Raw genomic sequence first — 928,418 nt, forward strand, 5'->3', positions numbered from 1 at the left:
ATGAACATCTGCAGGGATGGTTCGCTAACACGATCAAATGTTCGCGAACCGCAAGTTCGCGGCGGGTCCCATTCATTTTAATGGCAGGCGAACCTGAAAAACCTTCAGCTCATATTTGCAGCCAAGAAATAATTACTAGAAGTGCACAAATAGTCCCACAACATGGACAGTGACATACCAGATGTATTATTCGAATTTGCAATCTCCCTTCATTATTTTTTTCAATGCGAAATATCGGCAATATAATTTTCGCGTACGCGCATGCGCACACCAGTTATAATTATTTTTTCCAATACTGTTTGTCACTGTGTGTAGCAGAGGGAACGCAGCAAAACCGCAAACAAATGCTGTACCCAAATGCACTATATAGAAAGTATATTATTGGTATTTAACACCCCGCTTCTCAGTTTTTTTGGGGGGCGACTGGTATATCACACCAGTTATAATTATTTTTTCTAATTGCGTTTGTCACTCTGTGTAGCCGCAGTATCGCTGCAGAACCGCTCATCACTGCTGCACAATACAAATCCACTATAATATGCTTTCTATGTTAGGAAGTGTATTACACCCCTCTGTACTGCACACCTATCAATAGCACACCTATACCAGTCCTTAAAAGGACTTTTGTGGACCTATTTGATAGAGTTTTGGTCCCTAACCGTCTGTCCCTGCTCCACACAGCAACCTCTCCCTACACTGGCAAAAGACAGAATGTAAAATGGCGGCCAGATCGGGTCTATTTATAAGGTAGGGGGTATGTCCATGTGCTGAAACTTTTCAATTGGCTGTCCTGTAACACCTGATGGATGTGTCATGGGTCAAAGTTCTTCACAATCTAAAAGAATATGGCAGGCGCGAATATCGCCATATGTTCGCATGTTCGGCGAATCGCGAACAAGCAAAGTTCACCGCGAACTGACCGCTGGGCGAACCGCAAGGCCATCACTAGTTCTGTGCAGCTTTCATTACCCGGTTGCCGAGCGATTTCGCTCAAGGACAGGGTGAATACAGCGCCGTAGCTCTACGGCGCTGGTATTTTAAACCCGGTTCCCAGTGCCGTACAGCTACGGGTTAAGACAATATCTGAAGATTCACATATTTATACACCAAAGTACATAGGAATAATGAGATAGATTAGACAAGTGATGTTAAGCAGATCAATATGAGTGGAGGAGGAAACAAACAGTTGTAGCAGTAAATTGTAGTAATTATAGATAAAGAGTGAAAGTTTTATCGATCTTTAATAGACATCAAGTCCATGAATGTGATGAACCCAAGAGGTCTGAAGGGCACATTCCTTTAGAGATGTAGAAGGACATAAATCCACAAGATCTTACTGTGTCAAAGATCGTCATCAGGTTGTTTTCCCAGACTCTCCTGTCTTTCTGAGATTTAAAATTTCCCTTTTAATATCAAGACTTTCATGTCTGTGATGTTGTGGTCATTGCCGGCCACACAAAGACCCCCAGACTACATTTGGCATGGCACAGGTGAAGGTACCTGAGATCTTGTAGTTCTGATGTGTATTAGATACTGTATCTGTACCTTGTTGGTGGTCATTATATAGGAGTCCGGTTGCATGGGAAAGTCCCTGTTGTTTTTGGAGAGGACAGTGAACTTCTGACAATGATGTTTCTGAGATTAGGGGGCTGCCTATAGCACAGGAGTGGGGGGCTGAAAATATGGATTTCAAATAGTCATCTTTTTGCGACTGCTCCTGGGCCCCTTCTGAGCAGTTATATGCAGTCCCTGTATGGTGGTGTTATCCAGTTTTCCAACAGTCTCTTTTTTTATTTTATTTTTATGTAAGGGCCACACCGCAAATTAGGTGAGGCGATCGCCTTGGGCGGCGCAGCCCTGGATCTAAGTGGGGACACTAGGAAGTAGGAAGAGCTCATCTCCATATTCATCTGTATCTCCGTCATCAGGACAGCGATACAAATGGATACTGCAGCGGGGTAAGGGAGAGGTGCCTCCCTTCCCTCTGATAGGCTGCAGGCACTAATGTCTGCAGCCTCTCAGAGGCCAGCACAGGCGGCGTAATGACATCATTATCATTGCACCGCCTGAGCTGGGCAGCTTAAGTAAGTAGGTAAGTATTACTGGGCAGGTAAGTATTACTGCTTATTTTTTGATTATTTTTTTCAGTTGGCACAATACAGGGGAGAAGAACTATGGGGGCATCTAGGGGCAGTAAGAAGCGGAATTTTTTTACTGGCACATTATAGGGGGCACTGCAGGGGAGAGAAGCACTATGGGGGAATCTGGTGGCACTAAAAGGGCATTTTTTACTGGTATATTTTGGGGGTCACTATGGAGGAGAGGAGAACTATAGGGGCATCTGCTGGGGGCACAAAGAAGGGGCATTTTTTACTGGCACATTTTAGGGAGCACTATGGGGAAGGGGGAGAGAAGCACTATGGTGGCATTGACTGGGGGCACTATATAGTATTTTATACTGGCATACATTATGGGGGCACTATGGGGACATTAGCGCAACTGTGAGCACTAAGAGGGGGTATTTTTTGTACTGGCACACAGAACGGAGGCTTTTTTTACTAGTTCACATAATTAGGCCTCTTGCACACGACCTTATGGCTTTTTCAGTGTTTTGCGATTCGCAAAAAAACTGATCCGCGAAAAATACAGATGACATCTGTGTGCATTCTGTTTTTGTCGGAACGGAACAGCTGGCCCCTTGTACAACAGTACTATCCTTGTCCATTATGCGGACAATAATAGGACATGTTCTATCTTTGAACGGAATGGAAAAACGGAAGGCATACGGAGTACCTTCCGTTCTTTTTGCGGATCCATTGAAATGAATGGTTCTGTATACGGAATGCAAAAAACGGAACAGAAACGGGGGAAAAAAACGTTTGTGTGCAAGAGGCCTTAGGGGGACTTTTTTGCACTGACCCACATTTAAGGGGGCATTTTAGTACATTCTACTGTTACATTATAAAGAGAATTATTACTACTAGGGGGCATTATGGTGAGCTTTACTACTACTGGTTGGCTATGGAGAACATGATTACTAGTATGAGCACTATGGGGGCATTATTACTACTAATTGTGCTCTGGCAGATAATTATTTCTATTGGTGAGATTTTGGGGAGCATTATTACTTTGGTGGGCTCCTTGGCATCAGCTTAGCACAATTATTTTTGGGGGACATTATGTTTATACTATTAGTGTCCGGGCTACTATTATCTGGGTGCAGTTATTTTTTTTAAAGCACTGTGTGCCAATAATTAGTGAAGGAGGCACTCTCTCTGAGGTACTAGTATTTTCAGGGGGACTATTTCTGCAGTATAGTATTGGGGAGCAGGATGGGGTGTTCTGGAAGATGTGAGGATGATGGAAAAGTAGGAAACCACAGGCAGCAAGCAGGATCCGGTGAGGGAGGAGAGCGGAGGAGCTTCCTGGCTGTAGGCCCTCCCCCTCTGTATGAAGTGTAGAGCAGGCCTCCTGCACCCAGAACTACACCCCTTCTCCACTCCTCTTTTGGCGCCTTCAGTACTAGGAGGGAGGAAGTGAAGCTGCAACAGCTCCTGCCATGGAGCCACGTGGTAGTCAGTTTGTGAAACAGAACTGAATGGTGATTCCTATCACAGGGAGGGAAAAAGAATAGTTTGAGCACAGTAGCTTTATGTTGGGGCCTGAGTATTCAGTGCAGTGTGTCTATGTAGGATCAGGGTAAGACTCTTACTTTCATCCTCAAAAATATTATTTTATCTGTATGGTGTTTGTTGGGAGTGGCCTATTATATGTAGGAAGGGCTTATAACAAAGGGTGGGGCCTAAATTGTTGCAGCACTTTTTTTTCTACTCAGACCTCCCTGGTGTTATCCAGTCACTGTATGGTGGTATAATCCTGTCACTGTATCCAGTCATGGTATAGGGCAGTGGTGGCGAACCTATGGCACGGGTGCCAGAGGTGGCACTCAGATCCCTCAGTTGGCTTCTAAGAGCCCTCTCTGTGGGCATCCACACCCTGGAAAAAGGCATACCAATATGCTTTAGACTTTTCCTGCCATTCACTAGCGCAGGGCACGCTATGGACTGCACAAGCAGCGCACTGAATGCGGGCAGGCTATGGATAAAGTACATGGAATATATACTATACTGGACTGTAGTATTCAGGTTAAATAGCCGTGTTGGCACTTCACAATAAATATGCGGGTTTTGGGTTACAGTTTGGGCACTCGGTCTTTAAAAGGTTCAGTCTGTATAGGGCCATAATTAGAGATGAGCGAATCGAAGCTGACGAAGTGGAATTAGTTCCAAATTTCAGGAAGATTTTTATTTGCACCGAATGCAAATTTCCTCACGCTTCCTGGGACTGGATCACATTTTTTCCTAAAATGGCTGCTGCACGTGTGAGGACATGGAGAAAGGAACTCTGGGAAGGCAGGGTCACCCATAATGCCATGCATGCAGCCAATCAGCAGCCAGCCAGCCCTGTGATGTCACAGCCCTATAAATAGAGCAGCCATCTTAGACTATGCCATTTACCAGTGTACTTAGTGCAGGGAAACATCTGCAGGCGCTAGGGACAGTGGTAGAAAAAACATCATTGTGCTAAAAAAAACTATATACAAGTGCAGGGAAATATTATTCAAGGTGTAGGGAAAGGATAGGGAGGAATCAATACACAGCATTTCTGTTAAACAGGGTTCATTCGGGGAGGTGACAGCCTGGGTAATAGGAACAATCCTATTACACCTTGCAGCCATTATACAGCTTTGTAATTCCAGAAAACCGTTCTTATTAGGGTGCAAGTGCTGTTTAATACAGGCATTAACAGTGGTTATTACAAGGAAATATTTCTACATTTTATTTGCCCTATTGCGATGCAGTTACAGTATATGTTCTAAAGCATTTTTTGGCTTGTATTAGTGGGGAAAAAAGGGGTTATTAGCCGTTGTGTAGTGAAGTGTGAAAATTACAGCCCTTTTTGTCGTGTACTATTAGTGGAAAAAGTAAATATATATTTGCCACTCAGCGGTGCAGTTATCTGTCCTAAAGCCCTTTTTCCATGTATTAGTGGAAAAAGAAAAAATATATTTGCCACTCAGCGGTGCAGTTATCTGTCCTAAAGCCCTTTTTCCATGTATTAGTGGAAAAAGGAAAAATATATTTGCCGCTCAGCGGTGCAGTTATCTGTTTTAAAGCCCTTTTTTGCGTGTATTAGTGGAAAAAGGAAAAATATCTTTGCCACTCAGCGGTGTGAGTGATATATTCTAAAGCCCAGTTTGCCATGTACTATTGGCGAAATAAAAATATATTCGCCGTTCAGCGTTGCACTTATCTGTTGAAAAGCCTTTTGTGTAAAAATAGAAAAAAATTAGGGCTTAATTGCCGTTCAGCAGTGCAGTGAGATATTTTACAGCCCAGTTTGCCGTGTTTTACAGAAGAAATAAAAATATATTCGCTGTCCTGCTTTGCACTTATCTGTTGAAAAGCCTGTTGTGTTATTTAAAAGTGTAAAAAAACTAGGGCCTAATTGCCCTTGTGTGGTGCAGTGCTATACTCTAAAGCCCAGTTCGCCATGTATTAGTGGTGAAATAAAAATATATTCGCCGTTCATCGTTGCACTTATCTGTTGAAAAGTCTTTTGTGTAAAAATAGAAAAAAATTAGGGCTAATTGCCCTTGTGCGGTGCAGTGAGATATTTTACTGCCCAGTTTGCCGTGTATTACTGGAGAAATAAAAAAATATTCGCTGTCCTGCTTTGCACTTATCTGTTGAAAAGCCTGTTGTGTTCTGTAAAAGTGTAAATAAAACTAGGGCCTAATTGCCCTTATGTGGTGCAGTGCTATACTCTAAAGCCCAGTTTGCCGTGTATTACTGGCGAAATTAAAATATATCCGCGATTCATCGTTGCACTTATCTGTTGAAAAGCCTTTTGTGTAAAAGTAGAAAAAAATTAGGGCCTAATTGCCGTTCTGCAGTGCAGTGTTATATTCTAAAGCCCAGTTTGCCCTGTATTACTGGCGAAATAAAAATACAGTATTTTTCGCCCTATAATACGCACCGGCTTATAAAACGCACCTAGATTTTAGAAGGGGACAATAAGAAAAATTATATTTTTCATTACACCGCAGGTCAGACCACCAATCAGACCTCAGCTCAGACCCTAATGTAAATGACCCCCAATCAGACCTCAGATAAGAGCACCATGCCTCTCATCAGCCCCTATATCAGTCCCCATGGCTCTCATCAGCCCCCATTATCAGCTATTATGCCTCTCAGCTCCCATTATCAGCTTTTAAGCCCCCATTATGCCTCCCCATTATTAGCCCCCATTATCAGCTTTTATGCCCTCATTATCAGCTTTTAAGCCCCTATTATGCCTCCCCATTATCAGCTTTTATGCCCCCATTATCAGCCCCCATTATCGGATTTTAAGCCCCATTATCAGCCCCCATTATCAGCTTTTAATCCCCAATTATGCCCCCAAAAGCCTCATGTTTTCTAAAATAAAAAAATACTTCTCCTGCTCCTGGACGCTGCTGCTCCTCTTCATCTGGCTGTCGGCTGTGCTATGTGAACCGGCGCGCACAGCGTAATGTCACAGAGCGACGCACGCTGTGCGCAGCCCTGCACAGCCGGCAGCCGAGGACCAGGAAGTGGCGAATACAAAGCCTTCACCACTTCCTGGTCCTCCGGTACTAATGAAGCACTTTCATAATGGGGATTTATCCCCCACTAATGCGACTTATGGGGCAAAAAATACAGTATATTCGTCGTTCATCGTTGCACTTATCTGCTGAAAAGCCTTTTGTGTAAAACTAGAAAGAAATTAGGGCCTAATTGCCATTCAGCGGTGCAGCTATATGTGGTAAAGCACTCTTCGGGGGAGGGACCGAATTACGTAGTGGTGAAATTTTTTATGTGAAACACGCTTTTTTGGGGAAAATTGATGGGTGATAGTAGACTTTCTTCTGTATGAACTGAATTCCATTATCCTTTCATTGGTGAAATTTTTTATTTTAACCAGTGGCGTACACACAATCCATGGGGCCCCGGTGCGAAACAGATCCATGGGGCCCCCTCTCTGTCGACGCTACCCCCCCAACCCACCGCCACCTCCCCAACCTGCCTTCACCCCCCGCCGCACGCGCTTGTGTGTGTATGTATGAGTATGTGTATATATATATATATATATATATATATATACACTCACCTAAAGAATTATTAGGAACACCTGTTCTATTTCTCATTAATGCAATTATCTAGTCAACCAATCACATGGCAGTTGCTTCAATGCATTTAGGGGTGTGGTCCTGGTCAAGACAATCTCCTGAACTCCAAACTGAATGTTAGAATGGGAAAGAAAGGTGATTTAAGCAATTTTGAGCGTGGCATGGTTGTTGGTGCCAGACGGGCCGGTCTGAGTATTTCACAATCTGCTCAGTTACTGGGATTTTCACGCACAACCATTTCTAGGATTTACAAAGAATGGTGTGAAAAGGGAAAAACATCCAGTATGCGGCAGTCCTGTGGGCGAAAATGCCTTGTGGATGCTAGAGGTCAGAGGAGAACTGATTCAAGCTGATAAAAGAGCAACGTTGACTGAAATAACCACTCGTTACAACCGAGGTATGCAGCAAAGCATTTGTGAAGCCACAACACGCACAACCTTGAGGCGGATTGGCTACAACAGCAGAAGACCCCACCGGGTACCACTCATCTCCACTACAAATAGGAAAAAGAGGCTACAATTTGCACAAACTCACCAAAACTGGACTGTTGAAGACTGGAAAAATGTTGCCTGGTCTGATGAGTCTCGATTTCTGTTGAGACATTCAAATGGTAGAGTCCGAATTTGGCGTAAACAGAATGAGAACATGTATCCATCCTCTGATGGCTACTTCCAGCAGGATAATGCACCATGTCACAAAGCTCGGATCATTTCAAATTGGTTTCTTGAACATGACAATGAGTTCACTGTACTAAAATGGCCCCCACAGTCACCAAAGGCCCTGGATGTGCATCCCTCAAATCTCCATCAACTGCAAGATGCTATCCCCTCAATATGGGCCAACATTTCTAAAGAATGCTATCAGCACCTTGTTGAATCAATGCCACGTAGAATTAAGGCAGTTCTGAAGGCAAAAGGGGGTCCAACACCGTATTAGTATGGTGTTCCTAATAATTCTTTAGGTGAGTGTATATATTATATACTATATATCACTATATACAAGAGGATGATATACGGTATAACATCTTGTATATAGTGATATAGTGGACCACGCTGATGATATAACCTGGGTATCTCCTGTATATAATTATGTATGTACAGCTGGTATAAGTTATACATCTTGTATATAGTGATATGGAGCATGCTGGTATAACCTGGGTATCTCCTGTATATAATTATATATGTACAGCTGGTATAAGTTATACATCTTAATATACCAGACGATGTATAACTTATACCAGGCCAGCTCACATATAATAATAAACAGAACATACCAAGGCCAGATAGTAACTCTTACCTAAGCTGGCTCTGGCTGAAAGCTGCTGAATCGACCTGCTGAAATTCAGTGGCAACTGGCAAGGCTGAATGCTGGAGGCTGGCTGAGCTCAGTGTGGGCTCTGGCTGGCTGAATGAGCGCTGCTCCTGGGCCTGGCTCAGGCTGACAGAAATATCTGGCAGAGAGAGAGAGAGAACGAGGTGAGGTGGGGTGAGTGACTGTAGTATAGAGTCAGACTACTGGGAAAGTGGGCAGTGGCAGACTAGCAGTGGCTCCTGCGCTCCTCTGTTCCCAACTTCCTGCCGGATCTGCAGCGCTGATAACTTTGTGATGTCACGTAAGCAGGCAGTGTGATCCGGACATGCTGCCAGGCCCTGCACCCTGCCATTGGTACTTTAAGTGACTATGCCTGAGCCGGACCCGCCATCCCATCATCCATAACAACAAAAAAGGGGGACTTCTGGCCATCCATCCTGGCCTTGCGCCGGACCAGGAGTCTAATAACCGGACATCTGGTTACCCTAAGAGCAGCAGGGGCAGAAAGATTGAGGCCAGCAGCAGACATTTCAGTCAGATTAGAGCCAAAGCTGTAATCTGACTAAAATGGCTGCTGCTGGCCTCAGTGAGTCTCTCTGCCACTGCAGAGAGACCTCATATCAGCCAACTCAGCCCCCATCAGACCTCAGATCAGCCCAAAGACCCCCACTCAGCCCCCATCAGACCTCAGATCAGCCCAAAGACCCCCACTCAGCCCCCATCAGACCTCAGATCAGCCCAAAGACCCCCATCAGCCCCATCAGACCTCAGATCAGCCCAAAGACCCCCAGTCAGCCCCCATCAGACCTCAAATCAGCCCAAAGACCTCCATCAGACCCCCACAAAGCCCCCATCAGACCTCAGATCAGCCAAAAGACCCCACTGAGCCCCCATCGGCTCACATCAATCAGCGGCGGCAGCCCAGAGTGATCCCTATTCTCCCAGGCCCCAATACCTACCTGTTCTGCACCGCGGGGCTACTCTTCCTCTTCGGGCCGCCGGCAGAAGTTGCGCTCTGCATCTCTCTGTCTGTCTTCCCAGCCGGCACTGCACTGCAACGTGCAGCGTCAGGTCATAGTGCGCGCACTACGTTCTGACGCTGTAGGCGCTCAGGACAGTGAAGCAGCGGCCGGGGAGGAGGCGGGCACGAGAAGCAGTGGGCGGTGGGCCCCGCCCCCAGGTACACACAGCACTACAGCAGGAGACCCCTGTATGTACACCACTGACTTCAACCATGTTTTCTTTGGGAAAATTGATGGGTGATTGTACACATCCTTTTGCGGCATGGACCGAATTACGTAGTGGTGACATTTTTTTGTGAAACAGGCTTTTTTGGGAAAAATTGATAGGTGATAGTAGACTTTCTCCTGTATGAATCGAATTCCATTATCCTTTCATTGGTGAAATTTTTTTATTTCCACCATGTTTTTTTCAGGAAAATTGATGGGCGATTGTACACCTTCTTTTTGCGGCATGGACCGAATTATGTCGTCATGGGTCGTGCAGTAAACATAATGAAGATGCTGATGACAACACACCAGCAGACTTTGCCTTTACCATCTATTCACAATTAAATCAAGCAGCTTCACTAAGTTAAAAACATTCATGTGTTTTTATCTGCTCCATCTGCATTCGATCCCCACAGCACACAAGATATGACACGAGAGCCTCTGCTTTGGAGTCCAAGTCCAGTTTCTTAAGATCAGGAGTTCCATCAGAATTGTGCATGACAATCTTGCTCCCTATGCAAAGCCATAACAAAAGGACTCCGTAGGCATACACATCAGAGGATGCCCCAATTTTATTCAGGAGCAGTGTACAGCGGGAAGCAAATAGAGGTGGCGGAACTCCACTGCTCTGTATCTCTTGTGAAGTCAATGTCTCCAGCAATGCCCCTCTCGCGATCTACAGCAAATACATTATTTTCATGTAGAGATCCAAGAATTATGTTGGAGGCATGTAGTGTATGCAAGCCACATGTAGTGTATGCAAGCCCCTCTCATCACTACTCACGCTGTTCTGCACCTGGTTTGCCTAGGCGAACAGAGTCATACAGGGGAGGAACTACTCCGTGTCCTTCAGCAAGAAATTAAATCCTGGCTTTCTCAACAACAACTCAAAATCGTAACCATGGTGACCGACAATGGCAAGAACATGGTGTCGGCGCTGCATCAAGGATGACTGAGCCATGCGCCCTGCATGGCACACGTGTTCAATCTGGTAGTCAAGCGGTTCCTGAAGTCTTCCACCCATCTGCAAGACATCCTAAAAATGGCCAGGAAACTTTGTATGCACTTCAGCCACTTGTACACCGCAAAGCACACCCCCTTGAGTTGCAGCGGCAGAATGGCATACCCCAACATAGGCTTATATGCAACGTTTCCAACCCTTGGAATTCCACCCTTCATATGTTGGACTGACTGTACAAACAGAGAAAGGCCATAAACGATTTCTTGATGATCCAAGCGGACAGGAGTAGTCCCCTGTATAACTTCGATGTCAGCCAGTGGCAGCTCATGCGTGGCACCTGCCGTTTGCTCAGGCCCTTTGAGGAGGCCACGTTATTTGTCAGTCGCCAGGACTATAGGATGAACGATATCATTCCACTGCTTCATGTCCTGGAACAGATGCTGGTAAATCTGGTTTGTCAGGGAACTGGAGATGCTGCGCCTAGCAAGATGGCGGCAGAGTTTGATACGATTGTCTTTCAATATCTCTGTTTACAGTCAGTGAACGAAGGCGCAGTCATTTTCACAGCTTGAGGTATCCTCCCGGAAGCTTGACCTCTGCATGTCAACGGTCTGCATTGCAAAGCTTTTCTAAAAGAGTAATCCTGCAGTGCACCCCCTTGGAGGAAACTCTTGATTCAGCACAGGCTGCTTTGCTCCTTCAAAAACAATGGACTCTGTACAGCGTGACACCGATGTATAATTTGTCAGACACCAGACTGAAAGAGTATTCCAAGCACCTCTCTGCCCACATAGCTGCCGAGAAGCAGAAGGGTCTTGCCATTGAAGTGGGCTCAGAGCTGAACCTAAAAGCCAAATTTTCCTGTTTACCTGGACTCAAAGGAAAGGACAGAGATCCACTGGCTGTGCTCATACAGATTTCATCAAAGCCCCCACTCACCAAGGCAAGCACAGAGGACCTGATTGTGTGGGCAAGTTGGTTCTGCGGGATGTACACAGAGGACAATCTATTGGAGGTGTTACCAAAGACATTTCCTTGCTTCCCGCTCTTCCTGTATAACAGCTCACAGGCGCTCATGGCTATCGTAGGGACATGGTTCCAAAGAAACCTTGACTGTTGTTTGGGTAAGCTGGTGATCAGTTCTCTGGATCGTACTTGGCTAGCAGCGATGTGGACCGGGTATGACGTGTCTGGATCAGTGTCGGCCACAGAGCTTGTTTTCTCTGTGCCCGTTGAACCTCGCAAGGACATTTCTTATGCAATCCACGCAGAGGACTTCAACATTTTATGGAATGATATTCGAAAATCAAAGGACGAGGTCACGTTGGAGGAAGTGGTCAATTTATTCCAATGTCTTTACTCGCATTTCTTCAGACACTTTAGAATCCACTTATCAGCGACCCAGCTCGTCAAGGTGACTGCATCTGTGGCATCAGCACATTGTAAAGGAAAAGTGAAGTTCCTCAGTAAGGCCTACCTAATCCGAGTGCTGGGAATCATCACGGAGCTGGCCATCAATAGCATCCAGTATTGAACACATAGATGACTCTCATCTCGTTCCTTGTCCACAATGTTCGGGACCCCCTGGACGTCTAAAATGTCTTAGACATGATCCCTGCAGTGCTTACTACATGTTATACAGCTTCTTACCGTTCTGTTACAGCGGCTGTGAGACCTGCACATACTAAGGCTTATTTATGAAGATTTTCGGGGGTTACCTGTACCGACCAGTTACCTTCCAGCTGTGATTGTGTAGCCTGCACTGTAGGAATGAGCTGGAGTTGGCTTGTTTGCTGGAGTGTCCTCCAGTTATCAGCCGTGACCCCATACATTTCTGAATTTCCATCGTGGTCACCCCAACACTGGTCGTCAATACATTCTTGTTGATGAAGCACTTTGTCTTTCTAGTTTGTTTTTTAAATCTTTTGGTTTTGCCCCTTCTGTGTTGTATTTTATGTGTGTTAATATCCTGTTTGTTGAATAAAAGTTTTTTTCTCCCCTGTTCAAAAAAACAAAATTAAATTGGCTTGTGATTTGGTAGCCAAATGCAGGAGTGGGTGCAAAACACAGAAGAAATGCAAATATTCCATTCACGTGTCATCTCTGTTTTGGACCCACTCCTGTTTTTTTGGGCATTAGCAATACTGATGGATTACTGACCAAATATTGGCCAAGTGAAGGCGGATGCTCCACAGACAGGATCCGTTTTTTGGGGGTTATTATTCTGATGGATCAGAGGAAGGGCAAAATAATCAGTGACTTCAACACAAACTTACTGCTGACACCCTCTCCACTTTTTTTTTTCAGAACCCATTGAAAATGAATGGGTACAGAACTGGTCCAGATCTGTTCCGCAAAAAACGGAACAGATCAGGAAAGAAACAACGGACGTGTGAATGGACCCTAAGGCTGAGTTCATACGTGAGTTATTTGGTCAGTTTTGGCCCCGTGACTGTCCAAATAAGTGAAGTGTGCAGTGATTCTAAGTGTGACGCCTGTTATCTGCATGTCATACGGACTCACAGTATTATTTCACTACCAAAGCAGGCTTCCTATGCGAGTTACTGCAAGGTACAGTGTTCTACACCACTATAAAAGCTCTCTGCAGCCAGGAAATAGCCATTTTTAATCTAATTTGCCGCAAATTTATTCGGATCAAACCGCAATTCGAATTTTTAAAAAATTCCCTCAACTCTACCCATAATGTTACACCGTTTGTTATCCAGTCGTTGTACAAGCTATTATTCAGTATGGTGGTATTATTTAGTCTCTGTATGTTGGTAATATACACTCACCTAAATAATTATTAGGAACACCTGTTCTATTTCTCATTAATGCAATTATCTAGTCAACCAATCACATGGCAGTTGCTTCAATGCATTTAGGGGGATGGTCCTGGTCAAGACAATCTCCTGAACTCCAAACTGAATGTCAGAATGGGAAAGAAAGGTGATTTAAGCAATTTTGAGCGTGGCATGGTTGTTGGTGCCAGACGGGCCGGTCTGAGTATTTCACAATCTGCTCAGTTACTGGGATTTTCACGCACAACCATTTCTAGGGTTTACAAAGAATGGTGGGAAAAGGGAAAAACATCCAGTATGCGGCAGTCCTGTGGACAAAAATGCCTTGTGGATGCTAGAGGTCAGAGGAGAATGGGCCGACTGATTCAAGCTGATAGAAGAGCAACGTTGACTGAAATAACCACTCGTTACAACCGAGGTATGCAGCAAAGCATTTGTGAAGCCACAACACGCACAACCTTGAGGCGGATGGGCTACAACAGCAAAAGACTCCACCGGGTACCACTCATCTCCACTACAAATAGGAAAAAGAGGCTACAATTTGCACGAGCTCACCAAAATTGGACTGTTGAAGACTGGAAAAATGTTGCCTGGTCTGATGAGTCTCGATTTCTGTTGAGACATTCAAATGGTAGAGTCCGAATTTGGCGTAAACAGAATGAGAACATGTATCCATCCTCTGATGGCTACTTCCAGCAGGATAATGCAGCATGTCACAAAGCTCGAATCATTTCAAATTGGTTTCTTGAACGTGACAATGAGTTCACTGTACTAAAATGGCCCCCACAGTCACCAGATCTCAACCCAATAGAGCATCTTTGGGATGTGGTGGAACGGGAGCTTCGTGCCCTGGATGTGCATCCCTCAAATCTCCATCAACTGCAAGATGCTATCCTATCAATATGGGCCAACATTTCTAAAGAATGCTATCAGCACCTTGTTGAATCAATGCCACGTAGAATTAAGGCAGTTATGAAGGCAAAAGGGGGTCCAACACCGTATTAGTATGGTGTTCCTAATAATTCTTTAGGTGAGTGTATAGTCACTAAATGTATTATTCTTTGGGGGTAGGGCTAATATATACAGTATATAGATTCCAGTATATTATACTGTTGTGTGTCCTGTATTTCCCAATAGAGTAAATGAGCCTTGGGAATACAGTCACCGCTGACCACCAGGACCAGACTGTGCGCTCTGTCAGTACATGACAGCCTCCCCGCTGTGTACTAGTGCTTATTCTGGCACACTAAGGGTGGGTTCACATCACGTTTTTGCCATCTGTTTAACGTATGCAAAAAACATTAATGGATGCCTTAGACAGATACCATACAGTAGCATCCGTCACCATAGAGTTCCATTGTAAAAAAAAAAACGTTAACGTATATCATTTTTTTACCGGACTCTGCAGGATAGAAAAGCATGTTGTGCTGTGCTTTTGTATCTTTTATTTGTTGTGGGGTCCAGTCAATTCTAGCTACACCCCTGCACATTGTTATACACTTTAGATAAACTAGATATGTAAATGTCATAATTCATCACTAGGTCATTTTTAAACAAGTAATGACAAGTAACTGTCAAACACTGTTCATTTTTTCGGATCTTTACAATGACTACGATATTTAATAGTTTAACAACCCTTTCATTAGCTTTTTAGTGATAATGGAATGTGAGGGCCTTCAAATATTCCACATCTAGATACTAATACTGCTGGTGAAGTGTTTCTGATACATAAGCATATAAAGCTTTAGTCACCCAGATTTGTAGATTAATCTAGCCATAGAAATAAGTGAAAGAGAGCAATGAAGCATAAAACAAGCACACAGACATTAATCCCGAAGAGAAAAGGGTGCTGTGTTCAGGGCTGAAATCATCGACTTTGTCTTATCCGCAGTTATGAAATATTATGGTGTATATCTGGCACAGGTATTTTTGTTTCTTCTACAATGGATAATCCTGAGTTGAAGCTCTGTGAAATAAAAATACTACAGCGTTAAAGGGGTGATCCCATGACTAATGTGAAAAATGAAAATTAGGCATCATATACTATTACTACAAGACAATCTCTTTGTAAGGCCTCATGCACACGACAGTATTTTTTCACGGTCCGCAAAACGGGGTTCCTTTGGTCCGTGATCCGTGACCGTTTTTTCGTCCGTGGGTCTACCTTGATTTTTGGAGGATCCACGGACATGAAATAAAAGTAGTTTTGGTGTCCGCCTGGCCGTGCGGAGCCAAACGGATCCGTCCTGACTTACAATGCAAGTCAATGGGGACGGATCCGTTTGACATTGACACAATATGGTGCAATTGCAAACGGATCCGTCCCCCATTGACTTTCAATGTAAAGTCAGGAGTTAATATACCATAGGATCAGAGTTTTCTCCAATCCGATGGTATATTTTAACTTGAAGCGTCCCCATCACCATGGGAACGCCTCTGTGTTAGAATATACCATCGGATTTGAGTTAGATCGTGAAACTCATATCCGACAGTATATTCTAACACAGAGGCGTTCCCATAGTGAAGTTAAAATATACTACGATCTGTGTACATGACTGCCCCCTGCTGCCTGTCAGCCCCTGATCTCTTACAGGGGGCTGTGATCAGCACAATTAACCCCTCAGGTGCCGCACTTGAAGGGGTTAATTGTGCGTATCATAGCCCCCTGTAAGAGATCAGGGGCTGCCAGGCAGCAGGGGGCAGACCCCCCTCCCTCCCCAGTTTGAATATCATTGGTGGCCAGTGTGCGTCGTCCCCCCGCGCCCCCTTTATTGTATTATCATTAGTAGCCAGTGTGCGCCCCCCCCCCTCCCCCGGCCCCGTAGGAGTAGGAGGAGCTCCCGGAAGATTTTTGAAGCGGAGATAAAAATGCTGCATGCACTACTTTTGTCTCCGCTTCAAAATCATCTTCTGAGCGTAAACCTAACGGACCTCATTATAGTCTATGGGGGTCTATGGGGTCCGTAGGCTCCGTTCGGCTCAGTTATGAGCCGAATCCGTCCTTTCCATTTTTCCTGCCCCTATAACGGAGTAGGAGAACGGAAAGGCTGAACGCTGATGTGAACGAAGCCTAACAAAGCTAGAACCCGCCCTGTACCTCACATGGATCCAGAGATCTCCCCATTCATTGCTCTGCTAGATTTATATCAAGCTGGCAGCTCGAGGGGAGTGTCTTTACTGCTGCAGCTCAGGGGGCGTCTCCATGCTCTCCCTATCACAGCTCAGGAGGCTGTAGAAAGATGAAACTGAGCATGTGCGGCCATCTCAGTGAGCAGGACAAAGAAATAAGAAAAGAACAAACAGCAGGTGGCGATATACAGATACATTTTATTAAACAACTCAGTGGCTATGCTAAATTTTTAATTACATGCAATTACAAAAGAATTAAGATCCAGGTGCTGATTAGAAAACTGTAGAATATGTTTTGTGAGACAACCCCTTTGGGGGAAGATTTATCAAACTGGTGTAAAGAAGAAGTGGCTTAGTTGTCCATAGCAACCAATCAGATTCCATTTATTTTCCAAAGGAGCTGTGAAAAATGAAAGGTGGAATCTGATTGGTTTCTAAGGGCAATTATGCCAGTTGTATTTTACCCCAGTTTAATAAATCTCACGAAAACTAAAGACATATGTCTCCCATTAGAGCATTTAGGAAAGGATAATGTCTGCTGAGAGATCATCTGGCCTGCTCACAGTGTGACGTTTAGAAAAATGAATCTAATGGCCCATTCTCCATTTGTAGTGAACTTTTGCATCTCTACACCTCCTCAATAAAGTCTGATAGGATATTTGTAAATCACCCCCATAAGAAATAGACTCTGTTGACAAGTGTCTAGTCCCGGGGCCGACTCCAAATAGAACTTAAAGCTGATTCTAATAGCAAAAAGACTCAATTTATAACATTGTTCTGGGGTCAGGCCCCACTGTAAAGAATCAGTTCCTCCATGATCACATTGTGTAGCACTGATGGTCTGATGAGGGGGCTTCATCTCTCTGTAAAAGTTCTTTAATACCAGGATTGAGATTGATCAAGGTATTTAAAGAGTTAACTCAATAGTATAGCATGGAGGGGAGCTGGAGGGATGGTTTCCCAAAGGCTAAATTGCAAGGAGGCGCTTGGCATTAGCCAGCTCCCTGTCCTTTCATTCACTTTCACAGGCCACATGCTGATCTAGACCTGTGACAGGCTATGGCCTACGAGAGAGAGAAACAGGCAGCGCTGCATCTGCAAAGAGGGGACAGCAGCTGGGAACCTTTGGCTTCTGTCCCCGCCATTCATGCTTATAAGCCACAGGTCACTAGGCCTGAAGCCTATGTGGCAGTAGGCGCAGGCGGTCATGAAGTGATGACATCATTGTGATCGCCTACTCTATGTCTCAGGCTGCGCAATGACCTCATCTCAACCGCCTGAGCCAGGATGCAGGCAGCAATGACCACATGCACCAGGACCTAAGCCACAGGCCAGAAGAGGCATGTGACCCGCTTCACAGATGGCATCATGGATGGGGTATCGGGTGAGTATTCTTTTTTTTTTTTTTGTCTGTCTGTACTACTGGGGGCATTATAACATAGAGATATCTCTCCAAATTCTTTCTTTCTTGTGAATTTTTACACCAGCCGTGTGTGCACCATGACACACATAGACATGCAATGTTTCAGACTTAGGCCTCATGAAGAAAACCATATTTTTGGGCCGTTTTATCTATTTTTGTTCATGAGAGTGAGAAAAAGGAAGAATGCATACAGGAGGTATCTATATTTTGCTGATCCATGGTTTGTAGACTGAAGTAAGGACATGGCTATGGGAATGAATCCCAAAACAGAAGAGCCACTTTTCAAGCAGATAACAGGCAAAACAGCTAAGTTAAAGGGATTCTGTCACCAGGTTTCACCCCTGTCAGCTAAACATATGCTGATGTTCAGGGCCTCATCACGATTCCTAATGTGGGCTTCTAAATGTGATCTGTACCCTTATTTTGCTAAAAAACAGCTTTTACTAACCTGTCACTCAAAGAAATAAGGTGCCCAAGGGGATGTCAGGGGATGTCAAGGGATGCAAGGTGCCCGCCGCACCCACCGCCGTTCGTGCCCAGCGCTGCCTTTCCAGACTTCTGCGCCGCCTCCTAATCCTCTTTGCCGCCTCTCGCTCTCCCTCCCTCCCCCCTCCTCCTGCTGTAAGATCTCGCGCATGCGCACAGGGCTCTGAGAGGCTGGCGCCAGAGTGCAGGTCATACAGGGGGTTGAGCGAAGTGCCGGCGCATGCGCACTTCGCTGTAAGAAGCCAAATGGAGAAGTCCGCACGGGCGCATCAGGCAGAGCCCTGTGCGCACGCGCGAGATCTTACAGCAGGAGGAGGGGGAGGGGGGGGAGGGAGGGAGGGAGAGCGATAGGCGGCACAGAGGATTAGGAGGCGGCGCAGAAGTCTGGAAAGGCGGCGCTGGGCACGAACGGCGGTGGGTGCGGCGGGCACCTTGCATCCCTTGACATCCCCTGACATCCCCTTGGGCACCTTATTTCTTTAAATGACAGGTTAGTAAAAGCTGTTTTTTTTTAGCAAAATAAGGCTACAGATCACATTTAGAAGCCCACATTAGGAATCCTGATGAGGCCCTGAACATCAGCATATGTTTAGCTGACAGGGGTGAAACCTGGTGACAGAATCCCTTTAAGGGCATGTTCACATCTGCATTGGAGGCTCTGTTCAGAACCTCCATCACAGCTTTTATCCAAATTAGCGGAGAGAAAAGTCCTGCATGCAGGAGTTTTTTCTCAGCTAAAAGAAGTGTTCTACCAAGTGGAAACCAAATGGATCCCATTATAGTTAGTGGCATCTGTTTGGCTCAGTTCCTGCCATTTATGTGCCAAATGCACATAATGATTCAGCACCTCCATTATTTTCGTTGTTCTGCTCCTATAACGGAGCAGAACAATGGAAATAATGAAGGCTGATGTGATAGAGCCCTTAGATTTAGGCCTGATTTGAAACCATTCTTAACTCTGCAGTGAGTTTATAATACTGTATATTGGTCCTCTGCGTGAACCCATATGTTTGAGTGCCGGTCTAATTAAATACCAATTTTTTATCGTTTTTGAAAGGGTGATTCACTTTAGACATTGGCACCTATCCGTGAATATAGAGAGTGAGCCGTCCTACTACTAAATTTCCATTGGATTTATATCAAGCTGGCAGCTCAAGGGGATTGTCTTTTCTGCTGCAGCTAAGGAGGCGTGTCTCAGCTCTCCCTATCATAGCTCAGGAGGCATGTTCATGCTCTCCCTATCACAGCTCAGGAGGCTGTTGAAGGATGAAACTGAGCATGTGCGGCCATCCCAGTGAGCAGGACAAAAAATATTAAAAAAAACAAACAGCAGGTGGCGCCATACAGATACATTTTATTAAATGACTCAGTGGATATGATACATTTTAGTTACAAAAGTATCCAGCTCCAGGCCCTGATTTAAAAAATGTAGAATATTTTTCATGGGACAACCCCTTTAAGACCAGCAGTGGCGTAGCTACAGGGGTCGCAGCGGTCGCAATTGCGACCGGGCCCCTGAGCCAGGGGGGCCCACGGCCCCCCCACCGCCTCCCGTCCTATTCAAAATGTGATCTAATAGTGCCGGGGCCCGGGGGCAGTGCGCACGGCGCAGCGCATTAGGCAGCTCACGTGACTGTGTCAGAGGGGGCGGCCTCGGAGGCAGACATTGAGTGAGGAGGAGCCGCCCGGAGGCGTGGTTTCCGCGCATCTCCGGCTCCCTCCCAGTCAGACACTCGGAAGCAGCAGGCAGGCGGCAGTGACTGTGCGGATGTGCGGTGGCTGGCGGCGCGAGGTGAGTTTTGAATAGCCTCTGGCCGGCCGCCGGGCCCTCTAGCCCCTCTACAGTACTTTATAATACAGATGTGCCGCCGTAAAGCCCCCTCTCATCTCCCCTCTTGCTGCAGACTCAGGAATGTGCTTGCCTGTCCTTCCATTCTTTGGACAGAGACCCTAGCAACCAGTTGCTCTCCCGCTGTTCGAAGTACTACTTGTTGCAGCATGCCCTGCAAGTTTTACAAGTGAAGCTCTGGTAACTGAACGATACATGAGAGCGAGCAGTAAGGTGTTATGCATCTCCCAGTAGCTGGTTAATCACTGACAAATAGCAGAGAGATAAATATATATTTAGGGTATAGAAATTAAAGGAAAGCTGTCTGCTAAGAAACACACCATAAACCACCAGCATTACCTTACAGATGTTCTCAGCATGTTTCTAAATTTGGTTTTCTCTTTGCTCTCAGAAAAAACAGCTTGATTCCCATGCAGGCCACATGCAAATGAAGTTTTTGAAGTCAAGGGTGCTGTGGCTTTCTGGCTTAAAGGGAACCTGTCACCTGGATTTTGGGTATAGAGCTGAGGACACGGCCTGCTAGATGGCCGCTAGCACATCCACAATACCCAGTCCCTATAGCTCTGTGTGCTTTTATGGTGTAAAAAAAAACCAATTTGATACATATGCAAATGAACCCGAGATGAGTCCTGTCCAGGACTCATCTCATGTTAATTTGCATATGTATCAAATCGTTTTTTTTACACAATAAAAGCACACAGAGCTATGGGGACTGGGTATTGCGGATGTGCTAGCGGCCATCTAACAACCCATGTCCTCAGCTCTATACACAAAATCCCGGTGACAGGTTCCCTTTAAAGTCCAGCTCACCGTTCCCCCCTTCATGCCCCTTCACATTTGATTGATGGAATCCATTCTAATTTCATGTACAAATCCAGCTTGAAATTTCACGCATGCGCTGTATTGTCGGGATACCGGCGCCTCTGAAATGTTCCCCGCTGCTGTGTACTTGTCTTAAGTGGCTCAATGTGCAGGTGGAGGCTCACCTTTGCACGAGCACACCACAAAACAATGCAGCGCGTATACGTCACTAACAGGACCAGAAGCACGCATAGTTTTGTGGCGCCCTCGTATCAGAGAGCAAAGAGAAAACTAAATTTAGAAATGTAATTAGAACATCTGCCAGATAATGCTAGTGGTTTATGGTGCGTTTTTTAGCTGACAGCAGGGGCGTAGCTATAGGGGGTGCAGAGGTAGCAGTTGCTACCGGGCCCAGGAGCCTGAGGAGGCCCAAAGACCCTTGTGGTGCATAAGAAGAAACCAGTATTATAGAAAGTGCATGCTGGTCAAGTTACACCTCTGGCTCAAGGGGGTGCCATTTCAATTTTTGCCTCGGGCAGCACCAAGGCCTTGTGCTTCCTGCCCCTGGCCACAAATCACTGAGGGAAGGCGTGCCCCAAGCTGAACTCTTGCACCAGGGCCCATGAACCATTAGCTACGCCCCTGAAGACCAGCATTTTAGACGCCGGTCCTAATAAGCCCTATACCTGACAGTGGATCTGCCGGAGTTATAAAGAGACGCCGGCCTTTATAACTCCGGCGGATCCACTGCCGCTTCTAAATGTAAGACAGTTTCCTAGCTGGGTTACATTTAGACCATTTTCTACATCCTCTAAAACCCCTTGTGTACCCATCTCAAGTGTGTCCCTGCAGTGAGGAGAGACAGTGCTCTTTGAGAATGATTCTCTCTCCCCATTTTAGTGATTGCAGGGGTCTCAGCACTCAAACCCCCACTGCACAGCACTCAAACCTTTGATATGTCACTATGAGTACGGATATACTTTAGGTTTCCTCAATAATTTTACTTAAGTTTTCTCTAACAGTTTTTCCACAGAATATTCATATAATTTATTTTACCTTTTTATATCATGCTTTTGTTGCGGGTTGTCCACGGTTGCCATCACAGAGGTATCAAAAGATACCACCTAGATACTCAAAGCAACAATTGCAGTTCCTGGAACATGACAGCTGCTGTGCAAGGCTTTGTTTGACTGGATAATTTCCTTTTTATGTCAATATCCGGGTATTGCAGTGTGGAATATCGTGTATTTTAGGTGTGACTGGAGATAGAGGACGTGAACCCAGTCACAGAGATGACACGGATGGATCAGAGCCCTTTGCTCTGAGAAATGTATTCAAAGCCATCAGTGAAAAATGACTTCTCACATTTGTTTTTGCAGGGTCTGCACACACCTTTCATATCGCCTGTGGCATAGAGATTACTCATTAACCCAAGACATGTCTGCTGAAAGGAAAACTACTCAGCTGTTCACAAAGAGTCCAGTGTGGTTCGTGTGAATCTTGATGGTTTCATCAATACATGTAATGGCTGGCTTATCCCAGACCTGATTACTTTAAGGGTGAGATCGGGTAATGTTCACTTTAGAAGAACTTGAAAGGTTGCCATGAAAATAGAGAACTTTGTTGTGTGAACCAAACTTCAGACCAGACATTATTCTATTCCATACCATCATGTTCTGATGTAAGGACCCAGTAATCCCACTCAGGGTTTTATTATACACCATACAGGCAAACACGATGAATGCGAAGGCCAGATGGTAACTTGACTTGTCTTTATTGCCACTTGGACTTACTCACCACTAGACATTCCTTACACAAATAATAAAGGACAAGTCTTGTGTAATGGACATACACATGTTAACTTGACCCATTAAAGGGCATCTGTCAGCAGTTTTGTACCTATAAAACTGGCTGATCTGTTACATGTGCTCTTGGCAGCTGAAGGCATCTGTGTTGGTCCCATGTTCATATGTGTCCATATCGCTGAGAAAAATAATGTTTTAATATAAGCAAATGGGCTTCTAGGAGCAACGGTGGCGTTACCATTAAACCCAGACTCAGCTCTCTCTGCAAGTGCCGCACCATCTCCAGTTTGATTGACAGGGCCAGGCACTGAAAACGTCTTCACTTGACACCGTTAATGGCTTTTGTTGTGTTAAAGGGGTTGTCCAAGATAATTATAAATCTAAGCCTTTATTGAAACAACGGAGGTGCAGCAGCATTTCTCAAAGCACTCTGCACTTTCAGCTTTGCTTCTGCTGGACTTTTCTAGTGTACGGATCCCGAATACTTACTATCGATCTGAATTCCACATGCTGGAAAAGCGGAGCACGGCCCTGCACCTTTGTGGCTTTAGTAAAGGCTTAGGTCCTCAGGTCTTATTAAGAGTGGGGAGATCATAATTAACCTAATCCCACCTACCTCAGAATCAAAGGTATTGCATGGACCTGAAAGTTGCAGAGGGAAACTGAATAAAATGAGCAAAATGCAATAATAAAAAAAATAAAAATTGCCCCTACTCTCACGCAGTCCTGTCTGTCAGCAGCATGTTATGGAGCAGGAGGAGCTACGAAGATTTATATGTAGTTTTGTCGAGAACTATATATCGGCTCATCCTGCTACATAACAAGCTGCCCACAGATCAGACAACATGTTCAACCTGACCGTTTATTTTTTTTAAAGGGAATGTCCAACCTTAATCACCAGGTATTTTTATGTGAATGGTTCCAAAATTCTGTGATGATTAATTTCTTAATATACCTTTTATAGGGATCCCGCTATTTTTTCTATGATATAGAGCCTCAAATTCCGTGCAAAGACAGTATAAAATACAGTAATATTCTGCCTGCACCCACTACTACAGGGGATGTAGGATCTCACTGCATACTGCTCTCATATTTAACGCAATCATATACAGTGCTGCCCATAATTATTCATACCCCTGGCAAATTTTGACTTAAAGTTACTTTTATTCAACCAGCAATAATTTTTTGACGGGAAGTGACATAGGTGTCTCCCAAAAGATAATAAGACAATGTACAAGAGGCATTATTGTGGGGGAAAAAAAACATTTCTCAGCTTTTAATTACATTTGAGCAAAAAGTGTTCAGTCCAAAATTATTCATACCCTTCTCAATAATCAATAGAAAAGCCTTCATTGGCTATTACAGCAATCAAACACTTCCTATAATTGCAGAACAGCTTTTTGCATGCCTCCACAGGTATTTTTGCCCATTCATCTTTAGCAATGAGCTCCAAATCTTTCAGGTTGGAGGGTCTTCTTGCCATCACCCTGATCTTTAGCTCCCTGCACAGATTCTCAATTGGATTCAAGTCTGGACTCTGGCTGGGCCACTCCAAAAAGTTAATGTTGTTGTCTGCTAACCATTTGTTCACCACGTTTGCTGTGTGTTTTGGGTCATTGTCATGCTGAAATGTCCACTGGTGCACAAGGCCAAGTTTCTCTGCAGACTGCCTGATGTTGTTGAGAATCCTCATGTATTGCTCTTTTTTCATGGTGCCGTTTACTGTGATTAGGTTCCCTGGTCCATTGGCTGAAAAACACCCCCAAAGCATTAGGTTCCCACCACCATGTTTGACAGTGGGGATGGTGTTCTTTGGGTTGAAGGCTTCTCCTTTTATACGCCAAATGAAGGAAACATCATTGTGACCAAACAATTAAATTTTTGTTTCATCTGACCATAACACAGAAGACCAGAAGTCTTCTTCTTTGTCCAGATGAGCTTTTGCAAAGGCCAAGCAAGCTTTTGTGTGCCTGGTCTGCATCCGTGGAACCCAGCAGTGTGCAGTGTCCGTTGGATTGTCTGCCTTGAGACATTGCCACCAGCAGAGCCCAGATTCACCAGGGTGGCCTTGGTGGTGATCCTTGGATTCTTTTTCACCTCTCTTACTATCCTCCTGGCCAGCACAGGTGTCACTTTTGGCTTCCGACCACGTCCTCTGAGATTTTCCACAGTGCGGAACATCTTGTATTTTTTGCTCAAATGTAAATAAAAGCTAAGAAATTGTTTTTTTCCACAATAATGCCTCTTGTACATCGTCTTATTATCTTTTGAGAAACACCTACAGTACAGACCAAAAGTTTGGACACACCTTCTCATTCAAAGAGTTTTCTTTATTTTCATCACTATGAAAATTGTAGATTCACACTGAAGGCATCAAAACTATGAATTAACACATGTGGAATTATATACATAACAAACAAGTGTGAAACAACTGAAAATATGTCATATTCTAGGTTCTTCAAAGTAGCCACCTTTTGCTTTGATTACAGCTTTGCACACTCTTGGCATTCTCTTGATGAGCTTCAAGAGGTAGTCCCCTGAAATGGTTTTCACTTCACAGGTGTGCCCTGTCAGGTTTAATAAGTGGGATTTCTTGCCTTATAAATGGGGTTGGGACCATCAGTTGTGTTGAGGAGAAGTCAGGTGGATACACAGCTGATAGTCCTACTGAATAGACTGTTAGAATTTGTATTATGGCAAGAAAAAAGCAGCTAAGTAAAGAAAAACGAGTGGCCATCATTACTTTAAGAAATGAAGGTCAGTCAGTCAGCCGAAAAATTGGGAAAACTTTGAAAGTAAGGGCTATTTGACCATGAAGGAGAGTGATAGGGTGCTGCGCCAGATGACCTGGCCTCCACAGTCACCGGACCTAAACCCAATCGAGATGGTTTGGGGTGAGCTGGACCGCCGAGTGAAGGCAAAAGGGCCAACAAGTGCTAAGAATATCTGGGAACTCCTTCAAGACAGTTGGAAGACCATTTCAGGGGACTACCTCTTGAAGCTCATCAAGAGAATGCCAGGAGTGTGCAAAGCAGTAATCAAAGCAAAAGGTGGCTACTTTGAAGAACCTAGAATATGTCATATTTTCAGTTGTTTCACACTTGTTTGTTATGTATATAATTCCACATGTGTTAATTCATAGTTTTGATGCCTTCATAGTCATGAAAATAAAGAAAACTCTTTGAATGAGAAGGTGTGTCCAAACTTTTGGTCTGTACTGTATGTCATTTCCCTTCAAAAAGTTACTTGCTGGTTAAATAAAAGTAACTTTAAGTCAAAATTTGCCAGGGGTATGAATAATTATTGGCAGCACTGTAAATGTATATGGGGAGCTCTCCGCTTAACTCAATGTCTGTATAGTGGATGAGATCAAGCAAGCTCTGTCCCCTATGAAGACTCTACCTACACAAGGTTCTGATATTTGCTCAGCTAGGATGCACTGTATCCATCCAACTACTCCTATATTGTGATAGATAAGTCATCTGCATGTAGCTGGAAACCCTACTTCATGAAAGGTATTGTCATTTCAACATTATCACACTAGAGGGAGCTCTCTAGACTTATTCAGCATCAAGTTCTTGAAAATATTCAGTTCGTAGTTAATAAAAAAATATTTTAATTTCTAAACCTTTTCCATAGACTGCACAGCACTACTACAAAGCTTAGAGTCATCCATAAATATAGAAACTGTCCTATTATTCTCATCATATTTATCATTACTGTACAACTTAAATATTATTGGACCTGCACTGAAACTTGGGGTACATACACCTTCAGAACAGGAATCATTGGCCATAACTCTCTGGAGGTAGTCTAGTTACAAACCAAACCAATAGAATAGATCTTTTTTTTTGCCTAAGTCTTAGTGATGAATGACTTTGCAATGTCAAAATACTATATACTCTGTAGACTATACGGAATCGCCCCTCCACTCATCTGTATATGGATGATACGCTTGGTCTGGAAATACTATATCGAGAGCCCACCTCTCTGTCCAGGCTTCTACTCACCTCTTCATACAGATGTAGCCAGCGTTATTTTGACACGAGCTGCGGCAGGATGGTAACTTTAACGTGATTTGTTGTATTACTGGAATGTGTTACACCAGTCAAAATAACAGTGGCTACATCTGTAGAAACAAACTGGTCAATGAACTAGTATAATGAAAAGATTTGCCACCGTTCTGTGCTTTTGACCCACACTTGGTTTTGGCTCACAATAAGGGTCCATTCATGCCTTTTGGTGTATTACGGATCCGCAAATTGCGGATCCGCAATACACCCGTCCGGCACCCCCATAGAAATGCCTGTTCTTGTCCGCAATTGCTGTTCTATTTTTTTGCGGAGCCGCGGCCCGGAAGTTCGGGGCCGAAGCCCGGAAGTTTGGGTCCGCGCTCCGGAAATGTGGATGCGGAGAGCACATAGTGTGCTCTCTGCATCCCGTTCTGCCCCATTGAGAATGAATGGGTCCGCACCTGTTCCCGATATTGCGGAACGGATGCAGACCCATTTGCGGACGTGTGAATGGACCCTAACTAATGGAAATAACAGACCAAATAAGTGACATAATATTAATAACCTATGCTCAGGAAAGTTCAGTTTCAGATCAGCGGGGGTCCATTTCCCAGTACCCCTACTAATCAGCTGTTTGAAGGGGTCATGAATCTCCTCTCCTGCCCACCATCTCCAATAGTTTATCCTATTCACTTGGATGAGACAGAGCAGCTGTACTTACATTTGAAGTAGTGAACACTTTATTTTACTAAAGTATACATGCTTTTACCTCTTATGCACTGAAGGTGTTTCTTCCGTTGATATATCAAAGTATTTTTGCCAAATTGTGCAGATTTTTTTAGCACTTTAAGGCCTCATGCACACGGACGTTTTTTTTTGCAGTCCGCAAAAACGGTTCCCGTTGTACCGTGATTCATGTCCGTTTTTTCATCCGTGGGTCTTCCTTGATTTTTGGAGTTTCCACGGACATGAAAAGTGAGAAAAAAACTAAGTCAAGTTTGCATTGAAAATGATAGGAAAAACGGACACGGATCACGGACACGGATCACGGACGCGGATGACTATCTTGTGTGCATCCGTGATTTTTCACGGACCCATTGACTTGAATGGGTCTGTGAACCGTTGTCCGTGAAAAAAAATAGGACAGGTCCTATTTTTTTCACGGACTGGAAAAACGGATCACGGACGCGGAAGCCAAACGGTGTATTTTCCAATTTTTCCACGGACCCATTGAAAGTCAATGGGTCCGCGAAAAAAAATGGAAAACGGAACAACGGCCGCGGATGCACACAACGGTCGTGTGCATGAGGCCTAATTCTCAATCACTAAAGCTGACCTCTCTGATCTGTTGATTTAACCTAACAGACACATTAAAATTAGAAAAACCCTCCCAAAAATGTCACCTTTTATTGTAGATTTTGTAGATTTTAATATGAAGTAAATAGTGTTGGCACACAACTCAGGTGACACAATTGCATTTTTAATCCCTTAGGATCAGTAACGTGTTTCAGCAGTAATAGCTTTTTAGTTTTTTGTTCTTTTAAAGATTTTTCTTGATTTTGCAAGATAAGTTGAAGTTTTGTTTTAGGAACCATTTTGGGGTACATATACCGTAGTCTATTAAATAACATTTATTACATTTTTAGGTGGAAAAATAGAAACAGCAATTTTAACATTATTTTATGGAATTTATTTACAGCGTTATAGTATAAGTAACATTATAAACTTATTGTGTGGGCCAGAACAAATATGATAATCCCAAATTTATATATAAAAAAAAAAAAATTCCTCCTGCAGGCTGTCAGATCCCCAACTGCCATCTCCTCCTCCAGACATATCTCGGGATTTGTACCAGGCCTGGTCTTGTTTGAAAACTGACATTCCAAGCATTCAAACAAAACTACAATCGCCATTATCTTCACTACATTGGAAGATATAGCTGTTAGAAAGTGAATAGCAGTAAATGTAGCTGAAAGTGAAAGTAAAAGCAGGTTTCATTGCTTTCACTCCCAACCTAATTTCTAACACTTGTATCTCCCTATTTAGTGAAAATAATTATGTGATTCTGATCTTGTTTGAAAGCTTGGAATGCCAGTTTTCCACATACATTTATCTGCTACTAATCCTGGGATATGAGCAGCTAATGGAGCCCCCTCACCCTGCTGCCTTAGCTCTGCTCCGGCTGAACTGTTGAGTCCTTTTCTCAAAGCATGAGCTTTGTGCAAAACTGTTAAGTGGTTAAATGCTCTTTAACAGTAGCTGTAAGCTATGCGGTGCTTAATTTTAGCCCTTACAAGTTGTTACCTATAGGAATGTTTTCTCCAGTATAAACACGCAAAGTTAATTTAAAGCTCTCCCATTTAGCATCTGTATTGGTATGTGAACTTGCTTCCAGTATAACCTGCAGTGCGGCCCTGAACCAGAGGAAATGTACTTGTTTTTTTTGTTTGTTTTTTAAGCATTCTTGCTTTCGCAGCTAGAGTTTGAGTTTTACAGTGAAGATGGAATGTAATTCTATTTCAGTCAATGTCACCACAACTCTGCATTGTTAGATATTACCAGACACAGCCGAGTGTCATGTCTACTGGGATCTGCCACAAATTACCAGGCTGTTCTCATTTACAAAAACATACAAGTCGAGTTATGCGCGAATAATCATGATCTGAATATTTTGATCTATTGTGAGCTATTATAGGGCTGCAGATAGACTTTGTTAGTGGGTTGCTGATAGTAAGAAAACCAGAAGAGGGCATAGACTTCTGAAAATACACTGCTCAAAAAAATAAAGGGAACACTTAAACAACACAATGTAACTCCAAGTCAATCACACTTCTGTGAAATCAAACTGTCCTCTTAGGAAGCAACAATGAGTGACAATCAATTTCACATGCTGTTGTGCAAATGGGATAGACAACAGGTGGAAATTATAGGCAATTAGCAAGACACCCCCAATAAAGGAGTGGTTCTGCAGGTGGTGATCACAGACCACTTCTTAGTACCTATGCTTCCTGGCTGATGTTTTGGTCACTTTTGAATGCTGGCGGTGCTTTCACTCTAGTGGTAGCATGAGACGGAGTCTACAACCCACATAAGTGGCTCAGGTAGTGCAGCTTATCCAGGATGGCACATCAATGCGAGCTGTGGCAAGAAGGTTTACTGTGTCTGTCAGCGTAGTGTCCAGAGCATGGAGGCGCTACCAGGAGACAGGCCAGTACATCAGGAGACATGGAGGAGGCCGTAGGAGGGCAACAACCCAGAAGCAGGACCGCTACCTCCGCCTTTGTGCAAGGAGGAACAGGAGGAGCACTGCCAGAGCCCTGCAAAATGACCTCCAGCAGGCCACAAATGTGCATGTGTCTGCTCAAACGGTCAGAAACAGACTCCATGAGGGTGATATGAGGGCCCGACGTCCACAGGTGGGTGTTGAGCTTACAGCCCAACACCGTGCCGGACGTTTGGCATTTGCCAGAGAACACCAAGATTGGGACATTCACCACTGGCGCCCTGTGCTCTTCACAGATGAAAGCAGGTTCACACTGAGCACATGTGACAGACGTGACAGAGTCTTGAGATGCCGTGGAGAACGTTCTGCTGCCTACAACATCCTCCAGCATGACCGGTTTGGCATTGGGTCAGTAATGGTGTGGGGTGGCATTTCTTTGGAGGGCCGCACAGCCCTCCATGTGCTCGCCAGAGGTAGCCTGACTGCCATTAGGTTCCTGGGATGAGATCCTCAGACCCCTTGTGAGACCATATGCTGGTGCGGTTGGCCCTGGGTTCCTCCTAATGCAAGACAATGCTAGACCTCATGTGGCTGGAGTGTGTCAGCAGTTCCTGCAAGACGAAGGCATTGATGCTATGGACTGGCCCGCCCGTTCCCCAGACCTGAATCCAATTGAGCACATCTGGGACATCATGTCTCGCTCTATCCACCACAGACTGTCCAGGAGTTGGCAGATGCTTTAGTCCAGGTCTGGAAGGAGATCCCTCAGGAGACCGTCCGCCACCTCATCAGGAGCATGCACAGGCGTTGTAGGGAGGTCATACAGGCACGTGGAGGCCACACACACTACTGAGCCTCATTTTGACTTGTTTTAAGGACATTACATCAAAGTTGGATCAGCCTGTAGTGTGTTTTTCCACTTTAATTTTGAGTGTGACTCCAAATCCAGACCTCCATGGGTTAAAAAATTAGATTCCCATTTTTTAATTTTTGTGTGATTTTGTTGTCAGCCAATTCAACTATGTAAAGAACAAAGTATTTCAGAAGAATATTTAATTAATTCAGATCTAGGATGTGTTATTTTTGTGTTCCCTTTATTTTTTTGAGCAGTGTAATATGTCACACATCCAAATTTTGTCTCATATCCCAAAAAGTAAAGAAACACAGTGGGGAGTGCATAGAAGTTCATTTAAATTTAAAGGCAAAAAGGAAATGTGTCATCAAAAAATATATTTTTTACAAAATCATAATTTTCTTTATGTCTCTGTGGAAGAAAACCTGAGTATCCATAGGAAACCCACACAACATGGGGAGAACATAAACTCCGTGCCAATGAAATTTGAATCCAGGACCCTAGCTCTGCAAGGCACTGAGCCACCATGCTGCAACATATAATACAAGTTGGAAAAAAGAGAAATATACTGTATGCAACATACGCCAGAGATAACAACTTTGATTATTATTGATCATTAACATAGTTTGTTTTTGATATTTACTATAAATAATAAAATGATAAAAAATTTAAAAAAGGATACATCAGTAAACATTTTAATTCAAAATCGAAATTTAAACCATACATTTAGAAATCCAAAAACGTCACTGCTGGCATTTTTTTTTCCAGAAAATCTACTACAAATAAAATGCTCTGGATGCCCCCTTGGATTTTCAGTAAACGGATAAGAATATTACAAAGAAAAAAATAAGGGGTTGGGTCAGCACAACCTGCCTGTAGGTGCAGATCACTATGGCGAAATACATATATAAACGGAAAATGCAAATGTGATCGCACACTACATCCAGCACTCTGCCCTCCATGCTGGATGAGACATTGGTTTATATTTTGGCCAAAGCATAGTAAGCCACTCACCGCATGCTGACCTGCATTCCCTGGATTTTATGTGGCTGTCATGGCCCATGAACAGGTAGGAACAAGAGTTAGGGACCACTCATGAGACGACCTTGACGCGGTGAGTGGCTTACTATGCTTTGGCCAAAATATAAACCAATGTCTCATCCAGCATGGAGGGCAGAGTGCTGGATGTAGTGTGCGATCACATTTGCATTTTCCGGATAAGAATATTACATAAATGCTTCACAATCCATGTTTTTAATTTTTTGTCTCTCCTAACGATTGTCCATAAGGACACTACAGCACAAATAAAATGCCACTGGTGTTACAGCAGTAAAATACTCGATACTAAATACTTCCTTTTTGCTATTTGATATAAATGTCCGCATTTCATCATTTATTCTTTTACATTTAGTCTCTTTACATGCTTTGCATTATTTTTTTACTTCCCTACAATTATTATATGAATTGACAAAGCTACAAGCAATATTGTCACAAATATGTCTGTATTATTTCAGGAACATCTGGCAAAGAAGTTCTTATAACCAGCACATATTTGAGAGCATGCCATTTTTTTCTTAATAATGTTCTATTACTGTCTCAATACTTTATGCAAAATCAATGGATCATCATTTTTTATTACAAGATCTCAATGATTTTTGATTGAGTGAGAAAATCAATGTTATTTATACAACTGCGCTTTATAAATTAAATTGCACTTTTGGTATTTGGTAAATCAAGGCTAATAATGACAAATAGGGAAATCCATAAAGCTGTCAGCTTAAAAATGTTTTTGGTGAACAATTGTTACCCATTTTTTTAAAAGTCTAAAAAATTTGCTCAGTCCCCTCTGTATTTGGATATGAAATTAAAGTTACCACCCTTATTATTCACATATTCTATAAACTTGAGAGGGGTCTCTTCTTCCCCTTCATAATATCATCTATGTTCCATTTATAGACTTCTATACTGGAACAAAATGGTTTACGATCAGAGAATATATACTGTTCCCTCCCGGTGGCCATATATAGATCGGCATACTGAACTGAGGGAGAGTTTTGCCCCCATTGCTGTACCAGCATTAATTAATAGATAAACAATTCGATCTTGATACACCTGTCTCATTATACTGTTTGTGGCTTAACCACATTAATTAATATATAAGCAATTTTATTAGGCCCTGATTCACAAATTGAGGTCATATACCTGTCTCATTTTACTGTTTGTGGAGTGTCCACATTAATTAATAGATAAGCAATTCTATTAGGCCTTGATTCACAAATTGGGGTGATACACCTGTCTCATTCTACTGTTTGTGGATTGTCCACATTACATAATATATAAGCAATTTCATTAGGCCCTGATTCACAAATTGAGGTGATATACCTGTCTCATTCTACTGTTTGTGGCGTGTCCACATTAATTAATAGATAAGCAATTCTATTAGGCCTTGATTCACAAATTGGGGTGATACAGCGGCCCCATTCTACTATTTGTGGCATGTCCACATTGGTATTTAACTATTTCTTACAGAGTGGTCTTATTTAACACCCTCTGGGCAGTGCAAATAAATTGATTCTTCGCATGGGAGATTTGCCCACGAGTTGATCGTAATTTTTTTGTCTGAAAAATTATTCTCTTATCTGAAAAAATATTCTTTTAGTGAATAAATTTGTCTTTTACCAAATAAATTAGTCTGCTCCAATATTACATTTCTCGATCCCTATGGCGAACGACGTTGAGCAGGTAACCCGCACCTGTCGGCAAATGGTAGACACACTGCGATCCCTTCAGTGTTGCACATGTGCAGCCCCGGACATACAGATGTAGTAGAGTTAACACTCATGTTTTATGTTTTATGAAACGTGTTATCTAAACTAAATGCGTTAAGCAAACACCTTCAATTGCTTTTCAATGGCTTTTGTTTCAAGATAACACGATGAGTTAAGAAATTTGAGTTAAGAGTTTGAGTGTTAAACCTGCTACATCTGTATAAGGGCATCAAAGAACAGTTAGTGCTGCATGCCACGTGGCCCTCCAAGAAGTTGGACTCGGAATGCCTGGGGTCAAATTACTCCTTGTATTAGGTTAAAACCAGATGGGCCGAACTTGCTAGATGGATCAAACATGGCAGCTGAATTATTTGCATACGGGAGGAGTGTCATTGGTTATCGGAATGAACCACACAAGTCACTCCACCAACATGACCCAAATTCATCGTAGCTAATACGTTCTTTTAGCCAGTGTTTGGTCAGCATTTTGCATCAGTATTTGATCAGAATTTGTAAGCCAAAGGCAGGAGTGAGTCCAAAACACAGATGAAATGCAAATAATTCCATTACATTTTATCTCTATTTTGGACCCACTCCTGTTTTTTACTTTAATAATCAAATGCTGATGCAAAATACTGACCATCTGAAATGGGCTTTATGGATGCTCAAAATACAGGACTGTTTTTTTGTTTTATGTTCGTCTGATGGATCAGAAGAATGGAAACATAAATGGTGATGTTAACACAGACTTACTGCCACTGTTGCTGTCCCCCCCCCCTCCCCACTTTGTCATGATAAATCTGATAAATTGGACCTGACGCTTTTATTGACCTGTATTTCACAGCTATGGCTTCTTTCACATTAGCGTTAGGCATGTCCGGCAGGCTGCTTCGGCAAGGGAACATCCTTCTGGATTATTATATTCTATGTATTAATATATTCTATGCTTACAAAAATGCCTTACAAGTAGTGTTATCTATTTCCAAAATGTATTTCATGGTATATAACTCATCATGAAGAATATTGGTATATGACAATGATACTTCACATGTCTTAAAGGGAACCTGTCACCTGGATTTAGTGCATAGAGCTGGGGACATGGGCTGCTAGATGGCCGCTAGCACATCTGCAATGCCCAGTCCCCATAGCTCTCTGCGCTTTTATTGTGTTAAAATCTCGCGATGCGCGAGCTAGCGCATGCGCAGTGTCGGCATCATGTTCATTCCCTGTACTGGCATCAGCACAGGGAACGAACTACGCATGCGCTAGCTCGCGCATCGCGAGATTTCGGCGCTCCAGCTCTGTGATGTCAGCCAGCAAGGAGGAGATTCGGAGGACGCGGGGCGGTGCTGGGCTCCTTTCCGCTTGACTCATCTCCGGATACAGGACTCATATCAGGTCATTTGCATATGGGTCAAAACTGTTTTTTAACACAATAAAAGCGCAGAGAGCTATGGGGACTGGGTATTGCAGATGAGCTAGTGGCCATCTAGCAGCCCATGTCCCCAGCTCTATGCACTAAATCCAGGTGACAGGTTCTCTTTAACATGTTATCATCATTTACCACTGTTAGTTAGATTAATTGCTTGTCCTGAATCTCTTGAATGGTGATAATACACTTTCCATATTGCATTTGATAAGCACACATCTCTTTTTTTGCATTTGCTACATCTGACAAAGCTATTGGGAACTTCTTCCGGCCATGGGCCCCCCAGGCATATCCCGGATGCCCACGTGGTCAGTCAGCAATTCTATCTTTCTTGGTTTTATTTGGGAATACGATAACTTTTTAGTTTGCAGAGTTTTAATAGAAGCACTTTGTGAGGGAACTGGTAATTTTCCCAGTCAAGGTACTACAAATTACTATACAATAATTACATTTAACATGTTCATTGTGAGCAAAGCAGAAAGATCTGGGTCACTGACAATGCCTTGTGGACATATTACTCATTTACTGGGCATCATGTCTGCTATTGTTCAGCATTACATGAAGGGCACAAAGTTACAGTTTACATTCACTTTCCCACTATACTAATTACATTTGGGGACTGCTACTAGCTCCTTAATACATTGCTAGTGTCTGAATGACTCCAATAAGCAGGAACATTCGCATACTACCTCTTGTGTATACAGTAGATATTGCTGTTACATAACTGTTATGACGCCCCTGACGATTTTTGTGTTCCCCTTCAGATTATTCACCTAATGTGTTGTTGATGAATAGTTTGCAGATTCTTACTGGTCAGCCTGCATAATAGCAGTGATTACTCTGAGGATCTATATCTACAAGAGGATCTCAGCGATCTGATTGAGCTATCGAGCGTCTGTGACCACTAAAACTGGACACATTAGGTGAACACTGTGAGACAGAATCAAAAGAACAACAGAGGGTGCCATGACAAGTATAGCAACAATATCTAGACAAGAAAGCATTTGCGTGATCTAATACATTTCTAAAATGTAATTATTTCAAAATATAATTTAATATTATTCACTTAACCACTTTTTAACTCTGCAAGGATGTTCCTGTAAAATAATAGAAAAGACATAATAATAATAATAATAATAATAATAATAATTATAATGAAAAAACACCTTCCAGCCCTGCTCCCGGTGGTCATAAACTATATACCCCCTACACCACAATTTTCTTTATGGAAAGGGAATACAAAAAAAAAAGAATTTAATCGCACTTTTTAGTATTAAAAAAATGTAAAAAAAATAGACAATTTTCCCTTTTTTAACATTTAATGTGTATAAAAAATAAAACAAAAAGAAAAATACTAAAAGAAAAATACCAAAAAAATAAATAAATGAAACCACCGAAGAGGGAGCAGCAGGAAAAAAGTTATGGCTTTAAGAAACATACACTAAAAACAATGGGGGTCATTTATTAAGACAGGTGTTTTAGACGCCAGGTTTTAGTGACCCCAATATCGTGCGGTGGATCCGCTGAAGTTATGAAGAGGCACGGGCCTCTACATAACTTTGGTGTATCCTGCTCCAGTCTAAATGTAAAGCCAGCTACATTTATACCATTTTCTATGCCTAAAACAGGCTGCCGGCCCCGCCTAATATAGGCGTATTTCTGGATAATAAATGACCCCTAATGTGCCTGGTCAGGAAATGCAAGACATGTTAAATGACTGGTTAAAGAAACATTAAAATGGCCATGAAATAAGCAGTCACTGATGATGTCATCAGGTGGCCTGTGGACTGCGGATCCCTACATGGTGTTTACTGTTCAGTATCTTCACAATCTCTTTTATAAATAAAACAATCCTTATCAACATATACTCAAATATTTGATTGAGTAGGTTCACAAAGAACTGGCCATTATGCATTAAAAAATAAAAGCCAAAATCAACTAAAGCAAGCAAATTGTGAGTATAAGTGCCCAGTGTTAATGGTCTTTTATTGATCTCAGATATTTTCCCATGAAGCCTTAAATATACAATGTACATGTGATTATCAGGAAACAGAGATCATAGATGTCAACTAAGCAGGGAACTAGGCATTTATCACTTGGTCCAAGTATTGCTAATACTAAACTTCTCCATTCACAGATTGCTGTCATACAGTATATTCTGCTAGTAGAATGATTTCTTTGTTACCATCCTCTAATCCATGTCTTCACTTCCTGAGAAATATTACAGTGAGAAATTTGTAGGCATTACTACAGCATTAGGAGGTCCTCTGAGGTCCACAGTCTAGAGGAGCTGCATGGTGCCCAGACTATATATCTACTGAACTGAACTTAGACCATCACAGTTCATAGTCCATGTCGCAGGAAGTACAGTTCACATTTCTCAATATGTGCCACAGTCGAGTCACATTATTATGACCACTAGCTAATATCCAGAGTAACCACTACTGTATGTGCAGCATGCACAGCAGCTACATGGGCTGGGAGTGATTCAGTAGGGTCCTTCTAGGTTGTCACAAGTACCTGGGACCATGCTGACTTCAGTACATCGCACAGCTGCTGGAGGATGCATGAGGGAGAATCTATAGAGTGAACACAACAAACAAGGTGGTCCTACAGATGCTCATTTGGGTTCAAGTCTGTGGAATCAGGAGGCCAGGGTAGTTCTTGGAAGTCTTGGTCATGCCCTTCCAACCAATGTTGAACATTTCAAGCAGTTTGTCAGATTGTCTTGCTGGAAGATCCCATCCACCCTATGGAAGACAATCAGCTTGGGTGTACGTGACCGGCAAGGATGGACTCATAGCCAAATAAGTTGACAGTGCCTTCCACATGGATGAGTGGGCCCAGAAAATGCCATGAAAACATTCCCCAGACCATAATGCTGCCACCTTTAGCTTGAGTTCTTCCAGCAATGGTTTGATGAAGCAGAAAACTTGATTCATTGGAGAAGGCAAACCTTTGCCAATCAGTGGAGGTCCAATTCCGATACTGCTGTGAAAACCGAAGCCTTTACTGCAGATGCAATTTTGTAAGCAGAGGTGCAGTGACCATCCGTCTGCTTCAGAAGCCCATACACAGTATGGTAATTCACTGAACTGTTGTTTAAGACACACGTCTAGTAGCCCCCTGGTTCATTCTGGCAGTGAGCAGCTCCACTGTAGTGTGTTAGTCCACTCTTGCGCACCTTTGTAGCTGATGTTCACCTCTCACATCAGTGGCACATGCTCCGCATTTCCTTGTCGCTTATTCTCAATAGTGCAATTTGTCCACTCATTATGCAATTTCACCACAGCAGCATGAGAAAAGTTCACAAACAGCGCAGTCTCAGATATACGGCTACCCTTGGCCTGATAGCCAATAATAGCCCCTTTTTACTCATGACAGCAAAGAGGGATATGTGTGCAGACAGCCTATCCACACCTTATCTACCCACCAAGCCAGCCCACGACACGTCATAATAATGTGACTCGACCATGTATGTGTGATGAGCAGTAATGCTGTATGATCATTACGGTAGCTCAAGTTGACGAGCATTCCGATTTTCTTTAGCTGGAGAGGCAACTCCGTCCCTAGTGTCTGCTTCTCCACTGTATACCTTGCCTCAACTCTGCCACAAAGAGAATTTGTTAAAGGGGTTTTCAAGGAATTACATTTTGATGGCCTATCCTCAGGAGAGGTCATTAATATCTGATTGGGGTCACAGTCCTGGTAACCTCACCAATCAGCTATTTGAAGAGCCTGCAGTGCTGTGCCCTATTTGCACTATACCAAATAAAGTCCCATACATTGTATAGCAGTTGTACTTGGTATGGCAGTTCATCTGAATGGATGGGTATCATGTCACAGTCATAGGAAGAGGCTGCAGCCTTTTCAAACAGCTGATCGGAGGGGTGTTTGGGAGTCAAACCCTCACTAATCAGATATTGATAACCTATCATGAGGAAGCACCAGACAATATCGGCGACATTCCAGACCTGACTCCCTTTATTTTCGATACTCATCTTGGTGATATTTTCATTATCATATTACCTCATAATTAGCTGTTTGGCTGTGTTTCTTTCATTTTTGGTACTTATTTTTATAGGTGTTCACTTATTGATGTACATTTTGTGATATATTTGTACTATAGTAAGGAAATAGGGGGATCAGTCTGGGGGCAGGTCACTTATCATGATGTATGCCCTAGTCTATTTTCATTATTCCTTTTTAATTGTTTTTAACTGTAGTCCTTTGTGTTGTTTTTTGCTTATATTTAATCAATTGCTTTATTTATTGGTCCTCTATCTCATGCCAACTTTGTTCTTCCTTTTCTATCCTGAGGATAGGTCATCTATGTCTAGTTCCCTAAAACCACATTTAATCCATTCAGAGCAATACTCTGCTCTATGCAGTTATAGAAATGTTTTTTCCGGGGCCAAAGCAAGACCTGTAATGATTGTGTGGCAACAGTATGAACTCCAGTGACGTCTACGCAATCTATAAATGTTTCGTAATCTCACTGACATTTTATTTTATGACTAATTTTAAATATCTTTTAATGTAACTTGGTAAACATCCCCCTGAGTCTCCGCAAATATTTGCCTTGTTAGAGGCTTGTGAGAAGCAGGGCACTCGTTCTAGCCATGTGTCACTCTACATGGTGCAGTATTTCAGACTGGGCAGCAGAAATTCAAGCTTCATTTCTGATAATCTCATATCAGATATCACTAGTGCCAAAGTGGAGGGCATTTGGGAAATGGTTCTGATGGCCCACCCTTCATCAATATAGAACATATGTACGTTTACTATTAATTACATAATAACACAGCATGGCCTAGCATTGGAGTCAGTCAGTACGGTATTTGCTTCAATGGGGCTGACGGAAGCACTCATAGGAATGAATGGAGGGCGGGCGCAGGACTTTGCAGGTTCCATTCTAAGATGTAGGACCCACACCTATCAGACATTGGGGACATATCCTAGCAATATGCCCCCCATGTCTGAGATGGAAATAGCCTTTTAAGGCTGATAGGTAGAGGCTTTACTGCAGAGAGAGGGACATTATTAAAACACCTTTCACTCTAGGACATGGTTGGGCCCACCGTATCCTAATCCTGTAGGTGCCAGCCTTAGATTCTGCAGAGAGAGACTTGGAGAGTCTACAGTACTACAATCCCCATTCCGGCGTATATCCATACATGTTACTGAGACGTGGTTCAATGGAAGTAAGGACTGGGATATAACAATACCAGGGTTCTCTCTATATAGGAAAGACAGAGAAGGCAAGAAGGGGGAGGGGTGGCCCTGTATGTGAAAGATAGCATAAAATCTAACTTAATACAAGTTAGCGAGACCAATTTAGAGTCAGTTTGGGTTACCTTGCAGTTTGATAATCATGAGGTAACTCATGTAGGTGTGATATATAGACCACCTAGCCAAGTCAAAGAATTAGATGATCTACTAGTTGAGGAAATAGAAAAAATGACATTGAAGGGGGAAGTTATCATTTTGGGAGACTTTAATCTTCCTGATGTAAACTGGAAAACCAAAATAGCTAGTTCTGCCAGGAGTACAGATATTCTAAATTCCCTACTGGGATTATCTCTACAGCAAGTAGTTGAGGAGCAAACCCGGAAGGAGGCCATTTTAGATTTAGTATTCACAAATGGGAATTTGGTATCTGATATTACTGTAGGGGAAAGCTTGGGATCTAGTGATCACCAGTCAATGTGGTTTACTATAAGTACAGTGACTGATTCACACCACACAAAAACAAAAGTTGATCCGTTGTTCCGTTTTTGAGTTCCGTTGTGTTTCCGTTTCCTTTCCGTTTTTACGTTCCATTTTTCCGTATGCCATGTACAGTATACAGTAATTTCATAGAAAAAATTGGGCTGGGCATAAAATTTTCAATAGATGGCTCAGAAAAAACGGAACGGATACGGAAGACATACGGATGCATTTCCGTATGTGTTCTGTTTTTTTTGCGGAACCATTGAAATGAATGGTTCCGTATACGGACTGTATACGGACCACAAAAAACGGCCCGTACACCCGAAAAAAAACGTTCATGTGAGCTAGGTCTTAGGAAGGAAGACTAATAAATCTTTTGATGCATGTGTCTTTACAGAGGAAGAGGTTCTAAGTCAGCTGTCTAAAATAAATACAAATAAGTCACAGGGGCCTGATAGGATACACCCAAAGCTATTAAAAGAGCTAAGCGGTGAACTAGCAAAACCATTAACAGATTTATTTAACCAATTACTGGTAACAGTAGTTGTCCCAGAAGATTGGAAATTAGCAATGTGCCCATTCACAAGAAAGGAAGTAGGGAGGAATCGGGCAACTATAAGCCAGTAAGCCTGACATCAATAGTGGGGAAATTAATGGAAACCATACTCAAGGAGAGGATTGTGTAACATCTAAAATCCCATGGATTGAAAGATGAAAAACAGCATGGGTTTACTTCAGGGAGATCATGTCAAACTAATCCTATAGATTTTTTTGATTAAGTGATTAAGGCTACTTTCACACTAGCGTTCGGGGCGGATCCGTCTGATGTTTCATCAGACGGATCCGCTCCGATAATGCAGACGTTCGCATCCGTTCAGAACAGATGCGTCTGCATTAAAACTTAGAAAATTTTCTAAGTGTGAAAGTTGTCTGAGCGGATCCGTTCAGACTTTACATTGAAAGTCAATGGGGAACGGATCCGCTTGAAGATTGAGCCATATTGTGTCATCTTCAAGCGGATCCGTCCCCATTGACTTACATAGTAAGTCTGGACGGATCCGCTCGCCTCCGCACGGCCAGGCGGACACCCGAACGCTGCAAGCAGCGTTCAGGTGTCCGCTCACTGAGCGGAGCGGAGGCTGAGCGCTGGCAGGCGGATGCATTCTCAGTGGATCCGCCTCCACTGAGAATGCATTGGGGCCAGACGGATGCGTTCGGGGCCGCTCGTGAGCCCCTTCAAACGCTGCGCACGAGCGGACACCCGAACGCAGATGTGAAAGTAGCCTAAAATAGATGGCGGAGGTGCAGTAGACATCGCTTATCTAGACTTGAGTAAGGCTTTTGATACTGTCCCACATAGAAGGCTTATCAATAAATTGCAGTCTTTGGGCTTGGACTCCCATATTGTTGAATGGATTAGGCAGTGGCTGAGGGACAGACAACAGAGGGTTGTAGTCAATGGAGTATATTCAGACCATTGTCTTGTTACCAGTGGGGTACCTCAGGGATCTGTTCTGGGACCCATATTGGTAAATATCTTTATCAGTGAAATTGCAGAAGGCCTCGATGGTAAGGTGTGTCTTTTTGCTGATGACACAAAGATTTGTAACATGGTTGATGTTCCTGGAGGGATACACCAAATGGAAAAGGATATAGGAAAACTAGAGGAATGGTCAAAAATCTGGCAACTAAAATTTTATGTTGATAAGTGCAAGATAATGCACCTGGGGCGTAAAAACCCAAGAGCAGAATATAAAATTAGTGATACAGTCCTAACCTCAGTATCTGAGGAAAGGGATTTAGGGGTCATTATTTCAGAAGACTTAAAGGTAGGCAGACAATGTCATAGAGCAGCAGGAAATGCTAGCAGAATGCTTGGGTGTATAGGGAGAGGCATTACCAGTAGAAATAGGGAGGTGCTCATGCCGCTCTACAGAGCACTAGTGAGACCTCATTTGGAGTATTGTGCTCAGTACCGGAGACCATATCTCCAGAAGGATATTGATACTTTGGAGAGAGTTCAGAGAAGAGCTACAAAACTGGTACATGGATTGCAGGATAAAACTTTCCAGGAAAGTGTCCAGGTCAAAATTTACAAATCTGACATGCGTCACTTTATGTAGTAATTGCTTTGGAACACTTTTATTTATCCAAGCCATTCTAAGATTGTTTTCTTGTGACATATTGTACTTCATGATAGTCATAAATTTGAGTCAATATATTTCACCTTTATTTATGAAAAAATCCAAAATTTACCAAAAAATTCACAATTTTCAAAATTTCAATTTCTCTGCTTCTAAAACAGAAAGTCATACCTAATAAAATATTTATTACTTAACATTTCCCATATGTCTACTTTATGTTGGAATCATTTTGGGAATGTAATTTTATTTTTTTAGGACGTTAGAAGGCTTAGAAGTTTAGAAGCAATTCTTAAAATTTTTAAGAAAATTTCCAAAACCCACTTTTTAAGGACCAGTTCAGGTCTAAAGTCACTTTGTGGGGCCTACATAGTGGAAACCCCCCATAAATGACCCCATTGTAGAAACTAAACCCCTCAAGTTACTGAAAACTGATTTTACAAACTTTGTTAACCCTTTAGGTGTTCCACAAGAATTAAAGGAAAATGGATATGAAATTTCTAAATTTCACTTTTTTGGCAGATTTTCCATTTTATTACATTTTTTTCTTTAGCACATTGAGGGTTAACAGCCAAACAAAACTGAATATTTATTACCCTGACTCTGCAGTTTACAGAAACACCCCACATGTGGTCGTAAACTGATGTAAGGGCGCATGGCAGGGCGCAGAAGGAAAGGAACGCTGTATGGTTTTTGGAAGGCAGATTTTGCTGGACTGGTTTTAGATGCCATGTCCCATTTAAAGCCCCCCTGATGCACCCATACAGTAGAAACTAGGGGATAAGGTGCCAATTTTATTGGTACTATTTTGGGGTACATATGATTTTTAATTGCTCTATATTAAGTTTTTTGTGAGGCAAGGTAACTGAAAAATGTCTGTTTTGGCAGAGTTTTCTTTTTTTTTCATTCATCATTCAAGATTCATCTGACAGGGTAGATCATGTGCTATTTTTATAGAGCAGGTTGTTACGGACCCAATGATATCAAATATGTCTACTTTCTTTGTTTGTTTCAGTTTTACATAATAAAGCATTTTTGAAAAAGAAATTATGTTTTTGTGTGTCCATTTTCTGAACGCCATATGTTTTTTATTTTTCTGCCGATCGTCTTGTGCAGGAGCTCATTATTTGCAGAAAGAGTTGAGGTTTTTATTTTTGGGTACATAGGATTTTTTGATCAATCATTATTACACTTTATGGGGCAAGGTGACCAAAAAAATTGGCTGTTTTGGAACAGTTTTTATTTATTTCTTTTTACAGCGTTTATCTGAGGGGTTAGGTCATGTGACAGTTTTATAGAGCAGATCGTTACAGACGTGGCAATACCTAATATGTATACTTTTTCTTATTTATTTAAGTTTTACACAATAATAGCATTTCTGAAACCAAACAAATGATGTTTTAGTGTCTCCATAGTCTGAGAGCCATAGCTTTTTTTTTTTTTGGGCGATTGTCTTAAATAGGGTATCATTTTTTGCGGGATGAGGTGACGGTTTGATTGGTACTATCTTGGGGGTCATAAGTCTTTTTTATCGCTTGCTGTTGCACTTTTTGTGATGTAAGGTGACAAAAATGGCTTTTTTGGCACAGTTTTTTTTAATTTATTTTTTACGGTGTTCACCTGAGGGGTTAGGTCATGTTATATTTTTATCGAGCAGGTTATTACGGATGCGGCGATGCCTAATATGTACACTTTTTTTTATTTATTTCACTTTAACACAATAATAGCATATTTGAAATAAAAAAATTATGTTTTAGTGTCTCAATGTTCTAAGAACTATAGTTTTTTTTATTTTTTGAGCGATTTTCTTATGTAGGGTCTAAATTTTTGCGGGATTAGGTGACGGTTTTATTGGTACCATTTTGTTTGATATACACCTTTTTGATCGCTTGGTGTTGCACTTTTTGTGATGTAAGGTGACAAAAATGGCTTTTTTTACAGTTTTTATTTTTTTATGGTGTTTATCGGACGGGCTCTATCATGTGATATATTTATAGAGACAGTCTTAACGGACGCGGTGATACCTAATATGTGTATTTTTTTTTTTCATTTTTTATAGGAAAAGGCAATTTATTTTTTTTATTTTACATTTTAAGTTATTTATTTCTTTTTACTTTTATTATTTTCACTTTTTTTTTATCAAGTCCCTCTTGGATCCAGTGGGGCTGATGGCTGTACTATACTTTGCAATGCTCTTGCATTGCAAAGTATAATACTATCAGATGCCCTGTAGGTGGCAACACTGGATTCTTTTGCCATGGCAACCTTCGGGCGCTACCATCGCAGCAGGGCAGCCCCGATGGTGGAGAGAGGGAGCCCCCTCCCTCTATTCACCCCATGGATGCTGCTGCCGCGGCATCTATGGGGTTATAGCAGAGTGTCAGCATAGAGCTGACACTCTCTGCTGATGGCGGCGGCTCAGGAATGGAGCCGCCGCCATCACACACAGCAGGGGGACCGCATCGGAGGCAGGGGGCAGCGCTGGAAAGGGGGGGGGGGTATGGCCAGCATTGAGGGAGGCTGAGGCAGCACAAATGGGGGCAGGAGGAATGTATGGGGTGGGGAGGGGGCGGACCGCATCAGGGCAGGCTGCATGAATATGGAGATGAGCGGGGGAAACTGCTTCAGGGGCAGGCGGACACAAGGGGGGGCTTGGAGGCGTACAGGAAGGGGGCACAGATCGGGGGCACAGATCGGGGGGCACGAGGACATTTCCTGATTTCAGGCTCTATTCTGCAGAGCGCAGATCAGAGCCTGAAACTGGCATTTTTTCACTGCCACGATCCGATTGGTTAGTCTGCATAGACTAACCAATCGGATCGATTGCCGGCAAGGGGCCATTCTGATTGGTCCCTTGCCGGCATTACTGAACTGTATGCTGTCCGTGACAGCAGCAGGACAGGGGCAGAAGCTTTAATCCAAGCGCTTTGCAGCGCTTGGATTAAAGAGCTGGTTTGACGTTTATACATGTGGTAGCTGCACGGGGCATGTGCAAATATCACTTATATAAACGGATTGCAGTCGGGAAGGGGTTAACATGTATAGCTTGGAAGAAAGACGAGACAGAGGGGATATGATGGAAACTTTTAAATACATAAAGGGAATCAAAAAGGTAAATGAGGAGAGAATATTTAAAAGAAGAAAAACTGCTACAAGAGGACATAGTTTTAAATTAGAGGGGCAAAGGTTTAAAAGTAATATCAGGAAGTATTACTTTACTGAGAGAGTAGTGGATGCATGGAATGGCCTTCCTGCAGATGTGGTAGCTGCAAATACAGTGAAGGAGTGTCTATGTTTCTATGTTTCTATTACTATCTAGTAAGATTTGCACTGTGAATTGTGTTTTTATACCATTTAAAGGAAACCTGTCATCACTTTCTAAGCCTATTTATCCACTCAATTTTCTATAAATACGTTTTAATACATTATTAATGATATTTAAATCAATTCTGAACGAACTATCTGTTCAGAGAAAAAACTAAAATAAATGTTCCGCCATATATGTAAATGCTTTTGATGAGTCCTGTCTCCTCCATGCTTCAGAGATAAGTCCAGCGTTCTCTGACTCTTGGAGTGCAGCCGTGCCCACAAACGAATAGGACACACCCTCTACGATTGCTCATCTCCACACTTTCTCTTCCAAGTCTCGCAGCTGCGCAGTATACATTATATGATCAGTAGTAGTGTTGATCGCAAATATTCTAGTTTTTATCGCGAATATCGGCACTTCGTAATGGCGAATATTCTAGATTTTTTTTTCATCAGTGAGTGAGGTGACTGGTTCTGCACATGCGTGGGATTTGGGACGTGAGTTCGGGAAGAGGGTAGGATCTTTAGCTTCTGTCACTCTTACAACGGGAGGTGGGGTTAGGAATCTGTGGCCACTACTTGTATCAGCGTGTAACAGAGCAGGTTCTGGAGAAATATATGTGGAATCAGCTGGCGGTGTAAAAGGAGTGCGCTCTTTCACTCTATAGCAGAATCTGCACGGTACTTTATACCTGACGCTAACATTGATCTGTAAGGCTGATTTCACACTTGAATTATTTGGTCAGTGTGGACTGATTCTAACAGTGACACCTGTCAAATGCCTGTCATACTGACGCACAGTAACTATTTCACTACCACAGCAGACTAGCTATGCATGTTTATGCAATGCACAGTGATGTACATGGAGATACTCGCTCCCTGCAGCCAGGAAATAGTGGATTTTTAATGTGCTTCATCACAATTTGAATGGAATTTTTTGGAAAAATTTGGCAAAGCGCCCAAATTGAATTTTTGAAAACTTTGCTCATCTCTAGTGATGATCATGATAATCATAACCGTTCAATTTCATGAACACACTTACTAGAGATGATTATTACTGTGGAGTGGGACGCCCTTCTAAGTCTTTCTATTGTTCCATATAGATACTTGTCCAATAGCATTTTCTGTGATCTGGTACTGACCCATTAGACTAGGCACTAGTTCCTACAGGGCCGATTCCTGCTGGAATCCATTTTTGTTGGCATAAAATGTGCAAAAACCACTAAGAATGAAAATTCTATGTATACCTCCAATATACAAAAAGCAATGTTAGCGGCAAGCTCATGATAGATATCACTGGTGAAGACTTTAGTTTTAGAAATTTAGATTCCCTTTAAATGAACTAGTTTTGAAACTTGCTTCCAGGTAAACAGCAGGTGCGATATGAGCCAGCCAAACCAGGCGTAACATTGTCAGATTAATGTTTTTTTTGTGTCAGTCACTGTTTATATAAAGGTTGCTTAATAGATTCTCTTAACATGTCACTTAAGTTCCTCATAAAGTCATACTTTCCCTCAGCAAACAATAAAAAACCCTAAAGCTTTCATTAGATGCCATCAATGTGACGGATAGAGATGTGCAACTTCGGAAGGAGCTTAGCAATGCACGTCATGTCATTTCTCCATACACAGAAAATTACGTTCCAGGATTTCTTTTACATAATTGCTAGCCCTGGGACGTAAGGTGTATTTCTTAAGGCAGATATCAATGGCCTTTTAAACAATTCCTAAGATAAGTTTATTCATGTTATTTGCTTCTGATAACGATAACTGGAAAATAGATCTCCATAAGTAAATAATGTCTAGTTTAAGATGGTAATGACTTCGGTAACGTTCTACTTCCCAAGGTTTGGCAAAAGGGAGAGAATGAAGTAGAAATTCTGGTAGTTCAGGATTTAAAAGTAGTTTCACATAATTTTAATCACGTTGTGGTGCAGTTTAATATTTTACATAGACGTTATGTTACTCCTCTTCGGCTTAAGAGATGTGGTATTAGGAGTGATTCCAACTGCCCGAGGTGTGATATTCCTGACACTGATTATTTGCATATGTTCTGGTTCTGTGTAGAGCTGAAACAATACTGGGAGACTATTCATGACTAGAGTTGAGCGAACACCTGGATGTACGGATTCCTTTTACTGCTGAATGTTGGGTACTGGGTGATGTTGCTAAGGTGGGGTGTCAGCAATATAAAAAAAATCTTCTCTACAAGATAATGTTTCTTGCCAGACTACTAATAGCTCGTTCTTGGTTTGCGCGAGATCCTCCCAGTATGAATACATGGTTAAATCTGATAAATACCAACAAGAGATATGAGCATATTCTGTATAAACAAAGAAATAGCGAGAAAAAATGGCTTCAAATCTGGGGAGACTGGAGTCCCTAGAGCTTCCTCCGTTTTCTCCAGCCCTCTCCATCTCTCCCCTGTCTGTTACGGGGGGGAAGTGGTGAAGGGAGGACGCATCATGGGTGGGTAGCGGGCGGGACTGGGAGGGTATTTTGTTTGAAAAAAATGTTAAGATTTATATGTTGTTTATAATACTGATTGTTAATGCTGGATCTTTAATAAAGAAAGTTTAAATTAAAAAAAATAAAAAGTAGAAATGCTGGTAGAAAATTTAAGCTGAACTGCACTGTGTGCACAATTACTAGACAAGTTGTATTTTTGAAGAATAATTTAATTATGTTAATAAGAGTTATTTATTATGTTAATAAACCTTGAACCTGAATATTTAAGAAAAGTAAAAGTGACGTTTTGGCTTTCGTAGGAGACCTATGTGGGCATAATTATTGGACAACTATTAGTGTGCAGAATTTTTATGTATCTAAATGAAATAGAAAATTTTTCCATCTCACTTGTTCATTTTCAATTGTTAAAGTGAAAATAATAAACAAACAACTCAAAACTTTCAAATAAACATTTCCTTCCATCCAAAAAAGCCTTCCATCCATGAAGTTTGTCAGTTTCTCATTCTGTTGACGATCAACATTTTTGTGCAGCAGCAACCACAGCCTCCCAGACACTGTTCAGAGAAGTGGACTGTTTTACTTCACCATAAATCTTCTGTGTAAAGAAGGGCCAAAAAGTTCTCAATAACGTTTAGGTCAGGTGAAGTAGGGGTCCATGTATTTATTCTTTCATCTTTAAGGCTTTTACTGACTAGCCATGCAGAGGAATATTTTGATGTATGCGATGGAGCATTATCCTACATAAAAATCATGGTTTTCTTGAAAGATGCCGACTTTTTCCTGTATCACTGCTTGAGGAAAGTGTCTAATGAAAACTTGCAGTAGGCTTGTGAGTTGATTTTGAGGCCATCTTCAACACAAAAAAATCCAACTATCTCATCTTTAATACTACAAGCCCATATCAATATCCCACCTCCACCTTGCTGGTGTCTCAGTCGAAGTAGAGCTCTGTGCTCATTACTGATCCAGCCACAAGCTCATCTATCTGGTCCATCAAGAGTCACTCTCATATATTCAGTCTATAAAACCTTTGAAAAAATTGTCTTCAGATACTTTTTGGCCCAGTCTTGACATTTCAACGTACAGTCAGGTCCATAAATATTGGGACGCCGACACAATTGTAAATTTTTTGGCTCTATACACCACCACAATGGATTTAAAATGAAACGAACAAGATGCGCTTTAACTGCAGACTGTCAGCTTTAATTTGAGGGTATTTACATCCAAATCAGGTGAACGGTGTAGGAATTACAATAGTTTGCATATGTGCCTCCCACTTGTTAAGGGGCCAAAAGTAATGGGACAATTTGCTTCTCAGCTGTTCCATGGCCAGGTGTGTGTGTTATTCCCTCATTATCCCAATTACAATGAGCAGAAAAAAGGTCCAGAGTTAATTTCAAGTGTGGTATTTGCATTTGGAATCTGTTGCAGTCAACTCTCAAGATGAGATCCAAAGAGCTGTCACTATCAGTGAAGCAAGCCATCATTAGGCTGAAAAAACAAAACAAACCCATCAGAGAGATAGAAAAAACATTAGGCGAGGCCAAAACAACTGTTTAGAACATTCTTAAAAAGAAGGAACGCACCGGTGAGCTCAGCAACACAAAAAGACCCGGAAGACCACTGAAAACTACTGTGTTGGATGACCGAAAAATTATTTCCTTGGTGAAGAAAACACCCTTCACAACAGTTGGCCAGATCAAGAACAAATGCTTCAGAACTCATTGGACGGCGCTTCACAGTGCAGATGGACAATGACCCAAAGCATACTGCAAAAGCAACCAAAGAGTTTTCTAAGGGAAAGAAGTAGAATGTTATGCAATGGCCAAGTCAATCACCTAACCTGAATCCGATGGAGCATGCATTTCACTTGCTGAAAACAAAACTGAAGGGAAATGCCCCAAGAACAAGCAGGAACTGAAGACAGTTGCAGTAGAGGCCTGGCAGAGCATCACCAGGGATGAAACCCAGCGTCTGGTGAGGTCTATGCGTTCCAGACTTCAGGCTGTAATTGACTGCAAAGGATTTGCAACCAAGTATTAAAAAGTGAAAGTTTGAGTTATGATTATTATTCTGTCCCTTTACTTTTGGTTCCTTAACAAGTGGGAGGCACATATGCAAACTGTTGTAATTCCTACACCGTTCACCTGATTTGGATGTAAATACCTTCAAATAAAGCTGACGGTCTGCAGTTAAAGCACATCTTGTTAGTTTCATTTCAAATCTATTGTGCTGGTGTATAGAGCCAAAAATGTTAGAATTGTGTCGATGTCCCAATATTTATGGACCTGACTGTATGTGTCTTGTTCAGTGGTGTTCGGCAGTGAACACCTTGTACTTTTGGGCACTCCAGGGAGGTTGCAGTTCTGGAATATGACAGCACTAGGGAATAATGGGTTCCTGGTCGCTTTACGTTTTATTCTTCCCAAATCTTTGGCAGTTAATGTGCATCTTTTTTTCTCAACACATTTCTTGCAACTGTTGATTATTTGCAACAAAACTTTTGTTGGTTCTGTGATTATGCGCCAATATCTTAGCAATTTCAAGAATACCGCATCCCTCTGAAAGACTTTTAATAATTTTTGACTTTTCAGAGGCAGTTAAATAACCTTTGCTTTCACATTTGACCACGGCATCTGAAAGGGAAAATGTATGCGATCAGCCTTACGGCGGATCATATACATGTGCCGCGGGTCTCTGCTGTTTTAAATAGCAGAAACCCGGCGGCTATGGTGCCCGTTGCACGTGCAAGCAGGTGCCATGTTTAATGACTGGACTACATGTACGGCGGAGGTCCTCAAGGGGTTAAGCAATATTTTGCAAATATTTGATGGCGGAATAACAGGATCATTTTATTTTTCTCTAATTAAAGGTTTAAGATTGTCTGCTCTTGGTTTGGGGTCTAGTTTTTTTAGGCTAATAAATAGTTTTCCTCGAAATTACCTGAGACCTTTCTGGTATCTTGCCTCAGGAAAATTTTGTTCCTACCCTGGTTGTTTTTTCATGTAATCAAGAGGACTTGGTGGTATATGTATAATAGGTTTATTTGCTTGTGTCATCTTCTATATCGGAAGATACAGGCTGTTCTAAAGGAAATTAAGCATCAGAAAAATACATATAATTTAAATCTCAATTCACGTTGTTGTACAGCTTGGAACATATAAGCAGAATAATCTCATTATCATTACAGGGTGAGCTTGTTCATGGCAGTTCTTTTGCAGTGTTGTAGCCCTGGAAAAGGCAAGAAAGTAGCACTGTACACTACAGGGACACTTGCTCTCCAAAAGCTCATCAAAGAAGACGCTTCAACACCCTAGTAAGCTATGATATTCATTATCTTAGTTCTCTAATATGCAATCAAAAATTATTTCATATAAACTTTTTTTCAGGTTGAAGCAGGCCTTCCTACCCACTGGGCCGTTGTGAAGCTGCTAATGAGCCAGTTCTCTAAAATTATATGCGGCACAGTTTTAAGGCTGCTGCCCAAGTGACCAGGTGGTTGAATGCCAGATGCTTGACAGTCACATCATGGGGAGGAGTGAGAGATGATTTTCACCACTTTTGTCTTCTCTGTTCTCACATACACAACGGTCAATGAGCACTGTGTTTGGAATAGAGGAAGCAGCAGTGATACTGTGTTACAGAGCAGGTCTGGACCCACTGTGTCACTAGAACAGATTTGGTGTGGTCCTGTGGGGCTACTCTTAAGGGCCCCCGGTATTCACTCCTTAGCTCCTATACAGGGATCTGAACTTTCTTGTCGGGACACCTCCAGGCCACTACCTCTAGTAGCCTACTCTCTGTTCAAATTACTGCTGACCCATGAGGGACTAGAGACACCAGTGCAGAGGACAGAGGGATGAGGAAAAATCTATTAAGGGACAGGCAGAGGTCAGGACAGGTAGTGATGGGTCAAAATCCAGGAAACAGGCAGAAGTTGGTACACAGGCAAACAAATATAAATTGGACACCTTTGCAGAACTAGCAAACTGGAACCTATTGATCAGGCACCCTCCAACAGGGAAAGGTTCCATGAGTATCCCAAGGTGTCCAACTATAGACTGCTAAAGTTTAGGTTGCGCACATGCTGGCCCTTTAAGCAGAGGCTTAGCTGGCAAGAAGCAGGCCACAGCCTGTGTGGAGGGACAGAGCTGCTCTGGGTGTCGGGAAGGAGGAGAGAGAGGCCATGGGTTTGTGCTGCCATAGCCCAGAGCAATAGCGCAGGTGAGCAAAGCAGTGGCAGCTCATTAATGATCTTGTCGAAGGCTTGCATAGTAAAATATAAATTTTCGCAGATGACACTAAAATGTGTAAAGTAATTAACACAGAAGAGGACAGTATACTGCTACAGAGCGATCTGGATAGATTGGAGGCTTGGGCAGATAAGTGGCAGATGAGGTTTAACACTGACAAATGTAAAGTTATGCACATGGGAAGGAATAATGCAAGTCACCCGTACATACTAAATGGTAAAACACTCGGTAACACTGACATGGAAAAGGATCTAGGAATTTTAATAAACAGCAAACTAAGCTGCAAAAACCAGTGTCAGGTAGCTGCTGCCAAGGCCAATAAGATAATGGGTTGCATCAAAAGGGGCATAGATGCCTGTGATAAGAACATAGTCCTACCACTTTACAAATCACTGGTCAGACCACACATGGAGTACTGTGTACAGTTCTGGGCTCCTTTGAACAAGGCAGACATAGCAGAGCTGGAGAGGGTCCAGAGGAGGGCAACTAAAGTAATAACTGGAATGGGGCAACTACAGTACCCTGAAAGATTATCAAAATTAGGGTTATTCACTTTAGAAAAAAGATGACTGAGGGGAGATCTAATTATTATGTATAAATATATCAGGGGTCAGTACAGAGATCTCTCCCATCATCTATTTATCTCCAGGACTGTGACTGTGACGAGGGGACATCCTCTGCGTCTGGAGGAAAGAAGGTTTGTACACAAACATAGAAGAGGATTCTTTACGGTAAGAGCAGTGAGACTATGGAACTCTCTGCCTGAGGAGGTGGTGATGGTGAGTACAATAAAGGAATTCAAGAGGGGCCTGGATGTATTTCTGGAGCGTAATAATATTACAGGCTATAGCTACTAGAGAGGGGTCGTTGATCCAGGGAGTTATTCTGATTGCCTGATTGGAGTCGGGAAGGAATTTTTTTATTCCCCTAAAGTGGGGAAAATTGGCTTGTACCTCACAGTTAGTTTTTTTCCTTCCTCTGGATCAACTTGCAGGATGACAGGTCGAACTGGATGGACAGATGTATTTTTTTGGCCTTATGTACTATGTTACTATGTTATCGCACACCACCAGGCTAGGCTTGAGGCTCAGCGGCACTAACCACTCATCGGTCTGTTGTTCCATGCCCGTTCACAGCTCCTGCGCGGTGTGAGGTTTTTCCCCCAAACAGATGAGTTTCAGAACAGCCTGCTGTCGTTTCCCCCTGGCTGTGCTGAAGTTGTGGTGAAGATGTTACGCTGACCGGATTAGGAGGCGGTAGAGGAGGAAGCAGAGTAGGAGGAGGAGGTAACGAGATATGTCCTGCAATCCTCGGTGGCGGTAGGACATGTGCCAAACTGCTATCTGCCTCAGGCCCAGCCGCCACTGCATTTACCCAGTGTGGAGTTAGGGAGATATAAAGTTCCTGCCCATGCTTACTGGTCCACGTATCGGTTATGTGGACCTTGCCACAGATGTCATTGCGCAGTGCACACCTGATTTTGCACTCCGCTTGGTTGTGCAGGGCAGGGATGGCTCGCCTGAAAAAGTAGTAGCGGCTGGGAACCATGTACTGTGGGACAGCCATAAGGTTTTTAAAAGTTTCTGTCTCCACCAGATGGAATGACAGCATTTCAAAGGCAGGAATTTTGAAATACTGGCATTCAGGGCCAGGGATCGCGGGTGGGTAGGGGGTACTTCCTCTTTCTCTCCAGTGTTTGGGGGATGGACAGCTGAATGCTTTCATGGGACAGTGTGGATATGCTGGGTTACAGCGGTGCTGTTGCTGCCACATCCTCTGTTTGGGGGGTCGCAGGTGCCACTGTCACTCCAGAGAGGGAGGAAGAGGCCAAGACCGCAGCAGAAGAGGGAGCAAGAGGAGCCTGAGATATTTTGTGGTTTTTCAGGTGTGTACTCCACTGCAGCTCATGCTTTGCATTTAGATGCCTGGTCATGCAGGTGGTGCTCAGGTTTAGAACATTTACACTCCGCTTTAGGCTCTAATTGCACAGCGTGCAAACTACTCACATCTTGTCGTCAGCACATTTTCTGAAGAACTGCCACGCCAGGGAACTCCTTGGAGCTGGCTTTGGTGTGCTCAGTTCCTGGGTGCGGTGGCAGTAGCAGGCATACTGGCTAGGGGACGACCACTCTGCTTTTGCACCCTGCTCCCTCTTTTGCTGTGCGGCTGGTGCTGTGTGACCACCACCTCTTCCTCCGAACTGCACACGTCACTCGCATGACCTTGAATCCGTGTGGGGTCTAGGACTCATTCTTCACCCCTGCCCTCCTTGCCAGTCTGCACACGGCAGAAAGCCGCAGCAGTTGCCACCTGTGTTTCGTCATCATCAGAGACGTGCTGCGGTGGTCCTCCCATGTCCACATGTCCACATCCTGAAACATAAGTGGTTTGGCATCAGTGCACTCAATATACTTTATTGGCGCCTACAAAATGACGCTGAACGTCCTGTCGCTTACGTGCACCTAAGGAGGGTGTTTAATTTGGGTGTGTAGCTGGCCCAGATCGACCACGTCCTCTCCCTGCAACAAGAGCTCCACCAGCACCAGTAGAACCATGACCAGGGCCACATCCCCAATTTGATGCTCTCCTCATTCTTTGAAGTTACCCACCGAACTAACAGACGGATTAACTATATTAATTTCCCTGTCACGTATGCAGTGCAGGTGTACCTCACACCAAAAATGGGTATATGTCACCCACCAAACTAACAGACGGATTAACTATATTAATTTCCCTGTCACATATGCAGTGCACGTGTATCTCACACCAAAAATGGGTATATGTCACCGGCCGAACTAATAGTCAGATTAACTTTATTAATTTCCCTGTCACGTATAAAATGCACATGTATTTCACACCAAAAATGGGAATATGTCACCCACCGAACTAACAGACGGATTAACTACAGGGTGGGCCATTTATATGGATACACCTTAATAAAATGGGAATGGTTGGTGATATTAACTTCCTGTTTGTGGCACATTAGTATATGTGAGGGGGGAAACTTTCCAAGATGGGTGGTGACCATGGCGGCCATTTTGAAGTTGGCCATTTTGATTCCAACTTTTGTTTTTTCAATAGGAAGAGGGTCATGTGACATATCAAACTTATTGGGAATTTCACAAGAAAAACAATGGTGTGCTTGGTTTTAACGTAACTTTATTCTTTCATGAGTTATTTACAAGTTTCTGACCACTTATAAAATGTCTTCAATGTGCTGCCCATTGTGTTGGATTGTCAATGCAACCCTCTTCTCCCACTCTTCACACACTGATAGCAACACCGCAGGAGAAATGCTAGCACAGGCTTCCAGTATCCGTAGTTTCAGGTGCTGCACATCTCGTATCTTCACAGCATAGACGATTGCCTTCAGATGATACGAGATGTGCGGCACCTGAAACTACGGATGGCCAGTCCGCCCCTGGTATGGATAAATTATTGACTTGAAAATTGTGCGTTTTTAATTGTGTATTGAGCATGGATTCATGAGGTTGTTACTGGGCATTATTTTTCTGTCACTTTCACAGATAACTGATTAAAGTGTTATTAAGTCAAAGGAAAAAACATGAAATAAATTGCACACTTTCAGGCTTCATTAGGTTACAATAACAATTTAACCTGTTTGGTGTTCACAACGAGGTCAGATTCATTAATTAATGAATTCATACCACAATCCTGGATACTCTACAAAGCAATTCTTTCTTCAAAGTTAGCTCAATAGTTGTTTCCCCAGTGATGAAATGTCAAGTAGAATGTAAAAACATTTTCTGACCTTCTAGTTGGTCCTTTTCTTGTTTCGGTGTTGAACATGCATGTTCCATTATAATCGGTATATAATATACTACTCTTTAAAATAAACCTTATTGCTTTGGTTCTCGAATATGAATGCCAAATTTTGTAGGCCATGAAGACACTAGAAGAAGATACTATTCCATCCTAAGGTATTGTATTTTTTAATTGTGTGGGCTTCTTTAATTTTTATCCTTTTGTGGCCAAAATTATGTGTATCCAAAATATACGTATTCAAATGTATATCTGTAAATTATTGTGTTCGAAATCTTGGCATTAATTCTCTGACCCAACACAAGGGACATTATGGGGTAATTTTTAAATCATTATATGCAGAAAGTCTTGTAGCACAAATAATCACAGATATTCAGGAAAATATTTTAACTGATGAGAGGTTGTGTAGACATGATCTTGAAATTATGGTTAGTATGGTTGATAAAAAGACATGACCGCCAAGTTCAGCCATGGGAGAAGAAGTTGAAATGGACTAAAGGAAAGATGTTGAGCACATAGGGCCAGATTTATCATTACACTTACATCTTACTCCACTTTTACATAATGTATGTCCAAAGTCACTTTTGGCTAAGTCAGATTTATTAATGGTCCTTTAATACTGTGATAAATGTGGTTTGACGGAAGCAGTTTATCCTTCAATAAGTGGCTTCAAAAAAGTCGCACGTTTATAGATTTCTGACAGAAAAGTCGCAAGATTTACTTCATTATCAGTTGTACCTGAGAGAACATGGCAAACATGGACCCATCTTTGATGATAGATCTTTTTGATGATGAAAAAAGAAGGAAAAAGAAGAATTTTACAGAAGAAGAAAAAATAGTTGAAAAGGTAAAAAAAAAGGAAAGAGTTAAAAAAGTGTAATAAGTGTGTATAGTGTAATATTTGAATGTGAAGTGCATTGTTTTAGCCTTTTTTTTATGTGTGTCCCTTTTTAGCATCCATTGTGTCATCTGTTCATGGGACCGCATGCAGATATAGGACCCATTCACTTTAAATGTGGTCTGCGATACCCATCCGACTGTCCACATTTATAGAAAACACATTTTTTTTTTTTTTTAAATTAAAAAAACTGTGCAAAACCAAAAATAATATTTTAGAATATATTTTATTTTTATGAAACAAAAAAAACTTGTTTAAAAAAAAAATACATGTTATACAATATATTTAACCAAATATACATTAACAAAACATTATTAATTCTAGTAAAATAATATAAACAAATTAATTTATTTTGATGAACATTTTTACATTTAACATTCATAATTTTTAAAGGCTAAAAGATAAAAAAAGGTAAAAAGAGTCTTCTGTTTGATGCCAATGTTATAAGCGCAGGACATATATATATATAACGTTCCCAACATAAGCATGGTCCTCAGTGGAGTGAAACTGCACCATTTTTTGTGACTTTTTTTAAATTGTCGCAATAGTAAATCTGTCTAGAGATTGATTTACGTAAGAAAATACTCCCACTTTCACAAAACTGGCGAGCATAGAGCAGAGCCAGAAAAGGTCACAAATTTTTGCACAGTTTTACCGATTGCGCAAAAATTTGCTACTTTTTCATGACATAAATTTGACTTGCTAATGATAAATCTGGCCCATAGAGTTTAGGAGGTAAAAATAGATTGAAGCGTGGTCTTTAGAGTGTGACATGCAGTACATAGTTTAGTTTATGAGGTTATCCAATTGTCCCCAAGAACATTTTGGGTGTGTCACATTTTATCAGGTCTAGGGGTATTCACTTCCATAGGCATAATAGTTTTGTGATTGACTTATTATGGTTCATACTTACACATCATTATTTCTAAGGCTAAGTTCACATATCCGGTAAGCTGATTACCGATACAGCTGTTCAGTGCTGGACCCCATAGACTAAAATGGGATCTGGCGGGGATCTGGATACAACGGTGAATGGCAGTGTCTGGCTATGCCGGATCTGGTGAACTCCAGGAGGCTGTTCTCTGCTGGAACAGCCTGCCAGATCAGCTTACTGGAGATGTGAACTTCGCCTAATTTGACAAGCATATCTTTATTATCCAAATTAATAAATGCTAAATTGTATGGTTTGACGCATTCACTGACGGTAAGGTGAAGTTCCCAACATTAATATATAGTATATAAAGTGCAAGTTCCTATATTAGGAAGACTCTACCTTGATCTTAAGATTTTCTCAAAAGCTCTTAAGATATTTGTAGATCCCTCTGGGTTATAGTGAGAGTAAATAAGAGGTGCAGAATATACACATTAGCACTATCACTTCATAGGTGTTTGTGAAGTCATTTAAATAATAGCTTCATGTACTTATTAATGTATTTGCTATTTTTAAGGGTGAAGGCTGATAAGTCAGATCCTGGTTGACTAGAAAGTTCCAGGCTTTTAGATTAGAAGGAGGGGTTTCACCATGATATATAAAGTTTAAGGTTGGCATGGCAGCTTTTTAACACACCCTTGGGCAGCAGAAGGACTGCCATACAGAAAAGGGTGTTTTGTGGAAACATACAAAAGACCCAAAGATCGAGGGGTAACCTCTGGGATATCACCATGAACTTCTTCTTTCATCTTTGCTTCAGCATCTTGCTGAGCAGAACAGGTATGTACAGATTTATGGATAGAAAATACATTTCACCCAGATCACATCAAAACACCCAACTGGACACTGCAACACATACATCACACAACTTCAACACTTCCTCCTATAAAACCGTCTAGGATCTACTGATGCACTGGAACAAACTACACACTTCTGCACATGGCAACTTCTTCATGACGCTTATTACCATATAGCAATACGTATCACAAATGAATGGCTGCTCTGTTCACGTCTTGCATGTATGTTTCTTCAAAGCTATTCTTGGACATGTTAATCCAAGAAACATGAAGATGAAATGTGTCATCTGAATGGAATGTATATATAATATACAGTCGTATTAAGGAAATTATATACTTTTGTAGTGAAACTCCTTCATTAATAATTAGTAGTTGGAATTGTATTATACCTACATTTTCCAGGCTGCAACGATCACACAGATTTTGGACAATGGAAGAAAGGAGTGCATTGGTTCAGCAGTACCTTCATACATCAGGTCACCAAAAAGCCAAAGAGGAGCATGGGGACTTTCACTTTTTTTGTGCTTCCAATGACCAGCCTGCCCAGTAATACACATTAGACTAAATGTGTTGTATATCCACAGGCTACAATATATGTTTCTGATCGTTGAGGACCATGTGTTGCCCCATTTGAATGTAGAGGTGGTCACACATGCACACTGCCCCTCCATTGAAATTTATGGGACTACTGAAGGAAGCTGAGTGCTGTACTAAGGGGAACACAGGGCACCTGTTCTCATGATCAGAAAACCAACAGATTTGGCTTTAGGCTAAACCTAAGGGCTTTATCCTGGAAGTCCCCTGGTAATTATCCTTTAACCCCTATACATGGATCTGGACTTTGCTGCAGGGGAGCCACCAGACCCAACTTCTTGGACTAGTTTCCGTGTAGTTAACAGCTGACCAACATTGATCAGAGACACATGGCACCGAGGGGTCAGGCAGTCTCGTAGTCAGTAACAGGCAGTGTAGGATTAGTACGGATAAACAGGCAGAGATCGGTACATGGGCAGGAAATAAGGTATAGCACACCTAGCAGGAACTAAGCTGACCTGTTATTAAGAAAACTATTGCTCCGGCACTCTCTCAATGGGGAAGGAGCCTGACAGACCCCAAGGTTGCCAGCCTTTGGCTGGTGAAGATTAGGACATAAGTGTGGGCCCTTTAAGAGCTGGAGGGAGGGTGCAGGAGAAGAGGCTTAGCAGGCAAGCAGGTCACAGCCTGTGAGAGGGAAAAAAAACATAGCCAAAGGCTGGGACTACCCAGGGAACGACAGCTAGAGGCAGATCCGGCCCGCCAGGAATGAACAAGGGAACAGCTGTCCCTGAACAATTTTTGCTGAACTCTCTGGACAAATACTTAAGGCCTCGTGCACATGACCATGTTATGGATCTGTGTTATTATACTGGAATCTCGTAGTGATCACAGCACTCTATCTATTCTGACCGGTTTGGGTGCACGTTGTGGTATGTTCCTAGCTCCACCTCTTGGAACGTATAAATATTCAACAATTTAGACAACACTCCAGATTTTGCTTAGGTAATTTTTATTTGCTTAGCCGGACATAGTGGTCCTTTTGGTAACAACGTTTCGGGCAGAAAGAATGCCCTTCATCAGGCTAGTCGCATGCACATGGGATTGTGGATGGCCGGCCATCCACAATCCCATGTGCATACGACAAGCCTGATGAAGGGCATTCTTTCTGCCCGAAACGTTGTTACCAAAAGGACCACTATGTCCGGCTAAGCAAATAAAAATTACCTAAGCAAAATCTGGAGTGTTGTCTAAATTGTTGAATGTGTTATTATACTGATCTGAAATATACTGTCAATAGGGCCCATGCTGAACCTGCATACTGTATGCTGCTGATTCCAAATGCCTCCACTGTTTGTAGGGGAGAATACATTGAGATACAGAGACACTATATAGCAGCACACAATGTACCTATGACTCCTTAATACAGTACACCACGATGAAACCGTAAAGGGGTTGTCTGGGATTTTACTATTGATGACCTATCATCAGGATTGGTCATCAATATCAGATCAGCGGGGTTCCGACACCCCCGCCGATCAGCTATATGAGAAGACAATATGTGCGGTGCACATGTGCAGTCTTCTTTCTCTTTTCCTGTTGGTCTTTGCCATAGACAGCAGCGGACAGGAAGAGAGACATATTGTCGTCTCTTACAGCTGATCGACGGGGGTCTCTGATATTGATGACCTAACCTGAGGATAATTCATCAATAGTAATAGCCTGGACAACCCATTTACGGTTTCATTGTGGTGTACTGTATTAAGAAGTCATAGATACTTTGTGTGCTGCTGTGTCTCTAGTAAAAGCCTGGACAACCCTTTTAAAGGCTATGGGGTCTTTTGGAGGCAATTATTTTTTATTATTGTATTCTACTCATTTTGAGCCAAGAATAATTCCAATACAATGACTCCTATACATAATTCCAATACAATGAATACTAAATAAAAATCCAGCCAAAGATGAGTAGAATGTAATGATAAAAAAGCACCCCATAGGTTTTTAACATAATCTGAAAAAAAATCTTCAACTATTTTTCACTCTTTCTTCCCACAGCTGCATACCATGAAATAGTTTCAGATTCTTCCGGCACTTACTTAAAACCAGGTAAAACAATTACATTTCATAAAAACACCCTTTGCATGAACGTAAGCTATGCTCTTAAAACCGTGAACAAAATTATGTTTCATATTGGAAATATTTTTCATTTAGGCCTAATCCAAAGCATTACATTGGAGAGAATTATAACAATGTCTTAACCCCTTCAAGCCTTGCACTGTAATTATATATCCTGTAGGGAAGGTAGTTCCAATGAGCTGCCGTATTATTACAGCGCAGTTAATGATAAGGCTCCGGAGCTATGCTCGTGGCATCACATGTGGGTGCAAACTGTGTCACCCTGTAGATGTCGTGGTCTCTGCGCCAACTTTGAGAAGACATATCCCTGAGGAGAAGTCATCTCACAAACTTGTTGCATCTATAATAACAAAATGGGCAGTTTTTTAATAAGTTATCCAGTTAATTTTATATGGGTTTACCATGTGCAAATTGTACAGGGTTTGGGGGATGAAGGTTCACCCTTGCTTAGGGGCCAACTGGACAATTCACCTATCTGTATATGTGCCATCCTGAGGCTGAGTTAAGGAAAAGAGGATCCTAAAGCAAGGTTTTTATGCTATTTTATGTGAGTTTTGCAGCTGTTTCCTCCTTTGTTGTAATTTTTTATAGACTTTCTTAGAAAAAAAAAAAGCATAAAAAAAACTGCGGAGGTGAATACTGCTTAGGCCGAGTTCACACTTCAGTTATTTGGTCAGTTATTTCCATCAGTGATGGTGAGCCAAAACTAGGTGCCGGTCAAAAACACAGAACAGGTGCAGATCTTTCCTTTATACCTTATCTATGAGTAGGCTTCACTGGTTTTGGCTCATAAAAACTAATGGAAATAAATGACCAAATAACTGAAGTGTGAACTTGGCCTTAGTGGTAATTGCATCTGCTAAAATTAATCGGAATGAGAATTCTTTAAAATAACCGGAAAAAATATGGTATGTGTATATATATGGTGTGTGTATATATATATATATATATATACAGTACAGACCAAAAGTTTGGACACACCTTCTCATTCAAAGAGTTATTTTCATGACTATGAAGGCATCAAAACTATGAATTAACACATGTGGAATTATATACATAACAAACAAGTGTGAAACAACTGAAAATATGTCATATTCTAGGTTCTTCAAAGTAGCCACCTTTTGCTTTGATTACTGCTTTGCACACTCTTGGCATTCTCTTGATGAGCTTCAAGAGGTAGTCCTCTGAAATGGTCTTCCAACAGTCTTGAAGGAGTTCCCAGAGATGCTTAGCACTTGTTGGCCCTTTTGCATTCACTCTGCGGTCCAGCTCACCCCAAACCATCTCGATTGGGTTCAGGTCCGGTGACTGTGGAGGCCAGGTCATCTGGCGCAGCACCCCATCACTCTCCTTCATGGTCAAATAGCCCTTACTTTCAAAGTTTTCCCAATTTTTCAGCTGACTGACTGACCTTCATTTCTTAAAGTAATAATGACCACTCGTTTTTCTTTACTTAGCTGCTTTTTTCTTGCCATAATACAAATTCTAACAGTCTATTCAGTAGGACTATCAGCTGTGTATCCACCTGACTTTTCCTCAACGCAACTGATGGTCCCAACCCCATTTATAGGGCAAGAAATCCCACTTATTAAACCTGACAGGGCACACCTATGAAGTGAAAACCATTTCAGGGGACTACCTCTTGAAGCTCATCAAGAGAATGCCAAGAGTGTGCAAAGCAGTAATCAAAGCAAAAGGTGGCTACTTTGAAGAACCTAGAATATGACATATTTTCAGTTGTTTCACACTTGTTTGTTATGTATATAATTCGACATGTGTTAATTCATAGTTTTGATGCCTTCATAGTCATGAAAATAAAGAAAACTCTTTGAATGAGAAGGTGTGTCCAAACTTTTGGTCTGTACTGTATATATATATATATATATATATATATATAGCGCGGGGATTCGCTCTGGTAGGCAGGCTAGTGGACGCAGTATAGAGGCAAAGGATCAGGTTGTAAATCACTCTTCAATGTTTATTCACTCTTGTAACATAACACAACAGTCACTTTTCAGGCTTGGTGCTTGTTCACACACAGAAAACCTAAATAAAGTTCACCTGGTATCCTGGTTGTCAGTTCACACCCGGCTGAATGCTCAGCCTCAGAAAGTCCACTTGCTGGCTTTAAGGCGGCCTGCTTGCCTGACACACAGTCTTTAGACCTCAGCACAGAGATCTCCCGAGCTCCGCTGTCAGAGGGAGGTAATCCACACCACCTGACAGTGCTGGCTGTTTTTCATAAGCCTGCCAAGACCCGGTCTGGAACGTGGGGAGTATTCACCCACCCAGCACTTTGACTACTCCCAGTAAGAGCCGTCCCGGATCAGCTATTTACAGCCATACTAAAAAGCAAAGTGTCAATCAGCATTAGCTGCCGCTGACACATGAAAATACCGGCTCTTACTTCACCGAGGCCATGAATCTCGGTGACACATACCTACTATCAATGATGACCCCTTGTACCTTCCTACAATATATATATATATATATATATATATAAAAAGAAAAAGAATGGCGGCACAGTCCAGACAATGAGTAGATGGGTGCAAAAAGCCCAGATGGGGATAAGCCAGCCCCGTATATAAAGTAAAAAGAAAACGGGCAGCACTCCAGAAAAAATAAGTGTAGAAAAATATATAAGCTATATAATGCTTTGCCTACTGCACTTAATAAGGTATACAGTTTAATTGGTATTTAACAATCTTTTATATCTGTTCCTAGATTCAAGTCCAAACAATAGATTGGGTGAGTATGATATTTATAGTCAGTTTGTTTTGCAGATTTGACTTATGGTTTCTCTATATCATTCTACTTTATTAAAAAATATATTCATTCTAGAAGCCATTACACCTCCTTCATATAATCCTGCTTTCTAAAGTGGCTAGCTCCTACATGGTCCCTGAGGTAGCTTTGGCTACATTTACTTTTCCTGTAGCTGCACCACAGTATATTAATTATTTTATGGGCACATGTAAAACAGGGAAAATAGACATTGAAAGGGTTTTGATAAATATCACTTACCTGATAAAGATGTCGTTTCAAGTTCAAAACATTATTCAAATACGTGTTGTTAGTTTTTTGTTTTTTTAGCTGAAGATTAAAACCTAGTCCCATTTAAAAAAAAAAACACAACTTTTCTCCCTTATTCTTGCAAATTGTGTAAAGGAATACAAATACAGATTTAGATACAATGGGCTTATAAGGGTTTTACGGTAATTAATAAATTGACACTAGGCGTACAGGATGTCATGCTGTGAATATCAACTAGGCACAGAATTGTTCAAATAACTCCTGCATGGTCTAAGATAACTGATACAAGTTACATTTATGGGCTTCAAATTTTAGTCATTAAAGGAGTTTTGCGAGATTTTATTACTGATGGTCTATCCTCAGGATAGGTAATCAGTATCTGATCGGTGGGGGTCATCACCCGAGACCCCTGCCAAATCAGCTGTTTCAGAAGGCACCGGTGCTCCTGCTCCTTCTCCCTGCTTGGCAAGCACAGCATCGTACATTGTATAGTGGGTCGTGCTTGGTATCACTCTCAGCCCCATTCGCTTCAATGGGGCTGAGCGCTTTACCAAGCACAGCCGCTATAATGTAGGGCACTGTACTTGGTAAGCACAGAGAAGGCTGCAGCACTCACAGGAGGGCCAATACCTTCTCAAACAGCTAATCGGCAGGGGTCCCGGGTGTCGGACCCCCACTAATACTGATGACCCATGTTGAGGATAGGTCATCAGTATCAAAATCTCAGAAAACCTCTTTAATGTGTGTATTTTATGGAAGGTAAGATGGTAATTAACAGTTTTTATTTGCCCAATACATTTAGAAAATGCTATAGATAGTACACGTTGAGGTTTTGGTAGTTTATCTCTTTATATATAACATTACAATATAACCTTCAACCTGCTTTTCTATCTACAGTATTTCAGCAGTATTTGATTCCACTTTCCAATGGTGAGTGCCTTGGCTTAAAGGGGTTTCACTGGGAATTAAGAAAATGAAAATACTTAAATATTACTTTATTATAAATATATTCCCAAATAATACCTTACATTACTTATGATGGCTCGTTTTGTCTGGGGAGCAATCATCAGGGGAAATAAAATGGCCACCATCCAACTAGTACACACAAAACCTGTCCTAATCACACAGCAGGACAAGTTACTTCTGAGCACTGAGGTAAAGAGCTGCATCATCCTCCTCTCTGCTCTGCTTGTCAGGGATTATGATCCTGAATATGGAAGATAAGATCTTTAGCTGAATCTCTGTAGGAATGGAGTTCATTCCTCAGTGCTCAGAAGTAACTTGTCCTGCTGTGTGATCAGGACAGCTTTTGTGTGAGCTAATAGGACAGTGGCCATTTTGTTTCTTCTAATCATTGCTCCCTAAACAAAACGAGCCATTTTTTATTGACAGGGCCAGGCAGTGGAAAAGAAGCCAGAGAGGGGTTGGAGGTCGCTTGTGACAGAGTCCCTTTAAACTATACATTACATTGTCTCTTATGTGCTTGAGATGCTTTTTTATAGGACTTAGATGTCCCTTTTACTATAACAGTATATTTTCCCCATATTCCCTTTATTGTTTACCCAGCATAGTGCCATACTTTTGGCTGTGGCTGTGCCTGGTATCACAGCTCATCCTTTGATCACTTGAACGGGTCAAAGCTCTAGAGCATTGAGCATACACGGTCAAAAATAATGGATCTCAAATAGACATGGCTAATACGAATGGAAAATAAGCACAACGGATGCTCAAAATAGAGGATCCATTTTTTTTCTGTTCGTCAGAAGAATGGAAAACCAAACTGTGAAGTGAACCTGGCCTTACAGATGGCCATACACACTTGAATAAAAGGAGCATGATGGTTAAACAACCTTTGAATAAAAGATAATTCGGGGAAAGATTTTTTTTTTGCTGACACATTTTAGTCGAATATGGCCATTATGGTTATTCACACTGGCCATACAAGTTCAATAACACCTGGCGAAGGACAAGCAATCCTTCTGGGGATGTTCTTTCAGTCAGTTTGAATTTCAAACATGGCCTACATCTTCAGATACTGTTCTGTCATCGGCTGGCAAAAACAAACTTGTTAATAACATATACCCGATGGCCAATTGTCGAGGTTGAAATTGTCTGTTTTCCTGATTAAGGCGCTCTCCCTAAGGAGATAAAGTACCCCCCCCCCCCAAATCCTGACCTAGGCCTCTCACCCAGTTAAGAAAGTACTCTCTGCTGTGTACTGATGAGGGGCAATAACCCCAAAATCGCCATCTGCAGATGAGATACTGGCTTATTTAATATCCAAGTCATGTCTCAAGACCTCTTAAAAGGTCAAAAATTTACTTATACCGTACCTTACATCTGGTAGCATCAGAGGCAGAGCATGCTAAGAGCCATTTGTATACCTTTATCTCTGGATTTTTGACACTAACAATCAACTCCTGGAAACCGACCAGTAGATAGGGAAAGATCCTGCATCATGCAAAGTTACCCAAGTATTCAGTAGTGGTTATCTTTGCTCACATAGTAATGTTATAACACCTGTAATTCTACAAATACCATATACTGTAGTTTTTTTTTTTTCAGAGGTCTAATAATCCATTCTAACTAAACGGTTCAGTAGTTCAGAATCTGGAGAATAACTTTTGCTATCACTTACATTTATAGATACCACAGATCTAATAGAAGCTGAGTATGATTCTACTGATGGTAAGTGGAACTGTATTATATTAACCAGTTCATGACACTGTATTGTGATAGTATGAGAAAGATAGAAAGAGATAGATAGATAGATAGATAGATAGATAGATAGATAGATAGATAGAAAGAAAGATCCAATGATGTATCCAGTATGGGTATTCAGTATCCAGTGATGGGTATTGGCAGCCATCTTTGTAAGATAAGCCCTTGAGAAGAAAATGTTGGTAGTGCATCATCAATATTCAAAACCAGCACTTCTATAGTACAGTTTGGATGGATATGCTGGTGTCAATAAGAGCATGTGGACCCACAGTACGCACCACGGTAGGGTTGGCCAACAAGAGTATGAGTACACTTCAACAGGTCCAGTTTCTGACACAATAAAGGAAAACAACATCTTTAAGATGCACAACACATGTTCTGAATAGCTTGATTATAGTCAGTTGACTGGGACTCAACCTTTTGCTGTGGCATCTGTGGTAATGCCAAAATAATTTTATATATATATATATATATATATATATATATATATATATATATGTGAAAAAAAGAAGGATGGATCCAGCTTCCCATAAAAAACGTTTTCTTTATTCTTGTTGCGGTAAAATGACATACATGGACACCACAGTCTACGCGTTTCGGACAAAATAAATCTGAGTCCTTATTCATGACAGAGCAAAGTGTAAATGAAAACCTTTTCTTTTTAAAGCAAAAAGACCCAGCCCCCGTGCTGATTACCTATTCCCGACACCTGAGTGAAAGGAGGAGGAAAAAAACAGCCAGGGAGACACCCAGTTTGTGCATACATATATGAAAACATGTTAAAAAGCATGAAAAACTTGCTATTTGTATTGTAAAACCAAATCATGTTTTTTATTTAAACCATTAGGTGTGCAGCTCCCCAAACTAGGTAATCAGCACGGGGGTTGGGTCTTTTTGCTTTAAAAAGAAAAGGTTTTCATTTACACTTTGCTCTGTCATTAATAAGGACTAAGATTTATTTTGTCCGAAACGCGTAGACTGTGGTGTCCATGTATGTCATTTTACCTCAACAAGAATAAAGAAAAAGTTTTTTATGGGAAGCTGGATCCATCCTTCTTTTTTCACATTGTCAAGGCGGGTCCGGGCTTTTATCCGTGCCTCCCAATACGTATACAGGTGAGCGCTGCAGTTGTTTCTCTTCTCTATCCATATATACATATATATATATACAGTACAGACCAAAAGTTTGGACACACCTTCTCATTCATGGAGTTTTCTTTATTTTCATGACTATGAAAATTGTAGATTCACACTAAAGGCATCAAAACTATGAATTAACACATGTGGAATTATATACATAACAAACAAGTGTGAAACAACTGAAAATATGTCATATTCTAGGTTCTTCAAAGTAGCCACCTTTTGCTTTGATTACTGCTTTGCACACTCTTGGCATTCTCTTGATGAGCTTCAAGAGGTAGTCCCCTGAAATGGTTTTCACTTCACAGGTGTGCCCTGTCAGGTTTAATAAGTGGGATTTCTTGCCTTATAAATGGGGTTGGGACCATCAGTTGCGTTGAGGAGAAGTCAGGTGGATACACAGCTGATAGTCATACTGAATAGACTGTTAGAATTTGTATTATGGCAAGAAAAAAGCAGCTAAGTAAAGAAAAACGAGTGGCCATCATTACTTTAAGAAATGAAGGTCAGTCAGTCAGCCGAAAAATTGGGAAAACTTTGAAAGTAAGGGCTATTTGACCATGAAGGAGAGTGATGGGGTGCTGCGCCAGATGACCTGGCCTCCACAGTCACCGGACCTGAACCCAATCGAGATGGTTTGGGGTGAGCTGGACAGCAGAGTGAAGGCAAAAGGGCCAACAAGTGCTAAGCATCTCTGGGAACTCCTTCAAGACTGTTGGAAGACCATTTCAGGGGACTACCTCTTGAAGCTCATCAAGAGAATGCCAAGAGTGTGCAAAGCAGTAATCAAAGCAAAAGGTGGCTACTTTGAAGAACCTAGAATATGACATATTTTCAGTTGTTTCACACTTGTTTGTTATGTATATAATTCCACATGTGTTAATTCATAGTTTTGATGCCTTCAGTGTGAATCTACAATTTTCATAGTCATGAAAATAAAGAAAACTCTTTGAATGAGAAGGTGTGTCCTAACTTTTGGTCTGTACTGTATATATATATATATATTTTTTTTATATATATATATATATATATATATATATATATATATCAGTGGGTAATGGAAATAAGTGTCTAACTTTTTGGATTTTTTCCCCCCAGATAATTACATTATTGGTGGTCTTGGAATAGGCCCTGCAAACTTCTCAAGCTGTAAGTTGGACACTTCCTTAAAGATAAAAACTAATTCCGATTACTAGGGGTTACGACCTAATAGTTCTCCAGTTTTACCATTCTGAGCATGTGACTAAAACAATCCAGAATAAACCATTTTACAGTCAGGTCTTTTCCATCCTTGCAACATAAAAAATATCACACACTGGTTGTAAACTTTACATCTACAAGTAAATACGTTGCGACTTTAGCAAAAGTTATTTCAGCATGAATAGTAATTATGGTAAATTGTTGTTTTAAAAAAACTACTGCAGAGACAAGAGTTGGGTTGTAAGAGTCACTGTAAAAATAAGTTTGACTGAATTTTACTGCTGCCATGTCTCTTTATGGGTCACAAAATGTAAACTCTTTTTAACACGGGAGGGGCTGTCTTTTTCTCTTGCTCAATACATTAGTTTGCTTTGTATGACCTTCTAGGAAGATAAGAGAAGGAACACTGCTCTGCTTACTTTTCACTGTCACTTTTTCAATTCTGACAGCCTGACAGATCAAGTTGAATGTGTTAAAGGGCATCTGTCAGCAGTTTTGTACCTATGACACTGGCTGACCTGTTGCATGTGCATTCGGCAGCTGAAGACATCTGTGTTGGTCCCATCTTCATATGTGTCCGCAGTGCTGAGAAAAATGAAGTTTTAATACATGCAAATGAGCCTCTAGGAGCAATGGGGGCGTTGTCATTACACCTAGAGGGTCTGCTCTTTCTGCAACTTTCGTGCCCTCTACACTTTAATTGACAGGACCAGGCATGATGAAGTTTGCACTGCCAGATCAATCAAAGTGGAAAGATGCGGCAGTTGCAGAGAGAGCAGAGCCTCTAGGTGTAATGGCAACGCCCCCGTTGCTCCTAGAGGCTAATTTGCATATAATAAACATCAGATTTCTCAGCAATGCGGGCACATATGGACATGGGACCAACACAGATGTCTTCAGCTGCCAAGTGCACATGTAACAGGTCAAACAGTTTCGTAGGTACAAAACTGCTGACAGATGCCCTTTAACTCTACCAGATAAAAAAAAATTAATATTGACCCCTATAGGTAGAAATCGGAGTGAAAGTGCACATTAAATAAAATACAGTGAAAGGTTTTTTAGACAGCCGTCCTCAACACCAGTGAAAAATTGTCTTCTTAAAGGGTTGTCTCTATGAAGAGGCTCAAATTTGTCTAGAAAGTTATGTTTTTTTCTGACACATTTTCTGCAAATTTGTGTCTTATCTACTGTGGGACGTATTGATTCCCATTTGCTGCAAGATATAGAGCCATTTGCACCATGCACATCAGTTTGTAAAAGTGGAGTTGCACCACCAATTTCTGGGGTAAATTATAGTAAATCTGCCAGGACATGGGAAGCCACAACCGCTGTCATTTTTTTTTAAAGTAGCAAGAACAATGTAAAATTGAATTGTAAAATAGCTCTTGTGCAACAACAAAATTTTTTTAATTTTGCATGCCATAAAAATATAGCCTCTTATAAATTGTACCCAATATGCTTCCACATTCACTGAGGAAGCCACTACTAAATATATATATATAGCGTATACAGCACTAGTTTATAGGAAATGTGTCATCAGAAAATGACCTATGTCTACTGTTTAAATCACATTCAGATTTTTAACATATTTTAAAGAATTTTTGGTCGTTGTTTTAAATTTTTCATGTCAATACCTACATTTAAACAAATACCATTTCCTACAGTTTTTGCACTGGCCACTACACCTAACAATACGCGCCACCTCTATTTCTGTACAGATCACTTTACTGCAGTTATCTTCTTATCTATACACAAAGGTGATATCAGAATGATAGATAAGACAGCATCCATTCAAGATAGGTGACTGTGAGAGAGTTATCTATTCTTTCCTTGTGTGTTGACATCTGCACAGGTCACAGAGCATGCCTAAAAAACTCTCCCATAGAAGTCAATGAGGTCCCCTCCTGACCATTGTGTCTGGCCCATGGGGCTGCTCTAAAGCAATTTTCTTAATGCTTTGTAAAGGCTGTTTAGAACAACTCAGGCCAAATGGCCGCCCCCATAATCATGGTAAGGAAATAGAATAAAAAATCTGCAATAATTAAAATCAGATTAGAAGAAAAAAAAAAGGATATGTGTCGATATCTGCTTTTAACTGTAAGACAACATTTTTGGTGACACTTTTCCTTTAAGGCTAAATGTTTGGTCTCCTGCTGTCTGAGGTTGTTGGCAACCCAGGAGACAATTTTCTCAATTTATAAGCCTGAAAATTCTAAATACAATATATGTCTAAAAATTATATAAAAATAAATTACTGCCAAAAATACTGAAAAAAAATGTGTCTACTTCAATGAATAAAAAAAGGTTAGCCCTTAAACTAACACATGTAAAACAACTAAACTGTGTCTGGTCCCGAAGACCGAAATTACCCTGGTTTTTGAACTGGTTAAAAGCATTAGGTCATTAACCCATTGAAGTAAATGTTATGGCCTTAGGGATTTACAGGATAGAGTTGACCACTATGTAGAGATAGCTGCCACATAATCTAATCTAATTTATCACTTATGTCTTCAGGTTCCGATAAAGGAATTTGTTCCACATGGGGGAACGATCATTTTTTTACCTTTGACAATGATCTCTATGAGTTCAGAGGATCCTGCAACTATATTTTTACTACTGTCTGTAACAGTAACACCCCTGAATTCAACGTCCAAGTTCAGCGATCCAGTGGGTCGTCCATTACAAGAATTATGATACAGGTTGGAACCATCAATGTGGTCGTCAGTGGAAACACCATAACACTCATGGGAAAGTAAGTCTACAAGCCTATATATCTAGTCCTTTAGTGCTACAATCTTATAGGACTTAAAGGGAATCTGTCACCAGTTTTACAGTTTCTACACTTACAAATGTATTTTCTTTCCGTGGCCGTTCCAGTTTTTTTTTGCGGACCGTAATCAGAACCATTCATTTCAATAGGTCCGCAAAAACAACGAAAGTTACTCCGTGTGCATTCCGTTTCCGTATGTCTGTTCCGCCAAAAAAATGTCCTATTATTGTCCGCATTATGGACAAGGATAGGACTGTTCTATTAGGGGCCAGCTGTTCCGTTCCGCAAAATACAGAATGCACATGGATGTCATCCTTTATTTGCAGACCGCAAAATACACATGGTCGTGTGCATGAGCCCTAAGGGCAACATTAACTAGTGACAGATTCCCCTTAGCACTTTGTATAATTGACCCAGTCATTTTTGCTAAAATCTTGTACTAAACAGCCTGTCCTGATATTCATGAGCTCACGGCTCTCTCCACCCATCTGCTGCTGATTCACATGGAAAAAACTTGTCAATCAGAGGCATGTGGGCAGGGAGAGCCGTGAGCTCATGAATATCAGGACTCATTGGCATGTGTTGGAGCTGTTAGAACCTAGCAGCACAAAACTGGTGACAGATCCCCTTCACATTTAGGTCTCATGCACACAATTGTATTTTTCAAAAAATGCGGATCGGACACAGACCCATTTATTTCTATGGGTGCACAAAGAAAAAAAAAAAAAAAAGACACCACATCCACATGTCCATTCCACAAATTATAGAACATGTCCTCTTCTTGTCCATTTTGTGAACAAGAATAGTCATTTCTATTGATGGAAGTGAGAAAAATGTGGTTTGCACATGGAAGGTATCCGTATGGAAAAGGCTGTGTGCGTGAGGACTTATGTACAGTTCCACAATTAAGGCACTTTTTTTTTACTGACTTTGCGCTGTTTTATTCTTCCAAGGAAAATAAGTTTACCGTACTCCACAAGTGGAATTGAACTTTTCAAAACTGGAGCCATAACAAAACTTTTTACTAAACAAAAAGGATTTGAGCTAATAGTGACCTGGAGTGGTAACAGCAATCTTATGGTAAGTTAGTACTTATTGTAAGTTAGTATGTTGTATTAGAGGATACAGAGGCAAAAGTCACCCCGGGCCCTAGTGCCTTAAGGTGCCTAGCAGCGATTCACCCCATATCAAAGCTGGCTTAGTTGCCCATAGCAACAAATCAGATTCCACCTTTTAATTTCCATAGGAGCCGTGAAAAATTAAAGGTGGAACCTGATTAGTTGCTGTGTGCAACTAAACCATTTTTTCTTTATACCAGTTGAGGGCAAATAAATTCTACAAAATTGAAAGCTACTTACCTGTTAATCATTGAGTTCTAGTTTCATTTTAATATTATTTTATAAACCACATACTGTTATCTTTCATTGCACAAATACCGAATAATAATATGAACTTATTAATTCAACCTAAAAGTGTAGACTCACACTGCTATTATAGTGCTAAGAACACCAGACGCTACCATGGTGTAAATGTACTGCACGACGTTCCCTAATATGGGGACTTTGTGCTCAAGCGTCTTTCATTATGCCTGTAATCAAAAATTTGCTTCACCAAATTTCACAAAAAAATTCTCTTCGTGACAAATTACTTCATCATGAAGCACATTTCTTCGTAATTAGCGGGTGCAATGACGAAGAATGGTGATTGCGCCGCACCTCCGCCGTTGAACCCCTCAGATGCTGCGTTCATAGCTGATTGCGGCATCTGAGATGAACATTGAAGGCTTTCAGGGGTTCATCCAGTGGGGGAAAAAAATACTCACCTTATCCATTTGATCTAGTAGAGGCCACCGCGGCCATCTTGATTGAAGATCCTGCGTAAAATCTTGCATGGTTGTGCTACATAAAAGTTATTCTTTCAATAGATATTTTCCACTGTAAATTTGTCATTACACTGTATCCTACTTGAAAGTCTTCTATATACTAGTTGCTATAGGAGTCTGTAATTTATAGGACTAGGAACCAAAGCAAGCTCTTTTGATTTTTACTTGAAATTTCTTATTTCTTGACAAACAGGTGGAATTAGACAGGAAATACATGAATAGAACTTGTGGACTTTGCGGAAACTTTAATGGCATTCACAAAGATGATTTTGTAGCGAACGGTACGTTTTTAAAAATTTACATTTTAACCTTTGGAATTATATAAGAACATGGTTTGTAAGGCTGAAAGAAAAGACATGTCCATCCAGTTCAGCCTATTATCCTCCAAAGTTGGTCCTGAGGGAAGCAAAAAAAAACATGAGGTAGAAGCCAATTTTCTTCATCTTAGGGAAAAAATTCCTTCCCGAATCCAAATCAGGAAATCAGAATAACTCCCCGGATCAATAACCCTTCTCCAGAATTCTAGTAACTATAACCTGTAATATTATGACTCTCCAGAAATTCAACCAGGACCATCTTGAAATCTTGTAGTCAGTTTGCTATCACCACCTCCTCTGGCAGAGAGTTCCATAGTCTCACTGCTCTTTCAGTAAACAGCCAACTTCTAACTTGGGGTCAGGGCCGGCTCCAGGTTCATTTGGGCCCTTGGGCGATAAATCCCAGTGGGCCCCCATGAGGCATTTTTTTACATTGACATGTCCCCCTGTGGCTCCTACATGGTATAATGACCCCCCAGTGGCCCCTATACAGTATAATGATTACTAGTGGCCCTTCCACAGTATAATGACTACTAGTGGCCCTTCACACAGTATAATGAACCCCCAATTCCCCCCCCCCCCCACTGTATAATGACCACCTGTGGCCCTGCATTCAGAATAATAACCCCCAGTCGCCCCCATTTAGAATAATGACCCCCAGTAGCCCCCACACTGGGGGAATACTGTATGGAGGGGGCTCTGGGGGTCATTATACTGAATGTAGGGTCATTGGTGATTATTATACTAAATGGGGGACACTGGGGGTTATTATACTATGTAAAGGGCCCTCACAGTATAATGACCCCACAGTGACCCTCCATTCAGAATAATGACCCCCAGTCACCCCCACACTGGGGGTTATACTGTATGGTGGGGGCACGAGGGGTTATTATATTTAATGGGGGCTCTGGTGGTCATTATGCTAAATGGAGGGTCAATGGGGATCATTATACTAAATGGGGGGCACTGGGAGTCATTATACTGTGTAAGGGGCCCTCACAGTGTGATGAATGACCCCCCAGTGGTCCCCTCACATACCTATCATTGCAGGGGAGCTGGTGGTCCTGTCATTCACTAACCGCAGCTCCCTGCGCTCCTTCTCTACGGCGGCCCGCTGCAGCAGTGAGCCAGGCCTGGAGGAGAGAAGGAGATGTGCAGTGATGGAGCTAGAACTGACTGGGCCCCACAGCGAAATTTAGTACGCCCCCCTCCCCCCCAATCTGTGTTCACATCACGTTTTTCCTATCGGTTTGATGTATACAAATGTGCAGCACTCCATGTTTTTGTATCCTGCAGAGTCAAGTAAAAAATGCATACGTTAACGTATATGTTTTTCTACCATGGAACTGTATGGTGAACGGACGCCACTGTACGGCATCAGTCTGAGGCATCTGTCAACGCATACATTTTCAGTATGCATTAGGCCTCTTTCACACTACAGTATGTCCATTTCAGTGTTTTGCGTTCCGTTTTTCACGGATCCGTTGTCCCGTTTTTGAGTTCCGTTGTGTCTCCGTTTCGGTTCCGTTTTTCCGTTCCGTTTTTCCGTATGGCATATACAGTATACAGTAATTACATAGAGAAAATTGGGCTGGGCATAACATTTTCAATAGATGGTTCAGCAAAAAACGGAACGGAAACGGAAGACATACGGATGCATTTCCGTATGTGTTCAGTTTTTTTTGCGGACCCATTGACTTGAATGGAGCCAAGCACCGTGATTTGCGGACAAGAATAGGACATGTTCTATCTTTTCACGGCACGGAAATACTGAAATACTGAAACGGAATGCACACGGAGACACTTCAGTATTTTTTGCTGAACCATTGAAATGAATGGTTCAGTATATGTTCCGTATACTGAACTCAAAAAACGTCCAGTATACTGAACGCAAAATACTGTAGTGTGAAAGAGGCCTAAAATGGATGGCAAAAATAGGATGTGAACCCAGCCCTAGTGTCAGAATAAGCACCAGTACACAGAGGAGCAGCGGAGAGGGGAGGCCGCCATGTACTGACAGAGCGCTGCCTGGTCCTGGTGGTCAGGGATGAGGACTGTGTTTCCCAAGGATCATTTTCTACTGGGAAATACAGAGCACAGTATAATACACTATAATCTATATAATAAAGATATTAGCCCAACCCCCCGAATAATCATACGATTAGGGGGTCATTTATTATATAGAAATACGTCTATGTTAGGCGTATTTCTGACACAGATGTGGCGCAAAGGTCCTTAACACCGCAATCTGTATCTTTTCCCGCTCATGCCAGGTCTAAAAAAAAGTGGTGTTGGCAGGGAAAGGGATACAGTTATGGCCATCCAGTTATTGGATACCACCGCCATATAGTGATAACACCGCCATACAATGATAAAACCACCATACAGTGACCGGATAAAAGGGTATAAGAGGGCACAGTACAGGGAATGACTAAGGGCACTGCACAGGGTGTGGTAGGAGGGCACAATGCAGGGTATAAAGGGGCACAGTACGGGGTGGGGGGCACAGTACGGGGTGGGCGGCACAGTCACATGACCCTGTGATGTTAGAAGGTCCTTATGGTGAATGCGGTTCAGATGCCACCATAATGAGAGGCAGAGGAGTGAGACAGGGGCCCTAGATGGACAGGAGGGGCGGACACAGCAAGTAGGTGGAAGGGGCTCTGAGGGGGATTCATACAAGAAGTAGGGGCAGGAGGTCTGACCAGTGCAGCAATAGGACATAGGAGGGTGGAACAGGAGCTCTGGATACATGAGGGAGGAAAGGAGACAGCAGGGGCCCCATGAGGATGAGATAGGACAGGATAAGGGGGGGGGGGGGGGGCGGGTGTCATGGAGACAAACTGCTTAATGAAACAGTAACACAACTAAATAGAATGAAGCAGCAGCAGATTCCCCCTTCCTTCTATCCCACAGAGAAGAGACAGTCACAGTGCAGACTCACTCACAGACTGTCTTCACACTTCTCTGCTCCAGCTCCAGCCCTGCGGTCTCTCTCCTCAGGCAGCATGTCCTGTGTAGAGGGGGCGTGTCCTGAGTCTCTGCAGCTCAGAGGGCCCACCAGAGGGGTACTGCGTATGTGAAATGACAGCAGTCAGAGCTCCCATCTGTATTGATGGAAGTGCTCATAGCAGCTCAGTGGCCCCCCCCAGGAGCATTGGGCCCCGGCACTTGCCCGGGGATGCCGGGTTATGACTCCGGCCCTGCTTGGGGTAGAAACCTTTTTACCTCTACACATATAGGATGTCCCCTGGTCATAGATACAGCCCTGGGTATAAAAAGGTCCTAGTAGACCTTTGATATATTTATACTCAGAACATTCATGGCAAAGCAGCTCATGTTGCTCCCATAGGATCAGGCATGAATGAGGACCTTCATACTCATGCCTACAAGTTACAGAGGTATTTTTTGCAATGACCGTTGTCTGTTTCCTATTAATTTCTACCATTACTCCACCCAAAAATATTTAAAAAATTATCCTTTTAGATGGTAATATTATATTTCAAGTCGTTCGTTCTGCATGTTTCATTTACTTGGAATGTGAGAGAGAGAGATAAAAATTACAATTATGGGGTACAGAGAATCTAAATGCAAATTATAAAAGGCAAACAGAGAAAACTCTGAAATTATTGCTGACGTTTAAATCATAGTTTATGAAATGCATCGACTCTCCGCCACTGTAACATTAATTGTATATATTTTCTTAGGAAAAATGTTGACACCTTATCAATACGCCAACTTGCAACAGATGGATGATCCTAATGAAATTTGTCCTCTTCATGTGCCACAGATAAACAGCTTAGATAGCAAACAATATGTAAGTGAAATTTTTTTGTGACAGACTCACAAGATTGCATTGAAAATTGGTCTTCTGGGGGGGGGGGTCATCAAACAACATAATATATGGTGGAACTGAAAATGTAACATAGGGAATATCATCTGGATAGAGGTGTGGTCAAAAGGGAGGTGGTATTTTAGAGAGGTTTCAATGTTTTCTCTGTATACTTGTCTTTTAGTTATTATTTGTCCACCTCACTGAGGTGGTCGCACACGCTCAGTTTAAAACTTCAACTGCCACCAGCCGTATCTCGTGTTAGAAGCTGTAGTAGTTACAGGGAGAAAAGACACACACCCCTGAGCTGCGAATCTAGCAGAATAACTCGAGCAATAAATGGGAGATCTCTGGATCCATGTGTTGTACAGGGCTGGTTATAGCTTTGTTAGGGAGAGATTGTCATGTAATATATGATGTCTGAATTTCATTTTTACATCAACCATAGCAGAACCCCTTTAATTTCCAGAGTTTATAACTGCATCAATAATTGAGATAGCAAAGATAAAACGGGAAAAGAAATGGAGCAAATGTACTTTGATTAAAAATATCCTACTATTTTTCCATCCTGCTCCTATGTAGGCCTCTGTACCTTCATGATTATAGGTAACACAGTCTAAGGGTTAATGCACATGGCCTTGCCCATCCGTGTCCGTATTGCGGCCCTCAAACAGCACCGGCCGTGTGTACCTCACATCACGGATGCAGACCCATTTACTTGAATGGGTCCTCAATCCGGGAGATGATGTGCAGTGCGGAACGGATGCACGGATCAGAAGCCCACGGAAGCCCTACAGAGTGTTTCCAGGGGTTTTCTGTCCGTGCCTCCGCACCGCAAAAAAGTAGTGCATGCACTACATTTTCACGGTGCGGACAGTTGCATTGCGGTCTGCAGCTTGGGCCCGGCCGGCACTCGTTCATGTGCATGAGCCCTAATCCTGTAGTCATGAATTACTCTCTCCTATATAGTGACATAGTTGAGTCAGGTCCATCTACCTAAAGTTCAACCTAAAGTGTTTACCCAAAGGAAGCCAAATGTGCCCAGGAGGCTGCAACCAATTGCCTTATATTTGTTGAAAAAAATTCCTTCTAAACTAAAAATATCAGAATAATTCCCCAGATCCATGATTGATCTCTGTACCCTTTTTTAAATAATCCTTAGACGTCCAATAAGGGGTAGATGGAAGACAGTAAGGCTACGGCTACATGACGACCTGTGTCGTGTGACATAGGGCACAACTACACTGCAACATGTGTCGCGCAACATTGATGTTGCACCAATGTCGCGCAACAATTTTTATAATGATAGTCTATGGTGACATGCTGCGACTGCGACGCGACAGTTGGATCGATTTTTTGCTACTGTCGTGTCGCAGTATGTCGCAGTGCAACACCATAGACTCATTTTAAAAAAAATTGTGCGACATTGATGAGACAAAAAGTTGCGCGACACGTGTCGTCGTGTTGCCCTAGCCTAACACATGGCTACACAGGGTTCTTTTTGTAGTCTGTAACCATGGATAACAATAGGTCTGCATAGGAGCACATACATATGTAAACATAACACAGTTTGGTATTTTAACCAATACTAGTTGCAAAGTTGCTTCATTGTTTACATTAGGTGCAACTGTCTGTAGAGGTGGACAGACCACTAGTAGTGGTTTCTTTAAAATGAAGGACAACCACAAATAATGATTTCAACAATTTTAAGGAAAGAATCGCTTTTGCCAGTGCAATGTTAATGCCTTCTGTATATTTTCCTGAACATCAAAAGTTCCCCATGGTCTAAGCATTGTTGCCACCTTGTCAGGGTTGACATGGTGTGATAAAATTGAGCTTCCTGATGGAGCTTTATACATGATCCATTGCCTTTACGTGGTGTTACTATATTCTTTCAACTCTTTTTAGGTAAGTGAATGTTTAGATCTTCTGCAGCAAGTTTCCTCTGAATGTCTGGTAGACAAGACCCAATTTCTAAAAAGGTGCCAACAAGACCTGCAACAGTGTGATGTTCCTGGAGACAAAAACTGTGCATGTGCCACCCTCTCAGAGTACTCCACCAGATGTGCCCTTTGCTTCCAACCAATAAACAACTGGAGAAACAAGAATTTATGTCGTGAGTACTCAAAACAATAGTTTTGGCAAAAGGCAAACTCATAGCTAGGCTTTCTTTTGCCTTGGGCATAGATTCATACCCTGCCACCAAACCTTCCCACCCCTACTTCTAGAGAACATTTCCCACCATTATCTAAAATAATTATAGTCCATTTGTCTAGTACTGAAAATGTTGCCTAACAGTACAATGGAATCAAACACCATGCTTACAATGTAGTTCGGAAGACAAAGAACCCGGACGTAGAATGTAAAAATCACAAAAGGAAGTATAACCACATAGTTTGCAGGAGGGATATAACATATACAATTACAAGACAATAAGTGATCAAGTAGGGGACATTCAATAGTTTCAGGATAATTTCACATTTTGACTTACGTTGCTATATTTTGCAATTCATCATTTTGCTTGCCATTTCCTGGATGTGACAGTACTGTTGTCACACCTCTGTTGATCCATGATTGACTCAAAGCTGACTTTATTAATCAGTTATGCAAACGAAATGCCCTTTAAATGAATCCTCAGTATATACCGTATATACCAGAAAATAACCACAGGGGTTGCAGAATTTCCAATTGCCCCCAGGCTCTAAAGGTCCACCTGCCATATGAAGCAACCAGTGCTATGAGTGACTCAAGAGAGTTGGGGGCCCAGCTACAGATTTTGTTCATTCAGTAAAATAAAATGTTCCTCAGGGTCTTCAGCCTTTTATATGATCTGCTCACTGATGCTGAAGTTGTATTTAAGTACTGTCATGTGTTTTCTTATACAGCTTTGGACACATGTCTGTCCAACCAGATTTATGAAGAATGTGCAAGTCCATGTAGTCCTACATGCTCCAACCCCCAATACACCTGTAATTCACACTGCGTGTACGGATGCTTCTGCCCACAAGGTAATACAGTGCGAAAGTTTCAGAGACTAAGGGAAAAGCTGACAGTCAGTGACCTAGGTTTTTACTGTCTATCCTGCTTTATAATCCTTTTACGCAAGTGATTATACTTTGACTAGTTAAGGAAAATGTGTATGTAAATATGTGTAGCTTAGGTTGTGACAACTAACCAAAATTTTGGCCCAGGATTCTGGCCTAAATTAATCCAAGTAGTCTAAAGGTGTGCCATATTTATTACCCAGCACCAGCCACATCTGGTGGAACTTTAGAGTGTCGATCTAAATTTACACTGTCTAAAAATTAGACAGTATTAGTAAATCTGCTCCAATGTGTGTATGAAAACAGCTGAGCAGGCTGTGCCATTGCTATTTCGGAAATGGTATAGCAAAGCCCACATCAGCTGTTCCTGCAGCTCCGATCCCCCCTTGCCACCTCATCCAGGTTGAAAGAGGTCGATGTAGGAGAAATGGGAACAACCCTTTAACCACTGTAATTTTAAAAAGTTTTCCGAAAGTTTAATATCCTCAAAATAGGTCATCAATATATGATAGGTGTGGGTCCGACTTCCATCACTCTTGCGGATCAGCTGTTTAAAGAGGCTGCGGCAGTATGGTGAGCACTGTGGCCTCTTCCATGGCCAGTGAGGTCACGTTCATTGATCACATGGCCTAGGCGCATCTCAATCCCATTCAAGTGAATGCGCCTGGGCTGCAATACCAAGCAGAACCACTATACAATGTATGGCGCTGTTTTTGGTAAGCTGTGAGGAGACTGCAGCTCATTGATCAGACCACCACTGATCATAGGATAGGCCATCCAATATTAAACCCTTGGAAAACTCCTTTAACTCTAGTTCAGAAAGCAGGAACAGAATCCCAGGGCTGTGTTGAATGGGCTCTCTAATTTAGAAAATTTCCATACATCCAATTCCAGGAATTCTGAGTTAATAGATGGGGGTCCTGCCCTGTCTAGAATTACACAGACACCCCATTGTTATGCCAAGTTTCCACAACCAATCACAGTACAGCTTGTGATTTTTCATACCAGTTCATGAAAAGAAAGGTCCATTGTGTACATTTTCTGCCTAAAATTACAAGACATTATCATAATTTATTCATTTTTCAGGCACCGTCCTTGATGACCTCTCCAAAAATTTCACCTGTGTCTCTGTCAGCGACTGTCCTTGTTTTTATAACGGACAAGTCTACAGCCCAGGAGATCATATAAGCACCGAGTGCAGTCTTTGGTAAGTAATAGAAAATGTTGAAAGCTATTTGATCCATTGCCATACTTGCCAACATCTTAGTTGATACATTTTGGGCATGTAAGCCCTGTAAAAGGTAAACCCACCCAGGACCTCCAATTATAAGGGGTGAGGGGGGGCTTACACAACTACACTAATTTTGCCTGGGATAGACCAAATTTGCTGGGACTGTCTCTGAAAATTAGGGACTGTTGGTAATTATGTCTTCTATGTCAAGTGCTTCAATTTGTATCGAAGCGACAGACAATTGATAGACTTTTCCAATCACTTCAAGACATGGTCACATAAATGATGTGTCCGGAGTTGTTAATTGTCCATAAAGTCCTGGACAGGCTGTAAAATGAGGGACTTTTTCAGAGTCTGTGAAAGAATTGATTTGTTTGGATATATAGATTAAACTGTGGTTTTCCAATCTGTCTTTAAAATAAGTTGTCTAGAAAAAAATAAAAATAAAAAATAGGTTGTCAACAACCCCTGGGGTCCTATGTGCCCCATAGCATAAAAAAACAAACAAATGGATTGTCCAACCTTGGATCCAACAATCCCTAGGGTCCTAACCTGTGCACCTGAACATTAAAAAAACCCTCTCCTCTAAATTCTGAACTCTACAAGACCGTTCATCTGTTCCTGGCTGCTTCTGGTCCCAGCAGGACCAGAAAGCACTTTGTCTGCTGTGGCCAATCACCGACCCCAGCAGACACAACACTGCGAGTTAGCATTTAAGCCGCTGTGACCGCTGAGGACTGTAAGTGGCCACAGTGGTCACGGGACCAAGCAGCTTCCTGGTCCTGCAGGGACTGTAAGTGGATAGGAATGGAGCAGTGGCAGGAATGCAGACAGGTGAGTAGTTTTTTTATGTTTAGGGGCACAGCTTAGGACCCCAGGGGATGTCGGGTCCAAGGCCAGACAACCCCTTTAAGGTCGGTAACCCTGCCTGTGTCACAACAGTAACCTTCAGTAAGAGTTATTCAGTAATATACAGTATATGGAAAAAGTAAGGCTACTTTCACACTAGCGGCACGGACCTCTGGCAGGCTGTTCCGTTGGGTGAACCGCCTGTCGGATCCGTTCTGCCGCTAGTGACCGTGTGCCTCCGGACTGCCGCTCCGTCCTCATTGACTATAATGGGGGTGGAGTTCCGGCGAGGCATGGCAGCGCACGGCGAGAGGCTGGCGGAATAAATGTCGGACATGTCGTAGTTTTATTCCGGCAGCCTCTCGCCGTGCGCTGCTGTACCTCGCCGGAACTCTGGCCCCGCCCCCATTATAAAACTGGTGTAAAGGAAAACTGGCTTAGTTTCCCATAGCAATCAATCCGATTCCTGCTTTCATTTTCCAGAGCTCCTTTAGAAAATGAAAGGTGGAATCTGATTGGTTGCTATGGGCAACTAAGCCAGTTCTACTTTACACTGGTCTTGATAAACTTCCTTCAATGCCTTCTGTATGTAATTTTAGTTTCACTCTTCCTGTAGAAGAAAAATAATGAGGCAGGTTTACGAAGAATTGGCTTTGTTGGCCACAGCCACCTATCACAACATAGCTTTCAATTCCTATAATGCTCTTGAAAAATGAAAGCTGAACTGTGATTGGTTACTATGGGCAACAGAAACTATTTTCTTTTTAGGCAGTTTCATAAATCTCCAAAAAGTTTTTTTTTTTTTATGTTAGCTTGGGTTCAGCCATATTGAATAAGCATATTGCAATAGATGGCAGCCAAAGGGGTTTTCTGGGAGTACAGTTTTGCTGACTTTTCATCAATATCAAATTTCTGGGGGTTTGACTTCCGGCGACCCCACTGACCAGCTGTTTGAAGAGGACACGGCGCACCACTGAGCGCTGCAGCCTCCTCACAGCACATCTAGTACAGCGCCGTACATTGGATAGTGGCTGTGCTTGGTATTGCAGCCTAGGCTCATTCACTTGACTATGACTGCGCTGCGTCTAGGCCATGTGACCGATGTACAGTGACATCACTGGCCTAGGAAGAGGCCACCGCACTGCTGCACTGTAGGCTCTTCAAAAAGCTGATTGTCTGGGTGCCCCCACCATAAGACATTGATGACATCACCTGAAAATTGGCCATCAATATTTTTCTACCAGAAAAGCCCTTTAAAGGGGTTATCCCATGAGTAATGTAAAAAAAACGAAAATCATATATCATATAGCACGTGACAATACCTTTCTAACAAAGCTAGAACCAGCCCTGGATCCAGAGACCTCCTCATTAATGGCTCCAATTGCTCTTAGATTTATTTCATGCTGGCAGCTCAGGGGGCATGTCCGTTCTCAGGGGGGGTGTCCTTCCTGCTGCAGCTGAAGGATGGAACTAAGCATGTACGTCAACTTCAGTCAGCTGGACAGAGGATTTTGAAATAGGGCAAACAGCAGGTGGCGCCATACAAATAGATTTCAGTGAATAAGTCAGTGGCTATATTAAATCTTTAATTACCTTGAATTTCAAAAGTATTCAGATCCAGGTGCTGGTTTTAAAAATGTAGAATATTTTTCGTGGGACAACCCCTTTAATGATCAAACCATCTCATAGACTATACATAGACCCCCCCACTGACCTGCGAGTTTCATACAGAGCCTTGTGTGTGTATAAGATATCTCTCCCCATTCAAGCTGAACCGAGCATGCACGTGTATGGATGGGGGGTCAGGCAAGATAGTTTTTTTTTTTTTTTACATTATAAATCACTCTCCATGCCAATAAACACTAGCTGCCTTACAATTTGTTCCGTTGGCCTCACCCTTCACAGCGAGTCACAGCGTCCTTATCCGCCTGATATTAGAATATTATGACAAGTAGTGGGAAATATGTTAATCTCTCAATTCTGTCATGAGACACGAGAGTTCCCAGCAGCCAAGTAATAATTTCTCAGAGAAGTGCATGCATTCATATATTTATAGCTTGGCTCAGGGCACTATTATTGGGTTACCAGTTTCCATTGCCTCCAGACCTGGGAGGTTCTTGTTTTACTCAATTATCCATGATTAACTCTTGAGAAATAAAACCACAAAGGACACAGACAATAGTCCCCACCTAGCGAGTGTAAAAGATTCCTTATTTGCTAATACAACTCAGTGCATTTGTGTTTGTGCACTGCATGGAAACTAATATCTGCATAAAATATGTAAAAAATAAATAAATAAATATATAATATATGCAAAAAACACCATATAAAAATAGTGGAAGCCTCAGAACCTCAGCTCTAGGTCCCCCTTAAGAAATAAAAAAAAGTATGGCGGTTTTCCAGCAGATTCAATTTAAAATAAAAATGTAGCTCTGCTTTAGAGCCCTTCTCAAACAATACAATAGCAACATGAATGGATATCTAGTATATAGAGCACACAGGGGTTGATATACTAAAACTGGCATTACAAACGTCGATCTTAGGGATCATGCACACAAACGTATTTTCTTTACGTATTTTTCTTTTTTTTTGTTTGCGGACTGCATGCGGGACCATTCACTTCAATGGGTCTGAAAAAAACAGAAGTTACTCCGTGTGCCTTCCGTTTCCGTATGTCCGTTCCACAAAAAGATAGAACATGTCCTATTATTGTCCGCATTACAGACAAGGGTAAGACTGTTCTGATAGGGACCAGCTGTTCCATTTCGCAAAATACGGAATGCACACGGATGTCATCCGTATTTTTTGTGGATCCATTTTTTGCGGACTGAAAATACATATGTTCGTGTGCATGAGCCCTAAGGCTGAGTTCATGTCACTGTTTAGCTTTCCGTTTTTCTAAGCAATCAGAAGAAAAATAAAAAAACAACAGTTTGAGCCATTTTCGTCTGATTTTTCGTACTTTTTTTCCGTCTTAAAAAACGGATCTCAGATGGAAACAGCTCAAGCAGATGCCAACTGAGGCAACAGGATCCGTTTCTTTACAAGATCCTGTTTTTTTTCTCTTTTCCTGACCGATCAGAAGAGCGCAAAGCTAAACGGTGATGTGAGCTCAGCCTGAGTTTAAAGTCTGTTGACGTAGCATGCGCCAAATGTATTGTATTTGTAAAATTCAAATCTATGGCAGTTATGCCTTTCTGGTATAACTGATAGTAAGGGCTCATGCACACAAACGTTTTTTGCGTTCCGTATACGTAACCGTAATTTTGATTCCGTATACGGAACCATTCATTTAAATGGGTCCGCAAAAGATGCGGACAGCACTCTGTGTGCTGTCCGCATCTGTTGCTTTGTTCCGTGACCCCGCAAAAATGATGAGATATGTCCTATTCTTGTCCATTTTGCGGACAAGAATAGGCATCTCTATAATGGGCCTTCCAAATTGTGGAAGGCACACGGGCGGCATCCCTAAAATCTGTTGGGGAGGCCACGCCCCTTCTGCAATGGCCTGCCTACTTTTCGTGCCACTTTTTAAAACTGCAAAAGAAAAGTCGCATATTATGGCACAAAAATGGCATGCACCATAATTAGCGACTTTCTTACGCCATAGTAGCAGCGTCAAATGTTTCATTAATGTCTAAATGTAATAACAAGTAATTAATAGAATGATAAAAGAAAATAATTCACACAACAGTGAATACATTATAACATATCAATCCCAGTTACAGTACAGCATGCAATCATACAGTTCATCAATTCTAATTTAATATATAATTTATTTTTTATATATTTATATATTAACTAGCAGAACTACCTGCTTTACACAGGTCTATTTAGTTTGTTACAGTATTTCTGGGTGTGGTTAAAAGATATCCACGGTGCCCCCATATATTAATAAAAAATATATAATATACAATAAAATATAATTTAAGAATTATTAACCCAATCAGCAGGTGCCCGGAGTCTATTACATTTGGCACCACAGCTTCTGCGCTCGCGGCATCCAACTGTGTGACCATTTGCAGGAAGGTGAAATGAATAGTTGAATCCAAATGCAGGAAGGAGTTAAATATCATATGCATTATATACATCAAAAACGTAACAGCTGTTTACTTGCTCTTCAAGAGATTTGCCCTTTACTGATACGGTATAGCTCCACCTGGTGTTCAGATTGTATAGCAACTTGCATGTCCACCTACTGATCTGAGTGCTGCAGGTCGACCAGCATGACGAGTCATTCTCCCCACAGCCAGGTCTCTGCGTAGTGATGCTCTGTGCACTGCAGATCCCCCTAATAGAAATAGCTCTATCAGGGACGGAGCAGTAGAAGAATTTTTATGATTTTTGGTATGAACATGATTCCTGGAGTAACCCCTTTAATTGGCTGATATAACGTATCAAAATCATGGTTAAAAAAACACCCTGATGGTTTTTATTTTTGCTTTGTCTACAGTGAGTGTCAAATGGGTCAGTGGAGCTGCGATAACACTCCTTGTCCAGGTAGATGCTCCATAGAAGGTGGCTCTGTTGTCACAACATTTGATACGGACACATATCGATTTCATGGAGCTTGTGTTTATGCCCTTGTCACGGTAAGTAACTTATGCAAATAACTATTTATTTTATGCACTTATATAGCACTACTATATTCCTCAGCGATTTACAGACATTAGCATCACACTGTCCCCAATGGGGCTCACAATCTAAGTTCCCTATCAGTAGGTCTTTGGAGTGTGGGAGGAAACCCACGCAAACATGGAGAACATACAAACTCCATGCAGATGTTGTCCTTGGTTGGTTTCGAACCTAGGACCCCAGTACTGCAAGGCACCTGTGCTAACCACTGAGCCACCATGCTGCTCAATGACTATTGAAGGGATGGCCACAGTGCGGCTCAGAAGCCATTTGCAAATGGTGGGCCTCTTTTCTACAACTTTTGAATGTCCAATCTCATGAAAACAGGGTTCCTGACCATATCTGGAAAGAGCCTTATCTAGGCTTTCCTTCTTCTTGGACTTAGCAGGGGATGGGGGTACTGGCTATCCTTATGGAGACTTAGAGGCAATGCTCCATGGGAAAATAATATGCAAAGGAATGAGATCTGTCTCGCTAGTGCTACCTTTTGTAAGTGACTCCCTGTGAGTCAAAGTCCAAGTTTTTAACAAGCCTTGGGACATGACAAGAGAAAACAGCCAAGCCAAATATCCAGCTGTTTCGGGGGGCTTGCCCCTCAACAGTACAGAGTAGGATTCTGGCTGGCTGAGTTAGATGACTTGGATTCAGCCTAGGCAGGGTACTGTATCTCCTTAAATGGGTTGTCCAGGATTAAAATAACTTGCTTTCTTCAAAACTGCACCGCCTCTGTCCATGGGTTGTGTCTGGTAATGCAGCTCAGCTCCACTGCAGTCAAACAACCTGTTGACAGAGGTGGTGCTGTTTTTAGAAGGAAGCAGCCATGTTTTTCTAATCCTGGACAGTCCCTTTAAGGATACCAGCTGTTTTTTAATATCCTCTTCGGGGATAAAAGTTCAGTTTGCTGCCCTAGCCCTGTATTTATCTACCCCAGTAAAAGCAAATAGGCTTGTTGCCCCCCCCATAGATCAATGTCTCAGTACTTCCACTCTCTTGCTTTGCTGTGGCCCTGCTTCTGGATTTACCGTACTTCTGTCCGAATGAAAGAATCATGGATTAATTAATTTGTTAGAATCAAAATACGACCAAAATATTTTTTAAAACATTCTGTTTCGGTAGAATCAGAGTTTCATCAGATTTATTTGGGTTGAATAGAGAGAGAATTGCCCCCCAATATGTGCCCGTTCACACGACCATATATTTATGTCTTCATTCGTTCTGCAATTTTTCGGGTCGGATGAGGACCCATTCAATTCAAAGGGGCTGCAAAAGATGCATACAGCGCACCGTGTGCTGTCTGCATCTGCAAAATTGGAAGGCACAAGGGCAGTATTCATGTTTTGCGGATCTGCAAAAACAGAAAGGGATGTGTGAATGAGTCAGAGTGATTGCCTTAGTTAAGTGAGAGGCCTTGGTGAGGATCCAGGGAGGGTACTATTTCTCTCTCTTTAGCCATTCATTTTGGGTAGAATCATTTAGTACCTGAATTGAATTTCTTTGCCAATTCGCACAAATCGTAACTAAAAAAATGTAAGAAATTCGCTTATGCTTAGTAGCCACTTCTAGAAGGTTACTAAATGGTATACTAATTCTTTATTGTGTGTGTTTTATTTTATTATCATTATACAGAGTTCTAACTTTCCTGATGGAGGAAGTGTGATGGGAACATTTGAGAAGTGCGGAGTGAGCTCTTCAGAAACTTGTTTCACCAATGTTATCTACACATCTTCAAGTGTGAGTTTTTTTTGTAATGAAAATAATACAGCTTGTTCCCAATAATTGCCTGCTCATTAGAGGAGGTGAGAGCTGCATTTACATGCAGCAATCATCTCCTCTATATGCCCCATAGAGAACTATGCTTCTAGGCAGCACATCTGTTTAGGTGACCTCACCAGCATTACTTTCACCTGATTAACAAGCAAACAGGGCAGCAGTCTGTCAATATTTGTTTTCTATGATGATACAATTTGATACTTTGACTTTTATGACTGAATTACAAGCACGCAGAACGCCCATCAGAAATTTGTCAGGGTGTGTTCTCCTATATCATCCAAATAGTTTCTTTTTGCTTTAGCTAGATACTACTGATAGAAAAATGGTGCCAGCAGTGTTCCTCTGTCTAGTCCGGCGATGCTGGATCAGTTTTGTATTTCATTTTCCATGGGCCAAAAGGTGGACATATGTAAATAAGCCATTTTAAAGTAGAAAAAAGTGTATGATCGACTCTGAACCCGGACATATCCCTATCTTCCCCCTCTGACATGAATTGTGCAGGGCAAGGGCTTTTTGTGAAGATCTGGTGATGTACTAGGTCTCTGCTAGGCGGAGGCTCCCACCTAGCAGTGAGCCTGGTGACGATGGCTTTAGCGCTGCAATAGCCTGTAAAACGGCTAGGGCAGCACTAAAGGCCACCCATTAGTGCCGGTGACGTCACAGGGAACAGAGGGGCTATGTCCGTGTTCAGCTCTGAACCTGGACAACCCCTTTAAATGTATTGTCAGCTGTCCATTGCTTCCCCAAAAAACTGAACTAAATGAATAGATTTATTAAACATAAACCATATGCTCCAGAGATTAATATGTTTCCTGCAGTAACAACATCTAAAAATTATATTTTCTAATACTATAGGGAGTAATAATGCTATCAAAGCAGGAACAAATCACAGTCAATGGACAGATAAAGGAACTGCCATATGTTACAGGTGAGCGTAAATTTCCTGACTGTATAGCCGCCAAAAATGTAAACTTGACTGAATCGGTTCATGCAGTAACTTGAGTCTTTCTCTTCGAGGATCAGACATATGCGATGTGAACTCTGGCAGTCTATTCCAGTGGAGGAACAGACTGCTGGAGTTCACTGTATCCTGCATAGCCATATACCATCGTGCCGGGATCCGGCCACTTTCCAGGATATATGCCGGCTTTCTGCTGTCTAAAAAAATGCTGCAGTATTTTTTGTCCGGCATATATGCTGGATACAGTGAGTGGATCAGAGTGGCAGAATACACAACGCAAATGTGAACCAGCAGAAGACTAGGAAGGTGAGTATACTGTTTTTTATTTTATTTCTGATTTTCTGTGGATCAATGCGTAACCCAAAGCAATATCAGCAAGACAAACATTTGATTTAAAGGGGAAAATCGTCATCAAATTATTAAAAAATCTGCCCTACGGGTTAACTTCTGTGTGGAACATTTCCACAGTATGGGGATGAGATTTGTTCTACTGCGGATCTTCAATCCACAAATTCAGACAGGAAATCCACAGCAATTCTGACCCATGTGGACGGACCATAAAATGGGATTTTTTTTCCATTCTTCCACCCTCAGGAAGGTGTTTTGGTTGGCCCTCATTCGGATCAAATAATTTGATGTCTGATATCTTAGAGAACAGAACCATGTGGGCTGCATACTGTCTTTTCCTATGTCTTCATTTTCATATTCAATGTAATCTATGAATGGGCCTGTAGAATTATATATTTGTACCTTGCATGAATATTGTTCCGGGGAGGAATGGGAACTTAAATTGGCCTTGGAAAATTTTTAAAAGTGGACCCATGTTGGAGGCAGGTACAAATTGACAGAAGGCAGGTCACATATAAGTAGGCAGGACAACCATAAGTAGGCTGGGCCTGCAATTCTGTAGTGCAGCGCAAAATACCTCCCCAGGAGAACCAAATAAACAGAGCAGCACAAAATACTGCCACCTATGTCTTGAGGACAGCAATACAAGTTGAATACAGAAGGGCATGTGCTTCTGCCAGCCAGGTGCATAAGTACCAGATGCTCCTAGCATTAATTAATGCTGAGGGCATCAGATTGCTATGCACCTGGCACGCAGCTGTTGGGAGGCCTTGGGCGGTCACCTAGGCATTAGCCCACCTGGAAATTTCCCTGTAGGGTTTATGGCCACTCCGACCCTGCACATAGAGATAAGTGCAATGTTATCTAAGGGGCCCTATACACGGGCTGAGAATTGAACAGATCATCGCTAACGAGTATTCATAGTAACACTCCTTAGTGATGATCTGGAGATGTAAATGCACCGTAATTGAATCGTTTGTGCAGCACAAAAAAAATCTTTGTTTCCCGACAGCAGATTGTGCCATGTAAACACGATCTGCTGCCGGGAAACAACGAGACAGCATGGGGAAGAGCAATGGTATTAGTGATCGCTCCTCCCCATACTCTGGAAGTGCTGGAGGAGATCGTTGCATGTAAATGCACCAGTCTCCTCCGCTAGCGATCAGCAGATTGTCAGGAAGTAACGTTTCCTTCCTGAAAATCTGCTTAAATATCTTCCTGTGTTAACAGTTACTTTTCAGTGCAATCAAAACATGTGTCCATGTAAATTAATCACAGGGCTGATTGGCAACCTAAAGTGGCTCTGGAAAATAAATACCTCAAAGTGGACCCATATTGTAGGAGGGTCTAAATTGACAGAAAGAGGGTCAACAAAAGTAAGGGGGTCAGCAATACCATAGTGTAAAATACCACATACCACACAATATATTGCCACAAAAGTGGCCCTCTAAGTTAGCCATCAATAGCACCTATTTTCTCTCCTCCTCTTCCAGTATGGAACAGGGGGCTTAGGAGGTGAGATGCGGGACATAGTTGAATTCAGGAGGGCATGTCGCTGGCTGGGTACACGAGTACCTGATTCTCACATCGTTTATTACTACTGATAGCTTCTTAAATACCCAGCCACCAGCAGAGATGGGGGCTTTAACTGTTCCCCTGGGCATCGGCCCACCTGGAAGTTGCCCTTTAATGTCTATGACAATCCGCCCCTGGGGCTGGCCTTATGTTGAGAGTGTCTTATGTACGGATGGATGTAGTAGAGTTAACACTCGGATGGATGTAGTAGAGATTTCTGAGTTGTGTTATCTAATCTAAGCAAACACCTTCAATTGCTTTTCAATGGCTTTTGTCTCAAGATAACGCGATGAGTTAAGATATGGAGTGCTGTAGTACCTTCTGTTGCCTCCCCACCACATACAGAGCCACCACCAACATACGTGTGTGTAGAGATAAAATTGGGATAATAGAGAGCCACATGTGCATTAAAAGTCACCTTATTCTGGTTAAAAGGTAAAATTCTGCTTACCGTGTGCTGCTGTGAGGAGTCACAACAACTGTAGATCGCCTAGCTGATTATTTTTGTATCCCGACCAGCAGGCGGTTGTCCTTAGGCTGCAGCCGCGGTCCTCTGCGTGTGCTCTGGGGCAGTCAGCAGGCAAGGTAAATGGCTTGAAAAAACTGTGGTTCCGGACCTTTTGATGGCGCTGCCAGGACTTTGATCAAGAAAACTTCAGGAATATTCCTGACGAAGGGGGTAATCCTGCCCCAGAAATGCGTAGACAACAATTAAATAAAGATCCTTCACTATCCTATACTTCGATCCTGAAGTTTTCTTGATCAGAGTCCTGGCAGCGCCATCAAAAGGTCCGGAACCACAGTTTTTTCAAGTCACCACCAACATACGCCGCAAGATAATATTCTATACAGTGCCCATAAAAGTACCAGTAAATACCACTACATAGTAATCAAATAGCTTATTGCATAATTTAATATCAGTACTATACAATTAATGAAGTCTGGGCTCAAGTCATCTTCACAATGAATTGATCAAACTTGGTTCCTAATTATCTTTTTCTTTTTCTTATAGATGATATTATAGTGATAAGAGTGTCCTCCACAAACATCCTCCTCTTCACAACATTTGGCCTTGAGATTATGGTGCAGAGAGTCCCTGTCTTCAGTGCCTACATTAAGTTGAAAAGAGATTACTTTGGAAACACCAAAGGTAAGAATGTGGGTCCTATTTGGAACCCTCTCAGAATTTACATGTTTTCTTTATTGGCTTACTGTTGAATATCAGGCCACAATGATATACTTTCCGGCCTATGTCCTAAAAGAGAATGTATTAGACATTTGGCAGTTCTCAGAATAAATGAAAATCCACACCAAGCAAAATGTCTTTTGTAAGTTGCTCTCTTGCCCATATAGAAGTGTTTCTTAATATTTCTAAGCATGATCACAGAATAAGACATGGTAGGTATGCCTCGGGATATACATACCACAGATTCAGATTCAGAATCTAGACTCTATACAAAAGTGGTGCCACCATCTAGTAGTACATGGAACATAGCTTCACGGCCTCAGACTTCAACCTCCAACACAAACCGTTACAAGTATATTAGAACTGCATACTTAATATAATATGATAATAAAAACTAATATCAATTAGAACTGTATGCCTTGCGGGCTGAATATTTGTGTTGTATTTGTATAAGTAGAACTGAAAGAAAGAGAAAGATAAGATAAGCTAATTTGCATAGATCTTCCTCATGCATACTAGGTGGTCTCCCTAATGAGAAAGAGTGTTCCCCAAGAGCAGTCAGATAACCAGGACAATTTTCTCTTAAGGCACTCAGAGGGTGATTTATTATCCATAAATATGCCTATATTAGGTGTATTTCTGGTGCAGATTGCGGCGCAACAAACTTTTCCCCGCTCACGCCAGATCTAAAAAAGTGGGAGGGAAAGGGCTGGTAGGCCCGTCTCATTCATCATCCTGTTTTAGGCGTAGAAACTGGTCTAAATGTAAGCCAGCTAGGAAACTGGCTTACATTTAGACTGGCACTGGACTGCGCCTCTTTACAACTGACGGGTCCACCACCAGATATAGAAGTAATTAAGACCAGTGTCTAAAACGCTGATCTTAATAATGACCCCCCTCAGTACTCTTGTCGTTTTGGAAGGAGAACTGGCTTGCACGTCTCACTCAGAAAAGCATAATACTGGGACATTCACAACTCTTGTCCTTTTGGAAGGAGAAATGGCTTGCATGTCTCAGTCAGAGAAGAATTATGCATCTCTCTCTCTCTCTCTCTCTCTGGTCCTTTTGGAGTTATATTTTTTTCTGTGTTTTTTTTGTTTATGAGAGAAAAAATATGAGTCCTAGGAGTCATTTTGGTGTGGGTAGGGGCATTCTTGTGACCGGTGGAAGTCCTAGTGGTAAGATTCTGTCCCCTATGCATAGCTTCATCTTCACAGCTTCAATTTACCAGAATACAGTTTAGGCTACTTTCACATCTGCGTTTTCAATTCCGCTATTGAGATCCGTCATAGGATCTCAATAGCGGAAGAAAACGCTTCCGTTTTGTCCTCACTAATTGTCAAAGGGGACAAAACTGAACTGAACGAAACAGAGTTCACCACAATGCATTCCGTTCGGTTGCGTCCCCATAGCGGGCAGTATAACGCTGCAAGCGATGTGGTGCGGAGCAAGATGGATCCGTCCCACAACCAGACTGCATAGTGAGGAGGAGGAGGCATTGCTGAGTTCATAGGACATCTTTCTGCATTTCTCAGTATTAATTGTAATATGAGACAAAATAGGATAAAAATTAAGGAAGAAATTAATAGAGGACATGCTGGAATATTTTTGCCTATTTTGTGCATTTTCTGTTGAATATGCAAAGTATGCTCACAATTTTTATGCAGTAAGGTTAATACCATATTGTTTTTCCTTTTTTTTTTTTTCTTCAAAAAAATAGGTCTGTGTGGAAACTTCAATGCTGAAACTAAGGATGACTTCCTTTCCAGTTCTGGGATCGTAGAGGGAACAGTGACAGTGTTCGTAGACTCCTGGCGGGCAGCTACAAACTGTAAACCAGCTGAGAATATGGATGTTAACCCTTGCTCCATGAGTATATCTAATGGTAAGTACCAAGTAGATCTGAATCCCAATGTCAGATATTCCGTATGAATGGCTTTGCTACTAAATAGATAGACATTGCTAAGCAGTGTAAACTGTTGGTAAACTTGGCAAATTCTACAGGAGATATATTTAGAAATGCTAAGTTTCAGGCTGCATTTTTCAGTCCTTCATTCATTTTCAGACACAGTAATATGCAGTTCACAACCTTCACATTTCAGACCTTTCTTATTTTGGTATGCCTCTCTCAACAACACATGCTGGATGTGAGACCTGTGTGTCCAGGATACTGCTGCCTGCACCAGATCTCATAAATCAGCAGACTAGGGATCTCCTCTCTCCTGTGCTGACAGTCCTGAAAACCAATGAGTTAAAAAAAAATGACTGTATGTATTTAGGGTGTTGTCACATGTAACTAATGTGTTCTCTCTTTTTTTTTTAAATCAGAACTATATGCACAGTCACATTGCTCTGTTCTGGTCAGCCACGGAACTCCATTTCAAACATGCCATTCCATGGTGGATCCAGACCCTTACTACAAGGTAAGGGTCCTGCTTTGTATTGGACTGTGAAGATTATATACAGAATGATACACAAGTTATCATTGTCTGAGTTATGAAGATGATTTTTTACTGAACTCTGATATCATATGGAATGAGTTTACATAAAATATTCCAAGTCTAAGAGATGAATCTAATGCAAAATGGCTTATTTCTGCCAATACTAATAAGAACATTACTGATAATTATTGATGAGTATCATTATAGGCTTAGGCTACTTTCACACTACTGTGAATATTTTCCGGTATTGAGATCCGTCATAGGGTCTCAATACCGGAAATAAACGTTTCCGTTTTGTCCCCATTGATTGTCAATGGGGATAAAACGTATCTGAACAGAATGCTCCAAAATGCATTCCGTTCCGTTCTCATACCGGAGAGCAAACCGCAACATGGTGTAGTTTGCTTTCCATCCTGGGATGCGGAGCAAGACGGATCCGTCATGACCCACAATGCAAGTAAATGGGGACGGAGCCGTTTTCTCTGACACAATCTGACACAACAGAAAACGGATCCACCCCTATTGACTTTCAATGGAGTTCATGACGGATCCGTTTTGGGTATATTAAAGATAATACAACCGGATCCGTTCATAACAGATGCAGATGGTTGTATTATCAGTAACGGAAGCGTTTTTGCTGAACCCTGCCGGATCCATCAAAAGCTCTAGTGTGAAAGTAGCCTTAATCAGAAGGCCAATTTAAAACTCGTTATCTAGCTGGCTTAGGTTTGGTTTGGTTCTCTTACATGCGGTGTCTAAGCCTTGTCGATTTGGTTCTCGTCTTCATGCTAGTTCAATAAAATATTTGTGATAACGCCCCCTGTGTCACATATCATGTAACTGCAGCTATCAGAGACTATTCACACCTCCAGTCAAGTTGGGTGTCACTAGTTGGGTAGGTGTCCCTACAGTCTGACACTATCCAATCGCTGCTGCCAGCTGGATCTGCCAGCACCTCTTTCCTAAACTTTTAGAAGGAATAACGGATGAGCTGTACAGCATACAGTTCTATGAAAAGCCACCCCAAAATTGTTATTACAAGGGGAACGCCAGTAGTTAATAAAGCATACCTGTCAGGAGAGATGACAGGACCTTTTTTAGGGTAGGTTCACATGGAAAATCGACAGTAGAAAAATCAGTAGGTGGCTTACGAAGTGGAAATCGCCTCCCCCTCCTGCTGAATTATTGGCAGATTATGCCCATGTGAACATAGTCTCAACCTTCACATGAAAGGATGGGAAATCACAATGTAACTGTGATTAAAGGAAACCTTTAAAAATGCAATGCAATCTGCAGGCACCAAATTATAGAGCAGGAGGAGCTAAGCAGATTCATATATAGTTTTTGGGAAAATAGTCAGTATAAATTTTAACTTATTGACCGCAATCCCTGTTCTTTCTATACTGAGGCATCCAGTAGACAAACCTATTAAGCGATTGTCAGTTATCTCTGTATGCATGGTGAACAATGAAAGACTGGAAAATCATGGCGTGGGACCACCCACTGGACTCCTAAGGCACAGAAAGAAAATGCATTTGAGTCCATAAGTTACACATTACACTGAATCATTTCCTACAAAACATATATCAATCTGCTCAGCTCTTTTTAGTCTATAACATGCTGCTGGTAGACTGAGTAGCATTTTCATGCTGACAAGTTCTCTTTAAATCTTTACACCTGATATTCTGTGTTTTAGGCATGTGTCTACGAAGCTTGCAATTACCAAGAAACGGTTAACTTCATTTGCTCTTCTCTGGGATCTTATGCCCGGGCCTGTGCTGCCAAAGGAATCCTCCTAAACGACTGGAGGACCTTCACCAATTGCAGTGAGTAGATAAAGCCTCATTATACTAAGGTAGTCAGGGCATTGGAGGGATTTTCCAGGATTATGGCCCTTTTTAACCAAACGTATTGGTACCTAATGAAAAAATTATACTCACCTGCTCCCCGCTGGTCCATTCCTTGCACCCTGGCTCCACTCGGCAATCTTCTATTGTCTGGCCAGTTTACTTCTGTCTGGGTTATGGATGGGTGATAAATAAATGGCTGCACAACCTTACACATACAAATAATAGAGCTGAGAAATGGGGATCATTCTAAATTAAAGTGGTATTATACCTACTATAAATGGAAAAATAGAAGCTCTTAGCGCACATTTTTGATCAAACGTGTGTCGGGCCCATCTACCAGGCGTCAAGGTGGCTTCTGCAGACGGGTACCTAACACTAATATACCGACTATCTTGGACTTACCTAAGCCTACATTTTCAGGGCAGTGTAGGAACCAGCTACATTTATACTCTGCTCAGAAGCACCAGGCAGATGGGCGTTGCTCAGTCTAAAAGTGGTGCTACCCTCAATATATATGGGTCATGGATGGGGTCATGTGCACAACTGCGGTCAATGACCGTCCTCAACGGTGATCTGTCCCAAAGAGTCACAGCCCTGCTGAGTTACATGCCAGTTGGGGACACATTACTCCATAGGCCAAAGATTGTCTGTATTCATGCACATGGCCCTGTCCATACCATGGCCATCACAAATGAAACCATGCTTCACAACAGAGCACCGGGGAGCAGGTATGATTCTCTCATTAAAGTCTATGGATACCATTCAGCCATTTTCTTGTACTCATTTTGAGTTAAATATCATTTTATCAGTAGGACTGTGTTAAAAATCTGCAGGCCCTTTATCTGTTCAGCCTTGGAGATTCTCTATTGCCAAGCTCTCTGTGTACTGTTTCCCTTCTGTCAGCTCTGCTGAGGCCTCCTTATCTCTGATCTCCTGACCTCATAAACACTCATCACAGGTCAATTCTTTTTTTACTGAGCTGTTGGTGTCTATGAGCTGTTAGTAGTTCTAAAATGAGGGATATATAGGCAGATAACAGCTCAACGTGAACGTAAGAAGCTCAAAGTTAGGCAAAGCGTTAATCCTTTATCACAAAAAGTACTGACAATTTTTAATAAACAATTGAAAAAAATGACCATAACTGCTGTGATTCATCCAATGCCATAAGCTTATATGTACAGCCACACGGTCAGGATTCCTGATGCAATTTTGGAAGCCAAAACCAGGAGTGGATTCAAAAAAGAGGAGAAGTCATATCTATACTTTATATGTTTACTACTTTTATGATCAACTCCTGATTTTGGCCTCCAAAACGGCATCAGGAAACCTGACAGTGTGGCCGTACAAAATAACAGGGCTCTAAACATGCCCTTAAAATTGTGGATCTCACTATCTCCTAGTCATGGAGTCATAGCTCTTATGAAGCCCATTCCTCCTTGACTGACAACCCCCTGGGTGCCTGATGACAGTACTATCTAATGGGGGGTGCCATTTAAGGAGCAATGGGTGTGATAAGATCTATGGCTGTGACTGGGCTGCTTCAGCTCCAATGACTCCAGCGGTGTAATTCACATATAGGATGCACTGATATGAAAGTTATATTATGCAAAGATGGTGAAACCCACGATTCTAACAAGGGCATGTTTAGAACCTTGTTCGGAGACAGACACACGGTCAGGCTTCTGGATGCAGTTTAGGAAGCCAAAAATCAGGAGTGGATCATAAAAGGAGAGTACGTATAAAGGACAGATACAACGCCTCCTATTTTTTTTAATTCACTCCAATTTTGGCTTTCAAAACTGCATGCAGAAACCTGATCGCGTGGTTGTACCCTTAACAAGTGCTACAACCTATCACCAGCATTGACAGTCTACACCAGTATAAGTCCAGTGATTGGTACAACTTCTATTTTAGACTTTTCTATTGGGTGGTAACATACATGGTGCACAGTATGGTACAACATCGCCATCTAGCACATATTCTACACTACAGCAGAAGCCCTGGTAGATATGTAGACTTACATTGTTTAACAACAGTTTTAATATCTCTAAAATGAATGTTGTATTTCCCTCTCCAGCTATTAACTGCAGTGATAACCAGACCTTCAGCTATGAGTCTACCCCCTGTGGTCGGACCTGTCTCTCTCTTTCTAATATGGAGCTGGAGTGCTACCCCATTGACATCCCAATTGACGGCTGTAACTGTCCTCTGGGACTGTACCTGAATAGCAAACGGCAGTGTGTTCCAAAATCACAATGTCCCTGCTACTTGGATGCAAACACTATCGTAATGCCCAACCAGCAAACCACCTTCAATGGTCTCACATGGTAAGGGGTGATTTCATGATGAAAAGTCTGAATGTGGATGGTAAACATGACTACTATCAATTGCAACACTGAAATAAATGACTGTTGTCAACCAGTACATTTAGACCTGGTCCATATACGGTAGATCATTTCCGCTGTTAATTTTGCAGCAATTTCACCCGTTGCATTGCAATCTACAGCATGCATCCCTGGCTGCAGTGTTAGGCCATCCATGTGCCAGCTGCAATGTCTGATTCTAGATGTTCTTTGGCTGGGAGTGAGAACAATGTGGAATGTACATGGAAGGTATTCATGTTTTTCACATCTGTTGTTTGTGGACTGAAATTCCTTATGCAGTAGGGCTCATGCACACAAATGTATTTTTTGTCCGTACCGTTTTTTTTGTGGCCCATATGCTAAACCATTCACTTCAATGGGGCCATAAAAAAAAATCGGAAATGACTCTGTGCATTCCGTGTCTGTATGTTTGCTCCACAAAAAAATTGAATACGTCCTAATATTGTCCACATAACGGACAAGGATAGGACTGCTCTATTAGGGGCCAGCCATTCTGTTCCACAAAATGTGGAAGGAACATGGGCGGTATCCATGTTTTGAGGATCTGCAATTTGCGGACTGCAAAACACCAACGGTTGTGTGCATGAACCCTAATTCAGTCAGTGTTTGGTCAGTGATTTCCATCAGTGATTGTGGAGCCTCCGCAGAGATAAGGTCTCAGGGAATGACCTGCACCAGTTCTATGTTTAAAGTCACACCTAGAATCACTGATGGAAATCACTGACCGAATTCTGACTGTATCAAGGCATTAGGGCGTGGAAAAATCACTTTTATGGTCTATGATATCTTGGTGGGCTGAAAAAAAGTGTTAAAGCGATTGCTGGTCATATTTCAAAATCTCCCGAGTGCCCCTAAATGTCCAAAAATAGTAAAATTTTGGATACTCATCACTTAATGGCCCTTGCTACTCCAGTGTTTACAGGCTATAGGGATGATGCAGAGGTACTGTATCTGGTACATGACCGCTGCAGCCAATCACAAGCCTCGGCAGTCTCATGTTGTATACCACTGAGGTCAGTGATGGGCTGCAGTAGTCACATGCTGCATCACTGCACTGGAAATGGAGAGGTATTAAAGGGGTTTTCCCATCTCAGACAATGGGGGCATATTGCTAGGATATGCCCCCATTGTCTGATAGGTGCGGGTCCCACCGCTAAGACCCGCACCTACAATGAGAACGGAGCGGGGAAATAAACGGAGGGCGCACTGCGCATGCGCAGCTGCCCTCCTTTCATTTCTATGGGGCCGCCCAAAATTGCAGAGCGCTGGCTCGGCTATTGCTGTCTGCCCCATAGAAATGAGTGGGAGCATGGGTCGCGCATGCGCGGTTCGCTCCCATTCACTTCGCTTCGCTCCCATTCCCATTCGCTTCGTTCTCGTTGTAGGTGCGGGTCCCAGCGGAGGGACCAGCACCTATCAGACAATGTGGGCATATCCTAGCAATATGCCCCCATTGTGTGAGATGGGAATACCCCTTTAACTGAGTATACATTTTTTTATTATTTGATCACATTTAGGGGCACTCAGGAGATTTTCATATTTGTTGGACAACCCCTTTAATATTGCAGCTTTAAAGAAACCCCATTCGTATTTCATTCTTCATGTGGTCAGAGAGATTTTTTTCTTGTGCAGAGCCCCGAATCTCCTTTTTATTCTTGTCAGCCACACAGCTGCAGGAAATGATGCCGACAGATTAAGTCAACCAGGATAAGGCTTGAGAAAGAATATGAAAGAAATCCACACGTTAGATGTAGTGCATATATCACACAGTGTATGTAACAAATAGTAATCTATTCTAGTTCAGTTTTTAGAAAATGAAGTTTGTTTGATATACCAATTAGCCTTCCAAGGTTCCGGCAGGGTGTGATTAACGGTTGCAGGAGCTGAAGCCGGCCTCCATGAAAAGCCCAAGCCCGCCTCCATGAAGTGCCCAAGCCCACCTCTACTCAAGTACCCAGAGCCGCCCTTTGTGCATTCATGTCCACCCCCTCCTTTGCGATGTCACGATTTGCACAAAACTCCGGCGCCTGGTCATCATGTGTCTCAACAAAAATCTCACGCATGTGCAAAACAGTTTCGTTTTGTGCAGATCATTACTTCGCAGAGGAGGGGGTGGACATGGGGCAGCACTGGAAACTTGAGTAGAGGTGGGCTTGGGCTCTTCATGAAAGGGGGCTTGGGCACTTGCAAGAAGTAGGCTTTGGCTTCTGCAAACATGCCCCAACGCGAACTTGGAAGGCTCCTTAGCATATCAAACAAACATCATTTACTGCCGATTGGAACCAGCGATATCCCTAAGACAGATATGGTTGTGATCATGGTAACCTGAACTAGAATGCATTTCTATTTGTTACATACACTGAAAATAAGTGAGAGATTATCTTTAAAGGTGATTTCAAATTCCTATTCATTTTGAGTTAGTAGAGGGACATCCCCTGTACAAAAACCTTCCTCTATGATCCATGATGGAGGGGAGATAAAAAGAAAATATCTCACTCTAGAGGACTCTGCATGTTACTGCATTAGACTATGTCCACACCTTCAGTAACCTGATTCCAAAGGCTGTATCGGCAGAGAACAGTCTGACCGAGTTCACTGGATCTGGCATTGCTGGATACTACCGTTGCCTCCGAGACACCATAGACTATAATGGGATCTGGTAGGGATCGGCCAAAATGGACAACCACTCTATCTTTATGCATATGTTTCTCCCTATGTCACCTATGTTCCTGCTCAATTTAATTTAGAACATTACATGATATGTTATGGTAACATGTGCTGCACATACAGTTGGTGTAAACTTAGTTAATTTTTGTGTCTGCTTATTTTGCAGTTATTGCGTCAGTGGAAGACTCAGCTGCATAGGAAAACCAATGGATTTTTTAGGTATTGAGGCTTCTCATTGCAGTGTTTGTTATCATGGGTCATTGCAGGTCTTCCACTCACCATTCCTCTTTTTTTTTAAGAAACTTGCATGGCTCCTAAAGTAATGAAGACCTGTGGGTCCCTGTCTGATAAATTCGGAGCAGCTTGTGCCCCAACATGTCAGCTTCTGGCTACTGGTATCCGCTGCGTATGTGTTATCTCAGTTCTATGTATTTGCTCTAAAGACAGAAAAGAGAGAAGCCTTTACCAAAAAATATAAAGTATAGAGCTCCTACTGAGTAACCACCTTTAAAGGGGTTGTCTGACACCAGAAAAAACTCTTATTTTACAAAATAAATTAGTTAAATAATCAAATTCTGAAACTATACTTTCATTTTTTTATGTATAGACGGCACGATTAACGGGTTGGCTAGCCCCATATCAGTTTTCAAACCCCAACCCCCACCCTACAGGTAAAGCTTACCTACTTGCTCCCCGAAGCTTGATTCTAGTTCCTGGGGTCCACCACTGTCTTCTCCAGACCTTCAGTGAACACAAACATTTGGTACTGGTCAGATGCGGCTTGGGGAACATGTCACCGCTGAGAAAAGTCATTGGCTGCATCGACGCACATGGCCCTGTACATATCGGTGTTCAAATGCGGCATTGGAAGCCCAAAAGAGAGCATTGGTGGACTCTAGGAGTCAGAACTGATCATTGGGAAGCAGGTAAGTATGCTTCACCCAACAAGTCCTGCAAGGAGAGGGGTGTTAAAAATTGACATGAGGTTGGAAAAGCACTTTAGGGCCAACCCCTTTCTTTGTCTCCGAAATCAGCTGTAATGGAGCAGGGTGCGGGCTTCACAACTTACAGCAGGAGCTCAAAACATCTGGGACCACATGACAGGGACTGAAATCATTTTTATAAATTCAAGTGTATTAGGAAGTTTAACTGCATTTCATTTACAAAACATTGAAGAGCTATCTCTACCATCGGACAGCCCAATTGGGATTTGAAAAAATATATACTGTGGGTCATTTATTTTGTGACTTTTTGAAGACCTGTGTGCATAAATTTATGCACACTTGGTTTTTCTTATCAGCCCTCACCGCTGGGGAGTGGAGTAGAATGGTGGGAGTGGGGTAAACATTGACTGATATCGACTCCAGCTAGATTTCAAGATTTCAATCTAGGGACACAGACTGCTAAAGGATGCCCCTACTTTTTGAGGAGGCCAAGGACTGATCTATAAGATAGATAGACAGACAGACAGACAGACAGACAGACAGACAGATAGATAGATAGATAGATAGATAGATAGATAGATAGGCAGGAAATAGATATGAGAGAAATAGATAGATAGATAATTAGATAGATATTGTTTTTAATTATCTGCTTGCATTTATAGGTACCCACTAAGTGTGAGGCTGGTTGTGTTTGCCCTGCTGGGACGTATGAGGATCTTGATGGCAGCTGTGTAGAAGAGAGCGATTGTTCCTGTGAATATGGTGGCATCATTTACAGAAGTGGAGAGTCCATGTTTGGAGATTGTCAAAGCTGGTAAGAAAGGCAACAGGAATGATAATCCAATATCAGGTCAATGGAAGATCACAGGTCAATAAAGGGTTGTGCCTAGTTTTAAGTCAATAGCGATTATTCATGGTATAATGAATCGTTCAGCTTTCTCTTCTCGCGCAATAATTTACATTTAACGATTTACCTCTTTTTCTACAGCACCTGCAGCGGAGGACAATGGCATTGTGAGGAGACTCCGAACTGTTCCTCCACCTGTATGATGTTTGGGGAGAGTCACATCAAAACATTCGACGGACAACAATACTTGTTTGATGGGAACTGTGAATACACCTTAGTCACTGTAAGATCCCTATACTGCTCCTTCATATGATATCCACTAAATTCTACAATAGTTTTATCACACAGTACATACTTATACATGGCTGATACTGATTGGTGGGTGTCTGACACCTGGGGCCCCCCACCGATCAGTTGTTTGAGAAGGCTCTGGCGCTCACAGCTTAGCCTAGGCTCTTTGACATCATGTTCATCGGTCACATGGCCTAGTTGCAGCTCAGCCCCACTGACGTGAACGGGGCTGAGCTGCGATACCAAGCACAGATGCTATACAATGTACAGCGCTAACAGTCTACTGCGCAAACAGCTGATCATGGGGGATCCGAGTGCTGGACCCCCACCTATCAGATACTGATGACCTATCTACAGGATAAGCCATCAGAATAAAAGTCTTATAAAACTCCCTTAAGGGTAGGACTCTAGCATGTCCATTCCAAATCTTCTTCTTATTCAACCATTCTTTTTGTTGACTTCTTTGTGTGCTTCGAGCTGTTGTCTTGTAGAATCACCCAGCATCTTTTCAGTTTGAAGTCATAGACTACCCCATTACTTTCTCCTGGAAATGTTCTGATATACCTTAGGGTACAACCAGACAGTACAGATTCAACATAGCCACGTACACATGAACGTAGATCGCGTCAATAAACCAATAAGGACTGCACCTTCAATACCGACAGACCATTAACAGTGCAGACCAACTAAATAGTACGGTACTAATGAGTTAATTGGAGCCCTCTGTGGCTCGCCCAGCTGCGCGGTACTCAACCACAATGTTCCCTTGCATGTCTAATATAAACATGTCGTGTCTTACATATTAGGTGTTAACATAGCACATATGACATGACTAATATGTGTGTTTTCGTCTCATTAGGATGGATGTGGATTGAACACATCATCGTCTTCATTTAAGATAGTCACAGAAAATGTCATTTGTGGAACCACTGGAGCAACCTGCGCTCGGTCAATGACAGTCACCATTGGGGTAAGGATACCAGTAGTCATTCTAGCATTACATAGCCTAATTATGATATTAGCAAACGTTAGATCAATAAACTGCAACTAATTTGCATCTTAAATTGTACAGAACATAGAGCTAAAGTTGTTTGATGGAAAATATACCATCTCCCATGAAACACCCGATGTGGATATTGTAGTACAGAACAACACCCTCTACATCATGTTTGATATCACTATCCCTGATAAGTTCTACATCTCACTCACCTGGAACAAGAATATGAATTTGTTCATCAAGATATTAAAGCTTGGCAAGGTATGTGAGTCTCTGCAAGTAAAGCTTGTACCTCTTCATTTTCACCATATCCCTTTGTTTTTATAGAGTACATGACTTTGGCATAGATGAAACCAGCCATCACTAATTGGGTGGTCTATCCTAAGACCTAATGTGTCTTTGTTTCATATTTGTCCAACAGGTGGTCACAAAAAGATACGTCTTGGTGTTTTGGTGCTTATACAGATATTTTGCAAAGCTGACATAGGTCCTAATGGAAAATAACAGGACCCGTCACCTGCCATGTTTAATACTGGTGTTTTCCTATTGGATAGAAGGGCCCTCGGGCTCCCTCCGGCACAAAGCTCAGATTCAGCTGTTCACTCTCCTTTAGCTACACCTTTGACCATGCACATTTAGTAGTTGTGCAAGTCTGAGGTCCTCCATGTTCACTTTGATTAGGTCTTGGGCTTATGTGTGCACCCTGACCAAGGGTGTACCATCTATAGTTACTTCAATAGTCATTATGCACTAGCATCCACAAACATATTTTAGAATTGTGAAAAATACAAGACAACCGGGTGATTTATAACAGCAAATGGTGCATATGACTCCATGGTATAATGGATATTGCCCAACCAACCTCCTAAACAAAATTTACAAGGGACTATTATTGGGCTGATTATTGGGAACGAACATTGATGTGAATGCTCATTCCTGATAACTGGCCCGTGTAAATGGTCACCCTATAAACAAGTAAATTCTTATTCATTGGGTGAAATTATCGCTTATGTGGACACCTAAATCATCATTTATGGACAGAGCTCTTGAAGGGCCTGCGTGCATATGTAAATTCTTTCCCAGCCAATTGCTAGTCGTCCCTGGGTAGTTTAAGAGAACATGTCACCGTAATTCTGGACTATTTTCTGCAGTAATACATGAGTAGTACTGTAGATAAGGAGTCCAGATAGCCATTTTTTATTTTACTACTGCCCCCCATTCCCTCACTGTCAGCACTGAAAGCTGCTCTGAAATACACAGCCTGGATTGCAGTGCTGTGCTAATATAATGGAGAGGACTCTTGTGCGCATGCACAGCAGTCCTGACAATTTATTTCAGCCCAGGTTTAAACCCTGACTGCAGGAAAATGGGAGGGGGTAAGAGTAGGAAAAATTTAAAAAAAAGTTGTGATGTAGACTCGTTATCTGCAGAACTACTCATGTATGACAACAGAAAATAATCCAAAATCATGGTGATAGCTTCCCTTTAAGGCACTCTCCCCAGTGGGAGCATGCTTGAGCTGTAGGTTTCTAGTGTCTAGTATTCCAACAAAGGTTTTATATTCTGTCTGACTACTTGTGTACAGAACTCCTGCTTGACAACCAATTCTGACTTCTAGATACTAGCCTTGACCTTAGCATGTGTTTCAGGTTGCCCTACTGCCACCTGCCCAGACCTCGGACTTGACACTCAAATATGCTTGTATGCTGCCTGCCCTGACTTTATCCTGTCCCAGACTATGCATATTGGCTGACCGCTAGGTGCTTTGCACCAGTGTCTCTGTCCCCAATAGGTCTGCTGCCAACCACACCAGTGCGATCTCAAGAGGTAGAGACCTGGTAGCTTTCCAGCAGTGAAGTCTAGATTCCTGTACAGGGTTAAAGGTTAAATACAGGGCACTGCCAGGATAACGCCCTTAGGGTTAGCCCAAAACCAAACCGGTTGTTTGGTACAGTGGGCACACACCCACTGCCCTTAACAATGGACCTATATTTTGTTCATCCTTATGAAATATGTAACTGCAGATGTCTTGCTTTGTATCATACTTGTACTTGCTAGAAATAATTCTTACACCTTGTATTCTGCAATTTCCTCCCATTCAGGAATCAGTATGTGGTCTTTGTGGAAACTATAATGGAAACATGAATGATGACTTTGAAACAAGAAGCAAATATGTGGCTTCTACTCAGCTTGAGTTCATAAACTCATGGAAAGATAGACCAACATGCATGGATGTCAACGCTGTCGTAGATCCCTGTGGACAAAATCCACAACGGAAGAGCTGGGGTGAAAAGAGTTGTCAAGTTCTGAAGTCTAAACCTTTTGAGGCCTGCAATAAAGTGGTAAGGAAGGGGAGAGGGGGCAAAAACTTAGGCTGCTTTCAAAATGCAATATACTTTGGAGGTATACTTTGGAATTATTTCCAGAAATATACAACTGTATAGGCAGACGACACTAATTTACACATAAGAAGAAAGGGTATATAGATGTATATCAGCCCAGGGTTTTCTTTTGGCCTACATCGAATGATTGGGGCCTATACATAAATTTCCCAGTGTGTTGGCAAACGGACACTGAAAATGCAGTATGAAAGCAAAAATGTTCAGCTCAGGACAATGGTGGAATTAGTTGAATGTTCGTTGTATTTACAGCATACTCTTTTATTTTCAGGTGAATCATCAAAAATACTTTCAGGCTTGTCTAAATGATGCTTGTGCATGTGACACAGGAGGAGACTGTGAATGCCTTTGTGAAGCTGTCCAAGCCTATGCTGCAGCATGTCTTAGTGCTGGAATTTGTGTTGACTGGAGAACACCAGATTTTTGCCGTAAGTTCACAATTACCTTTACTTGATAGGGTGGTCAAGTTGTTAAAGGGGTTTTCCGGGTTCATTGTACTTACTAATGGTCTATCCTTAGGGACAACCACAATTTCCAACCATCAATTGTCAGACATCCTGTATTGTACACATGATTGAAAACTGAGTATAATTGTAAAGTAAGTAAGGGAAGTCAAAATAAAAAAAAAAAAATGCAAAGAGCAACACTAAATTTGTAGTAAATCAATTTTTTTTTTAAAAGAAAAAAATACTGAATTAAATAAAGATAGATCAATACACCGATCGATAGATATTAGATAGATAGATAGAACGGATAGATATTATCAGGAACGGGCATTCATAAGAACACTCGTTCCCGATTATTAGCTTGATCAGCCAAAGAACAAGCAAATGTAATACCGCTTAAGATAACATATTATGATGGTCTCTGCCTATTTCTCTGAACGACTGCATTGCCAAGGGAGCTTCAAAACCAGTTAGATGCATATTAAATTGAGTTATTTTTAATAAGTATATTGTTAAAGGGATTTTTTAACCGAGTCATGACCTACCATGAGTATCTGATCTGTGGGTGTCCAAAATCCAGGACTCCAGCTGATCAGCTATTTGAGAAGGCACTGGCGCTAGCAGTAGCACAGCTTTCTTCTCTCAGCAAACTAAACACATCTCTTAACATGCACTTCTACGGGGCTGAGCTGCGCCTAGGTCATGTGACAGATGAACGTGATGTCACATGCACTAGTCAAAGCTGTATAAGGGATGCAGCGCTACTGCGAGCAACGGTGCCTTCTCAAAAAGCTCTTTGGTGAGGTTCTTGGTTTGGACTAATCAGATGCTGATGACCTATCCGGAGGACAGGTCATCAGTTAAAACAAAATCCCGGAAAACCCCTACTAAGACCATAACAATATTTATCAATGTTACTGGGATATGCTGTGCCAAGTGCTAAATGTCTTTTCATGACTTTGAGAATGGCTGTCATCATTAGTTGATAAAACGCTGCAACGGTTGAACAGCCCATAGTTACTTATGGAAGCCGACTGCTGCCGTTGTTTGTGCTGATCTGAGTTTCCACCTTCTTGTTTAGCCGTTTACTGTGACTATGAAAACACACATATTAACACTGGGAATGGAAATGGAAATGAAATTAGTCCAGACATAAATTGCACATGGCACTACCAGCCTTGCCAGTGTCCATTTACTCCTCAGAACTATCCTCATCAAAATAATGAAGGTAATGTATCCGAACGGCAGGTAAACTGTTTACAGTGTCTTTCAATGGGTCAAATTCCCTAACCGCAATCATTATTTCATATTAAGTTCACTGCTTACTGAATACTCATTTTATCATATGACTAAGTCATATGGAAATATAGTACCAAGTCAATATATTTACTTGTTATATAGTTATAGTATATGTTTCCATTCTTGCTGTCAAGACAGGTCTATTTTACTCTATGTCCTGTCCGAAGCTGTTCTTTACAGTCTGCATTGTATTCATCTAGCTGCTCTAAGCAATTGGAATTATATTCTTTTCAAGAACTGACATTAAAGAGTTTTTCACAACCTAATAAAAATATAGAAAAATACTAATATATGTGGTAATGCCCCAAGTATCAGATTTTTTATCATCTTGCCCATATCTGTAATGCACCTTTGTTTTAATGCTTCTATGGCTTGCAGTGGGTGGGATTACCATGTAAAGGACTACAGTTCACAACAAGATTTCTCCCCTTCTAACGAACACTGCATTTTTAACAGCTGCCTGCAGGCACACATATTAGAAGGTGTAAGATATTACTGTAATGATTCACTGCCCTGACACACAATGTAGGTCTGCTAGTGAGAAAGTGTTCTGCTGCCTAGCATGAGACGTACGATCCCTCTAGAGACATGGAGAAAGGACAGCCAGGGAGCAGTGGAGAAAAAAAGCATGTAGATGTGTCATATCCTGTACATTAGGGAGGGAGAGAGGTGGGATACCCACCTCTTTGGAGTACAGGAGATCACACAAGCAGAGGATGCTGTTTTTGAAGCCAAAACCAGGCATGTATTCAAAAAGATACATGTGCCCTTTGCTTGTCACCCATTCCTGGCTTTTGCTTGGAAACCGAGGAATCACTGACAGGTGAAGTAAATAACACAAATTATCTCATGACAATGGCCCATGTCAAGGGTTGAAATTTATTAGGCAGCAAGTGAAGAGTCAGTTCTTGAAGTTGATATGCTGGAAGTAGGTAAAATGGGCAAGAGGAAGAATTTAAATGACTTTGAGAAGGGTCTCATTCCGTTGGCTAGACGACTGGGTCAGAGCTTCTACAAAATGACAAGTCTTGTGGGGTGTGCCCTCTATGCAATGCTTTGTACACTACCACTAAGTAAGGACCACTGTGAAGCAACAGGGTCATGGGTGACCAAAGTTTATTAATGCATGTATGATCCATGAAGGCTCCACCTTGCAACTTACAGGACGTAAAGGATCTGCTGGTAATGTCTGAGTGGAAGATATTACATAACACCTCAGGGCTATTATGGAGTCCATGTCTTAATTGTGACCTACACAATATTAGGCAGTTAGTTTAAATGTTATGGCTGATCGATGTCTATGTATATCACTTAAAGAGTAACTACACTTTTTTCAAACTTTTGATAATGTCATAGGGAATCGCTAGAATGAGGAGTCAGAAGGGCTCAGCCAAGCACTGCTTCCCCCTCGCTGCTGAGAACAAGACTGCAGATGGTCTTATAGACTTTCTATTAAAACCATCTTCAGTCTTGTGCTCAGCAGCGAGGAGAAGCAGCGCTCAGCGGACAGCTTCTGACTACTAGTTCCAGCGATTGGCGGGAGTCTCAGCGGTGACCCCTGCTGATCAACACTTTTGAAAACTTTCAAAAAAGTTTAGCTACTCTTTAAAGGGGTTTTGCCACCAGTGACCTCCCTATCAAACTGTTTTCATGCATACATTGCTGTGGTCCGCCTGATTAAAACAATGATATTCATTATACTTTTTCTTAATATGCAAATTAGGCCTTAGTTGCAATGAGGGCATCACCATTGCTCTTTTGCGGGCTGCCATCTTTTTTCTCAAGTCCAGCGAGGCACAGGTAAGCCGGCTCGCTCCCGGTGACCGCATTTGTTTTCAGACCGGCTCGCGCACAGGCACAGGTAAGGGCTTACCTGTGCCTCGCCAGACTTGTAATAAAAGATGGCAGCCCGCATATGTTCGCGGCCGAACAATGCAAACTGGCCATCACTGGTATCAAGAGCAACGCGATGCAGTTGTTGCACCAAGGGCCTAATTTGCATATTATGAAAAAGTATCTTAACTCAGTAACAAAATCTCAGATCAACCATAGGAAAAACACATTTTAATCAGGTGAACCACAGCTAAGTGTTTTGCAAACAGAGAGGTTGCTGGTGACAGATTCCCTTTAAAGTAGTCATTAATACTATTTTTTTAAATAATATATCCCTTACAGCCATCACAACATATGAGACAGCGTCAACAGTATGTAATAATGTAATTCTAAAATACATTTCTCTAATACAGGATGCTACCAATGCGGCCATGACAAGTACTATGATCCAGTCAAAAAGACATGCGTCCCTTGTAGTAAGTTTGGTTTTTTATCTGTTAACGTGACATCTATTCATTCGCTCTCATTTTTTGCTGGGGAGCAGGTTCTAAATAATTTTGGGTTCTTGAAATGGTTGTACAGTTATGGTACACATTTTAGGGTATTTTTGTAACGCAGACCATGTTGGGTATTATTTCATGAAGATAGCCACCCGTTCATTTTTACATTTTGTTAATTCTTTTGTTCTTATTTTAAAGAACCAGCACAGTACATGTGTAAGTGATAAAAACAACTTTTTGACATATTTTAGAACAAAAAGTTCTAATAGTGACCACTACTGCAACAGTGGTGGAAAAACTGCCATCACCCAAACAAACACGACTTTGTAAAAGGTAACTATGCATATAACGCTTTAGTAACCTTCGTTTAATTTTTTATTTGCAGCTGAACCATCAACTACAACATCAGTGCCAAGCACAGCGCCTACATCAACCCCAACTTCAACATCAAGCACAGTTCCAGGTTTGTGCACTCGCTTATCATTTACCTAATTCTTCAATGATTGTCAATTTGTATACTGGTAATTCAGCAACCAAATAGTTAGGTGGTCCATGTTGTCTACTCTTTATTAAAGTGTGGAAAGAGCTAAATAATGTATTTGACCACTTGTACTAATAGCATACTTGCCAGCTTTTATAAATGCCTATCTGGGAAGCCTGAGAGGGTGGCAGGCTTCACATGCCAGTGAAGTTTTTCAGAACACATCCCTTTTAGCGAGAAGTGCAAGCGCTGATGGATGAACACATCTATCGGCACTCATTTGCCCTGGCCTGATGACCGATGAAAACGTTGAATGTGGGAGGAACGATTGTCACTGAGAAATAAGTTATAATGTACTCACCATTATCATTTTCTTCTACCTGGATGCTGCTGCTTGCCTCCAAACCCTTTTGGGCCTTTGTGTGGACTATTCCACATTATGCTGCTCTGGGTGAAACATCTCTGCAGTTTAGTCCATACGCAGGCTCAAGGGTGGTTGGAAATGAGGGAGAGCACAGGACAGAAGCAACATTTTAGGCCGAGATGCAGTACATTTTTTCTATTTTATTTACTTTTTATAGTTTTACATTCTTTCACAAGTATATTACTTACAGCTATAGTTGTACTTTAACTCTTAATTATGAATACCAATAGGTAAAAGCAAAGAATTAAGTTCAAATTACCAAATATTGCCAAGTGTGTGCTTTTTGTCTTGAAAAAAGTGCAGTAAATCAGTGTTCCTCAACTCTGGTCTTCAGAGCTCACTTATCAGTCATGTTTTCAGTATTTACTTAGTATGGAGCAGGTGATATACAGTAATAAGTGTCAATGGATCAGGACTTACCACAGGTATTCATTCTGTGGGATAGTCTCAAATCATGCTGAGTTGAGGAACAATGCATGAATGAACTAGGCTTTTAGGATACAGCTTGGGAATACAATGCAGGTAAGGACCTTTCAAGAAAGAGCTGTCCTGGATCCAGTCTCACGAAGGTAAGGTGGAAGACACTATGACTGTCTCTGGTCTTAGTTTTGCCAATACTGCCATGTCCAGTATCGACACTGAGATGAACATGGCTAGCAGAGAAAGAACAGAAAACAGAAGAGAAACCGTGTCAAGGTAATTAGGAGAGAAGAAGGATCACATTTTCCATAGCATTAATATTACACATTGCAAGTCACAAACGTTGGTATTTTCTCCTCCTCCTTTCTCCAGCCGACTCAGCAGTGTGGTAAATAAAGGAAGGCGGCGCTCGGAAGCATCCAGTTTGAGTATGCTGCTTTTTATACTGATGTGGACCGTGCTGGTATAATCTGGAGATTATATATAGGAGATACCAAGGTTATACCAGCATGGTCCATATCACTATATACAGGAGATGTATAACTAATACCAGCTGTACATATATAAATATATACAGGAGATGTCCAGGTTATACCAGCATGGTCCATATCACTACATAAACGAAGATGTATAAGTTATACATCTCCTATAAATAGTGATATGGACCATGCTGGTATAACCTGGGAATCCATCTCCTGTATATAATTATATATGTATAGCTGGTAAAAGTTATACATCTCCTGTATATAGTGATATGGACCATGCTGGTATAACCTGGGCACCTCCTGTATATAATTATATATTTACAGCTGGTATAAGTTATACATCTTTTTGTAGATAGTGATATGGACCATGCTGGTATAACCTGGGCACCTCCTGTATATAATTATATAATTACAGCTGGTATAAGTTATACATCTTCTTTTATATAGTGATATGGACCATGCTGGTATAACCCGGGCATCTCCTGTATTATTCTATAATAATAATAAGCATTTTTTTCTAAATTGTACTAAAGAAGGGAAAGAGGGATGAGCGAAAACTATGGGGGGATGGGGGGAGTGGTTAGTAACTACTGGCTTTAGGGGTAGGGTAAAGGGGTGGCTCTTAGACCAGTCATAGTGGATGTTTATTCTTTAAAGAGGACCTGTCCCCTCTCCTGACATGTCTGTTTCAGCAACTATTTGCATTCCCCATGTAATAACAATTCTGAAGCATTTATTCTTATGACTCTATGAATGAATGTACAGCTGGGTGTTACCAGTAGGGAGTGTCTATCACTTGCAGTATTGATTGGCCAGAATCAGATTGTGTAGGGACACACCCCCAACTGGTAATACCCAGTTGTACCTTTATTCATAAACTCCGAGCAGAAATAAAAGAGGAACAGCACAACATAGTCATAAGAATAAATACCCCAGAATAGCCATTTCACATGGAGTGCAATTTACTAAAATAGACAGGTGACAGGTCCTCTTTAAAGTAAGGGTGAGAACGGTTCTCCCAGCTGATTAGTTCTTCAAGACGATATATCTGTTGAGCTTTGTTCAACAGTTCTTCAAAGACGGTAATCAACTAAGGGGACTTAGATGTTTGGCTGAAGATTAGTACAAAAGCTAATAGGCTGTATTTGGAGGGTCAAAATGCTTTGAGGGGCTAGAAAGAAGAACTCCATCCACTTACTTACTTTCTGTTAGTCAAGTTGAGGTGGTCACTCACTGGTTCTGTATTTTATGTGCTTCTCCTTGGAACAGTATGCATCTAGAGAAGCCAACCAAATGAGCGAGAACAAGCTTGATATTTGTTTTTGAATAAGTTATTTTTAATTGCTTTTCCCAAGAGAGAAGGGGAAGATTGTTTCTTATTAGAGGATTGGAAATCAGTTTGCAGTGTGTCTCAGAAAGTAGGTTAGGGACTGGTTGAGAAACTTTTTGTTTTGTTTTAAGCCATGTTACATTCCTCTTGGGATTAAATTCTTCTACCAATGTCTTAGACATTAGGCTAGGATTTCCTGAAGGCTGTTAGGGAACAGAACAGCGTGTCTGAGCTCTCTGGCTCTCCGCCAGATTTAGCCTACTTAATTTTAAAGTTTGATCATTTGAAACGTTAAAGGGGTCTTCTGAGAGTTTTTTTTACTGATGACCTATCGTCTGAATAGGTCATCAGTATCTGATCGGTGGGGGTCCGACATCTGGGACCTATGCCGATCAGTTGTTTAAGAAGGCAGTGGGGCACCGTTACGTTCATCAGTCATATGGCCTAGGTGCAGCTCAGCCTCATTGAAGTGAATGGGGCTGAGCTGCAATACCAAGCACAGCCACTATACAATGTACGGCGCTGTGCTTGGTGAGCAGAGAGAAGGCCGCGGTACTACTCTGAACACTGCTGCCTTCTCAAACAGCTGATCGTGGGGGTCCCGGGTGTCTGCTTGAGAAAGACTCTGCATAGTCAAAACGTCGCACAGTTGGTGAATAAAATTCACATTTTTGAAGACAGTGAGTGCTGCGGTCATCTATTCACTTCAAAGTTTGGCAGGAGCCCGTCAGGCTTGAGCTCAACACCGCTGGCACTGCCACCATAGGAAACAATCTTGGTGAAGATTTGTGAGTAGTGCTGTCTACCTTATCACTATAAAGGTCCCGGGTGTCAGACACCCACCAATCAGGTACTGATGACCTATCCAGAGGATAGGTCATCAGTAAAAAAAAAGCCTCGGAAACCCCCATTATTAATTTTGGGGAAGGCCTTCCTATCCTAAAACTGTGAGTAAAATTAGAAGGTTATCAGGGAATACTACAGAGAAGTGGATAGAAGAACTAATCTCTAAGCCTTCAATGTCAGGGTCTTGCCTAGTACAACGCAGAACAGGTAGTGACCTTTCCATTATGCCCTATTACTCCACTCCTTGTTTTGGTTCACAATCACTGATGGAAATTACTGAACACACACTGACCAAATCACTGACGTGTGAACAGGCCTAACTGCTGCAAAGCAATAGATATTTCCCTAATTTAAGCAGAAAGGTGATGATTCAAATGCCTGTTTAAAGAATAAAGAGCCTTTTAGAAGAGGAGTAACTAGAGGGGTAAAAGGATATTACAAAAGTTTTCATAATAAAGGATAGGTAGACCGCTGTGACCTGTTTTCCCATTGGGGATTGTAATATTATAACCTAAATTTGCACAGCTTCTCCGTCCCTATCAGATGCTTGTTGGGGTCTGGGAACCTTCTTAAATTCAATGCCCAGGTTAGTTCTCCGGTGAACATTTCACTGGATTCTGGATTCTACAGATCACCACCGGATCCCTATTGACTATAATGAGATCGGCGGTGATCCAGTCACTTTCCAGCACAAATGCTGGGTTTTGGCTGGAACATTTTAGCGCTAGTGTGAAACTAGCCTTAGTAAAACCATAATGAGACAGTATTCAAAAGTATAATGCAAACATCTGTGTATACTGACACACCTGACAAGAAAATGTGTTAGATACCATAAATTTGATTGCACTGGCCAAACTAAGGAAGCGGACTGTGTCAGTGAAAGTTTTCAAGAGACACTCATGTAAGTCTTGTGGAGGAGAGACTGAGCAAACACTGGTCTTCAATGACTTGGTTCTCCTGGAGGCCTCAAGATTTCCAGCAGGATGATCTGGGAGATTGTGTTATATCTTAATACAACTGCTGTCATCAGGGTCCCGGGGAGGTCAGTAAGCGAGACCATGGCTTGGACACCATATTTCTTGCTACAACCTAGATGATCAGGCTGCAAAGGGAATGCCTCAGAATGTGCACTTTTGTCTTTTAAGGACCGTTTGTATTAAACACTACTGGATAATCTCTAAAATTAGTGAGGATGGAGCAGGATTAATGTCAATTAAAGCATAACTCTTAAGATGCGCATCCTACCTCATTGGCACTAGACCACATTTCCCCTCTCCACCTTCATTCTTCACAAACATATAAATATTGAGACAGCAATTAGTGCATTTCAGTTGGTGAAAAGGGGAGGGATATTAATGACTAAGGAGCAGAACGAAAAAGAGGGGTTCATAATGGGAAAGACATGAATACAGAATTGGCCCTATTCAAAATTCATTTATTGGGCTCCTTAGTTTCTCATTACACCCCTGCATATATAAAAGGTAAGATGAGTGCATGTTAAATATATATTTTGTTGCCCTCAACATAATCATTGTGATGCAACAATTTATCTGTACGACATACAATAGGTAAGTATACTAAATTTCCAAAACAAATGATTTTGTGATCATACCCCTGCACTTACAGTATCATTTGCAGTTTGGTCACAGAATCTAAAGCTCTGACTCCATTGTGCAAAAATGGATTATACAACTGATACTAGAGGTAAGAACATCTGATGTGAATTCATCTACAAATACTACATATACAGACATATACAAAATAAAGGAGATATATACCTGACATTCTATAACAAAACAAAAACTCTACCAGGTAAGTAAACTGAAGGCATCCAAATCAAAACCCCACAGAACATTTGCTGATATCCTTCTAAGGTTGTTTTAGGACATAAAAACACAACTGTCAAGTTTCCACATTTCAACAAGATTTTCTTTTCTTTTAGCAACACCAGAAAAATCAACAAAAACACAACAAACATCTTCAACCTCTACATCTACTTCCTCAACAACAAGTTCAACTACCACCTCTCACTCACCATCAACAATACATGTAACTCCTACAACAACTTCAACTACTATTACTTACATACCAAGAACAACACCTACACCTTCAATACCCCCAACAACTTCAACTACCACTACTCACTCACCTTCTTCATCTCCTACACCGATCACTAAACCTCCTAGCACTACAAGTACAGCCACCACCCACATAACCTCCACACCCTCAACTACTGTAACTTATATACCAGGAACATCACCTACTATACCTCCGACACCCCCTACACCTCCAACATCCCCTACACCTTCAACACCCCCAACAACTTTAACTACCACTACTCACTTACCTTCTTCATCTCCTACACCGATCACTAAACCTCCTAGCACTACAAGTACAGCCACCACCCACATACCCTCCACACCCTCAACTACCGTTACTTATATACCAGGAACATCACCTACTATACCTCCGACACCCCCTACACCTCCGACATCCCCTACACCTTCAACACCCCCAACAACTTTAACTACCACTACTCACTCACCTTCTTCATCTCCTACACCTACCACTAAAACTCCTAGCACTACAAGTACAACCACCACCTACATCCCCCCTACAACATCAACTACCATTACTCACTCACCACCAATACCTGTAACCCCTACTACCATTACTACACATTCAACTTCTACATCTACACTTGTTCATATTAAAACACCATCATCAACTACACTGGTTTCTGAAGCTCAGAAACACACATCTACAACAGGTGAGTTTTTCAGTGTGTGTATTTTTTCTGTTCGGTTTAAACCAGACAATTGAGTAAATTATAATTCCTTATGCAGTAAAATATAGTTCCTTTTAAGTTGTTTTGTACCAAAGGGACTTTAGGTTTTTCACAACGTATTTGAATAAAGCATTAAGTAGTTTTACCAGTTTTTTTGTGATTAGTGGGTGTCTGGCCCAAGTCTTCCTAACAGATTATAATGATGGGACTCACTGTAGCACTGAACCCCTTTCAATAAAGTTACCCGAAAAGCAAGGCTTAGTTGAAATGGGATTTGCTGGAATACCAGACATAGTCACTTAAACATGGAGAGCGCTGCATCAACAAATACAAACACTGATGCTTTTTTCTGCTATTACTGGTAAATTACCAACATTTTGAATACATTTAAAGAGGCTCTGTCATCTGCATTACGCATATTGCCTGGTAGGGCTGATGACACTGACAAAAGCCATACCTTTCTTTCTCATGTCGGCGGTCCGATGTTGAAGAAAAATAAACTTTTAAAAATATGCAAATGAGGTATTTGAGCACTCAGAAGCGGGCTTATGCCGTCCGAGCACTGCTTCAGCGACGCCCCGTTCCTTCCTAATGCTGGCCTTCTCCACTTAATCACGCCCCCATGCCTTTTGACCGGCGGGTCTAGCGCTGAGAACCAGCGCCTGCGCACACGTCGCCACTTTTGGGTTCAGTGAGGTGATGGCACGTGCACACTAGACATATTCACAAGCCGAGAAGGAAGGAAAATATTGTGTGCGCACGCACCGTTATGGAGGCGAGTGCGCAGGCACTGGATCTCAGCGCTAGACCGACGGGTCTAGCGCTGTCAATCAAAAGGCATGGGGGTGTGATTAAGTGGAGAAGGCCAGCATTAGTAAGGAACGGGGGCGTCACTGAAGCAGTGCTTGGACGGCATAAGCCCACCTCCGAGTGCTGAAATACCTAATTTGCATATTTGTAAAAGCTTATTTTTCTTCAACACCAGACCGCCGACATGAAAAAGAAAGGTATGGCATTTGTCAGCATCATAAGCCTTTGTGACAAGACACAAGATTATTTTTTTTTAACCATCTAACCTGTAGATATTGTAAATTGGAACGGTTTTGTCTGCAATTATCCTGCAACCTTTTTTTTTAGATAAATCCATGTGTCACTGCAAAAGCATTATAAAGGATAATGTTTGAATATGCCAATCAAATAAACTATTTATAAATGTGGGCAAAACTCATCAAGTAAATGTATAAATGAGAAAATAGCCCTGCGTTCAATGGGTTGGTCACTTTGGGGAAAATTGAGCTGAAAGTGCGGAAAACATATATGCATCTTATTTACTAACTTTGTAGCGGTCTGTGGTCAGGATTAGAGTTCAGTTACTAGAACTGTTCTGAGTTGAATAGGAATGGATCAGAAACTGGTCAAAGTCAATAGCGCAAAAGAGATTAGACAAGAGTGGTCAGTAGTCAGCCAGAGTCAGGTACACAGATATCAGCAATAGACATGTAAGCCAGAGCTCTGAATACAGGTATCAGCAATAGAGAGATTAGACTAGTATAGTCAGTAGTCAACCAGAGCTTGTTGGAAAGGTATCTGCAATAAAGGGATTAAAGAAGCATGGTTGGTAGTCAGTCAGGGTTTGGTGGACACGTATCTGAAGTAGTGGGATTAGACAAGTATGGTCCGAATTCAGCCAGGGCTTGGTGGAAAGGTATCTGCAATAGTGGAATTAGACAAGCATGGTCGGTAGTCAGTCAGGGCTTGGTGGAAAGTTATCTGCAGTAGTGGGATTGGACAAGCATGGTCGGTAGTCAGTCAGGGCTTGGTGGAAAGTTATCTGCAGTAGTGGGATTGGACAAGCATGGTCGTAGTCAGTCAGGGCTTGGTGGGCAGGTGCCTGCAGTAGTGGGGTTAGACAAGCATGGTTGGTAGTCAGCCAGGGCTGGGTGGACAGGTATCAGAAATAGAGGGACTAGACTAGTATAGTCAGTAGTCAGCCAGAGCTTGTTGGAAAGGTATCTGCTATAGTGGGATTAGACAAGCATGGTCAGAATTCATCAAGGGCTTGATGGAAAGGAATCTGCAATAGTGGGATTGGACAAGCATCATTGCTAGTTAGCCAGGGCTTGGTGGAAAGGAATCTGCAATAGTGGGATTAGACAAGCATGGTCGGTAGTCAGTCAGAGCTTGGTGGAAGTGTATCTGCAGTAGTGGGATTACACAAACATGGTCGGTAGTCAGCCAGGGCTGGGTAACAGGTATCTGCAGTAGTGGATTTGGACAAGTATGTTTGTTAGTCAGACAGAGCTCTGTATACAGATATAAACAACAGTTAGAGGAGACATGTGTAGTCAGTAGTCAGCCACAGCTTGAGGTACAGCTATTGTCAATAGAAGGATTAGATTAAAGTACTCAGTAGTCAGCCAGAGTTCTGTATACAGGTAGTGTATTAGCAATGTAGAAAATTTTAAGATATTGGCATAGTGAAAACCTATCCAAAGTTCACTCCACGTAATAGCATCAATTGTTATAGAGGATGGAAGCAGAGTAGTAACGAGCTCTAGCTACTTCGAAGCACCACCCAGGGACAACTGAACCAGGCATTTTGAGCAATAAACCCAACTTACAAAAAATATTCATCATCCTTTTCCTTCCTTTAAGAACACAAATTCTGTGGGATTCTGCTCTAAGGTTCAATTAAAATTTACCTAAAAATGTTCCCATTCGTAGGATAGCCCATAGGTGTAACTTATGCCATCAGTAGAGCACTGAGTACAAAGGCTTAATTTTCATGTTATGTACAGTATGTTCCTCATCTCTCAGATTTATTTGCTGCCTCTGTACATGGCTAGTAATTGCCCATGATCAGAGATAATCAGAGCAGAAAGGTCAGCCATGGAAAAGAGAAAAACTGGTTATTTTTCTGTGTCACATAAGCATATTGATAAAAAACCAATGTGTAATTAGTTACTTTAACAAAGGATATTTAATACCAGTTTCTATTAGCGTCCTTGAGGCATGTAAAGCATTTTGTATTTTGGGGTAAAACTGGGAATTTTTTGCATAATGATATTTCAAATTTGTTTGTTTCATTTTCTCACCATTGGGGATTGGATTACCAGAAAACATATGATCTCTGAGTTCATCTCTGTATGCGATGTTCTTGTATACAAATCCCCAAAAACAGACTTAACATTCTTATAAGAAGACATAGATCATGTATTTTCTGTGTATTCTCAGTGTATTTTAGAGAATATTCTTTATTGTCATCAAAGGCAGAACAGGTTTCTATGATAACTACCCTAACCAATCCAGTATTTTATAAATCAAGATTCAATGACAGTAGTGAGTCTAAGCATCGAACCCCCACTGACTGCATACTGAAGACCTATCCAAAAGATAGATCATCAGTATTGAAGACTCGGTCAACGCCTTTAAGAAGGTTCAGGAAAAGTTGAGATCACAATTGTAATGATGCATTGAACATAAAAACACCATTATCCACCATAAACTGACAAAAACTTATGTCAGTTCTTGGTACTTGCTGCAAACCATTTGATCTTGCAGGGAAGAATAAGTGACATGCTTCTCCTTAACTAGAAAATTCTGGCAAATAAACCTACTGAAACAATATATCATTAAGCCAATTGTCACTTAATTTTTTCTTATTATTATAATTTACAGCACCAACAACTACAACAGCCACAATTACGCCAACTACGACAATTACAATACCAGTTATTGGCTCTACTAGCACAGTTACGACCCACACCCCCTCTACATCCTACACAACAAAAAGCACTACTCACTCAACACCACCAATACCTGTAACTCCTACCATTACTACACATTCAACTTCTACATCTCCTACACCTACAACAAAAACTCCAAGCACTACTAGCACAGTTACCACCCACACCCCCTCTACATCCTCCACAACAAAAAGCACTACTCACTCAACACCACCAATACTTGTAACTCCTACTACCATTACTACACATTCAACTTCTACATCTCCTACACCTACTACCAAAACTCCAAGTACTACTAGCACAGTTACCACCCACACCACCTCTACATCCTTCACAACAAAGAGCACGACTCACTCAACACCACCAATACCTGTAACTCCTACCATTACTACACATTCAACTTCTACATCTCCTACACCTACAACCAAAACTCCAAGCACTACTAGCACAGTTACCACCCACGCCCCCTCTACATCCTCCACAACAAAAAGCACTACTCACTCAACACCACCAATACCTTTAACTCCTACAATTACTACACATTCAACTTCTACATCTCCTAAACCAACAAAAATAATTTCTAGCACAATTACAATTACCACCCACACCCCCTCTACATCCACCACAACAAAAAGCACTACTCACTCAACACCACCAATACCTGTGACTCCTACTACCATTACTACACATTCAACTTCTACATTTCTTACACCTACAACGAAAAGTCCAAGCACTTCTAGCACAGTTACCACCCACACCCCCTCTACATCCTCCTCAACAAAAAGCACAACTCACTCAACACCACCAATACCTGTAACTCCTACCATTACTACACATTCAACTTCTACATCTTCTACACCTACAACAAAAACTCCAAGCACTACTAGCACATTTACCACCCACACCCCCTCTACATCCTCCACAACAAAAAGCACAACTCACTCAACACCAACAATACCTGTAACTCCTACTACCATTACTACACATTCAACTTCTACATTTCCTACACCTACAATGAAAAGTCCAATCACTACTAGCACAGTTACCACCCACACCCCCTCTACATCCTCCTCAACAAAAAGCACTACTCAGTCAACACCACCAATACCTATAACCCCTACTACCATTAATACACATTCAACTTCTACATCTCCTACACCTACAACAAAAACTTCAAGCACTACTAGCACAGTTACCACCCACACCCCCTCTACATCCTACACAACAAAAAGCACTACTCATTCAACAGCAACAATACCTGCATCTCCTACTACCATCACTACTCATTCAACTTCTACATCTCCTACACCTACACCGAAAACTCCTAGCACTACTAGCACAGTTACCACCCACACCCCCTCTACATCCTCCACAACAAAAAGCACTACTCATTCAACATCAACAATACCTTCAACTCCTACTACTATAACTACACATTCAACTTCTACATCTCCTACACCTACAACAAAAGCTGCAAGCACTACTAGCACAGTTACAACCCACACTCCCTCTACATCCTCCACAACAAAAAGCACTACTCACTTAACGACAACAATACCTGTAACTCCTACTACCATTACTACACAATCAACTTCTACATCTCCTATACCTACAACGAAAACTCCAAGCACTACTAGCACATTTACCACGCACACACCCTCTACATCCTCCACAACAAAAAGCACTACTCACTCAACACCACCAATACATGTAACTCCTACTACCATTACTACACATTCAACTTCTACATCTCCTACACCTACAACCAAAACTCCAAGCACTACTAGCACAGTAACCACCGACATCCCCTCTACATCCTACACAACAAAAAGCACTACTCAATCAACACCAACAATACCTGTAACCCCTACTACCATTACTACACATTCAACTTCTACATCTCCTACACCTACAACCAAAACTTCAAGCACTACTAGCCCAGTTACCACCCACACATCCTCTACATCCTCCACAACAAAAAGCACAACTCACTCAACAACAACAATACCTGTAACTCCTACTACCCTTACTACACATTCAACTTCTACATCTGCTACACCTACAACGAAAACTCCAAGCACTACTAGCACAGTTACCACCCACACCCCCTCTACATCCTCCACAACAAAGAGCACTACTCACTCAACACCACCAATTCCTTTAACTCCTACTACCATTACTACACATTCAACTTCTACATCTCCTACACCTACAACTAAAACTCCGAGCACTACTAGCACAGTTACCACCCACACCCCCTCTACATCCTCCACAACAAAGAGCACTACTCACTCAACACCAACAATACCTGTAACTCCTACCATAACTACACATTCAACTTCTACATCTCCTACACCTACAACAAAAGCTCCAAGCACTACTAGCACAGTTACCACCCAGACCCCCTCTACATCCTCCACAACAAAAAGCACTACTCACTCAACACCAACAATACCTGTAACTCCTACCATAACTACACATTCAACTTCTACATCTCCTACACCTACAACAAAAGCTCCAAGCACTACTAGCACAGTTACCACCCACACCCCCTCTACATCCTCCACAACAAAAAGCACTACTCATTCAGCATCAACAATACCTGCAACTCCTACTACCATTAATACACATTCAACTTCTACATCTCCTACACCTACAACTAAAACTTCTAGCACTACTAGCACAGTTACCACCCACACCCCCTCAACATCCTCCACAACAAAAAGCACTACTCATTCAACATCAACAATACCTGCAACTCCTACTACTATAACTACACATTCAACTTCTACATCTCCTACACCTACAACAAAAACTCCAAGCACTACTAGCACAGTAACCACCCACATCCCCTCTACATCCATCACAACAAAAAGCACTACTCACTCAACACCAACAATACCTGTAACTCCTACTACTTTCACTACTCATTCAACTTCTACATCTCCTACACCTACAACCAAAACTCCAAGCACTACTAGCACAGTTACCACCCACACCCCCTCTACATCCTCCACAACAAAAAGCACTACTCATTCAACATCAACAATACCTGCAACTCCTACTACCATTACTACACATTCAACTTCTACATCTCCTACACCAACAACCAAAATTCCAAGCACTACTAGCACAGTTACCACCCACACCCCCTCTACATCCATCACAACAAAAAGCACTACTCACTCAACACCAACAATACCTGTAACTCCTACCATTACTACACATTCAACTTCTACATCTCCTACACCTACAACCAAAACTCCAAGCACTACTAGCACAGTTACCACGCACACCCCCTCTACATCCTCCACAACAAAAAGCACTACTCATTCAACATCAACAATACCTGCAACTCCTACTACCATTACTACACATTCAACTTCTACATCTCCTACACCAACAACCAAAATTCCAAGCACTACTAGCACAGTTACCACCCACACCCCCTCTACATCCATCACAACAAAAAGCACTACACACTCAACACCAACAATACCTGTAACTCCTATCATTACTACTCATTCAACGTCTACATCTCCTACACCTACAACCAAAACTCCAAGCACTACTAGCACAGTTACCACCCACACCCCCTCTACATCCTCCACAACAAAAAGCACTACTCATTCAACATCAACAATACCTGCAACTCCTACTACCATTACTACACTTTCAACTTCTACATCTCCTACACCAACAACCAAAATTCCAAGCACTACTAGACCAGTTACCACCCACACCCCCTCTACATCCATCACAACAAAAAGCACTACACACTCAACACCAACAATACCTGTAACTCCTACCATTACTACTCATTCAAAGTCTACATCTCCTACACCTACAACCAAAACTCCAAGCACTACTAGCACAGTTACCACCCACACCCCCTCTACATCCTCCACAACAAAAAGCACTACTCATTCAACATCAACAATACTTGCAACTCCTACTACTATAACTACACATTCAACTTCTACATCTCCTACACCTACAACAAAAACTCAAAGCACTACTAGCACAGTTACCACCCACACCACCTCTACATCCTTTACAACAAAAAGCACTACTCACTTAACACCACCAATACCTTTAACTCCTACCATTACTACACATTCAACTTCTACATCTCCTACACCTACAACCAAAACTCCAAGCACTACTAGCACAGTTACCACCCACACCCCCTCTACATCCTCCACAACAATAAGCACTACTCATTCAACATCAACAATACCTGCAACTCCTACTACCATTACTACACATTCAACTTCTACATCTCCTAAACCTACAACCAAAACTCCAAGCACTACTAGCACAGTTACCACCCACACCCCCTCTACATCCTCCACAACAAAAAGCACTACTCATTCAACATCAACAATACCTGCAACTCCTACTACCATTACTACACATTCAACTTCTACATCTGCTACACCAACAACCAAAATTCCAAGCACTACTAGCACAGTTACCACCCACACCCCCTCTACATCCTCCACAACAAAAAGCACTACTCATTCAACATCAACAATACCTGCAACTCCTACTACTATAACTACACATTCAACTTCTACATCTCCTACACCTACAACCAAAACTCCAAGCACTACTAGCACAGTTACCACCCACACCCCCTCTACATCCTCCACAACAATAAGCACTACTCATTCAACATCAACAATACCTGCAACTCCTACTACCATTACTACACATTCAACTTCTACATCTCCTACACCTACAACCAAAACTCCAAGCACTACTAGAACAGTTACCACCCACACCCCCTCTACATCCTCCACAACAAAAAGCACTACTCACTTAACGACAACAATACCTGTAACTCCTACTACCATTACTACACAATCAACTTCTACATCTCCTACACCTACAACTAAAACTCCAAGCACTACTAGCACAGTTACCACCCACACCCCCTCAACATCCTCCACAACAAAAAGCACTACTTATTCAACATCAACAATACCTGCAACTCCTACTACTATAACTTCACATTCAACTTCTACATCTCCTACACCTACAACAAAAACTCCAAGCACTACTAGCACAGTTACCACCCACACCCCCTCTACATCCATCACAACAAAAAGCACTACTCACTCAACACCAACAATACCTGTAACTCCTACTACTTTCACTACTCATTCAACTTCTACATCTCCTACACCTACAACCAAAACTCCAAGCACTACTAGCACAGTTACCACCCACACCCCCTCTACATCCTCCACAACAAAAAGCACTACTCATTCAACATCAACAATACCTGCAACTCCTACTACCATTACTACACATTCAACTTCTACATCTCCTACACCAACAACCAAAATTCCAAGCACTACTAGCACAGTTACCACCCACACCCCCTCTACATCCATCACAACAAAAAGGAGTACACACTCAACACCAACAATACCTGTAACTCCTACCATTACTACTCATTCAACGTCTACATCTCCTACACCTACAACCAAAACTCCAAGCACTACTAGCACAGTTACCACCCACACCCCCTCTACATCCTCCACAACAAAAAGCACTACTCATTCAACATCAACAATACCTGCAACTCCTACTACCATTACTACACATTCAACTTCTACATCTCCTACACCTACAACCAAAACTCCAAGCACTACTAGCACAGTTACCACCCACACCCCCTCTACATCCTACACAACAAAAAGCACTACTTATTCAACATCAACAATACCTGCAACTCCTACTACTATAACTACACATTCAACTTCTACATCTCCTACACCTACAACAAAAACTCAAAGCACTACTAGAACAGTTACCACCCACACCACCTCTACATCCTTTACAACAAAAAGCACTACTCACTCAACACCACCAATACCTTTAACTCCTACCATTACTACACATTCAACTTTTACATCTCCTACACCTACAACCAAAACTCCAAGCACTACTAGCACAGTTACCACCCACACCCCCTCTACATCCTCCACAACAATAAGCACTACTCATTCAACATCAACAATACCTGCAACTCCTACTACCATTACTACACATTCAACTTCTACATCTCCTAAACCTACAACCAAAACTCCAAGCACTACTAGCACAGTTACCACCCACACCCCCTCTACATCCTCCACAACAAAAAGCACTACTCATTCAACATCAACAATACCTGCAACTCCTACTACCATTACTACACATTCAACTTCTACATCTCCTACACCAACAACCAAAATTCCAAGCACTACTAGCACAGTTACCACCGACACCCCCTCTACATCCATCACAACAAAAAGCACTACACACTCAACACCAACAATACCTGTAACTCCTACCATTACTACTCATTCAACGTCTACATCTCCTACACCTACAACCAAAACTCCAAGCACTACTAGCACAGTTACTACCCACACCCCCTCTACATCCTCCACAACAAAAAGCACTACTCACTTAACGACAACAATACCTGTAACTTCTACTACCATTACTACACATTCAACTTCTACATCTCCTACACCTACAACTAAAACTCCAAGCACTACTAGCACAGTTACCACCCACACCCCCTCAACATCCTCCACAACAAAAAGCACTACTCATTCAACATCAACAATACCTGCAACTCCTACTACTATAACTACACATTCAACTTCTACATCTCCTACACCTACAACCAAAACTCCAAGCACTACTAGCACAGTTACCACCCACACCCCCTCTACATCCATCACAACAAAAAGCACTACTCACTCAACACCAACAATACCTGTAACTCCTACTACTTTCACTACTCATTCAACTTCTACATCTCCTACACCTACAACCAAAACTCCAAGCACTACTAGCACAGTTACCACCCACACCCCCTCTACATCCTCCACAACAAAAAGCACTACTCATTCAACATCAACAATACCTGCAACTCCTACTACCATTACTACACATTCAACTTCTACATCTCCTACACCTAAAACCAAAACTCCAAGCACTACTAGCACAGTTACCACCCACACCCCCTCTACATCCTCCACAACAATAAGCACTACTCATTCAACATCAACAATACCTGCAACTCCTACTACCATTACTATACATTCAACTTCTACATCTCCTACACCTACAACCAAAACTCCAAGCACTACTAGCACAGTTACCACCCACACCCCCTCTACATCCTCCACAACAAAAAGCACTACTCATTCAACATCAACAATACCTGCAACTCCTACTACCATTACTACACATTCAACTTCTACATCTCCTACACCAACAACTAAAATTCCAAGCACTACTAGCACAGTTACCACCCACACCCCCTCTACATCCATCACAACAAAAAGCACTACACACTCAACACCAACAATACCTGTAACTCCTACCATTACTACTCATTCAACGTCTACATCTCCTACACCTACAACCAAAACTCCAAGCACTACTAGCACAGTTACCACCCACACCCCCTCTACATCCTCCACAACAAAAAGCACTACTCACTTAACGACAACAATACCTGTAACTTCTACTACCATTACTACACATTCAACTTCTACATCTCCTACACCTACAACTAAAACTCCAAGCACTACTAGCACAGTTACCACCCACACCCCCTCAACATCCTCCACAACAAAAAGCACTACTCATTCAACATCAACAATACCTGCAACTCCTACTACTATAACTACACATTCAACTTCTACATCTCCTACACCTACAACAAAAACTCCAAGCACTACTAGCACAGTTACCACCCACACCCCCTCTACATCCATCACAACAAAAAGCACTACTCACTCAACACCAACAATACCTGTAACTCCTACTACTTTCACTACTCATTCAACTTCTACATCTCCTACACCTACAACCAAAACTCCAAGCACTACTAGCACAGTTACCACCCACACCCCCTCTACATCCATCACAACAAAAAGCACTACTCACTCAACACCAACAATACCTGTAACTCCTACTACTTTCACTACTCATTTAACTTCTACATCTCCTACACCTACAACCAAAACTCCAAGCACTACTAGCACATTTACCACGCACACACCCTCTACATCCTCCACAACAAAAAGCACTACTCATTCAACATCAACAATACCTGAAACTCCTACTACCATTACTACACATTCAACTTCTACATCTCCTACACCTACAACCAAAACTCCAAGCACTACTAGCACAGTTACCACCCACACCCCCTCTACATCCTCCACAACAAAAAGCACTACTCATTCAACATCAACAATACCTGCAACTTCTACTACCATTACTACACATTCAACTTCTACATCTCCTACACCAACAACCAAAATTCCAAGCACTACTAGCACAGTTACCACCCACACCCCCTCTACATCCTCCACAACAAAAAGCACTACTCATTCAACATCAACAATACCTGCAACTCCTACTACCATTACTACACATTCAACTTCTACATCTCCTACACCAACAACTAAAATTCCAAGCACTACTAGCACAGTTACCACCCACACCCCCTCTACATCCATCACAACAAAAAGCACTACACACTCAACACCAACAATACCTGTAACTCTTACCATTACTACTCATTCAACGTCTACATCTCCTACACCTACAACCAAAACTCCAAGCACTACTAGCACAGTTACCACCCACACCCCCTCTACATCCTCCACAACAAAAAGCACTACTCACTTAACGACAACAATACCTGTAACTTCTACTACCATTACTACACATTCAACTTCTACATCTCCTACACCTACAACTAAAACTCCAAGCACTACTAGCACAGTTACCACCCACACCCCCTCAACATCCTCCACAACAAAAAGCACTACTCATTCAACATCAACAATACCTGCAACTCCTACTACTATAACTACACATTCAACTTCTACATCTCCTACACCTACAACAAAAACTCCAAGCACTACTAGCACAGTTACCACCCACACCCCCTCTACATCCATCACAACAAAAAGCACTACTCACTCAACACCAACAATACCTGTAACTCCTACTACTTTCACTACTCATTCAACTTCTACATCTCCTACACCTACAACCAAAACTCCAAGCACTACTAGCACAGTTACCACCCACACCCCCTCTACATCCTCCACAACAAAAAGCACTACTCATTCAACATCAACAATACCTGCAACTCCTACTACCATTACTACACATTCAACTTCTACATCTCCTACTCCAACAACCAAAATTCCAAGCACTACTAGCACAGTTACCACCCACACCCCCTCTACATCCATCACAACAAAAAGCACTACACACTCAACACCAACAATACCTGTAACTCCTACCATTACTACTCATTCAACGTCTACATCTCCTACACCTACAACCAAAACTCCAAGCACTACTAGCACAGTTACCACCCACACCCCCTCTACATCCTCCACAACAAAAAGCACTACTCATTCAACATCAACAATACCTGCAACTCCTACTACCATTACTACACATTCAACGTCTACATCTCCTACACCTAAAACCAAAACTCCAAGCACTACTAGCACAGTTACCACCCACACCCCCTCTACATCCTCCACAACAATAAGCACTACTCATTCAACATCCACAATACCTGCAACTCCTACTACCATTACTACACATTCAACTTCTACATCTCCTACACCTACAACCAAAACTCCAAGCACTACTAGCACAGTTACCACCCACACCCCCTCTACATCCTCCACAACAAAAAGCACTACTCATTCAACATCCACAATACCTGCAACTCCTACTACCATTACTACACATTCAACTTCTACATCTCCTACACCAACAACCAAAATTCCAAGCACTACTAGCACAGTTACCACCCACACCCCCTCTACATCCCTCACAACAAAAAGCACTACACACTCAACACCAACAATACCTGTAACTCCTACCATTAGTACTCATTTAACGTCTACATCTCCTACACCTACAACCAAAACTCCAAGCACTACTAGCACAGTTACCACCCACACCCCCTCTACATCCTCCACAACAAAAAGCACTACTCACTTAACGACAACAATACCTGTAACTTCTACTACCATTACTACACATTCAACTTCTACATCTCCTACACCTACAACTAAAACTCCAAGCACTACGAGCACAGTTACCACCCACACCCCCTCAACATCCTCCACAACAAAAAGCACTACTCATTCAACATCAACAATACCTGCAACTCCTACTACTATAACTACACATTCAACTTCTACATCTCCTACACCTACAACAAAAACTCCAAGCACTACTAGCACAGTTACCACCCACACCCCCTCTACATCCATCACAACAAAAAGCACTACTCACTCAACACCAACAATACCTTTAACTCCTACTACTTTCACTACTCATTCAACTTCTACATCTCCTACACCTACAACCAAAACTCCAAGCACTACTAGCACAGTTACCACCCACACCCCCTCTACATCCTCCACAACAAAAAGCACTACTCATTCAACATCAACAATACCTGCAACTCTTACTACCATTACTACACATTCAACTTCTACATCTCCTACACCTACAACCAAAACTCCAAGCACTACTAGCACAGTTACCACCCACACCCCCTCTACATCCTCCACAACAATAAGCACTACTCATTTAACATCAACAATACCTGCAACTCCTACTACCATTACTACACATTCAACTTCTACATCTCCTACACCTACAACCAAAACTCCAAGCACTACTAGCACAGTTACCACCCACACCCCCTCTACATCCTCCACAACAAAAAGCACTACTCATTCAACATCAACAATACCTGCAACTCCTACTACCATTACTACACATTCAACTTCTACATCTACTACACCAACAACCAAAATTCCAAGCACTACTAGCACAGTTACCACCCACACCCCCTCTACATCCATCACAACAAAAAGCACTACACACTCAACACCAACAATACCTGTAACTCCTACCATTACTACTTATTCAACGTCTACATCTCCTACACCTACAACCAAAACTCCAAGCACTACTAGCACAGTTACCACCCACACCCCCTCTACATCCTCCACAACAAAAAGCACTACTCACTTAACGACAACAATACCTGTAACTCCTACTACCATTACTACACATTCAACTTCTACATCTCCTACACCTACAACTAAAACTCCAAGCACTACTAGCACAGTTACCACCCACACCCCCTCAACATCCTCCACAACAAAAAGCACTACTCATTCAACATCAACTATACCTGCAACTCCTACTACTATAACTACACATTCAACTTCTACATCTCCCACACCTACAACAAAAACTCCAAGCACTACTAGCACAGTTACCACCCACACCCCCTCTACATCCATCACAACAAAAAGCACTACTCACTCAACACCAACAATACCTGTAACTCCTACTACTTTCACTACTCATTCAACTTCTACATCTCCTACACCTACAACCAAAACTCCAAGCACTACTAGCACAGTTATTACCCACACCCCCTCTACATCCTCCACAACAAAAAGCACTACTCATTCAACATCAACAATACCTGCAACTCCTACTACCATTACTACACATTCAACTTCTACATCTCCTACACCTACAACCAAAACTCCAAGCACTACTAGCACAGTTACCACCCACACCCCCTCTACATCCTCCACAACAAAAAGCACTACTCATTCAACATCAACAATACCTGCAACTCCTACTACCATTACTACACATTCAACTTCTACATCTCTCACACCTACAACCAAAACTCCAAGCACTACTAGTACAGTTACCACCCACACCCCCTCTACATCCTCCACAACAAAAAGCACTACTCATTCAACATCAACAATACCTGAAACTCCTACTACCATTACTACACATTCAACTTCTACATCTCCTACTCCAACAACCAAAATTCCAAGCACTACTAGCACAGTTACCACCCACACCCCCTCTACATCCATCACAACAAAAAGCACTACACACTCAACACCAACAATACCTGTAACTCCTACCATTACTACTCATTCAACGTCTACATCTCCTACACCTACAACCAAAACTCCAAGCACTACTAGCACAGTTACCACCCACACCCCCTCTACATCCTCCACAACAAAAAGCACTACTCACTTAACGACAACAATACCTGTAACTTCTACTACCATTACTACACATTCAACTTCTACATCTCCTACACCTACAACTAAAACTCCAAGCACTACTAGCACAGTTACCACCCACACCTTCTCAACATCCTCCACAACAAAAAGCACTACTCATTCAACATCAACAATACCTGCAACTCCTACTACTATAACTACACATTCAACTTCTACATCTCCTACAACTACAACAAAAACTCCAAGCACTACTAGCACAGTTACCACCCACACCCCCTCTACATCCATCACAACAAAAAGCACTACTCACTCAACACCAACAATACCTGTAACTCCTACTACTTTCACTACTCATTCAACTTCTACATCTCCTACACCTACAACCAAAACTCCAAGCACTACCAGCACAGTTACCACCCACACCCCCTCTACATCCTCCACAACAAAAAGCACTACTCATTCAACATCAACAATACCTGCAACTCCTACTACCATTACTACACATTCAACTTCTACATCTCCTACACCTACAACCAAAACTCCAAGCACTACTAGCACAGTTACCACCCACACCCCCTCTACATCCTCCACAACAATAAGCACTACTCATTCAACATCAACAATACCTGCAACTCCTACTACCATTACTACACATTCAACTTCTACATCTCCTACACCTACAACCAAAACTCCAAGCACTACTAGCACAGTTACCACCCACACCCCCTCTACATCCTCCACAACAAAAAGCACTACTCATTTAACATCAACAATACCTGCAACTCCTACTACCATTACTACACATTCAACTTCTACATCTACTACACCAACAACCAAAATTCCAAGCACTACTAGCACAGTTACCACCCACACCCCCTCTACATCCATCACAACAAAAAGCACTACACACTCAACACCAACAATACCTGTAACTCCTACCATTACTACTCATTCAACGTCTACATCTCCTACACCTACAACCAAAACTCCAAGCACTACTAGCACAGTTACCACCCACACCCCCTCTACATCCTCCACAACAAAAAGCACTACTCACTTAACGACAACAATACCTGTAACTCCTACTACCATTACTACACATTCAACTTCTACATCTCCTACACCTACAACTAAAACTCCAAGCACTACTAGCACAGTTACCACCCACACCCCCTCAACATCCTCCACAAGAAAAAGCACTACTCATTCAACATCAACAATACCTGCAACTCCTACTACTATAACTACACATTTAACTTCTACATCTCCTACACCTACAACAAAAACTCCAAGCACTACTAGCACAGTTACCTCCCACACCCCCTCTACATCCTTTACAACAAAAAGCACTACTCACTCAACACCAACAATACCTGTAACTCCTACTACTTTCACTACTCATTCAACTTCTACATCTCCTACACCTACAACTAAAACTCCAAGCACTACTAGCACAGTTACCACCCACACCCCCTCTACATCCTCCACAACAAAAAGAACTACTCATTCAACATCAACAATACCTGCAACTCCTACTACCATTACTACACATTCAACTTCTACATCTCCTACACCTACAACCAAAACTCCAAGCACTACTAGCACAGTTACTACCCACACCCCCTCTACATCCTCCACAACAAAAAGCACTACTCTTTCAACATCAACAATACCTGCAACTCCTACTACTATAACTACACATTCAACTTCTACATCTCCTACACCTACAACAAAAACTCAAAGCACTACTAGCACAGTTACCACCCACACCACCTCTACATCCTTTACAACAAAAAGCACTACTCACTCAACACCACCAATACCTTTAACTCCTACCATTACTACACATTCAACTTCTACATCTCCTACACCTACAACCAAAACTCCAAGCACTACTAGCACAGTTACCACCCACACCCCCTCTTCATCCTCCACAACAAAAAGCACTACTCATTCAACATCAACAATACCTGCAACTCCTACTACCATTACTACACATTCAACTTCTACATCTCCTACACCAACAACCAAAATTCCAAGCACTACTAGCACAGTTACCACCCACACCCCCTCTACATCCATCACAACAAAAAGCACTACTCACTCAACACCAACAATACCTGTAACTCCTACTACCTTCACTACTCATTCAACTTCTTCATCTCCTACACCTACACCGAAAACTCCTAGCACTACTAGCACAGTTACCACCCACTCCCCCTCTACATCCTTCACAACAAAGAGCACTACTCACTCAACACCACCAATACCTTTAACTCCTACCATTACTACACCTTCAACTTCTACATCTCCTACACCTACAACCAAAACTCCAAGCACTACTAGCACAGTTACCACCCACACCCCCTCTACATCCTCCACAACAAAAAGCACTACTCACTTAACGACAACAATACCTGTAACTCCTACTACCATTACTACACATTCAACTTCTACATCTCCTACACCTACAACTAAAACTCCAAGCACTACTAGCACAGTTTCAACCCACACCCCCTCTACATCCTCCACAACAAAAAGCACTACTCATTCAACATCAACAATACCTGCAACTCCTACTACCATTACTACACATTCAACTTCTACATCTCCTACACCTACAACCAAAACTCCAAGCACTACTAGCACAGTTACCACCCACACCACCTCAACATCCTCCACAACAAAAAGCACTACTCATTCAACATCAACAATACCTGCAACTCCTACTACCATTACTACACATTCAACTTCTACATCTCCTACACCTACAACCAAAACTCCAAGCACTACTAGCACAGTTACCACCCACACCACCTCAACATCCTCCACAACAAAAAGCACTACTCATTCAACATCAACAATACCTGCAACTCCTACTACTATAACTACACATTCAACTTCGACATCTCCTACACCTACAACCAAAACTCCAAGCACTACTAGCACAGTTACCACCCACACCCCCTCTACATCCTCCACAACAATAAGCACTACTCATTCAACATCAACAATACCTGCAACTCCTACTACCATTACTACACATTCAACTTCTACATCTCCTAAACCTACAACCAAAACTCCAAGCACTACTAGCACAGTTACCACCCACACCCCCTCTACATCCTCCACAACAAAAAGCACTACTCATTCAACATCAACAATACCTGCAACTCCTACTACCATTACTACACATTCAACTTCTACATCTCCTACACCTACAACTAAAACTCCAAGCACTACTAGCACAGTTACCACCCACACCCCCTCTACATCCTCCACAACAAAAAGCACTACTCATTTTACATCAACAATACCTGCAACTCCTACTACCATTACTACACATTCAACTTCTACTTCTCCTACACCTACAACCAAAACTCCAAGCACTACTAGCACAGTTACCACCCACACCCCCTCTACATCCTCCACAACAAAAAGCACTACTCACCTAACGACAACAATACCTGTAACTCCTACTACCATTACTACACATTCAACTTCTACATCTCCTACACCTACAACTAAAACTCCAAGCACTACTAGCACAGTTACCACCCACACCCCCTCTACATCCTCCACAACAAAAAGCACTACTCATTTTACATCAACAATACCTGCAACTCCTACTACCATTACTACACATTCAACTTCTACTTCTCCTACACCTACAACCAAAACTCCAAGCACTACTAGCACAGTTACCACCCACACCTTCTCTACATCCTTCACAACAAAGAGCACTACTCACTCAACACCACCAATACCTGTAACACCTACCATTACTACACATTCAACTTCTACATCTCCTACACCTACAACCCAAACTCCAAGCACTACTAGCACAGTTACCACCCACCCCCCCTCTACAACCTACACAACAAAAAGCACTACTCATTCAACTTTAACAATACCTGCAACTCCTACTACCATTACTACACATTTAACTTCTTCATCTCCTACACCTTTAACCAAAACTCCTAGCACTACTAGCACAGTTACCACCCAGACCCCCTCTACATCCCAAACAACTTTATCTACCACTATGCACTCACCATCATCACCCACACCTTTATCCAGTACAACTATTCATATTAAAACACCATTATCATCAGCTAGTTCGGTTTCTCCATCCCAGCAACACTCATCAACAACTGTTCATTTAGGTGAGTTGCTGTTTATATCTTTTTGCTTTTATTTTTGCTCAATTATTTAGCAGATTATATGTCCTATTATACGTATACAGTACTTAATTTGCTTGGATATGTGTGGTCAGATGTAATTCGGTACACATTGCTCCCAAATGATTAGGAAGATTACCCAAATTAATCAGAGGTAATCATTTTTGCACTTGTCGGGAGTCCCGTAAACCACAAAAAAATCTGTGCCAGCTAGGGAGCCAGAGTAGATTCCTCGTCTAAGGTGCACTCGTTGTTACATCAGTTTGGCCACAGAGAACCAACAGTTACATTGGTGTACATTTTTTGGTGTTAAAGATGATACAAAGCCTGTGTAGCAGTGTACAGAGACTATATAGCTCTATGATAATGGGGCATTACAGGTTTTGATCCAGTGTGATGCAATGCTTCAATCACTGTGATTGGGATTCGGTAAAGGCGAAAAATCGAAATGTTGTTTTTTGCACAGATAAAAACTACTGATGGGAACAATGACCACAGGAAGTATTGGGAACTAACCATTCATTCCCTATCACGGCTTACTCATTACCAGAGGTGAAAGCTGCATTTACATGTGGCATTCACCTCTGCTGTCTGGAGACAAACAATTGCTGGAGCGATTGCTTATCCCCATACACATTCATTTTGTGCAGCAGATTGCTGTTTACCCAGCATGGTCTGGTGCCCAGAAACAATGCTTTTGGTGTCCACAACAGCAATGCTTTCACCCGATGAATTGAGTGTTTGCTCTTTCATCAGGTGATCGGCAGCACCTTAGCAGGTATCAGGAAGGAGCGTTCTTAGATCAGGGTTTGATCAGGGTTTTTCATCAGTGACTGTGAGTCAAAACCAGGTGCAGCTAAAAACACAGAACATGTGCAAATCTTTCTATTATACCTGTGCAGACTTCACTCCCTCAGCAAGACTGAAACTGCCTTTGATTTTAATGTCTCCGAGTTGATGTTGTCTTTCAGTAAGTGCAGGGATTCTGTAAATGACAAACAATTGCCAGGTAAGGCCTCTTTCACACGTTTTTGGTCAGTGTTTGGTTAGTGATTTCCATCAGTGATTGTGAACCAAAGGGTTCACTCAACCGACCATATGGTCGCCGTTCCTGTGCTGCGGACCGCAAACAGGTACTGGCTGTGTGAACTCCATGCTGTGGTACAGACAAATTGACTTCAATGGGTCAGCGTAAAATACGGCAAAAGATAGCAAATGTCCTATCTTTTGCGGTGCAAAGGAACGGATCTGAAAACCCACAGAAGGGCTTCCAAGTGTTTCCATGGGCTTCTGATCAGTTCCGCCGCTCGGCAAAATATAGGACATGTCCTATTTTTTGCCGTATTTTGTAGATCGCAGATCTGTTCAAGTCAATTCACACGGCTGATGCTCATGAATTGCTGTTTGCAGTCCACAATACGGGCACGACAGGAATGAGCCCAACACCCAATGAATGAACCCAACACCAGGAATGGAATCTTGACAGAGATAAAGTATAATGGAAAAATTTGCACTTGTTCTGTGTTTTAGACTCGCAAATGGTTTTGGTTCACAATCACTGATGGAAATCAATGACTAACCACTGACTGTGCAAAGAAAGGCATACAAAATGAGACTTGAAAATAAAACACAATTCACATTTTTCAGTTCTTTTTTTACTGCGGTTGTATGACGCACTATGGTCTTGTCCATGCTGTTATTGTTATCAGAACAGGAATGGGTCAAAAGTAAGTGATATCCAGCAAACTTTACTGCATCTCCTATATATTATTCTACAAAACACTGCCAAGCACAAACTCCCAAGGTTATACCACCTGCTGCAGCTCGTAAGGTCATACAGTACTCAACAGCATCGAGGTCGTGTTGCATCCACATCACGATTGCGCCGCGTGGTCGCACTGTCACAACAGGGTGGTGCAATGAAAACATACGGTAGCTTCACCCTTTGGCCTTTCGTACATAAACTGTTCACCCAAGGTGGCTTAATCCTCTAGTTCTCCAGTGCATTGCGTTGGCCTAAATGTGCATATGTGTACCGTGTGCCATCACTACAACCCGGCCGAGAACAAAGACCTCATGTTAATTTTTTTTATATGTACATTTTTAGAGAATTTATGCATGAAGCAAACATAAAATCATATATATGAAGATTCAGTAAGAGTAGTTTTCATCAGGAAGATAATTTTTTCCCAAGTAAAAAATCTTTGCAAATGAAAGGAGAATTCAACAGTTGGAAAATAGAATTATATGCATAAAATTGTAATAACTCCAAGTTAACTACATAGCCGTAAAGCTGTATGAAAATCAGAAAAGGCGCTATGTTGCATCAATGCATCGACCTGTTTAGTGACAATTTTGCATAAATTCCCCCTTGCTTAGCTTTATACGCAGCTTCTGAGTACATACAGGTACATACATTTTTTAGGGAAGGTTCAAGAGAAGATACTTAGGATCGGCAAAGAATATATCTGTGTCCTATGAATACACGACCCTTGTAAAATGTCGGTAGAGAACATATGATCTGTGTGTTCACTGTATGCAATGCAATCAGTGATAACAGGGATAAAAAAACAAAAACACACAGATCATGTCTTTTCAGTGCATCTGCGGCAGAATATGCCATCAATGTTGTCAAAGGTTTCTGTAGTAACTGCCTGAAATCAGAAGTAAATCCTCTACTTGGTAACACAGGATTCAATACAAGCAGTAAGATTAGCGGTTTTTACTGTCAAGGAATGTTTCAGTGGCGTCACAGAACAGAGTTGGGTTGTCAGAGTGACAGCCCAATCTACAACTACTGGCAAGCTGACAACAAAGGGGCGTGAATTCATGGAAAGAAGCAAAATTGCAAATTTAGGAAATGAGCCCGACTGCTCGAGTATCTCTTGTTTAAAATTGCTATTTTCCAGTCTTCATGCTTACTTTTTATTTGCAGAGGCTGATTTCACACATTCAGTGATCAGTGATTGTGGTGCCAAACTGGATGTGGGTCAGAAACACAGAACACCATTATACCTTATCTCCAAGTAGGATCCACTTCTGGTTTAGGCTCATAATCACTGATCAAACACTGACTGTGTGAAAGTGGCCTTAGACAAGATTAAAAGGGTTGCCAGAGTTATGTAAAAACTTGGGCAACCCCTGTAAACTGCCTAAAATAACAAATACATGGATACTCACCTGTTTTCTCCACTGTTTCGAGTGCTACACCTGCGTTTCTGCTGCTGCTGACATCATCTTTTTGGCTGCGGTGGTGACGATCCCTTGACAGGTCACCGCTGCAGCCAAAAGCTGGTCTCAGCAGTGCACAGGACATCTCTGCTAAGGGCAGTGATTGGCTGCAGCAGTGACCTGTGGGAAGAGAATGTCACCACTGCAGCCATAAAAACAAAGCAGCGTTGAGATCCGGAGCACAGTGCAGGAAGAAGCAGAGGAGAAAACAGGTAAGTATACATTCATTTGTTATTTAAGGCAATTTACAGGGGTTGCCCAAGCTTTTATATAACTCTTTAATACAGGAGAGACAGATATTTTGTAAAGAGGCATTTAGATGAAAAGCATGATTGTGTGCATGAGGCCTTAGAAACAACAGAAAAATGTGGGATACTTTACACTGACTTGTCAATTTTTGGCACTTACAGGGGTTATGCCACTGATAACAATTATCCTCTGACCACTATATAGAGGGTAAGTGTTTGATCACTGGGAGTCTAACCATTGGGGTCCCCCAGAGATCACGAGGGTCTGGAAGTGCTGTGAGCTGTGAGCACTGTACTCTGCAATCCCATAGAAGTGAATGTAGAGCAGGACGCACCGCTCCATTCTCATCAGGCAGTTTACCGACACTTTCGGACCCCCGTTCTTGAGAACGTTATTAGTGGCACAACACCTTTAAAATAACAATTCATGTTACATAATTATGTTCTTATTTTATCTTGCAGAGCCAACTACTACACCAACAACTATTTCAATTACAACCCTATCAACCACAACAAATTCCACTACCCCAACTACCGTCTCTATTCCTCCTAGCACAACACCTATCCCTCACACTTCAACAAGCACAATAACAACTATTACCCCCACTACTACCAAAACCACAACATCTACAGCAACCTTTACTCCCACCACAATGTCTACCTCTACGCCTTCTAACATAACTACATCATCCACTAGGTCACCCCCAACTGGTAAGAAAATCTGCCTCTTAATATTATCTGTATATGATAAATACTATGAAGACTGGCCATTTAAGGTTTTGCTATTACTGTACTTTGAGGATACATGTTCATGGTTTTCTTCTAAAGAAGTCTACAACTTGCTCAAAAATAATGCTCCAAAGAATTGCCTGCACTAAGGCCTTCCAGAGTATCTATAGCCTAGAATGTAAACTTGAATATGCTTCATCCTTAAAGCGGCTCTGTCACCAGGATCAACCCTATTGCACCAGACATACTGCTTGGTAGGGTTCATTATGCTGATTAAAACTATACCTTTCTTTTGTATGTATGCTAAACAGCTACAGAGATATCAGCGCTTTCATGCATATGCAAATGAGCATTTCGAGCACTCAGAGGAAGGGCTGAATATTCTGAGCATTATGTAACACCCCCCTGTGCTCTGCACACGCCCGACCCCCACTAATAAGATATCGATGACCTATCTTGAGAATAGGCCATGAATATTGCACTCCTGGAAAACCCCTAAGTGCAGTAAGAATTTGTAATTTCTCAGGGCAGCTTATTTGCTGGAGCTTTTAACCTAGGTTCAGTTTCTGGGATACTGTATGACAGCTACAATATTTAGTCATCTAGGGGCTAATTTTCTGTCACTTGGTCACAAAGGTGGCCCCTCAAGGCAACCACTATGGTAATATTCTCCTCACTGAAAAAATATGTTGATTGAATCCATACTGTGGACTGGATAATACAATTCACACACTAACCTTAAAAAAAACTTTTTTTTTTCTCCTAAAGCTCATGATCTTCCTACAACAACTGAATCTCGTGAGTACTCTTTAGTATTGACTTCTGTAAAATTTAGAAAATTGATATTTAAACCTTTTCCATTATGCAACCAAGACAAAATTCACAATAATTTTAAATGATGTTTGCCTTCTGTGTATCAGAGCCCCAGAACCTATTCTCTATGGCCCACTGCCTGTTCAATATGCAAAACCACTTAAAGTAAATTCATTCTTTGGGCATCAGTGTCAGACTTGGATTTTTATAGTCAATAATTTTCTAGTAGCATTTCTCAACTTTTAACATTATTCTAAATGATAGGGCTAACCATAGCCATAGCACCAGGGGACCGCCTCAGCACAGGAACATTGCTCCTTTTATATGTAGAAAAAAGAGAGTGGCTTCCTGCTTTCGACAACCTTTATAGTAACATAGTTTATAAGGCTGAAGAAAGACATTTGTCCATCCAGTTCGGCCTGTTATCCTGCAAGTTGATCCAGAGGAAGGAAAAAGAAAAAAACTGTGAGGTAGAAGCCAATTTTCCTCACTTTAGGGGGAAAAAATTCCTTCCCGACTCCAATCAGGCAATCAGAATAACTCCCTGGATCAACGACCCCTCTCTAGTAGCTATAGCCTGTAATATTATTACACTCCAGAAATACATCCAGGCCCCTCTTGAATTCCTTTATTGTACTCACCATCACCACCTCCTCAGGCAGAGAGTTCCATAGTCTCACTGCTCTTACCGTAAAGAATCCTCTTCTATGTTTGTGTACAAACCTTCTTTCCTCCAGACGCAGAGGATGTCCCCTCATCACAGTCACAGTCCTGGGGATAAATAGATGATGAGAGAGATTTCTGTACTGACCCCTGATATATTTATACATAGTTATTAGATTGCACTTTAGTTGTCTTTTTTTTTTACGTGAATAACCCTAATTTTGATAATCTTTCAGGGTACTGTAGTTGCCCCATTCCAGTTATTACTTTAGTTGCCCTCCTCTGTACCCTCTCCAGCTCTGCTATGTCTGCCTTGCTCACAGGAGCCCAGAACTATACACAGTACTCCATGTGTGGTCTGACTAGTGATTTGTAAAGTGGTAGGACTATGTTTTCATCACCGGCATCTGTGCCCCGTTCGATGCAACCCATTATCTTATTGGCCTTGGCAGCAGCTGCCTGACACTGGTTTCTACAGCTTAGTTTGCAGTTCACTAAAATCCCTAAGTCCTTTCCCATGTCAGTGTTAATGTGTTTATGTGGGTTCTTTGTATAGGAGATCAGATATATGACAATACTAAACATCCTTTCACTGTTGTTTAATAACCTATGTTGCTTTTAGAATTAAAGGGGTTGTGCAGCGATTTATATTGAAGACCTATCCTCAGGATAGTTCATCAATATCTGATCGCCCGGAGTCCGACACCACCACCAATCAGCTGTTTGATGAGAGGGCCTTTACACCGGTCATTACACTATGCATTGTCTCCCATGGAGCGGTGGCGTAGTGTAATTAAAAGGACTCACTCCATTCAAGTGAATTAAGCGAGTACTTGTCATTAAACGGCACTACCGAGATGACACGCAGTGCAATTAACAGGAAGTAGACACGGAGCGACGCCTAGTTTTCAGACAGCTGAATGGCAGGGTGTTGATGACCTATCATATAAATCGCTGCACAAACCCTTTAATACCATTTACTTTTCATTCAACAAGATGCTGGGATCCCATCCATGGCACTGCTATGGGTCCTCTGAATTCTCTGATACTGATTTAATGTGAAATCTGCATTTTTGTGCTAGTTTTTTTAAAATATTTAGGTGAGCCTCTGTATGCCCATATTTTACCCTATACACCTGAGATCCATTGCCTAGGACAATCACTTATGGAGTGGGCAGCAGTTGCAATTAAAACACTTTTTTAACTAAATACAGACTACCAATCAACTATGGAAACTTTTAGTGGGGGATGGGGGAGCTCTGCATGGAGGCAGACCAGCTGCCTGTTCCTTGATCTCCTGTACAACCTAGTTCTTAAAAAGAGCCTCTGTTAGCATGATCAACTGTATTAAACCAGGTATACTGTCTGGTAGAGTTTTATTTATATTCAAATGAGCAAGTTGGAGCACCAGTGGGCTGGACTGAGTCCTTGGAGCATTTCTTTTGTAATGCCTATCTGCTCTGCACACTACCCCTCCCCTAATTGACAGGCCTAGACATAAACCATGGTATGGTAAGAAGCAGCAGATGCATATTGCTTCTCATATCTGTGACAATGTGGCTCAAGGCTCAGGAAAGAAGTAAAATTTATCCTAGAGCGGTGTCAAAGCATGATATCATATACAATACTTACAGTCTAGCAAATATAGCATTACTTCATAAGGCCATTTCGCCCTACACATAAGATTTAAATTTCTATCTAATTTTATTATGGGTTAAATAGGTAAAGAAAATTAACTGAAAACATTTTTTACAAGTCTTTCGTGGGATTTTAACCTGAGAAGGCAGAACACTTACCTCCAGGCTATAGCCCTACCATGTTGAGAATAGTGGTTTTCTATGCTTAAAAAGCTAATACATTATACATTACTGGTGTCTTCACAGCCATATACTGTACATAACAAAACCAGTAATATATTAGGTTTCTAAGCATAGAAATCCACTATTCTCAACATGGTAGGGCTATAGGTCTGCAAGACTAATTCTGCTTCTATTAATGACAGAAATAAACTTGAGATATGAAGAAACTAAACCTCACCGTAATACACCATTTGCTAAACATGACAAACCTGCACAGTACAAAATGCTCCTTCTACATTTCTCAGATTTGTAACTAAAAGTCTCCGGAGACAATGTTTGCTTTTGACACGTTTTGAATCTCCTACTGTATGTATGGTGTATTATAATGCCAAGGTTGTGCTACCCTGTACTAACACTATGCAAGAGGTTATAGACAAATGTCTTCCTGGTCATTTTATTTATATATAATGGGGCGAGCTGCCAACTAATCTACCCAGCTACACCCTGTCCCTAAGAGGTATACAATCAATGAAGGGAAAAAATGGTAGAAATAAATAGCAACAAAAGCTACCATTTGAGGTCCAATTTAATTACTAATTAGTCATTCATATTCACTAGAAGCCTTGGTTGAGTATAAATTTACTTAATATCACCAAGATACACTAGAAACCCATGTTCTAATATTTACTCCTCATGCTCATGGCCACATTATGGTTCTATGTAAGTTTTGAATTGTGCTGAAACACAGTTTAGCATAAAGTACACTGATTATGTTGAGTAATAACACTCTGTATTCCTTCAATTTCAATAAAGTTTAGTCCATTATGCTCACCAGCTCACAGATGGTTCTTTATTATGAAGCAATAGAGTACCAGTCATGAGACAGGGCACATACAGTAAATAAGCTTTTGTCAATATCACAGACTTACTGCTCTCAAGGAACATGCTCACCGCTCTAATGTTGTCCTAACTCCCTTCACAAAAGTCAGCTTCAAAGTAATTCACTTTGTCTCAAGTCTCTACTTTGGTTTGCTTGCTCAAATGCTGTAGTCCATAGCAGCATCCCTATTTGAACTGTAAGGGGGACCAAAACTTGAGCAAGAGACACCAAAGCAGAGACAAAGTGGACTAACTGGAAGTAGACTTTTTTGAAGGGACATGGGACCGGTAAGCATGTCCCAGAATAACCCTATGACATTGCATGTCTATAGAGAGCCTTCTACAAATATTTTTTATGGATTTTACTATTTTATATAAAGTTTCAGACTAGTGAGCTCCACTAGTTGTAGAGTTCTAGACTTGCCATGTCAGCTCTGAGGCCCAAGTTGTGGATGCCCAGTAGAATAGCACACTAACATTGCACTCTGTTAAAATGGATCTCAAACAAATGGCAGATTGCTTATCAAGGTATCAATTGCAAGGCATACCTATAGATTTGAGTGCAAGACTGAAAAAACTGTTTCATCATTTGACCAATACAACTTAGTAGAAACTCCTCGTGAGAAATAGTAATTTCATAATCATAGGGAGAATTTATATTCTTTAAGACTATGTTGTACTAAACTAGGCTTTTTGCTTTGCCTCTAGCATCTAAATGCAGCGCTCATGAATACAAGCATAATATTACCAAGGATAACTGTTCCGGTGAAGTGCCACTGACCAAATGTCAGGGACTCTGTGAATCTGAATCATGGTAAGAACCAAGGAACTAATGTGTTTCTATTCACACTTACACATATTGAGCAAAATATGAGGTAACCAACTATTAGGGTATGAGAAGACTGTATTGCGTGGGTCAAAAGTGTCTACTCTCTATGAATATTGGGGATAAAGGCTCATCTTATGGGTCACATACCTCTATAAAGAGCAGTCCTTGAATGCATACATATTAGCTATCTGTGGTCTGCTGGACTGTTGGGAAATAGCAGGGCACTCTGATCTGGAGGTCCACCATAACTGAATGGAAAATGGGATAAAAGCACTAGTAAACAGTATGATTTGGTCATACATCGAAGTTGAACAGGATGATACTGTATGTTCATATCCTCAAAAAGCTTTGGTAGCTAAACACACTCCGGAAACAGCATGCCCTGCTTTCTGTTAAGGGGGTATACAAATTAACTTTTAGACAGCTCTGCATCTGATGCCACCAGATGCAAAGTAGCTATCCTATAAGTCAATGTTCAGCCTTTTAAACAGGCCTTGGGACATGACTTGAATAATAATGAAGCAATTGTTATCCAAGTCATGTCTCAAGGCCTGTTCAAAAGTTCAAACCTTGACATATATCAGGGATGCTCAACCTGTGGCCCTCCAGCTGTTGTACAACTACAGCTCCCACTATACCTTGCTGTAGGCTGATAGCTGTAGGTTTTCCAGGCATACTGGGAGTTGCAGTTTTGCAACAGCTGGAGTGCCACAGGTTGGGTATCCCTGACTTATAGGATAGCTACTATACATCTGGTGGCATTAGAGGCAGAGCTTGCTAAGAGATCATTTGCATACCCTCTTCCCAGAATTCTAGAGGAGCATTGTCTGGCCTATAAGACTGCTCACTCTCCATAAGAAGATATACTGTCTTCTGCTTTCTAAAATCTATGGACCTATAGGATATATCTAGCATAAATGATGAACCCAATGTTTGTGCCTCTGATAAAGAATATGTGCATATCATGTATGTGTATATCCAAAGACATACAGTGTAGCTATAGCTCATCATTTTGTCTTTCAGGTATGACGATACCTTCGAATGGGTTGAAGGCAAGTGCAGTTGCTGTATGCCAGTGAGAAGTTCCATCGTTGTAAAGCCTGTAGAGCTTTACTGTCCTCAAACAAAGACTCACAAAATAGTCAATATCAAAATCTTCAAAGAATGTGTCTGTAACTTCCAGCCCTGTATCGGCCCAGATGAGCAGAAGGCCTGAAACGTCTGTAAATTGTAACAGCATCATCTGGTGGAGGTCTCTCTTAACTGAATTCAATGTGCAACACATTCTGTATGTCCTTTCATCAAGTTGATATTACTTTACAATGAATATATTGTCTTTGTAATGTTAATTTATACAACTGTATCTTCAATTTGTCCGGTATATAAAAATTCTTAAATTGACTCGTGATGAACGATTTACATGATTAAACCTCACATTTCAAACCATATGTTCCTTTTGTATTCATGAATTAAATCTCAATATAATGTACAGTACAGACCAAAAGTTTGGACACACCTTCTCATTCAAAGAGTTTTCTTTATTTTCATGACTATGAAAATTGTAGATTCAGACTGAAGGCATCAAAACTATGAATTAACACATGTGGAATTATATACATAACAAACAAGTGTGAAACAACTGAAAATATGTCATATTCTAGGTTCTTCAAAGTAGCCACAGTTTGCTTTGATTACTGCTTTGCACACTCTTGGCATTCTCTTGATGAGCTTCAAGAGGTAGTCCCCTGAAATGGTTTTCACTTCACAGGTGTGCCCTGTCAGGTTTAATAAGTGGGATTTCTTGCTTTATAAATGGGATTGGGACCATCAGTGGCATTGAGGAGAAGTCAGGTGGATACACAGCTGATAGTCCTACTGAATAGACTGTTAGAATTTGTATTATGGCAAGAAAAAAGCAGCTAAGTAAAGAAAAACGAGTGGCCATCATTACTTTAAGAAATGAAGGTCAGTCAGTCAGCCGAAAAATTGTTTTGACCATGAAGGAGAGTGATGGGGTGCTGCGCCAGATGACCTGGCCTCCTCCGCATCTTCCCCACACCTACTCTGCTGTCTGAGTGGCTACACATTCAGTTTAAAGCCAGAGATTATGTGGCAATTCTGCATCAAATCATCTTCAAAAGCCTTCACATATGTGTGCCTTGTTGGGAAGATGAAGCCAAGTAGATGATCCATAATCTACAAATGTTAGCTGCCAGGACCGCGCAGCTCAGCGATCGAGGAAGCTGCTATACTGCAGGTGGTCACCCTCACAGAGTGGTCTCTCTGTAGATCTTTTCACTGGGTTGGCCACAACATCACTGCACGATTCAACACTTGTGCACATGTGCATTAGCTTTACCTGCCCCAGCGGCTATTCGTAAGGACAGGAAGACAGGCTTATTGTCCCCTATGCAGATATTTGGCCCAACGCTGTCATAAATCACTATCCTTTCATCATTTTCAGACTTTAAAAGAAGTTCTTTAGCAGAGTGTAACATCAATATTCGGTCGCACCACGATGGACATCTTGTATATATGTATTGCTTACCCTGACTGCTGTCTGCACTGTATGGACAGCTGGGAGGAAATGTGATGTCCAGTTCATACAATCTGTCTTTAAAGACTGATAACTCCTTGTCAAATTCTAAAAGCGCAGTGCCATTGTTATCTCTAAAAAGGTCTTGATTAAAATAATCAAGTAATTTATTTTCTTATTAACTAACTAGAAACATGAAAACAGGGGGGGGGGGGGGGGGGGGGAGCATACCAATACTCAATGCAAGATACTGGAACAGAACACTCCCCGTCTGGTATTGGTAGATACCACTATAGATATGCTTACAATGTAATTGTATAAAACAAAAATAGCTTGCAGATGCAAATAATGTCCATCTACCTGAAAAGGAAACATGCAATGAACATTATTCAAATCAAAAAGGATAAGTCTTCAGTTCGGGCCATAGAACTGGTACTGGAACAGTCTTAGAAGATGTTGAGTATCTTCGGTAGAAGGGATCTAAACATGGAAGTTCTGCAGGCATGAGTAACACAACTTCTGTAACAGGGCGGTAGAAGGTCTTGATTACTCCACCTCTTGCGGTTCTTACTTCCACCTTACGAACCTTCCCATCAGAACTGGAAACTACTTTAGTAAAAAGTCCAGTAGGCCAGTCGAGACGATCAACTTGTTTATCTCTTGTTCTTGCAAGAGGCAGAGGTATTCTCTTCTCCAGCTTTTCCAGAACTGACTGGCGAGATGTTGTACCTGCTTCCACCGAAACTTATAAAAGTTGTGCCTTTTTGAAAATGCCAGATGGCACAGGAATATTTCCTATCTTTTCGGTCAATAAGGTGGCTGGCATTAAAATATGTGGGGATTCAGGATCAGAAGAACATTTAGTTTCCCCCATTATCTTAGACGTTCTACTCGTTTTAGAAGAGGCTGTATGGCCTTCACCTGGACTATGGGCCTGGCTTCTTTTGGTCACATTGTCAGGTTTCTCCTTGCTCAGGAGCCTGGTGGAGTAGTTCACCATGGGGTCCTACTCCATGTCTGTGGAAGGTTTGGAATGATCGATGACGTATTTGTGGGTCCTGCGTCCAGGAGCCAGGACTGTGGGAATATACTCCAGATACCGTCTCTTCCGTCCATCATACAGTCAGGTCCATAAATATTGGGGCACTGACACAATTATAACATTTTTGGCTCTATACACCACCACAATGGATTTGAAATGAAACAAACAAGATGTGGTTTAACTGCAGACTGTCAACTTTAATTTGAGGGTATTTACATACAAATCAGGTGAACGGTGTAGGAATTACAACAGTTTGCATATGTGCCTCCTACTTGTTAAGGAACCAAAAGTAATGGGACAATTGGATTCTCAGTTGTTCCATGGCCAGTTGTGTGTTATTCCCTCATTATCCCAATTACAATGAGCAGATAAAAGGTCCAGAGTTCATTTTAAGTGTGCTATTTGCATTTGGAATCTGTTGCTGTCAACTCTCAAGATGAGATCCAAAGAGCTTTCACTATCAGTGAAGCAAGCCATCATTAGGCTGAAAAAACAAAACAAACCCATCAAAGAGATAGCAAAAACATTAGGCATAGCCAAAACAACTGTTTGGAACTTTCTTAAAAAGAAGGAATGCACCGGTGAGCTCAGCAACACCAAAAAACCCGGAAGACCACGGAAAACAACTGTGGTGGATGACCAGTCGACAGTCAAGAGAAGACTTCACCAGAGTGAATACAGAGAGTTCACCACAAGATGTAAACCATTGGTAAGCTTCAAAAACAGGAAGGCCAGATTAGAGTTTGCCAAACGACATCTAAAAAAGCCTTCACAGTTCTGGAACAACATCCTATGGACAGATGAGACCAAGATCAACTTGTACAGAGTGATGGTAAGAGAAGAGTATGGAGAAGGAAAGGAACTGCTCATGATCCTAAGCACACCACCTCATCAGTGAAGCATGGTGGTGGTAGTGTCATGGCATGGGCATGTATGGCTGCCAATGAAACTGGTTCTCTTGTATTTATTGATGATGTGACTGCTGAGAAAAGCAGCAGGATGAATTCTGAAGTGTTTTGGGCAATATCATCTGCTCATATTCAGCCAAATGCTTCAGAACTCATTGGACGGAGCTTCACAGTGCAGATGGACAATGACCCAAAGCATACTGCAAAAGCAACCAAAGAGTTTTCTAAGAGAAAGAAGTGGACTGGGAGATTTCAATCTTCCAGATATAAACTGGAAAACCAAAATAGCAAGTTCTACCAGGAGTACAGATATTCTAAATTCCCTACTGGGGTTATCTCTACAACAAGTGGTTGAGGAGCCAACCCGGAGGGAGGCCATTTTGGATTTGGTATTCACAAACGGGGATTCGGTATATGATGTCATTGTAGGCGAAACCTTGGGATCTAGTGATCACCAGTCAGTGTGGTTTAATATAAGAACTGTGAAAGAGTCCCACCACACAAAAACAAAAGTTTTAGATTTTAGAAAAACAGACTTTTCAAAAATGAAATTAGTCATAAATGAGTCCTTATCAGACTGGAACGGATTACATGGAGTCCAGGAGAAATGGGACTACTTAAAAGGTGCATTATTGAAGGCAACAGAAAATTGCATTAGACTTGTCAGTAAAAGCAAAAAAAGGAGGAGACCAATGTGGTACTCAGCAGAAGTGGCCCAAATCATTAAAAATAAAAAGCTAGCATTTTGTAATTATAAAAAAACCCAGAGCAATGAAGATAAGGAAATCTACAAGATTAGGCAGAGAGAGGCCAAGCAAGTTATAAGAACTTCTAAAGCGCAGGCAGAAGAAAAACTAGCTCAGTCTATGAAAAAAGGGGATAAGACATTCTTCAGATATATAAATGAAAAAAGGAAATTAAAACAAGGAATAACTAAATTAAAAACAAAGGACGGAAGGTATGTAGAAGAGAATAAAGGGCTAGCCGACTGCCTTAATGAATACTTCTGTTCAGTTTTTACAAAAGAAAAAGGAGAAGGACCTCCACTAGAAAGAATGACTATTAAATCGTTTGATGCATGTATCTTTACAGAGGAAGATGTTCTAAGTTTGCTGTCTAAGGTGAAGACAGATAAGTCACAGGGGCCTGATGAGATACACCCAAAATTATTAAAAGAGCTTAGTGGTGAGCTGGCAAAACCGTTAACAGATTTATTTAACCAATCATTAGTAACAGGAGTCGTCCCGGAAGATTGGAAATTGGCAAATGTCGTGCCCATTCACAAGAAAGGTAGTAGGGAGGAATCGAGTAACTATAGACCAGTGAGTCTGACATCAATAGTAGGCAAATTAATGGAAACCCTATTAAAGGATAGGATTGTGGAACATCTAAAATCCCATGGATTGCAAGATGAAAAACAACATGGGTTTACTTCAGGGAGATCATGTCAAACAAATCTTATAGATTTTTTTGACTGGGTGAATAAAATAATAGACGTGGAGGTGCAGTAGACATCGCATATCTAGATTTTAGTAAGGCTTTTGACACTGTCCCACATAGAAGACTTATCAATAAACTGCAGTCATTGAGCATGGACTCCCATATTGTTGAGTGGATTAGGCAGTGGCTGAGTGACAGACAGCAGAGGGTTGTAGTCAATGGAGAACATTCAAAACAAGGTAATGTTACCAGTGGGGTTCCACAGGGATCTGTACTGGGACCGATTTTGTTTAATATCTTCATAAGTGATATTGCAAAAGGCCTCGCTGGTAAGGTTTGTCTTTTTGCTGATGACACAAAGATATGTAACAGGGTTGATGTTCCTGGAGGGAAACGCCAAATGGAAAAGGATTTAGGAAAACTAGAAGAATGGTCAGAACTCTGGAAACTGAAATTTAATGTGGATAAGTGCAAGATAATGCACCTGGGGCGTAAAAACCCAAGGGCAGAATATAGAATATTTGACACAGTCCTGACCTCAGTATCTGAGGAAAGGGATTTAGGAGTAATTATTTCAGAAGACTTAAAGGTGGGAAGACAATGTAATAGAGCAGCATGAAATGCCAGCAGAATGCTTGGATGTATAGGGAGAGGTATAATCAGTAGAAAGAGTGAAGTGCTTATGCCGCTGTACAGAACACTGGTGAGACCTCACTTGGAGTATTGTGCGCAGTACTGGAGGCCATATCTCCAGAAGGATATAGATACTCTAGAGAGAGTTCAGAGAAGAGCTACTAAACTAGTACATGGATTGCAGGATAAAACTTACCAGGAAAGGTTAAAGGACCTTAATATGTATAGCTTGGAAGAAAGAAGAGACAGAGGGGATATGATAGAAACTTTTAAATACATAAAGGGAATCAACTCGGTAAAGGAAGAGAGCATATTTAAAAGAAGAAAAACTACCACAAGAGGACACAGTTTTAAATTAGAGGGGCAAAGGTTTAAAAGTAATATAAGGAAGTATTACTTTACTGAGAGAGTAGTGGATGCATGGAATAGCCTTCCTGCAGAAGTGGTAGCTGCAAATACAGTGAAGGGGTTTAAGCATGCATGGGATAGGCATAAGGCCATCCTTCATATAAGATAGGGCCGGGGGCTATCCATAGTATTCAGTATATTGGGCAGACTAGATGGGCCAAATGGTTCTTATCTGCCGACACATTCTATGTTTCTATGTTTCTATGCAATGGCCAAGTCAATCACCTAACCTGAATCCGATTGAGCATGCATTTCACTTGCTGAAGACAAAACTGAAGGGAAAATGCCCCAAGAACAAGCAGGAACTGAATACAGCTGCAGTAGAGGCCTGGCAGAGCATCACCAGGGATGAAACCCAGCATCTGGTGATGTCTATGCGTTCCAGACTTCAGGCTGTAATTGACTGCAAAGGATTTGCAACCAAGTATTAAATAGTGAAAGTTTGATTTATGATTATTATGTCCCATTACTTTTGGTCCCTTAAAAAGTGGAAGGCACATATGCAAACTGTTGTAATTCCTACACCGTTCACCTGATTTGGATGTAAATACCAAATCAAAGCTGACAGTCTGCAGTTACAGCACATCTTGTTTGTTTCATTACAAATCCATTGTGGTGGTGTATAGAGTCATAAATGTTAGAATTGTGTTGATGTCCCAATATTTATGGACCTGACTGTATCCTGCAGGGTCTAAGGTATATTTCCAGGACTTTGCTGGGTGCCCAGGGGGGTCGCTCTTGGATTTCGGAAGGGCAGAGGTGCTACCCAACTTTTGGTATTATCCTTGAAGAACTCTCTGTCTATGAGGGTAACAAATTCCTTGTCTTCCACTGAAGGAGCCAATGTATTATCCTTAGCAGTAACTTGGAAAACCATTTCCTCTATTCCGTTATTTAATTCTTCCTGCCTAACGAAGGGGTCTGTCTCTCTGGATGTCTTGGTTTTCAGCTTGGCGCTCTCATGCACATAGTAGTGGTTGGGACACTGCCTGAAGTAAGAAGTTCGTCCCCCTCTTACTACGTCGGTTCTGAAGGAGTGTACTTGGCAGGGTCTGCGGGTTCTGTCTAGACATACACCCCCCACGATGACCCAACCCACTGTAAGTTTCTGGGCATATGGAGCGTTGAAAGGGCCATTGCGAAGTTCAAGGACCTTATGAGCCTCGAGAATGTCTCTACCTAGCAGGAGTAAGATCTCGGCATGGTTATCAAGGGAAGGAATCTCTCTGGCTATGTTCCTGAGATGAGGGTGATGCTGTGTGGCTTTAGGTGTGGGAATCTCATCCCTTGCATCCAGCAATTCATCACACTCAATAAGGGTTGGAAAAGAGAGTTTCTTATCTCCTTTGATGGGCTTCAAGGTGAGACCATTAGCTCTTCTTCCTGAGGTTGTCACAAGACCAGAGCATGTTCCTAGGGTGTAGGGTGTAGTTTCTCCCTCTATCCTGAACAGATCAAAGAACTTAGGGCTACCTAGGGAACGATTACTTTGGTCATCTAGAATAGCATACATTCTTATGGTCTTCTATGGTTGTGCAGTAGGAAACACATCCACAAGGTAATCTTGGAACAAGGCATACCGCACACAAGTCCTTTTCCGCATACCGATGCGCATCTGGGCATGACGGTATTGGTTGGTCGGTCTGCACTCTCCCTGCCATGACTCTTCCTGCCATGATCGGAATGGGGCTAACTGGTTCTAGGTTCCGCCTGATTGGTCCCGGGTGAACGGCGGACACATGTAGATCATTATTACATTCAGAACACTCGACTGGAACCTCACAGTCTCTGGCGAAATGCTCAGTGGATGCACAGCATCTGAAGCAGATATTACGACTCCTTAGGAACTTTGTACGTTATTCAAAGGGCTTTCCTTTGAAGACACGGCACTTCCTTAAAGGATGTGGTTTATCATGGATAGGGCAATGATGATCGGGTTCCTTAGGGCTTTCGTTCCCAATGAAAGCGGCTGCGTTAATAGCGGGCACAACCCTTGTCTTTTTTACAGAAATTAAACCTTTAGGGTTACTCTGTCTGGGACTGAAAGTCTCATGTCTCTGTTTAGTAGAGCTAAATATGTTGGTCCCCAAGGTGTTGAAGCTCGGATCGTTTTTGGCTCTAGCTAAGTCCTTGATGAACTTACAGAAGAATGAAAATGGTGGAAAGGGAACGCGATGTTGCTCCTTGTATTTTGAACCTGCTGTTGCCCATTGATCTTAAACATTGAGTGGTAATTTCTCCACGATCAGGCCCACACCATGGGAGGTATCAAGAAAGCTGATACCTGGTAGCTGCCGGTCTCCCTTGACAATTTCCAACTCAAGAAGAAGGTCGCTTAATTCCTGGAACCCTCGGAGGTCTGTATTGGATAATTCAGGAAAGTCGTATAGTTGTTTAAATAAGGCACGTTCAACTACTTCTAGCTTGAGATTGGGCTTGTGTCTCTGCGACTTGTACCTTAATGGCTGCTCCCTTTCTAATGCAGTGAGCTTGTACCTTTCGCTGCTTCCGCTTTTGCGCGTGCTAACACCAGTGAGTTACTCAGCGAAGAGTGCTAGACCTTAGCGATAAGAACTGAGCAATAGATTTCGAGGAACGAAGTGCCTTGAAAAGTTAGAATGGCGGGACGCAGTTTCATATTGTTGTGATTGACTTGACTTGACTTGACTGCCACAAATCTGCTATATCTTTCATCATTAAGTGCAGTGTAGGTCTTTAATTCTAGGATGAATTCCTCTGAGTCGAGACTTGATAACAGAGAAGAATATTTTTCAGACAGTCTCTTATAACTTTCATAGGTCTTATTCAATTTTGTACACATGGCCATTAATTGATCTTCATTATAGCCTGATCCATATGCTGCATCCATACATTGTTTATTCTTTTCCCACACACTGAATAAGTTATTACATATCTCAATTTTGTTAGTTAGGAGGGCCTCTTTCATTTTTTTATGAGGGCTTGGAAATCCTTTTAGCTGTGTCTTCCATTTCAATTTGTTACACAGCAGCTACCTCTAGTGGTTAGTTCAGTCTTTTAGTAGCTTACAATGTTGTCCGGGTGCCAGAAAGGCAGTCACATGACCTCCTACTGCAGATGTTTTTTGAATTAAGCCTTGCAATGTATCAATATGATGGGCTCTGCCCAGTAACTTGATAACAGGTAGATGATATTTGCCTCAGAAAAACAGGGCTGAATGCAGTTCCTTGCCTGTATGAAAACTGCAATTGCTAGAATCTTCTGTGATCCTCAGTGAATGCAGTGCAGAGCAGGATATGATGAAAAAGTCTTAAACAAGTGGTGAAATTACCTTCCACTGCAGCAAGCAGGAGACTAATGATGATGTCTAATTACTTGGAGGAGGGGAATATTCTATCCTTAGCAAGAGAAGGAGAGTACTAAGGCAATTCTTTTACTGTGGCGTTTCAAAAGTCAGCTATATACAATCATGCACCTGTGTAGAGCAAACCTCTATGCGCACGGGAGTGACTTGTTGAATTTGATTTTCTCCACTTACAGCTTACTCATCAGACACCCAGGCGTTAATCAAGTAGTCTTTTAATCCGGAGATTGTATTACAAGATGTTGCAGGGTAATCTAGATGGTAAAATAATTATGCCAACAATAACTCCTAATTTAGAAGATGGATGCTGCTACTCAGAAAGCTGAGCACACAATGAGCAAGGCATCACTGGGAAAACAGGGAGTGGCTAGGCTAAACTAACTAGAAACCTGAAAACAGGGGGGGAGGAGCATACCAATACACAATACTGGAACAGAACATTGCCTGTGACTTTTCAGTATTTTTTTGTTTTTCAGCCATACTGATACACATTCTTCAAAGACTCATGAAGAAAGTAAAAGCTTCCAAGTGCCCTGACGTTTTCCTGTGTCTTGTAGTTCTTATCTAGGTACACCCCACTTGAAATCAGGTCTTTGACCATCTTGTCAACATGAGCCATGGAAGCTTCATAATTCTGCCCACCAACCTCTTAACAGTGCAATGATAAAAACTGAGGCTTCTGTCCCAGGAGCAGAAATGGAGGAGACTGCTACAATGTATTTGCTCGGTGCAGCGGCGGCAGTGCTCAGGCACGGCTCCTGACCATCCCCCGGCCCCTCCAGCCCTTCTACACCAGCCAGCTGCCCGCCGCTGAGGAAGCCACGACCAGCCTGGCACAGAACTTCCCGCTGAATGCTCTCCAAGCGCTGCAAGTTTCAGTCTCCGGGAGAGGGCGGTGAGGGCGGCAGCTGTGTGCGGGGACGGCGCGGCTATGGAGGTGGGTGCTCCCTGACTGTGGCTCCGGCTCCTTCTGCCCTCAGCAACGCTCCTCTATAGCCACCGAGACTGACCAAAACGCTCTATCTATCACTATATCTATTTTGTGAACAGGTGTAAAAAGTGAAAGGCATGAATAAAAGTGAACTTTTCATTTTATTGTTCTCTCTTTATGTGATCTCTTACATAACACGTATGTCCCTGTCTTCAGCATGACATAGCTTAAATATATAAGCATCATGTCATAATAATAATCCTATCTCCACTAGAAGTGGCCTGAAATCATTTTTGTGTCTGCCTCTTAAAGGGGTATTCCCATCTTGCTACTTCATCCTCAATTGCTGCCAGCTAGCTGTTCACTTCCTGGTTTTCTGCTGCTAAGGCTGGGTGGGCTTAGGCAGTTTGAGTGAAGGCCGGCCACACCTCCTTATGACATCACACTGAGAACACAGTCCTTGCGTGCTAGTTCATGTGAAGAATATGACTCATCAGTCTGGCAGCCTGCAGTGTCTGTGAGGCCCCTCCCCCTGCTGGGGGAATCAGAACCATGTGAAGTGAGCTCAGTGTACAGAAACACGTAGCTCTTCTGTACAGTTTTACACACAAAATCTCTGATCTTTTACAAATCCATTCTGTGCATCAAAAACTATAATTCCATATTATAAATTAGCTCAAAGCTTGACCAACCCCCACCCACCAGCACTGATGCAGATTTGTTTCCATTATAGCTGTACTCCAGTTGTGTATAAACCTTACACTATGTATCTTTATAGATGCATATACAGCTCAGCTACATGTGTCTTCTCCAGTCCCCTAACATCACTTTGGCTGAATGGCTTCCTATACAGCCCTGCTACATCTTTATTCTACTCCCCCACTAGCACTGTGTCTGAAAAGCTTCATATACAGCTCTGCTACATCTGTCTGTTTATCTCTTCAACCAGCACTGTGTCAGAACAGCTGCATATTCAGCACTGCTACATCTGTTTCTCTCTTCCACCAGCATTGATGCTGACCCGCCACATATACAGTTCTGCTACATCAGTTTCTCTCTTCCACCAGCATTGATGCTGACCCGCAACATATACAGCTCTGCTACATCAGTTTCTCTCTTCCACCAGCATTGATGCTGACCCGACACATATACAGCTCTGCTACATCTGTCTATTCCCTTCCCCACTAGTACTATGGCTGAACAGCAGCATATTCAGCTCTGCTACATCCATCAGCCCCCAAGTGCCTCCATCAGCCCCCATATGCCTCAAACAGCCGCCCATATGCCTCAAACAGCCCCCATCAGCCTCAAATAGCCCCCCATATGCCTCAAACAGCCCCCATCAGCCTCAAACAGCCCCCATATGCCTCAAACAGCCCCCATCAGCCTCAATGAACCCCCATAAGCCCCCATATGCCTCAAATAGCCCCCCATATGCCTCAAACAGCCCCCATCACCCTCCATCAGCCTCATACAGCCCCCATCAGCCTCATACAGCCTCCATCAGCCTCAAATAGCCCCCTATATGCCTCAAACAGCCCCAATCAGCCCCCATATGTCTCAAATAGCCCCCCATATGCCTCAAATAGCCCCCTATCAGCCTCAAACAGCCCCCATCAGTCTCAAACAGCCCCCATCTGCCTCAAATAGCCCCCATATGCCTCAATCAGCCATCAGCCTCATACAGCCTCCATCAGCCTCAAATAGCCCCTCATATGCCTCAAACAGCCCCAATCAGCCCCCATATGCCTCAAACAGCCCCCATCAGCCTCAAACAGCCCCCGTCAGCCCCCATATGCCTCAATCAGCCCCCATATGCCTCAAATAGCCCCCCATATGCCGCCGGCTCCTTCTCTTTATTCCGACGCGGATTAATTTTCGGAAGTGGGAAGTATTTCGTATATATACAGTTGCAAGAAAAAGTATGTGAACCCTTTGGAATGATATGGATTTCTGCACAAATTGGTCATAAAATGTGATCTGATCTTCATCTAAGTCACAACAATAGACAATCACAGCCTGCTTAAACTAATTACACACAAAGAATTAAATGTTACCATGTTTTTATTGAACACACCATGTAAACATTCACAGTGCAGGTGGAAAAAGTATGTGAACCCTTGGATTTAATAACTGGTTGAACCTCCTTTGGCAGCAATAACTTCAACCAAACGTTTCCTGTAGTTGCAGATCAGACGTGCACAACGGTCAGGAGCAATTCTTGACCATTCCTCTTTACAGAACTGTTTCAGTTTAGCAATATTCTTGGGATGTCTGGTGTGAATCGCTTTCTTGAGGTCATGCCACAGCATCTCAATCGGGTTGAGGTCAGGACTCTGACTGGGCCACTCCAGAAGGCGTATTTTCTTCTGTTTAAGCCATTCTGTTGTTGATTTACTTCTATGCTTTGGGTCGTTGTCCTGTTGCAACACCCATCTTCTGTTAAGCTTCAGCTGGTGGACAGATGGCCTTAAGTTCTCCTGCAAAATGTCTTGATAAACTTGGGAATTCATTTTTCCTTCGATGATAGCAATCCGTCCAGGCCCTGACGCAGCAAAGCAGCCCCAAACCATGATGCCCCCACCACCATACTTCACAGTTGGGATGAGGTTTTGATGTTGGTGTGCTGTGCCTCTTTTTCTCCACACATAGTGTTGTGTGTTTCTTCCAAAAACTCAACTTTGGTTTCATCTGTCCACAGAATATTTTGCCAGTACTGCTGTGGAGCATCCAGGTGCTCTTGTGCAAACTGTAAACGTTCAGCAATGTTTTTTTTGGACAGCAGTGGCTTCCTCTGTGGTATCCTCCCATGAAATCTATTCTCGTTTAGTGTTTTACGTATCGTAGATTCGCTAACAGGGATGTTATCATATGCCAGAGACTTTTGTAAGTCTTTAGCTGACACTCTAGGATTCTTCTTCACCTCATTGAGCAGTCTGCGCTGTGCTCTTGCAGTCATCTTTACAGGATGGCCACTCCTAGGGAGAGTAGCAGCAGTGCTGAACTTTCTCCATTTATACACAATTTGTCTTACCGTGGACTGATGAACAGCAAGGCTTTTGGAGATACTTTTATAACCCTTTCCAGCTTTATGCAAGTCAACAATTCTTAATCGTAGGTCTTCTGAAAGTTTTTTTGTGCGAGGCATCATTCACATCAGGCAATGCTTATTGTGAAAAGCAAACCCAGAACTGGTGTGTGTTTTTTATAGGGCAGGGCAGCTGTAACCAACACCTCCAATCTCATCTCATTGATTGGACTCCAGTTGGCTGACACCTCACTCCAATTAGCTCTTGGAGATGTCATTAGTCTAGGGGTTCACATACTTTTTCCACCTGCACTGTGAATTTTTACATGGTGTGTTCAATAAAAACATGGTAACATTTAATTCTTTGTGTGTTATTAGTTTAAGCAGACTGTGATTGTCTATTGTTGTGACTTAGATGAAGATCAGATCACATTTTATGACCAATTTGTGTAGAAATCATTCCAAAGGGGTCACATACTTTTTCTTGCAACTGTAAATTCGTATTTCGAATATAAAAATCGCAAGCGGGGAACTAATCTTTCCAAAGCGATTCTTCGCGAAATTCTGGATTCCGCCCTGGCTCCTTTAAAGCAGGACTTGGCTGAAATAAAGACCGATCTTCAATCCATTGGCCAGAGAGTCGCTGCGCTGGAAAGTTTGCAGGACTCGATTATTCGCTTCGGTGAGGAAACCTGTTCGACACTTGGATCGCATAAAGATCTTATCAACGATGCCCTCCTGCGAATCGAAGACCAGGAAAATCGAAGCCGCAGACGCAATATTCGTATCCGTCGTCTCCCTGAAATATTCGCATCGGAAGTTCTATTATCATTGAACGCATACACCGCACTCTCCGTCCCAAGCCGAAGGCATCGGATCCTCCACAGGGGTGGTACCCTTGTTGGAAAATCTGTATATAAGTCAATGCTTGTGGTTCAATAAAGAGTTCCTGTTTTACATTCAACATAGAGCCTCGTCTCATGTGTATGGGGAATGTTATACGCTGTATACTCCCCTGGCTATAACTCCTAGCTCTTGTAAGAGCTGTTCCTGCTCTCTGGATTTAGGAGAGGTTCACCCACTGGAACCTGGAGCCTTGTCGTAGGTCCAGGGTGGGTAGGAGACGGTGAGACCTCAACCAAGCTTCGGCAGTTCGTGGGGTCTGCAGTGCTTACGGTGTCAAGTGGAGTGCTTGGAGTACTCGGGAAGCACTAGGAGCATCCATCGATGGAGGTACCCGGTCGGGGTGCCAGGACATCTGTTACATTGGTGGCAAAGCAGTGGGATGGCATCCTAGTGCGAGGAGGAGCAGCTCGGAGAAACCGTTGGTGGAGTATATTGAGGGCAACGATAGTATCCGTACAGCGCCCCTGTCTACAGCAGGATGGAATCGGCTAGTCTTCGAACAGCATTCCACTACGAGGAGGAGGATGACCCGGACTGGAGGGATGCAGTCCGGAAAGGCGTATGGTACGAGGCCCTGGAAGATGTACAGCGGCGGCGGGGCGAGAGTCTCCCCATTGAGGAGCAGTGGTTGCAGATGTGAGTGGCCCTGCGAATGCCCCTTCTGGGAGAGCAGCCCCTGGATGAGTGGGTGACAGAACTCGAGAGCCTGGTATGGAAGAAGCTTGGGCTAGACGACGCCTACCAGGCACTCTGGTGGTACTTGATTCGGCACTCCCCCTGGATGGCTGAGCACGACAGACCCGAGGGTGAGGATTATGATGGCCCTGGCCTGTTGTTTGAGGCCTTCGCAGAACTGGAGTTCGGAGATGCTGGAGAGTCCCGGTTCTGGGATATCCATGACTACAGGGAGGCAATACATGATTGGGCTACAGCGAGATAGGTGAAACAAGACCTGGCATCTCTAGTGACAAGGGAGTGGGAGCTGGAGCAGGATTACAAATACTTCTTCAGCTCAATTCGGCCCCAATATACACTGCCAGAGAGCTGGGTGGCAGTCCTAGATCTACAACCCTACAGCTGGGAAGACCCGACTGAAGTATCCCCTGCTTCAGTACCAGCTGCTGAGGTAGGGGACCTCATATACTTCTCCTGGGGGGAACCCCATATGGCAGGTGGAGATGGGACCGAGATTTCTCCACCGGCCCTACAGGGATGCTGGGCGGACGGCCCAGATCCCCAACGGCAGCCGGAGTTTCAGGGAGTAGGGACAGTCAGTCCTGCTCCCCAGTGGCAGTATGTTTTGCAGGGAGAGGAGAGCATCGTCTCCATTCCCCAGCGGCAGTGTACCTTGAAGGGAGAGGAGACAACCGGTCTCTCTCCCCAACTACAGGGGGACAGCACACCTAGCTCCGATGGTGCAGATGGGACCGCGGTCTCTGCACCAGACCTACTGGGATGCTGGACAGCCGGTACAGATCCCCCACCAACCCCGCAGGAATGCCAGGAGGATTTAAGCAATCCCTCCTCTCCACAGCTGATCCGTAACAAGGTCCTGGGGGTAGGATTGCCTGACCCCATCCCAGCAGAAGAGCTGGCATCTGGGCAGAGCACAGTTGGCCTCTGCCCTCCCCTATCCTCTTCTCCAGAGCCTGACTCACGACAGGCTACCCCAGCGGAAGAGCTGGCATCTGGGCAGAGCGCAGTTGGCCTCTGCCCTCCCCTATCCTCTTGTCCAGAGGCTGACACCCCACAGGCTACCCCAGCAGAAGAGCTGGCATCTGGTCAGAGTGCAGTTGGCCTCTGCCCTCCCCTATTCTCTTCTCCAGAGCCGGACTCCCCACAGGCTACCCCAGTGGAAGAGCTGGCATCTGGGCAGAGCGCAGTTGGCCTCTGCCCTCCCCTATCCTCTTGTCCAGAGCCTGACTCCCCACAGGCTACCTCAGCTGAAGAGCTGGCCTCTGCCCACAAAGTACCTACAGCTTCAAGCTAGAGAACAACAATGAAGCAAGGAGTAGCAGATGCCCACTCAACAGCTGGGGACATACAGAACAGAGCCAGGCCCCAGAGTTCAACAGGACCAGTGTTTGTTTATGGGCTACTCAACTAACTCAGGCACCGACCGACAGGAGGTCAGGTACCTGGTTAGTCTACTGTTGGGAGGGGAGAAATGTGACGGACTGAACCGTCATTGGGGCTGCTGGAGAAGCCTGAGGGCCAGCCTCCTTCCTAAAGCCTATGGACCGAGAACTATGGAGACCCCCTTAGACCTTTTGGGGTTACAAGGAACTATGAACCCTGATTTATGTGTGTAATTTATATGCCACATATTTCCTATTGCCCATTAAAAAGGCCATGGTGTGGATTCAGCAACACAAAAAGGGTGAACTCTGCACTGAGACTCCCACTGATTGTGTTAGTGATGGGATTAAGATAGTTGATTATAATAGCAGCCGATCACCATATGATACACTCAGGAGATAATCCCATCACATGTGTCTCCACTGTCCCTATTCATTCATTATGGAGGGAGTGAAGATGTCTGTTTGCATGTTGTGTTTGTTAATTGCGTCACTGACAATGCCACTGTGTTTGTTGAATAGGGTTAGTTTTTGTGTTTAAACTGTAAAGGATTGGCTGATATGTCATGTCCTCAGTTCCCAACCAGGTCCACGGGGGTGGTACCCTTGTTGGAAAATCTGTATATAAGTCAATGCTTGTGTGTTCAATAAAGAGTTCCTGTTTTACATTTAACATAGAGCCTCGTCTCATGTGTATGGGGATTGCTATACACTGTATACTCCCCTGGCTATAACTCCTAGCTCTTGTAAGAGCTGTTCCTGCTCTCTGGATTTAGGAGAGGTTCACCCACTGGAGCCTGGAGCCTTGTCGTAGGTCCAGGGTGGGTAGTAGACGGTGAGACCTCAACCAAGCTTCGGCGGTTCGTGGGGTCTGCAGTGCTTACGATGTCAAGTGGAGTGCTTGGAGTACTCGGGAAGTACTAGGAGCATCCATCGACGGAGGTACCCGGTCGGGGTGCCAGGAGATCCGTTACACCCCCCATATGCCTCAAATATGCCCCCAGCAGCCTCATACAGTCCCCATCAGACCCCATATGCCTCAAATTGCCCCCCAAGTGCCTCCATCTGCCCCCAATCGTTGGTGGAATTGGTGGTGCATGTAAAAAAAATACTCACCCCTTCTGAAGTCCCGGTCATCCGCTGGCTCTCCAACGATGTCCGGATTCTTCTCTTCCTCCCACGAACTCTTCGGGCTGCCGCGCATGCGCGGCTCTATCTCAGACACGATAGATAGATTGTGCGCATGAGCGGCCGTCCGAAAGAGCTGATGACGTGCGCGTTCACGATTTCTTCCAAAGCCCGGCCGCAGGATCGCAGACGCTGCGGTGCACAGGCGCGGCCCATGGATGCGGCAGGCAAGATGTGGCCGCATCCATGGGAAGCGCAAAAAAACACTGGAAAGAGAAAGGATGAATTTTCATGGCAATGGTAGGATATTTTTAATGACATGTATTGCAAGAAGTGTTCAATGGGGGGAAAAGATTTTAAATAACCCTTATTGATAAGAATACCCCTTTAACATAATGGCTATGCTTTTATTCACTGTTCACGTGATAGATAGATAGATAGATAGATAGATAGATAGATAGATAGATAGAGTGAGAGCATGTAGATAGATAGATAGAGTGAGAGCATGCCGGTAAGCAGTAGCTGCGGCCGCCGAGCGGCATATCTACTGTATATGGACAGAGTCTGACAGGATCTTTTTCTTCACTAAAAGATGACACAAACATTCTTCATAATCCTCATGTGAAATTAAACAAAGAAATTAAGAATGTCAATACTATAAATGACAACAAAGCTGAATCTGTATCAATATTTAAGGAGAATCAGCCAAAACAGCTCTACAAACTTAATAACAGAATAAGTGAATAACATATGTTCCAGCAAAAGGTGAGGAGGGCAAAAATATTCCCAAAATGGTACTGAACATAGTACTTTGACCTTTACCAAACATGGATACACACAGGGGATACAGAAAACTTCGAAGCCTACTTTAAAAATAATTTTGCTAAAACCTGTAAGTGACTTTCATTATCAAATTCAAATGGGTCGTAACATAACTTGACAAGACAGGAGATGGACATATTTCCTCAGGAGTTGGCTAGAATAGATACTGTAATGAAGTTAAAACACAACTAGCAGGGAGTTTAGAAAATGCAATAGAGTGGCCTCGCCATACCACCCTCGATGGCTCCACCACCACCTTCAATGGCCCCACCACCACCACCTCCACTACCAATGACTATTCCACCAAATCAGAAATCGATAATCCCTCTTACACTGCCTATGCAAAACAGTACACCACCAAAGACTTCACCTATGATTAACTCCACAGCTCCACCACCTGCTCCTCCTCTTGATCCTGCACCAGTTGTACGTATATCTTCACCACTGCTTTCTCCAAAGGATGAATGGGTTAATATTTACCCTTTCAGGGAGGGAGCCTGGAGCAGGAGCGCTGAGCGGCACTTCATTGTGGCTGCTAAGCGCCCCATGTAAATCACTGCCCCCTCTACAACACTGCTTCAGCCCCTGGTGAGCTAGAACAGTGATGGAAGAAGGGATTAGAGGGTTAATGGGCAGTATGACAGGAGGTCAGGGGGACGCTCCAGAACACCCAGGGTCAATTAAAAAAAAAAGGAGCTCCCCAACAAAATTGGAATGCCATTTTCTTTTCTGAAATAGTAATAGAAAATAGAGGGGCACTCCGTATAAGGGAACAGGAGACGGTAGTTAAAGACTAATATTTAATCTTAAAATAAAAGACATCACATCAAACAATCATAGATAAAAGCATCCATATAAAATTACAATAAAACATACACAATGGAAAAGGCCCTAAAAATAGCCAGATGATAGTGAAAGTTCAAGGGTTCATGAGTAGTCAACACTCCCCACAATGGAAATCAATCCCAGCGGATCTAAATGTACCTAAGCAAGGCTCCAAAAGGCACGATCTGACAGGTCAAATAGATGGTATGATGGTAGGAATTGTCCAACTTCAAACCTCCAGTATAGAAGGACAAACAGTTGTGTCAAATCCTGGGAGCAATCTCTATTCAGATGTTGTAGCAAAGTTGTAGTAGAAGTCTCTTACCCTATTACGTCACAAGGCTCAATGTGGTGAATCAGAGAAACAGCCGATCACAGCTCAACGCGGCGTCCCACGTGGTGTGGAGTCTGAACGTGACGTCTCACGTGACTCCTCGGCTGGAGCAGTGGTGACGTAATCAGTCCTTTTTGGAAGCACAGCCTCAATGCGAGACAAACTGTGCAGATCACCCCGACCGTCTGAGTATTCTCTTGGTCACTTGTGGTTACTTGGGGGGAACGGCTCACTGTCCCAACTAGCCCAAACGCGTTTCAGGGTATACACCCTTTCCTCAGTGGTAAAGACAGTGAGCACTTTGCAGCATTTTATATCCTCCCAAGAGACCAGCCATGGGTGGGACTAATCTAATTGGGACATCATGAAAACCCGGTATGGAATCCTATTATCTTCGGGATCACAAACCATAGCTATAAAGCATCTAATATCATGAATAGTGCAAACATATTAAAAACATATAAGCATAGCAATATGGATGTCAGAATCATAAAAATAATACAAACGCACAAAAAACGCATATGTGATCACATGCGTCTTCAATGCACCTTAAATGCGTTTTATCAGAAAGCGATAAAATCCTCTATTTGGGAAGTCCAGAGGACATATACAGTGGTGTCCCAGACCACACCACCATAAAATCTTAAATCATACAAGACTATCATCATACATAATACAAACATATCTAAAACATATAAATACCAATGTGGATGTATATTCATAAAAAAAAATAAAAAATTATAAACGCACACAAAACGCACATGCGTTTTCAATGCGTTTTTGATGCGTTTTTCTCAAAAAACAATAAAATCCTCCATTTGGGAGGTCTAGAAGACATGCAGGGTGATTAATTTTCATCAAATCAGGATTTAGACAAAATATATTCATAGGGAATCTTTATCCAATTTCTACAGAAGGCCTATGTAGGTCGAAAAGGGGAGGGGAGCAGGGCAGGGAGGAAGGAACAGAGTGCTGAGGAACAGCCAGACTCTGAATCTACATCACCACCCGGCTCACCCCCCATCCCTCAGAGGAATCCAAACAGTTCCCATTCAGCATTCAAGCCCCTGGGAATCAGGGATTCAAATTCAAAAATACGGCGGGATTCCTGCCTGGACATAGCAGCCACATGGTTGCCACCTCTCCACGGTTTCTTGACCCTCTCCAATGCAAAAAATGCCAAGGACGAGGGATCACAGTTATGTATATCTTTGAAATGTTTCGAGATGGAGTGTAATATATAACCCTTTTTGATGTTGGCCAGGTGTTCTGCCACTCTCTTCTTCAGTGTCCTCTTAGTCCTTCCTATGTATTGTTTACGGCATCCACACTGTAACAGGTAGATGACATTGGTCGAATCACAGGTCAGACATTCATTAATGTCAAACCTGAAAGAGTTCTGAGTTGAGGTGACACTGGTAGTTTTCCTCGCAAAGTTCGTCACCTTGCAATTCCCACATCGCCCACATCTATGGAAACCTCCAGTTGTTAGCCAATTGTGGCCTTCAATTGGACGTTTCTTAATACTTTTCACTGTGGGTGCTACCTTTGCTGCTAGCGTGGTGGCTCTCGTGTAGGTGATTCTTGGATCTCTAGTGAGGGATGACCCTATAGTCTTGTCATCTAAGAGGAGATACCAGTGTTTCCTAATAATTTTTTCTACCTGTCGGTATTGTGAGTGATAGGGTAGGATCATCCTTAGTATCTCATCTGTTGGAGGTGTGCATTTTTGGACAAAAAAGTCCTGTCTATTCATATTTCTGACTTTTTCCAAGGCTTTCTTCACTGTCTGGTCTGGGTATTCTCTATCCAAAAACTGCTGACTAAGGGTAGTGGCTTCTTCTTCAAATTGTCTCTGGTCAGTACAATTACGCTTCAGTCGCCTGAATTGGCTGACTGGTATGTTCAGTAACCACTTGAGTAGGTGGCAGCTGGAAAAGCGAATAAAGCTGTTCCTAGCTACCTCCTTTACAAAGGTACTACATTTGATCGTACATCCCTCTATCATTACCCTAATGTCTAGAAACTCAATTTCTTTGTAACTGATCTTCGGGGTAAATATCAAATTTCTCTCATTCGTATTGATTTCCACCAGAAAATCATCTAGAGTCTCCTTTGTACCTTTCCAAATGAACAGGACGTCGTCAATGTACCTACGCCACAGCACCAGACTCGCCCCCAACCTCGGCCTGATGGTCTCATACTCCCACTGAGCCAGGAAGAGATTGGCATAGCTGGGGGCGAATCCGGTGCCCATGGCGGTCCCAGTCAGCTGGAGATAGAAGTCCCGCTCAAATGCAAAATAGTTATGTAAGAGAATGTATTCCACTCACTCCAAAATGAACATTAATTGTTCACTTTTCAAAGTATTATCCCTTTGAAACTGTTTCATTAGGGCATCAATGCCCATTTTATGTTCAATTACAGTATAGAGGGAGCTCACATCAAGTGTGCCCAGCAACCAGCCCTCCTTCCATTCCAAAGATTCAAGTAATTTAACAATATCCGTGGTATCTTTAATGTAGGAAGCAGTGGACCTGACCAGAGGCTGAAGCCAGCTGTCAATATACCGCGACAGATTAGATGAAATAGAATCAATTCCCGATACTATTGGTCTTCCTGGGGGACATTTTAGATCTTTATGGATCTTAGGAAGACAATAGAATACGGGAATTCTTTTTTGTGTTTCTATAATGTATCTGGCTTCATGGTCCTGCAGGAATCCCGCCGTCATTCCTTTCTCACAAAACGTCCTCAATTCCCTATGGTATTCCTCTGTGGGATCTCCTTTGAGTTTCTGATATATGATCCCATCTCTCAGCTGTCTAAAACATTCTTCCCTATATGCTTCTGTATCTAAAATAACTACCGCTCCGCCCTTGTCAGCGGGTCTAATAGTGATCTCTTTTGTATCCTGTAGTTCTTGGATCGCATCTCGTTCCATTCTTGTCAGATTTGGATTCCGGGTGCGACCCTTCAATGATCTTAACTCTTTTTCTACATTTGTCTTAAAGGTGACCATTTCCCCACTCATTTCCTGCCTTGGGTATTTTTTGGATCTTACTCTTAAGTCAGTATGGGAATATCTCCTGACACATGGAACATCCAGGGCCGTATTCTCCTGTTCCCTTATACGGAGTGCCCCTCTATTTTCTATTACTATTTCTGTCTACCGTGCGGTCTGGGTGGACCGAGAGGTGAGCACCCACATCCGTTCGGTCTATAGGTCGAGCCGCTGGTCTGTATCATTTTCTTTTCTGGCTGATCCTTTTATACCAGGAGGTGTGTTTTCATTGGTTCCACAAGTCACATGCCCTCCCCTGCCCATTTACATTAAAACTAGTTTTCATTCACAGCATACAGCATAGTCAGCCAATCAGAAAAAAGTTCCTAGTGTCATGAGAGCCAATGAGTCAAAAGTTCCCAGGCAATTAAGGTTAATTGCCTTGTTAACAATTATGATACTTTGCTTTAACAACCTGTCATCACCAATTTCAGAGTGAGTGCTTCCTCACCCAGGGCTCCTCTGCGGTCCACTTGGAAAGCATTGGACATGACGTTACCTTAGGGGTTGCGTCAAAAAGATTCAGGAGTGAGCACATCCTCACTCCGGTTCTCATGCATTCCAACTTAGAGCTCATCTAACTCACAATGGGCACAGAAACAGAGGATGTTGTAGAAAATTACTTATAGCCTATTTTTGAATGAGTTTCTCTCATTTTTACTAACCATCTTAAAGGTCAGGCGTTTAGGGATCTTACCATTGTATTATTTTTAACAGCAATCATTATAGTATATATATATATATATATATATATATATATATCCTCCATTTATATATAATAAATAATAAAATAAATAAATAACATCTATGGGGGTGTATAGATTATATATAATTATTCACATATAATCTAAATATTTTCATAGAAGTAAATAAATAAACAAATAAGTGAATATTGAGCATTAGATAATAAATTAATGTATAGGGTTATTAAAAGGTTATTAAAATCCATGCCTTCCTCTATCTTTTATATAAAAAAAATGTCTAACTAAATACATGAATGAATAAGTAAATAAATAAATAAATATATATATATTAAATGGATGAATATTAAGAATAATGAATAATAAATAAGTTAAATCATGAAGGGATGGTCGACAGATAATTCACCCAATCTAATAAATTAGCTAATAAAATTATTATATAAAAAAATATTATTATATAAAAAATAAAAATATGAAATATTCCCTCATGATCAACTTGGATCCTGTTCTTATATATATACCACCATGATTAGTTTAAATTGTTTCTGATATATAACATAATAAAAACAATAAAAATGTTGTATAGCCAGAATACAAATACTCTGATGGGTCACTATGTCTCATACAAAATAATACATTAGTAATAAGATTATTAAATTATTATTAAAATTCATGCCTTCCTGTATAATTCATAAAAGGTTAGGTCTAAAGAATGCCTATATTTATATGAAATAACATGATATGTGTTATTATATTGGTCAGTATTTCACGTACTCCAAAGATTCATTCAATCCAAATGGTGTTAGATTATTTAATTGGTAGATCCAAAACATTTATTTCCTACAGAGGGTCTGATATGAGTTTGGGACCCATTCTAGAGGGGTTACTTTCTCAAGAGTATGGTCACCTTTGTGATAAATTGCGAAATTATGTGATACGTTATGTGTGCCGACCTTACGTTTAATATTTGATCTATGTTCGTTCATGTGTTCACGAAGGGTTTGGGTCATATGACCAACATAATATAAATTGCAGGGACATTGGAGTAAATAGATGACGTTTGTGGTGCATCAGTTCATAATAGAATGTAGTCGGATGAAATTTTTAAGTGTCGGTAGTTTTACTTCTTTTGTGCTATCTGTAATGATCTCACAACACTTGCATCTACCCACTCCACATTTAAAGAAGCCTGTACTACTCTGACCCTTCTTCAAAGTTATCGTCTGGTGGAATCTTTATTCAATTTGGGGCTTGATGGTGCTAACTTGTTTTTGGATGGAGTATTTTTCAAAGACTTGTGTATCTTCTGTAGGAAATAAAATCTCGCTGTGGATGGATGGAGTATTTTAAGAAATGTTCTTTCTTTTTTGTCAATTACTCCTGTACTAAAACCCTCATCTATGAGTTCAATGAGTTGCTTTTTGTAGTCGTTAGTTGGATCTTGTTTTAAAAGTTTTTTGTTTTTATAATTTTTTATTTAACCCCTTAAGGACCCTGCCCTTTTTCACCTTAAGGACCTGGCCATTTTTTGCAAATCTGACATGTGTCACTTTATATGGTAATAACTTTGGAACGCTTTTACTTATCCAAGCCATTCTGAGATTGTTTTCTCGTCACACATTGTACTTCATGACAGTGGTAAATTTGAGTCAAAATATTTCATTTTTATTTATAAAAAAAATACCAAATTTTCAAAAAATTTGGAAAAATTCATAATTTTCAAAATTTCTATTTCTCTGCTTTTAAAACAGATAATAATACCTCCTAAAATAGTTTACTTTACATTTCCCGTATGTCTACTTCATGTTTGGATCATTTTGTAAATGACATTCACTGGTCACACAGCTCCCCAAACATAGCACTAAGGCCTCTTTCACACTTGCGTTGTCCGGATCCGGCGTGTACTCCACTTGCCGGAATTACACTCCGGATCCGGAAAAACGCAAGTGTACTGAAAGCATTTGAAGACGGAACCGTCTTCCAAATGCGTTCAGTGTTACTATGGCACCCAGGACGCTATTAAAGTCCTGGTTGCCATAGTAGTAGTGGGGAGCGGGGGAGCGGTATACTTACCGTCCGTGCGGCTCCCCGGGCGCTCCAGAATGACGTCAGAGCGCCCCATGCGCATGGATGACGTGATCCATGTGATCACATGATCCATGAGCTTGGGGCGCCCTGACGTCACTCTGGAGCGCCCGGGGAGCCGCACGGACGGTAAGTACACTGCTCCCCGCTCCCCACTACACTTTACCATGGCTGCCAGGACTTTAGCGTCCCGGCAGCCATGGTAACCACTCTGAAAAAGCTAAATGTCGGATGCGGCAATGCGCCGAAACGACGTTTAGCTTAAGGCCGGATCCGGATCAATGCCTTTCAATGGGCATTAATTCCGGATCCGGCCTTGCGGCAAGTGTTCCGGATTTTTGGCCGGAGCAAAAAGCGCAGCATGCTGCGGTATTTTCTCCGGCCAAAAAACGTTCCGTTCCGGAACTGAAGACATCCTGATGCATCCTGAACGGCTTTCTCTCCATTCAGAATGCATTAGGATAATCCTGATCAGGATTCTTCCGGCATAGAGCCCCGACGACGGAACTCTATGCCGGAAGACAATAACGCAGGTGTGAAAGAGCCCTAAGGAAGGGCTATGGATGTGTGAGGAGTACTGAAGGTGTTAACTCTGCAGCTGAGGAGGAAGGGCAGCCTAATCCACAGCTTTGATCTCCTCAGCACTAGAGAAGGAGAATTACAAGTAGCTCAGTTCTTATCAACTGTGTGTTTACTCACAGTGACAGTTTTTTACTGCAGGACGAAATTGTTCGTCCTAGTGCGTTAAGTACCTGCAAGTTAGGACGAGCATTCTCGTCCAAGGTCCTGAACGTGTTAAGCATTCATATTGACAATAGACAATAGACAATTTTACATCTTATATAAACAAAAAAGAAAAACAATATCCTTCCCATCAAAAGGAAACCTTCTTATAACATAAAATAGTCCATATGAATGCCGTTTTCTATTTGGTATATTCCCCCTAGCCCTCCTCCTCCTCCCTCCACTTCTCCAGTATCCTAAAACTAACTAGATAAATTAATTCACATATTAACCCTAAAAAAAAAGAAAAGAAAAAAAGAAAAAGAAAAGAATGGCTCCCCTCCTCCTCTATCTCTCTCCCCACTCTCCATCCCGCCCGAGCCTCCCACTACTCCCCATTTTATACCACTTTTTTCCACATCTTATGAAACTTTCCCTTTTTTCTCCAAGATCTTAAAGGGAACCTGTCACCAGTTTTATGGTGTCCTAACTAAGGGCAACATAAATAAGTGATTGATTCTCTTAGCAAAATGCTGGGTCACTTTCTTTAATTGACCTAGTCAATCTGCCAACATCTTGTATTGAAAAGCTCCAGGTGATAATGATGAGTCGTGAATATTCATGAGCTCCTGGCTCTCCCCGCCCACCTGCTGCGGAATGACAGTTTGTTTCCATATGAACCAGCAGCAGGTGGGCAGGGGAGTGGCATTAGCTCTGAATTAAATATACGCTGGACTCAATGACATCACGCCGGACTCAAATCAGCTCATTAGCATGCGGCATCTTTGTGTATATATTATGAGGTAACCATCTGTCACACCAGTAAGTGAATACATCTAAGGTACTTTTTAGTAGTTAATGATTGTATATAATTAGTTAGATTATAATCAAATATCCACATGACAGGTTCCCTTTAAGTATAGCTTTTCATAGGCTATCAAACACTTTACCAAGCTTTCTCACATTTTTATCGTCGGAGGCCTTTTATTAACCGAGGACTTTACTATACATCTTCTTGCTTGAAATAATTTTCTTGTGACCTGACAATACCTATGTCTTTCATACTCCCCAAGATACACACTTTTAAGCTTTTAAGGATTCTAATCTTATTGCAACTCCATATTTTATTAAGTACCCCATTCCAGAACTTTTGTAAACACTGGCATTCCCATAATAAATGTATGTCATCTACACCCTCTTTACCACATTTATGGCATTTGAACATCTTGTTTTTGAAAAATTTCATTAATTTGGCTGGGGAATAATACAATCTATGAACTATGAAAAATTGCATTATTCTGTGGGCAGGGTTTAAAGAAATCCTTCTAATTTCAGAAAAAAACTCTTTTCCAATCTTCGCGGTCCATTGGCTCCACCCTCCCCCTCCATTTATTTATATTTACCATATTCCCTAATTTACTTCTACTTTGCTGTAATAAGATATTATATATCATAGCTATTCTTCCCCTCCCCTTTTTCATTCTAATAATCCTTTTTAATGGCTGTGGGAGTTCTATAAATTCTTTCTTTTTTCGTAAACATGATTTAATAGCATGCCTTAATTGAATATAGTAAAATAAATCTTTATCATGGAAACCAAATTTGTCCTTAAGTTCTTGAAAGCCCATTATGTCCCCATTTTCCAAATATGTCCAAGCTTATACAGTTGCAAGAAAAAGTATGTGAACCCTTTGGAATGATATGGATTTCTGCACAAATTGGTCATAAAATGTGATCTGATCTTCATCTAAGTCACAACAGTAGACAATCACAGTCTGGATTGGACTCCAGTTGGCTGACACCTCACTCCAATTAGCTCTTGGAGATGTCATTAGTCTAGGGGTTCACATACTTTTTCCACCTGCACTGTGAATATTTACATGGTGTGTTCAATAAAACATGGTAACATTTAATTCTTTGTGTGTTATTAGTTTAAGCAGACTGTGATTGTCTATTGTTGTGACTTAGATGAAGATCAGATCACATTTTATGACCAATTTGTGCAGAAATCCATATCATTGCAAAGGGTTCACATGCTTTTTCTTACAACTGTATATCCCATGTTTCTGCCATGGTATTTTATCTATTACCCTTAATCCTTCTAGGTAAACATTATTCCACAACAAAGTTTCTTCGTGTATCTCTATATCATCCCATAAAGATTTAACTGCCATCCATGTATTATACATTAATTTCCATATTTAAGAGCTCTTAATTTGATCTTGCAAGTGAACGCCTGCTTCCAATACCTGAGATATCCCACTATTTATCATACTTCTATCCAATGTTCTTAGGAATGAGTTATAGAATTAGGTTTTACCCCATTCCAAACAGTTTTTGAGTTGACCTGCAAGGGCGTATACTTTCAGATCTGGTACAGAGATGCCACCTTGCCCTTCTCCCAACTGTAACAGTTGTAATCTCATTCTCGGCCTACGCCCTCTCCAGATCAACTCACTAAATAAACTCTCTAAGATCTCGAAGAATTTTTTAGGTATTTCTATCGTATCCTTCCATAATACATAATTTATCATCGGGAGTAGACACATTTTTATCAGAGATATTCTACCTGCCATAGAAAAGGGCAGTTTTTTCCAAATCCATATCTTATCCCTAACTTTGCTTATTAAGGGCAGTACGTTTAGTTTTATGTAATCCTGAGGGTTACTTAATATATTAACCCCTAAATATTTAACACTCTCATCCATTTTTTTTAATCTGTAGGGATCCAGGGACATAATTTTTTAATGGGTCCAGTGGGATACAGGCAGACCTCTTCCAGTTTATATTCAATCCTGCCAATTTCCCGTATAGCTCAAACATAACAAATACACGTGACAGGGAGTCATGTGTTCCCAAAAACATCAACAAGTCGTGAGCATACATCGAGTTCTTCTCTTCATGGTCCCCATATTTAAACCCCACTATCATTTTATTTTGTCTAATTAAAGAAGCAAGAGGTTCCATGACAACAGCAAAGAGGAGAGGGGACAATGGGCAACCCTGTCTTACTCCTCTCCGTATTTCGAAGAAATCTGTCATTTCCCCATTTACTATAATTCTTGCCTTAAAGGGGTTGTCTCACCTTCATAATCCCCTTTCAGTCTATTCCTTCCCCTCCAATAAGCATTTCTCAATATATTTATATTATCTAAACAGGATGTAAATCCTGTTATTGACATATTTCTACCCCTCTACTATGTTAGTAGCGGTGGCCGCACAAGCGCTGTTACCGCCGAGTCTTCTGCTCCTCTCCGGCTGCCGAGGTGGCCGGGTTTCACCGGAGCGAGCGCGCATAGACAATTTCGCATGCGCATTCACTCCCGGCCCCGGCCACATCGCAGGGATGATTATCACAGTTACAGGGCGTTCGCTACGAATGGGAGAGCATAATAACGACATAATCAGTGGGGGGGGACATTATCTAGGGACATTATCTGCCGATTTCGTAACTTCCAGGAAAAAGAAGCAGTACTGTCTAAAGCCCGAGAGTCTTCAGAGGTGCTTTTCGCTAGCAATATGATTAACATTTACCAAGATCTGGCACCTGTGACCCTGAAAAAGTGCAAAGTGGTCAAACCCTTAACAGATTGGCTTAGGTCCCACAATGTGCCTTATCGCTGGACTTTCCCATTTGGGCTCTCTTTCTTTCATAATGGCCGATTTTTCACCATCAGGTCACACTCAGACCTAGATCACGTATATGACCATCTGGAGATCTCGCCATTGGAAATCGAAAATTGGGACCTTATTCAAGATATGGACTCCCTCCCGGATATTCCGAAAATCACCCCATTCGAGTTTTTCCAAACTCCAAAGTCCCAGCGACAAAAGAAGAAAAACATACCTTTAGCTCCGAGACGACTCGCCTCAGACACCTTCTGAAATGGTCACTCCAAGCTATCCTTTAAATGAGATTACTTCTCCTATCAAGACCCCTGAAAGAAAGAAGAAAAACTTCTGAAGATACGCCTCAATATATCCATACTATTTGGACATTCACCTCCTCAATGCCATACTAGATTATCCGAGCAAAATACCAACAATTCTGCATACTTTTTTCAACACTTTCAAACCTCCCCTTTTCCTCCCCCCCTATCCCCTCTACACCCTATACCCCCACCCCCTATCCACTACTGTCCTTCTGAACTTATTTATAAGTTTTCCCCTCTCCCCACACATTTGGTTTGAAAATGGATACCCCTTGACGTCAGGGGGCTGCTCATTTTCCCCAAGAGCCAGGGGTCCGGGCCTCAGACCAGTCTTATTGGGCCTCTCTGATACCCCAGACCACTAACCACTCTAAGTAAGGGTAAGAAATTGGCTGGCCAAAGGTTTTTGGAGCACCCTATCCCCCCAATGACTTCACTGGTTGTCAATATCCCAGACTCCCCCAAGTTTATGTATTACCTTAAGTTTATGTTTTTGTTTATTATTTCTGTTATTTTTGCTACTCTAGGACACATTTACATCATCTGGAGCAGGCCGGTCGCAACAAAGGAAGATCTGGAACTCCCTAATCACATCCTCAAAATGATGAGTATCATCCCTTCACTTTTATACCTCAATATCTCATGCATAGCCGCCTTAGCTTGTCTCTCCTCTCTAAAAATACCCAATGACTGATGTGAAAATAGCCTCTTATAACGTAAAAGGCTTCAACTCTCCCTCTAAAAGGAGCCAAATTTTCAGGGTCCTGAATAGAGACAGAGCTAACGTATTATTTCTGCAGGAAACACATCTGAAAATTAATAATTTTCCAAACCTCGATCACTCCTACTACTCCCAATGGTTCCACTGTGGTTCCCCTTCATCTAACTCCAAAGGAGTCAGTATAGGCTTTCAAAGAGGTTTTCCTTTTCAATTATTAGACCAAAAGAGGGACCCTGAGGGGAGATTTATAATGTTGAAAGGACAAATAGGACAACACATATATACCCTCATTAATGTTTATGCTCCCAACAGCAAACAAGTTCAATGGCTAAAACAGGTTATTGATGAGGCGGACTCATTCCGAGAAGGCATTACTATTTTTGGAGCAGACCTTAACTTGGTCATTAACCCTCTAATAGATTCATCTTCACACAAATCCTGTCACTCTCAGAGAGCGTTAAGCTCCCTTGTCTCAAAACTTTGGAGAGAACATCTGATTGATGCTTGGAGAACCCTGCACCCTGACACCATTGATTACACTTTCTTTTCCCAAGTCCATGGCTCATATCAGCGGCTGGACTACTTATTTGTTTCAAAAGATCACCTCCACCTGTGCTCTGGCGCAGACGTCGGGACAATCCTTTTATCAGACCACTCCCCAATTTACCTCTCTTTAACTAGCCCTAAGCAAAAACACACACACAAGACCTGGCGTTTAAATGAACAACTTTTAGGCTTCCCAGACACCAAATCACGCTTGCAACAATTACTACTTCACTCTCAACGACACACCAGAAATATCTCCCCAAACTCTGTGGGACGCCCACAAAGCCTTCATAAGAGGCCATCTGATCAGTATTGGTTCCCACATAAAAAAAAAAAAAAAAAAAAAATTGAAGATTTTTATAACAATATCAGACACCTTGATAAATTACATAAACAATCACTATTATAGCTTCACCTAACCAAACAAATTTCTTATAGAACCACTCTCAGAAACCTTCTCAACTCACTATCTGCAAAGTTCTATCTCCACTCCCAGCATAAAATATTTGCACATGGCAATAAAGCCTCCAAATTTGTAATGCAAAGATTAAAAAAGAGAAGACTTAATAACTATGTCCAAAAACTTAAAGACCCTACAGGTCTTCAAACTTGTGATCCCCAACAAATAGCTAAACACTTCAGAAGCTTCTATGAATCCCTATATAACATAGACTCTACAAACCCAAACCCTACTATTGACAAATCCATGATCTCCCTCACAGATTATCTTAACAAACTAAATCTCCCAAACTTATCTGAAATTGAAAAACAAAACTTAGCTATTCCCTTTACCTCTAAAGAAATCTCATAAGCTATCCAACAATCTCCCAAAGGGAAAAGTCCAGGATCTGATGGTCTCCCAAACCCCTACTTCTCCACATTTTTAGACATCCTAAGCCCCCATCTGGTCAAAGTTTTCAACTCCACGTTGGAAGGTAACTCCCTCTCCAGTGATATGACCAAAGCCCATATAACACTCATCCCAAAGGAGGGCAAAGACCACACCTTATGCCAAAATTATAGACCTATCTCACGCCTCAATGTGGATCTCAAACTGTTGGCCAAATTAATGGCTAACAGACTTGCAAAGCTCCTACTACCCCTCTTGATACACAGAGACCAAGTAGGTTTCGTAAAAGGCAGAGAAGGGAAAGAGTCTTAAACATCTTAAATTATGCAAAATGCAAAAACATTTCTCTGATCCTTCTTAGTACTGATGCTGAGAAGGCCTTTGACAAATATTAAAATGCCAAAATTTCCCAACTGCATTTCTGTCAGCAATAGATGCAATGTACACCAATGCTTCAGCTTCCATTACGGTGAATAACCAAATCTCAGACCCATAAAAAATGGGACCAGACAGGGATGCCCTCTATCCCCTCTTTTATTTGTTTTAACGCTAGAGCCGCTCCTCCAGACAATTAGATTAGACAAAGAGATTAAGGGACTATCTCTGGGAGATCAGGATCACAAAACTGCTGCATTCGCAGATGACCTGCTTGTCATAATAAGTAACCAAAACATAGCCCTTCCCAGAATTTATCATCATCTAGAGACCTACAGTTCCTTCTCCAATTTTAGAGTTAACCACAACAAATCTCTGATCATTAGTCTAGGCATTCCCTCCCCTCATAGGAAAAAATTAGAACAAAGCTCCCCATTCAATTATTCCTCACCCTATTTAACATACTTATGTAGGAGTGAAAATTAGCCCTGACCCGAACCAACATTTCTCTCTTAATTACGCCCCCCTCCTAAAAAATATTCCAGAAGTATTAAATAACCTTGATCTCCCCATTCTATCATGGCTTGGAAGGAAAAATATCCTAACGTCCCTAGTTCTACCAAAACTAACTTACCTTCAGCAGGTCCTTCCCATCCCAATCCCTAAATCCATCTATAAGTCCCTCAGATCTATCTTCAGATCCTTTGGAACAACAAGAAAGCCAGACTCGCATATGACACCTTAAGCCGCCCCAAAAACCTAGGTGGTATTGCACTACTGGACCCCGAACGATATGGCAGGGCAATCCTCCTTGCTAGAGTAGTAGATTGGTTGAGAACTCCACTAAATAAATCATGGGTAAATATGGAACAACATATGTTAGGCACTTCATTTAGAGCCATTCTCTTGGGCTCCAAAACTACCCACTTGGCCCTTACCCAAGCTACTCCCCTTGTGAAAGCCACTCTCTCTGCTTGGGACTGGTTCCAAAAAACGCAGTACTCAATCCCCCTTCCTTCCCAGCTTCTACAAGTCAGAGATGTCTTAAACTTAGCACCTAAAGCTCTATACAATAGCCTCCCTCTTAAAATTAGACACTCCTTTATAAGGATTCAGGAACTCCTTTTGGACTCACAAGTTCCCACACTGGAATACCCAGGCCAAAAAACAGGGATCTACTATCCATATATTAATTCCCCACACTTCTTAAAAGCCTATCTCTCCCAAAACATGAGTCTCAATGATCTATACAGACCTCAGGTATGGTTTGAGAGCTTTATTAGCAGCCATCAAAACCCTCAGGAGCTCATATCACAAATCTACAAAAAACTCAGAATCCCCCCTACCAAGGTTACCCCAGCCTTTATTAGACAATGGGAAAAAGACCTAGATGTCACTTTTACCAATTCCGAAATTGAATATATTCTTTCCTCCCCCCACAAATCATCAAGATGCGTAAGATTCCAAGAAAATGGTTATAAGATCATCACAAGATGGTATAAAACTCCAGACAAGACTTACAGATTCTCGACGTCTGCCTCCGACACTTGTTGGAGGTGTCTGAAGAACAGGGGCAAATTCCTCCATATTTGGTGGACATGCCCAAATATCAACAAATGGTGGGAGCAGATTTAGCAAATATGCAACCAAATATGCAAGACCTCGATTAGAACTTCCCCTGAGTCCGCCCTTCTAAACCTTTACACATCCACTCACAATAGCCCTGATCTTCAGCTGTTCAGACATCTGATCATGGCGGCTAGGTTTTTGATACCGAAGTATTGGCTCTCTGAGGACCTCCCATCAGTCAAACGATGGTCTCTTAAAGTTGATCAGCTATACAGACTTGAGATCTCGGCATGGGAAATGCGCTCATTCCATAAGTTCAATAAAACTTGGTATAAATGGAAGATCTTCAGAGAACAATGATTCACTGGGCATTTTAAGTTCCAACATGTCTCCCTACCTTGCTACACTATGGTCCTGCGTCGTTCCCGCTCCAGACCATTCTGCTACAGACTACTCCTCACTAGATCATCCTACACCAGATCATCCTTCATCGGATCATTCTTCATCAGCATTATTCTCCAGAGATATTCTTTCAAATCCCTTTAGTCCAAGTTTCATTACTCGTTATAATGGTCCTTTCCGGACTAAGCTATATAAGGAACCACAACAGAGATCTAGAGTTACTTAAACCTTACTGTTGATATGTCTATTACATGTTATTTTCAGGAGGAACTTGATCCTCCGATTTGTGTATTGATATTCAACTCAATAAAAACAATTTAAATAAAAAAAAATAAAAAAAGGCTTTCGATGCATCTATTGAAAGTACCAATCGCTGACCACTATTAATTCCAGATGTCTGCATATTTATGAAGCATCTCCTAATATTGTCCACTGTACTTTTCCCAGGCATAAATCCAGTTTGATCTTCATAGATAAAACCTTCGCTAGAAGTTTATTATCTGTGTTTATGAGTGATATAGGACAATAAGAATCCATTAACTTAGGATTTTTATCGGGTTTCAATATTAATGTTATCAATGCTTCATGTAATGAATCTGGTAATACCTTACTCTCCCTAGATGCATTCCACATCTCAAGCAATTTCGGGGTTAACACTTCCCTAAACATATCATATATTTCAAAAGGAATACCATCTAACTCCTGTATTATGTTGTAATTAGACCAATAGTGAAAGAGGGTTATTTACTTGGAATTAAAAAACGATGTCCTCTGGGCTACCATCTCCCCCTAACCTCTTATGTAGCGCGCCTTTTTCTCATGCACACATTGAGAAAAACACACTGTCTGCACAGAGGATGTTGTTTTTTAATTCCAGGTAAATAACCCTCTTTCACTATTGGTCTAATTACAACATAATACAGTTGTGAAAATCATAACGCAGTTGTTTCTTCATATGCGCTCACTTTCATAATTTGATACTAATACTTGGGATATTGTCAAGCTCTCTATATACACATGTACATGTGATTAAAGCTAATATTTTTCGCCCCCTGCTGTACGTGCCCGTGGGTGACTAATCTCACTCTCTACACATATATACAGGTGTATGTGTGTATATACAGTGGGGGAAATAATTATTTGACCCCTCACTGATTTTGTAAGTTTGTCCAATGACAAAGAAATGAAAAGTCTCAGAACAGTATCATTTCAATGGTAGGTTTATTGTAACAGTGGCAGATAGCACATCAAAAGGAAAATCGAAAAAATAACTTTAAATAAAAGATAGCAACTGATTTGCATTTCATTGAGTGAAATAAGTATTTGAACCCTCTAACAAAAAAAGACTTAATACTTGGTGGAAAAACCCTTGTTTGCAAGCACAGAGGTCAAACGTTTCTTGTAATTGATGACCAAGTTTGCGCACATTTTAGGAGGAATGTTAGTCCACTCCTCTTTGCAGATCATCTCTAAATCCCTAAGGTTTCGAGGCTGTCTCTGTGCAACTCTGAGCTTGAGCTCCCTCCATAGGTTTTCGATTGGATTAAGGTCCGGAGACTGACTAGGCCACTCCATGACCTTAATGTGCTTCTTCTTGAGCCACTCCTTTGTTGCCTTTGCTGTATGTTTTGGGTCATTGTCGTGCTGGAACACCCATCCACGACCCATTTTCAGTTTCCTGGCAGAGGGAAGGAGGTTGTCGCTCAGGATTTCACGATACATGGCTCCGTCCATTTTCCCGTTTATGCGAATAAGTTGTCCTGTGCCCTTAGCAGAAAAACACCCCCAAAGCAAAATGTTTCCACCCCCATGCTTGACGGTGGGGACGGTGTTTTGGGGGTCATAGGCAGCATTTTTCTTCCTCCAAACACAGCGAGTTGAGTTAATGCCAAAGAGCTCTATTTTGGTCTCATCAGACCACAGCACCTTCTCCCAGTCACTCTCTGAATCATTCAGGTGTTCATTGGCAAACTTCAGACGGGCCTGCACATGTGCCTTCCTGAGCAGGGGGACCTTGCGAGCCCTGCAGGATTTTAATCCATTGCGGTGTAATGTGTTTCCAATGGTTTTCTTGGTGACTGTGGTCCCTGCTAATTTGAGGTCATTAACTAACTCCTCCCGTGTAGTTCTAGGATGCTTTTTCACCTTTCTCAGAACCATTGACACCCCACGAGGTGAGATCTTGCGTGGAGCCCCAGAGCGAGGTCGATTGATGGTCATTTTGTGCTCCTTCCATTTTCGAACAATCGCACCAACAGTTGTCACCTTCTCTCCCAGCTTCTTGCTAATGGTTTTGTAGCCCATTCCAGCCTTGTGCAGGTCTACAATTTTGTCTCTGACATCCTTGGACAGCTCTTTGGTCTTTCCCATGTTGGAGAGTTTGGAGTCTGCTTGATTGATTGATTCTGTGGACAGGTGTCTTTTATACAGGTGACTAGTTAAGACAGGTGTCCTTAATGAGGGTGACTAATTGAGTAGAAGTGTCTAACCACTCTGTGGGAGCCAGAACTCTTAATGGTTGGTAGGGGTTCAAATACTTATTTCACTCAATGAAATGCAAATCAGTTGCTATCTTTTATTTAAAGTAATTTTTTCGATTTTCCTTTTGATGTGCTATCTGCCACTGTTACAATAAACCTACCATTGAAATGATACTGTTCTGAGACTTTTCATTTCTTTGTCATTGGACAAACTTACAAAATCAGTGAGGGGTCAAATAATTATTTCCCCCACTGTACATATTCCTTCAAAGCATTCCTATTATAATAATTATTAAATCCACTATTATAAACAACTTACAACTATCATAAATAAAAATTCACAACAAAATGACAACATAAACTCAATATTTTCTTTTCTTTATAAACATGATTTTATTATATTTTTTGACATTTTTGATACATTTTATTTATAACATATACTCAATACATTTTCTTTTTCTTTGAAAACATGATTTTATTATATATATTTTTTGATACATTTTATTTATGATCCATTTTTTTCTATTGCGGTGACTCCTAAAAGACTTCCTGAAAAAATCCTGATATATATATATATATATATATATAAATATATATATGAATTTTATTATACTACTACCAACACTACTATTATATTATTTTATTCATTTATATTTATATCATATATCACCATATGCAATCTTTCATGTTATACATCCCCACCTTGGAACTTGACTACCTTTTAGACTTGAAAATGGAGTGTTTACAACTCCAAAACACGTTGTCACCTCTATATATAAACAATAAAGGAACTAGCTACAGTCATATCTTTGCGCCAAGAAGTATCAAAAAACGGTCGACCACAATTACTCCACACCCTTGTATTGTTTATTTTTTTATAATGAATGGTTGACAATAAGTGATGAGTGCTCTAGAAAACTCATGAAAATCTTAATTAAGAAACGCAAATTATTGTGCTCTGATTTAGTTGTTAAACTTAAAAGTTTCCTACATCTAAGATCTACTATTGGGGATTCACCTCCCTTATTGTCAGAGAAAAGGAAACAACTGAGAATTTTTTAGTATAACGAAGTAAGGGCCAAATTAGAAAATTAGAGTGTGGGAACGAAAGCACCACAACACTAAGCATCTCACTCGACCCACTCTACCCTTGATAATTAGTAATATTACAACCGAAGGAATTTATAGACCCAAGAAAACTTACACTTATTCAGAAATATTCAATAGATCACAAAAAGGAGTACAATCTACAATAGTAATTCCAACAAAAATGACATGAGTGGATCAATAGGAATACAGGAAAGTGAAACAAAAGTAAATCCACTACCAATTAATCCATCCACCCCTGATGACAAATATCCAACCCAGAGATTAAAATCAAACAAATCCAAAACTGAGTCGGCAAGGAATCTAAACACCTCTCCAGTGACCATTCCCTCAACACAATCGCCTATCTCACCAAAGAGGGATAATTATACACTCCAACTGAAGATTTGTTTCCAATTATCAGTTCATTTTCACACAAGATTAATGAACATATCCACTTATTCTGTATCTTCATCCAATTCTGAACATTTTTAGCCCTTCCACAAAATCTTGCAGACAGTCCTTTTTTAGACCAAATCTCCCCCACTTCACGCACAGTAGATTCCACTTCACTGACAAGAAAAATCCTGACCAGCATCCTAGCCTTAAGCCCCATGATCCAACCACTGGATCCTCCACATCTGAGCACTCCATTGACCACCCGGTCATTGAAAATCACACACTTTTACACCCCAGTGTCAAGCCTAAAGAAAAAAAAGACAAAACACAGATTTAGAGGATGTAGGGGAGGTAGAAAGAGATGCAAAAGTGAACAAAAAATCCAAGCCCAAACAGTCGATAAACAATCTGATCTTACAAATAAAGAGAAAGAAAAAGAGAATGGAATATTCAATCTATCTAAACACACACTCACACAACATGAGATAGAACTTTTGAAAAAGGACTTTCCTTTTGCCCTACAAGTCAGCCAGACTTATTTGAATTATTCATTGACCTCAATCAATTTATACGCAAACTTACACTCCAATGACACTTCACCATTAAAGATCTCCAACGTGTGGACCTATGTGGGGAGTCAAAAGAATATATCTGTTCTCCCCCCACAAAGAGCTCAGATGACTTAACTGAGCATCTAGATCCCACGGCCATCACGAATCCACCAGATTCTTTGTCCACTATCAACCCTATTCCAGCTAATGTTAAAATAAAATATACGTTCTACCCATTAGAAAGTTTCTATAATATGGTTATGGCGGACCAAAAAGAAACCTTCTCTACATCACAAATTGCAGACGAGAATAATCTCAACTCTGATTTATCGAAAGCTTTAAAAAATCTAGCCAAAAATTGAGATTTTGTAATCAAGAACGTAGGCATTGTAATCATGGATTCCAGTTATTATATGTCAGAATCTCTTCGTATTCTATCTGATCATGAATACTAATACTATAAACTTTTAAAACAAGATCCAACTAACGACTACAGAAAGCAACTCATTGAACTCATAGATGAGGGTTTTAGTACAGGAGCAATCGGAAAAAAAAGAAAGAACATTTCTGAAAATACTTCATCCATCCACAGTGACATTATATTTCTTACCGGAGATACACAAGTCTTTGAGATATCCCCCCAGGAGGCCCATTATATCGGGCATTGGATCACTTACTTCCAACCATTCTGAATATGTAGATAACATCTTACAAAAATACGTCTTAAAACTACCCTCATATACTAGGTACTCTTCCCACCTAATAACTACCCTAGAAACATTTAAATGGGAGGAAAGCTATAATTGGGCCACAGTAGATGTCTCTTCGTTATATAGCAATATAACAGACAATTAAGGATTAACTGACATTAAAAAAGGTTCTACTTACAGATCCTAATGTGCCACAAGTACAAAGGACATTTGTATTAAAATTCATAGAATTCATAATTACTTTCTCTTCAATAATACCATTTATCAGCAAGAAAAGGGGACAGTGATGGGAATTAAATTTGCTCCTTCATACGCAAATCTGTTGATGGGGGTCTTTGAAGATGAACTAGGTTTCTTAACACACCCAAATATTATATTTTTTAAAGATATATTGATGACATCATATTGGTTTGGGATGGTTAAACCAATGGTTTATTAACATTTGTAAACAAAATTAATAAAAACAAATGGAATCTAACGCTCACTTTAGAACACCATCCCAAAGAAGCCATCTTCTTAGACCTTCATCCTAGTGTAAATAATAATAAGATCTCTACGAAAAATCATTTCAAGAAAGTTGACACCAACAGCTATCTCAACTTCAAAAGCTGTCATCACCACAGAAGGAAGAACAATATTCCCTATAGTCAAATGATGAGAATCAGAAGAAATTGCTCTGATAAAAAAATCATAAAGGAACAGATAGATACGATTAAGAAAAGATTCAGAGACAAAGACTACCCTGCAAGATTAATAAACAAATCAACAAAGAGAATCTCAACAATATACCAAGAAGACAGCTTAAAGAGTAAAATAAATAAAAAATGAGAAAACAAAACTTCCACATTTCAATTTCATTACTCGTTGTAATACAAAACACATGGAAATAAGAAGAATCTTTAGAAAACATTGGATGGTTCTACAAAAAGATCCAATACTAGGAAAGAATATTCCAAAAAATCCAAATTTAACTTTTCCGAGGACACAGACACTTAAAAACATGTTAGCACCATCATGCCCCAAGTTGAATAAAGATTCCACCAATCAGATGATAACTTTGAAGAAGGGTCAGAGTAGTACAGGCTCCTTTAAATGTGGAGTGAGGAGATGCAAGTGCTGAGAGATCATTACAGATGGCACAAAAGAAGTAAAACTACCAACACTTAAAAATTCCATCCGACTACATTATGTTATGAACTGAGGCACCACGAACATCATCTATTTACACCAATGTCCTTGAAATTTATAATATGTTGGTTGTACGACCCAAACCCTTCGTGAATGCATGAACGAACTGTCACGGATGAAGTTAGCAGATAGTTGGAACATATAAATAAACGAGCGACTGGCTTGATCCCAAACTAAGGAGCTTATAGGTGAGCCCTATAAAACCCTAAGAGCTCTCCCTGACTGCTATGCACATGCAAGGGTCTGTATGGTAGACGATTGCATGCCCGCATACCTAATACTGTGTGACCCCTGAAAACCCTATAATAGTGAGGGGACACAACCACCGGCTCCCTGCACTTAATACGGACAGAGTCAGGGTCACCTAGAATCAAGCCAACAAGGAAACACAATAAAGTAAAAGACTTATCTGTACAAACAGCAGAAGCAGTCTCCAGCAGTGAACACCTCATCCAGGAAGTAGTATAAACCGCAAAGTGAGGAAGTATGGGAGGGAATATAAAGGAAGACGATTAGTCGAAATAAGTGACACCTGGCAGAAGGAAAGGAGATGAGAAAGTGAAACCAAAACAAAGAACATCACACAAGAGGTAGAGAAAAACGTCTGCCAGATCTTCTCACAGAACTGGCGGTGACACGAACATAGATCAAATATTAAACGGAAGCTCGGCACACATAGCGTATCACATCATTTCACAATTTATCACAAAGGTGAAACCTACTCTTGTGAAAATAACCCCTCTAGAATGGGTCACAAACTCATATCAGACTCTCTGTAAGAAAGAAATGTTTTGGATTTACCAATTAAATACTCTAACACCATTTGGATTGAATGAATCTTTGGAATACGTGAACTACAATTTAAAGGGCTTCTGTCCCCACTAAAGTGATTTTTTTTTTTGGGCTAGTTAAATTAGTTATATTGCGATATATGAAAATATAATGGTGTTACTTACTTTGATCCAGCAGTTTCTTCCAAAAATGAAGTTTTATAATATGTAAATTAGGTCTCTACCAGCAAGTAGGGCGGCTACTTGCTGGTAGCTGCTGCAGAAAACCGCCCCCTCGTCGTGTTGATAGACAGGGCCAGCCGGGATCTCCTCCTCCGGCCAGCCCTGTCGGCATTTCAAAAATCGTGCGCCTGTGTTCATTCGGCGCAGGCGCTCTGAGATGAGGAGGCTCGTCTCCTCAGCACTCCCTCAGTGCGCCTGCGCCGATGACATCACCGAAATAGAAGACGTCATCGGCGATCCAAGTTGATCATGAGGGTATATTTTATATTTTAATTTTTTTTTAAATAATAATATTTTCTTATATAATAATATTTAGAGGTGGGACGACGAATCAGTCGAATCCACGAATCCCTTGAATCTTGTTGGATTTGTGGGATTCGTGGACTCGAATCCCGATGTAATTTAGTAAAATTCAAATCCGACGAAGCCCGCGATGAGATATGACGATGTGGGCGACCCAAAAATGCTGCGATTAGTTTACTTAATGATACTTGGCCGCTGACATGCCGCACAGCGCGGTGGGCGGGTGTATCAACAGAGGGAGGAGGGGCTGTATCCTAATGCACTGGCCCCGCTCACTGTTGTATAATCTTATCTAACCTGTAGGCATTGTTAAGATATAATAATTATTTGTAATCCAGCTGTATTACTTACAACTAAGTTCCGGAGGAGGCAGGCTGGGAGGGCGGGCAGGCGGCACGTCACTCACTACGTCATGCACCTGCGCCGCCCACTTTATGAATGAAGCAGGCGCGCGGGTGCGTGACATAGTGAGTGATGCGTCGCCCGCCCGTCTTCCCAGCATGCCTCCTGCCTGCCTTCTCCCTCCTCTCTGCTATGGAACTTAGTTGTAAGTAATACAGCTGGATTACAAATGATTATTATATTTTAACAATGCCTACAGGTTAGATAAGATTATACAACAGTGAGCGGGGCCGGTGCAATAGAATACAGGGACTGCACCAGTCCCCACTGTCATTCCTAATCCAGATCCAGCCCCTGTATTGGGTGTCATTCACACTGCAGGGACACTGTTATGGGGGGGGATCTGTGGCTGGCACTAGAGTTGTTGCGATACCAAATTTTTGATTCGGTTTTGATACCATAAAAAAGTATTGCGATACTCGATACCATTCGATACCACGCGAAAAAATAAACCAAAAAAGCCACGTGCATTCCGAATTTTAAAAAATGGCGAATCGAGCAGTTTTTTTTTTTTTTTTCTGTTCTGGCGTTCACCGCATAGATTTTTTTTATATTTTAATAGTTTGGACTTTTCTGACGTGGCGATATGTAATATGTTTATTTATTGTTTATACATTTTATATGTGAAATTGGGAAAGGGGGTGATTCATACTTAATATTTTGGTGTTATATTGTTTATTTTTATTTATTTTTTACACTTTTTATTTAATAACTATTTCCCCCCTTAGGGGCTAGAACCTGGGATTTTTTTTCATCCCTTGTCCTATTCACCCTGATAGAGCTCTATCAGGGTTAATAGGACTTCACACTGTCCCTGCTGCTCTGTGCTCTGTGCACACAGCATCAGGGATGTTACCATGACAGCCAGGGCTTCAGTAGCGTCCTGGCTGCCATGGTAACCGATCGGAGCCCCAGGCTTACACAGCTGGAGCTCCGATCAGAAGCTGCCACTGCACCAGCAATGAGGAGGGGCGGAGGGGACCCTGTGGCCACTGCCACCAATGATTTTAATGGGGTGGAGGGTTGAGGGGGGAGGGCGCATTGCGCCACCAATGATAATTACCCCTTAATACAGGAGGCGGGTACTGGCAGATCAGCGTCAGTTAACCCCTCAGGTGCCGCACCTGAGGGGTTAATCGCCGCTGATCGCAGCTCCCTGTCAGGGGCAGGGTGTCGGCAATGTGATTCTGCTGCCGGCACCCGCCTCCTGTATTATGTGTTAAAGTCTGGACCCATGAAGTAGTCTTTAAGTATTAGGCTACACAGAGCGGTACCCAGAGATATCCCAGCACTTACTATTATTCCTGGGCGCCGCTCCGTTCGCCCGCAGTGCCCCATGACTGTCTCCTCTCCTGCTCCATATGCTAATTACTATTGGAGCAATGGGGAGGAGATATTAGCTTCTCTAGTGGGCGTTCCTTCTCCCTGGCTATAGCGCTGTCCAATCGCAGTGCAGGGAGAAGGAACGCCCACTAGAGATCAAAGCCTGTGATCCAGCGCCATTCAACATAAGAAGTCACACTAAGATAATAGACCACTGAACAAGGCCTTGACAGGCCGAAACGTCCGGTCGCCAAATCTAGTGAATGTGACTACTTTAAATTTTCTAAAATGTAACTGGATCATAAATCCCATGTGATGTAACACTAATAAATGTCATAAACTGCAGACAAAAGAAGCTGTGTGCTGCAATTCTCTACTATTTGGCTACGACTCCTTGCTGGCACCGGCAACAACGGTGTGCAGTGCTCCACCTCCAGAACATTGAATGAAAAATAATTTTATAACAAATCAAATTTCTTGGCTAAATTCAGTGAAGTTGTTCAATCAAATTTTTCAAAACTTTCATCTATCATCTACAACAAGCATGCTCAAGCTGCGGCCCTCCAGCTGTTGCAAAACTACAACTCCCAGCATGCCCAAACAGCTTACAGCAGGGCATTGTGGGAGTTGTAGTTCTACAACAGCTGGAGGGCCGCAGGTTAAGCATGCCTGGTCTTCAATCTATCATACTCTATCTATCTATTAACTATCTATAATCTATCTATCTAAATTGAAAAAGGCAAGAAGCAGCACACTTAAAAATAGGTTGGGTGCAATCCCCATGTTTTGTATCTATCTATCTATCTCTCTCTTTCTCAGTTAATCTCGCGATTGCTCTATTTTTCCATTGTGGTTTCTCAACAGTCTTTTTTCCCTCTCTCTCCCTCTCTCTATATATATATATATATATATATATATATATATATATATATATATATATATAAAAACAAAAAGTTCAGTGGCAGCACCGTCAATGGAACAAATGCGGGTGCAGCTGGCCCAGTGTAGATATAAGCCAATACAGATAGATAAAAATAACAAAAAGGGCAGCACTCCAAAAAGTAAAAGATGAAAAAATCTTTAATTACCCATATGGGACAAGCGACGTTTCGGCTCAGTGTGTGAGCCTTTCTCAAGCCTTTCTCAATCTTGAGAAAGGCTCACACACTGAGCCGAAACGTCGCTTGTTCCATATGGGTAATTAAAGATTTTTTCATCTTTTACTTTTTGGAGTGCTGCCCTTTTTGTTATTTTTATATACAGTGGGGGAAATAATTATTTGACCCCTCACTGATTTTGTAAGTTTGTCCAATGACAAAGAAATGAAAAGTCTCAGAACAGTATCATTTCAATGGTAGGTTTATTGTAACAGTGGCAGATAGCACATCAAAAGGAAAATCGAAAAAATAACTTTAAATAAAAGATAGCAACTGATTTGCATTTCATTGAGTGAAATAAGTATTTGAACCCTCTAACAAAAAAAGACTTAATACTTGGTGGAAAAACCCTTGTTTGCAAGCACAGAGGTCAAACGTTTCTTGTAATTGATGACCAAGTTTGCGCACATTTTAGGAGGAATGTTGGTCCACTCCTCTTTGCAGATCATCTCTAAATCCCTAAGGTTTCGAGGCTGTCTCTGTGCAACTCTGAGCTTGAGCTCCCTCCATAGGTTTTCGATTGGATTAAGGTCCGGAGACTGACTAGGCCACTCCATGACCTTAATGTGCTTCTTCTTGAGCCACTCCTTTGTTGCCTTTGCTGTATGTTTTGGGTCATTGTCGTGCTGGAACACCCATCCACGACCCATTTTCAGTTTCCTGGCAGAGGGAAGGAGGTTGTCGCTCAGGATTTCACGATACATGGCTCCGTCCATTTTCCCGTTTATGCGAATAAGTTGTCCTGTGCCCTTAGCAGAAAAACACCCCCAAAGCAAAATGTTTCCACCCCCATGCTTGACGGTGGGGACGGTGTTTTGGGGGTCATAGGCAGCATTTTTCTTCCTCCAAACACAGCGAGTTGAGTTAATGCCAAAGAGCTCTATTTTGGTCTCATCAGACCACAGCACCTTCTCCCAGTCACTCTCTGAATCATTCAGGTGTTCATTGGCAAACTTCAGACGGGCCTGCACATGTGCCTTCCTGAGCAGGGGGACCTTGCGAGCCCTGCAGGATTTTAATCCATTGCGGTGTAATGTGTTTCCAATGGTTTTCTTGGTGACTGTGGTCCCTGCTAATTTGAGGTCATTAACTAACTCCTCCCGTGTAGTTCTAGGATGCTTTTTCACCTTTCTCAGAACCATTGACACCCCACGAGGTGAGATCTTGCGTGGAGCCCCAGAGCGAGGTCGATTGATGGTCATTTTGTGCTCCTTCCATTTTCGAACAATCGCACCAACAGTTGTCACCTTCTCTCCCAGCTTCTTGCTAATGGTTTTGTAGCCCATTCCAGCCTTGTGCAGGTCTACAATTTTGTCTCTGACATCCTTGGACAGCTCTTTGGTCTTTCCCATGTTGGAGAGTTTGGAGTCTGCTTGATTGATTGATTCTGTGGACAGGTGTCTTTTATACAGGTGACTAGTTAAGACAGGTGTCCTTAATGAGGGTGACTAATTGAGTAGAAGTGTCTAACCACTCTGTGGGAGCCAGAACTCTTAATGGTTGGTAGGGGTTCAAATACTTATTTCACTCAATGAAATGCAAATCAGTTGCTATCTTTTATTTAAAGTTATTTTTTCGATTTTCCTTTTGATGTGCTATCTGCCACTGTTACAATAAACCTACCATTGAAATGATACTGTTCTGAGACTTTTCATTTCTTTGTCATTGGACAAACTTACAAAATCAGTGAGGGGTCAAATAATTATTTCCCCCACTGTATATATATATATATATATATATATTTCTCTATATCTTTTACTGATTTGGTGATGAAGGTGCAGAACACAATATAACTTATCACAGAACTAATGATATATTACCTGAAGGCATTTATATCATGTAAATATTAGTTATTACCAATGACATGAACACAATTAATGTATCAGGTAACTTATTATTGGCAAGACCACAATCTATTGCTCCAGACCATCATATCGATGTGAAGGAGGCATGCACATAGTCACACAGTCAGCCACAGGCACACAGTATGCAGTCCACACCTTATTCCAGCATCCTCCTGTACACCTGCAATTAGAGGAAAGACCTTCAGTTCCTCCCATGTTACCTGTGTGGAGCAATCCTGGCACAGTGCCAAGCTGCTTATGTATATAAAGATCACCACAAGACTGACCACCCCGTTCCCTGCCTACCCTCCACTGAACTGTCACAGCTACTGAGAAGATGGGAACCTTTAGGAGTGTCCCGCTGTGGATCCTACTAGTCCTCTTGGCCCCAATAAATGGTAAGAAATCTGTCTAGATTTAAATAGCAAATATTCTTTATATTCGAAGCTATTGACTGTAAATGCTGGAATTTTTTCAATCATCAATCCAGGTAGCAAGGGCCGTGTATACCAAGTTTAGTTTAAATCGATGGTTGCGTTTTTGAGTGAACGCGGAACATACATACCATACATATATATACGTCCTTCTTTATATATATCGATTGTGCCTGTGAATAAAGCGGTAATATGTAGATTAGCTTTCTGCGCAGATCTCAGTGTGGCGAAGCTTTAAACATAGTGATATGATATTGCTAGCACACAGCTCTAGGACAGAGCCCTTTCAGTCATGGGGAGGGGGCGAGTGCAGAGCACAGAGGGTCTTACAGAGCACTGCTCAGAATATTCAGCCCTGCCTCTGAGTGCTCGAATTGCATATGAATAAAAATGCAGATTCCTCTGCCGCTATTTATCATACAGACAAAAGAAAGACACAGTTTTAATCAGCAAGATGAGCCCTACAAACCAGTATGTCTGGTTTAATAGGGTTGATCCTGCTGACAGAGCCTCTGTAATTTCCTTTTGGACATTTATGGCATATCCACAGGATATGTGACCCAATCCTATCTCGAGGACAGGGTCGCACCTCACGCTGCCGTGAATGTTCCATTCACAGCAGCCACACATGAGCAGTTCTCTCCATTCACTTCAATGGGAGTTTGATAACCAGCCACCTAAGCAAGCTGTGCTATTTTCAGAAATCCCATGTAAGTGAATAGAGAGAGCCACGCATCTCCCCATTCACCGGGAGACAGGACACCATCATATACAGTACAGACCAAAAGTTTGGACACACCTTCTCATTCAAAGAGTTTTATTTATTTTCATGACTATGAAGGAATCAAAACTATGAATTAACACATGTGGAATTATATACATAACAAACTAGTGTGAAACAACTGAAAATATGTCATATTCTAGGTTCTTCAAAGTAGCCACCTTTTGCTTTGATTACTGCTTTGCACACTCTTGGCATTCTCTTGATGAGCTTCAAGAGGTAGTCCCCTGAAATGGTCTTCCAACAGTCTTGAAGGAGTTCCCAGAGATGCTTAGCACTTGTTGGCCCTTTTGCCTTCACTCTGTGGTCCAGCTCACCCCAAACCATCTCGATTGGGTTCAGGTCCGGTGACTGTGGAGGCCAGGTCATCTGGCGCAGCACCCCATCACTCTCCTTCATGGTCAAATAGCCCTTACTTTCAAAGTTTTCCCAATTTTTCGGCTGACTGACTGACCTTCATTTCTTAAAGTAATGATGGCCACTCGTTTTTCTTTACTTAGCTGCTTTTTTCTTGCCATAATACAAATTCTACAGTCTATTCAGTAGGACTATCAGCTGTGTATCCACCTGACTTCTCCTCAACGCAACTGATGGTCCCAACCCCATTTATAAGGCAAGAAATCCCACTTATTAAACCTGACAGGGCACACCTGTGAAGTGAAAACCATTTCAGGGGACTACCTCTTGAAGCTCATCAAGAGAATGCCAAGAGTGTGCAAAGCAGTAATCAAAGCAAAGGGTGGCTACTTTGAAGACCCTAGTATATGACATATTTTCAGTTGTTTCACACTTGTTTGTTATGTATATAATTCCACATGTGTTAATTCATAGTTTTGATGCCTTCAGTGTGAATCTACAATTTTCATTGTCATGAAAATAAAGAAAACTCTTTGAATGAGAAGGTGTGTCCAAACTTTTGGTCTGTACTGTATGTCCAGATGGGACAACCTCCTTAAAGAGGTTAAATATTGAGTCATCCTCAGGGTAGGTCATCAATATCTATTAGTGGGGATCTAACTCTCTGCACCCCCACCGATCAGGTGCCTGGTGAGCTGCCACCTCTTCCTAGGCCAGTGACATCACATTCGGTGGTCACGTGGCCCTCAGTCCCATTCAAGTAAATTAACCTGAGCTGCAATATCACACACAGTTGTTATACAATGTATGCTATACAAAGCTGTGAGAAGGCTATAGTGCTCACTCTTCAGACAGCTGATTGGCGGGGGGCAGGAGTTGGACCCCCACTAATAAGATATCGATGACCTATCTTGAGAATACTGAAGGAGATGAGACCTGAACACCCTTCTACATTGAGTGCTCATAGAGGACAAGTGTCAGTCTAATCCAATGGAGAAATCTATGGAACACCAGAATCTCTTTTCAAGTGATGCTTTAATACATAACGTGTAGATTTACATCATTTTGTGTTTAATTCCATCCGGAATATACACTCACCTAAAGAATTATTAGGAACACCTGTTCTATTTCTCATTAATGCAATTATCTAGTCAACCAATCACATGGCAGTTGCTTCAATGCATTTAGGGATGTGGTCCTGGTCAAGACAATCTCCTAAACTCCAAACTGAATGTCAGAATGGGAAAGAAAGGTGATTTAAGCAATTTTGAGCGTGGCATGGTTGTTGGTGCCAGACGGGCCGGTCTGAGTATTTCACAATCTGCTCAGTTACTGGGATTTTCACGCACAACCATTTCTAGGGTTTACAAAGAATGGTGTGAAAAGGGAAAAACATCCAGTATGCGGCAGTCCTGTGGCAAAAATGCCTTGTGGATGCTAGAGGTCAGAGGAGAATGGGCCGACTGATTCAAGCTGATAGAAGAGCAATGTTGACTGAAATAACCACTCGTTACAACCGAGGTATGCAGCAAAGCATTTGTGAAGCCACAACACACACAACCTTGAGGCGGATGGGCTACAACAGCAGAAGACCCCACCGGGTACCACTCATCTCCACTAAAAATAGGAAAAAGAGGCTACAATTTGCACGAGCTCACCAAAATTGGACTGTTGAAGACTGGAAAAATGTTGCCTGGTCTGATGAGTCTCGATTTCTGTTGAGACATTCAAATGGTAGAGTCCGAATTTGGCGTAAACAGAATGAGAACATGTATCCATCCTCTGATGGCTACTTCCAGCAGGATAATGCACCATGTCACAAAGCTCGATTCATTTCAAATTGGTTTCTTGAACATGACAATAAGTTCACTGTACTAAAATGGCCCCCACAGTCACCAGATCTCAACCCAATAGAGCATCTTTGGGATGTGGTGGAACGGGAGCTTCGTGCCCTGGATGTGCATCCCTCAAATCTCCATCAACTGCAAGATGCTATCCTATCAATATGGGCCAACAATTCTAAAGAATGCTATCAGCACCTTGTGGAATCAATGCCACGTAGAATTAAGGCAGTTCTGAAGGCAAAAGGGGGTCCAACACCGTAGTAGTATGGTGTTCCTAATAATTCTTTAGGTGAGTGTATATTAATATGACTGGCCATGTGAATAGTCCCAACGTTTCGGTCGGATGACGAATTTTATCAAGGGATCCAGAAGGAATATGAAATAATATCTATAGGAAATTTGGTTTCCAAAAAGGATAATAAAGATACAATATAAAACATATAATTTAATAATGTGATCCATAACCGATCATGGATAAGATTTTATATATATACACACAAACTGCCTTTACATATATTGCTCTGATATTGCTTCAGCATAATCATATGTAGTCTCAAGAGGACAGTGGAGGATAATAATATTAATGCCTAGATATGTTATATACTCAGTAATTGAACATCATGAGGAAGCAAGGGGAGCGGTAAGTATAATTCTATATGTTAAACAACATTCTATATAATGAAAGACACCAAGGACCAAAAATGGCCTCCTAGTATAAAGGAGAAAATATTGCTCCAGCATAGTCATATGTAGTCTCAGGAGGACAGTAGAGGATAATAATATTAATTTCTAGATATGTTATATACTTAGTAATTGGACATCATGAGGAGGCAATGGGAGCAGTAGGTATAATCCTATATGTTAAGGGTCACCAACAACATTCTATGCAATGAAAGACACCAAGTAGCAGCAATGGCCTCCTAGTATAAGGAGGAGATGTTACCTGTGGCCTAGTTGTAGAGATTAGAATGTACTGCCTCCCGGGAGGCGACACACGGGGAAGCCGGCGACACACGGTCCAGGGGTGCGCGCATGCGCATAGCCTATTCTGAGGCTGAAAAGGGCAAGTGTTCTGCCCTTATCTTAAAAGGATTCTAGTGATCTTGGTATAGTTAGAAAGGGGTACACTAGTTTATTATTATATGGATCACTGTTGTCTTGGAGGACATGCCTAAGGTATTTGTACTATGATTGGAAGGGAGAAATCAACATATTGATGAAATTATTAGAGGGTGCAATAATCCGGAATAAAACACTAAGGAGTAGAACAAAAATCAACATATTGAAGAGTGGAATAACGGGAAAAAAATTAATAAAAAATAAATAAATGAAGAAAAAAATAAAACAGGGTGGAGTTAATGAAATGACAAAATAGAAAAAAGGTAGTTAGTTGGTCAGAAATTAAAGCGGAACTTATTACATCGTGGTGAGGGAAAGGGGGAAAAAAGGGAAGGAGGGCGAGGGGGGGTAAGAGAGAGGAAAGGGAAAGGGGAGGGAGGGGAAGGGGGATCTCCCCCATGTGGTCAAGATGACTAAAGACAAAAGAGCATTGTCCGGTCTATCAAATCTGTAATGAAGGGAGACAAAATGTCAGATCTATGTCAAGTAACAGATCATATATATCCGTATCCTAAAAGAAATGTATCGACAATTAATATTGCAGAAAAAAACATTTTTGGTTGCGTTCCTTAAATGTTGCAGAAAAAAATCACAGTCCCTGTTGAATCCTTTGGGAGATAATGTGTCCAAGCGATGTATTCAGAAGGACTCACGTTGTCTTACTAGTAATGTCCGATTTCCCCCTCTCCATGGTGCCATAACTTGCTCCAAAACTTAAAATCGTAAGGAGGAAACCTAGTGATTATGTTCTTTAAAGTGGGCTGTAATTGGTAACAGTAATTGATTGGTCCTGATGGTGGATTTGTATTTGGAAATCTTATGTGCTGGGTGGTTTCACCGACGTAAAAGAGTCCGCAGGGGCATTTTATGAGGTAAACCACATGGGTGGAGTCACACATGAAGTATCCCTTGATAGAATATTTCTTGCCTGTATGAGGATGTGTAATTGTGTCGCCCTTAATTACACTAGAGCACTGGGCACAGTGAAGACAGGGAAAAGTGCCCAATTTGGGAGTATTTAGAAATCTTTGGAGGGGGATTTTGGAGAGTGACCCTATGTCTGCTCGGACAAGATGATCTCTAATGTTTTAGGCTACTTTCACAGTTGCGTTTTGGGCGGATCCGTTACAATAATACAACCGCATGCATCCATCATGAACGGATCCGTTTGCATTATCTGTAACATAGCCAAGACAGATCCGTCATGAACTCTATTGAAAGTCCATGGGAGACGGATCCCTTTTTTTTTTATTGTGCCAGATTGTGTAAGAGAAAACGGATCCGTCCCCATTGACTTACATTGTGTGCAGGGATGGATCCGTTTGGCTCAGTTTCGTCAAGCGGACACAGCGTTTTGGTGTCTGCCTCCAGAGCGGAATGGAGACTGATCGAAGGCAAACTGATGCATTCTGAGCAGATCCTTTTCCATTCCGAATGAATTAGGACAAAACTGATCCGTTTTGGACAGCTTGTGAGAGCCCATGATGGATCTCACAAACGGAGAGCCAAAACGCGAGTGTAAAAGCAGCCTTACATGCGTTTGTAGTAGGTCAGGGGTGGAGTCTGGAATTCTTGTATATCAGGGTATGCCTAATAGAGTATATGCCATTGCTGTCTAATTGTGTGTTGTATCTTAGGTGCAAGGGGATGGTATGTCAGGATACATGGTATCCTTTTGGATGTTATCTTTGTGTCATTTGTACGTGGTAGTCTATTTTCCTGTTGAATTGAGTGTTCAGGATACCCCCTCTGTGTAAATTTCAGGGACATCTCTTCCATTCTCTTTTTCCTTGTGGAAGGATTGGACACAATACGTTCCACTCGTGTGAGCTATGAACAGGGTAGTGACTTTTTGGTCGCTCTGGGGTGATTACTCGTGTAATGTAAGAGACTATTTCGGTCTGTCAGTTTGTTGTATAGGTCGAACTCTATATGCTCTTGTTCATCTTTGAGTACAAGAGTGTCCAAAAAACTGATGGTGTTCATGTCTGTCTGTATGGTGAACCCCAACTCTGAATATATGTTATCCAGGTACTGATGAAAAAGGAGGACACTGGATATAGGGCCCTTCCAGAGACAGACTATATTGTCGATAAATCGCAGCCATATGCTGGCGTGTTGTTTGAAAAGTGGATGAGGATACATGAATTCTTCCTCAAAATTGATCATATATGCGTTAGCATAAGGGGGGGCCACATTGGCCCCCATTGCGGTCCCCCGCCTCTGGGCGTAGTATTCGTCACCAAAATGGAAGAAATTTTCGTGTAGCATTAGAGACAGTATTAATAAGCAGAATTCTTGTTGTAATGTATTGAGTGTGGAATGTGTAGACAAAAGTTGTGCTGGGGCTCTAATGCCTTTGGTATGTTCTCTAGATGTATACAGGCTGTTGACGTCCAATATTACCAATAGGGAGTCTGGTTGGGGTGTACACTGTTTCAGTTAGTGATGAAATCGTTGTTGTCCTGTAAGAAAGAGCGTGATGTCTTGATGAGGGGGGTGAGCATCCGGTCTAGATATATGGAGAGAGGGGACAATATGGATTCTGTCGAGGCCACTATGGGTCTACCTGGCAGATTGTGTAGAATTTTGGAAAAGTATAAAAGACTGGTGTGATGGGATGTTGTTTGATCAGAAACATCATGGTATCGTCATCTATAATGTCAAGTTTACGGTGGACCTGATGGAGTGTGGACCTGATTTTATTGGCGATAACTGCAGTAGGGTCTGAAGTAAGGAGTTCATAAGTGGCCTGAACCCTTAGTTGGCTGGTTATGTCATTAAAATAGACTTATCCATGACCACTACTGCTCCCCCTTTGTCAGCCGGTTTAATTATATCTTTTAGGGGTTTTAAGTTCAGAGATGGCTCTCTGTTTTTCTACTGTTAAATTTAAGTGTATAAATTCGCCCATAGTGTAAGATCTTAGATTCTGTTGTATGGACTGCTGTGTGAAGAATATGTAAGTTTCAGCAGGGTGGTAAGTTCTAGGGGGCATAAAGGAACTCTTATTCCTTACACCTAAGGTCTGTAGTGTTAGAGCATTGTTAGCTAATTTGTTCTGTGTTTTATTTTGATTATCCCTCTTCCTAAAGTGAGTTTTTAATCTAATGGTTCTGTAAAAACATTGTAACTCCTGTTCAAGGAGAAATGTATCAAGAGGGGTTGTAGGACAAAATGATAAGCCTTCTTGTAGTACAGAAATTTGGGCGGGTGACAAGTTAATGGAAGAAATATTAATCACCAAGTTATCCTTGGATAACTTGGATAACCTTGGTGATTAATATTTCTTCCATTAACTTGTCACCCGCCCTAATCTTGGTACTACAAGAAGGCTTATCATTTTTCCCTACAACCCCTCTTGATACATTTCTCCTTGAACAGGAGTTACAATGTTTTCACAGAACCATTAGATTAAAAACTCACTTTAGGAAGAGGGATAATCAAAATAAAACACAGGACTATTTAGCTAACAATGCTCTTACACTACAGACCTTGGGTCCGAGGAATAAGAGTTCCTTTATGCCCCCTAGAACTTACCACCCTGCTGAAACTTACATATCCTTCACACAGTAGTCCATACAACAGACTCTGAGATCCTACACTAAGGGGGAATTCAAAAACTCACAAAATTTAACAACATAAGAACAGAGAGCCATCTCTGAAATTAAAACCCATAAAGATATCATAAATAAACCAGCTAACAAGGGGGGAGCAGTAGTGGTCATGGATAAGTCTATGTATATTAATGACATAACCAATCAACTAAGGGATCAGGCCACTTATGAACTCCTTACTTCAGACCCTACTACAGTTATCGCCAATAAAATCAGGTCCACACTCCAACATTACCGTAAACTTGACATTATGGATGACGATACCATGACTTTTCTGATCAAACAAAATCCCATCACACCAGTCTTTTATACTCTTCCAAAAATCCACAAAAATCTACACAATCCGCCAGGTAGACCCATAGTGGCCTCGACAGAATCCATATTGTCCCCTTTCTCCATATATCTAGACCAGATGCTCACCCCCCTCATCAAGACATCACGCTCTTTCTTACTGGACAACAACAATTTCATCACTAAACTGAAGCAGTGTACACCCCAACCAGACTCCCTATTGATAATTTTGGATGTCAACAGCCTGTATACATCTATAGAACATACCAAAGTCATTAGAGCCACAGCACAATTTTTGTCTACACATTCCAAACTCAATACATTACAACAAGAATTCTGCTTATTAATACTGTCTCTAGTTCTACACGAAAATGTCACCTTTTTGGTGTCGAATATTACGCCCAGAGGCGGTGGACTGCAATGTGGCCCCCCTTATGCTAACGCATATATGATCAATTTTGAGGAAGAATTCCTGCATCCTCATTCACCTTTCAAACAACACGCCAGCATATGGCTACGATTTATCGACAATATAGTCTGTCTCTGGAAGGGCCCTATATCCAGTGTCCTCCTGTTTCATCAGTACCTGGATAACATACTGTATATCCAGAGTTGGGGTTCACCATACAGACAGACATGAACACCATCAGTTTTTTGGACACTCTTGTACTCAAAGAACAAGAGCATATAGAGTTCAACCTATACAATAAACCGACAGACAGAAATAGTCTCTTACATTGCACAAGTAATCACCCCAGAGTGACCAAAAAGTCACTAACCTGTTCACAGCTCACACGAGTGGAATGTATTGTGTCCAATCCTTCCACAAGGAAAAAGAGAATGGAAGAGATGTCCCTGAAATTTACACAGAGGGGGTATCCTGAACACTCAGTTCAACAGGAAAATAGACTACCACGTACAAATGACACAAAGATAACATCCAAAAGGATACCATGTATCCTGACATACCATCCCCTTGCAGCTAAGATACAACACACATCTAGACAGCAATGGCATATACTCTATTAGGCATACCCTGATATACAAGAATTCCAGACTCCACCCCTGACCTGCTACAAACGCACAAAAAACATTAGAGATCATCTTGTCCGAGCAGACATAGGGCCACTCTCAAAAACCCCCCGCCAAAGATTTCTAAATACTCCCAAATCAGGCACTTTTCCCTGTCTTTACTGTGCCCAGTGCTCTAGTGTAATTAAGGGCGACACAATTACACATCCTCATACAGGCAAGAAATATTCTATCAAGGGATACTTCACGTGTGACTCCACCCATGTGGTTTACCTTTCTAACTATACCAAGATCGCTAGAATCCTTTTAAGATAAGGGCAGAACACTTGCCCTTTTCAGCCTCAGAATAGGCTATGCACATGTGCGCGCCCCCCTATCGTGCGACACCGGCTTCCCCTTGTGTCGCCTCCCGGGAGGCAGTACATTCTAATCTCTATTATTATGCGGCATGCCCGCTATGGCGTCCGCATCTGGAGTACACCTGCTACAACTAGGCCACAGGTAACATCTCCTCCTTATCCTAGGAGGCCTTTGCTGGTCCTTGGTGTCTTTTATTGCATAGAATGTTGTTCCTTAGTGACCCTTAACATATAGGATTATACCCACTGCTCCCATTGCCTGCTCATGATGTCCAATTACTGAGTATAAAACATATCTAGGCATTAATATTATTATCCTCTACTGTCCTCTTGAGACTACATGTGACTATGCTGGAGCAATATTTCCTCCTCATACTAGGAGGCCATTTTTGGTCCTTGGTGTCTTTCATTATATAGAATGTTGTTTAACACATAGCATTATACTTACCGCTCCCCTTGCTTCCTCATGATGTCCAATTACTGACTTTTTAACATATCTAGGCATTAATATTATTATCCTCCACTGTCCTCTGATGAGATGAGGCAATATCAGAGCAATATACAGTACAGACCAAAGTTTGGATACACCTTCTCATTCAAAGAATTTTCTTTATTTTCATGACTATGAAAATTGTAGATTCACACTGAAGGCATCAAAACTATGAATTAACACATGTGGAATTATATACATAACAAACAAGTGTGAAACAACTGAAAATATGTCATATTCTAGGTTCTTCAAAGTAGCCACCTTTTGCTTTGATTACTGCTTTGCACACTCTTGGCATTCTCTTGATGAGCTTCAAGAGGTAGTCCCCTGAAATGGTTTTCACTTCACAGGTGTGCCCTGTCAGGTTAAATAAGTGGGATTTCTTGCCTTATAAATGGGGTTGGGACCATCATCAAGAGAATGCCAAGAGTGTGCAAAGCAGTAATCAAAGCAAAAGGTGGCTACTTTGAAGAACCTAGAATATTACATATTTTCAGTTGTTTCACACTTGTTTGTTATGTATATAATTCCACATGTGTTAATTCATAGTTTTGATGCCTTCAGTGTGAATCTACAATTTTCATAGTCATGAAAATAAAGAAAACTCTTTGAATGAGAAGGTGTGTCCAAACTTTTGGTCTGTACTGTAGATATAGTGTTATATTCCTTCTAGATCCCTTGATAAAGGTCGTCTTCCGAGCGAAACGGGACTATTCACATGGCCAGTCATATTGATATATATTCCGGATGGAATTAAACACAAAATGATGTAAATCTATACGTTATGTATTAAAGCATCACTTGAAAAGAGAATCTGGTGTGCCATAGATTTCTCCATTGGACTATCTTGAGAATAGGCCATGAATATTGCACTCCTGGAAAACCTGTAAGTGCAGTAAGAATTAGTAATTTCTCGGGGCAGCTTATTTGCTGGAGCTTTTAACCTAGGTTCAGTTTCTGGGATACTGTATGACAGCTACAATATTTAGTCATCTAGGAGCTAATTTTCTGTCACTTGGTCACAAAGGTGGTTCCTCAAGGCAACCACTATGGTAATATTCTCCTCTCCCTTTTCTACTCTCTGAAAAAATACGTTGATTGAATCCATACTGTGGACTGGATAATACAATTCACACACTAACCTTAAAAAAAAACGTATTTTTTCTCCTAAAGCTCATGATCTTTCTACAGCAACTGAATCTCGTGAGTACTATTTAGTATTGACTTCTGTAAAATTCTGAAAATGTATATTTAAACCTTTTCCATTATGCAACAGAGACAAAATTCACTATAATTTTGATGTTTGCCTTCTGTGTATAAGAGCCCCAGAACCTATTCTCTATGGCCCACTGCCTGTTCAATATGCAAAACCACTTAAAGTAAATTCATTAATCAATAATTTTCTAGTAGCATTCCTCAACTTTTAACATTATTCTAAATGATAGGGCTAACCATAGCCATAGCACCCGGGGGCCTCAAGTCTAAGGGGGCCGACTCAGCACAGGAACATTGCTCCTTTTATATGTAGAAAAAAGATAGTGGCTTCCTGCTTTCGACAACCTTTATAGTAACATAGTAACATAGTTTATAAGGCTGAATAAAGACATCTGTCCATCTAGTTCGGCCTATAATCCTGCAAGTTGATCCAGAGATAGGCAAAAAAAAAAACTGAGGTAGAAGCCAATTTTCCTCGCTTTAGGGGAAAATAAATCCTTACCGACTCCAATCAGGCAATCAGAATAACTCCCTGGATGAACGACCCCTCTCTAATAGCTATAGCCTGTAATATTATTACACTCCAGAAATACATCCAGGCCCCTCTTGAATTCCTTTATTGTACTCACCATCACCACCTCCTCAGGCAGAGAGTTCCATAGTCTCACTGCTCTTACCGTAAAGAATCCTCTTCTATGTTTGTGTACAAACCTTCTTTCCTCCAGACGCAGAGGATGTCCCCTCGTCACAGTCACAGTCCTGGGGATAAAAAGATGATGGGAGAGATCTCTGTACTGACCCCTGATATATTTATACATAGTTATTAGATCGCCCCTTGGTCGTCTTTAATGTATCATTAGTCCTCATGCACATGACCATACTAGTTTTGTGGACAGCAAATCACGGATCTGCAAAACAAGGATACCTGCTGTGTGCGTTCCACATTTTCCCATTCCGCACCTCCCACCCTATGTTAAAATGCCTACTCTTGTCCGCAAAGTCTTTTTTGCAAAATGGCGGAACGGGCATATGAATGCGGACAATGCATGGTGTGCTGTCCTCATATTTTACAGCCCCATTGAGTTGAATGGGTCCGCATATGTTCGTGAACAAAAATACAGTAGAGTGCATGAGGCCTTACAAAGCACTCACGTGTCCATAACGAAAAATGTGTCTTTAATTCAGAATTTTGATATTTTTTTAATTATTAATTATCAACTTTTTGTACTGTACTTTCAATAAATAGAAATAGTCCCGGTATATATGCAAATATTGTGCAATTCAGCCTCATTCACTTGATTGGGGCTGAAAAGCAGTTTTCTGCAGAGCGGCACTCATGAACAGTCCTGGGAAGGAAACAACTCAGCCCCTTCATTCTGGGTATTAGTGGGGACCCACTGGCTGAATCCCATTGATCCCTACGTGGGAAAACCCTGTTTTACCAGAACCCAAAAACAGCACTATACTGCGTCATGATAATCCAGGGATTAGAGTATGTAGCAATGGGTCTTTTTTTAGATTTGACATCATTTCCTGGATGACAGCATCCTGATGATCAGGATTTATCAATTTACCGTGGTATTATTTGAAAACCAACATATATCAGCTATCTGCAGGTGATAAGTATACAATCTACAGTGCTGCCCATAATTATTCATACCCTTGGCAAATTTTGACTTAAAGTTACTTTTATTCAACCGGCAAGTTGACGGGAAATGACATAGGTGTCTCCCAAAAGATAATAAGACGATGTACAAGAGGCATTATTGTGGAATAAAAACATTTCTCAGCCTTTATTTAAATTTGAGCAAAAAGTGTCCAGTCCAAAATTATTCATACCCTTCTCAATAATCAATAGAAAAGCCTTTATTGGCTATTACAGCGATCAAACGCTTCCTATAATTGCAGACCAGCTTTTTGCATGTCTCCACAGGTATTTTTGCCCATTCATCTTTAGCAATGAGCTCCAAATCTTTCAGGTAGGAGGTTCTTCTTGCCATCACCCTGATCTTTAGCTCCCTCCACAGATTCTCAATTGGATTCAAGTCTGGACTCTGGCTGGGAATAACCTGAATAACCCTAATTTTGATAATCTTTTCTGGGTACTGTAGTCCACCCATTCCAGTTATTACTTTAGTTGCCCTCCTCTGTACCCTCTCCAACTCTGCTATGTCTGCCTCGTTCACAGGAGCCCAGAACTGTACACAGTACTCCATGTGTGGTCTGACTAGCGATTTGTAAAGTGGTAGGACTATATTTTCATCACCGGCATCTATGCCCCGTTCAATGCAACCCATCATCTTATTGGCCTTGGCAGCAGTTGCCTGACACTGGTTTCTACAGCTTAGTTTGCAGTTCACTAGAATTCCTAAGTCCTTTCCCATGTCAGTGTTAATGTGTTTATGTGGGTTCTTAGTATAGGAGATCAGATATATGACAATACTAAACATCCTTTCACTGTTGTTCAATAACCTATGTTGCTTTTAGAATTAAAGGGTGTAAGGGATCGCCTCTTATTCGGGGGTCATTCTCACAATGATCTTCATCGACCACAGGGTTAGGGGCCAAACATTGCTTTTATTTAGCACTTCAGCAAAACCAAAACAAACAATACAAATAAAACACCTGCCCGGCTGGGCTCTAACTAAACATGAGGACTCCCTACCTCACTGAAAGCCCTGTTCACACACGGGAAAAACATGCAGCTTTTCCCAGCCTAACAATCCAGCACTTCGAGGCTGTAACAAAGTCCAGTACCTTTTGGGGGATTGTGGCCCAGAAGTCCTCCTGACTCTGGCCTAGCGACCGTCGATTACAAGACCTCGTGGAGTCCCCCAAAGTTCAGGCTAACACCTAGCCCTGTGGCCCCTCAGCCAGCTCGGCTGAGCCCACTTGTACAGAGCCTTCCCGGGCCTCTGCTGCACACAGACTCTCCAGAGTGAGACCCACCCAAGATCCAGTAGCAGGATTAAATAGGATCCCTGGACATGAGCATGCCCTAAGTCCCGGACTGGAACCTGGGGAAACTACACCTCAATGTTCACATTGCCACAAGGGGTTGTGCAGCAATTTATATTGAAGACCTATTGTCACCGCAAGCTCTCTGAGAAGGTCTGGCAGACGTTCTTCTATACCTCTTGCATGATGTTCTTTGTTTTGGTTTCACTTTGTCATCTCCTTTCCTTCTCCCAGCTGTAACCTATTTACACTAATTGCCTCCCTTTATATTCCCTCCCATACTGCCTTACTTTGCGGTTTATACTACTTCCTGGATTGAAGTGAGCACTGCTGGAGACTTCTGTTACTGCTTGTTCAGATAAGTCCTTTCATGTATTGTGTTTCCTTGCTGGCTTGATTCTAGGTGACCCTGACTCCCTCCGTATTAAGTGCAGGGAGCCGGTGGTCGTGTCCCCTCACTATTATAGGGTTTTCAGGTGTCAACAGTCTAGGTACGAGGGCATGCAATCGTCTAACTCTGAGACCCTTGTATGTGCTTAGCAGTCAGGATGAGCTCTTTGGGTTTTATAGGGTTCACCTTTATGCTCCTTAGTTTGGGATCAAGCCAGTCGGATGTTTATCCATAACTTCCAGCTATCTGCAACATCATCCGTGACACCTATCCTCAGGATAGCTCATCAATATCTGATCGCCGGGGGTCCGACACCCCAACTGATTAGCTGTTTGATGAGAAGGCATTTACACTGGTCATTACACTATGCATCGTCTCCCGTGGAGTGGTGGCGTAGTGAAATTACAAGAACTCACTCCATTCAAGTGAATTGAGCCAGTACTCGTCATTAACACGGCACTTCAGAGATGACGCGCAGTGCAATGAACAGGAAGTAGTGCTCACACGAAGCGATGTCTTCAGACATCTGAATGGCAGGGTGTTGGACCCCCGCCAATTTGATATTGATGATCTATCCTATAAATCGCTGCACAAACCCTTTAAAACCATTTACTTTACATTCAACAAGGCACTGGGATCCCATCCATGGCACTGCTATGGGTCCTCTGAATTCTCTGATACTGATTTAATGTGAAATCTGCATTTCTGTGCCAGTTCGTTGAAAATATTTAGGTGAGCCTAAATATTTAGGTGAGCCTCTGTATGCCCATATTCATGTATAGTTCCGATCACTGCCGCCCGGCGGGCGGTGATCGGAACCCGGTGCCTGCTCAAATCATTGAGCAGGCACCTTGGCTAAATGTGCCGGGGGGTCCTGTGACCCTCCCATGTCGGCGATCGGAGCAAACCACAGGTCAATTCAGACCTGCGGTTTGCTGCGTTTCCGGGTTATTCGGGTCTCTGGGGAACCCGGAACAGGTTGGTGATCGGTGGTGTTAAAATACACCACCAATCACCATCCTGCGATCCTGAGAGGTGATGGTGACATCACCTCTCAGGATCGGCTCTGATTGGTAGGTGGGCGGGCGGCGGGAGGTTCAAATCATAGCAGCGCTCCTCTCCTCCTCCTTTTGTGTCCGGGAGCCAAGGAGAGAGGAGCGCTGCTGCACGTGGATCCAGAGCTGCACCGATATCCAGCCAGCACCCTAGCACCCCCATCTGTACCCCAGCACCCCCCAGGTATTTAGGGAAAGGTTGGGTTAGGCAGGGATATTCAGGGAAAGTTAGTGTGAAAAAAAAACAACAAATTTTTGTTGCATCACCCTAAATCGGGTGTCTGGGGTCCACAGCACAGCTGTGTGACCCTAAACCCCCCAGGGGTGCTGCAGCTTGCCCCCATGCCCCCCCTCAACTTTTTTTTGTGCGTACGCTGACTGTGGCCGGCACTCTTAGTGTCCGGCCACTGTTAGCGCATCGCACACCCCACCGCTGATCAACTTCGGATGGTTGATCAGCGTTATTGAATTTAAAATTTATTTATTTTTTTTACATTTTTCCCCCTTTTTTTTAGTTAGTCTTTTTTTTCTGTTAGTTTTAGAATTAAGTACGCAAACACTCGTGCCCCCACACACACGCCCAGCTCTGTCTGCCTCTGTTGGCATCCGCATCCTCATCATCATCTAGCGATGATGATGAGCCCCCAAGGCGGCGGAGGCGCCGCCAGGCGGAGCAAGGGGACCGCCATGCTAGGGACCTTGTGGCCTACCCTAGTACGAGCAGCTCTGGGGCTCGTACTAGTTTTCCGGCCCACCAGTTAAATCCACCGGAGCCCCCAGCCGGTGAACTTGTCTGGTGTACCAGCGATTTAAGCCCGTGATTCCTGATTTTGTAGGCCAAACAGGAATCCAGATTTCCACAGTGGGCTTCACTGAATATGACTATTTTAGTCTTTTTTTCAGTGACCACTTTGTAAATCTGATGGTGGAGCAGACGAACCTGTACGCCCAACAGTTCGTCGCTCAACACCGGGCTCCTTTTTGGCTAGGCCCGGTGGCTAGACGCCGGTCAGTGCAGCCGAGATGAGGACATTTTGGGGCCTCGTGCTGCATATGGGCCTAGTCAAAAAACCTAGTGTCAGGCAGTACTGGAGTGGGGACGTCCTCTACCAGGCCCCACTTTACAGTACAGCCATGACACGCTCCCGGTTTGAGGCCATCCGGAAATGCCTGCATTATTCAGATAATGCAGCATGTCCCCCTTCCCGAGGTGATCCTGCCTATGACCGCCTGTACAAAATCAGGCTGGTCATCGATCACTTTGGGGCCAAATTTGTACAGGCCTATGTACCTGGAAGGGAGGTCGCGGTTGATGAGTCTGTCATTGCGTTCAAGGGGAGACTCATTTTCCGCCAGTATGTTCCCTCTAAGCAGGCGAGGTATGGCGTGAAGCTGTACAAACTTTGTGAGAGTACCTCAGGGTACACTTACAAGTTTTGTGTGTACGAGGGGCGAGATTCCCGTATTCAACCCCCAGAATGTCCCCCCACTCTGGTTGTTAGCGGGAAACTTGTGTGGGACCTTATGCACCCACTGATAGATAAGGGTTACCACCTGTACGTGGATAACTTTTATACTAGTATCCCCTTGTTTCAGTCCCTCGCCGCCAGATCCACGTCCGCTTGTGGGACCGTGCGGAAAAATCAACATGGCCTCCCTGCCCACCCCCTCCAGGTACCTATCCCCAGGGGTGAGACCCGTGCCCTTACCACTGGAAACCTGTTGCTGGTCAGATATAAGGACAAGAGGTATGTCCTTGTACTGTCCACAATTCATGGTAACGGCATCACCCCTGTCCCTGTGCGAGGTACCGCGGCAACGGTCATCAAGCTCGATTGTATCGTCGACTACAATCGGTATATAGGAGGAGTTGATCTCTCTGATCAAGTCCTCAAGCCATATAACGCCATGCGCAAAACCCGGGCATGGTACAAAAAAGTTGCGGTCTACTTGGTGCAGGTTGCCTTGTACAACTCTTTTGTGCTGTCCCGGAGCGCTGGCAACACAGGGACATTCCTTCAGTTCTATGAGGCAGTCCTCAAGGCCTTGATATTTTCTGACCGGGAAAGAGCAGGCCGGAGTACCTTGGGAACTGGAGGCGCCTGGATCGTCCCTGGCCAACACTTTCCAGGTGTGGTGTCCCATACTGGAAAGAAGGGACGGACCCAAAAAAGGTGCAGAGTGTGTCACAGGAGGGGGATACGGAAGGACACCACTACTCAATGTGACACGTGCCCCGATCATCCGGGCCTCTGCATTATTGGTTGCTTCAGGGAGTACCACACTTCCATGGAGTACTAAATTTATATCCCAATTTAGCCACTGACAATCGGATAAAAAACTGGTTCTCAGACTTGAGACACTAAAGCTAAAATGAAAAAAATATATATATATATATTATTTAGTAAAACTAAAATAAATTAAAAAAGGTGCAAAAAAAAGGGTTTTTTTGTCACGTTACATCACAAAAATTGTAATAGCAAGCGATCAAAAAGTGATATACCCCCCAAAATAGTGCCAATAAAACCGTCCTCTCATCCAGCAAAAAATGAGCCCCTACATAAGATAATCGGCTAAAAACTAAAAAAAAAATTACTCTTAGACTATGGAGATACTAAAATGTTTTTTTTTCTTTATAAAAAGATAATATAGTGTAAAACATAAATAAATAAAAAGTAGACATATTAGGTATCGCCGCATCCGTAAGAATCTGCTCTATAAAAATACCCCTCCTAAACCTCAGATGAACACAGTAAAAAATAAAAAATAAAAACGGTGCCAAAAAAGCTATTTTTTGGCAAATTTTCCATGTTAATCCGTTTCTTTTCCAATTACAAAGCAAAGTTTAACAGCCAAACAAAACTTAATATTTATTACCCTCATACTGCAGTTTACAGAAACACCCCATATGTGGTCGTAAACTGCTGTATGACCAAACGGCAGGGCGCAGATGGAAAGGAATGTCGTATGGTTTCTGGAAGGCAGATTTTGATGGCCTTTTTTTTGGCACCATGTCCCATTTGAAGCCCCCCTGATGCACCCCTAGGGTAAAAACTCCATAAAAGCGACCCCATCTAAGACACTACACCCCTCAAGGTATTCAAAACTGATTTTACAAACGTTGTTAACCCTTTAGGTGTTCCACAAGAGTTATTGGCAAATCTGGTAACCTTGCCTCACAAAAATGTAATATAGATAAACCAAAAATCATATGTACCCTAAAAATAGTCCCAACAAAACTGCTACCTTATCCCGTAGTTTCCAAAATGGGGTCACTTTTATGGATTTTCTACTCTAGGGGTGCATCAGGGGGGCTTCAAATGGGACATGGTGTAAATAAACCAGTCCAGCAAAATCTGCCTTCCAAAAACCATATGGCGCACCATTCCCTCTACGCCCTACTGTGTGCCCGTACAGTAGTTTACGGCCACATATGGGGTGTTTCTGCAAACTACAGATTCAGGGCAATAAATACAGCATTTTGTTTGGCTGTTAACCCTTGATTTGTTACTGGAAAAAATTGATTAAAATTGAAAATTTGCCAAAAAATTGCAATTCTCAATTTCATCCCCATTTGCCAATAACTTTTGTGCAACACCTAAAGGGTTAACAAAGTTCGTAAAATCAGTGTTGAATACCTTGAGGGGTTTAGTTTCTTAGATGGGGTCACTTTATGGAGTTTCTACTCTAGGGGTGCATCAGGGGGGCTTCAAATGGGACATGGTGTAAATAAACCAGTCCAGCAAAATCTGCCTTCCAAAAACCACACGGTGCACCTTTCCCTCTACGCCCTACTGTGTGCCCGTACAGTAGTTTACGGCCACATATGGGGTGTTTCTGAAAACTACAGAGTCGGAGAAATAAAAATAGCATTTTATTTGGCTGTTAACCCTTGCTTTGTTACTGGAAAAAATGGATTAAAATGGAAAATTTGCCAAAAAATCTAAATTCTGAAATTTTATCTCCATTTGCCATTAACTCTTGTGGAACACCTAAAGGGTTAACGATGTTTGTAAAATCAGTTTTAAAATAGCTTGAGGGGTGTAGTGGCATGACTTCAAGAAAGCGATTCACACCAGACATCCCAAGAATATTGCTGAACTGAAACAGTTCTGTAGAGAGGAATGGTCAAGAGTTACTCCTGACTGTTGTGCAGGTCTGATCTGCAACTACGGGAAACGTTTAGTTGAACTTATTGCTGCCAAAGGAGGTTCAACCAGTTATTAAATCCAAGGGTTCACATACTTTTTCCACCTGCACTGTGAATGTTTACATGGTGTGTTCAATAAAAACATGGCAACATTTAATTCTTTGTGTGTTATTAGTTTAAGCAGGCTGTGATTGTCTATTGTTGTGACTTAGATGAAGATCAGTTCACCTTTTATGACCAATTTGTGCAGAAATCCATATCATTCCAAAGGGTTCACATACTTTTTCTTGCAACTGCACCTACTATAAATGGAAAAATGGAAGCTCTTAGCGCACATTTTTGATCAAACGTGTGTCGGGCCCATCTACCAGGCGTCAAGGTGGCTTCCGCAGACGTGTACCTAACACTAATATACCAACTCTCTTGGACTTACTTAAGCCTACATTTTCAGGGCAGTGTAGGAACCAGCTACATTTATACTCTGCTCAGAAGCCCCAGACAGATGGGCGTTGCTCAGTCTAAAAGAGGTGCTACCCTCAATATATATGGGTTATGGATAGGGTCATGTGCACAACTGCGGTCAATGACCGTCCTCAACGGTGATCTGTCCCACAGTGTCACAGCCCTGATGAGTTACATGTCAATTGGGGACACATTACTCCTTAGGCCAAAGATTGTCTGGATTGATGCACATGGCCCTGTCCATACCATGGCCATCACAAATGAAACCATGCTTCACAACAGAGCACCGGGAAGCAGGTGAGTATGATTCTCTCATTAAAGGCTATGGATACCATAGGGCCATTTTCTTGTACTCATTTTGAGTAAAAAATCATTTTATCAGTAGGACTGTGTTAAAAATTTGCAGGCCCTTTATCCATTCAGCCTTGAAGATTCTCTATTGCCAAGCTCTCTATTTTTGAACTGTTTCCCTTCTGTGAGCTCTGCTGAGGTCTCCTTATTTCTGATCTCCTGACCTCATAAACAATCACAGGTCAATTCTTTTCTTACTGAGCTGTTGATGTCTATAAGCTGTTAGTAGTTCCAAGATAAAGGATATACTGGCAGATAACAGCTCAACGTGAACGTAAGAAGCTCAAAGCTAGGCAAAGCGTTAATCCTTTATCACAAAAAGTACTGACAATTTTTAATAAACAATTGAAATAAATTACCATAACTGCTGCGATTCATCCAATGCCATAAGCTTATATGTACAGCCACACGGTCAGGATTCCTGATGCAATTTAGAAGCCAAAACCAGGAATGGCTTCAAAAAAGAGGAGAAATCATATCTATACTTTATACGGTTAGTACTTTTATGATCAACTCCTGATTTTGGCCTCCAAAACGGCATCAGGAAACCTGAGTGTAGCCGTACAAAATAACAGGGCTCTAAACATGCCCTTAAAATTGTGGTTCTCACTATCTCCTAGTCATGGAGTCATAGCTCTTATGAAGCCCAATCCTCCTTGACTGACAACCCCCTGGGTGCCTGATGACAGTACTATCTAATGGGGGGTGCCATTTAAGGAGCAATGGGTGTGATAAGATCTATGGCTGTGACTGGGCTTCTTCAGCTCCACCCCAATGACTCCAGCGGTGTAATTCACATATAGGATGCACTGATATGAAAGTTTTATTACGCAAAGATGGTGAAACCCACGATTCTAACAAGGGCATGTTTAGAACCTTGTTCGGAGACAGCCACACGGTCAGGCTTCTGGATGCAGTTTAGGAAGCCAAAAATCAGGAGTGGATCATAAAAGGAAAGTACGTATAAAAGACAAATACAATGCCTCCTCTTTTTTGAATTCAGCGACTTAAAAAGATTAAAATAGACAAATCACCAGGACCAGATGGCATACACCCCCGTATCCTAAGGGAATTAAGTAATGTCATAGCCAGACCCTTATTTCTGATATTTGCGGACTCTATACTGACAGGGAATGTCCCACAGGATTGGCGCATGGCAAATGTGGTGCCAATATTCAAAAAGGGTCCAAAAACAGAGCCTGGAAACTATAGGCCGGTAAGTTTAACATCTGCTGTGGGTAAACTGTTTGAAGGTTTTCTGAGAGATGCTATCTTAGAGCATCTCAACGGAAATAAGCAAATAATGCAATATCAGCATGGCTTCGTGAGGGATCGGTCATGACAAACTAATTTAATCAGTTTCTATGAGGAGGTAAGTTCTAGACTTGACAGCGGCGAATCAATGGATGTCGTATATCTGGACTTCTCCAAAGCATTTGACACTGTACAACATAAAAGGTTAGTATATAAAATGAGAATGCTCGGACTGGGAGAAAACGTCTGTATGTGGGTAAGTAACTGGCTCAATGATAGAAAACAGAGGGTGGTTATTAACGGTACACACTCAGATTGGGTCACTGTCACTAGTGGGGTACCTCAGGGGTCAGTATCGGGCCGTATTCTCTTCAATATATTTATTAATGATCTTGTAGAAGGCTTGCATAGTAAAGTATCAATTTTCGCAGACACTAAACTGTGTAAAGTAATTTACACTGAGGAGGACAGTATACTACTACAGAGGGATCTGGATAGATTGGAGGCTTGGGCAGATAAGTGGCAGATGAGGTTTAACACTGACAAATGTAAAGTTATGCACATGGGAAGGAATAATGCAAGTCACCCGCACATACTAAATGATAAAACACTGGGTAACACCGACATGGAAAAGGATCTAGGAATTTTAATAAACAGCAAACTAAGCTGCAAAAACCAGTGTCAGGCAGCTGCTGCCAAGGCCAATAAGATAATGGGTTGCATCAGAAGGGGCATAGATGCCCATGATAAGAACATAGTCCTACCACTTTACAAATCGCTAGTCAGACCACACATGGAGTACTGTGTACAGTTCTGGGCTCCTGTAAACAAGGCAGACATAGCAGAGCTGGGGAGGGTCCAGAGGAGGGCAACTAAAGTAATAACTGGAATGGGGCAACTACAGTACCCTGAAAGATTATCAAAATTAGGGTTATTCACTTTAGAAAAAAGACGACTGAGGGGAGATCTAATTAATATGTATAAATATATCAGGGGTCAGTACAGAGATCTATCCCATCATCTATTTATCCCCAGGTCTGTGACTGTGACGAGGGGACATCCTCTGCGTCTGGAGGAAAGAAGGTTTGTACACAAACATAGAAGAGGATTCTTTACGGTAAGAGCAGTGAGACTATGGAACTCTCTGCCTGAGGAGGTGGTGATGGTGAGTACAATAAATGAATTCAAGAGGGGCCTGGATGTATTTCTGGAGCGTAATAATATTACAGGCTATAGCTACTAGAGAGGGGTCGTTCATCCAGGGAGTTATTCTGATTGCCTGATTGGATTCGGGAAGGAATTTTTTATTCCCCTAAAGTGGGGGAAATTGGCTTCTACCTCACAGGGTTTTTTTTTTGCCTTCCTCTGGATCAACTTGCAGGATAACAGGCCGAACTGGATGGACAAATGTCTTTTTTCGGGCTTATGTACTATGTTACTATGTTACTCCAATTTTGACTTTCAAAACTGCATGCAGAAACCTGATCGTGTGGTTGTACCCTTAACAAGTGCTACAACCTATCACCAGCATTATAAGTCCAGTGATTGGTACAACTTCTATTTTAGACTTTCTCTATTGGGTGGTAGCATACATGGTGCACAGTATGGTACAACAGTGCCATCTAGCACATATTCTACACTACAGCAGAAGCCCTGGTAGATATGTAGACTTACATTGTTTAACAACAGTTTTAATATCTCTAAAATGAATGTCGTATTTCCCTCTCCAGCTATTAACTGCAGTGATAACCAGACCCCCTGTGGTCGGACCTGTCTCTCTCTTTCTAATATGGAGTTGGAGTGCTACCCCATTGACGGCTGTAACTGTCCTCTGGGACTGTACCTGAATAACAAACGGCAGTGTGTTCCAAAATCACAATGTCCCTGCTACTTGGATGCAAACACTATCGTAATGCCCAACCAGCAAACCACCTTCAATGGTCTCACATGGTAAGGGGTGATTTCATGATGAAAAGTCTGAATGTGGATGGTAAACATAACTCCTATCAATCGCAAAACTGAAATAAATGACTGTTGTCAACCAGTACATTTAGACCTGGTCCAGATACGGTAGATCATTTCCGCTGTTAATTTTGCAGCTATTTCACCCTTTGCATTGCAATCTACAGCATGCATCCCTGGCTGCAGTGTTAGGCCATCCATGTGCCAGCTGCAATGTCTGATTCTAGATGTTCTTTGGCTGGGAGTGAGAACAATGTGGAATGTACATGGAAGGCAGGGGCTTAGCTGAAGGCTCATGGGCCCTAGTGCAAGAGTTCAGCTTGGGCCCCCCTTCCCTCAGTACTTTGTGGCTAGGGGCAAGGAGGCACATAGACTTCATGCTGCCTGAGGCAAAAATTGAGACGCCCCCCCCCCCCCCCAGCCAAATTGTTGACCTAACCCCTTCCTTCCAGCCAGTGGTGTAACTTGACCTGCATGCACTTTCTATAATACTGGTGTCTTCTTATGCGGCACAAGGGTATTTGAGCCCCCTCAGGCTCCTGGGTCCGGTAGCGACTGCTACCTCTGCACCCCCTATAGCTACGCTCCTGATGAAAGGTATCCATATTTTTCACGTCTGTTGTTTGTGGACTGAAATTCAGATGAAGTAGTGTGCATGAAGCCTTATGCAGTAGGGCTCATGCACACAAATGTATTTTTTGTCCGTACCATTTTTTTTGTGGCCCATATGCTGAACCATTCACTTCAATGGGGCCATAAAAAAACGGAAATGACTCTGTGTGCATTCCGTGTCTGTATGTTTGCTCCACAAAAAAATAGAATACGTCCTAATATTGTCCACATAACGGACAAGGATAGGACTGCTCTATTAGGGGCCAGCCATTCTGTTCCACAATATGCGGAATGAACATGGGCGGTATCCATGTTTTGCGGATCTGCAATTTGCGGACCGCAAAACACCAACGGTTGTGTGCATGAACCCTAATTCAGTCAGTGTTTGGTCAGTGATTTCCATCAGTGATTGTGGAGCCTCCGCAGAGATAAGGTCTCAGGGAATGACCTGCACCAGTTCTATGTTTAAAGTCACACCTAGAATCACTGATGGAAATCACTGACCGAATTCTGACTGTATCAAGGCATTAGGGCGTGGAAAAATCACTTTTATGGTCTATGATATCTTGGTGGGCTGAAATAAAGTGTTAAAGCGATTGCTGGTCATATTTCAAAATCTCCCGAGTCCCCCTAAATGTCATAAAATAGTAAAATTTTGGATACTCATCACTTAATGGGCCTTGCTACTCCAGTGTTTACAGGCTATGGGAATGATGCAGAGGTACTGTATCTGGTACATGACCGCTGCAGCCAATCACAAGCCTGTGCAGTCTCATGCTGTATACCACTAAGGTCAGTGATGGGCTGCAGTAGTCACATGCTGCATACAGCTACATCACTGCACTGGAAATGGAGAGGGATTAAAGGGGTTTACCCATCTCAGACAATGAGGGAATATCGCTAGGATATGCCCCCATTGTCTGATAGGTACGGGTCAGGAGATTTTCAAATTTGTTAGACAACCCCTTTAATATTGCAGCTTAAAGAAACCCCATTCGTATTTCATTCTTCATGTGGTCAGAGAGAATTTTTTCTTGTGCAGAGCCCCGAATCTCCTTTTTATTCTTGTCAGCCACACAGCTGCAGGAAATGATGCCGACGGATTAGGTCAACCAGGATAAGGCTTGAGAAAGAATATGAAAGAAATCCACACGTTAGATGTAGTGCATATATCACACAGTGTATGTACAAATAGTAATCTATTCTAGTTCAGTTTTTAGAAAATGAAGTTTGTTTGATATGTCAATTAGCCTTCCAAGGTTCCGGCCGGGTGTGATTAACGGTTTCAGGAGCTGAAGCCGGCCTCCATGAAAAGCCCAAGCCCGCCTCCATGAAGAGCCCAAGCCCACCTCTACTCAAGTACCCAGAGCCGCCCTTTGCGCATTCATGTCCACCCCCTCCTTTGCGATGTCATGATTTGCACAAAACTCCGGCATCTGGTCATCATGTGTCTCAACGAAAATCTCACGCATGTGCAAAACAGTTTCGTTTTGTGCAGATCATTACTTCGCAGAGGAGGGGGCAGACATGGGGCGGCACTGGAAACTTGAGTAGAGGTGGGCTTGGGCTCTTCATGAAAGGGGGCTTGGGCACTTGCAAGAAGCAGGCTTCGGCTCCTGAAAACATGCCCCAACGCGAACTTGGTAGGCTCCTTAGCATATCACACAAACATCATTTACTGCCGATTGGAACCAGTGATATCCCTAAGGCAGATATGGTTGTGATCATAGTAACCTGAACTAGAATGAATTTCTATTTGTTACATACACTGGAAATAAGTGACAGATTCCCGTTAAAGGTGGTTTCAAATTCCTATTCATTTTGAGTTAGTAGAGGGACATCCCCTGTACAGAAACCTTCCTCTATTATCCATGATGGAGGGGAGATAAAAAGAAAATTTCTCACTCTTTAGGACTCTGCATGTTACTGCATTAGACTATGTCCACACCTTCAGTAACCTGATTCCAAAGGCTGTATCGGCAGAGAACAGTCTGACCGAGTTCACTGGATCTGGCATTGCTGGATACTACCGTTGCCTCCGAGACACCATAGACTATAATAGGATCTGGTAGGGACCGGCCACTTTCAGACGGACAAAAACCATTGCATGTGCCGTTGCAAAAACCTTATGTGGACAGACCATGAAATTTAATGGCACTATGGAATAATTACTTTCTCCAGGGGTGGCGCTGAAGGAAAACTTGGGTTTGATTCTTGGGTCTCCAACAGATTACATTTAAATACCAGTTATGGTGATTGGCCTGTGGTCTGAGATCATTTATAACATACAGGGATTGTCCAAAGTGGACAACGACTCTACCTTTATGCATATGTTTCTCCCTATGTCACCTATGTTCCTGCTCGATTTAATTTAGAACATTACATGATATGTTATGGTAACATGTGCTGCACATACAGTTGGTGTAAATGTAGTTAATTTTTGTATCTGCTTATTTTGCAGTTATTGCGTCAGTGGAAGACTCAGCTGCATAGGAAAACCAATGGATTTTGAAGGTACTGAGGCTTCTCATTGCAGTGTTTGCTATCATGGGTCATTGCAGGTTTTCCACTCACCATTCCTCTTTTTTTTTAAAGAAACTTGCATGGCTCCTAAAGTAATGAAGACCTGTGGGTCCCTGTCTGATAAATTCGGAGCAGCTTGTGCCCCAACATGTCAGCTTCTGGCTACTGGTATCCGCTGCGTATGTGTTATCTCAGTTCTATTTATTTTCTCTAAAGACAGAAAAGAAAGGAGAAGCCTTTACCAAAAAATATAAAGTATAGAGCTCCTACTGAGTCACCACCTTTAAAGAGGTTGTCTGACACCAGAAAAAGCTCTTATTTTACAAAATAAATTTGTTAAATAATCAAATTCTGAAACTATACTTTCATTTTTTTCAATGTATAGACGGCACGATTAATGGGGTTGGCTAGCCCCATATCAGTATTTAAACCCCAACCCCCACCCTACAGGTGAAGCTTACTCGAAGCTTGATTCTAGTTCCTGGGGTTCACCACTGTCTTCTCCAGACCTTCAGTGAACACAAACATTTGGTACTGGTCAGATGCGGCTTGGGGAACATGTCAGCGCTGAGAAAAGTCAATGGCTGCATCGACGCACATGGCCCTGTACATTTCGGTGTTCACATGTGGCATTGGAAGCCCAAAAGAGAGCATTGGTGGACTCTAGGAGTCAGAACTGATGATTGGGAAGCAGGTAAGTATGCTTCACCCAACAGGTCCTGCAAGGAGAGGGGTGTTAAAAATTGACATGAGGTAAGAAAAGCACTTTAGGGCCAACCCCTTTCTTTGTCTCCGAAATCAGCTGTAATGGAGCAGGGTGCGGGCTTCACAACTTACAGCAGGAGCTCAAAACATCTGGGAGCACATGACAGGCACTGAAATCATGTGATCCATGCATTTTTATAAATTGAAGTTTATTAGAAAGTTTAACTGCATTTCATTTGCAAAACATTGAAGAGCTATCTCTACCATCGGACAGCCCAATTGGGATTTGAAAAAATATATACTGTGGATCATTTATTTTGACTCACATTTTGTGACTTTTTGAAGGCCTGTGTGCATAAATTTATGCACACTTGGTTTTTCTTATCAGCCCTCACCGCTGGGGAGTGGAGTAGAATGGTGGGAGTGGGGTAAACATTGACTGATATCTACTCCAGCTAGATTTCAATCTAGGCAGACAGACTGCTAAAGAATGCCCCTACTTTTTGAGGAGGCCAAGGACTGATCTATAAGATAGATAGATAGACAGGAAATAGATATAAGATAGATAGATAGATATTGTTTTTAAATATCTGCTTGCATTTATAGGTACCCACTAAGTGTGAGGCTGGTTGTGTTTGCCCTGCTGGGACGTATGAGGATCTTGATGGCAGCTGTGTAGAAGAGAGCGATTGTTCCTGTGAATATGGTGGCATCATTTACAGAAGTGGAGAGTCCATGTTTGGAGATTGTCAGAGCTGGTAAGAAAGGCAACAGGAAAGATAATACAATATCAGGTCAATAGAAGATCACAGGTCAATAAACGGTTGTGCCCAGTTTTAAGTCAATAGCGATTATTTATGGTATAATGAATCGTTCAGCTTTCTCTTCTCGCGCAATAATTTACATTTAACGATTTACCTCTTTTTCTACAGCACCTGCAGTGGAGGACAATGGCATTGTGAGGAGACTCCGAACTGTTCCTCCACCTGTATGATGTTTGGGGAGAGTCACATCAAAACATTCGACGGACAACAATACTTGTTTGATGGGAACTGTGAATACACCTTAGTCACTGTAAGATCCCTATACTGCTCCTTCATATGATATCCACTAAATTCTACAATAGTTTTTTCACACAGTACATACTTATACATGGCTGATACTGATCGGTGGGTGTCTGACACCTGGGGCCCCCCCACCGATCAGTTGTTTGAGAAGGCTCCGGTGCTCACAGCTTAGCCTAGGCTCTTTGACATCATGTTCATCGGTCACATGGCCTAGCTGCAGCTCAGCCCCACTGACGTGAACGGGGCTGAGCTGCGATACCAAGCACAGATGCTATACAATGTACAGCGCTAACAGCTGATCATGGGGGATACGAGTGCTGGACCCCCACCTATCAGAAAATGATGACCTATCTACAGGATAAGGCATCAGAATAAAAGTCTCGTAAAACTCCCTTAAGGGTAGGACTCTAACATGGCCATTCCAAATCTTCTTCTTATTCAACCATTCTTTTTGTTGACTTCTTTGTGTGCTTCGTGCTGTTGTCTTGTAGAATCACCCAGCATATTTTCAGTTTGAAGTCATGGACTACCCCATTAAATTCTCATGGAAATGTTCTGATATACCTTAGGGCACAACCAGACAGTACGGTTTCAACATATCTACGTACACATGAACGTAGCTCGCGCCAATAAACCAATAAGGACTGCACCTTCAATACCTAAAGACCATTAACAATGCAGACCAACTAAATAGTACGGTACTAATTAGTTAATTGGAGCCCTCTGTGGCTCGCCCAGCTGCGCGGTACTCAATGTGTCCATGTCCCAACTATGACATACCGTTGTACATTCTACAAGTTCATTGTTCCCTTGCATGTCTAATATAAACATGTCGTGTCTTACATATTAGGTGTTAACATAGCACATATGACATGACTAATATGTGTGTTTTCTTCTCATTAGGATGGATGTAGATTGAACACATTGTCGTCTTCATTTAAGATAGTCACAGAAAATGTCATTTGTGGAACCACTGGAGCAACCTGCGCTCGGTCCATGACAGCCACCATTGGGGTAAGGATACCAGTAGTCATTCTAGCATTACATAGCCTAATTATGATATTAATAAATGTTAGATAAATAAACTGCAGCTAATTTGCATCTTAAATTGTACAGAACACAGAGCTAAAGTTGTTTGATGGAAAATATACCATCTCCCATGAAACACCCGATGTGGATATTGTAGTACAGAACAACACCCTCTACATCATGTTTGATATCACTATCCCTGATAAGTTCTACATCTCACTCACCTGGAACAAGAATATGAATTTGTTCATCAAGATATTAAAGCTTGGCAAGGTATGTGAGTCTCTGCAAGTAAAGCTTGTACCTCTTCATTTTCACCATATGCCTTTGTTTTTATAGAGTACATGACTTTGGCATAGATGAAACCAGCCATCACTAATTGGGTGGTCTATCCTAAGACCTAATGTGTCTTTGTTTCATATTTGTCCAACAGGTGGTCACAAAAAGATACGTCTTGGTGTTTTGGTGCTTATACAGATATTTGCAAAGCTGACATAGGTCCTAATGGAAAATAACAGGACCCGTCACCTGCCATGTTTAATACTGGTGTTTTCCTATTGGATAGAAGGGCCCTCGGGCTCCCTCAGGCACAGAGCTCAGATTCAGCTGTTCACTCTCCTTTAGCTACACCTTTGACCATGTACATTTAGTAGTTGTGCAAGTCTGAGGTCATCCATGTTCACTTTGATTAGGTCTTGGGCTTATGTGTGCACCCTGACCAAGGGTGTACCATCTATAGTCACTTCAATAGTCATTATGCACGAGCATCCACAAACATATTTTAGAATTGTGAAAAATACAAGACAACCGGGTGATTTATAACAGCAAATGGTGCATATGACTCAATAATATATACGATATTGCCCAACCAACCTCCTAAACATAATTTAGTCGATTAAATGAAGTAAAAAGTAAATTGTTTTGTAGTAAAAGTTTTTTAATTTTTGACCAGAGAGATAGATACTCAAGGTGCATTTACAAGGGATTATTATTGGGCTGATTATTGGGAACGAACATTGATGCGAATGCTCATTCCTGATAACTGGCCCGTGTAAATGGTCACCCTATAAACAAGTAAATTCTTATTCATTGGGTGAAATCATCGCTTATGTGGACACCTAAATCATCATTTATGGACAGAGCTCTTGAAGGGCCTGCGTGCATATGTAAATTCTTACCCAGCCAATTGCTGGTCATCCCTGGGTAGTTTAAGGGAAGATGTCACCGTAATTCTGGACTATTTTCTGCAGTAATACATGAGTAGTACTGTAGATAAGGAGTCCAGATAGCCATTTTTTATTTTACTACTGCCCTCCATTCCCTCACTGTCAGCACTGAAAGCTGCTCTGAAATACACAGCCTGGATTGCAGTGCTGTGCTAATATAATGGAGAGGACTCTTTTGCGCATGCACAGCAGTCCTGACAATGTATTTCAGCCCAGCTTTAAACCCTGACTGCAGGACAATGTGAGGGGGTAAGAGTAGGAAAAATTAAAAAAAAGTTGTGATGTGGACTCGTTATCTGCAGATCTACTCATGTATGACAACAGAAAATAGTCCAAAATCATGGTGATAGCTTCCCTTTAAGGCACTCTCCCCAGTGGGAGCATGCTTGAGCTGTAGGTTTCTAGTGTCTAGTATTCCAACAAAGGTGTTATATTCTGTCTGACTACTTGTGTACAGAACTCCTGCTTGACAACCAATTCTGACTTCTAGATACTAGCCTTGACCTTAGCCTGTGTTTCAGGTTGCCCTACTGCCACCTGCCCAGACCTCGGACTTGACACTCGAATAAGCTTGTATGCTGCCTGCCCTGACTTTATCCTGTCTCCAGACTATGCATATTGGCTGACCGCTAGGTGCTTTGCACCAGTGTCTCTGTCCCCAGTGGGTCTGCTGCCAACCACACCAGTGCGATCTCAAGAGGTAGAGACCTGGTAGCTTTCCAGCAGTGAAGTCTAGATTCTTGTACAGGCTAAAAGGTTGAATACAGGGCACTGCCAGGTTAACGCCCTTAGGGTTAGCCCAAAACCAAACCGGTTGTTTGGTACAGTGGGCACACACCCACTGCCCTTAACAATGGACCTGTATTTTGTTCATCCTTATGAAATATGTAACTGCAGATGTCTTTCTTTGTATCATACTTGTACTTGCTAGAAATAATTCTTACACCTTGTATTTTGCAATTTCCTCCCATTCAGGAATCAGTATGTGGTCTTTGTGGAAACTATAATGGCAACATAAATGATGACTTTGAAACAAGAAGCAAATATGTGGCTTCTACTCAGCTTGAGTTCATAAACTCATGGAAAGATAGACCAACATGCATGGATGTCAACGCTGCCGTAGATCCCTGTGGACAAAATCCACAACGGAAGAGCTGGGGTGAAAAGAGTTGTCAAGTTCTGAAGTCTAAACCTTTTGAGGCCTGCAATAAAGTGGTAAGGAAGGGGAGAGGGGGCATTTGCATTTGCAATGTACTTTGGAGGTATACAACTGTACAGGCAGACGACACTAATCTACACATAAGAAGAAAGGGTATATAGATGTATATCAGGCCAGGGTGTTCTTTTGGCCTACATCGAATGATTGGGGCCTATACATAATTTTCCCAGTGTGTACGGCAAACGGACACTGAAAATGCAGTATGAAAGCAAAAATGTTCAGCTGAGGACAATGGTGGAATTAGTTGAATGTTCGTTGTATTTACAGCATACTCTTTTATTTTCAGGTGAATCATCAAAAATACTTTCAGGCTTGTCTAAATGATGCTTGTGCATGTGACACAGGAGGAGAATGGGAATGCCTTTGTGAAGCTGTCCAAGCCTATGCTGCAGCATGTCTTAGTGCTGGAATTTGTGTTGACTGGAGAACACCAGATTTTTGCCGTAAGTTCACAATTACCTTTACTTGATAGGGTGGTCAAGTTGTTAAAGGGGTTTTCCGGGTTCATTGTACTGATGGTCTATCCTTAGAGACAACCACAATTTCCCACCATCAATTGTCAGCTATCCTGTATTGTACACATGATGGAAAACTGAGTATAATTGTAAAGTAAGTAAGGGAAGTCAAAATAAAAAAAAAAATGCTAAGAGCAACACTAAATTAGTAGTAAATAATTTAGTTTTAAAAGAAAAAAATACAGAATTAAATAGAGATAGATCGATACACTGATCGATAGATATTAGATAGATAGATAGATAGATAGATAGATAGATAGATAGATAGATAGATAGATAGATAGATAGAACGGATAGAGGAATGGTCAAAAATATGGCAACTAAAATTTAATGTTGATAAGTGCAAGATAATGCACCTGGGCCGTAAAAACCCAAGAGCAGAATATAAAATCAGTGATACAGTCCTAACCTCAGTATCTGAGGAAAGGGATTTGGGGGTCATTATTTCAGAAGACTTAAAGGCAGGCAGACAATGTCATAGAGCAGCAGGAAATGCTAGCAGAATGCTTGGGTGTATAGGGAGAGGCATTACTAGTAGAAAGAGGGAGGTGCTCATGCCGCTCTACAGAGCACTAGTGAGACCTCATTTGGAGTATTGTGCTCAGTACTGGAGACCATATCTCCAGAAGGATATTGATACTTTGGAGAGAGTTCAGAGAAGAGCTACTAAACTGGTACATGGATTGCAGGATAAAACTTACCAGGAAAGATTAAAGGACCTTAACATGTATAGCTTGGAAGAAAGACGAGACAGAGGGGATATGATAGAAACTTTTAAATACATAAAGGGAATCAACAAAGTAAAAGAGGAGAGAATATTTAAAAGAAGAAAAACTGCTACAAGAGGACATAGTTTTAAATTAGAGGGGCAAAGGTTTAAAAGTAATATCAGGAAGTATTACTTTACTGAGAGAGTAGTGGATGCATGGAATAGCCTTCCTGCAGAAGTGGTAGCTGCAAATACAGTGGAGGAGTTTAAGCATGCATGGGATAGGCATAAGGCCATCCTTCATATAAGATAGGGCCAGGGGCTATCCATAGTATTCAGTATATTGGGCAGACTAGATGGGCCGAATGGTTCTTATCTGCCGACACATTCTATGTTTCTATGTTTCTATATTATCAGGAACAGGCATTCATAAGAACACTCGTTCCCGATTATTAGCTTCATCAGCCAAAGAACAAGCAAATGTAATACCGCTTAAGATAACATATTATGATGGTCTCTGCCTATTTCTCTGAACAACTGCATTGCCAAGGGAGCTTCAAAACCAGTTAGATGCATATTAAATTGAGTTATTTTTAATAAGTATATTGTTAAAGGGATTTTTTTTACTGAGTCATGACCTACCATAAGTATCTGATCTGTGGGTGTCCAAAATCCAGGACTTCAGCTGATCAGCTATTTGAGAAGGCACCGGCGCTCGCAGTAGCACAGCTCTCTTCTCTCAGCAAACTAAACACATCTCTGTACATGCACTTCAATGGGGCTGAGCTGCGCCTAGGTCATGTGACTGATGAAAGTGATGTCACATCCACTAGTCAAAGCTGTATAAGGGATGCAGCGCTACTGCGAGCAACGGACCCTTCTCAAAAAGCTCTTTGGTGAGGTTCTGGGTTTGGACTGATTAGATACTGATGACCTATCCGGAGGTCATGTTTGTGCTGATCTGAGTTTCCACCTTCTTGTTTAGCCGTTTACTGTGAAAACACACATATTAACACTGGGAATGGAAATGGAAATGAAATTAGTCCAGACATAAATTGCACATGGCACTACCAGCCTTGCCAGTGTCCATTTACTCCTCAGAACTATCCTCATCAAAATAATGAAGGTAATGTATCCGAACGGCAGGTAAACTGTTTACAGTGTCTTTCAATGGGTCAAATTCCCTAACCGCAATCATTATTTCATATTAAGTTCACTGCTTACTGAATACTCATTTTACCATATGACTAAGTCATATGGAAATATAGTACCAAGTCAATATATTTACTTGTTATATAGTTATAGTATACGTTTCCATTCTTGCTGTCAAGACAGGTCTATTTTACTCTACGTCCTGTCCGAAGCTGTTCTTTACAGTCTGCATTGTATTCATCTAGCTGCTCTAAGCAATTGGAATTATATTCTTTTAAAGAACTGACATTAAAGAGTTTTTCACAACCTAATAAAAATATTGAAAAATACTAATATGTGTGGTAATGCCCCAAGTATCAGATTTTTTTTATCATCTTGCCCATATCTGTAATGCACCTTTGTTTTAATGCTTCTATGGCTTGCAGTGGGTGGGATTACCATGTAAAGGACTACAGTTCACAACAAGATTTCTCCCCTTTTAACAAACACTGCATCTTTTAACAGCTGCCTGCAGGCACACATATTAGAAGGTGTAAGATATTACTGTAATGATTCACTGCCCTGACACACAATGTAGGTCTGCTAGTGAGAAAGTGTTCTGCTGCCTAGCATGAGACGTACAATCCCTCTAGAGACATGGAGAAAGAACAGCCAGGGAGCAGTGGAGAAAAGAAGCATGTAGATGTGTCATATCCTGTACATTAGGGAGGGAGAGAGGTGGGATACCCACCTCTTTGGAGTACAGGAGATCACACAAGCAGAGGATGCCGTTTTTGAAGCCAAAACCAGGCATGTATTCAAAAAGGGAATAAGATTCCTTTCCTTTAGGGTCCATTCACACGTCCATTGTTTCTTTCCTGATCTGTTCCGTTTTTTGCGGAACAGATCTGGACCAGATCTGTACCCATTCATTTTCAATGGGTCCTGAAAAAAAATCAGACATTGAGCTGTCCGATTTTTTTCAGGACCCATTGAAAATGAATGGGTCCAGATCTGGTCCAGATCTGTTCCGCAAAAAACGGAACAGATCAGGAAAGAAACAACGGACGTGTGAATGGACCCTTACATGTGCCCTTTGCTTGGAAACCTAGGATTATAACATCACTGACAGGTGAAGTGAATAATACAAATTATCTCATGACAATGGCCCATGTCAAGGGTTGAAATTTATTAGGCAGCAAGTGAAGAGTCAGTTCTTGAAGTATATATCTTGGAAGTAGGTAAAATGGGCAAGAGGAAGAATTTAAATGACTTTGAGAAGGGTCTCATTCCGATGGCTAGACGACTGGGTCAGAGCTTCTACAAAACAACAAGTCTTGTGGGGTGTGCCCTCTATGCAATGCTTTGTACACTACCACTAAGTAAGGACCACTGTGAAGCAACAGGGTCATGGGTGACCAAAGTTTATTAATGCATGTATGATCCATGAAGGCTCCACCTTGCAACTTACAAGACGTAAAGGATCTGCTGGTAATGTCTGGGTGGAAGATATTACATAACACCTCAGGGCTATTATGGAGTCCATGTCTTAATTGTGACCTACACAATATTAGGCAGTTGGTTTAAATGTTATGGCTGATCGATGTCTATGTATATCACTTAAAGAGTAACTACACTTTTTTCAAACTTTTGATAATGTCATAGGGAATCGCTAGAATGAGGAGTCAGAAGTGCTCAGCCAAGCACTGCTTCCCCCTCGCTACTGAGAACAAGACTGCAGATAGTCTTATAGACTTTCTATTAAAACCATCTTCAGTCTTGTGCTCAGCAGCGAGGAGAAGTAGCGCTCAGCAGAGAGCTTCTGACTACTGGTTCCAGCGATCGGCGGGAGTCTCAGCGGTGACCCCTGCTGATCAACACTTTTGAAAAATTTCAAAAAAGTTTAGCTACTCTTTAAAGGGGATCTGCCACCAGTGACCTCCCTATCAAACTGTTTTCATGCATACATTGCTGTGGTCAGCCTGATTAAAACAATGATATTCATTATACTTTTTCTTAATATGCAAATTAGGCCTTAGTTGCAATGAGGGCATCACCATTGCTCTTTTTGCACCTAAACTCCACTCATTTCTGTGGCCAGCCCCTTCCTTGCTGCTGGCCACAGAACAGATCGGAGCTTGGGTGTATCAAGAGCAACGCGATGCAGTTGTTGCACCAAGGGCCTAATTTGCATATTATGAAAAAGTATCTTAACTCAGGAACAAAACCTCAGATCAACCATAGAAAAAACACATTTTAATCAGGTGAACCACAGCTAAGTGTTGCTGGTGACAGATTCCCTTTAAAGTAGTCATGAATACTATTTTTTAAAATAATATATCCCTTACAGCCATCACAACATATGAGACAGCGTCAACAGTATGTAATAATGTAATTCTAAAATACATTTCTCTAATACAGGATGCTACCAATGCGGCCATGACAAGTACTATGATCCAGTCAAAAAGACATGCGTCCCTTGTAGTAAGTTTTTTATCTGTTAACGCTCTCATTTTTTGCTGGGGAGCAGGTTCTAAATAATTTTTGGTTCTTGAAATGGTTGTACAGTTCTGGTGCAAATTTTAGGGTATTTTTGTAACGCAGGCCATGTTGGGTATTATTTCATGAAGATAACCACCCGTTCATTTTTACATTTTGTTAATTCTTTTGTTCTTATTTTAAAGAAGCAGCACAGTACATGTGTAAAAGCTATATCTGCAAGTGATAAAAACAACTTTTTGACATATTTTAAAACAAAATGTTCTAATAGTGACCACTATTGCAACAGTGGTGGAAAAACTGCCATCACCCAAACAAACACGACTTTGTAAAAGGTAACTATGCATATAACGCTTTAGTAACCTTCTTTAATTTCTTATTTGCAGCTGAACCATCAACTACAACACCAGTGCCAAGCACAGCGCCTACATCAACCCCAACTTCAACATCAAGCACAATTCCAGGTTTGTGCACTCGCTTATCATTTACCTAATTCCTCAATGATTGCCTATTTGTATACTGGTAATTCAGCAGCCAATTAGTTAGGTGGTCCATGTTCTCTACTCTTTATTAAATGTGACGGAAGAGAAAAATTCTAGAGTGGAAAGAGCTAATTAATGTATTTGACCACTTGTACTAATAGCATACTTGCCAGCTTATAAATGCCTATCCGGGAAGCCTGAGAGGGTGGAGGGCTTCACATGCCAGTGAAGTTTTTCAGAACACATCCCTTTTAGCGGGAAGTGCAAGCGCTGATGGATGAACACATCTATCGGCACTCATTTGCCCTGGCCTGATGACCGATGAAAACTTTGAATGTGGGAGGAACGATTGTCACTGAGAAATAAGTTATAATGTACTCACCATTATCATTTTCTTCTACCTGGATGCTGCTGCTTGCCTCCAAACCCTTTTGGGCCTTTGTGTGGACTATTCTACATTATGCTGCTCTGGGTGAAACATCTCTGCAGTTTAGTCCATACGCAGGATCAACGGTGGTTGGAAATGAGGGAGAGCACAGGACAGAAGCAACATTTTGGGCCTAGATGCAGTACATTTTTCCTATTTTATTTACTTTTTATAGTTTTACATTCTTTCACAAGTATATTACTAACTGCTATCGTTGTACTTTAACTCTTAATTATGAATACCAATAGGTAAAAGCAAAGAATTAAGTTAAAATTACCAAATATTGCCAAGTGTGTGCTTTTTGTCCTGAAAAAAGTGCAGTAAAGCAGTGTTCCTCAACTCTGGTCTTCAGAGCTCACTTATCAGTCATGTTTTCAGTATTTACTTAGTATGGAGCAGGTGATATACAGTAATAAGTGTCAATGGATCAGGACTTACCACAGGTATTCATTCTGTAGGATAGTCTCAAATCATGCTGAGTTGAGGAACACTGCATAAATGAACTAGACTTTTAGGATACAGCTTGGGAAAACAATGCAGGTAAGGACCTTTCAAAAAAGAGCTGTCCTGGATACAGTCTCACGAAGGTAAGGTGGAAGACACTATGACTGCCTCTAGTCTTAGTTTTGCCCATACTGCCATGTCCAGTATCGACACTGAGATGAACATGGCTAGCAGAGAAAGAACAGAAAACAGAAGAGAAACCCTGTCAAGGTAATTAGGAGAGAAGAAGGATCACATTTTCCATAGCATTAATATTACACATTGCAAGTCAAAAACGTTGGTATTTTCTCCTCCTCCTTTCTCCAGCCGACTCAGCAGTGTGGTAATAAAAGAAAGGCGGCGCTCGGAAGCATCCAGTTTGAGTATGCTGCTTTTTATAGTGATGTGGACCGTGCTGGTATAATCTGGGCACCTCCTGTATATAATTATATATTTACAGCTGGTATAAGTTATACATCTTCTTGTATATAGTGACATGGACCATGCTGGTATAACCCGGGTATCTCCTGTATTATTCTATAATAATAATAAGCATTTTTTTCTAAATTGTACTAAAGAAGGGTATAGTCGAAACGTCGCACAGTTGGTGAATAAACCTTCACGTTTTTGAAGACAGTGAGTGCTGCGGTCATCTATTCACTTCAAAGTTTGTCAGGAGTCGTTCAGGCTTGAGCTCAACACCGCTGGCACCGCCACCATAGGAAACAATCTTGGTGAAGATTTGTGAGTAGTGCTGTCTACCTTATCACTATAAAGGTCCCAGGTGTCAGACACCCAACAATCAGGTACTGATGACCTATCCAGGGGATAGGTCATCAGTAAAAAAAAAAAGCCTCAGAAACCCCCATTAATAATTTTGGGGAAGGCCTTCCTATCCTAAAACTCTGAGTAAAATTAGAAGGTTATCAGGGAATACTAAAGAGAAGTGGATAGAAGAACTAATCTCTAAGCCTTCAATGTCAGGGTCTTGCCTAATACAATGCAGAACAGGTAGTGACCTTTCCATTATGCCCTATTACTCCACTCCTTGTTTTGGTTCTCAATCACTGATGGAAATTACTGAACACACACTGACCAAATCACTGACGTGTGAACCAGGCCTAACTGCTGCAAAGCAATAGATATTTCCCTAATTTAAGCAGAAAGGTGATGATTCAAATGCTTGTTTAAAGAATGAAGAGCCTTTTAGAAGAGGAGTAACTAGAGGGGTAAAAGAATATTACAAAAGTTTTCATAATAAAGGATAGGTAGAACACTGTGACCTGTTTTCCCATTGGGGATAGTTATATTATAATCTAAATTTGCACAGCTTCTCCGTCCCTATCAGATGCTTGTTGGGGTCTGGGAACCTTCTTAAATTCAATGCCCAGGTTAGTTCTCCGGTGAACATTTCACTGGATTCCGGATTCTACAGATCACCACCGGATCCCTATTGACTATAATGAGATCGGCGGTGATCCAGTCACTTTCCAGCACAAATGCTGGGTTTTGGCTGGAACATTTTAGCGCTAGTGTGAAACTAGCCTTAGTAAAACCATAATGAGACAGTATTCAAAAGTATAATGCAAACATCTGTGTATACTGACACAACTGACAAGAAAATGTGTTAGATACCATAAATTTGATTGCACTGGCCAAACTAAGGAAGCAGACTGGGTCAGTGAAAGTTTTCTAGAGACACCCATGTAAGCCTTGTGGAGGAGAGACTGAGCAAACACTGGTCTTCAATGACTTGGTTCTCCTGGAGGCCTCAAGATTTCCAGCAGGATGATCTGGGAGATTGTGTTATATCTTAATACAACTGCTGTCAGAACATCTGATGTGAATTAATCTACAAATACTACATATACATAAAGAAAATAAAGGCGATATATACCTGACTTTCCATAACAAAACCAAAACTCTACCAGGTAAGTAAACTGAAGGCATCCAAATCCAAACCCACAGAACATTTGCTGATATCCTGATTTAGGAAAACTAGAAGAATGGTCAGAACTCTGGAAACTGAAATTTAATGTGGATAAGTGCAAGATAATGCACCTGGGGCTTAAAAACCCAAGGGCAGAATATAGAATATTTGACACAGTCCTGACCTCAGTATCTGAGGAAAGGGATTTAGGAGTAATTATTTCAGAAGACTTAAAGGTGGGAAGACAATGTAATAGAGCAGCACGAAATGCCAGCAGAATGCTTGGATGTATAGGGAGAGGTATAAGCAGTAGAAAGAGTGAAGTGCTTATGCCGCTGTACAGAACACTGGTGAGACCTCACTTGGAGTATTGTGCGCAGTACTGGAGGCCATATCTCCAGAAGGATATAGATACTCTAGAGAGAGTTCAGAGAAGAGCTACTAAACTAGTACATGGATTGCAGGATAAAACTTACCAGGAAAGGTTAAAGGACCTTAATATGTATAGCTTGGAAGAAAGAAGAGACAGAGGGGATATGATAGAAACTTTTAAATACATAAAGGGAATCAACTCGGTAAAGGAAGAGAGCATATTTAAAAGAAGAAAAACTACCACAAGAGGACACAGTTTTAAATTAGAGGGGCAAAGGTTTAAAAGTAATATAAGGAAGTATTACTTTACTGAGAGAGTAGTGGATGCATGGAATAGCCTTCCTGCAGAAGTGGTAGCTGCAAATACAGTGAAGGGGTTTAAGCATGCATGGGATAGGCATAAGGCCATCCTTCATATAAGATAGGGCCGGGGGCTATCCATAGTATTCAGTATATTGGGCAGACTAGATGGGCCAAATGGTTCTTATCTGCCGACACATTCTATGTTTCTATGTTTCTATGTTTCTTCTAAGGTTGTTTTAGGACATAAAAACAACTGTCAAGTTTCCACATTTCAACAAGATTTTCTTTTCTTTAAGCAACACCAGAAAAATCAACAAAAACACAACAAACATCTTCAACCTCTACATCTACTTCCTCAACAACAAGTTCAACTACCACCTCTCACTCACCATCAACAATACATGTAACTCCTACAACAACTTCAACTACTATTACTTATATACCAAGAACAACACCTACACCTTCAATACCCCCAACAACTTCAACTACCACTACTCACTCACCTTCTTCATCTCCTACACCGATCACTAAACCTCCTAGCACTACAAGTACAGCCACCACCCACATACCCTCCACACCCTCAACTACTGTTACTTATATACCAGGAACATCACCTACTACACCTCCAACATCCCCTACACCTCCAACATCCCCTACAACTTTAACTACCACTACTCACTCACCTTCTTCATCTCCTACACCTACCACTAAAACTCCTAGCACTACAAGTACAGCCACCACCCACATCCCCCCTACATCCTCAACTACAACTACCATTATTCACTCACCACCAATACCTGTACTACCTACTACCATTACTACACATTCAACTTCTAAATCTTCACTTGTTCATATTAAAACACCATCATCAACTCCACCGGTTTCTGAAGCTCAGAAACACACATCTACAACAGGTGAGTTTTTCAGTGTGTGTATTTTTTTTGTTCGGTTTAAACCAGACAATTGAGTAAATTATAATTCCTTATGCAGTAAAATATAGTTTCTTTTAAGTTGTTTTGCACCAAAGGGACTTTAGGTTTTTCACAATGTATTTGAATAAAGCATTAATTAGTTTTATCTGTTTTTTGTGATTAGTGGGTGTCTGGCCCAAGTCTTCCTAACAGATTATAATGATGGGACTCACTGTAGCACTGAACCCCTTTCAATAAAGTTCCCCGAAAAGCAAGGCTTAGTTGAAATTTGCTGGAATACCAGACATAGTCACTTGAACATGGAGAGCGCTGCATCAACAAACACAAACACTGATGCTTTTTTCTGCTATTACTGGTAAATTACCAACATTTTGAATACATTTAAAGAGGCTCTGTCATCTGGATTAAGCCTACCCTACCTACGCATATTGCCTGGTAGGGCTGATGACACTGACAAAAGCCATACCTTTCTTTCTTATGTCAGCGTTCCGATGTTGAAGAAAAAGAAACTTTTAAAAACATGCAAATGAGGTATTTGAGCACTCGGAAGCGGGCTTATGCCGTCCGAGCACTGCTTCAGCGACGCCCCCGTTCCTTCCTAATGCTGGCCTTCTCCACTTAATCACGCCCCCATGCCTTTTGACCGGTGGGTCTAGCGCTGAGAACCAGCGCCTGTGCACACGTCGCCACTTCTGGGTTCAGTGAGGTGATGGCACGTGCACACTAGACATATTCACAAGCCGAGAAGGAAGGAAAAGATCCTGTGCGCACGCACCGCTATGGAGGCGAGTGCGCAGGCACTGGATCTCAGCGCTAGACCAATGGGTCTAGCGCTGTCAATCAAAAGGCATGGGGGTGTGATTAAGTGGAGAAGGCCAGCATTAGTAAGGAACGGGGGTGTCACTGAAGCAGTGCTTGGACGGCATAAGCCCACCTCCGAGTGCTGAAATACCTCATTTGCATATTTTTAAAAGCTTATTTTTCTTCAACACCGGACCGCCGACATGAGAAAAAAAGGTATGGCATTTGTCAGCATCATCAGCCTTTGTGACAAGACACAAGATTTTTTATTTTTTTTAACCATCTAACCTGTAAATGGGAACGGTTTTGTCTGTGTAACATCCCAGAGTATGTCACTAAACTCTTTCTCCCTGCTACAACATGTCAGGTGCATATGTATTGCCATCTTGTGTAATCTAACAATGCATTTTCCATTATATGTATTTTCCAAGCCTGTTATATACATATTTGCTGTAATTTCCATGTACACCAGCAGGTGGCAGCAATGTGTTTAGTTCAGTTTAGCATATCTAGGCTGGAATAGTTCATTCCAATCTAGCTCCCCCCCTCTTTGAGGAGGTGTGGACTGTTCCCACTTCCTGCCTCATGGGGAGGAAAGAAAGTTCTAGTTAGTGTACCAGCCACCCCGGCTAGGGGAAGGCTGTGTTAGTAGGAGCTCCCAGAAACAGGGATCCCAACCTAGGATCCAGCCTCGTCTGAGGCCAAGATCACTCTTCCCAGCCTGAGCCATCAGCCTCAGCTGGTTGACAAGAAAAGCAGCCATCTCCAGCCTCCAGGAAGAAGCATTCCCTGTGAGCCAAGCTGTGAGTACATATCCAGAGACCAGGAGAAGCCAAATTCCTCCTCAGCTAGTCAGGCCCATATCAAGCAGAAGACAGACAGAGCAGAAGATAAATACCTGCCAGATACTCCAGGCATATAGTATAGGAGCAGAAGAGGCATTAACCCCTGCCATACATTGCCAATACCTGCTGGGACCTAAAGACTATTGCTGTACTCATATGGATTTATGCTGCACCCCTTCAGTAAAGACAAGTTGGATCATATTTCCTGTCTGGATCTCATTCATTCCTCAATTACTCCTACTGACCACACTCAATTTTATTGCAAGTGAGCCAGGATCCAGGAGTCCAGCCGTGCCAAGGTAGGAGACACCGTTGACATTACAGAGAGACATTATCCCCCTCTGGCATTCCTCACCTGGTACGTGAGTTGCAACATCTTAAAGGGCCCTGAGACTGTAACCTGGGCACATTGCAATTGGCGTCACGAACTACAAACCATTAATTTTGCGCCAATGTGCATTAGTCCCAATCCGGCTTACTGCATATTTTGGCGTCACTGTGAACAGGATCAGATTGAATTGTGTGCCATCCCTGTCCAACAGAACCGGATCCAATTCTGTGTTAAAACGGATCCCATCGCATATTTCACAGTATTGCAAGTTCTGAGAATTGTACAAAACCCTGAAAATTGACTTTATTGCCTTGCTGCTTTGCCAGAAAGCGCTAAACGTGCGCTCCAGCAGTCCAAGGGTTAATTCGCCATATTCGCAAAATGGCGCTGCTTCTTCATGCCCAGAAGCGGGAAAAGACAGGAACGCCCTCTCAAGAGCGCGAAGATGCCGAATACGCCCCCCTAGAAGCGGGAAAACTAAAGACTGCCCACCACGAACTTTACAATGCGAGCCAAGGGAGTGCAGACTCCTCCCTCATGGCTCCACCCTCACCTCCTGCATGCACCATGACGGAAAAGAAGATGGCCGCCAACCCGGAAACCAAGATGGCCGCCGATGCTGTGCCTGCTCCCGCGGAGGATGCCGCTGATACAGTCGCCCAGGCTTTGGACCAGCCTGCACCGCAAACGGTGATTGGACCCCGCGATGACTACCAGGAGGCACCGGAACCGGCCGCGACATCAGGTAGGAGCAGACGCGCTCCCTGAGGCCCAGGCCCGGTCCGTACCTGCCCCTGCACCGCTCCCTGAATGTCCCGATACCCCAAACCGGCCTAGGCCTGCTCCACCAAGGACACTTACTGGTGCGGCGGAGGCGGCCAGAACTTCCACTCCGCCGTCCAGTGCTGCAACTACTGCCAGAGCGGGACGCTTGAACCCGGAGGTTCCCATGGTGATCCCTGAACTCCCTGCTGCCTTAACTCTACAGGTGCCGCAAATAAATAACTTAGTATTGACTTTCAGTCCCAGAGTACAGGGGCACGTCTTACCCAGAGAGATCCGTAAGATGTCCCTCATCACGCCGGTTGCCACTCCGCTGCCCGGAGAGAGCGCTTCTTCCCTGCCACCACCACCACAGGCGATACCGTTGCCAGAGCCACTACAGCCAGGAGTTCTCAGTCCTTCTGTCCCGGCAGGAGTTCCCAATGTACAGCAGCTCGCTGTAGCTTTGACCAGCCTCACTACCCAGACAATACCAGAAATTGCCACAAGAGGCCAGTGTGGCTCCATTACAGCAGCCAGCCTGAACTACAAAATGCAGGAGCACCCTCTTTTGTTCCTCAACAGTTCATGCAGTGATGAAGAAGTCACCTGGCAGGATAACCTTGCCCAATGGAAAGCCCGCAGGTGGAGTAAATTACAGGACTTTCTAAAAAGAACAGAAGAACAGAAAAAGATAGAGGATGTTTAGTGATGAAGCCTCCAAGTCTTCTTCTCAGCCGCCTGCTAAAGACAGCACACCTGATATGACTCTATTAGAACCAGCACCAAATCCGGAGATCTTTGCTATGAAAGACCAAGGGTCTATCCTTTATTGCTGTCCTGAGAACCTGTCGCCTACAGATTTTCCAGAGAAAGGTGATCCTGCAATTCCAAGTTCTGCCACAGAACGCCACCAGGAGATCGCAGATGAAGTTTCTGCTGGAGTTACAGCTGCTGAGAGCACCCAGGTTAAAGAAGAACTTTTGTCTCCTCAAATATGGGATCCAGGAGGATGTTTTCCAGACTTTCCTGTGAGGAAAACTACCCATTGTGAAAATTACCCACTACCTTGTTTGGATTACAAGTGACTTATAGACTTTTTGTTCCTGTCCACAGTCAAGCTTTTCAAGAAAAAGGACTCAAGTCATATTTGAGCATATTATGATAGTATTGATTGCACTGATATTTGCATAATGTTTTTGCACTAATTTTATTTTCATGTCTACATTCTATGCAACGTTCAAGATAACATGCCCATTGTGTGTATTTTCTCCTAGGTGCCACAATTGAAGTTTACGCACTTATTGTGAGGTTTGCACTTACCATTGCACTTAACAAAAATTTAGCAACTTACTTAAAGTGTGCCTTTTTTACAGCTCTTGTTCCCTCCCCCCTTTATACGGACTGTCTTCATAGGGACACTGAATACTAATGGCCTACACCCGGTGATATATACCCATAGGTACCCAGGGTAGGACCAAGTGGCAAGTCCTGGCAGATCCAGTAGCTACACAGGTACCCCCGCTGCTTCGGGAATCGTTAGAAGCCCTAGGCTGCTCCTTCCCACTTGTTAAATGTTCAGGATTGTTCCCATCCTGAGGTGTCTCTTTTCCAGGAGCGCACGGGATTAAAGGCCCTCCTCCTGTGACTTGCCAGAAGTATACGGAGGTGATAAATACCTCCCCTTCTGAGCCTTTTGCCTAAGGTAAGGCGCCTCAAGCCTTAGAGCCATATTTTAGCTTCCCCTCAGTCATCATAGTGATCGTGCTACAAGCCAAATTTCTTCAGGCTATGGTGCAGGAAAGGGAATACAGGATAAAGCCACCCTTTCATTTGCAGGCATTCCATTACATAATGGTGGGATTACGGAGTAAAGACACCCCCATGCTTTCTTTGATGTTTGATGGCCATAATAACATACAAAGTCAGTCAGTAAAGTCTTTGCTTTGTGCAGTATTTAGGTTACCTGGTTATACCAAGAGAAGGAAACTGTGTGTTGGACACCTTACTCTAGCGGGCAGGAACCTGGGGAAAGCAGTTACATGTTTTGTCTATGTATGTCTTTATATGTAAATTCACGCAGCACTTTGTATTTATTGGGTACCCAGAGCTGATTCCTCACCCACCTACCGTACGCCGAGGATGGCTTCACTTAAAGTAAAGTATGTCACTAAACTCTTTCTCCCCACTACAACATGTCAGGTGCATATGTATTGCCATCTTGTGTAATCTAACAATGCATTTTCCATTATATGTATTTTCCAAGCCTGTTATATACATATTTGCTGTAATTTCCATGTACACCAGCAGGTGGCAGCAATGTGTTTAGTTCAGTTTAGTATACCTAGACTGAAATAGTTCATTCCAGTGTTAGCTCCCCCTCTTCTAGGAGCAGAAGTGGGCTGTCCCATGTCCTGTCTCATGGGGAGGAAGGAAAGTTCTAGTTAGTGTACCAGCCACCCCGGCTAGGGGAAGGCTGTGTTAGTAGGAGCTCCCAGAAACAGGGATCCCAAGACAGGATCGAGCCTCGGCTGAGGCCAAGATCACTCTTCCCAGCCTGAGCCATCAGCCTCAGCTGGTTGACAAGAAAAGCAGCCATCTCCAGCCTCCAGGAAGAAGCATTCCCTGTGAGCATAGCTGTGAGTACATATCCAGAGACCAGGAGAAGACAAATCCCTCCTCAGCTAGTCAGGCCCATATCAAGCAGAAGACAGACAGAGCAGAAGATAAATACCTGCCAGATACTCCAGGCATATAGTAAAGGAGCAGAAGAGGCATTAACCCCTGCCATACATTGCCAATACCTGCTGGGACCTAAAGAGTATTGCTGTACTCATATGGATTTATGCTGCACCCCTTCAGTAAAGACAAGTTGGATCATATTTCCTCTCTGGATCTTATTCATTTCTCAATTACTCCTACTGACCACACTCAATTTTATTGCAAGTGAGCCAGGATCAAGGAGTCCAGCCGTACCCAGGTAGGAGACACCGTTGACATTACACAGAGACATTATCCCCCTCTGGCATTCCTCACCTGGTACGTGAGTTGAAACATCTTAAAGGGCCCTGAGACTGTAATCGGCGCACATTGCAATTTGCGTCACGAACTACAAACCATTAATTTTGCGCCAGTGTGCATTAGTCCCAATCCGGCTTACTGCATCTGCAATTCTCCTTTTTTTTTGTATGCAAAGAAGTCCTCAGCCAGATAAATCCATGTGTCACTGCAAAAGCATTATAAAGGATAATGCTTTAATATATGCCAATCAAATAAATTATTTATACAAGAAACGGATAGTGGCTCTCCCATTTAACCGCCTTGGATTGGTGCTCTGTCTATAGAGACTCACCCAGCCACTGATGAACAAGAAAATCGAATAAATAAATATAAGGCAGGCACTCAATTTCTGGTTAATTAAAATAGTGTGTTTATTAATCAATAAAATGTCATTTATTTAGTAATGTTTTTAAAAGTCTTGGATTGGGCTAAAAGGTGATAAAAAGGATTGATAAAAATGGAGAATTGATAGGATATAAGATTATGATTGGTAGTAGTAGTTCATATATCATCCATTGATGTGTCTTTTAGTAGGTTGGTGATTAGGGTTCAGTCATGAATATGAATGAATACTTGATGCGATTTAATTGGTCGCAGGTAAGTGTCCAAGAATATATCATGAATAATGGTAGTGAAAAAAAGGTGAAAAAACGATCATTAAAAAAAATGTAAAAAATGAAAAACTATATAATAATATTATAAAAATAAATTAAAAATAAAAATAACAATAATGAAGATAAAAATAATCAAATGATAATGATAAGTAATAATAGGGATCAGTCCAGGATAAAATAAGATAAAAGGTGAAGGATATAAAAAGAACACTTTAGTCAATGGATAGTTGGATATTCCAATGTCTGGTAATCGGAGTGATATGCGCCAGCAAGGTGAGTAGTGGTTATGCCAGACGAACAGTGTAAGTAATAGGTACTGGTTATTACTCACTGTGTAATAGGTGGCTCAATGTCTGCTATTGCCGGTGGCGTCCCACTCGGCAAGAAGCTAGTACTCACCCTGCCGTTTGCACTCTTTGCTGTGTGATAGCAGTGCTGGATTCGGTAGAAATCCCCAGCGTCTTGCTGCTTCACGTTGTGTGTTTGCACGGTCTGTGTGGCCACTGAGGAAGAGGTTGGATTACCTCAAAACGCGTCTGGCATATGATATACCTGGTATCACCTATGAGACTACCCACCATTACCCACATCGTCATTTAAAGATTTCGAATTTCTGCATAACCGGAGGAAAGGAAAATAGGAACAACATATCGCAAGCATCAGCTGACCTGTATAAAGGAAACCACGTGACAGATCACGTGAGATGCCAAGCCAGCAACACAGACCGTGCAAACACACAACGTGAAGCAGTATTGTTATTTTTACTTTATTTTTATTCAATTATTATATATTTTTTCATTTTTTTCGTTTTTCATTATAGTTTTTTCACCTTTTTCTCACTACCATTATTCATTATATATTCTTGGACACTTACCTGCGACCAATTAAATCGCATCAAGTATTCATTCATATTCATGACTGAACCCTAATCACCAACCTACTAAAAGACACATCAATGGATGATATATGAACTACTACTACAAATCATAATCTTATATCCTATCAATTCTCCATTTTTATCAATCCTTTTTATCACCTTTCAGCCCAATCCAAGACTTTTAAAAACATTACAAAATAAACGAAATTTTATTGATTAATAAACACACTATTTTAATTAACCAGATATTGAGTGCCTGCCTTATATTTATTTATTAAATTATTTATACGTAACTGTGGGCACAACTCATCAATTAAATGTATAAATGAGAAAATAGCCCCGCGTTCAATGGGTTGGTCACTTTGGGGAAAATTGAGATGAAAGTGTGTAAAACATACATGCATCTTATTTACTAACTTTGTAGCGGTCTGTGGTCAGGATTAGAGTTTAGTTACTTGAACTGTTCTGGGTTGAATAGGAATAAAAATGCTGCGATTAGTTTACCTAAGGATACTTGGCCGCTGCCATGCGGCACAGCGCGGTGGGCGGGTGTATCAACAGAGGGAGGAGGGGCTGGGGGCCGGCATCTGGATTAGGAATGACAGCGGGGATCGGTGCAGTGCCTGTATCCTAATGCACCGGCCCCGCTCACTGTTGTATAATCTTATCTAACCTGTAGGCATTGTTTAGATATAATAATCATTTGTAATCCAGCTGTATTACTTACAACTAAGTTCCGGAGGAGGGAGAAGGCAGGCCGGGAGGGCGGGCAGGCGGCGTGTCACTCACTACGTCATGCACCTGCGCCGCCCACTTTATGAATGAAGCAGGCGGCGCGGGCGCGTGACATAGTGAGTGACGCGTCGCCCGCCCGTCCTCCCAGCCTGCCTCCTGCCTGCCTTCTCCCTCCTCTCTGCTATGGAACTTAGTTGTAAGTAATACAGCTGGATTACAAATGATTATTATATTTTAACAATGCCTACAGGTTAGATAAGATTATACAACAGTGAGCGGGGCCGGTGCAATAGAATACAGGGACTGCACCAGTCTCCACTGTCATTCCTAATCCAGATGCTGGCCCCCAGACCTGTATTGGGGGTCATTCACACTGCAGGGACACTGTTATGGGGGGGGGTCTGTGGATGGCACATAGCATAAGATGCTATATATGTGTCATCCACAGATCCCCCCCCCCATCACAGTACCATCCAGAGATCCCCATAACAGTGCCATCCAGAGATCCCCCATAACAGTGCCATCCACAGATCCCCTATAACAGTGCCATCCACAGATCCCCTCCATAACAGTGCCACCCACAGATCCCCTCCATAATAGTGCCATCCACAGATCCCCCCATAACAGTGCCATCCACAGATCCCCCCATAACAGTGCCATCCACAGATCCCCCCATAACAGTGCCATCCAAGGATCCCCCCATAACAGTGCCATCCACGGATCCCCCCCATAACAGTGCCATCCACAGATCCCCCCCATAGCAGTGTCATCCACAGATCCCCCCCATAAGTGTTTGGATCACTTTGTTTCTTACACCGTTCACACAATTCTTATGTACAGGATTCGTAGGATTCAAGATTCGAAAGATTCGATATATTCGAGAACCTTTTCGGATTCCAAAAAAATTTGTTTCGTCCCACCTCTAATAATATTATTAGCTTATCTGTCCACCATCCCTTCATGATTTAACTTATTTTAATATTCATCCACTTAATTCTTAATATTCATCTATTTAATATATATGTATTTACTTATTCATTCATGTATTCAGTTAGACATTTTTTGTTATATAAAAGAAAGAGGAAGGCATGGATTTTAATAACCTTTTAATAACCCTATAAATACATTTATTATCTAATGCTCAATATTCACTTGTTTATTTATTTACTACTATAAAACAATTTAGAGTATATGTGAATAATTATATATAATCTATACACCCCCATAGATGTTATTTATTTGTTTATTTATATATAAGTGGAGAATATATATATACAATAATGATTGCTGGTAATAATAATACAATGGTAAGAGATTCCTAAACGCCTGACCTTCAAGATGGTTAGTAAAAATGAGAGCAACTCATTCAAAAATGGGCTATAAGTAATTTTCTACAACATCCTCTGTATCTGTGCCCATTGTGAGTTGGATGCGTTCCAAGTTGGAACGCATGAGAACCGGAGTGAGGATGTGCTCACTCCAGAATCTTTTTGATGCCAACCCTAAGGTGACGTCACGTCCGATGCGTTCCAAGGTGGACCGCAGAGGAGCCCTGGGCGAGGAAGCGCTCACACTGAAATTACCGGGCGCCGCCTCCCAGCAACGTCACGTCCAGCCAGTGCGCTCCAGGCTGGGAAGCGCCGCCTCTCAGCAAGGTCATGTCCAGCCAGTGCGCCCCAGGCTAGGATGCGGAAGAACCTTGAAATGTCACTGGGCGTCACTTACATTACAGGCGCTCACACGTGGTGCCAAGATGTAGATTGTCACTACTATATATACACATGTGTTTTGTCCATTTGTTTCTTAATGTCCATATGTGTATTGCTCCTGAGGAAGGGGGAATTACTTAACCCCCGAAACGCGTTAAGCCACAAATTTATAATAAAGAAGATTGATTTGAAGCCCTGAGAGTGTGCTGCCATCAATCTCCATATATCTACATACTGGCCAGGTGGGTAAAAGTCCTGCAGGTATATTGAGTTTATCCTGCAGACACCCCCCATTGAAGTTTTTACCTGAATCTGATACAGATTTTATGCCATTAACTGTTCCATTTATTTGGTTTAACTTAGCCCCATAGACATGGGGGATTGATATTTATGCTTTTACAACTATTTATGCACCTATTTGTGCTATACTATTGCTCCTACTCTGTTTTGCTGTCATTATACCGATTTTACATCTTATAGCAAACGTTATACACGAACCTGAAGGGTATAGTTATTATCCAGGGTGCACTGACTTAGTGATCTGCGGCATTCTACTAATTGGATCATATCTATATATAGAATCACAGGCAGTGACGCTTCAAGCCCTTTTTCCTTTACCTTCTTCCTAGATAGATAGTATTCGTCTGGTAAAGTTATTTCTTACAATACCACCGTTATCTGTCCTGATTTATTATTATCTATTCCGGGAAGTGTCATCTTTACACCAAATAATACTATCACGTCTTGTAAGGCAGGTACCAGATGTGTGGCGCAGAGGGAAGGGAGACCGGGTGCCTAACACCAGGGAGAGGGAGGAGTGGTGACCCCTAACTCACCTAGCACTAGCACCTGGCTACCCTGACGGGCTGCTCACCCGTACGCCGATCACGTGCCTCGTCCCTGGCTTACCCTGAAAGAAGCCCTAGGTAGTGAAAAGGGCTGTGGGAGCACTAGCCCTCACCACTGACACCTAGGGTAAATCCGGGAGTGGACAAACAACACAAACACCACGTATAATCCCCAAAGGGATACGACAAACAGTAGGAAACAGACTGGAGAGAACTGGAGATCCAACCGCACTGGTTCCAACAGCTCCAGCAGGCTCCTGAGGTCAGAATAGATAACCTGGAAGGAAGGTCTATATCTGGCAACAAGGGAAGTAGGAAGAGAGAATATATAGTGGCTGGGAGTGGCAGAAAAAAACAGCTGAATGGGAAAACTACTGATACCTAGATAGGACAAAAAGGATCGCAAACCAAAACAGGAAAACCTGGACCGGAATCCATTTCCACAACTAGGTCATGGAGCTATCCCTAGAAATCGGGCGAGTAGCCACCCGCTGAGACCTTCTGACCCCAGGCACCACATGGTCAGCGATAGGTCGTGACACCCTTGTGACAAATACAATTCAGAGTGCACTCTGGGTCTTTTAAGAGGTGCTGTCAGAAGGGGAGGGTCACCTTAAGTCAGTATAATAGAAATTACACTCTCCGCACTGCTCTTGGAGAAGGTCATTATTTATGATACAAGCAATGCCGTTCCAAGATCTGTTGCTCAAGAAACAAATGTAGAAAATAAAAGGAATTTCTCAACAGTACAACATTAGCCTTGGAGCATACAAAGGTAGCAGCGCTCACCTAAAAAATGACTCCCAGAAGCACAGACGCAGCCTGGATCAGCTGCTAACTTGTATTATGAAGAAAAAACGGAAGGTCCAGCTTCTAAAAATCCAATTTCTTTATTCCAGCGGTTTAAAAGTTTTCCATACACAGGACAGTAGTATACAATCTACGTGTTTCGGACTCACAAATTACAGTCCTTACTCATGACAAATGTGCTCTACAAATGCCACTCCATATAAACCCCCTTAACTCCCATCAAACACTGGGAAGCTAAGCAGGCTCACCTGGAGTAGGCAATTGGACAATCACCACACTCATTAACCCTTCACCTACAGAAAAATACATAAACATTAAAATAACATCTTTTCTCTTTCGTCAAAGAATGGCAATTGCTAGGGGTATCTGTCATTAATATTGCAGAATCAGATCATATTTCTTATTTAGGCCCCTTGGGACACAGGTGCCCAGTTCATGCATCCAAAAAGTTTCTCTATTCAAGAGTTTTTTCTATGATCTCCCCCTCTTACTGGTGGAGTAACACTTTCAATCCCCTGAACACGTAAGTTGGCAGTATTATCCTGATGCTTTACCGCAAAATGCAAGCTCACTGCAAAAACATTTCTTGTCATATGGTGTGGTGTATCTGAAATATGTTTTCATACTCATGTCTTTATTGCATTTGATGTACAGTCGTGGCCAAAAGTTTTGAGAATTACATAAATATTGGAAATTGGAAAAGTTGCTGCTTAAGTTTTTATAATAGCAATTTGCATATACTCCAGAATGTTATGAAGAGTGATCAGATGAATTGCATAGTTCTTCTTTGCTATGAAAATTAACTTAATCCCAAAAAAAACTTTCCACTGCATTTCATTGCTGTCATTAAAGGACCTGCTGAGATCATTTCAGTAATCGTCTTGTTAACTCAGGTGATAATGTTGACGAGCACAAGGTCGGAGATCATTATGTCAGGCTGATTGGGTTAAAATGGCAGACTTGACATGTTAAAAGGAGGGTGATGCTTGAAATCATTGTTCTTCCATTGTTAACCATGGTGACCTGCAAAGAAACGCGTGCAGCCATCATTGCGTTGCATAAAAATGGCTTCACAGGCAAGGATATTGTGGCTACTAAGATTGCACCTCAATCAACAATTTATAGGATCATCAAGAACTTCAAGGAAAGAGGTTCAATTCTTGTTAAGAAGGCTTCAGGGCATCCAAGAAAGTCCAGCAAGCGCCAGGATCGTCTCCTAAAGAGGATTCAGCTGCGGGATCGGAGTGCCACCAGTGCAGAGCTTGCTCAGGAATGGCAGCAGGCAGGTGTGAGCGCATCTGCACGCACAGTGAGGCGAAGACTTTTGGAAGATGGCCTGGTGTCAAGAAGGGCAGCAAAGAAGCCACTTCTCTCCAAAAAAAACATCAGGGACAGATTGATCGTCTGCAGAAAGTTTGGTGAATGGACTGCTGAGGACAGGGGCAAAGTCATATTCTCCGATGAAGTCTCTTTCCGATTGTTTGGGGCATCTGGAAAAAGGCTTGTCCGGAGAAGAAAAGGTGAGCGCTACCATCAGTCCTGTGTCATGCTAACAGTAAAGCATCCTGAGACCATTCATATGTGGGGTTGCTTCTCATCCAAGGGAGTGGGCTCACTCACAATTTTGCCCAAAAACACAGCCATGAATAAAGAATGGTACCAAAACCCTCCAACAGCAACTTCTTCCAACAATCCAAGAACAGTTTGGTGGAGAACAATGCATTTTCCAGCACGATGGAGCACCGTGCCATAAGGAAAAGTGATAACTAAGTGGCTCGGGGACCAAAACGTTGACATTTTGGGTCCATGGCCTGGAAACTCCCCAGATCTTAATCCCATTGAGAACTTGTGGTCAATCCTCAAGAGGCGGGTGGACAAACAAAAACCCACTAATTCTGACAAACTCCAAGAAGTGATTATGAAAGAATGGGTTGCTATCAGTCAGGAATTGGCCCAGAAGTTGATTGAGAGCATGCCCAGTCGAATTGCAGAGGTCCTGAAAAAGAAGGGCCAACACTGCAAATACTGACTCTTTGCATAAATGTCATGTAATTGTCGATAAAAGCCTTTGAAACGTATGAAGTGCGTGTAATTATATTTCACTACATCACAGAAACAACTGAAACAAAGATCTAAAAGCAGTTTAGCAGCAAACTTTGTGAAAACTAATATTTGTGTCATTCTCCAAACTTTTGGCCACGACTGTACATCCCACATATTGCAGGTTACAAGCTATGCATGTGATCAGATAAATCGCAAACTGTGAGTTGCAGTTCAGGTATGACTTGATATTATGTGTGTTCCCATTTGCTGTAGAGCAAAATGTCCCGCTTGTTTGCATATAGGAACAACAGATGCATTTATTCTGACCACATTTATAGCTGCCAATATATTTCAACCAGGTGGGCTCTGTAGGGGGTTTGTCCGACAAACAAACTGGCGCTCAGTAGTTGACCTAAATTAGGTGCTCTCCGTGCAACATACCTGATACCATCTGATACAATTTCACCCCAGTCCCTGTCAAAATTCAAAACAGGTAAATGACGTCTTATTATTTCACATATATCCTGTTTAAAAACTCTAGGATGGCGTTTATTCTGTTTTAACATTGGTGTATCACTAGGAAAAATAAGTGAATGCCTATCCAGGGTAGATGTCTGGTCAATAGCCCTTTGTACAGATTGTGCAGTATATTTTTTTATATTTTGCGCCTCCAACATGAAGGTTTCATCAGTCGAACAATTACGTCTTGCCCTTATAAGCTCCCCTTTTGGTATATTCTGCACAATATGACGGGGGTGACATGACGCTAGCTTGAGTTAATACAGAGAAAAAAATTCTGGAAGCCATTGAAGACAGACTTTTTGGTCACTATAGTGTACTATAGTTCTCTACTAGAAGGATGCTTTAAATAAACAAAAGGAAATTTCCAAAAAACTCAAGTTTTATTTTAAAATATTTGAAAAAAACAGTACCATGAAAAATACCAGTCCCAAAATTTTAGTTTTATTCAGCCCACATAAGAATAATCTACAACTCTCCCAAAAAGGGAAAAACTTTTACAAAAAAACACTGCAACACCAAATACAATAGAAACACATAAAAACAGACTTAATAAAATACTAATAATACAAAATAACCCCATATTTTATAAGTGTGCGGGAATTTTGTTGCAAGACGCTGTTGTCATCATGAACAAACCTCAGAGGAAGCCATATTCATGATATGCTTGCAGCATGTATCTGTCTTCTACAAAATATCTTGCTTCCCTGCACCAGAACCAGAAGTTTTTTTTTGGGGTACTGTAATATGGATAGGTCATCAATATTAGATTGGTGGGGGTCTCACCTCTGGTATCCCCACTGACTAACTGCATGAAGAAGATGCTGTGCTCCAGAGGTGATTAGAATTCTGTTTTTACTGTCAAATAATTCGCATATTATTCCCCCACCTAACCAGCCAAACCCCATACCAGCAACAGCCCATTTAACCACCTCCGGACCACCTAACGCACAGACGCGTCCGGAAGGTGGTTGATTCATTCCTCCTGGACGCGCCGGCGCGTCATCTCGCGAGACGCGAGATTTCCTGTGAACGCGCGCACACAGGCGCGCGCGTTCACAGGAACGGAAGGTAAGCGAGTGGATCTCCAGCCTGCCAGCGGCAATCGTTCGCTGGCAGGCTGGAGATGTGATTTTATTAACCCCTAACAGGTATATTAGACGCTGTTATGATAACAGCGTCTAATATACCTGCTACCTGGTCCTCTGGTGGTCCCTTTTGTTTGGATCGACCACCAGAGGACACAGGTAGCTCAGTAAAGTAGCACCAAGCACCACTACACTACACTACACCCCCCTGTCACTTATTAACCCCTTATGAACCACTGATCACCCCTGATCACCCCATATAGACTCCCTGATCACCCCCCTGTCATTGATCACCCCCTTGTCATTGATCACCCCCCTGTAAGGCTCCATTCAGAGGTCCGTATGAATTTTACGGATCCACTGATAGATGGATCGGATCCGCAAAACACATACGGACGTCTGAATGGAGCCTTACAGGGGAGTGATCAATGACGGAGGTGATCACCCCATATAGACTCCCTGATCACCCCCCTGTCATTGATCACCCCCCTGTAAGGCTCCATTCAGACGTCCGTATGAATTTTACGGATCCACTGATAGATGGATCGGATCCGCAAAACACATACGGACGTCTGAATGGAGCCTTACAGGGGAGTGATCAATGACTGAGGTGATCACCCCATATAGACTCCCTGATCACCCCCCTGTCATTGATCACCCCCCCTGTCATTGATCACCCCCCTGTAAGGCTCCATTCAGAGGTCCGTATGAATTTTACGGATCCACTGATAGATGGATCGGATCCGCAAAACACATACGGACGTCTGAATGGAGCCTTACAGGGGAGTGATCAATGACGGAGGTGATCACCCCATATAGACTCCCTGATCACCCCCCTGTCATTGATCACCCCCCTGTAAGGCTCCATTCAGACGTCCGTATGAATTTTACGGATCCACTGATAGATGGATCGGATCCGCAAAACACATACGGACGTCTGAATGGAGCCTTACAGGGGAGTGATCAATGACTGAGGTGATCACCCCATATAGACTCCCTGATCACCCCCCTGTCATTGATCACCCCCCCTGTCATTGATCACCCCCCTGTAAGGCTGCATTCAGATGTCCGTATGATTTTTACGGATCCACTGATACATGGATCGGATCCGCAAAACACATACGGACATCTGAATGGAGCCTTACACGGGGGTGATCACCCCATATAGACTCCCTGATCACCCCCCTCTCATTGATCACCCACCTGTAAGGCTGCTTTCAGATGTCCGTATGATTTTTACGGATCCACTGATACATGGATCGGATCCGCAAAACACATACGGACATCTGAATGGAGCCTTACAGGGGGGTGATCACCCCATATAGACTCCCTGATCACCCCCCTGTCATTGATCACCCCCCTGTAAGGCTGCATTCAGATGTCAGTATGATTTTTATGGATCCACTGATACATGGATCGGATCCGCAAAACACATACGGACATCTGAATGGAGCCTTACAGGGGCATGATCAATGACTGTGGTGATCACCCCATATAGACTCCCTGATCACCCCCCTGTCATTGATCACCCCACTGTAAGGCTCCTTTCAGACATTTTTTTGGCCCAAGTTAGCGGAAATTTTATTTATTTTTTCTTACAAAGTCTCATATTCCACTAACTTGTGTCAAAAAATAAAATCTCACATGAACTCACCATACTCCTCACGGAATCCAAATGCGTAAAATTTTTTAGACATTTATATTCCAGACTTCTTCTCACGCTTTAGGGCCCCTAGAATGCCAGGGCAGTATAAATACCCCACGTGACCCCATTTCGAAAAGAAAACCCCCTAAGGTATTCCGTGAGGGGCATATTGAGTCCATGAAAGATTGAAATTTTTGTCCCAAGTTAGCGGAAAAGGAGACTTTGTGAGAAAAAAAAAATATCAATTTCCGCTAACTTGTGCCCAAAAAAAATAATTTCTATGAACTCGCCATGCCCCTCATTGAATACCTTGGGCTGTCTTCTTTCCAAAATGGGGTCACATGTGGGGTATTTATACTGCCCTGGCATTCTAGGGGCCCTAAAGCGTGAGAAGAAGTCTGGGATCCAAATGTCTAAAAATGCCCTCATAAAATGAATGTGGGCCCCTTTGCGCATCTAGGCTGCAAAAAAGTGTCACACATGTGGTATCGCCGTACTCAGGAGAAATTGGGCAATGTGTTTTGGGGTGTCATTTTACATATACCCATGCTGGGTGAGATAAATATCTTGGTCAAATGCCAACTTTGTATAAAAAATGGGAAAAGTTGTCTTTTGCCGAGATATTTCTCTCACCCAGCATGAGTATATGTAAAAAGACACCCCAAAACACATTGCCCAACTTCTCCTGAATACGGAGATACCACATGTGTGACACTTTTTTGCAGCCTAGGTGGGCAAAGGGGCCCACATTCCAAAGAGCACCTTTAGGATTTCACAGGTCATTTACCTACTTACCTCACATTAGGGCCCCTGGAAAATGCCAGGGCAGTATAACTACCCCACAAGTGACCCCATTTTTGGAAAGAAGACACCCCAAGGTATTCCGTGAGGGGCATGGCGAGTTCCTAGAATTTTATATTTTTTGTCACAAGTTAGCGGAAAATGATGATTTTTTTTTTTTTTTTTTGTTTTTCCTTACAAAGTCTCATATTCCACTAACTTGTGACAAAAAATAAAAACTTCCATGAACTCACTATGCCCATCACGAAATACCTTGGGGTGTCTTCTTTCCAAAATGGGGTCACTTGTGGGGTAGTTATACTGCCCTGGCATTTTAGGGGCCGAATGCGTGAGAAGTGGTTTGAAATCAAAATCTGTAAAAAATGGCCGGTGAGATCCGAAAGGTGCTCTTTGGAATGTGGGCCCCTTTGCCCACCTAGGCTGCAAAAAAGTGTCACACATGTGGTATCGCTGTACTCAGGAGAAGTTGGGCAATGTGTTTTGGGGTGTCATTTTACATATACCCATGCTGGGTGAGAGAAATATCTTGGCAAAAGACAACTTTTCCCATTTTTTTATACAAAGTTGGCATTTGACCAAGATATTTATCTCACCCAGCATGGGTATATGTAAAATGACACGCCAAAACACATTGCCCAACTTCTCCTGAGTACGGAGATACCACATGTGTGACACTTTTTTGCAGCCTAGGTGGGCAAAGGGGCCCACATTCCAAAGAGCACCTTTCGGATTTCACCGGCCATTTTTTACAGATTTTGATTTCAAACTACTTACCACACATTTGGGCCCCTAGAATGCCAGGGCAGTATAACTACCCCACAAGTGACCCCATTTTGGAAAGAAGACACCTCAAGGTATTCGCTGATGGGCATAGTGAGTTCATAGAAGTTTTTATTTTTTGTCACAAGTTAGTGGAATATGAGACTTTGTAAGAAAAATAAATAAATAAAATCATCATTTTCCGCTGACTTGTGACAAAAAATAAAAAGTTCTATGAACTCACTATGCCCATCAGTGAATACCTTAGGGTGTCTACTTTCCAAAATGGGGTCATTTGTGGGGTGTTTGTACTGTCTGGGCATTGTAGAACCTCAGGAAACATGACAGGTGCTCAGAAAGTCAGAGCTGCTTCAAAAAGCGGAAATTCACATTTTTGTACCATAGTTTGTAAACGCTATAACTTTTACCCAAACCATTTTTTTTTTACCCAAACATTTTTTTTTTATCAAAGACATGTAGAACAATAAATTTAAAGCAAAATTTATATATGGATGTCGTTTTTTTTTGCAAAATTTTACAACTGAAAGTGAAAAATGTAATTTTTTTTGCAAAAAAATCGTTAAATTTCGATTTATAACAAAAAAAGTAAAAATGTCAGCAGCAATGAAATACCACCAAATGAAAGCTCTATTAGTGAGAAGAAAAGGAGGTAAAATTCATTTGGGTGGTAAGTTGCATGACCGAGCAATAAACGGTCAAAGTAGTGTAGGTCAGAAGTGTAAAAAGTGGCCTGGTCATTAAGAGTGTTTAAGCTAAGGGGGCTGAGGTGGTTAAAGGTGCATTGACGGTGCCGCGCAGCCATTAATAATGAAGACCAACAATACAGTGAGGTCTTTATTATGAAATGAAAGGCAGCTAAATGCTGAATGGCCGTGCGGTTCTTCACCGCAGCATGGCAGCAACTCATCTGCAGCACGGCTGCTCCATGTGGCTGTACTGTAAGGCAGAGTGGCGTAAATATACCTGATTTACAGCGATTCATGAAAAATTATTTTATAGTAGAGAATTGCAGCACACAGCTTCTTTTGTCTACAGTTTATGACATTTATTAGTGTTACATCACATGGGATTTATGATCCAGTTACATTTCAGAAAATTTAAAGTAAGCACATTCCCTAGATTTGGCGACCGGACGTTTCGGCCTGTCAAGGCCTTCTTCAGCGGCCTGTGATCCAGCGCCATTCAACATAAGAAGTCACACTAAGATAATAGACCACTGAAGAAGGCCTTGACAGGCCGAAACGTCCGGTCGCCAAATCTAGGGAATGTGACTACTTTAAATTTTCTGAAATGTAACTGGATCATAAATCCCATGTGATGTAACACTAACTAATGTCATAAACTGCAGACAAAAGAAGCTGTGTGCCGCAATTATCTACTATTTGGCTACGACTCCTTGCTGGCACCAGCAACAACGGTGTGCGGTGCTCCACCTCCAGAACATTGAAGGAAAAATTATTTTATAACAAATCAAATTTCTTGGCTAAATTCAATGAAGGTGTTGAATCAAATTTTTTAAAACTTCGCTCATATCTATCATCTACAACAGGCATGCTCAACCTGCGGCCCTCCAGCTGTTGCAAAGCTACAACTCCCAGCATGCCTGAACAGCTTACAGCTATCAGCCTAGAGCAGGGCATTGTGGGAGTTGTAGTTTTACAACAGCTGGAGGGCCGCAGGTTGAGCATGCCTGATCTACAATCTACTATACTCTATCTATCAACTATCTATAATCTATCTAAATTGAATAAAGCAAGAAGCAGCACACTTAAAAATAGGATTGTGTGCAATCCCCCTGTTTTGTATCTATCTATCTATCTATCTATCTATCTATCTCTTTCTCAGTTAATCTCTCGATTGCTCTATTTTTCCATTGTGGTTTCTCAACAGTCTTTTTCCCTCTCTCTCTATATACAGTACAGACCAAAAGTTTGGAGACACCTTCTCATTCAAAGAGTTTTCTTTATTTTCATGACTATGAAAATTGTAGATTCACACTGAAGGCATCAAAACTATGAATTAACACATATGGAATTATATACATAACAAACAAGTGTGAAACAACTGAAAATATGTCATATTCTAGGTTCTTCAAAGTAGCCACCTTTTGTTTTGATTACTGCTTTGCACACTCTTGGCATTCTCTTGATGAGCTTCAAGAGGTAGTCCCCTGAAATGGTTTTCACTTCACAGGTGTGCCCTGTCAGGTTTAATAAGTGGGATTTCTTGCCTTATAAATGGGGTTGGGACCATGAGTGGCGTTGAGGAGAAGTCAGGTGGATACACAGCTGATAGTCCTACTAAATAGACTGTTAGAATTTGTATTATGGCAAGAAAAAAGCAGCTAAGTAAAGAAAAACGAGTGTCCATCATTACTTTAAGAAATGAAGGTCAGTCAGTCAGCTGAAAAATTGGGAAAACTTTGAAAGTAAGGGCTATTTGACCATGAAGGAGAGTGATGGGTTGCTGCGCCAGATGGCCTGGCCTCCACAGTCACCGGACCTGAACCCAATTGAGATGGTTTGGGGTGAGCTGGACCGCAGAGTGAAGGCAAAAGGGCCAACAAGTGCTAAGCATCTCTGGGAACTCTTTCAAGACTGTTGGAAGACCATTTCAGGGGACTACCTCTTGAAGCTCATCAAGAGAATGCCAAGAGTGTGCAAAGCAGTAATCAAAGCAAAAGGTGGCTACTTTGAAGAACCTAGAATATTACATATTTTCAGTTGTTTCACACTTGTTTGTTATGTATATAATTCCACATGTGTTAATTCATAGTTTTGATGCCTTCAGTGTGAATCTACAATTTTCATAGTCATGAAAATAAAGAAAACTCTTTGAATGAGAAGGTGTGTCCAAACTTTTGGTCTGTACTGTATATATATATATATTTCTCTATATCTTTTACTGATTTGGTGATGAAGGTGCAGAACACAATATAACTTATCACAGAACTAATGATATATTACCTGAAGGCATTTATATCATATAAATATTAGTTATTACCAATGACATGAACACAATTTATGTATCAGGTTAACTTATTATTGGCAAGACCACAATCTATTGCTCCAGACCATCATATCGATGTGAAGGAGGCATGCACATAGTCACACAGTCAGCCCCAGGCACACAGTATGCAGTCCACACCTTATTCCAGCATCCTCCTGTACACCTGCAATTAGAGGAAAGACCTTCAGCTCCTCCCATGTTACCTGTGTGGTGCAATCCTGACACAGTGCCAAGCTGCTTTTACAAGTGTATATAAAGATCACCACCCCGTTCCCTGCCTATCCTCCACTGAACTGTCACAGCTACTGAGAAGATGGGAACCTTTAGGAGGGTCCCGCTGGGGATCCTACTAGTCCTCTTGGCTCCATTAAATGGTAAGAAATCTGTCTACATTTAAATAGCAAATATTCTTTATATTCAAAGCTGTAAATGCTGGATTTTTTTCCAATCAATCCAGGTAGCAAGGGCCGTGTATACCAAGTTTAGTTGAAATCGATGGTTGCGTTTTTGAGTGAACGCGGAACATACATACCGTACATATATATACGTCCTTCTTTATATATATCGATTGTGCCTGTGAATAAAGCAGTAATATGTAGATTAGCTTTCTGAGCAGATCTCAGTGTGGCGATGCTTTAAACATAGTGATAGGATATTGCTATCACACAGCTCTAGGACAGAGCCCTGTCAGTCATGGGGAGGGGGCGAGGGCAGAGCACAGGGGGTCTTACAGAGCACTGCTCAGAATATTCAGCCCTGCCTCTGAGTGCTCGAATTGCATATGAATAAAAAGGCAGATTCCTCTGCCGCCATTTATCATACAGACAAAAGAAAGGCACAGTTTTAATCAGCATGATGAGCCCTACAATCCAGTATGTCTGGTTTAATAGGGTTGATCCTGCTGACAGAGACTTGGTAATTTTCTTTTGGACATTTATGGCAAATCCACAGGATATGTGACCCAATCCTATCTCGAGGACAGGGTCCCACCTCACACTGCCGTGAATGGAACGGTGTCCACACATGCGCAGTTCTCTCCATTCACTTCAATGGGAGTTTGATAACCAGCCACCTAAGCAAGCTGTGCTATTTTCAGAAATCCCATGTAAGTGAATGGAGAAAGCCACGCATCTCCCCATTCACCGCGAGACAGGACAACATCATATATGTCCAGATGGGACAACCTCCTTAAAGGGGTTAAATATTGAGTCATCCTCAGGGTAGGTCATCAATATCTATTAGTGGGGATCTAACTCTCTGCACCCCGACCGATCAGGTGCCTGATGAGCTGCCACCTCTTCCTAGGCCAGTGACATCACATTCGGTGGTCACGTGGCCCTCAGTCCCATTCAAGTAAATGAACCTGAGCTGCAATATCACACACAGTTGTTATACAATGTATGCTATACAAAGCTGTGAGAAGGCCATGGTGCTCACTCTTCAGACAGCTGATTGGCGGGGGGCAGGAGTTGGACCCCCACTAATAAGATATTGATGACCTATCTTGAGAATACTGAAGGAGATGAGACCTGCACACCCTTCTACATTGAGTGCTCATAGAGGACAAGTGTCAGTCTAATCCAAAGGAGAAATCTATGGCACACCAGAATCTCTTTTCAAGTGATGCTTTAATACATAACGAGTAGATTTACATTATTTTGTGTTTAATTCCATCCGGAATATATATCAATATGACTGGCCATGTGAATAGTCCCAACGCTTTGGTCGGATGACGAACTTTATCAAGGGATCTAGAAGGAATATGAAACAATATCTATAGGAAATTTGGTTTGCAAAAATGATAATAAAGATACAACATAAAACATATAAATTAATAATGTGATCCATAAGCGATCGTGGATAAGATTATATATATACTCACAAACTGCCTTTACATATATTGCTCTGATATTGCTTCAGCATAATCATATGTAGTCTCAAGAGGACAGTGGAGGATAATAATATTAATGCCTAGATATGTTATATACTCAGTAATTGGTCATCATGAAGAAGCAAGGGGAGCGGTAAGTATAATTCTATATGTTAAAAAACATTCTATGTAATGAAAGACACCAAGGACCAAAAATGGCCTTCTCGTATAAGGAGGAAATATTGCTCCAGCATAGTCATATATAGTCTCAGGAGGACAGTAGAGGATAATAATATTAATGCCTAGATATGTTATATACTCAGTAATTGGACATCATGGGGAGGCAATAGGAGCAGTAGGTATAATCCTATATGTTAAGGGTGGTCACCAAGGAACAACATTCTATGCAATGAAAGACACCAAGGAGCAGCAATGGCCTCCTAGTATAAAGAGTAGATGTTACCTGTGGCCTAGTTGTAGAGATTAGAATGTACTGCCTCCCGGGAGGCGACACACGGTGAAGCCGGCGTCACAGGGACCGGGGGTGCGCGCATGCGCATAGCCTATTCTGAGGCTGAAAAGGGCAAGTGTTCTGCCCTTATCTTAAAAGGATTCTAGCAATCTTGGTATAGTTAGAAAGGGGTACACTAGTGTATTATCTGGATCACTGTTGTCTTGGAGGACATGCCTAAAATATTTGTACTATGATTGGAAAGGAGAAATGGACATATTGATGAAATTATTAGAGGGTGCAATAATCAGGAATAAAAAACTAAGGAGTAGAACAAAAATCAACATATTGAAGAGTGGAATAACGGGAAAAAGGGGAAATAATGAATAAAAAAATAAATAAATGAATATAAAATAAAGCAGGGTGGAGTTAATGAAATGACAAAATAGAAAAAAGGTAGTTAGTTGGTCAGAAATTATAGCGGAACTTATTACATGGTGGTGAGGGAAAGGGGGGAAAAAGGGAAGGAGGGCGAGGGGGGGGAAGGGAGAGGAAAGGGAAAGGGGAGAGGAAAGGGAAAGGGGAGAGGAAAGGGAAAGGGGAGAGGAAAGGGAAAGGGGAGAGGAAAGGGAAAGGGGAGAGGAAAGGGAAAGGGGAGAGGAAAGGGAAGAATGATCTCACCCATGTGGTTAAGATGACTAAAGACCATAAGTGGAGACAGTTCATAGAATTTTCCTTGGAATTGTTGGAAAGAAAAGAGGTTATAACTCCTTTCATTAATACCAAATGGTACCTGGAAGAACAACTGAAGGGGAAGTTGGGAAATCTGGTATTGGATTGAGGTGGTTTAATTAGATATGCTAAATAACAAGTCACTTGGAGGAGACCGAACGGATGGGAGGCAGGATGGTATTAAAACTGAGCCTAAATCTGCTTTGAAGCATATAGATTGTGACCAAAGGTTTTCTGGTTGTAATGTTTGTTTGGTTGGGAGGGGAAGGGAATCCTTAAAAATGTATGAGGAGACGGTAAATGGAATATTGATATTATGCAATACGGATAGTAATGTTTTTATGTACTAAGAACAATGTATGAAACATTATACAATGTCTGTATGTGATTTGAATCTCCTTTAATAAAATTTGTTTAAAAAAAATAAAAAGATGACTAAAGACCATTGTCTGGTCTATCGAATCTGTAATGAAGGGAAACAAAATGTCAGATCTATGTCGAGTAACAGATCATATATATCCGCATCCTAAAAGAAATGTACCGACAATTAATATTGCAGAAAAAAACATTTTTTGTTGCGTCCCTTAAATGTTGCAGAAAAAAAAATCACACTCCCTGTTGAGTCCTTTGGGAGATAATGTGTCCAAGCGATGTGTCCAGAAGAACTCACGTTGTCTTACTAGTAATGTCCAATTTCCCCCTCTCCATGGGGCCACCATGTAATAAGTCCAGCTATAATTTCTGACCAACTAACTACCACTACTGCTCCCCCTTTGTCAGCCGGTTTAATTATACCTTTTTGGGGTTTTAAGTTCAGAGATGGCTCTCTGTTTTCTACTGTTAAATTTTGTGAGTGTTTGAATTCGCCCTTAGTGTAAGATCTCAGAGTCTGTTGTATGGACTGCTGTGTGAAGGATATGTAAGTTTCAGCAGGGTGGTAAGTTCTAGGGGGCATAAAGGAACTCTTATTCCTCGGACCTAAGGTCTGTAGTGTTAGAGCATTGTCAGAGAATTTGTCCTGTGTTTTATTTTGATTATCCCTCTGACTAAAGTGAGTTTTTAATCTAATGGTTCTGTGAAAACATTGTAACTCCTGTTCAAGGAGAAATGTATCAAGAGGGATTGTAGGACAAAATGATAAGCCTTCTTGTAGTACCAAGATTAGGGCGGGTGACAAGTTAATGGAAGAAATATTAATCACCAAGGTTATCCAAGTTATCCAAGGATAACTTGGTGAATAATATTTCTTCCATTAACTTGTCACCCGCCCTAATCTTGGTACTACAAGAAGGCTTATCATTTTGTCCTACAATCCCTCTTGATACATTTCTCCTTGAACAGGAGTTACAATGTTTTTACAGAACCATTAGATTAAAAAATCACTTTAGTCAGAGGGATAATCAAAATAAAACACAGGACTATTTAGCTAACAATGCTCTTACACTACAGACCTTGGGTCCGAGGAATAAGAGTTCCTTTATGGCCCCTAGAACTTACCACCCTGCTGAAACTTACATATCCTTCACACAGCAGTCCATACAACAGACTCTGAGATCTTACACTAAGGGCGAATTCAAACACTCACAAAACTTAACATAAGAACAGAGAGCCAGCTCTAAACTTAAAACCCATAAAGATATCATGATTAAACCGGCTAACAAAAGGGGAGCAGTAGTGGTCATGGATAAGTCCATGTACAGTATATTAATTACATAACCAATCAACTAAGGGATCAGGCCACTTATGAACTCCTTACTTCAGACCCTACTACAGTTATCGCCAATAAAATCAGGTCCACACTCCTAAATTACCGTAAACTTGACATTATAGATGACGATACCATGACTTTTCTGATCAAACAACATCCCATCACACCAGTCTTCTACTCTTCCAAAAATCCACAAAAATCTACACAATCCGTCAGGTAGACCCATAGTGGCCTTGACAGAATCCATATTGTCCCCTCTCTCCATATATCTAGACCAGATGCTCACCCCCCTCATCAAGACATCACGCTCTTTCTTACTGGACAACAACGATTTCATCACTAACTGAAACAGTGTACACCCCAACCAGACTCCCTATTGATAATTTTGGACGTCAACAGCCTGTATACATCTATAGAACATACCAAAGACATTAGAGCCACAGCACAATTTTTGTCTACACATTCCACACTCAATACCTTACAACAAAAATTCTGCTTATCAATACTGTCTCTAGTTCTACACGAAAATGTCTTCCTTTTTGGTAACTAAAACTACGCCCAGAGGCGGGGGACCGCATTGTGGCCCCCCCTTATGCTAACGCATATATGATCAATTTTGAGGAAGAATTAGTGCATACTCAACCACTTTTCAAACAACACGCCAGCATATGGCTACGATTTATCAACAAAATATTCTGTCTCTGGAAGGGCCCTATATGCAGTGTCCTCCTTTGACATCAGTACCTGGATAACATATATCCAGAGTTGGGGTTCACCATCAGTTTTTTGGACACTCTTGTACTCAAAGAACAAGAGCATATAGAGTTTGACCTATACAATAAACCGACAGACAGAAATAGTCTCTTACATTGTAGTAATCACCCCAGAGTGACCAAAAAGTCACTAACCTGTTCACAACTCACACGAGTGGAACGTATTGTGTCCAATCCTTCCACAAGGAAAAAGAGAATGGAAGAGATGTCCCTGAAATTTACACAGAGGGGGTATCCTGAACACTCAGTTCAACAGGAAAATAGACTACCACGTACAAATGACACAAAGATAACATCCAAAAGGATACCATGTATCCTGACATACCATCCCCTTGCAGCTAAGATACAACACACATCTAGACAGCAATGGCATATACTCTATCGGGCATACCCTGATATACAAGAATTCCAGACTCCACAAATGATCTGCTACAAACACACAAAAAACATTAGAGATCATCTTGTCCGAGCAGACATAGGGCCACTCTCCAAAACCCCCCGCCAAAGATTTCTAAATACTCCCAAATCTGGCACTTTTCCCTGTCTTCACTGTGCCCAGTGCTCTAGTGTAATTAAGGGCGACACAATTACACATCCTCATACAGGCAAGAAATATTCTATCAAGGGATACTTCACGTGTGACTCCACCCATGTGGTTTACCTCATAAAATGCCCCTGCGGACTCATTTACGTCGGTGAAACCACCCAGCACATAAGAGATAGGATTTCCAAACACAAATCCACCATCAGGACCAATCAATTACTGTTACCAATTCAAGGAGAGGTGAAAATCGGACATTACTACTAAGAAAACGTGAGTCCTTCTTGATACATCACTTGGACAATTTATCTCACAAAGGACTCAACAGGGAGTGTGATTTTTACTGCAACATTTAAGAGACACAACCAAAAATGTTTTTTTCTGCAATATTAATTGTCGGTACATTTCTTTTAGGATGCGGATATATATGATCTGTTACTTGACATAGATCTGACATTTTGTTTCCCTTCATTACAGATTCGATAGACCAGACAATGGTCTTTAGTCATCTTAACACATGGGTGAGATCATTCTTCCCCTCCCTCCCCTTTCCCTTTCCTCTCCCTGCCCCCCCCCCCTCGCCCTCCTTCCCTATTTTTCCCCCTTCCCCTCACCACCATGTAATATAAGTTCCGCTATAATTTCTGACCAACTAACTACCTTTTTTCTGTTGTCATTTCATTAACTCCCCCCTGTTTTATTTTTTTATTATTATTCATTATTTCCCCTTTTTCCCGTTATTCCACTCTACGATATGTTGATTTTTGCACCCTCTAATAATTTCATCAATATGTTAATTTCTCCTTTCCAATCATAGTACAAATACTTTAGGCATGTCCTCCAAGATAACAGTGATCCAGATAATACACTAGTGTACCCCTTTCTAACTATACCAAGATTGCTAGAATCCTTTTAAGATAAGGGCAGAACACTTGCCCTTTTCAGCCTCAGAATAGGCTATGCACATGTGCGCGCCCCTGTATTGTGCGACGCCGGCTTCCCCTTGCGTAGTCTCCCGGGAGGCAGTACATTCTAATCTCTATTATTAGGCGGCATGCCCGCTATGGCGTCCGCATTCGGAGTACACCTGCTACAACTAGGCCACAGGTAACATCTCCTCCTTATACTAGGAGGCCTTTGCTGGTCCTTGGTGTCTTTCATTGCATAGAATGTTGTTCCTTGGTGACCCTTAACATATAGGATTATACCTACTGTTCCCATTGCTTCCATCTAGACATTAATATTAATATTATTATCCTCTATTGTCCTCCTGAGACTACATATGACTATGCTGGAGCAATATTATCTCCTTTATACTAGGAGGCCATTTTTGGTCCTTGGTGTCTTTCATTATATAGAATGTTGTTTAACATATAGAATTATACTTACCGCTCCCCTTGCTTCCTCATTATGTCCAATTACTGAGTATATAACATATCTAGGCATTAATATTATTATCCTCCACTGTCCTCTGATGAGCTGAGGCAATATCAGAGCAATGTATGTAAAGGCAGTCTGTGTGTATGTATATTCCTATCCATGATCGCTTATGGATCACATTATTAATTTATATGTTTTATGTTGTATCTTTATTATCATTTTTGTAAACCAAATTTCTTATAGATATAGTTTTATATTCCTTCTATATCCCTTGATTAAGGTTGTCATCCGACCGTAACGGGACTATTCACATGGCCAGTCATATAGATATATATTCCGGATGGAATTAAACACAAAATGATGTAAATCTACACGTTATGTATTAAAGCATCACTTGAAAAGAGAATCTGGTGTGCCATAGATTTCTCCATTGGACTATCTTGAGAATAGGCCATGAACATTGCACTCCTGGAAAACCTGTAAGTGCAGTAAGAATTAGTAATTTCTCGGGGCAGCTTATTTGCTGGAGCTTTTAACCTAGGTTCAGTTTCTGGGATACTGTATGACAGCTACAATATTTAGTCATCTAGGGGCTAATTTTCTGTCACTTGGTCACAAAAGTGGTTCCTCAAGGCAACCACTATAGTAATATTCTCCTCTCCCTTTTCTACTCACTGAAAAAATACGTTGATTGAATCCATACTGTGGACTGGATAATACAATTCACACACTAACCTTAAAAAAAAACTTTTTTTTCTCCTAAAGCTCATGATCTTTCTACAGCAACTGAATCTCGTGAGTATTCTTTAGTATTGACTTCTGTAAAATTCAGAAAATGTATATTTAAACATTTCCCATTATGCAACCGAGACAAAATTCACTATAATTTCAATGATGTTTGCCTTCTGTGTATAAGAGCCCCAGAACCTATTCTCTATGGCCCACTGCCTGTTCAATATGCAAAACCACTTAAAGTAAATTCATTATTTGGGCATCAGGGTCAGACTTGGATTTTTACAGTCAATAATTTTCTAGTAGCATTTCTCAACTTTTAACATTATTCTAAATGATAGGGCTAACCATAGCCATAGCACCCGGGGACCGGCTCAGCACAGGAACATTGCTCCTTTTATATGTAGAAAAAAGATAGTGGCTTCCTGCTTTCGACAACCTTTATAGTAACATAGAAACATAGTTTATAAGGCTGAATAAAGACATCTGTCCATCCAGTTCGGTCTGTTATCCTGCAAGTTGATCCAGAGGAAGGCAAAAAAAAACTGTGAGGTAGAAGCCAATTTTCCTCGCTTTAGGGGAAACAAATTCCTTCCCGACTCCAATAAGGCAATCAGAATAACTCCCTGGATCAACGACCCCTCTCTAGTAGCTATATCCTGTAATATTATTACACTCCAGAAATACATCCAGGCCCCTCTTGAATTCCTTTATTGTACTCACCATCACCACTTCCTCAGGCAGAGAGTTCCATAGTCTCACTGCTCTTACCGTAAAGAATCCTCTTCTATGTTTGTGTACAAACCTTCTTTCCTACAGACGCAGAGGATGTCCCCTCGTCACAGTCACAGTCCTGGGGATAAATAGATGATGGGATAGATCTCTGTACTGACCCCTGATATATTTATATATAGTTATTAGATCGCCCCTTAGTCGTCTTTTTTTCTAAAGTGAATAACCCTAATTTTGATAATCTTTCAGGGTACTGTAGTTGCCCCATTCCAGTTATTACTTTAGTTGCCCTCCTCTGAACCCTCTCCAGCTCTGCTATGTCTGCCTTGTTCACAGGAGCCCAGAACTGCACACAGTACTCCATGTGTGGTCTGACTAGTGATTTGTAAAGTGGCAGGACTATGTTTTCATCACCGGCATCTATGCCCCCATTTGATGCAACCCATTATCTTATTGGCCTTGGCAGCAGCTGCCTGACACTGCAGTTCACTAAAATCCCTAAGTCCTTTCCCATGTCAGTGTTAATGTGTTTATGTGGGTTCTTTGTATAGGAGATCTGATATATGACAATACTAAACATCCTTTCACTGTTGTTCAATAACCTATGTTGCTTTTAGAATTAAAGGGGTTGTGCAGCGATTTAAATTGAAGACCTATCCTCAGGATAGCTCATCAATATCTGATCGGCGGGGGTCCGACACCCCAACTGATCAGCTGTTTGATGAGAAGGCCTTTACACTGGTCATTACACTATGCATCTTCTCCCATGGAGGGGTGGCGTAGTGTAATTACAAGGACATTCAAGTGAATTGAGCGAGTACTCGTCATTAACACGGCACTTCAGAGATGACGCGCAGTGCAATGAACAGGAAGTAGCGCTCACACGGAGCAACGCTAGTCTTCAGACAGCTGAATGGCAGGGTGTTGGACTCCCGCCAATTTGATATTGATAAACTATCCTATAAATCGCTGCACAAACTCTTTAAAACCATTTACTTTACATTCAACAAGGAGCTGGGATCCCATCCATGGCACTGCTATGGGTCCTCTGAATTCTCTGATACTGATTTAATGTGAAATCTGCATTTCTGTGCTAGACAGTTCTTTGAAAATATTTAGGTGAGCCTCTGTATGCCCATATTTTACCCTATACACCTGAGATCCATTGCCTAGGGCAATGCCTTATGGAGAGGGCAGCAGTTGCAATGAAAATACTTGTTTAACTAAATACAGACTACCAATCAACTAAGGCAACTTTTGCTGGGGGATGGGAGAGCTCTGCATCTACCATGATGGAGGCAGACCATCTGCCTGCTCCTTGATCTCCTCTCCAACCTAGTTCCTTAAACAGCCTCTGTCAGCATTATCAACTCTATCAAACAAGGTATACTGTCTGGTAGGGTTTTATTTATATTCAAATGAGCAAGTTGGAGCACCAGTAGGCTGGACTGAGTCCTTGGAGCACTACTTGACAGGGCTATACATCAAGCGTGGTAAGAGAAGAAGCAGCCGATGTAATCTTGCTTCTCATATCTGTGACACTCTGGCTCAAGGCTCATGAAATAAGTAAAATTTATCCTAGAGCGGTGTCAAAGCATGATATCATATACAATACTTACAGTCTAGCAAATATAGCATTACTTCATAAAGCCATTTTGCCCTACACATAAGATTTTAATTTCTATTTAATTTTATTATTGGTTAAATAGGTAGAGAAAATTAACTGAAAACTTTTTTTACAAGTCTTTCTTGGGATTTTAACCTAAGAAGGCAGAACACTTACCTCCAGGCTATAGCCCTACCATGTTGAGAATAGTGATTTTCTATGCTTAGAAAGCTAATACATGATACGTTACTGGTTTCTTCACAGCCATATATTGTACATAACAAAACCAGTAATATATTAGGTTTCTAAGCATAGAACTCCACTATTCTCAACATAGTAGGGCTATAGGTTTGCAAGACTAATTTTCTTTCTCTTAATGAGAGGAATAAACTTGAAAAATGAAGAAACTAAACCTCACGGTAATACACCATTTGTTAAACATGACAAAACTGCACAGGACAAAATGCTCCTTGTACATTTCTCCGATTTGTAACTCAAAGTCTCTGGAGACAATGTTTGCTTTTGACACGTCTTGAATCTCCTACTGTATGAATAGTGTATTATAATGCCAAGGTTGTGCTACCCTGTTCTAACACTATGCAGGAGGTGATAGACAAAAGTCTTCCTGGTCATTTTTTTTATATATAATGGGGCGAGCTGCCAATTAATCTACCCAGCTACACCCTTTGCCTTACAGGAATACAATAAATAAAGAAAAAAAGACGGTAGAAATAAATAGCAACAAAAGCTACCATATGAGGTCCAATTGAATGACTATTAGCCATTCAGATTTACTAGAAGCCTTGATTGAGTATAAATTTACTTGATATCACCAAGATCCGATAGAAACCCATGTTCTAATATTTACTCCTCATGCTCATGGCCACATTATGGTTCTATATAAGTTTCGAATTGTGCTGAAACACAGTTTAGCATAAAGTACACTGATTATGTTGAGTAATAACACTCTGTATTCCTTCAATTTCAATAAAGTTGAGTCCATTATGCTAGATTATAGTGGGATTATAACAATGCTACATCTTCATAGCAAGAGCCAAACACCAGCTCACAGATGGTTCTTTATTATGAAGCAATAGAGTACCAGTCATGAGACAGGGCACATACAGTAAATAAGCTTTTGTCAATGTCCCAGACTTACTGCTCTCAAGGAACATGCTCACCGATCCCATGTTGTCCTAACTCCCTTCACAAAAGTCCACTTCAAAGTAATTCACTTTGTCTCAAGTGTCTACTTTGGTTTTGCTTGCTCAAATGCTGTAGTCCACAGCAGCATCCCTATTTGAACTGTAATGGTAACCAACACTTAAGCAGAGCTAAAGTGGACTAACTGGAAGTAGACTTTTGTGAAGGGACATGGGAGCGGTAAGCATGTCCCAGAATAACCCTATGACATTGCATGTCTATAGAGAGCCTTCTACAAATATTTTTTATGGATTTTACTATTTTATATAAAGTTTCAGACTAGTGAGCTCCACTAGTTGTAGAGTCCTAGATTTGTCATGTCAGCTCTGAGGCCCAAGTTGTGGATGCCCAGTAGAATAGCACACTAACATTGCACTCTGTTAAAATGGATCTCAAACAAATGGCAGATTGCTTATCAAGGTATCAATTGCAAGGCATACCTATAGATTTGAGTGCAAGACTGAAAAAACTGTTTCATCATTTGACCAATACAACTTAGTAGAAACTCCTCGTGAGAAATAGTAATTTCATAATCATAGGGAGAATTTATATTCCTTAAGACTACGTTGTACTAAACTAGGCTTTTTGCTTTGCCTCTAGCATGCAGCGCTCATGAATACATGCATATAATCACCAAGGATAACTGTTCTGCTGAAGTGCCAATGACCAAATGTCAGGGACTCTGCGAATCTGAATCATGGTAAGAACCAAGGAAAACAATGTGTTTCTATCCACACTTACAAATATTGAGCAAAATATGAGGTAACTATTAGGGTATGAGAATACTGTATTGCGTGGGTCAAAAGTCTCTACTCTCTATGAATATTGGGGATAAAAGCTCATCTTATGGGTCACATACCTCTATAAAGAACAGTCCTTGAATGCATACATATTAGCTATCTGTGGTCTGCTGGACTGTTGGGAAATAGCAGGGCACTATGAGCTGGTGGTCCACCATAACTGAATGCACCATGGATTCTATTTGCAATAGATTTAAAGGGAACCTGTCACCGGGATTTTGTGTATAGAGCTGAGGACATGGGTTGCTAGATGGCCGCTAGCACATCCGCAATATCCAGTCCCCCCAAAAAACGATTTGATACATATGCAAATTAACCTGAGATGTGTCCTGTCCCTGAGATGAGTCCAGCGTGAAGGAGCCCAGCACCGCCCCGCATCCTCAGAATCTTCTTCTTGCTCGACATCAGAAAGCTAGAGCGTCGTAATCTTGCGATGCGCGAGCTAGCATATGTGCAGTTTCGTCATAGTGTTCCTTCCATGTGCTGTCATCAGCCTCAGGGAAAGAACTGTGCATGCGCTAGGGTTAAGAGGGTATACAAATGAACTTTTAGACAGCTCTGCCTCTGATGCCACCAGATGTAAGGTAGCTATCGTATAAGTCAATGTTCAACCTTTTAAACAGGCCTTGGAACATGACTTGTACAACTACAGCTCCCACCATGCCTTGCTGTAGGCTGATAGCTGTAGGTTTTCCGGGCATGCTGGGAGTTTCAGTTTTGCAATAGTTGGAGGGCCGCAGGTTGGGCATCCCTGACTTATAGGATAGCTACTGTACATCTGGTGGCATTAGAGGCAGAGCTTGCTAAGAGATCATTTGCATACCCTCTTCCCAGAATTCCAGAGAAGTATTGCCTGGCCTGTAAAACTGCTCACTCTCCATAAGGAGATATACTGTATCCTGCTTTCTAATATCTATGGACCTATAGTATATACCTAGCATAAATTATGAACCCAATGTTCTTGCCTCTGATATAGAATATGTGCATATCATGTATGTGTCTACTGTAGGAGGGTGCAAGGGTCTGCCATTGACGGAAGGTACGTGTCACCGAGGTTCCTGGCCTCGGTGAGATAAGAACCGGTAATTTTGTGTGTCAGGGGCAGCTAGTGCTCGCTGACACGGTTTTACTTAGTGTGGCTGTAAAGCCAATCCAGGCCAGTTTTTATTGGGAGCAGCCAAAGAGCAGGGTGGGTGGCTGTTCCCCACGTCCAGGCCAGGTTTTGGGCTGGGGTTTAAAAACCCAGCCAGCAGCTCAGCTGGGGGTGGAATGATCCTCCAAGTGAGAGTGGAGCTGGGAAAGCTCTGTGTTTTTGGGAGCTACATGAGAGCCGCCTGCTGGGAGTCAGGCGCCCTAAAGCCTGCCAGGTGATTTATGTTATTTTTGGGAGCTCTTGCTGTGTGAACTAACACCAGGACTCTGTAAAGCATTGTTTCTTCTTTTCTGTGTGAATAAACACTGGACTTTTGTTTTTTCAACCGTGCTCTTGCATCTGTATTGCATCCGCTTACCCTGCCTACCAGAGCAAATCCCTACACTATCCAAAGCAAAGACATACAGTGTAGCTATAGCTCATCATTTTGTCTTTCAGGTATGATGATAACTTTGAATGGGTTGAAGGCAAGTGCAGTTGCTGCATGCCGGTGAGAAGTTCCACCATTGTAAAGCCTGTAGAGCTTTACTGTCCACAAACAAAGACTCACAAAATAGTCAATATCAAAATCTTCAAAGAATGTGTCTGTAACTTCCAGCCCTGCATCGGCTAGATGAGCCGAAGGCCTGAAACGTCCGTAAATTGTAACAGCATCATCTGGTGGAGGTCTCTCTCAACTGAATTCAAGTGCAACACATTCTGTATGTCCTTTCATCAAGTTAATATTACTTTACATTGAATATATTGTCTTTGTAATGTTATTTTATACAACTGTATCTTCAATTTGTCCGGTATAAAAAAAATCTTAAATTGACTCATGATGAACGATTTACATGATTAAACCTCACATTTCAAACCATATGTTCCTTTTGTATTCATGAATTAAATCTCAATATAATGTATATCCATATACCCACTATTCAGAACTGACCCGACCCAAGATATACCACCAATACCACTTCAATCCTGAGAGGTAGCCATATCAGTTCAATGCAAGAATGAAGAGGTTCATTCTACTAAAGCTCTGTCATATCTAGGCCCGTTAATGTTTGTTCTCTCTCTTTGCCCTTCTCAATAGTAAACCATTGCATCAGTCTGCAAGATAAATGTATCATTAGTCCTCATGCACATGACCATACCAGTTTTGTGGACAGAAAATCAAGGATCTGCAAAACAAGGATACCTGCTGTGTGCAATCCACATTTTCCCATTCCGCACCTCCCACCCCATGTTAAAAATGCCTACTCTTGTCCGCAAAGTCTTTTTTGCAAGATGGCAGAACGGGCATATAGATGCGGACAATGCATGGTGTGCTGTCGTCATATTTTACAGCCCCATTGAGTTAAACGGGTCCGCATCTGTTCGTGAGCAAAAATACAGTAGAGTGCATGAGCCCTTACACAGCACTCACGTGTCCATAACGAAAAATGTCTTTAATTCTTTTATATATTTTTTTAAATTATTAATTATCAACTTTTTGTACTGTACTTTCAATAAATAGAAATAGTCCCAGTATATATGCAAATATTGTGCAATTCAGCCACATTGTCACGCCTTACCCTGTGAATGTGCGGAGATCTGTCAGACTGGCTGCACATGTCTGACTTCTTGGTTTGTTTTGATTTGGATTTGAGCTGGATCCACCTTCCCTCAGGTGTACTGGGTTTCATTGTTAGTGAGGCTATTTATCCCTCCTTCCCCCAGTGGCCTGTGCGGGGTTCTTTCCTGGGAGCTCTTGATTTGTGGTGGATGCTCCAGCTCTGCTCAAGATACGTCCTCTCCTTCATTTCCCTTTGTGTGTTTTTTCTAGGCCTCTATGGAGATGTTTGCTTCTTCCTGGTTTGAAGAAGCAGGTTGCCTCTTCCCTTTTCCCTGCTGCTTAGGGTTTTGAGAGAGAGAGAGAAAGTGTGAGGGTCAGACGGATCTGTTGGAAAGGGTTCCACTAGATCTGAAAGACTTGAGGCGCCTTGGGTTTATAGGAGTGGAGTGGAAAGAAGGTATGGTGCTAGATGCTAGAGGCTGCTCCGGGTATAGTCAGGTCGACATAGGTGTCTGCCTGTAAAGGATATGGTAGTGAGCCAAATTAGGGGGACTGGTAGGTAGAAATACCCTCCAGGTCTCGCCTATTTGAAATATACCCTTTTGGGCGCCAATAGCAGTTGATCGTTAATGGTTGGTATTTGGGCTTTGTATTTGTAAATAGAGCAAATTTTAGGGTGTAGGGGTGTGTATAGAGGTATCAATGTGTGTGGTAAAGAAACACATATATATATATATATATATATATATATACGCACATATAAAACCTGCACAAAAGATCAAAAGATTGTACACATAAAAAAAATCTAAAAAGTCTGCAAAAAGGATTAAAAGTTTGTGCACATAGGTAGGATCACTGCAAACCGTCTCGAGTGCCTAAGAGATCGTGTTCTGCAATATCGTACACTGTATAGTATGGTACAGTATGTAAATCAATAGGTTAAAAATCTGTATAAAAGGATACCTCCTGATGAAGGGACGTGCCTGTCCCGAAACGCGTTGAGCCGGATTTATATGTACATGCAATAAAGACCTTTGAAGAGAAGCACCCGTGTGATTGGCTGCCTTCATCCGTTAAAACTCTACAAGCGATCCAGGCTGGGGGGGTACTCTGTTTACAGGTGTATTATGCTTATCCTGGTGAACCCCCCCCCCCCCCCCCCGTGAAGTGAGTAACTGAACCCACGATACCACATTATTTTAAATATATTATTTTAATATATATATATTGGTATCCTTTTATACAGATTTTTAACCTATTGATTTACATACTGTACCATACTATACAGTGTACGATATTGCAGAACACGATCTCTTAGGCACTCGAGACGGTTTGCAGTGATCCTACCTATGTGCACAAACTTTTAATCCTTTTTGCAGACTTTTTAGATTTTTTTTATGTGTACAATCTTTTGATCTTTTGTGCAGGTTTTATATGTGCGTATATATATATATATATATATATATATATATGTGTTTCTTTACCACACACATTGATACCTCTATACACACCCCTACACCCTAAAATTTGCTCTTTTTACAAATACAAAGCCCAAATACCAACCATTAACGATCAACTGCTATTGGTGCCCAAAAGGGTATATTTCAAATAGGCTTAGGGTTTTCCCAGGGTGTTTAGGTTTAGGCACGAGGGCATGTGCATATCCACCCTAAGGTTATGCACATGGGCACAGCAGTTTAGGGAAAGCTTTTAGGGATCGATAGGAGGTGACCCTTTCTCCCTAGATTTTGGGCCTAGTCGTTTGTTCTGTTTGTTTTCCCATGTTTGGTTATTTCCCCGCTTACCTACCTATCGTGACACACATTCATTTGATTGGGGCTGAAAAGCAGTTTTCTGCAGAGCGGCACTCATGCAGTCCTGGGAAGGAAACTCAGCCCCTTCATTCTGGGTATTAGTGAAGACCCACTGGCTGGATCCCACTGATCCCTACGTGGGAAACCCCTGTGTTACCATAACCCACAAACAGCACTATACTGCTGCATGATAATCCAGGCATAAGAGTATGTAGCAATGGGTCTTTTTTTAGATTTGACATCTTTTCCTGGATGGCAGCATCCCGATGATCAGGATTTATCAATTTACTGTGCTATTATTTGAAAACCAACATATATCAGCTATCTGCAGGTGATAAGTATACAATCTATAAGAGTGAGAGAGACATGAAACACTTCTGTCTTCTTCACAAAAGCTCAAGTGGTCCTTCTCTTGCAGCGACATATATGTATGTGACTGTATTATCAGTGTTTTTTTATGTAGACCAGCTTCTAAAATCTATGGTGATCAACTGCTCTTGAGGAAAGTCACATCTAGTTGTACATTTCCCCCTGCAGAAAAAGATAGTTTAATACGCCAGCCATTCAAATGAATGGCAGTGCTTGTAATTGCATGGACGGTCTAGAAGGGGGAACTACTCTTATAGAGCTGTTCAGTTATGGCTCATAGAGGGGAGTTCCAAGCATAGGAGCCCCTTCTAAGGCTACTTTCACACTAGCAATTTTGCTGGATCCAGCAGGGCTCAACAAAAACGCTGTCACGGTCCCTCCCATGGCAGAGGTTAGAAGATTTGAGAGACTGGCAGCACGTGAGGTTATCTGACAGTCTCTCTGTTTTCACTTGTTGCAGTGTTGTTGTTGGTAATGACCACATCTCTTGTCTCAGGTGCAGCTTGTGGACATTACTGCTGCCCTATTTAGTCTAGACTTACTTCATACCATGCGGTTGATGTCATCTGTTTGGAGTTGGAAGAGCTGGTGTGTGCTTCTTTTTGGAGTTCCTGCTCATCCATTTTCTATTGAAGGTAAGTGTACTTCGCTTTGTATTTTGTTGTTCTCTATTGCTCGTTGTTTACTAGGCCTCAGGGAGACGCTGGTTCGTTCATCTGGAAAGGAACCAGTAGTCTCAGACCTTGTCACTACTCCTAGTGTTTTTTTAGGGTTACTAGGGCTTAGGTTTCCGGTGTATGAATATTCCCACCTTCAGGGTCTATTCATACTTGCAGGAGTCAGGGCTAGGTCTAAGGTTTCCTAGGTGGTCACCTTCCCTTTTCCTTTAGTCTTGATTCCTAGTTCCTGATCATTTTTCCTTCGGTGGTCATTTGGTGTTTATCCTCTCACCCCACATTGTGACAAACACTTCCGTTTTAACTGATAATACAACCTCCTGCATCCGTTATGAACAGATCCGGTTGTATTATCTTTAACAAAGCCAAGACGGCTTCGTCAGGAACACTACTGAAATTCAACGGGGGACGGATCAGTTTTCTATTGTGTCAGAGAAAACAGATCCGTCCCCATTGACTTGCATTGTGGATCATGACGGATCCGTCTTGCTCCGCATCCTGTTAGGCGCCTCCGTAATGCTGATTATTCTCTTAGCAAAGATGCATATTGTTAATGGAAGATCTGACATTATTTGAAAAGAGGACTAAACCCTTGGAAAGGTATTTTCCATAGTCTGATTGCCGAGCTGAATATTTTATCATATTAATATCATATATTTTTGATTGGTCATAGGAAAACAGAGTCAAGGGATAACGTTTATTTTCCTGTATAAACCGTGTTTTATTGCTATAGCCTGTTTGATAAACAGAAGATCCTAAGTTTCTCTTGGTATATGAGTCTGTTTGTTAAAGGTATGACACTGGTTGCCATAAATCACTAAGTTATACTGTGCTGGTGAGATAGGGGTGTGTTAGCACCACCGTGTGGCGTGTTTGGGTATTATTTTGTAACTTCATCATTTGTTTTGCAATTGTATTGATTTTATATTCTTGTTTTATAATAAACGATATATATATTTTGCATATACAATTGTCCCTTTGTTTCACTGCTTGCACAAATCAAATTAAGATACTCGATAAAAAGAACTTAGAGGCGTTTATGTCCGCCCGAAGGATCATATAATTTTTTTTTGATACATATTTTTTTTTTTTTATCCTCTTTTATATGAAGATTCTTTTTATATAGAAGATATATGACCATCCCTTAACGGAAATTGCTCTCTGGTATGAGAACGCAACCAAACGGAATGGAATACATTTTTCAGAACTCCGTTCTGTTCAGTTACGTTTTGTCCCCATTGACAATAAATGGGGACAAAACTGAAGCATTTTTCTCCGGTATTGAGACCCTATGACGGATTTCAATGCCGGAAAATAGAAACGCTAGTGTGAAAGTAGCCTGAAACATCAATATGCCCAAATTGGCATTTGGACAGTTCTTTTCATTCATAAGACAACACTTTAGCTAATTTGATGGTAAATTATTATTCTTCATTTCTATTTGTACCACATGGCTTTCACACTTGCGGCAGTGTGATCCGGCGGGCAGTTCCGTCGTCGGAACTGCCCACCGGATCCGACGATCTGGGTGTGACTGAAAGCATTTGAGACGGATCCGGATCCGTCTCACAAATGAATTGCAAGAACGGATCCATCTCTCCGCTTGTCATGCGGACAGACGGATCCGACTTGTATTTTTTTTCACATTTTTACCGGTCTGCGCATGCGCAGGCCGGAAGGACGGATCCGGCATTTTGAATGCCGGATCCGGCACTAGTACATTTCTATGGGGAAAAATGCCGGATCCGTCTTCACATTTTTTTTTCGCCAGAGATAAAACCGTAGCATGCTACGGTTTTATCTTTTGCCTGATCAGTCAAAACGACTGAACTGAAGACATCCTGATGCATCCTGAACAGATTACTCTCCATTCAGAATGCACGGGGATAGGCCTGATCAGTTCTTTTCCGGTATAGAGCCCCTGTGACGGAACTCTATGCTGGAAAAGAAAAACGCTAGTGTGAAAGTACCCTTAAAGAGGTTGTATAATATTAGAGAATCATGGCTGATTCCTCCCAGTAACTCCGTCTGTGGACTGGGTCTGGTGCTGCAGCTAAGCCCAAATCACTTATCCTGTGGTTACAATGCTGAGCACCTGTCATGTTTCCTGAGGTTCTACAATGGCCAGACAGTACAAACACCCCACAAATGACCCCATTTCGGAAAGTAGACACCCTAAGGTATTCGCTGATGGGCATAGTGAGTTCATAGAACTTTTTATTTTTTGTCACAAGTTAGCGGAAAATGATTTTTTCTTTTTCTTTTTTTTCTTTACAAAGTCTCATATTCCACTAACTTGTGACAAAAAATAAAAACTTCCATGAACTCACTATGCCCATCACGAAATACCTTGGGGTGTCTTATTTCCAAAATGGGGTCACTTGTGGGGTAGTTATACTGCCCTGGCAATTTAGGGGCCCTAATGTGTGAGAAGTATTTTGAAATCAAAATGTGCAAAAAATGACCTGTGAAATCCGAAAGGTGCTCTTTGGAATGTGGGCCCCTTTGCCCACCTAGGCTGCAAAAAAGTGTCACACATCTGGTATCGCCGTACTCAGGAGAAGTTGGGCAATGTGTTTTGGGGTGTCATTGTACATATACCCATGCTGGGTGAGAGAAATATCTCGGCAAAAGACAACTTTTCCCATTTTTTCATACAAAGTTGGCATTTGACCAAGATATTTATCTCACCCAACATGGGTATATGTAAAATGACACCCCAAAACACATTCCCCAACTTCTCCTGAGTACGGAGATACCACATGTGTGACACTTTTTTGCAGCCTTGATGCGCAAAGGGGTCCAAATTCCTTTTATGAGGGCATTTTTAGACATTTGGATCCCAGACTTCTTCTCACGCTTTAGGGCCCCTAAAATGCCAGGGCAGTATAAATACCCCACATGTGACCCCATTTTGGAAAGAAGACACCCCAAGGTATTCAATGAGGGGCATGGCGAGTTCATAGAATTTTTATTTTTTTGGCACAAGTTAGCGGAAATTGTTTTTTTTTTTTACTTTTTCTCACAAAGTCTCCCTTTCCGCTAACTTGGGACAAAAATTTCAATCTTTCATGGACTCAATATGCCCCTCACGGAATACCTTGGGGTGTCTTCTTTCCGAAATGGGGTCACATGTGGGGTATTTATACTGCCCTGGCATTTTAGGGGCCCTAAAGCGTGAGAAGAAGTCTGGAATCTAAATGTCTAAAAAATTTTAAGCATTTGGATTCCGTGAGGGGTATGGTGAGTTCATGTGAGATTTAATTTTTTGACACAAGTTAGTGGAATATGAGACTTTGTAAGAAAAAAATAAAAAATAAAAATAAAATAAAAAATTTCCGCTAACTTGGGCCAAAAAAATGTCTGAATGGAGCCTTACAGGGGGGTGATCAATGACAGGGGGGTGATTAATGACAGGGGGGTGATCAGGGAGTCTATATGGGGTGATCACCCCCCTGTAAGGCTCCATTCAGACGTCCGTATGTGTTTTGCGGATCCGATCCATGGATCCGTGGATTTGTAAAAAACATACGGACGTCTGAATGGAGCCTTACAGGGGGGTGATCAATGACAGGGGGTGATCAGGGAGTCTATATGGGGTCATCACCCCCCTGTCATTGATCACCCCCCTGTAAGGCTCCATTCAGACATCCGTATGTGTTTTGCGGATCCGATCCATGTATCCGTAAAAAACATACGGACGTCTAAATGGAGCCTTACAGGGGGGTGATCAATGACAGGGGAGTGATCAATGACAGGGGGGTGATCAGGGAGTCTATATGGGGTGATCACCCCCCTGTAAGGCTCCATTCAGACGTCCGTATGTGTTTTGCGGATCCGATCCATGGATCCGTGGATTTGTAAAAAACATACGGACGTCTGAATGGAGCCTTACAGGGGGGTGATCAATGACAGGGGGGTGATCAGGGAGTCTATATGGGGTGATCACCCCCCTGTCATTGATCACCCCCCTGTAAGGCTCCATTCAGACATCCGTATGTGTTTTGCGGATCCGATCCATGTATCCGTGAATACGTAAAAAATATACGGACGTCTGAATGGAGCCTTACAGGGGGGTGATCAATGACAGGGGGGTGATCAGGGAGTCTATATGGGGTGATCACCCCCCTGTAAGGCTCCATTCAGACGTCTGTATGTGTTTTGCGGATCCGATCCATGTATCCGTGGATCCGTAAAAAACATACGGACGTCTGAATGGAGCCTTACAAGGGGGTGATCAATGACAGGGGGGTGATCAGGGAGTCTATATGGGGTGATCAGGGGTTAATAAGGGGTTAATAAGTGACAGGGGGGGTGTAGTGTAGTGGTGTTTGGTGCTACTTATTACTGAGCTGCCTGTGTCCTCCGGTGGTCGATACAAGCAAAAGGGACCACCAGAGGACCAGGTAGCCGGTATATTAGACGCTGTTATCAAAACAGCGTCTAATATACCTGTTAGGGGTTGAAAAAATCGCATCTCCAGCCTGCCAGCGAACGATCGCAGCTGGCAGGCTGTAGATCCACTCGCTTACCTTCCGATCCTGTGAACGCGCGCGCCTGTGTGCGCGCGTTGACAGGAAATCTCGCGTCTCGCGAGATGAAGCGTATATGCGTGACTCTGCGCTGAGCTGCCACCTCCGGAACGCGATCCTGCGTTAGGCGGTCCGGAGGCGGTTAAGCGCACCTCCTGAATTATGTTCTGCTCCTATTAGCATAAGTTCGATTACTGCCCCTGGGCTTCATATGACCCGGATGAGCAGTCAAGTATCTATACGAGTCTTCTGTAGCGTCCCTGGCTCCATAGCAACCGAGTCACGTGATCGCAATACTTGCGATCACGTGACCAGAGGACTGTACGCGTCCGGCTACCTGCGCTCACAATAGCCTTCGCATGGTATTTGTACATGTGACCACTCCACAGCGATCACATGACCGCAACTGCTAGTATCATGCAAAGCAGAGTTTCACTAACCAGACGAAGAATGAAGATAATAGTAACATGCGAATCAGCCCATCCGCTTCTGGTATGTGCCTGTTTAAATGTCTTTATGTTTGATACCCTTTCTTCCAATAAAAACATGTTTTTATTTGAGTATGCAAATGAGGAGACACCCTAAAAAAGGGCCACTCCCACTGGGCTGTCCAGAGGTGCTCCTTTTGGCAGTTTTTTAGGGTTTAAATACCTGTGTATATGACTGTTTGTTTATTGAGCCATTATAACCTGATGAAAGGGGCTCCAGACCCCCAAAACGCGTTGTTTTAACTGGCAAAAAGAATACCTAATAAAGAAGAAGATTCTTTATCCTTCTACAAGTGTTGTTGCGCTACCCTATGGTCCTTTTACATATATATAAAAAAGCCAGTGTCACGAACCAGCGGGTGTGAACCCATTGTGCCACGCATCCTAACTCCTCTAAGGAGAGTCAACTCCTCGTTCTTCACAGTACCCCTGATGGTGGGGATAGGCTTTCCAGAGAGGAACACCAGGTTGCTACCTCTTGAGGAGGATTGGCACACGAGGCAGCTGGTCCAGACGGACCAGAAGGTACCAGAGGTACAGACGTAATCAGCAGGCCAAGTCATAACCAGGAGAAACAGTGCGGGACTGAAGGATGAATCAGAGGCAAAGTCAAACAAGCAATAGGTCAGGGCAGGCGGCATAGGTACAGGTCAGGCAGTCCGGATCGGCAACAGGAGAGTCAAGGCAAGCAAGCAGGGATCAAACAGGTAGCGGAGTCCAGAAACACAAGCATGGGTCAGGTACACAGAAACACAAGGAGAGAAATCAGCAACCTTTGCAGGACACAAGGACCTTGACACTCAGGCATCTGGGAAGGGGGCTGATCTACTTTTATACATGCAGGAGGGCTAGAATTGGTCAGTGAGGTCACATGATCTAACCCATAAAGCACAGGAAGTGACGCGCGCTAGCCCTTAAGGTAGTGCTGCAGGGAAGAAGTAGCAAGCATGCTGTGGCCAGGGCTGAAAGGAAACTGTATGTGGAGATTTTGAAGCAACATCTCAAGACATCAGCCAGGAAGCTAATCTTGAGCACAAAAGTTTTTTCCAAATGAACAATGACCAGCAAGCATACTGCTAAAGTTGTGGCAAAATGGCTTATGGAGAATATAGTCAAGGTACAGGAATGGCCATCGCAAAGCCCTGACCTCAATCCCATAGAAAATGTATGGCAAAGACTGAAAAAGTGAGTGCGAGCAAAAAGGCCTACAATCCTGGCCCAGTTACACCAGTTCTGTCAAGAGTAATGTGACAAATTTCCAGCAACCTTGTGGGAGGCTACCCAAAAATGTTGACCCAAGGGAGACAATTTAAAGGCAATGCTAGCAAATACTAACCAAGTGTACGTAAACCTCTAGGTCACTGGGAATGTGGAGAAAGGAATAAAAGATTAAATAAATAATTGTCTCATTCCTGAAAAATAGTAGTGACCCTAAGGCTCCTTTCACACAAGCGAGTATTACACGTGGGTGCAAAGCGTGATGCAAACAAATTGTGCCAGCACTGAATCTGGACCCATTCATTTCAATGGGTCGGTGTACATGAGCGATGTTTTTCACACATCACTTGTGCGTTGTGTGAAAATCACAGCATGTTCTATATTCTGCAACGCATCCGGACCTATTCCGCACACGCTTGTCTGCAAGGGGCCTAACTGACCTAAGAGAGCGAATGTGTGCTACGTTTAAACATCAGAAATTGTGAAAAACTAAATGTGGCGAAGGAGTCGTTCATGTTTTTATCCCACATTTAACCTAAAAAAAAAATATAAAAAAATCATGTTAATGGGATGTTCTACATTAAACAATGTGATATAAAGACAGCCTAGGGTGTATTTAAACTTATGACTTCTACTGTAGACTGTTGGCTCTCTGTAAACTGCCTGGCCGTGACAGCTTAAAGCCTAGAATTATGAAAATGTGCATAAACAGGCACCAATAATAAAAGTACGAAATTTGGTACAAACAAGTACGAAATTTGGAACGAGTGAAAACAACCTGCTCAAACAGCTCTTGGTCCTCTATGCAAATACGAGCTGAGCTGCTTCCGGGTCCATATCTAATATATAAAAAGACACCAGCCTACCAATATCCAGAGAAAACAGAGGACTGGGAAGAAATGAGGACATGGCATCTCTCTGGTACTATGAGGCATTAGTCTGAAGACGGTCAAAGTGCACAAGCCTTTTACTCACTCACTTTCATCTTCTGCCAGTTTCTCCTAATGTTTATACCAACTAGAAGAAAGCTTCAACCACTGTGCACTCAAACATTTCACATTACACATTTAGGCATTCAGACAACTTTAACAGCAGATGGCATAGTCGGGACAGAGCAGAAAGGAGGAGACCAGAATCTGTGGTTGAGGACCTCTGGAATACACACTTACTTTGGGGATTTTTTAGGTTCATCCTGGATCTTAATCTTCTTTGCAGGGGTTGCTGCAGCTGAAGCAGACCTCATATCACGACGCGTAGTTCTCTCTGAGAAAAAAACAAGATTTTTGTGAACTCACCTGTGAGATCTTTCTCGATGAGTTTTCACTGTGGGACACAGGACCATGGGTATAGCTGCTGCCACTAGGAGGCGACACTAGGCTAGAACTGTTAACTCCTCCCCTGTAGGCTATACCCCCTCCAGCCAGGAGAGAGCAACTCAGTTTGTGCCCAAGCAGTAGGAGAAACAAACCTAAATAAGAAGAGTAAAAATACACAACAAACGCCAGTGGTCCGAACCAAATTGAGGACGCACCTGGCTAACCCATCGCTAAACATTAGCGTCAAAAGGAATATACATACTGGATGGGTGCTGTGTCCCCCAATGAAAACTCAGCGAGAAAGAGATTTTACAGGTGAGTTCCCAAAAATCTTGTTTTCTCGCTCGCTATCATTGGGGGACACAGGACCGTGGGACGTCCCAAAGCAGTCCACAGGGAGGGAAGAGCCCACACTTATGGAAAAAACGCCCTCAAGGAAGCTCAGGACACTGCCGCCTGCAAGACCTTGCGGCCAAGGCAGCATGCGCCGATGCAAAGGAGCGCACCTAGTAAAACTTGGTGAACATGTGCAAGGAGCACAAAGTCGCTGCCTTGTACAACTGTGAAGGTGACGCATGGTGGAGATAAACCCAAGAAGCGCTGACAGCTGGTCGGTTGTATCGTAACTCTGCTGGGCGGTGCCTTGCCCCGGGAGCGGAATGTCTCAGCAACTGCCAAACAGAACCACCTGGAATGTTCCCTTCGAGGCCGCCGAGCCTTTACAAGGACCTCCAAGAATAAGTAGGCAAGAGTCCGCATGGCGGAAAGAGCTAGTTATGGACAAGCAACCTCCGAGCCTGAATCCCATGGCTGATGGAGAGCTCACTCTCTAGAATGCGAGGGAAAGGAAAACCATGTCTATGTCGACGTGGAAGGCGGCGACAACCTTCAGCGAAAAGGAAGGTATTATGCGGAGCCCTGCCTTACGTGGGTGGATGACAAGAAAACATGTACGTACAAGAAAGGCGCTACCAACTCCAAAATTCGCCGGGCGGATGAGCCCGCCATCAGGGATGCCTACAGGTCGTTTGGGCGAAAAAACAAGTACCTGGTCCAAACTCTGGAAGCAGAACCAAAATTCCAGGACCGCAGGATCCTCCACTGCTAAGGGGAACGCTCCCTAGGAAGCGGTGACTTGGTATACCGATGCCCCCAGAGGTGTAGAGGCTTGTGGTGAGACCTCTGACTAAAGAAGCTGGTGGACAAATCAGAGAGAAAAAACGCCTGAATCAGGCATGCCCAACTGCAGGCCAAATAACCAGTACCTGGGAGATAGGTAGAAGTAAAGCCGATGTGAGAATCACCGGCGGTGGGAAGCCTCGTCAGCGACCATATATTGACAGTATGGCAACGTTGCCTGAAGGGGAAAAATGAACCGGACCAAGATGAGAGAAATACTCCTGCCGGACGGAGAGTGATGACGATGTCCAACGCCCCAACCATACCTGAGAAAACAGTGGTCACATAGGAAAAAATAGTGATGAGATTCCAGAGCAGTACCACGCATGGCTACTGGCCAGGTAGACAGAAGGGGGAGGCCGGCCACCATTCAGCTCGAGGAGGAAAAGAAATAGAAAGGGTGTTCCTTTCCAGGAACGAAACGTCTATCAGCGGTGGTAAGACGTGACACCAACCCCTCTCTACCTGGCGTGGGGAGTCTCATAGTCTACCCACGGAATGGACAGTGAAAAAGTATGACTACCATCGGACTGACATAACATTAGTCATTAGTCAAAAAACGAATACCCTGTGCAAAGCAGATGAGAGAAAGGCTTGCGGGGTGGCTATGAACCATGAGCCAGAGGAGGAAAAAGACAGGAGAAGAATAGGCTAGGTCTTTTAGTAAAAGAGGTCTGCTCTGTTTAGTAGCCGATCATGGGGACTTGGGGGGATGGGGATCTGTGGGTGGGATGCAATGCGTCTCATTGGATGGTTGAGCGAGAGGGATGGGGCCGACAGGGGACTGTTTCTGATTAGCTGACTGTATGTCCGTTACAATTTTAACTTGGAACATAAGGGGAATTGGGGACAAGGTAAAAAGACAGGCTGTGTTTGATTTAGTCCAGAGACACCTACCAGCGATTGTTTGTTTATTAGAAACTCACTTTACGGATGAGGCCGCGATGTGGACTACTAGGGGATGGGCCTCACAGGCATTTCACTCCACTTTCACCAGTTACTCTAGAGGAGTGACGGTATTTATACATAAAAGGATTGATTTTGTCTGTGAGGCATCCCTTATGGATAAACATGGGAGATTTGTTTTTTTGCATGAGAAACTTTTCGGTAGATTATGTACGCTAGCTTTTATTTATATTCCTCCTCCTTTCTCTCTTGATGTACTCAATCGTTTACTAATGTTTATGGAAAAGTGTCCTGATTGTCTTACCCTAGTAAAGGGGGATTTCCACTGTGTTATTGATCCTAAGTCCGATCGTATCTCGATAGATTGAAATATCTATACTTCTGTATCTAACCAGGGGTCTCCATTGGCCCGTTTCTGTCAGGAGTCGGGCCTTGTAGATGTCTGCAGCGTATTGGGACAGGGAAGAAGATTGTATGTACAATGCATTGTATGTCGAGGATCGATCTTGCATTGGTAAACTATAACTTTCTGAGATACATTAAGCGGATGAGATACGAGGCCAGGTCACTCTCAGATCATGTTCCGATATCTCTGGAACTTACTTTGTTTGCTGACAGGGAAGAGATAGTACCCCCTTTTAGATTAAATCCCTACTAGTTGTCTGTAATAGACGACCACGACTGGATAAAACAGGAGATGATATTTTATCGGAAGGCTAATTATAAATCCGCTAAAATTCAATCTGTATGGGACGCATTTAAGGCTATGGTAAGAGGGCTATTTGTTACCAGTATTTCTCATTTAAGGAGGCGATATGGGAGGAAGGAGAGAGTCTTAAAAGCAGCGGCGTTATATGGGATTGATCAGTTCTCCAGGGAAAAAACAGAAGAAAATAGGAGAGTGATGCAAAAAGCAAGTCAGGAATACTCTGATTTTCTCCTAGACAAGGCCCAGCAAACGCTCTTCTTCAGAGGACAAAATTTTTCTGAATCGGGGCGTCCAGGAAAACTCTTGGCTAAGGTGATATCCAATCAAGATCCAAAAAAAAGACATAGGTAGTATTCGATTAACCGATGGTGTAATTACTGCAGATCAGGGAAAAAGAAAGGGAGCTTTTATAAAACACTTTTTGGAATTATATAAAACTAGCAATTATAGTATGGATGAAAAGATGGAGGCCTACTTGAACTCCATCAAGTTTCCGGTCCTTACTGAAGCACAGAGGAGCTCCCTTGATGCAGAACTTTCCCTATAGGTGCTAGACACCGCATTAAAGGCCTGTTCTGGAAACTGCTCCCCCGGATCCGACGGCTTCCCGTACGAGCCTTATCGTAAATATGGAGATGTTATACTTCTATATTTACTGAGGGTAAAACTAGAGATATGTCGCACAAGGATGACAAGTAATCAATTTGAGGTGCCCCCACTGACAGATAACACCCAATCTGACAGAAATCGAAATAAATAAATAAGTAATAGTGGGGCACTCTCTATAGTATTGAGAACAGTAGGGTTTATTAATAAAATGTATATAAAAATTTATAAATATCCAATTATTCTATAGTACCATTAATTGCAGCAAAAATCTGAAACAATAATATGCAGGATAATTAGACGTACAATAGATCTCATAACTCAGTGTTCCTAAAAAGAGTCACCGTCAATTGTCCATCAATAAATGTTGTAAAGCGGCAACTTCCACTCCTCCTCAGGTAGATATTCGTGTGCATGTGTTCCAATGCAGGGGGATGATACCATAGGTGTTTCGGGGTTTAGAAGAATGACCCCTTCATTAGGGGCTAACCACTGATGAAGGGGTCATTCTTCTAAACCCCGAAATGAGATAGAGATAGACACTTCTTCATCTTTGAGTGTTATGCTGGGAATTTCTGGCCACAAGGGTAAGATTTCCCAACTTTATAAATTACTAATTAGTCCACTTTTTTTTTTAAGGTTGTTTCACCAGGCCAGAGGGCCTGGGAAAATGACTGTCCGATGGTTATTTCACAGGGGTGGGTTCACATTTTTTCTTATCTAACAAACAGCCTATAGCAGTCACCAGGCTTCAACACTAATAATAATAAAGCCGGTCCGGCACTCCAAAATCGCTGTGAGTTTTTCTTTTATTGTCACTCTGACGCGTTTCGGCACCAGCAGTGCCTTTGTCAAACAGTCCTACAGCGATTTTGGCATGCCGGACCTGCTTTATTATTATTACTATTTGGGATACCAACCCTAAAACTGTGCACCCACGCGCTAACACACAGTGCCGACTGATCTACGTGATACAGGCTTCAACAGTGACCAACTCCCCTAATTTTACCTTAAACCGGTCAAGGTAGTCTCCAATCACACTCTGTTGCCAGATTTGTTCAGCCACTTTTGGCATTTTCGGAAGTTTCTTATGCTCATAAGCAGTCTCCTTCTCTAATTGACTAGATTTGCTTTTTGACTGCTGAGGAATTCAAATTATAAAATAATAGAAAACCTAAGAATGAGGAGAATATGCACTGCATATAGCAGACAGTAAGAAAGAACAAAAAACAATAAGAGATGAAGAGATGCAAAACCAGACATTTTTGCAGAATTCTGAGCAGTCACCTTTGATGACTGGCTATCTTTCTTGTCCAGGCTCACCGTCTTTTCTTCTGCAAGAACCCTCCTCTGTTCCTCTTCTGGGAGGTTCTGGGCATGTATAATGAACAAGATGATGAGAAACTTGCCCCAGGTGAGTACCCTTCTATGTTCAATATCACACTGGAGAAGACACTTATCAAAACTGGTGCTTTGTTAGAGCTACCGTACATTTGTGGCTTCATTTACGCCAGAAAACTGGTGTAAATTTATATAAATTTGCCGGGGCTTCTACATATTAAAGACGTGAAGAAATGATGACGGAACGCATATGGAATTAAGAAGTATACAGAAAAGTTCTAAACCAGAATATGGCTTATATTTTGGATTCCTCATGTATGTACGGTACCTCCTCTTTTTGCTTTGATAACAGCTTTGCACACTCTTGCATCATGAAGTAGTCACCTGAATAGTTTTTAATTAACAGCGATGTCTTGTCAATAGTTAAATGGTGGAAATTCTTGTCTCCATAATGTGTTTCAGGCTATGGGTTTTTGCTGTGCAGAGGTAGGATAGGCACATGGTTCTAAACAGTGTTTACCCCTATTCTACTACTGTTCTAATCCACAGTGTGGCAACTCAACTGAGAAGGTCAGTCAATCCTGAAAATTTGCAGGACTTTGAGGGAATCCCTAAGTGCCGTCATGAAAATCATCAAATGGTATAATGAAACGGTCTCTCATGTGCACCTCCCAGGAAAAGAAGACCAAAGATACCTTTACTGCAGTGGATAAGTTCATTAGTTACCAGCCTCAAAAACCACAAATTAACAGAACCTTAAATTAATGTCTACAGCCCCATTCACATCTACAGTGGAATCCAGACATTTTCTGGAGTTTACTCGGAGGGGCTGTATTCATGAATGCAGACATCCTCAAGATCACAGTGAGCCATGCTGTGTTTCCACCCTTTGCCTAAGCACCTGGAGCATTTCCTCTGTAGTGAGAACACACCCGACATGGAACATCTCCGGAGTAATAGCTACATGTGTGAAAGGCTAACTCCAGTAACTCTCTGGTCCTGATAAACCAGAGTTAAAGGGAGTCTTTCACGCCGATTGACCCTATTAACAGACTTATGTCCACGGCATCCCCCCTATTAAAACTGTTCTTACCGTTAGTTCCCTGCTAGCATCGTTCGTCCGAAAAACACTTTTATTCCGTATGCAAATTAGGCTGTGAAGGTGCCCAGGGGCGGCCTTACAACGGCTGGTGCCCAGGCCCCTGGGTCATTTTCATACCAATTCACTCCCCCTCCTTCGCTTCTGCCCGCCCATCCGCCTGCCCTTGGTCTCTTCTCTATCCTTTCTCCTACTGTCTGTAATCCCGCACATGCGCCGATGACTGCGATATCGGCGCATGCGCATTGAATGACCACAGTCTGCCCGGGGCATCACAGTTTACCGTGTGCATGCGCCGGCCCCGGCCTAACTTACGTTCTTGCCTATATATATTTATATTTATTTATTTTTTGCACACACACATACCTAATACCTACTTTTTATAACAGTTTTTGTGTTTTTTTTTTTTTGGGGGGGGGGGGGGGGATCCCTGCCGTCATGGAGGATTCATGAAAAGGAAATTACCGGTAAGTAATATGGTTTTTCCCTTTCATCCTCCATGACGGCATACCATGAAATATATCAGATCAATATTATCCTAGGGAGGGACGATGGCTTCTAAAACTCTCCTACCGAAGGAAAGCTCCTGCTTTGACCGTGTATCTACCCTATAATGTTTTATAAAGGTGTGAGGGTTAGACCATGTTGCTGCCCTACAGATCTGTTCTATTGAAACATTAGCCTTTTCTGCCCATGAAGTGGAAATCGATCTTGTGGAGTGAGCTTTGAAATTTTTTGGTGGAGAAGCCCCCATAGAATTGTAAGTTTCTAGTATTGCCAACTTAATCCATCTGGCTAAGGAGTCTTTTGTGGCTCTATGGCATTAAAATTTTCCCTGGAACTGTACAAACAAATAGTCTGATTTCCTGAAAACCTTTGTGGCCTCCAAGTAAACCGAGATGGCTCTGCACACATCCAGTTTGTGAAATTTTTCTTCACCTTCAGTTTTTGGATTGGGACAAAAGGAAGGAATCACAATCTCCTCCTGTCTATGAAAATTTATAACCACTTTAGGTAGGAAGGAAGCATCCAACCTAAACACCATTCTGTCTGGAAATATCATGAGAAACTGCTCCACTATCTTCATCGCCTGGATCTCACATATCCTGCGAGCTGATGTGATAGCCACTAAAAACAAGACCTTTAGTGTGATATATTTTAAGACAAATTCCAGCATAGAAAAATTAACCCCTAAAATAACACTTTAATGGTATACGTTAAAAGGATCCCATTAGGGTCCACTATATGTAAACTAAATAGTATACAGACAAAATAATGTGACCAATAACCACATCCAGCAAAAATTGATCACCTGGGGTGCGGGAATACTTGCCCCTATATCTACCCCTATCCTAATACCTCAGCCCAGGGAGGGCTCCTGATGGTGGAGGCCCCCTGTCCACGTACCTAAACAGGTCCCTGTAAGGGTGTCGCAGGAATGGTTATAAATTGTCCCAGGTATGAGGTATGGATATTGAATTACCATATATATAGGTCAGCTGGATGGAAAAAAGGAAACACAGAACATATAGTACAGACACATACAAAAATATGATTAATCAGGGTTGACGTTATAGTCATACGCCTTAGCTACCTTGACGCGTTTCCCCCTAGACAGTGCTATGGGATCATCAGGAGGTGTAATAAAACTATTGGTCTATACAAAAATAGATGTAACTAGATAAATGCTGGCACAAAGCCAGGTCACAGGGAGAAAGTGCTCCAGGATAAATGCCGGCATAAAGCCAGGTCGCACAAGTGAGATAATCGCTCTACATTTAATTAATACAGGGGGGTTTTGATCAAGCTCATAGATATACTTGATAACATTATTACAGGCCAGTGATATGCATATTGTTGGTACTCGTGCCTGCTTCAGACTCCATCCAAGACGGATAGTATTATCCGCATCCTATATGGGGCAGTAAATAATCATAAACCAAGGTCAGTTCAGTGTTTATCACCTAGATATATAAAGAGTCATTGGTAAGTGCAGACTCACGATTCAGTAGATGGGGAGGATCCCAGCAAGATATTATTTCTGTTATTCCCCTGTCATAGTTTCATGATAAGACCAACACTGAAAAAGAGATACATCATCACCAATGATACTAACACTCGGTAAACACTAAAGGGTCAGAGACCTCTGGTTGAGATGAACAAGGTATGTTAAACTTACATGTTGGAGTCTTCCCTATGCTCTGATTCCCCCTGGTAGGCGATTTAAACACTGGTGCTACGGCTGTATTTAAAGAACTACCACTTCGCGCCTTTATATATCTAGGTGATAAACACTGAACTGACCTTGGTTTATGATTATTTTCTGCCCCATATAGGATGCGGATAATACTATCTGTCTTGGATGGAGTCTGAAGCAGGCACGAGTACCAACAATATGCATATCACTGGCCTGTAATAATGTCATCAAGTATATCTATGAGCTTGATCAAAACCCCCCTGTATTAATTAAATGTAGAGCGATTATCTCACTTGTGCGACCTGGCTTTATGCCGGCATTTATCCTGGAGCACTTTCTCCCTGTGACCTGGCTTTGTGCCAGCATTTATCTAGTTACATCTATTTTTGTATAGACCAATAGTTTTATTACACCTCCTGATGATCCCATAGCACTGTCTAGGGGGAAACGCGTCAAGGTAGCTAAGGCGTATGACTATAACGTCAACCCTGATTAATCATATTTTTGTATGTGTCTGTACTATATGTTCTGTGTTTCCTTTTTTCCATCCAGCTGACCTACAGTGGCGGAAATAATTATTTGACCCCTCACTGATTTTGTAAGTTTGTCCAATGACAAAGAAATGAAAAGTCTCAGAACAGTATCATTTCAATGGTAGGTTTATTGTAACAGTGGCAGATAGCACATCAAAAGGAAAATCGAAAAAATAACTTTAAATAAAAGATAGCAACTGATTTGCATTTCATTGAGTGAAATAAGTATTTGAACCCCTACCAACCATTAAGAGTTCTGGCTCCCACAGTGTGGTTAGACACTTCTACTCAATTAGTCACCCTCATTAAGGACACCTGTCTTAACTAGTCACCTGTATAAAAGACACCTGTCCACAGAATCAATCAATCAAGCAGACTCCAAACTCTCCAACATGGGAAAGACCAAAGAGCTGTCCAAGGATGTCAGAGACAAAATTGTAGACCTGCACAAGGCTGGAATGGGCTACAAAACCATTAGCAAGAAGCTGGGAGAGAAGGTGACAACTGTTGGTGCGATTGTTCGAAAATGGAAGGAGCACAAAATGACCATCAATCGACCTCGCTCTGGGGCTCCACGCAAGATCTCACCTCGTGGGGTGTCAATGGTTCTGAGAAAGGTGAAAAAGCATCCTAGAACTACACGGGAGGAGTTAGTTAATGACCTCAAATTAGCAGGGACCACAGTCACCAAGAAGACCATTGGAAACACATTACACCGCAATGGATTAAAATCCTGCAGGGCTCGCAAGGTCCCCCTGCTCAGGAAGGCACATGTGCAGGCCCGTCTGAAGTTTGCCAATGAACACCTGAATGATTCAGAGAGTGACTGGGAGAAGGTGCTGTGGTCTGATGAGACCAAAATAGAGCTCTTTGGCATTAACTCAACTCGCTGTGTTTGGAGGAAGAAAAATGCTGCCTATGACCCCCAAAACACCGTCCCCACCGTCAAGCATGGGGGTGGAAACATTTTGCTTTGGGGGTGTTTTTCTGCTAAGGGCACAGGACAACTTATTCGCATAAACGGGAAAATGGACGGAGCCATGTATCGTGAAATCCTGAGCGACAACCTCCTTCCCTCTGCCAGGAAACTGAAAATGGGTCGTGGATGGGTGTTCCAGCACGACAATGACCCAAAACATACAGCAAAGGCAACAAAGGAGTGGCTCAAGAAGAAGCACATTAAGGTCATGGAGTGGCCTAGTCAGTCTCCGGACCTTAATCCAATCGAAAACCTATGGAGGGAGCTCAAGCTCAGAGTTGCACAGAGACAGCCTCGAAACCTTAGGGATTTAGAGATGATCTGCAAAGAGGAGTGGACCAACATTCCTCCTAAAATGTGCGCAAACTTGGTCATCAATTACAAGAAACGTTTGACCTCTGTGCTTGCAAACAAGGGTTTTTCCACCAAGTATTAAGTCTTTTTTTGTTAGAGGGTTCAAATACTTATTTCACTCAATGAAATGCAAATCAGTTGCTATCTTTTATTTAAAGTTATTTTTTCGATTTTCCTTTTGATGTGCTATCTGCCACTGTTACAATAAACCTACCATTGAAATGATACTGTTCTGAGACTTTTCATTTCTTTGTCATTGGACAAACTTACAAAATCAGTGAGGGGTCAAATAATTATTTCCGCCACTGTATATATATGGTAATTCAATATCCATACCTCATACCTGGGACAATTTATAACCATTCCTGCGACACCCTTACAGGGACCTGTTTAGGTACGTGGACAGGGGGCCTCCACCATCAGGAGCCCTCCCTGGGCTGAGGTATTAGGATAGGGGTAGATATAGGGGCAAGTATTCCCGCACCCCAGGTGATCAATTTTTGCTGGATGTGGTTATTGGTCACATTATTTTGTCTGTATACTATTTAGTTTACATATAGTGGACCCTAATGGGATCCTTTTAACGTATACCATTAAAGTGTTATTTTAGGGGTTCATTTTTCTATGCTGGAATTTGTGATATATATACACCCCACTACATCAATGTTTATTGATTCTGCTGGAATTTGATATATTTTAAGGACACATCTGACAATGGTTCAAAGGGTGCTATCGTTAACCCTGAAAGGACCAGATTAAGATCCCAAGGAGAGACATAAGGTCTAGTAAAGGGTTTCAATCTATCCGCTCCTTTCAAAAACCTGATAATCCAAGGGTGGTCCGCGATTTTAATATCAAAGACTGAGCTCAGTGCTGATACATGCACCCTTAAAGTATTAGGACGTAACCCTTTATCAAAACCAGATTGTAAGAATCCTAATACCGTCTGAATGGCAAAAATCTGGCATGAATTTTTAGATTGAGAACACCAAACACAAAATTTGACCAGACTCTGGAATAAATCTTTGAGGTCACCACCTTCCTGCTAGCTGCCATTGTATTTATTATATCATATGAAAGACCCTTGGCATTTAAAGTTAACCTTTCAGATTCCAGGCAGCCAGGTGTAGCTTTTCTACCCGGGGGTGACAGATTAAACCTTGGACTAGTATGTTCTCCCTAATGACAGAATTTTCAACAGAGGGAACCATGATTTTTTTGGCCATAGTGGGGCTATCAGTATTACATGAGCCCTTTCTTGTCTGATCTTCCTCAATACTCTGGGAATTAACGCTAGGGGAGGAAACGCATACGCTAGGCGGAAATCCCACTTTTGTGCTAGCGCATCTACCCCTATGTTTCCTTTGAACGGATTTATAGAGAAGAACTTCTTGAATTTTGTATTTTGTGCTGTGGCAAAAAGGTCTACTTGCGGAATCCCCCACATTGAGGTTATTTGTGTAAAGACCTGCTTCTCCAGACTCCACTCTGTGGATTTTAGAGGAACCCGACTTAAGAAGTCCGCTTTTACATTTAAAGATTCCTTTGAGATGTACTGCTGATAGGGAATTTACGTGATTTTCTGCCCACGAGAAAAATGTTTCCGCCAATTGGCCCAGACTCTCGCTCCTTGTTCCTCACTGATGATTTAGGTAGGCTACTACCGTTGTATTGTCGGATCTTATTTGTATATCCTTCCCTATTATCTCCTGAGACAGAGCTTTTAATGCTTCCCAAACTGCCCAGAGTTCCCTCTGGTTTGAGGATTGACTCATCTGATCCATGGACCACCGTCCTTGGCAGGTATAGAGGGAGCAGTAAGCTCCCCACCCCCAAAGACTTGCGTCGGTGGCGATTGTCTGAATCTGATCGGGAAACAAATCTACTCCTTCTCTTAGGTGGTCCGGGTTTAACCACCACTGGAGGGAGTTATTTGATCTAAGGCCTCTTGCCTTCTGTTCCAACATCCGAGTAACCACTGCTGCAGAGTGCGAGTGTGGAATTGGGCCCATTTCACTGCAGGGATGCACGATGTTAGGGAGCCTAACAGTCTCTTTCCCTGACTGAACAACTTTCCATTTCTGTGAATCTTGATACTCTTTTTATTGTTTCTGATACTTTCTCGGCCGGGAGAAACGTCTTTTGAAGTATGGAGTCTAGACATACGCCTAAAAAAACTAGTCTTTGTGAAGGGGAGAGTTTTGACTTTTCCCAGTTTACGATCCACCCTAATTGGGACAGAATCTGACATGTTTTTGATATATTTAACTCTAGATCTTTCTCTGAGTTCCCTACCACAAGAAGATAGTCTAAGTATTATTAAGATATTTCTTCTTCTTAAATGTGCCATGACCTCTGTCATCACCTTCGTGAACACTCTTGGCGCAGAGGTGATCCCGAAGGGAAGAACCTGAAATTGAAAGTGACACAACCTTTTCCCCAGAAATACTGCAAATCGCAGATACCTCTGGGCTTCTTTGCATATTGGTACATGGTAATATGCGTCTCTTAGATCTATGGATGCTAAGAAATCGCCTATTTTCAATAAGTTTATGGTTGACCTTAGGGTTTCCATCTTGAACCTTTCGTATTTTATGAATTTGTTCAATTTTTTTATATTTAGGATCAACCGGAACTTCCCACTGGGTTTTCTCACCAAAAACACTGTTGAGTAGTATCCCTTCTCTTGTTGAGAATAGGGTACTGGAATAATGGCTCTTTGAGACAGAAGATTCCGGACACCCTCCTTGAGAGATTCCTGAAGGAGGGATGTCCTTTGGATGGGTGTTACCCTGAAAAAAAAATTCTGGGGGAAGAAAACGGAATTAAATATCTAGACCTTCTACTATGATGTTTAACACCCGTGTATTTTGGGTGATATTTTCCCAGTTTTCTAGAAAAAATTGTAGCCTTCCCCCCCACTTGAATCTTAGCGTCATTGTTTAGAAGCTTCCGTATTTTTTGGGGTGAACATGAAACCTCTGTTCCTTATCATATTTTGATTTTTTCCTTTTGACCACTGTCGTCCTCTATCTGTTCTTTTAGACTGAAATGGACCCCTTTTCTTTGCCTTAGAAAACGGAAATTTTCTTTTGTTTGTTTCTTTTGGAAAGGATTTTTTTTGAATCCGCTGCTTTTTCTAATATAGTTTCCAAATCCTATCCGTACATCAAATTTATTTTAGATGCAACATCCCCCGTCCAGGATTTTAACCATAGGGCCCTCCTTGCTACTACTGATAGACTAGAAGTTCTGGCGGCTATCCTAACTGACTTCGCTGTTGCATCAGATAAGAAGTCTACCGCTTTTAATAAAAGGGGAAAGGAATCCTCTAGGGTATCGTAAGGTCTCCCTTCCTTAAGTGGGACTTCTAACTGCTGTAACCACTTTTTTTTTTAGAGACCGTGAAACTGAAGTTGCAGCTAAATTAGGTTTAAATATGGCCGTAGCAGCCTCCCAGACTTTTTTTTAGCGTGGAATCTACTTTCTTATCCATAGGATCTTTTAATGATCCCAAATCTTCAAAGGGAAGAGAATTGGATCCCTTAACTAATTTTGAAAGGGAAACATCGACTTTAGGGCAAGAGGTTAACAGAGTTTCATCCTCATCATTAAAGGGAAATCTACGTCTCATGGTCCTGGAAATAAAAATTTTCCTATCAGGAGATTTCCATTCTCTTTTAATTATTTCTAACATTTTTAAGTAATGGAAAGTCCCGTTTTTTCCTGTGCTCGAGCCCCCCGTACATTTCGTCTTGAACCGACCTATGAATTTTTTCATCGGACAGATCCATAGTCGTCCTAATTGCTTTTATCAACTCGTTTGTATCTTCTGAGGAGAATAGAAAGCTTCTGAATTCTGTGTCTGAGCCTGAAGAATCAATGGAATCATCACCGTCTGAGTCTGAATCCTGATCTGGGTTTGAGGAAAAATATTCGTAACTTTTACCCCGCGACTTAGTTTTATGTATTGTCGGGTTAGGGTTAGATGTGGACTGTTCCGCAAAAACTGACCGCATCTCCTCTCTAATTACATCCCTTAGTTCATCTCTAATGGATGGAACTAAATCTCTGGCCATGTTAGCTGTGCAAGTTTTACAGATTTTTTTGGACCCTTCTGACAGTTTTGTCAAACAACTCACACACTTTTTAGTATTAAGAGAGGATTTTGTTTTTTTAACCCCTTCTTTTTCACTCTACAGGCATACAGGAAAGAGAGGGGGAGAGAGAGAGATACATAATAAGGGAGGAAGACATTAGTAGGGTAGTATAATTCCATAGTCTTCCCCCCCTGGATGTGACTTACTGCAGCTGCACCCCCAGAAGTCTCCATCTGTCCTGTCGCTATATCCGACATATAGTTGCTCTGCATCCCTCTTTTTAAATCTCTCCTTACCTGCAGACCTCAGATCAGTGGACGACCTACGTCTTGATCTGCCTCGCAAAATTAAGCTCCTCCCCTTACAGCCGTCACGCAAACCGGAAGTCCCTGTGGAACGCATCGGCACTTCCTGTGACGTCATCATTAAGCACCAGAGGAAGCGCTGTGATGAGGAGCGTCTTTCTGAGACCGGAGGAAGTAAGTGTCGGGTCAGCACATGGCCCCTCCAAGCCGGCGCAAGCAAGGAGGTAAGGAGCAGGATACTTACTTCCATTTTCCAGCACCAATACAACGCCAATATAGGAGGTTGGTGCTGTCTGCCCCCTCATGTGCAATAAGGCATTCCTCGACTTTTCCCCACCTCTGCCTGCCTACACAAAAGTGGACCCACAGCAAATGCCATGAGTGTTAACCCATCTCCCACCTGGAGGGACAGGAAGACACTGAGGATATGCTGGAGGAGGGTCTATTTTATACTTCCTGCCCCTACCTGGTTGGAGGCGGGTCATCTCTCATGGTATGCCGTCATGGAGGATGAAAGGGAAAAAAATCCTTATTTTTGGTGGTACGGACGGGAAGTACACAGAATCCCCTCCAATCAACCGTTCTTCCTCTGCTTAAAGTTAACATCAGCATTTCTGTCTTTCTGTTCAGAAACTTGTCAGAAAAATGGGGCGGAAAAAACCCTGATCTAATTCCTATTTGTTTGATTGGTTTGTTTTGGGCATCAGTTTGTGTCAGTTCTGTTAGGTTTCAGTTATTTTTGGACGAAAGAAAAAGCTGTCAAAAATAGCTGAAACATGATGTAACGGACAGAAATGGAGGCTTAAAATAGAACAGATGTTTTTGTTCCTCTGTTGGAGCAGACATTAGGAGAATGCGGTGCTGATGCTGAACTAAGTGTGAAGACATGTATCTTTCCCTTCTGAAGTGCTTCATCCCCTCTCATGTATTGGTCAATGGAATATAACCATCAACAGGATCCACCAAATGGTGCTTGGACAGCTCGAAATAAAAATTTCTGCGATGGAAAACGTACGGTTCGTTCTCTCTCGACTTCTTCTTCTCCCTTTTTTCTCTTTCTAGATACAAATGTGTTCTCTAAATGAACCATTTATTTTATTGCATTTGTCTGTTCAACGTGACTCTTCTCTTGGAGGAAGCCACAACCTTCAGAGAAAATGTCAGGCAGATAGGGGGTCATTTATTAAGAACGATGATTTAGACACTAGTCTTAACCCCTATATCTGGCGGTGGATCCGCCGAAGTTATGAAGGGGCGCCGGTCTCTACATAACTTTGTCATATCCAGCGCCAATCTAGCTGTCCTACATTTAGAATGTACTGTATGTTGACACTCCTTGTCTTTTTTGGAAAAACAAAAAACAATTAAACGTTTATAAAAATAAATTTAAAAAAAGTGGCTTTATTCCTAACCCCTTCCTGTCTCAGCATGTGTGGTATCCTCTCCATTCACGGCTATGGGATTTCCAAAAACAGCAGAGCTAAATTCTTGGCTATTTTCAGAAGTCCCATAGCAATGAATACAGGGTGGCCTCACATGTCAGGTATGCTCTCCATTCACTGCGGGGCCTGGTTCTTGAGATAGGAGCAGGTCCCACACCAGTCTGACATATATAGCATAACCTAGCAATATGCCATAAATATTCCAGATGGTAATACCTCTTTAATAACCGGAACAGAGATGTGTAGTGCCTACTGTCCCCCCTCCTCCCACCTGTATCTGTCAGCAGTTTTGCATTTACATAGCTGCTAAGGCTACATTCACACCTTCATTGTACCAGCAGAGGAACAGCCTTCCACAGTTCACCATATTGGCATAGCTTGCCAGCCTTCGGACTGACAAAGTCCTGCATGCACAACTTTTTGAGCCGAAAGTGGGGATCCCACAGTTTGCAGCATTATCCATCTAGAGTTAAAAAGTTGCAGGTGTGACTTTTAAAAAAATTGTTGCATCTACCCTTATTTGCTGTCCTTACCTCTAAAAAGGGGTGTAACAAGGGCAGGAAACGGGGCGTGGTCAGATGCAGCGACAAATTTATCTTCATTTTCTGTGGTAAATGAAGCCAGAAATCTACGGCAGCTCCGAGTGGTCGTAGATTTCTGGTTAGGGGCACGGACTGCAGGAGGATAGGCCTAAGGCTACTTTCACACTGGCGTTTTGGCTTTCCGTTTGTGAGATCCGTTCAGGGCTCTCACAAGCGGTCCAAAACGGATCAGTTTTGCCTTAATGCATTCTGAATGGAAAAGGATCCGCTCAGAATTCATCAGTTTTCCTCCGTTCAGTCTCCATTCCACTTTGGAGGCGGACACCAAAATGCTGCTGGGAACGGAGCCAAACGGATCCGTGTACCCCATTGACTTTCAATTGTGTTCAAGACGGATCCGTCTTGGCTATGTTAGGCTACTTTCACACTGGCGTTTTGGCTTTCCGTTTGCAAGATCCGTCTAGGGCTCTCACAAGCGTTTTGCTGTCTGCTTGACGAAATTTAGCCAAACAGAACAGTCCTAGCACAATAGAAAATAGATCCGTCTCCCATTGACTTTCAATGGAGTTCATGACGGATCCGTCTTGGCTATGTTACAGATAATACAAACGGATCCGTTCATGACGGATGCAGGCGGTTGTATTATTGTAACGGATCAGTTTTTGCAGATCCATGATGGATCCGCCCAAAACGCGAGTGTGAAAGTAGCCTTAAAGATAATACAAACAGATCCGTTCTGAACAGATGCAAACGTTTGTATTATTGAACGGATGCGCACCAAACGAGAGTGTGAAAGTAGCCTAATTTGTGACAAGACGTGCACCTCGTTAGAAATTATGTGCATCCTCCATCGGCACAGGGGATATCAAGACAGGCACAGAAATCTCCCCCATTGTGTTCACCTATTTAAAGCACATCATTATGACACTGGGAGTACCCCCTACAGACACGTGTAGCCCCTGCGCTACTGGTACCATAGGCTGAGAACCTATGAATTCTGATCCCAGCCTTTTACGCCATTGTAGAGACTGAACTCCGGTAGGATATGAAGACCAATAGATACACATTGTGTAAGTAATATTTATTTTCACTGAGATGACGAGGACCTGGCAATGGGGGAAGATCACAAAGACTAGGATAATGGGGCCAGCATGATTTGGGTTTAAAACTGCTCAGAGAGCAGGTCACATAACCTCTGGGAAACTTCTTCTTTACTTGTGCGGATGGTGAGCCGGTACATCTGCGGAAAAAGAATACGTCTGGGTTAGAAGAATACACTGCAGGTTCAATCATCACTGGGCTTACGATAACTGGTGTAAAGTAGAACTGGCTTAGTTGCCCATAGCAACCAATCAGATTCCACTTCCTTTGGAAAATCAAAGGTGGAATCTGATTGGTTGCTATGGGCAACTGAGTCAGTTCTACTTTACACCAGTTTGAAAAGTCTCCCCCAATAAGTACAGAATAAGGTCTACAAAGTGCTCATACAGGAAGGTGTGCACCGCCCCATAGCAAAAGGCAAGTTAGCAAGGAGAGCTGATCAATGTTGATTGATGGAACAGCCCTTTAACTCCTTAAGGACACAACCTATTTGGGTTTTAAGGACGTGGTGATTATTTTCACTTTTTCGCCTCTACATTCCAAAAGCTGTAACTTTTTTCTTCGTTTTTGCTGATGTACAGTAGCTGTATGAGAGGCTTTTGGGGTTGTATTTTTTACTGTCAGTTCAATCCCATTTTTTTTCCTAACACACCATTCATTTCAGATAACTTTTCTGAATAAGCTGTGATATGTGTATACAGGAGCGATAGCACTACATCTATTAGGCCTCATGCACATGGCTGTTTTGCTGTTCACAAATTGCGGATCCGCAAAATACAGATGCAGTCCATGTGCTGTCTGCACTTTTTTTTTTATTTTTTGCAGTCCCACTGACATCAATGGCTCCGTGGTCTACATTTTGCGGACATGTTCTATCTTTTTGTAGAATGGACATACAGATGTTTTACTACTTTTGCCCCAAAACTTATTTTTGCTTTACTTTTTAATTTACAGTATTTTTGTGTCATTGTTTTTATTTTTTGCAGCATCAGATAACTTTTTCATTGGAACTATTCTTGGCACTAAGGCTACATGTCTTAGTTTTATTCCGGCCGCCTGTCGGCATGTTTGTCAATGGGGCCGGAGCGAACCTCCGGTGGCACACCTGCACTAGCGGCAGCACGGATCCGGCAGGCTGTTCACCCGCTGGAACAGCCTGCCGGAGAAGGCTGCCGCTAGTGTGAAGGTAGCCTTAGACTATTTGATCACTATTATTATGTATTTTGGGAGGCAGGATAAAAAGCGCAATTCTGGCATTGTTTTTATTCATTTTGTAGAGTTTTATTTCCATAATAAAGCCTTTTCTCTTGTCGATTTTAGTTTTTTATATTTGAAGTCCCCCCCAAACTTATTTTTTATTATATATACTTTGCTTTATTAGTCTTACTAGGGGGCCTGTACATGTGCTCCTTAGGCCTCTTTCACACGGGCGTCATGTTTTAGGGCCGGATAAGATGCGGGTGCGTTGCGGGAAAATGCGTGATTTTTCCGCGCGAGTGCAAAACATTGTAATGCGTTTTGCGTACGCGTGAGAAAAATCGGCATGTTTGGTACCAAAACCCGAACTTCACAGAAGTTCGGGTTTGGGTTAGGTGTTGTGTAGATTTTATTATGTTCCCTTATAACATGGTTATAAGGGAAAATAATAGCATTCTTAATTCATTTTTCCATCACATTATCCACTGCTCGTTTCCATTATTATGATCACCCTGAAATCCAGCATCAGTGGCCGTGCTTGCACACTATAGGAAAAAGTGCCAGTTTCTCTGGTGGCTGGGATTTCGGGAACTCCCATAGGCTAGTGCTTTTTCCTATTGTGTGCATACACGACCACCACCGCTGGATTTCAGGGTGGTCATAACCCTGGGAACGTGGCTAATGTGATGAAAAAATTGATCTAGCCAGCAAAGGAAGCAATATGGACAATCACAATACGTTAGTAAGTGCCTTGTAGTAATAAGGCAAATAAATGCTATTTGCTGAAGGGACAGAACCCCTTTAAGCCTGTCAAAATAACGGTGGTTACATCTGTGTTTATCTCAGGAAGTCGGGACCCTCTATTATCGAGAGCCACTGTAAGGTGTTGCTTTCTTGCAACAAAGCAATTCATGATCAGCTAATAGTCTGCAATTTGGGGTGGCCAGCTAAACCCCACAGGGACCTTTGCCAATTGACTGAATAGTAATGAGTCTCTATTTAAAAAAAGATGGGGTTCTGTTGATGGGACAACCTCATAAAAGCTCACTGACTGCTCTTCACCATCACAGTATAAAAAAAGTGTCCACTATATGCCAGCACTACATACCTGCGCCTGCATGTTTGGTTCCAGGCGTAGCAGACATCCCACTTGTCGAGATTTTGTCTGAATAATTCCAGCTGCCACAAAATTGGACGGGTTTGGGTCAACATTTTCTAAGAGAGCAGGCCCAAAACCAATGAGCTAAAAAAAAAAAAAAAAAAGGAAAAAAGTTGGATTTAGCAATGCTATTTTTTCCCCAAGCGCAGGGATATGCAGAATACATCTGGAAATAACTAAGAAAACTGTATTAAACAACAGTATACACTGTTTGAAAAGGTGTCGGCGACAGGCTATTAGGAGATAAACAGTGACACCTGCAGGACCCTTGTGGACACTACAAGCAATTCTACTCAGAACTACTGTATACAGTTATCTAAAGAGGAGCTGTCGCCTCTCCTGACATGTCTGTTTTAGTAACTACGTGCATGACCATGTAATAAGAATTCTGGAGCATCTTTTCATATAAAACTATGTTCTGCCATTTCTTAATTATTCCTACTAGAAGATAAATTGCCAGCAATCTGCAATAAAGGTCCATCTGGCTGTTACCAGTTGTGCGGAGTCTGAAAAAGGCAGCTCTGATTGGCTAGTGTCAGGTTGTGCAGGGACAACCCCAACTGGTAACACAAAAGTTGGACCTTGATGGCAATTCTTAAACCTGTAGCAGGAATAATAGAGGAACAGCCCAACATAGTAATAAAAATATAAAACCTAGAATTGGCCACACATTAGTAAATTATAGTAAATCACTTGCAGCGTGCATCTGAGAGCGCTCCCGTCCTGGCCCCTGTAGCACTGATAGGGTTACATAGCATCATAAATCAGTATAATGCTATGCGATCCTAAGGACCCTTTCACACAGGCGAGTATTCCGCGCGGATGCGATGCGTGAGGTGAACACATTGCACCCGCACTGAATCATGACCCATTCATTTCTATGGGGCTGTGCTCACGAGCGGCGATTTTCACGCATCACTTGTGCGTTGCGTGAAAATCGCAGCATGCTCCTCTTTGTGCGTTTTTCACGTAACGCAGGCCCCATAGAAATGAATGGGGTTGCGTGAAAATCGCAAGCATCCGCAAGCAAGTGCGGATGCGGTGCGATTTTCACGCACGGTTGCTAGGAGACGATCGGGATGGAGACCCGATCATTATTATTTTCCATTATAACATGGTTATAAGGGAAAATAATAGCATTCTGAATACAGAATGCATAGTACAATAGGGCTGGAGGGGTTAAAAAAAAATAATATAATAATAATTAAACTCACCTTAGTCCACTTGATCGCGCAGCCGGCATCTCTTCTGTCTCCTTCTTTGCTGATTGCAGGAAAAGGACCTCTGGTGACGTCACTCCGGTCATCACATGATTCCTCACATGATCTTTTACCATGGTGATGGATCATGTGATGGACCATGTGATGACCAGAGTGACGTCACCAGAGGTCCTTTTCCTGCAATCAGCAAAGAAGGAGACAGAAGAGATGCCGACTGCGCGATCAAGTGGACTAAGGTGAGTTTCATTATTTTTTTTAACCCCTCCAGCGCTATTTTACTATGCATTCTGTATTCAGAATGCTATTATTTTCCCTTATAACCATGTTATAAGGGAAAATAATACAATCTACAGAACACTGATCCCAAACCTGAACTTCTGTGAAGAAGTTCGGGTACCAAACATGCGCGATTTTTCTCACGCGAGTGCAAAATGCATTACAATGTTTTGCACTCGCGCGGAAAAATCGTGCATGTTCCCGCAACGCACCTTTTCCTGCAACGCCCGTGTGAAAGAGGCCTAATAGTTCTGGAATGTATTGTATAACACTGACAGCATTATGTCAGTGTTAGGGCTCGTTCACACGAACGTGTGAAGCCCGTGCCCCTGCTGTGGACCACTAATTGCGGTCCGCAATGCACGGGCACCGTCCGTGGGGATCGTGGACTCATTCACTTGAATGGGTCCGCGATCCCTCCATTCCGTAAAAAGATAGAGCATGTTCTATATCTTTTTGTGGAACGGAACCACAGGAAGCACTCCGTAGTGTTCCGTTCTGCATCTCTGGATTTGCGGACCCATTGAAGTGAATGGGTGCGCATCCGTGATGCGGAATGCACATGGAACGGTGCCCGTGTATTGCGGATCCGCAAATGTGGGCCGCAATACGGCAACGGGCAGCACATGTTCGTGTGAACGAGCCCTTATACAATACATTCCAGAACTCTAAGGGTTATATAGCATCATAAATCAGTAAAATGCTATGCGATCCTATCAGTCCTACATAGGCCAGGATGGGAGCTCTCACAGACGCATGCTGCAAGTTCAACACATTGAACTCGCTCCTGTGAAACCAGCCCAAAAGGGCTTCCATCATCAGATTTGTACCTAGGACACAGGCTGACCTGTACCATGTACGCTTGGCAGCTGAAGTCATCTGTGTTGGTCCCATGTTCATATGTGCCCTCATTGCTGAAAAAAGGTTATGTTTTAACATATGCAAATGAGTCTCAAGGAGCAACGGGGGCGTGGCTGTTACACCTAGAGGCTCTGCTCTCTCTGCAACTGCCACGTACTCTGCACTTTTATTGACAGGGCCAGACGTGTTGGCAGTTACAGAGAGAGCAGAGCCTCTAGGTGTAATGGTAACGCCCTCGTTGCTCCTAGAGGCTCATTTGCATATATTAAAACATCATTTTTCTCAGCAATGTGGGCACATATGAACATGAGACCAACACAGATGTCTTCAGCTGCCAAGAGCACATGTAACAGGTCAGCCAGTGTCATAGGTACAAAACTGCTGACAGATGCCCTTTAAAAACAAAAACAAAACTGCTGGCTTCTCTCAGTCCTGGTAATCAGCTATTCTCATCAGGGGAAGCCACAGATCACTGAACAGGACAACCACCAGGGCATGGGTGGTATAGGCGACTATAAAACACACTTCTAATTGGCAGAAGATGTCTTCACCAACCTTTGCTTTCACAAGCTCTTGATCTATTGGATTTTTTGCCTTGAAAATATTCTGGACCTCCTGGTTAGGGCTGTTAATGAAACAAAAAAAAAATGGTAAACCAAATTCGGAAGAAATCAGATCCACTGCGAAATGGACCACATAATAAAGTCGGGGCTGAGGCTTTCTCTAATTACCTGCTGAGCTGCTTCCAGCGCTGGAAAAAGTCTTGGCCTTCCATTTCAGTCGGCTGAAAGAACTTGTTGAGGGTTATGGGAAGCTTCACTGAGAAATTCTGGAGAGCGCCTCCATATCTAAAAGATGATAAATCATCATAAATTTTGGTAAATGGATGCAAGAAGAGAAAGATTATAGGGGAGGAGCATCCAGTCACATACGGTAAAAAAATTGGTTATTGACAACAGGTAAGCCTGGGGCTGATTGACAGCTTTCTCCTTAAGGCTACATGCAGACAACCTTGTTTGGGTCCACATTTGGGTGCACATTTTTTGCGGCTTGGAGGCGAACCCATTCATTTCAATGGGGCCACAAAAGATGGGGACAGCACTCATTGTGCTGTCAGCATCCGTTGCTGCATTTCGATAATGGGTGGCCCGTTCTGCAAATTGCAGAACGCACACGGGTGGCATCCGTGTTTGGCGGATCCGCAATTTGCAGACTGCAAAACACCGCGCGGCCGTGTGCATGTAGCCCAAAACTGTGCCTAGGGGGAAAGCTGTCAATCAGTGGCGAGTGGGTGAGGGAGCTTGCAGCTGAGAAGTAATGAGGACTCCAAGGTGTGAGCGCATCATGGAGAAGACTCGGCAGTTGGCTTGTGCTGCACCTAATAAAATGTAGACCTCAAGCTGACCAGTAGGTGACATACTGCTATTATCAGGGTGCCCGTCACTAGTTTATGCTGCCCTCAAATAAGTCATCTGAAATCTGGTGACAGATCCACTTTCAACATTGCATTTCTAATGTGGAGCACAATAATGGGAACCCCTGGTAATACGACACATGCTTTTTTAATACAATATTTTTCAGAACTGGTTCCTTAACCTAAAGAGCAAACGCCATACATATACATCAAATATCCATGGGCTTTAATGACCACATAGGAACATATGTTCAAAAAAATGAAAACTGTACAAGTAAAAAAATAAATTAAAAAATCACCCATCACTGGCACTCCAATTCCCTTCTCCTCCGCCTCCAGTTCCTCCTGGAGCAGAAGTGTCATGTGACTTGCACGTCACCACTGCTGGCCAATTAAAGGCCTCAGCAGTCATGTGATGTGCCTGCAGATGTCACCGCTGAGGCCAATGGCTGGCCAGCAGCACAACACACATCCGGATCAGCTGGGACCAGAAGTTTAGTGAAGGAACTGGAGAAACCAGCGACTTGTCTTGTTTTGAGTCTTTTTTTGTTTCCCTGAACCCCACTTGGCCATAATAAAAGAGGGTTTAGGTTTTCCCTGAGCAGGTTGGCGCTGACTGATTGCTATAGAAACTGAGGCCGTGAGACTCTTCTCTGTACAGACCGGTAACATACAGACTTACTGAAGAATTCTAATATAGTGGTAGCTCTCACCTGAACTGGATGCTCAGAAAGGGAACATCCACAAACTCCTGCAAACATTCTATATTGATCACCTGCTGCACCTGGGCTCCCCCGTCTACAGTGGTCTCCACCGGCTTAGACTGCAGATTCAGATATGGACATAACTGTCAAGGAGAAACTATTACATTTGTGTGGGGGGGGGGGGGGGGATGTGGGAGGAATGTGGGGGGGATGTGGAGGAGTCCCTCAGAAGGACTTGAAAAACTAGAAGACTACATACTCCTCCCCCCCCCCCCCCCCCAAACCCAATCCCCGCCACTCCAATACCGATACTTCCCAGAACAGTGACTGGCTGAGCACATTTCCTGTGTCAAGAGGGAGGAGGAGGTTAACACTGGTGGGGAAGCTGGAACGGGAGATCAGGGAGGAGAGTATAAATTTATTTTAAGACATTCTGAGCCTTTTTTTTTTTATATGACCAACTGGACAACCCCTATAAAAAGGAAAACTAAACCTAAAAAATCATGCTAAAAGTAAACAGGAGATAATCTTGCCCCAACAGTTTATCATGTAAAATAGTAATGTAGAAAAACAGAGGGGAGGGGGGAATCTGCTGCAGCCAGTTGCCTTAGGCTGCGTTCACACGGGCGAGATTTCCGCGCGGGTGCAAGCGGTAGGTGAACGTATTGCACCCGCACTGAATCCCGACCCATTCATTTCAATGGGGCTGTTCAGATGAGCGGTGATTTTCACGCATCACTTCTGCGTTTGCATGAAAATTGCAGCATGCTCTATATTCTGCGTTTTTCACGCAACGCAGGCCCCATAGAAGTGAATGGGGTTGCGTGAAAATCGCAAGCATCCGCAAGCAAGTGCGGATGCGGTGCGATTTTCATGCATGGTTGCTAGGAGACGATCGGGATGGAGACCCGATTATTATTATTTTCCCTTATAACATGGTTATAAGGGAAAATAATAGCATTCTGAATACAGAATGCATAGTAAAACAGCGCTGGAGGGGTTAAAATAATAATAATAATTTAACTCACCTTAGTCCACTTGATCGCGCAGACCGGCATCTCCTTCTGTCTCCTTTGCTGAACAGGACCTGTGGTGAGCATTAATTACAGGTAAAGGACCTTTGGTGACGCCACTCTGGTCATCACATGATCCATCACATGATCTTTTACCATGGTGATGGATCATGTGATGACCGGAGTGACATCACCAAAGGTCCTGTTCATGTAATGAATGCTCACCACAGGTCCTGTTCAGCAAAGGAGACAGAAGGAGATGCCGGTCTGCGCGATCAAGTGGACTAAGGCTACTTTCACACTACCGTTCAGAGCGGGTCCGTCTGATGTCTGCACAGACGGATCCGCTCCTATAATGCAGACGTTTGGATCCGTTCAGAACGGATCCGTCTGCATTATAGTTTAAAAAAAAATCTAAGTGTGAAAGTAGCCTGAACGGATCCGTCCAGACTTTACATTGAAAGTCAATGGGGGACGGATCCGTTTGAAGATTGAGCCATATTGTCTCATCTTCAAACGGATCCGTCCCCATTGACTTACATTGTAAGTCTGGACGGATCCGCTTGCCTCCGCACGGCCAGGAGGACACCCGAACGCTGCAAGCAGCGTTCAGGTGTCCGCTTGCTGAGTGGAGCGGAGGCTGAATGCTGGCAGACTGATGCATTCTGAGCGGATCCGCGTCCACTCAGAATGCATTAGGGCAGTACGGATGCGTTCGGGGCCGCTTGTGAGCCCCTTCAAACGGAGCTCACAAGCGGACACCCGAACGCTAGTGTGAAAGTAGCCTAAGGCGAGTTAAATTATATATTTTTTTTAACCCCTCCAGCGCTGTTTTACTATGCATTCTGTATTCAGAATGCTATTATTTTCGCTTATAACCATGTTATAATGGAAAATAATACAATCTACAGAACACTGATCCCAAACCCGAACTTCTGTGAAGAAGTTCGGGTTTGGGTACCAAACATGCGCGATTTTTCTCACGCGAGTGCAAAACGCATTACAATGTTTTGCACTCGCGCGGAAAAATCGCGTGTGTTCCCGTAACGCACCCGCACATTTTCCTGCAACGCCCGTGTGAACCCAGCCTTACACAGACACAGAAACGCAAGGATGCGGAGGAAGAGGGAGACTTGGCTGAGCATCTGAAGAACTTTTCTTTACATATTTCTCAGTTTTAAGTTTTGCATTTTCTATGTTTAGTGTTCTTTTAAAGAAGAAATACTCCCAAAAAATGATATTCTCTGATCTGTTAGAAAGGTACATGATGTAAACTGTAGTGAAGGTAATCTTCATACCAGTGACTGTATTTGTGAGTTATAACCTCCCTTCTGATCCTCAGCTGTGACATGTGACCAGCACTCTGACTTTCCAAATAATACAACTTCTGATGTGTGGACAGGAAGTCTCTTTCTCTATATATTCCTATGGGGGTGTCAATGTCAGTCTCATAGGAATGAATAGAGAAGTGGATATCAAAGTGCTGGACACATGACAAGGCAGAGGAACAGAAGGGAGGTTATAACTAACAAATACAGTCTCTATAGTTTACATCATGCACCTTTCTAACAGGTCAAAGAATAAACATTTTGTGGGAGTGCTTCTTTAAGTGCCACATTTCTACATCAGACAACCACAGAAACATGGTATAATACTGAAAGGATATTAGCCTTTAGCTCGTCAGAGCACACTAGTGTCGGAGTGAAGTTCTGGAACTGGCTGGACAGCTTGTTGCCATAGAAGATAAACACGCGACCTATTAAAAGGCAAAAGAAGAATTTGGAAACATGAAAAAAAAAAAAAAAAAATGTATGTCTCAAAATGCCTGTACTGTATGTTCATTCTACAATACCCAACAGCCCCACTTAAGCATTACCAGAATGCGGTGTTATTATAAAGAACGCATTAATAATACTACCAAAGGAACATGGGCCGCAATGCACAGCCTTGTGCACCTCGATAGTTATGTATTTTGCCAGCCATGGACCACATGTAAAGATCTGTTCAAGCAAGTAAAGGATTCACGAGGAGCAAATAATCATAAATACATTCTCATCCCAGATCAACGGTGCAAACGTGGCAAGCCCACAATGATGCCAGGGCACTCGGGAAGAAGAACTAGAATATACAGTACATGGCCGGAGGTGAAATCCTAGGACAGAAATTCTGCATGCTGAAAAGCACATTCACGTACTCCCTTTGTTAATGTTCACTTTCTTGCAGCTCATTGATGTTACACTGTAGCAAAAAGAATCTTCAAAAATCCTGTTCAAAGAATGCAACAAAATCTTTTTTTTATTTTTTAAATGGCATCTATCAGCAGATTTGTACCCATGAAACTGGCTGACCTGTTAAGCTGCTTTTACGCTAGCGTTTTTGCTGGATCCGGCAGGATTCAACAAAAATGCTTCAGTTACTGATAATACAATCATCTGCATCCGTTATGAACGGATCCGGTTGTATGATCTTTAACATAGCCAAGACGGATCCGTTTTCTATTGTGTCTATTGTGGGTCATGACGGATCCGTGTGGCTCCGCATCCCAGGACAGAAAGCAAACCATAGCATGCTGCTGTTTGCTCTCCTGTATGAGAACGGAACGGAATGCATTTTGGAGCATTCCGTTCTGTTCAGTTATGTTTTGTCCCCATAGAAGACAATGAATGGGAACAAAACGGAAGCTTTTTTTCTGGTATTGAGACCCTATGACGGATCTCAATAGCGGAAAATATTAATGCTAGTGTGAAAGTAGCCTTACATGTGCGCTTGGCAGTTGAATATATGCAAATGAGACTCTAGGAGCAATGGGGGCGTTATGGTTACACCTAGAGGATCTGCTCTCTGTGCAACTGCCGTGCCCTCTGCACTTTGATTGACAGGGCCAGGTGTGATGATGTTTTCACTGCAGGGTCCTGTCAAAATGGAGTGAGCAGAGCCTCTAGGTGTAATGACAACGCCCCCGTTGCTCCCAGAGGTTCATTTGCATATATTAAAACATCATGTTTCTCAGCAATGCGGACACATATGAACAGGGAACAGCCTTCAGCTGCCAAGCGCACATGTAACAGGTCAGCCAGTGTCCTAGGTACAAAGCTGCTGACAGATGCCCTTTAAGGGAGGTTTCACTCACATTTGGGGTCATTTATGAAACTGGTGTAAAGTACAGCCATCATAGTTGCCCATAGCAACCAATCAGATTCCACCTTTCATTTACCAAAGGAGCTGTCAAAAATGAAAGTTGGAATCTGATTGGTTGCTATGGGCAACTACGCAAGCTGTACTTTACACCAGTTTCATAAATAATCCCCAATGTGTTTTTAGGAAAAAGACCACCGTTTTTAAGGCACTTTTTTTATGCAGTAGAGACAAAGTCAGAAGTGGATTCACAAGGCAATTTCCAGATTGAAGCAATTGTACCCAAGAACGAAAGTGTACAAAAAATAATAATAATAATGAATCGCTCACCAAGATTTTGTCGGTATTCTGACTTTAAGCCAATCTGTAGCAGTTGATTCTCAAAAAGGACACCATTATTTTTGCAGATGAATCTTTATAAGAAAAAAAAAAAAAAGTACGAAAACTTTTACAGAGGAACGCTTTGCCTCGTCAGTCAATTGACTGCTAATGAAGATGAGGAGAGCGGAGGTAAACCAGGCTACATTTACTAAAGTGCAATTTGGATAATCCATAAACTCCACCAAATGATGAAGATCTTCTCCAGCAGTCACCCCATGGTTGTCATACCTCCATGAACAGCACTACATGTATCACAGCGGAAGACACATTCAGTATTGTCCAAGAAGCTGAAGACTTAAAGGGATCACCAACGTGCAGTGTCCCATTTGTTGACCCAAACCATACCTTAGTAAATCCACTCCAAACTGAGATAGTAGAGTATCGAAATAGGCGTTATACCAAGAGAAAGGGAAGAGGCATCTTTGACCAGGTGGAAGTAATGCATCTACAAGAAAACCTTCGTAACGCAATGGGGTGGACAGTCATCCCACTTTTTTCTTTGATCGTCAGCAAACATGGGGTTAAGCAATACTTTATTGCATGCAAAAATTATCATGTGCCCCAGGGGAACATGTGAGACCCCCAATGTTCGGGGATTGTTACATGGTTAGATGAAATACTTTTGCATGTAACAGTTGCCTGGTTAAAGCAGCAGTGACTTTTATCCAACCTAAATCCCTGTGAATGCCCATGCTACCGCTAAGCAGCACTCCTGGGTACCTACAGATTTATACAGAGAAGAGCACAGTGGATTTAAAAAGGCTTCATCCCGAAACCGCAAATGAAGATATTACTATGGTGGGGGCATTTGGCGTTCTAGAATGCCCTCCACCAATTATTCCTCATGAAACATCAGCTCTGGAGCATCTTTTCTGAAAACTCTGGGTTGTGCAGGTTCTCTGGTATGAACAAACTGACAACTTGGTGTTACCATTCCTGTTGTCGAAGGGTGTTGTCAATACAGGCTGACCGGTTAGTACTAAATGGACGCTCTCAGTAGAGGGACACACTTCCCAACCGGTAACACTCCGTTTTCAATGTACCGTATATACTCGAGTATAAGACGAGTTTTTTGGCACATATTTTGGTGCTCAAAAAGCCTCCTCGTCTTATACTCGAGTCTAGGTCTTAGCTCCGGTAATAGCAGGCAGTGCGGGGGGCGGCGCTCACTCACTGACGTCACGCGCCTGCGCCGCCTAGTGGGAGCAGGCGCGTGACGTCAGTGAGTGAGCGCCGCTCCCCGCACTGCCTGTATTACCGGAGCAAAGACAAAGTAAGTAAATATACTGCTGTGAGCGTCGGGGAGGGGGATCTGTGGATGGCACTGTAGGGGGATCTGTGGATGGCACTGTAGGGGGATCTGTGGATGGCACTGTAGGGGGATCTGTGGATGGCACTGTAGGGGGATCTGTGGATGGCAGTGCCATCCACAGATCCCCCTACAGTGCCTTCCACAGATCCCCCCTCCCCTAAACAGTGCCATCATGGCACTGTTTAGGGGAGGGGGGATCTGTGGATGGCACTGTTTAGGGGGGAGATCTGTGGATGGCACTGTTTAGGGGGGAGATCTGTGGATGGCACTGTTTAGGGGGGAGATCTGTGGATGGCTCCCTGTATTTAATGCAGAGTGTGTGTGTATATAATGCACACACTCTGCATTAAATACAGGGAGTCACCCTCTTGCAGATGTGTGTATATAATGTAGAGTGTGTGCATGATATACACATACACTCTGCATTATAGCAGCATTTCCCACCCTAGTCTTATACTCGAGTCAATAATTTTTCCCATTTTTTGGGGGTAAAATTAGGGGCTCGGCTTATACTCGAGTATATACGGTATTCATAAATGTCTAGGAGGAATAAGTGAGGAACAGCACAACGCAGAGTTATAAGGGCCCTCTTACACTGGCTGAGGAGCAGAGCAATTATAAGGAATGAACATTCATACAAACATTCATTCCTGATGACTGGTCCTTGCAGAGTTGCCTCGCATGACCCGATAAAACAAGTGAAAAGCTCATTTGTCGGGCGATCGTGTCTTTCATGAGTGGGCATCGCGTTGCCCTATGTAAGGCTACTTTCACATCTGCGTTTTCCTTTCCGGTTTTGAGATCCAGCAAAGGATCTCAAAACCAGAGGAAGAACGCATCCGTTTGAATAATACAACCAACTGCGTCGGTTCAGAATAGATCCGGCTGTATTATATCGAAACTTAACATGCCACACCACTGAAAAAAAAACACATCCGGCACCATTGACTTACACGGTTTTGGATGCCGGATCTGGCATGTTCATTTTTCCATGCCGCACAAAAAAATGCTGCTTGCATGGGGACGCAACAAGGCGGAACGGGATGCATTCTGGAGCACTCCGTTCCGGTTTGTTCAGTTTTGTCCCCATTGATAATGAATGGGGACAAGACTGAAGCGTTGTGCTACGGTTTTAACAGCCTGTGCCGGATCTCAAAACCAGAAAGGAAAAAGCAGATGTAAAAGTAGCCTAAGCAAGGTGAATGCGGGACGAACTATCATAATAATAAATGGACATGTTTTTTTAAGCCCAAGGCTACATTCACATCTGCGTTGGAGGCTCCATTCGGGGCTTTCATCACAGAATTTGTCAAAAATAGCGGAGAGAAAAGTCGTGCGTACAGGACGTTTTTCTCCGCTAAAAAAATGTTCTCATAAATGGAAACCTAACGGATCCAATTATAATAAAGGGGATCCGTTAGGCTCCATTTTTGTCCGTTATTTTCGGTCTTCTGCTCCTATAAGGAAGCAGAAGAACGGAAATAACAGCGGTGAAGTGAAAGCAGCCTTAGACTATGTTGGGTGTCCTCCTACAAACCGTCTACCCTTGACAGGCAGAACATAAACTTCTACAATCCATTTACCACTAAGACCACCGGCTGCTATAAACTACATGACTATCACATCCCATCCCAGAAGAATGCCGATATCAGGGGTGGACTAGGAACTTAGTGGCCCCATTTTGTAGTTGGGTCAAAACTGATGGAGGGCAGGGCCAGCAATACCATATTGTGGCACATTAGACTGCCCCAACAGAGCCAAATACCACAGTCCATCACCAAATACTGCCAGCAGCACAAAGTATATGCCCAAAAATGTCCACTGGCCGGCCGTGAGGAGAGTTCAGGCGGCCCCTGGGCATCGGCAAACCGGGAAATTTCCCTGTATGGTCTATGGCCAATCTGCCGCTGGCTGATACCATCACGAGTTATCAGTTAAGCCCGCATATGCTCACTTGCAGAGTCGCATTAGATTGGGGAGGGCATTTGGTGACCCTTGCTTGTATAAATCGGACCACTTCAAGACAGAGGCAACATACAGAGTCTGCAGAATACATAACACTGTCGTGAACAAGATACTGGAGGCCAAACTTGAAGGCATCATCATGTGCTAGTGCCAAATATAAGGCTTTTTAGTAAAATCTACAATGACTTGTTAAGAACCCTCTCTCTATCAGTAAATTTTGTTTTTTCTTGCCTCTGCTGCTTTAATACCAAAGAAACCAAAAAATGAGGAGGCAGACTGCAGCAGGGGAAGAGGAATGATACTGGATGGGTCTTTCTGATCAGGGTGATTTTGCTTACTTGTAGAAGAAATCATCCGCCTCCTGACCAGAAGGGTCTGGCTCTCCAGAAGCCCCTTCTGTGGACGTTGGGACATCGCTGTATCAGGCATCAGCAGGAAAGAAAAGAACCAAGGGAAAAGAGGCAGCAACACGGAGTACCATTAGTTCCCCTAAACCCAGCGTGCACACTAACAGAACTTATATTTACACCATAGGGGGTCATTGGTAATCCAGGGGGGGCAATTATCCAAGAGATTCACATAGCTTATGATGTTTCAGTCACAAGAACGAATGCCCTACCTTTCAAAGTTCTCCTCCGACCCTGAAGCGTCAGCGTCAACGGGAAGTGATGTATCAGCAAAGACATCCACAAGCAGGCTACCAGATGTAGCAGCAGCGGGGGCACCAGGGCTGGAAGTGGAGGGAGCTCCCAGGCCCAAGAGGTCGGCAGAAGGAGAAGGAGTAGACTGTGGAAGTAAAAACAACAGAATGAGAATCCAAGAAGGTAACAGAGAAAACCGTGGCGGGTCAACAAGAACAATCTATGCAGTGTTATTAGTCACACTACAAAACCCATGCCACCATTATTATGTACAAGGGCACATTTATCATGCCTTCACTCCAGAATTCTGGTTTCAAAAAGCAAATTATTGCATTTTTACACCACTGTGGGTTCTCTTTATTTCATACTGCCCCCTGCTCTTGAACAATCTCTTTAATGGTCCCCACTTTTCCATGTCTCACAAGTCTGCTGCCCAGGAAAAACCTATTGTTCTGCCCTGCACATCCAGCCCCTACCACCACCACCTCAAAAAGATTTTCTTAACTTGACGTTAACGAAGATGCTAGTATACTGAATGTCATCTTTTGCATTGATTGCTGGAACGTCCTCTGGTGGCCTCCCATCTAAGGCTACTTTCACACCAGCGTTTTCCCTTTCTGCTATTGATATCCGTCATAGGATCTCAACAGCGGGGGGAAAACGCTTCAGTTTCGTCATTGGGGAAAAATCGAAACTGAAGGGAACGGAGTGCACCAGAATGCGTTCCGTTCCCATGACGCACACAAAAGTGCTGTTTTTAATTGCGTCCTGGGATGCGGAGCAAGACCAATCCGCCATGACTCACAATGCAAGTCAATGGTGCCGGATCAGTTTTCTCTGACACAAATGAAAATTGATAAGCCCCCCCCACCGACTTACAATGGTTTTAGAGACAGATCCGTTATGGCTATTTTAGAGATAATACAACCGGATCCATTCATAACCGATGCAGACGGTTGTATTATCATGATGGAAGTGTTTTTTGCTGATCCATAACGGATCCAGCAAAAACGCAGATGTGACAGTAGCCTAACACTCTTTCGCCTCTAACTCTACTGCCCAGTTAGGTCAGCTGTCCCCTTTGCCAATCCCCACTGTGCAAAATACAAGGCCATCCAGAACCTGTACCCTGCATACGTCCCTGACCTACTCTCCTGAGACTTCTCTTCTCAGAAGGCCTCCTTTGCCTTCCATTTTCTGCTCCTCACACAGTCGTCTCCAAGATATCTCCCATGCATCCTCCATACTCTGGAACGTACTATCTCAACAGATCAGTCTCTCCCCGACCTTTAAAATCAACCTGAACACCCAGTTAGGAAAGCTTATGACCTACAATAACCTGGGAGCCACTACACTACCATACGGGCTACTTCCCTCACCGACATTTTCACTCCCCCATCCCTTGTAGAAGGTAAGCCTTCACGGACAGGGTCTTCTCTCAGTAAGCTGGCAGGTTTCCATGAAGGAAAGCATATTACGAGACAGAATTAGAAAACGTGCATTTAATTTGGAATATCAGAAGCAGAAAGCAAAACCAAAATGCATGGACTGCAGTCACACAGGCACAAAGAATGGTTTGGCATAAATTCTATCCTCAAAACAGGCAAACAACTTTTCAAAAAGCCTGAAAGGCGTATTTAGTATCACAATCCATTCCTACTATGAAAAGAGAACCTGGAATGAGAATGAGACATGTGGTGCAGGATGGCTCGCTGCAGAAGATGGGTACTGGCTGCAAGGTGTAAGGGGTGCCAGGAGAGATAATGGACGGGGGCGGACTGTGCACACAAGATGTTCTTCAAACACGTTCATGGATGAAAGAGGCTGCAGTTCAATAAGATAAGGTAAACTGGAAATGTACAGTACACAGATTAATAGCAGAAAGGTATAAGTAACACCCGTCTAGCCTGTTTTGCTGCATCAGCTGTACTGCGATCTGTTATAATCGGGTACACCTTTTAGGTAAAGCATACCTGCGGTTATGATTGCCACTACCTCCCTGTCACAGCCAGGGGAGCAGACGGATCCTGTCCTGCAAAGAAGCTTTGCAGCAGAGGACCCAAGTGCTTTAAGGATGCATAGGCGACCAGACATCCCGCCCTCCTGATCACATCTCCCACCATTATTTGAACCTTCTGGCTGGAGAAGCATCCACAACCATGAGATTAGATTGACTTCAACAAACAGAATACAGATTATTTTCCTGCAGACACAGTGACATACCGCTGAGCTAACAGGGGCGGGCTCAGTGCCCCCATTTACGTCCGAGCTGTTCTTCTCCTTCTTAGTGTCTTCCAAGTCAGTGACTGTAATAGGACCCTTCTTCTTCTTTAACTTAGCCAGGATGGAGGACTCTCTCTCCGGGAATGGCGGCATCTCCTCCAAAACTGTAGCCTGAAACGGGAGTCATTACTGTGGACTGAGGGAAGTATCAGCTACAACCTGTTCCCCAACCCTTTACATAACATACCAAGATGTCGTTGCTAGCTATGGAGCTCAGCCGCAGATATTCGACAGCTCGTTGCTGAAGCTCCACGTCGGCGTTCCTGAGCTGGCTGTCGCTTCGGAGCACGTCCTGGATAGTGGGCTTAATTTCAGAAAACAGGTTGATAAACTTGATATAGGCTGAGAGGAGCAGTGCTCGAGTGGGGACACTGCATAGGTGAAACTTGGAGTGCAGCAAATTAAACTGGATGAGGGGGCTGCAGAGACAAGAGCAAGGATTAGCGCTTCTTTACAGATCAGCATTATGCATGAATCTACCTGCTTACCGCCGCAAACAAAAGAAACATTACATAATGTACAAATACTAGTAACAGCAATGCAAAACACAATTCCTTAAGGGCTCATGCACATGACCATATGTATTTTGCAGTCCACAAAACAAGGATGCGCAAAAAAAAAAAAAATGACACCCCTGTTGCATCTGTTTTTTGTTTTTTTTGCGGATTCATTGTAACAATGCCTGTCCTCATCCACAAAACAGACAAGAATAAGACGTGCTTTTTTATTTTTATTTTTTCGGAACAGACATGCCCCATTGAAATGAATAGTTCCGCATACAGATCACACAGTTCTGCTGAACGCATCATCTTCCATCCTGCATTACTTGTTACCGATTTGCAGCTAACAATTCCCCATAGAAGTCAATGGAGACCCAATGTAATCTCATCTGTTATATGGATCTGAACAATTTGATTTGGATCAGTATTTGATCCATATTATAGATGCACGTGACAATAGAGGACTGGTTATTTTATGATTTCATGGAATATGTGCAAAAAAAAAATATGCATCCAATACAGATGAAAACAGTTTTTTTGTACAATGCAGCCACTTACTGTGAATTAAAACTTTTCAAAGACCAGTATTTTACTGTGGCCTTTGTTTTCCCCCCAGCGCTGCCAGAGGATGCACATATTCTATGACTAGGCGTGCGCATTTTCGGCTGTCCATGCGCCTGGTGTAAAAACTACTCCAAATTTGTTGGGGCCGATGCCTCCCCAGTGGCAATGACTCCCAAGTGGCGAGGATGGGGTAAAAACACCCATTCCACAAAACTTTGTTACATAGGAGTTTACAAAGTCACAAAACTGAGTTTGAGACTTTTTTTTTACGCCCAAAACTGGCAAAGGGCCGGTAGTAAATGACCCCCTTAGACTTTCTTACACCAGTATTGAGAGCAGCACTGCATCTTGTCAGTGTAGACCAGGCATGCTCAACCTGCGGCCCTCCAGCTGTTGCAAAACTAAACTACAACTCCCATCATTCCCGGACAGCCTCCATCTACAGCAGGGCATGGTGGGAGTTGTAGTTTTACAACAGCTGGAGGGCCGCAGGTTGAGAATCCCTGGTGTAGACAAACACACTGCTGCTGCATCTGAGGATAGGGGTAGTGGTGTATGAGGCTGTCTGTTCTCATGTCTCATAAAGGAGCAAATAATTGATGACAGAACAGACTGGAAGAACATGCTTTAGGCCCAGTTCACACATCAGTTATTTGATCAGTTATTTCCATTGGTTATTGAAAGCCAAAACCAATAGTGAAGCCTACTCAGAGACAATGGAAAGAGTTCCTCCTGTTCTGTGTTTTTTACCCACACCTGCGTTTTGCTCACAATAACTGAATGAAATAACTGACCAAATAACTGAAGTGTGAACTAAGCCTAAGTTGTTCATTACAACCAGGCTCAGAACAGTGGGCAAAGCTGCAGTGCTGTTGAGTGCGGGGAAAGATCGTAGCAGACAGTGCACATCTCCAGTACACGAGGAGCCTGTAAGTGGGGAAAGCTGCCGACAAGTACATGATGCAGATGACAATATGGTAAGAAATAGCATCACTACTCATGTACTGTACTGGAACAATAGGTACGCATTAAAGGGATTTCTAATAGTTCATCGGTATCTGATTGTGGGGGTCTGACACCCGCCGACCAGCTGTTTGAGCAGGCACCGGAATTTGCAGTAGCACCACAGCGCCGTACATTGTATAACGGCTGTGCTTGGTATCGCACTCAGCCCCATTCACTTCAAAGGGGCTGAGCTGCTCTTAGGCCACGTGATGGATGAACGCAACGTCGTATGGCCTAGGGAAAGCAGAGAGAAGGCTGCGGTGCTCACAGGAGTGCTGCTGTCTTCTCAAACAGCTGATCAGCGGAGGTCCCGGGTGTCGGACTCCCCCCGATCAGATACTGATGACCTATCTAGCTTAAAGCAATAGGCACCTGAACTTCAGGCATCTATTTTGCTAAGAAAAGTAAAAAAATATAAAAAATAAAGCATAATACAAAAATTTATTTTGTCACATTTAGAATAGGTTTCACTAAAGTTAATTTGTAACTTTAGGTAGACTTTTATATAAAATGTCTAGTAAGACCACTGACCAGAGTCAAAGCCTAAAGAGCCCGTTGTACGACCCTGGACATGAAATCAATCAGTGATGGGATTTTGACTCTGTACCAAAGATAAATGATGCTGGAACATGCCTGGTCAGTGTTGTGCAGTATCTACAGCTAATGATCGAAGGCCCACAAGTCACATGTAAGGGAAGCCATGTAGTGCTACAAACCTAGATCGTGGATCACCAGCAATAAGGTTTCCAAACTCGCCCAAAATATACCCTCCGACCTTGACCAAATTTTCGTGGCAGGCAGGAGCCTGCAAAGCCTGAAAATGACAAGAAAACCTATATGAATGAGTGAATGCACTAATACACTCCAGTTATACAAAATGTGCACTCTCTTAGGGCATATTCACATGCAGTAGATTTATCGCAGATGTTTCGACAACTTCCATTCATCTGAATGATGTTTGCAGAAACAACCCCATACACAATAAGGAATTTCTACAACAAATCAGCAATGTGTGAACATACCTTTAGGTTTATTCCAACACAGTAAAAGCTGCTTTCAGAGATTTTAAATGGGTTTTCTGGGATTTTCATACTGATAAACCATCATCTGGATAGGTCATCAGTATCTGATCAGTGTGGGTCCAACACCTGGGACCTCTGCCGATCAGCTGTTTGAGAAGGCACCTGTCCTCCTGCGAGTGTCACAGCCTTTTTACAGCTTACCAAGCACAGCGCCATACATTGTATAGTGGCAGTGCTTGGTATCACAGCTCAGCCCCATTCACTTCAATGGGCAGAGCATGATACCAAGCACAGCCACTACACAATGTATGGCGCTGTGCTTGGTAAGCAAAGAGAAGGCTGCGGCACTCACAGGAGCACAGGTGGCTTCTCAAACAGCTGATCGGCAGAGGTCCCAGGTGTTAGACCCACACTGATCAGATACTGATGACCTATCCTGAGAATAGGTCACCAGTATCAAAATCCCAGAAAACCCCTTTAATACTAATGGATAGGTCATCAGTGTGTGATCAGTGGGAGTCCGACACCCAGGACCCCCGTCGATCAGCTGTTTGAGCAGGCACCGGCGCGCTCAGTAGCGTTGCGGCCCTCTCGCTGCTTTCCCTAGGCCAAATGATGACATGTTCATCAGTCACATGGCCTAGACGCAGCTCAACCCAATTGAAGTGAATGGGGCTGAGCTGCGATACCAAGCACATCCACTATACAATGTACGGAGCTGTGTTTGGCGAATACATAGAAGGCCATGGCCTTCCCAAACAGCTAATCGGCGGAGGTTCTGGGTGTTGGACCCCCACTGATCAGGTATTGATGAGCTATCCACAGGATGGTTCATCAGTATTAAAATCTTAGAAAACCCTTTTAAAAAAAAAACAGGCAGAGGATGACTCTGTTTCAGTTCAGAACAGCTTCAAGTGGGTAGAAAGGAGAATAGGTCATTATGACAGACACCTTTGAATCAGAATATTGACATGGGACCCTAAAGCAGTGCTCTCCAGCCACTTCAAAACTACAACTCCCATCATGCCCTGATAGCCTCAGGCTGCCAGGGCATGATGAAATTGTAGTTTTGCAACAGCTGGAGACCAACAGGTTGTGTAACATTGTCCTAATGGAACCATCCTGGTGGGTACAAATGTGCCCACTTCTCTTTGAAAGAAAGTACTGTATGTCCTGTCCTGTGGTAGGATTTCTGCCAGAGCTGCTGACTGAGAAGGATCACCTCCCCAACTGGAGGAAAATATAAACCCAAATGATCTTCAGCGCTGAAAGATTATGTGATATGTTATGTGGTTCCAAGGACTCAAAGTGTTTAATTTCTATGGGACTGCCAGAGATATAGCAATATATTCAGCTTCACTTTCAGCAGTACCATAGGGTAACATGGAGCGACAGTTCCTCTGCGAGACAGTCCTTCCATTCACCACTCATGATCATTGCGTGTCCGCGCAGTCAGAGCTCCACCAATCAGATACTTATTACCTATCCTGTTGATAGGTGATACGTGATATGGTGGGACAACCCCTATAATCATAGCGGTGGTTTAATGGAGTACAGCCAAGAAGCAAAAAGTAGAAAAGCCATTACCCAGGACCTTGAAATAATTTGTACAACTCCGGTTGTAAACACCCATTGATATGTCTCACCTCAAAGACAGTCTTGGCTGCATAACCCTGCACATCATCTCTGTTGATGACAATCTGGATCACTCTGTACCAGACCTCTTCACTTACATAGTCCCCTGCTATACGAATGAGGTTGAGGATAGTGTCCACATACCACGTGTAATCCACAGCATACTTCTCTGCTAGAATTGCCACCTTTAACACCTGCAATGGAAACTAATTTTAGGTCTTGCACTCCCACCTGAAAGGTGTTTGATTACACATTAACAGAACACACCCCATTCAATTGAGTAGTGTCACACAGGGTCACTCACAATCTCCTCCCGAATGGAGTAATCGGCGGTCTCCAAGTAGTTCAGCATCTCAGCTACAATCTGCTGGGCGTTGCTCCGGTCACACATGGCATAGAGGAGATCCACCGCTCGCTGCCGCACACTAACGTCCCTTTCTGTCTGTAGAGTAAAAGACTGATGATTAATCCCAGTGTAAGACACCCTTTAAAAAACCCAAGTAGGAACTAGGATATGCCAAAAATATCCAAAAGGTGTGGGTCCGACATCTGGGATCTGCTCGTATCTCGAGCATGGGGCCCCGTTTCACACTGCCGTTAATGGAGAGGTGGCAACACATGTGCAGCTCTCTGCATTCACTTCTATAGGAGTTCTATAGTCAGGTAAGGTTAGGGTCACACTAGCGCTACATGGATGCAGCCTGCCCGAGTTCTCTGGATCAGGCCTAGCCAGATACTGCTGCTGACTATAATGGGATCCGGCAGCTTTCCGGCATAATTGCTGTTTTTTTGACCAAACTAAAACCATTGCCTACAACATTTTTTTTGTTCTAACAAAAGCTGGCATTTTGCTGGAAAGTGTCCGATTCCCATTATAGTCAATAGGGTCCGGCGGTGAACTCGCCAATTTTGGGATTTCCCATAGAAGTGAATATGCATGCCTGACCACCTCTCCATTTACAGTGGCAGGAGATGGGCCCTGTTCTCTAGGTAGGAGCAGTTCTCAGTGGTGGGACTTGCACCTATCAGACATTTATAGCATATCCTGTCCAGATGGGAATACCCCCTTAACTATCATATCTGCTTCTAATTTACTTGAAAGATAACGTTCAGTCATCATTTTTTAGTTTATAAAACCTGTACCCATATTAAAGGGGTTGTCTCACTTCAGCAAATGGCATTTATCATGTAGAGAAAGTGAATACAAGGCACTTACTAATGTATTGTGATTGTCCATACCTTTGCTGGCTTGATTCATTTTTCCATCACTAATACACTGCTGGCTACGACCACCCTGCAATCCAGCAGTGGTGGCCGTGCTTGCACACTATAAAAAAAATGCGCCGGCCTCTCTGGTGGCCGGGACTGTGGGAGCGCACATAGGCAGTGGTCGTAAACCCTGGAAACGAGCAGTGTATAATGTGATGGAAAAATGAATCCGGCCAGCAAAGGAAGCAATATGGACAATCACAATACATTAGTAAGTGCCTTGTACTAACCTTCTCTACACGATAAAAGCTATTTGCTGAAGTGACAAAACCCCTTTAAAGGGCACCTAACAAAAGAAAACATAGTAAAAACCCAACCCTTTAGCATACAGATGCTGACAAAACTGGGCTAACATGTGGTAATGCAGTAACATCCCCTCGTGGCATGGTTGCAGAAGGCCACAGAGCCATGTGAAGACTCCAAACCAACTGAATGGGGAACACTGCATTATAATGTAGCCTGCCTTCTGTAGGTGGGTCTTTACTGTGCTATACAGATATATAAATGTCAGATTTTCCTGATCCATACACAGCAGAATAATGACAGATCTATTGCCCACTCACCTTTAGTGCATTGATTACAGTTTCAATATGGGTCTTGACAGCTTCGTGCGAGAACTCCGAACTAGCCAAGGTACACATGCTCTCCAATGCCAGGTAGCGCAGGTTGGTCTCCCGATGCTGCAGGAACTGGCCCAGCTGATTGCATGCCCGGACCAGCAGATTGGGCTCACTGGAGAGCAGGACAGAAGAGACACATGGGCTATGTGTAATGATGGCCTGGTAGTCTGTAGTGCTGAAATCTCCCTTCGGAGCTGCAGAATTGGAAAGACCTGAATGCAGGTGGCATTTAAAGCTACAAGAGAGGTTGACTGCTATGGAGTAAGGTCGTCCTCATCAACCTCTCACTCTGTAAATGCTGTTGTCATCCTCCAGTAAGCCCTAATGTACAATATCTAGACCACGTCAATGTGGAGGGTGGGATCTGCTCTTCTCTTAAAAACTCAAATGATATTGATTTCAATATATTATTATTGATTTCAATAATTTGGTGATGGCCAAAGGGAATGTTGTATATTCTTGTCAATGGTAGGAGCGGTATACTGAGCCTACGAAATGCTGAATTGTCATCTGTGAACTAAACAATCAAGTAAAAGTTTACCCAAAACCTGGATTTACCTGTCATGGTAGATGATAAGGCTGATGGCCTCAAACAGCACAGCATTCTTGGCATTTGAGTGCTGAACCTTCTTGGATTTTGGAGGTTCCTGGGCCTTATTTAGAATGGTCTCCAAGCATTCAGTCAGGCGTCCTCGGACGGCAGGGTCCTCTGCAAGGCAGTTGTGTGTCAGCATCACTTAACATCCATCATACACAATCAATACTAAGAAGCGTCATCTTCGGCACCATGTTAGCTCTGAGCAGGTTAGCTGGAGTTATGGAAGAGACTTGCTTCTATGAATTACATACGAAGCAGTAAAATACCATCACTTTCAGGGATTTCTCCATGAAAGATATTTATGGTATGCCAGTGTCTAACTGGAGAAGTGGACAACTCTCCGGAAAAGGAGAGGTCTCAGAGCTAACCTGATGGTGCTGTATATCTGAGCGCCATGACCGCATCGAACTGCTGAATGGTGGTGGTACTGGAGGTCAGATAGGCACTGATCTGGTAACATGCAGCCAGGGGGTGTTCATATGGCCACTTCTCTGATAAAAGGATTGGACACCTTCATGGTTGGGTTTCATCTGAGGGATCAGGCATTTAAGCATAGAAAATCTATACATCATAATGTGTCTTTCATCTGAAACCCTTTCTGAAGTGCACCTTACCTGTATACAGTTAGGAACTGCATAGCTGTCAATTTTCTAATATACCCCCATTAACTGGAATTGTACACTTCACAAGCACCAGAGTTACAATGTTACAGAGTGTAGAGAAACTATTTCCAAACTGCAGTGTGAACAGAGCCTATGAAAGCTTGTATTGCCTTAAAGGTGAATCTATCACATTGAACTTGGTGTTTGAACTGCAGCATGTTATAGAACAGGAGGAGCTGAGCAGACTGACCTATAGTTTTATGGTAAAATATTCCTTACAACTCGAATTTCATTCATTCTGCTGCTCATTCTGAGCTTTGAAGTCAAGGAGGCGGTCCTATCAGTGATTGACAGCTATCTCTGTATACACAGTGTAAAGCAAGGTTCTTCCCCTTTAACATCATAAAGTTATTTAGGGATGTCTATACCTGGCCACATTTCTGCAGTATGAGGTATTTGTACATGCGTACTGACCTTTAGGTGGGGCTAGGAGAGTAGTAAACACTTAGGGGGTCATTTATCAAACTGGTGTAAAGTAGAACAAAGGAGCTGTCCAAAATGAAAGGTGGAATCTGACTGGTTGCTAAGGGCAACTATTCCAGTCCTACTTTACACCAGCTCAGCTCCATCATCAGGGCAAGACGTCTTGCTACCATCAGCTCTCTTTGTATCATATGGGTGTTGGCCGAGTGCCATGTTGGGCACTGGTCGATGGAGCCTGCCCATTTGTTGACGACTCTCGGTGACTGTTACTTTATCTTTGTGTGTGTGTGTGTGTATATATATATATATATATATATATATATATATATATATATATATATATATATATATATCTATCTATATCTTTTATCATAGTTTTGTAAACTCTTTAAGTCGTGTTAAGTCTATTTTTCCCCGAACTTCCGATCTCACAATAATACACACAGTTATAGAGGGACTCACTGTCAATCACCGATAGGACCACCTTCTTGACTTCAAAACTCAGAATGAGAAGGAGCTTAAATGAAAAAGTTTTACTGAATCTTTTCCCATAAAACTATACATCGATCTTCCAGCCCCTTCTGCTCTAAAATATGCTGCATCTAGACTGTGTAGCATTTTGGGGGTCACAGGTTCCCTTTAAGGGAATATGAATTCCCCGCAGCTGTCACGCTCCATTGTTGGACCCACTGCAGCTTATAGAAAACAGATCTATACCAAGGAATCACACACAAGGCCTGTACGATGTATAGTGTATGTTCACATCCTCCAAAGGTAACAGTTAAGGGGTATTCTGTTTTTATTTGTTTATATAATAGAAAATAATAAAAATTTTAAATAAACATGTATTTAAAATTTTGCTTACATACCTTTTTTTATATCAGGTTGTTGACCCCCTAGCTTCACAGCAGAATAATATAGCCTATGATTCAGTCAGTCCTGTGTACCACTCTGCGATGCCGTCACACTGACACCCCATAGACATTTAGTAAGTAACAGTCTTGCATGACATATGTGCCGGGTCAGCGTACAGGACACTTCCATGGGATAACTACATAGGACTAATGGTCCTTTGCGGTTAATATATGGTAACTATTCACTGTATGTGTGTTTACAAGGCTGCCTGTCTCTAGGTGATGTGGTCATGTTGTTAATAAATTTAAATGGAAAAAAAAGAAAAGTTACAAACATACAGGGGAGACAAGGAGAACAATGTTAGATGTTTTTCTACACTGACAGACATGAGCAGACTCTGCAGGCAATAAAATGGTATATATACACTGCGTGCAGAATTATTAGGCAAATGAGTATTTTGACCACATCATCCTCTTTATGCATGTTGTCTTACTCCAAGCTGTATAGGCTCGAAAGCCTACTACCAATTCAGCATATTAGGTGATGTGCATCTCTGTAATGAGAAGGGGTGTGGTCTAATGACATCAACACCCTATATTAGGTGTGCATAATTATTAGGCAACTTCCTTTCCTTTGGCAAAATGGGTCAAAAGAAGGACTTGACAGGCTCAGAAAAGTCAAAAATAGTGAGATATCTTGCAGGGGGATGCAGCACTCTTAAAATTGCAAAACTTCTGAAGCGTGATCATCGAACAATCAAGCGTTTCATTCAAAATAGTCAACAGGGTCGCAAGAAGCGTGTGGAAAAACCAAGGCGCAAAATAACTGCCCATGAACTGAGAAAAGTCAAGCGTGCAGCTGCCAAGATGCCACTTGCCACCAGTTTGGCCATATTTCAGAGCTGCAACATCACTGGAGTGCCCAAAAGCACAAGGTGTGCAATACTCAGAGACATGGCCAAGGTAAGAAAGGCTGAAAGACGACCACCACTGAACAAGACACACAAGCTGAAACGTCAAGACTGGGCCAAGAAACATCTCAAGACTGATTTTTCTAAGGTTTTATGGACTGATGAAATGAGAGTGAGTCTTGATGGGCCAGATGGATGGGCCCGTGGCTGGATTGGTAAAGGGCAGAGAGCTCCAGTCCGACTCAGTGCCAGCAAGGTGGAGGTGGAGTACTGGTTTGGGCTGGTATCATCAAAGATGAGCTTGTGGGGCCTTTTCGGGTTGAGGATGGAGTCAAGCTCAACTCCCAGTCCTACTGCCAGTTTCTGGAAGACACCTTCTTCAAGCAGTGGTACAGGAAGAAGTCTGCATCCTTCAAGAAAAACATGATTTTCATGCAGGACAATGCTCCATCACACGCGTCCAAGTACTCCACAGCGTGGCTGGCAAGAAAGGGTATAAAAGAAGAAAATCTAATGACATGGCCTCCTTGTTCACCTGATCTGAACCCCATTGAGAACCTGTGGTCCATCATCAAATGTGAGATTTACAAGGAAGGAAAACAGTACACCTCTCTGAACAGTGTCTGGGAGGCTGTGGTTGCTGCTGCACGCAATGTTGATGGTGAACAGATCAAAACACTGACAGAATCCATGGATGGCAGGCTTTTGAGTGTCCTTGCAAAGAAAGGTGGCTATATTGGTCACTGATTTGTTTTTGTTTTGTTTTTGAATGTCAGAAATGTATATTTGTGAATGTTGAGATGTTATATTGGTTTCACTGGTAAAAATAAATAATTGAAATGGGTATATATTTGTTTTTTGTTAAGTTGCCTAATAATTATGCACAGTAATAGTCACCTGCACACACAGATATCCCCCTAAAATAGCTAAAACTAAAAACAAACTAAAAACTACTTCCAAAAATATTCAGCTTTGATATTAATGAGTTTTTTGGGTTCATTGAGAACATGGTTGTTGTTCAATAATAAAATTAATCCTCAAAAATACAACTTGCCTAATAATTCTGCACTCCCTGTATGCCTCAAATTACTATTCACCTCTTAGATATCTGGACAGGTAACTGAATGCCAGAGGTCACATGACAGGCTTGAGGGTCACATGACGGACACCATCTTTGGTCCTATTCAAATCTTCTACAGATGCATTTTACAGGACTAAACTGGGCAGTCCCATTATTTTTTCTTTAGAGAGAGAGAGAGAGGCTATTGTGCTGATATAATAAAGGTCTGTGAGCAAAATTTTACATACATGTATATTGAAAAATGGTAAACTGCCTAATATCTAAACGAATAAATGTAATCATTAAAACCGGCATATCTTTTTAAAAGCAGAGGGAGGACTACTCTGCAATCACACGCAGCTTGCAGAGCCAAATCTTTGGAGTGTCTACAATATACACAAAGAGCAGATCAGACAATAAGCAGATGACGGGTCAGATGAGTTTTCAGAAAACAAAGATATAAGAAAATATTGTACATTGCGCTTAATAAATATTTAGAGGTCACAGACGAGACGTGTAGTCCGAAAACTAAATTAAATATTCCCTTCAACTTCTGCATTTTTTTGGTAAAACGTGGCAAGGTTTCGCTCCAGACTGCAATCCATGGGCCTCTTTCACACGAACTACACGGATTGTGTCCGGATCTGTTCACGGAAAAACTGATGGTTTTGCACGCTGGTGCAGTCAGTTTTGTCTGCGACTGCGTTCAGGGTTTCATTTTTTATTTTTTTTTGCTATCAGTTTTGATGCGTTTTTCACACGCGTGAAAAAAAACGGAAGAATTACAAACAACATCTTCTGGCAACCATCAGTAAAAAACGCTTTGCATCCGGATTGCATTCGGATGCAAAGCGTTTTTCATGGGACCAGGGCTGCGTGAAAAACACAGATTATAGAACAAGCTGCGATTTTCAGATAACGCAGAGACGATGCGTGAAAAACAATGCTCATGTACGCAGACCCATAGAAATGAATGGGTCAGGATTCAGTGCGGGTGCTATGCGTTCACTTCAAACATTGCACCCGCACAGAAAAGTCGCTCGTGTGAAAGGATTCATATGTACACATGCTTCATTGTATGAAGTAGGACTATGCAGACTTCTGCATGGACTGATATAAGTCAACACAAACTTACCACAGCCTTCTCACTTCATAGTGATTAGAAGGGGTCTCACGGCCCAGACCATAATGATTGAGCACTGGTATTTGTCCCTACAACTAGAGATGCACAAAAAGGGGTATTCCGGTAAGAAGACGTTATCGTCTATCCACAGGGCAGATGAACTACTTAGAGCTGTGGCGGTGCGACCGCTGAGAACAAGAAACTTAAATGGTAGACATCCCCCCCCCCCCCCCCCCCTCCCCTCCAATCATCTGGTCAGAACTCCCTAAAAGGGTATCTGAATAGGGACTTAATTGGAAAAGCCTCAAACGTTGCAGTCTGTAAAAAAATATTGTATATATTATATATATAAAAAATAAACCTCTCACGTTCTGAAAATCCCGCAGCTCCTGTGCCATGGATTTCCCATTGCGATTCACATGACTGCTACTGCCAATCATTAGCCTCAGCTGTCAAATGTGCAAGAACAGCCCATCACTGCAGAGGCTGAGCCATCACCTACAGTTTTTGCACATGTTACCTGCTGAGGCCAGGTACTGGCTGCAGCAGTCACATAAATAGCAATAGCATGTCATCACCACCTGTTGAATCAGGAGCCGCGATGCTGGAATGACAGAACTTTCATAAAGCGAGGAATTAATTCCCCAGCCGTTATGTAATTTCTTTATTTTTTTGGTGGACAACCCCCCTATAAAGGAATTTTGGAGAGAAGAAGACCTGGTATTGTTTTCTGTCTGCAGAAAACAATAAAGCGGTGTCTGGCTCGCAGAAATGTCTCACATCCAATTAATAGGATACTGCTGCTATCTTGGGCAGCAAAATCAACACTAGTTCTTACCTGGGGGAGGGTAACACTGTAACAGCCTTAGCAATTTCACAGACAGCCAGGGAGCGGGAACAAAATAGTACGTATAATCCTGAAGATCTGTGGAGGCCGATGTGACAATCTGTGAAAACACATACATGAAGTGAGAAAATGTGAGCGCGATGATCCATTTATACTTAAAAGATGCAGCTGAAGTGCGGCACAATTGTCAACGTAAAAGGTTCTTCAGGTTTGAAACCATTTTCAGCAGCAGACCGGTTGGGGGGTAGAATACCTTCTCGTCCTCTCACAGTTCCAGCACTTTTGGGTTGGCCGTTCTCCCGTTCCCGGCTTGTCAGCTTGCAGAGTGGACAGAAGTCACGTGTGCCGCTGCAGCCAATGACTGGCCACAGCAGTGTTGTGTCCGCCGAACGGCACGTGACCCAGTGACACATCACCGCTGCAGCAAGTCATTGGCGTGAATGCTGCAGGGTCCGTGACAACAAAAACTCAAGTGCGAATTGCAGCATTTTTTTTTATTCAGATCTTATTTATTGTTTTTCATATGAGAATAAAAATGAAAGTATACAACAATCACAATTATGGCAAATGTACAAGTACACAACACGTACAGAATGACATTTATCACAATTGTACACTGTCATACATTGATCAGTATAAAATCCCAATACCTCCCCCCCCCCCCCCCCCCCCCAGAATTGTAGCATTTTAATGGCTCCGTGTGCTATGCGGATGGAAATTCCTGCCATCTAAATCAGGCCTTAGTTATCATATAGTTAGTAGCCATGTTAGTGTTGTTGTGTCCCAAAACGCGGCAAGCAGATAGTCATGAGTTTTTTCATGCTGCTAACATGTATTATGTTATGCCGTGAATACTGGTTTTATGCAATATTTTCAATAAAGTTCAAGCTTATATCAAGTTGGGTGGCACAGAATTTTGGAATTAGCTGTAAGAGGACATAGGCCCTCGCTAATACGCTGTGACACCTTCAGTCATCTGACGTGCCAGCAGTCAGACTCTTACCAATCTGATATTGAGAGCCAAAGGATGGGCCATCAATATTATAGGACCAGAAATCCCCTTTAAGGGGTTGTCCCAAGTGGACATTTACAGCATATCAATCCTATCTGCTCTGGAGCACATTCCTATCTCAAGAAAGGGGCCTGCCATGAATGGAGAGCATGCCGTGCTTTTCGTGGGACTTCCATAAATCGCCAACTCAATGCCCGCCTATGTTTACAAGTCCCACAGCTGTAAATGCAGAAAGCTGTGCGTGTGGGTGATGCTCTCCATTCACGGCGGTGCCCTGTTCTTGAGATGGGAGCAGATCCTGGAGGTCTGTCCCGCTTCTATTAGACATTTATGCTGCATCCTATCAATACGCCATAAATGTCCACATGGGACAACCCTATTAGGTGCCCAAAATGCAGAAGATGCCTCTGTGGTGAGAAGAAATAATCCGAATTCGGAAATTAGCATCAGACGGGAAAGGGGGAAAAAATATTAGATAACTCCTGATTAGTAACAGAAAAGTTACTAAGTTTTGCAAATGTGAAGTGCCCGGGTTAAGTAAAACAGCAAACACTGCGCCAATTTGAAGGAAGTTTACAAAGATGGCACCAAGAAGTTCCTCTGCAGAGTCTCAGATGTCAGCCATTGTTGCTGCGTGTTCCTCATCAGCCCAGACATCATAACAAACAATGAGAAGAGATTTGTCGTTACCCTGCTCAGCCGGGACACTGCGAGGGAGACGGAGGTCTTGAACTCCTCAGGATTCTTCTGTGCCAAGGTAGTGATCAGACTGGTGGCCGCGGTTACTACACCCTACAAGACAATGAAGAAAACCCTGGGTAATAGCCAGTTAGTGACCGTAATATATAGACACCCAGACCGCATCATATTTAGTTTTAGTCTTCTAGCCTTTAAAGTCTTGGTTTTATCATCTCACAGTGTTGGCATATTGCTAGGATATGGCAGTCAGGTCGACTGTTGGGACCCTAACCAATACAGAGAGTGAAGGGGTTGCAGACCCATGCATACCGGCGCTTCCTGCCACCGGCTGTCCAGCGGTCTGCAGCCAGCCACATTCCCTTGAATAAACCAGCACTGATGCCCCTTTTATTCTCTGGATTAGAGAAGGAAAGAGCGTGGACCTGGCAGCTGGACCCCCACCAATCAGAAAGTGACGGTATATTACTAGGATATACTATCACTTTATGTGATGGGTTCCCCTTTTATATCTTTCCCCAGAATCTATGGCTATTGAAAGCTATTCTAGATCTATGATAATGATGCCTCTCCCTGGGAAATCTTCAGGTATGTGAACAGACGCCATTGGAGGTTTCTATTTTGACAAGCACGGCAGGAATGGAAATAAAACATAACAATAAATACATATAACATCTTCTTTAAAAGGGGTTCTCAAAATGCCCCCCCCCCCCCCCAATGCCCGGGTACGGCTACATTTCATACAATGGATTTCAATGGTGTTGCAATGCGAAAGTCGCGAAAAATCCATACAAGTCGTATTTTTTGTGACCGCCGTGTTGCACGTCACATTGTGACATCATTGAAATACATTATATAAAAATATATATAACCGACTGGTTAAACACCCCTCTGTACCCTTACTGCAGACTGCTAGCAATTCATTCATATCTTCTGGTAGAAATAATAAAGGAACAGCACAACAACATGGAGCCATGAGAATAGAGGCTCCAGAAATGTTATTACATGGGGAAAGCATGGAGCTATTAAAACAGATATGTCAGGAGAGGGGACGGGTTCTCTTTAATATTTGTGACATACACTACACGTACAAGTGCACAACGGGGTAAAAAAAAAAAAAAAAAAAAAAAAGTGGCCAATTATCACAATAATCTTACCAGATGCTGATCATTGAGAAGATGAACCACCCTAGAGGTCCACTCATTGGTGAGGACGAGATCTGGAGATGTGCGATAGAGGCGTAGCAGGCAAAGAGCAGCACTCTGTTTAACACTGTCCATCGTATCCCTATGGGGTGTAACAGGCACATTAGTGATTTATTAGTGGTTGTACAATATAATACACTGCGGCAGCAACATAAACTGTACGGAAACATCAGCATTACTGACACAATCAGAAAACGTGTCGCCTTCTGACCGCAGACGCAGCGTTGTCCTAAAAAGTCCTAGCGTGGATTCGAGACAAATACAACATGGAACGTACGATCTACCTGGCTTGTATTTGGTAATAAGAATCCACCTGACACAATACAGAACTGAATGGCAGTCCAGGATGCGGACCTCTAATTTCATAAGGCCATAGTTATATGTCTGTCATGTGATGGGAGAGGATGTGGATGAAGGGGAAGGGTATGGCTAAACTTGAGACAGGAGAGGGTCCCAGAGGTGGGACCTGCAGCTATCGGACATTTATGGCATACCCTATAGATATGCCACACATGTCCGGATGGATAACCCCTTTAGGGTTATTCTGTTTTACAAAAGCTCTAAACTTTCTTGGTTGGCACAGGAGCCTCTTTGTCTTCCGGAAGGTCTCCTTTAATCCACTGGAAAAACAAAACTCACAATGTGGTACATACAAGTAAATCACATACAAGTAAATCACTAACAAGTAAATCACTTACAAGTAAATCACTAACAAGTAAATCACTTACAAGTACATCACATACAAGTACATCACATACAAGTAAATCACTTACAAGTACATCACATACAAGTACATCACATACAAGTAAATCTTGGATCATAAAATAATACCTTATACCCCATATATTTGACAACTGAAACAGTCAAAAGGCCACCTGCAGGTTACATTGACTGACACCTTCATTCAACTTTGCATCAAAGTTTAATGAGAAAATGTCGGTCTTCAGGTGCAGTCACACAACCCTATGTACTTTGCGGTCTGTAAAAATATGGATGACGTCCGTGTTGCATCCATTGTTTTTTTTTTTGCGGAAGACATCCGTGTGCTGTTCGCATCATTATATCCATTCAATAAAAGATAGAACATGTCCTATTCCTAGGCCTCTTGCACACAAAGTTTATTTTTTTTTCCCATTTCATTTCAACGGGTGCACAAAAAAACGGAATGTACTCCGTATGCATTCCGTTTCTGTATTTACGTTCAAAGATAGAACATGTCCTATTCTTAAGCCTCTTGCACACAAACTTTGTTTTTTTCCCCCGTTTACATTCAGTTTTTTGCGTTACGTACACGGTCCGTAGATGGAACCATTCATTTCAATGGGTCCGCCCAAAAAATGGAAAGTACGGCAAAACCGAAACTGAATGCATACAAAGATAGAACATGTCCTATTATTGTCTGCATAATGGACAAGCATAGTACTGTTCTATCAGGGGACAGCTGTACCGTTCTGCAAAAAACGCAATGCACACGGACGTCGTGCGTATTTTTTGCGAACCGCAAAATACTGAAAAAGCCATACGGTCGTGTGCAATAGGCCTTAGCTGTAAATGCAAACCACGGCCCCATTGAAAAAAACGGTTCCGCAAAAAAAATGGATGCTACACAGACATCATTCACATTGTGTGAATTCACCCTTATTTATTTTATTGACTTAGGCTACTTTCACACCTGCGTTAGGTGCGGATCCGTCTGGTATCTGCACAGACGGATCCGCACCTATAATGCAAACGCTTAGATCCGTTCAGAACGGATGCGTTTGCATTACCATGAACAAAAAAACATTTTTTTTTTTTTTTTTTGTTCATGATAATGCAAACGGATCCGTTTTGACTTTACATTGAAAGTCAATGGGGGACGGATCCGTTTGAAGATTGAGCCATATTGTGTCAACTTCAAACGGATCCGTCCACATTGACTTACATTGTAAGTCTGGACGGATCCGTTTGCCTCCGCACGGCCAGGCGGACACCCGAACGCTGCAAGCAGCGTTCAGGTGTCAGCCTGCTGAGCGGAGCGGAGGAAAAACGGTGCCAGACTGATGCATTCTGAGCGGATCCGCATCCACTCAGAATGCATTAGGGCCGTACGGATCCGCTTTTGAGAGCCTTCAAACGGAACTCACAAGCGGAGCCCCGAACGCAAGTGTGAAAGTAGCCTTATATAGCGCTGACATATTCTGCAGCGTTTACATACATTATCCCTATATCCTCATTGTCCCCTGTGGAGCTCACAATCTAAGTTCCCTATCAGTATGTCTTTGTAGTGTGGAAGGAAACCGGAGAACCCGGAGGAAACCCATCCAAACAGGGGGAGAACATACAAATCCATGCAGGTGTAGTCCTTGGTCAGATTTGACCTCTCTCTCTTATTACATGCTGCTTAAAGGGTTATACTATAAAAAGTACAGTATTACTGTGCAATGTGCAAAAACGGGGCATTTCAAATGAGGTATTATAGGTCATCAGTATTAAAATCTCGGAAAAAACCCTAACCGCTCCCCAGTAAGAAGATCTAAGGGACTCACCCTGCGACAAGTATCCTAGGAATCTCTCCAGCAAAGGCTTCCGCCATCTCTCGACTCCCCACATTGGCAATGCAGTGCAAGGCCAGTCCCATGAACGTGGGGTTGCGGCTGGACAGGTCATTCTTGATGGCATTGTTAATGAGGCGGATGAGTTCACTGTTGGAGTTCACCAGCACGGAGATGAAGAGGTAACCCTGAAAGAAGAAGGGGCACATGAAAACCACAAACATGGGATGAACTTACTAACGCCTCAAATCCAGTGACTAGAGTCCTCCAGAACGGGGTCACGCCAGAGAACGCTCGCCATCATTCACCATGGATGCTCTGTATGTATGCACCACAGTAAGCCACACGGCTAAGGCCAATCCTAGACATGGAGGATGGGTTGCAGATTTTTAGTGCAGTACAATGAACTTCCATTCACATACAGACTGGAGGTCATGCAGTGATTTGCAAATGTGCTGCGTTATTTTGCTAAATTGCAGCAAAATCCCAGAGCAACACATGGAGAGTTTCCAAGAGACTCTTCATCTGAACTTACCCTAACCGTAAATTGAAAAAAAAACATAAAAAAAAAAAACAACAACATAGAATCACCTAGAATTGCAGACAATCTACTTTTGCAATCCATAAAGTGGCCTCTAGGCCATCGGACAGCAAGTGCATTCTCCATTCCTCCCCACTATAATTTATCACATAATAATCAATAGATATTGGGTTTTTACATATTTCTTGTGCCAGTCTGTCAGAGATAATCAATACCCGTTAACACTGGTAATATAATCATCTGTACCCCCACACAACTACTGAAGCTGAAAAGACCCATAGACTATCAATATCAGATCAGTTGGTGTCTGACTACCAGCATCCCCTGTCTAATAGCCGACTCCATTAATGGGAATGTGTCATCAGAAAATGACCTATTGTTTCACTTTTTTTTTTTAGGGTACTTTCACACTAGCGTTATTCTTTTCCGGCACTGAGTTCCATCCTAGGGGCTCAATACCGGGAAAGAACTGATCAGTTTTATCCTAATGCATTCTGAAAGGAGAGAAATCCGTTCAGGATGCATCAGTTCAGTCTTTTTGCCTTTTCAGGACGGAGATAATACCGCAGCATGCCACGGTTTTATCTCCATCCAAAATTCCGGAACACTTGCCAGAATGCCGAATCCAGCATTTTTTCCCATTGAAATGCATTAATGCCGGATCCGGCCCCGAGTGTTCCAGCAAAACGGATCCGGCATTGCGGTCTGCGCATGCTCAGACCGCAAATAAAATGCCGGATCCGTATTTCCAGATGACCCCGGAGAGACTGATCTGGCATTTCAATGCATTTGTCAGACGGATCAGATCCTGATCCGTCTGACAAATGCCATCAGTTTGCATACATTTTGATGGATCCGGCAGGCAGTTGCGTCGACGGAACTGCCTGCCGGAATCCTCTGCTGCAAGTGTGAAAGTAGCCTTAAATTCCATGTCACTATCTGCATTTTTTTAAGTAAATAATCCTGCAGGTTTCACAGAGGCCACTAGGCCTAATAATAGTTCATGATTATCTATTCTGTACAGGTAACTCTTCAGTAGCAAATATCATTATCATCGCAGCCAGAATTACAATGACAAGTAACACCTGACACAACCCCTATCCACACCACAGGGGACAAGTGTCTGATCCCCCCGATCACTGGTGCGCCACTGATCACAGGACTAGTGTTTCCCAGTCTGAATGGAGTGGTAGACACACATTCCGCTCTATGACGCTGTTGGAGATAGAGTACGAGCCCTTGGCCATCTGATTCGGCACTTACAGAGTTGAATGCAGCGACAGCACACACTCCATTCTCTCCCCACCAGAAGCCCCAGTGGTCGGACCTCTCCCAATTAGAGGTTTAGGCCCCTTTCACACAAGCGAGTTTTCTGCGTGGGTACGATGCATGACGTGAACACACAGCACCCGCACTGAATCCGGACCCATTGACTTCAATGGGTCTGTGTGCATGAGCTTTTTTTCACGCATCATTTCTGCGTTGTGTGAGAATCGCAGTGTGTTCTATATTCTGCGTTTTTCACGCAGCCCTGGTCCCATAGAAGTGAATGGGGCTTCAGTGAAAAATGCATTGCATCCGGATGCAATGCGTTTTTCACTGATGGTTGCTAGGAGATGTTGTTTGTAAACCTTCAGGTTTTTTTTTTTTGCGTGCTTGAAAAACACATCAAAACAGATTGCACTCGCGCAGAAAAAACAAACATTGAACACAAATGCAGACAAAACTGACTAAACTTGCTTGCGAAATGGTGCGGGTTTCACGCAACACATCCTGAACGCATCCTGACACAATCCGTATCGTTTGTGTGAAAGAGGCCTTATCCTGTGGATAGGGGAGAAGTCTTTGTAATGGGAACACCCCTTTATAGGGTGCGGTCGCCCACAAAATCTGATTCAAAGAAAGCATAGCGCCATGTAGGATAGGTTCCACCCCAAACAAAACCATGCCTTTCTTTTGAAAATCTAGTCCTCTAATCCTGAGAAATGCTTGGTGAAGGGGAAGACAGAAAACTGCCTGCCCACAGTGCACCGAAAACCAGTTGAATAAAACTAGATTTTTGTAAAACTTACCAGTAAAATCTCTTTCTCGCTCTTCATTGGGGGACACAGAGACCGTGGTTTTAGCTATGTCCTCTAGGAGGCGTTGACACTAGTAAAAGCTATTAGCTCCTCCCCCGGCAGCTATACCTCCTCCAGCCTGGAGAGAGAGCTTCAGTTTGTGAGAAGCAGTAGGAGAAGCAAGTAAACCAACGAAATAACGTGGAACACCAACCATGCCAAGAACCCAATTAGGTTCTAACCAGCAACAGCCACAACTGTGGTCGAACAACAATACTGGGTGGGTGCTGTGTCCCCCAATGAAGAGCGAGAAAGAGATTTTACTGGTAAGTTTTACAAAAATCTCGTTTTCTCGCCCATATTCTTTGGGGGACACAGAGACCTTGGGACGTCCGAGAGCAGTCCACAGGGAGGGAAAACCACAGACCCATGAAGTAAACGCCCCTGCAGGCAACTAAGAACTGCTGCCTGCAAGACCATGCGGCCCAAGGCAGCGCCCGCCGATGCATAAGTATGCACCTGCCAAAATTTTGTGAATGTGCGTAAGGAGGACAGTAGCCACCTTGCACAACTACGCGACCGAACCTTGAATCCTCCAAGCCCAAGAGCGCCCACCGCTCTGGTGGAGTGAGCCGTGACACCGAAGGGCGGAACCCTGCCCCGGGTGCAGTATGCTTCAGCAATTGCAGACGTGCAATTGCCACCCTGGAGGCCGCCAATGCCTTGCGAGGACCCTCTAGGATGACAAAAAAGAGGGGTCCGTACGCCGGAAGGAACTGGCAAATAAATCGTCAGAGCCTTGACAACGTCCAAATGGCGTAACTCCCTTTCCCTGGGGTGTGAAGGGGAGGGACACCGTGATGGAAGGACAATTTCATCATTGAAATGGAAATCAGAGACCACCGTCGGGGAAAGGAATGGCCGGAGAACCGCTTATCCCTGTGAAGAACCAGGAAGGTTCTCTGCAAGAGAGCGCCCCAACCCGGACACCGTCTGATGGATGTGATAGCCCCAAGAAAAATCTACATTCCAGGACCGGAGTTGGAGTGACATCTCCCGACAAGGGTACAAGGGGAGAACTCGGAGAGCTGAAAGGACCAAGTTCAGATCCCAAGGCGGTAAAGTAGGACGGTATGGAGGAACCGCATGTGCCATTCCCTGAAGGATGGTTATTATGGGCCCCGGGTGAGTCAGAGGACGCTGGAAAAGGATAGAAAGCGCCGAACCTGACCCATCAAGAAACCAAGGGATAAACTAAAAACCCAGGACCGCAAAATCCACCCCTGCTAAAGGGAAGCGCTGCCTGAATGAGGCATGTCCAACCACAAGCCAAAGAATCAATACATTAGATAGGCAGAAGTAGAGACAATATGAGAATCACCGGCGATGGAGTTCCGTCAGCGCCCGTGTATTGACGGTGTAGCAACGCTGCTCGACGGAAATTTTGACACGACCAAGATGAGAAAAAACTCCTGCCTCGAGGAGGAAGAATAGAAGGGGTGTTCCGTTCCAGGAACTATACTCCATCAACAGTCGTGGCAGCACCCCCACTCAGTCTGGCGTGGTGAGTCTCGTAGTCTAGCCACGGAATGTGCAGTGAAAAGGCATGACTACCATCGGACTGACATGGCAGTTAGTCAAGACTTGAGAGGTAGCTGCAGATACGGGTAGTACACCCATGTCCAATGGGTAGGATTTACCTGTAGAAGGAGAATATGGAAAACGTCACAGCCCAACAGTCGGTCCGGAACGAGACTGGAAGAAAAAAAACACATAACCAATACCCTGCATCAGTGTAGATGAGGGGAAGTAGTAACTTAGGAGCTACCAAGGTTCGCGGAGTGACCGTGAACCCTGAGCCAGAGCAGGAAAAAAATGGAAGGAAAAAGGGGGCAGAGAGAAGCCCATTCCCCATCCGAGACTGGCACTACACAGAAATAGCCACCGGATGATAGTGGCGGCGCCATACTCCGCCCAAGGAGGAGACCATGCAGCGTACGCCACCGAATTCGGCGTTAGAAGAATCCGTCACCTGACGAAGGAGCAGTGCAGGAGGAGCCAGAGTATGTAATGGCTACTCCAGGACCCCTGTACCGTAGGAGCCGCAGCGTGCCCGCCAGCACAAACTGAGGGGCAGACTAGAGGAATCCGGTAGAAGCCATGGTATCATACTGTCTCAGGAAAGGAGAGCTAACCTTAAACACTCCACCTGGGAAGGGCGTCGAACAGGAACAACCGCCAAGCCAGCGTCAGGGTAGAACCCCTACCTGAGGGAATGCCACACTGCAGCAACTGCAAATGCTAGTACCAGCGTAAAATCCGCACCAGCAGAGGTGAACACGCTGCAAAGCTAAAGCAGAGTGCCAGCACAACCACTTCCCACATCAGGAATGGTGGATAGAGAATATAGTGAGACACTAGACTCGCTGGGACGTAATCACAATATTACGTGCCATGGTGCACGCACTACATATTGTTGAAGAAACATATTGGAACAGTGGAGGACCACGAAGATTGGGGACACTAGGACACATGAGTGACGCTGGGCAACACCATGAGGAGAGAGGTTGTCATATTCATGCCCCAAACCAGCACCGAAGGAAAAGGACACAACGTGGAAACAGCCACAGTATCCACTGGCGGCACCGAAATACCATTAGAAGAAGAGTACAGGGCACCAGCGTGTATAGATACTCGCTACGGTCCACTTGTAGATAAAGGTAAGGTATCTATAGCCGTGGCGTAGTTGAAGTGCAACATCCAAGATGTGTACTCATTCCCCACGGTAGTGAATCACTTGTGGAAGGGGCAATGTTGCAATTATCCCACTAATGAAAGGGGGTAATGCTTGCGGCAAGCACTGCACTCAGTGGTAGTGCAAGTACTCCACCATGAAGGGTGGCAATGCAGAAATGCATCTAGCAGGAACTGAATCCAAGTAGAGAGTACACCTCTCACAGAAAAGGCAAGGCATAAGGAGTGTCCCGTATCAATATCCCACCTACGTAAGGGGGTAAGATATACAGTAAACACTGAACCAGGGATAATGCCATAGCTCCATCTATGGAAGAGGCTAATGCATAGAGTAAGTACTGTCCCCAGTGGAAATGCAATTCGGCCACCTACTAAAAGGGGGAACGCCTACTGCCGGCACTGAAAAGTTCTAGTTCTAGACCCCAATGGAGGGAGGTAATATCCAAGGTAATACTGCATCCAGTAGTAGTGCAAATACTCCGCCTAAGGAAGGGGGTAATGCAGACGACAAGAACTGCTGGATACTGTGGACGCCGTTCTGGAAGATCGCAACGGATTCGAGTTAGAGCCCGAATCACAGATTTCACCCCCACTCTTCCACCCCCTCGGACCGAATCTCTCCAGGGATGGACGGGTGTGTCTGAGCAGGACCCTTGGGGGTGCGCAGGTGACCGAGGAGAATGCTCTGTTCTGACCCGCTTGCACGCAGGTCTACCTCTCAGAAACTGCCTATGGAAGTTGTAGGCCACGCCGGTGGGGATATATCAACCAACGACCCAGAGGGTGGAGTGGGAATCCACCGGATTGCGTAGGTGGAGCTTATCAACCAAACGACCCCGGAGGATGGAGTAGGAACTTCCAAAGGTTCTGCATTGGATCGTGCAGGTGGAGGATTATCAACCAGAACACCCCGGAAAATGGAATGGGAACTTCCAGAGGTTCTGCGCTGGATGGCGCAGGTGGATCTTATCAACCAGACAACCCCAGAGGGTGGAATGGGAATTTTCAAAAGGTTCTGCACCGGATCGCGCTGGTGGCGAATTATCAACAAACGGCCCCAGAGGACGGATTGGGAATCCAGAGGTCCTGTACTGGAGTGCGCTAGAGAATTATCAATCAAACGGCCCCGGAGGACGGATTGAGAATCCAGAGGTCCTGTACTGGAGTGCGCTGGAGAATTATCAACCAAAAGGCCCCGGAGGACGGATTGAGAATCCAGAGGTCCTGTACTGGAGTGCGCTGGAGAATTATCAACCAAACGGCCCCGGAGGACGGATTGGGGATCCAGGAGGTCCTGTACTGGAGTGCGCTGGAGAACTGTCAACCACACGACCCAGAGGATGGATTGGGAATACTTCAGCTGTCCTCCCTGGATCTGCGCATGTGGAGGAATATCGATCTGCGCATGTGGAGGAATATCGATCAACGACCCAGGAGGGCGGATTGGGAACTATGAGATGTCCTCCTTTGTCCGCTATAGGACACGGGCCCAGCCTGGTACCACACAGACAGAGTGGTCCTGCGGTGAAGAGGGGGGCCGTATGAACGCACCTTTTAAATTTATTTATTTATCATATATATATATATATATATATATATATATATATATATATATATATTTTTATTTTATTTTTTAAACTAGGATGCCCAGCGTCAAGTGGGCAGAGAGGCAGGAAGGTGTTAACTGTTTGAACGTTAAGGAGCTGTCCTCCCTTTACATTGCCCAGATAAGATGCACAGATATCTGATGTCGGTTACAGAAGTGGCTGGGCCAGAAGGGGTTAAGCTGTTTTGAGGACCGGGGGTGGAGCCTAGCAGACTTGTGGGAGAGGGAAAGTGAGGCGGGAAGAATTCACGCCACAGCGCACCCCCACTCCCTGTCCAGAGATGTGATTAACCCCCTAAGTGCCCTGACACGAGCGGATCGCATATGGGGGAGTGAGGGACCTCCTCCGCTCCCTTCCTTGCCTGACGACCGGTGCATGGTCCCGGTCCGCAGAGGATGAAGCTGCGGCCGGGCCTAAGTTCTCGTGCACGGCCGACCGGGAGTTGTCGGTCAGTCGGGGCGCAGAGGGACCGAGATCTTGGCAACAGGGGGGCCCGGCGGCCATTTACAGAAAGCGGAAGCGGCCGCTTGCGCACACCGGCCGGGGGATGTCACCCCGGACTGGGAAGAACGCAGACCCAGGAGGGTGGCGGTGGCGGCATCATACAGGAGTTAACCCTGTGGACGCCGTCTCTTCCGGAGCGGCGCTTGCTGGTGCCGGCTCCCGAGAGGGTGGATAGTGGTAGCTGCGGTACCGGCGGGTTCACCACCGAGTATGTGGCCGGCCGAGTAAGCAGCGCCTGCAAGCATGGTATTACCCCCTAAGTGGCCGCATAGCCGGCGGCCTAGAGGGGAAATAAGAGGGGGTCCTGGTGCTATGGAACCAATTCACACTAGAACCAATTCACACTGGACCAGCAGTATATATTAACTATACAGCTATGTGCACCACAGACAATGTGACAGGACGCAGACTGTTAGCCAGAATGCAGAGTCTCTGCAACCTAACATGTGAGGGCCCTCAGATCCTGTCTGCTATTCATACTTAGGCAGAACCTAGTGAGGCCCCATTAACAGCAGCCAACCCATATCCTGCGGCAGAAAGCCTTGTGTGTCTGGTTCCTGGTGCCCAACCCTAGGAAACTATGGAGGGGGAAGAGGGATAAAACATATTTACCTAATCCCATGTACTCACCTCATATTCATCCTCTTCTCTTCACCCTCCCTAAGTGGGCCCATAAGGTCACCTGCTCCAGCAGGGTCACCTCCTCAGCAGCTGGCACCGGAGTGGCAGGAGTCTGGTATGGCGGGAGGGTCTTCTCTTTGGCGGACCTAGGTGACCCCTTGGCTGGCGGGATGCAGGGGAGCGAGGCTGCCCTGGTCCACCTTGTCTTCTGTGGGGGAGGCAGCAGCAGTGCGGATGACCGGCACTGGCGCAGCTCGACCCCGGGAGAACAGGGAGGCGAGGCGACCACTGTTTTCCCATCTGAAAAAGAAGGAAAAAAATAAACTAAACTAAAATAAAAAAATCTTCAGGAGATTCCAGGCTGGAGGAGGTATAGCTGCCGGGGGAGGAGCTAACAGCTTTTACTAGTGTCAACGCCTCCTAGAGGTCTCTGTGTCCCCCAATGAATATGGGAGAGAAAAAATTAAAATGAATTATATACATATACACACACACACACATATACATATAATACAGTCCTGATCAAAAGTTTAAGACCACTTGAAAAATGGCAAAAAATCATATTTTACATTGTTGGATCTTAACAAGGTTTCAAGTAGAGCTTCAACATGCAACAAGAAGAAATGAGACTGAGACAAAAAGGAGACTTTTGTATTACTTACCAGTAAAGTCTCTTTCTCGCTCTTCCTTGGGGGACACAGGAAACCATGGGTATAGCTCTGCTCCCTAGGAGGCGTGACACTAAGTGAAAGCTGTAAGCCCCTCCTCCATCAGCTATACCCTTCAGCCTGGAGAAGAGACTGCCAGTTGCGTGTCCAAGTAGTGAAAGATAACCACCAACCGGAAAAAGAACCGTCAAGCCCCAACGGGGGCAACCAAGCCGGAACCACAACTGTAAACCCAAATGAAGGGCGGGTGCTGTGTCCCCCAAGGAAGAGCGAGAAAGAGACTTTACTGGTAAGTAATACAAAAGTCTCCTTTTCTCGCCCATATTCCTTGGGGGACACAGGAAACCATGGGACGTTCCAGAGCAGTCCCAGAAGGGAGGGACCAGAACAAACTAGACCAACACCGGAGGCATCAATCAACTGCCGCCTGCAACACCAGACGGCCTAAAGCAGCGTCAGCCGACGCATGAGTATGCACCCTGTAGAACTTGGTGAAGGTGTGCAAGGAGGACCAAGTGGCCGCCTTGCAAATCTGCTCCGTAGAAGCCCGATTTCTCTGAGCCCAGGAAGCCCCGACCGCTCTAGTGGAATGAGCGGTAACACCGAGGGGCGGAACCTTGCCCTTGGCGAGATAAGCCTCAGTAACAGCCATCTTGACAAAACGGGCGATAGCGACTTTGGATGCCGCCAACCCTCTGCGCGACCCCTCCGGAACCACAAAGAGCGAGTCAGTACGCCTGAAAGAGCCGGTTACCTCCAGGTAAGCCCTGAGCGCCCTGACAACGTCCAGGCGATGAAGTTCCCTCTCCCTAGGGTGGGAAGGGGAAGGACACAAAGAGGGGAGAACGATGTCCTCGTTCAGATGAAAGGCGGAGACCACCTTAGGAAGGAAGGAAGGGACCGGACGAAGAACTACCTTGTCCTGGTGGAACACTAGGAAAGGTTCCAGACAGGAGAGTGCAGCCAATTCGGACACCCTCCGAAGAGAGGTGACTGCTACAAGGAAAATAACCTTGCAGGACAGAAGTCGCAAGGAAACCGTCCGCAGAGGCTCGAAAGGAGAAGCCTGGAGCGCTGAGAGAACCAGGTTCAGGTCCCAGGGCGGTACCGGAGGCCGGTACGGGGGAACCGCGTGAGCCACGCCCTGAAGGAAGGTCTTGACAGGACCAAGGGGGGCCAGTGGGCGCTGAAACAAAATGGACAGCGCAGACACCTGACCCTTCAAAGAACTAAGACCCAGACCTTGGGCAAGTCCGCTCTGCAGGAAGGACAAAACGGTGGGGAGAGAAAAGCGGAGCGGAGGAATCCCTAGATCGGCACAGAACCCCAAATAGGTCCTCCAGGTCCTATAATAGATCCTAGAAGAGGACGGCTTACGGGCGCGGATCATGGTGCGGACGACGTCCGCAGAAAAACCCCTACGTGTCAGGACGGTGGTCTCAACAACCACGCCGTCAAACGTAGGGACCTTAAACGCGGGTGGAAGATCGGTCCCTGAGAGAGAAGATCTTCCCTGGCGGGCAGCGGCCAGGGCGCGTCTGCCAGGAGCAGCATGAGGTCGGCATACCAAGACCGGCGGGGCCAGTCCGGAGCGACCAGAATCACCGAGACGCCTTCCGCCGCGATCTTCCGAAGGACCTTGGGCAGGAGTGGGATGGGAGGGAATATGTATGGACGCGCGAAGCCTCGCCAAGGAAGAACGAGGGCGTCGGCTCCGCAAGCTCCCGGATCCCTGGCCCTGGACAGATAGGCGGGGACCTTGTGATTGAACTTGGAGGCCATGAGGTCCACGTCCGGTATGCCCCAACGAAGGCAAATGGCCTCGAATACCTCCGGGTGAAGAGACCACTCGCCGGGGTCGACAGTGGTGCGACTGAGGAAGTCCGCCGCCCAATTGTCCACCCCTGGAATAAAAATTGCCGATAGGGCCGGGACGTGGGCTTCCGCCCAACGGAGAATGCTGGAGACCTCCCTCATTGCAGCAGCGCTGCGAGTGCCCCCCTGGTGGTTTATGTACGCCACAGCCGTGGCGTTGTCCGATTGTACACGAACTGGATGACCCTTCAACAGATGAGTCCAGTGTCGTAGAGACAAAAGGGCCGCTCTCAGCTCCAGGACATTGATCGAGAGTTTGGACTCCAATGGAGACCAAATGCCCTGGACGGATCGGGGAGGAAACACGCCTCCCCAGCCCAAGAGACTGGCATCGGTTGTAACCACCAACCAGTTGAGTGGCAGAAAAGACCTGCCCAGAAGAGGGGACTGTAACCACCAGCGGAGAGATGACCTCACCGGAGGCGATAGATGGAAGGGATGATCCAGAGACTGCGGCGATTTGTCCCAGGAGGAGAGGATCGCCCGTTGGAGAGGGCGGGAGTGAAACTGCGCAAACGGGATCGCCTCGAAGCAGGCAACCATCTGCCCCAAGACCCGCATGCAGAAGCGGAAGGACGGTCGACGGTGGAGAAGGAGACCCCGAACCGCCCCACGGAGGATCAGACGTTTTTCCGAGGGAAGACGTACTTCCGCCGCTCCCGTGTCTAAAAGCATTCCCAGGAAGACCAGTTGTCTGGAGGGGGGAAGGGAGGACTTGGGGAAGTTGATGACCCAACCGAACCTCGTCAGAGTCTCTAGAGTGAGATCCACGCTGGCAACCGCTTGAGAAAGGGACGGAGCCTTGATGAGGATATCGTCCAAGTACGGTAGCAGAAAAACACCCCTGGAACGGAGTAAGGCCAAAACCGGGGCCAGGACCTTGGTGAACACCCGGGGGGCTGTTGCCAGCCCAAAGGGAAGGGCGACAAACTGGAAGTGGAGGTCCCCCACGGCGAACCGGAGGAAGCGATGGTGACACCGGGCTACCGGAACATGGAGGTAGGCATCCTGTATATCGATGGAAGACATGAAATCTCCCTGCTCCAGGGAAGCCACCGCGGAACGGAGGGACTCCATCCGAAACCGTCGAAGGAGGAGAAAACGGTTGAGCTTTTTGAGGTCCAAAATGGGCCGCATGGAACCTCCCTTCTTGGGAACTACAAAGAGGTTCGAGTAGAACCCTTGGAACCTTTCCTCTAGAGGAACGGGGGTAATCACCCCCCTGTCCAGTAAGGCTTGAACGGCCGCGGAGAACGCAACCGCGCGTTTCGGGTCCCGTGGCAGGCGGGAGCGAAAGAACCGATCTGGAGGGAAGGATGCAAATTCGATTTTGTATCCGGAGCACACAATTTCGAGGGCCCAGGCGTCGGAGACGTGAGCCAACCAGACGTCCCTGAAAAGGAGGAGCCGGCCCCCCACCCGGGTGGGTGGGGGCGCGCCTTCAGGCAGAGGATTGCTTTGCTGCGGGTGTGCGGGCAGCCTGCGGCTTGCGCCAGGAGGGCTGCGCCCGAAAAAACGGCTTCCTATGCTTATCCTGGGGAGGAGCCGAAGCGGCAGCTGTGGTGGGAGCCCCAGAGGCCCTGCGGGAGGACCGAAAACGAGACGCACCAGGGCGTCCGCGGGGGGCGCCCCTGGCTTGGGGTTGAGGAAGATGGGTGCTTTTACCACCCGTGGCCTCCGAAATAAGTTCGTCTAGGCGGACCCCGAAAAGGCGGGAACCCGCAAACGGTAGCCCCGCCAAGGAACGTTTGGAGGCAGCGTCCGCTTTCCAAACCTTCAGCCAGAGCTCCCTCCTGACGGAAACTGCCAGGGCGGAGGAGCGTGCAATAAGGGCTCCCGCATCAAGGGAGGCCTCACAAACAAAATTCCCGGCCCGAACAATAAGCTGGGCCAAGGAACGCAGGTCCTGGATAGGGACGTCCGAGTCCAACTCCTGTTCCAGCTGCGCACCCCAAGCAGAGATTGCTTTCCCTGCCCAAGCAGAGGCAAAAACCGGTCTGAGAGCAGAACCGGAGGCAGCAAAAATGCCCTTAGAAAGGGTCTCCATGCGACGGTCCTCCGCTGACTGAAGAGAGGACCCGTCGGGAACAGGGATGGCCGTGTTCTTCGACAGCCGGGCCACAGGGGGGTCCACCTTGGGTGGGGAAGACCATGTGGCCACGACATCTGCTGGAAAAGGATAGCAAATGTCCAGCTTCTTGGGGTTGACAAAACGGGCGTCCGGTCGAGCCCAAGCCTTAGACACCACAGAGGAGAAATCAGAGTGGATTGGGAAGACTTTTGAGACCTGCCTGGGTCTGATAAATGAGACGCTAGCTGCGTCCGAGCTAGGGGGATCATCCTGCACCTTAAAGGTGTCACGAATATCAGAGATGAGTTGACCCATCGCTGAGGCTAGCTTGGACGGCAGGGCCGAGTCCATTTCCAAATCTGAAACCGCCAATTCACCTTCAGAGAGCGAATCCTTTGGGGAGGAGAGGCTCGTCTGGGTGCGCACGCGTGGCGGGGAGAGGGAGGCATCCGAGGAGGAGGCTCGCTCTACTCTAATACGCTTCTGAGAGTGCCTAGCTCGGGAGGGGTCACTAAAGGAGAGTGAACCCGCTGCAGCGGCAGAAGCGGTGGACCCGGAGGGCGCGACAGTAAGAGTGGCGTCCTGCGGGGTAGGCGGCCTGTCTATTAGGCGGCCCACGACATGAGTGAGGCTTTCCACGGCCTGGGACAGGGATCTAGCCCAGTCAGGCGGGTCAGAGGCAGCAGGGAGCGACACAGCGGGCGACTGAGGCTGCGGTGGAGCCCGACATGCAGTACAGTGCGGATCAGACTGCCCCCGGGGAAAGGGTTCCCTACAAGCAGTACAGGCATGGTACCAAGGCTTGGCGGCTGCAGAAGGGTCTGACATGGTGGAACAAAGATGTTGCACTTAAAGTGGGAGACCCCAAGGAAAGAAACGGGGATAACACCCAAGCGACAGTACTGTGGCACGGAGGGGGTTAAAAGTCCTACCAGACCCGGATGATGCAAGCGGCAGCGGTAAGGGGGAACAGACTGAGGAGGCTGTGGAGGAGAGGCAGCAGCACCGGCTTCGGATCGCACTGCAGAGAGGATTCCACGCAGCACTGTGCGATGAACCCGGAAGTAGCGGAGCGCATGTAGGAAGCTCCGCCCCCTCCCTGCCGCTCTGAAGCAGAGCCGCGCGCGCGCGGCAAAATGAACTTAACCCCCAAGGATAATGAAGTGCCGGCCTGAAATGGCGCCGTTCACGCCAAGAAAGCGGCCCCCTCCGCGCCTGGATGTGGCAGAAGGCAGCGTCCCTGCCAAGGACTTGCCCAGATAAACTCCCCTGCCCGGTAACGGTCCGATATCGGGGGGGGGGGGGGGGGGGAGGGGTGGGCGCACGATGTAGCAGTGGCCATGTAGTAACAGTGGCCATGGGAGCCCAGGAGGCCTGTAGCAGCGGTGGGAGGGAGGAAGGGGAGGCTGGAGCAGCCTGTCTCACCATACGCTGTCTTCACCCTCAATCCATCCAGCGGGGTCGCCCCTTCAGCTCCTGGCACCGCAGTGGCAGGAAGCCGGGGGAGGGACTTGGCGTGCGGGCGACCCTGAGCTGGCGGGACGCAGGGGAGCGAGGCTGCCCTGGTCCACCTTGTCTTCTGTGGGGGAGGCGGCAGTGCGGAATTACCGGCACTGGCGCAACTCAACCCCGGGAGAAACAGAGGGGTCTAATGCGCCTCTGTTGTCCCTGTAAGTAGAAAAAAACCGAATTAAAAACAACAAATAACGTAAAAATAAAAAATCATAGGAAAACAACCCTGCATAAGCAGGGGGTGTCTTGCCTCCTTGGACACTAAGCAAAAACTGGCAGTCTCTTCTCCAGGCTGAAGGGTATAGCTGATGGAGGAGGGGCTTACAGCTTTCACTTAGTGTCACGCCTCCTAGGGAGCAGAGCTATACCCATGGTTTCCTGTGTCCCCCAAGGAATATGGGCGAGAAACATTTTTTGAGCATTCAATTAATTGAAAATAGCGATTAAACTGAAACAGGCTGTTTTTTAGCTGATCAAAATTTTAGGACCACATGCCTTTAAAAGGCCAAATCTGTACAAAGATGTGGATTCATTGTCATTTTCTGTCAGGTAGTCACACGTTGTGATGGTCGGGTTGTTGAACTGCATGAGCAGGGTCTTTCACAGCGCGCCATCGCTGCTGAGGTGGGACGCAGTAAGACAGTCATTTGGAATTTCTTAAATGATCCTGAGGGTTATGGAACAAAAAAGTCAAGTGGAAGACCCCAAAAAATGTCATCAGCACTGAGCCGGAGGATCCAATTGGCTGTCCGTCAAGACACTGGACGATCCTCGACCCAAATTAAGGCCCTTACTGGTGCTGACTGCAGCCCCATAACCATCAGACGGCATCTGAGACTGAAGGGCTTCAAAAACAAAAAACGTCTTCAAAGACATCGTCTCCTTGAACGCCACAGAACTGCTCGTTTGGACTTTGCAAGAGAGCACCAAACATGGGACATTCAAAGGTGGAAGAAAGTTTTATTCTCTGATGAGAAAAAAATTTAACCTCGATGGTCCTGATGGTTTCCAACGTTACTGGCATGACAAGCAGATTGCACCTGAGATGTTTTCTACGCGCCACAGTGGAGGGGGCGCCATAATGGTCTGGGGTGCTTTTTCCTTCAGTGGAACAATGGAACTTCAGGAAGTGCAGGGGCGTCAAACGGCCACTGGCTATGTCCAGATGTTGCAGAGAGCATTCCTCATGACTGAGGGCCCTCGTCTGTGTGGCAACGACTGGGTTTTTCATCAGGACAACGCTACAGTACACAATGCCCGCAGGACAAGGGACTTCTTCCAGGAGAATAACATCACTCTTTTGGCCCATCCTGCGTGTTCCCCTGATCTAAATCCAATTGAGAACCTTTGGGGATGGATGGCAAGGGAAGTTTACAAAAATGGACAACAGTTCCAGACAGTAGATGGCCTTCATGCGGCCGTCTTCACCACTTGGAGAAATGTTCCCACTCACCTCATGGAAACGCTTGCATCAAGCATGCCGAAACTAATTTTGGAAGTGATAAACAATAACGGCGGAGCTACTCATTACTGAGTTCATGTTTGGAAGTTGGATTTCTGGGGGTTTAGTTTTTTTTTGGACATGTGGTCCTAAACTTTTGATCAGCTGAAAAACAGCCTGTTTCAGTTTATTCGTTGTTTTCATTAAATTGAATGCTCAAAACATGTTTTGTCTCACTCCCATTTCTTCTTGTTGCATGTTGAAGCTCTACTTGGAACCTTGTTAAGATCCAGCCATGCTAAATGTGATTTCTTGCCATTTTTCAAGTGGTCTTAAACTTTTGATCAGGACTGTGTATATACATACACACACACACACACACACACACACACACGCCTCAGGATTAGACTAAGGCCCCTTTCACACGGGCGAGTATTCCGCGCGGATGCGATGCGTGAGTTGAACGCATTGCACCCGCACTGAATACCGACCCATTCATTTCTATGGGGCTGTTCACATGAGCGGTGATTTTCACGCATCACTTGTGCGTTGCGTGAAAATCGCAGCATGCTCTATATTCTGCGTTTTTCACGCAACGCAGGCCCCATAGAAGTGAATGGGGCTGCGTGAAAATCGCAAGCATCCGCAAGCAAGTGCGCATGCGGTGCGATTTGCACGCACGGTTGCTAGGAGACGATCGGGATGGAGACCCGATCATTATTATTTTCCCTTATAACATGGTTATAAGGGAAAATAATAGCATTCTGAATACAGAATGCATAGTAAAACCGCGCTGGAGGGGTTAAAAAAATAAATAATAATTTAACTCACCTTAGTCCACTTGATCGCGGCCCCGCATCTCCTTCTGTCTCCTTTGCTGAACAGGACCTGTGGTGAGCATTAATTACAGGAACAGGACCTCTGGTGACGTCACTCCGGTCATCACATGATCCATCACATGATCTTTTACCAGCAAAGGAGACAGAAGGAGATGCCGGGCTGCGATCAAGTGGACTAAGGTGAGTTAAATTATTATTATAATTTTTTTAACCCCTCCAGCGCTGTTTTACTATGCATTCTGTATTCAAAATGCTATTATTTTCCCTTATAACCATGTCATAAGGGAAAATAATACAATCTACAGAACACTGATCCCAAGCCTGAACTTCTGTGAAGAAGCTCAGGTTTGGGTACCAAACATGCGCGAGTTTTCTCACACGAGTGCAAAACGCATTACAATGTTTTGCACTCGCGCGGAAAATCGCGGGTGTTCCCGTAACGCCCTCGCACATTTTCCCGCAACGCCCGTCTGAAAGAGACCTAAGGGTCCATTCACACGTCTGTAAAAATGGGTCCGCATCCGTTCCGCAATATCCGGAACAGGTGCGGACCCATTTATTCTCAATTGGGCAGGAATGGATGTGGAGAGCACACTAAGTGCTCTCCGCATCCGCATTTCCAGAGCGCGGCCCCGATCTTCCGGTCTGCAGCTCCGGAAAAAAATATTACATGTTCTATTCTTGTCCACAATTGCGGACAAGAATAGGCAGTTCTATGGGGGTACCAGCCGGGTGTATTGCGGATCCGCAATACACCATGGACGTGTGAATGGACCCAAAGAGATTATCATGAGAAAGGTAGAAAGGTCTGATTATGTTTTAAGGCGCTGACCCTACATGGCGGTATGCTTAGGCTAATTTCACACCAGAGTTGTGAGATCCGGCAGGCAGTTCTGGTAGGGAGCGGCCTGTCGGGTCTATCTGGATCTGGCATTGCCGAAAGTCACTGTGTTGCTGTAAAAAAAAACGCTGGAACAGCCTGCCGGATCTCACAAGTCTGAAACTCATTTTGGAGGTGACAGACTCCCTCTAATGTATAAAGGCTGCGTTAGGGGAGCTACACCACTGTATTAAATGTACAAAATATCATCAGTCAAAACATCTGGAATGTAATACAGTTTTGTACAGTTCTTGGCAGCAGCAGCAGCTGTGAACCTCTGCCTCGGGCCCCCACAGATGCCCACAATCCCGGTGACGAGACAATGAAGGTATGAAACCGTCCTGCCATTTAACGGCCGCCTCGCCAACATCTAAGCAAAGAGGAAGAACTTACAATCTGCTTCTCTGTGTACTTGTTGGAGCTGAGCAGGTTTACCGCCTCCATGTGGCCGAAATCAATGTCATGGCCGAGTAGGAAGATGAACAGCAGCTTGCAGACATACTTCTTCTTGCTGTAGCCATCCAAAGCTTTGTCTCCTGCAGAAGAAACAGGAATAAAAATGGAGGGAACACCATGAGTGCCGCTGGGGTTGAACCCAAAAAAGAGAGATTGTACTGTCATCACTATACACAATACTAAAAGTGATCCTTCAAAAATATAATAGACTTTTTGGTGCAACCCTGAAGTGTAGACAACCCTAAACGGTTAACACGGAAGAGGACAGTATACTGCCACAGAGGGATCCGGAGAGGAGTGAGGACAGGATACTGCCACCGAGGGATCCGGAGAGGAGTGAGGACAGTATACTGCCACCGAGGGATCCGGAGAGGAGTGAGGACAGTATACTGCCACCGAGGGATCCGGAGAGGAGTGAGGACAGTATACTGCCACAGAGGGATCCGGAGAGGAGTGAGGACAGTATACTGCCAACGAGGGATCCGGAGAGGAGTGAGGACAGTATACTGCCACAGAGGAATCAGGAGAGGAGTGAGGACAGCATACTGCCACAGAGGGATCCGGAGAGGAGTGAGGACAGCATACTGCCACCGAGGGATCCGGAGAGGAGTGAGGACAGTATACTGCCACCGAGGGATCCGGAGAGGAGTGAGGACAGCATATTGCCACAGAGGGATCCGGAGAGGAGTGAGGACAGTATACTGCCACAGAGGGATCCGGAGAGGAGTGAGGACAGTATACTGCCACAGAGGGATCCGGAGAGGAGTGAGGACAGTATACTGCCACCGAGGGATCCGGAGAGGAGTGAGGACAGTATACTGCCACAGAGGGATCCGGAGAGGAGTGAGGACAGGATACTGCCACAGAGGGATCCGGAGAGGAGTGAGGACAGTATACTGCCACCGAGGGATCAGGAGAGGAGTGAGGACAGTATACTGCCACCGAGGGATCCGGAGAGGAGTGAGGACAGTATACTGCCACCGAGGGATCCGGAGAGGAGTGAGGACAGTATACTGCCACAGAGGGATCCGGAGAGGAGTGAGGACAGTATACTGCCAACGAGGGATCCGGAGAGGAGTGAGGACAGTATACTGCCACAGAGGAATCAGGAGAGGAGTGAGGACAGTATACTGCCACCGAGGGATCCGGAGAGGAGTGAGGACAGCATACTGCCACAGAGGGATCCGGAGAGGAGTGAGGACAGTATACTGCCACCGAGGGATCCGGAGAGGAGTGAGGACAGTATACTGCCACCGAGGGATCCGGAGAGGAGTGAGGACAGTATACTGCCACCGAGGGATCCGGAGAGGAGTGAGGACAGTATACTGCCACCGAGGGATCCGGAGAGGAGTGAGGACAGTATACTGCCACAGAGGGATCCGGAGAGGAGTGAGGACAGTATACTGCCACAGAGGGATCCGGAGAGGAGTGAGGACAGTATACTGCCACAGAGGGATCCGGAGAGGAGTGAGGACAGTATACTGCCACAGAGGGATCCGGAGAGGAGTGAGGACAGTATACTGCCACAGAGGGATCCGGAGAGGACAGCATACTGCCACAGAGGGATCCGGAGAGGATAGCATACTGCCACAGAGGGATCCGGAGAGGATAGCATACTGCCACAGAGGGATCCGGAGAAGAGTGAGGACAGTATACTGCCACAGAGGGATCCGGAGAGGAGTGAGGACAGTATACTGCCACAGAGGGATCCGGAGAGGACAGTATACTGCCACAGAGAGATCCGGAGAGGACAGTATACTGCCACAGAGGGATCCGGAGAGGAGTGAGGACAGTATACTGCCACAGAGGGATCCGGAGAGGACAGTATACTGCCACAGAGAGATCCGGAGAGGACAGTATACTGCCACAGAGGGATCCGGAGAGGACAGTATACTGCCACAGAGGGATCCGGAGAGGACAGTATACTGCCACAGAGAGATCCGGAGAGGACAGTATACTGCCACAGAGGGATCCGGAGAGGACAGCATACTGCCACAGAGGGATCCGGAGAGGACAGCATACTGCCACAGAGGGATTTTGAAAAATTCGATTTGGCTGCTTCACCGAATTTTACAAAAAAATTTGCTTAGTTACGAAGTTCTTTTTTTTTGTAAGTAGCGGGTGCAATGACACGGAGCTGGGATAGCGCCGCTCCCCATCATTGTACCCCTTAGATGCCGCGTTCATACATGATAGCAGCATCTGAGTGTAAAAACTGTGTAAAATTAACAGAAAAATTGCTTGCGAGAGGCCGGCCGTCGCCATTTTGCTTGAAGATCTGGCGCGAAACCTCACACTGCCCAAGGCCGGCGTGGTGACGTCATACGTCGCCACGTACGCGATTTCGGCCAAGATCTTCAATCAAGATGGCGGCAGCCAGCCCGTCGCGAGCAAATGGAGGAGGCAAGTATTTATTATTATTTTTTAGTTTTTTTACACTATTTCAGGTTAAATCGATTCGCTACCACAAAGCACGAGGAAATTCGGCTTCGCGGCAAATGGAATTTATGCTGAAATTTGGATCGAATTCAACTTAGTTGGATTCAATTCGCTCATCTCTAGTTATGGACATGGGACAGAATAATGCAAGTCACCCGTACATACTAAATGGTAAAAACACTGGATAACACGGACATGGAAAAGGACTTTTAGTGGACAGCAAACTGAACTGTAAAAACCAGTGTCAGGAAGCTGCTGCCAAGGCTATTAAAGGGGATATCATTGAAAAGATAATGATAACTTATCCTCAGGATAGGTCATCGTTAGATTGGCAGGGGTCCAAGTCCCGGCACCCCCGACAATCAGATGTTTCAGGGAGAAGTCGCGCTCACCGGAGCTCTGGTAAGCAATGCAGGCTCTCGTCAGCTTTCCAAGGACAGCGCCGTACATCGCATAGAGGCAGTGCTTGGTATTGCAGCTCAGCCCCACTGACTTGAATGGGGCTTAGCTACAACTAGGCCATGTGACCGATGTACAGTAATGTAATTGACCTAGGAAGAGGCTGTGGTGCTCTTCTAACAGCTGATCAGCGGGGGTCCCAGGTATCGCACCCCTGCAGATCTGATACTGATGACATATCCTGAGGATAAGTCAAATATTCTTTTCCTAGATAACCCCTTTAAAAAAAAAAAAAAGTCTGTTACCAGTGACCTCACTATCCAGCCGTTTACATCGCTGTAGTCCACCAGATTCTTTTAGTGACTGTGACAAGGGGACATCCTCTGGGTCTGGAGAAAAGAAGTCTTCTACACAAACAGAAGAGGATTCTTTATGGTAAGAGCAGTGAGACTATGGAACTCTCTGCCTGAGGAGGTGGTGATGGGGAGTTCACTAAAAGAGCTCAAGAGGGTCCTGGATGTATTTCTGGAGCGTAATATTACAGGTTATAGTTATTTTATTTCCGGAGAAGGGCTGGATGGACGCCGCTTGTAAACGTAGAAAAAGCAGAAAACAGCCCGGCATCTCAGGATCTATAAATCAGGGATTTTAATAAAGCCCTGCTTTATGGATTCTGCGATGCTGGACTATTTTCTACTTTTTCTCACGTGCGTACCTGGTTGTGTTGCTATCAAACTTCTCTTTCTGAAGAAGGAATTTTAATGAAAGTAAGAGGGTCATGGTTGAAAGGAAGGTACACAGTGCTCTGTGTAAAAGCGGGAAAGCTGATGACTGGACCCTTTAAGTATGATTAATTATTAAGCATTATAAAGAGTGTGCACATTACAGGCAGCACTGCGGCACGCTGGCGCTCCGACAGTGAGGACTCACATTCCAAGCAGCAGGGAGAGGTCAACTTGGCCACTGAACAGAAAGTAAAGCGCCGACTACTCCTAGAATAGTGTAAAACTGCACACGTCTTCGACTTAGGCCTAGTTCACATCTCCGTTTTCAGATCCAGCAGGCCGTTGCGGCACAGAGAAGCCTGCCGGATCTCCATTGACTGCAATGCGGATCCGGCAGACTTCCGGCATAAATGCTGTGTTTCAGCCAGACAGAAGACATTGCATGCAATGACTTTTGTGCCAGATCGAGCAGACGGATCTCCGAAGCTGAGAGGTGAACAAGGCCTTACCCCCCCCCCCTCCTTACATCCAAGGCGCCTTTATAAAGAATGTCTAAGGTACAAGTCCTAATGCAAGAGCTCTCATTAAAGGGGTCCTCTCACTTGAACAAATGGCATTTATCGTGTAAAAAAAGAATTCGGGGCACTTACTAATGTATTGCGATTGTCACGTTATACACTGTACAGGCATTGTTGCTGCTCAGATACAAGGTGGCCACCAGGTGGCACTTTGTTCCTAGAGTGTGCAAGTACGACCACCACTGCTGGATTGCAGGGTGGTCGTAACCCCTGGACACGAGCAGTGTATATAACGTGATGGAAAAATGAATCCAGCCAGCGAAGGAAGCAATATGGACAATCACAATACATTAACTTGCTGTACGTGATAAATGCTCAAATTTCAGCAAATAAATGTGCTTTACATCACTAGAAGTTCTACAATTACAGTATCTTGTATAAATTCTTCATGAATGTCAAGATCTCTGCTTGCAGTCTTCTCTGTTTAGCGGTCATGTGATGGGCACAGCTCGTTACCAGGGCGCTGCCTTGTGCTCCTTTTGGATCCATCTCATGACCAGGGCACATTTGAATCCACTGGGAGTATACAATGAAATCTCCTACTGAATGACAGCAAGCACAGATATTGAAAACTAAAAGGAATTGAGAAAGAAGGTAATTCAGACAACTTTGTGACTTTTCATTACACAAAGAATAACTGAATTGGCTGAAACCAGAATCCCTTTATAAATCTGAGCAGTGTCAACCCGAGGTCCATCTACAGGCAGTCTCAAGGACCTGCCTGATCTGAGACCACCGTGGCTTTGGGTAGGTGGGCACAGATGTGCGTTCATCAAAATATACTGGCTAAGGTTGGGTTCACAAGGGAGTTGCGGGTGCATTGCGGGAAAAGATGCGGGTGCGTTGCGGAAACATGTGCGATTTTTCCCCGCGAGTGCAAAGCGTTTTAATGCGTTTTGCACGTGTGTGAGAAAAATCGGCATGTTTGGTATCCGGACTTCTTCACAGAAGTTCGGGTTTGGGTTCAGTATTCTGTACATTTTATTATTTTCCCTTATAACATGGTTATAAGGGAAAATAATAGCATTCTTTAATACAGAATGCTTAGTAGAAGGTCAATTGAGGGTTAAAAAATAAAATAAAAATTAACTAACCTCCTCCAATTGATCGCGTAGCTGCCGATCTCCTGTTCTATCTTCAGGACCTGTCAAAGGACCTGTGGTGACATCACTGTGCTCATCACATGATACATCACATGATGAGTTTAGTGATGTCACCACAGGTCCTTTGACAGGTCCTGAAGAAAGAACAGGAGACCGGCAGCTACGCGATCAATTGGAGGATGCGAGTTAATTTTTATTTTATTTTTTAACCCTCAATTGACCTTCTACTATGCATTCTGTATTAAAGAATGCTATTGTTTTCCCCTTATAACCATGTTATAAGAGAAAATAATACAGTGAAAAGACTTTCATCTTAGCACTTGCTTGCGATTTTCACGCAACCCCATTCACTTCTATGGGGCCTGCATTGCGTGAAAAACGCACAAAGAGGAGCATGCTGCGATTTTCACGCAACGCACAAGTGATGCGTGAAAATCACCACGCATGTGCACAACCCCATAGAAATGAATGGGTCCGGATTCAGTGCGGGTGCAATGCGTTTTTCACAGATGGCTGCTAAGAGATGTATGTATACCTTCCGTTTTTTAGCACGCGTGTGCAAAACGCATTAAACCGCATGCGATAAAAACTGAACTCGTTCACAGACAAAACTGAATTAACTTGTTTGCGAAATCTCGCATTTTTCACTGAACGCATTCGAAACGCACCTGGACCTAATCTGCTCCCGCTCCTCTACAAAGGGCCTTACTCAGAAATCCTACTTCAAATCATATAAACCTATATATCACAGAGCTCGGCTTCTCTCCCGCCGTCATGTCCCGCTCTGAGGGCAGAAGAATTCACCTGACAGGGTCACTTTATACTGCTCTGGTAAAATGAAAGCAGAGCTCTGATTGGTTGCTATGGGCAGTGTGTCATATATAAGCCTGCCCAGCCCGGTGTAGTGTGTTCTGACCTGCGGTACACGTGCTCCGCTCTCACAGAGTGTGACCACCATCAGAGGATGATAAATGTCCGTCTGTGTAGAATAAAGTGTGAAAAATGACAAGGCACAATGCTGCAATTCTAGGCTATAGGTATTACGTGGCGGGTAAAGCTCCTTAAGGACAACGTATACACACTACACCATTATATGAAGGGAGCGCTCCTAACAGGCGCACACATCTACTACAGACACCAACTTGTGGTTCCAAAGGTTAGGAGAGGGACACGTACTGCTCCCTGGTCTTATCACACGTCAGGCCTGGAGTCGTTCGCCTCTCACTCAGGGCAATTAGTGAATATTTAAAGCAAGTTTAAAGTACAGGTAAAAGATTAAAAATGACACACAGGCACGGGCAGACGGGTGCGGGGCAAGGGGCGGACAAATGGCTGGAGGAATTCAGAGCCACTTTAGACACCCCAGGAGCCAGTGTGAGATCTTCAGCAAGAACGTCCATAGACGAAAGAAAGCGAATAGTTAGGGGCCAATAGGAGTTGTAGAATAGATGGAGTGGGACTGCACTGACGATACATATCCCTTTTTATCTTAGGCTATGTTCACATCAGCGTTCAGCCTTTCCGTTCTCCTGCTCCGTTATAGGAGCAGGAAAACGGAAAGGACGGATTTGGCTCATAACGGAGCCGAACGGAGCCTACGGACCTCATAGACCCCCTGCACGCAGGACTTTTGTCTCCGCTCCAAAATCATCTTCTGAGCGGAAACCTAACGGACCTCATTATAGTCTATGGGGGTCTATGAGGTCCGTAGGCTCCGTTCGGCTCAGTTATGAGCCGAATCCGTCCTTTCCGTTTTCCTGCTCCTATAACGGAGCAGGAGAACGGAAAGGCTGAACGCTGATGTGAACAAGGCCTTAGAGAAAACGTCACCAGAGTACTTGGCGGAGATATATGCGGCATTAGCTGCTAGCAGTGGTGCTCAGTCCAACGTGTAACTAGATTGTTACTATTGCGATATACTTGTACATGAAGAAGATAAAGGGCGGCACTCACCAGTACTTGCAGATATAGTTTCTTTATTCCATTTCAATGTGAGGTAGGGAGCAGACTACATACATATATATATGTGCATCAGCAGGACTAGGCGACGGCCGTTTCGCACCTCAGTGCTTTGTCTGGGGCCGTTCACACTGCGGGTTTTACCACAGAATTTTGGCACACCAAAAAAAAAAACAAAAAAAAAAAAACACTGACGGCAGCGGCTCCGCACTGCCTTCAATTGAAAAGAATGGGTGGCGAAAATGATGCGCCTGCCGGTGGGTTTTCAGCGAAGCTTCTGCGGTAAAACCTGCCATGTCCACGGCCCCTTAGGAGCCGGCAGCGCATTTCAAGGCACATTGAGAGCCAGCTGCTACTATGGGCATGTTCACATCAGAGTCTCCGTCACAGATTCCGCAAAACAGAGAGGCAGCTGAATGGATCCTATTGCAGTCAATGGCTCCGGAACTTCAGTTTTTTTTTTGTTGCTCTTCTACGCTAACAGAACAGAAATAACTAGCGCAGATGTGAACGTGGCCTAAATCTGACAGACGGTGAGCTTTTAGGGAAACGGCGGTGACCTGCTTCTCTGCAGGTTGGTATACCGCCTCACGTGTGTCTTATCGGCTACACTTTTACATGGGCAGATATTCTGCCCCATAACAAGCGCTGACTGCCGATAACAGCACCTCATTACCCGCCAATCATCTCTAGTATAGCAATCGCTAATACAACTGTTCATCCACATATGCCGTTCATTTGTCACCACATGCTGCTGACAAACAATTTTCGGTCCCACATACAGGATGAGAAACCCCCAAAAATCAGCGCTGGGTCACGGGCTGCATGTTTACCTGGGACAATGACCAGGAATGAGCATTGTGCGTTCCCGAAAGACAGCTTGTGTACAAGGCGACCCAGACTAGCTATAGACTTTATATAACGGTCAGCCCAATGCTTGTTTTATCCAAGGGCTATTACTCCCGACCTCCCCCTAGGCTGGTTTCACACTGGCGTTGCGGGAAAAGGTGCAGGTGCGTTGCGGGAACATGCGTGATTTTTCCGCGCGAGTGCAAAACATTGTAATTGCACTCGCGTGAGAAAAATCAGCATGTTTGGTACCCAAACCAGAACTTCTTCACAGAAGTTCGGGCTTAGGATCGGTGTTCTGTAGATTGTATTATTTTCCCTTATAACATGGTTATAAGGGAAAATAATAGCATTCTGAATACAGAATGCAAAGTAAAATAGCGCTGGAGGGGTTAAAAAAAAATTTAAAAATTTTTTAACGCACCTTAATTTACTTGTTCGCGCAGCCCGACATCTCCTTCTGTCTTTAACTGTGAGCAATAGGACCTTTGATGATGTCACTGCGTTCATCGCATGGTCCATCACATGATCCATCACCATGGTGATGGATCATTATATGAGCGTAGTGACGTCATCAAAGGTCCTATTGCTCACAGTTAAAGACAGAAGAGATGCCGGCTGCGCGAACAAGTGGATTAAGGGGAGTTAAATTTTAATTTTTTTTTTTTTAACCCCTCCAGCCCTATTGTACTATGCATTCTGTATTCAGAATGCTATTATTTTCCCTTATAACCATGTTATAAGGGGAAATAATAATGATCGGGTCCCCACCCCGATCGTCACCTAGCAACCGTGCGTGAAAATCGCACTGCATCTGCACTTGCTTGCGATTTTCACGCAACCCCATTCACTTCTATAGGGCCTGCGTTGCGTGAAAAACACAGAATATAGAACATGCTGCGATTTTCACGCAACGCACAAGTGATGTGTGAAAATCACCGCTCGTGTGCACAGCCCCATAGAAATGAAGGGGTCATGATTCAGTGCAGGTGCAATGCGTTCACGTCATGCATTGCACCCGCGCAGAAAACTCGCCCGTGTGAAAGGGACCTTACACATGCATGTTGAGCTTAGCCGAGCATACATGTGATCTAAATTAGAGAGGGAGGAAAACCACGGCCAGACACCTCTGGGCATGTTGTAATCCAACGGTCTGATCTTTCTTTCTCCTAACATCGAGGCAAGGACAGAAAAGCCCCACACACATTAGACGGCCGGCTGTTTCCAATGAAATTGGGGGGTTTGGGCGACATTCTGTACATAGAAGGTGTTTGAGGATTTTATTATAGATGGACTCGCCTTAGGCTACTTTAACACTGGCATTTTGGTTTCCGTTTGCGAGATCCATTCACGGCTCTCACAAGCGGTCCAAAACGGATCAGTTTTGCCCTTAATGCATTCCGAATGGAAAAGGATCCGCTCAGAATGCATCAGTTTGCCTCCGTTCCGTCTCCATTTCGCTTCGGAGGAGGACACCAAAACGCTGCTTACAGCGCCTGATGAAACTGAGCCATACGGATCCATCCTGACACACAATGTAAGTCAATGGGGACGGATCAGTTTTCTATGACACAATCTGGCACAATAGAAAACGGATCCATCTCCCATTAACTTTAAATTGTGTTCAAGACGGATCTGTTTTGGCTATGTTAAAGATAATACAAACGGATCCGTTCTGAACGGATGCAGACGGTTGCATTATCTGAACGGATCCGCACCAAACGCGAGTGTGAAAACAGCTATAGGACAGGCCATCAATATCAGACTGACACACTGCACTCCGCCAAGCAGCGCTGTTCCTATTCACGTCAATGTAACCAGCTCCGCTGACTACACAATGGAGGGAGCTGTATAGTTTTGGCACCAAGGCTACCCCAATCTGCTGATCAGATATTGATGGCCTAACCTGAGGCAGGCCATCAATAATAAAATCCTGGAATAACCCTTTAAGACATACTGTGTTAGTGTTGCACAGACTTTCTTGCTGCAGTGAATGCATGTGAACTTGTCTTGGTGGCTGCTCTCTATCTCCCGTCACCGGTAACTGCTCCACAGACGTGCATGCTCATGGTCAACGTTAGGTCTCATGCACACCACCTGCAAGTAGTATGGACTCTTCCAGGGCACCCTTTAACCCCTTAAGGACACAGCCTTTTTACACCTTAGGACCAGGCCATTTTTTGAAAATCTGACCAGAGTCCCTTTAAGTGCTGATAACTTTAAAACGCTTTGACTTATCTAGGCCGTTCTGAGATTGTTTTTTCGTCACATATTGTACTTCATGACACTGGTAAAATGGAGTCAAAAAAATAATTTTTTTTGCACCAAAAAATACCTAATTTAACAAAAATTTGGAAAAATTTGCAAATTTCAAAGTTTCAGTTTCTCTACTTCTGTAATACATAGTAATACCCCCAAAAATTGTGATGACTTTACATTCCCCATATGTCTACTTCATGTTTGAATTGTTTTGGGAATGATATTTTATTTTTTGGGGATGTTATAAGGCTTAGAAGTTTAGAAGCAAATCTTGAAATTTTTCAGAAATTTACAAAAACTCAATTTTTAGGGACCAGTTCAGGTCTCAAGTCACTTTGCGAGGCTTACATTATAGAAACCACCCAAAAATGACCCCATCTAAGAAACTACACCCCTCAAGGTATTCAAAACTGATTTTGCATACGTTGTTAACCCTTTAGGTGTTGCACAAGAGTTATTGGCAAATGGGGAGGAAATTTGAGAATTTCATTTTTTTGTCTAATTTTTCATTTTAACCCATTTTTTCCACTAACAAACCAAGGGTTAACAGCCAAACAAGACTGTATCTTTATTGCCCTGACTCTGCCGTTTACAGAAACACCCAATATGTGGCCGTAAACTACTGTACGGCCACACAGCGGGGCGTAGAGTGAAAGGTGCGCCGTTTGGTTTTTGGAAGGCTGATTTTTATGGACTGGTTTATTTACACCATGTCCCATCTGAAGCCCCCTGATGCACCCCTAGAGGAGAAACTCCCTAAAAGTGACCCCATCTAAGAAACTACACCCCTCAAGGTATTCAAAACTGATTTTACATACGTCGTTAACCCTTTAGGTGTTGCACAAGATTTAATGGAAAATAGAGATACAATTTCAAAATTTCACTTTTTTGGCAGATTTTTCATTTTAATATTTTTTTTCCAGTTACAAAGCAAGGGTTAACAGCCAAACAAAACTCATTATTTATGGCCGTAATTCTGTAGTTTACAGAAACACCCCATATGTGGTCGTAAACTGCTGTACGGGCACACGGCAGGGCGCAGAAGGAAAGGAACACCATATGGTTTTTGGAAGGCAGGTTTTGCTGGATTGTTTTTTTTGACACCATGTCCCATTTGAAGCCCCCCTGATGCACCCCTAGAGTAGAAACTCCAAAAAAGTGACCCCATTTTAGAAACTACGGGATAGGGTGGCAGTTTTGTTGGTACTAGTTTAGGGTACATATGATTTTTGGTTGCTCTATATTACACTTTTTGTGCGGCAAGGTAACAAGAAATAGCTTTTTTGGCACAGTTTTTTTTTTTGTTATTTACAACATTTATCTGACAGGTTAGATCATGTGGTATTTTTATAGAGCAGGTTGTCACGGACGCGGCGATACCTAATATGTATACAATTTTTTTTATTTATGTAAGTTTTACACAATGATTTCATTTTTAAAACCCAGAAAATGTTTTAGTGTCTCCATAGTCTAAGAGCCATAGTTTTTTCAGTTTTTGGGCGATTATCTTAAAGTAGGGTCTCATTTTCTGCGGGATGAGATGACGGTTTGATTGGCATCTATTTTGGGGTGCATATGACTTTTTGATTGCTTGCTATTACGCTTTTTGGACGTAAGATGACAAAAAATGGCTTTTTTTACACCGTTTTTATTTTAATTTTTTTACGGTGGTCATCTGAGGGGTTAGATCATGTGATATTTTTATAGAGCCGGGCGATACGGACGCGGCGATACCTAATATGTATACTTTTTTTTTATTTATGTAAGTTTTACACAATGATTTCATTTTTGAAACAAAAAAAATCATGTTTTAGTGTCTCCATAGTCTAAGAGCCATAGTTTTTTCAGTTTTTGGGCGATTATCTTGGGTAGGGTATGATTTTTGCGGGATGAGATGACGGTTTGATTGTTACAATTTTGGCGTACATGCGACTTTTTTGATCACTTTTATTACCTTTTTGGGAAGTAAGGTGGGCAAAATTTCAATTTCATCATAGTTTTTTATTTTTTATTTTTATGGTGTTCACCGTTCGGGTAAAGTAACATGACCGTTTTATAGATCAGGTCGTTACGGACGCGGCGATACCAAACATGTGTAGGGAATTTTATTTTTTTCATTTTTTATCAGTGATAAATGTGTTTTTTGATTTTTACTTTTTTTTCACTTTTATTCACTTTTTTTTGACCCAGACCCACTTGGTTCTTGAAGATCCAGTGGGTCTGATGTCTGTATAATACAGTACAGAACAATATATATTGTACTGCACTGTATTTTACTTACACTGAACAGATCTATGCCTTTCAGCACAGATCTGTTCAGCACCATGGACAGCAGGACGCCTGAGAGGCGTCCTGTTGCCATGGGAACCTTCCCCGTCTTCTCAGAACTTCGCAGACGGGGAAGGGTAAGGAGGGGATCTCTCGGGGGGCTGTCTGGGGGCTCTCTCCCTCTCCATCGGGGGGCTGCAAAGGTACAGCAGCCCCCCGATGGGAGAGGGAGGGAGCTCCCTGCGCTGTTAACCTTTTCCATACAGCGGTCCGTACGGACCGCTGTATGGAAAGGGTTAAACGGCTGACATCGCATCGCAGATGTCAGCCGTTTATACCAGGGTGCCAGCAATGTGCTGGCACCCTGGTATACCCACTGAACACCAATGAATTTTCAAGGGGAGGCGGGCGGGGGATCGCGATCCCGCCTGCCACACCACCCGCCTCCCGAACCGCCCGCAACCCTCCCCCTGCACCTCCCGCCACCATAAAAATCATTCGGGGGTGCAGGGGGGGGGTGAATAAAACTTTTTTTAGGCATATAAAGTTTCTGATCCCCGCGGTCAGGGACCGCGGGGACCAGAAACTGCAGAAATCGCAGCAAACCGCAGGTCTGAATTGACCTGCGGTTTGCCGCGATCGCCGACATGGGGGGGTCACGGGACCCCCCCGCGCATTTAGCCTAGGTGCCTGCTCAATGATTTGAGCAGGCACCGGGTTACGATCACTGCCAGCCGCACGGCAGTGATCGAAAATACACAGGGCGTACATGTACGCCTTGTGTCCTTAAGTACCAGGGCACAAGGGCGTACCTGTACGCCCTATGTCCTTAAGAGGTTAAAGGCCATCTGTCAGCAGCTTTGTACCTATGACACTGGCTGACCTGTTACATGTGCACTTGTCAGCTGAAGGCATCTGTGTTGGTTCCATGTACATATGTGCCCGCATTACTGAGAAAACTGAACTTTCAATATATGCAAATGAGCCTCTAGGAGCAACGGGGGCGTAGTCATTACACCTAGACGCTCTGCTCTGTCTGCAACTGCCGCGCCCTATCCACTTTGATTGACAGGGCCAGGTGCGATCACGTTTACACTGCCTGGCCTGTCAAAGTGGAGAGGACGCGGCAGTTACAAAAAGAGCAGAACCTCCAGGTGTAATGGCAACGCCCCTGTTGCTCCTAGAGGCTCATTTGCATATATTAAAACGATGCAGGCACATATGAACATGGGACCAACACAGATGCCTTCAGTTGCCAAGTGCACATGTAACAGGTCAGCCAGTGTCATAGGGACAAAACTGCTGACAGATGCCCTTTAAATGTGCATGCACCCATAGTGTACTTCCATGTGCTTCTGATTTCTGTTTTAATCTTATCATCTCACATCATTCATCTCAGGCCAAGAGGAACGGTGAGGAAGGACATGTTTTTACACAGTACAGAGCCATATGGATGCACCATATGGCAGCACACTGAGCGCCTATGGTTCCAGAGCATTACACGCTACAGACTCTGCCCAGGCTGCCATTAAACCATGAACAGCCAAGCATGAAAACCCCAGGTTCTTTGGGATCACAGATAAATGAGCGGATCCCTCGCCCTGCTCTCAGCACGTCGCGTGGAGACAGACAACAGTTTGACTTCATAGGCACTTTCTTCGGAAAGGAAACCTTGGGTTATCTGGTAGTGCTTCCTGTTTTTAATGTACGGAGGAACTTCTCTGCGTGTCCCTCTGATTTGCACAACCTCAGCTTTTTTTGGGTGGATGCCCTCTGACCCCCGCCTTAGCAATTCCTGCACTCACAGCTTCCTACATAGGAAAAGAGCAAATCAACAGAATTATCCTTTTCCTACTAGAAGCAAGGATAACCTCAGCACGGACCGGCTTTCTGGCGATTTTTCTCGGAAATCTGAGCGGTCTAATGACACTTTACAGTAAGGAGATTATCTGACATGTTCTACACCCCCGTGGAGTAAGCCTGTGAGGACCGTGGATACGGTAGTCTCATATCAAAGCTGGGCAGAATCAGACCTAGCAGAGCTGAATTTGTCATTTAACTGCCTCTTACGTGCACTGCTATAACCAGGCACCCTCCCAATCCGTTGCGCAATACGACATACACGTCTCTCCTACATCGGCAGTAAAGTGCAGTCCTGCTGGCAGTCAATTCTTCATACAGATAACAAGCTGAGATACCAAGGAAGCCACCTGATGACTCAGAAGGGCACCTGAGGGTCTTATCTACTTGCAGCAACTAATAAGACGCCCATTTGATATTAATAGGTTGTGTCTGCCGAGTGCACTATGGAGAAGGAGCTTGTTCTGACCGTGGTGGATGAGTACATGCTGCTGCGCCTCTGCCTGCTCCTGCGCCTCTGCCTGCTCATCCTCCCTTGTTGCTATGGCACTGAAATCTCTCCTCACGACTTCAGGATGCTGCTATTCTGGAATCAGATTAACTCCTCCGTCTCCCAGAGAGCAGCCCGAGCACTTTCCCTAATCATGAAGGCAGCCGATGCAAATCTGCTTTTGTGGTGCACAACGCGTTTCACGTATATTTACTATGCGGGGAAGAAAACAGCATGTGATGGGGACAGCGATACTTCATCGCGTTCGGCCACAGTCTCATCGGGGTGACACGTCAGGAGTCACAGCTACACCTCCACAGTACATACCCTTAAACTTCGAGCGGATGTTGGCCAGTTCCTTGTTTATCCTCTTTATTTCCGCTTCTTTGCTTTTACCTGAAACGAGAAAAGAAACGGGTTCATAAACCTTTCCGATTGTGATTTATCGTCATCGGTGGAGAACCCCTTTAAAAGGGAACCCGTCACCGGGATTTTGTGTATAGAGCTGAGGACATGGGTTGCTAGATGGCCGCTAGCACATCCGCAATACCCAGTCCCCATAGCTCTGTGTGCTTTTATTGTGTAAAAAAAAAACGATTTGATAGATATGCAAATTACCCTGAGATGAGTCCTGTATGTGAGATGAGTCAGGGACAGGACTCATCTCAGGGTAATTTACATATGTATCAAATTGTTTTTTTTACACAATAAAAGCACACAGAGCTATGGGGACTGGGTATTGCGGATGTGCTAGCGGCCATCCCGGTGACAGGTTCCCTTTAAAGAGGATTGGTCATCTCACCCGACATGACTATTTAGGAAATACTTGCATTTTCCAAGAAATAAGAATTCTGGAGCATTTTTTTCTCAGAACTCTACTTTGTGCCGTTCCTCTGTTATTCCTATGAGAAATGTATGAATACATGGACAACTGGGTGTCACCAGTTGACGATATGTCCATACATACTGTCCAATCAGAGCTAACAATGTCAGGTCACACCTCTGTAAGAAGGGGAAAGGTGACATACCATGTTACTTGTCCTAACTATACAGGAGGAATAACAGAGGAACGGCACATATGCTTCTCAACTGATATATTATGGAGAATACAAGCTTTACTAAAACACACTGCCTCAATAGTTTGTATTTCCCACAAAAGTAAAATGCTGGTGCATCTTTTCTTAGAATTCTGCATTGCGTTAGCCCTCTGTTATTCCTCTTGGAAATGGTTATCATTTTTCCTTTAAATAAGGTGAATCCCTGTGCAGCCTGACGCCTTTAGCACTGACTGGACAGTGTCCGGCTGTTTAGGGACACTCCATACCAACAAGAGGAATGGTAACAACCAGTTGTCAATGTACTCATACATTTCCAGGAGGAACAACAAAAGAGAAGCATATGCTCCAGACTTGTCATTTAATAGGGAAAGCAAGTATTTACTAAAACAGAAATGTCCAGAGAAAGAACAAGTTCTCGTTACCCAAATATAACCCAACTAAAGCTGTGCCTGCCATCAGCACCGCGCCGCTCAGGACTCATGAATGGAAAACATGATGAAGACTAACTAATTGAGATCGGTGACTAGAGTCCGTTTCGGCAGCTCTCTGCTTTGGCTAATAACCCCCCCCCCCGCCCGCCCGCCCGCGTCCTACGTGCTTCAGCTTTACATAAGAGGCTATGGCCACGTGAGATAAAATGAAGGCCACTGTAGATAACTGCAGGCAACTGTCAGATGGAAGAAAGCCAAAGAGACAAACACTGAACTGCCGGGGAGTGACAGGGCGGCTCGACAGAAATACAAACGGTTAAGCCCAATGAACAGGCATAAAATATGAGACCACAGACCATACAAGTGCTCATCACTGATCATTATTATTAAAGGGATATTCCAGTTTGCAGTTTTTTGTTTATATAATAGGGAATCGTGCAATGTCCTAATTTACAACCCTTTCTTCTATCAGACAGCTGATCCCTACATGCAGTAGTATAGCCCATGTATCAGTCCTGTGGAATGTATCCATGGTCTAAGGGTCCATTCAGACAGACGTAAGCGCTCCGTGCCGCAGACCGCAAGGCAGGGGCACCAGCCGTGTGCACTCCGTTTATGGACTCACGGATTGAATGGGTCCGCAAGATGGTACATGTCCTATCTTTTGCAGTATATTGAGGATCATGGAGTGCACACGGTCGGTGCCTGTATATTGCAGACCCGTCGTTTATGGGCCACAATGCACGGAACCCTTACGGTCATCCAAATAGATGCATATTAGAAAATTCAACATCATATCCTCTAAATAAATAAATGTAATCATTAAAACCAAAATACCTCTAAGAGTAAAAACCCAATATCCACTCTATAGCAGTTTCCGATGGCTGCCAGATTACCAAATAAACATCTTCTACCCTTCTAAGGTCAAAGTTTATTTACACGTTAATTTCTCATTTTTCTTTGAGCCTTCAACAACCTTGAAAAACCCAAGACAATAGGGATGAACTCAGAGTAAGACCTCTTTCACACGAACCTAAGAGCTCCGTGCCCGTGCTGTGGGCCGCATACGGCGGTTCTGCAATACACGGGTCACCAGCCGTGTGCATTCTGCATCGCGGACGCGGACCCATTCACTTGAATGGGTCCACAAATCCGGAGATGCAGTGCAGAACGGAACCCCACGGAAGCACTACGGAGTGCTTCCGTGGTGTTCCGTTCCGCAAAAATATAGAACTTGTTCTATCTTTTTGCAGAACGGACGTAACACGGACCCCATTCAAGTCAATGGGTCTGTGATTCACATGCAACTTGCAGTCCGCAGCACGGACACAGAGCCCTTACGTTCGTGTGAAAGAGGCCTAAGACCTGTATTACACCAACAGATTATCTGACCAATCATTGGTCAGATGGCCGTTTACGCACACAGATCTTTTGTTATACTCCCCAATTATTGGTCCGATTGGACAGAAATTGGTCAGATGATCTGTCGGTGTAATGTAGCTCTAAGCCTGCCCCCCATACACACGAGACAGCCCTTGGGGGAATGAGCAGTGGTCTAGGAGCATGCAGCAGTTTCTGTGGGGCTGACCACTGGCAGATCATCAGAGATGTGAACAAAGCCTTAGCTGCAATGTCCATGAACAGAAGGGGCGCTGTTTCTGGACAAAAAAACGAAACATATCTAAACCTGGAAAACCACTAGCAGATAGACAATGAACATGTGAAAATACTTTACAGGTCTTCCTGCCAATGTTTTATTTTTTTTATTATTTGTATTTATTTGTTTTTATTAGTTTGATCTCGATCTGTAGAAATCGTCCGCAGGCTCTTCGATAACACACGATTTCTATACAAAAAAGCTTGCAATGGGGTTTCTAAGCTTGATATAAATGGAACAGACACTGAACACAAACTGATTTCTCTAGGCCTAGATGGCCCTAAGCTGTTCCTTCTGTATACCCTAATGCGGTCATTCATTGCATGAAAAAGCAAAGTCAAATAGAGGCATCTGGGGCGGCAGAGCAATGGTTACCCTCTCTGAGACCTATTAGGACATACTGTGGGAGGAGAAGGCGGCCCAATGGATATGAAACAGGTCAAGATGGGTGAAATAAGCAGTGATCATGGGGCAGATGCTAGTCTAGACTCTCCACCACCAGCCTCTCCTCAGCTTGGAACAGCAGACAGCAGGGAGCAATAGCTTGCATTCCAATCCACAGCAAAGACAGAAAAGACAGATTGACGTATTCGCTCCCAGGGACAGACTGAAGAGGAACATTGACGTATTGTGCCGCAACGCGCTGAAGTCACGTCTGATGACATTTATCATTGGTACAGCTACAAGGCAGCAGAGTGTAATTGCATTTTCTGCTCCGCAGCAATGTTAGCCCTAATGTGCTAAGGAGAAAGGGACATGCTGATCCGATTTTTCTGTCTATAGAAAATAAATGTTTGTCAGATGTGGGCTGTGGCTAACAAATGAAATCTCCCTGGTCTTCAGAAGGGTCGGAGGGCACTTTTTCATACAACAGACCCCTGAGGGTCTGGGAGTCATGTCGTTCTATTGAGTCTGGGACCCCAATTGATCATGCATACGGTGCCCCATACCCCCTGCTGCTCCTCTGAAATGACCGGTCGCACACGCTCCATTCATTTCTATGGGAGTTCTGTACTCCGATATCTCTGGATCTCCCATAGAAATGAACGGAGCGGCTAGGCACATGTGTGACCGGTCATTAAGAGCAGCAGGGGTATGCAGGAGGTACGGGGCCCCCGTTCTACTGATCAGTGGGGGTCTCAGCAGTAGGACCCCCACTGATCTGATAGGGGATAACTTCTACCTACCGGAATACCCCTTTAAGCCCTTGTAGCCATCAGAGTAAACAGATCACTGCACATTTCCTATACAAACCTGGTGTAGTCTGACCCTGCAGTCGCACTCCTATCTATCCCCTACTTCTTGCTGACCGACCAAATCTATGTTAACCAGAATTAGGGGGCAGATGGAAGTCAGTATGACTATGGCAGATCAGACTACACAGGGTTTCTTTGTAGTCCGTAACCATATTGTTGCAGATCACAAAAAAAAAAAAAGATACAAGGCGGATACCTCAAAAGTTACTTAATTTCAGACTTACAGGAGCAATTCTAAAATGCAGGATACAGCAGAACTTCCTAATCAGTGGGGGTCTAAATGCTGGGACCCTGGTCATCCGAACAGTTTCCTTCACAGTGTGGCTAGGAGCATTGTTTTCAGGATCAGCAGAGCTAATAACGCGTTAGCCTACTTTCACACTTGCGTTTTGGGCGGATCCATCATGGATCTGCAAAAACTGATCCGTTACAATAATACAACCGCATGAACGGATCCGTTTGTATTATCTGTAACATAGCCAAGACAGATCCATCATGAACACCATTGAAAGTCAATGGAGGACGGATCAGTTTTCTATTGTGCCAGTGAAAACGGATCCGTCCCCATTGACTTACATTGTGTGCCAGGATCCATTTGGCTCAGTTTCATCAGACGGACACCAAAACTTTGCAAGCAGCGTCCGCCTCCAGAGCGGAATGGAGACGGAACTGATGGATTCTGAGCGGATACTTCTCCATTCAGAATGCATTAGGGCAAAACTGGTCCGTTTTGGACCGCGTGTGAGAGCCCTGAACGGATCTCACAAACGGAAACCAAAATGTGAGTGTGAAAGTAGCCTTAAGTAGATCTGATAACTCACCCAGTGTGACTGTTAACTCTGCTAGATCTGTACTCCTAGTGAGCAGAATGTTATGACATATCACTCGGCTATACCAGGAGCGGATTGGCCACAGACCTTACAGGGAAAGTTCTGGTGTGCCAATGCCCACGGGGCTGCCCGAGTCCTCCTCACGGCCGGCCAGTGGAAGTTTTTTGGGGATGTATTTTGTGCTGCTGGTGGCAGTATTTTGTGATGGGAGTGTGGTATTTGGCTCTGTTGGGGTTGTATAATGTTCCCCAATATGGTATTTCTGACCCTGCACTACTTTTTGGTGGTGCGGACGGATAACGGACCCATTCAAGTTGAATAGGTCTGGATCAGTCTGCAGAATCCGCAAATTGCGGTCCCCAATGAACAGTTGATCAACGGCCATATGCATGAGCCCTTACACTGTTTTCAGTCCCAGATGCGTTTTTTTTCTATTTTTATGACCCGACACAAAACAGAACGCTGCCTGAACAGAAGACGTCCTGATGCATCCGGATCTCTTTCCATTCAGAATGCATGAGGACCGAACGGAAAAGTTTCTTTCCGGTATTGAGATCCTCTGCCGGAACTCAATACCGGAAAACAACAACGCAAGTGTAAAAGTGGCCTTAGGAATAAGAACACCTTATTGATGGCCCTTCATATACCCCATGTATGCTGCACACAGTAGCCTGCTGTAATGGTCCTAACTTTCTATATTTCCTTCATCATAGCTACTTCTCACTCTATGTCTCCAGTCTCCACACCAGTGCTTACATCTAGTATACTGCTAAACATACAGCTGGCACCTCCACCAGGAAACGGTCAACGGGCAGCCGGGGTCGCCATGCGCACGCAGCTCTGTGACCGTGCCGTCAGTGTCTATGGCTGTTTGGCCTTCTATCTGATCTACTGTAAAGTAGGACATGCTGTACTATATCTGCGATCAGCCTGGCTTCATCATGGTACACCTGCCCTGGCACCAGCTAAGGCCACCCAACCACGCAAATGCCTCTCCAAAACAGAATAATGCTGTAAAGTGCTCTTCTAAATGACTACAATTATACTGTGTGCCATGTTATTCTCTGTTGCTAGAGGTCACATGGGAAAACTGAATTATGTTTTATGGGGAATTATGCAAATATCCTACAATTACGCTCTAAGCAGCTGGTTACTGTCAGCGGCAGAGCTGCTGAATGGCGGCTGTAACATTACATGTGCAGTCTATTGTATGGCCATGGTATCATTCTATTCTACACCAGTGTATCCAATTACTACAGGGCTGATAAGCAGCTATCCTATCCCACAGGCTGCTTATCCATGGCTCATAATCCTAATGCAGTGTGTGTGTGTGTGTGTGTGTGTGTGTGTGTGTGTGTGTGTGTGTGTGTGTGTGTGTGATATATATATATATATTTTTTTTTTTTATGCTCATAATACTAATTGTGTGTGTGTGTGTATATATATATATATATATATATATATATATATATTATATTTTTTTTACGCTCATAATACTAATTGTGTGTGTGTATATATTATATTTTTTTTACGCTCATAATACTAATTGTGTGTGTGTATATATTATATATTTTTTATTATTATTGCTACGTTCACATCACTGTTTAGCTTTATGTTCTAATCCATCACAAGAACAGAAAAATATAAAACAGATTCTTTATTTTGAGCAACATTTGTGATCAGTTTGCATCACTTCAATCAGAGATCAGTTATTTTTGACAAGAGAAAAAGTCCTGCATACAAAGGGGGGTTTTAGACGGCGGTCTTAATAAAGACCTGCACTGGCGGTGGCCTCTACATAACTTCGGCAGATCCACCGCCACTTCTGAACGCAAGACAGCTTCCTGTCCTAAAACAAGTGTAGAAAATTATGAATGAGACGGACCTGAAGGCCTGTCTCCTTCGCCGCCCCCTTTTTTTAGACCTGGCGTGAGCGGGGAGAAGGTGCAGATTGCGCTGCAAAAAAATCTGAGCCAGAAATACGCCTAATTGAATGAACAGAAGAGAAATCTAAATCCAATCAATATTCGGTGACCTTCTTAGGCCTAGTTCACACCAACGTATGGCTTTTATAGTTTTTTGTGGTCCGTTTTTCACGGATCCGTTGTTCCGTTTTTGAGTTCCGTTGTGTTTCCTTTCCGTTTTTCCATATGCCATATACAGTAATTACATAGAAAAGAATTGGGCTGGGCGTAACATTTTCAATAGATGGCTCAGCAAAAACGGAACGGATACGGAAGACATACGGATGCATTTTCGTATGTGTTCAGTTTTTTTTGCGGACCCATTGACTTGAATGGAGCCACGGAACGTGATTTGCGGGCAATAATAGGACATGTTCTATCTTTCAACGGAACGAAAAAACGGACACGGAATGCTTACAGAGCACATTCCATTTTTAATGCGGAACCATTGAAATGAATGGTTCCGTATACAGAACACAAAAAAACGGCCCGTACACTCGCAAAAAAAAAAAAACTATCGTGTGAACTGGGCCTTAAAAGAGCATTAGTTCTTCTAGGTATGTTTCCAAATAGTTTTTGAAGGAACTCGGCAGGGAGGTTGTTCCAAACATCTTGCAGAACAAACCACAGATCATCTACAAATGTAGGCTCTCTCAAATCCTTCTGTCTCTTCATGTAATCCCAGGCAGACTGGATGATGTTGAGATCAGGGTTTGTGAAGGCCATATCATCACTTCCAGGACTCCTTGTTCATCTTGACACTGAAGATAGTTCTTAATGACATTGACTTTATCTGTGAGGTTATTGTCCTGCTGCAGAATAAATTTGGAGGCAATCAGACGCCACCCTGATGGTATTATATGATGGAGAAGTATCTGCCTATATTTCGGATTTCGAAGGGAAGTAAGCATGAGGTCTCATCCGCTGCACTAAGTTTCCCTGGCCAACCACTGCGTCTATGGTCCTCAACATTGCTCGTTTCATTATGCTTCTTCAAAAGAGCTTGATACAGGCTTATCCATCATGCAATACAATTAGGGAGCCTTCCGATTGCCTTTAAATTTACCAATGTCATTCTTTAGCAGGAAAACAACCCCAAAGCCAATGTCATTAAGAACTATCATCAGTGTAAAGAAGTACAAGGAGTCCTGGAAGTTATGATACGGTTTCCACAGAACCCTGATCACAACAGCGAGTCTGTCTGGGATTACATGAAGAGAAATAAGGATTTGAGCAAGCCTACTTTCAAACAAGATGTGTGATTAGTTCTCTGTCTGGAACATCCTCCCTGCCGAGTCCCTCCGAAAACAAGTGTACCTAGAAGAATTGATCACACTAAATATTGATTGGACTTAGATTTCTCTTGTTCTTTCACTTTGCATGTTTTAATTGATGAAAATAAACTATTAGTACTTCTATTTTTGCTACTCTGCAGCATTATTTCCACACCTGCCTAAAACTTTTACACTGTACTGTATATCAGCAGCTAATAATCACAAGCCCCAAATACAGGTCAAAGTAAAGCACCTCCGGATATAACGACGCTCACCCTACAATTTGCATGTTTCCCTTTGGCTATGAACAGCTTGAATTGGAGATGTGAGCGAAGCGGTTTACAGACAAAGTATAGAGTCTGTACACCACTCTGCTTGTGCCTCAAAGGACCTGCTGAGTGGAGGTGATCACACCCATAGGGGACCCGCACTCTTCTGCAATCAGGGGGCTCTCAGGAGACAATCCCCAAGGATTAAAACCTGCGGCATGTCAGAAGTAGGGCTGAAACAATTACCTCGATTGAATTGAGTAATTTGACACAAAAATAATCATCAATGCAAATTTTTTGTATCGAGGATTCGTTAGTGTCATGTGACCACGGAGCGGGAGTGAAGCGCTTGCTATTACTCACCGCTCCATGGTCACCCGCCGGCCTGCACCGTGCTGCACTTTTCTCCTGGTGGCACTGGGGGGGGGGGAAGCTGGTGGCACTGGGGGGGGGGGGGAAGCTGGTGGCACTGGGGGGGGGGGGGGAAGCTGGTGGCACTGGGGGGGGAAGCTGGTGGCACTGGGGGGGGGAAGCTGGTGGCACTGGGGGGGGGGGGCTGGTGGCACTGGGGGGGGGGGAAGCTGGTGGCACTGGGGGGGGGGGAAGCTGGTGGCACGGGGGGGGGGGGGGAAGCTGGTGGCACTGGGGGGGGGGGGAAGCTGGTGGCACTGGGGGGGGGGGGGAGCTGGTGGCACTGGGGGGGGGGAGCTGGTGGCACTGGGGGGGGGGAGCTGCTGGTGGCACTGGGGGGGGGAGAAGCTGGTGGCACGGGGGGGGGGGGAAGCTGGTGGCACGGGGGGGGAGGAAGCTGGTGGCACGGGGGGGAGGAAGCTGGTGGCACGGGGGGGGGGGAAGCTGGTGGCACGGGGGGGAGGAAGCTGGTGGCACTGGGGGGGAAGCTGGTGGCACTGGGGGGGGGGGGGAGCTGGTGGCACTGGGGGGGGGGAAGCTGGTGGCACTGGGGGGGGGAAGCTGGTGGCACTGGGGGGGGGGGAGCTGGTGGCACTGGGGGGGGGGGGAGCTGGTGGCACTGGGGGGGGGGGGAGAAGCTGGTGGCACTGGGGGGGGGAGAAGCTGGTGGCACTGGGGGGGGGGAAGCTGGTGGCACGGGGGGGGAGGAAGCTGGTGGCACTGGGGGGGGGAAGCTGGTGGCACTGGGGGGCTGGTGAGTTTTTATAAAGAAAAACGTTCCTTTAATTAGATTTTTGTTATTAGAGTACTCAATTAATCGTTGGATTAAATCGATAGAATACTCGATTACAAAAATAGTCGATAGCTGCAGCCCTAGTCAGAAGTTTTCTGAAACTACAGATGCACTTTTAGGCTATCTGCAGACGGAATGGGGTTTTCAAACAGATTATCTGCGCAGATTTCTCTGTGGTTCTACACTAAAATACACGTTAGGCCTCATGCACACAACCATGTGTAATTTGTGGTCCACAAATTGCAGATTTGCAAAATATGAATACCATCAGTGTTGCACCTGCATTTTTTGAAGACTTCAATGGGTCCATGGTCAGCATTTTGCAGCCAAGTATAGCACATGTTCTATCTTTTATGTAGAAAGCACACAGATTATGGGATTATGTGCTTTCTGCATCTGTATGAAGATGGGATATGTCCGCAAAATAAGGACCCATTAAAGTCAATGTGTTTGAAAAAAAATTACAGAAAGCATCCATATTTTGTGCATCCAGTCGTTTGTTGCGGATTTGTCCAGATCCCACTCAGCAAAAAACTCTGCACAGCAGGTTAATTTCCACACAGATAAAAAAAAAAGTGTACATAAGGTGTCAAATCTCATTCACTTTGCTAGTATTGCATTAAGCTGCGTTTTTTTGGCGCGGACAAAAACATTTGTAATCTGCAATGTGTGTATTTACCTTTAGGGCTCTAGCAGACGGTATGTTGCGGTCCGCAAAACATGCACCCGCCAAAAATACGTGTGCATTTTGTATTTTACAGAACGGGAACAGCTGGCCCCTAATAGAACAGTCCTATCCTTGTCCGTAATGCGGACAATAATAGGACATGTTCTATTTTTTGCGAAACGGACATAGAGTGGACACAGAACGGACACTGAAAGAAAATACGTTCGTGTGCATGAGCCCTAAAGGGGTTTTTTAACAGTTTTTTATTTCAACACCTAACATTCTCCATCAGCCGATTCTCAGCTGAAGCTGGCACCAGAAACAGAACATGGAGTCGGGAGCAGACGGCTCCATCCATTGTATAGAGGCCATGCAGTACTGCAGCTCCAGAGGCCTAGGAAAGCATAAAACATTTAAAGCAGTAAAAAAAAAAAAAAAAAAAATTATGGCGCGTTTGTGCTACAAACAGAAAGTACTGAAATATTTCTGCCATTATAATTACTATTACACCTCTCATACCTGACCAGAGAAAAGTATATATGAGTGATTACAGTCCAGAGCTTCATTCATAATTCTGCTGGTTCTCACTGGAACAGGTATTCAAGCTGTGACTGATGATGGACACCAACAGCCCCAAAGACATATACACTCACCTAAAGAATTATTAGGAACACCATACTAATACGGTGTTGGACCCCCTTTTGCCTTCAGAACTGCCTTAATTCTACGTGGCATTGATTCAACAAGGTGCTGATAGCATTCTTTAGAAATGTTGGCCCATATTGATAGGATAGCATCTTGCAGTTGATGGAGATTTGAGGGAGGCACATCCAGGGCACGAAGCTCCCGTTCCACCACATCCCAAAGATGCTCTATTGGGTTGAGATCTGGTGACTGTGGGGGCCATTTTAGTACAGTGAACTCATTGTCATGTTCAAGAAACCAATTTGAAATGATTCGAGCTTTGTGACATGGTGCATTATCCTGCTGGAAGTAGCCATCAGAGGATGGATACATGTTCTCATTCTGTTTACCCCAAATTCGGACAGAAATCGAGACTCATCAGACCAGGCAACATTTTTCCAGTCTTCAACAGTCCAATTTTGGTGAGCTCGTGCAAATTGTAGCCTCTTTTTCCTATTAGTAGTGGAGATGAGTGGTACCCGGTGGGGTCTTCTGCTGTTGTAGCCCATCCGCCTCAAGGTTGTGCGTGTTGTGGCTTCACAAATGCTTTGCTGCATACCTCGGTTGTAACGAGTGGTTATTTCAGTCAACGTTGCTCTTCTATCAGCTTGAATCAGTCGGCCCATTCTCCTCTGACCTCTAGCATCCACAAGGCATTTTTGCCCACAGGACTGCCGCATACTGGATGTTTTTCCCTTTTCACACCATTCTTTGTAAACCCTAGAAATGGTTGTGCGTGAAAATCCCAGTAACTGAGCAGATTGTGAAATACTCAGACCGGCCCGTCTGGCACCAACAACCATGCCACGCTCAAAATTGCTTAAATCACCTTTCTTTCCCATTCTGACATTCAGTTTGGAGTTCAGGAGATTGTCTTGACCAGGACCACCCCCCTAAATGCATTGAAGCAACTGCCATGTGATTGGTTGACTAGATAAGTGCATTAATGAGAAATAGAACAGGTGTTCCTAATAATTCTTTAGGTGAGTGTATAAGGGTACTTTCACACTAGCGTTTTTCTTTTCCGGCGCTGAGTTCCGTCCTAGGGGCTCAAATCCGGAAAAGAACTGATCAGTTTTATCCTAATGCATTCTGAATGGAGAGTAATCCGTTCAGGATGCATCAGGATGTCTTCAGTTCAGTCTTTTTGACTGATCAGGCTTTTCAGAAAAACGTAGCATGCAGTATTTTTACCTCCGGCCAAAAAGCCTGAACACTTTGACTGAACGCCGGATCTGGCCTTTTTCCCATTGACTTGCATTAACGCCGGATCTGGCGCTGTGTGTTCAGTCAAAACGGATCCGGCTTTTGCATGTTAAACCCGAAAAATGTGAAAAAAAAAGTTAAAGTCCATAAATGGCGGATCCGTTTTTTCCAATGCATTTTTTCAATGTGATCAAAATCCTGATCAGGATTCAAATGTAATCCGTTTTCACACGTTTTTCCGGATCCGGCGGGCAGTTCCGGTGTCGGAATTGAACGCCGGATTAAAACAACGCTAGTGTGAAAGTAGCCTAACAGGATCTGTTCCAGTCCAATATTTTGTGAAGGGGGGGTGCTGCATGCTGTGCTTTTTTTGTCAAAACACGGATGGCGTCCGTGCTCGTTCAGCAGTTTGAGGAATGGCGCGGACAGCCATTAATATAACTGCCTATTCTTGTCCGCAAAACGACAAGAATAGGACAGGTTATATATTTTTTTGCGGACCACGGAACGGAGCAACGGATGCCGACAGCACACGGAATGCTGTCCGCATCTTTTGCGGCCCCATTTAAGTGAATGGGTCCGCATCCAAGCCGCAAATACTGCGGCTCGGATGCGGACCAAAACAACGGTCGTGTTAATGAGGCCGAAGACAGGATCTCACAAATAGAGTTGAGCGAACCTGCCTTTTTGCAGGTTCGGGTTTTAAAGTGAATTATGTAATGGATTCCGTTCTCATGGAATCCATAACGTAATTCAATGCCGACATGGCAAACGGAATGCCTTTAGAGGCACGCCGTCATAATACAAGTGTGTGGCCAGCAGAACGGACCCCTCGGAGCTGGCCGTGCACTTGTATTATGCGGCATGCCGGCATTGAATTACATGATGGATTCTGTTAGAACAGAATCCATTACGTAATTCACTTAAACCCCGACCCTGCCAAAAGGAGTTCGCTCAACTCTATTCACAAATGATTTATAAGACTGTGTGACCCTGAGAGTCCTGGAATCTCCTAAATGACACTGACCTAATGCGGTCTGTAATTCAGTAGATTCCAGGACTCTCGGCAGAATTGGGAATGCAGCTCTGGAATAATCACTCACACTTTTACGGTGACTTCGCACACTGCGGATTTTGTTGCAGAAAATTCCACGACTGAAAATCAATTCATTCATTTGAATGGTGCAGAAAGCACAAGGAATTCTACGAGCCCTTCAGGTGAACGGAACAGATTTTCTGCAACAATATCTGCAGCGTAGGGTCCATTCACACATCCGTAGAATGGTCGCCATCCGTTCCGCAAGGTGCGGACCCATTAATTCTCTATGGGGCAGGAATGGATGCGGAGAGCACACAGTGTGCTCTCCGCATCCGCATTTCCGGAGATCGGCCCCGATCTTCCGGTCCGCGGCTCCAGAAAAAAAATAGAACATGGGGGTTCTACGGACGTGTTGATGGACCCTTAGTGTGGCAAGAAAAAAAAAAAAAACACCAAAAGAGAGATTTATCAAAGCTGCTATAAAGCAGAACTGGCTTAGTTGCCCATAACAACCAATCAGCTTTTACCTTTCATGTTTCAGAGCCCCTTTGGAAAATGAAAGGTGGAATCTGACTGGTTGCTATGGGCAACTAAGCCAGTTCTACTTTACACCAGTTTTGATAAAATTCCCCCCTCCCCAAATGCCTCGAAAGGGTGTCTTTACATGGTGTCATTAGTTTATCCGTGAAGATATCTGTGGCCCATGTGTCCATTTTTTTCCCTCTGTGTGTCATCTATACTCCACCGATACCACTAGGCTTAAAGGGGTTATCCAAACCCTATAATATGTCCTATTCTTGAGCGTCATTTCTACTGATGGATGCGAGAAAAATGCGGACTGCCCACGGTCGGTGTCCATATTTTGCAGATCCGTGGTTTGAGGACCACAGTATCGACATGGTCAGGTGCATGAAGCATAAAGCAGAGCAGACCCTACCAACGCCAATGCAGGGCATTCATCATCGTGATACATTACTAGGGAAAGCCGAGCTCTCATCCACATCTTATCCAGCATATCCGGGAGGACAGCCACCTCCTCAGGGCCACGGCTTGCCTAAGCTTTCCACACAGACAGGCCTCCGGTCAGCAAGGCCATAATGTGGTGAGGTTTAGAGTCGCCTAATCTGGGATTACGACATGCTTCATGAGTCACAATATTCAGTAGTACAGAACTGCCTTGTTAAACCAGGGTTATTTAATGCACTATACTACACAGGAAAATGACTGATAAGCCTTGGGAGTAAAGTGAACCCCCATATGCTGAACCCCCATATGCGAGGCTTTTTTCAGTTAGGGGGTTGCCATACATCCAGGTTTTTTTTTTATACAGTTTTGGAGCCAAAATCAGATAGAGATATAAGTTCTCAACTTTTTTTTTTGCACGCGATCGTTGTTCCTTTGTGGTTCACAAATTGCGGATTCGCAAAACACGGATACAGGCCATGTGCATTCCAAATCTTGCAGAACGGAACAGCTGGCCCCTAATAAAACAGTCCCCTCCTTGTCCGTACTGTGGACAAAAATAGGACATGTTCTATTTATTTGCGGAATGGACAAAAAAAATACGTTTGTGAGCATGAGCCTGTAGGAAGGCACAAGGGTCCGTTGTTGACGGAAGGTATGTCTCACCGAGGTTCCTGGCCTCGGTGAAGTAAGAGTCAGTATTTTCAAGTGTCAGCGGCAGCTATTGCTGGTTGACACGTTGCTATTTTAGTATGGCTGTAAGCTGATCCGGGCCGGCTCTTACTGGGAGTAGCCAAAGTGCTGGGTGGGTGGCTGCTCCCCACGCTTCAGCCCAGGTCTTTACTGGCCAATATCAAACCCAGCCAGCAGTCTCAGCTGTGTGTGGATTACGCCTCTCTGACAGTGGAGCGCTGTCAGTCCCTGTGTGTTTTGGGATCTGAAAACTTGTGCAGTGCAAAAGGGCTGGGAGCCGCATGCTGAGAAACAGGCCCCTAAAGCCTGCCGTGGACCACAGGTGGAGAAACTGCAAACCAGGTGCAGGTTCTTGTTCTGTGGACTTTTCATGTTATGAACAAACACCTAGACTGCAAAATTTCACTTTTTGTTTTTCCTTGGGCCTTATGCACACGACCGTGCCGTTTTTTGCGGTCCACAAACCGCGGATACGCAAAAAACGGAAGCCGCCCGTGTTGCCTTCCGCAATTTGCAGAACGGAACGGGAGCCGGCAATATAAATGCCTATTCTTGTCCGCAAAGTGCGGACAAGAATAGGACGTTATATTTTTTTTGCGGGGCCGCGGAACGGAGCCATGGAGTGCTGTCCGCATCTTTTGCGGCCCCATTGAAGTGAATGGGTCCGCATCCGAGCCGCCAAAACGGCGGCTCGGATGCAGACCCAAACAGCGGTCGAGTGCATGAGGCCTTATGTGTGAATATAAAACACTGAACTGTTTAAAGATTTTGTGGTTGCCTCTACACTGCATCTGCTAGCCTGTCTACCAGATAAAATCCCCACAGCCCTTACAGTTTTATAGCACAGACTTAAAGGGGTATTCCCACAATGGGGGAATGAGAACTGAGAGGGAAGATGAATGGAGAGTGCACTGCGCATGCGCAGCCGCCTTCCATTAATTTTGATGGGGCCATCGAAAATAGCCAAGCGCTGGCTCGGCTATTTCCAACTGCCCCATAGAAATAAATGGGAGCGTGTGCGGTGCGTTCCCATTCACTTCTATGGGTGCAGCAGGGAGCAGCGCTTGGTGGTGAACGGGGTCCTCCAGCCACAGCTCTCCCGGCTCCGTTCTCGGTGCGACCCGCACCTATCAGAAAATGGAGACATATCCTAGCGATATGCACCCATGTCTGTGATGGGAATACCTCTTTAATTGCGGAATTCAAGACAAGATAGGCCTTTTACACAGACCGATGATCAGGCCGATTACCAGGGATGAGCGCTTGTATAAAATACTTCTTCCCAATAATTGCCCTGTGTGAAAGGTGCCAGCGACTACTCAATGAAAGAGCCAAAGCTGTCTGAACAGTTATCTGCTGTGCTGGAACAATGATTTTCTATGGGGACAAGCATTCACCGTAATGATTGTTTGTCCTCATTTCTGCATGGAAATGCAGTCCTCATCTCCGCTGACGATCAGGAAATTATCAGGAACGTCTGGTTCATTTCCAATAGTTAATACATCGGTCCTTTTAAAAGGACCTTAAGGGGTACTCCGGTTATGTAAAGTTAGCCCTTATCCACAGGATAGGGGATTACTAGATTACTGTTAGATCAGTGGGAAACCCAGAGAGAAAGGCAGCAGTCCAATGACATAAAACTGTTGTTGGATCCTCTATAAACCAGAGAGATCGGCAAATACCTAAAGCCTGGTGGGCAACCTGTTGATTGGACTCCCTGATGAATGCAGCAATTTAAACTTATTTCAAAGGGATCTTTGGCTATAGGAAGATGAAACCAGCTAGTTCTCCACTGCCATGTGTGCCCTGGGCCTATGCTAAACCAGATGGAACATGTCACAAAGGGAGGCAAGTGGAGTGAGGACTGACCCGGTCTACGTCAGGGAGGTGGTCCACAGAGCAAAGAGGGGGGCAAAGAGTTTGTAGATCAGCAACAGTAGAGCCAGACACGTCTCCCGACTCCTCCATACAAATACAGGCTTATCCCCTGGGAGAACAGGAGGATGGGGCACTGAAATCTAGATGATGTCGGTGGACAGCCGGGAGCTCCTCATACACATAAGGCTTGTTGCAGACTAGTGTTAGCGATACGGTTGTTCCCTGCCGGACCTCTGCGCACTCCGGCATTTCCAGGGGTCTGTAAGGCTCTGTACGGCCCCATTTACTAGAACGTCCAAAAGTCCCACCAAAAACTGTGGTTTCAACAGTATTCTAAGGCCTCAAGCACACAACCGTATTGTTGGTCCACCTTTTTTTGCAAATTTCACAAGGGTTGTCTAGCTTTCAAACACTTTTGGGCAGCCCCTCCCTCTCCGCTGGACTCCCGGAGGGAAGCATACCAGTACTTACCTGCTCTCCTCCACTCACTACCAGCTCCTTCGGTCCCCACACTCTGACCCCCACTCATCAACTTCCGGAAGGGATGGGGAATCACGTGTGCCACTACAGCCAATCACTGTACATGTCATAACCAGCCATTTCTGCATACCGGAGATGAACCTCCAGCAGCTCCAAGACCATACACAACGCACTATCCTCAGCTTCATCCGCACAGGCAACCTCATGAATCAACACTTCACCACACTGTGTGAATAAACCCCTATTTCACCATTTTTCTGTGGAATTCTCACACGAGGGCATTTTCACGAAGGGTCTCAACTAATCTCGAGTTTAAAGTTAACAAATCCCAGATTAAAAGTTTTTAGCCACAAGATCAGAAGGATGAAGCCAAGCGTGCAGGAAATTAGAGGCTTTAGAACGTAAGGCACATTTTGACATACATGTTACTGATGAAGAGACCCGATCAATGGATCCACACCGATACCTACAACTGGTTCCATCAGATCGGTGCATCTTTAAACGGTCATTGTAATTTTACACAACTTTGTGTCAATGAATAGTACAGGCGAATATAAAAAAAATAATAAAACTTAGGCCTCATGCACACGAACGTATTTTTTTGCGGTCCGCAAAAACGGGTCCCGTTTTTCCGTGACCGTTTTTCCGTCCGTGGGTCTTCCTTGATTTTTGGAGGATCCACGGACATGAAAAAAAAGTCGTTTTGGTGTCCGCCTGGCCGTGCGGAGCCAAACGGATCCGTCCTGAATTACAATGCAAGTCAATGGGGACGGATCCGTTTGACGTTGACACAATATGGTGCCATTTCAAACGGATCCGTCCCCATTGACTTTCAACGTAAAGTCCGGAGTCCCTTTTATACCATCGGATCGGAGTTTTCTCCAATCCGATGGTATATTTTAACTTGAAGCGTCCCCATCACCATGGGAATGCCTCTATGTTAGAATATACTGTCGGATATGAGTTAGATCGTGAAACCTCATTTCCGACAGTATATTCTAACACAGAGGCGTTCCCATGGTGATGGGGACGCTTCTAGTTAGAATATACTACAAACTGTTTACATGACTGCCCCCTGCTGCCTAGCAGCATCCGATCTCTTACAGGGGGCCGTGATCAGCACAATTAACCCCTCAAGTGCCACACCTGAAGGGGTTAATTGTACTATCATATCCCCCTGTAAGAGATCAGGGCTGCCAGGCAGCAGGGGGCAGACCCCCCCCCCCCCCTTCCTCCCTCTATTGTAATAATTCGTTGGTGGCACAGTGTGCGCCCCCCCGCCCCCCCCCCCCCCTTCCTCCCTCTATTGTAATAAATCGTTGGTGGCACAGTGTGCGCCCCCCCGCCCCCCCTTCCTCCCTCTATTGTAATAAATCGTTGGTGGCACAGTGTGCGCCCCCCATCGGCCCCCCCTCCCTCTATAGCATTAACAGCATTGGTGGCCAGTGTGCGGCCTCCCATCTCCCCCCCCCGATCATTGGTGGCAGCGGGTTACTAGCAATAGTACAATAGTAAAAGATTCATACTTACCTGGGAGCTGCGATGTTCGTGTCCGGCCGGGAGCTCCTCCTACTGGTAAGTGACAGTTCATTTAGCAATGCGCCGCACAGACCTGAGGCTGTCACTTACCAGTAGGTGGAGCTCCCGGCCGGACACGAACATCGCAGCAGCAGGTAAGTATGAATCTTCTACTATTGTACTATTGTTAAGTAACCATGGCAACCAGGACTGTAGTAGCGTCCTGGTTGCCATGGTTACCGATCGGAGCCCCAGCGATTAAACTGGGACTCCGATCGGAACTCCGCTGCCACCAATGATGGGGGGGGGAGATGGGAGGCCGCACACTGGCCACCAATGTTGTTAATGCTATAGAGGGAGGGGGGGCCGATGGGGGGCGCACACTGTGCCACCAACGAATTATTACAATAGAGGGGGGGGGGCGCACTGGCCATCAATGATATTCAAACTGGGGGGGGGGGGGGGGGGGGGTCTGCCCCCTGCTGCCTGGCAGCCCTGATCTCTTACAGGGGAATATGATAGTACAATTAACCCTTTCAGGTGCCGCACCTGAAGGGGTTAATTGTGCTGATCACGGCCCCCTGTAAGAGATCGGGTGCTGCCAGGCAGCAGGGGGCAGTCTTGTACACAGTTTGTAGTGTATTCTAACTAGAAGCGTCCCCATCACCATGGGAACGCTTCTGTGTTAGAATATACTGTCGGTTCTGAGTTTTCACGAAGTGAAAACTCAGCTTTGAAAAAGCTTTATGCAGACGGATCTTCGGATCCGTCTGTATAAAAACTAACCTACGGCCACGGATCACGGACACGGATGCCAATCTTGTGTGCATCCGTGTTCTTTCACGGACCCATTGACTTGAATGGGTCCGTGAACCGTTGGCCGTGAAAAAAATAGGACAGGTCATATTTTTTTCACTGCCAGGAAACACGGATCACGGATGCGGCTGCAAAACGGTGCATTTTCCGATTTTTCCACGGACGCATTGAAAGTCAATGGGTCCGCGAAAAAAAACGGAAAACGGCACAACGGCCACGGGTGCACACAACGGTCGTGTGCATGAGGCCTTAGTAATATATAACAACAGAGAAAAATGCCTTGCTCTAAAGTTATTATCGCTCAACAGTTAACAGTTTTTGGTGATCTTTATCTACTTTTAGGTCTTTTGTGAAAATCTAACATAGTTTTAGGTCAAATTTATGCAAGGGTATAGAAAAATTCTGAAGGGTTCACAAACTTTCAAGCACCACTGTACAGGTCAGTGAAGAATGCATGAATAAACATAATGGGCGCTTTACTTTCAACTCCCCTGCACACATTTTCAGTGGGCATCTTGTGGTTTACTAGTGTTAAAGAACTACCACAAAACATTTTCTTCTCTGACCTGCTAGAAAGGTACATGATGTAATCTGTAGTGAAAGTAATCTTCTTACCAGAGACTGTATTTGTAAGTTATAACCTCCCTTCTGATCCTCAGCTGTGTCATGTGACCAACTCTGACTTTCCAAATAACACAGCATCTTATGTGTGGACAGGAAGTCAGTTTCTCAGTGTATTCCTATGGGAGCCTCAATGTCAGTCTCATAGGAATAAATGAGAAGTAACTGACTTCCTGTCCTGTGTCAGTTGGAGATCTGAGTGCTGGTCACATGACACAGCTGAGGATCAGAAGGGAGGTTATAACTCACAAATACAGTCATGGGTAGGAAGATTACCTTCACTACAGTTTACAGAGAATACAGGTCAGAGACCTGTGGGAGTGATTCTTTAAGGCTAGATCTACACGACGACATGTGTCGCGCGACAGATAGGGTACAACTACACTGCAACTTTTGTTGCACCAATGTCATGCAACAATTTTTATAATGATAGTCTATGGTGTCGCAATGTGCCAGGCGACGTGCTGCGACTGCGAAGCAACAGTCGCAGAAAAATCCATCGCATCATGTCACAGTTCAACACCATAGACTATCATTATAAAAATTGTCGCGCGACAAATGTTGTCCTGTAGTCCTAGCCTAAAGGGGTTGTGCAGTCCGACTCCTTTGCAGCAGTAGTGCAGTGGAACTACAACTGTTCATCACATTCACTTGAAAGGAATGGAGCAGTTGTAATTACATTGTGCCGCCTCTACAAAAGAAATGACGCGTAGGTAATTTTGAAGCGAAAGCAGTGCTTGTACAAGCACCGCTACCTCTTCAAACAGCTGACTGTGGGATTACCGGGAGTCGGACCCCGCCAATCTGATATTGATGACCTATCCTGACACTAGGTCATGCACGGCACAATCCCTTTAAAAGGAATCCTCTAAGGGCTCTTTCACACCTGCGTTCTTGTCTTCCGGCATAGAGTTCCGTCGTCGGGGCTCTATGCCGGAAGAATCCTGATCAGGATTATCCTAATGCATTCTGAATGGAGAGAAATCCGTTCAGGATGCATCAGGATGTCTTCAGTTCCGGAACGGAACGTTTTTTGGCCGGAGAAAATACCGCAGCATGCTGCGCTTTTTGCTCCGGTCAAAAATCCTGAAGACTTGCCGCAAGGCCGGATCCGGAATTAATGCCCATTGAAAGGCATTGATCCGGATCCGGCCTTAAGCTAAACGTCGTTTCGGCGCATTGCCGCATCTGAATGGTTACCATGGCTGCCGGGACGCTAAAGTCCTGGCAGCCATGGTAAAGTGTAGCGGGGAGCGGGGGAGCAGCATACTTACCGTCTGTGCGGCTCCCCGGGCGCTCCAGAGTGACGTCAGGGCGCCCCAAGCGCATGGATCACGTGATCACATGGATCACGTCATCCATGTGCATGGGGCGCTCTGACGTCATTCTGGAGCGCCCCGGGAGCCGCACGGACTGTAAGTATACTGCTCCCCCGCTCCCCACTACTACTATGGCAACCAGGACTTTAATAGCGTCCTGGGTGCCATAGTAACACTGAACGCATTTTGAAGACGGATCCGTCTTCAAATGCTTTCAGTACACTTGCGTTTTTCCGGATCCGGCGTGTAATTCCGGCAAGTGGAGTACATGCCGGATCCGGACAACGCAAGTGTAAAAGAGGCCTTAGTTGGACAAAACAATTGTAATGAAATGTGACAGAACACTAAAAGAAGCACTACTTAACCATTTATTCTTCCTCTAACGCTCCGGCATTGTTTACTTGACTGCAGCAGTGACATACCCGTAGACCAACATGACCACTGCAGCCAATCAATGGCCTCGGAGGTCCCATACCATATTTGAAGTATTAGAATGTATTGGCTCCTATGAGCCCAAGTTATTACTTCGCAAAGTCTCGCGAGACTTCACATAACTTCATAAATCAATTTAACTGTAAAAAAAATAAAAACTTTTACCAAACTTGGGTTCGGTTCCAAGGTACCGCTCATCCGTACCATACACCGCTGAGACTGCAGCGCTTATTCCTGGCCATGTCACCAATGCATCACAGTAAGCAGTCACCAAAGTGGCGGCACGGGAACAGAAGTGGAATGAGGGCGCACTCACACAATGTGGGTTTTGTTGAAAAAATTTCTGTGACTTAAAGGGTTTCTGTCACCCCATTAAACCGTTTTTTTTTTTTTTCTTTAATAATAATCCCTATAGTGCGATCTCATGATACATAATCAAATTGATAATTTTGGTTCAGTAGATTTTGCTAAAAAACGATTTTTAAAATATGGTAATTACCTTGCTACCAGCAAGTAGGGCGGCTACTTGCTGGTAGCAGCCGCATCCTCCGTTGGTAATGACGCCCCCTCGGCATGCTGATTGACAGGGCCAGGGAAGGGAATCCTTCTCTGCTGGCGCTGTTAGAATTTGAAATCTCGCGCCTGCGCCGTACCTGGCTTCAATCGGCGCAGGCGCACTGAGAGGCGGCCGCTCTGCTCGACCGCTCCATCCTCAATGCGCCTGCGTCGATGACGTCATTGCATACACCCGGAAGAGAAGACGCCGGCGTCTTCTCTTCCGGGTGTATGCAATGACGTCATCGACGCAGGCGCATTGAGGATGGAGCGGTCGAGCAGAGCGGCCGCCTCTCAGTGCGCCTGCGCCGATTGAAGCCAGGTACGGCGCAGGCGCGAGATTTCAAATTCTAACAGCGCCAGCAGAGAAGGATTCCCTTCCCTGGCCCTGTCAATCAGCATGCCGAGGGGGCGTCATTACCAACGGAGGATGCGGCTGCTACCAGCAAGTAGCCGCCCTACTTGCTGGTAGCAAGGTAATTACCATATTTTAAAAATCGTTTTTTAGCAAAATCTACTGAACCAAAATTATCAATTTGATTATGTATCATGAGATCGCACTATAGGGATTATTATTAAAGAAAAAAAAAAAAACGGTTTAATGGGGTGACAGAAACCCTTTAAAATCAGTTCCATTGACTTGGATGAGACGGGCAAGCACATGGATTTCTGGAACTGATTTTCAGTCATGGAAATTTCTGCAACAAAGGCTACATGTACACGACCGAATGTGTTTTGCGGTCCGCAAATTGCAGATCTGCAGAAAAAAAAAAAAAAAACATCCATATGCCATCCATTTGTTTTTTGCAGATCCATTGTAACAACGCCTAAAACGGACAAGAATAGGACATGTTATATTTTTTTGGCGGGGATACGGAACAGAAATAGACATACAGATGCGGATAGCACACGGTGCGATAAAAAAATAAACGGAATGGACACGGAAACAAAATACGTTTGTGTGCATGAGGCCAAAATCTGCAGCGTGTGAAGGCACCCTATGTAGGTAAAATATGGTGTTTTATTGTTTGTTTTCATCAGCGAAGGAACAACGGCCGCCATCCATTCACTGCTCTGGGGGTTCCGAAAAAGCAGAGTGCTGGCTCCACTATTTTCGGAAGTATCTTAGCGGTGAATGGAGAGCGTACTGTGCAAGTTCACCAATATGGGACTGTCAGAAATAGCAGAGCCAGTGCTCAGCTCTTTTTGAAACTCACATTACGGTAAATGCAGGGTGGTAGCGATTGCGCAGTGCGCTCTCCTTCACTTCAGGGGGGCCCGTTCTGGATATAGGAGCAGGTGCCTGAGGTAGAATCCACCTGACATTGATCCCATAGCCTAGCCATATGCCCCCAGTGGACGAGATGAGACAACCCCTTAAATGGGCACCTTACTACTATGAGGGAGAGGAACCATGTTACTACTCGGTACACTGCCGTCCCAACATCATACAGCGTTACGTAAAGGGGGCGGTGGAGCCGGAGCCAGTACAAACGTACCAACTCTAACTCCGGCTGCAAAGTAAAAACGGATTAAAAGGATTTTCCGGTAGTTAGATATTGATGGCCAATCAACTACTTTGGGCAGCCACCGGTGTCATGAAACTGTACAGTAGATGGGACCGGAAGCAGAAGGCGCCGTACACTGTGAAGTGACCGCGTTGGGGTGCTGTAGCTCCCTTTCAAGTGCATAGATTACGGCGCAGACAACTGATCGGTGGGTGGGAATGACAGGTGGCGGATCACCAGCTATCATGAGGATAGACCACCCAGATCACACATTTAAAGCCCATCTGTCAGCAGATTTGTCCCTCTGACACTGGTTGACCTGTTACATGTGCTCTTGGCAGCTGAAGGCATCTGTGTTGGTCCCATGTTCATATGTGTCCGCATTTCTGAGAAAAATTATGTTTTAATATGCAAATGAGCCTCTAGGAGCAAATGGGGCGTTACCATTAGGCCTCTTTCACACGACCGTATGGCTTTTTCAGTATTTTGCAGTCCGTTTTTCACAGTTCCGTTGTTCCGTTTTTTGTTTCCGTTGTCTTTCCGTTTTTCCATATGGCATATACAATATACAGTAATTACATAGAAAAAATTGGGCTGGGCATAACATTTTCAATGGATGGTTCCACAAAAACGGAACGGATACGGAAGACATACGGAGTACATTCCGTATGTGTTCCGTTTTTTTTTTTTGCGGACCCATTGACTTGAATGGAGCCACGGAACGTGATTTGCGGGCAATAATAGGACATGTTCTATCTTTACACAAAACGGGAAAACGGAAAAACGGAATGCATAAGGAGTACATTCAGTTTTTTTTGCGGAACCATTGAAATGAATGGTGCCGTATACGGAACGGAAAAAAAACGGCCCGCAAACGAAAAAAAAAATAAAATAAATAAAACTGTTGTGTGAAAGAGGCTCAGCTCTCTCTGCAACTGCCGCACCATCGCCACTTTAAATTATTGGGCCAGGTGTGAAAACATCATCACACCTGCTCCTGTCAAAGTGCAGCAGTTACAGAGAGAGCAGAGCCTCTAGGTGTAATGGTAACGCCCCCGTTGCTCCTAGAGACTCATTTGCATATATAAAAACTTCATTTTTCTCAGTAATGCGGACACATATGAACATGGGACCAGCACAGATGTCTTCAGCTGCCAAGTGCACATGTAACAGGTCAGCCAGTGTCATAGGGACAAATCTACTGACAGATGCCCTGTAATATTGTAGAATAGTTTATTAAATGCACAGTTTGCTGGATATTTACTTTTTTACGGGAATTTAGGCAACCTTAGAAATGTTACTCATATACATACAGTATCTCTTATGTTCTATTAATCTAAGGGACCCATTTATGAAAAAAAAAAAAGAAGACAACAATGCTACCTAGCGGGGCTCGGGGGTTGGAATTTGGTCAGATGTTTGGCTCACCAACTCCGCACCCTTGGTTAAAAACCATTAAAGGGCATGTTCACAAAGTGGAATCTTCCTGTGGATTCCTGCGCATAATCTGTGCTGAAATGGATGCAAAATCCACCGCTAACCGCGCCTCATTGATTCGCAAACCAATACTCAGCTGCGAATTGGAGTGCAGAAAAAGAACCGACATGTCACTTTCTGCCACGACAGGTGGCCACGTGGATTTATCCCATTGAATGGGGCTAACCCGCCTGCCGAAACGCGGCAGGAATCTGATGGTCGGCCAAGGCTTTCTGCAGCTTTCAGCGTGAAAAATCTGCCATCTGAACCCGGCCAAAGGGAGATTTGGAAAGGCAAATATCAAGGAACGCCCTTCTCCACCTAGATCTGATCGTCCTAGTGATGAAAGAAGACGTATGGTGGACTGTACCGCTCCCATCATTTACAAGGATGCTCCCTTCCCCCACCACCAGGTCCTTCTGTCCATCCAGGGGTCCGCTACTCTGGATCCAGACCCTCAGCCATTGTTAGGACCATAAGAGGTCTCCAATGAAACCAGTCCTTGAGATGTCTTCTTCTTCTTAGGTCGATCCGTTTCCGGAAAAGCTGGGTGGCCAACCAATAATCCTACCTGGTCATGGGACCTCGATGATGCATCACTGGACAGAACTGACAGTCGGGACTTTAGGAAAGATGGATGACACCCCAGGCGGTTACCCAGCTTTCCCGGAGACATCACTAATAACTGATATAGGGTGATTTTTCTCCAGCACATGATCAGCCCTGTGTGAATACAGAATTGATGTATGGGTCTTTGGGATGGATTTTCGGCGGTGCACATCTCACCTACCTGCATAGGACACACTGACGGGCGGCGACGGATGAAAAATCAGCTTCATCGTTGCAGAAATTACTTTGCATCAAAATATTGCAACATTGTAACAGATCAGATTGTGAATCAGCCATTTTTATATCCAGGATGCAAAGATCATTGTAAAGCCCATAGGAGAGGCCCGGATGTATGGATGGCACACTGGCCTGACCTTCACTGCATTCCCATAGGATACAACGGCCTTGACTGGTACAATGTAAGGGCCCCCCTCAGCAGGGCCACCAGCAGAGCGCCCCCTGCCGGCTCCAGGGCCAGTAACGGTCCAGTGATGTCTCCCCTCAGCCCGTATCTGCCCCGCTCTCCCGGATACTCACAGTTCCTGATGTCTGAGATAAACACGGCCAGGCCCCGCATGCCATCTCCCTTGGACACGGCGGGCATCTTCCCCACAGAGAAAGGGGGGCAACGCCCGGAGCCAACGAGAAGCTAAGGAGCCCCGGAGCCGGTGCGCTTAGCTGTAACGTGACCGGGTTTACAACTGGAGGATGTGTCTCTAGTTCTCCGGCCCCGGCGCGCCCCCGGCTACACCTAGCAGCGCGAGCAGGACACGGGACCGCGCACTGAGCCGGGGAGAGCACAGGAAGCGCGCTCATGGAGGAGGCGCGGGAGCAACGCCTTCTCCTCGGCTTATATAGAGGGGGCGTGGTCCTGCCAGGTGTTGACCGTCACGTCATTGGACGAGCAGCCGCCATATTTGCATATCTGCATCTGGAATCAGGATGTTGGGGCGTGCGGCGGCGGCGGCAGGAGAAGAGACGCGTTACCGCGGCGCATTAATATTCAGATTGATGTGCTTGGAATATTTACTGCCTAGGCTGTTGTATGGGGGCTGGGGATACAGTGGCGGCAGGGGGCTATAAAGGTGCACGTAACTTGTAATATAAGAAAACGCACCGTGACACTGGCAGCAATACACACACAGCACCATACCGCTATGCTGGACATGGGAACTCAATGAAAGCGAACCCAAAATCAGGGGAATACCTCCTGTCAGGTCCCTTGGCTGTTGTGCCAAGGACCACAGTGCTAGCATAGAGATGAATGGGGCCGCAGTGGGACTCGCACATTTGCCGTATAAAGCAGTGTTGAATTAATGGGGCAGCGTTGCAGTCCGCGGGCAAGTCGTGCTGAAATTCTGTTCATTTCTATGCTAGCGCTGCTACACCGCGATTCTGGGGCCCACAACCAAGATTGTCATGTAGCCAAACCCTTAGGGCTCAAGTACACGACCGTATGCGGAACCATTCACTTCAATTGGGCCGCAAAAAAAGGGCAAATGACTCAGTGTGCATTCCGTTTCTTGTCCGTTCGGCATAAAAATAGAACATGTCCTATTCTTGTCCATTTTGTGGACAGAGATAGGCATTGTTACAATGGATCCGCAAAAAAACGGATGTTACACGGACCACAAAACACATACAGTCGTGTGCATGAGCCCTTCTATATGAGATCCTCCTCTCTAGTGATAGTCGCTCTTACTGCAGCGTGTAGCGGGTGCACCTAGAGAAGCGCTGCGCAGGTTTAACACTGCAGATCCAGTATGGACCGGAGGACGGTGTAACATGGAGACTGCACTGACGTGTGATTGATCTGAGGCTGTGCTTTATCCGGACTCTGGTAAATGTCTGGGACCCCGGTCTAATTCGGCGCAGATCAGATGGCAAATGATTCTCAATCCTTTTCTGGGGGAAAAAAAGACCCCTATATGTGACTAAAGCGTGCTGTGACTAACAGGGGGATGATTATGTGCACAGAAGTCCATGTTAGCGTTTACCCACTTCTGTGCTGGAGGATCTGGCAGAAGCTTCTGTTGCAGATTCCATCCTAAATGTAGGAGAGAAGAGTGCTACCATGCTGTGTCCTTTTATACGGTAAAATACAGGGTTTTCTAATGGAAACCAAACCCCGTTACAGTCAGTGCGGTCGGTCAAGAGCCGCTCCTTTCTGTCATTAGTTAGGCCTCTTTTACACGGGCGTCATGGATTTGGGCCGGATAGGATGCGGGTGCGTCGCGGGAAAATGTGCAATTTTTCCGCGCGGGTGCAAAACATTTTAATGTCAATCAGCTGTTTTCACAAGATCCAGCACAAGAACCAGGCAGCAGGTATATGGTGCTGTGTAGTTTCAGTGTCTGGTACTAGTACCACAGCTTTTGAAAAGGTAGGTCATCAGTAAATCGTTTGAAGTTATCCTATTACTGTTAGGATAGGTGGGGTCCTACTGCTGGGACCCCACCAATCACAAGAACGGGGGGCCCATACCCCTGCAGCCCCTCTGAAATGACAGGAGCGGTCAGTCGTACATTTGCCTGGCCGCTCTTATTATTTCTATGGGAGGTCTTGTGATAGGCGAGTACAGCGCTCACCTATCTCAGGAATTTCCATACAAATTAATGGAGCGACCGCACTGATGCACAACCGGCCACTCTATTCATTTCTGGGGGGCTACAAGGAGGTACGGGGCCCCCATTCTCATGATTGGTGGGGGTCCCAGCTGTTGGACCCCCACCGATCTAATAGTTATCCCCTAGCCTGTTGATAGAGTATAGCTTCAAACAAGTGGAACTTCCCTTTAAGCATCACTATATACAAGTATAATGTATGGCAATTTTTGGGGGCTGTAAAAACACCAAATAACTAGATGTTTTTTTCCTGGCATCTGTTTATTTTTCCTGCATTTTTGGTGACCTCTTTTTAGTTGTTTTTGCAGTGTGCTTGCTTACTAGTGTTTTCTTCAAGGCATTTGTCCCCTATAGAGAAAGTGATGTAAAAAGGACTGAGAAACACCAGCAAGTTGTGTTTTTAATAGAAGCACAAAAGAGAAAAAATGCCACCTAATGGACAAAAATGCCAGGGGCAAAAAAAAAAATGCCTGTATGTCCTGCGTTTCATATTTCCCCTAGACCTTTAGCTAACATCTGGAGCTCTTATTTTACCATTAAAAAAAAACAACAAAAAACGCAGGTGCAGAAAAAAAAACTGTCACGTATAGAGCTCTTGCATTACGTTTGCTGGTACATAGAGGTTTCCCTCGATCCCATTCTCCTTCAGATTGACAATGGGCTCTATTACTGAGGGCACCTTCTTCGTAAAGGAGCTCTGTAGCATGGAGGTGCCATGGAGTCAAAGGGTGTTTTGGCGCCAAGCACTTGGGACTTACTTGTCAGTCAAGTGGTCGGAGCAGTGACACAAACAGACAACCACCAAGAAACAATGAACACATTTACCCAGTGTAAGAAGGTACAAGGAATCATCGTGGATGATAGGTACGTGTCACCGAGGTTCCTGGCCTCGGTGGAGTAAGAGCCGGTTTTTATGTGTCAGATACTTAGTATGGCTGTAATAGATGATTTGGGACGGCTCTTACTGGGAGTAGTCAAAGTGCTGGGTGGGTGACTACTCCCCATGTTGCAGGCCGGGTTTTGCCAGGCATAAAAACCAGCCAGCACTGCCAGGTAGGAAGGATTACCTCCGTTTGACAGTGGAGCTGAGGAGGTCTGTGTACTGTGATCTGAGGGCTGTGTTGGGATCCGGACCCCTGTGAGGGCGAACAGGCCACCTAACGCCTGCCTGTGGACTTGACAAAGCAGAACTTCCAACAGGGTGTGAAGTAACACCCAGGAGAAAAGGTGACTGTTTTGTATATGAACTTTTCATGTGTGTGAATGATCACCAAGCATCTTGCGTTTTTGTTTTGATTTCATGTGTGAATAAACACTGATGTTTTGAACCAAGAACTTGTATTTTGCCTCTGTGCTGCACCCGTTAAGGCTTCGTTCACATCACTGTTCAGCCTTTACTTTTGGGGCAGGAAAACGGAAAGGATGGATTTGCCACATAACTGAGCCGAACGGAGCCCACGGGCCTCATAGACTATAATAGGGTCCGTTAGATTTCCGCTCAGAAGATTTTGGAGCGGAGACAAAAGTTGTGTATAACGGACCCCATTATAGTCTATGGGGCCTGTGGGCTCCGTTCAACTCAGACATGTGCCGAATCCGTCCTTTCCGTTTTCCAGAGCGAATCCCCACATTTAGTGGAGGATGTGTGCAAGTGCAGTGAGGCTGTCGAGAATGCTGATATATATATTTTTTATTTGCATTTTTGGGCACGGTTGTATGTTGTACCTCAAACCAGTGGTATTACAACCCGTACCCCACAACAAAATAGAGGCTGTTGTGAAGGCCCTCGTGGAAGCTAATCTACAACAGCGAGAGACCAACCTGCACCAACGGGAGGCTAATAAGCAACAGCAAGAGACCAACCAGTTGCTGCTAAAACACGTGATGGCCTTGCAGACAGCAGGAGCAACCCCAAGCGTCCACGATGCCCGGAAAGCAGTCCGTGCAGTGATCCCTTAGATGACACCCACAGACGACATCGAAACCTACCTGGAGATGTACAAGAAAGTGGCCACCAGGGAAAAGCTGCTCCAAAACCAGTGGGCTGAGGTCATCGCTCCCTTCCTGGGATCAGAGTCCCAGCGCGTATATTTCGACTTGCCGGACGATCAAGCGTCCGACTACCCGGAGGTAAAGGGTGAGATTTTGGCAAGACTGTGGGGTAAATGTGTTGGTCCGGGCCCAGCAGGTACATCAATGGGGGTTTAAGCCGGTTGAGCCCTGCAAGATCCCAGTATTATGACTTACTCCACCTTTTGCAAAAGTGGCTACAGCCTGATGTGCTGAGTCCCACGGCTATGCTGAATAGACTATTGACTGACATATTTTGGAGGGTGCTGCCACCCCCTCTCCAGCTCAGGACCCGGTGGAACGCTATAAGGCCACTAAGAATCTTAAGGGGCGTTCTTTCAGGAGGGGGACAGGTAAACCCCAGAACTCCCAGGCCCAACGGTATGAGCAGGCGAAACCCACCTGGGAGGTTCCCACTATGGGCCGGACCCAGGTAATCTGCTGGCGGTGTCAGGAACCTGGCCATATAAGGGCTGAGTGGTGGTTACTGTCAGTCACTGTATGCTATGAAACTGCGTGCCACAGGTACCTCGGAGGCTCTAGACCACTTGTGCCAGGTGGAAGTGGGAGACACTCAAGCTGAGGCGCTGCTGGACTCAGGGAGCTTGGTGACCCTAGTAAGGGCTACCCTAGTGCGGTCCGCTGAGTATACTGGCCAGAAAGTTGGGGTGATGTGCATTCACGGAGACTTAAAAGACTACCCCACAGCGCTGGTGACTCTAACCACGGTAGCCGACAGGTGGACCCACAAAGTGGCAGTCGCCGCAAACTTGCACAACAAACTCATAATAGGGAGATACTTTCCGGGTTTCCCGGCCCTATGGCCGGGTTGTGAGAGTGACTGGTACCCCTAAATCAGGGGTGAGCCCAGGAGATTGGCCTTGTTCAGGAGGATGACCAGAACCCTGGGAACCTGAGGCCGAAGGGCCAGCAGTAGGGGTGACCGCCACCTCGGTGGAAGAGGGGGAGACAACCCTAATGGTGGGGGAATTGCCACCGGGACCTGAGTTGGCAGACCTCAACGTCTCCGGGGAGAATTTCGGTACAGCCCAAAGCCGAGACCCAACCCTATCCCGGGCTTGGGAGAATGTGGTAATAGTTGATGGGGTACCCCAACAACCTGGGGCCGAGTCGATGTTTCCCGGTTTTGTTATCCACCAGAATATGCTATATTGGATAAACCAGCTGCGGGGTGAACCCATTTAACAGTTGGTGATGCCCAGACCTTATCGAAAACTCGTGTTAGAGTTAGCCCACCAACATGTTCTCGGGGGTCATCTGGGACTGCAGAAGACACAGGACCGGATACTACAACGGTTTTACTGGCCCGGTGTGTTTAGAGAGGTGGATAACTTTTGTAAGTCTTGCCCGACCTGCCAAGCAACTAGCCCCCAGCACCTGTTCCGCAGTCCCTTAGTGCCTCTCCCGATTATCGATACTCCATTTAAAAGAATCGCTATGGATCTTGTAGGCCCAGTACTGAAGTCGACTAGAGGGCACCAACATATCTTGGTAGTCCTAGACTACGCCACTCGGTACCCGGAGGTGGTGCCACTGCGACATACATCGGCCAAACTCATTTCAAAGGAGTTAATGGAGATGTTCTCCAGAGTGGGGCTACCTAAAGAGGTTCCAACTGACAAGGGGACCCCTTTTATGTCCAAGGTCATGCGGGAACTCTGTAAGTTGCTGAACATCAAGCAGATACGAACGTCCGTCTATCACCCGCAAACTGACGACCTAGTAGAAAGGTTTAATAAAACATTAAAAACCATGTTAAAATGAGTAGTGTCTAAGGATGGGAAGGACTGGGACCTCCTTCTGCCCTATCTTATGTTTGCAGTGCGAGAAGTGCCCCAGACCTCTACTAGGTTCTCACACTTCGAACTCCTATATGGCAGACATCCATGTGGTCTGTTGGATATAGCCAAAGAGGCGTGGGAGCAACAAAGCACACCATATAAAAACGTTATTGAATATGTTACCCAGATGCAGGAACGTATGGAAAACGTGTTGCCGCTGGTAAAGGAACATATGGAGGGTGTATAATCGGCAGGCTCGGGTACGCATCTTTAACCCGGGAGATCGGGTTTTGGTTCTGGTACCGACAGTGGAGAGTAGGTTACTGGATAGGTGGCAGGGACCCTACAAGGTACTCGAAAAGGTTAGAGAAGTAAACTACAAGGTACACTAGCTAGGGCGGCGGAAGCCGGAGCAGGTGTACTGTACCATGTGAATTTGCTCAAACCTTGGAACGATAGGGAGGCCAGTACTGACGATAGCCCGCAGCCAAGTTTTCTAGGAGGAGAGGTTCCGGCCCCTCAGTTTGATGTAAGGGAAGCGGTTGCCACAGTGAAGATTGCTGACAGCCTCTCCTCTAAACAGACTCAGGAGGCCAGGGAGTTCGTCAGTAGGGACATGGACGTGTTCTCAGACCTCCCTGGACACACTTCCATAATCCAGCATGACTGGGGTTACACCGGAGGGGCTATACCAGTATAAGGTGTTACCCTTTGGTCTGCATGGCGCCCCCACCACTTTCCAAAGGCTAATGGACATTGTGCTGCGACCACATCGTCGGTACGCTTCGGCTTACCTGGACGATATTGCTATCCACAGTACCGACTGGGAAAGTCACCTACCCAAAGCACAGGCTGTAGTAGACTCCCTTCAGAAAACTGGTGTATACGTAAACCCACACCAAACATAGGAACAAGAAAGGTGGGGAACATGTTGGACATAAATTGTCTTCCTATTATATCCTCCATGTTCCCCACCTTTTTTGTTCCTATGTTTGGTGTGGTGTACGTCTTGTTTGTAGTTACATGTCTGGTCTGTTGGTGTTGTTTGTCCCAGCATGTATGCAAGGCATTACAGTGTGTGTTGTGAGGAGGCTTCTGTGTTCCTCAGAGGGGGAACAGCATTTACCACCTGCCTGCGAAAGTGGGCTCCATGGTTTCCCAGAGGGGTGAACCGGGTGAAAGGAGAGATTCTGTTAACGGTGTGGTTCACAGTGACTGGTGTCGCCATTGTTGTGTGAACCGTTACCTGTGTTGGAATCTCTCCTCGTCCACTCTCTGTGGTTCCGGAATTTTGGGCCGTTTTGCTGGTTGCATCTCTGTTGTGCTGGCTGTGGGTTCAGCATGGATCGCCTCCTGTTTTGGGCATTGATGCTTGTCCTCCAGAGGATTAGGGATGCTTTAGGAGGTGACCTGCTCCCTTATCCCAGTCGCTGGCCTAGTTGTTTTCTCGTCTGCTTCCCATTGTACAGTGGGGGGTTTCCCCCACTCCCCACTGTTACAGTATGTTCCACAAGGTGGCCCTCAAGCACTGGGCAGATAGTAGAGAACTGGCAGGAGCACAGCTCCAGCACACAGCAAGGCTGGAGGGACACTGAACCCAGCCAACAGGCCACAGGCAATATAAACCTCGTGACCACACCGAGGACACACCTAAATCCCCACCAGCTAAATAATTAACCCCTCCGGCACCAGACAGGCAAGGCCCCAGGAGAAAGGAGGAGGCACCTACATGCTAAACCACAACACATTGCCACTGGCAACAGCATGCACGGCAACCGTGTCACGGCACACACCAAAGGCCGTGACAGCTGGACTAACCACTAACCCCCAAAAAATGCGCGATGGGGTTAGAGGAGACAAAATACCTGGGGTATGTAATTGGGCGCAGAGTGATCAAACCCCAAGTAAACAAAATAGAGGAGATAAGAAATTGGCCCTGACCTGTCACTACTAAACAAGTAAAGTCATTCCTAGGAATGATAGGCTATTACATGAGATTTATTCCCCACTTGCTACTGTTGCCGCACCATTGACAGGGTTATTGAAGGGACGCAAGTCAGTGTCGGTCCACTGGAATGACCAGGCAGAAGAGGCTTTCTCCACTTTGAAGTCGGCCCTGTGTGGGTTCCCGGTTTTGGTAAAGCCCGACTTCAAGCAGGAATTCATAGTACAGACAGACGCCTCCGAAGTAGGCCTCGGTGCTGTACTGTTTCAGGAAGTCAACGGGGAGGAGCATCCCGTTGTCTTCCTAAGCCGCAAGCTCACCTCAGCCGAGACTGGGTACAGTATAGTGGAGAGAGAGTGCCTGGCTATCAAGTGGGCACTCGAGTCTCTCCGCTATTATTTGTTGGGGAGAACATTCCACCTGGTGACTGACCACTCCCCTCTCAAGTGGATGAGCCAGGCCAAAGAGAGAAATGCCCAAGTCACCAGGTGGTTCCTGTCCTAACAAAACTTTAAGTACTCCATAGAACACAGGGCAGGCCGGTTGCAGGAAAACACGGATGCCCTGTCCCAGGTATACTTTATGGCATGTGTTCACCCCCTCAGGGTTGAACAAATGGGAGGTGTAAGAAGGTACAAGGAATAATTGTGGATGATAGGTACATGTCACCGAGGTTCCTGGCCTTGGTGGAGTAAGAGTCGCTTTTTATGTATCAGCAGCAGTTGCTGTTTGACACCTTGATACTTAGTATGGCTGTAATAGATGATCCGGGATGGCTCTTACTGGGAGTGGTCAAAGTGCTGGGTGGGTGACTACTCCCCATGTTCCAAGCCGGGTTTTGCCAGGCATAAAAACCAGCCAGCACTGCCAGGTGGGAAGGATTACCTCCGTCTAAAAGTGGAGCTGAGGAGGTCTGTGTGCTGTGATCTGAGGGCTGTGTTGGGATCCGCGGCTTGAGCCGGGCTGGAGGGCTCAGACCCCTATGAGGGTGAACAGGCTGCCTAACACCTGCCTGTGGACTTGATAAAGCAGAACTTCCAACAGGGTGTGAAGTAACACCCAGGAGAAAAGGTGACTGTTTTGTATATGAACTTTTCATGTGTGTGAACGATCACCAAGCAACTTGCGTTTTTGTTTTGCTTTCACGTGTAAATAAACACTGATGTTTTAAACCAAGAACTTGTACTTTGCCTCTGTGCTGCACCCACTAATCCTAACTACCAGAGCGAATCCCCACACCAGATAGATGATAGTGGAAAAGTTGGAAGAGATTCCACATCTGCTGCCCTGTTACAGTTGGGATCAGACACATCGCTTGAGCCTAAGAAGCCAGAAAGATAGTGACAGAATAGGCTGTGCCAGAGAGAGAGAGAGAGAGAGAGAGAGAGAGAGAGAGAGAAAGTGACAGAATAGGCTGTGCCAGAGAGAGGGAGAGAGAGATAGAAAGTGACAGAATAGGCTATGTCAGAGAAAGAGAGTGACAGAATAGGCTATGTCAGAGAAAGAGAGTGACAGAATAGGCTGTGCCAGAGAGAGAGAGTGACAGAATAGGCTGTGCCAGAGAGAGAGAGTGACATAATAGGCTGTGCCAGAGAGAGAGAGAGTGACAGAATAGGCTGTGCCAGAGAGAGAGAGAGAGAGAGAGACATAATAGGCTGTGCCAGAGAGAGAGAGAGAGAGTGACAGAATAGGCTGTGCCAGAGAGAGAGACAGAATAGGCTGTGCCAGAGAGAGAGACAGAATAGGCTGTGCCAGAGAGAGAGAGTGACGGAATAGACTGTGCCAGAGAGAGACAGAATAGGCTGTGCCAGAGAGAGAGAGAGAGAGAGAATAGACTGTGCCAGAGAGAGACAGAATAGACTGTGCCAGAGAGAGAGAGAGAGACAGAATAGGCTGTGTCATGTCATTTATAGCATTGGTGTCCTCAAAGAGCACATGGACCTTTTGGGTCCCTTCAAGCTCCAGGACCCAGGTGCAATATATAAAAAGTGTATACTTAACCTCTTTTTGGCTTATGGAAAATAATTTAAAAAAAATATGCCTATGAACAAGGTCTTTAAAGGGGTTCTCCGGAAATTAATACAATAAAATTACTGAAAATATAAATATTTCTTTATTATAAATATATTCCCAAATACCTTTCATTAGTTATGATGGCTCGTTTTGTCTGAGGAGCAATCCTCAGGGAAATAAAATGGCTTCCGTCCTATTAGTGGACATAGAACCTGTCCTAATCACGCAGCAGGACGAGTTACATCACAAGACTGAGGTAAAGATCTGTCTCATCCTCCTCTGCTCTGCTTGTCAGGGATTATGATCCTCACTACAGATGATAACATCTTCAGCTGAATCTCTGTAGGAATGTCATGAAGTCATGAAGTACAGAAGAGGGTGAGGTGTGGATAATGAGCAGCAGCACTTGTATGCAGTCTCCATTTCCACAATCTGTCCTGTCTATCCTCTCTGTACTTCATGTCTCCTCATGAACTCCATTCCTACAGAGATTCACCTGAAGATCTTATCAGCTGTATTCAGGATCATAATCTCTGACAAGCAGACCAGAGAGGAGGATTAAGCAGCTTTTTAATTCAGTGTTGTGAAGTAACTTGTCATCCTGTGTGATTAGGACAGGTTTTGTGTGTACTAATGGGGCGGCGGCCATTTTGTTTCCCCTGATGATTGCTCCCCAGACAAAACGAGCCATTATAACTAATGAAAGGTATTTGGGAATATATTCATAATAAAGTAATATGTAAGTATTTTCAGTGATTTTATTGTATTAATTCCAGAGAACTCCCTTAAATAATCGCTGCAATCGTTCCATGAACATTGAATGAAAACATTCAACCCCAGTGACATTATTACAGCACTTATCTGGACAAGTCTGTCAGCCATTAAAATGAATAAACCTTTGTTCTCAGTTCAGTACATTAATGAACATATGTCCAAGAATATTAAAATTCCTGAAAGTTGACAAAGCAAAAAGTACACAGTTATGTAAATTATCAGCAGCGCTGTTCTGAAAGAGCTGACGGAGGAAATAGACTCAGCAAATTCTCCGGAGCAGAAAAATACCATATATCTGTCAATAAGTGCCTTGTACTTAAATTTTAGGGGAAAAAAATCCTCTTTGTGCACAACATATTAGTAAAAAGTATAGGTTCAGGAGTAATTCTAGCCGTGCTGTTACCTAAGAAAGCGGGTTGTGAAGAGGGCTCTCCAAACACTCTACTTTCTTAGTCCTCTTAAATGGGTTTTAACCCCTTGATGACAATTGCCTTACATGTACGGTGGATGTTGTCGCTTTAAAGAGCCTCAGTCAGTATGATCAACCCTATTAAACCAAGCATACGCTCTTCGTAAGGTAGATCATGCTGATTACAGCAATACCTTTCTTTTGTCTGCATGTCAAACAGCTGCAGAGATACCTGTGCTTTTTATTCATATGCAAATAAGCACTTTGGAGCACCAGGGGGTGGGGCTGAATCCTTGGAGCACTGCTTTTGTAAGACCTCCCCTTCATTGATAGGACTAGACATCAGTATGATGAGGGCAGAGCTGTGTCCTGGCATGTGCATATCATAAATGCTACTTACTATAGCCTTACCATGTTGAAAATAGATGTTTTCTATGCTAAGAAAGCTGATATATTACTGGTTTATTCACAGTCACAATATATGATTATAAAGAATCCAGTAATATGTACTAGCTTTCTAAGTATAGAAAACCACTATTCTCAAAATGATAAGGCTATAGCCTAGAGGAAATTGGTCAGCCTTGCAGGTAGATATCCCGGGAGAGAATTCTAGATTTTTTTCTTGCTATTTTTGTCTCCTTCATTTAAACTATTATAAAAGGCTATAGGCTTACTGTATTGATAGTATAGTTTTTTTTATACTTAGGAAGCTAATACATATTGCTGGTGTCTTTAGAATTATATAATGTGCCTGTGAATAAACCAGTATTAGCTTCCTAAGCATAGAAAACCACTGTGCGCAATGTGATAAAGCTATAGCCTGGAGGTAAAGTGTTCTGCCTTCTATATAGAGGTCTCAGGTTTGAATCTTGTTCTCCCTCATTCATTGTGTAATAAAAGGTGACAGAAGTTAAAATGTTATGTGCAAAATGAGCTGATGCAAGTAATAGTGTACTTGCGAGGCTGTAAGTAGATTTTATGATATCATGCTATGACACAGCTCTAGGATGTATCTTACTTCTTTCCTAATACTTATACATACAGTAATACTCCCCATTTTTTGTTTAGTTTAAGATCTGTTTCTGAGATATGAGATTTCTGCCCTCAACATGCTGATGTCTAGCCCTGTTAATCAAAGGGGGGAGTGTGCAGAGCACAGAAGCATTACAAAAGCAGTGCTCCAAGGATTCAGCCCTGCTCCCTGGTGTTCCAACCTGCTCATTTGCATATGAAAAACAACACAGATATCTCCATGCAATAGAAATGTCCGCAAAAATGCCCCGATTTTTCCCCCTTCCCCCACCCATACAGTATGAATGTGCTCCTTTGTGTCCATCTTTGTGCCTCTTTAATATTGCAATATAACCTGGGTGTGCCCCATTAGAATAGTAATGTCCTCCAGTGTGCCCCATTAGAATAGTAAGGTCCCCCATTAGAATAGTAATGTCCCCCAGTGTTCCCCATTAGAATAGTAACGTCCTCCAATGTGCCCCATTAGAATAGTAATGTCCACCAGTGTGCCCCATTAAAATAGTAATGTCCTCCAGTGTTCCCCATTAGAAAAGTAATGTCCCCCAGTGTGCCCCATTAGAATAGTAATGTCCTCCAGTGTGCCCCATTAGAATAGTAGTGCCCCCAGTGTGCCCCATTAGAACAGTAACATCCTCCAGTGTGCCCCATTAGAATAGTAACGTCCTCCAGTGTGCCCCATTAGAATAGTAATGTCCTTCAGTGTGCCCCATTAGAATAGTAATGTCCTCTAGTGTGCTCCATTAGTAGTGCCTGCTCCTGTCCCCCATTATATCAGTAATTCCCCCAGTGTGCCCCATTAGAATAGTAATGTCCTCCAGTGTGCCCCATTAGAATAGTAGTGCCCCCAGTGTGCCCCATTAGAACAGTAACGTCCTCCAGTGTGCCCCATTAGAATAGTAACGTCCTCCAGTGTGCCCCATTAGAATAGTAATGTCCTTCAGTGTGCCCCATTAGAATAGTAATGTCCTCTAGTGTGCTCCATTAGTAGTGCCTCCTCCTGTCCCCCATTAAATCAGTAATTCCTCCAGTGTGCCCCATTAGAATAGTAATGTCCTTCAGTGTGCCCCATTAGAATAGTAATGTCCTCCAGTGTGCCCCATTAGAATAGTAACGTCCTCCAGTGTACCCCATTAGAATAGTAATGTCCTTCAGTGTGCCCCATTAGAATAGTAATGTCCTCTAGTGTGCTTCATTAGTAGAGCCCCCTCCTGTCCCCCATTAAATCAGTAATTCCCCAGTGTGCCCCATTAGAATAGTAGTGCCCCCAGTGTGCCCCATTAGAATAGTAACGTCCTCCAGTGTACCCCATTAGAATAGTAATGTCCTCCAGTGTGCCCCATTAGAATAGTAATGTCCTCTAGTGTGCCCCATTAGAACAGTAATAATGTCCTCCTGTGTCTTCTTTTAGAATAGTAATGTGCCCCATTAGAATAGTAATGTCTTTCAGTGTGCCCCATTAGAATAGTAACGTCCTCCAATGTGCCCCATTAGAATAGTAATGTCCTCCAGTGTGCCCCATTAGAATAGTAATGTCCCCCAGTGTGCCCCATTAGAATAGTAATGTCCTCCAGTGTGCCCCATTAGAATAGTAATGTGCTCCAGTGTGCCCCATTAGAATAGTAATGTCCTCCAGTGTGCCCCATTAGAATAGTAATGTGCTCCAGTGTGCCCCATTAGAATAGTAATGTCCTCCAGTGTGCCCCATTAGAATAGTAATGTCCCCCAGTGTGCCCCATTAGAATAGTAATGTCCTCCAGTGTGCCCCATTAGAATAGTAATGTCCTCCAGTGTGCCCCATTAGAATAGTAATGTCCTCCAGTGTGCCCCATTAGAATAGTAATGTCCCCCAGTGTGCCCCATTAGAATAGTAATGTCCTCCAGTGTGCCCCATTAGAATAGTAATGTGCTCCAGTGTGCCCCATTAGAATAGTAATGTCCTCCAGTGTGCCCCATTAGAACAGTAATAATGTCCTCCAGTGTGCCCCATTAGAATAGTAATGTCCTCCAGTGTGCCCCATTAGAATAGTAATGTCCCCCAGTGTGCCCCATTAGAATAGTAATGTCCTCCAGTGTGCCCCATTAGAATAGTAATGTCCCCCAGTGTGCCCCATTAGAATAGTAATGTCCTCCAGTGTGCCCCATTAGAATAGTAATGTCCCCCATTAGAATAGTAATGTCCTCCAGTGTGCCCCATTAGAATAGTAACGTCCTCCAGTGTGCCCCATTAGAATAGTAATGTCCCCCATTAGAATAGTAATGTCCTCCAGTGTGCCCCATTAGAATAGTAACGTCCTCCAGTGTGCCCCATTAGAATAGTAATGTCCTCCAGTGTGCCCCATTAGAATAGTAACGTCCTCCAGTGTGCCCCATTAGAATAGTAATGTCCTCCAGTGTGCCCCATTAGAATAGTAATAATGTCCTCCAGTGTGCCCCATTAGAATAGTAATGTCCCCCAATGTACCCCATTAGAATAGTAATGTCCTCCAGTGTGCCCCATTAGAATAGTAATGTCCCCCAGTGTACCCCATTAGAATAGTAATGTCCTCCAGTGTGCCCCATTAGAATAGTAATGTCCTCCAGTGTGCCCCATTAGAATACTACTGTCCCCCATTAGATTAGTAAGATCTCCCATTGTGCCCCTTAGAACAGTAATTTCCCCCATTGTGCACCTAAGGCCTCATGCTCACGACCACATTTATTTTCGGACAGGTTTTACCACCTATGATTTCTATTTTCGGATGGGATGGTCCAAAGATGGCCATTACAGTCACTGTGGGCAGACCTCCTATCTATTAGACTTTGCATTGCATATCCAAGTCATATGCCACCGATCACTCTGACAACCCCTTTAATATACAGAAACACCTATCATTCCTATCATGTCCTCTCACTGGCTCTTAAACTACTCTTAGGCTGCATTTACACGAACCAACAATCGCCAGATTATTAGGAACGAGCGTTCCTGCGAACTGTCATTCCCTACAATCTGCCCGTGTAAATGTGCCGCCGATCACCTGATGAACGAGGGTGATCCTGCCGTTCATCTAGGCACCACCAACCATATTTTCTGGGCAGCAGATCGTGTGGTCTAAACAGCGATCTCCTGCTCAGAAACCATGAATCTGTATGAGGATGAGGGATCGCAATAGCCATCCCCCTTCCTCATACTGTGAAGGAGATCGCTGCATGTAAATGCACGGTCTCCTTCACTGAACGAGCAGCCGACTGCTGGGACGGAATCGGCTGCAGAATCGTCCACCTCCACCTTTAAACTGGCCTTGCATATTTAAAGCAGTTAAGTGACGGACAAGTCTTAGGGTACTTTCACACTAGCGTTAGAAGAATCCGGCAGGCAGTTCCATTGCCGAAACTGCCTGCTGGATCCGGAAATCCGTATGCAAACGGATATCATTTGTTTCCGGATCTGGATCCGTCTGACAAATGCATTGAAATACCGGATCTGTCTCTCCGGTGTCATCCGGAAAAACGGAACCAGCATTTTTTTTTCTTCACATTTTTATAGGATCCGTCAATGCGGTAATTTCATGAACACCGGTTTCCGCAAGTATTCCACAATTTACAAATACCGTAAGAGTGACTGAACTGAAGACATCCTGATGCATACTGAACAGATTGCTTTCCATTCAGAATGCATTAGGACGAAACTAGGGATCGACCGATTATCGGAAGTACCAAAATTATCGGCCCACATTAAGGATTTTGCACATTATCGGTATCTAACCTTGCCGATAATGAGTATAAAGCGAATACTAGTGAGTGCTTATGGAAGCGCTCACTAGTATGCATCGGGTGCCCGGAGCAGGGAAGAAGCGCAGCAAGCGCATCCGATACTCACCCTCCCTGGTCTTCTTTGATGGGGCCTGCGCTGCACTGTCCTGACCCCGTACAGCATCAGAACGTAGTGCATTCACTATGACCTGACGCTGCACGCTGTCAGGTGACAGTGCAGCGTGGGCCGGAGAACACAGGGGACCCTGAGATGAAGACGAGCCGCGGCGCAGGAGAGGTGAGGAGTTTTTATTTTTATTTTATTCATCTGAGGTCTGATATGGGTTAAATAAAGTCTGATCTGAGGTCTGATAGGGGTTAAAGTCTGATCTGAGGTCTGATAGGGGTTAAAGTCTGATCTGAGGTCTGATAGGGGATAAAGTCTGATCTGAGGTCTGATAGGGGTTAAAGTCTGATCTGAGGTCTGATAGGGGTTAAATAAAGTCTGATCTGAGGTCTGATAGGGGATAAATAAAGTCTGATCTGAGGTCTGATAGGGGTTAAATAAAGTCTGATCTGAGGTCTGATAGGGGTTAAAGTCTGATCTGAGGTCTGATAGGGGTTAAAGTCTGATCTGAGGTCTGATAGGGGTTAAAGTCTGATCTGAGGTCTGATAGGGGATAAATAAAGTCTGATCTGAGGTCTGATAGGGGTTAAATAAAGTCTGATCTGAGGTCTGATAGGGGTTAAAGTCTGATCTGAGGTCTGATAGGGGTTAAAGTCTGATCTGAGGTCTGATAGGGGATAAATAAAGTCTGATCTGAGGTCTGATAGGGGATAAATAAAGTCTGATCTGAGGTCTGATAGGGGATAAATAAAGTCTGATCTGAGGTCTGATAGGGGTTAAATAAAGTCTGATCTGAGGTCTGATAGGGGTTAAATAAAGTCTGATGTGAGGTCTGATAGGGGTTAAATAAAGTCTGATCTGAGGTCTGATAGGGGTTAAATAAAGTCTGATCTGAGGTCTGATAGGGGTTAAATAAAGTCTGATCTGAGGTCTGATAGGGGTTAAATAAAGTCTGATCTGAGGTCTGATAGGGGTTAAAGTCTGATCTGAGGTCTGATAGGGGTTAAAGTCTGATCTGAGGTCTGATAGGGGATAAATAAAGTCTGATCTGAGGTCTGATAGGGGTTAAAGTTTGATCTGAGGTCTGATAGGGGTTAAATAAAGTCTGATCTGAGGTCTGATAGGGGTTAAATAAAGTCTGATCTGAGGCCTGATAGGGGTTAAATAAAGTCTGATCTGAGGTCTGATAGGGGTTAAAGTCTGATCTGAGGTCTGATAGGGGTTAAATAAAGTGTGATCTGAGGTCTGATAGGGGTTAAAGTCTGATCAGAGGTCTGATAGGGGTTAAAGTCTGATCTGAGGTCTGATAGGGATAAATAAAGTCTGATCTGAGGTCTGATAGAGGTTAAATAAAGTCTGATCTGAGGTCTGATAGGGATAAATAAAGTCTGATCTGAGGTCTGATAGGGGTTAAATAAAGTCTGATCTGAGGTCTGATAGGGGTTAAAGTCTGATCTGAGGTCTGATAGGGGTTAAAGTCTGATCTGAGGTCTGATAGGGGTTAAAGTATGATCTGAGGTCTGATAGGGGATAAATAAAGTCTGATCTGAGGTCTGATAGGGGATAAATAAAGTCTGATAGGGGTTAAAGTCTGATCTGAGGTCTGATAGGGGTTAAAGTCTGATCTGAGGTCTGATAGGGATAAATAAAGTCTGATCTGAGGTCTGATAGGGGTTAAATAAAGTCTGATCTGAGGTCTGATAGGGGTTAAATAAAGTCTGATCTGAGGTCTGATAGGGGTTAAAGTCTGATCTGAGGTCTGATAGGGGTTAAAGTCTGATCTGAGGTCTGATAGGGATAAATAAAGTCTGATCTGAGGTCTGATAGGGGTTAAATAAAGTCTGATCTGAGGTCTGATAGGGGTTAAATAAAGTCTGATCTGAGGCCTGATAGGGGTTAAATAAAGTCTGATCTGAGGTCTGATAGGGGTTAAAGTCTGATCTGAGGTCTGATAGGGGTTAAATAAAGTCTGATCTGAGGTCTGATAGGGGATAAATAAAGTCTGATCTGAGGTCTGATAGGGGTTAAATAAAGTCTGATCTGAGGTCTGATAGGGGTTAAAGTCTGATCTGAGGTCTGATAGGGGTTAAAGTCTGATCTGAGGTCTGATAGGGGTTAAAGTCTGATCTGAGGTCTGATAGGGGATAAATAAAGTCTGATCTGAGGTCTGATAGGGGATAAATAAAGTCTGATCTGAGGTCTGATAGGGGTTAAATAAAGTCTGATCTGAGGTCTGATAGGGGTTAAAGTCTGATCTGAGGTCTGATAGGGGTTAAAGTCTGATCTGAGGTCTGATAGGGGATAAATAAAGTCTGATCTGAGGTCTGATAGGGGATAAATAAAGTCTGATCTGAGGTCTGATAGGGGATAAATAAAGTCTGATCTGAGGTCTGATAGGGGTTAAATAAAGTCTGATCTGAGGTCTGATAGGGGTTAAATAAAGTCTGATCTGAGGTCTGATAGGGGTTAAATAAAGTCTGATCTGAGGTCTGATAGGGGTTAAATAAAATCTGATCTGAGGTCTGATAGGGGTTAAATAAAGTCTGATCTGAGGTCTGATAGGGGTTAAAGTCTGATCTGAGGTCTGATAGGGGTTAAAGTCTGATCTGAGGTCTGATAGGGGATAAATAAAGTCTGATCTGAGGTCTGATAGGGGTTAAATAAAGTCTGATCTGAGGTCTGATAGGGGTTAAATAAAGTCTGATCTGAGGCCTGATAGGGGTTAAATAAAGTCTGATCTGAGGTCTGATAGGGGTTAAAGTCTGATCTGAGGTCTGATAGGGATAAATAAAGTCTGATCTGAGGTCTGATAGGGGTTAAATAAAGTCTGATCTGAGGTCTGATAGGGGTTAAAGTCTGATCTGAGGTCTGATAGGGGTTAAAGTCTGATCTGAGGTCTGATAGGGATAAATAAAGTCTGATCTGAGGTCTGATAGAGGTTAAATAAAGTCTGATCTGAGGTCTGATAGGGATAAATAAAGTCTGATCTGAGGTCTGATAGGGGTTAAATAAAGTCTGATCTGAGGTCTGATAGGGGTTAAAGTCTGATCTGAGGTCTGATAGGGGTTAAAGTCTGATCTGAGGTCTGATAGGGGTTAAAGTCTGATCTGAGGTCTGATAGGGGATAAATAAAGTCTGATCTGAGGTCTGATAGGGGATAAATAAAGTCTGATCTGAGGTCTGATAGGGGTTAAATAAAGTCTGATCTGAGGTCTGATAGGGGTTAAATAAAGTCTGATCTGAGGTCTGATAGGGGTTAAATAAAGTCTGATCTGAGGTCTGATAGGGGTTAAATAAAGTCTGATCTGAGGTCTGATAGGGGTTAAAGTCTGATCTGAGGTCTGATAGGGGTTAAAGTCTGATCTGAGGTCTGATAGGGGATAAATAAAGTCTGATCTGAGGTCTGATAGGGGTTAAATAAAGTCTGATCTGAGGTCTGATAGGGGTTAAATAAAGTCTGATCTGAGGTCTGATAGGGGATAAATAAAGTCTGATCTGAGGTCTGATAGGGGTTAAAGTCTGATCTGAGGTCTGATAGGGGTTAAAGTCTGATCTGAGGTCTGATAGGGGTTAAAGTCTGATCTGAGGTCTGATAGGGATAAATAAAGTCTGATCTGAGGTCTGATAGGGGTTAAATAAAGTCTGATCTGAGGTCTGATAGGGGTTAAATAAAGTCTGATCTGAGGTCTGATAGGGGTTAAAGTCTGATCTGAGGTCTGATAGGGGTTAAAGTCTGATCTGAGGTCTGATAGGGGTTAAAGTCTGATCTGAGGTCTGATAGGGGTTAAAGTCTGATCTGAGGTCTGATAGGGGTTAAAGTCTGATCTGAGGTCTGATAGGGGTTAATTAAAGTCTGATAGGGGTTAATAAAGTCAGTGAGAAGGGGGGATGGTGTGGAAATTGGCATTTGCCACTACTATATTATAAATGTAAATTATAAATTGACTACCAACTAAGGGCTTTATTCATTTATTATTTACCGTACATTTATATTATACTAGTGCCAAATGCAAATTTCCACCACCTCAGTGACTACCAACTAATATAATATATATTATAATATATAAAACATCAGTATAAATTATCGGTTATCGGCCTGAAAGTTCACAGATTATCGGTATCAGCTCTAAAAAATCAATATCGGTCGATCCCTAGACAAAACTGATGCGTTTTTTTCCAGTATTGAGCCCCTGTGACGGATCTCAATACCGGGAAACTTTAACGCTAGTGCTTCAGCAGAGAAGGCAGACCCAGCCGCTGTACCATCTGTGACAAGCGTGGACTGCCATCTAGTGGTTGGTTTGTACAATTCTCTTTATTTCAAAAACTTTTAGCTCTTTATTCCCAGTAGTTCTGCATTCTGCCGTCAGTGCTGTCAGCATTCACATCAGTCCCTGTTCCCAATGGGGGTCAGAATTGAATTGCCCCATCCTAAACTCACACACAAGGGCCAATTTCACAGTCTGTCAATCTTGATGGTTGAAATTTGCAGGGCTCAAGAAATACAGTATTAATGGTGTCATCCGGAAAAACGGATCCAGCATTTATCTTTTTTCACATTTTTAAAGGTCTGCACATGCGCAGACCGCAAAACCGGATCAGTTTTTCCGGAACACTTAATGCATTTCAATGGAAAATAATGCAGGACCCAGCATTCCGGCAAGTGTTCCGGAATTTTGGACGGAGAAAATACCGCAGCATGCGGTAAGAGGGACTGAACTGAAGACATCCTGAACGGATTGCTCTCCATTCAGAATGCACTAGCCTTAGGATACTTTCACACTAGTGTTTTTGTTTTCCGGTGTTGAGTTCCGTCCTAGGGGCTCAATACCGGAAAATAACTGATCAGTTTTATCCTAATGCATTCTGAATGGAGAGCAATCCGTTCAGTATGCATCAGTTCAGTCCCTCTTCCGTTTTTTGGACAGAGAAAATACCGCAGCATGCTGCAGTTTTATCTCCGGCCAAAAATACTGAACACTTGCCGGAATTCCGGATCCGGCATTAATTTACATTGAAGTGTATTAGTGCCGGATCCAGCATAAGGCTACTTTCACGGATCCGTCTGGTATCTGCACAGACGGATCCACACATATAATGCAAACGCTTGTATCCATTCAGAACAGATCCGCTTGCATTACCATGAACCATGTTTATGATAATGCAAACGGATCCGTCCTGACTTACAATGAAAGTCAATGGGAGGCGGATCCGTTTTCTATTGCACCATATTGTGTCAGTGAAAACGGATCCGTCCCCATTGACTTACATTGTGTGCCAGGACGGACCAGTTTGGCTCCGCATCGTCAGGCGGACATCAAAACGCTGCAAGCAGAGTTTTGGTGTCCGCCTCCAGAGCGGAATGGAGACTGAACGGAGGCAAACTGATGCATTCTGAACGGATCCTTATCCATTCAGAATGCATTGGGGCTGAACTGATCCATTTAGGGCCGCTTGTGAGAGCCCTGAAACGGATCTCACAAGCGGACCCAGAAACGCCAGTGTGAAAGTAGCCTTAGCTACTTTCACACCTGCGTTTAGGTGCGGATCCGTCTACATAACAGTTTTTTCAGATCTGAGTTTTCACATGTGAAAACTCAGATCCGACAGTATATTCTAACACAGAATATACTACAAACTGTGTACATGACTGCCCCCTGCTGCCTGGCAGCACCCGATCTCTTACAGGGGGCTGTGATACGCACAATTAACCCCTCAGGTGCCGCACCTGAGAGGTTAATTGTGCGTATCATAGCCCCCTGTAAGAGATCAGTTGCTGCCAGGCAGCAGGGGGCATACCCCCCTCCCTCCCCAGTTTTAAATTCATTGGTGGCCAGTGCGGCTCCCTCCCTCCCCAATATTATATTCATTGGTGGCCAGTGCGGCCTCCCCTCCCCCCCCCCCCCCCCCCCCCCCCCCCCCCATCATTGGTGGCAGCGGAGAGTTCCGATTGGAGTCCCAGTTTAATCGCTGGGGCTCCGATCGGTTACCATGGCAGCCAAGACGCTACTGCAGTAAATATGCAAAAAAATTAATACCGGATCCGTTTTTCCGGGTGACACCGAAGAGACAGATCCGGTATTTCAATGCATTTGTCAGACGGATCCACATCCGGATCCGTCTGACGAATGCCATCAGTTTGCGTCCGTATTGACGGATCCGGCAGGTAGTTCTGGCGATGGCACAGCCTGCAGGAATCCTCTGCCGCCGGATTTATAGACTATGCGCTGCACAACACTGTGTCGGATCCAGGATGCAGCATGTGTGAATACGCCATGTACACCGGAACCGCAGAACTCTCCGTCGGATCCAGGATGCCGCAAGTGTGAACGCGCCCGAGAATTGACAAGCATCAATCAATAAGCAAAATAAGCTTAGCAGTTAGCAGTCATGTGACGTGATAGACGTACCACGCAGCCAACCAGAACGCGTTCACGCGCTAGGCCCGCCCCTTCACGTCTAATAAGCTTTCCCGATGCCCTTAGGGCAGAGCTGATTTTTTTTTTTTTGTATATGTGAAAGCTTTATTAGAAGCGGACAGTGACGTCTCCTGTGAGTCAGGTTAGTCTCGCGTAAGCTGCTCTGTGATGGACACATGGAAAGTTATGGTTTCTGTTTGCGGGGGTCGCGCTGCTCTCGTCACTGACTGACCCTGTAGCTGCTCCACCTGCAGCCAGTGTCACACCCATCAGTATGCTGGGAAGGACGGGGCAAGCTGTCTGCACTGCAGTCACTACATCAGGGTGATGCATGCTGGGTCTAGGCATTGCCACTAATCTAAATTCCCAGTCATATGGGTTTGTCCAGGACTACAATAAAATGGCTGCTTTGTTCCAAAAACAGCACCACCCCTGTCCACAGGTTGTGTGAGGTATTACAGCTCAGCCCCATTCCCTTCAAAGGAGCGGAGCTGTAATACTGGCCATGGACAGACTCGGGGATGTTTTTGGAGTAGAATAAAGCAGCCATGTTTTTTTTTCTAATGTGAGACAATCCCTTTAACCCTTCCAGCTGTGCTTAGTCCTTCAATACAGTCGTCACATTGCAAAAGTCATGGCTGACAAACCGCATGCGTCTGTACAGGAGGAGGGTAGAGGGCAGGTGTGGGGACTCCGCACTGAGCACCTGCAATAGAGTGCAAGCTCCCTTGCAATTTCTCCTAAGGCCAGGGCTTCACGGGTCGTGCAACAAAACGAGTACAACTCTACGTTGCAGTCAATGGCGTCGCACTGTCCCATACTTCAACAGTTTGGATGGATTTTTTTTTGCCGCTGTCGTGTCGCATGTAGTGTTGAGCGAACTTGTGTTTTCAAATTTGCCGTACAAGGTTTGGGTTATCTAAGAATTCCGTTATGGATTCCGCTACCACGGACCATAACTTATGTAGTGTAATCCATAACGGGATTCTCGGATTACCCGAACCTTGTACACGAGTTTGCTCATCCCTAGTCGCATGTTGTGTGACACCGGTGACTAGAATAAAAAATGTATCTGTAGCCTATAAAGGGGTTGTCTGGACATAATCCTCTGCCCAGTCTGACAGCGGGCATGTAGGTGGTACAGTTACTGAGATAGTCGTCATTTTTTTAACAGTCTTTTTGCTACCATTTATGCCAGTGTTGCTGCCGGAAGATGCTCCTAAGTCCTTATTCACATCTCCATCAAGCAGATCCACCATTACTGGATTCCCTAGTTCACCGCTGTATCCGCGTTAATGAGATCCAGTGGTGATCCGGATGCTTTTTGACATAAATGCCGTGTTTCGGCTGGACAAAAATTGTTGTATGCAACAGTTTTCAGTCCGGCTGGATATGTTTGACGGAGATCAGAACAAGACCTCATTTTTGAACAGGCGTGGGCCTCGTCGTGAATTAGTTACATCTTTGGTAGTCCGTGCGCCTGCCAGAAAAAAAACAACTCCCTGGCGTAGTTTCTCGGCAACTTTAATGCCTAAAATGAGTAATTTTGCCAGGGGCCGGTAAAATACTCCCTTTACACTCCTTTGTGTCGAATATGGCATATAAATGTCTGTCCAACAAATATTGTTGCTTGGATGTGTAAAAGGATTTCCGATATTTTAATACTGATGACCTATCCTCAGTATAAGGGCTCATGCCCATGAACGTAAGGGCTCCATGCCCGTGCTGCGGACCGCAAATTGCAGTCCGCAATGCACGGGGATCGACCGTCGGGCAGCCGCATGCGAATCGCGGACCCAAGTGAATGGGGTTTGCGATCCGACGGTCACGCACCGCAAAAAAGTAGTGCATGCACTACTTTTTTGCTGTGCGGAGGCACGGTCAGAAACACCACAGAAGCACTCCGTAGTGGTTCAGATCCGTGCTTCCACACCGCATCTCCGGGTTTGCGGACCCATTCTACGGCCATGTGCATGACCCCTTATTCATCAGTATGTGATTGGTAGGGGTCCCGGGTGTTGGACCCTCACCAATCAGCTGTTTTGAGAAGGCAGCGCTGCGGCCTTGTCCATGTTCACCAAGCACAGCGCAGTACATTATGTAGCGGCGGTGCTTGGTATCGCGCTCAGCTCCATTCACTTGAATAGGGCTGAGCTGTTCCTAGGCCACGTGAACGATGAACGTGTCATCACTGGCCTAGAAAAAGCAGAGAGAAGGCCGCAGCGCTCACAGGAGCGTCGCTGTCTTCTTGAGCAGCTGATCGGCGGGGGTTCCAGGTGTCGGCCCCCCCACCGATCAGATACTGATGATCTATCCTGAGTATAGATCATCAGTATAAAAATCTTGGAAAACCCCTTTAAAAAGTCACAAAAAATGGTTGTGCGGCAGTTTTAGGCTTATTCCCCCCAACGTGTGCGTTCCGCGGCCGTATTGCAGACCGCATTTGCGGATCCGCAGAACACGGACACCGTTCCGTGTGCATTCTGCATCACGGATGCAATCCCATTCACTTCAATGGGTCCACAAATCCGGAGATGTGGAATGGTGTGGAACGGAAGCACGGAACGGAACCCTACGGAAGTACTACAGAGTGGTTTCGTCCCGTACTTCCGTTCAGCAAAAAGATAGAACATGACCTGTTTTTTTGCGGAATGGCCGGGTCGTGGACCTATTAACGTGAATGGGTCCGCGATCCGCCGCGGCTGCCCCACGGTGGGTGTTCGTGCATTGCGGGCCGCAGCACGGGGCGCACATGTTCTTGTGCAAGAGGCCTTACACCAAAAAAGGCCCAAAACTGTTAGTAAGTGACCCCCTACTGAATATTGTGTATGGGTCTCGTTAAAGAAGTTTTCCGGTTTCTACAGGTTATGCCCAGTCCACAGGATAGGGGAGAACTTAAGATCGGTGGTGTGGCGAAACCAACCTCGCCACTGGGTTTCGGAGGGGCCTGGCTACCAGCCTCTTGCCTCAGGATTATGGCCCATACTAACTTTAAAGGAGCAGACAGACCGGCCGCACAGCTTAAATCTGTCTTTGCAATTGTATTTTGTTATGTGAGGGTACCCAGATAGCTAATTTTATTGTATTTGTGTATTCTGAGTGCCATTCACCTAATGATATGCACTCAGACTTGAGCTATCTGGGAATATGTTAAATGTCTGTGTTTGCTGTGGGGGTGTGACATTGTGTGTTTGGGTGGTGATTTCTGTTCTGTTGTCTCCACATGTGTATTGGTGATTTCCCTTTGTCCTGAGAGATAATTGAATTGCTCCTCGGTTGTCTCCAGGGCAGAGAGGAGGAAACCATGATGCATTGTGGGGATGTGTTGTGTCTGTGTATCCTGAGTGCTACATATCTGTCCTTTGTCAGTCTTCCTTCTGGTCCCCTAGGGGCGTGTCCACCAGATGGGGACCTGCATAAATACGGGCGGGTAGCCCTCAATAAAGAGTTCCTGTTTTATCCTTCATGTTCAGGCTGGTGTTTGGGTAACTGATCGACACTGGGGGATTGCTATACGCTGGGAGATTTGCTATACTCCCCTGGCTATAACTACTAGCTCTTGTAAGAGCTGTTCCTGCTCTTTGGATTTAGGAGAGGTTCATCCACTGGAGCCTTGTCGTAGGTCCAGGGTGGGTAGGAGACGGCGAGACCTCAACCAAGCTTTGGCGGTTCGTGGGGTCTGCAGTGCGTACGGTGTCAAGTGGAGTGCTTGGAGTCCTCGGAAAGCACTAGCAGCATCTATCGACGGAGGTACCTGGTCGGGGTGCGAGGCGTTCCGTTACAGGTGGGGGTCCCGGTTTTTGTCCGTCCGAAACCCGTAATTTATGCCGGAAATCGAATGGATCAATGCCAGACCTCATTCCAGTCATTGAGGATCCGGCAGGATCTATCCGGGAGCAGCCTTCGAATGGAGATGTGAGCATAGCTTTAAACCAGGGTAGATAAAAATCAATGATTTAAAAAAATATATGTATCGGATTTTTTTGATTTAAATCGGATTTTTTTTTATATAAAATGCTTTTTGAGGAAAATATATTACTATCCAAAGGTTATTCAATCATGAAACAAAGATTAGTTTTTTAATTATGTAGAATAAGGCTGTACGTAGACTCCCATATTGTTGAATGGATTAGGCAGTGGCTGAGGGACAGACAACAGAGGGTTGTAGTCAATGGAGAACATTCAGACCAAGGTCTTGTTACCAGTGGGGTACCTCAGGGATCTGTTCTGGGACCCATATTGTTTAATATCTTTATCAGCAAAATTGCAGAAGGCCTCGATGGTAAGGTGCGTCTTTTTGCTGATGACACAAAGATTTGTAACAGGGTTGATGTTCCTGGAGGGATACACCAAATGGAAAAGGATTTAGGAAAACTAGAGGAATGGTCAAAAATCTGGCAACTAAAATGTAATGTTGATAAGTGCAAGATAATGCACCTGGGGCGTAAAAACCCAAGAGCAGAATATAAAATCAGTGATACAGTCCTAACCTCAATATCTGAGGAAAGGGATTTAGGGGTCATTATTTCAGAAGACTTAAAGGTAGGCAGACAATGTCAGAGCAGCAGGAAATGCTAGCAGAATGCTTGGGTGTATAGGGAGAGGCATTACTAGTAGAAAGAGGGAGGTGCTCATGCCGCTCTACAGAGCACTAGTGAGACCTCATTTGGAGTATTGTGCTCAGTACTGGAGACCATATCTCCTGAAGGATATAGATACTCTAGAGAGAGTTCAGAGAAGATCTACTAAACTGGTACATGGATTGCAGGATAAAACTTACCAGGAAAGATTAAAGGACCTTAACATGTATAGCTTGGAAGAAAGACGAGAGGGAGGGGATATGATAGAAACTTTTAAATACATAAAGGGAATCAACAAGGTAAAAGAGGAGAGAATATTAAAAGAAGAAAAACTGCTACAAGAGGACATAGTTTTAAATTAGAGGGGCAAAGGTTTAAAAGTAATATCAGGAAGTATTACTTTACTGAGAGAGTAGTGGATGCATGGAATAGCCTTCCTGCAGAAGTGGTAGCTGCAAATACAGTGAAGGAGTTTAAATCAAGTCTTACTGACTAGGAAAATAGAAACGCTAGTGTGAAAGCCAGTCAGATTCCACCTTTCATTTTTCAGGGCTCCTTTTGAAAAAGAAAAGGTGGAATCTGATTGGTTGCTATGGGTGACTCAACTATTTTTCCTTTACACCAGTTTTGATAAATCTCCCCCCAATATCTATAGACGCATTGTGAAATGAATAGGTCAGCATTGCATAGCAAATAATGAAGACCGAGATATGCAACACATCACTGTACGCAAAATTGAGTTTTGCGAGGTCTATGCTGAGATGTGTACATTAGAGCTCATGCACATGAAAAGCATTTTGTTTCCATTTTCGTTCAGTTTTTTTTTTGCGCGAATAGGATGCGGACCCGTCATTTGTATTTTTTGCTGATCAGTGTTTTGCGCATGAGCCCTTAGTCTGGATTGAGATGAATGGGTCCACATCCTATCCGCAAAGATAAGTCAGTCCACCTGCACACATTGCAGAATAGATGCAGTTTTTCTGTGCAGATTCCTGTGCAGTATCAGCAAAATGTATGAGATAACGCAAACCTCAAATCTGGCCCAAAAAACGCTGTTACACATTGCGGATTTTGGTGTGCGGAAATGCACGGAAATACGTGCGGATCTTAAGTGCGTTCACCTGCATTCGTGTGCAGACAGCCATTGTTACAGAATTTTCCATTCATTCCAATGGGGCAACAAGTCCATGGATCTCTGCAGGCCTCCTGCAGAGGAATAGAAGTGACTTTCAGCTGTGGAAAATTCTGCGACAAAACCTGCTGCATGTGAAGGCGCCCTAAAGCACCTGCGGTAAAGGAGTGTGGGTCCGTTCTGTGGGAGCAAGTACAGCAATGGTTAATCATTGTTATAGGCTATCCAGGGGCCCCAGGTCTTAAAAAAGCGTAGTCTAGAGTTAGATTCCCAGCTGCGGAGTTCTTCTAGGTGGGAGAGATGGTCACCATTTGCTCTGCAGTGAGCGATTGTTTTGTATTTTGCACGTTTTTAAACGCCCTTTCGATGGTATTTTGTCGCATCGCTGGCGAGGTGGTGTCGTTCGGGAGTGGCGAGGCAGTGGACGGGATGGAACATCAGCCCCAGCAAATTTACCAACATTTATGTCTGGAGACATGCAGAAATGTCTAGTCAGGGGCTGGCGTTGTTTTCATTCCAGGGGCACGCCTTGTCGTAAATTAGGCGCATCCTCCGGCTGTGCAGGGCGATAGAAATCTACAATAGGTCTGAGCTGCTGTAGATTTCTGGCGGCTGCTTGCCACGCCCCCTTTCAGAAAAGCTGGCGAGGACGGCATTAAAACTGCCACTTGTATCGGTTTTATTTTTTTTAAAGTCACAAAAACACAGGGGTCATTTAACAACCAAGTGTAAAGTAGAACTGGCTTGGTTACCCATAGCAACCAATCAGATTCCACCTTTCATTTTTGACAGCTCCTTTGGAAAATTAAAGGAGGAATCTGATTGGTTGGAAAACTAGAAGAATGGTCAGAACTCTGGCAACTGAAATTTAATGTGGATAAGTGCAAGATAATGCACCTGGGGCGTAAAAACCCAAGGGCAGAATATAGAATATTTGACACAGTCCTGACCTCAGTATCTGAGGAAAGGGATTTAGGAGTAATTATTTCAGAAGACTTAAAGGTGGGAAGACAATGTAATAGAGCAGCACGAAATGCCAGCAGAATGTTTGGATGTATAGGGAGAGGTATAAGCAGTAGAAAGAGTGAAGTGCTTATGCCGCTGTACAGAACACTGGTGAGACCTCACTTGGAGTATTGTGCGCAGTACTGGAGGCCATATCTCCAGAAGGATATAGATACTCTAGAGAGAGTTCAGAGAAGAGCTACTAAACTAGTACATGGATTGCAGGATAAAACTTACCAGGAAAGGTTAAAGGACCTTAATATGTATAGCTTGGAAGAAAGAAGAGACAGAGGGGATATGATAGAAACTTTTAAATACATAAAGGGAATCAACTCGATAAAGGAGGAAAGAATATTTAAAAGAAGAAAAACTACCACAAGAGGACACAGTTTTAAATTAGAGGGGCAAAGTAGGGGTGGGCGATATAGGCGATATGCGATATAAATTTGTGCCACGATATGGATTTTGAGCATATCGCCGGACCGCGATATGATCGCGCTCTCTGCGCGCACCATCTTCTCCTGAGCCGCCACAGTGGAGAAGGAGAGTCCCTCCCTCCCCACTGTGCGCGGCTGCCGCTGACCACCAATGACAAAAGAGGAGGAGGGGAGGGACTGACTGTAAATCATTGAGTTTTCACGATCTCAGTGAGCGCGTGAAAACTCAAATCCGATGGTATATTCTAATCCCCAGGCGTTCCCATGGTGACAGGGACGCTTGCCTGGGGGTTAGAATATACCGGGCCACGCCGCTGACAGTAGAACATTTAAAAACTAACCAGTAACTTTAACTTTATTAATTGGTGATCTCTTTACTGTATACCTTACTAGGTCTTAGCTCCGGTAACAGCAGGCAGTGCGGGCGGGCGGCGCTCACTCACTGACGTCACGCGCCTGCTCCTCCCACTAGGCGGCGCAGGCGCGTGACGTCAGTGAGTGAGCGCCGCCCCCCGCACTGCCTGCTGTTATCGGAGCTAAGACCTAGTAAGGTATACAGTAAAGAGATCAGCAATTAATAAAGTTACTGATTAGTTTTTAAATGTATTCCTGTGAGCGTCGGGGGGATCTGTGGATGGCACCGTTTAGGGGAGCGGGGGGATCTGTGGATGGCACCGTTTAGGGGAGGGGGGGATCTGTGGATGGCACCGTTTAGGGGAGGGGGGGATCTGTGGATGGCACCGTTTAGGGGAGGGGGGGATCTGGGGATGGCACCGTTTAGGGGAGGGGGGGATCTGTGGATGGCACCGTTTAGGGGAGGGGGGGGAACTGTGGATGGCACCGTTTAGGGGAGGGGGGGAACTGTGGATGGCACCGTTTAGGGGAGGGGGGGAACTGTGGATGGCACCGTTTAGGGGAGGGGGGGATCTGTGGATGGCACCGTTTAGGGGAAGGGGAGGGGGGATCTGTGGATGGCACCGTTTAGGGGAAGGGGGGGGGATCTGTGGATGGCACCGTTTAGGGGAGGGGGGGGATCTGTGGATGGCACCGTTTAGGGGAGGGGGGGATCTGTGGATGGCACCGTTTAGGGGAGGGGGGGGGATCTGTGGATGGCACCGTTTAGCGGAGGGGGGGGGGATCTGTGGATGGCACCGTTTAGGGGAAGGGGGGGATCTGTGGAATGCAGCGTTTAGGGGAAGGGGGGGGGATCTGTGGATGGCACCATTTAGGGAGGGGGGGGATCTGTGGATGGCACCGTTTAGGGGAGGGGGGGATCTGTGGATGGCACCGTTTAGGGGAGGGGGGGATCTGTGGATGGCACCGTTTAGGGGAGGGGGGGTGGATCTGTGGATGGCACCGTTTAGGGGAGGGGGGGGATCTGTGGATGGCACCGTTTAGGGGAGGGGGGGGATCTGTGGATGGCACCGTTTAGGGGAGGGGGGGGGGATCTGTGGATGGCACCGTTTAGGGGAGGGGGGATCTGGGGATGGCACCGTTTAGGGGAGGGGGGGGGATCTGGGGATGGCACCATTTAGGGGAGGGGGATCAGCTCCCTGCTGCTGTGTGCACAAAGCACAGGGCAGCAGTGAGAGTGTAAAGTCCTATTCACCCTAATAGAGCTCTATTAGGGTGAATATGACAAGGGTTCTACGTTCTAGCCCTTAAGTAGACTAATAGTTATTAAATAAAAATTAAAAAAAAGTTTAAACACGCCCCCCCAAATATAGAAAACAATATATCGCAATATATATCGCATATCGCACATGCTTAAAATTATATCGCAATATAGATTTTAGGCCATATCGCCCACCCCTAGGGCAAAGGTTTAAAAGTAATATAAGGAAGTATTACTTTACTGAGAGAGTAGTGGATGCATGGAATAGCCTTCCTGCAGAAGTGGTAGCTGCAAATACAGTGGAGGAGTTTAAGCATGCATGGGATAGGCATAAGGCTATCCTTCATATAAGATAGGGCCGGGGGCTATCCATAGTATTCAGTATATTGGGCAGACTAGATGGGCCAAATGGTTCTTATCTGCCGACACATTCTATGTTTCTATGGTTGCTATGGGCATAGATTTTTTTCACTGTAAACTTCTGACGTTACTAGCGTGTTACTGTTATTCTAGGGGTCAGTACAATTATGATGTATGAATATGTATAGTTTTATGTTTTTGTTTTTTTTTTACTATTTTTCATAATAGCATTCCAAGAGCCAGAACTCTTTGGACAAACATGGTGTGCAGGGCCGGCCTTTGGGGTGTGCGAGCTGTGCGGCCACACAGGGCGCCATGGCAACAGGGGCGCCCGGCGGCCAGCGGAGCCGGTGTAGCAACTGTAACGACATGCAGGACGGCGGCGGCCTTCTCTCACTACTTTATAGACGCTCTTGCCTGTGTCACAACTTGCACGCACTTCTCATTTCGAATCCGACGAATCCCAGGCATCTGTATTGCCATCCTCAGGAGAGGGAGAGATGTGTCTGCTGGGATTCAAGCCCACCTTCTGTATCAGAGGCAAAGCACTTACCCACACAGCTATAAGAGCTGCATAGCCACTGACTGCCCCAACACACCCAGCACTGCTATATTTCTATATGACAGCTGCCCCAGCACACTCAGCTCTGCTACATCTATACACATGACAGCTGCCACTGCACACTCAGCTCTGCTACATCTATATATCTCTAAGTATTACTATACAGTAGATAGATATATAGAGATATAGCAGAGCTGAGTGTGCTGGGGCAGCTGTCATGTGTATAGATGTAGCAGAGCTGGGTGTGCTGGGGCAGCTGTCATGTGTATAGATGTAGCAGAACTGGGTGTGCTGGGGCAGCTATCATATATAGAGATATAGCAGAGCTGAGTGTGCTGGGGCAGCTTTTATGTGTTTGGATGTACACTAGCTGTGTGGTTAGGTGCCTTGCCTCTGATACAGAAGGTCGTGGGTTCGAGTCCCAACAGAAACGTTTCTGAAATACAGGCTAAGGCTACTTTCACACTTGCACGGCTTGCAAGGTTATCTGCACAGACGGATCCGCACCTATAATGCAAACGATGGTATCCGTTCAGAACGGATCCGTCTGCATTCTATGTAAAAAAAAAAGTCTAAGTCTAATTGTTAGTCAGACGGATCCGTCCTGACTTTACATTGAAAGTCAATGGGGGACGGATCCGTTTGCAATTGCACCATATTGTGTCAACGTCAAACGGATCCGTCCAACATGGACTTGCATTGTAAGTCAGGATGGATCCGCACGGCCAGGCAGACACCAAAATGCTGCAAGCGTTTTGGTGTCCGCCTGCTGAGCGGAATGGAGGCGGAACGGAGCCAAACTGATGCATTCTGAGCGGATCCACATCCATTCAGAATGCATTGGGGATGAACGGTTCCGTTCGGGGCTGCTTGTGAGAGCCTTCAAACGGATCTCACAAGCGGAACGCCAAACGCAAGTGTGAAAGTAGCCTAAATTAGAATACACAAGCACTGACTCCATATATGGACATACAGCGCAGGACACAGGAAGAGGCTGCATCGCATCACTGACATGGAGGTAAGTATAAGTGTTTTTTTTTTTTTTTTAAATACCGGACTGTTACTGGCACATGGGGGAGCAGGAGGCACTTGATACTGGCACATGGGGGGAAGGAGAGAGGCACTTGATACTGGCACATTGGGGGGGGGGGGGGGGGAGATGGCACTATGATACTGGGACATGGGGGGGGGGGAGGAGAGAGACACTTTATACTGGCACATGGGGGGTTTGGCACTTTATACTGGCACATGGGGGGGTTGGCACTATGATACTGGCACATTGGGGGGAGAGATGGCACTATGATACTGACACTTTGGGGGGGGGGGCGAGATGGCACTATGATACTGGGACATGTGGGGGGGGGGAGGAGAGAGGCACTTGATACTGGCACATGATGGGGGGGCATCTATGGGGACACTTACTGGCACATTATTGGGGGGCATTATGGGGGTCCCTTTTTACTGGCACATTATAAGGCCCTTAATCATACCCAGTGTCACCCATAGCCAGTCTCCTGCCCCCCTTAATCATACCCTGTCACCTTTACCCAGTCCCCTGCCCTTAATCATACCCAGTGTCAGCCTTACCCAGTCCCCTGCCCCCTCAATTAGACCCTGCCCCCTTTAATCATACCCAGTGTCACCCATAGCCAGTCCCCTGCCCCCCCTTAATCATACCCAGTGTCAACCAAAGCCAGTCCCCTGCCCCTTAATCATACCCAGTGTCTGTCACCCTTAATTTAAAGGGGGCAGGGTCTAATTGAGGGGGCAGGGGACTGGGTAAAGGTGACACTGGGTATGATAAAGGGGGGCAGGGGACTGGGTAAAGGTGACACTGGGTATGATTAAGGGGGGCAGGAGACTGGCTATGGGTGACACTGGGTATGATTGTACTTGTTTGCACTTAAATTATCTGTAATTTAAAAAAAAATGTTTGTTACAAAGATTGTTTTCCTCTTTGTGTATGTTTAGGTGAACCGGGAGGGGGCGCCACAAGATTAGCTCGCACAGGGCGCCTGAACACCTAAGGCCAGCACTGATGGTGTGAGATCATGTATGTGTGTGTGTGTGCGTGTATTTTACCACTTTTACAAAATCACTTTTTATGGAAAAAATGAATTCCATTTTTTAATAAGGGGTTGTCCACTTTTTACTATTGATGACCTGTCCTCAGGATGGGTCACCAGTATCAGATCGTTGAGGGTCCGGCACCCCCGCTGATCAGTTGTTTGAAGAGAAACCAGTGCTTGTACGATGCATTGACGGCAAGCAGGTAAACAGAGAAGAGAAGGCATCGCTCGTACAAGCACTGGTTCTCTTCAAACAGCTGATCGGCGGGGATGCTGGGAGTCAGACACCCGACGATGTGATACTGATGACCTGACAGTGATAGGCAGGCTATTGGGGCACAAACTTATTTTTTTGTTCGCATCCGATCTGCATTTTTAGTAAGGGGGCTGCAAAAGCTGCAGACAGAACACCGTGTACTGTCCTCATCCGTTTGTCTGTTCCATTGCATCCGCAAAAATATAGAACCTGTCCTGTTATTGTCCACATTACGGAAAAGAATAGCACAGTTCTGTTATGGCCCAGATAGACTTTTCTGCAAAATGCTGAATGCACACCCCGATATCCGTGTTTTGCGGACTAGCAAAACAGGCAACGGTTGTGTGCATGAGCCCTAAGGCTGTGTCTGTGGCACACTTTAATAGACATGCTGTCATGTCAGGTCAGAGGCCCTCTGTTAGGCCCCAGCTGTCATGGCACCACATCACTACCCTGCGATTGCATTCACAAGGAACCGATGGAGCCCTCTCCCTGTAACTGCCTAGATGCCGCAGTGCTGTTGACTGCAGCATCTATGGAGTTAAAGGGGTGGTTCAGGCAGTATATAGTGATGACCTGTATAGGTCCTCAATATCTGATCTGCGGGGTCCGACACCAAGCACCCCACGTACCAGCTGTTGGAAGAGGAGGCGGCGCTACATGTGAGCGCTGCTTCCTCTTTATCACACTGCATGTCGTCTCCCTTGCAGTGGAGGTGTAGTGTAATTACAAGTACTTTCTCTGTTCAAGTGAAAGGAGCGAGTAATTGTAATTACACTGCGCCTCCGAGACTTGGCAGAGGAAGTAGCGCTCGCAAACAGCTGATCGGCGGGGGTGCTGCGTGTCGGATCCCCGCAGATCAGAAATTGATGACCTATCCAGAGGATATACTTTCTGCATGACTCCTTTAAGTGTCTCGGATAGGAGATATCTCCGATCGCTGTCTTTACAGCAGGAGCCTGTCTTCAGTCAGTGCCAGGCTTCCGTGGTATGCTGTGTTCTTGCAGCCTGGGGTCTCTGTTCAGTTCCTGCCAGGATTAATGACGCCGGCAGCAGGGACTGAACATACAGCACGGACTGCACTGATACAGCGCTCCAGACCAAGAAAAGTCTCATGTGCATGATTAGCATTGCCTGTACAGGCGTCTATGATGCTTGTAGAGGCTTTATGGCCACCTCTGGTATTAGCATTGACACTTTATTATGTATTGAGTTTAGTGACCGGTCGCCCCTTGGTGGATATTGGTTCCCCTATTATACTTTGCTTGATTTCTAATTGTATTTTTTGTATAATTCAATCAAGTTGTTGCTGCTTTTTGTTGTGCAGTGCCCTTGTTTATAGGAGATGTCTTTTCCCAGTGAAGCCACTTAAAGGGGTTCTCCCATGATTAATGTAAAAAATGAAAATCGGACATCAAATAGTACGAGTATCTCTTTCTAAGGGCCCATTCAGACGGCCGTAGTGCAAAACACAGATACCGGCCGCGGAACGGAACCACCGTGTGCTGTCCGCATCTTTTGTATCCCCATTGAAATGAATGGGTCTGCGCCCGTTCCGCAAAATTGCGGAACGGATGCAGACTTGATCATATGGCTGTCTGAATGAGCTCTAACAAAGCTAGAACCAGCCCTGTACCTCACATGGATCCAGAGATCTCCCCATTGATTGCTCTGCTAGATTTATATCAAGCTGACAGCTGAAGGGGCGTGTCTTCTACTGCAGCTCAGGGGGTGTGTCTCAGCTCTCCCTATCACAGGTCAGGAGGCGTGTCCTTTCTGCTGGAGCTCTCTCCCTATCACCGCTCAGGATGAAACTTAGCATGTGCGGCCATTTCAGTGAGCAGGACAAAGAAATAATAAAAAAAACAAACAGCAGGTGGCGCTATACAGATACATTTTATTGAATAACTCAGTGGCTATATAAAAAAATGAATTACATGCAATTACAAAAGTATTCAGATCCAGGTTTGAAACCAGTAGAATAAATTCCTGGTTTGAAAATTGTAGAATATTTCATAGCTGCATGGCATTTAAAAAAATAAAGTGAATGCAGTTACCCGGCTGGTAGCTGTGGGCATCTGCTTCACTGTTCTCCCGCAGTGTGTAGTAGTAAATCTCACGTGCAGCTACTGCAATGAAGTTAGGCTTTAATAGGCCATTAATGGATTGAATTTTTTAGCTGAGAGGAGTCCAGAGTTTGCCCAGAATAGTTGCCGTGCATTTCCTGCAGATCAGATCCGTGCCCCTGTATCCCACCCTATAGCTGAATATAGACGCAGACGCTGCGAAGGGTCTAGATGACCAGACGTCGCCTCCAGCCCCATGCCAGGCTCCCTCCCACTCTTCTATAGCAAAAAATATATAAAAAATCCGGGCTCTGCTTTGTATCTGCTTTGTCACTCTCCTCCCACTCTTGTTGCAGTGAGTCAGGTCTGAAACGATGAAGCTGCTGAGTGCCCTGCTCGCCGTCACTGTTGCTTACCACTTGGCCGATGCCACTTTGTCAAAGACCGACACCAAGAAGGCTGCTTCCAAGTCACTTGAGACAAAGGTAAGTTTCCAAATGCTATCCATTCTTCCACAATGACAATACTGTGAGCGTAAAACGACACCTAAAAATTAGCGGAAGTAATTGTAAAGGTAAGAAGGGATGCAGATGAGCCCTTAACAAGCTCCGCCTCTAATGCCACGAGATGTAAGTCATTGTGGAATGAGGTGGCAGCGGACCTATTTGAAGGGGTTGCCCAGTCAGTTTTTTTTTTTTTTTTTTAAACAAAGGATCAGAATGGCGTAAAACTTTACACAGATCTCGCTGAGCACCATAGAAACACTTAGGCTAATTTCACACTCGCGTTTGTACTGGATCCGTCATGAATCAGCAAAAACACTTCAGTCACAATAATACAACCGTCTGCATCCGTTATGAACGGATCCGGTTGGATTATCTATAGCCAAGACGGATCCGTCATGAACACGATTGAAAGTCAATGGGGGACGGATCCGTTTTCTATTGTGTCCGAGAAAATGGATCCGTCCCCATTGACTTACATTGCGCACCGCATCGCGAATAGAAAAACGCTGCCTGCAGCGTTATACTTTGTCCGTGATCGGGACGCAACCATTTTTTAAGTGGAGGAATTTTTTTATGTTAAAAAAAATATTGTGCTCCATCTCACCCACTTGGCTCAACTTCTATGCTGGAAGAGTGGAACACGTGCTTGCTCTGATCACCATATTTCATCTCGTATTCACACCAGACATCTGGCATCAGTACATCGCTAAATCGCATCTACATCTCTTGCTTTCCGTCATACATTATATTATAAAACTGGACTTTTACATCCACCACTAGGGGAGCTCAGTGCATAGGAATTTATACAGTTACCACTAAACTCAATGGAAGCTTGTAAGATCTCTTTGCCCTGAGATTCCCCTAGTTCCAGCTGCAGGAACATGCCGTGGATCTATGATGGTAACGGGAGAAGGAGTTCAGCGCCGGGCCTCATAGGAGTCTTCTGCCTCCATGGTAAGCATGCCGCTGTACTCACCGATTCCATGCCGCTCCCATTCTGACCCTTTCCACGTTCACACACTGCAGTTGAGCACTCAGCCAGTCTAAGCAAGGAGGGTGGTGATCACGCACAGTCACCTCATGTGTGCCGAGAGGAACTAAGGAATAGAGATCAGTGGGGATCGGGGAGGTGTTGGAACGGGAAAGACTGAATGGGGATTGGTGAGACGAGTGGCTATCCTTTTGTTTTACTGCCACTCTGACCCTTTCAAAAATATAATCTCCACAATCCCTTTACATTTAAAAGACCTATGACAATATAGTGCTGTATGCAATAGGGCAGTGTTCCTCAGTCTGTGGCCATCCACCTAAAGGATGTCGAGGCATGCTGGGAGCTGTAGTTCTGCACAGGTGGGTACACCAGAGTTCTGACCCTGACTCTAACTCCGTCTCCTTCATAAGTTGCCAATAGTATAGTAATAACAAATTTCCTGTAGTAAAATAGTAGCATCAGTCTTTATTCACAATCGTGTAAGGAATCGGGCTACTTGGATAGAACTTAAAGGGAGTCTGTCATCAAAGTTTCACCTTTTTAACCCTTCCCATAGCTTTCTAGCAGCCTTACAGTTAATTAAAACGTTACCTTTACGAGCGCCGACGGACTGAGTGCGCAGGCACGGGATCTCGGCGAAATAAGAAGTAAGTAGATGGGCGGTCAAAAGGAAAGAATGGGCGGGGGGAAGCGACGATAAGGCTGAGCTAGCTGGGCACCTACGAGGGTAACGCTGCCTCTGGGCACTTGCGAGCCCTCATTTGCATATGCTACAAAGTTGTTTTTTTGCAGGTTTTATAAGTCCAGGATTGCTCATAAAGGTAACGTTTTTATTAACTGTAAGGCTGCTAGAAAGCTATGGGAAGGGTTAAAAAGGTGAAACTTTGATGACAGACTCCCTTTAAAGGGAACCTGTCAGCGGCAAAACCCATCCCACACCGCCAGCAGTACCTTCAAGTAGCCGGCAGTGAGTTTCAAATGATGATTTTCTTACTGCATTCTGATGAGGCAGAAGTATGAAAAACGTTCTTTTATCCTCCGTCCGCGCTATTTTCCAGTCAGGCTTGAAGTCACGGCAACCGCGCCCCCTTCCCCTGTGACTGACAGCCGGCTGTCAGTCACAGCGAAGGGGCAGGGAAGGGGGCGCGGTTACCGTGACTTCAAGCCTGACTGGAAAATAGCACGGACGGAGGATAAAAGAACGTTTTTCATACTTCTGCCTCATCAGAATGCAGTAAGAAAATAATCATTTGAAACTCACTGCCGGCTACTTGAAGGTAATGCTGGCGGTTTGGGATGGGTTTTGCCGCTGACAGGTTCCCTTTAAGCCATTTTTTGGAATGCAATTTCTTACATTCCTGACATTTTCTAAATTCCTGTAAGTAAATATACAGTGCACTATGCATTTAATAACTGGAAAACGCTGTTATACACTTAATTGTAAGAAATCTATGAACTTATCCTCTAAAACTCTAAAACTAAAGAATGTATGTTCTAGAAAGCCTAAGGCCTCCTGCACACGACAGTATTTTTTCACAGTCCGCAAAACAGGGTCCGTAGGTCCGTGATCCGTGACCGTTTTTTCGTCCAAGGGTCTTCCTTGATTTTTGGAGGATCCACGGACATGAAAAAAAAGTCGTTTTGGTGTCCGCCTGGCCGTGCGGAGCCAAACAGATCCGTCCTGACTTACAATGCAAGTCAATGGGGATGGATCCGTTTGACGTTGACACAATATGGTGCAATTGCAAACGGATCCGTCCCCTATTGACTTTCAATGTAAAGTCAGGAGTTAATATACCATAGGATCAGAGTTTTCTCCAATCCGATGGTATATTTTAAATTGAAGCGTCCCCATCACCAGGGGAACGCCTCTATGTTAGAATATACCATCGGATTTGAGTTAGATCGTGAAACTCATATCCGACAGTAAATTCGAACACAGAGGCGTTCCCATGGTGATGGGGACGCTTCAAGTTAGAATATCCTACAAACTGTGTACATGACTGTCCCCTGCTGCCTGGCAGCACCTGATCTCTTACAGGGGGCTGTGATCAGCACAATTAACCCCTCAGGTGCCGCACCTGAAGGGGTTAATTGTGCTTATCATAGCCCCCTTTAAGAGATCAGGGGCTGCCAGGCAGCAGGGGGCAGACCCCCCTCCCTCCCTCGTATTATCATTGGTAGCCAGTGTGCGCCCTTCCCCCCCCGGCCCCCCCTCTATTGTTTTAATATCATTGGTGGCCAGTGTACAGTAGTGTCCTGGTTGCCATGGTTACCGATCGGAGCCCCAGCGATTAAACTGGGACTCCGATCGGAACTCTCCGCTGCCACCAATGATCGGGGGGGGAGAGGGGAGGCCGCACACTGGCCACCAATGATATTAAAACAATAGGGGGGGGGGCGCACACTGGCCACCAATGATATTAAAACAATAGGGGGGGGGGGGGGCGCACACTGGCCACCAATGATATTAAAACAATAGAGGGGGGGCCGGGGGGGGGGGGGGCGCACACTGGCCACCAATGATAATACAATAGAGTGAGGGAGGGGGGGCCGCACTGGCCACCAATGATAATACAATAGAGGGAGGGGGGTCTGCCCCCTCCTGCCTGTCAGCCCCTGATCTCTTATAGGGGGCTATGATATGCACAATTAACCCCTCAGGTGCAGCACCTGAGGGGTTAATTGTGCGGATCACAGCCCCCTTTAAGAGATCGGGTGCTGCCAGGCAGCAGGGGGCAGTCATGTACACAGTTCGTAGTATATTCTAACTAGAAGCGTCCCCATCACTATGGGAACGCCTCTGTGTTAGAGTATACTGTCGGATATGAGTTTTCACGAAGTGAAAACTCAGCTCTGAAAAAGCTTTTATGCAGACGGATCTTCGGATCCGTCTGTATGAAAGTAACCTACGGCCACGGATCACGGACGCGGATGCTAATCTTGTGTGCATCCGTGTTCTTTCACGGACCCATTGACTTGAACGGGTCCGTGAACCGTTGTCCGTCAAAAAAATAGGACAGGTCATATTTTTTTGACGGACAGAAAACACGGATCACGGATGCGGCTGCAAAACGGTGCATTTTCTGATTTTTCCACGGACCCATTGAAAGTCAATGGGTCCGCGAAAAAAAAAGGAAAACGGCACAACGGCCGCGGATGCACACAACGGTCGTGTGCAGGAGGCCTAATTCACACGTCAGTGATTTCCATCAGTGATTGTGAGCCAAAACCAGGACAGACCTAAGATATAAGGGAAAGCTCCGCTCCTGTTCTGTGTTTGTGAGCCAAACCAGGTGCGACTCTAATCACTGATAGAAATCACTGACCAAACACTGACCATGTGAAGAAGGGCTCATGCATACGGCCATTGCCCGGCCGAGGCCATATTGCGGCCGCATACAGCGGGTCTGCAATACACTGGCACCGACTGTGTGCACCCCGCATCAAGGATGGGGACCCATTCACTTGAATGGGTCCGCAATCCGGCGATGCAGTGCGCAACGGAAGCACGGATCGGTAGCCCACCGAAGCACTGCGTATTTTTTTACGGTGCGGACGGATCACGGACCCATTCAAATTGAATGAGTCAAATTGCGGTCCCCAATGCATGGATGGCACGCACAACGGCCGTGTGCATGAGGCCTAAGGCATAGATGAGGATAATTGAAACATTTAAAAAGCCTAGCTGCTATAAAGGGTTGTCTGGGAATAAATAACTTTTCACAGGTGCCTGCAGCCTCCTCTATGGACAGAGTCTTACATACCTGCGCACTGACTCCTGTGTGTCCATCTCATGATCATCTGCTCCGTTGCAGCCAATGACTGGATTCAGCTCTGCTCCGTTGCAGCCAATGACTGGATTCAGCTCTGCTCCGTTGCAGCCAATGACTGGATTCAGCTCTGCTCCGTTGCAGCCAATGACTGGATTCAGCTCTGCTCCGTTGCAGCCAATGACTGGATTCAGCTCTGCTCCGTTGCAGCCAATGACTGGATTCAGCTCTGCTCCGTTGCAGCCAATGACTGGATTCAGCTCTGACTTGTCCACAAGAGACATATCAGTTATTGGCTGCAGCGGAGCAGATGATCATCTCCATGCCAGGGATAAATTAAACAGTGGACCGGAAGATGGACACGTGGGAGCTGGCACACAGGACCAGAGTGGCAGGAGTAGGTAAGTATGATTCCTTCCATAGCAGAGGCACGCTGAGGGCACTAATGAAATGTTACTTGGCAAGGCAATTTTTGGCGGCCCCATAGAAATGAATGGAGGGCGCCCTCCACAACATTCGGTGCTTCGATCTCAGTGTACAGTAGGTGCAGGTCCCAGAGGTGGGACCCGCACCTATCAGACAATGGCAACTTATCCTAGCGACATGCCCCCAATGTCTGAGATGGGAAAACCCCTTTAAATATGCAGCAGACAAGTTATAAAAAAAAATTAAAAATGTTTTGCTCACCTCCTAATGATCCCTCTGTTCCCTCGCTGCAGTTTGTCCCTAGGACTTCCAGTCCCTGTCGGACAGAAAGTGGTGATAATATCCATTGATCACGTGACTGCTCAACCAATCACTGGCCTCATTGGTCAAGTGCCGCTCATGTCAATGATGGGTGTAAAAACATCACTTCTGGTCCAAAGGGGACTGGAATCCCTGGGGACTGGACTTTTAGGAGTTTCGTTCATTTTATAAGCCTGTGTGCTCTCCGGATAATTTTAAAAACTGTTGGACAACCTCTTTAAAGGGGTATTCAGGTTTCATCTATAATACAGTGTAGATGGTGTGCAGGTAAACATTGACGAGTCTGCATCGCTCAGGCGAGCGCCAGGCCCCTCTGAATAGCTGATCGGTGAGGGTGTCGGGAGTTGGACCCCCAATGATCTGATGTTGGTGACCTATCCTGAGGATAGGTCGTCAGTTTTGCAAAAATGGAATAGCTCTTTAAGGCCTCATGCACACGACCGTTGTTTTGGTCTGCATCCGAGCCGCAGTTTTTGTGGCTCGGATGCGGACCGATTCACCTCAGTGGGGCTGCAAAAGATGCGGACAGCACTCCGTGTGCTGTCCGCATCCGTTGCTCTGTTCGGTGGTCGGCAAAAAATATATAACCTGTCCTATTCTTGTCCATTTGCGGACAATAATAGTATGATCAATGGCTGTCCGTGCCGTTCCGCAAATTGCGTAACGCACATGGACGCCTTCCGCGTTTTGCAGATCCGCAATTTTCGGACCGCAAAATACACACCGAGAAAGCTTGTTCTCTGCTGTTTACGGCAGTCCCATAGTGTTGTACGAAATGGTGGAATGTGTGCCCCCTGCTCCATTCAAAAGGAGAAACGGCCCCCATTCTTGTTACCGGCAGGGGCCCCAGAGATCCGAACCCTGCCAAACAGACACCTTTTCCCTATACTGTAGATGGCGGATAAGTTGTAATGTGACAAACCCTTTTATAAGAGAACAGAACCGTGTGGCAGGATCCTCCAGGACTGTACTCTGTTGAAGAGTCCACAAGTCTTCCTGGAGGACATTATGTCCTTGTCCTTAGAGGATTACAGATGGCACAACGTGGTCTCAATGACCAGTAAAGGATGACTTGGAAAATTGAGCATGTGTGAAAGCTGTGCTGATATATAGCTTCTGTTTCTGTGTGATAGACTCGCCTGTCTGATGTTCCTGTGCAGTCTCGAGGGTTGGTTACCACTGATGTCAAGGCAAAAGACATTGTGCTGGATCACCAAAGCTACTGCAGCAAAAAGGTGAAGGAGCGCCATGTTTCTGGGGATGTACTGGGATATGTCACACCGGTAAGTAGTGAATCCTAAATTATGTGATCACACATATTGTATAAGGTAGCCATAGATACAAAGATAGTGATACAAGGACCTTTCTCTTTAACCTGCTACGCATGCACTAATCAACCTAATATTAAAACCAACTGATCTCGTGTAGGTCTCTCTGACCTGTAAAAGCATGGACTCCTCAAGACCTCTGAAGGTGTCCTGTGGTACTGGCACCAAGATGTAAAATGCCAAGTGGGCGCTCCATGGATTGCACTTGTTCGCACTTGTTTGTCCAGTGCATCCCACAGCTGTTCAACCAGATTAAAAGGGTTGTCTCATCATAGACAATGGGGGCATATTGCTAGGATATGCTCCCATTGTCTTATACCTATATTGAGAACGGAGCCCCACAAGGTGATGGCTGGAGGACTCCGGTCTGGCCAACACCAATCCGGTTCCCCATAGAAGAGAATGGGAGCGTACCGCGCATGACCGGCCATAACTCCCATTCATTTCTATGGGCTCGATGGAAATGGTCGAGCCAGCTCTTGGCTATTTTTTTTGCCGGCACTATAGAAAATGAATGGAGGGCGGCTGCGCATGCGCAGTGCGCCCTCCTTCACTTTTGGGGCTCCGTTCTCGATATAGGTGGGACCCACACCTATAAGACAATTGGGGCATATCCTAGCAATATGCCCCCATTGTTTGTCATAAGAAAACCTCTTTAGATCTGGGGAATTAGGACGTCAAGTGAACACCTTGAAGTCTTTCTCATGTTCTTCGAACAATTCCTGGACAATTTTTGCAGGGTGACAGGGAGTATTATCCTGCTGAAAGAGGCTACTGCCATTAGGATGTACTTCGTCTGCCACCCTGTTTAGGTGGGTGGTACGTGTCAGTAACATCCACATAAATGTCAGGACCCACGGTTTTCCAGTAGAAAATTATTCAGAGCATCTTCTGCCGCTGGTGGCTTTTGCGTTCTTCCCGTAGTACATTATGGTGTCCTCTCCTTCCCCCTGGAATGACATACATTAACCAGGAAATCCACATGGTGTGAAAGAAAATGTGATTCATCACATGATGCCACCTTCTTCCATAGCTTCCGTTGTTTTATAGTCATAATTCTGATGCTCACATGCCCATGGTAGGTGCTCTTGGCGGTGGACAGGGATCATCATGGTCACTGTGATCAGTCGGGAATATTAACTTTATCAGCAGTTTGAACTATAGTAGTGCTTCGGGATAGGAGCTGACAGAGTTGCATTCACTTCCGACACACATTAGTAAACCTGTGACCCCGTCACCGCCTCACTGGCTGTCCATCATTGGGCCACTTTTGGTCAGTGCTGATCACTGCATACTGGAAACACCACACAAGACCTGCCATTTTGGAGTTGCACTGATCTAGCTGTGTAGCCTCACAATTTGGCCTTTGTGAAAGTTGCTCACATCCTTACACTTCTACCCATTTTTCTTACTTTTTTGAAAAATACATCAACTTCTAGAACTGATTGTTCACTTGATGCCTAATGTATCCCACCCCTTGACAGGTGCTATTGTAAGAAGGTAATGAGTGTTATTCACGTAATCTGTCAGTGGTTTTAATGTTATGACTGATTGGCATAAAATAGCTGAACTTAATTTTTATTTAATTTTTTTTACAAATCAGGTTCTCTGGTGTGAGGACCAGGGTTTCCTCCCTTAGTCCTTCAAGCTTCCTGTTATTAGAGCCACTATAAATGTGTTTCCAGGATAAGGCCTCATGCACACGACAGTTGTTTTTTGAGTCCGCAAATTGTGCGTCCGCTAAAAAAAAACTGATGCGGCATCTGTTTTTTTTTTTTGGAGGATCCGTTTTTTTTTCCACAGATCCCTTGTAATAAATGCCTATCCTTGTCCGCAATGGAAACATGGACAACGGACGCGGAACACAAACGGATGAACTATCAGCATTTTTTTGCTGACCCATTCAAATGAATGGGTCCCCATCCTATCCGCAAAAAAAAACGGAACGGAGGCCGAGAAAAACAACTGTCGTGTGCATGAGACCTATCCTATACGGCACAATTTTCCTTCCATTAAGACATAATCACCTACGTGTGTATACATGGTGGATGCTAGCTGTATACGTTTTTGCTGTGTAGTTAAAGGAAATGGAAAAAATAATATCCACAAACAAATTGAATAAAAAGTTGCAGAATAAAGATGCCATGTCATTTTTAGTGCACAGTAAACGCCAGAATATCAAAACTCAAACACCTTGATGGAATTTCACCTCACAAAGAATTTGTTTTCCCATTTTTTCAGTACAAGATATGATGAAGTAAATGGTGCCATTAAAAACATATAACTTGTCCCGCCAACAGTAAGCGCTCATATGGCTCTGTGAACTGAACATTTTAAAAGAAGCTGTGGCCCTGAGGAAAAAATTTAATTCAAAAATGGCCCTTAAAGGGTTAAGCTGCAGCAATGCTGATGCAGGCGGTGTTGTCATTAGAGATGAGCGAACTTCTCTTTTAAGTTCGGCGTCTAAAGTTCGGCTTCCGGTTAGCGGAGGATCCCGATATGGATTCCGAATTCCGTTGTGGTCCGTGGTAGCGGAATCAATAATGGCCGATTATTGATTACGCTACCACGGACCACAACGGAATTCGGAATCCATATCGGGATCCTCCGCTAACTGGAAGCCGAACTTTAGACGCCGAACTTAAAACAGAAGTTCGCTCATCTCTATTTGTCATGGGTAGGGTTGTCACGATGCCAGAATTTTGATTTGATTTTGATACCATGAAAAAGTATTGCGATACTCGATACCATTCGGAAAAAATAAAACCCAAAAAAGCCGCGTGCATTCCGCATTTTATGGAACGTCCGGCCCATAATAGAACCGTCCTATCCTATTTTTTGGGGGGGGGGACAAGGTGACTAAAAAATGGCGAACCACGTGTTTTTTTATTTATTTTCCTGCTACTTCATTCACCAAATAGGAGATATTTTTTTAAAATATTTTAATAGTTTTGACTTTTTCAGGCGTGGCGATACGTAATTTTTTTTATTGTTTATATATTTATATGTAATATTGGGAAACGGGGTGATTTAAACTTTCAATATTTTGGTGTTTTTCTTTAAGATTTTTTGTTTATTTTTTTAAACTTTTTATTTAATAACTATTAGCCCCCTTAGTGAAAGAAAAAACTCCAGCAATGAAGTGGTAAACTTGTTGAGTTTTTATTAAGGAACGCGGCTGAACAGGTCAAGTGTGACGTTTCGGCCACATACCGCCTTTTTCAAACTACAGCAGAAAAACAAAACATGAAGTAGACCTGAATAAAAGGAATATACCAGGGCAGTGGTGGTATATGTACAGTGTTAGTGACAAAATGCAATAATACAGTGATATAAATATTGCAAAGCTTTGGTCCAGAAGTGTGTGGGTCCCGTGGTTCAAGTCAGGTGGAGTCCAAAGAATGGGGATCCATATACACGTTAAGGAAAATAACAGTCCGTATCTTACATAAAATAACATCTCATATCAATCTCATGTGATTTTATATATATATATGGTAATATATGCAATATGTATACTATACAGAGTTAATGGAGCCTATAGGTAAGCTCCTGTAGTGGCAACCGGTAGAGGTATGTTGATATACAAGCAGTTGTATACATCCACCTGAATGTATAGTTAGTTCAATGTGCTCCCTTAGTGAAAGAGTTAATAGGATCAAAAGACCCATGTTACATTGTAGAAGGACCGAAGTAAGGAGACCATTCTGGGAAATTAAATTACCTGGTGCCGCTGGAGGAAGGTGGAAGGACGTGCGCAGCGGGAAAGGTGCAATCGCACTGTAGGGAAAGCGCATGGCGGACGCAGGGAAGCGCGCCCTATTTGAGGCAGCGCGCCGGCCGACTGTCACGGTGGGGAGTGGGGTTTCCCCCGCCGTACAATGAAAAGAGATAAAGGGTAGCTGCTAGGCCAGTACGCCAGAATAAGGGAGCAGGTCACCTCCTAAAGCATCCCTAAATCTGGCCCTGTTCTCCTAAGGGCTCATGCACACGACAGTATTTTGCGTTCAGTATACTGGACGTTTTTTGAGTTCAGTATGCGGAACATATACTGAACCATTCATTTCAATGGTTCAGCAAAAAATACTGAAGTGTCTCCGTGTGCATTTTCGTTTCAGTATTTCTGTACCGTGAAAAGATAGAACATGTCCTATTCTTGTCCGCAAATCACGGTGCTTGGCTCCATTCAAGTCAATGGGTCCGCAAAAAAAAACTAACACATACGGAAATGCATCCGTATGTCTTCCGTATCCGTTCTGTTTTTGCTAAACCATCTATTGAAAATGTTACGCCCAGCCCAATTTTTTCTATGTAATTACTGTATATGGCATACGGAAAAACGGAAACACAACGGAAACAAAAAACGGAACAATTGATCCATAAAAAACTGACCGCAAAACACTGAAAAAGCCATACTGTCGTGTGCATGAGCCCTAACTGTATGAGCCGACCCATAAGGTAGGAGGGCCCATACGCTGGAAACTCTGAATCCTGAAATCCCTGAGGTTAGGAGACAGGGACAAGAGACAACCTGGTTCATCCAAGACACGGATGAACCAGAGTCTCCCCAGTCCTAGCAACAAAGGGAAAAGGAGAGACCGTACACAGCAAGAGGATCAGCAGGTAAGAACAACAAGACAACTCACTTACCTGCCGAAGCCTCCACAACTGGAACCCGTGCATCAGTACAGGAGCCCGAACACACAGCAGGTCACAGTACAAACAACCCACACAGGAATCCAGCATGCCAACTCTGCCAGCGCCCCCTATGCTCACACAGTGCATGGCAGCGCTGCATACAGGCTTCAACATACAGGGCAAATGTCCAACATACATGTAGGGACAAACACCGACAACAGCCCAGACATGTGACAACCATGAAGACGTACAACACACCCTGAACATAAACCCACACCTAACAAATAACAAGTGAGGTAGGGAACCAGAAGCAGACATAAGGAAAGACCATTTATGTCCAATAAGGTGGCCCTCAAGGACTGGGCAGAATCGCCCAGGTGAGGAGCAGAGCTCCATCACCAGACTAGGCTGTAGAACAACTGCCCCCAGCCTGCAAGCCACAGGTATATACAGTATATCAAGTTTGCGGCCACACCCAGGACACACCATAATCCCCACTAGCTAGATGATTAACCCCTAGCACACCAAACAGCAGGGAGGCACACCTTAAAGGGGAATTGCACGTGCAAACCAAAAACTACACGTTGCCACCAGCAACTAGAGATGAGCGAACTTCTGTTTTAAGTTCGGCGTCTAAAGTTCGGCTTCCGGTTAGCGGAGGATCCCGATATGGATTCCGAATTCCGTTGTGGTCCGTGGTAGCGGAATCAATAATGACCATTATTGATTCCGCTACCACGGACCACAACGGAATTCGGAATCCATATCGGGATCCTCCGCTAACCGGAAGCCGAACTTTAGACGCCGAACTTAAAACAGAAGTTCGCTCATCTCTACCAGCAACGAGTCTGCGTCACGGTCAAACAACAATATGACCGTGACACCGACAGTGTGCGTTGCGCAAGTGGGATCAGAGCGTTTCAAGCCTCATTTTGAAACAAGCAGAGGCTGGAGCGCTCCTTTGTAGAGAAACCGAGTAAGCGCAGGAAGAAAGGACAAGACAGATGCATGGGTTAGTAGGAATAGGGTGGAATAAGAGGGAAGATGGAGAAAGAAAGAAATGAGAAATGATAAGAATAAAAGGAGAAATGAAAGGAAATAAGGAGGGGAAAGAAGTGGAAGGAGAAATACTGGTTGAATATGGATAAAGAAAAAGAGAAATGCTGGTAATAAAATGGAAGGAGTAACAGAAAGACAGGAGGGAAGTGTGAGGGTGGTGAATAGGAGGAGGATGGCAGAAAGAAGGGTACTCCAGAGGGCACCAGGATACTAATCAGTTGATCTGAAAGGGGGGAAAGAAGGATTATTCCATGTCCATAAGAAACCATCAATGTTTACAGATTAATACAGAAGAGAGAGATCATCAGAGGTCAGATTTGGTCTTGTATTTTGTACTCTGTTTAACCCCTTGGGTTCTAAACTGTCAAGTTTATGTATCCAGTACTCCTCTCTCTCATTTTTAATAATTTGATCCAATCGCCCCCTCTTCTACACGGTGCTAGATGTTCTATAACCTGAGATTTTAACTGTGCGAGATTAGGGTCAAAATGTAGGGGAACCGGTAGTAATAAGTTCTTCTGTCTGATGCTTGATTTGTGTTGACAAATGCGGTCACGTACTTTTTGTGTCGTTTCACCAACATATACTCTCCCACATGGACATTTGAGTAGGTAGACCACAAAGGTGGAATCACAAGTGAAGAAAGAAACCTCTGATTGGAAAGCTTTTACCAGATTGTGGGTGGTAAGTGTGTGCCCTTTTGGACATTAGAACGGTATATGCACGGGTGTGTTCCTGTCCTCTGTGTGCTAGAAAAGCTTGTCCAGGGACCTTAACAGCGGACCCAATATCGGCTTTGACTAGTAGGTCATGTAGGTTTTGTGGGCAACGTGTAGAGGCCAATATTGGGTTTTTAAATTCAGCAACCTGGGGGTAAGCTTTCTGTAGAATGGGACAATGGTTTCTGATACTGTTAACTATCTTATTGATACTCGGATGGAAAGTGTGTACGAAGGGGATGCGTACAGTTTTCTGAGTCGGTTTGGGAATTTTGGGTTTCCCTGAGAAATAAAGGAGACGCTGTGGGTATTCTCTTTCTAAGAATCGGTTTTTCATTTCAGAAATTCTCTGTTGTCGTAGGGGTTCTGATTTGACTATACGTTGTATGCGTTTAAACTGGGGCAATGGGAGAGATTTTTGAATGGAGTCCACATCGATGGAGTTCCACACATTCTTGAATTCTATCTACTCCGAATTACAGTTTACCATTCACCACGACGTTAAAGGGAGTCTGTCACCACAATTTGCCCTTATAGACCACTTACATAGCACTGTAGCATAACTATAGATCAGTCAAATGGTACCTTTGTCTTTTTGTCTGGATGTTCACCAGGGGCAAAAACTGAGTTGTATTCATATGTAAATGAGGGCTCGCAAGTGCCCAGGGGCGGCGTTCAGGCTGTAAGTGCCCAGGGGCGGCGTTCGGGCTGTAAGTGCCCAGGGGCGGCGTTCGGGCTGTAAGTGCCCAGGGGCGGCGTTCGGGCTGTAAGTGCCCAGGGGCGGCGTTCGGGCTGTAAGTGCCCAGGGGCGGCGTTCGGGCTGTAAGTGCCCAGGGGCGGCGTTCGGGCTGTAAGTGCCCAGGGGCGGCGTTCGGGCTGTAAGTGCCCAGGGGCGGCGTTCGGGCTGTAAGTGCCCAGGGGCGGCGTTCGGGCTGTAAGTGCCCAGGGGCGGCGTTCGGGCTGTAAGTGCCCAGGGGCGGCGTTCGGGCTGTAAGTGCCCAGGGGCGGCGTTCGGGCTGTAAGTGCCCAGGGGCGGCGTTCGGGCTGTAAGTGCCCAGGGGCGGCGTTTGGGCTGTAAGTGCCCAGGGGCGGCGTTTGGGCTGTAAGTGCCCAGGGGCGGCGTTTGGGCTGTAAGTGCCCAGGGGCGGCGTTTGGGCTGTAAGTGCCCAGGGGCGGCGTTTGGGCTGTAAGTGCCCAGGGGCGGCGTTTGGGCTGTAAGTGCCCAGGGGCGGCGTTTGGGCTGTAAGTGCCCAGGGGCGGCGTTTGGGCTGTAAGTGCCCAGGGGCGGCGTTTGGGCTGTAAGTGCCCAGGGGCGGCGTTTGGGCTGTAAGTGCCCAGGGGCGGCGTTTGGGCTGTAAGTGCCCAGGGGCGGCGTTTGGGCTGTAAGTGCCCAGGGGCGGCGTTTGGGCTGTAAGTGCCCAGGGGCGGCGTTTGGGCTGTAAGTGCCCAGGGGCGGCGTTTGGGCTGTAAGTGCCCAGGGGCGGCGTTTGGGCTGTAAGTGCCCAGGGGCGGCGTTTGGGCTGTAAGTGCCCAGGGGCGGCGTTTGGGCTGTAAGTGCCCAGGGGCGGCGTTTGGGCTGTAAGTGCCCAGGGGCGGCGTTTGGGCTGTAAGTGCCCAGGGGCGGCGTTTGGGCTGTAAGTGCCCAGGGGCGGCGTTTGGGCTGTAAGTGCCCAGGGGCGGCGTTTGGGCTGTAAGTGCCCAGGGGCGGCGTTTGGGCTGTAAGTGCCCAGGGGCGGCGTTTGGGCTGTAAGTGCCCAGGGGCGGCGTCTGGGCTGTAAGTGCCCAGGGGCGGCGTCTGGGCTGTAAGTGCCCAGGGGCGGCGTCTGGGCTGTAAGTGCCCAGGGGCGGCGTCTGGGCTGTAAGTGCCCAGGGGCGGCGTCTGGGCTGTAAGTGCCCAGGGGCGGCGTCTGGGCTGTAAGTGCCCAGGGGCGGCGTTCGGGCTGTAAGTGCCCAGGCCGCTCTGCCTTCTTCTCACATAACCCCTCCCCAGCCTGTTGCTTGGCCCGCCCTGTAAGCCTCTTATGTCATCCAGTGTACTGGCAGATATCCCGCCCGCGCATGTGCACTGCATGGAATGATGCTGCTGCCCACAATGGTCATCACAGTGCGCATGCGTCGGCGGGATATCTGCCAGTACACTGGATGACGTAAGAGGCTTACAGGGCGGGCCAAGCAACAGGCTGGGGAGGGGTTATGTGAGAAGAAGGCAGAGCGGCCTGGGCACTTACAGCCCGAACGCGGCCCCTGGGCACTTACAGCCCGAACGCGGCCCCTGGGCACTTACAGCCCGAACGCGGCCCCTGGGCACTTACAGCCCGAACGCGGCCCCTGGGCACTTACAGCCCGAACGCGGCCCCTGGGCACTTACAGCCCGAACGCGGCCCCTGGGCACTTACAGCCCGAACGCCGCCCCTGGGCACTTACAGCCCGAACGCCGCCCCTGGGCACTTACAGCCCGAACGCCGCCCCTGGGCACTTGCGAGCCCTCATTTACATATGAATAAAACTCTGTTTTTGCCCCTGGTGAACATCCAGACAAAAAGACAAAGGTACCATTTGACTGATCTATAGTTATGCTACAGTGCTATGTAAGTGGTCTATAAGGGCAAATTGTGGTGACAGACTCCCTTTAATTGCATTAACTTCCTGGATACCATGGTGACAAAAGAACCGACGGGGACTCTCTCCACAGATTTATACAGAAAACCGACCAATCATAACAACCTATTACATTATTCAAGCTTCCATACACATGAACAACCAGAGGGCGAGCGTACAAATAATAGGGCTCAGCCAATTTCTCCAGAAATGCAAATACAAAAATACTGATCCCCTAGGGGACAGAGGGGGTAAAACTTAAGTTTTACCCCCTCTGTCCCCTAGGGGATCAGTATTTTTTTACATCCATACACATGTCATATTTTTTTGCGGTGCAGAACCACGGAAAGAAACACCACAGCAGCACTCTGTAGTGCTTCCGGTGTTCAATTCCGTGACTCCGTTCCGCATCTCTGGAATTGCCGACCCATTCAAGTGAATGGGTCCGCATCTGCGATGCATGGTGCACGCGGCCGTGGATTGCTGACCCGCCTTTTGCGGGCCACAATACGGCTGCGGCCGCCCAACAGCCGTGTGCATGAGGCCTAAGGCTGAGTTCACACTTCAGTTATTTGGTCAGCCAAAACCAGATGTGGGTCAAAAACACAGAACAGGTGCAGATCTTTACATTATACCTTATCTCTGAAGGCTTCACTACTGGTTTTGGCTGACAATAACTGATGGAAATAACAGACCAAATAACTGAAGTGTGAACTCAGCCTAATTTATATGCGGCCATCTTATGGACAAGACCTCCATGTGGACAGCACAAACAACTTGGCCAACAAAGCGGCAAACCTTATGATATATAGAAAGTAGCACACAATATCAACAGAGGCTACATTAGTAAGTGCCATATAATTATCTTATATACATATTGATCAACAGTATCCAGAAAGTGGCCAACCCCTTTAACTGGTTTTCAAACTTCTTTTCAATATATTCAAGCACAGGCTAATTTCACACGAGCGTGGTCATTCTGGGAAACACACTGTGGTGTGATGGCTGCATGTCCTGAATGGAATATTGCTCCTCTGACCAGAACTCACAGCACCATAGATCATCATGATGCTGCGAGTTTGGGTCAGAGGTGTAGTGTCTGAGAAATGCAGTCATCACACGAAAAGTGACCGTTTCCCAGACCAAACACGCTCCTGTGAAATTAGCCCATCTGTGAGGGAGGATCTACTGGCTGTGCCCCATGACACAGTATCGAGTATCGAACTATCGATACCCAATCAATACTTTTAGACCCGTATCGATCCGATACCAGGAATTGCTATTTTCTGATACTAGGCTGCTCTACTGCCGCTCTCAGCGCGCATCATGTTCTCCTGGGCCGGCACAGTGGAGAAGGAGGCAGTCCTTCCCTCCCCACTGTGACGTGGCTGCCGCTACCACCAATGAGAGAATAGTACTGAGGAGGAGGGGAGGGACTGTGGCCACTGTGCCACCAATGAATATAATTAACCCTCAAATACAAATGTAGGCTGCGGGTGCCAGCCGTATCACATACCTGGCCTCAATAACACGGCACGCAATCCCGCGAACCCCGTAAATTAACCCCTCAGAGAGGGGTTAATTGACGCGGTTTGGCAGGATCCCTGTCATTGAGGCCAGGTATGTGATACGGCCGGCACCCGCAGCCTACATTTGTATTTAGGGGTAAATTATATTCACTGTTGGCGCAGTGCCCCCCCTCACCACCCCAGTATTATATCCACTGGTGGCAGTGCCCCCCCAGTATTATATTCATTGGTGGCAGTGCCCTTCCCCCCCCAGTATTATATTCATTGGTGGCAGTGGCCTCAGGGTCCCCTCTTTCTAACTTGCAGACTTGTGTGTTCATTTTATCTCATTGTGCCAATATTGTATGTGAGTGAGCAAAAGAAGTCATACTCACAAGTGGCTGGTACGGCCGTGTGCACGAGTCCTTAGCCAGGGCTTTGCAGACAGTGGTTTACATGTTTCTTTTCAAAGCTATTTCTTAGTATTTGGCCCATGATAAGATGCTCAAATTATGGAATAAAAAAAAACAAAAAACACCCACCAGTATCCTGTGAACACAACCTAACGGGTACAGTACTGCTCTTTGATGGTGCACTTCTAGGAATGTCCACAAGATGTCGCTTTTGTTCCACGCCCAGTAATTACAGGCATTGTGCTGCAATGTGCTGAAAGCAAGAAAATTGTAGTGTCAAATACAGGTGAAGAATAACATGTAAGTATCACACCAAGACGTGTCCTCAGTAATGACAGGTATTAGCAAATACACAGTGCTGCGAATGGCGGTTTAGTTATTGGCTGGTGACCGAGAGAGACACATCTTACGTGTGCCACAGAAGACTAATAATGAGCAGGGTACTTTAGGGCTTTTTTTAGGGCTAATTGTGGTTGCTGGACTGGACATATAACGTCACATCACGAGTTTTGGGCAACCAATGTAGCTAATCCTATTAGAAGGTTCAGTTTTGGCTGTAAATTCATACATTTTAGGGTCTCCCATTATGACATGCGGTTCGGATCAGTGCATTGACTCTGTGTGACAGCTGGTCTCAGCAAAGTTAGCTGGTAATGCCAGCCTTTGAAGGTCCATCATATATTGGCATTTTTTCCTGAGTTGGCTGAAACCTATTATATTATGAATGTGTCACGGCCATGGCTATGACCGTGACTCTTCAACCGCATGCGATTGTCAGCGGTTTTGTTTTGTTGTCAATCACAGGTGAGGGCAGTGGCTATTCCCCAGGACACAGTTGCCACCCATGTCGTGGCCAGCGGCAACAACCACAGTGGGTTGCTACTGTTGGACACTTTCCCTTTAATCTTGTGTTTCCCCTTCCCGGGTGTTGGAAGGGTTAACTTCCTTCCCAGTGTGTGTGTGTGTGTGTCACTGGGTGTGTCCGACTGTGGGGTGTGGCTTCCTGGCCTATATAGCCTCACTGTTAGGATGGCTCTGGGGGTTGTTTCAGCCATGCTTGCTGGAGCAGCCTCCTGTGTTACTATCTGCCAGTGAGAGCCACCCCTGTGGTCATAAAGATATTGTCCTTATGTTTATGTCTGCTGTGTGTTGATGTTGTATGTTATGTTCTGTTGGGACCTTTCTATGTGTTTGGTGCAGCTTACGGTTCTGGATTCCTGTTTGCGCAGGGATCCAGTCAGCAAGGCTGTGACAGGTTGGTGGAACTAATAGTTCGCCTGTCATTCCCGTAAGGTTGTATGAGTTCCCCTTTTCCCAACAGCTTGGCCATTGAGACTCCTGCTCCTCCATGCCTAGGAGGAGTAGGTCGTCTTACCCTGACTCCTAGCGCAGGGACCGGACGGAGGGTGAGTTAGGGATCCGAGGTTCCTGCACATGGGTCCTCCTACCTTTAAGGTCGGCCCATGTAGTTAGGAGTTAGGGTCAGGGTAGCGACGCTGTAGGAGGTGACCTGCTCCCTATCCTGTTCTCCTGGCCGAGTAGGCCTACAGCACATGGCAGCGCACGGCTGAGGATTTCCCCCATCCTCAGCCGTGACAGATTGCAAATGAGCTCTCCCCGGGGGCATAAGAGGCAGAGCTTGCTGAAAGCTCATTCGCATCCCTTCTTCCAAGAATTCCAGAGGAGCATGTATGGCCTATAAGTCTCCGATTTAAGGCAGTCTCCATAAGGAGACATAGTACCCTCCAAATATTATGGGTGCAGAAGGCTTGGTGCTACGAGCAAACCATGGGTAGACCTTCTGACTAGCACAGGGATAGTTAGTTTACCTTAACAGATCAGACCAAACCACCAACCTGCTGACTCCGAACATGAACATCTAGTTCTGCAAATAGGAATCCTCCCTCTAAGTAAGCATTGGGTAGGTGTAAGGCTACATTTACTGACATGATCCAGTAAGATGCCGAGCTACCCCATCCTCTGTCCCTATCTACTTGCGCGATCCGTCCTAGTTGACGGCCCACAACTGGTCGACAGTCCCTCCCTGATTAAGTGCTGGGATCTATATGGGAAATTACAATGGGGAAAAAAGTAATGAACTGAAACAGACAAGCCAAATCAGACCAGGAGAGACAAAAAACGCACTAAATCAGGAGACACAAACCAGTAAACAAAATCCTGCCAAAGTAAATACAAGGAGAGACCCCTGACATCACTACACAACCGGATGAAGGAGCGTGCCCCCCGGTATAACAACCCTGCTTTGTCCCACATGTTCTAATGTATACTTGTTTGGCCACGACGAAGGCCCTTTCCAAAAGCATATACATGTAAGTGTATGAGATACAAATAATTCAGTTTCCAATTCTTGTCCATTTATGACTTATTCTTCTTCCCACAGTGGAATGGCCACGGATATGATGTCGCGAAGACATTTGCATCGAAGTTCACCCTCATGTCTCCAGTGTGGTTGCAAATTAGAAGAAAAGGTAGACAGTCTTACCAGGTGACCGGACTGCATGATATTGACCAAGGTGAGTTCAAATTCCAGCCCTTTAGTGATCAAAGATCTTAAAGGGGTTGGTCCATCTCAGACTTTGATGACATATCATGAGGATATGCCATCAAAGTCAGATAGGTGCGGGCTCCATCTCTGGGACCTGCTCTTATATCCAGAACGGGGCTCTCAAAGTGAAGGAGAGCACAATGCTCATGCGCGGTTGCTCTCCATTCACTGCTATGGGATTTCTGAAAATAGCCGAACATGTGCGCGTCTCTCTATTCACCTCTATGGGACTGCGGACAGTAGCCAAGCTAGCGCGCTGCTATTTTCGGAACTGCAATAGAGAAGAGTGGAGGGTGGCAGCACTTGCGCAGTGCGCTCTCCATCACTTGTTCTGGAGACAGGTTTAGGTCCTAGTTGTATGCCATCTATGTCTTGGACGAGAAAAAACACTTTAATGGGAACCTGTCAGGAATGCCATGATACCTGAACCACGAACAGCATGAAATACTGACCGGCTCCATCATTAAAAAGAACATAGGGGATATTTATAAAAATTTGTGTCCACTTTTCATTTTGCAAAGGAGCGCTGAAAAATGAAAGGTGGAATCCGGTTGCTATGGGCAACTAAGCCAGTTCTACACCAGTTTTGATAAATCTCCCCTATAGTTTTAAAAGGAGCTGTTCAGTGGGAGCAGTGTCCTCTGCGCAGCTCTCCTCCATCTTCTTCTTTCCACCTGGCTTAGCCTGACTGACAGATCTATCTTTATGTGCATATAGGCATGGCAGGCTTGTTTTAAAGGGGGTTTCTGGGACTTAAATATTGATGACCTATTCTCTGATTAATGTCAGATCGATGGTGGTCCGACACCCTACACCCTGACCCAGATCAGCAGACTTGGCTAGCCACTGGGGCTGGAAAGTATTCAGTGGATGGAGCAGGAAGCAGAAGGCTTGATCCACTATGTAGTTTTTACGCACCAGCATATCGCAGCTCCGCTCCCATTCACTTGAATGGAAGCTGAACTGCAGTACCTGGAACAGCCACTACACAGTGGATGGCGCTGTCATCCACTGTATAGTTTCTGGTACCAGTGTTTGCCCGAAACACTGATCTGACCCCCACTAATCTGATAATGATGTCCGCACCAGAAATCCCTTTTAATGCTGTGGGAAAGATTTTACTAATACTATAGCTGCAGTAAACTTAGGCTGTCTAGACCTGCACCAAATTTATCTATAGCTGAGTTTATAGCTCTGTGTCAGAAATGCTATATGCTGACATATCACAGTATGATATGAGCGCATAGCTCAGTGGTTAGGTTGCTGGTTTGTACTCAGTGATTTTAGACGCTTGCCTCACATGCAGTGTTCTTGAGTTCAAAACCCCTATCAGTCTTTAAAAAATATTAACATTTCATTGAGCCCTAGAAAAGAGACAAATTCAAGTGATGTGTGACCCTGATCTCTGACTCTTCTCTTCTCACTAGTCAGAGTCAGCGTCAATGAAGCTAAAAGTCATTGCGACGCTGACTAGTGAGAAGAGAAGAGTCAGAGATCAGGGTCACACATCACTTGAATTTGTCTCTTTTCTAGGGCTCAATAAAATGTTAATATTTTTTAAAGACTGATAGGGGTTTTGAACCCAAGACCACTGCATGTGAGGCAAGCGTCTAAACCACTGAACTATAGGTTCAGACAGCAGCATGAAGGATTTTCTTCATCTATGTGATTGAATATTAATATTAAAAGTACAATGAAGCTAAAAGCCATTGTGACGCTGACTAGTGAGAAGAGTCAGACATCAGGGTCACACATCACTTAAATTTGTCTCTTATCTAATGTTTAAAAACATTAACTTGTCGTACAAACCAGCAACCTAACCACTGAGCTATGCGCTCATATAATACTGTGATATGTCATCTTATAGCATTTCAGACACAGAGCTATAAGCTCAGCTATAGACTTTCTTTGGTTGTGTGATTTAGCATTCAAATACACAGTATATCTATAACTCATTCTCACTTTGACCCTGACCTATGAATATGATAAGTCAAACTCACATGTCAGAGTCAAATATCAAAGTCAGGGTCAGGTGTCACACTGGCATTATTCTGATACTTGACTATGATATCTGACCATGTCCTAAAATGAACACTGTACAGAGGAGTTTCACCACCACCCACTATGGTGTGCAGTTCCACCATTGACCTAATCAGTCACTGGTCTGAGTTCTAGGTAACGCACTCCACACAGATCTTCTCCTGGCCTTATTCTCAGAGGAGAACAGAAGGAAGATCTAAATAGTGAAGTACGGTAACACCCAAACTGCAAGGTTTATTCACAATAGCGGATATCGTAAATCAATGCCTTTACATTCAGGCTTTCCAGACCCAGTGTTTTTCTCTGCTTCATCATGGACATACAGTCCATTGTCTAAGATCATTGGTTTAAACCAGCCTCTTCCTATCTATAATTTTTGTGTTTATTTTTCTTTTTTTGTTTATGTTCTACAGCCTGCGGTGCTTCCTATGCACAGCAGGTTGCACTCTGTGACTTTACAGAGAACATACAGCTGACACTCTACTTGAAACCGCGTTTAACCCCTCCCATGCTGCGGTCCTTGGGGACCCCTGTCTGGAAGGGGCTAACCATCAGGCCGCTGCACTGCTGTGGCAGCGGCCAGATGCTTGAATGGTTAATGTGAGGAACATGCCCCTAACCCCATCCCCCCCTGTTCAGGATGGCCGTCTGTGCCCCCCCCCCCCCCACCCCCCGAACTGGAGAACTGGATGGCTGGCGCAGTGGTGCAAGTCAAACCCGTCAAACCCTCCCCCCCCCTTTCAGGATGGCCAGCAGCGGTCCTGCATCCCTCTCGCCCGACACCCCCCTGTCAAGGGTGGATACATAAACCCATAAACCCCCCCCTCCCAGTTCAAGATGGCCGGGCGGCGAGCGGTGCAAGTCACCCCCCCTTCGCCCACCTCACTTCCCAAAAAATCGTATAAAAAGTTATCAAAAGAGTCATATGTACCCAAAGTTAGCACCGATCAAACTGTCACTTCATTCTGCAAAAAATTAGCCCCAACCTACAACAATCGCCCAAAAAATATAAAAAAGACGACTTTCAGAAAATGGAGACACAAAAACATGATTTTTTTAAAAATAATTTTATTGTGTAAAACCAAAATAAATAAAAAAAGACATATTAGGTATCGCCGCGTCCGTAACGACCTGTTCTATTAAAATATCACATGATCTACCCTGTCAGGTGAACATTCTAAAAAACGTAGACTAAAAACGGTGCCAGAACTGGGACCTCCACAGCTGCAGACCCCCTTAACTTTGACCTTCACAGCAGCCCGCCCCTTTAACAGTTAGTTCCACACCACCCCACCCCCTTGACAGTGACCTCCACATGGGCCCCCCCCCTTAACAGTGACCTCTACACCCCGTCTCTTAAACAGTGATTTCCACCATAACCCGCCCCCTTAACAGTGACCACCACAGAGCGTCCTTCCCTTAAAATGTGACCTCCACAACACCCGGCCCCTTAACACTGACCTCCTTAACGGACCGTCCCCTGAACTGTGACCTCCACCATTCCCTGCTCCCTTAACAGAGACCTCCACAGCGGCCCACCCCTTTAACAGTGACCTCCACAGTACCCCATCTCCTTAACAACAGTGATTTCCACACCATACCGCCCCCTTAACAGTGGCCTCTACGGCAATCTGCCCCTTACCACTCACCTACATAGTGGACTGTCCCCTTAACTGTGACCTCCACAGCAGCCTGCCCCTTTAACTGTGACCTCCACAGCACTCCGCTCCCTTAACAGTGTCATCCACAGCGCCCTGCCCCTTTAAAGCTGACCTACAGCAGTGAAGAAAAATGGCTGGGTTGTTATAGAAACCTGATGTAAAACTGTGTGTATGTGGAGACTAAGGGCCTGCGAGCTCCTATTGGCTGATAAGGGTCATGTGACTGTGTGTGTGGCAGTTGGGATATGAGGAGAAAAGACCTGCAGGCTTCTATTGGCTAATGCAGGTCATGTGATGTGCCATATTAGCATTTTTTGGGAATATCTCCTAGACAGCTGAGACCCAGTCTAAAACCTTCACGGACACCTGATATACCTGTGTGCCAAATTTCGTGATTGTAAATGCGACTGTGCGGATTCCTTTAGTGGACATACATACATACACTCAGCTTTATATAATATTTATTTATGACCATGGCAGCACAGCAGGCCAAATGTAAATATGGAGGTGCAGGCCAATGGATCCGGCAACAAATCCAGGACCGTATAAGAATAAGAAAAAAATGGCAGCAGTCTCACAAAAAATGAGTGAAAAGAAAAACCCTTTATTCAGCCCTGTGGTCGCAACTAGGGATGAGCGAACTTGTGTTTTCAAGTTTGGCGTACAAGGTTCGGGTTATCTAAGAATTCCGTTATGGATTCCACTACAACGGTCTATAAGTTATGGTCCACGGTAGCAGAATCCATAACAGAATTCTTAGATAACCCAAACCTTGTACGCCGAACTTGAAAACACAAATTCGCTCACCCCTAGTCGCAACGTTTCAGCTCATAGCTTGAAAAAGGCTCTGTGAATGAGCTGAAAACATTGCGACCACAGGGGTGAGGAAAGTGTTTGACAGTGCTGTAGTTTTTCTCTCTCTGTCATTTATCAAACTGGTGTAAAGTAGAAGTGGCTTCAGATTCCACCTTTAATTTTTCACAGCTCCACTAGAAAATGAAAGGTGGAATCTGATTGGTAGCTATGGGCAACTAAGGCTACTTTCACACTCGTGCTTTGGTTTCCGTTTGTGAGATCTGTTCAGGGATCTCACAAGCGGTCCAAAACGGATACGTTTTGCCGTAATGCCTTCTGAATGGATAAGGATCCGCTCAGAATGCATCAGTTTGGCTCCGTTGCGCCTCCATTCAGCTTTGGAGGCGGACACCAAAACGCTGCTGACGAAACTGAGCAAAACGGATCCGTCCTGACACACAATGTAAGTCAATGGAGACGGGTCCGTTTTTACTGACACAATATGGCACAATAGAAAACGGATCCGTCCCCCATTGACCCTTTAATGGTGTCCTAGACAGATACGTTTTGGCTATGTTAAAGATAATACAAACGGATCCGTTCTGAACGGATGCAGACGTTTGTATTATCTGAACGGATCCGTCTATGCAGATCCATTTGGATTAGTAGAACTACAGGTAACAGCACTCTGCTAGTCAATTGCACAAAGATATAAGCAAACACTGAAAGAATAAATGCTTGGTGGTCATACTTACTGCAAATGCAGCTAGAAGCTCTTTGCGAATATAATTGATCAAAAATATTTCAAGCCCATCTACCAGTCGACAAGGTAGCTTCTAATCAGATGGGTCCTACTCTAACATGCCTCTCCTCCTACTCTAACATGCCTCTCCTCCTACTCTAACATGCCTCTCCTGGGCTTACAGCCTACAATCTGGGCAAAGTAGTACCTTGACAGATCCGCACCAAACGCGAGTGTGAGAGTAGCCTAATCTGTGTGCGGACTGCCCACACACATTGTATTCAGAACAGAGTGCATGTAGTGAGAGCTGTCAGTAATGAGATCTATATCCTGCTTATAATACCATGGTTCTGACTGTAGATCGCTGCACTAACGTTATCAGCAGAAATATCTATTGTGTCTACAAATAATGGACTTTTTACACAATGGAAAGTGATCAATAGATCTGCTGATTACAGGCTGTAGCATACAAGTAGCCTGTATGTAAGTAGTTGAACACAACCACGTAAAGACAGTCAGGCTATTGATATCAATAATGAGCTAAACCCTTTAATCCAATAACAATTCACATATAGTGGGTAGCTTGTAATAAAACTTAACATTTAATGTTTATATATAAAATAATAGGCCCATAAAGTTTACAAAAGATGTTGCATTGATTACAACTAAAAACTGCATAGGTATGTTAAATAGCAGTATATCTAAAGGTGAGGAAGGGACATCAATATAGATAGAGTGAGAGGAAAAACAGACGGAAGGACACAGTGCTGGGTCTCATGCCCTAGGTGTCCCTAGGTCTGTCTCTAACTAACAAGCCTTAGAGTCTCCCTTCCTATTTTTAGACTGCCCAGCTTCGTCTGGCAGGTGTGAACAGGTCCAATCACTCCTGATACTAATGGTAGTCCAAACACAGCTAGCAAAAGTATATGGAATTTGGCTACACAGTGCTTCTGCCTGAAAAATCAAGATATGATAATACAGCACTAGTGTCGCCCAATACACTGGGGACCTGGTTATGTCCCTTTTGCTGGTAATTAGAGATGTCCCGACGCGTTTCCTTGGTTACTACCAATTCCTCAGGGGACTAAATTATGTTAAACATATATGACCTCAAGATAGCCGGTCAAAAAGTCAGGTGTCGCCAATCGACACACCCATATTGCCGTCCAGGGTGAAATGATAAGATCAGCCCAGATCCACTTTCTTATGACCACAAGATATCTGATTCCAAATATGATATGTCAAGAAAGCACAGTGCTATTGTAATCCGAGCCAGTACTGTCTACTCCGCCCGGTAACGTCTTCATTCAATGCACAGAAAATCATTTGGCATACTCTCCAACATTGAAGCAGATATTATGGTCAGATAATGCCAATAAATAATTCCTACTGTTCAAGGAGCTGTGCCCCAAGCGCTTGGCAGCGTTAAGTCAGAAGCACTGAGTCGCCAATAGTTTAAACTTATCTGTTCCACGTTGGATGATTGTGGTGTACAGAGGTGATGCGGATATCCTCACCGGCGTCCTGCCTATGGCAGCTGCAGTGTGAGTGTGTTGGCGGCTCATTTAAAACACCGCGCCACTCCTCCCATCGATATTGGGGCGGGGCTGTGGAGCAGAGCTGTGCTGTGTAACAGGATATTTGGGCGGGGCTGTGGAGCAGAGCTGTGCTGTGTAACAGAATATGGGGGCGGGGCTGTGGAGCAGAGCTGTGCTGTGTAACAGGATATTGGGGCGGGGCTGTGGAGCAGAGCTGTGCTGTGTAACAGGATATTGGGGCGGGGCTGTGGAGCAGAGCTGTGCTGTGTAACAGAATATGGGGGCGGGGCTGTGGAGCAGAGCTGTGCTGTGTAACAGGATATGGGGGCGGGGCTGTGGAGCAGAGCTGTGCTGTGTAACAGGATATGGGGGCGGGGCTGTGGAGCAGAGCTGTGCTGTGTAACAGGATATTGGGGCAGGGCTGTGGAGCAGAGCTGTGCTGTGTAACAGAATATGGGGGCGGGGCTGTGGAGCAGAGCTGTGCTGTGTAACAGGATATGGGGGCGGGGCTTTGGAGCTGTGCTGGTGCATGTGAAAACAGGAACACCCACACAGGCTCAGGAGACATCCGAACAGTAAGTGAATCTCATAGAAGAGCATTTCTGAGGTCATGTGAAGGAAAGCTGATACCAGTAAACTAACAAGTGCAATTTTAGTATGTGCTGTACTACAGTAAGATATGAGGTTATTGATTTTTATGTCACAAAGGTGTCCATAGCCTTTAATCCTCACTTTTTACATACGTCATCTATAAAACATTATAACCCCTTCCCGACATCTGCTGTATATGCACGATGTATGTTGGGACTTTAAAGATGTTGTCCGCTCCAGGGCGGGGCAGGTGCCATTGCCGCCAGGAAACTGATCACATAATTTAACCCCTCAAATGTAACCACAGTATCAGCAGAGCCATTGGTTGTTCCTAATACCCTGGGTCTCTCTGAAGAAACACATGGTATTAGAACTGTAGTTCCTATGGAGGTCTGCAGGTGGCAGAGCTCCCTAGGGAAAGACTGACAGCAGAATTTTATACATGTTCAAAAGCCCTGCAGGAAGTGAAAAAAGTAAAAATAAAATGTAATAAAAATTCAAATCAACCCCAGGCCTCATCCTTCACATCCCCCAAAAAATTAATAAAAAGTGATCAAAAAGTCATACACACCCAAAATGGTATAAATAAAACTACTACAGATCCCCCCTCAGAAAATGAGCCCTCACAGAGCTCCATAGATGTAAATAAAAAAAATGTATAGGGGTCAGAACATAAAAAATATTTTTTTCTAAAGTTTTTATATTTTTTCTAAGTATTAAAACTCAAGAAAAATGTTATAAATGTGGTATTGCTGTAATCGTACTTAGCCAGAGAATGAAGATAACAGGTCAGTTTTACCACAAAAGAAACGCTGTAAATACAAAACCCATAAAACTGTGGCGGAATTGTGTTTTGTTTTTTTCCATTTTCCGACTTCCTGGTGTGCAACATTACATTGTGCTATTAGAAAGTAGAACTTTTCCTGCAAAAAACAAGACCTCATACTGCTAAGGGATTGGAAAAATAAAAAAGTTATGGCTCCTGATAGGCAGGGAGTGTAAAATTAAAACACAAAAAAAAAATAGTTGCGTCAGGAAAAAGTCCACATAACGTCTTTTAATATTAAAAAGTTATGTCACCAAGTTGACCAATCAGGGTTGGGATCCCCTTTACTTTTACAACTGACATCGCCAAAAAAAGAGGCAGTTTTCATAGTGAATTCCTCTGCCGCCGACTAGAGGGAGCCCCCATACAGGAAATATAGATTAGATTGTACGCCACCATTAATGACCCCCATACTTAATAAACCAAACAAGGTTTTAAATGAAAATCGATGTTCAGCCCTTTCAGCTGTTTAGTATCCAACCGATAAATCCATTGCACTTCTTATTTTGATTGATATTTTTTACAAGGTCACCAAACCTGCATTTATTTTTAACTAGTTCCACCCCTCGAATTCCCATGAAGGGATCTGTTAAAACGTTAGAGAATTCAATGTGTTTCCAGTCCAGTTCCTGATTTGTTCATTTATCCTGGTTATGCTGAGTTAAGGGGAATATTAAAATGATTATATTGTCTTATGTTTTTAAGACGATGTATGTGAGGATTGCTTTTTGGTTAATTTTTAACAGTTATGTTATTAAATTATAGGGGGCAAGAGGTGGGTATAAAGCAATGGTCTTAGATAAGGGACTGTATGCCCTAGATAAAGCATAGTGAAAACTCTGGGTCGGGCAAGCCTGAATGTGAAGGCAGTGATTTATGATACTTCACTGCTTGGATCTTCCTTTTGCTTTCCTCTGAGAATAAGGTTGGGAGAAGATCTGTGTGGAGTGCATTACCTATAACAACTGAGATCAGTGACTGGTCATCTTGATGGTGGAACTCCTGGGAAAGATCTTCATGACCCCACAGTGGACCACTTACCTCCAGGTATCGTTTTGATCATGCTGATTAAAACGATACCTTTCTTTAGTCTGTATGTTAAACATCTGCAGAAGTATCTGTGTTTGTATTCATATGCAGATGGTTACATTACAGCACCAGAGGGCTGGGCTGAATCATTGGAGCACTGCTTTTGTAACACCCCTGTGCTCTGCACACTCCCTACTGCCCTTTTTGATTGACATGGCTAGACATCAGCATGCTGAGGGCAGAACTGTGTCCTACATGTACAGATCATATACACTACTTACAGTAGAGGTTTTCTATGCTTAGAAAGCTAATACATATTACTGGTTTATTTGCAGGCTCAATATATGATTATGAAGACCTCAGTAATATGTGTTAGCTTTCGAAGTATAGAAATCCAGTCTTCTCATTATGATAAGGATATAGCCTGGAAGTAAGTGGTCATCCTTGCATGTAGATATCCCAGGTTAAACTTCCAGGAGAAAGCTATAGTCTTTCTATATTACGAATATAGATTGTCTATGATTAGAAAGCTAATATATTTTCCTGGTTTATTCACAGCCACAATATATGATTATAAAAACACCAGTAATATGTATTAGCTTTTTAAGTACAGAAAACCTCTATTCTCTATATATTAATTAAGGTTATAACCTTTTATCATTGGTTAAATGAGGAAGAAAAAAAAATAACTGAGGAAAAAAATCTTGAAGTTTCTCCTGGGATTTGAACATGGGACATCTACATGCAAATCTGATCACTTACCTCCAGACTACACCCTTACCACATTGAGAAGAAGTTTTCTATACTTAAAAAGCTAATACATATTACTGGTTTCTTTATAATCGTATATTGTGCCTGTGAATAAACCCGTAATATGTATTAGTTTTCTAAGCTTAGAAAACCTCTTCTTAACCTTGTAAGGTTATAGTAAATAGTGTATAGGATATGTACATGCTAGGACACAGCTATGCTCTCAGCATGCTGATGTCTAGCCCTGTCAACCAAAGGAAGGGGTAGTGTGCAGAGCACAGGGGTGTTACTAAAGCAGTGCTCCAAGGATTCAGCCCTGCTCCCTGGTGCTCTGATGTGCTCATTTGCCTATGAATACAAACAAAGCTATCTCTGCAGCTGACAAAAGAAAGGTATTGTTTTAATCAGCATGATCAACCTTACCAGGCAGTATGCATAGGTTAATAGGGTTAATAATGTTGACAGGGGCTCTTTACGTATTGTATTATACCAACTATGAGTTTTCTTTCTTTGCAACAGAATTTTATGGATCCCAAAATGGAAGGAAATTCCACAAAAATGTTTTGTGAAAGTCTGTATGACATTTTGTAATATATGTTTTGTGAGAACATGGGAATCTGACCGGATGTTAGGTTAAATATTCCCTGAATACTGCATCCACTTTTCTGATATCAGTTTCTAATGGATGTTTTAAAAGTACAGTACAGTATTTCCTCTTTCTGATTGAAAGTTCCCTGGGGCCGATTCACGCAACTGCGCTCAGTCCGGGAAACATGTACCTTGTGTCGGCCACAGAGTGATTTCCCATTATGTGAGCACAGTGTAATAGAACCACAATCAGATAGGAACTGACTGTATGATAAATCGCTATGATACAGTCAGTCTTTGTCAGGGAACTGTGGTCAGTTGTTGCGACACGGGCTGTGTTTTCCAGATCGAGCGATGTGGTGTGAATCAGCCCTCAGCCTTTATCTCAGTTTTGTTAGAAAAGAAGGGGTAGATTACAGACACACTGATATGATCTTTCTAGAGAAGGAGATACGGGACATCACAATATCCATGTTAATAAATACAGGAAAGCGAGTCTGATTTCATCATCTACATTTTGTTTTAGGATGGATAAAAGACATTAAAAAGAATTCTAAGATTACACGGATTGGTAAGTTTTTCTATTACTCTCTGAGAAAGACAAACTAAAAATTATTCATCTGAAAGTTTAAGTTCTGTGACAGTTCTCCGGGTTAGGTACTGCAGCTGCATCTCCCCCCACCCCCTTTCTTCTTTGTACTCTTTTACACTAAGCAAATTTTTTGGGAGTCTAAAGCACGTTCTGAACATTCACAAAGATTGGTGATTAATGTATGATCCCGAGTACCCATTGTGAATGGAGGGGTGGTGAATGCCTGACCACTGCTCTACCCAACTGCAAAATACAGCGCTCCTCTATCTCCATCGGCCCCACACTTGTGTACCACTGCTCCAGTCACACAGTGGACTCCACTATTTTTGTGACAGGGAAGGGGGGGTTGGCAGCAACCAAATTGCATAGGGGATAAATGTTGTTAATGGGAAAACCATTTTTAAGAGCTTGTCCCACAAAAAATATTCCTCATTTTCCAAAGCAGCACCTCAATCTGAATACTTTTAACTGTTTGTTCTGTTCCTTATTTTTCTGTCCATCTGGCTGCAGTGCTCCTCTCCATCCTTCAACTGCCATCAGCCTTAGGGCTTTTGCGGAACCATTTATTTCAATGGGGCTGTAAAAAAACAAACAAACAGAAAGGACTCACTGTGCATTCCGTTTCTGTATGTCCGCATGGTCGTTCCGGAAAAAAAAAAAAATAGAACGTGTCCTATTCTTGTCTGTTTTGTGGACAAGGAGAGGCAAAGGATTCCACAAAAAAAACTGATGCAATATGGATGTCGCACGGACGTAATACGTATTTTTTGCGGATCTGTGTTTTGCGGACTGCAAAATGCATACGGTCATGTGCATGAACCCTTATCTACTGTTAGAAGCTGGAACAGTTACAGCTAGAGATCTGCATCAGAAAGGACACTCCCGCTGAGAAAGTGCACCCTCCCCAAAAAAATAAAAAAAGGCACGCCCTTTGGCTGCCAGCCTGAAATAAATCTAGCAGAGCAATGAATGTGGAAATCTCTGGACCCATGTGAGGTACAGGGCTGGTTTGTTAGAAAGAGATTGTCATGTACTATATGAGGTATGATTTTCATTTTTTACATTAATCATGAGATAACCCCTTTAACCCTTTTACTACCAGCGCCGTACATGTACGGCGCTGGAGCAATGTGTAAACGTGGCACCCGCTCTTACTTGCAGCGGGTTTCATGGCCGGCAGGTCTGTGCTGTTTCAAACAGCAGAGACCTGTGGTACATAAAGGCTTTAGATGCCGTGATCAATCGCGCTTCCAGGCATCCTACCGACATTCCCTGCGGCCCATGGGGATGTTGGTAGTTACTTTTAATGCTCTGAGTTTCGCTGACGAAACCCACAGCATTCATGCTGCAATTCTTATTTTGGCCACCAGATGGCAGGCCAACATAAGAAATGAGCAATAGACAGTAATAAACTCATTTTAAAAATACATGATTGTTCAAAAATAAACATTTAAAAAACAACAGATTTTATAGGTTCATAATCATTACAAAAAAAAGTACCTAAATAACAAAAAATATAAACATCATAGGTATCGCTGCGACCGAAAACGCTCGTACTATTAAAATATAAAAATATTTTTCCAATACGGCAAATGGCGTAATGGGAAAAAGGGTCAAAATGGCTAGTTTGCCATTTTTTCATTTGCTTCTCTTAGGCCTCTTTCACACGAGTGTGACGGATTGACTCCGGATGCGTTCAGGGAAACTCGCACCATTTTGCAAGCAAGTTCAGTTAGTTTTGTCTGCGATTGCGTTCAGTTGTTCAGTTTTTTCCGCACAGTTGCAATGCGTTTTGATGCGTTTTTCACGCGCGTGATAAAAAACTGAAGGTTTACAAACAACATCTCCATCCGTGAAAAACGCATTGCATCCGCACTTGCTTGCGGATGCAATGCATTTTTTACTGAAGACCCATTCACTTCTATGGGGCCAGGGCTGCGTATAGAACATGCAACGCAGAACTGATGCATAAAAAAAACACTCATGTACACAGAGCCATTGAAATGAATGGGTCAGGATTCAGTGCGGGTGCTATGCGTTCACGCAGGAATTGCGTTTTTTTCCAGTTCCACCCCATTTGGAATTTTTTTATCACTTCCCACTACATTGTATGCCATAATTAATGGTGGCATTAGAAAGTACAACCTGTCCCGCAAAAAGATCGACTATTGAGTTCTTGTAAACTGCATACAAATTTCAAAAAGACCTGATAAAAGTTTTGCTTTCACTTTGGGGCAGATTATAAAGCTCAGTTCAATGCAGGATATGGGCAGGAAAATGCAGTGTTGGGCTCCGTTCACACTAGCTCCGTTTGTAATGAAGCCATGGTGTTATGATGGAGCCATTGTACCACAGATTGAAATGGTGACCAACAAGCTCCACTGACTTACAATAAGGTCCATCAGGTTTCTTCTAAGGTTCCTGTGGTTTTGAAGGCAAGAACAATGCTGTATGTTGCTCTGGTCTTGCTGTCAGAAGCTGTGGAGACCCCAGCGGTGGCTCAGTAATGTGATAATGCCAGGATTTTGGGTAGATTTTAACGGTGAAATGTTTTGTAGAAGATATTTCCCCCGGTGATTTCTGTGTGGTTATATTTCAGTCCCGCGGATCCTGTTTGATAGCTGGACATACCAGGACTATGAGAGTGTTTTCAGCAGTGAAGATGAAGTCGAAGACCTGTCAGAGGCTTTGGTCCAGACGGCGAAGGTCAGACATGTAGATTTCACATTCTTTTTTTATATTTCAATTTAGTTGGAAGCAAAGTAAGGATAGAGGAAACTGATGTAAAGAAATCAGCGTTTAACCCTCTAGTGGCCAGCCTGTTTTGCAATTTTTGCATTTTTTTGTTTCATTACAAGAGCTCTAACGTTTCATTTTTTTGTGTCAATATAGCCGTATTAGGGCTTGTTTTTTGCCGAACAAGTTGTCATTTCTTTCTTCTTCTGAGTATGGCGATACCACATGTGTGACACTTTTTTGCAGCCTAGGTGCGCAAAGGGGCCCAAATTCTAAAGAGCACCTTTAGGATTTCACAGGGCATTTGGATTTCAAACTACTTCTCACGCTTTAGGTCCCCTAAAATGCCTGGGCAGTATAACTACCCCACAAGTGACCCCATTTTGGAAAGAAGACACCCCAAGGTATTCCGTGAGGGGCATGGCGAGTTCCTAGAATTTTTTTTTTTTTTGGCACAAGTTAGCGGAAAATGATTTTTTCTTTTTTTTTTTTTTTTCTTACAAAGTCTCATATTCCACTAACTTGTGACAAAAAATAAAATTTTACATGAACTTGCCATGCCCCTCACGAAATACCTTGGGGTGTCTTCTTTCCAAAATGGGGTCACTTGTTGGGTATTTATACTGCCCAGGCATTTTAGGGGACCTAAAGCATGAGAAGTAGTTTGAAATCCAAATGCGTAAAAAATGCCCTGCGAAATCCTAAAGGTTCTCTTTAGAATTTGGGCCGCTTTGCGCACCTAGGCTGCAAAAAAGTGTCACACATGTGGTATCGCCATACTCAGAAGAAGTAGGGCAATGTGTTTTGGGGTGTATTTTTACATATACCCATACTGGGTGAGAGAAATATCTCTGTAAAAGTCAACTTTTCCCATTTTTTTTTTTATACAAAGTTGTCATTTTAGAGAGATATTTCTCTCACCCAGCATGGGTATATGTAAAAAGACACCCCAAAACACATTGCCCAACTTCTCCTGAGTACGGCGATACCACATGTGTGACACTTTTTTGCAGCTTAGGTGAGCAAAGGGGCCCAAATTCCAAGGAGTACCTTTTAGGAGGCCATTTTTAGACATTTGGATTCCAGACTTCTTCTCACGCTTTAGGGCCCCTAAAATGCCAGGGCAGTATAAATACCCCACATGTGACCCCATTTTGGAAAGAAGACACCCCAAGGTATTCCGTGAGGGGCATGGTGAGTTCATAGAATTTTTTTTTTTTTGGCACAAGTTAGTGGAAATTGATTTTTTGGGGTTTTTCTCACAAAGTCTCCCTTTCCGCTAACTTGGGACAAAAAGTTCAATCTTTCATGGACTCAATATGCCCCTCAGCGAATACCTTGGGGTGTCTTATTTACAAAATGGGGTCATTTGTAGGATGTTTTTACTGCCCTGGCATTTGAGGGTCTCCACAATCATTACATGTATGCCCAGCATTAGGAGTTTCTGCTATTCTCCTTATATTGAGCATACGGGTAATGAGATTTTTTTTTTCCGTTCAGCCTCTGGGCTGAAAGAAAAAATGAATGGCACAGATTTCTTTCGCATCGATCAATGTGAATGAAAAAATCTCTGCCAAAAAAAAAAAGCAGGTGAAAGGAGTCTGCCAGGACATAGGAGCTCCGCCCAACATCCAAACCCACTCAGCCCCTATGCCCTGGCAAACCCGATACCTCCATTCACATCAATCGATGTGGATGAATAAATCATTGCCGGGATTTTTTTTTTTTTATATATACAAAGTGTTTGCCAAAGCATGTGAACACCGCCCCTCAGCTCATAAGCCTCGGCAAACGTATCTTTTTTACTGCAGAGGAGAAATCTCGTCTTGCAGCGCTGCATACACCGACTTTTATGTAATCTGACAGCAGCGCAATGCTTCTGTCCGAATGTACATCAGTGCTGCAGCTGGTTCATCGGTTGGTCCACCTAGAAGGTAAAAAAAAACAAAAAAAAAAAACAGGCCGCAACGCAATAAATTTATTAACATTAACTTTATATAACATTTGAAACTGAACATTAACTTTTTATAAACTTTATTGAACTTTTGGAACATTAACTTTTTTGCTTACCTGTGATTTTTATTTTTTTACCTTTATAGGACAAACCTCTCCTTCCCCATGGGACAATGTGCAAAGCGCAAATCGCCCAAAGATGTGGCGAAGTACATTGTCCCAGGTGAAAGGAAAGGTTTGCAGCAGCTGTGAGTGAAAGGGCCCTAAGACCCCTGTGTGCCTGTCCTGTGTCACGCAATCCCTATGCTAAGTGTACCTGTGTGTGGTACTTCCGGAAACACTCCCCTAAGCATAGGGCAGGGTGGTCAGGGCAGTCAGGACAGAAATAGCGGGTGTCACGCCTTATTCCACTCCTGCTACAGACACGACATCTTTTTCGGGGTGGCGCTTGGGTTGAGGTACCAGCAACGACATTGGGGAAATGTCGCTCGTGTAGACGGCTCACTACATTGGTGGATGGGGCCACGGAACCTCCTGGTTACAGGAGGTTCTCGATGATCTCTTCCTGAAATTTGAGGAAGGATCCTGTTCTCCCAGCCTTTCTGTAGAGAACAAAACTATTGTACATAGCCAATTGAATTAAATATACAGACACCTTCTTATACCAGCGTCTGGTGCGGCGGACACTAAATAAGGAGCCAACATCTGGTCATTGAAGTCCACCCCTCCCATGAGCAAATTATAGTCGTGGACCGAGAGGGGCTTTTCAATGACACTGGTTGCTTGTTCTATTTGGATTGTCGTGTCTGCGTGAATGGAGGAGAGCATGTAAACGTCACGCTTGTCTCTCCATTTCACCGCAAGCAGTTCTTCGTTACACAAGGCAGCCCTCTCCCCCCTTGCAAGACGGGTGGTAACGAGCCGTTGGAGGAAGCCCCGGCGACTAGGTCGCGCGGTGCCACAGCAGCCAATCTGTTCTAGAAACAAATGCCTGAAGAGGGGCACACTTGTGTAGAAATTGTCCACATAAAGATGGTACCCCTTGCCAAATAAGGGTGACACCAAGTCCCAGACTGTCTTCCCACTGCTCCCCAGGTAGTCAGGGCAACCGACCGGCTCCAGGGTCTGATCTTTACCCTCATAGACTCGAAATTTGTGCGTATTGCCTGTGGCCCTTTCACAGAGCTTATACAATTTGACCCCATACCGGGCGCGCTTGCTTGGGATGTATTGTTTGAAGCCAAGGCGCCCGGTAAAATTTATCAGGGACTCGTCTATGCAGATGTTTTGCTGAGGGGTATACAAATCTGCAAATTTGGTGTTATGGTGGTCTATGAGGGGCCGAATTTTCTGGAGACGGTCAAAAGCTGGGTGGCCTCTGGGATGAGAGGTGCTGTTGTCACTAAAGTGCAGGAAACGCAGGATGGTCTCAAATCGTGTCCTGGACATGGCAGCAGAGAACATGGGCCTGTGATGAATTGAATTCGTGGACCAATATGACCGCAATTCATGCTTTTTTGTCAGGCCCATGTTGAGGAGAAGGCCCAGAAAAGATTTAAATTCGGAAACTTGGACGGGTTTCCACCTGAAAGACTGGGCATAAAAGCTTCCCGGGTTGGCGGCTATAAATTGAGTGGCATACCGATTAGTTTCTGCCACGACTAAGTCCAAGAGCTCCGCAGTCAAGAACAGCTCAAAAAACCCCAGTGCCGATCCGATCTGAGCTGTCTCAACCCGAACTCCAGACTGGGGGGTGAAAGGGGGAACTACTGGTGCGGCTGAAGTTGGTGACTGCCAATCAGGGTTTGCCAGCACCTCAGGGACTCTAGGGGCTCTACGGGCCTGTCTGTGCGGTGGCTGCGACGGGGTAACTACTGCACGTGCCATCGTACCAGCTTCAACTGCCCTTCTGGTGCTCGCCACTTCACCATGTTCTAAGGCAGTGCTGGTACTAGGTCCAGGATGGGCTGCGCTGCTAGTGTATGCCTCACCACGTGATCCGACAGCGCCAGCCCCACTCTGCTGCCCTTGAAGCGGATCCTGCGCAACCTGTGGTCTAGCGACACTGGGCCGGGTACGCCTGGTTCTATCAGGGACCTCCACCTCCTCGTCCGAACTTTGGGTCAGAGAGCCACTGCTTTCTACAGGTTCGTATTCTGACCCGCTGGATTCGTCAGATGAGGGTTCCCATTCCTCATCCGACTGGGTCAGAAGCCTGTAGGCCTCTTCAGAAGAATACCCCCTGTTTGACATTTGGACTACTAAATTTAGGGGGTATTCCCTGAGACTACCCAAGAAAAAAAGCAAGCCTGTCTTACAAATGGGAGGCTAGCGAAGTACCGGAGGCCGCTGCGATTGATAAAAAATATCAAAACAGATTTTTTTTATCGCCGCAGCGCTTGAAGTGATTGTGCAGTGATAAAAAATATATATATATATTTTTGTCACTGCGGCGGAGCGGGCGTGGGTGAACTCACATGTGGGCGACCGATCAGGCCTGATCGGGCAAACACTGCGTTTTGGGTGGAGGGCGAGCTAAGGTGACACTAATACTATTATAGATCTGACTGTGATCAGTTTTGATCACTTACAGATACTATAAAAGTACAAATGCTGATTAGCGATACACTAATCAGCGAATCAGTGACTGCGGTGCGGTGGGCTGGGCGCTAACTGACGCTAACTACCTAACCATGGGGCCTAAACTATCCTAAACCTAACAGTCAATACTAGTGGGAAAAAAAAAGTGACAGTTTACACTGATCACTTTTTTTGCGTTCACTAGTGATTGACAGGGGTGATCAAGGGGTTAATTGGGGTGATGGGGGGGTGATCTGAGGCTAAATGTCTTGTGTTTTGTGTACTCACAGTGATCTGTGCTCCTCTGCTGGGACCAACCGACGAAAAGGACCAGCAGAGGAGCACAGAAGCCATTTAACACCTTATATTTATAAATATAATGTGTTAAATGGCTTGTGATTAGATTTTTTGAAAATCACCAACCTGCCAGCGATGATCATTGGCTGGCAGGCTGGTGACGAACTCCTCCTTTAACTTTTGCCGGCCCACACTGCGCATGCGCGGGCCGGCTATGCGCATAATCTCGCGTCTCGCGAGATGACGCGCCGAAGCGTGATGGAGGAATAAATCGACCGCCTCCGGACCGCAATCCTGCGTTAGGCGGTCGGGAGGCGGTTAAAGAGGTTTTCCGAGACTTTAATACTGATGACCTATCCACTTGATAGGTCATCAGTATCTGATCGGTGGGGTCTAACACTTAGGATCCCCGCCGATCAGCTGTTTGAGATCGGCAGTGGCGCTCGCAGTAGTGCCGCGGCCTGCTTTCAGCTTTTCCTGAGTTAAAGGGAACCTGTCACCTCCCAAAACCATCCCAAGCCGCCAGCAGTACCTGCGTGTAGTCAGCAGCAAAAATACTGAAAACGTTTGTTCTATCCCCTGCCCGGCGCGCTTCTCCACACATGCTAGAAGTCAAGGGAGCAGCGGCCTCCTTGCTTCAAGTCACTGTAACCACGTCCCCTTCCCAAGTCCCTAATAAAGGACCCCCAACGTGCGCAGTGTTTCTGCAGCTCGGCGCAGACGTCTCCGGCTTGTCTCTTACGTGGATGCCCTGATGTTTTATTCAGCAGGAGGAGCTCCGCGCCGATTTTATGGCTTTTCATAAACAACTTATGTTTCATTTTGTAAAATATTCACTGAAAACTGGCTTTTTATAAAAGTGCAATTTTGCCAAGCTGAGCGCGGTGGAGCAGTCTGTCATATCCCCCTCCTCGGCGCCATTACTCAGTAGGAGATGGATATTCTCGACAACATTCTTGAAAATACGGAATTAGCCTTAAAACAGGTTTTTGTGAAAACGATATAGGATGATGGTGCCGAGAGCTGGCTGCTGTGTGGTGTAGAAACCCGTGGCTCTAGCGCCCATGTGCTAACGCCTTCTATAAGCCTCAGTGCTCTTCTGTGTCTGGCCTTACTCATTAACCCTTGATGCAGGGATTTTCATTTTTTTTTGTTTTTTTTTTCTTCCCTGCCTCCAAGAGTCATACATTTTATATTTCTATGTTTACATAGCCGTATGAGCGCTGTTTTTTTGTGGGTCAAGTTGTACTTTCTAATGGTGGGAATCTGGAAAATTGTAAATGGGGTAGAATTGGAAAAAGTATGCAATTTCGCGATCGTCATTTGCTTTATTCTGTGAGGCTACCGCTGTGACAACCGGGGGGCCCTGCTACCGCTGTGACAACCCGGGGGGGGCCCTGCTACCGCTGTGACAACCCGGGGGGGGCCCTGCTACCGCTGTGACAACCCGGGGGGGGCCCTGCTACCGCTGTGACAACCCGGGGGGGCCCTGCTACCGCTGTGACAACCCGGGGGGCCCTGCTACCGCTGTGACAACCCGGGGGGGCCCTGCTACCGCTGTGACAACCCGGGGGGGCCCTGCTACCGCTGTGACAACCCGGGGGGGCCCTGCTACCGCTGTGACAACCCGGGGGGGCCCTGCTACCGCTGTGACAACCCGGGGGGGCCCTGCTACCGCTGTGACAACCCGGGGGGGCCCTGCTACCGCTGTGACAACCGGGGGGCCCTGCTACCGCTGTGACAACCGGGGGGCCCTGCTACTGCTGTGACAACCCGGGGGCCCTGCTACTGCTGTGACAACCCTGCTACTGCTGTGACAACCCTGCTACTGCTGTGACAACCCTGCTACTGCTGTGACAACCGGGGGGCCCTGCTACTGCTGTGACAACTTGGGGGCCTTGCTACTGCTGTGACAACCAGAGGGCCCTACTACTGCTGTGACAACCCTGCTACTGCTATGACAACCCTGCTACTGCTGTGACAACCGGGGGGCCCTGCTACTGCTGTGACAACCGGGGGGCCCTGCTACTGCTGTGACAACCGGGGGGCCCTGCTACTGCTGTGACAACCAGAGGGCCCTACTACTGCTGTGACAACCCTGCTACTGCTGTGACAACCGGGGGGCCCTGCTACTGCTGTGACAAGCGGGGGGCCCTGCTACTGCTGTGACAACCGGGGGGCCCTGCTACTGCTGTGACAACCGGGGGGCCCTGCTACTGCTGTGACAACCGGGGGGCCCTGCTACTGCTGCGACACTTGAATCAAACATTGGGTATACACTAGTCAGGGCCATAAATATTACATATAATATAACACATAATGATATTATTACTGCAGACAGTCACTCATGCAAGTAAATATAGATTGTGCTATTTAAAAGTACACATATTGTTACATAAATATTCTCCATGCCCATCTAATCACCTGCTGATGATGTCACTGGACGCAATATCACCACGTACAATGCCATCGCACAGAGAAGCCAAACAGTGCCATCCAATGGAGGACACCAGCGCATGCCAGCAGCCCCTCTGTGCCACTCATGCCATAGGGCAAGGGGCAATCGCCCATTGAAGTCCATAGCAGCAGCGCTACATTACTGGCTGCAGACACTATGCCATAGACAGCTGTGTACTTCTCATGCCAGAGCTACAAAGAAGCAGCTGATGGTTGGGGGTGCAGGGTGCTGGACCCCTGCCAGTCTGATAGGATAGGCCATCAATATCAAAATCCTGGACAAGCCCTTTAAGGGCAGTGCTTCCTGAGAAAATGTATGCAGAATAGCTCCCCTACAGAAGGAAGAATCCGGTCTCTCTAGCGCCACCTATAGGTGCTGCCCTGTAAGTCTGATCATGTATACAGCCTTAAAACATGCATGACTAGGGTTATCATCCAGACCATAGACACCCATGTGTAGACGTGGTAAGACATGATCTGTATCTGATCTATGCAGTGACAGAAGCCTTTAAAATCATCATGTTTATATATTGTGAGAGCAAATTCTGAATGCGGAGCTTCGCGTCTGTTACGTGTGGCATATTCTTGCACGTCTGATGCTAGGTTTCATCGCTCTTTGTATTTCTAGGATGAACAGTTTGACGGCTTTGTGGTAGAAGTTTGGAGTCAGCTGGGAGGACAGAAGAGACTGTAAGTACATGGCAGTGGATTCAGTGATTGTATACTTCTAATTAGCATTGATTTCTCATAATCTAAAGGCTTTCGACCCCTTCGGAGCATTTTTTTATGATTTGGATTTTACTTATTTTGGGCTAAAAATCCATTTTTTTTATTGGACTTTATTAAAAAATGTTCAGCCGTTTGTGAGTTACAAGGGTTAAAAATAATTCTGTTTGCAAGCCACCACAGTCTATTTTCTTTGAATCCCGTCATCCGACAGCTCGTGTGTAGCTCTTGTCTCTGATCTCCTGATCTCATACACTCATTGGAGCTGAATTCTTATCAAACTGAATAAGTGCTTAGGAGGTCAGGGGGTCAGAGATGAGAGCTGCACGTGAGCTGTCAGATGATGGGACTCAAAGAAAATGAACTGTGACAGCTTGCAAATAGACAGATTTTTAAGCCTTATAACTCCGAAACGGCTGAACATTTTTGATAAAGACCAATTGAAAAAATTATTTTTTTTGCCCAAAATGAGTAAAATGCAACCACAAAAAAATTCCCCTGAATCTGTTCAATATGGGGAAGGTAAAAAGGAGTTTTCTATCCTTTTTACCCGCTCCCTGCTACTGGTGGAGCGCCGGCTCTGCAGCGCTCGCTCCCCACGTGTCAACTTCCGGTTTGACAACCCCCGACCCTTTGAAGAATCTGATCGAAAGGCCTCTGAAGATGAATAACACCTTTTAAAGGGGTTGTTCCAGAATGACAACATATCTTCTATCAGTAAATCTCCCTCTCCTGGGGCCCCCTGATCACGAGAACAGGGGTCCCATGTCCCCTGTTTGAATTGGGGAAAGTTAGAGCATGAGCACTGCAACTCAATTCAAATACAATGGGACTGCCCGAGATAGCAGAGCGCTGCGCTGCGCTGTACTGAGCGGAGTTTCTCTGTCTTCAGCAGTCCCATAGACTATGAATGGAAAAGCAATGTGCATGCTCTGCCATCTCTCCATTCATATGGGGATGCCGGAACCCCCACTCTCATGAGCAGTGGGATCCCCAGCAGTTGGAGTGTTAAACAGGTTGTCCGATCCACTAGAAAGACAAAGCAATACATTTGTCATTGTTGTGCATGAAACTTTTGCAGTTACTCTGTTTTTTTAATTTTGGCCGTAACTCCTGTCCAGTGACTGCAACAATGTGGGGTCTACAGTTTCAGTGAGACATCCCATCTGCCGATCCTGTGATCTCCCCTCCGGCTTATCCCCTTGTCTTGGCTTGTATTCACCTTCTCCTTATACTTTGCTGTGACATTCAGTGAGCCCCCATAACCCCCGAGCGGTATAATGAGGACAAATATATTGCTGCATCTTTTTAATTGACCTGGTTATGTGAAGGACACACGGCTTATATCTTGACAACGGTGCAAAATTGATACAGGAGGTATATTGAAGGTGTCTTTCCAAATGTGAAAACCCCCCTAATGCTGTGTTCACATCACGTTTCTGCCCTATGATGAATGTATACATTGGGAGAAAAGGATGCAGAAGTGAAGCACACTACGCTTTTCCATCCCGCAGAGTCAGGGTTGCCAGCCAGAATTTTCTTTTTTTTTTTGGACAACTTATCTAAAAATCATTCTTATTTATGGACAAATTAGAAAAACATAAGGGATAATAAAGATTATAATTAAAAGGGTTCTCCAGGAATCAAAAAAATGAAAATACTTAAATAATTTTTTATAAAAAATATATTCACAAATACCTTTCATTACTTAGAATGGCTTGTGTTGTCTGGGGAGCAATCATTAGGAGAAATAAAATGGCCGCCGTCCTATCAGTACACAGTACAGTTTTCACCACAATGAGCTATAGCGCTGCCTCATCCTCCTCTCTGCTCTGCTTGTCAGGAATCATGATCCTGAATACAGGTGAATCTCTGTGGGAATGGAGATGAGGAGACATGAGGAGGGTGAGGTGTGGCTAATCAGCAGCAGCACTTGTTTACAGTCTCCATTACCACAGTCTGTCCTGTCCGTCCTCTCTGTACTTCATGTCTCCTCATGAACTAAATTCCCCAGAGATTCAGTTAAAGTTCTTATCATCTGTATTCAGGATCATAATCCCTGACAAGCAGAGCAGAGAGGAGGCAGCTCTTTACCTCAGTGTTGTAAAGTAACTTCTCCTCATGTGTGACGGCGGCCATTTTGTTCCCCCTGATGATTGCTTCCCAGACAAAACGAGCCATTATAACTAATGAAAGGTATTCAAGAATATATTTATAATAAAGTAATATTTAAGTATTTTCATTTAATAGCTCCGTATACTGTAAAGAACTCATTACCAGCATTTACCACCAGCCTCCAAAAAATCATGGATACATCTATTTTTTCCCCCACAGAGACAGGAATAAAGTTGCCTATTTTTACAGACTGTCCAGAAATTTCTAGACCGTTGACATCCCTGCGCAGAGTCCATTAGAAAATATGTACATTAATGAGTTTTTTTTTTACAATGGAACCCTTTGGTGACGGATGCCACTGTATGCACGTGAGACAGAAACATGATGTGACCCCAGCCATAGCGACACACTTGCTCCAGACATCACTTTATTGATTTATTTCACTCACTTATATAGCGCTGACATATTCTGCAGCACTTCACAGACATTAGTGTCACTCGCTGTCCCCAATGGGGCTCTCAATCTAAGTTCCCTATCAGTACGTCTTAGAAGTGTGGGAGGAAACCATAGTACCCAGAGGAAACCTACGCTAACATGGAGGACATACCATCTCCATGCAGATGTTGTCCCTTGAACCCAGATCCTCTGCGCTGCACGTTACACTCAATCTTTTCCCATAAAAGCTATCCATCAATCTGTGCCGCTCTTCCCGCTCTATTACATGCTGTCTGCAGTTCAAACACCACGTTCAATGTGACAGGTTCCCTTTAGAAGGTGAGTCCCATCTGAGCATTTATGGCATATCCATGGGTGGTGGAACCCATACTTACCTCAAGAAGGGGCCATCATCTCCTGCCGCTGGGAATGGGGAGGTGGCCACGCATGCTCAGTTCTCTCCAGTCACTTATATAGCAAATAGTGGCCAAAGAATAGAGAAAGGCGCTCATAGGGTGAGTATGTCCGATAAGTGGGATATCCACAACTTAAAATGGTTTGCTCACCTATTGAGGTTGCACCAGTTTGGGCGCAACCACAATGAGGGCCAAGTGGACATGATTCACAGTTGGGGCAGCCTGGATTTGTCCGATCACCTTGGGCGGGTAAGACAGTAGAAATGAAGGGACGCTGGACCTTTTCAGTCGAACATATGGACAGCAGGAGGCGCACTTTCACAACCGGTTGTTTCGTAATTTTCAGTTTTATTTGTAGACAACGCGTTTTGGGGAACTACTGACCCCTTTTGTCAAGTCTGGAACTAGTCAGCAGAGCAAATGGCACGGCTGATGTTTCGGCAGCACGTATATCCGCGTTCTCCACGTGCTGCCGAAACATCAGCCTCTGGTTGTGAAAGTGCGCCTTCTGCTGTCCATACGTTCCACTGAAAAGGTCCAGCGTCCCTTCATTTCTACAGTCGCTTATATGGGAGTTCTGAAAATAGCCAATTAAGCGCACTTGACTTGTGAATGCAAAGAGAAGCACATGCGGGGCCAGCAGTCCTATCCCCGCAGTACGAGGTAGAGCCACGTTCTTACCATCGGTGCAGGTCCCACGTCAGGGAGCTGCTCCTTTCAGACAGTTATGATGGACCTTGTGGACCTGCAGAAGGTTTAGCTTTGCAGTGTATGTCATTCTTAATTTGTTCTGTGATAGAATTGATGTTTCTGAGAAGACTGATATCTCAGACATTTGAGTCAGTATTTAATCCATGATTTGCTCGTAATAAAAGCTTCCTATGATTTGCTGCGACCTTTAAAGTAACTGCGGGGAAGCTCCTTAGCTTACCAGCGTTATTTGTGTCCTTGTCTGGAAGTGTTCATGATGTCAGGATTGCTTCACACCAGACATTCACTCTCTATGCTGTGATTTCTTGTCTTGATCTCTCTTCAATCCAGAACTCTTCTTAGGCCTCCTGCACACGACCGTATGGCTTTTTCAGTGTTTTGCGGTCCGTTTTTCACGGATCCGTTGTTTCGTTTTTTGTTTCCGTTTCTGTTCCTTTTTTCCGTTCTGTTTTTCAGTATGGCATATACAGTATACAGTAATTACATAGATAAAATTGGGCTGGGCATAACATTTTCAATAGATGGTTCCGCAAAAAACGGAACGGAAACGAGAGACATACGGATGCATTTCCGTATGTGTTCCGTTTTTTTGCGGACCCATTGACTTGAATGGAGCCACGGAACGTGATTTGCAGGCAATAATAGGACATGTTATATCTTTAAACGGAACGGAAATACGGAAATAGAATGCATACGGAGTACATTCCGTTTTTTTTTTGCGGAACCATTGAAATGAATGGTTCTGTATACGGACCGTATACGGAACGCAAAAAACGGCCAGTAAACGGGGAAAAAAAACGGTTGTGTGCAGGAGGCCTTAATGATTTATAGAGCCATGATTTCAGGGATCTGTAATATCTGGCACCCCCGGTGCCTCAGCGTTGTGGTGTGAGCTCCCGTTTCTGCTTCATTCTCTCGGTTTCCCTTGTATTTTATTTTGTCTCCGATTGTATTTTATCTTTCATCATTATTATTATCTGGGCGTTCTAGGTGTCATTGATCTGCCTTGGTTATAATAGTCTTTTATTTGCTTTCCTTCTCCATCAGCAGTGTATTGGTCAGGGTAGCTGAAGCAACTAATGAATTCATCTTGATTTCATGTTGTTTTACTAAGAATGGGTCCATATCATGTTTTGTGCCTAATTTGACGTATACATTATTTTAAAAAAAAGTATACAAAAAGGCATCACACCACGTTCTTGTATCCTGCAGTCCGGTAAAAAACGTATATTTGTTACAATGGTAAAAAAAAAAGTTTACTTTTTTTTTTTTTTACGATGGAACTCTATGGTGAACAGACGCCACTGTATGACATCAGTCTGAGGCATCCGTTTAACATATATACGTTTTTTGTATATGTTAAACAGATGGGGAAAAACGCGATTTAACTATACAACTATTGGGAGTTAACAGTCCCTATTCAAAAGTTTGTATCCATCCGTTCTTGTATGAACAACAATCTTTCATCAACTGTGATTACCTCTTCCTTTAGACCTTTGTGTCTCCATGGTAACAGACTACAAGCAAGCCTTGTGTAGTCTGATTGTACGAGCATTCTTCCTTTAAAGGGGTTGTCTGAATGTTTTATACTGATAACCTGTTCTCAAGATAGGTCATCAATATCTGATCCGTGGGGGCCCGACACCACCACCGGTCAGCTGTTTGATGAGACCGCAGTGCTCTGTGAGCGCTTAGGCCTCTTCCTAGGCCTGTGACATCACGTTCATCGGTCACATGGCCTTGGCGCAGCTCAGTCCCATTGACATGAAAGTTACTGAGCTTCTACAATACCAAGCCCAGCTGCTGTACAATGGTAACAGCCTACCTGATATCTGGATATTTTGACATTCAGTGCAGACTGGACGTGGCTATCGCTCATGGAGGGGCGGCTGTAGTAGATGTAGCTGTAATGTGAAATTATAAACATGCAAAATGTAGATCATGGGGGAGGGGAATCCATGCGCTAAAGAAAAAATAATAATTGTACTGGATGGCTAATAGGGGGCTATCAAAGAATACAGCAGACTAAGGCCTCTTTCACACTTGCGTTGTCCGGATCCGGCGTGTACTCCACTTGCCGTAATTACACGCCGGATCCGGAAAAACGCAAGTGTACTGAAAGCATTTGAAGACGGAACCATCTTCAAAATGCGTTCAGTGTTACTATGGCAGCCAGGACGCTATTAAAGTCCTGGTTGCCATAGTAGGAGCGGGGAGCGGTATACTTACAGTCCGTGCGGCTCCCGGGGCACTCCAGAATGACGTCAGAGCGCCCCATGCGCATGGATGACGTGTCCATGCGATCACATGATCCATGTGCTTGGGGTGCACTGACGTCACTCTGGAGCGCCCCGGGAGCCGCAAGTATACTGCTCCCCCGCTCCCCACTACACTTTACCATGGCTGCCAGGACTTTAGCGTCCCGGCAGCTATGGTAACCATTCAGAAAAAGCTAAACGTCGGATTCGGAAATGCGCCGAAACGACGTTTAGCTTAAGGCCGGATCCGGATCAATGCCTTTCAATGGGCATTAATTCCGGATCCGGCCTTGCGGCAAGTGTTTAGGATTTTTGGCCGGAGCAAAAAGAGCAGCATGCTGCGGTATTTTCTCCGGCCAAAAAACGTTCCGTTCCGGAACTGAAAACATCCTGATGCATCCTGAACGGATTTCACTCCATTCAGAATGCATTAGGATAAAACTGATCAGGATTCTTCCGGCATAGAGCCCCGACGACGGAGCTCTATGCCGGAAGACAAGAACGCAGGTGTGAAAGAGCCCTTAGGGAACGTCCACACGGGACTTAAACCCATCTCAGAGTACACTGCAAATGTCGATGTGAATCTGCAGCAAGTCTGAGAAAATCTGCATGAAAAACTGCGAACTTTAGGCACATGGGGGGAGATTTATCAAGACTGGGGCTTTCTGCCCTGAGCTGCTGGAGGATGCGCCTAATTTATGACGAGGCCCACGCATTCTCCTGCAGTCTGTGCGCCTAACCAGAAAACTATGACGGCTCAGAGCTGCCGTAGATTTCTGGCTTCATTTACGCCTGAAAACTGGCGTAAATGAAGATAAATTTGACGCAGTGTCTGGCCATGCCCATTTCCGCCCCTTGCCACGCCCCCTTTTTAGATAATTGGCGAGAACAATTTTTTAAAAATCAGATAATTTTTATTTGCGTTTTATACAAATAGGTAAAGTACTATAAATAGACCATAGAATTATTACTTATACAGAAGCCAAATTGTACAAAATATTGAAATGATGTTCAAGCGATCACAAGTTATTATTCTCCAAACAATAGAACACAAAAAGTACTCCCCTATCCCCAAAACCTCTACCCTCTCACCTCCCTTCCCTTTTCCGTGTGACCATATCCATCATCCTGAAGCCGCGTTCTATTATACACCTCATTGAAATCATGGCGTACCTTCCTTCAACGTATATATGTTCTTTATCTCTAACCACCAAATCCCCTAATGATCATGCCATTCCATATATATGTCAATCTTTGGGACAGCAATCCAGGGCCAGTCAACCACACTCTCCATTGTTTTTCACATTTCTTTATAGTACCTCTTTTAATATGAATACCGCTTTCCATGGAGATCATGCGATTCGCCATGCCGATCCATTCCTGCTCAGTTGGAGGAATTGGTTGTATCCAGCGTTTAGCTATAGCTTTACGTGCAGTGTATAATAACTATATAGCAATAGCTCGTTTATGATCTACAGAAACTAACAGGTCTTCTACATGTCCAAGGTATCCCAGAAGTGGGGTCCTCAGTGTCCTAACTTCATAGCTTGCGTCTATTTGTTTATACACCGCACTCCAAAATTGCTCCGGTTCCGGGCAGGCCCAGAACATGTGGATCAAGTCTGCTTCCGGGGCAGCACACCTTGGGCAATTAGAGTCCGCACGCAGACCCATTTTAAACCTAAGTCATGGTGTCCTATATACACGATGTATTAAAAACAGTTGCGAGCGTCTATGTGCCTAACTCATAGCAACCATGGGTACTGCCCCCAAAACATCCCTCCACTCGTCGTCCGACAACTCCCCTACATCCTTTTCCCATTTATCCTTAAGACCTTTACGTAAGTCATGCAATTCCTTATCCAACAAACTGGTATATGTCATAGAAATAATTTTACCGGATATTCTGGCCTGTACTACGGAATCTATCATTGGCATAGATTTCACGGTTAAAGGGTTGTCTCGTTCTTGACTCTGGATAGCGTGTCTTTACTGTAATTACTGATAAAACACTCTGTGCGGTAATTGCAACTCTGATTGCAGTTGTTGAAAGGATTTAAAGCTCCCTTCTGAGTAGAGTTGTGAAATCCTACTGACTCCAGCCCTTTCCCAGCTGTCAAATCCCCTCAGTTTGTAAATCTCACCTAACTGTGGATTTTTCCAGATAGGGGTATATTTCGTACATCCGTCTATTCCTAGCAATTCTCTTGCTTTCCCCCCAGACTTTATGTATAAGGAGCAGTGTAGGTAGTCCGGCGGAGCAAAATCTAAACCTATGCGCCTCTAGTGCCTCCATTAAGGACTTTCTAGCCACCAAGGATTGTACAATTAATCTTCTAGAGTCCAAGGCAATTTCCCCATCGTCTATCCCCCATCCCTGCATATGCTGTAGTTGTGCAGAAAGGAAGTAAATCCATGGATTAGGTAAAGCTACCCCCCCTCCCTCATTTTTAGGTAGCTGTAGCTTAGATAATGCAATTCTGGAGTTCATCTTTTTCCATACTAAGTCCCTAAATATACCGTAAATCTTACGGAATGAATACCTCGGGAGCCATATTGGTGTATTATGCAAGACATGTAACAGTTGTGGCATTAATATCATTTTGGCTAAATTAGCCCGTCCCATTACTGAGAGGGGTAACTTAATCCAGGTGTTCACCTTCTGCTTTATCTTCTCTAACCGAGGAGAAATATTAGAAACACTATATTCTTGTATATTACGCGTAATCCATATGCCCAGATATTTGAGGGTATCTACACACGGAATCTGAATATTCTGTATACCACTCCTATCCTCTTGAGGGGACATCAACATTAACACAGATTTAGTCCAATTTATGGTCAGCCCTGAATATTTCCTAAACTGGTTTATAGTTTCCATTACCCTACCTACCGAGGTATGTACATCATCCAGAAATAACAGCATGTCATCTGCATATAGTGCCAGTTTTTCCTCCACCCCTGAGTGTTTAAAACCATGAACGTGGGGATCTTGCCGTATTAATGCAGCCAGCGGCTCAATAGCGATGGCAAACATAAAGGGGATAACGGGCACCCCTGCCTGGTCCCCCACTCCAGCCTGAAGCCCCCCGACATCTCATTATTTACTCTAACTTTAGCCTTGGGGGTAATATATAATAGCTGAACCCAAGATAGAAACTTGGGTCCAAACCCCATTTTTTCCAAGACGGCCCATAAGTAGCCCCACTCGACCCTGCAAACCTTTTCGCAGCATCTAATGACATCACTGTTTTGCCAAGAGTTAATTGCAGTAGATTTTGATGGCATAAATCCTGATTGATCCGGATGTATTACTGACGCAACAACTTTTACCAATCTATTGGCTAAGACCTTGGATAAAACAAGCCACACCCCCCCCCCCCCCCCCCAAAAAAAAAAAAAAAGTGGATTCTGCATGTAAACTTAGGGTAAAATTCAAATTCACTAAGAAGAATCGACGTGCTGGGAATTTAATATCCACATTGTTAAAGTCCTTTTCTTAGTTGTCTCCATGACCGCACCACTGAGATTGTACCGCCCTGTAAGGACAGGAAGAATGCACACACAGAAAAGACCGTACACTTTCTCCCCCGTCAGTATATTTCCTGTCCTTGAGCAGGGATAAGAACCTGCAGAGAGGTCTGGGCTTCTTTAGCCCTGATGAAAAAGAGTAAGGTGGATCCAGTTGGAGATTCTGGGGGAAAGCAGAGGAAGTAAGGAGTATGCCTTCCTAACCCCACCAGTACTGTGATGCTCAAAGGGGAGTTTATACAGTCAGACTCAAGGCGTAGTTGGTTCTAGACTTTGATCCCAAACATCGAGTGTTAGGAAAACCTTTAAAATAATTTACTTAACAAAGCATCTTTCAGGTGGATTCAGTAAATCATGTATTTAATCCAGACTTGCTGATGCTGGGCTCTGGCCTGCCACCTCGGGGCTCGTGCTTGCCGCCTCGGGGCTCGTGCTTGCCGCCTCGGGGCTCGTGCTTGCCGCCTCGGGGCTCGTGCTTGCCGCCTCGGGGCTCTGGCCCTTCAATCTCAGAGTTTTTAAAAAAAAATATTTCATCCTGTTCATTTTGGGACATTATTACTCCCTTTTTGTTAGGTTCCTCCCTAAAAATTTGTTCTGTGGTATATCACAGTGGTACTTTCGAGATGACTAGGGAAACTTACAATTGCACTTACTGGTAATGGGCCTTCCGTAAAGTCTCCACAAGACCACCCGCAATTCCACCCTCCCCCAGGGGTTTTGACGTAATAATATAATTTGCTCTTGTCTTGGAATTTCTTTGTAGACCACCTTTTAAAAGTCTCTGCTTGTGTTTTTCCTGTCTCTACTGTGGGACAATCTCATGGGTGCCGTGGTGGAGACCTCCCAGAAAGCCAATTACCGGTAAATGCAATTGTAAGTTTTCAGATTGATTAATTTCCAAACTCTGCAGATTTACTGTTGAAAATTCTTCAGTTTTTTTGTGCCACAAAACTGCCTTGCATCCTTTGTATCATATTTATCGACCATTTTACATGCGTTTCTATGCTTCTTATGCCTTGCTTGACAAAAAGGGCATGGCTTTGTGGGAAAGGGGTGTGGCCTAAATGGTCCACTTAGGCCACCTGCACTCTTTGCGGAATATGTGCGTTTTTTTTACCGCAGGTGTAGTACTGTACCCGTAAAGAGTATGAGATTAGACCAATGTCATGTACACTTTGAGTGGAAATTGACCCCTCCGTGTGGATTTCCAAATCTGCAGCATGTCAATTATGTTTGACGCTTTAGCTTTGGATTTCACCCTTTTCCAATAAAGGATGAGATCTGCTGCAAAACCGCATCAAATCTGCACCAAAAAACACTGTTAAAAACTGGATTTTGGTGCGGATATGGTACAGAAATGCACATAAGTCTGCATGGAAATTTGTGCGGACCTTATGTGCTTTCATCTGCAGGACTTATGATACACCAAATTTATGAAGGTCCATGGGCTACAATAGTACAATTATCTAATATTTAGACTGCGATTCGTATTCTAAGACAGAATAAAGTGCAACACTATCAGTAAATTTGCCCCAATATCTACAGCATTTACGCTACATGTAGAGATAGCCTAATAGTTACGAGGCTGCTTGGTTCAGTAAGGGAGCGGTCACCCTGATCCCCCATCCATCGACATTGCGATTGATGGTACAGTAGCTTGTCATTCACCGTGAGGGGAGCGCTCCCCTCACTAATATAATGAATATATAACTGAGGCCTCTCTTTATTAGCCAATTCTTTGAGCCATTTGGGCTAACAGAAGGGCCTGTCCCCATACTCTGCCGCCCTCTGCTTCCGACAACTAGGCTAAAATATGACATTATATAATACTTGATCATGACAACGGCCTGAAAACATGGAGAATTACATATTACCCGGGCAGTAGGCTCATGGAAAAAGAACTCCTTCTTTATTCAGCTTCCAACCACGAGATAATGACTAAGGCAGGCTTAAATTAGGACAAATTGTTGTTCGGGGATCTGGGAGTCAAGAATAGAAGGCGTCATCTGCTCATTTCCATATCCATATGTCGAAACCTTTGTGACTGTGTAGTAAGACACAGGTGGCAAGTACTTTACGGATGAGGAGCGTAGTAAATCTTCTGTACTGTGATAGATACTGTCACTTGTCACTGATCCAGAGTTAGTTTATGGCACCGAGGCGGCGGCTGTGCATTACAGAAATACTGCCAGCATAAATTACCACTACATTTTACACTGACCAATAACAAGATGGGATCTATGCGATATAAATCTAACATGGTGTGGGTAGTGTAATGGCAGGCGCAGGGGTTGCCTGTCTGTGAAAAAGGATGCCATTGAATGGTTTTCTAATTGAAGTAAATCATAAAGGTGCATAACATGAAGTTGGAAAGTGGTGCGCTGTAGTGCGGTGATAATGCTCAACCCCGCCGCTGCTGCGTCGTCCAGGGACTGGAGTGTATGCTATTGTGGACTGGTTTGCTAGTATTATAGAGCACAGACGTATGTGTGTATATTGTGATACGGTGGACTGTACAGGAAGGTGTGTGTATATCCCACTCAGATACCTCAGCTGAGTGGGATAGCTAAAATACGGGATGCAATAGTCTCAGCAGCATGTAGGTTGCTGAGACAAGTTTGTTTTTGGTATAGTCTGGAATAGATTTTAGTTGGATTGGCAGATAGGACTGGAAGTGGGATCTGCCAATCCACACCCTTCTAGGACGGGTGTTTCCTTGGTCCAGAGAGGATCGCAGGTGAGGTCTGAGATAATCAGACTGGGATAAAGCACCTCCAGGGTGTCAGTTAGGGAGAGTGTGTTCTCCGGGACCAGAGACCTGCAGAGGTCTGGAGTGGTCCCAGCCGGGTAGGCTGAGGGACCACGAGGCTAAGTGACGGACTGTGACGGCAGTGACGCCTGCAGTACAAGGGTCACAAGGCCAGAGTCAGGAGGACTGCTAGGCCACAATCCCCCAAAGGGAATCGTATTTGTACAGCTTGGGGACTGGAGAACTGTTTGGCTGGAAAAGCCGGGCCTGATGCCAGGTATGAATTGTAGCCTATGTTTTTTTTCAGGGCTTTAGGTAATGTGTTTAGGTAGGGCCCAGACGGGCAGGCTTTTATTTTGTACGGTTTTTGTTGGTGCTTGATATGAAAAATACGTGGTCTGAGAAGAAGTCTGTAAGCATGACGCCGGAAAGAGAGCTAACCCTCACAATATGTATATCTGTCTTAATGGCACAGTCTCAGGAACAGGGCCTGTCTCGTGCCACCGGGATGAGGGAGAGGCCACACATGCGCATGCCTCTCCTTTCACTCTTATGGACTTCTGAAAGTAGCCAAGTGTGCTTACTTAAAGGGGTTCTGCACTTTCATTTAACTGATGATCCATCCTCTGGATAGATAATCAGCTTCTGATCGGCGGGGGTCCGACACCCGGAACCCCCGTCGATCAGCTGTTTGAGAAGGCAGCGGCGCTCCAGCAACGCCGCGGCCTTCTCACTGTTTACCGCCGACCCACTGACGTCACGACTAGTATCAACTAGTGTGGGCGGGGCTAAGCTCCATTCAAGTGAACAGAGCTTAGCCGCGCGCACGCTAGTTGATACTAGTCGTGACGTCAGTGGGCCCGGCGGTAAACAGTGAGAAGGCCGCGGCACTGCTGGAGCGCCGCTGCCTTCTCAAACAGCTGATCAGCGGGGGTCCCGGTGTCGGACCCCCGCCGATCAGAAGCTGATGATCTATCCAGAGGATAGATCATCAGTTAAATGAAAGTGCAGAACCCCTTTAAACTATCTTCAGAAGTCCCATAACAGTGAATGGAGAGAACCGTGGTTCCGTGGCCTCCTCGCCAATCCCGGCACCAGGCAATGGGGCTCCGATCTTGAAGAGGGAGTCTCAGAGGTGGGATGTGCACTTATCAGTCATTTATAGCATTTCCTGTGAATATGCCATGAATGTCTCCATGGGAGACCATCTTTAATATGTACACCCTTGGACAAAATTATTGGTACCCTTCCGTTAAAGAAAGAAAATCCCACTATGGTCACTGAAATAACTTGAAACTGAAAAAATTTATAATAAATTAAAAATTTACTGAAAATCAGCTAAAATCAGACATTGCTTTTGAATGATTTAGAAAAACAAACAAACTAATGAACAAAGATGATGGCACCCTTGACTTAAAGGGGTTATCCAAAGTCTAAAATATCCCCCCAATGCCCGGGGCCCTCATATACATTATACTTACATTACATTATAATCAATAGTCGGCAGGCATTCAGGCAGCAACCGCCAATGCTGGATCTCTAACCACTAGTTTGAAACTAGCTTTAGGCTGGATTCACATCACCATTTAGCTTCCCATTCTTCTGCGCTGTGACTGTCAGAAGAACAGAAAAAAAGCAAAAAAAACGGATCCGTTATTTTGAGCATCATCTGCGTGCAGGACTCTTTTTCTCCCATCAAAAATAACTGATCTCTGACAGAAGTGACACAAACTGATTATCACTGATGCTCAAAATATCAGAACCATTTTTAAAAAACATTTCTGTTCTTCTGAGGGATCAGGAAACCGGAAAGGTAAATGGTGATGTGAACTCAGCCTAAGCCAGTTTTCCTTTACACTGGTTTAATAAATACATTTCAACCCTAATCCCTTCAGTGCATCTGAGCTGCAGTACCAGACACAACCCACGCACAGGCGCGGTACTGTTTTTCGTAGACAGCAGAAAAGATTTTCTAATCATGGAGCATGGAGACACATAGGAGCTATGTATGTAACACAGTAGGATATACATAAGAGCAAAAAAAATTTAGGCTACATTCACGCAGCTGCATCCATTTTGCAGTCCACAAAATGTGGATACCGGCATTTGCATCCTGCGGGCCCCATTGTCATAATGTATATTCTGGTCTGCACATGGATGACATCTGTGACTTGTCTGCATTTTATAGAAATGAATGGGTCCGTGTGTGATCCACAAAAATGAGGATCGGACGTGGATCTAAAATATGGTAGTGTTTTTGTGGTCTTAGAGTGCTTCATTGTGGGATATAAAATGCAGAAATACATGCTGTTTTTATTGTGGATTTGTTTTGAGGGGATCTATGGGGACATTTATCAAGGTGCTTTCTGCCCGGTCCTGATATCCCCTGCACTGCCGGAGGATGCACCTCATTTCTGACAATATAGTGTACCAAGAAACCCAAAAATTGTGCCCAGGATAATTTGGACTAAAAAGGCCAATTTTCACTTCCAGGCCCTGTTCAATCCAAGAGCAGAGGTCACGGCAGTTGCAGAGAGAGCAGAACCTCTAGGTGTAATGACAACGCCCCCATTGCTCCTAGAGGCTCATTTGCATATATTAAAACATAATTTTTCTCAGCAATGCGGACACATATGTACATGGGACCAACACAGATGCCTTCAGCTGCCAAGTGCACATGTAACAGGTCAGCCAGTGTCATAGGGACAAATCTGCTGACAGATACCTTTAAAATGAAAGGAAAGAAGAAAGCTCCCCTGAGATTATTCGCTATATAGACGGCGTCATCAGGGGTAAAATAGCTTTTGGCAGGACTACCAGGGCAAATTGCATGCACATCGCCTTCTTAGTCCAGGCAGGGCTTACTACCATCTTAAGGGCTCTTTCACACTTGCGTTGTTCTGTTCCGGCATAGAGTTCCGTCGTCGGGGCTCTATGCCGGAAGAATCCTGATCAGGATTATCCCCATGCATTCTGAATGGAGAGAAATCCGTTCAGGATGTCTTCAGTTCAGGACCGGAACGTTTTTTGGCCGGAGAAAATACCGCAGCATGCTGCACTTTTTGCTCCAGCCAAAAATCCTGAACACTTGCCGCAAGGCCGGATCCGGAATTAATGCCCATTGAAAGGCATTAATCCGAATCCGGCGTTAAGCTAAACGTCGTTTCGGCGCATTACCGTATCCGAAGTTTAGCTTTTTCTGAATGGTTACCATGGCTGCCAGGACGCTAAAGTCCTGTCTGCCATGGTAAAGTGTAGTGGGGAGCGGGGGAGCAGTATACTTACCGTATGTGCGGCTCCCGGGGCGCTCCAGAGTGACGTCAGGGCGCCCCACGCGCATGGGTGACGTGATCGCATGGATCAGGAGCGCCCCGGGAGCCGCACGGACGGTAAGTATACTGCTCCCCCGCTGCCCACTACTACTATGGCAGCCAGGACTTTAATAGCATCCTGGCTGCCATAGTAACACTGAACGCATTTTGAAGACGGATCCGTCTTCAAATGCTTTCAATTCACTTGCGTTGTTACAGATCCGGCGGGCACTTCCGGCAAATGGAGTACACGACGGATCCGGACAACGCAAGTGTGAAAGAGGCCTTAACTGACTCTGAGCAACTCTAATAGACAGGGCAAGCCGTGATAGTTTTTCACTGTATATATTGACAGCCAAGCTGAATGAAATACTAGATAGATCAGAGTTAGTTACTCCATCAAGATCTCTACACAGAGACTGTGCAGGCATATCATTTGTCTCCATATTCATATAACTCTAGCTGATACATTTCTATTTGTGGCAGACAGGCTTACTGCTACAAAAGTATCAATCTAGACTAAACTGATACAACACGAGTTACAAGTGATCCAAGAGGGAGTATGGAAATAATACCTTGTTGGACAATGAGAAGCACACAGTCCACTGCTACCCTTTGTATAACTGGGACAGATTGCAGATTTTACACTTTCTTTGAGAGTTATTTTAATGATATAATAAAAGTTAAGTATTATCTACCAGACCAAAAACAGGATTATATAGCCTTCAGCTATCAACCCCTAAACATTAATGATGGGGCCCAGGGCTCGTCATAAATTAGGCTCATCCTCTGGCAGTCTGTGTGCCAGAGCAGCTGTATAGTTCTGGCTTCATTTGCACTAGAAAATTGGTGTAAACGACAATAAATTGACATACTGCAGATGTATAATCCATACCACAGGCCACGTTATTCTTCAGGTTTGTTTTTGCATCAGCTTGTAGATGACATCAGCTAAGGCTACTTTCACATTAGTGTTTTTTTGCGGATCTGTCATGGATCTGCAAAAACGCTTCTGTTACTATAATACAACCCGTCATGAACGGATCCGGTTGTATTATGTCTTCTATAGCCATGACGGATCCATCTTAAACACCATTGAAAGTCCATGGGGGATGGATCAGTTTTCTATTGTGTCATAGAAAACGGATCCGTCCCCATTGACTTGCATTGTGTGTCAGGACGGATATATTTGGCTCCGCTTGGTCAGGTCGACAGCAAAGCGCTGCAGGCAGCCTCCAGAGCGGAATGGTGACTGAACGGAGGCAAACTGATGCATTCAGAATGCATTAGGATAAAACTGATCCGTTTTGGACCGCTTGTGAGAGCCCATGACTGATCTCAGAAACGGAAAGCCAAAATGCTAGTGTGAAAGTAGACTAAGTCTCATCCACTTTTCTGGTACTTTAAGGGCTCTTTCACACTTGCGTTGTTCTTTTCCGGCATAGAGTTCCGTCGTCGGGGCTCTATGCCGGAAAAATCCTGATCAGGATTATCCCAATGCATTCTGAATGGAGAGAAATCCGTTCAGGATGCATCAGGATGTCTTCAGTTCAGGACCGGAACGTTTTTTGGCCGGAGAAAATACCGCAGCATGCTACGCTTTTTGCTCCGGCCAAAAATCCTGAACACTTGCCGCAAGCCTGGATCCGGAATTAATGCCCATTGAAAGGCATTAATCCGGATCCGGCCTTAAGCTAAACGTCGTTTCGGCGCATTACCATATCCGACGTTCAGCTTTTTCTGAATGGTTACCATGGCTGCCAGGACGCTAAAGTCCTGTCTGCCATGGTAAAGTGTAGTGATCAGTCTTCAAATGCTTTCAGTTCACTTGCGGTGTTACGGATCCGGCGGACACCTCCGGCAACGGAAGTGCACGCCGGATCCCAACAACGCAAGTGTGAAAGAGCCGTAATACACTGCAAATTTACCGCAGTCAGATCTGCAGTGTGTCCGTCCATGTGGACATATGCTAAATGAGAATTTCTATTAATCCGAAAAAGAAAAAAAAAGATACATAGTAAATCCAGTATGATCCAATGCTCTGTACTAGGGATGGCCAACCTGCGGCTCTCTCAACGCCCAGACTGCCTCCAGCAGGGCATGGTGAGAATTGTAGTTTTACAACAGCTGGAGAGCCACAAGTTGGCCATCCCTGCTCTAGAACATAGGGTGAGATTTATGGGCATTGTAGATGCGGCTGAAAAATATTTGTCCACTCCAATATAATTTATAGCGCGACAACTATTACACAAGAAAGTTCCAGGGCACGCTCCGTAACACAGTGGATTTTTATTCAGTCTCTCAAAGTGACACAACATGAAATAGTGCAGATTCCTTTCAGCTAAATCATTGGACTCTAGATGGCAAATGACTATGTTTCGGTTAAATAAACCTTCTCAAGTCGTATCTGGTGTAAAGCGAGAGGTAGGTACATGTGGCAGCCACCCCTGGTGCTGTCATTTGCTGTCTGAATTCCTTTGATTTAGCTGGAAGGAAGTTAAACAATTTTATGAATACCAATTTAAGGAGTGTGCCCTGGAGCTTTCTTGTGCATTACTAGAGGTTGGAGAACCCTTCTGGACAGAACCTCTAAAATTATACCATTAAAGAGACTGTCCCCTTTTTTATATTGATGACCTATCCTCATGATGCATTCTCTTTAAACAACTGATTGTGGGGGTTCTGGGAGTCAACCCATTGCCGATCTGATATTGATTACCTATTCTGAGGATAGGTCATCAATATAAAAAAAAGTAGACAGCCCCTTTTAAGGTTGGTAAGAGCTCGTGCACATGAGCATGTGTGCCCCATGCCCGTTTTGCAGACCACAAACAGCAGGTCCGCAGTATACGGGTACCAGCCGTTTGCACTCCATATCATAGGTGCAGACAGAGGCGGACTGACCATAAACCCTACAGGGAAATATCCTGGTGGGCTAATTCCCAGGGGGCCACCCAAGGCCTCCTAAAGGCCACCAACCAGGTACATAAGGATTTGATGCTCTTAGCATTAATTAATGTAGGAGGTCGGGCCGCAGCATGTTGTAGTTTTATCCGGACACCTCTCGGCATGTTTGCCGTGCTGCGGCCGGACCTCCAGCCCGCCCCCATTATAGTGAATGGGGCCGGACCGGACCTCCGGCAGCACGGTGGACTTGCGGTAGCAAGGATCCGGCAGGCTGTTCCACCACCTAAACAGCCTGTTGGAAAAAGCTACCGCAAGTATGAAGGTAGCCTTATGCACATGGCCAGCGGCTGCAGATGCCCTTATGATACGGATACGGAGATACGTCAAGATACGTCAAGATACGGAGCAGAGCAGAAGCATGGATCGGAAGCATTAAGAAGCGCTTCTGTGGGATTTCAGTCCTTGTCTCCACACTGCAATACCCCCCCCTTCCCCATCATATCCTATTCTCTTTTGCGGTGTGGACCATCTCCTTGCAGATCGCAGACCCATTGACTTGCCCACGGAGGGTGCCTGTGCATTGTGGACCACAGCACGGGCACTGGGGAACACACGCTTATGTGCACGAGCCCTTAAATGTATCCAGCAGCCTTTTGGATCCACCGGATCCTGCCTAGCTGGATACTGCCGTTCACCGCTGGACCCCACAGACAGTAATGGAATTCAGCCCGTGACCCAGCTTCTTTCAGGCACAAGTGCCTGTTTTTAGCCGGACTAAAACAGTTGCATGAGACTTGCCTGATGCCACTATAGTCCATGGGGACAGCAGTGAACAGCAGCATCTGGCTAGGCCGGATCAGGAAAGTGGCCTCATCCCCACTGGATCCCATTGTAGTCAATGAGGTCCGGTGGTAAATGCCAGTATCAGGTTAGGCCAGATTCAGTGAACTCCGGCAGGCTTCAAGGTGTGCAGTTCCACCCTTCCCTTGGACAACTACTACATTTGTGTCTCAGCATCAAATAGGTTGTCAAAAGTTGCATATTAGGCTGGATTCACATCCTTATTTTTATTTAAATTGTTCAAATCTAGTAGCGGCGCAACAAAAATAACAGAAGCACCAAATATTTTTTAAGTTGGATACAAGCGATGCCTGATAAAGTACATTGACTATAAGGGGGTCTATCGGATTCCTGTCCTGGTGTGTCTGTGACAGATACATCTAATGGAGCCTCTTACTGTATGCCAGTGTGAACATTGCCATATATACGTGTAGTTCAGATCCAAATGTAGTGTTTGCTGAGCGGCATTGTTGTACAGTGGAAGACTTGGAACATCCCTGACCATGTTCCATATCCATGCATAGGAATATCATGGAGGAGTTTCCTTCTATTAACCAGAAAAGAAGGCCACCATAATCAGCATCTTCTGGACTTAAGGACTCAGTGTGGCCAATTGAACAAACCACCTTTACCATAAGATAAATGTGCAGCTACATACAGCTCCCGTGAGAGTAATATCTGTGGGGTTTTAGCAGTTAGACCCCCATCAATCAGCAGAATAGGATGGGACCCCCCCCCCCCCTCTAATGAGCACTGATGATGACATTGGTGGAGGCCATCTCACCATCACAGAAGATGATGTTGGATAGCAATTAGAGTTTTCTCATGCACTATAGAAGGTATTTTAATTTCCACAACCCCATCTCATACAATTAAAAGATAATGTTCAGTGTTAGAAGCTAAGCAGCAAATCAGGACCTCCAAATGTTGAGTGTGTCAATTGTGATTTTATTGCACATAAGAATCAATCATCTAGCAATATTCTGCACTCTCATTAGACATTTCAGAACACTCTCCCATTTCACCAACTAGAAGTAATTTGCCGTTCGTCTGCACTTACTTCTGCTTAGCAGTATATAACGGAGATGTGTGCGTGTCATTTCCCCTGTGCTTCCCAGTGATAGCACTAAGTGTCAGTGTTGCCACAGCCCTCCTACGCATTAGGCAAGTTCTCTGAGGCGTGAGGTTGGGATAGCAACTGGCGTTAACACCGCTTGGGTTTAGCACAATAGCTGCACAGCGCCTTTCATTCCGACATTGTCTGATTTCTTTGGTTTAAGGAATAATTTACACAAGACCTGGGCATTTCTTTAGAAAAAGGCGCATGGTTTTTAACCCAATGCCCAGTGTTTGTGAACCTTTTATTGCTCAAGGTGGATGTAGACGTATAATGGAGTATTGAATGTGGTCTACATACTACCTGCCCCTGGTGCGGTCTGTGACTGTACCCGAAGGACACACATGTACTATCTCATTCTCATGTCCCCCGCGTGGATGCACTTGTGAAGTCACTCTACATTATATATATATATATATATATATATATATAATGTATACAAACAGTGCCTTGCAAAAGTATTCACCCCCCTTTGACTTTTTTCGTATTTTGTTACATTAAGTTCAATGTCTTGTTAATCTGAATTTTATGTGATGGATCAGAACCCAATAGTCTAAGTCGGTGAAGTGAAATGAGAAAAATATATAAATAAAACTATTGTTTAGAAATAGAAAACAGACAATTGGCATGTGCGTATGTATTCACCCCCTTTGTTAGGAAGCCCATAAAAAGCTCTGGTGCAACCAATTTCCTTCAGAAGTCACATAATTAGTGAAATAATGTCCACCTGTGTGCAATCTAAGTGTCACATGATCTGTCAATACATATACACACCTTTTTTGAAAGGCTCCAAAGGCTGCAACACCTAAGCAAGAGGCACCTCTAACCAAACACTGCCATGAAGACCAAGGAACTCTCCAAACAAGTAAGGGACAATGTTGTTGAGAAGTACAAGTCAGGGTTAGGTTATAAAAAATATTCAAATCTTTGATGATCCCCAGGAGCACCATCAAACTATCATAACCAAATGGAAAGAATATGGCACAACAGCAAACCTGCCAAGAGACGGCTGCCCACCAAAACTCACGGACCGGGCAAGGAGGGCATTAATCCGAGAGGCAGCACAGAGACCTAAGGTAACCCTGGAGGAGCTGCAGAGTTCCACAGCAGAGACTGGAGTATCAGTACATAGGACGACAATAAGCCGTACGCTCCATAGAGTTGGGCTTTATGGCAGAGTGGCCAGAAGAAAGCCATTGCTTTCAGCTAAAAACAAAAAGGCACATTGTGAGTTTGCGAAAAGGCATGTGGCAGGCTCACAAAATGTATGGAGGAAGGTGCTCTGGTCTGATGAGACTAAAATTTAACTTTTTGGCCATCAAAGAAAACGGTATGTCTGGCGCAAACCCAACACATCACATCACCCAAAGAACACCATCCCCACAGTGAGACATGTTGGTGATAGCATCATGCTGGGAGGATGTTTTTCAGCAGCCGGGACTGGGAAACTGGTCAGAGTTGAGGGAAAAATGGATGGTGCTAAATACAGTGATATTCTTGAGCAAAACCTGCACCACTCTGTGCGTGATTTGAGGCTAGGACGGAGGTTCACCTTCCAGCAGGACAATGACCCCAAACACACTGCTAAAGCAACACTTGAGTGGTTTAAGGGAAAAAACATCTTCAAAGTTGTGGACATGTTCTGTAAATTAAATGATGCAAATCCTCAAACAATCCATGTTAATTCCAGGTTGTGAGGCACCAAAATATGAAAAAAGTCAAGGGGGGTGAATACTTTTGCAAGGCACTGTACGTATGCAAAATGGCAGCACCAGATACAATGTAAGAAAACAGAAAAAAGCTGGTGCAAGCCAAATGGAACTAGACCTATGTCCAATAATAAAAAAAAGTAGATGGGCAGCACAATTAAAAAAAAGTAAAAGCAACATAGTTTATACTGAAAAAAGACATTTGTCCATCCAGTTCGGCCTGTTATCCTGCAAGTTGATTCAGAGAAAAAAAAAAATATGTGAGGTAGAAGCCAATTTTACTCATTTTAGGGGGAAAAATTCCTGCCCAACTCCAATCAGGCAATCGGATTAACTCCCTGGATCAACAACCCCTCTCTAGTAGCTATAGCCTGTAATATTATTACGCTCCAGAAATACATCCAGGCCCCTCTTAAATTCCTTTATTGTACTCGCCATCACCACCTCCTCAGGCAGAGAGCTCCATAGTCTCACTGCTCTTACCGTAAAGAATCCTCTTCTATGTTTGTGTACAAACCTTCTTTCCTCCAGACGCAGAGGATGTCCCCTCGTCACAGTCACAGTCCGGGGGATAAATAGATGATGGGAGAGATCTCTGTACTGACCCCTGTTATATTTATACATAGTAATTAGATGTCCCCTTAGTCGACTTTTTTTCTAAAGTGAATAACCCTAATTTTGATAATCTTTCAGGGTACTGTAATTGCCCCATTCCAGTTATTACTTTAGTTGCTCTCCTCTGAACCCTCTCCAGCTCTGCTATGTCTGCCTTGTTCACTGGAGCCCAGAACTGTACACAGTACTCCATGTGTGGTCTGACTAGTGATTTGTAAAGTGGTAGGACTATGTTCTCATCACGGGCATCTATGCCCCTTTTGAAGCAAACCATTATCTTATTGGCCTTGGCAGAAGCTGCCTGACACTGGTTTTTACTGCTTAGTTTGCTGTCCACTAAAATTCCTAGGTCCTTTTCCATGTCAGAGTTACCCAGTGTTTTACCATTTAGTATGTACGGGTGACTTGCATTATTCCTTCCCATTTGCATAACCTTACATTTGTCAGTGTTAAACCTCATCTGCCACTTCTCTGCCCAAGCCTCCAATCTATCCAGATCCCTCTGTAGCAGTAAACTGTCCTCTTCAGTGTTAATTACTTTACACAGTTTAGTGTCATCTGCAAAAATAGATATTTTACTGTTCAAGCCTTCTACAAGATCATTAATGAATATATTGAAGAGAATAGGGCCCAATACTGACCCCTGAGGTACTCCACTAGTGACAGTGACCCAATCTGAGTATGTACCGTTAATAACCACCCTCTGTTTTCTATCACTGAGCCAGTTACTTACCCACATACAGACGTTTTCTCCCAGTCCGAGCATTCTCATTTTATATACTAACCTTTTATGCGGTACAGTGTCAAATGCTTTGGAGAAGCCCAGATATACGACATCCATTGATTCGCCGCTGTCAAGTCTAGAACTTGCCTCCTCATAGAAACTGATTAAATTAGTTTGACATGACCGATCCCTCATGAAGCCATGCTGATATGATGTTGTTTGCTTGTTTTCATTGAGATCCTTCAAGATAGCATCTCTTAGAAAACCTTAAAACAGTTTACCCACAACAGATGTTAAACTTACCGGCCTATAGTTTCCGGGCTCTGTTTTTGAACCCTTTTTGTATATTGTAATGTCCAGCAGTATTGATCCCTTTAAAACATAACTTTTACTTTTCAAATTATAAAGTATTACCACCGTAGTGGTTCACCAGTGAACAGTGATAAGACGAACAACAATAATCACAGATGCAGATTTTCCTTGGAGCCAGTCATGGATACACCTAAAGAGTGGTGAGTGAACACAAGGCAGCTGAGGGGAGCAGTGGGCAAAACTATACTTTCCCTATGCTCACCCTGGCTAGAACCTCAGCCCAGGGACGTCCCCTGATGGTGGAGACTCCCTGTCCTCGTTCCTGGGCTGACTGCCCTGCGTTTACCCTCCTCTCCAAAAATAACAAAATGTGCTCCCCAGGAAACTGACGGGTGTAATGGTGCGTCCCTGGTAACTGAATATCATCTGGGACACCAATAGATAAAGACCAGTTAAATATGCCGGTGAATAGGATAACCACCCACATACAAAAGGGACCAAGCACAGGGGCATCAAACGATGCGTTCCCAGGCCGGTTCCACAAAAGCCCCTACGCGTTTCCCCTATTGCTAGGTTCATCAGGGGGCATTCATGGTCAAAGATACAACCATCAATCAAGTGATAAAACAAAGATACTTAAGATATTGTTGAGGCAACAGGACCAGAGACGCAGATGATATTAAGCATAGGACCAAGGGACCCGTTTGATATGTCCCACTTAATGTCCTGTGCAGTCAGGAGGCTAGAGGGCCCACCAGATAAGGGCCAGTACTTCACCCAGGAAGATTTAACATTAGGCCATCTCTATGTAGAGCAACAATTCTTTTTTTCAGATCCTCGGAGAGTTCTTTGCCATGAGGGTCCATGTTGAACTTCCAGTGACCAGTATGAGAGAGTGAGAGCGATAACACACCTGCTCCCCATTCACACCTGAGACCTTGTAACACTAATGAGTCACATGACTCAGGGGAGGAAAAATGGCTAATTGGGCACAATTTGGCCATTTTACTTTAGGGGTCACTATTGTTGCCAACGGTTTAGACATTAACGGCTGGGTGTTGTTATTTTGAGGGCAAACCAAATTTACACTGCTGCATTGTATCCAAGTGTCATATCTTCAGTGTTGTCCCATGAAAAGATATAATAAAATATTTACAAAAATGTGAGGGGTGTACTCACTTTTGTGAGATATTCTATCTCATATACCGACTGAGACCTCTAAAAGATGTGGGCAAAGGTTCCACGTATTAGATTGGACAACAGTTGCTAAATTATCTACCTACTGTAGCCTGAAGAAATGTAGAATAGTGGAAAACAGCAGCGATCTCTGATTCCGTAGAATAAAAAAAAAAAAAATACATGAATTAAAAATATAAACCTAGGCATCACCGCATCCGAAAACTTCAGTACTATTAAAATATAAAAATATTTTTCCAATACGGCGAATGGCATAATGGAAAAAAGGGTAAAAATGGCCAATTTGCCATTTTTTTTCATCGCTTCTCTTACTCAAAAAAATGTGATCAAAAAGTCACACACACTCCAAAATGGTATCAATAAAAACTGCAGATTGTCCCTCAAAAAATGAGCCCCCAAACAGCTCAGTAGATATAACTATAAAAAGGTTATGGGGGTTAGAATATGGTGATTAAAATATTTTTTTTTTCAAAGTTGTCATTTATTTTTTTCGCTCGGATCATTGGGGGACACAGGACTGTGGGTATAGCTGCTGCTGCCACGAGGAGGCGACACTAGGCTAAAAGTGTTAGCTTCTCCTGCCGGCTATACCCCCTCCAGCCTGGAGAGAGCATATCAGTTTCGTAGGAGGCAGATCTCCCTGCATTGCAGGGTAAATTCTGTTTTATTTGCGTTTTCTTTTTTCCTCTTCTCTACAGGAGAAACAGGATCGCCTAGCCTCCCTGTTCCGCCAGGGAGCATGATCATGGTGGGTTTCCCTCCCTGCTCAGCTCCCCCAAGAAGACAAAGAGGACCAGGGCAGCCCTGCTTCCCGCCAGCTAGGGGGTCACCTGGATCCGACACTCTCCCTCCACTCCGGCCTCCTGCCAATTCAGTGCCAGCAGCTGAGGTCGTGACCCTGCTGGTCCACCGAGGGAGGGCAAAGAGAAGAGGAAAAAGATGGGATGAGTAGTCAGGAATGGGTGAGTATTTCATTACCCCCTTCACCTCCCCTGGGTCTCCTGCTCCTCCTCTCACTTCTCTAGGCCTATAGCTTGATCCAGGGATCCTTAGGAGGAACCCCCAGTCTCTCCCCTTCTGGCCGGCCGCCCCTCAAATCTAGGCCCTGGCTCCATCTCAAGCCTACCTTCATTTTGCGGCCCGCTTCCTTCCCGGAACCCATTGAACCCTTGCCATGCTTCAGGTGGGGTCTCTGGCGCGTGGTCCCTCTAGCGGGCGGCTCGCGCTTCTTCCGGTCCGCCTACGGCACCTGGCTGGCCGTAAGTTCATCCAGGCCCTCCTTCCTCCCCCCGCATTTAAGGGGCGGGGCTCTTCCTGCCGAATGCTCCTGGGGGAGGAGCTTCATCATCTTCCCGCGCTGGCTCCTGCTCTCCTCGTCTCACTCCAGTAGGGCGATTCTACTGGGGGACATCAGGACCTGGGATCACCTGCCTCTTCGGTCTCTGGCAGTGGCGTCTCTAGCTTTCAAATTTTGGGGGGGCACACTGGGGGCCAGGACAAAAGTAGGGGGGGCAGCTATAACAACGATACATTTACACAAGTACGCTTAGAAATGCTGCAATACTTTACCCAATACCTAAAACCGCAACAGGGAAGAAAAGTCCAGCTGTCTGTGGATGACACTTTTATAGAGAGGGGGATCTGTGGATGACACTGCTATGGGGGGGATCTGTGGATGCCACATACCGTATATAGCATCTTATGCTATTTGTGTCATCCCCAGATCCACCCCATGACAGTGTCATCCCCATTTCCCCCTCCTTAACAGTGTCATCCACAGATCTCCCTCCCCGCCTCTCACTGGAGTGTACATATATAAAATAAACATATTTCACATGAACAGTTACTTGGCTTGGCCCTTGGGGTTCTCGGACGCCACTTCAACACTTGGCCGGGGGCTCGGCGGAGCTGATGTTGTGTTTTATCCTAATGAGAAAGATTTCATAATAAGGATTTGGAGAAGGGGCAGAGGGATAGTAGAGCAGAGCAGAGAGAGGCTGGTGCTGTAGTAGAGCAGAGAGAGGCTGGTGCTGTAGTAGAGCAGAGAGAGGCTGGTGCTGCTACCATGGGGGAGTAATAAAACCCACCATAATGCCCCCCAGTAGAAATAATTCTCCTTATAATGTGCAAAACATACCCCCTTATGCCCCCAGTTGAACTAATGTCCCCCATAATGTGCCAGTATAAAATACCCCTATATAGTGCCCCAGTAAATGCCTCCATAGTGCTCCTCTCCCCCCTTCCTGCTAGTGCCCCCATAATGTACCAGTATAAAATGCCCCATATATCGTGCCCCAGTAGATGCCCTCAGTGTCCCCCATAATTTGCAAGTATAAAATACCCCTTCTTAGTGCCCCCCGTAGATGACTCCATAGTACTCCTGTCTCCCCTCTCCATAGTACCCACCATAATGTGTCCCAGTATAAAATGCTACTGTACAGAGCCCCCCATATAAAACACCCCTTCTTTGTGGCCTCAGTAGATGCCCCTATAGTGCCCACCAATAATGTGCCAGTAATAAGTGCCCTCAATAACGTGCCACTGCCAGTAACAAGAGCCCCCCAATGTGCCAGTAATAAGCCCCCATCACGTGCCAGTAACAAGAGCCCCCATCACGTGCCAGTAATAAGCCCCCCATCACGTGCCAGTAATAAGCCCCCCATCACGTGCCAGTAATAAGCCCCCCATCACGTGCCAGTAATAAGCCCCCCATCACGTGCCAGTAATAAGCCCCCCATCACGTGCCAGTAATAAGCCCCCCATCACGTGCCAGTAATAAGCCCCCCATCACGTGCCAGTAATAAGCCCCCCATCACGTGCCAGTAATAAGCCCCCCATCACGTGCCATTAATAAGCCCCCCATCACGTGCCAGTAATAAGCCCCCCAATGTGCCAGTAATAAGCCCCCCATAACGTGCTAGTAATAAGCCCCCCATAACGTGCTAGTAATAAGCCCCCCATAACGTGCTAGTAATAAGCCCCCCATTACGTGCCAGTAATAAGCCCCCCATCACGTGCCAGTAATAAGCCCCCCTCACGTGCCAGTAATAAACCCCCATCACGTGCCAGTAATAAGCCCCCCAATGTGCCAGTAATAAGCCCCCATCACGTGCCAGTAATAAGCCCCCCATTACGTGCTAGTAATAAGCCCCATTACCTGCCAGTAATAAGCCCCCCCATTACGTGCCAGTAATAAGCCCCCCATTACGTGCCAGTATTAAGCCCCCCCATCATGTGCCAGTATTAAGCCCCCCCATGTGCCAGTATTAAGCCCCCCATTGTGCCAGTATTAAGCCCCCCATTGTGCCAGTATTAAGCCCCCCCATCATGTGCCAGTATTAAGCCCCCCCATCATGTGCCAGTATTAAGCCCCCCCCATCATGTGCCAGTATTAAGCCCCCCCATCATGTGCCAGTATTAAGTCCCCCCCCATCATGTGCCAGTATTAGGTCCCCCCATCATCATGTGCCAGTATTAAGTCCCCCCATCATCATGTGCCAGTATTAAGTCCCCCCATCATCATGTGCCAGTATTAAGTCCCCCCATCATTATGTGCCAGTATTAAGTCCCCCCATCATTATGTGCCAGTATTAAGTCCCCCCATCATTATGTGCCAGTATTAAGTCCCCCCATCATCATGTGCAAGTATTAAGTCCCCCCATCATCATGTGCCAGTATTAAGCCCCCCCATGTTCCAGTATTAAGCCCCCCATCATGTGCCAGTATTAAGCCCCCATCGTGCCAGTATTAAGCCCCCATCATGTGCCAGTATTAAGCCCCCCCATCATGTGCCAGTATTAAGCCCCCCATCATGTGCCAGTATTAAGCCCCCCCCATCATGTGCCAGTATTAAGCCCCCCCATCATGTGCCAGTATTAAGTCCCCCCCATCATCATGTGCCAGTATTAAGTCCCCCCATCATCATGTGCCAGTATTAAGTCCCCCCATCATCGTGTGCCCGTATTAACCACTTAAGGACCACAGGTTTATACCCCCCTAAAGACCAGGCCCTTTTTTACAAATCGGCACTACACTACTTTCACCGTTTATTGCTCGGTCATGCAACTTACCACCCAAATGAATTTTACCTCCTTTTCTTCTCACTAATAGAGCTTTCATTTGGTGGTATTTCATTGCTGCTGACATTTTTACTTTTTTTGTTATTAATCGAAATTTATCGATTTTTTTGCAAAAAAATGACATTTTTCACTTTCAGTTGTAAAATTTTGCAAAAAAAACGAGATCCATATAGAAATTTTGCTCTAAATTTATAGTTCTACATGTCTTTGATAAAAAAAAAAATGTTTGGGTAAAAAAAAAAATGGTTTGGGTAAAAGTTATAGCGTTTACAAACTATGGTACAAAAATGTGAATTTCCGCTTTTTGAAGCAGCTCTGACTTTCTGAGCACCTGTCATGTTTCCTGAGGTTCTACAATGGCCAGACAGTACAAACACCCCACAAATGACCCCATTTCGGAAAGTACACACCCTAAGGTATTCGCTGATGGGCATAGTGAGTTCATAGAACTTTTTATTTTTTGTCACAAGTTAGCGGAAAATGATGATTTTTTTTCATTTATTTTTTTTTCTTACAAAGTCTCATATTCCACTAACTTGTGACAAAAAATAAAAACTTCTATGAACTCACTATGCCCATCACGAAATACCTTGGGGTCTCTTCTTTCCAAAATGGGGTCACTTGTGGGGTAGTTATACTGCCCTGGCATTCTAGGGGCCCAAATGTGTGGTAAGGAGTTTGAAATCAAATTCTGTAAAAAATGACCAGTGAAATCCGAAAGGTGCTCTTTGGAATGTGGGCCCCTTTGCCCACCTAGGCTGCAAAAAAGTGTCACACATCTGGTATCTACGTACTCAGGAGAAGTTGAGGAATGTGTTTTGGGGTGTAATTTTACATATACCCATGCTGGGTGAGATAAATATCTTGGTCAAATGCCAACTTTGTATAAATAAATGGGAAAAGTTGTCTTTTGCCAAGATATTTCTCTCACCCAGCATGGGTATATGTAAAATGACACCCCAAAACACATTCCCCACCTTCTCCTGAGTACGGCAATACCAGATGTGTGACACTTTTTTGCAGCCTAGGTGGGCAAAGGGGCCCATATTCCAAAGAGCACCTTTCGGATTTCACAGGTCATTTTTTACAGAATTTGATTTCAAACTCCTTACCACACATTTGGGCCCCTAGAATGCCAGGGCAGTATAACTACCCCACAAGTGACCCCATTTTGGAAAGAAGAGACCCAAGGTATTCGCTGATGGGCATAGTGAGTTCATGGAAGTTTTTATTTTTTGTCACAAGTTAGTGGAATATGAGACTTTGTATGAAAAAAAAAAAAAAAAAAAAAAATCAGCATTTTCCACTAACTTGTGACAAAAAATAAAAAATTCTAGGAACTTGCCATGCCCCTCACGGAATACCTTGGGGTGTCTTCTTTCCAAAATGGGGTCACTTGTGGGGTAGTTATACTGCCCTGGCATTTTCCAGGGGCCCTAATGTGTGGTAAGTAGGTAAATGACCTGTGAAATCCTAAAGGTGCTCTTTGGAATATGGGCCCCTTTGCCCACCTAGGCTGCAAAAAAGTGTCACACATGTGGTATCGCCGTATTCAGGAGAAGTTGGGGAATGTGTTTTGGGGTGTCATTTTACATATACCCTTGCTGGGTGAGAGAAATATCTTGGCAAAAGACAACTTTTCCCATTTTTTTATACAAAGTTGGCATTTGACCAAGATATTTCTCTCACCCAGCATGGGTATATGTAAAATGACACCCCAAAACACATTCCCCAACTTCTCCTGAGTACGGCGATACCAGATGTGTGACACTTTATTGCAGCCTAGATGCGCAAAGGTGCCCAAATTCCTTTTAGGAGGGCATTTTTAGACATTTGGATACCAGACTTCTTCTCACGCTTTGGGGCCACTAGAATGCCAGGGCAGTATAAATACCCCACATGTGACCCCATTTTGGAAAGAAGACACCCCAAGGTATTCAATGAGGGGCATGGCGAGTTCATAGAATTTTTTTTTTTTTGGCACAAGTTAGCGGAAATTGATATTTTTAATTTTTTTCTCACAAAGTCTCCCGTTCCGCTAACTTGGGACAAAAATTTCAATCTTTCATGGACTCAATATGCCCCTCTTCTTTCCGAAATGGGGTCACATGTGGGGTATTTATACTGCCCTGGCATTCTAGGGGCCCTAAAGCGTGAGAAGAAGTCTGGAATATAAATGTCTAAAAATTTTTACGCATTTGGTTTCCGTTAGGGGTATGGTGAGTTCATGTGAGATTTTATTTTTTGACACAAGTTAGTGGAATATGAGACTTTGTAAGAAAAAAAAAATAATAATTCCGCTAACTTGGGCCAAAAAAATGTCTGAATGGAGCCTTACAGAGGGGTGATCAATGACAGGGGGGTGATCAATGACAGGGGGGTGATCAATGACAGGGGGGTTGATCAATGACAGGGGGGGTGATCAATGACAGGGGGGTGATCAGGGAGTCTATATGGGGTGATAACCACAGTCATTGATCACGCCCGTGTAAGGCTTCATTCAGACGTCCGTATGCGTTTTGCGGATCCGATCCATCTATCAGTGCATCCGTAAAAATCATGCGGACATCTGAATGGAGCTTTACAGGGGGGTAATCAATGACAGGGGGGTGATCAGGGAGTCTATATGGGGTGATCACCACAGTCATTGATCACGCCCCTGTAAGGCTTCATTCAGACGTCCGGATGCGTTTTGCGGATCCGATCCATCTATCAGTGGATCCGTAAAAATCATGCGGACATCTGAATGGAGCTTTACAGGGGGGTGATCAATGACAGGGGTGTAATCAATGACAGGGGGGTGATCAGGGAGTCTATATGGGGTGATAACCACAGTCATTGATCACGCCCCTGTAAGGCTTCATTCAGACGTCCGGATGCGTTTTGCGGATCCGATCCATCTATCAGTGCATCCGTAAAAATCATGCGGACGTCTGAATGGAGCTTTACAGGGGGGTAATCAATGACAGGGGGGTAATCAATGACAGGGGGGTGATCAGGGAGTCTATATGGGGTGATCACCACAGTCATTGATCACGCCCCTGTAAGGCTTCATTCAGACGTCCGGATGCGTTTTGCGGATCCGATCCATCTATCAGTGGATCCGTAAAAATCATGCGGACATCTGAATGGAGCTTTACAGGGGGGTGATCAATGACAGGGGTGTAATCAATGACAGGGGGGTGATCAGGGAGTCTATATGGGGTGATAACCACAGTCATTGATCACGCCCCTGTAAGGCTTCATTCAGACGTCCGGATGCGTTTTGCGGATCCGATCCATCTATCAGTGCATCCGTAAAAATCATGCGGACATCTGAATGGAGCTTTACAGGGGGGTAATCAATGACAGGGGGGTGATCACCACAGTCATTGATCATGCCCCTGTAAGGCTTCATTCAGACGTCCGGATGCGTTTTGCGGATACGATCCATCTATCAGTGCATCCGTAAAAATCATGCGGACATCTGAATGGAGCTTTACAGGGGGGTGATCAGGGAGTCTATATGGGGTGATCACCACAGTCATTGATCATGCCCCTGTAAGGCTTCATTCAGACGTCCGGATGCGTTTTGCGGATCCGATCCATCTATCAGTGGATCCGTAAAAATCATGCGGACGTCTGAATGGAGCTTTACAGGGGGGTAATCAATGACAGGGGGGGTAATCAATGACAGGGGGGTGATCAGGGAGTCTATATGGGGTGATCACCACAGTCATTGATCACGCCCCTGTAAGGCTTCATTCAGACGTCCGGATGCGTTTTGCGGATCCGATCCATCTATCAGTGGATCCGTAAAAATCATGCGGACGTCTGAATGGAGCTTTACAGGGGGGTGATCAATGACAGGGGGGTGATCAGGGAGTCTATATGGGGTGATCAGGGGTGATCAGGGGCTAATAAGGGGTTAATAAGTGACGGGGTGGGGGGGTGTAGTGTAGTGTAGTGGTGCTTGGTGCTACTTTACTGAGCTACCTGTGTCCTCTGGTGGTCGATCCAAACAATGGGGACCACCAGAGGACCAGGTAGCATGTATATTAGACGCTGTTATCAAAACAGCGTCTAATATACCTGTTAGGGGTTAAAAAAAACACATCTCCAGCCTGCCAGCGAACGATCGCCGCTGACAGGCTGGAGATCAACTCTCTTACCTTCCGTTCCTGTGAGCGCGCGCGCCTGTGTGCGCGCGTTCACAGGAAATCTCGGCTCACGCGAGATGACGCCTATTGGCGTTAGCGTAGCCTGGGGGAGCCGCCGCAATGACGCCTTTCGGCGTTACAGTTGCGGGAAGTGGTTAAGTCTCCCCCATCATCATGTGCCAGTATTAAGTCCCCCCCATCATCATGTGCCAGTATTAAGTCCCCCCCATCATCATGTCCCAGTATTAAGTCCCCCCCATCATCATGTGCCAGTATTAAGTCCCCCCATCATCATGTGCCAGTATTAAGCCCCCCCATCATGTGCCAGTATTAAGCCCCCCATCATGTGCCAGTATTAAGCCCCCCCATCATGTGCCAGTATTAAGCCCCCCCCATCATGTGCCAGTATTAAGCCCCCCATCATGTGCCAGTATTAAGTCCCCCCCATCATCATGTGCCAGTATTAAGTCCCCCCCATCATCATGTGCCAGTATTAAGTCCCCCCCATCATCATGTGCCAGTATTAAGTCCCCCCATCATCATGTGCCAGTATTAAGTCCCCCCATCATCATGTGCCAGTATTAAGTCCCCCCCCATTGTAATAAGCCCCCCCAATGTGCCAGTAACACTATTGTAAAAAACAAAAAAAAACACTTATACTTACCTCAGTGTCAGCGATGCGATGCAGACTCTTCCTGTGTCCCGCGCTGTAAGGCTCAGGCGGCGCGATGACGTCATCGCGCCGCCTGCGCCGGCCTCTGATAGGCTGCAGGCACTGCAGAGGAAGGGGAAGGAGCACGCCTCTCCCTCCCCTGCAACTCCGCTGGCACAGGCACATTACAATGGAGATGAGCGCAATGGAAGCGCTCATCTCCCTGTGCCCGGCGGCGGCTCACTTGGGGGGGGGGGGTGGGCATTTTAGTTGGGGGGGCACAGCATGATGTAGGGGGGGCCGTGGCCCCCTCTGCCCCCCCCCCCCCCCCCTGGCGACGCCACTGGTCTCTGGTAGGACAGTCTCTATTCTCCCTCCAGTCCTGAGACCAGCTCTTAATCTCCACTCATTCGTCCATGTCCGAGCCCACAAGCGACCCCCGCCCGCCATCAGCCCTCACCCACTACGCGTGTGCAAAATGTGAACTCAAGTTCCCCCGCGGCCAGCCGGACTCTTTGTGTACCACATGCATCGCACCCAGACCAGTCCTAGCCCTCCTGCCTGAGCATCCCAAAAATTTCCTAATCCACCCTCTCCCTCATGGGTTGATTAGTTGACCAGTCCCCACCTGCGCAACCCGCGCCTTCCTCAGGCGACCAACCCAGGGGCAGACCATCACACAAGAGGGCCAGAGCATTGTTCTCTTCTGACGCCTCTGTCTTCCCCCCTAGATCACGCTCAGGCGCATCCTCCCTCCCAGGTGAGGCTCTGTCTGAAGGGGAGATACTCGATTCGGACTCTGATATGGATCCAGATCAATCTTCTAAGATTGCTTCCATAGTGGACAGCCTGGTTGCGCTCCGCCCTGTGCCCTCCTTTCTGCCGGAAGGTAGTCTCTGCCTTCCATGACAACGAAGACAGAACTCTCCCCTCGTACTTTTCCTCGCCTTCACATGCTAGGGAACGGGCGTTCCACCAGCTAGACGTGGTTTGTGCCCTGCGGATTTACTTATACGCTTCGGGATCGTTTCGCCGCACGGACTATGTTCATTATTCCTGAGGGTTCTCGCAAGGGTCTGGCAGCCTCCAAGGTGACTATTGGCAGGTGGATTTGCTTGGCTGTTGCAGAGGCGTATCGCTCCTGGGTGCTTCTTGGGCTCGCTTCCACCAGGCTTCTGCTTTGCAGCTGTGTAAGGCAGCAACCTGCCGGCTGCAGTGTCTTAGGCTCCCGCTACTGTGACTTCCATGGGCGTGTGGTTTCTTCCCACCCAGTGGACTTCTTTGAAACATCCCACAGTCCTGTGTCCCCTAATGATACGATCAAGAAAACAAGATTTTTGTGGACTCGCCTGTAAAATCTCTTTCTCGCTGAGTTCATTGGAGGACACGGCTCCCACCCATTGTTTCTCCTCTAATTTTGCCGCAGGTGACTGCAGTTGGTTGGCTAGTGGGGTCCTCAGTTCTGGGTTCGGACCCACTGGTTATTGTTCTGTTTTTTAATTCCGGTTTTCTTTTACTCCTACTGTTTGTGCACAAACTGATATGCTCTCTCCAGGCTGGAGTAGGTATAGCCGGCAGGAGGAGCTAATACTTTTAGCCTAGTGTCGCCTCCTAGTGGCAGCAGCAGCTATACCCACGATCCTGTGTCCCCCAATGAACTCAGCGAGAAAGAGATTTTACAGGTGAGTCCACAAAAATCTCATTTTACACTCTTTAGACATAAAAAACCTATACATATGTGGTATTGTTGTAATCATACTGACCCAGAGAATAAAGGGCACAGGCCAGTATTGCCTCAAAGGGAAAGTTGTGGGAACAAAACCCATAAAACTGGAGAGATTGCGTTTCCTGCTTCCCACTACATCTTATGCCATATTAAATAGAGGAAATAGAAAATACAACTTGTCTTGCAAAAAATAAGCCTTATACAGCTATGTAATTGAAAACATTAAAAAGTTATGGCTCAAGGAAGATGGGGAAGAAAAATAAAAAAAACGCAAAAATAAAGAAAAATCCCAATATACAAAGGGTTAAAGGGCATCTGTCAGCAGATTTGTACCTATGAAACTGGCTGACATGTGCGCTTGGCAGCTGAAGACCTCTGTGTTGGTCCTTTTTTCATATGTGCCCACATTGCTGCGAAAAATTATGTTTTATGGTTCAATCTCTTTTTATTAAACAATTATTAAATACTTGTTGTCAAAAGAACACAGAGTACATAAGCAACATAGCCTGTTACGGCACTTTCTTACACTGAGGGTCCTTGAAAACATAGGCTATTGCTAAACACAATACATTACAAAGAACATGTCAAAAGAAGGCAATTCAGGGGGCGGAGCTTGCCAATGGCGGAGTGAGCAGCACACTGCCTGAGCTCCTGAGCACCGCCGGCATTTACAGCCCCATATAGCATCCAGAAGCCCACAGATTTTTCATGGGTCGCAAGAGGGGCACAGCTAACACCCCGGCACCCGCATCACGAGAATCGGGGGACATCACAAAGTTCCTGTGCCCGTCCAGCCAGCCTGAAAGCCTGAGATCCGGCGCCACAACCTCCAAGATGGCGGAGCAGGCGCGGGAAACGAGCGCCTCTACTCCTCTGACTAGAGGGAAAACTGCGGCCCTCACCTCCAGGAACCAGGGGGAACATAGCACCGGAGGACCTCCGGTTTCATATGCAGCAGTGGCAGCAGCGGTGAGTCCTACCTTGGGGTCCGTCCCTTCATCGCCAGCCTCCAGGGGTTCAGAGGCCTATTCAGGCCCACAGCTCTCCCACCACAGCTCCCCTGCCTTGTCGGCTGCCTCCAGTAGATCGCCCACTGCCCTCTCCCATGAGGATGACTGGGACTGGAAGCTCCATTTAAAATCCCTTCCCACTACTGCTGAGGTAGATGCTTTGCTCAGCAGGATGGAAGCTTCCCACAAGCAAGATATTGCGGCCTTGCATCAGGATATCAGGCATGTGGGGCAGAGGGTAGAGGAGGTGGAGAACAAACAGGAGCAGATCTTTAATACTCTGGATTGTCACCGTGCAGTCATTAATGAGCACGCTGCTCAAATGCAGGACATTCTAACCCACATGGACGATATTGAAAACCGCAATAGGAGAAACAACCTCCGAATAAGGGGGGTCCCTGAATCTGTAGAAGATCTGCCATCCTGGGCGCAACGCCATTTTGCCTCACTTTTGGAAATTAATCCGGACAGGATCATTGAGATAGATCGGATCCATCGGGCGCTGGGCCCAAAATCAACGGACCTGAAACGTCCCAGGGACATTATTTGCCGTATTCACTTTTACAAGGAGAAGGAGTCCATCCTCAAAGCTGCTCGAGCTGCGGCTGGCCCTGAATCGGGCCCGAATACCATCCAGATCCTCCCGGACCTAGCACGCCGCACCTTACAACTTAGGAAGGCCTTGAAACCGCTTCTATCCACACTCAGGGACAATGAGATCCTGTATAGATGGGGGTATCCCTTCCAGCTCTCGGCCAAGAGAAACGGGAAGTCTGCTACGTTCAAATCTCTTGAAGACCTCCCCAGATTTCTGGCTACACTAGATCTCCCCGCGGTGGAGCTGCCTGACTGGCCCAGACCCCTCATGGTGCCGCCCGTTAGTGATCGTGAAGAATGGCAAGAGGCGATCCCGAAACCGCAGAGGCATCCCAGACGCCATTCCAGACCACCTGTTTGAGCCTAATTGGCTTTCGTGGGACTTCACATATTATCCCAATGCGCTGGTTCAGTGTATAGTATTCATGTTCTAATGTTTTATGCTATATGTTATATATCTTTGATATTCCTTTTTATATGCCGGGGGTCAGTGGGGCTGCTGCCTTGCCCTTGACCTCTCCTCCCCTCGTTAGGGGTATCGACACCTGGTGTCGAACGTGACTATAGTCACTTACTAGTCTACCTCGGAGCCATAGTTTTTGGCTCTCTCTTATAGGAGGTTTTTCTTTTGTTTTGTTTTTTTTCTTTTCTTTTTCTTTGTTGTTTTATCTGCGTGTTGCTTGTTAGTCCTTGTCTCTTTCCTTTTGTTTGGATCCTCGTGTTCCCTCCCCCACTTAATCCAGTTTCCTCTCAGAGGTCGGTAAGATGTCCCCTCTCTCTTTTTGTACGTATAATGCCAGGGGCCTAAATAAACCAGAAAAACGTAGCCAGATTCTATATCGCTTTCACCGGAAGCGGGTCATGCTTATTATGTTCCAGGAGACCCACTTTAAGCTTGCCTCGGTTCCCAGGTGTGACCGTGGGTATTACACGACTTGGTTCCATAGTCCCAACCCCGTCAAAAAAGCAGGAGGTGTATCTATTGCATTCCATAAATCTTTTCGGCCTACGATTTTGGCTACAGATATTGATAGTAGGGGGCGCTATGTATTCCTCAAGCTGTCTGATGGTCCACGTGTATACACGGTTGCTAATGTCTATTTTCCCAACCAGGGGCAGATTCCATATGGCTCCAAGATTCTCAGGAAACTGGCTCGCTTTGCAGATGGATCCTCTATCATCCTGGGCGGTGATCTGAATATGGTGATGGACCCGGATCTGGATTCTTCGTCTGGTAGGTCAGCTATCTCTCCGACATCCCAGCGTTCCTTTAGGGAAATCCTGTCCTCTCTCCGCCTTGTAGATCTCTGGAGGGTGCTGCATCCGGGAGTCAGAGATTTCAGTTTTCATTCTTTAGCCCACAATAGCTATGCCAGACTAGACCATTTATTTATTTCACAATCTTTGCTTGAGGAGGATCCACTTAGCTCAATGGATGGCTTCCTTTGGTCTGACCACACTCCAGTGTATGGCCTACTGAGATTTCAGCAGACGCCTTCCCGTCCCTTCACGTGGAGATTGAATGACAATCTTCTTAACGACCTGGTGTGCATGTCAGACATTAGGAAGGCCATCTCTGAGTTTACAGTTAACCACCAAACAGACCCCTCTCCCCCGCCGATTAAATGGGAAGCCCTTAAGTGTGTGCTCAGGGGGATTTTCATATCTCATGGCGCTAGACTCAAAAAGGAGAAGTCCGCTAAACTCTCCTCCCTACTTTCACAACTCGACGGGAAAGAGACCTCAAATAAATTGACCCCCTCTGATCAGTTGAAAGCTGATATCTCGCTGCTCCGCCAACAAGTAATTCAAATTCTAGACCAAAGATCACTATGTTTGCGTGATAAGGTAAAATTTGGATTTTTTGAATATGGCGATAAAAGTGGGAAGTGGCTTGCCAGAGCTCTACATCCTAGGTTACCCCAGACCCAGATATCCTCACTTAACACATCCGACAAGGGAATTGTTTATGCTCCATCCGAAATCTCATCAGAATTCCGCACCTATTATAGCTCTCTTTATGACTTGAACACAGGGAGGGACTCAGCGTCTGCTTCCTTTACACAGGATACTAAAGATTATCTAGACCAATTCGGCCCTGAAAAGATTCCTAGCGTAGATTCTTTGGCGCTGGAAGATGACTTTTCATCCCCAGAAATTGCGGGAGTTATAAGAGATCTCAAAAATGGGAAAAGCCCAGGCCCAGATGGCCTTACCCCACGCTTTTATAAGCTTCTTATAGATGAGCTATCCCCCTTATTACTCGAATCTTTTAATTCCATAGCAGTGGGAACCCCCTTCCCTCCCCAAACTTTACAGGCCCATATAACGGTTATACCTAAACCTGATAAAGATCCCTCTTATTGCTCCAATTATAGGCCTATTTCTCTTTTAAACGTGGACCTAAAGGTGTACGCTAAATTACTAGCCTTACGATTACACCCCCTCATCCCGAAGTATATCCATCAGGAACAGGTGGGCTTTGTCCCGGGCAGGGAAGCTCGAGATAGTACCTTGAAGACCTTGGGCATCATAGCTAGAGCTAGGAATACTAGGTCTCCTCTGTGTTTACTTTCAGTGGATGCAGAGAAGGCCTTTGACAGGGTCAATTGGGGCTTCTTAACCTTAACCCTGGAGCATTTAGGACTCGGTTCTAAAATGATTAAACGTATTATGGCTCTCTACTCTTCTCCCTCAGCTCAGGTAAGGGCTAATGGCCTTTTATCCACACCTTTTGCTATCAAGAATGGTACACGCCAGGGTTGCCCCTTATCCCCCTTCCTATATATTCTGACCATGGAATCCTTAGCTAATGCGCTGCGCAATAATCAAGATATAAAGGGGGTGAGAGTTGGAACTAAGGAGCATAAACTTTCCCTTTTTGCCGATGATTTGCTTCTCTATCTCTCGGACCCCAGAATAGGCCTTCCTTCGGTCCTGCGGGAATTTGAGAGATTTGGGAGGCTTAGTAACTTCAAAGTTAATATCCAGAAATCTGAAATCTTGAATATTTCGTTACCACGCAGGGAAATTTCTCATGTTAAAGAAAGCTTCTCGTTTAAAGTAGCCTCGGACTCGATTCGCCACTTAGGCATTAACCTCCCAGCAAACCCCAATCTCCTCTTTCAAATGAACTACAAACCCTTATTTAGGAAGGTAGAGGCTTCTCTCCAGAAGTGGTCCCCCCTGCAGATTTCTTGGTTTGGTAGAATAAATGCCCTAAAGATGGATATCTTACCCAAATTCCTCTACCTGTTCCAGACTGCCCCGTGTATTATACCAAATAGTTTTTTTGCCCAATTGCGGTCATTAGCTTCTAGGTTTATCTGGAATGGCAATAAGGCCAGGGTGAGTTACAGAGTTTTATCCAGAGCGAAGAGTGTGGGGGGAGCTGGCCTTCCTGACTTCCAGGCATATTTTAGAGCTTCCATTTCTAATTGTGTTCTAGACCTTATACACAAACGATCTCTGAAACTTTGGGTAGACATAGAACACACCCTCGAGCCCCATATGGTACCTGGGATATTTTGGCTCCCTATAGCAACACTAAATAGCCTTCTACATACTCTTTGTTCTCCCCTACTTCAGATCCTGATCAAACTATGGAGTAGATTTGCCTCCAAAATCAAGTTAATCTCCGCACCGGGTCCTTTGACGCATATTGTGGCTCATCCTGGCCTCCCCTCACAGATCAAGAATCTCCCCTTCTTCCGCACAATTCCCCCGCCCCGGATCCTAATTAGGGACATCTTTAACAGCTCAGGGCTCCTACCTCTCGTGGATCTATCACACATATTCCAAAACTCCCCGAGCCGCTGGTTCCACTACTTTCAACTTCGTAGCTTCTTGGGCTCTCTGGCTCCCGGATCGCAGCTGTCTGCCCCTCTGACAAATTTTGAAAAGCTCTGTGTTGCCAACACAGGCCCAGATCATGGTATTTCTTTGATATATGGCTTGCTGGGTGCCGGTGGAGATGGGGACCTATCACTCGTTGAACAGATGAGAGGTGTTGGGTTTGCCTCTGGTTGGGAGAGTGAACTGACGTTCTCCCTGTCCTCTGAGCAATGGAATCGTTCCCTCTTATTTACGCATAAATCATCCAGGTCCTGTCGTTTACAGGAGTTGAACTATAAGATCCTTACTCGTTGGTATAGGACGCCGGTTAAGTTGCATCATTTTTATCCATCGGTCCCCAACACCTGTTGGCGGTGCCATTCAGAGGTTGGTTCCATGCTACATATCTGGTGGGACTGCCCTGGGGTCGCCCCTTTGTGGCAAGATGTTTTTTCTCTGTATAATGCACTTTACCGGTCTACTATATCTCCCTCCCCTTTGATTGCCCTGCTCTCTATATTCCCGGGTAGGATCAAACATGTCAAAAAGGGAGTACTTAAAACATTTGTCCTTTCTATGAGACAGATCATACCACGCCAGTGGAGATCCTCAGACAGTTTGCAGAGAATTACGTGGATACGTGCCCTGGATGCCTTATTCAGGATGGAAGAAATGGAAGCTGAGGCCTGTAACCAAGTCCAAACATTTGCACTAACCTGGGAACCTTGGAATCAATTTAGGAGCTCCTCTCGTTTTCAAACCTGGTTGGTCTCAGGTGACTGTACCTGGGATACGTGATATGATGTCTTGTCCTTTCCCCTTCCCCCCCGCCCCCCCTACTTTCCACCCCCCCTCCCTCCCCTGTCTTTTGTTTCGTCGTGTTTTGTTCTTGTCTGTCCCCCTGTCTCTCCTAGGTTAACGATTTAATCTGTTTCACTTAAGAGTTACATATTAGTAGCCCTTTGTTCAAAACGCCATCACTGAGTATCTCAGGATTGTGTCCTAAGTTCCTTTTGCCTTCCCTTTCAGTAGTCAAGGTTCTTCATATCGTACTGTATGTATCTAATATTGCTGAACCTCTCCTTTAGCATTTATTTGATGGCATTTGTTTTCTCTGGTCTTCATGGTTGCGTCCCAGAGAAATATGGTGGTCTCTGAATCCATCTGTGCACTTTATTTTATGTTTTACATGGTCTTGGAAATGGAATTGGAGATATACTTTTCATACAATGTCTTGGTTGCTATGTATGATTGTTGTGTTCTTTTTCTATTCAATAAAAATAGATTCAACACTAAAAGAAGGCAATTCAATCAGACAACTGAAAGTTGAAGAGAGACAAACACACATATAAAACCAAACAGAAACTCTGGGTAGGATTTGCTAAGGGAGAGTAAGTTGGAGAGTAGCGACCATTTAAGTTACCTGAGTAGGGCCAACGCCATTGTCTAACCAGTCTGAGAAAGACACAGATTTGCGAGACTGAAGCCACGGTGACCAAACTGTTGCAAAAGCATAAGCCATATTATGATCTTCTGCCCTGAGTTCATGCAGTGCAGTCACCCAGGTCAGACTCCCAGTTGATCTCCATTTGCGTGGTATTACTTGTCTCATAGCTAAGACAAAGAGTTCCAATGTTCCCTTTTTGATCTGTTTAATCCGTCCCAGGGAGATAGACAAGAGTGCTATCGTGGGTGAGGGTGGTATAGAAGACCGGTAGAGAGAGTCATGTAGGGCAAACACCTCTTGACAAAGTGGGGCTACACGTGGGCATTCCCACCATATGTACAGCATTGTGCCAACAGCAGATGTGCAGTGCCTGCACGTATCGGGTACTGAGGGGTAAAACTGGTGGAGCGTCACCTGTGTTCTATACCATCGCGTCAGTATCTTGTAATTAAGTTCATGATACTAACAGTTTGTGGATCAACAGTAATGTGATAGGTCACTGAGAGGACAGAGACCAGAAGTATTGTAAAGGTCCTGAACTCTAATTTCCCAGGGAGCGCTGGAAAGTCACTGCAGTTTTGAGGCCTGGTGGTAAAGCCGGATGATCAGTTATGACTGTGAATGGGCCCAGTATTGTTGATTTCTTCAGACATAACAGAAGTGGAGAGAGTTGGAGTTCCTGATCGGGTGGAGAAGGTGGTAACGAGAAAACTCCACATGCTGGGGACGGTGCTATTTCATGTTCTTTCTCAACCCATAGTTTCAAGTTGCGGTTGTGTATAAGGTCAAGGACACAATTCGCAATCGCAGCTCTATAGTATATTAGAAAGTTGGGTAGACCCGCCCCGCCAGAGAGTTTTGGATGCTTCAGCAAACTGTAGCTCAACCACACATGAGAATCCTTCCATATAAATTGAGACGCTAACCTCTTAAGATGGGTTAAAAAATACTTGTGGGATCCCACATGGGACCATCTGAAAGAGGTATAGTATAAGAGGTATAATATAAGAGGTTAATTTTGCCAAACAAGGAGATTTGGAGCGAGGAACATTTCGCCTCAATGTATCTCAATAGGGGCTTATAATTAGATTAAAAAAGATGAGAAGAATTTGCGGAGAGATGAACGCCTAGATATCTAATGGTCTGGCTTACGTATTGAAAAGATAAAATTTCTTTGAGATGAGTAACTTCCTGGGACGGAAGGGTGATATTTAACAATTCTGATGTTCATCTTAAAGTTACTGAGACATCCAAATGTCTCATTCATGAAGGATCAAGGGTAGTCCTATCCTTGGAGCTGATAAATATAAAAGGAGGCCCTCTGCAAACAATGACATTTTATGTTCAGTCTTACCTATTTGAAATTCCCTTAATAAACTGATTTGCTCTAAGGGCATTAGCTAGGGATTTTTTATGACTAATCTATACAAAAATGGGGCAAGGGGGCACCATTTCGTATGGAGAAGGGGTTGGACAATGAACCATTTACTCTGATTCCTATACAGGAAAGCGTTTCTGTCAGAAACTTCCAATTGACCCGGTCGAAAGCCTTTTCTGCATCGACCGTGATAAGGCATAAGGGAATCTTCATTAGTTGGCTCTAGAAATTAGACCTATGGACTTCAAAGCCCCATGCTTCCCTTCCTGGGACAAACCCCACTTGTTCTCTGTGGATACAACCATGATGTTTGGATGTAGTCACTGGGCAAGGAGTTTGGCAAAGAGCTTTAAGTCATTTACATTGAGTAAAGAAATGGGCCGGTAATTGGCGCATAAGGAAGCGTCTTTACCAGGTTTGGGAATGACAGTGATGTGAGCTTGTAAAGCTTGATGGGATCAAGTTAAAACCTTGTAAAATAGTGGGTGCTAACTCTTCTCCTAGCACCTGATAAAATTGGGGGGTCAGGCCATCAGGACCTGGACTCTTAAAGGGTTTAAGGTCTTTGACAGATAAGAGTTTAGATGGAGAGAAATTCTTATCTAGGCTAGTAGATGAAGTGCCTGGGATGGGTTTAGGTCCAGACTCATTTAAATATTGTTGAATGTCATCTGAAGTGGAATCAGATGTGCTGCCACTTCCAACCTTGAGTCATAAAGATTGGTGTAAAAAATCTGGAATTCAGACACATTCTCAGAGCATGAATAAAACCTCCTTGAAGTCGTATTGAGTGACGACACATATGATTGAGGTATCCGAGGATGTAGTGCCCTTGCTAGCCATATGCCGCTTTTGTCCCTTATACTCCTAATATCCCTGTTTGACCCTGTCACAGACACATAGGGATTTTTGGTCTAACATCTTTAGTATTTGCTGACGTATTGAAGAAATGTCTGCTTTGAGCTGATCAGATGGAGAAGCCTTATTCAGGGTCTCCTTGTACAGTAGTCACGATCTGTAAGAAGAGAAGTGACTTTGTCCGCATGCTCCTTTTTTCAATCTAGCATCATGGGAGAAGAAAAAGTACTTGAAGGCTTCCCACTTTACTGGAGCCGCCGTTGTATCATGTTGATGGTGCTGGCCAAAGTCCAGGAAAGCTTTACCTATGTCTGTCAGACACACAATATCGTTTAGTAGGTTATCGTTCAACTTCCATGTATATGATCGTAGGGACTGGTTATGGGGGCATAATAGTCTGTAGACTGGACAATGATCCCACCACAGGAATGTATCCATGGAACAGCGTCGGTTGGCCCTCTGAGTTTATGGGAAATAAACAGGTGATCGAGTCTACCGTAACTGTTATGTGCTTGTGAGTGGAAACTATAATCCCTGACACCCGGGTGCAGGATGTGCCATAAGTCAACCAACCTAAGCGCTGCCAGATCGGCCTTGAAAGAGCGTAAAGACACTGAGGAGATAGAGGACTTACCTGTCACGGGGAGAGTCACGGGAATCAAGATAGAACGGAGGTTCACCCCCTGAGCTGCCACCCGGTCCCCAGTCCCCTCTCCCTGCCTACTTGCACCACCCGCCCTAGGTGACGGAGCGCAACTGGGCGACCGTCCCTAACCTACTAAGTGCAAGCAGAGAGAAAGAGACAGCAGGGAAGAGGACAGCCACTGAGAAGTTACAATAAGCGGACAAGAGGTAGAACAAAAACGGAAGGCGAGGCGGGTCAACTAGCCGAGGTCAGTCCAGGAGGTCACGTCAGAACAAGGGAAGAGGCAAAGACAAATCCGTAAACAAGCCGAGGTTAAAATCCGAGAGGTAGCGTCAAGGTACAGGGAGCAGGCAGAATAGCTGTCAAGAGGCGTATCGAGGTTCAATTCCAGAGGTAGCTTAATAACAATAAAGTACAAAGTCGATAGGACGAAAATCACAGGCAACCTGTAGCCAGCAGGCCGCCTGTATTTATAGTGGGGAGTGAGGGTCATGTGACGTGGCCAGCGTCACATGACCGACAGACAGACAAGTCGAGCACCGAGTGATCAGCTCGGAGCTCAAGGCAGACCTAGGAGCAGGGAGCCTCCCAGCTAGCAAAGCCGCCCTGGAAACAAGGCCAAACACAGATCCTCGCTCCCGAAGCTAAGCAGCCGGTCTGCGGCTGATGGGAGACCGAGTGCGCCTTCGGCGCCCCGTTACATTACCTGTCGAGGAGTCAATTATAGGATCCATCACCAGATTGAAGTCGCCTTCCAAAATGATAGAGGAACCCTCTGCGAACCCAGCCAGTTTTCGGAGATCTGTGGATCCAAATGTTGTCTGACCCCTGATTAGGGAAATATACATTAGCAAATATAAGAATAGCTCGATCAATGAAAAGCTTAAGAACAATAAATCTTCCTCTTGGAAGTTTTTGTAAAAAGCAATAGAGACGCCACCTGCTTTTTTTTTTTTATCAGGATGAGGTCCATGAAACCAGATGGGATATTTGCTGGAACTTTTAGGCATGGACGTTATCCTAAAATGGGTTTCTTGGAACATGGCTAGCATAACTCTTTTCTTATGAAATCAATTAATTTGGCTATTTAGCTATGTTTCTCAGGCTTTTTAAGACCCCTAGCATTGTAAGTGCAAAATGAAAGGGGCAGCATTATCAACTTAATCTGGTCAGTTACTCAAAGTAGAGCCACAATAGGGAGAAAAGACGGTGGTGAATGGTGAGCTATGTAAAACTGATGGTATACAGGGAAAACCTTAGGGAGGGAAAACACCAACAGGAAGAAAAAAAAAGCTGAACTAATTGGCCGAGTGTAGTACAAGTCATTGACCGTAGTCACAGGGAGCACAAATGCTGTAGTCCCTGAGTGGGAGAAGGAGAAGACAAAGGCTAAACGGCAGCCATAGTAATCTCCGGCAACACCAAGTATGAAATACAAAATATAACAGGGCATAATAGTATATGAACAGAACCCTCGGTAACAACAAGGAAAACATAGGTAGGTGTTAGTCTAGGATAAGACATTATGAGACAAAAGCATAAAATAACCTGAGGTAAGCAAATTAAGGCAGGTAGGAAAGTAGGAAGATATTAGAGACACTGCAAGACTGAGAGAGGTGTAGAAATATGCCAACTGTTGCGGCAAGGTATGGGGAGGACCAGGTGAGGTCTCGGCCAGTCAGGAAGGTCCAGAAGCTTCGGCAGGTCTCCCAGAGATTTGAAGATTGCAGTTTTCCCTTCTTTCTTAGCGATTAAATGGAAAGGGTACCCCCAGCTATAGACAATAGCATTGTCACGGAGGACTGTTAAGAGAGGTTTTAAGGCCTTGCATAGTTGTAGGTTGCGCCGGGCCAGGTCCAGTAGAAGAAGCTGTTTATTGTCTGGGGAGTCATCATGTTGAGGAGATAAGCCTCCAGATGCAGCTGCATATCTGGAAAGGGAATGAGAAGAAGGTGGTGCCCAGCTGGGGCTGGCTGCCGCCGCATAGGAACTCTGTGGGGCTCCGTTATCCTTTGTGGCCCGGTGTGTTGTCACTTCACATAGGAAAGGCGGCGAGCTCTGTGCTGGGGCTGGTAGGGCTACTCCGCTCACTGCATCCGCCATGTTGGAAGATGTGTGGCCTTCTGAGGAACCAGCAGTCTGGGTGGAGGAGCCAAAAAACCAGGAAATATCTCCCGAGTTACATTCTGCCTATGCGGGGGTCGATGTGGGGCGCCTCCTGCGTACCATCACCGGGTTAATGTCGGCCAGAGATGCCCTGTGTAGCGTTAATGTGCCAGGAGATGTTCAGGAGCCAGAGACGTGTGCTGCTCACCCCTCCATTAGCAAGCTCCTCCCCTGGATTTGAAAAATTATGTTTTAATATATGCAAATGAGCATCTAGGAGCAATGGGGCGAATTATAATTCGAAAATATGTAAAATTGCTCAAATAATCACAGACTGCTGCTGTATGCCACTATTCTACATTTCTTTAGGCTACAGCAAGTGGATAATTTATCAACTGTTGTCCAGTCTACTACGTGGACCTCTGCCCACATCTTTTAGAGGCCTCAGTCGGTATATCAGGTATATTATTATACTCCCCGGCTGTTTTATGAGGTGATTAGTACACTCTTGGCCACGTGGCTGCCTTTTATTAATTCCTCACCCTGTGTTAATATTTCAGTTAGGACTAATTATAGGGGCTGAGCCAGACTAGTAGGAAATTTACTGCAACCATGAACATCCCAGCTGCTTAGGACATGTGTGTTTATATCGCGCTCGTAAAATGAAAACAATGATTCACAATTTATATGATGATTGCAAGATTATTAATAGAGGTAAGTGGAGGGAGCTTCCTATTTTATATCACAAAAAAAACTGTTTGCGGCAAATGTCAAAATCAGACAAAAAAAAAAACAACAAGTGCTAGTGCTGCTGTAAATGATTTACCTGCTGCCAGTACAAGGAAGGAGCAGCTCTAGCCGAGCCTCGCTCCTTCTAAATTATTTACCTTTTATTGATCGGTGCCCAGTTGGTATCTGCTTGTGGGCCGCTTCATCAAAAGCTTAATCTGAAGGAAAATCTAGCTGGAGGTTGTAAATCTGCTGATTAAAACCCTAAAATCATAGGAAGTGGTCAGGAAACTTGTTTACAAGGAATTCATATTCTGTCTTTTGAATATTTTATCAAAATGTATTCTGTTCTTCAGCGCCATCGCCTATTTTGTTGTCACGTCATATAGTACTGAGTATATTATGTAAATTGAATAATTGACTGAAAATAAATTAATCTAATAACAGTGAGGGATTTCTGCATGGCATTTTCCCCTATTGGGTTTAACCCCTTAAAGGTGTTTTTTTTTTTTCACATCAGAGATCTGTGGCATATCGCTAGGATATGTTGCCAGTGTCGGATAGGTGCTGGTCCGGCCTCTGGTCTGTCTCAAGAACGGAGGCACCAAAGTGAATGAGAGCGCAGCGCGCCTGCGTGGCCATCCTCCGTTCATTTCTATGGGAGTTCCGAAAACAACTGTGTTGGCTCAGTTATTTCGGGTAGTCCCATAATAGTGAATAGATCGGTGGCTGCGTTTGCACAGTGTGCTCTTCATTCATTTCTATAGGACTTTCTAAAATAGCCAAGTGTGCTATCAACTTGTATGTTTGCATTCTGCTCGTTTTATGCTAAAAAGCCTTTTTTCAGTTGGTCTTTGTTACACATTTTCAACAGTTTTTTCCTCTACAGCTTTTACTTTCAGTGCCTCTTCAGACTATTACTTCCTCTTCTCGGTGAATCGGAGTGTCTCTCTGACAGCTTGATGTGTAGCCCTTATCTCTGAACTCCTGACAACTCATAAACAGTCATTTATGCTAAGTTCTTACCAAACTAAGGCTACTTTCACACTAGCGGCGGCCTTCTCCGGCAGGCTGTTTCGGCGGGTGAACAGCCTGCTGGATCCGTGCTGCCGCTAGTGCAGCACGACATGTCGTAGTTTCATTCCGGCCGCCTCTCGGCATGTTTGCCGTGCTGCCGCCGGAACTCCGGCCCGCCCCCATTACAGTCAATGGGGCCGGAGCAGACCTCCGGCAGCACGCGTGCACTAGCGGCAGCACGGATCCGGCAGGCTGTTCATCTGCTGGAACAGCCTGCCGGAGAAGGCTGCCGCTAGTGTGAAAGTAGCCTAATAAGAATTTAGATATAACGGGTGTTTATGAACTGTTAGGAAAGTACAGGTAAGGACTATAACTGTGCTGTAGACAAAAGGATATTGGTCCTGCAATTGGTGGCTCAATTTGCCTGATATAGATTTAAATATGTTCCTTCATAACGTCAGGGAATAATAATCATCACCTGTTGGATTTTAATGTACCTTTTAATGTAATTTTTACTTTATTTTTACCTGTTTTTATATCCAGACAGTTTGTAGTCTTTCCTGTACCAGGGATGTGGCTGTATCTTATTAGGATACTGTCACGACCATGGTTATGGTCGTGACTCAGGATCCGCATGCAGTTGCCTGCGGTTTGGTTTTATTTTCAGCCACAGGTGAGGGCCGCTAGTTTGTTGCCTCACTTGTGGTTGCCGCTGGCTACATGTGGTTGTATTGCAGCTTGGCAGCCTGAGCTGGTGCTGGGCAGCTTGCTGCAATGTGCATGCGGTTGCACCTGGCAACCTGCCTTTATATGTGTGCACATTCCCTGTTTGGTGTGCATAGGGTTTGAGTTGTGTGCACTTTCCCTTTAAGTTGCTGTCTTCCCTTCCCTGGTGTGAGAAGGGTTAATTCCCTTCCTAGTGTGTGTCCACTGGGTGTGTCTGTGTGGGTGTGGGTACTTGGGCATATATAGCTTCTGTTGTGTTTCAGAAGCTGAGGGGTACTCCAGCCTTGTAGTGGGCTGGAGGCACCCTCCTGGTCTCAGATACCATCTGCCAGTGAGGGCCACCCTTGTGGTCATAGAATGTGATACCCGATGTTATGAAGATGTGTTTGTGTTATGCTTATTTATTGCAGCGTATGGTTTCCTGGCTTCCTATGTGGTGTGTGCTCTGTCTCTTGTGTTTGTGGACAGCAGCACTTCAGGGATCGGCGGAGGGTCAGTAGGGATCCGAGGTTCCTGAGCATGAGCCCTCCTACCTTCAAGGGCGGCTCATGCAGCTAGGAGTCAAGGGTCAGGTTAGGGAAGCTCTAGGAGGTGACCTGCTCCCTAATTCTGTGGTTCTGGCCAAGTAGCAACCTTTCCATCTTCTGGCATCGCACGGCTGAGGGTTTTCCCCATCCTCAGCCGTGACAGATACACGCCGTCAATTAATGGATTCTACCACTTCACCGTCTCTATTGATTCTTTTAATTTTTGTATCAGCTTAACTGTTCAATTATCTGTTCATTTATATATTGTTTCGCAGCCAGTTTATAGTCACGCAGTTTTTTAACTATGCATTTTATCATTCTGTTTTACCTATATTTATGTTCCACATGATAGCCACGAGACATGTATTACTGTATAATTATGCAGCCTTGACTACATAATAATAATTAATATGTATGAACCAGGCATATTAGTCTCCGTAGTGCATACTGGTATTGTGATGCTGTGTAGCACTTAATTATTCCTCTCTAATTATTTTGAGATTAGAATTTATATTTGTAGCGCGTGATATGGAAACGACAATGCTTTGTTCAATCTATAGATGAATTGTATCTTCAGCATGACCTCGAAACCGCAGTATGAATATGCATGAACTAGTAAACCATATAAACCGGGCCATAATCCTCCTTTTTGTGACCCACAGGTCGCCCACTTTTTGAAGCTCAAAACGATACAAACAGTTTTTATTCCATACACCACAATTGTAGAAGATTTCCCAAGTTTTTGTACTGATGCTGTTAGGAGAGTTGAGTTTTTTCCATCTTTCCACTTGCCTTGCGGCATACTAATGCTGAGGCTTGTGTGGGATTGTGCCCCAGAGCCAAGCGGCCTTCGTCTGACTGATGGCACCGCGCAACAATGATTTTGCTGCTGAGAAAAAAAACATGTGATGTATACTAAAATGAGCGCGCTGATTCCAAATATGAACTTGAAATTTGCCTGACACGTCTAGATATGGACCCTGGGATTTTCACTCCCTGCCTTCCCATAGTCCTAACTTTTTTTTATTTTTCCATTCATATTTCCTTATGAGGGCTAATTTTTGCGAGCCAAATTGTAATTTCTAATGGCACCATTTATGGTTGCACACCATGTAGTAAGAAGCAGGAAAAAAATTCCAAATGGGGTAGAATTGGGAAAAAACGCAATTCTGATAAAGTTTTTTTTTTTTTTTTTACACTGTACACTATGCGGTAAAATTTACCTGTTATCTTCATTCTCCAGGTCAGTACGGTTACAACGATACCACACTTGTATAATTTTTTTCAGTGATACCAATTTAAAGTGTGTGCAACTATTTGATCACTTTTTATAAAACAAATATTGGGTAGTTGAGGTGACAAAAAAAGGCAAATTGTCAGTTTTTATTCTTTTCCTGTTACGCCATTTGCCGTATTTAATTAATATTGCTATATTTTAATAGTATGGGCATTTTCGCTCGCGGCATTTTTATTTATTTTTTTTACTTTTTTTTTAAAGGGATTCTGTCACCAGAATTAACCTTATTAAGCTAGCTGACATTAGCGATGTGCTAAGGTCAGCTAAACCTAACTAGCCTATTCCTACTTTTATCTATGCCCTGTTACGCCAGAAATCTAACTTTTATAATATGCTAATTAGCCTCTAGGAGCTGGGGGGGGCATTGTTCGCTCGCATCAGATAATTGGATTGCCTGTTGTGTTCATTGATGTCTATATAGACACCATTGAACACTTCATTTGCACTATACCAGGCATGCTCAACCTGCGGCCCTCCAGCTGTTGCAAAACTACAACTCCCAGCATGCCTGAACAGCCTACAGCAGGGCATTGTGGGAGTTGTAGTTTTACAACAGCTGGAGGGGCGCAGGTTGAGCATGCCTGCACTATACCAATACAGTGCTGCCACCTAGTGGCCTGTATTGGTATAGTCATTTAATTGGCACTGAAAAGCTTGCCTGAGGTTTTAGCCTATTAGATCAATATAACAGGTTCCCCGATCTCAGCCGGGGGACGTGCGCGACTTCCACGTCTGGACTGCGCAGATGCCGTGGTCACATTTAACCACGGCATCTGAAAGGAAAAATGTGTGCGATCAGCCTTATGGCTGATCGCATACATGTGCCGCGGGTCTCTGCTATTTAAAATAGCAGAAACCTGGCGGCTATGGCGCCCACTGCTCGTGCAAGCAGTCGCCATGTTTGGGGACAGCGGAGGTCCTTAAAGGGTTAAGTTATACATGCAAAGCCTATTCAGTTATAATATTAATGCATTATATTGGAGATATTCCAATGGACATGTCCAGACCTGTTCGGACGCACTCAGGCTGATGTCAGCAGTAAGTATATAAGGCAAGCTGGACAGATTTTGATAAAGTGATCTGTTATAGTGCTATCAGTTTTGAAACTTAAGATGGATAAACGCAAATGTGTTAACGATCCAGACAATTTCTGCTACATATGTGGCAAATACACTACTTATGATCAGCGCAAGAATCTGACAAAGCGAGTGCGTCTTGCAGCTTGGGATGCATTTGTGCTAGTAGTGCAGAACTTCCTTGGGAACAGACGAGCTGCAAACTATGCTGAATTAGTAGACAACATGCTTACAGCATATGAACAACTTGGCTGCTGAATGTCATTGAAAGTGCATTTCTTACATTCCCATCTTGACTTTTTCCCACCCAATTTGGGACACGTAAGTGACGAACATGGAGAGCGGTTCCATAAAGATATTTCTACAATGGAGAACAGGTATCAAGACCGCTGGAATCCCAACATGATGGGGGACTACTGCTGGTGTTTGCAATGGGAAAATATGACCGTTCACAAACGCAAAAGCAGATGCCTGAAGCACTTTTAACAGTACTGGGCCTTGCTCAAGTAAGACTTTTAAACTGAAAAACAAGACTTTTTGAAATTTTGTTATTCCATTTCATTTTCATACACTGTTTACTAAGCAAACTTTGATGTAGATCAGGTAATTGTTGGAGTAAAACTCGTTCTGTTCAAAATGATTCAATGCTTTCCAAGGGCTTAATTCATTTAGGCATATTTGTGCATAGCAACATTTTGTGACGTGTTACAACTATTCTGTCTTCGGATTTGTAATCCCTACACTCGATTTAGTATAGGACAAATGTTTTTTGCCCAGTAGCAGACAAATTATTATTTTTTTTGTTGCCTGGTGTGGGTTTCTCCCACTGCTAGTGGTGTGTTGCAGTTGCATTGGTGCCGTTGCAGTCCTGCACCAGTTTGAGTTTTCATAGAAGCGTTCCTGCGCATGTGTTGCAGCTGTGGATTACAGCCCGGAAAAAATGGTCTAGTGGCTAACACTGGCAGTGTCATAGGGATATGTGGTGCTGTTGGTTCAGGTTGTGGGGCCCCCCACTGTGGCCAGAGCTTTCAGTTGTGGAGCTGTGCCCACGTTGAGCTTACGTGTCAAGTGGCCTTATACAGTGTGATCAGTACAAAGGACCAATCTCATGTTCATTTTGGAACAATTATGTTCAGCAGCAATTGATCAAGGTAGATTGTTAGGTGTGCGTGGCTTGACTTTTTCTTCTCTCTTTTTTTTTTTGGTTTTGTTTTTTGTGATGCATTTATTACCCAAAAAGGGTCTTGAAAGTGTTTCATTTTCAGCAACTAATAAAAAGAACAAATGTATACTGGTAGTCCCCTACCCGTACCGGCCAGTGATACTAGTCCTGACATCATTGGGCCTGCGGGAAACAGCGAGAAGGCAGCAGCGCTTCTGGGAGTGCTGCAGCCTTCTCAAACAGCTGATCAGCGGGGGTCCCAGGTGTCGGACCCCGCCAACCAGATGCTGAAGATCTATCCAACGGATAGATCATCGGTAATAAAAAAAGCGTAGAACCTTTTTAAACACTGAGCTTGAATATAAAATACACAAAAAGTGTCATTGTTGCCACACCTACCATCTCCTGTCAAGTCCCAAAAGGTCCTGTTAGCCAGAGCTCCTTTGGAAAATTGCAGTAATTCTGTCTCCTCCTGATGAGACAGAATTGGGGCAGTCAGCCTGTAACTGCGTTTCGCTCACAAAACGACAAGGAAAAGGACACTGAAGCCTGAAGAAGATGTACATTCTAATTGCAATCTGCAATTGACATTCTTAATCGGACCCTAAAAGTACATAATACCTCCTCCAGTTCCTGCATCACCTTGGATAGAGCAACGTGTGAACAAACATTTAGTAAAGACACTCCTGTCACATCTTAATCCTAACATCCGATTATATACCCCAAAGGTGGGATGATTACTTATTCAAGTAATAACTAAGCCTGTGGCAATCATAATACTAAATACACAACCTACATAGAAAATGCCAGACCGCTTATACTATATTAAATCCTTTATTACAAAAAATCACAATTAATTACATACATGATTAAAAGAAATTGGTGCAGGAGATAAAAAACGACATCACTGGAGGAAACGTACAGTGGATACAAGTCCTTGTTCATCCAACATGATTATTCACTAAAGTGCATATGCAAAAATTCATACATGAAAAACAGGAATATAGGACAATTACCCATACTGTGTCTCCTCCAGGATGGCGCCAACCCCAACGCGCGTTTCAGCGTACCTTCGTCTGGGTAGCGTCATCACTGGGAGACATGGTTTATATATGGATGTCAGCCAATCGCTACATACCAACTGTTTGCTGGTTTGTTCGTCACCGCAATTGCGCCGGAACTGATCTATAGCACGGAATGCCGGCATCCAGAGGAGCACGTGACCTGTTTGGATCACCTGATCCTCGCGCGGTCACATGATCCGGGTGACGTCACGTAAACGCGCGCACAGATGTCGCGGCCCTGCGACGTCATCCTGACTTCTTATATACAATTCAAAATAGCAGCAGTACGGTCGCATTATCATACTCATACAGTGAAGGAACATAGATGCCTAAGATTGATAAAGTTATAGGAGTATAGAGAAGAGAGAGATAGATCGGTGGCCACCTTAGTTTGGATGTGAGAGTTAATGCAGAAACATACATCAGTTGCAGATGTTGCCCATGAGAATTGGGTCACCTGTATCCCCATAGGTCAGAACACCTAAACATACATGTGAGAAACATCTATAAATTAATAAGTGATTGCTCATTATAATATCCACATATATATCTTTATAGCTTATTCCACAATGTGGAAAAACCAGATAGTGTTTCAATTAAAAAATATATATATATAAATGCCTCAATTACGTGATACTACAAATCATGATTCCATTAATAACAATGATGATTGTGTTACGTGCCCATTATTATACACAAGTGGCCATGCCATTTAAAGTGCATAAGTGCAATAAAACGTTATATAATTCATTAAATTTCAAAATACTATTCATTATCTCATAAGGAGACCTCATATATCTTGTATACACACACCATAATGCATTGAAAAGAAAATAGAATAAATTAAAAGACAAGGGGAAGGGGGGGGGGAAGGGGAAGGAAGGAAGGAAAAAGGGGGGGAGGAGGGGGGAGAGGGGGGGGGAGAAGGGGAGGGGGGCAAGAGAAGGGGGGGCAAGAGAAGGGGGGGGAGAGGGGAGGGGGGGGCAAGAGAAGGGGGGGAGAGGGGAGAGAAGGGGAGGGGGGCAAGAGAAGGGGGGGCAAGAGAAGGGGGGGAGAGGGGAGGGGGGGGCAAGAGAAGGGGGGGAGAGGGGAGGGAGGGGGGCAAGAGAAGGGGGGGGGGCAAGAGAAGGGGGGGGGAGAGGGGAGGGAGGGGGGCAAGAGAAGGGGGGGGGGCAAGAGAAGGGGGGGGGGAGGGGAGGGGGGCAAGAGAAGGGGGGGAAAGGAGGGGAGAGGGTAAAAGAAAAAAGGGGGGGGGGGACAAGACATGGGCCTACATCCAAGACTACATTGGCCAATCTGTTGTCAGCATATATTCTGCATTGAACCCATCTCATATACTACTCCCACTATATAATCGTATCACTGCATCATATCCCCCACTGCGCATGCTTAGAACATGCGGATTGAGAATTCACAAGGCAGTGACATTAAATCAAACCAGTGATGACCCTAAAAGAAAAGGGGGTTAGTCAGTTAAAACATAATTAAAATTACACAAAAGAAACCCCTTTTGGGTGTGGAGACCCATGTGACCCCCTAAGCCTACAGGAATGAGGAAAAACCAGTGGACTCATTTAGGCCACCCGGGTGTAGTGTATTCAGTTTCCAAATCCACTTACACTCGGGTTGTCCCAATCTTTTTGTTATATTACCACCCCTAATATTTTTCATGACACAATCAATCGCCCGTACTTTCAAATGCAGTCGTGACATACCTTGAAATGTCTCGCAACCGGTTTTAAATTACACAATTCTTCTTCACCGGTTGCTGCCATTATGTCTCTGACATGTTCTCGTACTCTCACTTTTAGTTCTCTTGTGGTTAGATCCACGTACATTTTTGGGCAAGAACATTTCGCGTAATACACGACTGCCGTACTCGTGCATGTGAGACATTGTTATTTTAAAGGTTTTCGTATTGGTTGTGTCATCAAAAGAAGTCGCCCTCTCCATATTTGGGCATGCTATACATTTCCCACATGGGACAAAGCCCCACTTGGGTTTTCCTATTCCTGGAAATAGTGGTTGATTTTGTTTTACAAATAGGCTGCGTACAAGATGGTCCTTCAAATTTTTGGATCGTCTGGCTGTTACCATGGGATATGGTGCTACATATTTTGTCAGGATAGGGTCAGTCAACAATACAGGCCACGATCTTCTCAGGGCATCTTTCATCTCCATCCATCTTCCATGGTATCCTGTGATAAATCGTGTCCTGTTGTCATTGATCCTTCGATCTCCAGAGAACAGCAAATCCTGTCTGGAGCATGTCTTTGCTCTCCTGTAAGCCTTTTTAATTGCACGCTGGCTATATCCACGGCTGGTGAATCTCTCCTTTAACTCTTCAGCTTGTTGTTCAAATGTTTCATCCATCGAGCATATTCTCCGGGCCCGTAAATATTGCCCAATCGGAATTGAATTAATCATCTGTGGAGGATGTGATGAAGATGCATGTAAGTATGAATTCACTGCTGTTGGTTTCCTGAATATATTCGTCACTATACACCCATCAGTGTCTTTTTCCAGCTGCACATCCAAGAATTCAATGGATTCCCTACTATATTTATACGTCAATTTGATGTTCTTACAGTTGTTATTCAATGCCTCAAAAAACTCTCCTAACTCCTCAATACACTCCTGCCAGATCAGAAATACATCGTCGATGTACCGCGCCCAAAAAATGTTGCAGTCCATCGACACGTATCGCTCTGACAGGAAAAGGTCCCTCGCCCACAGCCCCAGGAACAAATTTGCGTATGACGGCGCACAGGGCGCCCCCATCGCAGTGCCCTGGAGCTGCAGGTAGAAGGACCCTCCAAAGGAGAAGAAATTGTGCGTCAGAACAAAGGATAAAAGCTCCAAAAGGAACCCTCTCCTATTTGCATCCAGATTTTCTTGTGCAAGAAAGAAATCCACCGCCTGAATTCCGTCCATGTGCCTGATGCTAGTGTACAGTGACTCAACGTCACAGGTCACCATAAATGTATCATCCCCCAGATGGATACCATCGATCTTCCGTAGGAAGTCGGTCGTATCCTTGATGTATGACGGGAGGCTGACTACCACTTTTTTTAGCTGGGAATCTAGATATCGTCCTACTTTCTCTGTCAGACTACCCCGGCCTGAAATAATTGGCCTTCCAGGTGGTATTTTAGCATTTTTATGAATTTTGGGTAGTAAATACAGAGTGGGTACCACCGGTCCCTTTACAGTTAAAGCATCATGTAGGGCCTTTGATATTACTTGGTTATCAACCACTTTCCCTAAAATTACGCAGAGATTGTTCTCAAATGCCTGTAATGGATTGAAAGTCAGCTTCTTATAGCATTCTCTCTCCCTTAATTGTCTATAGGCCTCACGTTCATATAAGTTATGGGGCCATACCACGATGTTACCACCCTTGTCGGAGGGTTTAAACACGACATCTTTTAATCTGCCAAGGTTCTTCAGACTAAGCCGTTGAGCTCTTGACAGATTATCCTTTGGGGTAAACATTGCCATACTCTCAAATTCTTTTGAGACAAGTTTCACAAACAGATCAACTGCCGGACATAATGATAGTGGAGGGAATTTCTTGGACTTACATTTAATGGAAGCCGGGATCTCCTCAGTTGTATGTGGTTCGTTCTCTCCTGCCAATTCTTCCAGTATTTGTACTGCCTGTATCTCTTCAGCAGTAGAAAGTGCCCCAATCTCAACCTCTTTGTGATGCCATCTTTTTAACAGTAGGGAGCGGGCAAATATATGCAGATCTTTCACTGCTGTAAAAGAATCAAAGGTTGCACAGGGAGAGAAGGTTAGGCCCCTTTCCAGCAGTGAAATGTCTGCTGGTGACAGAATATGATCGGATAGGTTAATTACCTTCAGCCCATCAAGGCTGCTGGTATCCCTTCTGTCTGCAAAGGGCCTCCTCTTTCCATTCGAAACCACTCCTGATGGTATTTTTCTTTTCTGTGTCCCACCTGATCTAGTCATTCTTCCATCCAACTCCTGACTGTCAGAGATCAATGAGAGGGATAATGTTGAAGATGTTCAATTCCAAGAGGTGGAGTTACCTCTTCTCTGATAATATGTGTTTTTATGTCTCCATTTGTACACGTTTCTGTTGGAAATCCTCACAATCTCTGGAGAATTTCCTCGATTTTATCTCCTGAATTTCTTTCTCCCACTTCTCAAAATTTTTATTAAGTGTGACCTCAAAGGCAGTCAAAGATTCCCTGTTGCAATCTTGTTTCAAGGCTGTCTGTAACCTCTCGATATCAGCATCTAATGTAAGGAGAGTCTGGCTGTTATGTTTAACCACCAGATTCATCAATTTTTTCGCTAACTCTGTGCATATTTCCTCCCAGCTAGATAAAAAAACTTTCGATGTCAAAGGAAGGTGTCACCTGTTACCTGTAGGAAAACTAGAGGAATGGTCAAAAATCTGGCAACTAAAATTTAATGTGGATAAGTGCAAAATAATGCACCTGGGGCGTAAAAACCCAAGAGCAGAATATAAAATCAGTGATACAGTCCTAACCTCAATATCTGAGGAAAGGGATTTTAGGGGTCATTATTTCAGAAGACTTAAAGGTAGGCAGACAATGTCATAGAGCAGCAAGAAATGCTAGCAGAATGCTGGGGTGTATAGGGAGAGGCATTACCAGTAGAAAGAGGGAGGCGCTCATGCCGCTCTACAGAGCACTAGTGAGACCTCATTTGGAGTATTGTGCTCAGTACTGGAGACCATATCTCCAGAAGGATATTGATACTTTGGAGAGAGTTCAGAGAAGAGCTACTAAACTAGTACATGGATTGCAGGATAAAACTTACCAGGAAAGATTAAAGGACCTTAACATGTATAGCTTGGAAGAAAGACGAGACAGAGGGGATATGATAGAAACTTTTAAATACATAAAGGGAATCAACAAGGTAAAAGAGGAGAGAATATTTAAAAGAAGAAAAACTGCTACAAGAGGACATAGTATTAAATTAGAGGGGCAAAGGTTTAAAAGTAATATCAGGAAGTATTACTTTACTGAGAGAGTAGTGGATGCATGGAATAGCCTTCCTGCAGAAGTGGTAGCTGCAAATACAGTGAAGGGGTTTAAGCATGCATGGGATAGGCATAAGGCCATCCTTCATATAAGATAGGGCCAGGGGCTATCCATAGTATTTAGTATATTGGGCAGACTGGATGGGCCAAATGGTTCTTATCTGCCGACACATTCTATGTTTCTATGTATCCGTAAGCCACGTGGTATTAGATCCATCTGAAGATACCTCTCTAAGAATGCTTTATTCCACCATGTTTTTGTCCTTCTATGGAAGAGATTTGTAAGGGTCGACTGCATCTCCTTCACATTCACCGGGTCTCCACACCCAACACCCGCACCCTTTTCTTTAAAAATATTTTCCGGGGATGTGAGCCAGGATTGCTCTCTGGCCCTGTAATCCATGGTACTGGTTGCGGTTAAATCTGTGAAAAAACGGAATATAATTACAACATCCGATTATATACCCCAACCGTGGGATGATTACTTATTCAAGTAATAACTAAACCTGTGGCAATCATAATACAAAATGCACAACCTACATAGAAAATGCCAGACCGCTTATACTATATTAAATCCTTTATTACAAAAAAATCACAATTAATTACATACATAATTAAAAGAAATTGGTGCAGGAGATAAAAAACGACATCACTGGAGGAAACGTACAGTGGATACAAGTCCTTGTTCATCCAACATGATTATTCACTAAAGTGCATATGCAAAAATTCATACATGAAAAACAGGAATATAGGACAATTACCCATACTGTGTCTCCTCCAGGATGGCGCCAACCCCAACGCGCGTTTCGGCGTACCTTCGTCTGGGTAGCGTCATCACTGGGAGACATGGTTTATATATGGATGTCAGCCAATCGCTACATACCGACTGTTTGCTGGTTTGTTCGTCACCGCAATTGCGCCGGAACTGATCTATAGCACTGAATGCCGGCATCCAGAGGAGCACGTGACCTGTTTGGATCACCTGATCCTCGCACGGTCACATGATCAGGGTGATGTCACGTAAACGCGCGCACAGATGTCGCGGCCCTGCGACGTCATCCTGACTTCTTATATACAATTCAAAATAGCAGCAGTACGGTCGAATTATCATACTCATACAGTGAAGGAACATAGATGCATAAGATTGATAAAGTTATAGGAGTATAGAGAAGAGATAGATCGGTGATCCAAACAGGTCACGTTCTCCTCTGGATGCTCCTCTAATGAACTTTTAAGATTCTGTAAATGCGCCCTCTCAAGTGCCCAGGGCGGCGTCTCAATCGTCCGAGCCCCAGGCAGCACCTCCTCAACGGCTCATAACCCCGCCCTTCGTGTGCCTCTGCCCGCCCATTTACTCTCCTCCTCTCTCCTTTTCCACTGCGGCTGCGCGGTCAAATTCGTAGCGCAGTGGAAAAGGAGAGAGGAGGAGAGTAAACGGGCGGGCAGAGGCACACGGAGGGCGGGGTTATGAGCCGTTGAGGAGGTGCTGCCTGGGGCTCGGACGATTAAGACGCCGCCCTGGGCACTTGAGAGGGCGCATTTACAGAATCTTAAGAGTTCATTTTTGGCTGAAAGAAAACTCCATTAGATACAACAAAGGTACCGTTTTTAAGTTCTGGGTGGCACATATAACGCTATTTGATCAGTCTAATATGCTCAAATGTGGTGACAGACTCCCTTTAAAGGGAAACTGTCACCGGGATTTTGTGTATAGAGCTGAGCACATGGGTTGCTAGATGGCCGCTAGCACATCCGCAATACCCAGTCCCCATAGCTCTGTGTGCTTTCATTGTGTAAAAAAAACAATCTGATACATATGCAAATTACCCTGAGATGAGTCCTGTCCCTGACTCATCTCACGTACAGGACTCCTCTCAGGTTTATTTGCATATGTATCAAATCGTTTTTTTACACAATAAAAGCACACAGAGCTATGGGGACTGGATATTCCGGATGTGCTAGCGGCCATCTAGCAACCCATGTCCTCAGCTCTATACACAAAATCCCGGTGACAGGTTCCCTTTAACTTGATTCAGGTAGACTGATGAGAAGTGGCATGAAACAGACCTAGACACGTCATACGCTCCCTCTATAATATCAGTACCTTTAATATCTGAAAAATGACAGATACAACGTACGGTAATACCGTTCATGAAGGATTAAACGGTTTCTGACATCTTCTGTTCCATTTTTAACATTACTTTTAATGAAATTCCCCTTTAAATTCTCTGTCCCTTGAAATAAAGAAATGAAAGGATTATAGATGAGGGCTGGCCCTGGGGTTACACTTCATTGCTGCGCCAGAGCAGGTGCCTTCTGTATACCTCTCATGCATCAAGCACCGGGCGAGCTGTCAGATCTCCGCTGAGCCTGTCACCCACTCACTTATCCAACCAGCTGCTTGAAATGCTCCCTACATTCGCCAGTTCCCGGGGGAGCCCAGCTTACATTCTCATTTCAAACACACCGTTTGTCTTAAGCTTTATAAAGGTTAATGGGAATAACTCTTGTGTAACAAGGTGGGGAGGACAGGGAGGGGGGTTATTAACTATTGGACCTCTTCTGATGGCAGTCTCATTCATTTAGAGGTAGCTTGGCTCATTACAGATGAATTTCCTAAGGGACCACACACAGCTCGAACCAAAGGGAGGCAGATGTAGAATTGCTGTTGCATCCCTGTGCCCATTAGATGACTCTTTATCATTAGCACCAGTGCAGGTAGATGGCAGATCCACATATTTTGGAAAAGGTTTAGCGAATACAAATAATTCCGCGTGAGGTGAACCCGTTCTGAATAGGCAACACTTCATGGGGGAGATTTATCAAGACTGGCATTCGTAACACCGGTCTTGATTGAGATTGTGGTAGCGTGAGATGGCCGGTCCATTATCCAGAAATTGAAACTTATGCCATAAATTTCTGTTGTGACTTGCCCCAGAAAACTGGCGGAAGTCGTCTTAAAGGGGTTATCCAGGAAATAATATTGATGATGTATCCACAGTGTAGGTCATCAATATCACATTGGCGGGAGTCAGAGTCCCGGCCAATGTGATATTGCCAAGCAGCTGTTTTGGGAAGCTGCGGCGCTCACTGGAGCTCTGGTGAGCGAGGGGATCTCCCGGGCGCTTACCAAGAACAGCATCCTCCATCGTATAGAGGCTGTGATTGGTATTGCAGCTCATTCCCATTAACTAGGCCATGTGACTGATGTGAAATGACGTCACTTGACCTAGCAAAAGGATGCAGTGGTCACGGAGCGCCTGACCTCTTCTAACAGCTGACCGCAGGGGTCCTGGGTATTGAACCCCCACCGATCTGGTATTGATGACCTATCCTGAGGATAGGTCATCAATATTAATTCCCAAATAGCCCCTTAAAATGCTTAGGCCTTGCCCACTTCTTACTGAAATTGTGAGTGCAGTGTAAAAAAAAAAAAAGGGCAAAACAGGGCTTGCTCAAAAACGTGTGACTTTTTGGTACGGCCGTTTTGGTGCAATGGGCTTGATGAACCTCACCCCATTTCTTTCTCTGCTTCATAACGAATTGCAAAAAGTGAGCTGCCATTTTTATATATGTAAAAAATTATGTATGAACATAAGTAAAAGTGATAACATAATCTATAGGAGGGTCTTGATCATTTGGCGTCCACTACTTGCATCTCCTTCACCCTCTCGCCCATTGATTGGGCCAGAAAGGACAAGGAAAAGGGCAGGTCAAGTATCTATTGACAGCTTTGATGATTTGTGGAAACACCTGTGCCATCTTGTGTGGCAAATACAGCAACGTACCCTGCTGTTTCTACCACTTTCCATAGAACTCAATGGACATAGCAGTATTTGGTGTCCTCTCCTATGTTAAAGGGATTGTCTCATCTCGCCATTACTAAGGCAAGATGAGACTGAGTCCTGACCACCAGGTGGCTGGGAAACAGCGGAACCGGCTGAAATTTGCTATTTCTGTAGCTCCCATTGTAGCGCATGAGAGCTACGGGAACAGCGCAGCACAGCAAGCTATGCTGTTTACAATGTACTGCTCTTAAACTTGATCTGTAAATCCAAAAGTTTGACTTTAGTTAAACAAATAGCCATGGTAACCTGGATAGGAGGCTTAAAATGGTATTCTGGGTACCCAGTGATTTTCTTTTTTACTGTTCCTTAAAATGTGTGGTCCTGTGGATTGGAAAGCCAAGCTGGTCCTTTTCAGCCCAGCTGTCACGAGGGTATCGAGAACCACGCCTGACTCCGTTATACCCGGGGTCAGGAAGTCGCAGCGGTTGGCTGCACGCTCTATTTAAGATAAGGCTGTTTTCCTTATGGTAGCTTTCTGGGTTTGCTTTGCAAACCCTTTTGGCTCACTCAGGGATCTGTAGCTCCTTCTCCTCAGCTGTTCCTTGTCCAGCACTCCCAGACCTCCTTATATTCCTCTCTCACACTTCTCTGGTTTCTAGAGATAGAGCTTCCTGCCTGGACATCTATTCTGACCCTCTGGAGCTGTGTTGCTGCGTTCTCTGGTAGTTGGTCCAGAACGCTACCCTCCGGATCCGTGTTGGACCTTTGTGGTCTATTGTGGTCGCCCACCTGGGTGTATGTGTTTGTCTGTTTTGTCTGTCCTCTCCCTGGTGTTTCCCTCTTAGTGATAGTGGTGCGGACTAGCGATCCCACCGGCCCGTTCACTATCCAGGGCTCATATTAGGGAAAGCCAGGGTTTAGGCACGTGATCGCCGCACGGGTGAGGAACCCGTCTAGGGACGTCAGGGCAATCAGGTGCCAGCCGCAAGGTGAGTTAGGGGTCACCACCTTTCCCTCTCTCTTGTGCAGGGCTTTCCCTGTTTTCCTCCCTGTGCGTGACGTCGGTCATTACACCAGCCAAGTGTACACAATTTAACCAATTATACATCCTGCATGTTTCTGTTCCATTACCCAAATGTGCAAGACAGTGGGGCATTTTTATCTTGGGCTGCATGACCTACCAAAGCCTTCTTCCAAGTCCCAGATTTTCCCGCGGTACAGGACTGTCTTTTTGGATTGACGAGAAGCACAGCTCACTGATTTTTGTAGACCGTCACATAACTTGGTTGAGAAGGCTGACTGGAATTTGTTAAGACTTTGAACCTGCATGGGGCAATGCATGCCCACAAAATGTCTTACACAGTGAATGTGGCCAGAATGCATGCTCTACCACCCTTGTGAGGTGCTTGCAGGTTGTAACTAATTGAAACAGGCGGACAGTAACAGGCAGTGTTTAACAGATGCGTTGAAAAGCTACAGTATAACATTATATTGGAACCTTGTGTAATTTTTACACAGTGCAAACATTAAAGAGCATTACTGTAATTTCAAGTTATCCCTTGATAGCTGATAACTATTAGATGAGTGGTGGGACCTCCACTAATCATAAAAATGGGGGCCCCTTATCCCAGAAATGGCCAACAACTGTACTGGTATCTCTAGAAATCCCGTAGTTACCAGATTACACCTTTCAAAATGGTAGTGTCACTGTTCTTTCACACAGTTCCATTTAATAGAGATTGGTGTGATTAGCAAACTTCTAAATCCCTTCATTTGTAAAATATGCCTGCATCCACCTGACAAAAAGCTGTGAAGTCATGGCCACTAGGGGTCTCACTTCCAGCTAAGTTGCAGTCCATTTCCTATTGTCAGAAGACGGCGGCGACGCTAAAGACATTTGAGAGGAAGTGGGGGCATGTCAGAGATAGCTGAGATCCTGAACCTGATAAAAGAATTGATTCTACAGTCGTGGCCAAAAGTTTTGAGACTGATAGCAACCCATTCTTTCATAATCACTTCTTGGAGTTTGTCAGAATTAGTGGGTTTTTGTTTGTCCACCCGCCTCTTGAGGATTGACCACAAGTTCTCAATGGGATTAAGATCTGGGGAGTTTCCAGGCCATGGACCCAAAATGTCAACGTTTTGGTCCCCGAGCCACTTAGTTATCACTTTTGCCTTATGGCACGGTGCTCCATCGTGCTGGAAAATGCATTGTTCTTCACCAAACTGTTGTTGGATTGTTGGAAGAAGTTGCTGTTGGAGGGTGTTTTGGTACCATTCTTTATTCATGGCTGTGTTTTTGGGCAAAATTGTGAGTGAGCCACTCCCTTGGATGAGAAGCAACCCCACACATGAATGGTTTCAGGATGCTTTACTGTTGGCATGACACAGGACTGATGGTAGCGCTCACCTTTTCTTCTCCGGACAAGCCTTTTTCCAGATGCCCCAAACAATCGGAAAGAGGCTTCATTGGAGAATATTACTTTGCCCCAGTCCTCAGCAGTCCATTCACCATACTTTCTGCAGAAGATCAATCTGTCCCTGATTTTTTTTTTTGGAGAGAAGTGGCTTCTTTGCTGGTCTTCTTGACACCAGGCCATCTTCCAAAAGTCTTCGCCTCACTGTGCGTGCTGATGCGCTCACACCTGCCTGCTGCCATTCCTGAGCAAGCTCTGCACTGGTGGCACTCCGATCCCGCAGCTGAATCCTCTTTAGGAGACCATCCTGGCGCTTGCTGGACTTTCTTGGACGCCCTGAAGCCTTCTTAACAAGAATTGAACCTCTTTCCTTGAAGTTCTTGATGATCCTATAAATTGTTGATTGAGGTTCAATCTTAGTAGCCACAATATCCTTGCCTGTGAAGCCATTTTTATACAACGCAATGATGGCTGCATGCGTTTCTTTGCAGGTCACCATGGTTAACAATGGAAGAACAATGATTTCAAGCATCACCCTCCTTTTAACAGGTCAAGTCTGCCATTTTAACCCAATCAGCCTGACATAATGATCTCCAGCCTTGTGCTCGTCAACATTCTCACCTGAGTTAACAAGATGATTACTGAAATGATCTCAGTAGGTCCTTTAATGACAGCAATGAAATGCAGTGGAAAGGTTTTTTTGGGATTAAGTTAATTTTCATGGCAAAGAAGGACTATGCAATTCATCTGATCACTCTTCATAACATTCTGGAGTATATGCAAATTGCTATTATAAAAACGTAAGCAGCAACTTTTCCAATATTTATCTAATTCTCAAAACTTTTGGCCACGACTGTACACTGCTTCTGAACATCTCAGGAGAATACTGTGTGTCTGTAAGTGTGATCTCCCCCTCCTTATCTGTTCTTTGAGCCCTGCATCTAAAAACAAACATAGGAGAAGTAAGGGAAAGGGTGTCACAGCAATACAGTGCTGGCAGAAGGGAGATATCCCCTGCTTCTGAATTTAATGCATCTAGCTGTGCAGCTGAAACATTGAATAATATGGCTCAAAAACATCAGGAAGCCTGAAACATAACTCTTCCTTCACAGTTTTGATTCTACAAACAAGCAAAGCCATTAAGCAAATTTTTTTTTTTTTTTAACTCATTAAGGTTATCACCTTTCCACATTTTCAGTTTTTAAGAAAATCTTGGAAGATTGCATTAAAAATTATTTGGTTTTATGTTAGATTTGCCAGCATTAATTTATAAAGAAAGTCTACATTAAAGGAGTACAGAGGTTACCAAATGGCTTTTTTTTTTTTTTTTACAATCTTCATTTCCAGACTGGTAAAGTAGAGCACATGTGAAGTATACAGTATATTCATAGACCCTTTCCAATTATCATTCATTAGTCACTTCCGCGCTGAGATGACTTCTATTATAGCAACTTCCCTCAGCAGATAAAGCAGTCATTGCCCTTGTGTGTCGGCTTTTGATGCCCATGGGTTGAAACCGCAGATTTCTCGGCCCGTCCTACTGTTGTTATTTTCCAGCGTCATTCCAATAATTAGAAAAAGCGCACACCTTTAAGAATCAGTGTGTTAGAGATCCTATTTATATCAAGTCGGCAGTTGCTCTTGAAATGCATATGGAGCCACTTCCACTGATGAAAGTAAAATCTACACAGACCTCAGAAAAAGCACAGAAGTTTCTCTCTTGAAGAAGAATCCCGTGGGACATTTGAGCACAGATAGAATGTGAAGTCGAAGGCAGCTTGCTTCTGTCTTCTTGTCGTCTGCTGTTAAACCTCCGATCCTGTTTGATCCCCTTCTCCTCTTGTACGTGGAGTGGATTTAAAAAATATTCTATCTAAGCTTTAGGGTTATAGCATATACTTTCCTAAATGTCTAACGGGTCTCCCTCTCTTTTTTTTTTTTTATTCCTTAAGAATTATATTGAGGAATTCAACAAGGAGCCATAGCGCAGAACTAAACCTAAGGCTCTGTTATAGCAAAGAACGTTCTGCACACAATCTTGTTCCTCTGAATGTTAGAACAGCTGTGTTTTGCTGAGAATATCATTTAGATGTTCCTCAAAGTAGTCTGCTGTGGCCTTGGATAAATATGGTATGTTCTAATTTTATCTGTAATAGACGTCAGTTTGGCCTCATGCACACGACCGTTGTTCTGGTCCGCATCTAAACCGTAGTATTTGCGGATTGGATGCGGACCCGTTCACTTCAATGGCGCCGCAAAAGATGCGGACAGCACTCCGTGTGCTTTCCGCATCTGTTGTTCCGTTCCGTGGTCCGCCAAAAAAATAAAACCTGTCCTATTCTTGTCCGTTTTGCGGACAAGAATAGGCAGTTATATTAATTGCTTTCCACGCCATTCTGAAAATTGTGGAACGCACACGGACGCCATCTGTGTTTTGCGGACTGCAAAACACACAACTGTCGTGTGCATGAGGCCTAAAATGAATGATTTTCTCAGTTTAGTGTTGACCGATCAGACTCTGAAAGGGTAAAGGGGTTGGAACATCGTGCACTTTGGTGGCATATCGCTAGGATGAGCCACCAATGTCCGATAGATGCAGGTCCTATCTTTGAGACCCACACCTATCTCCAAAACCGGCCCCCGAAAGTAAGAGAGAGCGCACTGCGCATGCGCTCCGTTCACTTCCATGGGAGTTCCAAAAAGAGCCAAGCAAGTGCATTCAGCTGTTTCTTGAACTCCCAAAGAAGTGAATGGAAAGAGCACAACAAAAGCATGGCCACCTCTCCATTCATCGCTGTAGGAGTTCCAGAAATAGCCTCGGCTATTTTCCGGCACTCCCATAGAATAGAATGAAGAGTGGCCTAGGATGAAAAGAATGCCTAGGATAAACACATGTCGATCCTAGGATACATAATTATATAAGGGAAGCTAGATGGACCATGAGGTCTTTTTCTGCCATCGGTCTTCTGTGTTTCTATGAACATTGCTCTTCACATGCTGTCTTTCGATGCCAGCAATTTGGTGAGGATTCCACACCAAAAAGTCACCAGTGGCCATGTGAAGCCTGCCTCCCGCTGTTTGTGCTCCTTGTTTAAAGCCAAGACCATGCTAAGAAACAACTTGTCTTTTCTTGATGCAGTGTCCAGATGGTTGCTGCTAGAAGCTATAGCTGGTGTCTGTTAGTGGTTTAGCTCTGATCAATCGAAGTTAGCTGCTAGCTGTTCCACAGCATTGGCATTCAGAAAACAAAGAAATCTGTGCCAGAAACTGACCTGTGGTGTGGATTTTAAATCTGCAGCATCTCCACCACAGTCTTCACCCTTCGCAATGCACGGGTTGAAATCCGCAGGGAAAATTCCTGTGTACCCTAAACCAAATTATACTTTATAAAACTACAGGTCTTGGGATGCAGAGGAACATGGCCTACAGCTGTTTCAGGTGGTCTCACACTTTGTAAGGGTCTAATTCTCTTGTTTTATTGTTGACCCTGATGCTTTATCTCTCCGTTGTATCGATTTGCCCTGTGACTGGTTTACCGGCCCAGTGAATGCCGCATCGAGGTGCAGACCCATTGACTTCAATGGATCAGCGATCTGCATGTTGCAGCCAAAGATAAGACAGGTCCTATTTTTGCAGCATGGACGCACAGACCCGGAAGTACATGGCAAAAAGGACATGGGGCCTAAATGTATATTTAACTTACAGGAGGTTTAAAGTAGTTCAAGGCCTTTTGGTTCCTTGTCTGCTGTCAGTTCTACTTTGAGTGGAAATTCTTGAAGAAATGAATCCTCATTGACCTGTACTGTGCTTCTGGCATTCACCCGCCAACAGTTTTCTTATCTGTTCTTGAGCCCAATGCTCCTCCTGCCCCTTCATCAATAATGTAAAGTGTAACTGTTCTTTCTTACAAATCAAAGGTTTGGATTGGTGGGGGCCTGAGTACTGAGACCCCCACCAATCGCTAGAACAAATTTTCTGCAGGCGACAGACTCGAAACTTGGAATTTATCTTGAGCCCGTCTCCTGCAGTAAGGAGAGAGAGCGCTGTATGTGAACACTTCTTACACACTCCTCTTTCTAGCAATCTGGGGGTCTGAGAACACAGACCCCCACTGATCAAAAGCTTTGATATGTCTTTGTGATATACAGTTAGGTCCATATATACAGTCAGGTCCATAAATATTGAGACATCGACACAATTCTAACATTTTTGGCTCTATACACCAACACAATGGATTTGAAATGAAACGAACAAGCTGTGCTTTAACTGCAGACTGTCAGCTTTAATTTGAGGGTATTTACATCCAAATCAGGTGAACGGTGTAGGAATTACAACAGTTTGCATATGTGCCTCCCACTTGTTAATGTAATGGGGCAGAATAATAATCATAAATCAAACTTTCACTTTTTAATACTTGGTTGCAAATCCTTTGCAGTCAATTACAGCCTGAAGTCTGGAACGCATAGACATCACCAGACGCTGGGTTTTATCCCTGGTGATGCTCTGCCTGGCCTCTACTGCAACTGTCTTCAGTTCCTGCTTGTTCTTGGGGCATTTTCCCTTCAGTTTTGTCTTCAGCAAGTGAAATGCATGCTCAATCGGATTCAGGTCAGGTGATTGACTTGGCCATTGCATAACATTCCACTTATTTCCCTTAAAAAACTCTTTGGTTGCTTTTGCAGTATGCTTTGGGTCATTGTCCATCTGCACGGTGAAGCGCCGTCCAATAAGTTCTGAAGCATTTGGCTGAATATGAGCAGATAATATTGCCCGAAACTCTTCAGAATTCATCCTGCTGCTTTTGTCAGCAGTCACATCATCAATAAATACAAGAGAACCAGTTCCATTGGCAGCCATACATGCCCACGCCATGACACTACCACCACCATGCTTCACTAATGAGGTAAAAAAGGGGATGGGGGGGTAGGGTGTGTGGACACTCCCAATCCCCCTTCAAGTAGACCCTGGAAAAAGCGCCAATCCAAACAAGGGGTGATGGGAAAGGGGGGTGGGGGGTTGGGCTAGGTAGCAGATGATGACAGGATATAATGCAATAAAAAACAATGGTGTGGATTAAAAACAATGGTGTGGATTAAAATCGATGGGTGAAGGACAGGATGGATGGAAGGAAAATGAAAAGCATAGAAAATAAAATTATAAGTATATATATATGTAAGGATGTACACTGTATATTACTTAACCGCTTTACGTCCGCCCATAGGATATAAACGTCCTATGGGTGGACGTCTATTTCTGAACGGACGTTCCAGAACGTACGTTCAGAAAGTGCAGCTGCACGCTAATCGTGCAGCTGCTGATCGGGTTGCCCGCTGTCAGTGACAGCAGGTCAACCCTAAGACAAGGCAGGGACAGTTCCCAGGTGTCCCTGCCTTCCGGATAGCTGCATACACAGCGCTCGGTGAGCGCTGTGTATGCAGAGCAGGAAGCGCTATGCGCTTCCTGTTCCGGCCCGGCGGTCATGTGACCGCCGGGACCGGAGTGTGCAGGAGCTGTGTGAGGTCTCTCAGAGACCTCGATCAGCCCTGCTCTGAGGCTGTACAGCGCTGGATTGCTGCTGTACAGCCTCTCTAGGGGTGTATTTGTCCTGTAACTGGGGCTACTAGGTCAGCCCCAGTTACAGGAGAAATCAACAGTGAAAAAAAAAAAAAAAAAGTGAAGTAAATGTCCCCCAGAGGTCTTGTATGACCTTATGGGGGACGAAAAGTGTAAAATAAAAAAAATAAAAATAAAAGGTTGAAAATAAAAAAATAAAAAAAAGTTTCACATGTAAAAAAAAAAGTCCCCAAGTAAGGAATGAAAAAAAAAAGTTAAAAATAGAAAAAATAAAAAAAAGTATACATATTAGGTATTGCCGCATCCGTAAAAACCAGCTCTATAAAAATATCACATGACCTAACCCCTCGGGTGAACACCGTAAAAAAAAAAAAAAAACTGTGTCAAAACAAGCAATTTTTGTCACCTTGCATCACAAAAGGTGCAACACCAAGTGATCAAAAACACGTATGTCCCACAAAATATAACCACTAAAACCGTCACCTCATCCCGCAAAAAAATGAGCCCCTACATAAGAAAATCTCTCAAAAAATAAAAAAAACTATAGCTCTCAGAACATGGACACATTAAAACATAATTTTTTTGTTTCAAAAATGCTATTATTGTGTAAAACTTTAATAAATGAGAAAAAGTATACATATTAGGTATCGCCACGTCCGTAACAATCTGCTCTATAAAAATGTCACTTGACTGAACCCCTCAGGTAAACGCTGTAAAAATAAATAAATAGGAACTGTGCTAAAACAACCAATTTTTTGGTCACCTTGCCCCATAAAGTGTTATAATGAATGATCAAAAAATCATATGTACCCAAAAATAGTACTAATAAAACTGGCACCTTATCCCCTAGTTTCCAAAATGGGGTCACTTCTTGGGAGTTTCTACTGTAAGGGTGCATCAGGGGGCTTCAAATGGGACATGGCATCTAAAAACCATGTGGAGTTCCTTTTCTTCTGCGCCCTGCCGTGTGCCCATACAGCAGTTTACGACCACATGTGGGGTGTTTCTGTAAACCGCAGAATCTGGGTAATAAATATTGAGTTTTGTTTGGCTGTTAACCATTGATGTGTTAAAGAAAAAAATTGATTAAAATGGAAAATCTGCCAAAAAAGTGAAATTTAAAAATTTGATCTCCATTTTCCTTTAATTCTTGTGGAACGCCTAAAGGGTTAACAAAGTTTGTAAAATCGGTTTTGAATACCTTGAGGGGTGTCGTTTCTACAATGACCCCATTTATGGGGGTATCCACTATGTAGGCCCCACAAAGGGACTTCAGACCTGAACTGGTCCTTAAAAAGTGGGTTTTGGCAATTTTCTTAAAAATTTGAAGAATTGCTTCTAAACTTCTAAGCCTTCTAACATCCTAAAAAAATAAAATGACATTTCCAAAATGATGCCAACATAAAGTAGACATATGGGGAATGTTAAATAATAAATATTTTATGAGGTATCACTTTCTGTTTGAAAAGCAGAGAAATTGAAATTTAGAAAATTGCGAATCTTTCAAATCTTTGGGTAAATTTGGGATTTTTTCATAAATAAACGTGAAATATTTTGACTCAAATTTATGACTATCATGAAGTACAATGTGTCACGAGAAAACAATCTCTGAATGACTTGGATAAATAAAGGCGTTCCAAAGTTATTACCACATAAAGTGAGATATGTCAGTTTTGCAAAATTTGGCCTGGTCAGAAAGGGGGCAAATGGCCCAGATGGCAGGTGGTTAAAATCACTTGAAATTGGTGTAACACAAAAAATTGCCACCTAAGTTGCGAGTAGATGCACAGATGAATACACTTCGGTGTAAGTCTGCACAATCAGATGTTACTCACTTCACAGTGTGGGGGGGGGCTTTACTTGGATAAGCATATACACTGGTAAACCAATAATCCCCCAGCCAGGTTCGCCTCTAGATGGTGAAAGATGAAGGCAGCCACAGTCAGGAGGCTTCTGTTCAAATTTCCTTTATTAGTGTAAAAAAAAGCTGGCTCAACGCGTTTCGAGACGATGTCCCTTTATCAGGAGTAGTATTACTTGTGATGTGAATGGTGGGGCTATTTATGGCCTGGGTGTTGGTCTAATTGGCTGAAAAAGAGCACCAAAAAGAAGAGGGGTGGTCAAAAAGGGCGCCAAAGGTAAGAGGGCGTGTTTGTGAGCTGAGTGCCGTCACCTGTGGTGACGAGGGCTCAGGGTGAGCGGTCGCGATGTGGGTTAGTAATGGTGAGTCTAGTGCGCGTTTCGGGCCTACTGCGCATGACCGGAAGTAGCGCCGGCGGACGCTGCGTTCCAGGTTGGAACGCAAAAAACGGAAGTGGCGCCGCGGCCGTCCGGTATCGGGCGGAGGGGTGTTTGATCTGTTTGTGGATGACTGTGTCAGCTGGTGGGGACTTGTCCGATCTGATGTTGGCTCGTACAGGAAAGAGGTGTTTTTATTTGGATATTAGTTGGGGGATTGTGCATGGATGTTGTGTGTGTTGTCATTGGTCCAAAGTGTGGTGATGTCCTCTGTAGGGGTGGAGTTATGTGCGGTGGAAGTGTGGATGGATGATAGATGGTGGGGGAAGATAAAAAAAAAAGGCAGGAAGAGCAAAAGGGTCAGATGGGTTGGTTGTTTATTCTTTATTGAAGGGGAATCAATATTAATCTATACAGGGAGTGCAGAATTATTAGGCAAGTTGTATTTTTGAGGATTAATTTTATTATTGAACAACAACCATGTTCTCAATGAACCCAAAAAACTCATTAATATCAAAGCTAAATATTTTTGGAAGTAGATTTTAGTTTGTTTTTAGTTTTAGCTATTTTAGGGGGATATCTATGTGTGCAGGTGACTATTACTGTGCATAATTATTAGGCAACTTAACAAAAAACAAATATATACCCATTTCAATTATTTATTTTTACCAGTGAAACCAATATAACATCTCAACATTCACAAATATACATTTCTGACATTCAAAACAAAACAAAAACAAATCAGTGCCCAATATAGCCACCTTTCTTTGCAAGGACACTCAAAAGCCTGCCATCCATGGATTCTGTCAGTGTTTTGATCTGTTCACCATCAACATTGCGTGCAGCAGCAACCACGGCCTCCCAGACACTGTTCAGAGAGGTGTACTGTTTTCCCTCCTTGTAAATCTCACATTTGATGATGGACCACAGGTTCTCAATGGGGTTCAGATCAGGTGAACAAGGAGGCCATGTCATTAGATTTTCTTCTTTTATACCCTTTCTTGCCAGCCACGCTGTGGAGTACTTGGACGCGTGTGATGGAGCATTGTCCTGCATGAAAATCATGTTTTTCTTGAAGGATGCAGACTTCTTCCTGTACCACTGCTTGAAGAAGGTGTCTTCCAGAAACTGGCAGTAGGACTGGGAGTTGAGCTTGACTCCATCCTCAACCCGAAAAGGCCCCACAAGCTCATCTTTGATGATACCAGCCCAAACCAGTACTCCACCTCCACCTTGCTGGCGTCTGAGTCGGACTGGAGCTCTCTGCCCTTTACCAATCCAGCCACGGGCCCATCCATCTGGCCCATCAAGACTCACTCTCATTTCATCAGTCCATAAAACCTTAGAAAAATCAGTCTTGAGATATTTCTTGGCCCAGTCTTGACGTTTCAGCTTGTGTGTCTTGTTCAGTGGTGGTCGTCTTTCAGCCTTTCTTACCTTGGCCATGTCTCTGAGTATTGCACACCTTGTGCTTTTGGGCACTCCAGTGATGTTGCAGCTCTGAAATATGGCCAAACTGGTGGCAAGTGGCATCTTGGCAGCTGCACGCTTGACTTTTCTCAGTTCATGGGCAGTTATTTTGCGCCTTGGTTTTTCCACACGCTTCTTGCGACCCTGTTGACTATTTTGAATGAAACGCTTGATTGTTCGATGATCACGCTTCAGAAGCTTTGCAATTTTAAGAGTGCTGCATCCCTCTGCAAGATATCTCACTATTTTTGACTTTTCTGAGCCTGTCAAGTCCTTCTTTTGACCCATTTTGCCAAAGGAAAGGAAGTTGCCTAATAATTATGCACACCTAATATAGGGTGTTGATGTCATTAGACCACACCCCTTCTCATTACCTAATATGCACATCACCTAATATGCTTAATTGGTAGTAGGCTTTCGAGCCTATACAGCTTGGAGTAAGACAACATGCATAAAGAGGATGATGTGGTCAAAATACTCATTTGCCTAATAATTCTGCACGCAGTGTATTCATCCAAATAATATGGGGACTTTACTGTTTTTGGGGAGAAAATGATCACGTGTGACGATGGGTGTGTGTAAGGTTGTGACTGATGTCAGTAAGGGACTGACGTGTTGTTGATTGGGGGCCGGTGGTGGAGGTCCAACGTTGTGTCAATAGACCAAGGTGACGATTAATAATTGGTATGTTCGAGCATTTCGTTGAGGCTGAAGGGAGTGAGGGTGTTGAGGCGATAAATCCAGAACATCTCTTTTTGACAGAGATGCTGGAACGACGATGTTACTTGTTCCAGGGGGTTTACTCTAAGGCCGGTGGGGTTGCCTTCATGTACTAGAGAGAAGTGTCGTGATATGCTGTGTGTTTGGATTTTCCTGGTGATGTTGGATCGTTGTTCATTCATACGTTCGCGGAGGGTTTGTGTAGTGCGGCCGACGTAATAGTTGGTGCAGGGGCATTGGAGCAGATATATTATGTTTCTGTTTCCGCAGTTCATAGATTGTTACGGGTGTAGTGTTCCTATGGGTTGTGGAATTTTTTCATCTGTTGATGTGTAGATCATGTGGCAGAATTTGCACTTCCGGGCACCACATTTAAATGAACCCCTTGATTCTGTCTGTATGTTGTGATTTGTTGGCATGATGGGGTTTTCGATCTTTGGACAGGATGGGGCTAACAGATTTTTGAGTGTTTTGGCCCTGCGGAAGGTCAGTTTTGGTTGTGTGGGTATTGTTTTCCCTAAAATCGGGTCCTTAAGTAATACAGGCCAATGTTTTGTGAGAATTGATCTGATCTGTTTGTGGTTCTGGTTATATCGGGTTATTAGACCGGGTGTGAATTGTGTTTTTTTTGGGTTTCTGAGTGGTATTTTTTGGTTGTAAACTCGTTTTTTGATCAATTTGTCAGCTCCTGGTTCTGGAGTCTTTGATGAGTTGGGGAGGTTAACCTTTGTCAATGAATCTTTTACTGAAGGTATCTAGTTGTTGGTGCATGGTGGTATTGTCTGTGCAGTTGCGTCTAATTCTCTTCATTTGGCTGAACGGTTTGTTGGTCTTCGATTTGTGGTAGTGGCTGCTTTTGAAGTCGAGGAAACTGTTAGCGTCTACTGTTTTGAAGTGTGTGCGTGTGGAAATGGTATTATTGCTGCTGATGAGGTGTAAGTCGAGGAAAATGGCCTCTGTGGGATGGGACTCAGAAGTGAAGTGTAGGTTCCATCTATTTTGGTTTAGTGTCTTGATGTATGTGCAAAGGTCAGTGTTGTCTCCCTGCCAGATTAAAATAATATCGTCGATGTATCTTTTGTAAAAAACTACATTGGGATGGTTTCGTATGTTGAGTTCGGATTCAAAAGCTCCCATGAAAAGGTTGGCATACAATGGTGCAAATGTAGTGCCCATGGCTGTTCCTTTTACCTGAATATAAAATTTGTTATTGTACAGTCCTGATCAAAAGTTTAAGACCACTTGAAAAATGGCAAAAAAATTATATTTTGCATTGTTGGATCTTAACAAGGTTCCAAGTAGAGCTTCAAAATGCAACAAGAAGAAATTAGAGTGAGACCAAACATTTTTTGAGCATTCAATTAATTGAAAATAACGATTAAACTGAAACAGGCTGTTTTTCAGCTGATCAAAATTTTAGGACCACATACCTTTTAAAAGGCCAAATCTGTGCAAAGATGTGGATTCATTGTCATTTTCTGTCAGGTAGTCACACGTTATGATGGCAAAGGCAAAATAACTCTCCCTTTTTGAACGTGGTCGGGTTTTTGAACTGCATAAGCAGGGTCTCTCACAGCGTGCCATCGCTGCTGAGGTGGGACGCAGTAAGACAGTCATTTGGAATTTCTTAAATGATCCTGAGGTTTATGGAACAAAAAAGTCAAGTGGAAGACCCAAAAAAATTTCATCAGCACTGAGCCGGAGGATCCAATTGGCTGTCCGTCAAGACACTGGACGATCCTCGACCCAAATTAAGGCCCTTACTGGTGCTGACTGCAGCCCCATAACCATCAGACGGCATTTGAGACTGAAGGGCTTCAAATACAAAAAACCTCTTCAAAGACCTCGTCTCCTTGAACGCCACAGAACTGCTCGTTTGGACTTTGCAAGAGAGCACCAAACATGGGACATTCAAAGGTGGAAGAAAGTTTTATTCTCTGATGAGAAAAAATTTAACCTCGACGGTCCTGATGGTTTCCAACGTTACTGGCATGACAAGCAGATCCCACCTGAGATGTTTTCTACGCGCCACAGTGGAGGGGGCGCCATAATGGTCTGGGGTGCTTTTTCTTTAAGTGGAACAATAAAGCTTCAGGAAGTGCAGGGGCGTCAAACGGCCGCTGGCTATGTCCAGATGTTGCAGAGAGCATTCCTCATGACTGAGGGCCCTTGTCTGTGTGGTAACGACTGGGTTTTTCAACAGGACAACGCTACAGTACACAATGCCCGCAGGACAAGGGACTTATTCCAGGAGAATAACATCACTCTTTTGGCCCATCCTGCGTGTTCCCCTGATCTAAAGCCAATTGAGAACCTTTGGGGATGGATGGCAAGGGAAGTTTACAAAAATGGACAACAGTTCCAGACAGTAGATGGCCTTCGTGCAGCCGTCTATACCACTTGGAGAAATGTTCCCACTCACCTCATGGAAACGCTTGCATCATGCATGCCGAAACGAATTTTTGAAGTGATAAACAATTACGGCGGAGCTACTCATTACTGAGTTAATGTTTGGAAGTTGGATTTCTGTTTTGGGGGGGTTTAGTTATTTTTTGGAGGTGTGGTCCTAAACTTTTGATCAGCTGAAAAACAGCCTGTTTCAGTTTATTCGTTTTCATTAAATTGAATGCTCAAAAAAATGTATTGTCTCACTCCCATTTCTTCTTGTTGCATGTTGAAGCTCTACTTGGAACCTTGTTAAGATCCAGCCATGCTAAATATGATTTTTTGCCATTTTTCAAGTGGTCTTAAACTTTTGATCAGGACTGTATAAGAAGTTCCATTGGCAGCCATACATGCCCACGCCATGACACTACCACCACCATGCTTCACTGATGAGGTGGTATGCTTAGGATCATGAGCAGTTCCTTTCCTTCTCCATACTCTTCTCTTCCCATCACTCTGGTACAAGTTGATCTTGGTCTCATCTGTCCATAGGATGTTCCAGAATTGTGAAGGCTTTTTTAGATGTCGTTTGGCAAACTCTAATCTGGCCTTCCTGTTTTTGAGGCTCACCAATGATTTACATCTTGTGGTAAACCCTCTGTATTCACTCTGGTGAAGTCTTCTCTTGATTGTTGACTTAGACACCCATACACCTACCTCCTGGAGAGTGTTCTTGATCTGGCCAACTGTTGTGAAGGGTGTTTTTCTTCACCAGGGCAAGAATTTTTCGGTCATCCACCACAGTTGTTTTCTGTGGTCTTCCGGGTCTTTTGGTGTTGCTGAGCTCACCGGCGCGTTCCTTCTTTTTAAGAATGTTCCAAACAGTTGTTTTGGCCACGCCTAATGTTTTTGCTATCTCTCTGATTGGGTTTGTTTTGTTTTTTCAGCCTAATGATGGCTTGCTTCGCTGATAGTAACAGCTCTTTGGATCTCATCTTGAGAGTTGACAGCAACAGATTCCAAATGCAAATAGCACACTTGAAATGAACTCTGGACCTTTTTATCTGCCATTTGTCCCATTACTTTTGGTCCCTTAACAAGTGGGAGGCACATATGCAAACTGTTGTAATTCCTACACCGTTACCCTAATTTAGATGTAAATACCCTCAAATTAAAGCTGACAGTCTGCAGTTAAAGCACATCTTGTTCTTTTCATTTCAAATCCATTGTGGTGGTGTATATAGCCAAAAATGTTAAAATTGTGTCTGTCCAAATATTTATGGACCTGGCTGTATTTGGACACTGACACAAATGTTGTTTTTTTGTTTTTTTTACCTAAAACATATTCAAGTTATAGTTATATAATGTACAGTCGTGGCCAAAAGTTTTGAGAATGACACAAATATTAGTTTTCACAAAGTTTGCTGCTAAGCTGCTTTTAGATCTTTGTTTTAGTTGTTTCTGTGATGTAGTGAAATATAATTACACGCACTTCATACGTTTCAAAGGCTTTTATCGACAATTACATGACATTTATGCAAAGAGTCAGTATTTGCAGTGTTGGCCCTTCTTTTTCAGGACCTCTGCAATTCCACTGGGCATGCTCTCAATCAACTTCTGGGCCAATTCCTGACTGATAGCAACCAATTCTTTCATAATCACTTCTTGGAGTTTGTCAGAATTAGTGGGTTTTTGTTTGTCCACCCGCCTCTTGAGGATTGACCACAAGTTCTCAATGGGATTAAGATCTGGGGAGTTTCCAGGCCATGGACCCAAAATGTCAACGTTTTGGTCCCCGAGCCACTTAGTTATCACTTTTGCCTTATGGCACGGTGCTCCATCGTGCTGGAAAATGCATTGTTCTTCACCAAACTGTTGTTGGATTGTTGGAAGAAGTTGCTGTTGGAGGGTGTTTTGGTGCCATTCTTTATTCATAGCTGTGTTTTTGGGCAAAATTGTGAGTGAGCCCACTCCCTTGGATGAGAAGCAACCCCACACATGAATGGTCTCAGGATGCTTTACTGTTGGCATGACACAGGACTGATGGTAGCACTCACCTTTTCTTCTCCGGACAAGCCTTTTTCCAGATGCCCCAAACAATCGGAAAGAGGCTTCATCGGAGAATATGACTTTGCCCCAGTTCTCAGCAGTCCATTCACCATACTTTCTGCAGAAGATCGATCTGTCCCTGATGTTTTTTTTGGAGAGAAGTGGCTTCTTTGCTGCCCTTCTTGACACCAGGCCATCTTCCAAAAGTTTTCACCTCACTGTGCGTGCAGATGCGCTCACACCTGCCTGCTGCCATTCCTGAGCAAGCTCTGCACTGGTGGCACTCCGATCCCGCAGCTGAATCCTCTTTAGGAGACGATCCTGGCGCTTCGGCTTGCTGGACTTTCTTGGACGCCCTGAAGCCTTCTTAACAAGAATTTAACCTCTTTCCTTGAAGTTCTTGATGATCCTATAAATTGTTGATTGAGGTGCAATCTTAGTAGCCACAATATCCTTGCCTGTGAAGCCATTTTTATGCAACGCAATGATGGCTGCACGCGTTTCTTTGCAGGTCACCATGGTAACAATGGAAGAACAATGATTTCAAGCATCACCCTCCTTTTAACATGTCAAGTCTGCCATTTTAACCCAATCAGCCTGACATAATGATCTCCAGCCTTGTGCTCGTCAACATTCTCACCTGAGTTAACAAGACGATTACTGAAATGATCTCAGCAGGTCCTTTAACCACCTCCGGACCGCCTAACGCAGGATCGCGTTCCGGAGGTGGCAGCCCTGCGCAGAGTCACGCATATATGCGTCATCTCGCGATGGCCGAGATTTCCTGTGAACGCGCGCACACAGGCGCGCGCGCTCACAGGAACGGAAGGTAAGAGAGTTGATCTCCAGCCTGTTAGCGGCGATCGTTCGCTGGCAGGCTGGAGATGTGTTTTTTTTAACCCCTAACAGGTATATTAGACGCTGTTTTGATAACAGCGTCTAATATACCTGCTACCTGGTCCTCTGGTGGTCCCCTTTGTTTGGATCGACCACCAGAGGACACAGGTAGCTCAGTAAAGTAGCACCAAGCACCACTACACTACACTACACCCCCCCCTGTCACTTATTAACCCCTTATTAGCCCCTGATCACCCCTGATCACCCCATATAGACTCCCTGATCACCCCCCTGTCATTGATCACCCCCCTGTCATTGATCAACCCCCTGTAAAGCTCCATTCAGACGTCCGCATGATTTTTACGGATCCACTGATAGATGGATCGGATCCGCAAAACGCATCCGGACGTCTGAATGAAGCCTTACAGGGGCGTGATCAATGACTGTGGTGATCACCCCATATAGACTCCCTGATCACCCCCTGTCATTGATTACCCCCCTGTCATTGATTACCCCCCTGTAAAGCTCCATTCAGATGTCCGCATGATTTTTACGGATGCACTGATAGATGGATCGGATCCGCAAAACGCATCCGGACGTCTGAATGAAGCCTTACAGGGGCATGATCAATGACCGTGGTGATCACCCCATATAGACTCCCTGATCACCCCCCTGTAAAGCTCCATTCAGATGTCCGCATGATTTTTACGGATGCACTGATAGATGGATCCGATCCGCAAAACGCATCCGGACGTCTGAATGAAGCCTTACAGGGGCATGATCAATGACTGTGGTGATCACCCCCCTGTCATTGATTACCCCCCTGTAAAGCTCCATTCAGATGTCCGCATGATTTTTACGGATGCACTGATAGATGGATCCGATCCGCAAAACGCATCCGGACGTCTGAATGAAGCCTTACAGGGGCATGATCAATGACTGTGGTGATCACCCCATATAGACTCCCTGATCACCCCCCTGTAAAGCTCCATTCAGATGTCCGCATGATTTTTACGGATGCACTGATACATGGATCCGATCCGCAAAACGCATCCGGACGTCTGAATGAAGCTTTACAGGGGCATGATCAATGACTGTGGTGATCACCCCATATAGACTCCCTGATCACCCCCCTGTCATTGATCACCCCCCCTGTCATTGATCACCCCCCCTGTCATTGATCAACCCCCTGTCATTGATCACCACCCCTGTCATTGATCACCCCCCTGTCATTGATCACCCCTCTGTAAGGCTCCATTCAGACATTTTTTTGGCCCAAGTTAGCGGAATTTATTTATTTTTTTCTTACAAAGTCTCATATTCCACTAACTTGTGTCAAAAAATAAAATCTCACATGAACTCACCATACCCCTCACGGAATCCAAATGCGTAAAATTTTTTAGACATTTATATTCCAGACTTCTTCTCACGCTTTAGGGCCCCTAGAATGCCAGGGCAGTATAAATACCCCACATGTGACCCCATTTCGGAAAGAAGACACCCCCAGGTATTCCGTGAGGGGCATATTGAGTCCATGAAAGATTGAAATTTTTGTCCCAAGTTAGCGGAACGGGAGACTTTGTGAGAAAAAAATTAAAAATATCAATTTCCGCTAACTTGTGCCAAAAAAAAAAAATTTCTATGAACTCGCCATGCCCCTCATTGAATACCTTGGGGTGTCTTATTTCCAAAATGGGGTCACATGTGGGGTATTTATACTGCCCTGGCATTCTAGGGGCCCCAAAGCGTGAGAAGAAGTCTGGTATCCAAATGTCTAAAAATGCCCTCCTAAAAGGAATTTGGGCACCTTTGCGCATCTAGGCTGCAAAAAAGTGTCACACATCTGGTATCGCCGTACTCAGGAGAAGTTGGGGAATGTGTTTTGGGGTGTCATTTTACATATACCCATGCTGGGTGAGAGAAATATCTTGGTCAAATGCCAACTTTGTATAAAAAAATGGGAAAAGTTGTCTTTTGCCAAGATATTTCTCTCACCCAGCAAGGGTATATGTAAAATGACACCCCAAAACACATTCCCCAACTTCTCCTGAATACGGCGATACCACATGTGTGACACTTTTTTGCAGCCTAGGTGGGCAAAGGGGCCCATATTCCAAAGAGCACCTTTAGGATTTCACAGGTCATTTACCTACTTACCACACATTAGGGCCCCTGGAAAATGCCAGGGCAGTATAACTACCCCACAAGTGACCCCATTTTGGAAAGAAGACACCCCAAGGTATTCCGTGAGGGGCATGGCGAGTTCCTAGAATTTTTTTATTTTTTGTCACAAGTTAGTGGAAAATTATGATTTTTTTTTTTTTCATACCAAGTCTCATATTCCACTAACTTGTGACAAAAAATAAAAACTTCCATGAACTCACTATGCCCATCAGCGAATACCTTGGGGTCTCTTCTTTCCAAAATGGGGTCACTTGTGGGGTAGTTATACTGCCCTGGCATTCTAGGGGCCCAAATGTGTGGTAAGGAGTTTGAAATCAAATTCTGTAAAAAATGACCTGTGAAATCCGAAAGGTGCTCTTTGGAATATGGGCCCCTTTGCCCACCTAGGCTGCAAAAAAGTGTCACACATCTGGTATTTCCGTACTCAGGAGAAGTTGGGGAATGTGTTTTGGGGTGTCATTTTACATATACCCATGCTGGGTGAGAGAATTATCTTGGCAAAAGACAACTTTTCCCATTTTTTTATACAAAGTTGGCATTTGACCAAGATATTTATCTCACCCAGCATGGGTATATGTAAAATGACACCCCAAAACACATTCCCCACCTTCTCCTGAGTACGGCAATACCAGATGTGTGACACTTTTTTGAAGCCTAGGTGGGCAAAGGGGCCCATATTCCAAAGAGCACCTTTCGGATTTCACAGGTCATTTTTTACAGAATTTGATTTCAAACTCCTTACCACACATTTGGGCCCCTAGAATGCCAGGGCAGTATAACTACCCCACAAGTGACCCCATTTTGGAAAGAAGAGACCCCAAGGTATTCGCTGATGGGCATAGTGAGTTCATGGAAGTTTTTATTTTTTGTCACAAGTTAGTGGAATATGAGACTTTGTATGAAAAAAAAAAAAAAATCATCATTTTCCACTAACTTGTGACAAAAAATAAAAAATTCTAGGAACTTGCCATACCCCTCACGGAATACCTTGGGGTGTCTTCTTTCCAAAATGGGGTCACTTGTGGGGTAGTTATACTGCCCTGGCATTCTAGGGGCCCAAATGTGTGGTAAGGAGTTTGAAATCAAATTCTGTAAAAAATGACCTGTGAAATCCGAAAGGTGCTCTTTGGAATATGGGCCCCTTTGCCCACCTAGGCTGCAAAAAAGTGTCACACATCTGGTATCTCCGTACTCAGGAGAAGGTGGGGAATGTGTTTTGGGGTGTGATTTTACATATACCCATGCTGGGTGAGAGAAATATCTTGGCAAAAGACAACTTTTCCCATTTTTTTATACAAAGTTGGCATTTGACCAAGATATTTATCTCACCCAGCATGGGTATATGTAAAAAGACACCCCAAAACACATTCCCCACCTTCTCCTGAGTACGGAGATACCAGATGTGTGACACTTTTTTGCAGCCTAGGTGGGCAAAGAGGCCCATATTCCAAAGAGCACCTTTCGGATTTCACAGGTCATTTTTTACAGAATTTGATTTCAAACTCCTTACCACACATTTGGGCCCCTAGAATGCCAGGGCAGTATAACTACCCCACAAGTGACCCCATTTTGGAAAGAAGACACCCCAAGGTATTTCGTGATGGGCATAGTGAGTTCATAGAAGTTTTTATTTTTTGTCACAAGTTAGTGGAATATGAGACTTTGTAAGAAAAAAAAAATAATAAATCATCATTTTCCGCTAACTTGTGACAAAAAATAAAAAGTTCTATGAACTCACTATGCCCATCAGCGAATACCTTAGGGTGTGTACTTTCCGAAATGGGGTCATTTGTGGGGTGTTTGTACTGTCTGGCCATTGTAGAACCTCAGGAAACATGACAGGTGCTCAGAAAGTCAGAGCTGCTTCAAAAAGCGGAAATTCACATTTTTGTACCATAGTTTGTAAACGCTATAACTTTTACCCAAACCATTTTTTTTTTTTACCCAAACATTTTTTTTTTATCAAAGACATGTAGAACTATAAATTTAGAGCAAAATTTCTATATGGATCTCGTTTTTTTTGCAAAATTTTACAACTGAAAGTGAAAAATGTCATTTTTTTGCAAAAAAAATCGTTAAATTTCGATTAATAACAAAAAAAGTAAAAATGTCAGCAGCAATGAAATACCACCAAATGAAAGCTCTATTAGTGAGAAGAAAAGGAGGTAAAATTCATTTGGGTGGTAAGCTGCATGACCGAGCAATAAACGGTGAAAGTAGTGTAGGTCAGAAGTGTAAAAAGTGGCCTGGTCTTTCAGGGTGTTTAAGCACTGGGGGCTGAAGTGGTTAATGACAGCAATGAAATGCAGTGGAAAGTTTTTTTGGGGATTAAGTTAATTTTCATGGCAAAGAAGGACTATGCAATTCATCTGATCACTCTTTATAACATTCTGGAGTATATGCAAATTGCTATTATAAAAACTTAAGCTGCAACTTTTCCAATTTCCAATATTTATGTAATTCTCAAAACTTTTGGCCACGACTGTACATAAAGTCCATACTTTTAGCTTTTATTTGAGGGTATCCACATTAAAATTGGATGAAGGGTTTAGGAGTTTCAGCTCCTTTACAGGTGACTCAAAGGCTGTTTTGTGGGCAATTCTTTCATTATTGCATTCTCAATTAAGCACATAAAAGGTCTGGAGTTGATTTGAGGTGTGTGCTTGCATTTTGAAGATTATGCTGAGAAGTAAACATGCGGTCAAAGGAGCTCTTCATGCAGGTGAAACAAGCCATCCTTCATCTGCGAAAACAGAAAAAATTCATCCGAGAAATTGCTACACTATTAGGAGTGGCAAAATCTACAGTTTGGTACATCCTGAGAAAGAAAAAAAGCACTGGTGACCTCAACAATGCAAAAAGACCTGGACGCCCACAGAAGACAACAGTGGATGATGATTGCAGAATAATTGCCATGGTGAAGGGAAACCCCTTCACAACAGCCAACTATGTGAACAGCACTCTCCAGGATATAGGCGTATTAATATCCAAATCTAGCATAAAGAGAAGACTGCATGAAAGTAAATACAGAGGAGGCAGTGTGATGGCTTGGGCATGCATGGTTGCCAGTGGCACTGGGTCCCTAGTGTTTATTGATGATGTGACACAGGACAGAAACAGCCGGATGAATTCTGGGGTTTTCAGAGACCTACTGTGTGCTCAATTTCAGCCAAATACAGCCATACTGATTGGTCGGCGCTTCATAATACAGATGGACAATGACCCAAAACATAAAGCCAAAGCCAAGAAGTGGAATATTCTTGAATGGCCAAGTCATTCACCTGATCTGAACCCAATAGAGCATTTCACTTGTTAAAGACTAAACTTCAGATAGAAAGGCCACAAACAAACATCAACTGAAAACTGCTGCAGTAAAGGCCGGCAAAGCATTAAAAAGGAGGAAACAGCGTCTGGTGATGTCCATGAGTTCTAGACTTCAGGCAGTCATTGCCAACAAAGGGTTTTCAACCAAGTATTAGAAATTAACATTGTAGGGTGCAAGAGGATGGGTGACAAACAAACGTAATTGTTTTGCCAGTAACTCTTTGCTGTAATGGATGCGGTAAACAAATTTAAACTGTAACAGGTTAGATATAACTTGTGTATACGTATAGAACAATCTTTATGTCGCCATTAGCAGCAATTAGGATAATATAATGCTTGAATTGTCTTGGCAACTGAGCAATTACTCTTCAGTGAGCTGAGAACAGCTTCAGAGCAATATTGTGCCAGGAGCTTGTCTGGGGATGTCTGTCCTAGAGATGTGACTTGCCTCTGTATTGCACCCATGAGGCTGTAATTTCTTCTCTCGTGGCACTGAATCTCCACTCTGCCTGTTCTGATATCTGGGCTCTGGCTGTTACAGAGCTATACACCTGGTGTCTGCACACATGTGCACCCACTGGAGCGGTATTCTACTCCCACTTCCTGTTCAGGCTGAATCTCCATTTTTGGCTGTCCTGACCAAGGATTTGTACCCTCTACTGGAGTTAGGATATGGCCACACCAAGTTTTTTGGACGAGGTTTTGAGGTAGATTTGCCTGCAGCATTTTCTGCCAAAGCCAGAATGTATAAGTCCTTCCTTTATATATAGATTCCTTTGTCTGCCTCAAAACCTCATCCACAAAACTCTGTATGGCAGTACCCTTAGGGCCAGTTTGCACGACTGATTTTAAAAAACACGCTTAAAAAATCAGCGTGGAATCAGCGTGTTTTCTTTTCAGCATGTTTTTTATGCGGTTTTTGACGCAGTTTTGATGTTTGTTTGTTTTTTAACCAATGGGTGTTCATTTCACTGCAAAACTGAATTTTCCGCTTGAGGTTTTTGATACGGATTTGCGCCAAGAAATGCACAGAAAACGCACACAAAAAAAACATGGACTTACAGGGAGTGGTTTCTTCTGCTTCCTAGTCATTTCAACGGGAGATTCAGCTGTGCTGAAGATGCTTCAACAGCTGGGATTCTGCCCCAAGATAGGCTATGCTGCTTCTTTTTTACACGTGTAAAAAAAACGAATAAAAACAAGCACTGCCTCACATTGAAATAAATGGGAGGCTGTTTTAGGGCGTTTTTGGAGCTGATTTTGAGGCAGAAATGCTCCAAAATCAACACTAGTGATGAGCGAAGTGAGCTTTGGATCCTAGATCTGAAGTTGCTTCGCTCAAAACTTCGGTTTAATGCTGTACAGAGATCCATCTCCGTAAAATGTACGGCCTCCGACAAGGTCGCGAGGCCATACATTTTACGGAAAAACTTTGGTATTTGATTTTTAAACTGAAAAACCTTTTTAAAGCTTGGATTCGAACTCTGCATTGGTTCCAACTGGTACCTCGGATCTCCGTACAGCATTAAACCGAAGTTCTGAGCGAAGCGACTTCGGATCTTGCATCCGAAGCTCGCTTCGCTCATCAGTAATCAACAGCGAAAAACTCAGTGTGAACTGGCCCTTAGCAAGCAGCGTTTCCGTGTTTTACAAGCCAATCAACATTCAGCCTCCGAAAAAAGCCAAGTGGAGCAGTTTATCGCCTCTGCTGCTTTGTGTTACTGATTTGACACAGGTCTCAAATGTCGGAGCCCCACAGATCCGACATGCTGTACTCAGTCTTTATGAGCAGCCCCTACTTGATCGTTATTTTTGTGTATTTGGAGACAGTTTGGGTGCCAATCTTTCCAGCTGTAGGATATTTACTCAGTATATCCAATGAGCAGTGTATATATCGAGTGATTGGGCAACTATTCATCTCTGTTGTATTGGGTTTGTATTACACTCTTTGTCTCCTTTTACGTAATTGATTCCATGTAGATAGAAAACAATGAGCGCAATTCTCACCGTATCCAGCATGGGATCTGAAGTTACGGAGGCAGAAGCCACTTGTAGCACTAGTAAATAAATAGAATATGTTTTATTCTGCCAGGTAATAGACATTTCAGGCAAATAATTGTGTATAGATAATGGAAGCCAGCGCCGTTTATCCGGTAGAAGTCTTCTTCGCACACATTATAACGAAACTGTCACAAACCCTCATTTCCAGAATGCGTGAAGCTAGCAGAGATTTCTGGAGGTTCGTTTTGTCAACTAGCAGGGGGCAACAGGCGCATTTATTTCTTTTTGTTGATCCCTTCCATGAAGGAGATGATACTTTTCATGTTTTGCTGTGGAAAAATCATATTTGGTTGTTTTTGAGTATTGTAAAGAGCCGGGCAGATCCAAAGGCCAAGTAAGTAGCTGACGACTCCTAAATTTTACAGAAATGTCAGCGTTTTAAACCATTTATCTTGATTTCTTAAAGGGAATAATTGTCCTGGATGTGATAGTCACAGGTCACATCACTGCATAAATGAGCTGCCCACAGGAATAATGGAGGAGATTTCTTACATTTATTGCGCAGGTTCCTTCACCAGTGCAGCATAAGGTCTATTCATTCATTAGGAGGACACGCGTCTGGTTGATGAATATGACGTGGAATTCAAACTACGGCAGGCGATTAAAACTTGTTCGAAGAGTCGCAAGAAGCTAGTCTCTGAAGGCCTGCCAACTTTTCCTCACGCCTTTTTGCAAACATATTGCCAACTATAATGGCTCATGCGCACGACCACGCCGTGTTTTGCGGTCCGCAAATTGCAGATCCACAAAACACGGATACCGCCCATTATGTAAATGCTTATTGTCCACAAAATGGACAAGAATAGGACTTTTTTTTTTTTTTTTTTGTGAGTGGCGACGTAACGGTGCAACCGATGCGAACAGTCCACATCTTTTGCGGCCCTGTTGAAGAGAAATGAATCTGTCCGCACCCGAGCTGCAAGAAATGCGGCTTGGATGCGGACCCAAACAACGGTCGTGTGCATGAGCCCTAAAGCAGTGGCTTTAGGAATATGGCTTAAATGGAGTGTTAAAGTTGCCCCAGTATTCTAAAGGCCACTATACACTGCTCAGATGATTGTCGGGAAGAAAAAAGCGTTCCTTCTTTGCAGCAGTCTCCTCCATAGTATGGGGAGGAGCGGTCGCTAATGCGATCTCTCATCCCAATACAGAATCATTGTTTACTGGCAGCAGAGTTTTGTTTAGACGGCATGATCTGCTGCCGGCAAACTTTAGGTGATCTTATTACCCGATGAATGAGCATTTCCTCGGGTAAGCAGCGGCAGATTATTGCTAACGAGCGTTCCTAATAAAGGGACATTAAGAGCCCATTTACACAGGCTTATTTATAATCTGTCCATAACCAGTGCGATCGACAATATGGCAACTGATAGTCTCATGTATACGTCTGTTTATATGGAGCAATTGAGCAGTGAGTATGTGTGGATGAATGAATGATCATGTGATCTTTCTTCTCCATGCAGTTTGCATTATGGTCGGCAGCGCATCCCTGTTTACCTGAAGGGATGCGCTGCAGACAAACAGTGGTTTTTATGTCCGTATAGAGGATGCAATCTTTGACGAGCGAGCATTCTCGTTTGTCGCTTGATCAGTGCCCATGTTTACACGGGACAAGTATCATTCAGGCAATCATTGGTCCATGCGAATGGACCATTAGCTAATGGTCTACAAACTGTGGCTTCCCAATTCCCAACTTGCTTTGAGGGTCACATACTGTGTCTGCATGCCAGGTGTCGAAGCACTAGTGATTTTAAAGCGGTTGTTCAATGAAAACTGGGGGTGGGAGTCGTGGTCATGACCCTTTCAAGAAGTGGCTGTGGGCAGTTTTGAGCTGTCCACGTATTACACTGATGGACATTAATCTTCTGCAGGGGAAATGTCTGGGGGTGCCGGCTTCCCCCACCAAAATCAGCTCTTTCTGGCGTTGTTGGGAGTTGGACTTAGTCGTTTTGGTGCTTGGTAGCCGTACCGTTAGAAACTGCAAATCAGAAGATCACCTTGGTGGAGTCAATGAACTTTGATCTTTTTCATACGCATGTTCAAATCCATATTCATGTCCCTGAGGTGTGATGTTGTAGGAGTTGGTGCTGATTTGACCTAAAAGGATTATCCAGGAAAAGATATTTTTGACTTGTCTTCAGGATATGTTGTCGGTATCAGATCTGCTATTGTCTCCACACTCAACTGAATAATAGCTAAACATGAAGGAAGGTTTGTGAGACGCACAGGACTGAGGAAAAATAAGGAGGAGGTGCTGCCAGTAAAGAGGATCCGCCCTTCCTCTAAAAGTGTATAAATAATGATAAAAAAGTATACTGGGCACACTCACTTATGCAGAATCATACATTTTATTAATACTAGACATATAAAATAAAATACAATCAATTACTCTAAGAACGCATATAAAATACAATCAGTTAGTATATGAGCACATTAGCACAATAAAACCATAATGGTTTTATTGTGCTAATGTGCTCATATACTAACTGATTGTATTTTATATGCGTTCTTAGAGTAATTGATTGTATTTTATTTTATATGTCTAGTATTAATAAAATGTATGATTCTGCATAAGTGAGTGTGCCCAGTATACTTTTTTATCATAATAGCTAAACATGGTGTATGTTCCGGTGGTGCCCATTACTCCCTTTCACAGACAGTTTTAATAAATGTAAACCCACCCATTACACAGCTCACCATTTTTGGGGACCTAACATGTCCATTAATAATAGTGGTTCGATGCTCTTATATATTTGCTTTGATTGTATGTTATACAGCTGTTTTCCTTGTTGCAGGGAGCTGGTTCACATTTTGACACACATCGGGCAAGCACTTCACCAAGCCAAGCTTCAGTTCATTCTGGTTATCCCTCCTGCAGTAGCACCAGGGTAAGTGAACCCGTCATTTTTCACCCATTTTTATTATGGTAGCCAATAGGCAGACACAGATTATGTAATCGCACCACACGTGGATTGGGTGCACTTAGTTGGTTCGGATCACAATGTTTTGCATTTTATTTCCCTGCCAGTTGGGTACTGGGAATTTGTACGGAACCAGAAGTCACAAGATGAAACAGAACTCCTTAAAGGGGTTTTGTCACTTCAGGAGCTGAACCCGGATATAACCCCCATACAGTATAACATCACCTTGTGGCTGCCCCCATACAGTATAACGTCTCCTTGTGGCTGCCCCCATACAGTATAACGTCTCCTTGTGGCTGCCCCAATACAGTATAACGTCTCATCGTGGCTGCCCCCATACAGTATAATGTCACCTTGTGGCTGCCCCCATACAGTGTAACGTCTCCTTGTGGCTGCCCCCATATAGTATAACGTCTCCTTGTGGCTGCCCCATACAGTATAATGTCTTGTTGTGGCTGCCCCACACAGTATAATGTCTCCTTGTGGCTGCCCCGTACAGTATAATTTCTCCTTGTGGCTGCCCCCATACAGTATAACGTCACCTTGTGGCTGCCCCCATACAGTATACCTTCACCTTGTGGCTGCCCCCATACAGTATAACGTCACCTTGTGGCTGCCCCCATACAGTATAACGTCTCCTTTTGGCTGCCCCCATACAGTATAACGTCTCCTTGTGGCTGCCCCCATACAGTATAATGTCACCTTGTGGCTGCCCCCATACAGTATAATGTCACCTTGTGGCTGCCCCCATATAGTATAACATTTCCTTCTGGCTGCCCCCACACAGTATAACGTCACCTTGTGTTTTTTTTCTTTTAAATGGATATTTCATATATCAAAAATATTCAGACGATAACGATATTATGAAATTTATCGCGATAACGATATATATTGCGATAAATTTCTTAATCGTTATCGCCTGAAGATTTTTGATATCGTCCAACCCATTATAGACCACCCATCAGTGCCGATGATGTCTACGGGGTCACTGCTGGGCGGAAGCCTCTACCTAGCAGTGTGAGAATGTAAACCAGCCACCACTAGCCTACCACATAGATGTGCAAGTCTGAGAGAGCTGCTCTATTTGTTAGGGGCTTTCTGCTCTGGTCCATGAAAGTGGGGCCCCAAACAAAGGGACCAACGTCTGTAATGTCCATACGACCCTGTCCATATACCTGAATATGGATAGCAATGTATTGCTGAAAAAAAAAACTTCTTGACTTGCAGTATTTTTACAGAGAAGGGGATATGGCAGGTTTGGACTCCTTTTTAGGCGTTTGTAGACCACTGTGTTCTGCTGCTGCATTTTGTCGCCCTAGACGCAGCTTTTCTTCCTCCCATATACAATATGACATTTCTTCTGCAGGTGTGTGTGAGTGATGTAGAGGCGTGCATGCCGCTCATGACCTGCCTTTCTGTCTGATGAATGCAGTTGCTGTGTGGGCTGCTTATCTGTGATATCCGATAAAACCTGTGACCCACGCTTTCTGCGGGTGCCTCCTAATTATGTTATCCTACAGTTCCCTTTAGGCTCTTGGTAACGGTCCGGAAAATCCATTACTGCGCTTATTTTCCATTTAATAGCCGCACACCATATTTCCCTAAGGCTTTGCTGATGTACCCCCCCTAACGCTTTCAGTTGCTCCGTGTCCTTCTTAGTCTATACTGCTGCTCGCTGCCTTTATTTCATTGCATATTACGAGAGCTATTCTTTTCTTGACCAGTTCTGATCTTCCCTGATTTTCACAAAACACACAACGAGGGATATTTATCAAGACTGGCATACCCACATGCCAGTCTGGATCTCCCTGCGCTGGCAAGAGATGCGCCTAATTTATTAAGAAGCAGATGCCTCTTAATAAATTAGGCGCATCTCTGCCCTGATGTGCGCCAGAAATTTAAGTCTACGCCAGACCTCTGTTATAACTTCAGCCAGTTTCTGGCGAAAGCTACAGTAAATCTGTCTGGTAGCGCAAAGCCTTGCCCCCTTTACTTTTCTTGCCAAACTCTTTAATAAATGTCCCTTAATCTGTCACTTTGCATAAGCAGAGTGGGGGAGATTTATTAAAACTGGTGTAAAGGAAAATTGGTTTAGTTGCCAAAAACCAATGAAGAACCCCAAGACCCCACCTCAAATGTGAACTGAGATCCCTTCTTTACTAACAGCTTAGGCTACTTTCACACTGGCGTTTTGGTTTCCGTTTGTGAGTCCGTTCAGGGCTCTCACAAGCGGTCCAAAACGGATCAGTTTTGCTCTAATGCATTCTGAATGGAAAAGGATCCGCTCAGAATGCATCAGTTTGCCTCCGATCAGTCTCCATTCCGCTTTGGAGGCGGACACCAGAACGCTGCAGCGTTTTGGTGTCCGTCTGACAAAACTGAGCCAAACGTATTCGTTCTGACACACAATGTAAGTCAATGGGGACGGATCCGTTTTCTATGACACAATAGAAAACGGATCCGTCCTCCATTGACTTTTAATGGCGTTCAAAACGGATCCGTCTTGGCTATGTTAAAGATAATACAAACGGATCCGTTCTGAACGGATGCAGACGTTTGTATTATCTGAACAGATCCGTCTGTGCAGATCCATGATGGATCCGCACCAAACGCAAGTGTGAAAGTAGCCTTAGGCTACTTTTACATGAGCGCCGATCGATGACATAACAAGTTGATCGCTGGTCTTTTAACTGTATTTATATTTAGCAGTCATCGTAAGACGTGTACAGACATGATTTACATGGGACAATGATCGTGAACAGACATACAAAAAAAACGTCATATTTGCCAACACTCCAGGAAGAAGGTAGACCTCCTAAACTCCTGGAATAGTTGGCAAATCCCCCAGTGCCGTATAATCCTCCTGGCACCTCCTATAAAACAGCCTTAACATTGTAGCATTGGCATGCTGCTTCATCAGACTCCACTTGAATGTCCAAACACACATTGCGGGTTCAGCTCCTGTCCTGAAAAGGGGAGTGATCTATGGTAAAGGGGGCATGGTCTAAGAAAAGGGTTGTGCCAATGGGCAAAAATTCGACAAAGCGATTCATGCGCCACACCCTCCAGCCTCCCACTTCTGAAAAGATGGCAAATACGATGAAGGTTCTTTCAGCTGATCTTTGGCCCATTAAAAAGCTGTGTCTGGACAATGCCGGGAATTGTCCAGACACAAACCGCAGCATGCATCAGTTTGTGTCCGGCCGATCCTCTGCATTGTGTGCCAGAATGCATACAGATCTCCACCGGACCCCATTATACTTAATGGGGCCGGCTGGCATTCCGTCGCCGTCCAGCAGGCCGGATCTGGAGAGTTCTTTGCTGGAACAGCCTGCCAGAATTAACACAGCAGGTGTGAAACTAGTCTAAGACAGGCTGCCTGCTCACTGAAGGATCAAATTACATCATTCTATAGTCTGTGGAGAGGGGACGGGGAGGAGCAGTGAGCAGCAGAATGAAAAACAGAGACCCATGCATAATTTCTATATGCTGCTTCTGAGTAAGTGATATATGCTGCTCTGAGAGAGATAGGGAGCAAAACCTGCTGTCTTCATGTGTATTCTGTGGGCAGACATCAATACAGCTGGTCTCCATTCCCCAGCTCAGGGACATATGTAGATGCAGTATGCAAAGGAGAAAGCTGCTAAAAAAAATGGCAGATCTATCTATAATACTTTGCCACCACTCATGTACAAAAAACACACAGAAGTTTCTGTATGCTTTAGCCCAAAAAAAAAACATTGCTGTGGTCCAGCTGTATGCCCTCTAGGCCTCAAATTCTCAACCTTTGGTACTTGTACCACAGGAGGTACCCATAGATTCCATGGGAGGAATTTATCATTCCTTTCAGCCCAACTTTTATTGGTAAGTCACAAATGGCATATTTTACAACTTTTTAAATACCACTTAGAAAACATTTTTGCGCAAGTAGCATTTCTCCGCTGCCCCTGCCACTTTACCAAAAAGGGAGGGGGCAGGGCCAGCTGGTGTAGATTTCAGGTAAGGCTCATGGACTTACAGATATTCGCATAATTTATGAAGAGGCATGCACTTCATCATGAATTAGGCAAATCTTCCGGTAGGGGAGATCATTTTAAGATACATTCCCCCCCAGTGTCTTTTTACTGTGCCTTTAGTGGGTGTAGCACAATGGGAGTACGGTACCTTTTTTTGTAATTGATTTGAGTGTTTAGGAACATTAAGAAACACTGGTCTAGACAATTTTCTGCTTTCATTTATATAGCTCTAAAAAGAGCACGAGTTAAATGACAAAATTATGGCTTCCTGCATCTGCCACTAGAGGGAGCTGAGCCTCTCACTGAGTTTATCATAAAACACTTTCTGGGGTATTGGAGCTCTGTATCAGATAATAAAGATACAGGTATAGCAGTGGGGTACCCAGGTTAATTAAAACTCCAGTGTCAGGCAGCAGTGTGTTAAAAAGTGTGTCTGTAAATATCAAAATGATGTTCTGCAGTAGAGCTAGGCAAGACACAAAGCAAAGAGAAAAGCTCAATGTGACAATCCACACTGAAATTATGACGAATGAAAAACATTTCATATGTATTTTGTTGAACTCGACTGTGTCTGGGGAGGAGAGAAGTAATGTTATTTTATATATTGTGTGTTAAAGAGGACCAGTGTCACCTCTCCCAACATGTCTGTACTGTAATGTACCAAATTACCATGACCATTCTGAAACATCTATACTTCTATGCCTCGATGTTGTGCCGTTCCTCAATTATTCCTGCCATTAGTTTATGAATGAATTCCCACCTGGTTGTTACCAGTTGGGAGTGTGTCACTGCGCAGTCTGACACTATCCAGTCGGTGCTACCAGTGTCATGCTGCGGGGACACACGCCCAGTTGGGGATTAATTCACAGACTTCTCGTAGGAATGGCACAACACAGAGTAATAAGAATAGAACTGAAACGCGTCATGATAGGTGACAGAAATATCTTCTTTCTAGATCTTAGTATTTGCTCTTTGGATTTCTTTCATTTTATAAGGCTCGGGTTACATGGAGACGCTTTGGAGCTCTACCGATTGATGTTAACCATTCAATGACCTCCGCAGTCCTTAGGATTATGTGTCCTGTAACTAATTTTATCCATCTGGATGGCAGCGGTACAGTAGCTCAGTAGTTAGAATGAAGTCTATGTGATCTTGGCGTAAAATCCATAGAAGGGTTTTGGGTAATTGTCCTAATGCCTCATATGGATAGTCACGTGAGTTTTTGAGCTCGATTGATGTAATTCTGGTGGATTGAGCCCGTAGAGTATAATCGTATATACTCAGCCGCTAAACTCTATAAGTTATTACGCCCACTTTGCAGGATGACTCACCTCATTAGCTGCATACAAATAGCTGTCAGTGGCAAGAACTGCTTGTTATCACTGCTAGTGTAATCCGGGATCATTAGCAGCCAATATTCTGCGATTCTACACTGAAGCCTGACACGGGATTCTGTTGAAAATGCGACACTCCGTGCTCCCCAGGTTGCAAATCCCATTTTTTTTTTTTTAGGTTGCATATTGCTCTTTTGACATCTACGTTTGACAGCCCGTTTTTATTAGAAAGCCTCCCTGATGGCTAGCTCTTTACAGGGTATCCTGCTTTTTTGTAACTCCCAATAATCCTCTGTAACCTGTCAGCAAGCGTTCACTTTTCCTGCAGCGCCACCACAGGTGGAATTAAGCATTATGCAGTTCCTATTTAAGGCCTTGTGCACGCAACCGTATCCATTTTGCTGTCTGCAAATTGCGTATGTTCAGCATACAGATGCGGTTCGCGTGCCGTCTGCATTTTTTGTGTGTGGACCCACTGACTTAAAGAGGACCTTTCACCCATTATGACATTGTGAACTAAGCATACAGACATGGAGAGCGGCGCCCGGGGATCTCACTGCACTTACGGTTATCCCTGGGCGCCGCTCCGTTCTCCCGCTATGTCCTCCGGTATCTTCGGTCACTAAGTTATGGTAGGCGGAGATTTCAGTCACTAAGTTATGGTAGGCGGAGTCTGCCCTTGTTCTGCTCTAGCGCTGGCCAATCGCAGCGCAGAGCTCACAGCCTGGGAGGTTCTTTTCTCCCAGGCTGTGAGCTCTGCAATGCGATTGGCCAGCGCTAGAGCAGAACAAGGGCAGACTCCGCCTACCGTAACTTAGTGACCGAAGATACCGGAGGGCATAGCGGGAGAACGGAGCGGCGCCCGGGGATAATAGTAAGTGCAGTGAGATCCCCGGGCGCCGCTCCACATGTCTGTATACTTAGTTCACATTGTCATAATGGGTGAAAGGTCCTCTTTAATGGGTCTGTGGTATGCATTGTGAGGACATAGTCTGTATTTTTGCGGAAGGGACATGCGGAAAGCATATGGGTGATCTGTGTGCTTTCCGCATCCGTATGTCCATTCTGAAAAAGGATAGAACATGTGTTATACTTGCCCTCAAAATGTGCACCACAGACCCATTGAAGACCATGGATCCGCATAAGATGTAGATGCAACATGGTCTGTATCTGTGTTTTGCGGATCCATAGAAAGGAATGAGTTCTTGCGTGATCTGCTAAAATGCAGATCGGATGCGGAAGAAAAATATGGTCATGTGAATGAGGCCTAAATGAGTATATGGTGTTGTATAGATGTGAATTACGTACTTCTTAGTAGCAGGCTCATCATAGTCATAGAAGTAGTCAGCTTAAGGGTCCATTAACACGTCTGTAGAATGGGTCCGGAACCGTTCCGCAACGTTGCGGAACGAATCCGGACCCATTCATTCTCTATGGGGCCGGAAGAGATGCGAACAGCACACAGCGTGGCCTCGATCTTCTGGTCCGTTGTCCCGAAAAAAATAGAACATGTTCTATTCTTGTCAGCAATAGGCAGTTCTATGGGGGGGTGCCAGCTGGGTGTTTTGCGGATCCGCAATACACTACGGACGTGTGAATGGACCCTAAAGGGGTTTTCCAGGCTCCTGATATTGATGACCTATCCTCAAGATAGGTGAATAAAATCTGATCGGCGAGGGTATGAAACCCCCACAAGGAGCTGTATCCTGCAGCCTCTGGTGTTGAAACTATGTCTTTGAGGGCTCATGCACACGAGCGTGTGTGACCCGTGTCCTCCAAGACCCTCGCCAATCAGACATGAATGACAGGATAGGTCATCAATATTGGAAACCTGTTATGCGAACATTGATTTTCTAAGCGTTGTTGTTGATGTTAAAGGGGTCCTCTCACTTCAGCAAATGGCATTCATGTAGTGAATACAAGGCACTAAGGGCTCTTTCACACTTGCGTTCTTTTCTTCCGGCATAGAGTTTCGTCGTCGGGGCTCTATGCCGGAAGAATCCTGATCAGGATTATCCTAATGCATTCTGAATGGAGAGAAATCCATTCAGGATGCATCAGGATGTCTTCAGTTCCGGAACGGAACGTTTTTTGGCCGGAGAAAATACCGCAGCATGCTGCGCTTTTTGCTCCGGCCAAAAATCCGGAACACTTGCCCATTGAAAGGCATTGATCCGGATCCGGCCTTAAGCTAAATGTCGTTTCGGCGCATTGCCGGATCCGACGTTTAGCTTTTTCTGAATGGTTACCATGGCTGCCAGGACGCTAAAGTCCTGGCAGCCATGGTAAAGTGTAGTGGGGAGCAGTATACTTACCGTCCGTGCGGCTCCCCGGGCGCTCCAGAGTGACGTCAGGGCGCCCCGGGCGCATGGATGACGTGATCACATGGATCACGTCATCCATGCGCATGGGGCGCTCTGACGTCATTCTGGAGCGCCCCGGGAGCCGCACGGACTGTAAGTATACCGCTCCCCCGCTCCCCGCTCCTACTATGGCAACCAGGACTTTAATAGCGTCCTGGGTGCCATAGTAACACTGAACGCATTTTGAAGACGGATGCCTCTTTAAATGCTTTCAGTTCACTTGCGTTTTTCCGGATCCGGCGGGCAAGTACACGACGGATCCGGACAACGCAAGTGTGAAAGAGCCCTTACTAATGTACTGTGATTGTCCATATTGCCTCCTTTGCTGGCTTGATTCTTTTGTTCATCACATTGTCAGGAAGCTGCGGGACACCCCGGAGCTCTGGTGAGCGCAGTGACCTCCCGGCAGCTTACCAATCACAGCACTGTACATTGTATAGCTGCTCTGCTTGGTATTGCAGCTCAGCCCCATTGACTTGGATGAAAAAATAGGCCACGTGACCGATAAACGTCAATATCACTGACCTAAGAAGGGGCCACGTCATTCACTGAGCGTCTGACCTCTTCTAAAAGCTGATAGGCGGGGGTGCCCGCTGATCTGATATTGATTACCTATCCTGAGGATAGGTCATCAGTATCTATTCCTGGACAACCCCTTTAAGTGAATATACGTTTTAATGAATCTTTCGCCACAAAACTGCATATCAGTCTGCTCCGCTCCTCCTGCTCTCTAACCTGCTGCCCACAGATAGGACTGTATGAATAACATACCAGGTTTCATTGAATTGAAGGAATGGTAGATGAAGTTTGTTGAAACGGCAGCATAGGATCTCCAGATCTTCGTGCATACGGGATACCCTGTCATTTTTTTTTCAGTTCCTCCATCATAAATATTAAAGAACTGATATTTGTGTTACTTCTTTTTAAGTATTTCATTGAAGATGCATATGCACATGAAAAATGATACCCATGAGGAACATCCACCTCCTTATATTTCCCGCAGTCACTTCTTCTACCCCCTCATTGCCAGGGAAGTAATTCCGCGTAATTCCCTTTGGCGTCTGTGGAATACTCTGTTATTTGTTTCCAAAATGTCAATTACCTCTAATACCCACAGCCTAGAAGTTCACGGACAAGGTGAGAAAAGCATCTCTGTCGGATGCCTCCAGCAGAGTCTGAGGGTTAAAAGCATCAATAAACCGTGGAGACGTTGATTGGAGCCTGGACTGTTCTGCTCCCTCCGCCCCTCTCCTCTGTGATGTGCACCGCTCAGAGGGAAGTCCATTAAGCTGTCCGTGGACTCTGCGAATAACCTTTAGCAGTGCGACAGCCCCCCTCTCACCTCTGCTCAATCCAGGGAGATAAACGCCAGCCCCCGTGTTTGATCATCTCCCTTTTCTTCAAACAGATTAGAAACGATTCCAGTTCAGGGCTTTGGAAATTGATTTCCTTCTCTTCTCTCCGTTCCAGTTGACGAGTGACCCCTCGCTGCTCCCGTGTCTTCTTTTTTTTTTTTGGTAATTTATTTATTTATTTTCAAGCCTTTTGTGTCCTGTCATTAATTGTCCCTCGTCATCCGCTGTTCGGCCCCTTTCCACTCTTGTTTCTGGCCATTTTAATCACGTCGTAAGTCTGAGAAGCAAAAGATAAATCCGTTGTCTCGACTGGAATTTTGAGCACCATCCTGGGGCGACGCATTAAGCAGATAGATAATAGTTGGCGCATTGGATTGACACACATATTGATCAAAGGGCATCTTTGGATTTAAGAAATTGTTGACTTTACGTAGGAACCTAACAAGCACCTGACAGCAGGGTCAAACCTATTAAACCAGGGATGCCATCTGCTGGGGTTGATCCTGCCGTTTAAAATGATATCTGTCTTATGAAAATCGATTGCAGCATTCCCGAGAAAAATACTTTTATTCTTTGTGCAACTAAGGGCTTCAGTGCACCGAGGGGCGGGGTCAGCACTGGAAGCAGGAGGAGCCGAAGGGGAACAGAGGGTCTAGGCCCCACCCATCAGTGCATTGAAGACTTCATTTTCAGACAGAATAAAAGTCTTTTTTTCTCAGGAACGCTGCAACCAATTTTCACAAGACAGGTATTGTTTTAATCAGCAGGGACAACCCTACCGAGCAGTGTGCTTGGTTTAATAGGGTTGATTTTGATGACAGATAGTCTTTAAGAATATTGGCTCAAAATTAAAATTAAAAAACTATTTCTTCTGCTGAGTCTCTGGTTGGCAACCATTATGGCTGCCATTACACCCCCTGCTAGGGATTTTCAGAAAACTTTCCTAGAGTATTTGATCACAATTTTACGTGTCCTGTGATCCTCACTCTGGTACCCATTGTATAGCTTGGCAGGTTTGCTGTTTAGAAGTGGAACCTGTGATGGCCTTATTTCTTTATTGCCAGTTTTCCCAGAAATGGATATTACCCGGGAATGACTGAAAAGAGGAAGATAACCCAATAGATTAAGTTTTTTATTATTAAATAAAAGTAAACTGTATTAACTCTATGCTATGGAACAGATCTACTACCGCACTTTGACGGAAATCTGTCAGCAGTTTTGATAATGCTAAACTGTTGACAGCCCTAAGTAGGGATTGGGAGAACAGTACAAACATACTGTTTGGGGAGACTTTATCATCAGGAGTAGTGAGAATATGAACTTTTATTCTGCCAGATTCTGCTCCTTGGATGCAGTGGAGGTCAAGCTTCACTCTACATTGAGCAGCTGCAGCCCCTCCAATCTCTGAAAGTCACAGCTGTCGTTGGCTTCTGGTTGGATACTACAAAGCATAGGGAGAAGCTGTGAATGTGGAGAGCACTTCACAATGTACTGTAGCTCTGCCTCCTGGACACTTAGGGATCAAAATGTGGCTGAATAAAAGTTCATATTCTCACTACTCCTGATAAAAGGAACAAAAAAGGTATGTTTGTACTGCCCTCCCATACTTAGTGCTGTCAGCAGTTTAGCATGTTACAAACTGCTCACAGACCCCCTTTAAAGGTAACCTGTCCTCAACCTTATGCTACTCTTACTGAGAGCAGCATAACCCTGTAACAGATGCACTGATTTCAACAGTCTACCACTTACCTGCTGGTTTAAAGCAGAGAAGCAGAGAATTAAATCCATGGGAGATCCATATTGTGATCTGCACGTAGCTCATGCAGATTTTGCAGAATCTAATCCAATAACTATCGTATCGTATCTGATAACTACTATTTCATTTCTAATTATTAGCTGCCTGACTTCACCTTTCATAGTAACTTATGAAGGTTGGAGTTCTTCTGGGTGACTGAACAGAAAAAAATCCTTCTCTACACATAGGTCACAGCATGTTGATAGATGACTGAGTATATAGTGCTATTGTATATAGCTGGCATTAGGTATCATTTGGCAAATCTGAAAGAGTTACAGTATTGGCATACATAGATGATTGCACGGTTAGGATATGCTGCATACAGATTTTACCATTGATTTTGCTTCAGCTATGCCTCAATATTTCACCCTTGGTGTCCTTTGAAAATCTGCAGCATACTCTAAAATCTCTTCAGATTCCCTTCACTACATGGGAACGGGATTTTGAAAACTAGTTTTGTCTTAGTTATAACAAGCACTGGCGTATATTCAATGGAGGAAGACCATGTGACTGGTATGGGGCCTGGTGGGAGGAAGAGACCCAGCACTGAACTTCTTTCCCACATGAAATCACTAGTTTTTTGTACAGCTGCCACTAGGGGGAGCTCATTGCAAAGACATTATTACAGTAACTATATAAATTCCTATGCACTGAGCTCCCCCTAGTGGTGGCTGCAGGCAGCCAGTTTTGTAATATGTTATGAGAAGAGAAGCAGTGATTTAGTTTTGTATGGGGAGGTTTAATAATGTACAGTATATACAGCAGTTGTCTGGTTTAAAATGAAATAAAAATTTAGAAATATTCTGTGAATTATGAAGCACCTGTTTCACTTTTTTCTGACATAGAAGTCTGATAAAGTGGGTGAGGCGGAAGGCGACTTTTTTTTATTACAATTTTCAATTAAAATTTCTTCTGATCAATGAGAAAGACCCTTAAAATTATCAGAGATCAGCAGCTTTTCATTCTGGGTTTCCAGGTGGGGCAGGAGGGTGGGAGGAGGAATCCCGCATTGCACTTCCTCTCTTCCTGACAATAAAGCACTGCATTTTGATACAGCTGTCACTAGGGGGAGCTCAATGCAAAGACATTATTACAGTAACTGTATAAATTCCTATTCACTGAGCTCCCCCTAGTGGTGGCTGCAGGCAGCCAGTTTTGTAATGTATTTTGCGAAGGGAAGCTGTATGGTGGAGATTTATTAATGTATTTATGGCAGTTGTCTAAATATTCTGTTCAGAATGAGTGCCTTATTTTAGGACACTTGTTTTACTTTTTCTGACATAGAAGTCAGTGGGTGAGGTCGAGGGCGACTTCTTTTTATTGCAATTTTTAATTAAAATTTCTTCTGATCAATAAAAAAAAAAACTTTAAAATGATCAGAAAGTCTGCGGCTTTGAGTTCTGCGTTGCCTGGGTGTGTTTGGATGGGACACAATTTTGCAGTGGGATCCTATGAGGTTTGTGTACGCCCCTGACAACTAGCCATAGATCTCCACTGTTGCGCTCACTGACTGCGCTGTAATATCAGTGGTTATGATGTGATCTATGAATCCTATATGAATAAAGCAATAAGATTGACGTGTGAAGGACGAAGGGTGACAGCATAAATGAATCGGCGTACATTCAGTGATGGATCGAAGTATCTAGCCCGGCAGATCTTCTTTACCCCATGATAGATGACCATCTGCTCGTAAACACATTTGTATTCCGCTGTCACATTCACTAACTTTCCTCCTCGTTTTTGTTCTTCCATCATATGGGGAAATACGTCATTGACCACAAATGGTTTGATATGAGAGACGTCCATGCGATGTACACATGAAGCCACGACGCTTTCCTCTGACTAGAGACCCTGAAGGTCACGCTCCGGTGACATATTTTTTGATCATTTTAATGGCAGGCATGGACTTAAAAGCCATTTAACTACAAGCTCCGGGTATTCCTCCCTCCTCACAAAACCTTTTAAAATATATTGAATTTCTGCTGATGGATAAAAGCCGCAGTCTGATTCCCGCTGATCTCCTCCTCACAACAGCCATAAAGCACCAAACCCGCTGCACAAATATTTGTTACTATTCACTTTCCGGTATTGGACCCCTTCAATTTTCTCTATATCCCCCCAACTATAAAGTAAATTTGCCACATGTTTTATTTATCAGGCTCTATCTTTTCCTCTGGATGTTTGGTATAATTTTCAGACATGATTGCATCTTAGAAGTTTCTGGTTTGCATCTCGTGTGATTTTCTTCCACAGTAAGTGCTCTAAATGGTCTTAAAGGGGATCTCCAGGAAATATTATTGATGACCTGTCCTCTGGGTAGGTCATCAGTATCGGATCAGTGGGGATCCGAATCGCAAGACTGTTAGAAGAGGCTGTGCGCCCGAGAACCGCAGCCCCTTCCTAGGCCATGTGATGTCACTGTACTTCAGTCACATGGCCTAGTTGCAGCTCGGACCCATTCAAGTTATTGGGGCCGCCGAGCTGCAATACCAAGCACAGCAGCTATACGATGTACGGCGCTTTCCTTAGTAAGCGACCGGGAGCCCACAGAGCTCCAGTAAGCGGCACATTTTCCTGAAACAGCTGATCGGTGGGAGTGGCGGGCCAATGTGATGTTGATGACCTAGCCTGTGGATAGACTAAAAAAATGTACCGCATATGCCCGGGCCCCTCACACTGAATATACTTATTTGGCTCCCTGCTCCTGGTCCCCTCACCAACACTGCTGCTTCTCCCCGTGCGCGGATAACACAGCCAATGGCAGGCGGGGACGGGGACGAGCCTCCCTAGCATCGCAGGTGACGATAGGGAGGCTTATCACCACCTGCCATTGACTGCTACCCCCCAGAACTGGACTGGGAGAAGCAGCAGCATTGGTGCTGGGATCAGGAGCAGGGAGCCAAGTAAGTATATATTTAGTGTGAGGGGCCTGGGCATATGCGGTACATTTTACAGTCTTGGATAACCCTTTTTAATAAATTTTATGCAAATAATACCCCTTTAGGCTACGGCTACAGATTTGGAAGCATTACATGAGGTGCAGCTGTGTCACCAAGTATAGTAGTGTAATAGCGGGGCTGGCACAGGAATAATTGGGGTCGTAGTGCAACTTGCACATCTCCTGCAACTCTGCATGCAAATCGTAAAAAACAATCCAGCAGTATTGAATTATTTGCAGTTTGCGTGTTGCGGGTGCAGCAAATGTGCGAATTGTGCTGCAACCCCGCTACACTGCGGTATTTAGTCGTGCAACAGGTGTCACTAGCCAAATCCTTATGTCTCTCGTATTGGAAAAGTGACTTCAGTTTCTAGTCGCACATACAGTTGTGTTTAAAATAATAGCAGTCAGACATCACTAACCTGGCAATCACTGTTTTTGTTAGAAATTATATTTCTACATGGCAAATAATTTACTAGCAGGTTTAGTAGTGTAATAGAAATCCAACAGACCCAACAGTCATGACATGCATGCTGCTGATTCTGTGTAATTGAATCACTAATTGAAAGGGGCACATTCAAAATAATAGCAGTGTGGAGTTGAATTAGTGAGGTCATTCATTCATTCTTTGAAAAACAGGTGGCAATTATTGCCCCTATTGCCCTAAGGGGTATTGTCATCTTTGTAATCATGTTGTATTCTCCTCCCCCCCCCCCCCCCCCCCGAGCCTTTTCCTAAATATAATGCATAAAATAGAAAAATCCAATTGAATTGTTTATAGTCGCTGCCCATAGATACGGCCACCGATCGCCGGCCCGCTTACCCTGGTGATCCAGTGGCCGGCCTGTATTACATGTTGTGAGCGCGCACGTCGGGCGGCCGCGCATGCGCAGATCAACTTTACTTCGTGCCGCAGCTCCAAAGGAATATACTTCTGCGCATGCGCGGGCGCCCGAACACTTCGGTGGAGGAAGAGAAGAGTCGGACGTCTTTGGAATAGCCAACGGAGGACATGGGTAAGTATTATTTGTAAATGCCCCACCAATTCCACCAACGATTTACTAATAATATCATCAATCAAGAGCATCATCAATGGGGGCATTCTTCTTCTTAGGGGCACTAATGGGGGCATTATTCTTCCTGGGGGCACAACTGGAAGCATTATTCTTACTGGTGGGGCACTAATGGGGGCATTATTTTTCCTGGGGGCACTAATGGGGCAGTATTCTTCTTGGGGGCACTAATGGGGGCATTATTCTTCCTGGGGGCACAACTGGAGGCATTATTATTCTTGGGGGCATTATTCTTCCTGGGGGCATTATTCTTCCTGGGGGCACAACTGGAGGCATTATTCTTACTGGGGGCACAACTAGAGGCATTATTCTTACTGGGGGGGCACTAATGTAGGCATTATTTTTCTTGGGGGCACAACTAGAGGCATTATTCTTACTAGGGGGCACTAATGGGGGCATTATTTTTACTTGGGGCAATAATGGGGCAGTATTCTTCCTGGGGACACTAATAGGGGCATTATTCTTCTTAGGGGCACTAATGGGGGCATTATTCTTCCTGGGGACACTAATGGGGGCATTATTCTTAGGGGCACTAATGGGGGCATTATTCTTCCTGAGGGCACAACTGGAGGCATTATTCTTACTGGGGGGGCACTAATGGGGGCATTATTTTTCCCGGGGGCAATAATGGGGCAGTATTCTTCCTGGGGACACTAATGGGGGCATTATTCTACTTAGGGTTACTAATGGGGGCATTATTCTTACTGGGGGGGGGGCACTAATGGGGGCACTAATGGGGCAGTATTCTTCTTGGGGGCACTAATGGGGGCATTATTCTTCCTGGGGACACTAATGGGGGCATTATTCTTCCTGGGGACACTAATGGGGGCATTATTCTTCCTGGGGACACTAATGGGGGCATTATTCTTCTTGGGGGCACTAATAGGGGCATTATTCTTCCTGGGGGCACAACTGGAGGCATTATTCTTACTGGGGGGCACTAATGGGGGCATTATTTTTCCTGGGGGCAATAATGGGACAGTATTCTTCCTGGGGACACTAATGGGGGCATTATTCTTCTTAGGCCCCTTTCACACTGGCAAGTATTCCGCACGGATGCAATGCGTGAGGTGAACACATTGCACCCGCACTGAATCCTGACCCATTCATTTCTTTGGGGCTGTACACACGAGCGGTGATTTTCACGCATCACTTGTGCGTTGCGTGAAAATCGCAGCATGTTCTATATTCTGCGTTTTTCACGGCCGCATAGAAGTCAATGGGGTTGCGTGAAAATCGCAAGCATCCGCAAGCAAGTGTGGATGCGGTGCGATTTTCACGCACGGTTGCTAGGTGACGATCGGGATGGAGACCCGATCATTATTATTTCCCCTTATAACATGGTTATAAGGGAAAATAATAGCATTTTGAATACAGAATGCTTAGTAAAATAGGGCTGGAGGGGTTAACAAAAAATAAAAAATGTTTTAACTCACCTTAATCCACTTGTTCGCGCAGCCGGAATCTCTTCTGTCTTTAACTGTGAGCAATAGGACCTTTGATGATGTCACTGCGCTCATCACATGATCCATCACCACTGTCCACCAATGATATTACAATAGAGGGAGGGGGGGGAGAGGGGAGGCCGCACGCTGGCCACCAATAATATTACAATAAAGGCAGGGAGGGGGGTCTGCCCCCTGCTGCCTGGCAGCCCCTGATCTCTTACAGGGGGCTATGATACACACAATTAACCCCTTCAGGTCCGGCAACTGAGGGGTTAATTGTGCGGATCACAGCCCCCTGTAAGAGATCGGGTGCTGCCAGGCAGCAGGGGGCAGTCACTATGGGAACGCCTCTGTGTTAGAATATAATGTCGGATTTGAGTTTTCACGAAGTGAAAACTCAGCTCTGAAAAAGCTTTTATGCAGACGGATCTTCGGATCCGTCTGCATGAAAGTAGCCTACGGACACTGATCACGGACGCGGATGCCAATCTTGTGTGCATCCGTGTTTTTTCACGGACCCATTGACTTGAATGGGTCCGTGAACCGTTGTCCATCAAAAAAATAGGAAAGGTCATATTTTTTGGACTGACAGGATACACGGATCACGGAGGTGGATGACAAATGGGGCATTTTACGAGTTTTCAACGGACCCATTGAAAGTCAGCGGGTCCGCAGAAAATCACGGTAAACGGAACAACGGCCACGGGTGCACACAACGGTCGTGTGCATGAGACCTTATAAGGGAAAATAATAATGGTCGGGTCCCCATCCCGATTGTCTCCTAGCAACCGTGCGTGCACTTGCTTGCGGATGCTTGCGATTTTCACGCAGCCCCATTCACTTCTATGGGGCCTGCGTTACGTGAAAAACACACAAAGAGGAGCATGCTGCGATTTTCACTCAACGCACAAGTGATGCGTGAAAATCACTGCTCGTGTGCACAGCCCCATAGAAATGAATGGGTCGGGATTCAGTGCGGGTGCAATGCGTTCAACTCACGCATCGCATCCGCACGGAATACTCGCCCGTGTGAAAGGGGCCTAAACCAAGCGGAGTATTTCAGCCGTTAACATTGCAGTAGGAAGCGGTATAGAGCCTGCTGCGATTCCGTAAGACTTGATGGGACACATGGATACCGTAGAGTGGATAGGTGATGTTTTACAGTGGATTCTGGGGTAGGGGAATTAAAAGGCTCAAACAACAGCTTAAGTAGATAAGTGATCAGCAGTCATACCATATAAAAGCATATAAAGTAAAGAAACAGTCACTTGGCTAGGGTCAGATTTTGGTAAACTCATTGTTTCCAGACGCCCAAGATGGTGGATAATAAAGAGACAAGGTGACATGTAGGGAGTCTTTGTACCCTAAAGGCCACTTTACACCGCTATCGCTAACAAGCGTTCATGCGAATGTTTGTAAGATGAGTAAAGGTGCCGCCGATTACACCATAAACGAATGAAACACTCATTCTTCGAGTAACAAGACTGTTGGTGCAGGCACCTAAATCATTGTTTGCCGGTAGCAGATTGTGGTGTCTAAACAGCCTCTGCTCCCAGCAAACAATGATTCTGTATGGGGCCGAGCGATGGCATAAGCGATCACTTCTTCGCATACTGTGGAGGAGATTGCTGCCTGTACATACACTGGTCTCCTTCACTGACGAGCAGGCGATTTGTGGGGAAGGAACGCTTCCTTCCCGACAATTGTCTGCTCCATCAGGACATGCAAAGAGGCCTTGAGTGCCAACACTGGGATTGGCACAGAATATTCCAGAAAATTGCTTAACAAGCACGTGCTCTAAATTAATGCAGTATTGTTTAGATCTGTGCAAGTTTTGGTCCTAAAGTGGAAGAACTGATAAATGAACCCTTTCATACAGAGTTGAGATAAATTAGGGGGTTATTCAACCCCTATAATGACCCCCAAAATGCCCGGGACCCTCATACTGGTCATACTTACCCCGCTCTCCAGCCCCCATGTCGCTTCTGATGCCTGCACAGCCTCCGCTGCATCTCCCCATCTCGTGAATCAAAATATCTGGTGATGGGGAGATGCAGCGTCGGCTGTGCGGGCATCAGAAGCGACGCGGCTGCCGGGGAGCGGGGTAAGTATGAACATTATGAGGGGCCTGGGCATTTTGGGGGGCATTATAGGTCCTGGATAACCCCTTTTAATTCTTCTACGTTTGACCCAAAGAACATCATTCTGTCTGGGCTGCTTAGGGTACCTTTACATCTGTGGCAGCAGATCTGGCAGATAACAGCCTCCCGTAGCTCTCTGGATCCAGCTTTGCTGGATGTTACCGCAATGCCCACTGGACCCATTGACTGTACGCAGTGGTTTTTGTGTGGCCGAATCCCGGCATATTTGTCGGGTAGCTGCCGGATCGCATTATAGTCAATGGGGCCGGCAGGCATTGCGGTAACATCCAGCTGTGCCAGACTCGAGCGTACCCTAAGTCAATCCTTCCTTGCAGTGTAAGATATTTCCATTTTTTTGAAGGGTGGTATAGACATAAAAAGTTTCATTTTTGCTAGGAAAAAAGTTTTTTTTTTTTCAGCCACAAATAATTAGAACAGATATTATTCTTGTTATAATTGCAATTTTTAAAAATCTAAAATAAGATTCAACTATATTTGATTGCACATGATCACCCTGTATAGTTTGCCTCTAAGTATATAATTAAAGATTACTTCAGTTTCCTTTCCTTCCGTCGCCTCTAATCAAACTTAACCCACCACCTCGTCTCCACCGCGTACTGAGATAAAACGTCCCTGCGCTAATGCTGTCATTTATTGTCACAAATTGCAATTCAGTCTCCTCTTTTCCCCCCACAACAGAGGAAAACTGGTACCAAATTACACAGTTTTGTCCTGTTTTCTTTTCTTTTTTTTTCTTTTTGTACTTTTCACGATTTGACATAATATCCATGCATTTCTGTTTTTCAAAAATCAATTTATATGTGCAATCATCTCGAGTGAAATTGAGACAGGAGGCACCCGAGATGTTTTTTTCTTTGTCTCCCTCATTTTATTTTATCTTTTTTTTAAACAAAGAAATTTTAAATTGCTTTTTTTTCCCTCCGTAAATTACAGTAGCGCATTTGTAGCGGCTGATACAGAAAAAAAATACTTACAAATGAAGTAACCTTTGTTACTCCAAGGAAGGGGTATTGAGTACATTGTAGCTGGTTAAATGAATGCAAATGAAATCTGAGTGTGGAGAAGCACGGAGGAGATAAGTGTCCAATGTACACAACATTATTTGCTCTCGCCCTGCAAGTCTCAATAAGTCCTCTAATCAGCAGGGAGTCGCTGTCAGCCAAGGTGAACATTAGGACGGGTTTATCAGTATAAAAAATGAAATTCCCTACAAAAAGAATGATGTGAAACAGATTTCAAATCTGCAGAGCTGTGCATGGGTAGAGAAGGTTGTTGTATTTGTTTGTATTGTTGTTTTTTTACTGTGTATTTTACTGTTTTAGGCCACTTTCACATCTGCGTCTTCCTTTCTGGTTTTGAGATCCAGCAGTTTTGTCCCCATTCATTGTCAGTGGGGACGAAACTGAACACGCCGGAACAGAGTGCACCAGAATGCGTTCCGTTTTGTTGCGTTCCCATGCCAAGCACAAAACCGCTGCAAGCAACGTTTTTGTGTGCGTCATGGGATACTGAGCAAGACGGATCCGTCATGAAACACCAATGTAAGTCAATGGTGCAGTTTTTTTGAATACGAAAAAAAAAACGATCCGGCACTTACAATGGTTTTAGTGCCTTCTTGTTCATTTTGGAGATAATATAATTGGATCTGTTCTGAACGGATGCAGACGGTTGTATTATTGACTGGTTGCGTTTTTGCTGATTCCCTGACGGATCCAGCAAAAACGCAGATGTGAAAACTCTGTTTATAAGAAACAATTAGGCTGTGTTCACATTTGCATTGCAGATTCTGTCCAAAATGCAAAAAAATAGCACAGCTTGCAGCACAGTGTTTTCTGCACTAGTTTCTGTCCATCATGTGACCAGTGATTGCCTACAGTATGATGGAACGAAAAACAGAAATGCCAACGCGGATGTGAGTAGAACCTTAGCCATAGGCCTCATGCACACGACAGTATTTTTTCACGGTCCGCAAAACGGGGTTCCGTTGTTCCGTGATCCGTTTCCATTTTTGTTTCCGTGTGTCTTCCTTGATTTTTGGAGGATCACCAGACATGAAAAGTGAAAAAAAAAAATCTAAGTCAAGTTTGCCTTGTAAATGATAGGATCACGGACGCGGATGACAATCTTGTGTGCCTCCGTGTTTTTTCACGGACCCATTGACTTGAATGGGTCCGCGAACCGTTGTCCGTGAAAAAAATAGGACAGGTCATATTTTTTTGACGGACTGGAAACACTGATCACGGACGCGGATGACAAACGGTGCATTATCCGAGTTTTCAACGGACCCATTGAAAGTCAATGTGTCCGCAGAAAATCACGGAAAACGGAACAACGGACACGGAACACAACAACAGTCGTGTGCATGAGGCCAACCAATGTCCTTACGCTAGATTCACGTCTGCAGCACCTTTTTTCTATTTTCCTGTTTTGGTGTGGGAACAGGCAAAGAGGTATATCCCAAGAAAGGGAACCACCTCGCCAGCGCCATCTATTGGAAGTGGCTCCCTATGAGTCAAAATCCAACTTTCCAACAAACCTTGGGAATTGGCAAGGGAATAAAGTCAGACCAAATTCCCATGTCAAATCCCAAGGCTTGTTGTAAAGTCACACCTTGACTCATAGGGAGCCACTTCCAAGAGATGGTGATTGTGAGATGGTTCTCTTTCTTGGGAAATACTTCTTTGCATATTTGTTTCCCATGAAACATTGTCTATAAGTCTCCATACAGGACTAGTCTCCTTGTGGCCATCATATTTTTCAGTCCATTACAGGCTACATCACTAATGACCTCCCATAGATTGGAGTGGTCGCTTGGGTTATGGAGCTATAGCCATACATTGGGATGGTTGCTTGGGTTTTGGAGTGTTAGTCATAGATTGGGATGGTTGGTTGGGTTATGTAGCTGTAGCCATACATTGGGATGGTCGCTTGGGTTATTGACTGGTAGCCATATATTGGTGTGGTCACATTGGTTACGCAGCTGTAGCCATACTTTGTGTTTGCTTGGGTTATGGAGCTGTAGCCCTACATTGGGGTAGTATCTTGGGTTATGGAGCTGTAGCTGTACATTGAGGTGGTCACTTGGGTTATGGAGCTGTAGCTGTACATTGAAGTGGTCACTTAGGTTATGGAGCTGTCGCCGTACATTGGGTTTGTTGCTTGGGTTAGGGAGCTGTCGCTGTACATTGCATTGGTCACTTGGGTTATAGAGCTGTAGCCGTACATTGAGATGGCCACTTGGGTTATGGAGCTAGAGCTGTACATTGGGATGGTTGCTTGGGTTATGGACCTGGAGCCATACTTTGTGGTTGCTTGAGTTATGGAGCTGTAGCTATACATTGGAGTGGTTGTTTGGGTTATGTTGCTGTAGCCATACATTGGGTTGGTCGCTTGCGTTATGGAGCTGTAGCCGTTTACTGGGGTGGTCTCTTGGGTTATGGAGCTGTCACCATACATTGTGGAGATCTTTTGGGTTATAGAGATGTAGCAATACATTGGGGTGGTTGCTTATGTATTGGAGCTGTAGCTGTATATTTGGGTGGTCGCTTGGGTTATGGAGCTTTAGCCGTACGTTAAGGTGGTTGCTTGGCTTATGGAGCTGTATCGGTACATTTGGATGGTTGCTTGGGTTATGGAGCTGTAGCCATACATTGGGGTAGTTGCTTGGGTTATGGAGCTGTAGCTGTACATTGAGGTGGTCTTTTTGCAAGAAGATATGCATGTGATCATTAGTGGAAGAGGAAATAAACAATTAAATAGACATTATGTGATTGTGAAACCAACAATGTTGGGTGGGGGTGTCACGACTGTGACTGATCCAGACAGGTCTGGGAGGAGAAGGTCGCAGCGACTTGCTACTCGCGATAGCTTGTGAGTTTGCTCCGTGGTTCAGGGTATGTCATCTGGGTTTTGCCTTGTGAACCTTTTTGTCCTGACTGGGAGTTTGTAGGCATCCTTCTCAGGTGAGTCCTGTCTGCCACTCCCAGCTACTATATTAGTTTCAGTTTCACTTGCAGTCATTGCCAGATATAGTCCTTACTTCCAGTGCTACTCTGACCTTGGAAGGAGATCGTTTGATGGTGTTGCTGTGGAGCTCTTGTCCGGCGTGGACTGTCGTGTTTGGGATCGCCTTCTCTGCTCGTGACTGGATAAGTCTATCTCTGCTGTTGTTTGTTTGTTGCTGTCTTCCCCTGTTGTTTTCCTAGACGTGAGTGATGGTGACTAGCGCTCCCATCGGCCTTTCCCCAGTCCAGTCTTGTTAGGGCGACTGAGGGTTTAGGCATCCTGCTCGCCGCACGGGTTCACACCCCGTCTAGGGTATCAGGGCAGACAGGTGCCAGCTTAGGGTTAGTCAGGGGTGGCCATTCTATTTCCCATCCGTAGATAAGGGTCCCCCTTCCCCTCCGTCTGGTGCGACACGACTGCTGCTGGGCTACCCGTCGTGACAGGGGGATGTCAGAAAGCCTTATTAAGTTATATACAAGTTGTATACAAGCATAAACTTGTAGATCATATCATCTTTATCCCGAGAAATTAAGACCATGAAAATACTTAAATATTAGTTTATATTAGGTATATTCTCAAATACATTTCATTAGTTATTATGGTTTGTTTGATCTAGGGAGCAATCATTAGGAGAAATAAAATGGGACATTATGTGCAAATTTTTTCAGCACTAGGCCACGCCTCTAACTCCACCCAAAACTTAACTAAACACCTAATTCCACCCAGTACCCTAAATGCCCCCACATAGTAATTATTCATCCTTTATGCCACCACACAGTAGTTATGCCAGCATTGTGCCCCCTTCACAGTTGTTATGACCAGATATGTGCCCCCCCCCCACAGTAGCTATGGCCAGATAGGTGCCCCCTTACTGTAATATGCCCAGATATATGCCCCCTCACAGTACCTATGCCCCCTCACAGTAGTTATACCAAGATATGTGCCCCCTAACAGTAGTTATGCCCAGTTATGTGTCCCCTGACTGTAATATGCCCGGTAAAGTGCCACCTTATAATAATATGCCCAGTAAAGTGCCCCTTATTAGTTATTCTCCCAGTAAAGTTCCCCCTGACAGTAATATGGCCAGTAAAGTGTCCCCTTCACAGGCAGTAATATGCCCAGCTGTGACCCTTCACAGGCAGTAATATGCCCAGCTGTGCCCCCTTCACACCAACAGCAGGACACACGGAGCTCCTGACCGACCCCGCTTCTGCCACGCCCCTAGCCCCATCCCCTACCCAAACCTGCAGTGTGGAGCACTGGCAAGGGAGGAGGAATGATGAAACAGAGAGCAGACCGACTGTTCTTGCTTCATCATTACAGGCGGCTGTCTCTGCTTCCTATGGAAGACAGCTGCCAGAAAGCGGGGCATACCTCCCCCGTACCTTAACTTAGCCACTGAAATCCGGGAATGTCCCGTCGGATGCTGGACGGTTGGGAGGTATGCTATTAGTACACACAAAACATGTCCTAATCACACAGGAGGACAAGTTACTTCACAACACTGAGCTAAAGAGCTGCTTCATCCTCCTGACACTACACTGGTGGTCCACCAGTTCATATAAACATAACCGTTTGGAGACAAGACTTTTTCATCTGCAGCTCATGAAACCGAACCAGCAGATGTGTACCTATGACACTGGCTGACCTGTTACATGTGCCATTGTCAGCTGAAGGCATCTGTGTTGGTCCCATGTTCATATGTGTCCTCATTGCTGAGAAAAATGAACTTTTAATATATGCAAATTAGCCTCTAGGAGCAACGGGGGCGTTGCCGTTACACCTAGAGGTTCAGCTCTCTCTCTGCACTATGACAGGACCAGGCAATGAAAACATGATCACATTTACACTGCCTGGCCCTTTCAAAGTGGAGAGGGCTCAGCAGTTGCAGAGAGAGCAGAGCCTCTAGGTGTAATGGTAACGCCCCTGTTGCTCCTAGAGGCTCATTTGCATATATCAAAACTTCATTTTTCTCAGCAATGTGAGCAAATATGAACATGGGACCGACACAGATGTCTTCAGCTGCCAGCGCACATGTAACAGGTCAACCAGTGTCATAGGTACAAATCTGCTGACAGATGCCCTTTAAAGACTGGGAACTTTCGGTGCGTTTAGCCAAATTTTATTCCTGCTACCCTAAAAGGGTTTTCTCCATTCATTATGGGATAGCAGGGTACAGCACTTGGCAGTTTCCGCCTGTCAGGACGGGCAGGACATGTGCTCTGCCTGCCAGTCTATCAGCACGGGGAAGAGGAGCCCCGTTATCAGGTTTGTGGGGTCCCAGCGGAAAGGGGACAAAACTTGAAACCTTGGAACAACCTCTTTAATGTCTTTAAATATCTAAGCTCTAACCTGGTGGACATTGTGTGCGGGTGACGTCATCTTCCCCTCAGTGTTTCTCAGCCCGTATCTAACCTCTCACTCTCTCTCCGTCGATAATTGTGCACGTCTGTATTACCATGATGTGGGACTTGTCAGGTGGCTGGCTAATAAAACAGTTTCACGGATCTGGGTCAGCGGACAGACCGTATATATAACAGAAGGCTAGAAGCGCTGATCTACTTCATTACCGCCCTGATGTATTTGCTACCAGCTTTTGCAAGGTGAAAAGACCGCAAGATGTTTTCATAGAAAGACCGTCCATTAACGGGTATGAGGGGGTCAACACTATTATACGGTTTATGTATTTTTAGACTGGCGGTAATGGCATATACTATACCATTGCGACTCCAGCGAGCAGAGCTGATGTGATAGTGTTTGCTGTAGACATGACCGCATGTCAGATAATGTTTCTTCTAGGCTTCTGACAGTTATTATTGAGCGTCGAGGGTTGTGAAGAGACTACCAGCAGGCATATGATTAAAGCTCTGAGGGAAATGGTCACCTTTTCCATGAAGCCTTACAATCTTTTATCAAATAGCAGCTTGGAGAACATCTCACGGGGGTTCACAAATCCTCCCTGCTCTATGCGATAACCTCCCCAGGAACGTGTCCGGACGGCCAGTAATGCTTACACTCTTTCCTTCAAAACCCATTTAGTCACTTCAATTACTTTCCTGTAGGCAACAGCCAAGGGTCCACTTTCCTCTTGTCTCTTATTATTTGGTGTAATTCATTTTCAGAATGTCTTCCACCACGCCGCCCCTTGGCAGTCTATTAAGCCCCCTTGCTGTAGGCACATTACCACTTTTATTTTTTTCTACTTAGGACTTTTGCACAAGACCGTATGTATTTTGCAGTCCGCAAAACACGGATCCGTAAAAGAAAAAAAGGGATGACATCCGTGTTACATCCGTTTTTTTATTTTTTTGGCCATGTCCAGAAAACAGACAAGAATAGGACATGTTCTGTTTTTTTTGCGGAAAGGACCTGCGGACATATAGATACAGAATGCACACGGAGTCACTTACGTTTTTTTTGCAGCCCCTTTGAAATGAATGGTTCTGCATAAAAACCAAATGGATACGGACAAAAATGATATGTTTGTGTGCATGAGCCCTTATTGTGTTTGCATTCCATGTGTGGCCACAACAGTTAAGAGTTGTCCCATTAAAAATATATTCTATATTTTTCGAACCAGCACCTGGATCTGAATACTTCTGTAATTGCATGTAGTAACAAATGTAGTATAGGTGCTGAGTTATTCAACCAAATGTTTCTGTATTTCTCTTTCCCCCTCTGTAACATCACTGAAGTGGTCACACATGCTCAGATCCTTCCTTCAACTGCCTCCAGACAGATCTACTGTTAAAAGCTGTAACAGTTACAAGGAAAGAGCTGCAGCAGAAAGGACATGCCTCCTGAGCTGTGGTAGACAGTGAGCAGCAACAGAAAGGACACACCTACCAAGCTGTGGAAGGGAGAGCAGCAGCAGACAGGACACACCTACCAAGCTGTGGTAGGGACAGAGCAGCAGCAGAAACTAAATGCCCCCTGAGCTGTTATAGGGAGAGAGCTGCAGCTGAAAGGTCATGCTTCCTGAGCTGTGACAGGGATAGATCTGCAACTAAGTGAACATGCCTCCTGAACTGTGATCGGGAGAGAGCAACAGCAGAAACACCACTCCACCTGAGCTGTGATGAGAGATTTGCAGCAGAAAGAGCTTCCTGAGCTGTGATAGGGAAAGAACTGCAGTAAAAAGATCAAACCTCTTGAACTGTGATAATGAGAGATCTGCAGCAAAAAGGACATGCATCCTGAGCTGTTATAAGGCGAAAACTGCAGCAGAAAGGACATGCCCATACTTTTAGCATTGACATGGCGAAGGCTGCAGCCCCCTCCAGTGCTGTGAAGGAGATGAGTCTGATGCTGCTCTCTCTCTCTCACTACCCTCCCTGCCATTGGATGATGATTTACTAACCCTAAAATGTTCTTCAATTATATAATTGGTAAAAAGTATCAATCTGATATTTAAGGACTCTATACTGAGAGGGAGTGTTCCACAGGATTGGCGTATAACAAATGTGGTGCCAATATTCAAAAAGGGGGTCAAAAACAGAGCCCGGAAACTATAGGCCGGTAAGTTTCTGTCATGGGTAAACTGTTTGAAGGTTTTCTAAGAGATGCTATCTTGGAGTATCTCAATGAAAACAAGCGAATAACGCCATATCAGCATGGCTTCATGAGGGATCGGTCATGTCAAACTAATTTAATCAGTTTGTTTGAGGAGGCAAGTTCTAGAATTACCATAGAATGTGTGTCGGCAGATAAGAACCATTTGGCCCATCTAGTCTGCCCAATATACTGAATACTATGGATAGCCCCCGGCCCTATCTTATATGAAGGATAGCCTTCTGCCTATCCCATGCATGCTTAAACTCCTTCACTGTATTTGCAGCTACCACTTCTGCAGGAAGGCTATTCCATGCATCCACTACTCTCTCAGTAAAGTAATGCTTCCTGATATTACTTTTAACCCTTTGCCCCTCTAATTTAAAACTATGTCCTCTTGTAGCAGTTTTTCTTCTTTTAATATTCTCTCCTCTTTTACCTTGTTGATTCCCTTTATGTATTTAGCAGTTTCTATCATATCCCCTCTGTCTCGTCTTTCTTCCAAGCTATACATGTTAAGGTCCTTTAATCTTTCCTGGTAAGTTTTATCCTGCAATCCATGTACTAGTTTAGTAGCTCTTCTCTGAACTCTCTCCAAAGTATCAATATCCTTCTGGAGATATGGTCTCCAGCAGGGCTTTTTTTCTCAGAGAAAAGGTGGTGGAACTCAGCCCCCCTCCCCTGGCCACGCCCCTACCCACCCCTAGGACTGCCCCCTAAAACCGCCCCTTTAGAGAACAGGGATGCAAGTAAAATTTGGGGGGACTATAAAAGTCCAGCCCAGCAAAGAAACCCCCCAGATGGGGATGGCACTGTTAATGGGGGATCTGGGGATGGCATCCGCAGATCCCCCATCCTATAACAGTGCCATCTACAGACCCCTCCACCCCATAACAGTGCCATCCACAGACCCCCCACCCCATAACAGTGCCATCCACAGACCCCCCCATCCTATAACAGTGCAATCCACAGACCCCCCCCACCCCATAACAGTGCCATCCACAGACCCCCCCTTAACAGTGCCATCCACAGACCCCCCCCCTTAACAGTGCTATCCACAGACCCCCCCACCCCATAACAGTGCCATCCACAAACCCCCCCACCCCATAACCGTGCCATCCACAGACACCCACCCACCCCATAACAGTGCCATCCACAGACCCCCCACCCCATAACAGTGCCATCCACAGACCCCCCCACCCCATAACAGTGCCATCCACAGACCCCCCTTAACAGTGCCATCCACAGACCCCCCCCACCCCATAACAGTGCCATCCACAGACCCCCCCCACCCCATAACAGTGCCATCCACAGACCCCCCCCACCCCATAACAGTGCCATCCACAGACACCCCCCCACCCCATAACAGTGCCATCCACAGATCCCCCCTTAACAGTGCCATCCACAGACCCCCCCCACCCCATAACAGTGCCATCCACAGACTCCCCCACCCCATAACAGTGCCATCCACAGACTCCCCCACCCCATAACAGTGCCATCCACAGACTCCCCCACCCCATAACAGTGCCATCCACAGACTCCCCCACCCCATAACAGTGCCATCCACAGACACCCCCACCCCATAACAGTGCCATCCACAGACCCCCCCTTAACAGTGCCATCCACAGCCCCCCCACCCCATAACAGTGCCATCCAGACCCCCCCACCCCATAACAGTGCCATCCACAGACCCCCCCCCACCCCATAACAGTGCCATCCACAGACTCCCCCCCCATTGCCGCTCCAGTACAGTTATAAAATGTGTAAAATGAATAATGATTCTATTCATGAGGCCCCCTCTGTAGTAGAACATTCAATATATCCATCCTACTCACAGGGCTGTTATCGTAATCCAGGCCGGCCGGGCAGACGAGCGGCAGCGTCACTGACTGACGTCACGTGCCTGCCCGGCCTACTTTATGAATGAAGCAGGCGGCGCAGGCACGTGACGTCAGTCAGTGTGACGTCAGTGTTACTATGGCAGCCAGGACGCTATTAAAGTCCTGGTTGCCATAGTAGGAGCCGGGGAGCGGTATACTTACAGTCCGCGCGGCTCCCGGGGCGCTCCAGAATGATGTCAGAGCGCCCCATGCGCATGGATGACGTGCCATGCGATCACGTGATCCATGTGCTTGGGGCGCCCTGACGTCACTCTGGAGCGCCCCGGGAGCCGCACGGACGGTAAGTATGCTGCTCCCCGCTACACTTTACCATGGCTGCCAGAACTTTAGCGTCCTGGCAGCCATGGTAACCATTCAGAAAAAGCTAAACGTCGGATGCGGCAATGCGCCGAAACGACGTTTAGCTTAAGGCCGGATCCGGATCAATGCCTTTCAATGGGCATTAATTCCGGATCCGGCCTTGCGGCAAGTCTTCAGGATTTTTGGCCGGAGCAAAAAGCGCAGCATGCTGCGGTATTTTCTCCGGCCAAAAAACGTTCCGTTCCGGAACTGAAGACATCCTGATGCATCCTGAATGGATTTCTCTCCATTCAGAATGCATTAGGATAAAACTGATCAGGATTCTTCCGGCATAGATCCCCGACGACGGAACTCTATGCCGGAAGAAAAGAACGCAAGTGTGAAAGAGCCCTAAGCTGCATAAAGAGTTTACTAAACTATGATAATATACATATACAAAGATAAAGATTAACGTAACTAGGGCTGCAATGATTAATCGACGAATTCAGTTATCGAATAATCGGCGATTCGTTGCTATGCGGGCGGTTTACTTTAAATCAGCGCATCTTTTTTTTTACTTTAAAATGAAGCTCCAGTAACAGGCAGAGCGGGCGGCGGCGTAACGTCACTTACTCACGTGACGCACCTGCTCCGCCTGAGTCATTCATAAAGTGGGCGGAGCAGGCGCGTCATGTGAGTGAGTGACGTTACACCGCCGCCAGCTCTGCCTGTTGCCGGAGCTTCATTGTATTTGATTTTACATAGTAACATAGTACATAAGGCCGAAAAAAGACATTTGTCCATCCAGTTCGGCCTGTTATCCTGCAAGTTGGTCCAGAGGAAGGCAAAAAAAAAAAACCTGTGAGGTAGAAGCCAATTTTTTTCCACTTTAGGGGAATAAAAAATTCCTCCATCCCGACTCCAATCAGGCAATCAGAATAACTCCCTGGATCAACGACCCTTCTCTAGTAGCTATAGCCTGTAATATTATTACACTCCAGATATACATCCAGGCCCCTCTTGAATTCCTTTATTGTACTCACCATCACCACCTCCTCAGGCAGAGAGTTCCATAGTCTCACTGCTCTTACCTTAAAGAATCCTTTTCTATGTTTGTGTAAGGTTTTAAAGATCAATTCATAGCGCTGATTTAAAGTTTAAGTAAAAGTCACTGCAGGGTAACTGTTAAGGAATACTCTTTAGATATTGCTTTGAGCGGCGGGGCCGGTGTATTGGGACTCGGGAGACACTGTTATGGGGGAGATCTGTGGATGACACATATAGCATAAGATGCTATATAGTGTCATCCACAGATCTCCCCCCCCATAGCAGTGTCATCCACAGATCCCCCTCCCCATAGCAGTGCCACTGCCATCCACAGATCCCCCTCTCCATAGCAGTGCACAGACCCCCCTCCCCATAGCAGTGCCAGCCACAGATCCCCTCCATAACAGCGCCATCCACAGATTCCCCATAAAAGTGTGTCATCCACAGATTCCCCATAAAAGTGTCATCCACAGATCCCCCATAACAGTGTGTCATCCACAGATCCCCCATAACAGTGTGTCATCCACAGATCCCCCATAACAGTGTGTCATCCACAGATCCCCCTTAACAGTGTGTCATCCACAGATCCCCCTTAACAGTGTGTCATCCACAGATCCCCCTTAACAGTGTGTCATCCACAGATCCCCCTTAACAGTGTGTCATCCACAGATCCACCATAACAGTGTGTCATCCACAGATCCACCATAACAGTGTGTCATCCACAGATCCACCATAACAGTGTGTCATCCACAGATCCACCATAACAGTGTGTCATCCACAGATCCACCATAACAGTGTGTCATCCACAGATCCACCATAACAGTGTGTCATCCACAGATCCCCCATAACAGTGTGTCATCCACAGATCCCCCATAACAGTGTGTCATCCACAGATCCCCCATAACAGTGTGTCATCCACAGATCCCCCAAAAGTGTGTCATCCACAGATCCCCCATAAGTGTGTCATCCACAGATCCCCCATAAGTGTGTCATCCACAGATCCCCCATAAGTGTGTCATCCACAGATCCCCCATAAGTGTGTCATCCACAGATCCCCCATAAGTGTGTCATCCACAGATCCCCCATAAGTGTGTCATCCACAGATCCCCCATAAGTGTGTCATCCACAGATCCCCCATAAGTGTGTCATCCACAGATCCCCCATAAGTGTGTCATCCACAGATCCCCCATAAGTGTGTCATCCACAGATCCCCCATAAGTGTGTCATCCACAGATCCCCCATAAGTGTGTCATCCACAGATCCACCATAACAGTGTGTCATCCACAGATCCACCATAACAGTGTGTCATCCACAGATCCCCCACAATAGTCTATCCCAAGTACAGTACATCCACACCTTCGGAACGCCTCTTCTCTGCTACAGGCAACATAGTGTGTAAGAAGAGAGCTAGCCTCAGCCCTGACCATGTGAACATGTTGTCTTTTTTACACTGTAATGCAAAATTTGTATAATTTGTATACATTTTTCAAGTAAAATCATATAAACCCCTTTTTTTTGTAATTTTGGTGTTTTTCCTGATTAATCGATTAAATTATCGACAACTAATCGATTATTCAAATAATCGTTAGCTGCAGCCCTAAACGTAACAGTCACCGTGAGTCGTCAACAAATGTGCGGCCTCCATCGACCAGCACCCAGCATGGCACTTAACTGACACTCATATGATACAAACACAGGTGATGGTAGCAGGACATCTTACCCTGATGATGTCTTCCATTGAGCTGAGCCTTGTGTTCCAAAACTGAGGAGGTTATTTACTATCAGATATACACCAGTTTTCTGCTATATATCTGCTGAAGATTGAGGCGCAAATGCGCTCAGGCAAGGTCTAAAAAAGGGTACGGGGAAAGGGACCGGCCGGCAGGGCTACCTAATTTTTCATTTTCCATGCCTGTTTTAGGCATACAAAATGGTCTAAATTTAAACCACCAAGGAATCGCAAAGGGGTATTTAGACTGGAGTCTGTCACGAACCAGCGGTGGTGAACCCACTGTGCCATGTGTCCTACCTCCTCGAAGGGCGTTGCCTAAGTGAACCCCTCGATCTTCACAGTTCCCCTGATAGTGGGGATAGACCTTCCCGAGGGAAACAGCAGGTCGCTACCTCTTGAGGAGGAGAGGCACATGAGCGCTGGCGCTTAAGGAAATGCTGCAGGAAACAAGCAGCAAGCATGCTGTGGCCAGGGCTGAAAGGAAAACACTGGCAGCAGACCACCACTTAACACAGCGCCCGGGACAGCGGCGGTAAGCAGGGGAACAGCGGCGCACAGCAGCCGTTGTAACAGAGTCTAAAACACTGCTCTTAACAAATGAACTCCTAAGTGTTTTCCACTATCCTGGCCCCTCCTAGCCCAACCTAAAGGTCAGTACGCATGTAGAGTTACGTCATACTGTAGAAATATGGCCAGGTATAGACATCAATAAGCAGTTACATGACGTTAAATGGGAAGAACCAATTAAAAACCTTGCCTTACAGACCCCCAGTGTTAATCATACCCCCAAAGAGACCTCAGACTCGAGGAAAATAAGAAAAAAAAATTTTTTTTCATCAGAACTCAGATCAGGCCCCCATTGTTAATAAGACCTCCGATCAAACCCCTAATGTCAATCAGACCTCAGATATATTTCAGATTAGTGAGGGAGATATAAACGAGGGTCCAGAGTTACCATTGCTGACATAGTGTCCTGCGACCTTTAGAAAACGAGTCGGCTTACCTGGAGTATATTAACTCAATAAATGTCATTATTCATAGAACTCCTCTCATTTCTAAAAGGGTAAATGACTGCAATAGACCTACATTACTTTGTATTCTGTCCTATGAAATATACATAAAACATTTTCACTTCTCTGTGCGTGAGACCTCGACAAAGACTCTAATGGCAGCACCTCACTGAAATAAAGGTTGATAGAAAGAGATTGTTCTCATTAAATACCACTTATTCTGGGAATTGGTCTCCAGCAGTTTCTATCAATACAAAATCAAGAATCAGGTCATCATAAATGTTCTGGTGGTCTGCAGCCCTGTGTACAATGTCAGTAATTCATAGCATTAATCTACAACTGTATCCGTACTAAATCTGTGATAAATACTTGAAAATATCCACATTTTACACCAGCGTTGGTCATCCCCAGCAGGCTGTTTCGGCTGGGAGCAGCCTGCCGGAAATATCTGGATCCGGCACTGAGAGATGCTAGTTGACACCCGCCGGCCCCATTCACTATAATGGGGGATGGCGGAGATCTGACCGCGTCCTGGCAAACGTGCCGAGAGTCGGCAGAGTGCGGATGGATCTCTGCTGTTACCCATTATAATGAATGGGGCCGGACGGAATTACGGCAGTGATAGATCCGGTAGATTGTTCCCAGCTGGAACTGCCTGCCGGATCTGCAAAACGCAGATGAGAAACAGGACGTGGGCGGATGGCTAACCATCTCCTTTTCACAGATTGTACAGGGGATGGAATCCAGTAAATGCCCTGACCTGGAATGGTGCTTAAAAAGTGGGGATGACAAAACCAGGTCATGTCCCTAATATGCACTTACAGATTTGGAACACTCACACTGAACAGATTGACCCCACAGTCCCTGTCCCTAGAAAACTGTATACCTATATATCCTTAAGGTACATCCCCAACATGACTTCTGGAATCCAGGAGATAGCATAGCGAGCATACTACAAGTATGGTATGGGTAAGGCTTACTTCTATAGCATCCCATATTATACCCATACTTTTAGCTGCCAGGTCCAATCTTGTAACTTGAGAACATTTTTTCTTTTAAATATATAAGCATATTGACTGCCAAGTGCCAAGCCACTCAGTGCACCATAGCTCTGCCGCTCAGTGCTCCATAGCTCTGCCGCTCAGTGCACCATAGCTCTGCCGCTCAGTGCACCATAGCTCTGCCGCTCAGTGCACCGTAGCTCTGCCGCTCAGTGCTCCATAGCTCTGCCGCTCAGTGCACCATAGCTCTGCCGCTCAGTGCACCATAGCTCTGCCGCTCAGTGCACCATAGCTCTGCCGCTCAGTGCACCATAGCTCTGCCGCTCAGTGCTCCATAGCTCTGCCGCTCAGTGCACCATAGCTCTGCCGCTCAGTGCTCCATAGCTCTGCCGCTCAGTGCACCGTAGCTCTGCCGCTCAGTGCTCCATAGCTCTGCCGCTCAGTGCTCCATAGCTCTGCCGCTCAGTGCTCCATAGCTCTGCCGCTCAGTGCTCCATAGCTCTGCCGCTCAGTGCTCCATAGCTCTGCCGCTCAGTGCACCATAGCTCTGCCGCTCAGTGCACCATAGCTCTGCCGCTCAGTGCTCCATAGCTCTGCCGCTCAGTGCTCCATAGCTCTGCCGCTCAGTGCACCATAGCTCTGCCGCTCAGTGCACCATAGCTCTGCCGCTCAGTGCACCATAGCTCTGCCGCTCAGTGCACCATAGCTCTGCCGCTCAGTGCACCGTAGCTCTGCCGCTCAGTGCTCCGTAGCTCTGCCGCTCAGTGCACCGTAGCTCTGCCGCTCAGTGCTCCTTAGCTCTGCCGCTCAGTGCTCCATAGCTCTGCCGCTCAGTGCTCCGTAGCTCTGCCGCTCAGTGCACCGTAGCTCTGCCGCTCAGTGCACCATAGCTCTGCCGCTCAGTGCTCCATAGCTCTGCCGCTCAGTGCTCCATAGCTCTGCCGCTCAGTGCTCCGTAGCTCTGCCGCTCAGTGCACCGTAGCTCTGCCGCTCAGTGCACCATAGCTCTGCCGCTCAGTGCTCCATAGCTCTGCCGCTCAGTGCTCCATAGCTCTGCCCGTTTCCCCTCACAGCTCCTCCTCCTCTTGCTTTCTCCTATGTCATGAAGCTTGGCCCTGTCATTAAAGAAAGTGAAGGAAGTGCTAAAGCTATGGGTATAATATGGTGACGCAGCCATACCAGGCATTGTGCACAGTTTACAAGTGAATTTGGTGCTGATAGACCCCTTTAAAGGGAACCCGTCACCGGGATTTTGGGTATAGAGCCGAGGACATGGGTTGCTAGATGGCCGCTAGCACATCCGCAATACCCAGTCCCTATAGCTCTGTGTGCTTTTATTGTGTAAAAAAACGATTTGATACATATGCAAATTACCCTGAGATGAGTCCTGTCCCTGACTCATCTCACGTACAGGACTCATCTCGGGATAATTTGCATATGTATCAAATATTTTTTTTTTACACAATAAAAGCACACAGAGCTATAGGGACTGGGTTTTGCGGATGTGCTAGCGGCCATCTAGCAACCTCAGGAGAAGTGAGGAAGCTGGCAGCCTGCGCTGAATACTGAACGGCGCGAGATTTCCCCAGCGCACAGGGGCAGCGGGAGGATGCGAACGCTTCCTGGCCCTGTCAATCAAGACTTGGAGGGCATGTAATGAGGTGGGAGAACGGAGCCTCTAGGAGCAGGAGCAAGGCCCCCCACCCCCGCTCCTAGAGGCTAATTTGCATATTATAAAAGTAATAATCACAAGAATAGCATAGTTAGGTGCAGCTGACATTAGCACATCGCTAATGTCAGCCAGTTTAATAGTGAAAAATCTAGTGACAGAAACCCTTTAACAGCCTTATGTCTGGCTGAAAGACAGCTGGCTGGAGAAGGAGCCTCCCTGTTGAGCCCTATCTGCAGTAGGAAAAAAATATTGTTAAGCCACTAGCTGAAGATTGAGCAGATCAGCAAGAGAGCGACTCCAGGATTTCTAAAGGAATATTTATGTTAGTCCTCATGCACACAAGTCCGTTTTACAGTTTGAAAACTGTGGATCCGCAAAATACAGATGCGGTCTGTGTGCCATTTTGCATTTTATTTTTTAGGACCAATTGACTTCAGTCGATCCGTGGTTGTGGAAAGCACATGGATGATCTGTGTACTTTCTGCATCTGTCTGTCCATTACACAAAAGGTTATAACATGTCCTATACTTGGCCGCAAAATGCAGACCACAGGTCCATTGAAATCAGTGCAGCCACGAAAAATGCGGGTGCAACACGGACGGTATCCATATTTTGCGGATCCAAAGTTTAGGGATAGCAAAATACATACAGTTGGATGATGGATAGCAAGTTCCTATTAAAGATATATAATACAATTAATATCATATATGAAGTACATAGAAACTAAGTATCCATCTTTATGTCTTTTTGTTTTTGCGCAAAATGGAAATTTTGACCAACATAAGAAGGGGTACAATGCCGTCAGCTAATTAAACACATTTCCAGTGTTTCAAAATTGGGTCTCTCTCAGGAAATTAATAGCAGCTGGCAAATGTGATTACTACCTGATCGCCTAGGACCTCCCTACTGTATGTATAATTTTTTAGAAAAAAACACAGAATATAATTAAAACGTGAAAAGGAAACACAGAACGCATTATTCCTGTAGACCAATTACCAAATCCAGTCATTTTCTCTCCTTTATGCACGATTTCTCCACTGTATTAGTTCTTGTTGCGAGTGAAAGACGTCTTTTAGGTTGCTTATGGGGCTGAAGCATCAGACTGTTGTAGAGAAGAAGAATGGCAAACGTCATTGCACCTAGACCTTGCTGCAAAATGTGCCAAATGTTGGCGTGCTTCTGGCGCAAAATGTCACTTCAAGTTTTAGACCTACAATATATAGGAAGCAAATGTGCCAAAAAGAAAAAGCCGATGTGCGTAGGTTGGGTCACGGCTGTGAAAAAAGGGTGCGGCTTAACATATGACAATGTGTTCTGAAATGGCGCAAAGTAAGGCAAACAATAGTTTATGTAAATTTAGGACAAAGGGGGGACATTTGCTAAGACCAGCATACTACACGCCGGTCTTAACCTGTTCCCCCCTTGGTGTCAGATGCGCCACAGTTATTAAGAGGTACACGCATGCATCTGTGCAGGTCCGTGCACTAAAATGGAAATCCACATAAGCAAGGGAACTAGTGTAGAGTAACTCTATAATCTATTTCAGTTTTCCTGCATAGATTCTATCTATTTTTAAGGGCCAACTGAGCACCCCCTGCTTTTTTGCGGCAAGCAGGGCTCCAAACCCCTAAAATAGTCACAAAATCTTCCGCAAGTATGGGATGCACCAGTTTTCTGCCATACAGTTGTATTATCGTGAGATCGGAAGTTGGGGGAAAAAATAGACCTAACATGACTTGGGTGCATAAAGAGTTTACTAAACTATGGCAAAAGATATATACGAAGATAAAGAAAAGTAACTGTCACCACAAGTCATGCGGACAAATGGGCGAGCCCCTATTGACCACCACCCAACATGGCTTTCGGCAGACGCCCATATGATACAAAGAGAGGTAATGGTAGCAAGACATCTTATCCTGATGATGTCTTCAGCTGAGCGCTCTGTTCCAAAACGAAGTGTTTTCTACTCTCCTAGCCCCATCTAAAGGCCAGTACGCATGTACAGATGTAGCAGGGTTAGCACTCAAGCTCCTAACTCAAATTTCTTAACTCATTGCGTTATCTTGAGACAAAAGCCATTGAAAAGCAATTGAAGGTGTTTGCTTACCGCATTTAGTTTAGATAACATGTCTCATAAAGCATGAGTGTTAAGGCTACTTTCACACTAGCGTTCGGGGCTCCGCTTGTGAGTTCCGTTTGAAGGCTCTCACAAGCGGCCCCGAACGGATCCGTCCAGCCCTAATGCATTCTGAGTGGATGCGGATCCGCTCAGAATGCATCAGTCTGGCACCGTTAATCCTCCGCTCAGGAGGCGGACACCCGAACGCAGCTTGCAGCGTTCGGGTGTCCGCCTGGCCGTGCGGAGGCAAACGGATCCGTCCAGACTTACAATGTAAGTCAATGGGGACGGATCCGTTTGAAGTTGACACAATATGGCTCAATTTTCAAACGGATCCGTCCCCCATTGACTTTCAATGTAAAGTCAAAACGGATCCGTTTGCATTATCATGAACAAAAAAAAAATAATTTTTAGTTATTTTTTGTTCATGGTAATGCAAACGGATCCGTTCTGAACGGATCTAAGCGTTTGCATTATAGGTGCGGATCCGTCTGTGCAGATACCAGACGGATCCGCACCTAACGCAGGTGTGAAAGTAGCCTAACTCTACTACATCCATACAGTTACCTAATACTGCAGAAATGTGGCCAGGTTTAGACATCACTAAATAACTTCATGAAGTTTAAAGGGGAAGAACCAATAAAAAAACCTCACTTTTACAACAGGTGATAATAGGTGTCCTCCAAAGTGTTTAGCCATGTGCTGAGTTTATCGTCCTGCGTAAACCACTGTGATAAATTTGGCATATTTTAGACTATCTAGTCTAATGGTGGGTTTACCCTGTCCGATTGAAGAGCAGATTACTGTCACCGCCAGTTCTGTGAGAAGGTCTGGCAGATGTTCTTCTCTATCTCTTGTATGATGTTCTTTGTTTTGGTTTCACTTTCTCATCTCCTTTCCTTCTACCAGGTGTCACTTATTTAGACTAATCGTCTTCCTTTATATTCCCTCCCATACTGCCTCACTTTGCAGTTTATACTCCGTCCGTATTAAGTGCAGGGAGCCGGTGGTCGTGTCCCCTCACTATTATAGGGTTTTCATGTGTCACACAGACTTAGGTACGTGGGCATGCAATCGTCTACCATCGAGATCCTTGCATGTGCATAGCAGTCAGGGAGAGCTCTTAGGGTTTTATAGGGCTCACCTATAAGCTCCTTAGTTTGGGATCAAGCCAGTCGCTCGTTTCTTCATAAGTACCAGCTATCTGCAAACTTCACCTGTGACAATTACTGGGAACAAACAATACTACGAATACTCATTACCAATAATCTCATTTATCGGGTAAATTCATCATGCAAACATTTTCATCATTTCTAAGGGGCAGATTGTGCTGTGTAAATCCACGCCAATCGACAATGTGAGGTTTACGCTCCTTTTATTGTGAATGTACGATCCACGTTCATGCAAACGATTTTTCACAATTTGTGAGGGTTCATATGGCTGGTCATTTCCATTTCAAGTGGAAGCAAATCCCCATCTTACACAAGGACTTGTGCTGCTGACAAACAATGCTTTATGTTTTCATATGAGATGAGATCAATCAAAAATGAGCGAATTATCATTTTCTATTCTCTTCTATTGCATGACTCATTTTCACTGGATGATTATCAAAACGTTTGGGAGATAATAACCCCATATCAGTAGTCCATTAAAGAGGTTTTCTCACAATACAAACATATCCCCTAGTATCTGATCGATGGGGGTCTGATCTGTGTGACCCCCTACTGACCACAATTATGAGAAGCAAGCAGGTCTGATACTTTTGCAGGACCGTACGATCTTCTCTTATACTCTCGTGTCATTCTTTTCCATCTGCCCATCTTTTACTGAGTCTAGGTTAGAAAGAAGAGCAGAGGGAAGTGGATTGCGCTTGTAGCCTCTAACCATGGAGTCACATAAGTCTGTACCGGAGCTGTATACACAAAGCAGTAGGATATTTTTGAACTAGACAATTGCAATGTTGCTTAATTTTTTTATATTGGCCGCAAAAAATGCACTTATCTCTTCAGGACTGATATGTTACCACTTTCCAGTGGACTCCATCACTATTAGGTTCACAGTATGTCCGGTGAAGTCATATGGAGCCAGCCATGCATGCAAAGTATTTTATTTTCATCCTTAATGCTGTTTGCCCAGTAAAAGTTAGGGCTCGTTCACACGACCCTGCCGTTTTTTGCGGTCCGCTTGCCTTCCGCAATTTTCGGAACAGAACAAGAGGCCATTATAGAAATGCCTATTCTTGTCCGCAAAAGGGGCAAGAATAGGACATGCTTCATAATTTTTGTGGGGCAACGGATACAGACAGCACACAGAGTGCTGTCTGCATCTTTTGCGGACCCATTAAAATGAATGGTTCCGTATACGGACTGTATGCGGACGCAGAAAACAGCCCGTATACGGAACGCAAAATACGTTCGTGTGAACGAGCCCTTATATGGTTATAAATTACAGTTACAGAGAAATACTGAATAGTGTATATACTTTGTTACAAATATGTATGAGCAACTACCTTATATGCTCCTTATGATCTTCAGCACCACTAAATTATCCTATTACCTGTTCTAAATGTCTACAAACAACCTGAAAACCCCAAAAGAATTTATAATATACCTAATTTTAATGTTTTAGTAGTGCATAATATTCATATCTGGGTAAAACCATAACTTTCACCAAAAATGTTTGGATTACGAACATCATAAGCGAAAAATGTATGATCGCGGGAGGTATGACTGCTCGAACCACTATCGATCATGAAAAGAGAGGTCCTGAGTTCCCTGTGTGAATGAATTGGTGACGTGCAGCGTGACCATCACTCTATTCGCTTCTTGTGGGACAGCAGAGCACAGCGCTCCGCCATCTCTGTCGGTTCCTTAAAAGTGAATAGAGCTGTCATATTTGTTCAAGAATGCTCCTCATCCTCTATGCCCAGCCTGAAAAAGATTTATATTGTGGATAGCCACTATTATTATATTTTTTACTGAGATTGTCAATAAAGTTTGGTTTTTTAGCGTTATCGTTCAGGCAGTTAATAGTGATCACACATGTGCAAGGGCCTACTTTTCTTGTAATTGGTGTTGGTGCCAGCAGTCAGACTGTGGATAGATGATACATCTCGTTTGTGGGCCAGTACTTAATAGTGTACATAAATAGTATTTGGCCACAGGTGCCCTCTATAATTCACATTAGGGGGCATTTTTTATATTAGGGCCCTATATGTGGCATTACTGGGAACACTATAGCGGGCTTTGTTAATATTTGAGGCACAATAAGGGCATTTTAATTCTGGTACACTACGGGGGGCGTTTTTTTCAGGTGCATAATAGGGTGCATTATAAATACTGGGGGCCCTATAAGGGCATTATTAATACTGGTGACCTCATAGGAGGCATTATTACAGGGGTTGTCCAGGTTCAGAGCTGAACCTGGACATACCCAGAATTTAACCCAAGCAGCCCCCCCCCCCCCCCCCTGACTTGAGCATCGAAGCATTTCATGCCCCGATGCTCTCCTTTGTGCTGAATTGCGCAGGGCAAAGGCATTTTTTGGAGTTCCGGTGACGTACCGGGCTCTCTTTCAGGATGCCAGGCGGTGGCTTCCGTCCAGCAGTGAGCGCGGTGATGTCATCGGCACTGATGGGCGGGCTTTAGCTCTGCCCTAGCTTGTAAAATGAGAGTCGGTGACATCACCGAACACACTGCTGGGCGACAGCCTCCGCCCAGCAGGGTGTTATAGTAAATAAAAGAGCCCTTGCCCTGCGCAATCCTGTGCAGGTCAAGGGAGAGCATCGGAGCATGAACTGCTCTGAGGCTCATGTCAGGGGGGTCTGCCTGGGTGAAATTATGGGTATGTCCGAGTTCAGCTCTGAACACGGACAACCCCTTTAATACTGGGGATGCTATAAGGGTATTATTAATACTGGTGGCACTATAGGGGGCATTAATACTGGATGCACTATAGGCATTATTAATACTGGGGATGCTATAATGGAATTGTGAACACTGGTGGCCCTTTAGGGGCATTATTGATAATGGGGGCTCTATAGGGGCATTATTAATACTGGGGGCTCTACATTCTTTGAACAGGAGCCAATCTGGGGGAGTATATTATTACCACTGAGGCCACTATAGGGGGGCATTTTTATTATTATTGGGGGCACTCTACTTATTCTAGGGAGGTACTTGGTTCTGTTGAGGAAGTATTTTGTGCTGCACAGTTATTTCGTTTTGCTGGGGTGTTATTTTGTGCTGCACCATGGCATTGGTGACCTGCCTACTTGTGTCGGCCCTGCCTTCTGTCCACTTGTATCTGCCTACAGCTTAGGTCCACTTTTTTTTTCCAGGGCCACTTTAAAGAGAAACCAGCGACCTCCATATCAAGCTGTTTGCATAGACACATAGGTGTGGTTCAGCTGATTAAAATTCTGTTCTACATCTGAGGCTCTGTTCCCAAATTATGATACTTTTTCTTAATATGCAAATGAGGCTTTTGATGCAATTTGGGTGTCACATTTGCTCTTGTTGCACACAAGCTCTGCTACGTTCTGTGGCCAGACCATCCCTGGCTGCCTTGTCAATCAAAACAGCAACGGGGAAGCTGGCCACAGATTGTAGTGGAGCTTGTATGTAACGAGCAATAGTGATGCCCTCATTGCACTAATTTGGATATTAATAAAAAGTATCATAACTCGAACAACAAAGGAAATACAGCATTTTAATCAGGAGTACTACAGCTTTGTGTCTGTGCATACAGTTGGAGCTGGTAACAAATTCCTTTTCAAGGGGTTGTGTCATCTCATACCTTGGTGGCATAACGTTAGGATATGCCTCCAATGTCTGATAGGTGCGAATCCCACCTCTGGGACCCACACCTATCATCTCTAAAATGGAGCCCGCCAAAACATGCGCGGCCGCCCTCCATTTTTTTTTATGTGACTGACAAAAATGTCCAAGAGGCTCAGCTACTCCCTTTAGTCCCATATAAGTGAATAAAGCAGTTGCTGCGCTTGTGCGGTGCGCTTCCCATTCCTTTCTATGGGACTTCTGAAAATAGCAGAGCGCAGTGCTTGGCTGTTTTCCGCACTGCCATAGAATTCAATGTAGGGCGGCTGCACGTGCATGGTTCTCTGTTCTTCACTTTTCGAGCTCCTTTTTAGAGGTGGGACCCGGGCCGCACCTATCGGACATTGGGGGCATATCCTAGCGATATGCCCCCAATTCATGAGATGGGCCAACCCCTGTAAGTCCCCAGGCGGCTCCTGCATGGCAGTGATCAGCTGACAAACACACAATCTCTGGTTTGCTGCCTGATTCCATCTTTTTCACGGGTCTAAAAGTGATTGTTGTCGGCAGACAAAAGATCTGCTGCCGATCGTATGCCAACACTCTATGGGAGTCGAACTATCTCATTCATCCCCATACGGTTGGCATTGGGCAGCTTGTATTCTCAATCAGCTCTCGTTATAGCCAGGCTTCGACCTCTGTAAAGGTGTCCTTAACATCTATATAATAAAAGTGCTGTGTGAGTGTGCTGTGTCCGTGTGTGTGTACCCAGTTTTCAACTGGGCATGCACGGCGGGGCGACCAATCAGGACACAGTGCTCCATACGCGGCCGCACCGTCCACAGCATCGCGCCGGAAAGCATGTTGGAGGGCCATTTCAGTTCGCATGGATCGGCCACCAATCAGGATATGGCGTCATTTCAGTTTGTGATCAGTTCGTGAGACTGGCACCCCAAAGGATTAGAGCCGCGCAGAAAAGGTTCTCTATCGACCGCCCAACACTGCAACGCTTCCTCGCTCAGGCAGCGACTGACATAGCGAAAGGGGAAGGGCTATACCGCCTCTATGCCACGGCGGAGGGATACACTGAACGCAAGGGGGGGAGGGGGTTGGGAGGAGGATGGTGCTGTGATACGGTCGCCCCATGTTTCCATGTGGATATGGAGTTTAAAAAAACTGCTCCCTGTAAAAAAACTGATACAGGATTAGGGGGTTTGATGTCTGAACAGTTCTTATAAACAGATACCGACACTGGAGGCAAATGGAAGATGTGTGAGAGGGAGGGTCATACACATATATACAACACATATACATAAAACACATACATAGTGTGTGTATATACTATGTGTGTATATCGCTCTGGTAGTCAGGACAAGTGGACTCAGTATAGAGGCAAAGACCAGTTTATAACTCAAAAAGTTCAGTGTTTATTCACACTTGTTGCAAGTACATACTACGACAGTTCATTTGCAGTATTGGTATTAGTTCACACCCAGATAGCTCAAAAACAAAACAGTCACCTTTTGTTCGGTCATGTTCCGGCGGGTGAACAGCCTGTCAGATCTGTGCTGCCGCTAGTGCAAGCATGCCCCAGGACTACCGCTCCAGCCCCATTGACGGAGTTCCAGCGGCAGCACAGCAAACATGCCGAGAGGCGGCCGGAATAAAAGTACGACATGTATAGGTTACTGCAGTGTATTGTAAGCCATCAGACCCACTGGATCTTCAAGAAACAAGTGGGTCTGCGTCCAAAAAAAAATTATAAAAATCTTCCTATATCCACACATGTAAAATGTAAAAAAAAAACAAAACACTAAGCATGTTTAGTATCGCCGCGTCCGTAAGGACTTGATCTATAAAAGGATCATGTTACTTTTGCCGCATGATGAACATGGTAAAAATAAAAATGAAAAACTATGATTTTGCCCACCGCACTTCCCATAAAATGGTATAAAAAGTGAATTAAAAAAGTCATATGTATCCAAAATTAGCACCAATCAAACCGTGACCTCATCCCACAAAAAATTAGCCCCTACATAAGCCAATCGTCCAAAAAAAAAAAAAAATATTACTTTCAGAAAATGGAGACACAAAAACATGATTTTTTTTTTCAAACTTACTTTTATTGAATAAAATAAAATAGAAAAATGCACATATTGGGTATCGTCATGTCCGTAACGACCTGCTCTATAAAAATAGCATGTGATCCAACCCATATGGTGAACTCCATAAAAAAAAAATAATAATAAAAAAAGTGCCAAAAAATATTTTTTTTTATCACCATACATCACAAAAAGTGTATACCAAGCAATCAAAAAGTCATATGTGCCCCATAATGGTACCAATCAAACCGTCATCTCATCCCGCAAAAAATGAGACCCTACCTAAGACAATCGCCCAAAAAATAAAAAAATATGGCTTTCAGAAAATGGAAACACAAAAGCATAATTTTTTTTCAAAAATGCACATATTAGGCATCGCTTTGTCCGTAACAACCTTCTCTATAAAAAAAATTATGAACCCGTCTGGTGAATGCCTTAAAAAACTAAAATAAAAAATGTGCCAAAAAGCCATTTTTTATCACTTTACATCACAAAAAGTGTAATACTGAGCGAGGAAAAATTCATATTTGCCCCAAAATGGTACCAATCAAACCATCATCTCTTCCAGCAAAAAATTAGACAAAAGTATTTTTTATGTGTAATTCCAAAGTAAAATTTTTAAAATTTACTTATTAGGTAGCGCCGCATCGTTACGACCTGCTCTATAAAAATATCACATTATCTACTCTGTCAGGTGAACATTGAAAAAAAACTAATAATAAAAACTGTGCCAGAACAGCTATTTTTTGGTTACCTTGCCTCATAAAAAGAGTAATATATATATATATATACACACACACGCAATGCACAACTACCTCTAGCAAAAGATTTCTATACTACAGGAATAACCCTAATAATAACACGCCCTCCACACTGCTCACACCAGCGCGCCAACCAATCAGGACATGGCGCTCCACATGCTGCCTGCACCGCCCACACCTGCGCGCCACCAAGCAGGTCGGAGCGCCACCATTTCTCTTTGTCAGTCCCAGACGCCATTTCTGTTCGTCAGTCACAGCACAGCACATCAGCCATATAGAGAGGAGCCCCTGTCAGCAGACTGACCTACCAGTCGCTACCAGCAGTCTCTGCACCTGCAGTCAGTGCCAGTCATAGAGCCACAACCACCAGTCGCAGTGTCAGCCACCACTCAGTGCCAGCCATCTCAACCATCAGTCAGTGCCACCAGTCTCGGCCACCAGTCAGTGCCAGCATTCTCAGCCACAGCCAGCACTCAGTGCCGGCAGTCTCAGCCACAAGCCACAGCCAGCAATCTCAGACGCAGCCACCAGTCTCGGCCACCAGCCACAGCCACCAGTCTCAGACACCAGTCAGTGCCAGCAGTCTCAGCCACAGCCTCAAGTCTCAGCCACCAGTCAGTGCCAGCATTCTCAGCTACAGACAGCACTCAGTGCCAGCAATCTCAGCCACAAGCCACAGCCAGCAGTCTCCGCCACAGCCACCAGTCAGTGCCAGCAGTCTCAGCCGCAGCCAGCATCCACAGCCACCAGTCAGTGCCAGCAGTCTCAGCCACCAGCCGCAGTCAGCAGTCTCAGCCACAGCCAGCACTCAGTGCCAGCAGTCTCAGCCACAAGCCACAGCCAGCAATCTCAGCCACAGCCACCAGTCTCGGCTACCAGCCACAGACACCAGTCTCAGCCACCAGTCAGTGCCAGCAGTCTCAGCCACAGCCACCTGTCTCAGCCACCAGTCAGTGTGGTCAAGTTCCTTTGCCATTTAATATAGACTGTTCCTACTAATGTTTATGCACTACTGTTCTAGCGCCTGTTTTTGTAACGGGCTTAATGTCTAGTTAAAAATAATAACGGTAAGGTGTAAGCTGAGTGAAGGGCGATGACTGCTTTATAATATTCAGCACCAGTATTCATCTCTTTAATGTCAAGAGGATAGATCTCCTTAAGTCTTCCTAATAGCTGGTGTTAGGAGGTGGTAAATGCTTGCTCTTGCGCAGGATAATATCTGTGTACACATTAAAACACCGCCGTGTGTATAAAGAAAACTCATTAGCAAAATAAGATATGAGTTTGACAGGCAGGATGCACAGCGTTCTACAAATCACCATTCCACTGACAAATGGTTTCTCCGCTTTGTAAATGTCAAGCCATTTTTTTTCTTCTCTTCTGCCGGGTTTTGCAATGTCAGGCAGCGAGATGAGATGAAAGGCCTGATGGGCTATAAGTAATAAATAGTTGTAGCTCTGAAAACTGAAACAGGCAGGATATGCGGGCAAATATGTCATCCGTCTGTGAAAATCAGATGTTCAACTACAATTCTCAGTACATCTTCCCAGCCATAACATTTAAAGGGATACTGCCATCCTAGATATTCATCACCTATCCCATAAATATCCTTTAGATGCAGGTCTCAACTTTGAGACCCGCATATATCTCTAAAATGGGGGTCCTTCACATCATCGAGACAGCCACTGCATCCAGGCTATTATAGAATAGGATAGATGCTGGCCCCACCATCCCGTTGAGGAGACCACATCCAGGTTGCAATCTAATAGAGGTGGCCGGGATTACGGAAACTGTCGAGGTCACTGTGCCACGCTGTTTCTGTAAATCCTATGGTCTTTTGTGGTAATAGCAAGCTTGCCTGTTTCCTTTATCCCGACCACCTCTGTTACATCACAACCTGGATGTGGACTTCTCAATGGGATTGTGGGACCTGCATCTATTGTATTCATTAGCAACCTAGATGCAGTGGTCGACTCGATTGATGTGGAGGACCTCCATTTTACAAAGACAGTAGGATTTGCAGGAATGGCGTAGTACAGTGAAATAGGCAGAATATATGGATTAATATGTTGTCAGCCTGTGAGGAGCATATCTTCCCAGCCGTAACCTTTAAAGGGGTACTGCTATCCTAGGTAATCATAACAAATCCCATAAATTTCCTGTAGATGCAGGTCTCACCTTTGAGATCTGCATATATCTCTAAAATGAGGGTCCTTCACATCATCAAGGCTGCCACTGGATCCAGGCTACTATTGATAGATGCTGGTCCCACCATTCCATTGAGGAGGCCACATCCAGGTTAGGATCCAATAGAGGTGGCCGGGATTACGGATACAGGCAAACTCACTGTACTACGACATTCCTGTAAAGCCTATTGACATTGTAAAATGGGGGTCCACTGCACCTAGGCTACTACTGAATAGAATTGGTGCGGGTTCCATAATCCCATTGAGGAGGCCATATTCAGGTTGTGATCTAATAGAGGATTCCGTGATTAAGGAAACAGGCAAGCTCACTGTGCCACGCTGTTTCTATAAATCCTTTGATCTTTTATGGTGATCTTCCATATTCCTGGCCACCTCTATTAGATCGCAACTCTTGATGTGGTCTTCTCAATGCGACCTTAATGATATGGAGGACCCCTTATTTTACAAAGACAGTAGGATTTTTATTAATGGATTAGTACAGTGAGCTCGGCTGTTTCTGTAATCTTGGCCACCTGTATTAGATCACAACCTAGATGTGACCTCCTCAACAAATTGTACGGCCCTCATCTATTCTATTCAATAGCACCCTAGATGCAGTGGTCGCCTCGATTATGTGGAGGACATAGTACAGTGATCTCACCTCTATTAAATCACAACCTAGATGTTGTCTCGGGATTGTAGGGGCCGGGCCCGTATCTATTGGACATTTATGAAGGCCTGTGGATATGTTTGATGATCTTGATGTACAAAATGGTGACATGACAAGATTGGAAAATCGTCTTGACCTGCAAAAAACATTTTAGCTATGATGATCACTTTCACTAGGATCAGTGCACATAAGTAATGCTGCTACTCTTCCTCTTTTTCATCGAATTTGCTACTCTCCCTTTGATTCCCTTCCATGTATCCCTCGAGACAAGACAAGGCAGCATTGATGCCTCTACAGACCCACTCCAATATGTAAAATCCAAGCAAAGGGTTAATATAGTTCTTACTCTACAATGAGAAATATCCCTTTGTTACATGAGCAGTTATGCATCGTTTATCTTTTCGTTACCTCATTTCTCGAGACCTTGCACAAGATCTTGCCATCCCCACACTTCACAGTAATCGTCCTCACCATCCCCCTTCCACTGTTCAGAGGTGTTATTAAATGCACCAGGCAATGCTCTCGGTGTAAATGCTCGGCTTCGGTCATTTTAATTATGTTGGTTGTCAGAGAGGCCCAGCTTAAAGTCTAATTATACAACCTAGGCAAGCAGACATATAGCTCAGCTTATCTGTCGTTACTGCAGCGTACTGTGGGAGCTACGGACAAGCACTTCTGAGCATTATCGTGATGACTAGTATTACATATATGGCAGGGTTATTACTAATGTATTAAAGTGGTATACCCATCTTGGACCTTAGGGGCATATCACTAGGATTTGCCCCAATGTCTGATAGCAGGGATGTATCTAAAGGCTCATGGGCCCTGGTGCAAGAGTTCAGCATGGGCCCCCCTTCCCTCTTTGTGCCAAATTCTCAACCTAACCCCTTCCCTCCAGCCCTACTGTTAAAGACATACTTGGAAAACATTACATACAGGGCTCCTAAACATATAGGGTAATACAGCGCCACATGACTCTTACATTCAGTGATGTCTCCTCTGATGTAGATATTATCTTTTCTCATCTTCTCCATTCGGACCAGACCGCCATGAGGATTTCTTTCAGCCATCTCTCTTTTCTGCACAGTCTGAGAAAAATACATATTAGTCCATTTAAAAGGGAAAGCAGCGGCCAAGGTTGATTCCCGTGTGTCTGTCAGCGATATATTTAATGCTACTGATTTTTTAAAGTTAATTTTCAGGTTAGTAAGAGTGTTGTATGTGTTAAATTTCGCAGTTAGGTTTGGGAATGAGATCAGGGGTTTGGTTAAGCTGAACAACAAGTCGTCTTCATAGGCCGCTATTTGAATCTCCTGGGTGCAAACTGTGATGCCCGTGATGGCCTGATTCCTCCTAATTGTCCGAAGTAGAGGCTCTAATGTGAGAACAAATATTAAGGGGGAAAAGAGGGCACCCCTGATGAGTGCCATTTCGAATGTCGAAATCAGCAGATAGAACCCCATTGACCTCTGTTGCTGCAGTCGGGGAGATATAGAGAAAACCAATCCAGGTCGTCATAGAGTCACCTATGTCTATGTAATTCAAGACTTCGAATAACCAAGGCCAACTTACTCTGTCAAAAGACTTTTCGGCATCAGTGGACAGAAGACACAACTCAGAGTTTTGTAATTTGGCTTGGTATATCAAGTTTAATACTTTGGTCGTATTATCTCTGGATGGTATGAAAGCCACTTGGTCTGTGTGAATTAGGTCTGTTAAAAGGGGGACCAGGCGCATGGCCAAAATATTAGAGAATTATTTCAGATCAACATTTAACAATGAGATCGGCCAGTAACTTGCACAGTCTGCTGGATCTTTTCCATCTTTATGTATCTCTGTGATATGGGCATGTGTCATGTCTCTGGGGAGTAGGTGGCCTAGAGAGATCGAGTTCAGTTGTTTGTGAGCGGTGCTTTCAAAAGGGTTAGGTATTTCTTGTAATAGGAAGTAGTTAGACCGCCTGGGCCAGGGGCTTTACTTGGTTGCATAGATTTTAAGGCTTCCACTATCTCCTCCTCTGAAATGGGTTCATTAAGGGCCACGATAGCCTCACATGAGATCTTTGGCAATCCCGAGTCCGCTAGATATTTACGCATTGCTAAAGTCAGGGTCAGGTCACTTTGGTTTGGGCCAGGGAGGTTATATAGCTCTCTATAATACAGAGCAAAAGCTTCTGTTATTTTTTCAGGGTTGTTAAGATTAGGACCTCTGGGGGAGGCAATCAATGGAACATAATTTCTCGCTTTTTGTTCCCGTGATTACCTTATTCAAAGAAGTGACTTCTCCCCTTAGTTAGTAAGGTTTTGGTGCGCATGTCCAGTTTTTCTTTAAGTTTGCCCCATGCTAGTGACAGAGCTGTGTGGACAGCTATAGCATGTGATTGTTTATGTGTCTGTTCTAAGCGGGAAATTTCAGCCAGGAGGTGTGAAATTTCGTCTGCTCTTTTTTACGCCTGGCTCCATGTTTGATAAGAGCTCCCCTGACCATGCATTTATGGGCCGCCCATACCGTTAGGGGGGAAATGTCACCCAGCTGATTGTCCTCACAGTAACTTTTGAGAACCATGTGGATGTCTTGTGAAATTTCTCTGTCTTGTATCAGGGATTCATTTAGTCTCCAGTGCCAGGACTTTGGTGTGGGTAGGGGGGGGGTTCAAAGATACATTCAACATTGCATGATCTGAGAAAGTTATGGGGTCTATGGTGGAGACGAGTTGAGGGAGGGTATTGCTGCGTGTCTGATCAGAAAGTAGTCTAGTCTAGTCTAGAGTATACATCCCTTGCTGGGGAATAGTAGGTATAGTCTCCAGCGTTCGGGTTTAGCGTCCTCCACACGTCCACCAACTTGTGTGAGTATAGTAGACTCTTAATGCCGTGTAGGTAAGAATAAGCTAAATGGGAGACTCCCCTGGAAACATCTACCAGTGGGTCTATGGCAAAGTTTAGATCCCCTCCGACCAATAATGTACCCTCCGCAAAATCTTCCAATCTGGATAACATTCTCGCTAGTGACTTACAGTGGGGCAAAAATGTATTTAGTCAGCCACCAATTGTGCAAGTTCTCCCACTTAAAAAGATGAGAGAGGCCTGTAATTTTCATCATAGGTACATTTCAACTATGAGAGACAGAATGGGGGGAAAGAATATAGGAAATCACATTGTAGGATTTCTAGTGAATAAATGGGTAAATTCCTTGGTGAAATAAGTATTTGGTCACCTACAAACAAGCAAGATTTCTGCGTCTCACAGACCTGTAATTTCTTCTTTAAGAGGCTCCTCTGTCCTCCACTCGTTACCTGTATTAATGGCACCTGTTTGAACTTATCAGTATAAAAGACACGTGTCCACAAGCTCAAACAGTCACACTCCAAACTCCATTATGGCCAAGACCAAAGAGCTATCGAAGGACACCAGAAACAAAATTGTAGACCTGCACCAGGCTGGGGAAGACTGAATCTGCAATAGGCAAGCAGCTTGGTGTGAAGAAATCAACTGTGGGAGCAATTATTAGAAAATGGAAGACATACAAGTCTTGCTAGATAGCATTTGGATGATCCAGAAGAGGATTGGGAGAATGTCATATGGTCAGATAAAACCAAAGTAGAACTTTTTGGTAAAAACTCAACTCGTCGTGTTTGGAGGAGAAAGAATGCGGAGTTGCATCCAAAGAACACCATACCTACTGTGAAGCATAAGGGTGGAAACCTCATGCTTTGGGGCTGTTTTTCTGCAAAGGGACCAGGACGCCTGATCCGTGTAAAAGAAAGAATGAATGGGGCCATGTATCGTGAGATTTTGAGTGAAAACCTCTTTCCATCAGCAAGGGCATTGAAGATGAAATGTGGCTTGGTCTTTCAGCATGACGCTGATCCCAAACACACCACCTGGGCAACAAAGGAGTGGCTTCGTAAGAAGCATTTCAAGGTCCTGGAGTGGCCTAGCGAGTCTCCAGATCTTAACCCCATAGAAAACCTTTGGAGGGAGTTGAAAGCCCGTGTTGCCCAGCGACAGCCCCAAAACATCACTGCTCTACAGGAGACCTGCATGGAGGAATGGGCCAAAATACCAGCAACAGTGTGTGAAAACCTTGTGAATACTTACATAAAACGTTTGACCTCTGTCATTGCCAACAAAGGGTATATAACATAAGTATGGAGATGAACTTTTGTTAATGACCAAATACTTATTTTCCACCATAATTTGCTAATAAATTCTTTGAAAATCAGACAATGTGATTTTCAGGATTTTTTTTTCTTATTGTCTCTCATAGTTGAGGTATACGTATGATGAAAATTACAGGCCTCTCATCTTTTTAAGTTGGAGAACTTGCACAATTGGTGGCTGACTAAATACTTTTTTGAACCACTGTATATTGATTGGTATTAGGTAGGTATATATTGGCTATGGTGTAGAGCTGTTGGGCGATCCGACCCTTTACAAATAGAAATCTGCCTTCCTCATCTGTTCTGGTATCTACGAGTTCCCAGTGGGCGTTCCTAGATCTCATAATACTCACTCCTCTTGATTTTGAAATGGAGTAACAGCTGTGATAGGTGTCTGGGTACATGGGCGATTTGAAGCAGGGAAGGGGATCCCTACGGAAGTGTGTTTCCTGTATAAAAGCAAATTGTACTTTTTTGCTCCATAGGACCCGGAGAATTGAGGACCTTTTCTCAAGTGTGTTGAGACCGTTGGCAAAGTTGATTGTAGACATGTTTCAGTTCTAAAACCAGAAGATAGATCGAAGATGTAGGGGAAGGGGGAGGGGGGCAGGAACACTATGGGGTAACCAACAAGGGGTTACAATAGGGTAGTTCTAAAGGCTAAATATCCGCTCCGGCCAGTCCAGAACGGAAAACAAACGGAAAACACACAAAGGTAATTATACCAATACAGTGGAGTAAACAAAAAAACCCACTTAGCAATTCAGGGTAAGCTCAACAGTAGGCCTACCCAGAACACCCTTCCTACATTGGGAGAGGCTGAGCAACTAAAACTGCTTCCCTTTCCCTGGGCCCAGTGTGTTAGGTACACCGGGTAGTTTTCTTAGAAAGTCGGGGAGGGTATAGCCAGTAACTGTCCTACCACTGAAGGGCCGAATTCTGCCCTCCAGAAGGTAGGGAGAGGGAGTCAAAGTTAAATCGGCGACTCCCTGAGCAAAAAACCCCACTTATTTAGAAATATGGGATATATAGCTTTAGTTTTCATTTATCAGGGTAGGTTCTGCACGAGGATCCTGTGCTGTTGATTGTGATCCTTGGGAGAGTTCCTGGGAAGACTTGCCACGGGAGCTGCGAGATGTCATGTTGACAAAGGGCATAGAAACTGGGATCTCTAGCCAATCCAGAATCTCAACCGCAGGTACCTCCAAAAATCGGGCCACATCCTCAGCCTGATCCAGGGAATGTAGGGTAAAAGAGAGGCCATTTCTACGAATGATAAGGTGGAATGGGTGACCCCAACTGTACGTAGCTCTCGTTTCAGAGATAGAGTGCAAGAGGGGTTTCAGGGTGCGTCTCATTAATAGGGTTTGCCTCGAGACATCTGGTAGCAATTGAAACTGGGTATTCCCAAACATAACGGGGCCCTGTCTCCATGCTCGCTGCAAGATTTCCTCTTTTTCCCTAAAAAAGTGTACTCTACATAAAACATCTCTGGGCGCAGGGTTATCTGGACGTCTAGGTCCCAGGACTCTGTTGCAGAGATTTCTTCAGGGATCCCCCGCATCTTGATATTGTTACGACGTCCCCTATTTTCTTGATCGCTAAAGGGTTAAGGTTTCTTCCACCTTAGTAAGCCTGGAATCTAGTGACGATGAGGCTTGTATCTGTTTGGATAACTGTGCAGACACAGAAATAAAGTCAGATTTTACGGCAGCAATGTCCTGTTCTTTTTTGGTTTCAACTCTGCATATTATTGCTTCAAGATCGTTCTTTGTAGGTAGGTTAGATAGTAGGGACCAGATATCTTTTAGTTTAAGGCGTTTAGGCCGCTTGCTATCAGTGGAGGAGGCCCAAGATGGTGTTTCAGAGGCATCTGAAAGGTCCGGATTCTGGAATATTGCTGGAGTAGATGCCGGATCTGGACTAGTTGTTCTAGCAGGAGGGAGTCTGCCATCATTATTGGGTATAAAGTCCCTTGAATTCGGAGATAAGGCTCCGGATTGCGCAATATGCGCAGGCGATCTGTCGCCATTTTGTGGGGTTAATTTCCCCTTGTCATCTGCGGGGGTTAACACTGCTAGAGGGTCAGGGTTCACAAGGCCCAAGTGTTTGTCTGGTTATGTGGCCCTCACCAGGTCAGGTGTCTGGAAGTTAGCCAACTTCAGCAGTCTCTCTTCCTGCCACGGCCATGTTAGGGACACTGGATGCTGTGGGACCTGAGCTAGAGGCAGGATTGATTGAAGGCCTGCCCTGTGTACGCTTTCATCTGTCGCGTGGCTCCGCTGTTTCGTAGGCACAACCTCTGTCCCTCTTGTCGGCGCCATCTTGGCTTCAGTGGGTGATATGCGGTTCTGGGGCCAGGTAAGTGGATCCTCAGCGTTCTGACCTTCTCACTATTCTCCCACTCTGGAGAAACCGAGTTAGATGAGGCTACAAGATCAATTGGAGGGCCCAGGGTCTGGGAGCTCTGTTGAGGTGCTTGCTTACAGCGCCATGCTCAGGCCACCGCACTAGATTTTGGAAATTTTCTTAATTTTAAGAATTGCTTGTAAAATTCTAAGCCTTCTAACGTCCTAAAAAAATAAAATGACATTTCCAAAATGATGCCCAAAAAAAGTAGACATATGGGGAATGTTAAGTAATAAATATTTTATGAGGTATCACTTTCTGTTTTAAAAGCAGAGAAATAGAAATTTAGAAAATTGCAAATTTTTCTAAATTTTGGGTAAATTTTGGATTATTTTATAAATAAAAGTGAACTATATTGACTCAAATTTATGACTGTGATGAAGTACAATGTGTCATGAGAAAACTGTCTCAGAATGGCTTGGATAAGTAAAAGCGTTCAAAAGTTATTACCACATAATGTGACACATGTCAGATTTGCAAAATTAGGCTCTGTCAGGAAGGAGGACATGGCCCGGATGTGAAGTGGTTAAACTGGCTGACATTAGCGATGTGCTAATATCAACAGAATCTAACTCTGCTATTGTTATGTTTATTGATGCCCCCATTACTGCACAATTCTTACTTTTGTAATATGCAAATTAGCCTCTAGGAGCAGGGGGGATGTTGCTCCTGCTCCTAGTGGCTCTGTTCTCCCACCTCCTTCCACTCCCTGCCGTCCATGATTGACAGGGCCAGTGTTTGCCTTCTCCTGCTGGCCCTGTGTGCTGGGTAAATCTCGCGCCTGTGCCGTGCTGTTTACCCAGCACACAGGGCTGGCAGCAGGAGATGAATACTGGCCTGGCCCTATCAATAAAGGACGGCAGGCGTGGAATGAGGTAGGAGAACTGAGCCTCTAGGAGCAGGAATTCCCCCTCCTAGAGACTAATTTGCATATTACAAAAGTAAGAATAGTTAAACATAACAATAGCAGAGTTATATTCTGCTGACATTAGCACATCGCTAATGTCAGCCAGTTTAAGGCTGGTTTCACACGGGCGTTGCGGGAAAATGTGCGGGTGCGTTGCGGGAACATGCGCGATTTTTCCGCGCGAGTGCAAAACATTGTAATGCGTTTTGCATTCGCGTGAGAAAAATCGGCATGTTTGGTACCCAAACCCGAACTTCTTCACAGAAGTTCGGGCTTGGGATCGGTGTTCTGTAGATTGTATTATTTTCCCTTATAACATGGTTATAAGGGAAAATAATAGCATTCTGAATACAGAATGCATAGTAAAATAGCGCTGGAGGGGTTAAATTTTTTTAAAAATAATTTAACTCACCTTATGTAAGGTACCTGCAAAAGGTAGTGTCCGAAGTGGAAGTAGTGTGCTTGAGATCCAGGCAAAGCGTCGTCAGGCAAATAGTTCACAATCAAAATCCGGAGAAGAGTCAGGCAGGCTAAGGTCATTCACGATCTGGCGGCAAGGTACAAAATCAGCAGGCTGTAGAATAGTCGGGATATCAGGCAGGAGTTCAATACAAGGAAGATCACTGAAGTCAAAACACCCAGGGAAGAAATCCAAATAAACGGGCACTGAGTGATGTCCTCACTTCCTATTTAAAGGCTGTCCAGATTGAGAATTGTCCACAGCTGGCAGCAGGTGGAGCTAGAGAGTATGATGTAGTGTTGAACACAGTAAGGACATTCCCAAAGTCTAGATCTCTTCTGTAGCACAACAGGTAAGGCTATGGTTTAAGAGACCAGGAAGATCCCGGTTCGAATACAACCCTCCCCAATGGACCCCTCCGGGGGCCTAGCGGGGCTTAGTGGGAAACGAGGTATGGAAGTCTCGAATAAGAGAAGGGGCATGCAGATCTTTGGCTGGAACCCAGGAGCGGTCTGTGACAGGATACCCCTTCCAATGAACCAGATATGGCGTCTTCGTCTGTTGGAAAAAAGCCTGTACTTGCCTGCTGATTTCCGTAGTAATAAACAAATCTTCTTCCAATGTAGTAGAATATTTTTCACCCGCTGATCTGCTGCTGGTACACCAGAAGAAGGCTGAAGTAGGGGAAAAGTCTGAGGGTGATAGCCTAGGGCTGCGTAGAATGGTGTGGTATGAAGAGCACTGTGCCAACGGGAATTTAGGGCGAACTCAGCTAAAGGCAAATACTCAGACCAGTTGGAGTGTAAGGCATTGACATAATGTCGAAGGTAGGTTTCTAGGGTCTGGTTCATGCGTTCGGTTTGACCATCAGTTTGAGGGTGATGTGAGGTAGAGAGTGAGAGCGTTACTCCCAGTTTCTTGCAGAACTCTCTCCAGAATCGGGAAACGAACTGGGATCCGCGGTCTGAGATGACATTGGTAGGTATGCCATGATGTCTTACAATATGGGAAAGGAAAAGAGTGGACAGTGCTTTCGCTGTAGGTAATCCCAGAATCGGCACAAAATGAGACATTTTGGAAAAGCGATCCACTGTGACCCATATAGCAGTCATGCCCTCGGACTTGGGTAAGTCTACAATGAAGTCCATGGTCAAATGGGTCCAAGGCTGGCGAGGTGCCGGAAGTGGATGTAACAGTCCAGCAGGTAATGTGCGGGGTACTTTATTAGCAGCACAAGTTGGGCAGGCAGCCACATTGTCAGTAACATCCTTTTTCATACGAGGCCACCAGACATGACGCTGCAAGGTCTTAAGAGTGATGGTGACACCAGGATGACCGGATAACGCGCCATTATGTGCCCAGAGGAGTATAGGTTTTCTGAGACTAGGGGCTACGTACAGGCGACCTGGTGGTATCTTCAAGCCCTGGGGAACACGATTCTGGGTTTCTTGTAGCTGTTGGGAAAGGGCCGTAGAGATCTGTGCGACAATTTTGTGAGGTGGGATTATATACTGCTTGGCTGGTTGATCTTCTTCAGAGGAAGCGAACTGTCTGGAAAGAGCATCGGCTTTTTTGTTTCTATGCCCTGGAACGTAAGAAAGGACAAAATTAAAACGGGAGAAAAACAGAGCCCATCGAGCCTGACGTGAGTTCAGACGTCTAGCAGTCTGAAGATACAGTAGGTTTTTATGGTCAGTGAGGATAGTAAAAGGTTTGGAAGCCCCTTCCAGAAGATGTCGCCATTCAGACAATGCCAATTTGATGGCCAGTAGTTCTCGATTCCCAACATCATAATTCATCTCTGCCGGAGAAAACTTTCTAGAGAAAAAAGCTACTGGATGGATTCTACCAGACTTTGGCTGTCTCTGGGAGAGTACGGCACCTGCTCCAACCTCAGAGGCATCAACCTCAGCAATGTACTGGAGGTCAGGATTTGGATGCTGAAGAATTGGAGCTTTACTGAACATGTCCTTTAATCGCTGGAAAGCTGATTTTGCTTCTGAAGACCACGCCTTGCAATTTGTACCCTTCTTAGTCATGGCAGTAAGGGGTGCCGCAATGGAGGCAAAACTCTTAATGAAGCGTCTGTAGTAATTTGCAAATCCTAAAAAGCTTTGGAGTCCTCTTAAAGTGGTCGGTTGGGGCCATTGCAAGACAGCGGAAAGTTTTTGAGGGTCCATTTGGAAACCGTCAGCACTTATGATGTACCCAAGGAAAGGAATACAGCTTTGATGGAAACTGCATTTCTCGATCTTTGCATAAAGATGGTTTTCTCTAAGCCGTTGTAATACCTGTTTCACATGCGAGATGTGCTCTGGAAGAGTCTTGGAAAAGATTAAAATGTCGTCCAAGTAGATGATCACAAAACGGTTGCTGAAATCATGAAAAATTTCATTCATGAAACGTTGAAAGACAGCAGGTGCGTTACACAAGCCAAATGGCATGACCAAATATTCAAAGTGTCCATTACGAGTGTTGAATGCTGTCTTCCACTCGTCCCCCTCATTAATTCGAATCAGGTTATAAGCCCCTCGTAGGTCTAGCTTGGAGAATATAACAGCCCCCTTAAGTAGATCAAATAGTTCAAGAATGAGTGGCAAAGGGTAGGAGTCCTTTACGGTGATTTGATTTAACCCCCGATAGTCTATGCATGGTCGAAGGCCCCCATCTTTCTTTTCAACGAAGAAGAAACCTGCCCCTACTGGAGAAGAAGAGGGTCGGATAAAACCTCTTTCCAAGTTGTCTCTTACGTATTCCTCCATAGAGTTTTGTTCGGGCAGAGACAGGGGGTAGGTCTTTCCTTTGGGAAGAGGTGCTCCGGGAATCAATTTAATTGTACAGTCAAAAGGACGATGTGGGGGTAACACCTCTGCCTTTTGTTTGCAAAATACGTCTGCAAAGTCATGGTATTCACGAGGCAAGGTAGGTGGGATAGTCACAGGAGCCAACATGCAAGCAGAAAGTCTTTTGGGTTGAGACAAACAGCGAAGGCGACAGGACGATCCCCAGGAGGTTAGTTCTCTATTTTCCCAATCAAAAGAGGGGTTGTGAAGTTGTAACCATGGGTAACCAAGGATGATAGGCAGAAGCGGAGAATCAATAAGAGACAAGACAACTTCCTCTTTGTGGAGGAGGCCTACCTGCAGGGTGATTGTCGTAGTCTCGAATTTCACAATACCATCTCCCAAGGGCTGTCCATTCAGGGTGGTAATGTTCAGGGGTCTAGACTTAGGAACAAACGGGATGTTGTTCTTTCTTGCAAAAGTGTAGTCCAAGAATATACCCGCAGCTCCGGAATCCACAAAAGCCTCACAGAAAACAAGCTTAGAAGATAAATGGATAGTAGTCGGAACAGTAATCTTGGTCTTGGAGGATCTACCTGTAAGGTCTAAGCCAGCTCCTCCAACACTGGTTAGACCCTGCCTTTTACTGGACGGGAGGGGCAGACAGATACTAAATGTCCTTTAAGTCCGCAGTACAGGCATAGGCCCATTGAACGCCTCCTTTGTTTCTCTGACTCAGTTAGGTGGAGACGGCTCACCTCCATGGGTTCCACAGGTGTCTGGGGTTCAACAGAGGTTTCAGGTTCTGGCTGAGGTGGTGCTTGGAAGTTAGGGGCCAAACGGTAAACTGGCCTAGGAAACTTGCGGGTTCTAAGTCTCGCTTGGCACCTTTCATGGTACCGGACATCCAGACGAACACACAGCTCTATGAATTTCTCAAGGTCTTCTGGGAGATCTTTATAGACTAATTCGTCCTTGATGCGATCCGTAAGACCCTTTCGGAAGACTGCACGTAATGCCCTTGAATCCCAATTTGTTTCAGCAGCAAGGGTACGGAACTCAATAGCATACTGTGCCACAGATCTGGTGTCTTGTTGTATGTCCAAGAGGGAGTACTCAGCTGCAGAAACTCTACCTGGCTTGTCAAATACAATCTGGAGAGAGGCCAGAAGTTTTTCAGCATCTTGGAGTACAGGATCGTTGCGTTCCAAATAAGGAGAGACCCAGGCCAGGGCCTTCCCCTTTAACAAGGAAATTACAAAAGTCACTTTGGCAGACGAATGCGGAAATGCAAACGGCAAACATTTAAAAAGCCTCTGCAGTCCTCAGTATCACCACCAAACTTGTCAGGCAAGGGAAGTTTTGGTGGTACAGAAGAGGCGGGTTGGACCGTAGCAGGAGTAGGATTCGGAGTCTGAACCGTTGCAGAGGAACCAGGCAAACAAGATTTGAGCATGGTGCAAAGTTTATCTAACTTGGCGTCCAGGGAAGAAAGATGCTGTTCATGAGCTCCGATCAATTGTCCCTGACGTGTAATCGCCTTAACAATCTCAGCAGGGTCCACTGCCATTGTGGCCCGTTTATTATGTAAGGTACCTGCAAAAGGTAGTGTCCGAAGTGGAAGTAGTGTGCTTGAGATCCAGGCAAAGCGTCGTCAGGCAAATAGTTCACAATCAAAATCCGGAGAAGAGTCAGGCAGGCTAAGGTCATTCACGATCTGGCGGCAAGGTACAAAATCAGCAGGCTGTAGAATAGTCGGGATATCAGGCAGGAGTTCAATACAAGGAAGATCACTGAAGTCAAAACACCCAGGGAAGAAATCCAAATAAACGGGCACTGAGTGATGTCCTCACTTCCTATTTAAAGGCTGTCCAGATTGAGAATTGTCCACAGCTGGCAGCAGGTGGAGCTAGAGAGTATGATGTAGTGTTGAACACAGTAAGGACATTCCCAAAGTCTAGATCTCTTCTGTAGCACAACAGGTAAGGCTATGGTTTAAGAGACCAGGAAGATCCCGGTTCGAAAACAACCCGGGTCATGACACCTTAATCCACTTGATCGCGGAGCCAGCATCTCTTCTGACTTCTTTCTTTGCTGTGTGCAACAACAGGACCTGTGGTGACGTCACTCCAGTCATCACATGATCCATCACCATGGTAAAAGATCATGTGATGACTGGAGTGACGTCACCACAGGTCCTGTTGCTGCACACAGCAAAGAAAGAAGTCAGAAGAGATGCCGGCTCCGCGATCAAGTGGATTAAGGTTAGTTAAATTATTATTTATTTATTTTTTAACCCCTCCAGCGCTATTGTACTATGCATTCTGTATTCAGAATGCTATTATTTTCCCTTATAACCATGTTATAAGGGAAAATAATAATGATCGGGTCTCCATCCCGATCGTCTCCTAGCAACCCTCTAGGGGCCTAAGAGGGTTAATTCTGCTGACAGAAACCCTTTAAAACACAGGCTGAGACATAGCCATGTTGCTAACCTTCTTTGTCTTCTGCACAATGCCAATGTGACTATGAACAGCTTCATCACTTGAGACAGACTGATTGTTTGGCATACTCTGCTTAAAGCTTCAACCTTGAGGTTATCAGCACGTAGCAACCAGTCTCCACTTACCAAGGCAAGAGGTTGCTTGAGCCTTCATGTGTTTTTGTATATTTTTTTAAATACACAATTCCCCAATTTGGTTGCACATACTTTAATTAACCATTGTACAGTATATTTTCCTTTAAAAATTTGTACAAGTTCTCCTGCTCTTGCTCGCTTTGCCGTGATGTCCATGGGGATGTCACCAGGATCATATCGTTTTGACTATTCAGATAGGATTAGTAAATGTGAGGTAAGTGAAAACTAAGATATTGGGTCATGCAAGCCACACCCATGTGACTAAGCATCGCCTATTTTTAAAGCACACAAGCTTTGAAGGGTATCCCAAGATCAGTACAGATTTAGCCAAAAATATTAAGATTCTTACTTGCCTGATAAATCTTCCACCATTCTAGTGCCACAGTCAGTGGTCCTCGCTGGTGTTTGTTTACTGTGCAGCAGCTATGATGTGCCTGTCTACCCATGTGACCACTGCAGCCAATCACTGCCCATGGCAATCTTGTGCCTTACAACCACTGAGTCCAGTGATTGGCTGCAGCAGCCATGTGGGTAGCAACACAGTAGACAAACACCGATAGGGAGGACCAGAGTGGCAGCACTAGAACATCTGGGTTATTTTGGCCTTGTCACGGTCTTTGGTTTGCACTGTGACACTGTTGCCACACTCGCGGTTGCCTGCGGCAACGTGTTGCTGTGTGAGCACTTGCGGTGTCAGTGTCTCGGCCTTCTGGGTGATTCCCTTGACATGGTTGCCACGCATGCTGTTGCCGGTGGTAACGTGGTGTTTGGTATGCTTGTGTGTTCACTTCCCCCTTTAATTGGCTTCCTTCCTCTGTCTGGTGTTGGAAGGGTTAACCCCCTTCCTAGTGTTTTGTGAACACTGGGTTTATGTGTGTGTGGGTGTGGCAGCTTGGGCTATTTAGCCTCTGCTGGATGCCTGAAGCTCTGGGTTCCTCCAGCCTTGGTGTATGCTGGTGGTTCACTGTTCCTGGCGTTTACCATCTGTCCAGTGAGGGCCACCCTTGTGGTCATACTGTCACGGTGGGGAGTTGGGGAAACCCCCCACCGTGCGGTGTCAAAGGGTAAAAGGGGATCATCCTGGCCAAAAGGAGTAATAAGGGAGCAGGTCACCTCCTACAGCGTCCCTAATCCTTTCACTGACTCCTCACCATATGAGCCCGATGGTAGGATGGCTCATACTCTGGATTCCTGGAGACCCTGAGTCGCCCTGGTAATCCCTCACCAAGGAGCCGGAAAGAGACGACCTGTTCATCCCAGTCATGGAGGAACAGGAGTCTCTATCTGAGGCCAGGCTGCAAGGAGAGGGGAACACATACAGCATATGGAGTTGGCAGGTAAGCGAGACCATCTCACGGCAATCACCCAGAAGGCTGAGACATTGACACCGCATGCTCACACAGCAACATGTTGCCACTGGCAACCGCGAGTGTGGCGACAGTGTCACAGCGCAAACCAAAGACCGTGACAAGTCTATTATTATTGTACAGCATTTCCATCCCTTTGGCCAAATTTTTGATGATCTCAGAAACCCCTTTAAAGGGATTGTTCAAGTGTTTTATGCTGAAGACCTGTCCTCAGGATCGGTGCGGGTCTGATTCCTTACACCGCCACCGATCAGCTGTTTAAAGGGTTATTCCCATCTGAGACATTGGGGGTATAGCCCTACGCTTAGAACGGAGCCTGCAAAGTCCCAGATGGCACATTGCGCATGCGCGGCCATCCTCCATTCATTCCAATGAGGGCGCCAAAAATAGCCAAGCGCTGGCTAGACTATTTCCGTCAGCCCCATAGACGTGAATGGAGGAGTGACCGCACCTGCGCCGTGCATCTCTCATTCATTTCAATGGGACTTTAGAAAATAGCTGAGCGTGTCACTAGGCTTTTTTCAAAGCTTTCATAGAAATCAGTGTAGGGTGACTGTACATGCACGTCGCACCATCCAGGACTTTGCGTGCTCTGTTCAAAGTATAGGTGCGGGTCCCAGAGGTGGGCATATTCTAGCCATATGCCCCTGATGTCTCAGATGGGAATAACCCTTTAAGGGCTCATGCACACAATCTATGTGACGTCCATGTTAAATCCGTTTTTTTTTTTTTTGCAGATCTATTGTAACAATGCCTGTCCTTGTCCGCAAAATGGACAGGAATAGGACGAGTACTTTTTTTGGCGAAACGCACTTGCGGACCTATGGATACAGAATGCACACGGAGTCATTTCCGTTTTTTGCGGCCCCATTGAAATTGGTTCTGCATACGGGCCGCAAAAAAACAACGCAACGGGCACAGACCAAAAATACGTTCATGTGCATGAGCCCTAAGGAGGTGGCCTCTTCCTAGGCCATGTGATGTCATGTTCATCAGTCACGCAGCATAGGTGCAGCTCAGTCCCAATGAATGGGGCTGAGCTGCAATACCAAGCACAGCCACTACACAGTGTACGCCGCTGTGCGAGGAGGGCACGGCATCCTCAAACAGCTGATCGAGAGGGGTTTCAGGAGTTGGACCCCCGCTAATCTTATTGCTTACTTTTCCTGAATATAGGTCATCAATATGAAAATCACGGAGAAGTCCTTTAACTGTGCCCTATTTAGATGCCATATCCTCTACAGTCCCGTAAAAAATAGGGTCTGTAGTCAAGTATGGCCTCAAAATGCTATGTATTACAGTATTAATGTATTTTTCTTGGCGACAGTAGGAGGAAAGGTCATAAATTGTTTTATTTAATCTGGAAAGCCTCCAGCATACATACATTTGCCTTCTGGATTCCACCGGTTAATTACAGCTAGCCATCGATTTGTGTATTTGCTCTTTTGTCTGACTGGATTTTCGTCTACAGCCAAGCAGTGCAACTATGGTGTTCATTAAACTTCTGAGATTTTAATTCGGAAAGAGAGCCTCCTTTATAGCATATTGACTTGGAAGCAGTAATAAGGCAGCGCTGCTCTCTGTTCTCCTTACAGATGCTGGCAGGTCCTCCCTGCCTTGTCAGCTTTGCAGATTTGTGTTGCTTTCAGTATCAAAAAGGACATTACTGACTTAATCAGAGACAGACAACCACCCTGAGGTCGTTCGCAGCTTCTCTGACTCTGGTGATAAAGAAAAAAAGTTAATTTGGCAATTATGAGGCTTAAAAAGTTTTATTGCATGAAAGAGACAGGCCGCTCTCTTCTTCACTCCGTATTAAGGCTGGTCGGACAAAGCACCAGACGTTCCTTGTAGGGATAGCAAGGAACGAAGTTGTCACCGACTCTCGACATTGAGAATTTGGTGACGGTTTTAGCATGATTAGTGTTTGGATCCATAGTATAGAGCAGTTTTTAGTGGAAAGAATAATCCAACCCATGGAATATTAGTCGGTGGAACATGTACAGGTGACCACTATTGAATCCATTAAGCCAAGGTGTGTGACCACTATTTAATTCATTTTTACAAAATGAAATGCATGGTACTAGGTTCTGGCAAAAACAAAAAAATGAAACACAGCCTTCAATATAGTTTTGGTTAAATAGTCACTGTACTTACAATTTCATTTAATAGAGAATGGTGTAATTATCAAATTTCTAAAGCACTTCATTTAAAAAATATGCCTGCATCCACCTGAAAAAAAGCAGTAAAGTCATGGCCACTAGGGGTCTCACTTCCACGTAACTTACAGTCAGGCAAGATCCGTCCCTAGTAACAGAGACTAAGAAGAAAGCTGAGAGGAAATGGGGGCGTGTCAGTTCTAGCTGAGATCCTGGACCTGATAAAAGAACTGCTTCTGAAGATATCAGGAGCCTCCTGCCTTTCTGTAAGTGTGATTTATCCCTCCTTATCTGTGCTGTGACCTCCGTAGCTGAAAACAAACATAGTGTGACGTAAGGGAAGGGACATCACAGCGGTACAGTGTTGGCAGATTCCCAGAAGGGATACATGCCCTGCTTCTAAATGAAATGCATCTAACTGCGCAGATGAAACTGAGAATAATATAGCTGAAAGAGACTTTAGGGAAGCCCAAAAAACCTATTTGTGGCATTTTGTGTATACGTTTTCTATACACTGTGAGCAGATTTTTTTTATTGCATACTTAAAACCTTATAACACAATTTTTTTATTCTATTATTCTTTGATATACACAGTAGAGTCGCATTATTATGACCACCGGCTAACCGGTGACTCAAAAAGGTCCTGGTAGGTCAACAGGTAGGTCAATACAGGTATCTGGAACCATGCTGACTGCAGTGCATCCCACAGGTGCTGGAGGGTGCGTATGGACGAAATATAGAGTGAACAGGACAATCAAAGTTGGGTTCAAGTGTGGAGAATTAGGTGGCCAGGGTACTACATGGAAGTCTTGTTCATGGTCTTCCAACCAATGTCTAACCTTGTTAGATGTCGAATTGTCATGCTGGAAGACAGAGGCGGACTGGGAACTAAAAGTGGCCCTGGAAAAAAAAAGTAAGAGTGGCCCCATGTTGCAGGTAGGTCCAAATTGACTGAAGGTGGGGCAAAATAATTAGGCAGGGCGACCATAATGCAGAGCAATATACTGCCCCAGCTGAACCAAATACCACAGTGCAGCACAAAATACTACCACATTATTCAAATTTATCGCTGTCCTGAAGATCAATATGTACCTGGCTGACTGCCATGAGGAGGGCTTGGGTGGCCCTCTTAAGCATCAGCCCACTGGGAAATTTCCCTGTAGGGTCTATGTCCAATCCACCTCTGCTGGAATATCCAATGCACTCCAGGGAAGACCGTTGGTATGTACATATGGGTTTATATATATCTTCAGGGGTTGATTAATTCTCAGGTCGGTTGAGAGTGCTTTCCACATGGATGAGTGGCCCAGAGAATGCCACAAAAACATTCCACAGACCATAACGCTGCCACCACCAGCTTGTGTTCTTCCAGCAGAAAACATGAATCAGGCGATGCAACTCCATTAGCAGAGGAGCAGTGACCATACGTCTGCTTCAGAGCCCCATATACAGTAGGGTTCGCTGAACTGTTGTTTTAGACACGTCTGGTAGCCTCTGGTTCATTTTGGAGGTTAGCTGCTCCACTCTTGTGTGTCGGTCTGCCCTTGTGCTCCTTTGTAGCCAATATTAACTTCTCACATCAATGGTTTGTGGTGCTCCGCAGATTCAGTGTTGCTTATTCACAATGGTGCCATTTGTCCACTCGCCATACACTTTCACCACAGCAGCAGGCGGAGAGTTCGCAAACTGCTACCGTTGGCCGGAAAGCCAATAATCATCCCTCTTTGCAGCTCTGATAAATCGCCCCTTTGACCCATGACAGCAACCAGGGATATGTGTGCAGACAGCCTATCTCACACCTTTTATATACCCACCAAGCCAGCTGACCACACGTGGCTTCCTTCGTGAACTACACGCTGCAGACGTTAAAAGTAGGAAGTGGTCATAATAAAGTGACTCAACTGTGTATAATCCAACATTGCATTCATATATTTGTCAAATGTGTACTTTGAGAAATTCCCGTTAGAGTTTATTATTTTACCGTTCTCGGTGTATGTGCCATGACTTCTCCTGTCTATTTGTGCTGATTACTGATGTAGTCATCTGTGGAGACACTATACGGTACTATTTGAAGTAAATTAATCCTACAAGGGAGTGCCCAGCAAGCCCTTTTACTTTACAAAGCAGCGGAGTGGTCTCTGCTGGGAGGCCGATCACTGTGTTATGCAAGTCTTTTTTTTTTCATCCTCCCTTAGGCCCAGTGATAGACTACCAGCATCGTTCACATCCATGATCTCTCAATCTACTAAAAAATACAGCCTGCCATAAAATCTAATGCTCACATTAATTATCTTTTATTTGTGTGCCCTTGTGAGTAATTAAAATCAATTTCTAGGAAACTATGTGTTTCCTCAGGCCCGTTCTTTCTCACAGTGTCCTGGCTGGTGGTTTTCAACTTAAGAGCTAAAGACATAGCCAATTATTTTCTCTTTCAGATCAGCTTTGGTGAGAACTCATGGCATTTACCGTCCCTTCTGATAACTTGCAATTATAATATTATATTAAAGTGAATATGTCTCCATTCTGACAAAACCGATGCTGCAGAATGAAGAGAAGGACAAAAGAATGATCATAGGGATATCTTTTTGTATTTTTGCTTTTCAACCATGATCACGTTTCCAGCATTGACCGTGCTTTCCCCCATGCAAAGGTAAATCTGCAGTGGTCAAAGCCAGCATCATAAATATGAACCAACTCGATGGGCAATGTTGCTATGGCAGTTCATGGCCGCCGCTGTCCTGTGCACATAGGCGCCGGCTTCCTGTGAGTAAATTAGTGCTTTTATTCATTGTACCTCTGTCTTCAGTACTGCTAGGGTTAACCTCTCTGTGAGCTGCTGCATAGCTATTTCCAATTGCTAATCAGCTGCTCCTGTTTCCTTTAGTCCTTGTCTGTGCAGTGATCTGAATTTGGTCTTTCTCTAGCTAGCATCTGTATAAGAGACTTTATCTGCTTGCCTGCCTGTGTACCTGACCTGTGCCTGTTTATTGTACTGATCCTGTGCTGCCTGCCTTCACCTTTGGATTGTTTCACAGATTTGCAAAACCTCTGCTAGCCCTGACCTTTTTAGTGTCTGTTCCCCGTGGGTCAGCAACAACTCTGAGACTATTCCAAGAGGTAGCTGTGTGGTGGCTCCCCTGCAGCAAAGTCCAGATCCTTGTATAGGGGTTAAAGGGTGAACACCAGGGGACTGCTAGGATAATGACCTTAGGTCTAACTCAAAGTCAAACTAGTTGGTTGGCACAGTAGTTCTGCAACCATTTCCTTAACAAGCAACAACTCTAACCTGACCGGCCTGTTTTAGTAAAAAGTTACAGATGTGTTCTTCTTTAACTTTCGTCTTGGTCGACACATCATTAGAAGAGCGTTGTGAAATAACTACCTTTGGGGAAAAAAATTATTTCACAATGCTCTTTCAGGATTTTCTTTATGCTACCCAGTGGTTGTGGTGTGAGTGGGAATTTGCTAGCATGTCACAATAATGTATTGAGTTTTTAAGTATGGAAAGTTTTTAAGAAGACCATTTTGAGAAGATAATGTATCATCAGTTTTCACTCTAAAGAGGTTCTCCGGGTTTACATATTGATGTCTTATCGGTGGAGTACGACTTCTGCATGTTTCCCTAATATACTGGTATTTTAGTTGTGTATAACGTGTATTAACAGGAGAAAAATAATCCCCGGGACTCACCAAAAATCTTTGTGATAAATTTTATTGGAAGGTTCTTATGTTCAGTAAGTATGTTCATGCTGATTAAAGCGCTCTCATCAAGGAGAGATAGTACCCCCCAAATCCGGACTTGGCCTCTCACCCAGTTAAGCCAGTAGTCTCTGCACTGCACTGATGAGGGGCCATCACCCCGAAACAGCTGTCTGCAGATGAGTTGCTGGCTTATTTATTATCCAAGTCATGTCTCAAGACCTATTTAAAGGGTCAAATATTGCCGTATAGGATAGCTGCCTTACATCTGGTGCCATCAGAGGCAGAGCTTGTTGCATGTTCAGTAAGACGCAGGATAAAGGCACAGCATTCAGCCTCAAGCTGTTTCGTGTCCATGACACTTTCTCAAAGCCTTGAGACGGGACTGTTCCTTACACACTGTGCACCTCTTATACACCTTGACAATCAAAGTAATAGCTGTTACTGCTCGTACATTCTACATACATATAACAGTACGGTGATGTTCTTGCTTTCTCTTTTTAGAACTGACCAGTTGGGCATGTTTGGGAAAAAGGAATTTGATCTTTTGGCTCCCATTGTTGACAGCTTTAGCCTTATGACCTACGACTATTCAAACCCACAGAGGTGAGTAGTAAAATACAAATAGTTCATATATAATTAATATTTCATAAGTAGCTCGTAAATACTTTATATCACATCTGCAAACATATGACTAGAGAAAGTCATAATGGGGTTAACACTTCTCACACTTCTCATGTTCATATGTGCCCGCATTGCTGAGAAAAAAATGAAGTTTTAATATATGCAAATGAGCCTCTAGGAGCAACGAGGGCATTACCGTTACACCTCGAGGCTCTGCTCTCTCTGCAACTGCTGCGCCCTTTTCACTTTAATTGACATGTCCAGGCAGTGTAATTGTGGTCATGCCTGGCCCTGACTTCCCCTAAAGTCTCGCTCTGCGCTGTGCACTTCAGTAGCTGTCACAGGTGCAGTACAAGAAAAAGGTTCACCAGCGTTTCCCTTCTGTACTGTCGGCCTCTTCCCTGTACTGTGCCTGTGCTGGATACTGAAGCACATGGTGCAGTGTGAGAATTTAGTCAGAGCCAGGCGTGATCACGTTTTCTCTGCCTGGTTCTGTCAATCAAAGCGCCGAGAGCACATCAGTTGCAGAGCCTCTAGGTGTAATTATAACGCCCCCGTTGCTCCTAGAGGCAAATTTGCATAATATACATAATTCTCAGCAATGTGGACACATATAAACATGGGACCAACACAGATGCCTTCAGCTGCCAAGTGCACATGTAACAGGTCAGCCAGTGTCATAGGTACAAATCTACTGACAGACGCCCTGTTAGAGCATTTTTGTTAGAGCAGTTTGTGGATTTCCAGAAGAGAACATGCGGTGGCTGAATATAAAGATGTGTACATCTTTGTGGCGGTGAGGGGCAGTTCGGGTAGAGTTCTTGGATAGTCGTCCATGTTTGGGAACTCGCCATGCAAGGAAAGTAGACAAGGTGTTATGGAGAGTGGAGGGGGCGTCCTCATTGACTATGGCTCCTATTGAGCCCTGGACATGTTGGTTATGTAACACTAGCTGTGGCCGGTGTATGGTGTTCATGGTAGGATCCAGATAACCATCTCTTTGCTAGGGGGTTGGGGGACACAACTAATGGCTATGTATGTCATTTCCATCTATTATTGTAATGCTATTTGTGATACTCGAGTTCCTATTGTTTGTACAATTTTTAAATAATGTTTAATGAAAATTATCTGATTAAAAACAAAATGCTCGGTGGCGGCGGCGCCATCTTGCTGGCAGCAGGCACCCACACACTCGCCTAACTCCAAGGGCGCGAAAACGATGCGGTGCTTGCCGGAGGCCGCTTTTGCATCTGAGTCGCAGACGATCACACCTTGGCTGGGGGCCCTCATCAGTGACAGCAAGTGAGACCTGAGATCCGACGTTGTTGGGAGCGGGAGGATCAGAGGGGATACGCAGCGCTGCAGAAGTTGGTAATAATCAAGATGGCGGCGAGGTGAACAGAGACAAGATCACGGTCTACATTGATAGCGCTCTGGCCCCACAAGACCTGTGTTCACAAGGTAAATACACTGCCTTCACCCACAAGACAAATAATACCATATAAAGAGACTCCCAGTCGGGAAAGCAGGAGTTGAATACAGACTCCTCTGCAAAGGGACAGCAGCCTTCTGTGGTATTGCATATAACCCCTACAACCCACAAAAGAGAGGTTAGCAAGGAGAGCCTAGACAAGATAGAGCTACAAGTCAGCTTGAATCTACACACTAGGATCACCACTCCATTGTACGATTACTGGAGCCTCTCCTTTGACCCCTTTATGCCACTATTTTGAGAAAAAATAAAAGGCCTCTCAATATAAAAAGTCTCTCATACAGACCATCACAATCTTCAGCTTCAGTCTAATTGTCTCTGATTATCAAGCAGAAAATGGAGATTTAACAATTACCAGACCAGACCAAAACCTACAGACTCAACCAGGGACATAATATGTAAATTCCTAAAGTTCACCCAAGAAGAGCCTGTATTGAAGAAAGCCAATGAAAGCTCCAACATTGATTATGAAGGAGCTACCATACTAATATTTCAAGACCTGGCCCCCGCTACACTAAATAAGAGACGCATACTCAAGCCACTGACTTACCTCCTGAGGCACAAACGTATTGCATTCAGATGGCTTTTCCCCTTCGGGATGATGATTTCCTGGAAAGATAAAAAGCTAATAATCAGATGCCACAAAGACCTTCCGGACATCTTCGCAGCTCTTGAGATTGAAGATTTAGATATCCCGGACTGGTCGATAACTAAAGATGTCTACATCCCTTCTGAGATCTTGCCTCCAACCCCATGGGAGATGGTCACCTATGAAAAAACCCAGCGATCAAGGAAGGAATCACTTCTGAAGGAGAATGAGGGACTCTGAGTACTAAATATTCTATCCTTGATAATAAAATATGTCAAGTTAGAAGGTCGCCCTAGCAGCTTTCTCCATTTGGACGCCTCTCTCCTTGCTAGATTGGTTGTCTGAAACACCACAGAGGTTTAATCTAGTTTTTAGATCCTCTGAGCAGTTTGAGAGAGAGACGTTCATGTAGACAAACTATAGAATGAAAATTCAGATTCTGTTTGAAACTTCTCTCTCAGTAATAGTAGATTATTTTCGGCTTTTAGTATGTTCTCTCCTTTTGCATGTACATGTGTTGTTGCTGTTCACAATTTTCAAATGTTCTTCAACTTCCTCCCCTCACACCAACAGGTCTCGGTGTAAGAACCTAGTTTGGTTCTCCCAGGAGAATAGAGTTCTCAGTTTTGTTGTTCCCATATGGAGGAAGATTGTAATACTGTTTTATGTTTCTATCATAATTATCTCCTATTTTTCAGTACCTATACTCATCCCTTTTTCCCCCTGAAAGAGTTTTACTACGCGTCCCATTTTATGGTAGGATACTAAGCTTAAAGAGGACCTTTCACTAGATTAAAAAATCTAAACTAAGTATACAGACATGTAGAGCGGCGCCCAGGGATCCCCCTGCACTTACTGTTATACCTGGGCGCCGCTCCGTTCTCCCGGTATAGCCTCCGGTAGCTTCACATGTTAGACTCCACCCTGGGGAACCTGCCGGCGTCTCTTTCTCCCATGCTGTAGCGCTGGCCAATCGCAGCGCTCAGCTCATAGCCTGAGAGAAAAAAAAACCTCTCAGGCTATGAGCTGAGCGCTGCCATTGGCCAGCGCTACATCATGGGAGAAAGAGATGTTGGCAGGTTCCCCTGGGTGGAGCCTAACATGTGAAGATACCGGAGGCTATACCGGGAGAACGGAGCGGCGCCCAGGTATAACAGTAAGTGCAGGGGGATCCCTGGGCGCCGCTCTACATGTCTGTATACTTAGTTTAGATTTTTTAATCTAGTGAAAGGTCCTCTTTAAACACCCTACTCAAACCACACACACATAATGACTAGTCTCAGATTGGTAACATACATCAGAGGCCTAAAATTCCCTTCCAAAAGGAATCAGGTTCTCCGTCACTTTCTTGAAAATGCACAAATAGTTCTCATTCAAGAAACACATTTTAAGCATGTTAAAACGCCAGACCTATCCCAATCATCATACAATATATGGTACCATAGTACATCAACCTACTCAAATAGACTAAGGGTTAGCATAGGTCTACACAAACATGTTTCCTTTACAGAGAAATAAATTAAAATTGATGAAGAAGGCAGATTCCTTTTTATCAAGGGCTATATAGATTCTAAATTATATACATTTGTGAACCTCTATGCCCCAAACATAGCCCAAAGATCCTGGTTTACCAAAGTGATGACAAAACTAGAAGACTTTAGAGAAGGTAAAACCATTGTAGCAGGGGACTTTAATGTCTCACTTGATCCATCAATAGACTCCTCCACGGGCAAATCGGCAATTCCATACAAAACCCTGTCATCCATAAAAAAACTGATGCACTGAAGCTTGGTACTAGATATATGGCGCTCTTTGCATCCAAATGTAAGAGACTACACACACTATTCAGCCCAACATAATTCTTACCACAGACTAGACTACGTATTCTTTCCTACTACACAACTACATTTGTGTACGGAGGCGCAAATAGGCACTATGGTATACTCAGATCATTTCCCAGTGTATGTGTCATTCACTACACCAAATCACCACCCTAAAGCGTATATTTGGAGGCTATATATAACATTACTACAAGTGCAAAGAAAAAAGTAAATGGGGAGTCTTAAAGAATTCTTCGCCCTTAATGAAACAGAGGGAATATCACCTCACCTTCTCTGGGAATCACACAAGTCTGTGATAAGAGGAGTATTTGTGTCAATTGCCTCACGCTTAAATAAGGTTAGGCAAGAGAAGATAAACTCTCTTTACAATAAAATTGCCGAAATAGAAGCAATACACAAACGCTCATTAGCGGACCAACATCTATCAGAACTGACAACTTTGAGGGAGGAGCTGAAAATTGTTCTGAATGTCCAGTCTGCTAAGCTATATCTTTCACTAAGACAAACCTTTTTTGCACATTGTAATAAAACAACTAAATTCATGATTGCTATGTGAAGACAACGCAGAAGGAAAGCTAGGATTTCTGCAATTAAAGATGAAGATAACTCTCTGCTAAAAGACGATATCGGAATTGCCAGAGCATTCCACGACTATTATTCTGCTTTGTATAACATTGACAAATCTGATTCAGAAACGATTAAAGTAAGAAAAGAAGCTCCTATAAACACCTTTTAGGAAGATATAGACATACCAGTTATTCTTCCGGAACAAGCCGCAAAACTCTGCAACCCCATTACAGCACAAGAATTATCCTCTGCCCTAAAATCTATGGCTAAAGGGAAAGCCCCAGGCCCTGACGGTCTACCACTACTTTACTATACCACCTTCAATGGCACACTTGCCCCATACCTACTAAAAGCTTACAATTCCTTGATACAAGGCTCCCCCTTCCTATCTCAAACATTGACTGCACACATCTCTTTAATTCATAAGCCTCAAAAAGACCCCACGCATTGCTCAAACTACCGTCCCATTTCTCTATTAAATTTAGATGTCAAGTTATTCGCAAAATTTTGGCATCGAGAATTAAACTACTCTTACGAAACATTATTCACCCAGATCAATGCGGATTCGTGCCTGGACGCGAAGGCAAAGACAATACCTATAAAGTAATAAATGTCATATCCCTAGCCAAAGCAAAAAACAAATCATTAACCCTATTAAGCACAGATGCAGAGAAGGCCTTTGATCGGGTGGTCTGACCCTTTGTCCGGAGCACTCTGTCAAAGTTTGGCTTCCCCTTACCCTTCATAAATGCGATCTTCTCAATGTATGTATCCCCAAGAGCCTATATAAAGGTCAATGACATATTCTCTCAAGCAGTTACAATCAAAAATGGAACTAGACAAGGGTGCCCTCTTTCGCCAATATTGTTTATCCTGACCTTAGAACCCTTTCTACAAAAAATAAGACAGTCAAATAGGATAAGAGGCCTAATTCACCGAGACATAGAGATCAAACAAGCAGCATACGCTGATGATCTTCTTTTAATGATCTCTAACCCAAAACAAGCTTTCCCGACACTAATACAATACTTCAATTCATTTGGATACATATCAAATTACAAAATAAACCCCTAGAAATCACAAGCATTGGGAATAAATATCCCTACAAGCGTAATAAACGAACTGAAAGCTAGTACTTCTTTCTCTTGGTCCCCGAACTCCATAAAATTCTTGGGCATAAATATCGTCTGCAATTTAGAATGCTTACATGAATTAAATTTCACACCAATTCTAAAACAAATTCCAGAGCTATTAAATTCCTGGTCTTCCACCTTTATCTCTTGGTTGGGCCGTCGTAATATATTTAATTCCCTTGTGATTCCTAAAATCACATACTTACTTCAAGCCCTACCAATTAAGCCCCTCAAGCAAATTCTTCAATCAGATCCGTAAAATAAGCTCCAAATACATATGGGGAGACATACAGTTGTGTTCAAAATTATTCAACCCCCACTGAAATTGAGTGTTTTGGCCAGTTTGACATTGATTTTGATCATTTCAGTCATGTTGTTTACAATTAAATCAAAGAGGCACTTGTAAGTCAGACAAATATAACATAACATTTATAATGAAATAACCACAAATGTCTTTTCTGTGCTCACATCATTATCAGTTTTATTCAACCCCCAAGTGACATTCAATCTTAGTACTTAGTACAACATCCTTTTCCAGTTATAACCGCTTTTAAACGTGAAGCATAGCTTGACACAAGTGTCTTGCAGCGATCTACGCGTATATTCTTCATGGGCAAAAGCCTCCAGTTCAGTCACATTCTTGGGCTTGCGCGCTGCAACTGCTTTCTTTAAGTCCCACCAGAGGTTCTCAATCGGATTTAAGTCTGGTGACTGCGATGGCCACTTCAAAATGTTCCAGCCTTTAATCTGCAACCATGCTCTAATGGACTTGGAGGTATGCTTGGGATCATTGTCCTGTTGAAAGGTCCAACGTCTCCCAAGCCTCAGGTTTGTGACAGACTGCATCACATTTTCATCCAATATCTCCTGGTACTGAAGAGAATTCATGGTACCTTGCACACGCTGAAGCTTCCCTGTACCTGTAGAAGCAAAACAGCCCCAAAGCATGATTGACCCCCCGCCATGCTTCACAGTAGGCAAGGTGTTCTTTTCTTCATAGGTCTTGTTCTTCCTCCTCCAAACATAGCGTTGATCCATGGGCTCAAACAGTTCTAATTTTGTTTCATCAGTCCACAGAACACTATCCCAAAACTTTTGTGGTTCGTCCACATGACTTTTCGCATACTGCAGTCGACTCTTCTTATTCTTTGGAGACAGCAAGGGGGTGCGCTTGAGAGTTCTGGCATGGAGGCCTTCATTACGCAGTGTGCGCCTTATTGTCTGAGCTGAAACTTCAGTACCCTCATCTGACAAATCTTTTTTCAGTTCCTCAGCAGTCACACGGGGACTTTTCTCCACTTTGCGCTTCAGGTAGCGCACAGCAGTCGAAGTCAGCATCTTCTTTCTGCCACGACCAGGTAGTGTTTCAACAGTGCCCTTTGCCTTGAATTTGCGAATGATGCTTCCTATGGTGTCTCTTGGTATGTTTAACATCTTTGCAATCTTCTTATAGCCATTGCCCTTCCTGTGAAGAGAAATCACCTCTTCTCTTGTCTTCCTGGACCATTCTCTTGACTTCACCATGTTTGTAAACACACCAGTAAATGTCTAGAAGGAGCTGAGTATCACAGTCCTTTTAAATCTGCCTAATTGGTGCTTATTATGCTTGATTGCTGCTCCTTGACATCCACAGGTGTTTTCAATACCTGATCGAAAACACTTGAATGAACCTCTGTTCTTAAGAGTGGTAGTCTTTAAGGGGTTGAATAATTGTGTCAATGAAGAAATCACAAACAAACATTTAATACTGTATTACAAAAACAATTGATGTCATTTTAGTTGCATTTGGTTCTTTAAAAAGTCCTTGTAAGATTTCATTCTGAACACAATTACAAATGTACACTAAATTCCCTAAAACTCTTTACAGCATTGGGGGTTGAATAATTTTGAACACAACTGTAAAACCTAGGATATCACATAAGATCCTACAGCTGCCATTTGCCCGTGGAGGAATTGGTTTCCCGTCTATACAGAGATTCTATAATGCTGTACATCTACAAAGGATTGTAGACTGATTAAGAAGACCCCCCCCCCCCACAAACTTTGGATTCCTCTGGAAGAATATATCACTAATCTCTCGCTGAGATACCTAATTCTCTCAGATCCCGTAATCCAGTAACCCAGAACTTCAATTATAGCCCATTGATAAATGCAACACTTAAGATATGGAAAGAAAAAGAGATTAGAACCCACTGCTCAAAATTTCCATCACCCCTCTTATGTGTAAGAGACTGTCTTGACCCCACAGATACAGGCTATGATTCCTTACCGATGAAACTCAAGAATAACAAAAATTGATTTACTGGACCGAGATGGGACCTTTCCTGACCTTGGGATACTTAGAACCAAACTTCAAATACCCCAACTAAACATACTACAATATGAATACCTCAAATTTGCACTCAAGAGAGGCATGTTACAAAGTAGGCACATACAAAATCTTTCCTGGTTTGAGAAAATGATATCCCAGACAAACACCCCAACCAAACTTCTCTCTAAAATAAATTGCAACCTACATGAAGCAGAACTTCTATCTTCCCTATACTTTATCAGGGAATGGGAAAGAGATCTGGACAGGACATTCATCGACGCAGATCTTAAGGTCATGTTGATAGCGACAAAAATCACATCCAGATGTGTTACAGTACAAGAGAATTCCTATAAAATACTCACAAGGTGGTACCTGACCCCAGATAAATTAAAGAAAATGTACAGTACAACTTCAGACTTATGTTGGAGATGCCAGACCCAGGTAGGGAAATCTCTCCACATCTGGTGGAATTGCCCCAACTTAAGACATTTCTGGAAAGAGATCTTCAAACATATTAAAATCACACTTAAACTCACAGATAAGCAGCTCCCCAGCCAACCAGAGACTACCCTCCTGTCTCTCTTACCACCTGAGTGCCCAACAAATACGAAAAAATTTGTCAGAATCCTGCTTGCTTCTTCCCGCCTCCTCATAGCTTACAATTGGAAATCTGAGACGGCTCCCACAATCACACAATGGATAACCAAAGTAGATGATGTAGCCAGACTTGAGGAGCTTTCCACTGGAAACTCAAAAGTCATTACATATCTGAGAATATATAGTCCTCATGGACTAACTACAAGCCGAAAATATGAGGACAGAGAAAGGAAGTTGGAGATAGGGTTCTTGGAACTAATACAGGATAACTGTCACGGTGGGGAGGTATAATTAGAGCTGTTACTAAGCCCGAAAACTGGGATAGGGAGCAGGTCACCTCCTACAGCCGCCCTAATCCTGACCCTGATCTCCTGACCGTATGAGCGCCCCCTAAAGGTGGGAGGGCTCATACACTTGAACCTACTGACCCTAACGGTCCCTTGCATAGAGGTCAGGGATAGGAGACAACCGGTTCCTCAAGGAAACAGACAAACCGGAGTCTCCAGCGGCCTAGTAACAGAAGGGAAAAGATAGAATCAGCAGCAACTGAACGGCAGGTAAACACCTGGAGAAACAACAGCACACCAGAACATCAAACACTTACCTGCCTCAGCAAAGATGGAAAAACACCAAAACAACCTGGACCCCCATGTGGACACCGATGCAAGGTGGCTCCAGGCAAGGCTACAAATATCTTTTAGGTTCACCCCTCCGGGAAACCAATGGGACCCCCTTTCGGAGGTAACAACAGACAGGGGAAAATATCAATCATCCATGCAGATCACAACACCAAACCGACCTGACATGGAACACCAGACATGACATAAACCACACCAAACAACATAACAGGTGAGGAGGGGAAAGGAGACAAAGGGAAACAAATGATGTCCAACTAGGATGCCCTCACACAGGAAAGATGACACATCCAGAAAGGAGCAGAGCTCCAACACATATACAGGCAAACAACCATCTGACCTTCAGGCTCACAGCACAGTATAAGAAGAGCCAGAGGCCACACCCAGCTCCACCAAGCACACATCTTAACCCCGAACACACCAGGATGGGAAGGGACACACAACTTAAAGGGGAAGTGTCAAGACATGCAAAACAACATGTTGCCTCCAGCAACAAGCATGCACGGCAAAAGTGTCATAGTCCACTACACCAGACCATGACACAGCCGTGACTCTCCCTCCCCTCAAAGCCCTCCCGAAAAAATAACGGGGAATAAAAAAAAAATGCAGATTCTGTGTCAGCACGTCCCTCAAAACTGCCACCAGCATGCCAGGACCACCAACTAGGACCCCGGCAGCCAGCCAACAAGCAGTAAGGAGAAACCATACTGAACACCGCGTCCATCTCAGACACAGTTCACACTCTGGGCAGGTATCAGCAAGCATGCCCAACCAGCACATAGCCAGTACACCAAAGGAATGCTGCCAGCAACCAGCCCAAGAGCAAGGAACAACTGAGAACGGAACGAGGGGACACACCAACACAAGCAACGGTTCAACAACAATGGCAACACCTGTTACCAAGAACCCCGCCGTTAACAGTAACTCCCCTTTCACCCTCCCTCCGGAGGATAAGCATGTGCGCCAGAAAATAGCAGGCGACACATGCTAAGCCCTCTTTCGAAGGCACCAAGCGTAGAGGCTCAGTTGGACATACTGTCACGGTGGGGAGTGGGGGAAACCCCCAACGTATAATTAGAGCTGTTACTAAGCCCGAAAAACAGGGATAGGGAGCAGGTCACCTCCTACAGCCGCCCTGATCTCCTGACCGTATGAGCGCCCCCTAAAGGTGGGAGGGCTCATACATTCGAACCTGGATCCTACTGACCCTAACGGTCCCTTGCATAGAGGTCAGGGATAAGAGACAACCGGTTCCTCAAGGAAACAGACAAACCGGAGTCTCCAGCGGCCTAGTAACAGAAGGGAAAAAAATAGAATCAGCAGCAACTGAACGGCAGGTAAGCACCTGGAGAAACAACAGCACACCAGAACATCAAACACTTACCTGCCGCAGCAAAGATGGAAAAACACCAAAACAACCTGGACCCCCATGCGGACACCGATGCAAGGTGGCTCCAGGCAAGGCTGCAAATATCTTTTAGGTTCACCCCCCCGGGAAACCAATGGGACCCTCTTTCGGAGGTAACAACAGACAGGGGGAAATATCAATCATCCATGCAGATCACAACACCAAACCAACCTGACATGGAACACCAGACATGACATAAACAACTAAACCCCAACATAAACCATAGCAAACAACATAACAGGTGAGGAGGGGAAGGGAGACAAACGATGTCCAACTAGGATGCCCTCACACAGGTAAGATGACACATCCAGAAAGGAGCAGTGCTCCTACACATATACAGGCAAACAACCACCTGACCTTCAGGCTCACAACACTGTATAAGAAGAGCCAGAGGACACACCCAGCTCCACCAAGCACACATCTTAACCCCGAACACACCAGGATGGGAAGGGACACACAACTTAAAAGGGAAGTGTCAAAACATGCAAAACAACATGTTGCCACCAGCAACAAGCATGCACGGCAAAAGTGTCATGGTCCACTACACCAGACCATGACACAGCCGTGACAATAACGCTCTACGATTATCATCCCATCCAGGAAAAGTAGCGTTCTGATACCAAGAGCCTCATTTACCTTTTAAGCATTGGACCTTTAGGACTGGCGTGTCGACGAATCTGCCTTCCTCTCGTACATCAAGAGAACTATACACAATAGGACTTCACCACCACCCCCTGCCACCATCTTACCCCCCACTCCTTGTTTCTCTAATGTTAGATGTTTAATTCTTTGCATATGTAACTATTGCATTGACACTCACTGTCCAATATTATAAGTCTGCTTGTCTTCCAATATATGTCAGGATGGATCTCCTCTAGATATGACTTGTTTCCTCACCCGACTGAAGCCGTCTCAACCCACCTTAGACAGCACTAAGATAGGAAGACTGTATTGAAACAATTCTTAATGTGGAGCATTGTTTACTGCTTACGTAATATATGTTATATTATTTTGAAAATTAATAAAAAGTATAAAAAAATAAAATGCTCATTAATAATACAGGAAATATAATTTGCTTTCTAAATACTTCCATTTTTTATTTTATTTTTTGAACTGTTACAGGGGCGTGCATGGATCTCATTGTGTCCCATAGCAAAACTTAGTATGTGATCCCCTCCCCAAGTGAGATTTCCCATGAATTTATAATTTTTAAGTAGAAAAAATTGAATACAATTTTTTTTTCTCCCTGCCTCACCCACTTTACTTGGAACATATACGGTACTTTATAAAGTCCATTCTGAGCACTGTATTTCAACAGACAGCTACCATTGAAGTTAATGGAACCTGCTAGGGAAAAAAAAAAGTTACTTTCTGGTGCTCAACACTTCCTAGACTATGAAGGTTTAAAAGGACTTGCAAGCAATTCATTTTATCATTTCACTGCACTGTGATATTTAATTTAGCCAGACTATGATTGAGGAAATTGAGGAACTCTTGCAATTTGCAGAAACGGCAGCGGTGTCTGCTAGAGCTGCGACATGAGCCTGATATTAGAATATCACATTACCATTTACAGTCTGCCCCAAGATCTCTGCTCTCTGAATGTTGCAAATGTGAAAGAAACTCAGTTTAATTGAGATGGTTCTCGTTCATACGCACATTCATAACCTGAATCTGCGTGTATCAGATATCTGCCATCCAGTACGAGGGGCAGTCCTCATCATGGGTCAGATTGTGCATTTATTATTAGCCAGATCTGCCCTCACGGCAGGACTTTGATGGGCCATTTTCAAGGATATAAATATGAGTTGGAAACTCATTAGTGGGATACAGTGTTCAGCACAAGGCTGTGGCCAAGTCGGTCTGGTCCCTATGATGCTCAGAGAGAAAAACAACTAGGTGGCACAATTTAAAGGGATTATCCCATGACTAATGTAAAAAATGAAAATCCAAAATCATACAGTACATGACTCTTTCTAACAAAGCTAGAACCAGCCCTGCACCTCACATGGATCCAGAGATCTCCCCATTCATGACTCTGCTAGATTTATATCAAGCTGACAGCTAGGGAGACGTGTCCTTTCTTCGGCACCTTGTAGCGGTTGAAGAATTGAACTGAACCTGTGCGACCACCTCAATGAGCAGGACAGAGAAATTACATAGCAGGTGGCGCTATACAAATGGATTTCAGTGAGTACTTCAGTGGCAATACAACATTTCCACATGCAATTACAAAAGTATTCAGATCCAGGTGCTGATTTAAAAAACGTAGGATATTTTTCGTGAGACAACCCCTTTAACTAAATCATCCCCTTAGTCTCAGTCTCATAACTTTGTTTAGTGTCTTGGCAGGAGTAGGACGTAGAGTAGTAGCAGTGCTGGGTATGTTGTTACAGGTACAGTCTGGAATTCCAGGATTCTGCAACTATGATATAGCAGAGCTGGGTATGCGGTACAGAGGATAATGCAGCAAAGTCGTCAGGGTCAAAATTGGTAAGAAAAGCAAAGGCAAAATCAAATTCTAAATCAATTTCAAGTGAATGTGAGAGCTGAGCTGCAGTAACCCATGTAAGGGATCGCTGTACTTGGGGGGTCATTCTCACAAGAATAGTCGTCCACCGCAGCTTTCGAGGCTAAACATTGCATTTATTGGGACATTTTTTATACACGGAACAGTCCAGTTAATAATCACTGGGATGGTGAGGTTCCCACATACATCAAAACAAATACCTGCCCGGCTGGGCTCTCACTACACCTGTTAACGTGGCCCTGACTCAGCTACAGAACCCTGTTCACACACGGAACCCATATGCGGCTTTTTCTCAGCCCGTAGTTCCCCAGCCTCTGCGGCTGTAATCAGTCCCGTACCTGTATGGGGAAGTGTGGCCCAACAGTCCTCCCGACTCCGGCCTTGTGACCCTTGAATCCCAGGGTCTCTCAGCCTGGCGAGCTGAGACCACGCAAAGAGCCTCTGCTCTGGGTCTCTGTATCTCACAGCGTATCTCTCCCCAGACTGACCTACTCTGAGGCGCTTTATGCCAGCCTGATTACAGCAGGCCTCACCTGCGATCACCTCAGGTAGAAAGAAAAACCCGTACTGGAAGAGTGTGGACTGGCAACTCCCTCTACCAAGCCTAGCCACCAGTCCAAATAAAATCCAGTCCAGAAAATATATACAAAAATGTCTCAGCAAACTATGCTTTGCTGAGTCTACTGCCGCTCTCTGGATTTTATCTGTCTCACCCATATGAGGTACCTGAGGTGGGACCACACCTTCCAGCACTGTTCACATTACCACACCCGGCACAGCCACTGCACTGTGAACGGCGCTGTAATTCTGCCTCCATTCACAATACTAGCTGCGGCGCCAGAGTCTGCAGGGAATAGCAGGTTGTCGGGGGTGCTGGGTGGGTGTCATCAGTAGGTCATTAAATTCAGGAGACCAGAAAACCCCTTTAAGCTAGCAACATCCAACTCATACACACTGACCTAAAGCAACAAGGTACACTGGGGTAGGCTCTAGCAGATCTGGCTGGCCTACAAATATTGTCTCATATCATGCATTTGCAGATGTATAACGGTACAAACATGTACAGGGTGAACAGTCTTTCCTGCTGCACTGCCGTTTCCTTTAACCCTGTTTTGTGATGACAACTGTACATTGCTCATTGATTTAGTACGAGCTTGACCCTGCACAGATTCAGTCACGTTGTTGAGGCTTTCAGACATGACGTTCTTCTCATTATTCCGAATCTCAGCAGGTTGTGTGGACAGCTTGAGCGTCCAGCATGTGATGGACAGGTTCGATAGACCCTTAGGAATGAACCTGGCAATGCACAGATGGTCATAGTCTTTCTTATTGATGTTCTTGCCTCTGCAAAAATGACTCTCAAACGTCCTCATCACACTGACTCTGTCCAGAGGCGGCAGCTGCTCCCGCAAAGCGTTCTATCAAACCGCGCGGTCTGCGTGCGGTCACCTGCTCCTGATACTTTGCTCTGTCTCGAGTGATGTGAATGACAAGTAAAACCCCGTATTGCACCTCCGCCCTCTATCCCATCATGTCTGCAGCACTAGCCGCTCAGATGTGAAGAAGCGATCAATGCCTTTCCCTTTTTAGATTGAGGTCAATGCTTGAACAGTTTGCAAATAAAATATGCATTAAACTGTGTAAGCCGAAAGGTGAAAGACAGAGACTTCAAAGGCTCCTGAGGAAATAGGGCGTCACTTTCTATACTTTTATCCTAGACAATACATTTCTTCTAATTGACATTTAGAATTGTTACATTGTTTTGTTTTTATAAAAAATTGTAATTAAAGGAATTGTGCAGATTGTCACTTTCGTCTTAAAGCGGTATGTTTTTAGCAGTAGAAGGTTATTAAAAGTTATGCAGTGTTCCGGTATGTTTTCTGTATGAATGCTTCATGTTTTTCAACATATCTGCTTACTGTCATTGTCTAGAAGACTCTAGAAGGGTCTGTTCACAGCTGTTGAAGCTGTGTTCTGCCAGGTCTTGCTGCAGTGCAAGCCCCCCTGGAGAGGAAGAGCAGGGAGTGGTGAGTAATACCAGTAAGGCTACTTTCACACTAGCGTTTTAGTTTTCCGGTATTGAGCCCCCATGACGGATCTCAGTGCGCTTCAGTTTTATCCCCATTCATTGTCAATGGGGACAAAACTGAACTGAACAGAATGGAGTGCTCCAAAATGCATTTCGTTCCGTTTAGTTGCGTTCCTATACCGGAGAGCAAACCGCAACATGTTGTAGTTTGCTTTCCGTCCTGGGATGCGGAGCAAGATAGATCCGGCATGACCCCCAATGCAAGTCAATGGAGACAGATCCGTTTTCTCTGCCACAATAGAAAACAGATCCGTCCTCCACTGACTTTCAGTCGAGTTCATGATGGATCCGTCTTGGCTATGTTAAAGATAATACAAACGGATCCATTCATAACGGATGCTGATGGTTGTATTATCAGTAACAGAAGCGTTTTTGCTGAACCCTGCCGGATCCAGCATAAACACTAGTGTGAAAGTAGCCTTATACTCACCGCTGCCTGGACCTTGAAAATAAATCCATTAGTCCTCCTCCGGGGCCCCTTCCTGAGTTTGGGCCCCGTAGCAGCCGCTTCCCCTGCTTCCATGCTATATACGCACCTGTGAACTGCTTAGGGGGTTGTCTGTGATCTGCAGTGCTGATCTGTGCCTACCCCTGACCATTAAGACTCAAACATGCTTCTTTGTGTCTTGATGATACAGTAAAGACATGGCTGTCAAAAGACAGCTGCATATTACTATTGCAGAGAACTAATGCAAGAGATGTACACCACTTTTTGGCGTACTTTTACGGCCGAATCTGCAACTTTTGCCACTTTTCTGAGGTGGTGTAGGAAGAGGACCGGCCAGCTGGCTCGTCTCATTTATCATTTTCTATGCCTCTTTTTGGCAGCAAGGGAGCTGGCGTAGAGTTAAGCAAGTCGCACGGACAGCGCCTAAGTAATGTAGTGGCCAGCGCCTCTACGTTACTTAGGCGCATCAAGCGCCAGCACAGGGTTATTAAGACCGGCGTCTAAAACGCTGGTCTTAATAAATGAGCCCACAATTGTTTATGTCCAGCCACCTCGCCTTTTCTTCTCTGGAGTACCAAACGCCAAAGATCTCCATTCTCCTGATGGGTGGGAGTCCCAGAAATGGAATCCCCACCAACCAACATTTATGGTATAGACGCAAACAAGTCCAATTCATTTTTATTTGCCTCCTCTTGATGTTTTCCATTTTTTCTTCTTCTAGACCAGGTCCTAACTCCCCAATTTCATGGGTCCAGGCGTGTGTACAGATTCTAGACCCTGAATCAAAATGGAGAAAGAAGATCCTCCTTGGCTTGCACTTCTATGGGATGGACTATTCTGCTCTTGGCGCATCTGGTGAACCAATTCTGGGGAGCCGGTAAGAATGCCTTTTTGTTTAAAAATGTAAAATTTGTGATTGGAGCAAAAACGCTGCTATTAATGTTAGATTTCTGGTTTCCTGCACGGAATGAGAGGCGGCGATGCTGCCTGGATTTGCTATCTCTGAGAGGTTATGCAAACTGATCCATTCCGTTTTCTCTAATGGAAAGACTCGGATGTCGTTCCTAGAATTGTTTTACTTGCTGGTATCTCAGAAGAAATCAGCATAGCTCCAAGCACAAAGCAGATTTGGGCAGATCAGCTTCTCCTTTATCTGCTTGAAAAATGGCTCTTCCAGAATGACTTTGCAATGGAAAGATTCCTCTCCTACTTTGTATATTTTAGATGCCAGGGAGTACAGCGGACCTTACTGCTTGTCAATGAATTGTAGCATAATGTAAAAATCCACCATACATATTCTATACACAAATGGTAACGGCTCCCTCAGTGCTCGCTATAAACTTGTCATAAATATAACAACCACCTTGAAAAGTCATTTTTGAAGCAACACTGGAGATGATGTATACAAAATAACAGTATGCATTATGTCCAGATGCTCGTGGAAGCCATTTATTGGACTTTTCAGGGAATTAAACATTGATGGCCTACTTTGAGGATAGGTCATCAATATCTGATCGGTGAGGGTTCAACTCCCGACACACCTGTCACTTGTTTGAAGGAGCCTGGCAAGCGCTACGGCCTCTTCATAGTATTCAAAGCATAGCGCCATACTTTATGCAGGGGCTGTGCTTGGTATTGCAGCTCAGTCCCTTGAATGGGACTGAGCCGCTCAAAGGCCATGTGACCAATGAATGTGACTTCACAGACCGCGAAGGAGGAGGAGCTGGTGCAGAGGGTGGGACTACTAGCGGCCCCGATGAGATGTTGTATCACTGTGTACTCCCTCAGGACGCTGCAGTAGAAAATGTAGTTTGAAGAACGAGATCAGAAGGGAACGTATAGCAGTCTCTTTTAATTAAGTATAAACTATAACTTATGGTACATCCAATAGCAGCAGATTCAAGGTGCCGTTTCTGGCATCAGTGGTATGAAGGCAGGGTGGATGGCTGTAGATGATCACTTGTAGGTATAGTGTACACTGTCAGTTTCAGACTTGAACTTCACCTGGCCTAGTGGTAGTTTGGGTGATGGGTGTTTGAGCCATAGTCCCTCACCTTACAGCAGTGTCTGTAATGCAGTTTTCATCTGTTTACTCTGATATCTTGTGTCTCAAGTACTTTTCTTGATGCTCACTTATGTAGGTGTTTCTGAAGATTCTTTGCCAGGAGCAGGAGCTCTGCAGTATGCTTCCTCTCCCTTCTCTGTCCTGGCAGGAAACGGGTCCCTCCTACCAAGAGGCGAGGAACAGGTTGGCTAGCCCTGTTCCTTCCAACCATACCTCATGAAATATACATAATATTGTAATACATAAACAATTTGCAGATACCCCCAGGTCTGTTGTACTGCACATATCTTTTACTTTTTATCTACATATTGTTAATTTTTTTCATGTCATAAGTTGACTGCACCATTCTAAACAAGTGTAATGCAGTGTGCTCAGATCCAGGGTCAGTAGCAGTAGATTGATTACATCTTGTATTGTAGTCCAGAGCTGCATTCACAATTCTGCTGGTTGTCAATGGAAACGGTCATCAAGCCTTTTCTCAGACAAGTCCATAACATCTTAGGTTAGCTAATCACATGGCGGATTATTGCTCACAAAGAAGACACTTCCCATAATTCATAGCCCCAGAGAGCACTCAGTTTAGGGATTTGCAAGTGAAGACAAAGTAGAATTATCTATTATCCTTTTTTTTTTTTTAGACTATCATTGTTTCATGAAAAGGTATACTGAAGATTTCAACTCTGACTTCTGCAGAATTGTGATTACAGCTCTGGACTATGTTACATAATGTAACCATTCAGAATGTATTTGCAAAATTACTCGATATACTGTTTGTCCTGTATCGGCAAGCCGTATGTTTCACCTTCAGTGAATAGGCTGAAAGGGATGTCTGAGAAAGGCTTAGCCGTTCCTTCTTGGAAGGTTGTAATGCAGTAGTTATGACTGCAGCTGACCCACTGCTTCCCTGTATCACAGATTGTATATGTTGGCCTGAGGCTGCTAACAAGCCTCTAGTTAGGACAGGTTTTCCCTGAACATCTGCCTCCATGATATCACTGTATTTAGCCTACCCAGATGACACTGATTTTGCACCAATACAGTCAGAGACTGTTTCCAGCTTTCCTCTAAAAGTGAATTCCTGCAGCTTCTCATTTGAGATGAGACCTACAATACCAAGGACACAGCTAAACATTGCCACCAGGGCAGTTGCCATATTTCATGATTGTCTACTTCTATGGGACATTAGGCTTTGAACACCTTCAAAGGGCAATTTTTTATGATTGCATTTTACTCATTTTGGGCTAAAAATGTTTTTTTTTTAATTGACCTTTACTAAAACTTTTCTGCAGTTTTTGTCATAAAGGTTAAGGGCCAGATTTATCATTAGCTCAAGTCAGAATAATAGAGTGAAAAAGTCACAACTTTTTGCACAATCGCTAAAACTGCGCAAAACTTTGCGACTTTTTTCTGCTCTGCACTATGCTCGCCAGTTTTCTGAAAGTGGGCGTGTTTTCTTATGTAAATGAATCTCTAGACAGATTTACTATTGCGACTATTTAAAAAATATTTCACTCCAGTGAGGACCATGCTTATCTTATGAGACTTTTTAATAGAACATGCGACTTTTTCGTAAAGACGTGCGACTTTTGTAAAGCTGCTTACTGACGGATAAACTGCTACCGTCAAACCACATTTATTACAGTCTTAAAGGGCCGAACATAAATCTGACTTGGCTAAAACAGACTTTAGCCATATGTGAAAGTGGAGTGAGCTGTAGAGTCATGATAAATCTGGCCCTAAATCTTTCCCTAGCTGTGAGCATCTTACATTCGCTTTCACTTCGAGCCTTTATCTGACGGCTTTGAATATCCCTTATCTTTGAATTACTAACAGATCATAAACACTTTTAACAATTGTGGTGATGTGTACAGTGTAAGTGCTGGGAGGTGTGTATATCCCACCCAGATACCTCAGCTGGGTGAGATAACTGAAATCCAGAAAGCTGCAGTGGTTTCAGCAAAGTGTAGTTTGCAGAGACAGTTTTGTCTAGATGTTGTTCTGGGCTGGATTTATTCTGGACTGGGGGATAAGTTTGGTAGTGGGATCTGCCAGTCCACACCCTTTCACTACATGTGGACTGGACTTGGAGGAAGAAAGGCTAAGGAAGGCCAGGAGGGCTGAGGGTCCACAAGGCTTTGTAAAGCCTGAAGATTGGGGGGCCCACCGACGCCTACGGAAAGAGGGTCGCATGGTCTGGTGGGGGAACTTTCACCGATCAGTTGTTTTTGGCAGCTGCCGGTGCCGGACACATAACAGTGGATGGAGCCGGAAGCAGAAGGTTCAGTTGACTGTATAGTGGCCAGTTATAGTGATTTTTAGGCAAGTCCCCACAGCCTGTCTGCTGAAACAGAAGACTCATACTTACCTACTCCATTGCCGATTTGGTCCTCTCCACTGTCTCCATCTTCCAGTCCTTAAGCCTCATGCACACATCTGTGAAACACGGACCGTGTGATACCGGCCTGGATTTATTCTGAGTGCAGGAGCGCACGGCGTCATTGGTTGCTATGATGCCGTGCGCTTCCTGCTGCCGCCGCAGTACAGTAATACACTGGTATAATAGGTCATCAGTATCTAATCGGTGGGGGTCTGACACCCAGGACCCCTGCTGATCAGCTGTTTGAGAAGGCACTGGCACTCCTGTGAGTGCAGCGGCCCTCTCGCAGCTTACTAAGCACAGCGCCTTACATTGTATAGCAGCTGTGCTTAGTATAGCAGCTCAGCCCCATTCACTTCTATGGGGCTAAGCTGTGCCTAGGCCATGTGACCGATGAAAGTGACGTCAGTGGCCTAAGAAATGCTGTGAGAGGGCCACAGCGCTACTGAGAGCGCCAGTGCCTTCTCAAACAGCTGATTGGTGGGGGTCCCGCGTGTCAGACCCACTGATCAATTAAAAAATCTCAGAAAACCCTTTAAAGGTATTTGCACATAAGTGTTGTGTACGTAGATTTTCTGCAGGGATTATCGTGCGTTTAGTTTTTTTTTGCAGTGCTTATTCAGCAAAATCTGCATGTGCCATTTGCTATTTCAACACGAATTAGCCCCAGGTCTCTACCTTTGCATTGCAAAGGGTTAAATCTGCACCGACAATCTGAACAAATGGTTAAAATGCTGTGGATTTCCCAATCTGCACCACGTGTCAATGTCCACATTTTGTAAAAGAGCTGCAGGAAGAACAATGTGACAGAACCTCTACATGGCCCTCCAATTAGACTAGCAGTCTGTAGTGCAAGAAGCTTTCTAAGGTGGAAGGACAAGGCTTCGGTGCTCAGTGATGTCTTGGGCTTCACAAATTCGTGGGTCTACAGGATGACGAAAGGGAGAATTAAAATTGCACAAATATAAAAGCCGCAGGTGTCTGCATCTTCTAAAAAGAGATACAGATTTTTCGCTTGTTGAATCATTAATATATATAATAGGTTCCCTGTATGACAGCGAGCTCCCCGACCAGAAATAAAAAGGAACTCTCGTCGGAGTGCGGAAAAGATAATTAGGGATGGTAACTGATGAGTCCTAATTAGGAACTGTCTTTAGCTGAAACTACAGTTTTTAGGTGACATTTGGATAATGAAATAAAAAGAATCCGATATTACTAAACGGCCGCCATCTGTCATTGTTAGGGTGGTGACATCTGAAAAAAAGATGTTGTGTGCACCCACTTAGTGTCATTTAACGTACATAGCACTTTGTGTCACCATTTTTGTGTCCCTTTTCATGCAGTTTTTGAGCCAAAGCCAGAAGTAGATTTAAAAGGAAGGACTTTTACTTCTGCTTCTTGCTGAAAACCACTCATGCTTTGGTTCCAAAAGAAAAAACTACCCTATGTACACCTTTTGATGGCAGTTTGTTTTATTATTTGTTTTATTCATTTTGAGTTAAAAATATTTTTTTTTCAGTTGGTCTTTAATAAAAATGATGAGCCGTTTTCTCTGCACAGCATTGAGTTTATCTACTAGCAGGATCTGTATTTTCTCTCAGCTCTGTCAGTTGGGGAGCTGACGGGCTCCTTATGGCCTCTTTCACACGACCGTATGGCTTTTTGAGTGTTTTGCGGTCCGTTTTTCACGGATCCGTTGTTCCGTTTTGTGTTTCCGTTGTGTTTCCGTTTCTGTTCCGTTTTTCCATATGGCGTATACAGTAATTACATAGAAAAAATTGGGCTGGGCATAAAATTTTCAATAGATGGTTCCGAAAAAATGTAACGGATACGGATGCATTTCCGTATCTGTTCTGTTTTTTTGCGGACCCATTGACGTGAATGGAGCCACTGAACGTGATTTGCGGGCAATAATAGGACATGTTCTATCTTTCAACGGAAATACGGAAACAGAATGCATACGGAGTACATTCCGTATTTTTTTGCGGAACCGTTGAAAAAAAACGGCCCGTAAACGGAAATAAAATAAAAAAACGTTGTGTGAAAGAGGCCTATCTCTGATCTTATAAACACTCAATTCTTATCCTACTGATAAAAATGCGGCTTAGTAATTAAGAGATGAGTTATTAGATGACCGGCACAAAGTGAAGGTACCATTCACACAGCTAGACAAACAGTTAACTCTTTGTGACAGAACGCCTCAGTATTTTTGATAAAGACCAATTGAAAAAAAGATTTTTAGCCCAAAATTAATAAAATGCAATCATAAAAAAAATTGTCCCCGAAGGTGTACATAGCCTTTAAAGAGGAGCTGTCACTCAGATGCTCCACTCCCTGTCTGCTATGCCGCACCTCCACCTCTTTGACTGATAGGCCAGGCAGTGAAAACATATTCACGCCTGGCCCGGATTTCTCGCTGGAGCATGCTTGACGCACACACGCTACAGGGATTGAGACCGCCAGGCACATATGGAGATGCCACAGATATCATGAGACTCTGCTGACAAGTGCTGATCTACAACGGCCGACCATTTTATGACTGGTATCTGGTGACAGCTGTCCTTTAAATTGGTTATCCAGGAATGGATAATGATGACCTATCACAGCGGCGAGGGTCTGAGTCCTGGCATCCCCACCGATCAGCTGGTTCAGGGAGCCGCTGTTCTCCCCGGAGCTCTGGTGAGTGTGATTGGCTCCCGGCAGCTTTCCAAGCACAGCGCCGTACATAGTATAGTGGCTGTGCTAGGTATTGCAGCTCAGCCCTTTTGACTTGAAAAGGGTTGAGTTGCAACTAGGCCATGTGACCGATGTTTGGTGATGTCACATGGCCTAGGAAGAGACCTCTTCTTACAGCTGATCGTGGGGGTCCCGGAAGTCCGCCCCCCCCCAATCTGATATTAATGACCTATCCATAGATCATCAATATAAATTCCCCAGATAACCCCTTTAATGAACAAAAAAAAATCAGAAAACCTATTTAAAGGGTTTGTCCCACGAAAAATTTTCGACTTTTTTTTTTAAACCAGCACCTGGATCTAATTACTTTTGTAATTGCATGTAATTAAAAAGTTAGCATAGAGTTATTCACTGTAATCTATCTGTACAGCGCCACCTGCTGTTTGCCCTTTTTCCAAATTCTTTGTCCAGCTCACAGAGGTTGACATACATGCTCAGTTCCATCCTTCAACTGCCATTTGCAGCAGCAGAAAGGACATGCCCCTTGAGCAGAATCTAGCAGAACAATGAATGTGGAGATCTCTGGATCCATGTGAGGTACAGGGCTGGTTCTAGCTTTGTTAGAAAGAGGTTGTCATGTACTGTATGATGTCTTTTCTTTTTTTACATTACTCATTGGATAACCCCTTTACCTAAGAACATCACATTAATAAGATATGGTATTCAAACTCTTGCACGCCCTCCAATCTTCCATATGCAAAGATCATTCAACCTGCAGACGGCTAAGAATAGCAAAACTGCTTATATTATCTTTTTTTCCCCCACAGTTAAGATTTTGTATTAGAACCAGTACAAGGGCGAGGTAATTAGGTTACCTTATGCTCTGAACATAAATTCTCATTTATGGTTAGGAGATCCATGGGGCATTTCCAGTTCAGTGACTTTATTGGATTGGATTTTCTCAGGGAGATGGGACATTTTGGCAACAGAGAACAGCAGTTCCGCATCATCTGCAAGGTGACCGGGTGGTAGTCAGGAGTCAGAGTCTATCTGCGCATTCATTCTGTCACTCCGCGTTTAGTGACGCTGTTAAGCGTGTCCTTCAGATTACACGGTTATGGAGACAGAAGGGCTACCGGTGTGATGCGTGGAGCAGTGCCATTACCTGGGGGGGCTGCGGTGGACTGGTTTCTCTTTCCATTAATATACTGGGTTTGCCGTAGGATTTCCATACCTAGGAGCTCAACCACGGAGTCTTACAATATCCTTATAAACTTTAATTAAAGGGGTTGCCCCCCCGCTAATACAAGCTGCGGCTCCCGCTGTGTCAGACTGAAGATATCCATGTATTACATGACCGGCTTTTCATGAGCTGCTTGCTGGGAGTCTTGAGCGCCGTACCACCGATCACCGCTGGGTCTTTCAGATTACATGGGACTGTCTGTGGTGAGACATGATCATCCCCTTGTAAATTCTTCTTTTGGCAGTCAAGAAGCAGCGGCAGGATCTCCAGATGTCCACACTTGCTCGCCCCATGCGGAATACAGGCTGCCAGCAGAAGGCTACTGTATGTAGAAAAAATGTTCAGTGATGGCGCCACTTCATGTTACATCCAAAGTCGCTTCCTTCAAAACTTTGGATTAATACTTTACGCAGAATGTATGGGCTGCGATGAGCTGAAGTTAGTTATTCGCGAAGTCGCACGGGACTTCGTTGAATAACTTAGGTAATTGATTGGTACCTCGGAATCGAAGCCGAGTTTTAAGTTTTAATTACCAAAGTAATATGCAGGTTTATTTATTCTAGATCTGATGTGAATTTGTAACATTATTCTTGTCAATAAAAATATCTGATTAAAAACGATAAATCGAATACTGAAGTAATTCAACGAAGTCTCGCACGACTTTGTTAATTACTAACTTCGGCTCGTCGCAGCCCATACATTCTACGGCTAGCGTTTTTTGAGGATCCGTCATGGATCTGCAAAAACGCTTCTGTTACCATATAGAACCGCACGGATCCGGTTGTATTATGTCTTCTATAGCCATGAGGGATCCGTCTTGAACAATAGATCCGTCCCCATTGACTTACATTGTGTGCCAGGACAGATCCGTTTGGCTCCGCCGCTGCAGGCAGCATTTTGGTGTCCGGGTCCAGAGTGGATTGAAGACTGATCGGAGGAAAACTGATGCATTCTGAGCGGATCCTTTTCCATTCAGAATGCAATAAGGGCAAAACTGATCCGTTTTGGACCGCTTCTGAGAGCCGTGAAGGGATCTCGCAAACGGAAAGCCAAAACGCCAGTGTGAAAGTAGCCTAAGACTGTATGGAGACGGATCTCCGTAAAGTATTAATCCGAAGTTTTGAACGAAGCGACTCCGGATGAAGCATCCAACGCTCACTTCGCTCATCTCTAGTCACCACAATCAAATCATTTCTTTAGGAAATCATATCTGCCGCCCAGTACTAATGTTTTTGAGATTTGCTATAAAGCTATTTTTCTAATATTCATTTAGGAAAAGAAGCTACTGTATGTATTGTTGAGAGTTTTCCAAGATACATAAATAAGACAAGACTGATATAACAGGAATTAAAGGGGTATTCCGGTAGGTACAAGTTATTTCCTACCCACAGGATAGTGGATAACTATCAGATCGGTGGGGGACCTACCCTTGGAACTCCCACCAATCACGAGAATGGGGGCCCCCTACACTCTGCAGGCCCCCTGCTGCTCCCCTATCCTGTTGACATTGGCTAACCTGTGCCTACTGGAGTACCCCTTTAATATAAGAGACTGGTAGAAGGAGGTTATTTTCTTCTATTAGAAGATGTCCCTATGACACTGACTTACCCGTTACATGTGCTCTTGGCAGCTGAAGACATCTGTGTTGGTCGAATGTTCATGTGTGTCCGCATTGCTGAGAAACATCATGTTTTATTGTATGCAAATGAGCCTCTTGGAGCAATGGGGGCGTTGTCGTTACTCCTAGAGTCTCTGCTCTCTCTGCAGCTGCCACGCCCTCTGCACTTTGATTGACAGGGCCGGGCAGTGTAAACGTGATCACACTTGGCCCCGTCTTTCAAAGTTCAGAGGGCGCGGAAGTTGCAGAGAGAGCAGAGCCTTTAGGTGTAACGGCAACGCCCCCGTTGCTCCTAGAGGCTGATGTGCATATAATTTCTCAGTAATGCGGACACATATGAACATGAGAACCACACAAATGTCTTCAGCTGCCAAGTGCACATGTAACAGGTCAACCAGTGTCATAGGGACAAACCTGCTGACAGATGCCCCTTTATATTAGAGACTGGGAGAAGGGGGCTGTTTTCTTCTGACGTGTCTGTTTCAGTAACTACTTGCATTCCCCATGTAGTAACAACTCTTTAGCATCTATTCTTATACCTCTATCTTGTGCCATTCCTTAATTATTCCTACTAGAAGCTATGAATGAACTGCTAGCAGGTTTCAGTGAAGATCCAGATGGGGGTTACCAGTTGGGGGGGGGGGGGGGGGTGTCCTTGCACATTGTGGCACTATCTAATCAGTGCTGCCAGTGTCAGACTGCAGAGACACCCCACACACATTGGAACTCCCATCTGAACCCTCTGTGCAATTGGCCAGTAATTCATTCATAACTTCTAGCAGGAATAGTAAAGGAATGGAACAGCACAGAGTCCTAAGAATGGATGCACCAGAACTAAAACGGGAGAGGTTACAGGTCCTCTTTAGGCCATGTCCGTGGCAGTATAAGGGTCCATTCACACTTCCGTATGTGTTTTGCAGATCCACAAAACACTGACACCGGCAGCAATGTGCGTTCCGCATTTTGCCTTTTCTTGTCCGCAATTGCAGAGAAGAATAGGACATGTTCTATTTTTTTTGCGGAACGGAAGTGTGGATCTGCAAATGCGGATGCGGACAGCACATTCCGTCCCCATTGAAAATAAATGGGTCCGCACCTGTTCCCGCAAAATTGCGGAACGGATGCGGCCCCATTTTGCGGACGTGTGATGGACCCTTATTCACATCTGCGTTGGGCTCTTCATTCTTCTGTAATGTCACGTAAGAGGTAGAAGACAACCACTTCTCTCTACAGGACTGCACAATCTGACGCCCTGGAAGTGACAGTGACATTGCCCAAGGTCATGCTAATCCCACGGCAGAATTGTGCGCAGCCTAGTCAGTCTCCAGCAAGCCATCCGTATGTCAGGGACCGCAAGCGCTCAGCTTGCTCCTGACATAACCTGGCACAGGCGGCTAATTCTGTCACTTCACACTACAGTAATAATGAGCGAGGGCACACACACACACAGCCGCTCGTACCCACGGCGGCACGGAAATGGAGCTTCTCAGTGAGATTAGACATTTGGGGGTCCCTCGATGTGGCGTGTGCAGCATCTTGAATAGGTCATTTCTTAGCTTAACAGGAAACTATTGAAAACCCGCACGTAACCTTCATTTGGAAGGAAGCCGCCATGTTATTAGCCTCTTAAAGTATGGCACGTGCTTCCTATGGCATTTTCTTAATACCGACACCGAGTTATTTAAGGGCACTGATGGAGTTTTTGCTAACTTCCTGGATGGCAGCAAAGGAGTTAAAAGACGGTGAGATTCTTCATCCATTAGACAACGTGCTGAATCCTTTATTGAGAAGAGTCCCCCACCCGTCTGCGGAGACCTCGGGCATTGTATCTGTGCGGTGTGTGTAAAGGTTAGGGCGGATTATTCGGAGCGAATATCTGCGAATATCTGATAAATCAAATAGCTGATAATTTATTCATAGAGCAGTGGATAACACCGCGGTGCCATTAATGGGAGGTGCGGGCATTACCTGCCAATGTGCGCAGCTGAGAGCCGCGGACGTTCTCCTGTCCTAATCCGGCAATGTCAAGGCTTCGCGTCTTGACTTTTTTTTTTTTATATTGCGGCCTAAGGGTAATTGGAGATAATACGTTTAAAGAGGTTTTCCTGGTTGAGGATATTGATGGCCTGTCCATAGGATAGGACATGAGTGTCAGAGCGGTGGGGTTTCTGACTCTCGCAACCCCGCAACGAAGGTGTTTGGGGCTGCAGCTCTCATTCAAGCACTCTGCTCCTCTTCATTGTTTGGCGTGGTCCATCTATCTGCACGGTGCAGGGTATTGCTGTTCACTGCAGCTAGACGACGTATGGGCACACAGTCCCATGTAAACAATGATAAGACAATCTGATGTTGATGGCCTAACTCAGGGATGGCTAACCTCCGGCACTCCAGCTGTGGTGAAACTACGGCTCCCAGCATGCACCATTCATTTCTATGGAGTTCTGAGAACAGCCAAGCAAGTGTGCATTTTGGGAGTTGTAGTTTTGCCACAGCTGCAGTTAGCCATCACAGGCCTATCTTGGACTGAAGGTCTACCTCTCCCATCTCCACCGTAAACGTTCATGCTCAACTCCGTCGAGGGGAATAGGACACTCCAGAGTGATTAAACCATTAGGGATAAAACCTCAGCCAGTCATTGTCACGAGTAAGGACTGAGCACAGTCCAAAACGCGTTGACTGGTTTGGGGAGATGTCCTGCTGTGTGCCATTTTGGACTTTTTTCTTTTAAAGATATTTGAAAAAAAAAATCTATGGTTTTATCCAAGACCGGAGTGCTGGACCCGCTACTTTGTTTCTACAGCCAGACTAAAGATCAGGCATGTAGGACACATGGTAATGTCACATCACTGTAATGACCGGCGTCACGCACAGGGAGGAAAAAGGGAAAGCCCTGCCCAAGGGAGAGGGAAAGGTGGTGACCCCTAACTCACCTTGCGGCTGGCACCTGACTGCCCTGACGTCCCTAGATGGGTTCCTCACCCGTGCGGCGATCACGTGCCTAAACCCTGGCTTTCCCTAAAATGAGCCCTAGATATTGAACGGGCCGGTGGGATCGCTAGTCCGGAGCACTGTCACTAAGAGGGAAACACCAGGGAGAGGACAGACAAAACAGACAAACACATACACCCAGGTGGGCGACCACAATAGACCACAAAGGTCCAACAGGGATCCGGAGGGTAGCGTTCTGGACCAACTACCAGAGAACGCAGCAACACAGCTCCAGAGGGTCAGAATAGAAGTCCAGGCAGGAAGCTCTATATCTGGCAACCAGAGAAGTGCGAGAGGGGAATATAAGGAGGTTTGGGAGTGCTGGACAAGGAACAGCTGAGGAGAAAGGGCTACGGATCCCTGAGTGAGCCAAAAGGGTTTGCAAAGCAAACCCAGAAAGCTACCACAAGGAAACAGCCCTATCTTACATAGAGCGTGCAGCCAACTGCTGCGACTTCCTGACCCCGGGTATAACGGAGTCAGGCGTGGTTCTTGACACCCTCGTGACAATCACTGTCCGATCCGGCAGAGTCTGTTCAATTTTGATTTTATTTGCATGCCCAGCTTCAAGGGATATTTACTAGGACAGTGGTCCCCAAGCAGTGGTTCTGGAGCCACATGTGGCCAGCAACCCCCTGGCTGTGTGGCTCGCCATGGGAGTCTTGAGTTAGGACCATATGTACTGGCAATTGACATTGTTGACGACCTATCCTAGATTTACCATCCAGCAGGGCCAATTTAGCTGGTATAATACAGTGATGCCCAAGCACTGCCCAGTTAGTTACATAACCCACCACCCCCGGCCCCGCCCCCTTCCATCCAGCGCTGCACCATTCTTGCTGTGATGATCCAGACCTGTGACTTCCGCGCCGGGTCTCGCGGGATGACGGGATTGTGCGAGAACAAGACGGCGGAAGCGGAGCAGAGTAGGTAAGTATTTATTTATTTTTTTGTATGTGTAAATGTGCACACACCGGCTTCATACTCACAGGGGGACACCTGGCAGTGCGGCACAGTGGCAAGCCGACACGGCACTTGCAGCAAATCCTTCATAGGGGCCTGGCCCCGGGGGCAAAATCATGAAATATATAGGGGCAAAACTTAAAAAATGAAACAAATGAAATATATACAGAGGGGGCAAAAAATAAAATACATACAGAGGGGGCAAAAAATTGAATATATACAGTGGGGGCAAAAAATTGAATATATACACAGGGGACAAATGGAATATATACAGTGGGGGCAAAATGGATATATATACAGAGGGGCTACTACAACACATTTAAACCTATAGTGGGCGGGGCCTCGGGGGGGCCCCATTCAAAGTTTGCCCTGGGGCCCATAGATCTCTAGTTACGCCACTGCTGACCCCATCTCCCCACACCCGCCTGTACAGACCCCCTCTGGACTCTCAGACAGGCATCAGAGCACATCGAAGGAGAAGGTGAGGACAAGTCAGATGGGAGTAGGAGGTCTATGGAGGATGTGACTGGCGAGGTGTGGTAGTGGTGGAAGTGATTGGACCTGAGCCTATTTCTTAGGCCCTTGCACACGACCGTATGGTTTTGCAGTCAGTTTTAAACGGATCAGTTTTTCCGTTTTTTGTTTCCGTTCCGTTTTTCCATTCCGTTTTTTTCCGCTTGGTTTCCGTTTGTGATCCGTTTTTTGCGGATCGGAAACGGAAGCATACAATAATGTTTTTGCTCCATTCACACGTCCGGAAGTGTGGTCCTCATCCGTTCTGCCATTGTGCGGAACGGGTGCGGACCCATTCATTCTCTATGGGGACTATGTGCTCTCCGCATCTGCATTTCCGGAGCGCAGCCCCAATCTTCTGGTCCGCGGCTCCTGAAAAAAATTTAATATGTCCTATAGAATAGGCAGTTCTATGGGGGTGTCGGCCGGGTGTATTGCGGATCCGCATTACACTACGGACATGTCGAATGGACCAAGTACATAAAAAAATTGGGCTGGGCATAACATTTTCAATAGATGGTTCCGCAAAAAACGTAACTGATATGGAAGACATGCGGATGCATTCCGTATGCATTCCGTTTTTTTTTTGCGGAACCATTGACTATTCAGGAGCCATGGATCGTTATTTGCGGGCAATAATAGGACAAATTCTATCTTTCAGCGGAACGGAAATACTAAAAACGTAATGCGTACATTCCGTTTTTTTGCAGAACCATTAAAATGAATAGTTCCGCATACGGACCGCTAACAGAATCCGTTTTTCCGTTCTGTTTTTCCATATAGCATATAAAGTATACAGTAATTGCATAGAAAAAATTGGGCTGGGCATAAAATTTTCAATAGATGGTTCCGCAAAAACGGAACGGATACAGAAGACATACAGAGTACATTCCGTATGTGTTCCGTTTTTTTTGCGGACCCATTGACTGGAATGGAGCCACGGAACGTGATTTGCGGGCAATAATAGGACATGTTCTGTCTTTTAACGGAACTGAAAAACGGAAATACAGAAACGGAATGCATACGGAGTACATTCCGTTTTTTTTGCGGAACCATTGAAATGAACGCAAAAAATGGCCCATATACGGAACACAAAAAACATTTGTGTGAACGAGCCCTTAGGCCTCTTGCACACGACCTCATGGCTTTTTCAGTATTTTGTGATCCGCAAAAAATACAGATGACGTTCGTGTGCATTCTGTTTTTTGCGGAACCGAACAGCTGGCCGCTGATAGAACAGTACTATCGTTGTCCGTTATGCGGACAATAATAGGACATGTTCTATTTTTGAACGGAACTGAAAAATGGAAATACGGAAACGGAAGGCATACGGAGTACCTTCAGTTTTTTTTGCGAATCCATTGAAATGAATGAGTCTGTAAACGGAATGCAAAAAACTTAACGTAAACGGGTCCGCAAATCCGGAACGGTGCAGAATGGAAGAACGGAACGGAAAACTACGGAAGCACTACTGTAACGGGGTTCCGAAGGTGCACTCAGTCCCCCATTACCCGCAGGCCTGTTGCTTAGCTTTGGGAATGAGGATCTGTGTTTGACCTCATTCCCAGGGCGGCGTTACTAGCTGGGTGGCTCCTAAGTCTGCCTTGAGTGCCGAGCTGATCACTCGGTGCTCGACTGGTTGGTCTGTCGGTCATGTGACGCTGGCCACGTTACATGATCCTCACTCCCCACTATAAATACAGGCAGCCTGCTTGGCCACAGGTTGCCTGTTAATTTAGGTTCCACCTGTGATTTGGTCTTTCCTGGCGTACTTACCTCCTGCTGAATTCCTGACGATCCTCTGCCTGCTCCTTGTGTACTTTGCTGCTCTCCTGGTATTTATGACCCCGGCTTCTCCTGACAATTCTCTGCTTGCTTCCTTTGTACTTTGTAGCTTTCCTGGTATTGACTCGGTCCGTTCACGTCCTGTTGTTTGTCTGTCTGTCATCCCTGCACTTATTCCAAGTTAGGGATTGCCGTCCAGTTGTCCCCTGTCATTAGGACTCGCGAGGCAAGTAGGCAGGGCCAGGGGTAAGGGTGGAGCGCAGTGGTCACTTCCCTCCCCCCTGTGTGTGTGTGTACGCGACCGTTACAACTACGGAGTTCTTTCTGGGGTTCCGTTCCGTGCTTCCGCACCGCAAAAAGATAGAACTTGCTCTATCTTTTTGCAGAACAGAGGGATCGCGGACCCATTTAAGTGAATGGGTCTGCGATCCCCATGCACCTGCCCCACGGACGGTCCCCCGGCATTGCGGACTGCAATTTGCAGTCCACAGCATGGGCACGGGCTTCACACGTTCGTGTGAACGAGCCTTTAATATATGATTACTATGTCTGGTGCCCGTGTGGGCCGCCTGGGTTGTTCCTCAGGACGCACATTACACATGGGGTAATGCCCAGATGTGCCCCCTGCACATGGGGTAATGCCCAGATGTGCCCCCTGCACATGGGGTAATGCCCAGATGTGCCCCCTGCACATGGGGTAATGCCCAGATGTGCCCCCTGCACATGGGGTAATGCCCAGATATTTGCCCCTTCACAGTAGTAATGCTCAGACATTCCCCCCTCAAAGTGTTTGCATTTCTTTCTGGGAAAGCTACCTGGTTCTAGCCCGCAAAATTTATACCATGTCTAGTGCGGTCCTCAGATGAAAAATGGTTGGGCACCACTGGTATAATACTACTGCTAAATTTCTCACTGAAATATTTTTGGGGAAATGTTTGCATTTTCATGTTTGTTTGTTTTTTTTGTTTCTCCACATTCAAAATTTATCTCCTCTTTTTTTGAATTGCCTGTTGCTCCCACCCATCACTGAAAGCTGAATGTGGCTCACAACACACAAAAGGTTTGAGACGTCCACACTAGGATATGCCACAACAATGTGATCAACATGTGTCTGACTTCTGGGATCCCCGCTTACTGAAAGAACGAAAGGAATCTCCATTTAGTATTTGTTCTGCAGAGCGGCACTATGACTACTTACTAGGAACAGAGCTGTCAATGGGGATGTGATGTAGTTCTTTGCACTATGAGACAAGTAAAGTCAATGAAGGAATCACATAACTTAAAGGGGTTTTCTGTTTTTCTTTTATTTTTTTTATTTTTTTATTTTTTTACCAAAGTGCAAGGAGTCTGATAAAATAATAAAAATTAAAAAACAACTTACCTTACCTTCCTGCACCTGCTCCGATCCAGCTTTGTCCTTTTTCCCAGTTGTTCTCTACTTGATAATGGCACGCAGCAAATCTCTCCCAATAATTTCTTTCTAGTGCTTTTATATCTTAATTCATTTCAAACTTTCATGATACATCAAGGTGGTCCAAGAAGTGTCCGACATAGATGTACTTCTCAAACTTTGCATGCGGACATTGTCTCGTTTTCTAGACGGGTGCACTGGGTTGTTGATGGGCACTCACTCCATAAATCATTGGGAAACGATAATGAAACCTCAGCAGACCAGCGAGTAGGCGGTTGTACAGATTTTACATCGCTGTAAAGTTATTTCTGCAGGCGACTGTGTTCCAGTACATTAGACACGCTTCTTTAGTAGGGATTTGCAATGGTCACAGTCAGATGTAAGCCCTAGCCAGCGTCTGCGGTCTCCATGGGCAGACTTAAGAAGCAAACAGTTCAGTCCATTAGTACTTATGTGCTTTTGTTTAACCCGTAGAGAAAGCTCGCCGTACATGTACGGCGCTGGTGGACGTGACTTAAAGGGAACCTGTCATCAACTTTATGCTGACCTCACTGAGGGCAGTATAAATTAGTGACAGAAATGCTGATCTCAGCGGTGTGTCACTCACAAGCTAAAAGTAAGTGGTTGCTGAGAACCAGCATCATAACCATTGCAGCCCAGGCCTTGAAAAGAGTCAAATCTACCTGAGAAGAGTCCTGGTTATTCATAATCTCCTGCTCTCTCACTCATCTGCTGATGATTGGCAGTTCTCTCCTAGAGAGAAAGGGAGAAAACTAGGTAGAAGACATCAGGTCAGTCATCAGCAGGTGGGCGGGAGAGCAGGACTTCATGAATAACCAGGACTCTTCTCAGGTGGCCGGGACTCTTTTCCAGGCCCAGTCTGCAATGATTTTGATGTTGGTTCTCGGCAACCGCTTACTTTTAACTTTTCAATGAAAGACCGCTGAAATCAACTCACCTGTCTCTACTTTATTCTGCCGTTAGTATGGGCAGCACAAAGTTGATGACAGGTTCACTTTAAGGACCAGTACCGTACATGTACGGCGGGCTGATCGGGCAGGTGCAGGAGCTGCGCGCGCCCGATCAGTGGCATGTACTCGGCAGTCACTTAGTCGGGCCCCTGCTGCATACGCCAGCATCGGTGAAAACACTGATGCCGGCGTATTACCGCTTGTATGCTGCATTCAAAGCTGACCGCGGCATGCACAGGGTTCTCGGAGGGTACGGGTGCCCTCTGCTTCCCCATCAGGTCCCCGTGCTGCAGTGGTGGTGACCCGATGGCAGAGAAGGCAGCCCGATGTCTTAGGCTGGGTCTCACAGGCAGTCTAAAAGCTGTCAGCCAATGCATTATAATACAGGTTATATTGTAATGCATTGTAGAGGGGATCAGACCCCAGAAGTTGAAGTTCAAGTGTGGGACAAAACTAAAAAAAAAAACTTTTTCATAATAAAAAAAAAATACAGTTTCAAGTAAAAAAAATTATATACATTTCCCAAAATTTAAAACATAAAATTGTAAAAAAAAAAATAGAAAAAAACAAAACAAAACAGATATATTTGGTATTGTCATGTCCGTAACGATTGGCTCTACAAAAATATCACATGATCCACCCCCTCATCTGAACGCCGTAGAAAAAATAAAATAAAAACTGTGCTAAAACAATCATTTTAGTATACATATTAGGTATTGCCGCATCCGTAAGAACCTGCTGTATAAAAATGTCACATGAAATAACCCCTCAGGTGGACACCGTAAAAATAAAATAAAAACTGTGTCAAAAAAGCAATTTTTTGTCACCTTACATTACAAAAAGTGTAATGCCAAGCGATAAAGTCATATGCACCCTAAAATAGTACCAATCAAACCATCATCTCATCCCGAAAAAAATGACTTAGATAAGACAGTCGTCCCAAAAAAAAAAGTCTTTTCAGAATATGGAGACACTAAAAAATCTTTTTTTTTTTCAAAAATGCTTTATTATTGGTCATATTTGGTATAGTCGCGTCCATAACCACCTGCTCTATAAAAATAGCACATGATCTAACCTGTGCCAAAGCAGCTATTTTTTGTTACCTTGCCTCACAAAAAGTTACCGTAAATATAGAGCAACCAAAAATCATGCCCTGCCATGTGCCCGTACAGCAGTTTACGATCACAAATGGGGTGTTTCTGTAAACTACAGAATCAAGGTAATAAATATTGAGTTTTGTTTGGCTGTTAACCCTTGCTTTGTTACTAGGAAAAATGGATTAAAATGGAAAATCTGCCAAAAAAGTGAAATTCAGAAATTTCATCTACATTTTCCTTTAATTCTTGTGGAACACCTAAAGGGTTAACAAAGTTTGTAAAATCTGTTTTGAATACCTTGATGGGTGTTGTTTCTAAAATGGGGTCATTTATGGGTGGTTTCTATTATGTAAGCCTCACAAAGTGACTTCAGACCTGAACTGGTCCTTTAAAAAGTGGGTTTTGGAAATTTTCTGAAAAATTCAAGATTTGCTTCTAAACGTCTAAGCCCTCTAAAAAAAAAAAAAATGGCATTCGCAAAATGATCCAAACATAAAGTAGACATATGGGGAATGTAAAGTAATAACTATGATATGAGGTATCACTATCTGTTTTAAAAGCCGAGAAATTGAAATTTGGAAAGTTGCGATTTTTAAAAAAAATAAAAAATATTGACAGAAATTTACCACTATCATGAAGTACAGGGTGGGCCATTTATATGGATACACCTTAATAAAATGGGAATGGTTGGTGATATTAACTTCCTGTTTGTGGCACATTAGTATATGTGAGGGGGGAAACTTTTCAAGATGGGTGGTGACCATGGTGGCCATTTTGAAGTCGGACATTTTGAATCCAACTTTTGTTTTTTCAATAGGAAGAGGGTCATTTGACACATCAAACTTATTGGGAATTTCACAAGAAAAACAATGGTGTGCTTGGTTTTAACGTAACTTTATTCTTTCATGAGTTATTTACAAGTTTCTGACCACTTATAAAATGTGTTCAATGTGCTGCCCATTGTGTTGGATTGTCAATGCAACCCTTTTCTCGCACTCTTCACACACTGATAGCAACACCGCAGGAGAAATGCTAGCACAGGCTTCCAGTATCCATAGTTTCAGGTGCTGCACATCTCGTATCTTCACAGCGTAGACGATTGCCTTCAGATGATACGAGATGTGCAGCACCTGAAACTACGGATACTGGAAGCCTGTGCTAGCATTTCTCCTGCGGTGTTGCTATCAGTGTGTGAAGAGTGGGAGAAGAGGGTTGCATTGACAATCCAACACAATGGGCAGCACGTTGAACACATTTTATAAGTGGTCAGAAACTTGTAAATAACTCATGAAAGAATAAAGTTACGTTAAAACCAAGCACACCATTGTTTTTCTTGTGAAATTCCCAATAAGTTTGATGTGTCACATGACCCTCTTCCTATTGAAAAAACAAAAGTTTGATTCAAAATGTCCAACTTCAAAATGGCCACCATGGTCACCACCCATCTTGAAAAGTTCCCCCCCTCACATATACTAATGTGCCACAAACAGGAAGTTAATATCACCAACCATTCCCATTTTATTAAGGTGTATCCATATAAATGGCCCACCCTGTACAATGTGTCACAAAAAACTATCTCAGAATGGCTTGGATAAATAAAAGCATTCCAAAGTTATTACCACATAAAGTGACACATGTCAAATTTCCAAAAAACGGCCTGGTTATCTCGTGAATAATGTTAAAAATGAAAATCAGACATTATATACATGACAACCTCTTTCTAACAAAGCTAGAACCAGCCCTGTACCTCACATGGATCCAGAGATCTCCACATACATTGCTCTGCTAGATCGATATCAAGCTGACAGCTCAGGGGGCGTGTCTTTTCTGCTGCAGCTCAGGAGGCGTGTCCATGCTCTACCTATCACAGCTCAGAAGACAGTTGTAAGATAAAACTGAGCATGTGCAGCCTTCTTAATGAGCCGGTCAAAGAAATAAGAAATTAAGTGGCGCTATACAGATGCATTTTATTGAATAACTCAGTGACTATACAAAATGTTTAATTACATGCAATTACAGAAGTATTCAGATTCAGGTGCTGGTTTCAAAACTGTATATTTTTTTCGCGGGACGACCCCCTTTAACCTCCTCAGGACCGCCGTACGCAGGATTGCGTCTTTGCGGCGGTCCTGTTGTTCTGGGTGGACGCGCCGGTGCGTCCTCTCGCGAGACGCGAGATTTCGTGCATTGCCGGCCCGCGCATGCGCATCGCGGGCCGGCAAAAGTTAAAGAAGTATTTCGTCACCAGCCTGCCAGCCACGATCATTGTCTGGCAGGCTGGCGATTTTCAAAAAATCAAATCAGAAGCCAGATAACAGATCATATTAGTAAATATGATCTGTTATATGGCTTCTCTGCTCCTCTGCTGGTCCTTTTCGTCGGTTGGATCCAGCAGAGGAGCAGACTTCACTGTGAGTACCCACCAACACTACACCTTAGCCCCTGATCACCTTCCATCACCCCCATCATCCTAATTAACCCCTTGATCACCCCCTGTCAATCACTTAGTGAAAGACAAAAAGTGATCAGTGTAAACTGTCACTTTTTTTTTTCACTGGTATTGGCTGTTAGGTTTTAGGGATAGTTTAGGCCCCTTGGTTAGGTAGTTAGCGTCAGTTAGCGCCCAGCCCACCGCACCGCAGTCACTTTTATTCGCTGTTTAGCGTATCGCTAATCAGCATTTGTACTTTTATAGTATCTGTAAGTGATCAAAACTGATCACGGTCAGATCTATAATAGTATTAGTGTCACCTTAGCTCGCCCTCCACTCAAAACGCAGTGTTTGCCCGATCAGGCCTGATCGGTCGCCCACACGTGCGTTCACCCACGCCCGCCCCACCGCAGTGACAAAAAAAAATTTGTTTTTTGATCACTGCACATTCACTTTACACGCACTGCGGCGATAAAAAAATCAGTTTTGATATTTTTTATCAACCGCAGCGGCCTCCGGTACTTCGCTAGCCTCCCCTTTGTAAGACAGGCTTGCTTTTTTTCTTGGGTAGTCTCAGGGAATACCCCTAAATTTAGTAGTCCAAAATGTCAAACAGGGGGTAAACTTCTGAAGAGGCCTACAGGATTCTGACCCAGTCGGATGAGGAGTGGGAACCCTCATCTGACGAATCTAGCGGGTCAGAATATGAACCTGTGGAAAGCAGTGGCTCTCTGACCCAAAGTTCGGACGAGGAGGTGGAGGTCCCTGGCAGCACCAGGCGTACCCGGCCCCGTGTCGCTAGACCACAGGTTATGCAGGATCCGCTAAAAGAGCAGCAGAGTGGGGCTGTCGCTGCCGGATCACGTGGTGAGGCATACACCAGCAGCGCAGCCCTTCCTGGACCTAGTACCAGCACTGCCGTACAACATGGTGACGTGGCGAGCACCAGAAGGGCAGTTGAAGCTGGTACGGTGGCACGTGCACTAGTTACCCCGTCGCAGCCACTGCGCAGACAGGCCCGTAGAGCCCCTAGAATCCCTGAGGTGCTGGCAAACCCTGATTGGCAGTCACCAACTTCAGCCGCACCTGTAGTTCCCCCTTTCACCGCCCAGTCTGGAGTTCGGGTTGAGACGGCTCAAATCGGTTCGGCCCTGGGATTTTTTGAGCTGTTCTTGACTGCGGAGCTCTTGGACTTAGTCGTGGCAGAGACAAACCGGTATGCCACACAATTTATATCCGCCAACCCGGGAAGCTCTTATGCCCAGTCTTTCCGGTGGAAACCAGTCCAAGTTTCCGAACTTAAAATTTTTCTAGGCCTTCTCCTCAACATGGGTCTAACTAAAAAGCATGAATTGCGGTCATATTGGTCCACGAACCCGATTCATCACATGCCCATGTTCTCTGCTGCTATGTCCAGGACACGATTTGAGACCATCCTGCGTTTCCTGCACTTTAGCGACAACACCACCTCCCGTCCCAGAGGCCACCCAGCTTTTGACCGGCTCCACAAAATTCGGCCCCTCATAGACCATTTCAACCAGAAATTTGCAGATTTGTATACCCCCGAGCAAAACATCTGCGTAGACGAGTCCCTAATACATTTTACCGGGCGCCTTGGCTTCAAACAATACATCCCAAGCAAGCGTGCCCGGTATGGGGTCAAATTGTATAAGCTCTGTGAAAGGGCCACAGGCTATACCCACAAATTTCGGATCTATAAGGGAAAAGATCAGACCCTGGAGCCGGTCGGTTGCCCTGACTACCTGGGGAGCAGTGGGAAGACAGTCTGGGACTTGGTGTCACCCTTATTCGGCAAGGGGTACCATCTTTATGTGGACAATTTTTACACAAGTGTGGCCCTCTTTAGGCATTTGTTTCTAGAACGGATTTGCGCCTGTGGCACCGCGCGAACTAGTCGCGTGGGCTTCCCCCAACGGCTTGTAACCACCCGTCTTGCAAGGGGGGAGAGGGCTGCCTTGTGTAACGAAGAACTGCTCGCGGTGAAATGGAGAGACAAGCGTGACGTTTACATGCTCTCCTCCATTCACGCAGACACGACAATCCAAATTGAAAGGGCAACCCGTGTCATTGAAAAGCCCCTCTCAGTCCACGACTATAATGCGCTCATGGGAGGGGTGGACTTCAATGACCAGATGTTGGCTCCCTATTTAGTTTCCCGCAGAACCAGACGCTGGTATAAGAAGGTGTCTGTATATTTAATTCAATTGGCTGCCTATAATAGTTTTGTTCTCTACAGTAAGGCTGGGAGAACAGGATCCTTCCTCAAATTCCAGGAAGAGATCATCGAGAACCTCATTTATCCGGGAGGTTCCGTGGCCCCATCCACCAGTGTAGTTAGCCGTCTACACGAGCGACATTTCCCCAGTGTCGTTGCTGGTAGCTCAACCCAACCGCCACCCCGAAAAAAATGTCGTGTCTGTAGCAGGAGTGGAATAAGGCGTGACACCCGCTATTTCTGTCCTGACTGTCCGGACCACCCTGCCCTATGCTATGGTGAGTGTTTCCGGAAGTACCACACACAGGTACACCTAGCATAGGGATCACATCTCACCAGGACAGGCACACAGGGCTATTAGGGCCCTTTCTCTCACAGCTGCTGCAAACCTCTCCTTTCACCTGGGATAAAGTGCATAACGTACTTCGCCACATCTTTGGGCGATTTGCGCTTTGCACATTGTCCCATGGGGAAGGAGAGGTTTGTTCTATAAAAGTAAAAAAAACTAAACAAAAAAAAAATTACCGGTAAGTAAAAAAGTTAAAAAAAGTTAATATGTTCTGTTCTAAAGTTAATAAAGTTATTGCTTTGCGGCCTGGTTTTTTCTTTTTTGTTTTGTTTTTTTTACCTTCCAGGTGGACCAACCGATCGACCAGCTGCAGCACTGATGTGCATTCGGACAGAAGCATTGCGCTGCTGTCAGATTACACGCAAGTCGGTGTATGCGGCGCTGCAAGACGAGATTTCTCCTCTGCAGTAAAAGATATGTTTGCCGAGGCATATGAGCTGAGGAGGTGGCGGTGTTCATATACTTTGGCAAACACTTTGTATATATAAAAAAAAAAATCCCGGCAATGATTTATTCATCCACATCGATTGATGTGAATGGAGAAATCGGGTTTGCCAGGGCATACGAGCTGAAGTGGGTATGGATGTTGGGCGGAGCTCCTATGTCCTGGCAGACGCCTTTCCCCTCCTTTTTCTTTTTTTGGCAGAGATTTTTTCATCCACATTGATCGATGCGAATGAAGAAATCTGTGCCGTTCATTTTTTTCTTTCAGCCCAGAGGCTGAACGGAAAAAAAAAATCTCATTACCCGTATGCTCAATATAAGGAGAATAGCAGAAACTCCTAATGCTGGGCATACATGTAATGATTGCGGAGACCCTCAAATGCCAGGGCAGTACAAACACCCCACAAATAACACCATTTTGGAAAGAAGACACCCCAAGGTATTCGCTGAGGGGCATATTGAGTCCATGAAAGATTGAAATTTTTGTCCCAAGTTAGCGGAAAGGGAGACTTTGTGAGAACAAAATGAAAAAAATCAATTTCCGCTAACTTGTGCCAAAAATTTTTTTTTTCAATGAACTCGCCATGCCCCTCATTGAATACCTTGGGGTGTCTTCTTTCCAAAATGGGGTCACATGTGGGGTATTTATACTGCCCTGGCATTTTAGGGGCCCCAAAGCGTGAGAAGAAGTCTGGTATCCAAATGTCTAAAAATGCCCTCCTAAAAGGAATTTGGGCCCCTTTGCCCACCTAGGCTGCAAAAAAGTGTCACACATCTGGTATCTCTGTATTCAGGAGAAGTTGAGGAATGTGTTTTGGGGTGTCTTTTTACATATACCCATGCTGGGTGAGATAAATATCTTGGTCAAATGCCAACTTTGTATAAAAAAATGGGAAAAGTTCTCTTTTGCCAAGATATTTCTCTCACCCAGCATGGGTATATGTAAAATGACACCACAAAACACATTCCCCACCTTCTCCTGAGTACGGAGATACCAGATGTGTGACACTTTTTTGCAGCCTAGGTGGGCAAAGGGACCCACATTCCAAAGAGCACCTTTCGGATTTCACAGGTCATTTACCTACTTACCACACATTAGGGCCCCTGGAAAATGCCAGGGCAGTATAACTACCCCACAAGTGACCCCATTTTGGAAAGAAGACACCCCAAGGTATTCCGTGAGGGGCATGGCAAGTTCCTAGAATTTTTTATTTTTTGTCACAAGTTAGTGGAAAATGATGATTTTTTTTTTATTTATTTTTTTCATACAAAGTCTCATATTACACTAACTTGTGACAAAAAATAAAAACTTCCATGAACTCACTATGCCCATCAGCGAATACCTTGGGGTCTCTTCTTTCCAAAATGGGGTCACTTGTGGGGTAGTTATACTGCCCTGGCATTCTAGGGGCCCAAATGTGTGGTAAGGAGTTTGAAATCAAATTCTGTAAAAAATGACCTGTGAAATCCGAAAGGTGCTCTTTGGAATATGGGCCCCTTTGCCCACCTAGGCTGCAAAAAAGTGTCACACATCTGGTATCTCCGTACTCAGGAGAAGGTGGGGAATGTGTTTTGGGGTGTCATTTTACATATACCCATGCTGGGTGAGAGAAATATCTTGGCAAAAGACAACTTTTCCCATTTTTTTATACAAAGTTGGCATTTGACCAAGATATTTATCTCACCCAGCATGGGTATATGTAAAAAGACACCCCAAAACACATTCCCCACCTTCTCTTGAGTACGGGGATACCAGATGTGTGACACTTTTTTGCAGCCTAGGTGGGCAAAGAGGCCCATATTCCAAAGAGCACCTTTCGGATTTCACAGGTCATTTTTTACAGAATTTGATTTCAAACTCCTTACCACACATTTGGGCCCCTAGAATGCCAGGGCAGTATAACTACCCCACATGTGACCCCATTTTGGAAAGAAGAGACCCCAAGGTATTCGCTGATGGGCATAGTGAGTTCATAGAACTTTTTATTTTTTGTCACAAGTTAGTGGAATATGAGACTTTGTAAAAAAAAAAAAAAAAAAAGAAAAATCATCATTTTCCGCTAACTTTTGACAAAAAATAAAAAGTTCTATGAACTCACTATGCCCATCAGCGAATACCTTAGGGTGTGTACTTTCCGAAATGGGGTCATTTGTGGGGTGTTTGTACTGTCTGGCCATTGTAGAACCTCAGGAAACATGACAGGTGCTCAGAAAGTCAGAGCTGCTTCAAAAAGCGGAAATTCACATTTTTGTACCATAGTTTGTAAACGCTATAACTTTTACCCAAACCATTTTTTTTTTTACCCAAACATTTTTTTTTTATCAAAGACATGTAGAACAATAAATTTAGAGCAAAATTTATATATGGATCTCGTTTTTTCTGCAAAATTTGACAACTGAAAGTGAAAAATGTCATTTTTTTGCAAAAAAATCGTTAAATTTCGATTAATAACAAAAAAAGTAAAAATGTCAGCAGCAATGAAATACCACCAAATGAAAGCTCTATTAGTGAGAAGAAAAGGAGGTAAAATTCATTTGGGTGGTAAGTTGCATGACCGAGCAATAAACGGTGAAAGTAGTGTAGGTCAGAAGTGTAAAAAGTGGCCTGGTCTTTAAGGGTGTTTAAGCACTGGGGGCTGAGGTGGTTAAGATGAAAAATGGCAGGGTCCTGAAAGGGTTAAAGGGGTTTTCCGGATTCAGAAAATTAAGTTATTCTATGTATAGTGAAAAGTTATACAGATTTCCAAAATACCTTCTGCGCCAATTCTTCCAGGTTTACAAGATCTCAGCTTGCAGTTGTTTAATAGAAACTTTCATGTAACCTCTTTACTCCCAGGCTTCAAAATCTGTCATGGTCATGTGACGAGCACACGGGTGTGACAACTGTGCAGTGATTGTAATGAGCCCTGCAGCGGTGTGTCCATCACATGATCAGGACAGATGTTCTGCCCTGGGAGGAAGGAGTGCAAATGAACGTTTCTACTGAATGACTGCAAGCAGAGATATTGATACATAAGGCCCCAATCACACAACTGTAGGGCAGCTGTGCCTGTATTGCGCAAACCACGGGCACTGGCCGTGTGAACTCAACATCGTGGTGTGGACCCATTGACTTGAATATGTCAGCATGATCTGCAAGATATGGCAAAAGATGGGACATGTCTGATCTTTTTTGGAGAGGAGGCATGGACCTTGGAAGCCCACAAAAGGGCTTTCATGTGTTTCCATGAGCTTCCGGGTCTTTGCCTCCGCTCCTTATAAGATAAGATGTCTCCTATCTTTTGCTGTATCTTGTTGATGGCAGACCCATTTAAGTCGGTGGGTCCACATAGCGTTGCGGAGTTCACATGGCCGTTGCCCATGGTTTGCGGTCACCAACATGGGCACAGCGGCCTTACAATCTTGTGAATGGGGCCTAAACTATATTGGAAAATGGTTTCTGGTGAAGCACAGTTCCAGATCCCCTGCATAGACATAGACCTTCTCACTGAAGATCTTAGAAACTTCCTGCATATTGTTCTGTTAAATGGGTTTTCGGAGAGTATTGATATATTGAATATTGATGGCCTATCCTCAGAATAGGTCATCAATAGGCACCCCGTTAAGCACTTAGGCTTCTGTCTAAGCTAGTGATATCCCAGTCATCGGCCACATAGTCTATGTGCACCTCAGTCCCATTCAAGTGAACGGGACTGGACTGCAATACCAAGCACAGCCACTATCCAGTGTACGGCGCGGTTCTTGGTGAGCTGTGAAGAGTCCATTGCATTTGTCCAAGAGCTTTGGACCTTTCAAACAGCTGATCAGGAAGTTCCCATGGACATTAGATTGTTGGCCGGTCCTGTTTAAAATCCAAGACGTTGACCAATATTTATCTAATGTGTATGGCCAGGTTGAATCATTAGGCAGGGAATCTGGAAGATCTGTACCAGTAAATGAAAGCTCCGACCACTGTAAAGGTTTATTACGAAATTGATATATGATTTAGAACCGATTTTAAATTAAAAGCAAAACATGAAGCAATGTTGTTCGGGTGTGAACATTCACATTAAAGGGGTTCTGTGGTTATAATGATTTTTAAGCCTGCCCCCTGAAACAGAATATGTATACTTACCCGCTCTGGTCCTCCGCGTTACCCCCGCTGTCTCCATCTTCCGGTCCTGTCACTACATACATCCAGCTGGCTATGGACATGGTCACATGTATCGCTCCAGCCAATGACTTCAGCGGTGACGTGCTGCTTGTGGGCACATAACTTCTGAAGCCAGTCATTGGCTGGAGCGGTGCACGTGACCGTGCCCATAGCCAACCAGATGATGGAGGCATCATGATGGACCAGAGCGGCGTGGAGGGTTGTCTCATTTCAGCACATGGTGCAGGCACGACCACCACTGCTGGATTGCAAGGTGGTCGTAACTGTGGAAATGAGCAGTGTACAATGGAAAGCAAAGGAGGCAATATCGACAATCACAATACATTAGTAAATGCCTTGTATTAACTTTCTCTACAAGATGAATGCTCTTTGCTGAAAATCATTATAACCAGACCCCCCCCCCCCCCCTTTTCTGACATATATAGGCCACCGATCCCTCTTGTGTCATATGTAGATCAATTATAGAAGTGACCCACATTGTGCATTACTTCCCCGTGGGGGCCTTCAGTCTAGACACCTGGAGCCTCTCAGGGGTGGTTTGAGAAGGGACCTTCTGGATTCAGGGCAGTGAGATTGTGTTGAACAGATGCATATTATTTCTCTAGATTCTACAACGTGCAGTACTCGAAGGAGATCCAAGGGCGCCTGGAGTTATTATCTTGAAGTGTGATTATTTTTAGATTTTCTTCTCCAGAATGATTAATCCTGGTTTTATAATCCCAGAGTACCAGCACAATTGAATTGGTGTCAGGGATGCGTTTGGTAGATTAAATGATGGTGTAATAATGGCCGGAATCTAATTTTAACATTGTATCCAAGACTCTTGCAGATTCCCTGTTGGTTTTTCAACATTTATTAGCCATTGGTGGTGAGTGTGTTGTAGTCTCCAGAATACAGCTGTGTCCATGCTCGTGACGTCACTAGAAATTATATTAATTACATAAATCTCGGACCAAGGAAGTAAATGGACCTTTTAGGACTGTTTATATTTTTTATATGCTTGAGCGTTAATTAAAAAATAAAAACTAACACATACTTCTAAATCCATGATTGATTGATTTTGCCTCCTGGTGCCTATGCTTTCAGGTTGTTGTTTATTTTTTTATGATTTTTTTTTTGTTGCCAAAAATGCCATGTTTTTAGGTCATTTTGTAAGCAGAAAAACACCATGACCAGATGTTGTATCTTTGCCAGTAGAAAATGATAATAAACAGCTATAAATTAGCCTGTTACAATCAAAAAGATTCAATTGAAACACCCCTAAAAAAAAATCTCAGTTTATAACCATACCAAAAAAAAATTAAATTTATGTAATTACACAATAATCCAAATCTTATATAATTAAAATAAATTAAAATACATTTATATAGGTCCACTGCAGTAAAGATAATTAACTGATGTCCATTACCGCGAGTCCACCTTAAGCTGCATATTAGCGGTAAATTTGTGTAAAAAGTGTGCAGATTAAAGAGGACCTTTCACCGATCCTGACATTGTGAACTAAGTATCATGACATATACAGCGGCGCCCAGGGATCTCACTGCACTTACTATTATCCCTGGGCGCCGCTCCGTTCTCCCGCTATGTCCTCCGGTATGTTCGGGGACTTGGTTATAGTAGGCGGTGTCTGGCCTTGTTCTGCTGGGCGTCTCCTTCTCCTAGGCTGTAGCGCCGGACAATCGCAGCGCAGAGCTCACAGCCTGGGAGAAAAAAACTCCCAGGCTGTGAGCTCTGCGCTGCGATTGGCCAGTGCTACAGCCTAGGAGGAGAAGGAGACGCCCACAGAACAAGGTCAGACACCGCCTACTATAACCAAGTCCCCGAACATACTGGAGGACATAACGGGAGAACGGAGCGGCGCCCAGGGATAATAGTAAGTGCAGTGAGATCCCTGGGCGCCGCTGTATATGTCATGATACTTAGTTCACAATGTCAGGATCGGTGAAAGGTCCTCTTTAATAAATAGTAAAATTGCCAGTGCAATCATATAAACATCCATATATAATAAGTATATAAACAAATTCAAGCTAAAAAATACCATCAGTAATACATAGGTTCTTAATAAAGTGCATATATGATGTGACAGTATATAAGTACCGACCAGGCTGGGATATTATGTGCAGTAATGTGGACCCTATGCAGCCTCAATGCGTTTCGTTCATCGCTTCCTCAGGGGGTGTATCACAATTAAAAATTTAGAAACTACAAAAGCACCCTGCCAAATCTGTGTTTTTTTGTAGTGCCCTTTTAAGAAAATTTCCTGGTGTTTTGTTGTCCCTTGGCCTTTTTTTCACATTGCACCTTGCTCTGGGAGTGGCTTCTTTTTTCAGGCGTTTTCCCATAGACTTCTCTACAGAAAAAAACATAATTAAAAAATAAATTTGTGACTAAGAAACCGCAGAGAAAAAGAAGAAAAACTTGTAAAACAAACTCCATTGCATTTTTTTTACAAGCCAAAATGCTGAATGCTGCTCCTGTGACATGGACTGACGGCATTATAATGCTGTGTGTTCCTGCCCGATCTCAACTGTAATGAATGTCACTCACATAATGCTGTCAGTACAAATCATTACATTTAAAATTGGGCAGGAACACAGCATTATAATGCCATGCGTCCATGTCATAGGAGCAGCATTCAAGACGGGAAATGCCTCTGAGACACGGAGCGTATTTTTCGCACTGAAATTGGCCAATGGGAGTGGGGGTGGGCAGGGGAGTCGCTCCTCCTGCTGTGACTGCTGGAGAGGCGCCTGGGCAGGAAGTCCTTCCGTGACTACTGGGGAGGTGGGCTGTTGGGATTATTAGGGAAGTGGGTACTACTGTGACTACTAGGGATGTGGAAGTAGGCTGGAGAAAATACTGGGTAAAGCCTCTTTCGCACAACCGTTTTTATTTTTTTCTGTTTACAGGCCGTTTTTTGCGTTCCGTATACGGAACCATTCATTTCAATGGTTCAGCAAAAAAAAAAAAACGCAATGTACTCCGTATGCATTCCGTTTACGTATTTCCATTTTTCTGTTCCGTTGAAATATAGAACATGTCCTATTATTGCCCGCAAATCACGTTCCGTGGCTCTATTCAAGTCAATGGGTCCGCAAAAAGCAAAAAAATTAAAGTTTTTGCTGAACCATCTATTGAAAATTCTTTGCCCAGGCCCATTTTTTCTATGTAATCACTGCATACTGTATATGCCATACGGAAAAAACAGAACAGAAACTGAAAAACAACTGAACAACGGGTCCGTGAAAAACAGAGCGCAAAGCACTAAAAAAGCCATTCGATCGTGTGAAAGAGGCCTAAGGCCTTATGCGCACTGCCGTAGCCGCTTTTGTGCTCTGCAAAATGCGGATCCGCAAAACACAGATACCGCCTATGTGAGTTCAAAATTTTGCTGAACTTCCGGCCGTCTATAGAATTGTCCTATCCTTGTCCGTAATACAGACAAGAGTAGGGCATGTTCTATTTTATTTTCAGACCCGTGGAACGGTTATACGGATGCGGACAGCACACTTTACTTTTGCCGCTCCATTAAAGTGAATGGATCCACATCCGACCAGCTAAAAATGCGGATCGGATGCGTAAAAAACAATGGTTGTGTGCATGATCCCTAAATGGGAGGGATTGCTTTGACTTCTTAGGAAATGTGCATCTGCTTCTCTTCATTGTGATCATGTGGACCCAGCCCTTGCTGTCTTCTTACTTTTAATGCGGACTTCTAGACTTTGCTAACGTATTTCCAGGCGGTGGATATACATATATTTTTTGACTCCCCAAAAATGACATTACTATAAGTCTGGCATATTATGTGGGACACCCATAAACAATACTTGGCGTTGACACAAATCTAATGAAAATCGTTTTGTTTGCGGGCTAAATTTTTTTTAAAAAGCACAGCGTCAAAATGGTTAAAAAGAGTGCAGGCGTCTCGATATAAGCGCAGCACGTGGGATCAAACCCGACTCGCGCTCCTCATTTATTCTTCACTCCGTCTTTCTTGAAACAAAAGTGCTAACTAGCTGAATGGAGGAAATTTGCATCCCTGTAATTTTGCTGCGCGTCTTGTGTAATGAAGTATTGAATGTTCTCCAGCAGTGGGCAGATTTACACAATTTGGGAGGGATTCCTGTCGAGTGATGAGAGAGAAAATGCAGCTAATTATCTCCCGCTTCCCTGTCAGCCAGTGATCCTTACAGGCTGGATCTGTGTCCTCTCCAAGTAATTACCATGTACTCCGGTAACCCGCACCCATGGCGGCCATGGAATGCAGATGGGATTGTCCCCCTCGTCCTCACTCGCTTGCTCCCTCTCTCATCTCTGATAATAAGCCAGGCTTGGAAACATATTGTTTTACTGGCAGGTGACCTTTTCCCTGCATGCCTGCCTTTGTGTTCTGTAATAATGCCATGACCTTCCAAGGGGACCCTTATTATAGATTGATTGATGTGCCTAGTTCAGGTAGCGTAGGACCTTCAGCGGGCAGGGGGAGCGAAGGGGTATCAGGAACCTATATACGGTCTGCATTTATATTCATGGGAGTCCAGGTTTTATTTTTAGTAATGATTTTCATTATAATTTCTTGCCATGGGGAAGGTCATTCATTCTTCATTATTTTGTACACATTACCACTACCCATGACCCTGCGCTTTCTGGTCCTCCACCATTCTTATACATCTTGTACTTGTTAGGTTTCTAACCTGTTAGGCTCCGTCCACACTGCCTTGACCATAAGAATAGCAGAGCATGCAGAATTATTCTTGTGGTTGAAATGTTAGAAATTTTAAGGGAGCTCCAGTGATCTTCCAAGACAGTGGGGTTGGTCTGGCATCGTTTGGATCAGTTGTACGACTGTCCGGCAAGCTTCATGGCTTCTGCTATGAATGGAAGCTGTGATACCAATGTGAACAGACTTATTGAGCTTTTTTCTTCATACGTAAATGTTCCTGAGTTGTGCTCACGTGTGTCGTCTTTTAATCAGAGTCATTTATATTGGTCACGGGTAACGGCTAGGGTTAATTCACATGGCGCGGTCCACATTTACCCAGTAGCATATCTATTAGGGTTGTACGAATATAACAGTCCCTTTTCTGAATACAGTCCCACCAGGAAACAGCAGGTCCAGAACCTGAAACCTCCAGTAAACTACTGCCATACTCGGGTAGCTGTAGACGATCGCACGTTTTTCTGCAAGGGAAATCTGGTATTACATGGCGCCCATTTACAGGGGTTATCCCATGAAAAATCAGGCATCGTATAGTACACGACAGTCTTTTTCTAACAAATTTAGAACCAGCCCTGTACCTCACATGGATCCAGAGATCTCCCCATTCCTTGCTCCAATTGCTCTGCTAGATTTATTTCAAGCAGGCAGCTCAGGGTGTGTCCTTTCTGCTGCAGCTGGTGGCAGTTGAAGGATAAAGGTCCATTCACACGTCCGTAGTGTGTTGTGGATCCGCAATACACCCGGCCGGCACCCCCCATAGAACTGCCTATTCTTTTCTGCAATTGCGAACAAGAATAGGACATGTTCGATTTTTTTGCGGAGCCGCGGCCCGGAAATGCGGATTGAGAATGAACGGGTCCACACCCGTTCCCGATATTGCGGAACGTATGCAGACCCATTTGCGGCCGTGTGAATGGACCCTTAGACTGAGCATGTTTTTCCATCTCAGTGAGCCTGACAAAGAATTCTGAAAAAGAGAAAACAGCAGGTGGCGCTATACAGATAGATTTCAGTAATTAACTCAGTGGCTATACTATATTTTTATTTACATGCAATTATAACAGAACAGTATTCATATATATATTTTTTTAAACGTAGAATAGTTTTCGTGGGGCAACCCCTTTAAGTTGTCCCACTTTGACCATTCTTTTTCTGAATGAGGACTCACCGGTGACCAGCTGATCGACACCAGTCCAGCAGCAGAAACCTCCAATTAGCTGTACAGCAGGTGGGGGCTGCCAGATATTTTCCCTAAATTACATGGCACCCAATGGGACATGTAGTAGTACATGATGCCTACTGAATTGAATGGCAACCATGTAGTGCACGGTCGAGCCAAGTCCTTAAAGACCTCTCGACCACCCTGCAGCAGCTCTCCATTTTGAAATGGGAGTCCCTTCTATGACATTCATATATTTTTTTTACTAGGACACATGGATGGGGGGGGGGGGGGGGGGGGGACAAACCCTTTAAGCTGGTATTCAGTCATCCATTTCTCCAGCGACATACCCACTTATATTCAAGTTAATTAAGCAGCTACTATACCCCTAGGATGATAATGAAAATATTCACTTTATTCAGGTTATCACCCCTTCCCCAACAACATGTGACATGGTAAAAACAGCGGCAAAACATGGCATTACTTTGTATGCACCATCAGCAGTCGAGGTGGGAGGTGGTGACCTGACGATGCCAGTGCATGGTAAAAGTAGTCCTTTTTAACACATTTTTAAAAAAAAATTAACACAATGAGCATTAAGCCATTCCTTCCCCTTCCAATTAAGATTGCTCTTCTATAAAGCTTGCTGCGTCTATATAGATATAAGTGTTCCTATTCTTGGATAACCATGAAAAGAACAGCCACTCAAGCGGCAAAATGGGTTAACACGTAATTTGATTTGGGACAAAACCTTGTCCTGCTTTGTGTAAAACGTCTTATCTGCTGGAAAAAGCCATTTAAATATGAATAGAGTGAAGGGGATTGTGCTGAAATCGGTAATCTCTTTTAATTTGTCTGGTGCTGAGTCTGTGGGGGCCTGATGCGTCTATTGTCTCTGAGCGGGAAGGAAAATCGTTTCTCCCTGCCTGTCCAAACTCTAAGCAGTGTCAAGCTGTCACTGTTCATCCCCACCAGCACTGAAGCAGCTTCTCCTGGCCTAGGAAGTGTAGAAGCCGCTCCGATCCAAGATCGATAACCCTCCGGAGCGACATGCCCCATCAGCCCTTAATAGTTTATCAATAATGTTTGGCACCGCAGGAGTCTGAACTTTCAAACATTTTGCTTTTCAGCAAAATGTACACCGATAATTTTTTTTAAAAATAAAATGCTCCTTGGTTACATTTTGGGTTGGTAACACCTTATGTCAAGGCCTCTTTCACACATCATTAATTCATGTACGTGCGTTGTCCGTGGTCTCCACCGACTTTAATGTGTGTGTTCACACGTCGGTGGTTGACACCACGGAAGCATGCCCTATTTTGGTCCATGATGACGGATCCCTCACGTACATTTTAGTGAATGGATCCATGAAAACCATGCACACAGTATGGATGCTGTCCATGGTTTTCACGGATCGTTGCCAGGAGATGCTCTGGAAATAAATTTTCAGCCTAGCAGTGTTCATGGACTACGGATGACATGGACCAAATGCAGATCATTCATGGATGAACCACTGACCATCTCGTGACAGATGTCATCACGGATGTGTAAAAGAGGCCTTAATAAAGTTTTGCAAGTTTGCAGTTGTTGTTTTTTTGGGGTAAGTCACCCCTCATGGTCAGACCTGTAAACGGAAGCATTCTTACCTGGTTCTTGGCGCTGGCTCCCCGATCCTTCTCTTTCAGATCTGGGCTGCTCTGCTAAACATCTGGTTTGATGTCTCCTGCAGCCAATCGATGGCTGCAGCGGTGACCAGCACTGGAAAGCAGGTAAGTAAGCTTCCCTTCACAGGTATGGCCAAGAGGGGTAAATTTGGTAATCCCCCCCCCCCCCCCCCCCCAAACTACCACAACCCCTTTAAAGTGGTTCTTCGTACTATTGGCGGCTTCCTCCAGTGCATCTAAACGAGTCTGGTCTCCCTTGGAATATATAACCACTGAGTTACTGCTTTGTTCTTCAAACAGTACAGATGCAACCAAAGAAGAACATGTCCATGCCCAGATTGTTGTTAATGAAAATTTTCAAACCACTTCCCTGAATAGTTACAGTCCAATGTTCTGCGTTCAGCAGAGAGCACCATCTTTGGCTGCCTCATTTACCCTTGTGTCATAGGTGTTTCATGGTGATCAAGAGGCAAGTTGTTGATATACATATAGCAGTAGAACTATAGGATTCTGAAAATAGCCATTTTTTTTTCTTTAATTCAGTGTGAAAAAATATTTATAGAATATCCAATCCCATAAATTTTACAACTGTGAACAAATGAAGGCAAAAAGTGAAACCAGGAAACCTAAAAGGGTTAAGGTGGATTTAGACGGGATGATTCTGCCGCCGATTCTACGCTTCCTTCCCGGCAGTTGGCTGCTCGCTCAGTGAAGGAGACCACTGTATTTACATGCAGCGATCTCCTTTACTGTATGAGGACTGTCCTCCTACAGATTCATGGTCTCTGGGCAGCAGATCGTGCGGTCTAAGTGGTGCCTGCATGAACGACAGGATCACCTGATCAACAAGCGTTTCGCTCGTTCATCAGGTGATCGGTGGCATTTACATGGGCAGATTGTCGGGAACAACCGTTGTTCACAGGAACAGTCATTCCCGCTTATCTGCCCGATTCTTGGGCCATCTAAATGAACCTTAAGTTCAGCATTTTACTGTTGATGGCCTATCCTCAAGATAGGCCGTTACTATCTGATTCCTGAGAATCTGACACCCCCCCCCCCCCCCCCCCCCCATTCAGCTGCTCTAGGGTAGCTCCAGCTCTGGAACTACACAGCTCTGCAGCCATAACAGACAAACCCCACCAGTCCACATAAAAGTGGTGGCGCAAATGTTTTGCTTTACTTGGTCATGACCATCACCACTCCCTTAACCCCTTAAAGTAGTTTTTCAGCCACGTTATATTGATGGCCAACCCCCCCCCCCCCCACCCACACCCCAGACTCCTTAGTGAATTCAAAATTGGTTTCTAATGTTGCTATAAAAATGCTATACTGCTGCCATTTCAATGCAAAAGTTTCTGTAAAAATAGAAACAAATATCTTTGCAGTTAAATTGCTCAAACAAGTAGTGAGAAACAACCACAAAACCCACCAATCCTAAAGCAATACCGTGCTGAACACCTAGATGTCCCATGTATCTAGATTAATGATTGGAAATCAGAAAAAAATTGTTCAATTCAGAGGCAACATTTATACAAAGAGCCCGTGCCTTCTTTACTGTAAAAAAGCAAGCAGAAAAGTATATATAGCTGTAGCCATCTCTTACTTGGCCCTCATAATGCATTAAATGAACAGTTGCCTCGAGCTTCACCTTTATTTTTAATGTCAGTTGTTGTGTTAAGTGTTAATTTAAAGTTTACTGCAACTGTTTATTTAATGTGCTAAGTTTTAAGATCGAAATGGCTACTTCTCTACCTTCTCCATTTCCTCTGAACAAGCTGTACCCGATTAGATCGAAGCTTTAGCTGGACCATTAGCAAGCCATAATTATGTCATAGTGGACGCACTGATAAACGTACATTATACCTCCCGCTGATAGGAGAAACCTTTGCATAATTCACAAAACTTCATTAACTCCACAAACTGTTTCATCCTTTGATCTCATTTACTGCATAATCTGGGTTATGTATTTTCTAATCGGGATGGAGCGCTACAGGTTAATTTGGTCAGCGTTTCGTTATTCATCTTGGTGATTGGGTTTTCATTTTCCAATCTCTTTGCTCATTTTTCTTGATTTTATCGATAAGTTCTTGCTTAAAAACCATTGCCTTTCAGTGCCTTCTAAAACCTCAGACTGCCAATTAGTGTGCACTGCAATTGTGACTGAGGATTTATTCACCTAATTCATGTTGGGTTTAATATCTAACTTAAAATCACTGCGAAAGGTCCACCACAATGATATGCAACTGACAACACTGGCTACTCCCTCAAGTCGAGGTTAAGAACTGAGACTTTAGCCAATGTATTCCAGCCAGGAACACATCGGAGCCCTTTTGAACCACCGTCAAGGTATCTCAGTGTGGCACGGGTTCCTACCAGTAGACTACCTACGGAGTGTGAACACGGTCTGAGAGGTGCTAAGATCCAACTCCGAGCCAAGCTCCCACCTACCTCCATAGTGACATCACTCATGTAGTGGGAGAGATGATAAGGCTGTAAGCCCCACCTATAACAGGCCATGTGACACAGGTGGAACAGAATGCTACCAGCAGTACGCAATGGCACATTCCATACATATAAAGAAAAATCACTAAAATAAAGTGGCCTAAAAGGGAGGAAATGCTCGAAAACCCCAAATACTGTAGCGTGTTTACTTTTGTATGGTGGCAGTGTTCCAGTATATCACCTCTATTACATGCTTTACTTTTACACTTATATCAAAAGTGCAATTAAGAAAAAATTCTGATTTCTCGTCCTACCCTTCTCCACATCCCTTTTAACCCTGACTTAGCTATACCCTATTTATATTGATGCCGCTTGCAACTATATACTTTGATTCAGAGTCAAGGTTAATCTGAGCATTGTATGTACTGTTTATCTAAGCACTGTATGTAATCTGGGCACTGTATACACTGTTTATCTTGGCACCGCATGTATTGGTTATCTGGGCACTGTAATTACGCTTTATCTGGGCACCGCATGTATTGGTTATCTGGGCACTGTAACTACGCTTTATCTGGGCACCGTGTGTATTGTTTATTTGGCCACTGTGTGCCCTGTTTATTTAGGCATCCTGTGGACTGTTTATCTGGGCACCGTATGTATTGGTTATTTGGGCACCATATGTATTGGTTATTTGGGCACCATGTCCACTGTTTATCTGGGCACCATGTGGACTGTTTATCTGGGCACTGTGTTTACTTCTTATCTGGGTATCGTGTTTGCAGTTTATGTGGGCACTGTATGTATTGTTTATCTGGACACTGTATAGAATTATGTAAATGGATGTCCAAATAAGTGATCTCATGCACCACACATGATGCTCTGGACTTAAAGCGGCTCTGTCACCCGGATCAAGCCTATTCTACCAGGCATATAACCTGGTAGGGCAGATGACGCAGAAAAAAACCATACCTTTATATTTCTCATGTTGTAGGTCCGGTGTAGCAGAAGGAATTCGAGCACTCTGAGGTGGGCTTATGCCTTCCGAGCACTGCTCTTGTGACTCCCCTGTTCCTTGCTAATGCCGGGCTTCTGCACTTAATCACGCCCCCATGTCCTTTGATTGACAGCGCTAGACCAGTCGGTCCAGCGCTATGATCCCGTGCCTGTGCACTTACCTCCATGGCGGCGCGTGTGCACTGCACATACACACAAGCCGGGAAGGAAAAGTTCCAGTGTGCACGCGCCGACATGGAGGCCAGTGCGCAGGCACGGGACCGCCAGTCTAGCGCTGTCAATCAAAAGACATGGGGGGGCATGATTAGGTGCAGAAGGCCAGCATTAGCAAGGAATGGGGGCATCGCAGAAGCAGTGCTCGGAAGGCCTCCGAGTGCTCAAATTCCTAATTTGCATATTTTAAAAAGTTGCTTTTTCTGCCACACTGGACCTGCTACATGATAAATAAAGGTATGGCTTTTGTCTGTGTCATCAGCCCTACCAGGGTGTATGCCTGGTAGGGTAGGCTTGATCCGGGTGACAGAGCCGCTTTAACTTGGAACACCCTTCCACTGCACTGCAGAAATATCACAGTAATAAAAAAACTAATATAAAAAACTGGAGACTCCAGTACAAATTTCAGATTAAAAAAAAAAGCATTAGCAACTTTGACCTTTTTGGCTTGATAAAGGCCATATTTGGCTGAACCCCCACAAAAATTGTTACTCTGTGACCATTAAAAAGGTACATGATCTAAATTGTAATGAAAATACTCTTTTATACCGGTGATTGTGGGTGTGAAAGGGATTCTGTCATCAAGGTTTTCGATATGGAGCTGTTCATATCATCCTATCAGTCTCCATTATCTAATTAAAAATATATTAGTTTCACCCCCACCTGTCCTTTCATTTTTGATAAAAATCTCTTTTATTTATATGCTAATTACCTTTCTAACGTGCCCAAGGGGTTGTCCCTCCGGCCGTTTGTGCCCAGCACAGCCCCACTGCTAATTATTCACTACTCTCATCGCCGATGGTTTCGCCTTAATCTCGCCCATGCGCCCTGGATCCACTGGTCAGCGCTGACCTGTTGATCCATGGCGCATGCGCGAGATTATGGCGCACCATCGGCGATGAGAGGAGTGCATACTTAGCAGTGGGGCTGTGCTGGGCTACGAGATAAGCCTGAGGGACAGCCCCTTGGGTACGTTAGTAAGGTAATTAGCATATAAATAAAAACAGATTTTTATCAAAAATGAAAGGACAGGTGGGGGTAAAACTAGTATATTTTTAATTAGATAATGGAGACTGATCGGATGATATGAACAGCTTTATATCAAACATCTTGCTGACAGAATCCCTTGAATTATCCACTCCCTTCCAGTCCTCAGCTGTCATGTGACTGATACTCTGACTCTGCATCTCATGTCTGGACAGGAAGTCTATTCCTCCATTCATTCCTATCAGACCCTGGAGTTCTCACACATAACGCGCTGTGTCAGTTAGGCCTCTTTCACACGGCGTGGCGGGAAAAGGTCCAGGTGTGTTGCGGGAACATGCGCTATTTTTCTGCGCGAGTGCCAAACATTGTAATGCGTTTTGCACTCGCGTGAGAAAAATCGCACATGTTTGGTACCCAAACCCGAACTTCTTCACAGAAGTTCGGGCTTGGGATCGGTGTTCTGTAGATTGTATTATTTTCCCTTATAACATGGTTATAAGGGAAAATAATAGCATTCTGAATACAGAATGAAAAGTAAAATAGCGCTGGAGGGGTTAAAAAAATTAAACTCACCTTAATCCACTTAATCGCGCAGCCCGGCTTCTCTTCTGTCTCCTTCTTTGCTGGTTGCAGGAAAAGGACCTGTGGTGACGTCACTCCGGTCATCACATGGTCCATCACATGATCCATCACCATGGTAAAAGATCAGGTGATGGATCATGTGATGACCGGAGTGACGTCACCACAGGTCCTTTTCATGTACACAGCAAAGAAGACAGAAGAGAAGCCGGACTGCGCAATCAAGTGGATTAAGGTGAGTTTAATTTTAATTTAATTTTTTTTAACCCCTCCAGCGCTATTTTACTATGCATTCTGTATTCAGAATGCTATTATTTTCCCTTATAACATGGTCTCCATCCCGATCGTCTCCTAGCAACCGTGCGTGAAAATCGCACCGCATTCGCACTTGCTTGCGGATGCTTGCGATTTTCACGCAGCCCCATTCACTTTTATGGGGCCTGCGTTGCGTGAAAAGCGCACAATATAGAGCTTGCTGCGATTTTCACGCAACGCACAAGTGATGCGTGAAAATCACCGCTCATGTGCACAGCCCCATAGAAATGAATGTGTCCTGATTCAGTGCGGGTGCAATGCGTTCAACTCACGCATTGCACCCGCGCGAAAAACTCGCCCGTGTGAAAGGGCCCATAGAGAGTCAGAGTGTCAGACACATCTGGGGACCAGAAGGGAAGTGATAACTGACAACTACAACCACCCTGGTAAGAAGATTACCTTCACTACAGTTTACATTGTACATCATGTAACTTTCTAACAGGATTGAGAATTAAAGATTTTGTGGGAATTCTTCAATAATGACGAGATGAATATATATAGATTTTTTTTTTTTTTTTTAGCGTCTCCATTTCTTTGCATTTTTTATTATTGTGCCAATGGCCAATTTACTATTTCTGTGATTTAGCTCTAAATTGTAGGCGCCGCTTACAGTGTGGGCTCTCCGTGATAAAATTATTTGATCAATCTTTGCTGCAAATTACATCTATAACAGGAGTTATTTTTGGTTCTGTTGCTAATGTGTTCAGAGGGTACCACATGAATTATACATCATATGGATATTTCATGGTGCTTTTATTTGCGCACAGTTTGCTCTCTCTCTAGTTTTTCTTTTTTTTTTCTTCTTATTTTTTTTACAATATATTGGCATTTTGGTAGCTGGAGATGAAAAAAGAGCATAATGCCCATGAAACATTGCTTAAATTGTGCTGGGAGTCCAAAGAAAGCACTGAAACACGGATTTGTTATGGCGTTATGTAGTAAATGTAATAATTTTTTGCTCCTGGTGGAGCACGTACAGGAATTTTACATCTATTTTTTTCCCTAGATCGTGTTTTCCTTTGATGATTAACCAGTAGACTAAGTGAAGCTGTAAATGAATGTGGGACGTATAACCTCTGGACAATAATGAATAATAGTGTCATGTTTAGTGTTGAGCGAACTTCTGTTTTAAGGTCGGCGTCTAAAGTTCGGCTTCCGGTTAGTGGAGAATCCCGATATGGATTCCGAATTCCGTTGTGGTCCGTGGTAGCGGAATCAATAATGGCCGATTATTGATTCCGCTACCACGGACCACAACGGAATTCGGAATCCATATCGGGATTCTCCACTAACCGGAAGCCGAACTTTAGACGCCGAACTTAAAACAGAAGTTCGCTCAACACTAGTCATGTTTAAAGGGAATATGTCATCAGAAAATGACCTATTGGTTAAATCACTTTTTATGTTTAACATATTTTTAAAGAAGTTTTGTGATGTCATTTTAAATTGTCCATGTCACTATCTGTATACAAAAACCATAAACTCCTGTAGTTTTCGCACTGGGCGCTAAGCCTAATAATAGTCAGTACAGATCACTTTACTGCAGTTATCTTCTTATCTGTTGTTCTAATCCTGCCTGTAATGATATCAGCTCTGTGTACAGATAAGACAGGATCCACTATTCACAGAAGGTGATTGTCAGAGCTCATCCATTCTTTCCTTCTACAATGACCTCTACACATGTCACAGAGCATGCCTAGAAAACTGCCATAGAAGTCAATGAGGTCCTCTCCTGACCATTGTGTCTATGGACTATGTGGTTGCTGTAAAGCAGTTATCTTAATGCTTTCTAAATGCTGTTAAGAACAGTTCAGACAATATGGCCGCCCCCCTAAATAATGTTCAGGAAATGGATAAAAAAAATCTGCAATCAGAAAATAAAAAAAAGAGATGTGTCGCCATCTGGTTTTAACTGGAAGAAAAAAAATTGGCGACACATTCCCTTTAAAGGGGTTCTCCAGGATTTACACATTGATGACCTATCCGAAGGATAGGTTTCTTAGTAGGCTTGGTCGAATCAAGCGTCGGATCATTGATCTAAATTAGATTTCTTCAAAAACTTTGTTTTTAGTGCTGTTTCCGTACGGCATTCAAGTGTATGGGCTCCGCGTTGGCAAAATTCGAAGTTGTGCGAGACTTAAGTAAATTACTTCGGCATTCCTATCTGCGTCTTTAAAAACATTTTAAAATAGGAATCCAAAGTAATTCTCTCAAGTCTTGCGTGACTTTGGGCGATATGAATGAAAAGCATTAAAAACGATGTTTTTAAGCAAATCAACTTCGGATCTATCAGTATGAGATCGGTGAGGGTCCAGCTCCCGTCAACCCCGCCGATCAGCCGTTTGAACGGAGCACTCTGGCCTCTTCACACGTTACCAAGAACAGCGCTGTTCATTGGTTAGTGGCTTTGCTTGGTATTGCAGCTCAGCCCTTTTCAATTGAATAGGACTGAGCTGCGCCTAGGCCATGTGACGGATGACCGTAAGGACGCTGGCCTTGGAAGAGGCCATAGTGCTCCCTGAATCACTGCAAACTCTTCAATCAGCTGATGGGCGGGGATGACAGGAGTCAGACCCCCACCGATCACAGTAATGACCTATCCTGAGGATAGGTTATCAGTATTTGATTGGTGGGGGTCCGACTCCCAGCACCCCCGCCGATCAGCTGTTTGAAGAGAGCACTCTAGCCTCCTCGCACCTCACCAAGAACAGCGCTGTCCATTGGTTAGTGGCTTTGCTTGGTATTGCAGCTTAGCCCTATTCAATTGAATGGGACTGAGTTGCGTCTAGACCATGTGACAGATGACCGTAAGGTCGCTGGCCTAGGAAGAGGCCATGGCGCTCACTGGGAGTCAGACCCCACCGATCACATAGTGATGACCTATCCTGAGGAACCTGTTATGGTGCTGGTATCAGGGGATAAAACATGTCTATAAGAGACCATACACATAGACATACTGTAGGTCATTTGAGCCCGACATAGGCTGTACTCTGCCTGGTGAACAGCACACTCACTAGGGCTAGGTTCACATATGCATCTAAATGGCAGTATTTTCTAGCATTTTCTAGGCACAAAATACCGGAGATGCCGATCCGGTATACCCTGGGTACTGCTAGCACCTGACGAGTCCCATTGACTATAACAGGGTCTGTCAGGTGTCATCATGAACTCTGCCATTACACTGGACTATATACTGTATTTTGCCTTTTTTCTGCCAGAATCTGCGACGGAGGTGGCTGATGAAACCTCTGCTGTAGATGTGAACTTAGCCTGATAATCCACAGGGACTTTCCTCCTTTTGATTTCCCTGATTAAAACCTTCTCTCCCTAGACATCCAGCACCCTGTGGTTGTATCATCATTCATATATATTATTCCCTCCATATGTATAGTGATGTCATGATGATGGCGGTGTGGAATATGATATCTCAGACCTGCTCTACTGAACCGCTGTGTGGAAGAAAATGTATGTGGGACAGTGTGATGCTGTTGGCTGCCTGTCCTAAGGGGTGGTGGAGACGCCTTAGGCTCCCAGGAGGAGGCTGTAGGGCACTTGTCCCATTTACTCTCCCTGTTATCAGGCCTGCAGAACCCTTAGGCTATGTTCACACGGCAGAGAAATCTGTAACAGAATGCTAGCAGATTACTAGCTGAAAACAGGTCATTTTTGGAGGCAGATTTCTACTCTGGTGGTGGATTTGGAGTATTACAAGCATTTTAGAAAAGGATTTAGAAGAGGTTTTGCCCTTTGTTGGGATCTAATTCGGTAGCGTTTTTGGTGGCAGAAATTCCACTAAAAACTCTTCTAAAATGGCTAACATATTTTTCTGCTTCCTTATCGACTTTAATGCAAATTCCTTTATCAGTCCCCTTCTAAGAAGTACATGGGACTTCACATGTAGATCTCAATTTAGCAGCGGGAAAAAAAAACACCATGACGTTTTGATGGTGGACGTTTTCTGAGATGAAATCCGCTGTAGATTTAATTAGTATGAACATACCCTTAGGTTACTCTGATATGCCCTTAAAAGGGTTATCTAGGTGTTGCTAATGATGACCTATCCTTAGGATAGGTCATCATTATCACACCAACGGGGGTCCGAGTCCCGGCACCCCTGCCAATCAGCTGTTTCAGGGAACCAGCACACTCCCCTGAGCTCTGATGAGGGCCGACGGATCCCGGCAGCTCTCCAAGCACAGCGCCATGCATGGTACAGCGGCTGTGCTTGGTATTGCAGCTCAGCCCTATTCACAATCGCGGACAAGAATTGGACATGCTCTATCTTTTTTTTGCGGGGCCACAGAACGGAACTACAGGTGCGGACAACACACAGTGTGCTGTCCGCGTCTTTTGCGGCCCTATTAAAATTAATGGGTCCGTACCCGTTCTGCAAAATGCGGTCGTCTAAATTAGCCCTTAATGGTATATACTGTATGTACAATATGCCATAAATATAGTATTTTAGTTGTTAATACCCCTTTAAAATGTCTTTTCGGCCCTTGTCGTTGGTTCAGTCTGACAGTGTGGCCCCCAACCACCCTGCATTAGACTCAGCAATGTGCATGCGGGCCTTCAGGCACAGAGGCCATTGAATAGATAATATCTCTTTGCACATTAAGAATGATATTTTAATTACATAGTATTTATAGGAGAGACAAGTTCCTGCTTTATTACTCCATAAACGTGCATTTAGGTTTAATGGTCCTCTTTAATGTTATTTCCATCTCCTGGGCTTTCCATGGTCTGTCCAACCCTGGTCTAGCAACAGCTGGGGTGCTAATACGTAGCCGCTACGCCATCCCATTCTGCCATCCGCTTCTCCAGGGGGAGCAGCCAGATAATCAGAGCTGTGTATGTGCTGGAAGGGAGCAGTGGGAGTAAGGGCTCATGCACACGACCCATGTTGTTTTGCGGTCCGTTATTCACTGACCCGTTGTTCCGTATCTGAGTTTTTTTTCCCTCCGATTTAAGTCGTCTTCCGTTCCATTATTCCACAAAACATATCCGTATGGTATCCATTTTTTGCGGAGCGGAAATGGAAACAGTAACTTATTAATCACCAAACATATGAGCAATATGGGCTGGGCATAGCATTTAAACAGTATGGATCTGAAAAATACGGATGACATACATGTGTTCCGTATTTTTTGCGGACCCATTGACTTGAATGGGTTCTCGGACAGTAATTTGCGGACAATAATAGGACATGCACTACTTTTTTGCGGAACGGAAATACAGAAACGTAATGCACATGGAGTACCTTCCATTGTTTTTGTGGACCCATTGAAGTGAATGGTTCCGCATATGGTCCGCAAAAAAAAAAAAAAACGGAACGGAAAGAAAATACGTTAGTGTGCATGAACCCTAAATCTCACAATCAAATTGTGCCGTGATTATAAAAAAAATGAAGATATGGATTTCAATCATGAGCCGGGAAATGGAGGCCGATACGGCACCAGAGACAGCTCGGCAGGTAGATTCCCTAAACGGTGTGCAGTTTCATCAAAGCTGGTTGGGCGCCAAAATAGTGAAGAAGATCAAAAGTGATGTTATTTAGCGTCGAAAGTGATGTTATGTCGAACCCCTGCTGTATTTTTTTCTTTTCTTTTTTTTTCATGTTTAGAGGGAGCCTGTCACCTCCAAAGTCACTTTCAAAGTAACATACGGTACCACCATGTGCCCCAAAATAAAACTGTTATTATTTTCTTGTAAGAAGTTGTTCCTCTATTTTGGAAAAAATATTTTTATTTTTTGCAAATCGGCACCATGGGCAGAGCCACTCCATGTGGTACGCCTGGTTGTTTTTGCATCATCATAAGGCCGCATGCACACGGTCCCCAATGCACGGGCAACATCCGTGCAGTGGGCCGGACCCATTCAACTTGAATGGGTCCGTGGTCTGTCCGCACCGTAAAAAAATATGACATTTCATATTTATTTGCTGTGCGGAACAACGGAAAGAAACACCACGGAAGCACTCCGTAGTGCTTCCGGTTTTACGGGACTCCGTTCCACATCTCCGGAATTGTGGGCCCATTCAAGTGAATGGGTCCACATCTGTGATGCGTGATATAGCACTGTAAATCTGATGGTCAGCGATATATAACTAAGCTAAGCAAGTTTTAGGCCTCTTTCACACGGGCGAGTATTCCGCATGAGGTGAACGCATTGCACGGCACTGAATCCTGACCCATTCATTTCTATGGGGCTGTGCACATGAGCGGTGATTTTCACGCATCACTTGTGCGTTGCGTGAAAATCGCAGCATAGAAATGAATGGGGTTGCGTGAAAATCGCAAGCATCCGCAAGCAAGTGCGGATGCGGTGCGATTTTCACGCACGGTTGCTAGGAGACTATTCGGGATGGGGACCCGATCATTATTTCCGTTATAAGGGAAAATAATAGCATTCTGAGTACAGAATGCATAGTAAAATAGCGCTGGAGGGGTTAAAAATAAAAAATAAAAATTTAACTCACGTTAGTCCACTTGATCGCGCTGCCGGCATCTCCTTCTGTCTCCTTCTTTGCTGATTGTAGGAACAGGACCTGTGGTGACGTCACTCCGGTCATCACATGATCCATCACATGATCCTTTACCATGGTGATGGACCATGTGACGACCGGAGTGACGTCACCACAGGTCCTGTTCCTACAATCAGCAAAGAAGGAGACAGAAGGAGATGCCGGCAGCGCGATCAAGTGGACTAAGGTAAGTTAAAAAAAATATATATTTTTTTAACCCCTCGAGCGCTAGTTTACTATGCATTCTGTATTCAGAATGCTATTATTTTCCCTTGTAACCATGTTATAAGGGAAAATAATACAATCTACAGAACACCGATCCCAAGCCCAAACTTCTGTGAAGAAGTTCGGGTTTGGGTACCAAACATGCGCGATTTTTCTCACGCGATTGCAAAACGCATTACAATGTTTTGCACTCGCGCGGAAAAACCCCGCGTGTGCCCGCAACGCACCTGCACATTTTCCCGCAACGCCCGTGTGAAAGAGGCCTTAGGCAAAAAAAATATCTATTTCCTTATTTCCCTGGTTCTGTTCTGGCCCTTCGTTTACTTGCAATAAAAACAATCTCTGCCCCTCCCCCTACTCGGCAAAGGCCGAATGCACACCAATGACACCGTGCGCTCCTGCTCTCAGCAGGAATCCAGGCCATGTTACCACGGACCGCTCACGGCCGTGTGCATTCAGCCTAAGGGAGTGAATACAAGAGCTGCCCTGAGTGACATGTCTGCCTGCTGGGAGACTCAGCAGCATGTTGTATGTGTAGGACTGCAAGTCCTAGCTGTACAATGACACTGCTAATACACACAGGATCTTCCCCCTACTTGCAATGCTCTGCAGAACATCTCTTTCAGCTCCTGTGCCCAGCATTTGTCTCCTCACTGCCTGCAGCTACACAGTAAACACTTCAGCCCTGAGTCTGTGCAGCTGAAGGGGTTAAGAATCCTGGGAGAGAGCAATAAGCAGCAGCCGGCAGTGCAGGGGGGCGTGGCTGACGTCCTTACAGATCTCTCAGGCTTGTGCAGGAACATTATCAGAGCAGGGAGACCCTCAGTGAAATCTGAGAAACCAGCCACTGGAGATAGTGAGTTAATTGGAAAGCTGTTACATTTGTCTAGTGAGAAACATAGAAAGAATAAAAAAATAACTCAGACAACCCCTTTAATTGCTTTTCCAGGAAGAAAGGTATGTTTCTGTGCCTCTACCCTGCATACTTACTTTGAAACCAGTTTTGGCTTCAGCAGGCTCCCTTTAAGATTGGGCATGCCTTCTAGACATGTTTCTAGGGAGTTGACCTCGTACCAAAGCAGCGTATTAAAGGGGTGTGTCCAAGGATATAAAACAATCTTTAGTTTGTTTGCAAATATAAATCAATAAAACACAATAATATACTGTAGTTTAAAGGGGTTGTCTGAGAGTGGAAAGTAATTTTTATGGCGCCTGGCCCAGGAAAGAATTAAAAAACAAAAACAAACACTCAACTGTTCAGAGTTTTGCATGTCCAGCGCTGAGCTCTCGTCTCCGCCGCTGCGGGACCACCACTGCGGGGACAATCCATGGCCTCCGTGGTGACCTGTGCAGGAACGACAGAAACACTGAGGGACACATTTATTAAGACCAGCGTTTTAGACGCCAGTCTTAATAAAGTCATGAGCTGGCGGTGGATCCGCCGAAGTTCTGAAGAGTTCTCTCCGCCAGTTCTAAATGTGAGACAGCTTCTGAGCTGTCTTACATTTAGACCTTTTTCATGCGTAGAAAATGGTAAATGAGATGGGCCTGCCAACCGGTCCCATTCCTACGTCAGGCCCACAATTTTAGATCCACCGTGAGTGGGCTGAAGTCACAGATGCCCCGCATTTGCCCCTGAAATGCACCTAATATAGTCCTATTTCAGTATAATAAATGACCCCCTGAGTTTCAACGACCATGTGCCATTTCTGACATATCACCGCGGAGGCCATTGATTGGCCCGAGTGACGTGTGTAAACAGTTGTAGTACTGTTTTTGGAAGAAAGCAGCTGGGCTTACGGAAACAGCCAAGTCGGCTGGCGCTCCACTGTTTCCTTCGCTCTCATTGTAGGGAATGAGAGCTAACCAAATAAGGTACGCGGACTTGTGGACGCAGCGTAGCTTGTTCTGCTGTTCTATTTGTGTTACTCCTATTTGCTGTAGTGGGAGCTACCGAAAGACAGGAGCGTCAGACTGCTCGGCTGCTTCCGTAAGCCCCCCCCCCCCAGGGCTGGTGCTTAGTCCCATCTCGCTATGGAAAAGACGAAGCCTTTAAAGGGGTTGGCCGCTCTGTTAGCACTTATTAAAGCTATAAAGAAAGTAGGGAGATATTACACTTGGGGACCATTCAGACGGCCCTAGTGCTTTGTGGATCCGCAATTTGTGGATCCGCAAAACACGGATACCGGCCATGTGCGTTACACAATTTGCGGACCGCACATGGCCGCAACCATAATAGAAAATGCTAATTCTTGTCCACAGATGAGAATAGGACATGCTCTATCTTTTTTGCGGAGCTGTGGTACGGAATAACTGATGCGGACAGCACCTTTTGAGGGCCAATAGAAATTAATGGATCTGCAGACCTTCCGCAAAATTGCGGATCCGTTCATACGGCCAAGTGAATGAGCCCTTACTAATATATCTTATTAAGCAGATCTGCCTGGTTTTCCTGCTATTGGAAGCCCCGCCCCCTCCTGTCCTGCTCTCACCACGCCCCCTCCTGTCCTGCTCTCACCACGCCCCCTCCTATCCTACTCTCACCATGCCCCCTCCTGTCCTGCTCTCCCCACGCCCCCTCCTGTCCTTCTCTCACCACGCCCCCTCCTGTCCTTCTCTCACCACGCCCCCTCCTGTCCTTCTCTCACCACGCCCCCTCCTTTCCTTCTCTCGCCACGCCCCCTCCTGTCCTTCTCTGGCCACGCCCCCTCCTGTCCTTCTCTGGCCACGCCCCCTCCTGTCCTTCTCTGGCCACGCCCCCTCCTGTCCTGCTCTCGCCACGCCCCCTCCTGTCCTGCCCTCGCCACGCCCCCTCCTGTCCTGCTCTCGCCTCGCCCCCTCCTGTCCTGCTCTCGCCACGCCCCCTCCTGTCCTTCTCTGGCCACGCCCCCTCCTGTCCTTCTCTGGCCACGCCCCCTCCTGTCCTTCTCTGGCCACGCCCCCTCCTGTCCTTCTCTGGCCACGCCCCCTCCTGTCCTGCTCTCGCCACGCCCCCTCCTGTCCTGCCCTCGCCACGCCCCCTCCTGTCCTGCTCTCGCCTCGCCCCCTCCTGTCCTGCTCTCGCCACGCCCCCTCCTGTCCTGCTCTCGCCACGCCCCCTCCTGTCCTGCTCTTTCCACGCCCCCTCCTGTCCTGCTCTCGCCACGCCCCCTCCTGTCCTGCTCTCGCCACGCCCCCTCCTGTCCTGCTCTCGCCACGCCCCCTCCTGTCCTTCTCTCGCCACGCCCCCTCCTTTCCTTCTCTCGCCACGCCCCCTCCTGTCCTTCTCTCGCCACGCCCCCTCCTGTCCTTCTCTCGCCACGCCCCCTCCTGTCCTTCTCTCGCCACGCCCCCTCCTGTCCTGCTCTCGCCACGCCCCCTCCTGTCCTGCTCTCGCCACGCCCCCTCCTGTCCTGCTCTCCCCACGCCCCCTCCTGTCCTGCTCTCCCCACGCCCCCTCCTGTCCTGCTCTCGCCACGCCCCCTCCTGTCCTGCTCTCGCCACGCCCCCTCCTGTCCTTCTCTCGCCACGCCCCCTCCTGTCCTTCTCTCGCCACGCCCCCTCCTGTCCTTCTCTCGCCACGCCCCCTCCTGTCCTTCTCTCGCCACGCCCCCTCCTGTCCTTCTCTCGCCACGCCCCCTCCTGTCCTTCTCTCGCCACGCCCCCTCCTGTCCTTCTCTCGCCACGCCCCCTCCTGTCCTTCTCTCGCCACGCCCCCTCCTGTCCTTCTCTCGCCACGCCCCCTCCTGTCCTGCTCTCGCCACGCCCCCTCCTGTCCTGCTCTCGCCACGCCCCCTCCTGTCCTGCTCTCCCCACGCCCCCTCCTGTCCTGCTCTCCCCACGCCCCCTCCTGTCCTGCTCTCGCCACGCCCCCTCCTGTCCTGCTCTCGCCACGCCCCCTCCTGTCCTTCTCTCACCACGCCCCCTCCTGTCCTTCTCTCACAGCTGCCTGTTTGTCCATCCCTCCACATGCCATGGAGGAGCTACCTGGTCCATGCCTGAAGGAGTGTGCTGCTGTCTGGGTCCTAAAGCACCCTGCTTGTATCAGAGGTGCTTTCCTTCTGTGACTGGCACTCCTGGCTGTGCAGGGCTGGCAGGGGCTTAGCAGGGACACTCGTTAAAAGCTAAAAAAAAAGAAACTTTAGCAGAAGGAAGGGAGACTGAGGAGAAGCTGTGATGGCAGATCTGACTGCAGGCTCTGCCCCCTCTGTATCTCCTGTACTGAGAGGATCCTGCCAACATGTGAGGATGTAGCAGAGCCAGGGAAGAGCTGTGGACCACAAACTGTTAGCAAGCCCAGTGTCTGTCCTGTTTATGGCTCCTCTGCCCTGTGTTCTTATCACAGACTTGATATTACAGCCAGACCAACAGTTCAGGAGCTTTAACCCCTTGTGAGCTGTCAGTATGGCTGAGGTCAGTGATATCAGCAGCAGTCACTGGTCTCACCATCTATAATTGTGTGCCCTCTCCTTCCTGCACTCTGTATATGGTGATATGTGACCCCACCACTGCATATAGAGATCCGTGACCCCCTGTATACAGTGATCCGTGCTAACGGTTGCCCACGAGTGCCTCCAGAAGTCCGCTCCGGCCCCATTCACTTTAACGGGGACAGGTCGGAGATGCAGCCGCAGCACGACAAACATGCTGCGAGGCGGCCGGACAAAAAAACGCAGCGTGCTGAGCATCAGTGAATGTAAATGGGGGCGGAGCGGACTTCCGACGGCACTCGTGGGCTAGCTTTAGCAAAGATCCAGCAGGCGAACAGCCTGCCAGACCTGCTAACGCTAGTGTGAAAGTAGCCTTAGTCGTGTGATGATAGAGAGGAGGCTCCTCTCTATGTGAGATCGATTTGTACAAATGTATTCCTCATAGCTCTTGTGCAACAAAGATCTGTGCCCCCGCTCAACAGCTTCCTGCTCCGGCAGTCCGTGCACCTAACCAGAAATCATGACGGCTCAGAGCTGCCGTGGATTTCTGGCTTTATTTGAGTCACGCCCACTCACTGCCATTGTCACGCCCACAGTTAAAAAGTCGCAAACACATAGTTTGCAACTTTTTAACGCCCCTTTTCAGAAACAAAGGGAAATGATAAATCTCCCCCTCTATTTATTCTGTTCATGGCTTACACCCAGTGGTGCAACTAGAAATGACTGGGCCCTACTGCACGTTTATGAACAGGGCCCCTCCCCAGTAACATATGTATGATACATTAGGGTCCATTTACACGTCCGTAGTGCGTTGCGGATCCGCAATACACCCGGCCGGCGCCCCCATAGAAATGCCTATTCTTGTCTGCAATTGCGGACAAGAATAGGACATGCTCTATTTTTTTCCAGAGCTGAGGACCAGAAAATCGGGGCCGCGCTCCGTAAATGCGGATGCGGAGAGCACATAGTGTGCTCTCCGCATCCATTCAGTCTCCATAGAGAATAAATGGGTCCGCACCCGTATCGCACAATTGCGGAACGGGTGCGGACAACACTTGCGGACGCGTGATTGGAGCCTTAGCATCATATTCCTGTGTGCTGCTGGGAGCGGGGCGGACTTCCTATTGCTAGGTCTGTACAGCAGTTATTCACTGATGACTGAGTTATTGACATTATCTGAGGGGCTCCTGTCTCTATGGAAACACAGGTGGGCGGGGATGTCATGTGACTGCTCCTCTGAACATGCTTGCTGCAATGCATGCTGGGATTTTTACTTTCACTTTGCCGCTGCTCCTATATATAGCCAGTACGTGTCACATGATATAAATATTTCATGGTTCTGGCTATTGTCTAGGGCCCTTTGGATTTTTGATACTTAGGGTGGTCAACCCCTTTAAGTTATGTCCCTGGAAACAACTTTGAAAACCTCCTGCACTTTGACTCTTAGCGGGTAGTTTTGAGTAATAACCAATATGAGTTGATAGGGCATATGAAAAGAGGCTGACTTAAAGGGGTTGTCCAGGTGACCTATCCTCAGGATTGTAGGTATAGTGCCATGGAATGAATGGCGCTTTAATAATAAATAATAATAATATCTGCTCTGTGGGGGTCCTACTCATGAACCCAGCCCCCTCTTCTTGAGCGACACAGACTTTTCCTAGTCCGGTGACATCATATTCCTCAGTCACATGACCCTGGAGCAGCTCAGACCTATTCAAGTGAATAGGGCTGAGCTGCGATATCAAGCATAGCAACAGCACAACGGACAGCGCTAGGAGGCCACAGTGCTCAGCGGGGCGCCACTGCCTCTCTTGGCGGGGGCGGCTGTCAAACTCCTGCTGATCTGATATTAAGGACATCATTATTAAACACCCAGAAAACCCCTTTCATTTGACAAACTTTTGAGCCATAGGAGATCTCTTCTTTTAGGGCCCCCACCGATCAGCTGTCTGAGAAGGCCCCCGCGCCTCTGTGAGCACCGCTCGTATAGCGGCTGTGCTTGATATCGCACTTGGCCTTATTCACCTCAGCGGGGCTGCGCTGCTCCTAGGCCACGTGACCAATGAACGTGTCATCACTTGGCCTAGAGAAAGCTGAGAGAAGGCCACGGCGCTACTGTGAGTGCCGCTACCTTCTCAAACAGCAGATTGGCAGAGGTCCCAGGTGTCGGACCCCCACCGATCAGTTACGGATGACCTATCCTGAGGATATAAAAATCTCGGAAAACCCCTTTAAATGAAAACTCCAACCTCTGCAGTGCCCTCAGTATATATATAATCCTCCCAATATAAATAATGCTGTCTCGGAAAACCAATTTAATATTAATGTGCTTTTTGTAGGGCGGCTCCTTATCAGTCTGCTGTTTCTCCAGCGCCACTGCTGTCCATAGGCTGTGTCTGGTATTGCAGCTATGATATCAGAGGTTCATGGACACAGTGGCGCAGCTTCTGGGGGAAAAAAATAAATAATCAGATCTCGTTTGCTTCCAATCTCATACTACCCCTTTAAGCTTCAGAACGGCATAATAGGTACATTTCGGTGTGTTTGCAGTGTGACTTGAATACAAATGTTCTCACAGAGAGCACATAGACTTATACGTCTACCTCTGGCAAAATGGCAGCACAAGGCCTGCTCGATGATCCGTCTCAGCGGCATTGAAACATGCGCCATAATAACTTACACAACTTGATTTATCGGATCAGTTAGGCGCGTTGAGTTATAATGCGTCAGAATACACTGTGCAGAACGAGAAGAGGGAGACAAGGATGGACGTATTTGGTGGCATTTTATTCCGGTTTGTTTTTCGGTTACAGGGGGGATGATGTATGGTCTAATGCCTGTCAGCCATGATTAATTTCCTGAGGTCTCTGCCATACGTCAGCAAGGATGTCTCGGCTATAGTCCGGTGGTCATAAATGCACACGCTCTGGCGTGACGCTCCTTTTATGCATTTGAAGCAACATTTCCAGCTGCCCCCACATGTAATTATCTTCTATACAGAGATTACCGGCTTCGCCAAGTGAAAAATCGTTCCTTTGTGTCCTCTGAAAAATGGATGTTTTCATTTGCTGTAATAAGGCTGTCATTTTGTCATCTACAGAGCACCTATTGTCTTTATCCCTTTGGTTAGGGATGACATAATTATTTCTCAATCTCTAGAAATGCGGTTACGGAGGACGTCAGGCGCACTTTACAAAGTTAGGACTCTTAAGGGGGGGGGGGGGGGGGGGGGCATTTCCAAGAAACATCAGGAAACTTGCATCTACATTAATTACTCTCATTTACAAGGCCCGTTATCTCTTGTTTAGTTAAAGTCACAGTGAAAAAAGCGACTATTAAAAATGGATACACTGTCAGGTTTCCGTCCGTTTTCTGGCCATCTGTCCATTTTTAACAGTCATTTTGTGTCCATTTTGCATCTGTTTCCTAGTTTTTTTTTTACCATTCATTTCCAACCCCTGCAGTGCCCTCACAGTATACTTAATGCTCTCTGGACATCATATGGCCCCCATAGTGCCCCCCAGTGTGAATAATGGACCCCATAGTGCCCCCCCAGTGTGAATAATGGACCCCATAGTGCCCCCCCAGTGTGAATAATGGACCCCATAGTGCCCCCCCAGTGTGAATAATGGAACCCCTAGTGCCCCTCAGTGTGAATAATAACCCCCATAGTGCCCCCAGTGTAAATAATGGAACCCCTAGTGCCCCCACTGTAAATAATAACCCCCATAGTGCCCCCCAGTGTGAATAATGGCCCCCATAGTGCCCCCAGTGTGAAAAATGGACCCCCTAGTGCCCAACAGTATAAATAATAACCCCCATAGTGCCCGCCATTATGAATAATGGACCCCATAGTGCCCCCAGTGTAAATAATGGACCTCATATTGCCCCCCAGTGTGAATTATATCTACCATAGTGCTCCTCAGTGTGAATAATGGCCTCGATCATGCCCCCCAGTGTGAATAACTGCCCCCATAATGTCCCCACAGTGTGAATAATGAACCCCATAGTGCTCCCCAGTGTGAAAAATGGCCCTCATAGTGCCCCCCAGAGTGAATAACAACCCTTATAGTGCCCCCTCCAGTATGAGTAATGGCCCGCATAGTGCTCCCCAGTGTGAATAACTGCCCCCATAGTGCCCCCCATTGTGCCCCCAGTGTGAATAATAACCCCCATAGTGCCCCCCAGTGTGAATAATGGCCCCCATAGTGCCCCAGTGTGCAAAATGGACCCCCTAGTGCCCAACAGTGTAAATAATAACCCCCATAGTGCCTGCCATTATAAATAATGGACCTCATATTGCCCCCCAGTGTGAATAAATATCTACCATAGTGCTCCTCAGTGTGAATAATGGTCTCCATCGTACCCCTCAGTGTGAATAACTGCCCCCATAATGTCCCTACAGTGTAAATAATGGCCCCTAATGCCCCCCAGTATAATTAATGGCCCCATAGTGCCCCCAGTGTGAATAATGGAACCCATAGTGCCCCCCAGTGTGAATAATAACCCCCATAGTGCCCCCCAGTGTAAATAATGGAACCCCTAGTGCCCCCACTGTGAATAATAACCACCATAGTGCCCCCAGAGTGAATAATAACCCCCATAGTGCCCCCAGAGTGAATAATAACCCGCATAGTGCCTTCCCCCCCAGTATGAGTAATGGCCCCCATAGGGTTTTCCTATCGTCTGGATAGGTCATCAATATCTGATCGGTGGGGGTCCGACACCCGGGGCCGCCGAGAAGGCACCAGTGCTTGCAGTATCGCCTCAGCCTTCTCTCAGCTTTCCCTAGGCCATACGACGTTGCTTTCATCGGTCACGTGGCCTAAGAGCAGCTCAGCTCCGTTGAAGGGAATGGGGCTGAGTGCTATACCAAGCACTGCCACTATACACTGTACTGCACTGTGCTTGGTGAGCGGGGAGAAGGCCGCTGCATTACTGCGAGCACTAGTGACTTCTCAAACAGCTGATTGGCGGGGTCCCGGGTGTCAGATTCCCACTGATCAGATACTGATGACCTTTCTGGAGCATAGGTCATCAGTATAGGCCTCATGCACACGACCGTTGTGTGCATCTGTGGCCGTTGTGCCGTTTTCCGTTTTTTTTCGCGGACCCATTGACTTTCAATGGGTCCGTGGAAAAATCTGAAAATGCACCGTTTTGCAGCCGCATCCGTAATCCGTGTTTCCTGTCTGTCAAAAAAATAGGACCTGTCCTATTTTTTTGACGGACAACGGTTCACGGACCCATTCAAGTCAATGGGTCCGTGAAAGAACACGGATGCACACAAGATTGGCATCCGCGTCTATGATCCTTGGCCGTAGGTTACTTTCATACAGACGGATCTGAAGATCCGTCTGCATAAAAGCTTTTTCAGAGATGAGTTTTCACTTCGTGAAAACTCATATCCGACAGTATATTCTAACACAGAGGCGTTCCCATAGTGATGGGGACACTTCTAGTTAGAATATACTACGAACTGTGTACATGACTGCCCCCTGCTGCCTGGCAGCACCCGATCTCTTACAGGGGGCTGTGATCCGCACAATTAACCCCTCAGGTGCTGCACCTGAGGGGTTAATTGTGCATATCATAGCCCCCTATAAGAGATCAGGGGCTGCCAGGCAGCAGGGGGCAGACCCCCCCCTCCCTACACAGTTTGAAAATAATTGGTGACCAGTGTGCGGCCCCCCCCTCCTATTGTAATATCATTGGTGGCCAGTGTGCGGCCTCCCCCGGCCCCCCCTCCCTCTATTGTAATATCATTGGTGGCCAGTGTGCGGCCCCCCCCCCCCTCTATTGTAATATCATTGGTGGCCAGTGTGCGGCCCCCCCCGGCCCCCCCTCTATTGTATTAATATCATTGGTGGCCAGTGTGCGCCCCCCCCCCCCCGATCATTGGTGGCAGCGGAGATTCCGATCGGAGTCCCAGTTTAATCGCTCTGGGGCTCCGATCGGTAACCATGGCAACCAGGACGCTACTGCAGGCCTGGTTGCCATGGTTACTTAGCAATATTACAATATTAGAAGCATCATACTTACCTGCTGGCTGCTGCGCTGTCTGTGTCCGGCCGGGAGCTCCTCCTACTGGTAAGTGACAGGTCTGTGCGGCGCATTGCTTAATGATCTGTCACTTACCAGTAGGAGGAGCTCCCGGCCGGGGAAGACCCACGGACGAAAAAACGGTCACGGATCACGGAAAAACGGGTTCTGTTTTTCCGTGATCCGTGACCGTTTGCAGTCCGCAAAAACGGGTTCCGTTTTTCCGTGATCCGTGACCGTTTTTTCGTCCGTGGGTCTTCCTTGATTTTTGGAGGATCCACGGACATGAAAAAAAAGTTGTTTTGGTGTTCGCCTGGCTGTGCGGAGCCAAACGGATCCGTCCTGAATTACAATGCATATCAATGGGGACGGATCCGTTTGACGTTGACACAATATGGTGCAATTTCAAACGGATCCGTCGCCCATTGACTTTCAATGTGAAGTCAGGAGTTAATATACCATAGGATCGGAGTTTTCTCCAATCCGATGGTATATTTTAACTTGAAGCGTCCCCATCACCATGGGAACGCCTCTATGTTAGAATATACCATCGGATTTGAGTTACATCGTGAAACTCAGATCCGACAGTATATTCTAACAGAGGCGTTCCCATAGTGATGGGGACGCTTCTAGTTAGAATATACTACGAACTGTGTACATGACTGCCTGGCAGCCCCAGTTTGAATATCATTGGTGGCTAGTGTGCGCCCCCCCCCGGCCCCCCCTCTATTGTAATATCATTGGTGGCCAGTGTGCGGCCTCCGTCGCCCCCCCCCCCCCTCCCTCTATTGTAATTTCATTGGTGGCCAGTGCGGCCCCCCCTGGCCCCCCTCCCTCTATTGTAATCTCATTGGTGGCCAGTGTGCGGCCTCCGTCGGCCCCCCCTCCCTCCCTTTATTATAATATCATTGGTGGCCAGTGTGCGGCCTCCCCCCCCCCCGATCATTGGTGGCAGCGGAGATTCCGATCGGAGTCCCAGTATAATCGCGCTGGGGCTCCGATCGGTAACCATGGCAACCAGGACGCTACTGCAGGCCTGGTTGCCATGTTTACTTAGCAATATTACAATATTAGAAGCATCATACTTACCTGCTGCGCTGTCTGTGACCGGCTGGGAGCTCCTCCTACTGGTAAGTGACAGGTCTGTGCGGCGCATTGCTTAATGATCTGTCACTTACCAGTAGGAGGAGCTCCCGGCCGGACACAGACAGCGCAGCAGGTAAGTATGATGCTTCTAATATTGTAATATTGCTAAGTAACCATGGCAACCAGGCCTGCAGTAGCGTCCTGGTTGCCATGGTTACCGATCGGAGCCCCACAGCGATTAAACTGGGACTCCGATCGGAATCTCCGCTGCCACCAATGATCGGGGGGGGGGGGAGGGGAGGCCGCACACTGGCCACCAATGATATTAATACAATAGAGGGGGGGCCGGGGGGGGCCGCACACTGGCCACCAATGATATTACAATAGAGGGGGGGCGCACGCTGGCCACCAATGATATTAAAATAGAGGGAGGGAGGGCCGCACGCTGGCCACCAATGATATTACAATAAAGGGAGGGAGGGGGGGGCGACGGAGGCCGCACACTGGCCACCAATGATATTACAATAGAGGGAGGGGGGGCCGCACTGGCCACCAATGAAATTAAAACTGGGGAGGGAGGGGGTTCTGCCCCCTGCTGCCTGGCAGCCCCTGATCTCTTATGGGGGGCTATGATATGCACAATTAACCCCTCAGGTGCAGCACCTGAGGGGTTAATTGTGCGGATCACAGCCCCCTGTAAGAGATCGCGTGCTGCCAGGCAGCAGGGGGCAGTCATGTACACAGTTCGTAGTATATTCTAACTAGAAGCGTCCCCATCACTATGGGAACGCCTCTGTGTTAGAATATACTGTCGGATATGAGTTTTCACGAAGTGAAAACTCATCTCTGAAAAAGTTTTTATGCAGACGGATCTTCGGATCCGTCTGTATGAAAGTAACCTACGGCCACGGATCACGGACGCGGATGCCAATCTTGTGTGCATCCGTGTTCTTTCACGGACCCATTGACTTGAATGGGTCCGTGAACCGTTGTCCGTCAAAAAAATAGGACAGGTCATATTTTTTTGACGGACAGGAAACACGGATCACGGATGCGGCTGCAAAACTGTGCATTTTCAGATTTTTCCACGGACCCATTGAAAGTCAATGGGTCCGCGAAAAAAAACGGACAACGGCCACGGATGCACACAACGGTCGTGTGTATGAGGCCTAAAACTGCATCTCTATAAGGCCGAGTTCACACGGCCGCAATGCACGATCACCGGCCGTAGGTCAGCCGCATCGGAACGGAAGTACGGGACGTAACCCCACGGAAGCACTCCGTAGTGCTTCCGAGGGGTCCCGTCCCGTGCGGCCGTTCCGGGATTCCGGATTTGCGGACCCATTGAAGTGAATGGGTCCGCATCCGTGATGCGGCCACGGATCCGTGATACGGCGCAATACGGCCACGGATCACACACATTCGTGTGAACTTAGCCTTAAGGGGATGTTCCATTAAGAATATTCAGCATTTTTTCATACCAGCACGGGGATTTGGATACTTTTGTAATTGCATCTAACTAAAAATTTAGTACAGCCACTGAGTTATTCAATAAAATGCATCTGTATATCGCCACCTGCTGTTTTCTCTTTTCATTATTTCTCTCTCCACCTGGCAGAGAGGGTCACACATGCTCAGTTCCATCTTTCACCTGCCACCACAACTGTCACATGGAGAGAGCTGAAGCAGAGAGACGTTTTAGATGCTGGTCTTAATAAGCCCTGCGCAGGCGGTGGTTCCCCCAAAGTTATGAAGAAGCACAGGCCTCTACATAACTTAGGCCGAATGCACACGGCCGTGGAACACGGTCGTGAGCGGTCCGTGGTATCCCGGCCTGGCTTCCTGTTGACAGCAGGAGCGCACGGCGTCATTGTTTGCTATGACGCCGTGCGCTTCATGCCGCCGCTGCACTACAGTAATACACTCGTATAGATCATACCACTATATTACTGTAGTGCAGCGGCGGCATCAAGTGTTCCACGGCCGTGTGCATTCGGCCTTAAGTGCATCCACCGTCAGTGTAAATGTCAGACAGCTTCCTTGCGGGTTTTAATTTAGACCATTTTCTATGCCTAAAACAGGTGTAGAAAATGATAAATGAGAGGGGCCTTCCGGCCCGCCCATGCCTCGCCCCCCTTTTTAGACCTGGCGTGAGTGGGGAAAACTGGCTTATATATGATAGTAAATGACCCCTTTTATTTATACTATAGTGGTGTCATTACACTTCACTCTCACTCTACGGCTCACTCTTCCTCCCTTCTCTAAGTAGTTTTTTCATGAGATATTCCCTTGACATTAGAAGAAATCTTTTGTAAAAGCCGTAGTGAAATGTAGTATTACATGGTAGTCATATAAATGAATATCCATGTAATACATAGATGGGCCACGTCTGTCAGTGCTTAGGTCTCGCTGTGGCTCATAGAGGGTGGTCTCTGCAGAGAGGAGGAGGGAGACAATGCAGTGAGAGAGGGACGGACAGAGATTTTGCAGAGAGAGAGAGACGGACAGAGACACTGCAACTAGTTTTAGTATGTATTTCATCCCTCCATAGTACTGGATTGACAGCTGTGCCACTCAGTACTGCTGTGTAATATCCTACGTGGTGCTGTAGGACAGGATCTCCATATCTCTATGTGCTGTGTATAGGAGACATCATAGCAGCTATTCTTCAGCCACTAGCATAAGGAAAACTTCCAATTAGAGTTTGAGCCTGCTGTTATGTAAACTGGTGAAAAAAGCAGAATACAGTCAGATATAGTGCTATTCCTCATGTATACACACAAAATCCATCTGCTTTAAGGCCACACATACACGGTGCTTTTTACGTGCAGATTTTCATGTGGAAAATCCACAGCATTAGGCCTCTTTCACACGACCGTATGGCTTTTTCAGTGTTTTGCAGTCCGTTTTTCACGGATCCCTTGTTCTGTTTTTTGTTTCCGTTGTGTGTCCGTTTTTCCGTTCCGTTTTTCCATATGGCATATACAGTAATTACATAGAAATAATTGGGCTGGGCATAAAACTTTGAATAGATGATTCCTGCATTTCCGTTTGTGTTCCGTTTTTTTTGCGGACCCATTGACTTGAATGGAGCCACGAAGCGTAATTTGCGGGCAATAATAGGACATGTTCTATCTTTCAATGGAACGGAAAGACGGAAACGGAATGCATACGGAGTACATTCTGTTTTATTTGCGGAACCATTGAAATGAATGGTTCCGTATACGGAACGCAAAAAACAGCCCGTAAACGAAAAAAAAAAAAAGGTTGTGTGCATGTAGCCTAATACAGTACAAAATCTTATCTACACGGTGTGTAAATCTCGAAATGTGCAGCACCAATTGTTTGTGCGGTTTTTCTGTGCAGATTTTACTCTTTGCAATGCAGAGGGTGAGATTGGGCAAATTTGTGTCAAAATCAGCGACAAAGTCCGTTAGTAACACATGAAGTTTTTTTTGTTTTTTTTTCCCCCAGAAGCGCAGAGAAATCCGCATGGAAAATCTGCATAAACTACACGCCTGTGTGCATGTATCTTTAGGCTGCAGCTGAGATGCTACTTCGTGTTTGAGACGATGAGCAACTTTACGGTGGGATATGTTATCATGCCAGGATATTTCCCAGCAGGCTCTGGTTTGATTATGCGATCCTTTACTTTTCTCATATAAAAGGATCACATAGGGGATCTATGAATCACAACGCGCCCGCCACACATCATGCACGGTAATCCCTAACTACGGCATCCTTGCGCTTGTGCCTTCTTTATCATTATGTGGTTGAAATCCCAGAACATCTACACCAGGCACTGGGAACAACAAGCTACCCCTCTGTACTGTCATAGCTGCAGAATGTATTCGAGACAACTTGTCCACAGTTTTCGTAAATTATTGTATGCTCCATGATATAACAATTCCGGAGCATCTTTTCTTAGAACTCTACATTATGCTGTTCCTCCGTTATTCCTGCTAGAAGTTTATCAATAGATTTGACAACTGGGTGCTAACAGTTGGGTGTGTGCCCCTACATAGTCTGGCATTGTCTACTCAGTGCTGACACTCTCAGACTGTGCAGGCGCCCTCCCCTTTCACAAGGGGTATGGTCAAATCTATATTCAACGGTTTTATCATAAATTTCTAGTAGGAGTAACAGAGGAACGCCACTGCACAGAGTTAATAGAAAGGATGCTTTCAAATTCTTATTTCACAGGGAATACAATTATTTACATAAACGGACATGTCAGGAGAGGAGATGGATCCTCTTTACATAAATTAGACTTTACTCCCCGTGCTTTTTCCACAAATTATTTAGTTAAAATATCATCGAAGCTTTACTATAGCTTCCTCCACAACAATAATAAGGGAAGTTGTTGGTCACTGGGCACAGAGGGCATATTAATTTTTATCAAGTAGACTATTCCTCACTCCACGCAGCCCCTGGTTTATTACAGCGAGCCGCGTGGATTGTGACTTTATTTGCATTTTAATCATTTGCAGGATTTACTTTGCTTTTATCAGATATTTTGACATTTAGCTATTAATTTCAGAAAAGGATTTTTTTTTTCCATTATTATGCTATTCATGATTAATCAAAAAAAATATATCTTTTTTTGTTTTGCTGTTATGATGAGCTGCATGCGGAAAGATTAGTTTTGTTTTATGATGCCAATTAGTGATGGACGAACATCGGCCGGGACGGTTAGCGAACGCTTTAATGGCAGGCGAACCAGAAAAACCGTCAGGTCATATTTGCAGCCACCAAATACTTACAAGAAGTGCACAAATAGTACCACAACATGGACAGTCACATACCAGAGGGGGATCATTGGCAAAAATTCCCACAAAAAATATGTATTTTAATCAGGGGCCATTTTTATGCGTCTTAAAGGGAAACTCTCAAATATGTGCCCTGCTGGAGCCTAGAAAGAATTTATTTTAGGCCACGGGAGTACAGGCCCCAAAAATTAGGCATTCACCTGACAGAAAAGAACTTGTGTAGAAAATGATAAATGATAGGGACCTTCCGGCTCGCCCCCCTTTTTAGACCTGGCGTGAGCGGGGAAAACTGGCGTATATCTGATAGTAAATGACCCCTTTTATTTATAATATAGTGGCGTCATTACACACAGGTGCAGCAAAAAACAAAACAAAAAAACATCTCTATAAAGGGTTTGTCTGAGTGTTTAATGGCCTGTCCTCAGGATAGATCATCAGTGGGAGTCCGACGCCCATCATCAACCCCCGATCTGATGAGTGCAGAGGATAACTAGCAGCATATCAAGCACAGCACCGTCCATTGGATAGCGGCTGTGCATGGTATCACAGCTCAGCCTAAGCCATATGACCATTGAATATTCATGACTTCACTGGTCTAGGAAGAGGCCGCAGCGGTGCCGGAGTCAGACCCTCACCGATCGGATACTGATGGCATCTCCTGAGGATAGGTCATCAGTATTAAACACTTGGACAACCCCTGTAATGTCAACTGTTGATAGCACCCACCCCACAACCAGCCCCCGCAGCCCCCTGCATTCCATTTTTTTGCTGACCCCTAGACTTCAATGGGGCCATGTCCTGATTTTCACTGACAAGTATAGGACATGTTTCATTTGTTTTAGGCCTCCTGCACACGACTGTTGTGTGCATCCGTGGCCGTTGTGCCGTTTTCCGTTTTTTTTCGCGGACCCATTGACTTTCAATGGGTCCGTGGAAAAATCGGAAAATGCACAGTTTTGCAGCCGCATCCGTGATCCGTGTTTCCTGTCCGTCAAAAAAATAGGACCTGTCCTATTTTTTTGACGGACAACGGTTCACGGACCCATTCAAGTAAATGGGTCTGTGAAAGAACACGGATGCACACAAGATTGGCATCCGCGTCCTTGATCCGTGGCCATAGGTTACTTTCATACAGACGGATCCGAAGATCCGTCTGTATGAAAGCTTTTTCAGAGCTGAGTTTTCACTTAGTGAAAACTCAAATCCGACAGTATATTCTAACACAGAGGCATTCCCATAGTGATGGGGACGCTTCTAGTTAGAATATACTGATAACTGTGTACATGACTGGCCCCTGCTGCCTGGCAGCACCCGATCTCTTACAGGGGGCTGTGATCCGCACAATTAACCCCTCAGGTGCTGCACCTGAAGGGGTTAATTGTGCATATCATAGCCTCCTATAAGAGATCAGGGGCTGCCAGGCAGCAGGGGGCAGACCCCCCTCCCTCCCCAGTTTTAATTTCATTGGTGGCCAGTGCGGCCCCCCCTCCCTCCCTCTATTGTATTATTTTCATTGGTGGCACAGTGTGCGCCCCCCCACCTCGCCCCCCCTCCCTCTATTGTATTATTTTCATTGGTGGCACAGTGTGCGGACCCCCCCACCCCCCCTCCCTCCCTCTATTGTATTATCATTGGTGGCCAGTGTGCGCCCGGCCCCCCCTCTATTGTATTAATATCATTGTTGGCCAGTGTGCGGCCTCCCCCCCCCCCCCCCTTCCCGATCATTGGTGGCAGCGGAGAGTTAGAAGCATCATACTTACCTGCTGCGATGTCTGTGACCGGCCGGGAGCTCCTCCTACTGGTAAGTGACAGGTCTGTGCGGCGCATTGCTTAATGATCTGTCACTTACTAGTAGGAGGAGCTCCCGGCCGTTCACAGACATCGCAGCAGGTAAGTATGATGCTTCTAACTCTCTGCTGCCACCAATGATCGGGGGGGGGGGGGAGGCCGCACACTGGCCACCAATGATATTAATACAATAGAGGGGGGCCAGGGGGGGCGCACACTGGCCACCTATGATAATACAATAGAGGGAGGGGGGGCCGCACACTGTGCCACCAATGAAAATAATACAATAGAGGGGAGGGGGGGGGGGGGGGCGCACACTGAGCCACCAAGGAAAATAATACAATAGAGGGAGGGAGGGGGGCGGGGGTTGCCGCCCTGGCCACCAATGAAATTAAAACTGGGGAGGGAGGGGGGTCTGCCCCCTGCTGCCTGGCAGCCCCTGATCTCTTATAGGGGGCTATGATATGCACAATTAACCCCTTCAGGTGCAGCACCTGAGGGGTTAACCACCTCCGGACCGCTGTACGCACAGACGCGTCCTGGAGGTGGTTGATTCATTCCTCCTGGACGCGCCGGCGCGTCCTCTCGCGAGACGCGAGATTTCCTGTGAACGCGCGCACACAGGCGCGCGCGCTCACATGAACGGAAGGTAAGAGAGTGGATCTCCAGACTGCCAGCGGCGATCGTTTGCTGGCAGGCTGGAGATGTGATTTTTTTAACCCCTAACAGGTATATTAGACGCTGTTTTGATAACAGCGTCTAATATACCTGCTACCTGGTCCTCTGGTGGTCCCCTTTGTTTGGATCGACCACTAGAGGACACAGGTAGCTCAGTAATATGTTGCACCACTACACTACACCCCCCCCCTGTCACTTATTAACCCCTTATTCACCCTTGATCACCCCTGATCACCCCATATAGACTCCCTGATCACCCCCCTGTCATTGATTACCCCCCTGTCATTGATTACCCCCCTGTAAAGCTCCATTCAGATGTCCGCATGATTTTTACGGATCCACTGATAGATGGATCGGATCCGCAAAACGCATACGGACGTCTGAATGGAGGCTTACAGGGGCGTGATCAATGACTGTGGTGATCACCCCATATAGACTCCCTGATCACCCCCCCTGTCATTGATTACCCCCCTATAAAGCTCCATTCAGACGTCCGCATGATTTTTACGGATCCACTGATAGATGGATCGGATCCGCAAAACGCATACGGACGTCTGAATGGAGCCTTACAGGGGCGTGATCAATGACTGTGGTGATCACCCCATATAGACTCCCTGATCACCCCCCTGTCATTGATTACCCCCCTGTCATTGATCACCCCCCTGTAAAGCTCCATTCAGACGTCCGCATGATTTTTACGGATCCACTGATAGATGGATCGGATCCGCAAAACGCATATGGACGTCTGAATGGAGCCTTACAGGGGCGTGATCAATGACTGTGGTGATCACCCCATATAGACTCCCTGATCACCCCCCTGTCATTGATTACCCCCCTGTAAAGCTCCATTCAGACGTCCGCATGATTTTTACGGATCCACTGATAGATGGATCGGATCCGCAAAACGCATACGGACGTCTGAATGGAGCCTTACAGGGGCGTGATCAATGACTGTGGTGATCACCCCATATAGACTCCCTGATCACCCCCCGTCATTGATTACCCCCCTGTCATTGATCACCCCCCTGTAAAGCTCCATTCAGACGTCCGCATGATTTTTACGCATCCACTGATAGATGGATCGGATCCGCAAAACACATATGGACGTCTGAATGGAGCCTTACAGGGGCGTGATCAATGACTGTGGTGATCACCCCATATAGACTCCCTGATCACCCCCCTGTCATTGATTACCCCCCTGTCATTGATCACCCCCCTGTAAAGCTCCTTTCAGACGCCCGCATGATTTTTACGGATCCACTGATCGGCGTACAGGCGTCTCCCTGGAGCCTTCCAGGGGGGGTGATCACCCCATATAGACTCCCTGATCACCCCCCTGTCATTGATCACCCCCCCTGTCATTGATCACCCCCCCTGTCATTGATCACCCCCCCTGTCAGGCTGCATTCAGATGTCCGTATGATTTTTACGGATCCACGGATACATGGATCGGATCCACAAAACACATACGGACATCTGAATGGAGCCTTATAGGGGGGTGATCAATGACAGGGGGGTGATCACCCCATATAGACTCCCTGATCACCCCCCTGTCATTGATCACCCCCCTGTCATTGATCACCCCCCTGTAAGGCTCCATTCAGACATTTTTTTGGCCCAAGTTAGCGGAAATTATTTTTTTTTTCTTACAAAGTCTCATATTCCACTAACTTGTGTCAAAAAATAAAATCTCACATGAACTCACCATACCCCTCACAGAATCCAAATGCGTAAAATTTTTTAGAGATTTATATTCCAGACTTCTTCTCACGCTTTAGGGCCCCTAGAATGCCAGGGCAGTATAAATACCCCACATGTGACCCCATTTCGGAAAGAAGACACCCCAAGGTATTCCGTGAGGGGCATATTGAGTCCATGAAAGATTGAAATTTTTGTCCCTAGTTAGCGGAAAGGGAGACTTTGTGAGAAAAAAATAAATAAAATCAATTTCCGCTAACTTGTGCCAAAAAAAAATAATTTCTATGAACTCGCTATGACCCTCATTGAATACCTTGGGGTGTCTTCTTTCCAAAATGGGGTCACATGTGGGGTATTTATACTGCCCTGGCATTCTAGGGGCCCTAAAGCGTGAGAAGAAGTCTGGGATCCAAATGTCTAAAAATGCCCTCATAAAAGGAATGTGGGCCCCTTTGCGCATCTAGGCTGCAAAAAAGTGTCACACATCTGGTATCGCCGTACTCAGGAGAAGTTGGGCAATGTGTTTTGGGGTGTCATTTTACATATACCCATGCTGGGTGAGATAAATATCTTGGTCAAATGCCAACTTTGTATAAAAAAATGTGAAAAGTTGTCTTTTGCCGAGATATTTCTCTCACCCAGCATGAGTATATGTAAAAAGACACCCCAAAACACATTGCCCAACTTTTCCTGAATACGGCGATACCACATGTGTGACACTTTTTTGCAGCCTAGGTGGGCAAAGGGGCCCACATTCCAAAGAGCACCTTTCGGATTTCACAGGTCATTTACCTACTTACCACACATTAGGGCCCCTGGAAAATGCCAGGGCAGTATAACTACCGCACAAGTGACCCCATTTTGGAAAGAAGACACCCCAAGGTATTCCGTGAGGGGCATGGCGAGTTCCTAGAATTTTATATTTTTTGTCACAAGTTAGCGGAAAATGATGATTTTATTTTATTTTATTTTTTCCTTACAAAGTCTCATATTCCACTAACTTGTGACAAAAAAATAAAAACTTCCATGAACTCACTATGCCCATCACGAAATACCTGGGGGTGTCTTCTTTCCAAAATGGGGTCACTTGTGGGGTAGTTATACTGCCCTGGCATTCTAGGGGCCCAAATGTGGAATATGGGCCCCTTTGCCCACCTAGGCTGCAAAAAAGTGTCACACATGTGGTATCTCCGTACTCAGGAGAAGTTGGGGAATGTGTTTTGGGGTGTCATTTTACATATACCCATGCTGGGTGAGAGAAATATCTTGGCAAAAGACAACTTTTCCCATTTTTTTATACAAAGTTGGCATTTGACCAAGATATTTATCTCACCCAGCATGGGTATATGTAAAATGACACCCCAAAACACATTCCCCAACTTCTCCTGAGTACGGCGATCCCACATGTGTGGCACTTTTTTGCAGCCTAAGTGGGCAAAGGGGCTCACATTCCAAAGAGCACCTTTCGGATTTCACTGGTCATTTTTTACAGAATTTGATTTCAAACTCCTTACCACACATTTGGGCCCCTAGAATGCCAGGGCAGTATAACTACCCCACAAGTGACCCTATTTTGGAAAGAAGACACCCCAAGGTATTCGCTGATGGGCATAGTGAGTTCATGGAAGTTTTTATTTTTTGTCACATGTTAGTGGAATATAAGACTTTGTAAGAAAAAAAAAAAAAAAAATCATCATTTTCCACTAACTTGTGACAAAAAATAAAAAATTCTAGGAACTCGCCATGCCCCTCACGGAATACCTTAGGGTGTCTTCTTTCCAAAATGGGGTCATTTGTGGGGTGTTTGTACTGTCTGGGCATTGTAGAACCTCAGGAAACATGACAGGTGCTCAGAAAGTCAGAGCTGCTTCAAAAAGCGGAAATTCACATTTTTGTACCATAGTTTGTAAACGCTATAACTTTTACCCAAACCATTTTTTTTTTACCCAAACATTTTTTTTTTATCAAAGACATGTAGAACAATAAATTTAGAGCAAAATTTATATATGGATGTCGTTTTTTTTTTGCAAAATTTTACAACTGAAAGTGAAAAATGTAATGTTTTTGCAAAAAAATCGTTAAATTTCGATTAATAACAAAAAAAGTAAAAATGTCAGCAGCAATGAAATACCACCAAATGAAAGCTCTATTTATGAGAAGAAAAGGAGGTAAAATTCATTTGGGTGGTAAGTTGCATGACCGAGCAATAAACGGTGAAAGTAGTGTAGGTCAGAAGTGTAAAAAGTGGCCTGGTCTTTCAGGGTGTTTAAGCCATAGGGGCTGAGGTGGTTAATTGTGCGGATCACAGGCCCCTGTAAGAGATCGGGTGCTGGCAGGCAGCAGGGGGCAGTCATGTACACAGTTCCCAGTATATTCTAACTTGAAGCGTCCCCATCACCATGGGAACGCCTCTGTGTTAGAATATACTGTCGGATCTGAGTTTCACGATGTAACTCAAATCCGATGGTATATTCTAACATAGAGGCGTTCCCATGGTGATGGGGACGCTTCAAGTTAAAATATACCATCGGATTGGAGAAAACTCCGATCCTATGGTATATTAACTCCTGACTTTACATTGAAAGTCAATGGGGGACGGATCCGTTTGAAATTGCACCATATTGTGTCAACGTCAAACGGATCCGTCCCCATTGATATGCATTGTAATTCAGGACGGATCCGTTTGGCTCCGCACGGCCAGGCGGACACCAAAACGACAGAAGTTCGGGCTTGGGATCAGTGTTCTGTAGATTGTATTATTTTCCCTTATAACATGGTTATAAGGGAAAATAATAGCATTCTGAATACAGAATGCATAGTAAAACATCGCTGGAGGGGTTAAAAATATATAAATAATAATTTAACTCACCTTAATTCACTTGTTCGTGATGCCGGCATCTCCTTCTGTCTTCATCTGATCTCTGTGTAGCAACAGGACCTTTGATGACGTCACTCCGGTCATCACATGGTATGTCACATGATCTTTTACCATGGTGATGGATCATGTGATGACCAGAATGACGTCACCAAAGGTCCTGTTGCTGCACAGAGATCAGATGAAGACAGAAGGAGATGCCGGGCTGCGCGAACAAGCGGACTAAGGTGAGTTAAAAACAAGCGGACTAAGGTGAGTTAAATTTTTTAACCCCTCCAGCGATGTTTTACTATGCATTCTGTATTCAGAATGCTATTATTTTCCCTTATAACCATGTTATAAGGGAAAATAATAATGATCGGGTCTCCATCCCGATGGTCTCCTAGCAACTGTGCGTGAAAATCGCACCGCATCCGCACTTGCTTGCGGATGCTTGCGATTTTCACGCAACCCCATTCATTTCTATGGGGCCTGCGTTACGTGAAAAACGCACAAAGAGGAGCATGCTGCGATTTTCACGCAACGCACAAGTGATGCGTGAAAATCAACGCTCATGTGAACAGCCCCATAGAAATGAATGAGTCGGTATTCAGTGCGGGTGCAATGCGTTCACCTCCCGCATCGCATCCGCGCGGAATACTTGCTCGTGTGAAAGGGGCCTAAGTAGTTTTTTCATGAGATATTTCCTTGACAATAGAAGAAATCTTTTGTAAAAGCCGGAGGGAAATGTAGTATTACATGGTAGTCATATAAATGAATATCCATGCAATACATAGATGGGCCACGTCTGTCAGTGCTTAGATCTTGTGGTGGCTCATAGAGGGTGGTCTCTGCAGAGAGGAGGAGGGAGACAATGCAGTGAGAGAGGGACGGACAGAGATTTTGCAGAGAGAGAGAGACGGACAGAGACACTGCAGCTAGTTTTAGTATGTATTTCATCCCTCCATAGTACTGGATTGACAGCTGTGCCACTCAGTACTGCTGTGTAATATCCTACGTGGTGCTGTAGGACAGGGTCTCCATATCTCTATGTGCTGTGTATAGGAGACATCATAGCAGCTATTCTTCAGCCACTAGCATAAGGAAAACTTCCAATTAGAGTTTGAGCCTGCTGTTATTTAAACTGGTGAAAAAAGCAGAATACAGTCAGATATAGTGCTATTCCTCATGTATACACACAATATTCTGAAAACTCAGCTGCTTTAAGGCCACATATACATGGTGCTTTTTACGTGCAGATTTTTATGTGGAAAATCCACTGCGTAATACAGTACAAAATCTCATCTACTTGGTGTGGAAATCTCAAAATCTGCAGCACCAATTGTTTGTGCGGATTTTCAGTGCAGATTTCATTCCTTGCAATGCAGAGGGTGAGATTGGGCAAATTTGTGTCAAAATCAGCAACAAAATCCGCAAGTGACACAAGTTTTTTTTTTTTGTTTTATTTTTTATTTCCAGAAGCGCAGAGAAACTTGCATGGAAAATCTGCATAAACTACACGGCTGTGTGCATGTATCTTTAGGCTGCAGCTGAGATGCTACTTCGTGTTTGAGACGATGAGCAACTTTACGGTGGGATATGTTATCATGCCAGGATATTTCCCAGCAGGCTCTGGTTTGATTATGCGATCCTTTACTTTTCTCATATAAAAGGATCACATAGGGGATCTATGAATCACAACGCGCCCGCCACACATCATGCACGGTAATTCCTAACTACGCCATCCTTGCGCTTGTGCCTTCTTTATCATTATGTGGTTGAAATCCCAGAACATCTACACCAGGCACTGGGAACAACAAGCTACCCCTCTGTACTGTCATAGCTGCAGAATGTATTCGAGACAACTTGTCCACAGTTTTCGTAAATTATTGTATGCTCCATGATATAACAATTCCGGAGCATCTTTTCTTAGAACTCTACATTATGCTGTTCCTCCGTTATTCCTGCTAGAAGTTTATCAATAGATTTGACAACTGGGTGCTAACAGTTGGGTGTGTGCCCCTACATAGTCTGGCATTGTCTACTCAGTGCTGACACTCTCAGACTGTGCAGGCGCCCTCCCCTTTCACAAGGGGTATGGTCAAATCTATATTCAACGGTTTTATCATAAATTTCTAGTAGGAGTAACAGAGGAACGCCAGTGCACAGAGTTAATAGAAAGGATGCTTTCAAATTCTTATTTCACAGGGAATACCATTATTTACATAAACGGACATGTCAGGAGAGGAGATGGATCCTCTTTACATAAATTAGACTTTACTCCCCGTGCTTTTTCCACAAATTATTTAGTTAAAATACCATCGAAGCTTTACTATAGCTTCCTCCACAACAATAAGGCCCCTTGCAGACGAGCGTGTCCGGATTAGGTCCGGATGCGTCCCGGTGCATTGCGGCAAACCCACGCGAGTAGGAACGCAATTGCAGTCAGTTTTGACTGCGATTGCGTTCCGATGTTCAGTTTTTATCGCGCGGGTGCAATGTGTTTTGCACGCGCGTGATAAAAAACCGACTGTGGTACCCAGACCCGAACTTCTTCACAGAAGTTCAGGTTTGGGTTAGTTGTTGTGTAGATTGTATTATTTCCCCTTATAACATGGTTATAAGGGAAAATAATAGCATTCTGAATACAGAATGCATAGTACAATAGGGCTGGAGGGGTTAAAAAAATAAATAAAAAGGATCATGTAGTGACGTCATCAAAGGCCCTATTGCTCACAGATGAAGACAGAAGCAATGCCGGCTGCGCAAACAAGTGGATTAAGGGGAGTTAAATTATTATTATTTTTTTTTAACCCCTCCAGCCCTATTTTACTATGCATTCTGTATTCAGAATGCTATTATTTTCCCTTATAACCATGTTATAAGGGGAAATAATAATGATCGGGTCCCCATCCCGATCGTCACCTAGCAACCGTGCGTGAAAATCGCACCGCATCCGCACTTGCTTGCGGATGCTTGCGATTTTCACGCAACCCCATTCATTTCTATGGGGCCTGCGTTACGTGAAAAACGCGATTTTCACGCAACGCACAAGTGATGTGTGAAAATCACAGCTCATGTGCACAGCCCCATAGAAATGAATGGGTCGGGATTCAGTGCGGGTGCATTTCGTTCAACTCATGCATCGCATCCGCGCGGAATACTCGCCCGTGTGAAAGGGGCCTAATAAGGGAAGTTGTTGGTCACTGGGCACAGAGGGCATATTAATTTTTATCAAGTAGACTATTCCTCACTCCACGCAGCCCCTGGTTTATTACAGCGAGCCGCGTGGATTGGGACTTTATTTGCATTTTAATCATTTGCAGGATTTACTTTGCTTTTATCAGATATTTTGACATTTAGCTATTAATTTCAGAAAAGGATATATATTTTTTTCATTATTATGCTATTCATGATTAATCTAAAAAAAAATATCTTTTTTTGTTTTGCTGTTATGATGAGCTGCATGCGGAAAGATTAGTTTTGTTTTATGATGCCAATTAGTGATGGACGAACATCGGCCGGGACGGTTAGCGAAGGCTTTAATGGCAGGCGAACCTGAAAAACCTTCAGGTCATATTTGCAGCCACCAAATACTTACTAGAAGTGCACAAATAGTCCCACAACATGGACAGTCACATACCAGAGGGGGATCATTGGCAAAAATTCCCACAAAAAATATGTATTTTAATCAGGGGCCATTTTTATGCGCCTTAAAGAGAAAGTCTCAAAAATGTGCCCTGCTGGAGCCTAGAAAAATTGTATTTTAGGCCACGGGAGTACAGGCCCCAAAAATCATGCTTTCACCTGACAGAAAATAACTTCTGATGATGTGGCTGTAGGCAGTGGCGTACCTAAGGTGTTTGGCACCCGGGGAAGGTCCTTTCTCTGGCACCCCCTTCCCCTCCCCAATACTTGACCACAGAACTCTTACATCCAGGGACATCTCCTGTCATGTAGACCTTCTCTTTCCTCTTCTCCTCCGTTAGACCGCCATGACAAATTCTTTCAGCCTCATCTCGTCTCTACAGAGTTTGTAACTCAGACATGTTAAATTTCTCTGTTTTTCCATCAACCTCCCAATCCTGGTGTCCCCACAGTGTCATCCTGCTGCCACCCCCAATACTGTGCCCGTTGTGCCCCCCAATGCCCCAGGTACTATACTGCTGAAAAAATAGTTACCCCAGTAGACATAATTGGGGGCATTTATCAAACTGGTGTAAAGTACAACTGGATTTCCAAAAGATCTGTCAAATATGAAAGGTGGAATCTGATTGGCTGCTATGGGCAACTAAACCAGTTCTACTTTACACCAGTTTGATAAATTACCCCAACTGTCCCTATAGTGTCCACAGCAGTTATAATGTCCCCTAGAGTGCCCCCAGTAATAATAACACCCTATAATGTGCTCCAGGTAATAATCCCTGTATAGTGTCCCCAGCTATAATAGAATTGCCCTTACAGTGCCTCCCTAATAACAACACCCCCCACGCTGCCCCCATATAGTAATTTTCCGCACACCGCACCCACATAGTAATCCCCCATAGTAAATTGCCCCCCACACAGTAATTTCCCCCACACTGCCCCCATATAGTAATTTGCACCACACAGTAATTTCCCTCACACAGTAATTTCCCCCACACAGTAATTTCCCCCACACTGCCCCATATAGTAATTTCCCCTCACACAGTAATTTCCCCCACACTGCCCCATATAGTAATTTCCCCTCACACAGTAATTTCCCCCCTCACTGCCCCATATAGTAATTTTCCCCACACAGTAATTTCCCCCACACTGCCCCCATACAGTAGTTTCCCCCACACTGCCCCCACAGTAATTTCCCCCACATATTAATTTCCCCCACACTGCCCCATACAGTAATTTCGCCCACACTGCCCTTACACAGTAATTTCCCCCACACTGCCCCATATAGTAATTTGCCACACACTGCCCTCAGACAGTAATTTCCCCCACACTGCCCCATATAGTAATTTCCCCTCACACAGTAATTTCCCCCCATACTGCCCGATATAGTAATTTTCCCCACACAGTAATTTCCCCCACACTGCCCCATACAGTAGTTTCCCCCACACTGCCCCCACAGTAATTTCCCCCACATAATAATTTCCCCCACACTGCCCCCATACAGTAATTTCCCCCACACAGTAGTGTCCTCCACACTGCCCCCACACAGTAGTGTCCTCCACACTGCCCCCACACAGTAGTGTCCCCCACACTGCCCCCACACAGTAGTGTCCCCCTCACTGCCCCCACACAGTAGTGTCCCCCACACTGCTCCCACACAGTAGTGTCCCCCACACAGTAGTGTCCCCCACACTGCCCCCACACAGTATTGTCCCCCACACAGTAATTTCACCCACACTGCCCCCGCACAGTAATTTCACCCACACTGCCCCATACAGTAATTTCCCCCACAGAGCAGTGTCCCTACACTGCCCCCACACAATAATTTCCCCCACACTGCCCCTACATAGTAGTTTCCCCCCCCACTGCCCCCACACAGTAGCTTCCCCCACACTGCCCCCACACAGTAGCTTCCCCCACACTGCCCCCTGCACAGTAGTTTCCCCCACACTGCCCCAGCACAGTAGTTTCCCCCACACTACCCCCACACATGAATTTCCCCACACTGCCCCATATAGTAATTTGCTCCACACAGTAGTTTCCCCCACATTGCTCCATATAGTATTTTGCCCCCAACATAGTAATCCCTCCCATAATAATTTGCCCCCACACAGTATCCCAACATAATATTTTTCCCCCACATGTCCTCCTGTGTCCCTCGTGTCCCCCAAAGTTCTCACATAAAATAAAAAACTAAAAGCTAAATACTCACCTATGTCCAGGTGCTTGCTCACAGAGGAAGGCGCGCACACTTCATTGTGCTGCTGCATCCTGGCACAGGCGCACACAATGACGTCATCACTCACGCCTGCTCTGGGAGTTCACTACCGCATAGGCCTCAGGCGTCAGCGTTCCAGCACTGAGCGCTTCCATCTGTATCGATGGAAGCGCTCATTGCTTCTGGCACCCCCCTGAGGGCCAGCACCCACGGCGGACCGCACCCCATCCCCCACCCCCAGGCACGCCAATGGCTGGAAGTACATTAGGCGGTCACTGGATAAAACATTTACTGTAGGCCAGTACAGGCCCCAAAAATTAGGCATTGACCTGACCTGACAAAAAAGAACTTGTGATGATGTGGCTGGAGGTACATTAGGTGGTCACTGGCTAAAAATGTTACTGTAGGCCACTGGAGTGCAGGCCCCAAAAATTAGGCATTCACTTGACAGAAAACGTATTTTATGCCGCTGTATATACATAAGACAAGGACCATTCTTTGTTTTGGGTGGTGGCAGATATGTGTGAGCTGGCATAAGGAAATTCAATTACACGTGGTCGTCACAGGTGTTAAATTCCTCCGAGATCCATGCCTCATTTATTTTTAGAAATGTGAGGTAGTTCACACTGTCGTCACGATCCCACCTGCTGCCTCTGAACGTCCTTTCGGTCAGGACACTCGACGAGGGGCAAGCCAAGAGTTCCATGGCAAATTGTGCCAGCTCTGGCCACAGGTCGAGCCTGCACACCCAATAGTCCAGGGGTTCCTCGTTTCTCAGTGCGTCCACATCGGCCGTTAACCCGATGTAGCCGGACACCTGTCGGTATAGGCGTTCCCTGAGGCTGAATCTGGAGGGCGGCTGTCGATGGGTTGGCTGCAAGAATGATCTCACATCCGAAGTGACCAACACATCTTCAAACCGCCCTCTTCTTGCAGGCGCGGTAGGATTTGTACCCGCACCTGTTTCGCTGTGGGTGGAAATTCCTCTGCTAGCGCCCGCAACAGCAGAATGCAGCATCTCTCGCAGCAAGGCCTGGAAATGCTGCATTCTGCCAGCCCTCTGTGATGCTGGTAACATGTCCGCCATTTTGTGTTTGTACCGGGGGTCTAAGTACGTTGCCACCCAGTAGTGGTCCTTGCCCTTTATGCTTTTTATACAGGGTCCCTCTTCAAACACTGGAGCATGAATGCCCCCATTTGCACTAAATTGGAAGCGGTGGGGCGCCCTTGCTCCTGCTCATCGCCCAGGAGAATCTCGTCCTCGGTCTCCTCCCCCCAGCCACGGACAACACCAGGGATCCCGAAAAGTTTAAATTCCCCTCAAAGCCTGCTCTTCTTGCTTCTCTTTCTCCTCTCCCCATCCACCATCCTCCTCTTCAGACTCCTGCAGACTTGTCTCAGATGGAGTAGCCCCCCTGGGAATTCATTCAGAATTGCAACTTCCTCATCTTCCTGCTCCTGCTGCTCGACGGCTTGATCAATGACACACCGCAATGCACGCTCCAGAAAGAAGGCGTAAGGTACGATCTCAGTGACCAGTTTGGTAATCTCAACAAACGGCCGCAGAAGTTTGCATGCGTTGCGCATGAGCAGGAGGAGGAGGAGAAGAGGCAGGTCTGCATGCAATCCTTGGCGGTAACACCAAATCCACACGGGGGCCAGGTATGTACCTTCCCTGCCCGTTTTTGCTAGACAATGTGTCTGTAGTCAGATGTATCTTGGCACCGACACTGTGTGCCAGAGATATATTCACTTGCCGCTGAACATGGCCATATGGATGCCCTTCTGGGAGCAATATTTCCTTCCGGAGACCTTCCATTGCGGTGTGCCAATGGCCACAAATTTTCTAAAGGCCTCCGAGTCCACCAGTTTATATGGCAGTAGTTGGCTAGCAGTCTCGTCAAGCCAAGCCTTAGGCAAGAGGGTTATCTGGCGTCATCAACTTTTTACGCTCTAACATTTGGGCCACGGAAGCCTGCCTTTTGCCAGATGAACGTGACGACGGCACGGTGGAAGGTGGAGTGGAGGACAAATGGAAGGAGAAGAGGCAGGACGTGGAGCGCCGGGAGTGTGGCTTTGTGGGTTCTGATGGCGTTGCTCCCACTGGGCTCGGAGATGGGAGGCCAGGTGCCTTCTTAAAGAGGACCTTTCACTAGAATAAAACATCTAAACTAACTATACAGACATGGAGAGTGGCGCCCAGGGATCTCCCTGCACTTACTGTTATACCTGGGCGCCGCTCCTTTCGCCCGGTATAGCCTCCGGTATCTTCATAGTTAGGCTCCACCCAGGGGAACCTGCCGGCGTCTCATTCTCCCATGCTGTAGCGCTGGCCAATCGCAGCGCTCAGCTCATAGCCTGAGAGAAAAAAAAGCCTCTCAGGCTATGAGCTGAGCGCTGCGATTGGCCAGAGCTACAGCCTGGGAGAAGGAGACCCCGGCAGGTTCCCCTGGGTGGAGCCTAACTATGAAGATACCGGAGGCTATAACGGGCGAACGGAGCGGCACCCAGGTATAACAGTAAGTGCAGGGAGATCCCTGGGCACCTCTCTACATGTCTGTATAGTTAGTTTAGATGTTTTATTCTAGTGAAAGGTCCTCTTTAAGGCTGTCGTCCCTATGTGAGTGTTGGGCTTACCGCGACTTATGCATTGACAGCACAGGCTGCAGATGGCAACACTATTGTAAGCAGCTGACACGTTAAAAAAAAGCCCACATTGCGGAGCCATGTGCCGGCATCCTGGGAGCGCCAGATGGGACTGTGCATGGTTGATACATTTGCAGTCTGCTTTTTGCCGCCTGTGCCCTGCGAGCTCTGCCTGCTTCTCCTCCATCTCTGCTGCTCCGTCTTTCCCTCTGAACTCCCCTCCTCTTCCTCTCTTGTGGGCACCCACATGACGTCCATCAACACGGCATCATCGTCACCTTCACCACCACTGACATTTGAGATCTCGGAGTAGGCAGCAACAGCGGGGACCTCCCCAGGGCTGATTTGGGTACTGTAGTCAGGCCGCTGGGTGGCTACCTCCTCTTCCTCATCCGATGTCAAGAATGGCTGCGCATCGGTAAGATATGGGAATGGATGGGAAAATAATTCCTCTGACTCGAGTGGAGGGGCTATGGTGGTGGTGTACTTGGGGGTGCACACAGCAGAGAGTGAGGAGGGTGCAGAAACAGGATGAGGAGGGTGCAGAAGCGGAAGGGTGAGTGAGCCACTCAACCAACTCTGGTGCGCCCTTTGAAGTAATCGCATGTGCTTTCTCCAACTTCCCACTTAGGCTCCAGCCTGATGCACCTGCACGACTTCTAATACCCCTGCAGAACGGCCTGCCTCTTCCTCTGCCTGTCATTTTCAAAATGGCCCTGTGCCTAAGTCCCTAGCAGTATTTGTGGAAGCAGGTATATCGCAGGCCTCAATCAATATTTGGTGGAAACAGGTATATCGAATCCCTTAATCACTAGTTTGTGGAAGCAGGTATATCGCAGGCCTCAATCAATATTTGGTGGAAGCAGGTATATCAAACTCATTAATCAGTATTTTGTGGAAGCAGGTATATTGCAGCCCTCAATCAGTATTTTGTGTAACTAGGTACATGACAGCCCTCAATCAGTATTTTGTGGAAGCAGGTATATCAAACCCCTTAATCACTATTTTGTGGAAGCTGATATATCGCAGGCCTCAATCAATATTTGGTGAAAACAGGTATATCGAACCCCTTAATCAGTATTTTGTGGAAGCAGGTATATCGCAGCCCTCAATCAATATGGATGGAACTGAGCATGTGCTTCCATCTCTGTGAGCAGGACAGAGAAATCAGAAAAATAGCAAACAGCAGGTGGTCGCTGTACAGACTTCATTGAAAAATTCAGTAGGTTTTTCATTACATGCAGTTACAAAAGTATTCAGATCCCGGTGCTGGTTTTAAAACCGTAAAAATCTTTTCCATGCGACAACCCTAACCTTCAGCTTCTCACCTTCTAAGAGAGCTTAGCACTCATGCAGGGCCCATTGCAAGGAATTTTGCCGCCCTAGGCAAGATAAAAATAGGTTTTAACCCCTTCAGCCCAGTGGGAGGGGGACACGAGGGTGCCCCACTCCTAACAACTATATAGTGCCAGGAAAATGAGTTTGTTTTCCTGGCACTATAGTGCTCCTTTACCACCAGTACTGCACAGAGTCTTTTCTCTGCAGGAACAGACTATAGACACCAGTACCACTACATTAAACTGTACTGGTTCTAGGACTATAGTGTCCTTTTAATGTGAGGTAAATTAGTTTCCAATGTAGTATTAATAACTAAACAATTACATAATAAACATATTGCATTGTCTACTTACCACCAAGACAATAAGATGGTCTGGTCTCTGGCTGCAGTCTGGCTCTTGGTCTGGCTCTGGGGACTCCCTTGTCACTCTCTTCTCCCCCCTCCCTCCCTTGTCACTCTCTTCTCCTCCCCCCCCTCCCTTGTCACTCTCTTCTCCCCCCTCCCTCCCTTGTCACTCTCTTCTCCCCCCTCCCTCCCTTCTCACTCTCTTCTCCCCCCTCCCTCCCTTGTCACTCTCTTCTCCTCCCCCCCTCTCTTGTCACTCTCTTCTCCTCCCCCCCTCCCTTGTCACTCTCTTCTCCCCCCTCCCTCACTTGTCACTCTCTTCTCCCCCCTCCCTCCCTTGTCACTCTCTTCTCCCTCCCCCTCCCTCCCTTGTCACTCTCTTCTCCCCCCTCCCTCCCTTGTCACTCTCTTCTCCCCCTCCCTCCCTTGTCACTCTCTTCTCCCCCCTCCCTCCCTTGTCACTCTCTTCTCCCCCTCCCTCCCTTGTCACTCTCTTCTCCCCCCCTCCCTTGTCACACTCTTTTCCCTCCCTTGTCACTCTCTTCTCCCCCCTCCCTCCCTTGTCACTCTCTTCTCCCCACTCCCTCCCTTGTCACTCTCTTCTCCCCCCTCCCTCCCTTGTCACTCTCTTCTCCCCCCTCCCTCCCTTGTCACTCTCTTCTCCCCCCTCCCTTGTCACACTCTTCTCCCCCCTCCCTCCCTTGTCACTCTCTTCTCCCCCCCCCCTGCCTCCCTTGTCACTCTCTTCTCCCCCTCCCTCCCTTGTCACTCTCTTCTCCCCCCTCCCTCCCTTGTCACTCTTCTCCCCCCTCCCTCCCTTGTCACACTCTTCTCCCCCCTCCCTCCCATGTCACTCTCTTCTCCCCCCTCCCTCCCTTGTCACTCTCTTCTCCCCCTCCCTCCCATGTCACTCTCTTCTCCCCCCTCCCTCCCATGTCACTCTCTTCTCCCCCCTCCCTCCCATGTCACTCTCTTCTCCCCCCTCCCTCCCATGTCACTCTCTTCTCCCCCCTCCCTCCCTTGTCACTCTCTTCTCCCCCCTCCCTCCCTTGTCACTCTCTTCTCCCCCTCCCTCGTCACTCTCTTCTCCCCCTCCCTCCCTCGTCACTCTCTTCTCCCCCTCCCTCCCTTGTCACTCTCTTCTCCCCCTCCCTCCCTTGTCACTCTCTTCTCCCCCCTCCCTCCCTTGTCACTCTCTTCTCCCCCCCTCCCTTGTCACTCTCTTCTCCCCCCCCCTTGTCACTCTCATTTCTCCCCCTTTCCCTTGTCACTCTCATTTCTCCCCCCCTCCCTTGTCACTCTCATTTCTCCCCCCTCCCTTGTCACTCTCATTTCTCCCCCCCTCCCTTGTCACTCTCATTCCCCCCCCCTCCCTTGTCACTCTCATTCCCCCCCCCTCCCTTGTCACTCTCATCCCCCCCCCCTCCCTTGTCACTCTCATTCCCCCCCACCTCTAGTGTAGCATGGCCAAGCTCTGTTCGGTCTGCGGTACAGGAGCATTTGTTTCCTGTACCCGGCCGGACTGAAAGGAAGTGCACACTAAGTGAGCACTTCCTGTCAGTCCGGCCGGGTACAGGAAACAAAAGCTCCTGTACCGCGGACCGAACAGAGCTTGGCCACGCTACATTAGAGGCGCTTCCCTCCTGTCAGTCCCTCTCTTCAGGCTGCCCCCGGGCGGTGCACAATCATAGACGCGCCAGCCCGGGCAGTGCGGCAGCCGCACGTTGCGGGGGAGGGCCCACCGCCGTATTTTAAAAATAAAACGCGGCAGGACGGCCCGGCCGCCACTTAACCAACGCTTTTTTTTTAAACCGCACGATGGCTGCCTAGGTCGCCTTACAGGTGGCGCCGGCCCTGCACTCACGCATATTGATGATTGTGACTATGTCTCCCAACGTATGGTATTTTGGGCACAAATTGTGCATGTATGATTTAAGAATCAATATTTAATGAATAGAAAATACTGTACATGTATTATACACAGCAAGATAAGACAGACTCATGCAGACATTTCAGTGTCGCCTTATATTCACATTACATTTTTAAGTTTCGGCAGAAGGATGATGCATTTTGACACAGCATAGACAATTGCCTTCAGATGACCCCAAAGATAAAAGTCTAAGGGGGTCATATCGGGAGACCTTGGGGGCCATTCAACTGGCCCACGATGACCAATCCACTTTCCAGGAAACTGTTCATCTAGGAATGCTCGGACCTAAAACCCATAATGTGGTGGTGCACCATCTTGCTGGAAAAACTCAGGGAACGTGCCAGGTTCAGTGCATAAAGAGGGAAACACATCATCATTTAGCAATTTCACATATCCAGTGGCCTTGAGGTTTCCATTAATGAAGAATGGCCCCACTATCTTTGTATCTTAACTATCTGTGAAGATACAAGATGTGCAGCACCTGAAACTGGATACTGGAAGCCTGTGCTAGCATTTCTCCTGCGGTGTTGCTATCAGTGTGTGAAGAGTGGGAGAAGAGGGTTGCATTGACAATCAAACACAATGGGCAGCACATTGAACACATTTTTTAAGTGGTCAGAAACTTGTAAATAACTCATGAAAGAATAAAGTGACCTTAAAACCAAGCACACCATTGTTTTTCTTGTGAAATTCCTAATAAGTTTGATGTGTCACATGACCCTCTTCCTATTAAAAAAACAAAAGTTGGATTCAAAATGGCCGACTTGAAAATGGCCGCCATGGTCACCACCCATCTTAAAAAGTTTCCCCCCTCACATATACTAATGTGCCACAAACAGGAAGTTAATATCACCAACCATTCCCATTTTATTAAGGTGTATCCATATAAATGGTCCACCCTGTACAATAACTATTGAAACCTAAAGTATGAGCAAAATAGATAAATAAATTATAGAAAATAAATAAATAAATAAATAAATAATAGAAAATGTGATATCGTTCCTTGACCAGTGCCTCTTTGGGGGATGCAATTCAAGAAGAAATGAGTAGACTGCTACTTAAAATTTTAGAAGGCAGCTGGCAGGCAATTTCTTTAAGAAATGTCAAGTGAAAATATTTCCACGTTGCGAGGTGCAGTGGCTTGGTTTTAACAGATTTGCATTTCTACAACCATACGTCTGACAGAACATTTCTGGCTTATTAAGTTAAATGCACTGTGGCCTTTATAAACAATACAGGATTGAGGGTCAAGGAACAGAATGTGAATGGGCAATAAGCTGCATCTAGTGTTTATGTTCAGCTACAGTATTCTGCAAATGAAATTACACGAATGAAAAAAAGTTAAATGCTAGTCCGAGTACATTGTTGGGGGGGCATTCAGCATGATGATTATTATAGCTGTCACAAATATATATATATACAGTACAGACCAAAAGTTTGGACACACCTTCTCATTCAAAGAGTTTTTCATGACTATGAAGGCATCAAAACTATGAATTAACACATGTGGAATTATATACATAACAAACAAGTGTGAAACAACTGAAAATATGTCATATTCTACGTTCTTCAAAGTAGACACCTTTTGCTTTGATTACTGCTTTGCACACTCTTGGCATTCTCTTGATGAGCTTCAAGAGGTAGTCCCCTAAAATGGTCTTCCAACAGTCTTGAAGGAGTTCCCAGAGATGCTTAGCACTTGTTGGCTCTTTTGCCTTCACTCTGCGGTCCAACTCACCCCAAACCATCTCGATTGGGTTCAGGTCCGGTGACTGTGGAGGCCAGGTCATCTGGCGCAGCACCCTATCACTCTCCTTCATGGTCAAATAGCCCTTACTTTCAAAGTTTTCCCAATTTTTCGGATGACTGACTGACCTTCATTTCTTAAAGTAATGATGGCCACTCGTTTTTCTTTACTTAGCTGCTTTTTTCTTGCCATAATACAAATTCTAACAGTCTATTCAGTAGGACTGTCAGCTGTGTATCCACCTGACTTCTCCTCAACGCAACTGATGGTCCCAACCCCATTTATAAGGCAAGAAATCCCACTTATTAAACCTGACAGGGCACACCTGTGAAGTGAAAACCATTTCAGGGGACTACCTCTTGAAGCTCATCAAGAGAATGCCAAGAGTGTGCAAAGCAGTAATCAAAGCAAAAGGTGGTTACTTTGAAGAACCTAGAATATGACATATTTTCAGTTGTTTCACACTTGTTTGTTATGTATATAATTCCACATGTGTTAATTCATAGTTTTGATGCCTTCATTGTGAATCTACAATTTTCATAGTCATGAAAATAAAGAAAACTCTTTGAATGAGAAGGTGTGTCCAAACTTTTGGTCTGTACTGTATATTGTGGGGTTTCGCCCTGGTAAATAGGGTAAGCTGGCGCAGTACAGAGGCAAAATACTAATTCTTAACTCAAAACGTCAGTGTTTATTCACACTTGAAGCAATTGCACAAAACAGCACGTAACATTGCAGTCTTGGTGTTAATTCACACACAATGGAAAGTTCATATAACATAAGTCATTGTGCTGGCAGTTCTGCCTCCAGTAGTCCACAGCAGCTGTTTTCCCAGCGTGCGGCTCTCAGCCTTCGAGTACGGCACAAAGCCTCAGATCCACAAAAACAGAGACATCTCTGCTGAGCCCAGCTGCCTATTTAAGGACAGCCAGGTGCTGCTAAAACCCGGACCAGCACCTAAACTCCGGTCCGGTATTTGACCTCACCTGGCTGGAAACCAGCCCAGTCGCACATGCTGGGAGGAAAATACCTGCCTTGCCAGACACAACCCCTCACTGTGTCACATACACCCCCCTTTGTTCAACCCTGAGGGGGTAGACACACACCAGACAGTGTACCCAGGACAGGGCTCTGTGTTCTACCGAGAACTTAAAGTTCTGCAGAGACCAAAACCATCTGGTGACCTGGGCATTCCTGTCTTTGGCCTGGCTCATCCAATTGAGAAGGGGAGTGGTCGGTCACCAGGCAGAACTTTCTCCCCAACAAATGGTAGCGGAGAGACTCGAGTGCTCACTTGATAGCCAGGCACTCTCTCTCCACTATACTGTACCTGGTTTTGGCTGGAGTGAGCTTGCGGCTTAGGAAGACAACGGGATGCTCCTCCGTGTTGACTTCCTGAGACAGTACAGCACAGAGGCCTACTTTGGAGGCATCCGTTTGTACCACGAACTCCCTCTTGAAGTCGGGCTTCACCAAAACCGGTGACCCACACAGGGCCGACTTCAATGCGGCAAAAGCCTCTTCCGCCCGATCATCCCAGCGAACCATGACTGATTTTCGTCCCTTCAAGAGCCCTGTCAATGGTGCGGCTAAAGTTGTAAAGTGGGGAACAAAGCTCATGTAATAGCCCATCATTCCCAGGATTTACTTTATTTGCCTAGTGGTGACAGGTCGCGGCCAATTCCGTATCGCCTCTATTTTGTTAACTTGGGGTTTGATGACTCTGCGCCCAATGATATACCTCAGATACTTAGTTTCTTCTAACCCTATCGCACATTTTTTTGGGTTAGCGGTTAAGCCAGCTTTCCGAAAGGAGTCCACTACAGCCTGCATTTTTGGTAGGGGACTTTCCCAGTCGGTACTGTGGAGGATAATATCGTCCAGGTAAGCCGAAGCGTACCAACGATTTGGACTAAGCACAATGTCCATTAGTCGCTGAAAAGTGGCGGGGGTGCCATGCAGACCAAAGGGTAAGACCTTATATTGATAAAGCCCCTCAGGCGTGATGAAGGCAGTTTTCTCTTTGGCAGCCTCTGTTAAGAGCACCTGCCAGTACCCTTTCGTGATTTCCAAAACAAAAAAATACCAGGCTTGTCCTAACCTCTTGATGAGCTCATCCACCTGGGGCATAGGATATGCATCAAATTTGGAAACCTCATTAAGTTTTCAAAAGTAGTTACAAAACCGCAACGTCCCGTCCAGCTTGGGTATCAATACTATAGGACTGGCCCACTCACTTTTTGACTCCTCAATGACGTCTAGCTGCAATATTAGCTGCACCTCCTCCGATATGGCTTGTCGCCGAGCCTTGGGTACCTGGTATGGTTTTGCCTGAGGCTTAGTGACAATGTCATGCTGGATTATCGAAGTGCGTCCAGGGAGGTCCGAGAACAGATCTGTGTTCCGACTAACGAACTCCCTGGCTTCCTGAGTCTGTTTAGAGGAGAGGCTGTCAGCAATTTTTACTGTGGCAGCTGCTTCTCTTGCATAAGACAGAGGGGCTGGTACTTCTTCTCCTAAAAAACCCGGCCGCGGGCTGTCTTCTGTACAGGTTTCACTATCTTTCCACGGTTTGAGTAAATTCACATGGTAAACCTGCTCCAGCTTTCACCACCCTGGCTGGTGTACCTTGTAGTTTACATCTCCAATTTTCTCAAGTACCTCGTAGGGGCCCTGCCACCTAGCTAGGAACTTACTGTCCACGGTCGGCACCAGAACCAAAACCTGATCACCCGGGTTAAAGATCCAGACCCGAGCCTGCCGATTATACACCTGGCTCTGGGCTCGCTGAGCTGCCTCCAGATGCTTCCTAACAAGAGGCAACACTGTCTCTATCTGATCTTGCATCTGGGTAACATAGGGCTCTTTCACACCTGCGTTATTGTCTTCCGGCATAGAGTTCCGTCGTCGGGGCTCTATGCCGGAAGAATCCTGATCAGGATTATCCTAATGCATTCTGAATGGAGAGTAATCCGTTCAGGATGCATCAGGATGTCTTCAGTTCCGGTACGGAACGTTTGTTGGCCGGAGAAAATACCGCAGCATGCTGCGCTTTTTGCTCCGGCCAAAAATCCGGAACACTTGCCGCAAGGCCGGATCCGGAATTAATGCCCATTGGAAGGCATTGATCCGGATCCGGCCTTAAGCTAAACGTCGTTTCGGCGCATTGCCGGAGCCGACATTTAGCTTTTTCAGAGTGGTTACCATGGCTGCCGGGACGCTAAAGTCCTGACAGCCATGGTAAGTGTAGCGGGGAGCGGGGGAGCAGTGTACTTACCGTCCGTGCGGCTCCCCGGGCGCTCCAGAGTGACGTCAGGGCGCCCCAAGCGCATGGATCACGTGATCGCATGGATCACGTCATCCATGCGCATGGGGCGCTCTGACGTCATTCTGGAGCGCCCGGGGAGCCGCACGGACTGTAAGTATACCGCTCCCCCGCTCCCCGCTCCTACTATGGCAACCAGGACTTTAATAGCGTCCTGGGTGCCATAGTAACACTGAAAGCATTTGGAAGACGGTTCCGTCTTCAAATGCTTTCAGTACACTTGCGTTTTTCCGGATCCGGAGTGTAATTCCGGCAAGTGGAGTACACGCCGGATCCGGACAACGCAAGTGTGAAAGAGGCCATACTCAATTACACTTTTATGTGGAGTGGGTTGTTGTTCCCACACCTCTTTGGCCACATCCAAGAGACCACGGGGGTGTCTGCCATATAGTAGTTCGAAGGGCGAGAACCCAGTAGAGGCCTGGGGTACCTCTCGCACTGCGAACATTAGATAGGGCAGAAGGAGGTCCCAGTCCTTCCCATCTTTAGACATTACCTTTTTCTACATATTTTTTAATGTTTGGTTAAACCGTTCTACCAGACCGTCCATTTGCAGATGGTAAACGGATGTCCGTAGTTGTTTTATGTGCAGCAACTTACAGAGTTCCCTCATCACCTTGGACATAAAAGGGGTCCCTTGGTCAGTCAGAACCTCTTTAAGTAGTCCTACTCCTCCGGAAAACATCTCCATTAACTCCTTAGCTATGAGTTTGGCCAGGGTATGTCGCAGTGGCACCGCCTTCAGGTACCGAGTGGCGTAGTCTAGAATGACTAAGATGTCTTGATGCCCTCTGGCGGACTTCAGTACTGGGCCTATGAGGTCCATAGCTATTCGGTCAAACGGTACTTCGATAATCGGGAGAGGTACTAGGGGACTACGGAAATGTGGCTGGGGGCTAGTTATCTGGCAGGTCGGGCAAGACTAACAAAACTCTTCCACTTCTTTGAATATGCTGGGTCAGTAAAACTGCTGTAGAATACGATCCTGAGTTTTCTGCAGCCCCAGGTGACCCCCGAGAACGTGTTGGTGGGCGAGATCTAACACAAGCTTGCGATAAGCCTTGGGGACCACCAACTGTTCAATAGGCTCACCCCATAGCTGGTTTACCTGATGCAACATATCCTGATGAACCACAAAACCGGGAAACACTCTGCCCCAGGTTGTTGTGGTTCACCATCTACTATTAACACATTTTCCCAGGCGTGGGATAGGGTTGGGTCCCGACATTGGGCAAAATTATCCCCGGAGACATTGAGGTCTGCCAATTCAGGACCCGGCGGCAATTCCTCCACGTCTCACACCATCACATTTAGTGGGGTTGTCTCCCCCTCTTCCACTGAAGTGGCGGTCACCCCTACCACTGGCATTTCGTACTCAGGTTTCCAGGGTTCTGGTCTCCCCCCTGAGCCGGGCCACTCTACTAGGGTTACCCCTGTCTCATGGGTATCAGTCACTCTCATAGCAGGCCACAGTTCTGGGAAGTCTCTCCCTATTATAAGTTCGTAGTGTAAATTTGGGGCAACTGCCACTTCATGAGTCCATCTGCCAGCCCCTGTGGTTAGAGACACCAGGGCGGTGGGATAGTCTTTTAAGTCTCCATGGATGCACATGACACCGACTTTCCAGCCAGTATACTCTACTGACTGTACTAGGGGAGCCCTTACTAGGGACACCAGACTCCCTGAGTCCAGCAGAGCCTCCGCTATAGTGTCTCCTACCTCCACCTGGCACAGGTGGTTTAGAGTTTTTAGGGTACCTGCTGCACACAGCTTCCTGGCATATAGCGACTGACGGTAGCCATAGTTAGTGTCCATGGGTTCCAACTGATGGGGACAGTCAGCTCTTACATGGCCCGGCTCCTGACACCGCCAGCAGACTATTGGAGCCAGGCCCGTAGGGGGTACACCCCGGGTGGGTTTGGTTGGTACAAGTTGCCGGGTCTGGAGATGGAGATTTTCAGGATTTGTCTGCCCCCTTCCCAAAAGAACCCCTTGTAACAGTCTTAGTAGCCTCGTAGCGCTCTCCACCAGGTCCACCATTTCTAGGGCATTGCCAGAAGACACCTGGCCGATCCAGTGCTGGAGAGGGGGTGGCAGAGCCCTCCAGAACATATCAGCCAATAGTCTATCCAGCATAGCTGTCGGACTCAGCACATCAGGCTGTTGCCACTTTTGCAAGAGGTGGAGTAAGTCATAATACTGGGTCCTCGCATGCTCAGCCGGCTTAAACCCCCACTGATGTACCCGCTGGGCCCGGACCAACACATTCACCCCCAGTCTTGCCAAAATCTCACCCTTTACTTGTTGGCAGTCGGCCGCTTGTTGTCCAGCAAGTCGAAATACACCCGCTGGGAATTGGATGGCAGCAATAGAGCGACGACCTCAGCCCTCTGGTCACGGGGTAGCTTTTCCCTGATGGCCACTTTCTTGTACATCGCCAGGTAGGTTTCGATGTCGTCTGCTGGGGTCATCTTAGGAATCGCGGCACGGACTGCTTTACGGGCATCGTGGACGCTCGGGGTTGATCCTGCTGTCTGCAAAGCCATCACGTGTTGTAGCAGCAACTGGTTAGTCTCCTGCTGCTGCTTATTAGCCTTGCATTGCTGCAGGTTGGTCTCTCGCTGCTGCAGATTAGCCTCCATGAGGGCCTTCACAATATCCTGCATTTTGTCGTGGGGCACTGGTTGTAATACAGCTGGTTTAATGTACGACATACAACCGTGCCCTTATCCCTCAGGACCACACCGCCGATCACCACAGGCGGCCCTGGTTCTAGTTGCCGGCGGTGGTGGGGCAGTAGGAGATAAACGCTTCCATTGTGGAAGCGCTCATCTCCATATTCATTTGTATTGTCGTCCTCAGGACAGCGATACAGATGGCTGTGCTGCGGCGGGGCTGGGAAGGGAGAGGCATCTCTCTTCCCTGTTCTTCTTATAGGCCGCAGGCACTAATGCCTGCGGCCTATGAGAGGCTGGCTCAGGCGGCGCGATGACGTCATTATCATCGCGCCACCTGAACTGGGCAGCACACAGCGGGGACACAGGCTGGAAGAGGCTGATGAAGGTAAGCATTAGTGTTTTGTTGGGGAAGGGGGGGAGCTGGCACTATGGGGGCATCTGGCATTTCTTACAGCCCCATTTTTTTGGGGGTGGCACTTGGGGGGCATTTTTTTCTTGCCCATTTTGGGGTGGAGCACTATGGGGGCATTTCTTACTGGCACATTATGGGAGGGCACCATGGGGGAGAGGAGCACTATAGGGGCATCTGGGGGCTCTAAAGGGGCTTTTTATATTGGCACATTATGGGGGGCACTGTAGGGGAGAGCGGCACTATGGGGCATCTGGTGGCACTATAGGGGCATAATTTGTGGGCACTATTGGGAAGTGGGGGCTCTAAAGGGGCCTTTTTTTATTGGCACATTATTGAGCGCATTATGGCATCTGGTGGCACTAAGGGGGCATTTTTTACTTGCACATTATGGGAGTAACTATAGGGGAGAGCGGCACTTTGGGGCATTATTTGGGGGCACTATGGGGGAGTGGAGCACTATTGGGAAATCTGGTGGCACTAAGAAGGGGCATTTTTTACTGACACATTATGGGGGAGAGGAGCACTATAGGGGCATCTGCTGGGGGTACTAAGAAGGGGCATTTTTTTTACTGGCATATTATGGGGGAGAGGAGCACTATGAGGGCATCAACTGCGGCACTATATAGGGGTATTTTATAGTGGCATACATTATGGGGACATAGCTCAACTGCGGGCACTAAGCGGGGGTATTTCATGTACTGTCATATTATATTAAGAGAATTACTAGTATGGGCACTATAGGGGCATTATTACTACTAAGTGTGCTCTGGCAGAGAATTATTTCTATTGGTGGGATTTTGGGGAGCACAGTTACTTTGGGGGGCACCCTGGCACAATATCAGCTTAGCACAATTATTTTTGGGGGACATTATCTTTATACTATTAGTGTCTGGGAGCAGTTATTTTTTAGAGCACTGTGTGCCAATAATTGTTGAAGGGGGCACTATCTGTGTGGTAGAAGTATTTCCAAGGGGACTATTTCTGCATTATTGTATTTGGGGTGGCAGGAAAGGGTGTTCAGAAGATGTGAAGATGATGGAAATTTGGGAAACTAATGTCTGTTTGTCAATCTCTGCAGAGACTGGAGATGGCTGAAAAATCATTGCGGTTTGGTCTGAATGGAGAAGATGGGAAAAGAGAACGTCTACAACAAAGGTCACTGGATGTAAGAGGTATGGGGCGCTATGTAGGAGAGGAGATGCTCCGGCTCCTCCCCCTACCATTTGCAGAGGAGGATTCAGAGCTGGGTGAGGACGGCCAAGGTGGGCAGCAGGCCACGGGCAGGTGGCAGATGGTGGGGGAACAGGCCTTGAGCAGGATCTGGGGAGGGAGGAGAGCGGAGGAGCTTCCTGGCTGTAGCCGGCTGCTGTCTATTGTATATTGTGAAGCAGGCAGAGCAGCCAGGACAGACCTCCCCCTCTCCGTATGATCTGTAGAGACAGGCCTCAACAATAGAATTTCAGCTGTACAGTGTTTGTTGGCAGTGGCCTATTATATGTAGGTGGGGCTTTTAATAATGGGCTGGGATAAAAAATGTGTTAGCATTTTTCCACTCCTACAGGGCTTTTAGAAATGGTATTAACTTAGAGTATTGGACCTTTTAAAATATAGCTTTTATTCATTCTAATTAAAAAGAGAGTAAATCACCCTGTGATATCTGGGTGACCTCAAATGTATAAGGAATTTGTACTATCCATATGGCATCAAATTCACCATTTCACGGTGGTAGCTGGGGAACATCCTGTCCTTATACATTCGAGGCCACCCAGATATCACAGGGTGATTTAATCTCTTTTTAATTAGAATAATAAAAGCTATATTTTAAAGGGTCCAATACTCTAGGTTAATACTCACTCTGCGGACTCCTATACTACTGTTATATATCTAACTTTTAGAAATGGCCAGGCAGAAGAATCAGCGCAGCACGCTACGCGCCCTGCATTTTTAAATATGAAGGGGACTATGAAAATTGGGCGGGCAAAAGATTTGGCACAGCGGGCTACACGTGCCACATTTTTTGCCTTTCGGACCCCCCCCCCTAGACAAAATTCCTGGGTACTCCCTTGCCCGCATCATCCACCAATTGTGGGGTTTCGCTCTGGTAGATAGGATAAGCGGCGCAGTACAGAGGCAAATTACAAGTTCTTAACTCAAAACGTCAGTGTTTATTCACACTTGCACAAAACAGCACGTAACTTTGCAGTCTTGGTGTTAATTCACACACAAATCACGGAAATAAAATATATAAAACATCCTGCACAATATGATAATGAATGTTGCGGATGTACATGGCTACATTTATACAATCACAGAAAATAATGCACTATAATAATAGATGCAAGCATAACATATGGACTAAGCCCTCAGTCTATTGATAAAATCAGAGACACTTGGTCAATACATTTTGATCAAAACACATCTAAGCCCACCTACCAAGTGACAAGGTGGTCTCAGTTCAGGCGGGGCCTACGCTAAACCTGCCTATGCCGTTATGCATTTATGTTCAGGAGCCCAGACCCCGCACATATAGTGTGTTGGTCCTAGTTACCTCCTATATAGGCTTGATGGGTAATTTCTTTGCTCTGGGGATCGACCGTAGTTTTAGTATGGAGCGATTAAGATTGACCGAAATGTGAAGGCCTGCATGGACAAGATGTCTTAACCTCAAATAGTTGTACAGCTCTTTAGGCTGAATTTTGTATTTGTCACATAGGTGTTGAAAAGGGTGCAGATTAAATCTGGAAACTATCTGGGCCATTCTTGTTATGCCCAGGTATACCCAGGTGCTCAAATCCAAGCTAGGAACAAGAAGACGAGTAGCATCAAGGGGCAGAAGTTCTAGAATAGATATGGGATCACAACCTGTAGTAGCATGGAACTCTTTCCAGTGTTTTATTGTTGCGCTCACCAGGTAGGGAAATTGGTTGTAGGAGAAAGAAGGCAGGAGAGATGCCAATAATAGAGATCTCAAAGGTGACTGGGGGATAGCAGACGCTTCTATATGTGCCCATTGTTTGCTAAGGTCTCCCTGCCACCAATCCTGCATCTGTTGTACCTGAGTTGCCAAGAAGTAATCATGTACATTAGGTAGGCCTATGCCCCTGTAGGCTTTCTGTTTATATAACAGGGAGGCGGACACTCTTGGCCTCTTTCCTGCCCATATGTAGGTGTTAACCATTTGGGTTGCTTCCTTAAAGAAGGATTTAGAAACTATGATCGGGAGAATCTTAAAAATGTACAAGAGTTTCGGTAGTACCATCATTTTGAAGGCAGCTATTCTGCCCAGCCAGGAGATTTCTTTCAAAGCCATGGATGCCAGATTTTAGTGTATCCAGCAATGGTATATAGTTATGCTTATACAGGGTTTTCATGGACATAGTAAGTTTTAGGCCCAGGTAGTCTATTTCCTGGGTCTGCCAATCTAGAGCAAAATTGGCTTTGAGATAATGCTCCTCATCTGAGGGGATATTAAGGGGCAGGATTTGGTTTCATTAAGCCTATAAAAGGAGAGTTCTCCAAAGTCGTTAATAAGTTCCATAGCTACTTTCAGGGATTTTTTTGGGTGATAAAATTATTTCATCCGCATACAGAAAAATGTGATGTGTGCTATTGCCTATGGTCGCTCCTGATATGTCTGGATGAGTTCTGATCGCTTGAGCTAGTGGCTCTATTGATAGCACAAATATAATGGGGGATAGGGGGCACCCCTGTCTAGTTCCATTTGTTATGGGAAGGGGGTCTGATAGTGTAGAGTTAGCTAGTACTCTGGCAAAAGGGGGTCGAGTAAAGCGCTGAAATTGCCCTAAAGCATGCTCCCTCGATTCCCATATGCCGCAGAACAGAAAAGACGAATGTCCAATTCACGCCTTTTCGATGTCTAATGTTACCAGTGCTGCTGGGGATTTTTGTCTCTCCAATGTATCTAATATATTAACACCTCTTCTAGTGTTTTCATAAATTTGTCGGCCTTTTATAAAGCCTGTTTGGTCAGAGGTTATAAGATGCGGAATCAGTGTAGCTAGGCGAATGGCGAGGATTTTGGCGTATATTTTTACGTCCTGAGTTCAGCAGGGAAATTGGCCTAAAGTGTTTAGGGACATCAGGGGTTTTGCCTGGCTTGGGTATGGTGACAATGATGGCTTCTAGCATTTCTTTTGGGAATTTTTCCCCCTCTATGGCTTGTTGTTATGTGTGTCAGATAAGGAGCCAAAATGTCTCCATATGATTTATAATATGCTTTTGATATCCCGTCCGGACCTGGAGCCTTGTGTAGGGGCTAATAGCTGCTAGGACTTCTTTCTGATTTAGCGTTGAGTTTAGAGATTCCATTTGGGATGTCCTTCATTTAGGGAGATGAAGGGACTTTAAGTACTCATCTATTGATTGTTGTTGTGGTTGGATGAAGGGGTTGTTCCCCTCTAGGTTATATAGCGACGCGTAGTAGGCTTTGAATTTGTTAGCAATTTTATCTGGGTCATATAGATGAGCTCCTGTGGATTGGTTTTTGATAAAGGGAATTTTTGATTTTATCACTTTCTTTTTGATCTTATGTGCAAGTAGCTTGCCTGCTTTATTGTCCTGTGAATAACATATCGCTTTGGTCTTTCTTAGATTCTGTTCGTATTTATACAGCAAGAGTTCTTTAAGTTGAAGTCTCAAGGTTTTCAATTGTGAAGTGCGTTTATTAAGAGTTTTTAGGGGTTTGATTTTCGCCATTATTTCCGAAAACTTCCTCTCCCTTTCTTTTTTTGCTTTACTCACTATTTTCATGATGACTCCCCTTATGTAGGCCTTATGTGCGTTCCATAGGGAAAAGGGGTTAGAAACTGTGCCGTCATTAAATTGAAAGAATTCCCGAATAGCGGCACCAATTTCTTCTTTGTAGGTGTTGTGCTGTAAGAGAAAGGGGTTAAGGTGCCAGGAGGAACCGTATCCAGGAGGACAAATATCTTGTAGGATGAGTGCGATGGCTGCATGGTCAGACCAGGTGATTATTTCTACCGATGACCCTGTCATGGCATGAATCAAAGATCTGTTTAGAAGGAATAGGTCTTGATGGATTCTCCAAATATCGTATAGATTGTTAGATAAGAGGAATTCTCTCATCCAGGATGTCCTATTAACGGAGGAGGTGGAATCTAAGAGCGGATCCACTACCCCGTTAAGATCCCCAAGCCATAATACTTGCCCTTGCCTGACGGTTTCCACTTTCCTGGAAAGTTTATGTAGGAATGAGGGTTGGTGTCTATTTGGGGCATATACTGCTACTAAGGTATATACAGTATAACATTATTCAAAATGCAACTACAATAATATATCTGCCATTCGGGTCTGCAATCATTTTGGAAAGTTGGAATGCTACAGTATCCCTGATTCCCAAGATAACTCGTCTTTGTTTTTTTATGGAAATGAGATTGGTATATGACTGGGAAGGATCGATGATGGATTCGGCTAGCGTCCGTGGCTTTGAGATGGGATTCTTGAACACTGAAAGCGTCACACTGGAGGCCCACAATCTCTCTCCACATGGTTGCTCTTTTGTGAGGACTGTTTAGCCCTTTAACATTAAACGATGCAAATTTAAGCACCATTGGTAGATGAGTGTGGAATGCTCAGAGTGCCCAGAAAGCCACCCCGCTTTAGTGGCGGTGGGCCAAGAGGGGCCTGATCATCTCTATCAGGGATATATGTATAATAGGTTATAAGCATTGTTCTCCCAGGGGACAACCTTCTATGGAGGCTAGTTTCTGTATGTTTAGGCATTTCAAGTATAGATCTACTGTACCTAGGTGAATGTGCAACTATAAAAACTTTAAACAAAATCTAAACATTTATAAAACATAAATACGCTGTCCGCATAATATAGGCTGACACTTGTGTCTGGGGGAGCCAGAAAACTCACAGTTGGGAATCGGGTGTAACAGTTCAACTTAGAGCTCTGTCTTTTACAGCTAGTCGGGGTTACGGTTTCTGGACTTGTGCTTGGAGGAGACCACTTGCCACTCTTGGTGTAGATGGGTTGGTGCCGATTTCGGGTTCTGGAAATTTTCTGAGATTGGAATGTTCCATTGTTGCAGCAGAAGTTTCACTTCTTCAAGGGTAGAGAGTGATTGTAGGGCTCCTCCATGTTGGATTAAAATCTTTGTGGGAAAGCCCCATCTGTAAGGCATGGCATGATCTCGCAGGGCTGCGGTTATGGGAGCCAGTATTCTTCTTTGCTGCAATATGTATGCAGATAGGTCAGAAAATAACTTGATCTCCTCGTAGGGGGACGGCAGGGTATTTCTGTTCCTGCTAGCTTGAAGTAATTCTTCTTTTATCTGAAAAAAATGGATCCAAGCTAGAACGTCCCTAGGAATGGTAGGAGAGAGGTGCTTGGGGCGTGCCACCCTGTGTATTCTGTCGATAAAGAGGTCACGTTCAGAAATTGAAGGGATTAAAGCTTGCATCAGTCCCTGTAAGTAGGATTGCAGTTCTTGCGGCTGGATTTCCTCAGGAATTCCTCTGATTTTAACGTTATTTCGGCATGCCCTGTCTTCAAGGTCGACAAGCTTCTGTTTTATTATCTCAATTTCATCTGTGAGGTCATTATGGGCATCAATAAGTTGGTTATGTGAAGACATAAATTCGCCCATTTTTGTTTCAGCATGTGACATACCTCGGATATAGAGGTCTGCAGAGGGTTAATGAACAAGGCAATGTTGTCTTGCATCGATCTGCTGAGTGCTAACAGCATATCCTTTAAGAGGGACCCTGAGACTGGCACGTCTGAGGTAGGGAAATCCTGCAATGTGAGGCTGAAATATCCCTGAGTACAACTGGGATGGAGGGGAGAGCTAAAAGGAACATTATGTGGCTCTTGCATGGGGAGCTGTGGATTATGGTGGTTCCCACTAGCTCCAGCACACAGCTTGTGCACATGTTCCTCAGATCTGAGGCTTCCCCCAGGACTGTTATGGAGTGAGGGAGCTGGAGAGACACCATTGCTGCTCAGAGCATTCGCTGCCAGAGGTGAGGATCGTGGGTGAAGGACTATACCTTCTCCTTGCCCTCTTTGCTCTGTGTCGGGTGTGTGCGCAGCGTGTCTCGCTGGTGAGGAGGGAGCGCTACCTCCGCCATCTTGTGCGTGCTCTTTGTCAAAGAAAAACCGTAGTTTCTCCTGGGCTTTGATGGATCTCTTGCCCCTTGTCATCCTCGGTGGTTGTGGCATGGATGTAATAGGGAGGATCTCGTTCCGGAGTGCTCTCACCGGGCCAGGTGCTGTGTTGTCGCTGCTGTGTATGTGGAGCTCCTCTACTAAGCGGCCATCTCGCACGGCAGCAGGCCACGTCCCCCCTTGCTGGCAGTTCTGCCACCAGTAGTCCACAGCAGGCTTTAGGGGGCCTGTTTGCCCAGCATGCGGCTCTCAGCCCTCCAGCATGGCACAAAGCCTCAGATCCTCAAAAACAGAGACATCTCTGCTGAGCCCAGCTGCCTATTTAAGGACAGCCAGGTGCTGCCAAAACCCGGACCGGTACTTAAACTCCGGTCTGGTATTTGACCTCACCTGGCTGGAAACCAGCCCAGCCGCACATGCTGGGAGGAAAATACCTGCCTTGCCAGACACAACCCCTCACTGTGTCACAATATATATATATATATATATATATATTTTTTTATTTTTTATTTTTTTTTCAGTCGTCTCCATGACAGCACAACCTGAGATTGACTTCCTCTGATAGGACAGGAAAAACACAGAGAGGTTAAGAACCCCACACCTTCCCCTCATCACCAGTGTTTTTTCCTGTCCTGTCAAGGAAGGAATACCAGAGAGGTGTGCTGGGAGCTCTTCTGGGTTTCTAAGCTTAACTCTACAAGTTTTTTTTTTCTCCTCTTTACCGCATTGTTGTTCAGGCCTGAGGTCGGTTCCGGAGGTCCGGCTCTTCCCTCCTCTGTATGTGGCCTGTGCCCGGGCCCCTCTGTGTTTGGTGGCCCCGGCGAAGCTCCCTCCTGCGGCAGTCCAGTGGGGCTTGTTGCGGAGTGGATAGGCGGCCGGAGCGAGGCTAGGACGCTCTTCCCTCTGGCCGCCGGGTGGTGATGACGTCGGACGCTGAGGAGGTGTGGCTTAGCGTCATGACTTCACGCGGCGCGCGGCTGCGGGATGAGATGACGGTTTGATTGGTACTATTTTGGCGTACATGCGACTTTTTTGATCACTTTTATTACCTTTTTTGGGAAGTAAGGTGGGCAAAATTTCTATTTTCTCATAGTTTTTATTTTTTTATTTTTATGACGTTCACCGTGCGGGGAAAGTAACATGACCGTTTTATAGATCAGGTCGTTACGGACGCGGCAATACCTAATATGTGTAGTATATTTTATTTTTTTAATTTTTATTCAGTGATAAATGTTTTGTTTTGTTTTCTTAACTTTTTTCACTTTTTTTTACATTTTTTTGACCGCACTGAGTACAGTCAGCACTGTAGTCACCACTTCCCATGCACTTCTATAATGGAAGCACTCACTAGTATTTGATTTATAAGACACACGGCCATTTAAGTGCATCTTATAAAGGGGAAAATATGGTATTTTTATATCACAGTGTAATTCTCAGATGTTGTTAATAATATGAATGAAGGAGGGGAGTAGTTTGCTCTTTGAATTCATATCTGCTCATTCCAGCAGCTGAACAGTACAGTGGTGAGAACACAGTAGCTGTCGCATAATAACAAGCAGCTCCTCTGCCCATAACAGCGGATCACTGGGACTAGGATTTGGTCACCAGTCTGACTGTCTTTAAAGGGGTTATCCCACAAATATAAAACTCTTTTTAAAATTCTTTTACTCATGTATCTGAAGGACTTGCTTTCCTTTCCGTTGGTTGGGCAGCAGCTCATCAAGCACATGCCTCTCCCAGAATGCACTGCAGTTAGTTATTATAAACCCCTTTCCTCCCCTACATAGAAAATAATCTCTCACATATAGCCCCAGAGAGACATATGGTATCAAATGCCCCCATAAGTTTATCCTCCATGGTCTAGAGCAGGGGTACTCAAGTACTTTTTGTAAAGGTCCACATACCTGAGTCTGCTGTAGGATGAAGGTCCGAGCTTCAAAACATAAAAATATATAAGGAGGGACAACACTATGGGCATGTAGCGCTGCATTTATTTATTTTACAACAATCCACACCTCCAAACCCACCTAATCTCCTTTCTGCTGACCGAACAGTAAGAATGTCCTATCGGTGCCCCCTAACAATAATGATGCTCCTTTAATGGCCCTTAGACAGTTTGATATCCCTTTCATGCTCCACAGAGAATGATACCCATAAGTGCACCTTCACAGCAGGGTGATCCCTTGGTGCCCCCACACATTATGATGCTCCTTAGTGCCCCTGACACATTGCAATGCCTCCTTAGTTCCTCCCCACAGAGTATGAATACCCTAAGTACCCCCTCACACTACTAATGCCCTCTTTGTGCCCCCTTCACAGTAATAATCCCCATCGTGCCGCCTTCACGGTAATAATGCCCTCTGTGCACCCTTCATGGTAATAATGTGCACTGTTCCCCCTTCAGAGTAGTAATGCCCTCTGTGCACTGTGCCCCCTCCATAGTAAAAATGCCTATTGTGCCCCCTTCATATTAGCAATGCCCTCTGTGCCCCCTCCATAGTAGAAATGCCCATTGTGCCCCCTTCACATTAGCAATGCCCATTGTGCCCCCTCCAGAGTAGAAATGCCGATTGTGCCCCCTCCAGAGTAGAAATGCCCATTGTGCCCCCTCTAGAGTAGAAATGCCCATTGTGCCCCCTCCAGAGTAGAAATTCCCATTGTGCCCCCTTCATATTAGCAATGCCCATTGTGCCCCCTCCAGAGTAGAAATGCCAATTGTGCCCCCTCCAGAGTAGAAATGCCAATTGTGCCCCCTTCACATTTGCAATGCCCATTGTGCCCCATCCAGAGTAGAAATGCCGATTGTGCCCCCCTCTGCGTTAACAAAAAAATACAGTAAGGGTACTTTCACACTAGCGTTTTTCTTTTCCGGTATTGAGTTCCGTCCTAGGGGCTCAATACCGGAAAAAAATGATAATTTTTATCCTAATGCATTCTGAATGGAAAGCGATCCATTCAGTCCCTCTTAAGTTTTTTGTCTGGAGAAAATATCGCAGCATGCTGCAGTTTTCTCTCTGGCAAAAAATCCTGAACCCTTGCTGTAATGTCGGATCCGGCATTAATTTCCATTGTTTCGCGGTTTTGCGGACTGCGCATGTACAGACCTTTAAAAAAAAAAAAAAAAAAAGAATACCAGATCCATTTTTCTGGATGACAACCGGAAAGACGTATCCGGTATTGCAATGCATTTGGGAGACGGATCCGTCTCACAAATGCGTCCGTTTGCGTCCGAATTGACGGAACTGCCTGCCGGAATTCTCTGCCGCAAGTGTGAAAGTACCCCAACTACTCACCTTGTCCTGTTCCTGAAGCTCACAGTCCTCTCTCCCCTGCAGACACAGATCGCTCTGCAGCACTATGTGGGCGGAGCTTATGCTAATTTCTAGGCTGCAGGCTCCGCCCACACAGGCCAACAGCGCAATCTGTGTCTGCAGGCAGAATGGTGGAGCAGGGAGAAGTCTTCCTACTTCACCATTCAGAGCGCCGCCGGCCTGAAGGATTGGAGGAGTGCAGGGAGCAGAGCGGTGAGTGACAGGACTTCAGCTCCCAGCGCTCCAGCAATGAGCGCTTCCATCTGTATTGATGGAAGCGCTCATTGCTTCTAGGCTCTGGCACCCCCTGAGAGCCGTCACCCTTGGCACGCCACTGCATGCAGGGGTCCGGACAGCTGGCAACCACGGTTCGGATTCGGACCGCGGTCCGCCAGTTGAGTACCCCTGGTCTAGAGACTTACAGCTGTATATTTATTTAAATTATAAGTAGGAATGAATGAATGGAAGATGTTTGGGCCGAGGGGAAGAAGGGAGCAGGGAAGCTACTGAGCATGTCAGTCCACCGCTGAATGCAGCAAAAGGTGGACTAGAAGGATAAACAGCAGGGGGCGCTACCAGAGAGGAAAATGTAATACACATCACCCGTGATGCTAGGGAGGCGAGGCTGGTCACCGTTGCTGCCTGCTATTGGCTGCACCCCCGTTGCCAGATGTTTTGATGCAGCGGCGGCCATGCTGGGATCCGGAGTCACACGGGTGTCCGGGAGTGGGGTAATTCTTTAGATTTGGATAACCCCTTTAAGGATATATCGAACTAAGAGGAGAGGTAAGAAAAGACCATCTGTATACTCCTACGTACACTGCGTGCAGAATTATTAGGCAAATGAGTATTTTGACCACATCATCCTCTTTATGCATGTTGTCTTACTCCAAGCTGTATAGGCTCGAAAGCCTACTACCAATTAAGCATATTAGGTGATGTGCATCTCTGTAATGAGAAGGGGTGTGGTCTAATGACATCAACACCCTATATCAGGTGTGCATAATTATTAGGCAACTTCCTTTCCTTTGGCAAAATGGGTCAAAAGAAGGACTTGACAGGCTCAGAAAAGTAAAAATAGTGAGATATCTTGCAGAGGGATGCAGCACTCTTAAAATTGCAAAGCTTCTGAAGCGTGATCATCAAACAATTAAGCGTTTCATTCAAAATAGTCAACAAGGTCGCAAGAAGCGTGTGGAAAAACCAAGGCGCAAAATAACTGCCCATGAACTGAGAAAAGTCAAGCGTGCAGCTGCCAAGATGCCACTTGCCACCAGTTTGGCTATATTTCAGAGCTGCAACATCACTGGAGTGCCCAAAAGCACAAGGTGTGCAATACTCAGAGACATGGCCAAGGTAAGAAAGGCTGAAAGACGATCACCACTGAACAAGACACACAAGCTGAAACGTCAAGACTGGGCCAAGAAATATCTCAAGACTGATTTTTCTAAGGTTTTATGGACTGATGAAATGAGAGTGAGTCTTGATGGGCCAGATGGATGGGCCCGTGGCTGGATTGGTAAAGGGCAGAGAGCTCCAGTCCGACTCAGACGCCAGCAAGGTGGAGGTGGAGTACTGGTTTGGGCTGGTATCATCAAAGATGAGCTTGTGGGGCCTTTTCGGGTTGAGGATGGAGTCAAGCTCAACTCCCAGTCCTACTGCCAGTTTCTGGAAGACACCTTCTTCAAGCAGTGGTACAGGAAGAAGTCTGCATCCTTCAAGAAAAACATGATTTTCATGCAGGACAATGCTCCATCACACGCGTCCAAGTACTCCACAGCGTGTCTGGCAAGAAAGGGTATAAAAGAAGAAAATCTAATGACATGGCCTCCTTGTTCACCTGATCTGAACCCCATTGAGAACCTGTGGTCCATCATCAAATGTGAGATTTACAAGGAGGGAAAACAGTACACCTCTCTGAACAGTGTCTGGGAGGCTGTGGTTGCTGCTGCATGCAATGTTGATGGTGAACAGATCAAAACACTGACAGAATCCATGGATGGCAGGCTTTTGAGTGTTCTTGCAAAGAAAGGTGGCTATATTGGTCACTGATTTGTTTTTGTTTTGTTTTTGAATGTCAGAAATGTATATTTGTGAATGTTGAGATGTTATATTGGTTTCACTGGTAAAAATAAATAATTGAAATGGGTATATATTTGTTTTTTGTTAAGTTGCCTAATAATTATGCACAGTAATAGTCATCTGCACACACAGATATCCCCCTAAAATAGCTAAAACTAAAAACAAACTAAAAACTACTTCCAAAAATATTCAGCTTTGATATTAATGAGTTTTTTGGGTTCATTGAGAACATGGTTGTTGTTCAATAATAAAATTAATCCTCAAAAATACAACTTGCCTAATAATTCTGCACTCCCTGTATAGGAGGTATGTTCCAGCATTCATTTATTTTATTTTATTTTATTTTATTTTTACGCAATGTTAACTAAGGCGAACAATAAAAAAAAATTAAGTTCCCGTTTAAAGGGCATCTGTCAGCAGATTTGTCCCTATGACACTGGCTGACCCGCTTCATGTGCTCTTGGCAGCTGAAGGCATCTGTGTTGGTCCTATTTTCATATGTGTATCAAAGGTGTCTTTTATTGTGGCTTCCTCAACAGGTAGCAGAAAGGATCCGGGGCGGACACATAGTTGCAAGCAGCGACGGGCGTTTCGCGCGCTAAGACACGCTTCCTCAGGCCACTGATTACGTCATTGCGCATACGTGCGCTTTATACGAAGTGGGTAGGGGGACGGCCGACGCCGTCAGCAAGTATCTCACTCCCACGGATGTGACGTGGTAAAAATACATGCAAAACAACAGGTAAGATTTCAATCCAATGGTTAATTGAGCCAAAAACAAATAAAGAAAACATACAGAGGAAGGACGAGTATTACAGTGTACATATAAGGCAAGCGGCAAAATCACATCTCTGTATCGGGATTAAGATGGAACGGCTGGCCTGGGCTACGGTAGTAAATTGGAATTCCTTGATATGGACCAAGGTCCACGATATATATATAAGGCCTAATCAAATAGGCAAAATGTATTTATAAAAAAGACAGAGGGAAAGGATCTGCTTCTACATGGGAAAGACAAGTCGCAAAAAATCCCTCCAAACATGAGCGCATGGAGTTTCACAAAAATACAGACATGTCATTTCTATCATTCATTCCTACCGCATGCATGGCCTCCGTGCGCATAATCCACCTTGTCTCCCTCTGTAGGAGCAGGCGATGCCGGTCACCACCCCGAGGGATGGGGCGGACATGTTCTATGCCCGCAAAGGAGAGGCAACGTGGATACGCGCCGTGGGCCGTGCGGACATGTTCAATGAGGCGTGGACTGCCTCTGCCTGATCGAATAGAACCAATGTGTTCGCGAATGCGCTCAAAGAGGGGGCGAATTGTCTTTCCAATGTAGAAGCGTCTACAGGGACAGAAAACCACATATACTACATAGGACGTACGGCACTTAATGAAGTCCCGTACTGTGTGTGATACACTGCCTATTTGTAGATGCCTAGAGCAGACATTAAGTGCGCAGAAGGAGCAATGGCCACATCTAAAATTGCCCGTCGGTTTTTTCAACCAAATTTCATCTCTAGGTGAAGAAAAGACACTTCTAACTAATTTGTCTTTAATTGTGGGGCACCTTTTAAATGTGACCAATGGTCTGTTTTCAGTGAAGCTGTTAAGAGTGGGGTCTCCCTTAAGAAGGTCCCAGTTTCGATTGATGATCTGCCGGACCATTTCAGCAACCGGACTATATTGAAAAGCAAAAGCAAAACGTGAGGGTTTAGTACTATTGCTCCGTTCAGTGAGCAAGAAATTGCGCTCGAGTGCAGACGCTTTTAATAAGGCTGCGGAGACTTCTCGCGGTGGATAGCCCCTACTAATGAGTCTAGCTCTAAGTTCTCCAGCTTGGCGAAAAAAACCTTCGTCCGTGTCATTAATTCTTCGCAGACGGACGAACTGCCCGTATGGAACTGCGCGTATGACTGAAGCTGGGTGGAAGCTGGTCTGGTGGAGGAGCGAGTTTGTCGCTGTCGGCTTACGGTAGCCACAAGTATGTATCGCTCCATCTTTTACCGTGACATGTACATCTAGAAAATCCAAAACTTCACCACCAAAATTGATGGTGAACTTCATGTTCATGCGGTTGCATGCATTAAGATGGTCGACAAATGCACGACACGACTCCTCGCTCCCCGACCAGACCAGAAAAATGTCGTCCACATATCTTAAGAATAGGCTGATGTGGCTCACATAGGGGCTATCCACCGCGAAAATGTAAGTCTCCTCAAATACCGCCAGGTACAGGTTGGCGAATGTGCACGAGACAGGTGTGCCCATAGCCGTACCTAGTACCTGGCGGTACCACTGTCCATCAAATTGGAAGACATTGTTTGACAAAACAAGGTCTAATGCCTTGTGGACAAAGTCAATGAAAACCGCACTCTTATTGCTTCTACTCAGGACTGTATCAACAGCCCTCAAACCAAGATCATGGGGTATTCTAGTATAAAGGCTCTCGACATCCAAGGACACGAGACTGAATTCCTCCCGCCACTCCAGAGCACGGAGTGCCCGGAGGAAGTCTCCCGTGTCCTTGAGATATGTCGGGGTGCTCCTTAGTAATGGTCTAAGGAGCCAATCAATATAGCCGGATAGAGGTTCCAGCGCTGAACCGATACCTGCCACGATGGGACGTCCCGGGGGTCGGGTGAGGGACTTATGGATTTTTGGTACAAAGTACCAGGTGGGGATTTTTGGGAAAGCTGGCACGAGTTTGTCCCTAAAATTTTTTGGTAAAAACCCATTATATATGTGCTGATCAATAAACCGGTAAAGTTTGGAAGATATTTCCGGTATCGGGTTCCCCCTTAGCTTCTTATAGACTGTACTATCTCCCAGCTGTCTATTGGCCTCCTCCATGTAATACTCCCTCGACATCAGGACAACGTTCCCTCCCTTGTCGGCCGGGCAATTTTAGATGTGGCCATTGCTCCTTCTGCGCACTTAATGTCTGCTCTAGGCATCTACAAATAGGCAGTGTATCACACACAGTACGGGACTTCATTAATTGCCGTACGTCCTATGTAGTATATGTGGTTTTCTGTCCCTGTAGACGCTTCTACATTGGAAAGACAATTCGCCCCCTCTTTGAGCGCATTCGCGAACACATTGGTTCTATTCGATCAGGCAGAGGCAGTCCACGCCTCATTGAACATGTCCGCACGGCCCACGGCGCGTATCCACGTTGCCTCTCCTTTGCGGGCATAGAACATGTCCGCCCCATCCCTCGGGGTGGTGACCGGCATCGCCTGCTCCTACAGAGGGAGACAAGGTGGATTATGCGCACGGAGGCCATGCATGCGGTAGGAATGAATGATAGAAATGACATGTCTGTATTTTTGTGAAACTCCATGCGCTCATGTTTGGAGGGATTTTTTGCGACTTGTCTTTCCCATGTAGAAGCAGATCCTTTCCCTCTGTCTTTTTTATAAATACATTTTGCCTATTTGATTAGGCCTTATATATATATCGTGGACCTTGGTCCATATCAAGGAATTCCAATTTACTACCGTAGCCCAGGCCAGCCGTTCCATCTTAATCCCGATACAGAGATGTGATTTTGCCGCTTGCCTTATATGTACACTGTAATACTCGTCCTTCCTCTGTATGTTTTCTTTATTTGTTTTTGGCTCAATTAACCATTGGATTGAAATCTTACCTGTTGTTTTGCATGTATTTTTACCACGTCACATCCGTGGGAGTGAGATACTTGCTGACGGCGTCGGCCGTCCCCCTACCCACTTCGTATAAAGCGCACGTATGCGCAATGACGTAATCAGTGGCCTGAGGAAGCGCGTCTTAGCGCGCGAAACGGCCGTCGCTGCTTGCAACTATGTGTCCGCCCCGGATCCTTTCTGCTACCTGTTGAGGAAGCCACAATAAAAGACACCTTTGATACATTTCGGTGAGTGCCGCAACTTTATTTCTATTCCTCTCCTCAAGTTGCCATTTTTCTACTACAAACTATTTTCTGCTGAGCACCACGTTGAGAAGTGTTTCTCACTGCATCTGGTTCAGTCTAAATACGGCGTGATCAGTGTATGCAGTGCCGCCTGATTATTATCTACGTCTCCCTTCATTCTATTTTCATATGTGCCCACGTTTCTGAGAAAAATTATCTTTTACTATATGCAAATGAGCCTCTAGGAGCAACGGGGGCGTTGCCATTACACCTAGAAGCTCAGTCCTCTCTGCAACTCCCGAGCCCTCTGCACTTTGACTGACAGGGCCAGGCAGTGTAAACGTTATTGGCTCTGATTTCTCCTAAAGTTTCATGCTGCGCCGTGCACTTCAGTATAGGGCGCAGGCGCAGTACAGGAAGGAAGCTTGCAGCATAGAAGAGAAATGCTGCTGAATGTGTACTGCGCCTGTACTGGATACTGAAGCGACCAGGAGTCATCTAGTTTTTACTGCCTGGCCCTGTCAATCAGAGCGCAGAGGGTGCAGCAGTTGCAGAGAGAGCAGTGCTTCTAGGTGTAATGACAACGCCCCCATTGCTCCTAGAGGCTCATTTGCATATAGTAAAACATCATTTTTCTCAGCAATCCGGACACTTATGAACATGGGACCAACACAGATGCCTTCAGCTGCCAAGTGCACATGTAACAGGTCAGCCAGTGTCATAGGTGCTGACAGGTTCCCTTTAGGCTCCATTCACACGTCTGCAAAATGGGTCCGCATCCTTTCCGCAATTTTGCGGAATGGGTGCGGACCCATTCATTCTCTATGGGGACGGAATGGATGCGGACAGCACACAGTGTGCTGTCTGCAGCCGCAATTGCGGAGCGCGGCCCCGATTTTGGGTCCGCAGCTCCGCAAAAAGATAGAGCATGTCCTATTCTTGTCCGCAGCTTGCAGACAAGAATAGGCATTTCTATGGGGGTGACGGACTAGTGTGTTGCGGGTCCGCAACACACCACGGACATGTGAATGTAGCCTTAAGCCTTACATTGAGCATGGTGAAGCTATTAGATCAGATGACATGCCCCTGGCTGATAGTCATTTGCTGCACTGAAGTCCTGGCAGTAGGGCAGACAGAAGAGAATTAAAGCTGAGCAGCCGAGGTCAGACAAAGCCCAGTGCACGGTGGCTGTTACTGTAAGTGCTATTTTCAGACTATGCTGATTGATGTGCATCATGATATTTATACAGAATATCCTCTGAACACTTATAAAGACATGAATCACTTACTGTAATCACCCAGCAAATTAAAAAGAGGAGTCCAACCCTCTCCCAGCTTTAAAACCGGCTCCACTTGTAGCCAAATCCCAGAAGATGGAGAGCAGAATCACAGACTGTGATTGGAAAGTGTTCACACTGTTATTTATGATGCTATTGTTTAATCCTATTCGCTTCTAGAGGGAATTATTACTAGGTTCATATCAAGTGCGGTCATTTCCAAACTCTAGGATTTCTTGTCGCTTTTCCTGTCTTAAAGGAACAATGCATGTAAAAAACCAAAGCTTACTGCGTGTAAAATCACCACCTGGTTCTTATATCACAATTAAAAGATAAATGATGAGAAGATAAGTGTTGTCAATGAGGGCCATCTCTATTGCCTATCCTATCGCAGATCAAACCAGTCTGGCTGGAGCAGGAACCCTCCTCCTCTCCTTCTGTTTCTGCAAAACCGCTAACCTAAGCCCCTTCCCATTCCCCTGGCTAGTATTGGGTATGACCACACTTGGCATGGCAGGATGAAAACCACCATCCCATAAACCACATGAAATGATCTTGTTTTTGCGCAGGCAGGTCTTCTGCTGCTTTCAACTTGTGCATTGCAAAGTCTGAGAGCTGCGGGTAAAACCTGCTGCATAAATTTACATGCTGCGGATTGTAAACCCACAGCGCTTCAGGAGGCTACCCACTATCTTCTAGACCGGCCAACACTGAACTAGGTCTATTACTCTTCTCATTTAATGCTGACTGTCGTGTCCCTTTAAAGGGGTTGTCAGGGTTGTCAATACCGGAATTAAACGCATCCGTTTTGATATTGCACATCAGGGTACATCCATGCGGCTGTGTGAAATCAAAACTGGAAAAAAACGGATCCGTCAATAAGTCACAATGGGTGACGGATCAGTTTTTTTAGGCTCCTAAAAAAATTGATCCATCACTATTGACTTACATTGTTTTCAATGCCAGATCAGTTTTTTTCCCTATTTTATTACCGGACAAAAAAACCGCAGTTTGCAGCAATTTTGTGCCCGTTTACAAAACAGAATACTGTGGAAACAGGAGACGTCCTGATACATCCTGAACGGATCTCTTTCCATTCAGAATTCATTAGGACTAAATTGAGATCCTCTGCTGGATTTCAATCCCGGAAAACGACGACGCAAGTGTGAAAGTGGCCTAAGTATGCGTCCCTCGACAGGTCTCACCGTGTGGGGGTTATTCAAGAAAACCATCTGATGTTGGACAACCCCATTTAAGACTATGGCTTTTGGGTGTTGTGTTAAAAACTGTCAGAAATTCATTTCATCCATTATAGTATAGGTCAGTAATGTGACACTGACATACAGTACAGACCAAAAGTTTGGACACACCTTCTCATTCAAAGAGTTTTCTTTATTTTCATGACTATGAAAATTGTAGATTCACACTGAAGGCATCAAAACTATGAATTAACACATGTGGAATTATATACATAACAAACAAGTGTGAAACAACTGAAAATATGTCATATTCTAGGTTCTTCAAAGTAGCCACCTTTTGCTTTGATTACTGCTTTGCACACTCTTGGCATTCTCTTGATGAGCTTCAAGAGGTAGTCCCCTGAAATGGTTTTCACTTCACAGGTGTGCCCTGTCAGGTTTAATAAGTGGGATTTCTTGCCTTATAAATGGGGTTGGGACCATCAGTTGCGTTGAGGAGAAGTCAGGTGGATACACAGCTAATAGTCCTACTGAATAGACTGTTAGAATTTGTATTATGGCAAGAAAAAAGCAGCTAAGTAAAGAAAAACGAGTGGCCATCATCACTTTAAGAAATGAAGGTCAGTCAGTCAGCCGAAAAATTGGGAAAACTTTGAAAGTAAGGGCTATTTGACCATGAAGGAGAGTGATGGGGTGCTGCGCCAGATGACCTGGCCTCCACAGTCACCGGACCTGAACCCAATCGAGATGGTTTGGGGTGAGCTGGACCGCAGAGTGAAGGCAAAAGGGCCAACAAGTGCTAAGCATCTCTGGGAACTCCTTCTAGACTGTTGGAAAACCATTTCAGGGGACTACCTCTTGAAGCTCATCAAGAGAATGCTAAGAGTGTGCAAAGCAGTAATCAAAGCAAAAGGTGGCTACTTTGAAGATCCTAGAATATGACATATTTTCAGTTGTTTCACACTTGTTTGTTATGTATATAATTCCACATGTGTTAATTCATAGTTTTGATGCCTTCATAGTCATGAAAATAAAGAAAACTCTTTGAATGAGACGGTGTGTCCAAACTTTTGGTCTGTACTGTATGTAACAATGATGCTACAAAGTACAGGTATACCCTCGTATACGTTTGGTAACATGCAGTGAATGTATACAGATGTACAGGTATACCCTCGTATACGTTTGGTAACGTGCAGTGAATGTATACAGCTGTACAGGTATACCCTTGTGTACGTTTGGTAACGTGCAGTGAATGTATACAGCTGTACAGGTATACCCTTGTGTACGTTTGGTAACATGCAGTGAATGTATACAGCTGTACAGGTATACCCTCGTGTACGTTTGGTATCGTCCAGTGAATGTATACAGCTGTACAGGTATACCCTCGTGTATGTTTGGTAACATGCAGTGAATGTATACAGCTGTACAGGTATACCCTCGTGTACGTTTGGTAACATGCAGTGAATGTATACAGCTGTACAGGTATACCCTCGTGTACGTTTGGTAGCGTGCAGTGAATGTATACAGCTGTACAGGTATACCCTCGTATATGTTTGGTAACGTGCAGTGAATGTATACAGCTGTACAGGTATACCCTCGTGTACGTTTGGTAACATGCAGTGAATGTATACAGCTGTACAGGTATACCCTCGTGTACGTTTGGTAGCGTGCAGTGAATGTATACAGCTGTACAGGTATACCCTCGTGTACGTTTGGTAGCGTGCAGTGAATGTATACAGCTGTACAGGTATACCCTCGTATATGTTTGGTAACGTGCAGTGAATGTATACAGCTGTACAGGTATACCCTCGTGTACGTTTGGTAGCGTGCAGTGAATGTATACAGCTGTACAGGTATACCCTCGTGTACGTTTGGTAGCGTGCAGTGAATGTATACAGCTGTACAGGTATACCCTCGTGTACGTTTGGTAGCGTGCAGTGAATGTATACAGCTGTACAGGTATACCCTCGTGTACGTTTGGTAACGTGCAGTGAATGTATACAGCTGTACAGGTATACCCTCGTATACGTTTGGTAACGTGCAGTGAATGTATACAGCTGTACAGGTATACCCTCGTATACGTTTGGTAACGTGCAGTGAATGTATACAGCTGTACAGGTATACCCTCGTGTATGTTTGGTAACGTGCAGTGAATGTATACAGCTGTACAGGTATACCCTCGTATACGTTTGGTAACGTGCAGTGAATGTATACAGCTGTACAGGTATACCCTCGTATACGTTTGGTAACGTGCAGTGAATGTATACAGCTGTACAGGTATACCCTCGTGTACGTTTGGTAGCGTGCAGTGAATGTATACAGCTGTACAGGTATACCCTCGTGTACGTTTGGTAGCGTGCAGTGAATGTATACAGCTGTACAGGTATACCCTCGTGTACGTTTGGTAACGTGCAGTGAATGTATACAGCTGTACAGGTATACCCTCGTATATGTTTGGTAACGTGCAGTGAATGTATACAGCTGTACAGGTATACCCTCGTGTACGTTTGGTAGCGTGCAGTGAATGTATACAGCTGTACAGGTATACTCTCGTGTATGTTTGGTAACATGCAGTGAATGTATACAGCTGTACAGGTATACCCTCGTATACGTTTGGTAACGTGCAGTGAATGTATACAGCTGTACAGGTATACCCTCGTGTATGTTTGGTAACGTGCAGTGAATGTATACAGCTGTACAGGTATATCCTTGTATACGTTTGGTAACGTGTAGTGAATGTATACAGCTGTACAGGTATATCCTTGTATACGTTTGGTAACGTGTAGTGAATGTATACAGCTGTACAGGTATACCCTCGTGTATGTTTGGTAACGTGCAGTGAATGTATACAGCTGTACAGGTATTCCCTCGTATACGTTTGGTAGCGTGCAGTGAATGTATACAGCTGTACAGGTATACCCTCGTGTATGTTTGGTAGCGTGCAGTGAATGTATACAGCTGTACAGGTATACCCTCGTGTATGTTTGGTAACGTGCAGTGAATGTATACAGCTGTACAGGTATATCCTTGTATACGTTTGGTAACGTGTAGTGAATGTATACAGCTGTACAGGTATATCCTTGTATACGTTTGGTAACGTGTAGTGAATGTATACAGCTGTACAGGTATACCCTCGTGTACGTTTGGTAACGTGCAGTGAATGTATACAGCTGTACAGGTATACCCTCGTGTATGTTTGGTAACGTGCAGTGAATGTATACAGCTGTACAGGTATACCCTTGTATACGTTTGGTAACGTGTAGTGAATGTATACAGCTGTACAGGTATTCCCTCGTGTATGTTTGGTAACGTGCAGTGAATGTATACAGCTGTACAGGTATACCCTCGTATACGTTTGGTAGCGTGCAGTGAATGTATACAGCTGTACAGGTATACCCTCGTGTACGTTTGGTAGCGTGCAGTGAATGTATACAGCTGTACAGGTATACCCTCGTATATGTTTGGTAACGTGCAGTGAATGTATACAGCTGTACAGGTATACCCTCGTATACGTTTGGTAGCGTGCAGTGAATGTATACAGCTGTACAGGTATACCCTCGTATACGTTTGGTAGCGTGCAGTGAATGTATACAGCTGTACAGGTATACCCTCGTGTACGTTTGGTAGCGTGCAGTGAATGTATACAGCTGTACAGGTATACCCTCGTGTACGTTTGGTAACGTGCAGTGAATGTATACAGCTGTACAGGTATACCCTCGTATACGTTTGGTAGCGTGCAGTGAATGTATACAGCTGTACAGGTATACCCTCGTATATGTTTGGTAACGTGCAGTGAATGTATACAGCTGTACTGGTATACCCTCGTATACGTTTGGTAGCGTGCAGTGAATGTATACAGCTGTACAGGTATACCCTCGTATATGTTTGGTAACGTGCAGTGAATGTATACAGCTGTACAGGTATACCCTCGTATATGTTTGGTAACGTGCAGTGAATGTATACAGCTGTACAGGTATACCCTCGTGTACGTTTGGTAGCGTGCAGTGAATGTATACAGCTGTACAGGTATACCCTTCTCCAGATCAGGATGTGAACGGAGCATTATCCCTAATAACTTTCCAGCGCATCTTCATTAATAACTTGATTACAACTTTGCAGTAGATGCCCTCTTAGAAGAAATGTGTTGCGGCCTCATCTGTGCTTCCCATCAAGGTCCCAGAACTGTAAATTAAGTTAATTTTATAGCCATCAAGAAGCTAATAGACAAGAAGTGCATCCACCAAACAATTGACGTGAATGGGAACATGCACATTGCTGGCTCCTGTCCCTTTAGTGCCTTCATTGCACTCCAGCGTGGCGGATATTACCGAAGTTGAAGGTTTCGCATACAGTTTAGCAGCTGCTTTATTAACGTTGCTTTATTAGGAGCATGGCGTTGGAGGAGTCACAGTGGCGTCTGCGCGATTTTCATTATCTAGATGCTCGGAGAGATCTATCCAGTGGAGCATATTAATTAAAGACAATGTTTTCCTACTTGTTTTCCTTCTGTCAATTTGCTGGGAAATGGCCCATGAAAGCTGATTTTTGGTGAGAAAGCAGAATTGTATGATGCCTTGCATGAGCGGTTTCGCTGCTCAGGAAATGAATGTGGTTTGCTCATTAATAATGTTGTATACTTCTCTTCATACTTTTATTTCTATTTCCCGGCTGATAATACACGTGCTGTTCATTAAAATGAAGTTGCCTTCAGCTTTCTGCTGGAGACAATATTGAACCAGTATGTACCGTATAGAGCTGGAGATTCATAATGAATGTGTCATGTAATATTAAATATTCATTGCAATAGGATGTGTCAGTGAAGCAACATTATGTTTCTGCTTCTACTTTGTAGCAACAATGTAACTAGCTTTAGTGAGCACAGCATTCAGGAGAGCTTAAAGGGCATCTGTCAGCAGATTTGTACCTATGACACTGGCTGACCTGTTAGACTACGTTCACACTAGCGGCACGGACCTCCAGCAGTCTGTTCCGTCGGGTGAACAGCCTGTCAGATCCGTCCTGCCGCTAGTGAACGTGTGCCCCCGGATTGACTATAGTGGGGGCGGAGGCACGGCAGCGCGCGGCAAGAGGCTGCCGGAATAAAACTACGACATGTCCGACATTTATTCCGCCAGCCTCTCGCCATACGCTGCCGTGCCTCTGCCAGAACTCAGCCCCCGCCCCCATTATAGTCAATGGGGACGGAGCCGCAGTCCGGGGGCACACGTTCACTAGCGGCAGGACGGATCCGACAGGCTGTTCACCCAACGGAACAGACTGCCGGAGGTCCGTGCCGCTAGTGTGAACGTAGTCTAACGTGCACTTGGCAGCTGAAGACATCTGTGTTGGTCCCATGTTCATATGTGTCTTCATTGCTGAGAAAAATGATGTTTTAATAAAGTATATGCAAATGAGCCTCTAGGAGCAACGGGGAATTACCATTACACCTGCACTCTCTGCAACTGCTGCGCTTTCTCCAATTTTGGACAGGTCAGGGCCAGGTGTGATTACACTACCCAGCCCTGTCAATCAAAATGCAGATGTTGCAGCAGTTGCAGAGAGAGCAGAGCCGCTAGGTGTAATGGTAACGCCCCCGTTGCTCCTAGAGGCTCATTTACATATATCAAAACGTAATTTTTCTCAGCAATGCGGGCGCATATGAACATGGGACCAACACAGATGCCTTCAGCTGCCAGGTGCACATGTAACAGGTCAGCCAGTGTCATAGGTACAAATCTGCTGACAGATGCCCTCTAAAGGGATTTTCCTAGGGTTTTGAATCATTTTGGAAAAGGCCTCCCAGTACAGTAAACGCTCCAACAAAGCCCCCAGATACATTCTTTTTATTATTTTCTGAGGTTTACAGTTCTGCAGTTTACATGCTGCACTTCGGTTCTGCAGCAGTCTCCTGTAAGTCTTCATGTTCATGGTTGCATAGGGCTGGCATCTTAGTCTGGTCCGCCCTGTTCACCTCCCCAGTCCTCTTTTTGCCTACACCACGTGAACAGCGCAATACAATGGAAAAAGGCGTTGTAGGCTGAATGCAGCTCCAGCCCGGTTGAAGTGCCACCGATGTACTGAGCACGTATGTGGTGACCGTGTATCTCCGAACTGATCTGCCCCCCGAATGTTACATGATGTGAGTAATGACACCCCGTACATTACACAGGCTGGAAGGGACTGCAGGAATGAAAGAATGGGACAACAGCATAAACCGGAAAATCTTCCGGGCCCGGCATCAAGTCAGTTTTGGATGCATAGGTGCTGGTCATGCTGGTATGAATCCTTCGGGAGTACATGTTATGCCATTTAGCATTCCAATACTATCGCCAAACTAAAAGTTCCAATGTTACTGCCACCGGTATACGCTGCAAAAATACTGCACTGTACAGTGCGTAAATAGAAGTGCCGCACAATAAGTTACTCTCACCGTACAGTGGTTTAATAGCATAGTAATTATTATGAAGACTTGTAGGGTGGTCACAAGCCTTGGGCCATCTGTGCCCACTTAGTGGCGGTAGCTGATGCACCCTTGTGCACAGCGCGTCCCACACACCAATACAGCTAATCCTGCCGCCAGTGACTATAAGAAGAAGGCAACAGGACATGTTCTAACTTCTGCCGGAGACAGAATAACAGCGCTGAGTTTGTTTCTTGACAGCGCTGCAGTAAAATGTTTTCTTCTCAACTGCAGCCGAGTAAAGTAGCTCAAAGACCCCGAATCCATCCATTTGTTCATATTCTAAAATAGGATACACTTCACTACTGCCCTTCCCGGACCTTTCACGCAGTAATGTTATCGTTTATCAGATCAGTGGCTCTGAAGTGAGACAGAAGGAACTTGCAGTATGAGTTACTATGAGAAAGAGGGCTGGAAGGAAAAGAAGGGTCCATCAATGGGGACCAGGTAACGGGTATGAAGATCAGCGTGACAAACATTTCCTGTTCTTAGAGTAGAGCAGGTTTGTCATTGGACTATACTGCCCTGTGTAGTAGCATAGTATAGGGACTCTCCTATTACCAGAAACAGGGGTTTTCTGGGACTTTTATACTAATGACCTATTCCTGCTTCGAGCAGTGGCTTTAAAACTTAACTGCGCATGTGCCAGTTATTGAAGCCGCTGACCAAAGTAACAGACGGTGCAGATGCACACATAAAGGAGATGTGCGCTTGTGCAAGATTTCCAGGAGACTCATGATGACGTTGCCAAAGCTGGAAGGTGGAGAGAAGAGGAGGAGAGGAGCGGGGCTACGTTCTAATTGGAGCGGCCAGGCTCCAGCACAGATCAGTGCAGTCCCTTGGACTCTTTTCACCTAATTCGCATATTTATGAAAACTTCCGGGGCTAGATAAGATTGATTAGCACATAAAGGTATATTTGTCAAAGACTATAGGGGAGCTACTCTGCCATCCAAGCGGTTACAAACTGTTCTAGTTGGTGACAGACTCCTTTTAATTTGTCCTGTTTTGTCGATAATAGGGAAAAGTCGCAAATTTTACTGCAAACTTCAACTTTTGCAAGAAAACTGGCGGAGACACTTAAAGAGGTTCTGTCCACATGATTAGCCCTAAACCAGGGATACTGCCTAGTAGGGCTTATTATACTGATTAAAACTATACCTTTCTTTTGTCTGTATGCTAAACAGCTGCAGAGATATCTGCGTTTCTATTCATATCCAAATTGTCACGGGTAGAGTCACAGGAATCCAGATAGAGCGGAGGTTCACCCCCTGAGCTGCCACCCGCTCCCCTGTCCCTGCCTACTTGCACCACCCGCCCTAGGTGATGGAGCGCAACTGGGCGACAGTCCCTAACCTACTAAGTGCAAGCAGAGAGAAAGAGACAGCAGGGAAGAGGACAGCCACTGAGAAGTTACAATAAGCGGACAAGAGGTAGAACAAAAATGGAAGGCGAGGTGGGTCAACTAGCCGAGGTCAGTCCAGGAGGTCACGTCAGAACAAGGGAAGAGGCAAAGACAAATCCATAAACAAGCCGAGGTCAAAATCCGAGAGGTAGCGTCAAGGTACAGGGAGCAGGCAGAAGAGGTGTCAAGAGGCGGATCGAGGTTCAATTCCAGAGGTAGCTTAATAACAATAAAGTACACAGCCTATAGGACTAAAATCACAGGCAACCTGTAGCCAGCAAGCCGCCTGTATTTATAGTGGGGAGTGAGGGTCATGTGACGTGGCCAGCGCTAAATGACCGACAGACAGACAAGTCGAGCACCGAGTGATCAACTCGGTGCTCAAGGCAGACCTAGGAGCAGGGAGCCTCCCAGCTAGCAAAGCCGCCCTGGGAACAAGGCCAAACACAGATCCTCGCTCCCTAAGCTAGGCAGCAGGTCTGCGGCTGATGGGAGACGACAAGTTGGAGCGCCAGGGGATGGGGCTGAATCCTTGGAGCACTGCTTTGTAACACCTCCCTTTGATTGACAGGACTAGACATCAGCATGCTGAGGGTAGAGCTATGTCCTAGCATGTACATATTATTTACACTACTGTAGCCTTACCACATTGAGAAGAGCTAATGCATATCCCTGGTTTCTTGATAGTCATATAGTGTGCCTGTGAATAAAGCAGTAATATGTATTAGCTTTCTAAGCATAGAAATCAATTCTTATTTTAGTAAAGTAGTGTATATGATATGTACATGTAGGACACAGCTCTGCCCTCCGCATGCTGATGTCTAGCCTTGTCAATTAAGGGAAGAAGGGAGTGTGCAGTAGGGTTGTTGCGATGCCAAAATTTTGATTCGATTTCGATACCATAAAAAGTATTGCAATACACGATACCATTTGATACCATGCGAAAAAAATAAAACACCAAAAAAGCAGCGTGCATTCCGCATTTTATGGAATGTCCAGCCCATAATCGAACAGTCCAATCCTATTTTTTGGGGGGACAAGGTGACCAAAAAATGGCAAACCGCTCGTTTTTTGTTTTTTTTTCTGTTACGGCGTTAGGGGATATTTTTTTATATTTTAATAGTTTGCACTTTTTTGGGCGTGGCGATATGTAATATGTTTATTGTTTATATATTTTATATGTAAAATTGGGAAAGAGGGTGATTTAAACTTAATATATAGGAAGTTTTTTTCAATTTTTTTTATTAATTTTTTTTACTTTTTATTTAATAACTATTAGCCCCCTTAGAGACTAGAACCTAGGATCTTTTCATCTCTTGTCCTATTCACCCTAATAGAGATCTAAAGGCTTCAGTAGCGTCCTGGCTGCCATGGTAACCGATCGGAGCCCCAGGATTACACTGCTGGGGCTCTGATCAGAAGCTGCCGCCGCCACCAATGATGAGCAGGGAAGGGGATCTTGTGGCCGCTGCCACCAATGATTATAATACTTGGGGGGTGCACTGCACCATCAATGTTTTTAGTACTGTTTAGTACTGCTGCCACCAATGGGAGGAGGGGAGGAGGAGGGGAGGGGCTGTGGCCACTGCACCACCAATGAAGATAAGTAACCTTTTAATACAAATACAGGAGGCTGGTGCCGGGGCAGAATCACATAGCCGGCTTCCGACCTCTGACAGGGCACTGCGATCCTGAGGGGTTAACTGCTGCGGATCACAGCGGCCTATCATAGAGGTCGGGTGCCGGCTATGTGATTCCGCCTCCTGTATTTGTATTAATGGCTTAGTTATCATCATTGGTGGCGCAGTGGCCACAGCCCCTCCCCTCCTCCTCCCCTCTCTCTTCTCATTGGTGGCAGCAGCGGCACAGGGGGGAGGGAGAGACTTCTCCCCTGTGCTGCTGAGAAGAACATGGAGCACGATGAGAGTAGCACGCGCCATGTTCTCTGATACTAGGCTGCGCAGGTGCCCCAACATGCTCATTTGCATATGAATAAAAATGCAGATATCTCTGTGGCTGTTTAGCATATGGACAAAGGAAAGGTATCATTTTAATCAGCGTGATAAGCCCTACCAGGCAGTGCATAACTCTCCCCCATACTTTTTAATAAAAAATGGAGTACAGAGCGAGATATGTTTGGTTAATGTTTGTAATTTTTAGTACTGTTACTGTAAAGCCTAAAGCCTCTACATTCCCAGCAATATTCAGCTCCTGGAGCAGTCTTCTTGTGCCTGTCTTATCAAGGCACATGTAACTGGGGCAGTCACTCTCTGTGTATTATGCTCATCCTGTTTCTTTTGTAATCCGCAGAAATAGATTGTCTAAAACAGATCAAAAAGCTTCTGCTGGATTATCATTTGTTAACATGCTGACATACGGGTGGTTCCGGATGTCCATGGCCGTTCCTGGCCAGTTTGTGAGCTGTCTCGTATATCATTCACTTCAGCGGCTCAGAAGTCGACAGGAATGCTGTGATATAGTTACATTTTCAGAATTGGCTATGAGCGCCTCCATTGATTACTCCTGAAGAGAATGCTGTCACACCTGTGTAATATATTCAGTGCCAAGCTGTGCCATCTGCCGCAGCCTTTGTCATATGAACTAAAACCAATCTAGTCAAAGAAATGTGATCCTTCCCGTGCACTGATTCACCACTAGATTCCATTTACTGCAAGGATGGGGTCTCATGTTTTTTGCTCTGTAACTGACCTAACCTAACTCGCATGATGCCAGGTTGTATCCATTTTGTTGATTTGCCACTCGTTTAGGCTTCTTTCACACTGGCGTTAGGTTTGTCTGGCAGGGGAACAGCCTGCTTTATCCGTACTAACGTTTGCACACGTGTGCTGGCAGAAGTCCACCCTGTCCCCATTATAGTGAACAGGGCTGGGACGGACTTCCGCCAGCACACGTGTGTAAACATTAGTACGGATCTGCCAGACAAGCCTAAGAAGCCTTACCTGAATGATTACAAAAAATCCAAACGTGTTGGAACCGGTCTGCCCTAGTGTCAGTTTATGTCCTCTAGAACAGAGGTTTGGACTTGGAGCACTTCTATACAAAATCTGTATCAGGGCCCGCATCTACCATGTTCCATTTGTTTTGGCACTAGGGCCGAGATAAGACTGCACCTATAAAATGACCAAGCCAGTTTTCAAAAACACAAGTGTGAAGGTGGTCTAACAGTTACTATTAGTTTTGTTTGGAAAGTGCCTGACTTTGTGGCCAAAGGATGTTAGAGCCACACAGTGCATGATGTCCCATTCTGAATGGAATATGTAGAGTTACGGTGAAATGAGTGATGTTATGGAGCCACGTTTATTGGCATTGTTCTCCGGTTGGCATACTGTATATCTGGAGTATTGCTACTATGGATGTTATATAGGGTACATGTCAAGACAAGCTACACAGTTGGGGGCAACAAGTCACGAGACACCAAGCCTCAAGTTGGTGATCACTCATTTAGGTTCTGCACACATCTGTGTCAAGGTTTGTATTTGTAATGGAAACCATGGCACAGTGCCAGATCCGTCACACAACCAACAGCACCCAACGAATCATATTGTCTTATAACAGTCTTGGTTGGCTTCCACTGAGGTGTCCACTGTTTTGTGGGAAGAAATCCGATGTTCTGGAACCTGCGACAGAGGCTCTTCATTGAGCCCTCGATGCACATATGAACAGAGCCTGACACCATCAGTACTACTAATTTTAAAATTAACCAAATTATGGAAAAGTGGATCGTGCTTTACATTGGTAGGTTGCTCTGTGGCCATCAGTTGATATTCAGAGGGCACTACAAGACATCAGTGGGTTCTGTGGAAAAATCCTCAGCTACCCGAGATATTTTGCTTGGAAAGTTTCTCGCCTTGGGAACAAAGGTGTGACATTTTTGTATCAGACGCAGAAGGATGGGGCGTTCAAATCATTTGAACCACTCAGGAAGGAATTTTCCCTTCCCCATACAGTCCCCATACAGCCTTTTATCAATTCTTACAGATACGGCACGCATTCCAGGCTCAGGCAAAATCTGTGTCGCTTACGTGCGCAACAGTCCCACTGTTTTAACAGATTCTCACAAGTGACTCCTCCAGTGGTCTAATATCATCCATATATAGGAACTTGTGTGTGAAATCTGTGAAGCAAGATACATTAGTGGTCAAGCAAAAATGGGAATGAGAGGTTGGCCCAATATCAGAAGATCAATGGAAGTCAGCACTGGCCTTGACACCTCAGTTATCATTTTGTGAGGGGCCAGCCCATGTCCCAATGACTTCTTATCCACCGGGCATATAGGACTCCGGCATTTCTGTTCAAGATTGGAGTTAGGAATGATGCTTCCTTCCCTAGATGTGGGGTGAGTCCTGCATCCTTGATACGCATGTTCTGGGAGTGCATGGAGCTTGAGCATTTCTGGTCAGGTGTGCTAGCTTTTATTAAAGACTCTTATCAAATTGTGGTCTCGCCCGGTCCGAGGACATGTGTACTGGGAATGTTGGACATTAAAAACCGACATTCACGCCTGAGAGTGCAGCGTCTGCTTTTCCAGGCCAGGAAATTAATAGCTAAATACTGGTTTAGACTCCAGCCCCCTACTGGGACAGAGTTTATGAACAGAATGACTGAGATCCTTCGCCTAGAAAAAGGTGTATATCTTAAAAGGCAATGCTTGGCAAAGTTTACAAAAATTTGGGACAAACGGGTAGAATATAGGACTACTGTGGTATAGCATGGTCTATGGCAATGGCTATTTTGGGAGGAAGGGTCGTAGAGATATGTGTGGATGTAGAACCTACCTAATGCGAATCCCATACTATGATGGGAAAACAAGCTGGAAGACTTGGCGCGGAGGTGCTCAAGTAACACTGTCTTGGAGTGGATGGATATGAAACGCATATTTAGAGTATCGGGAGTTTACCTGGAGGATTTCTAATACTTTATATCGCTGCTGGTGATGCTGTGCCCGTTTCGTCGCTGGGGCGGGGGGCGGATGGGACGGCTTGAGGGAGGGTTAGTTAATTGTAATAATAAAAAGCAGCTGAAGGGGTTGCGTCCTGTTACATGCATATTTACTTTTAGAAAATGTACAGGATATATGAAAATGTCTAGATAATTTTCTCTAGGTATAAATGGATTGTTTGTATCCTCTGTTGATATGTTATGTTTATTTATGTATACATGGAAAATGTGTCAATAAAAACTTTCTGATAAAAAAAAAAACTAAAAAATATCTGATAAAAAAAAAAAAGACATCAGTGGGTGTCTGTGTTCATGGAGGGGGATAATGGGAGCAGACACCCGTATAGAAAAAGGCTGGGTGATGCATTCCCCCTCCTATATTTCTTTATGCCTAGGCAAATATATCATTCAAGACTCCTAGAAAGCTTGGTGGCAACCCCTTCAGAAGACATAGTTGTGTAATCTTAATAACTGTACGGAATAAGATCACGTGTAGGAGGACATGTATTTGCTGCACATCTGTATGGCACTTTACATGTTTAGGTTGCTTTTACATAGCGTTTTGCAGTTTCTGTTTGATATGTGCACTGGGAAACCCCTAATGTATATTGAAATGCATCTGTCTAGCTGGTATACTTTTTTATGTACTGTATATCTGCTATTCCACCCAGTTACATGCAATGAAAGAGAAATGCATAGGTTTATTTTTATTTTTTTATGGGAGTCTATGGGTACTTTACTGTATTTTTATAAAGTGGCATCCATAAGGGGTAATTCACATAACTACCGTATCTTATTTGTGGTCTGCAAAATAAAGATGCAGTCCATGTGAATTCTGCACAGTTCATGGGCCCCATTGTAAGAATGTCTATTTTTTTTCAGCAAAACAGACAAGACTAGGACATGTTCCATCTTTTTTCTGAGAGCCGCGGAACAGACATACGGATGTGTGTGCTGTCCACCTTTTTTGTCCTATTCTTGTCCATTTTTTGTAGACAAGAAAGTTTTTTTTTGTTTTTGTTTATACAGTGGATCCCATGAAAATTGCGAAATGCAGAGTCCGCATCCACATTTTGCAGAGCTGCGATTTGGATATGGTCATGAGCAGGAGACCTTAGAGGTATGTCGTGTCAATATCCTCTCAATTTAAGCCTTATTATAAATTCAGCAATGTTAGTACATTCTCATGCACAGAAACTGCCAACAATATTTTTCCAAAAAAAAAAAAAAAAAAGTAGTATTGGAAGAGATTGTGTCAGTGGCTTTTATAATATTTGCCAACACAGGCAGTTTATACTTTTGGAATATATTACATCAGCAGCCTGTCTTGAGCTTCCCTGGTTTCCGGATTATTTTGCTATCCCCCTCTTTCATGTTATAGTTCAGAATGTTTCCACAGGAGCCCTTCTGTAAGCCCAGCACAATTTGTGAATACTAAATAAAGATATAGCATCTTCCCATGGCACAGCTGCTTCCTCTAATCAGAGCGCTGTCCTGAGCCACCGACTAGTGGGTGTTCTTCATGGAGGTGAGAAAAGCATCATTATAAGAATGCAAATTTTCTGCCAATAAACAGGTTGCAGATTCCACTGTATTTGAAAATAAAAAATATGCACACTATTTCTGGACAAGGTTCAACGGTCTTGTATGCTTGATGGACAGATGCATTAAAGGCTAAGGACATGAGGAACATATTTATACATATATTAGTATATATTATATATGAAATGAGCAGATGATATATGTGAGCACCTTTGCACACAGCACTTTATGGCGAATCATATGATTGTTTATGCACTTTGTTTGTTTTTAATGGATAATATGAGATTTTGTAAAGTGATTATCTATTGTGTAAATGTATGGATACCCTATAAATTATGCACAGAGACTATGTATATAGTTTTTCTTCTTTTCTTCTTCTTTTTGTATACATATATTACTGGTTACTATCACTGTAGAATGAGGAGCTAAAAACATATACTTTATTCATTCACATTAAAGATAAAAAAGAGATGGGGTGATACAGTGATCCTCAATAATTGTGAAAATCGGACAGATGATGAAGCCCCATATTATGGAACAAATAGAGGACTTCCAACATATAGGTCATGTGTGTCCCATTAAAGTGGCACAACCAGTATAGTAAGTTGGGGACCACAAAGGAGCGATCACCAAACTGACTAAGGGCTCTTTCACACTTGCGTTGTCCGGATCCGGCGTGTACTCCATTTGCCGGAATTACACGCCGGATCCGGAAAACCGCAAGTGAACTGAAAGCATTTGAAAACGGATCCGTCTTCAAAATGCGTTCAGTGTTACTATGGCAGCCAGGACGCTATTAAAGTCCTGGTTGCCATAGTAGTAGTGGGGAGCGGGGGAGCGGTATACTTACAGTCCGTGCGGCTCCCGGGGCGCTCCAGAATGACGTCAGGGAGCCCCATGCGCATGGATGACGTGATCCATGCGACACGTCATCCATGCGCGTGGGGCGCCCTGACGTCACTCTGGAGCGCCCGGGGAGCCGCACGGACGGTAAGTATACTGCTCCCCCGCTCCCCACTACACTTTACCATGGCTGACAGGACTTTAGCGTCCTTGCAGCCATGGTAACCATTCAGAAAAAGCTAAACGTCGGATCCGGCAATGCGGCGAAACGACGTTTAGCTTAAGGCCGGATCCGGATTAATGCCTTTCAATGGGCATTAATTCCGGGTCCGGCCTTGCGGCAAGTGTTCAGGATTTTTGGCCGGAGCAAAAAGCGCAGCATGCTGCGGTATTTTCTCCGACCAAAAAACGTTCCGTTCCGGAACTGAAGGCATCCTGATGCATCCTGAACGCATTTCTCTCCATTCAGAATGCATTAGGATAAAACTGATCAGGATTCTTCCGGCATAGAGCCCCGACGACGGAACTCTATGCCGGAAGACAAGAACGCAAGTGTGAAAGAGCCCTAAACAAATGAACAAAACCTCAAACCGCACGGGTCATGTGCATCCATTCTAAAACCCAGTGTAAGTGACAACACCTAAAGGGTGATACCGTGCAATTAATGATAACTATGTTATGCTGAGGCCCGGCCAATATTTTAGGCCCCTTTCACACGAGCGAATATTCCGCGTGGGTGCAATGCGTGATGCGAACTCATTGCGCCCGCACGGAATTCGGACCCATTCATTTCAATAGGGCTGTGTACATGAGCGTTGGTTTTCACGCATCACTTGTGCGTTGCGTGAAAATCGCAGCATGCTCTACATTCTTTTTCACGCAATGCTGGCCCCATAGAAGTGAATGGAACTGCGTGAAAATCACAGTTTTTCACAGAAGTTGCTAAGAGATGTTGTTTGTAAACCTTCAGTTTTTATCATGCACGTGCAAAACGCATTAAATCGCATTGCACCCGCGCTATAAAAACTGAACAACTGATCACATACTAAACTGAATGGAGTTGCTTGCGAAATCGCGCATTTTTCACTGAACGCATCCGCAATGCATCCGGACCTAATCCGCTCACGCTCGTCTGCAAGGGGCCTTAGTGCCAGTTAAACCCCAGATAGTCTATCCGAGAAAGGAGCCTAAGGGTGTAATGGATCCTTGATTTTGGAACCTAATTCCCAAATAAAGCTCGAGATGCCTCTCTGCTGCCTTTCCCATAAATGGCTCAGCTATCTAAGATTCCCACATAAGCGTCTTGCTCGACGCATTTCTTCACAGAGTGAATCATCAGAAGCTTGCTTTTAACGTGGTTGTCAGGCTGAAAAGACGCTGCCACATTGAAGGTATGTGGCAGCGTGTCCAGCGTTAGTATATATTTTTAGCGCCTCATTCTACGGTGATAGTTTCAATACAGAGACGCATAATTTATTCCCACCATATAAGTCTGTGAATATATTAGTGGATACCTTGAGTAAAAAAAAAATCTTTTTGATATTCAGTTTGCAACACTCTCCTAGTTTCATACATTCCTCATGTGGATGTCTTCCTCCTAATACTACTGTCATGGACCTACCGAGACATCCGGACGTTTCCGCGACAGGTGGCAGGAGGTCTGTAAGACTGGCAACACTTGGTTTGATCTGACATGTTTTCCTTTTGGATCAAATAAAGTCTGTGTTGTTTCTGGTGCTTGCCACGCCTTCTATCCCCAGGTGTGGCTATTGTGGTCATTTTACCTTCTCTATTTATTGTTGTTTCTCCCACTATGCTTTGCGGTTTATAGCTTCTGTTGGACTTGTGGTTAGCTTGTGTTTGGTTCTCGGCTGAGTTCCTGATGCTACCAAAGATTAATTGAAGATAAGAGTTTCCTTTCCCTTTTGTATTTTGTTTATATTATATAAAGTCTACACACCTCTGTTAAAATGTCAGGTTTCTGTGTTTCAAAAAAATGAGACAAAGATAAATAATTTCAGATTTTTTCCCCCACCTTTTAATGTGACCTATAAACTGTACCACTGAAATCTTTTAGGTAGAGGGATGAAAAAAAAAATATATAATAATAATAATTTGGTTGCATATGTGTGCACACCCTCTTATAACTGGGGATGTAGCTGTGTTCAAAATTAAGCAATCACATTCAAAGTCAGCATACACCTGCCATCATTTAAAGTGCCTCTGATTAACCCCAAATAAAGTTCAGTTGCTCTAGTTGGTCTTTCCTGAAATTTTCTTAGTCGCATCCCACAGCAAAAGCCATGGTCCACAGAGAGCTTCAAAAAAACATCACAGGGATCTCATTGTTAAAAGGTATCAGTCAGGAGAAGGGTACAAAAGAATTTCCAAGGCATTAGATATACCATGGAACACAGTGAAGACAGTCATCATCAAGTGGAGAAAATATGGCACAACAGTGACATTAGCAAGAACTAGACGTCCCTCCAAAATTGATGAAAAGACGAGAAGAAGACTGGTCTGGAAGGCTACCAAGAGGCCTACAGCAACATTAAAGGAGCTGCAGGAATATCTGGCAAGTACTGACTGTGTGGTACATGTGACAACAATCTTCCGTATTCTTCATATGTCTGGGCTATGGGGTAGAGTGGCAAGACGAAAGCCTTTTCTTACGAAGAAAAACATCCAAGCGAGGCTACATTTTGCAAAAACACATCTGAAGTCTCCCAAAAGCATGTGGGAAAAGGTGTTATGGTCTGATGAATCCCAGATTGAACTTTTTGGCCATAGTTCCAAAAGATTTGTTTGGCGCCAAAAAGAACACTGCACATCACCAAAAGAACACCATACCCACAGTGAAGCATGGTGGTGGCAGCATCATGCCAAGGGGCTGTTTTTCTCCAGCTGGAACTGGGGCCTTAGTTAAGCTAGAGGGAATTATGAACAGTTCCAAATACCAGTCAATATTGGCACAAAACCTTCAGGCTTCTGCTAGAAAGCTGAACATGAAGAGGAACTTCATCTTTCAGCATGACAACGACCAAAAGCATACATCCAAATCAACAAGGAATGGCTTCACCAGAAGAAGATTAAAGTTTTGGAATGGCCTAGCCAGAGCCCAGACCTGAATCCGATTGAAAATCTGTGGGGTGATCTGAAGAGGGCTGTGCACAGGAGATGCCCTCACAATCTGACAGATTTGGAGTGTTTTTGCAAAGAAGAGTGGGCAAATCTTGCCAAGTCAAAATTTGCCATGCTGATAGACTCATACCCAAAAAGACTGAGTGCTGTAATAAAATCAAATGGTGCTTCAACAAAGTATTAGTATTATGCAACCATATTATTTTATTTTTATATTTTTTCTTCGCTCTACCTAAAAGATTTCAGTTTGTTGTTTGAGTTGTACAGTTTATAGGTCACATTAAAGGTAGAAAAAGTTCTGAAATGATTTATCTTTGTCTCATTTTTTTACATCACAGAGACCTGAAATTTTAACAGGGGTGTGTAGACTTTTTATATCCACTATATGTGTGTTGCCTTTCCCTGTTGTTTGTCTTTAGGCCTGAGGGAGACTTCTGTTCGTCCTTCCCTTTGGAGTAACAGGTAGACTCAGTCCTGACATTAGTTCCAGGGTCCTATAGGATGAGATAGGATTCTAGGTATCCGATGTATGAACTTGCCTACCTTTGGGGCCTGCTCATACTGGTAGTCTGTCAGGACTGGAGTTAGGGTTTTCTCTAGGAGGTGTCCATCTTCCTTCTCTAGTTTCCAGGCCTTATTCCAGTATCCCCTTTCCCTCCTATTCTCAGTGTGGTGTTTTACTCCCACACACGAGCGTGACAACTACATGCCAGATCTGTGTGTCCAGGATGCTGCTGCCTTCCCCTCCATACTGCCTTGTGTCTGCTTTCCTCCCTATCTACAACCTGTGTGAGCTGCCTTCCTCCGATGCTCTTCCCCTCTCCACACTCTGACCTTTTGCGTACGACCTCTTGCTATCTCTTAGGGCTCATGCACACGGACATATTTTCTTTTCGTGTCAATTCAGTTTTTTTGCGGACCTATGTGAAACCATTAATTTCATTGGTTCCCAAAAAAAACTGAAGTTACTCCATGAGCATTCCGTGTCCATATGTCCGTTCCGCAAACAAATAGAACATGTCCTATTATTGTCCGCATTGCGGACATGGATAGGACTGTTCTATTAGGGGCCGGATGGTCCATTCCGCAAAATACTGAATGCACATGGACATCATCCATATTTTTTGCGGATCCGTTTTTTCCGGACTGCAAAATACATACGTACATGTGCATGAGCCCTAAGGGTGCATTCACACGACTGTAAGTGTTTTGCGGTCTGCAAATTCCGGATTTGCAAAACACGGATAGCGGCCGTGTGCGTTCGGCATTTTGCGGACCGCACATGGCCGGTGCTATATAAAGAATGCCTAGAGCGTGCCTAGGACACGCTCTATATTTTTCGTGGGGCCGCGGGAACGGAACAACGGATGCGGACAGCACACGATGTGCTGTCCGCATCTTTTGCGGTCCCATTGAAATGAATGGGGCCGTACCCGTTCCGCAAAATTGCGGAACGGATGCAGATCCATATATACGGTCGTGTGAATGCACCCTAACACTGAGAGAAGGGAAGGAGAACAGAGCGAGCAGTCAGAAACATGGCAGATTTATATTTGATTCAGCAGCACCACAAGAGCTAGGTGAAGGTCTTACACATACTCTACCGAAGCAAATGGGTTCCAAAAGAAAAAACTAATTTCATATATGCATCTTGGGCTTAAAAATAATTCTTGTCCTACCAAAGATATTTATACTTGTACACATGAGGCCCTACTGCTGAGACTCCCACCGATCACTAGAATGAAGAGTCCATTCAAGCTTCTCCCCACTGCAAGTTAGAAAATGTTTGAATAGAACGGTGTTCTCGCATGTGCACTGCCACTCAGTTTATTTCTGTAGGACTGACAGAGACACTCCAGCATTGCACTTGGCTGATTTCATTCAGCACCTTAGACATTGAATAATACAGCCTAGTGTCTGCATGACCACTACTCCATTCAAGCAAGTCACTGTGGTTATGAAGCGAGAAGGAACGAGGATTTAAGACCCTAGTTTTGTCTCCTCCAGCAGTTATACAGTTTTCACCTACCCTATGGATAGAAGATAAATGTCTTGTGTGTGACAGCTCCTTTAAAGCTGCTCTCTTTAAAGGGAACCTGTCACCTGCAAAACGCATATTAAACCGACCACAGTACCTTACAGTATCCCCCAGTGTGTTGCTAATCATGTTTTTCTTTCCTCTTTGTGTTTCTTCATACTTGTTAAAAACGCTGTTTTAATGTCGGTTGGCGCTGTCTCCGAGTCAGGCTTGAAGTCAAGGGGGCAGCGGCCTCCTTGCTTCAAGTAAAGCTAAGCCCGCTCCTTACCCCTCCTCTCTACAATTAGATGGACATGCTGCCGTGAAGCCGGGATTGCGCTCTTCTAGCGCATGCGCGGTACGCTGCCTATTACAGCGCAATCCTCACTCACCCGCCTGCATTTTGCTGACTGCGGATGCGCCGGACAGTTCGATCGCAAGCGCGCCCGGCCGTCACGCTGTAACAGGGCAGCGTACCGCGCATGCGCTAGAAGCATGTCCATCTAATTGTAGAGGAGGGGTAAGAGGTGGGCTTAGCTTTACTTGAAGCAAGGAGGCCGCTACCTCCTTGACTTTAAGCCTGACTCGGAGACAGCGCCAACCGACATTAAAACAGCATTTTTAACGAGTATGAAGAAACACAATGAGGAAAGAAAAACATGATTAGCAACACACTGGGGGCTACTGTAAGGTACTGGGGTCGGTTTAATATGCGTTTTGCAGGTGACAGGTTCCCTTTAAAGGTAATGTGTCATCATAAATTAACCTATTGTTTAAATCACATTTTTGTTATATTTTTAAATTGGTGATTTAATGTTTTTTCGTTACATTTCTAAAAAATAATTTTTGGTGATTTGGTGTTTTTACATTTCTAAAAATAATTTTTTGGGTGATTCGGTGGTTTTATTTTCTATGTCACTTTCTATATTAAACATAGGTAAACATACCTAAAATTATGTAGTTTCTCACTGGCTACTAGGCCTAATAATGTTTTGAGACTTCCTGTTTTGTTCAAGTAACTTTTCAGTAGCCATCTTCCTACCATCACAGGCAGAACTGCAGTGACAGATATGTGAAGATAACACAGGATCAACCCTTCACAATAGGTGATATCACAGCTCATCTACTCTCTCCTGACCTCTGCACAGAGTGTGTCTAGAAAACTCTCCCATCAAAGTCAACGAGGTCCCCTCTTGTCTATGGCCCATGGTGGCTGATCTCAAAGAACAGAACTCTGGACATATTTTAGGACTAGTGGCCTAAGTGAAAACTGCAGGATTTTAGGATAAAAAATAAAAATAAAACTGTAGATGGTGAAATACCTGTAAAAATGAAAATATCCAAAAGTAAAATAAAAAAGTTAAAAAAATATTTAAACAGGTGATTTTCTGAGGACCTCTTCCCTTAACCACTTAAGGACCACAGGTTTATACCCCCCTAGTGACCACTCCCTTTTTTACAAGTCGGCACTTCACAACTTTAACGGTTTATTGCTCGGTCATGCAACTTGGCACCCAAATTAATTTTACCTTCTTATCTTCTCACAAATACAGCTTTTTTTTGGTGGTATTTGATTGCTGCTGACATTTTTAGTTTTTCTGATATTAATCAAAATAGAGCGCAATTTTCTCCAAAAAAGTGTATTTTTAACTTTTTCTGGTAAAATTTTTCAAATATAATTATATTTCTATACAAGTTTGTGTCAGAATTTATTGTGCTACATGTCTTTGATAAAAAAAAATCCATTAAGTGTATATTTATTGGTTTGCGCAAAAGTTATAGCGTTTACAAACTATGGTACAAAAAAGTGAATTTCCGCATTTTGAAGCAGCTCTGACTTTCTGAGCACCTGTTATGTTTCTTGAGGTGCTAGAATGCCAGGATAGTATAAATACCCCCCAAATGACCCCATTTTAGAAAGAAGACACCCCAAAGTATTCACGGAGCGGCATGGTGAGTTCATGTATGATTTAATTTTTTTTCACAAGTCAGCGGAAAATGACACTTTTTGAGGGAAAAAAATAATAATAAAGTTTCCATTTCTGCTAACTTCTGTAAAAAAAAAAAAAAAAAAAAGTGTCACACTAGGCTGCAAAAAAGTGTCACACATGTGGTATCGTCGTACTCAGGAGAAGTAGGGCAATGTGTTTTGGGGTGTATTTTTACATATACCCATGCTGGGTGAGACAAATATCTCTGTAAATTGACAACTTTGTATAAATTTTTTTTAAAAGTTGTCATTTACAGAGATATTTCTCACACATAGTATGGGTTTATGTAAAAATATACCCCAAAACACATTGCCCTACTTCTCCTGAGTACGGCAATACCACATGTGTGACACTTTTTTGCAGCCTAGGTGCGTATTTTTCTTAAAGTCTCATATTCCACTAACTTGTGACAAAAAATAAAATTTTACATGAACTCACCATACCCCTCACGGAATACCTTGGGGTGTCTTCTTTCTAAAATGGGGTCACTTGTGGGGTATTTATACTGCCCTGGCATTTTAGGGGCCCTAAAGCGTGAGAAGTAGTTTGGAATCCAAATGCGTAAAAATGCCCTGTGAAATCTTAAAAGTACTCATTGGAATGTGGGCCCCTTTGCGCACCTAGGCTGCAAAAAAAGTGTCAAACATGTGGTATCGCCGTACTCAGAAGAAGTAGGGCAATGTGTTTTGTGGTGTATTTTTACATATACCCATACTGTGTGTGAGAAATATCTCTGTAAATTACAACTTTTTCCATTTTTTTTCATACAAAGTTGTCAATTTACAGAGATATTTCTCTCACCCAGCATGGGTATATGTAAAAATAAACCCCAAAACACATTGCCCTACTTCTCCTGAGTACGGCGATACCACATGAGTGACGCTTTTTTGCAGCCAAGATGCGCAACGGGACCGAAAGTCCAACGAGTACCTTTTAGGAGGGCATTTTTAGGCATTTGGATTACAGACTTCCTCTCACGCTTTAGGGCCCCTAAAATGCCAGGGCAGTATAAATACCCCACATGTGACCCCATTTTGGAAAGAAGACACCCCAAGTTATTCCGTGAGTGGCATGGCGAGTTCATAGAAGATTTTTTTTTTTGGCACAAGTTAGCGGAAATTTATTTTTTATTTTATTATCGCCAGCATTAGGAGTTTCTGCTATTCTCCTTAGGCCTCATGCACACGACAGTTGTTTGGGTCTGCATCCGAGCCGCCGTTTTGGCGGCTCGGATAAGGACCCATTCATTTCAATGGGGACGCAAAAGATGCGGACAGAACTCCGTGTGCTGTCCGCATCCGTGTCTCCGTTCTGCGGCCCCGCTAAAAAAATATAACATGTCCTATTCTTGTCCGCAAACGTTCCGTTCTGCAAATTGCGGAAGTCAACACGGGCGCCTTCCGTTTTTGCAGATCCACGGTTTGCGGACCGCAAAAAAACGGCACGGTCGTGTGCATGAGGCCTTATATTGGGCATACGGGTAATGAGATTTTTTTTTTTCGTTCAGCCATCGGGCTGAAAGAAAAAATGAACGGCACAGATTTCTTCATTCGCATCGATCAATGTGGATGAAAAAATCTCTGCCAAAAAATGTGCAAAAAAAAAAAAGCTGCGATCGCTAATAAAGATCCAAAAAGCTCAAAAGTGATCTTTATAGCGCCGCAGCGATTTTACGGTGTTTTTGCAGTGATCATAAAAAAATTATTTCTGTCACTGCGGTGGGGCGGACTGAACGTAAGTGTGCGCACAAGATCAGACCTGATCGGGCGAACACTGCGTTTTTTGTAGAGCCTAAGGTGACCCTAATGTACTGATATAGATCTGATTGGGATCAGTCTTGATCACTTACAGATACTATATAGTACTAGTTCTGATTAGCGACAGCGATGATGCTAATCAGCGACTGCGGTGGGCTGGGCGCAAACTACCTAACAAGTAGCTAACTAACTGGCGGTGATAAAGGACCCTTAGGCCCCATTCACACGTCCGCAATTCTATTCCGCATTTTGCGGAACGGAATTGCGGACCTATTCATTTCTATGGGGGCAGACTTTGTCCCGCTCGGATCCGGAATTGTGGATCTGCACTTCCGGGTCCGCATTTCCGTTCCGCAAAAATATAGAAAAGGCATTTTCTATATAGTTCTGGCAATGTGCGGATCCGCAAAATGCGGAAAGCACATTGCCGGTGTCCGTGTTTTGGGGATCTGCGGATCCGCAAAACACATACGGACGTCTGAATGGAGCCTTACAGGGGGGGTGATCAATGACAGGGGGGTGATCAGGGAGTCTATATGGGGTGATCAGGGGTTAATAAGTGACAGGGGGGGTGTAGTGTAGTCTGGTGCTTGGTGCTACTTACAGAGCTGCCTGTGTCCTCTGGTGGTCGATCCAAGCAAAAGGGACCACCAGAGGACCAGGTAGCAGGTATATCAGACGCTGTTAACAAAACAGCGTCTATTATACCTTTCTGATGTTAAAAAAATGGCATCTACAGCCTGCCAGCGAATGATCAGCGCTGGCAGGCTGTAGATCAACTTGTTTACTTCGCGATCCTGTGAACGCGCGCTCCTGTGAGCGCGCGTTCACAGGAAATCTCGGGTCTCACGAGATGACGCCAATAGGCGTCGCTGAGACCTGAGAGTGCCGCCGCACTGACGCCTATCGTCGTTAGTGTGACGGCAGGAGGTTAAAGACTTTAATATATAAATACAGGGAGTGCAGAATTATTAGGCAAGTTGTATTTTTGAGGATTAATTTTATTATTGAACAACAACCATGTTCTCAATGAACCCAAAAAACTCATTAATATCAAAGCTGAATATTTTTGGAAGTAGGTTTTAGTTTGTTTTTAGTTTTAGCTATTTTAGGGGGATATCTGTGTGTGCAGGTGACTATTACTGTGCATAATTATTAGGCAACTTAGCAAAAAACAAATATATACCCATTTCAATTATTTATTTTTACCAGTGAAACCAATATAACATCTTAACATTCACAAATATACATTTCTGACATTCAAAAACAAAACAAAAACAAATCAGTGACCAATATAGCCACCTTTCTTTGCAAGGACACTCAAAAGCCTGCCATCCATGGATTCTGTCAGTGTTTTGATCTGTTCACCATCAACATTGCGTGCAGCAGCAACCACAGCCTCCCAGACACTGTTCAGAGAGGTGTACTGTTTTCCCTCCTTGTAAATCTCACATTTGATGATGGACCACAGGTTCTCAATGGGGTTCAGATCAGGTGAACAAGGAGGCCATGTCATTAGATTTTCTTCTTTTATACCCTTTCTTGCCAGCCACGCTGTGGAGTACTTGGACGCGTGTGATGGAGCATTGTCCTGCATGAAAATCATGTTTTTCTTGAAGGATGCAGACTTCTTCCTGTACCACTGCTTGAAGAAGGTGTCTTCCAGAAACTGGCAGTAGGACTGGGAGTTGAGCTTGACTCCATCCTCAACCCGAAAAGGCCCCACAAGCTCATCTTTGATGATACCAGCCCAAACCAGTACTCCACCTCCACCTTGCTGGCGTCTGAGTCGGACTGGAGCTCTCTGCCCTTTACCAATCCAGCCACGGGCCCATCCATCTGGCCCATCAAGACTCACTCTCATTTCATCAGTCCATAAAACCTTAGAAAATACAGTCTTGAGATATTTCTTGGCCCAGTCTTGACGTTTCAGCTTGTGTGTCTTGTTCAGTGGTGGTCGTCTTTCAGCCTTTCTTACCTTGGCCATGTCTCTGAGTATTGCACATCTTGTGCTTTTGGGCACTCCAGTGATGTTGCAGCTCTGAAATATGGCCAAACTGGTGGCAAGTGGCATCTTGGCAGCTGCACGCTTGACTTTTCTCAGTTCATGGGCAGTTATTTTGCGCCTTGGTTTTTCCACACGCTTCTTGCGACCCTGTTGACTATTTTGAATGAAACGCTTGATTGTTCGATGATCACGCTTCAGAAGCTTTGCAATTTTAAGAGTGCTGCATCCCTCTGCAAGATATCCTACTATTTTTGACTTTTCTGAGCCTGTCAAGTCCTTCTTTTGACCCATTTTGCCAAAGGAAAGGAAGTTGCCTAATAATTATGCACACCTAATATAGGGTGTTGATGTCATTAGACCACACCCCTTCTCATTACAGAGATGCACATCACCTAATATGCTTAATTGGTAGTAGGCTTTCGAGCCTATACAGCTTGGAGTAAGACAACATGCATAAAGAGGATGATGTGGTCAAAATACTCATTTGCCTAATAATTCTGCACGCAGTGTAAATATTCCCTTTGCAAATACAGTAAAACATTAAGCAGTATCACGAAATGAACAATGAAGCAGATAAAAGCTGATATTCAACAAAAATTCAAATTCCCTGCGGGATTGTCATCCTCTACAGTTCAGCTTATCGGGATAATTGTATTAAAATCCCTGACATTAATTCACAGAACCAAGCGAACTGAAACTCCCCGCCTACAGATAAAAGGGGCTTTGTTTTGTTGTTTGCATGTTAGATTTGCATGTTACCAGCCGTGGACTAGACGGCCCTGTCATGTGGGCAGCTCAGAGGGTCCCCACCACGAAGTTTCATGTGCATAGTGCATCGCATACGGATTATTTAGATGGTAATACAGCTTCGTATGCCTGTAATAAGTAGCTATTGATTTTCACAGGAGTTCAAGCAGGTTTCTCTGAACCCCGAGAAGAGAATATGGAACACAGTAATATAATGTCTGCAGCGGCAACTACAACATAATCTTGCAGCTCGATGCCTTTATTCCAGCGCCATAATCTGTGTCCTTGTCAGATGGTTATTGAGAGGCTTTTTTATATGGTTTTGGGGCATTAATATTTTATGCACCTATATAAACGTTGATTGTTTCCTTGGACCTTGATGACACTTGAAGCAGTTTGTGGTTATTACTCTATATTAGAAACAGGTGAAATATTTAATATGTACAGGGAAAATATGAGTGTCTTTCTTAATGTGTATTTACTACAGGGCGCTGTATGGTTTGGATAGAGCCTCCAAGCTTACATATTACTGGTAGGAGCATAGGTGTATGTATTCACCCTCACAGGTTTGTGACTATAGTATTGCACAAGGTCTAATTTACATAATAACCATCAACCTCTATGTTTTTGGTGTCCACGTGCCTAAAATGCATGTGAGAAATAAAAACTGTGGCAGATCAGAAGGCTGATTTGCCTCTGGGAACAGCATGTTTTAGCTGTGGGAATGCCACCACATACCTCAGCCAATGTTAGCCCTTCTCTATTGACTTTATATTTGGAAAATCTTCAGACCCTTTCACTTTTTTCACACTTTATGTTGCGGCATTGTGCTAAAATAAATTAAAGTTTTTCCCCATCATTTTGCACTCAGTACTCCATAATGAGAATGTGAAAACAGAATGTTCAAAATTTTTGCTAATTAATTGAACAGGAAAAACTAAAATACCGCGTTGACATAAGTATTCAGACCCCTTACTCAGCATTTAGTTGAAGCACCTTTGGCAGTGATTACAGTCTCCAGTCGTCTTGGGTATGATGCCAGGAGGTTTGCACACCTGGATTTGGAGATTTGTTGCCTGGATTTGGAGATCTTTTTTCTTCTCTGCAGATCCTCTCAAACTCTGTCAGGTTGGATGGGGACCGTCGGTGGACAGCCATTTTCAGGTCTCTCCAGAGACTGGGTTCAAGCCAGGACACTGGCTAGGCCACTCAAGGACATTCACAGAGTGGTTCCTAAGCCACTCTTGTGCTGTGCCTAGGGTCATTGTTGGAAGGTGTAAACCTTCAGCCCAGTCTGAGGTCCACAGCGCTCTGGATCAGGTTTTCATTAAAAAGATCTCTGTACTTTGATCCATTCAGTTTTCCCTTAACCCTGGCCAGTCCCTGTCCCAGCCAATGAAAAACATCCCCACAGCATGATGCTGCCACCACCATGCTTCACTATAGGAATGATATTGGACAGGTGATGAGCAGTGCCTGGTTTCCTCCAGACATGATGCTAAGAATTGAGGCCAAAAAGTTCAGTGTTGGTTTCACCAGAGAATCTTGTTTCTCACAGTCTTAGAGTCATTTAGGTGATTTTTTGCAAACTGCAGGCTCGCTGACATGTATCTTTTAGGGTACTTTCACACTAGCGGCATGGAACTCCGGCAGGCTGTTCCAGCAGGTGAACAGCCTGTCGGATCTGTGCTGCCGCTAGTGCACACGTGCCCCCGGACTACCACTTCGGCCCCATTGACTATAATGGGGGGCAGGCCGGAGTTCCGGCGGCATCACGGCAAGCATGCCGAGAGGCGGCCGGAATAAAACTACATGTCAGAACAGCCTGCCGGAGTTCCTTGCCGCAAGTGTGAAACTAGCCTTACTGAGGAGAAGCTTTTTTTTGGCCACTGTGAGATAAAGCCCAGATTGGTGGAGTGCTGCAGTAGTTGACCTTCTGGAAGTTTCTCCCATCTACACACAGGATTTTCGTAGCACAGCCAGAGTGACCTTTGGTTTCTTGGTCACCTTTCTTACCAAGGCCGTTCTCCCCCGATTACGTAGTTTCATTTGGCGGCCCATTTTAGGAACAGCCCTGGTTGTTCCAAACTTCCTCCATTTAACAGTTATGGAGGCCACTGGGCTCTTGGGGAGTTTTAATACAGCAGATCTTTTTGAACCCTTTTTCAGATCTGTGCCTGCAGACAATCCTCTCAGTCTCTGAGCTCTACAGGCAGTTCTTTCCCCCTCAGTCTACCACAGGGGACTCCAATCAAGATGTAGAAGCATCTCAAAGAAAAATCAAGAGAAATGGAAGGCCCCCAGAGCTAAATTTCAAGTCTCATAGCAAAGTTTAGTTCATGTGAAAGTTTAGTTTTTCCCTTTTAATAAATTTGAAAATGTTTGTTTCTAAAATTCTTTTTTCACTTTCTCATTATGAAGATTGATCGGGGAAAACTTGATTTAGTTTTTTTTAGCACAAGGCATAAAGAGTCTGAAGACTTGCCTACTGCATTGTACTTTTATAAGAAGCAACATTCTCAAGCATATCTGAAGGCAGTGAGAAGATAATGAATGCATTTTGCACTACATAAAACCGCTGTTTAAAGCTGTATGCCACATATTTTATATATCTGTAAATAGCTTGAGAAAAAAAAAAACACGTAACACTTGGGCTCTAATCACATTTCTGTGAATGTCTGAAGTATACTGCACCCTGCCCACGAGGGCTTACAATCTACAAGAAATGGGGGAAGAAGACAGTAGATGAGAATAAAGCTGGGTATATGGAGGTATAGTGGCAGGGAACCCCATTAAGCTGGTCATACAGGTTAGATAAATGTTGCCTGAACCCTCCTTATTGAAATAAATATGTACACTCATCCAATCCAAACCTACTCGTTTATGGGGAAGGTGGTAGAAATGACTGTAGGCCAACAGCTGTCTTACACATATGGCCAGCTTTAGGGAGTAAATTCATCTTGGGTCTCGGTAATGGCATACCATTACGTACCTGGCAGCCTACAGTATAATAAATGGCAATTCAGTCAATGCATAAAGAAAGGAAACCTCATTTTCCTTATTCATATAGCATGTGAGTGTGTTTTCTGCTTTTGTGGATTGTCTGTTCTAAGACTTAGGTTCTAGTTTGTACTCCCTCATGTTTTTTCTAATCCCTAAGGTTTAAATTACACAGCTACTTGTATCGTACAGTGCTGATTCCAAGTGGCTTGTGATTGAGCTGCACAGTGTGACTTTTGTGAGGTTTGAAGGATGCCATTTCTTTTCAATTTGTACTAGCAGTCAATGTCCCAGGCTTGATTTATCTTCAAGGGGTTTTCCAGTTTGCATCAACATCCTTTAAATAATAATTTATGAAGATAGCTCTAATTTTGCAACGTATTCTTTTACCTTTTTTTGTCCCTATCTTCCGCTCTGGGCTGTGGTCACATGACCATGTCCATTCAGCTCTTTCTTATTTTCTGTGATGTTTTGTCCATGGGCGGGGCAGTGATAGGGGAGTGTCTATGTAACCAGCTGGGAGGGAGGAGCTTTAACCTAGCTGGGATTTGTAAGGGGGTTGGTGGAGCTATGGCAGAGAAAGGTGAAGTGCATCCTGGGTTTGGTTGGATACACCAACAGGAAGTGCTACATACAGGATGGAAACAAACCAGAGGGTTTGGTTTACATAGTAAAATGGGTCAGGAGAGTCTAAATTGAAAAAAATAAAAGTATGGGGAAGGTGTACATGAGGTGAGCAACAACATGAGCATATCAGTTAAAAACCATAGCAATCCTGGAAAACCCCTTTAATTTCTATGCAACTTTGGAAAAAATCATAGCTGTGAAATGGGCGCTTTCTTCATATGGTCGAGGAGAAGCTTAGTTGGAGGTGAACATGTTATTTGTAGACATAGACAGTGGATGTAATTGCAATTTATGTGTGTTAGAAGGAAATGAGGAATATATATAGTCCACACAATGAAGGTAATTTCATAACGCTCTAAACTTTGTTGGTTCACTGTACAAATAATGTTTTACATCTTCATGTAATATAGCCAGAGGCAGCTACTGAAATTACATTTTATATCCGTTTTACAAACTGCCGTAAATATGTATATGAGGTGTTGACATTTTTTTTTTACTACACCTGCCATTAAATATATACCGCTACCATACACTATTTTGGTATAAAAGCTGAATTTTTTTGAGAAATTTTATTCTAAACCTACAACCAGAAAGAACATCCTCTCCTTCCCTCAGTATACTTATGCTGGGCACATAGTTAATTGGGTTGTCTCATCATAACAACCCTTTTCCATGTGCCTTATTAGAGAATACAGACTTCCCAAAGGGGTACATTTCGGAACCCAACTGTTTTAGCCAGAGTAGAGAGCAGCCCATGCCGTGGTTAAAACATTACCGTATGCCAAACTTATCCATAGGGGACCATTCACACTACCTGTCAATCAAGCTAAACTGCTAGGGATTCACTTCTGTCACTCTTCTCCCCGTTTCAGTTAAAGGCTATATGCTCCTTCGGGGGCATTTTTTTTATGATTGCATTTTAGTCATTTTGGCCTAAAAATCTTTTTTTTCAATTGGTCTTTATTAAAAATGTTTAGCCATTCTGTCACAAAGGGTTAATTGTTTGTCTAGCTATGTGAATCCTACTTTCACTTTGTGCCAGTCATCTAATAAACCTCCTCTAAATTACTAAGAGGTCATAAACACTTATTTAATCCACATTCTTATCAGTAAGATAAGAATGGAGTTGTACTGAGAGTTTATAAGATCAAAGACGAGGAGCCTGTTAGTTTAGTTGCCTAATGGAACAGAGAAAATTCAGATCCTGCTGCAAGACAAAATCAGCTTTGTACAGAGAAAATGGCTCCACATTTTTAATAAAGCCAATAAAACAAATAAAAAAAAATATTTTTAGCTCAAAATGAGTACAACGCAATAATTTTAAAAAATTGCCTCCAAAGATGTATATAACCTTTATTCTTTAAACTGTTCCCGGACACGATGCAGTTTTTCAGAGTGAAACGTAGTTGTCTCTTGCTTCGCTTGAAGACCCATCCTTAGTGTCCCTTAGATAACAGGTTCAAAGGCCCTGGGCTGTTCCTCAAACTTGGACCCCACAAGTAAAAAAAAAGTATACTGCACAGTATATTTAGATGGACATCACATTCAGTACTACCAAACATACAGGAGAATACAGCACTACATACCTATTATATTCAGTAATGTGTCCTCTTGTGTAGACGTTGTCTTTCCTGATCTTCTCCATTGCAAGCAGACCGCCATGATGACATCTTTCAGCCATGTCTGGTCTCTGCAGAGTTTGCCAAACATCTTAGATTCACCACTTTTCTATCATCTTCCACACACTGGTGTCCCAACAATGTTAACGTGCTGCTACCCCCAATTCTGTGCCTGCTGTGCTCCTAATGCCCCACATACTATACTGCAGAACTAACAGTGCCATACAGATAATCCTCACACACTAATAGTGCTCCCAAAAGTCCCACCAAAAGTTATTCTCTTCCAGAGTGCCCTCATTAGTAGTAGTGCCCCCTACATTGCCCCAAAAGTGACAATGCTCCCCAAGACGGAGTGCCCTCCATATTGTACCCACTAATAATAATGCTCCCCAAAGTATTCCCAGAAATAATAATGCACTTATAATGCCCAAAGTAGTGATAACGACCCCACTAGTAATAAAGCTCCTCTAGTAATAAAGCTCCTCATTCTTATAGAGTCCCCAGTAGCAAGGCACCGGTGGTTAGCACTGGTGCCTTGCAGCACTGGTGTCCTAAATTCAGATCCGACCAAGGACAACATATGCATGGAATTTGTATGTTCTCCCCACGTTTGCGTGGGTTTCCTCTGGGTTCTCCGGTTTCCTCCCACACTCCTAAGACATACTGATAGGAAATTTAAATTGTGAGCCCCATTAGGGACAGTGGGATGGTAAGGTTTGTAAAGCGCTTTGGAATATGTTAGCACTATATAAGTGAGTAAAATAAATAAATTAACAATAAGGCCCCTCCTATAGTAGCGACAGTAGCAATAATGCCCCAAATAGTGCTCCCAGCAGTTATAATGCCCCTTATAGTACCCCCAGTAGTTACACTGTCCCATATAGTGCCCCCTATAATTATAATGCCCTCTATAGAGCTCCCAGTTGTTTTAATGCACCCTGTAACGTATCCAGTAATTGTGTCCTCAGTAATGCCCAATAGTTATTATATGCCCACAGCAGTGCCCCAGTAGTAACGATAAATAAATAAAAAATATTTTTAAAAAAACATGCCTCACTCCCACCATCTGCAATGCCTGAGACCCACGAGCAGGCGGTCGTGGTGATGTCATTGCATCACAAAGGCTTGTGCAATTCTATGGCCTCTTAGGCTTCATCCCTGTGGTCTACAAGAATGAATGACGTGGACAGGAGCGATTGGCTCCCGGACCCCACTGCGGTATTCAAACGTGGAGCACTGGGAAAAACATCCAGGGCCCAAGCCCTGGCTGTGGCGGCCTAGAGACAACCTGGTATATTGATGGGCATTTTGGACGGCAATGGAGTCCCCCGGAGCTTTGGGCCCTGGGCAGTCTCCCCAAACGCCCTATTGTAATCCATCGTTGATAGGTAATAAGAAATACCTGGGCAGTTGCTTGGCTTGACGCTTACTAAATCCTGCCCCGTAGTCTGTAACCAGTGTGTAATCAAATCTGGAGAACTATGGTACAACATTTGGGTTTTATCGAAGACTTTACAATATATTTATAATTTTATTTTGAAGACTATCAGCTATCACTATCTATATGTAGTAATAATTGAGTAGGGACTGATGAAAAACTTGAATCATTTAGAATAAGCATATATAGCAGAGTTTCCCTGTGGCCCAGGCAATATGTAAGGCAGTGGCGTACATAGAGAAATAAGGGCCACTGTCACGGATGAGAGTGGGGGAAACCCTCATCCGTGTGATGTTAAGGACTATGGAGGCTGCTTGACCAGGACAACAGAATTAGGGAGCAGGTCACCTCCTAACGCATCCCTAAATCTGAACCTGACTCCTAGCTGTATGAGCCAACCCTGAAGGTAGGAAGACTCATACTCAGGAACCTCGGGTTCCTACTAGCACTCAAGGGATCCCTGAACTAGGAGCTGGGTAAGACAGCCTGTTCCTCCTGGACACGGATGAACAGGAGTCTCACTGGCCAAGCTGCAAGGAATGGGGAACATATACAGCAGATGGCAATGGCAGGTAGTGGAACTAGTACAACACCTACCTGCCACAGACACACAGACTGGAACCCGTGCAGAAGTGCTAAAGTCCACACCAAATACAAAAGGACACAGCACACACACAAAGCACACAGGAACCCAGAAGTGCAATAAACATACAGACACCACTAGACATATAATGAGATAAAAACATCTATGTCTAAACATTACTTATGACCACAAGGGTGGCCCTCACTGGCAGATGGTATAAGAGACCAAGAGGATGACTCCAGCTTACTGCAAGGCTGGAGTACCCCTCAGCTACAGGTCTCAGCAGAGGCTAAATAGCCCAAGTGGCCACACCCACACAAACACACACTGGAAAGGGTATTAACCCTTCCAAGGCCAGACAGGGTAGTGAAGCCACTTAAAGGGAAAAGTACAAACAAGCATTCCACTACATCTGTTACCACCGGCAACGGCATGGGTGGCAACCATGTCCTGGGGAACAGCCAGCAAGCCGAGACACCGCCACCACATGCACACAACACCACACGTTGCCGCGGACAACCGCAAGTGAAGGGAGGTGTCACAGTGCACACATACATAAACCTCGTGCACCACAAACAGGGAAAGTGCACACATACAAAGACAGATTGCGATGTGCAACCGCATGCTCTTAACAGCAAGCTGCCTAGCAACAGCTCAGGCCGCTATACTGCAAATAATATCATGTTGCCAGCGGCCACATACCTCAGCCTTCACCTGTGATTGAATAACAAGACCACATACCTCAGCCTTCACCTGTGATTGAATAACAAGACCAGACCGCAACAACAGCATGCGGATCCAGGAGTCACGACCATGAGCATGGTCGTGACACTCCCACCCTTCAAAGCCCCCCCACCAAAAAAAAAGGAAAACTAGTGAGGAACTCAAAACAGGGATGGGAGAAGGGAAAAAGTAAGGGAAATCAGCATCAGTACATGTGAGTCTCCCCAGGACTGCTGCCAGCCCCTGGAGCAACACACAGGAACCAGGGATCCGACTGCCAGCCTCTGGAGCAACACACAGGAACCAGAGACTAGCAAAGAAACAGCCCGGAGAGACCGCACTGAGACTGCGTCCACTCTCTACTAACGTTCCCACTCCAGTCGCTGCCAACATCCACTCCTAACCAGCACCCAGCCGGAACACAAACGGAATGCTGCCAGAAGACGACCAGAGATAAGAACATAGAGAGGGACAAGGGATCACGGACACGGAAAGCAAGGTGGCGGGGAATAAGCCACCAATCGCGCCGTGAACGGTGAACCCCATAACGCTCTCCCTCTGGAGAACACGCATGCACCCCATAACCAGATGACGATGCATGCTGCACCCTCTTTCGAAGGTTTACCATGTAAGGAGCCCTTGTGGTCATACTGTCACGGGCAAGAGTGGGGGAAACTCTCATCCGTGTGATGTTAAACATAAAGGGAAGCTGCTTGACCAGGACAACAGAATTAGGGAGCAGGTCACCTCCTATGCGTCCCTAACTCTGACCCTGACTCCTAGCTGTATGAGCCAACCCAGATAGTAGGAGGGCTCATACTCAGGAACCTCGGGTCCCTAATAGCCCTCAAGGGATCCCTGAACTAAGAGCTGAGTAAAACAACCTGTTCCTCCTGGACACGGACGAACAGGAGTCTAAACAGGCCAAGCTGCAAGGGAAGAGAAACATAAACAGCATATGGATTTGGCAGGTGAGTGAAACGACTTCCACACCTACCTGCCACAGACACACTGACTGGATCCCGTGCTCAACTGCTAATGTCCAAACCAAACCTAAAAGGACACAGCATACACACATAAACACACAGGAACCCAGAACCATAGCTGCAGTAATAATAGACACCACATAAACATAAAATAACATCACGCATAACGTTTTTTGACCACAAGGGTGGTCCTCATTGGCAGATAGTATAAGAACCCAGGAGGATGACTCCAGCTACAACAAGGCTGGAGTACCCCTCAGCTACAGGTCTTAGCAGAGGCTAAATAGCCCAAATGGCCATACCCACACAGACACACACTGGAAAGGGAATTAACCCTTCCAAGGCCAGACAGGGTAGTGAAGCCACTTAAAGGGTTTCTATCACTTCGTTTCACCTATTTAGCTTTCAGACACTAGCGATCCGCTAGTGTCTGCTCTATCTAACCATCCTAATATAAGAGCTTATTGTCCTGCCGTTTAGCTAAAAAAATAACTTATATAGATATGCAAATGAGCCTCTAGGTGCTATGGGGGCGTTATTAGCACCTAGAGGCTCCGTCTACCTTAACAAACTGCTGCCGCCCAGCGCGTCCCTCCAGCCCGCCCATCTCCTCCGGAATGCGATGCTCCTCGTATTCGGCGCATGCGCAGTGAATGTCTGATCGCTTCCCTGCTCAGACATCTCCACTGCGCCTGCGCCGATGACGTCATAGTGCTCCGAGGAACAGGCGCAGTGGAGATGTCTGAGCAGGGAAGCGATCAGACATTCACTGCGCATGCGCCGAATACGAGGAGCATCGCATTCCGGAGGAGATGGGCGGGCTGGAGGGACGCGCTGGGCGGCGGCAGTTTGTTAAGGTAGACGGAGCCTCTAGGTGCTAATGACGCCCCCATAGCACCTAGAGGCTCATTTGCATATCTATATAAGTTATTTTTTTAGCTAAACGGCAGGACAATAAACTCTTATATTAGGATGGTTAGATAAAGCAGACACTAGCGGATCGCTAGTGTCTGAAAGCTAAATAGGTGAAACGAAGTGATAGAAACCCTTTAAAGGGAAAAGTACAAACAAGCATTCCACTAGACCTGTTACCACCGGCAACGGCATGGGTGGCAACCATGTCCTGGGGAACAGCCAGCAAGCCGAGACACTGCCACCACATGCACACAACACCACACGTTGCCGCGGACAAACGCAAGTGAAGGGAGGTGTCACAGTGCACACATACATAAACCTCGTGCACCACAAACAGGGAAAGTGCACACATACAAAGACAGATTGCGATGTGCAACCGCATGCTCTTAACAGCAAGCTGCCTAGCAACAGCTCAGGCCGCTATACTGCAAATAATATCATGTTGCCAGCGGCAACCACACGTGAGGCCACATACCTCAGCCCTCACCTGTGATTGAATAACAAGACCAGACCGCGGCAACAGCATGCGGATCCAGGAGTCACGACCATGAGCATGGTCGTGACAGCCCCATAGCAAGATTCAAACCAGGCCCCTCACACAGGACAGAAGGGTTTCTGCCTAAACCCTTTTCATTGACATTTTTCCACTAAACATTTGCTAAAAGTTGTTCCTTTAGAGGTTAAAGTCCTGACCAACTTTTTACCTCCAGTAGAAAAGGAGATAATCCCAACTAAGACTGGACGCCATAGCAGTCACATGGGCTGTCGCTATGGTAGTTACGCCCCTGATGTAAGGTCTTCCTAAAACCATAAACTGCTAAAATATTTAAAGTATATACAGTGGATATAAAAAGTCTACACACCCCTGTTAAAATGTCAGGTTTCTGTGATGTAAAAAAAAAAAGACAAAGATAAATCATTTCAGAACTTTTTCTACCTTTAATGTGACCTATTCACTGTACCACTCAATTAAAAAACAAACTGAAATCTTTTAGGTAGAGGGGAAAAAAAATATAGAAATAAAATAATATGGTTGCATAAGTTTGCACACCCTTAAACTAATACTTTGTTGAAGCACCTTTTGATTTTATTACAGCACTCAGTCTTTTTGGGTATGAGTCTATCAGCATGGCACATTTTGACTTGGCAAGATTTGCCTTCTTTGCAAAAACACTCAAAATCTGTCATATTGCGAGGGCATCTCCTGTGCACAGCCCTCTTCAGATCACCCCACAGATTTTCAATCGGATTCAGGTCTGGGCTCTGGCTGGGCCATTCCAAAACTTTAATCTTCTTCTGGTGAAGCCATTCCTTTGTTAATTTGGATGTATGCTTTGGGTCGTTGTCATGCTGAAAGATGAAGTTCCTCTTCATGTTCAGCTTTCTAGCAGAAGCATGAAGGTTTTGTGCCAATATTGACTGGTATTTGGAACTGTTCATAATTCCCTCTAGCTTAACTAAGGCCCCAGTTCCAGCTGAAGAAAAACAGCCCCTTGGCATGATGCTGCCACCACCATGCTTCACTGTGGGTATGGTGTTCTTTTGGTGATGTGCAGTGTTGTTTTTGGCGCCAAACATATCTTTTGGAATTATGGCCAAAAATCTTAACCTTGGTTTCATCAGACCATAACACCTTTTCTCCACATGCTTTTGGGAGACTTCAGATGTGTATTTGCAAAATGTAGCCTGGCTTGGATGTTTTTCTTCGTAAGAAAAGGCTTTCGTCTTGCCACTCTACCCCATAGCCCAGACATATGAAGAATACGGGAGATTGTTGTCACATGTACCACACAGCCAGTACTTGCCAGATATTCCTGCAGCTCCTTTAATGTTGCTGTAGGCCTCTTGGTAGCCTCCCAGACCAGTTTTGGAGGGACGTCCAGTTTTTGGTAATGTCATTGTTGTGCCATATTTTCTCCACTTGATGATGACTGTCTTCACTGTGTTCCATGGTGTATCTAATGCCTTGGAAATTCTTTTGTACCCTTCTCCTGACTGATACCTTTTAACAGTGAGATCCCTCTGATGCTTTGGAAGCTCTCTGTGGACCACGGCTTCTGCTGTGGGATGCGACTAAGAAAATTTCAGGAAAGACCAACTAGAGCAGCTGAACTTTATTTGGGGTTAATCAGAGGCACTTTAAATGATGACTCCTATTTAACATGATTTTGAATGTGATTGCTTAATTCTGAACACAGCTACATCCCCAGTTATAAGACGGTGTGCACACTTATGCAACCACATTATTTTTGTTTTTTTTTGTTTTTGTTTTCTTCCCTCCACCTAAAAGATTTCAGTTTGTTTTTCAATTGAGTGGTACAGTTTATAGGTCACATTAAAGGTGGAAAAAGTTCTGAAATGATTTATCTTTGTCTCATTTTTTTACATCACATAAACCTGACATTTTAACAGGAGTGTGTAGACTTTTTATATCCACTGTAGGTGATATGATATTGGTGTATCAGTGAGAGGGGCTTAGACACACATATGCACAGAGATAGCAGACATATTTTGTGCACCTGGAATATACACCATAACTGTGTATGAGGATACACTCCCTTGTTCTGTTTTATGACAAGAAATCCTATTCTTTCTATACGATATCGGTTTTTCGGTCGTTGCACGCCTAGAATTTGGAGAGAAATTCATTTATTCCTGTATTATGTATGTGACAGTGGCTGCTGTTAATCAATAGATATAAACACATCAAATAAGCGTGATTGCCTCTACCCTCGGAAAACTAACGATCATAAAGAAAACCCAGGTTTAGCCGTGAACATCTAATATATTCTACAAGGATTACAGCCCTTTACTGTGATGTGGAGTTATTGGTGAGAAGCCTGAGCAGAATGTTAATGTCCCAGGCTCCCCATCAGATGAAGCTTTGCTGAGCTGCCTATACATCACTCAGCACAAGGGCTGACTTTATATCCTTTAATAAACTTGCCGAGCACAGATATCACAGCAAGACCGGGGACGTGTGAGATTTAACTTACTGCTTACCAGCCTTGCCATGACCTTATAGCCTGTGGTAGTCACAGACGAGTCGTACATGAGATATATGGCCCTTTAATTCCGGTTACAAATGTTTGTACATGTTTGTGTACAGCATATTTAAAGGCTATGTACACCTTTGGGGGCAGTTTTTTTTTATGATTGCATTTTACTCATTTTGGGCTAAGAATCATTTCTTCAATTTGTCTTTATTAAAAATATTGAGCCGTTCTGTCACAAAGGATTAACTGTTTGTCTAGCTGTGTAAATGGTGCTTTTTTTTTTACTTTCACTTTGTGCCGGTCATCTAATAAGCCTTATCTCTAAATTACTATAAGGTCAAAAACACTTAGTTTAAAGGGGTATTCCCATCTCAGGCAATGGTGGCATATCACTAGGATATGCCCCATTGTCTGATAGGTGCGGGTCCCTCTAGCTTGACTATTTCCATAGGCCCTATAGAAATGAATGGGAGGAGTGGCCGCGCTTGGCAGTGGCCAGACCCCGGGGTCCTCCGGCCACCACCTTCCCTGCTCCTCTGGGACCCACACCTATTAGACAATGGGGGCATATCCTAGTGATTTGCCCCCATTGTCTAAGATGGGAATACGCCATTAAGGTCTGTATTACACCAACAGATTATCTGATCAATATATATGTAAAATCAGATCAATAGTTGGTGTGTATAACAAAAGATCTGTGTGTAATTGACCATTTGAAAATCTGTCAGATACTCTGTTGGTGTAATACAGCCCTAAACCACATTCACACAGTAAGATAAGAATTAAGCTCTAATATGTGAGTCGTTATATGTCAGATAAGATAAGGAGCCCATCAGCTGAGCTGCCTGATGGAACAGAGTGAAAATTCAGATCCTGCCACTAGAGAAACTCAAGGCTGCACAAAGACAGTGGTTCAACATTTTTAATAAAGGCCAAGTGAAAAAATCATTTTTAGCTCAAAATTAGTACAATGCAATAATAAATAAATATCCCTTGAAGGTGTACAAATCATTACAGCTGTGTACTGTATTGTGCACAGATGTATTCAGTGAATTGTGCATTCTTTCATATCATCTTTTTGTTTAATTTGATTTTGTATTATAATTGTTAAACTATCAAAATGAGATATTACATTTTCCTGTTCGATCATGCAAAACAAAATTTTTCAATTTCAATTGGAAAAAGTTACAAAAATGCTCCTGTGTCTAGCTATTGCTCTTACATACTTGTTATGGCAGCACCTGCTTTTCTTTAGATTCCATCTCAGAATGTCCACCTTATTTGTCCAGTACCAATGGACATGCATGTCTAGTAGCTCAGTATTACTGCCCGGGTTCTCTTGTTACATGGCCTGCAAGGTGATTTTTATAATTATACAGGCCAGCCAAAAAGAATCAGCACAGGACACACTGGATACACATTGCCAGGAATGTAATATTTACTAGTGGGATGGTAACTAACACTTGTCTGACCTCGTTGCTTTGATGTCATTTCCAGACTCATCAGTGGTACACTACCATTGATGTGCATAATGACTGGAGTATAACACTAAACATCCAGATTCCTCAGAGTGTACCCGTTAATAAATAGCTTCCAAATACGAGTTCCCCAGGGGCCTTCTTATTAAAGGGGTTGTCCAGCAGGACAAATTTTAATAGTAAAGTGCTCAGAATACGGCTTACAGTGTCCTTGCTGGTCTCAACTTCCTGGTCTGAGATGACATACAGGAACTTGCATTTTAAACGCGCAGTGATTGGTGTGTCGAGCCTCAACCAGGAAATGCGGACCAGCAAGGGACCCAGTTAGTATTGCAATTGGAACACAAGGTTTATGTTCTTACCAAAAGAAGTCTCTTCACCACCACAGCATTCAAGGTCGTAATTGATGGGAGCAGAAATGATGAATACATTGGTTAAAAGGGTTATTCCATGACTGATGTAAAAAATTTAAAGACATCATATAGTACATGACATTCTATTTCTAACAAAGCTAGAACCAGCCCTGTACCTCACATGGATTCAGAGATCTCCCAAATGACTGCTCCAATTTCTAGATATATTTCAGGCTGGTAGCTGAGGGGGTATGTCCTTTCTGCTGTGGCTCCTTCCCTGTAACTGCCACAGCTTCTAACAGAAGATATGGCTGGTGACAGTTGAAGATTCAAACTGAGCACGTGCGACCACCTCAGTGAGGTGGACAAGGCGTAAGGAAAGGAACAAACAGCAGGTGGCGCTTTACAGATACATTTAATGAATGGCTCAGTGGCTATACAATATTTTTAATTATATGCAGTTAGAAAAGTATTCATATCCAGGTGCTGGTTTGAAAAATGTACAATATTTTCTTGTGGCACAATCCCTTTAAGAGTAAAACTCATCTGATATTACAGCGGTAAATGAAAAAGGTACTGGTGAGGTGGAGGAAGGTCATTATCCTTGCAGTTCTCGTAGTTGGCCTAGTTTTATGACAAACCACTAGAATGTGCATTTTTTAGCTCTCCTCTTTCCCCTTTGAGAGCCTTACACAGATCCTATATTGATAGACATACATGATTTAATGCATAGTACAGGGTTATTTATTTACTCTGTAGTGTGAAGACACCAGATTGACATCTTCAGAAACTCTCCATTATTCCCACTGCTGTCAGGTTACATTTCCCTGCGACAGTGGAATAGTCTCTAGAGCCTGACTATAGAAAGCAGATTTGCACCAGTGCTTTGAAGGCTGTGCTGTAGCATAATTCATGGAGATCACTGCTTCATGAGTCCTGACCCCTCTGCCCCATGGTAAGTCTCATCTTCTGGCAGCAGAAGCAGCTGCAGCTCGTTGCACAGCATAATGCAGCTTATTCCTCAGACGTTGAGGGGATTTAACTGTAAAAGCTGTGATTCTGAGAACCTGATGGAGCACACAAAATATATTACTGTGTTGCTTATTGGCCGTACGTATCATTGATGCAGAACGGGCCTAGATAATCGGGTCCCATTAAATTCTGACAGGCTTGTGGTTCCACACGTTGCTGATATTGAGCAGCCTATAATATGTAGCATATTTTTCATGCAAAAATTAAGCTGTGATAAGGAGTTTGTATTTACACTGTATAGAGTATAAAGTTAGAGTCACTGGTAAACCAGGCACAATGCCTTGTAGGGCTGGCTCGGCTGACTGTAATGATACCTTCCCCTTAGTGATTCATTGCTTCAATCTAGAGAAAAAGTACCTTTTAACCATAAGCAAATGAGCAGTCAAGTGCACAAAGGGTGGGACCAACCACTCTGCGCAGCCTTGCTCCTCCTGCTTCCTTTGCCAGCCGCTTCCTATCCTTCTTGAATGACAGAGCCAGGCAAGATGACTCTGTAGGAACCTGACTCTGTCGCTCAAGAAGGGGCAGACAGAGGAAGCAGAAGTAAGTGTGCACAAAGTGGCTTGGGCCTGCTCTTGGTGCACTTAGCTACTCAACCAAAAGGGATTGAAGTGGCAAAGTCTAACCCCAGGCTGTCCCTTGCCCCCCATGCATAATAATATATGTATTGGTGAGTGATCAAATACCTCCCTAGGGAAATATTCCACCTCTTTTACAAACGTTAACATGTCATGTGATCCAATTGGAATATCAGTTCTAGAAAGAGGCTAATTGGTGCTAGAAAAACATAAGAATTGTCTCACGTTAGGATTTCTGACCCTCCATAGAACATAATCCCAGATCTCTCATCAGTTTAGCGAGTGAGGTTTCCTGCAAGACAACTGGGAATCCTCCCCTATTAATCCCATTCGTCTAAATATTTATTAAAGGGGTTGGGCCCCACGCATGCGCAGCGCATTTTACTACACTTTGAGGGACCCACACCTATCTCTAGAATGGGACCCTCAAAGTGTAGTAAAATGCACTGCGCATGCGTGGGTGTTCTACATTTACTTCTATGGGAAAAGAGCTAGTTATTTTTGACACTTCCGCCCCAGAGCCGAGACCTGCAACTATCTGACATTGGTAGCGTATCCTAGTTGGGCCAACCCCTTTAAAGTCACCCACCATTATGATAGGAGCCATGAGGGATGCTGACACAAATGCTATCACCTTTTTCAAGATGTTGCAGGAATATGGTGGAGGTATATAGACAACAATAAAAAAATAAGATTGGCACGGTGAATGGGGCAATTGGGGCATGATCACCAGACAAACCTGCCCTCTGGATCAATGGAGTGACAGACAAAAGGAATGGCCTTATGTATTAATATACTCACCCCACGTGAGTCGAGTAAGTAGATTTATCAACGGTTTACAAAGAACATGCACATTTTCCTTAGTTAAGTGAGTCTCAGAAGAACACATTATGGCTGGCTGAAACATCTGGATGGCTAAAATTACAGCATAACGTTTTGAGGCATCCCCCATATCCCACACATTTCAAGCAAGGGCATGAACCCTACTATCCATATTAATTACTAATGATCAGAAACAGCGTACCCACTAAAAGTGTATACTTATAGCTCCCTAGGAACTTTGTCCCAGCCCAAGCGGTTTCTCCGTACATTCCCCGAACAGAATAACAGGTAAACAGAAATGCAGTACTAAACCATACACATACATTTCCCCCGACAGGGGAGAATAGAGGCAACTACATTACCTGAAACCAAGTACTTGTTAACCAGTAATAGCTATCGCACATTAGAACCCCCAGAGCTGTCGCTAATACTGCGCTCTGGTAAAAAGGAGCACACATTTTCAGTGCTTATCCTTTAAAACTCCACAATCCTATCAACAGAATCACAGCAATACAGCCAGCCCAAACAGCAGTGTAATAACAAAATAAGCAAGTCTTTTGTTGTCTGTTAGCTCTGCCCATTAGGAGAGTGGGACCATAAAGAAGTGGAGCAAGGGCCATATTGTCAACCTGAACTTGTAGTGCTGCAGATATTGTGTCCATTAATGTCCAACCATTGTGTTGTAGCAGTTGGTGTCTTCACCAGCAGCCATGACTCTCAGCTTAGATGGAGAGATCATGGAGTAGATGAGTTGCAGCATCCTCTGCCAGCACTTGACATCCTGGAACTTCACCCTTCTCCTCGAAACTTGTGCCGAAAAGTCTAAAGTCCGGAAAGATAGATATTTTACTGTCATTAATTAGGAGATCTCTCTGTTCTATAGCATTTTTCAAATTGGTGTCTCTACCCAGAATCTTAAGCAATATAGGTCTGGGATGGACCCCAGGTGGAGGAGAGTGAAATGGCACTCTGTGTGCTCTTATAATGGCAAATACATGTGACAGTCCTTCCCAAATTTGGTCAGCAGCCATGTTTGAAAGAACTCAACAGGGTTCGGACTCTCAGCCTTCTGAAGGTCCCTGACCAATCTAAGATTGTTTCTCCTGAGTCTTTCTAAGCACCTCTGCTTCCTCGGTCAGTATCAGCTTGACTCAGCTCACTGTTACCACCGCTCCCCGATCTTCCTTGCTTTGTTCAGCAGAAGCCCCTTCAGAGACTACGCTAGTATACTGTTCCAACTTAGCCTCTACTTCTGCTTCTTTAGCTGCAGCAGAAACGCCATTTTGCTTTGCAGAGATAACTAGTGTGCCATCATTCCCCGTCTTTGCTTTCTGACCTGGATGGGTCATGGTCACTAGTGGAGGATTCCACTGGGAGACTTGTGAAGTAGATTGTAGGCGGAAAGGCTGGCTGTAATATACAGATGCAGGATGATTAGCTCAGGAGCCTCAGCACAAGTGTCTCTTCACTTCCCTGGTCAGGCTACCCCCCACTTAAAGGGAGTTTGTCATCAACATTTAACCTTTGTAACCCTTCCCATAGCTTTCTAGCAGCCTTACAGTTAATAAAAACGTTACCTTTATGAGCAATCCTGGACTTATAAAACCGGCAAAAAACTTCTTTGTCGCATATGCAAATTAGGGCTCGCAAGTGCCCAGGGGCGGCGTTACCCTCGTAGGTGCCCAGCTAGCTCAGCCTTATCGTCGTTTCCCCCCGCCCCTTCCTTCCCTCTGACCGCCCATCTACTAACTTCTTGTTTCGCTGAGATCCCGCACCTGCGCACTAACTCCGTCGGCCGGTGCATGCGCCGATGGACCGCCTCCTTTGTTGTGTTTTCGCGCCGTTAGCCGGTGCGTGCGCATTAATTACTGTGATGCCGTACAAGGAATGGGCATCGCAGTGCGCATGCGCCAGCCGATGGACTGAGTGCGGAGGCGCGATATCTCGGCGAAACAAGAAGTTAGTAGATGGGCGGTCAGAAGGAAAGGATGGGCGGGCAGAGGGAAGGAAGGGGCGGGGGGAAGCAACGATAAGGCTGAGCTAGCTGGGCACCTACGAGGGTAACGCCGCCCCTGGGCACTTGCGAGCCCTCATTTGCATATGCTACAAAGATGTTTTTTGCCGGTTTTATAAGTCCAGGATTGCTGATAAAGGTAACGTTTCTATTAACTGTAAGGCTGCTAGAAAGCTATGGGAAGGGTTACAAAGGTGAAATGTTGATGACAGACTCCCTTTAAGTGAAAGGTATCATTAAATTCAGCTGAGCTAACACTACAAGACATTGGAGGGATTTATCATCTCCCTGCGCTACTTTTTGTAGACTAAAAAAGACGTAGTTCCTAGCTTGGTAACAGCTAGACATATGGGACTGGTCAACAAGACTAGAATGGCATCATTATCTCCTCCACATCGGGAGATATTGCTGTTACCAGACTAGTCCCATATCTGTTACCAAGCCCAAGATATGAGTGGAAAAGTCATAAAAGTATATACAGGTAACCAAATCAAAGAAATAAGTCAAAAATATTAGACTTATTTATTGATTGAGGAAAATGAACTTTTAAAATTATGCTAATTAAAACTATTCAAGCACCAAGAGGCAGGCTTATGCGGTTCGAGCACTGCTTCAGCAACGCTCATGGTGCTCCATAATGACGCCCCCCTGCTTTTCATCATGCCCCCCTACCTTTAGATTGACAGCTCTAGACCGTACTCGTGTCTAGAACGACACATGCGCACAACATCTTTGGCTTCATCCCGGCGAGCGAAGATATGCGCACACGCCGTTCTGGACATGAGTGCTGTCTAGCTCTGTCAATCTAAATGCAGGGGGCATCATTATGGAGCGGTGCTCAAACCACATAAGCCTGCCTCCTGGTGCTCAAATAGTTCATTTGTATCAATACCGACAGACATAAGACAGGTATCGTTTTAATCAACGTCATCAAGCCTGGTAGGGTAGGGTTGATCCGGGTGACAGAGCAGCTTTAAATCTGCAGCGTATCAATTTATTCCGCAGATTTTCATTGTGGATTTCACCCTTCCCGATGCAAAGTCTGAAAACGTTGTCAAATCAACAGCATTACTGCAACAAAACCTGCACCATTTGATGTTCTTTCCTTGCTGCAACATTTCAGTTGCTTGTGAATGCTGCCCATAATTTGTTAAAAGAAATGTATTTTCCGTTGCCAGACCACTTACCAAGTCAACAAGTGCAGAGAGTTTTTCGTACATCTAGATCTGTTTGTCCTAATGCCTTTATTATACGGGGGCTTTGATTATACCGCTAAAGGTTTGTTAGTTGTCAACAATGTAGAAACAACACACTGCTCTCTTCATGTATACAAGGATCAATACTGAAATTTGGCAAAGAATAAGATGTACTGTTTGTTGTCGAGCATTGAAGACTCTCGTGTAGAACAGTCTGGCAGCGGGCCATTGGTTATGAGAGGAGATAATCTGTGGCTGTCATTCACCCACATTGTTACCGAGAAGAAGGATTCATTATGTAGCACAACATAGTAAAAAGTAAAATAAAATAAATGGTACTTTGATTGTGATTTTCCTTCTATAGTTGTCTTCTGGGCCACCGAATCAAAGCCAGAGTGGAGGTGAGGTGATGCCTATTGGATGCAACAAAGGGGTTTGTTATTTTTAAGCCCATAGTGGTGTAAAAAGTAGGACGAAAAGGCTAGAACTGCCATAAACGACAGAGCAGGGGAAATATTCTGAGCACCTATTGGCAAACTTGCTGCTTTGTAGACTTTTCTATTACCGGTAACCCCTATCCCTCGCCCATGTCATATAATTAATATAGTCTAAAAGGTTATTTGTGAGTAAGCCATAAACATGCTTACTAGTAACAGCAACTCTCCACATCGCTGTTTTTAGGGGCCTATTACTTTGCCAGAATTTGGGCCTACTGGAAGATCCCAGTTTGGCACTTTGATGGGCTAGGCCAACCTTGACTGGTTTGTGAGTTAAAAAGGTTGACTGGCTTAGGGGTCTACAACCCTAGTGGTCATAACCTGTGGCCATCTGAACAACTCACTTGTCTGTGGTCCTACGCCACTAACTCATTTCTTACCGCTTTAAAGGGGTTGTTCCACGAAAAATATTCTACAGTTTTCAAACCAGCAGCTGGATCTGAATATTTTGTAATTGCATGTAATTGAAAATTTTGCATAGTCACTGAGGTATTAAATAAAATGTATCTGTATAGCACCACCTGCTGTTAGTTTTTTTCCTGTAACGGTCACGTCCACACACACACAGGGGAAAGGATAGTGACCACTGCGCTCCACCCTCACCCCTGGCCCTGCCTACTTGCCTCACGAGTCCTGATGACAGGGGACAACTGGACGACAGTCCCTAACTTAGGATATGTGCAGGGAAGACAGACAAGACAAAATACGGAACATGAATGGACCGGGTCAAAACCAAGAGAGCTACGCAGTACAAAGGATTAAGCAAAGAATGGTCAGGAGAAGCCGGGGTCAAATACCAGGAGAGTAGAGAAGTACAAGAGGAGTCCTAAGAGGGTAGTCAGGTGGGAGCCGAGGTCACAATACCAGGACGGATGCGCAGTACAGGAGGAGCAGGCAAAAGGATGGTCAGGGAACAGGATCAGGTAAGTATTCAGCAGTACAACAAATAGCCAGGAACCTAGAAATTAACAGGCAACCTGTAGCCAGCAGGCTGCCTGTATTTATAGTGGGGAGTGAGGGTCATGTGACGTGGCCAGCGTCACATGACCGACAGACCAACCAGTCGAGCACCGAGAGATCAGCTCGGCGCTCAAGGCAGACTAGGAGCAGGGAGCCACCCAGCTAGTAAAGCCGCCCTGGGAATGAGGTCAAACACAGATCCTCATTCCCAAAGCTAAGCAACAGGTCTGCGGGCAATGGGGGACCGAATGCACCTTCGGAACCCCGTCACATTTCCTTATTTTTTTGTCCTGCTCACTGAGAAGGCCGCACATGCTCAGTTCCATCCTTCAACTGCCCCATGAGCTGTGATAGGGAGAGCATGGACACGCCCCCTGAGCTGCAGCAGGAAAGACACTCCCCCTGATCCGCAGCAGGAAAGACACTCCCCTTGAGCTGCCAAAAATCTAGCAGAGCAATAAATGGGGAGATCTCTGGATCCATGTGAGGTACAGGGCCGGTTCTAGCTTTGTTAGAAAGAGATTGGCATGTACTATATAATGTCTGATTTTCATTTTTTACATTAGTCATAGGATAACCTCTTCAAGTCCCCACCGGGACCAAGGTATCAGCGGTCACATTTATTAGAGTAGCATATTACTGCTAGTGATGTGCTGTTCTAGCACATGTGATAGCTGAGACCAGTGATTGGCCACAGCGGTCACGGACTAAGGCACGGACTAAGACGATAACCTCAATCATACTAACCTGTTGCACTGACGGCAAGTCAGTGCAGCAGGTTAGTATGATTGAGGTTATCGTCTCCTAGGCCTACCTTTTTAAGATAATTTAAATAGTCTGTTTGAAAGTTAAAGGGGTTATGTAGTTATTTGATATTGATGACCTATCCTCAGGGTGCTGGGAGCTGGACCCCCGCCAATCAGCTGTACTCAACGGAGCTCTGGTGAGCATTGCGGTCTGTTCACAGCTTACTAAGCACAGCACCATCCATTGTATAATGGTTGTGCTTAGTATTGCAGCTCAGCCCCATGCACTTTGATATAACTGAGCTGCACCTAGACCACATGACCGATGTACAGCGACTTCACTGGCCTAGGAAGAGGCCCATACACTGACAGAGCGCTGCAGCCTCTACGAACAGCTGATCGTCAGGGGTCTCGGGAGTCGGATCCCCGCTGATCTAATGTAGATTACCTATCCCGAGGATAGGCTGCCAATATCAAATTCACTGATAACATCTTTATCACAAGTGGGGTAAGTTGCATTACACTTCAATTGAAGCGCTTCCGACAGTCTTTTCACTAAAACCGGTACTCGTAGACTGAGGTACGACACTATATTAGGGTTAGCTGTTTCATTATACCAATTCTGCTTATCAATCAGTACAAACTTTGTTACCATGTTCAGGTAGCCTGAGAGTGGACCTGCGTTCGTGATGCCCTATCTATATACATGCTCCTACGGACGTAATTAATTGTTGTGTATGCAAGGGGAGATTCCCCTCTCGACGGTCTAGCATTGAGAAGCATTCGCTGTATCCATGGTGTCAATAACCGAAACAGCTTGGAAGAAGCAACACATCAATCTTCTCAGTGCTGCTGTCCTCAGATAGGGCAGCACACAACATGATAGGTTCACTGTACAGAGGAATCTCTGCTTCTCATGATCTGACTTTCGGACCTTCGAATACGGTTGGTTGCTTAGTTTTACAGCGGTTTGTGAAGTCACACAGACAGATGGATTTCAAGTACAAAATACAATACAGCTAAGTCCTCATGGGAAGAGAACATAGCCAAGTAAAGGTTATCCGAAAAGTCGGAGGTCGGGAATGAAACGTTTAAGCTAAAAATATCCAATGCCTTCACTCCGAAGATAGGAGAATACGGGCACAGCACACAAAGGCATGCTTAGGAGACCTGACACATGGACTCTGGTGTACGTGTATATTAGTATATCTGTTGTCATCTGGGGAGAAATTGTAGAGGTTTGCATGTGACTTGTGCAAATTAGACTTGTGCAAGTCAGATTTATATGACCTTTTATTGTACGACTAAGTAGCTGTTTAGCACCCCTTAAAAGGGAGCATGTCAGTATGAAAATGCAATGTAAGTATAGGATATTTCCCTGGTGTCCAATTGGCAGGGATCCAACCTCTGTGACACCCACCAATGTCTAGGAGAAAGTATCATAGGTGCTAGGAATGTTACTGTAGATGCCACTCCGCAAGGGCTCATTCAGATGAGGGGTGTTTGTCACTTGCTGCTACAAGAAAATTTAGACTAGCACATTCATAGTCGCAGATGCATATCCATAAAGCTAACATGCAGGAAGCGAACAAAAAAAGGTATGGCAGCACAATATTTCACATACAAATAATATAAAAACTGAGAAATAAGGATCATTCTAACTTAAAGTGATATTATACTTACTATAAATGAAAAAAATAGAAGCTCTTTGCGCACATTTTTGATCAAACGTGTGTAGGGCCCATCTACCAGGCATCAAGGTGGCTTCTGCAGATGGGTCCCTAACACTACCAGAACTGCCTCTCCTGGGCTTGACTAAGCCTACAATATTCAGGGCAGTGTAGGAACCAGCTACATGTTTGCTTTATGGATATGCATCTGGGATTATGAATATGCTAGTCTACATTTTCTTGTAGTATATATTGAGGGTAGCTGCCTCTTTTAGATTGAGCATTCCCACCCATCTGCCTGGGTCTTCTGAGCAGGGTATATATGTAGCTGGTTCCTACACTGCCCTGAATATTGTAGTCTTAGGGCTCTTTCACACTTGCGTTATTGTCTTCCGGCATAGAGTTCCGTCGTCGGGACTCTATGCCGGAAGAATACTGATCAGGATTATCCTAATGCATTCTGAATGGAGAGTAATCCGTTCAGGATGCATCAGGATGTCTTCAGTTCCGGTACGGAACGTTTTTTGGCCGGAGAAAATACCGCAGCATGCTGCGCTTTTTGCTCCGGCAAAAAATCCTGAAGACTTGCCGCAAGGCCGGATCCGGGATCAATGCCTATTGAAAGGCATTGATCCGGATCCGGCCTTAAGCTAAACGTCGTTTCGGCGCATTGCCGGACCCGACGTTTAGCTTTTTCTGAATAGTTACCATGGCTACCGGGACGCTAAAGTCCTGACAGCCATGGTAAGTGTAGCGGGGAGCAGGGGAGCAGCATACTTACCGTCCGTGCGGCTCCCCGGGCGCTCCAGAGTGACGTCAGGGCGCCCAAAGCGCATGGATCACGTGATCACATGGATCACGTCATCCATGCGCATGGGGCGCTCTGACGTCATTCTGGAGCGCCCGGGGAGCCGCACGGACTGTAAGTATACCGCTCCCCCGCTCCCCGCTACTACTATGGCAACCAGGACTTTAATAGCGTCCTGGGTGCCATAGTAACACTGAAAGCATTTGGAAGACGGTTCCGTCTTCAAATGCTTTCAGTACACTTGCGTTGTTACGGATCCGGCAGGCACCTCCGGCAACGGAAGTGCATGCCGGATCCCAACAACGCAAGTGTGAAAGAGGCCTTAGTCAAGCCCAGGTGAGGCAGTTCTGGTAGTGTTAGGGACCCATCTGCAGAAGCCACCTTGACGCCTGGTAGATTGGCCCTACACACGTTTGATCAAAAATGTGCGCAAAGAGCTTCTATCTTTTTCATTTATAGTAGGTATAATACCCCTTTAAGTTAGAAGGATCCTTATTTCTCAGTTTTTTTTATTGTTTGTATGTGAAATGTTGTGCTGCCATACCTTTTGTTTGTTTGCTTCCTCCAAGTGTACAATGGACATATTGACCCGTTATAGTCAATAGGCCAATTCACGTGCGATTTTCCACATGGACCATTGGTCTGTGAGGAGAATGCTGTGGCATGGAACACTTATCTCAGATTTTCCTGCAAGTCTCATACATTTAAGTCAAGGATGCCCAACCTGCGGCCCTCCAGCTGTTGCAAAACTACAACTCGAAAAAAACAAAAAAGATAACCATATATTTGATCACTCACATAAAGCAAGAAAAAAGAAGTGAATAGTGATCTGGAGTATTTAAGACGTAACTTTTACTTCTGATACATTATAAGATATATCCCTCAATATACATGAAAGATCAAGTGTGTATGTGAATACAGTTTTCCACAATCCCGCACTCGGGGATTTGTTGGAAACAGAAACAACCGTGTCCACACTTATATATTCAGTGTGAGACACTATAAGGTAACAAGAGGCGGTATGCACTAGCACCTTAGGTACACAGTTAGACAATGATGTTAGAGACAACATATGACAGTATATACCTAATGCATGGCGGCATCAAAAAAGCAACAAACACTATGCAAGTTGGTGCACAGCAGCACCTGTATCAAAAAGGTGCACGGCGGCACCAATGAAACCCAGTGTCCTACCCTACAGATGATGGAGTCTTCAGACACCTTCGTTTTGGGGTTTTCTTGGCAGGGTAGTCTGGTTCAAATGGTTGGGGGTCCTGGAAATAAGAGGGAGTCACAGGAAGGTGATCCTATATGTCCCTGGATGTCCCTATGGGGCCCTACAATAACCCTGTTGGTCTATCCACGAAGTATCCCACTAGTTGGGCCCCCGTCCAGAACCTAACCCTGGAATTACGTTCCCTGCTTTGCCCTGAGTAGATCCCGACATGCACGTTTCTGAGGCAGAAATCGGTATAGGCAAAACTTGTTGTAAATAAGTTAGCTTTGGTAACACTAGTGAAGTAAACAGGTTTTCCCGTCCAAACCAGGAAAGTGTAGGGGAGTGTAGTTCATTCATTTGGTCATGGGTAGATTGAAGTAGTGGGGTATAGTTCAAGTCAAATGTGTTTGAGAGATCTGGGCAAATCTTAATACCAAGGTATGTAATATAAGGGGCATCCCAATTGAATGGAGATGTTTTGGCTAAAGTCAATCTACTTGACGTCTTCACGCCCAAGCTCAACACATATGATTTCTTACTATTTACTTTAAAATTGGATAGAGGGCTGAATTTCTCTAATAAATCATATATGAGCGGCATAGAGTAAAGAGGGTTAGTTGTTAAAATTAATAGGTCGTCAGCGAAAGCTGCAACCTTATGCTCTTGATCACCAAGTTTAATTCCTTAAATTTTCACGTCTTGGTGGATTTTTTGAAGTAGAGGCTCCATAATCATGACGAATATTAGAGGGGAAAGGGGGCACCCTTGTCTTGTGTCATTCCTAATGGGGAATGGGTCGGAGACTGTGTCCTTCACCAGCACCGATGCCGAGGCATTGATATACATCGTGAAGATAGCCTGTATGAAAGAGGCCAATGGACTCTATCAAATGCTTTCTCAGCATCGGTACCGAGAAGGACCAGAGGGGGTGAGTGTTTTTTTTAATAGCATTTAGAATCCTGGCTGAATTATCTTTTCCCTCTCTTCCTGCTACAAATCCAGTTTGATCTCTATGTATTAATTATGGTAAGATAGAAGCAAGGCGATTAGCCAGCATTTTGGCCAATAATTTCAAATCTAAGTTGAGCAAGGATATGGGGGGGGGGGGGGGGTAGCTGGCACAGTAGATAGGGTCTTTTCCCTCTTTGGGAATAATAGTTATGTGCCTTGGTCATGTCTCCAGAAAGTGGAGTTCCCTGAAGGGAATGATTGCATATGGTTAATAAGTGGGGGGCTAGTGATTTGCTAAAAGTCCGATAATAAAGAGCTGGAAGGCCATCAGTGCCAGGGGACTTACCTTTGGGGAGTTGTTTAATGGTTAAGAGAATTTCATCTAGAGTGAACGGGGCCTCCAGGAGTGTTTTTTGAATTTTGTTTACTTTAGGGAGGGTTACTGACTGAAGAAACAAATTGATTGCTTCTGTATTGGAGGTGGTTTTAGGTGTTATTATATTTTGGGGAATGTTATATAATGAGTGGTAGAAGGTCATAAATTGATGGGATATATCCTTTGTTGTCGTGGCCAAATTCGTGTCGTCTCCTTTAATTTTTCAGATGAAATTTTGGGCTTTTCTTTTTTTGATACGGTGCATCATAAATTTAGAGACTCTGTCTCCATGGGCAAAATACTTAAATTGTGAATGTAAGAAATACTTAGCTGAGGTAGTGTTGAGAAGATTTTTTAGTTCGGATCGGAGGGCATTGAGTTGGGGGATGTATGTTTCTAAAATTCTCAGAATTTCGGATAGTAATGATTCAACACGGCCCGTTCTTAGCTCTTTTGGTGGGATCCTATACTAATAAATTGGCCACGCATATAAGCCTTGTGGGTGTCCCACACTACATGGGGTGAGGTGGTTGAGTGGGCGTTTAAAAGGAAGAAGTCATCAATGTGTCGGGTGGTTTTATCTATGAGTTCAGGGGATATTAATTGTTCATTGAGTCGCCACTTTAAGGTTTTAGGGGGATATGTGTGGAGTGGAGATGGACAATCCTATGGAGGAATGGTCCGACAGGTGGATGGGGTCGATTATAGCTTTTGAGCACAACTGTAGATGTTCTTTTGAAATCAAGATATAATCAAGGCGTTGGTAAGACCCATGTACATTGGAGGGACTTAGTGTTCAACAGACATCTACCAGATGAAGGTCATGGAGTCTTTCACGCAGAAAGCTCAGGGCTTTGTGTGAAAGAGAGGATCTCTTTGATGAGGAATCTATATTAGGTTCCATGGTAAAGTAAAAATCACCTCCCATCATGATCTCACCCTCCTTAAAGGGCTCTATCACTTGAAAGAGAGTTTTATACCACTAAACCTTGTTATTATTTGGTGCATAGATGTTAATGAATGTGTAAACTTGGTTCGCTATAGTACCTTTAAGGAGAAGGTACCTACCATCCACATCTTGTATATGAGCACAATATTGAAATGGGATACTCCTTTGGAAGCCCACGCTCACTCCCCTAAAGGCCGAAGAATTGGATCCGCATTGATACCTTATAGGGAAATGAGAGTGGGATAAGTTGGGATATTGATTGAACTTAAAATGTGTCTCTTGTAAAAAGAGAACTGAGCAATTTTTCTTTTTCAAATTGGAAAAGATTTGGCATCTTTTAGAGGGTGCCTTGAACCCTTTAACATTAAAGGAGGCTATTTGTAGGTTAGCCATTACTAATCCTGAATGTGACTAAGGGGTTGCATTTAAGTTTACTACAAGAGTGACTCGCTATGTGGGGGGATTTTTTCCAGACCTGATATGAATATCTATGCGTTGTACCAGTAGGGGAAAGTTCCCCTAGACAGAAAACAACATTTAACCCATAATAACAATGTGGTATATAACTGGTTAGTGAGAACGGCATGTTTGTGCCGTCTAAGTAGAGTAGGTAAAGGAAGAAGAGGGGTGACCGATTTGTGAATCATCACCCAGTATAGTAGTAAACCACAATGGAAAGAGACAGAAGAGGTAAGATGTGTTTAGCATCTAGTGAGATAGGCGTCAGTAAATAGCGAGAAATAAAAGAGAGAACATAGGAAGTCTATTGAAAAGGTAGGCAAGATTGACCTATTGCTTAACCTTATATGAACATGGGTGTAGATTGGCCTCACTCTCCCATGGGAAGTCTCTTGGGAGTAGCTCCCTGCGTTCCTCTCCTCGGCTTGTGCGGGGTGGCTTTTCTGTCCCAGGGTTCGTGTGGAGGGAGAGATGTGAGATCCTGTATGGGGTCCCAATTCTTAATGTCCAAAGGTTTGATCTTCAGATGCTCATATATTGGGTCTAAGTCCAGATATGAGGTTAGTGACAATCTTTGGCCCTCATACATAAAAGATAGGCCAAATGGGAAAGACTACCTATACGGGATAATATGTGTTCTGAGCCAGTCCGTCAAAGGCTTCAGTGCTCTCCTTTTTCTTAAGGTGGATTGGGCTAGGTCCTGGAAAATCAGGATATCATGGCCGTCCCAGGCTATAGATCCTGCGTCTCGCGCCTTGGCAACTATGGCTTCTTTTACTGGAAAGCTTAGCAGCTTGCATATAACATCTCTGGGAGGAGCATTATCAGCTGGTTTGGGTTTTAAAGCCCGATGAGCTCTCTCCAGGATCACTTCATGGACCGAGTCTGGTCCTAGTAGGGAGAGGCAGATTTGCATTACTGTGTTAGAAATGTCCCCTGCTGCCACTGTCTCAGGGATGCCTCTGAAGCGTAAATTGTTGCGTCTCCCACGATTTTCCTGGTCCTCAAGGGCACTGTAAGTGCCCTTGAGGACCAGGAAAATCGTGGGAGACGCAACAAGTGTGTTTAGGTTTAATTGAATGGTGTTCATTCATTGGGAAACTGCAGTTTGATGTTGTATCAGGGTGGTTTGTGAATTCTCTAAGAACTCAACCCTTCTCCCAATGTGGCGGACATCTTGTCTAATTGCCGCTAGGTCGGAACTCAGCGGCTCCAGTGCAGAGGCTAAGGAAGAGGACAAAGCCTCTCTCAGGTATGATCGGGCTATGGGGAGATCCCCTGGTTCGTCCTCACCTCCGAGCGCTTGATCTGACAGCTCCAACTGCTTTCGGTTAGTGACTTTCGGTGAGGTCGGTGCCATCTTTGTCTCCCTAGCCACATAAGTGGAGGCAACCTTCTTAATGAATTTCTCCATTTCTCCACCGGTTGTGGCTGATTTGGGATGACCGGAGGAGTCACCAGCTTTAGAGCCACCGATCTTTACCATTTTAGGTTTAACAGGCTATAAACCCATGCTTCTTGGGTGAATTCATACACTGAGCAGCAGCTTTACACAGCCATCCACTGCAAGCGCTAGCTCCGCCCCCTCCTCTGGGTATTGTTAAACTTACTACGGTTTGATCTATTAGTCTGTTCACGATCACTATCCGAGATGTCAGTCTCTGAGGTTGACACTTCGGAGGCAGTATCCTTATTGACTACCTTCTCTTTAAGAACACAGTATGCTTTGTTCTCTTTAAATTCTGCCAAGTCTCGATTAAATTGCCGGTGTTTTCTCTCACGCAGATAATATTGATATTTTTCCACAGTGGTCTGAAGTAATTTCTCCTTATTCACAAAATCCGGGTCTGAAGAGAAAGATTTTGTGATTTCAATCTGATTTTTCAGCTTGTCACCCAGTCCCGCTAAAGAGATTTTTTTCTTCCTCCAATAGCAATTTCATAAATTGCAGCGAGCTTGAGGTGGCAAGCTGTTCCCACCGGGAATTAAATCCTGTACTTCTCTGTTTAGGGACCGGGATCAAGGAGATTCTCAGACCAGGCGGAACTATGCCGTGTTTAATGTAATTTTCCAGGCTCTGGACTTCCCACCAACTTAAAATATGTTCTTTATAGAGTTTAATAAGCTCCTTAAAAGCAGTCTTAAAAGGGGTAAATTGCTTCTGAATGTATGTTTTTTCTGAGAAGACCTCTTTTGCCTCATCCAACCAAGAGTCAGTATTAAAGCCACAAGTCAAGAAACCCTACCATTACCATTAATTGCTATAACTTGAAAAAAAACTAAAAAGATAACCATATATTTGATCACTCGCATGAATCAAGAAAAAAGAAGTGAATACACTGCGTGCAGAATTATTAGGCAAATGAGTATTTTGACCACATCATCCTCTTTATGCATGTTGTCTTACTCCAAGCTGTATAGGCTCGAAAGCCTACTACCAATTAAGCATATTAGGTGATGTGCATCTCTGTAATGAGAAGGGGTGTGGTCTAATGACATCAACACCCTATATCAGGTGTGCATAATTATTAGGTAACTTCCTTTCCTTTGGCAAAATGGGTCAAAAGAAGGACTTGACAGGCTCAGAAAAGTCAAAAATAGTGAGATATCTTGCAGAGGGATGCAGCACTCTTAAAATTGCAAAGCTTCTGAAGCGTGATCATCGAACAATCAAGCGTTTCATTCAAAATAGTCAACAGGGTCGCAAAAAGCGTGTGGAAAAACCAAGGCGCAAAATAACTGCCCATGAACTGAGAAAAGTCAAGCGTGCAGCTGCCAAGATGCCACTTGCCACCAGTTTGGCCATATTTCAGAGCTGCAACATCACTGGAGTGCCCAAAAGCCCAAGGTGTGCAATACTCAGAGACATGGCCAACGTAAAAAAGGCTGGAAGACTACCACCACTGAACAAGACACACAAGCTGAAACGTCAAGACTGGGCCAAGAAATATCTCAAGACTGATTTTTCTAAGGTTTTATGGACTGATGAAATGAGAGTGAATCTTGATGGGCCAGATGGATGGGCCCGTGGCTGGATTGGTAAAGGGCAGAGAGCTCCAGTCCGACTCAGACGCCAGCAAGGTGGAGGTGGAGGTGGAGTACTGGTTTGGGCTGGTATCATCAAAGATGAGCTTGTGGGGCCTTTTCGGGTTGAGGATGGAGTCAAGCTCAACTCCCAGTCCTACTGCCAGTTTCTGGAAGACACCTTCTTCAAGCAGTGGTACAGGAAGAAGTCTGCATCCTTCAAGAAAAATATGATTTTCATGCAGGACAATGCTCCATCACACGCGTCCAAGTACTCCACAGCGTGGCTGGCAAGAAAGGGTATAAAAGAAGAAAATCTAATGACATGGCCTCCTTGTTCACCTGATCTGAACCCCATTGAGAACCTGTGGTCCATCATCAAATGTGAGATTTACAAGGAGGGAAAACAGTACACCTCTCTGAACAGTGTCTGGGAGGCTGTGGTTGCTGCTGCACGCAATGTTGATGGTGAACAGATCAAAACACTGACAGAATCCATGGATGGCAGGCTTTTGAGTGTCCTTGGAAAGAAAGGTGGCTATATTGGTCACTGATTTGTTTTTGTTTCGTTTTTGAATGTCAGAAATGTATATTTGTGAATGTTGAGATGTTATATTGGTTTCACTGGTAAAAATAAATAATTGAAATGGGTATATATTTGTTTTTTGTTAAGTTGCCTAATAATTATGCACAGTAATAGTCACCTGCACACACAGATATCCCCCTAAAATAGCTAAAACTTAACAAAAAACTAAAAACTACTTCCAAAAATATTCAGCTTTGATATTAATGAGTTTTTTGGGTTCATTGAGAACATGGTTGTTGTTCAATAATAAAATTAATCCTCAAAAATACAACTTGCCTAATAATTCTGCACTCCCTGTAGTGATCTGGAGTATTTAAGACGTAACTTTTACTTCTGATACATTAAAAGATATATCCCTCAATATTCATGAAAGATCAAGTGTGTATGTGAATCTGGTTCCTTGCAACTCCTTTGCGCATGCACCCGCCACGTCTCGCGATTGTTTACGTCATCACACTGTGCGCCGTGCGGGCGGGCTCTTGCAGACAGCCAGGTAACATCCATGCCTGCGGCGTTAATTGTAAACCGCAATTAGGAGAGGGGATCCTCTAACTCGACCTCTTCCTTTTCCCTTTTTTGGCACCCATATGTGCACTTTATTCCAACGGGAATTACCTTTCCCAGTGGTTTTGTATTTGCTGGTGGATATCTTCTCCAGCAAGTGAACTATTCATAGCCCACTTTTATGTTCCCCTGATGAGAGGATTTTTTCCGCCTCAGAAACGTGCATGTCGGGATCTATTCAGGGCAAAACAGGGAACGCAATTCCAGGGTTAGGTTCCGGACGGGGGCCCAACTAGTGGGATACTCCGTGGATAGACGAACAGGGTTATTGTAGGGCCCCATAGGGATATCCAGGGACATATAGGAGCACCTTCCTGTGACTCCCTCTTATTTCCAGGACCCCCAACTATTTGAACCGGACCACCCTGCCAAGAAAACCCCGAAACTAAGGTGTCTGAAGATTCCATCATCTGTAGGGTAGGACACTGGGTTTCATTGGTGCCGCCGTGCACCTTTTTGATACAGGTGCTGCTGTGCACCAACTTGCATAGTGTTTGTTGCTTTTTTGATGCCGCCATGCATTATGTATATACTGTCATATGTTGTCTCTAACATCATTGTCTAACTGTGTACCTAAGGTGCTAGTGCATACCGCCTCTTGTTACCTTATAGTGTCTCACACTGAATATATAAGTGTGGACACGGTTGTTTCTGTTTCCAATAAATCCCCTGAGTGCGGGATTGTGGAAAACTGTATTCCATAATCATCCAAATTATAACAAATAAAGGCTTGAAATATCTCGCTTTGCCTGTAATGAGTCTATCTCATGTGTTAGTTTCACCTTTTAAGTTGCATTACTGAAATAAATGAACTTTGCAAGGTATTCAAATTTTTTCGAGTTTCACCTGTATTAGAACCTCCCCAGCAGCCATTTTCTGCAGTTTTTTGCAGTTCTGAGAGAGAGAGCAGTGACATTGATGTGCTTTGTGCTTTACTGTGTCATTCACAACAATACTTAGTGCGCCAATCAGTAACATGTAGTCAGACCTGCTAAAATGTGAAGTTGCACATATTGCGCAATAATATGCGCATCAATAATTGCCGATTTGCGCAATCGCGAATATATTAGAGCACTCTATCTGCATATAAAGCTATTGTAATGTTTTGCCGTGCCAACCATTTTCTTCAGTCTCAGGAAACTTCTAGAAGCTTGAAAAATGTAGCAACAGTGACCCACGCCTGTATTGCGCATGCAGTACACGCATATTACATTGCCGATTTTCGCAATCAAGAAAATAATCTCGAATTCGCGAATATATGACGAATATTCACCCAAATATTAGCGAAATATCGCGAATTCGAATATTGCCCCTGCCGCTCATCACTAATCATAACATGCTCATCGCCTGGTTTTGTGTCCTGATCAGCCCTAAATAAGTTCCCACTCAATTACACATTGCAAGTGAAGGAATATATTTTTGTCCAAATAATCAGGAAGTTTATGACACAGAGGGTCATGGAAAGCAGTGTGGAAAAACCTCAGGTTAGGCCATGTTCACATCACCGCTAGTTATTTCCAGAGCACAGCAACAAAAATATCTGAAGTGCGGATTCAGCACATAATTGAAAGCAACCGCACCGGACAGATCCCACTGATTATAATGAGGTCCATTCCATTTCCATTCAGTTGTCTGCACGCAGGATTTTTTTTATTTGCTTATCATGGTGGCATCTGCCATTGAGATCCCCAATGGAGCCTCCAGTGCAGATGTGGACGTGGCCTTAGTAAAATCCTGAGGATTGGTGGATCAGTACTAATGCAGGGAAAACTGAATTTTCTTTTTCAGTTGTCTTCTGCTGAAGGGTTAGCTCTAAAGGGGTTGTTCACCTTAATGACCTTTTGTATAGATGCCACAGCGGAAATCATACTTACTGTACCGGATCCCTGCTGTTGGGTTCTGGTCCCATTGCTGCCCCTCCGGATCTGCAGAGCCCGGGTTTCTCAGCTGGTGGCGCAGCAACGCAGCCAAAAACACAGCAATGGGGATTAAGTAAGTATGACCACCACGGGTCCAGCCACGCTCTGGCGTCTGTACAAAGGGTCTTAATGGTGGACAACCCCTTTAATATTACAAACCATGGCATACATTAAGCCCGATGTAACAGTTATATATCATGGATTTGTGGGATTACGTAATACATGATTATTATTTTTTTATTGAAGGAAGTCTAAGCATTTTATATATATATATATATATATATATATATATATTAAATGTTATCAATCATGTTAATTAGAGTGTAGTAAAACATTATTTTTACAAACTACACATTTATACACTAATGGTCATGCTATTCGTAAGCAAAAATGGGAAAGTTTGAATATATTCCATTGCGGATGTTTTATTACTTTAATTATTTTTATGGATTTTTTATGTAAACTTTAATATGGCTCAGAATTGCTTTAGAGTTACATAATTGTGACCCATGCACAAATTGATTTATTTCTTCTTAAAGGCCAAAATGCAGTGTGGGAGGCGTTATGTTGTATGCACAATTCCAGAAACTCAATTTCCCTTGTCAGCCTCAAGTCCCTTTTCCTTCAGACTAAGTCTATAATCCAATTTAGATTGGGCTTGCATTAGAGTAAAGTAATGGTACTCTGTGTGGCTTCCCCGCCTTTGCCAGCTACATATATTATTGTACATCAATGGTGCCATGTATATCACAGCATGGTAGCACTTTCTAGCCTTATTAAATCTTTTACAAATGGTTTACAATGGCACAAAATAACAAAAGTGGTAATACATTACCAGTCCTGCATTAACACCACTGTGGTCAGTGATTGACTGCAGTAGTCAAGATGACATCACTGGTGCCTCGTGAACAGAGGTCGGCGGAGGAACAGGGAAGTGTGCAAACATTTTGCTAGAATTTACATCAGAAATTGGCATAAATTATAGTGCAGGAAAATCCCAGTTTGTAGCTGTTGATTTGATATTCTGGCTCATAGACAGGCAAATATGTGGCATTGCATCCCTACGGTATTACCGGATTGAGAGTGATTTGAAATAAAAAATATTTTTTATAGACCTCCTTCCTCTTGACAGCTTCCTACTTGCTACGCTGATCATCAGTGGGCATTTTGCTACAATCCATAGCTGTAAGCCGCTGTTGCAGAGGAATGCAACTATGCAACTGCATGCCCTTGGAAGCTGTACCATTACATTGTGCCTACTGAAATCAGTATACAGTCTCCCATATTGTTCTGAGTGTCCCAAGGAGACCATACATGTCTTTGCTTACAACTATTAGATGGGTGGGGGGTCCTACTGCTGGGACCACAACTGATCATGAGAACATTTACTCCATACCCCTCGGAGCCCCCCAAAATTAACAGTGCAGCAGGTGCATCACTCCATCAGATTTGGCACTTCATTGTACCCTGTACAGAGGGCAGCCATTGGTTTGAAGGGTGGTGCTTCTGTCTATTAATATCTATATATAATATGTATATATGTTAATTTATTTAAAGTGTACCTAACCTTTCAATAAACTGCATTCATCAATAGTACAGTGTGTGTACATAAGGAATAACAATTTCTATCACTTGTTTCTGGCATTTTTTTTTTTTTTTTTGCAGTTTTCCTTTGTACATGCTTAACATCTAGTTTGCAGATCTCTCAGACATTAGCTGCCATCCACCACACACAATAAGTAGAGGAGAAGCTGCTTCCTAAGCTTCTCTCACTCAGAAGTATTCCTCAGGATTATGGAGTTCTTTACAGAGAGGTACTGACCTTTACTGGGTGTGTAAATGGTCTATGACCAACAGTAGTAAATTAGATATACATTTCCCATGTAGCTGTTCAGTTTCTTTAGTGTCTCTCTTTGAGTACCGTCTCACTCATGATGCTGCTCACTCCTCCTGCTCTCCTCTCCATAGACTTGTATTGGCATGTGTAATATGATCCCCCTGTGGAGCTGTTCTGTCGTGAGGCAGAATCCAAAGCATTTTTCAAAGTGAAAAGCAATTACCGTAGTAAGGGGGGAGAGGTAAAAAGCTGATAACATAAGAATGTGATATTTCTCACTGATAAAACATATTACAAAGTTAATTGTGGTCACTTGTACTATTAATTTATGTGAAGTTGTGTGAAAGTACAGTGACTGTTTAATAGTATTTCATTATCTAATATTAACAATTCTGTACCAATAAATATTAATAACTATCATGATGTTCCCTGAAACTTCTTTCTATAACAGTACTCCCATTTTTGGACGTGTGTGTGTGTGTATATGTATATATATATATATATATATATATATATACAGTATACACTCACCTAAAGAATTATTAGGAACACCATACTAATACGGTGTTGGACCCTCTTTTGCCTTCAGAACTGCCTTAATTCTACGTGGCATTGATTCAACAAGGTGCTGATAGCATTCTTTAGAAATGTTGGCCCATATTGATAGGATAGCATCTTGCAGTTGATGGAGATTTGAGGGATGCACATCCAGGGCACGAAGCTCCTGTTCCACCACATCCCAAAGATGCTCTATTGGGTTGAGATCTGGTGACTGTGGGGGCCATTTTAGTACAGTGAACTCATTGTCATGTTCAAGAAACCAATTTGAAATGATTCGAGCTTTGTGACATGGTGCATTATCCTGCTGGAAGTAGCCATCAGAGGATGGATACATGTTCTCATTCTGTTTACGCCAAATTCGGACTCTACCATTTGAATGTCTCAACAGAAATCGAGACTCATCAGACCAGGCAACATTTTTCCAGTCTTCAGCAGTCCAATTTTGGTGAGCTCATGCAAATTGTAGCCTCTTTTTCCTATTTGTAGTGGAGATGAGTGGTACCCGGTGGGGTCTTCTGCTGTTGTAGCCCACCCGCCTCAAGGTTGTGCGTGTTGTGGCTTCACAAATGCTTTGCTGCATACCTCGGTTGTAACGAGTGGTTATTTCAGTCAACGTTGCTCTTCTATCAGCTTGAATCAGTCGGCCCATTCTCCTCTGACCTCTAGCATCCACAAGGCATTTTTGCCCACAGGACTGCCGAATACTGGATGTTTTTCCCTTTTCACACCATTCTTTGTAAACCCTAGAAATTGTTGTGCGTGAAAATCCCAGTAACTGAGCAGATTGTGAAATACTCAGACCGGCCCGTCTGGCACCAACAACCATGCCACGCTCAAAATTGCTTAAATCACCTTTCTTTCCCATTCTGACATTCAGTTTGGAGTTCAGGAGATTGTCTTGACCAGGACCACCCCCCTAAATGCATTGAAGCCACTGCCATGTGATTGGTTGACTAGATAATTGCATTAATGAGAAATAGAACAGGTGTTCCTAATAATTCTTTAGGTGAGTGTGTGTGTGTGTATATATATATATATATATATATATATATATTATATACAGTTGCCCTCCGGCTGGGGTATCACTTGGTCAAGTAATTTCATGGATGGTGTATGCTCCACTATTCTCCTGCTTCTCTCATTTTTACTGTGTGTATTATGTGCATTTGTGTGACAATATTCAGCCTGAAGAAACGACCCAGTTCACATAACAAGGGCAGGCATGGTCTTCCTGTATTGTAGCACAGTCGGGGCAAAATCCTGTAGCTCTTTTATAGTTGGATAAAGTATTTGTATTTTCACATGGCTGGGTATCCTCTCCTATGCGGCAGATTGTTGCCTGGTGTTGCAGGATAATATTACTCTCAGGGAACAAGGTTTTAAGAAAGCTCTAATGCAGGTGAAACATCTCTAGGGTAGTCATTAGGAGCTAGCTACAGGCGAACACCCGCCTCCACCACTTTATTCTGCAGCACAGGCTCATGCATTATACATACAATTGCAGCACCCTATGCCCCCACCTTTCCCCCAAAATAAAGTGCGTGTAGCTCAGACTGGTAAGAAAATTACTGGTATGAAAAAGTAACTATTCTTATATCTTGCTCGGCTTGTGTTCTCGGTCTCTGGGGACACAGCTGGTTTCCCTTATCTGGTCACTCCAACATTGCAGAGAAACGGACTATAAAGGCTTCCATGCCAGTCTTATTAAGAAGGCTTTAACTGTGCCAGAGAAATGGAGGGGAGGCATCATGTCTACCCTGTCAGATATCTCGCTAATTGGCCTTTTACTTTAGTTTGCCGCAGTTTTATTATAGGTTTCGATGTAAAGCAATCTTGATTATAAAGGTCAGTCTTCGAGGTTTGCTCAGTGTCATAAATATACACTTAGTAGGGACTCTCATTTCTAGTAAAATGACTGCTTATTAAGTGTTTATAACCCACTTCATGGAATTGATCACTTGAGAGCCGCAAAATAGATCCTGCACACAGAAATGGTTGGTTGCCGGAAGCCAGCTCTGTTGTCACAAATATCCCCAGATATTGAAAGAAGCTAATTATATATTTCCTATGTTCTTGGGGGAGGGGGGGGGTTGTAAATGAGGACCATTTAAAGGGAGCCTGTCGTGTTAAACATGGTGTCTGAGCTGCAGGCAGCATGGTATGGAGCAGGAGGAGCTGAGCAGATTGATATATAGTTTAGTGGGAAAAGATTTAATAAAACTTGTTTTTACGGTATTTTTCCCACCTGCCCATAAAGAAGCACCTAGGTTTTAGAGGAGGAAAATAAGAAAGCAAATATTTTTCATCAGACCTCAGCTCAGATCCCCAATTATACCTCCAATGTTAATCAGACATCATATCAAACCCCCAATGTTAATATGAAACCCAATCAGACCTCATATCCGACCCACAATATGAATGAGATCTCATATTAGACCCCAATGTGAATATGACCCCCAGTCAGACCTCTGAGAGCCCCAATGTGAATGACCCCCAATGAGACCTCAGCTCAGACTCCCAATGTTAATAAGACCCCCCCAATGAGATATCCGATCAGAGCCCCAATGTGAATAAGACCTCAGATCAGACACTTAGTGCTAATATCAGACCTTAGATGAGAGTCCCAATGTAAATGACCCCCGATCGGACCTTAGATGAAAGCCCCAATGTGCATAAGATCCCAATTCAGACCTTAAATCAGACCTCCATATTAATCAGGCAACCGTGCAGGCAAAAAAAATAAATCAACTTACCTCTCCTGCCCCGGACGCTGTGCAGTTCCTCACATCCAGTGCTTTTACTGTTCTTCCTGCTGCACGCTGTGCTCGGATTTCGCAGAGTGCTGGCGTCTTCACCATCCATTAATATCTTTGCTCATTCTCGACTTTTAAGTCAAGGGGGCGGTCCTATCAGTGATTGACAGCAATCTGTATGCACAGTAATAGGCTGTCAATCACTGATAGGACCACCTCCTGGACTTCAAAGCCCAGAATTAGCTAGAAATTAAATGTATAAACTACAAGTTTATTTATTTATTTTATGCACTTATATAGCGCTACTATATTCCGCAGCGCTTTACAGACATTAGCATCCAACTGTCCCCAGTGGGGCTCACAATCAAGTTGTGCCAAATCTTTTCCTACAAACCCATATCTCAATCTGCTCAGCTCCTCCTGCTGCCTGCAGATTACACTGCATCTTTATGGTGACCGGTTTCCTTTAACGTTGCTTGGTTGCTTACACAACAAGCAATGGGTGACAACCTGCACTACAACTGGGTGGCAGTCATTATGGTGCTCATAGTAGGATTGTCACCAAGATATCCTCAAAGTCTAAGGCTGGGTTCACACTTGAGCGTTTTACAGCGCGTTCAAACGCGCTGTAAAACGCTCAACACATGAAAACCAATGCTTCCCTATGGCCCTGGTTCTCACTTGAGCGTTTTACAGCGCTGAAAAACGCGCTGTAAAACGCCCTACGCTCAAACAAGTACTTGAGCTTCTTTGGGGCGTTTTGACGCGCGTTTGTGGCCATAGGACATTGCAGTCAATCACACAAACGCGCGTCAAACGCGCGTTTACTATTGCAAAAAACGCTCGTCAAAAACGCGCGTTAAACGCGCATATCAAAGACGCTCAGGTCTGAACCCAGCCTAAAGCTGGTCATATACATGAGATAACTACCAAACAGTTTGGCCGACAGCCATCTCTCCCGATCCTCCCGTTTGTATGCAGGCATTGCTCAGCATAAAATTCATGTGTAGTGAATAGGGAAAGGTGAGTAAGTCCCTGCCTGACAACTTTTGGCTGCAGCTTATCTCCCCAAAAACAAAAGCATTGGGCACTGAAATCTAACATGCTTGATCTTTATCGTTCTTGGCATGAGCCATCGGTAGGACGTCATACACATTAGATGGTTGCTCAAACCCTCCGAAATCAGTTGGTTCAGTCCACAAAGATCTGATGTGCCTGGCCAGCTTTAGGCTACATTCACACTGTTTGCAGTGTAGGTTTGCTGGGAAGCTGCCGGGGTATATGTAAAAACTTATCTATTGGTCTCTAGTCACCTAAAAGAGGCCAAACAAGTGTCCTTTTGGCCTCTCATCTGTGTACCTATTTTTTACTTTATGGAATAGCACAGCAAATTGCACGGTTCTGTATAGAGGCATCCAGTTAAAATGCAGTCCTTGTGATATATTTACAATGGGAGCCTGTATGTGATACTGTCACGGATTAGAGTGGGGGTAACTCTAATCCGTGTGATGTTAAGTGGAAGCTGCTTGACCAGGACAACAGAATTAGGGAGCAGGTCACCTCCTAGCGCATCCCTAATCTGACCCTGACTCCTAGCTGTATCCGCCGACCTTGATGGTAGGAGGGCTCATACTCAGGAACCTCGCTTCCCTACTAGCCCTGGACAGATCCCTGAGCTAGGAGCTGGATAAGACAACCTGTTCCTCCTGGATACGGACGAACAGGAGTCTAAACTGGCCAAGCTGCCTGAAACGAGAAACATAAACAGCCTATGGATATGGCAGGAGATTGAAAAGCACTTCCACACCTACCTGCCACAGAAACACTGACTGGATCCCGTGCTAACAAGCTGATGTCCACACCCAAACATAAAAGGACACAGCACACACACATAAACACACAGGAACCCAGATCCATAGCTGCAATAATAACAGACACCACATAAACATAAAATAACATCAATACATAGGTTTATGATCACAAGGGTGGCCCTCACTGGCAGATGGTATTAGAGACCAGGAGGATGCCTCCAGCTTACTACAAGGCTGGAGTACCCCTCAGCTATAGGTCTCCACAGAGGCTTTATAGCCCAAAGTGGCCACACCCACACAGACACACACTGGAGAGGGAATTAACCCTTCCAACACCAACGAGGGAAGTGAAACAACTTAAAGGGGAATACACACACAATAAACACACTGGAGCTGTTACCGCCGGCAACGACATGCGTGGCAACCATGTCCTAGGGAACAGCCAGAAGGCCGAGACACTGCCACCACATGTACACAAATCCACACGTTGCCACGGACAACCGCAAGTGCAGGAAAGTCTCACAGTACATACATACAACAACCTCGTGCACAACAAACAGGGAAAGTGCACACAAACAAAGACAGGTTGCCAGGTGCTACCACATGCCCTTCACAGCAAGGTGCCTAGCAACAGCTCAGGCTGATATACTGTGAATACAATCATGTTGCCAGCGGCAACCACATGTGAGGTAACATACTAGCAGTCCTCACCATGTGGTTGACAACAGACCAAACCGCAGGCAACTGCATGCGGGGGAGTCACGACCATGACCATGGTCGTGACAGATACACTAGCATTTGTCAGAGGTATATATCAGAGGTATACAACAGGAGAACCTCCTCATATTTACCTCCAAAAGACATTGCAAGGATAGCAGGGTAAAGATTAGCATTAAAGGGGCTGTCTAGAATATTGTACTGACTGTCCATTGCTGCCTGACTTCTCCACAGATCATAGCTGATCGCTGGAGGTTCCAGCAGCGGGACACTCTGTGAAAAGGCAATTCTCAGGGGACCATTTCAACACCAAGGGACTGTAATGATTGCATTGTCATGCTGAGTTATGCCTTCACTCAGGGCCGGCCTTAGGTGTCCAGGCGCCCTGTGCGAGCTAACCTTGTGGCGGCTCCCCCCCCAAAAAAAAAAAAAACACTGCTTGTTGCTGGCATCATGGCATAGGCTGGCTGACTATCCAACCAAGTAGTTACCAGCCCACACACCCCAAAGGCCGGTGTAATGTCATACTTCCCTACTTCGTGAGATTTCCCTACCCTCGTCACTTCCGGTCGCACCGGACATGACGTGAGGAGGTGTGCAGCGCCACGCAGGCGCACAACGTCAGGTTAGGGAAGTTTTACAGCAGAGTGCGCATGCGCCAGGAGTCTCGCCGGCGGTTAGGGAAGGGAAAAATTACGTACGGGCCAGTGCTTTTTCCCTACCCTAACCGCTGGTGAGGCTCCCAGCGCATGCGCAGTGTCGGCCGGTGTCCTGCTGAGAACATCCATCCGATCACCGCACCTGTGCACTGGCCCATAATTTTTCCCTACCCTAACCGCCGGCGAGGCTCCCAGCGCATGCGCACTCTGCTGTGAAATTTCCCTAACCCATCATTGTGCGCAGTGCGCCCCCCCAATATAATAAACATTGGTGGCACAGTGCGCCCCCCCCCAACATCCCAGTATAATAAACATTGGTGGTGCAGTGCGCCCCCCCAACACCCCAGTATAATAAACATTGGTGGCGCAGTGCGCCCCCCCAACACCCCAGTATAATAAACATTGGTGGCGCAGTGTGCCCCCCCAACACCCCCGTATAATAAACATTGGCGCAGTGCGCCCCCCCTCAATATAATAAACATTGGTGGCGCAGTGCGCCCCCCCCTCAATATAATAAACATTGGTGGCGCAGTGCGCCCCCCCTCAATATAATAAACATTGGTGGCGCAGTGCGCCCCCCCTCAATATAATAAACATTGGTGGCGCAGTGGGCAGTGCCAATGAGGGTTAAAAAATAAAAAAATAATTAACTCACCTCCTCCAATTGATCGTCTTCTGTTCTTTCTTCATGACCTGTCAAAGGACCTGTGGTGACATCACTGTGCTCATCACATGATACATCACATGATCCATCACCATGGTAATGGGTCATGTGATGAGCTCAGTGACGTCACCACAGGTCCTGAAGAAAGACCGGCAGCTACACGATCAACTGGAGGAGGTGAGTTAATTTTTTTAAATTATTTTTTAACCCTCATTGGCACTTCCCACTGCGCCACCAATGTTTCTTATACTGGGGAGGGGGCGCACTGTGCCACCAACGTTTCTTATACTAGGGGGGGGGGCGCACTGAGCCACCAATTATGTTTGTTTCTTATACTGGGGTGTTTGGGGGGGGGGGCGCACTGTGCCACCAATGTTTCTTATACAAATACAGGAGGCGGGTGCCGGAATCAAATAGCCGGCACCCGACCTTTGTGACAGGGAGCTGCGATCAGCTACAATTAACCCCTCAGGTACCGCACCTGAAGGGTTAACTCAACTGCAGCTGATCGCAGCTCCCTGTCACAGAGGTCGGGTGCCGGCTATTTGATTCCGGCACCCGCCTCCTGTATTTGTATTCAGGTCAGTTTTCTTCATTGGTGGCGCAGTGGCCACAGCCCTCCCCTCCTCCTCCTCCTGTCTCTCTTCTTATTGGCAGCGGCGGGGGCAGCAGGCAGGTCAGACAGGGGAGGGGGCGCCCCGAGGGAGAACACAAGTGCCGCCTCGCCTGCCGCAGATTACATTGCGAGCTGTCGGCCGCCCAGCGCCCCTGTTACTATGGCGCCCTGTGCGGCCGCACAGCCCGCACACCCCAAAGGCCGGCCCTGCCTTCACTCATCTTACTTTTTTGCCTTTATAGGTGTCACTAGACATCTCGTTGTACACTTTCGCTACATGTTCACCAGACATATAACAAACATGTTATCAGTTGGGGTTTGGCAGCCATACCTCATTGACTGTCCTTTAAAATGGAATGATCCAAGCAGGAATGGCTAGCTGTTCATCAAGAATGAGCTGGGATAGCTCCTCATTCCCAGGATTAGTGGTGGCTTAAGCTGTGGAACCTCAGTTCATGCATTATGTGGTTCAGCAGTGCAAAGCATGATGGAGGGCATATCCAAATGTAAAAATAAGCTCTACTCACACACATTTGCAGATTTCTTGCATACATCTGAATAGGGTTGTTTCTCTTGCATGTGTTTGGATTTCTATAAACCCATTTCAGAGGAATGGAACATTCATAGAAATTGTCTGCAGCAGACCTGCATCATGGGAAGAGACCCTTAGTCCTTGAGTTGTCAGTTCCTTGTAAATGTTTTCTAACAATTTTTAGTCTGGTCTGTATGTGTATACCTAGTTGACAACCAATATGGCTGCCATTACAACTCCCCCTTAGGTATGCTGTGATGTATACATCCATTTATATATTACTGTATAAAAGCACTGCTGTTCTAGAGTTCGGGGGTTGCGGATGACCACTCCTATGGGAGCTGTAATAGTGGCTTCTATTGTTTGTCGCTTTCAGACAACAGGGAGAAAAGCAGATATAACCAGTGAAAAACTAAATATACAGTACTTTGACGGAAGAGGACGACTTAAAGGGACGCTTCCATCAAAAAGCATTGTTATCATCTATTAACTACTGATATATGACTATTCTATGTCATTATTTTCTTCTAATGGTGGATGGTTTTCTGGAAATACATTTTTGAAGTCACCAGTGTACTAGTTCCTGTCCTTAATACTTGTTGTCAGACCATCAGTCAGATCTAGAAGGAGTGAGGGGTGATGACTCAATTAGAGCATCACACCTCCCGTATTCTATCCCAGTAGTTTGGCTGGTCAGAGCTTCTCACGCTATAATGATCAATGCACCGCTAGTCTATATGTTTATCTAGGCCAGTGGTGGCGAACCTATACCCACAGCCCTCTCTGTTGGCACCCACACCCTGGAAAAAGTGTATGGTGTACCAATATGTCTTATACTTTTTCTGGCATTCATCAGCGCAGGGCGCACTGTGAACAGCACAGGCAGCACACTGAATGCAGGCCAGGCTATTATAGATAATTGATAAGGTACATGGAAGGTATACTATATTGGTATTCAGGGTAAATTACTGTGTTGGCACTTTGCGATAAATAAGTGGGTTTTGGGTTGCAGTTTGAGCACTCGGTCTGTAAAAGGTTCGCCATCACTGATCTAGGCCAAGCAAGAGATCAATAGAGCTGTCATAAACTCTCCATCTATTCTCATTGTGAGGATTACCTTCCAGATTACCTTTCTGTTTTGAGGTTGGTTTGTTCTCCTGCTGAGAACCTTTATCTCTCTGAGATCACTGCTACAGAAGCACAAGATTTAGTATTTCATTTTCGGTGACTTAGTACTGCCAGAATAAAAAACAAACAAAAATGAGAATTCTTACAAAAATATTTTTGGAATGGATATTAAGTAAAAAATTCCCCTTTTCTATAAGTGCCCCTTTAATGACTTGTATTTACTGTTAAACTTTTACATGGACATGCTCTTTATCATCAGAGTGTTTTTTCCCCGTGCTCTTTTTACCTGATGATTTCTCTTCTCCCATCTTGGACTTGCACTTAACGTGAAAAGCCAAAGTAATTTAGAGATTTAAAAAAAACTGTCCTGCTCTGTTTTTCTGAGGTCATTTCAGAGCAACTGTGTAGTAACTGAAATCAAGACGGCTACAGCTTTTTCTATCCTCCAAGCAACATATTGAACGCTACTTCTTTCCAGCTAACAGTCAATTAATGCCTTGCTAACAGGCCATGTCTCCCACTTAACCAGTGTAGAAAAGTATTATAGACCGTAGGGCATACTACAATCATAGACTGAAGCTGTGCTAAGCAATGTACTGTTCACTTGGTGGAATATATACAGTCTGTCTATTCTCCTGTCAAGCCCCAGACTACTGTATACATATTCAGAAGAGATGTGGGAACTTTTAGAGGTTTAATAGCTGTTCCAGGGGAAGCCCGTAGATTACAGAGGTGTCGCCATGTTTGACCTATTTGAAAGTATAGCAAATTAAAAATAATAATGATATATATATATATGTTTGTGTATGTATTTACAGTATTACATTAAAACCTAAAAGCCTAATATTGTGTAGGTCCTGGCCGTGCCTTCAAAACAGCTCCTTCCCATGGAGACATGGTCTCTACAAGACCTCTGAAGATGTCCTGTGGCACCTGACCTCAAGACATAAAGAGCAAATCCTTCAAGTTCTGTAAGATGCAAGGTGGTACGTCCATGGATCAGATTTCTTTATCCTGCACTTCTCTCAGATTGGATAGGGATTTAGATATTTAGAGGTCGAGTCATCAGCTTGTACGTTTTTGTCACCATTCCTGAACAATTTTTGCAGTGTGGCAGGGCATGTTACCCCATGAAGGAGTGTACTTGGTCTGCAGAAATGTTTAAGCAGAAGATACATGTAAAGTAATATCCATCTGAATGTCTGAACCCAATGTCATCCAGCAGAACATTGACCAAAGTATCACACTGCTTGTCAAACAAAGGGATCTTCAACAGTGTCTACCTGCACCTGTCAGAAGATTGTTCTGTATCTTGCTTTTTATTAGTGATTCATTCTGGCAAATTGTATGTCTGTGATCACCCCAGAGCCAGAGGTACTTTTGTAGATGGGGGACAGGCCAAAGGGATTACACTCAACTTGACAAGAAACAGGCAAAGTTCTTCTAAGACTATAACCAAAAAACAAGAGTAAACAGCCAGGGAGGGGCTTCAACACGAAGAGTGAGACATTGTTATTCACTGCAGTCATCTTCTGAAATGAAGCTGGGTATTGGGATGTCTCGGAGCTGCAGAGCGAAGCCTGGAAAGCAGAGACCTCGGCAATAATGTTTTCCTATGTTAGGTCAATAGGTTTAATCAGAAACCAACAGAGTCTGGCTTAATGTGTTCATCAGAGGTGCGAAAAATCTTTCTGCTTAATGGATTTTAACCCCAATGTTGCTATCAGAATGATATTTTTCAGCGAATTAGTGCTTCAGTACTAATGAACTTACATTAATGCTAATAGCGTGTGAGCTGAGCACTGCCCTGTATGAAGCTGCATTAATTAAAGCCATTAGTAATGTTTGTTACGGTCTCATTATGGTAGAGATAAGTAATAGGGATTCACGTGTCAGTTCACTATTTCTGCCTTGAGTAACAGAAGATAGTTGACATTACATCTCCAGCACCGATCAACTGAAGTGGACTAGTTTGCCTTAGCTCTTTCCTCACCTCTTGAGCAGCCCCTGCTAGTTTAGCATACAAGGAGTGTCAGGCAGTGGTTCCTTGGGCTCACCCGAGGACATTCGGATCCTATATCTATATAGAACCTGTGTGCAACAACTTTTTTAGCTCACACATGGCATATCATCAGTAAGGTCTTACAGGTTAATCGTGACTTAACCCATTACACAATAGACCCTAGTGACACATGTTCCAAATGAGGTTGTCTTCTCCTAGGTCTTTTGGGTCCATTATTGAGTCTGAAGGTGGATCGGCAAGTCTGACCCTTTGTATTTTTTGCTAATTTGCATGCCATATATGAATGTAACTGGACTATATGATGAAACTCAAGATCAGTTTTGAATCCAAAGGGGAAAAAACTGCGGTCTGGGAGCAGCTGCTATATAAGCAGACAAAAAAACACAAGTTTGTGAGCATTTGCGTGTTTGAGTTCAAGTGCGTCTTTGTCTTAAGTGTGTGACTTAAGATTAAGTGACTTTAGATTCAGTGACTTTAGGAGGGGACTACAGTCAGTCAGTTCTTTTTCATTATATTGTATATATAATATATCACATGGAGGCTCAAGAAAGTGTGGTAAGTAGCAGGATTGCAGAAAACAGGGTAGAGGGAAGACTGCCAGGGAGGATAGCCCTGATTTGACACACCCCAGCAAGTTTGCAAGGTTGGCAGATGGGGAAAATGTCAGTACTGGGATAGCACTGCTGCAGATGGACCCTTCCTCTGCCAGTCAGGGGAATGTCACCTCCAGTTAGCAGAGGACCAGGAGATCAGGGCAGGCCAGATAGGTGCTGGTAGTGTGAACGCTGTCATTAGGGGTACAGATAGGATGATCTGTCACAAAGACCGGGATTGTGGAACAGTGTGTTGTCTTCCTGATTCTTGAGTTCCACATATCGCGGATTGGGTTGACAGATTACTGGGAGGGGCTGGTGAAGACTCAGCAGTCATGGTGCACATTGGAACCAATGATAAAATTAGAAGTAGATGAAGCGTCCTTAAAAATGATTTTAGGGATTTCGGTCGCATGCTCAGTGCCAAGACCTTAAAGGTAGAATTTTCTTAAATACTGCCGGTACCAAATGCCACACAAGAAAGACAGCGGGAGATTAGGGAGGTTAACAAGTGGCTCAATAACTGGTTTAAGAAGGAGGGGTTTGGGTTCCTGGAGAACTGGGACGACTTCTCTGTCGGCTACAGGCTCTATTGTAGGGATGGGCTGCACCTCAATGGGGAAGGGGAAGCTGTGTTGGGGGAGAAGATGGCTAGAAGGTTGGAGGAGTGTTTAAACTAGGGACTGGGGGGAGGGTAATTACATTATAGAAGTGGAAGATAGAGACCTGGGGTAAGGTAATGGGACTGGGGGAGAATAGTTTATAAGGAACGGTGTAGGGTAAAAAAAAAAACACAAAAACCTCTTAATTGTTTGTATACTCATGCCAGAAGCTTAAAGAGGACCTTTCACTACTGTACAAACTAAAAACTAACTATATCAGTGGGCAGAGCGGCGCCCAGGGGTCCCCCTGCACTTACTAGTATGTCTGGGCGCCGCTCCGTTCGCCCGATATAGGCTCCGGTGTCTGCGCTCCCTCTGACTGATTTTTTTTATGAGGCGTGTCCCTTGCTGCAGCGCTGGCCAATCGCAGCGCACAGCTCATAGCCGACTAGTAAGTGCAGGGGGACCCCTGGGCGCCGCTCTGCCCACTGATATAGTTAGTTTTTAGTTTGTACAGTAGTGAAAGGTCCTCTTTAACAAATAAAAATGGTGGACTGGAATTAGTAATGTATGACAAGGACTATAACATAGTGGGAATAACTGAGACATGGCTGGATGATAGCTATGACTGGGCGGTTAACATACAGGGTTACAGTCTGTTTAGAAAGGATCATGAAAACCGTAGAGGGGGAGGGGTTTTACTCCATGTAAAGTCCTGGAATCCCACACTCCGGGAAGAAATAACTGAGTGACATGAACATGTGGAGTCACTGTGGGTAGAAATAAATGGAGGGAGTCCACAGAAAATCTACTACTAAGGGAAAAAGACGAGACGGCAAATCATAATGAGGTCGTTATTTTGGGAGACTCTAACTACCCAGATATAGACTGGGAAACTGAAAGCTGAAGATCTTGTCAATAACCAAAGACAATTACCTTTCTCAACTGGTTCAGGACCCGACTCTAGGGACGGCCATACTAGACTTAGTATTAACCAATAGATCTGGCATAACAACAGATGTGCAGGTTGGGGGACACCTGGGTAATATTGATGATATTCAAAAGAGTGTTTCTTCAGGGAGGCACAAAAATTCCAAACTTCCAAAAAGCTAAATTTGACCAGCTAAGAGAGGCCATTAGCCTCACTAACTGGGACAATGTCCTAAAAAAAAAAATGCAGCCGCAAAATGGGATATTTTTAACGGCATCCTAAACTCTAATTGTGAGTTGTCGACAGTGATGAGAGAGAAGTTGTAGACAGTGATGAGAAAGCAAATGTATTAAATATTTTTTCTCCACTGTACTAACTGAGGAAAATAAACTGACCGATGCCGAGCGTAAAAATAAATTCCCTATTAAAAGTGGCCTGTCTGACCTAGGAAGATGGGGAGCGGCATCTTAAAAAGATTAAAATAGACAAATTGCATGGACCAGATGGCATATACCCCCGTATCCTAAGAGAATTAAGTAATGTCATAGACAGGGAGCGTTGCAAATGTGGTGCCAAAATTCAAAAAGGGGTAAAGAAAAAGAGCCCGAAAAAAAATATATAGACCGGTAAGTCTAACTTCTGTTGTAGATCAACTGTTTGAAGGTTTTCTAAGAGATGCTATCTTGGAGTACATATAACCTGAAATCCTGCCGTTTTCACGCTGACCACTGAATCTCTTAATAGGATGACGCTTCCTGCTCTGCAGTGTACACTTCTCAGCAGTCATCTCATTATCATCACAGGCACTACAATGAAAGATAAAAACTCTGTATTGATAACATCAGGTCCACCATTCACAATAGGCAATGGTCACAGCTTCCGCCTCCTCCTCCTCTCTACACCATACATCTCAACAGGTTTCAGAGCGTGCAAAACACACTCTACCTTTGAAGCCAATGAACATCTACAGTATACAGATATGTCTATGGTTTATGTGGCTGCTATAAAGACTATCTTTGAATTCTGTTAACAACAGCTGATGATAGATGGCTTCCCCCATAACTATGTAGAGAAAATAGAATAAAAAATATTGTGAACAAATAAAAACAGGTTAGAAAACAAATATACGTATCAGTATCTGCTTTTAGATTACAAAAAATATATCAGTATCTGCTTTTAATTTATAATAGAATATAGGTGATTCTTCCCTTTAAGTTTGTGTTCACACTAGCTTTGTGCCTCCCTTCATAGCAAAAACCAAAATGCTCTGCTTGATCGGTCGCTTTGCTGGGGTCCATCAGGTTCTCTTGTGGTTCCCATCAAATCAAAGTATTTAAAAAGTTTCTCAATATCTCATTTAGTTATATTTTAGGTTGAAAAAAATGCCATGATGCGCGCCGCACATATTGTCCCTCTTTGCAATATGATATGTATGTTAGTAGCCTCTCGTGAAAACTCAGTCGGAAGCATAAAAACAGTTTTTAAAAATTTGTCAACTCTGGACCAGCTTCACACATTTCATGGATGGATTTATATAAATGTCCTTAAGAAAAAATATTGCAGCACTAGCCTGCAAGTAGTCGACCTTTCCCATGCTAATGGGTTGAAGCCGAGCTCTCCTAATAGCATACTATTAATAAGCCAGGCATAAAAGTGCATTAAAAAATGATTGACGTTTCTGTTGGTCATGCTCGTCTCATCACTTTGCAGAAAGTTCTGGGTGGGGGGCGAGGAGTAGTGTTACTGCAAGCTGATGCTTATCAACGTAGAATACAATCAAGTAAGGTCAGGAGTGCAGTGCCGAGGACAGAGAAGAGCCTGGAATTTCTGTTTAGTGCCTATTATTTCCTATCTCACCCAATCCGCTAAAACCTAAGCACAGAAATGAATAGAAAAAAAATAACATTAAAGGACAAAGGACTCCTTTCCTCTTCTGTCATAAAAGTACAGGAGTTTATAATAATATTAGTAGTATTAGGCGGATCGTCATGGCTAGATAGTTTTCCTCAGCACTAGGGTTGAGCGAACTTGAACTGCAAAGTTCGGGTTCGTACCGAACTTTGCGAGTTCGGGTACCTGGACCTGAACCCGGACTTTTTCCCTGAAGTTCGGGTTCGGTGTTCGGGTGATTTTATTATTTTCCGTTATAACATGGTTATAACGGAAAATAATAGCATTCTTAAGATAGAATGCTAAATAAAATAGCCATTGAGGGGTTAAAAATTAAAAACAACTCACCTCATCCACTTGATCGCGCAGCCGGTATCCTCTTCTTTCTTCAGGACCTGCAAAAGGACCTGCGATGACGTCACCGTGCTCACCGCAGGTCCTGCTGAATGAAGATTGCAGATCCTGAAGAAAGAAGAGGATTCCGGCTGCGCGATCTTGTGGATGAAGTGAGTTTTTTAATTATTTTTAACCCCTCAATGGCTATTTTATTTAGCATTCTATCTTAAAAATGCTATTATTTCCCATTATAACCATGTTATAACGGAAAATAATAGTGAAGTTCGGGTCCCCATTGACTTTAATGGGGTCCGGGTTCAAGTTCGGGTCCCGAACCTGAACTTTGCCCTGAAGTTCGTCCTAACCCGGCGAACCCGAAGTTCCCCGGGTTTGCTCATCCCTACTCAGCACCAAACATCCAGTCACCACCATAGATCATACGCAGGAACAGGTTCTAGGACTGATTCACATGACCTTGATTGGCCCAGGAAACACGGTCTGTGTGTCAGCCGCATTTCCTGGACCAACCGCAGCTACCCTGACCCAAACTGACTGCATCATAGTGATTTATATAGAAGCCAGTATCATCATTAAGTGAGTACAGTATAATAGGTCAATGATCAGATAGAAACTGGATGTATCATGAAATATATGATGGAGCCAGTTTGAGTCAGGGGAGCCTTGATTGGTCCAGAAGATGCCGCCGAAACATGGAACGTGTTTCCAAGGTCAGGTCACAGTGCAGCACAGGGTTAGCAGAAGACCAGGGAGCGGTGAGTGCTTGAACAGCCTGCTGGATCCACAGTGGCATCTGATTGGTGGGTCTGGTTTGAGGTCTGATACAGGTCTGGGGTCTGACTGGGGGGGTCTGATCTTAGGTTTAATAAATATTGGGGGGGTCTGATTAAGTTTTGGGGTCTGAACTAAGGTCTGATTACGATTAGGGGTTTAAATTGAGGTCTGATGCACACTGGGGGTCTGATCTGAGGTCAGATAAATAAAATATGTTTTCGGATTTTCCTTTTCTTGCTTATAAAGAGAAAAATATGATAAATTTATACGTTTCAAACATCCCTCAAACTAATGACTGTTTTTAACCTGGTGCCAGATCTTTCTTACGGTGAAATTCCTGAATTATGTTTGTCGTTCTAACCTTATAAAAAACTGTGTATGAGAACTACGCATGTGGTAGAGGAAATTTAACAAATGGAGCGCATACTCTTTGCAAATTTTACAACTCCCTTTCCATGTTCCTGTTATTAACTCAGAGATCTCACAGCCGCTAGATAATTAAAAAAATCAGACATAACAGCTTTCACAATCGCATCCACTAATTAACAGCAATAAAATAGGCTCTAAATCAGGGGGAAAAAATTAACACCCGCTCTCATCAGCAGCACAAATCTGAAACTAATGAGACCTTTACAGTTCAGAGTGGAAATACCGAGCTGATGCGGTCACTTCTATACATTACCCATCAGATTTCCGAAGAAGCGTCCAGTAACTCTTTGAGAGCAGTAAGTTCACCGCTCGTGTTTCATTGTTGGCAACAGAACGTTCCATAAAAACGTTCCATAAATCAGCGCTGTGTGAGGTCATCATTTTCTTAGAGCAAAGAATGTACTTTCTATTAAAATGTGTAGCTCAAACACCACAGAATTTAGTTTTGGTTCTACTCCTTGCTTCTTAGAGGACATGATGTATGATAGTATTTATTAAGTAGTTTCTTCTTGTCAAATATTGGCCATATGCACAAAATAGCTGTTGACCAAATGTGCTTTTAGTACAGTTGCAAGAAAAAGTATGTGAACCCTTTGGAATGATATGGATTTCTGCACAAATTGGTCATAAAATGTGATCTGATCTTCATCTAAGTCACAACAATAGACAATCACAGTCTGCTTAAACTAATGACACACAAAGAATTAAATGTTACCATGTTTTTATTGAACACACCATGTAAACATTCACAGTGCACGTGGAAGAGCTAATTGGAGTGAGGTGTCAGCCAACTGGAGTCCAATCAATGAGATACAAGGAAAACGGATACGTCCCACGGCGCAAAAAAAGTCACCTTTTTTGTACCTGATGAAGGGGAGTGATTCACCGAAACGCGTTGTATCGCTGCAATAAAAGATTCCTTTCCTGATCCTGGTGACTGGTTGACGTTTTTTTTGCGCCGTGGGACGTATCCGTTTTCCTTGTGCCAATTATCTTCTTGGGGACTCCAGGCATCTCCAACAAGAAGATCCTTTGTGATCCCGTGGCTGCAGACCGCCATATCCAGGCGTCCAGGTTATCCTGTTAAACTCTTATTAGTGTTGTGCCTACATTTGCACAACCATACAAGGTGAGCCTTGCAATTTATCTCCGTTTACACCCTTGTACTCACAAAATTACCCTATGGTGCGCACATCTGTTTTTTTACAGTTTTATCAAGCCTGTTATATCACAATCAGTGAGATGAGATTGGAGGTGTTGGTTACAGCTGCCCTGCCCTAGAAAAAACACACACCAGTTCTGGGTTTGCTTTTCACAAGAAGCATTGCCTGGTGTGAATGATGCCTCGCACAAAAGAGCTCTCAGAAGACTTACGATTAAGGCTACTTTTACACTTGCGTTCGGAGCGGATCCGTCTGGTGTCTGCACAGACGGATCTGCTCCTATAATGCAAACGATGGTATCCGTTCAGAACGGATCTGTCTGCATTATATTTCAGAAAAAAATCTAAGTGTGAAAGTTAGTCAGACGGATCCGTCCAGACTTTGCATTGAAAGTCAATGGGGGACGGATCCGTTTGAAATTGAACCATATTGTGTCAACTTCAAACTGATCCGTCCCCATTGACTTACATTGTAAGTCTGGACGGATCTGTTTGGCTCCGCACGGCCAGGCGGACACCCAAACGCTGCAAGCTGCGTTTGGGTGTCCGCCTGCTGAGCGGAACGGAGGCCAAGCGGAGCCAAACTGAGGCATTCTGAGCGGATCCGCATCCACTCAGAATGCATTGGGGCTGTACGGATGCGTTCGGGGCCGCTTGTGAGAGCCTTCAAACGGAACTCACAAGCGGAACCCCGAACGCAAGTGTGAAAGTAGCCTAAGAATTGTTGACTTGCATAAAGCTGGAAAGGGTTATAAAAGTATCTCCAAAAGCCTTGCTGTTCATCAGACCACGGTAAGACAAATTGTCTATAAATGGAGAAAGTTTAGCACTGCTGCTACCCTCCCTAGGAGTGGCCATCCTGTAAAGATGACTGCAAGAGCACAGCGCAGACTGCTCAATGAGGTGAAGAAGAATCCTAGAGTGTCAGCTAAAGACTTACAAAAGTCTCTGGCATATGCTAACATTCCTGTTAGCGAATCTACGATATATAAAACACTAAACAAGAATGGATTTCATGGGAGGATACCACAGAGGAAGCCACTGCTGTCCAAAAAAAACATTGCTGCACGTTTACAGTTTGCACAAGAGCACCTGGATGTTCCACAGCAGTACTGGCAAAATATTCTGTGGACAGATGAAACCAAAGTTGAGTTGTTTGGAAGAAACACACAACACTATGTGTGGAGAAAAAGAGGCACAGCACACCAACATCAAAACCTCATCCCAACTGTGAAGTATGGTGGTGGGGGCATCATGGTTTGGGGCTGCTTTGCTGTGTCAGGGCCTGGACAGATTGCTATCATCGAAGGAAAAATGAATTCCCAAGTTTAGCAAGACAATTTGCAGGAGAACTTAAGGCCATCTGTCCACCAGCTGAAGCTCAACAGGAGATGGGTGTTGCAACAGGACAACGACCCAAAGCATAGAAGTAAATCAACAACAGAATGGCTTAAACAGAAGAAAATACGCCTTCTGGAGTGGCCCAGTCAGAGTCCTGACCTCAACCCGATTGAGATGCTGTGGCATGACCTCAAGAAAGCGATTCACACCAGACATCCCAAGAATATTGCTGAAATGAAACAGTTCTGTAAAGAGGAATGGTCAAGAATTACTCCTGACCGTTGTGCACGTCTGATCTGCAACTACAGGAAACGTTTGGTTGAAGTTATTGCTGCCAAAGGAGGTTCAACCAGTTATTAAATCCAAGGGTTCACATACTTTTTCCACCTGCACTGTGAATGTTTACATGGTGTGTTCAATAAAAACATGGTAACATTTAATTCTTTGTGTGTTATTAGTTTAAGCAGACTGTGATTGTCTATTGTTGTGACTTAGATGAAAATCTGATCACATTTTATGACCAATTTGTGCAGAAATCCATATCATTACAAAGGGTTCACATACTTTTTCTTGCAACTGTATTTCCCAGTTCTCCCAATCATGTAACACAGTGGAATAGGCCACTGCCAGACACCTTCTACCAGTGCTCATCTCCTGGGGGGAAAAAAACGAATCGGTGTGTTGGATTTCATGTCATACTGGCCTTATACATATTAAAGAGAACCTATCACCTCTCCTAACATGTCTGTTTTAGTAACTACTTGCATTTCCTCTGTTATACTAACGGTGGAGTATCTTTTGTTATAACTTGATGGTGGTGCCATTTTTTTATTATTCCTACTAGACTTTAATGTGTTGATTGCCATTAGTCTACAGTAAACGTTGCTAGTCGGGGACGTGTCCTTGCATATTCTGACACTTGTAGCACTGATTAGATAATGTCAGACTGTGCAGGGACACTCCTCCAAGAGGTAACACCCAGTTGGATCTTAATGGCAGACTGCTGGCAATTAATTCATAAATTTATGTAAGGTATAGTAAAGGAATTACACAAAATAGAGTAATAAGAAAAGATGCTTCTGAATTGCTATTACATGGGGAATACAAGTAGTTACAAAAACGGACACGTCAGAACGGGTCCTCTTTAATCCCTTGGGGACATAGGGCGTACAAGTACGCCCTGATGTCCTGGTACTTAAGGACACAGTGTATTTCCGATCACCGCCGCGTGGCAGGCGGTGATTGGAACTGGGTGCCTACTGAAATCAATCAGCAGGCACCCTGGGTCAATGCCGAGGGGGGTCCTGTGACCCCCCCCGTATCGGCGATCACTGCGGATTAACCCCTTCTATGCCGCTGACCGCAGCATAGAAGGGGTTTGTGTTTGAGTGAGCCCATCGAGTTCCCGCGCTGCTGTGGCGCGGACTCGATGTGTCAGAAGGCAGTCCGATGCCATGCAGAGGCTAGCCAATGCCTTGCACGGCATCAGGAACTGCCTTCTACGGGAGCCGAGGAGATCCAGCCTCAGGCCTGGTCTCCTAGGCAACCTGTTAGTTTATGACTCTATACAGATGTAATGCATTGCAGAGGGGATCAGACCCCCAAAAGTGAACATCAGAAATAAAGTAAAGAAAAAAAAGTTTAATATGAAATAAAAGTGAAATATGGCCGTGTCCTTAAGGGGTTAAAGGGAACCTGTCATCATGAAAATGCAATGTAAGCTACAGGTACCATGTTATATAGCAGGTGGAGCTGAGCAGATTGATATATAGTTTTATAGGAAAAGATTCTGTAAAGCCTGTAATTCATGAATTTAAATTCCTGCTGATTCTGGCCTTTGAAGTTCAGGAGGCGGTCCTATCAGTGATTGACAGCTATGTCTATATACACAGTCATAGAAGAAAGGCTGTCAATCACTGATAGGACCTCCTCCTTGACTTCAAAGGCCAGAATCAGCAGGAATTGAAATGCATGAATTAAGGTTTTACTGAACCTTTTACTGTAAAACTATATATCCTTCTGCTCTATCACATGCTGACTGCAGCTCAGACAACAAGACAGGTTCCCTTTAAGGAATCATCAGATCCCATCAAAAACAATTGTTTCAGATGACTTTGTGTACAATTTATGGTGATTAGAGATTAGCAAAGTTTAGAAAAATTTGATTTGGACTATTCGCCAAACTTAGTCAAGAAATTTGATTTGTTTGGAAATAATTTGTCACAAATCGTGATAAATATGGTATACCCAGGCCCCTCTGCCTAATTATATTCATACCACTTGGCGGTCCAGTCTCAATGTTAAGGCTTCAAACTTATCCCATGACTATTGTAAAAAATGAAAATCAGACATCATATAGTATATGACATTATGACAACCAACCTCTTTCTAACATAGCTTGAACCAGCCCTGTACCTCACATGGATCCAGAGATCTCCTCATTCATTGCTCTGATTTATGTCATGCTGGCAGCTTGAGGGGAGTGTCTTTTCCAAACACATGCCCCATGACAGAGTGGGCATGGTGATGGCAGCAGCAGCAGTGGTATTAGTGGCTCCATGACAGAGTGGGTAAGGTGGCCCCATTCCAGAGTGGAGAAGGAGGCAGTGACAGTAGTGGCCCCATTACAGAGAGGGGATGGTGGTCGCAGTAGTGGCCCCATGACAGAGTGGGGAAATTACAAAGACAGAGACAGTGACATAAGTGGCCCCATGACAGAGTGGGGAGGGGGGCGCAGCAGCAGTGGCAGTAATGTTGTGTTAAAGGCTATATACACCTTTGGAGGTAATATTTGTTCATGATTCCATTTTACTTATTTTTGGCTAAAAATCTTTTTCAATTGGCCTTTAATAAAAATATTGAGCCGTTTTGTCACTATGGGTTTACTGTTTTTCTAGCTGTGCGCTGACGATGCCCTCTCTTAGTCCGGCTCCCACATGCGATCGACAAAATCGTCATCTACATCGGTTTGTTCCTCACTGATGTTACCCTTACTTGTCTCTTATGCTTGTCCTTGACCTCTTGAAACATGTGCTCCCACCCGACTGTCATCATCGGTAGTTGCACGCCTAGAGGAGTCCACAGCGGACCTCTCCTCCAAGTGTGTGCTGGCCTGTAACTGCTTACTTTACCCAAAAACCTTATCCTCGCTGAAAAGTGGAGCAAAGTTGGTGGTATACTTTATTGGATAGCAGAAAGAGCAGCTAAAGCAAGAGGCTTTAGGAAAGGTGAGGGCACAGAGCCAGTTCCTGGGCCATGCCAAGTAAGTGTGATGTCAGAGGAACGCACCGATTACTGGCTGTGTGTATCTGTTGTTACCTGAGATTATGTTAAAGAACAAGTCAACCATTCTAGTACAGCTGGATTATTGGTAAAAACACGACCGCTGGTTGACAGTGGCAGATCTGGCCTGTTGCTGCAGCTGCTGCTCCCACCACCCCTTCTTCTGCTGCTACTTGTGCCGACTACAGCAAAATTTTTGCCACTGCCCGTTCCTTAGGAGGGCCCAGGCAAGTCTATTGGCCATAGTGTACAGAAACTGAATCAGTAATGTAACAGACTAAGTATGAATGGCGCAGCAGTTGTATAAGATAAACGTGGCGATATATTAGACCGCATGTTAAGACGGAGTCTGCCGCAAAGTAAATATATATATATATACACTGCTCAAAAAAATAAAGGGAACACAAAAATAACACATCCTAGATCTGAGTTAATTAAATATTCTTCTGAAATACTTTGTTCTTTACATAGTTGAATGTGCTGACAACAAAATCACACAAAAATAAAAAAAATGGAAATCAAATTTTTCAACCCATGGAGGTCTGGATTTGGAGTCACACTCAAAATTAAAGTGGAAAAACACACTACAGGCTGATCCAACTTTGATGTAATGCCCTTAAAACAAGTCAAAATGAGGCTCAGTAGTGTGTGTGGCCTCCACATGCCTGTATGACCTCCCTGCAACGCCTGTGCATGCTCCTGATGAGGTGGCGGACGGTCTCCTGAGGGATCTCCTCCCAGACCTGGACTAAAGCATCTGCCAACTCCTGGACAGTCTGTGGTGCAACGTGACGTTGGTGGATAGAGCGAGACATAATGTCCCAGATGTGCTCAATTGGATTCAGGTCTGGGGAACGGGTGGGCCAGTCCATAGCATCAATGCCTTCTTCTTGCAGGAACTGCTGACACACTTCAGCCACATGAGGTCTAGCATTGTCTTGCATTAGGAGGAACCCAGGCCAACCGCACCAGCATATGGTCTCACAAGGGGTCTGAGGATCTCATCTCGGTACCTAATGGCAGTCAGGCTACCTCTGGCGAGCACATGGAGGGCTGTGCGGCCCTCCAAAGAAATGCCACGCCACACCATTACTGACCCAATGCCAAACCGGTCATGCTGGAGGATGTTGCAGGCAGCAGAACGTTCTCCACGGCGTCTCCAGACTCTGTCACTTCTGTCACATGTGCTCAGTGTGAACCTGCTTTCATCTGTGAAGAGCACAGGGCGCCAGTGGCGAATTTGCCAATCTTGGTGTTCTCTGGCAAATGCCAAACGTCCTGCACGGTGTGGGGCTGTAAGCACAACCCACACCTGTGGACGTCGGGCCCTCATATCACCTTCATGGAGTCTGTTTCTGACCGTTTGAGCAGGCACATGCACATTTGTGGCCTGCTGGAGGTCGTTTTGCAGGGCTCTGGCAGTGCTCCTCCTGTTCCTCCTTGCACAAAGGCGGAGGTAGCGGTCCTGCTGCTGGGTTGTTGCCCTCCTACGGCCTCCTCCACGTCTCCTGATGTATTGGCCTGTCTCCTGGTAGCGCCTCCATGCTCTGGACACTACACTGACAGACACAGCAAACCTTCTTGCCTCAGCTCGCATTGATGTGCCATCCTGAATAAGCTGCACTACCTGAGCCACTTGTGTGGGTTGTAGACTCCGTCTCATGCTACCACTAGAGTGAAAGCACCGCCAGCATTCAAAAGTGACCAAAACATCAGCCAGGAAGCATAGGAACTGAGAAGTGGTCTGTGGTGACCACCTGCAGAACCACTCCTTTATTGGGGGTGTCTTGCTAATTGCCTATAATTTCCACCTGTTGTCTATCCCATTTGCACAACAGCATGTGAAATTGATTGTCACTCAGTGTTGCTTCCTAAGTGGACAGTTTGATTTCACAGAAGTGTGATTGACTTGGAGTTACATTGTGTTGCTTAAATGTTCCCTTTATTTTTTTGAGCAGTGTATATACGCGGCAATATATCAGGTCACCTGTTGAGATGAAGTCTGATGCACAGTGGGGGTCATTTGCCAACTAATATACGCCAGTTTTCTGTCGCAGATTGCAGCGCAAAGGTTATTTGTGCCACAATCTGCGACTTTTCCCTGCTCATGACAGGTCTAAAAAAGGGGGGCAGGGATTGGGCAGGGACTGAAGGCCCATCTGATTTATCGTTTTCTACTCCTGTTTTAGGCATAGCAAATGTTCTAAATCTACGCCAGCAAAGAAGCTGGCATAGATTTAGACTGGCGATGGATGCACCAACGTTATCTAGAGGCCAGCGACTCTACATAATTTCGGCGGATACACCGCCAGCGCAGGGGTTAAGACTGGTGTCTAAAACATCGGTCTTAACCCCTTTAGGACCCTGCCATTTTTCACCTTAAGGACCAGGACATTTTTTTGCAAATCTGACATGTCATTTTATGTGGTGATAACTTTAAAACGCTTTTACTTATCCAAGCCATTCTGAGATTGTTTTCTCGTCACATATTGTACTTCACGACAGTGGTAAATTTAAGTCAAAATATTTCTTTTATTTAAAAAAAAAAATACTAAATTTGCAAAAAATTTTGAGAAATTAGCAATTTTTTAAAATTTCTATTTCTCTGCTTATAAAACAGATAGTGATACCTCCTAAAATAGTTATTACTTTACATATCCCATATGTCTACTTCATGTTTTGATAATTTTGTAAATGACATTTTCTTTTTTTGGGGTGTTAGAAGGCTTAAAAGATTTGAAGCACATATTGAAATTTTTCAGGAAATTTCCAAAACCCACTTTTTAAGGACCAGTTCAGGTCTGAAGTCACTTGGTGAGGCTTACATAATAGAATCCACCCTCAGGGTATTCAAAACTGATTTTACTAACTTTGTTAACCCTTTAGGTGTTCCACAAGAATTAAAGGAAAATGTAGATTTTTTTGGGCAGATTTTCCATTTTGATCCATTTTTTCCAGTAACAAAGCAAGGGTTAACAGCCAAACAAAACTCAATTGTTATTACCCTGATTCTGTAGTTTACTGAAACACCCTATATATGGTTGTAAGCTGCTGTACGGGCACACGGCAGGGCACAGAAGGAAAGCAACACCATATGGTTTTTGGAGGGCAGATTTTACAGGGATAATTTTAAGTTGCCATGTCACATTTGAAGACCCTCTGATGCACCCCTAGAGTAGAAACTTCCAAAAAATGACCCCATTTTGGAAACTACGGAATAAGGTGGCAGTTTTGTTGGTGCTATTTTAGGATACATATGATTTTTGGTTGCTCTGTGTGGCGAAACCAACCTCGCCACTGGGTTTTGGAGGGGCCTGGCTACTAGCCTCTTGCCCCAGGATTATGGCCCATACTATCTTTGAAGGAGAAGACAGACCGGCCGCACAGCTTAAATCTGTGGAACTGTTTTGGGCAGGAAAGCCATGCTTGCGGCCGGCCAAATGTGACATTCATGGAATTCGGGAACCCCTGCTCGGATCTGGGTGATTTTTGGATATGTTGTTCACCCAGATCAGAGCTATCCATGGATGTATACATTATGGGGATATGTGGGGTTTTGGGGTGTTTTCTGTGTTTTGGGGAAAAATGTGTGTTTTCTGTCTGTGAGTGGGCATCTGCGACTCATTGCTTCCTTGTGGTTCTCTAGCTTGGAGCTATAGGTACTTGGTGGGCAGAGGCCGACTGCGCTCTGCCCAGATGCCAGCTCTTCCGCTGGGGTAGCCAGTGGGGAGTCAGCCTCTGGACAAGAGGATAGGGGAGGGCAGAGGCCAAATGCGCTCTGCCCAGATGTCAGCTCTTCCGCTGGGATGGGGTCAGGGAATCCTGCCCCCAGGACCTTGTTGCGGATCAGCTGTGGAGAGGAGGGATCGTTTACCTCCTCCTCCTGGCATTCCTGCAGGGTTGGTGGGGGATCCGTACCGGCCGTCCAGCATCCCGGTAGGCCTGGTGCAGAGACTGCGGTCCCATCTGCACCATCGGAGTTAGGGGTGCTGTCCCCCTGTGGTTGGGGAGAGAGACCGGTTGTCTCCTCTCCCTTCAAAGTACACTGCCGCTGGGGAGTGAGACCAACTGTCTTCACTACCCGTGATGCTGGTTGTTGCAGGGGTGAGGGACCGACCATCTCCTCCGCCTGGACTCCCAGTGGCAGTTGGGGATCTGGGCCGCCTCCCCAGCCACCCTGTTGGGCCGGTGGAGTGACTACGGTCCCATCTCCACCTGACGACTGGGGTTCCTCCCAGTACCAGTCTATGAAGTCCCCTACCTCCACAGTTGGTGAGGAAGTAGGGGATACCTCAGCTGTGACTTGCCAGGGGTAGGGCTGCAGGTCTGGGCCTGGTATCCAACTGTCTTGTATCTTGCGCTGGGCTTGAATGGAGCGAAACAACTGTTGATAATCTTGCTCCAGCTCCAACTCCCTTTGGACCAGAAAGGTCAGATCTGCCCTCACCCCACTAGTTGTAGGCCAATTATGCAAGTCCCCCCTGTAGTCAGTAATGTCCCAAAATCTAGATTCATCTGTGCTCCCAAAGTCAATGTCTTCAAAAGACTCCCACAATAACCCAGGGCAATTATATTCCTCACCTTCGGGCTTGGCGTACTCCTCCATCCATGGAGACTGTCGTACTGTGTCCCACCATAGTGCTTGGTAAGCGTCTTCCAGCCAGGTTTCCTGCCATACCAGTGTCTCAAGCTCTGACACCCACTCCGTCAATGGTTGCTCTCCCAGTAGAGGTAGTCGCTGCGCCCATCGCATTCGTAATCTCTGCTCCTCACTGGGAAGACTCTCACCCCTCCGACGCTGCACGTCCTCCAGGGCCTGGTGCCATACGCCTTTCCGCTCGGCATCCCTGTAATCCGGGTGATCTTCCTCATGGAATGCTGTGCAGGAACCAACGGCATCCATATTGCTGTAGCCAGGGGCGCTGTACGGATACTAGCGTTGCCCTCAATTTGGTAAATCCACGAACGGTGTCTCCGAGCTGCTTCTCCTCACACTAGGACGCCATCCCACTGCTGCCGCCAATGTAACGGAACGCCTAGCACCCCGACCGGGTACCTCCGTCGATAGCTGCTCCTAGTGCTTCCAGAGGACTCCAAGCACTCCACTTGACACCGCACTGCAGACCCCACGAACCGCCGAAACTTGGTGAAGGTCTCGCCATCTCCTACCCACCCTGGACCTACGACAAGGCTCCAGGCTCCAGTGGGTGAACCTCTCCTAAATGCAGAGAGCAGGAACCATGAACAAGCTCTTACAAGAGCTTATACTCAGGTGAGTATTGTGATATAGCAATCCCCAAGAGTGTAGTTATCCCATTCCCCAAACATGAGCCAAAACTTCATGAAGGTATAAAAACAGGAACTCTTTATTGAGGGCTACCCGCCCATATTTATGCAGGTCCCCATCTGGTGGACACTCCCCCAGGGGACCAGATGGAAGACTGTGACACAGGACAGATATGCAGAAATTCAGGATACACAGACACAATACATCCCCACAATGCATCATGGTTTCCTCCTCTCTGCCCTGGAGACAACCGAGGAGTAATTCAATTATCTCTCAGGACAAAGGGAAATAGCCAATACACATGCGGGGACAACAGGACAGAAATCATCATTTAAACATACAATGTCACAACCCTTACAGTAAACACAGACATTTAACATATCCCCAGATAGCTCAAGTCTGAGTGCATATTATTAGGTGAATGGCACTCAGACTACACGAATACAATAAAATTAGCTATCTGGGTACACTCACATAACATACACTAAAATTCCAAAGACAGATATGTCTGTCACACAACTCAAAACCCCACATATCCCCATAATGTATACATCCATGGATAGCTCTGATCTGGGTGAACAACATATCCAAAAATCACCCAGATCCGAGCAGGGGTTCCCGAATTCCATGGAAGTCACATTTGGCCGACCGCAAGCATGGCTTTCCTGCCCAAAACAGTTCCACAGATTTAAGCTGTGCGGCCGGTCTGTCTTCTCCTTTAAAGTTAGTATGGGCCATAATCCTCAGGCAAGAGGCTGGTAGCCAGGCCCCTCCAAAACCCAGTGGCGAGGTTGGTTTTGCCACACTCTGTATTACACTTTTTGTGAGGCATGGTAACAAAAAATAGCTGTTTTGGCACCGTTTTTATTTTTGTTATTTACAGTGTTCATCTGACAGGTTAGATCATGTGGTATTTTTATAGAGCAGTTTGTTACGGACGCGACAATGCCAAATATTACATTTTTTGTTTGTTTGTTTCAGTTTTACATAATTAAGCATTTTTGAAAAAAAATATTTATTAGTGTCTCCATATTCTGAAAGCCATATTTATTTTTTATTTTTTGGGCGACTGTCTTTTTTTGGTATGAGATGACGCTTTGATTGGTACTACTTTAGGGTGCATATGAATTTTGATCGCTTGGTATTACACTTTTTGTGATGTAAGGTGACAAAAAATTGCTTTTTTGACACACTTTTTATTTTATTTTTTTGAGAGGTTAGGTCATGTAATATTTTTATACAGTAGATTCTTACGGACACGGCAATACCAAATATGTATACTTTTTATTTATTTATTTACGTTTTATACAATAACAGCATTTTTGAAACAAAAAAAAAATCATGTTGTAGTGTCTCCATATTCTGAGAGCCATAGTTTTTTGAATTTTTTTGTAGGGTAGGGTCTTATTTTTTGCGGGATGAGATGACGGTTTGATTGGTATGATTTTGTGGTTCGTATGACTTTTTGATCGCTTGGTATTACCCTTTTTGTGATGTAAGGTAACAATAAAATGGCTTTTTTGACACCGTTTTTATTTTATGTTTTTTACAGTGTTCATCTGAGGGGTTAGGTCATGTGATATTTTTATAGAGCAGGTCGTTACAGACGTGGCAATACCTAATATGTGTACTTTTTATTTATTTATTTAAGTTTTACCCAATGATATCATTTTTGAAACAAAAAAAAATCATGTTTTAGTGTCTCCGTAGTCTGAGAGTCATAGATTATTTTATTTTTTGGGCTGTTGTCTTAGGTAGGGGCTCATTTTTTGCGGGATGAGGTCATGGTTAGATTGGTACTATTTTGGGGGACATGCGCCTTTTGGATCACTTGGTGTTGCACTTTTAGTAATGTAAGGTGACAAAAAATGTGTTTTTTTTTATGCACAGTTTTTATTTTATATTTTTGACGGTGTTCATCTGAGGGGTTAGGTCATGTGATATATTTATAGAGCCAGTCAATACGGACGCGGCGATACCTAATATGACAACTTTTTCCCTATTTTTTTATTTTCTTTAACTTTTTTTACACTTTATTTTTTGTCCCACTCTGGGACCTCAACTTTTGGCGGTCTGATCCCCTTTACAATACATTACAATACTTCTGTATTGTAAAGCATTGGCTATAATTGTATTACATACTGTAATACACTTACAGATTCTTGCCTGTGAGATCCAGGGCACTGGATCTCACAGGCTGTCATGGAAGGCAGCCACGATGCCTAAGGAAGTCATCGGGCTGCCTTCTTTGCCATCGGGTCCCTGTCACAGCAGCGCAGGGACCCGATGGCCACCCGGCAGGATCCCTCATACAGCAAGGGTCTGGCTATCCGTGACTGCCGGACCCTTGCCACTGATCGGGCGGGCGCAGCTCCTGCACCCGCCTGATCAGCATTACGTACATGTACGTCACTGGTCCTTAAGTCACGGCCAGCTATGACGTACATGTGCGTCATGGGTCCTTAAAGAGGACCTTTCACTGCTCCTGACATGTCTGTTTTAATAGCTACATGCATTCCCCATGCAATAACAATTCTGGAGCATCTATTCTTATATCTGTATGTTGTGCCATTCCTGTATTATTTCTACTAGAAGTTATGAATGAATTGCTATTAGCTTTCAGTAAGGCCACTTTAACACGGGCGAGTTTTCCACGCGGGTGCAATTCGTGAGGTGAACGCATTGCACCCGCACTGAATTCGGACCCAATCATTTCTATGGGGCTGTGCACATGAGCGGTGATTTTAATGCATCACTTGTGCGTCTATATTGTGAGTTTTTCACGCAACGCAAGCTCCATAGAAGTGAATGGGGCTGCGTGAAAATCGGAAGCATCCGCAAGCAAGTGCGGATGCGGTGCGATTTTCACGCATGGTTTCTAGGTGACGATCGGGATGGGGACCTGATCGTTATTATTTTCATTTATAACATGGTTATAAGGAAAAGTAATAGCATTCTTAATACAGAATGCTTAGTAAAATAGTGATGGAGGGGTTAAAAAATAATAATAATAATAAAACTCACCTCATCCACTTGTTCGCGCTGCCCGGCTCGTCTTCTTTCTTCTTCTTTGACGACCTGGGAGGAAAAGGACCTTTGGTGACGTCACTGGGCTCATCACATGGTCCATCACCATGGTGATGGACCATGTGATAGAACGTGTGATGAGCGCAGTGACGTCGCCAAAGGTCCTTTTCCTCCCAGGTCATCAAAGAAGAAGAAAGAAGACGAGCAGGGCAGCACGAACAAGTGGATGAGGTCAGTTTTATTATTTTTTTTTAACCTCTCCATCCCTAATTTACTTAGCATTCTGTATTAAGAATGCTATTATTTTCCCTTATAACCATGTTATAAGGAAAAATATAAAAATCTACAGAATACCTGACCCAAACCTGAACTTCAGTGAAGACGTCCGAGTTTGGGTCTGGGTACCACATTAAGTTTTTTTCTCACGCGCTTGCAAAATGCATTGCACTCGCGCGGAAAAAACTGAAGAACGCAACGCAATTGTATGCAAATCTCTCCCCACTCGCAGGCAAAATCTCACGATTTTCCCTCGACGCACCCGCATCCTATCCGGCCCTCAAAGGACTAAGGGTACAGAGGGGAGGTAACCAGTTGGGGGGGGTGTACCTGCACAGACTGACTCTGTCCAATTAGTGCTGCCATTTTCAGACTGTGCAGGTAAACCCTCTAACTGGTTACCTCTCCTCTGTACTCTTACTGCAGACAGCTAGCAATTATTTATAACTTTTAGTAGAAATAAAATAGGAATGGGACAACATACATACAGAAGAATAGATGCTCCAGAATTGTCAGTACGTGGGCAATGCATGAAGCTACCCTTCCCCCTTCCTGACCAGGCCTAATTTTGCAAATCTGACAAGTGTCACTTTATGTGGTAATAACTTTGGAACGCTTTTACTTATCCAAGCCATTCTGAGACTGTTTTCTCGTGACACATTGTACTTCATGTTAATAGTAAATTTGAGTCAAAATGTTTTACCTTTATTTGTTAACAAAGTTAATGTTTTCTAAATTTGAATCTCTCTGATTTTAGAACAGAAAGTGATACCTCATAAAATATTTATACATTCCCCATATGTCTACTTTATGTTGGCATCATTTTTTAAATGTCATTTAATTTTTTTAAGATGTTAGAAGGCTTAGAATTTTAGAAGCAATTCTAAAAAATTTGAAGAAAATTTCCAAAACCTACTTTTTAAGGACCAGTTCAGGTCTGAAGTCAATTTGTGGGGCTTACACAGTGGAAACCCCCCATAAATGGCCCCATTGTAGAAACTACACCCCTCAAGTTACTCAAAACAGATTTTACAAACCTTGTTAACCCTTTAGGTGTTCCACAAGAATTTAAAAAAATGGAGATGAAATTTCTAAATTTCACTTTTTTATCAGATTTTCCATTTTAATTCCATTTTTTTGTATCACATCAAGGGTTAACAGCCAAAAAAAATGTAATATTTATTACCCTGATTTTGCGGTTTACATAAACACCCCTCATGTGGTCGTAAACTGATGTACGGGTACACGGCAGGGCGCAGAAGAAAAGGAACGCCATATGTTTTTTGGAAGGCAGATTTTGCTGAACTAGTTTTTAGATGCCATGTCCCATTTGAAGTCCCCCTGATGCACCCTTACAGTAGGTGCCAGTTTTATGGTACTATTTTCATGTACATATGATTTTTTATTGCTCTATATAAAAAAAATTGTGAGGTTTTTATTTTAAATTATTTTACAACATTCATCTGACATGGTAGATCATGTGCTATTTTTATAGAGCAGGCTGTTACGGACACAATTATATCAAATATGTCTACTTTGTTTGTTTCAGTTTTACATAATACATTTTTGAAAAAAAAAAATTTGTGTGTCTCCATTTTTTAAACACCATATTTTTTTTATTTTTCTGCCAATCGTCTTGTGCAGGGGCTCGTTTTTTGCAGGAGGATTTGATGTTTTTATTGGTACCATTTTAGGGTACATATGATTTTTTGATCATTCATTATTGCACTTTATGAGGCAAGGTGACCAAAAAATTGTTGTTTTAGCACAGTTTTTATTTGCCAACCTGAGGGGCTGTCATGTTACGGAAGTGGCAATACCTAATATGTATACTTTTTCTTATTTATTTAAATTTTACACAATAATAGCATTTTTTTTTAACCAAAAAAATTATGTTTTAGTGTCTCCATAGTCTGAGAGCCATAGCTTTTTTTATTTTTTGACCGAGTGATCGCTTGGTGTTGCACTTTGTGATGTTAGGTGACAAAAAAATCAAAAAATGGCTTTTTTGGCAATGTTTTTATTTTATTTTTATTACGGTGTTCAGCTCCCATCTCTGAATGGACGTTTTAGAACGTCCATTTAGAGATAAACAACAGATATAACGGATATAAACGTCCTATGGGCGGTCGGGAAGTGGTTAATGGGTTAAAGGGATTGTCTCTCTTCAGCAAGTGGCATTAATTTTGTAGAGAAAGTTAATACAAGACAATTACTAATGTATTGGTATTATCCATATTGCCTTCTTTTCTGGCTGGATTCAGTTTTCCATCACATTATACACTGCTCGTATCCATGGTTATGACCACCTTGTAATCCAGCAGTGGTGGTCGTGTTAGCACACTTTTGGTAAAAGCATTAGCCTATGTGTGCTCCCACGGTCCCGGCCACCAGAAATGCCGGAGCTTTTTCTTATAGTGTGAAAGCACGACCACCACTAATGGATTGCAGGGTAGTCGTAACCATGAAAATAAGCAGTACATAATGTGATGGAAAAATGAACCGAGCCACCAAACCAAAGCAATATGGACAATCACAATACATTAGTAAGGGCTCTTTCACACTTGCGTTCTTTTCTTCCGGCATAGAGTTCCGTCGTCGGGGCTCTATGCCGGAAGAATCCTGATCAGGATTATCCTAATGCATTCTGAATGGAGAGAAATCCGTTCAGGATGCATCAGGATGTCTTCAGTTCCGGTACGGAACGTTTTTTGGCCGGAGAAAATACCGCAGCATGCTGCGCTTTTTGCTCCGGCCAAAAATCCGGAACACTTGCCGCAAGGCCGGATCCGGAATGAATGCCCATTGAAAGGCATTGATCCGGATCCGGCAAGCTAAACGTCGTTTCGGCGCATTGCCGGATCCGACGTTTAGCTTTTTCTGAATGGTTACCATGGCTGCCGGGACGCTAAAGTCCTGGCAGCCATGGTAAAGTGTAGTGGGGAGCGGGGGAGCAGTATACTTACAGTCCGTGTGGCTCCCCGGGCGCTCCAGAGTGACGTCAGGGCGCCCCATGCGCATGGATGACGTGATCCATGTGATCACATGATCCATGCGCCTGGGGCGCCCTGACGTCATTCTGGAGCGCCCGGGGAGCCGCACGGACTGTAAGTATACCGCTCCCCCGCTCCCCGCTCCTACTATGGCAACCAGGACTTTAATAGCGTCCTGGCTGCCATAGTAACACTGAACGCATTTTGAAGACGGATGCGTCTTCAAATGCTTTCAGTTCACTTGCGTTTTTCCGGATCCGGCGTGTAATTCCGGCAAGTGGAGTACACGCCGGATCCGGACAACGCAAGTGTGAAAGAGCCCTAAGTGGCTTGTATTAACATGATAAAGGTAATTGGCTGAAGTGGCACGACCCCTTTACATGGCCCCGTGTAGTTTTCCTCCCCCCAGGGTGGTGGTAACTGTGGAAACGAGCCATGTATAATGTGATGGAAAAATAAATCTAGCGAGCAAAGGAGGCAATATGGACAATCACAATACATTAGTAAGTGCCTTGTAGTAACGCTACATGATAAATGTCACTTGCTGAAGTGAGAGGACCCCTTTAATAAATAATCCCCAGTAAGTCTAAGTACTGTATAACAGAACAGATTAATTATGAATGGTGCAGCAGGTGAATACTATAAACTTGGTGATACATTAGACCGCCTGTTGAGACTAAGTCTGATGCACAGTAAGTTTATGTGTAACAGAACAGATTAAAGGGGTTCCTCATCTCAGACAATGGGGGCATATAGCTAGGAACTGTACCTATATAGAGAATGAAGCCCCGAAAGTGTTGAAGGGCGCAGCTATCCTCCATTCATTCTCTTTGGGGCCTCCAAAAAAAGACGAGTGGTGCGCTCCCATTCACTTCTGTGGGGAGAGCGCTAAGATGAGAAAACACTTTTAAGTATGAATGGCGCAGCAAGTGAACAAGGTGCACAGGACGATTACACTCAGCTTGCACTGTCTCTGCACTGTCCCTGCTGACTCCCTATGCTCTCCCTACAGTCTCAAAAAACTCTCCATACGATCTCCCTGCACTCTCCCTCTCCAATATTCTTTTTTTTTAACTGTTTTCTGCAATATAATTAAAACCGGGTGTAATAATAGTATGGGACCCAGAGCATGAATGGCAAAATAGAGGAAAATACCTTCTAGTCTATATAGTAATCTCAGGCTGAAAAAAAAGCCTATACAACAAACATCATAATGCCACCCCAAAAATAAAGTCCCTAATACATGGATAAAAATAATAGTAATACCACCCCAAAGCAGGTTTCGCCTTAGCTTCTGGGAGGATATACTCCCCTACTTTCTTGGTCGGTATTACTATTATTTTTATGCATGTATTGGGGACTTTATAATTGAGGTGGCATTATGATGTTTGTTGTATAGGCTTTTTTAGCCTCTGATTACTATATAGAATAGAAGGTATTCTTCTATTTTTGGCCTTCCCATGCTCTGGGTCCCTTACCATTACCCTGTGTGGCATGATATACCTTTGACCTTGTATGTTGGGGGAGGGGCAGTTTAATGTGTGTGTGTGTGTATATATATATATATATATATATATATATACACACACGACTCACAAAACCATAAAGATATTTGGCTTTCGGGGGAAAATTTATGCATAAAAAGTTTACGCTACAGTGATATTATATCATGAAAGTAGGGAATTTCAGTAGAAGCAGCAATGGCGATTTCCTCATCCTCATTTAAACAATTTATTGAAACAAAAGCCATCACCAGTGGTGGGTATACACCCACAAAAATATCAGTGTCTCAAAAACTTGTCATGTGGCCTTGAGCATCAATTACAGCTTGACAACATTTCATGCTGTTCACAAGTCAACTTATTGTCTGCATGAGGCAAGGTATCCTACTCTTCTTGAAGGGCGGCCCTCAGGTCATTGAGGTTCTAGGGTAAAGAATTACGAGCCTCTACACGATGACTCAGCTGATCCCATAGGTTTTCAATTGGATTCAGGTCTGGAGAAAGTGCAGGCCACTCCATTTGAGATACTCCAGTCTCCAGCAGCCGTTCCCTAATGATGAGACCTCGATGAGCTGGCGCATTGTCATCCATGAAGATCAAATTAGCCCTTTGTTGTTCGTGCAGAGGAAAAATAACTGGATTAATGATGTCAAGTAGTATAGGCATCGTTCACAATGAAGCGGTCATCAGTTTGGGATATGGCCAAAGGGCGTCCACTTCTATGCCTTTCTGTGACTCTTCCAGTATCTCTGTTGCAACCTGCCGATGACACTCTTTGACGCTCTAAGCTCAGTGGCTACTTCCATCTGGGAACATCCTGCTTGAAGCATCGCAATGGCGGGCTACTGTTGATCAATTGTTCGGTGTCACCTTGGTCTCATGATGTCAAAATGTGAGCAGCATGAGGAGGACTTTTTAAATGCCAATTCTAATTGAACCAGGACATTTATTGGGCGATTCATGGATCAAACACATGTTTTGAATTTTGCCATTAAGCTCCTTGTCAGAGCGCAGCAAAGTTGTGCTAAAAGTACTGAAACACTGAACAGTTGGACATGTGCATTCAAAAGTTATTTAGGTATATATAATTTTTATTTTATTTTTTTTGTGGTGTACCCTTATTTTTTGTAGGAGTTGATGCTAGGTAATATGTTTAAAGAACCCCCGTGAGCTTGATATAAAGTGTACATCCCCATATGGCCGGGTACGTGGGTGTCTTGGTGTTTAAGAGATAATGTCGATTTTATTTCCACAGGCATTTTCTAAAGTCTATAAAGACATATTACAGATGAGATGTATGCAATGTCTGATGATGGGTTCACTTTAAGTTTACAGCTAAGCTGAGGGATGACAAGGCTCCATGAAGCATCTTCCAGTAGTTTACCTTCCCGACTCATATTTGCAGATCCACATTTTTTAGGTTCAGCAGTCCTTTAATGTGTCTGTCCCTTGGGTTACTAAAAGCAAGTTCATTAGTTATTGTGCAGATTCCGCTAGTATGAAAGTATCTGCTCTGTTTCATGGAAGTGTTTTTATCTTGTTTAACCCCTTAAGGACCAAGCCATTTTTCACCTTAAAGAGGACCTTTCACTAGTTAAAAAAATCTAAACTAACTATACAGACATGGAGAGCGGCGCCCAGGGATCCCCTGAACTTACTATTATCCCTGGGCGCCGCTCCGTTCGCCCCGGTATAGGCTCCGGTATCTTCACATGTTAGGCTCCACCCAGTGGAACCTGCCGGCGTCTCCTTCTCCCATGCTGTAGCGCTGGCCAATCACAGCGCTCAGCTCATAGCCTGAGAGAAAAAAATAACTCTCAGGCTATGAGCTGAGGTGCTGCGATTGGCCAGCGCTACAGCATGGGGAGAAGGAGACGCCGGCAGGTTCCACTGGGTGGAGCCTAACATGTGAAGATACCGGAGCCTATACCGGGCGAACGGAGCGCCGCCCAGGGATAATAGTAAGTGCAGGGGATCCCTGGCCGCCGCTCTCCATGTCTGTATAGTTAGTTTAGATTTTTTAATCTAGTGAAAGGTCCTCTTTAAGGACCAGGCCATTTTTAGAAAATCTGACATGTGTCGATTTATGTGGTAATAACTTTAAAACGCTTTTACTTATCCAGGCCATTCTGAGATTGTTTTCCCGTCACATATTGTACTTCATGACAGTAGTAAAATTGAGTCAAATAATTTCATTTTTATTTATAAAAAATACAGGATTTACCAAATATTTGGAAAAATTAGCAAATTTCCAAATTTCAATTTCTCTACTTTTATAATAGATAGTAATACCTCCAAAAATAGTTATTACTTTACATTCCCCATATGTCTACTACATGTTTGGATCATTTTGTGAATGCCATTTTATTTTTTTTGGGACGTTAGAAGGCTTAGAAGTTTAGAAGCAAATGTAAAAAAACTTTAAGAACATGTTCCAAACCCCAATTTTTTCAGACCAGTTCAGTTATGAAGTCACTTTCTAGGGCTTACATATTAGAAACCACCCATAAATCACCCCATTTTAGAAACTACACCCCTCAAGCTATTCAAAACTGATTTTACAAACTTTATGAACCCTTTAGGTGCCCCATTAGAATTAAATGAAAATGGGGAAAACATTTTAAAATTTTACTTTTTTTAGCAGATTTTTAAATATTAAAAGATTTTTTTCTGCAACACATCAAGGGTTAACAAGCCAAAACAAAACTCTAAATCTATTACCTTGAATTAGGAGTTTACAGAAACACCCCATGTGTGCTCAAAAATGAATGTATGGGCGCACAGCAGGCTTCAGAGTGGAAAGAGCACCATATGGCTTTTGGAGAGCGGATTTAGATGGAATGGTAATTGGGATCTATGTCGCATATGAAGACACCTTGAGGTGGCCCTACAGTGGAAACCCCCAAAAAGTGACCCCATTCCGGAAACTACACAATATTTTAAAGTGTGTAGTGAGCACTTTGACCCATCAGACGTTTCACAGAATTAGGAAACGCTTGGCTGTGAAAATGAAAAATTACAATTATTTCCAGAAAAGTTGCTTTACACCCACATATTTCACTTTCACAAGGGGTAACAGGACAAAATGCACCCCACCTTTATTTCCCCCCGAATACGCCAACACCCCATATGTGCTCAAAAACTGATGTATGGGCGCATGGCAGGGCTCTAGAGTCAAACAGCTAAATATGGATTTTGCTGACCTGAATTGGCAGACATGTATTTTAGGTGCCATGTCGCATTAAATAAATTCCTGAGGTCCCCTGAAATGAAAAAAACCCTGGCAAGTGACCCTATTTCGCAAAGAGCACCCCCGTACGAACATTTTAAGTGGTGGAAAAGGTACTTTTTAGCAAACAGGTGTCTCACAGAAGACAGAAATACTAAAGAAAGCATTTCAAAGCACATATTTGTGAAAAAAAATAATTACTAGCGGACCCCATTTTTTCTTTCCACAAGGGGTTAAAGGAGAAAATGCACCCCAGGTTGTGTTCCCCATTTTCTCCCCATTCAGGAAACACCCCATATGTGCTTGATTTTAGCCTGCTGTATGGGCGCACAGCAGGCAAACAGCTAAATGTGAATTTTGCTGACAGGCCTGAATTTGCAGACATGGATTTTAGGTGCCATGTCGCATTAAATCAATTGCTGAGGTCACCAGAAATGAAAAACCCCAAGAAGTGACCCCATTTCGGAAAGAGCACCCCCGTACGAACATTTTAAGTGGTGGAAAGGGTACTTTTCAGCAAACAGGTGCCTCACAGAAGGCAGAAAGACTAGAGGATTTCAAAGCACACATTTGTAAAAATGAAAAATTACTTGCAGACCCCAATTTTTAAGTTTCACAAGGGGTTAAAGGAGAAAATGCACTCCAGTATATGTTCCCCATTTTCTCCCCTTTTTGCAAACCCCCCATATGTACTTGTAGCCTGCTGTATGGGCGCACAGCAGGTCTCTAGAGGCAAAGTGCAAAAACTGTTTTTTGCAGGCCTGAATAAACATACATGGATTTTAGGTGCCATGTTACATTAAATAAATTTCCTGAGGTCCCCAGAAATGAAAAATCCCAAGAAGTGACCCCATTTCGGAAAGAGCACCCCCGTACTAACATTTTAAGGAGTTAAAGGGCACTTTTGACCTAACAGTTGTCTCACAGAAAAGAATATGGAGTGGTTGTTGGAAAGTGGATATACAAGGGAGGTGGACTAAATCAGAGATATAAATTGGAAATATTACAGGGAGCATAAAGGATGAAATTAAATTAATACTCCATGGATGAGTGGTATATTCTGAAACACTCCTGCATGCACAGGCCAGGTTTTTTAGGGCAGGTTTCGCTGTGGTAAATTGTGTCTTTCCTTATCCCCCTTTTAAAACACACCCTGCTGTCCTTCCCTTCCTTGCTGTCTGGTGGACTTTACCTGAAAAATGTTGCCCTGGTACGACATGGGCACCATGACTTCCTGAAGTATTGGGACCCTCCCCGGTCTGGGTTTGAAAAATTAGGGCCTTGATTACCACCTCTTGGAACTGAAGGAAAGTTCCTCTGTGGCCTGCAGAATGAAATAGCACGTACGCATTGCACATTGCCATCTGTACAATGTGTACGGCCAGCTTTTTGCACCACACTTTAGTTTTTTGTGTGGCACTGTAGGGCTTCATAAGTTGATCTGCAAGATCCACCCCTCCCATGTGCCTGTTGTAATCAAGGATGTAAACTGGTTTGGGGACAGTGGAAGTGGTAGCTCGTACAGCGGCAGGGGATCTGGCATTAGTGTGAATGGTGGTCAGTACAAGGATGTCCCTCTTGTCCTTGTACTTAACCACCAGCATGTTCTCATTGCGGAGAGCCCTACTTTCACCCATTCTCAGTGGTTGCCCTACCACTGATCTAGGGAGGCGTCTCAGATTTTTGCGCACTGTGCCGCAAGCCACAGTACCTCTGGCAGTTAGGGACCTGTATAGGGGTATGCTGGTATAATAGCTATCCACATAGAGGTGGTAACCCTTATCCAGCAGTGACGCAGTAAGTCCCACACAATCTTCCCACTAACTCCTAGAATGGGGGGCATTCTGGGGGTTCTATCCTGGAATTCTTCCCTTCATAAACGTGGAACTTGTGGGTGTACCCGGAGCTACTCTCACAGAATTTGTATATTTTTTATGCCATACCTTGCCCGTTTGTTAGTCAGGTACTGGTGGAGTCTAATCCTCCCTTTGAACAGTAATAGGGACTCATCTACACTGACATTTTTCGCTGGGTTGTAAACCTCAGCAAACTTGGTACGGAAGTTGTCAATGACAGGCCTAACTTTGACCGTCTGTCAAATGTTGGGTTGTTTTGGGGTGGGCACTGTGCATTGTCATTGTAGTGTAGGAATTTCCTAATTGACTCAAATCTGTTCCGGGTCATGGTCTGACTGTAAATTGGAGTCTGGTAGAAAATGTCTGAACTCCAATATTGCCTAACGTTTTTTTTTTTTTTACTACGCCCATATGCAGCACGAGTCCCCAAAACTACATCATCTCTGCTGCATTTACTGGGGTCCAACATAGGGGTCTAGCATATGGCGAAGTAGGGTTCTGGGAAATAAATTGTTGGGCGTATAAATTGGTTTGGGCCAGCATTAAATTGACTAAATCTTCAGAGAAAAAGTTTTTGAAAAAATCTAGCTCAGTGAAGCCCGCACAATCTATCAGAATTCCTGAGTTGCCCACAAACTCAGGAATTTTGGGCTGATATTCGTCAGGGGGTGGGGTCCATATGGGGTCACTCTGGGGGGCTGCCTCCTCTGCTACCCTGGGGCGCCTTCTAGAGGGTCCCTCATCAGCAAATTAAGATGATGATGAGGGGGTAGAGGAAAGTGGCATCCTCTTCTCCCTCACTGGCCGACTCAGTATCAGAGGCAAGCATGGCGTATGCCTCTTCAGCTGAGTACACTCGTTGGGATGGACGTGCCATTTTTATTTTATTGGGGTGTAATGTGTGAAACCTGTAAACCTTTATTTAGTGTGGGGTATATATGTAGTGTTTTCACACGTGAAGAAGCTTGTAAAAAATTTGAAATCTAGAGAAAAGGAGTAGAGAAAAAAAAGTTGGAAAAAAAAAAAGGCTTTTCTGCACTAAGAAGTCTTCTGCACAAAAAAAGTCTTTGCTGCACAAAAAAAAAGTATTTTCTGCAACAAAAAATAAAACTTGCAGAGCAAACTGAGCAGACACGATCAGTAATGGACACTACTGATCGGTACTCAGTGGTTGAAAAATGCACTCACGCAGATGGTGCGTTCGTGAAAAAAACTAAAAAAACATGTGCAGATGCTACTGAGCACACTACTGATTAGTGCTCAGCGCAAAAACTGTAGTATAAAAATTCACTACAGTGCTCTGCAAAATGCACGCACGCAGATGGTACGTTCATGCAAAAACCTAAACTCACACTAAGGCCTCATGCAAATTGCGGATCCGCAAAAAAAAACGGATGAAATTCCATATGGCATCCGTTTTTTTTGCGGATCCTTTTTTTTTGCGGGGCAACGGAATGGACATACTGATGCGGACAGCACATGGTGTGCTGTCCATGTTTTTTGCGGACCCATTGAAATGAATGGGTCTGCATCCTATCCGCAAAAAAAAAAAAAAACATTTGTGTGCATGTAGCCAAACTGAAATATATATATATATATATATATATTTATAACTTACTACCACTAACTGCAGCTCTTTTTTCACAGCAAAAAAATACAAATAAAAAAAAAATAAATGTGCAGATTCTACTGAGCACACTACCGATCGGTGCTCTGCAGCACGCACACAGATCATGCGTGCAAAAACTGTAGTATAAAAATTTACTACAGTGAACACTGGCTAAAAATTTAACTTATATCTATATATATATATAGAAATATAGAACTCTATATATATATTTATATAAAGCCCTAACTACAAAAATTCTGCACAAATAATCCCCAGGTGCTGATAAGGCAGGTACGCACTGGACAGCACTTGGCCGTCACAGCTCGCATGCAGAAAAAGTGGTGCAGAGCTGGAAAAATGGGGAAAAAAAATGAAAGTGCACGGACAAAATGGCGTCCGTAAAAAAAAGGACGGTGGGGTTGGGAGGAAGGGACAGGGACGAAGGGTGGTTTAGGGATCTGGAACAGCTGCAAATGAAGAAAAATCTGTGCAGCTATTCAAGATGTTGTTCTTCTTTTCTCCTTTCTTCTTTTCAGCAGGAAAGGGGTTAAATCGCTGTGGTGTGCACCACAAGTCCCAGCAAGCCAACAAGCAGCACAGAGAATCACAGAACCTCTCTGCATGCAGTCACCAGCTAGAATGGCTGCATGCAGGGAAGTTCTGCCTCTTCCTGTGCAGCTATAGCGCTGCCATTGGCTGGAGCGTTGTTCCAGCCAATAGCTGCGCTGGCAGGGGAACCAATACACTGGTGTCCCCTGCCTGACCTAGGAGGAGACAGGTGGCACCCCCCTTCCCCTGCAGCTCCGTATCGCAGCCGGAACTGCCATGCGCACATGTGGGAATTCGGCCAATAGCAGCGATCAGGGCCTTCAGTATATAATTTACAGAGAACGCAAAGCCTCTACAGAGGATAGGTCATCAGTAAAAAAAAATATATAATCTTGGAAAACCCCTTTAAAGACTATAGTTACTGTTGACATAGCAAAAATAATGTTTTCATGTTAGTCATTACCTTGAGTTAAAGAGGACCTGTCAGCACAAACTGCAATGCAATCTGACAGCACCATGTTATAGAGCAGGAGGAGCTGAGCAGATTCATATATAGTTTTATAGGGAAAGATTTAGTAAATCCTGTGATGTATACTTCCCCCCTTGTGCTGACAGACACTTAGGGCTCATTCAGATGACCATATGCAATTGCGGACAAGAATAGGACATGCTCCTTTTCGTGGGGCTGTGAAACTGCAGTTTTGCTGCCCCATTAAGATAAATGGGTCCACAATTTTGCGGAACCGATGTGGAAACATATATACGGTCGTGTAAATCAGCCCTTATGCTGCGGAGTTTGTGACGCCATTCTCTTTAGTCTCATGTTAGGAACACACAGGCGTGCCACATGCCAAGTCAATTTATTGTCTGCGCTCTTCATCAAATGGCTACGACTCTGTTGTTGGAGAACCACATGAGAGAAAATGGTAAATGTCGAGTTAAATAAGTTAGGCAGTGTTATTTTATCTTCCGCTCTCTGTATGGTGCTGTCAATATAGCAGGCGAGTGTATTTTTGTAACGGCTTGCACTCGTAATTGGCTTTCTTGGAACAACTGGGTCACCAGCATGAAGGGAAAAAGGATACAAATAATATTCTTCCCGTATATACGTACAGCCGTATATGTCTGTTTAAGCTACAGATGACACCAGTTTAAATTTGACAGTTAACTCTTTGTCGCCACCCACTTAAATTATTATATTTTTTTGATGGCGGCAAAGTTGACTGGCCGAATAATTGCCCCAAAGCATTGTTATAACGAGGAAAAACCATTTATGACTTTTTGGCTCTTTAATCTGTCATTTTATTCTGGAAAATAGCCTAATTTGTCTATAACATTCGCATACAGAAGGTACACATATCTCGAAAGCCGATAAATCTGTTATTATGTTGTTAGAGAGTTTGAAGAAAATGGCGCGCCAAGCGGTAACACCCACAAAGTGAGACTCTGAAAACCTTCTATAGAACTGTGTTGACAACCGCACCATTATTCAGTGTCTACCCCCCCAGTACGTGCTCGGAGACAGGTGCACACATTAACGTCAGCCGCCTGCACTTACGCTGATGTATTTAGCATCTCCTAAAAGATCAGATTGAGCTCTGGTATTTACTGTGTGATGAATTTCTCCTGGGCCCCATCTGAACATTGCTCTGCATATCCAGCGCTTAATTTACAGCAGACTAGGAGGTGCAGTTTATCCTTGGACTGCATACATTTCATGGAAATAGCAGTCTTGAGTGGAGATACTGAACGTGACCCCATCCACACCTATACACAGACATACAAAGAGTCAACTGCACACTCTGTCTCATTCTGGGTATTAAAAAAAGTGATACATGATTCAGTAAATCTGATTACTGTAAATCAAACTAATATGGTGCACCTATCAGACATGTGCTGATAACTACATCTATATATCCTGTCCTCTTCCAGTCAAGTTAATGAGACTATTTTGGCTATTACCTTGAGAATCCTTGACTAATAGAATTCAGGAGCTTCTCCCTGGCCAAATAACTCAAAAACAGTGCTTTCTACTGATGGGTGTCTCTGGGGTAACCTAATGTAACTCTGGTAACAGGAGTCACGTTTCATGGTTCTTTAACAGTAAGAAGATGAATAAAGGGGTTGTTGGCCCATCCTATACATTGGTGGCATATCGCTAAGATGGCTCAAGTCCCACCTCACAGAGCCCACATGAGTGGCCCACCTCCATAAATTTTTATAGGTGCGCCGAAAATAGCCAAGTCCTATTTCCATCAGCCCCACAGCAATTAATGGAGAGGTGGCCGTGCTTGCACTGTGCACTTCCCATTCATTTCTATGGGACTTTTGAAAATAACCGATCGGCTATTTTCGCCAGTCCCAAAGAAATAAATTTAAAGAGTGACCGCGTGTCATGCCCTGCTCAGGCTATGTGCGGAGGTCTGCCAGATTAGCAGCACGTGTCTAGCCTTTTGTTTTGTTTTGGAGTCAAGCTAGATGCGCCTCCCTTCAGGTGCACTGGGTGGGGTCGTTGGTTTCAGTTTAAATCACACCCACTCCCAGTGTTCCCTGCGGGTTATGGCTTCTGTCTGGCTCTGTGTTTGCAAGGAAAGAAGGATTGGCTGTTCCTGCTCAAAAGATAAGTTGGTTTTTTGTTCTCTTGTGGTTTGCTGTCTAGGCTGTTAGAGAGACGCCTGCCCCTCCAGTTTCGGAGGGAGCAGGCTGCCTCTATTTCCCCTTTCATCATCTTAGGGATTTTTAGGGTATTCTCAACCCAGGCACGAGGACACGTTATTCCCACCTTAAGGGTTTGAACGTGGGCTTAGCAGTATATGGAAAGCTGGTAGGGATTTATCAGGAGGTGACCTTGATCCCCAGCTTCTCGCCTAGAAACTTGTTTGTTTATTTATCTGTGTTTCTATATCCTGTCCGCCGTGACATTATAACCCGCCAATACTTTGACTGCCATTGCTCAGCGGTTTTGAGATGGAGTCAATTGATGCGCTAGTTGATCGCATGCAGGGATTATCCCTAGAGGTTGCGGATCTGCGTAATTCGGTCACACGGTGTCAGAATGCTCTGGCATCAGGTGCAAGTCAAATTTATGGGGAGCCTAAAGTCGCGCTCCCCTGACAGATTTGCAAGGGGTGTGGATGACTTTATCCGCTTTAAAGAATCATGCAAGTTGTATTTTCGGCTGCGTCCATCTTCATCTGGTGATGAAAGTCAGAGGGTTGGTATAATCATTTCTCTGTTAAAAGGGGATGCGCAATCCTGGGCCTTTTCTCTGCCGCCCGGTTCTCTGGCCCTCCGGTCGGTGGAGGAATTTTTTAAAGCCTTGGGATTATTAGATGATGATCCAGATCGGGTCTCGATGGCGGAATCTAAATTGCGCAATTTATTACAAGGTGAACATACTGCAGAGGCTTATTGCGTTGAGTTTAGGAGATGGGCTACCGAGTCAGAGTGGAATGACCCCGCGTTAAGTAGTCTGTTTTGTCAGGGGTTATCTGAGAGATTGAAAGACGCCCTTGCCTTTCATGAGTACCCGCATACATTGGAGAATGCAATGTCTTTGGCAGTATGGTTAGATAGACGTATTAGAGAGAGGTGTAAGGCGCCCTCCGCGCAAGGGATCCCTTCTGTGAGTGGTTTCGTCTCACCTGCTCCCCAGGGTGATATTACATGTAACTCTGGGGTAGGGGAGGAACCCATGCAGCTGGGTCAGGTATCTTTCCGTTCTGGTCGTAGAGACTTTAGAGGTTGCATAAACTATGTTATTACTGTGGAAAAAGTGGTCATTTTATTTTTGCTTGTCCTTTCGTTAAACCACATGTTGATGAGAAAGAATCACCAAGAGGTTTACTTAAAAAAAAAAAAAAAAACATTCCTGACACTTGGTAGTGTGAATGGAGTGGTGGAGCAAGCAGGTATGCAAGCTCCCTGTAGTACTCGTTTTCTCCTTCCAGCTATGGTGGCGCTAGACTCAAGAATTTTTTTTTTTTGTTGAAGTATTCATTGACTGTGGTGCTTGGGTAAACCTTATTGATTTTCTTTTTCTTCAAAATCTGGGTCTAAGTACTTGCACTTTAGAAAGAGAGATTCCGTTTTTCGCAATTGATTCTTTCCCTCTTTCTCAAAGGAGTCTCACTCATATTGCTCATGGTATTTTGTTAAGGGTGGGTGATTCACATGTTGAGATTATGTCTTGTATTGTCATGAAGGACCTACCCGCTCCTATAGTCTTAGGTTTACCATGGTTGACAAAACATAACCCAATTATTGATTGGCAAGCAAGACAGATCATTGGTTGGAGTGAGTTTTGTTCAGATAATTGTCTTGGCACATCTATCTCTGGTGTGTCTACTACGGCTCTACCTCTGTATCTCTCAGATTTTGCGAATGTCTTTTCGGAGGGTGGGGCTCAGGAATTGCCCCCTCATCGTGACTATGATTGTCCAGTTAATCTCATCCCAGGGGCTAAGTTGCCAAAGTCTCGGCTTTACAATCTTTCTCAACCTGAAAGAGAGGTCATGCGGAAGTATATTGTCGAGAGTTCGGCAAAAGGTCATATTAGGCCATCTAAGTCTCCAGTGGCACTGGGTTTATTCTTTGTAAAGAAAAAGGATGGATCGCTGAGACCTTGTTTGGATTTCCGGGAATTGAACCGTATTACGGTCCGTGATCCGTATCCCCTTCCTTGGATCTCCGATCTTTTTGATCAGATTGTTGGAGCCAAGGTGTTCTCCAAGTTGGATTTAAGAGGGGCCTACAATCTGATCAGAATCAAGGAAGGGGATGAGTGGAAAACGGCCTTCAACACACATGAGGGTCATTTCGAGAATCTAGTTATGCCTTTTGGATTAACGAATGCGCCAGCGGTATTTCAGCGATTCGTCAATGACATTTTCCATCATTTTGTGGGGAGGTTCGTAGTAGTTTACTTGGATGACATTTTAATTTACTCTCCTGATCTGAAGACCCATCAGGATCACGTGGGACAGGTTTTGACGATCCTTCGGGAGAATAAATTATATGCCAAATTGGAGAAGTGTGTGTTTTCTGTGCAGGAGCTTCCGTTTCTGGGTTATCTGCTTTCTGACTCTGGTTTTCGTATGGACCCCGAAAAGGTCCGGGCGGTTCTGGAATGGGACCGACCGGAGAATCAGAAAGCTTTGATGCGGTTTCTGGGGTTTACTAATTATTATAGAAAATTTATTTATAACTATTCTACCATTGTAAAACTTCTAACCGATATGACTAAGAAGGATGCCGACGTCTCTGTCTGGTCGGATGAGGCATTGCAGGCCTTTTCGACTATTAAAGAATGTTTTGCGTCTGCTCCCATTCTGGTGCAGCCCGATATGTCTCAGCCATTCGTGGTGGAGGTTGATGCATCAGAGGTGGGGGTTGGAGCAATGCTGTCTCCGGGTTCATCTCCTGGCAAATGGGTTCCGTGTGCTTTTTTTTCCAAGAAACTCTCGGTCGCCGAGAGAAATTATGATGTAGGAGATAGAGAATTGCTGGCCATCAAATTGGCCTTTGAGGAATGGCGTCACTGGTTGGAGGGGGCGTCTCACCCCGTTACTGTATATACGGATCATAAGAATTTGGCTTACCTGCAATCTGCCAAGCGTCTGAACCCTAGACAGGCCAGATGGTCACTGTTTTTTACCAGGTTCAATTTTGTAGTTACTTTTCGCCCGGGGGTTAAAAACATTAAGGCTGATGCGTTGTCTCGCAGTTTTCCTGGGCGAGGTGATTCAGAGGATCCTGCTCCGATTTTGGCTGATGGGGTGGTGGTCTCCGCTCTGTATCCCGAATTGGAGATGGAGGTATTGGGAGCCCAGGAGGGGGCTCCTGATTCTTGTCCCCCAGGGAGGTTGTTTGTTCCTGACGGATTGCGATATAAGGTGTTTAAGGAACATCACGATACTGTCCTTGCTGGACATCCTGGTGGTAAGTCCACCTTTGATTTTGTGTCCCGGAGGTTCTGGGGGCCCGGGTTACGTAAGAGCGTTGAGGATTACGTGGCAGCCTGTGAAACCTGTGCACGGTCAAAGGTTGCTCATACTCGACCTGCTGGTTCACTTCTTCCTTTGTCTATTCTGTCTCGTCCTTGGACGCACTTGTCTATGGACTTTATTACGGATCTGCCGAGTTCCTCCGGGAGGACAGTAATTTTGGGGGTTGTTGACCGTTTTAGTAAAATGGCTCACTTTATATCGTTAGCTAGTCTGCCCAATGCCAAGACTCTTGCGCAGATTTTTGTGGTTAATATCGTAAAATTGCATGGCATTCCTTCGGATGTGGTTTCTGATAGGGGCACACAGTTTGTCTCCAGGTTTTGGCCTTCAACTTTCGTTCTCTCGCAGTTTTCCTGGGCGCACAGTTTGTCTCCAGGTTTTGGCCTTCAACTTTCGTTCTCTTCGGCTTTTCATCCGCAGTCGAATGGGCAGACAGAGCGTACTAATCAAAACCTGGAGACCTACTTGAGGTGCTTTGTGGCTGAGAATCAGGAGGACTGGTCCTCATTCTTGTCCCTAGCAGAGTTTGCTTTGAATAACCGTAGGCAGGAGTCCATGGGTAAGTCGCCATTTTTTGGCGCATACGGTTTTCATCCTCAGTTTGGTACCTTTTCTGGGACTAGTTCCTCTGGGATGCCAGAGGAGGAGAGATTTTCTTCTGCCTTGTCTTCTATCTGGCGGAGGATCCAAGTGAATTTGGAGAAGATGGGTGAGAGGTATAAGCGAATGGCTGACAAGAGACGTATGACTGGTCCGGACCTGTGTGTGGGTGATCTGGTGTGGTTGTCTACTAAAAATATTAAACTGAGAGTGCCATCTTGGAAACTGGGTCCAAGATTTATTGGAACGTACAAAATATGGTCAATCCAGTAGCAATTCGTCTAGATCTTCCGCAGACTTGGAGGATCCATGATGTTTTCCACAGGTCTTTACTGAAAAAATATTTGAAACCGGTGGAACCATCGCCTTTGCCTCCTCCTCCTGTTCTGGTTGATGAAAATTTAGAGTTCGAGATCTCCAGGGTTCTTGACTCAAGAGTTCTTCGGGGTTCCCTTCAGTACCTGGTACACTGGAGGGGATACGGCCCTGAGGAAAGGATGTGGGTTCCGGCTCGGGATGTTAGTTCCAGCCGTCTGGTGAAGGCTTTTCACAGATCCCACCCGAATACGGTTGGGCCAGGGTGTCCGGAGGTCATCCGTAGAAGGGGGGGTACTGTCATGCCCTGCTCAGGCTATGTGCGGAGGTCTGCCAGATTAGCAGCACGTGTCTAGCCTTTTTTTTTGTTTTGTTTTGTTTTGTAGTCAAGCTAGATCCGCCTCCCTTCAGCTGCACTGGGTGGGGTCGTTGGTTTCAGTTTAAATCACACCCACTCCCAGTGTTCCCTGCGGGTTATGGCTTCTGTCTGGCTCTGTGTTTGCAAGGAAAGAAGGATTGGCTGTTCCTGCTCAAAAGATAAGTTGGTTTTTTGTTCTCTTGTGGTTTGCTGTCTAGGCTGTTAGAGAGACGCCTGCCCCTCCAGGTTCGGAGGGAGCAGGCTGCCTCTATTTCCCCTTTCATCATCTTAGGGATTTTTAGGGTATTCTCAGTCCAGGCACGAGGACACGTTATTCCCACCTTAAGGCTCTGAACATGGGCTTAGCAGTATAGGGAGAGCTGGTAGGGATTTATCAGGAGGTGACCTTGATCCCCAGCTTCTTGCCTAGAAACTTGTTTGTTTATTTATCTGTGTTTCTCTATCCTGTCCACTGTGACACCGCGCATGTGCAGTCTGTTCTCCTTCAATTTGTGGGCTTCGTTCGAGAGATAGGTGCGGATGCCAGAGGTGGGACTTGCATCTATCAGACATTGGTGGCATATCCTAGCGATGAGATGTACTATTATGACACCCCAGGGTGCTGTGGCTATGCATCACTTGCAGATGCTGGCTGTGTTGCACAGTTGGCACCCCTATTTAATGACCAGTATTGGAGATAGCATTGATCCTGGTTGTTTAACCCCTTAGATGTTGTAGTCAGTGCTGACCTATTTGGTTAGCAAAAATAAGGGGTCTCCTTTTTCCACCCCATCATCCCCCTCCCCATCTTGCAATACGATCCTGGGGTTCTGAGGTTTTGACATGGTAGCCTGGGGCCTAAAATTTGCCTCTACACTTGCCACGTACTGATGCCTGTTAAGTCTTGCCATAGGCTGGGCCTAATAAGCATCCTATCATATTTACACTTACAGACATGATACACTGTAAAGTAGAAACGTATTGCATTTGCGCATTGCAATGTATTAAATGGGTGATTAGAGGATTGCAGGTTTAAGTACTTAGAAAAAAAAGTAATAAAAAAATAAAACTACTGAGCAAGCTACCTCATTCAATGAAATGAGCATATACAGTCAGGTTCATAGATATTGGGACATCGACACAATTCTAACATTTTTAACTCTATACATTACTACAATAAATTTGAAATGAAACGAACAAGTGGTGCTTTAACTACAGACTGTCCGCTTTAATTTGAGGGTATTTACATCCAAATCAGGTGAACTGTGCAGGAATTACAACAATGTGCCTCCAACTTGTTAAGGGACCAAAAGTAATGGGACAATTGGCTTCTCGGCTGTTCCATGGCCAGGTGTGGGTTATTCCCTCATTATCCCAATTGCAATGAGCAGATAAAAGGTCCGGAGTTCATTTCAAGTGTGCTATTTGCATTTGTAATCTGTTGCCGTCAACTCTCAAGATAAGAGACAAAGAGCTGTCACTATCAGTGAAGCAAGCCATCATTAGGCTAAAAAAAATAAAAAAAATAAAAAAAATCAGAGAGATAGCAAAAACATTAGCGTGGCCAAAACAACTGTTTGGGACATTCTTAAAAAGAAGGAATGCACCGGTGAGCTCAGCAACACTAAAAGACCCCGAAGACCACGGAAAACAACTGTGGTGGATGACCGAAGAATTCTTTCCCTGGTGAAGAAAACACCCTTCACAACAGTTGGCCAGATCAAGAACACTCTCCAGGAGGTAGGTGTATGTGTGTCAAAGTCAACAATCAAGAGAAGACTTCACCAGAGTGAATACAGAGGGTACACCACAAGATCTAAACCATTGGTGAGCCTCAAAAACAGGAAAGCAAGATTAGAGTTTGCCAAACGACATCTAAAAAAGCCTTCACAGTTCTGGAACAACATCCTATGGACAGATGAGACCAAGATCAACTTGTACCAGAGTGATGGGAAGAGAAGAGTATGGAGAAGGAAAGGAACTGCTCATGATCCTAAGCATACCACCTCATCAGTGAAGCATTGTGGTGGTAGTGTCATGGCGTGGGCATGTATGGCTGCCAATGGAACTGGTTCTCTTGTATTTTTTGATGTTGTGACTGCTGACAAAAGCAGCAGGATGAATTCTGAAGTGTTTCGGACAATATTATCTGCTCATATTCAGCCAAATGCTTCAGAACTCATTGGACGGCGCTTCACCCAAAGCATACTGCAAAAGCAACCAAAGAGTTTTTTAAGGGAAAGAAGTGGAATGTTATGCAATGGCCAAGTCGATCACCTGACCTGAATCTGATTGAGCATGCATTTCACTTGCTGAAGACAAAACTGAAGGGAAAATGCCCCAAGAACAAGCAGGAACCAAAGATAGTTGCAGTAGAGGCCTTGCAGAGCATCACCAGGGATGAAGCCCAGCATCTGGTGATGTCTATGCGTTCCAGACTTCAGGCTGTAATTGACTGCAAAGGATTTGCAACCAAGTATAAAAAAGTGAAAGTTTGATTTATGATTATTGTTATGTCCCCTTTACTTTTGGTCCCTTAACAAGTGGGAGGCACATATGCAAACTGCTGTAAATACCCTCAAATTAAAGCTGACAGTCTGCAGTTAAAGCACATCTTGTTTGTTTCATTTTTAATCCATTGTGGTGGTGTATAGAGCCAGAAATGTTAGAATTGTGTCGATGTCCCAATATTTATGGACCTGACTGTAGGTTATACTTACCTGTGCACCCACGTATATCCTGATCCCTGCACGGCCACCACTGCATCTCCCGGATGACGCTACGGAGGCTCGTCTCCGTCGCGGCCTGCTATTGGCTGCATCCCCATCCCCCCTTTGCTGGATGTTTTGATCCGCATGACTAGTAGATGCAGAGGTGGCCTTGCAGGGATCAGAAGCAGCGCAGGTGCTGGAGAGCAGAGTAAGGATAACCTATATGAGGGGCCCGGATATTAGGTGGTTCATTATAGATTATCACTATCCTGATGCCCTAAATAGTCCTGTCCTTTAAGAGATTTAGGTAAGATTTTACTTACAACATTATAGTCACTTGTAGATGGCACTATAGAGACCCTTTTCTTTCTTCTGGAGAACAACTATTTTGAATATTTATTTCCCCAGGAAGCATTACCTTAAAGACTTCTTGCAGGATTGATCTCTACAAGGAGAATCCGTTCTGTTGTCAAGATACTACCTGAAAGTAAATCTTAAATACCATTATTTTTTTTTCATTAGAAACATGGGACTATGAGATGCATCTAGGATTTGGAGGAGGTAAATAAGAAAAAATATTTTTTATCATACCCCCAAGCTCCATCAGCCTCAGATCAGAATCTCAGACCCCCAAGCTCCATCAGACTTCAGATCAGACCCCCAAGCTCCATAAGCCTAAGATCAGAGCCGCCAACCTCCATCACTCTCAGATCAGCCCCATCAGACCCCCCCACACACAGATCAGACCCCATCAGACTGCTAATCAGAACCTCATCAGCTTCAGATCAGATCCTATCCGACCTCAGATAAGACCCCCATCAGCCTCAGATCGGATGTAAAAAAAAGAACTTTGCAGGCTCGAGATGGTGCTGCAAGTCCAGGATTTGATATCTGCTCTCCCTTTGGCCCGCATTGCACTGTGACCTGACACTGTATGCTGTCAGGACCCAGTGCAGAGTGGGGCCTGGAAGTAGACCAGGGAGGGTGAGTACAGCATAGCCATGCAGCGCTTCCCTCACCACTCCCTGCACCTCCCGCATGCTGATGACCGCTTGCAAAATGTAAGCAGTCATTGCCATTCAGACTATAAGATGTACTGCCATTTTCCCCTCACTTTTCGGGGGTGAAAGTGTGTCTTATAGTCAGAAAAATACGATATGCATAACATTTACTTGTGAATGTTTCAGTCCTTTGTCAGTTGCTTTCTTCTTGTTAGAAGAACTGTTCTTTGTTTGGTCCTTAACAGTACAAAGTGTAGTACATATTGTGTTCTGTACATGTCCTACTAGACAGCCAGTTAGTGCTTGCGCTTCAGTAATAATGTCTCTAATAATGCTCTGATTGGCTGCTTACTGTGACCGATCATAGACATTTTGCTGGTCAAAAGTACTGTACCAGTGATCTTCCAATCTATCCCATGTGCTGCAGATCACCCTTGACTGTGTCACTGTAAGCTGAATGTGGTTTTGATTCACAATTTCCCAGGAACAGTTATTGTAAATTGAAAGCATTGTGACCTGAGGTCATTGTGACTTCAATGCCCTCTTTGTTATTGCTATGAGATTGAACCAACTTATAATGACTAGTGAATTATCCAACTGGAAGAAGCCATTAGTCGATGAGTTGACTGTGCCAGTAACAAAGTTACATGGTCATTAGCAACACACAGCCTCAATTAAGGTGAGTTCACACATCGTGTATTTTTTGCAGATTTTCAGTTGAGGGATCCTATTCAGTACAGTACAATGTAAGTAAAGGGCTTGGAGCAATCTCACTTTGTGCCCTTTCTGTTGCAGAAATGTCGCAGATTTTGACAGCGGATTACATTTATTGCAATGCAAAGAGTGAAATCTGCGACCATACCCGCAGCAAAATCCCCCAAGGTATGTGCATGTCACGTGTGGATTTACAGGCCACTTCAGCAGAGTCATTTCTTAAGCGGGGTGTGTGTACCTTGCCTAACAAAGACACCACAGGCATGATACGGCCAGGATGGTTTACACCCAGGTTTTAACCTTATGTATATGCCATACTTGACAACTCTCCTAGAACGTCCAAGAAGCTCAGAGACAAAGGGTAGACCTTGTGGACTCCTAAAAGAGTTTGCAGATCTTCCCTACAGTGCAAGGAGAGCTGCTTTTTCCAGGAAAGCTGCCCTCCATAAGGGCAACCTGTATGTGGCTCCCCAGTACCCAAGTGCTCTGAAAGGCCATCATTAGGGGTGAGCGAATCGATTTCGGATGAAACCTCCAAAGTCGATTCGCATAAAACTTAAAGGGGTTGTCCGGGATTGGGGACATTGTTGTAAGGGTACAACAAGCACATAAATATTACATACATTCCTGTCCTACCTTTGCCAGAGTTTTCTGATGCCCTGTATTTCTTTCAAAAATTCTCAGCCGGAAGTTCAGATTTTCAAACATTCAGTGACGTACCGACTCCTTACTGGTGTGCAAAGCCTCTTCCTTCCGCTTAGCAAGGAGACCGGTGACGGCACCAGCACACAGGATCGTTCTGCAGCTAGCAAGGAGGCTTTCAGTAGGAGGTAAATGTCTGAGCTAAACCACGCCCCTCTGTGACATCACCAGGCACAGAGGGCGTTAGTCTGGGAAGGAGGAGGCAGTATTTGGAGGAGGGAACTCGCCGCACTAAGGAACGCCCCCCTCTGCCGATGATGTCACCGGCCATAGAGGAGTGTTATTAGGAGTAGAAGGAGGCTCTATTGGAGGCAGCAAACTATGCTATTTAGCATAGTGCACGCCTCCCATGGTCATTTGCAATGAATGGGATGTGCTACAGCTCCCTGCCACTATTGTCTTTTATGCCTTGCTAGCAGAGAGCAGATACATGGAAGCAGGGAGGGATTCAGTTTGTAGGCTTAGAAAAAGGTGGTTTTAGGGGAGGAATACTGATGAGGAGTATGAGTGGCAGGAGGCGGAATACTGATTAGGGGGAGTGGAAAGGCTTGTAAGATCCAGCTGCACCCATAAGGCAGTGTGGCCGGAAATGACATAGCACAGGAGCTGCTATGTAAACAATACTGACAGCAGAATTAGGGACTCATAGGAGCAAAGAGGATGAAAAAAAAATACACAGAGCATCAGAATGACTTTACTGCGTAATGTCAAGGTGATTATTAACGTTTTAAAAAATTACTTTGATCCCGGACAACCCCTTTAATTCTAATACTGTACGGAGCAGGAGCTCTGTACAGTATTAGAATGTATTGGCTCCGATGAGCCGAAGTTATTGCTTTTTGAAGTCTCGCAAGACTTTGTGCAATAACTTCATAAATGAATTTGTACTGTAAAAAACCATTTCCCGAACTCGGGTTCAGTTCCAAGTGGTACTTTGGAACCGAACCCGAGTTCGGGAAATGTTTTTTTACAGCACAAATTCATTTATGAAGTTATTGCACAAAGTCTCGTGAGACTTCAAAAAGCAATAACTTCGGCTCATCGGAGCCAATACATTCTAATACTGTACAGAGCTCCTGCTACGTACAGTATTAGAACAAAGTTTTATGCAAATCGACTTCGGATGTTTCATCCGAAGTCGATTCGCTCATCCCTACCCATCATCATCGACATGATGAATGTATGTTGGTATATTCCCTTGGAAATAGTGCTTGGTAGACTAGGACACCTCACAGACACGCCATACAATGAACACCTAGTGCTGCTCCATGTTGCAGAACCATAGGGATGACGTGTGTTGTACAGGATCCAGGCATGCAGCTTTACTTTAGATGTAATGAGTACAAATACATATGTATTGTTTTTGTGTGTAGGTTATTATGTATCTTTGTTCATTTTTTATGTTGGTAATTTTCTGAATTGACAGCTCCGTTTAGGCTACTCTCAATGTTGTTTTCCGGTATTCAGATACAGCAGAGGATCTCAATACTGGAAAAATAAATATTTAGTTTAGTTCTCATACATTCTGAATGGAAAGAGATCCATTCAGGATGCATTAGGATGTCTTCTGTTCCGGCAGCAGTCCATTTTGTGTCGTGAAGCAAAACTGCTGCAAGCATGGGTTTTGTGACCATCATTAAAACGGAAGAAAACGGTTCCGGCACTGAGAACAATGTAAGTCAATCATTTGCATCAGTTTGTATCACTTCTTCAGAGATTAATTATTTTTGAACTAGAAAAAGTCCTGCATGCACTGCATTTTCTCTGTTAAAAAATAACTGACAGAACTGACACAAACAGATCATAACTGATGCTCAAAACAATGGATCCATTTTCCCCCCTGTTTCTTCTGACAGATCCAAAGAACTGCAAGCTGAACAATGATGTGAACACGGCTTGGTTTTGGCCCCAGTTTCGTAACAATAGCCATAGCACTTGAGGGCCCAGAGGGTTGGTGAGGGGGCAGTCAGGGACGAGAAATGTGTGAAATAACAATGGGCTTTTTTCTAAATTTGGGTTTGCTTATATATACAACATGGACAAAATTGTGGTACCATTCTGTTAAAGAAAATGGTCCTTGAAATAACTTGAAACTAACAAAAGTAACACCAAAAAAAATTTTACTGAAAATTGACTAATGAAAATCAGACATTGCTTTGAATTGTAGTGGAACAAAAGAATTTATAAACAAACTAATGAAACTAGCCCTGAACAAAAATGATGGTACCCTTACATTAATATTTTTTTTCGCACAACTTTTTAAGGCAATCACTGTAATCAAAGCGATTTCCGTAACTCTCAATGAGACATCAGCACCTGTCACCAGGTATTTTGGCCCACTCCTCGTGATCAAACTACTCCAGCTGTCTCAGGTGAAGGAATCTTCTCCAGACTGCATATTTTCAGCTCCTTCCACAAATGTTCAATAAGATTTAAGTCAGGATCATAGAAGGGAGACTATCAGAATAGTCTAGTGCTTTGCTCTTAAATCCCTTCATGGAATGTTTTAGCTGTGTGTATTGGGTCATTATCCTGTTGGAGGACTCGTGACCTGTAACTGAGACTAAGTGTTCTGACACTGGGCAAGCACAGTTGCCCAGAATGCCTTGATAGTATTGAGACTTCTTTGTACCAGAACAGATTCACCCCCTTTGCCAATGCTAGCAAAGCAGCCCCTAAACAAACCAAGCCTCTTCCAAGTTTCACAGTAGATACAATTTCTTTTCCTTTTTGCTTCATTTTTGCCCTCTGTAAACATAGAGCTGATGTGACTTGCCAAAAAGCTCCAGTTTTTGTCTCATCTGTCCAAAAGACATTCTACCAGAATCTTTATGACTTGTCAATATAGCGTTTTGGCAAATTGCTTTCAACAGTGGTTGTCCTCCTCAATCGTCTTTCATTATATCCTCTCTAGCTTAGTGACGAATGGTGTGATCTGACATTGAAGTTCCTTGACCTTGGGAGTTCACCTCTAATCTTCTTTGGAAGTTGTTTTGGGCTCTTTGGGGTTAACATTTGTGTTATCCGTCTCTTCAATTTGTCATCAATTTTCTCTGGTTCCACGTTCAGGGAGGTTGGCTACAGTCCCGTAGACCTTAAACTTCTGAATATATGTGCGGCTGTAATAACAGGAACATCAAGCTGTTTGGAGATGGTCTTATGGCCTTTACATCTAACTTGTTTGTCTATAATTTTCTTTGTTATCTCCTGAGACAACTCTCTTCTTAGCTTTATTTGGCCCATGTTCAGTGTGGTACCCACCATGATACCAAACAGGACTATTCTCACCCTCTAAATAGGCAGACCGATTGATTACAAGTTTGAAGACACCCATGATGCTAATTACAGGACACAGGTTAGTTTAACATGTCCCTAAGGTCAAATTATTTTCCATCTTTTCTAGGGGCACCAACAGTTTTGTCCAGGTCAGTTTAATTAGTTTTTTTTTTTTTTTTTTATTATTATTATTATTATTTTGAATCACAATTCAAAAGCACTGTCTGATTTGTCTGATTTTGTTTTAATTTTTTTATTTATTATTACTTTTGTAAGTTTCAAGTTATTTCAATGACCATTGTGGGCTTATCTTTCTTTAACCTAAGGGTACCAACACTTTTGTCCACATGTGTAGCTTTCAAGGGATTTCATCAATGGCTGTGCTTGGTATTACAGCTCAGCCCCATTCACTTCAAAGTCAGAGGCAAAGCTGCCAGAAGCGTCGGACCCCTGCCTGAGGATAGGTCATATGTTAAAAATCTCTGAAAACGCCTTTAATTATTGCTACTTATGCTGCTGTTTTAATTTTCTTCGACTAGATTGTGGGACCCCATCTTATTTTGCTATGGGGCCCTATGAATTATAGTTATGCCCCTGTTTGTCCTGATTCTTTGGGCTCATTTTAGGTTGTTGCTAAAATATAATTTACAATTTAGACATACACATTTTATTCTGTACATGCTTTACCCAGACAGTGAGGCACAATTATTCTATGATAAAGAGCCAAGACATTGAGGCCGGTTCAATGTCATGAAGAACTATGTCCAGGCACTAAGCTAGGTTCAGACTTCTGGGGGTTTGTATAATCTAGTGTGGAATTCGGCCCAGGCACTAAATGTCCCATGCTAGTGCCAGTACAGCAGATGAAAACAATAAGCATGGGGCACAAACTCTGCATGACACAGATCTGCCTAAATAACCAAATCTAAGCACAGCTAAACATGACAGTATGCAAGGGGCACAATACCAGCAAAGGGACAATCTGCTACAAAGAATTTGAAAGAATTTTGAATTGTACAAAAACTGTAACGTAGCGAAGATGGAAAGTAATTTATACTAAATAAATACAGCAATATCTATTACAGGCTGAAAAGTTACAGTACAGTAATCATATCTATACTAGTAATGCTGAATTTAACTTTTTTCAATATGGCACCATAGACATCAGGATGTGGTGATCTTCCTAAAATGTTTTATCTCTCTTGAGGTATACAGGGGTTTTCGAGGAGCAGCAATCAAACTGTGCAAGTGAATACTGTAGAACATTTTACCTTTTGCAAAGAGATTTGCACTTCCTGGAGGAGACATTCAAGAGAGCATGTCACCACGAAATGCAGTGCAATCTGCAGGCAGCATATTATAGAGTAGGAGGAGCTGAGTAGATTGATATATAGATTTGTGGGAAAATATTCAGTAAAACTTGCAATTTATACATTTATATCTCTGCTATTTCTGACTTCAGTTGTACACAGGGGAGGTGTTATCAGTTATTCACTATGTAAGTGTTTATACAGAAATGTCAGTCACTGATAGTTATACACAGGGTCAGTTAATCTACTTTTACACCTTCCGTTTGAATTTTGGCAGGCTGTTTAGGCAGAGAAAAGCCTCCTGGAATTCTGAAGATTCGGTGCTGCCGGGGCGTGAAGGAATGTCCGCCAACCCCATTAAGTGTAATAGAGTCCAGCAGACAAGTGGATATCCAGCCAGACACAAACCGCTGTATGCTGTGGTTTTTTGTCCAGCCTATCCTCCGCTTGTCTGCTGGAACAGGAATGCTGCAGTTTAACACCAGAGGTGTGAAAGTAGCCTTAAAGGGTACCCGAGTTTGAAAAAAAGTTTGCATAATGCCTGTACTTTATTGTACTATCATAACTGTGAAGCAACAGGTGTTTTGGTGGCTTCCCTAAAGTCTTTTTCAGACATATTATTTCCTGTCTCAGCTGCACTGCTAGATGGATTTCAATCAGAAGCATGGGGCGTCTTCTTCTGCCACCACTGTACTGCTGTGATGTCTTTTCCCTTACTTCCCACTGTCTTTGATTTCAGATAAGGAGGATATTTGTTATTTACAACATTCTCTATGAAATTAAATTGTGTGGAAGGACAGGGACTCTTTAAAAGCAGAAATAGCAAAGGTTTAAATGTATAAATTGCTGAGTTTTTTCTCACAAAAGTATATATCAATCTGCTCAGCTTCTCCTGTCATTAAAAATGCAATGAATAAAATAAACTTAGGCACTCCTTAAGATTTACAATTCACAGCAAAAAATGCACCAAAATGATACGCAACTGACAATACTAGCTAATTCCTCAGGCCGATGTTAAAAGCTGAGAACTTTGCCAATATCTTCCAGTCAGGAACATATCGGAGCCCCTCATGCACCACGTCACGGTGTCTCAGCACGCATGGGGTCCTACCACTCAACTGCCCGTGGTGTGTGAACAGGGTCTGAACAGTGCAATTAACTCACAGCCAGTCTCTCCCATGCCTCCATAGTGGTATCACCAATGCACTGTGAGGTAAAATAAAGCTGTGAGCCGCACACACAACAGACCATGTGACACAGAAGCTACCAGGTGCAAAAGAATGTTACCAACAAAATAAAGTGGTACATTCCATACACATAAGGACAAAAACTCACTGAAAAAAGTGGCCTAAACGGGTGAAAATGCTCCAAACCCAGACACTGTGGTGTGTCTATAACCGGGGGAGCAATTCCTCCGCATGCGGTCCACAAACAACGGCAGTCCCCAGCAAAAAATGCGTACAATGGAGGATGCCGGGGCGGACCGCATGCACATAGATGCCCCCCAATCATGTGCAAGTAACGAGTGCCCCATAGATGCCCCCCAATCATGTGCCAATAACAAGTGCCCCATATATGCCCCCCAATCATGTGCCAGGAACAAGTGCCCCCATAGATGCCATCATGTGCCAGTAAGTAGTACCATATAAAAAAATAAATACTTATACTTACCTCCATCAGGCTGGCAGCGATGCGATCCCACGCTGTATGGCTCAGGCGTGCACCGGCCTCTGCAGCCTATCAGATAAGCGGGGAAGGGAGACGCCTCTCCCTCCCCTGCCCTGCAGCAGCACATCTATCTGTGTCACTGAGGACGGCGATACAGATGACCATGGAGATGAGCGCTTCCACAATGGAAGCGCTCACCTCCATGTGCCCTGCTGCCGCCCCCCCACTTGTCACCAGGGCCGGCCGCCTGGGGCCATCACCTCACTTTGCCTAATTGGTTGTGCGGCAATGCTAGCGCCCCCTGGAATTTTGCGCCTGGGGTAACGCCCCCCCCCCCCCACGCTACACCACTGGCCAGCGGGCTCAAGAGGCAGATGCCCCTTTTGCCCCGCGTTAAAGACTGCCCTGGTTTTACTGAATCTTTTCCCACACAAATATATAGCAATCTGCTTGCATTCTCCTGCTTTGCAACATGGTGCTGTCAGATTGCATTTATTTTGTGACAGGTACGCTTTAACTCTTACACTCCTTACCTACAGCTAATGTCACAGTAATCTCTTCAGGAAGGCAGTGTTAAATCTCCTTAGCTATAATAAAGAAGAGTGAAAAGGAGACATCAGAGCAGTACCGTAGTGTTTTGCGGATCCGCAAAACATGGATACTGGCCCATGTGCGTTCCACAATTTGCGGACCGCACTTGGCCGCCACTGTCATAGAAAATGCCTATCCTTGTCGACAATTGCAGACAAGAATAGGACATGCGCTATATTTTTGGCAAGGCTGCGGAACGGAACTACAGATGCGGAGAGCACACTGTGTGCTGTCCGCATCTTTTGCGGCCCGATTGAAATGAATGGGTCCGCAAAATTGCGGAACGGATGCAGACCCATTCATACGGTCGTGTGAATGTAACCTAACTAATAGGGGGTGTGAGCATTAAATCTGCTTAGGGCAGCATAAACTCTAAATACAGCCCTGCACAGGATAGTTGTTGAATATGTGATCTCTGAGGGGCTCACTGATCCCTGGGAGTCTTGAGCTTGCTTTCTTCCCTACTAGTACAACCTGTATAGATTAAGTGGTAATCAAGTATGAACACTGCTGCTCCATTCAAACTGTGAGTACAGCCACAAGTAGAGTGTCTCCTGTGGATTATCTGGCCAAAATCTACAGAGGCAAACTCTACACCAAATAGTGAGGATTTTGTTGTAGATTTTTGTATAAAATGCTACGGATTTGCTGCAGATTTCATCCTTTGCAGAAATCAGCAGTAGTTGCTTCTATTATAATAGCTAAATATAAGGGTGTACACTATGTGCCCCCTATTTTAAATCCACGGCATGTCAATATATGCTACGGATGTCCACCCAGATTTCATCCATTGCAATGCATAAGGTGAAACCTGCAGCATCTCCGCTAGCTGCATGTTTTGCTGCAGATTTCACTTTATGCCTTCCACCTCTTGTCACTGTAAACTAATTGTGCACATCTTGTACTGGCATTTCCTATGATCCTGCAGAGTTGGAATAGAAGGATTTTTATAGCATAAAGTTCTTAGAATCAGAAAACTTCTACTCAGTGGGTGCATTTTGTAACTAGGACCTGAGGCAAGATTTATAAGGAAAACTTGGTTGATTGATCTAGGGAATAGTTTTTTGATTAACCAGGTTGGATTAGGTAGGAAACGTGTCATTTGAGATAATTAATTGGGAAATAAATCACTATGGAGTTTTGATTTTCTTTTCTCTGCATCAACACTTCAAGAAATGTTATAAAAGATGCCTCTGGGTGGACTTATCACCCTCATTAACTGCATAAGAATAAATGAATAAACTGTCAAGTGCAGCATACTTATAAATTAAGTTTAATGGCGACTACTGATCCGTGGGATTGGCCAAAGCTGCTTTATCTACACATTGAAATAGCTGTGTATTTTATCAATCTGTAATGAGAAATGACTGTAATGGCAGGGGCGTGAATATTAGCACATATGTAATTCTGATTAGTGAGCGGATGTATTAAAGGGGAAATCTGCGTTTTACAATCTATTTATTTTATTTTTCTGCATTGGAACCCCCTGATATAAGTTGTGATTTGTGAGGGCAGTCAGCAGCAAGCGTCTATTTCCTCTGCAGTGTTACCCACAGGGCAAATAAAACATTACATTGTGTCCATTTAAATTGGATTTTATGTACCTCGCAAGGTATTGAGGTTTCTGTGGACCCAGAATGATTTAAGGACAGGGATGTTATACTCTGGAGTATCGTGTGTGCAAGAAAGAAGTTTTTGGGCCCACCTTGGGGGCATTTGATGAGATGATTTAACTGTCCTATTCTAACTTTCCTGTACACAATGTATATATATATATATATATATATTTAGGAAAGAAATTATGTGTGGTACTCTACAAGCAATGGCCTTTATACGTAATGAGGGTGACCAACAAGGGTCAATTTCATAGAAAGTCAGTTAAACTCTCAGTATATTTTTGGAGAAAACCATGCAGATTTAGTTGGTCAGATTCCACCCCAGGACCCCAGCACTGCAAGACAACAGTGCTAACCACTGAGCCACCATGCGCCTCCTATAAAGTGTGTATAGAATAAGAAATCTAAAGCCAATCAATATTTGGTGTGACCGCCCTTTGCCTTCAGACCAGTAACAATTCTTCTAAGTACACTTGCACATGGTTTTTGAAGGAGCTTGTCCGGGAGGTTATTCCAAACATCTTGGAGAACTAACCGCAGATCTGTGGATGTAGACTTGCTGAAATCCTTCTGTCTTTTCGTGTAATCCTAGAGAGACTTGGATGATCTGGATCAGGGCTCTGTGGCGGCCATATCATTACTTCCAGGACTCCTTGGTGTAGATAGTTCTTAATGACATTGGTTGTATGTACCGTATGTTTAGCCATCGTTAATTTCAGGATTCCTTGCTGTAGATCGTTCTTAATGACTTTGGCTGTATGTTCGGGGGTTGCTGCCCTGGTGCAGAATAATTTAAACTATTAACACTCTTATTTATGAAAGCATTATAACATTCCATCATTTTTCCACACCTGCCTAAATATTATGCACAGTACTATACATATATATGTAGCTTATAATATTTTCCATTAATTCTCTACATCGGGGAAGTATTGTCTTGCTGTGTAACATGTAATTTCAATATCAAAATCATATACTTGAATTGTCTTCAACCTCTGGCTTCTAGGTATCTTTCTTTCATTCCTACAACAAAATGAGTGTTAAATTAACATATAAATACCTATAGGTTACATTATCATAAACACGTGAGCATTTTTCTATGTAAATCTTCCCTGCACAGACTCGCTCTTCCTATAGGTAAATCCAGCCCTAGTTATATATAATATTGTAGTGAATGCAGAGTACAATTTCTCTGTGTAGTTTGTGTCGAATAAGAACATTTATGTAGAAAATGGTCAAAATACGTTTACAGCTGTTGCGAATGGAATACACAATTTTTTACAAATTCTCCGAAGCTGCACTTATCAGCTTTTTCTAATTATGTCTGGTGCTTTCCGGTGGCTGGTAATTAATAAAAACCATCTTATGGGAGAGGTGTCGGAATTCTCACCAGCATAGGAAGTCTTTTGGGCAAGAGTATGTGTATTTTTACTTTAATTAAAAGCTCGAAAGAAACATTCTCCTTTTGTCTCTTGCACATCGACTTGCTGCTCCCATCCTCCGGCCAGGAAATAAATAACTTTGTTAAGTAAGCAGTGGTTTCGGCAGCAAGTTAATTATCGTGGTTGCTCGTTAGCAGTTGATAGTTTTTGTTCTTGTATTATATTAGTTTGCAAGGTCTATTAGGAAGATCTCTATATTATTTGTTCTCCTGATGAAAGATATTTGGGCACATTAACTAACCCTGGTCAGTCATACAGATTAGATAAATGTCCTCCAAACCTGACAGTTGTAGCAGAGTTGACCAACAATCGGTTCCAACTGTCCGGTGTTGGCATAAGAGGGAAACAAGGTTAAGACATGTTGGTTTCAATGTGCCCAATCGTTCATGTGGAAGATTAGCCAATGATAGAGATGTCGAACCTTCTCCAGCCAGACATTAGTGACATATCTTAGCAAAATGCCACCAATATCAATGCTGAGACAACTCTTATTAAAGTACAGGTAATTGTTTTTTTTGTACCAGATCCTAGTTTTTGCCTTTTAATAACGATGCAGGTTTGTGCTTAACCAATGTTCCCCTATATTTTTATAGCTAGATTTCTGTCTCATGAGGTCCATGAAGGTCTTTTGAATTTTAGTTTTTGGTTGTAGGTTCTTAACAGGACCTTACTGTATTAAGTAATGTTCTTGTTCTAATGTCATGTGAGACCCTCAATGCCATTCTCATAGGTTTGCATTGAGAAATTGGCTTCCAGTCCACACAGCAGATGACGTAGGATTCGGGTAGTCAGAGTGTTGGTCATGTGGTTACGGTAAACCCGAGTGGAGCTCACAATTCAGCAGTAAAGATGATTGTCCACAAATCTATCACCTCACGTAATTTACAAAAAGGAGCAAAGAGAAAATTTCCCAGAGTGCTTTTTTAACCAAAAATAGTCAATGTATTGTCTTGCACAAGAAGAAATTAATTCTCGAAAGAGATCTTCTTGCCAGGAATCACTGTTCTTCCTCACACATGATCAGCATGGTAAGTAATGCATTTTGTCTATGAGTCTCTGAATGTGAATAGGTGAGAGAGATCGTTGAGACAGATTTTATGGAAATACATTTAAAACTAAAGGGGAGGGCCATTTATCCTGACAGGTTCATGATGAACTGGCTGCAGTGATCTCATCTTTATTGTTTCATTCTCTATATTTTAATAGCGAGATGAGTCATCTCTGCATAAAATAGCAAGAGCCCCTCAGAGTTAAGTCAAGGTGTAGGTAATTAAAATGTGCCAGGCAGATAAAGGAAGGATTAATTAAGCAATAATCCGAGAGAAGCCAGTGCCAGTTTGTGACTAATTCATTTAGTTTAGGGGTCAGGTGAGTTACAGCAGAGGGTACTTAGTCTTGCTGATATCAAGATGTGTCATAGACATAATCGCCAAGGGCAGGGGTGCTCAGAGATCCCTCGTGGCAGATTTAATGTACGTGATTAGTCTAGAACATTAACTTGTAAATACGGCTGGTTTATTTGCTTTGGACAAAGAGTGGGGCAAATAAAAGCAGAAAAAAAGTCAGCCATATTTTAATCTTAAGAGTGGACAAGATGCTCTTGTACAGCAGCTGCATATTTAGTCTGATAAAAAGCATGTTACGTTTCATCCAACCAGTAAACAGAAATAAACGGAGAATCAACAAATAGCTATGCTCTGCTGCCCATCTTTCTGCTCAAAAAAAAAACCAAGGACTGGCCAAAAAGCCAAACAATGACTTGTTTAGGAACTGAATGAGAATCAAAATTAATGCAACACTAAATTCAGTCTAATATATAATTTAAACCTCTCTGACTCCCATCTACCAATCATCTTCGTAATAAGAGCCTTATTCAGTCCCTGTTCAGCCGCCTCTGCAACAGCACCAATTTTGAAAGAATGGGATGAATTATGCTCTGAACCTAACTGAAGGAAAAGTAAGTATTTCTTCAAAATAGCATTAAACTGATATGCAGAGACCACACACCCATCTACATGAGCTAAAAAGGAACTACCTTTGGCAATATGGTTCTTAAGGTTGAAAAAACACATAAGTCCATCCATTTCAGACTGTTATCCTTCATCCTAGACCCTCTTGAACTCTTTTAGTGAGTTCACCATCACAACCTACTCTGGCAGAGAGTTCCATAGTCTTACTATTCTTACAGTAAAGACCACTTACTTAGACCCAAGTTGCAAATACTCCTCAACTGTCAAAACTGGACAAGCGGAAGAACCCACCAGTCTGCCCATCCTAATCCATGCACCTTTAGACAGCTGATCGTTCTTAGATTTTCTAATAAAAACATAACCAGCCCTGCTGCTCAATCTAACATCTTCAATTAAAAGAGGTGAAGGTGAATGCCTATAAGAAGCACCCAATTTGCCAATCTGAGCGGTTACAAAAAATGATTTAAATAAAAGAAACTTGAAATGTGACAAAGTACAATGCTGCAAAGCTGACACAATCTGACCTGATGACCCACAAGTACTTGGACACATATCTGTATAACAAATTGACTTCTTAAAGCCTTTGAGAAACCTGTTTATATGCAAGTTGACTAAAAAAAAGGTTGAATGAATGACCCAAACCATTGTTTAACAATAAACAATTACATTTATAGAAGAAATCTAGACTAGAGCCAAACACATCTCCATTATTAACCTGCCCAAACTGGCACCATCTATTCCATGCTAGTTCTGGATCTGTCAACTGATTAATCGCATATCAGATTCCAAAGATGAACTGACCAAGGAATCTCCACCTTCTTTGCCTGCTGTACTAAGGAAAAATAATCTTCCCCACTGAATGAGAAAAAGAGCTTCAGCTACATTATTCTCTTTGCGGGGAATATAAATTGTCTATAACTACTACCCCACTATGGGACAACAAACAGTTGATTGCACATATTACTCCTTCTTTATCTGAATGAACCAAGACCCTCCTATCCCAAAACAATATCACCCCAAATGAGTATTGAAAGCACAATAAGAAATAATTCTAATAGCACACGGTTTTTAGCAAACCCATTAGTGAACCAAGAATCCAACCATGGCTCAGCCAACCATTGTCCAATTTATTTTTTTAATCAGATATTCTTTATTGGTTTTGTAAATAAAATAAATCAGTCCACCAACATATCATTCAATGGCTCAGTACAATCTTTTTTCCAATACTGAAAGAGTACAATCACATAATGAAGGTTTGAGAACCAAACATACAGGGAGTGCAGAATTATTAGGCAAGTTGTATTTTTGAGGATTAATTTTATTATTGAACAACAACCATGTTCTCAATGAACCCAAAAAACTCATTAATATCAAAGCTGAATATTTTTGGAAGTAGTTTTTAGTTTGTTTTTAGTTTTAGCTTTTTTAGGGGGATATCTGTGTGTGCAGGTGACTATTACTGTGCATAATTATTAGGCAACTTAACAAAAAACAAATATATACCCATTTCAATTATTTATTTTTACCAGTGAAACCAATATAACATCTCAACATTCACAAATATACATTTCTGACATTCAAAAACAAAACAAATCAGTGACCAATATAGCCACCTTTCTTTGCAAGGACACTCAAAAGCCTGCCATCCATGGATTCTGTCAGTGTTTTGATCTGTTCACCATCAACATTGCGTGCAGCAGCAACCACAGCCTCCCAGACACTGTTCAGAGAGGTGTACTGTTTTTCCTCCTTGTAAATCTCACATTTGATGATGGACCAAAGGTTCTCAATGGGGTTCAGATCAGGTGAACAAGGAGGCCATGTCATTAGATTTTCTTCTTTTATACCCTTTCTTGCCAGCCACGCTGTGGAGTACTTGGACGCGTGTGATGGAGCATTGTCCTGCATGAAAATCATGTTTTTCTTGAAGGATGCAGACTTCTTCCTGTACCACTGCTTGAAGAAGGTGTCTTCCAGAAACTGGCAGTAGGACTGGGAGTTGAGCTTGACTCCATCCTCAACCCAAAAAGGCCCCACAAACTCATCTTTGATGATACCAGCCCAAACCAGTACTCCACCTCCACCTTGCTGGCGTCTGAGTCGGACTTTAGCTCTCTGCCCTTTACCAATCCAGCCACGGGCCCATCCATCTGGCCCATCAAGACTCACTCTCATTTCATCAGTCCATAAAACCTTAGAAAAATCAGTCTTGAGATATTTCTTGGCCCAGTCTTGACGTTTCAGCTTGTGTGTCTTGTTCAGTGGTGGTCGTCTTTCAGCCTTTCTTACCTTGGCCATGTCTCTGAGTATTGCACACCTTGTGCTTTTGGGCACTCCAGTGATGTTGCAGCTCTGAAATATGGCCAAACTGGTGGCAAGTGGCATCTTGGCAGCTGCACGCTTGACTTTTCTCAGTTCATGGGCAGTTATTGTGCGCCTTGGTTTTTCCACACGCTTCTTGCGACCCTGTTGACTATTTTGAATGAAACGCTTGATTGTTCGATGATCACGCTTCAGAAGCTTTGCAATTTTAAGAGTGCTGCATCCCTCTGCAAGATATCTCACTATTTTTGACTTTTCTGAGCCTGTCAAGTCCTTCTTTTGCCATTTTGCCAAAGGAAAGGAAGTTGCCTAATAATTATGCACACCTAATATAGGGTGTTGATGTCATTAGACCACACCCCTTCTCATTACAGAGATGCACATCACCTAATATGCTTAATTGGTAGTAGGCTTTCGAGCCTATACAGCTTGGAGTAAGACAACATGCATAAAGAGGATGATGTGGTCAAAATACTCATTTGCCTAATAATTCTGCACGCAGTGTACAGATGCATCAACATTCAGTTGCACAAAGAACAACCCCCCTTCCACCTTCCCTATGTCACCAAGGCCACCCGAGCACTGAATCACTCCGCTCCCCTTCCAAGATGTTATAATGGATACAATACATACAGTATAGTTGATGACATGTAAGCCACCAACGAGAAGCCGCACTCCATGTGCAGGAAAGGAACATGAACATTCTTAATCCGCTCTAGCTGCAAGGGGTAGTAATCCAACTCCCTAAACTTGTAATCTGGGACTCAGTAATCCTGGTGTATCCATCCACCAACCCCATATCGCCTGTAAAAAAAAGCCCAAAAGCTTCAGCATCCACAAAATCTTGCTGTCAAGCATTGCATCCGTTGAAATGCAAAAAAGAAAAATCCTCTCAAACTACCAAATCGTCCTTCAGAGATCTGTTCAGTCTAACATGCGCATGAGGTGGTTGCAAACCTTTAGTAGCCATATAGTCGTCTGGAAAAAAGCACAACTAACAGGAATAACTATGGAAGCAAAAACTAAGAAACCCAATAAACTCTAGATGTCTTTTTTAACAGATAGCATCTTTCTGATCAAAAACAGCATTCTATCTGTCTTAGCGACTGGTAATCTAAACTCCATTGCAGCGGAATAAATTAATATACCGAAGAAACCTAGCTCCTGACAAGAAACAACCGTGTTCTCATGAGCTAAAGGTTTACCAAAAACCTTGCAAACCACGGTAAATCAATTTAATAATTTGGAGCGGATGTCAGAATCATGAGGGCCAATAAATAAATAAAAATCATGTAAGGAGTGCAAAATTCCTCCTTCCGCCATGGATACCATGACAACCCAATGAAGGAAGAGAATGTTTCAATATAGAAACAAGATAATGAAAAGCCCATGGGCAAACATTTGTCAAAGTGGTCATTAAAATGAAAGCCCAGGGAATTAATGCCTTCGGGATTAACCGTCAGCAAGTGGAAGTCTGCTTTAATGTCCACTTTAAGCATAAGCTCACAATAAAGAAAAAGCATCATCAAATGGACTTGCAGAATCTTTATCCAAATCGTCATTTAATGGACCATCTTGTGGGAATAATAAATGATGAATTAACCTGAATTCCTTAGGGGCTTTTTTAGGAACCAAATCTAGTGGGAACAGATGAGAATCAGAAAAAGGAGGGCAATCAAATGGGCCAGCAATTCTTCCGGCAGCCAACTCCTTATTAATCTTTTCTTGAACCACAACTAAACGTAAAAACCTTGTTTAAAACAATTAAGAAACAACTCCGCCTTCAGCCAGTCTGGAAATACTTCTAGCCAACGCACCACTCTTTCTAGATTCACTAGTGTCAGTGGTTTTTTGAAAGATCCCAGGATCCATCATTTTGCTGGGAAACTTGCACAGATTTTTGAAGCAACGAAACATTGGATGGGATCTGGAACAGATGGAACATTTATGCCGATACTAGCAATTGCTCAACCATTTGCATGCCGCTTCATTGTATGCAGAGCACAACCCTTTCTTAATAGTAGTGCCCTGCAACAGTGGAATAGCTGGCTTAGAAACAATTCCAGACCACTGTGGCAACATGAGGCCACAAACCTGCCAGTTTTTATCTAAATATTTCATCTTACTGAAACCATGCGAGGCCCCCAAAGTTCCTGTGCTCCTCCCAAATGGAATCAATATGCTTAAACAGTCCTGAAATAACCTAATACTGAAGCATGAAAACAAAATGTCTTAAGCCAATTATGGAAAAATTTAAGAGCTGTTCTTTTCCTATCCCTCATCTTTCTCATCAGACTTCTTATTCTCAGCCTGGTAACAAACGTTAAAATAAAACAAAAACTCACTTTATTGCGGATTCAATACTAAAATCTGGGGCAAAACAGCCCACCTAAAGCGTCAAATGCAGGCTAGGGTGCAATAGTTAATCAGAGGTATGTCTTTAAACATTCCCCTCAATCCTATTGCTCCCCATAAGGTGTAAGGATACAGTAACAGTGTGTCAGCCAGGTAGTTTTCCACACTGGTATAGACCTCAGCTAAGTATCAGCTGCTAAAAAGAGCAGCAATCGCGACCAGTCGTGCTAGTAAACAGCCCAGTCTGTACCAGTGAGGTTTTATGCAGTAAGTCAGCGCTCTGACTGGTATTGAGGCCTTTTGTGATCAGTCTGCCTTCATATGCCAGAGGCACTATGGACGTTCTCAACAGATTGGAGGGGATACACTGCGATAGTGGCACATGGCTGGCTAGCCTCGATGTTGAGGCATTGTATAGCTCGATACCCCAGGATACAGGATGTCGAGTGCTATATCTGCCTTTCTTCAACAGAGAGGGGACCACCTCAAGAGACATAATGTGTTCCTTTTGGAAATGATTGAATTTGTGCTGACCCACAATGTCTTCCTTTTTGATCAGCAGATATTGCACCAGCTCAGGGGAGTGGCAATGGGAAGTCCATGTGCCCTGACTTATGGCAATCTCTATCTGGGCTGGTGGGAAAGGGGAGTTGTCTTTAACGAATCAATGGACAAATATACGTCACTGATACCATTATGGATCAGGTACATAGACGATGTGTTCCTATTATGGAACGGGAGCAAAGAACTGTTCATGGATTTTGTGACAATACTGAATAACAACCAATTGGGTTTGTCTTTCACCTCTCACATCAATGCCACATGCATCACATTCCTTGATGTGTCTATTTCTTTGTGGGGGGCAGATTGTTACAAATATGTTTTGCAAAAAGACGGCTACCAACATCTGTTGCAATGGGAGAGTGGACATCTGTTAGCCCAAAAAAAAGGAATCCCAAAGAGGCAATAATTGAGGGTGTAGCGTGATTGCTCCGAGCTGGGAGACTTTAGAAAGGCAGCCCGAGGATCTGAGAACTCGGTTTACTAAACAGGGTTATCCGCAATACATTATCAAACAGGCTTACCACCACTCTGAGTTTAAATCGTACACAATTATTATGCCTCAAAACTGATAGACAACAGGACAATCAGCTGAGAATCATAGGAAAATATGACAAGGCCAACTGACAAGTACGTGATATATTACAAGACAACTGGGGAACCCTCCGGTTGGGCCCTGATATACATGATCTTATATCTGGCCATCCCAAGCTAACTTTCCGACATGGTTGGAATTTGCGTGATCGATTGGTACACAGCCTGTACCATAGCCTGGCTCAAACAACATGGCTTCATAGCACCGTAACTGGTACCTATCCATGTGGGTCATGTGTGGCATGTGCCTCCATTTTGAGGGGGTCCTCCTTTGTGAGCTTAACGACTCAGAAGGGGTATTCCATCAAATCCTTCATCAATTGTAAGACTACGGGTGTTATCTACCTGTTGACCTGCCAATGTGGCATACAATATGTGGGGAAGACCAAACGTGAGTTGAGTCGAAGGATTGGTGAGCATCTGTCTGATATCAGAAATGGAAAAGACACCCCAATCGCACGAAATGTCGATGACCAGCACAATGGTAACACAAAAGTAGTCGGGGTCCAGGGCATAGAGAGTGTCAATAGATCTCTATGGGAAGGTGACATTGACATAACCCTTTTGCGCCTAGAGGCACAGTGGATATTCAATTTGGATACGATGTGCCCTAAGGGACTGAATGACGCGATATCGTTTGCATGTTTTATTTAATGTTAACGTTCGAGGTTTGTTTTATATGTCCCTATATGGATGGCAGGGACTTACTCATCTATATGGACCTCAATGTAGTGCCCCTGGTAAATGGGATGTATTAGCATCAATATTAACTTCTAATGTGCACAGTGATATGAAGCTCCTTGTGTACACCATCTTTCCGACATCTCCCATGTCGTTAGCCTTATATGTGTCATAATTGACCATCAACGACATAGGGACATTATGACTATTGTGATGTAAGAGCTCTACCATCGGCGCTCACCCTCTATGAGTCTGCCCTCTATTCACGTACCAATGTGTATTTGCAGAGTTTATGTACACGGCTACCTTTTAATTTTCCCCTGCTTACCTGTGAGCGCTACGTGAGTGCTTCCCCCGGCTGTTATGTGATACAGTGACTAGCCGGCCTCTGGGGGCGGAGTGATTGACCCGCCCACACTCCGGATTGGCTGGCTCACACCCAGGGGGCGGGGCATTGGGCATTTAAACCCGCAGTTGAAGCGGGCACGTACGGCCATTCCCGTGCTGAATACATGCTGTTCGCACTCTTTCTTTGCAGCCATTATTAATATCTGCTCCTGATGACACGGGACTTACCCCCTCAGTAGAAACGCATTGAGCAGCTATTAGGTTCACATGCTGAGTGGACATGATGAACCATCATCTGGAACAGGGATCAGCAACCCTCGGCACTCCAGCTGTTCTGAAACTACAACTCCCAGAATGCTCCATTCACTTCTTTCGGAGTTGCAAGAGCAGCTGAGCCTGTGAGAATGCTGGGAATTGTAGTTTCACAGCAGCTGGAGTGCCGGAGGTTGCTGACCCCTGATCTAGAAGATAGTATTCCACAGGTAGGATGATAGTGTGTAGGGCAGATATCAGCACCTTACGTCAGTCACAATTACTAAGTGAGCGCTACTGTAAAACACAATAAAGAGCGCTGACTTACTGCCTAAAACCTCACTGGCATAGACTGGGCTGTTTAATAGCACGGCTGGTCGTGATTGCTGCTCTTTGTAGCAGCTGATACTTAGCTGAGGTGTATACCAGTGTGGAAAACTACCTGGCTGACACACTGTTAGGGTCCATTTACACGTCCGTGTGTGTCCTGCTTCAGTGCCAGCAATATTCTGCTTCTTCTTTCTTGATCCTGCAGATCCTCAGGCAAGATCTTCTGCCTTGATGTTCTTCTGCAGCAGCAAGCTCCGGATCCTAAAGCCACTACTTTTTCAAGAGAATTTCTCACTGTAGTCATCTCTTAGATCAGTCAATCACGGAGTCATAAGAACAGGTGCCTCAGCAAAAAGTAGGCAACCTGCACACTGCAATAAAATGTTCTGACTGTTGCCCCCAAAAGGGCTAAACTGAAAGACAGAATAGACCCAAAAGGACAAGGCAGGGGGGAAACATTCCATACCATGCTCAACAACACCATGGTGAGACTCTGCCATTCAGCTATGTGCCCACATTCTGCTCAGTCACAGTTGACTTGGCTGCATTACTGACTTGGCTATATATTTTCTAAAGCGATTTTCTAATTTTTTGTTTTACATTTTGGCCCCAGTTTTTGTTGCCTGTGAAAAACCGATATTTGCCTGCTCCCCAGCTGCCTAGCCCTTTACTAGTCTTCCAGTCCCCGTGTATGAACTTCCAGATCGAGGGGTCATGCACTCTGCAGCAGCCAATGACTGGCCTTAGCAGTGATGTGTTCCAAAATGCCACGTCACAGCTGGGTCACATTCAGTTTCTGTGACACACAAACATCTATAATTAAATGGCTCTTGTAATAAGTAGGTGATCCAGTGCTTCATTTCCCACAATTATCTATCAGTTAACCTGTCGAGTAACATACTTTTGTTTCTCCCCCTAAAAACATGGGCTGTACTATACTAAATGTGCCACTTGTATTTTCCACCCCCACCGTCCGCTGCTGTATGTTCCAATGTAGACTCTCCAGTAATTGAGATGTAGTGAAGGCCATGTAGCGTGTGTCATGGGGATGAACTGCTGCAGTAATGTGTATTATGATGAGATAATAATGAGCACGGTCTTCACAAGCAAGAATGCCAAGGAGGACAGATGATAAAGCTGAAGGGTCATTGGAGAATTTTAAACCAGTGCGTTCTACCTACCAGGCAGCGAATGAGTCCTGAGATCATCTCAGCTCAGAGGAGCGATAAGAGGCCCTTTCAATAAACATTGATTTTAATCTGAGCTGAGATTTATTACCATGGCCTGAAAATGTTTGAAGAGACGACTTAATGAAGTGGAGATCAATGTTCTCAGCATTTCAAATTGAATCAGTCTCGGCCACAGCTCTGACACAGAGCAGGACTCTTCATCCCCGTAGGAATATATTGGGGAAAGTCTGGGAGCACATGACCTGTTACATAAAGTATGTGAGTATTAATAGCATAGCTGTAGAACCAGCAGTTACTCGGCTTATAACTTCCAACAGCATCTCTGGTGCTCTTATACAAACCATGCACTTGAAGGGGTTATTGCCTGAAGCTACCACATCTCCGTCCGCCCCATTCACTATAATAGGGATTAGTGGAGATCTGGCCACAACCTGGCAATATGCTGAGAACCAGCCAGATTCTCCATGCAGCGGTTTTGTCCAGCCGATTCTCGGTATCTTTGCCAGGTTGCGGCCGGATTTACAGTGAATAGGGGCCGGCTAGTGTCAGGTAGCGTCCGGCAATGCCGGATCCTGACAACTCCAGCAGACTGCTCCCAGAAATGTCTAAAGCTAGTGTGAAACTAGCCTAACAGGTGGCAGTTGAAGATTTAGACTGAGCATGTGCGACCACCTCAGTGAGGAGGACAAGCAATAAGGAAAAGAACTAACAGCAGGTGCCACTTTACAGAAAGGTTTTATTGAATAGGTCAGTAGCTGTACTACATTTTTAATTACATGCAATTACAAAAGTATTGAGATCCAGGTGCCGGTTTAAAAAAATCTAGAATGTGTTTTGTGGCACAACCCTTTTAAAGGGGTTGTCTGGGTTTTTTGCATTAATGGTATATTCTCAGACTAGGCCATCAATGTCAGATCGGCGGGGGTCTGATACCCGAAACCCTCGACGATTAACTATTTGAATAGCTGTGGAGCCGGAACTCTAGCTCCGTCCGTTATGTAGTGGACAGAACTGGTAACTGCAGCACTGCTTACAGTGAAGTGAATGGGAGGAGCGCTGCAGATCTGTCCACTACATAACAGACTAAGCTGTCTGCTTCTGGCGCTGGAGCTAGTGTCGAACAGTTGATCGGTGGATTGTCAGGTGTCGAGCCTCCATCAGTCAGCTAGTGATGGTGAACAACCCATTTAAACTCAAAGAAAACCCCTTTAAATACTCTTGTCGGTTTGAAAACCATACATTGACTGCTGATGCTGTAGGGCATGTCTATGGTGACGTCATCACTCCACACCAGATCCTCAGTTGTAGTTTCTGACGTGTTCTTTGCACAGTCATAATAAAAGATAATTCAGTTTGTTGCATATCCGATCACTTATGACGTTAGAATAGCTGCTTTTTTCTGATGAGCCCAGTCTGCAGGATTAGGGGTTGATCAGTGGCAACAGCCATTTGATTCTCTTTACAATAACCTCCTGTATCTCTTGGACTACCACCCCCCTCTTCCCCTCGATCGTCCAACCCTGCTCACCACAGTGATAAATCAGATCTTTAAGGTTCATTAGCTGCTTTAATAACTTGGGATTCATAAGTCATGTAGGATATTAGTTCCCGTTACATCCGCTGATTTCATAATTACAGTAAAATACATTTTCGATGGCAGCACAACCGCAGCAGCCAATTAGTGGAGTTCACGAGGTGCTGAGGTGGAATAATTGTTCGTCTGTCGCCTCTTAATAAAAGTCGTCATCTCTGCTGGCCTGCGTTATGTGGGTGCTCTGGTCCTGTCTCTTTGCACTGGAGTTGAATGTGCCCATTGTAGGATTAACCTAGATATCCCTCTATCATCGGTTTTCTGTAACACATATTCATACCACAGGATAATTACTTGTGAGTCACTGGACTTCCTGGAGAAAAGCCCGTGCGTAATACCAAGTGCTCTGATCTAGAATCCATACTTCTTACTAGTAGGGATCTGCATAGCTTCCATGTGCTGCCCTTTAGGCTCCGTCCCCTGCTGTATGTACAGAATACATAGAAGAGGATTCTTTACAGTAAGAGCAGTGAGACTATGGAGCTCTCTGCCTGAGGAGGTGGTGATGGTGAGTACAATAAAGGAATTCAAGAGGGGCCTGGATGTATTTCTGGAGCGTAATAATATTACAGGCTATAGCTACTAGAGAGGGGTCGTTGATCCAGGGAGTTATTCTGATTGCCTGATTGGAGTCGGGAAGGAATTTTTTATTCCCCTAAAGTGGGGAAAATTGGCTTCTACCTCACAGTTTTTTTTTTTTTTTTTGCCTTCCTCTGGATCAACTTGCAGGATGACAGGCCGAACTGGATGGACAGATGTCTTTTTTCGGCCTTATGTACTATGTTACTATGTATGGGAGCCAATTTACAGCTCTATAAACTCAGAGGTTGTCTAGAACCATAATACTGCCATGTGGATGATTTGGAGATCTCTTCCAATGCTCTCAACGCCTCTTGTATTGATTTAAAATGGCCACCAGCAACCTGTCCTAGAATGTCAGTAGGAATGCTTGTCTACACTTGCAGAGCTGACTAGGGGCGTGAGGGGGCGAATCGTCACTACACCGCTCTACAGTAGATGGTAATGATATGATCCTGACTACGATATGCCATCATGGCTGAGCAGCGTGACAGGAAAACTCACCAATAGTGATTGGTGTAATGTAGTATATGCAAGACTGGTTGTCTACACTTACAGAGCTGCCTAAGGGGGTGAGGGGGCAAGGCCACACTACACACTGCACCGCTCTACAATAAATGGTATTTATGTCATTCTGCCTATGATATGCCATTATGGCTGAGCAGCCTGACTGGAAAACTCACCCATATGTAGTATATGCAATACTGATTGTCTACACTTCCAGAGCTGTCTAGGAGTGAGAGGGAATAGGCCTCACTACACACTGCTCTACAGTAGATGTAAATTATGTGATCCTGCTTATAATTTGCCATAATGGCTGAGCAGACTGACAGAAAACCTCACCAATATGTAGTATACCCAAGTGTGAGTGTAATGTGTAACACCCCCCCCCCCCCCCCCCCTCTTCCCTTCCCCGGTAGCTCTGCAAGTGGAGGCAACCAGTGGTGCTCACGTTCTAGCACATGTTACTGGCAGCCATTTAAAAAACAAATCCCAGAGAACCCCTTTAATGACCAGGCCTGAAAAGGTTTTAAAGGGGTTGTCGCACTTCAGGAAATGGCATTTATCATGTAGACAAAGTTAATATAAGGCACTTACTAATGTATTGTGATTGTATTGCCTTCTTTGCTGGCTGGATTCATTTTTCCATCACATTATACACTGCTTGTATCCAGGGGTTATGACCACCCTTTAATCCAGCACCAGTGGCCGTGCTAATACACTATACTAAAAAGCATGCAGCAGCAATTCATGTAGTTATCTTAGTAGCTACAGTTGTGTTACAAATTATTCAACCCCCAATGCTGTAAAGGATTTTAGGGAATTTAGTGTACATTTGTAATTGTGTTCAGAATGAAATCTTACAAGGACTTTTTAAAGAACCAAATGCAACTAAAATGACATCAATTGTTTTTGTAATACAGTATTAAATGTTTTTTTTTGTGATTTCTTCATTGACACAATTATTCAACCCCTTAAAGACTACCACTCTTAAGAACAGAGGTTCATTCAAGTGTTTTCGATCAGGTATTGAAAACACCTGTGGATGTCAAGGAGCAGCAATCAGGCATAATAAGCACCAATTAGGCAGATTTAAAAGGACTGTGATACTCAGCTCCTTCTAGACATTTACTGGTGTGTTTACAAACATGGTGAAGTCAAAAGAATGGTCCAGGAAGACAAGAGAAGAGGTGATTTCTCTTCACAGGAAGGGCAATGGCTATAAGAAGATTGCAAAGATGTTAAACATACCAAGAGACACCATAGGAAGCATCATTCGCAAATTCAAGGCAAAGGGCACTGTTGAAATGCTGCCTGGTTGTGGCAGAAAGAAGATGCTGACTTCGACTGCTACCTGAAGCGCAAAGTGGAGAAAAGTCCCTGTGTGACTGCTGAGGAACTGAAAAAAGATTTGTCAGATGTGGGTACTGAAGTTTCAGCTCAGACAATAAGGCGCACACTGCGTAATGAAGGCCTCCATGCCAGAACTCCCAAGCGCACCCCCTTGCTGTCTCCAAAGAATAAAAAGAGTCGACTGCAGTATGCCAAAAGTCATGTGGACGAACCACAAAAGTTTTGGGATAGTGTTCTGTGGACTGATGAAACAAAATTAGAACTGTTTGAGCCCATGGATCAACGCTATGTTTGGAGGAGGAAGAACAAGGCCTATGAAGAAAAGAACACCTTGCCTACTGTGAAGCATGGCGGGGGGTCAATCATGCTTTGGGGCTGTTTTGCTTCTACAGGTACAGGGAAGCTTCAGCGTGTGCAAGGTACCATGAATTCTCTTCAGTACCAGGAGATATTGGATGAAATTGTGATGCAGTCCGTCACAAACCTGAGGCTTGGGAGACGTTGGACCTTTCAACAGGACAATGATCCCAAGCATACCTCCAAGTCCATTAGAGCATGGTTGCAGATTAAAGGCTGGAACATTTTGAAGTGGCCATCGCAGTCACCAGACTTAAAGAAAGCAGTTGCAGCGCGCAAGCCTAAGAATGTGACTGAACTGGAGGCTTTTGCCCATGAAGAATGGGCGAAGATACCCGTAGATCGCTGCAAGACACTTGTGTCAAGCTATGCTTCACGTTTAAAAGCTGTTATAACTGGAAAAGGATGTTGTACTAAGTACTAAGATTGAATGTCACTTGGGGGTTGAATAAAACTGATAATGATGTGAGCACAGAAAAGACATTTGTGGTTATTTCATTATAAATGTTATGTTATATTTGTCTGACTTACAAGTGCCTCTTTGATTTAATTGTAAACAAGAAATTAAATGATCAAAATCAATGTCAAACTGGCCAAAACACTCAATTTCAGTGGGGGTTGAATAATTTTGAAAACAACCGTAAAAGATGCCTCCTAACATACTAGCTAAAACCAGTTACTCCGCCACTGAAAGAGATTATCCAACAGACGACGAAATGCCTGACGTTGGAGCGTATTGAGACGGAGTATCGTAGGTTTGCATTAACAATCATCTTTTTTTTTAGAAAGTAGAGAGTTTCTTCACTGATTCAGAAATACTGATGACTATCTGACCATTCCTCTATACTGAGTGGTATGCCAAGTTGGGGCTAACAGACCCATGGTACAGGTTAACACACGAAACAGGAGACTAAATGATCAATTATCGAACAATATACAATATTTTATTTAGACCAATAGATAGAACCCACGAGCTTACACTTCCAGCTGATATTCAGGATTTATTGTATCTTCATTACATCTGAGATGAGGGGGGTGGAGGGAGGGCTCTAGAGGGTTATGTTATGTTCGATGTTACATTGCAAAACAATCGCTTTGTATAATTTTTGATGACAAAAATGTAATAAAAAACTGGTTTACAAAAAAAGCTTGGGAGTGATGACCAGTTTCCTTTCCCGACAGTAAATAATTGTATTCCAAATGAAATAACAATTCCGGAGCCTCTTTTCTTATAACTCCGCGCTGGGACGTTCCTCTGTTATTCCTACTTTGACTAAATTGCCAACTGGATGTTACCAGTTGGGATGTGTGTCTCTGGCACTGTCCAGTCATTGGCAGACTGAGCAGGGGCACACCGCTTTGACAAGACAAAAACTAACACTCAGCTGGCAATACATATTTTCTTAAATTCAAATTAATAAAATATAATTTTTTTTAGGTTTTGATTGACCTAAAGTGGAGGTTAAAAGGGTTGTCCCATGAGAACAATTTATCCCATATTCACAGTATAGGGGATAAGTGATCGGAAAGGGTCTGACCACCAGGGGCTCCCACCAGTCACAAGAGCAGGGGACCATTCTTCCACATTTGAATAATGGGATGACCCCTTTAAAGGGCATCTGTCAGCAGATTTGTACGTATGAAACTGGCGTGATGACTGGTTCTGTTAATCAAAGTGGAAATGGAGCTGCAGTTGCAGAGAGAGCTGAGCCTCTAGGTGTAACAGCAATGCCCCCAGTGCACATAGCGGCTTATTTGCATATAGTAAAACACAATTTTTCTCACAAATGGGACCAAGTGCATATGTAACAGTTTAAATCTGCTGACAGATGGCCTTTAATGTATAAGAAATAGACCCCGTTGGCTGTAAAGTCACCTTCAAGGTAAATTGATTTATTTTGGCTCTTAGGGGCCATGTTTTATTAGGGATACATTATTGTGTCAGAGTAAGGGCCACAGGAGGATCCTCTGGTGTGCTAGTCCAACACTGCAGGTACATTAAAAGGCTTTTCCTGGAGAGGTTTTTCTCAGGATAGGTCATCAGTATATGATCAGTGGGGGTCTGACTGTAGAGGCTGTGGTGCTCCAGGCTTTCCTAGGCCTGTGACGTCACATGGGCTGCGTGCTGCTCAGTCCTATCCAAGTGAAAGAGCCTGGGCTGCAATACCAAGTGCAGCCACTATACAATATACAGCGCTGTGCTTGGTATGCTATGAGGAGACCACAGCGTCCACAGGAGCACCACAGCCTCTTCAAAGAGTTGATCGGTGGTGGTGCTTAGAGTAAGACCTCTACTGATCTCAGGATAGGTCATCAGTATTCTACTTCCAGAAAACCCCTTTAACTGGCATGTTAGAGGTGCTGTTACTCCAACGTATAGCACTGAGTGCCAATACTAGAAATGTAATTACATATTGGATAGTCACAGTACATGGCTTGAGACAGAACAGGTCCCACTATATTACGCTTGCATCCTATTAACAGCGATGTGTGGATTTCTGTGCGGCTAACAGGGGGATCAGGCTTTTACATGGTGTCCAAAAAATGTTTCATCCTCCTTGTAAACATTCATCGTCCATTCAGCAGTGGGAGATTCCTGGACTCTTCCGCTTCTGTGAGTGCCAAACTTAGGGGCAGACAGCAGGGGCGATCTGGGAGCTGTTACAAGAACTTCTGCTCATTATTTCGACTACATTATCCTGCACTTGTCCTTATTACAGCACAGTATGAGAGGCTCAGACTTCATCTAATAAATACCAGTATATTTCTAAAGAGTTCTGCGCCTGACGACTGATGTACTGCCAGCTTCCATAAGGTCATTACGTTAGAAAGTGCGGTCAGTCATGTCCCTGTGCCAGGACGTTCAGGATTTCATCTCCACCGGTCTTTCAGTACACTGCAGGCTTTATATGCACTTCTGTGGGTCCACCATGACTGCTTATGCTGCTTTTACCCAGGGGAAGATTTGCAATAGATCCTCAGAGTCCCTAGGGCGAATGCCCGGGGGGCTGCCTGAACCCTCATCCTGAGCCGAGTACATAAAGATCTAATGCTCCTAGCATTGAATAAGGCCAGGTACCTACAGTCAGGTCCATAAATATTGGGACATCGACACGATTCTAACATTTTTGGCTCTATACACCACCACAATGGATTTGAAATGAAACGAACAAGATGTGCTTTAACTGCAGACTGTCAGCTTTCATTTGAGGGTATTTACATCCAAATCAGGTGAACGGTGTAGGAATTACAACAGTTTGCATATTTGCCTCCCACTTGTTAAGGGACCAAAAGTAATGGGACAATTGGCTTCTCAGCTGTTCCATGGCCAGGTGTGTGTTATTCCCTCATTATCCCAATTACAATGAGCAGATAAAAGGTCCAGAGTTCATTTCAAGTGTGCTATTTGCATTTGGAATCTGTTGCTGTCAACTCTCAAAATGAGATCCAAAGAGCTGTCACTATCAGTGAAGCAAGCCATCATTAGGCTGAAAAACAAAACAAACCCATAAGAGAGATAGCAAAAACATTAGGCGTGGCCAAAACAACAGTTTGGAACATTCTTAAAAAGATGGAACGCATCGGTGAGCTCAGCAACACCAAAAGATCCGGAAGACCACGGAAAACAACTGTGGTGGATGACCGAAGAATTATTTCCCTGGTGAAGAAAACACCCTTCACAACAGTTGGCCAGATCAAGAACACTCTCCAGGAGGTACTGTAGGTGTATGTGTGTCAATGTCAACAATCAAGAGAATACTTAACCACAAGATGTAAACCATTGGTGAGCCTCAAAAACAGGAAGGCCAGATTAGAGTTTGCCAAACGACATCTAAAAAAGCCTTCACAGTTCTGGAATAACATCCTTTGGACAGATGAGACCAAGATCAACTTGTACCAGAGTGATGGGAAGAGAAGAGCATGGAGAAGGAAAGGAACTGCTCATGATCCTAAGCATACCACCTCATCAGTGAAGCATGGTGGTGGTAGTGTCATGGCGTGGGCATGTATGGCTGCCAGTGGAACTTGTTCTCTTCTATTTATTGATGATGTGACTGCTGACAAAAGCAGCAGGATGAATTCTGAAGTGTTTCGGGCAATATTATCTGCTGATATTCAGCCAAATGCTTCAGAACTCATTGGACGGCGCTTCACAGTGCAGATGGACAATGACCCAAAGCATACTGCAAAAGCAACCAAAGAGTTTTTTTAAGGAAAAGAAGTGGAATGTTATGCAATAGCCAAGTCAATCACCTGACCTGAATCCGATTGAGCATGCATTTCACTTGCTGAAGACAAAACTGAAGGGAAAATGTCCTAAGAACAAGGAACTGAAGACAGTTGCAGTAGAGGCCTGGCAGAGCATCACCAGGGATGAAACCCAACGTCTGGTTATGTCTATGCGTTCCAGACTTCAGGCTGTAATTGACTGCAAAGGATTTGCAACCAAGTATTAAAAAGTGAAAGTTTGATTTATGATTATTATTCTGTCCCATTACTTTTGGTCCCTTAACAAGTAGGAGGCACATATGCAAACTGTTGTAATTCCTACACCGTTCACCTGATTTGGATGTAAATACCCTCAAATTAAAGCTGACAGTCTGCAGTTAAAGCACATCTTGTTCGTTTCATTTCAAATCCATTGTGGTGGTGTATAGAGCCAAAAATTTTATAATTGTGTCGATGTCCCAATATTTATGGACCTGGCTGTATCATTCCAGTGGCCACAGGTGCCCTCCTGTATTCAATTGTATTTCTGTCTTCAGAAGTTGTCATGGTGGTCTGGGCTGAATGGAGAAGATGAGGAATGAGAACTTGTACATCAGAGGATACGTCGTTGGGTGTAAGAGGTATATAGAGCTGTATTTTCCTGTATGGTTCTGGCTATCACAGAGGGGCGGCTTCTGGGCAGTTTTGTGTGCTAAATTGTGGCATTTCATTCATATTTTGTGCAGCACTATGGTATTGCTGGTCACGTCTGCTTGTCACGGTCCCCCTCCTACAACATGAGGCCACTCAGCGATGACTGATCTGGTGAATCATGTATTCATATTAACTAATTTAAACTTTTAATGTCATCATGACAAACACCGGAACTATGTCGAAAGTTGAAATGCAATTGTCTACCAACACTAGGAGCCAAAATAGTGGGCATTGTTTGCTGCCAGGAGAATTGATGCATGCTGCTCCATAGCATGTGGTCTGGCCAGAGCTGGGTGGCAGGGCTCGTACTCTCTTGGCCCACAAATGTATTATCTGCTGGCAGGTTTGTAAAAGACAGAACAGTATAGAAATGGAACGAAGCCCTTCCCACCATCCCTGATAGACCTCTGCAAAGCAAATTTTTCTTTCATTTGTAGCTTTTATGTGTAATTTGATATCTGGGGGAAAAAAATTATCCACAAAAGAGGCCTATGTTCATTGTGATTGCAAAATCCGATTTATGAAAAGTCCTAGGCTCCTCTCACGGTGACCATTAATAGCATTGTTCAAAATCTCAGTGCAAATTCTAAAGGTCGCCTCTAAAACTCTACGAAACTGTGAAGAGTGGATTTATTTTTTTTATTTTTTTTACTGCAGACGTCACAAAAAGCTCAGAAATTGCAGAGCAATTTTTAAATATGTTCACAAATTGGCAAGCAATGCCACGCGGCAGCTCCATTCTCGCATTCATAGCTGCGCAGTAACGTCAGTATACTGTATATTGCCAGGAATTATCTGATTGTTCCCCAGCCTACTGTCATCAAAGCCCCGAGATACATATTCCAGATTAGTCCTTCCTACTGCAGCTACATTTGGGTATTCATGTTTGGAAATCCATCTTGTCCTTTATTCTCTGGCATAAAAATGAGAATAGATTATAAAAATGACTGCGCAGAAGTGTATGTGTATGGTGAACGTTCCTGTTTTTTGTCAGATATGTCCTTTGTCTAAAATGTAACAACTTTTCAATACAAGTGGATCCCATAAAAACATACAGTATGTTTTTTTTTTTTTTTATATACAAGGGGTGTCAATGGGTGATAATGCATACAGATTCACATACACTGAGACTATACAATATACACATTGGGAGTGACCAGCCTGTTTTGGATCTTGGATCGCTAGATATGCCCCCATTGTCTTATAAGTGCAGGTCCCACCAGTGAGACCCTCACCTATATTGGGAACAGAGCCCCGCAAAGTGGTGGCTGGAGGACTTCGGTCCGGCCACCACCAAGCGCTCTTCCCAAAGAAGTGAATGGGAGCACACCGTGCATGACCGGCCACCGCTCCCAATCACTTCTATGGGCCTGATAGAAATAGCCAGGCCAGCGCCATAGAAATGAATGGAGGGCGGTTGTGCATGTGTAGTGCACCCTCCACCACTTTTGGGGCTCCATTCTCAATATAGGTGCGTGACCCACACCAATCAAACAATGGTAGCATATCCTAGCGATACGCCCCCATTTTCTGAGATGAGACAACCCCTTTAATGACCAGGCAATATTTTATCATTTTATTCATCGTCACTGGAGATGAGCAAATTATTGAAAAGTTTGATTCGGCTTACTTGGTCACAAAGAGCATTTTTTTGTAAGTAGCGGGTGCAATGACAGGGAGCTGCGATAGCGCTGCTACCCATCATTGTACCCCTCAGATGCCGCGTTCATACATGATCGCGGCATCTGAGTGTAAAAACAGTACACAAAGCACAAGGAAATTCGGCTTTAAGGCGAATCGAATTTATCCTGAAATTCGGATTGAATTCCACTTCGTGGGATTCGATTCGCTCATCTCTATTCGTCACCTTCCAGGAGATATAACTTTATTTTTCATCAATCTAGACAGTATGAGGGCTTGTTTTTTGCAGCATAAGTTTTCATTTTTAATGGCACATTTTTGGGGTACAGATAACTTACTGGTTAACTTTTATTAAAACTTTAAGAGTGGGGTATGAAAAAAATAAAAGCAATACTGCGACTGAGTTTTTATTTATAAATTTTGCTGGGTTCTGTTTTTTTGGTATAAATAACAGGATAACTTTAATCTCTAGGCCAGTTCGATTACAGCGATACCAAATACATATACATTTTTTACGTTTTACTACTTTTGCATAAAAATGTAATTAAAAGACAGAAAATGTTTTTGCATCACATGGAGTTGTGCGAGGGCTTTATTTTGTAAGACAACTTGTATTTTTTATTAGTATCATTGGGGTACATAACTTTTCATTTTTTTGTTGCAATTTTTTCCATTAAAAAGCTCCTTTTTTTAAGAAAAAGGTGTCATTTTTAACTTTGAGATTTTTTTTAATCAAATTAAACTTTTTAAACTTTTGGGGCTGTTAAAGCAGGAGCCCAGCACTCATATGAGGACTGAGCCCCGCTCTCAGGTGCACAGGGGACCCATGCAGCACTTAGACTGCTCCACTGTAAAAAGTTGGTGGCCCAGCTTAAGGCCCCTTAATGACCACAGTAAAAAAAAAAGTCAGGGTTAATGAACAGTACTTACCACAGAAGCTAATTATATTTTTATGTATTCCCATAATAAAAGAGAGGAAAATCTCCTAAATCCTCGACTCATACACACTTGTTGCAAAATGCTCTATTGCATTACAGTGGAAAGGATCGGCGCCGCTTTCATGTTCTGACTTTATTTCATGTGTTAAGGCTGCAACCACTTTTGCGATTCATTTTTTATTGTTCATTTGCTTCTGAAATGCAAAATTAAGCAACTTTCTAAACAATCTTTATTGAAAATCCCCTTATATTTTTCTCTTGTAGAGGTAATATAACTCCTACACATAGCTGGTTGTCCTGTTGCTTCTCAAGCAGACCTGACAATACATTGCTCCTTAGCTCTCTCTGCCCTCCCCCTCTCTTCTCTGAGTGCAAGAGCAGCAGGGAGCGAGAGAAGGTTGTACACAGGAGATCAATGTGTCTCTACACATAAGGCCACATAAGGCAATCTGGAGAGTAAAATCACTCAGGCTGTGTAGGGCTGAGTGTAGAGAAAATGGAATATTCACATTATCTCTGCACAGGTGGTGGAGAATCACATGGTCATAAACACCAGTGACTGTCAGTACAAGGGACAAAATACACCTTATGAGCCCTAGAAGTAGAAATCAGTCCAGGAATAAAGCTGTGCTGATACAGGAGCTACACAAGACAGAAGCATCCTGGACGCACAGGCCTCCTATTTCGAAAGTCTGAAACTAGGAACAGATTGTAACTAAATATCAGAGGGTCTGAAAATGAATAAAAGGATAAAGAAAGACTGTGGCATTTTTTTTTTACTAAAAAAACATGCTTGAAAGTTATTTTTTTCTTTGTCAAAGGTGTCCTATGGAAAAAACTTTGGAGAGGATTATTGCATTGTTTGTGGTTAATTTTGTGCAAAAACTCAATAAAAGTGTGTGTGTGGGGGGGGGGGGGGGGGGGGTCTGGACACATTGGAATGGTAAGCCTGCCCCTATCTTAAAAGTTAATTTATGGGTATTGTATTGTATTTATGACTTTTCCTAAGGATAGCCATTAATATTCGACCATTGGGAGTCTGACTACCGAGAGCCTAGTCAGTCAGCTTACTGAAAGTGTTGCTTCCCCTGCATTGTTTACTAGACACAGCTCCGTACTTTTGGTAGTGGTTGTGCCTGTTATTCACTTCAATGAGATTGAGTACCAGGTACAACCACTACCAAAAGTACGGAGACAATCAATACAACAAAGGGGAGATGATCAGCAGGGGTTCCGGGAGTCAGACACCTATAGATGACCCATCCTACGTAGTCCCAGAAAACCCATTTAGTGGAATCAAGGGCTGCTAAGAGTTTCCATCCATTCCTACATTATTACTTTGGTGGTGACTGTGGCAGACTAGTGGGATGTATTCTAAAAAGATAACAAGTGAAAATGTAGGTGACACCTCCTATGATAACGTGGGGGACGTCGCCTGCGGAAATCCAGAGACTGTTTCACCAAGATAACTCAGGGGCTTATAGTTATAATTTATCTTGGGGTTTTGTGAATGGGACTTTTTTAAGGTCAGACTGTGCTGACATTTCTAAGAAGGATGAAGCTTTAATGGAAAAGCGAGAACAGACAATTACTTAGAATTTTTTTCTGGGTGAATATCTCGGCCCAAGCAGATCTCAGATGCAAAACAAAATTTGTATTGTGAGATATTGCATTAGAAAACTCGAGATTTACAATGACATTTGGGAATGTTCAATTACTTCTGGAAAGACAATTTGAGAGGCTGCTTCAAAGTGAAAAAAATAAATCAAATAAGTCCCAAGGGAAAGGTTACATAAAAAAAAAGTCTACAGACAGAATCTGAGAAATGGTTCTTTTATTATATGTATAAGTCAAGTCCTCATTTACAGCGTTTCAGAGCTGGCCACTATTTGAATAGTAGACTGTATATCTGCTGCTCCATACACAATATTAGACACCAGGAACGGACCTCTGCTACAATTTAGTGGCTTCCAACATGTGGTTCTTCAGCTGTTATAACCCCTTGCGTGCCCTGACAGTCTGCTGCAACCACTGTGCAAATCACTCTGTGTTACTTACAGTGTCGAATATGACCAGAGCATATACTGTAAAATATTCTAAAAAATGTGGAAAACCTCCAAGAAGGTACTGCCAAAATGAACTTTTTATATAAACTTACTATTATGACTGCTAGTAAGCAGGGCTCTTCTTTTTCCATAACTCATCTGGGGCCGTTTGCAAGTGTGCCTACACTTCCATTGAACCCTGCTGACTCTGCGGTTTCACTTCTGGGACCCTTGCCTATTGGACACTGAAAATATTGTCCAACCCCTTGACATGTTTTACCAAATACTTAACAGGCAGAGGAATACTCATTATACCAACCCCCCAATCTGTTTACTGGGACCCAGCTATGACCGTAGTTGCATGTGGTGTCCATACGTTGCTCCAGCAGATGAACAGAGACTGGTGGGTAACCAGGGAAGCTTTTCCATGGGAGCAGTCAGGGATTGGTAAGGCATCACACTGTTTTTTAATAACTTTGTAAGCTTTTGGTATAAAAAAAAAAAAAAAAGAAACTGGACCACTATTTCAAAGGGATTGTACAATAGTACACTTTTTTGTATGGCTCACAAGTGGTTAAAAATAATAAAGATGCCATAACCTCACTATCCTCTGCTGTTGCCATTCCAATATTGCTCTGGTCCCCCTGCTGTCAACTGCATGGTCACAGCTTGATGTAGCAGAAAAGGAAACTCAGTCACTGGTTCTAGCTGTGACCCGCCTGAGAGAGTGATTGACTGAGCGAGCCTTTTACTGGTGTCTCTGGTGTGCCGGGCCAGGACCAGGAAGCGGAGAACAGAATGGCAGCAGTGAGGGTGAGTATATGGTCACCTGTGAGTCATATATAAAGAGATTAATACTTTTGGACAATCCCTTTAATTAGCAAATCCTGTGGCTATGCCATAAATGCTTAACAGGGTTATCCTCCATAGCATAGGTAATACATGTTTTCTTGAGGGTCCAACCACTGGGACCTTCAGTGATCATAAGAACAGAGCGACACCTCTCTGAACTGAGTGGTAGTGCGCATGACGGTCCATCTGTCCTTCCACTTTTATGTGACAGTGGTCAGACCTCCAGAAATCCAACATTTATCACCTGTCCTGTGGATAGATGATAAATATTTTTTGTGGCATAAGTCCCTTTAAAGTGTATCTATCATTTCAACAAGCTTCCGCCGTCCCATGGAGAGGTTTGTTAAAATTCTAGGTGCCGTAGGTTGTACACTGAAACAATACAAAGAGCCTACATCTCTAGATGAAGCTAGTCTATATGTCTGGACTGGTGATCATTGTGACAGAACCTGCCCATCACCACAGCTCTAACCCACCGTGAGGAGCCATCATTGTATCTGTCTGCAGAGACCACCTCTTTATGGTGCATGTTATAGAGTATGCTGGGAAGGCATCCCTCGAAGAGTAAGACCCCGGTGACTGAATGCTTCTGCTATTCTTGTGAACAGCGGTATACTCATAGAATGTAACTGTGAGGCCCAAATATCATGCATGACTGATAGTCGAGCGATAGGGTCTAATTGAATGCCATGTCTTGCTGTTCATTGAATCCGAGCAGGTATCTCGCTCATTTCAATGAGCCCGTAAGCTTTCATCTATTAGAAAAGGAAACATTCATTAATCAAGCATAACGGCAGCTAATTATTGGGTGGTATTTGAGGTAAAGTTTAATGCCATCCTTTCAAAGCTCCACTAATTTCTATTGAAATGCACATCTGATAGCGAGCGCAGAGCTGCCGAGACCATTATTTCTATTTTATGCAGAATATATCAAGAAGAAATTCTGTCTACCCCCTTTAAGCTGACTCTGCATTAACACCAGCTCTTGTTTGATCCACAGGTACATTGAGATACTGAAGGAACATAAGCCGAAGATTCTGTGGGACCAGCACATCGCAGAACATTACCTGGAATATAAAAAGTGAGCACTGCAAGAGTTTGCCCAGGATGTAATGGAGAGACCCCCCCCCACCCAATCAGATGGGAAAGGACACTGGATAGAGTCAAGATACAGACTCTGTAGAACACCATTCGTAATAAAATCATATGGTGCAATCCAGCACTCAACAATAATTTATAGTAATTTTCTCTGCTTAGAGGCTGATTGTATTTCATGTCGGGAAAATTGACAGATTGTCCAGGGTTATTGTTGAAGATAACTGTGGCCAGGGCCCCCTGCTAAGGTTTAACCAAACCCAGCTGATGCCGAAGCCTTTCTCAATAAGCTGTTTTATTTTTTGCAGAAATAAAGGAGGAAAACATGCCGTGTTCTACCCAACTCTGAAGGTAAGGTACAGAGAAGTACATTGTCTACCTGTCTGATGAGGGTAGTGTGGCTATAACCTCCTTGTATTATCTATGGTCTAACGAGCCATGTAAGTGAAGGAGAAAGACTGATGGTTCTGATTGGCTTGGGACCGATCAAGTATGCTAATGGTTTAGGATATTATTTTATAGATGATATATTAAGACCTGGTGCTTCAAATACTGTATGGATGTAGGGTGGTATGAAGGAAACAAAAAAGGAAAGAAGGGCACCAAAATGTGAAGGACTGTAGCTGCATGCAGGGGAACCGGAGTGGACTTGTATTATACTCACCTTTGTGGGTTGTGTTTCAGGACACAATGGCTTTTTTAATAAATGTTGATGGTGTTGGACGCTGGTCCCCTTATGGTCAACTCCTCAGATTAGATTCACACCCGGGAGTGGAAGGGTAAATTTGTATTTCTTCTGTGGAATTCCCTAAACTAGTAGGTTTGAAAAAATAAAAATCTGTAGTATACTCTATAGATTAATTAGCTTACAAACGCCTAAGGTAAGCTAACTAATCCAGCGTACTGACTCAAAATTTTCTTTTCTGAGGCCTGCTACCTTAGGGAGAGACTGTGGTCTCTCTCACGAGCGTAGTTCCTCCACACAAGGAATACAGATCTGTTTCACTGAAGACACTCATTAAAATATAAAATATCATAGCACTATGAATGGCATGAAGAGGGAAGATAAGTTGTAAGGCCTCATGCACACGGCCACACGAAAATATGATACCATATGGCACTTTGAGATCAGTATGTAAATAGAGGAAACTCATTTTATTCATGCTGTTTTTCCCATTGATGCGGCTGTACCCTAGAGACAATAAGCAGTGCCCATACAGATGTTTCTCCAAGCTTTGTATCCACAGAACAGATGAAATTTATCAGTTTCCAGTCACCATTCATATGGAATCTGATAGGGCACGAGGCTTCTCATGATGTTTGTACTGGGGGATTGTAGAACATTAAAATAAGTGAAAAAATTGGACCCTTTTTTCGAAGCAAGAGATTGGGGCAGATATTTGTCACGACTGCCTCCCCCGGCTGCACCAAACAACTGGGCGGCTTCTCACCAGTGGGACCCACTACAGTTTAAATTAGAAAATTGTGCTTTTTTATTTGGCGCTCTATGTAAAAGTACAGCATAACACAAAGGTAGGAAAACCAGAATAGGACTATATTACGATTTCACACCACACAGAACTGGTGCAGATATATAACATGGTTGTGTGCAGCATGATTTTGTATGAAGAAGAAGCTGAACCAGAGGTCGACATGATATTAAAGAGTACCTTTCACCAGTTTTTATAAAAGCAATACCTCATACTGTAGGCCATGTTCAGGAGATGCGCGCAATTTTTTTTCATGATCCTCTCCTTTGCACCGCTGTGTCCCCTTGTTTGGTATGTTCGCTTAAATAGCCTCTTCTGGCAAGATTTACCAAATCTCATGAGAACAACGCTCCTTCTCCCTGGATGTGACGCGCTCCGCTGCAATTGGACTGCGTTACAGCAAAGGTGAAGGAGACGCCCACTGAGAAAAGCTGATGCCTCCTCCCCCCTATACCGATGCTATTAATTTGCATATCATGCGCTAAAACCAAATGGGGGGGGGGGGGGCACAGCAGCGCAATAGAGGAGAGGATCATGAAAAAAATTTGCGAGATGGCATCTCCTGAACATGGACTATAGTATGAGGTGTTGCATTTCTAAAGTAAATTTTTTTTTTAAAGTTCCCTCTAATATACAATGTGTATATTCAAGTATGATTACTACTACATATACATACAGCATGCATTGATAAAGAGTTATCCCCAACTTACTGATTTAGCTTTACTTTTCATGAACCTCAGGTTTTTTCAATGGGAAGAGGGTCATGTGATATCAGTGTTGGCTACAATTTAGTCAGAAACACAGTCGAGGATTAAGTTTTGATCTATCTTTACCTACTTAGGAGTTAAGCAAGGTCAAAGTTCCGTAAAGTGCTTTACACAACGCTGTAGAACCGCAGACGATACGTCTTCGTGACCCCCTTCTCATTGGGAAAAACCTGTATTCAATATGACAGATTTTGAAATGGCAACTGAAAACATTTCCTCCCAATTAATACGTTCACACATTGGAGGTCAATTTTCTACAAATTACACCTGGTCAAAGGGTCTGTCCAGACTTTCGCCTCACCCTGTATCTAAGTGTTCCTCAACTCCGGTCCACAGGGCCTACCTACCGGTCATGTTTGTAGGGTTTCCTTACTATTGAGCAGGTGATATTGTTATTGTCAATGCATCAGGACTTACAACAGGTATGCATTCTGTGGGATATTCTCTATAGCTAAGGAGATTTGCTCCTCAAAACATGGAATAGTTAATGGTCATTGTATCTGTAATCCTAACTTCTCTTTTAATCCATCAGTCCATACAGGTGCGACTGGACCTTGCGAAGAAGCTGGGGACGGGAATATCTATCTGGGAGCTGGGACAAGGCTTGGACTACTTCTATGACCTTTTATGATGTTATAAGCCATTGAATAACAAGAGTGTAATTCTTCTAGGAACTGATGTGTTGATTAAAAGGAACACAGATGATGTAGAAGCTGGAAGTTCATATTTTGTGCGATTCACATAATATGGGTCTGATGTCCCTAGTGCCCCCATAAGCTCCAAATTCGTCATGTCTTCACTTTTTCGTTAACTGAATGTAGTCTCTTCTGTTTAGTGAGATCTCAATCCCCCTCCCTCCACACCACCCCCAAAAAAACCACATTTTTATTTCCTTATTGACTTCATGCCCAGTCTTTTAATGCAATATAATAGACTGTTCCAATATGTTGACTAGTGATTTTGCTTTGAATGCTGCACTTTTGGGCTTTCATCAGTGGTTCCTGGTACCATAACGGGTATTTATCTTTGGACGAGACTGGTAACTTGATGCTCTAAGCCACCTGACATCTCTTCTTCTAGAATTACTATCCTGTATAAGCTATACTTGCTCTCACATCTGCCTTATTCCCACCTTGGCCTCCTTTGCTTTCAGCCATGAATGGACACAGATCAGGACTATAATAATTTGTAAGGAATTAAACCATTAAAGGGGTTGCCCGGCCATATATATTGACAACCTATCCTCAGGATAGGTCATGAATATCTGATCAGCGGGGTCCAACACCACCCTCCACCCCCCCGATCAGCGGTTTAAGGAGGAGGTGTCATTCCATGCGAGCGCCACTTCTTGTACATTACACTGCACTTCAAATCAGAAGTGCAGTGTAATGCAAGTACACGCTCCATTGAAGTGAATAGAGCGAGTATTTGTAATTACACTACGCCGCTGCTTCAAGGGAGACAACGCGTAGTGTAAAGACCAGGAAGCAGCGCTCCTATGGAGTACTGATATTGATGACCTATCCTGAGGATAGCTCATCAATATATGTGGCCCGACATCCCCTTTAAGATGCAAATCAGCAACAATGTAACCAAGCTCAAAAGATTTTTTTTTTTTTTTATTCGTAAATACTGCAACTTTTGGGTGAAACTTTTTAATAAATGCATAGGGGAATAATGCTGATCTGTATGGGAATGTTATTTTTTTTTAAATCTGGAATATAATTTGCACAATTAAAGTCAAACAGGAGTTAATTGTTAATGCTTTGTATGTGTCATCTTGTCATAAAGTCTTAATCATACAAAGTTGCTCCAGATGGTTTTCAAATATAAGTTGGGTTAGTGCACAGTCATACCCACATAGAAATGTGTTATTGTAAAATGACCTATTGGTCAAATCATGTTTTTACATTAACCCGATTTTATTTTTTTTGTGATTTTTGTTTAGCTTTTCCATGTCACCATCTGTATTCTTTAAAAACAACAAAAAAATACTAAAATACTTCAGTTTCCGCACTGGTCACTAGGCTGAATATGATTAGAGATGAGCGAATTTCTCAAAAATTCGATTCGGCAGGTTTGACGAATTTTCCAGCCAAGTTTGGTTCAATCCCAATTTATTTGCGGTGAATCGTGTTTAAAAACGGCTATTTCCTGGCTGTAGAGAGCCTTTATAGTGGTGTAGAACAATGTGCCTTGCAGTAACACGCATAAGGAGTCTGCTGTGGTAGTGAAACAATACTGTGAGTCAGTATGACATGCAGAAGACAGGCGTCGCTCTTAGAATCATTGCACACTTCACTTATTTGGGCAGTCACTGGGCCAAAACTGACCAAATAACTCAAGTGTGAACTTACAGGTCAATGTTAGAGCCAGGTATAAAGAACCGTGCAGAGGCCCAAGATCAGGGGGGTACTATCTCTGTATAGGCCATACATGCTCCTCTGGAATTCTGGGAGGAAAGGGATGCAAATG

At 44.2% G+C, this 928,418-nt stretch overlaps 7 protein-coding genes across 8 annotated transcripts; 6 read left to right on the forward strand and 1 right to left on the reverse strand.

Annotated features, from left to right (window-relative positions):
- Positions 1-11,288: 11,288 nt before the first annotated feature.
- On the forward strand, positions 11,289-12,245 carry LOC120981166 (centromere protein L-like; the record flags this gene model as incomplete). The annotated part of the gene is made up of 1 exon (XM_040410676.1): positions 11,289-12,245. A coding segment is annotated over one exon (957 nt), but the record flags the coding sequence as incomplete, so codon positions are not given.
- A 47,272-nt stretch (positions 12,246-59,517) lies between these two features.
- Positions 59,518-114,842, forward strand: LOC120980026 (mucin-6-like). The gene is made up of 33 exons (XM_040408891.1): positions 59,518-59,566; positions 62,173-62,223; positions 64,978-65,001; positions 67,933-67,974; positions 70,246-70,296; positions 72,862-73,099; positions 74,071-74,197; positions 75,193-75,280; positions 79,024-79,133; positions 81,057-81,264; positions 82,034-82,156; positions 83,279-83,399; positions 88,726-88,864; positions 90,534-90,638; positions 91,533-91,605; positions 94,574-94,711; positions 96,468-96,632; positions 97,076-97,170; positions 98,885-99,014; positions 101,116-101,365; positions 104,256-104,308; positions 104,389-104,495; positions 105,696-105,847; positions 106,022-106,163; positions 107,031-107,141; positions 107,244-107,429; positions 109,271-109,510; positions 109,839-109,995; positions 111,095-111,241; positions 113,559-113,621; positions 113,844-113,861; positions 114,031-114,108; positions 114,781-114,842. Exons 1-33 carry the CDS (start codon positions 59,518-59,520, stop codon positions 114,840-114,842), a joined length of 3,843 nt encoding a protein of 1,280 aa, XP_040264825.1.
- A 4,468-nt stretch (positions 114,843-119,310) lies between these two features.
- LOC120980027 (uncharacterized threonine-rich GPI-anchored glycoprotein PJ4664.02-like) lies at positions 119,311-140,613 on the forward strand. The gene is made up of 4 exons (XM_040408893.1): positions 119,311-119,335; positions 119,574-120,401; positions 124,098-140,468; positions 140,519-140,613. The coding sequence occupies exons 1-4, from the start codon at positions 119,311-119,313 to the stop codon at positions 140,611-140,613; spliced, it is 17,319 nt and encodes a 5,772-aa protein (XP_040264827.1).
- Positions 140,614-144,402: 3,789 nt separating this feature from the next.
- On the forward strand, positions 144,403-150,890 carry LOC120980028 (integumentary mucin C.1-like). The gene is made up of 4 exons (XM_040408894.1): positions 144,403-144,673; positions 145,460-145,489; positions 149,554-149,659; positions 150,698-150,890. Exons 1-4 carry the CDS (start codon positions 144,403-144,405, stop codon positions 150,888-150,890), a joined length of 600 nt encoding a protein of 199 aa, XP_040264828.1.
- A 67,355-nt stretch (positions 150,891-218,245) lies between these two features.
- Positions 218,246-239,345, forward strand: LOC120980029 (mucin-6-like). Its single transcript, XM_040408895.1, has 13 exons — positions 218,246-218,312; positions 221,351-221,570; positions 224,656-224,708; positions 224,790-224,896; positions 226,029-226,180; positions 226,355-226,496; positions 227,393-227,503; positions 227,606-227,791; positions 229,720-229,959; positions 230,250-230,406; positions 235,204-235,281; positions 237,540-237,600; positions 239,111-239,345. Exons 1-13 carry the CDS (start codon positions 218,246-218,248, stop codon positions 239,343-239,345), a joined length of 1,809 nt encoding a protein of 602 aa, XP_040264829.1.
- Positions 239,346-304,012: 64,667 nt separating this feature from the next.
- On the reverse strand, positions 304,013-400,122 carry AP2A2 (adaptor related protein complex 2 subunit alpha 2). Of its 2 annotated transcripts, XM_040410430.1 has the most exons (23): positions 399,855-400,122; positions 373,238-373,306; positions 357,919-358,061; positions 340,147-340,340; positions 337,571-337,700; positions 336,408-336,509; positions 334,697-334,805; positions 328,786-328,936; positions 328,171-328,339; positions 326,643-326,780; positions 326,350-326,532; positions 324,398-324,495; positions 321,800-322,031; positions 321,553-321,723; positions 319,308-319,474; positions 319,027-319,104; positions 315,361-315,443; positions 313,562-313,651; positions 310,892-311,015; positions 309,496-309,612; positions 309,320-309,389; positions 306,357-306,491; positions 304,013-304,190 (listed from the first exon to the last, which is right to left on the reverse strand). In XM_040410430.1, exons 1-23 carry the CDS (start codon positions 399,919-399,921, stop codon positions 304,113-304,115), a joined length of 2,898 nt encoding a protein of 965 aa, XP_040266364.1. In that variant the 5' UTR covers positions 399,922-400,122; the 3' UTR covers positions 304,013-304,112. The 2 variants fall into 2 exon arrangements, with proteins under 2 accessions (XP_040266364.1, XP_040266365.1); XM_040410431.1 differs by lacking the exon at positions 319,027-319,104.
- Positions 400,123-422,373: 22,251 nt separating this feature from the next.
- On the forward strand, positions 422,374-926,814 carry CHID1 (chitinase domain containing 1). The gene is made up of 13 exons (XM_040410433.1): positions 422,374-422,403; positions 436,700-436,828; positions 443,494-443,643; positions 457,025-457,157; positions 468,276-468,320; positions 470,941-471,047; positions 478,993-479,054; positions 570,988-571,080; positions 640,500-640,601; positions 656,981-657,136; positions 923,592-923,672; positions 923,995-924,037; positions 926,476-926,814. Exons 2-13 carry the CDS (start codon positions 436,718-436,720, stop codon positions 926,572-926,574), a joined length of 1,182 nt encoding a protein of 393 aa, XP_040266367.1. The 5' UTR covers positions 422,374-422,403; positions 436,700-436,717; the 3' UTR covers positions 926,575-926,814.
- The last annotated feature ends 1,604 nt before the right edge of the window (positions 926,815-928,418 follow it).

Source organism: Bufo bufo, chromosome 10, assembly GCF_905171765.1.
Source record: "Bufo bufo chromosome 10, aBufBuf1.1, whole genome shotgun sequence".
Lineage (NCBI taxonomy): Eukaryota > Metazoa > Chordata > Amphibia > Anura > Bufonidae > Bufo > Bufo bufo.

Excerpts from the sequence above, each read along its gene's own strand:
- LOC120980029 (XM_040408895.1), top strand. The coding sequence starts at position 218,246 with ATGGCCCTGTCCATACCATGGCCATCACAAATGAAACCATGCTTCACA. Across the intron at positions 226,181-226,354 it reads TTTGGAGATTGTCAGAGCTG|CACCTGCAGTGGAGGACAAT; the intron begins GTAAGAAAGGCA and ends CTTTTTCTACAG. Across the intron at positions 226,497-227,392 it reads GTGAATACACCTTAGTCACT|GATGGATGTAGATTGAACAC; the intron begins GTAAGATCCCTA and ends TCTTCTCATTAG.
- AP2A2 (XM_040410430.1), bottom strand. The coding sequence starts at position 399,921 with ATGCCCGCCGTGTCCAAGGGAGATGGCATGCGGGGCCTGGCCGTGTTT. Across the intron at positions 337,701-340,146 it reads CCTAGGATACTTGTCGCAGG|GGATACGATGGACAGTGTTA; the intron begins GTGAGTCCCTTA and ends TACACCCCATAG. Across the intron at positions 326,781-328,170 it reads CTGTAATCAATGCACTAAAG|ACAGAAAGGGACGTTAGTGT; the intron begins GTGAGTGGGCAA and ends TTTACTCTACAG.
- LOC120980026 (XM_040408891.1), top strand. The coding sequence starts at position 59,518 with ATGAACTTCTTCTTTCATCTTTGCTTCAGCATCTTGCTGAGCAGAACA. Across the intron at positions 59,567-62,172 it reads CATCTTGCTGAGCAGAACAG|CTGCATACCATGAAATAGTT; the intron begins GTATGTACAGAT and ends TTCTTCCCACAG. Across the intron at positions 70,297-72,861 it reads CCCTGCAAACTTCTCAAGCT|GTTCCGATAAAGGAATTTGT; the intron begins GTAAGTTGGACA and ends TTATGTCTTCAG.
- CHID1 (XM_040410433.1), top strand. The coding sequence starts at position 436,718 with ATGAAGCTGCTGAGTGCCCTGCTCGCCGTCACTGTTGCTTACCACTTG. Across the intron at positions 443,644-457,024 it reads TACTGGGATATGTCACACCG|TGGAATGGCCACGGATATGA; the intron begins GTAAGTAGTGAA and ends TTCTTCCCACAG. Across the intron at positions 571,081-640,499 it reads CCTCCTGCAGTAGCACCAGG|AACTGACCAGTTGGGCATGT; the intron begins GTAAGTGAACCC and ends TTCTCTTTTTAG.
- LOC120980027 (XM_040408893.1), top strand. The coding sequence starts at position 119,311 with ATGGATTATACAACTGATACTAGAG. Across the intron at positions 119,336-119,573 it reads TTATACAACTGATACTAGAG|CAACACCAGAAAAATCAACA; the intron begins GTAAGAACATCT and ends CTTTTCTTTTAG. Across the intron at positions 120,402-124,097 it reads GAAACACACATCTACAACAG|CACCAACAACTACAACAGCC; the intron begins GTGAGTTTTTCA and ends TATAATTTACAG.
- LOC120980028 (XM_040408894.1), top strand. The coding sequence starts at position 144,403 with ATGTTCTTATTTTATCTTGCAGAGCCAACTACTACACCAACAACTATT. Across the intron at positions 144,674-145,459 it reads CACTAGGTCACCCCCAACTG|CTCATGATCTTCCTACAACA; the intron begins GTAAGAAAATCT and ends TTTCTCCTAAAG. Across the intron at positions 149,660-150,697 it reads CTCTGTGAATCTGAATCATG|GTATGACGATACCTTCGAAT; the intron begins GTAAGAACCAAG and ends TTTGTCTTTCAG.